Source organism: Thermobia domestica, chromosome 18 (genome assembly GCF_964235325.1).
Source record: "Thermobia domestica chromosome 18, izTheDome1.hap1.1, whole genome shotgun sequence".
Classification (NCBI taxonomy): Eukaryota; Metazoa; Arthropoda; class Insecta; order Zygentoma; family Lepismatidae; genus Thermobia; species Thermobia domestica.
In genome coordinates this window covers 55,749,248-56,902,680 of record NC_137471.1, presented here as the reverse complement: position 1 = coordinate 56,902,680, position 1,153,433 = coordinate 55,749,248, and the positions used below count along the sequence as shown (strand labels likewise).

Here is a 1,153,433-nt window from a genome sequence, read left to right as displayed (position 1 = left end):
GAATTGATGTTTTTCATGCGCTCACAATGTTTTCTTTGTGTGGTGTTTCAGATTGTTAAAGCCTATGAAACCATTTTTACAAATGAAAGTGTGTGATCACGTTGTCAGTGAAAAATGATATAATATTGCAGAAGAAGATACTTTGTGTAAATTTAATAAGAGAAATATGTAGGCCACACTGAAGTCTCAGTTACAAACGCAAGTTAGTACCCTTTGTCTTGTTGACTTAGAAATGCAAGTCATGTCTTGGTCCATTTCTTTTTAGTCACCTTTGTGTTCTTGCTTCTTTTGTATGCAAAAGTAGCAATGCGTCACTAGGTGGGTTATTACTGGATTGCGTTAAGGTCATCATTCGCCCATGACACCTGCAATTTGAGCATTGCGGTTGTTCTGATTTATATCTGCAAAGAGAGCAATGTTTATTATTTTTTTTAAAAATCTCCTCTTTTACAATGCTGAATAATACATACAGTACATCCACACTGCGTTTTTCCTTCCAACTATATTTAATTCGATTAATTAAAATTTCAAGTAATGAATCGTTTGGTAACAACAGTCAGTGCTACATGAGTGGTTTTATTGTGTGAAATTTTCTTGTTTTAATTCTCAGATTTCTGAGTGTTGTCCATGGTTGACACTATCGCATCCGCATGCATTTTCCTACCTTCTTTCATTATTGTTCTTTCGTTTGCCTCTTTCATCCTACAAACCATTTCCGAATTACGTTAAAAAGAAAAGATATATACAGCATTATTAGCCACTCGGACCCACGCTGCAATTGCTGATTTCAAACAATTTATCAGAGGTAGAACTATGTCCTGTGATTGTAATGTGTTTAACGCTGAAGCTGCACACTGAAGTTCGTAAGACCTCGACCACATTTTAAATTTATACTGTGAAATAATTTTATCAGACAGATGAACGGAATTTAATATAAAAATTCAGTTCCCAGCCTCAGCTTCCAAAACATCCTTCATAATTTCTTTACGTGCTAAAGCTTCTCAAATTTATGCTGTAATGTTATGAGTGATGGGTCTGCTTAAATTTGTCTTCAGCAATGCAATTGGGTTTATTTGGAATCAAGTACTAATGATAGGCATACTTTGCAATTCTCTACATTAGAAATTTATACAGTTGTTCTAGAAATACTGCATATTTATTATTTTCCTATTAACCATTTGCATTCCATTTTTATGTCACAAAAATAGTCCTCAACTATTATTTTTTTCTCCAGAAATTTCGACTATAAAATGTTACTGGTCTTTACAGTATTGATAATGATGGAATTATATTTAAATTTCTATATTATCTCATTTTTGGCTTTCTTAACAACTATTTGTAAACTTGACTTGGAACACTAAAAGGGAGTTTGATGATTTCAGGATCACTCGCTAAATATCGCTTCCAATCAGTAGTTGCTGACCACCACTACCATTCCTTATGTCCTCTTCTGATTCGCTTTAATTTGATTGTCCCTACTACTGCTACTACCACAACTATACCTGTGATCATTACTAGGGATGGCCGGAACCGGTTCTTGGTGGTACCGGATTTTCGGATCCAGGTGTGAAACCGGTTCCTAAGATCCGATTCCAGAATCGGGTTTTTCGGATTCAGGTCTGGAACCGGTTCTGAAAACCGGATCTCCGAGAACCGGGTTCTCGCGGAACGGGTTCCGACGGAACCGGAACTTTGTGGCCATCCCTAACCATTATTGCAACCACTACTACTACTTACTATTAGAGGTTAAATATCTATCTCATCGCCCTTCTTCCTGCCACCGTAAAAACAGAAAAAGTGTTAGGCTTACTTTCAATCTGGAGAGAAAGACGTTTATCGTTACACGAATACAATGCATATACACAATTGCTAGCTGTAACAGAAACAGAGAATGGCGTGGAGAATGAAAACAAGTTGGCCGACATAAAACAGCGGAGTGCAAACAACGGCAAATTGTAGTGTCGGGAGCGTCCCGACAAAGGAATGGACAGTGGATATTTACAACGTCGGTTCACATCCGACACACAAGCGCAAAGAGTTGGAACATATTCAGTCACAGTTTTGTTAATCACTTTAAAATCTCTACATGTAAAATCACTCAAATACTCCAGGTTTTGCGAGATCTCAGTATACTGTTCGTGTACTCTCCTCCCCCTCCCCCCAAAAAATGGAATGCAGTATTTGCTCGGTACTCACTATTTGCAAGATTAAGGAACATTCTCAGAAAGAACATACTCCTCTGTTTTCTCAGATTTGCTCTTGTCCATGAAATGAAAGTTGGGGTGAAGATTTAAACTGACTTACCGGCAGATTAGCTGCTTTTTTCCTTCCGTTTTCACCAAGCAGCATGTTCTTACAGAAATAAGACACAGAAACTTCAGACACTGACGAATAGCATGCTTTTGGAAGAGTGGCATAGTGAAACTTCAGACATTGACAAGCAGCTTGCTCCTAGAAAAATGACATAGTGAAACTTCATACACAGAGGAATAACATGCTCCTAGAAAAATGACAGTGAACTTTAGACACTAACTAAAACATGCTTCTAGAAAAATGACATAGTGGAACTTCACACACCTACTTACAGTATGCTCCTAGAAAAATGACATAGTGAAATTCAAACACTGATGAACATCTTGTTCCTAGATTTATATAGTGAAACTTTAGACACTGATGAATATTATTCTCCTTGAAAAATAACATAGTGAAACTTCAGACACTGACGGACTCAGCCCGTGTCCTCAATGAGTTCATGCTACATCACTTGTTTGAGCTCGCTATTCTCAAATAACTCTTACTCGATTTCGCACTTACTAACCTCGTTGAGCTAGGGCTCTCTGGCTCTGGTTTGTTATAAACTTACAGGGCTCATGCTTTCAGGAGAATGGGATTGCTATTCTCAATATAGTACATAGGTCGCGTCAGCTAGGGCTCAGGCTGACTAATATGATTGAGGGCTGTGTTCTCTCTTATTTTTGCCGTGGCTCGTGAGTTCAGACATCTGCTGAATGAGGACCAAAGCCAGTATTCTTTTTTTTTTTTTCTTACTTGCATTTTCTTACTTGCGTAGGTCCGGTTTTAGTACTAAAGGCTGCTACCACTGTAATACATGTAAATTAAATATATTGGAAAGATAATGAAATTGTTGCTTCCTTCTCTCTCTCTCTCTCTCTCTCTCTCTGCGGATAGTTTCATCTGTTGTAGAATTCGAGCGTTTGGCAGAATAAACATTAGAAGTTTTACAGGCTTATTGGCCGTTGATCCGGGGCGGTTGCTTAGCACAAGATTACAGTAAAACCGGAACAATTTCCCCCCGTCTTAATTACGTGTTATTACTTGTGCTGTTTCCAAATTGAAAACACAAAATCCCAGAAGCTTTCTTGCATAATGGACCGGAAATAACGAGAGTAGGAATATTGCTGCTCTGCTCTCTCGCCCTTTTCCCCTCACTTCTTTTGTACAAGTTCTCCTCTTGTCGTTGGCGTCGTCGTCGTAATATGCCTCCATAGTTTTAATTAGATGATTCAATTTTGCAGAGAAAATTCTCCCGGATGGAAGATGTTGATCATGGTCTTATGAAGGTTTCAGTACTTGTATTAGCCGTAGCAATTGAACGAAGAAACTTTAGCTGCTACTGCTGCTACTAAGAGGGAAGAATAATTTACTGTATCTTCAATTCTGCTAATTATTATGCGACTTCCTGATTATTTGTTGAGATATGTTGTCTGTGTTTCTTTTTAGTCTGTTTTTCATGATTAAAAAATATATTTTGAATGTACGTTTCCCCTTAATCTGATACTATGATTCTATATTAGAAGCCAATTACAAGATGCTTCCAAAGTTCTGTGTTTCAGGATTTATACCGGAAAATGTCTATACTGTGCGGTTACAAGAACTCTATCGTCTGACATTTAATAGAACACGTGATGCATAGCCCTCGCAGGTAATCTGTTGGCTAGCACGTGGTGCACATCCCGGGTGATCCCGGGTTCGACTACCCGATGGGAGAGCACAAAGCTTTAATATTATTACATCATTCAATTTCATTAAACATATGTCTCCTTTAGTTTTAAAGGCATAGTCGTGGGTCGTTACGTGGTGTGTTGAAGGCGCTGTTCCAAATTTTCTGTAAAATAGAAGACAGCAGGTCTGGCGATAAAAGTACCAAGCCATAATTTTATAATCGAAGTAATAAAGTAATACATACATAACAGGATGAGTTCTAACGTATGACTTCCAAATAAAAATAATGGTATTTGAAATATTGACAGAAGATTTAACATTCAACTATTGACAACAGCTCAGTCAGTGGCCCTGTTTGCGTAGAAACAGCGTGAGAAATTGATTGGCAAACATAAAGTCCCTTTCGTTTCGTTTAAAGCACATACAGCTATTTGTCAAACGCCAATTTTCTTTAATTACACAATTACAATATAGTATGATGGGAAACATTGTGTCTAAAAGTTCGAATGTTATATATATAGGTAAGCTGAAATTAACTCCCTGTTGAAAATGGTTTTTATCTTTTTTTTTTTAAATACTTCACCAATTTTCATGAAACAAAAGCATTGTCTTCCTTACAATGGTAAAATGTATTATGTGGTATCTTATTTATGCCATTTTAGTATCAGTGGCAGATTATAGCACAATGTCTAACCTTGCGTGAGCGGGCTCATCTGACATCCCGATACGAAGTATGGTACCCGTGGCACAAGTACGGAAATGGTTGCGAAGTGTGATAGAAACTCATTCCTCGGAGATCCAAACTCCACAAGGAATTGCTGCTCGAAGCTAATAGACACAAGCTATGTAGCAGATATTAGGAGACGCGGTTGCCCCTCAATATCCAGGACGAAGGAAAATGTGCAAGTGGTTGAGGAAATGCTCACTCGAAGTCCTCAGAAATCTAAGAGACAGGGATCTCTCGAAAGTGATTTAACCGATATACAATCCGAACTGTTGGGAAGGAAAAGTTGGATATTCGTCCATAGACGTCAACTTACTGACAGGAATTATCGCCGGAAGACTGTAATCATCGGTTGGAGTATGGAGAAATGATGTTTGCTTGGTATGAAGACTAGCCCGATGTTTTTGGTAATATCCTGTGACCAGATGAAGCCATGTTTCATATCGGAGGGTTTGTCAACATGCATAATTGTTATTATTGAACAGGAGAGGATTCCGAGGGTGGTTGTTGAAAAAAGCCAACATCACCCAAAAGTCACAATGTGATGCGTCTTGACATCCACGAAAAGTTGTAGGTCCATACGTCATTCGGGACACAATGAATGCAGAACGGGACCTTGCTACGCTTGAAGATTATGTTCACGGTATTGTATCCACGTGGAACAATTACGATCTAATTTTTATACAAGATGGAGCCCCACTACATTTCACACGTCCTGTCCGTGCGTTGCTCTAAACCTATTTTCCAGGAAGCTGGTTAGAACATTGTAACCCTCTTGAGTGGCCAGCAAGGAGTCCTGACCAAACGCCTTGCAATTTCTTGTTGTGGGAGTGGACGAAAGAGAGAGTTTATCGAAAAAAAAACGGGAAAAAAGTTTTTGATGAATTGGAGGAGTGAATTTCCCAAGTTCTTGTAGACATATCGCTGGAATATCTGCACGTGTGTATGAGTGTATACACTTATTGGTAAACCCTTTATTACTTTACTTGTTGATCAAACTTGGCAGAGAGTGAGACAGGAAAAAATTGTCTTCTTACATAAATCTACAATTCCGCTTGTCGAATAAGCCTTTGTAAATAGCTCCTATCGTACAGCGTAAATTAATTTTAGGCTGTAAATAATGGAAACAGTACGAAAGAAAGAGAGAAAGTAATTTGGAGGTCGCGAGTCGTATAAAACTTCATTTCATCTCTTGTATTAAATTATAAATTTGATTGTCGCACCTTAAAACGAGAAAAGTCCGTATTACTGCTGGTACAAAAAATAAAATTATGTAACAGCGTTCTTCATCTGTGTTTGTGTGTGTGTATATATATTAAAAATGGATACATTACACAGTTAGTTAAAATGGATTGGTTAGGAAAGAGAGAGAGAAATTTTAATCGCCATTTTTTTGTCTGTGTGTGTGTGAGAGAGAGAGTGATGGCGCAAAGGGTGCGCTCATTAAGTCAAACAAGGCTTAAAATATTAATTGGTTTCTTGTATGAAATATGTGTCTTCTTTTTCCTCTCGGCTAAGCCCCTTCGTGTTTAGTGAATTATGGTCTTCAAAAGAGCAGAAAAGTTTTGTCCCAACAGAATAGAGCTTGCTCATTTTGGGGAATGAATATGTGCAATTATAAAATGACGAAAGCTTATGGGAATTGCGAATTACTATTAGTTTTTCTGTCTGTCTGTCTGTCTCTCTCTCACATACACACTCTTTCTGTGACATAGCATGGCTGCCTCATTTTCTTGCATTTCATTGAATAACAGACAGAAATTGTAAGGGTAATTTACGTTCCGTCCTCCTTTTGGGCACATCTCACCCAAACAGAATGAAAATTTATAGATCGGACATTCCAGCTGAGAACCATTGTCTTTTCATGTATGTAAATTGCAACGAAAAGGGTGATAAAACGGAATGAATGCAATGAGAGATAGAAATGTCTATTTTTTTTTTTTTTAAAGCATGATCGTAACTACAAAAGATAGGGGGTAATGTGAACATTTTTGTAAATCTTCATTAATTCTTGCTTCAAATTAATGCGTAATACTTGTATCTATGGTTGTAGCATAAATTTTCATTTTACTCTTTTTCATACATACTCGATAGCTTTCTCTATCCTCTTTATCAAACCATTTCTCTAACATGTAGCAAGGTCACGCACCACAAATATTGGAGGTAGTTTTTTTTTTTCCCTCTTTACAGTGTTATTCAACTTCCCGTCTTTTTTGGGGGGGATAGGGGGGATCAAGTTCGATCCGACGACTACCCAATATTTCTTGAATTTCGACTAATATTGCCCGTGAGACGAAAATCGTCTCGTCTCGATTTCGATATCGAGGCTACAGTCAAGACTAAAAGTAACTAACCACTGGCATGAGAGCCCTTATGGGCCTAAAGTCGCTCCAACGCCATCTGTTAGCAACAGGCTGAACTAAATCCAGCCTGGCGACGAACACGTGATCAGGTGTATCACGAGCTTTCTAGACCTATTAGCCGTCATGTCTCTTATTCATGTGACTCCCCAGTTTGCCTCACGATGCTGGGTGGACGTCGAAAATGGGGAAGCACCGGTCGGGAATCGAACCCGGGGAGTAGGCTACGATGCTCCCTTCAAGACTAGAAGTGCATTTTAAAATTTTAGACGAGAAACATGACAGATCTTATCTCATTTACAAACGAGAATTGAGACGAGACGAAAATTTTCACAGGTCTCATGATCAGGGGCGTCATTTAGGGGGGGGGGTAGGGGGGGGAAATTGCCCCCCCCCCTGAGTTTGAGATTTATATAGATTTTATCAAAAGAATAGTAGTAAATCAGTGAAAAACAAGAACTTTTGACTTAAATCACGGGGTCTTGCCCCCCCCCCAAGCAAAATCTGAAATGACGCTCCTGCTCATGATCAACGCTAGTTTACCCAAGACTTACAAGGGAAGTACTAGAAGTGGTACGCGGGGATCTGTATGTGTTATATATCATTGGAAAGATCACACCAAGTACACCACACATGTGAAATATCTCGCTTGAATCGGGCCTGTAGGGGACGTGGCGACCATTTGAAGATCAGAACAAGGCACGCTCTGAAACACCGGAAAACGTGGACAAAATAGGAACCTATGATGTAATTATTTGGAGACGTGCTATATGTAGGTTTAAAAGGTAGCTGAATACGAATCTGACATCAAATATTTACAAATCAAAATTCATCCTGCATTATTTTTTTTAAAAAAGCAAATTTTTATCATAGGTATACATACAGTGCATTTACAACATAGCTGTCAAGAGTCTTGTAATTTACTTTATTATGCTTGACATTAACTGTTAGCACTAGGTTTGTTTTACACATTTTTTGTATATATATATATATATATATATATATATATATATATATATATATATATATATATATATATATATATATATATATTGCAAGAATTTGATGATAATCAAACTCAAAGTGTAACTTTGATGACCCATAACTCGGGAACCAAAGTTCTACACATGTTAAGCTCATTGAATTCTAGCATTAGTTTAGTGCTAAGTTTAGTTAAGATTGGATAAGTTCCATCTATTGTGCACGATATATAGTATCTTTGTGATTAATTTTCTTTCTTTTTCTTTTCTTTTGTTTTCTTTCTTTCTTTCTTTTTGCGGACAAATTAAATAAAAGACTAAAAGGACTAAAACATCTGCCACCTTCAAAATAATAGTCTGGCACGAAATATTATTTGAAATACAAATATTTTGTTTTAAAACTTTACTGTTGCTACATATCATGTATGCATTAAGTAACATAAAACATGATTCGGTACACACACACACACACACACTTCTATAATTATTTTGTAATTCCCCTGTTTGTTTAAGCATATATATATATATATGTATATGTAAGTACAAACAATAAAGTAGTATTTCCTAAGAATTATTTGTGTTCCTTTACATGCGTGAATTTATGTCAGCATTCCCTACACGCGATTCGAACGAATGTTGGTGATACTTCTGTAAGCGCGTCGTGTACCCAGCGTTTCATAAAAAGCATTCTTCCGTTCCTTTTTGGCCTCCCGAAGGAAGGGAGTGTTCTCGTTTAATAAAGCACACATACCATATCACCCAGTCTCCCCCCCTTCTCTCTCCATATATATATATATGCTAAAAGTGACATTTTTTCCTTCTTCTTTGGTGCATGCAGAATAGAGTTGAGTTTGCATGTTCGTAGAATTCTCTCGCTCAACAGGTAGGCATAAAAGACCAATATACAGAGGTAGTCATATGGTGAGTTCCGGTATGAAATTACCTCATTACTTGACTCGCAACGAGACGCATATCGTCACACATCGCCTTTTCAACTTAGCACGCGAGAAAAACGTATATTAAAAGAAATGAAGGAGAAAATTGGTGTAGTTCTTGCGATAAGCGTTGAAAACGATTTTTCTCAATTTTCAACGTATATATATAATGTGTGTGTGTGTGTTCGTTTATGCCAATTTATTCTAAAACAACTTCGAATAATAGCTCAAATTTCTTTCCAGACCTACGTAGAAAACACTTTAATTACCAAACTCGAGATGGTTCGTTTAATCTTTAGATATATTTTATACCTTTAACCCATGTTATATAAGAAATCTATACGACGGTGGCAAAACGTATGTAGGGGCCAACAAATTAATTACCTTGTGAATTAAATTTATAATACTTTTAATTCATACTAGTGAAAACGAAATAGATACTGCTAAATAGGGAATATTTAATTAAGCCATTATCATTTTTTTTCCCGCATATAGATCCCAGTATGATCAAATACCGGAGCGAGACATCAGAAAATGTCCAAAAAGTGGCATATCATGTTTTGCCATTGTCGTATATCTTTAACAGAAAATCACTTAGTCTCATTGAAACAAATTGGTAGGGAAATTTTCGTTCCCATCTTTATAATAGTTTAGTGTATCAAATTCTTACGTATCGCTGTAAAGGTTATTGCACAGTAATAGTTTTTTAGACTATTATGGTCAATAATAATAATAATAATAATAATAATAATAATAATAATAATAATAATAATAATAATAATAATAATAATAATAATTCCTACACTTTAAAGCATTACTTTTGTGCGTCTTTTCTGCTAAGCCAGGCCTTGGGTCCGCCTGGGCCGAGTAGGCTGGAGTCTGTGCCGGCATACAGCCTAGAGGCGGCATGTTAGGCTCCCTATGTGGGAGTTTCTGCATGCATACACTGAGAAAAAAAAGACTAGGATTTCCGTGGGGATACATCGTATTTACGAGGGTGCGCTCCTTAAGTAATGTAATTTCATGTATAAAAGTACAGCAGGTGGGAACACCATGCCAAGTCTGGAGTTCGGCGGCTGGATTTCATGTTAAAAACATCTTTTCTCTCTTTCCTTCTTACAGAATGATATGACGTCTTATTACTCTCGTAAGGTAGGGATTCACAGATTTAGAAAGAACCAAGAGGGGACAGTCGTAGAAAGGTTGTAACATTATTATTTCATTGAATAACAGACAGAAATTGTAAGGGTAATTTACGTTCCGTCCTCCTTTTGGGCACATCTCAACCAAACAGAATGAAAATTTATAGATCGGACATTCCAGCTGAGAACCATTGTCTTTTCATGTATGTAAATTGCAACGAAAAGGGTGATAAAACGGAATGAATGCAATGAGAGATAGAAATGTCTATTTTTTTTTTAAAAAAAAAAAGCATGATCGTAACTACAAAAGATAGGGGGTAATGTGAACATTTTTGTAAATCTTCATTAATTCTTGCTTCAAATTAATGCGTAATACTTGTATCTATGGTTGTAGCATAAATTTTCATTTTACTCTTTTTCATACATACTCGATAGCTTTCTCTATCCTCTTTATCAAACCATTTCTCTAACATGTAGCAAGGTCACGCACCACAAATATTGGAGGTAGTTTTTTTTTCCTCTTTACAGTGTTATTCAACTTCCCGTCTTTTTTGGGGGGGATAGGGGGGATCAAGTTCGATCCGACGACTACCCAATATTTCTTGAATTTTGACTAATATTGCCCGTGAGACGAAAATCGTCTCGTCTCGATTTCGATATCGAGGCTACAGTCAAGACTAAAAGTAACTAACCACTGGCATGAGAGCCCTTATGGGCCTAAAGTCGCTCCAACGCCATCTGTTAGCAACAGGCTGAACTAAATCCAGCCTGGCGACGAACACGTGATCAGGTGTATCACGAGCTTTCTAGACCTATTAGCCGTCATGTCTCTTATTCATGTGACTCCCCAGTTTGCCTCACGATGCTGGGTGGACGCCGAAAATTGGGAAGCACCGGCCGGAAATCGAACCCGGGGAGTAGGCTACGATGTCCCCTTCAAGACTAGAAGTGCATTTTAAAATTTTAGACGAGAAACATGACAGATCTTATCTCATTTACAAACAAGAATTGAGACGAGACGAAAATTTTCACAGGTCTCATGATCAGGGGCGTCATTTAGGGGGGAGCAGGGAGGGGCAATTGCCCCCCCCCTGAGTTTGAGATTTATATAGATTTTATCAAAAGAATACTAGTAAATCAGTGAAAAACGAGAACTTTGACTTAAATCACGGGGTCTTCCCCCCCCCCCCTCAAGCAAAATCTGAAATGACGCTCCTGCTCATGATCAACGCTAGTTTACCCAAGACTTACAAGGGAAGTACTAGAAGTGGTACGCGGGGATCTGTATGTGTTATATATCATTGGAAAGGTCACACCAAGTACACCACACATGTGAAACATCTCGCTTTGAATCGGGCCTGTAAAGGACGTGGCGACCATTTGAAGATCAGAACAAGGCACGCTCTGAAACACCGGAAAACGTGGACAAAATAGGAACCTATGATGTAATTATTTGGAGACGTGGTGTATATATAGGTTTTAAAGCTAGCTGAATACGAATTTGACATCAAATGTTTACAAATCAAAATTCATCCTGCATTATTTTTTAAAAAGCAAATTTTTATTATACATACAGTGCATTTACAAAATAGCTATCAAGAGTCTTGTAATTTACTTTCTTATGCTTGACATTAACTGTTAGCACTAGGTTTGTTTTGCACATTTTTGTTCTAAATAGTGATTATATATATATATATATATATATATATATATATATATATATATATATATATATATATATATATATAGATATAGATATAGATATAGATATAGATATATATATTGCAAGAATTTGATGATAATCAAACTCAAAGTGTAACTTTGATGACCCATTACTCGGGAACCGAAGTTCTACACATGTTAAGCTCATTGAATTCTAGCATAGTGCTAAGTTTAGTTAAGATTGGATAAGTTCCATCTATCGTACACGATATATAGTATCTTTGTGATTAATTTCCTTTTTTTTTTTTTTTGTAGACAAATTAAAGAAAAGACTAAAAGGACTGAAACATCTGCCACCTTCATAATAATAGTCTGGCACGAAATATTATTTGAAATACAAATATTTTGTTTTAAAACTTGACTGTTGCTACATATCATGTATGCATTAAGTAACATAAAACATGATTCGGTACACACACACACTTCTATAATTATTTTGTAATTCCGCTGTTTGTATACGCATATATATATACATGTATATGTAAGTACAAACAATAAAGTAGTATTTCCTAAGAATTATTTGTGTTCCTTTACATGCGTGAATTTATGTCAGCATTCCCTACACGCGATTCGAACGAATGTTGGTGATACTTCTGTAAGCGCGTCGTGTACCCAGCGTTTCATAAAAAGCATTCTTCCGTTCCTTTTTGGCCTCCCGAAGGAAGGGAGTGTTCTCGTTTAATAAAGCACACATACCATATCACCCAGTCTCCCCCCCTCTCTCTCCATATATATATATATATATATATATATATATATATATATATATATATATATATATATATATATATATATATATATATATATATATATATATATATATATATATATATATATATATATATATATATATATATATATATATATATAGGGTGACCCATCCAGTAATGGGCACTTTTTCGAAACATGCAAAATTATTTAGCTCTCTAGACTTAAATATTGAATGTATTTCAACAAAAGTTTTCTTGCGCATATATTGGTGATCCCTCTTTATGATCAGCTATTTAAGATTTGTTTCTTGAAAGTAATTTGGACACAGTAGAAACTAAAGCCAAAGAACTACTAAAAGTCCAGTAATGGGCACTGCAAATACCAGTAGTGGACACGTTCAATGCCAGTAATGAGCACCTTTCAATTTAATGTAGATTTATATATTTGTGTAAAGGTTCCTAAATTGTTTTACTAGAGCTTACAAAGTATTACTCATTAAAGTATAGCGTGGAGTAGAAAAAAGCAGGTTCTGGTTGAATATTTCTCAGTTTCTCCACCAAAGTTTTCCCCTTATCAAAAATCTAAAGGAAAGAACACTACAATTGTATACAATAGAAGTAACTAATTATTGGAAATATTGTATGGAAAAGAGCATCATCAATGATGCTTTATTTATGATTGTAAAACCCATGGAATCCCGTTCCAAACACACATTTACCCCTTTTATCAATAAATTGCTGATTCAAAGTAAATTCAGTATCACAATCTTTCACTTCTATTGTTTCTTGAGAATCAGGCCATTTGAACGAATTACCAGTCTCATAGCGCAGAAGGTTTACTTGAAATTGGAATGATGTGTTTCCTGTGTTGTTGTTATCTTTAACGGTTGCAATGCTCGTGAATTTACCTACACTATGAAACACTTGCTTGCTTGGAGTGACCACGGTCAACACTAACCAGTACAAAGTCATTAATATTAGGCAAGATGCCGGTATCTTCATCTGGCCCAATATGTTCAACAAGGTCAACTTCGAGATTTGTGTCTCCGGCTTGGTAAATGTTCAGACGAGGAATCACTTTCTGACAGCAAGTTCTTTGATTTCTTTCGAGGAAGGATTCGAACTTTTACACTTTCACTCAACACTTTATTTGCTGAATTGCAAATGACACTGGGATGACTCTTAGTTTGAGGTTTCTTACTTTTAGCTTTTTTATTCTATTCTTTTTCTTCGTAGTATTGCTGCTATTTCTCAGAACTTGCAGCATTGGCCATTGGAACTCTCCTACGCTCCTTTTTTTTTTGGGGGGGGGGTTCTTTCTTCAAGTCCTCCCAGAAAAGATGGTCTGCAAAGGCACCACTCGCTTGGTGTTACGATAATTTCTTCTTGCTCTCTGAGAATGTGAACTTTCCGTTGTTGCTTTGAGACATCCTATTATCAACATTAAAACGCATAGGATCTTCTGTGTTCGGGGAACTTTCGGATTGTTTTTTAGGAATTACTTCTTCAACACTTGTATTGATGAACAACTTGGAACATCAGGATCAGGACCAGGTAGCGACTGTTCATTCCTCTCTTCCTGGCGTTTTACGTGTAAAATGATTTCCACACAACAAACAAGTACTTAGAAGCTAAATCTCCTTTCCATTCAGACCGGTACTTTCTTTTTGCGCATAGAACTGCTCCAATAATTCCATATCAATTTTACTCTCCAGTTCGTGAAGAAATGAGTGCTTTATAACCTAAGTCCTTGGGCAGAAACTGTCTTTCCTCTTCTGGATTTTCCTTGAGATTTTGTATTACATCTATGCACTTGGTATAATCTACGGCATTTGCATCGAATGGAAATATACCTGCTGCCTTACAACTAGGTTTGTTGCTATTGAAAGAATTTTCTCTTCCGTCGTCATCTACGACTTTTAACTATGACAAGAAGTTCTTCTTGTCTGATTTTTAACACAAATATTGTTATCTTTAAAATCCAGTTTTCTAAAGCTGCCTCTTCAGCATGTGTAAGGATAGTAGAAAGACCCATGTTTCTAACTGATTTTCGGTGGGCTGCTTAATCTCTTCTGTAATATTGCACTAGGAACATTGAATTTTGTGCTAGATTTTTTAAAGCTCATTTCTGAATCGATAGCTGACAACGCTGATTGTAATCGTTCAGTGGTGTAATTTAAGGATTTACGTTTCTTAGTGCCTTCCATTGACAAAGCTGGGGATCCAAAATAATCCTGGAACAAAATTAAGAAAACAATTTAGGATTTATTTACATAATTTAATAAAAGCTATTCTTATTTCAATTACATGGGCACTTCATGACAACTAGTTAAAGATATGAATAATTAAAAACAAAATAATCTTTTAGTTTTCTGTGCACATTAGCTACAGTAATGAATATACTCTACAAAATAATGAGTAAAAAAGAATTTTATACAGAGAAATTTATGACTGAGTTGGGTCTAGCAGCGCTATGCGAAAAGCTATTACCCACAATTAGTAATGTTAATATAAGGGAAACAAATCAATTAGCCTATATTATTCTAGGCCTAAGGCCTAAAGTTTCGAAATAGAAAATTACTGCGTCTTCAATATAAGTGAAAACCAGTAATGGGCCCCTCCCGGCCAGAAATGAGCACCCCCTTGCCCAATACTGGAAGGAGATAAGTTATTTCCTTGATATTTCGTAGGCAAATAAGGATCACATTATGATACATTTTAAAACAATTCTGTGCCTTATTAGCATGCCAAGTATTTGAACCAGAAGTGAGCATGGGGGGCTCATTACTTGCCAGGAGATAAAATAGCCATCTAGTAATGAGCACCCCAGGTCAGACGGTACAAGAATGGTTCTACACTTGAAATTCTACGTTTTATCACATATTAAGACTTCCATAAATAAAGTAAAACAATGTATTTCACTTACCTTTAACAATACTAACTTTAATATTCTTCTGAAATAATCTTCTTCGAACTTAAAAAAATTCCGAAAACAAGCAAAACACGCACATAGTTCCAGGTCACCTTCTTCTCTCTCCCACCAACACACAATCGAATGACAGACGTGCTAAATAAAAAAGGTGGGGCAGAACTGAATAATCAATGTTCAAATTCCGAGCATTGCATTCCGTGTACTTGCTGAAATAGAAAACTTCTCGTCGAAAAACCATAGCTAGGGCTCATTACTGGACCTGTGCCCATTATTGGCTGGACCACCCTATATATATATATATATATATATATATATATATATATATATATATATATATATATATATATATATATATATATATGCTAAAAGTGACATTTTTTCCTTTTTCTTTGGTGTATGCAGAATAGAGTTGAGTTTGCATGTTCGTAGAATTCTCTCGCTCAACAGGTAGGCATAAAAGACCAATATACAGAGGTAGTCATATGGTGAGTTCCGGTATGAAATTACCTCATTACTTGACTCGCAACGAGACGCATATCGTCACACATCGCCTTTTCAACTTAGCACGCGAGAAAAACGTATATTAAAAGGAATGAAGGAGAAAATTGGTGTAGTTCTTGCGATAAGCGTTGAAAACGATTTTTCTCAATTTTCAACGTATATATATATATAATGTGTGTGTGTGTGTTCGTGTATGCCAATTTATTCTAAAACAACTTCGAATAATAGCTCAAATTTCTTTCCAGACCTACGTAGAAAACACTTTAATTACCAAACTCGAGATGGTTCGTTTAATCTTTAGATATATTTTATACCTTTAACCCATGTTATATAAGAAATCTATACGACGGTGGCAAAACGTATGTAGGGGCCAACAAATTAATTACCTTGTGAATTAAATTTATAATACTTTTAGTTCATACTAGTGAAAACGAAATAGATACTGCTAAATAGGGAATATTTAATTAAGCCATTATCATTTTTCTCCCGCATATAGATCGCAGTATGATCAAATACCGGAGCGAGAAATCAGAAAATATCCAAAAAGTGGCATATCATATTTTGCCATTGTCGTATATCTTTAACAGAAAATCACTTAGTCTCATTGAAACAAATTGGTAGGGAAATTTTCGTTCCCATCTTTATAATAGTTTAGTGTATCAAATTCTTACGTTTCGCTGTAAAGGTTATTGCACAGTAATAGTTTTTTAGACTATTATCGTCAATAATAATAATAATAATAATAATAATAATAATAATAATAATAATAATAATAATAATAATAATAATAATAATAATAATAATAATTCCTACACTTTAAAACATTACTTTTGTGCGTCTTTTCTGCTAAACCAGGCCTGAAGTTCGCCTGGGCCGAGTAGGCTGGAGTCTGTGCCGGCATACAGCCTAGAGGTGGCATATTAGGCTCCCTATGTGGGAGTTTCTGCATGCATATTATAATAAATTTTTCTATTTTGGAATAGTCCTGCCGTATATACGTGTCTTGAGCAATGATATTTTGTGTAACTGCGACTGAGTGCTAGATCCATTATCAACGCTAAACTGGTCGTTAATCTAAAGCTTCGATGAAAATAGGAGTATAAAGTTTTCTTCATGTATTGAAACAGGCTGCCAACAATAACAAGAAAAAATTCGAGAAATAGATGTATATCTATTTGAAACTACATTACTTTTTTGGGGGGGGGAATTCCCAAGTGTTCCTGTTTAGATGAGATTAGGGTCTATCCAGGAATTCTACGTCTTGTCCCGGAGGAATTCTTTTGTTCACGCGGACTATTGAAGTCAGGAATTCAAACGGTATGTCGATTACAACAAGTGAGTTTTGTTTCACAGTGTCAAATTAAGATTTTCAAACCATGCGAATTCAATACTCAAACTTGAAATAGTATATCTATAACTACTGGTTCCAGTAGAGTAGCAGGCCCGTATCCAGGGGGGATCTAGGGGGCGCCCCCCTAAATTTTTGCTGCCCCTTAAAATTTTCACGGCAGGCTTGCAAATGAACTATAATATGGTGATGAACTATCATATGGTTGGATCGGGCCCCCCAAACTTCAGCCGGGACCCCACCCCCTACATTCTTGGGCTGGCTACCAGCCTGTAAAGTAGTAACCTCAAAGATAAAAAAAATCTGGTTCTCGGACGCTGAATCCATATTAAAAAGCCATTACTTGCTATGTTTCACTGTTTTTGTTCCATGACGATAAAGGTTGAAACCAGAAATGATTAATTTTAACCACTTCCGGATTGAATAGACGGCTAAGAGAGGAAATAGTACCTAGTCTTGGAAAGGTAAATGGATTACAAAAAAAAAAAAAAAAAAAACTACATCTTGATATCTCCGTTTTTGCTTTACGGAAATCAGTATTGAAACCGGAAATGGTAGTAAATTTCAGTCACTTCTAGTTTTGGTTGAATGTTGCGAGTTATAATGTTATGTTCTGTTGAGATCCTAAATCGTTTGCAGAAAACAGTATGTCGCTTGCTAATACCATTTTTGTTGCCTGGCGATACATATTGAGACCCGGAAATAGCTAATTTGAACCATTTCTTCTTCAAAAAGCTAACGGAGGAGATAGAACCTATACTTGAGACACTGAATCAATTGCAAAAACTGTATCCCGATAGGTCTTACCGTTTTCGTTCTATGAAAATCGGTATTGAAACCGGAAGTAGTCAATTTCCATCACTACTCAAAAGAGGGTTAACAGAAGAAATGGAACCTCAGAATTGGGCCAATGAATCAGTTGCAAAAAAATCTGCATCTCGATATTTCTTATATTTTTACTATAGGGAAATTAGTCTCGAAATCTGAAGTATTAGTAAATTTCAACCACTTCCGGCTTTGGTAGAGTAGTGTGGGTTATGACGATATGTTTTATTGAGACACTAAATCATTGCAGAAAACCACTTGCCGCTATCTATTACCATTCTTGTTCTATTGTGATAAGTGTTGAAAGCAGATATACATAAATTGAACCACTTCCGGTTTGAATAGAGAGTTAATGGAGGAGATTATACTTATTCTTGGATTGCATATATATATATTACCGTTTTTGCTCTGACACCTGTCGACAGACGGACGGACAAACCCGTTCTATAAGACTTCCGACACTGTATGCATAGCGTAGTTTGGAAGTCTTAAAAAGCTATTATTGATTCAGTTTTCTTTTGAGCAAAGTTTCAAAAAACATATCTTGATTTTTGACTAAAATGACACGTTCAATGCACAAGGGAACCAAGTCACTTTTTTGGGATGTGTGTGTGGCATATTTCATCTTAACCCGCCGTCGCACGCGCCGCGGAGTCACACTCCACGGGTAGAGAAATTTTAATTTTCTTAGAACTGTTAAAAGATTTTGTGCTGTAAAATGTACGTGCGCAATTGTCAAAAACGTTGCAAAGAAAATATGAAACAGTTTAATATCGCATCAAAACAAAATACACATTAAAATTAAAATATATAAATAAATATTGCTTAGTGAGACTCCACGCGCGTGGCTTGATGTTACAATTGACCACGCGTGCTATGGAGGGTTGAATCTCTATCTGAAGCTCTTTCTAAAGCGTAAAAAATTCTTGTCAAGAATTTGTAAATGACTGGTGATGTAGCAAACAGTAGCATCTTTTTCGTGTACCATACAAGCTTTATGTCCCTTTTTCTCGGAGTTTTGGTGATTGGACTTGATTTCTTTGTGCTCTGAACACCTCAATTGTTGTGAATATTGTCGCTCCCAAGCAAAATACATTAGGAAAGTAGGCGAAAGGCGCTGCTATCTATTGTTCATTAGCACTCCTTTAAACTTCACCTTAAGAATTACCAAAATGAAAGAAATATCCCGTCCAAAAATAAACGAATCCCCAGTTTCTTCTTTCTCCAGTTCTTGTGTGTCGAACTCAAAAACGTTTTCGTTTCCCCCTTTCATATAACAATTCCTCCGTCATTTTCTTCCACCACGGGAAATGTGACTAAAACCATGTCTTACAATGGAGTAGAACTGAAATAATAATAATAATAATAAAAAAAGGAAAACATCAAAGGGGAAAAAATTTTCGTAAAGGATAATGCAGGATAAACAGGGAGGGAAAATGTCGTTTTGTCAAATGACTTCTTTTCCTAAAACTGCTATTCTTGTCTGTGGCACGATACTGAAAGCAAATTGAGGGAAGATATTTTGTGTGTGCTATTTCCTTTCTTGTAGTTTCAACGAGAAATAGAGAAAAGTGAGGGAGGGAGAAAAGACTTAAAAGAGTTTTCCTGGATTTTTTTTTCACAAAATGTACACGAGGGAAAGAAATCTTCCGTTGTAGCACACTACCTTATATTTCTTTTATTTTGCACACGGTCAAACAGGTCACTTATATATATATATATATATATATATATATATATATATATATATATATATATATATATATATACTTTTTATGATATAAACAACTGTTTCCTTTTCCTACCAAATAACCTTGTTATCTCTTTAGGTTTAGAGTGTAGGAAGTAGAGTTTTAAAAAAGAAAATAAAAATGGCTGACTATTTGTTGAATGAAGACGTAAATACAAAAGAAAAAGAAAAAAAAAGAAACCTGAACATCACAAAATGGACATGTACTTAGAGACGGTGAAAAACGTAGTGGTTATGGTTAACAAAATGCGTTTTTCATTTCTTGATTTCAGAGTCTTTTCTTTCTCTCTGTCTATCTCTTTTTACACGTGTATAGTATATATACTTCCTCACTTTCGATAATACGTAATGAAAAAAAAAAAAAAAAAACTAAAAAATCGCGGCGGAGAGTATTTGAACACCAAGAATATGGTTTACGACAAACCAACCTGTGCTATATGATATCGTTGATTCACAAATAGTAGCGTACCATATACACAGTATTTTTTTTCTCTCGTTTTTGTTTTTGCTATCGTTTTTATAGAAATAATAAAGAAAAATGAAACACAACATGGCAGATTGACAAATGAAACTATAAAGGGGGAGAGAAAAAGAGGACTGAAAAATAAAAATAAAAAAAAAAGTTCACATCACAAGATGTCATTTGTTTTATGGTTATTCCTTGTGTTTTCACAGCTACAATTTTTACAAGACGAAATTACATCGAATACAAAACTGCATTTTTGACGTTGTGTGTTGTTGTTGGGTGTATTGCACAAACGTAGGTATGGGCCGGAAAAGCATTGTACGTGCGTACTCTTGTTGCAAGCAAAGAATAAAGTAAGCAAATCGAAAAAAAAAAAAAAATCATTTCGTCAACAATTTCATATCTTGTATGTATGTGTTTGTATGTATTTGTAGCAGTATCAATCAAAAACAAAACCCAAAAAAAAGTCATATCTTTCTTGGATAGATAGATATTGCCGGAAGCTGAAAGGGATATGGAAAAATGTATAAAATCCAAATGTGACCACACTTTTTTTTCTTTCTTTTTCGTATTGTAGCAGAATTTCCAATCTCGATATCTATTGTGTTTCCGCTTTTTACTGCATGGTCTATATATTTTTTCCCCCCTTTTTCTCTTCCTTGTCATGCTATTTCGGTTCTCGCTATATCTAGAAACCAAAGCTGTAGAATTTTATTGAGAAGCTTTCGATCCATCATATATGCCATGTTTCATCCTAACCTGTATTGTGATATATGTATTAGATGTGTTCTGCGACGTAATACTTTCCCTGCGACACTTACTGAGTATCATGCATGCTTTGTGATCTATCGGGCTTTAGGATTATATTATTATTATTAGTATGTATACCGAAGAAATGCATAATTTTATTAGCTTTTCTCAAACTTAAAAATGGACTAAAGATTTTGATGCCTTATGCTACAGGCTGGATTTGTTTAAATCAGTGTGATTTAAATCACGATTAAAATCAAGATTTAAATTACTTGATTTTTTAAAATAAAAATCATCGATTTAAATCAAATTCCAAAATAAATTAATTTAAAGTGAAAATCCCGTTTCTGTTGTGGTATTTTGATTATAATACAATGAGACTCAAATGGACGTACAACTCAGTATGAAAGCGAGTATCATGCAGAGGTTATTTAGGGAAAATCCCGTTTTGAACAGGTAACGGGTTTTGAACGGGTTTGATTTTGCTTTCTTATCTTCGGAACATAGGGTTTGTAAACCGTTAACTATCCCACCGTTGAAATCATCATTCGACATTTAAGACGAAAGTTCTTTTGTGTGCGCGTCTGTTTGTTTGTTCCCAGAAAATAGGGGTGTATTTAGAGGGGTCCGATCCCCTCTCTGAAACTTAAATTTGTTTTAGATTTTATAACTTCAGCCGGAATTTATGTATTTCGTGCCGCAAGCCAGTTTTGAGTTTTTTAACCCATTTAATCCCAAATTATTTTTGTTTCAGAATTTCTTAATTCCTTCTAAACTTATTGATTCTGACCTCATTTAATATATTTTGAGGATTTTGGTATTGTTGATTTTGTTGATTTTAGTTTATCGTCTCTTTCAGCAGCGAGGCTATATGAGACGTGGTCCTACCGATTAACGTGGAATCCGAACTACATGAGCTTCCGCCAGGAATGGAAAAGGCCCGTACGCTAACCGTTTAGCCACAAAAGAGCTCAAGAGGATTTTAGTAGTAGCATATGGACTGGTAGCAGGTTCTTATTGTAAAAAATGAAATAAATCCATAACAAATAATACACAGGCAAAAATTAATAAAAAATAAATTGTTCCCATTTGGGAACAGTGGGATTAAAAGGGTTAAATATACCCCTGCTAAATATCAGTAACTTTTGTGGAAAAGAAAAAGTGTCACGTTGATAATCGTTGCTATACTTTTTCCTTAATGCTTAAGAAACATTGTTTGGGATTGAAATAGGTTAACGATTGGGGATTCATTCAAAATTCAACACCAATACTTTCACTTAAATGGTATAATTAATATTTAATACTAATTCCTAATGTTTTTCTTCAATTCGCGACTTGTATTAAAGAGGAGATTAATTTAAATTAAAAAATTGATTTAAATAAAAAAGATCAACAAAATTTTTTAAAAATAAAAATTCATGATTTTTTCGACTCTGCTTTTGCACATGTGACTGGTTTCTATGCACATGGCTTCATGATCACACGCTATATATGATGGTTCAGTTGTAGAGTGCTTATCCCTGATCCAATCCCCGACGACACAAGTTTGTGGTTGACAACATCGTATCCATGTTTTTTTTCTCGGGATTCTCTCGTTTCCTCCCACATTCTCATTCCTCCTCATTACCCGCCCGTCTCGTGTATGCATTAGCTTTTTAGCCCAAAGACCATAACTGTGGAACATAAAAATACAGATTCCATCCCTTTTTCGCTTATCTATGAACTTAGATAAGATCGAACATAGAGGCATTTTGTAATCACGCTTTCCACCAAAATTCTCAAGTTTACGGGTGATAAAATGTTAATTTAATGATAAATTTGTGTTTATTTAAAATTAGGGGCGCACCTACGGAATGTCAACCTGGTTAGGATCCCCAAAACTTCCTAACTCAACACACATTTGTAGACTGACTATAAAATCCAAAGTGAGTGCCAAAATAAAAGTGTTGAGTAAAAGCCCAGATTTTACTTCAGAACTGGTAACACATAGGCCCACGTGCATTCTTTGAACTACTTCCACAGTGAATAATAGATAGCCCGATTGTTCACTGAGCAGTGTTTGGCACATAGGCCATATTTTGGCATTAAACCGAACTTCTCCATTTTTGGCCACTTATCACGGATTTCATTTTCAGTCTAAATTTGTATACATTTTTAATAAAACTATACTTGTTTAACAGAGAAATGATTGATGTAGCATAACATTGATTTTACTCTGCATTGATTTTAATTTACATTGAACTGCATCTGTACTCTTTCTCTTATAAAAACAATCTAGTTCTTCTCATTTCTTCTGAAAATATATGTAGAAGTATTTTACAATCAGTTATCACCTTTTCGGCTGCAGAATAATACCTGTTAAATACTACATAAACCTAATGGCTTGTAATATTATACCTTCCCCCAAACCTTAGACCCCCCCCAAAAAAAATTTCTGGATGCACGCCTGTTTAAAATAGTTTTTTTTTCTTTCATTCTCAATTAAATTACTTTATGTTAATGGCTCCATCTAATTATGTTAGGCTAAATGGGCTACAACCTATCTCAAGGAAAACGCTCATATGCAGACGTAATATCAAGGGTTTACTTTTCTGCACTTAGTTACCGTCCCTCTTTGCGGTAGGTAAATGGGTTAGAATTTACCTTTAAGCGAAACACTCAGACAATATATTTTCCAAAGTAATTCTATCTCATAAAACAAACTAAAAAACGAGTATTTCTTACAAAATATAGTTGTTTGTTACGAAACGGAAAATTGCACTTACGTGTTTTGCGTCTTCATGGTTGTCTTAATGTTTTCTTTATTTTCGTTTTTTTTTTCTAACTACTGCCAAGGCATTCACTGTCAAGGTCACAGAAAAGCTAAATGGAAGATAGTTATTTCAAAGAGTTTCAGAAGCTACGTTGTTGTAACTTCCCCTTTAACGTTGTAAAATAATTAACTATATGCGCAGCGTTTTTGCGTTTTCTGTAAATGGAATTTAGTATTAACTTTAATTAAGTACTAAATGTGTTTATTCATTTTTTTTTTAAAAAAATCATTAAAATCGGAAAACTACAATGAAGTGAGAAGTCTGGCCCAGGATAGGAAAAGGTGGAAAACTGCATCAAACCAATCGAGAGATTGCTGGGCTGAAATGATGATCATTAAAATTAGTAATAAACTTCCTGATTACGAAAAAAAAATGCCCCTGATTGAATAGGGAATTTCTACAGGTAGATATTCGTTACTGTTACGACTGTGTCTTACTGTTAGGAAGGATACGCGTCACTGTTAGGATTATATGCGTCACTGTTAGGATTGAGAGCATTACTGTTAGGATTATGAACGCCACTGTTGGGAGGTATGTGTGTCACTTTTACAGTATATTTACGCCACTGCTAAGATTATGTGCATCACTGTTAGAAGTATGTGTATCACTGTTAGGAATATATGCCTTACTAGTAGGATTATGTGCATCACTGTTAGGAGTATGTGTGTCACTATTACAGCTTATGTGTGTCATTGTTAGAATTGAGAGCATTGCTGCTAGGATTATGAGTGTCACTGTTAAGAATGTGTGCCACTGCTAAAGATCATGTGTGTTACTGTTAGGAGTATATGTATCACTGTTAACTAGTATGCGCGTCACTGCTAAGATTGTGAGCATCAGTGTTAGAAGTACGTGTATCACTGTTACACAATATGTACGTCACTATCAGGAATAGTTGTGTAATTGTTAGGAGTATGTGTGTCAGTGTTACAGAGTGTATGCATTGCTGCTAGGATGATGAGCCTCACTGTTGGGAGTATGTATGTCACTGTTACGGAGTATGTGTGTCAGTGTTACAGAATGTAGGTATGCATCGCTGTTAGGAATACGTATCTCACTATTTGGGAATATATGCGTCACTGTTAGGAGCATGTGGTTCACTGTTACAGAGTATGTACGTCACTGTTAGGATTGAGAGCATCACTGCTAGGATTATGAGCGTCAATGTTACAGTATGTGCATTAGTGCTAAGATTGTGTACTTCATTGTTAAGAGTACTATGTCACTGTTACAGAGTACGTGGCATCACTGTTAGGAGTATGTGTGCTACTGTTAGGAAGTATGTGCGTCACTATCAATATTATGATCATCCATGTTAGGAATATTATATGCATCATTTTTAGGAGAAATACAATGAAAACAACTTCGTCAGATTTGCAATGCAGGCTTGTTAAACACGCCAATGTCTACCACTATACTAAATTTGATGAGTTGAGTTGATTTTGAGTTTAACGTCCCTTTTTAGCAGCTAGGCTATATGAGACGTGAACCTATTGATTAACGTGGAATTCGAACCACATGAGCTCCCGCCGGGAATCGAATCCGGGCCTCCCGCGCCAAAGGCGTGTACGCTAACCGCTTAACCACGGATGAGCTCCTAAATTTGATGAATATCGCATGAGTTTTAATTGTTATTTCGGCTCGGGTTTCAACTATTATTATACTACGTCAGGTTTCAATAGTATTATAGCTAAGATTTTGTTGAGTTTTTGTGTAGAAGTTAAGATAGCTGAGCTATAACACTGCAGGAGAACATCTCGAGTACTGTCTATCTGAAGAAAGAAAGAAAAAAAATACAAACTTCAGTAACGCAATGATAGAAGTGGTCTCTAAAACCCAATTTCACAAGTTCCAATAACTCAGGGGTAGAAATGTACTCTAAAGCGCAGTTTCATCAGTTCCAATGGGAAGTTCAGTTTCAAACTTAGCCAGCTGCTATGTTGTTGATAGTTTCGCAACACTCAAGCTATTAAATTGATACTCAATATGCCCTAAATCTCCTAGCCATATCTATGAAATTGTTACTTGGAATTGCTTTAGCTATCAACCTTTCGTTCGTGGCGAAATAAGGTTCTTGCCGTTTGTGCGGGAAACTAGGGTGATTCCTGATTCTGCATTAAAATTATAAACTCGTCTCAGATAGCCTTGGTATTGCAGAGAAATTTAAAATTCTAATCAATAACTTTCAAGCTAAAAAAAGCCATCCCTACCGTATTGAGTTGAGTTGATTGGGAGTTTAAGTCCCCCTTTCGGGAGCGAGGCTGTATGAGACGGGACCTACTGATTAACGTGGAGTCCGAACCACATGAACTCCCGCTGGGAATTGAACCCGGGTCTCCCACGCCACCTTACTGTATCGCGAAGGAGAAAGAGATGTATTTATAATGTAAAGTATTCGTGTTTTTCGTGAAAACGTGATTAGGAACAAATGAAAATGTTAAGAAAAAGTGAAACTAATAAACTAAACTTTACCCTAGTTATCTTACAAAATTGTCTAATCCCAAAGGACAATACTATTAAATTCCCTCGCTACTGAGCAATTTGCATTAATATGTCACAAAGGCATGTTTATTCCATTCATAACTTTTAAAACGCATCTATTGCTGTAATGTTTATGTACATTTAAAAAAAAAAGTAGCATTCATTCATCTCTTGAAAATAACAAAAACATTTCAACGTTTCTATTAAAGAGTCTTTTTTTTTTTTAATCTTTTATTTGTTTATGTGTTGTTGTGCAACATCAGTTGTATTGGATGTTGAAAGTGTTCGTTTCGAAAGAGTTTATTTGTGTTCCGAACCATTCACATTACTATAGTGCAAGTACATTAGCGAGATATGTGTATATTTGAAGGCTACCTCACGTTCCCATTCCCCGCATTATTGTGAATTTGGTGGTTGTGGGAGGACGCCGAGGTTGGAGGGAGAGAGTGTATAGAGGTATGAGATAGTTACATGCTTTGTATTTAACACCTCATTGTCCTAATACTTTGTGGTTTTGTGTACATTTATATGTGTTTACATAATACGTACTTAAATGAATGGACGAACGAAATGTTTGTAATTTTGTTACCAGTACATCTATCTGTCTACGTACCGATTCGGTTGATCTAATGCAGTTTTCAATTCTATGTTGATCCGCAAACAGTGACTATTTCACCGTGTGTCATTGGTATATATTATTTATTCTGCTACAGTGGGTCGCTGGTTCGATTCAAATGCATATCCTGATTATATTTAATATTGTTTAACGTTGTTGTCGAGATTCTTCCATTTCGTTTTCGTGACTTCCAAACATGCTATACATACGTATGGGAAGACATTATAGAACGGCCATGTCTCTCTGTCTGTTGACAGGTGTCAGAGCTAAAACAGCAAGAAATAGTGAGAAATGGTTTTTAAAGTAGATTCGATGTCTCAAGCATAGGTTTCATCTCCTCCCGTCTTATTTCTCTACCAACACCGGAAGTACAAGAAAATCTAGTATCACTTTCTCTCTCATTACTGATCTTCATAGAGCAAAAATGGTAAGAGATAACAAGAAATGGCTTTATGCCGTATGGATTCGGATGTGGATTCATAACGAATACATATGAAACGAATGGATTCGGCGTCCGAATAATAAATTTCGTCACAACTTTTACCCCTTTATTCTTACCGAAAGTGGGGAAATCTGCTATTTCCAGTGTCAACACTGATCGTCATAGAAAAAAATGGCGATAAATATCAAGAAACGCTTCTTTGGTATGGATTCAGTGTCTAGAAGAACAAATTTTATCTCTCTTCTTCTAATAGTCATAGACAGTGGCGTATTTACGATTTTGTTTCGGGGGGGGGGAAGAGCTTTGCCTGAAAATGTGTAATTTCTGCAAGATATTTCATATACTTTACTATAGCAAGTAAGATTTCGGGGGGCTTAAGCCCGGAAGCCCCCCTAAATACGCCACTGGTCATAGAGAGAAAAGGTGATATATATTAAGAAATGCTTCTTTGATGTGGATTCAGTATCTAAAAAACAGATTCTATTGTCTTTCTCTGATCGTCATAAAGGAAAAAATGGTTATGGATATCAAGAAACGCTTCTTTGATATGGATAATCTACGTAGTTCTATCAGATTTTCTGAGAATATAGCTGGCAGTAATTAACAATTACTTATCGTCTTTTCGGATGCAGAATAATATAGGTTTAATACTACATAGACGTATTGGACCCTTTCCCCAGAAAAACTTTGGACCCCTCCTAACCAAAAATCCTATTTATGTTTTTTTATTCTCCAGGAATCGAAACCTAAGAAGCACACGCGTAAGCCATTTATCTATATATGAGTGAAGATGAATGGAACGTCCCAGTTGGGATTTCTACATGTGCTAAAAAGCATCACACTCCAGCAGCCGCATCCATTGTCCAGGTTCCCAAGGTACTTGATTTATAGGTGAACGTTTGATTCGCTTTGGAATAAAGGTAGAACAGGAAAATAAACCCTGTTCTCTCCGGAGATTGAACTCGGAGCTTCTGGTTGGTAGGCAAATGCCTTGTCGTCTGCACTACCGCTGTTTTCCATAGCGGAATACCGTTTATTTTTATTGTTTCCATAGTAGCAATACTTCTTTTGTTGTTCGGAGAGTGCTCCTGTATGTCTTGAAAACAAATTCCTTCATGAAAAGCTGTGTCTCTATCTTTTATCCCTATCTTTATCTTGGTGTGAATGTGTCTACTGGTTCTCTTGGACAGGATTCAGACCTCGTCCATTATCCTTCCTTGTAATTGGAGCTCATGGATTTCAGGGGGCCATGATCATTTGTTGCTGTCTGCGAAATCCAGTTACGTGGAGGAAGCCTCTGTTACTTCCACGCCACGCTTAGTCACTTCTCGAGCTTCTAGTCTGGTCTCTTGACACACATACAAGACTACGCTGATGCCAGAATTCCTCTCTCACACACAGACAAACACACACACACAACTTAACAAATTGTCGTCCCGGCTAACATTCGACCAAAATGCCTTTTAGGATGGTTTGCAATTCATTACATAGGGCGTACAAAAAGAATCGTAGGATAGAGCAGAGGGAGGATGTAGAAAATCAAGAGATGTAAAACTGGGGAGGAGAAGACAGAAAAAGCAGGGCGGTATCATGATGGGGAAGAAGAATTTCTTGGGCGTACTGCATTCAAATTTCGGTGCAGAGGAATGTGTCACATTAGGACAGAACAAAATAAACAGACTGGGGTTGCTCTTTTACTAGTAAGTGGAAAATTAAAAGTTGTTTTTAAGGTTCCAATTAGGTAATACTCCAGCTCCTGAATTAGGTTAGCTTAGTAGACAGTAATCAGACAAACATTTTTATTCGCTTTATAAACATAGATTCTTTTTACTTTTTAAAATTATTAAAAAAAAGAATTAGTTTGTATGTATGCATGTATCATTTTTTTTTTTTTTTTTTTTTTTTTTTTTTAAGATTTTACTTTCTGTATAGCAAACTGCGAAACGAATTTAAATTTGCATCGTAGTTTATATTTTTGTATCGCATTTTCGGCACCGGAGGAAAACTATTATTATTATTACGTATTTTATTTATTTATCTTATTCTTTTACATAGACATGAAATTAAAAATAATATATGTATCATAAACAAGTATAATAATGAAAAGCAAAGTAGAGAAAAAAATCATGACAGTTATATTTTTAAAATGTTATAACTTTGACATTCTGCAACTCGCGTAAGCTGGTAGCTTATTTTGAATGTGTCCATATGGAGCTTTATTATTATTATTATTATTAATTTTTAAATCCATAATGACTTCAAGAAACGGGAGATTTGAATCACACAGTCCACGAAGTGAACCTTTATTTTTACGACAAAACAAAATAGCTTAATTTCATATAAATATTCATTCCCTAGCTCATAGTGTAGTCAGTTGATTGCTACTCGGATCCAGTTAGTTTCATTATTATTATATTTATTACTAACAGGGGAGGATCCAGGGGGAGCGATCGGGGCGATTGTCCCCCCCCCCAGAAGAGGAAACTTTCTTATTTTATATATATAAATAAAACCATCCCAAAGTTTGGAGCCTTAAAAGTAGCAGTATGCACCCCCCCCCCAGAAGTCGGTCCTGGATCCGCCCCTGATTACTAAACAGTTTAAACTGAACACCAGTTTTATTTCATCGTTTCAATGTATAGTGGGAGAGTGTGGCAAAATTAATTATTTCTGGGCCAGTGGTTCTTAAGCAACTATGAAAACAAAGGTGGGCAGAAGAGAGTTCCATGTGTTAGCTAGTAATCTCTTTTCCAAAAGGTAAACTTCGATCTTGGATTTCTAAAGCTCATTAATTCGCTTTCTTTAAAGATAGAATAAGGTGTTGAAGCAGATAGTATGGTCTCCTTTGTCTGCTACACTGTTTCCAGTTTTTTGGCATGTAGTTCGTAAAGATTGTATTCTTGAGAATCTATCAGACACCTAAAGGAAACCTCGAGTTTCCTCAGGGATTTGCCACTGAGCTTTAACTGTATGTAAGATCGAAAGAAATGCGTTCTATCATTAAGAGAAGACAATAAGAGACTGTTTTCTGCTGGAAAAGTAGGTCACTTCGATAACAGATTATAATCATACATAGTAAATACATCGCATTTTGCGATACAGTTTTTCGTTTGCATAGCATTTCTAGGATTTTGTGCCGCAAACTGCAATGCGATACCGCTTAAATGAAATACTGATATACGAGTACATATACATTTATGGCAATGACAACGATTATATCTTTAGAGAGACCGCGGTGGCTCAATGGTAGACCTATCACTTTTGGTGCGTAGATACCCTGGTTTGATTCCAGCCTTCACAAAGTAGGCTTTGTGGTGGAAAATCACCGTTCGCTTGAGTTTTGCGAGAATGTGCCGTTTCCTCCCCTTCCTTCATTCTACCATTTGATTTCATTATTATCATCATAATCGTCTCCCTTAGCGTCAGAGCATAATAATGGAACTTTAAACTTTAAAAAAACTAGGACAACTTGGCTAATTTTAATGAACTTATCATATAATTGTTGTGGATTATTCAAAGATTTCAGTTATACACACACAAACAGCTAATATTGAAAATGTATAATCTCATTAAGTCAAGATACGACGACTTTATTTCTATGTCTCGAGTTAAGTCGGTTTTGCGACGAACAGATACTGTAATCGTGTGGGTGGGTTTTCTCTGAGTTCTCCGTTTCCTTCCACTATTTCATTCATTATCATCGTCTCCTTTAGCATCATGCGTAACTGTATAACGTTATAAAACAACACTTTATTTTTAATCTTCAGTTTTTCTTTCTTTCTCGCAGTTACAGGTCATAACCTTTCCCATCTGCTTTCAAAGCCATTTTCCATCAAAACTCTCAGTGGCAGAGAAGTTTGGAGAGACCCATTGCGTTTCTACCAGCTATTTCGGGACGCCAGAAATGATCATTTTAGCTAGGAGTTTAAGTGGTGGAGTGCAGGGGTATTGGGAACCACTCCGATATTGAACAGAAAATCAGTAGAAATGGGTTACTAAACAAGAAAAGAAAAGAAAAAGAAAAGAAAGAAAAAAGAAAATAACGTTTCCATTTGCCGACGTGAGAAGATGTAATTGTGTCTTATTTATTCGAAAATTTTATTACAAAACGCATGTAAATGCTCGTTAAATAATTTTCTCGTATTTCGTAGTTCGGATGACTGTTACAGGATGTTTCCATGTTTACTGCCGACTGCTTCAACAGCCCATAGGTGTTTGATATCTTCACAACACTCTGTAGTTTTCTGCCATTGTATGTATGTTATACCATTATTGACAGTATGCAAGAAATGAAATAGTTGGGAAAGTTTTACGTCCCACCTTTATGCCGGCTAGGCTAAAGGAGACGGTGATTATAAGAAATGAATGAAATGGTGGGATGAAGAAAGTGGGAGGAAACGGGAGATCTCCGAAAACCCACGCACACGGTGTTTGTCCACCATAAAGTTCACTTAGCGTGGGCTGGGGTCGAACCCAGGACCCCATGCACCAGAGGTGAACTCTCTACCACTGACACCGCGGCCCAACAGTATGCAAGAGTGGTGGAAATTTTGCAAATGAATTTTAAGAAATGTGGTTTGGTTCTACGCTTCTTATACGTGTGTATTCTGCCTCGTGGCAGGTCCTAGGCTAGGTGAGTTTCTCAAGGTCAGGTCTGGAAATATTTCTTCCACGTTTCTTCAGCTTCAGCTTCCTCTTTTAATTCCCAATTCTTCTGTATCAAATCGTCAATCAGTTGTGTTCTTCTTCTTTCTACTCTTCGCTTTCCTTCTTTCGCTGGCTGAAAATGCCCTCCTCTTTCCTACCCGTTTAAAAACAATATAGGTCTAATCTTCGCTTTTAGAGTACAGGGTGGTCCAAATGTCTTATTACCACCTACGTTAAAGTGTAAGAGCAACAGAATACAGTAGAGCGTCGATTATCCGAAGTAATTGGGGGACATGGGTGTTCGGAAAACTGGTTTGTTCGGATAATCGAACTGTACATGTTTATTTGCCAAAAAGAAGTACTGTACAGTAAATTTATTCATAAAAAGAAGTGTGCTGATTGTTGAAACATAGCGACTGGCGGCTTGGCCGGTCAGCAGCGCCTTATGAAGGCCCCATTAGAAGCAATGTTCCGCCAGCGGTGGCTCAGTGCGGCGACTACTGTGGGAAACTTGGTTTGGGAGTGAGGGGGATGATGGACGGTAGGGTGGGAGAGTAACAGGTGCGAGCGAGTACACAGTTCGGTTAAGCGGTCGTTCGGTTGACCGACGTTCGGATAATCGACGCTCTACTGTAATACCATACACATGACTTAGTTAATCACTGTCGCACATCCAGAAGGTATTTTTGAACACCACCATTTACATGGAACAAAATTATTCAGCGCCATGTCCTGTGTGATATTTTATAAAGTTTGCCTTGGTGAGTGTTGCAAAGACTGGCTTAATAATGTCCCTCAACTGTTGGATTGTCTGATATTGCTCTTGGGAGACACGTTCCTTGATACTACCTTCAAAGAAAGTTGTCGCAAGAGGTGAGTTGTGAACTGCTGGAAGACAAATCAAGATACGTTCCCTTGTCCTGTTAATCTACCACAAAAACCACTGTTACAAAACTTACAGGATTACAACTAATTCGCACACATTTCCAAGACTTACAGTGGTGACAAAACATTTGAGATATATTAATCATAGTCTTTTTGTTCTTGAACTCTTGATCACATGGCACACACCCTCACAATAATAGCATTTCTATTTTACCGGACGACGAAACGCACCGTTGTTATAATTCTGAAAAGTTATCCAGCCACAATATTTCTAGTAGTCGGTAGTGATGATATGAAAACTACAACTTTATAAACCTTCTAAAAAGAAAAAAAGAAAGAAAAAGAAATCGCATGGTGTTATTATTTGGTGAACGAGGTAGTTACAGGAGAAGGTTGTCGTATTCAACTATGTCATGGAGAATCCAGCACTTTTGAAGAACACAATTTAGAGGCACATACGTTTTGATTATTTCGTTACTTTTAACAGTTGATTTCCTGTTACTGCTTCGGAAAACTTCAATTGTTTACGTTGTCGCTTCTTTACTTAGATATTGCTGAAATTGGACATAACCCGTGCTAATGGAAATATCGGACATCGGATCCTTTTTGAACTGAGGGCAGAAATGTCTTTGGACAGTAGCAACTGAGCAACTTTGATGAAATTTGATAACATCTTCGTTCCGTTTGCACTGCCTCTTGGTGACCAATTCGACTATTACCCTCGCAATATAGAGAGTAGGCCCAACAGTGGAGAACGATATGCTAGCCAACTGCCAGCTTTGGTCTCATGTTGTAATTGAACATTTTGCCGTGTATTTGCCAATCATTCTATTGCTAACATAACCACTACGATAGAAGTAAAACTGAGATTGGAAGCGCGAGGTCAAAATTGTTGGATAAATGACGGCAAATTGTTGGTTGCCAACATACACTTTATTTTATGTTGAACCAATACATATTTACACTTTTAATTACCAATTCCCAACCACGCCGATCATTACCCTACGTAGGACTTACCAAGTGTCCCCCTAGGGTAGTGGATATTATCTGAAAACGAAAGAAAATGTTGAATCCCTTTTATCAATCTTGTGGTCATACTCTGCCTACAACATAACGAAACATCGACAATCAATTATAATAATCCTGTATACTGAAGTAATGATGTAAAATACCTCATTAAAATTTTAGGAGAACCAAAAGTTAAAATAGGCGTTTAACCCAGTTAGGCAAGAAACAAATAAAATTATGCATGTATAAATGGTTAATTTAACTTAGAACAACACTTTTAATCTATGGCATACCATGCACGGAAAAGCATTATTGAAGAACAAAATCTCTGGGAAAGTTTGAAATGGAAATGAAATGAAATGTTTTCAGTTTAACGCCCCACGATTAATACCTTTTAGGCTAAGGGAGACGATGATTAAAGCAAGTGTATGATGAATTGGGTGATAGAAGAATTGGTGGAATGAGAAAGTGGGAGGAAACGGGAGTATACGAGAAAACCCACGGTCACGATGGTGTTCACCGCAAACTTATTTGGTCGGGAATCGAACCAGGAACCCCACACATCAGAGGTAAGCACACCACTGAGCCATCGTGCTCCCTCTGAGTAGGGGCTGGCGATCGCCCCCCAGAAGAGGAAATTTTCATAATTTTTATATAAATAAAACCCATCCCAGAGTTTGGAGCTCTTAAAAGTAGCTCTAAGTAGCAGTATTACAACCCTCCCCCCCAGAAGTCCGTCCTGGATCTGCCCCTGCCTCTGAGAGAGTTTAAAAGTACATTATTGCATTAGTGGAGATACATAGTACAGAATGTCAGGAGAATTTATAGGATACATCATGGACCTTGGGGGAACACTCTTGCCTAAACATATTACTGGTACAGGTCTAGAAGTTGTGTCACTGAAACGTCATTTTGTGCATCAAATTGACTAACGATCAAATTTGATAAGTGCCATTTTATCCAGTGTAAATTAAATGCCACAAGCTCCGTTTTATCCAGTGTAAATTGTCTCAAGCTCCATTTTATCCAGTGTAAATTACTAAGTGTCATAAGTTCAATTTTATCCAGGTAGGTCACGAGTGAAATTTTATCCAATGTACATTATGTGACAGAGTTGTCATCTTTTTATTAGTGTAAATTTGCACCTATAGCCCCTTTTAGTTCCACATATGTAACAAATTTCTGTAATTAGCTTGTACTGAATTAAAATATACGTATGAGTCTCACAGTTTTAGATAAAAACTCATTACTCTATTTGAGAATATTTTCAGCATTAAAAACAAGGATTTGAAGCTAGGAAGCTCTATTGTATGAGTTAGGAAGGAGAGAATATCCAACATTTATTTTTCCTGCTCCTATTGATTCGGAGTTTTCCCCCCTAAGTGGCTTTTCTCAAGTCCGTATTGCGGGAATATTATGATAAGACAGAAAAGCGTGCGAAGGACCTTTGTTAGAGCATCACGTTCGATAGATATGGCCCATATTGGAAAGTTGTTCCATCGTCCTTTTCAATGGGTGCGAAATGTGCGTTGATGGAGGCAGCATTCTCTCTCTCCGTGACTGCCGAGAAGATTCTTCCTGTCGACTTTCTCTAAAAGAACCCACCCCACTTCAGAAATCTTTCTCCGATGCCTCTTTTATTTTCCAATTCTTTTCTTGATTTCTTGCAAAACCTCCCCGAAATTTCCACGACTTTTTGTGAAGCGTGACTTTTGGTTCTGTGTTATCTCCCTTGTACAAGGGCACAACTTCTCTCTCAATTGTCTTTGTCTATGTGAATTAGAAGGAGAAAAAAAAAGATGGTTTGTTCAGTTTTACTTTCGAACTGACAGGAATGCATTTTACTTCAACTACCAAACAAAAGCGTACTTCCAACTATATAAATCACTAAAGCAAATAAGAGATTCTCTGATATTTAACTTCAGTCTAAATTGATTGCTTCAACTACTCACGTTAAAATCCAACTATTATTATTATTATTATTATTATTATTATTATTATTATTATTATTATTATTATTATTATTATTATTATTATTATTATTATTATTATTAACTGTGATAAGCTTAGCTTCTACATTTAAGTTGATTGTATCTACTAGCATTAGCTTCTGTAAATTTAGCTGTCCCTGTACTTTTCGTTGTTTCAACTACTAGGTTAAAATTCATCTAGCATTATTAGCTGTCGTCGGTTTAGATTTTATGTTCGAGCACAATGTAATTAGCATTCATTGATGTTAATTTATTTACGTCTGCAATTATATATAATTTGCTTCTTTTTTCCCTTAAAACGGAAATTTTCATAAACATTGCGAACATGTCCGTTTATTTGTAATGAAAAGCGTATATTTGACGGGCTTGTGAGATATTCAATTGATGCTCCCTCCTCGCTCTTTTTGTTAGGATATATATTTTAATAAAATTGACGTGAAAACTCCTTTGAAGTTAACTGATAACTATATTTTTAAAAAAATTCTAACGGTTTAGCCGTTTTTGTGTGATTCTATCACACAAGATTAGTTTTATTTTCATACGCATATTAGATTCAAATACAAGGCATCTTCTTTCATATTTCGGTTTGACTGGCGGCTACAGGGAAATATAAATATACCCGCAAACAAGGATTCGGATAACTTATGGAACCAAGATATTCCATGTTTCGCACGTTTATTTATTTATTTATTTATTTATTTATTTTTGTTTGTTTTGAAAATGTAAACAAAAGTTACAGTTCTCTCTTGGACAGTATTTATATAGATCAGACGTAACTTTTCTGATGTTTATATATTGTACATGCATTTCTTTGGGATACATCGGAAGCAAGGTTCTAGCGGAAGTACGTCATACTTGATCCATCCATTATAAGCTCCATATGTAGCACTTTTCTTTGGAACTCACTGAAATCAAATTATATCGGGAGTATGTTATGCTTTACCATCTAATGTAAGTTCCATATATAGCACATTTCTTTGGAACCCACTGGAAACAGGTTATGCCGGGAATACGTTGTGTTTGACCCATCCATTATAAGTTCCATATGTATCATATTTCTTTGGAATCCACTGGAAACAATTTATGCCGGAAGTGCGTTATGCTTGATCCATCCATTGTAAGTCCCATATGTATGAGGTTTCTTCAGAACGCAGTGGAAACAATTTATGCCGGGAGTACGTTATGCTTGACCCATCCATTATAAGTTCCATGTGTAGCACGTTTCTTTAGAAGCCACTCGAAACAAGTTATGCCGGAAGTACTGGAGGAAGTACGTCGTGATTTTGACTCAACCATGTTAAGTCCCATATGAAGCACATTTCTAAGCAACTGAGCAGGGAAAAAATATAAACAACATAACGATGGTGGAAGCACATCAGATTGACCTATTCAATGCATCCATATCGCATTCATTTAAAACTTTATATTGCGTTTTTCTATGTTCTTCAACATTTTAATTCTATTGATTTTAATGTTATTTTTAAACTTTAAATTAAAAGAAATAAATAAATTAAAATTAAAATTTTACTCGTCTTTTTAAGATAATAAATATCTTTACATTCACCATGAATATAAAATGGAACTATGAATGGTATCTTCAGATTTTGCCACCAAAGAAGTTTTAACAAAAATAAATGAAAAAAAAATAAAAAGTAGTGTTTGATGTGGCCATAAACATAACTGTATATTGATATTGGTTTAATGGTTCACTTAGCGTAGTCCTTTGCCATGCTGTCGAGGACGTTCGCCACAACAAAAAGAAACTATCTAATGGAATTATGAGAGTGACACTGACATCAGACCAACGTACAAAAGCCTATCTTCCGTGAAAGCTCTTTCACCGCACGAAAAGATCGACTGCTCTGAAGGATGAATGAGTTGTGGGTTATACAACAGCGGAAGACCATTGTCTTCGTCCTCAAGTTCTTCTCCGAGATTGTGAAGTGGAATTTAGTTCTACATTCAAGAATGCAAACGCGACAAGAAATAAGAAATAATAAGAATAATTGTGAATAAGATATAATAAATACAGTATCTATTTATGTAACTGGTAGATATCGATTTGTTTACATAGTACGTTATCACATCAGTGCATCCCGGTGCCACCATTAGAAGGGAGCTTCCTGCAAAAGTGATAAGTTTGTGTGAACTGGCTTACGTTCCTTCGCTGAGGTTTAAGTCATCTATCTAGTGTAAACTTGTGAATTTTGGGGAAGGAGTTTTTGTTTACTGAATTTCCTCTTGCGCAGCAGTTCAGCGGTAGGATATTCGTCTTTGGCACGAGGAGTTCCTAGTTCAGGCCATTGTAGTGGATGGCATCGTTAGGATTGCGCACCAGGAAAGACTTGACAATAGTTTCGTTATGAAATACGAGGCGAGATCTCAATTTCATGTCACCTTTTCAAGAGGAGACATCCCTAGACATCGTGTATACTTGTTTTCTGAGTTCTCCTGTTTCTGAGTTCTGAGTCCTACGTTCTCTTTACAACATGTTTGTTTTTAAATTTAAATGGGAGGAAACGAGAGAACCACGAGAATACACCCACACACAGTTTTCCCACAACCAAATGCAATTGACGCGAGCTAGGGTCGATCCAGGGATCCCATGTTCCAGAGGTGAGTGCTTTACCACTAAACCACCGGTGACTTCAACTTTCGCCTAATAACCTCAGGCAACGGAATTTATAGTTGTTAACCCAAGAAAAAATATAGGCGAATCTTGAATTCAAGTTTCGCCTTTCAAGATTTGCCTAATGTGAAATCATGTTGGTAGTACTGACACGAAATGACACAAAAATATGTAGTTTCAAAATTATATATATTTAAAAAGTACATATTAAAACAATATAAGCACAATTACAGTATATGAATAATGAATAGATAGTATACGCTTGACATCGAGCTGTGATATTCAAGTATGAATTCCCTGCTTTCTTGTTTATTTTGGAGTGCCATGCTTCCGCTCGATTAGTTGACTTGTCTCTATTGTTGTCGTAGGTTTCTGACCATTGATAGAGAAGGCTTGTGTTAATTAATCTTGTATTTGCTTTTTTGAGGCGTATATTCTGATTTTTTAAAACTCTCTCATAAAGGAGGCAGATTTCATCAAGCAACCAAAATGTTTAAATACATGAAAATACAGGAGGAAACATAGATGATGTGATACTACTTCTACATGAATTTTCAGCAAGTGCACGCCATTGTCTCTGTTCGAGAAAGGGAAGAAAACTTGTTAAAAACTACTCAAGAGATAGACAGTTAATTGCAACAGGTTGTGAGTGTATTCAACAAATCTACTACGAATCCTAAAGTACGAGTAGAAGTTGGATAACATTTCCAATTACACTTTTATGCATCTTATGATGGTGACACACTGGCTTTCTGTCGGTATTTGTCATTATTTCGTACCAGTCACTCACCTCTTGTAATAACTTATTTATTTTGTAATAACGTATGTAAGTTATTACAGAATAAATACAAATATTATTTGAAAAGTAGTTAACAAGAAACACAGACAGCGTGATAAGTCATCAATCACCGTTGAGTTCATTTTTCTAGTCGTTGCCTTAACCTAGATTTTTGGGTAATTCAAATTCTGGTCACACTGTAATTTCAATGGATGGCAACACTGAAAATTCTTCCGATTCATATTTTCGGGTGTAGAATAACATTATTTATTACTGAGGTAAGTTACATTTCATTAACTCTTTTCATTTACAAAAAACTGGCAAAAGAAAAATTGTTAGCTTTTGAAAAATATTTAGTAGTCTGTCCCCTTAAGTTATAAAAACGATCTAGTTCTACTTTTTTTTCTGAAAATATGGGTGGAAGTATTGTACAATTACTTATCGGGTACAGAATAATACCCGTTCAATACTAAGTAGATGTAGTGGCTTGTACTATTGGACCTCTCACTAGAAATTTCTGGTTGCGCGCGTGCTTCAGACATGTCCTTCATAAAAGCAATGGCCATCTTCCTTCCTTATGGTTATCCTTATTCGCCGGCTATATGTAGCGTTTGCAAAGCGATTTTATTGCTCTTGCGTACGCTTGGAATACGCTGACCGTGTATTTAAATGTGGATGGCTAATCACAAACGCGAAAGCAATGAAAACGCGGAGAAAACGTCAGCTCGAGCGTATTTGGTTCATTTCGGAACAATAGACCGCCTACTGTTTAAAATATGTCAAAAGGAAGGAAAAGAAGGAAAGACGTGTTGCCAGGCAAAAGGATTTTTAGCAAGAAACAGCTGCTTTGAAGATGCTTTGTGCAGAGTACTGGAACTCTGCTATTATAGACCTGGTCTTGACAAAAAAAAAAAAAAAAAAAAAAAAAAAAAAAAAAAAAAAAAAACCTGGAAACCCTAACTGGCTCACAGTATGATTTATAACTATGGCAAAAGTAAAGTTACCAAATAGCCACCTTGGTCGCGTTCACTCTAGGGGGTAACGCTTCGAAAACGCATTCCTAAATAGCCACAGACTTAGAGAGAGAAACTCTGCAACTGTGTATTTAAAAAAGAAATCCTGAAACTCCTCGAATATTATTGTTTCTTGCCAATTGTATTGTATTATTCTTCAATATCTTACTCGTTGTTATCCGAGCATGCGCAAAATTCAGAGAAACGCAAATAAGTTTTGTTTCTGAATCAGCAGACCGATGTTCATCTCTCTTCGTGCTTTATTAATTTGGTTGAAGCTTAAAGGCTTCTCGCACAGTCCTCTTACTCACTACAAAGCCATCTTCAAGCCCAGCACTAACTATACATGTTCAAATTACATCCTGTGTTTTCATTCAGTTTCCTCTCCATTATACCATAAAGGGTATCTGAAGAAGATGCAGTATTGTGTCCAGCATGGCAGTGCAAAATTTAATGTTGGTTTTGTTTTCGGGCCTAACTCTTCCCTAGATGGTTGCTTACTGGGTTAGTTTGTTAGTAGTTGGCTTTTGAATATTACCCTCCATTCCCCACCCATTCTCCGATAAAAATAGTTTCGTTAGTTATCAAGTTTCTAGGAAGTTTGTTGTTGCGGTCTTCAACACTCCGAAATGTTATCCTTCCGGTTGATCAATTACTTCTTCCTGTCAAGATTAATTATAGAACATTTATAAAATCTTCCCTCTCTTCTATCCTCCTTCTTCCCCTCTCCCTCTCTCTATTCCTTAAACTCCGCAATGTTGCAAAATTCTCTCTTTCTCTCTCTGCAGAAATTCCTCGTCAAAGATAGACTTCCCTCTCGTAAATTTAGGAGCTTTCATTGAAAACGGGAGGAGGATTCGTAGATCTAATAGCTCATTTTTTCTTTCTGTTGATTTTATTATTCATCTAGTGTATCTAAATCTATTTCTTTATAGGAGCCGCGGTGGCTCAGTGGTAGAGCGTTCACCTCTGGTGCTTGGTGTCCCGAGTTCAAACCCTGCTCCCTCCAAGTGAACCTTGTGGTGGACAAACACCGAGTGCGTGGGTTTTCTCGGGGTTCTCCTGTTTCCTCCCACTTTCTTCATTCCACCATTTCATTCATCTCTCATCATTACCGTCTCCTTTAGCCTAACCGGCATAACCGAGGGACGTAAAACAAAAATTTCATTTCATTTTATCTATTTCTTTATATTACCTATATATTTAATCTATATGTATCTAAATATATTTATTTATCACATTATACAATTTACTGTGATATCTATGTATGTTTCTTATCTACACTCTTGGTTTATATACAGTGTTCAGGGGAAAAGGGCAGTGCTTTGGGAAATTATAATATGAGTCGTCCAGTTCCAAAACGGCTCTTGTCCATTTACAGAAAATCCCAGCAAACAAACAAACAAACAAAAAATAACTGTAAGATCGATGCGTTTTGTAAAACTGAAAATGTTGAAGATGTTCAGGTTTTTCACATGAACACACTGAAGTATTCCCAGTTCTATATACAAAACATGCAGATCCTAAAATTTTTCAAAAAGTTTTCTGGGATTTTTTTGTGAATGTACAAGAGCCATTTTGCAGCTGGATGGGCGATTGTAGAAAAAAAAATCCTTATGAACGTGATCTTTTTCTCAACGGTTTGAGAATTACAAGTTGCAAATCATTTTTGATCTTATCTTTGCTTATTGCAAACATTGTAGTTATTCTACAGAAATAAGACATTTGAAAGGTGATGGAATTTGCCTTTCCAGCGGTATCCAACCCCTGAATCACCCTGTATATCTAAATCTATTTCTTTATCTATGTCTTATTTATATTACACTAATTTGCTTGGTAGAGTCTAATAAAAATCTGGGAGCCCTTCACCGTTTTTATTATAAAAATAGTATATTATAAAATTTACGAAGTTCTTGTAAATAATACAAAGTTTATAAGATGTTTTCCAGTGTGGAGACAAAACTTCAGTACACGAAAAGTAGCTTTAGATTCTAAAGGTAAAATGTCGGTGGCTTAGTGGTAGAGCGTTCACCTCCGGTGCTTGGGGTCCCTGGTTCGATCCCAGCTCGCGCCGTGTGGACTTTGTGGTGGACAAACACCGTCCTTGTGGGTTTTCTCTGGGTTCTCCAGTTTCCTTCCACTTTCTTCATTCCACCATTTCATTCATTTCTCATCATCACCGTCTCCTTTAGCCTAACCGACATAAAAGTGGGACGTAAAACTAAACATTTCATTTTATTTTTTTCTGAATCTGTTTCTTTGGCTATGTATGTTTCTTATTTACATATTTAATCTATAAATGTCTAAATCTACAGTATATCTTATCTATACTGTATGTCTTATCTGTATATTTAATCTGTATATATCTAAATCTTTTTCTTTATTTGTTTTTTATCTGTATATTTTATTTAACTTATAAATATATTAATATAGATTTTATTACATGTATGGAAGTTGTAGTCGCCATCAAATTCGAGCCACTGGCAAAGCAAATTTCGAGACTACAAACTGCAAATCCTTTTTTCTTTAGAGAAAAGAGAACTTAAAAAATAAATAAATACATAATGAACACCTATGGATATTTAATCGCTGTGGTCAAGTAGTTAGAGCGTACCATGTTGTGTATAGCCTTGATTTGATTCCCGGCATGGAACCCAATTTGTGTTCGTGTCTGTGTTGAGCCAGCATGTTCGCAAGACATTTACGAAAGTGACAGGTGAATGAAGATACAGTAGATCTATGTTGAAAGGCGGAATATGACATCACCCATCCTCCACCAAATCAGTTACTAGAGGCTTTTTTTTTAAGTTTCACCTTAGCTAAATCTTTTTTTTTTTCATTCATCCGAAAACGGGAGACTTTCCTTTAAAAAATTAGTTAAGTTCCTTTATATGCCTTTAGTTTTGAGTCTCTTACTTTTTAGTAAGTTGGCATATGCATTTTTTTTTGCTTTGATTCTTTCTCCAATTGAATTTATCATACTATTGCCTATACTTTAATCATCTCTAGGTATTTCAACATGTTCACCTGCTCAAATATTTTATTTCCTATAATAAATCCCTTTCTATTTCTTTTCCTCTTATTCGGTGTTGTCATCATCAACTCTGTTTTCTCACAATTTACTTATAGCCCTAATTGACTGTTAATTCTATCTACGAACAGAAACCCAATGCTTACCACAGAGAGGAGGATATTCATTTTTAAAATATCAAGATTATACAAATTGAATGTGTTTTTAACATATAATTATCCGGACCGTAATCATAGTGTATCGTATAAAGATCAGAGAGAAACGGTAGAAGTACATATAATTGCTGGTCATGATTATGTGTTTATGAAGAACCTACTGTTTGCAGAATGACAGTGCATCAAAATAAATTTGTCCCTGAAAGTTAAAAAAAAAAAAAAAAAAGTAACTCTTGTTTATTTAAGCGTTTTATACGTATTGACAATGACCGTGAACCCTTGTTGAAGTTAAGACTCTCATCACCATGCCGCTGGATGTACAGACGTTCTCTTTAACTAGATTTGTAGACAGGTAAATGGCACACCATTTACCTTCACTTTCGTACTTTTGCACCGTAAGTTCACCTGATGTCTGTGGCAATTACAACAAGATATAGTTGACTTGTGTGAATGGAATGAAATTTATCGCACAGATTCGTTGCATGGCAATACAAAAATGATTGTAATGTTCAGTAAAATGTTCACAACTGTACAACACAAATAACCTAGAATCGAAGCGCTTAGAGGAAAAAGGTTTTATGTTACATTTTTCGAAACGTCTAATTCTGGCGGTTCATGCACATGTTATGTTTTGGTCATGCTTCATAACACATCATATAGTAAGTCCATGTCCCAGTGAAGAAATGAAATCTTTGAGTTTTACGTCGCACGGTTATGCCGGTTAGGCTAAAGGAGACGGTGATGATGAGTGATGAATGAAATGGTGGAATAAAGAAAGTTGGAGGAAACGGGAGAACCCCGACAAAACCCACGAAAACGCGGTGTTTGTCCACCACAAAGTTCACTTGGTGGGGGCTGGGATCGAACCCGGGACCCCAAGCACCAGAGGTGAACGCTCTACCACTGAGCCACCGCGGCCCCTTTCTCAGTGAAGAGATTTGGAAATGATGAACGGTGTATGCTAACAGACATAATTGTGAAAGTAAATTTTCCCGAGATATACAGTTTGTTACATAACACCTTTATTCTCTAAGTGCTTCAATCTTAAATTAGTGTGCCATCATGGTATTGAATCAAATAGACATTGAATGTGTTTGACGTAATGTTGCCACGAGACGAGAAATATCTCATGATGAAAACGAGACGAGTGTTGAGACACGAAGTACGTTTTTTTTAAAAAAAAATAATAAATAAATAAAACGTTACGAGACGAGAAGCATGACAATTCGGGTCTTGTTATCGAGACGAGACGAGAAATTTCACGAGTCTTGTATTCACCCATGTCTTAGATCTCAAACAGTTTCGTAGGATTACGTGATTCATAGTGAAAAATTATGAATTGATAAAGAGCTTGTACAGTCAGCGACAAAAGTACTTTCCGTTTCATAAAATTTATTTTGGGAATAACGGTGGTATGGCTGGAAAGTACAGAAATTACATTCTATTTTAATTTACTGAAAACTGTACTCAAATTATCGTTCCATTCTGGTTATTTACGAAGCTATTTTCTTCAAACGGAAAGAAATTTTGTCGCTGACTGTACAAGCACAATCATGAGGATTTACAACATTTAACTCATATCAACGTTTAAAGATACTCAAGTTATTATACAATATACACCAATAATAATGGTTTTAATGTTATTATATCAACCACTGTAGACCTCTTGTGACGCGGAAGGATGCTGATAACTTACAGATAGAGTAACCCACATTATGCTTTATTTTTTGTTAAATTATGCTTTATTCTTTTCCAAATTATGCTCTATTATGCTTTATTGTTAATTTCAATCATTGTTTTACATTAATCGTGTATAATGTATAATATTTACTATACATTAAATATTCTAAATATCTGGATCTATTTATGAGTATTTTATGCAACCAGTTTCTTTCATATTTAATGAACTTTCTACATAATGCACTGTAAAGAGATATGCTTTACTTGAGTCAGATTTTCTAGCACTTCTGTGCGCCTTAGAGGTGTGTATATATATAGAGGAAGGGAAAGTAGAAATACCACCAAAAAGCACGGAAAGTGCTCAAGTTCAAGAGCTACACATAACAATATAGTGTGGAGTTCTTGTGTACTATTCATTGTTGGTGGAAAGTTTTCTTCCTGTTTTCCTTTTTCTTCTCTCCTCATGAAAGGATTACATCGAAAATTTTACAGAAATAAAAATAAGCTTTTCATCGTTGCATTGTTATGTTCTCAATGATTTTGCATTGTGGATAATGGTTTTAAAAATTATTAATACAGTGTGTTAAACTTACGGTTAAACAGAATTTACCCAGAATTGTGCTATATATATATTTTAAATTATGCTTTATGCTTTATTTTCTAAAATTATGCTTTAGTATACTATTAAAATTAGTTTCTTCTGGGTCCTTAGACAATCACAACCGTGTTCAAAGTACCAACCATATGCGTAAATTGCTGTTATGCTTTTAATGCTTTTGGGTTGCCCTACTTATAGATGAAATTAAGAAAAAGACACAGGGCACAAATTTTGAACATAAATTTACAAAACAAGTCAAAACGATAAAAGCTTTCCTAGAATCGAGACGAGACAAGAAAACATTATTTCTCGTCTCGTCTCGTGTCATGGGCAACACTAATTAGAACCCCTATACATCACGGTTTTAAATTCAACAAGAATTGGATGTGTTTCTAAAGTAATAACGTCTCGTGCTATTTGTGTGCGAGTCCAGAAGCCATCGACAGTGCTTGTTGGAAGAACGTGATGAACAAGATACCGACAAAACATATCCCACATATGCTCGATGGGACTACATATCAGGTGACTCTGCAGGCCAGGATATCAACACTTCCTATCGTTCTTGGAAGAAAGTTTTTGTATTCCGGGATACCTGGGATCAGGCATTGTACTGCTAAAGTATGACGTCGGGAGAATATGATTTTAGTTTTTAGAACTTCACTAATGTAGCTGTCACTACGGAGGTTTCCCTTAATCCGTACCAGATGAGATCACATTTTGTATCCAAGATCCAAGAACGCGCCATACAGTTAGACCTACCGTTTGTCGCCATGATGTTCGACAATGCGCGCTGGTAGATTATGCTCGCCACGATAACGTATAAAGCGTATGCGTCCATCACTATAGGACAGGATTAAACGAGACGCGTCCGAAAACACGTTCGTCTCCCACCCAACACTCACTGATGGTGTTCACATGTCCTTGTAGCTTCAAATATTTTGGATCAATTAAAACTAACTGTGGAGGATTCTGAACAGATCATTGAGGTCGTGCAATAACTTACATATCATTACGTGGTTACATTTCGAGTGATGCGTTGCTCGATTGTCACTACATTCAATTCCCTTCTATCCTTTGTTGCCATCACGCATTACTATTGTACTGGCACACTCTCTACGAGTAGCAACTTCACCACAGGACACCTTTCAGTAGGTAGTGTTGGCCATGAGATTAAAAAGGCTTTCTCATCTCGTGTCTATTCTCGAAGAATTCTGTCTCGTATATCTTTTCAATTATTGGAAAAGCTTTCCTCGTTTCATGCTGTAAATGTTTGTTAAAAACATTCCCCTGTTTTTCTCAATTTCATCTAGGAACTACGATTTATTTTTCCTCACGAGAAGTCTACGAAAGATGAAATATAACAACATTTAAACCATATTTATTAATGAAGTATATTGTGTAATGATTTTCTTATTTTAAAGGTTGATAAATGTACATCATTGTGGCTGTACAATCACTTCATCAATTTATTATTTTATAATATGCATTATATGACACTAGAACAGTGTTTGAGAACTAAGACCTGAATGAACTAGTATTGCCCACGAGACTCGAGAACATGGCGAGAATTATTGTTTCGCGTCTCGTCTCGAATTTAAAAAGGTTTTCGAGACGATAAGAGAATTTTCTCGCCTTGTAGGCAACATTACCTGTAGATTAACTATTCAACCAGTTCCAATACAGTCATCAGTTTACCTTGCGAACTTTAACATTGACAATGCATAGTGACGTTTACCCTCACGTTTCCCGAACGCTTGTCCACGCTGCACTACCTGAGTGCAACATGAACCACCTTATGCTGGTATTACTAGGTGCGCCAAACTTAGAGTGCTGCTAGTCCAACGCATACGTTATTCCATAGAAATTGTAATCGTTCACATATCTTGCCATACAAATCTTCTGACTTTGGGTGTGTCCTCATCATTTGATGTACCAATTTTCACGAACATTACTGTGTATAGCAGTGGCTTCATTCGGTGAAGGCACGGAGCAATTGTCTTTACCCTGAGTTTGTGAAGTCCATACATCTTAATCGATTGTATGTTAAAAGTATATTAATAAAAAAACTGAAACTCGTGTTGGTGGAGCATCTTACCCCCTCTCTCCTGGCAAAATCTGAAATGACACTACTCTTGTATACATGTATAAGGTGATACATAAGTGAAAGTGAATGAGTACAAGTTCAGTAAATGATGGTGGCAAAAGATTCATCTCCAAAGGAATGTAGAGATTGCTTGCCAGGTTATAGGAGATCCCTACGTTCCTTTGGGGAATCCCTCACCACATACATCTTGCGGAGGTTTGAAGTATACATTTTTCAGTCGAGCAGATATGACTTCGAGTGTCATGTTCTAAACCGCACTCTCTACATTGCGTTGTTTTTGAATTACAACCCTCTGAATAACCCTCTGAGTTTCATTTTCCCCACGCTTTCGGTACCTTATATCGCCGAAACTATCCCTCACTGACCAAAATTCCAGGGGACTTATTTGCTTGTTTCGTGTCAGGAATCAGCTCCTGAGGTTTGTTCAAATAGTTTCTTACTACCCTGTATATATATATGAGGTGAGGAAATACATTCTGTATACAGAAAAAAGGTTTTTTTACAAGTTGTAAATAAAATTAAAATCAATATATACAATTTCAGTAACATATATTGGTATATTTATTTAATGCAACCAATGAAACATAGATAGGACGGATTATATTGAATTTCATCTTAAAGGAAATAAACACTTGTCAAACTATATGTATGTTTTTACAGTTAAAAGTTGTTATTATTTGAGAAAATGCATTAGAGCTAACCAGCATGATACATTACTGTCTTTATTTTACTTTCTGAAGCAAAAGTACTCTTTTGAAAAATATAGAATAAAGTGACGAGAAGCGAGGAGATATAGGTAGAAAATGGGAGAAATATATGTCAAAGAGCAGATTGCTTTCCATATTCCTTACTTTTTCTTTTTTTTTTCAGATTTAAAAAAAGAAAAGAACTAACACTTTTCATATGCGTTTCTATGTTTACCTTGAGCCTTACAGTAAACATGAAATATTGATTACAATTTCTGCTTCCACTCTTTTTCCAAATCAGAAAGAAAATAAAGCTCCCTCGATGCTTCTTAGATTTATCTTTTTTTAGAAAAATAAAAACCACATATTTTCTTTTCTTTAGATATCTTTTTTAAAGATTCACATTGGGAGAAAAATGTAACATCTCCCAGAAACCAACAAAAATTTTCTTTTCCCTCCCGTTTCAAAAAAAAACAAAAGAAATACGAATAAACAAGTGAGAATCGGAAAACGTTTCACCAACATTTTGTTCTATGAGTGAAGATACTTTCCCTCGCTCACTACTGCCTTTCATGTATTTACTATATCAACACCCACCAACATACACACACACATTTAATATGAGAAGAGGGGAAAAAAGAGGGAATTTTTCCTGTTAAAACAAAAAAAATCCCTCCATCTTCAAGCGCACCTAATATTTTCTTGCCTTTTTCTTTTCTTTAACAAAAATCGTTGACACGTAGTGGGATTTGAGAAGAAAGAGACAAGATATTGAAAGAAAACGAAAAAAATAGTGGGTGGATAGAAAAATATCAAGGAAAAGCTGTGACGTCACACTCGGAGAAAGACAGAATGTATTTTCTCTCCCCTTTCCTGAAGGAATATGAATGAAAGAAAGCAGAGGAAGAAAGTTTTTTTTTCTAGGAATTCATAGAAAATCTAAAAAGGCATGAAGAATTTATGGGGTTTCTTTCCCATATGACTGATTGCTTCCTTTTTCTTTTCTTTATAAAAATATATTTCTTTTTTATTTCCATTTCTTAACTTTCACATTTCCTTGTCTTTGAAAACTCTTAGGTTTCAAGATGGCGACGTATGTGTAAAGTAGTGAGAAAAGATAGCAAAATAATATATTTAAGAACTTGGGTGCAGTTTTACGAGCCGTCGTCTTAAAAATCAGTGAACGCACACGAAAGATTGATGTGTTAGATATTAATTTCCTGAGGTGCTATGTTTACAAAATTTGAGTTACTGGTGTAGAACTATTCCAAATCTTATAGAAAGTCATGTTACTATTGATAGTTTTGAATATTTACATTAATGTTTGCATCATATCATTCGTCACGAACATTATTGTCTGTCAGGCATGTTCAAATATTGCAAAAAAAACTATGTTAAGATACTAGTCAAATACAATATACAACCACGACCGAAATGCTTGCAAATTGTACGCCATGGTTATAACAGTGTTGCATAACACATCTTATCAAAACTCTCCGTAATTCTGTTGGCGCCTTCCAAACATTTGGTGCAACGAACCGAGCACGGGAGAGTAAGAATTAATACTAGATAAGTTCTAATATAAATAGTGACTGTAGGTTCGAAGAAAATGTTCATTTATGTGCACCCTCACTGTCGCGTCGCGCCTCTCCTTGCTGACGCAACCCGTGTTCTGTACGAGTTCACTGGTTTCGCTCTGCCCTGAACGGAAATAGATAACAGTTCTTGCTTCTAGTGACTACCTAGTATAGATTGGTGTTTGTACGAATAATCGTTTTTTTTTTTTTATGGCATATCAGTTTATATGCATTTTATCAATCTGTACACAATTAATCGGGTGTGTGTCGAGAAAAAGAAACTATAGATTGTATTAAGATACTATTTAAAGCAAGAGAAGTGTTGTGAAATAATTTTATAAAGTTGATGTCAGCTTGTAAAACTGCAGTAGTTGAGCGAATTCAATCCCAAATAATTATTTCTTAGTTAATCATGAAAGGTGACGTCACGGTGAGTCAAGATGGAACAAAATGCATATAAATTATTTCAATTCATTTTGCTACAGGTTGAATATTTCTGACGCAACCCTAAAAATTCTTTTGCTAGCGTCATCAGTGCATTGAATCAGTTATACTAATCAAATTTATAGAAAAGATGGGTAAACTATTGTATATTGATTCACTAACAATCATTGAATTTGACATAAGGAGAATGTATGTTCTATCATTGATTGTAATATAGCATTGTCTAATCATTTCTTGAGGTCGCGGTGGCTCAGTGGTAGAGCGTTCATCTCTGGTGCATGGGGTCCCGGATTCAAACCCTGCTCCGGCCAAGTAAACTTTGTGTTGGTCAAACACCGTGTGCTTGGATTTCCTCGAGGTTCTCCCACTTTTTTCGTTCCACCATTTTATTCGTTGCTCATTACCACCGTCTCCTTTAGCCTAACCGGCATAATCGTGGGACGTAAAACTCAAAAATTTCATTTCATTTTCTAATAATTTCTTTCCAGATCTTTCTTCGATTTCTTCCGTTGATTTCAGACTTAGTGCTGTTCTGTATTTAATACCTTGTTTAAGATAATTGACTATTTCACATTGTTAAAAGAATAGACCGTTTCATTTTGTTAAGGGAATTGACTATTTCACATCGTAAAGAGAATTGACCATTTCATTTCGTTAAGAAAATAGATCGTTTCACTTCACTAAGTGAATTAACCATTTCACATCGTCTAGAATAATTTCACTTCGTTAAGAGTATTGATTATTTCCTTTTGTTAAAAGAATTTGTCGTTTTGCAATCGTAAAAGAATTGATAATTTTATTTAATTAAGCGAACTGACCATATCACATTCTTAGGAAAATTGATCTTTTCATTTAGTTAATAAAATTGTTCGTTTCTCTTCGTTAAGAAAATTGATCGTCTTGCATCACTAAGAGAATCGACCATTTCACATTGCTAAAAGAATTGATCACTTCATTTTATTAGGAAAATTGACTATTTCACTTCGCTTAGAAAACTCTTATCTCGTTAAATACAGTATATTAGTCACTCCCTTATGTTAAGAAATTGGGCATTTTAATTTCATAAGAGAATTGACCATTTAGCATTCTTAAGAAAATGGATCATTTCATTTAGTTAACGTAGTTGTCTGTTTCACTTTGTTAAGAGAAATAACCGTTTCAGCTTCTTGAGAGAATAAATAGTCCATTTCATTTTGTTAAGAAAATTGACCATTTCAACTCGGTAAGAGGGTTAATTCTTTTACCTAGTTAAGATTATTCATCTTTTCCTTTTCTTAAATGAATTGACCATTTTACATTCTAAAGGGAACTGATAATTTCGTTAGTTACGAGAATTGACAATTTAACTTCGAGAGTATTGGTAATTTAGTTCCGTTAAGGAAATTGACCATTACACTGGATAAGAGACAGTTCAAAGAATATACCAGGTACTATTTGCTACTTTTTCCTATGAACAAACCGTCCAACTCTTTGAAATAATTCAAATACTAGCAGGGCGTGTCTTACGTCATTCTCCGTAATTACTTTACGTATTAATTTTCCTCATATTTCATGTTTCCTTCTGACTGTGAGTTTGGTTTACACAAACAACTTCTGTTCTTGAAACTATGTAGAGAATACATAAAACTTCGTTGTCCAGATGACGACATTTTAGTGTTAAGTAAGCTAGTCCCTATATTCTCACGAGTACAGTAATTAGCATCTGTTACATTGTAATTTCAACATAATGTTTCCTTTTCTGTAAATACTCCTGTTTCATGCTTTTCCGGTTTTTTCCTACTATATTAGAGGAGAACACTTGTACACGATTCATTTGCAGTTTGTTAAATTTGTCAAAATATATTACATAATATGTTATGATCTAAGTATGATAATTTTTACCGTAAATCTCAATAATTGGAGTGTCAGAAGCAACCTACACTGAAGAACAAAATAATTAGTTAAATCTTATCTCTCCTGACTAGCATTCAGTTTCCCAATTTTAGCCTTATGTCCTTTCTACCAGTGATTATTATTATTATTATTATTATTATTATTATTATTATTATTATTATTATTATTATTATTATTATTATTATTATTATTAACGACACATTTACTGAACGCCCCCCTTGAAATTGCGACATGGTTAAGCTACAGTCCGCTCCAACCTCTTAAGGCATGTCTTCCTTTTCACAATATCCAATAGAAATTGGACGACGTTGTCTAATAACTTTGTCCCTGGGTTAAGAGAAAGCAATTTCAAAGGCACATTCTTATGATATATGTCACTGTAGCGCATATATATAGAAAAAGAAAGAAAGAAAGAGAGAGAGTGTGTTCAGATCAACTGTGTAACTTGAGTCAATACATAACTAAATGCGCATTTTACCCAACAAAATAGTGTTTCAAGTTTTAGAAGTTTAGTGCAATTTTGTGCTCTGTGTGGAGATGAAAGGGACATTGAATGGTAGAAGTCAGCGGTCGAAATGAGACGGTATGCGATGGTATGCCATACCGCCTCTGCAGGCCCGTATCCACGGGGGGCGGGCCCGCCCTAAACTTTGGTTGGCCCTCCTAAAAGTTTAACGATAGGCTTGCAAATGAACTATAATATGGTGATAAAGTATAGTATGATTGGGTTGGACCTCCCCTAACTTCTATCGCCCCCCCCCCCTAAATTTTTGGGTTGGCTACGGGCCTGCGCCTCTGTTTTTTCAGTAATGAGGATATACCGTTTCTGTTTTATCAATGATAAAAACAATATTTAAATAGCCGGTATGTTGAGTCAAAATCATAATAAAACATATCGCTTCTGCTCTTTTTCCACTTCGAACACTGATAGAAGTAGAAGGAAAATCCAGGATTAAATACGCATAACCTGTATTATTTATTGCCTAATCATTAGCATAATAAAGAAGGTAGCACGAGTGGGTGGATCCCTATAAGAGGTAACCTTTGTTGACCTTGAAATAACTCATTAACAATCGAAGAATGAAACTGTACGTGGAAAATTATTTACGTCACGAATGGCTATGATTTTTTTTATATATATTTTTAATCTACGCTGTTAAGCATCCCATAATGAAACTCGTAACGTTGATAAGTTAATTCAGCGATACATCTGTGGTTAGATCCGGCTGTCAATGAGTAATGGCCTTGACAATTTTTTTTCCCCATTTAAAAGGGTGAAAGCGACGCTGTTTGCCGGGCTTCTACATTTTCACTGTTCTAAAAGGTGTTGAGTTGTTAAGTCTCTTCTTAGCACCAAGGTTGCGTGACATATGAAAATATGAAACATATGAAGACACATTTTGTGTGTGTGCGTGTGTGTTTAACCCGAAATATGGGTCACTGAAAATCGAGCCCGGGTCTAGCGCATAAAATATGAAATCAATGTTACTATTTTTTCAACTTTGTAAATGTCAACTACTTCGTATATAATAAGTGCAATGTGTAAAGATCGATTATGGATCTAGTTCATTCCGTTCCAGGGGCGCACACACCCGTGGGGTCCACTGAGTCTGGACTCCCACCAAAAAACTTCGTAGTTCGACATATTTTTTTTTTTTTTACACTTTCATCATAAAACCGTACTTGTTTAGCACAGAAATGATCGATGTAACATGGAGCTGCGGTGGCTCCGTGGTACAGCGTTCACCTCTGGTGCATTAGTTCTTGGTTCGATCCTAGCTGGCACCAAGTAAACTTTGTGGTAGACAGACACCATGTGCATGGGTTTTCTCGGGGTTCTCCCGTTTCCTTCCCCTTATTCGTTCCACCATTCCATTTATTTCTCATCATCATCGTCTCCTTTAGCCTAGTCGGCATATCCGTGGGACGTAAAACAAAGATTTCATTTCATTTTGTTTCGATATAGCGTAAAGATTTGATCTTACCCTTCACCTGTACTCTTTTTTTTTTCCTTTTTTTTCTGAGGATATAGATGGTAGTTCTTAAGGGGGCAGACTACTAAATATTTTTGAAAACCTAATAATTTTCTTTGGCCCATTTTTCGTAAGTGGAAAGAGGTAATAAAATATAACTTACCACAATAATAGACAATGTTATTCTACATCCGAAAATATGAATCGGATGAATTTTCAGTGTTGCCATCCATAGAAATTACAGTGTGACCAGAATTTGAATTACTCAAAAAACTAGGTAAAGGCAGCGACTAGAAAAATGAACTCAACGATAATTGATGGCTTACCATTCTGCCTATCTTTCTTGTTTACTACTTTTTAAATAATGCTTCTATTTATTTTGCAATAACTTAATTATTTTGTAATAATTTGTGTAAGGTTTATAAAATAAATAGAAATATTATTTAAAAAGTAGTAAACAAGAAACGTAGATAGCATGATAAGTCATCAATTTCCGTTGAGTTCATTTTTCTAGTCGCTGCCTTTACCTAGATTTTTGAGTAATTCAAATTCTGGTCACACTGTAATTTCTATGGATGGCAACACTGAAAATTCTTCCGATTCGCATTTTCGGGTGTAGAATAATATTATCTATTATTGTGGTAAGTTACATTTTATTACCTCTTTCCACTTACGAAAAACGGGCAAAAGAAAAAAATATTAGTTTTTCAAAAATATTTAGTAGTCAGCAGCCTTAAATACTAAATTGTCTTTTCGGGCGTAGAATGACGCCGGTTCAATAATACATACGTGTAGTGTCTTGTAGTATTGCACGCATCCCAATAAAGATTTCTGGGTGCGCGGCTGTTCTGTTGTAATTAACGAGTAACAGAATAAGTTATTTTAAAGAAATGAATTATGAATAGAAATTATTATTATTATTATTATTATTATTATTATTATTATTATTATTATTATTATTATTATTATTATTATTATTATTATTATTATTATTATTATTAACTGTAACAAAATTACTAACTGATTCATACTAAAAAAACATTGTTCGGCGTAAGCTCTAAACTGCGATAAACAAAGCCACGTGAAACTAAATCTCGCTGATTTGCTGTTGGCCTACCGACGCTTGTACTCCTCCGCAAAATACTTCATGTGATTGGATTATTACTTTTACCATGAAGTTTCATATAAAATTGCTGTATTATTATAAATGACAAAAATATAATATGGATTATCTAATAATGCTGCAATCGAGTGTGGCTAATGAAACAATAGAAATAAACCACTAAGCATGCGCAGTAATTATGGCACCAATTCAACTATGGACGCGTGTTCTGCTTTTAAAGTCTGAAAGGTGGCTGGCATGAATCCTGGTTCCGCAAGTGTTGTGGTGAAACACCAACAAGGCAAACCTTTACTCACTAAGCAACAATTGTATACCAGCGAAATTCATTTTTTTTAATCTTTCGAGTTTTTTTCTTTTCTGCTGCTGCTGTAAGTATCTGGCCAACACGAGACAGTAGGCGTATTGTCAAAATCCACGTATAAAATTTGCTCCTCCCCGTGGGGAGTGTAGCCAATCGTATTTGTGACAAGCGGAAGGATACAAATATTTTGTTTATCGGAGTTTAGAGCTTACGCTGAACAGGGAATAGGTTTGCTATATTGAATAACTTACACTAAAATACAAATCGCTGGGCAAGGCAACGTTTATTTATAAAATAATAAATGTGTGACAGTTTCGCCAACTAATTGAGTCTTCATCAGACGCAGACTGATCTAAAGAAGCCAATATGATCTGTTAGTTGGCGAAACTGTCACACATTTATTATTTTCTAAGTAAACGTTGCTTTGCCCAGCGATTTGTATTTTAGTGGGCGTCTTGGGGCTAATGGTGTGGTCCTGTAGTCCAGTTCTTTCGGTCACAAGGTAGTGTGAAGTAGAACGACATATTCTATGAGGATTAATCTTGCATAATTGGTTGTACAGCCGCCAACCGCACTGGATTCAAACCCGCTTGTGGTCCGGAGTTCACATTTATGGTAGATCACACCCATCGTTAATCTTGGTATTGCATAAAAGGACACAAAACTCAAGAAACAGGTGCGTGAACCAGGCCCGTATCCAGGGGGGTCTAGAAGGGCCTGGCCCCCTAAAATTATCACGGTAGGCTTGCAAATGAGCTATAATATGGTGATTAACTATAATATGGTTGAATCGGCACCCCCCTAACTTCATCCCCCCCCTACATTTTTGGGCTGGCTACCGGCCTGGCGTGAACGAAAGAAAGTTCCTGTTTAAAAAGAAGTATTTTTTAAAAGATCTATTTACAATAACATAGTATGACATTTTCCTGTTTAAGAAATTTGAAGAAAACAAATTCAAACCTGCCTTCAATTCCTGTTACCGTTATTTATGCTTGTTAACTTATCATTTTACGATATCTTAATTTGCTTTAGTTTTCAATATTACTAACGTCTGTTTTTTATCTTTTGTCTTTGCAGGTGAGTTTCAGTGCATTGAACTACAGAGCAGCAGAACTTGCTAATGCAGCCTCAGTTGTTTCGTTCACTAGACGACAAGGTAAACAAGACAAATCAAAGGTAGTTTTCCATTCTTGTCTGCAGTATTAAGTTATTTTAGGACATTGATTGAACATTAATCCTATTGATTGTTGAGAACTTGACTTATATTGACTAGCTGAAAGGTCCGCTTTTCACACGGGAAACATAGGTTTTCGGAAAGTATTTGAACCCCTTCCCTCCTTAGGTAGGGTTGCCATAATTTTTTGATCCAAAATACGGACAAGTCTTAAAATGACGACCCGTAAAAAATACGGTGCCCAAACACTGAATAAATATTTTGAAATTTCTTTCCTAAAAATCACATTTCTAGGTTATCACATTACGTATTTTAAATCTAACTAAATGAATCCATGAATGGATAAATGATACACTTTTTAAACACATAACCTACTTTATTATTAGTAACTAAAATGTAAGTTATATGCCCTATGATGAAAACACAATTCTTTACACCCAAAATTTTAGCGAATCCAGACTCGGAAATTTTCGGGCAGCACCAAGAACTGTCAAATACGGTTCATACGTCCTATTTCATACGTTGTACGATACGAACACGGACACGGATCCAAAAAATACAAACAGTCCGTATAAAATACGGACATAATGGCAACCCTATCCTTAGGATAGGCATTTCAATGGAAGTGTAATGATAAAACTCCATATTTTAGAGATAAATTTCAACACCCTTTCTCCTATTAGGATACTGTCTTTATTGAAAGTAACATGATAAAAAAAAATAGCTAGAAGCAGATACCAACTATGTTCCAAAACCAAACTGTTAAACCACTTCCCCGTAATGCGATCACAGACAAAAGGCAACATCGCTTTCAATGTGTCCAAAGAAGTTATGGATAAACCCTGTTCCCCCCCCCCCCCTTCCTCGTTAAAATGTGAATTTTCAGAAAAGCTGGGACACGGTCCGCTTATTTTTTATGGAGAGTTTATATACCAAGTTTCATCTAGCTAGTTGATAGGATAGTTATTTTTGACATAAATTTTGAACCCCCTCTTACCCCTCCTTAGGGTATATCCTTAAATCAAAATATGATAAGAACCTGGTTGGAGGTAGCTAATAACTATGTTACATAATTCATTTCAAACTGTTTTCCCGTGATGCAATCACAAACATCAGATGATGTCCCTTTCAATATGGCTATAACATACGTCTTTTCCCTTTTCCTTAAAAGGGAATTCTTCAAATCGCTAAGACATTTGTAATGGGGAGTTTATATCTTCCTAAATTGATAGGCTCACTACCCGATTTTTCGCATACCATTGAACCCCTCGCTCGTCCCCTTAGGATCGCATTTTAATCAAATTGACATTAAAAAAATCAAGGTAGGTGATAACGATATTCCAATATTCATTTCAAACTGTTCAGCCATTTTCTCGTGATTCGATTTCACCCCCAAGATCATATTTATATATCAGATACGTAATGGTCGCATCCATGTATTCAGACATACAACTGTGATTGGATGGTATTTCGTTAACTTGTCATGAATATATCAAGTAGATCATGTTACATAAAGCAAAAAAGTTTAAGTCACGGTAGTCTGTTAAGACAAAAAGATACAAGCTGGGCGGCCTGGTTTCGAATCCCGCTGTGGACAGGATTTTTTTCTCGTTCTATCCTTATTCCAATGCAGCGCAAAGGTTCATCCAGTCTCTCATGAATAGGTATCTGGAACAAACTTGGGGTAAATGGATCGTAGTGATAAAGTGCCGAAGCCACAGAAGTGTGAAGCATCATACCTCTACCTCGGCCTTTGGGTTACTTATGGCTTGTTCCAAATGGGGCGACATTTGTCTTTTTTTATTTATTTTTTTTATTTTCTCTTTCTGAGGCACTGTGGCGCAGTCCGTCATGAGGTTAAGATTTATTAGGCTACTCTAATAGGCCTTATAGTATTGTAGTATTAGTGTATCCTTACTCCACACTCTAAATCTTGAATGAAAGCGAATTTTTGAATTATGTACTTTTGCAATAGACAGCTCGAGTGATTATCTCGGCCTAGTTCGCTAATAGAGTCAACCCGTTAAGATCTTCACGGGTAACGGTGTCTTTAACTTTCGCTATCCATATCCCATACATGGAAATATGTGCTGAGGTAAGAGTTTTTTTAAGGTTAAAAGGTAAAAATATCTTTTAGTTTAACATATATTTTTGGTTAAACTTTAAAAAAAATACTTAAGGTGTGACTGGGCGACATATATATTTGGGAAATGTAATTGATTTGACTTGATTTCTTTTTTTTAGTTTAGCATCCCTTTCAGTAGGGAGATTATATGAGATGTGGACCTACAGCTTAATATGGTATCCGAACCACATGAGCTCGCACCAGGAATCGAACCTGGGTTTACCACGCCAAAGGCGCATACGCTAACCGCTTAGCCACGAGGAAGCTCAGGAAATCCGATTGAATAAAGACAATCGAAGAGTGGCGGTGATTACATCACCTACTCTATGATAGTTATGGAAGTGTCAGGCCATATCTTAAAACTCATCACGGGTTATATTCATAGTCCTAAAATATGCTATCTACATTTGACCGTAGAAACTTCTTCCAGTTTTCCAGGTTTTATTAAGGTTTTCATATTCTTTATACTAATGTTAAACTTATTTGCTTCTTTCTGAGAGTTTCATTGGATAACAACCAAAAGGAATCTTACCATTCTTCCTCCTTCCGGATTTTCCGATTTCCTTCCATTAACAGACTCAGTCAGGATTGCTAATGCTGAGATAAAAAAAAAAAAAAAAAAAAAAAGATCGCTAATGGAGTAGTTTCTTCTTGCCTTCTCTATTTTCACGCTCTTGGCTGTTGGTAGAAAAAAAATGTAATAATGCGAGATTTAACCTGAGGCGTTAAGAAAGGCAAACATACCCAGTAGAAATTGTGGTTAAAAGATCTTAGATTTTGATTGATATCGATTGTTATATTTAAAAGTTAGAGCAGCAATAATTCTTCAAAATTTGTATGTATAGTAACAGAATTTTCATTCTTCGCACGCGAAGACTAAGGTTTATGAAAAATATTTTAAAGATGTACATTTTTTTTTTCTGTTTCAAAATATTTGTTGATGCAACTTCAGTTTCATTGGAGTTACATAAACACTCAGCCTTGTTTCCCTCCTTAGGGGTCACATTTCATAGAACATTTCTCCCGTTTCCTCCTACTTTCTTCATTCCACCATTTCATTCATTTCTCATCTTCACCATCTCCATTAGCCTAACCGGCATAACCGTGAGACGTAAAACTTAAAGATTTCATTTCATTTCATTTTTAGTCTTCCCAATTTGCAACTTTTCCGCGGTATTACGACTTGGGAAAAAAAAATCGGCCCCCTGTATTGTACACCTTATAGTTCCATAGAGCAGGTAAACAAACAAACAAACAAACAAAAAGCTTTCAAGCCCCCTTTGTCCTCCCTTAAAGTGGCATTTTCTAAAAGTTCTATCTTATTTACAGCCTACAGTTGCAGTGACAGTATTTATACAAAATTATACGCTTCTATGTCTAATGATTTCGAAGATAGGATGAGCGAATTAGTGGATTACTTATATAGCCTGTAGATTGACTGTAGAAGTCAACGAATCAAGTCAAGAAGTAATAAATGAGTAAATATTTTATGTATTACAAATAGATTGAATTAATTATTCCTGAAATTGTACCGTACAAATTTTAGATTCGTTCAATATTTTAGCTACCTTTATAATTATACAGATGTTTTTGAACGTTGGGTTAACTGCAAGTAAGTATCAAATGCAAACAATCCCTATTGAAATAGGGTACCTAGAAAAATTTTGAACACTTTTTTTTAAGCATTCGCTAAAAGTTCTTCCCCTTTTAGGAGATTTTTCGCTCTCCGAGACCAATATCTCTGATCGCTGATAGTCCGTTGACACTTATACAAGAGGCATAGAGGGACCTGTTAGATCAGTGGTTCTCAACCTATTTCCTATCACGACTCCCATTTTGTCACATCCTTTTGCCAGTGACCCCCTTATGATTTCTGGTTTGTAATAAGCTGGTGTGGGATTTTTAATCTACCTATTGCGGAGACCTCATGGTATCCGTCTATTTCTATAATAGTAGAATCCATTTCTTGTATATAGTGGATACAATAACTTCCCTAAAAGCGAATAGACTAAAACCAAATTTGGTCAATTCATTCATATTACAAATATCGAATCCGATCCGTCATAATGTTTCAAAATGGAGCCCGTTTGAAAATTTTTAAAACTTCATAACTTCCTTAATTTTGGATCATATGAAAAAAAATAGTGATTTCTAATTTCGATTTTTTAAAAAGTTGGACAGTTGTTAAAAAAAAGTTATTGAGTATTTTAAATGATTTGACAATGTGCTTCACGAGGATTGAACCGGACATTGCCGCACTAGTGAAATCACACTATGCTCAGGTATCTCAGCTTTCAATTTTAATTGTATTTCAATAAGCAGGTTTTGTTACATTTGTATTTTGCTGGTATTTCAATAGACAATTCTCATTAGTTTCACATTGTAGCTCTTTTATTTAAATTGATTTTCAAGAACAACTCTGCACCTGTTGAAAATATTTAGTAGACCTATTTTTTTGTTGTTCTTAACAGAAGATATAAAAATAAAAAAAAATACCTATCGGCATAAAATTCAACATAATATTTAAAAATATTTTCCGGTATTAGATTCTAATTATATTTATCTCTTTTGCTTATCTTCGCGACCCCAGGTTGAGAAACTCTGTGTTAGAGGGATGACGGGTAATAGTCGGCCGCAAAAGCCTTGTTAATGGTAACAAAATTCACTTCGCAAATGTGAAGTTGGCATTTAAGGAGAATAGACTACATATCAGATCTGGGCATTTTTCATAACGTTCAAACACACACAACATCAAACATTGGTGATGATCTCACCCTCACTCCCAATCAACTCCCTTACACATTCACTCTCAATTAATAATGATGCTCTTACCCTCACGCACGCTCACTATCAATCAACTCACGCACACGCTCAAATAATATTGACACCTATAAATATACCACATTGACTTGACACCTATTCTTCCGTTTCAAGCGCTGCTATCGGCTGAAGGAATTCCACTCTCTTTCGCTAAGGCTCTCTTGCTTAGCAGCTGCTGAACCCTTATTGGCCCAACGCGTGGGTGTGTCGGGGTGTGAGCTAGCTTTAGTTCGCATTTTTGCCACGGCTCAAGACATTTTGGCAGCACAATAGCAGTGTCGTTTCAGATTTTGCTTGAGCGAAGGGAGGCAAAATTCTTCCGTATAAGAGTTTCACGTTTTTTATAAGTATATTACTCTACAAGTGATTAAAATTTATGTATTTCTCAGTCTCAAGGGGGAGGGGAATTGCTATCCTCTGCCCTATCCAAATCATGCTCTTTTTGTTTACCCTCACCTCTACTCATACTCTCGTCCTTATCCTCAAAATAACATTGATGCCCTCGTCCTCACACTCATGTTCAGAAACGAGGGTGAGGCTCGCCCTTATGAGGGCAAAATGAAAGAGGGTGCTCATCTCTGTTAGACATACGTATTTTGTATGTCATTCCTCCACACAAACACACAGGTAGACACACAAGTGAGATAATTAGTTTCAAATGGAACATTTCGTTTTCTCTCTTTCTCTCTTATCTTCATATCTTTAATTCATTCTTTCTTCGAAATTCACTTTTCAACGGTTTCTGAATTTTTTAGGATAAACTCTATCGTATTATGCGATGGGGTTTAGGCCAATGGGAACGTTTTTGGAAGAAATCGCAGTGTAAAATTATTTGTTTCTACCACATTCGTTTCTTGTTCATTGATTTCGTTTTTTTTTTATTTAAAAAGGATCATAAAAAAAGCAGTTATTGTATGTATGTTAAGGGATGTATTTTTTTTAATCGGCACATTTTCACACTGAGAAAAATCTGTTCTCCGGACAGCGATATATTGTACAAATATACGGAATCCTTTTGCTTACTACAGAAATCAGTACGAAGCACACGTTATCCGTATGCTACATAGGTACTGCCCTTAGATGTTACATCATGCCATTGCAGGATGTCTGATATCTAACAGTCTTCCTTATATTACATACGTATATGTATGTTACTTTCGTCAGCTATATGTTATATACGTCCATTTGTATGTGAGATCCTGACCGCCTATATTGTTTCATACGGAAAGTACGTACAGATGGAACACCTCTACAGAAAGTATTATAAAACACGCGTTTTCAGTTATATGTTTTTGTACGTTAAGTCCAAAAACTACAGGATTTACAAATGTAACATACGATTTTACGTACGCCACATACATTTTTTTTTTCTCAATGCAGAAGCACTTTTAAAGTTGTTTCTTACTTCTACTGTAAAACCAGTCATTGTGGAAATATTCCCTTTTGGAAATAAACTCCTTACATGTCGATTGAGTAGATTATTAAAGCTCGCGCTTAACCTCGCTTCCAATCACTGTAAGCTAGTCACTTGCGTACACTTTCTGAGAAAGTAAGAATCCGTCTTGTTTCACTGTAAAATAGCTTACAAGTTTGTAGAGCTTCTAGTCAAGAAGAAAATGCTGGAAAACCAAATACCAAACTCCTGGCACAACAGCTCTTAGGGGACCAGGCTTAACAACCGGCTTTGAGCATTCACATCTTTGGGATTATGTGTGGTCAGCACATCAACTTTCCTTGCGGTTAATGTCGGTTTCCTAGACTGAAATTCGCTAGTTCTCCCTTGCAGATAGCTTTTCAAACTGTCATCACGAGACAGGGTAGACGCTGCAATGCCAGCACCATTTGGTGAGTACGAAGGTCACCCAACTTTCCTCTGGCCAGACCCGGCACTGGTTGATTTCACGGGTCTCGGGAGAGCCGTTATTCGAGTGTAGCTAAAGCATTGGGAAGAAGTAAGTCCTACACAGTATAAAGAATAGAAAAAAAAATCATTTAATTGAAATAAACAGTGAAATCTCCCTCTGCTCGCTTACTACAACTAAAACTGAATCCTTTGATGAGAAAAGGAGTTGGTCAAACTATTTTCTTGTTTGTTATTTGTAAAAGAAAAGAAAGAAAAAATGAAGAAACTTGTGGATTCTAGTATGGAAACATGGAAATTTCATTTCTAAATGTGTTTTTGTTTATTTTTCTTCGTACATTACAGAAAAAAGTACCATGAAAAGAGAAACAACTTAAAGGTTCTTTTTTTTAAAAAAAAAAGTTGGAAAGTTTTTTTAAATGAAAGTGGGAGGGCGAAAAAGTTTGTGGTTATTTCTCTTCCATGCGGAAACTTCAAGTGAAAACTCAGAGCGTTCTCTAAGTGAAAAGTTCGTACGATTTCTGCCCATCTCTAGTCTTGAACACTCGCCCTCTCCCTTCACGCAACCTAAACAGATCTCTCCGTTACATCCTCCCTCTTCTTTCTCCTCTTTCTCCAACACCCACATCTCTCCTTTCGCTTCCTTTAAAATCCCCTCTGGAGAGTTCGTACTACTACAATGATCGCCCCCTTGCCATTCTCCACTGGCCGCTAAAGCCGCCCCTTTTCATATCGATCATAGCAGGACAAAGCAAATAGAAAAAAGAGAGAGAGAGAGAGTCATGGAAGCAGAAGGCGGAAGAATACAAAAAGGAAAAATAATATAAAAAAGTAGTTCCCACAAAAAGAAAGAGAGAAAAAATAAGAAAAAAAGAAATTTCGATATACCAATTTCAAATTTCTTTGTTCGGATTCTACCCTTTGGTGAAATAACCGACTTCAAAGTAAAATTGTACTACGAGATTTTATATTTCGATACATGCATATAACTTCAGAAAGAGTAAAATTCCATGTTGTAGTATTATGTAGGACACAATGAATAATAATAGGATTAAAAACCATATATATATATATATATATATATATATATATATATATATATGTTGAAAAAACGCATACGCGTAATAGTACATATAAAAACAAATGAATTTCATTTTACATATGACTCTTCAGTAGACCTCTTGACTATGAGGGTTCAATATTAAAACCGGAAGTAGTGTTTCTATCATTTCGGTTGCAATAACGATGTCAAGTTGGATATGGAATCTGTTCTTGGGAGACCTTGAATATTCATCTCCAAACAGTTTCTCTCTATCTCTTAACAGCTTTTGTCCTGTAGGAATCAATGTTGAAACCGGGTGGGGGAGAGGAGCGTGATGGCTCAGTGGTAGAGCGCTTACCACTGGTACTTTAGGTCCCAGATTCGATCCGCGGCCAAGTAAGTTTGTGATGGACAACATCATATTCGTGGGTTTCCTCCCATTTTCTCATTCCACCGATTTTTCTATCATTATATAGGCCTACTAGCCTTAATCATCCGTTTTTCTTAGCCTAAAGGGCATAAGCGTGGGACGTTAAAATGAAAATAATTAATTTTCATTTCACTGTTGAAACCGGAAGTTGTATTACATTTTACTACTTCTGTTTTCAATAGAAGAATAATGGCTGAGATGGAGTTTATTCTTTGCATCAAAAAAATTATTTGCCGGCTGCTATTACCATTTTCGCTCTATGGAAATAATTATTGGATACGGAAATTGTTGTTAATTTCTACTACTTCCGGTTTCGGTACATGAATAACAGCGACGATAGAACCTATTCTTTAAGCACTGAATCCATATGAAGAAACCATTTCTCGATATCTATTACATTTTTTTACTCTATAGCAATGAGTGTTGAAACTGAAAATCGTGAATTTCCATGACTTCTGGTTTGAATACAAGGATAGGGGTTGATTTTATAAAACTTACTCTTGGAACGATGAATCCATAACATAAAGACACTTCTCGCTGTCTCTTCCCGATTCATGACTATTTGCTGTTACGAAAATGAGTGCACGCTGGGTTCTCCCAAAATAACTTCCGTTTTTGATCGACATAGAAGAGTTGAAGTCTGTAATGAATGGAAGCACCATGAAGTGATTTCCACCTATTCCGTCGTGTACCCCGAAAGGAATATCTCGGAAGTCAACATTTCCACAGTGGTGACGAAGAAAAAAAAAGATGTCTTGGAATAGTTCAGACGTACTAACAAGTCTTTTCTTCGCGGAAGCCCTTCAGACATTAGTTAAATGCTTGGATAAATGTCGAACTGTAGCACGAGGTTACGAGGAAAAGTAAATGAAATTTTCATTCCTTCATATATGCTCATGTATTTTATTTATTTTCTACAAAAAGTCCCGGATTGACTTGAACCCTTCTTGCAAATGAGAATGATTTTTTAAAAAAAGTAACACGACCCCTCATGGACGTTATTTTCCTCGCCTTATTCGAATTTCCAGCTAGATTGCAGCAGGTGTCTACTTTGTCACGTTTTGAAAAAAGGTAGATGACTAGGTGTTTTCTCTAGACAGTATTTGTGACAATACCTCTTCATTAAACTGAGTTCTTCATTATGACAGTACCTCTTCATTATGACACTAGCACGATGACAATACATAGTACAATTAATGAGATATACCCAAGGGCGCCGATCCTGGGGGGCCGTGGGGCTCGGGTCCCCCAATGCTCATGTGGGTCCCCATGTATTTTTATATTAGAGGAACTGTACCAAAAGTGGGCCCCCATTTTGTTTTTTCCATATATCTAAGAAAGTATCAATCAGAAAAAAATGCTTTTCAGGCTGAAAATAATATGATATGTTATTGTTTTGCTTGTTTCTTCCTATCACAATCAAGGCAAAAATGGGTTGAGAAAAAATGGATTTTCATATGGACTGCATTTTCGGCATTCGAAAAAAACTGTTCCAAAACCGGGCCCCTTTAAATTTAGATAAATTACCCAAAGCGAAAACCTGTATTACTTTAAATGAGTTACGTATTTAAGCTAAAAACAACATCCTAAACACTGGGTATTGAAATAAAATGAAATATGAATGTTTAAAAGACTTTATTGGAAGAAATTGAAACAAATTCCGAAAAGTAAAGAACACATTAAAATTGAACTTAAAACTTAAATATTCCACATTCTAGTGACCAAAATGCAATCTGAAAATATTTTTCTTAACTCCAGCACAACCTTTCAAATAGATTAAACTTATAAACTGAAAATGTCTAAACTTAAATATTCCACATTTTACTGGCGGAAATAACGAATCAAAATGTCTTTTTTTTTTCTTTTTTAAACTCCAAAACAATCTTTCATATAGACTAAACTTGAAGACTGAAACTTTCAAAACTGAAATATTCAATATTCTACTGGTAGAAATAAGAAATCTAAACATCTCTCTTTCTCCAACCTACTTATCCTAAAAAAAAATCCTCAAACTTCAGAACCAAAACTTCCAAATTAAACGTCATAAATGAAATGCTTCACAAAGTTAAGATTGCTAATACTGGCAAAAGTCACAAATATAAATGACTTTGCCAGTCTCCTCACAATCTACATGGGCCCACTAAAAGCACATGACACAATGGACCCACTGTTCAACTCTCGTATAACTCGAAAAATTTTCAGTGCAGAACATGCATGTGGCATCGTCATCCTTGGACGATGTTTTCCCAGGTGGAACGTTTAAAGTTGAGAATATTGTTGATGCTTCCTTATATCAGAGATTGAGCCACAATCAGAATCGTCTTCCTTGGCTCTTCCTTTCACCTTCAGCTGTCTTTTACTTTCCTGGATCATAGGATCTTGATAATGACTTAACACTGCCATGCCCTCGACCACGATATTGTGTTATTAGTTTCAGCTTTGTTTTGGGCATTTTGGTCCTCTTGAAAATTGTAGATAAATTGCACGAATTATGAGAATTTGGTATGAAACATATCTTTTACTTTTGCACAACATAGTAGGGGCTCGCTTTAGGATTGACAAGGGGGCCCACTTTACGGCCATACATGTTTTTACTTTCGCTGCAAATAATTTGTCAATCCTACGTCTAAATTACTAGCTAATTACATAGAACATACCTCTTATCATTAAGATTAAATAAATAAATAGTTGGTTCACTTATCTCTTTACTAACTATGGAAAACAATGCTTGCTCGTCGGAGCTTCAAAACTTTCCACTGCATGAAAACTCGTCAGATGTTGATTGCAGAACAAAGGATTAACTGATCAACACAGGAACTAGCGCTGCATGCAACAGTAACGTTAAACTACAATTCAGCTTATTTCTAGCATTCTACGCCAATACCCGGAGCAGCAATTGAGGGGGCCAGCTTTATGGACCCGGGCCCGGGTTTGGTACAGTTCCTCTAATTTTTTTTTTTTATGAATATACAGTATTTGGCATAATTTTGATTCAATTTGTCTTAAAATCCCCAAAAATTTCTTTCTAGACCCTCGTCTGCAACCAAACGCATCTGAATGTGCCCCTCCCCCCTCCCAAAGTTACAGAGAAATCGGCGCCTTGGATATACACCAAAAGTATGATTAACTTTGAAATTTTAATTTCCGTTTAACTAAAATATTGTCCAAATATAAGACATATATCAATCGGTGGATCACATCGAGCTAAACACAAGCCATGTTTGAGAATAAATTGTCATGTGTAATTTTCGAGAAAATGATAAACAAGAATTTTAGGAATGATAAAAAAATGGATCAAAAGGTTGCGATCTTGGCCAAGAATTTTAGAAATTATCCCTAAAAAAATGCATCAAAGAATTTCGATCGTGGCCAATAATTAGTTTTTGGATCAAGGGCCACAAAATTTTGGGATGGCCCCTAAATCGATTTTTTTTCTTTTTTTTTTTTTTTTTTTTTTTTTACGGAATGAGCAGATCATACTGAATTAACTGATAGTTTGGGTTTGGCTACACTATATGTAGTTCTCCAGATGTAATGCGTACAAGAAAATTTTTGCAAACTTTCGTGGCTCTAAAAAGTATGGCAATAATATGAGTAAATGTTCTTTTTTATATTGCTGCAAGAATTTATGCAGAAAAGTACACTGTTAATCAGGATATTCTTGATTTATTGATTATGTTTTCCTCATGAGGAACACACGTACTCTTTATACTCGAATACCACTCGTTCTAGCTTTGGAACTTCTTGTATAAATTAACAGACAAATTCTGACCAAAGCATATATTAACTAATAAATAATAGCGTTACAGTTTCGGCAAATTAACTTTGCCTTCATCTTTATACTTATACTGCTTGTAATTTGACTTGCTTAGGTTAATTTCAGAAACTTAAAACTTCTTTTGCATACAGAAATTGATAGAAAAATGTTTTTTTTTCTTTTCTTTCTTAGTAATTGCAACGATACTAGCGCCACTAAAGTGTCTCAACAGAAGTCAGGAAATGTCGCGCGCAGATAGGAACAAAAAAAGGAGAAAGAAACTTCGAGTATAATTTATGCGATCTAATATTTCTGAATGCAATCCAGCCGATGCTCAGTTGGAACGCCCTTTTATGTGCGGTTTAGCTGTTAGAAACACCTGCTATGTAACTACCACTGACTTCCACTAAATGCCAAGAATTTCTTTTGATCCTTCAAGCTAACGCTGGAACAAAAGTAAGCTTCTAGTTTCATCCACCCCTCATTCCACCTTCCAGACTTTTAAAAGAAATATGACATTTTCTATTAGTTTCTTTGAATATTGATTTTTTTTTAACTTTTCATTTCACCAGTTGATTTACCTGAATGGATTAAGAACCATTATGATAATTTTTTGTAGTAATTGAAAATTCAATGTAAAAATTAGGTCTATTAGAGTAATCCAAAATAACGTCATTTTCGATGATTATTTATATGTTGCTCGAATAATTAGACAAAATTTCAGTTGTTTTTTCACTAAGACAAACTTCACTAAGACTTTCACTAGTACACAAACTCATTTGTTAAGAAGTTTGGTTTACCAACCAAAACTCGTAATTAGTGAACCAACTCATTTGTTAAGAAGTTTGGTTTACCAACCAAAACTCCTAATTAGCAGACCAACTCATTTGTTAAGAAGTGTGGTTTACCAACCAAAACTCCTAATTAGTAGACCAACTCATTTGTTAAGAAGTTTGGTTTGCCAACCAAAACTCCTAATAAGTAGACCAACTCATTTGTTAAGAAGTTTGGTCTACCAACCAAAACTCGTAATTAGTGAACCAACTCATTTGTTAAGAAGTTTGGTTTACCAATCAAAACTCCTAATTAGTAGACCGACTCATTTGTTAAGAAGTTTGGTTTACCAACCAAAACTCCTAATTAGTAGACCAACTCATTTGTTAAGAAGTTTGGTTTACCAACCAAAACTCCTAATTAGTAGACCAACTCATTTGTTAAGAAGTTTGGTTTACCAACCAAAACTCCTAATTAGTAGACCAACTCATTTGTTAAGAAGTTTGGTTTACCAACCAAAAATCCTAATTAGTAGACCAACTCATTTGTTAAGAAGTTTGGTTTACCAACCAAAACTCCTAATTAGTAGACCAACTCATTTGTTACGAAGTTTGGTTTACCAACCAAAAATTCTAATTAGTAGACCAACTGATTTGTTAAGAAGTTTGGTTTACCAACCAAAACTCGTAATTAGTAGACCAACTCATTTGTTAAGAAGTTTGGTTTACCAACCAAAACTCCTAATTAGTAGACCAACTCATTTGTTAAGAAGTTTGGTTTACCAACCAAAACTCCTAATTAGTAGACCAACTCATTTGTTAAGAAGTTTGGTTTACCAACCAAAACTCCTAATTAGTAGACCAACTCATTTGTTAAGAAATTTGGTTTACCAACCAAAACTCCTAATTAGTAGACCAACTCATTTGTTAAGAAGTTTAGTTTACCAACCAAAACTCCTAATTAGTAGACCAACTCATTTGTTAAGAAGTTTGGTTTACCAACCAAAACTCCTAATTAGTAAATCAACTCATTTGTTAAGAAGTTTGGTTTACCAACCACAACTCCTAATTAGTAGACCAACTCATTTGTTAAGAAGTTTGGTTTACCAACCGATACTCCTTTATATATTTACTCTGTCTGTTCGTCCTAGAGACAAAAAAAAAAGAAGAAAAAAACTCAAGAACTACTTCATAGATCACCATCAATCTTCAAAATGCAGACAGTCAAAAGTTAGGAATCAAAAAAAAAAAATCGGTGATGGAAATTATCCATCCACTGGAAGTTGTAAAAATCAACCATTTCCAGTTTCAACGTTGATTACTAAAGCCAAATCGGTAAATCTGTTTACTGTAATTTATTAAGCATCCAAGTGTACATTTCATATCCATCTTTTACTCTGTACTAAAACCGAAAATGACAGAAATCCACGACAACTTCCGGTTTCAATGTTGGTATATGTACGTAAAGCAAAAGCCGTAAGAGAGAGCAGGAAACGTTTTTTTTTAATAGATTTAGTGTCCTCAGAATAGATATTATTTTCTCTGTTAATCCTCTATTCAAAATGGAAGTAGCTGGATGAACCTCTTTTGGTTTTAACGTTGTTCATTTTGGGTTGAATATGGTAGAATATATCAAGAAGCTGTTTTTTGTAATCAATTTGGCGTTTCAAGGATATATTCCATCTCCACTCTATTCTTTCTACTAAAACCGGAAGTGCTAGATATCTCCTACCTCTTCCGGTTTCAATATTAATTGCGAAATTATCACGCCCTACAAACCGAACTCATTTCCATGATGTGCTTGTGACAGTGCTACTTGTCATGATACGTTGTCTTGAGATGCTGAATCATTTGCCACAAAAAACTGCATCTCGCTGTTTGTTACCGTTTCTGTTCTGGGATGATAAACCGGAAGTCATAGTAAAATTTGAACCACTTCAGGTTGTTAGTAGAATGTTGTGGATAGTCATGTTATGTTGTGTTCAGACGCTGAATCGTTTGAAAAAAAAAAAAAAACAAGTTTCTCGCTATCTGCTATCGTTTTCTTTCTATGGCGATAAACGTTGAAACAGGAAATTGCAAACTTGAACCAATTCCGGTTTGAATAGAGGGAAGGAGTGGATCGTATTCTTGGAACGCTCAATCGATTGCAGAAAAACTGCTTCTCGATATCTCTTACCGTTTTAGGTCTGACACCTTCCGACAGATGTACGTGCCGACAATGCCTTTTTATAAGACTTCTGACACTTATGCATAGCATAGTTTAGAAGTGTAATGATTAGCAACGAGAAAAGAGAGAGAGAAGAGAAGAAAAGAAAAGAGAAATTAAGATAATAATTTGTTTGATAAGGATTTGTCCTTTCGGTTTGTACATCTCTTACAACATGCTTCGCGTTTCATTAAGTTTACTGCCAATAAATAAATGAATAATCATAACAGTTAAAATATTGTCATGTAAAATTGTGAAGCGTAAGTCGTAAACTTTCTTTTTTTCTATTTGCTTGCATATTTTATCCTTGCTACTATGATTTACAGCTCATACACTTCTTGTTCGTATGTTTTTATGCTTTGCTTAACTTTCTTCAAACGCTGTGATTGGTACAAGCTTAATTCATTAGGATGACGCAGGTAATTTTAATACGTGTTCTTACGCTAACAGTGATTTTTTCCCCTCTTCAAAATTGTCCTATACGCATGACTATAGAAAGTCTTATAGATGGATCTTCTCGGGCTTTCTCTCACATTCGTCATTCTACCATTTCATTTATGATCATAATCACCATCTTCCTTAGTCTCAGTGAATAATCGTGGTTCGTTAAACGAGAAATTTCATTTCGAATAGAGTTTGAATGTTGATAGCGAGAAACGATGTTTTGATGTCAACAGGTATCAGAGCAAAAACAGTGCGAGGTAGCGAGGAACGGTCTTCTGATGTCGACATGTATCAGAGCAAAAACGATTAGAGATAGCGAGAAACAGTCTTCTGATGTCTACATGTATCAGAGCAAAAACGATGAGAGATAACGAGAAGCGACCTTCTGATGTCGACATGTATCAGAGCAAAAACGATGAGAGATAACGAGAAGCGACCTTCTGATGTCTACATGTATCAGAGCAAAAACGATGAGAGATAGCGAGAAACGGTCTTCTGATGTCGACATGTATCAGAGCAAAAACGATGAGAGATAGCGAGAAACGGTCTTCTGATATCGACATGTATCAGAGCAAAAACGATGAGAGATAGCGAGAAACGGTCTTCTGATGTCGACATGTATCAGAGCAAAAACGATGAGAGATAGCGAGAAACGGTCTTCTGATGTCGACATGTATCAGAGCAAAAACGATGAGAGATAGCGAGAAACGGTCTTCTGATGTCCACACGTATCAGAGCAAAAATGATGAGAGCGAGAAGCGGTCTTCTGATGTCCACATGTATCAGAGCAAAAACGATGAGAAATTGCGAGAAACGGTCTTCTGATGTCCACATGTATCAAAGCAAAAACGATGAGAAATAGCGAGAAACGGTCTTCTGATGTCCACATGTATCTGAGCAAAAACGATGAGAAATAGCGAGAAACGGTCTTCTGATGTCCACATGTATCAGAGCAAAAACGATGAGAGCGAGAAGCGGTCTTCTGATGTCCACATGTATCAGAGCAAAAACGATGAGAAATAGCGAGAAACGGTCTTCTGATGTCCACATGTATCAGAACAAAAACGATGAGAGATAGCGGGAAACGGTCTTCTGATGTCCACATGTATCAGAACAAAAACGATGAGAAATAGCGAGAAACGGTCTTCTGATGTCCACATGTATCAGAGCAAAAACGATTAGAGATAGCGAGAAACGATATTCTGATGTCCACATGTATCAGAGCAAAAACGATAAGAGCGAGAAACGATATTCTGATGTCCACATGTATCAGAGCAAAAACGATGAGAAATAGCGAGAAACGATATTCTGATGTCCACATGTATCAGAGCAAAAACGATTAGATAGCGAGAAACGATATTCTGATGTCCACATGTATCAGAGCAAAAACGATTAGATAGCGAGAAACGATATTCTGTTGTCCACATGTATCAGAGCAAAAACGATTAGAAATAGCGAGGAACGGTCTTCTGATGTCGACATGTATCAGAGCAAAAACGATTAGAGATAACGAGAAACGGTCTTCTGATGTCCACATGTATCAGAGCAAAAATGATGAGAGCGAGAAGCGGTCTTCTGATGTCCACATGTATCAGAGCAAAAACGATGAGAAATAGCGAGAAACGGACTTCTGATGTCCACATGTATCAGAGCAAAAACGATGCGAGATAACAAGACAACCAATGACAAGACAACAATGAGGAAGACTTAAAAATTTAGAATGTGAGTCAGATACTATCTGCAAAACGCTATTAATTGAACTAAATCTTTTTCCAAACTATCATTTATAGGTCACAAATAAGCTATTGTAATATCCTGCACGTGGTCTATATTCAGTGGCGGCGGTTGGACGTTAAAAGTGGGGGGGCAAGACATGATCTCAATATTTGTATATCAATGTTAGTTTTCCTGGTTTCTTCTAACATTTTGTTTGACGAAAGGTTGTATAACTATTAGGATACTCTCTTTTGCAGTTAAAATACCATATATCATGTTTCATATTTTTAAAAGTAAATTGGCAAGAGCAACGCAAGTAAATACTAGCCCTTTTTACTCTTAAACAACGAAGGTGTAAGAAGAGATTTGATTCCTTGCTCAAGAACTGTCTGGAAAATTGTGTGATCAGATTAGGGGCCTATTTAATAACAAATTTGCAAAACAAATAAACAGAAAAAATAGTATTAATCGAATAGTAATGAAAAATGAGGCTTGTTTTGCAAAAGTTACATTGAAACCGGGGATTAATGAACAACTTATATTTTTAATTCCACACATGCTATTAAATGTATGTTATTACTCTTAGAAAGATAGTAAATACTACAAACATATGCTGCGACATTTAAAGAAGTACTTTTGCAGCTTCCCGAAGCAAGTTTGTTGCCTGTACAATTTTCACTTTCTTGGAATATGTACATCAAAACTCAACAATACTTAGAATCACTCCAGTTATACAAAATAATCCTAAAACATAGAATTATGTTGAATTCACTAAATTTAATCGTATATACAAAATTGTATATGTACACCCCTAAACTCGTATATTACACTGCAAACATTGCCTTTGACGTGGGAAACCCGGGTTCGATTCCTGGCGGGAGCTCATGTGGTTCGTATTCCACGTTAATCAGTAGGTCCTCGTCTCATATAGCCTCACTGCTGAACGGGATGTTAAACTCCAAAAAAAAAAAATCAAAATATTCCTTAGTATTAGAAATATGAAAAGACATTTTAGGAACTTTCGACTTTTGTGCAATTAAAGAATAACTTGTAATTCACAAGTTGTGAAGGACTTCTTTTTTGTACGAAATGTTATCTCAATTTGTACCAAAACGGCTGACTAACATACTGAGCCCTTGTAAGAAGAATGAAAATGCACTCGAATTATGGCGCTCCAATAGGTTAATTTTTGGGCCATTTTTCGTGGTAATTAAAGCGCAATTCCTGTAGCTTTCTTAACTGAACCGGAAGACAACCAATACGTACTCACGAGACGACAAACATTTTATGGCACAATTGTTATTCTTTGAACAACTAATACATATAAAAACTTAATATTTCCAAATGAAACTATATACATTAATTGGTCATTTCAAAAAAGTGTGTGGGGGAACTGCCCCCCTTTGCCCCCCTAATCGCCGCCCATGTCTATATTTGTAAACAGCAACACGTGCTTCTTATTTATAAACAAAACTACGTGTTCTCGTACTAGAACTACTACAAGAAGCAGACGACAACAATCCTTATCATCAGGTCATGTGACAGAAGAGGAACACTAGCGCCACCGCTGTACGGAAGAGGGTATAAAACATCATGTAACGTCTCCTTCGACACCAGTTTCAACTGGTCAAATCCCCTCTTAGTTTACCTGGAGCTCTGACGTTTCCTGGCCACTTAGCTTGCCTGGAGCTCTAAGAGATCCTAACCGCAACCACTTAGCTTGCCTGGAGCCCTGTGGGAACTTTGCCACTCTCTTGTCTTGCCTGGAGCTCTGTGGGAATTTCTCCACTCTCTTATCTTGCCTGAGGCTCTGACAGATCCTAACCGCAACTACCTAGCTTGCCTGGAAGTCTGAGAGACTCTAATCGCAACCACCTACCTTGCATGAAGCTCTGTATAGGAGCGGCTCCAGGTCCCACTTAACTTCCATGGAACTTTGCGGGACACCAACCTCTCTTTGCTTGCCTGGAGCACTGAAAATTCCTAAACCACTTCTACTTAGTTTGACTGGAGCTCTGTGGAAATCCTTCCCAGCTACCTAGCCCTAGAAACACTTATTTAACCGAACTACGTAGAGAACTTTGTATCGGTCTTTGGAACACACTTATAGTGACTTTGTGTTATAATGAATATATCAGAAATTTTATAATAAAAAGATTCTGGAAGAAAACGGAATTGCTCTACCTACTGTACTACCTTGTCAAGGTAGGTTTACACTATTTATTGTCTTAATGACCATGGGACGTTAAGTCTTGGGCTATTTGAGAAAGCGTTAGCCCGTGTAGCGAACGCGGCCAAAGTGGCTATTCAGTAATTTTACTTTCACCAGATGTGTAAATCATACTGTGAGCCAGTCAGGGTTTCGAGGTCTTTTTGCCAGGTCCAGGTGTGTAATAGCATAGTTCCAATACTCTGCACAAACCATCTTCCAAACAGCTGTTTCTTGTTACAATCCCTTTGCCTGGCAACACGTCTTTCCTTTTTTTCCCCTTCCTTTTGAAATCTTTTAAACAACAGGCGATCTATTGTTCCGACCCGCACCAAATACGCTCGAGCTGACGTTTTCTCAGCGATTTTTATTGCTTTCGCGTTTATGATTAGCCATCTACATTTAAATACATGGTCATCGTATTCCAATAGTACACATGAGCAATAAATACGCTTTGTGATCGCCTCAAATAGCCGGGTACTAAGGTAAAGATTTCATTAGCCCCCTTCAAAGTACTGCCATCTTTATCTCTGTCTTGAAATATCCAGATGGATGAGATTTTCTTAATAGAATCTAATCCACAAAGATTAAGTTTTGTTTGAAAGTTTACTTGATTTGGATAATCTAGCAGTTGACTGAGAAAGTTACTGCGATGTACCCGTATCTTTTATTGCGTTTGCATTCAAAAGACTTCGAGAGTTTTGTTTCTCTTTTTTTTCTATTAGTTTTGTCGAACCTCCTGAGGTTAACGCTCTCATAATAACAGAATCCTATTCCAACTATTTTTTTTCCTTTTTTAGCGAATATCTCACTCTAGATTCACAAATACGAATTTCAATTTCCCATCCAGCTCCTTTGGGAAATCCACAGTGTTTTAATAATCAGACGATCAACTCTTAGTAATAAGAGTATTGTCACGATAACCTTTGGTGATAAAGGCAGTCGAAGTCGTTTTCTTTTCTTTTTTTTTTTTCACTAGAAATTTCCAACTGGCATTAACGGGGAAAAGGAAATGGCAAACAGGTAGTAGAGAGAAAACCAGTTGGAAATGTCTTATTTTAGGAGGAAAATGGTGCATTCCCCCCCCCCCTAAAATTCTCTTGTGTAAGACCAGTATAGCACTAGTGTTATTGTCAGAGTAAACGCAAATACCAGTATAACTAATAATCATAAAGTTGCTATCTTTGAATTGTTGAAATCTCTCCATTTCTTCCTTATAACATACAGCATATATGATGTGCTGTAAGCAGTTTTTTAGTCATACTTATAACGTATACGAAGTGAAATCGGAAAGTAAGCTCCCCCTTTGCCCTACCCCTCCCGAGAAATCATAAAGCAATGAAGCAAACAAAATGTTGGTTGCAAGAGCCATCGTACGTCACATACGACCAAATCCTGCAGATAACACGGATAACGCTATTGCAGTGCTGGCAGAAAATTCAGATAAGGGGCACATTCTGTGTCTGGCAAGTACGGAGAAAACGCTTGAAAGTTCTGAGCTCGTGGTGAAAGCAGGAAATACTATCGGTTGTGCGGTACGAATTAGCCCGTGAAACGTCGAATTCTGATATCAATAAAAGACTCGTTGTAAAGTATGATCCACATTAGTGCTGTTAAAATTATTCGAATATTCGTTATTCGAACAATTATTCGAGTATTCGTTATTCTAATAATTGTTCGAGTATTCGTTATTCGATTATTCCTTATTCGAATAATTATTCGAGTATTCGTTGTTCGAATAATTATTCGAAGTATTCGCTATTCGAATAATGGTTTTACTGTTATTCGAATATCCGAATATTCGTTTTCAATATTCGAACAATTATTTCAATAATTATTCGTTATTCGAAGAATCCGTCATTTAAATTTTAACAGCACTAGTCCACATACGAAACTACATTCAGTGGGCGGAGACGCAAAATCATCTAGCCACTCTCGGTTGGGAGCGCCTTGCTCATCCCTTTTCTACAGTGAAAAAAAGTTCTCAGTGGAAGACACTTTGGAACTAATGACGAAATGAAGACAGCCATGAAATAGTTTTTCGTATGGAAGACATGGATTTTTCTCCTCCGAGAGGACTTCTTTAATGTTTTTAAAGCAAGTATGACAAATGAATCAATGTCCGTGGTTCTATATGTTCTTACATGAAAAAGTAACATAAACTTTGTTCTTTATTTTCGTAGTATATTAATTGTCTTTCATAAACACCTTTGTCCATAGCCGCCAGGGGAAACTTACTTTCCGACTGACCCTTGGAGTTGTAGCAAATATATTAAGTGATAACGATGAATATCACCACTACTTGGAATATTTACACGTGCAATGTGTTATATAGAAACTCAAACATTAAAGAGTATTGCCCGAATGTGTAATTTATAGAAGCGATATATCTGTAAGGTAAGCATTAATAAAGAAATGAGACAGTAATAATAAACGCCCAGTACAATAGAATCCTTCAAGGCAAAGGATTGTGTGATGTCAAATATCAAAGTGTTTTACTTCCTTCTGTTGGAATTTGTTTTAATCTTTAAGTTTGCAAAGTGTGAATCAGGACTGAAAAACCGCATGAAATGTAATAACTGTAATGAATATATGACACTAGGGAGAAAAAATGAACTGAAGCTTCTTGCCTCTTTAAAATAAAGCACAGAAGATGTATTGAGTAAATGAGGAAAACACAGACTAGCTTGGAAAAACTAGAGTTTTGATAGTAAAATTGGTTGTAAATAGCGTCTTTGTCTCCCTAGCTCTCTGTACAACTTGCATGACTTCGCTTGCTATCATTTCCTCATAGGGGCCGAGGTGGCTCAGTGGTAGAGCGTTCACCTCTGGTGCATGGAGTCCCGGGTTCAAACCCTGCTCCCGCCAAGTGAACCTTGCGGTGGACAAACACCGTGTGCGTGGGTTTCCTCGGGGTTCTCCCATTTCCTCCCACTTTCTTCATTTCATTCATTTCTCATCATCACCATCTCCTTTAGCTTAGCTGGCATAAACGTGGGACGTAAAACTCAAAAATTTCACTTCATTTTCTCATATTCCTACACTCTCTGATGGGTCACAAAATAATCTCCTCGTGGAATATCCTAGTAAAAAGGAATAAATAAAAACTTTGAGTTTTACGTCCCATGATTATACCGAGTGCGTTACAGGAGACTGTGATGATCAGAAATAAATGAAATGGTGGAATGAAGAAAGAGGGAGGAAACTGAAGAAGCCCGAGAAAACCATCACACATGGTGTTCATCCACCACAAAATCCACTTTGCGCGAGCTGAAATGGAACCAAGAACCCCACGCACCAAAGGTGAACGCTCTACCACTGAGCCACCGCGGTCCCCTAATAAAAGTGGATAACATTTTTTTTCTTTTAGCCTGTTTGGTTCATTGGTTTTTAGAATGTTTGGACTAGTCGAAACAATTAGTTACACCAATGGAACAGAAAAAGGCTGTTAGTGTTTTTCCTTTTTGGTTCTAAAGTGCATATGGAAAACATAGACACTCGATTTAGAAATTAGATTATAGCTTAAAAGGATCGACCGCAATGACTGGTCGCTCTTTTTCCTGTTGACAATAAAAATCCGACTCTGTTCTGACAATACGGTGGCAGCATTCTAATAATTGACAGTCCGAATTTGTCCTCCTATGCCCTATTGACAATTTGACAAGACTTGTTGATTTAGTTTGTAATCCCATTATATTTTACTCCATATTTTTCACTCGAACATCCTATGTGTGCATTCAGTCCTTACATCGTGTTCAACCTTAATTCTGGATTCAGATTCCGAAACAAGAGCCATTATTTAAACTATTAACCGAATCCTACTGACGTTAATAGCACTGTTAATAGGAGTTCCTAACACTAAGCCAAGTGTCCCATTGATCATTATGTTTATATGTGTAAACCACCATTATCCAGGTTTACGTATGATGTTGAATATATATAGTGAACTGAACTGTAGCTTTAATATTACACTTCAGTAGCTTCGAATTGAATCTCATTTGAAGCCGTAAATGCTTTACAATGAACACAAAACCAATATATTATATGAGGAGATGGATAGATACAAATAAGCTGTGCAACGCGAAATTCTATTATAGCTGCGTAATAGTTACATAGAGAACGTGACATTTCTTTCTTTCAAAGGATCACACAATGATGTTGAATCCAGTGAAGCTCTTAAAAAATAATTTCTTCTGGGTAATGCACAAGAAGAAAAAGAAAAGGGATAACTTTCTTTATTTTGTAAAGGGAAAAGGGCAAAAAAAAAAAAAAAAGCACCATTGTGGAACATGGCTGGAATCCTAATGTCCATTGTAAGATTGCTGGAAAGAGAGGGAAAAAAATGGAGAGAATTTTGTGGCGACGGTCGTCGGCCAAAAATCGACCCGGGCACTTCATACATTTTTTCCTTCTACTTCTGGAAAAGTGAAAGACACTGAAAGAAAGAAAGAAAGAAGAGGATTTTGTAGAGATTATGAAACTGTCACACACACACACACACACACACAGAGAGAGAGAGAGAGAGAGAGAGAGAGAGAGAGAGAGAGAGAAGATATATATGCAGTGGCGGATCGTCAGGTAAATCAGATTGGTAGAAATAATTCTACAGTAGAACTCCAATTATCCGAACTCCGACTATCCGAATCACTGATTAACCGAATCGCTTTCAGAATTTCAGAAGAAAAATTAAGACGTAAACGTACTGCGATTCCCAAAATAATGATTCTGTCTATGCGAAGCTAGTGTAGGTGCAGTCAAACATGTGCTGTACGGTACAGTACATACTAATGTATAGCACTTGTACGAAGGTTACATGTAAGTACGTTTAACATGTAAAAGTGTTGCCTTTTGATTTAATTAACTAAAAGCTGTTTTTCTTTTAAAAAAATAGTTTTTCTCCTATTTTTAACATACATACAGTAATTAATTAAAGTAAACCTTTTTTTTCGAAAAAATATATATCCGAATTTTTGATTATCCGAATAGGGGTCCGGTCCCAATTGATTCGGATAATTGGAGTTATACTGTATTAAGAAATTTGGTTTACCAGGAAACTTCTTCGATATACTGTAGCTATTCTTTTTGTCCGTCCTGGAGACAAAACCTCAGCAATTACTTAATAGACCATCCCCAAATTTTGACCAGGATGTAGAGGGTCAGATGTCAGGAATCGAGTTTGATGATGAAGCTGATCCATCTATCAGAAGTGGTAAAACGTAACCACTTCCGGTTTCAACGTTTATTACTATAGAGCAAAAACGAGAAGCAGTTTGTTGCAATCGATTAAGAGTTCCAAAAATGCATTTTTATCTCCATCCTTAACTCTCTATTATAATCGGAATTCATAGAAATCCTTTACCGTATATCTTCCGGTTTCAACATTGGTCTACATAAAGTAAAAACGATAGCAAGAAACGGTTTCTTTAATTGAATTAGCGTTTTAAGGATAGGCAGTGGCGTATTTAGGGGGGATTCCGGGCTTAAGCCCCCCCCGAAATCTTACTTACTATAGTAAAGTATATGAAATATATTGCAGAATTCTCACATTTTCAGGCAAAACCCCTCCCAAAAGTTAGCAAAGCCCCCCCGAAACAAAATCGTAAATATACCACTGAGGATAGGTATAATCTTTTCTTTTAACTCCTATTCAAAACGGAAGTTCCAGAAATCAATCTCTTCTGGTTTTAACGTTGCTTGCTATAAAGTAAAAAACGGTAATAGATAGCGAAAAGCTGTTTCTGCAATGAATTAAGCGTCTCAAGTCTCTGTGTACACTGTGACAAACCAAACTCCTTCGCATGGTGTACAATGGGACATTGCTAGTTATTGTTAAGAACTAAGGGCTGCGGAGGCTCAGTGGTAGAGCGTTCACCTGTGTGCATGGGGTTCTTGATTCGATCTCAGCTCGCGGCGAGTGAGCTTTTTGGTGAGCAAACACCGTGTGCGTGGGTTTTCTCAGGGTTCTTCGGTTTCCTCCCATTTTCTTCACTCCACCATTTCACTCATATTTCACCATCACTGTCTCCTTTAGCCTAGCCGGCATAACCATGAGACATAAAACTTTCATTTCCATTGTGCATTTTTTAATTTTTATTTTTTTTTTAAATTTTTGACCGATAAAGATGTACTCTTAGATTCGATGTAGTGTACAGTCTGCAGCGAAAAACCTGAAACATGAGCATGTAAGTTTATTGTAAAACGACGAAGTCTTTTGCTTGAAAATAAGTGTGCAGGGGAGGACGTCAGATTTCTCCTGGTGTGATTCGTGCCACTTAGACGTTATGTTGATTTCCTGTGCTGTTAGGCGTAGATTCACAATAAACTTACATGCTCATGTTACAATTTTTTTTTTTTTTTTTTTTTGCTGCGGACTGTACAACTCTACATGTTCTGTTTATTTTTATTTATCTATTTATTTATCTATTTATTTTTAATGTGCGTGGCTCCCGAGTATAATTCTTATTTTGACCTGGGCCTCATTGGCCCTCAGTATGTTATAAATTGACTATTACTGATCTTAATCATTGAAGTTTACAGCTGATTTATAAACACAATATTAGAGCCACAATCGCTTCAAACTGTTTACTGATCAGTACTTCGTACCTATAATCAAATTTCTAAAATTGAGTGACTTCAGGAGTTGTCTACATTTTTCAAACACATTTTGGAACCAACAGAGAAAACATGGCCTTCTATCCTCGTTTTATTGACATAGTACCTTCGTCTGATGACGTTAAGTGAATGGGCTGGAACACTCGGGCAAAACACTCTACCATCCAATAGATATCTTGCAGTTGTATTGAGTATTGCTGTCAAAATTTGAATAATGGATTGATATAATATTTATTTGCATAAAACTTTTTATTCGAACAGTGTATAATAATTATCCAAACAAATATTCGGATTCAAACAACTATTGAAAATTAATTATCTGAAATTCGAATTATTGTTCGAATATTCGTTCGATTATTTCGAATATTCTATTATTGAAAACGAATATTCAAATAATTATTAGAATAATAAAAACGAATAATAGGGTAACTTATTCAAATATTGAAAACGAATATTCGTAGGCTATATTCGATGAATATTGAAAACGAATTTTTCAGATATTCGAATAATTTTGAATATTTGAAGCGAATATTCCAATAAGTGTTCGATTATGGAAAATGAGTCTTCGGATATTTGAATATTTGAAACGAATATTCCAATAATTGATTGATTATTGAAAACGAATATTCGAATAAGCGTTCGATTATTGAAAATGTGTGTTCGGATATTTGAATATTTAAAACGAATATTCGAATAATCGTTCGATTATTGAAAATGAGTGTTCGGATATTTGAATATTTCAAACGAATTTTCCAATAATTGATTGATTATTGAAAACGAATATTCGAATAAGCGTTCGATTATTGAAAATGAGTGTTCGGATATTTGAATATTTGAATCGAATATTCGAATAATTGTTCGATTTATTGGACACGAATATTCGAATAATCGCTTATTGAAAACGAGTTTTCGGATATTTGAATATTTGAAACGAATATTCGAATAACAACAGAAAAAACATTCAAATAATTCTAAGTACTAGTATCCAGCATGCATCGTAGCGTTGTTATGATACAGAATAATTTCGTAAATTCTACACCTCTGATAACATTTAGCACGTTTTGGGATTATTTATTTTTTACACCCTAATGAACACATTTCTCTTTAGCACGCTCGCTTTTAAACGAATCAACCCGTTCTCATCTTGTATACGAATGAATAAAATTTAATTTACGTACGGCAATAATTTCAACTATAATGCCCACTATTTTCATGTAATTTTTTTCCTCTTTCATTCTGTACCTGTTTTGTTTTGCATGAATGACCGTAATTAACTGATTCTGAGCTTAATACTAACGATCCGTCTTTTTCCCCCCAGTTTTTTCCCCTTCAAATTATTACGTCATTCATTAAAATTCATGAATGTGGAAAATACTCCATCTTTGTTAACGCAGAGATATTATTGTTGATAAATTAATTTATTTTTCTTTTTGTTGATATATATATATATATATTTTCAGTTGTGAGCGGTTTTTTTATTATTATTATTATTTGCTTTGTAAATATCTGTAGGTGACGGAGTATTTGAGTTGAATAAAGATTTATTTTGATTGCATTAATGTTAATATCAATCTCTGAAATCAAATAAATTGATATCTTTAATTGCATTAATGTTAATATCAATTTCTGAAATCAAATAAATTGATATATTTAAATTGAGAATATTTCTCAGTCGTTGTGTATTTCATCATATGAGTATTAAACTAACCATATGGCTTAATGAAACCAAATGTTTATCTCGGCGGAAACAGAAAACTTCCGTGTCAAACGAATCTAATTAGCGATTCCCGGTGGGGCCACTCGGTCGAAAAAGTGTAAAACGCTTTTTCAGGCCAGCCACCCTGAATGAGGTTTTCCTGGGTTTTCCTCATTCATACCAGGCAAGTACCGGGGTGGTGCCTAACTTATAGGACCCAGGCCTCTTCCTTCCCTTTCCCTGGATAGTGTGCTCGCCGATGGGACGTCATCCCTCAAAACGTGACGGACTAAATGGCCTTAGACGCCGAAAGCCCAGAAATCTAAATCCTAAATCCTAAATCCCCGAATCTAATTAGGATTAGTATTACTCACAGATAGTCTGTAAAAATTTTTGCTTGGGTGAGACACTAAGAACTGAAACTATATTCAAAGAATCTCACAGAACTTTTATTGAAGTGAGCTTTAAACTAGATTAGAGTTGCCGTAAGCCTGAGACACTACACGAGACACTTAAAAGCTAGCATTATATTGAAGGCAGCCAAGATGATTTTTATGTGGTTTATGTATAGAAAATCCAGATTAATTGAAGTCTGAAAGATTCTGTGTAGATCACTTACAAACTATAAATAGATTTAAGAGATCCTTAAGACGATTTCTATATGGTAGACTTAAAATATTCAGAAGAATTGAAGTATCTAAGATTCTGCGTAAAACACAAGAGATACAGTAGATTCCGGGCCTGAAAATCTGTATGGTAACTTAAGAAATTTCAGAATGATTGAATTTTCTGTAATATTGTACATGGTATATGTAACTTAGAAGTTGAACTTACACTTAATAGGACTTTCATTTGTTAATTTAGAAATTTCAGATGGATTAAAGTGACTGTAAGATTTTACATGAAACTTAGAAGCTAGACCTATATCTGAAGAAGCTCGTGAAGATTTCTATGTAGTGACTTGAGAAACTTCAGGAGGATAGAAGTATTCCTAAGACTCTACGTGAGACAACCTTCATAGCTAAGCGGTTAGCGTACGCGTCTTTGGAGTGGGACACCCGGGTCGATTTCCGACGGAGCTCATGTGGTTTGGATTCCACGTTAATCATTAGTTCCCGTCTCATATAGCCTTGTTGCTGAACGGGACGTTATACTCAAAATCAACTCAACAATTCTTTCTTTTACTATAAGGAATTATCTCCGGCTGTGCATGGGTACGAGTTTTAGACCACCCAATGTAGTGTTTTTGTATTGGTTCGGCAATTTTTAATCTATACCAAATACCCGGCGTTGTCCGGAAGAAATCTAAATGATATTCTTCCTAAAGTAAACTGCGTCGAGAATACAACCTCCCTAATGAAATACCGTTTTTAAAGAACTAAGAGTTGACATATTTTGAAAAGGCAGAATGTAAGTATGATTTTGCATTGATTCACCTAATCTGCATCTGCACGAAGTATCCGGCGTGCCCTCGACAAATTATAAATAACCTCATGGTCTCTTCCCGATAATTACATAGAGTATACCAACTCATCGGTTTTATATTTGTATAAAGGGGAAACATACAAACATTCAGCTTTTGGGTTGCTCTAATTGAAAAGTGATCCGTTGTTTTGGCTTGTTCTGTCTGTATAGTTTCAGACTTGGAGTACACTTCCTACAGGATTCTTTGCTGAAGTTTGCATAACTAACGTTGATGAGCGTATAATCTTTGCGTGCTTTGCAATTGCATACAAAATAGAAATAACATATATGTAGAGTCCAGAGTTGTTTGCTTTATTCTCCGTAGAAACTGAAATATTTTTTGTCTTTTTATGTAAAGAAAAATAATATGGTACTTGGGACGTTTTTGTACTCTAGCCTTCAGCGCTTCTCTATCAAGGTGACACTTATTTCTTTGCATATACAACGTGGAAGCCAAGCCAAGGTCAAAAATGAAAAAGAAAAGATTGGTAGTCTTCAACAACTGCACTTCACATTCATCACCATAAATGCACGTGCTAAAGTGAAGACATCTTTCTTTCAGACTGAAAAGGAAACATTACACCGGTTCAGTGTTTCCTTTGTTTCGCATTTTAGTTTTTTTTTTTTTCTTATTTCTTTTTGTAGGCAGTGGGGTAATACAAGATTTTTCTGATGGATCTCTCACCATCAACTATTCCAGTAGGCCTACTAACAATGGTCTTTCAACCAGGGGTAAAAGTGAGGGGAGCCGCGGGAGGACGCCGTCCCCCCGCTTGCAGAAAATATCCGTGGCGTCCCCCCCCACGTTTTAAAAAGATTACAATAGGACAGGGGCACAGGGGACGGCGTGACGTCGTGCGTCCCCCTACCTTTCCAGATCCACTTTTACCCTTGCTTTCAACGGAAAGAAGTCGGTATAGTGTAAAAGTATGTGTTCCACGATTCCGCCAGGATCTCCTTCGACACTCTTGTGAGATTCTCTTTATTAGGATCACTCTAGTAGGCGTTTTAAGACTGTAATGTTAGTAATACGTATATCTATTACTTCATACACGTTAACACCTAAGCGTAAGAGAATTTTTGAATTGTGTTTCTTTGCAATAGACAAGTATATAGAGCTATTATTTCGGCCGAGGTTGTTGATGGAGTTGGTCCGTTAACATCTTAACGCGGGTACAGTGATTTTAACTGTGACTATCCATATCATAGGCCCTATACGAAGGGAAAGTCAAAAAATAAAGAGAAAGTCATTCATTCTACTAATAGAAAACTGAAACATACATTATTTTCTACATAATCTCCCTGCACTTCAACGCACTTTTCCCAACGTTTCACAAGTTTTTTTTGATTCCGTCAAAAAAAAAAAAAAAAAAAAAAAGGTTTTCGGTTGCACCTGTAACCAATTTTGCATCGGTGACGTAACTGATGGTTGACGTTTAAATTTCTTAACTTCTCGCGATAATGGGTGTTTCCAAACTATGGTTACTGCCTTACTTTCCGGTTTGTGATGATGTACCCAAGTTTCATCTACAGTAACGATTTGCTGTAAAAACCCATCTCCGTCGCGATGATAACGGGCCAAATGTTTACGAGAAATGTCTAACCTTTGTGCCTTATGCTTCGCTATACTGCGCTTGCATTTGACCAATAATTTCCGCAGGTTTAACACCTTCCGCAAACAAAAAAGCGAATTACAACCCTCATTTCCATCTTGCTGCAGATCGACAATGGTTTAAATTCCGGATAATGGTTTCATCAATTAAATGTGTTTAATATATTACACATGTATATTAAAATTTCACGGAAGTTAATTTTCACGAAGTAGCCTAAAATAGATCTGAAGAAAAGATCAGTAAAAATTAAACCATTATTTAAAAAAAAATACTAGTTCATTCACAGTGTACATATAGGTTTCCTTACGGAAATTTCCCTCGACTGATACAAAATTTTCCCTTTTCTTATCAAAATTTCTCTAGTTTATTGAATGTCGTTGAATCTAATCCCGATGATAAGATTAATTTAGCTATATTAAAGGAAGTGCCAACCACATTTGTTTTGTTCATTTGCTTTTCCTTTTATTTTTTTATTTTTACTTTTTGCTTCACTGTCTTACAGATAAATACAAATATACCCAGCCAACAATGAGTACAAATAATGTTACTTTGAGGAGACAGACAGACAGACAGACACACACACACACACACACACACACACACACACACACACACACACACACACACACACACACACACACAAACACTATTGGTATTGTATTGGTTTATTTCTGAAAAAGAAAGAAAAATTTAAGCATTTATGTTGGTCAATTAGTCAGTGATAGAATTTCCCTGATTTTCACGTCTTCCCGAAAAAATACCTTTTTGCTAAAATTCCCTATGAAATTTCCCTAGATTAGGGAAATTTCCCTCACATTACGAACATTGAGTTCATTTCAAAGAAAAAATAATAATCATTCCACATTAAAATCAGTGGGTTATGAAACAAAGATGGTGCTCGTATTCAAACATCGTTAAATTAAAGATTTCATTTTTCATTTTTTAAAAAATATCGAAGCATACATATTTTTTCCCTGTTCTATTTTGCTAGTCTCCGTCGTGACATAAGAGTTTCCATACACAATGTGCAAAAGAGATTTGGTTTTGTTTTGTTGCTTATGTTATCGGAATTTAAAGAGAGAAAAAAAGTTGAGGGAAAAAATAAAAAGAAAGATAGAAAACGCGTGTGTATGAAACGAGAGAAAGAAGATGGTGGAACGAAAAAAAAATGACGATGTCCAGCCATCTAGTTTCATCATCCTTCATTACAAAGCACCTGCACTTTAATGACAAGCAGAGGATGTTGCACAAATTAATGATGTTTTGCTACCGGGAAACCTCCATATAATGGACCTGGATGGGATGCTACATTTCTTCTAACTCTACACTAGATTTTTTAATGCATCATGTCGTGTATAGAAAGACCGTGTCTCATCACCCTTTCCTTTCGTTATTATATTTTTTCCACGAGTAAATGTCAACATTGTATTTTTTTTTAAAAATCGGTATTGTCATGGCCATCAACCTAGAGCTGTCCGTAGTAGCAACACTGCTGCTGATGTGCCAAATATTTTTTCATGTGTCCAATACGTGGAAATTATATTTTATTGCTGTTTTATCGTCATTACCTCGACCAATTAAAGTAGACCTGAAATTAAGATAATACGAACAGTATCTCCTACATAGGGAAAATATTGAAAAGGGATTCCTTACCGTACGTTAAAAAAGCAGCCGGAGATGATGTAGCTTCGATTTAAGATGAACCATAAACAGTTTTCATTATTATGCATATCAAATCTTTCAAGTTCTTGAAAAAAAAAAATGTGGCAGGTCACTTTAATATAAACGATAGGACTTTAACATAAACTTTAATGTGTTTATGCTAATGGAAGCTTCATAGGCATATTAACCGCTTAACGGTCGAATTTATTTTAGAGAAACGTCCCAAAAAGGTTATATTTTTTTATTTCATATTTTAAATCTATCATAAATGCGTGCTAACACGATCTATTTTAATTGTCATTCAGAACCAAATTTCGAAAGTTATAACCCCTCAAAATACTACTTCTGGATTATCCAGAGTTTTTTCGGGCACAGTTGAAAATAAAATAATTGTAAGATTAAATGAATTTACGTGCTGAAAAAATATGTTTTATTTAAACAAAAGCTTTATCTGCTAAGTCCTGAACAGAATCATGGCAAAATTTCTATCGTCTTATAAGTTGAGGCTATTTAAAACGTGAAAACATTCAATCGGCGAATAGTAAAGTTTAACAATAAGATATCTGAAGAGTTAGAAGTTTTGACTGGTGTTCCTCAGGGCTCGGTACTAGGCCCATTTTTATTCTTAGTGTGCATGAACGACCTACCAAGTTGTCTACCGTATAAAACAACAATCTATGCTGATGACACTACTTTTATTACAAATGACCATAGCATACTCAATGTAAACATTAAAAATAAAGAAATGTTAAAGGCTTCTTCTTTATGGTTCCAAACAAATAGCTTGGTATTAAACACGACTAAAACAGAAACTCATTTCTTTTACCTAAATAAACCACCGTGTATCTTGAATAACCAGAATTATGTGAAGTTGTTAAGAATATATTTAGATACAAAATTAAACTGGGCAGTTCACACTCAGGAACTATGCAAAAAACTCGCTCGTGTTCTTTACGTATTGCGGAAATTAAAAAGGTCTGTAAGTAAGGAAATGATGATTTCAGTATATTATGCTCTTTTTCACTCTCATTTATTGTATGGTAATTTACTAGGGGAAACTCTGCAGGTGCAAAGGACGTATTCAAATGGCAAAAGAAGGCATTACGTTGTATTAAAGGTGTACCTGATACTGAGTCCTGTAGGAATATTTTCAAAGAATACCGAATCATGACAGTTCCCTCAATAAATATTTATTATAGTTTAATTTATATTAAGGAAAACCAAACTAGTTATAATTTGCGATCTAACGTGCACGATTATAATACAAGGTACAAAGATAATTTAGAAACGCCGTCTGTCAGATTATGCAAGACGCAGCAAAATTTTAAATATAATGCAATAAAACTGTTCAACTTGTTACCTTTACATGTACGTAATTTGAAAAACAAGCAGTTTGTTAAACACATTAGTAATATAGTAATAGAGTATTGTATATATAGTATTACGGAATTTGAGGAATGCATTTGTAATCAATAAAATGTAAATAGCTGTTAAAAATGTGAGGGTAAAGTTCCGTAGACGACATACTTCCTTAAAGGATTCAAACATGGTAGCAGTAATCAACTAAACCTGCAATTACCTAATCTACTACTACTATCGCTACTGTTACCATTGCTATTGCTTCTACGGATCTTCACCCAAATTTGAAAGATGTAATTCAATAGAAGGCTTAACTCTAATAATGGTAATAATGGGCTTTTTGTTTATTGATATGTGGTAGTACCAACAATGTAAATATGAAGTATATTTATTCTATGAAGTATATATGTAGTAATACTTCTATGAAGTAATTATGAAGTCTATATGTAAATATGAAGTATGTAAATATGAAGAATGCAAATTGTGTTATAACTGTTAGTAATAGTTTCAATTAGTTATTAACTGTCAATTAGTAATAGCCATAGTTTCTTTTTTTGTTACATTTCAATAATTTTTACAATTTAAATACTATTCTGGACGAAGTCTATTGCAACTATGTTGTCTAATGACTAATAAAGTATTCTATTCTATTCTATTCTAATCGGGATCATCCCGAAATATTTCGGGCACTGCAGGAGTAATACACTGCCGCCTGGTGTAAAATTCAATAAACCAAATCAAAAGACGGTTAATTTGCTTGTTAAGATTTGCTGCCTGCACCTTTTTTTCTCACAACGAAACATTTCGCTTAAATACAGATTCGAACAAAAAAATATAGTTTCAACGTAATAACTCGGGATAATCAAGATTTACATGTTACCCTTGAACGTAATAATTCGGGTAAAACCGTTAAGCGGTTAAAGTTGATTTATTATATTAATACTGTAATCAACTCCCTTATTGCATTTTTCATTAATAACATATTATAATGTATTAGGTGCTTCTGTGTACAAACAATGTTATATGCTCCTGTTTGTGAACATCACCACATGTATTTACGTCGGAGTACTACACATCACGTGGGATTGCTATTAGAAGCACACGACGGACCACCAGCACCTCCTACAAGTCACATGGCGACATGGCAACAGCAGTGCCACCGCCGCCGGGACGCCTATATATTGGACAGCAACCAGTGAACAGGCACCAATTTTTTTGGTCTCACTCCTCTTGCTTGCCTGGAGCACTAGGAGAACTCAACCTCAAAGCCTCTAGTCTGCTGCGGGAGTCTTGGCTATTTCTTTCCTACTGGCTTAGCCTGCTTCGAGGCTTTGTGACTTTTATCCCCCTTACTGCTTGCTGCGGAGCGTTGGGAATTCCTACGCCATTCTGCTTAGCCTTCTTTGGGGCTCTGTGGAGATCCTGTCCACGACCGCACGGTAGAGACCTGCACGGGCCGAATTTTTCAGCCCGTGCCCAATCCAGCCCGAATGAACCTAGGCCCGGCCCGATAAGTTTTTTAAAATTCTTGGCCCAAGCCCGGCCCGGTCCCGATAAATTTTAAAAGTTTCATTTTGTAACATTTTTCACGGGCACACTTCTTCAATGTTTGCCTTTATTCTAATTATCGTTTGACGAAAGTCAATAATTATTGAAGAATTATAATTAATCGGCCCCATCCCGGCCCGAACTGAAGAGAAATCAGTGTCGGCCCGCCCAAGCCCGGCCCGGCCCAAAGAAATAACAGAGTCGGCCCGCCCAAGCCCAGTCCGTGCAGGTCTCTACCGCACGGTCTTGAGCTACCTAATTTCTACCTCACAATAGAGAAAAAAATACTAAAAGTATTTATGTAAATACTGTTTTTATTGGAGGATTTTTATAAATAAACCGGTACTGGGAGGTCGATTCCGGACTCTTGATTTCATCAAGCTAGACCTACCTAGCAGAAATTTTACAACTTAAAAACGAACGTGGGTTTCTTCCTGATCACAGCACACAATAACTACTGAACCAATTAAAATGAAATTGGTATGATCAGGGACGTACGTAGTAATTTATTTCGTGGGGTCTAAATTCAATCTGAGGATAAACTATATTAAAATTTGTAAAATTGTCCGTAAAATAAGACTAAATTTACAGAAAAGTTGAGATTTCGTGGAAAGAGATCCGGACCCTCAGGACCCATTCACTCCCTGCGTACGTGCCTGGTTTGATTATCAATATTAGGCCTCTCAAGATTTATATGATATAAAATTGATTAAAGTCCATAGTATTCTAAGAGAAGAAGTGGGAAGAGGATTATTATAATAATGTGAAAAATTAAATCACGCAATAAGTACTGAAACGATTAAAATTATAAAATAAATATCTTAAGGCAGGAATCGGGGGTCATAATTTATGCGACAATTTATGTAACAAATAAAATGACTAGTAAATATAAAATACAGTACATGCATTTTGGAATGAAGTATTCATGTCTAGACATGAGTAAAACACAATTACAGTGCGCGTGTTAGCAACAATGACAATTACGTAAAACCATAGATCTATAGTTTTGAGTTATCAAGGTCACATAAAGAGAAATTCAAATTATAAACTTCGATTCGTAGAGTTTGGAGATACGAACGTTCGAGTTATCGAGGTTTTAAAATATGATTATGTAACCAATAAATTCGACTTATCGAGGTTGTAATTCTTAAACATTCAACTTATAGAAGTTATTTTAATATTCAGTATTATAGAGAGTTGAAGGGAATGTGAAAAATGTCTAGTTATAGAGGTCAAACTACATAATCGGCTATATAGTGATAAAAATCGATTCTGGCTTACACAAAAAGCTTTACAGCGGCGCTGCATAATGTTGTCAGAAACGTTACAGTTCCCGTTATATTCCATTGGATGTACTGGAGTCTTGTGACCAGAGTTGAGATAAGATTTGGAGATAGTATGGCGCTTGTTGTGGAATCAGAAAAAAAATAATAATGAGATGTTAGAAAACTTGAAGAAGGATTGCAAAAGAAATGGAATGAAAACAAATGTTAGAAAGACAAAACCCATGGTGGTTGGAACTAAGCAATCGCCATCAAATATAGAAGTAGGAGGGATGAAAATACAACAGGCGAACTGGTAATATTATTAGTGAGGACGTGAATTTCGAACGTAAAATAAAAACAAGAGTAGAAATGTCAAAAGAAGCATTTAAGAGGAAGAAAATACTGTTTTGTGGGTCCTTGAATGAAGAGTTGCGAAAAAGACTCATAAGATGTTTCGTGTGCCATATTGTACTCTACGGAGCAGAAACGCAAAAGCGAAGAAAAAAGACTAGAAACTTTCGAGATGTGGTTGTGGAGAAGAATGGAAAGAATTAGCTGGGTCGAACGAAAAACGAATGAGAGGGTGGTAGAAATGATGGAGGAATAAAGGACAATTTTAGATGTAAGTAAAACGAGGAAGAGAAATGTTTGGGCTGGATGATAAGAAACTATATCCAGAGGGTTGTGCTAGATGGTATGATGAAGGAGTGAAGAGGCTGCAGGTGTTGTCGGTATCAAAACAAAAGCAATCTTACTTCAACACGGAAGAGGTTAGCTGAAGAACGTATCGATTGGTCCTTGGTTAGAGTTTAGCGTACCTTTTCAATATTGAGGTCATATGAGACGTGAACCTACATTTAAGATGTAATCCGAACCACCGTAATGCTTTCAAATATAAAGAATTCCCCGCTGGGTATCGAACCCGCGACCACGTGCACTTAACCACAGAAGTGCAGTAGAAACGTTCAATTTTTCTTATCCCGTAACACAGGCTTCGGATTTCAATCGTGTCATTTTTCATTCAGCAGTTGTATTTATGAGCGTTTCTTTAAGTGTAACGAAGTGATCAAGCTATTGCATTTTCCTCCTGTGTTTCCAAGAAGGCACGTAAGTATCGACAAGGTTGTGTGATGTCCTAATAGTAACCGTGAGGGAAGCCAAACTTGAATTTTTATCAGCTGGAAACCCTGGTTGTTGAATAAAGCTACTAGTTTCAACTCCAAAACCCGAATAGAAATTAGAACAACGAAGTACGTATATGGATGGAAAGGCGTTTTGCAAGAGCGAAATTTAAACATGGCCACTTCCATCTCCGTAATCTCTTGGAAGGCTATCAACTTGGACGAGGCTGTTTCAGCAACGTGCAATTAAGGCGGGCAGTATGGTTAATAGGGTCTCAGCTCAACCGCTGGCTGGCAGGATGGGAGAGGAATAGCGAGAAGGCTGATTCAGGAAAACGGAAGCTTTCTTCCCTCTCTCCTCCCCTGAGCAAAACTGATTTAGTTGAGAAAAGTTTTCTGCAAACTCCTTCTCTATTGATTCTTTGTAGGAGAAAGTTATTTGCAAGCTTCCCGCTTCTTCTTCGACTTTTATCTCGAGTCTCTTGTACGTTACACCTCCAGATGAAGAAGACGTATTGCTTTATGAAAGTTATCGCTGTTTTATAGACTTTGAAGTCAGTTACGCTGTTCTTTTCTTTACTACAAAGGCACAAAGACGATGAGGACTTTGCCAGTTAAGGAACTTTTTGTTTTGTCTCTCTCTCTCAAGAGACAGCTTGGAGAAGAGAAATTTATTGTTTAAACATCAAGAATAGATTTTCATTTGTTTATGGATTTATTTTATCTCTGACCCATGACCGTTGCGCTTCAAATTCAGAAAAAAAGCAGTTCTTTGGGATAAAGATGAGAGCACGATACAAAAGAAGACTGAACTTCTTTAACACTTTGTGAATATGGTAAGAAGGTTAATCTACTAGCAACTATGTTATTTCAAACAACTTCTTTTGATTTTGATAGCGCAGTGATTTGGAAAAAAATCAAATGAAAATTCTCATGATTATGATTATGTCCTTTAGACTAAACGAGGTGAACGATTATGAAACAACAGGTGGAATGAGGATATGGGAGGAAACGGGAGAACACTGAGGAAAACGTCACACACGATGCTATCAACTTGTCCATTTTTTGAGGGAGGAAAAGAAAGCTTTTGCGCGATCTACTAAACTCATCCAACTTTGCATATTTGTAGACCTTGACGAGGTTAGTTTTCATAAGAAATATTATGGTGTATAGATCTTTGGATCCTGAGTAATTGACCATAAGGTTGGAGTTTCACAATTTTCGCAATAATAATAATAATAATAATAATAATAATAATAATAATAATAATAATAATAATAATAATAATAATAATAATAAGTATGAAAAATAAAGATACATGGAACAAATTAGGCATTAAACGTTAATTTGGGGTAGAAGTAAGTAAGTCTTGAAACAGTTTTTCAGTATGTTCTTACGCAAATAGAGATTTGCTAAAATATCAGTGAAGGATTATTTTTTTTTCCGCAATAGGGAAACTTACGAGTTTTCAATTATGGAATCCTTTATGACGTGCAATAATTTATTCCTGCAAAACTCAAAATATTTATTTTATTTGAAGTTACTTTGCAAATTCTGTCAGCATTGATTTCACTGTACATGTTTTTTCCTCTTTTACGTCCTGCCACGGTCAATCACACACCCCTGCCGTTATCGATGATTTCTTCTCTATTTGTCATATTTTGCCCTTCTTATTCTTCGCATATCTACCATTTTGTGTTCGCTTTTCTTCAATATTTCTCAAAGTCCTTTTTTTTCTTTCTTTCTTTGATTCTCGTTTTCTCTTTGCCCGTCACGTTTCGTCTTCCTGTTCGACGTCCCTCGAAGGACAATTTTTGATTGACAGAAGTGAACAGGGCCAAATGTATGGTAATGAATAGGAGAGAGGGAGAACCACGACAGGAGATTATGGGAGAGATTGAGTTTAGGAGGATTCGCACGTCACACTTCATTCAAACCCTTTCAAGGTTGCCAACTTACGTATTCATCGAGGAAAAGTAACTTTTCTTAGTTCTCCAGTCAGAATACCTTGAATGACATTTGAAAAAAAAAAAAAAAAAGACTTCCAATAGTGGATAGTGGAAGCCTTATATATGTAGAATGGGCGTATGTTCTTTTGTCTCTCGACAAGTATCAGAGCAAGAGTGATGAGAGACAGCGAGAAAGATTTTCTGATATAAATTTACCTAGGTAGTGTTCCAAGACTAAGTTTAAACTTTATCTCTCAAACCGGAAGTGGTAGAAATTTACTACGACTTTTAGTTTTAATATTGACCTTCATAGACCAAAAACAGGAAGAGATAGCGAAAAAAATTGTTTTGTGGAATCGATTCAGCGTTCCAACAGTAAGTTCTATCTACCTCGTTAATAAGCTATAGGAACCGGAAGAGGTAAAAAATTAAACATTTCCAGTTTCAGCGTTAATCATCATAGAGCAAAAATTGTAAGCGGTCTTCTGAAATCGATTCAGCTTCACCTTGTTCTATTTTAATTTAATGTGGTGTAGGGTCCAAACCGTATTTGTCCCTTGAATTTAACTGAATTATTATGAATATTGCAAGTAGGTAAAAAAAATTGTTCATCAAGTTGATCCCTTTATTGTTGATTTGTCTTTGAACAAAGTTTGAATTTTCCCCTTGAATTTGATTGAATTATTATAAATATTGTGTCAGTAAAAACGCACTGTTCATCCATTTATTATTGATTCAGTTTGTCTTTGGACAAAGTTTGAATATTCACCTCTTGCATTATTATTTATATTGTCTCTTTAAATAAAAAATATATATAGAAAGAATAGGGAAACGTACTGTCATTTATTACCGTTAATCGAACCATTACACTCAACTCGATGGACATTTCCACTGACTTTTTTTTTTCTTATTGGGCTTTAAAAATACTTTAGATCTAGTTGATTACGGAAAACACTTCCTTTCGCTCATGCAGTTGATTCTAACTATTCGAAACTGGCGATTGAATTTCGATCTGTTACTCGTGTGCTTAAAACAATAACCCCACATGTTTGTACTCTTTTCTCGATTCACGGGAAACTGTCTGCGTGGCTCAGTAGGGAAACGACTTAGTTAGAGAAAGATACGTTTTTCAAATGTCTACGACGACGCTGCTAATAAAACGAAAAACTAAAAAAATAACAAAACTTATAGTTTCTTTGAAAAGTAAACTATTCATTTGTAATAAATTATTTGAATATACTCGAATATCTAAGGACAACGTTATAATGTATTAATATACAAGATTATACAATAATAACAAAGTACCTAACATATGTTACTTAATTATTACTTAGTAATAAAGTCAGTGTATTGAGTTTACTAAACCACTTAAATACGTATCTAGTGTTTACTTTCCGTAGCAGTACAACACAATCAGTATCTATGAACATATGTATGTACTCATGCAAGTTTTGCAGTTCTTTTAAAAACTGTAATGTATGCTACACTTACAAGCAATAATAAAGATAGTTGTGATAGCAATTTTATTTAGTACCTTTACTTAAATGTTCATTGTTTACAGCCTAAGCTAATACATTAATTAATGTCTTCATGTTTGGGGTCACTAACCCATATCTCATTGAATAGCTGCAAGAGTGAATTATGATATAACATTACAGATGATTTTTAGTGTATTTTAAACTGTGACAATAGGTCTTATTAACACGTTATTTTTATATACAGTAAATATTTTACTTATTTTATGACTTTCCTTGCACTATTCTACTAAATTTATTTGAAGTTTACAGTAAGAAATTGCAATATGAAAGTATTCCATACAGCTCTCAATCCAGCTTAGAGATGGGAACTGATATATGACGTCATGCCAAAGCAGCTTATTTCTATTGCTGTGTGTGTGTGTGAGCTCCTCCGTGGCTAAGCGGTTAGCGTACGCGCCTTTGGCGTGGGAGACCCGGGTTCGATTCCCGGCGGGAGCTCATGTGGTTCGGATTCCACGTTAATCAGTAGGTCCACGTCTCATATAGCCTCGCTGCTGAACGGGACGTTAAACTCAAAATCAACTCAACTCTATTGCTGTGACGTAAGCACCAACATTTTTGCATTGTTTAAAGCTTTGTATTTCCGTTCTAAGAAATGTTTTTCTCAGATTTTTGGTGTTATACTGAAGACTAGTTCTTCATTAAATTAGAACTTTCGGTCAGAAAGAAAATGTCTATTTTTCAGCAAATAATGTGCCAATTGTAATGATGAATTCCGATTGTTTGTTATTATAACAATAGAGATTAGTTAGCAACATTGCATTAAGTTTCTTCTCAAAGTTCCCAGGCAGGAAATGAGCCCCCAAGATCAAAATGAATCGTGCTATAATATGTTTAGGAGACTTGCAGAGCGGGTGCTGTGTGAGGGGAAGGAACATTTGCAGGACAGAATGGATGAGAGAAGAAGAAAACATAATGACGAATGACACTATGATTGGATGACAGTAAAATCATCGAAGAGTGCCACGCACATGCGTGCGCAATCAGTAATTTGCATTGGGTGTTGCGTATATAGAGTAGTATTACTACTACTATTCTGTGAGTTGGGTTGTATGAACATATGTGTGTGGAGAGAGAGAGTATGTAATGTGGACACAGGATGTACCTATAAAGACAGAACGATTAACAAGGCGTTGTGTAAATGGGCACATCCGTGTTTAAGTTTCCTCAAGTATACTCGACAGGGCTTTTAAGTGGAACGTTCCCTTAAAAAGAGTTTTCTGTGTCCAACACCAAATCATAAGATTTAAAGACTACACATATGAAAAGAGCCGCAGTCACTAACACAAAGCCTATATTAATGTTAATAAGAATGTTTAGGGACAATTTTCGTAGGAAAAAGCGCTCAAATTAGGCGAAAGAAAGGTGAAAAAGGAAACAAGATGCTACTTCCCTCAACTATCCTGACAACCTTTTTTTAAAATTTAATTGAAGTCAATACTATAAACTATCTACAACTCTATAATAGGTAACAGGTATGTACTTAACAATATTTAGAATATTTACGTTGTTAAATGTAAGCGTGTTCCTACGCATATTTTGGAGGTAAAGCGTCTTTGCTGTTGCTAAAGCTTCTTTCCACATCTATAGAGATCAGCGTGGGAAACTTCATATTCACTCTGAGTGGTAACTCTGTAGATATTGCAAATTGAACAAAATTAGAAGGGGCCGCGATGGTTCAGTGGTAGAGCGTTCACCTCTGGTGCTTGGGGTCCCGGGTTCGATCCCAGCCGCCGCCAAGTGAACTTTGTGGTGGACAAACACCGTGTGCGTGGGTTTTCTCGGGGTTCTCCCACTTTCTTCATTCCACAATTTCATTCATTACTCATCATCACCGTCTCCTTTAGCTTAACCGGCATAACCGTTGGACGTAAAACTCAACGTTTTCATTTCATTTAATTTTTTCATTGGACAAGATTAGAAATGAAATGAAATGAAATTTTTGAGTTTTACGTCCCACGGTTATGCCGGCTAGGCTAAAGAAAACGGTGAGGATGAGAAATGAGTGAAATGGTGGAATGAAGAAAGTGGGAGGCAACGGGAGAACCCCGAGGAAACCCACGCATACGGTGTTTGTCCACCACAAAGTGGACAACATTAGAGTTCTTCTGAACACCAACATCAGGCTTTTCTTTCGTTAGCCCATTTATCTGTCATTTCACGGAAGCAGATAGTTAGTTCACTGTTCTTTTTGTAAGTCAAGCGAAGAAGCTCAAGTGCTCGAGTGCTCAGCTGCTTCGCATTCGTGAGGTCGTGATTCCTGCTTCCAATCATCCTAACTGGTTTTCCTCGATCTTACCAGGCAAATGCCGGGATGGTACCTACTAAACAGGCTCTGGCAGACACCTACCCAAATCCCTTCCATTGTTATTATTGTTGTTAGATATCCAGTATAAAATGTCCTTCGCGCTGTATCTGGTGATTGTTAAATAAATAAATAGATTTAAGTTTGCTGTTTCTATTTTTAATGAAAGCTGTCAGATATTTGAAAGCGTAGATAGAAAACAGTTTTGTTTTCAAGTCATAAATCTTATCTGGAGTAAGAAGTTGATGAGCCTTGGAAGTTGCACCTGTGTCGTTTGAATCCAGAGAAAGCACAAACTGCTTGATCGTGTCAAAATTCTCGTACAAGAAATAGCATCACTCAATTCATGGTAATCGGGAAATTAGGAATAAGTTTTTGAAAATTAGAAGTAAAACAAGAGAAAAGAAGTATGGAGGCCTATTAAGGGATAAAGGACCCAAAAAGGGAAGGAAAAATGCTGCAAAATAATCTCTATTCGCAACTGGGAGCAATCATTTAACATATCCAGTACTTTCCGAGAGTTCGTTCTTGTTCTAAAAGAAAAGAAATTGTTCTCGTTCTAAAAATCCCAACCCTGTTAATCACTAGTAAGGAATGTTTTTGTACTGACATGACGTTTTTGACGAGAGTACGCTCAGTCGATTTATCTTCGAAACTATGCGTAAAAGCCCTTTGCGGAACAACAACGACACTGGACTGGATTATTACCGTTTTGAAATTTACGATTGAAAGAGAAGAGATTAAGAGTACTTTTAGCGCTTTGTGTGCTATTTCAGTAATTTATGAAGTGGTTTGAATGAAAATCTATGTAATTATAAGCTTACTTCAGTAAACATATATCACAAGACAATGTACCGTTTTGGAAATAATGAAGTTTATGCAACCCAAGTAGTTTCCCGATTGCAGAAAAAAATTCTTTCATTGATTTCAGCCTATATACCGGGTGCGTCATTTATAATGTCAAACCTTGATGACGGAGAAACCAAAAGAGAGAGAGAGAGAAGCAAAACTTTGCACGAAGCAACTATACAAAGGGGTACATTGGTAGACGTATTATTTGACATCACCGGATGAACAGTGTTGCCAACCCAATATAAAGTTATGATTTTTTAAATGGGACGACCTAAATTTTATCTCATAATTGAATTCAACACTAAAAAGGAAGACGAAAGATATGCCACTCGCAAGTCAGTGTTGCAAACTTCTCGAGAAATAACGTTAAACATGTGTCAAATTTAAACACCTTTTGCACACACAGGGAGAGAGGTACACACTATTTTTGAACAATAATTTAAATATTGGCCAGAACGGTTTAAATTGACACCAAGGTTAGTTTGGGTCCGTTAAACAGTGTTGACATAACTGAAAAGACAAAAGTTGAGTTTGGATATGGTGCAATAACTCGAAAAAGGCCATAAGTACATTACGATTTAAAATTTATAGGACAATTTGGTATGTCATAAGAAGCATTCTCACTTTTATTTAAAGTCGATATGTCAAGTACTTACCGAGATATTCGGAATTTTGTAAAAGCTGAGAATCTTGCTTTGTAGAAGTTGGTAACGCTGTCAGCTTTTACAAAATTCCGAACATCTCGGTAAGTACTTGATTTATTGACGGGGATGGTGTAGCATCTAATGGGGATGGTGTAGCATCATGATCATCATAGGTATTCTGTCCTTATTGGCAGGTCACTTGCCGCAGCTGAGAAGCTTCCATGCTCCACGGTCTTGCGCTAAGCTCTTCGTCTTCACGTATCATCTTTCTGTTTTTATATCGTCCATTAATTGTAGCGTCCTTCTCTTTCCTGCCACCATACCCTCTAGCACGTCCCTCATGATACAATTTCTTCTCAGGCAATGTCCCAACCAGTTTCTCTTCCTCTTCTTAATAATATTAAAAGTGTTCTTTTCTCCCTCACCATTTATAACACTCTCTCATTCGTTTTCCGCTCGACCGAACTAATTCTTTCCATTTTTCTCCACACACACATTTCGAAGGCTTCCAGTCGTTTTTCATCACTTTTACGTAATGTCCATGTTTCCGCCCCATACAGTACAACACTCCACACGAAGCATTTTATGTCTTTTTATCAACTCTTTATTCAAGGTCCCACAAAACAGACTTTTCTTCCTCCTAAAGGCTTCTTTCGCCGTTCCTATCCTGCTTGTGTTTCACGTTTGCACTTAATGTCATTATTGCGAATACTACCCAGATATCGAAAACCATTCACTTGTTCTATTTTCTCTCCTCCCACTTCTATATTTGACACAGGCCATTTCACCATGGCTTTTGCCTTTCTAACATGTATTTTCATCCGATATTCTTCAAAGCCCTTCCTCAAGTTTTCTAACATCCTGTGGATTTTCTTTTCAGATTCTGCAACAAGCGTCATATCGTCTACAAATCTTATATATCTAATCATTGTATCTCCTACCAAAATACCGTCTTCATCATGTAGGCTCTTTTTCACTATTTCTTCTAAATAGATATTAAATAATGTTAGCAAGAGATAGCATCCTTGTCGAACTCCCCTTTCAATTTCACTTTCCTCTGTCAGTTCCTCCCCTATCCTAACACATACTTCTTCATATATATAAGTTTCTTATGAGTCTTCGATCTTTCCATTCCAACCCAATCTTGTTTAGAACTCCCAACAATAATATCCAATTCACGCGGTCAAAAGCCTTTTTTCTAGATCAATGAATACAACACACACACTTCTTTCCCTTTTTCTATAAACGTTTCACCTCTCACGCTTAATAATCCAATTGCATCTCTTGTGCCCTTACCTCTCCTGAACCCTAACTGTAGCATAGTATCAACTTTAACTGATGTAAAATGAAAGGAAATGAAAATTTTAAGTTTAATACCCTACTGTTATGCCTGTTAGGTTAAGGGAAACAAATGATGAAGACAAGTCAATGATAATTGAAGAATGGTGGAATGAGAATGTGGGAGGAAACAGAGTACCCCGAGAAAACCAATGAATGCGACGTTGTGCACCGCAATTACTTGATAGAACTAGATATCATGTTTACGGAATATTTTCTCGTATCTAGGTCAAACTAACGAGTATAGTGTCGGGTTTAACTGGTAAAACTAGATATCATATTTACTAAGGATTTTAAAATTGAAATTCTATCTTAAACGAGGATCTTGAATTCTCTTTACGTACTAATAGTAGGGAAAAAAGCAGGCTGAATACAGAGTGGGTGCTCTAGAAAGGCATAAACTCAAATTAAAGAGAGCATTTTGTTGAAGAAAGTCCACATTTATTATACTATCCTCTTATTCCCATGGTGACGCTGTATCTTAAGAAGCTCGGAGGGACGTAAGTAGAGCGTGCAATTTAATCGCCCACAAAATAGATATGCTTCCTGTGCTGCATGCTTTGTTTACTTAAGAGAGAGAGAAAAAAAAATAGTGGGGTTAAAATAAGTGACTTCCTTCTTAATTATAAATCTAGTGTCTCTTTCTTCATGTATTTAGACCATCTTATATTTTGGAACTGTTTTTAAGCCCTTGCATATCATGAGTGTTAAAATTACTTCACTTGCTGTTTTCAAACTTTTTTATCCTTTAATTTTTTTTTATTTTATAAGGGAATACTGGAGGCACGGTAGCTTAGTGATTAGAGTGTTGGACTCATATCTGCGTGATCGCGGATTCGATTCCTGGTCAGTGTTTCTCAATTTTCGGCGTTCACTCAGCGTCGGGAGGCAAAGTAGGGAGTCACGTAAATAAAAGACGTGAAGGCCATCACGACTAGAAAGTAGGGGTGGCCACAAAATTCCGGTTCCGGCGGAACCGGTTCCTAACCGGTTCTTGGAGATCCGGTTTTCAGAACAGGTCCCGGAACCGGTTCCAGACCTGGATCCCAAAAACCCGGTTCCAGAACCGGATCTTGGGAACCGGTTCCAGACCTGGATCCGAAAAACCGGTTCCGGAACCGGATCTTGTAGAACTGGATCCATTCAGAACCGAAAACTGGTTCCACCGGGAACCGGTTCTGGCCATCCCTACTAGAAAGCTCCTATACGCCTGTTCAGGGCAACGCAGCACGCTGACCACGTGTTCATCGCTAGGCTAGACGTAGTTCAGCCCTTCGCTAACAGATGGCGTTGGAGCAGGTTAGGCTCACAAAAACGGCGCCAAGTGATTGAGTTTGGTTTAGTACATTTGGCTAAAGTCGGGCGATGAGACTAGGCAGAAATGAAAGGCTCTTAAAAATTATGTAAATGCTAGAAATTTTTGGTCCGGAAATTAAAGTGTTCACGAAAAAAAAAATACACGAGAAACATGTACTTTGCTAGAAAATAAAGTAGAAGTAACAGTGTCATATGTACATCACGTGAAGGAATTTGGTTTGTGCGGCGTTATATTGAATAGTATTCAAACCGTAAGTAGTAGTAGATTTGTACCACTTCCGTTTATAGTAAAGAGATTAAGTGGGAGATAGAATATATTCTTTTTGGACGCTTAATTGATTGCAGACAACCTCTCCTCACTACCTATTACCATTTTTACTCTATAACGTTCAACATTAAACCGGAAGTAGTTTATTTCTACTTCTACTTCTGGTTCGAATATCACCTACATCAAGGAACTCTATTCCTAGCTTTTGATGACCCTGTACATTCTGGCCAAAATTGAGGTGATCTGTCAAATAGTTCAAGATTTTTTCCGGACGGACAGAGTGGGGAGCACCGTAGTTTAGTAGTTACATCGTTGGACTCATCTGCATGGTCCCGGGTTCGATTCTCGGCGAGAGCTTCTCTATTTTTGGCGTCCACCCAACGTCGTGAGGCAAAATAGGGAGTCACGTGAATAAAAGACGTGACGGCTACTAGTTCGAGAAAGCTCCTGTAGAGAGGCGGCGGCGTAGCGCGTTGAGCACGTGCTTCTTGGTAGGCTGGAGTTAGTTCAACCGTTCGCTAACAGATGGCATTCGAGCTGCCCATAAGTGCTGTGATGCTAGTAGTTAGTTAGGACAGACAGAATAAATAAATAAAGAAAGGAATTTCGGTAAACCAAACCCCTTATTAAAAATTTAATAAAATCTTAAACACCTCATGTTTATGCCTTTTCAACTAAAGGGAACAAATTTTAACTAAGATCAATGAATTTGAAAGAAATAGTGTAATCACAATATGGGAGGAAATGTGAGAACACTGTGAAAACCCTGGACAGGACGTTATTCACCACAAACTCACATAGCGTGGGACCGAACTAAGAACTTCGAACATCAAATGTAAGAGCTCAACCATTGAGCCACAATTGAGACGAAGGGATCGGTGTCAAATATAGAAGTAGGCGGGGAGGGTGACTAGTTTTCGATACGTGGGTAGTATTATTAATGATGATATGAATGTGAACGTGGAATAAAAGCGAGGATAGAAATGGCGAAAGAAGTCTTTAGGAGAAAGAAAATACTATTTTGTGGGAAGTTGAATAAAGAGTTGAGAAAAGGACTCATAAAGTGCTTCATGTAGAATACTGTACTGTATGGGTCAGAGACATGGACATTTTACGCAGAAACGATTGAAAACGACTGGAAGCTTTCGAAATGTAGGTGTGGAAAAGAATGGAGAAAATTGGCTGGATCGAGCGGAAAACGAATGAGACAGTGTTAGAAATGATGGGGGATAAAAGAACAATTTTAGATATTATTAAGAAGTAGAAGATAAACTGGTTGGGACATTGGCTAAGGAGGAACTGTATCATGAGAGACATGTTAGAGGGTATGATGGCAAGGGAGGAGGCGAAGGAGACTACAATTAATGTACGATGTCAAAACAGATAAATCGTACGTGAAGACGAAGAGCTTAGCGGAAGTTGCAGCAAATAACCTGCCAATATGGCAGAATACCTATGATTTTATATATATATATATATATATATATATATATATATATATATATATATATATATATATATATATATAGATATATATATATATGTGTGTGTGTGTGTGTGTGTGTGTGTGTGTGTCTTTTCGAAGTTAACAAGCACAATTGTGTAGTGATCTGTAGAACATTCTGACTAATAAAAGTGGTCACTACTTAAAGGAAGTTTAAGAAACACTGGTCTAATGAACATAATAGTGATCTATTAATTAAAGTTTTAATTTCATTTTATTTTGCGACATAGTGATCTAGAATAAACCACAATAGGAAGGGGAATGACGAGTATATATATAAGGATCTTATTTAGGAATAGACCATTGCGTCATTGGTACCCACCTTCGGCACTGGAAACTCGGGTTCAATTCTCGGTGAAAGCTCATGTGGTTCGGATTTCACGTTGATCTGTAAGTCCAGTCTCGTATAGTCTCTGTGCTGGAAGGGATGCTAAGGTCCAAATCAACCTCTTAATTTTAGGTCACGAGTAATTGAAAAAAACAGAAGAATGACATTAAACCTTATAATTATTCAACCTTGTTGTTATACTACGAGTCAAACAATGTGATATTAAGCTTTTCAATTATTCAAGCCTGTTGACGATATTGAAGCAATGTTTTATATATACACCTTTCAATTATTCAAGCCTGTTGATATATTCAAGCAATGCACGTATTATTAAGCCTTACAATAAGTCCTACTATTCCAGCAATTTGACATTAAGTATTACAAGGTATAGTTCTGTGAAATTATTAAAAATACTGAACGAAAGTAGTGAAATAATTAGGAAAATTGAGTGTTAAGATATGAATTGTTAAAACAAAAATCAAACTATTTTTTGTTATATATTATGCAAAATTCCGTCCACTCTAAAGCTAAGGTCAAACAAAGTGTTCTGCTCGTGTATTATTTTGATCAGCATTCTTTGAAATGATGAAAATGAATGAAGTTTATTAAAATGTGTAGGACGAAGTAAAGAAGAATATGTTGTTTCAGAAATGTTAAAGAAGAATAACATTGTGAATTATTTAGTTAAAGAAAAAAAAGTAAGTCAATCAAAAGAAAGGGAATGTGAGATATAAGAGAAAATTGCGATATAAAATAATAAATGAAAGGAAAAGAAAAGAAAGACGGGATAAAACAAGGGAGTAGTAAGATTTTGTGTAGGAGAGTTCGGTTCTGTGAAATTTCCTATTTTTCTTTCTTTCTTTTTTTTTCGCTTTTAAAAGTCGAGCATTAAGAGATTAAATTTAGAGATGATGAAAGAGGGCGAACATTTCCTTATGAATATTCAAAAATTTCCACTAACGCTAGAAAAAAAAAAATTGAACTCTGCAAAAGAAAAGTAAAAGAAGGATATCCTTTTATCCATGCTTTCTAGTTTTCTTTTTCATGTTTTTTTTTTATTTCCATTTTCTAATTTTCCTTGTTCTTGCAAAGATCATTTTTTTTTACTATTATTATCCAGAATTCTAAAGGCAGCCGTAAAGTAATGTATTGCATTGAAGTTTGGGGTTGAAATATCGATTTATGTGTATAGTTAAGTTCTTTCTGTTCTAAGGGTCGCTTGTGACAAAATGCATTTTTCAAACTTGTAAAACTTTACCTACAGTAGCAACAGGCTTTTAACAGGCTTGAATAATTGTAAAACTTAAAATTATGTTGCTTGAATAGTAGCAATAGGATTGAATAATTGTACATTGCTTGAATTGTACCAAGGGGCTTGAATAATTGATAAATTTAATGTTTTCGCTTGAGTAGTAATAACAGGCTTGAATAATTGTAAGGCTTAATATCATATTGCTTGAATGGTAGTAACAGGCTTGAAAAATTGTAAGACTTAAATTAATGTTGCTTGAATAGTAGCAATAGGATTGAATAATTGTAAGACTAGTACAATATTTTCCAAATAGTAGCAATAGGCTTGAATAATTTTAAGGCTTAATATTACATTGCTTGAATAGTTCCAAGAGCCTTGAATAATTGATATTTTTGCTTGAGTAATAGCAACAGGGTTGAATAATTGTAAGGCTTAATATCATATTGCTTGAATAGTAGCAACAGGCTTGAATAATTGCATAGCAACAGGTTGAATGGTAGTAACGCTTCATATCACATTACTTGAATAGTAGCAACAGGTGCAATAATTATAACACTTAATATCATATTTTTGAACAGTAACAACAAAATATAAACAATACTTACATGTACCAGTAGAGCCTTTTGAGAGAATCACGGTTTTCTTAATTATTATTTTTATTCTCCAGAATTATATATATATATATATATATATATATATATATATATATATATATATATATATATATATATATATACATTGCTAGTTGCGCACGACTCTGTAGCCCCGCTCGAAGGGGTCATGCCCTTAATTAGGTGATGAAGAATGAAGGAAATCTCTGGAGAGGAGAAAAGATAAGTAGTAGGAGCTCGATTTTTTGTATTTATTATAACTTTATTTTATTGCAAACTCATGACAACATTAGGGAGGAAAGCATCTATTCACAGCACTGGTATTGACTGGGAGAGCTGCAGGACATCATGGCCTTTAACCATGATCATAACTATCACTTTGGAATATTTACCAAGATAAATGTTTTCATAGAACAACTTACTCTGTAGAATAAACTATCACTTGTGAATATTTACCAAAATAAATGATTTATAGAACAACTTATTCTGAAGAATAAACTATCACTTGTGAATATTTACCAAGATAAATGATTTAATAAAACAACTTATTCTGAAGAATAAACTATCACTTGGGAATATTTACCAAGATAAATTATTTAATAGAGTGTCTTACTCTGTAGAATAATCTATCACTTGTGAATATTTACCAAGATAAATTATTTAATAGAGTATCTTACTCTGTAGAATAATCTATCACTTGTGAATATTTACCAAGATAAATTATTTAATAGAGTATCTTACTCTGTAGAATAATCTATCACTTGTGAATATTTACCAAGATAAATGATTTAATAAAACAACTTATTCTGAAGAATAAACTATCACTTGTGAATATTTACCAAGATAAATGATTTAATAGAGTAACTTACTCTGTAGAATAAACTATCACTTGTGAATATTTACCAAGATAAATGATTTAATAGAGTAACTTACTCTGTAGAATAAACTATCACTTGTGAATATTTACCAAGATAAATGATTTAATAAAACAACTTATTCTGAAGAATAAACTATCACTTGTGAATATTTACCAAGATAAATGATTTAATAGAGTAACTTACTCTGTAGAATAAACTATCACTTGTGAATATTTACCAAGATAAATGATTTAATAGAGTAACTTACTCTGTAGAATAAACTATCACTTGTGAATATTTACCAAGATAAATGATTTAATAGAGTAACTTACTCTGTAGAATAAACTATCACTTGTGAATATTTACCAAGATAAATGATTTAATAGAGTAACTTACTCTGTAGAATAAACTATCACTTGGGAATGTTTCCAAGATAAATGATTTAATAGAGCTGGCTTTAGATGCACGTGGGAGAACATTAAAATTTGAAGACACTACGGTGATTTGGATTTCACCTTAAACTGTAGGTCCACGTCTCATATAACCTTGCTTAAAAGGAACACTAACTTCAATATACAAGCAAATAAATGATTTAAGCCATATTGTAAGGTTGTTAAAAAATACTTATGAAATATGAATAAAATGTGCTGAGTTGTTTTCGAGAAAATTGGTTGAAAATGAAATGTCATCCTCAAGAATAAACTACCTCATGTGGAATTTTTATGAGCAATAACTTAAGTTACTTTTTTCTTTCTTTTTTGGTATATATGGGCTATGAAACGTATTAATTCGTTAAATCTCGAATTCGATTTTATGCATATATACAGGTATTTATACTAATAAATAAAATAATCTGTCTGTCATCAGTTTTCGCATAAAAAGAAGTAATTTCGTTTTATACATAATATAATTCCACTCTTGAGGGAAGCCACATTTATGCATGTTTGTGTAGTTCTGAAGAACGCTGACATATATGCAACCAACAATACATATTTACTGTGCGGGCTTACATAACAGGGCAGGATAAACGTGTTGCTTTTCGTTATTCATTTATTCAACTCATTTCTTTCGGATATTTTGGAAAAACTTGATCATCTTTGAGCGAAGAATGGCGTTCCTACTAACGAAAGTGTATTTGTTTGTATTCGAAGAGCTGTCTCGTCTTATCTCGAGAGAGCCAATGCCTTAGACGTACTGCAGTACTGCTTCTTGTGCGACCAGCGAAGTCAAGCAGTGCCAGGTTTGGTCAGAGAAAAGATAGGTGCTATTCGTACTCACCAGATTATGGTGCTATTGCGGCGTCTACCTAGCTTCGTGAGAACAACTGGGAAGCTATTTGAAAGAAAGAAATAATGAACTCCAGTCTAGGAAATCGGGAGTAATGACAAGAGTAGCCGATATGCTGACCCTGGTCTCTGAGGGTTATTGCGTTAGGAATATAGTGGGGAGTCAATGTGCTGCCCACACATTACCCCAAAGGTATGAGTGTCGCAAGCCAGCTGATAGATCCTGGACCTTGAGAGCTGTTGCACCAGGAATTTAGTTTAGTTCTTATCTTGTAAATGTCCTTAATGTGGCATCAAAATCATCTGAAAAACCCTCTTTTTGAACCGTTAGATCCTGATGATTATTTTTTGGTATTAATTTTCTGAAAACCTTTATATATATTTCTGCTAGAATCCAAAGTGACTACTTCTAATTAGTCGAAACGTTTAAAGGGTATCCTTTTTTGTGTTGACAGCCATATTAGAGGATTCTGTTTTATATAAACAGATTGTAATACTACCAGTGGCACCACAGACATTTACAGGACAAAGACAACTAACCGTAAAAGAGGAAGCGCATTAATCCTGCAGAGGTATTCTTATTCGTAACCTAATAATACCTTTGTGAATACTAGAACGCCAAGAGACAGGATTTTACCTACAAAGCGAGAATAGAAGGAAATATTTTGTTTGCGAGAAAAGAGAACTTTATAAATAGGAAAATTCCACGCTGAGCACATTTTTTTTATCTTGTGATAAATAAAAGTGTCCTTTTTTCTTTACATAAAATACAGAGATACATATGTAATATGATGCAGTAAAAGTTATTATATATACTGTCCCTACCAGAAATGTTCGTCCTTCGTCAGATATGAGTTTTTTTCTTCTCGCTTGTTTCAAAATGTACTGCTATATGTATCAGTAGGGGAGCTACAGTATATTTTATATATATATATATTTCTTCTTTCTTTAGTTCGTCTCTCCGGATTTTTCACTTGTCATGACGAGAAACCGTAACGACCGGTTTAGTTCACAAGGGACCAGTTTCTTCTTGCAGTAGTTTTCAGAGAAGTTCCACGTTCTATGCACGAGCACATATCTTCGGATAGATGATTGCAAGCTAGCTTTCTTTTTTTATTATTCTTTTTCCTTTTCTTTACCTCGCCCTCTGTTTCCGTAACATCGCTATTACAGGATGATGGGAAGAAAAGATGGCGCCATGGCTCAGAAAATGTATTTTTTTTCCAAGAACTCTAACTTCCTGTCTAACCATAAATTGGTTTAACTATAATATTGGTTAACTAATATTTTATTAACATGTTATAACCGTATAATCGATCCAGGGTTAAAAGTGGATCTGAAAAGGTAGGGGTACGGATGACGTCACTCCTTTCCCCGTGCCTAACTTCGCCCATTATATTTTTTTTAGGAAGTGGGGAACGCCAAATATAATTTAGGAAGTGGAGTAACAGCGTCCTCCCGCGTTCTCCCTTCTTTTACCCCTGATAACAAGTAGCAGTGTTACAGGGTACACAACGTGAAGAAGTTTGGTTTTGCTTTTTGGTGAACCAAGCTCCTTAGTAAGCTAAATTTTCGCACACCTAAACTTAAGTATAGCGTTTTACTTCAAATTATTGTAAATGAAGTATATAATTAACACATAATTATCCGTCGATCTGAGTGGCGCAGAAATTGCGGATAATCCACAAAAGAACGATAAAGAACCAAAATTAACACGATAATTCTTTGGAACATTTTAATTTACAGTAAGGGGGCCTACATATACAATTAGGCTTAATATAAAATAGATCCGTTTAGTTAAAAGTTTGTAGGTTTCCATTTTCACGTAGAAAAATCCGTCAATTTTTTTTTTTTTTTTTTTTTTTTTTTTGCTGTTCTTAAAACGAGTTTATTATGCTTTGGCATGAGTGAATATTTGTAAATAGAAAATAGATAAGTTTTTGTGATTTGGCAAGTAGAAAGCCGTTTAATTTTATGGACAGATTAGTATTGGCTTCCTTAGCATTATACTAACCCGCTAATCTCAATAGCATTGCAGGTTGTCTATCAAGCAAGGATGATATCCATAAGTATTCAGATAGGAATACAGGAAGAACTGATTTTTATTATTTACATCTTGATACCGTAAGACGGGGTTACTTTGCACAAAATATGAAAAGAGTTAGTTTCACAGTCCTCTGTCGGGTAAAACTATGGACAGTAAAGAGAAAGTTTCAACTGCCACCGTAAGATAGAACATCTAACCGCATTTTGGCTATAATGTTGGCGGTTAACATCAGTTCTAATTACCGGAAGGGTTCGTTGTTGTAGAGGTATAAAAAGCAGTCACTGTAAAGGCGCCAAAATTTGAAAGATAGCACGTACAAGAATTTCCGTCAACGTTAAGTCAGTTTCGTAGAATACTACTGTGTATAATGGGACTTGGATGCAATAGTTGAAATTGAAATGTGAAACGTTTTAAAGGCATAAAAAAGTAAAATTGGGAAGAGACGATTTCAACCTCTACTCGGGGTTACTTTGCACCGGTCCAAAATACCGCTTAGATAGGAAATTATTACTACTGGAACCTCCTGCATTCTAAATTTAGGTAAATTTCCTATTTAGGTAGATGCCGGGATGAATTTCGTGTTGGAAAATAAATATGAACAGGATCGGATAGGGAAAAGTAGTTTGAGAGAGGTTTCACTCACAAAGACTTTTTTTTTTTTAGAAATCACAAGACTTTTTTGGGGGGGGGGGACTTGAGCCTGAAAGTCCCAAACCGCGTAAATCTTCCATTGTTTATGGTTGGGATGATATTCTTGGACATAAGGAATAACCAACGCAAGTCAGTTCACGGGGATTTTTTTCTGTTTCTGAGTTGGCATTTTTTGTGGGACATATGCTAAACTACTAGAATATAGTTCCTGTGCCGGTACCCGAAAATACATAATTTTCTTTACAAATATCGATAATTGAAACTAAGTATTGATACCGGTACATCACTCTAATATCAATATTTGTAGACTGCATGCAATTTTGTGTAGAAAATAAAATGTATAAATACTGAAGAGAAAACATTGCACAGAAACGTAATATTCGTATGTTGAACATACTTTACACCAAAGTTTATATTTCAATAACTATGGTCATACTGAATTTTTAAAAATGTTCTTGCACTAATGTTTGCCTTATATATCTAGCTATTATATGTTTAAAATACAGCGTTCTAAATCATTACATTTGTAAGTTACATGCGATTTTCTTTAAAATTTCTTAAATCTTGTGCAAGTAATCCAGTCTTAGGGTATCAATCTGATAGATCACCTCTATCAACGAAGTTAACGATTCCTCCATAACGGTATACATCTTATCTTTGTACAGTCAGTGACAAAAGTTCTTTGTGTTTAATGGAATTAGTTTCGTAAATACAAACATCAAAATGGAAATTCAATTTGAGTACAATTTTCAGTGAATTAAAAAAAAACGTATTTTCTGTACGTTCCAGCCATGCCATCGTTATTCCGAAAATAAATCTTACCAAACAGAAAGAACGTTTGTCGCTGACTGTACAAAGATAAGACGTATACCAATCGATAGATCACATCTAACTGTTCAGAATAAGATGCTTGTAGATAAATTCTCATGCGTAGTTTTTGAGAAATGCTATGGAAACAAACTTTATGACGTTAAAAAGTACGTCGTTCGTTGCCAGTGATTTACAGTTGATAGTTTTTATTCTGCTGAAGAATACTATTTATGTATTTATTTATTTTCTGAATATGGAAATTATACTATCAAACGGCAGATTATATCTGTTGTTGTTTGATTTCTTCTAACTGTGATATACATACTCCTAACAGTGACACACATACTCCTAATACTGACACACATAATTTTAACAGTGACACACATAATCCTAACAGTGACGGACATACTCTTAACAGTGACACATAACCATAACAGTGACACACAAACTCAACTATGACAAACATACTCCAAATAATGACACACATAACCCTAACAGTGAGACACATAAACCTAACAGTGACGGACATACTCTTAACAGTGACACATAACCATAACAGTGACACACAAACTCAACTATGACAAACATACTCCAAATAATGACACACAACCCTAAAAGTGAGACACATAAACCTAACAGTGAAACATAATTCTAACAATGACACATACTCCTAATAGTGACACACATAACCCTAATAGTAACACACATAGGCCTAACCGTAATACACATACTCCTAATAGTGACACACATAACACTAACAGTGACACATAATCCTAATAGTGACACACATAATCCTAATAGTGACACACATAACCGTTATAGTAACACACATAACCCAAACAGTGACACACATAATCCTAATAGTGACACACATAACTCTAACAGTAACACACATAACCCTAACAATAAGGCATACTACTTGTAAACAAACTATTTTCAGAAAATACTTAAATCAATAGATTATGAATTTGCGTAACTGAATTTTCAAAATATAAAGGTGTTGTGTAAGTATGTCTGAAAACCTTTAAAATACATATGACGATTTTTTTTAAACTTCTGAATACCTTTCTTTTGCCAGAAGGCGGCAATTTCTTAAGAATGGATTCTGCTTCAATTTGAACACGATTTGGAATTCAACACATGCAGAATGTTCTTCTGAGTTAGCACTTTCTTCATGAATAGTATGTGTTATAGTTTCAGCAGACAAATCCACGTGGCTTCTGAAAAACATGAACAGAAAGGGTTTCCAAATGCGTATAGTATGTATCGTGTATATTTAGAAATTTTAATAAAAAGTACACGCCAAGCTATGTAATTAACTTTAAAAAAAATGAAAATAAGATTTTTTCACTCTGCAACACCACCACCTATCCCCCACTCCCAAACCCAGATATGTATACAGACAAAACAATTCTAACTTTGTGTGTTAGATTATTACGCCAGAACAGTTCATTCAGTTGTAAGGAAATTTTATACGAAGACAGATCTTGGTTTACGGAAGATTTCTGTTACTATTTCACTATGATCAAAGGAGGCAAGATGACTCAGTGGCAGAGCGCTTACCTCTGGTGCTGTGGGTCCCTAGTTGCTTCCCCGACCAAGTTAATTTTATTCTGAAGATAACAGAGGGTCCGTGGGTTTTTTTCGGGTACTTCCGTTTCCTCCAACAATCTCATTCTACCAATTTTTGCGCTTGCCTTAATCATCCATCTCCCTTAGCCTAAAGGGCATAATCGTGCGACGCTAAACTGCAAGATTTCATTTCATTTTTATTTTAACTTTGATTAAACAATTATCATGAAGTTAGATATTTTATCATCAAGTTTTGAATAGTATTTGTACAAGAGAGGGAAGAGTCTGCATACGCAATATCTATATTGTTATACGGTGAGTGAATCGTAGAGCTATCACCTCTGGTGCGAGGATCCCTGGTTCAATCCTAGCCCATGAGAGCTTGTAGTGAATAATATCGGGATCATTGGTTTTCTCGGTGTTCTCCCGTTTTCGTCCATCTTCTTATTTCACGATTTATTCCATAATAAATATACTTTTCTTGAATCATTCTTCTTCTTAAGTCTGGAATCTTAAAAGATTTCATTGATCTAAAATGTCTATCGAAACTGATCACACATTTAGGAAATAAGTTTCGTTAAAATGTGAGTGATGGGAATAATTTTTCAGGACTTTTGAACTATACTGTGCATAAGAAAGGTAAGTTTTATAGAACGGTTAGGTCCATCTGTCTATGAACAGGAATTAAAGCAAAAGCGTTAAATGATAGGAGAAGCTGTTCAATTCAGTATTCCAAGAAAATATTACATCTCTATCTTTATCTCCTTCCTGAAACCGGAAGTGATAGAAAGTTACTACTTCCGCTTTGATGTCCATAGAGCAAACATAGAAAGAGAGGGAAATTGCAAAACCGGAAGTGATAGAAATTTACTACTTTCGCTTTTAATATTTTTCTCCATAAAGCCAACATTTAGAGAGATAGCAGGACTGAAAATTAGGGATGACCGGAAACCGATTTATAGAAAAACCGTAATCCGAAAACCCGACAGTTCGGTTTTCTACAAAACCGGTTCGGTTTACACCGAAGCTGGTTTTGGTGAAAACTTTTGGAAAACACGTAAAACTATTTCTGTGTAAACGGAATCGGTTTCCGGAGAAAAACAAAACACTATTCTGGTCAGAAATAGAAAAAATGAAAAAAAACGGAACCGGTTTTGAAGAAAACCGAAACCGAATCTGGTAAAAAAACGAACCGGTTTTGGAGAAAACTAATAACCGGTTTCGGTGAAAAAGCGAACTAGTTTTGGAGAAAACCCATAACCGATTTCGGTGAAAACCTTTTTTCGAAAATTTTCAAAAACTGGTTTCGGTTTTCCTAAAAACCGAAAAACCGGTTTTTGTGCCCACCACTAGTGGAAATGGATAGAGATATGAGTTTACAATAAGTTTAATTTCGACCTTTATCCATCTATTCGAACCAAAAACACGTGAAAATTTCAATTTTCGGTTTCAACACTGACCGATGTAGTGAAAAACTGGTCTTACGTAGCGGAAAGCAGTTTTTTGATACGGAATAAATACCTTAAGAACAAGATTCATCCCCTACTTTATTTCTCAATTGCAACCTGAAGTGGTAGAAATCTCTCGTCATTTCCGGTTTCCAATGATCCCAAAATAGATTTCACCTACTGAAACCGGAAGTAGTAAACACTAATACAACTTCCGGTTTTGAATATTGATTTCTATACAGTAATAATTGTTCGTAAGAGATAGGAAGAAGCTGTTCTTGATAAGGATTCAGGTCCGAAGGACAGGTTCCATCTCTGACTTTATCTCTTTTTTGCAACCGGAAGTTACGGATATGTTATATCCGGTTTAAATATTGAATTTGCATAGTTTGTATGTCTTTCACAATTTCACAGACGTGAAACGAAACTTACCTGTATTTTCCAAGAAGGTCTTTCAAAATGTGAGTAATAGAAAAGACATGAATTCTCTTTTTCATTCTACCCTTAGACTAATTTAGCATTCAATTAAAACACGTGCAATTTAATTTGAACCTTTACGAATGAAGTCCTCCATTTTTCTCTCCTTTTTTGTTTATGATGGGATAAAGAAGAAAAGCTTGCTTTTCATACAACTTTGATGCATATTCATTACATAAAACTTCAGTTTTGAAGTTATGTAGAGCGTGAATTTTGCCATGTTTAGCATTCATTATTATTTCAACATCATTTCGTTACAAATTTCTATTTTATAAAAAGAAAGAGAAAAGATAATATTTTAAGAAAAGCGAATTTCTTATATTTATGTTTCTCTTCTCAGAAAACAAACTGTAGAAATATTCTATCGTTCATTATATGAACATTAAAAGAAAACGCTATTCGTTTTCTTTTTCTTTTTTGTAAAAAAATCTTGTTTCTCTTAATTATTTTTGTATTTTTTGTGTGTCGTTCTTTCTCACTTTTCTTTTTATCTTGTCTTTTAAGCCCCTCTTCCTTGTATCTTTTGCATGGTTTCATTTCCTATCTGTCTTCTTTTATTTTTCCCTTGTTTAACATGTTTCTCTTCCACACTATTTAGTTGTCTTCGTGTTCATTTGTTCGTTATTTTTTTCCACCTCATTCCAATTTACTGTAATGAGGTTTTTCTTTCCTTTTTTCCTCTCTTGTCTTACAGGTTTTTTTTGTTTGTTATTCTTTTTTTCATTTCTTTTTCTTCATTGGTAGTGCTTCACGTAAAATTTCTTACCTGAGAACAAGGAAATGAAAAGCCCTATTGTTATTGTAAAGAATACATTTTGTTTGTTTATGAGTAACTTGTCTATTTTGTGATTTCTAAGAAACGTTTTTGATTGTTTTGGTTAACATTGACAAATTATACTTTCTTGTTGTATTAATGAATATTCTTTTACAATTTATTTGCTGAAGCTTATAACTAACTCTATGGCCTATGGAAGCCTGAGGTTCAATGCTGCGTTCACAAAAGTTCATCATTGAGTTCAGTCCTTAGCCAACTGAATCCAGTTTCTACTTTGTATTCCTATTTCTGTGTGATCCATCTTAATATTGTCCTCCCATCTGCGCTTAGGTCTTTCTAATGGATGTTTTCCGATTGGATTTTCAGTTAACACTTTGAAAGTTTTTCTACTTTCTTCCATTGTGGCTACATGACCTGCCTTCGGAGCCTCTTACACTTGACCGTAACAATGTTTGGTAAACGGTATAAATTTTTCAGTTCCCCGTTATGAAGTTTTCGCCATTCCCCATTCTCGTCCCTCTTGGGTCCGAATATTCGTTTCAGAATTTTATTCTCAAGTACTTTCAGTCTGCATTCTCCCCTTAACGTAAGTGACCATGTTTCGCAACCATACAGTACAACAGGCATGATTATCGTCTTATATATTGTAAGCTTCAAATTCCTCGACAGAATTCGCGAAAACGGAAGAATTTGAAGTAAATAATAACACGAATTCCCTGCTTTCAGTCGACATTTAATTTCTTCATGGATATGATTTTAGTCTGTTAATATTGATTCTAGATATTTGAAAGTATCCAATTTATCGAAAGTTTTATTTGATACTTTGACACATCCATAATTTGCAAATTACGATCAAGACGAACTTCCATGTATTTAGTTTTCTCTGCATTTACTTCTAAATCCATGTCCCTGCCAACATTTGATAATTCCTCCAGATTTATTTCTATTGTTCTATCATTCTAACATCTTAATTAATCTAACTAGCTTTTTCAGTATTCCATGTTTTAGGTAATATACTAAAACGGTTAAGAATTTTTACTACACAGTAAGAAATGGTTGTGTTAATTCAACTCAATTTTAACACAGGTCAGTGGTTCCAGCGTGATTACCACAATGCGGTGTTAGTTCAACACAGACCCTGCGGAATTGGCGTTTAACACAGGGAGTGTGTTATATCTTTAACACACAACCGGTGTTGAGCAGTGTTAAATTCGGATCTGTGTTAGTATTTTCGGTGTTGATTCGACACCATGTCAGGATCGATAGTGTGGAGAAAATTGTTGAGTGTTACTTGTGGCGATGTTGCACCAACACGAAGAAAGTAACACAGTGTAGTGTGTTAATTATTTTGTGTTAATATTACACCATGTCAAGTATCAATATAACACAGTCCCTGTGTTACTTCAATATCATTTTCTTATTTTTTCAATACACAATCTGTGTCATAATTCAAGGTCAAAGCCGTATAAGTAACACCGTTTTTGGTGTTAATTCAACACTCGCTGTGTTAAAATTCAAGGTCAGACCACCAGATTAACACCGTTTTTGGTGTTAGTTCGACTCCAATTCTGTGTTACTACGACACATATTTCGGTATTGAAATAACTCCGTGTGTGGTGTTGATGTAACCATTTTTCTGTGTTGGAAAACCATGTGGTGTGCATGCTTACGCTTACCGAAGATTCTACTTTTAAAATAAGAATAGTAAACTACAGAACACTTCATATAGAAAATCTTCATTAAAAATTTTGTTGTCCTCTCCAACATCTATTGTGAAGTATTTCTTGATGGTGCGAAACACAACCTTCACCAACATCTTGTTCAAGAATGGTAGAAAACTCTTACCTATATCCTTATAATATGTTTGCCTCTCAATCATGATTGTACTTGTTTTCCGGCATTTTTAAAGCACACACGGTGGTGACTGGTGAACTGTAGTGCAGTGTAGAAGTGACACAGTAATACGATGTTGTTTCTCGCTGTTGACATATTTCTTCAGAAACATTATGTAAAACAATTGAAAACACATCGTGCGGTTTGCATGTTGAAATTTTGGATTTGTTTAAGTATTTCTTTCTACTGTGTTTGTCTGTTGCTTCAATTCATAAGCTTTTATAATTAGTTGACCAACATATTTGGCAATCATGCATAAAACAACACCGAAGATTTTACACGTGTGTTACTTTAACACAGAGACTGTGTGTCATTTCAACTACCGGCAGTTGACACACAACTCCAAATGGAGAGTGAGTTGTTCTAACCACCTGTTTGTGTTATATTTTAACACAATGGTGTTAACACATAGGCATGTCGTTGAAATAACAACATTTTTTTTACAGTGTAAGAATGCCATGCGTTGAATTGAAGTGGCATTAATAATACCTTTAAACTGTATATTTATTAGATATTTGTTTCTGGATAACCCACGTAAGTTATTATATGCATGGATTCTCTGAACTGCAACGGTGTATTTACAACCCTTTATAATTATGTATTTTGTTAAGGAAAACTCGTGCAAATTTATTCAGCGACAATGCCTTAAATTAAAACGTGCTATTAAACACATATCAATTACAATTCTCTTTCAAAAAAAAAAAAAAAAAAAAAAAAAAAAAAAAACTGTTACATCCAGCTACTCACGAATGCTTTAAATGAAAACTGTAATTATACCTTTAAAAATATATTTATTAATGATGATGTGTATATTGTATAAGCCATTCTGAATTATTTCTCTTTTTTTAATTATCAGAGATCATCATCTTAACTCTCTACGAATTTCACTATTTTATAAAAATCAACGAATATTTACGAAATTTTCGCGGAACGTTCTTTTTAAGTTGAGAAGGGTGTAAATACACTTTCTCATTATTGGTTGGTTTCAACACCAACAACAGGGATCGAAAGAAAGTTTCATGCCCAACAAAATCATGTTTTTCTTATGTTTTCACTGTAAGTTGTTACCAAGTCACAAAAATTTTATACGAACGTGGATATTGGTTATATGATAGTAAACTATGCTTTTAATATACATTCAGAGCTAACAACCCCAGGGTATTATATGTAGCGAAAAGGTTGGCCACAGAAAAGAATTGCTGTACACTGAGAAAAAAAAATTGTACGTAGCGTACGTAAAATATTATGTTACACTTGTAAATCCTGTAGTCTTTGGACTTCACATACAGCAAACGTATAACTGAAAACACATGTTTTATAATACTTTCTGTATAAGTGTTCCATTTGTATGTACTTTCTGTATGAAACAATATAGGCGGTCAGGGTCTCACATACAAATGGACGTATATAACATACAGCTGACGAAAGTAACATACATATATGTATGTAATATAAGGAAGACTGTTACATATCAGACATCCTGCAACGGCATGATGTAACATCTAAGGACAGTGCCTATGTAGCATACGGATAACGTATGCTCCGTACTGATTGCTATAGTAAGCAAGAGGATTCCGTATATATGTACAATATACCGCTGTCCGGAGAATTGATTTTTCTCAGTGTAGTAAACTATGTTTTTATATAGATCCAAAGCTAAAAATCGCATGGCATCATATGTAACGAACAAGTTGACCACAGAAATAAATGCCGTTATCTGTATCACGGACAAAGCGCTGATTCGCTATTTTGGAAATTGCAGTTCGTAACCATGCATTCTATGTAAACGAATTATCGGTAACGCATCTCAAACTTGGATAATCTGCTTTTCTTAATGATGTTTGTATCTTCTATACATTCGTGAAAAGCTTCAGTTTTGATTACGAAATTTCCCCCATTCGTTTATGAATATACTACAACGTATATATTCATTACATGTTTCCTGTAAGATAAGCCTTACTATTTATCTCACATTGATAAAGGTAAGTAAGTTCGATCAGAACCAGTTTTCCTTAAGAATTTTGAGTACAAGTTCGATCCGAACCGGTTTTCCTGAACAATTTCGAGAACTTTTTATAAAGATAAACTGGCCGTGGCTTGATAGACTCAGTGACACTGACAACTATATAAATCTATTAAGTATGAGTTCTTTGAATAACTACTGATTAAAAAAAAAAAAAAATATTTGACGTATAATGCTTAGAATTCACCTAACCATAATACTGGAAATAAAAACGGTTCATTATAGAAGTAGTTTCCAACCTTTTTTTGATTGATAACGCTCTTGACTAAACATTTACGACATCGAGACACACATTTTTATTTATTTATTATTAATGATTATATAAATTATAATAGTTTAAGCCTACAAGTTTGTACGAAATAGTGACTCCATATAGTGCTGCCACTGCAGGCGTTGATTAGCACAGCTTGTCTCAAAATGGATGTTAACTAATAATTAAATGCTTAATTATTTTTGAATTCTAAAATTTCACGATACACCCTATGAGAACGCGTGAACATCAGTATGTCGCGACACACCGGTTGGGAACTACTGCATTATAGAATAAGTTGAGTAATCTACTCAGTATTAATACTTACACAGGAGTATAATTATTATTCATAATAATAATATAAAAAGAAGATTACATATTTCTTTCAGAATAAGTTATAACATCTATATTTTGAATAGAAACGGTGCTATCTTTGCGTATGATCGAATGCGTTCTTTTCAACCTATATTTATTTTTTTTTTTTTCCATATTTCTGATGCAAGGCTGGAGGAAAAAGCAATTCTTGTCCGGTGGACAGTGGTTCGCATGTTACGAGAGAGAGATTGATATTCAAGTGAAAAGAAAGGGAGATTCGTAACGGTGGAGGAAGCAATAGTCAGGGTAAGGGGAAGAAGAGATCTTATTTTAGTTCTTCAATGGGGGAAAGGGAAGGACGTGGTGGAAACGGATAAAAGAAGGAAAGAAAGCAGAAAGAAAAAGAAGCGTTCTTTTTATAAATCCAAATCTCTTCCCCCTTCTTTCTATCCTGCTAACTATATTTCTCAATGGCTTTGCGAGGGGGGGAATAAAGAGAGTCTTGGAAAGAGAGAAAACATAACAAGGAAGTATGGGAGAATAACTACCAAATGCAATGGTACTAACTATGCTATAGTTGTTTGTTCCATGTTTTTCTACCTTAATAATACTGGAGAAAACAAAGGATAACATCGTAAAATTTGGGTTTAAGCATACTACTGTATCAGGGTTTCAATCAGATTTGAAAAGTAGTTGAAAGAGTCTTGAAAGAAGCCAGCAAGAGAAGGTCTATGACAACTCGCAGCGGTGTTACTACTACTCCCGTGTCAAGGCTTTCTTTTGGTGCATCCATAATGGCAGTCTTCTTAGTGGTGTAAAATAGAGTGACCGTGAGTGGTAACACTACTACCAAAGTAGGTGCTGCATTTTCTCTCCGCACGTGGTAAGAAACGTCAGGGACCATCTCCTGAAGGCTCCTCAATAGTTCTAATTTCGTCCTTTGTTTCTGTTTTCTAAAAAGGTTCCGTGGTGGCTTAGTGGTAGAATGTTTACATCTTGTGCGTGGGGAGTCCTAGTTTGATCCCAGTTCGCGCCAATTGGTCTTTATAGTAGACAAACACCGTGTGCGTACCTTTCCTCGGGACGTCGGAGCATACTCGTGGAACGGTAAACTTAAAAAAGAAACCATATATCGTATCTTGTTCCAGATCAGAAATAATCGGATCTTGTCCAAACTCGGCATGGAGGTAGACCTTAATTTGATTAGAGTAGTGTGAAATATTTTTATGTACTCTTGGTAACCGAGTAAATGAAAAGTAAACAAATAAAATAAATAAATAAATAAAAATAATCACTAATTACTATTTGTAACAAAAATGAGAGGAACATAGCCCTGCAGCGGGTGCTAAGGGGGTATTTGCTGTCCTAAATATTCGAAAGATATTCTGTTTGCTAGAAATAAATGTTAAAACATATTAATGTGTTCTCACATACTATAGTTGTTAATATATTTATATTAAATATTATAGTACCATAGTTTATTTAGTAAAAGGATGTACGCAAGAGGATGTAGTTAATAAGAGGAGTAGTAGAGGAAAGTTTATGTAGTTGATAAGAAGATGTGCGCAAAGAATTGCTGTTTTACAGTATATTAAGTATTATGTGCACGCGCGCATCAAAGCGTGTTGCATTTCCGACTATGCTTGTATGTCGGTCTTCTGTCCCCTTGAAATCGGTCTTTAGCCCCTATTGAAATCAGCTTTTGGCTTTGCATTGGATTTGGTCATTTGCCCACCCATTAGAACAAAATTTGCGGGCGTCCCTGAAGAGGAACAACCCACCTCATTTTAATTTCCGTCATTTCGTGATTGTCTCAAACGGGAATAATCACAATTTACGTAATACAAGAACAAGAAGTCAATAACTAAGTATGCTTGGAAGAATGAAGTCTTTTATTTCTATTCACAAACATCTGCAATTTTATCTACAATTTACATAAAAATTACAATTCATATATATATATATATATATATATATATATATATATATATATGTGTGTGTGTGTGTGTGTGTGTGTGTGTGTGTGTGTGTAAGCGTTTAATTTAAGCGATATCGCATCGCAGCTTGCTACACAAGATTCTAGAATTGTGATCCAAATGAAAAATTGTATTGCAAAATACGATGCATGTATGATCATTATTTATTACAGAAATTAGGTATTTATGCAACAGAAAAGAGTGTATCATTGTCTTTCCTTTATGACAGAACCAACTCTCTTTATATTTTACATACGATCAAAACTCATCCAAGACTCGAAATTACTTTTGGTAACTAGAATACTTGCTGAAACACGGGGTTTATAATAGTACTCTTTTCTGCCCTCCTAATTTTTCATATTAGTTTTATATCCCAGAAATATAAATCGTTTCGCTACGCTCAAATGACGAAGGAAACTTAAGTGTTAGCCTTAAAACGTTTAAAAATGGGAAATGAACTGTATCCGAGTAGCACTTCGGTACAACTGAGAAATGAACATTTGTGTGAAATTAAGCTATTTTGTTTTCATTGCAACAATGAAGAAGATTCACTTCGTGGATTGCTTAATTCCAGTTTCTAGTTTCTAGTTTTTTGAAGTAATTAGCTTGAAGTTTAACAAAAATATTTAAAAACTTCATATGTGAGGCGCCTTAGTATCAAAATCCGCCACACCCATTTCGCTTAGTTTCGAATAATCTCGCAAAACGTGCAGTGAAGCTCCACGCCTACAGTCCAATATTTGAACTAGTTGTTTAGTATGAAATATTAAGCGTTTAAACAAAATTCTGTTTCCATGGCATTCGTTTAGATCAAACATATAACAAATGATATATAACTGGATTTTGACAAAAAAAAAAAAAAAAAAAAAAAGGATTTGGCGGCTTTTGATACTATTCGTCTCATGTGTAGATTCAAAATCAAACTGTTTAAACAATCTGTAGAATGCCAAAGTTAGAACTTTCAAAGAATATAACTGCTATTATTTATATCTATGTTGCTTTTCATGATTATATTTATTTGTGATACACAAAGAAGTTTGCTATTTCGTGTAAGGGAACAAAATAACAATAACTAAATAATAATAATAATAATAATAATAATAATAATAATAATAATAATAATAATAATAATAATAATTTTAGAAATGATCCAAAAAATGCATCAAAAGATTGCGATTTTGGCCAATAATTAGTTTTTGGATCAGGGGCTACAAAATTTTCGAACGGCCCCTAAATCGAGTTCTCGTTTTTTTTTTTTTTTTTTTTTTTTTTAAACGAAATAAGCACATTATAGTGAGTTAAGTGATAGTTTGGGTTTGGCTACCTATATGTAGTTCTAATATAAAGTGTACAAGAAAATTTTTGACTAAAATATAATGGGTCTTTTGATCCAAAAAATATTTACTAATATTTTCCTTTACTGCTGTGAATGGGTACAAACTTACACGTTGCGATGCAAGTTTAAATTTGTTTCGTAGGTTGATACTTCACAAAATACAAAATCTTAAATAAAAGCTGATATAAATACATAAACAGCTATATTAATGTGGATATCTTCCTCTGCGCAGATATCTACTCGTAAATATACAAAATTAATCCCATTATAGTGTTAGAACGAAAATTGAGAAATACTGTATTATCATTACATACTATATGATAGTGCAAAAGTACTCGTGTGGTCTGAGTTTCGTTCATACAGAGTAAAGTAATGTGAACTTGCCGAAATCTATAAATTGGTATTAATGAAAAGGATATCGTTGAATTGACCCCGTTCAGCATTATTTAAAAAAAAAAAAAAAAAAAAAACGTATATTATATCCATCGCGTAGCGGATCCCTCAAAAGTGGTAGGTAATCTTCTTAAAGCCACATAATAAAAGGGGAAAAGCGAAGGAGTAGGGCGTTAAAATCCTTATAAAGATTACTGGAAGGATATCCATTCCGTTCCCTTCTCACAGCATTGTAAGTTGCCATTCGGAGTCCAGCTGTCTGTGTTGTTGACAAGGTTGTTAAAATTGAGAAGTTTTCCAAAAGACGTCGTTAAAATATTTTATGGTGTTTACACAGCCCAACTGGACCGGAATAACTGCAAGGAATGACGTCATGAAATTTTCAGACGAAGAAGAGAGAAAGGATTTCCCCTTCCCTTTTCTTTTGTACTTCGTTTTTTTTTTTTTTTTTTGTTATTTCATTTTGTAATTGTCAGTCGTTCAACAGTCACATTTTTTTAAAAAAACACTATTATTAAAATCTTTCTACTCCCTACCCCAAGCGAAGATCGTACATACCGACATTTCAATTGATACTTGTGTATGTGTGTATGTTATCACTGGCGCAAATCCCGGAGAGGATGAGGGGGACATGTCCTCTCCAATGTTGAAACTGGGGAGGCGGGGCTGTCAATCCCTATAATCTGATTTGAAATGTGTTTTCTGAGGAGAAATGTGATGATTTGTGTCCGACTGCTACAAAGGAAAGTGAGATGAAATTGATGTCCCCCCAGAATAAGCCTCAAATCTGCCCGCCTCCCAATGTTGAAGACAACTCTGCTTCCTTGATCCTCCACAATATTGATTTTGAACTTCATAAATATTTTGAAGATCGCTTAAACAAAAATAATAAAAAAAGCAACGTACTTACCCGTACCCCCAATGTTGAAGACAGATTTGCGCCGCTGTGTGAAATATGCCTTGTAGGTTTGATTTTTGTCAGAAAAAAAAATAAAAGTACTGAAATTCTATTTATAATGTAAACACTTATCAGCCTGTGAGTAATAGTGAGTAATACTAAAACTATATAAATAAGTAAAATACATAAATTCATTAGTAAAGTGTATGAATAATTAAAATACGTAAATTCATTGATAAAGTATGAATAAGTAAAATACGCAAATGCATTAGTAAAGCGTATGAATAAATAAAACACGTAAATTATGTGTAAAGTATGAATAAGTAAAATACGTAAATTCATTGGTAAAGTATGAATAAATAAAATACGTAAATTTATTAGTAAAGTATGAGTAAGCAAAATATGTAAATTCATTGATAAAATATGAACAAGTAAGATACGGAATTCGTTGGTATAGTATCAGTAAAGTAAAATAATAGCTGCACGAAATGAAAAACATCTAGTGTGTCAAGCACCGGATATTTTCCAAAGGTGTTTAACATGTACATTTCTTTTGTTTCTTAGCCCATTCATTCTAGACTTGAAGAAGAAATAAATCAAATCAACCAATTAATATTCTAATCATATCAAAGAAAAAAAACATCTCTATTGATCTGAAAGGAAAGATGGCATAATTATTCAGCGCCCTTAATGCAAACGTGTTACACCACTAAATGGAATTATTTCTCAGGTTTTGAGTCAGAAGAAAGATCCTGGTTGACGGGTTGATGGGTTGGGTTGGAGTGTAATGCCACTTTTACCATCGCGGCTATATGAGACATGGCTTACGTTAGAGGGAAGCTCAAAAGAGACTGTACAACATAATCACGTGGCCTAAATCCGCTTGACGTAGCCATATCAGGAATTTTGAAACTCGAATGAATACTTGTGATCCTGATGACTTTTTAAAGCTGTAACCTCTGCTGTGAGGAGTCTCTGGTTTAGTGCCAGTCCATGCATGTTTATGGTGAACACGTTCGTAAGTTTTCTCGAGTTTGTTCCGTTCGCGTCCCACATTCTCATTCCGCCAATTGCTTCATAATTTTTAACTTTCATTAATTAATCATTTCTTTAGCCTAAGGGCGTAATTGTGGGATGTTAAATCTAAGATTTAATTCCATTACATATTCAAAGCAAATGCTGTAATAATCTGATTAGGATTAGGTTTAACAATTAGATTTCCGGGCTTTCGGCATTTATGGACATGTTAGCCTGTCCCGTATGAAGGATGATGTCCCTCGGCGGTCACACTATCCGAGGAAAGGGAAGGAAGGAAGTGGTCTGGGACCTGTATGTTAGGTACCATCCCGGCATTTCCCTGTGTGAATGAGGAAAACCCAGTAAAACCTCACTCAGCATGGCTGGCTTAAAAAACCTATTTACACTTTTTCGACCAAGTGTCTTTACTGGGAATCGAACCTGGAACCGCTCGCACTTCTTCGCTTCTCGGCCCAGCAAGTTCTACCGCGATGGAATCCATGGCCTTCCAGAACGTTGGCAGAAGGTCGTCAATGCTGATGGGGACTACTTTTGATATTCCAGTTAAGTCTTAGGTAACATATCGATGTTCCAAGATGATGAGTGGAAAAGCGACAGAACTTTCTCGGTTACCTTTATAGTATAAAGCTATAAATAGATAAAGTGATTGTAGGAACACAACAAAAATATTTAGAAACGTTTAGAAAGATACGCAAGGCATTTTACAATATACGTCAATAATAAATACGGTTCAAATGTCGTTACATCGCATGGATTGTGAATAGAACATAGGAATGATTTCTTCCAAAAAACGAAGAAATTTTGAAACTAAATTAAGTGATAGTAGGAATTCAGATATCCTTTCTTTGTACTTTTCCTCCCTCTGTCTTCCGACCTCCATCGTTAACTGACTTAAAGGGAGAGGGAGGACTCTCAATGATTCCAAGTTGACAGGGTGAATTGTTTGATTATTGTAATTAGGGTTACAGTGAGGAGGGTGGCAGCGGAATTGGACTCGAGAGACAACTAACATTAGGAGACAAGAGTGAACATCAGATAAGATAGGATAGGAGGGGACAGAAACGACAGAACCATGAAATCGGTCGAAATGCTTGGGGAAGAAGGAACATTAGACGTGTCTCTTTGTATGTAGCTATTTTTTTTCTTTCCTTCTCTCTTTGTGTGCGTGAGTTCGAAAGCGTATTAGGGAGAGTGTATTGCTATTACGGAATAGCGCAAACTTCAAAATGCATTATATTGAGCGTGTTTCACATGAATGTTAAGCGTCATATGACAGTTTTATATAAATCACTGTTGCATAAAATTTCTCACTTTATTTGTTAATTTTCCATGGATTGTTTTGTTACGCTCACCTTCTTAAATTTAATATGTCTAATCATAATTATGATTTTTTAAATTACATAACTATAATAAATGGTGGCGTTGCGGTCTATGGAGAGATGTGAATGGTCGTATTTTCGATCGCATAATGTGTGGTCAGCATATCAGCTACCTACCTAACTAACTCTATGCCCTATGAAACCCGGAGCTTCAATGCCGCGTTCACAAAAGCTCTCCACTGACTTCTATCCTTAGCAGAATGGATCTAGTTTCTACTTTTTATTCTTACTTCTGCGAGATGCATCTTAATATTGTTCTCCCATCTGCGCCTAGATCTTCCTAATGGTCGTTTTTCGATTGGTCTTCCAGTTAAAACTTTGAAAGCATTTCTACTTTCTTCCATTCTGGTTACATAACCTATGGGTAATATAACCTACGGCCTGCCCACCCGAACCTCCTAGATTTGATGACTAACAATGTTTGGTAAACGGTATAAGTTATGTAGTTCATCGTTATGAAATTTCCGCTATTCCCCATTTCCGTTCCTCTTGAGTCCGGGTATCGGCTTCCTACGAAATTATTTTAGCTGTTTTAAGTTTTAAATAAATCCAGTTTTTGAAGTCAAATCAGAATTACTGCATACACTAAAGAAATGAATGGTTGGTCATGGGGTAGTACATGACTTCATGAGGTACTGCTACTATTAATATTGTCATATGGTAAGCAGTTATTGTAGATGAGTTATCATTCGTGTTATTGCCACAGGATCAGATTTTCGACTAGTGAAACAAGGCAAACTACTTAGAGACGCTAAACTCAGAGGAGCCACAAAAGGAAAAAAATATGTGGAACATTTCTTTTTTTTTTAAAAAAAAAAATATTACTGTATTTATCTAAAATAACAAACCTAACTTTTGTCGAAATGACTTTATAGCCCACACTCAACAGTGCAGTCAGAAAGTGTTGCGTGACGTCATATACTAAACTACTGACTCAATGTCCACTACATCTGACGGATGAGTGAACATGCTCAGTCAAGTGACTAGTGGCCTTCTGTCAAAAAAAAAAAAAAAGCCTAGGGATGCCTAAATCCGCCTCTATATTGTTATACTACTGTACATAAGTAAGGCTCTATTTATTATATATGTTTGCTGACTATTTAACTTCGTTGCGCACTTCGATATCTGCAATTCTTTTAGCTCACTGATTTATAAGGTTAATTATTTTCTTCTTTTCTTTCAAATGAACTGTAATTTTAATTATATAAGTGATTTTACTGATCTATTTTCCAAGTCTAGGCAACTGTACCTTGCTTTATTGAAATGAATTTACATTATATATAAATTTAATATTAATTAAGATAAATTTGAGTTAAATTAATTTAATTATAAATAAATTTAATCATAATTAAATTTAATATTATTTAAGTTAAACTTGAGTTAAATTAAATTTAGTTATCATTAAATTTAATATTAATTAAGTTAAATTTGAGTTAAAATTAAAGTTAATATTAAATTATTAAAGCTATATACTTATAAGAAAAAAAACAATTGTTATGAAGCACGGATCATTAAATAGATTTAAAAAGTCAGTAAAATTCAAGCTGATTTCAGATATTCAGGAAAAATAATTTCAAATATTCAGGAAAAATAATTTCCCATATACATCAATGAGCTAAAAATAAAGATGACAGATGTATTCAATAGCATTAAGTGTGTTTCATATGTATAAAATAATTATGTCAGTTTTATTTGTCTCTTTTGTATAAACAATGTTATTAATCTTTCATGAATCTTTTGCTTCTAACATAGGAAGTACTTTTACATATTTATAACAACAAGTAGCGCAGAAGTACGGGAAGTCCTGCAAATGGTCAAATATCGAACTTTCAGTTTCGTGATGTGTAGTCATTATTATTATTATTATTATTATTATTATTATTATTATTATTATTATTATTATTATTATTATTATTATTATTATTATTATTATTATTATTATTATTAAGTATTCTACCTTTTTGGAAGGTCTTGGGACTAATGAGGTTTTCCTTTTTTTCTTTTCTTCTTAATTTTCAGTTTGGGCTTGGAAGTGTTTCTTCCATGTTTCTCGATTTTCAGCTTCCTTTTTTAACTCTCAATATTTTCTTCTATTCTTTAAATAATCGATCAGCTGTGTTTTTCTTATTATTATTTCTCGCTTTCCTTCTATGGCGGTATGAAGAAGACAATTTCTTCGCAAGATGTGTCCAAACCAATTGGCTTTTCTACGAAGGATGGTAGGTCCTCTTCTCTCCTATTCATTTTAAAACGTCTTCGTTTACTACTCTTTCTGTCCATTTTATCTTCCCCATCTTCCTCCAACACCACATTTCGAACATATCAGATTCCAAATCAGTTTTTGATTTTTCAAGCCTGATCAAACCAAGGACAAGTTATTATACTGTATTGTATACTAGCTGAAATTTCCGAGAATAGATTTATAGAAATTATTTGATTCCCCTTCGCCCTTAAGATGAGCGTTTCAATAAACCCATACTATACTCATTTTTTTTTTTTTAATTTTGAACTGCCTGCCTCCCTTTAATCAACGTAACACGATAAAAGCCTATCTCAAGCTGGGTGCTAACAATATTGCAAAATTCATTTCAAACTGTTCAGCCATTTTACCGTGATGCGATCACAAACAACTGTCAATGGAGCTTTCAAGTGTCCCTTACAAGAATGCAACCACAACATCATCGGTGCACGTTTGGTTGCGAACCTCCCAGGCTTAAAACATTTAAGTTTTGGCGCGAAATTGGTTCCTTCCCTTTCCTGGGTTGCTAAAACTCTCTCAGCCCTTCCTAGGAGTGTCTTGTTTCCTCAGGTCTCCACAGATCTTTTTTTATTTTTTTTTTTTAAGATTGTAACCATTACATGTACTAAGTTCGGTTCAAATTGCTTTAGACGTTTTAGAGTTAGTTGGAACGTACAGACATACATAGTACATACATTTTTGTTGTATTGTATGTCTGAGTTCCGCGGGAGCGTAGTCGGTAAGGCGTCTACCTCAACTAGGTGCCCGGGTTCGATCGTGAGTGTTGGCAATTTATCCAGTTTCTTTCAAATGGGATTCTGAGGCAACTTGAAGAAGTAAACGAGGTCAGAGTTGACTTAATCATCTTCATAAGTCACCAAAATCACCGAAATCAAGAACGTGTGAAAGATTTAATCAAGTTTAACTTACCATGTACTATGCACTTTACAATTCCAGCCTTCTCCGAAAAGGAATTATGCGTACGCCAGTAGCATATGACTAATTAGTTTCCTAACAGTTGAGATTCTTAAAACTTTGAAGAACATTTTAAAAACTAGTCATGGAGAATAAAAACGAACTCTAATTTATAATTTAGTCATTATTTAATGTCTTCATTTGTTAATACTATTTCTCACAACTGCTTAAAGCGGCTGACTAGGGTGCAAGGGATTTCCTTTAAAATAATACTATGCACCTGAAGTTAGCATTCATTTTAATGTTTCAAGTACGTGAAAGTTAAAGCTGAATTCCTGAAACTTTGCTAAAATGGACGTTGTTGGTTATTATTCCCTTATACCCTCCAGACATAACATTTGTTAACTAGTATCGGTATTCTTAACTTTTGCTTACGCATAAGAAAAAAAATCGCGTCGGATGGGGAAGCCGTATTAAGGATGAGTGACTGTCCCTCTGTAGCATAGAAGGCTTTTCGTTAAGTTTCAGAGACAAAAGAAGATTGTAGTCCGAAGGGTGGATGGACAAAGCGTTTGGAAGAAAAATAAGACAACTGAAAAAGGTCAACGAAGACGAAGAAATAGGAACAGAGAACTAACTTCATTGTGGAGGATTTCGTGCCAAAATCCGTTCGACATTTTTGTCCACTGAAATCGTAGTAATGGTCTGTTTGATTCGTGGGTTGAGTGAGTTCAGCTACTGTTGGAGAGTATTAAAAAAAAGAAAGAAAGAAAAGACCGCGCACCAGAGCAAGATATCTTTTAAGAGAACAAAGTTTTCGGGCACCCTCATTCCGTCTGTCTGGCAATCAATACACAATGGTAGATGGAACTAACAAAATAAAAAAAAAACAATAAAAAAGAAGTGTCTCGTCAAGTTTGTAGAGTAAGGTTATAAAGAAATAAAGGCTACGACCGTAAGTGCATGATGGAATTGGATGATCGAGAGGGAAAATTTTTTTCCCTCAATCAAAGAAACGAAGAAGGGATTTTTGAAACCGCCCCCCCAAAAAAAATCCCGTTTGCTGCGTAACTTCACTTTATTTTCGTACAGTTAAGGAAAAACTGACGATCGAAGAAGAGAAAAATGTCTATCGTTTTCCATTCCTCTCTCGCCCTTTATTGACTCAATTATTCTGCACAGAAGAAAAAATAAAGTTCTTTCGACGATGCCGTTCGCTTGGGGCTGAAGAACAGTTTCGGATATAATTGGAGGGTTCCTTGTTAAGTCATGTCTTTATAAATGAAGGGAATAAGCTCTTAACATATATGTAACTATCAACATAAGGACAAGGGCAATGAGGAAGGTAGAGTTGAATACAGTGGAGTATTATACCTTTTTCGACAAAAGTATAATAAACATTGGGGAGATTATACGTACGTACATCTCGTTTCTCTGTAAAAGGAATTTCTGTTTATTATCGAATTTGCAAGAGGCTTTTAGAACTCACTCTGTATCCCCTGTCTTCCCTCACCAAAAAAAAAAAAAAAAAGTAAATTAAATCTCTGTCTCCGTTCTTATTTGCCATAGGCAGTGCTTATAACGGTAGAAATTTTGTCTGTTGCTACAGACTGTATTGACAACCCAACATGAAAAAAAGAAAAAGGAATTTTAAAGATAAATTAATTTATCGGTTATATCTCATTCTCAGAAATAATTGTTTTGTGTTTCACAGTTTAATTACCGTAACACTTATGATTATTTTGCTTGTAGTGGTCATATATACAGGATGGCCCAAAAGTAGGTATACACCTGTGCATTGATTAAGTATAACATTCTAGTTTATGGGTGTATTTTCTTCGGCTCTTCCGAGCTTATGATGTAAGTAAAACACATTACGAATAAATAATAAAGAAACTTAGTCCAACTGATGCATAACAATAAGAAGATGATATAAAATGCAGTACGGTACTGTATACCTACTTTTGGACCACTATATATATATATATATATATATATATATATATATATGGGAGAAAGAGATTAGGTTGTTCTGATTAGGATTAGGAATTAGATTTCTGTGCTTTCGGTATCTATGACCATGTTACCCCATCACGTATAAAGAATGATGTCCCTCACCGATCACACTACCCTGAGAGTTGGGCAGGAAGAAAGAAACCCTCTGGCCTGAGACCAAGAAGGAAACTGCCTGAGACCGTTATGTGATGTACCATTCCGGCATTTGCCTGAAAAAGCTTTTACACTTTATCGAACGAGTGTGTCCCCACCAGGAAACGAATCCGGGACCGCTCGTACTAAAGACGAGAGTGTTAATGACTACACAACTCGGAATCACTAGTCGCTGCTCTGACTAAAGACGTAACAATTTAAGACCTCGGTGCAAGAAGGAACAGCTCCAATTTTACATTTGGCTCAAAAAATAAATTTCTTTTTCGTCTTCAAACTTCTGGTGAAGAAAGGTTTTATTTTATAACAACATATAGTGTGTTTTCACAAAAAGTTTGGAGGCCAGAATAAAGTAAGTTTGTAACGAAGTTTTGTTGCAGTCCTGAGCCAAATGTAAACTTGGAGCTATCCCCTTCTTGCACTGAGGTCTTCAATTTAAAGTCAAAAGTAGAATTCTACAATACTATTAGTATTTACCTGAAAAGAAATTGTTCAAAGATGAAATACAGTATATACCAGTCGATAAGTCACAACGAGCTTAGCTAAATGACAGAGGTAGGCGTAACTCCTCATGTACGATAGTTTTCGGAAAAATCGAAAAAAAAATCGACGCTAAAATGGCGTTGTCAATAATAATAATAATGGATAGTTTTTGTAATTATTCTATTGAAACACGTTATTTATTTATTTATGTTGTATGTATATAAAACAAAAAGGTACACAGTTAAGTATCTCGTTGTATCTGTTTGTTGTAGCTGTCTGTCTTTTACAAACAGTCACACATATATTGCTAACAACGATGCGTACACTACTTGTAAAATGCATGTTAATTGTTACTCGAAGGGCCCGCGCGGTGTTTCATTGTTAGAGTACTCATTTCTGGTTCGTCGGGTTCCTGGTTCGATTTCAACGCGCGCGTAGTGGGATTTGAGACTGAGATGGGCTCCCTCACTTATTTTGCCCTCGTGAGGCCCATCCTCACCATCACTTTCCCACATTTTTGTAAATGAGAACAAGAGCGAGGGTGAGAATATAATTTGAGGGCTAGTGCGAGTGAGTATAAAGGGCGAGAAACTATTTTAAGAGCGAGGACGAGTGAATATAAGGGTGACAATGTATTTTGGAGGAGAGGGCAAGTTAAGATGAGGGGCAATTCATTTTCAGTGTGAGGATGTGTGAGCGCTAGGAACAATGCTCATCCCTGGTTTGTGGTGGACAATCACCGTGTGCAAGGGTTTTCTCAGCTGGACATATTGCAAGAAGAAATTATAATCGATGAACAAAAGTAATTTTTGATTGATACGAAGATACAAGAAACGACCTAGAAAATGTTAACATACAAAATGGTGTGACAAAGTCAAGAAGCACTCCGGAATAACATGAGAAAGAATTCCCGAAATAGATGTTTGTGGACAAATATTGCAGGTATCTTCATCAAGTAGTGAACTGATAATAATTAACTATAATAATATATTAGTCGTACGTAATTATGTCATGTCATTGCCATCTGTTGGAGCTCGCTCGTGGCTAAGTAGTTCACGTATGCGCCTTTGGCATGGGAGACCCGTGTTCGATTCCCGGCGAGAGCTCATGTGGTTCGGATCCCACGTTAAGCTGTAAGTCCACACGTCTCACATTAAAAAAAAAGACACTAAACAAATCAAATTTCCATCTATTGAACATAAAGTTCACTCGTCCGCGTAAATTTGTTTACATGTTTGAAGGTAGATGTTTTGAGTAAGTGTGGCAGTACCATACTTTTGAAGTCTATAATGCTCAGTTTCTTATGTGCTGTAGGATGCTTGCATATATGCAATGTTGATTTTTTTTTTAAAGAAGGAATTTCCCTACAAGTTCTTCCCAGTAACATGAGAGATATATATTCAAGGGATCCTAGCAGTCGCAGAGAAAAATAAAAGAACCAGAATTATTCTTTTCTTACATTGTATTAGAACAACTGTTACAAGATACGCAAAGAAATTTTTTTAGACTATAGAAAAGAAAGGAAATTCTCTTTCATATGTACTGTGTATGTGTGAATGTTAACACGATATTACCTGTGCAACAGCAATTCAGCAAAGGAAAATACGTACAAAAAAGCGGAGATGAAAAAAAAAAGGGCTGTACAACGCCTCCACCGAGATCTCTTTCCAACGTCATCATGCGGTCTTCGGTTGAAGGAGCTGGTCGTTCCTTGCCTCTGTGGGTTTCCACGAAAATGAGGTTTTACGAAAAGGAGACTTCAAATCCACTTCTTTCCTTCTGAGTAGGTTTCCCCGTTTCTACTTCTGTATTTCCTTCTTTTTTTCTCCCTAAAAAGAAAGGCTTTATCTTGTTGTATAAGAATTCAGTTTAGTTTCTTTTTTTTTCTCCCTCAGAAGTAAAAAAAGAAAAACTCAGTAGAAATGGCGGCCCGCTTCTTGTCGTGTGCTACTCGTGTCGGATGATAAAGTTTTTCTTTTCCTCTTCTTTTCGTCAACAAAAGAGTTAAAGAAAATATATATCATGAAATAGGAAGTTTAGTTTTCTTTCTTACTGGTGGACACAAAAACTGTCCGCCTCGTGTCGCTGTAGTGGTTGGTAGTATCTTCCTATACAAAAGCACGTGTTGTTAACACACGAGAACCATTCTGCACCGCAACACTTTCTTTTGCTTGGTTGATATCTCTTTCTTCAAGTTTTTTTTTTTTTTTTTTTTTGAATGATATCAACCAAAACTCTTCTCTGCTTCCAAGTGACGCTGCTCATATATGTATATTCTGTACCTGAGAAACGCGAAATAAAAGCCGGGAAAGCAAGGACATTAAAAAAAAAAATTGCTCATATTGTGATAGCAATACGCATGAGGCCGCGGTGGCTCATTGGTAGAACGCTCAATCTCCGGTGTATGGGGTCCTAGCTCCTACCAAGTGGGCTTTGTGGTAGTAACACTGTGTGTGTGGGGGGGAGGTTTCTGGTATTCTTCTGTTTCCTCCCACTTTCTTCATTCCACCATTATCACACATCTTGGGTTACCAACTGGCTGGTATTTCACCGACCTGGCCGGAAATATTGCTATTATTTTGATTAAGGCCGGGGACCGGTACAAACTTCTTGCCAACTCCTTTAAGCGTGGTTGTCACGTTACATGAATCTTGTAGCTGTCGTTAAAAAAAAAAAAAAAAAAAAGGAGAAGAACTTGCAACCCTACTATATGTTTCAATGTTAACATAATCTTGAAAGGGACATACAACATTTTTTTTTTATCTTGCAAGGAGTTGAACCATGTGCAACTTTCTGGGTCGTCTTGCTTGCTACGTGCTATCTTCCCTCCCGCGTAACATAAAGGAGAAACCAGTTTCGCCGCTTCCGAAACAACAGATTCTCTTGGACAGTGAGGGGAAATACACGTTTTTAATTAGGAGGTTCACTATTTGTCCACTAGAGTGCAGTGCTGCATTGGTGGAGATACCCTTCTTGCTTTCAAGAAGTTGTAATATGTAAACAGTAAATAGAAAGATCGGGTAGCAAGTTTTTTTATTATTATTATTATGATAGCTACAAGATTCATGTAACGTGACAACCATGCTTTATGACGATATTTTGAAATCTGTAATCGAGAATAAAACATTGAAATTCTTCAACAGTGCCTTTACAAATATAAATTTCCGTTGTATTATACATTAAGCGATATGTTTTTTTTTCTATGGCCAGCTTTTTATTTATTTAACATAAGAAATTTGATAACAATTAGATTTTATTATGAAACACTGTTTTCAACAATAGAGACAGAGGCAGGAGTGAAAGTGGATCTGAAAAGATGGGGGGGACACTTGACGTCACTCCGTCCCCCTTGCCTACCTTTACCCATTGTATTTTTTAGAAAGTGGGGGGACGCCACAGATATTTTCTGGAAGTGACGGGACAACGTCCTCCCGCGTTCCCCTTCACTTTTATCCCTGAACAGAAGTGTGTAATTTTTGATAATTGCGGCATAAACGGGGTTATGCATCAATTGACCAAGCGCCATTTTGCGATTTTCGAGATTTTTACATCAGTGAGTAGGAAACAATGTAAATATTTTTTTAAAAAAATAGTTTGAAATCCTACTAATTGTTTAAACGTTCAGGAATAGCTATTTCACCAAGCTCCAAGTACTGGATCGTAATGGGAACATGTTTTTATTTCATTCATTATCTGAAAACCGTGTTTTGGCGCTTGGTCAACTGATGCATAACACCCTCGACTGTTGGCAAATAACTCAGGCATTTCGTCTGTACAGTGTTTCTTGCATTGTTCAGTTTCACTTCCCTAGCTTCTGATTATGACAACACCCGTAAACTTCCAACTTTCTTCCTTAGCACTTCTCAAAGCAATTTCCTGCATTTGAAGTATAAGTTTAAGGAGTAGATATCATTTTGTAAATCTAAAATTATGTTTCATTAATTCTAAAGAAGTGGTAGTTACTGGTAAATGCAATAAAATTATCATTACCGACTTTAATTTCTCATTTTTAGCACAATATATCTATTAAGCTTATTAGTGATGTACTAAGGATATGCAGAATGCAGGTTCTAATGCACTTTTGTCCAGGATAGTACATTTTCTTCCTGTGGATAGGTCCAAACAGAGATACTTCACACTTAGACCTGTATCATAGGCAATTTTGAGGGGGAGACAGACGGTAATTTATTTTCCAGAGTTAGCAACCCTACATCCTTCTCATTATCACCGCGTCCTTTAACCTCGGGGCACAATCGTCAAACGTTAAAGTCAAAAGTAAAAGGAGTACCCATATTAGTATCCCAGCAAGGGTCATTCCCTAAGGTGGCATTTACCAAATTATGGTCCGCGGTCCAGAAGTAGATCTCGACCTTTTAGTTGCCCTCACAATTTGGTCATGAATATATGTTCTGTATGTCCTTTTTTTCTTTTTCTTTCTTTTTTTTTTCGATGGCATGTGAGAAGCAAACTAGCTGACAGTGAGCTGCATTTAATTAGTACCGTTCAGTATGAAACTCAATAATACGAGGTCAGAGATTTTTACTAGCAGTGAAGAGGTAAAGACGCTAAGCATCCCATTATGTCGAAAGTAAAGATAATCACAGTGAAGGCTATTTGTTATAGCCTTACTATCTTTTTTTAAAAAAAGTAATCGCCTGCAGTAATTTACTGAGTAGAGATTAAACACTTTTTTTTTTTTTTTTTTGAAATTGCCTTCTATATGTGGGTGTGTTTTACACATGAAACGGAAACCATCAACCAACCAATGTAAACAACTGAATCACTTTGAAAAAATATTCAAGTATGAATATATATATAATCTAGTGAACGTATATATATATAATCTAGTGAAAGTATGAATATATATATAATTGGTCCTTCAATTTTCAATTTCTCGTCTTTTTGAAAAAAAAAAAGGGCGTATAATTAAAGTGAGTATTATACTCCGTAGCGTGTTGTATTCCATAAAGTAGGATACTGTTTTCAATCGATTCCGCGTTACTTTCAATAACAATAGTGCACTTGAATATTTTTACCGTTAGTAAGTACAGATAATTTCATGATAACTTGTGTACAAAAAAAAAAAAAAAAAAAAGACTGATAATAAATAATTACACGTGACATTTGCTAGAATACTATGCGGAAATATAGTAACTACAAGTATTTGCCTTTTTTTACTAGATATTGAACACCAACCTCAAGGTACTCGGAAAAGCACAAAATTTGCATAGCCTTTACGATATTTGCATATCTTCTTAAGAGATTCATTTTTTTAGAAAATAAAATACAAATATGCTACTACTGCAGAATATTAGAAGAGCATATCAAATTATCAAACAAATCGCGAATATTTACTTTCTTCTTGATGCTGTCGGTTTATAGTTATTTTGAAATAAGACACTAGAAACGATGTTTCACGCAACGCTCACAATACGACTTTCTCTGTTCTTCTGTTTCGCTTCAGTGATGCCAACCTGAAAAATTATAAAATTATAGAATTTCCCATATTATAGTATTACTACTACTACTAATAATAATAACAATAATAAAATGTGAAACGAAACTATTCTATTTTTACGAATGTAAAATAATTTGTGTATGAGTGTTCCTTAATGAAAAATAAGTATCTTTTGTTGTCAGAAATACAGTATGTTTTTCACCCCTTTGTAGTATTATCATCTTATATTGAGCATAACGATGCTAGGAAAATTGTCATTTCCCACACATTTTGTGCGGAAAATGTTGCAAGTTGATTGTTTTCCGTTTGAAAATTTTCTTTCTTTCTTTCTTTCATTTGTTACTCGTTTGATAATTTTCTTTCTTTCTTTCGGTCATTTGTTTATTATTTTACTTACAAGAGCAAAAATTTTTGTTCTTTGGCGGTTGATTTGTGATTATCATACACTCCAGAAATTACTTCCTCAGTAGCACGAACTTTCGAGATAAAAAAATAAAAAGTTCGGGTTAAAATTTGATAAGTAACACTAATTTCATGCTCTTTGATCGCTCATTATATCTATTTTTCACCGTTAGAGAATTTTGTTGGCATGGATTTTATATATACGAAGAATTCCATATAATTTGCCAATTTCATTGAAAATTCCCTTTATTTCTCTCGGAAAAACATAATGTCAAAAGATCCCACAAAATGGGATTTTTCCCATTGGTTAGTATCACTGCCTCCACACCTATCGCAGAACATGGCACAACAACTCCTACCGGGAAGTGAAGCTGGATGCAAGATCCATCTTATAGCGCAAATTGGACACTAGAACAGAGATGCAAATAACCACTCGCCCACTCGCCTGGGGCGAGTGGTTCATCGGTGCGGGCGAGTATTTAATATCATACCGAAAGTAAGTAAATGATTTCTATTGTGGGATGTGGGCTAGTAGTTTTTTCTTGGGCGAGTAAAATTTTATTGCTTATTTGCATCCCTGCTTTAGAAGGTTTGACGTGTTTGTGGTGGTTACTTTAAGGCTACCCTACTTGCACTGTGTCCATGTATCCGTCCGTCCGTCCGGGAGACAAAAAAGAAAAATCTAAAGAAGAATCATCATCAATGTAGACTAGGAGTAGCGGGTCAAAAGTCAGGAAGCGAGCGTTATTGGAAGTGATATTGAAGCCGGAAGTAGTAGGAATCAACCATTTCCGGTTTTTTATGTTTGTCATTATACATTAAAAAACGGTAATAGATTCCAAAAATCAGTTTCTTGCAATCGATTAAGCATCTTAAGAATACATTTCATCTCCATTTTTAATTTTACTAAAGCTGTAAGTAACAGAAATCCACTACAACTTCTGGTTTCAGTATTTTAAAATCGATTTAGCGCTCTAAGAATAGAAACTATCTTGTCTCCTAACCCTTTATGCAAGCCGGAAGTGGCAGAATATCAACCACTTCCTGTTTTAACGTTATCAACCACCATAGAGTAAAAAGGAAAATATAGAGCGAGAATCTGCTTTCTGCAATCAATTAAGTGTCCCAAAAATATATTCCATCTCCATTCTAGTCTCTCTACTAAAACCAGAAGTAGTAGACGTTTAGTATCACTTCCGGTTTCAATATTTAAAAAATACACGTTGTACAAACCAAACTCCTTCGCGTGGTATACACGTGACTCTACCGCTTGTTAATTCTGCCGTGGCTAATGGTATTCAAAGAGAATAACTACATCAACTAATTCTTTTGTCATGATGGGGGGCGCGGTGGCTCAGTGGTAGAGCGTTCACCTCCGGTGCTTGGGGTCCCTGGTTCGATCCCAGCTCGTGCCGTGTGGACTTTGTGGTGGACAAACACCGTGCTCGTGGGTTTTCTCGGGGTTCTCCCGTTTGCTCCCACTTTCTTCATTCCACCATTTCACTCATTTCTCATTATCACCGTCTCCTTTAGCCTAACCGGCATAACCGTGGGGTTAAACTTAAAGATTTCATTTCATTTTCTTTTGTAATGACGATGACATAATTACTTGCTCAAAATGTATGTCCGCAACTTCTTTAAGCTATGCTGTTTCCAATAGGAGTAGTTTTAATGGAAGTCTTATATTAAAAAAAAAAAAGACTTCTATGGCCTTACTGCGGTTCACTCTTTCTATAATATGAAATATAATTTTCTTCCGAAATGCGTGCTCGCTCGTCTAAGTGCGAAAAAGAAGGAAAAAAAGATACTAAATTTACTTTTTTTTTTTAAGGATCTTAGGAAAGGAGAAACGTATGGTGTGTACGGTGGAGGCGGAAAATATTTTATAAAAATGACGCCTCTCTGTGAACCCAAATCATCCAATTCTTTTGCTTTTTTTCTTGTGCGTTTTTATTTTTTTCCCAGTCTTTTGAAGTTTGATATTATTTTATGGCAGCAAAGAACTAAGAAAAATGTAAAGAAACGAAAAATAAAAAAAGTTTAAAGGAAATAAAAAATGGGGGAAAAGGAGAACAACGAAGTTAAAATAAGAATACAGGGTTAAAGAAGGGAGAAAAATGAGCTAAAATCAAATTTTCTGTCGCTGCTTCATTTACAGACGATGTCTTATTTCTTTTTTCCTTTTTTATTTACACTTTCTTTTCTCTCCTCATTCCTATAGGACACTCTCCCTCTGATGGATGCTTCACACCTTATTTTTTTCTGTCTTAAAAGAAACATAAAAAGCAAAATAGGTCGAGATGTTTCACACTGAGATTGTGTTCTGTTTTACGCCTTTGTATGTCATATTTATTATTTTTCTTTTTAATGCTGTGTAATTTTTTTGTCAGTAATGGCACAGATCAACGGATCATCTAGGTCACGTGGGTCAATAATTTTATTCAGATCACTCGGGTCAAGGTCTCGTTTCTCAGATCCTGTCTGACTGGGTGACCTAACCAGAATGGAGTGGCTCATGGGTCACGGGTCAATTGGGTCATGACTTCTGTCCAGATCATCCAGGTCTGGATCCCTTTTCCCAGACCCTGTCTGACTCGGTGACCCGGTCAGAATGGAATGGCTCATAGATCACCGGGTCACTTGGGTCACGACATATGCCCAGATCATTCGGGTTTGGATCTTGCTTCTGAGACCCTGTCTGACCAGGTGAACCAGTCAGAATGGAATGATTCACGGATCACTGGGTCACGTGAGTCACAACTTTTATCCAGATCATCCGAATTTAGGTCTCGCTTCTCAGATCCAGCCTGATCCGATGACTCGGTAAGATCCAGTGATACGGAACTAGCTGAAATATCAGTTCTACCATCATTTGTGCAGAATGCTGTAGTGGATTGATGATGACCACTGCTCGAGTTATTCACGTGACGATTCCTGGTGTGACATTTCTTAATCAAGTACCCTATCTTGACTATTTCAAATATAATTTTATTTTTATTCGTCTTCCCACAGTGAAAAAATACTGCAGTGGTTTTGAACACAGATTATACAAAAAATAAATAAATAAAACAATGTTTGGAATCAGCGGTATCTCTTACAAGATAAATTTTACAGACTCGCTAAACTAAATTAAATATCACAAAGGTATCCAGAATTACTGATTTTTTGTTGGGTTGTTATTGGAAAATGCTTTGCGTTTATCTGTGTCAATTGTGTCTTAATGCTTTGAGAGACAATAACTGGAATTTAAGGACGAATACTGAACAAGTAATCCCAGAATCATGAAAAACTACTTTTGAGATCGATGCTATGAAACTTCTGTGTTACTCTCAACCAGTGGTATATGCAGAAGTTCGTCAGGGGCGGGATGCAAGCTCACAAGTTCATATACTTTCATTCTATACATTTTTAAAATAGGATAAATTTTTCTTTTTTGCATATCTTGCTCAAGAGGTAGGAGGTTGTAACCCCGAAGCCCTCTTTCCTACGTCATTACCTTCAACTACGACCTAACTCATTCCATTCCTCATGCCTTTACCTAGACTGGCCAATCTGTTCAGCCATTAGACGGGAGAAGAATGCTTGTCATACGCTACAATAATATATTGTTCCATGAAACTTTGTTGGAAAGGATTATGACAGGATAGTCTAATCGTAAAGGTATCTTCTAAGAACTGTACTTCTTAAACTAGTGCTCAGGTATTAAAGCACTACCTCACTACCCTCTTTTCAGGCTTGCGTGCCGTCTTTCGAAAGGATCATTGGTCCTGTTATTGTGTTGTTCATAGTCTTGTATTTATGTATATAATTTACATTGGATGTATTTTATAAGAGTTATGTATATAAAAGTACACAGATTAATGTTAATTTTTTTCCTATCTTATTTCAGGTAAGGAACACCCTTTCGTATAGCTGAGAAGGAGTCAGATGATGGCTTGTGAGACACAAGTGTTTCGCTAGTATACACTACTTTCAAACGAGGTATTCCTTTCATTAGTTTATTCGCTACTATACAATACTTTCAAAAGAGGTATTCCTTAAATTAGCTTATTTGCTACTACTCAGTAATTTCAAAAGAGGTATTCTATTCATTAGCTTATTCGCTACTATACAATACTTTCAAAAAAGAGATTCCTTTCATTAGCTTATTTGCTACTACTCAGTAATTTCAAAAGAGGTATTCCATTCATTAGCTTATTCGCTACTAGACAATACTTTCAAAAGAGGTATTCCTTTCATTAGCTTATTTGCTACTACTCAGTAATTTCAAAAGAGGTATTCCTTTCATTAGCTTATTCGCTACTATACAATACTTTCAAAAGAGGCATTCCTTAAATTAGCTTATTTGCTACTACTCAGTAATTTCAAAAGAGGTATTCTATTCATTAGCTTATTCGCTACTAGTCTATACAATACTTTTAAAAGAGGTATTCCTTTCATTAGCTTATTTGCTACGATACAGTACTTTCAAAAGAAGTATTCCTTTCATTAGCTTATCACCCAATGTGATCTTGTAGCTCATCATTAGTTAAATATATATACAAAATAAATAAATAAATAAAGGGTATTTTTTAATACCATGAGACAACCGTGTAATCTGTAACATAGGCGGAGTTAGGAATTGGTTGCTGGGGGGACAGACCTTTTGTCTTGCTGGGGGAGCACTTTTAATACAAATCAGAATTAAAGGATCTTATAAGTAGCATTTTTGTCTTTTGTCAAAATGTTGGGGGCAATGCCCCCCCCCCCATAGCTCTGCCCATAATCTCTAAGCTAATAGGTAAAAAGGAACAATGAAATTTTGTACGGGGAAACTGTTTGACATACTTTGCAATACCAACAGATGAACAGTGCCACCAATCCAATATAAGGTTATATATTTTTTTTCAAACGGAACTACGACAAATTATTACATATTTCAAATCTACATTAAACGACAACTTACAATAATTACCACATTTGTTATTTAATGAAATACACTAAGGACCCTACAATACCACAAATATCCAAAGTATCTTAGACTTGGATACTATGATATGATGTATTTCGAATAAATGGTAAGGGAGGTAGAAGGGATTGAAAATTTTACTTTTTTTTCGAAGGGCTGTAGTTCGAAAAAATGCTTAGAAAAGTATTACATCTAAGTACTTACGGTTTCTAATAGACGAACAAGTGATTTAGCCATTTACAGCAATTTGATATCTCAAGTCATTCCGAAGATGTGGTAAAAATAGGTAAAGTTCACAAGACTGTTTAAAATTATGTAATTGCGAGAACTTGTATTTACGACTACCAAAATCCATTACTACATTGTCATAAAAGCAAATGAAAAGAAGAAGAATTTTAAATATTCTCCCATAAATTTGCCATTTTAAGGAGTGTTTTAACCTCTACCAATTTTCATACTATTTAAAATGTCAAATTGGAAGCAATGGGCCGGATAGAACTTCGTGCAAGGGAATTTACAGTGTTTGTTAAACTTACTGTGTTGTTTCAGCAAATGGAACATACTCATCTTTACTAAACTCTTTATTCTCTTACAAAAGGGGCAATCCAAATGAAATCAATCAATGATAGTTGCTGACAAAATTTATTTTTTTATTATTTTTTTTAACCTAAGTTTGTACCACATTCAGGGAGTTGAAAACGAGTATTCATTAATTTTTTGGCCTCGTAGGTTTTGTGGTAGGGGCCATTTTGTATAGGCGCCTGAGCGTATTTTGAACTTTTCAGAGGATTCCGTTAAATGCTGTAACTTTTTAGGTTTCAGAGATAATGAGTTCAAACCAAAACCATATGAAAGATAATGGAATGGACAATATTCTGTTTTGTGCATATTGAGACGTACTTTAGAATGACGAAAAAAAAAAAAAAAAGCTCTGAACGTTGAGGTTGGAAACCTAGAAACGGCCACTTTGGAATGTACAGTTTGAAACGAAATAAATGAGACTCGCTTTCATTTTTTTGTGTACATAGAGACTAGATAATAGACAACGTCTTAAACAAGTATCAGATCTGAGAACCACATACTTGATTTTTTGGAAATGTTTAAACATTGCAAATTTTCGAAAATCGTGTATTTTCACCATCAAATATCTCGGAAAGGACACAAGTGAAAAATCATATATACAGGGTGTTTCAGATAAAACGTCCAGTGCTTATAAATCCGAAACGGCTGAGAATAAAAAGATGAAACAAAAACTGAGATAGGAAAATGTCATAGGGCACATCACATGGTGCTGTTGTGGTGACCCCCAGGGCCCTCCTTCAAGGGGGCCCAGGGGCCAACTTCAAATTTTCAAATAGGAACATGTATTGAATCATACCTCATTCAATAGTACTTGAAAAACGAAACAACTTTTGTAGGAAACAATTTTCGATTTGGGCCACCGTTTTTAAATGGCCGCAAAAAGTGGGTCCTATATCAGATAAAACGTCCAGTGCTTATAAATCCGAAATGGCTGAAAATAAAAAGATGAAACAAAAACTGAGGTAGGAAAATGTCATAGGGCGCATCACATGGTGTTGTCGTGGTGACCCACAGGGCCTTCCTTCAAGGGGGCCCAGGGACCAACTTCAAATTTTCAAATGGGAACATGTATTGAATCATACCTCATTCAATAGTCCTTGAAATACGAAACAACTTTTGTAGGAAACAATTTTCGATTTGGGGCACCGTTTTCAAAATATATATATACAGTGGCGAATCCAAGGGGAGGGCTATAGGGGCTATAGCCCCCCCATGACGCTCAGGTATACACTGGATAAAATGGGCTTCAATCCTGCTTTACACTGGATAAAACGCCAAAATATGCTTTAGCCCCTCCCTTGATCATATCCTGGATCCGCCACTGTATATATATATATATATATATATATATATATATATATATATATATATATATATATATATATATATATATATATATATATATATATATATATATATATATATATATATATATATATATATATATATATATATATGATGCCTATAATGCCGATCATGTTTCTTTATTTTTCTCCTTTCTTATTTGCACTCAGAAAAACATCACATAGAGAATGTTTGGAACGAAAGGGAAGCGTTAAATTTTCATCGTATACGTTTGAACTCCTACCAACTGCATCTAAAAGGTTCTTGTCTTTAAATGCATATAACGATTATGGATAGACGAAAGTTGACCAACGAGCATAGTACTACTCAACCAATCACTTGAGGCAGGTCCCTAAAAGTCAGAGGGTCGTTATCGCTGTCACTGATTAGGAGTATCTCGGGAAACGTAAGTCATAGGGAGATCATATAGATGTTGATCAATACCTAAGAGGATGTTGAGCATCTTGGTACCAAATAGTACCAGTGTCCACTGGCCAACTGGCCACCGTTTCCCAAATATTAGCCAAACAAGTTCGAATTTAACGAGCTATATCTCGGAAACCGTAAGTCATAGAGAGATGATATTTTGCGAATTTTTGCGAGAAACAGAAGGTGCGGATAAAAGTACATACTTTTACATGTAGGAATAATCACAGTTATCTTTCCTGATCCACCTCTGGAGCATTCTCAATTGTTTGATTTATTTATATTTAGTTCATGGTACACACAATAAGTATATCACGTATTCTCTAACGTTCATCTCTTTATTTCCTGAACGAAATGAACAGACTGAGATTTGTGCACCTTCTACCTTTACACATCTACTGTGTATAAAGCTCTTGTGCATAATATGTTAATCTCATGTGAATTCTCCGGTTGTTTGTCGGTGGCATTTATATGTATGAAAATTAATGTAATGAAATATACATATAGTGTATGCACACACACACACACTCACATATACGTGATGAAGATGTAATTTAAATGTGAATGTATTCGAAACTTTGTGTGTGCGGACATGCATGTAACAACAGCAGGAGGAGGGAAGCGAGTACAGTGCATAACGAGAAACAAGATGAGAAGAAAGATTTGGGGACTGCGGGACGAGGGTTGGGAAAAGGAACTCTGAGAAGGGAACGGAAAGAGAATAAACTAGATGTGCGTAATTCATTTTAAATAAGCAAAAATCCTCTCTGTCTCTCTCATGTTATCTTATACATCCCAGGAAATTACTGTTGCATTTATGTTTCAACGCTTTCCGATGGTCGATTTCAAAATTAATTTGTTTCTGTTGGTTAAATCCAGAGGAAAAGGTCGTTATATTCTTTTTTAATAGTCTTTTAGAAGACGAGGTGGAAAAATGGCGTAGTAAGATACCTAAGAAAAAGAGGAGAGAGAAACATAAGCAAAATTGAAATTAATGCTGTGGAAAGAAAATCATGTCCCCTTTTACATAAAATCCAAATTTTCAACTCTGGGCTTCATTTACGCACATTGTTCCTCCTTGTACTACCTCCATTGCTGAGTAATTATAACAACTGTTGTTGGCACGGATGTTGTTGCTATACGCTTTACAACTTCCTCCCCCTTATCCCCTTCCCTTTTCCAAGCTGCTTCTCCACCCACTCACCCTCTCTTCACCCACCCTAACATCGTTTTTTTTTTGTTTGTCTGTTAATTTGGATGTTGTGGGAGTTGTGAGATGTTGAGCAGGTTGGTGAGTTACTTCTATTATTATTACTATAATTATTATTATTATTATAAACTTAATCTAAATTCTGTTGTTGAGCGTTCAGGCCTCAAGACGACAATATTCAGTATCCTAACGAAATAGGATTTTTTTTTTTTTTAAATTTATGTTAACTTTTTTGGACGGAAGAACTTCGTTAATTATCACTAAGTAAAACAAAACTATTAATGAATTTAAAACCGAGATATTTCTTAATCAAATTACATTCTTATCCGTCACGACCAACTTTCTGTGAATAGCTTTTTAAATGATTTACATTTTTCCAATGCTTTCCTTTGCTGGGACCACTAATAACTTTTTTTTTTTTTTTTAAAAAAAGTTGAAACTGTTTCGTTTGTTTATTTAATGAAAATTCCGGAATAATTAAGTCCAAGAAAAGTCTTTTTTCAGGTTTTCGTCTTTAACTTGGGATGAAATTTAGTTCATTGTTTATTTGATAAGAAGAAGTCATTGTTTCTGTTGAGAACTAGCTAATTTAATATCTCTAGAAATGTGCTGCAAGTTTAAATGCTAAAACTTATTTCTTCATAGATGAATTACTTGATGATTTTTTTCTCCTCAACACTTGTAAAGTTTGATTCGTAAACGTTAATTATTTCAACATTAGTGATGATTCTTTTGATTTTTTTTTGAAAGTTCTTTTTTCGGGGGGGGGGGGGGCACCTGAATGGATAATGTTAGGGACAGAATCGGGACAGAATCTGTTTTAAATTAGTGCACATGCCGCTGTTTTATATATATATATATATATATATATATATATTTGTGATACGTAACCGGAGCATGGAATGAGATTTATGTTCAAGATATAACCTGTAATAATGATTAATAGTTAAATATATAGTAAAAATCGAAACGTTGCCTTTAAACATTATTTAGGTTATCTATTTTTAACATTGCGGAAGTATAACAGGTAACAGAAAATATACTTTCCCTTTGGGTTACTTCAATCAATTATACTAAACGTGTGTGTCAATATGTCAGCTAGGCTGGGAGCGGGAGCGGCATTTATTCCGAAGTTGGACGTCCGATAATTTTCTACCAAAATCTTAATAAAAGCTATTAAAATTTATAATTTTTCAACTTCTACGTTCTTAACTAACTTTAGGCTTCTTTCGTTACATCGCGAGGTGGAGTAAAGATTGGGTTAGGTTAGGTTACAGTCTAGAACAGAGGTATCCTTGGACGTATTACCCGCCATGTTGATAATATAAATTCTCATTTCTTTCTCACAATGCAACTATATTCCGTTACCTTGCGCTTAATAGTTCCTTCCGCTCGCCGAATAGTCCCATGCTTATAACCACTTATATATAACAAATAAACAGATTTGTCGAGATCTTTATATATTTTCAAATACACAAACGATCAAATTATCCATATTTTTCTGTAAATTTTATAAATTTTCCTAGAAACGGACGTCCAACTTTGGAACTTAACCCGCGGGGGCAAATGTGTGTGTGTATTTCGTTGTCAGATATCCAAACCTGGGAAGCACAAGCAAACTTCGAGGGAGGGTCCTTGTCCCCCCCAAGATCGGCACTCGTGGTGAAAATCCTTATTCCAGCTGCTGTGATCTAGAAAAATTAACAATAGTAGCTACGTTGATATAGTAGTGACACTTATACAGAGTGTTAGGAAAGTGTCTATACACCAGCATAAGTTCGATTAAACCTATCGAAAACAAAGAAACAAACAAGTATAATCTACAATTAGTCTATATTTATCGCAATTTCTGATACCAGTGTCAAATTTCACATAAACATAAAACATTTTACTTTATAGATTTGAATATATTTATTACGAATCAAGCGTATAGAGATTTCTGAGCACCCTTTAGTTTACCCAGTCCATGTCAAACGAAGGCCACATTTTTCTGTAAGTTTTTTGAAACATCCGCACTGTCAGTTCTCATTCCAAAAATTAACCCGTTGCACAGCTTCCTACACTGAATTTCAAGCTCAATAAATATGAACACCATACTGTGATTCGGATTCCAGCTTAAGCTGTAGATCCAAGTGTCATATAGTCTCGATGCTGGAAAGAGACCCTAAACATCAACCAATCAACGTTCCTATCGTCAAATTTTCAGTCGTGAAATGAAATTAGATATTTCAGTTTAACGTCCCACGATTATTCCCTTTCGGCTAAGGGAGACGATGATTAAAGCAAGTGAATGGCGATGGAAGAATTCGTGAAAGGAAACGAGAATACCCCAGAAAACCCAGGGACACGATATTATCCACCACAAACTTACTTGGCCGGGGATCGAAACAGGGACTCACATACCAGAGTTAAGAGCTCTGCCACTGAGCCATTGTGCTCCCCCCCCCCAAATTTAACAGTCACTTAATTACTCGATCCTTTGACTTGCTTATTGTTTGTTTTTTACTTTTTAACTCTTTTTTTTTTTTTCGCATACAACAATACTATCAAAACTTCCCGTTTTGAGCACGGCTATTATACAAACGTTTAATGTGTTTTTCTTTCTTGAATGGACCTTGTATAGAGATTCAATTTAAAGCAGCTAAATGGATTTATTTTACTACCGTGATTCATTCATATTGAATTCAATCTTACCAAATTGAATTGTAATCCGTTTACAATGTTATATTCCCAAGCGGAAGCATTCCCAGTGCTATTGATTGGTTTAGAATTTTAAATTTAGGAGACAATATAACAGCAGAGAGCGAGGTCTTTTTTTTTTTCCTTTTTTAAATGCTGCTAAAGATTTACAGAAGTATCGAGAGCAAGGAAATGCGAATTGCATCGTTGTGTAAGGCGAAATGTATTGCTGAAGAGCGTGCAATTCGATATATTGATGGATGGAAAGGAAAGCTACTAATGAGTGGTAAATTCTTTGTACTCTCTAAAGCACTGTGCGATCGAAGAATCGATACTTTCCAGTCCCGAGATAAATGGATAATGTTGAAGTATAAATGTCCTTGGTTTGAACATCAATAAAGAAAAACAAAGAAATCAGTTAAAAATAACCAGAATTTGTAGCGTCATTTCAGGTTTTGTTCTTGTCTCTTTCTCTCTCTAAATGGCACCTCTGAGCCAGATGTTCCTTTTTTGTTGCTTTCATACGCAGCCTAAGTTTGATTGTGGCCTGAAGAAACTATCATTAGCTTAGACAACTCACACGGCTTTAGAGAAATTGTGGTTGCCTATGCGTAAGGATAATTCAGCATTTGAAAGTTGTTCAATACAGTAGAAGCTCGATATAACGCGGGTGCTGGGGGACTTCTTATTCGATACTTTATCCCTATGTTATAATCTTATCACGATATATCAAAATTTGACTGTAGAAATCATAGAAATCGATCCTGTGTATGTGGAGAAGGGAAATATTTATGTTCTAATAAATCACAATATTATATAGTAATATAAATTACAATGAAACGGTAAGAGTCCGCGGTGGCTCAGTGGTAGGGCGTTCACCTCTGGTGCATGAGATCCTTGGTTCGGTCCCAGCTCGCGCCAAGTGAGCGTTGTGGTGGACAACACCGTGTGTGTGAAATTTCTCGCGAATCTCCCGTTTCCTCCCACTTTCGTCATTCCACCATTTCATTCATTTCTCAACATCACTGTGTCCTTTAGCCTTGCCGGCATAATCACGTTACGTAAAACTTAAAGATTTCATTTCTTTTACCGTGTAACGGTTAGGGATGCGCACGAGACGAGTCGAGACAGAATTTTCCTGACAAAATTCGAGTCGAGACACGGTTCTTCCAATAGAAAAGTATACACTTTTCGAGTCGAGACATCACTTTTACAGCACATTTTTGAGACTAGACAGCCGCAAATCTTATCTCGTGCGCATCCCTAGTAACGGTAAACTTTTACTGCAGAACCGCTCCTTGCAGAATTTTTATTGTTTTAACCTAAGTTTCAGAACTAAAAATTTTATTTAAAGAAACTACGTTGCCTTTTATTGGATACTTTCACTTAAAAAAAATATACTATCCCCGCATGACATCCGAATCCGCACTATTTAGATCTTTTTCTGTGTTATGTAACTTGTGCGATACCTAAGTAGTTCCTACATTTCAAAGTAGTAACAGAGTGATAGCGTCATATAAAACTTACTACTTAAGTACTGGTACATGAAACAGTACGCGACTAAATTTGTTTCGTAGCAAAACCATCTTTACTTATATTACCATATTGCTGCAGCACCATATAATGTAGATATTGTCCTTCGGAAATTATATCCATTGCAACGTCTGCTTAGGGTCCTCATATTACAGAGAATCCAAAGAAAAATTGCAGAAGGTTCGAAAAGGTGTGTTGAAAAATGTGGTCGGTATGTAACTAAGGTTAATGGACTTTCATTTACTTCAGATTTTACAGCTATCCTTTTTGGTTCTAGGACTCCTACCATCCTTCCAAATTTTAATTATTTAAACAATCTATAAGCGATCATAATTTATTTAAGTTGAGTTCTACAATATCATTAGTGTTAAATGGAAATAAAATGTCCAAAGATGTTGCGTAGTTTTCAAGGAAATCGAGAAAAAGTTTTTTTTTTTTTTGTAAACTTAAAAATTGATGTCACCAAACCGTCACTTGTTAAAATGAAACTGATACAGAAGTAATTATGGCTAATTCCAGAATTTTTAATTTTACGGAATCCGAAAAGTAAAATAGGAAAAATTACGGATTTCTGAAAAAATGAGTTATTCGGAAAAATGCCGGAATTTAGAAAATTCCAGATTTTGGTAAAAATCTGAAATTCAGAAAAATCCGGATTTCGAAAAATTCGTGAATTTGGAAAAACAGTATTTAGAAAAATCCGGACTCAGAAAATAAATCCGGATTTCGGAAAAATTTCGGAAGTCAGAAAATATTCCGATTTTGGAAAAAATGCTAATTTTTTTCGAAATCCGGAAAAATGAAATTTTCGATTCCGGAAAATATATTTTCCTGAATCCGGGTTCCGGAAAATTTTGGCCATCCCTAATATTAATCAAACTTTTCATTATGAGGTATAGCATAAAATTACGATTCACTTGTAAACTTTAAATTTTATTTAACTATAATGTAGTTCAAATATGAGAAAGTATATCAGTCGATAAGTCATATTTAGTTGGAAATGTTTGACAGTAGATTTTAATGGGTAATTTTCGAAAAAAAAAAAAAAAAAACGAAAAATACTAATTTTTATGGCGTTAAAAAGTATGTCGCTCGTTGCCAATCTAATACAGTTGAGAGTTCTTATTCTTCTGGATTTTTTTTTTTTTCAAAATAATCTATATAAATAAAAGTGAAAGTAACAATGTTTTTGCCTTTATACCTCTTAAACCAGCCGATCGATCTCGATCAAATTCTCAACATAGATGAGGGTCAGGCCTGGGATAATTTTTATCATTTCACTTTTACGGTACAACGTAGGAAAGAGGGGGAGGGGAGAGATACTTAATAATGATCGAAAATGACCGATATTAGTGATTAATACTTAGTTTTCGGAGTAGCTGAGATGAACAGTAACACTTTTGATGCCGTTCAAATTCAAATTCAGTCCTGCAACTTGGGGGAGGGCTAGATATATAAAAAAAAATGATCGAAAATGACCGATATTAGTGTCGAATCCACAGTTTTCGGGGTCGCTGAAATAAAATGTCGTTGCCATTTAAGTCCAAATTCACCCATTTATGTCCAAAATGAAACGTATTCTTCTCGTGCGAAAAATGGGTATTCTGCTAGTTATATACTATATATCAAAATCTATGTTGGTAATATATACATATATATATATTAGAAACATACCACACATATTTCCATTACTGATACTCGTACTATTTGTAATTTCGAGTGAAGATTGCAATCCCGTTACTTTCATGAACACAATATAACTTCTTACATATTATGTGCACTAGCATGATCATTTATAAGTAGAAAAAAATTTGAGATATGAAGCCATAAATTTTCTAAGGCAATCTAGTAGCGTCAGTCGTATATTTTTCTTTCTTAAAGTTAAGATTCTAAGTGTTTGGAGCAATTTAAGTGAGATACGTACAAGAAATACTGCTTTTCTCTCTCTCTCTCTCTCTTTTTTTTCCCCTTTTCCTTCTTTAAACAGTCTCTGTGTGAGTAAACTTAATTTCTAGCATATCTCTCTTTGTTGCACCACTGAAAAAAAAAGAAGGAGAAATATTTTTTGTAGCATTTTTGGACTAAGAAAAGACGTTTCTTTGTAAGTAGCCCAAAAGGAGAAATGTATGTATGGCTTAGGAACGAAAATCATGTCCTTATAATTCATGTCAACGAAATCCCTGAATGGCTATGGTATCCTCTTCTTTTTTTTTTTTTATTTTTGCCTCATGTAAGTTTCATATGTGGCCCCACACAATAAGCGTGTAATGGGAGACAGCGCCACCGAACGCATTTCTCTTCTTCGTAGTCTGTTTCTTCATTTTCAGGGGGGAGGAGGGGGTAGACCCTGTAGTAGTGCGAAGAAAGTAACTTGTGGAGAGAAAAGCAGTAGCTGCTGGTTTTCGATTTTTCTAAAGAAAATGTTTGATCTAGCTGAAGACACTACTTACATCAATGGATGAATCAAATAATTTTGTCACACTTTCGAAATCAGCGAAAGCACATTGTCGGAAGTTTATATTTATGAGTGGAGAAACCTTAAGATGTCTTATATTATACGTTATTTTAATACAGATACTTTCCTTACCTGATCTTTGAACCTTCTTCCTTTCGAAATAAGAAAAAAAAAATGCAGTTCTCCCTTCTCTTATAGTAATATGCATAAGTCAGTGCAAAAGATTTCCACTGTAATTTCCATTTGTTATACATTTCTTTGGCACTGACTGAACACTTATGCCGGAAGTACGTGTGTGTGGCCCATCCGCAGTTATTACACATGTTACACTTTTAGAATGGAAATTGTGGTTTTAGTTTTTGGGGTGCAACACTGGAGACAATACGCAATTATAGCAGAGTGTAACGATAACTTGCAGAAACATGTATCTGTTATTAAGATTTCTGGTCCGTATCTTATGGTATAATTTCCTATGGTCTGTATCGTATGGTATCTTTATTTATTTATTTTTTTGTGGCTAGACATGTCGACACTTTTTTCCCCTTCAGGATAGCTCTTTATATATAACACGAAGCCATAGTGGTTGTATGTAAGTTCGTTTATAAAGGAGATTAATTACAAAAATAACAAGTTAAATGTAGAAAATCCACGAAAAATACAGTAGTTCAAATAAATTCGATTTCTTGTGTTATAATTTGAACAGTTGGTATATGAATTATTTTTTTTAAATATTTCCATAATTTTAATATAACGTACTCAGGGCTATTATATAACCTAAAACGTTATAAGAGGCAAGCTTTTCTGTCTGTTTGCATGACAATCGTTCAAGTTACGTATCGGTACAATAATTACTCAATGGTTTAAGGAGATTTAAGTTTAACCTTGTCCAGTGGCGTAGCACACTTTTGCGCCCCCCCCCCCGCAAGGTATAGAGAAGGGGCCCTAATTGTAAAGCCGACAGAAGTAAGGTTGAAGTTCTACTTCTTTAAATCTTTATTCATCGCAAGACTTCGGGGCCCTCTATACCTCGGGGCCTCCCCGCACTGCGGGGGTTGCGGGGGCAGCTGCTACGCCACTGACCTTGACGAAACATTAGCCGTCCTGAGGATCTTGTTCAGTGCAAATTCAATTGCGAATCGGGAGCTTTATGTTCTCCATCCAGCTTTTTCTAGCCTACCCAAAGGTCTCTTCTCTAGTAGTATTTCAATTTCTATATGCTGTGCGAGCAATCTATTTATTTTGAGCTTTTGTGTGTGTGGACAGTTTTTGATATGAATTATCAATGGAAGATGGTGAAAAAAAAAAAAAAAACAGGAAAAATCATGAATTTGTCTGTTCTCTTGTTGTCCTTTTGAACCCATCATACATCAATGTTTATTGATCACTGGACGTTCGTATTGAATAATAGCAGCAATTATTGCCGCTGCTGTTCATTTTTTTAATTTTTCTGTCTGTTATCTAAAGGGAGGATGAGGTGGGAGTTGTTTGTGACTTAATTTTATTGCCCTCCCATCAAACCTCTGGTCTACTCAAATTAGAGAGAAGAGAAAAAAAGCATAGAATTTAAACCAACAAATCTGCAAATTGCTCGGGAGTATAAAACTCCGAATGAGTTCGTATAGAGTTGATATGTAATTAAGTCCTGTGCTGTTTCTAGTGTGTGGTCACAGCGACTCTGTGGTAGAGAACAGGCTTTGTTGCGGACAGGATCAGTCAGAGCAAGCCGTTGGGAGGTTGGGAAGGAGGAGAGAAGCATGTGGACATTCAAAGCCTGTTTCTTTTATGCGTGCGTATGTGTGTGTTTTTGTGTGTTTCAGTGATCAAGCGAATGTACGGAAATAGCATATCTCTTGTGTACTATGAATAGAGCATTTAATAATCTTTTTTTTTTGGGGGGGGGTATCTTTGTATCTGCTCAGATTTTAGTGAGATTCTGATTTTATCCTACCTTGTTTTGTATGTGTTTTGTCTCGGAATACCGGTATGACGAGAGAAAATAAATAAAGAATCTCTAAAATAATTTAATTAAAACGATTCTCTAGTGATTTTAATTATAACAAGAGCCCTTCTTTCTCTACACAGATTAATATTACAAATAAAGGAAATATATAAACAAATAAATAAATTCCAGAGAACAATATTCGTTTTAATAAAACACACAGTAACATTTTTTTCAAAATTAAACTAAATAATATACATGCTTTTCACGAAATAAAATATACTTTTTTTTTTGGTAAATTTTATTTAAGCAGATATTATCGTATATTTGGTAGTTATTGCAGGTGTCTTTGATGCGTAGAGTTCTGGATTTGATCCCACTGAGGACACAGATATTTAGAAATTTCGGAGTTCACTTAAGATCGTGAGGAAAACTGGGGAGCTATCTGAGTTAAGTGTATCAATGTCCTCGTCTAGAAAGTCAAAAATTAGGAAGTATTTAAGTTTGGATACCACTCATTCTAGCTTTGTAACTTCTTGTATAAAATAACAGACAAATTCTGACCAAAGCATATATTAACCAGTAAATAACAGCGTTACAGTTTCGGCAAATTAACTTTGCCTTCATCAGACACATTATCGTTAATATATGCTTTGGTCAGAATTTGTCTGTTATTTTATTTAAGTTTGGAATAGCGAACTTCTCGTCTAGAAAGCCACAAATTGAGGAGTTACTTGAGTTAGGTGTAACGAACTCCTCGTCTGGAAAGACACAAATTAGGGAGCTACTTGAGTTAGATAGCGAACTCCTCCTCTAGAAAGAAACAAATTGGGGAGCTATTTGAGTCAGATGTAGCGAATTCCTTGGCTAGAAAGTCACAAATTGGGAAGCTATTAAATATATGTTAGATGTAGCGAATGCCTTGGCTAGAAAGCCACAAATTGGGGAGCGATTTGAGTTAGATGTACCGAATTCCCTGGATAGAAATCCATAAATTGGGGAACTATTTGAGTTAGGTGTAGCGAACTCCTCGTCTAGAAAACCACAAATTGAAAAGTACCTTGAGATAGGTGTAGCGATCTCCTCGTCTAGAAAGTCACAAATTGGGAAGCCATTTCAAATAAGGTGTAGCGAGCTCCTAGGCTAAAGGGCGACTACTTATGTCTGTGTGCTGACCACACATCATCCACATGAATATTGTTTCGCATCCGCAGCTTTTTCCTGCTGTAGCTATCGTGAGCTTTTCGAAAATTTTCGTGATTATGTTTTAATGAGAGCCATTGTAGAACAGTGGTAGATAGTTCACTTTTTTTTTTGTTCGTGAGTTGTAGCCTATTCGCATTATATTATGTAGATTATCATCTGCATTTGTCTTTATTCCGTGTTTCCATCCCTATCCACACACAATGATCTCTTTTCCCATAAGCAACTCACTAAAATTCGGAAAGTAGGATGGGAACGTAGTGAAAAGCCCTAATGACTTTAATAGAAAATCAACCAAAATAAAAAGAAGGGGGGATGGGAGCGTAGTGAATATTGTTAAAGGCTTAACACCACTAGAGAATTGGAAAAGGCTAACAGTGGGAAAATACGTAGTAAATAAACCTCTGTTCTGATTCGTTAAAGCAACTTAACATTTTTTCCTGACTACACGATTAAAGTTCTTGGTTTTAGTGCGATAGATTCAGACGCAATTGCCAATGGAATTGCATTTTGTTTCTGTTTCACATTCGTATCTCATTTAGACTCATTGGTGACTTTAAACTTCAAAGAACAAAACAACAAAATAAACGATAAAATAACGGGCATTCTTAATCTTGTCTGTCTCAAAGTGATGTTTCTTCTGGTATCTGGCAATAATGTAACCAAATAAGAAGTAAATCCAATGCTTTTGGAAAACAGACATGTATGTAACGTTTGCATTTCCTACTTTCTTTAGCCACATCCGTTCGTGTGGAAAGAGAACGCTCTGCCTTTCTGGTATAAAGTAAAATGGTTTGGAAAAATTTCGAATTTCTGAAAGGTCTAGAAGCAGACAAAGGTTTGGTATCCTACTGCAGCAACTGCACCGCTTCGTAGTGCATGGGTAGAAAATCTTCAAGATAACACGCCAAATCCTAAAGCAATTTTCTGTTGGACTTAGTTCATATACATCCGAACATTTACTTTCAAATGCAGCGTGTGTGTGTGCGTACGGTGTACAAATCCTATGAAAACTATAAACATACGTAGAAACACATACACAATATTACTACTGTTGACGCAACACATGTATTTAAATGGTTGGTTTTGCATTCTACTTGCGAGGTTTGTTGCTGAGTAACTGAGGTACTGCCCTTTTTCTTTCTTTCTTCCCTGTGAACATTACTTATGCCGTATTGAGTAATACAGCAATTCACCTTCAGTGCAAGCACGTACTGCTGTTATAGCCGCATGTTGCCTCTTTTAAGGTAATGCTACGTTTACTACGTGCAGTTTTGCACATTTTGCAATGACGTACAAGAAAACCTACGAAAGCAATTCAAAACTACACGTGTCATATATATATGAAAGAACCCTCATCCGAAAGTTATTAGTACCAATTTTATTTCTTTTCTGTCTTCTTGAATGAGATTACCAATATCCATTATCAAATTTGTTACAACAAAATTGTTTGCATTTAGGGTCTTGTCCTCCTCTATCATTGGCTGACAATTCCAAGATATTTCCGTGTCATTAGCCTATAGAAAAAAGATGCTGATGAAGGTTTTATGTAACCACACACACATATAACTTATTTCTTCATTTCAGTGCTTCGTAACCTTGAACATTAAAGTTGCATGATCTAGCAATGAGCGAGGTGATGCATAGTGTAATAACATACTAAAGTGCCTCAGACATCAATTCTCATTACTTATTGTTAATTCTCACTGAGGATCTTCTTTAAAAATTCCTCTTTCAGTAATGGCTTTTACCATTATTATAAGGTTGTTAATGAAGTATTGATGCACGGAAAATAATAGTTTGAGTCTTTTTTTTTTTTTTTACTTTAGAAATTCGCATTTTTTAATTTTAACGCCCAAGTAAATTAATTTTATTTTTGGAAGTAGGAAGAAAATTCGAAAGTCTGCCCTGGAGAATTTTATAAAAAATTTAAGTTTAAAATTTGGCCTTGTTATAGTGAACGGTATAACCTATATCAGGATTTCTCAACCTGTGGTACGCGTACCAGTAGTGGAATGCAAGCTGCTGTTGATGGTACGTACGGCTTATGACGGTGTAATGCTTTGGTGGTACGCCAGTGTAAAAGGTTGACAACCCCTGGCCTATATGAAATGAAATATGTGGTCCCGCGTAGCGTAGTCGCTAACACTCTCGTCTTCGGTGCGAGCGGTTCCGGGCTCGATTTCCAGTGAGGATAGTCGGTCGAAAAAGAGTAAACGTTTTTCAGACCAGCCATGAGTGAGGTTTTCATCATTCGCACCAAGCAAATGCCAGAATTGTACCTAACATACAGATCCCAGACCGTTTCCTTTCGTCCCCAATCCGTTCTTCCCTCCCTTTACCCGGATAGTGTGATAGGTGAGTGACGTCATCCCCAGGGACGAACGGAGGGGATGGGTCTCGGGGGCCCGGATCCCCCCGAAATTGCAACTTTTGTGTAAATCTAGCCTAATTTTAGGGGCAGTTTTAGGACTTTTAATATAAAATGCCCTCATATTGAGTTTGACCTTTCTCGAAATAAATTCCTGCTTACGCTACTGGTCATCCCTTATATATGATGGGCTTGCATGGTCATAGATGCCGAAAGCCCAGAAATCTAATTCCTAATCCTATTCCTCATATTTCTATAATATTAGTTTAACGTCCAACGATTTTTGAAACTGCTTAATGAAACTGAATGATTCTGAAATTAAATTTTTGTGTTCTTCCACTAAGTATCGAACCAGGGATCACGTGCATTAGAGGCGCATGATACCAGCGGGAAGGATTAGGTTTAGCCTGTAGACGAGTGAGCGTAACGTCTGGACGAGCAGACAGACAGACATTCAAAATCCAAAAATAACTTTTTCAACATATAGGGTCTACGAAACTTGTAAATCCATTGAAATTTCGAATTCGATTTTTTTCACGATCACCATAAATTATTCTCTCCTATGATCTGGAAAGTAAAAAAAAAAAAAAAAAAAAAAAAAAAAAAAAAAAAAAAAAAAGGAAGAAAAGTTATTGGTGAAAAAAAAGAAGAGCCACGAGCTTTAACTACTACATAAAATACAGCGCCGACCAAAATCAGTGGCTGTACAATACAACAACGTCGAATAACAGTGGCGCGAAATATGGGCTGTCAATCTTTATGTGTAATCACTATGTTTTGCGTCTCAGTTTTCGTAGGGCTGCTTTCAGCATTGCTATTGTCTTGTGATGTCACCTCAACAATCACATCTATTTCAATGTTGCCTTTGATGGTCTAGTGGGTATCGAGTGTGTATTTGGTTGTTTAAGTACAATGATTTAGATCCCACTTTATCTATTAATCTCGTCCGATATAGCCTCTTTACTAGCAAGGGGCGTAAATATCTATCAATCCTTTCTGTGATACTGTCTTACGTAAAATTTGGTTTGACTACTTTTGCAGTTAGTTTATCTATAGAAATGACAAAGTAAGTTTAATAAGGGTTTTTGTTTATTATTAACTCAAATCAACATTTTTTTTCATTTCTCTTAGTCACAATTAACTGAAATGTCCGTTCTTCGCACAAGGATTATAGGTTAATGTAAAGTATTGGAATAGTATATTTAAACACTCTTCCCCACTTTAGGACGCGTATTTAATTCGAAATGAAATGATAATAACCCAACTCACTTAGTGCTGTGCTAACTATGCTCAAAAAATGTCCTTGCTGGTCTAGCGGCTAGCGCATGCATCTTTGGTGCAGATGGTTCGGGTTCGATTCTCGGTGGGAGAACACTAAAAATTTACCTTCACAATCATCCATCTCCATTAGCCTAAATGGCATAGCCATGGGACGTTAAACTAACAGAAATAATTTTTGATGTTCAAATATTCATTTAAAACGGTTCAACAGTTCTCATATTTTTTTATCATTTCACGAATACAAAATAGTTAAAATATTATAGAAATCGCCCCTTCCTTTTCTTTAGAAGGGGAGTTCCATCTTCCTAACATGAGGGGATAGTGATATACACTATCTTTGTATACATTTTCTAATGATAGTAACATAATAAAAAAATAAAAACTCGGCTTGAGGACAGTGCTAATTATGTTCAAAAATTCATTTTAAAAAGTTCAGCCGTTTCTCCGTGTTAAGGTCAAGAACAAGATCATTTTTATTTATAGCCGTAGAATTTCGAAAGAAAAATAAACGTTTTGTTATGCAACCCGTGTTACCGCACTGAGAACCTGGTTGCATATATACTTAGTAAAAGTTGTTTGTCATCTGAACTATCTCTTGCTAACAGTTGTGATGGTTTCCAAAAGTTTAGGGAATGCCTCTGTCCGTTAGTTTTCTTCCTTCTCTCTGTTATCCCCCCTCTCCTAGACACACATATTTACTTAGTGTCTGTCGCTACATAGGGACAAAGCAACAATGGACGTGAAAGGCATACCGGTCACTTAACAATTAATTGTGATTCAGCTGTCGTAACAGATCCCGCTTTGTCAACGGTAATAATAAAAATTAGGGACCTGCTTTGAGCATATACATCTGTGTGTGTGTGTGTGTGTGTGTGCGTGCGTGCGTGCCTTTGTATTGTATGGACGAGATCTTAGTAAGTGAGACAAATGCGAGAATAGTAGATGGGAATAATAATATTGATATAATGAACATAAACACACTATTGTTACATTAGTTAATGTTACATTTAATTTTCCAAATTTTTATACTGAAATCTAAATACAGTTTTTTCTCACTAGATTGGTTTTATGTAGTTGAACTATGATTTTTTTTTTTTTTTTTAGAAATGTGGTTTACCAAAATTCCTTTTCTTTACCTTGTTTGGGTGTGTTCGTCCGGAAGACAAAAAAGTCTCAAGAACTACTTGCTGTATCATGATCAATTTTGGCTAGGATGTAGAGACTCAATGATGGAGTTTATCCTTCCACCGGAAGTGTTAGAAATGAACCATTTCCGGTTTCAACGTTGATCTTTATGGAGCAAAAACGGTGATAGCTAGCGATAAGCAGATTTTTAGAATCTTCTCAGTATCTCAAGAAAGCGTAAGAAAGTATACTGTTACTACCCGTGACACTCTACCAAAACCGGAAGTTGTTGGAATTTACTAGTACTTCTGGTTTCAATTGGGATCTACAAAGATCAAGAACGGTAAGAGATATCAAGAAGTATTTTTTTCCTTTCTTTATGCATCGATTCAGCGTCCTAAAAAAAAGTTTCCTCTCCTCCGTTAACTCTTTATTCATAGCAGAAGTGGTAGAAATCAATCATTTCCGGTTTCAGCGTTGATCATCATAGAACTAAAACGGTAATTAGATAACAACAAGCGGATTTTTGGAATCGATTCAACGTCTCAAGAAAAGTTTCAATCTTCTCCTGTATCTCTATACTAAAACTGAAGGTGGTTGAATTTGGCTAGAACTTCCGGTTTCAACAATAATCTTCGTAGCGCAAGAAACGGTAACAGCTATCAAGAAGCGGATTTTTGAAATCGATTTAGCGTCTTCAGAAAAAAGTTCAATTCTTCCCTCTGTCTCTCTTCTAAGACCGGAAGTGGTAGAATTTTACGAGGTCATAGGTTTCATCTCACACTATCCCTTTACTGTAACCGGAAGTTGTAATTCTGTTTCAATAATGAATTCGCATAATTTGGAAAGCTATCGTAGTTTCAAAACTTCGAAACAAAACTCACTCATTAAAAAAATCAAATGCAGGAAATAATAATAATAATATTAATAAAATAAAAATATAAAAGTGAATTTTACAGTGAAATATATGGTAATTAGGATTGTTAAATTTTTAGAGTATTCCACAGACGATCTTTCAGAGAGAGGTAACCCTCTGCATTGGTGTAATGGCTAGCGCTCACATCTTTGATGCACTTACAGCATTAAACACTACTGTAGTTCGAATTTAGTCTTAGACTGCATATAGCCTCTGTCGCGTATAGCCTCAGGACTGAAAAGAAACACTAAACTTCAATAAACGAACAAACAAACCATAACTGGTAAATATTCATATTTGCACAAGACGGTACTTTTGATCTTGACTATCTTTCATATGAATTACGGCACTGGAGTACTTTTAGTATGCAAGACCGTACTCAGAACATATTTCATGGAAGGGTGAAGAAACTTTAGAATATATATATAAAAGTTATTTTAGGGCAACGTAAATTAGAAAATTTAAGGCAAAGGTATTCTGAACCTTAATATCCTCCACTGGGTACAGACTTTGCCTAATGAGAAAGTGAATGAAAAATTCACCTCAGAAATTTCATATTTTAGTTTCGCTTCGTGGACACTTGTAACTTTGTTTATTTATTAATAATCTTTTCTAACGTTATTTAAAACATCTGATGCTTGATGTAGTGCTCTGTTTTTACATAGCGGGTCTCTTGGGGAGTTTATGATGAATAGTTGAAAGCTTTTCTTTTTAAAAGCATAGAACCTACATCCGTTGTTTTCACCTGGATGCTATGTTCTCTTTTGCAGTAAAATGTGACTTCGCCTTGTGTTTTTCATTATTGAGTAGCTTTTACATAATGCGGGTACGACAGAGTGTTAAAACATCGTGGAAAGCAACCTTGAAAAAAAAGATAGATAAAAACAAGAGTGAATTATGAAAGCAAGTATGTTGATATTTTCTCCTCAGTTTTGAGTTGATTGATTTTTAGTTTAGCGTCCCTTTCAGCAGCGAGGCTATATGAGACGTGGACCTACTGATTAACGTGGAATCCGAACCACATGAGCTCCCGCCGGGAATCGAACCCGGGTTTTCCACGCCAAAGGCGTGTACGCTAACCACTTAGCAACGAAGGAGCACTCCCCAGTTTTGAGTTTATAAATTTAAATATTAAATAGTGTAAGTGTGTTCAAGCTTTTACCTCATTCAGTAGTAAGCCTACATTCAAGTTATGGAATCTTATAATGAACTTACATTGTGCCTTCAGGTATTATGCAGACACGGAATCTCCAAACTTTTAGCCTGAGAGCCACACTGATTTCTCCATTAAGTCCGAAGAGCCAAGAAAGACCTAGCTAGCTCATAATATAACATACCGTAGCGTCAGTGCCATCTAGTGGAGAGCGGCCTGGAATTACGCAAAAAATAAATTATTTGTCGTTAGTTGAAGTGTATAGCGCCATCTTGTAACGAGTAACCGAATGAGAGCATGTTCTGGGAAAGTTCTGCTGCTTGATCGTTTGTCTGGAAGATTCGAATACTTTCAAGTGTTTTCGAATATTTCTACGCACCGAGGACGCGTAGTATAAATACGGGATACAATCGAGAGTTGTACAGATGCCAAATTTTGAGTACGGAGCAACAAGTGCGATCTGAAAAGTGAAATACAGTGCGACTAGTGTGTTTTGTGACTATAGTTTCTTAGTGAAAACACAATGTGTTTAATTGTGAGTAGATGAAACCAGTACATTTTATTATTCAGACCTCCAGCTTGTAGAGGTATTAATTAGGATTATTTTGATTTGAAGTCACGTGTCGTTACGTATTATGTGGATTGGTATAAATATGAAAAAAGTCAGGTAGTGAGTACAGAACAGTTAAAGAAGAATGGGGGTATCAATACTTCGTGATTGAGTCCAGTAATAAGACCAAGGGAATGTACAGTATGTAATGAAACAATAGTAGTCCTCAAAGAATACAATATGAAACGTTATAAAACTGAACACTCTTAGAATTGCTTCAAATTTACAATATGGTTAGACAAATATGAATCTTTGAAAAGCGAGTTGATATATATATATATATATGAGCAATTGTTGTCTAAAAAAAATACTGAACAAGAAGCAGCAACTCATGCTATTTTCTGCGTGGTTTATTCAATAGCAAAACATGGGAAACCACTTCCTGACAGAGAATTAATCAAGAATTGCATTTTTTCCGCTTTCGGAACTACTCATTTATATATATATATATATATATATATATATATATATATATATAAGTTAACTGATGAGCATTTGAAGTCGCTGATGATAATTTCCACTAATAAACTTGATCCACAACCACAAACATTTGTCAGTGGGAAGTTACAGCTACACAAATCATTAATCGTAATTATAATAATTAATTTCATTATATAAATTACGTGTATATATCATTATTGTAAGTTTTTAGAATAAATCTCATACCTTTAAGTGCAGTTAAAATAATCTATTTCATTATGTTTATGTACGTCAGTAATTGTGTTTCTTAGTTGGTCGTATAAAAAAAAAACACATTTGATTATTATTTTGTTGATGTATTTAGTAAATTTTACAATTTAATAAAATAAACTATGGCGGGCCGGTGTGGACCCGTGGGCCATAGTTTAGAGATCGCTGGTGCAGACCAAGTAATTTCTTATGAGAGTTCGGAGATTTTGGTGCGGGAGTTCCGGATTCGATTTTCAAATTTGAGCTTGTGTAGTGCGTGTATCTACAGTTAAACTTTAAGTCCATATCATATAGATTCCGCAGGACGTTTTTTTTTAATAAATAAAAGAAATGATTGTCATGGACACTTTGGAAACGTTTTAAATGTTAGTATGTATTTTTCTAAATGAAAAGAAATGTATTTTTCTAAATCAGAGTTACTGATTTCTTACACATTGTTAGTAATGCAACCTAACTATGCAACTGAGTATTCGGGAGAGAAAATACAGTTGCGATTTATCTTCTATCTAATCGTCACTCCAACATTATTTCAAAGGATAATTTGGATTTTTAGCATCTTAGTCTTTGTCTGTCAATACTATCTTAATCATATCTGGAAGTTTCGATTGATCATTATATGCTGACGTCAGGAACAAGCTACGGTGAACTAACAAAAACTGAATTTCCCAAGTTGCTGTGAAATTTGATATGTCCTGCAAGGATTTTTCGACTTTTATATACATAAGGATGTGAGACTGTAAAGAGATGCAAAAATCTTCATTAAAATAAAATTAAGTGACAATAAAGATTTGTGTAGTACATATATAGTTGGATTTGAGTTTAAGCGTCCCGTTCAGCACCGAGGCTATTTGAAACGAAGGCCTACAGATTAACATGGAATCCGAAGGACATGAACTCCCACCGGGAATTGTAATATGCTTTACTGTGTTTTATGTGTTGCATTGTATTTTTTAATGAAACTGCACCTTTTTCCTATTAAAATTATTCTACGTTCTATGTGGAAACATATATGTGTTCTTTTATAGGTAAATTCTGAGTATTAGTTATCTTCCTTTTCTCATCTAAAAATAGTAAAAACCTTCCTTTTTAACTTATAAAAGTCTGGCAACCTAAGTACTAGGTCTGTTTATTTTGCATTCGCTATGATTGTTATAAATGTAATTATTGATAAAATTAAAGATTAGTAGTTCTATGTTACAAAATTACCATAACATTTTAACAGATGTACTGGATTCTTAGTTAGTGCATACTAGAGTAAAACCCAGAAAAAGCTACCTTTATTTTTTTAAATAGCTTATGTTACGTACCTCAAGTTTTCAGTAACAAAAAAAGGTATAAAAACGAGCAAATTACGTGAGGAAAATGATATATTTACTTTTCATACCTACAGCTAAGGTGTCATGTTATGTAAGAAGCATTGTCATGGGAAATTGGAAGAATTTTTTTTTGGAAGGAACTCCATCAAGGTTTGTGTATTAAAGATGCCATTCCGGTATTCGTTTGACTCAACTGAGGAGGCCTTTAGGATAAATTTGAGTAGGTGTAGCCTGCCACAGAATCTCCCAGTTGCTAAGCGAGTATCTTGACCGTTCACTTACAAAGCTAATTCGATCAAACTTTCAATTCAAATTTTCCTCTCCTTTCCGCAAAATTCCTTTACAATTCCTCTCAGGTCTTTACGAATCAACACTACCTCATTAGATTATCCCACTGTGTAACACATTTTTCTTCTCCCATACCTGTGACTATGTCACTGCATAAACAGCACTGTAGCTTTAGTGTCACCAACAGGAATTGTCTTCATCCAGTACGCGGAGCAACCCTCGGGGGACACATCATATTACCAGCATAACCTTGTATATGTATTACTAACTAACTTTCTGTTATGATCTGCACTGCAGTTCATAAAGTTACCCTTCGGGTAATAATTTGCGATGTGAAACCATTATGTCTCAATTCCTCATAGTATATACCGAGTGTATGAAAAGTTCGAGGCCATAGGGAAACTCCATTATGAGTAAAAGATACGAAAAAAAGGAAAGACTTGAAAATTGTTGGAAATTAATGGTTTTCAATCTAAAACGATGGATTTTTTTTCAATCACAATAGCTACTTGGATTCCACAATGATAAAGGGAACTATGTTGAACGAAAAGATGTGTTTCCAGTTCAGCAGGCTGTTCGAGCGGAACGTATTGACACGCAAATATGACAAAGGGAACGCGTTCATTGTTATCTGAGGAAATCCAGTACACTTCGAATCCGTTTCCCCAACAATCCTATATTATTGGTATGGTAATAGTACACTGAGAAAAATCCGTTATCTGGACAGCGCTATATTGTACAAATGTGCGGAATTCTTATCAGTACGGAGCGTGCGTTATCCATTATTCCCTTAGATGTTACATCATGCCTTTGCAGGATGTCTAACATCTAACGGCTTTCCATATATTACATACGTATACCTATGTTACATACGTAAGCTATATGTTACATACGTCTATGTGTATGTGAGATCCTGACCGCCTATATACAGTTCTTTCGTTCGTACGGAAAATACGTTTGTTCGGAACACTATACGGAAAGTACGTATAAAGTATACTTTTTTAGTTATACATTTGCTGTACGTTAAGTCCAAAAACTACAGGATTTACACATTTAACCTACGTTTTTACGTCCGCCATATTCATTTTTTTCTCAGTGTAAGAGCCCAAAAATGGCTTGAAGAAGAAATCAATAAAATAACAATAAAATATGCTATATATATACAGGGTGTATATATAGGGCACAAAATTTCAAAGTCAGACACACTCGCCAATCCAAAAATGATGGTCGCTAGTATCTCTCACATACTTATGAGAGGTGCCTCCTTTCTCCCCCCCCCCCGGCCTTTGGTTTAACAAAGAAAGAGATTGCATCAGAGCATAAAATTTCTAAACCAGGCAATTAGATTCAGGATAATCAATTTTGAATTGTACAATTCATATACATGTTAAAAAAATATCTTACCTTAAGACTTCACGTTTGTATAACTCTCTCTCTCTCTCTTTCCGCTGAAGTACCAGTTGTCGATTGCAGTTTTTTCGGATCAAAGACCTTAAGTTCTTAAAGAAAGGAGTGGCGAATTATAACGTTGTGAAGACTTCACTTTCGGTGTCCGTTGTAAAGGCTTCACATTCCGTGTTTTCTCTCACTCAGTGACAATTATTTTCTTGCGAAACAATAACTACGCAGCCCTGTAAGTTTAGGCAGAAACCATTGCTACTGAACACTGGTCGACAGCTCTAAATTTTTAGTCGCCAATGGGGACCGGAAATTTTGCGCCCTGTACATATATATATATATATACAGGGCGCAAAATTTCCGGTCCCCATTGGCGACTAGAAATTTAGAGCTGGCGACCATGGTATATATGGTATAGTGGTATATATGTCCACTATAAACTTACTTTGCCGAGAATAGAACCAGGGACTCCACACAAGAAGTAAACGCTTTACCACTGAGCCACCGTGTCCTCACATAGTTAAAATGCCAGTTCATGACAAAAAAAAAAGAAAGAAAAAAAGAAAAAAGAAAAAGAAAGAAAAATAATTTCCCCTTATAAATCAATGGGCTGAAGAATTCTCAAGTAGTATTAATGTTTAAAAAGAAAATATCCAGAGATGAGGCGTATACTAACTGATAGATCTAATCTGGCCGAACAAAATGATCGGAATGAATATAAATTCTAAGAAGTTTTCGAGAAAGTAAGAGCACGGTACATCAGTGATAAAGCGTTTACTTCTGGTTCCCTGGTTCAAGTGAACTTTGTTTTGAACAAACACTGTGTGCGTGGGTTTTCTCGAGGTTCTCTCGTTTTCTCCCACTTTATTCATTCCACCATTGCATTCGTTTCTCATCATCACTGTCTCCTTTAGCCTAGCCGGCAGAACCGTAGGACGTAAAACTCAAAGATTTCATGTCATTTCATTTCGAGAAAGTAGAGAAAATGTTTTTTTGTAAAGCTAAAAAAGTGATGCTTCACAACAGCGACGCCACTAATAAAGATAAAACCCATATTGAAATATATCTTCATGAACTATTTCGTTACGACACTAGGAAGTCTACAGTACACACAATACGATTGATGAGATATAACCCAAAATTATGACTAGCTTTAATTTTTGTTTAACAATAATATTGGCGAAAGACAAGACTTACTTATATCAATCCAGAAGATGCAGAAAAAGCGAAATTTTATGGCGCCAAAAAGAACGTCATTTGTTGCCAATAATAATTTTATAGTTCTTTAAAAAAAATGCAGGAACGCAGTTTTTTATCTATATAAACTAAAATTAAAACAGAACATACTGTTAAGTAACAGATTATATCTAATGTTGCTTGCCTTCTCATAAAGTTCGCAACACATGTTTCGGAAATCCGGAGAGGAATAACTGTACAGTTGTTTTTCACTTAATTTCCAGGTATGTGTATGGGCGGAAACTGTGTACTTCTTCTTCTACGCGTAGTAGGATTGTTCAGGTTTGATCTAAAGCGAAATTCGATTCTGAGTAACTGTGCAGTTTTAAGTGTATAAGCCTGGCCGGATCGTTGCGAGGATTTTCTCTTCAACAGAGCGCCATACATGTTCCGAAAATCCGCAAAGGAATAACTGCACAGTTACTCAGAATCAAATTTCACTTCAGTCAAATCGGTCTAAACAGTTCAACTAGAAGAGGAAAAACTGCGCAGTTTTCTCACACATACGTTCAGGAAAGTTGGAGAGAACTAACTGCACAGTTATTCCTATGCGGATTTCCTGAACGTGTGTGGATATGATTCTCTTTCGATAGAATTCAGAAAATTCTCAACAGAGTAACAGTAGAGTTATTCCTCTCTGAATTTCCAGAACGTGTCTGGCAACCTTAACAGCGAAACATACTGTAGGCAAGCTGTTTGGCCTGCTGTACGCTATTGTTTAATTAAAAGCTTTAATTGTTTACTTTGATTAAATTTATTTTAATTTGACCACCAATCTGCTCAACCTTCATATGCAATTATTCAAGGACTTCGTAACCACATCTATTAGCGTCAGGCAGGAAAGTGATAGCGTACGTGGCAAAAAAAAAAAAAAACGTAAAAAGTGCGTAAAACATCTATTAGCGTGAATGCTCACTGTTAGGAATTCGAGTGATGCAGTGGAACATTTGCCGTTTATAATTAATTCACATTTGTGCCCCTTGAATTTATACAACCAGCATTACAAATCTCTTAAGTGGAGTTGTATAACGTTCCAGGATAGCTTGACGCATAGGCGGATACTTTCTCCTGTATTATTATTATTATTATTATTATTATTATTATTATTATTATTATTATTATTATTATTATTATTATTATTATTGAGAACGTCCCTTACAACAGCGAGGTTTTATGAGACATGAACCTATAGCTTATATTATTAAATCCGAATCACATGAGCTCCCTCCGGGAATCGAGTTCAGCTCTCCCACACCACAGGCGCGTATGTTATCGCTTGCCACGAGGGAGCCCTTTGAGATAATTCGAGAATTATGTAATATTACATATTATAAAGACATAGCGAAAATACACATTTGTTCGCAGAGTTAATTACAATATATATCCTCTCTTTATATGGAATTTGAGAATTTAAAGGATGGAGAAAAACAGAAGTAAATAAAAGTAAATACCGGGGGCGATGTTCATGCAACCATAGCCGATGGGTGACATTAATTGCAATTTCCAGTAGTGCATAACGAAATTGTAAAGTTTACGAGGGCAACCGTGAAATCATGTTTTACGCTCAAATCTATTATTTTGGTCCTCTGCTGAGAATGGAATTGCATTAAAGCAATAGGTATTATTACATTTTTCTCATATTAATCTCACACGTCACATTAATTAATTATCTATTAAGGCATATCCCTTCTTTTTTTTAAAAAAAAAAAAGAGAGAGAGAGAGAGATGGATATCTCGCTGGTGCTTTGTATAGTATTTCACGGAGAGTACTTTGACCATATGGAATTACATGCATTTGAATGATGCAAATAAATGCATTATCATAGTTGAAAGATACAAGAAAGTGTATCCTTTGATGTAGTTGGAACTCTAATCCGAGCATTTTAATTTATTTTTCTACCCTAGACGTACTATTATACGAGGAAATACTAAAAAAAATATCCAGATATACTGTTGTATTCAAAAGAAGTATTCATCTACTGTAAAAGTACTTTACCGTAAAACCGTATGAAAAGAACTATATTTATTTAACGTGCTGATACAGCCCGTGAGACCAGTTTATATTGTAAGAGGCCAATTTAATAGAAAACTTAGAAGAATTTGCTGACACTTCCTGATGCAGCCCATATGATCAATTTATGTAGGAACAATTAATAAGAAAACTGGAAAGAATTTGCTGACACTTCCTGATACAGCCTGTGAGGTCAATTTAATAAAAAACTTAGAAGAATTTGCCGACACTTCCTGATACAGCCCATATCATCAATTTATGTAGAAACTATTAATAAGAAAACTAGAAAGAATTTGCTCATACTTCCTGAAACCCATATGGTCAATTTATGTAGAAACTATTAATAAGAAAACTAGAAAGAATTTGCTCATACTTCCTGATACCCGTATGATCAATTTATGTAGAAACTATTAATAAGAAAACTAGAAAGAATTTGCTCATACTTCCTGATACCCGTATGATCAATTTATGTAGAAACAATTAATAAGAAAACTGGAAAGAATTTGCTCATACTTCCTGATACCCGTATGGTCAATTTATGTAGAAACTATTAATAAGAAAACTGGAAAGAATTTGCTCATACTTCCTGATACCCGTATGATCAATTTATGTAGAAACAATTAATAAGAAAACTGGAAAGAATTTGCTCATACTTCCTGATACCTGTATGGTCAATTTATGTAGAAACAATTAATAAGAAAACTGGAAAGAATTTGCTCATACTTCCTGATACCCGTATGATCAATTTATGTAGAAACAATTAATAAGAAAACTGGAAAGAATTTGCTCATACTTCCTGATACCTGTATGGTCAATTTATGTAGAAACAATTAATAAGAAAACTGGAAAGAATTTGCTCATACTTCCTGATACCCGTATGATCAATTTATGTAGAAACAATTAATAAGAAAACTGGAAAGAATTTGCTCATACTTCCTGATACCCGTATGATCAATTTATGTAGAAACAATTAATAAGAAAACTGGAAAGAATTTGCTCATACTTCCTGATACCTGTATGGTCAATTTATGTAGAAACTATTAATAAGAAAACTGGAAAGAATTTGCTCATACTTCCTGATACCCGTATGATCAATTTATGTAGAAACAATTAATAAGAAAACTGGAAAGAATTTGCTCATACTTCCTGATACCCGTATGATCAATTTATGTAGAAACTATTAATAAGAAAACTGGAAAGAATTTGCTCATACTTCCTGATACCTGTATGGTCAATTTATGTAGAAACTATTAATAAGAAAACTGGAAAGAATTTGCTCATACTTCCTGATACCTGTATGGTCAATTTATGTAGAAACAATTAATAAGAAAACTGGAAAGAATTTGCTCATACTTCCTGATACCCGTATGATCAATTTATGTAGAAACAATTAATAAGAAAACTGGAAAGAATTTGCTCATACTTCCTGATACCCGTATGATCAATTTATGTAGAAACAATTAATAAGAAAACTGGAAAGAATTTGCTCATACTTCCTGATACCTGTATGGTCAATTTATGTAGAAACAATTAATAAGAAAACTGGAAAGAATTTGCTCATACTTCCTGATACCTGTATGGTCAATTTATGTAGAAACAATTAATAAGAAAACTGGAAAGAATTTGCTCATACTTCCTGATACCCGTATGATCAATTTATGTAGAAACAATTAATAAGAAAACTGGAAAGAATTTGCTCATACTTCCTGATACCCGTATGATCAATTTATGTAGAAACAATTAATAAGAAAACTGGAAAGAATTTGCTCATACTTCCTGATACCTGTATGGTCAATTTATGTAGAAACTATTAATAAGAAAACTGGAAAGAATTTGCTCATACTTCCTGATACCCGTATGATCAATTTATGTAGAAACAATTAATAAGAAAACTGGAAAGAATTTGCTCATACTTCCTGATACCCGTATGATCAATTTATGTAGAAACAATTAATAAGAAAACTGGAAAGAATTTGCTCATACTTCCTGATACCCGTATGATCAATTTATGTAGAAACAATTAATAAGAAAACTGGAAAGAATTTGCTCATACTTCCTGATACCCGTATGATCAATTTATGTAGAAACAATTAATAAGAAAACTGGAAAGAATTTGCTCATACTTCCTGATACAGCCTGTTAGGTCAATTTAATAAAAAAACTTAGAAGAATTTGCCGACACTTCCTGATACAGCCCATATCATCAATTTATGTAGAAACAATTAATAAGAAAACTGGAAAGAATTTGCTCATACTTCCTGATACCCGTATGATCAATTTATGTAGAAACAATTAATAAGAAAACTGGAAAGAATTTGCTCATACTTCCTGATACCTGTATGGTCAATTTATGTAGAAACAATTAATAAGAAAACTGGAAAGAATTTGCTCATACTTCCTGATACCCGTATGATCAATTTATGTAGAAACAATTAATAAGAAAACTGGAAAGAATTTGCTCATACTTCCTGATACCCGTATGATCAATTTATGTAGAAACAATTAATAAGAAAACTGGAAAGAATTTGCTCATACTTCCTGATACCTGTATGGTCAATTTATGTAGAAACTATTAATAAGAAAACTGGAAAGAATTTGCTCATACTTCCTGATACCCGTATGATCAATTTATGTAGAAACAATTAATAAGAAAACTGGAAAGAATTTGCTCATACTTCCTGATACCCGTATGATCAATTTATGTAGAAACAATTAATAAGAAAACTGGAAAGAATTTGCTCATACTTCCTGATACCCGTATGATCAATTTATGTAGAAACAATTAATAAGAAAACTGGAAAGAATTTGCTCATACTTCCTGATACCCGTATGATCAATTTATGTAGAAACAATTAATAAGAAAACTGGAAAGAATTTGCTCATACTTCCTGATACAGCCTGTTAGGTCAATTTAATAAAAAAACTTAGAAGAATTTGCCGACACTTCCTGATACAGCCCATATCATCAATTTATGTAGAAACTATTAATAAGAAAACTAGAAAGAATTTGCTCATACTTCCTGATACCCGTATGGTCAATTTATGTAGAAACAATTAATAAGAAAACTAGAAAGAATTTGCTCATACTTCCTGATACCCGTATGATCAATTTATGTAGAAACAATTAATAAGAAAACTGGAAAGAATTTGCTCATACTTCCTGATACAGCCTGTGAGGTCAATTTAATAGAAAACTTAGAATTTACTGATACAGTTTGTCTGGCTTATTCATACTGGAATAGTAATTAAAAGACCGAGAAGAAATAATGGGATAACAACGAAGTAGAAACTGGAAGTAAATTGATCATGATCTATATTTCAAGGTACCAGCCCAGTATTTGCCTGGTGAAACTGAGGTGGAATCTCAATCAGCATGGCTAGCCACAGAAATCAAACCCGGGAACTCTCGATTGCGAAACAATAACTTAAACCAGTTCATTTTCCCCTCGGTACTTTTTAATAAAAGTTTATTTTAAGGAAGTAATTTCACTAAGTTTTATTTACTGTTCTTTACCAAAAGTGCTCACTTTTGATTTAACGTCATTCAACCTCATTCTCAGGCCATCAATCCAACATAATGGTCAGCCAATCTGACGATCACATCACCAGTCTCTGACCTTGTGCTCATTCAATCTTACGCTTACATCACCAGTCTTGACACTACACTCACTCGACCTCACGCTCACATCATAATTTGACGTCACGATCACTTCGTGAGGTTGAGGTTGAGTGAGCGTAACCTTTGAATTTATGAACGCCAATCTCATGAGTTTCAGGAACCTTTGTTCCTTACTGAGGTATTATTGGCGAGCGTTAAGTACCTAATATGTGAGTTTTCTTTAAGAGATACATTAGATTTTTTTTAAGGAATTCAACTTTTGGCAATAATTTAAAGTTCTTTGCTTATACAGTATATCTTAAGCCAGAAAATGTTTTTGGGTGTTAAGTTCTTCTTGAGTCAGGAATATCTCGATTGGTTTATGCAGTTTTCTGTACACTTTTTGAGTCAGGAATAACTCGATTGCTTTAATGCGGCTTCCCATTTTCATCTTGAGTCAGAAAATCTCGATTGGTTTAATGCGGCTTTCCATTCTCTTCTTGAGTTTGGAATATCGTGATTGGTTTAATGCGGCTTTCCATTTTCTTCGTGAGTCAGGAATATCTCGATTGGTTTAATGTGGTCTCCCATTCTCTTCTTGAATCAAGAATATCTCTATTGGTTTAATGCGGCTTTCCATTTTCTTCGTGAGTCAGGAATATCTTGATTGGTTTAATGTGGTTTCCCATTCTCTTCTTGAATCAAGAATATCTCGATTGGTTTAATGCGGCTTTTCATTTTCTTCTTCAGTCAGGAATATCGCGATTGGTTTAATGTGGTCTCCCATTCGCTTCTTGAATCAAGAATATCTCAATTGGTTTAATGCGGCTTTTCATTTTCTTCTTCAGTCAGGAATATCACGATTGGTTTAATACAACTTTCCATTCTACTTTATCCTAGGCAAGAGTTTTCGTTTCCTAATAGTTTTAATGAGTGTGGTTTATTAACCAAAATTGTTTTATACGTTTACCCTGTCGGTCCATGTTTCGGTGAGTCCATCCGGAAAAGAAAAATCTCAAGAACTACATGATGGGATCACCATCAATTTTGGCCAGGATGTCAAGGATCAAAAGTTAATAATCAAGCTCGCTGATGGAAGAGATATTGTAACCGGAACTAGTAGAAATAAATAGAAATAAACCATTTCCGGTTTTAACGTTGCTCACTATAGAACAAAAATGGTAACATATAACGAGAAGCGATTTCCTGTAATCGAGTAAGCATTCCAAGAATGCATTTCATTTCAATTGAGAATAGACCTCAACTCTCTACGAAAACCGGAAGTGATAGAAATCCAATACCACTTCCGATTTCAATATCGATTTACATAGAGCAAAAACGATAAGAGATAATAAGAAGCGTTTTCTAAAATCGATTCAGCATTCTAAGAATAAGTACCATTTTATATCCTAAACCTCTATAAAACCGGAAGTGACATAAATCGACCACTTCCGGTTTTAACCTTGATTGCTATAGAATATAAATAGTAATATATAGCTAGAAATAGTTTTGTGCAATAGATTAAGCGTCCCAAGAATTTATTCCATCTCCGCTCTGGTCTCTCTACTAAAGCTGGAAGTAGTAGAAATCTACTACCACTTTCGGTTTCAATACCAATTGAGAAAATATCAAACCATATTAACCAAACTTCTTCACGTGGTGTACGTGACCCGCTACTTGTTCTTTCCTGGTCAATCACAGACTTTCTTAGGGTATTTTCCCCCTCTGTTATTCCTTCCATGTCGAATAGTGTGATTCCTTGTATCATAATTTAGCCTATTTCTTCTTTCCGGAATTTTCTTTTTCTTTCTTTTTTTTTCTACTAACCAATTCCAGCTCCTACCATCCGATGTCACATATATCCAGTGTAGTTTCACTGCAAATTTTTGGGATCTTTACTGTGAAAAATAGGCTTTCTGAATTTCCAAATATTTTCATCGTAAATTTTCCAATTATTTCCTATATCTAAAATATATATCTATGGAAATATCGTTATCTTTACGGTGAAAAGCAGGCTTCTCGAATTCCCAGATATTTTCACTGTAAACTTTCAGGATATCTCCTATACCCAAAGAATACATCTATGAAAATATCGGGATTTTTACGGTGAAAAGTATGCGTTTAAAATTTCAGGATATCTTCATTGTAAATTTTCAGAATATTTCCTATACCAGAAAATACATCTATGAAAATTTCGGAGTTTTTATAGTGAAAAATAAGCTTTTCGAATTTCTGGATATTTTCACTGTAAATTTTTAAAATGTTTCAGAGGAAGAAACTAAAAACAGATTTTTTCAGGCGAAAATATGGCTTTCCGAAATGCCAGATATTTGCACTGTAAGATTTCAGGATACACAGAGAAAAATGTATGTGACATACATAACAATGTAGTTTACATGCGTAAATCCTGTAGTTTTTGGACGTAATGTATGACTATATGTAACACCTTGAAGAAAACGTATGACTGAAAACGTATATTTCATAATACTTTACGTATAAGTGTTCCATCTGTACGCAATTTCCGTATGAAAGAAAGAAACTCAATATAGATCGACGTATAAAACATATTGCTGACGTATGTAATATACGGAAGACTGTTATATGTCAGATATCCTGTAGCGGAATGATGTAACATCTGAGCGACAAAAACTCGTTACCTATGTAGCATATAGATAACGTATGCTCCATACAAATTTCCGTAGTAAACATATGAATTCCGTATATTTGTACAATATTCCGCTGTCCGGATAACGGATTTTTGTCGGTATATTTTCTGTACTCAGAAATACATCTATGAACATATCAGAAGTTTTATGGATAAAATCTGGCGTATTCAACTACCAGGTATTTGATCCTATATTTTCAGGATATCTCATGATAGAAGAAATATCATCATAGACTTTTCTTAAATTAGGTGTTCAATTATGGGTTCCCACTAGTAAGTTGAATCAAGCATTACGCTCGAACGCAAAAGGTTTGTTAAACTTCCACAAAATTCAGGTGATAACCCAGGAAGAACTTTTAACACTGCATGTCACCTGACATTTCTAGAATGCAGTAAGAGGAGACGGGAGAGGTTCAGGAAAACCACAGATACACTGTTGTCCACCATAAACCTACATAACCTGGGATTAAACCAAGATCCTTTGCATTAAAAGTGAGCGTTTTACTACCCAGCCATCGTATACTCCAATGTTAATTTCTTTCTTTTCCCTTTTTAAAAACAATGATTTCCCCGAAAACAAATTTGACAGGCGGTCTTTGTCTGCCACTACCATAAATGTGTGATATTTATTTTTCGGCTTATTTCATTTACTATTTATATCTTTTTTGTCTCTGGCTATTGTACGTACGTGAGCATCGTTTGAAATAACAATCCAATGAATCGGGCGAGAGAGAGAGAGAGAATTGTATTGTATTGTTAGGGTAAATAATAAAAAAAGAAACACGGGCAATTGCTGTATCCTGTGCCCCCTGTATCAGATTCCCTCTATTGCGTTTCCTGTTAGAGAGTTGAGTAGTCTTTGTGGCCAATTGGTGATGCCTCCCTAGCTTTAACGGTACTGTACTAAAGGGGAGGGGGAGAGAAGGGGAACTAAAAACTACAGAAAGAGAGAGAGAGAGAGAGAATCCGTTACGTGATACAATTACCAATGGAGCATTATACATACAACGAACGAAGCAGCCTCCACAGTTATAATTGTTTGCCTGAGCAGTCATGTTGTCGTCACAGGGCAAACAAAACCGTTTTCCAAAGGGTGCGGCGGTCAGGACCAGAACGGAAGGGAGAACTTAACTCTACCGCTCTGATACGAGTAATGGAAGTCTGGATAATGCATAATTAGGTCCCAAGTAGAGTGTTTGCATATTCATTGCATTTACCTACTGGCTAGTAGGAAGGTGGACCGGGGGTAAGCAGATATAGGTTAAGTTCTGGATTAAATGGACCCCTCTCTTTGCACATTTGCACAACTTTCTGTTCTTATCGCTAAAAGCCATTTATGATTATGGCCGTAAGATATCATCGCTACCTATACTAACTTAACAACTCTTTTATACTTTCTAAATTCTAGTAATTGAGATGAAAATTTAAGAATGGATTTTGCTACGGGTTCATGATCCCGCTAGCAGAGGATAGATCATCATGTGTATTCGAATTTCTTTGCCGAGATATACTATACCAAATCCAGCTCATATATATATATATATAATTATTTTAACAGATGCAACTTCAATCAATGATGAGACTTAATAATCTAAAGAAATTGAACTCACCGATGGCTAATGAATAAATCCTACTTACTACGTAAATTTACTCAACCTCTTAGTAACCAGCAAGCTAAACATCTTTCGATAGACTCCTTCTTTTAGTCTTTTTGTTGCTTTAAGCGCGCACCCAGATTTTTTTTTTTTGTTAGAAGGCTGCCAGCTTTGAGGGGGGGGGAGGTCCAATGCTACAAGCCACTACGTCTATGTAGTATTGAACGAGTATTATTCTGCACCCGAAAAGGCAATAAGTAATTGTAACACTTCCAGCATATTTTCAAAAAAGTATGATAGCACTATGTTGTTCTTATAAGAGAAAGACTACAGATGAAGTGTAAGAACAAATTTTCATGCTACATCAATCATTTCCGTGTTAAATATAGTTTTATTGAGAAAGTGTACAAATTTATGTTGAGTTAGGAAGTTTTTTTTTTTTCGGAGCGGGGTGTCCGGACCCAGTGGTCCTCTATATGTTTATTTTCGTATATGTTAGCAATAACATGCTGACAATCGTTTACGAACTACTAATGCAGTCATGGTATGAATCATAATCAGTCGTAGTATCATATATAAATTATGATAATTAATATTATACTTAGAATTAACAACTAAATGGAATTTACCCACCTTTTATATATATTATGAGGAATTTTTCTAATGCAGCACCATTTTAATATTATATTGATGCATACTAGTGTTGTAATACATATCACATTACTTAATTATTAATTGAAGAACTCCTTTCTAAATACCACTTAAGTCATATTTTAAAAATTTACAGGAAACACCAAAACACCAATGACTAAGGTGGACTTTGCAAAAAAAAAAAAAAAAAAAAAAAAAAAAAACGTAGTTTTTGAGCCATTACACCAGTGAGACTTGAGTGAGTTTTGCAGTTTATTCAAGATTAATATGTGCATCTCACTCACAATATCATAATAATATAAAAAGTTTAAAATTGAGAAAAACTGACTTAAGTGGTATTTGGAAAGAAGCTCTTCAATTTCTCTAATGATGTTAATAAACCGAGAATTGCCAACTACATTGAATTTCTTGTAATTTTAGAATCTATGAAATTTTCCTGTAATGTCATTATGACCCCAATTCACGTTCACTTGAAATAAACAAAGAGTACGTATTTTCCAGTCAAACGCGTATGAAAACACATTCCACTCCATCAGCTCACTTGTCAAAAAACAGTGGACAAATGCTTCGAATAGCAACTGAAATCCTAAACAAATAATGTTCCTACATTGTAAAGGCTAACAGTGGGGTACGTTATACCCCAACGCACCTGCGTAAGGGTTAATTAAGCGTGATTTTAATATATAATAAACGAATAGACGAGCCGAAGGCTCCGGTACAACAACTAATATGTATTAACTTTAAGAGTTAACAGGGCTGTAGCTACTCGAACGGCCTATCGGGGCCAGCCCTCCCCCCCAATTATTTCCTGAATCCGCAAATGACCAGCTTTCAAAACATCATCGTAAGATTACATCGCTTCAGCCACTTAAAAATAACAAAATTTACATATAATTAATAATACGGTAAAGTATTTACCGATCCTTACCAATCGAAAAATAGTATGGTATCTCGTCTGTGTAAGGAATGACCAAATGCACAGCTTGCTACCACGTTTGTTACAATCGATTGATCTAGTGCTCCTGTGCGGATCATGTCCAATATGGAGCATGAAAATATTTTATATAGGCCTATTTTAAAATAATTGTCCATCTATGCCAATGTGAGAATTTGTATCGTGAACGGAAACGTGACTACTGAAGTTACTTTTAAAACAGGGATGTATCAAATTCCTTTGACATGCAGAAGCTTCTGTTGTTTGCCAGCAGTGGTTTTTCAGTAATCCATGCCGAAAGAAATTAAAAATTAAGATATATAGCTGTTAATAAAATAATTATAGTGTTTGTTATTCTTGAATAATAAACAAATATTTTTGTCAGGAAATCTTAAAGAAATCTTAAAGAAAGTAGAGTTTCAAAGAAAATCAGTCTTAGGTTCTGTGTACAAGGGCAAATTAAAATAGTTATGCACAAAGTTTGGTCTGGGGCAGTAGTTCTTGACCTGGTACATAATATTTATAAAGAAAGACTAAAAACAGTGTTTTTAGTTTTCCGGATGGAAACCAAAAGTTTCCGGCTTTTGTCAGGCCTCAAAATCACTAGCTGTAACTTTTTTTTTTTTTTAAAAAATGACTTTGTACATTGTAGCTGCCCTCCTTAAAGACGACGAGCCCGTCCTAGATAAACCTGCTGGCTACACCCCTGAGAGTTAATTTTATTAACGCACATACGCACATTTATATATCTGTTCAAAAGATTGTTTCAAGTGTGCATACACTCACAAAGCACAATACAAAATTTTGCCTTGCGTATCTAATCCCGATATATATATATATATATATATATATATATATATATATATAACGAATTTCTTTCTTGCTTGATTTTTACTTTTTCGCTCTTGTTTCATTAACGTAATCCGCTTTCATCGTTTGCCTTTTGAAGCGAACACGAACGAACGAAGCGTCTTGTGGTAAGTGAAGCATTCCGTATTATATCGTAGAATCAGCTGTACGAGAATTGTGTATCAAACGGGGGTTTCTCAATATTATGAGAGCAAACGAGAGAATTGTTCTTTTTTTTCCTCTTTCTTTCTTTGTTCAATTTCCACACAGACAAATCCTTCCCAATCCTTTTCTTCTCTTCATTCTTCTTCTTCTCTGTGTCTTGCTGTTTCATCTGAAAGAGCATAGCGCACAAGATCATAAGGAAAAGACCAAAAACAGTTCGCTTGCTTCCGTCGTAGCTTTACCTCTTTTACCTTCTCATATTGCTGGTGTATATGGTAATATCTTTTGCAGTTACTGCTGCTACCACGCCCTCTATGTCTTAAACTCTCTCTGTGTGTGTATTGCTGGGTGCTTGTCTTCTTTCAAGAACTTTAGCAAAAGGAGAAGCCTACTTCATCAAACTTCCTTTGCTCTTCTGCGTCTCAAAACCCTAATCATGAGCACTGCATCATTTTAGAGTTCCCAAGGTATGAACTAATCTTTTGAATATGATGTACAGAATGCCAGTTGGTGTCAAGAAGTGTAAATCAGTTCCTTGTTACAACATTGATTCGACAGCAAGCGCATATAACAAACAGGTGCATAGTTGCTTAAGTAGAGCGGCATGGAGGGTTTCTGATTGAATTGCTGACCATATCTGGGCTTTTCTTAAGGCTATACCGTTTTTTATCGACTCTTCTGTCCACTAACTCTTTCTGTAATCTTTGACTTGTATCATACAACTCATGTGGTGCGTATCATAAATATGCATATGTTCTTCAACGCTTGCATACAATACTACGGAAATGTCTCCAAAGCAGCTTTCACATGACAAAGTTGCCTAAATTCAATTATCTACAAAATGTTACTCGTACAGTATTTTCATTTCCGATTAATGAGGAATTTGTTAGCTATGGTTGCCGGACAATGAAGTGTAGGCACTTGCCTAAACGAAAATAAATGGTAGTAGTCACATGATTTTTTTTTAAAGGAGTCATAACGGGCATTCATGTATATACAACCAAATTGATTTATGTGCATTAAAGATATTCTCAGCATTTCATCACCAAATTTGATTAATTTTAATAGATCGAGATAACAAAATTCACACGAAAACATCAAATATACGTATAGCGTAGAGCATGTAGTATTTTTTTTTAACTGTCTTTCCTTTCATGTAGGTACCTGAAACTGGGGTCTCGATACAGAAGTAAAAATTAAATGCGAGGATATTTCCAAAAGTTGGGTGACACGGTGGTAGAGCGCTTACCTCTGGCGAATGGAGTCCCGGGTTCGATCCCCGACCAAGTAAGTTTGTGGTGGACAACATCGTGTCCGTGGGTTTTCTCGGGATACTCCCGTTTCGTCCCACTTTGTCGTTTTGCCAATTCCTCCATCATCATTCACGTGCCTGAATCATCCTAAAGAGCACAATCATAGGAATTTAAACTGAAATATTTCATATCATTTCCAAAAGATTCCGGCCTGGCGCTGATATATCATGCCGCTGGTAATAAGCTGTTCATAGCATATGATGCCATCTATGGGAGAAGTGATGTATCAGTTTCAAACTGTCTAGCTGCGTCACTTCGTTGGATTGAGCATTTTAATTTATCGCTATACGTTGAGTTGGTATATTGCACGACAATGCTCCAGCCCATACAATTGTTGTTGTCAAGGCTCCAGTGGAAGATTGTGTCTTCAGCACTCATTCTGCAGCCAAGAATTGGCACTGCAACCTTGGCAATGTAGCACAATAGTCGTATGGCACTGGAGCATTGTCATGCAGGATGCGAGCTCAATGCACAGCGACAAATGAGTGCTTCCAACGAACTGACGCAGCTTGACAGTTGGTACATAATTTTTCTCATAGATGGCATTATATGCCATGGAGAACTTATTTGTTTAGACTAAAATTGGGACGTGCTTACCAAACATGTGCAGATCGCTAATACCTGACATCCAAATTTGTACACGAAGCAATTTATTAAAAAAATAATAAAGAATACGTATATTTATAAATGAAAATTTTAAACCAAAAATACACGAAACAGAAAACTTATAGCGACAACTTGTTAACGGTTAGCTGAACACAAACTTATGAACCAGTCAAAAATAACATCGTTGACACTGATTTTACAGTTGCCCACAAGATTTTTTTTAAAGCGATAGAGCTATATCGATGCCCCATACTTATTGGTACTCTTCATGGAATTCAGTTTACAAATGTCACTTTCATAAAAATATATTCTGTCGCGTGTGTATTTTGTAAGTGTTTAGAGTAATTTGGCGTCCCGCCATAAAATGCATTCTTCTTAGATGTAATTCAGGACGGTGAAAATTTTCTTAAAATTTCGTGATATTCCACCTAATTCAGGAGAGGTGGCAACTCTATTTAATACCAGTAGCGCGATAACTTTTGGAAGTACCTCGTATGCAGTGCCGTGCCGTGAAAAATCAGCGTCCGGGGGAGAGTGTACGACGGCGCCCCCAAACATTTGAGTGAGGTCGACAAATCATCCGCGAGGCGCCGCCATAGTTGGCGCGAAGCGTAAGAATATTTTCAAAAACAAACCTTGCTTTTCCTTGATTTTGAGCATTTTTTTATTCCTTTTTCCCCTCCATTTTATATATATATACATGCACATGCAAATACTGCTGTTGATCTAAAATATTCCATATATTTTTTTTTCTAATTTTTCCTCTCTCATTTTCTTTCCTTCTTTTCTTTTCCTCCCGAATTTTGCGCCCCTTTACTTCGGTGCCCGGGGCTGTCACCCCGCTCGCCTCCTTCACGGCACGGCACTGCTCGTATGCTAATACTTTCTTTTTGTGAACTTCCTCTAAAATTTTGTTTCAAGAATTGTTTCCTCTATTCACTTTGCCTTTATCACGAAATATTCCATAAATAAATTTCCTTTGAATAAATGGTGTCCCTTTAAAATAGACTTCGTATGAATAAAATACTTTCTCTGTAATTAATTTTTTATTCTAAACTTAGCATTCCATTCTTCTTCTACCTTTGTTATGCTCTACAAAACTTGACAGAATAGATTTTATTGTATTGTGGTTTCTTTTATTCATATTCTTGTTATGTCTATGTTTTCCACATCCGTTGTTTTTTTACCATCAAAAAAGAAAAAAAAGTATTTTTTTCTAAAAAAAATGGACAAAGTGGTTGTTTTTCGTCTCTTTTCTCAAATGAGAACTTTGTCGTTACTGAAAATTAATTTTGTTATTTTGGTTACATTTGCAAAGAAACGAAATCATCAGCGCACAAAGTCTTTTCTCGCGTTATTAATTCGTATCCAATATAATAAAGGCATAAAAAAATTAGCTTTTTTTAAAAAAAGATTTTTAAATTAAAAGAATTATAATTCCATTAATTAATAATAATGTAAAGTGAAAGGGTGTTCATTTGTTCCTTTCTACAAATTGACAAAGCCAACAATGCGTTTATTGTATTTTTTTTTCGCTTCCATTGTTTCTCTTATTAGACTTTCAAACAAAGATATGCATAAGCATAGGAAGTTTTATGGAACAGCTAAGTTCGTCCGTTTGTCGATAGGTATTACAGCGAATTTTATTTATTTTAAAGCGAGAAACGGTTCTTCGGAATCAACTCAGCGTTCCAATAATAATCACTATCTTCTTCATTAAATCTCTGTTGAAAACGGAAGTGGGAAATTTGCCATTGTTGGTTCCAACACTTATCACCAAAGTGAAAAACGGTAATAGTTAGCGAGAAAAAGTTTTATGGAATCGATTCAGCATTCTAAGAATATATTCCGTCTCTGCCCTTAACCCTCTATTCAGAAATTTACCACTGCTGGTTTCAACACTTATCACCATAGTGAAGAAACGGTAATACCGAGAAGCGGTTTTATGGAACCGATTCAGCGTTCCAAGAATACACATCATCTCCTCCCTTAATCCTCTGTTGAGAAATTTACCAATATCCGGTTATCACCATAGTGAAGAAACGGTAATACCGAGAAGCGGTTTTATGGAATTGATTCAGCGTTCCAAGAATACACATCATCTCCTCCCTTAATCCTCTATTGAGAAATCTACCAATATCCGGTTATCACCATAGTGAAGAAACGGTAACAGCAAGAAGAAGTGTTATGAAATCGATTCAGCATTCTAAGAATATATTCCATCTGCCCTAAACCCTCTATTCAGAAATTTACCACTGCCGGTTTGAACACTTATCACCATAGTGAAGAAACGGTAATAGTGAGAAAAAGTTTTATGGAATCGATTCAACATTCTGAGAATATATTCCATCTCTGCCCTAAACCCTCTATTTAGAAATTTATCACTGCCGGTTTCAAAACTTATCACCATAGTGAAGAAACGGTAATACCGAGAAGCGGTTTTATGGAATTGATTCAGCGTTCCAAGAATACACCTCATCTCCTCTCTTAATCCTCTATTGAGAAATCTACCATTGCCGATTATCACCATAGTGAAGAAACGGTAATACCGAGAAGCGGTTTTATGGAATTGATTCAGCGTTCCAAGAATACATCTCATTTCCTCTCTTAATCATCTATTAAGAAATCTACCATTGCCGATTATCACCATAGTGAAGAAACGGTAATAGCGAGAAAAGGTTTTATGGAATCGTTCAGCATTGTAAGGATATGTTCCATTTCTGCTCTTAACTCTCTATTCAGGAATCTACCATAGCCGGTTTGAACACTTATCACCATAGAGAAGAAACGGTAATAGCGAGAAAAAGTTTTATGGAATCGATTCAGCATTAGAATGCTGAATCGATTCCATAAAACTTTTTCTCGCTATTCCATAAGAATATATTCCATATCTGCCCGTAACTCTCTATTCAGAAATTTATCACTGCTGATTTCAATACTTATCACCATAGTGAAGAAACCGTAATAGCGAGAAAAAGTTTTATGGAATCGATTCAGCAATCTAAGAATATATCCATCTCTGTCCTTAACTCTCTATTCAGAAATTTACCACTGCCGGTTTGAACACTTATCACCATAGTGAAGAAACGGCAATAGTGAGAAAAAGTTTTATGGAATCGATTCAGCATTGTAACAATATATTCCATCTCTGCCCTTAACTCTCTATTCAGAAATCTACCATTACCATAGTGAAGAAACGGTAATAGCTAGAAAAAGTTTTACGGAATCGATTCAGCGTTCAAAGAATAAACCCCATCTTCACCCTAGTATCTCTTTTAAAACCAGAAGTTGATGAAAACCCACTAACACTTCCGGTTTCAATATTGATCACGATAGAGCAAAAACGATAAAACAGAACGACAAATGGCTCTTTGATGCTGGTTGAGCGTTCCAAGAATAAATTTTATTTCGATTTTTATGCCCAGTGATAATTTTAGATTTTCTCCTGAGATATTTCAATACACTAGGGGTGGAAAAATACTCTTACGAAAATACTGGGAATCTGCATTGAGCACGATGTGATCCTGGGAGGAATTTCGTGCCTGGGAGATAATTCTGTCCGGGCTGTCTCCTGAAATCGCTGTCCACCCCTCTATTTAAACTGAAAAGTGGTAAAAAAAAATTAGGATGTCTGGTTTTTCAACACCGATCACCATACTGATGCTTGAGCCGGGAACTCTAACCATTTATTGATAAAGAAATTCTTTCAGTATTTGCATTTCTAACTGTACCATATTTCTTTTAACGTACTCGTAAAGACGACAGTTTTTAAACTCTGTTTTCTTACATGCTTTAATATATACTTTTTTTTTTTAAACATGAAAACGTTTCAAAAAATTTCAAGACACACTTCCTTTTGATAAAGACGTTCCTATGGGCATCAACATTTTTTTTTTTTTTTTTTTTTACCAACGCTGCTTTAACAATAAAAGGGAAGATGCAGTACATGATTTAATTTTCGTCTTTTCTGGAGGGAACTCTTGTTCTCTATTTACCATATAAATTACTTTTTTTTCTTTCTTTCTTTTTTTGCCTAAATGGCCTGCTTGTTAGCCATGCAGATCGTTTGCATGGTTAGATAGAACGTTACATTACATGATGCTTCCCTTGTCTTATCAGATTTTTTTTTTTTTTTTTTGTTTCGTTTGCTAATCTCAAATGGGTTCAATACATCTAAAAATCGTTGGCTCAGCAAGATAATGATTTAGTGAATCACATGATAATGTAATTTTTCATCAAATATCTCATCGAGTGGTCTAATCCTCACTTCGCCCAACCAATTATCTCGTACATTTATGATAGTTAAAGATCTGTGTCTGCTATTTTAGGTGAAAAAATAATTTTTGTTTTGCCTAATTATCGCCTCATCTAAAATGTCCGAGAACAAAAAAAAAAAAAAAAAAAATCTTGAACATCGGGAGAAATTTACAATTTTCTCGAAATTATTATTTTTTTCTGGATTTTCTCGAAGTTCAACTTTTCATTGGTTTTTCAGTTAAACAGAATTGAGCAATTCTCAATTATACTATATTGAGGTTTCAGTTTTATGGAAGAGTCAACTTTTAATAGCCTTTTCATCCGCCAATCGGGATGTTAAATGTCTTATAATTGCGGATCGTTATTATAGAGGAAATAACAGTAGGCTTCATTACAAAAAAGGAACCCTTAATAGCATTCTCTTTTTCCTTTTTAGTCCAGCTGGTAAATTTTAAGCAGTGTAACTTTTACATTTTGTTTTTTATACACTTTTGATATTACAACTTTGATGTTGATATTTATTATATTTTAAATATTTTTCATTTTGTCACTAAATAATTTGTTGCGATATAGCCAAGTTACCCACATATATTATTAACTTTAGTAATCAACTATGTTAAGATATCAATAAACGGAAAGAAACAAATCAACAATACGAAATATGGATATAAGAATATGTATTATAATGCAGAACGAAGTGGTGTATTACGAACTTCCCACGAAGTCAAAAACATTAACTAGGGTCGATGTAATATTAATGAGTTTGAGTTTCATACAGAGTGTCTCAAAAGTCTCCTGACAGGGTAACTCTTTTCAGAGTTGTTCACCTCTGGTGCTTGGGGTCCCGGGTTCGATCCCAGTCCCCGCCAAGTGAACTTTGTGGTGGACAAACACCGTATGCGTGGGTTTTCTCAGGGTTCTCCCGTTTCCTCCCACTTTTTTCATTCCACTATTTCATTCATTTCTCATAATCACCGTCTCCTTTAGCTTAACCGGTGTAACCGTGGGACGTAAAACTCAAAGATTTCATTATAGATTTTTTTTCTTTTCAGAGTTACAACAAAATGTAAGAGGAAAAACCATCTCGAAATATGATGTTTTCAATCCAAAGTAAAGGATTTTTTTTTTTAAATCGGACGAGCCGTTTGGGCTGTACACTCTTTGTGCACCCAATGTTTCGCTTCACTATAGCGAAATTAAACTACAGCAAATTTTAGTGTTTTTCTGTAACATCTGCAAAACAAATAAAAAAATATTCGAAAAGTAGAAACGTAGTGAATTAGATAATACGATTTTGCATGTGATATCTTTACCATAATTTCCTTATCTGCTTTTGGTGTGCCGCTATTTACAGAACCCGCAAAAAATGCTAAATCTATCGACAGTTGCAATTCGAAAGCAGATAGATAAGTTGTGATAACGGTATCGCATGCATAATAATTTTGTCTAGTGCACTACATTTTTGCTTTTCGAATATTTTTATTTGTTTTGAAGATGTTACAGAAAAACTCTAAAATTAGCGGTAGTTTAATTTCGCTGTAGTGAAGACCTTTAAATAAAAATGCAACGTTGCCATTTATCTGGACTCACAACATAAGTGAATGAAGTTACTGTCTTTTACGCTAACGTGTCGATGACCAGTCCCATTTCAAACATGCCTCCACTCACCGTGCTCTTACAAAATTTATCCCCCTCCCGGTAAATGGCAACGTTGCATTTTCATTGAACATTGGGCACATAAAGAGTGTACAGCCCAAACGACTCGTCCATTAAAAAAAAATCATCACCTTAGTTTGAAAACATCATATATGGAGACGCTTCCCATCTTACATTTTGTTGTAACTCTAATAATAACAGAGTTACCCTATGTCACAGAACTTTTGAGACACCTTTTCTATGACATAGTGTATGAGTTTCATCTTCATAGCTGGAGTGGTGATCGTACAGTATCAATTGATTATAGGTTTACAGAAAAAGTTTTTTTTCTCGATTTTCCCGAAAACTACGCATGAGAATTTTCACTCATACCATTCTGTTCAGCTCAATGAGATACATAGATTGTTTTATATGTGTCATTTTGGGATTTTTTGTTATTATTGTTGTTAAACTCTAATAATATTATCTGTACTTAGAATTTTGATTTCAAAAATAAAAGATTACAGAGAACAAATGTACGAGGTAAGTTCAAAAAGTATCGAACCTTTGATTGGCAAAAATAGATTTATTGATTTGAAAATCCGAAATACTAATCTCCTTCAAAGTAGTCTTCTTGGTAATGCATGCACTTCTCCCAACGCTCCTGCCATTGTTGAAAATACTTCTGGAATGCAGTTCTTGAAATGGTGAGCAACCATGCCGTCGCATTCCGCATGATGTCTTCTCTTGACTCAAATCGGGTCTACTTTAGTGGCATTTTCGGGTTGGGAGAAAACCAAAAGTCACACGGAGCCATGTCGGGTGAGTAAGGAGCCTGACGATACACATGAATCTTGTTTTTGGCGATGAAAGCCTGAATCAAATTTCGTGGGCACTCTCCTCATGCCCAAATTCTCGTACAAAATTGATGTTCTGATCCGATTGAATGGTTTCCACTTGGGTATTGAGAAACTTTTGGCGAAATTTCATACAATATCGCTACGTAAGTTTGTTGTTGTTGTTGTTGTTGTTGTTGTTTTACAAAAAACTGTAATCCGACGACCGCTCACTACACGTCTTCACTCGTTGGCCGACTACCAGCAACTGACGCTTTGTGTGGACAGGAAAAAGTTGACGACTGCGCATGCGTGTTCCCTCGACATATTCACTGAAGAAAGCCTCCTGCGCTTCATTGGTTTATGCGGGGGGAAAATAAGGTTCGATATTTTTTGAGCATATCTCGTATGTCTGTAAAAATATGACAAGGAATCGCATAAGCTCACCTTTCAAGGACCGTTTCGTTTCTGTTTGTCATCCACCCTCCTTGGTTAAGAAATAAAGGGAGAAGTTGAAGGGAAGTTAATACGAACGGAAACTAAAAGAAAGAAAGGGAAGAAACAAAATCATAGGGCGGTTGATGAGAATTAATGGCGGAATGAAAAAAAAAGATAGAGGGGAGAAGGAGCGATGAAAGATTGTTCATCAGCAATACAAAGAAAACGTGATGTCACGATAATATTGTTAGTTTTGTCAATAATGAAATCTGCAGCATTTCGTTCGCCCTCTTTCTTCTGTTTATAAGGGTGAAAGTTTTCAATAGCAGCGTTGCGAACTTCTTGGCAAATCGAATAAAATCAAACGTCATTACAAGCTTTGTCAAAGAGTTTATAGAGTTCAAACAGTTCACTTGTCTCACCTGAAATTTTGTCTATATATATATATATATATATATATATATATATATATATATATATATATATATATATATATATATCCAGTAAGGTTACATAAAAAAGTATAATAATAATAGTTTGGATCAGGGGCGGATCCAGGACAGACTTCTGGGGGCGCGGTGGGTTGTAATATTGCTACTTAGAGCTACTTTTAAGAGCTCCAAACTCTGGGATGGGTGTTATTTATATATAAAATAAGAAAATTTCCTCTTCTGAGGAAGGTCGATCGCTCCCTGGATCCGACCCTTGTTTGAACTATATATGAAAAAAAGAACTATATTAATAAAGGAAGCTATGCTATTCTTATATTACCAAGTATAAAGGGTCTCCCAACATTCACGCTAGAAGTAATTTTGATTAAAAAAAATACAGGTTTATAATTAAAAATTGTAAACTTTTTATTGATTCATAAAGTACAGATTATCGGGATATGTATGGAATAGCGTGTCGGGTAAATGGCCTCCACAGTTTTGCTGGCACATGCACACTCTTTTATTTGAATTTTCCATGACCGTTTTGCATGATTGTGGCTGAATTGCGTTGGTACATCGCTCAATTTCCTCCTTCAGGGCGTGCGTAGTTGTGGGGTTGTTGGTATAAACCTTAGACTTAAAAAAAAAAAAAAAAAAAAAACCGCAAAGAAAAATATTCAACGACGTAAAATCATGTGATCTGGCCGCCCAATTCTGATTACTGAAACGGGAAATTACACGACCAGAAAATGACTCGTGCCGTAATTAAATAGTTTCTCGGGCTATATGGCATATTTTGTACGAAAATTGCGAAGGGTAGCTGCCAAACCTTCATTATTTTTAAAATATTGCTCAACAATGAAAACGTGTTGTTCCTTCGTTTAGCGCTCCATATTTATAGTAACTCTGAACTGTCAGTTTTCATGCTGCCCCCCTTTTTTTTTCCGTTGACAGCATCTTACCGCACAAATGGCGCAAAATTCAAATCTTGCGTGAATTTTGGGATGCCTATTATATGGGCCTCCTATGGAGGCTGAAGTTTTTCCAAAAGTTATGCCAAAAATGGTATCTGAAGTTAGGAAGATGAATCTTGGTATACAAACTTTTAATAATATATTTATAAAAATTAATTAGACACGCATACCAGCGTAGAGGCACATTAGCTAAAATTAAAATTAAAATTTGCAATATTTAACAATTTTCCACAAAACGAGGTAAAAAGTTGCTCGATGTGTGTAAATGTAACATACAATTATTAGTAATACAGTCTTTTTATTATTATTATTATTATTATTTTTCAAGTTGTGGCAAATCAAAGTAAATAAGAAACAGTCATTAGTATTCTACAATATTGTTAGTATATGACGGGTAGAAAATGTTTAAAGACAACACAATTGATAAATTTTGCTGAGTAAACAAAATGATAAGAGTTTAAATCCTCATGCGTAAATTTCGAGAAAACTGCAGGAAAACTAACCTTTTTATATATAAATCTAAAAATTCATGCTATAGAGCAACCACACTACCTATTAAGATATTGCTAATGGCACAGTGCAGTATACCCTTACCACAAGCTTTTCATTATGCCGCTAGTAAGGTGACAGTACGCAGTATGGTTGATCAAATGAGATATTGACCAACATTTCTCTTAAATCTTGAACTTTTTGTTTCAGTCTAATATTTTGCGAAGGTGACATGTATCAATAGGTAGATGGCATCGAGCTGAACAAAATAACCTAATCGAGAGTCAATTCTGATGCGTATTTTTCGAGAAAATGAAGAAAGATGGATTTTTGGGGCTCTTTAAATACGAGGGTAATCCAGAAAATAAAGACCGTTTAGGCCCTAGTTATACAAAATGAAAAACACAATATTTATTTTTAAAAAATAATTATGTTTGTACATGAAGCTTATTTCACTTTTCTGCATAATCACCACCTTCATTCGAACATTTGTTTTATGGGTTTTCGAGCTTCCGAATTCCCATGTTGTACTTTTCTACTGCCAGTTCACTAAGCCAGGTGGTCAGTGCGATCTCCAACTCTTCACCACTTCCAAAACGTTTATCGCACAGAAACTCTTTCAGCTTAGGAAAAGGTGGAAATCGCAATAACAATTAGCATTGATCATAGTGCCATTTGGCATGAAATCCTCCAGAAGAACACTTTTACGATCCCAAAAGACGATTGCCACAACCTTTCGTGTTGAGAGAGTCTGTTTGAATATTCTCGGTTTTTTTTTTGGGGGGGGGGAGGTGATGAGGGACAGTACTGTGCCGTGGAAAATCAGCACCCGGGGCGAGAGTATACAACGGCGCCCCATACATACATTCCAAGTAATTTTCCTCTTTTTCCCTTTTTCTCTCGAATTTTGCACCCCTCTCATTTCGGCGCCCGGGGCCCCACTTGTCCCCTCACGGCACGGTACTGATGAGGGATGATGCCACTCAAATGATTGAGTGTTGTGAGACACTCAAGTCTCATCACCAGTCACAATTCGATCAAGAAAGGCGTCTCCATCTATGTGATATCGTGTCAAGAATGTGATGCAGATGGCTTATTGAACTGGCAGCAGCAGAGTATAACATGGGAATTCTGAAGCAGATACGACAAATGTTTAAATGAAGGTGGTGATAATGTAGAGAAATGAAGGAAGCTTCAGGTACATAACAGAGTTTTTTTTGCCAATAAATATTGTGTTTTTCATTTTATATAACTAAACGGTCTGCATTTTTTGGATTACCCTTGTATATGTCGTTCGTTGCTGACAATAATTGATACAGTAGTTCTTTTTTTATTCTGCTCGAACAAATTGTTTATTTATTTATTGTACAGGATACGTAAAAATACATTAGGTATATTAACACTATTAACTAGGATACTATATTGTTATTTGGCTATTCCTAACAGTAACACACGTATACTCTTAATAGTGATGCACGTATTACTTGTAATTATACGAAGGTATGGCCTTTCCAAGTTCCAATCATTAATATTGGTTATATGACAAGAGTGATACATCTCTCTTACTTCAGAAGTAGGCCTAAATAGTACATAAAACCGTAAAGAGTGCGAGTTTAAAGTAAATATTGAAAAATCAAAGTAATGATTGTTTAAGTGAACATTATGTGTCAATTGTAGAAGAAAAAAGATATGTGACTACTTTGCAATATCTACGAATTGTTAGTGAAGATGTAAAGTGGAACGAGAATTTAAAATAAGGATAGGATTACCGGAGGAAAGAAAAAACAGGAAGAAGAGTTATGTATTTGCATATCCTTGCACAAAGAATTAAGAAAAAAAAAAAGACAAAATAATTTTCCTGACAAGTGTTATAAAAGAGCGATTGAAGTTTATTACGAGGTTTTCGTGAGTATGGAGGACAGAAAAATATGTTGTGTGGAATGGGAAAGTAAGGAGGAAAAAATACGAGAGAGAAGAAGAATATATGAAACAATTGGAAAGATAAAGAGGAACTGATTTGAGAAGAAAGTATATTTTGATAGACATGGTGATAGTTATGGTGGAATGAAAAAGACGAAAAGGAAGAAAAATATTGCAATTCATAGACGTTATTAAAGAAGAGAATACTGATGTCAAGATGAAGAAGTTAACAAGAGACCAAAATGTATGGAAACTTATCTGTTTGCGACGTCTGATTTCACAGTAATGACTCAATACAGTATTCCTTGTGATTACCTATTTTTTTCTATATAGTGGTTAGCAACACTGCATTTTCTCTACTGTCAACTTTCCATCTCTTCCCCTTGCTTCAGAAATTTTTCTTTTCTTCTTTTACGATTGTGTCCTTTCTGCATGTCGAGCACAAGGCAGCTGCTTTGCATTTTTAAGGTACAAGAATTCTTCAAGAGTTACAGCGTGGAACAAATCTAGTTTTCGGGAGTTCAACATGGCGAAGAGGTCCCCGTTTGCGATTCCCGAATAGGATCGTGTTGAGAGTTGAGCAAGAGTGGGAGAAGTAGAAAAATATAAAGGGAATAGTGCAGAAAGAACGTCGAGATAAAAGTACCAAACTTTGTTCTGCATATGATGGATGGTTTTTATGTTTTTTTTCTTCTTAAATTAGTGTAACTGGTAATGTAAGTTTCCAATTGTTAATACAGCGTGTCAAGATGTTATACAAACATTGTCGCACTGAGAACTATTCATGCATTGGAGTGCTTGTTAGTCCAATTTTAATGTAAAAATATTGAAATAGGTTACTAACTTCATATGGATTTCAATATACGTTAAATAACTTACATAGATTACAGGATAAATGCGTATTGTAAATATGGATTTCAATGTAAATTACGTTACTTACGTAGATTTCAGTATAAAGTACGTTTCTTGAATACCGATTCCAAAGATTTCAGAGTAAAGTATATCTTGAATGTGGATATGTACGTACGTATGTAAATTATGTAACTTACATAGAGTCAACATAAAGCACATATCTTGAATGTGAATTTCAATGTAAATTACATGGCTTAATGTAATTTTAGCGTAAAAATATTTATTTTTAACATGGATTCCTATGTAAATTACGTAACTTACTCAGAGTTCAGTGTAAAATAACGAGTCTTGATTATGATTTCAGCGTAAATTAATAGTGATTTTGACAACAGAAATTTCAAATCTTTCTGTTAAGTTTCTTGGTATTCAACTGTAACCGTCCTGAGTTCAGGTCACTGTTCGGGCTTCCATTTATTTGTAACCGTCTGTAGTTCGTGGTCCATGTTCGGGCTGTCATTTATTTGTAACCGCCAGGAGTGCGGGTCACTGTTCGAGCGGCCATTTGTTTGTAATCGCCTGGTTCTGTTCGCTGTCCTTGGCTCGTGGTATTACCAATAAGTATACTCCTGATACTTTAACTTACCTGGACAGGATGATGAAGACCTCTCCAAGAAAGGTTACAAACTGTTTCCAAAAAACTCGTCGGTCTCAATAATGAGATGAGCATTAGGCGCCGAGAGGTTCGGGTGTCTCGTCTCGAAAACCTCACGGACGATCAGACGGTCATCCAGACCATAACGCACACAAACACCATTCATACATACAACGAAAACACACTGGGTTAAATGACACTATACTTATTTATTAGAACACTATTCTGAAAAAAAAATAACGAAGAGAAATGAACACAACACTGGACACTAATAAATTTTGCCGCTGAAATTACGTTTTGCCCTTTTCGGGAAATAGAGCCCTTTCTATATATATGATTATAATTCAGGTATCACTATAAATACTTTGCTCACACCATTAACACACTTGGGGGATTCGCACTGGGGAAAAGTTGTCTGGATTGTCCCACGATGAACCCAGTTGTTACGCTGAACAGTCCTGCAGCGTAAAGGTGAATCTTCAGCAAACACACAAAAGAAAATCTCCACAATGGAATACAGATATTGGAGGGCGCGTATGTAACATTTTAAACGCACAAGGTCTGAGGACCTGGGATTTCACTGATTGGGGCTAGCCGTAAGAAATCGTCCTTCACCGGCTAAATAGCTTGTGCTCCTTAACACAACTTATGTTTGAAGTTCAACGCGAGATGCGTGGTTGCATCTTCCAGACCTGGAGTCAAACTCCTCGAGCATCCAAGCTCAAGCTACGGGTTGCAATGGTCAACGGAAAAGTGTTGGCAGTTCATTTCAAAAATCACTCGGTTAACTCACCTGTATGCACATACAAACAGAATATAGAAAACAATTTATGTTAAATTTTAGTCAACTGCTCATAATGCACTAGACACGGCGATAACACTGGCGTGAGAAAGTACAGATAACGAACTACGAAAACTGTGAGGCTGGTGCCACTTTGGCTACTGGGACATCTGGTCAGCCCGTATTTCTCTAATCTATTGTAATGTATCCATAAGCGATTAACGAAAGCACTTAATTCAGTTCCCAATAACTATAGAATATATACTGTGTATATAATAAGTCAGGGAGAAACACTGAAATGGTTAGTCACTAGCTGAAATGTTCTCAGCAAAATCAATGTTTTAAATATATATATATATAAGAAAACGATGAAAGACTTCTTTGTCCAGTTGTGTGGGAAAGAAGCAATTCCCACCGAAGAAAGAACTTATATACGTCGCAGAATAAAGTATAAATCGAAAATAATGATCACTGTCTTGACGAAATATACAGAGTGTCCACAAAAAATCCTTCTATAACCTTTCTGTCCGAAAGTGGAACGACCTGTCAAGTGCACACGTAGACAGGTTGAGAACCCTTGGCCGTATGACGAAGTATGAATAAAATTAGGTTTTTCACCAAAAATTTAAAATTAATTAGTTGGCAACACTGTCATATGGTGTGAGACTTACGTGCATAAACGTTGAATGGTTTTTCACCTGAAAAAGGGCTATTTAAAATAGTTAAATATCTTGTTCACTCACTACAACATGATGAGGTTCCTGCATGAGCAATGTCCAATCCAAATGTTCCATGAAGTAATAAGATCCTCTTGAACAATTGGTGCAGTTGGGTTTCCTTATCTTCCGTTTCTTCACATGTTGAAACCATGCTGTCTTCCTGTGTGAGTATCCTCCATTCCTCCATGGTTCTCCAACGATGAGTTGATGAGGGGAGAAGGGGAGATTTTTTTTTTTAAAATACTGGTGTGAGAAACGAAGTACGGTTACAACACCTGTATGATAACTCTTTTTTTTTTTAAGTTCGCAGAAAGCGTTTATAGGGCTATTAAAATTCTTATTTTTTTAAAAAAAACACAAATACTTTTTGTAAAATGTTTGTGTGTTCCGTTTCGATCACTTTATTGGATATAATATGAAGTAAATACGTTATAGGGCTATTTAAATGTTTTTTTTTAAACACTAATAAATTCTTTTCATAAAATGTTTAAGTGTTCCGTTTCGATCACTATTTTTTTTTGTGTAATATGAAATAAATATACACACACGATAACTATTCATGAAAACATCGACTTGAAGAATTATCAAATATCTCAATAAAAATTAGTAAATATACTGATATCTGTATTTAAAATATCAAAATGTGAATGAATAAGCAAATAGCAAAACATGTTAAAGGTACTAAAATATTAAAATGATTTTTAAAGTTTCGATATCAATATAATATGTTTGAAAAATACGAAAATCATTGAAAAAGTAAAATGAATGAAAATGTAAACACATGATAAACTAACAATATGCAAACAAAATAAGATTTTCACCTGTATGTCCCTTTTTTTTTAACTGTGCCTCGTGTTGTTTGGCAGAAAAGAACGAAAAATCGTTTTTCAAAAATAAAAAAAAATAAACTTAATTGTCAAAATTGACGTTCATAGTAATTCCAAGAAATAAGCATGATTCTGCATATCAAAGAAAAATATCGTGATTTCGTTGACATGTATGAAGGAAATTCGGCACGCCATAAGATCAAATGCCATCTGCTCGTCGGGAAAATCGAGACTTTAATTCAGTAATGCTCAATACAACAAATGGTTTCGTTCTGAAACAAAGTTATTATTAGCTTAGGCCTAGAATAATGGTTGTTGTTCACTTCCAAAAACGTAAACATTGTAGGGTTACCAGAATAGGTGGGTGTTATCTGCAAAAAAATTATTAATAAAGTGTTGAAAACTATTCAATATTGATCCAAGTTTTTCGAAGGTCTGAATCAAGGAAGTTGACTCGCTAGTCCAAACATTCCTGAAAATAAATGGTCATTATGCCATGAATTGACCAAAACCATAGGTGGGAAAAATGTGTAATACTACACGTACTTACACACACAATATGCCATCGACACCTGCGAGGCAAAATTAGAAACGAAGAAGGCCTGCAACCATAGGCACTTACAAAATGTTTCTATACATAACTGAAATATCAACACTAATATTCAGTAAAATACACGTATGTTCCCTGGAACATAACGTACATCATCCACCTGGAAAAAATGTGTAAACACACAAAATACAAATGCTCTCGTAGCATCGTAAAGATATGTCTCTATAAGACAAAATACATGAGACCTATTAAAAGAAAAACATGAGATACAAACAAGAATATAGTCAACGACATTACAACTCTCTGGTCGGTTTGAAACATCAAGATTAAATTCCCTACAAAACGGTTATGTAATTTCACGACAGTTAAACTTTCTTAGGCATCCTCGCTACAAAATATTCAAAATGGTCTTATTGACATATTAAAATTCAAAGTCATCGAGCATATGAAATAATTAACAAAATAATTTTAAAAAATCGTTATGGCTTCATGCTGTTGGAAAGAAAGTAAGTTTATTTTTCGGGATCTATATCAATATTTCTGAGACGGCTGAAACCTCATAAATAATGGGCCATGTCGATTTTTGAAAAAAATCATCCGTCATTGGTAGTATGGCTGAAACCTAAAGATTTATATTCCAAAACCTTTGGCCATGTTGATTTCTAAAATCCTCCATAACAAAAACAATTTAGCTAATAAATTCCAAATAGTTTTGGGACATACTGTGACTAAAATATAGCTTTCTGAAAATTAATGAAAAAAAATTACAACACCTTAGCATACAAGTACACAATTTAGTTACGATTCATAAACGTTAAAATATTTGCTGGGATATTACTAAACAATAAAACATGCTGAAAAAATCTTATCTAAGAATAGACATACTTAGTTACGGGTTACTATTAAAATGAATACGAAAATCTAAGATTAACACTGAAAAAGAAATTTAACATTGATTATAGGTGTAAAGTTTCATATTCTACGCATGAGATTACGTACTAAGTTTTAATCACAAATATACAAGTGTACATATAATGAATAACTAAAAAATTTCTCTTCTTGGGCATCTCGATGCATTATTTTTAAAAAATCTAAAAGAAAATCAAACATTAATTGTGAGTTATACGTATGATAACATGTTTTAAAATTTGGAAAGTGGGAAGGGATTCTAAAAAGGGATTTAAAATTTAAAACATTTAATAAAAATATGTTATAAGGCCAAAATATCTTCCCACTGGCTGGGGATACGAAAATCGCGCCAAGATTTCAAATTGCTTTTAAGATGCAATTCCCCTACGTATGTGATACGTTAATTATTTACTAAAAGATCTAAATTCAAACATCTGAAATGAAAACAAGAAAAAATTAATAACATTAGACTAATAGTAAGTCAGTGATAAGGTTTCCATACACAGCTGACTGAGGTACGAAGTACTACGTTGAACAAAAACACACACATACACACACACAAAGAATCAATCAGCTGTGTGTCGTCCGTCATTCATCGACGTTAACAGGTGATCGAAAATGCAGCGATTATCTTATCAAAATAAAGAAAGAAAAACGTGTTATCTGCTCTTTGCTGAACAGTTAAAAGCTGGAAGCAAAAGGGAGTTTTAAAAGAAATGCGTAGTTCTCTTTCCATTTTTCCGTGAGTCATCGAAACTGAAGGCAAAAAGGAAAAAAATGAATGAATGTCTATCGCTTAAAAGTTAAAAGAAAGATTAAAAGAAATGCGTGGCTTTCCTGAAAGAAAAATTTGTATCAACATACAAAGTCTTGGTTACTTTTTTTCTTTTTCTATGATTACTATTTCTGCTTTGATAACTACGGTTTGTTCGTCTATTTCTACGATGGTTACCTCTCCGTACAAATCTATGCTTAATGTCACACAAATTGCGGTTCCTATCTAGTATGTGATAACTCAGGCTACGTGGCCGTGATTTACGACTCCTTCTCTTTCTGTTACTACCTTTTCGAGTGCGGTCTTGGTTCTGATTCCTTTTAAATTTCGTGTTGTTTACGATCTGAACTTGGTATCTTTGCCTATTGCTATAACTGTAATCTCGTTTACGCCTTTTCTCTCTGTGGTTTGTGGTAGTTATTCTTGTGCGCTTACGACCTCTGTCGTGTACAATCATATGTTCGTGGATTTTACTACTTCTACTACAAGCGGCGTCACTAGATTCTGAATAGATAAAATCATTGCCAGATTTGTTACGAGGTTGGGTTAGACTACCTGTCTCTGGTTGGAGTTCAGATTCCTGCGTTTCCTTTTCATTAGGAGTATTAGTTTCTAGCTCAGGTTTCAATTCCAATGTTTTATTTACACTAGGAATATCAGTCGCTAACTGAGGTTCAATTTCCGGTGTTTTGTTTTCAGCATTTTCAATTTGCTGACTATTTTCACGAAACACGTCCCGTAAAGCGTCTATCTTTTGCCCTAATTCGCTCTTTACCTCAGCAAAAGTCTCTTTAAAATCAACTTTACTTTCCTTTATGTATCTCTCAATTCTTTCATTATTTTTATCTAGTTTTCGTTCTAATCTAGCTAGGTTCTCTCTATTTCCCTTTTTTAATCTGTCAATATTCTCTTTAAAAAGTAAACTTATCTTAGTAAACAAATCTGCTTCGTTGTATGCCATCTTGAACAAGATAAAGCTTAAAACATACAATTAGAATAAAATATGCTATCACAAAACATATTATTAAAATCACCTGAAAGAGAAGTTTTTTTTTCAGATTACTAGCTCTATGCTGGAAAAGAAATGATATATTAAAATATTAATCTTAAATGTATATTCGAGCACCAACGGTTTCGATTCGGGTCGGTAGTTCGGGCGTCATTTATATGTAATCGCCAGGAGTTCTAGTCCCTGTTCGGGCGCCATTTTTTTGTAACCGTCCTGAGTTCAGGTCACTGTTCGGGCTTCCATTTATTTGTAACCGTCTGTAGTTCGTGGTCCATGTTCGGGCTGTCATTTATTTGTAACCGCCAGGAGTGCGGGTCACTGTTCGAGCGGCCATTTGTTTGTAATCGCCTGGTTCTGTTCGCTGTCCTTGGCTCGTGGTATTACCAATAAGTATACTCCTGATACTTTAACTTACCTGGACAGGAGGATGAAGACCTCTCCAAGAAAGGTTACAAACTGTTTCCAAAAAACTCGTCGGTCTCAATAATGAGATGAGCATTAGGCGCCGAGAGGTTCGGGTGTCTCGTCTCGAAAACCTCACGGACGATCAGACGGTCATCCAGACCATAAAGCACACAAACACCATTCATACATACAACGAAAACACACTGGGTTAAATGACACTATACTTATTTATTAGAACACTATTCTGAAAAAAAAATAACGAAGAGAAATGAACACAACACTGGACACTAATAAATTTTGCCGCTGAAATTACGTTTTGCCCTTTTCGGGAAATAGAGCCCTTTCTATATATATGATTATAATTCAGGTATCACTATAAATACTTTGCTCACACCATTAACACACTTGGGGGATTCGCACTGGGGAAAAGTTGTCTGGATTGTCCCACGATGAACCCAGTTGTTACGCTGAACAGTCCTGCAGCGTAAAGGTGAATCTTCAGCAAACACACAAAAGAAAATCTCCACAATGGAATACAGATATTGGAGGGCGCGTATGTAACATTTTAAACGCACAAGGTCTGAGGACCTGGGATTTCACTGATTGGGGCTAGCCGTAAGAAATCGTCCTTCACCGGCTAAATAGCTTGTGCCCCTTAACACAACTTATGTTTGAAGTTCAACGCGAGATGCGTGGTTGCATCTTCCAGACCTGGAGTCAAACTCCTCGAGCATCCAAGCTCAAGCTACGGGTTGCAATGGTCAACGGAAAAGTGTTGGCAGTTCATTTCAAAAATCACTCGGTTAACTCACCTGTATGCACATACAAACAGAATATAGAAAACAATTTATGTTAAATTTTAGTCAACTGCTCATAATGCACTAGACACGGCGATAACACTGGCGTGAGAAAGTACAGATAACGAACTACGAAAACTGTGAGGCTGGTGCCACTTTGGCTACTGGGACATCTGGTCAGCCCGTATTTCTCTAATCTATTGTAATGTATCCATAAGCGATTAACGAAAACACTTAATTCAGTTCTCAATAACTATAGAATATATACTGTGTATATAATAAGTCAGGGAGAAACACTGAAATGGTTAGTCACTAGCTGAAATGTTCTCAGCAAAATCAATGTTTTAAATATATATATATAAGAAAACGATGAAAGACTTCTTTGTCCAGTTGTGTGGGAAAGAAGCAATTCCCACCGAAGAAAGAACTTATATACGTCGCAGAATAAAGTATAAATCGAAAATAATGATCACTGTCTTGACGAAATATACAGAGTGTCCACAAAAAATCCTTCTATAACCTGGTAGCGGTTATACAACAACAACAACAACAACAACAAAAAAATCATTTCACTATCTTTTCATCTGTAATGTCTGAAAATAATTAAGTTGGCATGAATAAATATTATATTTTGAGTTATCATTATGAATGATAAATATAATTCAAGAAAAAGTCTTTGCAGTAAACTGCTTTTTATTATTTTTAATTATGTATCTTTTCATTCAAACAAAAATTTACAAAGAATCAATATAGTCATACATATGGATGTTCTAAAAATGGCACCTACGGACCACATAGCACTAATCTACAGGTGAAAATAAAGCGAAAATTTTATGTGATGGAATGCCCTTCTAGGTCTCCTTCAGCCGCTATAGGGAATCAAAATTTCACTATGTGGCAACTTCGCATATTAAGAGTCTTCATCCCGGCGAAATTAAATACCGCTAATTTTACAGTAATTATGTGATATCTTCAAATAGATAAAAGATAATCGAAATGTGGAACGAGAGCGCCCTAGACAATATTATTTTACATGAGAAACCGTTATCACGACTCACTTATCTGTTTTCGATTTCGAGCCATTTTGAAAATCGGCATTTATTTTCGCGTTTCTAAACAGCTGAAAACGGAAGGCCACTAGGTGACTTGTGATAACGGTACCTCACGCAAAATAAATATTGTCTAGAGCGCTCTTGTTCTATATTTCAATTATCTTTTATCTATTTGAAGATATCACATAATTACTGTAAAATTAGCAGTATTTTAATTTCGCCGGGCTGAAGACTCTTAACTTGGAACCATTAGCATTGCTCTACAAATCCATCAAACAATTACATTGATTGTTAAGATAATAAGTGGTACTACTGTCAACGTCTATTGGCTTTAACTGTTATCTGGCAAGAATCGATGTTAATTATTTGATGAACTGGTAGATCTAATGTATGCTTCTTTATCTGCGACGTTACCACATACTGCAATTTGCGTCTCTAGACGAGGACCCAAAAGGCGTTAGAATTTGACAAACATCTCATTTTTGCTAAAAAGTGACATTGGCCCTTTTATCGGGTGTTCTAAAAATGGCGCCCACGAACGACAGAGCACTATTCTACAAGGCAATGCAATGTTTATGTTTATTTTGCCTTGTAGAATAGTGCTCTGTGGTCCGTGGGCGCCATTTTTAGAACACCCGATAAAAGGCCAATGTCACTTTTTAGCAAAAATGAGATGTTCGTCAAATTTTAACGCCTATATATGGATATTTTCTTGTATGGTATGTATTTCAAACTATTTCGTGTTAACATTTGCTCTTCTTGCACAAGAAAACGTCCATTTATAGACGTTAAAATTGAAGAGTATCTCATTTTTGTCAAAAAGTGACATTGGACCTTTTAGACCCAAGCCACAGATATATAGGGTTGTATATACTACGTATTTTAATGAAGTTTAGTGTATTGTAACATGAAGCTTGCACTGCGAACTGCATAATAACATTCTGTCAATTAGTTCCTCGTATTGAAATACGTATAATCACTGGAATAAAGATTATTAATTCTGTTAGAGAAATGGAATAATTAAATTTCATGAATTTTTCAGTATTTTTTTTTTTTTTTGACTCTCTAATGCGATTGTAAACGTCATTTTGTTCACACACACACACAACAAATATATATATATATATATATATATATATATATATATATATATATATATATATATATATATATATATATATATATGTGTGTGTGTGTGTGTGTGTGTGTGTGTGTGTGTGTGTGTTTCACAGGTCAAAACAACATTATGTTTAATTAATTAATTTTGGGGATTAACGTAATATTTTACTCGACACAATTAGTTTCCATGCTAATTAGTGAGGAAGTACAGTATTATATGTTTCATTTTTTTGGGCCGCGAACAATATTACATAATTGTTGAGAATTTTGACCACTGGAAAGGGATTAATGGTCCGGGGGCAATTATCATCTCGTGGGTCAGTTTGATGATGCATTTGTGGGAAATATTTCAACGGCTTCCTTTTATGGTGTAGAATAAGAATATTTGTGATGGTAAAACCCAAATTTTGTGAAGAGTCACGAAAGCAAGATGGTGAAGGGCCACATAAAGAGACATTGAAAAATGGCGTCTCGAGAATCACGCCATTAAAGTTTGATGTGTCAAACTACATGTTTCTTGAGGCGTAGAATTCAAATGTGTACTCAGAAATGTTGCCCAAGGTTACTTCTGTGTTTATGGAAGATGGAAGCTCAATTTCGTTTTTACTTCCTGGATAAGGGATAGGAAAAAAGATAAGTATAGCAAAAATTATAGCTAATTATTTCAGAACAATGCATTGAGTATAAAAATATACAGATTAAACAGTCGATGCAACATTTTTATAGTGTTTAAAGCGTCACCATCGCTTTCTAAAAGTATATATTGGTCTTCCTCTTCATCCATATCATTGTCACAAAATTGAGAGTCTACTCTAAGCTGACACATTTTCGTGCACTCCATTTTATTCGTTGTACAAGTACAGTTCACAGTCTACCTTATCTTACACTCATGTCTGATCAATTCTAAAATTATCAATAAAAGATGAAGCAGTATTTTTTGTGAATAGTATGGGTTCAAATAAACATTTATTTTTCTCAACCGTTTTCTGAAGGCAGGGGTAGCGTTCGTTGTTTTGTCAAATCTTGGTTGACTCTTTGAATTGCTGGTTGAAGGGTTGTCAATACTGGATTTTTGTAAAAATCCGCCGTCTTACTTCTCTAATATCTCCTATTTCAGATTTTAGCGCATATACTTGGCAAACAAGTTTTACTATTCATATGATACATTTGTTGTTGTTCCAGAATCAGCTAAGGACTGAAGTAGGGCGTCAGTGGTTAATTCAAACGCTTTCCAGCAGGTCTCTTTCCCTTTATTGGCGAAAGATCCAGCCATGTCACATCCTGCTAATGAGGGCAGTCCTGGCAAAAGGTCCTAAGCATCATAAATGGTCTTTGGACTCACATGTCGGTTCATTCCCTGTCCAAGAGAATTTTCTGAGTCTTCAGGAAATAGAGGATATCTCTTAAAACCCTAGATCAGTACCTCAGAATCAGGAGAATATATATGGAGTATTTTTGTTTCATTTTAAGCCAATACGTGCTTTGCAGAATTATTGTTGTATCTGATTCCTCTTTGTCTTTGTAGCTGCTGAATTTTCTCGCCAGCTCAACACAAAATTCTTCTTGTACTTATTACCATAAGTAATAAAATATTCTGGCAGAAAATTCGTCAGCTTGTCTTTAGTTTTTTCACGAGGCAACATTTTCATTGGAATGTTGTGGTTTTTTGTTGTGTTGTTGGAATTATTTTGTGCTATATCTTATCAGATTTTTTTGTCGGTAGTCTCTAATAGCAGTTTTTTAGGAATCCTTCTTTACAGGAATAAAAAATGAGATGTACTTCAGTATAGCGTTTGTATCTATCTGCCATGAACTTAATGAAACCATAAATCATGGCAAATCTTCACATAATTTGGCTTCGTAATTACATACAGGGTGTTTGAAAACAACACCGACATCGTTTGGGAGGTGATTCCTGACATCAAGATAAGACAAAAAGTATAGATAAACTTGGGTGCACAAATGCTTCCTTTCGGAATTAGAGGTTGCCGAAAACATGAAAAAAAAAAAGAAGATTTTTAGAGGTTCATAGCTCCGAAACTATGGGACCTTCCATAGTTGGGTCAAGACTTCACTTAGGAACTAATATGTACCCTATCCAAGCATCCAAGTTTCAGAATCTTGCGTATAATTCCGCTCGGAGAGTACTTCATATAACATGCCCGTAGCAAAACTCCTTCCATAAAAATTGCTTCGTGAGTACATAGGATTCTAAAACGAGTATTTTTGGATAGCGCACATATTAGTTCGGAAGTGAAGTCTTGACCTGATACGGTAGGTCCCATAGTTTTGGAACTATGGACCTTTAAAGTTAATTTGTTTATGTTTTCGGTAGCCTATAACTCCGAAAGGAAGCATTTGTGCACCCAGGCTGGTGTATACTTTTTGTCTTACTTTGGTGTCAGGAATCACCTCCCAAATGTTGTCGGTGTTGTTTTGAGATACCCTGTATATATACCGTTATACACTTACGCTAAAGAAGGTAACGTTAACTGCAAATAAATGGCAACGAAGTTATTAATGGAATGAAGAAAAAAATGAAACTGAAAAATTCCGAGAAAACACACCCACTTAGGACTAGTATGTGATCATCACAAAGACCACAAGTCCAGGGATCAAAGTTCCAAACGCTTTGATATAGTCATCCATAAAAGAAAGTGAGGAAAAAATTAAATAGTCGAAACTCATGTACAGTTTCATTTATCGCTAACTTTTAATTTTTTTTTTTTACCTTACATACTTGTTTCATATTTTGTATTAAAAAATTGTGTTCATATTCTAGTACAGACAGTCTATTTTCAGCTTGATTGAACAGATTATTTTTCCTTTTTCACAATACGTAAGCCCCAAAAAACGTATAACGTATGTTTTTAGCAAGCTTTTGGTAGCGTTAATAGCCGCTGTCAACTCAGTAAGGGGTCATATTGCACAAGTGGGAATAATCCTTTACAGAGAAGCTGCTGGTTTTAAGGAATTGCACTGGTATGAAAGGGAACTGGGGTTAAGATGAGGGTATTTGTGGTGAGTGCACTGTGTACTTTTCCACCAGAAAATCCCGCTCCACACGTCTCACAGCCTCCTTTCTTTATCTTCTTGTATGTGTGATGTGGGCTTTTTTCAGTTTTCTCTCTCTGAACGTAAAATCGCTCTGTTGAGCTTGGTAGGCACGAAGAAAGATGTAAAAAAGGAAAGAAAAGAAGAAAAAACCATGAGGTGAAGATGCGTTGGAAAAAGCGAGTTGTGGAGAACTGGGTGTGGTTGATCTGTGAGGTGGTTTGAGGTTGAGTAGAAGAGGGGGGGAAAGCTTGTTAGTAGCAAAGGAGGATGATACGACGAAAATGAGAAGAAAAGAAAGAGTAAACTGGTTGGAAAAACAATAGCTATAATGGGTGTTTATCATTACACTGTTTACCCTAGCAACACATTAAAACAAAGGTGGAGATAAGCTTTTGAAAGCAAAAAACAATATCGTTGAAAGCTCTATAAGAGCATTTACTAAAAAGGAAACCCAAGTTTCCTTAACAACTAATTCTCACAAGTACCAAAACATATGGATTATTGTAAAAGTTCATAATTTTATAATATGTATCAAGTTTAATTACAGAGACAGATAAATTTTTAACGTTCTATGGTTATGCCTTTTAGGGCGAAGCAGATGGATGATTAAAGAAAGGAAATGCTTATGAATCAATTGATGGAATGAGAATGTGAGAGGAAAAGGAGAACTTCAAGAAAACCCACGAACACGATCTTATCGACCACAAACTCTCATGGCCTAAGGTCGAAACAGGGATTTCTCACACTGTGAAGCACTTTATCGCTGAGGTATCGTGCCCCAAGTTTAATTACAATATAGGATTTTAAAATAGAGGGTATTGATATAAAATGTATGCAAACTTTGAACTCAAAGCCTTAAATACAGTCTACGATCGAAATTAAAGAAGACAAATGTAGGATCTTATACTTTATTCCATTGCAGGTATTCGGAACTAATGACCATTCTAATGCAGATATCACTCTATTAGGATACAATGAAGCTGCAAAAATCACAGATCGATTAATTTTGTATTGCCATCCCCTTTTCTTTTGAGTGCTTATTTTCTAAAATTCTTGGGGTATCAATAGTATGGTTTGACATGTTCCATAAATACAAAAGAATCCAGCGGTGTATGGTGTGGTAAGGGCTGGGGAGTCTTTGTACAATCTATTCGTTCGAAAGTTTTTGTCAAACCTTCACATTGTGAAGGTGTTGGCTCTTTATTCGCTCATTACTATTACAAGTTGCTTAGAGGATTCCTGTACCAAATTCAATGGTGTGACAATGGAATGCACTTTTTTCTGCGGCACTTTGAATATCAATATGTAAGATTAAAAGTCCTTCTTCTTATGGTTTTGCTAATTATGTGAAGCCAGTACATCAATTCTTATCAACCATATATCTGCACTCTTAGAATCTTATCGGTATTCTCGATATTCTTATTTAAGTGGATTTTCGATATTTAATGTTCTCTACAGAGGTTGTTTCCGATCTATGGGGACGAAATGACATACCTTGTGGTGCACCACCAAGCGGGAAGAGAAGGAAGTTGCCAGTCGTATGGGCAAATTGGACTATTGACTGTGCGTGACAGGTGTGGTAAGTGCATATCGAGACAAATGGCGCAGGAAATAAGTGCTTATTGGGAGGGTTATATAACAAGGGGAGGGAGGGTTATTCTTTCCGACGTGAATTACAGTTATAGTGTCATTATCAAACTGTGCAAGGAGTGTGTCCAAAAATGGCATACCACGGGTGTTGAAAGAGGCAGGAAAGGCGAGGCGTGGGATGATTCCTGTGGGGCAGAATCAGGCCACCCCTAGCCTGCCACTAGTCGCACACGAGCTAGAATTCGAGAAGTCGGGGCTCTGGTCACCAGGGAGAATCCATCCACACATAGGAGTATCGCGAACCGGCTACAGACCTTACTGAAGAAGTGCACACTATCATTCACCGCGATTTGAGGTTGGTAAAGCGACAGAACCAGTGAATATCGAAAATCCAGTGTTCATCACACATCTAGGAATGTCGCACCAACTGTCGAAAGCTGTATGAGCGGTATCTGACTGGTGAAAAGTGGAAATTTGTTTTAACACTGGATGAGGCACATATTTATCTGAATGACTGTCACAAGCCACGTGCAATTTTTTTTAGCGATCAACTGGTGCGTGGGACTTTCAAAGATGGTTCACTGAATGCAAGGAAAGTTTTGGCACAGGTTTCATTATAATTGCTGGATACTCGTACAGAACAAGCTGACCATACAACGTGTAATCAAAAATACGAAGGTGAATTCGGAATATTATCAGACTAACGTCCTGATACCCATTTATCGGCGTAACATTTCCCATCTCTACGGGAGGAACAAGAATCGTACGTGGGTGCATCAAGACAAGGTGTCAAGTCACACGTCTCATTCAACCCGCCTCTTCCCCCAACAAATGGCAGCAGAAATTTGAATTCGTGTCATTCCATTCACAGACATTCCAGTGCAGTCTCCTGATGTGTCACAGGTGGACTTGTCCGCCTTCGGTCCCCTGAAACCAGCCTTGTCTCACAGGAGCCCCCTGCATCGTTAAAGGGCTATGGAAAGCCTGTCACGAGAAGTGGTTGCGGGACTACACAGCGTGCCAGTCTCCTATGTGTCCATAGAAGAGGCAAGATCTACTCCATCATCCTAGCTGAAAGAATTGTACAAAGCTAGCTCATCCCTTAATAACACGTTGCTTATATGACACTCATAATTGTTAATTTTCTTCCATGAAAACGCATTTCTTAATTTGAGTATGATTAGTCATTATTCATCAGATAGCCAAAAAGCGACAGCACCAATTTTGGGTAATTACCAAAATTTGATATCTCGTGTTTTATTTAATAAAATTAAGTCAATTCAAACTAAGTCATTTGTCTACACTAATCTGAAGTTAATAATTTAGGATGTTACAAGTATAGATATTAGCCCCCATATTAGATACGTTTATTGTCTGAGTTACGTATAGGTGAATGCATGTATGTCAGCGTCCGGCTTTTGTTCCGAATGGTTGGCATACGATAGTACTATTTTGTGGTGTTCTTAAATGTGATTAATTATTAATGATAAGCTAACTAGTAGTTGTGTGGAACGAAAGGTTCCGCTACAGAAAAGAAAAATGGATTAATAAACTATAATGCAGATATATCTGTATTCAATATTTTCTTGACCATCTGAGTTTGTGATGAACAACATCGGATCCATGGGTTTTCTCGAGGTTCTCCCGTTTCCTCACACATTGTTATTCCACTAATTCTTTCATAATAATTCACTTTCATCAATTTATCCGTTTCCTTTAGACTATAGGGGATAAACGTGGGATGTAAAATTACCATACAATGGAGATATCATTTCATTTTTTCAGTCCTTCCTTAAATTCATTGTACGTGCTAGTTACACATTCTTCTGATGAATTTTTCAAAAGTATATAAAATATAAAAATCTGGAGTGAGTGTAAGTCTATGAAACCATAATAAAAATATCCGTTATTGGATTCTTTTAAATATATATATATATATATATATCAAAAAATGCTCACTAAAATTTTTATATACTTGCCTATCTTGCTCTCGTCTTTTTACTATGATGAAACTTTGTGGTTACTTTGGTTGGATATTGGGAAATTGGCCGTTCGTTTGTTCAGTTCACTTGGGTTGGGATGGGGTTTAGGGCCCTTCTTCTTCGTTTCACTCGGTCCAAACACGCACACACACACACACACACTCACACACACACGCAAACACTCACATACACATGAACGTTAGGAAACCAGAAGTGATTTAATTAAAATGGCAGTTTCTAGAAGAGCGGGGGGGGGGAACTACTGTTCTACTCTCACCATGCACGTAGATTCATTCCCTTTTCTTTTAAAAAGCATGTTGATATGGATGGGGGTGGGTGAGGAAAAGTCTTGTACAGTTTCAGTTAAGACCCCTCCCCCTCATCTTCTCTTCTCATGCTTATTTCAGTTAGTTCCTCTCTCTCTCTCTCTTCGTGTGACAAGTGAAAAGAAATGAGCAGAGGCGGGCCACAACACACGCGCTGACGATCCCACAAACGAATTGGCTCAAAGATAAATCGTTCGTCGAAGAAAACAGCTTGTAAAAGAATCGGAAATGAAAAGGAGGAAAAGAAAAAAAAGTAAAGAAAATAAATGTCGGGGGTTGTGTATACGAAGAGGATGCGAGTGGGGTATGGAGTTGGGCAAAAACCCTTTTCACTAAAGACAAAAAAAAGAAAGAAAGAAAGAAAGAAAAGAAAAAGAAAAAAAGAGTATCTAAAACTTTGCTGTGTAAGACGTCAGGCTTTACAGTTTCAATACTCTTTGAATTTACCATGTTTTCTCTATGCATTAAAACGTTGGTTAGAAGGAGGATCTTTTCAAGTAGACACACATCAAAGAAAAGAAAATACTTACTTCTAATACTTTTGATCACAATAAAAACGGTGAATATTGCTTAAATTTCCTCTTCATGTTTTTTTTTTAATCCTACATTTATGTTTGTGGTAGAGTTGAGTTGATTTTGAGTTTAACGTCCCTTTCAGCAGCGAGGCCACATCAGACGGAATGTGGTGATTAACGTGGAATCCGAACCACATGAGTTCCCGCTGGGAATCGAACCCGATTCTCCCACGTATTTGTGGTAGAATCACAAGCACTAGATCCTCTTGGCTACACGTAAACATGGATCCTGGCTTGGGCGGCTGGATTCGACTGTAGCGTCCCTTTCATCATCGCGGTTATATAAAACATCGACGTACAATTTAAGAAGGGATCTCTCAGTTATACGTCCCACGTTTATGCCGGCTAGGTTAAAGGAGATGGTGATGATGAGAAAAGAATGCAATGGTGAAATGAACAAAGTGGGAGGAAACGAGAAAACCCACGCACACACTATTTGTCTACCACAAATTTTACTTGGTGCGAGCCCAAGCATCAGAGGTGAACGCTCTACCACTGTGTCCCTTAGAGGCCTAATCACTGCGAAATTAAAATACCGCTAATTTTACAGTAAATATGTTATATCTTCAAATAGATAAAAGATAATCGAAATGTGGAACAAGAGCGCCCTAGACAATATTATTTTGCATGAGGTACCATTAACACGAGTCACCTAGTAGCTTTCCGTTTGCAGCCATTTAGAAACACGAAAATAAATGCCGATTTTCTAAATGGAAATCGAAAGCAGACAAGTGGGTCATGATAACGATATCTCATGTAAAATAATATTGTCTAGGGCGTTCTTGTTCCACTTTACGATTATCTTTTATCTATTTGAAGATATAACATATAACTGTAAAATTAGCGGTATTTTAATTTCGCCGTGATGGGGCGTCTTAGGAAGGAATCCGAAGCACCTTAATGTTAACAAAGTTTTCAAGGCTTTCCCACCAGGAATCGAACTCGAGACCCTGTGCACCCCAAACACCCATGTACTAACTATTGGACGAGCGGTAAAAAGCGCATCTATTTATTAAGCTTGAACAAGATTGTCAGAGCTGTTTCCGAGAAAACTACTTACATTTTTTTATGTTTTAATTGTCATCAATAATCTATCCTTGGTTGAAGATATAGGAAAAATATAAGACATATATCTTTGAGAAATTTGCTCAAAACCTGAAGTTTATAATTTGAATATGCTTGACTGAACATTGTGACCAATAAATCCATACTGCACGTAGTGACGAATGACAGGCGGCATCCAAAATGATATTTTTTTTTTTTTTCAGATTTGTAGCAATTATGAAATATGTACATATGTAGATGAGAGCAAATCTCAAATTTAATCAATATATCTAAATTTGTTTATTGAAATTACGTAATATACGGAAATTTATAAAATAATGGTATTCAACCAATTAGTTTTTTGTATGAAAAAATGGCTGGGGAAATCATTACTGTTTTAGAGCAAAGAATGGAAAACCAATCTACTTTTCAATCATCTGTGATGCCGTAAGGCATATTTAAATAGGCGAAACAATCTGGCTAAAATAAAACATCTGAAATTGATTATATTTTACCTGAGTTTAAGAGGAAGAAAGGAGAATATATACATGCTATATTTTGCAAAGTGCTGTAAGGACGAATATCATACAAATATTTCAAAACATTAAATGTAATTGCAGAACTAAACTAAAATATGTTGAACATTGTAATTGTTCGTACATGTTTAGATAATGGTGTGCATAATTAAAAGTATGCTCCCTGTAGCGGAATTGTTAGTGTAATTTTTCTTGACGCGTTGCCTTGGATTATATTTCTTGGGGGAGGGGGAGATAGAATTTTTAATATTGACCAACATCATGAGATGTATTATACTATAACTTTGGATATTCAGTGATATCTCCTTAGAATGTGAACTTAATCTCAATTCCAAGTTCCAAGATATTTTTCCTTTTAAAATAATATAAGCTGGATTAATCCGTTCCTGGGTTCCACGAACTTTGATTTTCAAGATGGTGTTAATAGTAATATTATCATCATCATCATAATCGTCATATTCATTCTGGCATTATTGGCAGCTCACTTGGCTTCCATGCTCCACAGTCTTTCACTAACCTCTTCGTGTTCACGTACGATTTTTCTGTTTTGATATCGTCCATCAATTGTAGCTCCGTCGCCCCTTCCTCTCTTTCCTATCACCATACCCTTTAGTACGCCCCTGATGATACAGTTTATTCTTAGTTAATGTTTCAACCAGTTTATCTTCCTCTTCTTAATAATATCTAAAAATTGTTATTTTCTCCCTTAATATACCTAAGACCCTCTCACTTGTTTACCGCTCGACTCAGCTAATTCTGTCTATTCTTTTCCACACCCAAATTTGGAATCTTCCAGTCGTTTGTCATCATTTTTACGTAATGTCCATGTTTCTGCCTCATACAGAACAATACTCCACATGAAGCATTTTATGCGTCTTTTTCTCAACTCTTTATTATTCATGGTCCCACAAAATGGTATTTTCATTATCCTAAAGGCTTCTTTCGCTATTCGTAATCTTGCTTTTGTTTCACGTTCATATTTCATATCAATAGTAAATATAACTGGATTTTAAGGTAAAATATTAACGAATAATACTTGAATAATTATGAACTTTTTAGGACTCATGCCGAATACATCGAGTTGTTACGTGTTTAAAAGAATAACATAAAACAGGTATAAAAAACATAAAATTAGCAGCAAAAGTCGCATGAGAAAGTTTTCAGTAGAGCTTCCGACAACGAACTAAATCTGTTGCCATTTGATTTCGAGATACGGGTGGAGTGAGGATAGGGATGATGAGAACCTTTAACCAAACGGTTCTTAGTAAACATGTAAAATTTGTATGTTGTAAACATTTTAATTATAGAGCAGTTTAACTATTTTGTTATTTTTAGGTTAACATCCCACGATTATGCAGTGACACTAAAGCGAATGGTGATATTGAGATGGATGATAATGGTGGATTGACGAAAATGGGAGGAAACGGGAGAACACCAAGAAATCTCACGCACATGATGTTTGTTCACCATAAAGCTCATTTGGTGTGGCCTGGGGTTGAACTAGGGACGCCGTGCACTAGAGATCAGTGTGGTAATTGAAGGGAGGAAAGGGCGAAAATTTGCAAGCACCTGTGAACACTTTCCCGGAACCTCGTTCCCTTTACGCTTTGTAGGGGAGAAACTTAGTAATGGCATCAAACCTTCATGTGTATTACAAAAATTAACAGGTTTTCAATTTATTACTAAGGAATCTATATCGAGATGGAATCTGCTCCGAGAAGACAGTTTTATTACAGTGAGCTATCCGAAACACTTAAAAGTTACATCTCCTGAACAGTGAACAAGTTGAGGTGTGTTGCAGTCTCTCACGTTTAGTTCTTTGTTTCGTTGAAAACTATTTTACTGCGAACAATGTATTTAAGACAGTTTTCCAAGTGCAAAATAGATCATGAAAAATGGAAGAAATCTTGCAAACATGAAGAAAATCATGACTCGGAATTCTCTAAAATTACGCGAGAAGTTCCATGTAATTCGATGACAGCCACTGATGCTCTGGTATCAGAAATATGTAGCTCGATGCAATTCAAAAACTGGCAAACGAAACGAAGATGGTTAAATACAATTGAACATAGTAGTGGAGAAGTGAGGATAATTTGTAAACTTGCAGTGATTTTAAGTTCCATATTGTACTAGGGTATTTTCCTGCGAGTAAAGGTTTCTTTTAGAATGCGTTCAGAAATTAATACTTAATGTGCAAGAGTACTCTCTTAGGACAAGTATTTTTTAGGCACACACTAACTCCTTTCCCCCCAGACCTCGAAGTGCTTCAACTTCCACACTGCTAGAGATGGCCGTTCTACCACTGAGTCCCGTAGTCCCTAGCATTTACGTTGTATTAAAACGGTTACTTTTATTATTATTATTATTATTATTATTATTATTATTATTATTATTATTATTATTATTATTATTATTATTATTATTATTATTATTATTATTTTACCATCTAAAACTGTACATCTCTAACTCAGAGCTGAGCTCGTCCGTGGCTAAGCCTTTGGCGTGGGAGACGCGGGTTCGATTCCCGGCGGAAGCTCATGTGGTTCAGATTCCACGTTAATCAGTAGGTCCACGTCTCATATAGCCTCGCTGCTGAAAGGAACGTTAAACTCAAAATCAATCAATCAATTTAACTCAGAGCTTTGAAAGCAAACACGTAGCGATTCACGACGCTAAAGCATGAACTAAAGTATCCAGAATGAATCAACCAGTTGGGTAACGACACCATTAAATATCCTATGCGCTGCTTCTTTCTATTGATACAAACCCTCGCTTGAGTGCTATATGTATTCCTTGCTCACAAGTTTGTAGTTGTGACGTCAAACACTTGTTTCCAAAGCTTCAGCATGCTATACGACAGGACGACATTCAATTTGGTGAGGCTTGCTAGGGATGCACACGAGACGAGACGAGACATGATTTTCCTGACAAAATTCGAGTCGAGACACAACTCTTGCAATAGAGAAATGTACATTTTTCGTGTCGAGAATTTTCGAGACGAGAGAGCCTCAAATCTTGTCTCGTGCTCATCACTAGTTTAAATGTTTAAGCTGAACTAAAGATAAAATTTTCCCGTAAACTCCATTCAGCTTGACGCCGCCTGATTATCTTCAGCGTCTTGGATTCGAGTTGATGTCGACCCTCGTGCAATTGTCCATGTATGCATTTTTATCCCATATCACATTGTATCGTAACAGACTGGAATAATGCCTTGGAAGTTTCCATGGAGATCGCCATCCTTTTTTCTTTCTTTACTACACATGCAGAGAATACTACGTGGTAAATAAAATAAATTGCAAATTGCATCGCTAAACATTGAAATAACAGAGATACTTTTAAAAAGTAACAAATGAAAGTAAGAAGGTTTAAGAAAATACATTTTATAACACGATTAAAAGCTAGAATGAACAACCACAGCACAGAGGAATAAAAACACACACACACACACATATATATACACAATCTACTGTACATGTACAGAGAGAGGAACACAGGTATTACCATGGCAATAACTAGGAGACAACTATTCCAATTTGTGTAGGCAGTTTCAAGTGGCCTGTCCTCCATCACGTTTCATTTCCTTACCTGTTAGGCAAATCTGCAGTATCACCGGGCTATGTTGGTTTCCATAACATTCAAGGATACTTGAGACAATATTTTGAATTTTGGAGTCTACACCATTCAATATATCGAGAGGAAATTTAAAAAGAAAAGTTTGTAAAAGATTCTACATGAGAGGTCGAATTTGCTTTCCTCCAAATATAATAGTAGTTTACTGGAGGACAAAATTTTGAATACATGCAATTTTCTCGAAAATGGATCTAACGATTTTGTTTATTTTCAATGAATAAATATTTCACTGACATCCCCAAAATATGGTGTAAGTCATTTCATATTTTAAAAATTCGCAAAGGTAAATTTAGTCTTCGGAGAGGGGAGGCAAAGTTTGTTTATCACAAAGTTTTCCGAAAACGTTGTTATAATTTTGTACACATTCAGTGAACAATTGTTTCCGTAATAAGTTGTAGCATAGCATGATTCAATAACAAGATGTGGGAACGAGAAAGTATAGTGCCGTGGCTCATACCTTCTACTCTTTCAATAATTTCTAACTTTTGCATGTTTATCTTTCCTCTGCATCATTTTTTTTAAATAATAGAAGGGAACTTCTATTGAATACATTTATGAATAAATAGTTAAAAATGAACTCAGAAGTAAAGAGTATCTGAAATTTTAATAATATATACTGGTAATATCTCAAAGGATGTTTCATCTTTTGATTCAAATGTAACAGAACTTTTCAGTTAATAGGTATATTTTCCCCATAATTTTTCACTTTACTGATGAATTTATGAATGTTGTTTTTTTTTTTTTTTTTTTTTTTTGTTAAAAAGGAAATTTCGTTAGTATAGGGGTGGCGGGAGTACCAAAATTGTCAGAGATTTGCTTCACATTCATAAGCAACATCTCATGTAGTATGTGTGTGTTTCTTTCTTTAAAAAAAAATCCATATAAATGTTTGTAGTAGCCAGTTTTGCAATGAAGTTCAAAGAAACTACCAAATCTATTGGTCTGTGATAAAATGTCTTATTTCTCTCTCTTTATATAATATAGAGAGAACGACTATATATATATATATATATATATATATATATATATATATATATATATATATATATATATATATATATATATATATATATATGTGTGTGTGTGTGTGTGTGTGTGTGTGTGTATAGATATGATGAACATGAAGTTTGTTTTCAGTTCAGTTACTTGAGGGCAATTTTAGTTACTCTTTCAGAAACTACTATATGAAATGAACTATCGAAGGAATTTTGAGCACATCATCATCATCATAGAACTAGAAAGGCAAAGAGAAATATTGACTTTGAGAGCTTGAGAAATTTAGCTTGTTTCAATAACTGTCTGATCTCTCTCTCTCTTTCTCTCTCTCTCTCTCTCTCTCTCTCTCTCTCTCTCTCTCTCTCTATATATATATATATATATATATATATATATATATATATATATATGAATGGAAGTTGGAAACCGTAGGGTAATCAGAAATATATATGTGTCTGTGAATCTACGTACGTGCATATATATACTGCGTTTGTGTCTGGGACACATAAGAGAGTTTGTATGTTCTCTCTGTCGAGAGACGAAGCCTCACTCACAAGTAAAATAGATCATTAAGGGTATACTTAGTTTGTGGGAGAGGGATAAAGGCGTATGACGACATGGCAGAAAAGTAGGAAAGGGTTGGTAGTGGATGAGTGATTTGAATACTAGAGGCGAAAGAGGTCAGTATTCAACATGAGAAATGATTAGTTACCGCTATAGGGACCCAGGGTTTTCTCTCTCTCTCTCTCTCTCTTTCTCTACTGAAACAAACACGGCTAAGGGGATATACGAGCTTAATCTCCCTTTAAACCTATTCTAGTTTGTGCATATATATACGCACACGCCCTGAGGCGAACGGACAACTTAGTAACCTTTGTTCATTAAGACTGATCTGCAATTCTCTGCAGATATATAGAAGTCCACTACCTCCATCCTAAGGGGTCCTTGATTTGATTTAACCCTACGGTTAATTGAGCGGATTGGCGCTAGATGGATCTTTCCAGCGGGGGACTGACTTTCTCTTGTTGAATCCCTGCTCTCGTAGTGTTTGATGGGAAACATCTTTATAGCCTAGAAGCAAGAGTTTGTGTGTGGAGCTATCTGACACACATACATTCTGTGAGAAGATTCGGATTCCTCCTCTCGACTCTGGGAAAAGTCCTAGTGTTTGTTTTTTATGGCGATCGTCAAATGTTATTACCAGATCAAGACGTTTTTCTTCGTTCCTTGTACTACAGTGCCTGGCGTTGTGTGACTCTTTAAGGATGAAACTCACTCGTCAGTCAGACTTTTATGTGACAACCGTTACAAGTCGCTCACTCCCAGTTTCCACATCACACTGACAGTAAAACAAAAAAGGAAAAAAAAAACTTTTCGATCATTGTACTGTTTTTTATTGTAACAGCTTCAGCTTTCGGGCTAAGGGCGTAGGGTGATTTAAAAACACAGTATTTCCAATTCGCAGCAATCTAAAGTTTGTTTGGTTGCCACGCAGGGAAGGAAGAAGGAAAAAACTCATGAAAGCTGGTTGTTCAATGATGATATTATACGACTGACGGAGAAAGAAAAATCATTTACGAACGAATAAGTTCAAGAATGGCAGCTGAGATATATGGTTAGAACAGAAAATATAACAAGAAGGGAAACGGTTTTTAACTTGAAATAGATTTGACGAAAACAGAAGTCTGGAACAATTTCTAGTCTAGAGTGTAGGAAAGAAAGAAAGAAAAATCAAATCAAACATTCTATGCAATGTAGATATGACATATCCAACACATGAACGACCATATGGTGTTGATATGTTGATATTTCAATTGTAGTTTGCTCTAATTTACGTAGTAGGAGCCGCGGTGACTCAGTGGTAGAGCGTTTCACTTCTGGTGCATGGGGTCCTTGGTTCGATCCCAGCTTGCGCCAAGTAAGCTTTGTGGTGGGCATACACCGTGGGCGTGGGTTCGGGATTCTCCCGTTTCCTTTCACTTTCTTCATTCCACTATTTCCTTCATTTCTCATCATCACTGTCTCCTTTAACCTAGCCGCCATGACCATGGGACGTGAAACTTAAATATTTCATTTTTTCTAATTTAGGTAGTGTTTTCACAAGACCATGTAAACTGTAAGAAAAGCATGAAAAGTATATTTTTTCTCAAGCATTTACTATTTAGAGTTTTCAAGTTCAGATTGATTCTTGGCTCTTTGACATGGCCGTAGCTGCCGAAAGCCCAGAACTCGAATTCCTAATTCTATAATGCGTAAACTCAGATCCCAGTTTATTAAATATTGAGATCTGTGAACTTACATTCTTGTTGAGATAAATAATAAAATAAGATCTTCAGTTTAACGTCCCACGAATATCCGATTTAGGCTAAAGGAGACACTTGATAATTGTTAGTGAATAATTATGGAGGAATTAGTGGAAGACAATGGAACTCCAAAAATGATCACGGGACACAATTTTATCCACTACAAAGTCACTGGCTTGAGATCGAACCAGAGGCTCTTGCACCAGAGCACTGAGCTTTCGTTTCTTTCAGAAAAATAAAGTATTATTTCAATGAGAATACCTAATAAGAATACTTTAAACGAAACTATCTTTTAACATCATTATCTTAGTCAGGGCCAAGGATCTTATAAAATAGAGGATCTGCCCTTACAACAAAATCTTGAAGCCATACGTCACAGTTTCGCCACCCCTACTGTGCCCACTCCGCCCAATAGGATCGCAATGTTTTGAGCCAACAATCATGGTGGAAATGAAAGTAGTCAATGAGACGATGGCAGAAACGAGAGTAGCCAATCAGACGTGACGATGCTCGGTTGTTTTTCGGCTTCGTCGATTTAATAGGATGAAGATACATATGAGCAGATCCTCTATTTATAACATCCTTGGTCAGGGCACAAAATGTCCAGTCGCCAGGTCGCGATTGGAGACTAAAAATTAAGAGCTGGCGACAGTGTTCAGTAGGAATGGTTTCTGCCTAAACTTACAGGGCTGCGCAGTTTCTGTTTCGCACGAAAATAATTATCACTGAGAGAGAAAACACGGATTGTGAAGTTCTCACAACGGACATGGAATCTCTTTCTTTGTCTAACCAAAGGCCGTGGATTGGAGTGAGAGCAGTACGTGAGAGATGCTGGCGATCATCATTTATGGATTGACGAGTGAGTCTGACTTCGAAATTTTGCTCCCTGATCTTAGTTATCAACTTGAAACAAATTCTTTTTATAAAATCAGTATCTTAGTTACCTATTTGAACGTCTTTTCTTTTCTTTCTTTTTTTTTTTTGAAAGATCAGGATTAGGATTTAGATTTCTAAGTAATCGGCACCTGTGACTATGTTAGCACGTTACGTATCAGGGATGACGTTCCTCAGCGATCACACTATCCGAGGAAAAGGAAGAAAGAAAGGATTTGAGGAAGGAAGGAAGCGGCCTGGGACCTATATGTTAGGTACCATCCCGACATTTTCCTGGTGTGAATGAGAACACCTCACTCTGGATGGCTTGCCTGAAACGGGACCACGATTAAAAAAAAAAAACACTATCGTAGTTATCTACTTGAAACAAATTCTTGTTTGAAAAGCGGCATCTTACGAGTAATCTACTTGAAACAATTTCATTTTTGAAATCCACTATCTTAGTTATCTACTTGAAAGAGTTTTTAAAAAGCATCTTAGTTCTCTTCTTGAAACATTAAAATAGCAGTATCTTACGGGTAGTTATGTACACTCATGTCCAAAATTAGTGTCGCATATCTATAACTGTCTTCTTGTAAGAATATAATTTGATAATGATATTGCACGGTATTTTTAATACTGATACCATGTGTATAATCGGGAAATGTATATTTGTGGTAAATTTCATAGGAAAATAATTATAAATACGAAAATTAGAATGAGCAAAACAAAATTTTGCTAAGTGGAAATCAAAGTTCTATTTTCGTTTTATTGTTCTTATTTACTGCTCTTTTCACATGAAATTTGCAACATATATGTCTTTGCCGATTATACACATACTAACATTATAAGAAATACCGGGCGAATTCGTTATCAAATTATATTCCTACAACAACATATTTATAGACATGCGACAATAATTTTGGACTTGAGTGTACCTGAAACATTTTTATTTCTGGAAAACCGCTATCTTAGTAATCTACTTCAAATAAATCATTTTTTTGAAAACCACTATATTACAAGAAAAGGACAGAACATGTGATCTGGACATCCGAATCAAACCTAATCCATTCGATAAACATAACCAAGCACAAAAAATTAGGCACCATGGACAACGGAGTAAGTCCCTGAGGCCCATTACCCTGTTAATATAAAGAAAATCGTAAACTCGCAGTGAAATAACTATTGCATCAACACTGCTCACTAGAACGTTATGGTTTATAGTTCATTCTCTTCAGTATGAAAAAGCTTTCCAGAGGTGCTATGTATTGGGGCTCATAATGTACTTGAACAGGGAAAATTGGGAGAATGTCTGGAAAATTTCCTCCAGAAATCCCTACCATCAACTTCGGACCCCTCTGCACTGTAATGATACACATCCGAGATTCTTAAGCCAATGAGTTAGTTCGTTAGTTAAAAGTTTTTGTTAAAGTTGTTTTTCAATGAACTTACGAAGTTCGTTACTGAATCTCTATGTCTGTGTGTGTGTGTGTCATTTGCGAATTTTTCAATTTTGAGCCCTCCATTCGATAGAGCATCTAAAAGTATCTGAAAGAAGTGATTGAATTTTTTGCATCCCTCTTACCGTTCCCGAGATATTGGCCAAAAAAGTTCCAATTTCGGGAAATTTAAGGAACCATATCTCGTGAAACATGTCGTAGAAAGATCATATTGATATTGATCAGTACCTAAGAGAATGGTGTACATTTTGGTATCAAATAGTAACCGGTGGCCACTGGCCAACGGGCCACTGTTCCCTAGAAATTCGCCAAAATATTTGGATTTTGGGAGATTTCAGGAGCCATATCTTGGGAACCGTAAGTCATAGAGAGATATTTTGCGAATTTTTTTAAAATTTTGAGCCCTCCATTTTGAGCATGTGTCTTCGTAAAACAACATATTGTAGAATGTTTTAACAGAACTTTTAAAGAAAACATGTAGAAAAAAATTTAGTACTCAAGGAAATTATAAATAGATAGATGTATTACAAGAATTGTTTAATGAGTATAATAATAAAATACATAGAACAATAGGTATAAAGCCTGTAGAAGTTAATTACAGGCTTAATTTTTCTTAAGTTCGTTCTGATAATACTCTTGAAGCATTCTCAACTGGTTTAAATATTATCTAGTTCAGGTGTAATGAAAATTTATCCTTATTAACCTTTCATATTGGCTAAAGAAGAACATTCTGTAAACAATGCTACTTTCGTAGATTTTCTAACGCAAACAAGAGAGCTAGCTAACACATAATAAACTACCGTATTATTTTCCCTTCTGTTTTTGTCTTTGTGGGCTTTCTAGAGAAAGGATTTATAATAACTCTCATAACTTTTTTTTTTTTTGTTTTGTTTTGCACTTATATGACAGGTTATTTTTCCTTTCCTTTCCATTTTTTTTTTCACCCTTCTCTGCTGCTTGTTTTCGGTTGCGTGAATATTTTTCCTCGTTTACTCCCGACAGAAAATGGAGCTTGTCTTGTTTTCCAAAAAAAAAAAAAAAAAAAAAAAAAGCGTGCGTGAGGAGTACTTGACACAGTAATCACAAAACTTCATCCTCTGGCCTGTCGTGTATGCCTTGTATTCTAATACTGGTAGTAGTGGTAGTTGTAGTAATAGTAGTAGTAGTTGCTTGGCACTGTTATTATTGTCCATGCTGGCCACGAGAATTCCTCTCTCACTTGCTGACAGTGTTGCCACATCGGCGAATTGCATAATCAATTATATTGTTATGTACAGTGGTTGAATTCAGCGGGAGCGAAGAGGGGCTGAGATCCGCACCAATTTTATCCTCTACCAAATCGCTCGATTAAAACTAAACTCCATTGGCCTCAAATATTTATGTTTAATATTTTGTAGTAATATTTATAATACACGAGATTAGCAGCATCATCCATTTTAAAAATGTAATTTAGTTGATGTTGATTGCTTACTTCTGTTTGTTCCTTTCTGTATGTTGTATAAGTAGTCTAGTGGCAGTTGGGTAAACTTTTTTGCCCCTAGGTCCCTGGCTCAGGAGTCATGGTATCAATCCAAGAGGATAAATCAGGTCAAAACTTCTGAAATTTGATTTTTTTGCAATTTTTACCCATAGAATGGAACAAGATGGATAACCCGAACTTCAAAGGTAGATACCCCGGACTTTTACTCGCATACCAAAATTTTAGGTATGGCAAATTCCGAAATGTATGTGATCCTATGCACTCTCCCCAAAATTGAGGAATGGACCATTGTACCCATTACCAAAATTTAGAAGGATGGTCCTATGTACCCCTGGACCATGGCTCTTGAGCCGGGAACACAAAACTTCTCCCACATACTGCTAGTATTATGTATTTAGTATTCATTTAACTTTTAGTTTACAATTAGTGTATTCATTAACTATTAGGAGTACGAGTCTCATAGTTAGGAGAAGAGACGATCTGACATAAGTACATAAACCATCTATTTCAGGAGCACTAATATGTGTTATTGATTCGCAAGAAACGAGATACTTTTTTAGCACTACAGAAGTTGCTTTTGTGAATTTTCTTAGAAATTACTCATCAGAATTTACCCTCAAGCATGTCATTTTGTTAAACTCAACGTGATTCATCGATTCATATATCATCTTGTTCTACTCAGTGAAGTTTATCGATTGGTATGTCTCATTTTTGGACATTCTCTCCCTCCCTTCGTTAAACGCTAATATTATTTGTAGAATTAAGGGAATTACTGGGGTAGGGCTACACGATTTAAGCTCGGGTCAAGATAAAATTTTGATCGAGCACCTCCTTATCTGACCACAATCGAATTTAATCTCTGGTTATATAATACAAATATAGGTTATTCTCGTACTATGCTAAGGGCCAGCGTTTACGGCTGTTTTAAGGCGGATCTCCGAGTGCTATGTAAACACTGTTACCGAACGACAGGGCGGCGATGTTGCCACGCCTTTTTGAACATATTCACGAGATGTACTGTGTATCTGTTGCATGCTCTTCATTTGAAGCTGTAGTGTGTTTGCTTAGCTATATACACACACATTTATTACCAGGGCCCGGATCTTGTTGACGCAAAATTTTTAAAAAAGTGACCTATAAAATGACACTAAAATTCCTGTAAAATGACCCTAAAAATCACAAAAATTGACCTTAAAACTTACGTTTTTTCAAACTTTTATTTCGGTAAACATTGACATTTTTTAATGTCCATTGGATTTTTAATTAACATTTTTCACTCATATTTAAAAAGTTTTGTTTCAGTTAGTTGCAGTCCATTGATCATTTATTTCTATTGATTAGTCCATTGTACGGCATTGTAAGTATTGAAAGCGTCAATTCACTCCCGAGTTGAAACTAGGAAGCACTCTTAAACAATTAAACTTAGCAAGTTTAGACTACATGAAAATAATAGATAAAAGCCTGTTTAAAACCCTTGTACGCCTTCTAATCCATTTTTAGTTATTCACGTGATCACATTCTTTGTAGTCAATAACCCAAAACTATCTGTTTGGTCACCTACCAACCCCCACCTTTCGTTAACCAGCTACAGTTTAGTTTTCATTAGCTTGTTAAGAATGCAGTTTTTCCACTCCAATAGTCAGGAAGTAAGAAGAGATATTATTCAACTTCGTCTTTTCCACATCCGAAACCGTGTTCATTTAAAGATTTCCTTATGTAGAAAAAAAGAATAAAAAGACCATAAGTGACCTAAAAGTTACCTTAAAATATTAAAAAATGATCTGAAATTTCAAAACAGCAAAAAGTGACCAAAAGTTGACCCTAAAACACTATATTTTTAGAACCTAGAGTTGATGAATAACGTTTTTATTTCAACTTGCCTTGTCCTATGCTTAACAGAAAAAAGTTGACCTGTCAACAAGATCCGGGCCCTGTTTATTACACTGCAACGTCACGTTACAGCCTTCGTTTCATTCACCTATCTTACACACCATTAGTTGTGTCCAACACTTTAGAAGAGTAAGCCTATGTATCTCACGATTAATAGTAGTTGAGATACAAATTCTATTACAAATACTTCAAATATACTTTTACAATTTAGTCCCCACCTGATGCCATTATAGGCTGAGGAACGATTGAGAATTTAGTATTAAGATGCCACAGGAATTTAGTAATTAATGTTTTAGTGCACAGATACTTATATTGCACTTACTAATTTTATATTTCTCTGACGATACAAGGCACTCTCACTTCCTGAAGTTCTAAGAAAGCCAAATCTTTGACAAAGATTACTTGTATCGTAGGTTTATACATTAATCTGAATAATGTATCACCAATTCACCCTGAAGTCTATCGTGTAATTGATTGATTAGATTATTTTAAATCGTTTACGTAAAATCGGAACTGGTGTGTAACACTAATTATGAATATTTTTCATTATATATACAGGGTGGACCAAAAGTAGGTATACAGTCTCGTACTGATCAGCTCACTGTATTTCATATCATTTCTTATTGTTATCAAACAGGTAGACCTAGTTTCTTTATTATTTGTTCTTAATGTCTTTTTACTTACACTTTAAGCTCGGAACAGCCGAAGCAAATAAACCTATAAGCTAGAAGGTTATACTTGATCAATGCAGGGGTGTATATCTACTTCTGCGCCATCCTATATGTCGGGTCTATGAAGATTTTATTGAAAAAAAAAATGTACGATGGCTTAATGTAAACGACAGACCACGGTAATGAAGTTGTACTGATAGAAGCTTCGTGGCCCTTTCCTTTATCTTTTCCTATAACTCTTCGTAAAGAATAGTGTGTTGAATCGCCAGGACGGGGGATATATCTTCTTGAACTGCGAAGAACATCATCTCTGGAATGGATAACCTACTATTTGCATCATTCTCATTGTTTTTGTTTCCTCAAGCATTTCTTTTTCGTTTTCTTCATCCTCGCTTTTTTTCGTTTTCATTTCAAAACGTTTCCTTCTCTTTATCCTCAACATTATTACTGAGATGTTTAATAATATTGAAGTGTTAATTTATTATATGGTATTTACAATAAATTTCCGTATGAGGTTTCCCAATTTTTGGCAAATTTATATACGGAAAATTTGTTATTACGGAGGTAGAGTAAAGAAGTTGATTGAGAATGAGGATTAGTTAGGATACCGTACCATAACTGAGTAATTATTTCATTATTCAGATATTTGTTAGCACTGACCACACGATACACTCTTGCGTCCTATAATTCCAAGAAGTCAGATCCTTGGCAACGGTTACTTACATCACAGGGTCACGTATTAATCTAAATAACGAACCAACGTTCACTCCTACATAGATCAACTATGCAACCAGGGCCGGATCATTCACATAGGCGAGCTAGGCAGCCACGAATAGGCGACATATTTTAGAAGTGGAACAGAGGGTGATTTTTTTTTTTTTCAGAGTTTATAACATTAATGAGGTGAACAGTTATTACAACAATCTTCCATAAATTTTCATTAGAGAAGTCATAGCAATAAAAAATGATTTCACAATTTTAAAAAATAATTATCTTAAGTGAGAAATATTGCATGTGAGTTTTATATCATGCTTAAACAAATGGTAACAGTGCACTGAAAAAAAAAAACAACGTATGTGACATACGTAAAAACGTAAGTTACATGTGGAAATCCTGTAGTTTTTGGACTTAACGTACAGCAAACGTATAATTGAAAAAGTATATTTTATATGTACTTTCCGTATAAGTGTTCCGAATAAACGTACTTGCCGTACGAACGAAAGAAATGTATATAGGCAGTCAGTATCTCACATACAGATGAACGCATGTAAAATAGAGCTGACGTATGTAACATACGTATATGTATGTAATATACGGAAGACTGTTAGATATCATACATCCTGCAACGCATGATGTAACATCTAAGCAGGAAAAGTATGTAGCATATGGATAACATATGTTCTGTACTGATTTCCGTAGTAAACATAAGGATTCCGTATATTTGTATAATATAGTGCTGTAACAGATTTTTCTCAGTGTGGTATGATGGGGTGAAGATATGAGAAGGGATAGAGGCGACCAAATATATCTCGCCAAGGGTGTCAAAATAGAGCTGACCCTGCATGTAATGTTCATGGATTAGATTTTTTTATCGTTGACGTAAAATTGAAACTGGTATATATATATATATATATATATATATATATATATATATATATATATATATATATATATATATATGTGTGTGTGTGTGTGTGTGTGTGTGTGTGTGTGTGTGTGTTTAATCGGAAATCTTGGCATATTTGGATATCCTGTAACAAAATCACTTAAAAGTTATTCTACATCTAGCACCATTATGTAAAATATGGAAGCACTGTCCGCTGGAGAAGACAGAGATGCTCTTAGCCCATCATGGCTATATTCTCTCTTTCTGTCTCTTTTGGGCCTGTCTAGTTTTCCCTCGGGAAATGGTTCTTCACAGCAACCGACGTCGCGGAAACACCAGCCCAACTTTGTTTCCACGTATTCCACAGAGCTGAATAGTTGAAGCAGCGTTTTCCCCAACGCCATTTCTTCATTGTAATATAGGCAGATCCACAGAGAATTGAGATTTTTTTTTTCCAAGAAGTAGAAGAGAATGGGAGAGGAGAAAAATACTAGTTGAGTACAATAGACAGGATTTCTGCCACATAACCACTCTCTTTTTTTCTTTTCTCTGTGTTTTCATTCCCTTCGTCACGGTGTCTCCAAAGGGAAGTGACTGCTCGGAGAAAGAGAGAACCGCTGTTATTAATTGCTGCCGAGATCTCTGCCCGCAGTTTACATGTTGGGAAGAGATGGCATTTAAGCTCTTTTTGAGAAGGGAGCAATTCTATCCAATTCTTTGTGTCACCTCCAAAAATGGGATGAATAACGACTGAATTCTTCCTCTTTCTCTCTCTTTAAATCCTTTTCTGCTCTTCATCACTATATGCTTGTCTTGTCTTTTGCATATCAACTGTCGACGAACAGGAAACTAAAATCTACATTTTTAGAGATCTGCAATAGATTAAGAGAAATAAAGAAAAAAATGAGTTATGCTTTCCGTCCTTTGCTTTTTTATTTTGGAAATAGTCACCATCAAATAACACTTAAAGAGAGAGATGGGTGGAAGTTTGCCTGAGATTAGGTTAGGACATTAAAGTTTTCGTAAGGGATGAAGTGAGGTGATGGTGAGTTGTTGATGTTTTCGTGAAGGTGAGGGGTAAAAAATTAACTTGATAAACAAAGTGAGATGTGTGGTTGAAGTTTGCGAGGATGAGATGATAGGAGGCGTCGTAGCTTACGTGAGGAATGAACTGAAATGAGGTTCAAGTGAATAGTTGGTATTTTCGTAAGAGTGGAGGTAAAGAGTTTATGTAAAAGATGAGGGAATTGAGTTTTTGAACTTTGGGAAGCGGTGAGACAAGGTTGGGTGCCAAAATTTGCGTCCGAGATCAGGTAAGAGTGAAGGTTTGAAGTTTGAAGATATTGAGTAAAGTCTTTAAGAGGAGAAGTCCCAAAGCTTACGAGAAGAATGAGGCATAATTAGGTCAGAGTAAGTGATTGATGTTTTCGTGAGGGGAAGGGGAACAAGTTTATGTGAGAGATGGGGGAAGTGAGAGTGTAAACTTGAGGTTTGTGAACGTAGGGCGAGGAGAAGCACTGGCGTTTGCATGAAGAAGAAAGTGAAATGAGGTTAGAGTGAATGGTTGATGTTAGAGTGATGGTGAGGAGACAGTTTATCTGAGAGATGAGGTGAGGTAAGTGGTTGAATTTTTCGAGAGGATGAGGTGAAATGAGGATGTCAAAATTTGTATTAGATATGAGAAGGGAGTGAAGGTTTGAAATTTGCGACAAAGAGATGAGAAAAAGCACTGAAGTTCGCGTGAGGAATAAGGTGAAATGAGGTTAAGGGTGAGTGGTTGATATTATAGTGAGCTTGAGGGAAAAGACTATCTGAGAGATGAAGTAGAGTGAGAGGTTGAAGTTTACGTGAAGTTGAAGTGAAATGACAGGCTAAAGTTTGTGTAAGATATGAGGTGAATGTGGCTGGTAATAATTTCCTTGACAGAAGATTTGATAGCTTGAAGTTTACGTAATGGTGAAGTGAACGTGGGGTTGGAACCAAACAAAACGTGATGGAATGGGTCATGTGTCAAATGATCACTTAGGTCATGATTTTTGTTCCAGTCATCCGGGTCTGGGTCTTGCTTCTCAAATCCGGTCTGATCCGATGACTCGAACAGACCAGCAACCCAGAAGCAGCCGAAATACATCTCTACAGCATTACTGTAAAATTTTATAGTTGATTAATGATGTTCAGTATTCGAAGATTCGTTTGTTTGATTCTCGGTGGTTCATTTCTTAATCAAGATACCATATTTTCTATATTTCGTGTTTTCACAAGTATAATTTCGTGTTTATTCGTTTTCCCATACGTGATTTTTGAACATAGCGTATGCAAGAAGGATTAAGAAAACAATTTTGGTCTCAGAGGTACGACAAGTTTTACAGTTCAATTAAACTTCGACGATCTCTCATAAGAGAAACGTGTTGCTTAGTTTTTCTGTGATTCAGATGCGTTTGTAATTAATAAACCTTGTAGTTATCTTCCAGTGTAATGCTTGACACACACACACACACACACAAAAGCAGAGACTCCAACAACAAGCGAGAAAGAAAATTATATTTATTGAAAAGGGAGTGAGAGGGGAGAAGCACATTTGTTAGAATTACATTAATAGTCATAGCTACGCATATTCCCCATATGTATGATGACGATTCGTCATGGGTCTGTCTGGGTCACGGGTCTGGCGAGTCATGGGTCTGACTGCCTCTTGCTCAGCCGGGTCACGGGTTACGAATTCCATTACTACATGTTTGCATTGTAGGGTACACAATTGCGTATCCTTAGTACTGTACAGTACATGAATGTTCTCGTTATTGGTTTCATCATTTCGTTTAATACCATTACAGCAATAACGTTGTATTGGAAGATTTTACGCTGTTGGAGTATCTTGTGAAATGCTGATTCTCTCCGTGATTTGCAAGCTGTATGGCTTGCTGTTTTAATGCATTGTAACCAGGGGCGGATTTAGGATTTTAATTGTGGGTAGGCCCGCTTCCTCGCTTATGGATACATATACACATTTGATTGATTAATGACAGTAGAAAAGTACTTTTACAGACAGTAGGAATTAGTGGTTGATGCTATTTGTTAAATAATTATCTACCATTGATATAAATAGTGAAAAATATATTTACTCTTTGTTGTATCTTTTAACTTTTATATATTTTGCAAAATTTTTAGGTAGGCCCGTGCCTACCCGGCCTACCCGCCAAAACCGCCACTGATTGTAATCGAAGATTTCTTTCATTTAAGTGACAACTACAGTACTTCACCAAGCACATCTTTTGTAATTTACCACATCTACTTCGAATTACTCCTGACTCCACGAAACATCTCTTTTAATTTCCCACACTTATTTTAAATTACCCTTATCTCACGAAACGGATCTCTGTTAATATCCCAAGCTCACTCGAAATTATCTCTTACCTCATGAAACAGATCTCTGAATTTACCACACCTACTCCAAATTACATCTTACCTCACGAAACAGATCTCCTAATTTCTTACACCTACTTCAAATTACTCTTTACACACTCAGCAACGAAAATGTATGACCCTCTTCAAATAAGGCTTTCCTTTCTCAAGTCTTCTGTTTTCTAACTCTTACTTGTTGATTATCATATATATAATTAGAGGTTCACGCGGATATATAATATTGTATCCGTAGTGCATCGGAACATTTCAAGCCGCACCCGCAACATCTCTATCCGCACTCGTACCCACAGGTAGTGTGATAGTAACCACACATAACTTGTTTGTTCTATTGATTTCAAAAATAGTTTCTAACGTAATAATTGTTAGTATATTCTTTATGTTTTGTGAATTCTTTGATATGATAGCAATAAAATTAAAGCAAAACGTTAAATACAGTTCTTCCCTTTTGTACTCGAAATAAAGTTTAATAGAATTCGTGGTGAAACAAATTACGGAATTAAAAAAAAAAAAACATGCATACTTAAGGTCTCCTTGAAAGCAGATTTAAGACAAGAAAATTGTCAAGTTGGTAATATCGTGCAAGTATTTTTGTCAGTTAATTTTAAACCATTTTTTTAAAAAAATCTCTTTATCCCACTTTTTAATTACATATAATACGTGAGCGTCTTTGTTTAGAACGTAATAGTGAAATTGAAACAAAATGTCCTTCAGAAACAAGAATAAGTCGTTCCAAAGAAATTTAACATAGAACCACATTACTAATATATATATAATAGGCTTTTAAGAGCAAAGCAAAATCAAAGAAAATTCACCATCATCATCTTCATATGTATTCTGCCATTATTGGAAGGTCACTTGCTGTAACTGAGAAGTTTCCATGCTCCACGGTCTTCCGCTAACTTCATTTTTTTCTTTTGATATTGTCCATAAATTGTAGTCTCCTTCGCCACTTCCCTCTTTTTCCTGCCACCATACCCTTTAGCACGTCACTCATGCTACAGTTCTCCAGTAGCCAAGTTGGCGAAATCATAGTGATTGGTACGGCAAGATTGATATTAGTTCTAGGCGTGCTCAAAATTACTTTTTAACAGTTGGGATACTGTGGGGTGGAAGGCAACCGGAAACCACCACTCTGTTTTTCCCTAGTTTGCTAACAGCAGCAGAAAGAAATTCCAACGAAACAAAATTTTCCTTTGGAGGTTGTTTGCTCCTTAAATGTAAATACACTAATTCGCGACGCGAATAGTCATCTTTTCACAAGTATGCGCAATTTTATCCGCCATCCACAAAGAAACTAAAACTACAGTTCATCCACAGACAGCTATATTGTTGCGAATACCCACATCCGTGCAGATTTCTATGGTCGTTCCACCTATTCTACCTCCGCTGTTATTATTTTTTTAAAGTTCACTCGACTAAGAGCCTTAGCCTCCTATTAAGCGGTAATCTAGTCTACAGTATTCTAATTATATCAAACTATTGCTAGAATTTTTGACTTTGTTAAGCACCCAAATATAATATTTATTTTCTTTTATATTTACAGATGGAAGTAGCTGTGCACCTGGAATGTTTCAATGCCCCGAGGGGAAATGTATTCCCTCGTTGTGGGTGTGTAATTACCAGAAAGACTGTGAAAAGGGAGAAGATGAATTCCAAACATGTCGTAAGTATCGCTTTTTGTGTTTTATGTACAGGTAATAGAAAGATTATGCTCAAATTGTAACTTTATTATTCTTTTCTTTTTATTGATGGGGCGTATGTGGCTACTTTTGTTTGTTGAGTTAAGCGTTCCTTTGAGCACTAAGACTACATGAGGTGAGCTAAGGACCTACAACTTGACGTGGGATTCCAACCACACGGTTTCTATCAGGATTGAACTCGGGTCCCCTGCGATACAAGCAAGTACATGGCCAGGCGCATGACAGTAAACTTCACGCAATTAACCTGCTCCTTGGAGATTGGTGGACATCATCTCTTTCTAGTCGTCGAGATGAAGTGGTCCTGGCGCGTCTGCATATCGGACACTCTCATCTGACGCATAGTCATGTGCTGCGTGAATTACCCCGTCCGTATTGTGAAGACTATTGTCCCACTGAGTATTCGGCAAATTCTTGTCGAATATCCTAAATACTCAGAACTCAGAGAACTTACAGACTGCCTCGTATCCTTGACCGAACGTTGGGGGATGACCTGTTTTCTGTTATTCGTGTTCTTAACTTTGTGTATGCTGTTGGCCTCGCTCACATTCTCTAAGCATTTTAGTTCGTTGTTCCTTCTTTTACTTTGTACGTTGCTTATATTTTATCCTTTATTCTCATACTTTATTGTTTTTTTTTTTTTTTGCTATTTATTGTTCCTGTTATAGTTTTATCTTCATATATTTATTCTTTTATCTGTTTTTCTGCTTTTTAATTGATAGCGTGTTAAGTGATAGCATGTGGTAAGTAATAGCAAGTGATAGCATATGCAGTTCTCGAGATATGAAGCGTACAAGAAAATCTTTGATTGAATGAAATATATTGGAATGGTTTGGTTCAGGGCCCACAAAATTTTTGAACGGCCCCTAAATCGAGATTTCTTATTTTTTACGGAATAAGCACATAACACTGCGTTAAGTGGTAGTTTTGATTTAGCTGCACTAAATGTAGTTCTCGAGATATAAGGCGTATAAGAAAATGTTTGTTTGAATGAAATACAGGGTGTCAGAGAAGTCCTTCCCTGATTACAGAAATTGATAACTCAGGCTAGAAATAAGATAGAAATATGAAACTGGTGTTGAATTGTTTACAAACTATAAAAGTTTTGGTCTGTGTCATTGGGGTTTGGACGTCCGTGCCTATCTCGATAGGACATTTCCTGGGCGATGGATTGGTCGTGATGGACCAACAGCTTGGCCTCCACGCTCTTCTGACATAACCCCATTAGACTTCTTTTTATGGGATTATGTCAAGGATGAGGTCTACCGAACACGTGTACCAGATCTTGAAACCCTGCAGCAACGAATAACCACAGTCGTTGCATCGATCCCTCCAGTGATGTTGGCTAATGTGTGGCTGGAAATTGAATATCGCCTAGATGTGCTACGTGCTACCAAGGGTGCTCATGTGGAAGTGTACTGATGTGACCAAAACTTTTATAGTTTGTAAATAATTCAACACCAGTTTCATATTTCTATCTTATTTCTAGCCTGAGTTATCAATTTCTGTAATCAGGGAAGGACTTCTCGGACACCCTGTATATTGGATTTTTTGGATCAGGGGCCATAAAAAATTTTGAATGACCCCTAAATCGAGATTTTATATTTTTTACGGAATAGGCACATCATACTGAGTTAAGTCGTAGTTTTGGTTTGGCTACAATATAGTTATCGAGATATAAGGCATACAAGAAAATTTGTAATTGAATGAAAAACATGGATTCTTTAGATCAGGGGCCAGAAAAATTTTGCATGCGGAATAAGCATATCATATTGAGTTAAGTGATACTTTGTGTTTGGCTACACTATATGTAGTTCTCGAGATATGAGGCTTACAAGAAAATCTTTGATTGAATGAAATATATTGGAATGTTTCGCTTCAGGGCCAACAAAATTTTTAACAGTCCCTAAATAGAGATTTCTTATTTTTTACGGAATAAGCACATCATACTGAGTTAACAGGTAATTTTGATTTGGCTGCACTATATGTAGTTGTATAAGGCGTATAAGAAAATGTTTGATTGAATGAAACATATTAGATTTTTTTGGATCAGGGACCATAAAAATTTTGAGTGGCCCCTAAATCGAGTTTTCATATTTTGTACGGAATAACGGAATAAGCACATCATATTGAGTTAAGTGGTAGTTTTGATTTGGCTGCACTATATGTAGTTGTCGAGATATAAGGCGTACAAGAAAATTTGTAATTGAATGACACACATTGGATTTTTTGGATCAGCGGCCACAAAAACTTTGGATGGCCCCTAAATCGAGTTTTTGTATTTTTTGCGGAATAAGCACATCATACTGAGTTAAGTGGTAGTTTTGGTCTGGGTGCACTGTATGTAGTTCTCCAGATATAAGGCGTACAAGAAAATATTTGATTGTATGAAATATATTGGATTTTTTGGATCAGGGGCCACAAACATTTTGAATGGATCCTAAATCGAGTTTTTTTTTTTTTTTTTTTTTTAACGAAATAATCACATTAGACTGAGTTAAGTGGTAGTTTTGGTTTGGGTGCACTATATGTACTTCTCAAGATATAAGGCGTACAAGAAAATGTTTGATTGAATGAAATATATTGCATTTTTTGGATCAGGGCCCAAAAAAATTTTGAATGGACCCTAAGTGAAGATTTCATATTTTTTTTACGGAATAAGAACATCATACTGAGTAAAGTGGTAGTTTTGGTTTGGCTGCACTGTATGTACTTCTCGAGATATAAGGCGTACAAGAAAATGTTTGATTGAATGAAATATATTGTATTTTTTGGATCAGGGCCCAGAAAAAATTTGAATGGCCCCTAAATCGAGTTTTCGTATTTTTTACGGAATAAGAACATCATACTGAGTTAAGTTGTAGTTTTGGTTTGCCTACACTATATGTAGTTCTCGAGATATAAGGTCTACAAGAAAATTTCTGACTGAAATATATTGGATCTTTTGATCCAAAAAGAAAAAGATTGGAAGCTTTCAAAATAAAGGTAAGGGAAGAATGAAAATATTAGTTTGATGGAACCAAAATGAAATGGAGCTTGTGGAAAGGAGAACAATACAAATATAGTTAAAATGAAAAGACGAATTAGTTAGGACATTATTTTAGAAGAAATAGATGTGGTATGGGGTTTGGTAAGTGGTAAAAGAGGGAGGGGAATAAGGAGATTACAATTGATGTTGAGGTCTTCTAAAGGATAAACCTTATGTTAAAACGAAGAGACTGACGAAGTAGAGTAGCGCATCGAAGCTTCAAAGTTAGAGTTAAACATGTTCGCCTTGTCCCGATGTTAGCAAAGTGATTATACAGGTATATTTGGAAGAGGTATATAAGGTGTGTTAAAAAAAAAAAAAAAAAAAAAAGACCGTACTTTTGCTATAAAATCTGTACTGTTCATTTTACATTTTAAGCACTGTCCCCCTTTAAAGTAGTCTCCTTTACTGGCAATATATCGTTCCCAGCCTTTCTTCCATTTTCGGAAAGCCTCCTGGAATGCACTTTTCTGGGATGGCGCGCAGGTTTCTTGTCGCCTTGTCCTGAATCTCTTCTATGGTTTGAAAAGGGCGTCCTTTCAAAGTGGTTCCAAGTTTGGAAATAAGGAAAAAAGTCTCAAGGAAGTTTTCATTGCCATTTGCAATGGCAAGCAGTTCCTTCCCTTATACTTGGTTAAATTTTTTTGCCAAAATTTTTAGGAAATTTCACACACACACACATACACACACGTTGCTCTTCAGGTTCTTCAGGTTCTTCCGAAGAACAGATTGTGCATGTGCTCACTTCAGCATTTGTAACTCGGTTGCTAACGGCAATAGCGAAACGAGATAAATGAAGTTTATTGTCTAAATCTGCCGTTATGTGCACTGAGTAGTCGCAGTGCACTTCCCTGTGCCGGTTGACTCGCTACTTCGAAAGTTTGATCTTTTTTTGAATACACCTTGTATTATGCAAATTTGGACAACTGAAGAGAAGTAGATTAGAAATTGAGATTATCGGTGTCATTTATTATTATTATTATTATTATTATTATTATTATTATTATTATTATTATTATTATTATTATTATTATTATTATTATTATTATTATTATTATTATTATTATTATTATTATTTTGATATACTCTAATTTCAGAGTGTAAAAAATAAAAGTTCCACATTCTTCAGAAAGGAAAAATATAGTTTTGATGCGTGATTATTTTAAAAATCAATGAGGAAATCTAAACTTGTATATTACAATTCGTATAAGAGATTATCTTACAGAATAAAAGGAAGCCCACACATTTGCATTTCCTCAACTTTTTGTATGGCTTTTGTATTCAGAAAAGTGATTACAAGTAGTAGCTAATTTGTGAAACTTCCTCGAACAGTAAGTGGTGACCCCATTTGCTTTGGTTTTATTTGATTATCAAAGCTTGCGAATGGTCAGTGATTTACTGCCAAAGGCTTTTCCCCCCACCCCCATCTCGAGACCTCTGTTTTTTCTTTTTCTCTCTATTTGGTGAACCTGATGGACATGGCAATGAAGCTTCCTTGACCTGTTGCCAGAAGAGATTAGAGAGTTCTTACAGGAAAAGACCCTCTGGGGGGAATAGGGATGGGGATACGGGTAGTAGGGTGGATGTTGAGAAGTGGAGTACGACTAAAACAAGAAAGATAGAAAACACACTGTAGTCAGTCTGTCAGTGGAATTCTCTCCTCCGCTAGCCTTTCATACAGAGAAAGAAGACCACTGAGTGAAAGGGTGAATCTGCCTGTGCAAATCAGCGTTCGCCATTGATTTTGAATTATGGTCACTTTTGCTGAGAACACACACGCACTCACAAGCAAGAAATATATGTGAGGACGATCAAATTGTGCTTGCCTGATTACTTGGAAGTTATCCACACATATATAAAAGTCACGAAGGCTGCGTTCAAAATGAAGAGGTCTTGGACGGGGTATACACTAACTATATGCAGAGGTTCAGATAAACAAGCCATTAATCATAGTTTTGTCAAATATATCTCTATCGTGTCACTTTATAGAGCGGGTATCGCTGTCATAGCAAGAACGATACAGCTACGAGCCACTGTATAAGTTTAGCATCCTCCATTCCTCCCAAAAAAGATGAGCAGCTTCTAACATGAAAATAATGTAGATATTTACTTGCTCCGTTTTCTCTCCTGCCTTTATAAAAATATTTTTATAGTAGATAGGGAAAACATTATGAAAATAATGAAGACCACGCTGATAAAGTTAAAATATTTTTAAAAAATGTTTTCTCTAAAATAACGAACAAAATATAATAAATCGTACTAAAAAGTAATAAAAATGTTTTCAAGAAAATAACTTTTACGAAAAAAATCTATTTATGTATGATATTAATAAAAAAAACATGGGAAGCATTCTCATATACAATTAATTTATAAATTCTTCAATTCTCATATAAATCAAGTAAGGTATATGAGAGCGTACTCATGCTTTTCTTTTTTAGTGATGCATAAATATAAAATTTTTAACAAGTAATTTGCTTGAAAACAGAATTATTTTAAAAAAATCAGTACGATTTGTTTTATTGTGTTTGTTATTTTTTAAAAAAAGAAAGCATGTTCTTTTTAAAAAATCAAAATGTGTTATGAAAAATAGAGAAAATCTGAAATTTTGTTCGAACTTGTGAATGTTAAGGTTAACCCCTGTGTACTGAATAATCCCACCTTACTCAACAGTAAAGTTCGGTTGCATACTGAAAGGCTGACATCGCTCTTTGAAATCATAAGTGATCTAACTTATACATATACAATAGAAATATATGAGAATAACTATTGTCACCCGATATAGATCGCTGTGCAAAATTTCTTCATTGCATGACATCGGAAAATAAATTAAATAAATGTTTGTGAAATTTGAAAACATGGTTGAACAATTGTAAGTTAAACGAATTAAATTAAGGTTGAAGATTTGAGGACACAGTTGAACCATTATAAATTAAAGAAGTTAAATTAAGCCTGGAAGACTTGAGGACGCGGTTGAAACATTGTATGTTAAACAAGTAAAATAAAGGTTGGAAGATTTGAAGACAAAATTGATTCATATTTAATTGGAGAAAAGCATGTAAAAAAAAGTGGTTAGATGTTGAAAGTTATAGGATATCGAAAATAGAAGATAAAAAGTAGGTAGCAACTACTTAAGATGAGGTAGAAGTGGATACAACTAGTATGAGTTAAAAGCTTGTATCAGGTCTATGAAGCTTTTTTAAAATGGCATAATAGATCAATGTAAACAACATGTACACTCATGTCCAAAATTATTGTCGCATGTCTATAAATATGTTGTTGTAGGAATATAATTTGACAGCGAATAGGTCCGGTATTTCTTACAATGTTAGTATTTGTATAATCTGCAAAGGCATGTATGTGGAAAATTTCATGTCAAAAGAGCAGTAAATAAGAACATAAAACTAAAATAAAACTTCCTTGTTAATTTAGCAACATTTTGTTTTACTCATTCGAATTTTCGTATTTATAATCCTTTTCCTATGAAATTTACCACAAATATACATTTCCTGATTATACACATAGTATCAGTATTAAAAGTACCCTGGAAAATCATTATCAAATTATATTCTTACAAGAAGACAGTTATAGATATGCGACAATCATTTTGGACATGAGTGTACGTTAATGTAGCTGTACCAGTAGAAGAATCTTTGACATATTAACACTTTTGCTTTTGGCCTTAAATACTTATACATATTCCAGCTTTCTCTAAGTCTAGTACGTAAGGTATTGGATTGAAGAACTAATTTCATTTTCGATAGCTATGATGTATTATAGTGAAGATATGGAGTAAACACAATGGTAAGGCTAAGTGGAACAAGCATTTAGGAGGGTGAAAAGTTTTCATTCGTGGGTTCTTTATTTAAAAAAGAAGAAAAAATACTGCAATATTTGGTTAGTGAAAATAGACTCTTCCTGCAGTTACACCTTTTTCGTTTAATTTTATTTTATTTTATTATATTTTATTTATTATTATTATTATTATTAATATTATTATTATTGCCATGCTTAACAAATGATTAGATTCCATGGTCTATGAAGTACAAAGTCTGTTATGCGAAGAAGTTCTCAATTGCACGTTGCATCGCTAGGTCATCGAGAAGTTCTTCCTCCCAATAGGTAATCGAAATGGCGAAAGAAATATTGGTAGTTGGAAGACTTGTTAAGAAAATACGGTGAGTAAGAAGAGTTTTCATACCGCAACTCATCGAGGGGGTAAGAAAGGCTTTTATGGTGCAACACATCTAGTGGGTAAGGAAAGTTTTCATACTGCAACTCATCGAATGAGTATGGAAGGTTTTCATACCACAACTCATCGTGTGGGTAAGGAAGGTTTTCATACCACAACTCATTGTGTGGGTAAGGAAGGTTTTCATACTATAACTCATCGAGTAGGTAACGAAGGTTTTCATATTGCAACTCATGGAGTGGGTAAGGAAGGTTTTCATACTACAACTCATCGAATGGGTGTGGGTAAGGAAGGTTTTCGTATTGCAACTCATCGAGTGGGTAAAAAAAGGTTTTCATACTGCAACTTATTGAGTGGGTAAGAAGGAATTCATACTGCAACTCATCGAATGGGTAAGGAAGGTTTTCATACCACAACTCATCGTTTGGGTAAGGAAGGTTTTCATACCACAACTCATTGTGTGGGTAAGGAAGGTTTCCATGCTGGAACTCATCTAGTGGATGAGGAAGGTTTTCATACTATAACTCATCTAGTGGGTAAGGAAAGTTTTCATAGTGCAACTCATTAAGTAGGTAAGGAAGGTTTCCATACAGCAATTCATCGAGTGGATAAGAAAGGTTTTCATATTGCAACTCATCTAATGGGTAAGGAAGGTTTTCATACCGCAACTCATCGAGTGAGTAAGAAAGGTTTTCATACTGCAACTCATCAAGCGAGGAAGAAAAATTTCCAAATTGCAACTCATCGAGAGTCTGCGTCGTCCTTTGAGCGTCATACTCGTGCATTGTCATAATGATGCCATGAGGATGCCATTACTGGATGCTTTCGGACAAGTTTTGATGTATTTATGTAAGTTCAATACTATAACGATCCGCAGTGATGGTTTTGCCTCGATGGAGAAAGACATGGATCACCAGAACACCATACCAGAAACAACACCTTACTTGGGTGGAGGATTGAGTTTGGACTATAGAACACTATACTAGAAACAATACCTTACTTGGATGGAGGAGTGATTTTAAACTATAGAACACCATACTCGAAACAATACCTTACTTGGGTGGAGGATTGATTTTGGACTATAGAACACCATACTAGAAACAATCCTTACTTGGATGGAGGATTGATTTTGAACTATAGAGCACCATACTAGAAACAATACCTTACTTGGATGGAGGATTGATTTTGGACTATAGAACACCATACTAGAAACAATCCTTACTTGGATGGAGGATTGATTTTGAACTATAGAGCACCATACTAGAAACAATACCTTACTTGGATGGAGGATTGATTTTGGACTATACAACACCATACAAGAATCTATACCTTAATGGATTGATTAATTTTGGAAACTGTCCTGGACATTGATCACGAAATTGTAACCATTCATGATTGTTGTAGCAGTTCTATTTTTCGCTAGATGTGACAACCTGATTCAGGAAACTTTCTCGGTTATTTCGTAAACTTAAAGAACTAGAAACATCCAATCGGCAATCATTGTTGAGTGGTCCGATCAAATCAAGTGGCATCATGAGTCTTTTTCTCTTATTGATATCCGCGGAACTACTGAACGACTAGTGTATGCCTCACTCCTTTGTAACTGCACTTCCGAGAGTCTGCTCCCACAGTTTTTCTGAGGAGTTCTCATAAAAAGGTATATGTGGCGGCAAGGATAATTTTTCAGTGATATGTCACCAGCACGACATTTCACAAAACCATGGTATATGGTTTATTCATTTATCATTTTTGGCCCAAATTCACTCTTTGTATTATTATTATTATTATTATTATTATTATTATTATTATTATTATTATTATTATTATTATTATTATTATTATTATTATTATTATTATTATTATTGCGAATAGATGTGTAGAATGTCGCAATTTGAATTCCTACAGGAAAATTATTCGCAACTGTGTGTTCTTTATGATATGCTTTCAAACGATCCTGATATATAACATACTTCTGACAGACTGGACACTCTAACCCTATTTTCTGAACATGTATGAAGTTTGTGACCTCGTACGTGTAACCTCGATCTCTATTCATCGTTACTTGCGTTATAGATGGTGGTGTCCAAGCAGACATAAAATACGGAAATTTCAGTCACACTAATCAACAGTTTGCCCATAATTTGTGTCCAATTTCGTCTTCGTAATTTATAAAGATATCTAAATGTCTGGACCTCAAGTTTCAATTTGTTGTATTGGTGTTCTGTATTTATATTTTAAGATAATATGAATGCGAATATAGGAAAATTCAAAGATGCTCTATTGGAATGGGTATCCTAAACAAGGCTTGATCTCTATAAAGGAACTTGATATCTTTGCTTTATTTTCTTGGAAGAATAAGAAAAGAGCTCCCTTCTTAATCTTGATATATTATTCAAGAAGAAGAACTTTTTGTTCTTCTATTTTTGTTTTTGGAGCTTTTTTCTCTCCTTTTTTTTAATTCTTCTAAAACACGGAAGTTGTGTTTATCTTTTTAATTTTTCTCGCTAGGTGTCAGCACAAAGTCCTTTACTAGTGATGGGAGTATTCTAATGTCATTTTGATATATTTTTAATGCCTGCAAGTTAGCGATGCCTAAAGCTAACTAAAAAATGAAGAAGAAAAAGAAAAATACGAAGTTTGCATGTGTGTGTGTTTTTGCGTGTATGTGTGTGTGTACGAAAGCAAAGGATGGGAAGAAGAGACGATGATGAATTTGTTATTGATTTTAGCATGAAATTTTTGTTGAGGGGGGAGTAAGACTCATCTTATCTCCTACGTTTAGCTTGTAACATTTTTACACATTACGTACAAGTTCTGTTGAAAGAGATATTTCAGGTTGAAGGAATTGCAACTGGATCTATGTTTGACCTTAATACAGCAGAAACCGATTTTTACTTTTTATTTTTTATTTATTTATTTATTTTTTTTTGAACATGCATTTTTGTATCGAGCATATTCTATGTCCCGTTTGTTCTGTGCTTATTTAATAAATATTTTGTATTACAGAAACAAATTATTCAACCCGCATTGCACATAAAATATGCAGGTTGCATTTAGATGTTTAAAAATAATAAGTTGTGCTACTCGTATTTAGAAATGAAATGAAATTTGTAATTTTACGTCCCACGATTATGACATCAAGGCTAAAGGGGGCGGACGGTTAATGAAATAAATTATCGTGAAGGAGTTGTTGGGCTGATAATCCATCTTATCATCACCGTCTCCCATAGCCTCGGTGCACAATCGTCAGATGTTAAAACTGAAAAAAAAAAAAACCGAAAAGAAAAGAAATGCTGAGTTCCCTCGTGTCCCTATGGTTAATATTCGCGCCTTCGGTGTAGGATACCCGGCTTCGATTCCCGTTGAGACTTCATGGTGTTCAGATCCTACGTTAAGCTATAGGTCCACATCTCATATAACCTCGTTGACGATAAACTTTATATAAGTGGTTTCCAACCTTTTTTGTTCATGCTCCACCTAGGCTCCTCTAAAATCATGATTCCTCTCATTGTATCATATGATGTCTTCCCTGTGTACTTTCTTCTTGAGTGCTCTTCTTATTTTTTCGAAGCCGTTAAGACTGAAATAAACGTGAGAAAAAATTAGTAGAGGAGAGGAGGGCAAAGTGGATATATGAGGCAAAGCGAATAACGCAATTTACAGTCAACTGAAAACAGAGGGCAGGAAATGTTTGCCCCAGTTTATGACGTCACTAGTGAAAGAAAAGAAGGGCGTTACTGTTTTATGTGTACGTGTTGTTGTTTCGACGAGAGAGGAGAAAGAAAAAAAATACGCATTTTGCTAAAAAATTCAAGAGGTAAGGATTTTGAAATATTTTCTTACTATTCCGTAGAATGTTTGCGAACACACTATACATGGACAGGGTGGGATCTTACCTTTGTTATCATGTTTGAGAATTATCGTAAATACGTCGTCCATATGCTGTAGACAGTCTTTTGTCTCACGTGGTAGTGTGGGGCAAAGTGAATAATTTTAGAAGGGGCAAAGCGAATAGCGATTCACTTTGCCCCAAGCATAATACAGTACTGTTTTAGAACATCTGTTTGGCACTAAATGTGGTATTGACGGTACGTATACGTTGCAACACAGCTAATTTGAATATTGAAATTCATATTAAATTTGTTCCGTTAACACTCGCCGAACAAAAACATAGCAGTAGTAATAGTAGTAGTGGTGGTGGTCGTAGTAGAGTAACATCAGTAGTTGTTGTAGTAGTAAGTTGGGTTAAGATAAGAGTTCAGTTAAATAATCGCAGCGGCTATTAACGCAACTTATCCTATATTAAACTATGAAATTCTATACCACTGTTAAGAAACTATTAGTTTGATTTTACATCTTTTAAAATGATTTTAATTAACTTCAGATCTTTGTTTGTTTCTTCGTTTCTCTACTTTTTGCCTCGAATCAATTTACGTAAAATGTTCCATACATGTTCAGGACTAATGACTACAGTGGCGTACGGTGAAATTTTGTTCGGGGAGGGGGAAGCTTGAGGTCTCTACGTGCAGAGGAACTAACGAGTACCTCTATCAAGGAATGTTTAAAACAGAAGATTGCGAAGAAGTATAGCAAGTCTACTATGTCTACCGAACCAAGTACTGGTGCAACTTCCGTAAAGGAAGTACCAGAGAAAAGAAGGAAATCTACCATTCAAGGTTCTCCTGCAAGAAGAAATGTTTTGCTGCGGGTATAGCTCTCCCAAGTACATCTGGAATTACAAATAAAAACATTCCAAATCACCAGAAGACGGTAGTTACCAATGCAAGTTCTGTCATGAATGTTATTCAGATCCACTTAATGAAGACTGGATTCAGTGTTCTATTTGTCTGTCATGGTTTCACGAAAACTGTACCGATTATTATAAGGAACAAGACATATATTATTATAAGGGACACATTTGATATCTGTGTAAACCAAGCGTGTGATGTGATGTTATTTTCAGCCTTAAGCCTTATTATTGTTTTTTTAAATCTGTTTGCTACTACGTAAATTGTACTCATTAGAGTTACTATAGATTGAAAGATACTAGATGCCTACTTAATAAGAAAAAAGACTTCTATGGACTTGAGGTTTTTTAAACATATTTAGGGATCATGCGTATGCAAGCTTTGTCTAGACTTAATTCTATATTTAAATATGTTAGGCTAGTACTCACAAAATATTAAACATTTTAATCTTCTGGTAGGTACAGCAGTTCATTTAGGTGTTTTTTTTTATTGTCTTATACTGTGTACACATATATTGTTCTTCTATCCAATTTCTGTTTTGCATATCTGTATTAAACACTGACTTTTAATGTATGAGTTTTGCTTATTCACTTTGCCCCACTATCATGATCCGCTTTGCCCTACCGGTGGGGCAAAGTGGATAAATTGCAGTAGTTCAGTAATTAAGCAATATCATTTATGTATATGCAATTCTCGTTACTATTGTATTCTTATTTGAAAGTTTAATAATCATAAAATATTTCCTCAAAACTTTGGTTTCCTGGTCTTAATTTTAGTTGCCATTTGAGGCCCTTGAAGTTAAGTGATCCGCTTTGCCCTCCTTTCCTATAGATTAAGAACCAAAAATGGTAAAATACAACTAAGAAATAATTATAAATAAATCTTTTGTTTTTATATAAATGTCTCTGTAGAAACTAATTTCTTGTTGTTTTGAAACAATGACTTTCTGTTTTTTTTTTTTTTTTTAATTTTAGAAATTATTAACTTCCCTAAATTCTCGAATCGTCCTTTAGAAAACCAAATTGCTCTTCATTAGTGGTTCGTTCGGCACTTGGGAATCGTGACTCTAAATTCATCAACAAGTTACGCAGCTCAAATTTTGCGTTACGAAAATAAGTTAAGCAACTCTCATCGTACGTTACATAGTATGCAGCCTACGTTTCGCATTACAATAAGTTCTATGCAGCCTGCATTTCGCATTTCAAAAATGAAATATGCAGCCTGCATTTTGCACAATAAGTTATGGAGCCTGCATTTTACATTACAAGATACAGTATAAATAAATAAATAAGTTATGCAGAATGCATTTAGAGATTGGATGTTGGAGGTGACATCAGCACTATTTGCCCCTATCAGAAAGACGTAGAATTGAAACTCAGAAGTTACCAATATTAAAACTAAAAATAAAACATATATTGACAGCTAAAAGAGAAGCAAAGGAAATCAAACGTCAACGAAAGGTAAGTTTAAAAAGAAAAGAACTGTAGTATGCAACTTGCAGTATACAGAAGAAGATGACTTGTCTCTGTAGTAGGCTACTTATCTCTTGTAAAAACAAGTTCTTCGTTCAGTGTCTTGTCCTGTAAGTTTTTGATGGACTACATCATATCTGTGTTTCTTTTCGCGTTTTCTCATTTTTATCAATTTCTTACATTCCTTTTCGTTGCTTTTTTTTCTTTTTCTTTGCTTTAAAAATCTTTTAAATAAATATGAAGTGCTAATGCGGTTTTGCTTTCTAAATGTACCAGACAGGTTTGAGAAATGTCTTCGGGTCTCATTCTAATCGAAGGGAAAATCCCAACCTACAACTTCTCACGGGAGAAAACGGGCAACGTCTTAGGTGGCCAACGTAGGTGGAGACTGACAGATTCCCAGGATAAAGTACCAACCTCCACTAGGTGTTAACGTCCTCCTCGGAGGGCGGATGAGACTCGGAAACTGTCCTAAAAGGCGGATGAACCACCAGGTGGTCAATGATATAGAGATGTGGAAAGGAAATAGGAATACTACCACATTATTTTTCTCCAGGAGGGACGATGGAGGATAATGAATACAATCATGGTTCTTCCTGAGATAAAACATTTCGGAGGTAAAATTGTCCCCGTTCGAATCTCTAGGTAGGGACTACTTCGGGAAGGATCATCAAAGGATAAAATAACTTTTATTTCAGCATAGGGACCTGGAACGTACGACCTTTAGGACGTGCGGGTAAACTTCAGAATTGAAAAGTGGAAATGGATAAATGTAACGTGAACAAATTGGGCTTGAGTGAAGTAAAATGCCCCCCCCCCCCAAAAAAAAAAAGATTAGATAGTATCGGGAAATTACACATTATTCTATTCGGGTGGCGTTAAAGTCGAGAATGGTGTCGCGATAGCAATGAGAAAGGAAATACCAAAAAGCTAACCAAAGTGGAATGCTGCAGTGGGTGCTTCATGTTTGTAAAGTTAAGTGCAAAACCAGTGCACTGTAACCAATAACCGTGAAAATAAGTGCCTCCTATCATGAAAAATATACGGTTTACCGTTTTTCTAAAATAATGGTAGGAGACCGTTTTCCTGTCAGATGCTTGTGTCGGGCATGCGCATTGGAGAGAAAAAGCACATGTTCGAAGCGAGGATTCATAGCGCGTAGGTTCGGATGTGTTGTGCTTTGTTTTGTTTTGTTTCTTTCTTTCTTTTGTTTGTTTGTTTGTTTGTTTAGTGTGTGGTTTTCTGGTGTGATATATACAGTAGTGTACTGTTGAATATATCCTGGAAATTCAATATTAAGCAAGGTAATGTATGGGAAAGCACCATGTTAATTTTTGAACTTTTTTCTGTGACAAACAAAACTTTAGTTGGCTATCGTGGCAAGCAGATCGCTCCAAAGCGCAACAATTCGAAACCAAGAAGCTGCTCGATGTATAAACTAAAGTCTTACGATAATGTAGCCAACTACGAGTGGTGGTGAAGCTAGAATTAGAATCACACTGTTGAAATACTTAAAAAAAAAAAAAAAAAAAAAAAAGTGCTTCGTAGTTTACCATACTTAGTACAGCATTACACAAATTGTGTTGCAATTTTTCATGTTACAGAAATAAAAGAATACTATCACTCATGTGTGCCCGAAGGAGGGGCAGGGGGTCGCTCCCCTAGATAATGAAAACGTATTAAATTTCTTAATACAAATAAAAAATATCAAATGTAATAGGGTATATAGTAACCAGGGAGATGAGTCCCCTAGAAAATTTTCATCGGGCACCCATGCTGTCATTATTTTTTCTGGATAAATGAATTGTTAGATTTGAAAAATATTTCTGTAAATGTTTTTATCTTTAGTTTTGTTCTGAGTACCTATAATCTGTTCTGGTGTCTTGTTGATACATTTGAGCGTTTAATAAATATGAAAAAGTTCGATACTCTGGAAGTTTGGTGACTTTTTTTTTTTTTTTTTTTTTTTTGAGCATTGATGCCACTGTTACATAATTATGCAAACACGTATTTATTAATTTGGGATAGCGGATACTGGATATTGTAGGCAGTGTTGTGAGAAGCCATATGGTTTTACACTTGTTTAGTCGTAGTTCTGGTCATTCTAAGCTATGTTGTCGGGTTATCTGGTTGGTTATCTGAAACCGTAATAATGCGACTAATCGAATGAATCGCTGATTAGAATATTTGAGGTCTATTAGTCTACTGGTACTCATAGCGAAAATACATGCGATAAAGCGAGTCTTAATACTGCAACAAAATATCGATTTATGAATATCTTAAAAGGACATGGATGTTTGTTCCAACTACATTTTCAAAGCGTGCGAAAACTCAGCTATAAAATTCAAGTAGTTTTTTTTTTTTTTATGTAATATCAAATCCTCTTTTGGTGTTTTGTTCAATACACGACAAAATTGGTAATTTTGAAAAGAAAAAGCAATGTATGATGTTCAAGATGATATCAGAACAAGGGTTCGATATTACAAACTAAGAATTAATTTCAACTTTTATTCTTATGGATATTATGCACGTCATAGGTGCAACGCTTCTTTCGTTCACTTTTGTGTTTTCTTTAGTTAAGTAGTCTTTAACACCAGTGGACCAGCGTGCACTCTAGTTGCATCCATCCAGGAAAAATTATTGCTAGCTAGTGTGTGTACTGATACAGTTCCAGCAATTCGATGAAACTTGGGTCAATATATATTGCCCAGCAAGAATTCTTACTGGATCTAGCAAGAGGGCACGCTGGACCGGCAAGGACCTCTAGATAGGAAATCGGTGTGATAATTACCGTAAATCTTGTACGGTATGAACACACCTGTGCTTTTTTTTTAAAAAAAAAAAAAAAGAACCGATTCCTAAATTTTACGGTAAATTACCGTAAAACATACGGTACCAAATTTGTTTCTAAACACGGTCAATATTATTTTGCTTCTAAATATACGGTCTGCCGTTTTTATGAAAAAACGGTGGACCGTAAAATTTAGGGTAATCGGATGACAGCGAGAGTTGACGGTAATCGGTCAGTAAATTTAAGGCGAAATTTTTTACAGTGTGGATATTGTGATAATACAAGTGTATATACCAACAACTGACTATTATGACAATGAATATGACGAGATTTGTGATATATTGCATCAGGAAGGAAGATGTAAGGTCAACGCCATACTAACGGGAGACTTTAACAGCGTAGTAGGAGAAAAGGAGCTGCGAATAAGGTGGTGGGCACCATTTGAACTAGGTAGAAGAAACGCACGAGGCCAGACGCTGATCAATTTCTCTAAGCAATATGATATAGTGATGACGAATACGTGGTTTAATAAAAGAAAATCCAAGGTGCACGTGAAAAATTCTAGGAGATAAGAAACGCTACATTCGATTACAATTTTACCAAACAGTGTTTCAGAAATAGTGTACGAGACGTGAAGACGCTACCGGGAGCGGACATTGATTCGGATCACAATCTCCTAGAGGCGAAAGTGTAAACTTGGTTAAAACAAATCAAGGATAACGGGAGGAGAAATCCCAAATGGAACGTGGAGCGACTAAAGTATGAACAGTGATGTGAAAGAAGAAATTGAAGAATGATTCTGTGCAATTTGGAAGAAAATTTGAAGAAAAATTGGCGATATGGTAGGCAACGTAGACAATAGCTGGGGAAAAATTAAGCAGAAAAAAAAAAGAGAGAAAGAAAAGAAATAGCTCTATGTGAATCGATCTTTGAAATCAGCTTTCTTCCGAAAAATTTGTCTGAGTGAGTTATACAGTGGGACACTTTAACTTATCTCTAATCGCAAATTGTATTATCTCCAGGGGCACTGTCGGCTAACTTTGCCATATATCTGAAAGAAACCCTGTCCGTAACTTCAGGGGTACTGTACCGCCCCTGGCCACTAGCTAAAAAAAAAAAAAAAAAAATAAAGTTTCAATGCTTCCATCTAGGAACCATCTGTCTCAAAACTTACTTCTGTGTGAAGAACAGAATACAGTACTTGGTCGAACTTGAATATGTGAGTTATAGTTCTAGCTAACCTTGTGAAACCAGTTTTTGCATACAAAACATTCTATGTTTACAAAAGTAAGTGTGCTCAAGACATGGTTTTAATATTAGTTATTGTTTCTCACATTGGATAATACTCTAGTTTCCAAACGCATGTGATGACGTAAGGCGAGGCAACCATGCAAAAAAAGCACACTAAAGACTGTGTGATGTAAGAAAAAAAAACACTTTCTGCGTTGCTTGCTTCCTCACCAACAAGTGTGACAGGGTTTAGTTTTTGAGTGTATCTGAGTGTGTGAAAATGGCGTCATATGTTTTCAAGGATATTCAGTCTCAGGACACCTCATATTCGGGGTTGCCAGATACACAACTTTAGCACTAAAATTAACACTATTTCATATAAAGCTCATAGGTATGTGCGTGTTAAGGAAATAAGGGAAAGTAACATACATGAACAAATAACAAGTTGCCTGAAGTATTGAGTCTTTGGAAGTCGCAATTGACATACATTTATTGTGATTTAAAAACAATATTATGAAATCACATGTGCACAATTCTGAGTAATAACCTTCTTCCATTTTACCGGCAATATCATAATCTTGTCGCTACAGAACTTCTGTGAGTCCTGGTCAAGAAATTGTCTCCTTCTTTCTCACCTCAATCATAGGTTGGTGGGCAACATGGACGTTTTAAAACTTTTCTCTCCTTTGGGATATCTGTTTTATACTTCGATAAGGTTTCTTCTTCACAACTGCATTTAGATATTCTATCCTTGGTCTTCCTCCTCCTGCTTTTTTTTTTCCTTCTGCCTTTCTCTCTGTTAACACGGTGATCCAATCGGACTGCCGAATAAGATGACCAAGCATGCTGTTTCTTCTTTTTCCTATTATCTTCATGATCTGTCGTTCTTCATTAGCTTCGTTTAGTACGTCTTCATTCAGTTCCCTTTCGGTCACAGCATTCTGCGCCAACACATTTCAAATGCTTCCAGCTTGGATATTTCAGATTTTCTCAATGTCCATGTCTCTGATCCGTAAATCGTCACGTTCCATACCAGAGTCTTAATAAATCGTTTTCGAACGTCCAACGACACATTTCTTGATGTTACCAGTTCTCTTTTCCTATTAAATGCTTGTTTAGCCTGCGCTATTCTAGAACTTACGTCTTTTTCACTTCTTCCAGGCGAGGATATTAGACTTCCAAAATAGGGGAACGTCTTAACGTCTTCGATTTTCTCTCCCTCTGGCCATACATTTGCCCCTTCCTGTCCTATTCTTGGCACTTTATCACTTTGCTATACGACACCCTTGTTGTTGACCAGTGCTGGCCGTTTCTTTTGAGTTGCTAAGTGTACTAGCGTTAATTGTCGAAAGTACATGTCTCACTCTATCATTCAGCCCGGGGGCAGGAGTTTGTGATGCACTATGTCCTTCCAATTCCACCAAACGCACAGCATAACGTCACTGGGCGTCATTGTTGGCTTTGCTACAGACTGTGGAGGTTCTTCTCGCTTCGGCCACAAACTATTGTTACACTATTGTCGTAGGTTATCCATTTTCCATCACTCGTCAATCAACCGCTTCAGAAATGGCTCAAGTTTATTACGTTTCATTAGAGATTCGAAGATAGGAATTCGATCGAGCAAATGTTTTTGAGTCAGTTTATGTGGCACCCAAACGTAGTTTTTTTTAAACCAATTTTCTCCAAATGGTTTAACACTGCTTGGTAATGGATGTTTAGGCCATTGGCGATGTCATGTTGGCTTACGTGCTGCTCTTGCTCAACTTTTGTCAGAATGGCAGTGACGTAACTAGGGCGGCAAACGGGGCCTGTTACCCGTTTGCCTGATTAGGAGGGCGCAAAATTGGGCAAATACATGGAGAAGCGTTTTGGTTTGGTTGGTGAAGGAAGCGCTAAGGTGAGTTTTTGCCCCGGGCGACAACTAGCGTAGTTACGTCGCTGCAGAATGGCATCCAATTGTGCTGTGGTTGGTCGCCCACTGCGAGGAGCATTTTTAACGTCGAAATTTCCAGAACGAAAGCAACTGAATTGTCCTTTTGGCTGTTCCTTTTTGATAATGTATCTTGTTCATAAACAACACAAATTTCTTCATAGACCTGCGCAGCAATGGTACCTTTATGGACATAAAATTGTAAAATGTAGCGCAAATTTGCGGAAAGTTAACACATCTTCATCAACATCACATTACGTATGATTATAAGAATTCCAACATTTTGTTTGCATGTCTACTATCTCTGTCTGTCAGCTATTGAATGACGTTAGGGCTGGGCTATTGCGACACATACACACTGGGATTAACTCCATCTTGTTCGTAAAAGACTCAATACTTTTTAGACTACTTTATGTACAATAGAAAAGCTTTAAAAAGTATGTATTTTAGTGCATATACTGAAAGTGGTCACCACAATATTCTTCAAAGCACGCATCCACTATTGTTACACTATTTCCAAACATTTTTCTAATAAATCATTTTGTAGTTTTATAATTTTTATTGTTTTCGAGCCTGAATCTCTAGTTGGTTGGAGTTTTGTGTCCCTTTTGATCAGTGAGGCTATATGAGACGGAAACGTACAGTTTTTTTTTTGTGAAATTCGAACCAGCATAATGCATTCAAATTTCAAGGCGCTCTTACCGAGAATCAAACCTAGGACCCGTACACTAGTGAGTTTTGTTTAACACTGTGAAACTGATGGACTTGGAAACTTCGGAGCTCCAATATTAAAACTATGAGTGACAAATCGAACCTATTCTTAAGAAGCTGAATATACTTTATTATTATTATTATTATTATTATTATTATTATTATTATTATTATTATTATTATTATTATTATTATTATTATTATTATTATTATTATTATTTTGTTTAACGCTTCTGCAATGGACATTGAGATCGTGAGTAGTCCTTCATACTTCATTGTGCCTGTTCCTTGTATTCTCCTTAGTCCACGATACTTCAAACCACCATTCTTTCATTCACTGTTGTCTAGAAACTATGGTGTGACAGCGTTGTAATTTCTTTACTATTGGCCGATCCACCAGTGTAGAGCTCAACTGGTTGGTCCAATTTAAAATAAAATGGTTGGAAATACATACTTTGCAGTAACATTGATCTCTTATCATTTTTGCGTATCTGCAATTGTTATCGTGGCCCCGCGTAGCGTGTTGTTAACGCTCTCGCATATGGTGCGAGCGGCCCCGAGTTCGATTCCCTGGGGGGACATTTGATCGAAAAAGTGTAACAGCTTTTTCAGACCAGCTATCCTGAGTAAGGTTTTCCTTGGGTTTCACATTCACACCAAGCTAATGCCGAGTTGGTACCTAATATATAGATCCCAGGTCACTGTGTTCCTTCCCCGGATAATGTGCTCGCCGAGGGACATCATCCCTCATATGTAATGGGCTTAAGGTCATAGATGCCGATAATGTCCCAAAAAATGTAAAATTAAAAAGTAAATTCAAAGTTACCAAAAGTATCCTATATACCCAGACTTATGACACACGCTGTAAATGGCTATCTCCTAACATATTCGCTCTTTGGGATCAAATGTTGAAACAAATGGTATATCCTGGCACTATTTTCGGTGTCGATCATAAACTTTTACTTGGGACACGGAGTTCATCTTGTTTTTCTGCTATTTCGTTCCGTTTTGATCTAATACCTGTTAACAGACAGACGGATAAACGAACATACTTCTCTTCTATATCCTTAACATAGTTTAGAAGTTTAAAAATAGAACAGCTCTAAAATAAAATGCGATGAAAATCGCAACAAAATAATTTAGATGGTGAATAGTATAAAGAACTAGCTGTATGTCTGGCAACACTGAATTCGTTTTACTTCACTTTTTAACTAAGTGTGGTAAGCAAATGGTCTTCTCCATTACTGAAAATGCTTCGGAGACAATGGTTTAACGCAGTCTTTTAGATTTTAGTTCTATGTACCCCCCACTCTAACTCTTTCCTACGGAAGTGGGAAGTGTTATCTTCTCGCCAGAGTTTCCCATACAACTAATAATAGCTTATTTTTTTTCTCTGTCTGTTCTTTTTCCGTACTTCTGTAAAGCCGGCATTGTTTATAAAGTGGCTATTATGTAAGAACTATTAAGGGAAAACTATTCTTACGCCTAATGGAACAATTTTTTATACGTAATTTGTGTTATGTACAGGAAGAATTGTTCCATTTCTTTTCCATTGCTTTTAGTTTCTGGTGCGAACTGGACAATTACCAAGAGTGAATATAACTATATACATATTAATCCAGGGTAAATACTACTGATGAGTAGCATGTTTGTTTCTCCAGAATCTATTCCTTTCAGTCCATTCCAAACAAGGATTCGTTCCTCGATATCCGAATCCTTTGATTCCGGTAATTGTATAATTCTCCGGCTTCACTGGGTTTGCAATCTGATTTAATCTGATTTCCTCAAATAGGGATTCGATTCTTCCTGAAATCCTTTGGTACCGATGAATGGAATAATTAAGTGTTTCCATATGGTTCTCCAATACGAATCCTCATTTTAGCCAAACTAGTCAAACCACTTTTATCAACTAATAAGCTATTGCCACGTTGGTTTTGGCACGGGAGAGGGTAATAAATAGAAGTTTGCAAGAAGGGATTGCCATGTGTTCAGATCTGCGCAGAAAGTATTACTTTCGTCCGATTCATAAATCCATCAACTGCGTCCTCACTTGTGTTATTTGATTCCGTCATCTAGTTGCATCAATCGAGTCCACTGATTCAATTCGTCAACAACTCCACTGACTGATGGCAACTAAATACTATTTTTATATCCCCCTGAGTAAAAGCCACCTTTTGATTCTGCACGAGTCAATCCGGTTCCTTACAGAGATTCGATTCTTTTATTCCACTGAAGGATTCGTTCATTCTGGAACGAATTGTTCCGGAATTACCCATCACCAGTACAAACCATGGATTTTGGTTTGTTTGAGTTTAACGTCCCACGATTATGCCTGGGTGGCTAAGGAGACGTGGACCTATTGATTATAGTGGAATCCGAACCACTTCTTTCGTTCAATTGTACCCCCACCGGGAATCGAACCCGAGACTACACACACCAGAGGCAAGCGTGCTAGCTACTAGGCCAAGCGGGGGTCCTAGAAACCATGGAATACAAGTGGAAGTGGTATATATTCCCGGGATTACTCGGCAGGTGCTGGGACTAATGAGCATTTTTTTTATTATTATTATTTTAGGTTATGGCCTGAAAATGTTTCTTCCACATTTCTCGATCGTCAGCTTCCTCTTTTAACTCCCAATATTTTCTTATATTTTTCAATAATCATCGATCAGTTGTGTTCTTCCTATTCTACTCTTTCCCTCCACCTTTCTTTCTATGACGATACTGTTATCTTGTTAGTATCGCAATTAAAGGCTTGTTGGAAGCATATTTTAGTATCTGCTTCACCTTAGTAAGTGGTGTGTTTTCTTTTGTAGTTCACGAAAGACATTTCTTTGTATTTTCGATTTTGAGGATTTTTTTAAACCCACTGAGACCCTTGCATGAGGATTTACTCTCAAACTTGTTATTTGTTATGATATGCATATATTTCATTTTTAAACACTGTTTCATCATACCATCATCACCCGGTCACGACTTGTGTGGGTTCGGTCTGACCTGATAAACCCGGGCATACTCGGAAGTTGCCGAAATATCAACTGTACAGTATTGCTATGGAATTCGATAGAGGATTACTAAATAGAGGATTAATAATGTCAAATAGCCGAATTCGAATATTCAAGAGTTTGATTCCCTGTATGTCATTTCTGAATCAAGGTACTATGTTTTAAATATTTCAACACTGAAAAATAACACATCGATATTGAACACAGGCTAACAAAACACTACTTGGCCTCAGGGCACATATTGTGCTAGATTAATCAATCTTTGATAATCCTCCAAGAGAAAAATGTAGCTTTTCTGTGTTTTTCACGCATTTAACACCCTGTTAGACCTTGTAGTTATCTTTTAGTGCAAGGTTGAACACACACTGACACGCTGAAAAGAGAGAAAGAAAATTATACTGTAGATTTACCGAGAACACACAGAGAGAGAAAATCGTCTTTATTAGGATTGTATTAGGAGTCTCATAAATACTTTCCATGTGTATTACTATGGTCGTCTATAGGTCACAGAGGTTTAGATCGGGACACGGGTTTGACTTCTTTCGGGTTAATGGATAATGAACGTATACGCTGATACTGTTCTAGGATTATGTTAAAGTTTATGTCTCATGTTTATGGCTAAAGACTAAAGGAAACGATTACAAATGAATGGTTATAACGAAATGAATTGTAAAAGGACTTTTAAGCAGAATCGAACGCACAATAAATAAGCATTACGATCCCCAACCTACGGATTTACGGATGGTTCAACCAAGCCAGCCGGCTAAGAAGAGTGTTCTGGTTTTACTTGTCATTTGCTGAAGGTTGACGTCTCTTTTCAGCACCAAGGCCATATGAGACATGCGTGTACAGTTTAAGATGAAATCTGATCACTACGGAACGCCATGAGCTCAAATTTCGATGCTCTCTGAACCAAAAAAAAAAAAAAAAAAAAAAAAAGAATTCGGAACTATATGCACCAAAGCTCGCGCGATAACCACTAAACCAGCAGGGATCTCTTCTGGTATTGGTAACTGTATTTTGGATGCTCTAAATAAAAAATGCAGAATTAATTGAAGAGACATTGTAAAGAAAGATAAATAATTGGACTGTGGAAATCTAAAGAGTATTTTCTGCACTTGTCAGATGACTTGCTTCTTATGTCTTTTAACAACCGCGTTTGCGTCAAGGCAAATGACACAGTAAGAATTTCATTTTCAGTTCCTAACTCACAGAGAGAAACACAGAAAGATAAACCAGAGAAAGAGAGAGATGTTCAAAATTAAACCTACTAAAAATAATAATAATAAGAGAGAAAGCTAGAAGAAAATAGAGATAATCCTCGGAGAAATGAGTGAGGATGAAAGAAAAATATATAACTGAACCCCAAAAAATTAACCCTCTTGTTATGACTATGTCTTGCCAGTTTTATTCATTTGTTAAAAAAGCAATTTGAGTATGAAAAAATTACAAACGTCAAATTCACAAGTTAATAAAAATATACAAACCATATGATTTCTCCCTTTCTCTCCCATACAAATCTATACTTTTTGCAGTAGCGTCTTCTGAGGAAAGTCACATTAGTAAAAACTACAATTTTATCTCTCTGACGTACTAATTCTTGTACAAAAGAATACTTGTATTATAAAATAAATAAAAATATACTCTTATAAAATAAATAGTATAATATAAATAAATAATATTTGAACAGTGTGAATAGGACTTCTTTTTTATGGGAGTATTGTGGCTCAGTGGTAGAGTGCTCATTTTTTGCGTGGGGCTCCTAATTCAGTCCTCGACTACGCGAGTTTGTGTTAGGTAACATCATGTCTGTGTGTTTTCTCGTCGTTCCCCAGTTTCCTTCCACATTATCATTTTACTAATTACTTTGGGATTATTCGCTTTGATTAATAATATGTCTCCGTTAGCCCCAGGGATAAAAGTGAGGGGAACAAGAAGGGACGCCGTTCCCCACCTCCCATAAATATGTACGGCATCCCCCTAGTTCCTAAAAAATACAATGGGCAAAGATAGGCAGGGTGACGGCGTAACGTCATACCGCTACCTACCGTTCCCCTACCTTTTCAGATCCACTTTTACCCCCATTTAGCCCAAAAGGTCGTAACTACGAGACACAAAACAAGTAGCAATGTCACATGTACACCACGAGAAGAAGTTTGCTTTTATTGTGTGATATTTTCCCAATTAATATTGAAACCAGAATGGAAGAAACTGGTGGATTTCTACCATTTCTGGATTTAGTAGAGAGATTAGACTGGAGATGGAATATATCATTGGAACGATTAATCGATTGCAGAAAACCATTTTTCACTATTACTATTTTTACTCTATTTTTACTCTATTTTTACTCTATGGCGATCAACGTTAAAACCGGAACTGGTTTGTTTTTGTCTTCTGGTTTGAGTAGAGGATTAAGAGAGAGAAGATATTATTTAAGTCGATTAAAAAAAAACGCTTCTTGCTATCACTTATCGTTTTTCCTCTGTGCAGATCAAGCACCACCAGAATTTGTTCGAGCAGTTTTGTCTGTTTGAACTGTTAAGTGTTTCCGGGAACGAGACCTTAAAAACCACATACAAGGTAGTTCGATCACGTGCTAAGGAGTTGCTAACTATCGAACGAGAAACAAGTTAAATTACAAAGCGTGTCTGCACAATATAGGGAGGAAAGACATAAAATGAAATGAAATCTTTCAGTTTTACGTCCCACGGTTATGCCGGTTAGGCTAAAGGATACGGTGATTATGAGAAATGAATGAAATGGTGGAATGAAGAAAGTGGGAGGAAACGGGAGAACCCCGAGAAAACCACACACACGGTGTTTGTCCACCACAAAGTTAACTTGGCGGGAGCAGGGTTTGAACCCGGGACCCCAAGCACCAGAGGGGAACGCTCTACCACTAAGCCACCGCGGTCCCAACGGAGGAAAGACATAGTTAGTAATGGTTTTACTTTATAATATTAAGCTTTAAAAATACATTTGCTGGATAGAGTTGGAGTGGTGACTTTTCTAAACTTTCCTGTTTGGCTAAAAATGTATGTGAAACTTATAAATTGAAAATGAAATTAAATACAATCAGAGTGGTTTAGAAAAGGTAATAACAGAAAAGAAGCTTTTAAAGGATTGACATATACTTTAGTTAACATTTTTAATTACATAAATACATAATGTTTTGTATTTCGTGTTTTAAACAAAAGGATATACGATAAGTGTATCTCACCACAAACATAAACATGAAAAATGGAACCAATTTCGCGTACATTTATAACTTTGTTGGGGGGGGGGGGGGAGAGATGCCAAGTTCTATTGAAATTCGGAAATCGGAATATGAAGTTCACATTTTTAGTGCTGAGAATAACTTGCTAGGCAAAAGCCTTTCGAGTCAATATTGTACGGTGTAGAACTTGAAACTGAATTTGTAAATATCGTAGAAAAAAAAATCTAAAACCATGTCAAGTTCTATAGAAATCTGAAAATTAAATTTGTAACTTAAGTGGGGAAAACAAGTTCTGTACAGGTTCTTATTCCTCTATTGTAATCAGTAGTTATGGATGTACTACTTCAAGTCTGAATATTGAATTCGCATAGATTTGGAAACTGTGAACGGAAACTCAGTTATTTATTTCAGCAGCAACTTGGGCTATCTCCTCTCTTTTTAAATTTCTCATACTCATTGGCAAGATAAGTTCAATAATGTCGCAAGTTCTTTGAGCAATCCCCGAATGTCTTGCAACTATATGAAGTATTATTTCCGTCTTCTACGAAAAATTACAAATTCTCCCAGGAGGAATTGAATGAACTTGATTGATGACTTTCGTTTTACATAAGCAGTCCACTGTACTCAAAACTAGCGATATGGTGTTACAAATATCGAAGTGGAAACACTGACCATTACTCTACTTCGATTGATCGACTTTTCGCGAAGAAACAGAATTTTGAAGAATCATACTGTAGATCGATATTGAAACCGGAAGTTTTAGTAAATTTCTATCACTTCCGGTTTGAACACCACATCTATCAACGTGCCAATATTGATTGAGTTGATGTTCAGTTTAACGTCCCGTTCAGCAGCGAGGCTATATCAGACGTGGACCTACTGATTAACCTGTGGAATTTTGAACCACATGAGCTCCCGCCGGGAATCGAACCCGGGTCTCCCACGCCAAAGGCGCGTACGCTAACCGCTCAGCCATGAAGGAGCTCTGGCCAATATTGATAGTGATCTATCCAGTAGTTCTTTAGATTTCGTGTTTCACGGACAGGTGGAAGAACAGACAGTTTAAATATATAAAGGAATTTTGATAAAAGAAACTTAACTACAAATTTCATTTCTGTTAATACAATATGGACTTAGGAATACCTGTATTTAACTTTAAAAACCACCAAACGAAGTCAAATGCCAAAAAGTTGAAACTCCCATTTAGCACGCCATTTAAAGCATTTTTTTCTTTTTTAAACTACGTATAAATTAGCTTTATTTTAATGGAGTATTATTTGATTGAGGATTGAGCTTCAACAGCGGTTGGAGAACTGTCACGTATATTTTTTGTTTCTGGTTCAGCTTAGCATATACGATACATACACACATAGGCATGGAGGGAGTGAACTTGTGCAATTATCGTAGAATTGAAAGAGGTGGAGCGCAGACCACACAACACGGGAATCCTATTACAGGTGAGTGACATTGAGGGGGAATAAAGTGTCTCTGTGGCGGAGGGGCGAAAGGGTAAAGTGAGTGTATGCCAAGCTTGAAAAGGATTTTTTTTTTTTTTCGCTAGGACGGTGTGAATGAGTGAAATTCCTTGCCAGCAAGGTTCGTGCTCAATGTTGAGAGAGAGAGAGGTACTAAGGATTTTTTTTTTTCTTTTTGCCCCGTCACATATGCAAAAATGTCACTCCAACCACAGCTCACAGGATTTAAATATTATGTGTGGTGGGGATAGTGAAAGAAAAATTATCGTGTAAATTCTTCATTACCTTTTTTTTTAAAAAAAGAAAAAAGTTGAATGAAAATTTACATTTTCACCGCTTCCCGCTTTCAAAGCTTTATTCAGAAACGATATTATTATTTTTTCTATTTCACCCGGGATCATATTCCACTGTTTTTGCATACTTATCTCCATTATGAACGTAGGCTACGAACCGGATATAATGTAAGTTACTCCATTAGCTTGTCACAGCTGTGTCGTAAGTACGAGAATGAAGTTTTATAAAAATTATAAATAATTTTTATAGAAAAAATGGCTACAAAAATTATGATCATTATATTCTGTGATTAGAATATCCTTGTGTCAACATTCTCATTATCACTATTATTATCATCACTAGCAAATCTTTTGTCAAATTAAAGAGTTTCTTCAGTGTACTATGACAGAAATTCGCAATCTGGAGTCGCCTATCATTGGAAATGTGCGACGAAATTATTAGTTACTGCGGATCACACACCTTAACCACTTCCTACCGTAAATAATATACAGGTTTTGTCCAAGAAGTAATAAGACTGAGTCTATAAGCAGGAATATATTTATCCGATTTTAACAACTCCTCAAAATTCTTCAAAATAGTCCCTTTGAACGTCGATGCACCACTGCCAGCGCGATTTTCATGATTCATAAACTCCCTGGAAGTCACTTCCGAAATACCTTTTAAAGATTTGGTTATGGCCTTCTTGATGGCGGCAACGTCATCAAAACGACGACATTTAAGGGCAGGTTTCACATTGGGGAACAGGAAAAAGTCTGCTTTAACTTCCAGAATCTCCACCATTTCACGGCACACGTCAACTCGTCGTTGTTTTTGTTCATCACTCAACACTTTTGATACCAATTTTGCACAAACTTTTCTCATGTTCAAATTCTCCATTACAATGTTGTGTACCTTGACTTGCACATGTTAAGTTCTTCCGCTATTAATCGCAGACTCAACCGACGGTCAGAGTTCAAGAAATCTTTCACCTTTAACACGTTTTTATACGAAGAACTCGTCGAAGGGTGTTCAGATCGATCCTTGTTCTCAACTATCTCCCACCCGTCTTTGAAGCCCTTATTCCAGCGAAAAACCTGGGCTTTCGACATAGCATTGTCTCCGTGAGTCTCTGAATCAGTTTTGCCCAAGCGAACGCAGAGTTTGATGACGTATCGCTGCTCTATCGTCCGCTCCATTTTTTTGTTTTTTAACCCGTGACAAAAATGTAAAAACACACTTTGCACAACGATCGATCCTCATTCTCTCACTGCTCAGAAGCGACTGCCGCGCTTAGGTAAGACTGTGCGATGCTTAGGTAAGACCCCCACCACCGATAGCACCCATTGAGAGCGCTCTGATGGCGACTGAAGCGCTGTGCAGCGGCCAGTCTCATTACTTTTTGGAGAAACGCTGTATAATTATCCTTAAATTTATAATGACGAATGGAAGAGTTTTACCATCAGCATTATGACAGCTCAGAAATGATGCTGATCTTTTTGCTAGTAATCTTTATGCACAGTTCCGTACGCCAAACGCTGGGGAATGAAAGTTTGACACGAAAAAAATTAGAAGAGCTCAGAGCTTGTGTTAATCTTTCTGCTACCATTCTTTATGCATAGTTACATACGCCAAGCGTTGGAAAATGAGAGTGTTTGACACAAAGTTCAGAATTATAACAGATCAAAACTTGCGTTTACTTTTGCATCATCTCTTTTTATGCATAGTTACGTACGCCAAAAATGGCGAATGAGAGAGTTTGACACGATGAGAATTATAACAGATCAAAACTTGCGTTTACTCTTGCATCATCTCTCTTTATGCATAGTTACGTACGCCAAAATTGGCGAATGAGAGAGTTTGACACGATGAGAATTATAACAGATCAAAACTTGCGTTTACTCTTGCATCATCTCTCTTTATGCATAGTTAATTATGCCAAACATTGGCGAATGAGAGAGTTTGACATGATCAGAATTATAACAGATCAAAACTTGCGTTTACTCTTGCATCATCTTTCTTTATGCATAGTTAATTACGCCAAACATTGGCAAATGAGAGAATTTGACACGATCAGAATTATAACAAATCAAAACTTGCGTTTACTCTTGCATCATCTCTCTTTATGCATAGTTACGTACGCCAAACATTGGCGAATGAGAGAGTTTGACATGATCAGAACTATAACAGATCAAAACTGATATTAACTCTTCTGTCACCTATCTTTATGCACAGTTACGTATGCCAAATGTTGGCGAATGAGAGAGTTCGACAGGATCAGAATTTTAATAGCTCAGACTGGCGGTAACCGTTCCAGCATCAGTCTTCATGTCACTTTTGTGCGCCAAACGTTGGCGAATGAGAATGTTTGACACGGTCAGAATTTTAATAGTTAGGTATAAGTTGGAAATCTGTTTCTTAATATTTTAAATAAGATGCACTGCCTTGATAGGGTTTAGGTACCGCTTTCAGAATATAACAAGTGTTGTTTTTTTTTTTTTTTTTTTTTTTTTTATAATCTAGAGTCATTACATTCATTTCAAAAAAATATATAAAATGTGCCTAAAATCTATTTGTTTCTATACCCGGCTATAAACACTGGATCTTAAAGTATTAAAAAAGTACCATCCCAGGTTCAGAAAAAATGTCTCCAAGTCTATACTATGCAAATACGTATAATGATATAATTGCACTGTACTGTGCTTACCTAAACAGTTTTTTTTTTTTTTTTTATGGAAAATTGCGATGAAGAGAAGGTATCTTTAGCGACTGAAATAGGATGATAATGAGCTTAATAGCTGGACGTATTCCGTCCTTCACACGCAGAGTAACAATATTGTTGTTACAGAACGGTTTGTTATTTGACAAAAGACCCGTTTTATGTTTGGAGAAGACAACGCTTGTTGAAAAGCTCTGACAGGAAACAAAGAGACACCAAAAGATATAGAGTGAGAGAGAAATAAGAGCCCTGGCATTGCCGTTATTAATGAGCTCGTTAAGAGGCCTTAAGACAAACAAGCATGGACCAAAAGATGACAGGAAGAAAAGATAGAGATGGGACACAGAGGAGAAGATGAGAATAAGGCGTAGGAGAGAAGAGAGAGAGAGAGAGAGAACAAAATGATAAGATTACTTACTGTCTCTGAACTTTTCTGCTCCATTTTTCCGTCTTGTTCGTATTTTGTTACTGTCTTTTATCTTAACGTGATACACCCTGTGGAGAACAAGATTCATTACGTCAGAATGCAGCGTAAGCATTGTGCTTTATCCACCCTCTCTCTCTCTCTCCCTTGCTTCCTTTAATATGTTGCAAAAGAAAGAGAAATATGCCTTCTATTTTCAAAAGAAACAAAGTATTATACAACACAGTATTGTTGACAACACAGTTCTTAATACAATTTTAGCGAAACACCACCTATTATCTGCACACACACACACACACACACACATTATATATATATATATATATATATATATATATATATATATATATATATATATATATATATATATATATATATATATATAATATCGTTTGGGAATAACATTGAATCCTGTATCAACCTCAATAGTTTTAGTTAATATCAAATTATGAACGGGTGCTCTTTTTTGAAAGGAAAGAGCGATTCATCGCCATGTTCTCTTTTTGTTGTAATAACACCGACAACGTTGGAGACGTGATTCCTGACACAAAGATAAGACAAAAAGTATTGACCAACCTGGGTGCAGAAATGCTTCCTTTCGGAGTTATAGGCTGCCGAAAATATGAAAAAATCAACTTTAGGGTTCCATAGCTGCAAAACTATGGGACCTACTGTAGTCGGGTCAAGACTCCACTTAGAAATCAAGATGTGCCCTATCCAAAAATACATGTTTAAGAATCCTAAGGTACTTACATAACACCTTTAAAGTTCATTTTTTCACGTTTTCGGCACCCTATAGGCTTAACTACGAAACTATGCATTTCCAACTACTATAACGAGATAATTTGTATCGTCTAATAATTACCTGTACCTTGGGCAGAAAGTGCTCATACACAAGCACTATACCTGATATAGTGTTAATTTAAAAATAACAAAAGAAGAAGGTTTTTAATATATGTAAGAAATATACATTATAATACAATTCGTTGCTATGCAGTTGTTGATAGTTATCTAACAAACTTGTACGATTGAAAATCAGTTTGTGTTAGGGATGGCCAATTCCGGAATTTTTACTTTCCGGAATCCGGAAAGTAAAATCGGAAAATTCCGGAATTCGGAAAAATTCCGGATTTCGGAAAAAATCCGGAATTCAGAAAAATTCCGGAATTTGGAAAAATTCCGGAATTCGGAAAAATTCCGGATTTCGGAAAAATCCGGAATTCAGAAAAAATCCGGAATTCAGGAAAATTCCGGATTTCGGAAAAATTCCGGAATTCGGAAAAAATCCGGAATTCGGAAAAAATCCGGGTTTCGGAAAAATTCCGGATTTCGGAAAAATTCCGGATTTCGGAAAAAATCCGAAATTCAGAAAAATTCCGGAATTCGGAAAAAATCCGAAATTCGGAAAAATTCCGGATTTCGGAAAAATTCCGGAATTCGGAAAAATTATTTTTTCTTTTTGTAATCCTAAGAATTTTGTTCAAATGCAAACGAACAAATTTCCTTTTTGTAATCCTAAGAATGTATGATGCAAGTTAAGCTGAAACTTACATCCTAAAGTATACACTACTCAATCTTCCCATGGTTAATGAGATGTAGTCCAAAAGTACGATGTACTCCTAATATTTAATTTTTTTGTTTTACTGTGATATTGTCCAGAGGTAATACATATATCACACTGAGATAAACAACTTGACATAATGAAGATGTTATCATACGTAGTTTTCCAGAAAATCGTGAGAAATGATTTTTTATGAAGTTAAAATATGCGTCGCTTGTTGCCAGTGTGATGCAATTGATAACTTTTATGCTGGAATAGTATTATTGTTATTATTATTATTATTATTATTATTATTATTATTATTATTATTATTATTATTATTATTATTATTATTATTAATCGTTTATGTACTGTATAAGAAAAATATGAACCGTTAAGTAGTAGATTTTATCTGTTGTTTTTTGATATCTTCTAACAGTAATAACAAATTGCTTGTAAATACGCAATGATTATCAAGGACAATGGCATATTAATGTAAGGACTACTCTGCAGACTAGCAATAAACAATAAACAATAACAGATAAACAATAGTAAAAAAAAAAATAACTAACTTGGGCACGTCAGAATGTTTGCGAGAATATAGGGACGCATTGAGACTAGCAAAAAACGTGGTGTTATTATTACTCAAAGGGCCGTACGATGGAGGCTTTAACGTTAATGTTAATGGCACCAATGAGCACTTACTTGCTCTAACGGTTAACCTCATTTTTGAGATGATACTTAGAAGTGGGCGTGTTGGCATGCAGTTGGAGTACTAACGATTTGCGTCACTATCGAACACTAACGTAGCACTAGTGACGTTTAAAGTCGAAATTGGAGTCTGACATAAGTGGCTTGTCAACTTCACGGACATTATATTTTCCTTGAATGCGAGAATTTTGCGCCCGGGAAATTTTCGCCCTACCACAAAAATAGGAAAAAATGCGCTCGCAATATATTTGCACTGGGATGTTTGCGCCCTACCCCAAAAAGAGGGAAAAATGCGCCGGCTATATATTTGCACTGGGATGTTAGCGCCCTACAATTCAACTTATTATTGTATTGTGTAAAGTAACTTCCACTCGCACTTGAACTAGGCTTGCCTCTCATCGTCTCAGTGAGTTACTCCATCCGTTATAATATTCCGAACAAATGAAAAAAATACAATTTTAGTTCACTAAAGGGCAATCCATACAAATACAATTTTTCATTATACTACAAAATTTACAATAAACGTATAAATGACTGATATATAATTATTTATTAATATAATCAAAGAGTATAATTTAATCTACAGAAGGCTGTTTGGCTCTACCCAGATATCTCTGTTCACAATCCTTGCGAGTTGTTTGGCTTTTCAGGACACAAAATATAGAAAAGAAAATGTAAAGTGAATGTAAAATCAGTTCAGTAATATTATCAAGAAAACTATGTACAGTGTGTTTACTTGCTGGAATTACACTTCAAACACACAATTGCGTTCAGTCGTTCTTTCAGGATAAATGTTCCGGGGGGCACATTTAGTATTCCGGAGGGGGGTCACTGCTGGTACTATTCTATTTATTATTATATTATAGACGTATTATTTTGGTCTCCTCCGAGGGGGCACTCTTAGAGCTCTGGAGAGGCCAGTGTTCCCCCAAAATCATCTCTGGAAGAAGCAGTGATTGCGTTGATCCGTTGTGTTCTTTTGGCTTATATTGAAGTTTATTCTCCCCTTATATAGCCACAATGAAAATAAATCACAAATGGCATGGTTGTGGGGGGAGGATTGTTTATGCTGTAATGTCAGCCCCTCCGAGCAAATGCGTAAGCTCCAATAGGTTCTTTTATTTCGCAGGGCTCAAACTTCCCGGTGAAGGTACATCGCAGGCGCAATTTTCCTTGTTCTTGAGGTAGGGCGCAAATTTCCCAGACGCAAAATTCTCGACACCGTTCGAATGACCTCGGAAGACTATATCTTTTTCAATACTTTTTTATATTTTTTTACTCGAGATTTCTTCATAGCTTCTTATTAAAATACTTACTAATATATCCTCATTTTATTGTCCTAACCAATCAATATGGGTATGTTGTCAGTAAAATATTTAGATTGATCGAGCCTCTGGTGTGTAACCACAGATTTCATATCATGCCCCCATTAGAAATCTTGGCTAAACGAACCAATATATGTTGCCAATAAAATAGTTTAGAATGATTGAGCCCCTGGTAAATAACCACAGTATTTCGTGACAGACCCCCCCTTTCCTATTACCATATTCTAGCTACGTGCCTGACTCAGCTAATTCTCTACATTCTTTACCAAGCACACATTTTCTAAAGCGGAAAATGCTCTCTAAATACCTAAGCTCATTATTTTCAGCAGATGCACAAACTGGGTAACATTCTATCTACATGAATGTTATATATGTCGATTACTGGAAACCGCTTCTCGCTATCTATTACCATATTTACTATATAATGATTAACATTAAAACCGGAAATGGTTGATTTGTACCGCTTCCGGTTTGAATATTACATTCATCAGGGAACTCGATTCTTAACTATTGACTCTGTACATCATGGCCAAAATTGATTGGTAATCCGTCAGATAGTTCTTGAGACTGTTTCATTGACGGACAGAATGAATATATGGCTACAGTTTTGATAAACTAAATTCGTTAATGAGTGATGATGGAACAAATATAAGAAAGGGAACCAAGAGTACCACCGGGAAAATTTTCGAACACAAAATTAGCCATCGAAAACCCAAATGTCCTGGGTTAGAATACCATAGATGAAAACTCTACCACTGAGTCATCAATCACCCGCTTATTAGTTTTGTTAACTATTATATTAATATAAATTAATGAATGCCTGCTTATGTTAATTATTGAACAATTACATTGTATACTTCGTAAAATCAAAAATTTGTAAATTTGTATTTACTGTACATACAGTGAGCGCAGAAAGTGTTCGTACACCTATGCTATTGAAACAAGAATGCCTGCGAAAAAGGAACAGAAAATTTAAGAAGTGTAATAACACACACAATATGAATAATGAAAACTAAGCTTTATGAATATATCAATAAAGAACCACAAAGACAAGTTTAATGGTCAGAAAGTAAATAAATTCCGTAGAAAATGTATAGAGTAGACGCAAAAAGTGATCGTACACCTGACGTACGAATACGAAACAAAGATACCACAACTGGGGTTCACTAGTATTCACCTGAGTATACACCTCTGTATAGCATGACGAGTAACAGAATGAGTTTAGTTGTGAATAGGAATGAAAAAACTGCACGGTGGGCTGTCGAAATGGGAAGCAACCGAACAGAAACAAATGAGGAGACAAGAAAAGTAATTATTAAAGTGCATAAGAAGGGTAAGTCTTTGAGAAAGATAGCAAACCTCAGGGGCAGATCCAGAGGGGGGCGACCGGGGCCATCGCCCCCCCACAAGAGGAAACTTTCTTATTTTATATATAAATAAACCCATCCATAACAAGTTTGGAGCTCTTAAAAGTAGCAGTATTACTGCCGACCGCCCCTTCCCCAGAAGTCCGTCCTGGATCCGCCCCTGTATAGAGTAGCCATAATCGAGTATTTTCCGCTGTATGTTTGGAGTCGTTGTCTTGCTGAACAATAAATTGTTTTCAAGAACCATCTTCTGCGCACTAGTATGGAGATATTCCTTTAATATGTTAATATACACTTTGTGGATCATCACTCCATCGATAAGGTGGAGACGACCCACTCCTGAGGCACTCATACAACCCCAGACGAGCACGGACCCTCCTCCGTGTCTTACTTTAGGGACGAGATTTTGAGGATTCGTCTCTGTATTCACCTTGCGCCATACCATACGCCTCCCATTGGACTCGATAAAATTAAATTTACTTTCGTCCGAAAATATGACCCTATTCCAGAAAGAAGCCTGATCCCTTATCTTTATACTCTTTTTCAAACTTTAGTCTCTTTATACGATTTATCTTGTTCACCCAGAACATTTTCCTGGCTATCCGACCATGATACCCTGCAAATATTCCGCATTGTATTGGCTGATACTTTAACGCCGCGTGTTTCCAGATCCGTTGCCAATTGCACAGCACTACTTTTTGGAACCTTTTTTTCTTTCCCTAATAATGTAACGTTTAACTTGTTCACTCAACACTCTTGGTCTTCCAGTTCTTTTATTATTATTATTATTATTATTATTATTATTATTATTATTATTATTATTATTATTATTATTATTATTATTATTATTATTATTATTATATTTTTTTATGGTTTCGCACAGTGATAGAAACATTATACATCGCAATTATTGTTTGTACTGTTGAACGAGGCCTGTCTGCAAGGTTTGCCAGGGGCGGATCCAGGACGGACTTCTGGGGGGGGCGGTCGGCGGTAATACTGCTACTTTTAAGAGCTCCAAACTTGTTATGGATGGGTTTATTTATATATAAAATAAGAGTTTCCTCTTGTGGGGGGGCGATCGCCCCCCTCTGGATCCGCCCCTGACTCTATAATACCTTGAAACAGCTTCGCACACCTCCCCAATCCCCAGACATGAACCCCATAGAACATCTATGATCTGTTCTGGAGACAAGAATCAGAAGGCACAGCTTGTCTATAGGTACTAAAGAAGGACTAAGAAAAGTTATTCAAGAAGAATGGGACATAATCAGTCCCGAAGCTACAGAACTACGAACTACTACAGGTGAAATCAATGCCACGAAGACTACAGACAATCATTAACGCACAGGGTAATCCGACAAAATATTAAATAACGTAATATACTTTATAAGCATTAATTCAAGCATAAGTGTACGGTGACTTTTTGCGTTTACAAAAAAGGAATTCTCTCTTTTCTTCTGAACAAAACAGTGATTGTGTTTGTTTGGCCTTTCTCTTGTATACAGAAATAAAATGTATGAATGTGTTGTCTTAATTCTGGTTATATATATATTTTCCATCTCCCGTTCTCATGCTAGCTGTTTTCAATATAAAGTATGCAAGGTGTACGAACACTTTCTGCGCTCACTGTAGGTATGTTGACAATAAGCGAATGTTATTAGAATATTTGTTGAGATTTATTTTCCTTCACTGCCTTTCGCCTGGTTAAAAAGTAGTTTGCAGTGCTTTGGAGCAGCTGCAGGTGGGAACGCGATAATGTTTGAGACATACCGGCGACTTTTTTGTGTGAAAATGAGACCTTTCTCATAAAGTAGTAAATAACTGCAGTAGCAATTGTCTACGTAAATGATAAAGACATATCCAACTACAAGAAATTAATACAGTATATATAGCCTATTCATTATTGTGTTTCTCTTTTAACAGCTACTAGCTAAGGATGGCCAATTCCAGAATTTTTACTTTCCGGAATCCGGAAAGTAAAATCGGAAAAATTCCGGATCTCGGAAAAATTCCGATTTTTTCTAAATTCCGGATTTTTTCCGAATGTCGGATTTTTTCCGAATTCCGGATTTTTTTTTAATTCCGGAATTTTTCTGAATTCCGGAATTTTTCCGAAATCCGGAATTTTTCCGAATTCCGGAATTTTTCTGAATTCCGGATTTTTTCTGAATTCCGGAATTTTTCTGAATTCCGGAATTTTTCCGAATTCCGGATTTTTTCTGAATTCCGGAATTTTTCCGAATTCCGGAATTTTTCCGAAATCCGGAATTTTTTCCGAATTCCGGAAAGTAAATTTTCCGATTCCGGAAAACAAAATTTCCGGAATCCGGATTCCGGAAAATTTTGGCCATCCCTAGTTTATGTGTATATTCGTTCATAAATAATCAACGAATAAAACTGTTTAATACGTATCACCGTTCTGTAATTTCAGTATAAAAGGGAGAATACAAGTAAATGTACTCACAGAAGATATTTTAAGGTGTGAATATTTACTACCACAAAAACTTGACCCAAATTATTAGCCGAACCAGGGTTGACGACTACCTTTGGTTAGTCGTTATAAAAATTTTGGTTTACCTCACCCGGGACTTTGTAAATTCAATTCCCGAAGTTAAGTAAGGGTGAATTTACTTCTGCAAAAAAAAAAAAAAAAAAAAAAAAAGTTAATGACTACGAACTGGACAAGACTGAGGAGTGGTAGAATAATCTCAAGAAATTTGAACGTGGAAACAATGGAAAAAGAAATCAGTGATAGTGATAATGGTGAACAAAGTACAGCACCAGGAACGACACTAGAAGATCGAATATTACTACTTTTAGAACGGCAAGAACAAAGCCGAAAAGAAGATATGGAAGCCATAAAGCAGACGATGGAACTGAAGTCCGATGAGACGAAACAATTTATTCTTCAGGCGATGAATGACATCACCTCACAATTTGACGAAAAGTTAAAAAGAATATCTGAAGATTGTCAAGATAGTCACAGCCATCTAATCCAGGAAGTCAGTGGTGTGAAAAGGGATTTAGAAGCAATAGAATCTTCTGTACATCAACAAAAAATCCAGATCACGGATAACTCCAATCAGATACGTGCAAACACGCAGTTGATAGCTATCTTACAAGAAGAAATTAGGACACTACAGATCAAGGACAACACGTACCCCAATAACACAATTAATGATCGTGTGAAATTCCCTTGTTCGCCAGATATGACCTCGCCTTCACCCGTATCTGATGACGACATTATTTTGGAAGAAAATCATCCGAGGAGTTCAGATGGGCGGAAAAGAGACGGTGTAACTACACATCACGCCATAGATAGTAATTGTCACTCAAGAAGAACACGGAATGATAAAAGGAAGGTAAAGTTAAGCGCAAAGATGAGTGAAATACGTGCAATGAGTAAGTTCAGTGGTAAATAGTAATGAGAATGCTACTTCTTTCCTAGAAAAATTCCAGGATGAGTGTAATATAATGTGTATAGATATATCACAATATATGAAATTAATCCCTCATTTATTACTCCCACCATGTTCTTTATGGTTTAAAGCAGTACGAGATCACGTTACTACGTATGAGGAGTTTAAAGCAGCGCTAATCGCAAATTATGAAAATGATCTTTTGCTTGCAAATAGAGATGCCGCGATTAGAAACCAACATTTCAATCCTCGTTTGCACAAATCCGTTGTCGAGTTTGTTGTAAATACATACAATGAATTAAAAATCGTAAATCCATTGCAATCAGAATCTAGAATCATAGCATCAATTCGAAATTTGTTACCGTTCAAGTTACAACAGATCCTGTTTTCTACACAGTGTATGAGTTTCAACCACCTACTAATGCTTGTTCAATGTTATGAAACTCAATACCATGCTCTGAATCAACAAGCAGGAGTAGGTAAAAGTAAAAATAATTCAGATCATTTTGTACCTGTTTGAAATCTAAATATCCGTAGTGTAAACGATACGGAGCACAATGTAAAGCGAGTAAATTCAAGCAACCCGAACGAACAAAATAGGCAAAGCTATGTAGGGAATCCGCCTAATCTAATTAGTCGTGGTAATCCTTATGTAAGACCATATACTCAAAATAGGTTTAAAAATAGACGAAATACATGGCGAAATTCCAGGAATACAGCAAACTACGTGGATGGACGTAATTGGAGGTCAAGAGATGGCGCTTCGCATCAAAATCCAGATATTGATGCAACTCCTGTACAGAACAGTAATACGGGGCATAACCATGATTGTGCAGTACAATGTACTTTATTGGAACGATACACGAGTACGAATTTAAATTAACTGCAATAGATGAAATAAGGATTAAACCCATATCAGCTATAGATTCTTATGAATATTTATTTTCAAATTTATGTGTTGATGTCAATCAGGGATATAATAACAAACTACTTCGTTGGTCGTTAGAGCTTCAATCCTTATGACTTTTAGATACTTTATCACGTTTGTTTCAACAAACGATAATTTTCAAATGATTTTAAATCTTTCTTGTTAATATGAAGAATTATAATTCGATTCATAATTAGTTAAAAGCAAAGGTTATTTATATTATATTGATTTGTGTTGAAACTTAATTATCGAAGATTATGTTAAGAATAAGATTCATTCTATTAAACTAATGATCCGAGGACTATTTTCATACGCCACCTTGTACGCTACTCGCATAAGATCCTTTTGTATTATGATGCCTTATTGCTACGATGTATACTGTAAAATAACATCTAACGTAATTACAAAATAATGCGCCCTGGAAATATCAAACATTTTCTTTTAACGTGACTGTTTTTAATAATGATTAAAAACTATTGATCATTGTGATTTATGTTTTAAAAGGTAACTGTCTTTTACAATTTTTGACTTCGCACCCTTCAGTGATTAGTTTAATAAGCTACGACGTTTCTATGAAAAAAAAATATTAATGAAATAAAAGATTTATTATAAATGTATTTATATAAAGGAAGCTTAATAAAGTTATATACGAGGGTCGATCAAAATGTAAAGGACGTAATTAATAGAATATCATTATTGTAAACGGACCAGTGGTTCTTAAATATAAAAGTCAAGCTCGCTTGTAACTTTTATATTTAGTCCCATCGTCGGGCGACATTTTATATAACGAGATAATTTGTATCGTCTAATAATTACCTGTACCTTGGGCAGAAAGTGCTCATACACAAGCACTATACCTGATATAGTGTTAATTTAAAAATAACAAAAGAAGAAGGTTTTTAATATATGTAAGAAATATACATTATAATACAATTCGTTGCTATGCAGTTGTTGATAGTTATCTAACAAACTTGTACGATTGAAAATCAGTTTATGTGTATATTCGTTCATAAATAATCAACGAATAAAACTGTTTAATACGTATCACCGTTCTGTAATTTCAGTATAAAAGGGAGAATACAAGTAAATGTACTCACAGAAGATATTTTAAGGTGTGAATATTTACTACCACAAAAACTTGACCCAAATTATTAGCCGAACCAGGGTTGACGACTACCTTTGGTGAGTCGTTATACTACAAGTCCATATGAATTTCTTTTTTCTTATTTTGATTTGAGAAATCTATTGCCAAATTATTGACAAATTTTGGTAATATCCTGTATATGTTACTTTCCTTTCTCAAATAGATAATCTTATATACTATCTTTTTCTTAAGAACCCTGACCATTTTTCAATGTAAATCATAACTTCTTATAAACAGTTGAAGAGACAGCGAGTTAATACAACATGGAATACAGAAGTTGATTAAGAAGCTCGTATCTTTAGGCGTTCATTTTTCTTCACATTTTTTTCTTTCATGTTTCCGCAAAGGGAAAACCTCCATCACTAAAACGTGAAAAAAGAAGAAAAATATTTTAAAAAAAAACATAGAAAAAGAAACTCAGAAAATGAAAAAAGAAATTGCAGAGATATCAAGATTACATTTTTAAGAACAAAAATGAGAAATAAGAAAAATATATGTATACAGTATATATGAAGAACTATAAGAGAAAAATGACAAGAAAAGGGGTTTTTAAGAAAAAGGGAAAAATGAATTTACTTGTCTTGAGGAAGAAGTAAGAGGACGAAAAAGAAAGAAAATCAGCTTGTCTAATAAAGGGAAAGAAATGAAGCTGGTGAATGATATGATGAAAATTGGATGTGCAAGAGGAGGAAGATATGCGGGAAATAGTGAACCCAGAAAAAGGGATGAATAGACACCAAAAGGGATGAGTATAAAATAGAAAAAAAAAACTACCAAATGTTAATATCTTCTCTCTTATGTCAAGTTTCTTCTCTCTTGAGGGAAGGAAATGTTTCAAAATGAAGAAAAGCAGTATGACTTCTTTAAGAAAATATTTCGATGACTTTGAGCTTTGGATCTGTTTATTTTTGTAAACTCAATAAATTTATTTTCACAATTAGTATGTGTATTACTTTTAGAGCGAAGGCACACTGGGACGACACCGACAACGTCTCCGACAGATTTGTATGGCTCGTGTCTAGGAACGAACGACACCGATAGCAACAAAGACACATGTCCAAACTCAGTTGCAAGATGGGTGTCGAAGAGTTCTGGCGTCGTACCGTTGGTAGTATGCATTGCCTCATTTGCAAACATGTTACAGTCGCTTCACAATCTGGTCTGGAATTATGTTGGGCGCGGCAAGATCGAGCCTCGAACGGTCACCCCGCAAACTTCTCTGGCTGTTGTCGCAGTCGCTGTAGGGTGCATTGCTCCAATTGAATGTAATGTTCTAACGGTCGTTCCGTCTGTCGGTGTCGTCCCAGTGTGCCTTCGCCCTTTGAAATATCTTTATTATAGTTAGGAGTATGAGTTTACTATTAGAAGAACATAAACAATAACACTGGCCAACACTTTCTGTCTCTTAAAAACTCCATTAGGTGAATCTAATAGTATTTTTAGCGCTGATTTCAGATCGTTAGTAGTTTTTCTTCTTACTCATAGTTTCGATGAGATAGAGGAAAGAAATCTGTACTATGATTTATATAGTTTTTTTGTGCAAGAAGGTACTGTTGCAATAAAATCATGTTTGAAACTTGTCTTTAAAATGTTTTGGTGTATAATTTTCCCCTGTATTTGGTATCAGGAATATCCCTCTGCAGAATCCAGATACAATCAGCTAACATGGAGTTGAGTTGATTTTGAGTTCAACGTCCGTTTTAGCAGCAATGCTATATGAGACGAGACCTGCTGATTAACGTGAAATCCAAACCGCATAAGCTTCTGCCGGGAATCGAGTCTGGGTCTCCCACACCAAAGGCGTATATGCTAATCGCTTAACCACGAAGGAGTTACAGCTAACATGGAGAGGGCTCCATTTTCCCTGGTAACGTTTCTCCTTCATTTCCGGAATAGCCTGATGAAACTTCTCATGATGCCAAGGTTTGGGGGGAAGGAGTCTATGTGTGAGTTCAAGAAATGCATTTTAAGGTTCATGCTGCATCACAATGCTTGATATACAGTTAATAGATCAGCTATAACCTTTCGGAAATTGTCGAACCTATGATTCGCCAAAAAATCTCTGCAGATTTTTGCAAATGCTAACTTTTGTGTGTGTGTGTGATTTCGTTAAGCTTGTTGTTGAACTTCTTATCACAAATAGTTCACTGATCATCTGAGGGTCCACAAAAATAATTTCTCTAATTCTAGGTACTAATCCTGGGGAAAATTATTTTTCAGGTATTGAAAACATCTGCCTGCTCTATCCATGCTTTTGACAAAGTTCTTAATAATGCCGGGTTTTATATGTAGAAGGGATATATATATATATATATATATATATATATATATATATATATATATATATATATACACAGTGGCGTAGCACACTTTTACGCCCCCCCCCCGCAAAGTATAGAGAAGGGGCCCTAGTTGTAAAGCCAACAGAAGTAAGGTTGAAGTTCTACTTCTTTAAATCTTTATTCATCGCAAGACTTTGGGCCCCCTATACCTCGGCCCCCCCCCGCACTGCGGGGGTAGCTGCTGCGCCACTGTATATATATATATATGATCAACTAAAGGAAAATGCATAACGTTTTTCTCCCTTGGAGTCAAGGGGGCCGCGGTGGCTCAGTGGTAGAGCGTTCGCCTCTAATGCATGGGGTCCTTGGTTCGATCTTAGCTTGCGGCACGTCAATTTTCTGGTAGACAAATACCTTTTATGTAGGTTTTTTCGGGGTTCTCCCGTTTCCTTCCACTTTCTTCATTCCACCATTTCCTTCATTTCTCATCATCACCGTCTCTTTTAGCCTAGCCGGCATAAGTCTGGGATGTAAAACTTTAAAAGATTTCCCTTCTTACGTGGGACGTAAAACTTAAGAAGAAGAAGTTTGTTTAGGCCGTACCTTAACAGTATTTGCATGTTGTCGTAATATGTACTGAATCTGAAAAGCTGTGGATGATGGACAAATTTTGATTGCGGATTGGAATTCAAGATGCAAAAATATGTTAAAGAAAGCTAATTTTAGCTTTGAGACAAAAACTTCGTTGGTCAGTGTAATGGGCACACTCTACTAGTTTACAGCGTATTTATGGTATCCATGGTAGTTTAACATCAAACATGTCATGTTGTTCAGCTCAATGTCGTATATTGGCTGATATATGCATCACCTTTGGGTCATAAGCATAAGTTAAATATCAAGAGTTAGTGATAATTTTGTGTTATATCTTATTAATCATACCATGTGTTGTCACTTGGGAGCCTGATGGGAGTATACTTCAGTTTCAGTTTCACATTAATAGATGGCGTGGCTATCGTATACCATAACGCTTTTAGGTTTACAAATAAACTCATTTTTACTTATTTCCTCGAAAGCTACGCATAACCATAGAATTTTATTCAGCTTAAGAAGATGTATCGATTAATGTGTCTCAACATTGGAAAATCTTTTTTTTTTCGTTAAAAGTGGATAATATTCTAGACTTAATTTATGAAGTTGCAGATAAAGCCTACATAAAATACACTCAGGCTCGTAGCCAGCCCAAAAATGTAGGGGGGCCCGGTAGAAGTTTGGGGGCTCCGATCCAACCATATTATAGTTCATTTGCAAGAATCCCATGAAAATTTTAAGGGGACAGTAAAAATTTAGGGGGCAGTTCCTTTAAACCTCCCCTGGATACGGGCCTAAATTCACTCCAAGACCTGAACCTACAATATCACGCAGCTTCAACACCGAACACGTCTCCTGATGATAACTTATCCTCTGAAGACACCATCCAAACTATTAAAGAACTTCTTCAAATTTTGAAGGATTTAAACCTAGCATAGTACACACGCTATGCACTTACATGCCAAAGCTGAAAGCCATCCCAGATCTGCTCAACAAATTCACCATCCTCACGGATTTCTTCTCTGAACTATTACCGTAGAGTCAAGAATCCTTTTCAGCATTTCACCGCTTCATTTGCTTGTTGTAGGAAGCATTTTTCTTGTTTTATCTTGTATTGTTCTGTAGTTTGTGTTTTGTAATTTTGTATTGTAAACAGACAAAATCAATCAATAAATAAATCGTGTTACCTATCTTCCAATGAAAACTACAAATAAATAAATGCTCATGGCCCAAGAGAAGGCGTTGCCTTCTGCGGTTAGCCCATCTTCAGATAGGAATGAAATTGCACTTATTTTTTTTTTTACATAATAACATTAGCAATGCTTTTTTTTTCAATGAAGTGGAACGGAGCCTCTGTATTAATGGCTGAATCTTGTCTTTTGTCTTTTTAGGATTAAGTAAACAAAATATTAAAACAATTGTTTAGAATTGTTTGTTTAATTAAAAAATAACAAAAATTAAAGTAAACCGTACTAAAAACTAAAAAAAGAAAGTTTTCAAGAAAATTACTTAAAAAAATATATCTATGCATGACTTAAAACAAACATGGAGATCGCTGTCATACGTACAATCATTGACATGCATGAAAATCGAAGAATTTACAAATCGATTGTATATGAGAGCGCTCCTCATGCTTTTCTTTTTAATCATGTATAAATTATTTTTTTTAAAAGTAATTTTCTAAAAACATTCTTTTTTGCTTTTTAGTGCGTTTTATTTTCTTTTGTTTGTTTTAAAGCATGTTTTAAATTTTTTACTTTTAGTTCAGTATGTTTCATTTTGTTTGTTATTTTTTAAAAAGCGTGTCTTTTTAATATTATTTAATTTTATTGCAAATGTGTTACGAAAAATTGTAAACAATCTGAAATTTTGTTCGAACTTGTGAATGTTTATTATTGTCCACTAGATAATCACACTTTACTCAAGAGTGTATACGAAAAGATTGGTACCTATCTTTAAACTCAAACAAGAGATCACTTTAAAAAATACACAAATATATAGAAGAAATAACGAAATATAGTATTGTCACCCTACTAATGTCACTGTGCAAAATTTCATCATATGTATGACATCGGAAATTAGTTAAATTAAGGTTGCGAGATTTGAAGACCCGATTGAACCACTGTAAGTTAAAGAAGTTAAATTAAGGTTGGAAAATTTGAGAACAAGGTTGAACCATTGTAAGTTAAAGAAGTTAAATTAAGGTTGGAAGATTTGAGAAGAATGTTGAACCATTGTAAGTTAAAGAAATTAAATTAAGGTTGGAAGATTTGAGAACAAGGTTGAACCATTGTAAGTTGAAGAAGTTGAATTAAGGTTGGAAGATTTGAGAACAAGGTTGAACCATTGTAAGTTAAAGAAGTTAAATTAAGGTTGCGATATTTGTAGACACGATTGAACCATCGTAAGTTAAATAAGTTAAATTAAGGTTACAAGATTTGAAGACACGGTTGAACCACTGTAAGTTAAAGAAGTTAAATTAAGGTTGGAAGATTTGAGAATAAGGTTGAACCATTGTAAGTTAAAGAATTTAAATTAAGGTTAGAAGATTTGAGAACAAGGTTGAACCATTGTAAGTTAAAGAAGTTAAATTAAGGTTGGAAAATTTGAGAACAAGGTTGAACCACTGTAAGTTAAAGAAGTTAAATTAAGGTTGCGAGATTTGTAGACACGATTGAACCATCGTAAGTTAAATAAGTTAAATTAAGGTTACAAGATTTGAAGACACGGTTGAACCACTGTAAGTTAAAGAAGTTAAATTAAGGTTGGAAGATTTGAGAATAAGGTTGAACCATTGTAAGTTAAAGAAGTTAAATGAAGGTTAGAAGATTTGAGAACAAGGTTGAACCATTGTAAGTTAAAGAATTTAAATTAAGGTTGGAAGATTGGAAGATTTGAGAACACGGTTGAACCATTGTAAGTTAAAGAAGTTAAATTAAAGTTGAAAGATTTGAAGACACAGTTAAATCATAGTAAGTTAAAGAAAATCATGTAAAAATGTGACGAATTCATACTTATGACAATCAACGGCAGAATTAGGTCTCGGAAACCTCATGATAACGAAGCAATAAATTAAGAACTCTAGTTATGGTCTTTATGTTGGACAAGGGCTCCGCTTACAATTGTACAGATGACAAGTATGCTGTTTGTTTCTGATTCTAGGGCCACCTATGTCACAAGAGAGGAAAAATGAATATGCGGCTCTTTTCTTAAAATTTGGAATCTAGAAAATATAGGCCGATTTTTTTTTTAATTCGTAATACATACGAGTATATATCTTAAATGAGGCCAAACAAAATTGAAATTCTAATACTTCTTCAGTTACAAAGAAAATACTGTATGAAATATGAGAATTTAAGACTATTTCAACTACCGAGTTTTTTTTCTTAGAAAACAATATTATTCCCCTGTCAAGCTAGATAAAGCTAAGATTTCTCTGCTTCATTATTTAGATCCTATCCTCCATCTGTCTCACATCATTTTAATATGGTTTCACAACAAGATCCCTCTCCACTTCTCTTGAAAAGCGCTTTTGTAGAAAACAGAGAAATCTATGCAAAAATCCGTTGCTTCTCCAAAAAAGATAGACGATCAACGTATTCTAAAAGAAAGTAATATTCAGATCTTTTCTTCTTCTGTCCCTTTGACATATTTATATAAGATCCTTTCATATCAAGCAGAGAATCCAATATCTAAAGAAAGAGATTATACTATGAATATGTCATGTCACGCTAACGGAATCTGTTTCCTGGAGGATTTAAGTTTGTCGTTAACGTAAGTAAGACGTAGTGTGGAAAAAGATATCCAGTTATAATTTTTCGATTTAAGAAAAAAGTACTTTAGGTATACAGCGGAAAAATAGATATAGGATTTCAATATCAAATGAAAAGAGGAAAAACTAGTTGAGAATGCTCCAGGAGCATTGCCAGAACGAAATTTGAAAGAATTAATTTTTCTTATTAACTTCTGTAGGCTTTATAACAATTGTTCTACGTACTTTTATTATTATACTCATTACACAAATTTTGTAATATAGCTATCATATAGCTATCCATTTATAATTCCCGTGAGTACTAAATTTTTTTCACATGTTTTCTTTAAGAGTTCTGTCAAAACGTTCTACGTTATGTTGTTTGACACACACATGCTCAAAATGGAGGGCTTAAAATTGAAAAGTCGCAAAATATCATCTCTCTATGACTTACGGTTCCCGAACTATGGCTCCTTAAAACTACCTAAATCCCAACTTTTTGGGCCAATATCTGGGGAACGGTGGCTAGTTGGCCAGTGGCCATCGGTTACTATTTGATACCAAAATGTTCACCATCGTCTTAGGTATTGATCAACACCAATATAATAGCTGTTTCTATGAATTTGGTTCTTTAGATATGGCTTCTTAAATCTTCCGCTATCGGTTTTTTTTTTCTTTTTGCCACTATCTCGGGAACGGTAAAAGTGACACGAAAAATTCCATCACTTCTTTGAGATAGTTTTAGATGCCCTATCGAATGGAGGACTCAAAATTGAAAAAAAATCGCAAATAACACACACACACACACACACACACAGAGAGAGAGAGAGAATTCAGTAACGAACTGATTAAGTTCGTTGAAAATTCAGCTTAGATATTCCATACTTTTGCATTACTTTGCTTTATTTGCTTGCTTGTTGAAGTTTAACGTACCCTTTTAGCACAGAGGCTATGTATAAGACGTGGGCCTACAGTTTAAGGTGGGACCGAGTTGCAACGTAATAATGCGTTCAGATTAGAATAGTTTGACCCGAAAACCGAGTCCGAAACCCCATGAATCAAAGGTGTGTGCTAGCAAACTAGACCAGAGGGGAGGAAGCTCTTTGCATTTATTGATAAAAAAAAAAAAAAAAAAAAGGAACTTTATCTCCGAAAGGCGCTTGTGACACCTGGATAACCAAACTATTCTATCCATACTTCTCGAAAAACCATATAGTTCTGCTCTTGAACAAATAATATTCTTTTTAAAAATAAAACCTTCTGCACTATACATTTCTGTTGTGTATTTTACACATTGACTCGTTTCTTGTAACAACAAAGTATTATTGTTGGTTTCTCGTTTCCAAGTAAATTTTCTAGTAACATTGCTTCCACAATTTCGTGGCCGTTTACTTCTCTTCTGTTTTCTCTTCTTTAGATCTTCTGCCGCAACTGTATTTGCTTTTGCGTTCTTTCTATGTGTGCGTGTAAATTATTCTGTAGCTGTAGTGTAAGACTGCAACACATAGAAATTACTCGTATGCTGCTGGGTTTTTCTCCCTTCGTCTATCTCCTTTGTTTTAGAATAATGTTTATGTTGCAAGAAGCTGGCAAAAGGCGGTAAAGTGGAAAATAAACTCCAGTAGTCGGATTTTTTTTAACATGTATATTTATCTATTGAATTTGCTAAACGGTAGTTTGTTTTAAAGGAGTGTATTTCTAAATCGTATTCAATGCACATTAGCTAAGTTATGTCAATATTCATCAACTTGCACAATTAGCTGACAACTCACAAAGCAATAATGAGTAACGCAAGTGCCAATTTACAGTTAAAACAATAGCTTATATGTCTGGCTAACTTACAGAGTAATAATAACTTATACAGCTAATCAGTTAGAGAGTAATAACAACTTATACAGGTAACCAACCGGTTTACAGCTGGCTAACTTAGAATGATAACTTATACAGCTAACTTAGAAAGTAATAATAATTTGTACATTTAAGTAACTGGCTTACTGCTAGCCAGGGGCGGATCCAGGACCGACTTCTGGGGGGCGGAGGGTTGTCATACTATTACTTTCAAGGGTTTTATATATATATATATATATATATATATATATATATATATAATAAGAAAGTTTCCTCTTCTGGGGGGGACGATCGCCCCCCTGGATCCGCCCTTGCTGCTAGCTAACTTAGGATTATAACAACTTATACAGCTAACTTATAGAAAGTTACAATAACTTGTACAGCTGACTAACTGGCTTATAGCTGGCTGACTTAGAAAACTTATACAGCTAACTTAAAAAGTAATAATAACTTGTACAGCTAAGTAACTGGCTTTCTGCTAGCTAACTTAGGATTATAACAACTTATACAGCTAACTTATAGAAAGTTACAATAACTTGCACAGCTGACTAACTGGCTTATAGCTGGCTGGCTTAGAAAACTTATACAGCTAACTTAGAAAGTAATAATAACTTGTACAGCTAACTAACTGGCTTACTGCTAGCTAACTTAGGATTATAACAACTTATACAGCTAACTTATAGAAAGTTAAAATAACTTGTACATCTAACTAACTGGCTTTAGCTGGCTGATTTAGAATAACTTACACAGCAAACTTAGAAAGTAATAATAACTTGTACAGCTAACTAACTGGCTTACTGCTAGCTAACTTAGGATTATAACAACTTATACAGCTAACTTATAGAAAGTTATAATAACTTGTACAGTACATCTAACTAACTGGCTTATAACTGGCTGATTTAATATAACTTATACAGCTAACTTAGAAAGTAATAATAACTTGTACAGCTAACTAACTGGCTTACTGCTAGCTAACTTAGGATTATAACAACTTACAACGCAAACTTAAAAAGTAATAATAAATTATACAGCTGACTAGCTTAGGAGAAATAATAACTTATATAGCTGACTAACCAAAGGAATGTGGTAATACAAGGTTGAGTCATAATTCTTGTAACATTCTGGCACTCAACATACCTGTATTTATTACATTCAAATAAAAACAGATTAACATTCAAATTATAGTCCCTCGCGTTGGACTGTCTGCAGCCACCTTTCTGCCAGTTCCTCAATTCCATGTCGATCTCACGTCTTGACCTTAAAGACAAAGAAGTCAGTCACTACTGCTTCCTCCGTTTGCTGATCGGTGAAGCATTGTGATTTCAGGGAGTGCGCCATGGACTGGAAGAGGTAGTAATCCGAACGGACGATACCAGGACTATATTCCGGGTGTGGCATCGTTCGGTACTATCAAGTTCTTGATTTCTTTTGTCTTTCGAGCCGGATGTGGTTCTGGATTCTCTGTTGTTGTAGAAGTACCTGCCTTCTGTTCACCAACGCAGGACATTTTTGGCGTAGTGCAGCATGCATCCACTCCAGTTGTTCGGAATAAAGATTGGTGTCATGAAATATTTTTACTCCATAATATATATAGGCCTATATATTACTGGGGATAAAGATATTTCAGAACATCCTTAAACATTCGTATTCCCCACCGGAGTATGGGGAGTAGAAATATTCCATGGCACCGGCATTGAGAATACGATCATTAAAAACAAACTTCAAAGTGAATTACTCTATCGTATTCCCAACACATAGAGAGTATGACTTTAACTCAAAACGAACCTGTTTAACGATCGGTTCTGGAAATTGACTCTTGCTCAACCACTGTTTCTGCACATTTGGATTTCGAAAAAATATCCACTATTCGTTACATGAGACATTTTGTTTCAGGAAACGAATATCACGCGGATTTTGCAGCTGTTGTCGACACACATCCACTCTTCTCTGGGTCTGAGCTAGAGTCAACTCATGTGGCACAATGGGGCGGCTCCTGATAGTTTTCCCGAGTTCGTGAAAGTGTCGCACTACGGAGAGACTGGGACATGTCGAGTTAGTTTCACAATTGTGTGCTGGTAATGGACTTTCGTCAAAGGCGTGTTTATGACTTCATAATGTTACCCTGGGGCGGCCGGATTCTGGCTGCGTTTCGATATTTTTACAACCTGCACGAAATTTCGCCTCCTGGACGATGAACGTAGACTCGAAATACGAAATTTTAAATCAAAACAAGCAAAGTAGCTATATGCTACAATAACTCCTGAACGTAATGCTATATTCCTGAACTTAGAAGAAAATATAAAAAGGTAGCCATACGAGGAGGGGTAGTTGCCCTACCGCCCTCCCCTGGATCCTTCACTGCTTTTTCACATCCACATCCCATTGGCAGCTGCTATTTCTTACACCTCTGCACGCATAGGACATACGAGGCTCGGCTGGCGAGCTTTATGTCATATCTTTCACATCGGTATTGTGAAGTATGTGTGAATTACTGTGTTCTACAGGATGAGCCGTATGTTTCATTTCAGATTGTATTAATTGTATTTGGTCTATATTATTGTTTCTACATATAGTGGTATCTATGGCCCATGAGTCACCGCATACCGTAAAGGAGCGGATTGTGCAGAGCACCTGAGCTCATGAGCAATCTCGCAGAGGCAAACTAACGACAAACATCCAAAGAAATTGTACTTCAAGCTTTTACAAGTGTTCCTCCCTAAACAAACGATAAAACGATGGCAGAAGCTTTTCTGATACATATTGGAATGCTGTGGACATGCTTTTTAAAAATTACATATCAACAAAAAAGTGAAACTCTTATGTTGGTGAACAATGTTGGTCCCCCTGAGCAAAATGTGAAATGACGCCACTGATCTGCTTGGATAGTGCCTTTTTTTCTATAAAGTTTGCAACTTCTTCAATCAGTTTAAATCTGCACTCTTTATCACACACCGAAATGAAATTTACTTCGTTTCGGTGAAAACACGTGATCTTTATGTTGAATAAAGATTAGTTAAGTTGCCGCTTGGTTTATTTTCTACCATTTGACACTTTTTTTCTGTACAGACGACCTTTTTTTTCTTTCTTCTATAGAAAAAGTATTTATGGTTATGATGAGAGAAACTCAGCAATCGTTCCATTTGATGGGTTTTGGACTCTTGCTGTCCCCATGATTTCCTTTCATTTTTCTGCACCCCTCTTTTCCCGAACACTTTACTCAGCGCCTGTCGTCTTGAAATATCTCGTGAAGATCCCTTCAATTCGTAGAGCGATCTGTTGGAGAAATAACGCACTAAACTCGAACTTGTGTCGGAAGTTCCGAATCATTGGCCGGAAGATAGGATTCGTTGTGGTTTCTTGGATTTAATCTCTCCAATGCTGGGAGCAGAGAAGTCCAGGGAGATGAAATGAACATCTTTACCCAGAAGATGTCTGTGTGTGTTTTCATCTCTATCTTTTTCTGCATTACAACTACTTCTGCAGTAGCCATCAATGCTCAGAATAGATTCCTTCTATTACGTCTGATTATCTTTTCTCGTCTTTCCGTTTCACGTTTCGGTTATTTTTCGGTACGTATAATTTCTTTCATTTCTTCGTCTTCTTCTGTCTCTCTCTTCCTCAATCGTTTCCTGCTTCTATATTCTTTACGTCGTTCGTTGTCTGACCGTGTGCTTAAGGTAATTGGTTTCTGTGATGAATTTCTCCTGTTCTGAGGGTTGGGCCTAGGAACACACACACACAGATTATTTCTCTCACGCACATACAGTGCCTTCCAACTACCTTCTGTATTGATCGGCCTTGATTTCTTTCGTCTGTTTTCTTTAATTTATATTACGCTTTAACCGAAACAAGGAACATAATTACATAAAAGAGAGATTTCCTACATATAGAATGTAATCTGCACATAATGAGTATTTCACTCACTGGTATATGTCAAAGGCAATTGCAGAAATACACAGGATAACACGTATCGTGTTTTTCTGTTCGATGTTACGTGACTGCGGCATGGGAAACTCAGGCTACATTCCCGTCAGGTGTTCATGTGCTTCGGATCCTCCGTTACACTGTAGGTCTACGTCTTATATAACCTCGCTGCTCAAAGGAACGCTAAATTTAGATTAAATTAAATCAAAATTCTGTTCGGCATTTGAAAACGTAAGTTGAAATTTCCTCCGTTGTTGATAACATATTGCAAGCGGTTTATGGTCGTTCAAACTTGCTGCATCTACAACAATAACCCTTCTTTCGAATTTCCTCCATTGTTGATAACATTGTTGATAAGAAGTTCTCGGGCGCCGAAACTTGGTGAACTTACAACATCACTTTCTTTTTCGAATTTCCTATTCAATTCCCATAAATGCTGATGCATTAGCAATAAGTTTGAGTATTAATATTTGTGTAATCGCTTGGCCAAACTAAAAAAAAAAAAAAAAAAGTAAGCAATTAGAACTTTTAATTAATCACGATTTTGACCTATGGCATGCAGCGAGCCGAAGGATTAGGATTTGGGAAGATCTATTATTTTAAAGTTTTACGTAATTTAATGAAAATGAACTGGAATTTCACTCCGCTGAATCAATAAATGTTTCATGTATTGACAGTACATAATATAACATAGGAATATTTTAGAGGGAAGATGGAAGCATAAAAGAAGTTACCAGAATTTAAATACCATTAGATCTAGTGAAGTCACCTGTAATTATTATTCTTTTCAACTTGAAGGAGGACTGGGGAAGTCACACGTTCTGGATGTTCAAAAAGTACGATATAGAGTATCTCAGAAGAGCCCTCAAGTTAGAAGATCCAAACTACTTCTCTGTATTGTAGGTTGCATAATATTCAGTGTATGCTATGAACGGCCAGTTTTGCTGGTTAGGTATAAGATAAACCAAAAGCGATTAGGCAAATAGGCTTTAGAACTATTCAAGTAGATATTTACTTAGTCATAATAGAAAGGAAAGTAACAGATTACGACATAAGGACAATTTTCCTCGAAAATAGGGTCTAAAATTTCCGAATCAATATATTAATATTGGTGTCAGTGAACAAAAAACTTCAGATCCAAATTGAAATTGACTATGTTTGTGACTTAATCTCTTGAACCACCCGACCGATCTCGATCACATTTTTGATATAGATGCGGTTCTAACCTGGGAGTGTTTTTAGCAATTCACTTTGACGGTAGAACTTAGGAGAAGGGGAGGAGGGGCATTATAAAAAAATAAATAAAACTTAATAACTCTTGAACCAAACGACCAATCTCGATCAAATTTTCAACATAGATGAAGTTCGTGCCTGGGATGGATTTTACCATTTCGTTTTGACGGAACAACGTAGGGGATGGGGAGAATGGGAGATATACGAAAATCAATAAATATAAAAATAAAAGTGACCATGTTCGTGAGTTAATAACTCTTGAACCACCCGATCGATCTCAATCGAATTTTCAACATAGATGAAGTTCGAATCTGGGATTTATTATTATTATTATTTCATTTTGATGGTAGAACTTACGGGAGGGGGGAGAAGGGTAAATATATGAAAATGAATAAAACTTAATAACTCTTGAACGACCCGACCAATTTCGATCAAACTTTCAATATAGATAAGGTTCGGACCTGGGATGTTTTCATTTTACTTTGATGGCACAATGTAGGGGAGCGGTAGGGGGGGACATATATGTAAAAAGTAAAAATAAAAGTGACTGGTTTTGTGACTTCATCACGCTTAAACCACCGAAACGATCTTAATCAAATTACTAACATAGATGAGGTTCGGACCTGGAATAGTTTTTATCATATCCCTTTGACGGTAGAACTTAGGGTAGGAGGAGATGAGGGTATATATATATATATATAACACTTAATAACTCTTGAACCACCTGACCGATCTCAATCAAATTTTCAACATACATGACATTCGGGCTTCGGATAATTTTTATCATGTCGTGCCCCGCAACGTAGGGAGGGGAGAGGGATACATAAAAATCACCGAAAATGACCAATATCAAAGAGCGCTTTAGTAATAATAAAAACGGAACATATTACTATTTTCCCTTAATTTAATCCAGCGAAATCGGGGTATGTCTTAGATTGGAGGACGTCTTAAATTCGAGTAATTATCGAGAAATTCTGAATTAAAAAATATTATTAACATGTTATTGAAACTACTTTGCTAGCCATAAATATTTTTAATTTTGTATCATATTCAATCATTCAGACAACAATAATGTCCAGCGCTTGACATGCGAGCAAGACGTGCGTGTTTGCTAGTTAGTCATAAATATGAGTAGATAAAAACAGAATTGACATTAAAAAATTTAAAGTAAGTACTGAAATAGCTAAAAGTAGGCAAAAATAACTAGTCAAAATAGTTATTATAATAGTGGAAATTGGCATGTAAAGTAAGAAATGAACACAAGTTTTGCCGAAAATATCCTAAGTTCGTTGCGAAAAATGAAATACTTCAGTTTAACTTTCCGCGATTATGCCTTTTTGGCTAAGGAAGACGATGATTAAGGCAAAAAATGAAAATGAAATGAAGTCTTCAGTTTTACGTCCCACGGTTATGCCGGTTAGGCTAAAGGAGACGTTGATGATGAGAAACGAATGAAATGGTGGAATGAAGAAAGTGGAAGGAAACAGGAGAACCCCGAGAAACCCCACGAGAAAGTCCACACGGCGCGAGCTGGGATCGAACCAGAGACCCCAAGTACCGGAGGTGAACGCTCTACCATTGAGCCACCGCGCCCCCTATGATTAAGGCAAGTGAATGATGATGGAATAATTTGTGGAACGAGGAAGTGGAAAAAAACGGGAGTACCGCGAGAAAATCCATGGACAAGATGTTGTCCACCACAAACTTACTTGGCCGGGGATAGAACCCGGGACCCCATGCACTAGAGATAAGCGCTCTATCACTTTTTTTTTTTTCACAAACGACAGGGACACGAACATAGTAATATCGAGAATAGTTAAAATTCCAACCATGCCCTTTAGAGGGATTCGAATCCCCAATGAGTTTCACTTCACAATCGTCAGCCTAACGCCTCAGAGCGCTCGGCTATACCCACGGGCACTATTGAGCCAACGTGCTTCCATCCTATGTAGCAAATTAAACGTCAATAATAGACGATACGAGTAATAAAAGTATAATATTATGACATTAAAATAGCTTAAATACACATTAAAATGCTTAAAATAAGCATCAAAATAGCCAAATTCGGCAAAATAGGCTTTAGAACTTGTCAAGATAGGTACTAAAATAGTTATAATAGGCACTAAAGTAACAAATAAGGACAACTTTCCTCAAAAATAGACAGTATAATTTCCGAATTAGACACAAATGTTAATATTATTATTATTATTATTATTATTATTATTATTATTATTATTATTATTATTATTATTATTATTATTATTATTATTAATATTAATATACATTAAAATTGCATAGAAAAGTGTTTAAAATGAGCACAAAAATTGTCAAGGTAGGCTTAAAAAATGACTTGTGTATCTTTCATTCCTATATCAAATTACATTTTACATTTTTAATACGTAAACATATATTTTTTATCCTATTTATTCCATTATTAATTCGTGGAAATTTGATATTTGTAATGTGCTAAACAGTTTATATGGGAAATTTCGAGAAAAAAATAACTTTTAATATTTCACTACGTATAAAGATTAACATAGATTAATTCGAAAAATATAACATGAAAATATTTCTCTGAAACTTAAATTCACAGAAAACCTTTTGTCTATGGCAAAGTTGTTATTATTTGTGTTTGTTTTGTTTTGATTCAACATACATCCTGTAGCAGATGCATTATGGGAAAATGGGAGTTATACCAGTTTTTCCTCTTCTGATGAGTTAGGTATTATCGTATTATTGTGGCTCTATATTCAATGCTTTTAGTGTTTTTATTGCGGTTTCGTCTCTAATGATTCTGGTTGTATCCTGTCGTTTTCCTCTCCCCTCCGTTGTACGGTCCTTTTCTCTCTCCTGTAGCTTTACCATATATACTTTTCCATTCTAATGTGACAAAATGCCATTGGGATATATATATATATATATATATATATATATATATATTTTGCAAGTTGTTCACGTCATGTTTTTGAGAGTGTCCTTTTCCTGTCCCTCTCATCCTCCAAGCATCCACCACGGAGACAGACATATAGACATGAATACATACAACTGTTGAAAAAGAAAGGAAATGATATAATATCCTGGTCAGGAAGCCAGCTGAACTACACGGTAGTTTGGTGGGTTGCATACCAACTCAGGTTATTGAAAGCACAATACTTTTTCTTTTTCACTGCATCTTTCTCTCTCTCTCTCTCTCTACGCCCCTCTTTCGTTGTATATTTTATCCATTAATCAACTTCTTCGTTTTGGAGTGAAGTGCAAACAAGCTGAACATGAAATTGGCTTGTGAAATATCCGTTAAAAACGTCTATGAGTATATTTGCGAGATGTTTTAAAATCAGAGCTTCACGTTACCATATTGTATGGTTAATATAGCATATATATGTGCACGATGTAAGCAGATATTTTTATCGATTGAAGTTTGTGGTATTACAGTTTACGATCTGATGATTATTCTAGGGGGCAAAAATCGTTAACGTAAAGTCAGATATACCTGTTGTAAATCGATACGTACTTCGATATGATGGAGCTGGGTTTTACAGCCAGCATGACGAAAAATCCCTTTTATGCACTTTAGAGCAGTGCTGTTCAACCGGTCGTACACGTACTCCTGGGGGTATGCGAAGATGTTTCTGGAGATACGTAATCCTCAAATAATAATATTTCCAATATTTATTGAATGATCATAATTGGAGAATTTATTGAATGATCAGTGCTATTTCACAACTTCTTCCATTTTCATCAACATATCTGTGTGAACAGGGTTTCTCTGCACTAACATCAGTAGAAACTAAGCACAGAATTTGCTTGAATCCAAAATCAGCTCTGATTCTCGCATTCTCGAAGATTCGACCAAGAATCGAGAAGTTGGCGTCCCGAAAACAAGCTCAGTCATCTCATTAACAAGTTAAAGTTATTTTTAGTTTTTTTTTTTTTTTTAATTTTAACATTGTCCTGTGTGCGAATTATCAGGCAGGATTGAAAATCCCATCAGTAGAGCTGGATGTCTCTCATATGTTTTTAAATTTCTTATGTTATGTTTTTCGGATGTGCACTTTATCCCTCTGTAAATAGTCTTTTGATTGGTACACTGATTGTTCTTTTGATTGACCTCTACTTGTCCCTTTTTAATCAACAGAATATCTGTATTAAGTTTAGTAAGTTCATTTCGATTTAATTTCTTTTAAACAAGTTTAGGGGTATACAATTGGATGACGAACTGTGTCTAGGGGTACGCGAGAAAAAAACATTGAATAGCACTGCTTTAGAGAGTCTAGTACAAACGTTTGTACTTTTATATATTTTTTTTTTCCTAAATACGTCGATAGTTTAAGCAATGCTAAGAACCATCGTCGCAGAAATAAAGACTCGCCAGCGCCAAACCTAAGAGATTTGTGCCCTCGTCGCTGGTCTAGTGGTTAGCGCTTGCGCCTCTGGTGCACAGGGTTCAGTTCCGAGGGGAAAGTGTTTGGATGCATTACGGTAGTTCGGATTCCACTTCAAATTGTAGGTCAACGTTTCATACAGCCTCGGTTCTGTAAACGTACGCTGAATAACACCAACGAACGACTTTGTCGCAGATCCTTTGGAACTAATACTTTGTGCCTTCTCCGTTGGCCTTGGCTAGCGGTACGTTTTTGGAGCATGGGTTCCTGGTTTCTATTTTCGGTAGGAGAGAACTGAACGCATTATAATGGTTTAGAATGGACTATAGATCAATTTCTCATCTCGTCTCGGTGCTAAAAAGAACGCTAAACTTCCATAAACAATAACAAAGAAGAGTTTTATTCCAGATGCTTTCCAACTAGTACTCAATACACTTTGCACGCGTGATTGTCACTCAGCCACGAAGGAGCACTGAACAGCAATAGAATAATAGCAGTCAGGTTGCCAAGATCTTTACTGTAAATTTACTGAGCATTTTTGCAGTGTATTTCTTTTTATATTTATATACAGGGTATTCATTTATTATGTGACCAAAATCCACTGGTGAAATCCTCACACCTAAACAATAAAAAAGTGCATATGAACATTGGGCGACAAACGCGTTGTTTCAAAGTTACGAGATGCCGAAATCGAGAAAATTGTAACTTTGAGGCTGCCCAGTTCGAAAACTATGAGATATATCAAAGGCGGTTAAAGAAATAATAGAGGAATTAGTACACTGTCTATCTAAATAACCATATTTCAGAGTTGGGTTGTACCAGCGCACGTGATTTTAGAGAGAGAGGTGGAAGAGCGGAACGTATACCTCAGTTCCCTTTGTAAAATCCGTTGCGTTGATTCGTCTCATGGATCTGGCTACCATGAATTTTGGCTACACAATAAATGAATACCCTGTATATGAGCGGCTCGGAGAAACAATGGTATGTCACATTTTCCAACTTTCAAGTAAACTGAAAAAAAAAGGTTCAACATTCTCATGTAACTTAATCCAATGACACACAATTACCAATCAAACTCCCCCTGTCATCTGCATGTATATTTCCGAAATTAAAACTACCTACATACTGTTCTGTGATTCGATGCAAGCCCATTTCACCTAATATAACTCAATTTCACCGGAAGTGGCGCTTACCACTATGTTTGCCTGAGCCACTTTTATTATAGGGTTACCGGACTTTAAAAAAGAGGACGTTTTTATTTTTCACAGAAAGAAAGAAAATAAAACAAGAAAAGTAAAATAAGTAATGAAAAAATATTTAGCAGATTTCTTAATGGATACCGTGAAAATAGAATTAATACAACTAAACTCTTACAATTCTGATTACGGAAATACGAAGGAGGTTCAGAAACTAAGGTTACGAGGCCGGCAGTTTCAGCCACCCGCCACCTAGCGCTAGTTGTTGCTAAACACAAATGGGGAGTCGTTTGGGAAACTGGTCTTGCAAAGAAGTCCGTTTAGTTAGTCGATTTCTGCGGGCGCAACATGTAACCGTAGCTGAAATTCACTGGCAGCTGGTAGAGGTTTAGGGAGAGACTGTAATGTCTCGTGAGCATGTCGCAGGATGTGTCAAAAGTTTGCAGTTAGTAAAGAAAACGTCACTAAGGAGGAGCGCAGTAGCTGACCCAGCACGGCATCAACATATTTAAACACAGTTCACGTGGAGTAGCTGATTTAAGACAATAAGAGGATCACGTTACGGCATCTGGTGGCAGAATTGGGAATGTAGTACGGAAGCGTTCGTCACATTGTGCATGATATTCTACAGCATCGGAAAGTTTGTGACAACGTGGCTGAACACGCAATGATAGGATTTTTACAAGAAGGGAATCTTCAAACTCATCCCACGATGCGACAGGTTTCTAAACCGATATGGAAACTAAGTCGAAAAATAACCTAATGTATGTACTATCTGTTGGCTGTAAGGCTATGTAACCTTACTTTCTGATTACTTTTCGTGTTAAACTTACAGCTGGATGTGTTGTATTTCCCTGGAATTGAAGATTGCAACATTGCAACAATAATAATAGTAAGGCCCGTTTTGTTGTAGACACTAGTAGTTCGCGCGCATACTACAACGAGCGTGTGCGTAGTGTACCGGCATGCCTCAGGAACAACTGTGCTCAGTTTCAGCTCTGTAGCTGACCTGTACGGTTGTGTTCTGTGTTTTCACAATGTTTAAGACTATCAAGTCGCCCGCCGCGTGTGAGCTTCGCTCAGTGATACGGTTTTTGTCAGCAAGAAACCTGTCTGCTGCAGAAATTCATCGACAGATTTGCGAAGTGTATGGTGATACTGTTATGAGTGCAAGCAAAGTGCGTAAGTGGGTACGAGAATTCAAAAATGGCCGTGACAACGTCCATGATGAGGACCGCTTCGGTCGCCCTTCTTCGATTACAGACGATTTGGTGGCTTCAGTTGAAGCGAGGGTTCGTGAGAACAGGCGCTTCACAATAACAGGTCTCTCAAACGAATTTCCTGACGTGTCGAGATCTGTGCTTTACAAAATTGTTTCTGAACACCTAAAGTTTAGAAAATGATGACGACGATGTGAAAACGGCAGTGAACTCTTGGTTATCGGAGCAGGCGGCAAGTTTTTATGAAGAGGGTATTTTGAAATTGATTGAGAGGTGTGATAAGTGTTTGAACAAACTTGGCAACTATGTCGAAAAATAGAGTAAAGTATGTACTTTCTGAAAAATAGATTTACTTTTTTGAAATAACCTTTCGTTGTGTACTTATGTTCAAACGGACCTTACTTAACACGCCTCGTACATATATATGGTTATATTTGCCCCCAAAAGGAGAACATTTACCCGTTTTCCTAAAAAAAACCTACCAGGACCATTTCTAGTACCTGGAAAGGAGTACGTGTTAGGGTAAAAGAGGACATCAAGCTACCCTAAATATGCATTGCATGTGTATGCGGGAAAACGAGCATTTTTACAACATTTTTAGACTTCCAAACTATGCTATACTTTAAATGTCGGAAGTCTTTGAACGGCTAACTTATGTCCTTTCGTCCGTCAAGAGGTATCAGCAAAAACTGTAAGAGATATCGAGAAGTGGGTCTCTTGCAATCGATCCAGCGTCCCAAGAATAGATACCCTTTCCTTCGTTAACTCTGTATTCAAACCGGAAGTGGTAGAAATCAACCATTTCCGGTTTTCAACGTTGATCGCCACAGAACAATAACGGTAATCTATGCTTTTTTTTTTGTTTGAATAGATTGAGCGTTCGAAGAATACGTAAGTTCCATCTTCTCCGTTAACCCCTTATTCAAACCGAAAGAGGTAGAAATCATCCATTTCCGGTTTCAACCCTTGTCACCACAGAACGAAAACGGTAACAGCGACAAACTATTTTTTGGAATCGATTCAGCGTCTTACACAGAAAAAGTAACGTGGTGTACATAAAAACATAGGTTACATGCATAAATCCTGTAGTATTTGGACTTACAGTATGACTATATATATATATATAATCCTGCAGCAAATTTATAACTGAAAACGTATGTTTCATAATACTATCTGTATAAGCGTTCCATCTATACGTACGTTCCGTATGACTGTGATTGTATATACGCGGTAAGGACCTCATATACAGATGGACGTATATAACATATAGGTGATGAGGGGGCGCGGTGGCTCAGTGCTAGAGCATTCACCTCTGGTGCTTGGGGTCCCGGGTTCGATCCCAGCCTCCGCCAAGTGAACTTTTTTTGTGGTGGACAAACACCGTGCTCGTGGGTTTTCTCGGAGCACTCCCGTTTCCTCCCACTTTCTTCATTCCACCATTTCACTCATCTCTCATTGTCACCGTCTCCTTTAGCCTACCCGGCATAACCGTGAGACGTAAAACTCAAAGATTTCATTTCATTTTCATATAGGTGATGAATGTAACATACGTATGCGCATGTAATATACGAAAGACTGTTAAATGTCAGACACCCTAAGTGGAATGATTTAACATCTAAGCGGGAAACCACAGTACGTATGTAACATATGGATAATGTATGCGATTCCGTACAGATTTGCGTAGTAACCATATGGATTCCGTACATTTGTACAATATACCGCTGTCCGCATAATGGATTTTTCTCAGTGTAAGGAAGTATCCCTCTTCTCGAGTATCTCCCTATTAAGATCGATACTGATAAAGATTTATTACGTATCAGGTTTCATCTCTTTCCACCTGATATGTCTGTTGCAGTCCAAAGTTACAGATCCTTTTCAGCATTGAATTTAGATAGTTTAGAAGTCTAACTTTGTTGTGTGAATAACTGTGAAACGAAACTCACTTGGTTTTGTTTATTGGAACGGAACACTCTAAAGGGGGCACGGTAGCTCAGTGGTGCGTGCGGTCGCTGGTTGGATCCCAGCTCGCACCAAGTTGGCTTTGTGGGGGCAAATACCGTGATCGTTGTTTTTAGCGGGATTCTCTCGTTTCCTCCCACTTCATTCATTCCACCATTGCATTCACTTCTTATCATCGCCGTCTCCTTTAGCCTAGCCCGCATAATCATGGGACGTAAAACAAACTAAAACATTCTAAATGAGCTGCTCGAGAGAAGATAATAGTAAGTTCTATTTCCGGTAAAATTTAGTTATTGGATGGAATGCGTTGGGATCAGACCACCGAACAGTATGCAGGTAGTTTAATTTCGAAAATGTACCTTCAAATAGCAGGGGAAGATTTTTTGGTATGTGTTATTATACTGTACTAATCCTTTCTAAAAATACTCGAAAATTAGAAAATGTGACATATTACCGTTATCATCTCCCGAGTCGCTCAAACATGCTAATGCGTTATTGTCGAAACAATGTATGGCACTCTTTTACAGGTGCATTCTTTCACGTAAACATTTTCACAACATGAATCATTAAACATCTTCTTCATCAAGTGATTACTGAACGTACTTTCGATGCCTGAAGATAAAATCCCATTTTCCCATGTTGCGCTTTCTCACTTAATCAGGGTTTTTCCTCTTTATCCTTTTGTTTAGTTACGTTCTGTTTGACGCTCCGCTTCGTTGAGTGGATGTGTACACTATTTACCTACGTCTCCAAGCAAACTAAGAGAGATACCATACAAAGACTAAGCGAAACGCAACACAAAGCCTAGAGTATATATTGAAAGTGCTTCGAATTCTCTGCCTCCCTTTCGTCTTCTACAGCGCCCTACGTTTTGGGTTTCCTCTCCTTCGCAGAGTTTCACAATGGATCAATTTCAAAGCTCATTAGCTTCAGATAAAAGCAATACGAGGAAAGAAAATGTTTTGAAAACTACAGTCAATGTTACGTTCAGTAATAGGGATATGACTAAATGGATAGAACGAGACAACACGGAACTGATAATATTAGTTCTATTACCAATTACAATCCTTTTCTTACCGTGATATTTTATTAATTTTCCCCCCTTAAGCAACTCAAAGCATGGGGCTTTGAGTACTTAGGATCGTTGTATTTTTTTCAGTGTAATTACAATGAATTATTGACAACTATTTGGTCTAGGAATTAATTCGTGCGGTTGGTACGCACACATTGAAGCTGTAGTACAAACACAAAATACATAAATACCTTAAGAAAAATATTGTCCATCGCTAGCCACCACTTTCGCCCATCTGTCAGGCAATGTACGGATTCCGTGGCGAAAGAAGTCCTCATCCTTGGAAGCGATCCAGTCAGAGACCCATGTTTCGATATCTTCTGAAGAAGTAAACCGCTGTCCAATCAAATCGTTGTTCATGCAATCGAACAAGTAGTAGTCCGGAGGAGCAACGTCTGGTGAATACGGCGGGTGGGGTAAAACTTCCCATCCGACATTTTCTAAATAGGTTTTGACCGGTTTTGCGACATGTGGGCAAGCGTTATCATGTTGAACAATAAGTTTATCATATCTGTTCTCCCATTCTGGTCGTATTCTGGCCAGAGCTTGCTTCAAACGCATTAATTGTCGTCGATAACGTTCTCCATTCATAGTTTCACCCGGTTGCAGCAGCTCATAGTACACCACACCTTTCATATCCCACCATATGCACAGCATAACCTTTGCACAGTGAATATCTCGTTTTGGTTGTGATGGACCTGGTTCACCTGGTTTCACCCAGGCCTTTTTTCGTTTAGGGTTCTCGTAATGGATCCACTTCTCATCACCCGTAATAATTCGATGCAGAAACCCCTTTCTGCTCTGTCGTTGAAGCAGCAATTCGCAAATGGTTTTTCGTCTTTCAACGTCTCTGTCTTTCAATTCATGTGGAACCCAATGTGACATCTTTTGAATCATTCCCATGGCTTTCAAGCGTTTGGAGACTGTTGTTTGATCAACGCCTAATGCTGCTGCAAGTTGTTCCGGAGTTTGACACGAATCCTGCTCGAGCAATGCTGTCAATTCTTCGTCTTGAAATTTTTTTGGCTGTCCAGCTCGCTCTTGGTCTGCCAAGCCGAAATCACCACTTCTGACACGTTCGCTCAGCTAGAGCATGGTCACCATACACTTCCACCAAAATACGATGACTTTCAGTTGCACTTTTCTGCATGTTAAAGTAATGCAGCAGGACACCCCGCAAAAACACTTTATCAGGCACAAATTGCGCCATGTTCACTTAACTACAAACTGGTGTTGTTGACGCTTTAATCCACTGCCCTATACTACGAACGATACGCGATGACAGGGGTTTGCAACACATGTGTGGATACACGGAACTGTGGGACGCTCCGTTCGTTGCGCCATCTCTTGTCCAACCGCACGAATTAATTCCTAGACCAAATATTATTCTTTTCCATTGTTATCAACGATGCAGCATGTAACATAGAAAATATAAGATTGATATGAGGGTGATTCAGATAGTAATATCTCCAAGTTGATACCTTTATATGTGTTTGATTGATAGCGCCGATACAGGTATCAGTAGAAAGCTTGCATTTGTCAGTGACAAATGGTGGCATCATTTTTCAACATAGTCGACATTACGTGCAACCACTTGCGCCAACGTGAAACAAAGTTTTTCATGCCGTCGAGAAAGAATTGTGGTAGCTGCTGGCGAACTGTTGTTTTCACCTCCGCGTCACAACTGTAGCATTGGCCCTTAAGAGTCTTCATCCTGGCGAAATTAAAATACCGCTAATTTTACAGTAATTATGCGCTATCTTCAAATAGATAAAAGATAATTGAAATATGGAACAAGAGCGCCCTAGACAATATTATTTTGCGTGAGGTACCGTTATCACAAGTCACCTAGTGGCTTTCCGTTTTCAGCTGTTTAAAAACGCGAAAATAAATGCCGATTTTCAAAATGGCTCGAAATCGAAAGCAGATAAGTGAGTCGTGATAACGGTTTCTCATGTAAAATATTATTGTCTAGGGCGCTCTTGTTCCACATTTCGATTATCTTTTATCTATTTGAAGATATCACATAATTACTGTAAAATTAGCGGTATTTTAATTTTGCCGGGATGAAGACTCTTAAGGTGATCCTTAAGTTTGGAGAAGTCGCAGGACGCAAGATCTGGATTAAAAGAGGATGAAGCAAAATGTCAACAACACTTTGCCAGCAGATCGGACAACTTTGAACTATTTTTGGTGGAGGAGAAGACGTGTAGCGGTACTCGATCGACCCACGCTTCCGGGTCGGTCGTATGATGTATCCATGACTCGTAGCCGGCGATGAATGTTCTTGGGCGCACAACCTTCCACTGTCAGAAATTCAATGGCAGCCTGCTATTTCAACTTGACGTCACCACTGGATGCCATGGATTGCTTCATTACTCTGGAATGAGAAGAGATAGGAAGGTGAAACAAGTGACATTCTACAGCTTAAACATCAATGCATTAATGATAAATAGTTCAGAAGGTTTGCAGTACTATTGCCCAAGTAATGGGCTGGGAGGCATTACTTTGTGAATCACCGTTGTACGATATGGAACTGATAATATTAGCTATTGTCAATTACAGTCCTTTCCTTGCCGTGAATTGCTCCTATTTTCCCCCTTAAATAAATCAAAACATGGAGCATTGACTATTTACCCTCGCTGTGATTCATTGACAGAAGCGATCCCACTTTATTGTTATGAACGATGCACTGTATAACGTAGAGAATATAGGGTTGATACATGACATGGAAGTCGTAATATTAGCTCTATTATCAATTACAATCCCGTCTTTATTATGAATTGTTTTTAATTATATATATTATAATATTATAAAAGTGATCTTACTTCCAACGTCCATTAAGCCTGCCTTTTTATTTCTAGAATATTATTTGTTTTTAGCGGAAAAAGTATCCCATAAAGAACTCAACTTTTGAAATGCGCGCCATTTTTGTTCTAGTAAGTTGGCAGCACTGAAAGTTACACGATTTTCATCTGATGTGTTTGTGGTTAGTAATCAGGGAACGCCGAATAGTGCATCTGTTTTCTGTATGGGTAGGGCCGCGCTAAGCGTTCCATTCCTGTCCATACAGAAAACAGATGAGGACCATGCACTATTCGGCGCTCCGTACAGTATAGTAACGCGTGGCATTGATGGATGGACTCTCCTGGTAGCTTGAAATCGAGCAATAATAGTCCTCTACAGACAAAACACAAGGACACCATGACTTTGCCAGCCAACACCTGGGATTTGAACTCTTGAGGCATGGCGACGACGGGAGCCTCAGCTGCATACTGGCGGATTTGGAATTCAGTTCAAACAGGTGATATTATAATTCATCCGCCGCCACAATCCGCAGAAGAAAGCAATTCCCTTCTATGTGGTAACGCATGACATGGAGAGACGCGCCATACGCTGTTGATTTTGTGTCTCATATTCAGTTCCGCGCTATCGTTCGGATACGCACATGCTTAATGCTGCGATCACACTCATCCACCGCATTACGGTTGTGATCTGTGGCAACAAAATGTCTCGGCCGGAACGGGGAAGATTCCTTGTTCTTGTTCGACGCATGCGAAACATTCGTACCCAATCCATGATGATTGTCTTGGATGCACATGCATCTGGGCCGATTGACATCCCTCTGCACTCAGAAACTAGGTGATTGCTCGCTGATCTGACTTGGACGTATTCGGGTTGATGAATTCCATGGTTCATACCTTATTTCCTGCAAAGGCAAGAAACGTTTCACAACGATTACTATACTAACACCAGAAGTATGCATGCTACTACGTTTCACTACAACAATACAATCTTATGACATCATTTATTCCCTAACAGGGGCCGAACGGGTTTTATTTGTCCAATTCTTATAGTATAGTGAGACGATATAATACTTTACATAAGTACGTTATATTATTCTTCCTTTTCGTTGCAATAGTTGGAGGTCAAAAGTTTTCAAACACCCCGGATTTTTGTAAGCATCTACTGTAATCCTATTATTTTGGCACGAGAATTTTACCGCCCTGCATGAGAGATATTCCTGCCTATAGCATCAAATTTGATGACAGTTGAATCGAGGTCTGAGAGGTACTGCAGATGATATGTCAAATCATAATTATTAAAAATTATGATCAAAAAAAGACAATTTGGTATAGATATTACATAGTATAAACAAAAGTGTGGAAGGTGGGACAAGATAATTTTGTTTGGAAAGTGTAGACATAGAGGGTCAATGGAGTGACGAAAGAGAAAGTAGCTTTCCAAATTTTGCAGTTCTTTATAGTTTGTTGATACGCTAACGTTTAAAACGCCAAAAAATCATACTTTGAAAAGTGCTTACGATGGTTTCGAATGCTCCATTGTTACTCGTTGAAATAGTAACGATGGGCATTACATACACACTTCCACTGAGCGATAGTTGAGCAAAGAAGGATGTACATTGACCGTCGTAAACATTTTTTCAAAGAATGGCGATTTTAGATTTTTAAAAGCCAGCACATCTACAAGTTACATCTCCAAGATAACTGCAAAATTTGGGAAATCACTTTGTCTTTCAATTTTTTGTCACTGCATTGACTCTTTATGCAGGGGCGTCATTTAGGGAGGGCAGGAGGGGGCAATTTCCCCCCCCCCAAGAGTTTGAGGAATACATATGCTTTAATAGATTGTCTGGTAATATACTAGTACAAAACGTGAGATTCTTATGTCAGTGGTGCTCTTGCCCCTCCCAAGCAAAGTCTGAAATGACGCCCCTGTCTTTATGATTACATTTTTCAAACAAAACTATTATCTTGCCTCACTTTTCACACTTGCTTATATTATGCAATATCTATATCAAATTGTCTTTTTTGTTTTAATTTTAAGAATAATAAATTAACATATCATCTGCAGTACCTCTCAGACCTCAATTCAACTATCGTCAAATTCTATGCTTTAGATAGGAGTACATCTGATGCAGAATGGTAAAGTTCTCGTGCCAAAATAATAGGATCACAGTAGATGCTTACAAAAATCCGAGTGTTCGAAAACTTTTGAGCAGTAATGTATGTCAAGAAGTGAAAAAAAAAAAAAAACAAGGATCAAGATTGCAGGAACGTATAATCGAGTAACGATGAGGGGGGGGGATTACAGGACAAAATAGAGTGAAGATACATATATGTATGGGAAAGAATTTGTAACAAGTGGAATAATTAGGAGAAACGAATAAGTGCAAGAGGAGAATAACCAACGAAAAAATAAAATATAATGAAAGAAAAATTGAGAATATATATATTTTTTTATTCGTGGACAAATTCAGAAAAGAAAGAAAAAAAATCACGTAAAATTACGATTAATCCTTCTCCTTTTTGTTATGCGGGAACAGAATAGAGGAAAAAAGGGAAATAATATATATATTGTAGTTCTTTTTTAACATATTTTTTTCTCTTCAAATCCTATATGTCTCTTATTTCATTTCATTTCATGAAAATAAAAGAGAGAAAGAGTGCGGAATGCAAGATGAAATCTGAGAAGCTGCTTTACTGGGAGCCATCTTCTACGACGTGTTGGGGCCGTGAGACTGTAGTTGTAGTAGTAGATATATATGTCGTTGTCTGTGTATGCGTGTGTTTGTGTCTCTGTAAAGAGAGAGGAGAGTACGAAGGGAACAGAGTGGAATTAATTGAAGACGTGCACGCACGTTTGCTCTCCCGCGAGAACAGAAAACTTCCTGCCTTCTGGAAGCGTTGGTCTCGGGTTCGATTTCCGCTTGTGTACGTGACTGCGATATTGAGCATCAGAAGTGTCTTTCCGTAAGGAGTTCATCTCCTCTTCTTCTTCTTCTTCTTCTTCTTCTTCTTCTTCTTCTCTACAAAGACAAAGTAGTCGTAGCTTTAGTAGTCTTAGGATTTTCCAGTTGGTTTTTCTTTATGTGTCGCTCGTTTTCCTTAAGGTCAAACACAAGCTGTGTCTCTCCTCCTTCTTACTTTGTAATTTTGTTCGTTCCAATATGAATGCACGTGATCACAATAAATCCTTCTTTATTTATTATTGAGGTTCATTAAGGTAAACTTTTAGATGCGCATGTGTTACCTGTATCTACTCGCTGCATACATCAACCAAAATGACTTGATGGTTGTTGCGCCAAGTCATTACGGGCCGTATTCAGAGACGTTCCCACTTGTGGGTAGTCATACTAAGGGTTTAGGTAATGTATGTTTGATCCGTGTGTTAGTCAAGCCATAGGCGGGCAAGGTTGCTCTGTGATAGAGTGCTCACCTCTGGCGCGTAGCGTCCATGGTTCAATCTTAGGTCCTGCCATGTGGGCTTTTGTGATGAACAAACGGGTTTTCTCGGGTTTTCCCTTTTCCTTTCATTTTCAACATTCCATCACTGTCTTTCATCTCATCGCCGTCTCTTTTAGCTTCAGTGCATATCGACATTAAACTCCAAAAAGAAGTCGTTAGTACGACGATAATCATATATAAGATTGACTCTTCAAACGGTCTACAAGTTTATGCAAAGTTGTATCAAAGTGCAGCATTGCATCTTAAAAGTAGAGCACTCACCTTTTCTGTGAGTGGTCCTGTAAAAACTTACTAATACACAACTGAAATCTTCTCTTAACTTTTATTCTTAATCTGCACCTTGTCTATCTTTTGTATCTCATACATCAATATAATTCATGAACTTCCAATCTTTACATATCTCATAATCTTAATCGTATTTCTTACATTTATAATCTTCCACATAATCATAAATCACAAAATCAACTTATCTTTCAAACTGTATCTTCATAATCTCTACTTTTATATTCTATCTCTTCAAACTCTCTATCCTAATCATCATCCATATTTGCACAGAATCTCTCTCAATCCAACGCAACAGTTTGTGTCTTATTTGTGAGTACTTTTTGCCCTTTTTATATCCTAACATTTCTCCCCCCTTTACATAGTCAGAACCTAACTAAAAGAAGCAAAATATTACAATGATTATAATAAGCAAATCTAGGAATCAAAATCAAATACATTATCCTGAAATTCCGCTGAATTCTTCCTTTTCTTTCGTGTGTACCCTTTGGCTCTCAGGAAATCAATCTGCGCCCACATAATATTTTGTTTCTCAGTGAGTTGCGCAATAATTTTATCTTGTTCTTGCTGTTGATCGGTGAGCACTGTAGTGCTTGTCTCTGAATTATCTCTGTTTTCCTTGAACTGCTGCAGACTAGTATCACTTGTAGTATTCCTTCGTCTTTCACTTCTTCTTATTCTATTGTCAACCCATTTAGCGACTATTTGTTTAAATTTCTTGCGTGAAGATACTTCAGAAATTTCAACAGCATCCATGGAAGGGTAGCTAGCTTGGTTTGTTCCTATGGACTTAGACGCACATACGTGATTATGATATATTGTTTATGAAGACATAGATAGATTATGAGATTGATGTGTAACAAGATGAGTGTAATTGTGGAGTATCATTGAGATAGATAGACGTATTATAGAACGGCACAGATTGAGTAAAGATACGGAAGAAAATAAGTGTGTTTCTTTGTTGATTTTAGTAAACTAACAGGTCCTTGGTTCGATCACTGGCCACACGTGAGTATCTGGTGGACAGCATCGTGTTCATGTTCTCTCTCTCTCTCTCTCTCTCTCTCTCTCTCTCTCTCTCTCTCTCTCTCTCTCTCTCGGTTCTAACCTTCAGTGATGATTTCAAACTTTCCCGGGAAGCGGAACACTTTGAATAAAGGAGATGTGAAAATAGCATTGAAAAAACCGGTAACCCACAGTGAGCATGATCGGAGGTATGCTCAAGAGGAGGGAGAATTTTGTAGCTCCCTCGACTGTGTTTTCTGTGTAAAGAATATTACTCTCTGCTTTATTGAATCATTCACAAAAAAATCATATACATGCATCTCTCGGTATCGGATATCTTAACGGATATCGGAAGCAATGGGTACAAACTGGTGCAGCTGATTGAGTTTGAAAGTCCTGCTTTCAAAACTAAATATTTTGATGTTACTATATTATACTGTCCAAATATTTTACACTGTCAGATTAGGCACTGTCGTTGTGCTTGATTTAAAATACAGTACTGTACATTTCTCTTTCTTTCGTAATGTAATTGTGGATACCAGTCACTACAAACTTAATGTCGGAATTTACAGAAAATTAGTATTATCAGACTCTCTGTTCTTTTTTATTCGTTAAAATGAGGGATAAGTATATAGCATTTAAGAATTCCTGTAAAAATGATTCAATAAAGCATAAAGTAATATTGTTCACAGAAAACGCAGGAAGAAGTTGAGATTTTCAACTTTGGTAAGAAAGTCATCCTTGTACTAGAGTACTTTTGATTTAATATTCAGTCAGATTGTCGATTGACATATACAGTGAAAAGATGTCTTTAAGTTTCCTTTCGTAGCAGTTTTCACTTTCTTCTCAATAAATATATTACAATTTCTTATTTTTTCTCTGTCTCTCTCTCTCTCTCTATATATATATATATGTGTGCTGTTTATTCTACACTGACAGTTTCCCGTGACATTAACTTTTAATATCTCTAAAGCTGAGGAAATATTTTCTGGATGTCCTGTCAACTTCCATGAAAGACATCTTCTTTTAAGCAGACTTTCTTGGAAAACGGAAAAATTATTTCTTTTTCATTCCTTTTATCGTTTACTTTGAAAAATTTTCTTTTTGAATCATAAATATACACTGGTAGAAACACCCGTATGTATTTTGATCAATATGAATGACGTTTGCAACATAGAATATTGTAAAGTTCTGCTAGGTAGAGCAAATTATACTCGGTTATCATTTTCTCCCACTACCAAGTTTTATTACAAAATCCTACTTTCTATAAACAGTATATTACAAATATTACTATGATGTAAAAATCCTCTAATAACTGGATAAAATATGGTATCTCAAGGTCCGAGTAGCCTAGAGAAGGATATGCACAAACTAAGTGGAATGGATCTAAGATCTCAATGCTCCGAGGAAGCAGAGAGAGGTTGGAAACCCACAAAGTTCCAGGCAAGCTGGGTGGCTGAGGTTAGGTATCCCACAGAGTTCCGAGCAAACTAATCAGGTAGAATAGGAAGCCTAGAGCTTCAAGCAAGCTAAAGACTTTGGGTTACGTTCCTTCTCACAGCTCCAGCCAAGCTGAGAGAGTGGATTTGACTAGTCAAAGACTGATGTCTGTAGTGATTGGTCCTCTCGGGTCCATAGTTGCATAGCTACGCTGGAGCATAGCAGTGGCGCTGGTAGTCCTCCTTCGTCACATGACTTATGCGTCGCTGTGTTACTGTCGTCTGTCACTGTAGTAGTTCGTAGTAGGATGCACACGGTGTTATTTATAAATACAAACATGTGTTGGTTGGTTGTAAACAGAGCCACGTGCGGGATATTACAACACGTATGTGTAGATAGACTGTTAGTCTTACAAGGGAAGAGAGGGAGATTATATATCGAAGTGGAAGATGGTTTATACACAAATCAAAAGCACTAATGACACCTATTACGAAACTGTAATAAAAATGCATATACTGCAGGGCATGTAGCAGGGCCCTATGGGACAACAATTTTTGCTTTGATACACTGTACTTTTAAAATGATCAAACACGTGTTTTCCTGCTTTGGCATCTGTTGTACCTTGTGTGATTTCTAGGGGTGGCAACGGATTTTCTAGACACCCTGTATATTAATATCACTCGCACAGTATATGCATTCGGAAAATTTTTATTACAGTTTGACAGTAATAGGTGCCATTAGTGCTTTCGATTGGTGTATAAACCATCTCCCACTTCGATATATAATCTCCCTCTCTTCCCTTGTTAGTTCGAAGGTCACAGGACATCGACCACCGCAGAGGACATCCGTATCTATAAAATGCATGCTACCACAAGTAATTTGAAGGTAGTTGGACCGTATTGGTATATCACAATCTATGTCTGCGATGCAAGTGAATGCGTATATTGCACAATTAAGTGGCTTGAAGCATCGTTTAAGGTTTCATTTACTAATATTAATTCCGTATTGCTCAGCCTACCGCCTCTGACCTCATGTTTCAACCTTGAGTTTATGTACAAAGTTTAATATTCCTAACATGTTTCTAATCTTAGCGGATTTTAAGATAAGGCCATCTTATTATAACAATTGTAACCACACCCTAATTTCTTTTCACCGTTTCTTCTTCCTTTCTAATGGCAGCATATTAAAAAAAACAAAAAAAAAAAAAACGGTGAAACACGTGTCTAATTATTCTAAATTCGAAGTCCATATACCAAATTTCATGTTTCTACGCTTCAGAGAGTCGAAGATATGGATATTTTACTCTAATAGTGTCACTCACATTTTCCCCTTCCTCGTCGAATTTCCAAAAACCTTTCCTTAATGCTACCTTATGTCACAAATCTTATGCCCTGTCCAAATTTCAAATGATCAATCAGTGAGTCAAGACTTCTTTTATATCGAAAGATACTGAAATTACTTCACGCAACAAATGACACTAGTTTTTGTTCGGTCGTGTAAAAACAATTAAATCGGAAGAAATAAAGATCACGAGTTTTCTTTTTTTTAAGTTTGTTACTCATGTACCTTGTTGGGAGCCGCGGTGACTCAATGGTAAAGCGTTTACCTCTACTGCATGGGGTCCTTGGTTCGATCAAAGATCGCACCACGTGAGCTTTGTGGTGGACAAACATCGTGTACATGGGTTTTCTCGGGGTTCTCTTTCCTCCCATTTTCTTCATTCCACCATTTCATTCATTTCTTATCACCATGTCCTTTAGCCTAGAAGGCATAATCGTGGGACGTAAAACTTAAAGATTTCATTTCGTGTACCTTGTTTTATGTAATAATTCAGTGTCTCTGTTGCTGTACCTAAGTGTGTTTTTTACATGCTTTGTGAAGCTTAATTTATGTGCGAGACATTTTTTTTTTTTTTTTTTTTTTTTGTTTACGGAATTATATTACGCAAATAATGTGCTGCTTTAAAGGTAAAGTCCACTGCATATTACAGTAAGCCTCGATTATTCGTGGAATTGGGTGGCAAGGGCACCGCAGTTAGCGAAAATTGCAGATAACCCGAAGAAAGACTAAAAATTAAGTGCAAATACAAAAAAAAAAAATCATAAAAACTATTTTATTGTACAAAAAAAATAATAAAGCTTTTAACATTCCTTTGGTCTACGTCTAACTAGTAAATCACTAGAATAAACAACAACAACAACAACAACAACAACAACAAAACAATACTGTACTGTACAGCTGTCAGTAATTTTCGACCTTCGCATTGTAATGCCTTTTGTATTTTCCCAGTTATTGGCTAGGATTAAAATTAGTTTTCTTGAAGTTCGTAATTAATCGTCCAGTGGTCGCTCGCGAACTATCACTCCGCAGTGAACAATGAATGTAATTTACTACCACGCAAATCACTCTTCCCAATTCCCGTTTTTCATACATTACAACAATCGGTTTCTGCTTATCAGAGTAGAGTTGCACTTCGAAACGTGCACAATTGTTGGAAATATTGATTTTTACAATGCAATTTATTTTTATGTTTTAGAACATTCAGTACTTATTTGCATGCGAAGTGTCAGTCCGCAGCAACTTCTTATGAAAAATAATTCAGGGCAATTGCAACAAGGTTTTTTAAAAAGTCGCGGCACTCGCGGATAATTAGCTTTACTGTATTTTTAGTAGTGTTGGTATTTTTCATGTAGATAAAATAATGTTGTTCATTTGATTGTTAAGTACTTAAAAATGCCTATTTTGGATTTTTCGAATGTTGAGTAATTCGCACTTTTTCCGTGTCACCTTGGACTTCGAATTAAATTGATTCCGCTGTTTATGTATAATCTTTAAACAATATATATATATATATTATTTGAACAAAAATTCAAGTTATTATTTTTGGGCTTTATCTTAGTAACCGTGTTATGTATTATCATTTCGTTAGCGTCAAAAATCTTATTTGAAATCACAAAATGAAAGTAGAATAGAAATGTCCATAGGTCTCTCTTTGTTTCCGTAAGAGAGGTTGGCAGAAATTTTTGTCTTTGTTCCTTAGACAATAAATCTATTGATTTAGGATTGGAGAGAAAATTTAAGAGGGGATAATTCAGGTAGAATCTAAAGTGCTAAGGAGAAGAGAAAGTCCTTCCCCCCACGCTTTCAAATAGACTTTTAGGTCAAAAGTATACCCACCGGCTGGTGCAAATGATACAATTTATTTACACTGAATGGCACAGGAAGGGAGACAAAGAGAGTTTTTCGAGCTATAAATCGATTAAGTTTGGCATCGAACTGAATCCTAGATCGTAATTTAGGAAAGTAGCTACCTTTTAGGATAGACGAGAGAGAGAGAGAGAGAGAGAGAGAGAGAGAGAGAGAGAGAGAGAGAGAGAGAGAGAGAGAGAGAAATATAGCGTCCCTTTCGCTATAAAAATCCTGCTTAAATTTCTTTACTTTGTCTGTCTCTTGAGCGAAAATAAAATCAGCTCCACCATGATTGAGTATTTTATGTCTGTTTCATTTTCATCCATTTCGTCCTTCTATTTGCGATGCAATTGCTATATTGCATCATCTTTTTTTCCTCTTTTTGTCCTATAGCTATATATATATACTATCATTGCTTTACATCATTGCTATTTAGAGTGCTGCGGTCATGAAACGACAGAAGCTATAGAATTATTCTATACCAGTAGACAGTTTTTTCTTTCTTTTTTGAGGGGGAGAAGAGAAGGGGAGGTTGGTTGACAGTTGACATCACTCTTCACTGTCTCTCTCTCTTTCTTGTTTTGTTAAAATAGTTAATATTTTAGTGAAAAGTGAATTAAAATAAATAGCTTTAAAACTTCACTGTTTCACGTTTCAAGATTTGCTGGGAAAAAAGTCTAAAAATACAGCGGAAACAATTTAAATGTTAATCATTTCTTATGTTTCTTGATTTTATAGTTAAATTAGCTAATTTCGCCACTTACTTAAAATTTATGTTTGGTTTCCGAGAATTTTAGACGTCCATAAGCTGTACTATGCATGAGTTTGGAAAGTATTATATAACGACTATACCTGTCTGTCGACAGTGATGATTTCACGGGGTAACCCAGGGGAATTCATCCCCCCCCCCCCGTAACCACGAAATTCCCATTCGAAATCATATATATATATCGAGCGCCGGATCCAGGATTTTCTGACGGGGGGTGCTTTAATAATTACAAGTACATTTGAATTGTTTGATTTTTTAAATGCCTTTAACCATCTGTCCTATGAAGGAGGAATTGCCCTGAAAATACTCAGTGTGTAGTCTTGGTAATCGAACCCACGACTTTCCGAATGCAAAGCCAACGTTTTACCAACTGAGCCATTGTAACTTTGTATCAGTATAATTTTCAGTATATTATCGGTTCGATTCCCGATAGAAGCCCATCTGGTTCGTATTCCACATTAAACTATAGGTCCACGTCTCATATAGCGTCGATGCTGTAAAGAGACGGTAAACTCCAAACGGATGTTATACTAAATGCTAGTTTAAGCTTTTGGTATTAAAGTTCTGTTTTACATGTTGTAGGAAAACTGTTGAAATCTGATAATATTTTTTTTAAATACCAAAATTGAGTGTGGTCTCAGCGGAATAGATACCTTAAAACCATGCACAGATGCATCAATATTATTTGAAAATAAACTTTCATGTTTTCATAATAATCTGTTTATATGTACCTGTAATATCACGATTGACTATTCCTTGTGAAAACTGAGTTGTTGTAGTAAACCTTTGCCATAAGGGAGTAAGGATTCAAACAATTGTCTACCAAGGACTGGGGAAGAAATTTATCGTTTCAAGAAACCAATGGTAACGGATTTTTTTTTTTTTTTTTTTTTTTAATCTTTGAAACGAAACATCTGTGATTATTTATCCTACAATGGCAATAAGTGATGTATCTGCATCCTGAAGAAAGCATGGATATTTCATAATACTTCAGTGTCTGGACCATTTTTGCCATTGTTCAATACTTATTGCTGATACCACAGCCCTCGTATCCAACATAAATGCAATATACTGATTATCAATATCTAGTTGTATCCTCATAAGGAAACAGAATGTAATACTATTCTCCTAATGCCTGTTCCATTTCATGTTCGACAACCACACTGCGCCAATTGATATAATTATTATCAAATAATAGTTCAAGGTGCGCAATCCAGCAATATATTTGAAATTAGCCACAAAGTATTTAATTTATGCACATATATATTTTATAAACCACACAAAGTACAAAACAATTTACAAATTGCAAAATACAAAAATCTTAATAACGATAATGGTTTCTTTTCATTGTAGCATACACAATCAATTTGTTATTTTTTAATAAACACTTACTGCCAACACTTTTGATATTATTTATTTTTGTTATTACATAAGTATAGTTTGCAGTCTTTGTTTTGATCTATATACTTAAGGCATTTCTCTTTTCTTTGCAGCGCCCCCTGATTGTGAACCGGGTCAGTTATCTTGTGGCCAGTATGTGTGGAATAAAACCTATTGTATTCCACCACACCATCGCTGTGACATGACAGTCGATTGTGTTGATGGAACCGACGAAGCAGAATGCAGTAAGTACATAAACAAATGTTCTGTTTTAAAAAAAATAAAAACAAGACAATCTTCTCGTATTTTTTTCCCGTATAGCTATTATTCAGAAATAATGAATGCAGAGTAAATGTAAATTACCTTGCGTATATTTTGAGATTTTATTAATAGAAAACAAGATAAGGCGCTTGTGTGGAGAAGATGGAGAATGTTAGAATGAGGCTGAAATTAACAGTTCATCTGTACGGTTAAGAAAAGTTGGCATCTGACAGTTGGACAGAACACGTGGTATGTTGGAGGTGCTGTTGCCAAGGACACAACATTAGAGACAGCTGTGGCAACAACATTAGAAGTTTAACAAGTCATAATTCTATAACCATTATATGACAGGATGATTTTGTAACATGATTTTCAAATAACAAAACTTACACACCTTTTGCGTGGAAGACCCGGGTTCGATTCTTGGCGGAATCAACCGGTCGGATTCCACGTTAATCAGTAGGTCCCGTCTCATATAGTCTTGCTGCCGAAAGGGACGTTAAACTCAAAATCAACTCAAATAACAAAAGTAGTAGTAGTTGGAATTTTTGACGGAAAATTCAACATTCAGCTACCGATAACAGTGCCGACAATCACATTAGTTGCCTAAAAACAGAGTAAAAGAATACTGCAGTGAACAGTTCTCGCTTTCGTTTTGTTTACAGAACGTGCAGCTATCTTAGGCTCCCTCGTGGCTAAATGTTTATCTTATGCGCCTTTGATTCGGAAGATCCGGAGTCGATTCCGGGCAGGTGTTTTTGTTGTTGGAACACCACGTTGCGCTGTAGATCCACGTCTCATACGGCCTTGCTGCTGAAAGGAGGCTGAACTCCAATGCATCAACCAACCAAAGTGTAGTTGTCAGACGCCATTTTTCCTTAACCGCGCAATAAGCTCGGTGGACCCGATAACTAACGGAAGTGTTGCAATCTATTCAGTACGAGCTGAGAGTAGAACGAATAACTCTATCTCGGAAAAACAAGTTATCAAGAATCGGAAGAATTAACTGGTTAATCCGATAGAAAACATGTCCACTATGACAGACTCGGTAAACTGAATACCTGAGAGATAGGTAACAGCACATGGCCTCGAGAATTTCTGATGCGATTTACGTAAACTCCTTTGCATTTTTTATATTTATCTATTTTATTTATAGTCGCAGATCCATTGGTTTTTGGTTTGTTACTTAGCAGACCACCTTGCATCAACTGCGATATGACAAGTTGTTTCAACTTGTTTGAACAAATTGGAAGTACAAGCAGTATCTTTCTGAAAGAATGAAAGAAGTATACACGTTATTATGGATTATTTTGTTTTAATGCTTAGGAGATGTATGAGTTTTCCGTATACTCCCAAAATTATTGTATGTGTTCATATGTCAGCTAATGTAAAAATGTGGCTTCTTCCATAAAAATCCATCCGCTTACACATCATGTTAACAAAAGTGTACCTGAACCTGTTTTTGATTCCATGCAAACGTTACTGGCTGAAGAGAAGCATACGGAGATATTGTCAGACGATCCCAGCAAACAGTCGGCGCAGCGTTCTAAAAATTATCGCATATTCATCTATTATTGCAAGGGTATTCTGGTATATAGCATTAAGGCTTAAATTTTCGCATATCACGATAAATTATCGTATGGATGGTTGGCAAGCCTGGATGGTTTACTTTTAACTCTCTCTCACACACAAAATCGGTCAACTGTTTTTTTCTGTTTTTTTTTTTTTTATCAGAACACCTGTTCTGTATTTGTGATTAAAGTTTTTTTTAACAATCTTTTAATATTATTTTCTGTCAATACCATAATTTATCGTCTCAAAAAAAAGTTAGAATAAAAGAAATGAAAACTACGTATAATCGGTAGTTTACTGTAATTGAAATTTAAGAATAACAAGCTGTTAGCACGGGCGCCGAGGGGGTTCCATGCCTTCCAAAGTGTGCTTGAGCACCCATGCTCTGGATATGTTTGCTTGGATATCTGACAGCGAAACACACAAACCTAAATTACCCGTGCCCAAACTTACACATAAATCGGGGCCGGTGGCAGTTAGCAAGTAGTGAAATCGTATCCTTTATAAATGGTTGATAGATATCTATTTAGCAGCAATAAACATTCCGTTTGATTTTTTTGATCACTGATGGAAGATTGTGTTAAAAGTAATATCCATGACAGTATTGAGAAGTTGACAAATTTGTAAACGAGAAACCATAATTCGGAAGCATTAAAAAAATTACAGTGAAGCAAAAAGAAAAAAGAACAACATTCTTTGTTTTCCCCCATTACAAAAGAAATACAAAAGAATGGTTGATGGTAGGGAATAGTAATTTCTTTCATAATAAATACACTTTAGATAAAACAAATGTTATTGAGTTTGTATTACATATATAAAGATTAGCGCCTATTGAAAACATGCCATGCGAGAGAGTACATGGTCTATAGTAGCAAGCAAAAAGTGAGCAAGGGAAAAACACCTATGTAATGATACGAGGTATATTAAAAAGAAAAGTTGAAAGTTGGGGTTATGATTTTTTGTTTACCTCATTTGTATGTATAGGTCCTGCATATATAAAGCACGTAGGAGACAGCAACCGCAAATTATTATCATGTGTGCCGTCGTTGATTGAATATTATCATGCCACCAAACTTGAATGCCATTTTCACCTCTACTCCCTTGTATATCCCTTCCGCTGAAACTTCTCTATACTCTCTCTCTCTCAAAAAAAGTACGGTATTGTCCAGTCTTTTTTCTCGCCTTTTTTTTTTTTTTTTAATATAGATCTAGTCGCTGTGCGCATTTTCTGGATTGAATAGAACGTATTTCCACTTTGAATTCTATATCTTTTTTTCCTTTCTTTTTCAGTATAATGGTTCAATTCGTCCCCCTCCACCCGCTCCTATCCCTTCCGCCACTGCTCTTTCACTGTGTGTGTGCGTGTAGCCTATACATATACATATATGTGGTGTCCTCCTCGCTTTTGATGTCACATTCAACAAAAAGCATTATTCACGTAAGCTCACTGGTGAAACAATCTTTCTAACGCCAGGTTGTTGGGTGCTATTAAAATTGCAAATTGATTATATATATATATATATATATATATATATATATATATATATATATATATATATATATATATATATATATATATATATATATATATATATATATATATATATATAGGGAACTATAACTATAGTATTCTGTTACACATAAAAGGAGTCCTTGTCCGGAATACAGTGCTAGCTGGTTGCTATGTAGTATGTAGAAATGGAGCATAATAGAAAAAAAAACTGGGGAACGGGTGCGCGAGGGCGTACGAAGAGTGGGAACAAAGAATTGTTTTTGTTTTTAGGCAAGGAGGGAAGGGAAGCCATGTTATTATACATTAATGCCTAATAGATGAACTAGGACTGTCAAAGCAATATCGACTAAATATGAACAAAGAAAAAAAAATGCTAATAAATAACTGCTTCCCATGTCGGTGGTTTTGTTATCACTGCTGTTTACAAATGTATACGTACGCGCTCTTTTTTTGTCTTTTTTCTTAAAATAACATAAAAAGAGCAATGTTTTACTAAATGGAAACTTTGTATTTATATATATATATATACATACATTCACAAGGCTCCATCTCCTGCGTGTTTGTATGCAAGCACCCAATTATAAACCAATAGAAAGCTTTTCTGCATTGAAAATACGTTACATGAATACTGGTACAGTGAGAGAGGAAATATTGCAGATTTATACATCCATTGATTGAGTGATTGATTCGTGCTTTACCAATGGTTCGGAACGCCCGTATTGATGGCAGGGTGAGGTTCGATCTTTCCCTAGAGCTTCCGCGTATTGTATTCACTGGCGACATATCTCGTACTGCTATGTATTGAGAATGACATTAAGTTATGATTGTAAAGCAACTCTACAAACCTTTCTTTCAGTAGCGTCATTTCAAGTTTTGTCAGGAGGGAAGAAGGTTGGGGGGGGGGGCAAGATGTTCCACTGACATAACAGTTTTTTATTACTATATTAGTTTACAATCAATTTAAAAGTATGGACTTCTCAAACTCAAAGAAGATATATAATTAACAAACTCAGTTAACTTTTTAAAACATATTTTATTAGCCTTTTAAACTTTATACTAGCTGAACCTGTGCTCTCTACACAGCGCATCATTCATATATGAGCACGAATATCCTTGTCATTCCTCATAACATCTGTACGTGTCCTTTTACAGATACAAGTGAAAGATGTCTTGATAAAAATCGGCAAGGAATACCGTAAAGGGGAGATTTTTTAAATATCTTGCATCATTTGCAAGATTGAGCCTATTTCCGGTTGGAGTTTTTAATTCATGTATAATCAGTATTTTCTTTCTTCTTGCATGCAATATATAATAAGTAATATTTTCTTTCTTTCTTTTGCATGCAATATACATTACATGGATAATTAATTATATATATGGTGTATATCAGTGATATATGGTGTTTATTGGGCAAAACATTTCAAACAATAAAGATTGATCTTAAACTAGGAAAATGGTTATCCTTCGTTTTTCATTATCATTTGGCCATGAAACAAACGCTTCAAAGATATACAACCCTCGTATACAACTATGTTGTGTTGAAATGTAATGTAATGTCCATGACACCTAATTTTTTGTTTATGAACATATCTTTGTTATGTTTATCGAATGGACTAGGTTTGATTAGGAAGTCCCTGTTGACAGGTTCATGTTCTTTCCTTATGAGAAGCGATACTCAGACTCCGATTTAGGGGAGCACGGTGGTTCAGTGGTAGAGTGATTACATCTGCTGTATGGGATTCCTCGTTCAATACCCGGCCAAGTGAGTTTGTGGTGGACAACACCTTGGGTTATCTCATGGTACTCCTACTTTCTCATTCTACCATATTCTTCCATCATCATTCACTTGCCTTAATCATCGTCTCCCTTAGCCTAAACTGCATAATGGTGGGACGTTAAATTTTAAAGATTTCGTTTCATTTCAAACTGTGATTTCCGGACAAAAATCGTAATCCAAGCATCTAGTTTAACCGTGTTGTCATTGATAATATGTAGTTTGATGTTGAATAGATACGTTAAAATACCACAGAGTCAGTCAATTCCACAAACCTCCTTCCCCTTTACAGATAAAGCTTAGTAGCATATTCAAGATGTACAGTATTTAAAGAGATTGGTGCTCTCAATATCACGTGTTTCCTCCGTTTTCTTTCTCTTCGTATGACTGTTGAACGTTTTTGAGAAGTTTTCTTTACAAATCCACCTTTCTTATCGTTTATGTGTTTTCTTTTGATTATACCTAAAAAGAAAATAAAAAAAGAATGACGGGTAAAAAAATAACAGAAACAAAAGTCATATTCAGAAGTCAAGTTTTCTTTATAAAGTACATTTTTCTTATCTTTATTTCTTTTTCTCTAGAGTCTACTAGAGAGTTGTTTTTGTTCCTCTCTGATTCGTTTTATTTTGATTTGGTTGACCAAAAATTCTATTATTCGTTGCACTCCACAATGTGGCTTCTTTAAGTTACGGGAATATAGTCTTTTTGTTAATTCCTCCTCTTTCAAACTAGTAAGAAAGTTTCGTGTCCGTTTGATTTTTTTTATTAACTTTCTTTTTGTCATTATTGTTATTATGTTCTCTTCCTTCTTTCTACTTTTTCTATAGCCTATATATATATATATTTGCAGAAGCCTCGCGTTAGTTTCTTTTTTCACTTTGGGTGGATGGAGTTTCTCTCTTCTGTCTATGTTTTTTCTTTCCATTTCATCTTCCTCTTCTTTTGATACTTCTGAATAAGGGGTGTGTGCGGTTTTCAGGAACATGATATATTTTCAGGAACCTCTCCAGAGATATATGACCTATCACCCTCAGACGGACATAACATGGTTCTGGAACCTTCGCTTATGTTTCTCTTCATTCCCACTTTTTTATTTTATTTTTTCTGTTCTGTTATAATCTATATCTGATGAAGAAATTCTTGTTTCTGTTTTCATTCCTTATATTATGCACTGGCAGTTCGGCTAGGTATTTTATAAATTGTATGTGCGTACTGTTTTCTAAGTTGTCACATAAACACACATACGAACACAACGTGCTGGACATTCTATTAGAATTCCGAACCAGAGTTCGGATTCTTGAAATTTTTGTTCGAATTTCTAGTTATTCGAATTTTTGAATGTTTGGATTATGGGCAGCAATACTAAATATGAAATGTTGGTCTTTTCCTTTGTTATATTTAGTTAAGCGTAAAAAGACTCATAAATTGCTTAGTGTGGAGTATCGTACTGTATGGGTCAGAAACATGCACGTTACGCAAAAGTGATGAAAAATGATTGGAAGTTTCCGAAATGTGGGCGTGGAGAAGAATGGTAAGGATTAGCTAGGTCGAGCGGAAAACGAATGACAGGATCTTAGAAATTATGGGGGAGAAAAAAAAGCATTTTAGATGTTATTAAAAAGAGGAAGAGAAACTGGATAGGACATTGAGTAAGAAGGAACTGTATCATGAGGAACATACTAGAGGGTATGGTGGCAGGAAAGAAAGGGAGAGGGTGAAAGAGATTACAATTAATGGACGATATCGAAATAGAGAAATCGTACTGGAAGACGAAGAGGTTAGTAGAAGACCAGGGAGCATGAAAACTTTTGCAGCAAGTAACCTGCCAATAATGGCAGAATACCTATGATGATGATGATGATGATGATTGATCATCTTGATTTTAACGAAGCACAAAAAATAAAAAGATAGTCTCATAAAGACTAGGAGAAAAATTAAGGTTAGCGAGGTAGCAATCAGATGATTTGTAACTTGTGATCTAGGGAAAAGTTCTAACGGCAGGAGCCTGAAATGCATGATCTTCAAATTTGAATTCGAATTTTGAGTCTATTCTACGTCATATTTTGAATGTTTTCAAAAAAAAAATGAACAAACTGATTTCTTCTTCAATAATTGGGATTTGCCCTTCCCCGTTGGTCTAATTTCTACCGCGTGGGTTTTGACACACATGGTCCTCGGTGTGATTCCCGGTGGGAGACTATTAAAAAAAATAAACGCATTACGTGGCATATAAACTCGATGCTGTGAAGGGAGGCAAAATTTCAACAAACAAACAAATAATTATGATTTTTATTTTTTATTTTTTATTTATTTATTTTTTTTTGTTTAAAGTACAAATTATCTAACTTGTAGTAACAATTAACCTCAACTAAATCCCATCCCTTTTACCCAATTCTGTTCTTCCCCAATGATTTCTCTCAGCAGGTTGAAACTGTCAGAATTGTCACGTGATATCCATTATTATTATGTCCACGCACCTCTCCCATATATATATATATATATATATATATATATATATATATATATATATATATATATATATATATATGCATGTGTGTAACGCTCAACATCCACATATACGGATTTGCATGACAGGTTGCCTCTTTATCAGGCGCTGTTGGAAAGTCAGCGATAATTACCCACGGGAATTACGTCAGTTCACAGACACTAACGCTTTGACGAAATGATGATGATTTATTATTAACTGTTTGAAGCCTGTTTCTGTTATCGGTTGTCCATTATTGATTTGGTGGGAAATTATGGTTCGTTGTGTGTGTAATATATGTAATGTACCACCCAGGCGACAACTAACGCCAACTGTGATTAGAGGTAACACTAACAACACAGGAAACGCTTTGTTAATTCGCGCGAGAAAGATTTCAGCTTGTCCATTAGTCTCTGTGTTGCTTTCTCACCATTGTTATTACTGCTACTACTATTATTATTACTATGAGTAAATAGAACGTCAAATTACTGTGCACAAATTACAATCCTTACGATACTTAGAAATAACGTAGAATATTCATGCCCCTTCTTTGACATGAGTGAGCTCTGTCGTGCTATGTGAATAGCGAACGCGCCTTTGGCGTGGGAGACTTGGGTTCAATTCCCAATGGGAGTTAATATGGTTCGGATTCTACGTTAAACTATAGGTCCACGTCTCACATAGCCTTGCTGCTGAACGGGGCGCTAAACTTAAATCCAAATCTCAATCTTTGGCATAAGTCAGGGACTTATTTCAGGGGCGTCATTTAGGGGGGGGCAGGGAAGGGCATTTTCCCCCCTGAGTTTGAGATTTATATAGATTTTATCAATAGAATAGTAGTAACTTAAGTCAGTGAAAAACGCGAAATTTTACTTATATAAAGGCGTCTTGCCCCCCCCCCCCAAAGCCAAATCTGAAATGACGCTACTGACTTATTTAGATGCAGAGAGACTAGGTACGTGCATGTGATAGAGAGTTGGAAAAGCCGTGGCTTTACTTTGGCATAAGTTAAAGGTGTATTTAGGCCTAGACAAACTTGGCAAATTGCTTAGGGCGCCAGAGTTTGAAGAAAGTAGAGTTTTGTTTTGACCATAAGCTAAGAGCGTTAAGACCAACTTGTCAACTGCACAGGGTAACAGACTTGAAGAGAGCGAGAGTGCGGTTAAGTATAAAACAATGGCGTATTTGAGCCTAAATAGATTAGGCAGCTTAACCAGAATGATAGCTGGGGCGTATTTAGGCTAAGTAAACATGGCAGCTGCTTAGAGGTGGCAGAGGTAAAGAGATTCACTTTGCTTTCGCATAAGCCAGGGGTATATTTAGGCTGGCATATTAAGAGTGCTGCCGAGGAGGCAGAATTGTATGGCGGCTTTTAACTTGCTATTCATTTCAGTACTATTGGGCTACATGTTTTCGAAAAACTCAGTGCAAAAAGACACTTTTCTGTATCTATCTTTAACGCCTTACTTTCTCCGTGTGTCTGTAGATAATCATGTATCCGGTTAGCGATATTGTCACCTGTATCCGGTTGTGCAATTTATGATTTAATGCATATTCTCCGTTGTGTGTTTAATTTGCTTACTTTTATCCTGGCAATGTTCGAATATTAGTTCATCAATTTTTATGTACTAGGCCAGTCACATTATCAACTCAATGCTCTTTGACATCAAAGTTTGGTGCTCCTACTCACAATGAACCGCGTAGAGTAAACGAGGAACCTGATTCGTTGATAAAGTCAGTGTTGACAGGCAGACAGAAACATTGATGAATGTTGAGAGTCCATTGTTTTTTCAGATACACTACTCGTAAATTTATGACTATTCGTATACTGCTAACCCTTCTCTAGTTCATTCTTCTGCCTCATTCCCTTTGCTGTTTTGCTCTACTTATTTCTTTCAGTCTCTGCTCCAAGTATAAAAGCATGTTCCTACTAGGGATGGGCAAAATTGGTTTTATAAAATCGGAAACCTGTTTGCAGAAAACGAAAAAAAAAAATACTTTTCGGGTTTGTCCAAAACCAGTTCAGCTTTTTCACCGAAACCGTTTTCCCCCAAAAGGGTTTTGAGATTTTACTGAAACCAGTATGATTTTCGCCGAAGACGGTATCTGTTTTTGTCTTTGTCCTTATCCACACAATTAACAAAGAAACAAAAAAATGTTTTGATAGAAAAGCCAACTGTTTTTTTAAAAGCCGAAACCGATATGATAGAAAGCCAAAATCATTTTTGATAAAAAAGTAAACTCGTCTTTTTGAGAATTTTCAAAAACTAAAGCCGAATTGTGTCCACCATTAGTTCAGTTCTTACGCTGTACATCGGACACATACAAATGACTTGGCTGAGTGTGCGAGACTTGGCTGTTGGAGGTTCCTCTGAACCGAGCGAGAAAGTGAACACTGCAAATTATGATATTTCTGCGGTGCTGTAATGTGACAATTCCTATAGCCCAGTAATGACCAAATGGTGGCTCACGAATGGAAATGAAAAATCTGTTTATTTTTTCTTTAATTCCATGGGTGGCAGGAGAAGTGTAGATGACAAAACAATTTTTTTCAACTTATGGTTACCAAGTCTATTCATTGAGGTAAGGTTGTTGGTACTGGGTAGACTTTTTAAAAAACAAAAATGCATATTTCGTATAGTTACTTTCAAATGTTTGTAACTCAGGTCCTGATTAGTCTAGATAAATGAACCAAGAAGCAGAGTATACAGAATAGGAAAACGATTCAGAAAATATATGACTTGTGCAGATTTAAGAGAACCGTCGCCTTGGAAAGGAAAAGAAAATGGCCCGCAAGCATGGTTTTTAGTTTGTCCTGGCGTGCAGTGAGTTGCAAACTGGCCATCATTACTTTATCTTGTTTCACCGGAAAACGGCTCTCTATAGTTACAATTCTTTTTGAAACATTCTGTGTGATACTGGACTGACATTACACGACACAATTCTAGAAGAGGAAGAAAAAGTGACGGATCCTTTCCTTTCAGAAAACTAACAGGGCAACGCACGAAAGAGAAGCAGCAAAAGGGAAATCCCTTAAGTCCTGTTAACGCTGTGGACACCTCGTTACCATGACAACCTCACAACAAGGACATCCGGTGTTGATGAGGCTGAATGGACCCACGTGAGTCCTGTACACAAGACAAGACGTCACCAACACTAATTGATGCTCCCGCTCCGCTACATTTTATATCTTCCCCCTTCTCCACTCTATTCACCGTACTTCCTCCCGTGTCTTGGCTTAGTTTTCAGTGTTGACAGAGAAAAATGGACAGTTTTGACAACCATACGGGAGTAAAAAAAAAGTTTTTTCGTCCTTTGTTATACTTGCATCTTTTCGAAGGTGTTTCTGTTGACGGAAGGTATTCTTGTGTTGTTCTACACTAAAACTTAATGAGAATAGTCGTAAATTTACGCTTTTGTTTCCAAAAAACGTTACTTTATAAGACACTAATGATGGAAATTTCAAGATCGGTAGCCCTCATCGCTGATCTAGTGGTTATCCTGTTCGTCTTTAGTTCACATAGTCCCGGGTTTGATTCCCGGTGGAAAAGTACAAAAAATTACTTGCACAGGTCATTCACTTTCATAGATCATTCATCTTCTTTGGTCTAAAAGACATAAGCGAGGGACGTTAAAACTAAAAAGTTCATTTAATTTTTCCCCAACAACCTGTAGCCCTCCCTAATGGTCTAGTTGCTAGTACGCGCGCGTCTTCAGAGCAAGAGGTCCTGGGTTCGATTCCTGCCACCTTAAACTGGTCCATGTCTCATATAGCTTCAATTCTAAAAAAGGGAAGTTAAATAAACCAACTAACCACCCAAGAGCCGACAAGTGAGTAACGAATAAAATGTTAATATAGGGATACTTACGAATGCCTAAGACAAATACTACTTTACACATTATACGATATAATATATGTTAAGTTGGCTGGAACATTTTCAAACCTCATATATCGGACAATGTAAATCACTTCTTCTACGTTCGTCCAGAAAATTGCTTGAATCTGTACTGTACTACTAATTAAATAACGTCGTAATAAAGTTTTCTAAAATGTCAAATTGGCTGTGACATCAACTCAAAATATCAATATTTGATAATCTGGTAACGAGGATCGTTCTTTGTGAAAGAACTGCTCGAATTTGAACGTTAGTACTAGGTAGATAACACAATTTTTCATGTTTTAATATGCCCTAATCAACTTGACGTAAAATTTTCCAGAACATTTAAAACGTGAATATCACCGTTATTTATGAAGCAGTAACGCACAAATTCGAGCTGTTTTCGACAGGAATGATTCTAATGGTCGAATTTATGAGTTTTGAAAATTGTCTTGGCCAACTTGACGCGTGTCATTCTGTCTTTACCGTACTTGGGATTGGGTATAGTTTTATCAGACAGTTTTAGATAGCCCAGAATATAAGGAAATATTTGTAGAAAGTTTCACGTTCCTGTGATCAACTGTTTTGGAGATGTGCTGATTGGCGAGATTAGTTTTAGACTAAATAGATTTAGAGTAAACAGCCTAAATAGATTTAGTTCATTCTCCATCACGTGTAGTGAAGTCAGTTATTTCTGGAAAGATTATAATATACCTAGGTAAATCCATGAGCTATTTCTGTAGAGATGATATCATTCTTTTGTTTCAATGATCTAATCCCAGTTAAACTATAGTTTACTTTGAAATTTGGCTTTTCAATTATTATTATTATTATTATTATTATTATTATTATTATTATTATTATTATTATTATTATTATTATTATTATTATTATTATTATTATTATTATTATTATAAAGCTGAATGTTTTCTTTATTTATTTGTCTTTTATACAAACACACACGATTGACTTGCCATACTTTTAGATAACTGTAGGGAAGAGATTTAGGCTGTTTAGAAAAATTTCACAATACTTATCCTAAGTTGGATCCACAATAAAAGGGGGCGGATCGGCTCCTGGACGATGAACATATTCTCGAGAATACGGAATATCAGATCAAAATAGAATAAAATAGCAAATGTGGTAGCTTTTATATATATGATATTCTGTAATAATTCATTGTAGTTTGTTGGTAATATTAAATACACGTAGTATAGCATCTAATGTTCGAAGTGGCCAAATAATTCTTATGTGCCACTGATCCTAAGGAGGAGTTTTTTTTTTTTTTCAAACTTGATGGAGTATCTTGAAAGCCTTTGAACCTAGACAACCCAAACAGGTCTGCTGTTTTGTGTGTTGCATACCATTCAGTCCTCAGAAAAAAATACATTTGGAAACCTAGGGCTTTATGCAGAGTCGTTCTGAGACGTGATTAGTGCAATAGTAAAGAGCTCGACTAACATATGTTTCCTGCAGTAGTCAGGCCTTTAGTATGACGCTAATTATACGTCAAAACAACTCTGCATAAGGTCCCTAGCCTTTAATAGTTTAGTCACCAACTTGTCCCCGAGTTTTTCCATTTTAAAATAAAAAAAAATTAAAAAGAAATATAAACCGACATTAAAAAAGAAACACTGAAAACAAGATAATAATAATAATAATAATAATAATAATAATAATAATAATAATAATAATAATAATAATAAAGTGCTTAAAGCATAAAATAGAATAATTAAGCGCTTAAGAGCAGAAAATAATAATAATAATAATAATAATAATAATAATAATAATAATAATAATAATAATAATAATAATAATAATAATAATAATAATAAAGCGTTTAAAACCAAAACTTAATTTATTATTATTATCTATAAAAATGTTTGAAGTCGTGCCAAGCTGATCAAATTAATATATAGTATAAAATTATTTCGATGGTAATTTTTTGACGCATTAACATCTTTGATTTGGTATGACTTAAAAAGAATTTTTATAGATAATATATATATATATAGCTTTTAAGCGCTTCACCATTAATGTTTTGTACCCTTTTTAAGTCGGTCATATATATTATTTTTAAAGTTTTTATTTTCTGCTTGTTAGTGGGTTTTTGATGTTGGTCATTTTTCTTTGAGCTGAGCGAAGCGAAGCTCTTATACTCGGGTTAGCCGTTTGGTTGTCCGCGAACTCCTCCTAGACCGTTTGGCCGATCTCAACCAAACTTAGCACGCTGATAGAGTATGTCGTGCTGAGTGACAACATAGGTCGAAATCAAAAATCCGATGTACCATCGAGGAATAATGACCGAAAAACGCTTCCTCCTAGACCGTTTGGCCGATCTCAACCAAACTTAGCACGCTGATAGAGTATGTCGTGCTGAGTGACAACATAGGTCGAAATCAAAAATCCGATGTACCATCGAGGAATAATGACCGAAAAACGCTTCCTCCTAGACCGTTTGGCCGATCTCAACCAAACTTAGCACGCTGATAGAGTATGTCGTGCTGAGTGACAACATAGGTCGAAATCAAAAATCCGATGTACCATCGATGAATAATCACCGGAAAACGCGTGCATAGACTTAACATGGGGAAAAAGTTTTCACGCGATTTTTTTGTCAACAATTAAAAATGGCATTTATTATTGCATAATGGCCAGGAATGGTTACGTAGTTTAAGCTCGCTCAGCTCATTTCATTGCAATCGGGTACATCCATTGCATTCCTAGTTTAAAAAGTTTTTTTTTTAATTTTCTGGCTTTTAGTGTATTATGAAAGTCCGTTATTTTCATTTAAAAAGTTTTTATTTTCTTCTTTTTAGTACGTTTTGAAAATCGGTTATTTTTCTTTCAAGTTTGCTTATTTTTTTTTTTCTGTCGACGTTCAAGATGCTTCTCGCAGTAGGCGATCAATCACAGAAGAAGTGTCTGATATTCTGGCAAAAGTCGAACAAGATCGACATGTAAATAGCCATGACATCGTCAATCCGTCACTGAACACTCGTCACAGCGTTAAGCCATTTAAAGAAAGCTGTCGAGAAAAAAGGGTGTTATCAACCCCTTTGGTTGTATGCAATCCACTTTACATTGTTAATTATCTGGTTGCCGCATATTTTAGGAGATTTTCATCAGGCATTGCGGGCATTATTTGACTTCTCTTTTTAAATAATTATTTATTAAAAGTTTCCAAATGTGTTATACGCAAGAACCTTACTAAGAAGTAACTTATTTCATTAGTGGAAACCACATCGAAATATGAGTAACGGTTCTCTGTATAATCGCAGACATACATACATACATACCGGCTGGGATCAAAGTGGATTTGAAAAGGTAGGAGGACGCATGACGTCAGGCCATTCCCTATGCCTATCTTTTCCCATTGTAATTTTTAGGAAGTGGAGGGACGCCATATATATTTTCTGGATGTGGGGGAACGTCCTCTTCCCGCATTCTCCCTCACTTTTACCCCTGCATACCGGTCAAACTGAGAACATCTTTTTTTTAAAAAGAAAAAATGTCGGTTAAAATATGTGTATTCCTTATTTTCTTATGTTTACACTTCATTAACAACATTTATTATCGTGCATGAACCATTTTGCGTAAATTCAGTTTTAATGGAGTACGTAAGTGACCAATTATTGTTGTCGGTTTAAAAAAGAAAAGAAAAAAATTGTAATTTAAACTTTATAATGTTATGTCGGCCATTTGTGGTGCGGAAGTGTTGTGAAATTATTTTGCTACTGAAACGAAAAATGAAAAAAAAGAAGAAGAAGAAGAGAGGGGATACCCTCCCTCCAAAACTGATGCCGTCTATGGTAGCAAAGCTATCAAGCGCTATATAGTATTACATAGAGTGAAGTGGCCACCCAAAGTTTTCACGACCCATAAAAGCGACCCTGTATCACACCGCCGTGCGGAAAATTGAGTGGTCTGTTTATGGGTGTTCTTCTGCACTTTCTTTTACTTTTTTTTCTCACTTTCTCTTCATATATTTGAAAAAGGCGATTCGTTTCTTTCTTTTTTTCTTTCGAGTCTCCCCATATGTTTTTAACGACACCGATAGAGTGCAGTCGTTTTAGGAGATTGTTTGAAAGTGTATGTGTGAGTTCCCTCCTTTTCCTCCACAAGAAGTTTCAACAGCGACAGCGGTCATTTCTTTATGTTGGTTCCGGTTACTACGGACTTTCGGGAACTTATAGAGTGACATTAAAGAGAACTGAAATGTGGTTGGGTCTTAAAAATCGAGAACAAAAATAAAATCACGGTATCGTTACTATATAAAGCACATATTTCTTTTAAATTTAAATGTAGCTTGGTTACGTTTGTTCGTAAATCCACAGATTCGTTTACTGTTGGCGCTGGAGAATGGATCCTGATTAATTTTTAAGGGGCTTAGTTTACCAAAACTCACTTGTATGTTTACCCCGTCTGTCCGTCTGGGAGACAAAATATCAGAGCTACAGTATGCGGCAAAACAAGCAGTATTGAAATTCGCTTACGGATGGCGCGCAGCTGCAATGTGGTATGAGCTGTGAGCACAACATGTGTGCTCAGTTGAGTATGGACTAGCGTAGTGTATAGTTAGCGCAAAGATAATGTAACTCACAACAGAGGAGAAGGTGTTTATTGTCGAGCACTATTTCCGCTCGTACGGTGAGAAGCAGCGTCTCGTTGCAGATGAGCACACACGTCTACTGTACTGCTCTGAAGTGTTAGTTATGGTACATGAAAATGAAGATTTCATCAGCAACATATGATTCAGTGATGAGAGCCGTGTGTACCTTGATCGCTACATCATGCGGCAATTAATTATTGACCCATTCTTTCATGATTTGCGCGGTTTCTGCTGCACCCAAAGTCTGTCATTACAACAACGATTGATGGAGCAAGACAGAACTACTGCCCAAACCTGAAGTCAGTCACTTGTCCTTCTGCCTACGAGAGCTTAGACATCACTTGATTTCCCGTGAAATGAATTTTACATATCCTTTCCATTCCCTTGACCTCAAGGCTTTAGATGCTGAAGAAAGCAATTTTCCAAACATATAACCGCCGTACCACTATCCCGGAGTTAAGAGAGACGATTCGGTCATTTGTTTTGTCATTACAATAACCCGTGTTCTCTAACATGTTCATCGATCTACAGTACCACTATGAAGAATGTATGCGACGTAATGGTCAACACCTTGAACATGTTAGATGATGTACAGGCGCGAATCTTCTTAAATGTACAATAATGTTGAGTAACATTTAGTTGACAGTCATTTAATAGCATTTCTTATGTTTCATTATTTTGTACAACAAATAAATAAATAAATAAATAAATATAAACGATGTGATTTCAATACTGTTTGTTTTGCTGCGTACTATATTTGATGGATCACTATCAATTTTGGTTAGCATGTAGATCGAAAGTTAGAAAACAAGGGCGTTGATGGAGGTGATCCATTCACGAGTACTGGTAGACATCAACCATTTCTGGTTTTAACAATGATTATTATATAGAGCAAGAATGGAAATAGATAACGAGAAACAGTTTCCTGCATTGGAACAAGCATCACACACACACAAAAAAAAAATCCACCCTTAACTCTGTACTAAGGTCGGAAATGACAGAAATTCACTACAATTTCCGGTTTCACCATTGATCTACATAGATAAAAAATGATGAGATACCGAGAAGTACTTTTTCTTAATCGATTTAGCATTCTAAGACGAGGTATCATCTTCTCTCTTAACCCTTTTTTCAAACCGGAAGTCGCAGAAATCAAACCCTTCCAGTTTCAATGTTGATCGTTATAAAGTGAAAATGGTAATAGCAAGAAGCGGTTGCCTGTAAATCAATTAAGCGTCCGAAGAATATATTCCATTTCCACTCTAATCTCTTTACTAAACAGATTGTCGCTTTGTAGACATAGTGGTCGTTACGTCTTTCATTGACGTGACTCCCCAGTTTACCTCATGACACTGGGTGGACGCTGAAAATTGGGAAGCACCGGCCGGGAATCGAACCCGCAACCACGTGAACATGAGTCCGTAACCACTATACTACAGTGTTCCCTTTGATCTTTCCTGGCCAAAATTAATTTACTTTAATCTTATTGATCCATGATATACATTAGTTATTACAAATATAACATACAATACAAGTGGTGTTACAATATTTTTCTTTCATTATGTCTATATTACATGTTTCTTTCATATTCTAGTTGTACTTATAGATCGTGCTTATACATCGTTTTACTTACACGTCGTACGCACATAACTGATGTTTCTCGTGCAAAATATGTACATTTCGTGTTTACTTTGTATTCTTTGTTTGATGGTGATTCATCAAGTAGTTCTTGTGATTTTGTGTCCCCCGGACGTACCTAGGAACAAAATAAATATATAATGTAATTTTGACAAACCAAATACCTTTAAAATGAACGTTAACTTGAACTAACCAAAAAATTTAAGCACAAATCTCTGAAACTTAGAGAAAGAAAATTCTGTTTTTCTTTTAAATGAACAATGTACACTGTAATTCATCGTAGATTTGTGAAATAATATGCACATTTTTAAACCCGCTTTGCTTGGTTTTGAACTGTAAAAGATTTCTATATTGCTACAGTTCCGATACCAGTTCCATAATCACTGCGAACGATAACAATTTTCGTTCTATCCCATCGGGACTAGCACTAAACACGAAGTATATATCGGAAAATAGATAGTAGGGTAGGGCGTGTAAGAAGACACATTTTTAGGAAGTATTTTTTTAAAAAGAGTTATCGAGCCACTGTGTCCTTCTGCCCATCTTTTTCCCTTTTTTCTTTCTATTTTGTGTTTCGCTTTCAGTTTCTCCCCATCTCTCATACCTTTGATTTTTATCCTCCACGAGGGGGTGTAATATTGCTCGCGATTTTCTGCAGTTCGTAATGGTTTTTATGAAGCAGGGAGCCGTGACCCCACTCAACGCCTATCCTGGTTTCAATAGACGACCATTCGTGTGTGTATGTGTGGTAGGATGCGGTTTTTCTCTTCCACGTTATCATCATAATGAAACTTGAAGATTGTGATGAGGAAGCTCATAGTTTAGTACCTCCAGTCCGCACCGATTCTCCTCCCACCTCTTACGACTCTATTATCAACTTTAGGGAATTTTTTAAAAGTAACTTCTATTAATACCAAAGTCAAACTGAACTTGATATTTCAAGATTGTGCTGAGTAATTGAAAACTGGAAACAAACTTGCTATAAGGTTAAAGACCATCTTAAAGTAAATCTTATCTCAAGGTTTATTTTATTATTAATAATAAAAAGTCAAGATATCAGTTCGAACCGTCTTGGAAGTTAAGGTTCAAGCAGTAAGGTTAAGTACACGTTTTAATCAAATTAAGTTTAATTCTAAAGTTAGATTTGAAACGTGATACGTTAAAGTTTTGTATACAATATTAATTAAAGTATATTTAAGTAAAGATAGACTTGCTATTTGCGTAAGTAAGATATTGTTTTGATACGACATACATGAAGTTCAACAAAAATTATGTGGATAATAGATTCAGCGTAATCGTAAGAATACGACGTTGGAAGTTCACAAATTAGAGTAATTTGCTTTTACGCTTTAATTTAAATGAACACGACGTAATTAAAAATATCTTGAGGATAAACTGTAAATCATATGGCATGCAAAATATTATTATGAAGAGAAAGGTAAAAGAATAAAAATAAAAATCGAACATCAAACTACTTTTCCATATATATGTAATACTATTAGTGACGATCTGAAATATAACTGGAAACATGTGTAAGGATAGGAATGACTTTTAAAAAAAAATTTTTAACAGATGGAAATAAACATATTTTGTGAGTCTCTGAAAGAAAAGGCAAAGAAAAGATCACCAGATACTTCATATGAAGAGTTGTTCTGCACATAGCTCGCAGCGAAGGGGCGAAGTGGCGTAACTAGGAAACACGATTTTGAGTTATGACCATCATTCATCCTGATTTAACCTGGGTCTATCAACTGTAAAAATTTCTTAGCTGAATTCTTGAGATAGGAGGAGACAAACTTCCTGCAAATGGCGTATTTTTGAAATGTATAGTACTGTATAACGTTAGAGAGATATTTTAAATTGCTCTCTTTTAAATTGTAAAAATCAAAATATGCCACTTCACACATTTACCGTCGAAAATAGAAACGTGGACACCATTAATAAAACTATCAGATAACTTTCCCAATGAGAATATGAAGAAGAATGTATAAATTAGCTGGCTAGAACGGAGAAGCAATCAGGGAATGTTAAAAATGGTACGAAAGGAAAGGAACTATAGTAAAGATAGTTACAAAGAGAGCCTTAGGACATTGTTTGTTAATAAATTATATTTTGATGGACATGATAGAAAGTATAGTGTAAGTCATTTCGTACTGGGTCCTCTGTAACGTCATCGTTTCCTGCTCCTATTTCCAGCAGAAAACACAGAGAGAACAAGAAGCAAACAGAGTGACAGTCAAATAAGAATATCGATGGCGCAGTTGATAGTTTTGCTGATACACTACTAGAGAATTCTTTACTATTTACTGATAAGACTTACCAAGACTCTATTACCCTGTCTCTCCGTAAGTCTGTCAATCCATCCGAGAGACAAAAAAAAAAAAAAAAAAATTCGAGAACTACTTGATGGATCACCAGAAATGTAGAGGGCCTAATGTTAGGGATCGAATTCATTGATGGAGGTCATATTCAAACCGGAAGTGGTATAAATCAACCATTTCCGGTTTTAACGTTGATCACTACAGAGCAAAACAATAATAGGTAACGAGAAGCGGTTTTCTGTGATCGATTAAGCGTCCCAAGAATACATTTCTTGCCCATCTTTAACTTTCTATTGAAACCGGAAGTGATACAAATTCTCTGCAACGTTCGGTTTCAATATTGATCTACATAGAGCATAAGAGATAGCGAGAAGTAGTTTTCTTTGGAAACAATTTAACGTCTTAAGAATAGGCACCATCTTCTTTCTTAATTATCTATTTAAACCGGAAGTGGTAGAAATCAGCCAATTCCTGTGTTAACACTGATCACTATAGAGCGAAAACTGTATTACATAGCGAGATGCGAGTTTTTACAATAAATTAATACATATATTCCAACTCTAACCAGTGTACTAAAACTGGAAGTGGCCTAAATCTACTACCATTTCCAGTTTCAATATTAATTGAGAAAATATCGCGCTAGACAAACTAGACTCTCTCACGTGCTGTACACGTGACACTGCTAAATGTTTATTGCACTCTCCTACTTCGTCATGGCTAGAGAAATTGCAACTTTTACAACTACAAAAAAGGTGCATTACTGCGCAATATTACACGCTACTAGAAAAGAATACTGCTTGTGAATACAGAGAGGCCCAAAAGTAGGTATATACCCCTACATTCATCAAGTATAACATTCTAGTTTATGGATCTATTTACTTCGGCTCTTCCGAGCTTAAGATGTAAGTAAAATACATTTAAGAACAAACAATAATAATGAAACTAAGTTTATCTGACGGATGACAATAAGAAATGATATAAAATGCAATGAGCTGATCAGTACGGTACTGTATACCTACGTTTGGGCCACCCTGTATTTGTGTGAATGAATCTGATACATTGGAGAATGGGCAAGGTCTTTTTAAAGTCCTGCAAAAGTCCCTACAATTTTTCTTTATTTTCAAGACCTGGAAAGTCTTAGTTGTTGACAAAATGTATTGGATATTTATTTTCGGAGAATCAAAGAATCAATTTCTTTGCCTTATTAGTAAATTATATTAACATAAGTACTTTTTAGTTGGTCATGATCATAAAAACTGTTTCTTGCCTCCTCGGTTTATTCTTGCTTACGTAGAAATGAAAAACCTGTCTAGAGTCTACTTTGTTCATCGTATATTTAATTATGTGTTTGTGTGTATATTAAAGAACTATTAGAGGACAGATGGTACGAGAAGTTGTGTGTGGTACTGTGTTCTTTCTTGTTGCATCAATATCTTCTTACATGCAGCAGTGCTCTTTATTTTGCCAGTTATTATGTACTTGTAGTGAGTGAACAAAGTCTCAAAATCTTGGGATTCAATATAAACTGTAGTGTGTTATATGCAGTGGATCGGAGAGACTGCTGAGGTGAAATAACTCAAATAAATGTATGTGAGAAAATTGTTCTATGCGTATAAAGACTATTATAGATGTGTGGGAACTACCACAGGTTTTTCTCTCCAGTTAATAGCACGCAGGACCAATATTAGAACTGGTATTTTAAAGTTTTTTTTTCTGGTTTAATCTATGGCCCTGTAATGTCATCGGGAGAAGTAAATCAAATGTCATCTCCACAGTAGAATCCATGTCTGCGTGGACAGCATCCTGCAAATGGCCGCTAACTGTACTTGCTAATATTGGTAGTTTGGAAACGACAAAATGCCCTAACGTGTACTGTACCGTATATAAAGAGTGAGTTGTCTTTTATATACTTTAATTTGTTTTCCCCTTAACGAAGCATTAGGTTCATTCGGCAGAGATTAGTTATAATTACCGTAAAGAGCTTTTTACCAATATATCTTTAATAATTTCGTTTCTAAACGTAAAATATGAGGTGACCTTTCATTATTCAGTTGTATCAGAATTTATTGCAAAATTATTTTTGGTCATTTCTTATGCATTCCTTATGTCAAGTAACTTTAAATTTCGAAACCCTTATATGTCATCCTCAGATTTCGAAATTCTTCGTGTCATAATCAGATTTCAAAATTTCTCATATGTCATCCTCAGATATCATCCAATCAAGTTCAGTGGAGTGTAACTTTTGTTCCCATACTTAAGCAAATAATTGTAAATATACGTCTTAAAAATTATCAAAATTGTGGATATCTTTAACAAAATGGAGAAATACCACAGCCCTATATCATTTATGCACAAGCCATGCTTTCTAAGACTTGTGAAGCTTTTGGGACATCCTTGTTAGAATTTTCGTGTTATTTGTCCTTTTTCTATTGAAAATTTTGAGGTATTACAAGATACACGGTACATCAGTTGAACCTATGATTTGAATGTTAGATGTGGAAAAATAATTGTCAAGCACATATATAACGCTCTTACAGTCTATATAACACAAAATATACCTCTTTAACAAAGTGATTTTCAGTATATTAATTTCTAAACCGTGCTTTATCATAAATATTTCAAAATGTTCCGCTTTTGTATATAGAGAGGAAAAATTGCCTATTAATTAGCTAGCAAAGGCTTTAGTCCCTTTTATGTTTTAGAACTCATTAGCTCAAAATAGTAATCGGTAGCTATGTCACTTTGTAACCTGAATAAAGTTGTAACAAGACACTTTTTTTTTTCGTAGTTCCGCTAATTAAAACAAACTATTATCCACTATTTATCAACGCTTTTTAAGAGCAAGAGAATCGTGTAGCATATACTGTATGTTTTTTTAAAGAGCTTTTTAGAACTTCAATAAATAGCAGCAATTTTAAATGCAGTTTGATTATTTTTTCATGGAAGCTGAAACCATATATATATATACATGGCTACTGTATGTCTATCAGACTGCGGAACCATAAATAATTATATTGTATTGAACGTTTCATGTCTTTTTGCTAGCCCAGGATAGAATAAAGTAATAATGTATCTAAAAATACTCTAAATAGAAATAGAGGCACTCTTTCGATTCAAAAGAGAATGTTAGTTAGTCATTCAAAATAGGAATTTTTCACTTAGTTAACTATTCTGAATTCATCACGAACAAAAACATGCTTTGAAAATAATTATTCAGGTAAAGAGGAGGAATTGTTAGGGTTGCCAGATGTCTTGTGTTTTACAGTATATTTCCCTATCTTGTATGAAGGTTGTACAGGACACACAGTCGTCTTGTATTTGCTTACTAGTGCTGGCAGAGTAGATTTTCCGCTTACAAGCGTTGGAAAATAAAAGTGTTGAAAATTGCCAAGAGAGAGAGAGAGAGAGAGATGTATAGGGTATATCAAAGTCCCTTACCACCCCTTTTAAAATCCGTACGGATGTATTGAACTTGATGTAGGAAATTGTATATTCAATATACAATAGGGCTACGGGCAAACCATATTGACGATGGTTCGCGGAGGCCGCCATCTTGAATTTCATTTTTTTAAATTTCAAACGATAGGCGGGCCATATGATACATGAACTTTGGCTAGAATTTGCTCAGGATGTCAAATCTGAAATCAGATTTCATCTATCTTTATTTGGTTCCAAGTTAATTTTGCAATGTTGCCACATTGTTGATTTTTTATTCTCCTATAGCAGCTGAAGGAGAACCCGGAGAGTGTTCCGTCATACATTTTTGCTTTATTTTGACCTGTAGAATAGCGCTTTGTTGTCCGTGGGAACCAATTTTTAGAACATTCGATATATATACTGACTTGATTGATCAAAGCCTAGGCCAAGCTGCATAACCTAGATACTTGAAATTAGGATAATACACAGGAATTAGGAATTATGTTTTTGGACATTTGGCATGTATGGCCTTTTAAGCCCGTCATATATGAGAGATAACGTTCCTAGACGATCACGCTACCCAGGAAAGGAAGCAGGGAAGCGCCCTGGCACCTTCATATATTAGATACCATCCCGGCATTTGCCTGATATGAACGAGAAAAAAAACAGGAAAAACCCACTCAGAATGGCTGGCCTGAAAAGGCTTTTTGACCTTTCTCACGGAGTGTTCCTACCGGGAATTGAACCCGGACCGCTCGTACACATAGTACTTGTAACGCAAGATACCATTAAGAAAAGATATTTTGAAATTTGACGTGGAAAGGGAAATGAGAGTAACAGTTATTTTAACATGATCATATCTCGGAATTCTGTAAGGTTAGAGAGATGAAATTTGATATTTGGATTTCTCATTTAAAATAATTAAACACATGTGATTCAGTGTTTTTCGTTATAAAAATGTTCATATTTCGAAATCTCTTAAGTTCAAAGACTAAATATGTTGGTATTAGAATTTATCAGTTGTCGTTAGAAAATACCTCATGAAGTTTATGAAATGTGTGTTAATCTAAATAGTCAAGTAGTTTAGTGCACTGTTAAAAGAATTTTATTTAATATATTTTTAAATTGAAAAAAATGTTAAAATCTTTTTAACGTGCGTGCTTTATTTATAATAAAGAACTATGGCAACTCTAGTCATAGAATTATCAGCTGTTTTTCCGTTCCTGTGTTTTTTCAGTTTTCTGTATTGTGTCCCTTTACGTCCCTCTTCTTCTTTTTTTTTAACTTCAAACATGGCGTTGGCGACGTAATGCATGAATGCAAACAAATAGCTACGTTTCCGCACTTACCCAACTAGCTATCCCTGTTTTCACAACGCCCCTTAGCTGATCAGCAAATGAAGAAGGGAGCTAGGGAAATTGGGGGGAAATATAGTTAACGAAAATTGAATTTTACCGTTAGTTATGTGTATATATGAAGAAAAAAATCCCTACGCGCGCAGCAGGGATCAAGGAGGAAGCACAATCATGCGGAGAGAGGGAAATTTTAGTTTCGTAGCAGTGAAGAGGAGGAGGATGCAAAATATCCCCCGCATGCATCGTAATGTGATTTTGTTATATGAGTTGTGTATGATAAACCAGTTAGTATAATCTAGAAACGTGAAGAGAAACGGTAAATACAATGTAACGCTTATAGACGAGGTTGCTGAAAATGGCTGAGCCCCGCAGTTTAGATAATGGGTATCGTGGCATGGTTGCTTCATACGAGATGATGGCCATCTACTCTTTCTCTCTCTTTCTCTGCTTATTTTATCAGTGAAAAAAAAAAGTAGAAGAAAAAATATTTATCTGTAGAATTAATCCATTTACAGAGCATGTATAGGGTACTGGTTGGGGATACGCAGGAGTGGCCATCTCCTCAAGGACTTGGGCGCAATCCTTCAATTTACCATTTTCCTTGCAAATTTACCATTCTACCCCCAAACTTACCATCCACCCCTCAAATTTACGGTACTATCTCCCAAATTTACCATTCTACCTTCAACCTTACCATCAGCTTCCAAAATTTACCATTCTGTTCCCCAAACTTACCGTTTTATTCACAAATTTACCCCACCCTCAAATTTACCATTCTGTCCTCCAAATTTACTATTCTACCCCAAATTTACTATCCACCCCTCAAATTTACCATTATGTTCCCCAAATTTACCATTCTATCCCTCAAATTTACCATTATGTTCCCCAAATTTACCATTCTATCCCTCAAATTTACCATTCTACCCCCAAATTTACCACTCACTTCTCAAATTTACCATTCTACCCCCAAATTTACCATTCACTTCTCAAATTTACCATTCTGTTTCCCAAATTCACTATTCACTCCTGCCCTCAATATACCTTTCTGCTCCCTAAGTTTAGCCTTCTCCAATTTTATTGTACCATTTTCAGTAAAAAAAAAATAGTAATGACCCCCTCCAATAATCTTAATGGTACAGCCTGCACTCTAAAACCTACCTGTGTGCAAACGTGAGACCACAGTGACTCAGTAGTAGGAGCTTATCTCTGGTGCAAGAGGTCCTTGGTTCCACTCCAGGCTATGTAAATTTGTGATGGACAACATCGGGTCCGTATTTCATAGTCCTTCACTTTCATTTTTAAGTCTGTGTGGTGCGTAGAGGTGCTTACGAGAAGAGAGCACGCTTCGTCTCGAAAATGTGCCTTGAAAGCGATGTCTCGTCTCGAAACATGTATCTGTTTCTATTGGTAGAGTTCTGTCTCATCACAAAATTCCGTCTCGTCGTGTGTCGTGCATAGCCCTAATAGTGTAATCGAGCTCTCTGAGCATTAGGCTTACCATCGCGATACGAAACCCATCGGGAGTTCAAGTCCCTCTGACGACCATGGACATTTTTAACAGTTCTCGAAACTTACCGTGTTTGTGTGTTTGTCGGACTTGACAATGTAGAATTTGTAATTGAGATGAATTAACAGGCAAAGTGAAAAGAGTCCTGGCTGGTTTAACATTTTTTTTAGAATAAGAAAGTTTTGAGTTCGAATCCGGTGGCTGGACATCCTAGAGGCTTTTTAGGCTAATTATTCAATCGAATTAGCCGAATGCCAGTAGAAGATGAGTATCAATGTGTGTCTGCAAGGGCTTTATTTCCGAACAGGGTCCTTTGATAATTGGAGATGATTTGGGAACCCATTGCATGAATGAATGTCAAGCGGCAAGCTAAGTGACTCGTACACAAGGCATTGAGAGGAATTAGCAGTTAGGGAGACATTTCTCATAGAAGTATTATAGAATAATTATTTTAGAAAATGAGGAACATTTGAATACAAAAACAATACGTTCTTTGCAATGTAGTTTTCGTCCTACCTCACTGTGATTTGTTAATTGCTTGATTATGATTTATATAGTTTACCATTTGTTTGACATCGATACATGCAATCTATTCAGAGAATGTCCAGTTTTGAAATGAGATGACCCAATTGCCAAGAGGTCTTAGCTCGGAAGCAAAGCACTTGCGAATTCATGTTGAAAGGCGTTTTCCCTTGCGCGTTTTCATGTAGGGAATTTTTAACCTATTAACCTGCCCATCCTGCATAATTAGAAAGATTATAACTTGGCTTGATATATCTATGCAATAGTAATATAATTTCTGTTAATACCGTGAGGTATATCGAAAGACACTAGAGTGTGTTACTGATAATTTTTTCCCTTCAGTTTTCAGCTTGCAAAATATTGATGATATGTAATTCAGATATGACAGGTTTTATTCCCTGTTTCAACGTTACAATAGCCAGTAGATTGATGAACATTTTTCATCTTGTTGAGTTTGTAGGTGATGAATAATTACACATTATTTTGTATCTTCTGAACTGTCATCTCGTAATCAATTTATGCAGCTTCCTTAAAGCATTTAGTTTATACAATAATGGCCACTATTCCTAGATAATTCTTACAGAAGTGGGAATTATTGTATATACCGTAGTTTCGTCTATATAATGTCCGTATATAAGCTATTATATTTCAAATTATTAGGGTTTATTATGTAAATTAAGCATTTGACTCATATGCTGGAAAGTCTCTTTGGGCAGATGTAAAGTAATGATACCTAATCGCTACATCAGTGCTATGTTTACTTTCTGACACTTTTAGGTAGTTGTAAGCGCATTGGAATTTACTAATGTCAGTTGGGCACAGGATCGTAAATCCCATGTTGTAGAGAAGAGGCATGACTCTCAACCAGTAATGGCTTGAGTCTTCACACATTTCAAGTTTATAAAGTCCACTAGTCAGCAGATACATTGTTCCCTACTCAGTTACGTGATATTTTCAAAGAAAAGCCTATCTATATTACACACAGTGTTCTCCACGAGACGAACAATGTCTCGTCTCGTTTTTGAGACGAGAAGTATTATTTTTCCCAAATTCGAAACGAAACGAGAAGCATGATTTGCAGTCTCGATTTCGAGTCAAGAAATTTTCTTGTTTCATGAGCAACACTAGTTCATCATAGTCTTACATCTCAAACACAATTTTAGTGTTACATAATTCCTAGTATGAATATTACAAAGTGATTCTACGAACATCAACGTTTAAAGATACTGAAGTCATTACACAATATATTTAAATAATAAATATGGTTTAAATGTTATTATATTACATCCTTCGTAGACCTCTTGTGACGCGGATGGATTCTGATATCTTCTAGTGGAAAGTAAGAAAAAATTAGCATAAATTTTGCACATAAATTTACAAAACGAGACGAGACGAAAACCTTATGTCCCGTCTCGTCTCGCAGCACGAGACATAAACTAATGAGCTCATGACGCACTACTGACAAACTTTCAGTGGACGAATATTACAACATACCACATGTCAGCCGAATCAGATTTCCACATCGTAACGCTGGCAACATCGCTGTAAGCGGATTGCTGGACCTGAAAGCAGCACTCAAGATAAATTTTGTCAATTCGGCTGCCGCGCATAATAATTATTCTCTATTTGGTCGTGACTGTCTACGACACTGGAAAAAGAATTGACTTGAAATAATCAGATTGTCCATTAAAAATACGGCAACAAATTTCGAAAATGATTATTTTGTTCTGTTTCATTATTTTCACTCCATTTTAGAATTCTCGACCTTTTTCAAAGTAACAGAATACAAGATTTCACATTGAATGAATCTTAAATTTTAAATTCATATATGGACTTGCTTCTGTATCTACATTTATTTGCACATAGGATATGAATATGGAATATCTCAGGATTCCTCCTTAATTTTTCAAACACAGGAAAAGACTTTGATGAACGATTCCAGGTGGGAATATTCTCACTGAATCTAACAAGCGTACTAATGTTATTTCGCTCAGGTTGCTGAGTGAAACCTTCAAGAGATGATTCCACGGAAAAAAACTAGATTTTTTCCCCCACTTGATAGTAAGGGTTCTGGCTTCGGAGTGAGTAAATATAATTTGCACATGAAGCCTAGACAGATTGAGGTGTGTGTGCCGTTTCCTTCTAAACATTCAGAAGGGTTTTAATTCAATTTCAGGATAACGTACTGAGAACTGTCTTGTGTTAATTACATGCAGATGTAGGGACGGATATGTTGAGATTAAGGAGAAAACACCAATTGCGTTGAGGCGCTTATTCTGAACATGAAAGATGCTAGATGAGTTTGTTTCTCACGATACTAGTCGCTGGATTCACACTTACGTAATTGAATTTGCTTATATAATTAAAAAAAAAAACTTTGGTTATATTTGCAGTGGCGTCTCGTGAGAAAAGCAAAAACATGAGACACTGAAGATTGAAGTGTTTTGTGTAATGACTTACGTATCTTTTAACGTTGATAAATGCTTTAAATTGTATTTACATTCGCTTTATCAATTTAAGGTCTAAATCAGTGTTTTAACTCTAAGACTACAGTGAGCTAGTGTTACTCACAAAATTTGTGAAATTTCGCGTCTCGTTTCGAATTGGATTTTGAGTTTAGATTCCCTATATGAGACGTGGACCTACTGATTATCATGAAATCCGAACCTCATAAGCTTCCGCCGGGAATCGAACCCGGGTCTCCCACGCCAAAGGTTCGTACATTAACCGCTTAGCCACGAAGGAACTCGCATATCGTCTCGAATTTAAAACTTTATTTTTCGTCTGGTAGGGAACTGTATGCAAAATAAATAAATAAAAACTTCACATATTCCACTGTAATGAGTCATATTTCTTCCAAATTTTCCTGAAACTTAATTTCCTTGTCTTACTGTTTCACATATCATTAAGTTCATTTTTGTCTTTGTCATTTGTCAGCAGAGTTATGAGAAATATGTAGTAGCAACGTTATTTTGACCTTTTATTGATTAAATGCTTAACCTCATTGGAATGTTGTACAGAAAGTAGAAAATTTGTTTGAAGTCACACCTAATAGGTATATAAATAAAATAAAGAGTTTGTCTGTGTGCGGTCTGGGACCAGACAAGTGGACCGAGAGTTACCGAATTTTGGTCACGGGAACCTTGGTTCAGGCCCCAGAACAAGGTGATTTTTTTAAAATTCGAACCTGGAGTCTCAGGGGGACGTTTACCGGGACATGTAAAAGTAGTAGAAAATGACCAATATTAGTACCAAATTCATAGTTGTCGCGGTCGCTGAGATCAATAGTGAAACTCCGATCGCATTAACTTCCAAATTCAACCCATTCAGGCTGCAGGCCGGGGGTGGAGGGGTGGAGGATTAATGAGACATGTAAAAATAATCCAAAATGACCGATATTAGTGTCGAATTCACAGTTTTCGCGGTCGTTGAGATGAATGGTGATACTCCTACAGGCATTAACTTCCAAATACAGCCCCCGTCGGTTGGGTGCCAGAGGCGTTTTTTTTTAAATTCGAACCAGGGGTCTCAGGGGGCGTACCGGCATATGTAAAAATAGTAGGAAAATTACCTATATCTGTTTCGTTTCGTTGTTCAGTTTGTTTACATAGATATTTTATCTGACCCATGCGAAGTATATTTCAGCTACTATAGTATATTTTGTTTGTGTGTGTGTGTGTATGTATGTATGTGCGTGTACGCGGCAGTTCCATTAATTTTCTCAGTAATGCGCGGCAGATGGTATACATTATTTCATCTTGTCCAGTCCAGCTGAAGCATTTATCTCAACCGATTCGCGTTCGGTGATAGATAAAGATAATTGTGTTATATGCGTCTCGTATATGTAAGATGTAGTTTGAAACGTTTTTATGTCACATTCTTGACATGCACTTTAAATTGGCATGCACTTTAAAAATCATATATACTGTTTTGTTATATATACAGTATATTGGTATCCAACTTTAGATGGTGTTGTGACTTGTGACGCTTTCACAAAAACGTGACTGTCCCCACGAGAAAGAGTAGTTTGTCAAGGAAATTTTCAAAAAAACTAAAAAGCTGTAACTTTGATTATTTTAGGCCTACTTTTTCCAATTTGTGTAACCATTTATTAATGAACTAAAACAAGTAACAATAATTTATTTAAGAATTAGGCCTACGTTTTACGATATTTTACTTATATTAACAAGTACGTATAGTGTACATTATTTTGTGTTTTTAACTTACATCGTAAAATTTGTAGAATGTTCTTATTTTTGGATTTCCGTTTTCTATCATAGTTTTTTTTTTTAAACATACAGGACTGAACATAATAAACATTTGTGAAATAGTGATATGTACTAAGAGGTCAGAAAATATGAATAAGAGCGGATTTTGGTACAGAAAATGTGTTTCTAATGGTATGTGTGATACAAGAAGTGAGTAATTATAGAACTCCGGCCCATTCTGCTTTTTTTTTTTTAATCTGTCCTGCCCTTCTGCCAGATTAGGCAAGACAGTCGGGAGTTTACTGCAGGATCGACCCACGAGAGGGGTTTACCGGGTCCGAACCCCCTTCCAAAAAAAAACTTCGTAACTTGAGTAACGTTTGAAAGCTTTCTTGAGTTGAGTTGAGTTGAATTTGAGTTTAACGTCCCGTTCAGCAGCAAGGCTATATGAGACGTGGACCTACTGATTAACGTGGAATATGAGCCACATGAGCTCCCGTCAGGAATCGAACCCGGGTTTTCCCACGCCAAAGGCGTGTACGCTAATTTTGAAAGCTTTCTTAACATAGCTACTATACTTGTTTAACAGAAAAATGATTTATGTAGTCTAAAAATTTGATTTTACACCTCATTTTACTATTTCTTTCCATGTAAAATTAATCTAGTTCCATCAGATTTTCTGAGAATATAGATGGCAGTAATTAACAATTATTTATCTTTTTTGAAGGGGGTGCAGAATAACACAGATTTAATACTACATAGACATTGGATCCCCCCAGAAAAAAATTTGAACCCCCCAAAAAATTATGTGCGCGCGCCTGGTCTATTGTATATTAAAATATGAACGAAATATAAAAACATTAATTACTGTATCTGTTTCATTCTTTCACTTTCAAAGTTTCAAAATCAGAATTTTATTTTTCAAGAGTATATCTGTCGATGCAGCATACACAAACTCGTACATAGAAGCAACCACCACAATGCATTATTGTTATGTTGAATGTTCTCCTGCTTCAGTTAGTTTATATTATGCGTATGTAACCACATCATTTCACCTGAACAAGACTGAGATGGTGCTTGTTGGAGCAAACAGATATTTTGTAGTGGACATCTGGAAGCGTTATATACAATATAAATGTCAGTTTTATAGTCATGTTTGACCGTTCTTCGGGAGCAATTAGAGACCAGTTGATTGTGAGACGAAAATGGCCACTTGTTATGAGAGAGAGGTGGCGATTCACAACTGTTTGCTCACTTGTGATAAATGCCTGTGTTTCACATGTAGCCTACGGTATCTATGTATGTATGTATGTATGTATACCTCGCGTCATATGTATTGTTTGCTCCATCCACCTATTGTAAGTAGGCAGATTGAAATGTATGAAAAATGTGTTCTACTCTTTAGTTCTAGAACAAAAGAGCACTGCTAATATGCGAGGAGTAATCAAAAAGTAAGGTTACAAAGCCTGCAGTGAAATGTGTATATATTACTTCATGCAACCCATACAACCAACAGGTAGTACATACATTAAGTCATTTTTCGACATAGTTTCCATATCGGTTGAAGCACTTGTCGCATCGTGGGATGAGTTTGAAGATCCCCTCCTGGTAAAAATCTTGTCCTTTCGTGTTCAGCTACGTTGTCACGAAGTGTTTCATCTGCTCGTCTGAAGCTAAGCGACGACCTTTTAGGTGCTCCTTCAAGTGCGGGAACAGATGAAAGTCGCCTGGAGCAAGGTCCGGGCTGTAGAGAAGGTGGTCGATGATGTCTCAGCGAAACTGTTTTAACAGCGTGGTTATCTTCAGGGCTATATGCGTGCGTGCGTGCGTTGTTGTGAAGGAAAATGATACCCTCGGAGAGAAGTCCTGGCCGTAAAGCTCTACCAGCTGCCGCTGAATTTTAGTCGCGGTTACATGTTTCGTCCACAGGAATCAAATAACTGAGCGGACTTCTTCGCCAGACAAGTTTTTTTAAACGAGCCTCCATTTGTGTTCACCTACAACTAGCACCGTAAATCACTGGTGGCTGAAACTGCATAGTTCCCAACTCCAAGTAGTAAAATTACCACACACGTCTCATTCCTTTATAACAAACGAAACTCCAGAAGTATCGACGTCGTAACCTCAGTTTTTGATCCTTCCTCGTATATATAACAGTTGAGTTTCGTTTCATATTGTAAATTCAATACTAAAACTGGAAGTAGTAGATCTATAATTTCCAACTATCACTGCCCAGGGTTCTGCATTCCTGTGTGCGGCTTTCTAAGGTCGCAGTCAGCCTACAACTTTTGCTTATGGATGACAGTGTCTGTCCTCGTCGAACCAACCTGGTGGACGACTACTTAGAGACGAAAGACATGCAATGCTTCGAGTGGTCAGCGCGATCTCCCGACGTAAACCCGATTGAACATGCCTGGAACACACTAAGGAGACGTGTTGGAGCCTGCTACCCGCCCTCCAGAATACACGGGGAGTTCTACATTGTCGTTGGTGAGGAGTGGAATCAGTTGCTCCAAGGACGCTTCAGCAGCAGCGTAGAACATCGGTGCCAGATATTTGTGGGCTATTCGGGATGGCCCGGCAGTGCGTCTTGACATTGAATAAATAATAACACAGTGTTTTTGTTGTATGTGAGTTCCAGTACATTTTTTTAACGTTTGCATTGTGACCATCTATTATTATGTTTTTTTCCAAACGTGACCTGTTCCGTGTGGGGTATGTGTAACGTGTTGGTATTGTGGCTTCATTGGATGCGATTTCTTTACATTATTCGTGTCATATGTCCTCGAACAATCATTATGCTTAAATTTTGGACACCAGTGTACATAAAAAAAATGTATTGAGCTCCTTCGTGGCTAAGCGGTTAGCATACACGCCTTTGGCGTGGAAGATCCTGGTTTGATTCCCGGTGGGAGCTGATGTGGTTCGGATTCGATGTTAATTAGTAGGTCCCGTTTCATATAGCCTCGCTGCTGAAAAGAACTCAAAATCAAATCAACTCAACACATGAAAGCGTATTGTTGACATATTATGTAAGTATTTAATTAATATTCTATATTTTATTGCTATTTTTTAAATCATTAATCCACTTATGATGTCAGATTTGATTATAAGTTAACAGAAAAAGGTATTAAAAGGGTTTAAGGGAAATCATGTGGCGTGAAAGCAATAAAAAAATTGATAATCCTTTGTGCTTCCCGCATTTATCAGCAAAATAAAAAATAACTCCGTTTTGTATGTTAAAAAATAAGATTAAAAAATCTATTAGTAATACAATCAGTCTCTTTCAAAAGGTAATAATCAGTTATTTTCGGTTGAGATTATTTCGAAAAGAACAAGAGCATTAAATTATTATTTCACTCTTTCCCGCTCCCTATGAGTTTTTTTTAATACATTGACGAACGGATTAAAGAAGCGGGATGTTTGAGAAGTCTATGTACCTTTCCCATATTTGACGTTCATGGAAACCACGTCATTCATTACAAAACTTTTTATTTATTTTTTTTTAAAAAGAAAGCTCATTTTGCACGTAAAAAACCTATGTATAGAAAAACTTAATACATATACGTATGTAATGATGTCTAAATGAATATGTGATATTACAGTATTGTGTATATACGTAACAAATATTGCGAATGCTGATGAAAACTGCTGTATGTTCTATCTTTCAGCAATAAAGTTATAGAGGGATTTCCAACTCGAGTAGCAGACAAAAAACGGATTTACCCATAATGCTTTGCACTGTTATAATATTTCCTGGGGCTTTTCACCCTATCATCTATCCTTGCCTGCATTACCCTACTAGCTACTTTCTCTTCTGTACATAAAAAAGAAAAAAGAACACCGCAGTGTAATGGCTTAAGATTCATTAGTGAATACGGCTTAGAACTGCTACACGAAAAACATAGTGGATCCCTCTCCCCATACTATTTTTGTTATCCAATGTAAAGCTACGTTATTTTTCAGTCAAGAGGATTGGGCACAGCGTGTGTGTGTATATGTGTGTGTGTATGTGTGTGGTGGGGGAACAAGAATACAGAAATGGGCTGTAGTAAGGTAAACCACAGCCTCTCGTAATTGCTTGTCAGTGGGGTCTTACGTAATAATAAAGCTGTGCATTTATTTTATCCGGCAGTTTTTTTTTTTCTTTCAGGAAAGCACTTGTAACAATCAAGATAGATTGAGTACAATTTTCTGTACACGTTTTGTGTTGTTAAATTCGTATTTATTATATGAAGATGATTTTTATTGTTCTTGTTTCTTTTTTTTTTTTTTAAAAAAAAAGATTTTGCTATTATACGAAAACAAGGTAGAAACTTCCAAGGAATACTTCAGGGATTATATTAGTGATAAAAGCATACGAGAACTTGTTGTTTCCATATTGTTTCCCCTAGGGAATTGTATTTTCATAAAAGGTATTTTAAAAATAAAGCACTTGAAAATTTTAAATATACATTTATTAGATCTTATTTTGCTTTATTTCACTGCTTCAGTAAGACGTGCGTGTAGTGTATATGTTCAGTTCTATCTATTATAACTTATGTGTACCAGCGAATAAAGTAGTCCAAAAGCTGAATGCTCCGAAAACATTGGACCACTTTTATTATTATTATTATTATTATTATTATTATTATTATTATTATTATTATTATTATTATTATTATTATTATTATTATTATTATTACAAAAAGTTTTAAAATTTAATATATGAGGGGTAGTCAAAAAGTTCCCGGAATTTAGATGTAACTATTTGTTACCACAATATAGGTACACATTCGCTTAGGTACACATTCACTTAGGTACACATTCACTTAGGTACACATTCACTTAGGTACACATTCGCTTAGGTACGCATTCACTTAGGTGCACATTCGCTTAGGTACACATTCGTTTAGGTATATATTCACTTAGGTACACATTCACTTAATGGTCTTCAAAATAGGCTTCTTGAGAACAAACACATTTGTTCCACCGCTCCTGCCAATGCTGGAAATAACGCTGAAAGTCCTGTTTTGGTATGTTCCGAAGTTCAGCCGTCGCGTTGGTTTCGATGTCTTCTACGGAGGCAAAACGGTTACCTTTGAAGCTCTTTTTGATCTTGGGGATGAACCAGAAAGCAGAAGAAGCGGTGGAACAAGAGTGTGCGTGTTCCCAGGGAGCCTATTTTGAAGGCAATTAAGTGAATGTGTACCTAAGCGAATGTGTACTTATATTGTGGTAATCAATAGTTAGAACGAAATTTCGATAACTTTTTGACTCCACCTCGTACCTAACCTCCGAGTTCCCGCTTTGTATTTGATGGCATGGCTTCTAAACTTATTCGATCAAAAATATTTCGTAAAACTAAGACTTCCATGTTCTTTTAGTTTATATTAAAAAAAAAAGATTTAAAAATTAGAAATTCTAGCATCATTACATTTAAGTTGGATAAATTCAGAAGAGACTCATATCAAACACACATATAGGATTGATATGAGCTCAATATGAATAGAGACAAAATCTTTTTCAAATTTTACCTTATCTATTTACCTATATCCCTTTGCTGGCGACTGTAAAATTTTCCATAAAATCTCTTCCATAGACTGTGCCCTACGACTTCAACAAATCCTCGCTAAACTTGCTGGTTGGTGTGCGACTTGGAATGTAAAATTGAACCCTCAAAAATGTTGCACTCGTAGTATTTCTTTGAAGAGTTGAGTTGAGTTGATTTAGAATTTAACATCCCTGTCAGCAGCGAGGCTATATGAGACGGGACCTTCTGATTAACGTAGAATCAGAACCACACGAACTCCGACCTATTTCTTTGAAGAAAAATAAAATTTATCATAGATATTGTATTAATAACAGTCCTATTGAAAGAGTTGCGACAAATAAAGAACTCGGAGAGATTATTCGATGAGAAACTTACATTCGCTGATCACATCACTGTTACTGTGAAGAGTGCTATGAGAATATTGGTTATTCTTTACAGATTTACTCAAATTTGCGATCTAAAATCACTCAAGTATTTCCTTCAAAGGTTTTGTATCTAGTAAAACTGATTTATTGCTCACCGATATAGAATATGGCCTGTGCTTCAAACTTACCCCGTTTTGATTCTGTTCTTAACTTTTTCCTTGCCATTGTCAAACAAAGAGTTCCTTCAGTGAGTAGTGTCAATAAAACACAGTTCCTAAACAAACTTAATATATACAGACTCCACATACTCGAAACATGGTAGCAGACTTGCTGCTTCTTCATATAATTATCAATGGAAAAATTGACTCCCAATTTATTGGTGTTTGTTCACAATTTTCGTGTACCTTCTCGCCTTATTCACAGTTACATAAGTTACGAACGTATGTAACACCCAGACTATCAATTATACAACATTCCTTATATTTCAGACTGGCATCATTGTATAATAATTAGAGACCGGATGTTAGGCAAAATGCCTATTCTTTAATATTAAAGATATGATCAAAAATAACGTTTTAAAGTTTATATAGAGGGTTATAGATTCGATTTAAGCCAATTTTATTTTGCCTATTTTGCCTATTTCGACATTTACTGCCTAAATAATTGCTTTAGTGCCTAATATTGCCTATTCTATGCATTTTCTTCAAAGTAAGCCTTCATTGGGAAAATATATAATTTATATAACATAAATAATACATACATATATACGTATATTAGGTGTTTGTAAACACGAGCACGTGGTACGTTACAATATATACACAGGGTGAACTTCAAAGATGTGTACATACTTCCGAGGTGATCAATGATATCAAAAGAAGACAAAAAGTTCTCTTGTAGTTTGTCGAATTCCGTGTCGTGTGCGAGTGATAGTGATGCCAACTTGAAATCGAAAATCAAATCTTGACAATTGGAATGGAACAGATAGATGTGTACATACATTGGGAGGTGATTCGTGACATGAAAAGAAGACAAAAAGTCCTCTTCAACGTCACGAATCACCTCCCAAAGTATGTGCACATGTCTCGCTCCAATTGTCAGGATTCGATTTTCGATTCCAAGTTGGCCCCCCTGTCACTCGTATACGACGCGGAATTCCACAACATGCAAAAAGACTTTTTGTATTCTTTTGATGTCACGAATCACCTCCCGAAGTATGTGAACATCTTCCAGGTTCACCCAGTATGTATGCAATGCGTAACAAGCTTAGTTTTTATATATACAATAAAAGAAGATATTGACAAAGAAATATGTTTCTATATTCTTTGAGCATTATTTATGACTTGAATCTATTTTTTAATAGTATTGAGTATTTATCTTCATTATTTCGAGCTAGATTTTAGTGCCTATTTTACTGCTTATTTTTTAAATTTTTAGTGCCTATTTGCCTGCCTATTTTCTAGGATTTTAGTGCCTAAACATCCGGTCTCTAATAATAATTTATCTTCAGATATTGATATTTTTGACTCTGAAAATCATTTTAGAAATAAACTAAGCCTCTGTAAATGTGGTCTTTATTTTATATATATACATATATTGTTTTTCTTCGTTACCTTGTTTCGGTGTATAATGGACGGTGTTATCTGAAACATTTATTAATAAATTATACATATTACTAGATTTATATCTCTGTCTCCAAAGAAAAGTTTATACGTTTGTCTTCAATCTTTTCGACAATGAGATCTCGAAAATCACAAGTGCTAGAAACTTGCCGTTTTCACTGGTCAATTCCAAATTTTGTGTAGATTGTCCAGTTCTAATTGAATATTTAAAAAGCGGAACAGTCATGTCTTTATTAAATTTTTTATGGTTACACTGAAAGTATTGGAATTTTTAAAAAGTAAAGCATCACATCCTATGAGTTATACATTCCAGCACAACATAGCTGTATAATGGGAGTTGTATATCTCTCATGCGTTTGTTTCATAACCAAATGACAATGAAAAACAACGGATAACCATTTCTCCAGGCTAAGATGAACCTTTATTGTTTGAAGTGTTTTGCTGAATGATCACCATATATTACTGATATTATAATTAATTGTGTATGTAATGTATTTGCTTATTACATACTGCATACAAGAAGAAAGAAAACACTGACCATACATGAATTAGAAACTCCAACCGAAAATTAGGCTCAATCTTGCAAACGGTGCGAGATGTTGAAAAATAATTGAAAAAAAATCTCTCCTTTATGTTACCCCTTGCCGATTTTTATTAAGACATCTTTCACTTGTGTCTGTAAAGGGACATGTACAGATGTTGTGAGGAATGAGAAAGAGATTCATACTCGTATGTGAATAATGTAGAGGGCGCAGATTCAGCAAGTATACACTTAAAAATTTCAACCTGGCCTCAATTGTTGCATCCTTATTGGTATGCAACCGTGCACATCATATTGCATCGGTTTGAGGGAATATTATTGGTGAATTGGCAATGGCTTTCATGTTCTTGATGCTATTCCGTACATTTCCGACGCTTTGAACTCACGTTTACTTAGTATGAGTGCATTTCTGAGCATTTTTTGTTAAGTGTTTCCACACATGTAAATCACCCTGCTTCATCTGTTGTGCTCTACCGACATTCCAGATGTCTTTCTAGAGCATTTGAGTACAAATTCGCTACACTTAATACTCAGAACGTCACTGTTGGCCAGCATCCGTACCTGGCGATTATGCAACCACACACAACAGGCATGAAGGTATCCGCCATTTTGTATTTGTTCCAGGTATATCGACTTAATACAAACGAATTATTGTTACCTGGTAGAAACCCTATCAATTCATATCCATTTAGACCAATTTTTATTTGACAGATTAACCGGGACTCCCTACGTTCCGTTGGGGAATCCCTTGCGCGTGCATGGTAGGATTGTAAAACATGCAAAATTTAATACAGCAGGTATGACTTCTTCAGTAAATTTTTTACCCGCCCTCTTTATGTTGGATAGTTTCCGAACTATTGGCGTCCGAAAGTAATTTTCCCACGCTTTCGGCACCTTGTAGATCTGAAACTATGTCCGATAGCCGAAAGTTCAAGAGAACTTTTTTTTCTTGTCTCAGTGGCAGGAGTCACCTCCCAAGAGTTGTAACACTTATTTTGCAACACCCTATATATATATATATATATATATATATATATATATATATATATATATATTAACAACCTCCAGGCGTCGTGCCTAATTTGCATGGGGATGACGTTATTATTGACGCTTGGAGATTGCTACTACTCACCATCTGAAATGAGTAGGTTTGAAGTGGGAGCAGAGAAAAACCACACAAATTTTAACTTTTATTTAAATAATTGTATTATTCGAAATATCAAGTGTGAATGTATGTTAGTGTTGAGTGAGTATAACGCGTCAGATCACATATCGACAGCATCTAAGAATTTAGTCACGAATAATTCGTACATAGCTGAGATACACATACCTTGCTGATTAATAACTGCCTGGGCTGGATGTTAATGTTGTATGATACAGGATTTCTTTTACTGCAGATAGTCGGCGAACTGTAAAGTCCGACTATAATCCAACCATACTCCAAGTTAATGGTTAAAATAAAAATAATAGATCTTCCTAGATCTATACCGCTAAATTGGACTTGCAGCTAACTACTCAACTGCGATGAGCTTTCAAGTGGTTTTTTCTAACGATCCTCCACTTCTGATTCAAATTCTCTTTGACCAAAGGTTTTTATTTTCCTTTCCAAACATTTTGGAATTCTTTTCGTTGATTTTTTATTTATCTCAGCTATTGGTAAAACATTGGTTTCACCCGAATTACATCGTGATCAAATTCTCAAACCAACAATTTTCTGCAAGTCTGACGGTTATGCCACAGTTAAAGTGTGTCACTGTTACGTACAAAGTTTCACATTGATAACCTTTCATTATTTTTAAACATAACATTGCAAATCATAATAAACATGTAAACTAACGACTTAGCGTCTAGCCATAACACAACAATTACATTTAACGCATTTACAAATTATTAACAAATGTCAACAAATAAACACAAGCACGTGTTTATACTACATAACATTTCATTACTATAATTCAGTATTTTAATACAACTTTTAATAACTGTGATTTTTTGTCACCAAAATAATATAACCCAAAACCATATATCTCTACAATATATATATATATATGGCCGGATTTAGAGGGGTTCACTGTAACAAATGCACCCCCTTCATTGTAAACATACACTATCTAAAATGAGAACCTTGCAGTGAAAAAGCAATTAAGTCGATTTTCTCAAGATTGAAGGAAAAGGATTCTCTGAACAAAGTAATATTCCTCATTCACATCACAGATGCCTAAAGACATTTAAAAACTTAAAAATTTAAATTAAATGTAGTGGTAGTTAGTGGTGCACCCCCCTTCAAGAAATCCGGGATCCGGCCCCCTCTCTCTCTCTCTCTCTCTCTCTCTGTGTATATATATATATATAATATCGAACTGGGTTTTATAATATCACTTTGATTAAAACTACGTACTTTAGTGGGGGAAGATGTTCTAAATTTATGCCAAAAATAGTAGGTTTAAGGAGCTATTCTAACTAGAGAGATTAAACTCGGTATATAGAAAGAGTTCATTAAAAAAGAAGTAAACACGCATTACGGTTTTTTGAAAGTTGCGTTTCTAAAGAGGAAGGGGAAAAAAGGATAAATTTCTAAAATATTCTCTTCATGTTCTAATCGAAGATATTGGTCTCATTATCACGGGAAATGGGAAAACCGTTTGAAATAAATTTTTGAACATAGTTAACAATTGGCTCGACCCTTCTTTTTTCTTTAGCATGTCACTTTCACCAAAATGCGTTTCCTAAAGGAGATAGAGGCTCAACATTTATTCCAAAAAATTGCGTTATCTCATGACACGAGCCTTTCAAGTTAGATAGATGGAACTCAGCATGTATACTCCCTGTTAAAAATTAAGTTGATACATATCCAAGTGTTTTCGAAAATTCTATTTCTAAACAGTACTTACGGAAAATATAAAAGCTTTATGTGCATGAACGTATTTTGTATATATATATCAAGAAAAGAGAGAACCTCTCAGTGTATTGGAGTCACGTGCGCAAACTATCAGCTTTTCCAAGAATATTACAAAATTTAATAATTTCAAGTTCACTATTATAAATAAAACCTCTTCACTTAACGTCGATGCTACTGTATTTTGTCTTGATTTTATAGCTTAACAATGACGAGTGATATAGACAAGTGGTACTTACAAAACAAGCTCTTTAAAAAAAGAAATCTCCACTAAGCTTCTGCTATCTGACATTCAGTCAGTGTTGTTTCCTAAGTATTTCAAAGCCCTTCATTGAATTACAACTACGTCACTTTAAAAAAAAAAGTTTTCTCTAGTATTTTCTCTGCACTTCTTCCGTTCTTTCACCTTTTCTCTGTTTTTTTTAACATACATGAGACTTACAAGCTCCTTTTTTTTGTATGGAGGTGGTGGTAGTGGGGAGTACGTTTTGTATTTTCTCCACCTCGTCGTCTCCCGCCACCCTCTTCAGCCTTTTGTGTCTATTATTAACGGGCAATCCATTTCGGTGGTAATCCTTTCTAAGAAGCTTACAACTTTAATCTTGGCAACACTGAATATATGTGTATGTACCACCTTGCCATACTCTCACGATAAACCAACACAGGGAAAGAAAACCTTTCTCTAAACTCCTCCTTCTCCACAGCACTTTGCCCCCATCCTACCACTTGTCAACACTAACTTAAAAAAAAAGCGTCTTTCCCCCATTTAATGTATCTTTGAACTTTATCCAGATAGAGGGTGTTAAAATAAAAACATTAAAATATCAGAAAGAGTCACATTTGTCATATAGAAAGTACTTATACATTATGGTTGATCCATTTGTAATAGCAGTTAAAGTTAAACGTAACTATTTTCTATCTAACCTTACATCTACGCTGCCGTAAACAAAGCCACATGTAACTAAAGCACGCCGATTGGCTGCTGAGTTAGTGGACGCATGAAGTCTTACGCGAAAAGAAAAAAAAAGTTTCTTCTCCTTTCAAACGTATCTTTAAACTTTATCCAGACAGAGAGTGTTAAAATGAAAACATTAAAATCTCAGATGTATTCAAGTTTGTCATATAGAAAGTATTTATAAAATCTGGTTGATCTATTTGTAATAGCAGTTGAACATAACTATTGTCTGTCTAACCTTACTTCTACGCAGCTGTAAACAAAGCTACGTGTAACTAAAGCACGTTGATTGGCTGCTGAGTTAGTGGACACATGAACTCTTACGCAAAAAGAAAAAAAAGTTTCTTCTCCTTTTAAATGTATCTTTGAACTTTATCCTGAGAGAGGATGTTGAAGTAAAAGCATTAAAATCTCAGATGGATTCGCGTTTGGTTGATCCATTTGTAATAGTGGTTAAAGTTGAACGCAACTATTGTCTGTCTAACGTTACTTCTACCTTGCCGTAAACAAAGCCTAAAGTTGAACGTGACTATTGTGTGTCTAACCTTACTTCTACGCTGCCGTAAACAAAGCCACGTGTAACTAAAACGCGATGATTGGCTGCTGAGTTACTAAACGCATGAACTCTTACGCCAATGACTAGAAGTATAGTTTTAATATAACAGCTGTATAAAACCAAGAAACTGTAATGAGAGAGAGAAAGAAAAAATAACAAGATTAAAAGCTATGTAATTCTACAATATTTTTATAATAATAAAAAGTGCCCAAGAATCCGACTCTATAGATTTCATCGAGCCGTATAAAATCATATGGTCAAGTATAAGCTCTCATGCATAGTTTTTGAAAAAAATGGATGTTTTTTGTAAAAATCGCAAAAAATGATGCTATACGTTAACCATGCCACCTGTTGAAATGAAACTGAAGCACACTCATCAAGATTTTTGTTAAGACACTAACAGGAGCCCACACATAGTAATATGGTTAATATGATATGGTCCAAAATTATATTTAACTATAATATTTTTTTTCAAAGTTGAGACATATATTAATCTATAAATAGCATCGAGCTGAACAAAATGACATATTTGAGGGTAAATTGTCATGCGTAGTTGTTGAGAAAAATTGAGAAAAATGAATATTTATGACGCTAAAATGTATCCTTTATTGTCAGTAATAATTATTACTGATAAATTGTATTTTTTGTTTATTTTCTAGCAGTGACAGATATACTCGTAGCCAGTGGCGTATATAGGATTTTGTTTCGGGGGGCTATGCACAACACAGGGAAGCAAGAGGGACAATTGCCCACCTAAGTTTGAGAATTAAATATATTTTAATCGATTTTCTACTAATATAATAGGAAAAAACAAACGTGAAACTCATATGTCGGTGGAAAATCAACCCCACCCCCTCTCACAGGCAAATCTGAAATTATGTTCCTGCAAACACACGTTGAATATTTGTAATTTCATTTCAACTTAAATGATTTCATTTTTGAAAAAAAAATGGAAATATTTGGTTTTATATACCTGAAAGAAAATGTTGTGACAAATTGAAGCTGAAATATACTGACTGCAGTTTTAATGGCAAGAACAGGTGAATTTTGTATGATATGATAGAAAAATTTAGTAGTGAATCTAACCTTTTATTCTATTCATAGAAGAAACCTGAAAGATAATGTTGTGACAAATTGAAGCTGAAATATTCTGACTGTAGTTTTAATGGTAAGAATTACAAACTGGTGAATTTTATATGATATGATAGAAAAATTTAGCAATGAATCTAACCTTTTATTCTATTCATAAAAGAAAAAGGAAGCATCCTGGACTACTTATTTCCCCTCTTGATCTTCTTTAATTCAAAGATTTACCTTTCTTTACAACTAAACGATGTAAATATTCTTTTGCTATAATAACTAAAGTTCTGTTTTGTTGATGTCCGTGCAAGTTAGAGTGGAACACCAGTTTCTCTTATCAGTTCTCTTAGGTTTGGTGTTACTGACGATGGCCTACTTGAATCACAACTAACAACGATCGAAAGTATGATAGGAGAAACGAAAAAAAGTAATGACTAAGAAAAAGAAACAGAAGAGTAGAATGGACGAAAGAATGAAAAAAAGAACGCAGGTCTTACATGGAATGAAATTTGACAAATACAGTATTATTTCTGAACAATACTGTAATTGTAAAATCAATGAAATTCTTAGAAATGGTAAGAAGGATTATTGTTGTACATGGAATGTGAAAAACCAACAAATTTATTTCGGGGGAGGGGGTCTTGAGGCCGATATCTGCTCCTAAATACGCCACTGCGCCTAGCAGTGAGACACATTCTGTTTGTTAAATATTTGTTTCTCTTTTTAATAGGTATAGGTTAATCCTATATCTGTATTCTTTATTTTTAAAAGAACATTTAGATCCGTCCATGTATCCCGTGTGTATGTATATATGTGAATCATCTCCGGGCACACGAAATGATTGAACTCTTTAGACATAACAGATATTATTCGACAATATTCTATATCATTGGATTTCAGTATATATAGGTATGTATGCGTTCCTATATGCATGTATAAAGATTAATATTAGGTGATACACGTTAGAGATATTATATAGAATATGCTAATGGTATTATGTTTGTATTGTTGGAATTAATTAATTAATCCGCTCTGAAGTGATCAAGATGAATTGGTCAAAATTAATATCCATTACATTTATGGGATTAAATAGTCTCCAATTATATGAGTTGAGCAAATATAGAGGAAGGTCAGCGGTATTGGCCACTTTCTAAGATCTTTGCTCATATCGGGAGTATGAATTAAAACAATGAAAATTAATACAAATTTAAAAGAAACATTAATATATCACGACATCTGTACCAAAAAGATTTTTTAAAAAGAATGAGTGATTTTAATTTCATTAAACTAACTAACTAACTAACTCTATGGCCTATGGAACCCGGAGGTTCAGTGCCGCGTTCACAAAAGCTCTCCACTGACTTCTATCCTTAGCTAGTTGGATCCAGTTTCTACTTTGTATTCCTATCTCTGCGAGATCCATCTTAATATTATCCTCCCATCTGCGCCTAGGTCTTCCTAATGGTCGTTTTCCTATGGGTCTACCAGTCAAGACTTTGAAAGCGTTTTTACTTTCTTCCATTCTAGCTACATGACCTGCCCACCTAAGCCTCCTAGACTTGACGACCCTAACAATGTTCGGTACACCGTATAAACTATGTAGTTCCTCGTTATGAAGCTTCCGCCATTCCCCATTCTCGTTCCTCTTGGGTCCGAATATTCTTCTCAGGATCCTGTTCTCAAATACTTTCAGTCTATGTTCTTCCCTCAGAGTAAGCGACCATGTTTCGCAACCATACAGAACAACAGGCATGATTATCGTTTTATATATTTTAAGCTTCAAATTCCTCGACAGAATTCGCGACGACAAGAGATTTTGAACCGAATAGTAACACGAATTCCCTACTTTTAGTCGACATTTAATTTCTTCGTGAATATGATTTTCGTCTGTTAATATTGATCCTAAATATTTGAAAGTATCCTTTTAATTTCATTATTATTATTATTATTATTATTATTATTATTATTATTATTATTATTATTATTATTATTATTATTATTATTATTATTATTATTATTTTCATTCTTTCAAAAGTTCGATAATGGTATTAGATAGCATTATTTTTTAATTAGTAATGTATATTTATTCGTGAAAAAAAAAACGTTCACTTCATGGAATTGGAATTGAAGAATGTGCATAAAAAAATAACTTTTTTTTTTTCAAAAGTTATCATACTCTTTATGAAGCCAACCTTGACAAACATTGCTCTGAATCCAGTTTTCACTGCAACCTTTTCTGCAAATTATGTATCTCATCTTTTCTTCTTCTGCTTCTGCTTGACATTTATCTTCCTGAATCATTGTGATTTTCTTCATAGCTGTCGTTGGTTATTTTGTATTTCTCATCATCTGATAATGTCATTCTTGTCCTGGTTTTTGTTTTCTTTAACTGTTTGTCTTTTAGTTCGTAATTATTGAGCCATTAAAATTATTTCTAGAATGATTTTAGTGGTAAAACGCTAATATCTAATGCGCGAGGTCTCTGGTTTGGTCCCGGCTACACGTGTTTATGGTGGACAACACCGTTTCCATGGGTTTTCTTCCATTTCTTCCCACATTTTCATTCCACTAATTATATCATTATCATTCACTTCGGTCTTCTTTAACTTGAAGAGCATAACTTAGGGATGTAAAACTAGATATTTAATTTCAGTTCATTTACTGTTTCTTTCTTTGTGCTCTTGAGATATGAAACCCAAGAGTGAATTACTAATAACCCTATTTGCTACGTTTAGGTCCACAAAGTGTAGGTTATAAAAGCAAATATCTACATGTTTTCCACTGAATTTCACTTGATTTGTTCTATATATATCTCTCTGAACAATAGCTATTTATAAATTGATAAATTTGTGTGCTAGCCTTTATTAATAATTTTCCAAAGTTTGACGTTTAATCATATTAAAATTTGATTAGGAAAGAAATGTAATATATATGTTACTATGTTTCAATCTACGGGTAGTGATATTTAATGTTGTTCATGAAAGCTAATACAGTGGAAACACAGGTTGCGAACTTAATAATTTCCGTAATGCTATCCGTAGATGGAAGCTATTTTTCCCCATTGAAATTAATGTAAATATAATTAATCAGTTCTAGCCACAGAAACATGATACTGTATGTTTTTTTTTTTTTTTTTTTTTTTACATTTTAAGTGTTTTTGTGTAATGAAGAATATAGAATGAAAATAATATTATCCTTTGTTAGCAAAAAAGAGGAATAAGAAACACTAAACAAAACAGTATGAGGATTAAAAAACACATAAAGTGCAAAAAATGAACAAAAAGTAGTTTTGACCAGTAGGTCATTTCAGATATTGGTTGGGAAGTGGGGGGGGAGGAGCAAAACCCTAGATGTTAGTAGGTTTTTCAGGTTTTTGATTGGTATATTATTATTATATGGATTAAAATGTATACAAATGTCAAGCTCATGAGGGAAAATTGCTCCCCGCCTCCGGAGCCACGCATGACGCCCCTATTTGAAACACAGAACACAGACAGATAATGTTCACGGGAAACGCGCAAAAGTACTCCTAGGGCGTGGAATTGTCGATACAGGCGTGTGCACATTCGTATCCTAAAATAATATTCGTAAGCCGCAGAAAAAAAAATGTTCACAAAACTTGTTCCTAAGCAAAACTTGGAGGACGTAAACCAAATTTTCATTGACAAGTTTTTATATTATCCCGTGTTTAACCCTTCCTAATGCACATGTATATATACTTCCTCACTTTCCATTCTGGACCTAATTTTCTCTTTCCTCTCCTCTCAGTAATAAATTGGGTACTTCAGGGTAAATATCTTTGTTGAAACTTAATTATTTTGGGTTTTTAATACGCGTTTAATTGGCATAGTGTTGGATAGATCTACATGTCGCTTTTCAGTTCCTGGGCGGTTTGATCGTTATATATATAGATAAAACGTTATAGATAGATAAGATAGATATATATAGATAGATAGATTAAATAAGAATTCTCTTTTAAAATGTTTCATTAAATATATATGAATTATTTCGTTCTTTTCAATACTATTTAGTTATTTCCATATATATATATATATATATATATATATATATATATATATATATATATATATATATATATATATATAGTATTGTATTGTAATATATTGTAGAATACTACTTCTAAAAATATAATTTAGAACCGATGAAATATAGGATAGATAATATATTCATTTCGTAAATGCGATAGAGCTCTGGTTTGAAGCCTGCAAATCATATAACGTACTTGGTATCAAATAACGTACTTATTAACTGCCATAAAAAAAATGGTATCTGTCTTTTTTTTTTTCAAAAATTACGCACGAGAATTCACTTTCTAAATTGTGATATTGTTCAGCTTGATGTGATTTATCGAATCATCAATGTGTCATCTGTACACAATTATATAGACCTAAGTAAAGAAAAATTAAAATTTCAGAACTAATAACAAATTTGGGGTGTATATCATTAACCTTCTTATATGCTATTATCTTGCTAATGTCCTAATGATAAAACCTAATGACAGTTAACTTAGACTTCAGTTCCATCTTAATTTATGTCGCATAATTATCGTTTGATAGGTCATTATAGCTAGAACTGAAGAAGTACTACAGGAAATGATTGACAAAATAGCTGACATTGGGAAACTATATGGAATGGAAATCAACATCGAAAAATCGAAAGTCATGAGAATATCGCGAGGAAATGCGCCCTTACAGATCAGAGTAGAACAAAGAGTGCTTTAAGAGGTTGACCATTTCAAATATCTGGGAAGTATTTTGACGAAAGACGCGTAGTGCACCAAAGAGATCAGGTCGAGAATTGCCATAGCCAAAGAAGCATTCAACAAAAAAAGGTCACTCTTAACTAGCAGCCTTAATATTGGATTGAAGAAGAAATTGGTCAAGTGCTATATTTGGAGCATTGGACTTTATCGTTCAGAGACTTGGACATTACGGAAGTTAGAGAAGAAATATTTAGAGAGTTTCGAAATGTGGTGTTGGAGGAAGATAGAGAAGATAAAATGGACAAAAAGAGTAACAAACGAAGACGTTTTAAAACGGATAGGAGAGAAGAGGACGCTTCTAGCCACCATCCTTCGTAGAAAAGCTAATTGGATTGGACACATCTTGCGAAGAAATTGTCCTCTTCATACCGCCATAGAAGGCAATATGGAAGGAAAGCGAGGAATAGGAAGAAGAAGAATACAAGTGATCGATGATTTGAAAACTAGAAGAAAATATTGGGAGTTAAATGAGGAAGCTGAAAATCGAGAAACATGGAAGAAACATTTCCAGGTCCGAACTGAAAATTAAGAAGAAAAGAAATAAGAAAAAAGAAGACAGAACCTCACTAGTCCCAGGGCCTGCCAAAAAAACAGAATACTTAATAATTATTATTATTGTTTACCGTTATCAATTTTTACGTTTACAAAATATCATTTTTGGCGATTTTCTCGAAAACTACGAATGAGAATTGATACTCGTTATATAATTTTAAGCTCAATGAGATCTGTTGATGATATTGTTATAAATTTTCTGAATTTTTTCAATTTGAAAATAAAAAAAAAGTAAGAGAAACATTGCGCTGTACACGGGTACGTATGATTTAGAATCAGAAGCCTTTTTGAATGCTTCATAAACTTATTTTCTTAATACAATTCTTACTCCAAGCATCTAATAAAGATTATGCTCTAACGAAAAAGATAATTAATTAAATTTTGTCCATGAAACTTTTTCCCCTTTAATGTTTGCACTTTACTTGCAGAAGTATTCTCGTCTTGAAGAAACTCGTTAAGAAAGTAAAGCCCTGTTATTAAGGTTAATTTTTCCAGCGCGCCAGCGAGGATATTTTTATTCTTTTTCTTTGGTGGAAGCTTCCTCCCTTTTTCCACCTTCAAGTGTGATATTATACACACAGAGCACACGAGATTATGTGGTAGCACTCGAGTCACTCGTTTACCTGTTTATCATGGGTCCTGTCGGCCGGTTTCCAAGCGACATTAAAAGCGGATTTGAAACGTGACGTTGTGCAGATAAGCTATGATACATTACATGTCACGTACATGGGATTAATCTGTGTATACGTCTGCTATGTTTATTTTCTTTTCTGCTTTTTTTGGGGGTCTATTTGTGCACAAGCTTTTGCAGGGAATTTTACAAAATGCGCAGTATATATGATCGATATATAAAGTTTTATTTTATGTGTTGCCGAGAGGCATCCTCCTTTATATCTACACCAAATTATATAAAGCTTATAATACATGAACGAATCGGTACTAGTGTTGCTCTCGAGACGAAACTAGAAACATGAAAATTTTCGTCTCGAAACGGAGACGAGAATCAAAGCGAGTTAAATTTCTCGTCTTATACATGCATCGTATCAGTCGAATTGGACTCCCACATTATAGCGTTGGCAACGTCGCTATAAGCGGGTTGGTTGACGTGAGAGTAGCACTCAAGGTCAAGTGTCAGTTTCGTTGTTGCATACAATAGATTTCTTCGTCCACTACGGAGGTCGGCGGATCTTCATATGAATTTCAACTACAACGTAGATGATCGCGATAGCTATAACACACTACGTGGGGCTGGTGCGTGGGATCTCTGGTCCGATCTCAGCTCGCACCAAGTGAATTTTGTAGTGGACAAACATCGCCATGTGTGTATAAATTTTATCGGGGTTCTGTTTTCTACCTCTTCCTTCATTCCTCAATTTCATTCATTACCATCACCGTCTCCCTTAGCATAGGTGCATAACCTAACCTAAACTAACCTAACCTAACCTAAACTAACCTAAGCTAGCCTAAACTAACCTAACGTACTCTAAATTAACCGAATGTGAACAGAAAATACCAAAATTGTAACATTTTTTAGAGAAAAGAGCTGGACCCCTTCTGCTAAACATAGACCCTTATATTACCTGGTTCATGAAATCAGTATTTCTGAAATTCCTTTGTTGTAAAACATTTATTACAGATTAATTTTGCTTAATTTTATATCTGTATATTTACAGATCTTATAACAACGATGTGTGTTTATATAATTATACTTACGTGTGTATATACACAACAATAATTTCTTTTTTCTTTTATATTCGTGCTAGTGCTGATTTTAAGCACTTCTAGCCCGTTACCGTTGTACATGGAGGTTGAATGTGAGTTGATGATCAAAAGTTACTCCAAGATCCCTGACAGATTCTGCCTTTTCTATAGTTCTGCTATTGTTTGCAAGTAATAATAATAATAATAATAATAATAATAATAATAATAATAATAATAATAATAATAATAATAATAGATGGCGTTGGTACAGTAACCGCTGGGATTAATAAGCTTTCTCAACACTTAAGTAAGTGTAATACAATAACAGAGAACTACATAGAAAAATAATGTGTAAGTCTTTGTATTATGTTCAACAAATAATGTCCATGCTTATATTTGAACCCCCGTATGTACTTCATATACGCCATATCCCAGTTTATAATAAAAGTTTTTAGGTTTCATCAGAGTTCTTGTTCCATTTATGAATAGAGATTGTAGAGCGCGATGAAACGCAGTGAACTAAAGATGTTATCTTCCTTCCCTGCTTGCAATCCCTAAAAACCTTTATTTTGTAGCATAAAAGATGTTGATGACGGATTTCATCCTACACTGAATTATAGCCTAGAGGTGCTGTCAAAACTTTTCAGTATTACGCGAACTTTCCGCGAGACGGTTAAATTTAAGATGAAACTAAACTATGGTTAAAAAGAAGAAGAAGAAGAAGTGACTGATAGATTGGGAGAAAGTAAGGCGGCAAGGAGAGATGATGGGCGAGAGAGAGAGAGAGAAAGAGTAATTAATGTAATTTTTCAATCTAAAATTAGATTGAGCAGGTGATTTTTTAAAGAAAAAATCTTATTGCTTAACTTACTGTGTTGGTAAGTTGTTATGTTGCAGTCGTAGATAGCAGTGTATTCCATATACAGGGTGTTTCAAAACAACATCGACAACGTTTGGGAGGTGATTCCTGACACCAAGGTAAGACAAAAACTATAGACCAACTTGGGTGCACAAATCCTTCCTTTCGGAGTTACAGGCTGCCGAAAACATTAAAAAATGAACTTTAAAGGTCCATAACTCTTAAACTGTGAGACCTACCATAGTCGGGTCAAGACTTCACTTAGGAACTACTAAGTGCCCTATTCAGATATACACGTTTCAGAATCCTATGGTACTTCCACAACAATTTTTATAGAGGTAGTGGGTGAATACTTCAGATTATATGCCTATTGCCAAACTCCCTCTATAAAAATTGTTGCGTGAGTACCTTAGGATTCTGAAACATGTATGAAGTACGAGGGAAGAAGTAATTATAGAATTATCCCGGCCTATCCAACCTACCTTTCTACCACATTAGGTCAGATAGTCGAGAATAATAATAATAATAATAATAATAATAATAATAATAATAATAATAATAATAATAATAATAATAATAATTATTATTATTATTATTATTATTATTATTATTATTATTATTATTATTATTATTATTATTATTATTATTATTATTATTATTATTATTATTATTATTATTATTATTATTAACAATTGGAAATTCAATGCTGTATCCGAAATTGCAGAAGAGGTCAGACAACAGGCATGTATGACCATCGATCGGGAAGAAAAGATCTGTGAAATATTTACGAAGAGGGCGCCAGGTGAACAAGGTTGGAAATCTCTGGATTAGACTCCATTTCAGCGTCGAGTCTATTTGAAATGTAGACTTACAGCTTAATGTAGGATCCGAACTACATTTAACTCCTACTGAGAATCGAATCAAGGCGAAAATAAAATGAAATCTTTCAGTTGAACGTTCCACGATTAAGCTAAAGGAGACGGACGTATCAAAGCGAGTACGGTAACAACATAGCTTCGAGGATTTCTACAATAATTTAACGATACTAAAACTGCAGTGTATTGACAAATCTATTCGCAAAATTTTGCTAGATCGAATCCTTCGACTTCGTGAAAATAGCTGTATGGTGCATTTCCATCCAGTTTTGAAATGAAATGAAGTTTCTAGTTTTTTACGTGTCACTATTATTCCTTGTAAAAATGAAATTAAATATTTGAGTTCTATGTTCCATGGTTATACCGTGTAGGTTAAAGAAGACGGTGATAGTGAAAAATGAATGAAATGGTGGAATGAAGAAAGTGAGAGTAAAACGGGAGAACCCTAAGGAAACCCATGCTCACGGTGTTTGTCCACCACAAGGTTATCCCTTGCAGTTGAGAGGAGAAAGATGATTAATGGAAGTAAATAATTATGAAAGAATATTGGCGAAATGTCCATCATAAACCTATGTGGCCGGGGAGCGAATGAGGGATTCTCACACCAGAGGTGGACGCTCTGCCACTGAGCCACAATTCCCCCTTGTACTGCACTCTTGATCTAACAATCTTATAGACCTTTTACAAACATATGGTACTGGTTTACTCCTACATACATTGTGATATAAGGTAAGTTCTCATGGCTGCATTATAGTTAACGACACCATGCCCGCATTAAAGTTTAAATTTGTTCAATCCTGTCGCATGGCATCAGCAACAAAGATGCCGTAACGTCAAGGAAAAGAATTGAATGCGCATACGGCGATGAAAGCGTCTGACGCACTAATGAAAACCCTGATTCATCTGTTTCCAATGTCTAAAATGCGTCCACATATAAAGGTTTGATCATAACTATGAAAAATACTTTTTTTAAAAAAAAAATACATACTTGAGCTAGAGCTTCTTACATACAATAGCCCATCAGACATTCCAATCAACCATTTCTTGCCTTCTTTTTTACCATTATCTACCCTATCACTGATATTATTCAAGCATTATTATTTGAAAATCAATTTTAACATCACAGTTAAAAATAGACGAAAGAAGATAATTAAAGAATGAATGATTCATTAACATGTTTTTACTGCCCATAAAATACGTTCTTGTATCTCATTCCGATATATATATATATATATATATATATATATATATATATATAAACGGAAAGGGTAGAATTTCTATGAATAGATCATACTTACATAATTGAATTTGTATTTTCAGATACATGTTATTTTGACCTAACATGATAAATTTTATATATGAAACAAAATTATTCATGAATAATGTTGCAGAAAAGGATATTGTATTTGTTTGTTTTTTTATATTTTATTACGGAATAAAAATAGGGAAAGCAAACAAAGTCGGTTTATAGGGTTATTCAATAATAATGCTTTCATGTATTTTTTAAATTTAATTAAAAGTTTGTTATGCAAGGTGTGTAATTCAATAGATAATGAAAAATAATTTCATCAGCAGAATCACAGTGAACACACCTGAAGAGTCCAAATAGTTTTGCCTCACTAAATAGTTTGGTTTTCCAAAAATTTATTTTTGTATTGCTCTTCCTACCCGTCTAGGAGACACAAAGCTTAATAGCTACTTGATATGGATCACCATGAAGTTTGACCATGACGTACGAGTAAGAAATCAAGCTTGGTGATGCATGTGGTTCAGTTGATCCTAAGATAAGAACAGCCAAGGATAAATTTCACATTTTATATTCCTGAGTGATTATGGCTTTATTCTTGCTTGATAAACTATCCTGCGCTGTTTTTGAGATTATTTATTCAAACTTTATACCGCCCCTTCGTTGTTATTTCAATATTGCAAGTAAAATGTCGAAGATTGAATTTTTAGTAAACAGTTAAGCATATTTTTTATAAATGTTAATAAATTAATTTTAGTGTAAATTAGACACGCTGTAATTAAGTGTGGAATGCAATGTCAGATGACACTATCGACAGTTTCATGAAGACTATCAGCGTTATTCGCACCTTTTTCTATAGCATTCTTGAGTGTATGATAGTTTGCGGATAGAGGTTACAAAGGAAGAAAGAAAGAAAGATAATGTTGACAGAAGATGAAAAGAAAGAAGAAGCTTTATGACTATCTTTTTTTTTAAAAAAAAAAAAAACTTCTTTTTGTGGAATAAACTGCCAAGAAATCTTCATTCCTTTGTGAATCAAGGGTCAAAAATTCCTTCTTGGTTAACGTCGCTCCGTTGCATAACGTCTCAAAAGAAAACACATTATGGGGCCCTCTGCCTTTACTTACCTAGACTCTTTCTTATGTTTTGTAAGAAAGAGGAGAAAGGAATAAGAAAAAAAGAAGTCTTCCTAATCTTTCTTGCCGCGTCAAAGATCAAAACTTGAGAAGAAGTCAGTGGAAAACCGAGAGAGAGAATGGTTCTTCTGAAGAAATGTGTGTGTGTGTACATATATATTCTGAATGAGAGAGCTGGCTTCATTTAGGAAAAGATGATTTTGTGGCCTGTTGTTTGAAGGAGAAAATCGCTAAGGAACTTAAGAAATCTTTTTACTTCTTGTGAAATTTTTTTTAAAAAAATCTATATATCAGGTGGAATACAAACTGAAACATAGTAATTATACATCCAAAGAATGAAGTACATCCCTATGAATACGGGTTTGTTGGGAATTCGTGTAAAGGTTACGATCTTCGAAGAATCGTGTTTTCCAGATATTAACATAGTTCTAAAACTATTCCATGTATTCATGTTATCAGGCGAATGCCAAAAGTAGAAAGCAATGCTGAAATTATTTCAAGCACTGAACAAAACCTCTTTAAACATGAAACAAGTCCTTTCTTTTTTTACTAGAGCACGGTGGCTCAGTGGTATAGTGTTCATCTCTGGTGCTTGAGATCCCTGGTTCGGTCACACACAAAGTAAGTTTGTTTTGCGCAACATCTTATCCGTGGATTCTCTCTGGTTCTCCCTTTCCTCCCGCATTCTCATTCCACCATTTTCATGATTAACTTTCATTAACGATCCGTCTCCTTTAGCCTAAAAGCCATTAGCGTGGGACATAAAATGAAATTTCATTTTTTTAAAAAATAGGGATTTTCAGTAACTATTTGCTATACTGCACCAAGAAAGGATTTTTTTTTGTAGTAATTGTGTGGTATATTGATAAATCAGAGTGAATGAAAGTTATACAAGTACTGCTAACCCATTCTGAGATCGAGGATGTGATGGCCAAGCAAGAACGCTAAAAAACGGATAATCAGTCAATCAAGATATTAGCCAAAATAATCCGGAATAGCCCCCAAAATGACTGCTCTGCCATTATTCTTGTAACATCAGTTTACACTGTTGATAATAGCATGCTTATAATATCTACGGGGCAATAGAAAACTTTCGTGCCGGGGAAATATATTTGCTAATGTGGCAATATTTCAGTTGCAGATAAAAATTAAACGGGTCGTTAGCAGGAGCTAACCACCGAGCCTCAAAGCGAGTTTTATAGCGTTTTGCACAACTAACAAATGTGCTTTAAAGAAGTAAAATTTCACTTGAATTATATAGAAATAAGAACTAGATGAGCTCTGTGTTAAAAAAAAAAAAAGGTTAAATAACAACAGTTTTGTTGATCCGTTTCTATTGAATGGAATTTACTTTTGCCCGCTAGAAAATTGGTTCCACGACTTCTTTCCATGGTGTTTTTCTCCATCCAGCCTTTCATGTTTTTTCTCTCCAAGAACAAAGACATTGCGTGGCTTTTGCTCCCACGAGATCTGGTCTTTCAACAAGAATGTGAAATTTTCGACTTTCTTTAAATATGATGATGTCTTTTAAATGGGTTCTATCGATACGATAGTCGAACCAATACTATTAATTATAAAATAAATTGCTGAGTAAGTAGGCTAACCACGGATGCTGCATCATTCAATATTGCCCAATGATAAACAAAACTTCCGTTAATCATTTACTATACCTACAATAAGATCTCTGAGAACTACAGAGATTAATTGATTTTCATTGAGCCGAATTTGCATGTGGCAGTTATCTAGGAAATGTCGTGTTTCTACCACCGGTTGTGGTTGATTTGCAGTCCACCTTTACTGATTATTGCCCGACATCAGTTTCCATTGCAGGGAACTGCATAGCAGGTGTACCATGTGTATTGCATCTCACTCTCACTCCTCGTTTCAGGCTTTCCATAGGCCGAAAACGATGCGGGCTCAACGATGAGACAAACGCCGCTTGAGGAGTCCGAAAGCGCAATAGTGCATTGGGCTGACATATGGATCTTGACAGGGATATAAAAGAAGGTAATTGCCGAAATTCCAGTTTCCTGTTCCATACGGCTATAGATTTCCAGCCATGTTTTCGCCATGTGGCTGGATACAGTTCAACTTGATTCACGTTTTGTCTGTACAATTCTGGAGTTTCATTATATTTCAGTAACAAAATGAGTCCGGTAGAACGCACCATTGATTTTGATGTTTCGCTCCAACTTTCGGAGGCGAAGTTTGCCATAATCATGAACCCTTTTGGAAAACTCTCTACGCACGGCGGAAGAATGTACTTTTCTGCCCTTGTGGTCAATGGGTCTGTATGTAATGCCACAAACTTTACCAGAGTCCGTGAAGCAAATCCACGTCTCATCAAGGATAAGAACAAACTTTCACCGATCACCCGCGAGATTATGCGGCAGGCCTCCTGCAGTTCCTTTTCCCTCAGCCACATGACGGTCTCAGGGCGTGTACGCTGCTCTTGCGAACGATGATGAGGCGTACATCCCTGTGAATGGCGCAGTTGATTGTCGGGAATACGGATCCCTTAAAGACTTATCAAATTTTACCTGTTTGTGGACCTCCCGTAAATTTCTCTGTATGTGCTTCCACATATAATCCCTTTCCACCCAATCCTACTTCGAACACATGTAATATTCTTTTATTTCGGGCTTCCTAATTACGTCTTCTGCTGGAGATTGAAATCGTTAAAGGATAAAAGAATGAACTTCCAATTAAGAAGCATCCTTTGTAGTAGTATCATGTATTGTATACTACTACAGCGTGGGACACAGTTAACAGCATAGAGAGTAGATGACTGAAGCGAAAGTTGTGACGACATTGCCGTGTGGTGAAGGGGTATAGCTAAGCAGAGGAGGGGAGCAGATGACAGATATATCTCATGAATCTGTACATAGATGTGGCAACACCGCGATCCTCTCATTTGCTAACAGGGTTTAAAGGGAATTCGACACACCTCTTTCAAGTGCCATAAAATATGTCCCTTCAGCAGACTACTTGTCGAAAATCGATAAGCTTTCATCAATTACCACACAGTTCTCCATTATATTCTTTCTATAAATCAAATTTATTTTGCGATACTATTTACTCGAGTTCTAAAGTCATGACCCAACGCAGAACAAAAAGAATAAAATAAACAAGCGAACATACAATGTTTATATTTTAGTTCTTGTTAAAAACACTGCTCGTAGTCAAATGCTCCCATAGGGAAATGAACCTCTGAGGAGTAAAAGTCGACGAAAAGTGTACACGCAGACGAGAGGGAAAATAAGGGCAGAAAACTTTTTACCTGGGGGAGGGGGAAGCGGGAGGTAATAGTACTACTGACGGGGGTGGCTTTATCCAACTTATTTGCTGGCTTACTGAAAGAGGGGGCTGCAAGATGAATAAACGCACCAAGAGAAATATTCCGTCCCACGATTTTCTTCCCCTTTCTTCTCTATCTCCCGTCCTTCCATGTAAAAACGAACAAGAAGAGTGAAGAAAGAAGGAAGATTGAACTTGTAACAAGGAATTTTTCCCATGTTTACCTTTCATTTTCTTTCGTGTTTCTTTTTTGCCAGTGCCGTAGGGAGATTGTGAAAGCAAAGGGGAGAAAGAGAGAGAGAGAGCGGATTGTGAGAGCAGGTGATCACTGAGTATTGTGGAAACGTAATTCCCTTCTGGGGATCTCCTCTTATTCTTACAATTTATCTTTTTCTTCTTTATTACTCCTGCTTCTGTCCCTACTTTTTTTCTATATGGCGAGAGCAAAGAAAGATGTTTATTCAAAAGATAATTTGACAATTGTACATTCAACCGTAACTCTTCTCTGAAGGATGCTGGCAAGAAATAAACAGTAATTTTTTTCTATATATTAAAAATAGTAGCAGTTTTCTTTCTTCACTTTTATTTTCCTCATTTCCTATTCCTATGTGTTAGATTTGATTGGACAACAAATCTCAGTACGTGTGTTACTTATTTCGTTCCTCGAACTAAATTAAACTTTAAATGAAAATCTATTTCTACCTGGATTTGTGTCTATGTACGAGGACTTTGTATGTGTGTGTATGTGTTTTATCGTGAGTTTCCATCGGTAAGTCACAGGATTGTTTCTACTGTCGAGCAACAGTAGGAGTTGAGCTTCTCTTTATTTTTCAATTGACTTGAAAAAACGAGGATCTCAAAAGTCCCCTGACATAGGGTAACTCTGTTATCATCAGAGTTACTACGAAATGCACGAGATGAAACTGTCTCCAAATACGATATTTTCAATCTAAAGTGAAGGAATTTTTTAAATCGGTCTAGCCGTTTAGACTGTACACTCTTTATGCGCCCAATGTTAAATGAAAATGCAACGTTGCCACTTACTTGGATCCATAACATAAAGTGAATGAGGGGGAAGGGGCATGTTTGAAATGGAGGCTGGCAATCGACACGTTAGCGTAAAAGACAGTAACTTAATTCACTTATGTTGTGGGTCTAGGTAAATGGCATCGTTGCATTTTCATTTAACATTGAGCGCGTAACAAGTGTACAGCCCAAACGTCTCGTCCGATTTAAACTGAAAACATCATATTTGGAGATGATTTCCCCTCTTACATTTTGTAGAAACTCTGATAATAAGAGGAGCTCCTTCGTGGCTAAGCGGTTAGCGTACGCGCCTTTTGGATTCCACGTTAATCAGCAGGTCCACGTCTCATATAGCCTCGCTACTGAAAGGACATTAAACTCAAAATCAACTCAACTCTGATAATAAGAGTTACACTACGTCAGGGAACTTTTGAGACACCATATTATATATATATATATACCAACATCTGTTCGTCCATTCGTCCTAAGGCACACTCATCATCCATACTAAGGCCATACCATTCAACGTATTTCAACCAAAATTTAAACGTAAGGTTGTAATGTGCTCCTTTAGGGGAATTATCGAATTTTCTTGCTACTCCCAAAAATAAGGGTAGTTTAATTAAGGGTAAAAATAAAAGAAAATACGATTTTCTCAAACAATGGTACTAACAATTTTGTTTGTATTTCATAAATCAATTTTTCAAGAACAACTTCATTATGTGGTATAAGTCCTGGGAAAATTGAGATGAGGTAGTTTATTCTTAATGGTGTTTTTTTTTTTGTCAGTTTTCTCAAAAACTACTCAGGCGATTTCCTATTTACTTTTGCTGCCTCACAACTTTTATCACCCGTCTTACATGCGTTTCCTAACCTACATTTTTTTTTTTCAGAATTCCCTTAATTTTATTTTATGTCTCCAGCCACACAATGAGTCTATCTACTTAAGTTTTGCGTACGTATTTTTCTCGTAATAATATTTCACTCTCTTACGTACGTATTGTACACTAACATCTCCTCCCTTTCGTAAATTTAATCCAAGCTTTGAAATTCCATCATCATCATCATCATCTTTACAAAAGAGCATATGAATATCTACTCAATATATTTTGTTTCATTTTTTCCCCTCTATCAGATAACCATGAAGTGTCATTTTACATGTGGTAACGATGAAATTGCTCTGAGCTTGAACCTTTTTACGCCTGGTTCACCGATGAACGAGTCTTCATAACTACAAAGAGGTGCAATAGTGGCTGCTGACGGGAATATTTTCTGTGATAAAACGAATAAAAGGTATAAAAAGAAACCAATGAATTAATCACAAAAAGAAAGTTTGGTTGAATTCTGCCAAATACTTCGAGCGGAAAACGCTGAGTATATTGAAAAGTCCGTAGAGAAAGGTGTCAGACACAAAATGTATTCACGTCTCATGTACATAGTGTGTATGTATGTGTGCATATGTATATTTTCGGGTATAGTGTTGTTAAGAGGGAGATTTTGTGAAGCCTTGCATTCGTGCTAACCTCAAGGGACACGTCGTGCAGGGCAGATTAAAGCTACGAACGAGAGCTGATTTTACTTTGATGTTCACGAGGCGTGGACACTGAAAAAAAAAGCCCAACTTTCTAAACTACAAACGTTACTAAAAAAAAAAAGACCCTTTTTCCTCCCCCTCTTCTTCCACCATACCTCTCTATGGTTTATCTCCACCCCACTTTTTTGCCTCTCTCATTCCACCATCCCCCTACCTTCACCGCTAACTTATCTTTTCCATCAACGTACTATATGCGTTGCATTCATCATTTTTGCACTTTTCTGCCTAATAATATCTAATGTTATTCTCCTGCTAAGTAAGTGACAAAAGCTGTAGGCGAGAGTGTGAATAGAGGAAATAGAGAAATGTACATAGAAAATGCAAATTTACAGCATAAACAGGTTCGAAGAATCCTTTTCGCAAGTCTTCATTTATCCATAAATTCGTCGACATCTCAATGTTTGAAAGATTTAGATGGAGTTTCTGACAAAATTAGAAGTACACTTTAAGGGGACTACGATATCAGTGATTCATCTCTGGTGTGTGAAGTTCCTAGTTCGGTCCCAGCTCGCGCAAAGTGGGCTTTCTGCTGGGCAAACGCTGTGTAGGTGGATTTTCTCGGGGTTCTCCCGTTTTCTCCTTATTTCATTCCACAATTTAATTTATTCTAGGACCCTTTCAACTCCTCCACGGACTCCGCCTCCAAAGACTGGCTATAAAAACGGACACTTCGAGGTAGAAGGCATCAGTTATTAACTGGTCACATTCTCTCCAAGCTGCATCGGGCGGGAGGGACTCCTCTAACCTTACCTCTGAGCTACAACGGGCAAAGGGTATCCTTACCTATTACCGTGCAGTATCTGGCAGAAGATACCACCCTACTTCTGAGCTGCTACGGGCAAGAGTTTCCTTGATTGATTGAAGGGATCATCAACGGCGGAAACCTCGCACCTTGATATACATGGCATTTGGCAACCCTGATTAGGCATCGAACCCAAGTATATTATATCAAAGGCATGTTTACTAAACGTTTAGTCAGACTGAACTATTTAGCTTAAATACGATCGTCTCTGCTGCAGATGATCTTCCTGATTCGATTTACGGACCTGTGAGCTTGCAGTGGTTAATATCGTGTCCGTAGAGTTCGCTATTTTAATTATCATCATCATTTGCGTGTATTTACCGTCTCTTCTAGCTTGCACCAAAGATTTCGTTTTTAGTTTGTTCTTTTGGCGACTATAGTACAATATGCATTTGGACGTTATCAATCTGCTGATGGATAAATACGTTTCCCATTGATTTCCCTCACTGCTTTCTGTCGGCTGCTTTTCTCATCTATATAAGAATAATTTCTTCAAAACTATGATTTCATTTACCCTTCTTGCACTTGCTTGTCTCTTATCTCGGATGCAAAACAAGCTATGTACACGTTTCATCTGTTCTTTCAGCCGTGTAACCCACCCATCTCCACTTGTTTCTTCGTAGCTTTGGTTACGTCCAAGGGCGTCCATATTGTGGTTTCCAAGAGGGGGGGGGGCAAGTATACGAGACATTTGAAATACAGGTTGAAATTTTGCTGTAACTAGTGTAAAAATTCAATTGGATTTTCGATATTTCGAAGTACGATTTCCTCTAGGGGGCGAGCGCCCCACCTTGCCCCCCTGATGGGCGCCCTTGTTTATGTCTTGTACTTTTTATTTTGAGAGCGGATCTATCCTTTGTCTTTCTATCGACAAAATACCAGCGGGTTTGCTCAAAGGATTACGAGACAATACAATGAAAGAACTGACTTCACTTTTCAACGAGACCTACCTGAGCAGCCGAAGGATTTCCTAGAGGTTACAATGGTTGTAATACATGAGAGAAACCAAGCAAAAAAAAAAAAAGTGCCATAATTACAGAACCATTAGCCTTATTCCCCCCTTCTGGAAAGTTACCCCGTGCATACTGAATGAAGGCTTGTAAAACAAGAAGATACATTGGGAAAAGATCAAATTGGATTCTGGAAAATAAAATGCACCAGAGATGCTATTTGGCTAATTAGAACTCTTAAGTCAAAGTAAGAGTTGTGTTGTGCTTCATCAATTGGATCAACCTTCCGAAAATACTTAAAGAAATTGGGGTCAACCGAAGGAATCTTGGACTTATTCACAACCTGTACACGGACAAAGAGTGATGTCGCCTCTAAACAAAGAAGAAACTAATAGCGAGGAGATTGGGAGAGGAGTTAGAGAAATATATTGTATTTCATTCCAATTATTCAATGTTTAGAGTAAATAGTAATGAAGGAAGCATTAATGAAAATTGGAGATTTCAAGATTGGAAAGCAAATCAGGTATGCGGATGAAATAGTTATTATATCTAGAACCAAGGAATAACTACATGAAAAGATGAATATTGGGAAACAATACGAAATTGAAATCAACATCGAAAAGTTGAAAGTCATGAGAATATCCCGTGGAAACAATCCTGTACGAATCAGAGTAGAACAAACAGAGCTTGAACATACACAGCTGATATCAATCATTTTAAATATCAGAAAAGTATTTGCACCAGAGATGCTTACTGAACCAAAGATATCAGGTCAATTGTTGTTACCAAAGGGGCATACAACAAGGAAGAAAGATTACTCTTAACTATCAGGTTCAACATTGGACTAAGGAAGAAGCTGGAGTATAGGATTGTATGGTTCGGATATTTGGACACTACTGAAGTTAGAGAAGAGATAGAGTATTTTAGAGATCTTCCAAATGTGATGTTGGAGGAACATGAAGAAGATGAAATGAACGAACAGGGTAACAAACGAAGATATTTTAAAACAGGTAGAAGAGAAGAGGGCGCTTTCAACCAGAAACCTTCGTAGGAAGGCCAATTGGATTGGACATAGCTTGCGAAGAAACTACCTTCTTCATAATGTCATAAGAGGAAGAGATAAAAGGAAAGGGAGAAATAGAAAGAAGAATACAATTGGTCGTTGATTTGAGAATCAGAAGAAAATATTGGGAGTTTAAAATGGAAGCTGAAGAGAAAGAAACGTAAATGAAATATTTTCAGAACATAACCTAAGGAAAGAGAAAAAAACTATTAATCCTAGGCAAGGGCGCCGATTTCTCTGTAACTTTGGGGGAGAGGTGCATCCAGATGTAGAACGTATATATGAGGATTATTAAGACAAATTGAATTCAAATTATACCAAATATTGTATATTCATAAATACAATGCGGGGTGGCCACATGAACATTAGGGACCGGGCCCTCTGGCCCCCCAGGATCGGCGCCCTTGGTTCTAGAAATTGCCGATAGGCAGAATATTTAATCCGAACTGAAATAACCACGTCTTCTGAAAACAATAATTGAAGTAAGTCTGTTTTCATATTATTCATATACACGATCACTTTCATAGAAAATTATTTGATGCATGCTTTTATGAAAGGAAATGGATCTTTTCGATCCCTTCAGTTTACTCCTAGCAATCGTCTCTCGCCATTGCTTGATCTGTAGGGCGCTCATGTTGTGGTTTCCAGAGGGGGCAAGTATGAGCAACATTTCAAATATAGTTTCAAATTTTGCGGTAACTATTCTGAAAATTCTATTGGGTTTCCGAACTTCAGAAGTAAAATTTCCTCAAGAGGACGGAAGGGGGGGGGGCGAGCGATAGGGCCTCCTCGTGGTAGGGCCTATTCTGAATATATAGTTCAGTCTTTGAAGTTAATTCTATGTTATTTCACATATTCCAGTTATTTCACCATTCATCTCTCTCTCAGTTTTTAGTTGCCGTGTTGTAGCTAAAGATATTTTAACAGCTTGGCATGCTGGAAACGAGTTAAGATGTTTAAGGAGGGGAGGAGATATAGAAGAAAGTATAAGCAAGAATTGAAAAAAGGAAATCTAGTGATAAAAGGACAAGTGCCATTAAACTCGCCAGGACAACTACCGCACAATACCATTTCATTATAGACCTATATTCTGTTTAAGAACGACAATGAAAACGACTCAAATCACAAATTATTGTCTAAAATTATGTTCGTACGGAATTCGTTCCTAGTTTTATCAAGGAACACAGCACAGTGTTTTAACAGTCTATTAAATTCCGTAATTGTTGGCGATAAGAATTAAATACAAGAAAAGACGCGTTGTTAAAGAGGAAATGAGCGTAAATAAAGATGTTTCGTGTCAGGGAGAGAGTAAGATATTTTATCTTTATCAAAATGACGACTTTTACAGTGCAATTAAAAGCTCAAATGAAATGACGCGTTCTTAACATTCATAGAAGTTGTTAATCTCAGAACAGTTTGGCGCTCCAAAACAGTTAAACCTTTTCTTTATTTCTTTTTTCTTTTTTTCTTTTTTTTTAGGTTTGTTATATTCATTCCTTCACCACCACTCCATTCACCAAATCACCGTACCTACCGCCATCTAGAATTCTATTTTTAGCTGAGAAAAGTATGCCGGTTGAAGGGAAAATTGGGGTCGTTTATTTAATCAAGAAAGGGGAGGAAAAGACGTACTGAACGACATTTCACGTCGTAACAAGAAGAAGAAGATGAAGAAAAAACCTTACTGGCCATCATTTTCTCCGGTTCTCATCCCTCGCTCTATCTTCATTCATTTTCTACAACCCCTTACATTTTCTTTTCTTTTACTATATGTTTTTCTCCCCTCTCCTGCTTTCGCTTTGGTTTTCTCCCTATTCTTTTTCTTTCTTTCTTTCGCTGGGTACCACAATATCACATTCCAAACCATTTGACCCATTGCAGAAGGTCCGAATCTTTTCATTCTTTGTTTTTTCGTGCTTTCACTGCCACCTCCTTCCCTTGCGTTCCATTCCATGCGTATACGCTGTGAATTTACTCTTGTCGAGAGAAATAAATTCACAAGGGCTGCAGTTCAGAGGATCAGCTGACGTCAAGTTTCACTGTTCTTACCCCTCTTTTATATGCAAGATTGCCAACTAGGGGAGGGAAAATTTTATTATTTTTTTTTAAAAAAAAAGAAGTTTTGGATTAACGAAATTGCTTTATGTATTTACTTTATCTGTCTCTGTTTCTATTTATCCGTCTGGAAGACAAAAAAAAAAATCCCAAGAACCAATTGGTAGTCCACCATCAATTTCGGCCACGATGTAAAGAGTCAAAAATTTGAAATCAAGTTCGTTGGTGGAGGAGATAGTGATAGAAATCAAACGTGTTCCAGTTCGGGAGACCCGGGTTCGATTCGTAGTGGGAGTTCATGTGATTCGGATTCCAGTTAATCAGTAGATCCAGTTTCATATAGCCTCGCTGCTGAAAGGGATGTTACAATCTACTTACCTCGACTCATTTTACAGTTCTAACGTTGGTTATTATAGAGCAAGAACCGGTAATAGTTAGCGATAAGCGGTTTCCTGCAGCCGATTAAGCGTCCCAAGTATATATTTGACCACCATCCTTAACTCTCTACTTGGCGTGGGAGACCTGGATTCGATTCCCGGAGAGAGCTCATGTGGTTCGGATCCCACGTTGAGGTGTAGCTCCATCTCTAGTGAATGGGATTCATGGTTCGATCGCAGCTCGCGCAAAGTGTGCTTTGTGGTGTACAAAAACCGAGTGCCTGCGTTTTCTCGAGGTTCTGCCGTTTCCTTCCACTTTCTTCATTCTACCATTTTATTCATTTATCATCATCATCGTCTCTTTTAACCCACACGGAATAACCGTGGAACGTAAAACTCAAATATTTCATTTCGTTTCCAACACAAATACTAAAGAAATGTTAATAATACACAAATACCGAAATTTCATTTTACTAATATGAAAACTTACGTGCTTGTGTGGGCATAGTGACTACAGGTACTTGAGTACTGAAGAAATGCGTATTTACGTATACCGGTATCAAACAGTAACATTGTAGCGGACTGGTCTTATTATTTGCACCTGGCAATGTCTGAAAATGAGGCGGAGAAATATAAATACAAATAAGCTCAAATGAAGTGTACATGACAAGCTAAGATTGTAACATTTACCGATTTTTTCTTTTGTTTCTTGGAGCTGAAGGAAAAGAAACATTTTGTTCCAGTCGAAAAAAAATATGATTTTTTAGAGTTTTAGCGATAAGCGAAAAAAAAGGGGTTTCAAAAACCAGTAGTACCCAGTAAAATTGATTAATATGATAACTCTAGTTCAGATAGAATAGTGTTTCCAAGTGTAAAGACAATCTTGGGAAACAAGATAAGGCAACACCACGTTCATATTGCAGAGACAAAGAGAAAGAGGAAAAAACATTTTTCCGGGAGCAAATTGGGAAAATTTAATAGTATTCATAGCCAAAGAAGCACTCAACAAGAAATGATCACTCTTAACTAGCAGACTTAATATTAAACTAGTTAAGAAGTTGGTCAATTGCTATATATGGAGCATTGAACTGTATGGTTCAGAGTTTTGGACATTAAGGAAGTTAGAAAAGAAATATTTACAGAGCTTCGAAATGTAGTGTTGGTGAAAGATGGAGAAGATAAAATGGACAGAAAGAGTAACAAATAAAGATGTTTTGAAACGGATAGGAGAGAAGAGAACGCTTCTAGCCAGCATCGTTCGTAGGAAAACCAATTGGATTGGACACATCGTGCGAAGAAATTGTCTTCTTCATACTGCCATAGAAGTCAATATGGAAGGAAAGCGAGGAATAGGAAGAAGAAGAACACAATTGATGGATGATTTGAAAAATAGAAGAACATATTGTGAGTTAAAAAAGGAAGCTGAGAAACGTGGAAGGGAAGAAACATTTCCAAGCACAAACCTAAATTTAAAAAAAGAAAAAAAACCTCATAAGCCCCAGGACGTGCCAAAAGGGAGAATACATAATAATAATAGTATTTGTTACGGGGGAGTTAAGACCCACTGTTATCTTCTTTTCCTCTACCGCGCTAACCTCCGGTTCCACGGTTTCCTTGTTCTTTCCAAAGTGATATGAGTTTATAATGTAGGTTATAATATCGTGTCCGTGTTTTTCTCCTCTTCTTTAGTCAACAGGGCATAATTGTGAGACATAAAGCGAGAAATTTCATTTCATTTTGACCCCACCTTCACGAAGTGAACTTAATGTAGAAATTACGAGGGCCATTGCAAAAGTCATGGCAACTACTTTTTTTTTTCGAAAATGGGAACGAATAAAAAAAATCTGATATATGCAAATGGAAGGTTAGTTCATGAGTAAACATTACATATAGGGAAATGGATGAATACACACACACACACCATCATAAAGATATAGCATGAGAAAAAAGACGAAAAAAAAATGTTTCAAACGTGTTTTACTGTCAATTGCAATAATACACAATAGAATATTAGAGACTACGCGCATTCCATGGCATCAGGAGTCTCTCCAAGAATTCACAAGATGGCAAGTCATCATGACACGTGTTCCTGTCCCGTACTATTGTGTACTGTTGCAATTGTTGAAACGACCAATTTTTTTCGTCTTTTTTCTCATGCTATATCTTTATTAATGTGTGTGTGTTCATCTATCTCCCTACATGTAATGTTTACATATGGATTAACCTTTCATTTGCATATATCAGGATTTTTTAATTCATTACCATGTTCCAGGAAAAAAAATAGTTGCCATGACTTTTGCAATGGCCCTCGTATATTGTGAATGTGATATCAGACTAATAATGTGAGCGTGAAGTGGAGTGTGCGGATGTCAAATTAGTGATGCAAGTGTGAGATCAAATAAGCGTGATGTCAAAATGTAAGCCTAAGGTGGAGTGAGCATTAAGTCAGACTGGTAATGTTGAGTGTGAGATCGATTGAGCATGATGTCTGATTAATAGCTTGAAGGTCAAATTGGGTGAGGGTATACCAAAATGAGGGGAAAGTTTGAGACGCTTGTGTAGCAGAAGGTGAAAATTATCTAGTTTGCAACCCTTTCATTTCCTCCCCTTACACTACCTCCCAATTCGATCATTTTGCTGCCCTTGCTATTGTCCACACCATGGAATATTTATCGTTCCAATAGCAGCAATGCGTGCCCTGACCTCTACAGGCATTTCTAAGTGTCTTCCCTTGGTATCCATGGCGACGAAATGCATGGAGATTGATGATATGTTCGTAGTAGTTGCACACGCTTCCCCTTCCAAACTTTCGGTCCCTCTCTCTTTTGAATACGGTAACAGAACAGATAGTGGAGGTTTCTATTGACGCTGAAGGAGAGCACTGTGTTCTTCAATGTGCAAATGTATTCGTTCTTTTAACAATAGCTGTCTCTTTTACCATGGTACTCATTCACCCTTTTCAAGATGAGTTGGTTTCTACGCCTTTTCCTTTTCTTTTTTCTTATCCGGTATTGTTGTAACAGAAATCAATATAGTTTTACGTTTTCTTCATTGTATTCTTGGTATAAGTAGTGGTCTGGTAGGTAGAGCGAAATGCATCAGAAAAAAAAAAAAGTCCTATCTATAGAGTAAAATATACATATATACCTCACGTAGCAGCCTGGTGTGCTAACGATCGGAGGTGCTCCATTAAGGACAAAAGAGGAGGGAGGAAAAAATACGACGAACAGACCCGATCTTCCGATGCATTTTGCTTAGGTCACTTCACTTAACTGTTTCCACTGAAAGAAGCGTCACTAATAGTCTATCGTTTTCTCATCTTGTTATCCGTTTCTGGTACTTAATATCGATAAAACCTGATACGATCGGCTTTGTCTCTACTTTTTTATGTATGTACTAGAAACGAATCACTATTATGTTTCGTCTTTAGTAGTTTTATGTTATATGCTTGTTAATTTAATTCTGAAAAGATGTGCACTTACCTATTTTATCGTTGTACAATATAGGGATCCATTTTGCCTCTGACTTGATGAATGTCGTTCACTAAATTCAGTTACAGTGGCGAAGCGTGGTGCTTCATAGTAGACCAGAGATAAACATTTTACAATGGTGATTTACTCGCGCTTGCGCTGTCTTGAATTCATTATCCTCAAAGAGGCTTGTGCTCACTAATCTCAGTTAGGGGCACACTACCTCAGACTCCCATTCGTTCAAGCTCGGGCACGCTATTCTTAATGAGGTGCACGCTAGCGTGATCTCGTAACCATTTGCTTCAATTGCGTTCGCGCTCGCTCTTGCTAAGGGCTCAGAAGGTGATTATCCTCAACCGACTCGCATTCTCTCGGACTCAGACTCTGCCTTATAGCACTTGTGCTGAAGCCAATTAAGCCATGAAATGAAATGAAATGAAATTTCAAGTGTTACGGCCTGCGATTATGCCCTTTATGCAAAAGGACACGAATTATTAATGGAAATGAATGATTATGAAGTAATTGGTGGAATGAGAATGTGGAAGGGAACGGACACACACTCAATACGAAACCCATGGATACACACCCAATACTGTCCACCATAAAATTGTATAGCCGGTGATCGAACGAGGAATTTCTTACAAGAAAAGTGAGCGTTTTACGACTAAGCTGCCTTGTCCCACTCTTCCCCTTTTCAAATGAACTTTCTTCATACTTCATTCATATTTCTATAATGTTGTGTTAATCACTTCCATGAGATTGTCCACAATGGATAGTTTGCTCTTGTTTTTTATTATAGTTTTGTGAAATGTAACACAACTCATGCGGTTTTATTGATATTTCATAAATAAATATTTCATTAATATCACTAACATATGGTATAATAATAATAATAATAATAATAATAATAATAATAATAGAAATAAAGGAGGTCAATTAGATTACTTATTTCCATGTTTCTATTTATTCATATTCAAAAATAACTCAATACATTGACTTTGAATAATAGTTCGGGAACGCGAGTAGCGTAGTGGTCTGATACCAGGTATCCCTGGCTCGATCCCAGATAACATGAGTTTGTGTTAGCCAACGTCGTCTCCATGGGTTTTTTCCGGTGTTCTTCCGTTTCCTCCTACATTCTCATTCCACGAGTTCTTTCATAACCATTCACTTTCATTAATTAGACAGCCACACACACAAAATAAAAGTTCTGTGCAGCAGACCCCAGTATTTTTTTATATGGAAAATCTACAAGGGGTAGTTTACTTTTGAGGATGTTTTCTTTAGTTGAAGCTTTCCGAAAAGGTCCCATAATTTTGTTCGTACTTCACAAGAACATATTTCATTATTAAGTGCAGCAGAGCATAATTTACTTGAAGGAATTGGAGCGAGAAAGTTTAGTGCGATGACCTGTATATTATCTGGGATCGAGCCAGGGATACCTGGTATCAGAGGTGTGCCACTGTGCTTCCCGCGTTCCCGAACGATTACTCAGTCAATGAATTGAGCTGTTTTTGAATATGAATAAACAGAAACAAGGAAATAAGTCGTCCAATTGACCTCCTTTATTTCTATTATTATTATTATTATTATTATTATTATTATTATTATTATTATTATTATTATTATTATTATTATTATTATTATTATTATTATTATTATTATTATTTCGATAATACTGACCAGCAACTTTCATAACAAGTACTACATTCTATATTATCATTAGATTCCTTGAATAAAATTCACAACCAGGTAAGAACATTTGTATGCAGCTAAATGGATGAAAAAAAGTTAAACGGTATAAAATGACTATATATACTAACTAAATCTGTAGCTACTAGAAGAACTTCTTAAAGGATTATAACTAAAAAATTATTTGATAACGATAGAATCCTGGTCGTTAATTTGACCTTCAAAGTGTTCGGTATAAAGATTAAGTCGTTAAGTTGTTGATGACGAGGCTTAGAAGAGCTTAATGCACTGAGAGCGTTTTACCTTTCTGTGTTGTAATAAGCATATTAGTCTGGTTTTGTTAGTAAATTCTAGGAAATCGTTATGCTATTATCTACTAATTTGGGTTCATGGAAATGTCGTCATGTTCCGAAATACTTCGCTGAAAGTAAATCGAGATAAGTCTCAAATAACCGCACAACAGTACTTGTTTTCTATAATAATAATAATAATAATAATAATAATAATAATAATAATAATAATAATAATAATAATAATAATAATAATAATAATAATAATAATAATAATAGTGTCAATTGATTTTAATTCACCCAATTTTAAACAAAATTGTTGCATAACATTTTTTATTTTCCTGATTTTTCTTACCATGAGTTCCCTGTAGATAGACAATCACAAAACACTGTTTGAAAACTCGTGGGTTTTCTCGGGGTTCTCCCGTTTCCTCCCATTTTCTTCATTCCACCATTTCACTCATCTCTCACCATCACCGTCTCCTTTAGCCTAACCGGCATAACCGTGGGACGTAAAACTTGAAGATTTCATTTCATTTTCATTCCACTGTTTGAAAAATATTTGTAGTTTTTTCTGCAACCATTTTTAAAATGGCAGTTGGGCAAATTTTAATTTTAAAAAAACGTGGTTTCCGGAAAGTTTAACATTGACAAACTATTTTTGAGAATATCAGAATAATTCAAAAACCAGTATGTTCATCATGAAATGAACTTCAGGTATACATCATTTTAATTGTGTACCTGTAGTATATGTTTTAGTCCTGAGAATGCACTTTTTTAAAGAGCTTTTCCAAAATGGCCGAAAGCCTTTTAACATCAATTTTCTCAGATCAAAATCTAAAAAGGGATTGAATGAAAACAACTGAATTTTTTTTACAGAATGTTCTTTATACAAATAGGAATATCTCACTGAGAAAAAAATATGACTGAGACTCAACTACATTTAGACTAATAGAGCAGTGAATTTCAGTAGAAACGCTACCCTTCTAATTTACACACTCGTGCGATGCCAAGGAAGCACATTAGGGCTTGAAATTATTATAATTGACATTGGTCGAATGATATTTAAATCATTACAGATAATAAATGTTTAAAATATTTCTACTTTTAAATAACAATGGGCAGTGATAATAATAATAATAATAATAATAATAATAATAATAATAATAATAATAATAATAATAATAATAATAATAATAATAATAAAATTTGTAATCAGAGCACGATGGCTTAGTGGTAGAATGGCCACCTCTGGTGGGAAAGGTTCCTGATTCGGTTCCGAGCTGGGAGCTCCCTCGTGGCTAAGCGGTTATCGTATGCGCCTTTGACGTGGGAGACCCGGGTTCGATTCCTGGCCGGAGCTCATGTGGTTCAGATTCCACGTTAATCAGTAGGTCCACATTTCATATAGCCTCGCTGCTGAAAGGGACGTTAAATTCAAAATCAATCAATCGATTCCAGGCTATGTAAGTTTTTGATGGACAACATCGTGTTTGTGGGTTTTCTCGGAGTTCTCCCGTTTATTCCCACAGTTTAACTCCCCAATTTCTTTCTTATTCATTTGGTTTCGTTAATCATCCGTCTCGTCTAGCCTAAAATAAATAAGCTTGGAACGTTACGGCTTTCATTTAATTTAATTTAATTTTATTATTATTATTATTATTATTATTATTATTATTATTATTATTATTATTATTATTATTATTATTATTATTATTATTATTATTATTATTATTATTATTATTATTACAGATTTAGTTAGTATGTTATTTTAAGTGTGCTTTTTTTGAATAATCATGTCACTATATAGAACGTTGAGAGCACAAGGGGATCAATTCCTATTATACCAAAGTTATAAGAAAAATAGTCGAAGTTTGTACGGCACGCTTAAATGCATGGAAAAATTATTTTATTGTATTTTTATTTATTTATGTTTGCATTATCAGAATTGTTTGCAATACCTGGGCGCTCTGAAAGGAGTCCCAAATACAGATCTTATGAAAGTGAAAAGTACCCAAAAGATTAAATATGTCCAAAGTGATGGATTTGAATTTGATATCTTTGTGGAATGTATGCGCCATAGGGCCGCGGTGGTTCAGTGGTAGAGCGTTCACCTCTGATGCATAGGGTCCTTTGTTCGATCCCAGCTCGCGGCAAGTGAGCTTTGGGGTGGACAAACACCATGTGCATGGGTTTTTTCGGACTCCCACTTTATTCATTTAACCATTTCATTCATTTCTCATCATCGTCGTCGTCTTTATCCTAACCAGCATAACCGTGGGACGTAACACTTAAAGATTTAATTTCATTTTTTGAATACACAGTATAATTGTACACCCTTATCCTGTGGCACTTCCACAAATGGAGGTAAAATTATAACGCTCAACCAAGGATAACATCCTTGTACTCAACCCTTCAAAAGAAAGAAAAAGAAATGAAATTTTGAAATACAAATAATAATAATACAATAACATTTGCTAAGATAAATTCAAGATATCTTCTCCAAATTTGTATCTTACGTGTGTATAGAATTCTTTGTATTCTTACCGTATAATTGAAAGATGCACTTTGAGAATTTAATTTTAAGAGTGTCTGTATGGTACTATTATAAATACAACTCCTACAAGCGCAATTCAAATATCTCCTCTGAGACAATATTTCTCGCCTCACCTATTGCTTCTATTCCTTCATATACTTGGTAATATTCCTAATCTATATAATTTTTGAAATAATGAAAAGAAAGATTAAAAAAAAAAAGATTTATAATACATTAAGAACATTATTTTATTTCCAGATTTCTACAAATTTTGCTTTTTCTTTGTCCTTTCAGCATACCGAAAGTGCCAACCAGGAGATTTCAAGTGTGTAGCAGGAGATTCTGGTCCATGTTTACCAATGTCCAAAAGATGTGACGGTTACTTCGATTGTCGCAACAAAAAAGATGAAGAAGGGTGTAACCATACAATTGCATGTAATCTGGACCAGTTCAGGTGTGCCAATGGACAGCGTTGTATTGAACATTTCCAAAAATGTAACCACCGGAATGACTGTGGGGATAACAGTGATGAAGAAGGATGCAGTAAGTATTATTATTATTATTATTTGTAATTTTCCTTACTGAAGTGATGATTTAACCTCTGTTTATAAATATCAAATTAGCATTTTGTTTACCAAGAGTAATCACAAGGAAACATTTTGCATTGAAAAATAAAGCTGTAAAACAAAAGAAAATATAAAAATTAAGATAAAAACGCAAAATGTTTCTTAGCGTCTTAAAAGTAGGAGCTACCAAAATAAAGTAGAAAGAGTTTAGTGAAGTAGGGTTTAACAGGTATCAAGGGAAATTCAGGCCACTAAAAATATTTTTTTTCTTGATGTACATGTAGAATTTTAATCGTCAGTTGGAGAGATCTTTGCCTGTAATAGGTTGGTCCATGGCCCATCTTTGTAAACTGGGTGGTAATATGCTTCGTTCAAATCGTCTAGTATTGCGCAACAGAAACCCTCCGAATAGGAGTAATAGGATACGATCATTACCGCAAATGGGATCGATCACTACCGCGATAGAACAAGTTCCATCTACTAGTTATAGCTATAGGTGGAGGGAACTTCCCTATTGAGTGGGAGTCTGGCCTTTCTTTGTAAACTGAATGGTAATATGCTTCGTTCAAATTGTCTATATTGCGCAGCAGAAACCTTCCGAACAGGAGTAGTAGGATACGATCATTACCGCAAATGGGATCGATCATTATTGCAATGAAACAAGTTCCATCTACTAGTTATAACTAAAGGTGGAGGGAACTTCCCTAACGAGTGGGATTTCATCGACAGCTACGATGTCGGCATCGGAGCATTAAGACATACTCTTATATACCCTTTTGGTGTCAGAAGGCGTCCCGACCGCAAGATACCGCATCTCACGGTATGACTACAACGAATGATTTAGTAACCTCTGAAAACCAGGGTGCCAAAATCGAAGCCCTGCTTACGTCAGATTATGGCTGAAGTGCCATGCATTATCGAAACCAGTGAATCTTTTCTTTCGAATTTAACGTCCCACGTTTCTGCACCGAGGTTAAGGGAGACGGGATGATGAAGTGAATGATAATGGTGGAATGGTGAAAGTGGGGGAAAAGGAGAGAACGTAGAGAAAACCCACGCACACGATTGTTATCCACTTCAAAACCTACCTGACGGAAGCTGGGGTCGAATCAGGGACCCCACGCGCCAAAAGTGAGTGCTCTAGCACTTTTTTAAACTTTCTGAATGTTATTTTCTCTTTTTACAACTGGCCAGGATTACTGGTCTTGACAGGGACACCACCACAGAAAAATCGAGAACAGTTAAAATTCCACCCTTGCTGCTACAGAGGGGCTCACACCCCTAATGCGTTTCATCTTGCGATCATCACCCTATCGTTTCAGACCACTTGGCTACACCCACTGGCTTACCACTGAGCTACCGCGGCCCCACAGAACCAATGAAACATGCTCTTGGCCCATTCGGTGGACGGACGAATCTCCCCTCCCCGGACAAAATATCCTTTTCTCAGGCATGTCGAACTTTATAAGAAACTTTATAAAAATCCTATACTGCAAGCGTAGAATTTTTAATTGTTCCCAAGGTTTGAACCACCATATTGCAACCAAAGAAGAAGTCCAAACAAGCAATTTAAGCGCTAGCAACTATTCCTGAGGAGGATGTGACAAGGATGTCACCAATAGTGTTTTATGGTACATAAGAGTATTAGAATAACTACGGAGTATATAATTGTATAGTATTTTCAATGGAGGTCGCCAGATTCAAATTTAAAACAAGTTCGCAACCTGAGTGAATGCAAGAAAAGCAAGTTTGCGGAGCTCGTTTATTTGGATCTTATCCTGATGGATATGTTGGCCCGCTCATCCGTTTAGTTTCTTTGGTTGTATAACCGTCAAGGTGCAATGACGAAGACCAAGAACTGCTGCCAGTGATGAAAATTTTCCGATTCATAAAAACATACTCCACTTATTCTTACATCGTTGTTTAGCCGTGATGTGAGGTGGAAAATTTTCTTCTATATTTTTTCGGAAAATTTTCCGTTCTTAACAAATATCAGTGATCAAGTAACAATTCCTCAGTATTCATAAAACTGATTGAAATTATGTATAAAAATGTCAAAAAGTGAAAGATCGTTTAAAGAATCCGAAAATTTTCATGGCTCATACAATTTTCAGTACTATGTAGGAATAAGTGAAACAGTGTTTCATAAATCGAAATATTTTGTGTCTTGTATGGAAAAATTGAAGAACATTTTATGAGTCGGAAAATTTTCATCATTTTGAAGCAAAAAGTAAAACAACCTTTTGTGAATCGGAAAGTGTTATTGCTCTGTAGAAACAAATGTAGGGAATTTTCATGAATCGGAAAATTTTCATCACGATGTAGAAACAAGTGAAAACACTTTTCATAATCCGGACAGTTTTGGATATTATGTATAGTGATGTTAGGTGGAAAATTTTCCACTATATTTAACTGCACATTCAGCTACAAAATTGAATTTCTGTAGAGGAAAGTTAGTCAGCAACAAATTATAATTTTCCAACTAGATTTCGGGAACCAGAAAATTTTCTAATATTTCAAGTTGGGAACTCAAAATTTACATAGTTTCTCTCTCTCTCTCTCTCTCTCTCTCTATATATATATATATATATATATATATATATATATATATATATATATATATATATATATATATATATATATATATATATATATATACTTATTTATAAATGTTGCAGAATGTAAATCTATAAAAGTAGTAAAGCTATGAGAAAACCGTCTTATACGTATGAAACTGACGAAATCTAATATTGTAAGATCAAAGGTGGATTCTGAGGGAAGAACGCATTGAAGTTTTTGAAAACATTCTTGAAATAAAGAATCGTTAGATTTTCACTTCATGAAACTTTTTAAGACAATATTTATTACTAATAAATTTTACGGCTAAACAACGATGTAGGAATAAGTGAAGTATGTTTTTATGAATCGGAAAACATTCATGACTTTTAATAAATTGAAATTTTTAATAATAGAATGGGATATTTGTACTCTACGAACTCATGTTCTCTGCATTTTGAATACACACACACATACAGAGAGAGAGAGAGAGGAGTTGAGTTGATTTTGAGTTTAACGTCCCTTTCAGCAGCGAGACTATATAAGACGGGACCAACTAATTAACGTGAAATCCGAACTACCCGAACTCCCGCTGGGAATCGAAGTCAGGTCTTCCATGCCAAAGGCGCGTATGCTAACCGCTTAGCAACGAAGGAGCTCGCAGATGGAGAGAGAAAGAGAAACACTGTGTAAAAGTTTACTTTCCAACTTGAAATATTAGAAACTTTTCCGGTTCCCGAAAGCTAATTGGAAAATTATAATTTGTTGCTGACTAACTTTCCTCTACAGAAATTCAATTTTGTAGCTGAATGTGCAGTTAAACGTAGTGGAAAATTCTCCACCTAACATCACTATACGTAATATCCAAAACTGTCCGGCTTATGAAAAGTTTTTTCCACTTGTTTCTACATTGTGATGAAAATTTTCCGATCTATGAAAATTCCTTTCACTTGTTTCTACGGAGCAATAAAACTTTTCGATTCACAAAAAGTCGTTTTACTTTTTACTTCAAAATGATGAAAATTTTCCAACTCATAAAAAGTTCTTCAATTTTTCCATATAAGACAGAAAACATTTCGATTCATGAAAAATTGTTCAACTTGTTCCTACATTCTACTGAAAATTGTCTGTCATGAAAATTTTCAGATTCTTTAAACGATCTTTCACTTTTTTACATTTCTATACATGAATTCAACCAATTTTATGATTGCTGAAGAATTGTTACTTGATTACTGATTTTTTTTAGAACGGAAAATTTTCCGGAAAAATATATCGGAAAATTTTCCACCTCACATCACTAACTGCTGCTGATAACTGCAATCTAATCTTCTATGTTTTGTTTTTTTTAAGACTCCTTTAATCACGTCATTTGTTAAGTACTTTTCAGTGTAAGTACTCATAATTGATTCTGACAAATTGTAAAACCTTTGCCTTTAAACCTGGGAATTGATATGCAGTCCATTGGTTTCATTTTGCTCTTTGGAACCACATGGCAATACCAGGGTGTCTACTGGTCATGAAAGCCATGAAAGTCATGTAAAAGTCATATATTTTGCTTAGTGGTCATGAAAGCCATGAAAAAGTCCTTTATTTACCCAACTGGTCATGAAAATCTGAAATCTCAGAGTATATTTTTATACTTCATACTTTTATACCTCATACTGCATGTACTGAAACAGTTGTATCAGGTCAGTAATTGTGAGTATTTCCCCCACCAGTTAGTGCTGGGTAACTGGTACTTTACTGTCTTCCTAGCTGCTCCCCATTTCATCTTCTAGTCTCTGTAATATAGTAACAACTTTTTACTGTCCAACTTTCTGATCTGCTATTTCTTTACTTCTAAGAAATGTAAATTGTGTATTTTTGGGCCTTTAGACTTATGCAAATAATATTATTCGTTTGAGTTTGCAGATTTTAAATTTGATGATCTTTTTTTTAAACTAATTTCTTTTATAATTTGTTTTGTCTTTGGGCAGTTCTCTGAGTGCTTAATTTCAGACAAATTTCTGCTAGATGGATACTTCAGAACTTGATGGAATTGATGTTCAAATTAACTCATTGAAAAAGAAGTCGAACTTGTGATATCCAATCAAGATGTCCATTTTTGTGTTCACTTTTTGTTTTAAGTTTTGATGTGATACTAGTATGCAGACTGTGAGAAAAAAAAATATTTGTAAAAGTACCCTTGAAAAAAGAGAAGAAAGAAGGCATCAGACCCCATCCAGGATGAAGGTTCCATTATGAGTATATTATCAGTATATATATGTACGCTAATTTCAAATATGACACGATGGAAAAGAATTGTATATTTGCATTATCAGTCTTTTCTTGTAAACGAAAATTATAAATGTAGAATTCAGAGTACATAAAATGCAGATAAAAAAACTAGCTGAATGTAACGGGACTATTCATAAGATTTTTTTTTAATCTATAGAACCTGGTAAGCCTTAAACCCATACTTGAACCGCAATTAAAAATTTGTTTACCTTTGCTGCCTTTTAAATTGCTCTTGCATTTTAAAATTAGTTGTCAGCAAATCGACATTATGTATTTATACATTAGACAAATAAGAACATAATGTGATCTTCATCTTAACCGATGCACCACTGATGGTAGGGGTTTCTTATTACTAATGGTAAATTTTTATCGCCATGGTCATGAAAATTTGAACAAAAAGGTCATGAAAAGTCATAAAAAAGTCATGAATTTACTTTCTGGTATTCCCGTAGACACCCTGAATACGTATTAGAAATACGAGTTAGCGAATTTATTAACTAATGCATGCGTTTAGTAATTGCAGGATATCGATCGGAAATTTGTACACACTCATACACACATATAAATACGAACATTCATTAGCCTGTTCAAAAGCAATAGCATTCTTTCCAGGAATCCAGAAATAGTAGTTGCATGCAATAAATAAAAAGAAATAAACAGATTCGTGTATTGATCGTTGAGATATCCGACAATAATTACAGATTTCATTTCCATTCTGTAGCAAAGCCATACTTGATCAACAGTAGTCTTCAACTTATCGTGTCCCTTCCTTAGGTTTAGCAATATGAAGAACTTTTAGACATCATTTTATAAAGGTCTCTGTTATTTTCATATATGTAAGTTAATAAATAAATAAATAAATAAATAAATCCTACTAATTATTAATTATGTTTTAAACTCGTTACAATGAAAATAGGTAGAATTCGGAACACGAAACTTAAAAGGAAGAAATAATTAACGGAATCTATTTAAGTGGATCGTGCTTTGCGGATTACTATATACTTCCCTCCAAGTTCTACGTAATTGGAAGCTATAAACAATGTATGTATATATAGACCGTTATACATCGTGTGACGACCTTTGGGGAAATTAGAATTAGACCCTTAACCATTTCCCTAGACTCTCCCTCTTCTAGTAAAGAACTTTTGCTTTGTGTTATTGTTATTATTATGAGTGGAGTAATAAATTGAAACTTCGCCAAACAAAAAGAGTAATAACCGTTCTGTAAGGGTAGATAAGCTATAGAGTTATAGTAACATCCCCTAAAAAGATGGTTCAACCCCTCTTTCTCTCGTAAGAAGGGGGAATGAAAATAACTTTGGGTCAAGACCGGAAGGGGCATAAAGTTTTAATAACTTTCTTTTGTTATGAGAGTTACATACATAAACACTTTAAGTATTTGTTTGTATCCGTGGTTACAGAATTGAAATCTTAGGATTGTACAATCAGTGAAGGTAAATACTTCACTCATATATATTCGATTCCGCAGGTCTATTTCCGTCATTTTATCGATTTATGTCTAATGAGGTGCTGGAAAACTTCATCTTTCGCGTGATACAAAGTAGAGGCAAATTTAATTTCGCTGTAAAACATGAGAACTAATGTTTGAAGTTATCTTCGTTTTATACCAAGCGACATAGAAAGTTTTTCTGTAGTTCATAACACATGAAAGAAACAGGAGTTATCAATTTTGGCATTTGTAACTTTTTTTTTTTTTAATTTCACGAACAAATAAACCAATCTAAACACGGTTTGTTTCTTAACTACACAAAGCAATTGTGCAAGAAATTTTTGTCCAGAGTTCAATTTCCGCTGGATGTACAAATTTTTTGGTGTTGGTTCAGTATGACGAGAAGAATTAAAGAACTACCTACTTAAGATATAGTGAATTCTGGTCTAAAAAGCCAAAAATAGCGACGATAAGAGCCGATGTGTTAACCATATATCACCTAAACCACAGGCGTCTGGCTGGCCATGATCTCCCGTAAACCGTAAAATCAGGAGATTATTATTATTATTATTATTATTATTATTATTATTATTATTATTATTATTATTATTATTATTATTATTATTATTATTATTATTATTATTAAATTACTCTATTTATCCAAAGTTTCAACAAAGAACACATGGGTGATTAAGCTATTTTGTTGGAGGTTGTACATATAATTATGTTTAACACTAACCTCAATTTCAGATTTCTATCATTACTTTTAGTTAGAATTAGCACTGAAATGCCCGTTATTCCCACGGGAAACGTAAGTTTATCTAAAATGTTTGAACCCCCTTCCACCCTGAGGAGACCCATTTTAATCAAAGTAGCATGATAAAAGCCCTGTTTGAGGTAGTTACTATGGTTTAAAAAAAAAGTGATATGCTAAAAGTCGTATTCGAAGTAGGTACTAAGATCCAAACATTCATTTTAAGCAGTTCAATGAAGTTTATTTGTTTGTATATATAAAAAGATCGTGACAAATATGAGCATGTATTATTCTTATCTTTAAGTCCTTTCTTGAAAGCCTATTTTTAAACATTATTTGCCTATAGGGGCCAGTATAAAGATTTTGAACCGGAGTTGGGTGCTTCTTGAACGGAAAAGCTAATGGAAGAAGAAGGTTCAAGAAAGTTGTACATGGCTTTTGTTTTGATGACTCTATTAGAATCGTATACTAACGGAAGAAGTAATAGTAGTTGTTTGCGAATAGTTCTTCCTCCTCTAGAACTTAGGGATGTATCTTTCTCTCCCCTCCATCTCCCGTTTCCTTCTACAATCCGGATTTGAAAAAAAAAAAAAACTTTCCTTTGTCTCGACTCCAATGTCCGTTGAATGCACAAATGAAGTCATTTGCATGCATGGAGGAACGGCCATCCCTCTACTGGAACGATTTGTTTCAGGACAGGACTCTATATACGAGGGTAGAACTTTTTGATTTTTTTTTCTTTTTTCAAACTGCAAGGGTTGGAGCACAAAGTGAAAGGTTACAGAGTTATATAGACTTCCGGAGATGTTTGTGGAATGAACACAAAAACATTCAAATAGAAAGCAAGATATTTTTAACTGGTGCTTTTTTTTATTTGAATTTTATCAACAAAAGTTAACACAACTATGTATAGTTTTCTATTGTTCTTTTTATAAAATCCATTCTACCTTTCCTTCTATATTTTCGAACATATTAATTGGTTGGTTGAATTTGAGTTTAGCATTCCTTTGAGCACCGAGGCTATATGAGACGTGGATCTACAACTTACCGTGGAAACCAAACCACATTAGTTTCCATCAGGAATCACAACTGGGTTTCCCCGCGCCGAAGATCTGTACGCTAACCATATATTAAAAAGCAGAAATATATTATACTGTGTACTCTAAATATATGATGCAAAAACCTCTTACTGGTCTACATATAAAATGGGAGGAGAAAGGTATAAATTTAACGCGAACACATGATCCTACCTATATTACAAAGGAGCAATTTCTAATGTGCCTAGTTCATAAAATCATAGAGTAAATTTATTTCGCAATTTTAGAAAGGTTCCACGAATAAAACAGAACTATTGTCAACTCAAAGTTATCTCATATATATATAACTGACTTTCTTTTGTGTGTGTGCTTCATATAAAACTACATCATTTGGTTTGGCATACTTCTAATTATCTGTCGGGAAGGAAATGAAATCTTTCAGTTTAACGTCCCACGATTATGTCTTTAAGACTAAGGGAGATGATGATTAAAGAAGTGAATGATGATAGAAGAATTAATGTGATGAGAAATTGGGAGGAAACGGAAGTACTCCGAGAAAACCCACAAACATGATGTTGTTCACCAAAAACTTACTTGGGCGGGGAGGCACCTACTTTCCAAATAGTTCAAGAATCTTTAATTTGGTTTTGAATTCTGGTAAGGAGATCAATTTATTATCGAAAGCCACGTAACAAAATCGATTATTAATATAGTTATTTAGTACTTTAATATGCCTCGTAAAGCTTTCATTGGTACAACTGCATTGGCGTATCTGTTGTTTACATTGATAGAGGCATCGTAGTGTAGTGGTTAGAGAGTTAGACTCATGTTTGCGTGGTTCCGATGCTTCCCAATTTTTAACGTCTACCCAGCGTTGTGGAGTTACATGAAAACAAGATGTGACGACCACTAGGTCTACAAAGTTCCTGATGCACCTGTTAGACATAGAAGGTCTTATGCAGAGTCGTTCTGAAGCATGATTAATGCCATACTAAAGAGTTCTACTAATATAGGTTTCATGCAGTAGTCAGGCTTTTAGTATGACGCTAATCGTACATCAAAATTACTCTGCATAAGGCGGAGAGTGACGCACTACACTAACCACGTGTTCGTCGGTAGGCTGGACGTAGTTCAACCAATCACTAATAGATGGCGTTGGAGCGGCTCAGGCCCAGAAATGGCTGTCACGCCAGTGGTTAGTTAGTTGTTCACATTGAGTTTGTGTACAATTTTGTGTTTCGAAAAAAGAAAGAATCTTCATAGATTTGAGATATAAATAATGAAAAGTGTTTAAGACCCATGTTAAATCGAAGTTTCTAATACATACTAGCTGCCATTCACTTCTGTTCCCTCTTAGGGGACTTCAAATAGTATAGATTTTTTGTCATAGATTCCCAAATACTTTTAAAAATTTTATCTAAGATTTGAATTGGATTAAGAAGAAAACAATATTGAATTTATCTAGGAGATTTTGAAAAAAAAAATATTCTGGATTATTTGAAAACAATGTGAAAACACTTTTAAAAATACATTTACAGGAATTTTTGTTGTTGGTTGTGCACATAATAGATTCACAACGTGAAGAACGTGCGTAGTAAGATAAATCCGATCAGTTTCTCTGGTATTTTCAGTCGATAACCCCCCTCCCTTTCCAATCAATTCTCATTTGCTTCCAGACGAGTGAGCGGTTACTACGCTAGTCAGCTTTATTTCTTCTTTCGTGAAAATTACCCTTCCCGGTGAGGCGAACTCTTGGTGTACGACAAGAAACACACCTTATTAAATATTTAAAAGGCCAAGTAATCTTTTAAAAGGCGTCTCAAGAAAATGCACTTAACTCTATGAAAAAAAAAAAAGCTTGCTTCGTCGTACGTTCTGGAAAGTGGATTCTTTCCTCCTTTCTGTGGGGAAGGAGGGGGGATATAAGGAAAAATCCTTAGAGGAAAATAAAAGTTGTGGTTTATACCACTTAATGATTCAAAGCACACACTCAAATTTAACAAAGTTCCATAAAGTAACACTTTCACGTGATTCTTTTATGGAATATATATCTATTTTATGAAGGAAAAGGCGGAACAAAATGACACGTGAGCGAATGAACTCACTGTTCCTAAAGTAATCACCAGTTTTTAGATTTTTTTCTTTTAAAGGAAAAAAAGATTTACGTAAAATGAGTGACCACTGGAGTTCCCGTAAAGACATATGAATAACTACTATAAGCATCCAGTACTGCCCTGAAGATTGCGTACGAGTACAATCGTTCATCCTGATTCAAGCAGGCCCATGTTTGACAACAACAGAGCTTCGGGCAGTTGCCCTTCTCCACCATGATCTTTCAAACTTTACAATGGCAATAGTAAAGAAGAACAATGAAATACCAGTTTTGGTTCAGGAGGAATTTTTCCCTTAACCCTCCTTCGGACACGCCAACTCCCTCATTCACAATCAATAACCTTAAAAAAATAAAAAAAATAAACACATGTTGTTCACGTAATGATAGCGAGATTATCTTTCATACATTTTTTTGGGGAAAGTTGTCCTATTACAACAAAATTTCATTACTTAGATCGTTTCGAAATTGTCCTATATTATTTACTAAAATAATAGTAGATGATATAACACAGTTTTAACTATCCGAATACTTTTGTTCAAGAACTATAATAATTTCTTCATGCCTCCGGCAACATTTCCATAAAATGTCATGGTCTATTTTGGGAACAAGAATTTTAAGAAAATGGATCAAAAGACTGCGATCTTGGCCAATAATTAGTTTTTGGAACAGGGGCCACAAAATTTTTGAACGGCCGCTAAATCGAGTTTTCGTATTTTTTACGGAGTAAGGACATCATACTGAGTTAACTGATAGTTTAAATTTGGCTACATTATATGTACCTCTCCAGATATAAGGCCTACAAGAAAAATTTTGATTGAAATATATTGGATCTTTAGATCCAAAAACAAAGCCTCTCACATTGGAATTATTATGTGCACTCGAATTATTAGTTGGTGCTTGCTTTCGGGTTCAGTTTCCGGTCGAAGAATGTATTTAAATCAAACGATAGCTAACTTGGACCAAGAAAGTCCGAAATAATGGCGATAAACGGCGATTCACTTAGCATAAAGCTGTTTGTCCAGCCAGAGCCCTTCATAGGCTGTAAATCCAATTAGTTTAGTTTTAATTTGTCACATTGTTTGTAATGTTGCACTTCTTCACAAACTGTTGTCGCTTTTTGTACATCAAAGGAAATATACTAGGTAGCACTTTAATATTATTGCTATAAGTTATTTACAAGTAAGTTCCTCGCTAACTTGTAATGAATATGTTATTTCTTTGACAAACACATAAGATTATGAAGTATTATTTATTAATACAATTTTAATTACAGATTTCCCTCCATGCCATGTGGGACAATTCCGGTGTGCCAACGCTGTGTGTATTCCTGCAAGTTTCCATTGTGATGGCTACAGAGACTGTATTGATGGTAGTGACGAGCAAAACTGCACAGTGAACAAGTGTCAAGACAACAAATTTCTTTGCCCAAAAGGCGCGCCAAACGGCACACCCAAATGTATTTCTCGTGCCCAGTTGTGCGATGGTAAAAGAGATTGCGAAGATGGGGCAGATGAAGAAAGAGCATGCTGTAAGTTATTTTTTTTTTATTTCCTTTAATTGTTCTACATTTATTTTATGTTCGTACATATCTGTGATCTTAGTATATAGCCTATTCATGGTAACTAATAGCTAGTATCAGGACTTAATAGTAATATAGAACATAATCAAACTTCGAATAAACTTCTCCTGGCACGCATGCTAGAATTTATTTCGGGAGGAGTCCAAATTCGACATGAGGATAAATTATATTAAAACTTGCAAAAACACTCCTAAAATTAATATACCCTACATTTACAAAATAGTCGGGATTTCGGGGAGGGTCCGGACCCTCAGCGTACGTAGACCTGACTGAAAGATTGGTGCGTTGAAAATTGAAAATAGCCGTAGGACACATACAATGGCCACAAATGTATTTAGTGCCAAAGCTCGTCTCAAGAAAGAACGGGGATTAGGATGCCAAGGACATAGGGACGGGCGCTATTTGAAGTCGCTTAGCCTTCAAAATACCGAAGACAAGTGCATATTACACATTTGAAGTATTTTTAGTGTGGCATTGCTTCTATATATGGGAGTCACGCTTATTATATTTATGCTATTTGCACCTTTTTACTACAATTATACTTCGTTGCTTGCATCAGTGAGTCTTTTTTTGTTAAGTATTAATAAGTCTTGTTCGTAAAATTTCCATTTTTATGCTGTCTTTTCATCAGACTCACCGATTACTATGTGTTTAACTTAAAATAAATAAATATAAACAGGTAATCTCCTTTGAAAATTTTCTACTCTCATGTATTAGTATAATTCTTTGACGTGATTTCAAACAAAAACTTCCAAAATGCAAACAAAATATTATTTCCCCCCCCCCCCCCCGAAATTCCGACTTTGAGTAAGTTTCTGAAATGTAGGGATATCTTTAAGTTATTATTTCAACTTTAATGTTCAATCGTGTTTAAAGAAACTAGCCACCTCTTGTCTTTCTCTTCAAAGCTTCTTCATAGCTAAGAGGTTAGCATACGCATCTTCCCATGACTGTATAGTCCATATCAGCACAGATCGTGTTTTGGGATGTCCATATCATGTCCAGTACATCCACTTCATGCTCATAGATACTTCAAAAACTAATAGGTGTCTAACCATGAACATCAAATAGACGTTCCTTAACATCCAGGAGACGTAATATAGACATCCAGTACGTCCATGTCGAATTTCAGTAACTGTCCGTTGGTCGCTTTTATATTGTGTGGGGAGGTGCATTTTAATACTTTATCCTTAAATAAAAATCTCAGACTAGTGGCATACACATGATTTTATCGATGGGAGTTCAAATTCCTAAGTTCGTATCGTTTTAGAACACATGCGATTTTTGTATAAACATCTCAGTATAGTAAATATCTATTTCTTCATAATATCGTGTTGAAGGTGGATGTGGAAGTAATATCTGGAAACTCTCCTCCTTTGTGTACGCAACCGTTTCAGATTATTATTATTATGTATTCTGTCTTTTGGCAGATCTTGGAATAATAAGTTTTTTCTTCTTCTTAAGTTTCAGTTTGAGCCTGAAAATGTTTCTTCCATGTTTCTCTATTTTCAGCTTCCTCTTTTAACTCCCAATATTTTCTTCTATTTTCAAATCATCGATCAATTGTGTTCTCCTTCTTCCTATTCCTCGCTTTCCTTCCATCTTTTCTTGAGTTGATTTTGAGTTGATTTTGAGTTTAACGTCCCGTTCAGCAGCGAGGCTATATGAGATGTGGACCTACTGATTAACGTGGAATCCGAACCACATGAGCTCCCGCCGGGAATCGAACCCGGGCATCTTTTCTTCTATAGCGGTATGAAGAAGACAATTTCTTCGCAAGATGTGTCCAATTCAATTGGCCTTTCTACGAAGAATGGTGGCTAGAAGCTTCCTCTTCTCTCCTATCCGTTTTGAAACATCTTCCATGTTGTCTTCTCCATCTTCCTCCAACACCACACTTTTCAGCTCTCTAAATATTTCTTCTTTAACTTCCTTAATGTCCAAGTCTCTGAACCATAAAGTCCGATACTCCATCTATAGCACTTGATTAATTTCTTCCTTAGTTCAATATTAAAGCTGTTAGTAAAGAGTGATCTTTTCTTGTTGATGACCAAAGAATATTTATAGGCCCTATTTGTTTTATTTAATTCTGTTTATGCATAAGTCGTTAGTAGGAGAATTTTCAAAGAATTGTAGATGGCAGGGCGTATTCAGAATTTCATCAAGGAAGTGGGTAGTTTTAGCTCGCAAGTCCATATTGTTTCAGGGTTTTTGTATACACATCTTACAAGGGAACCTTCCGAAAATGATAGTTGCAGTGAAAGATGTGACCTATGCCAATTGAAAGAGCTGTAAAAGAGATGAGCAATCCCAAAAAATTAGCTGCCCATAGCAATAGGTTCAAGAAATATAAGGCGTGGAAGTTCGGGAAATAGCAAGGTTGGACAAGGGGGAAAAGTGCAAATTCCGCAAATAAAGGGGGACACGGCAAAATACAATGCTGGTAAGTGATGTATAGAAAGAGACTTACCACAATAAGGAACAAATTATGGCCACCAGTGGGGTTAACAGTGTTGCCAACTGAAATTAAAGTACATGTTTTTCAATGAGCACTATATGAAGTGAGTGCAATATTCAGTGTCAATCTCTCATGTAGAACATAAGATATGACGTGTATAATCAGTGGTACAATCTAACAAAAGAAAATAAAAAAACAAAAGTACGGAAAATACGAAAAAGACGGAGTTGGCCATAATGCGCCACATTTGATCACGAGATGTGCATATTAGAATGAACAAAGCAAAAAGCACCTACTATGCAGGAAGCCGACGTACCAAGAGTCGAAAAGAAAAACGAGTTCCAAAGTTGGCAGCACTGGCCATGAACATCCAGACAAGTCTAATATAGTTAGGCCACTCGCTTCACAAAAAGAAAATTCCGGCAACAGGCATCACTCGGAATGCATCAATGCTAGTGATTGAGGCAATGTCAAGTCGGGGAACATGAAATGGTTGGGTTGAGCCAACAACCGATAATAGAAGTAGTGAACATTATGTCATGGTTGGGTCGTATGTGGGAATATACAGGGTGTCCCACCAAACTTTGTGACCTGAAAGATTTGCGAAACGAACAAAAATGTGACGGATCCAGTTGTGCAGGAATGTACCAATGTCAGGGGTGATAACTCTGTGAGAAGCAAGTGCCCCCAGGATCCCTATCATAGGGCCCCAGGAGTCAACTTCAAACTTTCAAATGGCAACAGGGACCAAGTGGTACCTCTTTCGATAGATCATGGAATGTGCAACAACACCTATAGGAAGCATTTGCTATATGAAGCATGGTTTTCAAAATGGCCGCCAGAAATATATGTTGTGTCTTAACATGGCATCGAACATTGTGATCTCAAATTGCTGGGAAGCGAAAAGAGATGTTGCAAATTTAATTGCACAGGAATGTACTCATGTCGAGGACCAAGAAAACTTTGTAAGAAGCAAGTCCCCCAAGACCCCCATCATAAGGCTCGAGGGGTCAACCGCAACGTTTCAAATGGGAACAGGGGGCGGATGATATTTCTCTGGATACAACACCGCCTATAAGAAGCATTTGATGCATCGGGTTTCAAAATGGCCGCCAAAAATGCACGTTGTTCTTCTCGCCGAGCAGATATTTTTGGCGGACATTTTGAACTCCCATATAGTACATATTTCTGATATGCGTTGTTGCATATTCCAAGATTTATCGAAAGAAATATAACTCGACCGATGGTGCTATTTGAAATTTTGAAGTTGGCCCCTGGGACCTTATGATGGGGGACTTGGGGGCACGTGCGTCTCACAGAAGTTTGTCGCTCGCTGACATGGGTACATTCCTGCACAACTGGATGTGTCACATTTTTTTCGCTTTGAAACTATTTCAGTCGCAGAGTTAGGTGGAACACTCTGGATTATCATATAGGCGGTTATAGTACCGCAGACAGCATCACACAGCAGATGAAGCCTTTGATTATGTTTGCTTTCTACAGGTGTGGATATGTGATAGAAAGACCACCAAAGGTTCCGACACCTCTAGAGTACTGTTTCGAGACATTCACAAGCGATCATTGTACCATGTGTGACGGATTGACAGTATTCCGCTGTGCTCACTGAAAATGTATCTTCTGTTTGGACCATTGTCTCATCGAACAATTGCACGTACAATGTTGACGAGCATGTACAAATGATGCGAAGGCTAATGCCTGTTGCCGGAATTTTCTTTTTGTGAAGCGAGTGGCCTAACTATATTAGACTTGTCTGGATGTTCATGGCCAGTGCTGCCAACTTTGGAACTCGTATTTCTCTTCGAGTCTGGGAACGTCGGCTTCCTGCATAGTTGGTGCTTCTTGCTTTGTTCGTTCTAATATGCACATCTCGTGATCAAATGTGGCGCATTATGGCCAACTCCGTCTATTCCGTATTTTTCGTACTTCTGTTTTTTTATTTTCTTTTGTTAGATTGTACCACTCTTTATACACGTCATATCTTATGTTCTACATGAGAGATTGACACTGAATATTGCACTCACTTCATATAGTGCTCTTTGAAAAACATGTACTTTTCATTGCAGTTGGCAACACTGTTAACCCCAGTGGTGCCCTTCATTTGTTCCTTATTGTGGCAAGTCTCTTTCTATACATCACTTGTCAGCATTGTATTTTGCCGTGCCCCACCTTTTTTGCGGAATTTGCACTTATCCCCCTTGTCCAACCTTGCTGTTTCCCGAACTTCCACCCCTTATAGTTCTTGAACCTATTGCTATGGGCAGCTAATTTTTTGGGAATGCTCATCTCTTTTACAGCTCTTTCAATTGGCATAGGTCGCATCTTTCACTGCAACTATCATTTTCGGAAGGTTCCCTTGTTAGTATGGTCAGTGTATACTTATATATATATAAACAACTTATTAAAGAGGGAATTAATACTCGGACCTCCTTTTTGTGTACGCCAGTGCAGGTACCCAATCGTTTTTCAACATGACTACAGTTATACGTCACCAATATCTTTTGGGTCAAAGATAAACTACAATATTTGGATTTCATTGAAAAAGACAGAAAAATTACGTGCATTTTAATTTAAAAAACGGGACGGAAATGTCACTCATCAAGTTAATTAATCTACGATATTTATACTTGACGAAGAACTACGTTGTGACCTACTTTTAACAAATTAAGAAATAATTAATGAGAATGAATCTAAGCTCAGAAGCAAAAGTATAGAAGTAATCTTGATGTAAAAAAAAATAATAATAATAAGATGTCTCTTTTAGCTTTTATTTTAAAAGGAAAAAAGAATAAAGTAATAAATGTATCAAAAAACCTCTCCTTTCTACAAGGGCGCTGTTGGATGAATGTTTTATGTAATGAGAAAGATTTCGTTACGTAAAAGTAACCCTCCCTTCACTTTTAAAAGTTAATGAGAAAGAAATTGATTGCGGACAAAAGTTTTAACCCATTTCCTTTTTCTTTACGATTTACTCACAGAAAATGAAGAAAATTTATTTTTTTTCTTGCTTTGTGTATGTGTGTGTGTGTGTTTGTCGACGTGTTTTCTTCCCCTTTTGTGGATGTTCAATTTTTATGAAGTATTGTGTTTAAATGAAACAGCAATTATATGCTCGTTAAAACCCTCGCCTTCATTAAGCTGTAAACTTGAAGCTGAAAATAGAGAGAAAAAGTAAATGTAATAAAGAAAGAAACCAAACGATGCGATGAGGGGAAGAGAAAGCGATGTAACTGACTCATTTTATTGCCGTTCATCACTGTGTGATTAATTTTTCGAGATATCCTTAGGGGCAGCCATTTTATGTCCAACTTAAAAAAGAAAAGAATGGTGAAATAAAAACAAAAGATTACCGTCTAAAATGATTGTAATGTGCTTTGTTTTTGCGATATATGTGCATCTCGTATTATTCATGTCTTGAAATACAAATTAGAAAGTAAAGGTTAATCAATGTAAAAAAAAAAAAAAAGTATTTGTGTTTAGATTTATGAAAATGAATTAACTTTAAAATCGTGAACTATTATTTTTCTTTCTTTTCAGAATTTGAAAATAACAATCACATGACGTCAGTATCTTGTTTCATTAATTTTATTTAGTATTAGCATACAATGGATTGCATAACATTATTCTTCCTACAGTAATATCCGCTATTATGGCAACATTAGCCAGTTAATCATAAATGTTGTGTGGTACAGATCCACAATAAGGGTACCACTAGAAATTGACTTCTTGACCATTACTATTATAGGCTCATATTGATAGACGTAAATAGTTGTTGAGTTTTTAACTATATGAGGGCATGCCAAAAGTTTTTAGATACTAAAATTCAAGTAACGTTGCTGTACTGAAACATATCACCTTTAAATGTGTATGCCCTCTAGTGATGAAATATATTACGGTAAGGCTGCAGATTTGTTTGTTTGAAAATTTCAAGGATGTAAGTGTAGATTAATTTGTTCCAGTCAGTCGGCAACAAAGGAGTTCGAGCGACGTGTTTTCATGCAATGATCTTTTACAGCTTTAAGTACGATTTAACGCAAGAGCAGTTCCATGATCGTTTGGAAAAATATTTCAGGGACTCTGTTCCTTCACGTGCAACTATTTTAAATTGGTTTGCGGAATTTAAATGCGGCAGACCGTAGTTACGGGTGAAAATGTCGCAGCAGTAAGAAATATTATTTAAAATGATCGCCATATCACATGCAAGGAAATTCAGTCAACCTTGAAGATTGGATCAACTGCAGCCCAGTCCATAATAAAACATTATCTCGGCCTTTCCAAATGTTGCAGTCGCTGGGTCCCGCATGTGTTTACATATCTTGAGCAAAGAAGATGACTGGGTGGAGTGCTGCTGCTATATGTTTAAAACATTTTCGCGGGGCAAAGTAAAAACGTTTACAATATCGTCACAGGTGACCAAACATGAATTTAAATATGATGCCGAAACAAGATAGCAGTCAACAGTTTTTTTTTTTTTCAAAATGAAATTCCATCTTCGAAAGTTAAATGAGCACTGAGCGTGGGTAAAGTTACGGTGCCATCTTTTTTAAGACAGGCCATGTAGCAACTATATAGTTAGATGATAGACATACAGTGACAGCAGAGTGATACGTTACTTATTGCTTTCCGAATGTCTTGAAGCTTGGAGATCTGCCCACCAAAAGTCTCCCACTGTCTCACTTTCTTTTTCATCACGACAATTTGCAGCCACACACAGCAGCGAAATCTTAGAAGTTTCTACAGGAAAGTGGAGTCCGTATTCTATCACACCCGGCTTATTCTTCAGATTTAGCCCCGTGTAAAATCCTTCTTCCCAAAACTCAAGAAAAAGCTTCGAGGACTTCTCTTTCAAACAAGTGTAGAGGCTATCGTAGCGTACAATAATGAAATTTCTGATATTCCAAAAAGGAATTTTGAAAAAAAAAAAAGTATTAAATTCGTGCTTTTTAAGAATGCAAAAGTGTATTGATGCTCATGGGGGACTATTTTCAGAAACTATAAAAGGTTTTATGTAAATAAATTATTTTTTCAAAGTTTATCTAATAACTTTCGGCATTCACCTCGTACATAAAGAATTTTATTTTCATTACTATGCGAGTATTGCATTCTTATATCAATTCGATTGTGATACTATGCCTTTTTATAGGGTTTTATATCAGAAACAGGTTTAAGTCTCCATTTTTCAGACGACAAGAAGATTAAACTGAAATAAGTGTAAATAAATATATTGAATAAAATAAATTTGCTTTACAGAAACAAATTCTAAATTGAGAATCTTGTACGTTGGAATTTCCTTACTGTTTTATCTTTAGAATTAACATAACTAATGTGAGATGTAGATTTGTAAATCGTTCCATCTCAGGAGATTTTTTTATAACTGTCAATACTAATAATAGCTTTATTTTTAGTATTGTCAACAGTTCTTACATTAGTCAAAAATACAGACCTTGCAAAATAATGTATAAGATGACCCAATCCTGTAAAACAATAGTAATCAATATAAGACAACTGTCAACTGAGCAAACTAAAACCCTTGTCAAAATGTTTTAAAAAATCAAAATTGTTTTTAAATCAAGATTCAAATATAAATACTCAATTTCCTAGAATAATACTTTCAAAACAATGTAATTAAAGTTTAATCTAAAGAAATGACTCAAACTTTTGAAAGTTTCATGCCCACTGAGCTAAAAATATGACACTTTGTTGCCATATTAAATTATGCTGTAGATGAATAAATAATAATATTACAGACTAGCAAATAACTCTTGGTCATAACATTATTACATTTGCTCTGTGAGGTTTCTCGTTTTTCAATTTAAATTATAAGATTTCGTAACACTTCTTATAATTTCACATTTCGAATTTAACAGCATGATTCCTTATCCTATTATTTGTAATACTTTTACACCTATATTTTCTCCACAATAGTTACCAATCGAATAAACGATTGATCAATGAATTTCCTTCTTTCAAGTAGAGTCTGGGGTTCCTAAAAAGTTAACCGATATAATAATAATAATAATAATAATAATAATAATAATAATAATAATAATAATAATAATAATAATGCATTTTTATTTTATAACAGATAGTTTAATAAAACATTCCTGTACCACTTGCATTTTGTTTATTAATGTTTACAGATACAGTTCCATGTAACTGTACCAAATTCTAATTTAGATCTAAGAAGCATCTTATATAGGTGTGCATATGGACTACTATTTTAAAAATCATGCCCTTAATCGAATATAGAAACAATAACTTTTCTGGTTCCTTGTACTATATCATTTATATGACCACCAAACGTCAAAGTGTCTATCATACACAATACCTAAACCTTTAATTTATTCTTCTTAGTTTATTGTTAATATATTCACCCTATATATGTACTGACAAAATATTGAGATTTGTTGGGAAATATCATGAATTTAGTTTCTGACAGTTGATTTCTAATGAATTACTGCTGCACCAGTTATTTATTGTGCCTAAACTCTTTTTTGTAACAAATAATTGTCATATTCATTGTTAACTATACTTAAACATTTTATGTCATTGTAATCATTAATAAATGGAAAGAAAAGAAGGGGCTCGAAAAGAGATCCTTGAGGTATCCCATTTCTTATTTGACCTTATCACGGTCCGTTTCTTTCCATTTCTTTTCCTTTCAGTAGATTTAAGAGCTTAATTTCATTTGAAGCTTTCTACTTCTTTATTTCTTATTGTACTTATATACGTATCTATCTATCTATCTATCTATCTATCTATATATATATATATATATATATATATATATATATATATATATATATATATATATATATATATATATATATATATATATATATATATATATAGGGACGGATCCAAGGGGGCTATAGCCCTCCCCCTTGACACTGAAGCATACACTGGATAAAACTGCAGACTATGGTTTAGCCCCTCTCTTGATCATATCCTGGATCATATATATAGTGTATGTGTATATAACGTAGATTCTGTAGTACTGTACAGCTTTCGAAAGGGAGATAATTAACGCTGCACCCTTATTATATGAATGATATTAGTATAATAATTTATCTGCGATAATTTTATAGACAAAGGAACAGTAACATAATAAATACCGTAAGTACGGAATGTCTTGCCATTTTACTAAATTGGGCATTCTTCCAATTCCAGCTTCAAGTAGTTGTCCATCATTAGACTGTGAGTACAAATGTCAAGCATCCTTAACTGGTGGAAGCTGTTATTGTCCTGAAGGAAGGCAAGTTGCCAACGATAGTCGAACATGTAAAGGTACGTATTATAATTTTTAGCTCTGGAGTATGATTTTATCAAGAATTGAAACGTACTGTAAGTAGAGTACGAAAATAATCCAAAATAATAATAATAATAATAATAATAATAATAATAATAATAATAATAATAATAATAATTCAAAATCCGTAACTTATTCTAATAATGATTACAATATAGTTAAATTTTCAATATTAAAATGTCCTTCAATGTATTGTATCACAAATCTTCGGAAATTTCACTAATTCAAGATTTTCCTGGTTTGTTTTCAGTTTACCGCCCCCTTTCCGGTAGTATTGGAGACGTAAAAATACAGTTTAGTGTAGAATCCGAACCACAAGGACTTGGATAAAACCCGAAGTTAATGCAATTGAATTGTGATAATTCTCCTCATTATTAACGATGTTGAATATCTTTGTTGTTAGCCTATTGGCTTATATGGGATTGATTTATATGGGAGCTTTGTTTTTAGCCTATTGATTTATATGGGGAGCTTTGTTTGTTAGCCTATTGATTTATATGGGGAGCTTTGTTTTTAGCCTATTGATTTATATGGGGAGCTTTGTTTGTTAGCCTATTGATTTATATGGGGACCTATTTTTCAGTTTTCTTTGGAATGAGTTGGACTTTTAATTATTTTATTGATTTCTTCAAGTTTAGCAAAATGTTCTTTTCTTTTTCAAAAGGAATTTGTATTACAAATAAACTTTGGTAGATAGTAAAAAAGATCATGTACTTGAAGTTTTAGTTTTGTCCGGTAGATGTTAGACGATATAGAATGTTTTGCTGTCATCTAACAGCACGATGTGTTAACTTCTACTTTTGTTTTAATAGTAGAAAATTGGATATAGTTAGTTATAGTTAAAAATCGCCGTTTCTCATGAAGATGTTAACGCATTGACTCCATTAACGAACTAGACTGAGATAATTGCTCTAACTATCTACCTTGTTATATCGTAAAGTATGTTACAAAGTTAAGAATGAACTAGAGGCATAGTTATGAAGCTAATGTATTAGTATTTGGATGTTACAAAGGTACAGGTTTGTCAATACAGAGAACTAATTACTGTTCAAAATGACTGTCTCTAGCCTTCACCAAGGCCCAAAATCTCTCAGGCCAGTGATTGATCGCAGCATGCACGGTCTCGAGGGAAATCCCACCATTGCCTTTGTAAGAGAACGCTTGAGACTTGCAAGATTTGGATGCGTCTTCCTACGAACCATTCTCCTCAAAACTCACCACAAGCTGTAGTCCAATGGGCTAAAGTCGGGGCTGTTGGAAAGTCAATTACTCCGGATTGACTCAATTAAAGTATTTGACCAAGATATTCACTCTAGCTATCTAATGCAAATAAATAAATAAATAAGAAGTCAAAAATTCGATTACATGTATGAGCTGTAGATAGCCACCATTAAAGTCACCGTTACCCGTTAATATGGTAACGGATTTTCTCCATTAACGAACTCAGCCGAGATAATCGCTGTAGCTATTTATTGCAAAGAAACAGGGTTTAAAAATTCGCATCCGTTCAAGTTATCGTGCGGAGTAACGGACTGGCGTACTGACAACACAATATTATAAGTCTCACTCCAAGATTCTGATAAATAAATGAATAAAAGAAAAATATAATTATTACAACTTTGCCTTTTTCGTATTTCAATACGGTAGAATAGCATTCAAGAAAATTCCTTTTGTTGAATGTTACGTCTCCAAATCGTATGTGATGTCATAATTAATTAGTACACGTACATTTTAACGATGAAGAACTTCTTGGAAAATGAGATTCAATAATCGTGTAAGTAATAAACAAATACGTTGCAAAAATAATAATAATAATAATAATAATAATAATAATAATAATAATAATAATAATAATAATAATAATAATAATAATAATAATAATAATAATAATAATAATAATAATATTTTGTTATTTAAATAGTCTATATTTTCAAGAACTTAAGGTGCTCAATCGTACTTGTCCATCTTGAAATCCACTTACTGTGGTAATTTTGATTGCATGTATAAATGCAAACATTGTTAAATTGGATCATGATCGAACACTAACGCCAAAAACAAAAGATAGCCATTTCGAAAATAAACTGTAAATAGGCCTAGAATCAAGGATGTTATAAAATAGAGGATCTGTCCTTACAATAAAATCTTGAAGCCATACGTCACAGTTTCGCCACCCCTATTCTGCCCACTCCGTCCAATAAGATCGCAATGTTTTGAGCCAATATTCATGGCGGAAACAAGAGCAGCTAATCAGACGTGCCGATACTTGGTTGTTTTTTGGCTTCATTGATTTAATAGGATGAAGATAGATATGGGCAGATCCTCTGTTTTATAACATCCTTGCCCAGAACCTACACGAAATTACAACCTGATTATTAGTTTTATTTTAGGCGAAATGAACATATTGTCAAACATAATACTTTTTTTTTTCTTTTTCAGATCGTGATGAGTGTCAAGAGTGGAAATTCTGTGAACAGTTGTGTGAAAATACTGATGGTAGTTATACGTGTTCTTGCGCGGAAGGTTACGAACTTCAAAGTAAAAGTAAATGCAGGGCGTTGAACTCAAGTTTATTAGTTTTATATTTTGCTCATGACAAATTCATTAAAAAATTGGATGCACAAGGTACAAACGTAGAAGTCGTAGCTAATACAACAGCAGCCAGCGGGTTGGACTTTCATTATGGACGTAACATTCTATTTTGGACGGATACCAAAACTAAGAAGATCTACTCGATGTTAATGGACATTAATAGACAACCACGATCATTAGAAAACAAAGAAATTATGGTACAAGGATCCTGGTCACCGGTAGCGATAGCAGTTGACTGGATAGGAGATAAACTCTATGTGGCGGATTCACTTGGACAAAAAATTGATGTGTTTGAAATTGATGGACGTGGACATTCCATTGTGTTAGGAAGTAACCTCACAGCACCAGCAGATATTAGCTTGGATCCTACTGTTGGGTAAGATAATTTTATGTTTATGTATTATGCATTGTCTATAATATAGGTGATTAATAATTAACGTATTATTGATTTAACACTAGGTATTATATGTATGAATAACTCATCTTGTATATTATTGATTTCCTGAAGGGAATTCTAAGTTCCATGCTCTGTCCAACTCTTACCCGATGCTGTTCAATACGTTTCTCTTCCTAATGCATTCTATCCACGGTCCATAGGTTAAAAAAAAAGTGCAAGATAAACTTCTAAAATTAATTCTTTACACTAAATGCAAAATTACATATCACATGTACAAGATATCACTTTACACATACTCAGAATTCAAATTTTAATTGCAAAAGGCAATTACATTGTAGAGCTATACACAAATTACTAGTTTCAGTGGTATTGTTCAAACTGTTCTTCATTCTTTGCAAGACATAATGTGCAACGATGAAAAACAGAATAGCATCCAGTTGGTGATAAGGAGAATACCACATCCTTAACAATTTCCCACAAAGCAAAGTCGCATGGCGTTAAATCACACGGGGCTATTCAATGGTATCATTACCGTCCTATCCACTTTGTTCTATTGAGTACTTGTATTCCATTGTAGTTTTCAACACGTCACAGAACGAGACACTTGTTTGAACACAGCAGACTCAGTGATGCTAACTTGAAAGTTTAAAAAATTACATCTTGAGAGGCAGAAATTCCTATTTTGTTCTCAAATTTCCCACGTTGCAGTAATTACAAAAATTAATATATATATATATATATATATATATATATATATAATGTGAGAAATGAAGCTACTGTATAACACTAATTTTATTCAATATATAAGCGATTTGTCGGTAAGCTTCTATCTTCTGCATTAGGAACAGTTTAGTAATAAGAATTTTCCTTACTTGAAAGAAAGAATTGAAAATATTGACTAAAACAAGTATATCTTATTGTGAGAATTTAATATTATCATCATGTTCCACTCAACGTAATGATAGTAGAAACACTTTACTCCACTGGAAAATCTCCAGTCATTACATGTTGGATGTTTCCGAAAGCCGGTTGTTTCTAGTTTGCTATTTTACTTTCTTCCGTTAATTATTTTTTTTTCCTTTTTTAAATACCAGAGCACAATATACGTTTCTTAATGCTTGTTGTTTGAGGATACCAAGTCACTGTAAAAAAAAAAAAAAAAAAAAAAAAAAAAAAAAAAAAAAAAAAAAATCCATACTAGCATGCACTTTTTCGGTAAGAAAATCTGACAACTAACATTTATTTTAAGCTTATTGAAGATTCACTTTACTTCTCGCCCCCAGAGAATTTTATTAGTAAAATCCAACATAAGCTGCCGATTTCGACCCGAAAAAATCCTATTCTCTCTTTTAGACAACATTAAAAAAATCTCACAAATGGTATTTTTCCCACGGGTTGGCATCACTGAGAAAACTCACCACACCACAATAAACCTGAGCCTCAACTATAGACAAAATAATAATAAGTGCATTGTTACCACAATCACAACGACAGTGTAGCTAACACAAACATATCACTTAGCGCAAGGTGTAATTATATAGTAATATAAGTTTCTTTTAAAGTTAAACTGACTTGTGCCCCATATGTATAATAAGTTTATGTACTAACACAAAGTATTGTGAACTTCATTTAAAAATACAATATCTCCTTTTCCTTTCTTTTTATAGGATAAACAATATTAATGTAAGAACTGTTGATGTCATATGACTGTTATATTTGTTTTATTCTACTTTGAAAGCCAGAAATAAAAACGCAACTTCATGCTTCCTATACGGAGTTACTGTAGATACAATCTTAACACATTCCTGACGAGCGGCGAACTCACTCCTCGGGAAACTAATGTCCAGTAAGACGGCCAACAGGAATAGTCTTTCCTTTGCTTTACATTTTTATTGTGAGTTTTATAGTTTATAGACGTGTCTTTAAGAGCCTGACATACTAAACATAATACAAAATTTTCCATTTTTCTTTTGCTTGTTTTTCATAAGTGAAAGGAGATAATGAAATGCAACTTACCACAATTACAGATAATGTCATTCTACGACAGAAAATATGAACCTGAAGAATTTTCAGTGTTGGCAGAATAGCATTTCCCAAACTCTAAGTTAAGGTAGCGACTAGAGGTACGAACTCAACTGCATTTGATTATGTATCTTGTTGTCTTGGAATCCTGTGAATTACTTTTCAAATAATAGTTGTATTTAGTTTGTAATAAACAAAATAGTTTTAACATACAGTTATGAAAATTAAATAATAATGTTATTTAAAAAGTAATTCACAGGATACCAAAACAATATGATATGTAATCAAATGCAGTTGAGTTCGTTCCTCTAGTCTCTGCCTTAACTTAAATTTTGAGGGAAATGTTATTCTGGCAACACTGTAATTTCTATGAATGTCAATACTGATAATTCTTCAGGTTCATATTTTCTGTTGTAGAATAACATTATCTGTGATTGTAGTAAGTTGCATTTCATTATCTCCTTTCACTTATGAAAAACAAGCAAAAGAAAAATGGTAAATTTTGTATTATTTTTAAGCAAGCCTTTCTACGAACTTTGGAAACACTCGAAAAAAATCTCAGTCTACTGGGAAAAACAATTTCTCCGCAAAAAGTTAAGTCTGTCAAAAGTTATAGGGTTTAATACCTAGCTGCAGGCTGACCGTATATTGACCAGAGGATAGGAAAGTCGAGTCAGGGTTTAGTACTGTGAGCAATGCCACAAAACCTCGTACGGTATATTCATTGGAGAAAGTGCTAGACAATGACCCTCCCCCCTAGCTTGGGACACACAGTCAATTCACTCAAACTTCCCCCCCTCTCTCCGTATCCTCTTTTGTCTCGGCTTGGTTCGCCTCCCTCTGGTCAATATGTGTCCAACCTAAAGATTCCTAAAATGGAACGTCACAGTGATCTGCTTAGAAGAAGCTTATGATCTGCAGTGTCTCCGCCCAACTGTGAAACATGGCGGTGGCTTGGTGATGCTGTGGGCCGCCATATCATGGTTTTCATTGGGATCCAACAGATAGCGGACGAATCACTGTCAACGATTATGTCGCAATTTTAGGAGACCACTTGCATCCTATGGTCCGGATGTTGTTCCCGGAAAATGACGCCATCTTCCAGGATGATAATGCACCCATTCACACAGCTGGCGTTGTTGCAGCGTGGTTTGAGGAACATCGGGATGAAATTCAACACCTCCCCTGACCCGCCCAATCCCCATATCTCAACATAATTGAACATCTGTGGTCCGTCTTGGAAACACGACTCCGGCGACGATTTCTACCTCCATCCTCTCTCACAGAACTGGCCGATGCCCTGCCCGAGGAATGGTGTAAAATTCTACTTGCTACCATTCACGACCTCTATGCCTCCATCCCACGTCGCATCAAGGCTGTTCTGAAGGTGAAAGGTGGCCCGACACCATATTAATCTGGTAAGTTGCAATTTCGTTCAGGTGTTTCCATTTTTCTGACCACCATCTGTATATATATATATATATCACTCGTGAACTACGTGATCGATCTCGATCAAATTTGCCACATAGATGAGGTTCGGGTCTAGGATGTTTTTTTGTCACTTCACTTTGTCGGTGCAATTTAGGATGGGGGGAGGGGGAGATATTTAAAAATGATCGAAAACGACTGATATTAGTGTCAAATCCATAATTTTCGGGATCCCTGAAATTAACAGTGACACTTGCGATGCCGTTTAAATCCAAATTCAGCGCCGCAACTTGGGGGAGGGAGAGAGGAGAGATATACTGTATATAAAGCAGTTGTGCATTTAAAATTTTTATTTCAACCTAGCGAAGCGGATAATCAACGCTAGTATTACATAGCACTATGACAAATCACTGTCTAGTTTCATGCCGTACATTCGAAATGTAGCCTAGTGATAGAGGAAAAAAAAACCCTATGTTATTATGTTCTTTATTTTTAGGTACATGTTCATAGCAGATAGCAATCAAGTTCTACGAGCCAACATGGACGGAACAAATGCCAGATCCATAGTGTCAGAAGCAGCATACAAAGCATCCGGTGTAGCAGTAGATTTAATTGCCAGACGAGTGTTTTGGTGTGACTCTCTCTTGGACTACATAGAGACAGTGGATTACGAAGGAAACAATAGAGTGTTAGTGTTACGAGGTAAGAGAAAAATGAGAATATGTCACTTTGTAGGTATGTAAGTTGTCTAGATATATCATTCCAACCTCTAAGAAAGAGAAAAAAAAGAGCTTCTAAAAGGAATAATTTTATTTGTACAAATTCATCATTCTCCATTCAAAATATTTGTTTAAAGCAACACTCGAAGCAGTATGTATATTTATAATTTGATTTGCAATCATTTGAAACTTTATTTATTTCACATTTTTAAAGAATTTTCTGCACGACAACTTGTAATTTCGTCAATTTGTCTTATTATATATCTTCTGAGACAATGCTGATTACTTGTATAAATAACGCTTTTTGTACTTCTTTTGATAAAGATAAGTATTCGATCAGCCGTAAGCTAAACCTGAGCTATTGAAATAAAATATATTTCATTCAATTTCAGTTTATTTCTACTACAGATTGTTGTAACATAAATTGTCAGTGATTGACTCATTCTGTTTCACGATATGCTCCAAATTATTTCTGTGATATCGTATTTACTACCTCAAAGAAATAGTAAAATGTCCATTTAACTAGGAAAAGTCTATCCAAGTTTCAAGATAGATGAATTTACATACATACATGTAAATAAAGAGTGCTTTATCAACTTTATTCTGAAGTATGCTATAAGGAAAATCAGATAGCAACTAGGACCTAGAGCTGAATGGTATTCACTTGGTTATGGCGTATGCTGATGATGTAAACCTTATAGGGAATGACAGAACAAACGAAAAAAAAAAAAAAAAGTCAAGGGTTTTATTAAACGCTTGCAAGGACATGAATTTAGAAACAAACGCAGAGAAAACTAATAAATGGAAATTGTTCGGGATCGCAGAACTGCAAATTATGGATACGTCAAAATATTAAAGAATACTTTCGACAAAGTGGATACTTTCAAATATCTAGTATCAATATTAACAGACCAAACGCATATCCACGAAGAAATTAAATGTCGACTGAAAGCAGGGAATTTGTGTTGTGATTCAGTTCAAAATCATTTGTCTTTGCGAATTTTGTCAAAGAATTTGAAACGTAAATTATATAAAACGATAATCGTGCTTGTTGTGCTGTATGGTTGCGAAAGTGGTCGCTTACTGTGAGGAAAGAACGCAGACTGAAAGTATTTGAGGATAGAATCATGACGCGAATATTCGGACCTAAGAGGAATGGGAATGGGGAATGGCGGACATAATGAACAGGAAATGCATAAGTTACCAAACATTGTCAAGGTCATCGACTCTAGGAGGCTCAGATGAGCAGGTCATGTAGCAGAATAAAAGAAAGTAGGAAAACTTTCAAAATTTTAACTGGAAGTTCTATCGGAAAACGACCATTAAGAAGATCTAGATGCAGATGGGAGAACAATACGTTATTAAGATGGATCTCGCAAAAATAGGAATACAAAGTAGAAACTGGGTCCAGTTGGTTAAGGATAGAAGTCAATGGAGAGCTTTTGTGAATGCGGCATTGAACCACCGGATTCTATTGGCCGTTAATTAGTTTTATCAAGTTCCAGGAAAATGTGTACCATCCTGTCAATAAACGATCTCCACTGCACAGAAATATATTTTTAAAATTCAATTTTAAATTTCCTAAACAGAATTGAATGTTTTTTTGTATAGTATATCACATATATGAATGTATTATCTATTTCATACGCAAAAATCGTTCAATTTGATGTAAGCAATCAAAAGTTACCGTGAAAAATTTTCCCGTGCAACAAACAACTTATAATGACATGAATTTAAGTGTAAAATATAAAAGTGTGTTCAAAATTTATTTATATTACTAACAAGTTTGATATCTCAACTGTAGAATTTATTTGAAGCTTGCATTTTTACTATCTGTTAAACATTCTTCTTCATTCTTTAATTTATATTTTTCGTAATTATTTTCAGGACAATCAGTGCCTTCTCCTTCCCGTCTTACGCTATTTGAAAATAGTATTTTCTGGTCAGATGGTACAAAACAAGGAATAATGCGAGTGGATAAATTTGAAGGTGCAAACTCCATACATGCAATCCACAGAAAGACTGAAGTTAGAGAACCGAAGGGTATCAAGGCAGTTCACGGCTTGGTTCAGCGACATGGTGAGTAAGACTCAAATATTCTTTTTGTATTAACGCAATAGATAAAGTGCTTTGTAAAGCATCTATTAGAAATATTCATTATTCACAGAGTCCGCCAGAAAAATGTATACACTTTTTGTCATCCTGAATCAGGATACTGGCATTGACAATTGTTGTGAAATTTAAGTATGTTAATATGGTTTTTCACCCATTGTCAATTGTTTTCAGATGAAACGCTCAAGAACCTTCGCCAGAAGATTACAGAGGCATGTGCATCGGTCTTCATTTGATACACTGACCGCTCGTAGTTCCATGCGCTTCAAATTTGTCAACAATGCGTTTGATTGTTAGGCAGGGTGGTGGTTCAGTACCAAACTCCCCTCTCCACTGCTGCTGCACTTCGATGGCATTTTCAAACCTGATAAAACACTTCAAAACGTACTTACACTGCTCGAACGTCAAGCGTTCTTCTGCCATTTTCTTATCTCACTAACTGTGCTGACAGTACCGACATCTGTTGGGCGAAACACCGTACTACAACACAATTTTAACTGAAAACAATTGACAATGCTGACATCTGTTGTGCGGAAAACCACACTACAACATACTTAAATTTCAGAACAATTGCCAATGCTAGTATCCTGATACAGAATGAGAAAGAGTGTATACATTTTCCTGGCGGACTTTATATTCTAGGTTCAAGTTGAGTATGTTTTTTTTTTTTTTTTTTTTGAAACTGGAGATGATTATAGAGAAGTAAACTTTATGTACATTTTGGGCAAATATTATGTGTTCATCTATGTATTAAGTTGTGCATTATGTAAAGGTACGTTTTTGGAATAAGTGTTGTGTAATATTGTGTAATATTATATTTAGTTACTGTATAAGTATTATATAATATTATATTTAGTTAAAGAATGTACGGAACAATTATTTATATTTTTAACACACAACTCGATATTTCGTGAAGATAGTTATTTTGTAAATTATCATGAGAATGGCGAACTCCGTTTTTTTTTTTTTTTTCCTTTCTTTTACTTCGTGCGTCAGTCTTGTTTAATTCTAAGTGAAGAACATATATAAACGAAACTACAAACTGGTTTAATCAACGGGCATTTTACATATAAATTTTTTTATTCTGTGAAGATATTTCTTTACTTAGATGCACCTAAAAATACTAATTTGTGATTAAAGAACTGGCTGAATTTGTGTGAAATTTGCAATTCTTCGCTGCCAAAAGAAGACTAATTTGTCTTTGAAACAGGGTGTCCGAAACGTTTTTGTGCAATGAAAGTAACACAATTTTGGAAATGCTTTGTATAAACGATTTTTTAAAAGAAAACTGACCTCTTAGAATGTGCAAAGATGTCTGCATACACTTCTGCACTTTAGTGTAGCGAATATCTTTCTTTGTATATAGATGCAATTTGGTTTATAGGCCTCACATTGCTTACATAAAAACATGTATTTATAAAAAAAATGAAATGACATTTTTGAGTTTTACGTCCCACGGTTAGGCCGGCTAGGCTAACGGAGACGGTGAAGATGAGAATGAATGAAATGATGGAATGAAGAAAGTGGGAGGAAACGGGAGAACCCCGAGGAAACCCACGCACACGGTGTTTGTCCACCACAAAGTTCACTTGGCGGGAGCAAACATGTATTTATAGTACACAGTAACTTTACGGATACTGACATCAGAAAACGTGGAGCTGAGTGTTGAAAAATCAGTGGCAGCGCTAAAGGGAGGCGAGGAGGGGCGGACTGCCACCCCAATATTTACCCCTCTTCGTCCCCTGTTTTTCTATGTACAACTCGTGAACTCGTGATCACGAACTCCTGCTGTAGAATTTGCCACTGAAATCTATAAGACATTGAAACCTTTGTTATATTCAGTCATTTTGGACATGACTGTGCATTTTTATAGCATGTAGGCTGTAGGCATACGTGCTTCTAACATTTATAATTCACTTTACTGTATTTGTGTGATATGCCTCTTTCAATATTTGTTGTAATAATAATAATAATAATAATAATAATAATAATAATAATAATATCATCATCAAAGCAAAACAAGTGTGGTTGCCTCGCCTCCCCATAATTTTTCTTGTCTCCTCTCTTGCCCCCTACTATTACGAGCCTCACGCCGCCACTGTGAAAGATATTATATAATTAATTTCTACGTTTTTGCCGTTAAAACCATTCTTACAATAACACAATTGACAGACCACAATGAAATCTAATCTAGCTATAAGGCGGTGAGTAATTGGTCTTGAAAAAGAAATGAAACACAATTTTTCAATTAATTCTTATACCATGTGGACTGAAGAAGACTGATGTACTGCAAATGAATGATTACAAGAATTATCGGAATTAGAAATGAGAAGGAAAAGGAAAAATCCCGAGAAAATTCGCAAAAACGAAATTGTTCAGCACAAATTCATGTAGTCTAGGGTCGAACCAACCAACCTGCATATCATTGAGCTCCCGTGCTTGCTTTTATGTACATGGTAGTGCTCAGGCAACAGGTATATCAATACATACGTGATACCGCACCATTCTAGAAATCAGACAGTGAACCATGAGACACGGCATACGCTGCTAGGTATAGAAGTAGAGGAACTTCTAATTCCTTGGCCTACCCAAAGTTTCCTTTACTAAACAACTGCTGACAATAACCCTACACATCGTTCGAATATTTTCCATGTGAGGGACGTGCTCTGCTCATCTTAAATATCTCGACCTTATTATCCGTAAGATCTTCGGGAAATTGTAGCTGTTTTAAAATACTACATTAGTGTAATTTTCTCCGTTTGTTTAACTATTTTCCAGCTGAACTAACTGGTCAATATTAACTTTTCAGCAACCAACCCATGCGGAAATAACAATGGCAGGTGTCAGCAGATGTGTATTGTGACAGCGGCTGGAGTGGAAGGAAATCTTGGATACAGATGCGCTTGTCACATCGGATGGCGATTGTCAAAAAATCAGCGAGATTGTAACTGTAAGTACTTGTTGATTGTAATTGTTATGTTTTCTTTTTCATTTTTTAAAAAGAAGTATCTGCGGATGTCGTGATAATATCATTTTATTGACATAATATTAAATTATATTTGACTACAGTGCCTTGTATTAAGATAGCTCTTTCTATTTCAGGAAACAATTATATTATTATTTTATTCAATAGTCTCTGACACTAACCAAAAATATCAGGAAATTTTTGTTAAGAAATGCCCTTTTTAAGTAAAATACATTTATTTATGGTCTCAGGAAGTCATATTTCCATTTAAAAAGCAGTACGAGTAAATGGGGATGTAATAGTAATGTCATTTTATTGGCAGAATATTAATAAATTCTGCTTGACTGCAGTGCCTCTTGTTAAAATAGCCCTTTCTTTTTCAAGTAACACGTTGCAATCATTTCATTCATTGTTCACTGATATCAAACTAAAAATGCAAGACTTTGTTTTATTAAAAGACTCCTTTTAAGTAAAGTATATTTATTTGCGGTCTTATGAATGGTTATTTTTCCTTTAAAAAGAAAAAAGTACGCATGAATGTGGTGATAATGTCATTTTATTAACCGAATGTTAATATATTCTGTTTAACAACAGTGCCTCATTAATATTAACTTAAAGGTAATGCAATTTTGAAAAGCTCTTTCAAAGTAAAACATTTATCTATGGTCACATGAATGGCAATCTTACTTTTCAAGTCTAACTAGGAATCTCCACAGAAGCGTTAAAGGGGATTATTCAAATATGAAAACAAATGAAATCTTTAAGTTTTACGTCCCACGGTTATGCCAGCTAGGCTAAAGGAGACGGTGATGATAAGAAATGTATGAAATGGTGGAATGAAGAAAGTGGGAAAAACGAGAATCCCGAGAAAACCCACGCACACGGTGTTTGTCCATCACAGAGCTCACTTGGCACGAGCTGGGATCGAACCAAGGATCCCATACACCAGAAGTGAACGCTCTACTACTGGGCCACCGCGGCCCGGAGTTATTCAACCCCTTCTGATTGAGGAACATGTATTAATTTATTTCTGTATATTTAATTCACAGTCAGCTCGTTATGTCAAGAGAACAACCAGAAAAAAGGAAAAATCACAGGGTAGTCAAACAAAAGTCTTACGACATAGCTTATTCATTTTCATGTTTTATCAATTTTAGGATATTTCAAAAGTAGACTTATTGGAGTAATGCGTTACAAGAACACTGTACTTGCATTTTAATGGAGTGACTACCCTTTTCTCTTCTCTTACTGTATATGAAAACCTAAACATCCCTATCTTCGAAGTGAAAACGTGCTTTTCCTCATTACCTCGAGCTTCTGTCTTCTTTGATCTATGCTTATCGTGTAGTAATTACAAATATAAATGGAATAATATGTATTTGAAATAGTAAATTTAAGAAAATAGTCTAGCTTCATGTTCCACTTATGTGATTTTGCTACTGGTTAGTGGGCCACATAATACTGAGAAGTTACCTCTATAAATTTTCTTGTCTATTACGTTTTGTACTGTATACAAAATGTTAATCATTCTTCTAAGAAATCTTATGAGCGCTTTTGCATTTAATTGTAACAGTTGAAGCTTCCATTTGAATATATTTAATTAAATAACATTCATTTAAATAATAATTGTATCTTGATCTGTATATGATTGATTTTTTTCTGACGTAATATGCACTCATTTTATTATTTCTTTTCAGTGGTTGAAGATTTCCTGATGTATTCCCAGCAGAGGTTCATCAAAGGACAGGTCCTGAATCCAGTCAATCAAGTTTTTAGTGCTGCAATATTGCCAGTTGTTTCACGTCGAGCCAGATTTGTCGGCTTGGATTTTGACGCTCACGACGAATATATATATTACTCGGACGTACTTCAAGATGTAATATACAGAATTAAGAGAAACGGAACAGGTTCGTATAATGAATGTACTTTTATTTAGGATATGAAGTAACGTAAAGAAAAGCCCTCGAATTTTGTGGAAATCTTGACAGGTGATCTTTTTAAAGTTCATCTGAACAGAAGTTTCGGCTACCACAAGTTCCGTTGACATTCTATCATCTGACTATTAAACTTTCATTATACTAAATTCTCGTTCGACGTAGGAATTACTGACTGGTATAACAAGAAAATACTGTATTATTTTTAACATGTTTTCTAAATTTGTTTTCTCCAAAATTGCACTTCATAATTTGCAACAATCATTATTAAATTCTTTACCAAGTACTGATATCATAAATTTCAAAACAGAAAACTCATTGTACAGTTCATTCCTATCGAAACTAATTGTAAGTAATTGTCAAACAATTAAATGAAAATAGTGTTGGTACCACGCAATAATACAGGCGCAACAATGAAAATATTTTCAACTTAGCTATTTGTTACAATAAAAATATAAATAACAAACAACATCTAAGTATAACAAGACATAAAAAGCACAGATAATAAATTATAGGGTAGATTTGGTTCGTTGGCCTGTAGACCAATAGAATACATTTTGAATATAGGCACTCTAATAGGTGCCCATAGGTCTGGTAACTCTTAACTACGTAGCGATATGATTGAGAAATTCTATTTTGCTTCGTAACCTATTTGGCAATCTCCTTCCAAGTCAGTTCGGTATTACCTTATATTACTATTTAGTTTAATAGAATGCATTTCAATATTCATTATAAAAGAAAGAAAGAAAGAAGAAAAAAAAAAGTACTTACCCCAAAAACTCGCAGCATTAAATCAGAAAACTAACACTGCCTGTGGAACTATATCCTGTTGATTATCTTCTGAATATCATAACTTTTTTACTTCCAGTAAAATTTTCCTTGTGCCTATACACTCCTCTTTATTTTCAACATTTTTAATGATCTTTGAATAACACTTGAAAAAAATATTAATTTTAAATATCAAGAATTAGTACTTTTTGCATTTGAAATATTATTGAAAAATACACTAAGGCTACTTGAGGCAAACTTATATGACTTACTTCTAGTAAACCACTTTTGCCTCTAACAAAATTTGTTGACCACGCCTCTGCATATGATTCTGAAACATGGTTATTTGACTTAACACTTAAAATAAGACATTTATTATAGCTTAGAGCCAAATCCACATAGAACTAGTGCAAGACTTTACATATCCTAATCCATTCTTAGCTAACAGATTTAGACAAAAGTCCGAGCTAAACTCACCGAAAACTCTGCTAGTATAGGACATTTGGAAAGTAAAGAAATAGTCCTTTGCACATTGCAAAGAACGAATACTAATTTGTAACTGCGAGAGCTCGTGTGTTGGTTAGCTGATTTTCTTTACCATCATGTAAAAATATATTAATTTTATGTAGTTTGTTAGTAGGTTTCTTTGAATAAACAAACAGAAGTTTATGAGAGAGAGAGAAAAATACGTAGTAGGAAAAGTTGAAATAAGACTTGTGTTTTAAATCCACTAAGATCCCTCGTGAGAGTTACAATACTAACGCTATGCGATTGTCAATTGCTTCCTCTTGTGAGAGTTACCAACTCCATACATTTTGACCCAAATGTAGATTTTTTTTCCCGAAAAAAAAAAAAACAATGGAAGAATTGTATTAATGTTATTTTCGATATTACTTCCTCTTTAATGCGTTATATTTCTACTTCAGTTTTGCTTACGTAGTGCCCTCGAGGTGTTTCAAGGATTACTAAAGAGTGTACTCGTGCCTATTTATTATTCTGTTAAAAAGTATATATGCGATTGTACGAGTATGTTTGTAAATGTAAACTATCTTATAGATCTTTAACTTACAGGTTGCCATCTCTTATTGTATATTGTATCTCAAATTTATTTTTTCAGCTTTCTTAGTTGTTGAAATAGTTTATTTTCAAGTTTTATTTATTTATTTTATTTTATGATTTCAACGCTTTAGGCATCTTACAGTTCTGAGAGGGCATTTTCTTCGACTTCCATTTGATATGTAATGAATTCTATCATTTGTGAGCATACTTATATAAAATTATTTCTATATAAGCATCAAATTCCGGTCTAGAAAGCTAGAAATAACGGCATATGAAAACTAACACGCTGACCTTCAGTACCTAAATGAATTTAACTGGGTACGTGAGCAGGAACTAGTCTATGAAAATTTTGTACTTTAATGAGATGTTAAATAAATTCGACCCCTTAGCAAGGAACAACCAATTTTTGCCAACACCTAATTTCCACATACTATACATGAAATTACGTTGAAATTAAGAGTGAAAATGTTCGACTGGGTCGGAGATAGAATACAGGTCTCTGCGTGTACAGTTGTAGAGCACCACCTTCAACAGTAGGGATGATGTATGTACAACTTAGAGGATGAAGATATACTGGGTAGCGTAGTGGTTACGTAATTAGCACGTTAAGTGGGCGATGCGTGTAAGATCTTCACCCAGTTTCTTCACTGAACTTCAAAACATTTCCTTTAGGAAGGGCTATAGCCAGCAGTCGCTTTTAATTAGGGAATATATGCCCAGCGCATCGGTTGTATGCCCATCGCCCATCGGAATATGTGCCCATCGCCCATCGGAATATATGCCCATCGCCCATCGGAATATATGCCCATCGGAATATATACCCATCGCAGTTATTTGTGAGTGTCTAGGCTGGAGTTTTTCTTCGTCTTTATTCAGTAGCTCCAAAATTGCATCCTATTGCATCCTGATTCTGAATTAACATGAAAAATTGTGTGCCAGTTTTGGAATTTTTAAATATATGTTGTATATTTAAATGTTAAATATATATATCGTAATATTTTGTATATTCTAGAATCCACAGTTATTTGCAATGAGAGGGTTAGTTTTCCTATTAAAATCTGATAATATTCTATAACTATAATTTGATTTTTCCAGGCCGTGAAATCGTTTTAGCATCTCAGAATGAAGGAGTGGAAGGTTTGGCTGTAGACTGGGCAGCAAAGAACCTTTATTACATAGACAGCAGAAAAGGAACACTGAACGTCTTAAGTACAAGAAATGTAACGTACAGGAGAACATTACTGAAAAACTTGAAACGACCTCGTGCAATAGTTGTTCATCCGAACAAAGGGTAGGTACTTTTGTTTGTATAGTATGTTCAAAAACAAAATAGTCACCCGGCTACCTTGTAAAAGCTCTATATTCGTACTTGAAGGTTTATGTTATTAACCAGACAATTACATGGCTTACGATCAATTCTTGATTCTTTTTATTATTATTATTATTTGTCTGTTTTGCTTATAATTTAGGTTATTCTCTGGTAAAATGAAGTTGTCTAATTACAAAATTAAAAGTATGTATTATTTGAAAAGAACTTTTTCAAGTACAAAAATGCATTAATAAACCTTAATCAACATGACTGAGTATAAGTTCTTTGAACCAAAGTTGGGCAATCGAACACTCAGCCACGTGCTTATACGATTTCCAGAACTGATGTATTCAAAATATCATTTATTACTATAGTTTAAGTAATTATGTTTATTTTACAAAATGTACAAATTAACTTCCATATCTGGAACTAGAAAAACGAATCATTGAACAAAGCAACGTTTATTTTAACGTCTGGGAACAATGTATGACGAAGCCAATATTTTTAGTTAGTTGGCGAAACTTTCACACAGTTATTATTTTAAAATAAACGTTACTTTGTTCAGTGATCTGTTTTCTAGTTCAAGTTATTTAAGACAGCAAAGCTAATATCCTAAATAAACGTTACTTTGTTCAGTGATCTGTTTTTCTAGTTCAAGTTATTTAAGATAGCAAAGCTAATATCTTAAATAAACGTTACTTTGTTCAGTGATCTATTTTTCTAGTTCAAGTTATTTAAGACAGCAAAGCTAATATCTTAAATAAACGTTACTTTGTTCAGTGATCTGTTTTTCTAGTTCAAGTTATTTAAGACAGTAAAGCTAATATCTTAAATAAACGTTACTTTGTTCAGTGATCTGTTTTTCTAGTTCAAGTTATTTAAGACAGCAAAGCTAATATCTTAAATAAACGTTACTTTGTTCAGTGATCTGTTTTTCTAGTTCAAGTTATTTAAGACAGCAAAGCTAATATCTTAAATAAACGTTACTTTGTTCAGTGATCTGTTTTTCAAGTTCAAGTTATTTAAGACAGCAAGGCTAATATGAACCAGTTAGTAATTTCATATCTGACTATTTATTTTTAGATTTGTGTTCTTCTCTGAATGGGATCGACCAGCAAATATCAGCCGTGTATATTCTGATGGCACTGGTCGAATAATCTTCCGAAATGTCACTCTTGGATGGCCAAATGGTTTATCAGTAGATTTCCTGGAAGATCGATTGTATTGGTGCGACGCTTTGCTTGATCATATACAGCACTCAAATCTAGATGGGACAGATGTAAAGACAGTCAATTCGCCCTTAATTCGGCATCCATTTTCAATTGTTGTTCACGAAGGTATTTTATTATTTTTAATGATATAGTACTAAATATTTCCTTTTTATTCTATGATTTTTTGTGTCTGTGTTTCTTTATTACCACTAAAGTAAAAAAATATATCAAATAATGATATATGTATTTTGAAGCAAAGAAATTTTAGCGTAAAGATACGAAAACTAAAATTTAATATTCCAATATGATTGTTTCGAACACAAGCACGCTAAAGGCATTACAGAAGATTGATCCCTGTATATGTGTCCGACTTTAAGTCTCACCTACCTTAGGAAATATCACGGGACCATAATCGATTGCTCTCGATATGAGTACCATGTGTCGTGGTAATAGCCCTGCACCATAACTGCCATTGTAAGAGGCTCGGTTGAAGTACAAGAACAGGAATCTTGAGCTACTCCTCTTTGCAGGCCTTCCAGAGGCCACGGACAGTGATGACACGACGAGATGCAAGTGATCTTTTCAATAGGACAAATCCGAAAAAAATCATGGGACTAGCATCAGGTAACTTCACTGGTATGTCGTGGAAGGGAATAGCCTGAATATCGGTGTCTTCCGCCATCTGTGTAGAACAGGATATGCATGTGATGAGGCCTTATCCATATGTACACGGACTTGATTTACGTATTACATTTCCATACAAATCAAAATCTTCTGTATGAATTGGTGTGAGTATGTGGCTGATAAAATATGGAGTTGATTTTGCGATTTTTAGGTACCTGCTGAATCATCGATAACTTGCCTTCATATCAGTATCCCGTGACAACCAGAAATCCCTTCGAGAAACTTGCTTTCAGTCAAAATTATTCAAATTTACACATATCTAGAGTTGTTTCTTTGCAAAATTAAGCACATTTCAAAGCTAAGGTAGTTTTATGTTTTTTAAAAAATAGTTATGCGCAGGAGGAGGAAAAAGGAAAGATTATGGTGGAAATATATAGAATTTTAAACTTCAGAATTTCAGGACTTCTTAACATGATGTCACAGTTAATAGTCTTAACACTTTTCCAAGCCTCTTATTTTTATTTCCAAAATATTTTATAAATATCTCTTAAATATTTTAAAACATATCTCATAAAGTTGCCACCTATTTTTTTTCGACAATTAATCAGTGAAAAGTTGTAAAAGTTTGATTCCCCTTATATGTTGTGTGTATATATATAATTGTATTTTTTGCTTTCTTTGTAGAATTTATGTATATAACGGACTGGAGATTAGATGCAATCATTAAGATGAACAAATACAGTGGAGATAATGAAGAAACTATTATTCGTGAACCACAGACTAATAGGTTATATGGAGTGAAAGTGTACAGTCAAACAGTTCAAAAAATCGATCGTCTACATCCTTGTGCTCATAATAATGGTGACTGTCAGAAAATGTGTTTTGCCGTTCCCAGGAACAATTCAGATCAGCTTGTGGCAAAATGTGGTTGTCCGTATGGTGAAAAACTTAATTCCGATGAAAAAACATGTGCTGCCGACCCGAATGCGGAACCTCCTGTTCAAGCGTGTCCTAATGCTTGGGATTTCACTTGCAATAATCAACGTTGCATTCCAAAAGCCTGGGTGTGCGACGGAGATGATGATTGTCTTGATAATTCGGACGAGGAACAAAATTGTACAAGTAAGTGTTTTGTTTGTTTATGTATTGTTTTATATTTTGTGTTTTACATATACGTAGTTCTTATAAGCATTTTGTGTACGAAGTGATTCAAGTTTCGGTAGGATTTTACATGCGAAAAATTTGAATAGTAAGATAATATATTTTATTTGATTAATCCAATTTTAGATTAATTCTTCTCTAGTTTTTTTAACACATCTGAAATGTTCTTCTTAATACGTTATTAAGTAAAAGTCTATTACTCACTGTTTGTTATGCATACTTCTATTCAGTGGTAAAAGTGAGGGGGGAACGCGGGGGGACGCCGTCCCCCACCTCCAGAAAATTTGAGTGCCGTCTCTTCAGTTCCTAAAAGATTACAAAGGGCAAAGATAAACAGGAGGAACGGCGTGACTTCATACTGCTATCTACCGTCCCCCAACTTTTTCAGATCCATTTTTACCCCTGCTTCTATTCTAATTTGTAGTATGACATTAAGAGATCATTCGTCTGGTGCACAAATAATATTTACCCATTTATTTATTTATTTATTTTTAAAAAGCGATGAGAACAGTAACAGGAATTCCAGAGAGTCTTGTAGATTATTTAATAAATATTGAAATAATCTTTTCCATATATATATATATATATATATATATATATATATATATATATATATATATATATATATATATATATATATATATATATATATATATATATATATATATATATATATATATACTGAATACTAAACTGCCTTATGTTTGTCAAAAGAAAACTGTATAAGTTTCGTTACTCAAAGTACTGTTCACTCACACAACACAAGGTGGGAAAATGAAATAGAAATTCCTTATATCAGACTGAGCAAAACGTAAAATAGTTACAAGTATTGTGCAGCCGGCCCTTGTCACATTCAAAAGCTCTGATAACACACGAATGAATTGTACATTGGGAATGTCAGAACTTACAAGTTACGCCCAGAATTTTGTAAAACTTGTATTTGGTAGAGCGTAAAATACGGGATCTGACTTGGGTTGCATACAAATAAAACTGAACGCTTACAAAATGAAGGAGATTCTGTTAAAAGTAGGGATGGCCACAAAGTTCCGGTTCCGGCGGAACCGGTTCCAGACCTGGATCCGAAAAACCGGCTCCGGAACCGGGTCTTCTAGAAGCAGATCCGTTCAGAGACGAAACCCGGTTCCACCAGGAACCGGTTCTGGCCGTTCTTAATTGAAAGGGTAGAAATTGGTAAGATGGGAAATAGCTGTTAGGACTGGTTAATCTACTGTACTTACTCGCAGGGTTCGGTGTTCCTTCCATCATGGTTCTTTTGGTGGGTTGACGTTCGTCCATTCGTAAGTCTTCTTGATCGCTCCTTTCAAGTCCGGATGAAAATTAAGATGCAGTGCGACTTAAAGAGAAAGGTCAATGTAGGTCAATGTATTTGCAGTGATTATCTCAACTGAAATTATTATTACTCTACAAACAACGATACATTGTCATCAGCAACTTAACAACGTTAATGATAGTAAATGCTCTCAAAGCTAGAGCAAGGAAAAATTTTCAGAAAACTCAAATCGTAGCTCGCGTTGTTAAGTGTTGCTTGACTCGAAATCAAACTTCAATTACCCCTTCCAAAACATTTTTTCTTTCTTTTTTTTTATTATTATTTTTTCCTTTTTTCTTATCGTCCCATCCGGGTTATTTCCTGGTTCATCGACAATCTCCTCCGTGACGTTGAAAAGTGCAGACTACATAGATTAACTATAGGTGGGATGATGACAGGAATGCAGACAGGGAAACAATCTGTTGTTTTATTGATTGAGAAATTACATAAGTAAGAATAAGACGTCAGACAGCAAGAAAACTTCCTTGTCTGTAAAGTAAACGAACTTTGAAAAAAAAAGAATTGTAATGCGACTTCAACATTAATTAAACTATGATGCTTTTCATTGAGTTTAATTTAAAATAAAATATCCCAATGTTCGAAATAAAATAACTCAAAATGTATGCAAATACATAACAAATTCATATATTCACAGTATATTGGAATGAAGTTATATAACCTACTATGACCTAGAATTGGAGAAATGGAGATTAAAAATGCTGAGTGTTGTTGTAAAAAGTGGCTAATAGACAAGTGTATATGTAGTATTATAGAATTTCAAGGAGAATTTTCTGAGTTGGTGTAGGAAGTATTTTGTATTCTATTGTGCAAAATATAAGTATTGTATGAATTACTTACAATTGTAAACATCATTGTTATATATGCTAAGTTCAATCTTGATGTTGACTATTACATCTTGTTGTTTAATCCTTTTACGATCCATGGTACGTTGTCGTATCATAATGCAATGTTGTCTCTAACCGATTTAGGTCCTATAAAAGGCATTTAAACACATTTTTTTTTTATTGGTCAAGCCAGACAAGGACCAAAGAACATCCCAGATACGTTTTGGAACCAGATGGTCAACTTGTTGGCGTCAAAGGGGACGCGGGGGGCGGGGTAACATCACATTTTTTTTCTTGAGTTAATTTTCAAAACGTTTTCCCGTCATTCGCTGTCAAGATATCATATTAAAATTTTGCACACCCATTGTGTACACCACAAACTATTTATTTTTATTTTTTTTTTTTTTTAATATCTACGTCAAATCGGGCCCGGGTCCGAGGAGCTCAAAGGTTTCAAGAAGGGGATTTTTTCAGAAAATTTTCCGAAATTTCCCTAAGTTTTCGTTTCTGGTGTATGATATGGGCATGTGAGTGGTAGCCTTTGAAAGGTTGCTTTATTCTGAAGAGAATGAGGTATGAATCATGATCCAGGGACAAATAGTCTTGTTTTAGGAAATTTTTACATCACGTCGTATAAATATATGTGAAAAAAGATCTGTCACCTTGAGATTTTCAAAAAAATTTCCCGCCCTTATCACATTGAAATTTTGCACATGTATTGTGTATGTAACTATGTATTTTTCCAGTGATTTTTAGGTCTCTACGCCAACCCAAACCCGAGCCAGAGGTTCATTTTTTTTTTTAAAAAAAAAAAAAAGTTATTTTCGAAAAACTCCCGGCTTTTCCTGATTTTCCCGTTTCAGGTGTATGATACGGACAAGCGAGTGGTTCTGTTGGAAAGGTTACTCTATTGTTAAAAAAAAAAAAAAAAAGTATGAACCATGATCCTACAATAAATAGCAAAAATAGCAATGAAATAGTATCTGCTTGATTGAAAGTCTAAAATATACCTCAAAAAGCCAAGATCGTAAAAGGCTTAACCACAATAACTAATTCTTACTCTTATTCTAATCCGAAACTTGGGATGATTATTATAATTATTATTTATGTTCTAGTCATACGTAAAATTGTGTGTTCTTTTAGTATGTTCTGTTAGTATTTTTTTTAATTTATAATTTTCTTAATTATATCATTAATACTTACTAATACATAATTGGATGTATCGAATAGAACCAACATGTTCATCAGAAGAATTCCAGTGCCAATCTGGTCGATGCATTCCAATGTCTTTCAAATGTGATTCTGAAAACGACTGTGGAGACTATTCCGATGAAACAGGCTGTAAAAATGTAACGTGTGCTCCTAGCCAGTTCCACTGCGAGAACGGTCGATGCATTCCAATGACGTGGAAGTGTGATTCAGAAAATGATTGTGGTGATGGAAGTGATGAGGGTGAACATTGCGCAGAAAAGACGTGTGCTTACTTCCAGGTAAGTAATATTTAATTATCTTTTCAATGTATTAATCATACAGTAATCCAAAATATGAATGAAACATATGTAGCATATAGGAATCACTATCTAAAATGTAACGTATAGAGCTTATTATTTTACACGTTACATTCCAGGCCACAGTTCGTGTAAATTTTTAAATTATGTCAATACGATTGAATGATATAAAATCAGACACACCACATAGAATCACTATTACCTTTTATTCTCAAAACTCCATTAATTATACTTTACTTTTTCGGTTGTCATAGCAACGTTTTACACAAGCAACTATCTGCTGTTTTGGTAACTAAGAATACCAATTATATATATATAATCAACATATATTTTCAGCTACTAAGATTAAATGTTATTTTTATATTTAGAATCAACATCTAAATTCTTTTCTTCTTCTTCTTCTTCTTCTTCTTTTTCTTCTACACAACAGATTGTGTACTTTTAAGCACCGTTGCCCAAAACCAAGATATAAAAATAGAAGAAATTTACAAAATAATGTACAATATCGTTGTACACAACACTAACCTGGATGTTCTATGATGATAATCAATTTCTCTTTCGTTTTAATTCAAAAATCAATTATCCAAGTTGTAAAGGATTTTTCGTATGGAAATACATTGTGTAATGTTTTACAATAAGATTGAATTAAATTATTACATATTTATGTACAGTGATACAAAATATTATAGATTTCACAATCAAATATTATAGATCTACGGACATAAATAGATTTAAACCAAAGAACTTCATTATAAGAAAGGTTTAATAACTTTTGTACAATAAGATGAACACTAGGAAAGTTTCAAAATATCACCAAACTGAATACGAACTTGTTTACGGCAATAGCTACTGTCCAACACGATATCGTATTAAATCCATATAACCTTCTAAATTCCTGTGGTATGGATGATGAAAAATAATGTTTAACAACAAATTTTTCGATTTCGTTCCAAAAGCTTGGTATTGTTAACCTGTAAATCGTGAATATTATTTTATATAGGCTTAAACAGTGCATTTTTAATTTAAGTCTTTTATAAATGAGAAATAGCAGTTTTGTACATATAAATCCCATAGAGTGTTTTCGTTGTCTGTTAAAATACTGGAATACTGAAATATAAATTTTTATAATTTAATTCTAAACTACTATATACTAGTTATAAGTACTATATACTAGTATGTAAATAGCCAAATATCTTCACAATTTAAGTTCTAAAATCATCCTGGCGATATGTGATCGAGTATTTCACCAGAAATATCTATGAGAAATTAGAATAAAAGAGAAATTGATTATCATCACAGATCACATCCAAGCTAATGTTATTAATACTGTATTATATTGTTCTTGTTACACTTAATTAGTTGTTATAATCCAAAATATATATTTTTATCTACTTATTTTCAATATAATCACACTTTGATGTGTGTCCTTGCGTTTGTTCTATATTTTGTATGTTCATTACTTAGCCTTGGTTTAGTATGATATATTAAGATCAGTTTTATTCTCTCACCCGTAAGTACACGCAGAGTGGTGCTAATATAACTCTAAGTAACTTCATAATTACTTTAACACAAGAAAAGTATATAAAAATGACCTTAAATATGAAGTAACCAGAGATAATAATAATATTAAACAAGTTAATCAAGTTCTTTTCTTTCTTCAGTTATCTGTTTATACGAGTATGTTAAAATTTAATCTAATTTCTTTTGTGATTTTATTCTTAAATTTATACTATTGATAATTTCTCTAGCTGCACAAATAGTTATAATACAATACATCTATCAGTATGTTGAGAATTATTGAAGTATTATATCATATTGATCCCCAGCATGCTTTACAATAAATAATATTATTTCTCAATATTTATTGTAGTTTACGTGTCCGAGATCGGGACACTGTATTCCACAATCTTGGGTGTGCGATGGTGACAATGACTGTTTCGACAATCAAGATGAAGAAGGATGTCCACCCATCACCTGTTCTGCTTCACAATTTAAGTGTGCTGACCTTAAGCAATGTATCCAAGAATCCTATAAATGTGACGGAATTCCTGACTGTAATGACGGAAGTGATGAGCTTGGATGTCGTAAGTAGTTCAAATTTATCATTTAGTAGAAAATAAAGCAGGTAAATCTATCGTTGAATATGTTACGACGCGTGAATACCTTATATACAGGTGTAGGTATCACTCATAAAAATCACACAAACTTTTATAGGGTTCAACAGTTACTATGCAGATAATGGAATCTATGACGCCACATGTGAGCGAAATATACATAGGCACGACAACAGGAAGCATTAAGCCTATAATTATAATTTATCAAAACATTTATTGAGACATAGATATAAAAAATTGAACGTGTTAAAGATTTTACATAGACACTCAAACAAAAAGATATGCTTTAAGATTTTTTCATACACCAAAATAGTCTAACTTTAGATCAAAGTAATTTGTAGAAAAATTCTCACTTATATCTTCATTTACGATTACTCAAAATAACACTAACAGTAATTTTAGCATTCTGTAATTTCTTTTTTATTTTCTTTTTTAATTTTTTTTATTTATTTATTTTTTATAGAAAGTATAGTCTAGCAACTATAGCCATACTACTCATTCATTTACTTTTGTATGTATTGGTGCACTTGAGTTATCGGAGTTTGTTGTTTTTATCAATTTTGCAACGATTTTAGATTACTTCTTAATTTGCTAACAACAAAGACAACCCTCAAAAGTTAACTTATCTTTTCTTGCCCTCCATATTCATTTAGACCCAGAAGAAAGTTCTGGTGAAGAACTGAATGTACGTATGTTCCGCAATGAGTTCTAATAACGGATTTAAGAAGTTATATTAGTTTTCTGGTAAAGCAATGTTCGAAATGGGTGTAAGTTTACTAATTTCATCTTTATGAAAAGAAACTCATTTAGATATGATTTCAAAATTGATTACCCACCATTTGTTTAAAATTTATTTGTGCGCATAGGTAGTATAGTTTGATAGTAAGGCTAGCAAAAAATAAATAAATAATTAAAAATATACCTCATGTGGAACAATTTTGTCTAGATAAATATTTTCTAAAAGACACATGTATGTTCAAATGTGTTTGAATATGTCTTTCAAAGGAGTACACAATGAGATAATATTTGTCAAGATGAAAAAATGTCAAGTGACATGTGTGTGAAATTCAAAGTTGCGTTATAAAAATAACAAAATTAAATTATCATCACTTTCGCACATATAAATCATTTATTCATCTTTGTAATTAACGTACTTATAAAGTATTACAGTGTTAATTTTTAAAATATCTCTTTTTTTCGGTTCAGAAATAACTAATAAGAGGAAAAACATAGATTTTATTACCACTAATTTACAGTTTTAAATTATTTAGTTATAAATGAGATACATCCATTAAAATTACCTGTATATGAAAATTGGAACAATAAATAAGAATTGAGAATGCCTCCTGGAAAACTGGACTATCAATATATCATAAATGACTAATTTTTTTGTGAGTTACAAATCCATATCCATTTATTATATTTGTTATTTTTTGTAGCATCTTTGGCACCTGACCAATGTGACCGAGAAAAACAATTCCAGTGTAAAGCATCAGGTATATGCATTCCAAGAGCTTGGCATTGTGATGGAACTGCTGATTGTGATGACGAGTCCGATGAACCAGCTTCATGTGGAGAGGTGAGTTTTATTAGTACATGGAATAGTAATAATGATAATAGTTCAACCAGACACTACACGAATTATTAAAAATTTCGAAAAAGAATAATAATTTAATTTGTCCTCATATCTTTCTTATGTGAGAAATATATGATCCATGTTCAAGTGGTATCCGGAGCTTAGTTATCAGTATAATGCTATAAATTATTAAAGAGCTTGGTGGAAGAAGGACGTATTCCACATTTGCAACTTTGTGAGAAAAAGAAGTTAAAGTTTTCAAAACAGTAAAAACGCAGGAACAATAGATCATACAAATTTACATAGCAAATTAAACAAAGTTTGACATATTTCACGTCAAAGAAGTTCAAACTACAGATAATAGATGGCATCAGCTTTCATATAACGCATGAAAACAATTTCTGTGGAGGAGTGGGATAGTCCCTTCAATTAAAATTTTCTCCTTACCTGAGTATTGAGAATGCCCCTGGGAACGTGAATTAATAAAAGGTCGTTACGTGACCTGACTAATTTATAAATTCTTAAGAATGACAGTGTTGGAAGATCCAGTTATTTTTGTAATTATTAAAAGTTTTCTTTTTGAATGAAAGTTGTCAACTGATTTGCCTTTTGTTTTATTGGTGCTGTTACAAAAACACACGAGCTAGTTATCCTTAAAATGAAGTACAGAAACCGTCTAGAACATTTTTCTTAGTTAATTTATAAGACTGATCTTGCAGTGTCAATGTTTATTACAAGCTTAATAATTTCGAGACTTTTCCTTACTCTGATCTTCTGCCGCTTCAAATACGAAAATTGATGATTGTAACTAATATTAAATAAAACGCAAATCATAATGTATTGGCTAACAAACATTACTAGTACTTAAAAGCATTAAAAATATCAGAAAATTAACAAAATCACTAAATTAACAAAACCGAAATATTAGAAGTGTATTAACATTGGGAGATCAGTTGTTGGCCAACATATCATGATTTCCGTTTTAATGCTAGTTATGGACCAATAAATATGTATTTGTAATTCTGTGCTTTCGTACATTTTCGTACTCGAAGCCAGTGATGATTCGGGTTTCTCCAGGGGGAAAATTTTCATTTCACTGGGGTGAAAAATAATACTACGAAAATACTGATAATCCACATTGAAGACGATAAGAGATATGGCCTCGGGAGGGCGGGGGGGAGGGGTTGATCCAGAATGAACTTCCTACTTACCCAGTATGAACTTCCACCCAGCCACCCCCTGAAATCATTAGTGCTTAAAGCGACCGGGGATAAGAGCAGGAAGGGTTCTCGAAATCATTTTGCTGTAACAAATATATGAGACAAAGTGTTACTATATATATATATATATATATATATATATGTGTGTGTGTGTGTGTGTGTGTGTGTGTGTGTGAAATGTGTTTTATTCCGTGACTTCAATAACAATTACTACCGGTAATTATTTACCTGAAATAAATGAATTAAGTAGTTACAGTTAGTAATTGCATATTTCAAATTGAACTGCAACTGAGTTGTATTCAGTGTTAGTTGTTTGTAACTTTGTAATATATAATATGTACTTGTACATATACACAGAGAGAGAAAGAAAGAGTAAATAGTATAAGTAGACTGGGATCTATTATATTCCATGTCAAGCTAATTTATTAATTGAATGAAATCCAAAGAGTAAACAAAATAAGAAACAACTAGTTGTGTCCTTTATTCCTCATATTTGATTAATTACAAATAAAAATATCCAGTTTATATTATCTGAAATAATGAATTTATAGTGAATGTTGATTTACATGTATTACATATCTGGGCATATTTCTAACTTTTAAAAGTTTCGTAATGTTAAAATGTACATGAATAAATAATTCCTTATGTTTTCATAATCCAGGTTGATTGCCAAGTTGGATTTTTCAAATGCAACAACTCCCATTGTGTTTTCAAAGCCTACGTATGTGATGGACGCGATGACTGTGGGGATGGTTCAGATGAAGATGCACGACATGCATGTGGTCCTCCGCCATTCAGGTAAATTATTTGAAGTTCTTCCATTTATCTATACCTATATATCTTCATGTTGTTATGTAAGGATTGATTTCCCAAAGCTTTTTTAGTGTTGTTACCGAACACCCTTTATATGTTAATTGTCATTTAAAATCATTGCTCTCATTAGGTTTCGACGTTATTACATTTCAACCATGGTGCGTGCCAGGGTCGGATTAAGGGGGGGTTAGGGGGCTATAGCTCCGGGCCTCTAGTCTGATCAAATTCTCTACTGGCTATCTAAAAAGAATCAATCATAATAATAAAATAAAGTATGACCAAAAATATAAAACATATCGACGGTACTTTGCAACTACCTCGTCTTAAAAAAAAAAAAAAAACTTTACAATAGAAGAAAAACACAAAACATTTAAAAAAAAAATGGAGATTAGTTAAGGGTCAGCGACTTTTTTGATGGAGACAGCAAAAGTCGCTTGCTTTTAACTAATCTTCAAACTTTTTTTCTTCTGTAAAGTTGTGTTTTGTTTTTAGGATATGAGGTAGGTGCAAAGTACCTTATTCCCGTAACTTTCCTACCGTACTTTCACAGAAATATATTAGTTGAAGTCAGCAGGGACCACATATTTTTTCTAGTCCTGGGCCTCCAGATGGGTCAATCCAGCCCAGGTACGTGCCTATAAGATATTTTGTAGAAATATATCAGGCAGCTGCGGAATTGCTTGTCGGTGCTAATGGATATTAATTGAAAATGACCAATTAAAAAAAAATATATTTATTTAATGAACATAAGCAATATAACGAAACAACAGTTCTGTTCTAATAGAAATTTTGATTCCGCAAGAGAAAAGATTTTGTGGTGATTTTATGAATAGCAAATATATCGTTATTAGTAATAATAATGCCACTTGAAATAATAATAATAATAATAATAATAATAATAATAATAATAATAATAATAATAATAATAATAATAATAATAGTTACCCTTTTCAAACATGTTTCAACATGTACCATATTAATAAATAAACACTTTTCACGTTCCAATTTGAACAAATTGACATGGCACTCCTCTAATCTTCGTAACTTTTCACAGTTCCAAAGCACAACATTATCACACAATTTAATGTTCATATGTATTATAAATGTTACATTTTAACAATATATTTGTTGCTTTTCACTACATCTTCAAGAGTTCGAAGGCACAGAGGTTGTTCAGCCTACGTTTGGCCGATTTCGTTCCTTTCCCCTCCCGGGCAGAATGGACTCACCCGACCTGGCTCATGGCGTTCTGCAGTGTTGTGCAGTGGCTTCCTGGGAACGGAGTTGTTTTTCCGCGCGGACAACAATAACGCACAAAACAGGACCATTGTTGTGAGTGTTGCGTTAAATTTGTTTCCAAGTGTGTGGGTTTCCGCTCTGTGACCAAAATGCCGCCCAAACTAAATCGGTTTTGGGAAGGCTATGTTGCGGTTCTTTATGATGCCCACTTTAGTGTTTCTGTCATTAGAAAACAGCGCAAGAAGAATGGTTGCAACATCAGTTTAAGTGGAATAAAAATGTTATTAAAAAATACAAGGGCAACGAAGCTCCACCATTTGGATCACCAACGAAGTTACCTAGGAAGCGGGAATGCACCAAGACCACCTCCACCATGCAGAGGAAACTTCGCAAAATGGCAATGCAAGAAAATCCGCCAACACAAAGGTGTATGGCTAATCGTCTTGACGTGTCTTTGGGGACTGTGAGCCGGACGTTACACTATCAACTCAAGCTGGAAAAAATAATCAAAGCTCGCGGCCATCTAACGGATACCCACCAAAAGGAACAAAAGTGTAATGCCCGGAAGCTATACGAACGGCATCTGGCAAAACAAAGGTGGATGTACGTCGTAACGCTCGATGAATCATGGATTTACCTTTCCGACTGCGGCAAACCGAGAGCCATCATGTACCGAAAGAAAGGCACCAACAACTTCAGAAGGTGGGTCCGTGTCTGTAAAGAATCCTTCCCAAAAGGGTTCATGGTCGTTACTGGCTGCTGTTACCGAGGTAAACTGAAGATTCGTAGGGTGGCGAAGAACTGCAAAATAAATTCGCAGTATTTTCCGGAGCAGATCATGCGACCGATCTACGAGCATGCGATTCCAACAATGTACGGAAATTACGCCAATCTGGTGCGCATTCACATGGACAAGACCTCATCACATACCTCACGATCGTCCTTCGCATTCTACAGGGAGATGGAGGAGGCAATTGGTATACAGGTGATACCTTTCAATGAGGTACCTGTTAAATCTCCAGATGCAAGTCCTATGGACTATTGTGGATTTGGATTGCTGAAGCGGGCTTTGGGGAAATGGCAACTGTGGAAGGACTTTGGAAAGCTGTGCAAAGGGAATGGGACAAGATTCCCCTCCCAGTTCTTCAGAGAAGCCTATTACAGTGTAAATTGCGCTGTCGGGCTATTGTTAGGAACCAAGGGAAACACATCGAGCACTTACGGACCTGGCGCCATGGATTCTTCTAAATTTTTAGGTGGCGCCATGGACCTTTGTATATTTTCGTCAGGTTCATGTCTCCAATTCATTTTTTTTTCAACATTCTTTAAGACGTGTGATAGTAGCCAGTACCCTTTTCTGTATGAAGAACCTATTCGCAGTTTCTAACTACGTAAACTGTATAGATGTCAGCAGCTATCAAGGCCAGTGACGTTACCCTGACAACCGAGCTTGCAAGCTCTTACAGAGATCTCGAAACTCTACAACTGCTTTTTTTTCGGACAATTAAATAAACTGCACAACAGCCAGCAATGCTTTAAATTAAAACATTGGTCTAATATTTTTGCGAAAACTAATATATATAAAGATTTTATCATTTTTATATTTGTTTAGTAAATTTAATTTATGTTTGTTGTCTAATTTGTCAAGAATTCAAAAGCTAAAACGGAAGGTGAATATTTTTCTTCTTTAACAGGTGTGGTGCAGGGGAGTGGCAATGTCCTAATGTCACTGAGCGCTGCATTAATCTAACTTCAGTTTGTGATGGTAAACCTGATTGTCCCAACGGAGCAGACGAAGGGGAAGGATGTGACTTAGCGGAATGTGATAGTCGAGGTGGACTTTGTTCGAATGACTGCAAACAAACACCTCTTGTAAGTGTCTCTGTCTTTTGTTTAGTTCTTAACAGTATTCCAAATATGACCAGAAGTTGATTACAATGGAAGTTGAAAAGGAACTCTGTGACGGCCTATATACTAAACAGAAGTCTATCACAGCCTATATAGTCCCATCATTACTTGCTTGTACTGTGGGAAAAATCTATCGCAGTGACTAGTAGTAAGGTTCGAATCTGAAAATTTCCTATTGCAAGGCGAGAACATTAAATGTTCACCTCCGCGCCTATTTACATTTTAGCACACATAAAATACCACCATCATCGACATAAGTACAATAGACTTTCACTAACCTGGCAGATAGACTAAGTTGTAGCGGATTATAGAAAGGTTGTATTTTTAAAAATACATTTAAATAACATAAACTATGTAGACTTTCACTATTCCGGCAAATATCAGATTAAGTAGTGTCGGATTACAGAAAAGTGTTTTAAAAATGCATTTAAATAACATAAACTACGTAGATTGTCAATAATCCGACGGATACCAGGTCTTTAAAAATCCATTTAAATAACATAAACTACGTAGACTTCCACTATCTGGCAGATATCAGACTAGGCTGTGCCTGATTACTGGAAGGTTGTCTTAAAATCATGTTTTAATAACATAAAGTATGGTGTATATACTGTTCAGTACGTAGACAGAACGACAATTAAAGCAAGAAAGAGCCTACTAGAAACTACCAGATTACTGGACGAACCGAAGTAATGCACAATCGGATTATAGAATCTCCTGCATATATCATCAACATATTTTCCTTAAACTGAGGAATTTTTATGTACTACGAATCTAAACAAATTTTATCATTTTTCAGTAGGATTTATACGCTAAAGGATGTAGATGTTTATACGCTAAAGGATTATGACTATACTCTAAAAGGCGTAAAATTAAATATTAATTATGAAGAAAAGAAAAAAGAAACGACACATCTTTTTCACAATGTTTCCTGGTTTTCTGAATCTCCTAGCAGATATCAGAAAAATTGACTTGCGAGTATAATGAACTACTCATCTTCTGATGTTCCTCAGTCAAGTTTTCTTCCAATATTTCGAATGCTACATGCGAGCATTCCTCTCCAAGACCACCACAGGTTTAAGTGCTTTTACACGAGATCTTCATATATATATCTTAAGAGTGGAAATTTAAGAACAATTTTGTAAATTTTATAAATATTTGTGGTGGTTTGCCGTTCTCACTAACAGACTTGGAAGTAGTTTGAAGATTGGAGAAACGCATCGAATCAAATATAATAGCTTTATTTACCAACATTTCATATGTATGTTTTAGAAACTATTAATACTTTACTTTACCTGGCAGTGTTCATGGAGACAGATTTTATAGCTCGTTACGTTAAAATAATGAAATGTTCATATATATATATATATATATAAAGTACTATAATAATTTATTCAAACTGTGTTATATCTTTTATAGGGAGCAATTTGCGTTTGTCCAGCAGGAGAAGTGCTGTCCGCCAATGATACTCATTTGTGCGAAGATTTGAATGAATGCGACCCACCTGGAATATGTTCACAGCACTGCACAAACATAAAAAGAGGATTTCATTGTAGCTGCGACAAAGGATACGTATTGGAACGAGACAAGCGAACATGCAAAGCTCTCAGTAAGTTTTTTTTTTCTTTCTTTATTTGTACATCTCTTGTCTCGTTTGATTGTTCTAACTGAAAACAAGCTCAAGCTCACTTACCTAGCGCAGTTAGGCAGAGCACAAATCAGTAAAAGCAGGCCAATTCCTTTCAGCTGTGACTAAAAAAGAATTTGTGGAAAATTAAAAGTTAGAAAGCTGGAGTGAAATGATAGGTTGGGAATATCATGTAAAAGCTGAAGTGAAAGGATAAACTGAACATTAGGTTTACGAAGGCTTTCCAAAAATCTACAAGAACTGAGTAATTAGAAAGCTGGAGTGAAGGATATATTGAGCATTAGGATTAGGAATACAATGTAAAGGCCTACAAAGACTAAGAAATTAACAAGCTGGAGTGAAAGAATAAATTGAACATTATGATTAGAAATATCATGTAAAGATCTACAAGGATTGAGCAATTACGATTTTATTACGCATATATTAGCTTGGGTACGTTAATTAATATTCCTCTGATATTAGGTTTTCTGATCTAAAAATGAAATGAAATGAAATGAAATATTTCAGTTTTACGTCCCACGATTATGCCGGTTAGGCTAAAGGAGACGGTGATTATGAAAAATGAATGAAATGATGGAATGAAGAAAGTGGGAGGAAACGGGAGAACCCCGAGAAAACCCACGAGCACGGTGTTTGTCCACCACAAAGATTTTTTTTATCTAATCTTTGATGAGTAGGTATCAACAATACTAACACGGATAGTAGACAGAGCTTAAAATATATTTGTTTAAATATTAAGAAGCAATATTAAAGACAAATTGTTTGTTAGCTAAAGAAAGATTAAAATAGGGTTCTTTGAAACATTAACTTCATAAATGTGTGCCGAAACTCAAAACAGGGAATAGAATTTGAAATTCATAATTGGTGGTGATTGTAATGTTTTTGTTAGAATTTGAAATAATTGGTGGTAGTAATTGTGAAGCTTTATTATTTTATTTTTGCTTTTTTCTTTATAAGTTTCTGAAATAATATGGCTAAATGTAAGTAGAAGAAAAATCTTTGACACTATACTTTTCTAACCTTTGATATGCTATGGATAGCATGGATAAAATTATTCTATAAAAGACTGACAACTATGCAAAGGAATATATGATGTGCATGTAAGCTGGGAGGAGATGGATTTGTATTGATACATACGTGTAATGCATGTTATTTCACCCTTACTGTAAAAGTTTCTTAATTCATATACTGCTTTCATCTAATATATCCGACGCTAAAATAATGCTCTTTGATATTTCTTTCCATAGATCACAGTGCTGCATTTTTAGTCATCTCCAATCGACATTCAATCTTAGTAGCTGATCTAAAGGAGCAAGGCCTTGAACGTGTTCCTATCATTGTGGAAAACGTGGTAGCCACAGCATCTAATATGCATACGGGTACAATATTTTGGTCTGACATGAAATTGAAGAAAATATCTCGATTAGATAGGGGCAAGGAACCACAAGATGTAAGTATTATTATATATTTGTAATTTACTGGTATTATTGTTATTATTAATCAACAAAATGACACAGAAAAGAACTTTCTTATTTTCCACACTAATGGAAAAGAAAACTATAGGTTTTTTTTTTTTTTTTTTCATTTTTGTTAAAAGAAATAGTACAACTTAAATCCTGGTTTTGTCCAGTAGGTAATATAAATATCTCCTTTTTGTTACAGGTAATATCAACAGGTTTAGATCTAGTAGAAGGCCTTTCGTATGATTGGATAACAGGAAATCTATATTGGCTTGATTCTAGATTAAATACAATTGAAGTAGCCAGAGAAAATGGATCCAACAGAATGATTCTGCTAAAAGAAAATATAACACAACCTCGTGGTATGGCAATAGATCCAACTCCAGGGTAAGTTCTTTCTTTGTATGAACTGAGAATATATTTTCTTTTTATTGCAGATCATACTAATAAGTTCACCTGCGTTACGAAGTAGTTATATTCATTAAATGCCACTCTCACTAAAACACTTTATACGTTTATATAACTTTTCACTTTCATATGTCATACATTGAAACATATTTTGCATTTACTGGTATGTCATTAAGGCATTTCAAAATTTGTTTCCTTAATTATGCTAACTTTTTTCGTATTTAAAACAAATCAAAATGAAGACTTTTCATTTCAAAATTGGAAAATATGTTAGATAGGACCAAATTATTCTTGAAAGTTTAAGATGCAGTAAATTTATTTATTTATTTATTGAATTAGAGTTTCCATTAAACACAGTTTTTTAAAAACTTACTTCGTATGTACTCAAAATGGAGTCTATTTCTTAATTTTACAATTTTTACTTTCTGCTTTACACTTTTCTCTTAACGTTACTATAATAAAGATATAAGTGACAAAAGTATATTTTACATTAAATGTAATATTTATAAACATTATTATTCAAGCTGTCCTAAAACTCCAACATTACAGGAATTGTAGCTAATGTTCGACAATACTTTGTTCACCAATTTTTACGACACGGTTTAGATCTTTACCTACTCTAAAGCCGAGACCTGATACCACTTAACCCTAAATTGCTTTTTGACGCCAAATTAGCATCATAGTGAATTAATAAGAACAAGAACAAAAGTAATATCCTTAAAATAGATATTTTAGTGAATGGTGCACACTGATGCCTTCTAGCATCAATGAACAATGTTTTCTTCCTCACTATTTCCATCTACTGGTAGAGATCTAGCTGAGAGTGTCATTCGTGTATTAAACGGTTGACTTGTACCTTTCGAACTGACTTAAAGTATTGGTTTAAGCAAAGAAAATTACTGCTCTCGAGAACACGGAAGAAAGGTTTTATCAATGCTTGTCTTCGGAACAGTTCCAAAGTGTGGTAATTTTAAATATATAAAACTCTTTATAATGTTGAGTTCATAGAATTTCTTTTGAAATTGGTTTTGTAAAAAGAGATACTTATTGTAATGAAATTATGATGACAAAGGATGGATAAAATCTTGCACAGCAGAAAAACAAAAATCAAGTTTAGATTCAGACTGGTAGTATTTTACAAGCATTATGTAGAAATTTTTTTAGAGTTACTGAATATATATAGAGATGTAAATTGGTTTGTTGTACCGTAATTTCCTACTCTATCCAATCTGAAATCGATGAACTAAAAAGTTCCTTCTTACTGGGAATAGTGATTTCGTTTATCTAAAGAGAATATTAAGCTACTTGATGAGTGTCTTCTTCACAGGCCGCTACTCTTAACACAGATGTTTCCTCTGTTTTTTTTTATTTATTTTTTTTCACTTTTAAAATAACATGAGTACTTTTTTTTTATTAACATTGGATTTAGGATCGAGATTTCTGGGCTTTCGGCACATGTTAGCCTGTCACATATGAGGGATGACGTCCTTCGGCCATCACACTATCCGGAGAAAGGGAAGGAAGGAAGGAAGCGGCTTGGGACTATATATTAGGTACCACCCCGGCATTTGCCTAGTGTGAATGAGGAAAACCCTGGAAAAACCTCATTCAGGTTGGCTGGCCTGAAAAAGCTTCTACCGGCCGAGTGCCCCATCAGGAATCGAATCCGGAAATACTAACACCGAAGGCGAGAGCGTTAGCGACTACGCTAACTGTTACCACTTTTATTAGCACTGGATACGTGTCAAAATTCTGTTTTTGTCAGCAACAAATTAACACTGAACAAGATAAGATTAAACAGAAATTAAGGTACAAATACAATATGTTTACTTGACTTCGGGGGTTCCATTTATATATGTGATTTTTCAAGTACTGGATAATTAAATTATATATTTTATTCTTTGTCCCCATAATTTCAGTACATTCCTTCACTGATGATTTCTTAAATATATATTTTTAGTGTGTACATCATCTTTATTGTAATCCTTTTGTTCGCATAATTTCATTACATTACGTCTATATTTATTTAACCGATTTGTTTAATTGTCATATTATAATAGTAACAATGGGATCTTTATTATTACAGTGCTCGTTGGTTGTTCTGGACTGACTGGGGTGAGAATCCTCGTATTGAAAGGGTTGGAATGGATGGCACTAACAGAAGCATTATTATTAGTACAAAAATATACTGGCCAAATGGATTAACACTTGATATCCCTAACAGAAGAGTATATTTTGCAGACTCGAAATTGGACTTTATAGATTTCTGTTACTACAATGGTTCCGGAAGACAACAAGTTTTAGCAGCTAGTCACTACCTTTTACACCCTCATTCGTTATCGATATTTGAAGACACTTTGTACTGGACAGATAGACAGCTAAATAGAGTGCTTTCAGCGCACAAGTTTAGAGGAAAGAATCAAACCGTTGTGTCGCATTTGATATCTCAACCCCTCAGCATCCATGTTCATCATCCATCACTGCAACCACTGTCACCAAATCCTTGCGACCAGGCGACCTGCTCTCAACTTTGTCTCCTCTCTCCAACATCTAGCAAAGGTTACAGTTGCAAGTGTAAACCAGGATATAGAATGTCACCTGACGGAAAGTGCTCTGAAGGTAAAATTCTTTTATTTATTTATTTTTAATTTTAAATTGTAGTTGGATAAAATAACTAATGATGATTACTTAACGATGTAATAGGATGCGTATTTTAATTATGGAAAATCTTTTCTCTTATCTCAGACATTCGGTGAAATGTTTTCCTCCATACTGTTACGGAGCGCCAACTAACTTTTCTGTATATCTTAAAGAAACTCATTGCTACGCTAAATGCAAGATTTTAAAATTCTCTCTATATCCTATATATGAAATAATTCTTCTTCCTGTTAGGAGTCTTGTGAAAACAAAATACTTACCGGAGCGCTGTAGCTCAGTGGTAGAGCGCTCGCTAGCCTCTGGTGCGTGGGATTCTTGGTTCGATCCCTAATCATATGAGTTTGCGGTGGACAACATTGTGTGTGTAGGTTTTCTCGGAGTTTTCCCACTTTCTTCATTACACCAATTGGTTCGTTATCATCATCATCATCTTCCTTAATCTCGGTGTGTAACCATGGGATGTTAAACTTAAAAATAATAAAAAAATAAAAAATAAAAACACTTATTGACATATAATGCTAAAGTTCTTGCGAAAAACAAAAAAGAAAAAAGTTTTATCAAAAAGAACTTAAAAACTAAATTTGAATTTCTCACTGAATAAATAACTCCTCGTAGAAACTTCTCGTAGAAAAACCCTGTTGTTAATAATACTTTTCAATTTAAATATGCTTTTATGACGTGAAAATCTTCCATAACATATAATGTCCGCACAAGAATCAAAATCAGATTTGTTTTTACTGCATAAATAAGCGACTGGTTACACTTTACTATTATGTTACATTTTGTGTGTTACATTAGGGTTTTTTTTTCTTCTTAAGGATGAAAGTGGTTCTAATTTGTAAAAATGATTTTTTTTTAAACCTATGTCTTTGGAGGAAGGGTACTATAACATTGATAGTATATATCGATACTCAATTATTTCTTCGCAACTTCAATGCATTAATGGTATTAAGATAAGAATAGGCTTATGCTCTTTATTTAAAGAGTTTTGGTTAGGTACATCTCGATTTTTTAGATCTTTTTAATCTACGAAGTATCATTTTACGTCAGAAATTTATTATAGGAAATTTTATACTATTTAAAGTGAAGTACTTAATACAGTAGTAACTATTTTTATATCTATTATATGTATTTATAATAATTGTATTTTGCTATAAGAATAATAGTAATTTTCTCCAACCAACAAATAATTTTATATCTTTGTTTTCAGAGGAGACTCCATTCCTGATGGTAATGAAAGCCACTCAGATTGTGGACGTCAGTTTAACCCCAGAAGACAAATCGAGTGGCTATCTAACACCTGTTGTGGGTATTGAAGGAGGAATTGACTTGGACTTCGACAGGAAAACTGAAACAATATTTTGGGTGGAAGGCAAAGAGGATGACGATGAAAATGTAAGTAGTATATTTAAAAATTTATATTATTGCTTTTAAAGTAGTAGTTATACTACTACAATGTAGGGGTGCTTTACAGCTGGGCAGACTCATGGTTAAAGTACTTTACGAAGAGTATCATAAAGTTTGGAGGCAGCACATTTTGCCCATGCTCACTGGTACTTATTGAAAAGTACGTTCTATGTCATTAAGCGCAAGTGAAAATTTTGCTTTGAATTTAAATATAATGCTGAATTTGAATACAGTTACAATATATAAAGTAAGTACAATGATCCTAACATGCGCTGAAACATTTATAATTTTTATATTAACTCTTACAAACTATTTACTTCGTATAGTCCCTGCATCAATCATTGTTATAATCAATCATTGTTATTAATATAAACATCTGGTATGTCACATTCATTGCAATAGATACATGAAAAGTATAATATTTATGTAAACATAGTGTATAGCCCAAACTGGTCACTTTTGTATGTACTAAACAATGACAGTGGATTTCTGGTACTTTTCTTCACATTTATATTACAGTTTTAAGATCATCAGTCCCAATCATTTCTTTAGTTTTTCCATTTCTAAGGTCTTCTCCTTTGTATTAAAGGATTTCAAAACTTGGTTGTGTAAAAATATGACAGCTTTATGTATAACTACTACATGTAATATTATAGCGTAAACAGTTCAGTACGTGTAGTATGTTTATTATGTACAGTACTTTTCGACACTTTATTCTTAAATAGTTCATTTCTATTTTCAGTGTACAATTTACGCTACAAATCTCGGTGGCGGAAACAAAACTTCCTTCTTGGGGAACGGAGACACAGGAATTGTTGGCGCACCCTACACGATTGCATTCGATTGGTTGGGAAGAAATCTGTACATTGGCAACAGAATGGCTTCAAATATCGAAGCTGTTAAAGTAGACGGCAAAGTAAAACACAGGATTATTATATTAGCCAACAATGGTACCAGGACATCTGTGGCGAAACCTAAATCAATGTGTTTGGATCCAAGTGATGGGTAAGGAATATTTCACTGTGAAAATCTTTTTTGATATTTAATGTGTATTTTTCAGTTAACGATTGAATCATAACGGGTATAAAATTATAAGTAACCCAATAAAACTTCCCACGTTTTAAAGGTTAATAAAACAAAAAGTACTGCACGTAGGAACTTGTTTATTCGAAAACATAAAATGGTATTGAATACATTTTGTAACTACTTCGTTCTGGTTTGAATTACTCTGTTCCCTTGTGTGTTGAAATGACACATAATTGACAAGCTGTAGCGCTATCAGTGGAAGGGCGAGAAGAGTGGTCATTCCTTCCGCTCACCACTCTCCTGCTGTTTTCAGTCGAAATGCAGTAGAAATGTTTTATAAAAGCAGCGATTACTATGCAAAGAGTTTCTCGCTTTAAATTTGCTATTCTACGTAATGAAACTGTTACTGATCAGAAGACTAACTTGCAGTGGATCGAGCAGTTCCGAACGACGGGCTCAGTGTTGGAAAAAAAAAAAAAAAAAAATCTAGCCGACCAGAAAATTCAATATAGCTGAGAATATTGAGCAATTACAAACTATAGCCTTCAGAAATCGTCTTCAAATTGTATTGCCAACTGTTTCATTTCAAATCAGAACAAAGCATTAACAAACAATTTTCAACACCATTTTATATTTTTGAATGAACAAATTTCTACCTGCAATACCTTTCGTTTTATTAGCCTTTAAAATATGAGAGGTTATATTGGGTCAACCTGTATAATGACTAGAGCTAAGAATTTTAGGTGCTACACATTACTTTTTATTTCTATTGAAATGCCCAAATTAATTTGTCTTGCAAAGAAAACATTATGCCTCCCAAATTTTAATTCTGTCTCTTGTTTTGCAAAAACAAAGAACAGAAGTGTGAAAATACTGTACATGAATTTTGAGAGATGAAAGTACTGCCAAAACGAAAAAAAAAAAAAAAAATCCTAATAAACACAAGTCCGAATTGGTTCATTTTGGCGATAGTGTTATGTGAAAGATGGGAAAATAAATTTCGTTGCAATATAATTGAACACAGTCCCAATACACTGATTTTGCACCTGGAGAAGTGTTTGCTGTCTCACTAGTTTTTCACTCTTTCCTAAAAGCTTACACTGTTGCAGCACATTATAGTTGTGTAGCTTCCTTTATTTGATGCTCTTTGAGGAGTAATAAACCGGCTTTGAGGGGTATCATATTTTAGATGCAATGTCATTTCGGCGCTGCTGTATATGTTTTATCTAAATATGCCAATATCTTTGTTCTTTGAGAGACATTCCTCACATAAAGTTAAGAGACTACTAGAAAGTCTCCTATTCAGAAGCTGAACTGAGTATGAATTGATTATGCCAAATCACACTGTCTCACTTTAGTATTCAATTACTTTACCACGAAATCGATTTCCCACAAGCAGGTGTAAAAGTGCGGGGGGACGCGGAAGGACCTCCAAAAAATATGTATGGATCCCCCTAGTTCCTAAAAAATTACAATGGGCAAAGATAGGAAGGAGGGCGGCGTGACGTCATGTCGCTACCTACCGTCCTTCTACCTTTTTGAGATCCACTTTTACCCTTGCCCACAAGTTCATACTGCAATATCTAAGAAATAAAATTATCTCCCACCTTTACGAAGACACTTATGTGTCGGGTGGGGAGGATTGCGTGCTACAGTGAAATTTAGAGCTGTGTCGGTGGTAGTTCACTACCAGAAGAGCTACCCCTACCGAATTGGTCTAAATGGAGTAGCCAGACGAAGAGTGTTCTGGGAGAAGGCAGCAGTTCTCCAGTAGCCAAGTTGGCGGAAATCATAGTGATTGGTACGGCAACTTGGACATTAGTCCCAGGCGTGGTTAGAGTAACTTTAACGGCTGGAATACTGCGGGGTGGAAGGCAACGGGAAACCATCACTCTATTTTCCCTAGTTTGCTGGCAGCAAAAATAGAACATATGAACAATGGTCTTTCGCAGGTCAAAATGTAGTTCCGGAGGTAAAATATCCCCCCATTCGGATCTCCGGGAGGGGGATGGCTTGGGAAGGACTATTGGACGAGAAAGTAATAATGGGGGGAAGACAGACAGAGAAAGAAAGACAGGAAAGAGCAAAAGGTTTAGGATAGGGACATGGAACGTACGTACTATGTTACAGGGAGGAAAATTAGAAAATCTTAAAGAAGAAATGAAACAAAATAATTTAGATTTGGTAGGCGTTTGTGAAGTTAGATGGGAAGATAATGGGGTATTGAACAGCGAAGGATATAGAATGTTTTACTCAGGTAATGAAAAGGGCGGTCATAATGGCGTAGGAATAATTCTTGGAAAGCGCTTAAAGGAGAAGGTAGTGAAAGTAGAATTTATTGATGATAGAGTTATGATGTTAAGACTTAAAGGGAAAACGAAGGATCTAGTGGTGATACAGACATATGCACCGACGACTTCGCATGCAACTGAAGAAGTAGAGGAAAATTAGGAATTCAGGACAGGTATAGGAATAGCTTAAAGAACGCGAAGACCCTTCCCGGGGCTGATATTTTCTCTGATCATAATCTTGTGCTGGCCGAAGTAGATATTCAACTGAAAAATGTAGGCAGAAGAAAAGTAGGTAACAAAGTGTTGAATACTGAAAAGTTGAAAAACGAGGAAATAAGAAATCTTTTCGTTGAAAAATTCGAAGAAAAATGTTCAAACGAGGAAAGGATAGGCGCAGGTAGTAACGCACGGTGGGAACATATTAAACGTTGCTTACAGCAGGCTGCAGAAGAAGCAGTAGGTTACCGCGAACACAAAACTGATAAGAAACCATGGGCTACAGAGCAATGTTGCAGAAAATGAGGGAGAGGAAGATGTGGAAACAGGTTGATACAGAAGAGGACAGAAAGATGTACATAAAGTTAAATAATGAATTACGAAGAGAAACAGACAGAGCGAGGGAAGAGTTTTACAAAAGAAAATGCGAGGACATAGAAGAATTAGAAAGAGTTGGGAAATATGAGGAAATGTACAAGGAGGTGAAATCTATGGAATTTCGGAGGAAACAAGGGGGTATTATGATGGCAGTAGAAAATAAGAATGGGAAGGTAGTCAGCGAGAGAAATGAGGTCATAGGAAGGTGGAAAGAATACGTTGAAGACTTATATGAGAGTAGGGATAGACCGTGTAGCCTAAATGTTGAAGTAGAAAATGAAGTAGGCGAGGATGATAAAGGATTTAGTATTCTTCGGGATGAGTTTGAAAAGGCTATATCCGAGATTAGGAATGGAAAGGTAACCGGAATAGATAACATACCAATCGAATTCATTAAAAATATAGGAGACAAGGGAAAGAAAGAATTGTTGCGACTATGCAATGAAATATATGAAACAGGAGAGTGGCCAAAAGACTTTCTGAAAACGATTATGATACCGATGGCTAAGAAATCGAACCCAAAGAGATGTGAGGATTATAGAACTATTAGTCTCATATCTCATGCAGCTAAAATTCTACTCTGAATACTGAACAGGAAGTTATATAAAAGAACAAATAAAGATGTTGAGGAGGAGCAGTTCGGGTTCAGAAGAGGTAAGAGTACAAGAGATGCATTGGATTATTAAGGGCGATCGGTGAAAGATTTATAGAAAAAAGGGAAGAGGTGTATGTTGTATTTATTGATCTAGAAAAGGCATTTGACCGCGTGTATTGGGAATTGTTATTGGGAGTTTTAACGAGGATAGGGTTGGAATGGAAAGATAGAAGACTAATAAGAAACTTATACATGAACCAACAAGTAAGTATTAGGATAGGGGAAGAATTGACGGAAGAGAGTACAATTGGAAGGGGAGTTCGACAAGGATGCTGCCTCTCGCCAACACTATTTAATGTCTATCTAGAAGAGATAGTGAAAAAGAGCCTACATGATGATGATGGCATTTCAGTAGGAGGTAGCATGATTAGATGCATAATATTTGCAGACGATATGGCGCTTGTTGCAGAATCTGAAAAGAAATTCAATAAGATGTTAGAAAAAATGAGAAAGGGCTTTGAAGAATATGGGATGAAAATAAATGTTAGAAAGACAAAAGCCATGGTGATTGGAACGAAGGAGTCTGTGTCAAATATAAAAGTAGGAGGGGAGAAAATATTTGGTCTAGGAATTAATTCGTGCGGTTGGTACGCACACATTGAAGCTGTAGTACAAACACAAAATACATAAATACCTTAAGAAAAATATTGTCCATCGCTAGCCACCACTTTCGCCCATCTGTCAGGCAATGTATGGATTCCGTGGCGAAAGAAGTCCTCATCCTTGGAAGCGATCCAGTCAGAGACCCATGTTTCGATATCTTCTGAAGAAGTAAACCGCTGTCCAATCAAATCGTTGTTCATGCAATCGAACAAGTAGTAGTCCGAAGGAGCAACGTCTGGTGAATACGGCGGGTGGGGTAAAACTTCCCATCCGACAATTTCTAAATAGGTTTTGACCGGTTTTGCGACATGTGGGCGAGCGTTATCATGTTGAACGATAAGTTTATCATGTCTGTTCTCCCATTCTGGTCGTGTTCTGGCCAGAGCTTGCTTCAAACGCATTAATTGTCGTCGATAACGTTCTCCATTCATAGTTTCACCCGGTTGCAGCAGCTCATAGTACACCACACCTTTCATATCCCACCATATGCACAGCATAACCTTCGCACAGTGAATATCTCGTTTTGGTTGTGATAGACCTGGTTCACCTGGTTTCACCCAGGCCTTTTTTCGTTTAGGGTTCTCGTAATGGATCCACTTCTCATCACCCGTAATAATTCGATGCAGAAACCCCTTTCTGCTCTGTCGTTGAAGCAGCAATTCGCAAATGGTTTTTCGTCTTTCAACGTCTCTGTCTTTCAATTCATGTGGAACCCAATGTGACATCTTTTGAATCATTCCCATGGCTTTCAAGCGTTTGGAGACTGTTGTTTGATCAACGCCTAATGCTGCTGCAAGTTGTTCCTGCGTTTGACACGAATCCTGCTCGAGCAATGCTGTCAATTCTTCGTCTTGAATTTTTTTTGGCTGTCCAGCTCGCTCTTGGTCTGCCAAGCCGAAATCACCACTTCTAAACCGTGCAAACCACTTCTGACACGTTCGCTCAGCTAGAGCATGGTCACCATACACTTCCACCAAATTACGATGACTTTCAGTCGCACTTTTCTGCATGTTAAAGTAATGCAGCAGGACACCCCGCAAAAACACTTTATCAGGCACAAATTGCGCCATGTTCAGTTAACTACAAACTGGTGTTGTTGACGCTTTAATCCACTGCCCTATACTACGAACGATACGCGATGACAGGGGTTTGCAACACATGTGTGGATACAAGGAACTGTGGGACGCTCAGTTCGTTGCGCCATCTCTTGTCCACCCGCACGAATTAATTCCTAGACCAAATAAAACAAGTGAATAGTTTTCGATATCTGGGTAGTATTCTTAGTAATAACATGAAGTGCGAACGTGAAATAAAAGCAAGGATAGGAATGGCGAAAGAAGCCTTTAGGAGGAAGAAAAGTCTGTTTTGTGGGATCTTGAATAAAAAGTTAAGAAAAAGACTCATAAAATGTTTCATGTGGAGTGTTGTACTGTATGGGGCGGAAACGTGGACATTACGTAAAGGTGACGAAAATCGACTGGAAGCCTTCGAAATGTGGGTATGGAAAAGAATGGAAAGAATTAGTTGGGTCGAGCGGAAAACAAATGAGAGAGTTTAGAAATGGTGTGTGAGAAAAGAACACTTTTAGATATTATTAGGAAAAGGAAGAGAAACTGGTTGGGACATTGCCTAAGAAGAGATTGTATCATGAGGGACGCCCTAGAGGGTATGGTAGCGGGAAAGAGAGGGAGGGGGCGAAGGAGGCTACAATTAATGGATTATATTAAAACAGAAAGATCATACGCGAAGACGAAGAGGTTAGCGGAAGACCGTGGAGCATGGAAGCTTCTCAGCTGCGGCAAGTGACCTGCCAATAAAGGCAGAATACCTATAATGATGCCTATATTATCAAGACATTATTTGTTTATTGTTAATTTTTAGGAGTATTTTAAGCCCTCAAATTTTCTGTAAATCATCTTTCCGCATCTTCTTCCTAGGTATATCTCTGTGATATTGAATCTTCTGTTGATCTGTCAATATCTCTTGAAATTATTACAAGCTCTAATTTCATGGCACAGAATAATTATTTACTTGCTGCGTCATAAATTCTAGGTACAGTTTTTCTTGAGGTTGTTGAGAATAGTATGTACATTTTTTATATATATAATCTACAAACTTATTAAAGGAAAAGTTAATTTATTTATTGCTTACTTTCAGTAAATTGTATTGGGTCGACGAAGGTGGCTATGGAGTCCCCATGAAAATCGGTAAAGTAAATATGGATGGAACAGATCCAGTTTTGCTCTATGAAGAAATAGAACGACCAGAGGCAATAACTATTGACATAGAAAAGAAAATGCTATATTATAGCACACAATATCCAGCCAAGGTAACATTTTTTAAAATTATTTAACTGCCTTTCTAAATAAATTACTGTATATTAAGAGTTACTGCATGAACTATAATAATTGCTTTGAATATTTTATACTAACTTAAAACTACACGTAAAACAAAAATAAACTTCCGTATATGGATGCAATTTTCTGCATCACCTCTTTCTAATTTGTAAGATGTTAAAATTCCTTTAAATTGAAACACAATAACCTCGATTATAGATAGTGGCGCATTTTTGGTTTTGTTTCGGGAGGGGGAGGGGGCTTTGCTAACTTTATTCCTGGAAATGGGAAAATTCTGCAAGATATTTCATTTACTGCAGAATATATTAAATAAAATTTCGGGTAGGGGGGGCTAAGCCCGGAAGTCCTCCCCTAAATACGCCACTGATTATAGATAATGATTATTTAACGATACAATAGGATGGATATTTTAATTATTAAAAACATTTTTTTTTTTTTTTACCTCCAGCCATTCTGTGGAATGTATTCCTGCATACTGTTTTGGAGCACCAACTCATTTCTTCACTACGCTGGATGTCTTGAATGTCATGTGATATGACAGCGAATCTTCATAAAATATGCAATAGAAGTGCGTTGGTGCTCTGAAGCAGCACCCAACAATATAGAGCAAGTCAAAATGATAAGACCCGATTTCAGAAATTTATTCTGTGAAATCTATTGTGAGATATGCACTTTGAAAGGTTAACCATCGAATTTTAGTTTCTAAGCAGTGTTTCCACTTTCTATCGCTAAGAGTCAGCCGCGAGCATGAAATGAATTGGTGTTATTGACCGCAACATGCTGCAGAAGGTTTGGCAAGAGATAGACTATCAGCTTGATGTGTGCCGCGTTACGCGAGGTGCTTATATAGAAAACTTGTGATATGTTTGAAGAAAACTTTCACAGTTTACCTTTCTTAGCAATGCCTCACAATAACATATGTTTACTAGATTTCACAGAATAAATTTCTGAAATTGGGTCTATCATTTTGACTTGCCCTGTATATTCCACTGGATTTCTTGGAAGTAGTAAAAGATTTGTCAGTATAGCTTATAGATAGATCGTCAACATAGTCGTACCTAGAAATTCCTTCTGTGGTAGGGAACTACTTGCCATTTTGTTGAACTATGTTGAAATCCCTATGTAACAATACATTTGAATTTACTAGTAAACAAATTACTTTCTCAAAGATAGCAAAAAACATTGTAACACCACCCAGTTACAAGGAACTAATAATTATTTATTTTTATGAAATTTTATTTGCTTATTTTCCACTGTTTTATATTTATATTTTTCTTTCTGTAATTGCATTTAGCACTGATTATTATTTTATTATTTCATATAATTCACATTTTCTCTTTTTAACATATGTAGTTTTCCGTTTTTCACTAATTGTTCCTTTTGCGTCCTACATTTAACAAGCAGCTATGCTGTTAGTTTATCTTCTTTCACTAATCTCTTTTCATTTTCAACTTGACAACATTACCATGTGATTTTGCACGTCATCATGGCGGCGTTCCGCACAACTCTCAGTTATGAACACCGAAAGAATCAGATATCTTTCTTTCTATTCGAACCTTACTGTTTTATTATGTCACGCCTTCGCTAACTCTATAATCTTCTTCAGAATTCCAATTTCTCCAAAAAGAATTAACATAGACCTATTTAATAACTTTATTTAATTATTGACAAATTCATTTTACTCAGGGTCAAATTTACATCATCTGATGACTCCTTAAACTTGTAACATATATGGGACCTCAATCTTAAGAACATTTTTTATCCTCTGAATCCCAAAACCTTTAATGTTTATCATATTTAATTTATTAATGTAAGTTACGAAAAATGTACTAGTGTGTTATGAATTAAATTTGTACTCACACAAGCATCCAAATGGTATACGGCAATTCGACGCAATGTTTCAATAATCAAATTGTGATTTTTCTCATCCCTGTTTCTTTGCTCATAAAATGCTTCGTGTGGCATATTGTACTGTATGGAAATATGGACTGAATGAAAAGTACTCGAAGCTTTCGAAATGTGGTTGTGGAAAAGAATGGAGAGAATTAACTGGGTTGAACAGAAAACGAATGAGAGGGTATTAGAAATGGTGGTGGTGGTGAGGGGATAACAACTTTAGATATTATTAAGAAAAGAAAGAGAAACTAGTTGGGACATTGGGTAAGAAGAATTGTATCATGAGGGACGTACTGGAGGGTATGGTGGCACGAAAGAGAGGGAGAGGGCGAAGGAAACTACAATTAATGAACGATATTAAAACAGGAAAATCGTATGTGAAGACGAAGTGGTTAGTTGAAGACCGTGCAGCATGGGAAGCATCTCAGTTGTGGCAAGTGACCTGCCAATAATGACAGGATACTTATGATGATGATGTTTCTCTGCTGGTAGAAACATACTTTCCTCCATTGTAAAATTTCTTGTCAGAAACCAATAACGATTCAAGAGACATTTAACATTTTCTCTACAATGGAGGAATACAGTTCTACAAGTAGCGTAATTTCTTAAGAACACGCGTGAGGAGCATGGAATTGGTTATTGAAATATTTCGTCGAATTACCGCTTAAGATTTGGATGTCTATGTGAATAGAAATTTAATATCTAATTGTTAATCTCCATCCAATTACATCATTAAGTAATTTTAGTGTGTTATAAAAAGTTAACCAATACCTTTAATTAATTTAACTTAATATTAAAAATAAATTTAATATCATTCACAGGTGAAAGCAATGGATGTCGATGGGAAGAAGGTTACTGATCTTCTCTCTGAAAAGAATAACATTGCCCTTCCAAAATCTCTTGAGGTCTTAGATCGTCGTCTATATTTTATGGATCCAATGTATGACAAAATAGAACGCGTCGACTTACCCTCAGGTGATAATCCGAAAACACTTATAGATAACGAAGCCGATTTGAAGACATTTACTATCTTTAGGAAACGTCCAGGTAAAGTGTGCTTTTTTTAAAAAATATATATATATATAGACTTGATTTCTTTCCTGATAATTGACATAGAAATAATACAGCATGTTAGAGAGAAAACATTTTTATAATGACTAGAAAAATCTGTTATTACATTTATATACACGGTTTTCTTAAGAAACAAAAAATCCATCATATGGCTCGTCTTTACATCATACAGATTTCTTAAATGCATATACAACGAGAATACAGTGTAATCATTAAATTGTCTTTCAGTTAGTCTTTTCGAGCGCAGTGGTTCAGTAGTAGAGCGCTCACCTCTGATGCGAGGGGTTTCTGGTTCGATTTCAGCCAGTGCCATTTCCGTGAGTTTTCTTGGGATTCTCCTGTTTCCCTACACATTATTATTCATAAAAAGCATAAAAAGCATAATAGCAATTTAGACATATGGTTGTGGTTATTTAAGGGTCCAGAAGAAAACTAATTTTAAAAGCATAATAAAGCATAATTTTAGAAAATAAAGCATAAAGCATAATTTAAAATATATAGCACAATTCTTGGAAAATTCTGTTTAACTCCAAGTTTAACATACTATATTAATATTTTTTAAAACCAATATTTACAAAGCAAAATCATTGAGAATATAACAGTGCAACAATGAAAAGCTTATTCTTATTTCTGTAAACTTTTCGGTGTAATCCTTTGATGTGGAGAAAAAAGAAAAAAGGAAATGAATAAAACTTTCCACCAACAACGAATAATACACAAGAACTACACACAATATTGTTATGTGTACCTCTTGAACTTGAGCACTTTCTGTATTTTTTGGTGATATCTTTTACTTTCCCTTTCTGTGTATATGCACCTCTAAGGCGCACACAAGTGAAACAAAAACTGACTCGAGTAAAGCATATCTCTTTACAATGCATTAAGTAGAAATTTCATTAAATATGAAAGAAACTGGTTGCATAAAATATTAATAAATAGATCAAGATATTTAGAATATTTAATGTATAGTAAATATTTTACATTATACACGGTTAATATAAAACAATGACTGAAATTAACAATAAAGCATAATTTGGAAAAAAAATAAAGCATAATTACCCAAAAAATGAAGCATAATGTGGGTTGCTCTTCCGTCTCTTTTAGCCTACAGGGGCATAAAAGTGAGACCTAAAACTAGAAATCTTATTTCATTTTAGTTAATCTGTCATTTCTGCATCTTTTCTATGTAAATGGAAAGTCATTTGTGAGTGCTTAGTGTTTGAAAGTATTGTTTATTGATGCTGTCAGTCAAACGAGAGACACGGTGGCTCAGTGGTAGAGCGCTTACCTCTGGTGTGAGGAGTCCCTGGTTCGATTGCCGGCCGTTAGTTTATCGCCAGTGATCGTGTCTATGGGTTTTCTCACGGCACTCCCGTTTCCTCCCGCATTCTCATTCCACCAATCATTTCATCATCCTTTATTTGCCTTAATCATCCGTCTCCCTTAGCCTGACAGACATAAACGTGGGACGTTAAACTGAAAGATTTTATTTTCATTTCATTTTGATCCCGTCAATTTGTTATTTCAAGTAATTGTGTACACCTTAAATATGTTCACGTTATATTTCTATTCTACCTATTTATTTAAATGGAAACAATTGAACCAAAATGCAAAGCGTATTATTATTATTATTATTATTATTATTATTATTATTATTATTATTATTATTATTATTATTATATTCACCCAAGTTACTTGAATATAACAGATTGTAAAATCTATACTTAAAATAGCAAAATCTTAGATTACTTATTTTTTTCTGTCGTAGCAATTAATCATCCATGCTTGAGCTTTAATGGCGGATGTGAACATATTTGTATTCCAAGTTCTGGAAACTCAAGGGTATGTGGATGTTCTATTGGTTACAAGAAAGAAGAAGAAGTCAAATGTATGCCATACAAGAGTTTTGCTGTTGTGTCTCAGTTAGACATTACAAGAGGATACAGTTTGGAAGACTTTTCCGAAGCAATGGTTCCGATCAGTGGTCCAGGTAGGAACGTTTTTTTGTTCTTGTTTTCATAACTTTAGCTCCATATTTGGTAATTTCCACTTTTCCATTATTTGTTTATCTATTTATTAAAATGCTACAATAGCAATTAAAAGCGACTGAGCTCCAACCTATAACTTTGGCTTTCAAATCTTTCAATTACGGTTATGTATGATTTCACGTTTAACAGAGACAAACATAACATTTTGAGTATGTGTACTTAAAGTAAATTAGTTAAATACATCATTTTCATAAAGTTTATGTTTTAAAATTATTGTTCGAAGACTTTGTATTTTAATAAACCTTCTCTAAAATCAATGCACGTGAATTGTGCTGCCATCTTCCGAGTTCTTTTAAACTATATGTTGTGGACATTTATATGTTTGTGGTCAATCCTTTCGACAATGAGATCTCGGAAATTACAGGCTGTAGAAAGATGACGTTTTCACTGATCGATTGCAAATTTCATGTAGATTGTCCAGTTCTAATTAAATATTTTAAAAAAACATGGCTACTATTTCTTTACTACATTTTTGCGGGTACATTGGAAGTGTTGAAATAAAAAAAAAACTAAAGCATCACATCCTACGCATTATACATTCCAACACCACATTGTTGTATATAGCGGTTGTATATGTCTCAGGCGTTTGTTTCATGGCCAAATAATAATGGAAAAGAAAGAATAACCAGTTTTCCAGTCTAAGATGAACCTTTATTTTTTGAGTGTTTTGCCCAATGAACACCATATATAACTGGCATTATAATTAATTGTGTGTGTAATGTATTTGCTTATTACATACTGCATGCAAGAAGGAACAAAACACTGGTCATACATGAATTAGAAACTCCAACCGGAAGTAGGCTTAAATTTTGCAAACGGTGAAAGATATTGAGAAAAAATAATCGAAAAACGTCTCCCCTTTATGATACCCCTTGTCTTTTTTAAATCAATACGTCTTTCACTTGTGTCTGTAAATGGACATGTATAGATGTTGTGAGGAATGAGGAGATTTATGCTCATATGCGAATGATGCACTGTGTAGAGAGCGCAGGTTCAGCTAGTCTATATATTAAAATGCTAGGTTTATATGTTTGTCTCCAAAGCAAAGTTTATTTTTTCCTATATGTTTGTCCCCAATCCTTGTGACAATGAGATCTCGAAAACTACAAGTGCTAGAAACATGTCGTTATCGCTGGTCGATTCCAAATTTTGTGTAGGTTTGCCAGTTCTCATTCAAATTTTCAAAAAAAAAAAAGTCTATTTTTTTATTCCATATATTTAGGCGTTGTTTTGACCTTATTAATTTAATATTGTTACTAGTACTTTAACCTTGCGAAAAACAACCAGCAGAGGAGCTACGTATAGCAAGTTGATAGACATTTCAGGCGCTTTGCTTTAATCTAAATGACAAAACCTATTACAAGCTGGGAACTTTGAAGGCTTGTGGATCCATAATAAGGCGTACTCGGATGTGAAATGATAAGAAAAATATTGCATTTGGTATCATTTATCCCTTATTCAAGTTTGCCACAAACTTACTCTAACGTTCTATATATTAAAATACTACATTTGTATGTTTGTTTATAACTATTTACTCCCTCTGAGAATCTTTCTGTCCTTTACTTGTGTCCATAAAAGGACTTGCACAGATATAGTGAGAAGGGGAAGGAAATTCACGCTCACATTAGAACTATGCGCAGTGTAAACAGCGTAGGTTCAGCTGGTATTACAGCTAAATTGTTCTGATAATACTACACAATGAAATTACTAAGAAATAAATAATTTTAAAAAATATAATAATAGAGAAAGAATAAATATGCAGAAAAATGAAACATTGTGTATCATACATTCAAACATTACACAATGAAGAATAAACAAATTGTCTCCTTATACATGCGTAATACAAAAGTAAAGTGCAGAGCCGTAGCTATACCCATATAATACTACTTATTTATTTTGCGTTATATTTGTAAATCATACATTTGCATGGTGTACTCCAGTGGCGTATTTAGGGGGGTGGCTATCGGGCTCGAGCCCCCCCGAATAAATTTGTTATATGCAAAAATTCATTAAAATTTGTCGTTCCAAAAGGAAAAATTTAATTTACGTGTTGTGCATAGCCTCCCACGAAACAAAATCCTAAATACGCCACTGGTGTACTCTCTTCTTTACAAATTTGAAAATTATTTACAACAATACTGTCTTGGTTGTTATATATATACAGGGTGTTTCAAAACAATACCGATAACGTTTGGGAGGTGATTCCTGACACCAAGAAAAGACAAACAAGTATAGACCAACTTGGGTGCAGAAATCCGTCATTTCGGAGCTACAGGCTGCCGGAAACATGAAAAAAAAAAAAATGAAATTTAAAGATCTATAGCTCCAATACTATGGGACCTACCGTAGTTGGGTCAAGACTTCACTTAGGAACTAGTAAGTGCCCTATCCAAATATCCATGTTTCAGAGTCCTGCGGTACTTCCGCAACAATTTTTATAGAGGTAGTTGGTGAGTACTGCAAATTATATGCCCGTAGCCAAACTCCCTTTATAAAAATTGTTATGTGAGTACCGCAGGATTCTGAAACATGTATTTTTGGATAGTGCACATATTAGTTCCTAAGTTGAAGTCTTGACCCGACTACAGTAGATCCCATAGTATTGGAGCTATGGACCTCGAAAGTTTATTTTTCCATCTTTTCGGCAACCAATAGTTTAACGTATTCATTTTGATAACACATTAAGACTTCTACATTACTATTAGGGGTGATTTAGTTTTTGTATGTGCGCTGCTTAGTTTTTTTTTTTTTTTTAATAGACTCTTATGACTATTTGCGAGAATTTAAAATTCCTAAAAGAGGCCTGGCGAAGCATTGATGTATGCTAATATAAATAATTGATTTAGTTATTCTGTATATGTACTCGAATAAAGACCCTAACGAATAAAGCTCATATTAAAGACAACTCATGGTAAATACAGATTGCGAAAATATCTAAATAACAAAGAATATATAAAAAGAATTCAATCATTACTGTACATTCTAACATGTTTCTGTTTGTTATTTATTATGTTCCTATTTGTTATCTAATGTGTTGATATTTTTTATATGTTCCTCTTTGCTTGTAGGTCATCATATTCTCCATGTTGATGTTCACTATGCTGAGAAATGGATCTATTGGGTAGAATTTAACAGAGGCATCTGGAATGGTATATTCAGAATACGTCAGAATGGAACAGAGTTAACACCAATTATTAAAGATGGAATTGGGTCCAATGGCATTCGAGGCATTGCTATTGACTGGATAGCAGGCAATCTTTATTTCACTAATGTCTTCCCCCATGAAAATTACCTTGAGATTTGCTGGTTAGATGGCTCCAACAGGAAAGTACTAGTGAAAACAACACAGGATTCTCCTCGTGAATTGGCTGTGAATCCAATCAAAAGGTTCGTTTCAGAGTTATTCACTGAAATAATATGCTTGGGATGGTTATATAAGTTTGCCAGCAACTGTGTGTATAAGAATAACTTCAACGTCTTATAGTAATTGATGTCTGCTGTTTGAAGTTGTATCTGCAATAGAAACTGGGACAACAAAGTTCAAAATGTTTTTCATTACACAGCAACGTCAGAAACCATCACGAGACCTTATTATTGTTTGAAAAAGCTTATGGTGCATTCAGGGCCGTAACTTGTGGGGGCAGGGAGTGCAACTGCCCCCCAAGGAAAACTCCCCACCGTTCGATGGGGCCCACTTTAAGACAAAATTTTCTTACTCCATACACGATACGAACATGAAATTATAAATGAGGCATCAAACAGGTTCACTACATTACGTAAACAAAACAGCACACAAAAGGTAAATAAAACAAAAATGAGTCTTGGGCCCATTTCAGTAAAAAAATGTCTACTATTAGGGGTCCTAGAAATAATATTTATTCGTATGCTTTGAGATTTATCAATATTATCCCCTTAATTAATTTGTCATATATGGAATGGGCCCAGGAGCGTAACTAATGGCCCCGCAGACCTTGCCGTGCGGAAGGGCCCACAGGATCCGGGGGCCCACAAAGAGTAAGAGAAAGATGGAAAGAAGAGACTTATTTTCGAATTTTGTGGTAGGGCCAATGCGATCTTAGTTATGCCACTGAATGGACCCATTATCCCATTTAAATAGAAAATAATTTAAGGGCCCTCCACTGCCTCATCTAAGGGGCCCAAATATTAATGCTTACTCTCGCAGAAAAAAATCTAAGTTACGGCGTTGGATGCATTGCAATAAAACAAAATTGCAAGCTCATTCGTGTTCCAAGCGTTTCCGCGGCGGAGATCGTAACGGCATTGCCAATGCGACAAAAGCAGCTGAAGAAATTTTCATAGATTATGCTTATGGAATACTTTCAGTAACTTCAGTTATGTCAGTAAATGTGCATTTCGATGACCACATAGTGGAATTTTTTTAGTACATTATATTTGTAAAATGTACATATCCCGGAAACATATTCAAACTACCTCGTACACGTATCTCGAACCTATGGATGAATCGGTATGATATAAAATCGGTTGTCTCCTCTTTTTTAAGACATTGATACCTTGTACGTTATTATTTTCACCTTTTTTTTAAATTTTGTTCAATATTTGCGGAATGTATTATTATAAAGATTGAGAGTTAACCTTACATAAGTATATTGTAAGAATTGTAGGGTAAGGCCGTACACATCTAAGGCAAATATGAATTTACCTCGACTTCATAACACAACTTCAGTAAGAATCCATGTGTAACACTTTTCAACATGACTTTAAGATACAGATTGAGTCATGCAGTAGTAATCTAAACTTAAGTTATGTACTGGGTATACTTATATAAAGTGTATGGATTAAGAGCCATTGCAAGTGAAATTTGTACCACTTTTTTTTCTGTATAACACAAGACAAAATTAAAATTTTGAAGAATATAGCGTCTCCTAGAACTGGGAAGGAACTTCGAATTACAAACGTAAGATTCTCTTAGAAGATGTTTTTAGCTGCGAGTCTACGTCATTTTCATATTATGACAATAATGACTTGATCATATTTCTCAGCTCTAAATAAAATGTGAAAACTAATACTCTAACATAATATTGAAGGTAGTATATTCTCAAATTTTAGTTTTGCGTTTTCGGTTATTTTGAAAAAAAAATGAATCGTATTGTATTGTTAAGTGTTCGTATGTTTTTACATCCCTTTCAATTGTATAACTCACTGACAACTTCTATAACTTAGTATGTAATTGTATATAATTATAATCGATTATGTTTCTACCAATTTTAATGTATTTCAGTAGTAATTGTTCTATGTTTTATTGTGTAATCTTTCTTCATTGTAGAAAATACATTCAGGTAAATAAAAAAATAATCAGTCAGTCTAATAGAATACATATACATTATTTCAGATTACTGTATTGGATAGATTACGGACAGTATCCACGAATTGGAAAGGCTTATTTGGATGGATCCAATTGGACACCTATGATTACTTCAGGAATCAGCAATCCCAGAGACTTGACTGTGGATATGGTTACCCACGATGTGTATTGGGTCGACTCGAAATTAGATATGATTCAAAAAATTTCATACAACGGTGGCAATAGACAAGTAATTCGCCGAAACCTTCCAAACCCAATGGGAATTGCAGTGTATAGGCAAGATGTTTACTGGGTTGATCGAAATCTTGGTCGAGTGTTTAAAGCTTCCAAACATCCTAACAACACTTCTTTACCTGATACAGTGAGAACTAACTTGCAAAGGCTTAGAGACATAGTTATTTTCGATGTAACAAACCAACCACCGGATGATCATAATCCATGTCTAAGGTTAGGAAACGGAGGATGTGAACAATTGTGCTATTCGTATCCTAATGATCAGACTCAGAACCATAAATTTAACTTTAAATGTGATTGTGCAACAGGACAGCTTTCGGACAGGCAAAAATGTGAATCTGTGTCGGAATACTTGGTATTCTCTACAAGGACTGAAATTAGAAGTATTAGTCTTGATCCTAAGTCCACAAATGTACCTTTCAAACCTGTGGTAAGTTTTATTGTTATATTTTTGATAGTAAGCATAGGACTAAAGTATGCAATATGGATATTTGTCTTCGAAGTCTGGCTTATATTATATTTAAGCATGCATTATTGTAGCGAAAGCATTCTTGCTTTGTAATCAAAAGATTTGTAACTGAAACTAGTTTGATCTGGGTAAAGCATTTCTTGCTCCTATTTTTCTTAATTATAAAAATTGGTAGAGTTATATGCATAGGCGAGGCATGGAATTGCAAACCCCAAGAGAGCAACATATCTGCTTCGTTACTCTCTTACCCGGAATACTTGTACCGCTAAATCACATGTGGTATGTCAAGTATTCTGTCTAATTATCTAAGAAATCAAATATTTTGACTAACTAATTCTGACTAGAAACCCTTCTAATTAGAACATTTTAACCTATATTTCGCAATACTGTAAAACTATATATTTCGCCCAAAACCATGCTTGGAAGTATATTGGGAACTAAAACTTCTTTTTCAAAATTTACAATACATAGATTTGCACTTGAAATATATTTAATGAAAATTCTTGTCTTTCTTTGAGACAAAAATCTTTTTCCATTATTGTTTATTTATATACCACAGTCCGAAAAAAAAATAAAATAAAGTAAATGTAAACAAACTTTAATAGATGATTTCCGTGTACTTCTTGTCGAAGTTAGATCGAATAATGATAGTAATTTCCTCTCAACAGATGTCGTTACTTACATGACTACCAAATGAACATGTACATAAGCAAAATACTCTCAACGCTATTCAGACGTCAACAGTGGACTGGCTATTTTGAATCAATGCCTTACATTACATATACATTTTACAGTCGTGTAACATCTGTTGAGCGGAGACGGTACCACACAGTGTTACCAATATTCAATATAACTTTCCCTTCCCCCCCAAAAAAAGTCCACAGATAAAATCTCTTAAAGCGTGTGTACTTTACTTTCAGACTGTACTTTTATATTTAATTTTCCTTCTGAATATTGCTTTGGTAATGCCTAGCGTTAATTTGGTAGAAAACTATTTGTGTGTGTGTGTGTGTTTGGTACTACAGCTGTTTTAACTGTATAATATTATATTTTGTGTTCCTTTTGTTAATATTTTATTGCTTTTATTCCCTAAGGTTAATTTGACGAATGTGGTTGGAATTGACTTCGATTACGCCGATAAACGCCTTCTTTTCACTCAAATCCGTCCATGGGTACGCATATCATGGTTATCAAGTGAAAACCCAAGCGGTAATGATATTCATGATATAATAAAGAAAGGCATCAATCCAGAAGGTATTGCATACGACTGGACTCAAAAGAAAGTCTACTGGACTGACTCAACCAACAACAGCATCTATGCCATGAATTTGGATGGAACAGATTTAGTAATGATTGCACGTGTTGAAAGACCACGAGCTATCGTTGTTGATCCTTGTAATGGGTAAGTATCTTTTGAAACAATAAATGATAATCAATAGTACATATTAAAAATACGGGGTGTTCCGAAACAATATCAAACAACTTCGGGAAATGAATCCCCATACGGAAACATGAAAAAATATAGACCAACATTAGTACACAAGTGCATCAGTTTGGAGTTATAACCCGCAGAACGTGGTCGGAACGAAATACAGGATGTTTCAAAACAACACCGACAACATGATTCCTGACACCAAGATAAGATTAAAAAAGTATAGACCAACCTGGGTGCACAAATGCTATCTTTCGGAGTTATAGGCAGCCGAAAACATGGAGAAATGAACTTTAATGGTCCATAGCTCGAAACCTATGGGACCTACCGTAGGCGGGTCAAGACCTCACTTAGGAACTAGTATATATTCTATCCAAATATCCAAGTTCCAGAATCCTGTAGTACTTTCGCAACGATTTTTATAGAGGTAGTTGGTGAGTACTTCAAATTATATGCCCGTAGCCAAATTCCCTCTATAAAAATTGTTGCGTGAGTACCTTAGAATTCTGAAACATGGATTTTTGGATAGGGCACACATTAGTTCCTAAGTGAAGTTTTGGAGCTATGGACTTTTAAAGTTCACTTTTTCATGTTTTCGGCAGACTATAGCTCCGAAATAATTGTTAAATTTTGTTAAATTTCTTTAAAGTTTTGTGAAAGCTAAACTTTTTGTAAAAAGTCTCCATATTGTTTGATCTCTTAACCTCCTTATACTTGATACGAAACGGATGGTATTATATAATGAAAATCCCAAAAAGTTGTTTGGATAGTAAGGAAAGTAACAATTACTCTCTTAGATGAAAAAGTTTAAGGACTGATGACAATCAATCAACATTGAAAGGGACTATTTTTAAAAAAAAAGAAAGAAAAAAAGAAAAAACGTATTAAGTTCTCAAAAACATTGTATTAATGGTATAGTTGAAGCATACTAACGTACATATATATGGAAGTCAGTATATATGAAGTCTAGTATTTGGCCTACACAACAAGAAGTGCCGAATGATATAAGCTTATATGAAACGCTCATAAATAATGATATGTGTATTTCTTCTTTTATGAGCATAGAGAAGAATGGATCCAGAATTAGTATTTCTACATTTGTTGTTAGTTAATTTTTTGTTTGATGATATATTTCTTTTCTTTCTTTTTTTGCACAGAACTTTGTACTACACTGACTGGGGACGATTTGGAACTTCCGGAAAAATTTTCCGTACCACCATGGCTGGATCATTGAAGAGTGCTATTATCTACAGAGATCTATCTCAGCCGAGTGGACTTGCTATTGACTACGATGACAGAATGTTGTATTGGACAGACGCTGTTCGAGAGAAGATCGAACGGTCGAAATTAGATGGATCAGATAGAGAGGTAAGTAAATAATAATAATAATAGCAACTATCTAATAACTATACTTAGATAGCAAATGCAATGTAATTGGTTATTGATTATATGAAACACATTATAATAATATAACAACAACTAATCTGAATAATGTTTCTTTTTAATGTATTTTTAGTCGATATTTCCAGTATTTCTCATGGGTATTCTTCTTCAGGGCTAAGGCTTACGACTATTCTCTATGCTCGTCTTCACATATTTATGTTGTAACAAACAGTAGTGTAAAAACATACATACACAAACTCTTTATGTGTTATAATAGTTATTGCACTATTCCTAAATTCCATCTGTTCTATATTTTTTTAGTATCGAGTCCTATAATATTCTACATTGCATACATCTTCCATACTAAAACTTACATAGTGTTGGAACACATATGTAACGCATGCTTACAGGAATAGATGCTAAAAAGCATAGAGTAAGTGGGATTTAGGGTTAGCGCACTATTATAATATATAAAGAGTTTTATATATATATTTCATGCCACTGTTTGTTACAATATAAATATTTAAAAAGCAGCAAAGAAGACAGTCTTTAGACCTTAGCTTCGGAGAACCCGTGGGAAGTCTAAAAATATCTGCTAAAAAATTCATAAAAGGAACATTATTTAGGCTAATTGTTTTTATATTAAGTGCAATGTACCTTGATGCGTTGAATTTAACAGCTTCTTAGCACCATTCTTATGCATTCAGGCATAAAACAAAGTACACAAATAAATGAAAATAAATAATTGTACTAAATAAATAGAGTAATGAGTAAATATTGTCAGGGATTCCCTAAATCATGACATGTCTCAGGGAAGTATGTTGACATTTCTATTCAAATAATTCTTTGACACAAGCTGGATACTGCCAGTATTGGTTACATCACCATCCTCTGTTCTTTCTTTCTTAATGGAGAAAATATTTGTGTTGAGCTGGAGATTACAAAAATAAATCATTTTCATTCTTTCATAGCTTCAGAATCTAGGAAAGTATAGTTTTCTGTGTCTGTGAATCTCTTCCCACAAAAATGTAATAGAAGTGCGTTCTCTTGTACGCAACTTGGTGTTCTATCTTTCTCAAAAAGTAAGAATTAAGAACACTCGGAATTAGACGCTGATCATAAACTCATCATATGCTCATCATTTTATACGTTCATTTGTTCATCAGATTATATTTCACTTTCGCCTCAACTAGTATTCATGTTGGCGAAGTCCACTATGGTAATTATCATTATGGAGATCTGTTTCTAACTCTATACTTTACGCGCAAAAATCTTACAACTGACCTATATGAATAAGTCTTATATATGTATTAACTTTTAATTATCCACTAACTATGTACGCTCTAGTATCTGCTCAGGCGCGTAGTCAGCCCCAAAATGTAGAAGGGGCAGTAAAAATTTAGGGAGTCGCTCCCCGTGCCCCCTCCCATGGATAGGGGCCTGTATCTACTACTATTGAATTTTGAGCTACGCGCTTTTACTAGAAAAAAGTTAGTTTATATAAATATGTAAATCTAATCGATGTTATTTATTATATCAAATTGTACAATAACAATCATAACTTTTAACCAAAGGTATTGACTTTGCTCCTTGGAATTCTTTTGAGTAGGAGGGACTTAAAAGATTGTGATGTTGGTACATACGTCATCCATCCGTTACGCCACACGATAACTTTTGAACGAAATTCTTTTTGAATTCTTTCTGTTTGTTTGTTTGTTTTTGTAATAGCCTAGAGCAATTATCTTGGCTGAGTTCATTAGTTGACTCAATCCGTTACGAGTAACGGTGGCTTCTGTTTGTCTGTTACTCTACACGGTAACTGTTGAAAAACGAATGTGAATTTTTGAATTATTCTTTGCAGTAGATGGCAAGAGCGATTATCTCGGCTCCGTAATAGAATTCCTTAATAGAGTTAATTCGTTAACATCTTCACCGCTAACTGTGAACTTAACAATGACTATACATATCTCATATTCTACTATTGAAGTTAATTAATCTAGGCGTACTTGAAAAACATTTAGACATCATTCCACGGCAATACTGGATGTAATTGTAGAATACTAGAAGTTGCTTATTGTACAGCTACATGGCAGTAAACATGTCCAGTGGTTGACATCTATCGGATGAAATTGAAACTTCTAGGCATGATCCTTTTTGCTGACTTTTAGCAGAGTTTATTTCTTTATTAGACTAGTCCAACCATGATCGCTGGCATAACAGGAACTAAAGTTAAAAATATTATTATATGCTATTAATTTCAGTTCATTTTGGCTTAAAATCAAACTGCATCTAAACTTTTGGGGATGAGCGTAGCTTGCCTGAAACCCATAACAGAACCAAATATAATAGCTTGTAATTTTTAATTAGAATGTTAATGGGGGATTAGAAATAGAATAATAAATCTATGTATACTTAAGAAATGTTCATACAACATTCCACAGCTATATGAGATTTAAATTATGTAGATTGGATTTTAATGGCACAAGGCTATCCCAACATAGAAAGACAATGCAAGGTACTCACTTAATGTTATCAGCTGCGATGATTCTTAGTTTAATCTTCAACTCTCTTGATTACACACCAAATGCCAATTCCCAAAGCAAACTTCTAGTACATACAAAGTCATCTTTTTCCCTTGATTTTTAACTTTTTGTTAGTACGTTCTGCTTACTTAAGTGTAACTTACAAAACTTCTACATTGCATATTCATGTAAAGAAGTACTTCCATTTCAGCGTCTCAGACAACAGGCCTGACTATATTATTGAAAAATCTTGAGGGTTTATATATATATATATATATAATCCTTAAGAATGATTGCTACTTAAGGCTTAGAAAAAGTTGGGAATTATACTTCTTCTCTCGACTGAATTGTAATACAGTAAACCTTAATTTAACAGACCTCGAATCAATGGACGCCTGATATAATTTTATTCAGAAGTATTCTTTATTATGAACGTATCAGCCAGTTTAGATCTTTGATTAACAACCAACATTTAATGGGAAAGCAACTGAAATGTAATGCCTTTTTCACCATTGAAATACAGTTTTTTAATCAAAAGATCCAATATATTTCAATCAAAAATGTTCTTGTACGCCTTATGTCTGGAGAACTACATATAGTGTAGCCAAACCCAAACTAGCAGTTAACTCAGTATGATGTGCTTATTCCGTAGAAAATACGAAAATTCGATTTAGAGGCCGTTCAAAAATTTTGTGGTCCCTGATCCAAAAACTAATCATTGGTCAAGATCGCAATCTTTTGATCCAATTTTTTTGATCATTCCTAAAATTCTTGTTAACTAATATGGTATATACATTAAATATTTTACATTTTCATTATACAGCACAATTTTAAGTGTAATGTCCTATTTTAAATATTGTTCGTAACACAATTCGCGATTTAACTAACTTCAAATTTTGCAGACACCCTTTCGCCCAATTAGTTCATTTAATCGTGGTTTTGCTGTATTTTATGTTGCATCCTTCTTCTTTTTTGCATCTCCTTATATAAAAATCTTTTAACTATTTCTTGGTATCTTTTGCAGGTATTGATTGCAGCAACTATATATCCATTTGCTATTACCGTCCATGGCAATTATATGTACTGGACTGATCTGCAATTGCGCGGTGTCTATCGTGCTGAGAAACATACTGGTGCTAATATGATTGAATTGGTAAAGAGGCTGGAAGATTCTCCAAGAGATATACACGTGTTCTCAACTAGCCGTCAGAAATGTCAGGTGAATCCTTGTCACATAAACAACGGAGGATGTGCTCAGTCCTGTCATCCAGGATTAAATGGAACAGTAAGTGTAATTTTGTTACTTTCGTCTTTGTTGATAGTATTCGCTCAATAACGACTATTATTAAGCTACATATGAAAGTCCGATAGTTTCTGACTCATCCCAGCAGAGGCATGTTACATGATGGTCCGCTGCACCCGTAAACGTGAGTTACAAGAGAAAACGTCAACATGAAAATTGTCTTGTATTTAGGCATTAATACATGTTTGTGTATATTTGCATACACTAACAATTCTTTTGTGTTAGATTGTACTAGAAAGTTACAGTCTTGTGCTGTGATTATTCTTTTCAATTGCTATTTTAAATACCAATTCTACAATATAAGTTGAAAGTGTAATAAGCGGCTTGTCAGGACACCGCACCTTCACACAAGATTTTATTATCACTTTGATTGTGTAGCGAGGCTGCAACTTAACCAAAATATTTAATCAACAGATGGCGTAAGTGTCTAAAATACTGGATGATTAGGTGAAGGAATCGTAGTATAAAAATAAAAGATATTGGGATCACAGCAAGACTCAAGACTTTCCAACCTGTACTTGTAAAATTTCCACATAGTAAAATTTCCATGTATTCCATTGTAATTTATTAAAATTATTATTTTACAGGCTGAATGTAAGTGCAATGACAGCTCAAAACTTGTTAACGAGAATCGTATGTGTGTCCCGAAGAACTATTCTTGTGAAGCCAACAAATTTTACTGTATGAATGGCAAATGTATTTCTCGAATGTGGGCTTGTGACGGAGACGATGATTGTGGAGATAATAGTGATGAAGATCAAAACTATTGTAGTAAGTAAAATCTACTTCTTTATAATATTTTAGACATACAAATAAATACAGGGTGGCTCAAAAGTAGGTATATACCCTTGCATTGATCAAGTATAACATTCTAGCTTGTAAGTTTATTTGCTTCGACTGTTCCGAGTTTAAGATATAAGTAAAAAGACATTTTAAGAACAATTAATAAAGAAAGTGAGTCTACCTGATAGATAACATTAAGAAATGATATAAAAAGCAATGAGTTTATCAATACGGGACTGTATACCTACTTTTGGGCCACCCTATATTATTGTGATTTCCACATGTTCTTTTTCTTATTTTCTCATTTTCATTGTTTTTATTTTAATACCTATTGCCTCTAAATTTTAAATTTTAGAATAATTTTCAAATCAAGATGCCAGCAGTGTGACCAATCGTAATAAGACCTAAGAGATAGTACAAAGTGGTTCAAATAGAGGAATCCCAGGACACCCTGATGTTTAAAGTTTCGTAGTTTTGTTTATAAAGTTCATATCTACTCTTGTATTTGCCATATTCATAATGTACGTAGACCAATCACACTGCCCGAAACTCAATGCAAACAATCGCCGAATTCTTCGATGAAGATTTGATTGCGGCTGGCGATTTGTGACCTTCGAAATCACCTGATCAACGTATGTTACTTTTTCTTGTGGAGTTCCTTAAACAGGAAAGTGTATAAGAACAATTCTCAAGCTCTACAGCAGCTACAAGAACATTACTACGGCTATTGCAGAGTTCACGCAGAACCAACTGCAATGTGATAATTAACGATTCCGACTAATGTGTCTTAATTGGGGGGCTACCAAGACTGAAGTCGTCTTGAAGTGGCAGTAACGACAACACGTCGTCATTCACTGCCAGTACAGGTCCCCGACCTACCTACCATTAATATTTTAACTTAGTACACAATACTGACATTCTCTCGTCAGCCGCTATCAATATAAAATCATTACTTGTAAAATATTAATATGGGTTGTAATAATTTGGTGTTGCATTATCAAACTCAACAGTCACAATTTGTACAAGTTTAAAAACATTCATAAATTCAAATTACTGAGATAAAATATTTAATGCTTGCTTGAAATTTGTAAATCCGTTAAAGTTTAAGATGTATAGGTTTCTCACACTTAAACGTAACTTATACGATTAGTTAGGAATTATTTTTGAAATGGAGTCTAACGTAAGACATGTACTAAATATGTACGAGAGGAAAACTAAATAGAAAAATTAATATTTAAATTATCTTAAATTTAATTCAATATGTTTGGTGTTATATTAGTTATAATTATGTAGTAAGTTAAAATTTGTATTTACACATTATTATTTCATGTAAAAATAAAGTGCCTCAATTTTAATATAATACTAGAGTTGCCCATTATTAGTTCATCACGAAAATTGTCTAATTTCGTAATATACCATAGAGTAATAGAACTTATGTGTAACTAATTAAGCAGTACTAAGTAACTTGGAATAACACGTAATAACTAGTATATTACTAAGATATTTTATTTTTTCTTTAGCATTCCATTCATGTAGCCCCTCTGAGTTCCGTTGTGCTAACGGCCGATGTATATTCAAATCCTGGAAATGTGACCACGAAAATGACTGTAAAGATGGTTCTGATGAGGAAGGCTGTGATTATCCACCTTGTGCAGAAGGAGAATTCACATGTGGAAACCACCGATGTATCCCGATGTCTCAGGTAAAGTTTTATCAAATTAATATTTAAATCGTTAAAACAAAAGCTTACGAAAGTTAAAAATTGGTATTTGTATTGTTAATGTAAGATGCTTAACCCCTTCAGTGCGTAATTTTCAGATGAGAACCGCTGTAAAAAGTGTAGTTTTTTTTGAGAACCTTGGAATTTCTTACCTTTTAAGAACTTTTGAACCTCTCAAGCAATCACAATGAAATTTTCGGCATTATGATCTTTGTTGCTTCTAATTAGCTACTATAACTTGTCATTGTCGTATTTATGGTTATCATCATCATCATCATCATATGGTTAGGTTACACAAAATTTGGGAATGCCTCAACAGATCAAGCCCAATTTTTCTGTATGGTCTCTTGGGGTTCCTAGGTGAGCGCAAACTCGCTAAATATTGTCGGGAATAACATTACTCATACTGTGGGCAAGTATATTCGCCATGCACAATACAAAATAGCCAAAGCAAAATGAAAGCGTATATATACGCCATCCGCACAGCAGGTGCGTTTTGAAGACACGAGTTAACTCGCCACCCACACTGAAGGGGTTAAAAATCTGTCTTATAAATACCTAAAACTCACTTTTTCTTTTCTGTCTTCGTACTGATTCGTTCAAAAATTCATGAAGCGTTGAATTTTCGTCAACTATACTGTCATCATTCTCAAGACATACTGTAGGTACGTAAAAAGGGAGTTTAATGAGAATAGAATGGGTGGAAATTAATTATACAAACAATAGTTATATATACTAATATAGTAACGCTTGTTAATCTGACATATTGAGACTTGTATGCTGCGAAAATCCGCACTAGAAGATTCAAGATATTTCTGTTTACAAGTGTTAATATATTAGTATATATAGTTAATTCTCATCCATTATATTCTCAATTAACTCCCTTTTTTCTTACCTAGGCCTTGACAATACTGATAATATAGACAGCGAAAATTTAACGATAAATGAATTTTTGAATAAATCTAGAACACGATAAAAGAAAAAGCATGGTGATTATCTTTTCAGTTTATTTATGATATTTACATCATCCTGGCGCAACATACATTTTAAGAGCACTGAGTTCTCTAATTATAATGGTTTATGTTGAGAAAATAAACAAGAACAAAAGGATATAATAAATTGGAGATTATTCAAAAATGACAAAGAATGTTAAACAGTTTGTGATCCGTTAATCCATTCCATATTAATATTAACATGCACAAATAGCCTGATTACCTCAGTATTTTTGTATTCTCTATTGTGATTTAGAAGTCTATAACGAGACAGAATCGTTTTGCACCATCGTATAAAAATTCCCTATTATACTTTAATAACTTGGGGGGTAACTAACTCCATTTGTTAGTGGAAAATTTCATTCTGCACCACTCACTTGAATTTTTGTCGATACCATTGTCATATTTGGTATCGAAGCAACCACTTTTATATGATGGGATTACTACCATATTTTACTCGTTACCACTGCTCTGACAGGACGAACCGAATCCACTTTTAATAAAAATGGCGCCCAAACAGGGACGTCAGTTGTAACTTTATACATAGCTCTGGCTCCCTGGCATAAGGGCTAAAATACCGCGTCAGTTGTATCATTGCATGCTAATGTTTTGAGAAGAGATAATCATTTACGTATTATATTTTAATATGAAGTACATACAGGTATATGAAAAAAAGACAAACGAAATACGCGAGTAATGTTGCTTCGCTCGTTTGAACTACTTATGCTACTACTGTATATTGAAATGATCCATTTTAAATTTCCGGTGCACATATAAACAATCTATAGTCATCTTTTCATTTATGGTTAATAAACAAGGAATAATATTTACTGTTGGATCTATGGGATGCATATTTAATATTTAAAAAGACAAAGACATCTTACCTAAACATCCCTGTATTAAATTATAACACATACAGCTTGGCCTTTTTAGCCCCTTCCGTGGTGTGTAATATTCTGCATCATCATGTTATAAAATTAGCAGCGTAGCAGAATTCTACACACCAAGGAGCAGGCCGAAAAAATGTTGAAATTTTACAAGTTATAAAATACAAGGGTGCTAAAGTAAGATGTATTTGTCTTCTTTAAATTAAAATCGGAAAAATATTGTTATCTTTTGACAAGTCAGAAATGGAAATTAAAAATAAGAGTAAAGGTTAAGTGTAAGCTAGGAAGGAAGGCTTAAGTAAATTAGTTATAATGAATAAAATATTCTAGATAATATAGTTAGTTCATTTTAAGTTCTTTTTTTTCCGGTGTAATTAGCTTTAAGATGATATATGATATGTTCAACACATTGAGTTGCTTATTTATGAATGCTATAGGATACATAATTAATATTTAATAATAATAATAATAATAATAATAATAATAATAATAATAATAATAATAATAATAATAATAATAATAATAATAATAAAAACAATAAACCTCTTACGTGTATCCTTGTAATAGATTATAACACATACTGTTTCAAGACTTCTATCGCATCTTCCTTAGTTTAACTTTTTCAGCTGCACTGGTAAACGTGTCACTGAAAAAGTTACGCCGAGGAAAAGGCGAGAGGAATTTTGAAACAGTATGTACTACAACTTATTACAAAGATATAAAGTAAGATTAAAAGAAATTGTTATTATACGTGTATCATTTCAATTAATTCTGTTATCTAAAACAGTCAAAAGTAAGCAGTAAGAGAGCTATGTTATCCAAAAGTAGGAGCACTAGCTCAAGGGTGCAGGGTATGTAGCTATTCAGGGAACAGACTGGATAGAGTAGTAATTGGCCTACCGGCACGGTAAGACGGTGCACTCTTTCGTTTTATAAGTTTACACTTGTACAATTAGTTCAGAAGTTATTAGGCCTAACTAACGTCTTGAACATGCATTTCTTTAAAAACGATTAAAATATGAATTAGCGTTTATAATATTGTAACTCCAGAGACATTTCTAATAAATAACTCTTGATTTACAACCAGGTATGCAATGGTGTAAACGACTGCAAAGACAACAAAACATCTGATGAAACTCATGACAGATGTCCAAGGAATACGACGTGTCCAGCCAATCATCTGAAGTGTGAAAAGACAAATATTTGTGTTGAGCCCTATTGGTTATGTGATGGTGACAATGATTGCGGAGATAATAGCGATGAAGATGAACTGCATTGCGCTCAGAGAACATGTCCACAAAACAGTTTCAGGTACGTATTACGTTAAGCAATATGTATGTTATATTTTTCAAAGCGGCAACAGATACGATTGTGTGTTTGCTTTTTTCTTTGAAGAATAATTTGTACAGTGTAATATAACATTTCCTTAGTTAATTTAACAATTAACTAATTAACAATTAACAATAAGAATAATGCACCTACATTTGTTTACTAAGAGTATACAACGTGAAACATATACTGTGTACTTTTTTTATATAAATTTTGTTATTTCAGTACTTGACATGAATTTACAAGAGTGATTATAGTATCTTGAGGTTTTCTATAATATATCAAGAAGTGCTACCGACGATCAATTTATTCAGAAGAAAAATTGTACCGTACCTTGGCATATATTTTTTTAGCTGCTGCAATTTACATATAGCACAGATGTTCAAAAGGGCTAATTTTGAAAACATAAGCTTTGTAGAGAATAAGTAAAACAAAATAAAAATAAGCCAAAATACACAGCTGACACTTGCTGTTAAATTAAGAAAATGAGAGCTTACCTTTTTTCTTCATAATAAGAATCCACCTTCATCAATCAGCGAATCTTCGTGCAAATACTATTCACATACCTTATTCATATCTCGATTTCTTCATTTCTGCTGCATATTCTGTTTTCTATTCAGTTGAAAATGTAAAATTATTCCACTGTATTGAAGCTGTGTTAAAATATCCACTTCCTTGCAATTCACATTCAAAAATACATAATTTGTATTGTAAATGTAAATGCAATGATTTGTTCCACTAAATATTGTGTTAGATACTAACAATAATAACGAAAAAACTAAATTTATTATTCTTACAATATCTCTTATATAATATTTAGTTGAATGTAATCATAATTCATTTTCAACAAGTATATACAGAGTTATTATAAATTATTATCGGATAATTTCTGAAGTAAATGCTGAAATGTCTTTCAACAACGATAACTGAGCGACTCTCGTAAAATTTAAGCCCACAAAATACCTTCTATCTATCCTGCCATCTTGCAAAACTGGCTCCTAGCGATTAAATCCACAGCTACTGGTGATCAACTGAAATGAAAGACAATCTTTTGAGTTTATTTGTTAATCGACGCGGTTATACATATTACACATTTCGTATTCTGGCTTGAAAACAATGCTGAAGATCGAACAATCATTTTTAATAGTTCTGTACTATGAAATTTCAGTTGATATTGTGACAAACTTTAAATCATTTAATAAGAAAATAAAACAAGTACTATTTTTATAATAAACTAGTTTACTATATAATGCATATGGTGTGTATGTATTTGAAAAGAAACTAATAGATAAAATGACATATAGAGCGTTGAGTAATAGATGTACACTCATGTCCAAAAGTATTGTCGCATGTCTATAAATATGTTGTTGTAGGAATATAATTTGATAACGAATTCGCCCGGTATTTCTTATGATGTTAGTATGTGTATAATCGGCAAAGACATGTATGTGGCAAATTACATGTCAAAGGAGCAGTAAATAAGAACAATAAAACGAAAATAAAACTTTCTTGTCCCTTTAGCAACATTTTGTTTTACTCATTCTAATTTTCATATTTATAATTCTTTTCCTATGAAATTTACCACAAATATACATTTCCCGATTATACATATAGTATGAGTATTAAAAGTACCCTGCAAAATCATTATCAAATTATATTCTTACAAGAAGACATAGATATGCGACAATCATTTTGGACATGAGTGTACATAATGTTATTTAACTAACATGTATTTAACATGTATTTAACATGGTAGTGTATATTTAACTAATTGAGACATACTTTGGTCGGTGGTGGGCCAATCAAATTTATCGAGAGTAGGTTGTTTACTTGTGAATTTGTAAATACGGTTTATAAAATATGTAACAATTTGTAAATCGTTTCTGATAGAGTATTTGAGTAACCCGTAGTGTATCAAAGAATAAACACGTGAGAACAGTTTCGATGAAGATAATAAATGTATTTTTACATATATGATTAATTTTGTTATTTATAATACAATGTGTACTTAGGCTTAAACGTTATGGATTAATCTAGTAGGAAGGACTGTTTTAAAATAGTTTACTTTACTATCTTCTGTAACTGTAAATTAGTATAGGTATATAACACCATCAAGGCTCTTGACGTGGCGAATAAAATAACAGAGTAACACTTGAATTTGTTAAACGTTTTGGTATATCACATAAACTGTGAATTTCAAAACTTCAATTTTTTTGCAGATGTCCTAATCACCGTTGCATCCCAGCGACGTGGTACTGTGATGGAGATGATGACTGTGGCGACGGCGCAGATGAACCTCCTGAGTATTGCAAATCAGAAGGACGAACTTGCTTTGGGGATCTCTTCACTTGTGATAACGGAAATTGTATTCCTCGCATTTACATTTGTGATGGAGATAATGATTGTCTTGACAACTCCGATGAAGATAACAGACATCAGTGCAGTAAGTATCTATTATTATGACGCTCCAATTAATGCTAAGCGGCTAGAGAAAGGATAACTATTAACATAGTTCGTAAGGTTATTCGTGATATAGGTTGCAGTGGTAGTACAACGATTATATTTTTGGCAGGATAATTTAGAGTAGGAGCTTTTCTTGAGGTAATATAAGCATTTTTGATTCCATTTGAAATAAAAATAATTATTATTATTTTAATTATAAATCATCATCATTATAATTATTATAAATATCATTACTGTTGAAGATTTATTGTTTATTTGCTTGTTGAAGTGTAGCATCTCTCTTCAGCCTCAAGGTTACATGGAACATGAACCTACAGTTTAAGGTGCAATCCAAACAACCGGAATCATGGAATCGAATTTGAGAGTATGTGCATCAAAGACGCGCGCTAGCCACTAAATTACCAGAAACGGTGTGTTGAAAGTTTAAATATCAATAATGTCGTGCCTATAAGGTGATGAAGGCATTTGAGAACGAAATGTTGAACGTGTACAAACTCAGGAATTATGTTCTGTAAATCACACCATTGTTTCTTTAACAATAAGTTAACACATTTTCGACAATGAAACAAAAAATAAAATTATCACATTTAATGAGTACACTACTCAATTAATGTTACATATTTGTCTTTCTCGTTGCTGATTAAGGAGGGGAGGGGGGGAAGTTCAATCTTCTTTGGTGGCTTAAATCTCCTCCAAAAAATTCTAGCGATATCATTAATATACTGCATTTATATACTATCAATAATTATTATCAAGATTCATTGGTGTCTTTTATTAAATCTCTTTTGCATTGATAAGATTATGGTCACAAAAGGATGAGTATGGGATGGGTGCATGGTATTGTTGAAAATTTGAAAGTAAAAATATTTGGTAATGATAATGCATACTACCTCACTTACCGCCAAAAGTATTATTTCGACAATAATTTTATAATGAATTAATCAATTTTAATTCAGTTTCTTAAAACTTTTAAGAATTATGTCGTCTCCATGGTAAAACTGAACTGAAATCGACCATATCGACTATACACAGCAGAAATACATTCCACTTCAGCCCTAGTTATCATAGAAAGATCAAGTTCTGTCAACAGAGAAGAGTCATGGATTACTTTGCTTTCAATAGTAAATGTCAAAAATATTTTAGCAGCTTCTAGCAATATCTTAGACTGATAAGAGTCTTAAAAATAAGAAAGTAGAATTTCCCAGTACTTTTCAAAGACCTTTGTTACATTGAGAGACACTATATCACAAAATAAAAAAAAAAAAAAAAGTTATCTTAAATTTTCTTATTAACACAAAACAAAAAAATGTTAAATTTTATCAATATCATATTTGTTTGCAGGTAAATCACGTGCAAAAAAAATCATCCTCTGTTTTTTATTATGTATTTATTTTAAAAGTAGTCTAATACTTACAATATGTTTATTTTTCTCGTTTGCTCAATATTTTTTTTACAAGAAGTATGAGCGTTACAGTTAGAATTATGTGTGATATCTATTAGAATTCTGTGTGATATCTATTAGAATTATGTGTGATATCTATTAGAATTATGTGTGTCACTATTAGGATTATGTGTGACATCTGTTAGAATTATGTGCGCTACTGTTAGAAGAAATCAAACAATATATGCAGTCTGCTTCTTATCAGTAAATATTTTTCATATGCAATACATGAATACATAAATAATTTATTCCAGCAGAATAAAAACTGTGAACTGCAACAGATTGGAAATTTACGCACAATATTTCGTTTCCCTCAATTTTCTCAAAAAACTTCCCATCAGAATTTACCCTCAAGCGTGTTATATTATTCAACTCAATGTGACCTATTGATTGGTATATGTCATATGTTTGGACAATATTATAGTTAATCAAAATTTCGAGCTATACCTTATTAACTAAATCAAAATTTTGGGCTATATATCATTAACTAAATCAAAATTTTGGGTTATATCTCATTAACTAAATCAAAATTTTGGGGTATACGAGGTGTGGCAATTAAATAACGAGACTGTTGTCATAACGAAACTGATGTGTTGCAAAGAAAGTTACAATTGATTGTTATCCCCTTCAATGTACTCCCCTCCCCTATCTACTCACCGCTGCATACGTACCTTCCATTGTTCAAAGCAATGCTGTAGGTCATCAGATGTCACACTGTTCAACAACTCTGTCGTTTTTCGTTTCACCTCTTCCACAGACTGAAAATGTGTTACCTTCAATGCACTTTTCATTTTTGCGAATAGATAAAAGTCACAGGGAGCTAGGTCTGGGGAATACGGAGGATGGTCGAGCACAGGAATGCACTTGGTTCGTAAAAACTGCTTCACAGAAAGGGCATTATGGGCAGGAGCATTGTGTTGGTGGAGGATCCATGCATCGTTCTTTCACAAATCCGGTCTCTTCTTCCTTATTCTTTTCCTCAGCTTGATTAGAACTTCTTTGTAGTAGGTCTGATTCACCGTTTGACCCTGAGGCACCTATTCAGTCGTGATGATACCCCTGATATCGAAAAAAAAACGATGAGCATTGCCTTCACTTTGGACTTGCTCATTCGTGTATTTTTCATTCTTGGCGATGTGGGAGTCTTCCAGTGCATGGATTGGCGCTTAGTCTCGGGGTCATCCTGGAAAATCCGTGTTTCATCACATGTGATGACACGTGTTAGCAAGTCTGGTTCTGTTTTGAGTCGTTCCATAACGTCACAGCAAATGGTCTTTCGAATGTCTGTTCCTGAGAGAGGTTTTTAGGGACAATTTTTGCACAAACTTTTGTCATGTTTAAATTGTCATGCAAAATTTGTCTTACTGTCTCTTTGTTAATGTTCGTTATGTCTGCGATCATCGAATGCTCAGACGTCTGTCTTTCCGCACAAGTTCATTAATTTTTTGAACATTTTCGACCGTTCCTGACCTCAAAGGGCGGCCGGGTCGTTCATCATCTTCAACCTCTTCCCTATCTTCTGAAAATCGTTTGTGCCATTCGAAAACTCGCGCACGCGACATAGCATTATCAGCATACACCTCTTTTAACATTGCATAACATTCCGTCGGTGTTTGTTTAATTTCACCAGAAATTTGATGTTAATGCGCTGCTCAACTTGACTGTTCACCATGATTCCAGCATTACTACAGAACACTGTCCTCTTCATGCAAGCCTGCAAAGAAAAGAAAAGCTTTCAGCATCATGAAACAAACAGTCGCTGCTCATGAAGGTTCAAGATCAACAACACATCATTAGATACCTCCCCCCCAATCCTGCGCAACAGGAGATGAACAGTCTCGTTATTTAATTGCCACACCTCGTATCTTATTAACTAAATCAAATTTTTGGGATATATCTCATTAACTAAATCAAAATTTTTGAGATATATTTCATTAACTAAATCAAAATTTTGGGCTATATCTCATTAACTAAATCAAAATTTTGGGTTATATTTCATTAACTAAATCAAGATTTTGGGCTATATCTCATTAACTAAATCAAAATTTTGGGATATATTTCATTAACTAAATCAAAATTTTGGACTATATATCATTAACTATACTGAGTACTATCATTTAGCTATAGATATAATGTAAAGTTTGATGAGTGTATATTTCAGGATCAGTTTCTTCTTAATAGGTGGCGTGATTATCGTTCAGTAACAAATATTTTGGTTTACAAACAAGTTTTTTAAAAAAATATTTTCTCGAAAACGAAACATGAGAATTCATACTTACTCATTTAATTTTGTTCAGCTTAATCAAATTTATCAATTGGTACATGTGTCATCTTTAGACAAAATTTATTTCGTTAAACGCTAATAACTTATTGGAATTTTTATTGCATATTTATCATGTTGCTTGTGCTTCCAGATGATAGAAAATGTGATGAAGAAACAGAATTCACATGCGCAGAAAATAAGAAGTGGAACAGGGCACAGTGTATTCCTAAGAAATGGCTATGTGACGGAGATCCTGATTGCGTTGATGGAGCAGATGAAAATTCAACATTGCATAATTGCCCAAGTCCAGAACCTTGTGCCGAAGATCAGTTTACTTGTGGCAATGGCCGATGTATTAACAAGGTAAACGATACATATTGTATAATTAGGAATTGTAATTGCTAATATCTTCCATTTTAACGCACTTAACAGGGCGGAGGGAACGTAATTCCGGTAATATTTTACAACATATAATTACCAAAATAATTGTAAAATATTTGTTTTATTCGTTTGTTTGTTTATTTATATAATTTTATTTTTCCCGTTGGTTAACGTATATGTCCCACGTATGAAAAGTAAAAGAAGAAAAAAAAATCGAAAATTTTTCTACTACATTTGTAGATAGTTTGTTCAGATTAAAGGATGTAAAATGAAGTTGTATGTATCAAATCATACTAATACTAATGGATAAATATATATATATATATATATATATATATATATATATATATATATATATATATATATATATATATATATATATATATATATAAAGCTTCTAGAAGAGATTCGATAACGTAATTATATTTTCATACCCATTATGAGGTTACGTATAATCCAGCAAAATCCATTTGTTCACGAAATCTACTTATATATATATATATGGATAAATAAACTTTAATATACATAATATCCCCCGAATAAAAAGTCCACGAGAAATGAAATAGAGAAAATTTCACCTCCCAGAAATCCTGTAAATCCTCGTATACAATAATTGAGACCATGAAAAATTAATGATACATATAAGGTGGTAAAATTTTGGAAATCAACACTTTTATTACAAAGGAATCCATGAAGCACCGACAAAATACAGCTAAAGAATTATATTCGTATTTCATTATTGCTTTATAGAAATAGATACGAATGGGAGCAAGTTAAGGAAATTTTCCCGCTCAAAAACGCTGCAAGTTGGAAATATTAATTTTTTTTGTCTCTCTCTCGCTATATAATTTGCCTAATTACGTTTTCGAATATCTTTTGTAAATTTTACAATTCAAGATTTTCTCTTCCCAAAATTCCTATTTTGATCCACTGAAATCAGAGAAGTAAACATTTTGTTTAAAAAAGTTTTCGAACGCTGTTCGAAATATAATGAGTTAAATTATAGTCTTACAAAGATATTTTAACTACGATTCTGAAAACATCATTATGTTATCTAATACATATTCTTAATACATATACTTAATGTATATACTTAATATTATTAAGTGATATTTATTTTTATACTAAGTGTTGGACGATGTTTTCTTTAGATACTAAAACTAAAATTGCGTTGGATATCTCTAATCTCAATAATATATTATACATTAGTATGGAGATAATCATTAACGTTTTCATATTATAAATATTGTGATTAATATTGTAAAGCCTAACTATTCACGATCCTAAGTTTTTTTTTTTTTTTTTTTTTTTTTTTTTTTGGTGGTTGTAAGCGTAAAAGTCCTAGTTTTACAGAACAACACAACACACACAAGAACTTGACGCAATAGATATGAGACCATAACATAATAACTAAATGCAGTAAAAGTATTAAGTTGTCTACTTTTCTAATTTGACACCTGCTCAATTTGGTGGGATCATGTGACTGTATCCGTGTGTTACATATTATCACTCCACTACGTAAAGTTGGCATATTTTGTTGTGGATATAAAGGAGGCCAAATGTATATATGATATGTTTTACTGAATAAGAAAGGCTTTTAGTATATTAATACCATGTTGATATCCTACTTTTTTTTTAAAAAAAAAAAAGTACAATATATAAATATAAATTTCAAAGATGAAATTGGCATATTTTGGAATTAAGGGTGGGCAACTTAGATGTGTTTTACTGACTAAAAAAGGACTATAGTATCGCAGTAAGATATGTATACCCTACAACTTTAAAAAAAGTACAATATATAAATATACAATTTAAAGACGAAATTGGTATATTTTGTTGTTAGGGAATTAAGGGTGGCCGACTCACATGCGTTTCACGGACGAAAAAAGTCTTTAGTATCAGAGTATCGTATTTATCCCTTACAACGCTAAGAAAAAAATGTCTGTACAATATATAAATATAAAATTCAATGATGAAATTGAAAATGCGAAAAATAATGGCAAGAAGAAATGAAAACGGAGTGGCAAGAGAAATAGAAAAGAAAAAGAAAGGACAAAGATTACAGAAGCATTAAAGGGAATAATAGATAAAGTCGTACAGAAACTGAAACTGTTGACCTAATTTATTCCTTCATTAAACGAGTGCTTAGAATGCATTTAGATCTTGATTTTCGTAGTAAAGCCCAACGAAATTTTCAGATGAACCTCTATGAATAAAAAGGAAAGGGATCTTGTTTGTAATAGCATCATGGAAGCACGGCTGAACCGTTTGAAATGAACTTTTGAACATAATTCTCGAGCCGCGTTTCTATCATGTCACTAATTAAAATGCGTATTGTAAGACGGAGGAAAGGATATTTAAAATGAATGCGAAAAACAATCACGAGTCTCTCATGTTAAATAAATCCCTTATTAAAATAAATAGTCATGTGCCCCAGTGTTTTCGAAAATTCTGCTTCTTAAGGAGCAAGAGAGGGTAACTTCTATAATATTTTATGACATTGTTTCATCATAATAATAATTAAAAAAAGACAATCGTTTGAAATTATTTATGAACTTCGGAACACATCAGTTGGCTCGAACCAAGTTATCATGATACTTCCAATAAAATGTGTATCCTAAGGGAAGGACGTGGTTCAAATATACTTTTAAAATATTTATCCATAAACCTATTCTTCTCGTGCGAAGAACGGGCTTTTCAGCTAGTTTTGAGTAAAGAATTTTTACTGGAACGTTCGTGTTGTAGTAAGAACCAAGACCAGTTGTCTCACAGTTTATGTGCTGTTATCGTAATTTAAAACTAATGTAAAATAAAAATGGAGCTAGTACTAGTGTGTTATTTCATGAGTGTGCTTTTTAAACATTATTTTAATTTATTTTCAAGGGTTGGACTTGCGACCACGACAATGACTGTGGAGATGGAACAGACGAGGGCAAATTCTGCAACACGCAATACAAAACCTGCAGTTCAAGTGAATTCACCTGTCAGAACTTTAAATGTATCAGAAACACATACAAATGTGATGGAGAAGATGATTGTGGAGACGGATCAGATGAAGTGGGATGTAGTAAGTGTCTAGTAACGATTTTTGTGTTGTCTATAGAAAGAACTACTGCAAGCAAAAGTAATAGAATGCTTACGTAAGATATTGTAGGATCATTTAGAATTAGGATTTAGATTTCTGTGCTTTCGGTATTTATGGCCATGTTAGCCCGTTATGTATAAGGAATGATATCTCTTGACACCACATTATTCGAGGAAAGGGAAGGAAGAAAGGATTGGGGAAGGAAGGAAGCGGTCTGGGGACCTATATGTTATGTACCATCGCTGCATTTGCCTGGTGGGAATGAGGAAAACCAGGAAATCCGTACTCAGGTTGGCTGGCGTGAAAAGGCTTATACATTTTTTTCGACAGTGTCTCCACCAGGAATGGAACCTGAGAGCGTTTGCTGTAGGATCATTTATTTGCAGTGAGGTTGTTATAAAACATTCAGTCAGAGTGTACTCTGCTAAAGTAATGGAACATATTTCTATATATTTATTAACTTATAAGAAATAAGAAAAAACTTTACTGTAAGATAAAATAGTGTAAATATGATATATATAATAGTCGGAAAATTTGTTTTAAAAATTAAGTTTGTTCCGTTTATTGTTTCTTTCTTTACAAAAAAAAAAAAAAGAAAGAAAGAAAGAAAGAAAAAAAAAAAGAAAAACATTCCGTTATCATTTTATGAAATGGAGAAATATAAAATCAATTATAGTGTCAGAAATTTCTTTTTGAAAATTAACTTCGTTCGTTTTTTTCTTCCTTTATAAAAGAACACATTGCACTTCACGAAATAGAATGAACTCTTTCCATACTTGTTCCTAATCGAATTTAAACTTTTAAATTAGAAATCTGTCCTTACTCAAGGACTAATAGTAATGTCTGGAATATATTGTTTGATACAAGTTAATTAATTGTATCAAAAAATGACAACTGCTTAAAAGTTATACATATTCTCCAAGCGTATTAAAAAATATTTTATTTTTTTTTTTAAATGAAATGATTTACTTGTTTATTGTTATACACAAAACACCACATAAAGTACTATATATTTTTGGAATTTTTTCGCAGAAACCTTTTATTTGATCTTCCAATCGAAGTGTTCCTGTCATTTGATTTTTACGTTTAAACAATATAGCGTTTAATGTCCAGCATATTGAATTATTCGTGACTTCGTATGTGAAACTCATTCTCCTACAATATAACAACTTTATTGGTATTTCATTCATTGAATTCTGTCAAGCTAATTAGGTTCTACTTGGGAGCTTGTTTTCCAAGAATATAGCGTTTAGTATGCAGCACATTGAATTTTTCATGGCATCATATACCAAATGTCACTTTCGAGATATTGACGAATCTATTCATACATTACTTATCAAATACTACCAAGTCGTTTAGGGTCTACATGGAAATAAAGAAATTTATAAACAAACTTATTTACAAAAGAAATTTATGCATATATATAAACATGAGAAATATCACTTGTTTAAAAAGATTTCGCCACATATTACTTCAGGTTTTACTATTTCGTGATTCTAAGAGTGTCAAAAATTTTAGATAAAAACTTGTAATTTATTGACTTAGTTATTGCAAAAGGAATGGAAAGAAAAACCTTCATTTACTTTTTGTAGAACATTTTATTTTCCTACTTAATTCATAGAAGGGTTTTATATATTTGTTCCTGTATAATATAACATGCTTATCCGTAGCACTAATAAATATTGCTGCGTCAATAAAAATCAACAAACTCCTAAACATTTGAATAGAGCACCGAAGAGCTAGTAAGATGTCAACGATCTGTTTTGGTCAATATACGTATTTAGACTTCATTGTATGAAATGTCTACCTACTTGCACTCATACGTATATGAGATAACTCAGCTTTACTTTTTTCAGAAAAAGAAATATCAACATGTGGTCCAGATCAGTTCCGATGCAATAATGGCGACTGTATTTCGTCCAGTGTTGTCTGTAACAAAGTCTCTGACTGTTCAGATGACAGTGATGAGCCTCCACATTGTAATGTTAACGAGTGTGCCAAAGTGGAAGTCCACCAGTGTGGTCATAAGTGTGTAGACACCCCGACAGGCTTTCATTGTGAATGTAATGAGGGTTACAAGTAAGTACATTAACTTCACAATTCAATGAAAAAAAAAATGAAATTGCGAATAAAGTAGTTTGTAATATTTTGCACAATTATTTCCATTCTAAATATAACTAACATTTTAGTTGTCAACAAGACAATTTTCATATGTTTCCAGCTGCATTACAAATTCTTAAAATATTCTTTAAAATACATTAACAAAAAGAATACTTGAATATAAATGTTAACTTGTGAACTAACGAAGATCACATTATGTTACAACAGCATTTGTTAAAATGAAATAACTGTTTGGGGAAGTAAATTAATTAGGTTATTGATAATGATTAGCCAAGGATGATATTTTCTAATCTATATTAAGGTCACAAGCCAAAGAAAAAAGGATAAACGGTTGACAGTCTATATATTTAGGCATGTTGATTGAGCAACATTTTTTTTGGTTCTTTTATTTTTATTACCTATAACTATGCTTGGTGATACTAGACGAAATATAAGATTATTATTTGTTGTTTTTATAATATACTAGCAGCGTTCACCCCGCTTCGCTGCGGTCACCCCGGAACGCAATAAACTTTGTTACTTAGATAATTTTTACTTTTTCGCTTTCAAGTGATATGATAAAAACCATAGAAGATTGCAGTAAATGTTAACATTATATCGCCTGTCATTTATGTTAACCCGCCCCGCTTCGCTGCGGTCACCCCCGAACGCAATAAACTTTGTTACTTAGATAATTTTTACTTTTTCGCTTTCAAGTGATATGATAAAAACCATTATAACGCCTGTCATTTATGTTAACCCGCCGAGTGACACGGTCATGCGGGTTGCATATACATACGTTTATTTTTATACCTATGATGAACTAATAAAGGATTTGTACGTAATGGACACCTGAATGGTCAATTATCTCAAGACACTGGTAATTGAAAATTAAAGTGATATGATAAAAACCATCTAGGGTCCAAATCCTAATAACCCCCCAAAAATAAAAGAAATTGGTTCAGCCGTATTAGCGTGATGAGCGGACAAAGGATTTGTACGTTCTCTTTTATATATATAGATCAGATCTTATGTTCATCTGTATTTGGTTTGTAAAGTAGGATAATTGAATTTATAACATTTATTTGTTCATATCACGATTGGGTAAGTTTCCAAAAATTTGCAATGAACCTTTTTTCCCCTATTGTGCTATTTGTATCGGTATTTAGTATTTTTTTAAAGTCATAATGTCATTTTTCCAATTAAAAAATTGACAAAAAAGGTAGTTTCCGAACTTTTTCTACTAGCATTAGTTGGATAAGATGATTATTTGAGTTTTTTTAACGTTGTTATAGACTGTATAGAAGTGTAAGCAACCGCTCCAAATCATACTATGAAAATTATTAATTTGAATTAATCTGTTAGTATTAGAAATTTAACTTATTTTATAGATGTTGATGTTAAGTTTTTTTTTTTTTTTTTTTTTTTTTTTAATAGAACATCCGCGTTTGTTTTAAAGGAACATTTACTCTTATGCTTATATAAACCTTCTAGTAAGTGAGGATATATATATTTGTTGTTCCTTTGAAGTCTTTCGCACAAAACTACAATTGTAATCGAAACACAAAACCTACGGGAAGTATCAGTATACAGAAATTCTGGAAAAATTAATATTCAAACCTGTCTGTATTAAAGATAAAATTGAGAAACAGTTAAATAACTATTTTGCATACCATTACTGAATGTTTGATATGCTGGTCATTAAGTATTACAAATACTGTATTAGTAATGCCGACACGCAATACGATTACCTCCAGTAAGCAGAATTGAAGGTTCGATTCCCAGCCTATGAACTCTTCCTGGTGGACAGATACCATATCTGCACGATTTTCTGGCTTTATTCTGTTCCCTTCTACATTCTCCATAGTTTATCATCATCTTGTTATTCGCTACATTCACTAGACTTTTCTCGTGGTTATATGGTTAGCATACACGCTTTTGGTATGCAAAACCCGAGTTTGATTCCCAATGGGAGTTCATGTGGTTCGGATCCGGCTGTAGATCCACGTCTGCTGAAAAGGACGTTAAAATCCATAAAAGCTACATTTACTGCATATTCGCATTATCTTACCGAGGTAATTGTGATTATAGTGATCGCGATGACTTGTGAAACCTGGGCTCTACACGAATCACAGAACTGCTTTCCCTCAAGGGTGATGGATTGGAAGAATTCAGTATGACACATAGAGCTACCTTCCGAACGCACACTTGTGAGAAAGTGAAACAGCATAAGTGCACCAACAACGCTGCCAAACTTAAAGGACATGGCAAACGAACATTAAAAAACAACACTTAAAGAACACTAACAATTATTCCAATTAAACGGTAACAATAATAATGGCAAAAATACAACAATAATAACAACAAAACGAAACATAACGGCAATCCGACAACACTGCACCCTCAGATTTTTTTCCCGTATAGTGCGAGAAAGGACACTGTCAAAATTTCATGTGTGGGGGTTGACGACCGGGACATACCCTCGCATTCTACTGGGCGGTGAAATTGGTAAATCTAAGTCAAGCTTCACGACTCCTTGCGATGACTATAGTTAAACTCAAAAGCTCATTACAAAAAGTAATTTTTTATATGAAATGTTAAACATTCATGTATTTTTCGTAATTTATAGCTTATATTAAAAAAATAAAAAACTACATAAAACTTGGATAAAATAATATAATTTCTATTATGTATTTGAGTTGGTACAACAGAATGCATATCTTTCTATGTAGTAAAATGACATATTTAACAACACAGTTTTTCTTTTCTTTCTTTCTTTCAGATTACTGTCTGATGGAAAGGCTTGTACGGATATTGATGAATGTAACGAGCAGCCTGGAGTATGTTCACAGTATTGCTCAAACACGCCAGGATCATATTATTGTAAATGCAATGAGACGTACTATGAACGCGCCACAGATGAACACACGTGCAAACGCAAGGATAGTGTGACCCCGTGGTTATTGTTTACCAACAAATACTACATTCGAAACATGTCAATAGATGCCTCGCATTATTCATTAATGCATCAAGATCTAATTAATGTTGTTGCTCTAGATTTTGATTTGAAAGAGCAACGCATGTACTTCTGTGATGTTAGTGCCAAAACTATCTTCCGTTCCTTCGTTAATGGGAGTGGTGAAAAAGAACCTGTGATACGCCATGACAGCCATGGACTTGAAGGATTAGCTGTAGATTGGGTTGGGCGTAAACTTTATTGGCTCGACAGACATAGTAAGCACCTTGATGTTTCAGAATTAAATGGTACAAATCGAAAGACATTAAAAGCAGGTATTGCCGATCCAAGAGCAATAGCTGTTCATCCACGTATTGGTTTCCTGTATTTCACAAGTTGGCATCTGCAAGCTTTTATTGGAAGGTTAGGTATGGACGGTTCGAATTTCAGCCGAATTTTAACCTGGGAAAATGACATAGCTTGGCCCAATGCACTTACTATAGACTATTTCACAGACCGAATATTCTTTGCTGACGCTCACTTAGACTACATAGCATTTACAGATCTTAACGGAAAGAATAGACATGTTGTTTTGTCCGGTTCGAAAGTTCCTCACGTATTTGCAGTGACTGTGTTCGATGATTATATTTACTGGACGGACTGGAATCAGAAGGCTATCAGTAAAGCTAATAAGTTTACAGGCAAAGATATGGGTGTAATACGCAATACGACTCATCGACCTTACGATATTCATGTGTATCATCCTTTGAGGCAAATACCGTTCCTGAATCCATGTGGAGAGAACAATGGAGGATGCTCTCATCTGTGTTTGCTTTCTCCTGGTAATGGAAAATTGACTTATACTTGTGCTTGTCCTAACCAGTTTTATCTGTCCTCTGATAACAAAACCTGTATCGCTAACTGCACAAAGGGTCAGCACAGATGCGGTGGAAGAGATGAGAAGTGTATTCCATGGTTCTGGAAGTAAGTATGCTTTTTCATACTTTTTCATTGTTATACATTATCAATGTTAAATTATGTTACATGCATTTTGTTCTATCTACATATATAATATTTTATAAAGAAATGTGATTTTGCATATACAGAAGTGTACAGTCCTCGTTAGTTTTTTTCTTTTTAATTATAGATTAACTCGAGATAAGGATCTTTTTTTTTTTTCTTTACTGACCAGGGATGATTCCAAAGTTGAACTTTGAATCTGGGAACAACCTATATATTTCCTGAAAGGGTTTGTTGAGCAAGTTCCAAAACAGGTTTCAATTTCTTGCCCATTCAACAGCAAGTCATTTGGTATCACAAAAATGTGAAATATTGTTATGACTAGATAGATGTGAGTGAATTTCAATTTCTATATTGTCCCCGATTTTGCCTACATATGTTGTCAGATCAGTACGTTCAATATATATATTCGTCAACTGTTCATTTAGACGAGTTGTTTGATAGGTCACACGGTACATAAACCTAATTACTAATTAGGTGAAAACCAATCGGGTGGTAATTTCAGCTCATTTACTCAATCAGCAAAGCTCTTTCTTTGTAACTATATAGACCCGATTGATCATCCTTCAGGATTTAAGCCCTCTTGCCAGATAAAGCTCATTTAATGAGAGAGAGGAAGGCTCCGGCTGGATATTGTTTACCGGAGCTTAGCTTTCATTTTTGGCCATGTAACTCATACCTTAAAAACAAAGGCCAAGTCCTGGCAGCATTATTATTAAAATTTTCGCTTGAGAACTAAAATCATAAATGTCCAGAGACTACAGAAATAAGTACATTACAATATCTCTGTAAATGATATAATACTACGAGCCCTCAACACAGCTGGATTTTCTTCAATACGGGAACCTTCTGGTTGCTGTCGTTCGGATGGAAAGCGACCGGATGGGATGACACTGGTTCCATGGATGAGAGGTAAATGTTTCTTGTGGGACTTCACATGCGCTGATACATACGCTCATTCAAGTCTCCCTCTGTCAGTATTGAATGCTGGAGCTCTTGCTAATCGCAGAGAAGCTGAAAAGCAAAGAAAATACAACAACCTTCTCGAAAAGTTTGTTTTCACTCCAATCGCTATTGAAACAAGTGGTGCTTGGGGTGCAAGAAGTCTTGAATTCATTAGGGAGGTAGGAAGACGCATTTCTTGTGTTTCCGGCGAAGTTCGCTCCATATCTTATCTAATACAGCGCATATCCGTTTCTATCCAACGTGGTAACGTCTCGTCGGTCCTGGGCACTTTACCACCTGGCAAGGAACTGGATGAAGTGTTTATACTCTGAGGGACTATAGTTTTTCTTTTGACGTTATAATTACATAATTATTTCTGATTTAATATTTCTTGTTTCCGACCATGAATCGACATTAATATGTTCTTTAACTTTCAAATACTATCGTAATAGTGTAATAAAGTTACACCAAAAATTGGAAAAAAAAAAGAAAAGAAAGAAAAAAAGTACATTACAATTGTTTTGTAATAATTTGTTTATTTGTTTTTGAATGACAATATACCACAATCCGTATGTTTCTATATTTAATTTTTATTTCATTCTTTTGTCATATATCGTGTACACAATGTGCATGGAAGTTTTAGTAAAATATTAGAGATAGTATGTTTTTGAAAGAACTATATTATTACTTTGTCCTATCTTAAGTCAAACACGAACTAGCAGATTTTACTAAAAAATAAGCTACATTTTCAATTTTAGACTTGACCTTATTTTTCTGAAGACACAAGAACATTGGAATTTGATTATTTGTATTTTGGATGTTAGCTAATACTTAATATTTATTCGAATTTGACAACACAAAGGTAAGTTTTGCTGTCACATTTCAAAAACCTAGTGAGAATTAGTTATAACGAGCTATACAGTAAAAGCATGAAAAATGAAGAATTTCTAATTTTTTCTTTTTTTTTTTTCCGTCTAGATGTGATGGTGAAAAGGATTGTCATGATGGTTCAGATGAACCATCGACCTGTCCCGATCGACAATGCAGAGCTGGAACTTTCCAATGCGAAAACAGGAACTGCACAGCTTCTGCCACCATCTGCGACGGAGTTGACGACTGCGGTGATGGTTCTGATGAAAAGAATTGCGACCTGCCGTGCCCAGAGCTAGAATTCAAGTGTAGATCGAATGGAAGATGCGTATTGAACGCTTGGAAATGTGATGGTGATGCTGATTGTAAAGATAGGAGCGACGAAGATCCAGCTATCTGCCGTAAGTATAAAGTTATCGAGGAGCAAAAGTGAACTTATAGATTTTTTTTTTTTGGTAATGTAAACCGCTTAAGTGCAATCGATTCAATATACACAAAACTTTTTGCTCACCAAATTCTTATAAATTGTTTAAAACATTATGTTAACATCAAATTTTCGCTGTTAGCCTTATCAAGATTTAGGTAGGGATAGGGTTATTGAAACTGAATGTTTACATTCATAAATAATAATATAATTTTTAAAACAGTCTATAATAATTTGGTGGAGCAAAAAATTAGTACTTTTTAAATTTATTATTTTGATAGGCTTCCTACTTTGTAACGGAGGCTCTTGAATTTATATCTTGCAGTAGATTATCATGACGTTTTATCACCACTTTTTCCTCAATCCCATAATGTTGATATTAATACGAAATATTGATAGTTCCTTCCAGATTCTTCTGTATTTTTCACTGTTAATGGTTCTGGAGTAAGCTAACTTTAAATTTTTCCATGTAATAATCCAGATACGAATTTACTAATATTACGGTGATCTACCAAGAATAGGAGAATTAATTCCAAGATCTGTATGATCTTGTCAATAAATTGTGGAAAGTGATAAACTATTCGTAGGTAGTAATCTGTAGTTTTATAGTCGGGATCTGGTCTGCGACAACATAGTAATGAATGTTAAAGTATTAATCATTTTGCCCTACTTTAGACTGTATAATTCTGTGGCTTGAATCTAAAAGGGCCAATGTCAGTTTTTGGCAAAAATGAAGTGTTCGTCAATTTTAACGCCTATAAGTTGATATTTTCTTGTGCAAGAAAAGCAAACGTTTATATGAATGGTATATATTCCAAACTATTTCGTGTTGACATTTGCTCTTCTTGCACAAGAAAACATCCATTTATAGGCGTTAAAATTGAAGAATATTTCATTTTTGCCAAAAAGTGACATTGGCCCTTTTAGATCCAAGCCACAGAATTATAGTATTTTAATTATAGTATATTAATATGGTGACAAATGATATCACCACTTTTATGTTTTTTCTATGTGTAATTTTTCATTGTCTTTGTCAAGATCCTTTGTGTTCAGGAATAGCAAAACATTCATCAATAATAATACATTTTAATAATAATCGAACATAATAAATGAATATTGTAATGTATGATACTTCGCAATACATTTTCATATTGGTACATTTTTATATCCAAATGAATTCTACCAAACAAGTGTCCAAAGTGATAGTTTCAGCAATTGGTGTGATTTCTTTAGAGCTTGTCTAGAATATAGATAGGAATCAGATGAATATAAGAGATTTAGTTAAAAAGTACAGGAGTGTTCTAATTACCTGTGTAGATTTTTTTTATGCCTTCGTACTTCCACAAATATGACAATTACAATATTTTTCGCCTTAGTTACTTCAGTTATAGTTGTAATGAGGATGCTTAAGGTCAAATGTTCCAGAATTTTTGTTACAATTTCGAAAGATTATTCTAATTGTCAGAAAATGTCGAAAGCGTCGAACTGCTGAGTTACAAACTTCGTGTAGCATAAATGTTAATGACTTTAATAGAAGCGAAGAAGAAAATTTTCGTAAAAGTCTAGTCAGTGAACGGAAGCGAGGCAGGGAAGAAAAGCGGAACATTTTAGCAAAAGTCATACTTGAGCTACATTAGTAGTATAAAACTCAAAACGACTAAAATACTGCGTAAGAGATTTTTCATATTGACTTTAAATATCTTTGCTAAGGAGATTTTTCTAGAGTCTTTATTTTCTTTGGGAAGAATCTTCCTTGTGAGTTAGAAATAACTCAATGAAACCAGTTTCAACTTTTGGCACAGAGACATGGGAAGTCTAGTAAACATAAAAAATAAATAAAAATAAAAATAAAACATATACGTCAAGTAAAAAGAAGTTGAAAATTTCGTAAATAAATTATACATTAAATATATCGTATAGATAAATAATAGTTTTTTACTTACAGATAACAGACCATGCGATCCTGAAACAGAATACACATGCAAAAACAAACGATGCATTCCAAAATTGTGGGTCTGTGATTTTGACAATGATTGTGGTGACGATTCTGATGAGCCAGCATACATGTGCAGGTAAGTATTCCAACCTCATTTATTTTAGCAGACTAAGCTAAAGCTATAAATCATTAGAGGTTGTTAGTAAGACAGGGAAAGATTTGAAAACAATTCGTACATTGAGAATACTATATATTATGTATGTCTCGGGAAAAAATTAAAATATGCGTCAACAGTATGTAATCCGTACACTAATAAACCACGTCAGCAACTTGAACGAATTCCAAATAAATTTCTCAGATTACTAACATCAAACAAGCACATTTGTATCCAAAATTTAAACACTATTTCACTATACCAGCTAACTATAAAATGACTTCATTAAAAATCCACAGAATAGTCAATGTCATTCTATTTATTCATAAATTGTTACACAATAAATTTGATAACGTTAAGTTCTTTAGTAAAATTAAAATCAACGTACCGTTACCGAAGACAAAAAATAAAAACACATTTTTTCTGTTTTAAGAAAGCCAAAACCAATTACCTTCAACATTCTCCAATATGGAGGATTTGTGCTTCTTTCAATAGCATTGTGAAACAATTCGATTGTTGATATATTTGATCCAGCAAAGGAATTCAAAAAGAAAATTGTTCATTATGTATACATACGTAATATGTAAAGACACTTGTTATTGGGTGTAACACCTGTAGTATACCTTTCAATAAAAAAAATAAATAAATACTGAATTAATTAACTTCTCCAGTACCTTGTGAAAATCGCATGGTGTATATTTTATAGAGTAAGTTCGAAACAATATTCATTTGTTTGTTGTTCAAATTACTTGACTCCTTCGTTGATTTTCTGAGCTTCACTGTCAACCTTCTCGTCCAACATCGACATCGCCGACCACCATCGACACCATTGACCTCCTCAGTCACCATGTTAGGAAATAACTGTGAATTAAGCAAGTTCGTTGGAGAAAATCGGGGAAAGATGTTGGAAGATAATAGTGCCGTAATAGCTACCGGGTCTCGCAGTGATAAAATGTGACTAAAAGAAGATAAAAATAATAGAGTATAATGTTGGATTTGTGATGTTTAGTGTTTTTGTAGCTTTTACTGGGTTATATTACGGATTCATATTTTTGTTTATACTAGTTTTTGTGGAAAGCCTAATAGGAGTTAAAGAACGTATCTTGTAGTACATTTTGGTAATGTTTTGTATAGTCGCGGTTGTATATTCTTATTTTTATATATGGTCAAGTTATTGAGTCGCAAATTCTAAGCCGATAGTATGGACCGACAATAATCATTTGTCACAAATATTTTTTAATTTTTTTTATTTTATTTTACACACAAACACACACACACTCACTCACACACACACACATATATATATATATATATATATATATATACGAGGCGCATCCAGAAAGTAAGTTTCCCACGCGTCCCATAGCTAGGAAACGGTATCTTGAGCGAAGCGACTACATGTACGTGAGAGAGTAAGGTCCTAGCATGGCACATGCACTAGCGGAACTTCTTTAGTGCTCTCAGTAGCATCGTGGCAGTGGTTGAAGATGGACGTTCCTATTCCAGCTCAAGCCGCGTGTAAAGTGCGAACAGTGATAAAGTTTTTGAATGCACAGGGCACAGCACCAATCGAAATCCATCATTAGCTGTGCCAGGTCCATGGGTTTAACGGCATGAGCAAGCAGTTCCTGCAGATTTTCCGCTCCTTATTACACACCACTGTCACGGAGTGCCTGTTGATCAAGAAGTTTTGTGTTGAAGCAACTCACCCTAGAGCATAAAGCAAGGCGCACAGGGTCAGCATTGACATTTTTGCAACGATACAGCTGACGATAGATTTCAATCGGTGCTATGCCCTGTGTATTCAAAAACTTTATCACTGCTCGCACTTCACACGCGGCGGGAGCTGGAATAGGAACGCCAATCTTCAATCACTGCCACGACGCTACTGAGAGAATTAGGGAAGTTCTGCTGGCGCATGCGCCATGTTAGAACCTTACTCTCTCACGTACACGTAGTTGCTTTGCGCAACATACGGTTTCCTAGCTATAGGATGGGAAATTTACTTTCTGGATGCGCCTCGTATATATATATATATATAATTTTATTTTTAGCTATTTTTATTTTATTTTTTTTAAATCGGGAAACTTACTAACTTTCTTAGACTGCTTAGGAGAGTTTCTGCAGATGTTAGCCAAAATGTTTTATGCTACAACTGCCTGAAAAACTATTTAAGAGTTTGTTAAAGTTAGTTACGTTACGTTAGTTTAGTTTAAATTAGATTATGTTAGATTAGGTTAGTTTAGGTTATGGTTCACATTGCGAAACCTAACCCGATTAATCATCATCATCATCATAGGTATTCTGCCAGTATTGGCAGGTCATTTGCCGCAACTGAGAAACTTCCACGGTCTTCCGCTAACCTCTTCGTTTTCACGTACGATGTTTCTGTTTCGATATCGTCCATTAATTGTAGTCTCCTTCACTCCCTCCCTCTCTTTCCTGCCACCATACCGTCTAGCTCGTCCCTCAGGATACAGTTTTTTTAGCCAATGTCCAAACCTATTTCTCTTCCTCTTCCTAATAATATCTGAAATAATTTTTCTCCCCCACCATTTGTAAGACCCTCTCATTCGTTTTCAGCTCGAACCAACTAATTCTCTCCATTCTTATCCACACCCACATTTTGAAAGCTTCCAATTGTTTTTCATCATTTTTGCGTAATGTCCATGTTTCTGACCCATACAGAACAATACTCCACACGAAGCATTTTATAAGTCTTTTTCTCAACCCGACTATATAAATATGAAAATAATTATTTAACTGCTAAAGTACTCATAGGCATTTTTACATTAATATTTATTGATTTTCTAAAGCAAATTATTTTCTTCTCTCAACAGACAACGTAACTGTACTAATGGTTGGCAACGCTGTCCTGGACAAGCTAACTACCGATGCATTCCAAAATGGTTGTTCTGTGATGGAAAAGACGACTGCAGAGATAATAGTGATGAATTACCAGAAAATTGTCCGAAATGTCATGAGACGGGAGACTTCCAATGTGCCAACAATCGATGCATTCCAAGGTAAGTAATTTAAGTTAGAAAATAATTGATTTCTTTTAATATACCAATGTTTCCATAAAATTTCAGTATAATAACAAATAATAATAAAAGTAAGACCTACACTTTTATTACTTGTAGTAATAAAACAGAAAGAAAAAAGGAACATATACATCAAATACTCTAAAGCAAGCATTTCTTCCTGTAAATCTTAAAATCTAGCCAAATGATTCCTGAAATAGAGTAAACTTGCCGTTTTCAGATTATGCTACAGTCTATACTTCGAGAAAACCTCTTATTTAGAATAGAGAGAGAGGGGTACACAGTTCTTATAAAGTGAAGTGAATATACCCTTTTCGAGATCTTGACTAGGAAAGCTCACCTAGGATATAGAATGAACATTTCTGAGTTTATTGAAACTGTTTTCAGCCCTCTTTCACCGAATTAAGCTAGATTTTCCATATGCTAGTATCTATATAAGCTTATTAAGGACTTTTAAAAAAAATGTCTACAAATTTATGAGTTTAAGCATGAAATCATCTGTTTTTTCGCGTATTTCACAGTGAACCTTATGTAACAACAAACTAAGTGTAGAAATTGACGCAGCAGTCACATGTAGCCCATTTCCCAAGGACATCAATTCATGTCAAGTAGTCACTGTTTCCTTAAGGACCAATTTCCCACAGCACGAAAAAAAAAGTTTGGTCTCGTTTCATACGACTTAAATACAAAAAAACATGAATACACAGAACAAAGGGAAAACGTACATTATTTAAAAATAAACATAAAGATTGTTGCCAGGTGTAATTACAAAATGTTTACAAATATTTCAAAAATATCTTAAAATACTTTTTACGTATGCAAATATGTAGTATCCTTAGTGGGGTTTACTTTTACAATAAACAATAAAACTTACAATATAAAGTATTAACTATATACTTGCGTTCCGTTTTAGACATCCATAAGTACGACACACGGACAAAATATTCTTAGAGCGAAACATGTAAAATTGTTCACAAAACTTTACGATATGCTATACAGTAAATCCAAAATCGAAAAAAAATAAGTAAACCTTAAAACATTTATCAATATATATGTTTTTTAAAGTTAGTGAGCGGTATTCAAAGAGAATTCGTTAATCAGGCGTTAGTAACACGATTAGTTAGTGTCATATTAGCTCTGTACTAAGGAGGATATACTTTTTGGTATTCAGAGCCTGCTTGGAGTTCAGCTAATACGTTGATTTGGGTATAATTAACTAATATATCCCCAGTATTTTAAGGGAGAAAAAGAAACGTGGCAACTACGGAAATCTTGTCTTCACATTATGACAGTAGCAGTCTATTGTATGGTTAAATGAGATAGCCCTTCTGTTTAACTTTCATTTCTGTTTAATTAAAATATTCTCCAAAGATAGGACATCAGGTATGTTCAATAGGATCGAACTTTATTTTTTTCGCGTAAACCAGTGACACGCGGGAGACTTTCTTTAGGGTAGGTGTAGAGGAGGGGACACTTGTGCATAGTTGTGAATTTTTTTTTCCTGCCCACAGAAAGCGTCGGAAAGCATTCAATTTTGGGAATAATGAGAAGTTGGGAATAATGAGAGAGTCCGCGAAAATTGATTCAGGCTTTCATCGCCAAACACAACATTCTTGTGTATCATCAGGCTTCCTACTCACCCAACATGGCTCCGTGTGACTTTTGGTTATTTCCCAAGCTGAAAATACCACTGAAAGGGACCCGATTTAAGTCAAGAGAAAACATCATGCGGAATGCGATGACACGGTTGCTCACCATTCCAAAAACTCCGTTCTAAAAGTGTTTCCAACAATGGCGGAAGCGCTGGGAGAAGTGTATGCATTACCAAAGAAACTACTTTGAAGGGGATTAGTGTTTCGGATTTCCAAATTGCTAAATATATTTTTACCAACTAAGGGTTCGATACTTTTTGAACACACTTCATATATCAGTCAATAGATAGCATTCGGCTGAACGAAATAACGTGCTTGAGGGTAGGCGCGCACCCACATTTTTTTTTTGAGGAGTCCAAGCTTTTTTTTTTTTTTTTTTTTTTTTTTTTTTTTTTTTTAGGAGGGAGGAGTTCAATACTACAAGTCACTACGTCTATGTAGTATTGAACGGGTATTATTCTATACCCAAAAAGACGATAAGTAATTGTAAAACTTTCATCTGTATTTTCAGAACAAAATGATAGACGTGGATTGTTTTTATAAAAGAAGGAGTACAGATGAAGTGTGAGATCAAATTTTCATGCTACATCAATCATTTTCTTGTTAAACAAGTATAGTTTTATTAGAAAAGTGTACAAATATGTGTTGAGTTACGAAGTTTTGAGGGGGGAGGGAGTCCGGACCCGGTGGACCTTCCATGGGTGCGCTTCTGCATGTGGTAAATGCTTATATGAGTTTTCAAAACATAAAAAACACAAACTTACGTGGCGCTAGAAAGTATGTCATTCATTACCAATAATAATTGAAGGTTTTTATTATATATATATATATATATATATATATATATATATATATATATATATATATATATATATATATATATACCAAAATAGCAAAATACAGTGTTAATAAGCAAATTGTGTCTATTGTTGGTTGTCTTTACCCAATTGTGACACATTCTTTTCTTTAAGCTCTCTAACTACTTGTAATGTAACCTAATTCTAATTGCAGACGCTGGCTGTGTGACTTTGAAAACGATTGTGGTGATAACAGTGACGAAACAGAGGCTGTGTGTAAAGGATCCTACCGATCATGTAGCGAATCTGAATTCCGTTGTAAAAACAACAAATGCATTCCAAATAGATGGCAGTGTGATCATGACGATGATTGTGGTGATAATTCTGATGAAACTGACTGTGGTGGCTACAAATGTAAGGTAAGAATTGTTGTGTCGATTTTACATATATATTAAGGATAGTGGTGGACCATTTATCTTGATACGTTTGTAATTTTTAAATTAATAGATACAAAACGCTGAAATATCGACCTTTTGTGTGACATGTCTCGTATATATATATATATACACAAAGTGTTCAAAAATAAACGGGAATATGCTAGAAATTGGATTACTATTACACTACAAAACTCGGGAAAGTGATTCCCCATTTGTTCAGACGTACTTTTGATCGGATCTAAACAAATTACAATTAAAGTGTATTCTTCCACTATGTATGTGCTTCTTTTACTATAGAAATAAAATTTAAACGGGTTAATGTAACTTAGTTCTAGGTATCTTCGTTTACATTTGTGCTGCTTTCTCTGTATGTGTGTTGAAGGTCGCTGAAGAAGCATGTGATTTGTTTACACATGCAAGGAAATTCACCAACAGTGTAATTTTTCTAGCAATGTTGTTTCCTGAATGAATCTGTACTGATGAAGATGACAAACCTTTATTGAAATCTGTACGATCAAGAGTGTCATTGTAACTCTAACTATGGGTATTTGTGCGAATAAAAAGCTTTGTTTATATTATAAGTGGTTACCTTATTAAACTAACGGGTAAATATGTATATTCCAGTTCGTTGCAAACAACAGTAAATTTGTAAAAATGTAACTATTTCGTATAGTCAAATACAAAGCTAACAATTTCAAAATGGTAGTCTTCCTTCCAAATCGACTTAGTAGTTAGTTGTCCCAGGTCTGGCTAAAAAAACTTACTCGAAAATCAAGTGTTTTAAAACATGAAGTTATGAAGACTTAAAAGACTTAATTCAATGTTAATCAGTCTCAATTAGAAGAATTTTTGTGCAAACAATACGACAATTTACAATTCTATTACATTCACTACCGCTGTATTTTAGACGGTAATCATACAATAGCTGGAAGTTCTCTTTTTAAGTATTTCTTTTGGTTTGCAGTTAATTGTACCCAACTGAGTTTGTCAAAATATGGAGATTCAGTGGAAAATCCAAGTGCCATGAAGGAGAATAAAATTTATATTGTCAGGATTGCGTAGAAGGAAGTAATCAACATATAGTATATGATGATGCTAGATATCATGCGACATGAAATAGCAGCGTGCGTGATAATAATTTTATGATTATCATATCGAAAGACAGCATCAAAACAGTACTCGCGAGATTTGTTTTTTTTTTTTTCTTTGGGGGGGGGGGGTAAATATTTATTACTTTAATTGTGAGTGTAGCCTAACAAGAATTTAGTAGTCTCACCTTGCGTAACTCATTGTCTCAATTATCATCTTATAAATGTTTATTTATTATTATTACAGAATGGAACATTCCAATGTGCAAGTGGTCATTGCATTGCTGCATATTTCCACTGTGACGGCGACAGGGATTGCCGCGACTTGAGTGATGAAATGAACTGTCCCCCACGATATCCTGGAGGCCGTTATTGTCCAGATAGTAAATTTGAATGCAGCAATCATTTGTGTGTTAATCAAGGCGATCTTTGCGATGGCACAGACGATTGTGGAGATGGATCAGATGAAAGCCCACAGTTGTGCAGTAAGTAATTGTTAATACATTTTACATATACTATAGATAGCTTAAAATGAATATTAGTAAAATACATAGTTCTAATAGAAGCATTATTTATAGAAATAGAAGTAATTAACCAAATAGAAATAGAAATAGAATTTAAACTAACAACATATATCAAATTCATTCATATCGAACTCTATAAATGATAACTAAAAGAATAAATCAAGTATCCAAAGTGTTTTGTAAAAGTTGTAAACAAATTGCGCAAATATTTTAAAATTACATATTAAAGTACATCTATAGTACTGTAGTTGTTTAATTGGATTGTTTTCGGAGTGAATACTTTCCTAAAGTTGTTTCGCGTCTTTAGAGTGCAAAGATTTTATTTTTTATTTTTACCGAATGAATACTAAACATTTATTTGCCTACCATCAATTGTTCATGATACTAAATACATATGTATATATTTGAATGCAGTATAAATAAAATATAACATTGTATTAGCCTAAATATACAGTAGTACGGCCTCAAATATACATACCTCAAGCAACATATCTCATAACAGTGCCGTGCCGTGGAAAATCAGCGTCCGGGGCGAGAGTATAGATGGCGGCCCGTGCATATGATTGGGGTCGATAGACCAGCCGCGAAGTGCCACTATAGCTGGCGCGAAGCGTAAGAAAATTTTCAAAAATAAGCCTAGCTTTTCCTTGATTTTGAGCACTTTTATTACTTTTTCCTTCTATTTTATATATATATCTTTTCTTTTTTCCTTCCGAATTTTGCGCCCCCTTGCTGCGGCGCCTGGGGCCATCGTCCCGCTCGTCCTCCTCCCCCGGGACACGGCACTGCCTCGTAATAAGATAATTTTAAACGAAAAATAATATACCCAACATTAGATATTATACACTTTCTAAAAATATTATATAATGGAAAACGTACCAATTTAGAGTTCTTGTCTTAAGAGTTAAATCCCAGTTTTCATTCTTATTTCTTCTAGTGGTTATCACTCCCAATCTGCACCATCATCATCTTCTTTTATCATCTCTTTTTCTGAAGTGGAACAGAGTTCTTCTTAGACTGATTATCATCCCATAAAATGTCATCTTCACTGCCATCCATATTGTTAGAAACACAGTGTTTTCTGAAACTCTTAAAAATAGACTCACTATCAATCCTGTGCCACGCTGTATAATATAAAATAACTTCTTTTTTCATATGTAAATATATACTATGATTTTTATATGATATATTATGATTTTTTTTTTTTTTTTTTTTTTTTTTTACGAAATTGATTTTAAGTGGTGTTGCATTGTGTTTTGAGATATATGTATATATTTTAAATTACATATTCATTATCAAATGAATACGTATAGTCATTCCTTTTCAGGGGAAGTACATGTTTCTCTTACAAGGAATATAGTAAATTAATATCTATAAATAGATTTAAAGCAAGACTTCATTGCATCTCGCCTAAACTCAAAGCGAAGTAATAATAGTAATAATAAAATCCTGACAGCCTGTACTTCTTGCAACCTTATAAATCCAAGAAACTTAATTTCTCGCTTTGTTTTTTGCAGAAGACTTTAACTGTGATACTTTAAGAAGATTCCAGTGTGATAATCACAAATGCATTCCTCGATACCAAATGTGTGATGGCGTGGACAACTGTGGGGATGGAAGCGATGAAAATAACATGACATTGTGTGCCACAAGAATCAAGCCATGTAACCACTATCTGGAATATCAGTGTGCCAATAAGAAGTGTGTGGAGAAGAGTCGCGTTTGCGATTTTGCCGATGATTGTGGAGATTCTTCCGATGAACTTGGTTGTCGTAAGTGCTTCTTTCATTTTTTTAAAAAATAAAATGTAACATACGAGAAATCAGTAATGAAATATAGATAGTCAACTAAATAATTTAAGGGGAAAAAATAAACAATATGTAATTGAAAGTCAATTAATTAGTCAATTAAGAAAATTAGAGAGAAACAAATAGTGAACTAAGCAAGATATATATATATATATATATATATATATATATATATATATATATATATATATATATATATATATATATATATATATATATATATATATATCCCACTAAATAATTTAAAAAAACAATCCTACTAACTATTTACTGAAAAATAGTCAGCTAAGTAATTAAGAGATAAGCAAGTAAATAATTTAAGTCAGTCAGTAAGTCAAGTAAGGAATTTGAAGAAAACAAAATTATGAACTAAAGATAGAGAAAAACAAATAGTGAACTAAGTAATTTGAAGAAAAACAAATAGTCAACTAATAATTTAAAGAAAAACAATATTGTTTTAAGCGAAATAAAAACAAATAAATAAACAGTTAAATAATTTAAAGAAATCAAAGAAAATAAATACTAAAAGCAAAAATCAATTGAATAATTTTCAGACAATGAAGTAGCCTTGTTGCAATAGTATAAGCAAATAGCATTAATCATAAATGAAAGGCAATAGCTTATAAACACGTGTATATGTTCCATTGGTATCATATAATTATTTGCTTATTATTCTTGTGATATCCAAAAGATAATAAATGAATAATTAAAATACAATTAATCATCTTACAACATGCATATATAATGTGTTCATCAAAATTTTGCCGCATATATACTTGACAGTTCTCAGACGATATACTAAATTTATATTTTACGAATACGCATATTGAATGCAGTAGTAATATTACGATATAAAACAGGTAATTGTTGATTTATCCCAAAGAAAAATCTTTCAAGATACTACTGTCAAAATTATGATAATAATGCTGTAGATCTAATCACATATCAGATGAGTTGATATTACCTTACGTTTATTTATAACAAGTATTCGAATAATAATAATAATAATAAGTTAATAATAATAATAATAATAATAATAATAATAATAATAATAATAATAATAATAATAATAATAATAATAATAATAAACCTTAACGATAGCATTTGCCAATGCTTCATTTCATGTTATCTTAAACAATCACGACTCTCAAATAAACTGTTTTTGAAGTTGCGTTGTTAATGCACAGATATACATTTTGTAGCTATAAAATCTATTTACATTTTCATTACTTTGTTTTCAGATCACTCTAGCACCTGCACTGAAGCAACTCGTGGAGGATGTGAGCATCATTGTCATAACATTACAGACGGAGGTTATATATGTTCATGCTATTCAGGATTTATAATTTCGTCAGATAACCGAAAGAAATGTGAAGGTAAAAATAATATGTACTAATTTTTAGAGGTTTTTGTGTTATCCATCTAACAGTAATATGTATCCAGATATATATTTGGTCTAGGAATTAATTCGTGCGGGTGGACAAGAGATGGCGCAACGAACGGAGCGTCCCACAGTTCCGTGTATCCACACATGTGTTGCAAACCCCTGTCATCGCGTATCGTTCGTAGTATAGGGCAGTGGATTAAAGCGTCAACAACACCAGTTTGTAGTTAAGTGAACATGGCGCAATTTGTGCCTGATAAAGTGTTTTTGCGGGGTGTCCTGCTGCATTACTTTAACATGCAGAAAAGTGCGACTGAAAGTCATCGTATTTTGGTGGAAGTGTATGGTGACCATGCTCTAGCTGAGCGAACGTGTCAGAAGTGGTTTGCACTGTTTAGAAGTGGTGATTTCGGCTTGGCAGACCAAGAGCGAGCTGGACAGCCAAAAAAATTTCAAGACGAAGAATTGACAGCATTGCTCGAGCAGGATTCGTGTCAAACGCAGGAACAACTTGCAGCAGCATTAGGCGTTGATCAAACAACAGTCTCCAAACGCTTGAAAGCCATGGGAATGATTCAAAAGATGTCACATTGGGTTCCACATGAATTGAAAGACAGAGACGTTGAAAGACGAAAAACCATTTGCGAATTGCTGCTTCAACGACAGAGCAGAAAGGGGTTTCTGCATCGAATTATTACGGGTGATGAGAAGTGGATCCATTACGAGAACCCTAAACGAAAAAAGGCCTGGGTGAAACCAGGTGAACCAGGTCCATCACAACCAAAACGAGATATTCACTGTGCAAAGGTTATGCTGTGCATATGGTGGGATATGAAAGGTGTGGTGTACTATGAGCTGCTGCAACCGGGTGAAACTATGAATGGAGAACGTTATCGACGACAATTAATGCGTTTGAAGCAAGCTCTGGCCAGAACACGACCAGAATGGGAGAACAGACATGATAAACTTATTGTTCAACATGATAAAGCTCGCCCACATGTCGCAAAACCGGTCAAAACCTATTTAGAAAATGTCGGATGGGAAGTTTTACCCCACCCGCCGTATTCACCAGACGTTGCTCCTTCGGACTACTACTTGTTCGATTGCATGAACAACGATTTGATTGGACAGCGGTTTACTTCTTCAGAAGATATCGAAACATGGGTCTCTGACTGGATCGCTTCCAAGGATGAGGACTTCTTTCGCCACGGAATCCGTACATTGCCTGACAGATGGGCGAAAGTGGTGGCTAGCGATGGACAATATTTTTCTTAAGGTATTTATGTATTTTGTGTTTGTACTACAGCTTCAATGTGTGCGTACCAACCGCAGGAATTAATTCCTAGACCAAATAAAAGTTAATCCACTGATTCACTCACAACAGATCTTCAAATCTATTAGGAGTAAAACCATGAAATTTTGTATAAATATCCCGCTTGCATCTTAGGCTGCAAATAAGTCAAGATTTTTCAAAATGAGATCTCTTAAAAGAGGAACTTAGCTTTTTTTTTTTTTCACCCAGCAGAATTCTGCAACATAAGCGTAGAGTCTGAAGTTGTGTATAAATAATCTCCTTGTAGTTGTTGATGATAAGATGGGGCTTTATGAAATGTGACTCTTAAGGGGGAACCGGAAGTGAATGTTTACGAAACTAATGAAAATGAACTTCATTAACAAGTATTTTGAAACTAGTAAAACATGTATATGTATCTTTTAAAATATTTTCCATAAAGCTTATTCTTCTGGTGCGAAGAACAGGCATTCTGCTAGTTCTGCGTTAACAGTACCAGTTTTTTATTCTTTTTTACTGTCTATATCCAATTACTCTTGATAGAAATTATAAACTGAAATTTTTCCATAAACTTAATTGTTTTTACACTTTCCTAGAAAAAAGTGCTTGCTATTTGAATACTTATGTAGCGCCAAGAATATGCTTGTATACGATAAATATTTTACTTTGTAGAGATTAATGCTTTGTGAAATGTTACAGTAATCTTCCTGTAACTTGCCAAACCGGCTTTATTTGTGTTCAGTGGAACCTGGAAAATTGGCTAGCTCTGTAACAAGTTATCGTTTTAAGCTGGTTTTCTGGCAAATGTTTGTCCAGTTGTTAGTAAGTTGGTCGTCTCTATAACCAAGCTACCGTTCAAGTTGCTCTTCTGGCAGGTATTCGTTCAGTGTTAATAATTTGGTTGTCTTTGTAATCAAGCTACCGTTCAAGTTGGTCTTCTGAAACATATTCGTTCAGTTGTTGGTAAGTTCGCCAGTTCTGTAACCAAGCTACCAAGTTTGTCTTTTGGCAGATAGTTGTTTTATGTCAGATTAACCATCTATGTGAGTTAAACCATTTATGTTAAGAATTTATGTTCATTTCAGCCAGGTTTTATTTATTATTTGTAAGTTTGGTTTACGCGTGCGTAGAAACAACTTTGGCCAATATAGTTAGGTTTCACTTATTACTTTGTACTACGTTTAACATATTTCTAAGAGATCAACTGTAATCAACTTGGAAAGATTTCGCTATATGTAGTTTGAAGCATTATAGATGTGGTATGTAGCTACAGAACGTAATTTATTGTTCCGTAATCATTGCATGTGTAATTTTTATTATCTTTTATGATGTTTGATTTTAATGATACGAATTGTTAAAATACTAATGAAACACATACTTTCAGTATAGTTTTCAAACCATACTATTATAGTCATGTTTAACACGAAAGTATAATTGCATCGATATAGTAGTCTAAATTCGTTTCAGTCTCGTCGATGTTAATACTAAGTAGTGTTTCCTTTCGTTTATATATGTACAGGAAATGGATAATTTATCAATGGTACTTCGCGCATTCACTCTAAAATGCGTTGAATGATAGTTCGTTTTCGTTGAATGGATGTAAATGTGAGCGTAGTCACAGGGACAGACATGGTTGACGGTTTTCGAAAACGAACTTCAAAATGAGGTGAACCAACGGATGAATGGAGAAAGCATGGGGTTCAGTAACATATACATCTTGCCAAATGTAACAAAAATAGTTAGATTGAGACATAATGTGTGTAGGGAAAATATCTCACATGAGAAGTAAGAATAGGATACATAGTGTTATTTAGAAAACCTATTGGAAAAGGACTCTTGGGTAGATCGAGGAAAAGATAGAAGAACTGGGAGTGAGAGGTAGTAACACCAATCCTTAGCTGGAGTCGGTGGCGTGGTCCTATATTACAGCTCCTGTGGAGGCGAGATAATGTGGTGGGGAACGACCTGCACTGTGCTGATTCATTTTGCATGATTGTGCCAACAGCACTGGATTCAAGCCCCATCCATCATAACCTAGGTGTTACATAAGGATCCAAAATATAAAAACTGAAACTTAACCATCTTAATTTAATTGGTTTGATGGTAGGGACACTCGGTCGAAAAAGCCTTTTCAGACTAACCACTCTGAGTGAGGTTTTCCTCATTTACACCAGACTAATGCCGGGATAATAACTAAAATATAGGTCCCATGCCACTTCATTTCTTTCCCAATCTCTTCTTCCTTCCCTTTCCTCGGACAGTGTGATCACCGAGGGACGTCATTCCTCATACATGTCCGGACTAAGGTGTCCATAGATGCCGAAAGCCCTGAAATCTTAAATCCTAAATCATTGGTTTGACATGCTAGGATCTGCTGGTTGTCTTCTGTTTTTGGCGATGAACCTTTGGGTTTCTTAAGCTGTAAAACTTATCTGTTTCATCCAAAAGTTAGATTGTTCAAAGCTATCAGTGGTAATCTTGTTTAACTAATTATCTTGCGCAACAGCAAACTGCCGATATTTACCTTCTACCTTCCTTATCTTTGCTATTTAATAGGTTAGATTGTATATAATTTAAAAAATGTCTCCTGTGTGTAGAACTAATTATAATTTAATGCTGTTTTTGTGTATTTACAGATGTAAACGAATGTGCCACATTCGGACATAATTGCTCCCAAGTGTGTACCAACTTGAATGGCACTTATAGTTGTTCTTGTTTACCCGGATATATATTGTCTGACCAATTCAGTGGCGTTTGTAAGGCTGAAAATCCCGAAGTAACGCTTCTGTTTTCAAGTGGTCCAGAAATCCGAGCGTTTGATGCTGTGGAACAAAGGCAGTTGGATGTAATAAGGGAAGAGAAGAGAATTGAAGCTATTGATTATGATGTACGAGCTGAATTAGTCTTCTGGGCTGACTCTTACGATAAAACAATCAAGCGATCATACATGGTTAATGCTCTCAATGGAGACGTTAAAGTCGGATTTGCTCAAGATTTAAATATGAAAGGTAAGTCATTTTCGTTCTATTTTTAATATTCTTACGACAGAGTTAAATCTTCTATCAACCATGAAAGACCCATTTCTCACATACTAATTCCATTATTTAAAAGCTCATAACAGAACATGATCACATGAACTTTCTTCCGGCTAAAATAAGTAAATAAATATAAGAATAGAAAGTAAGAAAATGATTAAAAGATTGTTTTTTGTGTCATTACATTCCAAAATACTTCACATGTACAATTATTGTACATGCAAAATTATTGTACAAGAAACTGTTTCTGGTAATCACAATCCGACAGATTAATAACTAAATTAAATTATAAGTAATTTTTCAGAATCTATATTCTGTTAGCACGAGTACAGTTAGACCCTTATCCAAAGGGGGTCTAGGGGGAGGCCCCCATAATTTTTGCTGCCCCTAAAATTTTTACGGTAGGCTTACAAATAAACTATAATATGGTGATAAACTATAATAGGGTTGGATCGCCCCCCCCCTAACTTCTACCGCCCCCCATCATTTTGGGGCTGCCCACCGGTGTGAGTACAGTAGACCTTGTATATAATACAGCCTCTTTGAGATGATTTTAGTACAAAAGTAAAAAATACCCAGCATAAAATACTACACACGCTTTGAAAATATTATATAATGGAAAACTTACTAATTTAGCGCTTTCTATAAGATTTAATTCCTAGTCTTTATTTTTCTTCTTCTGATGGCTACGGAAAGTACTGTATACTCAGATCGATTTCAATATCCTACGGAAACATATGAAAATATGGGATTAGCAAGTTTTAAGTATTAATGAAACCGAACACAACATGACACATCATTATATACGAGGTGTGTTAGAAACGAAATGAGATTCGCAACACTATGCATGATCCAACAACGCTGCTGTCCCTATCTTCACACAAAGTTTAACCCTTGCCGTTGACTCAAAACAAGTTTGAACTTACTCCAGTTGCTACACGATTGTTGAGAGCGTCTGAAGTGAAGTCGTGTTTGTGAGACGCGTTACGAAAATGAACCGGCAAAAATTTGAGCAACGTTCTACTATCAAATTTTGAGTAAATCTTGGCGAATTCACTACTGTGATTAATGAAAAGTTACAAATGGCTTACGGAGAACATTTCCTATCTAGAGCGCAAGTGTTTAGATGGTACAAGTTCATTTTACAAGGTTGAAAACAAGTGGAAGACGAACTCGTGCAAAAAGACCTTCAACCTCGAGAACGGATGGCAAAGTGGGAAGAGTGACAGTCGGGAGATCCACAATAATATTTGTGCCATCAGAACAAACCATCAATCAAAGTTTTTATCCAAAGTTCCTTGAAAGACTCAGGAAAAGCGTAGCACATGCGCGATCAGAAATTGCACCCACTTAGATCCTGCACCGCCATAACGCACCATGTCACACGGCAGTCTGTATCAATTAATTTTTGACAGAAAAGAGCATTCCTGTGGTTCCTCAGGCCTATATTTGCCAATTTTAGACCCTGTAAGTTCTTTTCATTCGCCTTGCTTAAAAAAATCGCTCAAAAGGGCGCCATTTTGCTACTTTGGATAATATCCAGAATAGCGTAATAGACGATCTGAAAAGTAATCCACCAGAAGACTTCCAACACTGTTACGCAGAATGGAAACAACCTCCATTGCTCTGCCTAAGGGGACTATTTTGAAGTGGATAACTTTGATTTGTAAAAATAATATTCATCGTTAACAGGAAACCAGACTCATTACACTTCTAAAACACCTCATATTTCCTATATATACATGTCCGACTTTGACAAGTCACGCAAGGACATGCTACGGTCGTAGGAGAGTAATACAGGTAGTAGAGTCCTAGAAGAATGAAATAAACTTTTTCAACTGTAAAGAAATAGATTTGATTGTAATACGAGTATGGTTTTTATGAAACTGTATTTATGCTAAAAAATATCGTATTCGGGCCAATACGATATATCCGAAGAATTACTGGTAATACGTAAAAAATATGTTTTATTTTTGTGAGAAATATATAATCAATAATATGTCTCAATTTCTATGTAAGTTATGTAAATATACGTAAAAATTAACATACTATAATCGATTATTTCTCATAAAAAGTAAGTCCTTTTAACTTCAACGTATTGAAATTTAATATTTTATGCTTAGTTTTGAAATTATGTTAATTATGGTTCTCTTAAACTCATGTCTTGAGGAATTTAAGCCTATTGTACTAGTAAATATTATAATAAAAATCTACATTGTTGTTATAATCTTCTTTCTCTTTCTTATACAGGAAACTCAAAACCAACAGGCCTAGCTGTTGATTGGGTCGGTGATAATCTGTATTGGACCGAAACTGATAGATCTGGGCCGAAACAAAGAGGACGAGTTATGGTGGCTAAAACAGATGGCCGATATCGGCGATCGATTATTACAACCGGACTGGAAATGCCAACTTCAATAGTTGTGGATCCCATGCAAGGAAAAATGTACTGGGCAGATGGTGGTTCTGTACCCAAGATTGAAGTTTCCTGGATGGATGGAAATAAAAGACGACAATTGGTTACTGAAGGAATCCGGTACCCTGCTGGTCTTGCTTTAGATTATCCCATGGAACACACTCTTTATTGGGTAGATACCAAGCTGAATACGATTGAAAGTATAAAGCCAGATGGTAGTAATCGAGCGATTATACTACGAGGAGGTAAGGATTAGAAAATTTGATTTTTATTTGCAAAAGCAGCCCAAATAATATGATGTTCATGAGTGCACCTACTGAAAAATCTACACATAGTCGTAAAAGATCGTACTTCATTTGATCTTTATTGTACATATAACTTAGGAACCAAAGATCTGCACACTATAATATTTGGTTTGATTTGGTTTGTAAGTTTAGCGTCCCATTCAAAAGCAAGGCTATATGACACGTGGACCTACAGTTTAACGCAGGATCAGAATCACGAGTTCCTGCCGGGAATCGAACCCGAGTCTCCCATGTCATGCACACTATAATATTTCACAAGCTTGTACAGCAGAGCGTCTGCAGCCATGCCAAGTTTGATCCAAATCGGATCAATTCGGTTGAACTCGTATAGTATATAGTGTACTTATATGGATATTTCATGGGAAAAGCAAGGTAAAGGATGATCAATAAGAGCCAGTACACATTGTAATACAGAAATGTGAGGTTGAATATTACCTTAAGTCAAGGCTAGAAAAATCCTCGTAAACATGTCTGAAAGTGCACAGTTTCAAAGCTAGAAGCTTCCGAAAGCATGATACAACAAACCTTAGAGCAAACTATCTGCATGTATAGTGTGTATCTATACGTAATATTTGATCTATACGTATTTACTGTACAACTTTTAGGACAATAATCTACATACATTTAAGTAGCAAAATTTGTAAACAGACATCTCTAAATTACAAGAAAATATTTTTCCTGATGTTAAACAGAGGTAAATTAATCAAATCAACTTTAATCTAAGTTTGCAACATTATCTTCTTCCATTTAGTAGGAGATAAAATTTTCCCTGTAAATCTATAAGGCTATCGCTGTAAACTAGTACTATGAACTGATTCGATTTCTCTGTTAGAAATATCTGTGTTGATCGATCGTTTCTTCCATGCTTATTTAGACTAGATTAGAATTGAAAATATTCAGATGTAGATTAATTCCATTTGTCGTCGCCTTTGGAAGTTACTAGCATTTCCAAGCCATGTTCACAGAGATATTTATGTTCTCTTCTATATGTATCTAGCTACAGCCTTCTGCTGAGTGTTAAGCAATCTTCTTTATTTATTCTACTGTGGAAACTTGTAGTTTATTAGGTCTATTGCACTCAAAGAACCTCAGTAAATATTTTTGCTAGCTTCTTGGTTTAGTATTTATATTCTTCACTTACATTTTACTTCCAACTATGCACACACACACAAAAAAACTGTACAAAGAAAAAAATAGGAATAGTAATATTATTTAAAAAAAGATCGATTACATAGAAACACAACTTACAATTTTATATGTATTTTGCTTCGATGATAAAAACTCCATTATTTTAACTAAGGTCTGTGTATTTGTGATGATTTAGTGATTTTTTTTGTTTTTGTTTCTGTAATTGTTAGTAACGTATTCGATTTATACGAGTATTGTGTGTAATGAATAGATGAAAATAAATACCAATATGAACTTAGACAGAATTCATTATTATGAAGATTTAATTAGACATGATTTTATTGCAATTACCAGAATTTGAAGCAGTGGGTTCTAGTAAATTCAACAACTGTACATATAATTAACAGAGCATAAAATACATATTAATAGAGTCTCCAGTTTGTTTTGTTAATGTGTACTTTTTTTTTTTTTTTTTCATGCCTCTGATTTGAATCTCTATGCTACAAAGAGATTTGTCATTTATCGATCTTTTGTCGTTTCAGATTCAGTGAAGCACCCAATCTCATTGGATGTATTTGAAAGCAGTATTTTCTGGCTAACCAGAGATACCGGTGAACTTTTGAAACAGGACAAGTTTGGTAGAGGCGTTCCCGTTGTAATAACAAAGGATCTTGTGAATCCATCGGGAGTGAAAGGTAATCTCGATTTTTCCGAAGTGGAATTATAAGAAAGCTATGCCTTACATCCTTGTGTAGCAGCAAGGTTGAGTAGTTCCAGCAAGGTTTTCCTTTGTGTTACTTCCGAATAAAAATTATTATTTTGTCTCTTCCTATCACTTCCGAATGAAAATTATTACTTTATCTCTTCCTTCCATTTCCAAATGAAGATTATTACTTTGTTTCTTCCTATCACTTCCTAATAAGAATTATTACTTTGTCTCTTCCTATTACTTCCGAATGAAAATTATTACTTTCTCTCTTCCTATCACTTCCAAATGAAAATTATTACTATGTTTCTTGCTATCACTTCCTAATAAAATTACTACTTTGTCTCTTCTTATTACCTCTGAATGAAAGCTATTCCTTTATTTATTCTTATTACTTCCGAATGAAAAATTATTATTTTGTTTCTTCCTACTACTTCTAACGAAAATTAATACTTTGTCTCTTCCTATCTTCTTCAAATGAAAATTATTACTTTACCTCTTCCTATCACTTCCAAATGAAAATTATTACTTTGATTCTTGCTATCACTTCCAAATGAGTAATTACTTTATCTTTTCTTTCCACTTCCAAATGAAAAATTATTACTTTGTTTCTTCCTACCACTTGTGAATGAAAGTTATTACTTTGTTTCTTTCTATATTCTCCAAATGAAAATTATTACTCTCTCTCTCCCTATCACTTACGAATAAAAATTATTACTTTGTCGCAGCTATTTTCTAGCATTTACATATGAATTATTTAAAATCGATTTTATAACAACTAAAGTGATGTTGAACTTTATGATAGCACAATACACCCTATTTTTCTAAAAAAAAAAAAAAATAATAATAACAATAATAATAAAATAATAATAATAAAAGTAAGATTCCTCAGACAAATTAAAAGTGATGGTACGGTATATTGTAAGATCTGAGTCTTTTTAAGTCTTAATGTTTCCGATAACTTTGTAGTTCCCATTAAAATAAAAATCCTAAGGTATAAATTGAACACGTGCGAGTAGTTAAGTCTCCATAAAGTAATTAGTGGATTTTGCAGCATTCCATTGCTGTTTATTTCTTTATTTACTTATTTTTTTGGCTAGCTAAGAAGTACTATTTGTTTCAGAAGGCTTGTTCAGCATCGACAATGAAAATTTGATTCTCTTCATGAATTGCAATGTCAAGTTATCTCACATTAAATAATTATAACTATATTTTTTAGCCATTATTATTAAGATATCGAATAAGTAATAAATTGTAAGTGATTATATTGATTTCCAATATATTTTTTTTTTCAGTATACCATGTGTCACGTTATAATACAACAATAAATAATCCATGCCACAATAATCCATGCTCACATCTGTGCCTGATCGTTCCTGGAGGCCATCGTTGTGCTTGCCCAGACAGTAGTACAAATATTCGTGATAGAAGCAGTGAAATTATGTGCGATGCAGGTAAAAATCTTGTTTCTTTGTAGATTTTTAATGCTTTTTGTGTGTGTGTGGCGGTGGTGGTGGGGAAGGGGTGTTGGCTTCTTATTGTGAAAACTGAAAATGCAGTAATCTTCCTTTAGTGTAGTAAGTTGGACATATATGTATTTCTTCATGTATATTGTAATATTTGTGTGGGTAGAGACAATGACAGTCTGGGATTCTAGCCCTTCACCTAATTTATTTTACAAAATATTCAAAATAGTCTTTGTGTCTACGAAGTTAATATCTTAAATCTTCCTTATGACCAGAGAGGTGAAGGAAGGCAATGTCTTGTACGGGAAACATTTAGCTCATAGCAGCCTCCAGGGCGTCTTGCAGCGACTTCAGGATATGGTCCTTTCGGTAACCTCCTCAACCTTCAGGAATTTTAGGCAGGGAAGTATTCCTTCGTCCAAGGCAACCTCCGGAGCAGGTGTAGGTTAAGCAATCAATGATCAACTGATGCCTCCGTCTTCGTTGGGTCCACTTTTAAAGATCATTTCTGAGTGGCTTGTTTCTCTTCAGTTCCCGCCGTGGTGGTGTTCGTGTCTTCCTGGTTTTGTGTATCGTCTGCTGCACTGATGCTTATAAACAATAACACGTGTTGCTTGAATAACATGTGCTCGCGCTGTAAGGTGGGGATCTGTACCGTATAATCCTACGTAAATAACTAATCTTAACTATAGTTTGTACAGCAAGCAAAGACTGAGATTTAGTGGACGAGTCAAGTATAAGCTACTTCTGGCATCATTTCAGGGTTCAGACTGTCCTTGAAAGTCAAGGAAGGTCAGGAAAAGACAAGGAAATTAAAATAAATCAGAGAAAATCAGGGCAATGCTTCAGTGTGTCCCAAGAACCAAGGAAAATTGCTATATTTCACAAAAGAGTCAGGGATTTTTTTAAAGCTGCCCGGAGGGGATATGGAGAACACCTCAAAGAGTCAAAACAGATTCAAAAAGATGATGATAAGAAAAAGTTTTTTTTTTTAAAAAAAAGAAAAAGAAAATTATTACTAGAAGTAAAGAAGCTTGAGAAGTACAAAGAAATTAAAACCTCAAGTTTCGAAAGAAGATAAACCAATTAAATAAATAATACAGCCACACAATAAATAAATAGATAAAATTAAAAAAAATAAAAAGTTCTATGCACCGGATCCCAGGGTACGGATTCGATGTATTTTGTTACACAGAATCCAAATTTCGAAACCCCCTGGACGATCGACTTTTTTTATGGACTTTAGCGATTTTGCATAGGGAGAATACACGTAAGACAGCCATACAAAAATACAAAGTTCTGTGTAGCGTACCCAGGGTATGGATTCGATGTATTGTGGTACATAGAAACCAAATTTCGAAACCCCAAGACGATCGACCGTCATTTTTTTTTTTTTTTTTTTTTTTTTATGAGCGAAAAACGTAAGTGGACTTTGATACGTAAGACAGCACATACATTTTTCGCCCATAAAACAAAATTGACACGGTCTATCGTGTCCTGGGATTTCGAAATTTAGATTCTGTGCACCAAAATACATCGAATCCATACCTGGGGTACACTACACAGTTTTTTTCTTCTTTCTTTTATGGCTGTGTTACGTGTATCCTTCCTATCTAAAATCGCTAAAGTTTTTCGCCCATAAAAAATTTGATGCCATCGATCGTCCTGGGGTTTCGAAACTTGGGATTCTGTGTAACAAACTACATCAAATCCATACTCTGGGATCCAATTCTGTGGGTGGGTGGGTGGGGGGGGGGAGCTGTGTAATTTAAGTGCCAGAAAAGGAAAAAAATAATTAGATTTGTTAATTATAGATGATCAAAGAGATGAGTCAAATTATGATATATATTTATTTTTTTATGTTTGAAGTGTATTAAAAATACCAAGGTATTAAAGATACCGATATTTATTATAATATACATAATTATTGTTCGGTACTAGTACGTATTTTATTGTATTCCAAATACAGGAAGTTTGACTTACAATAATTATTTACAGTAAGCATGCAGATTTATACTTTTTTTTTAATATATAAAGGAGAGCTTTGGACGGGTATAGGGATGGTGGAGGAAGATTTAATAATAATAATAATAATAATAATAATAATAATAATAATAATAATAATAATAATAATAATAATAATAATAATAATAATAATAACTTTCTTCTAAACCTAGTCATAAGTGATAGTGTCGCAGGTCAGGGTTATCAATACTAGAATTTCAGTGTGAATCCTGTACATATTTTTGCTATGGCTTCCAAAGAAATGAGCTACATAAGGAACGTACAAAAAACTATAAGGAAAGGGAGAATTGTAATTTTTGTCTAAACTTCCGTATCAACCAACTTTTAAAGAGTATACAGATCTAAGTAAGGAGACCTATTGCATGACAATAAATATGAATTATGGTGACCTATGTTTTGTTTTACCTAGAAAGTGCAACTTTTGGAACCTTAAACTTTCATTGTCAATATATATATATATATAGTGGCGGATCAAGGGAGGGGCTAAACCATAGTTTGCCGCTTTATCCAGTGTAAAGCAGGATTGTAGCCCATTTTATTCAATGTATACCTGAGCGTCAAGGGGGCTAGTATATATATAGTCTATAGCCCCCTTTGGATCCGCCCCTATATATATATGATAGATTGGCACGCAAGAATAAACCAAGTAGTTTTGTCACTTTCATTGACAATAAAATATATATATAATATATTAAATCAATATTTATTTAACCTCCCATAATGATTAACGATAGTCTTTGCGTTCTATTTAGGATTGAAACAGCTTTGAAATATATAAAAATTTTGGACGCACAAATCATATCTTCTTGACATATTTCTATCTTCTGAATGATTAATTATGCTTAAATTTATACAAGTATACTCAAAAATGTAAGTTAAGAGCAAACTCTGAACAATTTACACTTTTGTTACTTTTCTTCGCTTATTATGTTTTTTATATATATGTAAGCTATGTTAGTGTATAGCCTAAACCTTAGATACGAAATTTTGAACAAGAAAAGGAAAACCCGTTTTGTGCGACTATCGGCTATAACGACCGTAAATTTGCGGTTCCTTTGGAGCCGTTATAACCGGATACGATCGTACATATATATATTATCGTAAATGATTATTTGAAGGAAATAACCATGCGAAGAATTGTAGCCATAAAATTCGGAGATCCGACTATCAGAAATAAAATACGAGAAAGATATTCTCAAATACATGAGCCACGAAACTTGACAATTCTAATTTGTTTCGTCAGCTTAATGTGCTCAGTATTTCTTTTCTGTTTCATCTTTTACAGAACGTCTTCATATGTAGTATAAATCTTTGTATTGTTATAGTCTGATTTTCATTACTTAGTTTTAATTAAAGCTGAAACTCAATTATTTAAAATAAAATTTCTCTTTTTTAACAGCATCCGAGAGAGCAAGACCATTACCTCATGTGTGCTTGTGTCAAAATGGCGGACTATGCAAGGAAGGAATTGATGGGAATATTTCCTGTGAGTGTCCAGAAGATTATTACGGAACGGTTTGTGACAATTACGTTCAACGTACACGAGTTCCTGGAAGCGGGACAAATGCTGCCGCTGTTGTGGTACCAATTGTTGTGATACTTCTAGTACTGGCGGGAGCAGCAGCTGTTTATTTCTTCTTAAGGAAAAGGCCATTGTAAGTTTTCCATTTCTATTTAAGTAAATCTTGTACAAAGAATTAACTTTTTCCTTCTATATAAAGTTTAAATTACACTGAGAAAAGTCGTTTCTTGATATATTGCTGGATTTAATTATTTTCTATTTATTTATTCATTTGTTTGTTTTTGTTAAATTTATTATTCACTTTTTTTTTTTTTTTTTTTTTTTTTTAGTTTTTCCGGTTGTTTCAGTACAGATCGTTTTTACTTCAGTATATGTACGAAGCTAGTAGTAGATATATACTAAAGTAAAATTAATCCATAGTCATATTACAGAATGGCCTAACATCTTATAATCATTCTGATGTCATACTTGTATTCGTTTATTCCTTCTGGATTCTTCATTTGATCTTTTAGTAATTAACATAATTTTCATTGAATTTTCTCGAATCTTTTGTTACATATTTTATAAAGTTTGGAGGCATTTAAATGTTTATTTCTCTTCTATAAACCGCTCTACACGCGGTTTATTTTTATTGTTTTCCAATATAAATTTCTTAATTGTGAAACTGAAGTAATATTTTTTTTTAAAAAAAGGAAAAGAATTAAAAAATGTTCATTCTTTACTTTAATAGCTATTCTATGGTTTAAATAGTTTATGTGGAAATTGCTTAGTTCAAAATCTTTTGTTGTCACGAATTCTGTCGAGGAATTTGAAGCTTAAAATATATAAAACGATAATGATGCCTGTTGTGCTGTATGGTTGCGAAACATGGTCGCTTACTCTGAGGGAAGAACGTAGGTTGAAAATATTTGAGAACAAGATCCTGAGACGAATATTTGGACCCAAGAGGAACGGGAATAAGGAATGGCAGAAACTTCATAACGAGGAACTACATAATTTATACGGTTTACCAAACATTGTTAGGGTCATCCAACCTAGGAGGCTTAGGTGGGCAGGTCATGTAGCCAGAATGGGAAGAAAGTAGGAATGCCTTCAGTGTCTTAACTGGAAGTCCAATAAGAAAACGACCATTAGGTGCAGATGGGAGGATAATATTAAGATGGATCTCGCAGAAATAGGAGTATAAAGTAGAAACTGGATCCAGTTGGCTAAGGATAGAAGAGGGCTTTTGTGAACGCGGCATTGAACCTCCGGGTTCCATAGGCCATAGAGTTAGTTAGTTAAAGTGGAAGTTGCTAGTGATACCAAAAAGTAGTAGTTACATAATCATAAGAAACATAACTACACTAAGACCTAAATAGTCTTCTGTCTTTTGCAAAATTTCAAAAAGTGAAGTTATCCACATTTATAACTAGCGGTTGGTATGTAGGTAAAGCAGTAGTATCATCCCAAAACAGTGATAGGTGAAAAAGTGATATTCAATAAACATATGGTGGCATGGTAACTCTACCGGTAACAAAAAAATGTTATAACTACGTAAATCTTTAGCATTAGGAATAGGAATTAAGATTTCAGGGCTTTCGGCATCTATAACCGTGTTAGCCCGTCATAGATATGAGGGATGACGTCACTTGGCGATCATTTGTCCAGAGAATTGGAAAGGAAGAAAGGATTGAAGAAGGAAGGAAGCGGCCTGAGACTATTGTATTAGGTATCATCCCGGCATTTGCCTCGCCTGAATGAGAAAACCCTCACTCAGGATTGCTGACCTGAAAAAGCTGTTACATTTTTCGACCGAGTGTCCCCACTGGGAATCGAACCCGGGACCGTTCACACCAAACGTGAGAGCGTTAACGACTACGTAGATCTTTCAACAATACCGGTTGGGATACTAGCGTTGTTTATTATTATTATTATTATTATTATTATTATTATTATTATTATTATTATTATTAAGTAGACTAGTGTTGGGAAATCATATATTTTATGTTTTGGTTTAACCTGACAAGTAGTTGGTAAGTTATTGTTGCTGCAGCATTTTTTACAGAGCCATTTTCTTCCATTGGACAATTTGGCCAACATGGGCTCAATCATCTTTGCTAGTAAAGTAGTACTCACTCAAATAAGAAGGACATATGCTTCAATCGAAAGTCCCGTGAGAGTTCGTACTGTATTGCTCCACGAATTTAAATCACTATTCACTGTCATTTGTTATAAGTTTCTTCTAGACTAAAGGACATACTTATAATATATTTTTATTTTTTCAGTGGAAAAGGCACTGGATTGGGAGGATTAACTAACTCTCAAAGTGTGTCCTTCAGGCAGGGTACAAATGTTGAATTTGGATCTCCAGCCTTCACAACAAATGGACCACAAGGAAGAGGCGTAAGTAGAAAAGCTTATTTTCACTTTTCAATTCTCATATTAAGCTGTTAATTTAGTTTGATGTTCACTCAGGTCAAATATTCACGTGATATTCAAGAGATGTTCCAGTAATTTAAGTTATCTCCGGGATATTGGGAAATTATGTGATTTTTTCGTAAATAATTCAAGTATGAATGTAGTGTTGATTCAGTTCTAACAAGCTAAAAGAGGCATTTGAAATTCTCAAAGATTTTCATATAAATGTTAATGAATTATTGAGCTGCCTCATGACTAGTAGATTTTTACATAAACAATATGGGATAAATAATTTATTTATTGATTTTTACATAAACTTTAATTTATTATTGAGCTCTCGCATGCCTAAATCTCTACATAAACTTTATTTTATTATTGAGATCTCTCATGACTAGAGTTTTACATAAACGTTAATCTGTTATTGAACTCTTTCATTACTAAATGACTGGATACCTACATAAACAATAATTTATTATTGAGCTCTCTTAAGACTAAATCTAGAAATAAATAAATAAATAATGTATTGATTGATTTTTAAATAAACTTTAATTTATTATTGAGCTCTCGCATGACTAAATCTCTATTTGAGCTTTATTTTATTATTGAGATCTCTCATGACTAATTTTTATATAAACGTTAATTTATTATTGCACTATCTCATGATTAATGACTGGATTTCTTCATAATTAATCTATTATTGAGCTCTCATGACTTAATGACTAGATTCGTACATAAATGATTATGTTGAACTCTCTTAAGACTAAATTACTAGATTTTTACATAAAGTTATATATTATTGAGCTCTCATGGCTAAGTCTCTACATAAGCGTAAATTTATTATTGAGCTCTCTCACGACTAAATGACCATAGTTCTACATAAACGATAAGTTATTATGGAGGTCTCTCATAACTAAATCACTAGATTTCTATATAAGCATTGATTAATTATTAAACTGTCTTATGATTAAATGACTAGATTTTCGCCTTTGGAGTTTGGTCATAATTCCTGGTGAGAGTAATGTGGTTTGCACTCCACGTCTCTACAGCCTCGATTCTTAAATGAGACACTAAACTCCATGCAAACTGAAGTTATTATTCTCTCTCCAGTGTTACTTGAAAATAGTATGTGAATACACTATACAGACTGAGCCATATATCATTTTTACAAATATTCATTTGAAATTAATTATATTACTTTCCAACTACGAAACTATGAATTTATGATAAAATTAGGTTAGGTTACCTAAATCAAATGTTCAAAATGTCCTCCATCATTTTCAGTGCACATATATCTTTTAAACACTCAAGAACATATTATTTCACTAATATTGTTAGGAGATTATTTATCCAGTCCAGAAATAATATGCTCTAAATCTGTACTATCCCAATCATATTTTGGCAATTATGATCATGTAATCACTACTTTTGAAGTATTAATACGTTCATCCTTTGATAACCATCTATTTTGTAAACTTACTTAATTACAAATGTAACAAGGTTTAAAACACTTCTTGCAATGTAATTAAGAGCCACTCAGAAGCAAACCATAACGTCTTGTTAACATTTATCAGCTATTCCTACTTTAGTCAAGTGAGAACGAAATAACTGCTAATGCCAAGCGAATTAGGTTCATGTTATGTATAGATACATACATATACATAGTACTAGAATAACATACCGTACTAATTAGTAGAAAATATTTAATTTGTATGAACTTTTCCATTGCAGGAACCGATGGACGTAGAATATAACATGGGCGAAATGAGCGCAAAGAATAGAGACTTCAGCAACCCTATGTATGATGCTATTGGCAATATGGAGGCAGCTACAAATGACGGCTCGTCCACCAGAGGAATTTATGAAGTGCCAGCAGATGTGACAAAGAAAGGAGCGGAAGTACCTGAACCCGCGTCCGCTGTGCTAGCGCCATCAAGTGTTATACAAAGATCCTCTCCACAAATTCAAATTAGGCATAAAGAACTTGATCCTTCCACTATCGATACAGGAAAAGACACTCAAAAACTCGTCGAAGAGGACAAGTCAGAATGCTGAGTAACGTTTATTTGAGGTGTAGGAGTAATAAAAAGGGATTCAAATTTATTGAATCGTCATATCAATGGTGCATGCGTTATTGAATGAAATCTATGATCAATCAATCAAGAAAATATTGAGACACGTGTGCAAAAAGCATGAAAATGTGTGTGTGTGTCCATAAAGACGAAAGAAAACAAAATATTAAAAAAAAAGAAAAAAGATTTTGCTACGATAGTCCCAGTTATATTCACCTCAAAGGTGAAAAATGCGGTTATTTTTTTGTTTCTCTGTCAAAATGATAGTTGTTTTCGCCGCTTATCGCAAGAAACAGGGATTGTAAAAAAAAGATAAACCTTTGAGATTCACCGTTATCTAAAATAACTATCTCTCAGGCTCTTTTTTTTTTAAAAAAAATAGTAAAAAAAATGGAACAAAACAACTGGGAGAGTTTATTGTGGTGTTAAGACTGAAGTGGATAGTGCTATAGCTGTGAGCTTCCAATAAATTAAATTTCGACGAAATTTGAAAACTCTATAGAAGATTTATGTAAAGACTCAGGACAAAATGTACAGAGGACGTTTCGACTAGGATATTTTTTTCCTAAATGCTAACATGAGGGCAAATAAATTGGATTTTGCCCTTAACATTCCTTTTAAAGACGTTCACCATTTTATACTGATTAGTGTGTGGCGGTAAAGCTACATGAAGACAAAATATTGGAAGTTATTTTTGTATTCTAGTGTGTAATATTTGTTATATGGTGAATGTTTGGTAAGGTCTTAACTACAGGGATGCAGAATAAATTTTATCGTTCCCTTGTACATATATATATATAAAATATGTAAAAAAATAAATAAAAAATACCTTTCCTATGAAAAAAACTTCTAACTTTGCATAAAAAATGAGTTCTCCAAACTGTTAAAGCACAGTTAATAAATATTATATATATATATATTTAATAAAAAAGAGAGTCTATAATATTCTAAAGATTTTTTATCTGTTCACGTGATGGCAATAATCGTTTTTTTTCTTGTTTTGTTTTTGAAGATGTTATTATACTGTTATGTACATTCTGCATACCTGAATTTTTCATTTTATTGTTGAGTTACGTGTTGAGAAAAAAACAAGTTACGCCGCAAATTATGTAAGAAATATTTTGGCCTGAAAGAAACATTCCTTTTTATGTTTTCGTTTATATTTTTTTCTAAACAAAAAATATATATGTATAATATATATATATTTTCTATTTGTTAATGTACTTAAAAAAGCCAGAAAAAGAAATAGCTAGCTAGAAAAAAAAATTGTTACATTTCTTCCTTTTCAGTATTGTCATATAACAATGTGTGTATGCGTGTGTGAGTTAAATATCAAAATAAAGCCGTCCATATTTTCATTGTAATCCATTTGAAAATATTCTCCAAGTATAGATCATTGATATTAAAAAAAGAATAAAATGGAAAAGAATAATGTACAGTAATTTTTTGGGGCTGGTCCAAAGAACGTGGTAATTGAAAGGGGTTTTAGTTAGGACCTCTTTTATTTTTGTTCTGTATTGTTAATAATAATAATACTAATGTGTATTGGAATTTTTTTCGTAAAAAAAAAATCTACTGAGAAATTTTCTTGTATGATTGATTGATTGTATAATGTAAAAGAAATTGTTGATTTTTGTCTCGGTGTTAAAAGTAGAGGTCTAACTAAAACCCGAATGAACCACATGTAAGGATTCTGTACAGGTTGACATTTGTATTAGGGAGAAAAAAAAAGTAAAGTTTTACATAAAAACAGGAAGGGGAGTTTTTCTTTCTACCTGCGAGATTTATAGTTCTATCATTTTTAGCAAAGGTATATATATATATTTTAATTTAAAATAGAGAAACTGACAACTTCCTCAACTTTAACAGGATTTATTCTCACAGTCGTTATGTAGGACAATTTAAAATTTCGGCCTGAAGTATAAAGATCTTCCGAAGACGTTTCACATTTATTTAGTTTAGTTTATCTTAAGATGTTGAACAGTCGAAAATAATTCACATTTATTTAGTTTAGTTTAGCTTAAAATGTTGAACAGTCGAAGATGATTCACATTTATTTAGTTTAATTTAGCTTAAAATGTTGAACAGTCGAAGATGATTCACATTTACTTAGTTTAATTTAGCTTAAAATGTTGAACGGTCGAAGGTGATTCACATTTATTTAGTTTAGTTTATCTTGAGATGTTGAACATTCGAAGATCAATTCACATTTGTGTAGTTCAATTTAGTTTTAAGACGCCAACACTCTAGCACCATTGGAATGCCGTGAGATTAGCGAAGCCAAGCAGGGCAGTGTGTGGTCAAAGGATAGATGGGTGATTATTCGTACTCACCCGATAGTGTTGGCATTGTGGCATCCACTCCGTGTTGTGAGGATAATTAGGGAGCTGCTCAGAGGCGGATCTAGAAAGTAAAAAGGGGGGGCAGCCAAATCCCAGACTGATACGTGTATCCTGAATTTACTATACACTTTCAGAAGTATATAAATAATAGCTTAAATTATTTTTGACACTCAAAAACTGGGGGACCTATCCCCCCCCCGGCCCAGATCCGCCACTGGGGCTGCTTGAAAGAAAGTAGCGAACTCCGGTATAGAAAGTTAGCAATGACAACGAGAGAGCCGATTTACTGACCATACCTCACTCCAAAGACACGAGTGTAACAAGTGAGCTAATAGGCCCTGATCTCTTAACAACTGTTCTACCAGGAGTTTATGATGTTCAACAAGCGAAGATTAACATTTGTATGGTTGAGTTTAGTTTAAGATATTGACTAGTTGAAGAAGATTCATATTTGTGTAGTGTAGTTTAGTTTAAGATATTTAACAACCAGAGTAGATTCTCATTTGTTGAGTTGAAGATATCTTACAGAAAAAAAATAACTTTATATAGTTTAGCTTATTTTAAAATATTGAACAGCAGATGATGATTTACAATTGATTAGTTTAGTTGATCATTATCATAATTCTTCCTTTGCATAACTGACAATTGTCCTTGTTCATCGGATTTGTCATAATACAAAGCTGCATATGAGATTTAGATCATGAATTGAGTCTTCTGTTTATACACTTGGAAAATTCATTAATCATATAAATCCATACTTATTATTATTGTTTCCAGGTTTATCATTATTTGTTAAGTTATCCCGTTCTATTGCGTCTGTTCCGGTGTTGCATGGCGTTTTGTGGAACAATCAAAGAAAGTACGGCCATTTGATTAGCTATTTTAGTAATATTATAAGGATTATTAACTTGTTGAGGGGGGGGGGGTTATGGACTAAAAATAATTGGGATGATTGATGTGGTAAACCGAAATTTGACTGAGGAGGAGGCGGAAGAGCCCCTCGGCGGTGCAGAAGATATAGATTACGAAAACTTAAAGGTAAATTTGAAATAACTTGGAATGCTTGCACAGAAGAAATAGATTGGCGAGGTTGTACAGGAATGGCCATAGTATTACTAATGTCGTTAAGGGTTTGTGAGGGATTTCGGGAAAGTTAACTATAAAAAGAATATATGGCTTGTGAGAACTTCATATAATCTCATTTTCTCATTAGATCTTGCGCAAGTTCTAAAGAATGCAGATGAGACTCTAGGGCCTGGACTGTTTAGAATGTTTTCAGGGCAATTTTCTGTAAACAATAGCACTGGAATCCCAACAACAAGAAGTGAATGTTTTTGTTCCTTTGTTGCCTTGCCTCAGACACAAGTTGACAAATCATTTTTTTTAAATTTTTTTTTTTTAAAGCATCTATCGGCTTATTCTCCCGTTGCTGAATCTGGAATAACTCAAGTTTGGCCTTGTATATTGGAAGATTTGGTATACTTAATGAAATTAATTTTTGCTGTAGTTGTTTTGCTGAAGTCGTCCAATATATTTTGATTTTGATATTTTAATTTGCGTACTAAATCTAAACCTACATTCTTCTTTTCGGCGATTGTAACGTAGCCACGTGATCAAATAGTATGAAAAAGAGGTTGGGGTCCACATATATGCGACCAGAATATCTTAAGTGCGGCATATTAAACGAAACTTGGGTCCTGATTCTGTCATATTTTCTCTATTTTCACCCTGCCAAGTATTCTTCCCGTTCTTGTTAAAGTCATAAAAATTTAGCTGTTAAATAAATTAATTTTACTAACCTAATTAACAAAGGGGAAAAAAATTAAAAGAAAGATGTAACTGACAAATTTCTCAAGTCCGATTTTAGTTACTAAAAAAAGTGTCCCATTAGATTCCTGCCCAATAGCACTCAATCACGTCCTGATTAAAACCGACGCAATCACCATGTAATATTTGGTAAAACAAACGGTACACGTGTGTTTTATCCTTCATCTTTTATTACGAACTATATACTGTAAGTACTTCTATACAGTTTATGATACAAAAGATCACTAATAGTGATATACCTCTAAGTTTCTCAAGTACAAGGAAACTTCCTGCCCGTTGCAGCACGGAGATTGAGATTGAGTATGATCCTGCCCGTAGTAACTGGGTTTTAGGATTCCTCCTGCCCATTGCAGCACAGACGAAGGGTGGGGCTACCTCTTGCCGGTTGTAGCACAGAAATAAAGTTAAGAATCTCTTGACCGTTACTGCACGTAGAGTAAGGAGTACCTCTTGCCTGTTGCAGCACAGAGGTTAGGTTAGAAAAGTCTCTTCTGCACGCTGGAGCACGGAGAGAAAGGAGTATCTTCTGCTCTTGCAGCTAAAGATATTAAGTGAGGAATGACCATATGAAAATTTATGTCTTCTGCTTTGGAATATCCGCTTATATAGTCGGTCTTCGGAGGCGGAGATTCTGGAGGTTTCTCGAAGGAGCCCTCTTTGTGTTTCGTCAATTGATGATGATATCATCGTCTGATTGCTGGGAATGCTATTAAAGCACGTAGCTTTGTATGTCAATATGAGGTACGTGACGTTCACTGTCAGTATGAGAGGATATTGCAATATAGTTTAAGATATTGAACAGTCAAAGATTAACATTTCTGTAGTTTAAAATTTTAAACACCCGAAGAAGACTCACATCTCTGTAGTTAAAGATATTGAACAGTGGACGGAGATTCACATTTGTGTAGTTTAGTTGATGATCCTGAACAGCCGAAGATTCACATATTTATAGGTTACTTTAAGATATTCAACAGCCAGTGTTCACATTTGCGTAGTTTGTAGTTCATATTGAGCAGTTGAAGATTCACATTTTTACAGTTTAATTTAAGATATTGAACAGCCGAAGATTTACATTTGTGTAGTTTAGTTTATGATATTGAACAGCCGAAGAAGATTCGCATTTGTGTAGTTCAATATATTGAATAGCCGAAGAAGGTTTACATTTATGTAGCTAAAGATACTGAACAATATAAGAAGATTCACATTTTTATACTTTACTTCAAGATATCGAACAGCCAGGATTCACATTTGTGTAGTTTAAGACATTGAACAGCCGAATACGGTTTACATTTGTGTAGTTTAGTTTAAGATCTGAATAGCAGAAAATAATTCATATTTGCATAGTTAAACACATTTTACAGAGTACAGGCATATACAGACACACACACACACACACACACACACATATATATATATATATATATATATATATATATATATATATATATATAAAGTTTTTCATAAATATAAGAATCATAATGCTACTTACACGAGTTTGATGCCTTAAGCCGTCCTGAAAATAGGAAAAGTTATGCATCAATAGATCATTTGTAGCATTTAATTGTTAACGTGATGCGGTAGTGTAACATTGAAATATTGCATTCAATTAGAAAAGGCTGCATAGTGTTGATTTAATTACCAAGGTAGAAACAAAGCTTAATCGGAAATATTACGTAATAGAATTCTTCACCACTAAAGAAATATAGTACCGTACTTAATTGAATCTTAAGAATACTGAGTACTATTGACTGTTGAGAACCTATCACAAATGGTAAGAACTCCGATCATCGCGTATTTTGTTATTAGATACTTTTGTTTTCCTAAAATTGTTTATCTTTTCACTCAATTTACATTGTTGCAACAGTGCTAACGTCAATTATGACTTTATAGAAATTGGAAACAAGTGGCTTCTCTTTACATCATTTAGTTGATAGGACCATATTTAGCATTTCTGCCACCCCTTAGTGTCAATAAATACCAGTGTAGAAAATTTTAAACAGTGAAATGAATAGGCAATATCATCATAAGGAAAACACAATATTAATACAAGATTTGTTTATATTATTATTTATTTATATTTTTGTTTGATTGTTTGCAGTTTACACAACTTACCTGTTAAAAATAACAGTCTTATCAACGAACTTAAATAAAATTTGAACAAGTATTTTCAAAAGATTAATTACATTACTTCAAAAGTTGGAAAATGAATAAAATGAAAGCTCTGAGTTTTACGTCCCACGGTTATGCCGGTTAGGTTGAAGGAGACGGTGATGATGAGAAATGAATGAAATGGTGGAATGAAGAAAGTGAGAGGAAACGGGAGAACCCCGAGGAAACCCACGCACATGGTGTTTGTCCACCACAAAGTTCACTTGGCGGGGGCTGGGATCGAACTCGGGACCCCAAGCACCAGAGGTGAACGCACTACCACTGTGCCACCGCGGCCCCTACTTGTGGGTCTGGCCATATTAACCCTATTACGAGTTGAGTTGTCAATTTGAAGATCATTTCGAAACACTATACCTGATGCCAGCGAAAAGTGTAGAACCCAAGCAAAATTTGAAATGGCGGTACTGATACAAATATATTAAAGACTTGTGGTGGCGTAGTCGGGGTAGGGCGTCCGCTTACCACTTGGACTGCCTGGGTGTGACCTTAGTGGGTCCGGAAATTGCTTCCACGGACTACTTCTGTTCGCATACGGTTCAGTGATGCACGAAACCTCTATAAAATTGGTACCTGCAGATACTTATCTGATAAAGGTAGCCGAAGCATGTTGACTTAATTACCTCATGTATTTGCCGAAAGTATTCTTAGCGAACTTTGTAACTTGTTAGCAAAAATTCTCTCTCACGTACAGAGATAAATTTTCAGGCGCTGGAGTACCATTATATCTCCTTCAATAATTTGAACTCCAGGTTACGGAAAATATTACTCATCTTTACTTAAATGTCAGATTAATACCAATGAGATTATGATTACAAGTAATTTCAACATCGCAAATTGTGTAACATAATGACATCTTTATGCTGAAGATTTAAGAAGCAAGTCGCACTTTGTATCTCGTTTAAGGGTAAAATATTAGTACTTCAAAATATTAGTTACGCTTTACTTATTTTTCATTTTTTATTACTATTTTCGCAATCAAAAATATTTGGAATAATTTTAAACATTCTTTGTATCGTATCCTATTATCTGTTTTGCATTTCTTGTGCAAAGTTTATGTATTTATATGTATTTTTATTTACTTACTTTTTTTTTTTTTTTTTTTTTTTTTTTTTAACTAAAGTAGACACTATTCATTCTGAAAGAGTCTAGATGGTAGAACAGCACTTCAAAAAGAAACAATTCAATTCAATTTTTTCCCTCGCTTGCTTGCTGTTCTGTCTAGTTTGTGCCATATGAACTATGAATCACTTTAGAGTTGTGTTTTGATCTGCTGCAAAGTTCTTGTATACTCCGAATTGTCGAGAACGACGCTGGCTGTGTAATTCAATAACTTAAGGTATTGCTGTTTAAATTTACCACATTTATATATATCTATATCTATCTATCTATATATATATATTAGGGTGGTCCAATTTGCGAATTTAATTGCGCATAGTTGCTAATATTGTTCCTTTCCTACAAGTATATTTCACTGCAAAAAAATCAACTCAATTGGATAATATTTAGGGGTCGCTCAAGCGACACGAAGTTGTGCCATAGGATGCATATAATTATGTCGTATACGAGACATATTGGAGGTTTAAAAATTCAATCCTTATAAAGTAAATTGTACTTTTTCCCTTACAAAATGAATTATTTATTATTATTACTAAACTTGCAAATAGCTATTACCAAAATTACCATTTATTGATTTCAAGATAAGTGAGATATCTCTAAACATGCAGTTGCTGTTCATTTTAAACAGAAAAAAATAAGGTCATTAACGAAGTTGGTAATTTTTCAAAGTGCTCTTTCGAGCGTCTGAAACATGCTTTCTGTGGTCCTCAACAACCTGAATTAGGCTCTGCATTTCACTTTCTTTCTTTGTGATTGACTCATTAAAACTGGACATAAGGGCCACTGAACGTTCAGCAGCATCGTTGACAACCTTAAGTGACTCGACGATTTGTTTCTCCTTTTGGAATTTGTCCGAGTTACTCCAGTGCTCGGGATCACATTGGAACATGAAATTGATGTCAACTCGAAGAGAACGTAGGGCGCAAAGAGAGGCTGAATTGATCAAATCGTGAAGATTCTTTGTTTCTAAGCCGTGGCAGTCTGAGAGTTTTATGCCTCTTGAACTCCAATTTTCTTCACAAGCCTTAAGACGATTTATAATATTCCGCTTGTCCTCGAAAGATAACTTTTCAGAGAACAGTGAGAGTGGAACTAACTCTGCTTCAAGATATCACAAGTGAGTCTGAAACTTGTTCATTGGAGATTCAGACGCAGATTTATTCACTATGGCGTATTGTTTGATCTGCTTGAACAGAAGTAAGTCGTTGACGGGGGCATCACATGTCTTGGAACACGAAATCCATGCTTTCACGTATATGAAGACTTGCAAATAAACACACTTCTCGCAAATATTTTTCCATCTCTGACTGTAAGCTTTAACATTTCGCGGAAAATTTATATCTTGAAGCAGCATTTTACCTTTCCTATCCAACGAGCCATATGGTAAGCACCTGGTGACTTGAAACGGTACTCCCTTGGAAATTCACCAAGTATCAACAGGCAAAGCTCTATCATTTCTTTATAGTCATCATGGGGAACATAGTTATTATCTTCCTTATGTACAAGACAATTTTGTAGAAACATAACTTCATTTTTCAGTGTTCGTTCACATGGCATGGACAGGCGTTCGTCTTCCAGAGCCTTAAAATTACAATGCTTAAGGTTTGGTCAAAACTCTTGAAAACGTTGAAACAGTGGAATATTTAAACCTCTAGTATGTTCTCCAAAATTGTGGAAGGTGCATAATTAATTAGGTGAAATTTATCCGTATTTTAGATGATACCAATCATAAATATAACTCCGTTTCTCTTCCAGTCGTGTTCTTATATGTCTTATATTTATGCCTACACTAGAAACGCCATTTCAGGCACGTAGCCAAGGGCGGGAAAGGGGGGTATGGACCCCCCTTCGAAACCAAAAAATGGAAAAATTAAGGAAGGATTAAACAAAAAGAAACGAGAAAAAGAATAATCAGCGTTAAAAATGAAAAGGTACAGCAAGCGTTTGGTTACTCTTTCTTATGAGCAGCTTTGTGTGGACGAAACGGGGGGTGTAAGTTAAAAATGGATATTGTTGTAACGGGGTTATTTCATGTCACGGACCCCTTCTCCCCCTATTACGAAATCCTGGCCACTTTAAATGTTGTTTTTGGATGAAATTCACAAGCATTGCACAAAACAACGAAAAGGTCCATCACCGCTTAAATGCGAGTATGTTCAATATTTCAAATAACAGGTATGGAGCATAATTGAAGGCTTCGAGGGGCCTCTAAATATTTTTTTTACTGCGATGAAATTTTTCATTCAGTATATTTAGACCACATGGATCAAAATTGGCAACTATGCGTTTAGATCAGAAATCTTTTTTTCTTTACCATTTTATGCTGGACCACCCTAATATATACAGGGGTTGGACAAAAAAATCTAAAACGTTTGCAAAAGTGTGAAAATCATACCTAGTGTGGTGTGGGGTCTCCTTTTGCGTTCAAAACAGCTTGGATCCGACGTGGAATGGACATATACAGCTTCTGAATCGTGGTGTGTGGAATTTTGTATCATTGTTCCTCCAAAACATGCTCCAGTTCCTTAAGAGATGCTGCTGGTGGAGGGTAATGAGACCGAACACGCCTTTCTAACTCAGACCACAATGGCTCAATGATGTTCAGATCTGGTGATTGTGAGACCCAGGGGAGGTGTGGTAGCTCCTGGTCATGCTCCTCAAACCATGATTTCACCGTTTTTTCTGCGTGACAGGGTGCTAAACGATCTTGATAGATGCCACCACCATCAGGGAACAATATTTGGGCCACGAGTAGAACCTGGTCCCTCAAAATGGCCTCATACGCCTTTGCATTCATCATTCCATGCAGGGCTATGATGGGACCTGCAGAAAACCACGATATCACTGCCCATACTGTAACAGAACTACCCCCGTGCTTTACAGTTGGGAGCAGACAGTCTGTATCATAGGCCTGCGACAGTGTTCTCCATACGTAAACACGACCGGTTGTTGGAAACAAGGTGAAGGTCGATTCATAGGACCACATTACGTGTTTCCACTGTTCGTAAGTCCACGCCTTGTGGTCCTTGCACCACTGGATACGCCTCTTCGCATTTACTGCTGTGATCATGGGTTTGGCGATAGCGGCCCTGTCATGAATTTTAATTTTATGAAGTTCCCGTCGCGCTGTTTTCGATGAAACCGGGTTCTGTAGGCCGGAATTGAGTTCAGACGTAATTTTCATTGCAGTGGTCTTCTTTTTAGTTGCTACAATCCGTTTTAATGCCCTCCGGTCCCTATCTGACAGGATTGTCTTTCGATCACTGTTGTGCTTTGCAGACGTCGTTTGCCCATGAATTGTGTATGCCTTCGTGACATTGGACACAGTGCCTTTCGATACCCCCACAATGTTCGCCACTGTTGACACTGAAACTCCAACCAGACGGGCACCAACGATCATGCTTCTTTGGAAGTTTGTCAGGTCGCCCATTTTACCGCACCACTTTCACACCACGACACTCACAGGTGAACTGGTTACTGCTAGCGGAAGAGGAAGGTCCACATGACATTGAAAACAAGAAAAAACGATCGGCAACCGCAACACGTGTTGTACAGTGGAGGGCCAAACTTACATGTCCTGTATGAAGTGTTTTTAGATTTTTTGTCAACCCCCTGTGTATAATCACAATGAAGCAATAAGTAGCCAACGAGATTATTTTCTCTTTTTAAACATATATTCCATTTACGTGACACATTTTAAATTCTCTCCATGCAGGGTGGTCGCCTTAAGCCTTTCGTACTAGCCGGCAAAGTTTAGTTTATAAGCAACACGTATAGGTGATATATGAATTAACATGTGCAGTAAACATAGACTCAAGTGGAATGCATATGAGTCCGCTTCGTTGTATGCGGCTATGCTCACCGAGTGACGTCACACTCATTCGGTAAAGTTCGCCTGCATGTTTGTGTCACTGTGATTCTGCTTGTGGATGTTCTGACTGTTTCTGTGGGCGTTGTGGCCATATTTTTGGATAATTTCACAGTTTTGAAATTTGGGCATTTTGACAGGGCTCACAGTTGTGAGAGAGTGTGTGTGTTTCCCTCGTCGGGTCGAAAATGTCGCTAAAACCGAGTTGCTTTTGGGAGGGTACGCTGTAGCCTTCTACGATGAAGTTTAGTGTTTCAATGACTAGGAAGCTGTGTACGAGCAAAGATTGTGATATTAGCTTGATTTTAATCAAGAATGTGATAGGCTAATATAAGGGTTACGTAGCCCAAGCGTTCAGTTCTCTAACAAAGACGAAAACACGGCCATATGCACACAAATCATCACCAACATGCAGCCGAAACTTCGCGAATGGTCATAAAAGAGAATCCCGGCTCAGACAGATGATGAATAATTTAAATGTGTCTTTAGAAATTGTTGATCTCACCTTGCGCCAACGACTGAATCTTGAAAAGTGTTTAAGGCTAGCGGTCATCACTTTACCAATGTCAATCGACGGGAGCGCAAGAATGCTCGGAAGCTGTAGAAGCAGTATCTTGCAAACCAAAGGTGGTGCCAAGTCGCTATATTGGATGAGGCGTGGATGTACATTTCCGACTGCGGCAAACGAAGAGCCATCAAGTGCAAAGACAAAGATGCGACGCGCTTCACAAAATGGATCCGAGCGTGCAAAACTTTCGTGAAAGGGTTCATAGTGGTTGGTGGCTACTGTCACTGAGACAAACTGAAGATTTATAGGGTTAAGAAGAACTCTAAAATTCAACTTGCAGTACTACTAAGAGGAGAGTTTGAGGCTGAACTACAAATAGAAACTACCAGAAATATACGGAAGCGAGATCAATATGGTTTGCATCAATCAAGACAAAACTTCATCACACATCTGAAGATCCCTCGCATTTCTACCACGGGTAACCAGGTTATGAAATTACTGGAGTATAGGCAATACGTTTTAACGAGATACCTGTGAAGTCTCCAGACGCAAGTCCAATGGACTTCTGTGAATTTGGACTGCTTAAAAGGACTTTTGACAAAAAAGGCATTTGCCAATTGTGAGTGAATCCTGGAAAGAGTAATGGAACAAATGTCCCCTCATAGTTGTCGAACGAATCTTTCTGCAATGGAAACTACGTTGCTGGGCTATTGTTCGGAACAACTCCCGTATTGGCACCATAGATTTACGTAACTACTTGATAACATTTGTTCAAATATACGCGGAACATCCTGCGTATTTTCAAATGTGTCCCCAACAGTGCAGTTAATACTAGTTTAATGAAAGAGAACCATCCAGCAAAATCAGGGCCGGTTCTAGACATTTCTTAAGTGTAAGCAACAATATTTAGGCGCCCCCGCCTAAATGACAATAAAGGAGTAGAAAGTTGTAATGGACAAAAATTCTTCAAGTAATTGTTACAATTGCAAATTTCTTCAATATCTGTAGTCTCTCTGTGTATATTAGCAAAAAATGGCGAAATTATAATTACTTGACTGTGGTTGAATACTGAACAGTTTCCATTTTGATAATTAATAGCATTTTTTATTAAATGAGCACAAGACTCAAGAAAGATATATATCTAAGACGTATTTTGACAAGTAGAGTTGAAACATAAAAGTCGAAACAGAATAAAACTCATGAGCTTAAGTCTAACACTAACACAGGTTTGATTTTGACAAAAAGATATGCTCTCATGCTTCATTAAAAGCATATTTACATGGTATTTTCTAGTGATACGAGTATGGTAATTAGTTTAATTTCTCGTTTTCTTTGTTACTGAAAAGTTCATGTCATAAAGACACTTTTCTGGCTTTCAATTTGGCAAAATCCCTTATTATTCTATACGTATCCATTTCATTGAGTATGTCATTTTCAATGGCCATCAAAGCTAGTCCATTTAATCGTTCTTGAGATATAGTTGATTTCAAATGATTCTTCATTAATTTTAGCTGAACTTGTTTAATACACAACAAACGACTAAAGTGTGTGACTTAATCCATATTTGTCTTCGATGCGGTGGCGAAACTTGAAAATCAGCCCCCCCCCCTCAAAAATTCTTTTCAGGGACCCTTAGGCCTATAAAACAATTCAATCCTTTCATGTCTCCTTCGAACAAAGACGTTCGAAATCAGGCAATGAGTAGCACAATCTAAACACAAGCAGTGTCGCACCCAAGATCTCTCTTTTGGGTCCCAAGATTTTTCGGAGTAACCTACAAAATGCAAACAATTTTGTGTATTTCCCTCCTGAAATCGCTAATTTTCTAAAAATAAATAAATAAATAAAATAAAATAAAACTTTTGGGGAATGCAGACTCTCGAACCACCTCCGTCGGTGCATCTCTGAACACAAGTAACTACTAATCAAAATTCTACTTTGTATAGGACTATTACCGAATGTTTAAAAATATAGCTCCATCTAAATTTAATACGAGAGAGTGGATTGATAATGATAATTACACTGTTATAATACAACGAGCATATGTATGTGCTGCTGTGATTGACAATGAGAGTTCTACGAAAAATGTGTTACTTATAATCCTAATGACGTTTCAATTTCGATCACAATTAGCCAACGAGTTATACACACACACTAATTGTATTCAAACAAATTTTGAAATACATTAAATTTAACTCAGACCCATAATCGAAAAGGCCGTATCAATTCCATTAACTGGTATTGACAACTCCCCCACCTCAACATTTCTATGATTATCACTTTCGAAATTTTGTCCAGAAGTCAAAAGAAACTTTTTAGAGCCTTTGCTTGCCTCTCATCTTCTTGGAAGTTTCGTAGTTTTCTTCTCTGATAATATGCTCACTTGACATTTTATCGTTGGCAATTACATGAAAAAACAAAGTACTATTGAAAAGTGACAACACACATCATTATAAAAAGAAAAAAGGAAACGGCTCAGGATAGAAACGAAAACGTTGACAAATGACAAATGGACTAATGGATATTAACAAAGTGAGCATTAAGCAGTGAGCAGCGATTGTGAGCCACTGATATCAGGAACTCAAATTAAAATTTAACTCAGAAATGATCAAAAATTCCATTTGTGTCGCCCCTCTTTTCTTAAGGCACATTATCACGTTAGAAGAACTTGTAGCTCTCATAAAAAAAAAAAATAATAATCTTGAAACCCACTCTTCCTATTTACTGTTTACATATTGCAGGGCTCATAGTGGTCTGGTTTCTTGTAAATAGTTGAAAAGTGACTAAAAGCACACGAGAAAGTGACCAAAATCTCATCATGTCCCTTTTTTCCTTTGTCAATTTCTCCATCACCTCTCTGTTTGTTGTTTTGTTTCCTCTTTTCTTAGGTTTTCTAAGTATGCTCTCTAGTTACGCTAAGCAAACTTAGCAGATGTACCGGTACGAAACTTCTGAGTAAGTGGAACTAGTTCTGGCCTATTTCCGAATTTCTTCATCCCAGACATTATATTTAACTTAGCATTGAGAGTTTTCAAAGCGTTGAAATATTCAAATTTATCACATACTCTTAAGAAGAACATACACGAAGCATAACACAAGACGAACATGATGAACCACCCAAAAACACACACAACGTTGAGCGGAGCGTTAACTATTACGAGAGAAAACTAAAAGACTATTATGATAGAAGAAAGAATAGACACAGAAGGATTCTCAACCCCATCTTGAGAGCTTAAGCATCTACCAACCATCCACTGTGGTTTAGAAAGAATAAAAGCTGAAGTGAGAATAAAGTTGACTGTTTCACATGTGGCAGCAAGTACTGAAGCTTTCAGAAGAGTTATGAGTAACAAGTTTCTGCCTTTTTCCATTTATTGTTATATTTTTCTTAGAAAACTGCCAATGCAAAACATAAATCACACGAAAGTCACTTAACATCTCAAAAAAGTAACTTTTAGTGACCAACTTGAAAAAAAGTAACTTTTAGTTAAAAAAAGTGACTCGCTTTGAGCCCTGATATTACAACTTCTTGAAAGCAGGAAAGGTATTTCGACCCATGCAGCACTGCACTCTAGTGGACAAACGATGAACCTCGTTAAAAACGTGTATTTTGGCGCACTTTCCCCTCCCTGTCCAAAAGAATCCGTTGTTTCGGAAGCGGCGAAACTGTTTTTTCCTTTATGTCAGCGGGAGGGCGATAGCAGGTAGCAAGCAAGGCGTCCCAGAAAGTTGCACTTTGTTCAACTCCTTGCAAGATGAAAAAAAGAAAAAAGTTGTGTTCCCCTTTCAGCTTATGTTTACATGGTGAAATATGGTAGGGTTTTATTTTATTTATTTATTTTTTGACAGCTACAAGTTCTTGTAACGTGACATGGCTCTTTTAGATTAGTCCCCTTCCATCCCTGGACCAATGGACAACAAAAACCTAGTCGCTTGAACTTCGATAATGTGCATTTCATTTACGCTGACCTTTCTCAACCTTTGTGGTCATTGAACGGAAGCACTATGCGGGGACACTGCTTATGACAAGGCGGAGCACCCTTGACATTTCTTTCTACTGTGATAATGTCCCCCAATCTATAAGAAATGCGTGCAGTTCACTTTCGTTTGTTTTTGATCAATTCCCATTTCAAAGACATATTTGGCAATGATATTCTTGAGCAAGGTCGCGGAAGGGTTATTGGGAGAGGAATGGAGTCAGTCTGTTATATTTGTATTTTGTACATATGGTAGATTGTACAAAGAATGCCACTGTTTTTAGTCGTACTGCCGTAATGCTTAATATAACATTTATTGAAAAACTAAATTTCCCTACATTTTATCTCATATTCGTAAAACACCCTCTTTAAAAAGTCTTTCCTAAGTCTTCCTGCGTCGCGGGAAATTTTCCTCAAACTAGCACCTCTTGTGAGTGTGGCATTGGCGCCAACTGATATAATTCCAGAGAGGGGGGGGGGGTTACAACCAAATCACGCAAAGATTCGATTTTATTGATGTATTTTATTTGTATCTCAGTCTGTACAATATTTTTTGGAACCTTTTTGGATTTTTTTTTCATCATAACATTTTATCTAATTAATATTCACGTTTAAAAATTTAAAACACAAAATTAATTTTTCCAGTTCGGCGCCCTCTTTATCTGGCGTCTCCTGCGAACGCGTAGTTCGCAGTATTTTAGATCCGGCCCTGAGCAAAATTATTAACTATAAAACCAAGATTACTTGCCTCTGCCATTATTATATCTAATTGCGTTCCTTCGTTATTCGGCTCCCCGTGTAGAACCATTATTACCTTTTCTGATTTTATCTGACAATTTGACTCCGTATAAGATTGGACCAATGTCATTTTCTCTGTTAGGGTAAGTATATAACACAGAACATTCAGTTAATAGCTTTCATTCGAGCAAAAAACATTGATTTAATGAAGGCGACAAAGTTTATTGGACGGGACACTCTCAAAAAACAAACTGGTAGATAATTTGTTCATTTACAATTCAGCGTAGTTTTTCAGCAACGAGGCACTACGAAACGTGGACTTGCAGCTTAAGGTGGAAACCGAACCACTGTAATGAATTCAATGCTCTCTCACTGGGAATTGAACCCGGGACTTCATGCACGAACGACGCGAGCGCTACCACTACACCAGCGGGAAGTGCGGCATACTGGTAGAATTTGACATCAGGTCTAGATATAGTTATGTTTATTTATTGTTGTGTTGTAATTTCATGTCAAGAGACCGAAAATATCGAACCTTTATCAAGCCAGGCAAGAGTATCGAATATCGAAACATGAAGTCCAGTGGCACCATCCGCTCGGAAAATATTAATTGAAGCTAGTATATTTTAATATTTTAAAATCTTTTCAGATAATAACTCAAGTATGGAGTTTGTGAACACTTATTAAACCACCGTAAGAAAACGGGATGCTTAATAAAATGTGGAAGCTACTCTAAGAAATCTGCATTTTTTTTTCTAAAATCGGCCAGGTACCAAAGGCTTATCTTGCGGAATTATTTTTAAAAAGTAAAATGTTGGTTTAGGTACATTACGATGGCCACCTGTAATCTCCCTATTACACACTTTTTTTTTTTTTTTTAAAGAAAGAAACAATTCATACACTTCTATTCGCGAGCACGGCTGCCATGAAACCTGGTAACACAGAAAATTATAGGTTTCATCGACTGATCATAAATGAGCCCTTCACTGAATTCTGCGACATTCTGTACCACCAATGATACCAGCGGTGCTGGAGATTGTATATGAACTATGAAAATTTTTATTATTATTATTATTATTATTATTATTATATTTAGTGTAACGTCCTCTGAGGCTAAAGCAGACGGATAATTAATGGAAGTGATTAACTGGAAAGTATTTTTTCGTGCTATCCCATCGGGAAGGATTGCGTACAGAGTTTACCTCAGTTTTCCCCAACTTTTTTCTTTAATTATTGATACAATACAGGGTGTCCGGAATGGGACTGACGATTTTTAAAAGTGTATAGCTTTAATATGGTCAGAGACAGAAAAAAATAAATAAAAAAACATTCATATTAAAGGAAAACTCAAAAAGTTTTGTTGAGCAAATTTTCATACTTGTACAACTACAAGTGACGGCGCTAGTATCGCCGATAAACAGAAATGGCGTCCAGCAGTCGAAAAGGCGCAATGCGTGTGGTGGTTTGCAGAGATAAAAAGTGTTATTCAAAAAATGAAATGAAATCTTTAAGTTTAACGTCCCACGGTTATGCCGGTTAGGCTAAAGGAGACGGTGATAATGAGAAATAAGTGAAATGGTGGAATGAAGAAAGTGGGAGGAAACGGGAGAACCCCGAGAAAACCCACGAGTACGGTGTTTGTCCACCACAAAGTCCACACGGCGCGAGCTGGGATCGAACCAGGGACCCCAAGCACCGGAGGTGAACGCTCTACCACTGAGCCACCGCGCCCCCAAGTGTTATTCAAGTTCAACGAAACTTTCGATGTTTTTATCACAAGGATCCTCCATCACGCAACAGTATCCAGGCGTGGATCAATTTTTATCAACAACAGGGAGTGTAGTGAAACAACACAGCGGTGGTAAATCGCGTGTGTCAGAAGAAAATGTGGAAGCAATAAAAAGAGTGTTTCTCACGTAGCCCGAGGAAGTAAATTTGCGTAGCGAACAGGCAATTCGCAATTCCGAAGTCAACAGTGCACGATGTCGTACACAAACGATCACGTTTGCGCGCGTATAAAATGCAATTGTTGCAAGAAATTAAGCTCAACGATAAGCAACAGATAGCAGCATTTGCTACTGAAATTCTGGACAAGATTGATTATAACCATAATTTCCTATTGAACGTTGTTTTCTCTGATGAGGCAACCTTTCACTTGTCTAGCTGTGTTAACAGACACAATGTTAGGTGTGGTGGACAAACACCGTGTGCGTGGGTTTTCTCGGGGTTCTCCCGTTTCCTCCCACTTTCTTTATTCCACCATTTCATTCATTACTCATCATTACCGTCTCCTTTAGCCTAACCGGCATAACCGTGGGACGTAAAACTCAAAGATTTTATTTCAGTTTTTTACAATGTTAGGATATGGGGATCTGAGAATCAGCATGCGCACATAGAACATTCTAGAGAACTCCCAAATTGAATGTTCGGTGTGCTTTAACACATAATGCAGTTATAGGCCCCTTCTTTTTCATAGAGCAAGCAATAACACGAAATGTGTTCTTAGACATGCTTCAACACTTTACTGTTCCCCAGTTATAACATTTGCAACCTCAAGTGATATTCCAATTGGATGGTGCCCCGCCTCATTGGAGCCTATAAGTAAGGGAGTACCTTGGTACTGAATTTCCTGGCCGTGATGGGCCAATTAGGTGGCCTCCATGCTCTCTTGATGTTACCCCCTTGACTTCTTCCTGTGGGTGTGTGTGAAAGACTTTGTGTATTCTGGTGAAAAGCTGCGTAACCTTGATATACTGAAGAACCGTATTAGGAATGCGATTGCTTCAGGAACACCTCAGATGTTACAGAATACGTGGAGAGAAATTGAGTTCAAGCCAGATATTGTAAGTGTTACAAATGGAGCTCACGGAGTTATACTGAGTTAGAATGACTTGTAAGTAAGACCAAATAAACTTTTTGAGTTCTCCTTTAAAATGCAGGTTTTTTTCTTCGATATCTCTGACCATATTGAAACTATACACTTTTAAAAACCGTCAGTCCCATTCCGGACACCCTGTACATTGAAACCTTTGTCATTTACCAGTTTCTCATGCTTGCAGGTCTTCACATAGAGATTTTATTCTTTATTATTTATTATGCATCTTCTCCAAATAAAATTTTCAGTTACCATACAATAAAAATTTTATTTCACTCCGAAGGAACATTATACATCCATTTCATATATGTTAATTTTCCAATGACACAGAAAAACACTGCATTAAATGCAGATTTAGGTTAGAGCATTAGATACTCCACTGCATATACATTGTTATACAGTATGCTAGTACAAAACCTCTAAAAATCGTTAAAAAATATATAAAAATGGCAGTGTAAAAAACACGGAATGTTATTTTTTTGATACATCGACAAAATGATTGTTATTCTAGTACATGAATAATAAAATAAGCACCATTCAATTTTCAATATTATTTTTCCATGGTAACTTCAAAACTTTGTTTTAGATGAAAAATCACTTTGATATTACAACGTATTTACTTTTATACACACATGGCTCGTAATAGCATATTAGAACGTGTACGATCTTTATTTTCGTTTATCACTACAGTTTTTCAAACATGTTTGAGCGAAAATTGGAAAAATGTAGTGTTCCGTAATGAATTTCTCTTGACAGGAGGTTTCAAAACTGATACTGAATATTGAAACACTCTCAGATAGGTTTCCACATAACCTATACGGATATGTTTATATAATTAAATAAATAAAACTTTTAATGTTCCATCTGTTCCAAAGGCAATAACTAACATTAGTTACACTTGTTGCTATATAAAATTTTATTAATGAATAAAAAATTTTTTTTTTTTTAAATTATCATCGAAAAAGTTAATATTATAAATCGAAAATTAAACTTAACGTTCAAACAATATCTTATTATTGCACATTGAAAAACAAAAATGTAATAATTAAATTTATACAATAATGATCGCACAATTCTGTAATTTATTGCAGCGGTGATACAAAAAAAAAATTAAAAAAAAACAGAAGGATAACGGGTAAAAACATTAGTTATACAGGGCCATAGCTGGAGATTTCGGCACCCGGGGCGAACTAGAATTCGACACCACCCTGTACTTACCTTAAAAAGCTTTCCTTTCTTTTTCCTTTTTTTACATACAAGACAAGCAGCTTTTGTTGTTATGCTATAATTTTTATCTAGCTGCTTGGATAGACCATTGCAAAGCCAAAAGCGATAATTATGTATTCTTTTACAAATAAGAGCTATTTTCAAGAGGCTTATTTTGGTCTTTTTTTATATACTTGATAAAGCTACCCTTGGTTATATACAAATCAATTTGAAGAATAGTTATGGAAATTTACGTTTCATACTATCCACCAGAAATGAAATTACTACACATTAGAAACTATGTGTTTTTAAAATGTTCCAAATGGGCGACAGCATTAATTTCCAGTAATAATAATAATAATAATAATTGTAAATAATAGTAATATTTGTAATTTTATTCTGTATGTGACCAGACAAATAGCATTTTAATTTCGATTGTTTTACGGTAAAAAGTATTTTGTGTAATGTACCGAAAATTCATAAGGAGTCTTGTTTGCGAATGTCTCACGGCCTTCATTCTCATCGTCATGACAAATCCGATTGGGTACAAAAAACGTGATTATCTAAGTAAATTCATCACCACAAAAACGCCGAACACGTATTTCAGGCTTTGACCGTTTCTGATTTTGAAAATGCTCCTGCGTAGACTATAAATACCGGTAATTCTCGGCACCTTGAATATCACATCGTCATTAGCAGATCATACATAATAACTTTTTTTAAGGTAATAAGTAAAAGCTTGTTGTGACTCTTATTGAAACATTTGGGTTGCGAGCGGCGCAAGCAAGAACATTTTAAACAAATCTATTTCTTTGCAAACCAGCAACAATATTGATTTAATAGGGCGCCAATACGTTTTTGGGGCGACGCGTCGTTTACTCATTTCCGACACTTTTTTTTCTTTTTTCTTACTCGTTCGGCGCCCTCTTATTATCAGCGACCGGGACGACCGCCCCGCTCGCCCCCCTCCCAGCTACGGCTCTGATAATATTATAAAAATAATTAGGAAAATAATGTTTAATTCAAGAAGGATTTTTTTAAAGGGAGAGAGAAACAATAGTAGTGGAAAAGGTGCCATAGAAAGAAAAGAACTGGAGCTGAACCTGGATGATAAAAAAAGGTAGTCAGTTAGTTGTCTTTGAAACAACAGTTTAACTAACACGAATAGAACATCAACATTTCTTTTTTTAGTTTATTTAGTTAAAATATTTTGAAAATTAATGCGAATGGAATAAAAGCCATGATAATAAATAATTTGCGTTCAAATCACCAGCAATTGTATCTAAGAGAATCAGAAAAAAAAAAAAAAAAAACGTATGGTACACATATAGTAATAATTTTCTACCGTACGATTATCATTATATTATTTTTTCATTATGTAGTCACCATTTTCAAATAATATTGATTTCAAATATATATGATTAATAATAGAGAACATGATCTACACGATTACACGAACAAGTATTGACTTTATATGTAACAACAATGATCTTTGAATGCTTTATTGTTGTCAATAATACGCTATCATTTATTGAGAAACTGTGCTAATAGGGTTGGAAATGAAGTAGTGAGGTCATAGCAATATAATTTTAAAAAATTCAATGGAATCACCTGCTTTATTTTAAACCTATGTCCAAATATATAGAAACTACTGAAAGCTACCAACAGTCTTTAGATTGATTGATTTGTTGCCAGTGACGTAACTAAAGATGTGTGGGGGAGGGAGGGTCAAACGGGGCTTAAATTTTAGTTCCAGTATTTTATGTTTTCATTTAACTTACATCGATTTAAGATACCTGCAAAATGTCCGAGTATAATATTCGAGACAACAGCTTGATGGTTTGTCATAATTAAATATTCTATTCTAAAGCAACAGACTGTTAATTCATTCTGCACATATTATGGACATCCCGATATAATTCCAGAAACATTGTGATCTGGAGTTATAATGATAAGACTATAATACTATGTCAAGCATGCTACTCTCAGATTATTTGGCAATCAAATACTAATTAGTTTGGTACTTTATCTTCTACTAAAAATTAAACTATGTACTGCAATTTAAAAATCATGCTTTACCACACGAAGAAAAAATGGAATAGGAGATTTACTGTGCGGTGCCAATAACAGGTCATCGTTTGTAGTTGGGAAGCATTTCGATTTGGTTGATAGGTGGGGGGACTTGAGTTCTTGCCCCGGGTAACTAGCCTAGTTGCGTCACTGTTGGTTGCGGTTTAATGGTGACGTTTGCAGCTAGCTCAATTTGGAAATATTGAAAAGTTTTACATCAGGCATCATAATTAGTATAGGATCTGCCATCATTTGTTCTACACTCATTTACTTTGTCGCTCCAAATATGACTTGCGCCTCTATTAGCCTTCAACCGCAGACAGACTTTCCGTTTAGAACTCCTCAGTGTGTCATTACTTTATTTACAACCCTTGTGTCTAGCAATTTCTCTCATCTTAATATTATATGCTAATGAATAAATTATCAAATTTTATTTTAAATTAAAGGCACTCAAAGGACGTAAATAAACTCATGTAAAAATGAATCAGAAACATTAATTTCAAACATTCACAAATGAAGTGCTTTTAATAACAACTGCACGAAATATACGAAATTAAAAAGATCTTCCCGTGCAACTAAGATCAAAGCATTTAAGAACCACCGTTGGTTTAACTTCTATATATGTTATTTTTTAACGGTATTATTAGAAATTCACAAATATACAGTTAATAACACTCGTTATTGGGTGACTAGATATAAGCACACCGTACAATAAGTTATTAGTACATGTTAGAAATATATGGCAATAGCATCTGTATCATTTGAAGCACAGTAACTTGGTAACCTTAATGAGTACAAGAAATATTTTATTTCTAGCATTATGATTTTTATACCTAGAAGAGTAACTCTTAAACTTACTGTTTCCAACTTTGACTAGGAAAAATGGCGAATGCCCAACGCCGTAGACGACTGGGTACAGTAGTGGCGAAACAACTTGTTAAGAATTATCTTACACAAACAAAGTTACACATGTGTAAGCGGTTACATTTAGATATGCTACACAATTTAGCCAATATTTTGCCTTGAAACTGTCTTTAACATTCAATATACTACTTAACTGTCAAAACAAATTAAGTAGAAATTTCTAAATATTACTTTTAGAACAAATTAAGTGGAACATTCTAAATATTACTTGACCTTTAGAACAAATCAAGTAGAAGCTTCTAAACAATATTTCACTTGTACAACAGATCAAGCAGCAGATTCTCAATGTTACTTCACTTTCAAAACAAATCAAATATTACTTCACTTTTAGAACAAATCAAGTAGAAGGCTTTTGAACTTGACTTCACTTTCAGAACAATTCAAATAGAAGCTTCTAAACATCTTTGTAAAGCACCTTCCAACTTCTTTCACCTCCTTATACGTTCCTAATATATATAGCGTTAACAACTCAAAAGCTTAGACATAAATTTTAGCAAAAACCGAGATTATTCTTTTCTCATGTTATCCATAAGAGTCAACATTAAATATATAAACACATTACATATAACACTTCATAAACAGTAATTTGTAACACGAAATGCAGTTATAAATATTAAACCCATCAATATATATATACAACATTAAAATCTTAGGGCTAATGGAAACACACAACTTGTAATAAAGAAGAAATGTTAATGTCAAAACTACAATAAATTTTTGTATCAAATGTATAAAATTTTAACGTATCTAAACTACAACATACTAATAACTCTTACACACTATAATAAAAAGTATTTTTTTAAGTCCCCTCTACTCATGGTCCTTAAAAGTTGTCTATGAAAGACTTTTTATCCGAAACTAAGGAAATTATCATTTTCCCAATGAGGTAACCCTAGTATCAATGGTTGTTATAAGTTTATCCTTTTTTATAACAACGAATTTATAACTTCTACTTCATGAACACCGAAAGAAATGGACGCAACTTAGGAGGGAAAAAATATTAACTTTTTCTTTCCAACTTTGCAGTGATTGTCTATGTCTACACATTTCCTTAAGTACTACTGTTCATTTGTTCTACAATAGTATTACATATTAAGTACACATATTAAACGTTACACCATCTATTACACTGTAGAACGCGAAAATAAATAAAATAAAATAAAAAAGGTAATCTAGCAACTGGCACTCAAATTCTAGTTCCTTTGCAACTAACAAATAACAACGATGACTAGCTTTACATTATTACTCGGAGTGTTGCAAAAAACAATACATTCTCAAAGAGCTTTACCTTATCATTTTGAAAAATCCTAGACCATCATACGTAAAAGATTTGCATAAAATTATTTTAAAAGAATAACAGAATATAACTACCACTTGGGCCGTACGACACAATGTATAACATTATCACAAGAACTGAATAGCCATATTTAATGGAGAAATCTGTTCATCGTACAGTAACATACAGCCACAGAAACACTGTTATAATGGTAAACAAAATATTTACTTACTACAGAAAAGCAGAAAAAATTATTTATTTACAATTTTAGTGGGAAATTTTATCTTTGAAGTTTTGAACTCGTCTCTCAATGTTCGGTCGTACATTGGATGTTCCAACGCAAACATATTTTTAAGGTAAAATCAGTTCCCCCCCCCCCCAAAAAAAAGTTAAGAGATTACGTAAAAAAATACATTTCCAATAACGGATCAGGTGGGCAGAACGAAAGGGTACAGTGGGCCGTTCTCAGCATCTAATATAATTTTCGGAACAGTTGTTCCGTCACCACGGACAAATATATATATACGAAAAAGAAAGGAGGTACACGAGGATGTTAGGGTTTATTAAAAAAAACATGAATAGATACGTCCTCGCCGCTGGTCCAGTCGCTAGGTCACGCATCTTTCGTGAACGGGGTCACGAGTTTGTTGGATGCTGAAACGGACGCTAAACTTCACTTACCCAACCAACAAACGAATATATACCAAAAACAAATAACAGCACGTTCGCTAAAACACTTCATCAAATATAGAGAAAGAAGTAAGTAGGGAGAACAGAAAAAAAAAAAAAAAAAACAATGAAAAAGGTTAGAAACAGGAAAGTGGTTGACTTGAGTTTTGGTAGTTCTGAGTCGCCCAGCTGGATGCTTTTCTGCTTTATCTATTTTATCTCTCCTTCTTCCCCTCCATACTTGATCAAGCGTTTTAAAGGAAGATACCATAGTGTAATGGCTTTCGGGAGAATGTAAGCAGCCAGATTTAGTTCCACTACCGTTAGTCTTTTCAAAAGACGTGTCTGCTAAGGAACATTATTTTCTTCCGAAACGTACACTGTTATTACAAGTCTGTGTGCTTTGGCAATAAGTATTTTTTTTATTTTAATAAACAGATCATAAAGTAATTTCGCGTGTGTTGTGATTATGTTTTTACTAATTATTTTTAAGTAATTCATTTTTTTATTCTCGCTTCGGGATTCTTTTGTTTCAACATAACATGCTACATGATGATCTTTCATCTTTCCAGGTTCAGAAGTTGCGGAAAAACTAAGAATACATTAACCAATCTGCCCGAATGCAAATTCAATTTTATACTTCTAAACTACGCTATGAATACAGAGTCTTACAGAACAGACACAAGCCGTCCGTCTATCGACAGACAGAGCTCCTCCGTGGCTAAGCGGTTAGCATACATGCCTTTGACGTGGGAGACCCGGGATCGATTCCCGCTGGAAGCGTATGTGGTTCGGACTCAACGTTAATCAGTAGATCCCGTCTCATATAGCCTCGCTGCTGAAAGGGACGTTAAACTCACAATCAACTCAACTCTATCGACAAATATTAGAGCAATCAAATTTAAGATATGATGATTTTATATATAGATTAATATCTCATCTCTTCTTTTAACCGTCTATTTAAACCGAAATTTACCATTTTCGGTTTCAACGTTGATCAGTTTAGAGCAAAAATCGTAATAGTTATAGAGAGAAGTTTATTATTATTTTATGCATACAGTGTACCAAACACAGGTTCCTTCTGCGTCCTTTCTAATGAAGCGGAAGCAATCTAGTATCACTTTCGGTTAAAACACTAAATATCGATTTAGGTACACGTGTTCTCGGGTTCGATTTCCAGAGGGGAGTAAAAAAATTTAATTTGACATTCATTGACTTTCATCAATTATTCCTCTCCGTTAACCTAAAGGCCATAATCGTGGAACGTTAAACTCAAAATTTTCTATTTTCATTTCACTAAATGCCGATAGTTAGAAGTCTTATACAACGGCCTTGTCCATCAGTCTGTTGACAGAAGGTTAAAACAAATAAAATAAAATAAAATAAAAGCGTGCTAAGAGTAGGTTCCATCTCCTCTGGTTATCCCCTATTCAAACCAGAAGTGATAAAAATCAACCATTTTCGGTTTTAACACTGATCCTCATTGAAAAGCGGTATTCGATTGAGACTTCTTTTTTAATCGATTCACAAATGAAAATGAAATGAATAAGTTTTACGTCCCTCAATTATGCCGGCTAGGCTAAAGGAGACGGTGATTATAAGAAAGAATTAAATGGTGGAATGAAGAAAGTGGGAGGAAACGAAAGAACCCGGAGGAAACCCACGGACACGGTGTTCGTCCACCAAAAAGTTCACTTGGTGGGGGCCAGGATCGTACCCGGGACCCCTAGCACCAGAGGTGAACGCTCTACCACTGAGCCACCGGGCAACTCAATCGATTCACAATCTCAAGAAGAGATTCAATCTCCACCCTTATCTTTCTACTAAAATAGGTACAAATTTACCATTTCCGGTTTTAATATTCATTTTCATAGTTTAAAAACGAAAAGAAAAACAATACATAACTCAATGCCTGAGTGTGATTCAAAACCCTACCAAACAGGTCTTGTGATCGCTTGAGACCCCTGAACCACGCTGCCAGCCTGGTTACCATATTGTTGATCAATGTTGTTTTATGTAAATGTAATAAACCCTTTGATTGCTTATGTTTTTCGAGTTTAACGTGGAATCTGAAACTACATGCACATCCACCAGTAATCGTAATTTTGATTAAAACGCAATCCCAAAAGTCCAACAATATTCTTACGTTCACGATAACGAAATTTCCCTGAAACAATATATTAACAGGCTCCGGAATACTTACTGTCACTTTACTTACAGATGACTTTCATTCCTGGAAAACCCTTGCATTTCCTAGTTTTCGGCTTTCCCCTGGAGCCCGGTTTCGGCACTGTCGAAATGTCCGAATGAAACACAACATAATATTGATGATTTAGTAATTTTATTTGGGGTCAACAATGATAGAAAGACACTTGTTTTCGGAAATTTGTTTGTTTGATTAAGGCATCCAAAACTGAATTTAGATAGGGGCTGGTTGACCAAGGAATGGAAGGCGGTAACAGAGAAATGCAAACAACATTGGAATGAAAATAGAAACGCCAATATGAGCTGGCATTATAAAACAAAAAAGCTATACAAATTGAGTTCCTTATATTATAGTTTGTTACTCCACCATTAGATGAGTGACAGTTGGAAGTGCAAGGTTTTACGAGGAACTACAGTTATCAGTAAGCAAAATGATTACCTGGGCAATTTCCAAAACATAACAGAAACATTCGAACACATTCAATTCAATCGTGAGTACCAGTTACAGCATATTTGATCTTGATTTTCGGATATGTCAAATTGGATTGCCATTCGATATACTTCTACAATTAGATTTCACAAGCATATTTCTTACAATGAGTTTAAACTCACTTATCTTAAAACCACCGTCCAAAATCAATATTTTAAAATCTCACACAGAAAGATAGTCGCCTTCACTGACGCAATATTAATACTAACAATCGATTTCTGAGTTCACAATGTACACTTCAATATATGTTTGACATTATGGTGCTCTTTGTAACAAACACGAGTTATCACTATAACATTTAGTTTCTGATAAAATTAAAATCTGTGTGAAGTGTTTTAGGGCAAATTTCATATAGAACACAATGTAAGTAGCCGAATTATATTTTACTACAACAGAATAGATTAATTTTATTTTATTCTTCAACACCAGTGACATCCATAAATGCATACACATACACAGGGTTCGAAAAAATTTGATCTGCGAACCAATTCTGAATCGGAGTAAGCATGTTACTAAAATGCAGTGGAAATATTAGGCTTCGTAATTAGTGGTAAGACAATATTCTATGTTTTTTTTTCTTTCCTTTTTTAACTACGATCTTCACCATTTTCTTTCGTGGTAAAAATAATCAATATCTACTGTTGTTGCTTCAATCTTAAAACGCACTGCCTCAAATTTACGCATGAATGATTTTGTTAAGTTGAGCTGATTTTGAATTTAACGTTCCGTTCAGCACAGGCTATATCAGACGTGGACCTACTGATTAACATGGAATCCGAACCACATGAGCTCCCGCCGGGAATCAAACCCAGGTCTCCGACACCAAAGGTGCGTACGCTAACCGATTAGCCATGAAGGAGCTCTGTGACTGATTTTGCGTTCAGACATATACCTAATAATTTTTGTGACTGACGAAAATTGCCAGGTGAAGCACTTGAAATATCGGAAAGTAACAATTGGAAGGAACCTTATTTGGATGACTATTCAAATAATTAAGACAATTCACTAGCCAAAAGATAAACCTACTAATGACACTAACATTTTCTTGCATAGTAGCTGTATTAATTGTAAATATCTAGATGGGTAATGCCATTAATCGACTCTACAATAAGCAATACAGCTTACGAACTAGGAAGCTTTCAAAACTTCCTAATAAGTTTAATGTTAAATAAACGAAGAAAAAACTCATACCAATTTTTACAAGTGAGAATATATATATATATATATATATATATATATATATATAATTTTTCTTTTCTTTCTAAAGACTGAAAAGTGAAATCCAGGTCTCCGGCGTCTCCGTCTCCAATCCTCTCGCTTACCTGCCACACACTTTTCCACGTAGCTGAGAACCGAACACTAGAGACGAAATATGTGACTTATCAGGTAACAAACCGTTTAACTCACTGCTGCGGTAAACATGAAACCCGGCTTCATTCTCGGCCCAGTCTTACACTTGTCATTCTTTGATTATTTTAAACTGGTTTATGATAAAGGTACGGTTCTTTTATTCAGTATTTACACTGTCTTTTGATATGGTAGTCGGCGAATATGAAACATTAGCACAACATGATTTAACTGAAAACTATAACTACTGGAGGCCGACATGAATTTTGGTATTCCGTATATTCAAGAGTGCAGATTTCCAATACACCGTCATAAAAATTGTAATTTTACAGTTAAAATGAGGAATTCTATATAAGAAGAAGATTTCAGTTTTACGTCCCACGGTTATGCCGGTTAGGCTAAAGGAGACGGTGATGATGAGTAATGAATGAAATGGTGGAATGAAGAAAGTGGGAGGAAACGGGAGAACCCCGAGAAAACCCCCACACACGGTGTTTGTCCACCACAAAGTTCACTTGGCGGGGACTGGGATCGAACCCGAGACCGCAAGCACCAGAGGTGAACGCTCTACCACTGAGCCACCGCGGCCCCATAAGAAGAAGATTGCCTGCGGTATAATTTGCATTTGCAAAACTTTTCCGCGTAATGCAGGAAACCAATATTTTATGTTTACAAGTGATAAACCTTTAAAGTGTCATACTACAGTTAAAATGAGTGGGTGATAACCAAAGAACAGTGTGTAACATTAATTTCCATCAGCTGAGTGTTTCTGCACAAGTTTCTGAGCGCGTAATGTTCACAACTATAGAGTTACTAATGCGGAAGTGTGACAAGTGCGCTGTTTTTATGCGTTATCACGGATGTTAGACATCGTATAGTAACATTTCCCCGCTCTCGGGATTCCACACCAGTGATCTGGTTCCATACGTGCTTTTTACAGATAACCTAGCACTAGTTGGTAGCTAAGTGCTTTCTGCACAATATACATATATATATATATTGAATTGAAATTGAAAAAGGCTTTATTTTTGGCCTATGTTTAGCAGAAGGGGTCCAGCTCTTTTCTCTAAAAAATGTTACAATTTTGGTAATTTCTGTTCATATTCGGTTAGTTTAGAGTAGGTTAGGTTAGTTTAGTTTAATTTATGTTATAATAGTGTAGTGGCCCCGCATAATTTTCAAAAAAAAAAAAAAAAAAAAAAAATAGAATTTCACTTATTTATACTAATATTAGGTTAGTTTAGGTTAGGTTAGATTAGATTTGGTCACGTTCTGTTACGTCTAAGTATTTGCATCATTCATTTCTCCTGTAAATTTTGTGTTTTTTACGTGCTTCTGGACCCCTTGTACTAAACATACTCCTTATTTTTATATATTTTTAATGACATTTGTTCGGACGCGTTATTATACCTGTACGGAATCACATCAGTTTGCACGCAATAATTTGGGCATGTGTCAGAGAAATAAGGGTACCAATGTCTTAGAGAACAAAAAGTGAAGTAAAACCTTTTCTTTTTTAATCTGACGCTATACTGTAAATCTGCACATATTCAAGAACATAACGATCGTTCTTGGAAGCAAACTACAACGGAGCAAATGGATGGATACCTGACTAGAGAGCACAACAAATATTCCATTACAGCAACATATGTAGCAGAAAACATTGCTACAGGTAATCAAAAATATCTCCAAAGACAATCACCCATATGGCAGATTACATTTGTTCACACATTACTTAGAAAAAAAATCATTTGACAAATACTTTGTAAGTTATGTCCTTATACTCAGGAGAAAAAAAAAATGCATACAAATGTCTATTCTACGCCTTGTAGATATGGTTTATTGGACCATCGTCTTCGGAAGTCAATCATTTTTCTACACTACGCAAGTAGACGAATGAGTAATTTCGCAAACTGTTTGAAATATACTGTCTACAATACTGATTTATTTAATGCATCATGTGTAATGAAGCAACTATTTGAAACTCAACTGAAACAGTTTAGCACAGAGCAACGGTATTAGAAACAATTTATGAAATACTATACACAAATTATTAACATCTTTGACAAGCGTTGAAACACTACCTTACTTAAAACTTATCTGATATGGAGGCTGTCCTTTCTCCACCATCCAAACAGACCCACTCTGCGCCTTTTGAAGAATTTGTATCAGTGCTCGCGCCACATGTTCTGCTGTCTGAGTAACATTACCTGCGGTATCTTTATTCCAAGCTGACTCGTATTCCGAAGACAAAAGCTGCTTCTTGACATCAGTGACTAGTCCTGTATTTGTAGCTGCAGGGCAGATTCCAATTACTCTGACCCCCGTCAAATTTACATGAAATGGATCTCCATACGCTCGTGTAAAACCAATAATAGCATGTTTAGTAGCTGTGTAAATCGGAATACTAACATACGGTTTCAGCACAACATTGGAACCTGTGTTTATAACTACACCGCCCCTTCCTCCTTGATCCTTGCCCATAAATCTAAATGCTAAGAGAGTACCACGAATGACACCATTCAAATTCACATCAACTTCCAACTCCCAAAACCGGTCATTCAAAATACCGGCATTATTAATTACAATATCCAAACGACCAAAAAATGACAAAGTTGATTGGAAAGCTTCTTCATACTGTGGGTAGTCTGTAACATCACATTGACAAAACAAAACTTCCCCCTTTCCATATTTTGCAGCCAACTGGTTTGAAAGTGTTTCTCCGAGGTCTGTGTTTATATCGCAAATTGAAACTTTTGCACCGTATCTTAACAGCTCTTCGCAATATGCTTTACCAATTCCTGCAGCACCACCGGTAACTAAAGCCACTTTTCCCTTCAGATCCATTTTTTTATTTCACTAGGTTTATTCTTTATTTCAATAAGCAGGTTGTTTTCACCTTAGTGACAGAAGTTAAGTTACTGAATACAATTAGTTCATAATCACAGTTTTATTTTTCAATAGAACACACCCACTTCTCAACTTCACGCACAAGCAGTAATGAAATTGCTTACCGGAGCAACAACAAATTTGCGGCGGCTCAATGCTGCCAGATAACAATAACTACACTTATATAATACCACTGACAAAGATCTAGAAATATTGGTGCAATCACAAGCTTTCAAACTTCATAGTATCTTTCCTCTCGCTTATTCTTTCATTACAAATTTATATTAATTCTGGCAAGTAAACTATGTAATCTCGTGGTTCCACTTACTTTCTATTATCCAGATTTTCGAGATCAGCAATCTAGAGGAGGCGTAAAAGCAGGGGTCTCTCTTCGGGAGAGCAGAGAGGTAATTGACATTTGTCTGTGCAATCGACCATCTGAGGTTGAGAAACATGCTTTTACATAAACTGTATATGTGAAACTGTATATGTCGATCGACGCTACGTGTAAAGGAATCCACATACGCAGACCCATGCATGAAGAAACCTTCCAATATGCATGAAAAATTATAAAACCACAAGCAAGTTGATCGTGTATGGTATCGTTCATGCATGTCGAAAGTTTTCAAAATCTTCTGTAAACATGCATGACGGTTTTGCCGCTCTTCATACATGTTTATAGTGTATGTACTCGTTGAGGCAAGTTGGTTGTTTTATATTTAGGTCCGCCAATCGCGAAAGCGGAAGAAATCACGTGACTCTTCCTCCATATTCAACCCCAATGCGTTGAATATTCAGCATTTCCCAACCTTTTTCAACTTGCGGTACACTACGTGTGTAGCTTGAATACTTGCGGCACACTTATAGATATTATTATTATTATTTGCATGGTATTTTTTTTCTGTGATTACTGATCATCTGTTCACAGAGATGCAAGCTCGAACACTGGTTTTCCTTATGCTAACTCATTATTCTTATTTTTTATTCTAATTTTAAAATAGAAAACAATTGCAATGAAATATAGGACTCAGATTTTTAAAAATACGCTTTCTTTTTCGAACCGATTATTGCAATCACACAGCTTGCGATGCGTTGAAGTCAAAACACACCTGCTGAACAAAGTGTTGTCCTATCATTCACTTGCGAATGAGTGTTCCACAAACGTTCACTTGACGTGTACCGTACAAGTAGCTTCCATTTCTCGATGTTAGTATGACTCTCAATTGAAGCGTAACATAGCAGCTAACCGTGGAAATGTGTACGAGCCGAAATACTGTCTGCTACACAGTAATAGATGTAGAATAATATATTACAATTACTGTAATTTTTTCTATGGTAGAAATTCATAGTAATGTGAAATACAAAGTATACATTTTGTTCCTGCCTTGCAATTTGGTTGCTATAGAATTAATAATTTTCTTTCGGTTTCCTCGCGGCACACCGGTTGGGAAACGCTGTTCTAGTAGGTTGGCAAAAGTTGGACAGCAAGTATGTGGGCAAAAATTCTTCAGCATGCATGATGAAACAAATCTTTCATGCAAGTTGGTCATGCAAGTGTGTGCGTCTATGGCCTCCCTTAATAGCTATGATGTCATTCAGCCGGTTCGTGTGAACCGGTTGTTAATTTTTTTACTTTCCCGAAAAAGGACACTCCGGGCCTAATGTTGCGATGTTTTGTCGTATGGTTAGCGTCATACTAAAGACCTGATTACTGCAGGAAACATATGTTAGTCGAACTCTTTAGTGTGGCACTAATCAAGCGTCAGAACGACTCTGCATAAGGTCCTCTATCCAGTGACGACGCCAGAGAGGGCAAGGGGGCGAGCGCCCCCCTAGTGGCTACTCCTGCCCCCCCAGACTCCTATAATCTTAAAACCTTCTACAAACTGTAGTATTTTATACGTCAGTATCATAACCAATCTCATGTCAAATTGTACTATCCATCCATTTGCTTGTGGCGAATTAGTGCCCAAGTTTCTATCTTAGAGCGTCTGGGTACTCACGATATTTCTGCTTTCTAATTTAGCGATTTTTCCGGTAAATTTTAGTTATAGTTCTTTCTTACGATCTGTGATTTCGAACAGTGATATTAGGCAACATAGTTGTTCGGAGAGTTAGCAACATTATAGATCCGATTCAACTGAAAACAGAACTCTCATTGTGTCCAGCAAATAACAACAGTAGAGCTGGTCAACTTGTTGTTTTCGCATTGGATCAACTTTGATTAGAAACAAAAGATAGGTAAAACCATTAATTATATTATATACATGAAATAACTTGTTTATATTTACTCAGGTTTGAAGTTTTCAGTTACACATGTTTTATTTGAAGATTCTATACTTCTTTTCTGAAACATTGTTCTCAGCATTCATTATTCATAGGATGGGCTTAAAATGCTTAATTTGCGAGTACCAGAGCTCAATTTTTGGAGGAGATATAAAGGGTTGTGCATTCCTTTAATGCAAATAATAATAATAAAAATCTGGTATTAAATTCATTGGCTCCCAACAAAATGTATTGTCAGAATGCTGATCTTTAATTAGTAATTGGCATGTATTATTACTCTCTCAGTTATTTTGTTTCAAAGCAATGAGTGACGTCTATCATATTGAGTAATAATTTACGATGAGCTCCTAAAAAGTTCTCAGCCCAACCCAGGAGTGCATGGAATGATGAAATTTTAGTTAGGTATATTCTACGTATATACATACTTCTCCCGAGATACTTTCTTGTACGGTGCTCCAGGTTTTTGCAGAAAAGTTAAAAAATCTGGGGACTCCCTCACACCACTGTTCGTAGCATTATTCTTATTAGATCTAAAAGGGCGTCCTTTCAAGTGTTATTTGAGATTGGGAACTAAGTAATTGTTAGATGAAGCTAAATCTGGGGAACAGGAAATATGATCTAGACATTGAAACTCTAGATCACGCAATGTTAGTTGCTTTTGCAGTACTTAATGGACAAATGCATTCTCCTGAAGGAACAGAATTCCTTTCTTTTCCGCTGCGCTGCACTTTCAATTTTTCTTTCACTTTTCTAATGTAGAGATTCTGTATTAAATGTCTGAACCTTGAGCAGGTAGTCTATAAGTACGACTCGATCCTTATCCCGGAAGAATGTTGGAAACAGTTTCTCAGCCTACTTCTGTCTCTTGAACTTTTTGAAGTGACGGGAAAACCAATCCATTGACTGTTATTTCGTTTCAGGATCGTAATGGTACAACAATATTTCGACAATGGTTACTATTCGTGATAGAAATTGATCGGCATTGCGGTCAAAATAGAAGACTTCCCTTGATGCCGTCACTTTTTCACTCTTCTGATCTCCTGACAGATTTTTGGGAACCCATTATGCCAAAAACTTGCACATGCCCAAGTCATTATGAATTACGCTACTGACAAGTTTCAGAGAAATGTGAACAATCCCTGCCACATGTTTTGCTGAAATTCTGCAATTTTCAAGAATAAAATCACAAATTGCATCAACGATTTCGGGGACAGTCCTTGCTTTTGGTCATCATGAATGTAAAGCATGCATCATCAGTTGACAAATCGCCAAATTTAAACTGTGACACTCACTACTTCACCACTATATATAACGAAGTAGAGTTCCATAGTATTTCACTGATTTCATCATTAATTTATTTCTGTGAACAAAAATTTTATCACAGCTGTGACTTCGGTGTTCATGCAATTCGCTGGTTGGGCACATAATCACTTCCAAGGACTCAAAAACACAATAAGAATGTCATTATTAATATGAAAGTTTGATTTGTACACACACACACACACACACACATATATATATATATATATATGTGTATATATATATATATATATATATATATATATATATATATATATATATATATATATATATATATATATATATATATATATATATATATATATAATGTAAAAATTCATCATTCTAACTACAGTCCTTCTGGATTGGGTACAAGTTTTTCAGCAGCCCCTGGTAATAAGTATGCGAGAAGCAGTCAAAAACGTTCCTGGAATTTCGTTGTAGCTCTTTATTACCGTAATATAAGCACACATTTACTTGATTGCCTTCAAAGTAGGCACCGTCGGATTCACACACTTGCTCCACCTCTTCTTCCATTGGAGCTCCTTCGTGGCTAAGCGGTTAGCATACGCGCCTATGGCGTGGGAGATCCGGGTTCGATTCCCGGCGGGAGCTCATGTGGTTCGGATTCCACGTTAATCAGTAGGTCCACGTCTCATATAGCCTCGCTGCTGAACGGGACGTTAAAATCAACTCAACTCAACTCAACTCTTCTTCCATTGCTGGAAACACCGACGACAGACCTCTTCTGGCATCTTAAGAAATTCATCCGTCGCGCGTTGATTCTGATCTCTCCTAGGGTGGCGAAACGAGCATCTTTGAGGCCTATTTTTAGCTTTGGGAAGAGTAAAACATTCGATGATGTTAAACCGTTTTTAAGGTTATCAAAGTCTCTGAAGCAATTTGCAAATGTACTTAATGTTAGCGCGTTGCTCGATCTGTTGCGCCAACTGTTCACCACACACACTCCTCCGTTCAGCTGCACTACTCTTGCACTGTTAATAACCAGTTTACACATGTCAAATTCATAATTAGGCAACGTAAGGATAGAAGTCTACCAGATTTAATATGATTATATCACAAATACCAAATCTAGAATATCCCGGGAACTTTCTGTCTGCCCGCATGTGTTACTTGTAGCATACGCAAAATTCATTCAATTTATGTCTAGGCTATCAGAACTTGCATTTAAATATTTCAAGTGCAGTGCTCCTCGTTAGTTGCAAATTTTAGTTGAAATCACTTTAATTTATACGAAAACAACTACAAAATACACATTACACTATAATCTAAGTCAAACATAACAATACTCATTTTTGGTATGACAAATAGCTGCCCTCCCAAAAACATGTCTCTGCCTCTCCTTTGCCCCCTAAGAAATTAAAGCTGGCGTCGTCACTGCCTCTATCTTCACCTCTAAATTCATATTTACAAAAGAAAACGAAATCTTTCAGTTAAACATCCCATGATTATGACCTTTAGGTTAAAGGAGACGGATAATAAAGGCAATTCAATGATGATGGAAGAATTGGTGGAATGAGAATTTGGGAGGAAAGAAGCACCCGAGAAACCTACGGACACGATGTTGTCAACCACAAACTTACTTGTCCGGAGATCGAACTAGAGATAAGCTGTCTACCACTCTGAGCCACCGTGCCTCCCCCCAGTGTTTTCGAAAAAATAATAATTCTCTAGCTCTGTTCCTCAGAAGCAATGTACAACATGCCAAAATACAAACTATTATTTTAATAATATAACCATCAATTATATTAACAGTTAGTCGATTTACTAGTTGCCTACCAGTCATAAAACACGCTTTTAACTAGTAATCGTATAACTAGTTGTTAAATACTAGTTGTTCAATGCTATTGTAATTATAGAATCGATTGTTAAACGATTTGAATGTCAGTATTCTGTAATAGTACGTTATAATGTAACAATTTCTGGAGTTCTAAATTTTTTATTCCTTTCTGGAGCTTGAAAGGCTCTCAAATAATAATAATAATAAACAATATTGTTTAATATACAATTATTTTAGATCTTTTAAGAAATGTTTCATTAGTTTCAACGCTTAGCGCTATGTACAGCCAGCCACAAAAGTAATTTCCCCCCTAAGCGCTATAATTCCATTACTTGGGGTCCAGGTCTTTTGCACTTGTGAGAACGCCTAGACAGATGCAACCCAACATACACGTACTTTTCTCGGCACTGACAGCAGTTACTAGCACTGAGTCAAGTCTTTATGCAACTAAAATTGTGAGTAGATGACGCACGAAACATTTCTCCATTCTGAGATCAATCTCTCTGGTTTAGAGCGTGTTGTCCAATGAACATCATATGTTAATTTCAATATTGCTGTGTATGTAATGTACTTTTCATTATATACTGTATATTCAAAGAAATAAAAACACTGATCACATATGAATCAGAAAATGCTTGAAAGTAGCTGAAAATATCAAATCTAGAACAACTACTGGAAATAACTTTGTAAATGATTCAGAGACCTTCCCCAATTCTCCTCATTCCAACATCTTTCTACGGAAGAGATCATCTTGCTTACCACACTGAGTATGCATTGAAATTGAAATTGAAACAAGAACACATGAAAAAGTTTCAGCCTCGTCGGGATTCGAACCCGGGTTTACCGGACAGAAGTTCAATCTGCTAATCACTCACCTACCGCGCCACTTAACCTTCCACCAGAACTAATAAGTAGTTAAAATCGTTTCATGGAAAAATATAAACAAGATACTCAAATATAACAAAAGTAAACAAATATAGACAAAATATAAATAAAAATATAAATAAGAAAATATAAGCAACCTGTGTGAGTGTCTTAATGAGTTACTCGAGATTTCCTTGTTTAATTAAAAAACAAGTTATATACACGTTGCTCAATGAAGAAAGTATCACGAAACATTCTTCAAGTTGAGCCTACGTCATCGGCAGAGCCGTAACTTGTAGGGGGGGCAACTGCCCCCCAGAGAAGCTCCCCGCCGTTCGAGGGGGCCCATTTTCAGACCAAAATTTCTTACTCCATATACGATAGGAACATGAAATTAGAAATGAAGCATCAAATAGGGTCGCTACATTACATAAACAAAACAGCACACAAAAGGTAAATAGAACAAAAATGTCGTGGACCCATTTGGGTAATATTTATTCATATGGCTTTGAGATTTATCAATATTGTCCCCTTAATAATTTTGGCATGTACGAAATGGGCCCAGGGAGCAACTAACGGAACCGCAGACCTTGCCGTGCGGGAGGGCCCACAGGCTGCGGTGGGCCCATAAAGATTAAGAGAAAGTTGGAGAGAGGGGGGCCAATAATTAGAAATCAACTTTTACTAGGAGCCCAAATAAGTTTATTAATGCTTGCTCCCAGAAAAGAGTTGAGTTGATTTTGTTAACGTCCCGTTCAGCAGCGAGGCTATATGAGACGTGGACCTACTGATTAACGTGGAATCCTAACCCCATGAGCTCCCGGCGGGAATTGAACCCGTGTCTCTCACGCTAAAGGCCCCCCAGAAAAGAATCTAAGTTACGGCGCTTGTCATCAGTTGCAAGGATGGTCCCGATTTATATTACATTTCGTCTTTAATATAACTTCTAATTTCCAAAGAAGAAAAGACGAAAGAAATTATTTTCACATTCTTTAAGTTGTATCAACATGTGTAGAAATAGACAGTTCTATGTTTATATTCCAAAACTACTAGTTTATTTTCTTATATTCATATGAGGAGTTTGTGGCAAATTGAGGCCACATGATCATGAGGCGCAATCCACTAGGGATTCGAATTCCTCTGAAGAGCAAAGTCGGAATTTCAATTGTTCTCAGTATTTCTGTGTTCGTGTTCCTGTAGTGTTTGGAATACGTCGAAAGGAGATGAGGTGCCAGTGGCGAACAATACTCCGGTTGGGGCGATTTCTTGAAAAGAAATTGTGAAAGCAGGAAACTCTGATTGCAGCTACTTGGGTTCAAATCCAGTCGTGGTAATTAGTAATTTTTCTGAATGGGGAGATAATGTTTATGTAATTGGTATTGTAATTATGTTATTCCTTGATTACTACTACTACTACTACTACTACTACTACTACTACTACTAATAATAATAATAATAATAATAATAATAATAATAATAATAATAATAATAATAATAATAAAGGAATAACATTATTATTATTATTATTATTATTATTATTATTATTATTATTATTATTATTGTTATTATTATCATCATCATTATCACAATGGAAAGAAAAAGTAACATAGTCGAAGGTATTCGTAGGAACAGAAAAGATATAGAGTATGTCAGATGTTTCTTAGGTTTACACATGAACGCAATAATATTATTACGTTTATGGATTTACAGATAGAATTATGATTTTATGACAAGAAATGTAATATAAAGATTTGTTAGCTGATAACAGTAATGCATTTTGTTTCGCCCTTCATCTAAGTAGAAAGGTGAAATGACATCTTAAATAGGATCATTCTCGTGACTAGCGATCCCTATGGTAAGTTCGATCACTATTGACAATTTGTGCACAGCTACGAACAATTCCTTGGAACTCATTTTTGGCCCATACTACAGCAGTAAGGACGTGTTTAGACCTTATATGTTTATCAATTCTTGTCCAAACACGCTACTTGCCAGACAGTTACGAAGGTTGATACAGATGATTTTGTGTTATTGTCATTTCACCTGTAAAGGAAGTTGTCTCAACTCTTAGACCCAGAGAAAGTGAATATTTTTCATGTTAGTATACATCAGAAGTATCAGTTTTGTATATTGTAAAAATTTACTGAATTACCACGCCCGCAATCGAACTCACGTTCCAAATATTACGAAACTAACGCTTATGCCACTATTCTAAGATATCACTGTTCTGGTAGAAGGAAAAATGGAGCTGTAGTGAATTCACTAATTACATACTTTTACGATTCCAGCGTAATAATGCAGAAACCTTCTGATTTCAGTCATGATAAAATAGTAAAGTATTATGCAGAAAGAATAGTCCAGAGAAGTCACCTTGAAATTGACAACTCATATGTACGGAGGCGCTCGGGCCCTGAGTTTTCACAGCACGGTATGCACAGATACAGTATTTGTATTGATTAGAATCTCGTTTTTCAGGGCACTGAACTATTTTTTAAGTTAATTAATTTAACGATTCTTCCTCAGTACCTTGTTTCCCATTGTTACGCGTTTTACTCACTTTTAGTTTTTCCACTGACTCTTTAAGGAGAGGTAAAAAAAAACAAAAAAAAACACAAACATGGAGGACAGTAAAGATCACAAACACTATTTGCGCGTTCTTTCCTTGCCTGAAGTAAAACAATAAAATATGGTGAATATGCAATTTTTCGTCTTCCATTTTTTATGTGGTGTCAAATCCAGAGTTGGAGTGGGTCAGTGGGTCATGGGTCAACAGCGTGTGACCCACTGTGACGCACCACCCACCACGACCCACCGCTCACTATGAAGCACTCTGACCCTCTCTTGCTAACTGCATTGTAGACAGCATCTTCTGACGAGACAAAATGCAAATGAACCACAATATTACTCCTCAAAATATGGAAAATCGCCTATAGGTGTGATTTGATTACATTAAGGTGAGTCTAAAAAACAGTTAAAAATCTGCAAGAAAAGTACCCCGGATGAGGATCGAACCACCAACCTTATAATTACTGGGTGGGTGTTTTTCTGACTTCGCCACGGAGACAATGGAGACGTCGCTTGTAAAGGGATAAATCGTTGAGATCTTTTTAATTTGGTCAATCGGAGTACTCTTTTAACCGTATATATGAGACGATAACTGTTTGGGATAAGATAAAATGCGTTCGTCATGTAATTTTATAACAAAATGACGCGTGTCTATTTACTTTATTTCATAGTTCTTCCATACTCACTTTCTAACGATCGACAATTGCCATCTAAATTCATACAATTATCGCACTCAAGATTTTTCACTTCATGATGTTGAGGCAGAGGTTATTCTTGACCCCCGGAGCTTACTTTAGGAACTATACGTCAGGAAAAAATAATATATAATAATAACTGCATAGACATGACTGGCGATAGTTCGTGTTGGTCCTTTCGCGATGCTCCGCGACGAATCGAAGGAGCGCGGACCAAAACGAAGTCCTCGCTGCGACGCGGTGGGAACTTCAACAACCCGACGCGATATATATGTTTCGACTCGACGATACCCTGCCGACAGTGGGACACCATCTCGTCTCTATATTGACGATCAACGTTTATCCGCAAGTGGGCCACTAGGTGTTGGCGACATTTACGGCATGGGGTAGGTTCATTTTCATATAGCCTCGCTGCTGAACTCAAAATCAACTCAGGGGCCGCGATGGCTCAGTGGTAGAGCGTTCATCTCTGGTGCTTGGGGTTCCGGGTTCGATCCCAGCCCCCGCCAAGTGAACTTTGTGGTGGACAAACACCGTGTACGTGGGTTTTCTCGGGGTTCTCCCGTTTCCTCCCACTTTCTTCATTCCACCATTTCACTCATTTCTCATAATCACCGTCTCCTTTAGCCTAACCGGCATAACCGTGGGACGTAAAACTCAAAGATTTCATTTCATTTTCAAAATCAACTCAACAAGAAATACAGTGCTTCGCATCATATATCCATATATGCTTACCATGCGCTTTATAATAATTGCTATAAGCTTGTTTATTATATTGAGCGCTTAGAGCACAGGGCAATGAACCCATTAAGTTGTGAGAAAAATAGACATAAAATTTGTAATGTAAGCTTCTGTATGTTGGGCTACGTACCTTGATTTGGGAGTTTCAAATTTCATCCGCTTTTAAACTGAGAAGTATCGATAATTCAAGGAAATAATTAGACCATGATAATTTAATTGAAATTCATCGTAAGTTTGTCCATGACAAACACTTTACCATTTTATATCGTAAAGGTCAAGATCCATCATTATTGTAACAGAGCGGTGCTTGAGGGATTGTCCGTAAAAATTCAAACTCCGATTAGTTAGAATTTGACAACCTGGTTTTATTACAAGTATAAACTCTTTAGTCGGTAGAAAAGAGGTCGTGTGTCACGTGTCAGAGTTGATGATGATGTTTTTTTGGTGGGACAGTGGTTCATTGTCGGTGGTAGGTCGGAGTGGATCATGGTGGGTAGTGGGTCGGAGAGGGCCAAGTTGGATGGTAGATCATGGGTCAGAGTGGGTCGCGGTGGGTGGTGGGTCAAGTTTTCATTGACCCATACCATCTCTGATCAAAGCTGTAAAACCAAACCAAACAAAGAGCAATATTACTACACAAAACGCTCAACATCTTAGCTATTCATGACAAACTATTGCATGATCCGAATAACTCTACTATATCCACAAACCATCATTTGTCACATTTTACCGAAATACGTCATGACTTTTCTGACAAACTGATATTTGAAATGTTGTTAATACGCAAAGTTCATTGATCTCATCACTTATTCACTTATTTTCTTATGATCATCACAACCTTTAGGGTACTTCCCGTAGATATAGAAAGGTGAAATGTAGTATGCAAGCTTGGTGTACCGTGCAAATAAACCAATGAAAAACAACAGGATAATATTTCCCTCCTCCAAACCCCCTAAAGTGGAATGTGTCGATTATTCAACAAAAAGACTTGAAATCCAATCAGAAAATTCATAAAATATAAAATATGTAACCGTCTCGACTTTGCAATAATAATAATAATAATAATAATAATAATAATAATAATAATAATAATAATAATAATAATAATAATAATAATAATAATAATAATAATAATAATAACAGAATTACAAAATCAATTACGTAAGCAATACCTTCCAATTAAGAAAGAATGATTGCCACGATGACAGGTCGTAACTTGTGGGGGCTGGGGAGTCACTGCCTGCCACCCCAGGAAAGTTCGAGATGGTGTCCCACTGTCGGCAGGGTTTCGTCGAATCGAAATAGATATATCACGTCGGGGTGTTGAAGTTCCCACCGCGTCGCAGCGAGGACTTAGTTTTGGTCCGCGCTCCTTCGATTCGTCGCGGAGCATCGCGAAGGGACCAACACGAACTATCGCCAGTCATGTGCATGCGGTTATTATTATATATTATTTTTTCCTGACGAATTGTTCCTAAAGTGAGCTCCGGGGTCAAGAATAACCTCTGCCTCAACATCATGAAGTGAAAAATCTTGAGTGCGATAATTGTATGAATTTAGATGGCAACTGTCGTCGATCATTAGAAAGTGAATATGGGAGAACTATGAAATAAAGTAAATAGACACGCGTCATTTTGTTATAAAATTACATGACGAACGCATTTTATCTTATCCCAAACAGTTATCGTCTCATATATACGGTTAAAAGAGTACTCTGGTTGATTAAATTAAAACGATCTCAACGATTTACCCCTTTACAAGCGACGTCTCCTTCATCGTCTTCGTGGCGAAGTCGGAAAAACACCCGTCCAGTAAGGTTGGTGGTTCGAACTTCCTCCGGGGTAACTTTCTGGTACTTTTTTTGGTGTTTTTTAGACACCTTAAAGTAAACAAATCACATATATAAGCGACTTAACATATTTTGGGGAGTAATATTGTGGTTCATTGGAGTTTTGTCTCGTCAGTAGTTGCTGTCTACAATTCAGTGAGCAGAGGGGTTCGTTAAATGAAGTAACTTAAAAAATAATCCAGTGCCCTGAAACACCAGATTCCAATGAATATAAGTATCTCTCCAATGCCGTGCCGTGAAAAATCAGGGCCCGAAGCGAGAGCATATGGCTGCGCCTCCGTACATATGAGTTGTCAATTTAAAGGTGACATCTCTGGACATTCTTTCTGCATATTACTTTACTATTTTATCATGACTGAAATAAGAAAGTTTCAGCATTATTACACTGGAATCGTAATGTTGGGGACGCGAGATCGATTCCGGGCGTGGCAATTCAGTAAATTTTTACTATCTACAAAACTGATACTTCTGATGTATACTAACATGAAAGATATTCAATTTTTCAGGGTCTAAGAGTTGAAACAACTTCCTTTGCAGGTGAATGGCAATAACACAAAATTACATAATCTGTATCAACCTTCGTAACTGTCTGGCAAGTAGCGTGTTTGGACAAGCATTGATAAACATATAAGGTCTAAACACGTCCTTACTGCTGTAGTATGGGCCAAAAATAAATTCCAAGGAATTGTTCGTAACTGTTCACAAATTGTCAATAGTGATCGAACTTATCATAGGGATCGCTAGTCACGAGAATGATCCTATTTAAGATGTCATTTCACCTTTCTACTTAGATGAAGGGCGAAACAAAATGCATTACTGTTATCAGCTAACAAATCTTTATATTACATTTCTTGTCATAAAATCATAATTCTATCAGTAAATCCGTAAACGTAATAATATTATTGCGTTCATGTATAAATCTAAGAAACATCTGACATACTCTATACCTTTTCTGTTCCTATGAATACCTTCGTCTATGTTACTTTTTCTTTCCACTGTGATAATAATAATAATAATAATAATAATAATAATAATAATAATAATAATAATAATAATAATAATAATAATAATAATAATAATAATAATAATGGAATAACATGATTACAATACCAATTACATAAACATTATCTTCCCATTCAGAAAAATTACTAATTACCACGACTGGATTTGAACCCAAGTAGCTGCAATCAGAGTTTCCTGCTTTCACAATTTCTTTTCAAGAAATCGCCCCAACCGGAGTATTGTTTGCTACTGGCACCTCATCTCCTTTCGACGTATTGCAAACACTACAGGAACACGAACACAGAAATAGTGAGAACAATTAAAATTCCGACCTTGCTCTTCAGAGGGCTTGGGCTGGCCGACACTGATTTCTCTTCAGGTCAGACCGGGCTGGGGCCGATCAATTGCAATTCTTTAATAATTATTGACTTTCCTTAAACGATAATTGGAATAAAGCCAAACGTTGAAGAAGTGTGTCCGTGAAAAATGTTACAAAGAATGCAATAGCTATTTACAGTTTGTGATGCTTAGCGGCTCCACTTTCACTATAGAGGATTGGAGGCATTATGCGGTAAATTAAGCTCTGACCTTGAGCTTCACTGAACTCAAAATATAACAAGAAGGAGTGGGAATGTTTTGCCTGTCGCCAAACAATATTGCCATCTTCACTTTATGCTAAAAATCAATTAAGTTAGATTTTTGTTACAGGGAATGGAGTTTTTGTTCTCTCGATGACAGGCAAAGTTCTAGGAGGCAATGGTACCATTCGGGAGGCAAGCGTCAGGTTGCAAACCAGAGTTTAGTAAATGTTTCTGAGGTTAGGTCAAATTTAGTACTAAATTTTGAGAAAGATTGGGGCTCGAGCTAATTTTTTAAAAAAAATATCGGGCCGGGGTCGGGCCAAAAACTTTAAAATTTATCAGGCCCGGGCCGGGCTTGGGCCAAGAATTTTAAAAAACTTATCGGGCCGGGTCAGGCTCGGGCCGAAAATCTCCAAAACTTTTCGGGCCCGGGCTGGGCCGGGCCTAGGTACGTTCGGGCTGGATTGGGCTCGGGCCGAAAAATTCGGCCCGTGCAGGTCTCTAATTCGAACCCCTAGAGGATTGCGCCTCATGATCATGAGGCCTCTATTTGCCACAAACTCCTCATATGAATATAAGAAAATAAACTAGTGGTTATGGAATATAAACATAGAACTGTCTATTTCTACACATGTTAATACAACTTAAAGAATGTGAAAATAATTTCTTTCGTCTTTTCTTTGGAAATTAGAAGTTATATTAAAGACGAAGTGTAATGTAAATCGGGACCATCCCTGCAACTGATGACAAGCGCCGTAACTTAGATTCTTTTCTGGGGGGCCTTTAGCGTGAGAGACACGGGTTCAATTCCCGCCGGGAGCTCATGTGGTTAGGATTCCACGTTAATCAGTAGGTCCACGTCTCATATAGCCTCGCTGCTGAACGGGACGATAACAAAATCAACTCAACTCTTTTCTGGAAGCAAGCATTAATAAGCTTATTTGGGCCCCTAGAAAAAGTTGATTTCTAATTATTGGCGCCCCTCTCTCCAGCTTTCTCTTAATCGTTATGGGCCCACCGGAACCTGTGGGCCCTCCCGCACGGCAAGGTCTGCGCTTCCGTTAGTTACTCCCTGGGTCCATTACATACACGGCAAAATTATTAAGGGGACAATATTGATAAATCTCAAAGCCATACGAATAAATATTACTCAAATGGGTTCACGACACATTTTTGTTCTATTTACCTTTTGTGTGCTGTTTTGTTTATGTAATGTAGCGGTCCTATTTGATGCTTCATTTCTAATTTCATGAAATGAAATGAATTCTTTAAGTTTAACGTCCCATGGTTATGCCGGTTAGGCTAAAGGAGACGGTGATAATGAGAAATGAGTGAAATGGTGGAATGAAGAAAGTGGGAGGAAACGGGAGAACCCCGAGAAAACCCACGAGCGCGGTGTTTGTCCACCACAAAGTCCACACGGCGCGAGCTGGGATCGAACCAGGGACCCCAAGCACCGGAGGTGAACGTTCTACCACTGAGCCACCTCGCCCCCTTCTAATTTCATGTTCGTATGGTATATGGAGTAAGAAAATTTTGTCTGAAAATGGGCCCCCTCGAATGGCAGGGAGCTACTCTGGGGGCAGTTGCCCCTCCACAAGTTACGGCTCTGCCGCTGACGCAGGCTCAACTGAAGAACATTTCGTGATATTCTTCATTGAGCAACGTGTATATAACTTGTTTTTGAGTTAAACAAGGAAATCAAGTTGTTATATTTGAGTATTTTGTTTATATTTTTCCATGAAACGATTTTAACTAGGTGTTAGTTTGGGTGGAAATTTAAATGGCGCGTTGGATGAGTGATTAGCATATTGAACTTCCATTTGGTGGACCCGGGTTCGAGTCCCGGCCGGGCTGAAGCTTTTTCAAGTTGTCTTGTTTCAATTTCAATTTCAATGCGTACTCAGTGTGGTAAGCAAGATCTTCTGTCCTCCAGAAATAAGAAAATGTTGGAATGAGGAGAATTGTAGAAGGTCTCTCAATGGAGGCAATCATTTACAAAGTTATTTCCAGCAGTTGTTCTAGATTTGATATTTTCAGCTACTTTCAAGCATTTTCTGATTCATAGGTGATCAGTGTTTTTATTTCTTTGATTATACAGTATATAATGACAAAATACATTACATACACAGCAATATTGAGATTAACATATGATGTTCATTGGACAACACGCTCTGAACCAGAGAGATTGATCTTAGAATAGAGAACTGTTTCGTTAGTCACCTACTTTACAATTTTACTCGCATAAACACCTGCATCAGAGCTACCAACTACTGTCAGTGCCGAGAAAAGTTAAGTATAAGTTGAGTTGCATCTGTCTAGGCGTTCTCACAACTGCAAAAGACCTTGACCCCAATCAATGAAATTAGAGCACTTAGGGGGGGGGGAGATACTTTTGTGGCTGGGTGTACTAAGAGAGTATTCTTGCAAGTGTTAATTTCTGAACGCATTCCAAAAGAAACTTCTATTCGCAGGAAAATACCCCTGTACAATATGGAAAAGGTTATGGTTTCTCAGTTCACAGTATTTTTTCTCACAAAAGACTTGAAAAATCAGTTTTTCATAGTGCAAAAAGGTGCTCGGATACCCTATGTGAGAGCATCTCCATAAAGTATGCTCATAATTGTAATTTGTGTAATCACCAAAACACCATGTAAAATTTAAGTTACAAATATGCATAATTGCAATTATTATGAATATTTATTCAAAGTAGTTTACCTAAAGCAAAGAAGAGACTTACTAAAAATTAGGTACAAAGTTGAATAACACAATAAGCCATTAGTAATACAAGTATACATTTTCCATAACTCGTAATTTTCCACCTTAAAACAAATCTGAAATCGGGTTTATTTCCTGTTGGTAACTTTTTCGTGGTAAATCATCCGCAGCGGAATGATGTCCATCCTTCAAGAAATAACTAGCTCGTTTACTTTGAGCGGTGGGCCATTAACATTGATGAACAACAAGTTAGACAATCTTTAAGCACTTAGTCTATTTCTAATATCAGTCATCTGTAAATTCATAAGGGGAAATCCCCGTTCGCATTCATGTCGTGAAAATTAATAATACTTCTACCCGATTTTGGAAACTCCTTATCGAGAATCTGCTTGTTAGACTTAAGACTGATAACGATTTTTCTTGGTCAGTTTTGAAATATTCAGCAAGTATCATTTCTCTATCACCATACATTTTTTCCATATCGACCATGTTAGTTGGCAACTTCGACTCATGGAGAACAGAAACTTCATCTACCACGCCTTCGGTAGGGAATCTTGTGAATAAATTAACAATTAAAGCCTGATAAACTCATCAGTTTTTATTTGTTTATAAATTTAATTTTTGTAATTACACATTACACATGAAGGTTTGATGTCATTACCAAGTTCCCTCCCCCGTCTAGAAAGCGAAGGGAAACGGGGCTCCTGGAAAGTGTTCAGAGGTGAATGGGAATTTCGTTCCTTCTTCCCCTTCAATTATCACATTGCTGTTTGTCATGTGCCAAATTACGATGAATTTCAATTAAATTATCATAGTATAATTATTTCCTTGTTGAATTATCGATACTTTTCAGAGGAAAAAAGGATGAAATTTGAAAGTTCCAAATCAAGGTAAGTAGACCAACGTAAAGGGAAAAAAGTGTAAAATTTTCCATATAATTATGCGTACAATCCAAACTTAAAAATTCCGTGTAATTAAGCTTACAGTACAAATTTTATGCCTATTTTTCTCACAACTTTATGGGTTGATTGCCCTGTGCTGTAAGCGCTCCATATAATAAACACAAGCTTCAGCAATTATTATAGTAGAAAGCAATGGATATATGAAGCCAAGCACTGTATTTTTTGTTTCTGATTTTTTTTTTTGTCTTATATAACATCGATCGTTTTCGATCATTTTTACAAATCAACTCACTACCAATTTTCCATATATACAAAGTGCCCTTCCACCACATAAAGGAGAATTTGAAAAAATGCTAGGATGTTTATTTTCAATAAAGAGTTAATACACTGAATTTCAGCTCCGTAAGTTTAACGGCTTGCGAGATACTCATTTTTTTTCCCGCAAAAGTTCGGATTCTCAGTACATCCTTAGGATATTATGCATTATAATGAAACCATCTCAGTTTGGATTAAGGCCTAACTATATACCAAAAGTAATTTCATTTGACTTTGCAATTTGACCGTGATGATCAGGTACAAATAGCTACATTCAATTTTTTATATAAAAATTTATATTATAATAATTTATATATTACAGTGATTCAAAAATGTATTTTTTCCAGTAGTTAGCTCCTCTAAAAACTCACAAGTCTCGAAAGCCAAGTAGTAGTATAAGTCCTATTGCTATTATTACAATTACAAATATCAATATCCAAAAGTGAATGAAGTTCGTTTTTCATTTGGTTAGATTTACTCACCTCAGGTAAGTAGATAGAAACAAATGGTAAAAGGAAGGGAAATGAAAGTCTTGAAAGTAAAACGAAGACAAATTTACCAGTCTTCAGAAGATACTGTCTACAATGCAGTGAGCAGAGTGGGTCGGTAGATCATACTGAGTCGCTGGGTCGCAGTGGGTCATGGTGGGTTGTGGTCCGCAGTGGGTCACATGCTGTTGACCCACCCACGACCCAGTCAGAAAACTTGACCCACTCCATCTCTGCCCGAAAAGTCTCGCTGTTTCCGAAAAGACATTTCAAGCCCTCTGGTCACCCTATAAAATCTTATCAGCGTTGAATTCAGACTTTTGTACAGGGGAAGGGAAGGCAATAAAAATTTAAAGAGAGATTGTTCAAGATTGCAATAGAGCAGCAGGAATGTGTCGCAACAGAACTCGCGGCTTGTTTTTGTCTGATCAGTTGCAATAACCAACATATTGCCATATTTCCCTAACAACGTTGTAAAGCGTTTGTGAGCGTCAGTATCTAATTTCCGAGTTTTTAATTAACCTCGACTTTACATAAGAACGTGGTTTCTTAATTGTAACAATAGGTTGGACAAAAGAAGAAACTAAATAAACAGAGAAAAGCAAATATTTCAATTCCTGCCTACAGATATTCTAGAGGGGCGCATATATATTCTGGGGGCGCACATATATATTCTAGAGGGGCTCAGTCCCCCTTGAACATGCCTGAATTCATCACTGACTCTGATATATCGCTGTCCTTACCCATTCAACGCACAAGCATTAAGCTGACTAGCTGACTGAGATTTCTGTAACAGTTTGGGGAGGCATTCTGTTGTACCACATGGCTCTTACGTCAACCAAATTATTACGTTCAGTAATGTTTTGACTGGTCAGTGTATGTATTTTTGGCTTTTAGTTTACTGCATAATCACTGAGATGTTGTCGTCGTCACAGGCAAAACATAGTTGGAACCCCACATTTTTCAACATCACATAATTTTAGCATCTTAACACAAACTAAATCTTCGAAACTTGTGGGCTCCATTTTCTCTAGGCCTCCCCGCATTGCGTGCCCGTTAGTTACGCCACTGTTTCTCTCCTTTGGGAGAGCTGTTTTATACTTTGATAAGGTCTCTTCTTCGTAACTGCATCTAGATATTCTATCTTTGGTCTTCCTCTTCCTGGTTTACTTTCTGTCTTTCCCTCTACCAACACGATGATTCAATCGGAGTTCCGAATAAGATGGCCAAGCATACTGTTTCTTCTTTTTCCTATGATCTTCATTATCTCTCGTCCTTTCTCGTTTCTATCAGAGAATTCTTTCATAGCCTCATCTATATAGACGTTGAACAGGAGAGGTGAATGTGCACATCCTTGCCTTATTCTTGCTTCCTTCTGATCTCTTCCTATAACAGCTGTCAAGTTCCTATAAAGTTGGTATACTATTCTTCTGTCCCTGTAATCCGCCTTCAGATTCTTCAACGCTCTGAATATGATATTTCAATCTGTGTTGTCAAAAACTTTTTCTATATCTACAAATCAGTGTTCGAAGTGGAAAAAAAGCAGAGGCGGTATATTTTGTTATGATTTTGACTCAACAAACCGGATATTTAAATATTGTCTTGATCACTGAAAAACCAGAGACGGTATGTCCTCATTACTGAAAAATCAGAGGCGGTATGGCATACCACCGCATACCGTCTCACTTCGACCAGTGCTGCAAATGCTATCACAATTGGTTTGTTTATTCTGATGTGCTGTTCCATGATCAATCGTAGACTCAGTATTGCTTCCCTTGTTTCCCTTTTTCTCTTGAACCCAAATTAATTCTCCGATAGCCGTTCGTCGATTTTCTTTTCCATTCGTTGTGCGATAATTTGACACAGTATTTTTGATGTAAGGGAAAGCAAACTTAACGTTCTGTGTTCTTCGCATTTTCGTGCTCCCTTTCTCTTTGGGATAGGGACGAATATGCTTTTCACGAAGTCTCTTGGTACTTTTCCCGAGATGTACATTTCATTAATAAGATTAAATAGTTTCTTCTTTGTTGCTATTCCGAGATTCTTAATCACTTCCGTTCGTATTTGGTCTATTCCAGTGGCTTTACCATGTTGCATTTTCTCCAAAGCATTGACAAATTCACACTGTAACATTAATGGTTCTAATTCATTTTGATCGACGCCTTCTTCCTTCTCTATCTTTTCTTCGTTCACTCTGTCTCCTTCGTAGAGTTATTCAATGCATTCCTTCCTTCCTCTTCTTATCTGCTAATCTTCTATTAGCACTGTCTGCTCCTCTTCTATTAAGATAATGTCTGTGCGTTTCTTTTTCTCACCGAACTGTTTTCTAACCTCTCCATAAGCTGTTTCTGTATCGCCTTTGACTACATTTTCCTCAATTTCCTTGCACAAGTTGTTTATCCAGTTTTCTCTGGCCTTCTTTACTTCTCTGTTGATGTGATTTCTGTACCTTCTGTATTCCTCTTCTTTGTTTGATATCTTGAACTGCCTTCTTTTCTCCATCATTACCAATATTTTTGCTGTTATCCAGGGTTTATATTGGGTTCTCGCTTCTCTTCCTTTGTGCCCGTCAGCTGTTTTTGTACACCCTGTTTTCATGGCTTCCCATTTGAAGTTGATGTCATCATCCGCTAAATCTACCTTAGACGTCTCTTTGTTCGTCGCAGTTTCAAATGACCTTTTTGTGCTTTCATCACTTCTTAGCTTGATTGTATTCCATCTTTAGTTTGGTGCTACCATTCTTTTCTTCTTTAGTCGGAATTCGCTATTCATCAAAACGAAATTATGATCTGAGTCAACGTCTGCTCCTGGGTAACTCTTACTGTTCTTCACTTGATTTCTAAATGCTTGTCGGTCCAGCCTATAGTTTATTTGGTATCTTCCTTTGTAGGGATGCATTCGAGTCGAGTCGAGTCGAGATTTAAGCCTGTCTCGACTCGTCTCGAGAAAATGTTGTCTCGACTCGTGTCTCGACTCGAAAATATGTTTCTGTCTCGACTTGTGTCTCGACTCGAAAATATGTTTCTGTCTCGACTCGTGTCTCGACTCGACAGTCTCTGTCTCGACTCGACTCGAATTCGAGTCGAGACGTCTCGAAATTCGAGTCGAGACAAAATGTACGAGTTAAAATATACGCACACATCAGCCAGACCATCATGACTACCTACCTAATTGTCAGTATGTCGACTTTTGGCATGGATAAAAACGGCGACACGTCTTGGCATACACGTAATGATCCTTGATAGGTCGCTGGAGAGAGCTGGCACCACATGTGCTCACTCAGGTCATCTAATTCCCGTAAATTCTGGGAAGGGGGCGATGTGTTCTGACGTTACGTTCAATCACATCCCACGAGGGACATCACTCAAATGTCCGGCTCCAATTTCAATGAAACTTTTTTTGTTGATAGAAGGCATGTATGCATCATTACTTGTGATGACAAATTTTTGCCATGGTGCATGTTTTCTATTTTTTTAAATAACTTTTAAGAATTGTGATGTGGTTATTAGAGATTACTACAGAAGTCCCTTACTACCCTTTGTAAACGGAGCGTTAATGAAGAAAAGTGAAGAAAAACCATGTGGATACATATAAGTCCTGGGGGGAAGTCGTATGGTAGATATGACCTTGATGGCAGCCATCTTGAAATCCGCCATTTTGAATTAAGGTCAAGTTTTCAAAATGGGAATAGGGTAATATGATACATAATTTCGGGCTAGAATTTAATTTAAAAAATAATGGTGAGGTTAGTTTTAAGATACACCCATTTGGGGAAAAGTTACATGCATATTAATTGTTTTTACTTACTGTGTGCGTAAGTCCCTTCTTACTTTCGTCTCAAGACCTGTAAATCGATCGCAATGGCAGAGCCCGGTTTCGCACTAGTGTTTAGAAATCTTTAAACTCACTTGAGGCAATATTTGTGGATTATTGTATTGTATTTTGCCTTTAATTAAATTTGAACCCACTTCATGATCTTGTGTAAAGTATCACTAAAAGAGAATTTCTGTTTTTATGGAGAACGTAAGCATGGCAATTATAAAAGGTGAGTAAGGTGCGTATGTATTTATAAGAAAGTTTATTTTACGAGTCTTTTGTGGTTCCGCCAACCTATTCTTTAGTTGTTTTTTTTTAAATACTCATATCTCATAAATAAAAGAGCTATTATAAAATCTCTTACCTCTATTCTTTAATACTTATAAAATTTTATTTATTGTAAAAGCACTGGCGAGATATTTCTTATCGCCCACTAAATTATGGTGGAGCTCCTTCGTGGCTAACGGTTAGCATACTTGCCTTTGGCGTGGGAAACCTGGGCTTGATTCCCGGTGGGAGTTCATGTGGTTCGGATTCCACGTTAATCAGTAGGTCCACGTCTCACATAGCCTCGCTGCTGAACGGGACGTTAAACTCAGAATCAATTCAACTCAAAATTATGGTTTTGACTTTATTATGATGTCATTAGTTTAAACGCCCAACTGCCCAGTAATTATAAACATTGACTACATTATAAAATTGTAATTTGTGACGACTAAAATATCAGAAATTAAAGACTATTCTTTGGGTTTTGGAACATTTTGAAAAACGTGAAAAACTGGTACTGCACCGATACAACACACCTTTTGGATTTATCATAACATGTCTTACATAGCTTTGGTTCGATTCTCAACACGGACTGCAACTACAGGTTAAATTGTGCATCCGAAAGGCACTCTGTTAAACCTCGCTTATCACCGCTCATCTTAATAATATATATAACTTCACCGCGAAGCAAATATTGCATTTCTCTCTTTCCTCCTAACACAAAACAAAACTAACCACAGCTGTGACACGAAGGAGCTATTTCGAAAAGAAACAAGCTGTGCTTCATAGAGATGTGTACCAAATGATAGAAGTATAAAGTATTGTTTTCTTTACTGTTTATTGATATCAGTTGGTGTTCTTAATGAGTTTACTCATTAGTTTAGAAAGAGTATATATGGAATTTGGACATATGTTGTACGTATTCTCCTGAGAAATTGATGAGACCAGAAAAGTTATAAGGACAGATGGAATAGATTTAAGCGCATCTACGTGACTTTATCAAATATTTATTCTCCATAATGGTACCACGCGGAAAACTTGGTATAGGCCTACTTTTATCTTTGCCTCCCTCTGTTAGCTGTTTCGTATCATATATATCGGATGGTTTTGATATTTCTTCTGATCATTAAAACAACAATGGTACCTGTGTGCGTGCAGAAATGCAAAAGCACAAGATAACTTCCTATTTGTTTTGGAAACAACAAATCCATTTCACGTGTGCGAGAGAAATTGAGCACAGCGAGATCGGGTGTTTACTCACGGTAAGTTCGCAGCAGGAGTCCATGGTAAAAGATTTGGCTATCTCGAAAACACTCGCAAAACCTTACAAATACAAAAGACTGCGCTTCAAAGAAAGCTTAGACACAGATGTTTCAATTTTCTTTTAGCATCTTTCTTCAGCAAAAGAGTCGGTTCATTGTATTCGAAAAAGGGAAGGGAGAAAGGGTGAATTTATATTTTATGTGGGGGGTAACGTTGTAAGTAGTATAAACAATACATACCGCTTCCGACTCTGTACTGAAGCACTTCCTTTAGCGGTATATCACTAGATCTATTCTGTCCCTCATCCCACCTCAAGTTGTAAAGTAGAAAGGGTCAGAAGTATTCAACATGACTGCGCACTTGAGTTTCAGCTCACAATACGAAAACCAGTGAGCAAGTAAACAGTCTTTTGTAGGATCGTGTTTTACTTCTTGAATTTATTTTTGAACATTTCTGTGAATTCAACAACAGAATGCAGTAGAAATACGGACTAGTTTTTCCTCCAACCATTACTTTCGCTCCAACCCAGGGATGCCACATTTATGATTTCGTACTAGATTTAGTGATTTTACTATTGAACTAGTGATCTAGTACGTACTTTGGGTAAATAGGCACATTCTAGTAATTTTTTTGCATTTTTTTCTGATGCAGACAAATGAGAAGGAAATGGTTCTTAAAATAAAAGGAAGAAGTATATTGCAGTTCAAAACAAATATAGAAACCTTAAATTATTTTTTCTTTTCCCTCTGACTGAATGAAACCCCTGCTGTGTAACGACCTTAGGTAAACAACGGCTATCTTTGGTCCGCTACCTCCTTTTGTTAGCCGACATGAGATGGGTTACTTTTTTTTCTGGAAAAAAGTGAAGAAATAATTATCCAGTACCTTTACGTTTTGTCAGGCACACAGGCGCGTCTGTACTTGTTTCCTAACGAATTTTAGCAACATAACATAAATGAAACACATGTACCAGAAAATAGAGGCAGTACAAACGGAAATTTTCATCTGTGACACATTTGATGAGAAATATAGTTAGATGTCACGTGCAAGCACTCTAAACATGTCTTATCCTGTAATTCTATTCGTATGTTTATGTAGGTGAGACTGAGAAATCAAGAAACAATAATAACTGGTTTTCTTCCAGGGCAAAAATCTAAATGTGAAGGGGTGTTACACTGGGACTTTAATTGCGTCCTTTGTACAAGATTAACAAGTAATAGCATTTTTTAAATTTATTTTAGTTCTTGGGGAGAGGAAGATGGAAGCGAACCCTCGTAAGGACCTCTGCAAGGAAACATGAATACTATCCGCCACTGTTTGTTACATTACACAAAATAGTTTTTTATATATATATTGAGTTTTAGTCAGAGTTTTCATTCTGCAGGAGAGGGGGGGATAGTAATACCTGACGAACATTTTCTATTCTCAGAGTGTTGCAATGATAGCATTTCCTCCATTATAGCTTGGCCAAGCTAGTTGCATTATATGTAAGATTAAGTTAGCCTAAAAAGCTTAAATTTTTATGCCTGTTTTACTCTGTACCATATTATATCTATGGTTATATGAGGCATGGATCTACAGTTTAAAGTGGGATACCGGTAACAACTTCATGAGCTTCCACCGTAAATCGAACCAGAGTCTCCCGCGATCAAGGCGTATGTGTTAACCATAACCATACAGCCACGAGGAAATTCACATAAGCACACACACATATATATTGTTGAGTTGATTTTGACTTTACCGTCTCTTTCAGCAGCGAGGATATATGAAATGTAGACCTACTGATTAACGTGGAATCCGAACTACATGAGCTCGCGCCGGGAATTGAGCCCGAGTCTTCCACAGCAAAGACGCGTACACTAGCCGCGGAGTTCACACACACACACAGAATCAGAGTCCTCACACACCAAGGGTGAGAGCTGTGCCACTGAGTCACAGCGGCCACGGGGCTAGGTCGAGTCCACTTTACGTTCATAGTTTCTTAGTACATAAATGTTACGATTATGAAATAGATTTTCCTTAATGAGCTGCACAAAAACAAAAGCTTTCGAAATGCATTAAACAATTAGCTCGATTTGAGTGTGAACTTAAAGTTATATCAGAGTGTAAATACGGATACGCACCAAAGCTCGAAAACTTAATACACTATTTCTCCTATATAGTCAGCATGTATCAAGCAATCGTTCAGCTTTCATTTGAGAGGATGGAAATCGAAGGCCCCTGAACAACTATGTTACTAATGTGCGGAATGTATTTATCTTACAGTGAACTGCTTTGATGCCAAGTGGCCTAACTCCAAAATTGAAATTTTCCAGGAGTGAAAGTTGAAGTTCAATATCTCATGAACAATCCATATTTCTTTTATGTTGGGAACCAAAACCATAACTACTGTACGTAGTTCATTGTTTTATAACTTAGTGTTTACAAAAATCCTTTTAAAAAATACCTATTCATAGAAGTGAATGATACTTATCTGTACTAGTTCTTGGCATCCAAGCAGTCCATTTATTGTAATACTAGCTTAATATACCATTCTTCGCATGGGGGCTGTATTTGGAAGTCAACACTTGTGGAAGTATCACCATTCATTTCAGTGACCGCGAAAACTATGGATTTGACACTAGTATCAATCAATATGGGCTATTTATACATGTCTCGGTATTCCTCACCCGCTGACACCCGGCCCGCATACAGTAGTAGCTGAATTTGCAAGTCATCGCTGATGGAAGTGTCACCATTGATCTCAGCGACCGTGAAAACTATGGATTTGACACTAATGTCGATCAATTTGGATTACTTTTACTACATGTCTATTAGTATTAGTTCTAATTAACTGAATTGAGCTGAAAATTAAATCTTGATCTTTAAAGATTAACTATTAATTTTATGCGTTCTGTACCTTTCTGAAGGAATAAAAGCTGGAATTGGTTTCAAGGCTGTTTCTGAGTGAATACTTTCTTCAAAATAATATTAAAAATTATAGAAAGATTTTCGAGACATTCGAGTCGAGTCGAGATTTTTAAGAGCCGTCTCGACTCGACTCGTGTCTCGACTCGAAAATTCGAGTCGAGAAATACGTTTGTCTCGACTCGTCTCGAATTTTACAAAGTGTGTCTCGACTCGAATCTCGACTCGAATTCGAGTCGAGTCGAGTCGAGATTCGAGACATGTCTCGACTCGAGCGCATCCCTATTCCTTTGTCTATTATCTTTCCATATGTATCTTCTTCGTAGTGATTGTTCGAAGAGAGTGATTGTTATAGTCAGATTATGGCTTTTGCATAACTCAACTACTCGTGCACCTCTCTCATTCCTTTCTCCGAGGCCGAAATTCCCAGTTACATTCTCTTCTTTGCCTTCGCCGACTGCTGCGTTCTAGTCTCCCATGATGATTAAATTGTCCTGGTTTTGAACTTTCATCAATACTTCTTCTATTTGCTCATAGGTTTCTTCTACTTCCTCATCTGTGTAGCTTGATGTAGGCATATATACTTGGATTATCGTCATATACCGGTACCTCGGTTCTGTTGCTATCTTCAACATTACTATCATTTCATTGTACCCCTAGCTCAGGAGTAAAAGTGAATCTAAAAAGGAAGGGGGACGGTAGGTAGCGCCATGACGTCACGCCGTCCCTTGTCTATCTTTGCTCATTATATTATTTTGGAAACTGGGGGGATGGCATCCCCCGCGTTCCCCCTCACTTTTACCACTGCTCTAGCTAGAACCCCTGGTTGGTATAGTGGCTAGCATGCTTGACTTCCCTTCACGTAGTCCCGGGTTCGATTACCGTGAACCACCAAAGTAGTTCGGATTCCACTATAATCAGTAGGTCTACGTCTCCTTCAGTCTAGCATGCATAACCGTGGAACATTAAACTAAATCAAACCAAACTGTATCTTCAGCTGTCTATAACTCTCTGTAATATCTTCTTATTCAAGACAAAACCGACTGCTGCTGTATCGTTTACTAAATAAATCATTCTGAATTCCCAGCTCCACATATCTCCTCCATGAGACAATATAACTGCGAATTCCCAATATCTATCTTCATGCGTACCATTTCTTTCTTCAGGATTTCCAGTTTTCCCCACTGTAACAAGTGGCAGATTCCAGGTTCCTATCCTGCAAGGGTTTCGTTTGATGGCGACCAAGGAGGCAATGCTTTGTTTCCCTGTATTGGCGGGGACGAATCTCTCTAAAACAGTAGTGTCATATTCTCTAATATTACATTCTCTTATTTTTTTTTTCATGTTGTTTTCTAGGGACTGAGTAAAGGTGGTGGTGTCCCAAGTCCTTCCACCTCACAGTGAAACAGCCATAGAGGATTTGGTTTTGTCCACATCTGAGCCTTGCCGATGTCAATAATCTTTTCAGCCTCGGTGTGGTAATGGTAGAGCTGCTGCCCACAACCACTTCGTCTGGTTCCTACCTCTAAAGACCTGTCCGGCATGGGAAGCCCTCTGATAGTGAAGCTATCTCCGGCATAGTCCTTGAGATCCTTGAAGCACTCAAGCCTCTACCCCACCGCGGCAAGGTAGAAATATTATCTAGGGGCAAAAGACTACAACGATGAATCAATCTCTGGTTCTTTTTATAACTAAACTTGAGCCATCAATAATAACACACTTCGTCTCTTTTATATTGATTCCATCTTTATTTCTTTATATATGTATTTATCTGGTTGCCTGCCAACCGGATATTGTCAATCTCATTATTTTTTAACATCTGAATATCTTTTATCGACAATATCTTAAAAAACATTTCTTTCTCTTCTTCTGCAGCCAGCCTAGTACATATTTCGAATAACTTATTGTCCAAGACAATAATAATGCAAGACAAGAAAATATACAAACGTACCGTTGTAAGACATAATTGCAGAAAGTATTGTAAAAATTGATTAATTTTAGGCCTGACAAAGTGTAAATTCATTGAACTAATTCCAGTGAACAAAATTAATAAATGTTGAAAATAGGTCTATATTACTCTTATTTGACTCATGTGCGTGGATTGTCTCGGAGTTCTCCCGTCTCCTCCCTTTTTCTTCATTCCACCAATCATTCCATCATCGTCCATATGACCTAAGCCGAATTTGCCTGCATTAATCTTACATTGAAATGGCGCCCCCTACATACTCTCAACCAGCTGCGCCCAGGGGCAAATGCAACCCCCGTAGAACTAGCCCTGGTGAATTTCGTTGAAAACGGGTAAAATTTATTAATTAACAAAGATAGAGTAATGATTAGAAAGAAGTAGAACATTCTGAGTCATCTATGAACATAGAAGCAGAGTTAAAAAGTGAGGTTCATGACTATGCAGTTATAATACGATGCTAACTTGCATTGACAATCTAACATAGGTTGATGTGTGGTTTTGTTACGATTTAGTCGGAACAGTCCTTTCTTGCTGGTCCTAGCCCCTCCCGTCTTATTTCAACTGAAGTCGAAACACGAAAATCTCCTTATTTTTTTAAAAAAAACAGCAATTATGTTATTTTGCACAGCTATTGTTATATTTTCTTACAAAGTAGTAAGGTTCATTGCTAACGCGTATAATTTAATGGTTATTATGCCATTAACGTCCTATTATTCAGAGAGTTTCAGAAAGATGTCCCAATTTAACATTCTGAAAATATCATAACCTTATGTCTGGGTTCATGCGTAGTCCACCGTGGAGGGATCGCATTCCGTCCAACGTTATCACTGGTTGCAAAGAGAAAGGAAAAGAGAGAGAGATTATAGAAAACAATAGGCTATTTTCACGAGGAAGTGTGAGTTCAGTTTGATAACAATTGACTCCATATTAATCTGTACAATATTTGAATTGTTAACAATGGTTTCCTCTTGTCGCATTTAACTACCCCTCCAATCTCGAATGGTCAGCTATAGATATACCACATTGACTTGATATCTTGTCTTCCTTTCCAAGCGCTGCTATCGGCAGAAGGAATTTCACTTCTAGGGCTGAAGGGCTCTTTCACTTAGCACAGCTGAACCCTTATTGGCTCAACGCGTGGGTGTGAGCATTTTTGCCACGGATCAAGACATTTTGGTAACACTATAGTATAGTACCTCTATTCCAGTTTAGGGCAAAGCGACGCTGAGTATGAGCATTTAAAGACACGCGTAAAACACACACATGCGTAAGGACGTAAGGTAAAACATAGACCAATCTATGTTAATAGGCAATGTAAGTTAGCTTTACATTATAATTACATAGTCATGAACCAGCCTTTTAACGCTGTTTCAGTGTTCATGGATAACTAACTTATCCTACTTGTTCCTTAAACAATACTTTCTTTGTTCATTAAATTCTACCCGTTTCAAAATAAATAAAATAAATGGCGCACTCTCTACATTATACTCATGTGGAGCCTACAGAAAGGAACATTTGCTTTTAAAATTTACATGATTTTATTTTTACTTCGCAATTTGTAATTTTTTCTTGTACAGTTTAATATACGGATCCACATATTGTAAAATGTACGAAAAAAATTGGGGAAGTCTTTAATTTGTCCATTTTATGCCGAGAACAGAACCCAACAAACTCCTGCGGGGCATCTAACCCGTTCCTACTACTACTACTACTACTACCACTCCTCTTCCTACCACTTATATTATGGATCCGTATAGTAAAACTGCGCGATTTTTACTTTATTTTTTAACTTTATAGATTGTTTTTGTAAAATTCATTCACCTTTAATACAAATTTTTTGTCGTTAGGTTTCAATATTTAATTATTTTTTATGCTTTGTACAACTATGACCGTTAAATCTCTAGAAGAAGAAAAGGTTGTATTGTTGTCTTCAGTTTAATTTAAATTCTGATAACTTTGTTGCTTGGTAATGAATAAATAGAAGAAATAAATGTCATATTTTCTGCGAATTTCATTGTAGAACAGAACATTATATTTATTCTTCGAAATCATCTACAAATTTTGTATTAATTATGGCGAAAATATTGAAAAAGATTATTGCAACGCCTAATGCGCCAGTTCCTCTGGGTCCGTACAGGTAAGTACAAATTTAACTAAGCATAGCTCATTTGTGGTTTCTAATCAAGTTTATTAATTCTTTGGAGAAAAATAGATCGATTTTTGATATTGTTCCGCAAAAGAGGGTCACTTAACCTAACTTACTCTAATAAAAAAGGCTTGTGTATAGCCCGCTCCCCCCAGTTCTTTGTCACCGGAACTGGAAGAGTCACTACTACTACTACTACTATTACTACTACTACTACTACTATTGCTACTACAACTACTACAACTACTACTACTATTACTACTACTATTACTACTACTACTACTGCTACTATTACTACTACTCCGACTACTACTACTACTTATATCGAGAACAAAACCCAACCAACCCCTGCGGGGCTTCTAACCCGTCCCTACTACTACTACTACTAGTATTGCTACTAACTGCCACCACTACTACTTCTACTACTACTACTACTACTACTACCACTACTACTGCTACTACTACTACTACCGCTACTACTACTTATACTAAAGCCTCCTTACCACAAGATTTACATCTTAAATCTTTATAACATGTGATTCCGATTCATTATGAACTAATATGAACCGTTAGAATCACTATGATTCGTTAAAAATCACTGGGGGGAGCGGGCTATACTCAATCCATAAAAAGTAATATAATTTTAAAGTTTCTGTATCAAAAGTTAATTTTTCTGCGGAACAAAGGCTGGTTTTTGTTCGGTGTGAATAAGAAAAAAAAAATTAGCTACCGTAAATTACTTTGCACAAGATTTAAGGAATTTTAAAGAAAATCGCATGTAACTTACAAGCGTAATGATTTAAAACACTGTATTTTAAATATATAATAGCTAGATATATATAAGAAAAACATTGGTGTAAGTTCATTAGGCTAGTTGTAGACGTAAGCATTTATCGTAGCAGATGTGCTACCAAAAATCTCGTATAATATTCTATGGCATCAAAAGTATATTGTGCTTTTACATAGTAGCATTTTGATAAGCATCTTGACGTGACGTAGCAAACAAATGACTGGAGAAGAGCGCAATTATGGCTCCGAAACTAAAAACAGACATTTCAGTCGCTATTTCTTCTAAAGCCCTTTGTTGCATGTGCTTACTATGATACAAAGGACTTTTAACTTTGTACAAACAAGGATGCTCCTCATATATTTCAATCAGATTAAACATTCAGTATGACCATGTTATTGAAATATAAACTTTGGTGCAAAGTAACCCCATAGATGGTTACTACACATACAAAAAAGTATGTTCAACATACGAACATAACGTTTCTGTACAGTTTTCCGTTCAGTATTTATACATCTTACTTTCTACACAAAACAGCATGTAATCTACAAATATTGATATTAGAATGATGGTACCGGTATCAGTACTTAGTTTGAATTTTACTAGATATTTGTAAAGAAAATTATGTATTTTCTGTTACCGGCACAGGAACCACATTCTAAAGTTTAGCATATGTCCCACAAAAATGCCAACTGAGGAACAGAAAAAAAAATCTTGTGAACTGATTTGCCTTGGTTATTCCTTATGTTCAAGAATATCATCCTAACCGTAATCAATGGAAGATTTACGGAGTTTGGGACTTTCAAGCAGAAGCCCACCCAAATTGCATGATTTCCTTAAAAAAAAAAAAAAAAAGCTAATGTTAGTTATTCCTATGCGTATAAGCTGCAAGCCCCTCCCCCCGAAATTCTAGTGATTTCTTTAAAAAAAAGAAGAATAAGCCTTTGTGAGTGAAGACTCTCAAACTACTTTTCCACCACTGTTCATAATTTATTTTCCAACAAAAAATTCATTCCGGCATCCACCTAAATAGGAAATTAGCCTAAATTTAGCATGCAGGAAGTTTCAGAAGTAATAATTTCCTATCTAAGCGGTATTTTGGACCGGTGAAAAGTAACCCCGATAACAGGCTGAAACCGCCTTCTCCCAGTTTTACTTTTTTATGATTTTAAAACGTTTCACACTTCAGTTTCAACTATTGCTTCAAAGTTTCATTATACACAGTAGTATTCTACGAAACTAACTTAACTTTGACGGAAATTCTTGTACGTGATATCTTTCAAATTTTGTCGGCAATGATTGCTTCCCATACTTCTACAACGAACCCTCCCGGTAATTAGAACTGATGTTAACCACTAACATTATAGCCAAAATACAGTTAGATGTTCTACCTAACGGTGGCAGTTGAAACTTCCTCTTTACTGTTCATGGTTTTACCGACAGAAGACTGAAACTCTTTTCATATTTTGTGCAAAGTAACCCCTGATGAGCAAAGTAACGACGTCGTACGGTACGTTATTTGATGCGTTCAGTGCACAAGGAAATTAAGTCTATTTTCGGCCGCTTTAGGACATACTTAACCTCTAAGATTTCCGTGCAAGTCATGTTGAGGTACACCACTGGAAATAATTGAAAAAATATAACTTTTTCACAGTGCATAAACGTACCAACTTGAGCTAGGTGTTTACTAAAAACACGAATGGTATTTAACCGAGTTAAGACAGGAAGAAGCAAGTGAAGCTGAACGGGGATGCGTCCGAAGAAAGCAGGTGTTTACCTCTGGTGCGTGGGATCTCTTATTCGATCCCCAATCAAGTAAGTCTGTGTTGGAGAACATCCTGTTCATGGGTTTTCTCGGGTACATCTCTTTTCTGCCACATTTTCATTCCACTAGTTTTCCCATCATCATTCAGTTGCCTTAGTCATTGTCCCCTTAGCCTAAAGGACATAATCGTGGGGAGTCAAGGGCGCCCATGTTCTGGTTTCCAAGGGGGGCAACTATAAGCGACGTTTCAAAAATAGTTTCCAATTTTGCTGTAACTAATGTAAAAATTCTATTGGATTTTTGATATTCTGAAGTACAATTTCCTCTAGGGGGAAATCGTCCCACCTTCCCCCCTGATGGGCGCCCTTGTGGGGAGTCAAACTGAAAGATTTTCTTTCGGCCATTCCGCTGCTGCAGATTTATCATAGCTTGTGCCTAGCCCGTGGCATAATTCACATGTGTCAACTTTGCTTCATTCTTTGTGCGCAATCCTGTCCATTATGAAAGCTTTTCAATGGCTTATCAGATAAAAACTGATAAAACTGGGAAAATATGCGCAATTCCGTTGTATCCACAGATGCATCCCTCACGTCTTGACAATCCTGTGTCGTATGGAGTACCGACAGAGCACAAGGCGAAAAATCGAAAGGTCATAAAGAAACATATCCTTTGAAGTTCGTTAGTTAGCAGAACTTATAAATCACATTTAGCAGAAGCCACTTTTCACCATTGCGTAAAAGTTTCGCTAACCGTAAGACACAGAGTTTCACAGTGCTCTGTCGGTAAAACCATGAACTGTAAAGAGGAAGTTTCAATTGCCACCGTAAGATAACATCTAACTGTATTTTGGCTATAATTTTGGGGATTAACATCAGTTCTAATTACCTGGAGGGTTTTTTTTTATATAGAGGTATGGAAAGCAGTAACTGTAAAGGCCGCCAAAATTGGACTCTGTAGAATGGGACTTCGATGCAATAGTTGAAATTGAAATGTGAAAACTTTGAAGTCATAAAAAAAAGTAAAACTGGGAGAAGGCGGTTTCAGCCTGTTATCGGGGTTACTTTTCACAGGTCCAAAATACCGGTAAGATAGGAAATTATTACTACTGGAACTTCCTGTATTCTAAATTTAGGTAAATTTCCTATTTAGTTAGATGCTGGACTGAAATTCTTGTTGAAAAATAAATTATGAACAGTGGCGGATCCAGAAAAAATAGTTTAGAGGTACTTCACTCACAAAAGTGTTTTATATATATATATATATATATATATATATATATATATATATATAAATGACTAGACTTTGGGGGGGGGGGGATTTCAGCTTATACGCATAGGAATGACTAACATTAGATTTTTAAAAAAGGAAATCATGCAATTTGCGTGGGTTTCAGCCTGAAAGTTCCAAACCCCGTAAAGCTTCCACTGATTATAGTTGGAGTGATATTCTTCGACATAAGGAATAATCAAGGCAAATCAGTAGGGGGATATTTTTCTGTCTGAGTTGGCATTTTTGTGGGACATATGCTAAACTATTAGAATGTTTTTCCTGTGCCGGTACCAGAAAATACATAATTTTCTTTACAAAAATTGGTAATTCATACTAAGTATCGATACCGGTACCTTCATTCTAATATCAATATTTGTAGATTGCATGCAATTTTGAGTAGAAAGTACAATGAATAAATACTGAAGGAAAAACATTGCATAGAAATGTTATGATCGTATGTTCAACATTTTTTTTTTTTTTTTTTTTTTTGTATATTGTGCAAAGAACTCCACTTATGGGGTTACTTTGCACCAAAGTTTATATTTCAATAACTACGGTCATACTCAATGTTTACTAATGCACTTACACTAATGTTTTCCTCATATATCTAGCTATTATATGTTTAAAATACAGTGTTCTAAATCACTACGTTGGTAAGTTATATGCGATTTTCTTTAAAATTGGTTAAATCTTGTGCAAAGTAAGCCAGTCTTACGGTATTTGATTAATAACAGAACACTAGAGCCTATTTCAGGTGTGCCATCGGAAAATATGCGAAATATACTTCGGCCCCACTCCCTCCAACCCTCTGACGGAGGAAAGCCTCCGTTTGCTAAGGGAAAACAAGTGAATGACCTCAGCTGTGTTGTTAGTTTGTCATTCAGTCGTTTGATCTTGACGAGTGGAGATCATAGTCTACTTAGAATGGCTAACAAGACAGAACACAACGAAGTCCGTGAAATAATTCATTGTAGCAACGCTTCCACATCCAACAATGGGAAGATCTCGGCCGTAGCAACTTGTTCCTCCTCTTTTGTGAGAGGTACAGGAAAACACACATCGACAGTAGCGCCAGAAGGGCATAGTTGAAATAGAAATAAATGCTCTAGCAGAACCAGAATTCATATAAGCAATATCACACATACACGGTTCAAATGGCGCCAAATTACCGCCCATAATTCTATCATTTCATTAAACATACATTATTGCAGTATTATTAGATAATTTGTATTTTATTTTTGTCACTTATGTTTATTGTGTAGTTATATATGATTATTTCATGGTAACAGCAATAATTAAAAGGGCAAACTGTTTTGTTGAGGAATTCGAGGACCGATAAGACAATAGCAAGTCAATGTGCTTTATTTCCTTGTTTTATTATAGTCGACTGATGAGGCCAGGGGTAAAAGTCAGGGGGAAAGATGCGTTTCCGCACTCCCAAAAACATCTGGCGTCCCTCCACTTCCTAAAAAATTACAATGGGCAAAGATAGGCATGGAGGATAGCATGATGTCATGTGTCCCACATTTTCAGATCCACTTTTACTCCTGGATAAGGCAGAACAGATAATTGAAAATAACACAAGACCTTTGATTTCTCTAACATTTTAAGGAAAAATGGAAAATGGGAACGGAACTGAACTCCTTTAGCAAGGCATATACACTTTTCTGTTTCCTTCTAGCTAGATACATTTTATTTACCCTATAGCATGTTACCTTATGCTCGGCATAAGGTAACATGGCCCAGTGCTTTTGGGCACCTTGTATATTGGAAGGGAAATTTTAATTTTATTTAGAATGTCAGAAAAACATGTTTTATTTTGTAGTAGGAAACTGTAGGTCGCAAATTTTGCGTAATTTCAGTTAAGTAAATCGTTTCAACGAATATTACATGAAGAATATATGATTAGTAATTATATTTTGTATATTTCACGTATTTATCCAAAAATATAACATTATTTTAGAAAATAAGTGTATATTCCAGCTTTTCCAATGGTTTTCAGTTTAATTTTATAGATATTTCGGCATAGGGAATCTTCACAAGAAATCTAAAATTTTAATTTCGTGAATCTTCTTCAAAATTCCAAATTAAGAAAGTCAGCCATAATTTCTTCTTGGTGCATCTCTTTGTTTTCGGAGTAAATTATTTGATTGGATAATCCGCAATCACAGCTGTGGCAGAGATTTTCGGTTTTCTTTGATCTTAGCACCGAAGCCTATCATCCGATAGTTACGTCACAATTATCTTCCAATTAGGGATCATCTTCTCATTGTTCTTTGTCTTACATCTTCAGCCATTACAGGAGACAGGCGTAGTGTTCGTCGTCTGTAGAAATTGTGAAATAATTAGTCTTTATTTTAAAACTGTGGTTTATTCTTAGTTTTGGTCTTGCATCAGAAGTTATCAGCGGATATAGACGTGCTGTGTTTGGCGTTTGAACGAAATTGTTAAATAATTAGTATTCAAAACTGTGAATTGGTTTTCGTCTTGTATCAGTGATACTCTTATGGAATGTGCTTACTGGAAAATTTTACGTTCTCGAACAGCGAGAAAACGTAGGAGAAGCTGAATAAGACGGTGGCGAAGAAATCAGGTCTTGAGTTTGGTGCTCAGGAAGAAGAAGTTGAGTGGCGCTCAATGGCCACTTAGAACGGCACTACAGTTGTTGGTACCTGTAAACATTTTTTAGAATCCACGAGTTAAAAATCTCAAAGGAGATTTTCGTGGCATAACATCATCACAAAACATTTTTTTTAAATATCAGTTTATTAAGTTGTCGAAGGAATGGATTCATGTAAGTAGGAAACTAGTGGAAACCAAATTTAATTCAGGTAGTGACAACTTCTAACTTCCTTGTCTTGGCGGAACAAACGAGTGTGATTTTCTTTTCTTGTGCATGTGTAAAATTTTCAACATGATGTGTTAAGTGCATTAAGTTTTCCCTCAACGCCGCACACATGCAGGTCTGGACAATGTGACATCGTGAATTCATTCAATGGGGGGGAGGAAGAAAGCTAGATTATCTCAGCACAGAGCGATTGTCATAACTACAAGAAAATGTGTGTACCACACACACACTTTCCCCCAGTGAAAGAGATATTCAGATTCCCTGAAACCTCGAAATTATTCATTTTTCGGTAGTACTGCTCGAAATTAATTTTTATAATTTGGCATGTTTTCTTTGGTTTTAAAGTAATTCTAAACGTTATAATAATTTTGAAAGTATTAAGTGTCAGATTCACGGCTGAAGTCAAGTGCAAGGGTACATGAATTTTGCGTACCGGTAACAGGAAACTATCGTCAATAGGCTAAATCTCCGTGATATTTTATTCTGATACCCATCGAGTTTTAAAAATTTCAGTTCTAATGATTACTAGTAGAAATATATATATTTTTAAAGAAAACTCAGAATTTCAGAGCGACACTAAAGTAAATAACCACTGCGTCTTTGGTTATAATGTGGTAGCAAAACAAAATATAAATGCATAAATGAGAATGGTGCTTCATAAAATATGTGTGTGACTTTTTTTTTTTTTTTTTTGCTTAGGTTAAGTTAGTATAGTGTAGCTAGTTTAGGATAGGGATTTTAGGTTTAAGTTGTGTGAATATGTTATATGAGTATCTAACTGTTACCTGTGCTAGATTGTTCAGTGGGTCCGAGCTAAAAGAGAGGTAGCGAAAAGCGTAAATCCTCTATGCCGCCCACAATCTCAATGCGCAGAGGATTTTTGAGCACCAAAGAATAGAGAAAGAAAGTAAAATGTAGCTAACCACAACCATATGTAGTGAAGTTTTTTTTTTCAATAGTGTAGTGTGTTTATATTGTTATTTTCATTTGTTTGTGTCGATCTAATGTGAATGTTTGAAAAGTCAAGAAGATTAATGAATATGAATATTTCAGTAATATCTGTGGAAAATTAAATAATGTTTAGGCTCTGAAAGTTAGAAAATCGATAATGTCAGTTTCTCAGATGGGTATGTCAGTATGAGCAAGTGTAAAGTTTTCTTTTATCAAATTTCTTGTCCAATCCTCTTTTCATGAATATTGTCAAATAAAATTTACTAGCCGTGGAAAACATCTTTCTTTTCAAGTACAGAATATAATTCTCTTGTAGTTTTAAGTAATAGAAATCTTGAGTTACAGTTATGTTTTGGTATGTGAAGCATGATCAAAGCAAAGAGCAGTACGTACAGAATAATTTTACTGGGGAAATGAAATAGCTGTGAATCAAGGAAAGAGACTTTCCTTAGTTTGACCGGGGTTGGAAGCAACCGAATCTGTAAGAATTTTCTCATTTTATCAGTTTTATATCAAAATTTCAGTTTGGATTTTTTTTTGCACGACAAAATTCTGTTTTCGAGATTTTTAAGATTTTTCTTTTATTTAGATAGGGCTTTTTACAGACAACATTAAGATCTTCTTTGTGCTCATTGCCAGCTCCACTCGTAGCTCGATGTCCTGTGTCTGTAGTCGTGGTTCACAACCTATTTCCGGATGGGATGTGGAGAATGAACTGCAGGCCTGGACACCGGACTGTGGGTTGAGATGGAAGAGACTTTGGGATCTTTACATTTTGGGCCAGATTTGAGTTCTATTTTCCGTAGAGGATTGGCTTGGTGAGTGTATCAGTGGCTGTTGATGACGAGCCCATACGGGCCCAGTAGGTTCGGTGTCACTAGTCAGTGGTGCATTCGGCATAGCCTGTAGTCTCAAGGAAAGGGAACATCATACAAAATACAACAGTATCAGCATTTTATTTCACCATTTTATCATATTTTAATTAATTAATTATATTTTTTTTAAAAGTAAAAAGCAGCACTTGGAGGGTCCATTGTAGGCTGATGGCTGGTATAGTTGAAAAATACGTTGGCCCCATAGTGTTAAAGTATATGTTGGCCAACCAACAATTTGCCATCATTTATCCAATAGTTTCCACATCGGACTTCCAATCTTTTTTTTTTTTTTTTTACTTCATTTGTAAAGGTTGCAAACGATGAGCAAGTTACAAAGTAGTGATCAATTAAAAGTAGGATCAGTTTTGTTAATTGGCTACTTTATTTAGTTTTCCAATGTTGGGCCTACTTGCGTGTTGGTAGGGTAATAATCTCATCGCAAAAAAAAAAAAAAATACCCTTTTGGTACTTTTGTATTTTTATTGTCTTAACTTGAAACTACTTTCGACAGTAGTTCCACTACCATATTAGCCTGTATTCCACCAACAATCAGAATGATACCTTTCTTGCTATGGCAGCAGCGAAAGTTTCAACCAGGGCCGTGCTGGAATACTAATGAGGGCGGTGGACAAGTCTACTAAAAGGGCGCCCATACAAACGGATATATATATATATAGGTGTCATTTTATATCAAAATCACCACCAAATTTGTTTTAGTGGTTAAATAGCTAATTTGTGGAAACCTCCAATCGAAATCCTCTTTATTAGAGAAAACCTTTTTAGTTTCTATAACATTTCTGTCAAATAAAAAGAAGCTAAATATATCAACAACTTAATATAGCTCTGTACCGCGTTTACAAAAGCTCTCCATTGATTTCTGTCTTTAGCCAACTGGGCCCAGTTTCTACTTTATATTCCAATCTCTGCGAGAACCATTTTAATATTGTCCTCCCATCTTCGCCTCAGTCTTCCTAATGGTCGTTTTCCTATTTGGATTTCCAGTTAGAACTTTGAAAGCGTTTCTAATTCCTTCCATCCTGGCTACATGACCTGCCCACCTGAGCCTTCTGATGACTCAATGTTTGGTAAATGTATAAATTTTGCACTTCCTCGTTATGAAGTTTCCGCCACTTCCCATTCCCGTTCCTCTGTGAATCCGAATATTGGTTTAAGAATCTTGTTTTCAAATACTTTGTCTGCGATTTTCCCTCAGAGTCAGTGACCATGTTTTGCAACCATACAGCACAATAGGCATGATTAGCGTTTTTTATTTTAAGCTACAAATTGCTCAACAGAATTCAGTTTTAAACTCACTGAGCACCCCAAGTTTTTCGATTTTACCAACATTTTCCGCAATGGGCTTGAAGTAGGATCTTTAAAATTACCAAGAAGTTTCTGAACGAATTCTTTAAACGATTTCCAAGCTTCTTGCTCTTGCTCATGTGTGGTTATCATAACATCGAACTCCTTATCTTTCATTAATTTTCTGATGTCAGGACCAATAAATACACCCTCTTTCAATTTAACTCATGCAAGTCTTGGAAACAAGTATCGAAAACCTTCTCCCTCTTTTGCCAGATTTTACAATCTGCTTCATGCCACCAAGTTTAATATGAAGTCTCAGAAGCAGGATTTACTAGGATCAACTAAGTTTTCCCGTTTACATTTTTACCTCCGGCAGGCACGTAGACAGGATTTCGTGAAGGGGGGAGGGGCGTGACATGAAGTGCTGTGGTCATCACACCAGAGGCTCGATCATTCTAAACAATTTTACTGGAACACATATTGGTTCGTTTAGCCAGTATTTCATAACGGGGGGAGGACATGAAATTCTGAAGGCCCAGGAGCTCGATCAATCTAAACTACTTTACTATCAACATATATTGGTTTGTGAGAATATATTGTTAAGTATTTTAATAAACTATGAAGAAATCTCGAGTAAAAAATATGTATTGAAAAAGATTATAAGTAGTATGGGGACCTAACTACGGGCCCACTTTCCCCCTTCCACCCCTACCAAAAAATTATACCACTGGCTATTACACTTTAACACAAAAGGATAGCCCAAAGTGAGATCGCATAGGCTTTTATGACATTTAAAAATCAAACAAAAATGAACTAAGTATTTTGAATATTTTATATTTAATAAATCATGAAAAAGTGTGTAATTTGTGGAGAATTAAAACAATACCAAGAGTTCTCTAGAAATGGCAGTACAAGACGAGATGAGTGTAAAGCATGCCGGAATAAAATGAGCAAACAAAATGATGAAACAGAAAAAATGGGTGCGTTTGCTTATCATGTTGTAAATCCTGAACAATTATCTGAAAAAGAATTTAGAGACTTACAAAACGAATTGAATGATATCAAACTAATGTTTTTAGAATTTTACATCGACTATAAGAATGGAAAAGTTCAACTTGATGAAAGAGCAAAATATCATCTTAATAAAATACATGAGCTGTGGAATAATGCATTACCCTATAAGAATTTAGACTACTATTTCAGTTTTAAGAATCATCATATCTTTATCAATCATATTAATAATAACAAGTGGATTGATTATATAAATGCATTTTTAAAATGGAGGGTAAGGATGATGCCTTATTCAGATTGGAAGTAAAGCTAAATAAACATTTGTTTTATGAAATTACTCATAAAACGCTTACATCTAAAACTTATAACTTATAGTGCTGCATTTGATTGAAAAAATAGTTTTTGTTTGATCGAAATCGGTCCACAGATGACTGAATGATGATAAGTTAAAGTTAAGTATGTTGATTCGCTGGCTACATCAGACGCACATACATATATCCAGCTTACAAACCAGTTTCAGTTCAGAGAAGCAAAGAGTATACAGCCTCTCTCTTTCCTTCTTCCCACACCAACATACATATATATGCATTAGCCTCTTCCTTCAACACAACTTCTAGCTAGCAGTCGAGATGGCGCTGTCAATGACGTAGTCTCCTTCGGGGACAATACATCATACATGACGTCATTGAATCCGTGACGTAGTCTCCTTCGGGGAAAATACATCATACATGACGTCATTAATCCGTGACGAAGTATCTCTCGAGTCTCTTTCTTTCTTTCCATCCCATCAACACTCAGCGATACCAGAATATCAGAACTAAATCCTAAGTTGCAAGACAAAAAAGAAAAAAGTCAGTGTTGCCAACTCAATATTTTTTTCGGAATGTTCCAGGATTTTAATTTTTCAAGATATCGCTTTAAAACATATCGGGATGAATTCACCCCATTACTAATAAATATGATAATTGTTAAAAATGGGTTGGCAACACTGATAGACCCACCCCCAAATAACGTTAAAATTCAATAGATCGGCCCCTAATTAACCGATTTCAAAAATTCAAACGGCAAATGAATACTAATGACATAACCAATTTTATAAAATGCATAAGTGGTTGCATAACCCTCAGGATATGTTTCCCTTTTTCAATATCTCTACTAATTTTCATCAAATCGAAAAATAAAAAATACTACCATAATCACTATAAAATTCTAAGACTTTTTAAATGAATAACATTTTCCCGAAAACTCAAAAATAAACCTGTAAAAAATTCCCGAAATTTTGAATTGGCTGTAACATCGTCAAATATTAACCAATTTTCAAAATTGAAACGTCAATCAATAGAGAAATAAATTTAAATTTTTTGAATGTATTGTAGGTTGCATAACTTTAAGGATATTATTTAAAAACTCAAATAAATCTCTTATTTATGTATGGATATTTAAAATTCGAATGACATTCAAAAGTACTGCTTCTCCTTATGCATTGTGTATGTTTAAAGATCTCAGTTTTATGGCTTTATAACCATAAAACACTTAGAACATACTTAAAATTACAAGTTCGGATACTGATAATGGAATCTTCTGCTAGCCTCGTTCTCAATAGGAAACAATGACTTAAACTCTGTCCACTGATCATAATTCAAGCTGAATAGACAGCCGTTAATATCAAAAACTACTTGAACTTCGGTTTGCACATTTTTCACAATTACATTGAAATTGTTAGTAAGTATAAACTTCTTTTGGGGATCCATTTCTAACCACTCCATTTTTTACTTCTGACGACATATTTTTGTTCATTTTTGTTATTTTTTGATTCGCAAAACCGATCCACATTTGAAATTCACATACAGAACTCAACAGTTGGATAGTTATCTTTTAAACCAGTATATTTGATTTTTATTCCATCTTTAACGATCTCATCAATCATTTTATCTGTTATGTGTTTTGTAAATCTAGGCGGAAGAAAGACTTTAAACTCTTCACATTCAACTAAAATGCTCTTTCCAAACTTAGTTTTAATCTTTTCCATTTTCACAATCTTATATTCTGTATTTAATTCTAATTCTCTTAATCCAATAACCTGTTTTTGTTCAAGACTTCCAAGCTTGTTTAAAAGTTCAATATGACTCGCCATCGTATTTATTATATAGAAAATCAATCAACACTCTTCAATTGTGATCGATGATAACGGAGCTATATGGTTTAAGGGTAAGGGCGTTGCTAAAATTTTAGAGTATGAAAAGACAAGAGACGCAATTCAAAACAACGTCAAAGAAAAATATCAAAAACAATTCAAGGATCTAAGGGCCAGTATCACTGGCCCTTTATCAGTTAGTCATCCTCAAACCGTTTTCATCAGCGAGCCTGGTCTCTACTCATTCTTAAGCTCCAAAAAAGCCATAGGAGACCATGTAAGAGAAAAATATCAAGGACAGTATTCTAGTAGTATTCTAGTTTGACAGTATCAAAAAGATACCCTTGCATCCTCAAACTGTTTTCATTAACGATCCCGGTTTCTACTCATTTCTTACTAAGATCAAAAAAGCCTAAAGCAGAACCGTTTCAAGATTGGGAGATCCCTGAAACAGGGAGTTTAATTTCGTTTATGGAAAACTTCCATAAACATTACAAAAATACATTTAACTATCTAAAACTCTTCTACTACTTTCTCATTCTTGGGATCATATGTAAAGTTCATTTGTCCAATTAAAATCGCATAACATATAGTATTAGCAGCCACAGCTTCTGCAAAGTCTACAACAATCTTTATGTTTGTTTTCTCATTTACCAATACCTTCTTCCTCTTACTACAATAAATCACATACATTGGCCTGTTATCTATAAACTCTTTAGGGTCATAGTACATTTCAGTGTTGCCACATGTTATTCTCTTAAATGCAGTATAGTCTTCGTACATCTTAAAATAATCCTTGTTAGCAATATCTAAGTTTCTTGATTCTTTTGGAAATACCTCATTCCTTCCATTCTTAAGATAGATATTCTTTACCTTACAATGATCAAACTTACTTGCATCTGCTGTTTGTTTGCCACTTCTTTCAGTTTGGAACATTACAACTACGAAATCAGGCATATCAAATTGTCTAGAATTAAATTGAGTAGTAACATCAAATTCCAAGAAAGAACCTGCAACATTCTTTTGAACACATTGATAAGTATGGAATGAAAACATGACTTTAGGCTCTTTAAGAATATTCAACTTTAACTTGTTTTCGTAATTAGATTCGTATTCAACAATAGGCATTCTTATCTCCATACTTTATATTGTTATTTTTCCATCATGAGGAGCTGTTCCTGATCCAGTCCATTTGTACAAAACATCGTTATTGTTGTTAGCTTTTGTAAATGTTATTCTCAATCCACCTTTCCACATAACCTCTTTATAATCACTTAAAAAGCCTGGAATTAATCTTAATGGATACAAAACACTAAAGTCCTTTCTCAGACCAAGTTTATCATCTGTTTCAAATCCTGCTTGTTTTAGATATTCAACTTCTGGCTTGGAAATCTTTAATGTTCCGATAGCTGTAGATGTTATTCCAGGTAGTTCAATCTTATCTATAACAACACCATGCTTTCTAACCTCAATTTGAGAAAAGAAGAATGGGAAGAAGTTATCTACAAGTTTTATAGTATCATTTGCACCAAATGTTCCTCCAACTGATGCACCAACAACTTCAAAAGTCATATGACAATCTGCTTTGTGTGGATGTATGAACCCATCGCCCACATTGAAATCGAACTCAATATCTTTGTTAGCTTCATTCAAATTATTAAATGTTCTTGTGTTAGCCTTAAAGCTCTGTAACTCGTAACTCTCAACACTATCCATTTATTATAAAGAAAATCTTGAAACAACGCTTTTATGGGATATACCCATAAAAGATCATACACTTATAACCCCCATCCTAACTTAACCTTAGCATTCATAGCAGTACCAACCCCAAAAGCAGCTAATCGTTCACCAATTTACGCATCACTACTAAATGCTCTTTTCCATGCTTTAGTTTCTAGTTCCTTATCTGCAATATGTCTTGACTCTGTATCTCTATTGTCTCTGTAGTATATATCGTGTTCTTTACAAGCCTCATCTAATGGGTTAATACCTTTATCACCTCTTTCTAACCTTTCTTGAAGCTTAGTTCCCGGACCACAATACGAAAATCCAGGAATATGTAATTCAAATGGGAGTTTATTAATCAAATCATTTACTAATCCTTTTCCAAGCTTCTCATCATTCCAGAATCGTGGTGGTAATGTATTTTAGATCTTAATCAAATAACCTATACCTTTTGGATCATTAGGAATAAATTGTGAAAGCTTATTATTAATCATACTCACTATACCTACTTTCTCATTGTAAAAGTTATCATTTCCAGCCTTTTCTTCTCCATCTATAACTATTAACCTATCTATAAGCTTTCTCACATCATCCATCCATACATACTCTTTAGGTATCTCTGTATATTGTTTAATTCCTTCACCAGACTTTGGTGTTTTCTTTCTTGGTGGTGTTGGAGGTAAAGATGGTTTAATATAATTATCCCAAATAGGCTTGATAATATTAATGTACTTAGAACCTCTACTAGATGCTACTTTTTTATCTCGATTATATTTTTGGAAGGCAGCATCTGATTCTATTATTATTTTCTTGTACTGTTCAAAATCGTCATCGTCATAATCTTCAATGGTTTTATTAGTATTTATCGTTAACAATTCCCATAGGCCTTCTGTTCCTTTATAAGTTTTACCATTAATTATCAAATCATCACCATTCACTTTAACTTCAGAATTTCCTACCTTATTTATTATTTTCCCATCTTCTACAGTTCTTATTCCAAACACACTATCATTTCTTTTACTATAATATTTCGTTGCAATCTTACCAAATGATTGTGCTGTTGTTAAAGGTTCTACTCCTTCCACTTTGTCTTTAATTTGTTTTCTCATCTGCTTTATTTCTCCCGTTATAGGCGTATCACTACTACTTGGAGAACTATCATAAGATATCTTTTTAGGTGTTTCTAGTAGACTAGGATTTATTGAAGCCGACTTATGTGCAACTGGAACAAGTTCGGTTATTAGATTTTTATTTTGTTCTGCTACTTTTTTGATCTCACTCCCCAAGTTTTGAATAGCATCAATTACAGGTTGCTCTTGTGTTTTAAATTTATCGTATATACCTGGTCTTTCTTTCTTCCAAGATTTGAAGCCCTTTATCAAGAACTCCTTTAACTTGATATTCGTATCAATTTCTTTCTTATCCATTTATTATATAGAAAACGAATAAACGTCAATAAACGTCAAACGCTAAAACGTCAATAAACGTGAAAAAACGTCAACAAACGTGAAAAAACGTCAAACGTTTAAGAAATGTTTTATCTTGTTCCTATACTTACCATTGTTTACCTTCCTTGTCATATCAATTACTATAAAACCATAATCTTCTTGCCAACATTTTGAACATATCTCTTTAAATTTATCATAAGACATATCTCCTCCAACAAACTCATTATACACATGTTTAAGATTAGTGTCATCTTGTCTGAATATGCATAACAAGTTGACGTTATCTCTTATAAGCTGTTTAGGTACTTTTGAAAATGTTTGTGCAAGATAGAAACAGTCTAAATGTCTATGTCTACCTCTTGTAAAGTACTTTCTAACAGTATCTTGATTCTCTAAAATGTAATCATCAAACACAACGACAGAGTATTTTTCACATTCATCAATAGGTACAATAGAATCATTACCGCTTAAGAACGTTGCTATATGCTTATTGAACTTTAGTTCTGCCTTTTCAAATCGATCTTTTAACTGCTCATACTTTGGCTGATTCATGCTTTTAGAATATATATAGAAGTAATTATTGTTTAACCAACCTGGCTGTAATAAAAAATTAAATAGCAAAAACGTCTTACCACACCCAGATGAACCCACGATAAGGCATCGAATATCATCAGGTATAAGCTCTCCATTTCTTTTCTTAGCTGTTGTTTCTTTTACCATATCTTTCACATCCCAATTAATAATTTTCTTACTCATTTATTATAGAGAAAATCATCACCTTTTATGATCTTATTTGTCTTAGAGTATTCACAACCTAGAAACGCCATCCAAGATCATGTAGACGAAGAAGATAAGAAAAATTTTTCAGAAGTTAGGGGCATTGATTCAATGCCCCACGTTGAGGTTCACCAGCACTGGACCTCTTTCAAACAGTTTGAGGATGAACTGTAAGGTGAGCGTTTTGCTCACCTTTAAAATCTCTATATGCCTGTTGATATTTTGTTCTTACACGATCTCTGCTTCTTGTGGGTTTTTGATATCCGAGAATGTTCCCAACGTCCTTACCCTTGAACCATATTGCTCCGCCATTATCGATCACAGTTAGAAGCTCTTGGTCTTGAAATTTAAATATTGTATGTTGTTGCGGATTAACGCGGGTTCCCGTTTCCAGGACCCGTATTTGTTTGTATGTAACTTTGTCTTCTTTATGATGTAAACCTACCGGGGAGGCTACGCTGTAGCCCCCTTGGCTTTTGTATTCGTCTGTTTTAAGTGGTTGCCTTGGGCCTGATAGCTCCTTGTTCTTTGAGGTGGTTAAACAGATTGATAGAGTTAGGATCGTAACAACCTTCATAATGATCTTATATCTTTAAGTTATTCTCTGATCTTAAGCAACGTATCTTTTATATATTCGCCATCCATTTCACCATTTAGTGTTATTATCATCTCTAACTGTTCTTTAAATGAGTTAATACACGTGACAATGGTTTTATATTCATCTTTTCTTTTGCTTATGTTTAACTTAGAAGACAAACCTGTTATAATAGCACTTCCAGTTGCAAGAGACGTTGTTAATATTGAGTAAATTGTTACAGGTATAAAAATATTAATAAACCCAGTTGTTGCAGAAAGTATAACCGACAACGTGATCAAAGTGTAGTATGCATATTTAACAATTCGTAGTTTTCTCTTTTTCTTCTTTAAACTGTATTCTAACTTTTGAATGACATCTTCTATTAACTTGATTACTTTCTCTCTTGGAATATCTCTAGGTAAATCAAACTCATTCATTTATTATATAAGCTAGCTAAGGTATTTAAGCTAACGAGTGATACTTCCGTTTTAAAGAAGAAACTCCATTACGAATTAGACAACAAAAGCAACTATTTAAGTATAGGACTAGTTGGGGTTTACAGTACATATCTAACTCCAAACATAACAACAGAAAAAAACAGTTTCTCATATGGTGATAGACAAGTTTTTATACCAGAAGGGCAATACAGTTTAAACAGTCTTAATGAATATTTAATATCTCAATCCATCAACATAACATTATCAGAAGATCATTTAAAAAATAGAGTTAAAATTGAAACTGATAGTAATGATGTTACAATTGGGAGTATAGGCACTGTCCTCGGGTTTAATGTTTTTGAAGTTTTAGAAAAGAACAAAACACATATTGGAAGTAAGTTGCCAAAGTTTAATCCGTTTGATACTATAAATGTTCACTGTAATATAGCAGATGGCATGTTTGTTAAAGACACAGAATACACACATAGAGAAACAGGGATTATAGCGTCATTCAAAACAGATGCTGAGTTCAAACATAGTATTATTTACGAGCCTACTTATCCATTATTTTTCCCTATATCCAAAGACAAGGTTGACAATTTTGACATAAGGATAACAAATGAGAATGATTCCTTAATTGATTTTGGTGGAGCTACAACAACTGTACTTTTACAAACTAAGATTTTCTCTTAAATAAATAGGAAGATGTGTTCTATTAAAGGTTGTATGTTTAGTGTTCCTTATAACGAACTAAAGGATCTAAATATTGATCATGTATTAACAAAGAAACAACTTAGTGATAAATCTAAGAAAATTAAAGAAGGTAAAGGAATGAATTTAACTTTAACTACTGCACAAATGAAAAAGATTAAGAAAGAGCATATGGGCGGTTTTATTTTTACAATTCCAGCCATTCTAGCAGCTTTAGGAGCAGTTGGCTCATTAGCAGGTGGTGCGGCAGCGATTACTAAAACTGTACTGGATGCTAAGAAGAATAAACAAGAACTTGAAGAACAAAAAAAACACAATATGGCTATGGAAGAAAAGCAGGGAGCAGGTAAACCAAAGAAGTCAAAAAACTAAAACCATTGACCAACTTCGATATAGAGAGGTTGGCTAAAGAATTAAAGATAAAACGATTTAGAGTTGTATTTATGAGTGATGAACTTCCACAAAAACCTTATGTAAATGAGTGTGGTATAGTTAACCTTGATAAATCAGAAAACATTGGTACTCATTGGATATGCTATTGGAAAGATAACAACATAAAGTACGTGTTCGATTCTTATGGCGGTGTTCCTCCTAAACAACTGGTACAATATCTTGGTACCGAAAACTTATTCTACAATGACGAACGAATACAAGACTTAAATTCAGTTATATGTGGTCATCTTTGTGTTAAGCTTTTAAATCTTCTAATTCAAGGGTATTCTTTTAGTGATGTTATGTATATGATTAAAAATGATTAAGTGCTTTTATGGTTTGTATCCATAAAAGTTTTTTAAGATAAATATGGAAGCTATACACAATAGATTTTTAGATTATTTTGAGAAGCATGAGGATGAACTAGATCCACTAGTTAGTTATAATTTTTATCAGTATTTTGAACAAGTTAGTGAAATAGACTTAAAAGATAAAACCAACGTATATGATGTTATTGATTTGTGGAAAATGTTAATACCAAAATTTTTGCACATGGAAGAAGAGTTGGAAAAGTTACGCCCAATAATTACCTTAAAGGACTTGCTGTCAAATTATAGCGCCGCACCATTACAATGCAGTTATTGTGGTAGTAAGTCATTAACAAAAGGTATGAGTAGATACATTTGTGACGATTGTTCTGTAGAGAATGGTTGGGTTTACAGTACTTGTGAAGAAGTGAAAGCTGCTTGCGTAAGAAAACCATGGTATGATACTATAAAAAGATTTAAGTTACAGTTATCTCGTTTGCAAGCTTTACAGGATAGAATTATTCCCGAAGAGGTGCTCAAAGTGTTAAATGATGAATTTAGAGATATATCAAAAGATTTAATATCAACAAAAGATGTTCTAGAAGTACTAAAGAGAAACAAATACACAAAATATTATGATGATTTCTATTTAATACACTATCACCTTACCGATCAAAAACCATTAAAATTACAACATATGGAGGAAACACTTATAAATGAGTTCGAAAACTTACACGAGGTCTTTAGGGAGCTGTATCCGGAAAGAGCATTGTTTATTAACTTGAAATGTGTATTGTACCATCTGTTGAAAAAGCATGATGTTCATGTTGATATTGATTTTAAACACTCGCCTAGACAAATAGAGATGTTAAAGAAATGTTTTGAAAAATTAGGATGGGCATTTTCTGTATAATAAATGAGTATGGATATATTTGGTAATGTTAAAGATAGAAAAGGTGATGTTGATATTAGTGAAGAAAAATTAAAATTGTTGGAGAATTTAAATGATGTTGTTAGCGTAAGTCAACTTAGGTCAATAGAAGCCCAATTAGAGAACGATAGAAAACAATTTGAAGATGCATTAGAAACGTTACAAGACACATACATAAAGAAAGAAGATTTTCAAAAGGTTAGGATGGATACTACTAAATTGATTATGCAAAAAGAAACTGTACCTCTACTATATCGATTAAGAGCTAAAAACGTTAAGGAGCCAATCTTTAGAATATTTAATCTTTCTAATGGTTACAAATTTCTCTATAATGGGAAAATAATGCACATGGAATTAAGTTTGGATAAATACTTTCTAGATATATATTTGGGTGATACTTTGACTAAAGAGATACCTTTTGACTTTAAGAAGAACGATATAATTACGATTAAACCAAATAAAAATTCTGCTATGGAAGAAGGACAATTATTGTTTGTTGTAATGTACATAGAAAGAGAGCTTTCCTAAAGACGTTTGCTATATAATAAAATGGATATCTTTGGTAATGTTAAAATGACATCAGAGTTAGATAATACAGTTGTGAGAAAAGATATTGCTATGTTAAAAGAAGAGCTTAACTTCATCAAACGGAGTTATGTTATAGAGCTTCAAAGTCGATTGATATCAGAAAATGTTGAAACTCCGTTCTTTTTAATACATAATCTATCTACCGCATACAAATTTCTTTATAAAGGTAGGATAATGCATATAGAATCATCTTACAATACGTATTATATAGATATATATTTAAATGATTCTCTAGTTGAAACTTTTCCATTACACTTTAATATAAATGATAAATTAGCAGTTAGACCATCTAAAGATTCTGATCTGAAACATGGTAAATTACTATTGCTTCTTATGCATGTAGAAAGAGAAGATGAAGATAGTGATGATGATGATGATGGTGAGAATGTTGATAGCATAATATTAAACAGCGATAGTTATTGATTTTCTATATAATAAACAGGATGTATTGTATTAAGTGTAAGAAATCGACAGATACGAAGAAAGATACTATTAGAATTGAACAAACAAAGAATGGAAGATATCTAAAGAAAGGTATTTGTTCTGTATGTGGTGTTACTAAAACTCAGTTCGTTAAAAAGCCTGATTGACTAGAAGAAGGTAAAGGTGTTAGAGAAGACATTATAGAAGAAATTCACAAACCATCTAGAAAAAACTTTGACAGATTAAGTGTAGTTATAAAAGGTATCGATGATCTTTGGCAAGCTGATCTTGTAGAAATGGATAGTGGAGTATTAAAAGGTGTTTCCAAATTAAATAAAGGTTATAAGTATCTGCTAACGATTATAGATGTGTTCTCGAAATATGCATTTGCTGTTCCTGTTAAAGATAAGAGTGGGAAGAATGTTACAGAAGCATTTGAATCCATATTAAGAATGAGAAAACCTAGTAACTTACAAACTGATCAAGGTAAAGAGTTTTACAATAAAGAGTTTAAGAAGTTGATGGAGGAAAATCAGATTAATCATTACTCAACCTATAGTGGTAAGAAAGCTTCTGTTGTTGAGAGATTTAATCGAACACTTAAACAAAACATGTGGAAAAGGTTTACAACACAAGGAAATTATAAATGGATAGATACATTACCAACACTAGTTAAAGAGTATAATCATCGAATTCATAGAACAATTGGTTTAAAGCCTATAGAAGTTAATAAGAAGAATGAGCAAACAATATTGGAGAAAGTGTATCAAAAAGAATATAAGCGTGTTAAGCCCAAATATAAGTTATGTGATCATGTTCGTATAAGTAAGTCGAAAGGGTTATTTGAGAAAGGATATACACCTAATTGGTCAACAGAAGTATTTGTTATTAGTGAAGTTATTCCATCCAATCCGCCTACCTATAGAATTAAAGATTTAGAAGAAGAGGATGTGCAAGGTAGATTTTACGAACCAGAACTATTAAAGACGAAACATAAGGATGAATACTTGGTAGAAAAGGTGTTAAGAAAGAAAGGTGACAAAGTATATGTTAAATGGCTAGGTTTTGATGATTCACATAATAGTTGGATAGTTAAAAGTAATGTTGTAGTGTAAATATAAATGTTGTCTTTTATGGAATAATAGCCATAAAAGGATAGTTTAAATGAGATAGGGGGTAACGAAACGATACCCCTCATAGCATATATTTCCAACGCTCGTATTAATAACAGGAGGAGCAATGGTGCACTTTTGCTCTGTTGCTCTACATAAAAATTAGCTGGAGCAGATATGCTCCGGCAAAAAAATAAAGATTTTCTATATAATAAATATGAGTACTATGGATACTTCACTTAGTCTAAATGATATTTGCTACGAACAGATTAAAGGCAATTATTGGTATGGTATTTTTGGTGATTTCAAGTTGATTATAGATAAGAGTACAGGATACTTTAATGCTACTAAGATGTGTCAGAGTGGTGGTAAGAGGTTTGACAACTGGCTGAAAAATAAAGAATCAAAAAACTAATAAAAAGATTAGAAGAAGAGCATCAATCTCAAAAAATATATTACATGATTTTAGGAGGAAGACCAAGGATAATCACGGGTACATATGTTCATCCAGACTTGTTCCAAGAAATAAAAAGATGGTCTCAATTGAAAAAAGATAATGATAAGTCAGGTTTTATTTATATAGCAACTACCAAACAACACCAAGAAAAGAATATATATAAAGTGGGTTATACAAAAAACCTTGAACAACGCTTAGGTCAGTTTAATGAGTTTAGATTTGACTTTGAGCTATTTCATTATGAAGAAACGTATAAGACAAATGATGCTAAAAAGTTAGAGTCATTTGTGCATAAACAATTAGATGAATTTAAATATAAAGGCGAATTTTTCAAGTGCGAACTCAACACGATCAAAGAAGTTATAGAAGAAATTCAAGATGATGAAGTAATCGAAAAATTAAAAGGATTGGAGTTAAAAGATGAATAGTTATGTAAGGGTGTAACGATTTCGAAAATGATTAAATAAACATTTTTATATAATAAATATGAGTACTATGGATAATTCTCTTAGTTTAAACGATATTTGCTACGAACAGATCAAGGACAACTATTGGTATGGGATTTTTGGCGACTTCAAGTTGATTATAGATAAGAACACTGGATATTTCAACGCTACTAAGTTGTGTCAAGATGGGGGTAAAGACTATAAACATTGGTATCAAAATAAAGGATCGAAAAACATAATAGAGTATTATTCCAAAAAATTAGCTAGTCTTAATATAGGCCAGCAAAACTCAACGTATTATATAGAACCAAGAGGCACAAACAAGAAAGATCTATTGATATCTGGAACATATGTCTATAAAAAAGTATTTCTTGCTATTGCTTTTTGGATTTCACAGGACTTCTATGATAAATGTTACGATATTGTCGAAGACTATTTAGTTTCTAATTTTAAGCAGATTCAAGAAGGCCAAGAAGAGTTGCAATCAAGAGTAGAAGAGATAGAACAACAAATGGAGCAATTATGATTGTACAATCAAGAACTAGAAAGCAAAGTTGATTATCTTAAAACAGCTGCAGCACCATATACAGAAGATCCAGGAAAGATACAGAAGATCCAGGCTATTCATTATCAAGAAAAACCTTACTAAAGAACAACTTGAAAATATACTCTTTTACTATAACGAAGAAGAACGAGATCAAAAAGAAAGAATAGAACGATATAAGTATTGGGTTGGAAGAGTACAAACATGCAATTACGAAAGTAGGATTAAACAACTCAAACTTAAGTATCCAAGTATGAGTATTCTGCTTAACGTCGACGATCCAAACTCTATCAACTTATACAACAGAGCTAAAGAAAGATATGATGATAGAATAACTTGGCACGGTTCGCATATGAACACAGATTTAAGTGATATAGATCTTGTTGACAGGTTTATTCAGTTAAGAGACATTTAAGTACGAAAAACTAAATATGCTATTGCTTTTATGGTTTAATCCATCAAAGTACAATTTCAAGCGTTAAACAAACCATCTGTTGTAACATCGAATGCTAAATTCAATATATCACCTAAATCAAGATTATTATGATATTTTCTTATTATAACTCTCCAATCTACGTAATGTCTAAATAAATATATAAACTCTGCAGAGAGGTTTTGATAAATTGAAATGTTTTGCCAATGAACTTTGTCTTTAAACTCCTCAATAAATCCTTCTGTTAAATTTTGAGACATTGAAATCATTTCCCAATCTACTTTGTCAGCGTAATCTCTTATAAGGTTTTCTGATAATTGTTGATTTCCAGATAAGCACGCCCAAGAAACTTTATCTGCATGTTCTCGTATAAAGGCTTCAGAGAGTTTGTTTCTATAAGATATAGCATCAAAATCAACTTTATCTATAAACTCACTAATAAATTCTTCAGATAGGTTTTTATACGATACTTCTCCCCAATCAACTCTATTTGCAAATTCTCTTATAAAGTTTTCTGATAAGTCTTGGCTTCCTGAAATAATCTCCCAATCAACTTTATCTGCAAATTCTCTTATAAACTCTTCCGATAACTTTTTCCATAAACATATTTCGCTCAAATTAACTTTCTTCTAATATTTGCGTATGAAGTCTTCTGTAATGTGATCATATTTATATTCCTCCTCATAATCATCATAACCTATAGATAACCATTGTTCATCAGTCAGTGAATCTAATATCTCATCAGACAAGTTCATAACGTTTGCATAGAGAATGTTTTGTATGAGAAATGAGTCGTTTTCTTTAGTGGCTTTCTTGAACAAATGATCTAACATACCTATGGACACGCTAAAATTTATTTTGTCTTCATCATTATAACCACCAATATCTAAATGTTTACATACACAATCAAATATAGGCTTGTAAGATAATATTTCCTTAGCACTAGTCATGTTCGTTTTTATTCTTAGATTTTAAATTTACTTCATTTTTGTTGGTTTTGTATATAATAAATATGGAGAAAGAATTTGATTTATTACATGATGAACTTAAACTAATTCATGAAGATCTTAAACTTTTAGCAGCACTACTAGAGAAGCAAATACTGTTAAAGGAAAAAGAATTATTAATAACACAGCAAAAAACATCTGATTTGAGTAGTGATGATGAATATAAATATGGTAGTGATGATGAATATAAATATGGTAGTGATGATTATGATGATGATGATGATGATGAGTAAGTTTACAAAAATGATTTAATTTTAATATGTGTATATGTAACTTTGATGGGTTATTCCCATGAAAGTTCTAGATTAACACGCAGTTTAAACATATGTAGGAACATGCAGATGTTTGAACGACGTGTTAAAAAAATGGACGAAAATGAAGTAAAAAATTTTGGTGTAGGTAAAAATTGAAGAGTATAAAGATTTTCTATAGTATAAATAAGATGAGTAATTATAGCAAGTTTACTGTAATAGAGTTAAGACGACAATGTAAAGAGAGGGGAATCAGAAGATATTCCCGATTAAGAAAAGCAGAACTGATAGACCTTCTTAAACAATATGACGATGAACAAAGCAGGAGACAGATTAGAAATATATACCCATTTCAACAAGAAGTATTTGAAGAACCAAAAATCAAAGTTGAATCACAACCAATCGATGTAAAACTTAAAAGCACAGCATTCAAATCAAGATTAGAAACATGGAGATTTATAACAACTTATAAAGAACATGATCCTCTAGAACAATATATCAATTCAACATCAAAGGCTTTAATAAATAGATTGAACATCAGCTTACAAAAACATGGATCGTTAAAGGCTAATCTACTAATAAGCTGCCAATATAAGAAAGGTAAAGAGATTCAAGACATTTACTTCAACATTAATAACAAAGAGCTATTCCAATCAACCAATCTAAAAGAATTCATAAGTGATGCTAAACAAATATTACGAGCAAGAATGGATGAGTTCCAAGCTAGAGGTTCTGGATGGACTCTTACAAATATAAACTACTTGGAGTTAGCTCTTAATAAATATGCGCCATATAGAGAATCATCATATATAGAACTACCAAATGAAATCAAAAGGAAACAAGCTGTTATCAATGTAAAGAACAAAGATGAAAGGTGTTTCTTGTATTCAATTGCCTCTGCATTGCATCCTGTTGAAAAACATCCACAACGACCACCAAAGTACAAGCATATCGTTATAGACTTAGAAGAAAAATTAAAAGATATTAATTTTCCTGTAAAACTAAGTGACATCCCAAAAATTGAAAGACGACTCAATATATCATTTAACGTTTATACATATAATGATGATGGAAAGTATATAGTGTACGTTTTATATCATACTAAAAACAAAAAAGACACCCATGTGAATTTATTATATATAAAAGAGCAAAATGAAGACCAAGTTAAAACACACTATTGTTGGATTAAAGATCTAAGTAGATTAGTAAGCAGCCAAATAACTAAATGGAGAGCTCGAAAATACTTATGTGATAGATGCTTGTTATATTTTTACTCACAAAGTGCATTAGATAAACACGAAAAAGATTGTTCTACTCACGAAGCTGTTAAAATAGAAATGCCACCGAAAGATACATACGTTGAATTAAAAAACTATCAATTTACGATGAAGTTGCCATTTGTGATTTACGCTGATTTTGAATGTTTGCAACATAAAGTTATGGGTTGTAAAGAATGTTATCCGGATAACGAGCCATATACCAAAAAATATCAACAGCACAAACCATCTGGGTTCTGTTACTATATTGTAAAAAGTGATGGAAGTAAAACTAATCCTGTTGTGTATAGAGGTAAAGATGCAGCAAAAAAGTTCATAAGAATGTTAAAGAAAGAAGCTAAACAAATATCAAACATATATAGTCAAAATAATGAACTACCATTAACACGTAAACAGATAAAAGAGTTCAACCAATCCGAATCCTGTTCTTACTGTAAAGTAGAATATACACTAGAAAACCACAAAGTTAAACATCACGATCATATAACAGGAGAGTTTGTAGCTGCATTATGTAACAACTGTAATTTAAAAGTTAGAATACCTAAGTTCGTACCAGTGATTATACATAACTTATCTGGATATGACTCACTTGTTTATAAAAGAACTAGGATGTAATAAAGAACAAATTGAATTAATACCTAATAACGAAAAACGCTACATATCATTCAGTAAAAAAGTTGGAACTATCAAATTAAAATTCGTAGATTCATTTAGATTTATGGCATGTAGTTTAGACAAATTATCATCAAACCTAACGATAGAACAAATGGTGCACACCCCACACTTCTATCCTGATGAAGAACAATTTAACCTTGTAACAAGAAAAGGTGTTTACCCGTACGATTATGTTAGCGATTGGAATAAGTTTAAACAGACTAAAATACCTCCAAAGAAAGCATTTTTCAACAAGCTTAACAAAACACATATAAGTGATGAGGATTATGAACATGCAAAGAAAGTGTGGAAAACATTTAAAATTAAGAATCTCGGACAATACCATGACTTATATCTGAAAACCGATGTGTTGTTATTAGTCAGCTTGGTATATGACAGCACCAGGTTTAGCTTGGGATGCAATGTTAAAGATGACAACTATAAAACTAGAGTTATTAACTGATTACGATATGGTATTGATGATAGAGAAAGGTATAAGAGGTGGGATTAGTCAATGCTCAAAAAGATATGTAAAAGCAAACAATAAGTATATGGAAGATTATGATAAGAATAAAGAAGATTCTTAATGTATCTAGATGCCAATAACTTGTATGGGTGGGCAATGAGTCAATATTTACCATATAAGGGATTTAGATGGTTAAGTGAAGATGAGATTGAAGAAATAGATTTTACAAGCATAACTGATGATTCTGATACTGGTTATATATTAGAAGTTGATCTTCAATATCCTAAAGAATTGCATGACTATCACAAAGACTACCCATTAGCGCCTCAAAACATGTGTCCACCTGGTTCAAAACAATCAAAACTCTTAACAACCCTATATGACAAAGAAAAATATGTAATTCACTATCGAAACCTAAAACAATGTCTCTCACTTGGATTAAAACTTAACAAGATACATCGAGTAATAGAGTTCGAACAATCAGATTGGTTAAAGAAATATATTGATTTAAACACGCAGATGAGAACTAGAGCAACAAATGACTTTGAAAAAGACTTTTATAAGCTCATGAACAATTCAATTTTTGGAAAGACTATGGAAAATATTAGAAAGAGATGTAAACCTATAAAAATAGAATGTGATCCAATAAGAGTAGAAAAACTAATTGCTAAACCAAATTTTAAAGATAGAATTATTTATACTGAGAATCTATGTGCGATCATAATGAATAAAACAAAATTAACTTTCAATAAACCAATAAATGTTGGAATGAGTATCTTAGATCTATCGAAATATTTAATGTACGACTTCCATTACAATGTGAAGAAACCAAAATACCAAGGCAAAATAGAAGTATTTTATACAGATACTGATAGCTATATATATCATATCCAAACAGAAGATGTGTACGAGGACATAAAAAACTACATTGATTACTTCGATACCAGCGACTACCCTAAAGTTAACAAATATAAGATACCACAAATCAATAAGAAAATACTTGGTAAGATGAAAGATGAGATTAAAGGTACAATCATAGAAGAGTTTGTGGGTTTAAGAAGTAAGATGTACAGTATAAAAGCACCTCAAATAGATTTAACAGATAAAGACTTTAAAGGTAAGTTCGATAAAGAAAAGTGTTGTAAGAAAGCTTAAGGTGTTAAGAAGTGTGTTGTGTATAAAGAACTTTCATTTAACGAATATAAGGACTGTTTGATTAGCCAAAAAGAATATTATAAGATGAATTTGATTAGAAGTTATAAGCACGATTTGTACAGTATAGAAGTAAATAAGTTAGCTTTAAGTTGTGTGGATGATAAGAGATGTGTTTTAAAGAATGGGATAAATACTCTACCATGGGGACATTATAAGTTAGAAGAGTTGTAGTTTTAGATGTAAGTTTTTAGATGTAAGTTTTTAGATGTAAGTTTTTAGATGTAAGTTTTTATGATTTAAATGTCATAAAAGCATATGTTCACTGCAATTACCCAATCTACTTTATGCTATTCTTCTTTGTTAAAGTGCTATGGCTAGTGGTGGATTTGTAATTTTTGGTAGTTAGGGGCTGATGGGGAAAAGTGGGCTCGTAGTTAGGTATACATACTACTATTATACAATATTTACATTCTTCCTCTGTTTAATCAAATATAACAATTTTTCTTTCATTATGACCTCAACTATTATAAAAAGTACATATTCACTATTATAAAAAGTACATACTCAATAATGTCTTGTAAAATATTTTGCAATATCTGCGTTCCTTTTTCTGTTGAATCAAATGTTAACAGAACTTTCTTTCCACATATATTTTTGTTTTTATTATTCCGTCAACTACTGTCTGTTTCAAATGACAGGTTAAAGGAGCAGTAGAAAATTGTTTTTGAAATAACATGTTCGATGCGATGACGAAAAATTATGATAAAAAAGGTCCACACTATTACACAACACGTCGGTGAAAGGGCGAAGTGGCGTATCTTGATTTTTATAATTTTACAGGAGAGCGATTTAAAATGTCTCGTTCAACGTTATATCTTGCTTTACATTTCAAAATACGCTATTTTTAGAACGTTCATATCTCTGTTAATATAAGGAATTCCGGTACGAAATTTATAGTTGATAGAGAAGGTTAAATGAAGGTAGATGGTGGTCATAACTCAAAATCGTTTTCAAGTTACGCCACTTTCCCTTTCACCGACATGCTTTCGGAAGTTTGAAACCTCCCTGACTAGTAGCAAAAATTCTGAGAATTCAGCAACTTTTCTAGAAATTTCAAATTCCCTGACTCATCCAGTATATATTGATTGCTCACCTCGCAACCATGTATTGCAAGTAATACAAATTTCCTCATAAGAAAGAGTAACCAAAAGCTTCCTGTAGTTTATTTTTAACGCTGATCCTTCTTTTCCTCATTTCATTTTCTTTCATCCTTCCCTTTTTTTTTCATTTCTGGTCTCGAAGGAGGGGGGGTCCGGACCCCCCCTTGGCTACGTGCCTGCCTCCAGGCTCTAGGAATGTTCGAGGTGGCCAAATTTTCTTGCTTCAGCAGTGAGCTCTATTCCTGCTATCGTACTCGCTGAGGAAGCATGGATATTTGGTGTATCCTAGCTGTTGTACTAGAATTATGGAAATAACTTTTAAATCACTGCATATTGAGAAGCCATGTTCATTGTACTTAAGTTTTGTGAAAATTAAGGATTTGGATAAACAATGCGCTTTGTTGTTGTTGTTTTTGTTGTTGAACCCTTGTATTTTGCCGAACAAAAATAACAACAGTATGATTTCAGAGTTCTCCCTAGACCATAAGCATACCAAAACGAAAAGACTGTCTTGTGCTTTTCCACCACTTTCGACGCTCTTCTAAACATGCATAGAGGAGTCCAGGATTTATCTTGGTCACCTAGTTTATCCCAAAATAAGCGAATAACTTTCTGAACAAAGTTTATTATGTTCTGCAAATATTTCTTCACTACATATTTTCCAAAACTCTGTTAAAACTAATCTAATGAATTTCTACAACCTCTTGGGGCCACTTACACCACTTCATAAACACTATGGAGAATTTAAAACACGCACCTAATAGCATTTACATTCAAAGCTAAGTCAATTTACTTTTAACAAAGGCATGCTTACAAAAGCAAAAAGAATAACACAATCCTATAAGAAATTGTTTCCTTTGCCATTACAATTGAACAAAATTTAATAAAATAAAAGCAGTGTCTGCTTAACAAATTTAGTTAAGAAAAGAGAATTTTGCTTAACAAAAGTAAATTTAATTAGTAGGAAGTATATTATGTTTCTTTCCTATACAGTTACCTTGTAAATATGAAACAAAATATCATTAGTATTCCCACATCTAGCGAGAAAATATTTAATGTGCACTCTACACAGCGTCCAGAGAAAGAACCAAAGCGTAAAGCAAGATGTGCGTTTGTGAAAAAACCTTACGTGATAGAGCTTTTTCGATTATTCCGTTGAAATCAGCACCCCGAAATCTATAAGAATCACTTACTAGTTTCTAACAGTTTTTCCATTGCAAACTAGTGTAATTATTACACAGTTAAGGTACTTTTCTTCTGAACTGGAACAACGATTGATTCTTTTCACTCTTATTGTAATTCCTCCTTGTTCCAGATAAGGAGAATGATTTTGTGTATCTTGCTCTGCAATATACCCCCTCCAGCTAAAATTAAGTCAGCCAGAATTTCGTCTACACCCGGAGATGAGTGTGTTTTTTTAATTTTTTAATAGCGATTTCTTTCTGTTTTGTTAGGTTCTGGAATATACAGTTATGCTGTATGCATTTCACTTTCTCCAGGAACATTAGTTTTTGGCTATGTGTTAAGCGAATCGTGAAAGAAATCTTTCCTTCTTTTTAAGATGCTATCCAGATCAGTGAGAGCTGTTCCGTTGGCTTTCTTTAATATATAAGCACATGGTTGATAGCCTATCTTAAGTTCGTTGATGTATTTATACATGTCCCGAATGTTTTTGTTTTTACTATTATCTTCAATTAATTAATTTTAGCTTTCAAAATCGCGTTTCTTTGTTCTAAAAGTCTTGGAAGCTTTCCGCCAGATGACAATGACATTTTATGTAGTTATTGTGTTCGGATTTTGTAGCCAACGCTGTTTCTTCTGTTTTCTCTTCTCTGCTACTTTAGTGCATTCCTGGTTGAACCATGGTTTGTTCCTACGTATTTCTGCGTGCCCCGATATTTCTTTTGCTGAAATTTTAATGTTATCTCTAATTTCAACCAAGTATCCTGAGTACTACTGCACTCCGAATTTTCTAAAACCGAGAATCTATTCGACACTTCAATCTAGCACCCCTCTCCTCTAATTTCTTTAAATTAAATCTCTCCGTTTTTAGATGTTGAATATTTCCGTTATTCAACTATAGTCTTTCTCTTATTATCGCAGCTACCAGGTGGTAATCAGTATCACAATCAGCTCCTTGAACAGAATCGGGATCTGTCAACAAATCGAATGATTTGCGACAACTGTTCCACATTAGAACAATCAGGAGTTGAATCGAATATAATGCTGAAATATTCTGAATATTTGAATATTTGAACACTTGTTTCCTTATTGAACATTTTCTTCATTCTAAATTTGTGGGCTGAAGTGTAAATTCATACGCGAAAAGACAAGAGCGAAAATTGGGAAACCAGCTAAGCAAAAGGGTTTCTCTCGTTGAAAATTTGACTTGTAAAGGACAAAAGAAAACGTCAGGTGGAAAACAAGTGAACCATCGACCATAGCGTCTGCACGAAAGAGCTTTTAGTTGGCAACAGAATGCTACTACCCTAATAAAGCATCATGTACGTTGATCCTTTCTTTCTGACCTTCTCTTGAGCTGATAAATAAATAAATAAATAAACGGTGATATTTTAGAAAACAGGCTAGCAAACGGAGCCCCACTACTTGCATCGTAAGACCTTAGAATGTAAACAACACAATATACTTTGATTTTCTTTTATTATATTTTAATCTACACTCAGCTTTTTCCTTTTAATTTCTTTGAGGTTATTGAACAGTGAAACATTTATATATTCATATTTTAATCCACATACATTTTTTCCTTTACATTTAGTTTGAGGCCCCAGAAGAGTGAAGCTTTTATTTTATTTATTTTTCACTTACATTCAGCTTTTTTCTTTAATTTTTTGAAGGGGTCCAAGACAATGAAACGTCTGTTTTATTATTTTTTTCACGTGTATTCAATCTTTTTCTTTAAATTTCTTTGGGGGTCCCAAGAGCGTTAAAAGTTTATCTATTTTTCACTTATATTCAGAGCTTTTTCCTTTCAATTTCTTTGGGAGCCTCCAAGATAATGAAACTTTTATTTTATTTATTTTTTAATTTACATTGCGTTTTCTTGAAATTTCTTTGCGGGTCTCCGAGACAGTGAGGCCCGAGCTATAGTTTGTTTAGCTTATATGGAAATCCGGTACTGATTAACTTTATTAGATAGATAATTCTGTTGTTTCATCTGTTATTTGGTGTAATACTGATTGACAATTAATTGCGTTTACTTTTAGGGAAGATGTGGTTTATAAATCTTGATGGCCCTTGTACGACTCATGCTAACAAGGTTCCTTAGTAAGAGCTAAATTACTTTCTACCTACCGTCAGAGAGCCCCCACACAGTGGGGCCCGGGGTGGGGGCACCGCTCATCTCGCCCGTATGCCGCCACTACGGTCAACGTCATATCTTATTTAGTTCCTTTTTCAGTTGTGCTTCCCACTATTATGCACCGAGTCTGAGGGAGGTGGTGAGGTGATGATTATAATGAATGTAATGGTGGAATGAAGATACTGGGATCAAATGGGGGAACTCCGAGAAATTCGCGGACTCTGCGTTTGTGCAACATAAAGCCAACTTGCCGGTAGCTGGGATCAAAACAGTGTCCCCACGTATCAGAGGTGAGCACTCCACTACTGAACTATCACGATTCCTCTGTTCAATTAAGCAGTAATAGTTAATATTGTTGTTAGTCCTTTTAAGAAAGGATTTCAAAGAACAGAATTAGCTACAATAGCCGTTTTTAACTGTAAGTTGTGCGACTTACTAAAAACGAATCAACAGCGGGTGAAGGATGTTACTTTTACGTAGATAAACCCACGTCCAGACGCTTGCTATATTCTTTTTTTAAATTGTAGACAGCCCTGTATGTTCGTGATAGGTGTTCACGTTCAGTGTTCGAATTAACGGGGGGATGGTCGGAAATCCCCCTCGTAAAATATCATCCCCGGTTCGTATCACAGAAATAGCATAACATCCTTGGTTGGGATAAATATTTCCCTCTTGTAGGTTGTACGGTATATCTATACCGACATTATACAAGCATCCTCCTCTCATTCAAGAGTTTAATTTGAACACTATACCCGTTTAAGATGCAAACGACATGTTCGTATAGAACAGTCATTGTACAATGTAGGGGAGCTTTAAAACCCGATAAATAACAAGAAAAAAACAATGGTGAGTACACAAACCAGTTTAAGTGAAAAACCGAAATAGCGCTTTTTTTACGTGGGACGACCCGAATCTAAGGTTACATTGCCGATATTTCTGTAGTTTCTTCTGTTATAGAGGAATGTGGACTGCGTGGTAATTTTAATACGTAGAGCTGATAACTTTGCAGAGTTTCAGCCACCCACCATCTACGGCGCTAGTCGTAAGTAAACACAAATGGCGACTCGTTTGGAAAACTGTTTTCACGAAGAGGTCCGCTCAATTATTCGATTTCTGTGAGTGAAACATGTAACCGCCCACCGGCAGCTGGTAGAGTTTTACGGAGAGACAAATGTGTCATCAGCATATTGCAGAATTGTGTCGAAAGTTTGAGCACAATGCGCGCATGCATACAGCCCAGAAGACTACGCTGTTGAAACAGTTTTGCTGGGGCATCATCGACCACCCTCTCTACAGCCCGGACCTCGCTCCAAGCGACTATCATCTGTTCCTGCATTTGATGGAGTGCCTAGGAGGACATCGTTTCACTTTAAACTAGGAGGTGAAACACTTTGTGACAACGTGGCTAGGAACGCAAGGACAGGATTTTTACTAGGATGGAATCTTCAAACTCATCCCACGATCCGACAAGTGCCTCAACCGATATGGTCACTATATCGAAAAATAACCTAATACATGTACTATCAGTTGACTGTATTGATGGTATGAAATATTATATACACGTTTCACTGTAGGCTTTGTAACCTTACTTTGTGATCACTCCTCGTACAAAATACCATCCGACTTCTATAATTATCATCCGAATTATACAAAATACCAACCGAAAGACAAAGAGCAAAGGAGGACAGAGGAAGAAATAGGAGATTAGAATAAAGAAGTGTTGGCGGAACGAATGATTATACACCTAGAAATAGTGTGACTGGGAAACCATTGTTTATTTGTCACTCTTGCTCGTTCTGAAAGCTAGTTTTCCTTCTTGCTCCTTTTCTTTTCCGTGCTGTTCATGTAAGAAGGGGAGTATCAAGCTGTGACGTTTCCGAACATCCAGTCTGAAATTACTAGTAAAGATAAAAATAATCACTTATTAGAAAAATAACCTAATAAAATAACCTTATTAGAATAATAACATCACGTGTGTACAGGAACACATTACTGTCTGCTGAGAGATGTTGGATATGACTGAGGTTGCCACTAAATCACTTACGTAGTATACTCACAGTCAGTAACTTAGTGGTAAATGTAACAGGCAAAGGCGCCGATTTCTCTATAACTTTGCGGAGGCCTATTCGTAAGTGTGTTTGGTTGCAGAAGAGTTTAAGAAGGTATATATGAGAATTTTAAGACAAATTGAATTCAAATTGTCCCAAATATTGTACATATATTCATAAAAAATACAAATAACAGTATACATATAGTCATTATGAAGGCAGGCCCTGCAATTACAGAGTTAACTATGTTCACATAACGTTAAAAGAAATTCAGTAAAGAATATAATGTTCTAGTAAGAATAAATTTTCTTCTGTAACTAAAAAGTTAACTTAGAGAAGAACAGATACAAATGTTAATCTTCGCAGGAATTTTCGATGCGGCCTCTCCCGGCCCCCCAGGATCGGCGCCCTTAGTAACAAGCATAAGCTTATTTGCGGCTATATGGTTAGCAGTAACGACGCCAGAGGAAGCAGGTATTCCTTGTTGGCTACGGCTGTCCCCGATTGCCGCCCAGACATGTTGTAATGTAGGTAAATGAAGTAATATAAAACTGTTTTTTGGGTATACATAAACATAACTGCCCTCAAAATGTTTTTTTTCTTTACCCAAGAAATTAAAGCTGGTGTAGTCACTGATGGTTAGTTTATATTCCTTCGTAAGAACCCAGTTCGACTTCGGTGGAAGCTCATGTGGATCCCACTGTAAGTTGTAGATCTATAATACCTCGATGTTGAAACGAGCTTTAAATTTCAACACAACCAATCTTGCAGAGGTAAGTTCTAACAATTCTGATACTGTTGATAGTGGCACAAAATAGGATTCACTTGCAGGCAGTGGCGGCTTGTGAGGGAATAAGTAGGCAAATGTTGTTTAAAAGAATACATTAGATAAGTTTTCGTCCTTTATTTTGGAGAGATAGAAAGTTTAATTTTCACTTATATAATTTCCTTCACGAGTCGCCATTTTCCTGTTCTGTCTTTCAACCAAAGCACTAGTCAACTATTATTATTATTATTATTATTATTATTATTATTATTATTTTATTATTATTATTATTATTATTATTATTATTATTATTATTATTATTATTATTATTATTATTATTATTATTATTATTATTTTAAAAGGTTATTTTCAAACTTGACATTAGAATTGACTAGGCCTATATGCTATCAAGGTCGATGTCAGAAAAAAGAACGGAAAGGGTAGCGTTCTATGAACCAACATCTCGATCTTGTGATGTACGCTACAGATAAGACTTACAAAAATTTATGAATTGGACTTAATTTTCTGATGCAATTTTCAGCCAAGCTGTTCAAATTAACAACATGATTTACCTCTCTGGTGTTCTTGGACTTAATAAAGACACAAATAAACTTGTGGAAGGAGGGATTGAAGCGGAAGCTCGTCAAGCATTTGAAAATATAGGACAAATCTTACAAGCTGCAGGAACAACATATGACAATGGTAAGAAATAATTTTGGAAGTTTTATTATTATTATTATTATTATTATTATTATTATTATTATTATTATTATTATTATTATTATTATTATTAGCTAAACTTGCTCTTTCTACACAACGCATCATTCGCATATAAGCATGAATCTCCTTGTCGTTCCTCACAACATCTGTATTATCTGTCACATAAGAAAATCATGTTTTTTGCGGGATAGTATCTCTTGCCCTTTGAAGCGATGGAAGATATGAGAAAATCAGTTTGCTTAATGTAATTAACCTTAAAAACTTTTAAAGCTGTGGATCCTGATAAAACGACACAATATATATTACGTTTGCAAATGAAATTTACACAACAAATAACACGAATAGTGTGACAAGCAGGGAAAACAGAGAGACTGTTATATGGTAAGACGACATAAGCAAAAATTACAAGCTGAATGTTTAAAGTGTATAGCAAGAAATTAAGCATCTGAGTATTGACGTAGTGGGTAATGTTCTAACCTACCAATAGATTGATCCATGTTCGAATCTTCGCCAAGTGCACTTTTTTCTTTTCGTCAAAGGAACAGCCATTACTTGTAGTATTTAGTTTTTTCTTTTAATCGAAGGAACAGCCATTACTTGTAGTATTAGAGTTTTATATACGGTTTCATTCTGTTAGATTTCTCTTATTCTTTTGTAAGGTAATTACACAAGGCTGTACGTATGATTCTACCTAGTAAAGGTGTTCTAGATTTCTTTCCATTAATAAAATATAAAAATAAGCTTACCTCCGAAACTAAATATACAAGTAATTGAAATGAAAGTAGCAAGTTGGTGAGTCACTACTGAGCAGAAGAGCAAACCAATATAACCTGAGGCGCTTTCAACTGCGTGTCTTATCTCTGTCTTAACTGTGAACTGAACACACCTTTTTAAAAAGCACAATGCTATCAATGAAATGCTTGTCTGTGTGAAAACGTAAAGAAGAAAGAAAGAACATTAATATATTTTGTTTTTATTATTAGATGTTTCAGTATATTGAAAAAAGAAATCGTGTTCACTATTAAAAAAATAATTTTAATAAACTAGTGATCATACCGAGTGGAAAGACAATATGTATTCTGGAAAGTCATACTCTAGTTGGGAATACTCACGTAAGAATGGAAAGATCGTAACATTTATGGAATCAACTCTATCAAGAGATTGATTTCCGATCGGATTCACTTAATTTAGGATTCCAAAGAAAGTTCTAGAACCATGTCTGATAAGTCTCGGTGCTGAAAGGGATGTTACATTCACAATAAACCAACTGATCAGTCTTACAACTATCAGTTTCATGAAAGATGATTGATTTGTGAACTGTGGAAGGTCTCTATAAATCTACAAACCATGCATAGAGTAATTTCGAAGTAACTCAAAATAAAGTCACAAATCTGCGTATAAAAGTTAATCATTCGCTGAACTATTGTGACCCATACTTAAACTTAATTTTTAGCTTCCGAAAATTGTATTTCTAGGTTCCTAATACGAATTCAGAAGACCCGTAAATATATTCTAAAAATAAAAAATAGAATATACAATTCGCTCTAAAATATAGACTGGAATAATCTTTAAAAGTCATACACGAACTAATTGAAATGCTCATTCTTCGAACGAGAAGAATAAATTTATAGAAATATTATTTGCGAAATATTCAAACCTCTTCCCCAATAGAATAGCATACCAATCGAAGTGAAATGAAAAAGATCCAAGTAAATCCAACCGCAAAATATCTTCTAGATTTATTTTAAACAGCTAAAATGCTTACTTACTTTGGGCAGTTTATGAACACAAAATGAGCAATTAAGATATTGTAGCAATTGCTTTACTTTCTTTGCTGGAGTTGGAATTTCCGAAAACGACGGACTGTAAAGCGGAGTTTGAATGCCAAGTTTCATCTTCCTGTGTTGAAAGATTGGACAGAAACTCTCTTTTTTGGAGTATTTTTAAATATTGCTTTCCTCGCTTAGAACATGTATTGTATGAAAGTAACATGAGAAAAGACCGGCCAGAGTTAACTAACAAGGGGAAAGCAAACTTTGGTAAAATAACTTTGGGGCCATCCTTCGTGAGGCAGTAGTCCACATTCAAAATGTTAATATTACAAATTGCAGAAGCACAATAGCCAGAAATAGTTGAGAAAAAAGTGTCTTAAAGATTTCAACTCATTAAATGTATGACACGACGCGTAAAATTAACAAGGGAGCGTAGCAGAGTTAGGAGCATCCATGACTCCCGTGCTAGGGGTCCTGAGTTCGATTCCTGCTCGGGTCATTTTTTTTTTTGCTTTAACCAATAAAGTAGACATTTATTAATTAATATTAATTTATTAATGAATATTAATTCATCATATGTTTATAATATATAAAACAATAGAAATGTTTAAATCAGTTGTAAAACTTCGAATATTCCATGTTAACTAACAATAAATTGTAACCTATTCCGCGTTGAATATTGATACCACCGGTTATATTATGGTGAGCACAGTCGTTGTGTAAAATTGTTCTTGACGCTTCGAATCTGTATCTGTGAACAGTGTGCAAATTGACCGGGCTTTTGTAAGAGGGAATGAATTGTTCTTCAGACGACAATAGCATGGGAAACTATGACAGTTGTAACCAGGGGAGTCATTTAGGGAGAGCAGGAGGGGGTAGTTGTCCCTCAAGAATTTGGGGAATAATTATACAGGGTGTCCGAGAATTTTCTATACAACTTTACGACGTTATATTGAAAGAAGTTAATGTAATATTTACATGCGGTTTTTTCCATTCAATACAGAAAGTCTTAAAGTTTTTTTTACCTGTTCAGTACACCTCTATGTGGGCACCATGTGTGATGCGAAGCACATCCAGACGAAAATCAATTTCAGCCCAGATGCACTGCAGCAAATCATCAGTTACTGTCTGAAAAGCAGTAAGGATACGCTGCTTTAGCTGTTCAACGTTTGCTACCTTCGTAGCGAAGACGATGTTCTTAAGATACCCCCACAGGAAGAAGTCCAGTGGTGGCAGATCCGGCGACCGCGGAGGCCATGATATCGGACCGTCGCGACCAATCCACCTATTGGGAAACACCTCATCCAGGTATTCTCGAACTTCTTAAGACCAGTGTGGCGGAGCTCCATCGTGTTGAAACAGAATGTTTGGTTGCAGATCCTCCAACTGAGAAATCACATAAAGCTGGAGCAAATCCAGATAGACCTGACCTGTGATTGAATTTTCAGCGAAAAAGAAGGGTCCAATAATGCGATTATGCATTAACCCACACCAGACATTTACCTTAGGGCTATCGCGCTCCATCTCACGTGTTACATGAAGGTTCTCGGATCTCCATATGCGAACATTGTGCCTGTTCAACTTCCCAGACACATGGAATGTTGCCTCGTCACTGAAACAAATCTTTTGCAGGAACTGTTTATCGTGCTCAATGCAGTTCAGCATGTAACAAGCAAAGTCAGTACGTCTGGGTTTGTCGGTTGGCAATAAGGCCTGAAGGAGCTGCACCTTGTAGGCGTGCAGCTTCAGCCGTTTATGAAGAACATCATGAAACGTAGCCCTGGGCATATTCAATTCTCTCGCCGCTTTGCAAACAGATTTTGTTGGACTACGCACAAAGACCTGTTTCACTTTTTCCATATCTTCCTGACTGGTACTTGGTCTTCCAGCTCCTTTCTGGTGCAAAACACTTTCCGTTTCTATGAATTGTTTATACCAAGCTTTAATTGTAGCTCTGGTTGGAGGATTACGTGCATACTTGGTCCTTACGTTCCGCTGCACCTGAGTCTCCGACTTCGTTTCTATGTACCAGGCTACACACTGTGCTTTTTTCTTGTGGTGTCCACATCTTCATTTATTGTTTGCTAACCTGTAAAATACAAAAGAAGAACCTGTAAGACTTTCTGCATTGAATGCACAAAATCGGCTGTACAAGAAAAAACTTTAAGACTTTCTGCATTGAATACAACAAACCGCATGTAAATATCACCTTAACTTCTTTAAATATAACGTCGTAAAGTTGTATAGATAATTCTCGGACACGGTGTACTTTAATCGATTTACCACTAATACACTAGTACAAAACGTGAGTCTTATGTCAGTTGTGCTCTTGCTCCCCTCAAACAAAATCTGAAATGATGCCGCTCGTTATAGCATATATCCAGTATTACCAAAGGTAATTTCTCCCTCATCCCCCTTGTAATTCACACACTGTCCACAAATATGCACCTTAATATAACTCGTGATATCAATATACAACGCGGAATAGGTTACATTTTATTGCTAGTTAATAGGAAACATTGACAGATTTTACAACTGATTTGAGCATTTCTATTGTTTTATGCATTACAAGCATATGGTGAATTAATATTTTATGGCTACTTTATTGGTTAAAACAAGAAAAAAAGTTGACTTGAGTGGGAATCCAACCTGGGACACTTTGCACGGGGGTCGTAGATGCTCCTAACTCTGCCACGTCGTCGTTTGATAACTTTACGCATCGTATCATATATGCATGAGTCGGAATCTTTAAGTCGCCTTTTCTCCACTATTTCAAGTTATTGTGCTCTCCCAGTTTGTAATATTAACACTTTGAATGTACACTACTATCTCGCGAAGGATGGACCCAAAGTTAATTTACCAGTCTGCTTTCCCCTTGTAAGAAATGGTCCCTGGCACCCGCTGGCGAACTTGGACACTATTTAGAGAATGATCAGTTATGCCTAAATGAAAAAAAAAAATCAGGTGGTAATACACACTAGGAGAAGTTATGGGGATTGAAGTGAAGTTTAATAATGAAACTCAATAAGAAACAAATTTTAGTGCAGCCATAGTCAGCACCAATTGAGAGCGCAACTAAACACTTAAGATACGCGTAAGAAATAGTCGTTCCGTTGGGATAAATAATGTTAATCATGTCTTCAACCCCTATAGAAAGTTGTTTTTTTTTTTTTTTTTTTTTGTTTGCGCGCATCACATTCTGTTTTTCAATAACTTCCAATGCTAAACTTAAATCCTCTATTACTTCTTTTCCTCAGGTTCACTTCCATCTGAAACGTTATATTTAGGCATAGTTGGCCATCCTCTAAATTGTATCGAAGTTTTGTTGAGTTTCCAGTTGACTTCAGCAAACCATTTCCTTCAAAGTACTATATGTATTCAAAAATTCATTTGAATGTATTCAAAAATTCGATTTCTCGTGATGATCGGACAGACAATCACGATGTCACTTTTACATATTGACCGCGTGTTTAGAACTTGTCCTCTTTAACCTCTCAAAAGTGGATTTTTAAGAACAACGGAAGATGGACTCACATATTTTAAAATATTGTGTTTATGTCCATCTCTTCCTCTTATGATGTATGTGTTAATGAACAATAGAAACCTGATGGACCAAATGCTAAATACAGTATATTAACAAGATAATTTCAAGTGCTTCATCCGTTTTGTTGTGATGAACCACCTCGATGTTATCATTCTTAAATATTGAGCAAAAATGGTACAAATTGCCCATATTCTCCACTTAATACCGAAATTTCTAAACACGAGCACACTAGTTTAAAATAAGGTTTTTATATATTAAGTTTCATCTCACAAACGTTAGATATTCTATTCTTTGCATACGTTTTTAACCCCCTTACCTCTGTTATGATATGCAATGTAATAAAAATGACGTGACAATAATCCAGTCCGAGATAGGTGTTAACGATGTTAATAAAATTAATTTCGAACGGTTCAGCCATTTTTCGTTATGATAGACAACATCTTTTTCATTTATATACTGTGTAGATATAGATTAATACTATTGTTACTATCTTGTTATTTATATATTGATTTAAAAACTTAGGTGTTATGTTTAATGTTTAACAATACCTAGCATTTTCCATGTTATCAACAATCAAGTAGCGAATTTTGTGTCTAATATTTATCTTACATTGAATTTAATGTGTCACGTTAGTAGCAAATTAAGAATGAATGCTAAAACATTGTTCAGTTTCAGATCTCAAGAGATTTTCTTTCCTGTCTTTCTATTATTTTGTTAATAGCTTACAAAACACTGGCACTTATATTTGCATGTATAGTCTTTAACATTTTTCCCATATACTTTTCTTTACGTTTAATTTCCTTAAGCTAAAGGAGACGGATGATTGATGAAAATGAATTCTAGTTAAAGTAAAATTTTAATTGACCCTTAAGGGGAATCGAACCTGAGAGTACAAAACAAAAACGTACGCCTTAGCCATTTTTAAAAAGTTAACTGATTTACTGAACGTGCCTCATTAACTTGCTTATCTACTTACTACTAGTTTCTACTTAATTTTACTCGCTTTACCAGTAACCTAGAACGACAGGGACACGAACACAGAAACATCGAGGACAGTTGAAATTACAAGGGCTATCCCCCCGGGAATCAAACCCGGGACCCCGTACATCAAAGGTGCACGTGCTAACTACTAGACCGGTGGGGAGGGCAGCTACTAGACCACCAGAAAGCATGTAAGTTCTACTAACAGTATCATACAAATTCTCCGTGTGTATAACGACGTGTCGTCTAGGGATGGCCACAAAGTTCCGTTTCCGGCGGAACTGGTTTCGAGAGAAACCGGTGCTTGAAGATCCGGTCTTCAGAACTGGTTCCAGACCTGGATGCAAAAACCCAGTTCCAGACATGGATCCGAAAACCCGTTTCCAGAACCGGATGTTAGGAACCGGTACAGTTCTGGATCTGAAAACCAGGTTCCAGAACCGGATCTGAAAACCCAGTTTCAGAACAAGATCCTTGAAACTGGTTTCAGATTTGGATCTGAAAACCCGGTTCCAGAACCGGATTTTAGGAATTGGTTCCAGACTTGGATCCGAAGCCCTCAAAGACCCGTAAAGGAGGTACAAAGTTCACCTTCAAAACAATGCAAAAGGACCACGCGCTTGTGCCCTTCCCGCCCAGACCCGCTTGTGCCCCCCAGAAAAAAATTTCGGTCCACCAGTGGGTGTTTTGCCAAACGAGTTTGCCTGTTTAGCCAATGAGTTTGCCAGTTACCCAGTTTGTTTAGCCGCTGCCTGGGCGCCTGCCTGTCGCGTCCACCATTTCATCTAAGGAATCGCCCACATATTACGTAACGCAGCAAAGAGGGGAGGGGTTCGGGCTTGAGTTACGCAGTATGACAACGGAGAGGAGGGGGTTTACGTTCTCGTTACGTAACGCATGTTTTTCGCTGCAAGTTTTATTTTTATTATCAGGTTTATATACAATCTTTTAAACAAGTAATTTTATTCAGTTCTTTTCTTTTTTATAATATATCTATTGTTTTGGCAAATTGCGAACATATAGCTTATATAAATTGAATCATGCAAAAGGGATTCGAAGATTCAAGTAGACACCAGTATGACTGATGACGAACCCTTCGGGTATTACAATACAAAGAAAATTCCGTTTTGTGGCTATCGCAGCATTGCATTTACAGCACACGCTTTTCTGAAGTTAGTTATTAGTACTTGTAACCACTGCTTGAAAATGCCCTCGTGTTCCTAATCGTATCGCTATTTCTGAGAATATTATTTAAAATTTTAGATTTGAATCAAAGATATTAAAAACCTGATTTGTTGAATATTCATCTCGTACTGAATTTTTACACTTTTGTAGTTTGGATATTTCTGGTGAAGTCAAGTTTATTCGGATCATAGCATTGACCTAGGACAAGAAAAATTTGGAAAGGGGTAAATTGAAGTCCAAAGAAAAGAAAGATGCTCGAATGCTTGTTCTCAAAGATGTCACTACTTCTTCACGTATATAGTCACTTCAAATTTGTGGTCGACGAGGAAGAGAATTTTTTTGCATCGTGGACACCGGCGAACTTCAAATACAAGAAGCATCCTGGATCCCGGAAAATAAGGTCGATGTCTGTTAGATCCTGTTTCACTTGCATTTTCCGGCAGTATTTTCTCCTTGTCAATCACCGGTGACCTAAAAAGGATAGGTGTGATCTCTTTGGGAAAACGACAGTATGCAATTTCGGAGAATTAAAACTGGTTAATTAAACAACCTTATGGAATTAAAATATTATTACGGTACTGCCATTTTCTAATGTTTTGATTTGTTGGCGAAAAACACTACAACTATATTCAGAATACAAGCATTTTGTAATAAAAGGTTCTACCATTAAAAAAAGTTTTTCGTTGTAATTACCCGCAAAATAAGTAAAATTAGTGAAAAAACAAATATCAGTAAGTTACGTAATAAAAGGTTGAGGGGTTCCGCCTTGCCTTACGAAGTGTGACAAGGGAGGGGGGGAGTAAAAATTGTAAAAAATATCGTTACGTAATATGTGGACGGCTCCTAACACACTGTTCACAGCCTCAGCAGCTCGGACTTAGCGTAGGGATGGCCATAAAATCCCGCTTTCGGCGGAACCGGTTCTGCGAGGAACCGGGCCTTGGAGATCCGGTTTTCAGAACCAGTTCCAGATCTGGATCCGGAAACCCGGTTCCAGAACCGGATGTTGGGAACTGTTTCCATACCTGGGTCCGAAAAATCTGTTCCGAAACCGAATATTGGAACCGGTTCCAACCCTGGATCCGAAAAACTGGTTCCGGAACTGAACCTTCTAGAACCGGATCCGTTCAGAACCGAAAACCGGTTCCATCAGGAACCGGTTCTAGTCATCCCTAGTGTCGTCGTCTCCAGGTCTGTTCCGGCCATACCGGGACACTAGTGTGACTGCTTCCAGATCATGAAATTCTTAACCACTTTCATCATTGCTTCCCAGTACCAATATAATCCCAACAGGATCTGTTCTGTTCTAACCCCAACAGGTAAGAACTGACTGAGTTCAGATACTTTTTTCTAAAAATGGAGTTCGATTCTCGGCGGGAGCTCATGTGTTTCGGATCCCACGTTAAGCTGTAAGTCCATGTCTCATATAGCCACGCTGCTGAATGGGATGTTAAAATCAAATCAATTGCTAGAATAACAGACATTCTCGAAAGAGCTCTGCAGACCGTTTTCTTCATAATAAACTTTTTTTCATACCAAACAGAACAAACATATATGTATAATAACAATCTTTATGTGAAACCGTCCGAAGTACTCAAACACCTAAATAAAAGAAAAAAGATATAGGAACTTCCATCAAAAATAGTTTCTAGCAAGTAAAAGAGGTTACTTTTGGCATTATTCAATTTGATTAGTTGTTACATTTGCTAATGAAATGTTGAGTTACATGTTCTCCCCGAACTATATGCAAAGGGAAAAAATATCTTTTAACCAAAAATCTGACGTTAGGTACGTTAATCTGTATTTAAAAAAAAAAAAAAATAAAATAAAACGGAAAACGGGACTGGTTCAGTGAGGTGTTCCTGTATTTATCCAGGGGTGCCCACAAGGGGGGGCTATGACGCAAACTGCGTCATTGAAATATTAGGGGGGGGTTAAAAATCTATATAAATATGTTTGATGGGGGGGGGGTAAAATTAATCGAAAAGAAGATTTTTTCATGGAAGAACACCTACGGATAGACAATTGGGGGGGGTGCGTCATGGACATAAGGGGGGGTGGGCACCACTGATTTATCGCTCAGTTTGTAATGATAATATGATAACCATAGGTTGTGAAACTTGTGTTGCGTTCTTCAAGGTTTAAAGTTCTTAACATATTTCAGATTCTATCGAGAGTCAAATTCATGGTGTATATTTCAAGGTGAAGTTTCCCTATCTATTCAAGAAAATTGTATTTCAGAATATAAGTGCAAATATTTTTGCTAACTTCAAATACCCTGCATTTCATTGCAGTGTATTTTTTTTTTTATAAACCATTGCTTAATTCTCTTATAGAATTGTTTATAATATTTGTCATATTATCTTCAACATTTTCAAGTATAAGTGTATTACATTTCTTTATATGACGAAATGTAATGTCATGGTGACATTTTGCATTGTGCTCTCTGTTTCGTTAATAACTAAAGGTGAGTGTTTTATATCTAAACGAAAAATAAAATTAGTTATATTTAGTTTTAGAAATAAAAATGATGGAAGCCAATGTGCTGGACACACACAAAACAACTGCCATCCATCTCCTTGACCATAGCTAATTATGGACTACAATTCAAGAGAATTCAATTTATTTTTGAGTTGTAAACTTATTCATAGTTATTATTAATAGTAAAATCTAGAACAGTTTTACGCTTGTAAAATTCTACTTCATCTTGTTCGTTTGACAATAAATATATAAATAAATATTTGCAAAATATCAAATCACACCTTGAACTGTAACCATATATTTCTTTTTACTGGAGTCCTACCTGATCAATGAGAAAAAAAAAAAAAAAGTAGTTGGACAAAGATTCCAACGCGGGTCGCGGGAACCCTGCACGGATCCAATGAGCTACGGAATAAGATACACAAGTCATCTACTCTATAAATATATGGCAATAACTGTAAGCTTCGCGGTGTGGAAGAATGTCGTTTTTCTTTTTACTAAGTTTTACGATATTTCTATAGTGTTTTGTGTGAACTGCAAAGAGAGAGATCATGTAGTTATCGATTTGGTTAGGGATTAAGCTTTTAGAACCTTTAAAGCATGTAATTAAATCGCGAGGTGGTAGCAAGGAATGTGTACTGATTTCATTTTCATAGTAAGGGGCAAAAAATACTATCCCGCGGAAAACATGCATTTTCTTATGCTACAGATAATGCGTGTCCCTTTACAGACACAAGCGAAGGACGTCTTGATAAAAATCGGCAAGGGGTACCATAAAGGGGAGATTTTTTCGATTATTTTTTTTTCAATATCTCGCAGCGTTTGCAAGATTTGACCCTACTTCCGGTTGGAGTTTCTAATTCATGTATAATCAGTGTTTTCTGTCTTCTTGCATGGAGTATGTAATAAGCAAATACATTACATACATAATTAATTCTAACGTCAGTGATATATGATGTTCATTAGGCAAGTCACTCGAAACAATAAAGATTCATCTTAGACTGGAGAAATAGTCATCCTTCGTTCTTCATTATAATTGGGCCATGAAAACGCCTGAGAGATATACAACCCATGCATACAAATATATTGTGTTGGAATGTATAACTCGTAGGATATCGTGCTTTACTTTCTTAAACTTTCAACACTTCCAGCGTACCCCTAAAAATGAATAAAGAAATAACAGCCATGCTTTTTAAAATATTCAATTAGAACTAGATAATCTACACAAAATTTGGAATCGACCAGCGAAAACGGCATGTTTCTAACATTTGTGGTTTTCGAGATCTATTGTAGCCTATGTACTGTTTGTATATTTAGATTCTTATTATTATTATTATTATTATTATTATTATTATTATTATTATTATTATTATTATTATTATTATTATTAAGAGTAATAGTTCATAAGTGCCATAGTTGAAAATTCTTCATTCAAATGGAGGTAATTTAAGTCTGTAACTCAAAGCTTTGAGTGTAAACTCGCTGCGATTTCTGAATCTGAAGTATAGTTTCAGTCTATCAGAAACAGTGATAGTGTCAGTCACTTGGGTTATCTTGGGTTATGATTTTTGTTTGTATTTCCCGAGTCTGTGTTCTCAGTTCCGGTGACACAACATTTTGCTCATGTGGATTCAGCATATCAAAAACAGATTTAATCTCCGGCCTCATCCTTCTATTATTGTTGTTTGTTTGTTGAAATTTATCGTCCTTTCTCAGCACCGAGGCTCTATGAGACATGGACTCAGGAGTTTTAAGCTAAAATCCGAGTCATTAATCTGTTCAATTCTGTTCCACCGGGAATCGAACCGTGGCCTAGCGCACCAAAAGCTCATTCCTCTATTATAATGATCGCGATAAATCTCGAAGCTTGACCTAGATTTACCAATTTCACAACCCAATAGAACGCGAGGATGTGTTCTGGTCGTCAACACCCACTCATGAAATGTTGTCATTGTTGTCTTTTGCGCTATACGGTGAATATCTCCATAGTGTGCAATGTTGTCAGATTTCCACTAAGTTCGTTTTGTTGTTGTAATTCTTTTATATTGTGCTATTATTATTGTTACCGTTTAATGCAAATAGTGTTGAGTTCGTTAGTGTTCGTTTTATAGTTCTTTAAGTGCTGTTTCTTTTTTTCTTTCGCTCTTTTATCATGTCCTCTAAGTTTGACAAAATTGTTGGTACGTTTCTGCTGTTTCACTTTTTTCAAGTATGCGTTCGGAAGACAGCTTCACGAATCGTACCGAAGTTTTCCGATGCTTTATACGTGAGGGAAAGCAGTTCTATGATTCGTGTGTTATCCGGGCTTCACGAGTCATTGCGATCACTATAAAAGTGGAAGTGACAGATGTATCAGTACCGGTTGTAGTATTGAGTCCCCGTAGCTCGGAAATCTGCTGTGGTTTCACAATATTAATAATTTTGTTGTGTAGTGCAAGATATTCAACTAGATCACTCAGCAAATCGATTGTGATGTGGCGCGAAATTTAACTATAAAGTACTACGACCATATACTTGTGAAAAGTGCTATAGTTGCTGGCAGTAATAAAATGGTTAAATACATTTATTGCAAGGGAAGAAATAAACTTATATCAATAGCTACTATTTCCAAATTCTGGAACAAGAGAAAGATAAAATACTATCAGTTTGAATGGGCAGCTTCCACGTTTTACTAGTGATCAGATAGTTTAAGAAGTATATAAAGAGCTTATTAACCCCTAGAAAGACCTAGTGGCATTATTGCATGATACAAGTATACTTCTATTTTGGTAACTTATAAGTAATTGTACCAAATGATTTGCGAGAAAAAAAATGTATAGTATTTTTATAGTATTTTTACTAGCAGTTGTAGTAAATGTTAAATTATTATTATTATTATTATTATTATTATTATTATTATTATTATTATTATTATTATTAGTAGTAGTAGTAGTAGTAGTAGTAGTAGTAGTAGTAGTAGTAGTAGTAGTAGTAGTAGTAGTAGTAGGTCTAATAATAATAGTAATAATAATGAAATCTTTAAGTTAAACGTTCCACTATTATGCCCTTTAGGGTAAGGGAAACGATTATTAAAGCAAAAGAATGATAATGAAAGAAGTGGGGAAATGGGAAGTATGAGGAAGGAGGAGTACGGTATTCTGTGAAAACCCTTTGACACGATGTTGTCCACTATAAACTTACCTAACGGGGATAGAACCAGGGACCTCACGCACCAAAGTAAGCGCTCTACCACTGAGCCACCCTGGCCCCTTAATAGTAGTAGTAGTAGAGTGCTACTACTACTACTACTACTACTACTACTACTACTACTAATAATAATAATAATAATAATAATAATAATAATAATAATAATAATAATAATAATAATAATAATAGTAGTAGTAGTAAATGTGAAATTACGACTAAAATTTTAATATGATGTTTTATAATATTTTTAACGCTGTTACATTATTATTCTTTATTTGCAGTTGTGAAAGTCACGGTGCTTCTAAATGACATTAGTGATTTTGCCAGGGTGAACGAGCTCTATAAAGAATGTAAGTAAATAGAAGTTCTTTCGAATGTATATATTTCCCTTTTTTTTAATGCAATCTTTAAACATTTTAGTTCTAAAGATTCAAATAACATACTGTTTGTCAGTTAGTGTGGTCAAACTTGGAATCCTAAAAATTAAAAGAACACACTGTCTCTGAGACAGAACTGTTAAAATCAGGATCCTGAAAATTCAAATAACATGCTGTCTCTAAGTTACTGCTCTTAAAATCGAGGTCATGAAAGTTCAAATAACATGCTGTCTCAGAGTATGTGGTGTTAAAATCAGGATCCTGAAAATTCAAAAATAGCATGCTTTTTCTAGGTTAGTGTTGTTAACGAAATGTCTCCATATACAAATATTTAAACATTATTTTACTTTTTGAAATATATCCTCATATTCATTAAAATCTTTATTATAACACTAGCAAGACGACAGTGTGTATTGTAATATTTTGTTGGGTAGAGTCTAAATAATAAAGTTCGGGATCTAAACTCTTTTTATTGAAAAATTAGTCTTATAAACAGTTTAGAAAGTTTCTTTGTAGATCTAACAAAAAAAAAAAAATATATTTCTAGAGTTAAAATAAGTCCTTCGCACACAGAAGTAGCCTCGAGAAAGGTTCGATTTGTCTTTAGGTAATGTGGGTAACTCCTTCCCTCAGTGCAGCCTCAGGAATATGTGATTAGAGGATACCTTCTTTGCTCATAACAGCCTTAGGAGATGGATTTTAAAGGAGTTCTCCGTAGCCCATAGCAGCCTCAGAAGAAAGGTGTTGATAGGCGATTGATCAGCTGTCAACTGAAAGTTTTGTCCGTTTGAGATCCTCTTTTATGGACAACTTGTTAATGGGGAGGTCCATGGGAGAGGCCGGCCGTCTTCGTATTTCTTCCGTATCCTCTTCATGCCTTCCTAATAATGTCCTTCCCTCGTCTGCTGTTGTTTATGTTTGAATATAATATCACGTAGTAAAAGCATAGAGTTGCTCAGCATGAGAATATGGAACCTCACAATATATGATGATTAATGAAATATAGCTGTACATGATCATTAACTCCTAAAATTTTAATTTATGTTTAACAAAAATATTGTCCAAAAATTAAGACATACAACAGTCACTGGATCACATAAGGCCGAACAACATTTGATTCATAAGAGTAAATTCTTACATGTAGGTTTTAAAGAAATAAATACTTAAAAAAAAAAAAAAAAAAAAAAATACTTCTACGACGTAAGAAATACGTCGTTTGTTGTCAATAATATTTGACAGATTTTATTTTGTTGAAACATTCCTAACGGTCACACATACTCTTCACGCATATACTACTTGTAAAATTGACTTTAAACAATAATTGTTATTATTTTAAGTCTAATAAAAATAACTATGTTTCAGATTTCAAGCCTCCTTTTCCAGCAAGAACGGCTTTTCAAGCAGGAAAGCTTCCCGCTGTAAGTATATTGTTAATATTCAAATAATATATTTTGACCTTTCATGGTTCATAAATATCTTGCTAGATAGCGTTTAGTGTTGAACTAGGTCAGGGTTTCTCAACTTGAGGGTCGCGAGAGGTTTTCACGGAGGTCGCGAAGATAAACGGAAGAGATAAATATAATTAGAATCTAATACCGGAAAATATTTTTAAATATTATTTTGAATTTTGTTCTGATAGGTATGCGTTTATTTTTGTACATACTGCTAAGAACAACAAAAAATAGGTGTACTAAATATTTTCAATAGGTGCAGAGTTATTTAAAAATCAGTTCAAGTGAAAGAGGTACGATATGGAACTAATGAGGAACTGTACATTGAAATACCAGAAAAAAAAACAAATGCAATAAAACCTGCATATTGAAATACAATTAAAATTAAAAGCTAATGAAATACCTGAGCGCAGTATGATTTCAAAGCTAGTGGGCCAAAGTATAGCTCAATCTTCGTGACGCATATTATCAAGTCATTTAGGGATGCGCACGAGACAAGATTTGTGGCTGTATGGTCTCGAAAATGTGCTGTAAAAGTGATGTCTCGACTCGAAAAATGTATATTTCTCTGTTGGAAGAGCCGTGTCTCGACTCGAATTTTGTCAGGAAAATCCTGTCTCGACTCCTGTTGTGCGCATCCCAAAAGTCATTTAAAAATACTGAATATTTTTTTAACAACTGTCCAAGTTTTTTTAAACCAAAATTAGAAATCATTTTATTTTTTTATCATATGACCCAAAAAGGGAGTTAACGAAATTTTAAAATTTTCAAAAATGAAATGAAATCTTTGAGTTTTACGTCCCACGGTTATGCCGGTTAGACTAAAGGAGACGGTGATGATGAGTAATGAATGAAATGATAGAATGGAGAAAGTGGGAGGAAACGGGAGAACCCCGAGAAAACCCACGCACACGGTGTTTGTCCACCACAAAGTTCACTTGGCGGGGGCTGGGATCGAACCCGGGACCCCTAGCACCAGAGATGAACGCTCTACCACTGAGCCATCGCGGCCCCAAAAATTTTCAAACAATCTCCACTTTGAAACAGTATGACGGATCGAATTCGATATGTGTAATATGAATGAACTGACCAAATTTGGTTTTAATCCGTTTGCTTTTAGGGACGTTACTGTACCCACTATGTACAAGAAATGAATTCTACTATTATAGAAATAGATGAATATCGTAAGTTCTCTACAATGGGTATATTAAAAATCCCACATAAAATTATTACAAATCAGAAATTACAAGGAGGTCGCTGGCAAGAGGATGTGATTAAATGGGGTCGTAATAGGAATTACGTTGAGAACCACAAAATTAGGTAATATTCTGCTAGTGTATCAACTCTGAACGTTTTTATCAGGATGATACGAGTGAAATGTCCATAGGCAGGGGTGCCCACAAGGGGGGAGCTATGACGCAAACTGCGTCATTGAAATATTTGGGGGGGTTAAAATCTATATAAATATGTTTGATGAGGGGGGTAAAATTAATCGAAAAGAAGATTTTTTCATGGAAGAACAGATACGGATAGACAATTGGGGGGGTGCGTCATAGACATAAGGGGGGGTGGGCACCACTGCCATAGGCTTAATGTGTCACTTTCACGGAAGGAAATAAATAAAACGGATCAACACCGCATTAAATTTCTCGCTCATATTTCCTCAATTAAATCGTCATGCTGCATTATTACTGAAGCATTTATTTATCTATGAAATAGAACAAAATTACGTATAGAAGGCCTTCTCAGATAATTTCGAAGAAGAAAACAGGAAATCTTTGATTTTTACGTCCCACGATTATGCCGGTTAGGCTAAAGGAGACGGTAATAAGAAATCGATGAAATGGAGGAATGAAAAAATGGGAGAAAACGGGAGAACCCTGAGGAAAGTCACGCACACGGTGTTTGTCCACAACCAAGTTCACTTCGATCCCATACACCAGAGGTGAACGCTCTATTACTGAGATCCCCAATTTCGAAGAAGTACCTATTAAGATTTTTTAACCTCTTCACGGATATGGCATCAAATGATGCCACATATTTATCGGGAAAATAATCCTCTTTTTCACGAAAAAGAGTGCGAACTGAAGTAAAAATAATACAGTGAAACCTCTCTAAAGCGCACAGCCATGGGGAATCAAAAATTGTCCGCTATAGAGAGGTGTCCGTCTTAGAGGGGTTTCGATATTTTCTTACGTAAATTAGTAAATAAGGTGATATGCAATTACAAACTATTGAAGGCAATTTATCAAACCGTTCTATGACTGTGGACATGTCAACATCTGCAGATTCTCCACAAATCGCTTTGAAAGAAATTTTGTGTCTAATCCGAAACTTGTCTAACCACTCGTTCGAGACCTTGAAATCTGAAACATTCATTTCTGTTGCTACCTCCAAATTCTTAGCTTCTAGCATCGACCCTAACACAGGATTTTTTTTCATTCCGCACTCTATGAAAACATTCACTTGCACACCAACTTTGTTCAAAGCAATGAGACACTATTTTCATTGTCGTTTTCACACCACAACTTTATTAACTTGTCTTGGTTTTATATTATCTCAGGTGTTTGTTTTACCGATACAAAAATTTTCAGCTATCCTTCGCACACCTCAGTATTCTTCGAAAATTCAATCATTTTGATTTTAACATTGGAGCTTCTCGTGGCATTTCGAAAGCTCACAACTTACACCTTATTGCTTATTCGATGCAGAATGACTTAAAAAGATTTCCGTCTACAAATAGAGGCACTAAGACAATATGCGAATACACGGACAAAAAATACCAAACATCAAACAGCGGAACAGTAGAATGACGTGTCATCCCAAATAGCAGGCAATTGTCAATCACTTTTGATTCTAAAACAGGTTGGGTGGGAGTGGAATGCAAGCAAAGAATATGAGGGTGTTGTTAAACAAAGACGCTTCATCTGAGTTTCTGAACAGCCAGTTGACGAGGAAAAATGTATTACAATGCTTCCTTGGTGATACATGTATGCATTTCTGAAAATGTATTTTTTCTGTACATTTCAACTTGTTTCGAGAGAAAGTGCCCGTAATATGGAGGTAAATAATACCTATAAGAGACAGAAAAGACTGTCCGTGTCCGTACTAGAGAGTGTCCGCTTTAGAGAGGTTTGTGAACATGGTTTTTTCCTATTACAGTGTTTGAGGATTACAAAATATGTCCGTTATGAGAGGTGCCCGCTTTACAGAGGTGTCCGTTAGTAGCGGTTTCATTGTATTCTGAAGCACGTATTTTTACTTACCTTCAGTTTGTACTCTTCTTCGTGAAAAAAAAAAAAAAAAAATCGGATTATTTTCCCGATAAATATGTGGCATGATTTGATGCCATATCCATGAAGAGATTAAATGAGAAATAACTTGTACTATACTATATATTGTTATTGAAATGCTTATTTATGAATAAAATCGCCTGAGCAATTTTCGAGAAAACCATCCGAATAAGCTCACCCCAAAGGTAAACTACCCTTACGGGATTTTCCAGGAGAAATTAGCTTGCACCATAATATAGGGAGTTTAGTGAAATATTTAATTATGAAATATTAACAATATCCCTTTGGTATTTCCTTTTTTTTTTTTTTTTTGGAGAAAATCGTTCGAAAAATTCATCCTATAAGTGAACCGCCCCTTCCCCCTTTGTAGATTTCCTTTAAGGAGAAACGTCTTATGCCACATTACAGCGTTCTTAAACATTTATTTATAAAATATCCTCCCCGATAAAGAAAAAAACACCTTTACGGAGACACTTATGTGTCAGGTGGGAAGGATTGCGTATTACAATGAAGTTTATAGCCATGTCGGCGGTAAAGCAGCCAGACGAAGAGTATTCTGGAAGAAGGCAGCAGCTCTTTAGTAGCCAAATTGGTGGAAATCATAGCGATTGGAAAGCAACCTGGACATTAATCCCAGGCATGGTAAGAGTGACTTTAATGGCTGGTATACTGCGGGGTGGAAGGCAACGGAAAACCACAATTATATTTTCCCCTAGTATGCCGACAACAGAAAGAAAATATAGTCCAAGAGATAGGGGAGGTTTTACTTACCCTTGACACCCAAAAGCACCATAGTGTTTTTCTAAAAGCCTACTAGCTATATAATCAAAATATGGAAGTCTTACTAAAAATCAGTGGTGGGAGCATGAAATATGACGTCATCAATATGGCCGCCGTCACAATTCACAGCACAATCTTTCAATGAGGGTAACTTTCCAATCAATTAACCCAGAAACTTCCTTCTTGTGCCAAATTAATTGTAATGGATGCGCTAAGTATTACAAGTCATTGCTGTTTACATATATTGGAGCCATTTTTAAATATGACGCATAATTTGCTTAGAATTTAATTTCTTTTGCTTCACTGTATTCCTTTCATGGCAAATTTCTATGAAATTGGGAAGCTGTGTGGAACCTATATGTTAGGTAACATCCCGGCATTTGTCTGGTGTGAATGAGGAAAACCCAGGATAACCTCCCTCAGGATGGCTGGCTTGAAAAAGCGTTTTACAGTTTTTCACCGGAAATCCCTGTTTAAATTTGTAAAAAAAAAAAGAAAAAAGAAAAAGAAAAAAAAAGAAAAAAAGAAAAAAACCTCATAATTGTGTGTTCTCCATCATGCACTTTCACATAACCCTGTCCAACAGGACACTATTTTCTTACTGACTGGGCACCCCAATCTGTACTTATACCTAGTTTGTGACATCGTATGCATGACCTCGGTCATCCATTGGTTTTGTTGCAGAGGATGGTTTTCCATCAGATGTAAAAGTGGACATTTCAATCTCACCAAACCAATATTTCTGGCTTTCAGTATCGAAATTTGTTACTTTTAATTCAAGCAACTTCCCAATCGTTTCGTGATGCTGATACAAAACCGAATATCCTGTAACATGCCCAGGTGTTTCGAAGGCTATGTTGACCACAAACACGAGAACTAACCATAATATGCAATGTTTAAAATTAAAATAAATACATAAATAAAAACAGAGGTAGATTTTTGCATAGGCTATTTTCCAATATAAAAGAGTGAAGTCTGAAACATTGTATACTATAATCATTTTCGCAACTGCCTTTTCTGGCAGTAACAAAGATGAAGCTGAAGACTTCCTGGGAGCCTTAGAACACAGGAGAAACCTTTTCTTCATCCTGTTATTTAATCGATACGGAAAATTTAGTTTTATGTTCGTTTTCATAGTATTACCAATCAACTCGCGCGAAATTTTAATTCAACTTTACACTAGAGTCTACGTTTTAACCCATTGGAATCAGATCTAAATGCCCTGTTATAAGCACATATTTAGAAGGCAAATCCTCAACCCACATGTCCCGTCTGCAAGGTGAATACAAGAGCACATTTCTGCTCAGGAAAATGTACTACTTTTGAATGTATTGACCGGATACATTTCACGATTTCTGTTCGTCGTATGATTTGTGTTTGAATACTTCGCGCGACCACAGTTTGTCGTGTGATTTCATTGGATTAAACGTAGACACTGGACCTCATTACGTATTGGTTTGTGTGAACGCAATGCAAAATTTGCATTTTAATTTGTAATAATAAGTACAATACTTACAAATTATTGTTGTAGTTTTGTGTTGTGCTTAGGTGTGCAAATTTTGAGATGAATGGTAGGAATGACGCCCACTGAATGTCAATATCTACGTAAGTGTATTCACAAAACGTGAACCAACTCTTTCTCATTCTTTGGATGCAAAATCTTTTAAATTTAACGTACCACGATTATGCCCTTTTGGGCTAAGGAAGATGATGATTAAAGCAAGTGAATGATGATGGAAGAATTGGCGGAATTATAAAGTGGGATGAAACGGGAGTACCCTAAGAAAACCCACGGACACGATATTTTCCACCACAAACTTACTTGGTCGGAGATTGAACCAGGAACCTACACACCAGAAATAAGCGCTCTACCGCTGAGCTACCGTGCTCCCTCTATTGGTGCATCAGGTGTCTAGGCACTCGAGCAGATTGGGTGTTGAGGAAATGTTACTGAATGACCTTTGTAGAGATAACAGCTCTTGAAAGGACATAAAGTTGATATTTTCACAGAGCAAAAAGGATGGAGAGTGACGTAGATCTCTAAAAAAAAAAAAAAAAAAAAAAAAAAAAAAAAAAAAAAAAAAAAGAGCTACGATCGTTAAACTATCTTCTCATACGAGCTTATTTTCGCTCTTTGTAAACGTATAACTGACAAAAACCGAAGTGCTTGGCCTCATTATGTGCGAGGGTATGCTGAAAAGTAATCGTCCTAATCAAAATTAAGTTCTCCCAGGATTACTTGAGTATCGAAGAAAAAAAAGTTAAAATCTGGACTAAATAAGATGGACTATGGCAGTAAAATCAAGGCGCTGTCAATCTTCTCCATTGTCACTGCACTAGTGTAATGATGAGCATTATAATGCTGAAAGAAAGGTCAGATTCATGGATGAACGTGTGCTTTCAGTTTTATAAGAGTGTTACAGTGCTGATCAGAATTGATTTTTAATCAGTTTAATGTCACATATTGTACACTGAGGCTAAGGGAGATTATGATGATTATGATGATGATGTACACGGTGTTTGTCTCCCAGAAAACCCACTTGGCGCAAGCTGGGATCAAACAAGGGACCCCACGCAAAAGAAGTGAATGCTCTACCATTGAACCACCGCGATCCCCTGATCAAAATTGATCATAATGCACTTAGGTAAGAATTCCATATACACTACACCACAAACGGAAAGTCCCTGGAAATATCATGGTTTTGCCTGCGACATTTGCACAGCTTTTTTTTTTTTTCTTTTTCTTTTATCCAAGCGATCCTTTGTGGCGACACTCTATGGAGACCTCTCTTGTTTTAGGCTCGAAATGGTATACCCAAATTTCATCATCTGTGACAATGTTCAAGAACTTCATGCATTGAAGCAAGCTCATTCTGTTCTGTTTCATGTCAGGATTCAGCAATCGTGACACCCACCGTGCACAAGCTTTTCGGTATCCTAGATCTGCGGTTATCGTCTGCTTTTGCTCCCGTGAAATACCACACTTCATAGCAAGCTTTGTCCGTGTGACGCATCGGTTCTCTTAATCAGTTCAACACGACTACGATGTTGTTCATTCGCTTCAGTGCATGGCTTTCCAATTCGTTGTTTGTCAATCAAGGTAAGGTTTTCTTTTTCCAGTTTTCTAAGTGAGCACGAACAGCCTAAGGTCTTACTGTGCTGATGTCTACATCTAATCAAGCCTCCTCATAATCAACTGTCATTCTCCGATGCATGTCCATGAGAAACACACTTGCTTTGAGGAATTCAATCACCACACGCTGTACCAGCCGCACGGGCATAGTGTCGTTACATGTTACCATGTACCTTGCTATAGCTCCTAAATCCTACTTTTGACAAATCTGAAACTTCCAACACATCAAGGTAAAAGTGACATTAATACAACTGAATTGTATACTCAGCCAAATAGTTGTTTATATTCTACGAAACAAATAGGAAGCATTACTTTTCAGCAAGGTCTCGTAGGTTGAAGGATAAATATTCAGGAAAATTGTGGTAGTCATTTGGATATCAGATCTGGAGCTGTAGGAGAAGAGGATCCAATATACCAGGGAACCATGCTATTTTTAGCATAAAAGGAATATTAAATCTAAAGTCACGACTTTATTGTTCAGTTGTTTGCTCTTAATAAAAAAAAAAAGTAATTAATGATGGCCTTCTCGAAAGAGCGTTTGAGGTCGTAATAACGAAGAAATACAAGATCGAATTTTTAACATTCAAGAAACCGTACACCATGAAACAATTATACAGAGAACTATGGTTTGGGCTTTAAATTCTTGAACTGCAGTTCACAATGATCAACAAGGTAATGGTTATCAAAGTAGTTCGTCTTTGACTATAGAGAGGAGAGTATCGAATCCTTCTCCCGATGTTGATACTCCTCTGTCGATAATGTTCTTTCAATGAAAAATGAACCTACACATGGAATCCGTAAAGTATCCTGCACACCATACCATATCTTCAATAAAACAACTTAACTATCGTCAAACCAATCTAGAATTGTTGCTTGACAAGTATCGTGATTTACCTCCTCCGAAACGTAGGAATTTGCCTCATCAACAAATAACATATACGCGAAAAGAGGTTGCTCCATGGGCGGTATGGCCCAGGCAAACAAATTTCATCTAACAACCAGTAATTCTTTCTGAGAGACGTTGAAGTTTATATGGTTGTCATTCTTGCAAAGACATAATAAACACAATGAAGGTGCAGATAACCCTAAATCCTGGAAGAAATTATGCGTGTCATATGGAATGGGACTTGCTGAAGGAATTGACATTGTTGCGCCTGAATCTTATTCAGTGGCTATATATGGACTACCTGTTTCGGATTTGTCAGTTCCAAACCCAGATTCCTAAAATTTGCGAACAATTTCCTCACGGGCATACTCTCTTTCAAAAATGCAATAAACATATATTGCTATTTACTTTCTTCGGGGTTTAACTTTATTAAATCTGACAAGAATGACTTGAACTCCAGGTGAACTGGAATTATGACCAAACATGTCATAACAAATCTTTAATATTGACAAACGCAGAAGGCAATAGCTATAAATACTTGATTCTCAATCAACTGTTATAAGTAGACGTCAATATATTGCTGTGTTAGCTTCTTAGCATCTCAGATTTCAAGTTCTTGCTGTCAAGCTCATATCATTTGTTTTGGGTTTTGATACTTTCAAAGTAATTATCTGAAAATTTTATTTTGTTATTGCGTTGCTTGTGTTATAGTCGGAAAATACTCAGCATATATTTATTATTTAGTTGCTATGAAACATTTCCAAATGGGATATAAGTGGAAACAATATTATTTTCGTTATGCCAAAACCGTTAGTACTATATAATTGTTGACTTATTTGCTTTTGTATTAATGATGATAATTTCGTTGTTAAATTGTTTAATCGTTGCTTAGCTAGTGTAACAAGAAAAATGTATCAAAGGCTATTTGAACTTACGTTTGAGCCTCTGAACAAGGCATTCAGGGGATGCCGAAATTGAATAGAATGGAGATAAAGCTTATAGTTACTAACGCTTAGCTATATTATTTGTAAATTTGAACCGCCTAAATTTAGCCTAACATCGAGATTCTTATATGAGTATGTAGAAGAATATTTCTACTTGGATTTGATACAAATTTGGATTAGAAGAAATACCAAATCGCACGCACTGTTTCTTTTTATTTATTTTATACAACACAATTGGCGATACCGATTCTTTCATCATGAATTGATATTATGTTTTTGATACAATTAAGCTTGAATATCTACTTCATTGAAGCTAAACGCTGAAGACGTTCACTATTATAAGAGGAGAATTATTCATTATCTTATGAAGAATTCTGGACTTTACTAATTATGGATGCGTGTACTAGAAAACATTTTAATTATAGATTGAGTACATTAACAAGGGCCATCTTAAATCGGAAGAAGTGTCCTTGAAGAAGTATATCCATTAGGATCGTGAATACAGAGGCTGAGTCATTTATATTGAGCCGAAGTCAATATGCAACTGTACCGCGCATGCACAACCTATCGTTGTGAGATTGCCACGAGGTAAGCAAAGCATCTCATTAGCCACGTAGAAGAGCATTGTGGTCGAACTTAGTCTGATGTCCCCGAAACTGAACTGTTCTAGGAGGGGTTCATTGCAGCGCTTTCCGACACTAAGTTCATGGCATCGTGCATCGTAGAAAAGTGTCAAGTGCTCAATTTTAAGTGATAAGTGAAGAGGATCCTGCCGGTGTTATTTATGGACCAGCGTACGGCGACCTCCAAAAATATCCACTTAGGGTGCGATAGCCAGGGAATGCCGCACATTGCAGACGATCATCCGCACCATTAACATATATTTACATCTCACGATCGTCACGCCCTAAAACCATGCCATATGGGTAAGTGAAAAGGGAACTACAGGAGACTGTATGAACGTCATCTTTCGGGTGATCGATGGAAATTTATTGTTATCCTTGATGAGGCATGGATTTACCTCACAGATTGTAGTAAAGTTCGTGTCATTGCATACAGACCTGTTGACGCCAATGGCCGAATCACGTTTTTCTGCGGTGCGCAGAGTTTCCCAAAAGGGTTCATTATTGTGGCTGGTTTCTCGTACAGAGGCAAATTATGTCTCTGAAAAGTGGAGTGAAGCATCAAAATCAATGCTGCGTACTACCAGATTCATGTCCTGACTGAAATGAACCAGCATTGTATGGACAAGACGTGAACCAGGTTGAACTGCATCAAGACAAAGCATCCAGCCACACGGTGAAAACATCACTGGAACTCTGTTTTCGTATGGAACAAGAAACTGGAATTTCGGCAATTCCCTTCGCGGACATCTCTGTCAAGAGTCCAGATACCAGCTCAATGGACTATTCTGGTTTCGGACACCTAAAGCGGCGCCTGTCCAATCGTCAAGTCCACACCGTCTCCAGCCTGTGGAAAGCCTGTAAAGAGGTGTGGGCAAATACCCGTGGTTCATCTGCAACACAGCCTTCTGCAGTGGAAACTGCGATACCGGGCGTCAGTAGAGATGGCCTGGAAGTAAAACACAACCGGTGGTGAAAACACACCATTTCCCAGGTACGTGGTATATTCAAATTGGGCTCAATATAAATGAATCAACCTCTATATATCTGCAATAAGGACAATATGTCCAGGTAATATAAACTCCTTTTCCTTTGAATTTTATTTATGTCAATGAACGAAAGTACTTTTCTCAGCAAGTAATATTTCGATGAATTATTTGAAAATTTTGCTTGCAAATTCAACTCAACATAGGTAACTGGGACTATGATATCGGTGGATATAAATTTAAAATTCTGCAGCATAATTATGATAAATATGGTATTTAAAGTGCTTTCAAAACTAGAAACAAATTGACAGCTCAAAAACACGTGAAGATTTGTTTTGAAGAAGAGACTCTACGTCACATAGTTATTGCGGTCACTCAGCGAGGGTCGAATCATAAACGCCATTTTAGCAACAGTTGTTGGAGGGTTTCCTTGGCAATAGGCTTCAACATTCCAATGTTGCCGCTAAATAGTAAACACGTGTTTTCAGAATGAAAGAAGCGTCTTTCGTTTCTTTGTACGAGGAACTGATTTTTTTTAAAGCACTTCCCTCCTTCCCAACATGCACAAACTGAGACGACAAACATATCCTTTCATTCATTCCAAACAAACTAATATTTAGAAATTTTCTTTCTCGTTAAGACTCATAGGACAGTTCCAGCTGATGATTCACGATGTGCACGAAGTGGTAGCAGCGTATCACGTGCTTCTCCAAACGTCAATTTGTTTCTAGTTTTGAAAAACACTTTAAAAATAGAAAATTTTCTGGTTATTCTTCGCATTAATTGAGAAAAAACTTAATCATGCATCTACCCATGAATTCCATGAACTTTCAACAAAACTACCGTGACCTGATATCGCACGATCTTTCCATATTATATTATAGTTAATTTATTTAATGTAGCAAAATTTATATTTCTAAGAAATCTTAATAAGTTCGAATGTGGATGAATGATTAACAATTTACAATGTTGTACCCTTTTCTGTAACAATAATATTTATTCTGCATAAATATGATGTCATTGGAGACTTACGAACAATCAAAATTCTATAGTTCCTTTTGGAAATTCTTAATTTATTTTGTATGTGACAATACCCTTTTGTTATAGGGTGGGAATATTGAAATTGAAGTGATAGCAACAACTGGTGATTCATCTGGGGTCTGTCCAGATTGTGCTTGCAGCCAACCGTGATTGCTGTAGTGAATTGTTAAAGGTGAGACCAATGGTGAGACTGTAAGAGAACGAAAGAAAGAAAAAGTAATACAATATTATCCTGCTTTCAAACTTCTCAAGGTATCGGAAACTTGACGTAATGCCATGTAAAAAAAATACAACTTTATGTTGGGACTACGAGTCCAACAAACTCGGTTTTGTATGGATACATGTCTTTTCTTTCTTTTTTTTTTTTTTTAATCGATTTTCTGGACCAGTATGACGTTACTTTCTATTTGCTTCCTTAGTTAATGTTGTGCTTTTTTTTTTTTCCCTATACAACAGGCAACAGGCAAAAAGTTAAAACAGGGATGATTTTTACATTCCGGACTGTATATATATTGCAGTGAGAAAGATGTTTATAAATTTTATTAGACTTTCAACATGTAAGAACAATATGAGGAAAGTCACCAATTTAGCAAGTCAAAAACAAATGCATATGTATATCAAAGGCAAAGGGCAGGAATCGAAATCAACACTGGCCGAAGTGTCCAATTAGAAAAGGTGATCATGACGGTAATGGGCCGTAAATGGTATTACTATTGCAGCACATATTCCTTTGATATGACACCATCTGATTTCCAACAGTTTCAAGAAGTCAGATCCCTTATTGGGTAGAAGTGTTCTAAAAATTATTCAAATTGGATAATATTCTTGGATAATTGATAAAATTATTTACACCAATTATTTGAATAAGATATTGTTATTTGTTTATGCGACGAATTTCTTCGTTCAAACATTTGAATAAAAAATCTTTCGAATATTTGTTTATCCAAATTTCAATTGCTCTATTTTGTTCAAGAATGCTGAATAACATTATTCAGCATCAGTTGTTCTTGTTCCAATGTTCACAATCTGTTGGCTCTCTACCTTACACACTGGCAATGAGGATGAGTGGAGATAAGATGGAACTTCATTAACGATCAACCTCACTTGGATTTCTGTCTCTGATCTATCTATTAATTTTCGTGTTTCTTTTATTGGCTTTAATCATGTTTCTTTAAATATTTTTAACTATGTTTCTTTAATTATTTTAGCAGTTGTAACAATTACACTATAATGTTTCAATTACCTTATTTTAACTACGTTTAATTACTTATTTTAATCAAATATTAAGTATCTTAAACTAAGTTTTATTAAATATCTTTCAATATTTTTAACTATGTTTCTTTAGTTATCATTAACAATTTTCTTTAACTAACTTTATTTATTTTAACTATTTCTTTACCGTTCTAAATCATTTTAAATAAAACTACCTTTAGCTATAATTTAACTATTTTAACTACATTCCTTTAACTATCATCAACAGTGCTTCATTATCTTTATCTGTTTTAGGTACATTTTTCCATCTATAACTTTAATTTAATTATTTAACACAATACTTTAACCAATCCTTAATTTTATTAACTGTGTGTTAACAACCTTAAATTATTTTCTTGAATCCATGTGACTACAATTTAATTACGGCACTTTTAAATATCTTCTCTTAACTATATTCACCTACTTTTCAAACTACCTTTAATAATTTTCCTTAACCATTTTAATTATGTTTCTTTAACTATCATTAATTGCGTTTATATATTTAAATAATTTTAACCATTATATTTAAATATTTTATTTTTACTAATTTTTATTATCTTTAATTATGTTTTATCTATCTTTAACTACGACTTTGAGACCCCAGAGTATGGATTCGAAATATTTTGTTACACAGAATCCAAATTTCGAAAACGTAGGACGATTGACCGTGTCAATTTTGTTTCATGAGCGAAAAACGTGTGTCCTCCCTATCCAAAATCGCGCATAACAAAAGAACTGATACGGTCAATCGTCTTGGGATTTCGAAATTTGGATTCTGTGTAACCGAATTGCATCGAATCCATACCATGGAGTCCGCTGAACAGACCTTTTCTTCTTTTGTGTAGCTGTATTACGTTTATCTTCCCTATCCAAAATCGCTCAAGTTTTTCTCCCATAAAATGGAATTGACACGATCAATTGTCCTGGGGTTTTGAAATTTTGGTTTTTGTGTAACAAAATACATCAAATCCCTGTATTTTGGATTCGCTACATAGCCGTATTACGTGTATCCTTCCTATCCAAAATCGCTCAAGTTTTTCACCCATAACAAAAAATTGACACAATTGATCTTCCTAGGATTTCGAAATTTGGATTCTGTGTAATAAAATACATCAAATCCATACCCTGAGGTCCGGTACACAGAACTTTTATTTTGAGTGTGTGTGTGTGTGTGTGTGTGTGTGTGACTGTTTTTTTTTTATCTACGTACCTTCAATTATCTTTAACTGCGTTTATTTAACAAACTTATCTCTGTTTTTAACTTTATTTCATTATGATTTTTTTCTTTCATTACCTTTATGTTTTAGTTAAATATTTTTACCCATGGTTTTAATCTTTTACTACTTTTCGTAAACTGTTTTCAGTACATACGCAACTATCTTTGACTACGTTTCTTTAACTACGCAATTTAATTGTACCATAACTATTTCGCATTACAAACAGGCCTTCTCGGGTTAGCAGCCAGGAAAATACTGTTGTTTCTTGCAACGTTTCGATGGCTGACATTGTCCTCATCTTCAGGCAAATATGAAGGAGCAATAGAGTGCGTGGAATACTGTATATACTTCATGTGTGTGTGATTGGGCTTTTCTGATCGGTGGTTGAAATGGCGGCTTCTGATCGGTGCCTGAAATGGCGGAATATGATTGGTATCCATGTTTGACTCAGTTGGAATCCTGTGTCTCTGTTAGGGTTCGTTTTTTCTTCTATGATTGCAACAACTTCTTTCATCCTCCTATCCCAAATTCTGGAAAAAGTCCGGGCTGGCCGATCATAGCATCAATCAGAAGCATAAGATTTTATTCACAGATACTGAAATAATAGCAAAGAGTTTGGGATAAGAGGATAAAAAGAAGTTGTTACAATCACACACACACACACACACACACACAAAAAAAAAAAAAAAAAAAAAAAAAAAAAAACAGAGGCACGAGATCCCAACTGAGTCGAACATGGACGCAAATCATATCCCGCCATTTCAAGCACCAATCAGAAGAGTCCAATCACACACACATGAAGTATATATTCCACGCACTCTATTGCACCATCATAGTTGCCTGAAGATGAGGACAATGTCAGCCCTCGAAACGGTGCAAGATACAACAGTATTTACTTGACTGCTAACCCGAGAAGATCTGTTCGCAATACGTCACCAGGAAAGCTTCAATGGATATTTCGCATTATTTTTTTTAGACTTTTTACTTATGTTTTAACTAACTTTAATTACATATCATTAAGTTTTAAGTATCTTAAACTATTCTATGTTTTCAATTCTCTTCCACTGCGTTTCTTAAACTATGGTTATTCAAGAATTTGATTTATATTCTAACATATTTAAGTTTTATTAACTATATTTCAAGTAAAATTAAATACATTTAATTATATTTAACTGTTTTGATTACATATTTACTTAACTTTAACTTCTTTTTAACTACATTTGAATAAGCTTCTTTAACTACAGATACCTGTAACTACGTTTAGTCTACTTTTAGTATGTTTCTTATCCTATTTTTTAATGTTTCTTACAGGGTTCGAATATCGAATTAGAAGTATTAGCAGTGATTGGGGAAGTTGAAGTTCTAGAACAATAATAATAATAATAATAATAATAATAATAAAAAGTTTTACATATGGGTAATGATAAGACATTGAAATTCGACCATGACGATTATTTTAAAATCATTAGCCATGTGTGCTGCATTGAATAATTAAATGATATTATTATTGTTTGAATTCAGTGAAAGCTACAATTAAATTAGACTGGCAGATATTATTCCTATATTGCTATTTGTAACATTCTTTTACTTCTTATTTCAGAGATGATACTAAGTCATAATACATTGAGATACCAAAAATTATTTATCTAGTGTTCCATACGGAATTTGATTTGTTTTAAGCATTGTTAAAGATAGATTCGATTACTTAAAGCAAGTTCTTGAATACTCATTACTCATACAATTGTAGGTTCTCTTTCAAATGTGTTGTTAAAAAAGAAATGTGTATTTATGCTTATTATAGTAAGAAATTGAAAATATTTTGTCTTCCATGTATTGTTTTCGGACACATGTATCTTTAAATTGAAATGTTTTTCACAAATCAAATCCCATGCTAATTGTGCATGTGTACAATGTAAATAGTGTCATAATAAAAAATGTTGTGCCTCTTGTTTGTTTTTGTTCCAGAGAAAAATCAGTTTTGTGAAGTGTCCTAGTTTCTTACCCATGGAACAGCTCTAAAGGTCTAGGTCATATATTCGCGAATTTTCAATATTCTTTGATATACTAAAACATTGTCCTAGTGTAGCCCTCTCACATCTTGGTCCCCTCTTACCTTCTAACGTAAGCAAAATGTTCTGGAAGAACTTCTGAAGCGACACGGTGTATGAACAATAGATTTACAAAACCAAAGGGCCTATACGGTTTGGCCATAAGAACCAGACTGTGTCACGTGATTAGGTCAAAAGTCACGTTGTACACTAAATCGAGTCTGGAGATTTCAAATCCAGATGTGAGATATTTCAAGCACGTAACATCCACGTAAGTCGCCCTGGGTAATTAGCAGAAGATGCACATACTTTATCATTATTATTGAACAGCTTGACTTTTGACAATGTTCTATCCCTATTATCTTGCGTGTTATACATCGTTTTTAAGCTCTTCATTATGTCTTTGCAGTAAACTTTCAATAAGCCATCTCCTTGTTATAGTTTTTGAGATATGTGGACGACTTCATTTTTTCATTAATTTACCATTGACTTTAATGTTCATGTCTCGTTTTATTCTTTTTTTTCCCCCTGTGTTCCATCCATTTTAGGATACTTTGCTTTTGAAATGTAGAAATTACATAGTTTCTTCTAGCAGGATTAGGAATTATATTTTTGGGTTTTCGGCAACTATGGTCATGCTAGCGCGCTACGTATGAGGAATAACGTCCCTCGGCGATTACACTGCCCGGGGAATTGGTAAGGAAGTAATGGATGGGAAGGAAGCAGCTTGGTATTATTGCGTTTGGCACCATGGTCTGAACGAGGAAAACCTTATTTAGAATGACTGGCCTCCAAAAGCTGTTACATCTTTCCGAATGTGTGTCAAATCATGGATTCCACGCACCAAAGACGAACATCAGCTATCACGCTACGCAGGGCCACTTGACAATAAGTGACTGACATGCTGGAAGAGATGATAGTTGATGGAAGACATGTCAGGAGAATAAAGTAAGTGAGAAAGAGTTGAATTCCACTATGCAGCCTGAAGTGAGCGACTGAGGACTTGAATTGCAAATGGAATGAAATGAAATCTTTAAGTTTTACGTCCCACGATTATGCCGGCTAGGCTAAAGAAGACGGCGATGATGAGAAATGAATGAAATGGTGGAATGAAGAAAGCGGGAGAACTCCGAGAAAATCCACGCACAGGACTTGGAATTGTCCTGCAACATGAGGACATTGTCTATTTATTTATTTATTTATTTATTTATTTATTTATTTATTTTGCGTTCAAGAGACTACAGTATTATACATTTGTACATGCGTTATAGAACATGTCAAATCACATTAGCTCTATATAACAAACTACTACAATAATTTCTTATAGATCATATTAGTCTTACTACACGATACATATTAATACATAGATATACCACACCTTGTCTATTCATCTACCTGGTTTTATTCATAGTGGGCGAATCTGTATTTTTTTTTTTTTTTTTTTTTGTAGCTATTATGCTATCTTCGTTAGTATTTAGTAAACATCTATTGAAGATATTTGATTATAATAATATAAATAAGAATAACTTCTCATGTAATAATAACATAAATACCTTCCTATTGATTCATACAACTACATGTTGATGTCCATTACATCTATTACATCTATGTCCAATACATCCATTAACCATTGTTGGATGTTTGCTGTGCATTTTATGGAGTTCATCCCTTCCTGAACATTTATGATTGTCGTAATAGACTTAGTTTTCAGCAGAAGTGAGAATAGAATGTAGATATCCTTCCCGGTTATTCCGTATACTCAGAGAACAGCATAAATCCAGACGGCGATACTTCTTGACTTGTCCACTGTCAACTTATGGCATTCATGAGTCCAAATTTTTAATTTTATCGTTTGCGATGAACCACCGAACAGCAGTTTATCTACAATTGTACGAACACTTTTCCAATTTTCCGCTTTTATGGTGTTTCTGAGAAGCCCATCAGAACACCCATCAGAACATGCTTTTGGTCTCTGACCGAGGAGATAATTTTCCATGTTGTGAGCTACACGAAATTACACAAACCAATTGCGAATGAAGTGTTCATTCATCGCTTTTGGTTCAAGTGTGCCACTAATGTTTTTTCGTGGTTAGATGTACAGAAGTGTGTTGGAACTTTCAATTATTCTTAATTGTGTGTTACCCATTATGCACATTCACTTAATACCTCCTCATCCTTTACAGAGAATGGTTTACCAGAAGATATAAAATCGTGCTTTTCAGTCGCTTCATCGCAATACATCTCAGATAACCAAGAGGCTAGTACACCTGCTTCCTGTGTAGGCCCTATATGAATTTGGATACTATCCGGGTGGGAGGAAGAGTGATTCAATACCTATGTTTAAGTTGAAGGTCAAGGGCCTCGTTCCGTACCAGCTTCGCAACATGTGTGGAGTGCAACGCAACGCAAAACATATATATCTGCTACGACAGTAATAGCAAACAAACACGCAAATTTTGCATTGACGCAAACCATCACGGTACTTATTTGCAAGGTGAACAACGAAAATGTCCCGGTTCTAGGTTTCTTTTTTCTCTTCCTTTCGCATTTAATTCTGTCTTCCCAACCACATGATTTTCCCCCTTTTCTTAAATATTTTTTATGAAACCTGTTTGAATTTTCGTATAGTATAAGTTATTTTTGTGTATACCAAAAAGATAAATTTATATTAATCGACCGACATTGTAATGCATGTCTGTAAGGACATGCGAGGGTCACTACGAAAGTTTTGAGATACGCATTGTTGTGGCACAGTATTTGAATTCCAACAATTGCGTTCGGTAGTGGTATCCAGAGCAGTGATGCCAATTCCTTCAGAGCCGTTTTCCCTTCACAAGCTTCAGAATTTCCCTTTTCCGGACAAAATTTCCCTTCACCGTTCAAGTACTGTATTTAGTAAACGTATTTTTAATCGTTTTCGCTTCCACCCTCTCACCCCAATCTTATAACCACATACAAGCAGATACTTGACAGCCTTCCTTTGAGCTTACGCAGAATTTGAACTTGATTTGTTGTTTAGGTATCTAAGGCGTCGCGATAGAGGAGGGGGAAGAATATGGAAAGGTGTAAGTCAGGACCTATGTTAAAGGTGCAATCTCTGCATTTGCCTGGTGTGTCTGAGGAAAAATCCTATAAATACCTCGGTCAGGACGGACAACCTAAATAAATCATAAAGAATATAAAATAAATATTATGTAAATTTATTTTTTATCCTAGATATCATGATATATTTTAATATTAATGTAAACTAAGGTACAAAGGAAATATTAAGTATATACTTGGTATGTACTTACTTAAGAACAGCACTCCCATATTTACTGAAACGAATACGAACAGTTACAAAGAAAACTCGAGCTGCTACTGTCTTTGGCTGTTCGTAACCACAATACAAACTAAATGAAAGTTTGGAGATGCGTAAGTCTTAAGAATTTATAATTCTGTGCGCACAGTTACCAGAAAATTTGTAAACTTACACAAACACACACACACACTAATGACCCAGTATTCACCCATGTATACATATTTACATTCACGACACGCAGATTTTCTTCTCTTACATCGATTAATCCTCTTAACAATCAATTTTCTGGTTGGGAAAAACATCTTCTGATTGGGAAAACCAAACTGTTATAATAGTTGGAGTGATAATTTAATTGAGAAATATTTCATCTTATTGCATTGCATTTAATTCAACAATGGAAAGATTAATTTTGATGAAAGATTTTAAATAAGCATTGTTGTAATGTTTCGAATTTAACTGAATATGTTGATCGATGTGTAATGTTGATAAATATTAACGAATGCAAAATGAAATGAAATGAAATATTTAAGTTTAACGTCCCTCGATTATGCCGGTTAGGCTAAAGGAGACGGTGATAATGAGAAATGAGTGAAATGGTGGAATGAAGAAAGTGGGAGGAAACGGGAGAACCACGAGAAAACCCACGCACACGGTGTTTGTCCACCACAAAGTTCACTTGGCAGGGGCTGGGATCGAACCCGGGACCCCAAGCACAAGAGGTGAACGCTCTATCACTGAGCCACCGCAGCCCCAATTAACGAATGCAAAGCAAGATAACTTGTGAGAATTTATATCAAATATGTGCAACGGATTATGTTTGGAATAAATACGACATTGAATTTATACTGAATTTTAATGAGATTAATCAGATACGTTAATACATTCAAGCTATAAATGATTGAAGAGAGGTTCAAATTTCCCTGCAATATTGAGAGATTACAAGCATTTTCCCTTTTCTCCAAAATCTACTCAAAATTTCCCTGCGCCAAGGGAAATTTCCTTCAATTGGCATCACTGATCCAGAGCGAAGAAGCGAAGCAAGTTTCAACTTGCCTCGCTTACCGGCGTGGCCGTATCGCCTTCACTTGTTTGTTGATGTGAGCAGTATTCGGCTGTCTAGAATGGAACTCGAAAGGGAACTTTTTCGGGCAATGATCCTTTACGATTTCAAAAGTGGTTTGAACGAGACACAAATCCTTGACCGTTTGCAGAGGGCATTTAGGAACCTTGCTCCTTCCCGTGCTACAATTTTTCGGTGGTTTGGTGAATTCAGAAGAGGCCGGACATCGCTTAAAGATGAAGAGAGAGCTGGACGACCGGTAACAGTTGTGTCAGATAAAGACATTGCCGCTCTGGAACAAATGATTCGAGAAAATCCTCGAACAACTTTCAAGGACATTGAATCTACAGTGAACATTAGATCGCCAGCAGTAATAAAAATTCTTCATGATCATCTTCGTCTCAGGAAGGTTTCATGTCGTTGGGTGCCTCACACTTTGACTGAACAGCAGAAGCGCATGCATGTGGAATGGTGTGAAGAAATGCTTGTAAGATTTGATGGAGGCAATTCTCGACACGTGTCTGACATTGTTACTAGGTGATGAGACTTGGATCTATCAATTTGACCCTGAAAATAAACGCCAGTTTACAGTTTGGATCTTTCCAGACGAAAATCCACCCACGAAAGTGAAGCGATCGCGAAGTGTGGGGAAGAAGATGGTTCGCAACTTTCTTCTCGAAATCTGGCCATGTTGCAACTGTTCCACTTGAAGAACAAAGGATTGTTACTGCTCAGTGGTACACCACTGTTTGCCTAACAAAAGTGTTCCAGAAGCTTCGGGAACGGCGTCCAAGAACTGGATTGCGTTGAATCCTGCTTCATCATGACAACGCGTCCGCACACACGGTCAACATCACAATTCAGTTTTTAGAATCTACGGAGGTCAAACTTATGACTAATCTGCCGTATAGCCCTGACCTGGCCCCGTGTGATTTTTTTTCTGTTCCCCAGGATCAAAGATCGCATGCGTGGGAAGAGTTTTTGCAGCCCTGAAGAAGCTATAGTGACTTACGAGAATGAACTTTCAACACTTGAAGAAAAAGACTGGCAACACTGTTTCCAAAAGTGGTTTTTGAGGATGCAAAGCTGTATACAGTGTAATGGTGAATACTTTGAGAAAATGTAAGTGTTAAATTGATTTTAAGTATGTAAGTTATTTCACATCAGTGACCCTCGTGCCAAGAAAGGATTCTCCGTATGGATGAAAAGTAATATAAACATTTGTTTTTACTATGGTGAAAGCTTTGCAATCCTTTCCCAAAACATTCACAAATTTAAGCAAGAATCTCTATGATTCCTTCTCTCTACAAAATTTTTAGTTTTTTTCTTTTCTTTTCTTTTCTTTTTTTCTTTTTCTTTTTTTCTTTCTTTTTTTTTAGAAAATTTTGTTCGGGAGAATGAACTGGGATACTACTTGCTCGCAATTTAATTTATCTTAGTTCATAGGGGAAAAGCGATTGACCAAGTTGAAAGCAAAGTATACCCGGAAAACACTATTTATAAATAAAACATTGAAAATGAAAAATAATAAAGTGAAAACCTTGCGTTTTATGTCCCACATTTATGCCGATTAGGCTAAAGGAGACGGTATGATGAGAAATGGTGGGATGAAGAAAGTGGTAGGAAACGGGAGAATCCCGAGGAAACCCACGCACACGGTGTTTGTCCACCACAAAGTTCACTTGGCGAGAGCTGGGATCGACCAGGAGCCTCATGCACTAGAGGTGAACGCTCTACTACTGAGCCACCGCGGCCCAAATAAAACATTGACCTAGCTCCAATGTATCACATAGTTTCTCAACCCTGAAAAGAAAAGGTAAATCAGAAAATTTTCTCTGTCTTGATGTAAAATAATAATAATAATAATAATAATAATAATAATAATAATAATAATAATAATAATAATAATAATAATAATAATAATAATAATAATAATAAATATTTATAGGTTTGCAAAATTTCACCTCTGGTCTTATTCCGTACCAGCCTTCGCAAAAATTACGTAGTGTAACGCAATTCAAAACATGCAAAAATCAACTGTAATCAATAAAACTAAAACGCAGGATTTGCGTATGTTGATGAAACTGTTACGGAATAAGCCCCCTCACCCTTGCAATGACCTGTCGATTCAATAATCCTTATACAAATACCTATTTATTGATCCTTATAAAATCTCACACATTGCTGGCTAGAGAAATGGTTTAAGCTTCTAAAGTCAATCTACGTATTTTTGGAGGATGGGCACAGTAAAAAAAAAAAAAAAAAAAAAAAAAAAAAAAAAGTATTAAGAAAAAGAACTCCATTCATTATCCTAGCACCAAAAATAATTGGCCCAACAGTGGGAAACTGTTAGGTGGCCAACTGCCAACGTTTTTATTGACCATTTTGTTGACTATTTTCAAACAAATTCAATTGCCGATGCAGCACCTACAAAAGACAGTAGATTGAGTCTACGAGGTCAAAACTGTTGGACAAATAATGACAAATTGTTGGTTAGCCGACATATACTTTTAAACTATGTAGACCAACGTATCTTTTTAATGTTTATTTTTGCAATTACTAATCTTTACTGTACCACCATTAGTTTACATAGGGTAGAGGTCTGCATGGGCCCGGCCCAGGCCCTGAATTTATAATATGAGGCTCGATCCGAGTACGAAATATGTTTTATCATTTAGCCCCGAGCCCGGCCCAAGCTCGTGAGATAATCAAATGATCCCCAAATAACCCCAGATTACAGAAACTTAGTCATTAACGCAAAATTGTATTTTATTTACAGCAATTAGAGCTTTAATTTTGGAGTTGTGCTTTAAAAATTACCCAGAAAGAGTGGTTACAGTATTTACAAAGTTCGGCCCGAAAAGGCTCGAGAAATATGGTTGTATATTTAAAAATTTACAGTTCGAGCCTGGCCAAGGCCAGGAGTAATATATATGATTTGTAGGCCCGAGTCCGGCCCGCGGGCTCGGGTAGCCCGTGCAAACCTCTAATATAGGGCCTACTAAGGATTTGGCAAAAGTATATATTCATTGTGGACCTCATTCTATAATGATACTCGTACAGTTAGTTGATCGCAATGCAACGTAGTTACAATTAACAATTACATTTACATAACAGTTACTAGTACCACAAATTGATACGTTAATTCAGCATTGCGTCGATGTTTATCACCACGGAATGAGAATCTTTTTTTTTTTTTTTTTTTTTTTTTTTTTTTTTTTACGATTTTACTCACAGCAAGTAGCTTTCCACTTGACAAAAGCAAAGAAAAAAAGCTAATTACAATCTCTGAAAAAAAGCTCGGAACGAAGAGTATATAATGATAAGATAACCCTGTTGGCCATGCGATAGGCAATTGTTAAGTCTCTCGCCAGACGACCTTGATTTCAAAGTTCAAGGTTGTATGATGAACTTTTATTGCTTAGCGAGGACGGAATTCGCAGAAGCAGCTGTTATAGAAGACTCTTCTGTCCTATTTTACTCTGTCGTTAGATACTATGTCAAAAATTATCAGGAAAATACTTTCTACGGCAAATGCGCCGAAACCATTGGCACCTTACAGGTAAGAAGCCATGTTTTTATTTACTTTTAAGATAGTAATTAAAAATAGCAAAATCAATATAGTTTTTAATCCGATCATTTCGGATTTTCATGAAACTTCTAGGACACATCGCAGACTTCGTTAACTATACAGTGACGTACACAGAATTTCATCAAGGAGTGAGATCAAATACTCAATAGCATATCTTTCCAAGACGCGCAAGATGTTTATATATGTATCTTCACATAGTAAATACTCATTTTTTCACAATATCTTGTTCAAGGAGTTTAAAACCCCGCACTCCCTGCTTTATTGTGTGGGTATTTTCTTCTGTTTCTTTCCTTTTTGTAGTTCTCAGTAGGCCGGTAGCCAGCCCCAAAATGCAGAGGGGGGGCACTAGATGTTTAGAGGGCCCGATCCAACCATATTATAGTTCATTTGCAAGTCTACCGTGAAAATTTTAGGAAGGGCAGTAAAAATTTAGGGGGGAGGCACCCTAGACTCCCCTGAATACGGGCCTGGTTCTCAGGTGTATACGAAACAAATACATTATTGTTAATTCATATTATTACTCTATGTGTCAATCAGTGATGATTCAGGGGTGGCGCAGGAGATTTTCTTTACATTAGGAACATTTCAATGTGGCTTACCAGAATTTTCGCAATACTACTTTTACCCTCGTGTATTGAAAATATCTCCCCCTCACCGAGGAAATCTTCCAAAATAATCATTTTGTGAATACTTAAAAGTACTAATTAATATTTATACCAGCGAAGATGCGAAATCGCCGATATTGAAGACGTCTTTTCAACATACAAAGCCGTAGAAATCCATTGGATTGGCATCAGAGAAATGTCTTGAAATTGAATGGCACAAATTTCAAATTTCTGTTCTATTTCCTGATAAAATCATAGGGATGTTCTGGCGGATGACTTGAAACCTTGTCCATATAGATTTTCATATGCTTGGCGTCAGCACTGTAGAATTTTGGGATGTCAATAACTATCATAATGGATTCCTGGAAGTACGTTCCAATCACTTTCACGTTTTTATCAAATTTGCATATTAGCAACTTCCCCGTATAACTGAATACTGTAAGAACCATTAATTCACGCGTGAAAATTTTCCAGCAGTAGTCAACAAAATTATGGCCCGTCACATTGCTGTCAAGGTATGCTAGCCCCCGAATGTGACCACTATCACCAGTGAGATGGATGGTTGTTTCATTCATTGTGACGAATGTCTACCATTTGGACTCCGCGAAGTGCTTTTCGTACAATTTCCTGTAGCTTTGTTTTTCGTTTTGCGATGTGGCTCGGAAGCAGATGGTGTACGCTGGCTTTACGGACACCTCAGACCGGAGTTGCTTACGAATGTCTGTAAGATGTGTTGTCAGTTGAAGGTGTCTAATTGAATGGTTGGTCCGTGGCATGTTGAATCGGTATATTCCCCTGGCACGCCAATCGCTGGATACCCTGCAGCACTGCGCGTGTCACTTTCCTTCCTGGTGCTTTTCGTGAGCGACTGTTTCGTTACGGTCTCCTAGTTTGTGTAACGGGCCACAACTGCTTTAACAGTAGTCACTTCGAGTGTGAACCCACTCTCCCGACATTGTTTCACTATGCATATGCAATAATAACAAGCAGTGACGATTTTAGATTTTCCCGGGGAAAGAGGGGATTTACAATACACGAGGGCTGAAAATAGTACTGCGATAGTATTTGTAATCAATGTTGAGCACGATCGGAGATATGCTTCCTGGAGGAATTTGTCTCCGGGTCACCCAGGGATTAATATCCACCTAGTATTTTTATAGTGCAGCTTATACTCACCTTAGTTTACAAAAGAAGGGGCGTATACGAAATTGAATATACGCTATATTTTAAAAACGATCTAGCGTATACCTATCAAAAATTCGAGCAATGCAACATCTCGTGAAAGCAAGCATGGTAAAGGTCATGAAATGTCCTTTCTAGTAACGATTTAATTTAGACGCCATCTGACATTCACCTACATACTGTACAACTTCAGACACTACTGCTCACAACAGCAGACGCATCGTTCTAGTGTTATTCCCCAGATAGCAGTGGCGTTCCTAATTCGGATCAGACCGATATAAACCGAATAACTTTCTGTATTCAACAAAATGAAACGTTTGGAATTTGCAGATGATTTATTATGTTATGCTATGACTGGAGCTAATGGTCAGTCGTGTATCAAAATCAATGAAACCGATTTTGCTGATAGTGAGTAGGCTAACTACTGTAAAGCTTGAATTTGCTTCAAATAGAACTGATTTGAGGTGTTAATTAAAGGTTATGAGTGGTGTTTAATAGACGAAGTATAGTAAAACCTCGTCAATCCGCCCTAATTGCAGAAATAAGTTGACGAGATTAACGAAAGTCCGGATTAACTTCAATAACCTACAAGAACAGTAAAAGGGTGCGTTAAAATTCTATTCATAGCAACAAAACACGTTTATTGTGGTGCATTTAAAGGACATAGGCCTAAATGCATATTCTACTACTGTACTGTGGTATACTGCCAACCGTGTTATATACATGTACTGTAGTATATTGTGTTTCCCATTACAATACAATATTCTCGACTGTCGCGGAGTTTTGTAATGAATGCAATTTTTGACTTCTAGTCAGATTTAAAACCTTGCATTTTGCTTTTTTTCCTATCCAGATTAAGAGAAGTCCGGCGTATCGGGATCTGGATTAATGCAGTTTTACTGTACTGCATCTATTGTACTGTCGTGTTAAAAAAAAAAAAAAAAAATCTGGCGATCACCTCTGTCTAAAGAACCTTGTACTCTGATCTACATTTGGAATTAAATCAAGCAAATGTTGAGTTTCTTAGGTCAACTGAGATCTTTATTTAGAGGAAATCAGAGACGGTTTAACCCGTCTGTTTCAGCAAGATATTAATTAACAATATACATTAAATATTAACTTATTATTTTTAAAAATCATGATTGAATGCTCTAACCGCTTGACATAGTACGCCATTGAGTCAAACTATTTGAATTTTCTTCTTACGGTTGCCGAAGTTAGCATAGGGATGCCCACAGGATTTTTCCAAGGGGGAATAAAAATACCGATTCTAGGGGGGGGGGGGCAAAAACCAACACACAAGCGCAGTCACGAATACACACGCACACACACACACTTGATGAACGCGTGCACAGAATACGTAATATGAAACAACAATTATTTACGCACGTATTTTTTTTATTGAGTTAGAAAGAAATGAATACGTTAATTTGTGTTACTGTATTTTCCAAATGAATTAGTATGATACAGAATGATTTACATATCAGTACCACTTGACAGATTATATATTTTTTTTTCTTCTTTTCGAGGAGAGTGTGTCCACTAGCAAATGGGACTATCAGGGATTTTAAGCCCCTGAGTTTGTGAGAAAATATTGTAATTTAAATAAACCAAAATATTTGTAGTAAAACTAAACTAAATATTGATCGTTCTCCAGAAGGACATGGTTTAATTTAGCGCAAAATGGCTGGTTCCACATGTTTTTTCCTATTTCTATGCGGTGATGGCCTGATACTTTAACAAATTTATTTTACGTTTATAATGAGCACAACTAGAGAATACTCCAAGTAATTTAACTAGTATTACAGCCTGAGCAATGAACGATTAAAAAAGAATCTCTATGAACGATGAACATAATTTTAACATTATTATATTATTGTATCTCAATGAGGTAAGAAGGCAGGGAATAATTATGAATAAATGTTTTTAAAATGATAAACAAATACAAGGACACACAAATTTATTGTTGCCAGGGTCGTCATATGCGACAATATACTCGGAACAATTTAGCCGACCCTAATCTTAAAGAGCAATCTTATCAATAAACTCAAAGATACTCACTTCCGTGTGCTGTTGAGAATTCTTGGCTATTGGAAGATAGAACTGAAAAAATAAATAAAAGTGGATTTACCTTTACTTCCCATAGTAAACGTATGTGTCTATGAAGTCTTAGGACAAACACACTAGACTGAAAATACATATTCGGGATGCCAAACATAACGTTGTCGGGCCGTTCAAAACACCTGAAAGATAAAAGCAAAACATCAATAAAGTGGAAGTGAACCTTCATTATTCATAGAGTAGATGACATACGAGTCTTTTTTCATTTGAATGAAGTAATCAAAATTAAATACCGATATAGGCTCTCTGGACAGAAGTTGGAATAACATAATTGACATCTTCACCGTCATTACCAACTAAAAAGATAAACTTGGCAGTGGTAGCTCAGTGGTAGAGCGCTCACATCTGGTGCATGGGCTCCCTGTTTTGATTCCAGCTTGTGCCAAGTGGGCCTTGTGTTGGTCAAACATTGTGTGCTTGGGTTTTCTCGGGATTCTCCCGTTCTCTCCCATTTTTCAATTTTCCTATTTCGTTTATCATCATCACTAACGTTTCTCTTAGCCTTGGTGCATAATCGTGGGATGCTAAACTATAAAAAGATAAGAAAATAAAGGAAAGAGAAAAGCAGAAAGATTTAAGATGTGTATGCTGTAGCCTCAGGAAGATCTTGTTCACTAATATATATAATCTTACAGTGGTTCCCAACCCTCTTTTGGCGATTTGCCCTCTAGACTTCTCTAAAATTATTTTTTCATTTTTTCTATCATTTTTAACAGTGATTCATTTATTTTATAAATTGTTTAACGTACCTATAAATTCTCGAATTGCCTCTGAAAAGTAAAGTTGTACCCTACATTGCAAAAACCAACATACATCCTGTCTCCACTTGAAACTTTTGATACTTTACAGCTGTGAAAGAAAATTCGCCGTTTTATATGTTTGTTAAACCTAAATACAACAGGATACAATAGAGTAAATTGAGTACCTTTTTTGACATCTATAATTGTTAAATAATTTGTGTAATTTCAGTCAAGGTGTTCAAATTAACAACACACTTTATCTGTCCGGAGTTGTTGGAATGGATAAGGATACTCTAAAAGTAGTCAACGGTGGAATTGAAGCAGAAGCCCGCCAAGCATTAGAAAATATAGGACAACTTCTAAAGGCTGCAGGAACTTCATATGAAAATGGTAAATAAAAATTGTCTCTAACTAGGAAGATAATATGTGGTGTTTTCAGGTTTAGCATTTTTATTTTTATTTTTTAAATTTTTTTTTCTTACGTTTATGCCTAAACTATATTGCACATAATGTATTAAATTTACTCTGTGGAGATACTAGTGACTACTTAATAACAGTGGTCAACTCAGATAATAATTTTGGAAAACATTTTAAATATATCAGCATGTGTATCATTCATTGTAGGTGGAAAAAAATGTCATCTATGGTTAAAATAACGTATCTATGGTTATGTGATATGATACTTCAACCATGATCATAGACACCTGATACTTTATTAAAATAGGAGCTGCCCCAAACGCCCACCAAAAATCTAAAAGTCCATGAGAGAAATTCTCCTTCTGCTCTCATAGGAATGTCACTGTACTCAAGTTGATGCGCTGAAGAATATGAAATGTAAAGCAAACCAACAGATATGGCAACTACAAAATTGATAAGGTGACAGTATTGCTGCCATATCTCCGTACTCCGTCCCATAGCGCTCGGGTTTGAAATAGATTCTACGGCTCTGCGCACCAACGAGCTAAATTTTGGAATTTAAATATTAAATGACTATAATTAATTATCTACGTCACGTATACTTTGTTGTATTTATACTTTATTTAATTATTTTCAAGGTTTACATTTTTATTGTTGCAAATCATTAGGTTTTAATTCTTTTTCATTGTTGCGCCTGTATTATCGCATGGCATCAACACTATTTTCATTTAATGATTTAATAAAGATGGGGATGAAATTTTAAGTTTGATGGAATGAAGTGTACAATCAGATTTCTGTTTTGAAATCTGTAATATCAACACTTTATAATAGTTATTATAATTTATGGAATGAGTTTTTGAAGGAAGCAGGTACATCAAACTTGTCCAAAATGTGAAGTATGTTTTCGCTATACCAGTCAGTAATACACATGTTGAACGTGTGTTTGGTGTAGTGATAGTTTTTGACAAAGTTGAGAATGTCAACAGAATTTGTGATGGGTGAAATTTGTATTCAGATGATTTTTGAAAATGGCCTCTAAAGCTTTCCACAAAATGGTTCTGCTAAATGGCCATCTCCCTTTCAACGGCAAGGAGTTCCAAAAAGTATGAATGATAAGGTAGGAATATATAATTGCTAATGTTGTGTAAGTTATTTTCATTTAATTTAGTACAAGTAAATGTTTGGTAAGTAATATTGTAGAGTTAGTAATAGTGGTTTTAAGTGTGGTAGTAATAAAATATATTTACACACTTCAGTTTCAAATTTGTGCCGTCAATTATTCAAATCCCCCTGGTCTCCAGGCTTGGATTTAGTTCAATCTGTCAACCCTAGATGACAGCTATTACTGTGAAGAAACTAAGCGGAAAGAAAAAGAGTTGAGACACAATAAACCAAGTCTACCGTTACATAATGCAGGTTAACATCCATTGCAATAGAATAACCCGTAAGGTCTTCTGAAACTACAAAGTAAAAACAGAGGACTTTTCTTGCTCCTTCTTCAGATTGATGCAGTTTTGAAATCATATACTTTCATTCAGGAACAAGGTGGTTTGGTGGAGTTTATGATTATTGATCGGAATGGAATTATTTTAAAGAAAAAATAATGTGTTATTTTCTAGGACATTCATAGTTACACAGTGTTCTAACTTCAATATGATGTGTTTGATGTGACATATCTTAATAATATAACGACTAATAGTGGTTTCCTTTGAAAATTAATTTTTGGAATGTAACGCAAGTTGTGCTGTGGTGAAAAAACATTAAATGGAATTGCAAGGTTTTAAAAACATACGAGTAAAGTTATTAAATATCATGTGAAATAGACACTTGTTTTCTTCTGTAGGGTATTATCTGTTATTGCATTTGTCTATAGAGCATTATATGTTATAACTTTCATATATAAGGTATTACCTATTATTGCTTTTGTCTGTAGAGCATTATTTGTTGTAGCTTTCGTCTATAGCTTTCACCTATAGTTTTCGTCTATAGAGCATTAAAAAGTAGATATAACTGAAGGTAGGCAGCAGAGAAATATAGTATTGCTTCTATGGGTATAGTAGCAAATATAGAAGTAGGAAATATAGTATTAAATTAAGAAATGAAATTCACATAAAACTGCTTTTTCCCTGTTCGTGATATAGTCTTCATATATTAATATAAACATAACGAAAAGAAACACAGACACACATAGCTGTGACGGCAAAATCTAATTTCTTTAATTTAATGAGATGAAGCAAAGCCTATGTAATTTTATAATGAACATTACACTTACTGTATATAACATATGGTAACGTACCCTACCGGTGCGCTAAACAGTAGAGTATTCAGTTCACTTTCCGGCCAGCCAAACATTCACATTCTCAATGTCGGTGTTCAGCCATTAATTTCGCACCTATATAGGACATGATTCTCATCTTACCATATGCAATATCTAATTCAACCTTAATAGGTTCAATATTATATACACACAAGGTTCTCCAATAATATTGCACAACAGGGGTTTATAGCCAAGTCCATGTGGTTTGATGTCTGAACACCAACCTTGAGAGTGAAAATGTTTAGTTGGCTGGAAGGTAGACTGTTAGTATAGTGGATAGCGCACCAACAGAGTGAACCGAGAACCTGGATTCGATTAAATTGAATTAGATTAAGAAGTTGAATAGTTATCCATATGAGAATTTTGTAGGTTATATACTAATATCATGGCAGAAATATTTAGTATTTTTGATAAAACAAAAAATGTTTCTTTTTGAAAAATCCATAAATATCAGTAAGTTTGACAATTAAAATTTCAGATTTGTTTTTTTAAATTACATTTTTAGTTTATAGTTTTCTTGAAATATTATATGTTGTATTCTTTCGTGTATCTCAATTCATTTATGCAATATTTTCTCTTCATTTTCATTTATGTAAAAACATGCGATAAACATTTTTTCATACGATTGTATTTACTTTCAATTTTGGTGTTATTTGTAGACACTATACTATCTATACTAGCGACAAATAGTTTGCTTATGTGTGTTAATTGTATGCTTGTAAACAAGTTAATTGCAAATATTTATTTTCTTAAAGCATAATATTTGAAAGTTATTTACTTCTCATTTTTTTACTATTTACGTTTAAATTAATATTATCACTACTGAAAATAGTTTTATTAATATTTATTTATTTAAACATTTTTATATAGTTGTGAAGGTGACGGTTCTCCTGAATGATATTAATGACTTCCACAAGGTCAACGACATATATAAACAATGTAAGTATCATATTTCACATAACTTAGGAAAAATGTGAATTATAGTATTATATTTCTTACAAATATTTGTTTCCACTCAAGCAAAATGTTTTACATTGTTAGTTATTTGCTTTCCATTGTGTTCTGCAGGGGCGTAACCGCCGGTTTAACTCCGCCTCTACCTTCAGCAAGATATTATAGAGAAATAAACATTTACTATTAAGATATGTATTATAAAGCTTAGCTTGTACAGGAGTAGGTAGAGCAAATTACAATTTGGAATTTTTTTTTACTCTTGGTTTTTATAACATTTTTTAATAAATAGTATTTTGCAGAAGTACTATAATAATGTGACTTTTTAAATATAGGAATAGGTATTTTCTTTTACCTGACGGTCTCGGGAAGAATTTTTAGTAACGAACTACGTGAGGGGGTGTAGGACACTCGCTGCTCCACTGCAAGTAGAGAGAGATTAGACATTTCGACAAAACTCTACTGCAAGCTAGGCTGGGTTGTGATTAGGAATCTCTTGCTGTTGTACTGCAAAAAGAAAGAGAGGTAAATTTTTTCACAAGATTCCACTGCAAGCCAGGAGGAAAAAGGAACCGTTAGCTTCACTGCAAGCCAAGGATTTGGGTTTGGCTGAGATACCTTTTAGGCTCCGTTGCAAGCCCAGAAAGGGGACGACAATCACTCTTGTTCTGAAAGTATATGAGATTGTAAGATTGACTACTTGAACCTTACTCTTAATGAACTTCTGTGTACGCCATTAGTTTCCCCGCTATAATTTTCGTTCATTATTAATATTATATATATATATATATATATATATATATATATATATATATATATATATATATATATGTTGTGTGTGTGTTATTGGAAAAACATAGTAATTGGGTAGACTGCCGTTACCCAAGTGAAGCTTGCATTTCCCGAAAAGCTTGAATAAAGTTAGAAAGTTGTTTCGGTTTACACCTTAACCGGCTAATATGTAGAGTGCCCAACCCCTTGAACAAAGTAATTATTTTATTCATAACACTTTTAAGAGAGAATGTGTCAAATCTAACTTAACCTAACCTAAGCCTTTGATTTATGTGTACAAGGAAAATCTTAGATATTTTTAGTAGTATACTAAAAGTAGATCATGATTGATGTTTTCTATTGTATATTGGTTTATATTATGTACATGGAATACTCAAGAATTACTTTCATCACTTCAATTAATTCCTTCAATTCAATTTTATGTTATTTATTTATTTATCATGTACAATAGAGTAACCTTCTATTTATTGAATGTTTATTACATATCAATTACCCAGATTTACAAAAAAAATAATATTACTAAATAATAGAAAGTAAAGAATATAGCTACCTCATAAGAAAACATAAAGTTCAATTTTAAATGAAAATGTACAATAGGACAGGCATTTGTAATGATTATTTACAAATATCTGTCCTCATTGATCAAGGAGCCGAGTATTAAAAATATAAATAAATATTTCTTGTGTTCATTGAGTAACTAGTTTAATATACTCTAAGCTCTTCAGCAATCTTCACTCGTGTAATTTAGAACTTTTTTTTTTACTGTAATATCATCTCTTTCCTTAAACATTTTTCTTATTTTAAAAGCCTGAAAAATGTGGATATAGAAAGGGATGGAGAAAATTATCTGATTGGGATCGAAAAACAATGAGAAAGTTTTAGAAAAAGCTAGCGGAAGAAAAATTATACTGGAAATAATTAGAGAGTGACAAAGAAACTGATATGAACTTTGTTTGAGGAGAAATTGTATTTTGAAAGACATGATGAAAGGTACAGTACCAATAAACATACAAGGGTGAAAATTGACAGACGATATTAAAGATAGGAATATTTCTATAATGTCAATAAACATACAATAACAATTATTATTCTACCAAGAAAAACTATACCGTACGAATTTTACACTCTTAAGATTGGAAAATCGGAAGATATCAAAATCAACTATGAATTTTAAATAAAATTGAATACGAATACGAATTAGGAACAACAGATAATTTAGAATGTAATATCACTTAGTTGCTTTACTACCTACGTAAAATTGTCCTTTATTTCCAGATTTTAAGCAACCATATCCGGCAAGAACGGCCTATCAAGCAGGAAAACTTCCCGCCGTAAGTAAAATGATTAATTGTGACTCTTAATCATGTTTATTTATTTACAATATTTAGTATATTTGTTGTTGCGCCAAGTATGGTAAAACTACATGTAGAAGTAATACTTCGTATTGTTTGCATTAAATAATAAAAGTTACTGACTGCGTTTATAAGTATCGTACAGGAGGCATAGATTTAGATTAACTGTTCATCTGCATAGATAAGGAATACACAGTTTAAGTTAGGTGTAGTGGAGTTCTGCGGAAGATTGTCTAGTTCAGGGATGGAAAACCCAAGGCTTTAAGGCCACATGCAGTCTTCAGAGTGATAAAGTGCGGTAGTCTGGACCTGTTGTGAAAATACTTCATTATGTAAATAGAATAATGACAAATCGAGAATATTTTCAGAACTCATATCGCTGATGCGCACCTTAAAGACCCATTGTTGCTCAAAACGCCTACAGTAGAATCTGATACCACAATGCTGTCTCGACAAAAGCAATTCCAAAGAAGTCATTAGATGAGAAAAAAAAAAAAAATGAATGATCAATTTTCTTACTTGATGCTTTTAATATATTATAGTGTTATACATTTTCATGTAAACTATTAATCCAACTAAGAACTGTAAAATAACTTAAGTCTATTCAAAACTATCGTACGCGTCCCTCTTGGAAAATGAGCATTGTCAATGCGGCATTTATAATGAAAAATATTCCCTATCCCTGGTCTAGTTAATGATCTAACAAGCTACTAAATGGTATATATAGACGTTTTCTTGGAATGACAATTACAATGTTGCGAGCACATTCTACTCATAAAAGTAGCCGAGAAAAACTACGTGAAGAAAATCCAAATTTATGTTTGTTTCTGAATTTGAAGTTTAAGGAAAGTGTAAGGAAATAAACTACATAATGCAAATACTGGTGTCTTTAGAAAAGGTAAACAAGCTTTGAAGAGAAAAACATTTTTGAGCTAATCAATAGTATCCAATTTAAAATGTGTTCGATAGTTGATACTATTGATTTGAATTTAAGATCTGTTTTCAGTACGGAGAGTATAAGGTAAGAAGCAGTTGCGTACAGAAGGGAGGGGAGGGGGCTTTCGGGGTTTAATACCCTTTTGAGTAAGATAATAGTGAAAAATAAAAATTTACTATACTAAACTATATATACAAAAGTCACGCTTGTCCTGAAAGGATATGAGATTGAGATATAATACCCCCTTAGATGAACCTCTGTGTACGTCACTGAAAGAAGGGATCTACTGTTGAAAGTGGGGTCCGAACCACTACTTGGATTTTAATTTGAGGCAACTCCACGAAGAAGCGCACAACGAACCATGCATATTAGCCATTCGGCTATAATAAGGTAACTGAATTGTTCGAGATCCTTAATTTCTTTCTGCAGTTTCCCCAACAAAAAGTATTGTTACTTAATCCAAGTATAACTACTTTCAAATCCTTTCATGCTTATGCCATATAGATTCAAAGTTATATTCCTACAATATGTGAAGCTTGTAGTGGAGAAATAGAAGGGATTCAGTTACAGTTACAAGTTAAATATAACTATAGTTTATGGAATAACAATGTTAACTTCTTACACGTCTGGAGGAGACACGTCTGGAGGAGTTTCCTATCGTTATTATTTAATTGATAAACTGACCTTGTTTCGTTAAAGACTCGATTAGATAAAACAAAGTTCAACGTGTCGTAAAGGTCAATATCTGTATTATTTTCAACTTTTATCAAATAATGACTCAGCATTTTTTTGTTCAAGAGATTGATTCAAATTCATTACTATGTGTTCCTATATCAAATCAAATGTCGAAAGAAGTATATAGTCATAATTTGATGACCCAACACTGTATCAGTATAGTAATGAGCTTTTTAAGCTGTTATCGTATTTAGAAGTTATGACGAAGATTCTTTTTATTGGTATTAAGACCATATATAAGAATATACATAGCCAGATTGTATGAGTTATATATTGACAGTACCTTACTATACCAGGAGTGCAAAAACAGTAGAAATAGTTTTGAGAACGGTCCCGGGTTCGATTCCGGTGATCGAAAAGATGTAGCATCTTTTTCAGATCAGCCATCCTGAGTGAGGTTTTCCTGGGTTTCCCTTGTTTTACATCAAGCAAATGCCAAGATGGTACCTAATATACAGCCCCAGGCCTTCCTTCCTTTCTTTCCCACTTCCTAGGATAGTGTGCTCGCCGAGAAATCTCATCTCTAATATGTGACGGGCTTAAGACCGCCAGTAATGCCCATAAATATGCATGAATAAATAAATAAATAAATAAATAAATAAATAAATAAATAAATAAATAAATAGTAGAAATAATTTTACATTCAATAAATTTACTACTAAGCTTAGTATAAAAATGTACAGAGAAATGCCTAATTAAATTTTATACATGACATTTAATTAATTTGTTAATTTGTACTTACATTCTGTGTCAGTACCGAGGTTATATAGGATGAGACTCACAGTTTGCACTAGAAAATGAACCACTGTAGTGTAGTCGATGCTTTCTCACCGAAAATCGAATCTGAGACTTCACTTACCAAAGGCGTTTGCTCTTGCCAGTAGACTAGAGGGACGAGACTACATGGCATTAAAAAATTTATCTTAGAATTACGTATTGCAGATAATAATTTTCAGTAGCTGTCGTTTCGGTAAATATATGTCAATTAATTTAATTCAATTTTGATTCATTTACGTAACTTTACAGTATGATCGGATCGGGGAAAATAATGGAAACGACATTTTTTTTTTTAAACTTTTGAGTCAATTGGAAAAGAAAGTTCAATATTCCCATGCAATGCAATACCATTGCACATAACAAGGAAGCTTGCCCTGTCGTGCGCAGGTTTATTTGCTAACTTTAACGACATACATGCTGTACTGTGATCCGATCTCAACACATTCCATCTACCAACTCAATTTCGATGGAGATGATGCTTACCATTATCTTACATCGAGGCGCTTATATATGGAATAGCATAGTTAAGTTCAAAAGTTTATTTTGTGCTACATATTTAGTTTCTTGGAGTTACATTATTACTACCAAGAATCTGTTCGTCGTGATTATGTATGAGAAAGGCAGATATTTGAAGTTAGACACCTTCCGATATTCTTAGGTTTATATTGGATAAACTATTACTTTAAATAAACTTCAACGTATTTTTTACGACATTTTTTGTGGGTTAGTACTATGTATTTATAAGAGTGACATTCATTAAATCTTATAAAAAAATAATTCGCAATTTTCATTAAATAATACTTTCATATGAAGTATTAATTCTACTAGCTTTATTTTATAATAATAAATTATCAATTACAGCAAACTCTGAATAATAAACGTATAGTATGATGCATAGTTTGAAATGTGCAAAATATGTGTACGTAAAACTTAGATAAAAGTGTGGAGCAATACCTTTTAAACTTCCTATTAGTAATGTAACTGTTATAGCTTAATCACAACTTTTTTTATACATAACTTTAGACAGTAGCTTTAAACATTCATAATTTAAATGACACTTCTATGATCTATAATGATATAGAGTAAATAGATAAAATAATTGGAAATAATTAAATTAAATATTTTTCATCAGCACTCGACTACTGATGAAGACTAAAGATTAGCGATTAGTTTAATATTTGTTGCAAAATTATCGCTGTAATTATCGAGCTTCCTTTAATTTTCTTTTTAAATATCTCGATTGATTGCTTGATTGACTTGGAGTTTAACGTCCCGTTTAGCAACACGGGTATATGAGACGTGGACCTACAACTTAACGTGGGATCTGGACCACATGAGCTCCTACAAGGGATTGAACCTAAGACTCCTGCGCCGGAGGTGCGTACGCTAACCATATAGCCATAACGGAGTTCTTTTAAATATCTTAAAATATCAATTAATATTTAACTTAAAGCGAGGCAATTCCTTTCGGACAAAGTAGTGACGTATGTGATTAATATGGGAACTATACAGGGTGTTTCAAACCAATACCGACAATGTTTGGGGAGTAATTCCTTGCACCAAGATAAGACGAAAAGTATAGACCAACCTGCGTGCACAAATGCTTCCTTTCAGAGTTATAGGCTGCCGAAAACATGAAAAAAAAATGAACTTTGAAGATCCATAGCTCCAAAACTATAGGCTCCACCGTAGCCGGATCAAGACTTCACTTAGGAACTAGTACGTGCCCTATCCAAATATCCATGTTTCAGAATCCTGCGATACTTCTGCAACAATTTTTATAGAGGTAGTTGGCGAGTACTTCAAATTATGTGCCGGTAGCCAAACTACCTCTATAAAAATTGTTGCGTGAGTACCTTAGGATTCTGAAACATATTTTTGGATAGCGCACACATTATGTCCTAAGTGAAGTCTTGACCCAACTACAGTAAGTCCCATAGTTTTGGAGCTATGGACCTTTAAAGTTCATCTTTTCATGTTTTCGGTAGCCTATAATCCGAAAGGAAGCATTTGTACACACAGGTTTGTCTATACTTTTTGTCTTATTTTGGTGTCAGTAATCACCTCCCAAACGTTGTAGGTGTCTTTTGAAACACCCTATACATGTACCAAAGGGAGAAAATTGTAATATTAATTCTCAATTCGTCCTGTCCATATTGGGAAGATTAATGATACCTTGTATTAGCTATTCGTGTGGTTGTTATACTGACTTTGAGATTATTTCTTTGCTCTTAATGAACCTATAAAATAACTGAGAAACTAAGTTATTTTACTTGAAATTTATGAGTTCTCAATAATGAAGAATTGCAATTTTAAATATTTAATTATATCTTCCACCAATGCATATGTACAGGGTATCATGAGTAAGCAGAAAGTAGTGAAAACGTAATTACGAGACTGAAAAAAATCTACTATGACCGTATTTCGTTAAATGCTTCATCAGATAAAGAGGAAGAAAGAAAAACAGTTTCTTTCATGTAAATATCCTCAAAAATCTTCATTCAGACTTTTCGTGTTGTCAGGAAGACATGGGAAGACACGTACACCCTATCCTTGAACCACCTTGCTTCACTTCATCCACTCTATTTGCCATGCTTCTTTTATATTACCCAATTTCTATTATTGTTATTATTTGTATTGGTTCTTATTGTTTTGTTTATTATTATATTTTCATATTTTTGTGCATTTTTTGGATCAAAAGATCCAATATATTTCAGTCAAAAATTTTCTTGTAAGCCTTATATCTGAAGAACTACATATAATGTAGCCAAACCCAAACTATCACTTAACTCAGTATGATGTCCTTATTTCGTAAAAAATATTAAAACTCGATTTAGGGATCATTCAAATTTTTTGTGGCACTTGATGTAATTTTGGATCAAAAGATCCATTATATTTCAATCAAAAATGTTCTTGTAGATCTTATATCTGAAGATCTACATACAGTGTAGCCAAAACTAAACTATCACTTAACTCAATGATATGCTTTTTTTCCGTAAAAAATACAAAAATTCAATTTAAAAGCCGTTCAAAAATTTTGTGAACCCTGATCCACAAAGTAATTATTGGCCAAAATCGCAATCTTTTATCCATTTTTCTGGATCATCCTAAAATTCTTGTTATTTCTAATTTCTTATTAATTAATTTATTATTTTTTGGCAACTTCTTCATTATTTTAAATATTCCATCTCTTTTTCTTATATCATATAAAAGTTTTTTTTAGTTACTATTCCTTCACTCTTTTGCATTTCTATCGTCCAATTATTTTTAACTTCCTTTACTAAATTTAATCTATTTAGAAATTGGTACATTGGTACCATTATCACGTGACAGTACATTCCAGCATGGCACTCACATGTATCTTCTCAGCGTTTTATCTTATTAAAAAAAAAAAAAAAAGTTTCTTCCTTCCCCTACTTGATGAAGTATTTTAGCGAAAGTGCTCATAGTGTACTTTATAAGGTTTATTAGCCTTGTAATTATGTTTTCACTACTTTTAGGTAAGTTACTATTTTTCAGTTCCTCAATTCGGGTTTCCTTTGTTCCAAATATATATGTATATGGAATCTATTATAATTTTATGATACAGTTCAGAAAAATCATTTTGTTCCATCAACAATTTCACTATTTATTACGAAATGTATTCAGTATACTGCTTCATAAAAAAATAAGTTCCTTGATTATTTTAAAACATATTGAGAGTGAAAATAATTTTGCTAAAAACGACAGCTACGAATATATGACGTGCATGTTAAAAAAAGGGACAATATTTTTTTAAAAAAATGATAAGAGAAGAAATTTATTATGATTGATATACTTGACATATCTTGGCTAATTTAAGACATAGTCACCATGAACCTTCAGACATTTCTGGTGGCGTGGCACAAGCTTCCGCATACTCTCTGTATAAAAGTCTTCCGCCTGACAGTGCAGCCAGTCCAGAACTGATGTGATGAGCACCTCATTGTCATTGAAACATTTCGATGCAACCCATGTTTTCAGGTGAAGAAAAAGAAACAAATCTCTGAGGGTAAGGTTGGACCTGTAAGGAAGATGACTGGATAGTTCCTATCGAAATCTTTGAATTGTCTCAACAGTACGAGCAGCTGGTATGGGCAGGTGTTGTCGTGAATCAGAAGAACTCCAGAGTGTAGCATTCGTATCCACTGATTCTGGGTGAGACGTCGCAGATTAGTCAGTATGTGGCAATTGTATATCTGCTGTAATTGTTTGTCCTGGTTTCAAGAATTCAATAAGAGTCACACCCGTTTGATCACAAAACGCAGTTGTCATAATTTTGTGAATTGATAGTGTTTGCTCGAATTTCTTCGTTTTAGAAGAACCAGAGTATCACCATTGCATTGACTGCTGCTTTGACTCCCCAGGGGCGTACGATATCCAAGTTCTATCATCCGACACTATATGAGAAGAGAGGTTATCCCCATTATCCCTTCGTGGTAAAAAAGAAAAAAAAATCACGTGTAGCTGCCATTTTTTGCTCTTTGTGAGCGTCTGTCAATATTTCTGATACCTACATTAAACACAGTTTGTAATAACCGAGATTGCCAGTCACAGACCGATGCATAATCACAAACACATCTGGAAATTCTTTGGCGAGTTCAGTTATTGTGAACCGGCAATTGGATCGCACTTTCTCGTTAACACGTTTCACCAGATTGTCTGTTTGAACAGTAGGCCGTCAGCTACGCTCATCGTCATGAACACTTGAATGCCCTTCCCGAAACTCTCTGCGCTGACCTTCCCTTCACACTCATTATTGTCGGTTCATAAATGGCACACAATTCCCAATGGATGTCAGTTGTATTCTGTCCTTTGTCGTTCAGAAATCGTATGACAGATCTCACTTCACATTTGGTGGGATTTTGTATTACGGGAGTCATTTCACGTTACTAGTACTTGCACTACGCAACTCCACTGGGACAATTCTATCTCTGTTGCAAGCACAGAATACTAGGGCATGCTCTTGCCTATGCTAACTTTATATATGGCACCAACCCTGGCTATTTATTTATTTATATATTTATTTTATTTTATTTATTTATTTGTTTTCTTTTTTGGACATGCGCCTTGGATATGATATTAATGATATGATGATGAAATACTTTTTTTTAACAATTTGGTGAGCGGTTTTTATACATGATAAAAAATAATGTACAAGGTAATGGCATATAAAGCAGAAGGTGGAAAGTAAGATATTTCTTGCCATTCTAATTTCTAATTTTTTCATTTAAATACTTGTATATAAAGTACTTTAATTTTAGGCGATTATAATGTTTTATTTTTGAAATGTATTTTATTTTTTAAAGCATTTATTTATTTTTCGCAGGGTGCAAATATCGAGATTGAAGTAATTGCAGTCACTGGTGACGTTCAAACTATTCAATGACTAAGAGAAGCAAAACTCTAATAAAAGAAGTTTGAAATTAATATGACAAAACTAGTGCTCACAGAATCTACGTAATTTACCAAACATATCATCTTTTAAGTTCTCAAAAATGTATCCGTAAGTCTGGAATTGTTATGATTTTCTTTTAATAAAACTGAACCAATTTTTGTCTGCTGCTATTCTGTTGATGTACCTTTTTTTTTTTTCAAAATTAAATACTTTTATACATAATATTGTTAGTTTAATTCATTATTTCCCTCAATATTCTACGTTAAAAGTATGTATACAGAATAAGTAAATTGAAGATTGAAAAATGAAATGAAATCTTTGTTTTTCGTCCCATGTTATGTCAGTTGGGCTTAAGACCCCGAGGAAACCCACGCACACGATGTTTGTCCACCGCAAAGCTCACTTGGCGAGAATGGGATCAAACAAAAAACTCCCTGAACCAGAGGTGAACCACTGAGCCACCGCGGCCCTTACATTGAAAATTGGAAAAAATGCACTAGTCAGAGGTGAACCACTGAGCCACCGCGGCCCTTACATTGAAAATTGGAAAAAATGCACTAGTCAGAGGTATAACTACCAGAATTTTTGGAACATGTTGTTAAAGGAGAAACATATCAAGTTGAACATCTGGAATAAAATTTCTATCGTGCGTTACGTTAAAGCAAGTGTAAATCATATATCACATACAGTCAACACCAAATAGTCCACCATGCGCATTATCGGAAAAGGTCATTGATATTCGTTACTACTAATCTACGAATACATAGCATTGAAATTTTCCCATCAGCTACTATTACAGTTAAAACACTTTTGAAAATAACCACGGTATCGAATGTTTAACTCCACTTACAATAGAACAACCCATCTTCCACCGTGTCGACTATTTTTTACCTCACAATATCAAAAGTACGTTATTAATCCGCCATCCTAACGAAGAATAGCATAAAAAAGGATTAAAAAATCAATGATATGGATGCATTTGGGTAGTGATTAATTGCAAAAAATCATGCTTCATATGATCTTCGTTTCCTGTCCAAGACTGCCTTTAATTGCTATTTAAGTAGTATTTATTACCGGTAAGTTTTTATTATCACCAATGAATTGATTTAAAACTTTGATTGTGCATAACTTAGGAGTCAAAAATCTGGACACCAAAATATTTCATATGCTTGTATAGCAAATCAGGGTTTACCACCATGCCAAGTTTGATCCCGATCGGATGAGTTCGGTGTATTTGTTTATATATATATATATATATTTTTTTTTGAAAACATTATCCACAATTTGACCACTTATAATTTGGGAACTGAAAGCTTACACAACATAATATTTCACACAGCTTATATAGCTCAAGGTCTACTCCCATATCAAGTTTGATCCTGAGTGGATGAGCTCGTGTGTGTGTATTGTTTTGTTTTCGAAAATATGACTCAAAATTTGACCGCCCATAACTAGAAAGTCGAAAACCTACACAATACAATGTTCCACACTCTTTTATAACAGGTTAAGATCTACCACTGTGCTAAGCTTGATCCCGATGGGATGAGTTTGGTTAAACTGTTATGATATATTATATATTTCAGTTTTATGTCCCACGGATATGATAGAGGAGATAGTGATGAGGAGAAATGAATTCAATGGTGGAATGAATAAGTGAAAGGAAACTGGAGAACCCCCGAGAAAACCCACGCACATGGCGTTTGTACACCACAAAGTTCACTTGGTGCAAGCTGGGATCGAACCAGAGACCCCACGCACCAGAGGTGAACGCTTTACCACTGACCATCGCGGCCCCTCTTGCTATATACAGTGCCCTTGATTTTTTAAGGGAAAAATCAAATAAAGGACCAAAATTCTCACAACAACAACAACAATATTAAATGCATTTAATAGCAAGGAACAATCCAAACTGCCAGAGAGGACTTTTTTTTTAAGATGCAAGAGGAGTAGCGGTTCTAGTCTCGGGGAGGGCTAGGCCTCCCAGTTCTTTGAGTGTCAAAAATAATCGAAGCCATTTGAAAGTTTATAGTAAACTTATGATATACCTTTCATAGTCTGGGATCTGGCTGCCCTCGCCCCGTAGTTTTTACCTTCTAGATCTGCCATTGGACATACTTATTAATATGAATTCAAGAACTTGAGCATGAAAAAGTTCAGTAGACTTCAAACTCACCTCAGTCACTGAAACATGAACTCCTCCTCCTGATCTTCCCACAAAATAATTTACTTATAGAACCATTGAAGTTAAATTTGGAGTTATTTCTCACTTCCATGAAGTCCTAGTCTCCCTACAAGATTAGAATTATAGAACCATTGATATTAACTTTGGAGTAATTTCTTACTTTCATGAAGTCCTAGTCTCCCTATAAGATTAGAATTATAGAACCATTGAAATTAAATTTGGAGTAATTTCTTACTTCCATGAAGTCATAGTCTCCCTATAAGATAAGAATTATACAGGGTGTCCAATATACAATGTAACCCAGAGTTTGGAATAGTAGAAATTTTGAATCTGAAGTGATACACGAATAATGGTTATACCAAAATAAAGCCGTATTCATGCATATATTTTTAAACTAAGAAGCAACAATTGAAGTACACTAGGAACCACATAGTGTTGCCAGATGTAACCGAGAGTGTAAATCAATTTTTTGCAAAACATATAAATTGACTCATATCTCATACGTATGGATGGTCTGTCGTTAATTTTTAGTTTGTTTAGTTTGAGTAGCTTGTAATTTATGGAGCAGAAAAAATAATTTTTCATTTCCACCGATAACTAATTGGATGAGGCCCCTGCAAGGGAGAACTAGGGAAATCGTAGTTTTCATAAATTAACACTCTGAATTGGCAACTTTGCTGATGTTTCAGTGCATGAAAAGGTGTGTTAAGGATCTGTCTACATTATGCAATTCTTGAAAAGAACGAAAAACAAACTTTGAAATTGTCACGATAAAACTTTACTTACATGTACCCGGCAACACCGCTACTATCAGAAATGAGTTATCAGCTCTACAGCGGATGCTGGGAGTGTCTCCTGTTTTGATTCAACCACTGGTTCACACGTTTCACCAGGTTGGCAGCAACTTTACGAAGATTAGAAGTGTTAATGTTCTCAATGCCACAGCGAATGTTCGTTTTCAGGTCTTGAATAGTTCGAAAATTATTCTTGTATACCTCTTGCTTTAAATAGTCCCGGAGAGATGAATAGCAGTGTTGCCGGGTGCATGCAAGTAAAAAATTTATCACGAAAATTTCATTTTGTTTTTCATTGTTTTCAGGTATTGCATAATGTAGACAGATCCTTAACACACCTTTTAATGCACTGAAACATCACCAGTGTTGCCAATTCAGAGTGCTAATTTGTAAAAACTACTATTTCCCTAGTTCCCTCTTACAGGAGCCTCATCCAATTAATTATCGATGGAAATGAAAAATTATTTTCTCTGCTCCATAGATTACAAGCTACTCCAACTAAATCAAACTGAAAATTAACGACAGAACATCCATACGTATGAGTTATGAGTCAATTTACAATTTTGCAAAAAAATTGATTTACACCTTCGGTTACATCTGGCAACACTGTGTGATTCCTAGTGTACTTCAATTGTTGCTTCCTAGTTTAAAAATATATGCATAAACAAAGCTTAATTTTAGTATAACCATTATTTGTGTATCACTTCAGGTTCAAAAGTTCTACTATCCCAAACTCCGGGTTGCATTGTACATTGGACACCCTGTAGAACCATTGAAATTCAATTTGGAGTTTTTTTTTGTTTACTTCTTTGAAGTCCTAGCCTCCCTAAAAGATTAGAATCATAGAACCATTGAAATTAAATTTGGAGTAATTTCTTACTTCCATGAAGTCATAGTCTCCCTATAAGATTAGAATCATAGAACCATTGAAATTAAATTTGGAGTTATTTCTTCTCCTTGAAGTCCTAGTCTCCCTATAAGATAAGAATTATAGAACCATTGAAATTCCATTTGGAGTTATTTTTTACTTCTATGAAGTCCTAGCCTCCCTACAAGATTAGAATTATAGAACCATTGAAATTAAATTTGGAGTAATTCCTTACTTCCATGAAGTCATAGTCTCCCTATAAGATTAAAATCATAGAACCATTGAAATTCAATTTTGAGTAATTTTTTACTTCCATGAAGTCCTAGTCTCCCTATAAGATAAGAATTATAGAACAATTGAAATTCAATTTGAAGTTATTTTTTTTACTTCCATGAAGTCCTAGCCTCCCTACAAGATTAGAATTATAGAACCATTGAAATTAAATTTGGAGTAACTCCTTACTTCCATGAAGTCATAGTCTCCCTATAAGATTAAAATCATAGAACCATTGAAATTCAATTTTGAGTAATTTTTTACTTCCATGAAGTCCTAAAATCTATCTCAGACAAGTTGATAGGAACTTCTATCCCCACCACCTACCTGCTAGCTGCCTACTGTTTGAGACGGGGGTTGTGTTGCTGTTCTCTTTAACAATACAAGCCCCCATTCCCTGCTATGTAGATATTTTTAAAAAACAGTGTGTAAACAACGAATTGAAACTCTCATGTTATAGTGTACGTACTTCTTGGTTCTTAACACATTAAACGGAATAAACAAAACGGGTTAACAAGTAACTGTCAAATCAATTTAAGTATGCTCATTAATTCAAAAAGCGGGGGGTGCGCAGAAGCGTAGGAATAGCGGACTATGTCTGCTACTCGAGTGCGCATTACAACTGATGGCAGGGTTGGACCTTGTACAAAATTTATTGTATCAGCACGATGATTTTATCAGGTTTCTTTTTTGTTAATACACCAACATATGCATGAAAAAAATGAAAGGACATATTTAGTTAACGTCTCGCACGTATGCCATATAGATTAAAGGAGACTATGATTATTGAAAATGAATGATAAGGAAGTATTGATGGAAGAGGAAAGTGGCAACAAAGGGAGAACCCCGAGAAAACTCACTGACACAATGTCATTAGCCACGAATTTACATGACCACGGACAGGATCGGAAGTAAGTAATTTACCACTGAGCCCCCTTTCCTCCATAACATATGGCAACAAAAATATAACAACATATGACAAGAAAACTTAAAAGTTTGTCGACTCCTTTTCCGGCCCGTATCCAACGGGGATCTAGGGGGCCTGGCCCCCCTAAATTTCTACTGGCTTCCCTAAAATTTTCACGGTAGACTTGAAAATGAACAATAATATGTTGATGAACTATAATGTGATTGGATCCCCCCTCCTAAATTCTACCGGACCCACTTTACATTTTTGGACTGGCTACTGGCCTGCAGTTTTCCATCATACTGTATACACGAAAAGAAAAAAAGAATGTGAATCACTTACAAACAACCTAATAGGGATTCGAGTTAATGCAGCTGAAAACAATGTTTAATACCATTTTCGTATTAGTTATTTTTGCTTGCCAAACGCGTTTCCCCGTTTATTACGGAACTGGAAGACATTCTGGAATCTTGCTTAACACACACACACACACACACTAAAAACACGTTACAAATAAATAAATATATTTTTGTATGTATTACACATACATCCACTAATATACTCCCTACTATATACAAGCACTACAGTATTTTCACACATTACAAAGTTCACACACGCTAAATTAATACAATTTTCACAGCGATATTCCACGTATTCGATGTCCAATCGAATATACAACTATTTTTGTTTCTTTCTTTACAGTGGGAACATACGTCAACTATTCCTCATAGCTCTCTTCCTCCCCTTCTAACATCAAATAAAAGAATACGCATAAATTTGGTTTATAAATAACTGTTGTTATACTTTTTCTTAAATGGTCAAATCAATATTTATTAGTCCTATAAAATACATAAACAATGCTATATCCTTTTCTTAAAATAACCATATTAATTGAAGTTGTGAATGATGGGTAGGTTAAGAGTAGCTAAAAGGAACAGAAAACTCCCTCACATTGACAGAAAGCGCGCGCGTAGTGGAGTGGAAAATTTAGATTTTAAACAATACTGAATGTCTCAAACGTTTCCTTCCCTGTCAGAGGTGGTATACCTGCTTTCCCCTCTTGCGGCGAGAAAGAGGAGGAGAGTAGGGGAGTTTTCTTGTTTTCCTATCAACTAGTTTGAGATAGGGTTTAGTCTCCCTATAAGATAAGAATTATAGAACAATTGAAATTCAATTTGAAGTTATTTTTTTACTTCCATGAAGTCCTAGCCTCCCTACAAGATTAGAATTATAGAACCATTGAAATTAAATTTGGAGTAACTCCTTACTTCCATGAAGTCATAGTCTCCCTATAAGATTAAAATCATAGAACCATTGAAATTCAATTTTGAGTAATTTTTTACTTCCATGAAGTCCTAGTCTCCCTATAAGATAAGAATTATAGAACAATTGAAATTCAATTTGAAGTTATTTTTTTACTTCCATGAAGTCCTAGCCTCCCTACAAGATTAGAATTATAGAACCATTGAAATTAAATTTGGAGTAACTCCTTACTTCCATGAAGTCATAGTCTCCCTATAAGATTAAAATCATAGAACCATTGAAATTCAATTTTGAGTAATTTTTTACTTCCATGAAGTCCTAGTCTCCCTATAAGATAAGAATTATAGAACAATTGAAATTCAATTTGAAGTTATTTTTTTACTTCCATGAAGTCCTAGCCTCCCTACAAGATTAGAATTATAGAACCATTGAAATTAAATTTGGAGTAACTCCTTACTTCCATGAAGTCATAGTCTCCCTATAAGATTAAAATCATAGAACCATTGAAATTAAATTTGGAGTTATTTCTTCTCCTTGAAGTCCTAGCCTCCCTATAAGATAAGAATTATAGAACCATTGAAATTCCATTTGGAGTTATTTTTTACTTCTATGAAGTCCTAGCCTCCCTACAAGATTAGAATTATAGAACCATTGAAATTAAATTTGGAGTAATTCCTTACTTCCATGAAGTCATAGTCTCCCTATAAGATTAAAATCATAGAACCATTGAAATTCAATTTTGAGTAATTTTTTACTTCCATGAAGTCCTAGTCTCCCTATAAGATAAGAATTATAGAACAATTGAAATTCAATTTGAAGTTATTTTTTTTACTTCCATGAAGTCCTAGCCTCCCTACAAGATTAGAATTATAGAACCATTGAAATTAAATTTGGAGTAACTCCTTACTTCCATGAAGTCATAGTCTCCCTATAAGATTAAAATCATAGAACCATTGAAATTCAATTTTGAGTAATTTTTTACTTCCATGAAGTCCTAGTCTCCCTATAAGATAAGAATTATAGAACAATTGAAATTCAATTTGAAGTTATTTTTTTACTTCCATGAAGTCCTAGCCTCCCTACAAGATTAGAATTTTAGAACCATTGAAATTAAATTTGGAGTAACTCCTTACTTCCATGAAGTCATAGTCTCCCTATAAGATTAAAATCATAGAACCATTGAAATTCAATTTTGAGTAATTTTTTACTTCCATGAAGTCCTAGTCTCCCTATAAGATAAGAATTATAGAACAATTGAAATTCAATTTGAAGTTATTTTTTTACTTCCATGAAGTCCTAGCCTCCCTACAAGATTAGAATTATAGAACCATTGAAATTAAATTTGGAGTAACTCCTTACTTCCATGAAGTCATAGTCTCCCTATAAGATTAAAATCATAGAACCATTGAAATTCAATTTTGAGTAATTTTTTACTTCCATGAAGTCCTAGTCTCCCTATAAGATAAGAATTATAGAACAATTGAAATTCAATTTGAAGTTATTTTTTTACTTCCATGAAGTCCTAGCCTCCCTACAAGATTAGAATTATAGAACCATTGAAATTAAATTTGGAGTAACTCCTTACTTCCATGAAGTCATAGTCTCCCTATAAGATTAAAATCATAGAACCATTGAAATTCAATTTTGAGTAATTTTTTACTTCCATGAAGTCCTAGTCTCCCTATAAGATAAGAATTATAGAACAATTGAAATTCAATTTGAAGTTATTTTTTTACTTCCATGAAGTCCTAGCCTCCCTACAAGATTAGAATTATAGAACCATTGAAATTAAATTTGGAGTAACTCCTTACTTCCATGAAGTCATAGTCTCCCTATAAGATTAAAATCATAGAACCATTGAAATTCAATTTTGAGTAATTTTTTACTTCCATGAAGTCCTAGTCTCCCTATAAGATAAGAATTATAGAACAATTGAAATTCAATTTGAAGTTATTTTTTTACTTCCATGAAGTCCTAGCCTCCCTACAAGATTAGAATTATAGAACCATTGAAATTAAATTTGGAGTAACTCCTTACTTCCATGAAGTCATAGTCTCCCTATAAGATTAAAATCATAGAACCATTGAAATTCAATTTTGAGTAATTTTTTACTTCCATGAAGTCCTAGTCTCCCTATAAGATAAGAATTATAGAACAATTGAAATTCAATTTGAAGTTATTTTTTTACTTCCATGAAGTCCTAGCCTCCCTACAAGATTAGAATTATAGAACCATTGAAATTAAATTTGGAGTAACTCCTTACTTCCATGAAGTCATAGTCTCCCTATAAGATTAAAATCATAGAACCATTGAAATTCAATTTTGAGTAATTTTTTACTTCCATGAAGTCCTAGTCTCCCTATAAGATAAGAATTATAGAACAATTGAAATTCAATTTGAAGTTATTTTTTTACTTCCATGAAGTCCTAGCCTCCCTACAAGATTAGAATTATAGAACCATTGAAATTAAATTTGGAGTAACTCCTTACTTCCATGAAGTCATAGTCTCCCTATAAGATTAAAATCATAGAACCATTGAAATTCAATTTTGAGTAATTTTTTACTTCCATGAAGTCCTAGTCTCCCTATAAGATAAGAATTATAGAACAATTGAAATTCAATTTGAAGTTATTTTTTTTACTTCCATGAAGTCCTAGCCTCCCTACAAGATTAGAATTATAGAACCATTGAAATTAAATTTGGAGTAACTCCTTACTTCCATGAAGTCATAGTCTCCCTATAAGATAAGAATTACAGAACCATTGAAATTCAATTTGGAGCTATTTTTTTTACTTCTATGAACTCCTAGCCTCCCTACAAGATTCGAATTATAGAACCCTTAAAATTAATTTTCGAATTATTTTTTACTTCTATGAAGTCCTAGTCTCCCTGCAAGATTAGAATTATAAAACTATTAAAATTAAATTTCGAGTAATTTCTTACTTCTATGAAGTTCCTCCTAGTCTTTCTGCAAGATTGCAATTGAAGTTAAATTTGGAGTTATTTTTCTTACTTTCAGCAGCAGTTCTTTTAAAATAGAGATTAGAGTAAGTCTACTAAATCTTTCTTCCCATTCTGTTGGTGTGCTGTGATTAACTCTATTTAGGGAAGAATGCGAATGTCATGGTTTTTAGCAGGATGGTGAGGCTAGGCGCAACAAAAATGAAATTAAATGAAAAATCTTTAACTTCCATTGGTTATCCCCTTAAGGCTAAAGGAGACGGATGATACCTCTAAAAGAGGGATTGATTATTGTGGAAAAATTTGTAATATGAGTACGCGAGAGGAAATGAGAGAAAACTTAGAACCGGGACACAATGCTGTTCAGTGCAAGCTTTCATGACCTGGAAATGAATCAGGATTCACAGATGAAAGCTTTATAATTGATGAGTATTGTATATTGCCAGTTTTTTCTTTCTTTCACTGTCGTCAATAGTACGTTGTTTTCTTAAAAAAAAAAAAAGAACTTTACTTTTTACAATACTCCAAAAGAAGAAACCTATCGGGGTGAGGTCTGGTTATCATAGTGGCCATTTAACTGATCCTTGTCGACCTATCCAACGATAGCTTGATTTGTTGTCAAGAAACTCATACACAGTTTAGGGAAGAGCTCTTACTATAAATAGAAATTATTATATTGTCACCGTAATGGTGGAATGATAGTGTCCTCTAGCATGTTAAGGTACAGGTTGTGGGTATTAGTTCCACTAAAAGTGATAGAGCCAATGGCCCTTTACACGAAAGGCTCTCCCAAATTGTAACACCAGGATGATTCAATTGTTATTCAAGTGTTACATGGGGATTTCCTGCTGCGTAATAGGCAGTTATGCCTATTAACAACGCTTGAAAGTTTAAAATTCGCTTCCGTTTGGCAACACACTTTCTGAATGATGAAATCACCTTATCTCTCTTTATACATCATTATCTTGCAAAATTTGTAATCGGCGATCTGGATCATCATCTAATAATCCATGAAATAATCTTAGGCGATACATTTTCAAACGTAAACGTTGCATCAGACACTTCGAAGATTTATGTGAAATAAATAACTCATGAGTAGCACTCCTCTTTGATTTTTTTTGGGGGGGGATTGGATAAATGCCTACGCAACTAACATTGTCCTGCAGGCCCGTATCCACGGGGGGCTAGGGACCGCTCGCCTACATTTTTGAGTTGGCTACGGGCTTGTGTCCTGGATAGTAACAGCGACTGGTCGAACATCTTCGGTGAATTTCAGTTGAAACCAGTTTCATCAAATTTATTGCGTAATCTGTAAATTGTTGCTCTACATGGTGGAGGTGTATCGAGCTCTGTACCCCATTTCCATCGAACTTTTTCAGCAGTCCATGTCTTCCAGTGTACTTCCGTTGGTCGATAGTTAAATTATCAGCCATGATTATCTGATAAATAATAAATATAATAAATATAATATATTACCAGCTATGATTATCTAGAAAAATAATAAACTCTATATTTACTTTTGAACCCCTTGTATATGAAGGCATTGACACTATCGTTATGTGTGCCGCTCTAGAGCATTTGAATCCGCTTCCACTCATAACTTTGCACGTGCTCTTAGTAATTCAAACAAAATATCGATGTAGTTCCTTTATTTTGACCCCTCTGAAATTTCTATGAGTATTTTGGTATTCGCTGTTTTACAGTTTAAGATATTTTCGGAATGCCAATACAGGATGTGGAAAAATCATCTTGATCGAAATATCGACATTTGACATCGTCTATTTTAATATTTCGAATTTTTACTTTCTACACATCGATACAATTTTTCCAGACAACAGCTATCAACCGAACCCGATCCTCCGCATTAAAGACTAGAACGCTAACCATATAGTCACGAGGGAGGTCATGAAAAGAAACGTTATGGTTTTCGAAATCGGAAAATGAAGTAAAACCTCCATTTAGTGGATGAGATATTACCTGTTATTCACGCCAAGGACACTTTCACTTTAAATCAGAAGAATTTATGTATGAATGTAAGTGTGGACGCTTGACTTGGAATTTTACGCATTAAGTCAGTGACGTTACTTCTTGCAGCCCAGCGGGCGAGGAGAAATGGTTGGGAGATGTTGAGCGAAACAACCGTTTCTTTCGGAATCTTCTAACACAATCTACATCTCGCGACTGAATATATGTTCAATTACATCTTCCTCTGGCGGGGAAAGTAGTTCCTTATTCATGATACCGCTAGTGTTAAGTGTGAATGAGTTTATATGTATATCTGTGTATTCCTCTATTACCAGTATCAGTTACATGTGAAGGTGAAGGTGTTGTGTTTTTAAGACATTAACACCAATTTTTGCCTCGGAGGAATAGAACCAAAGGTTCTGTTTTGCACAAAAAATAGGGCAATTTTCCTTTCTTTATTGTTACACTTTCGTTAATATTTTTAGATGCGCACCTTTTTCTTCTAGAACAAGAAATGGTAAAGTACTCATTGTACCAAATGTTGCCTCTGGATGGGAATAGAGACAATTTTTCAGCTCCTTTTTCTTCCCTTGTTTTGGATTCTTTATCCTCCTTTCCTCTTTTTTAATCCTTTATCCCCCTTCCCTCTTTTTGCATCCTTTTCTCCTTAATTTGATCCTAATACCCTTTTCTCTCCTTTTTACTGATGTTACATAAAAAATCCGAAACAACCATTAAAAAAAAAGACGAAATTTATAAGAATGTAATTATGATTTGTGTGGTCACTCAATAAAATATATCACTTAACCTTGAAGTAATTTCTCGAAAAATTTGACACGAATGTCAGCACTGATGAGAGTACTTTAAGAAAATACTGTACAGTATTTGCAGGGGCGGATCCAGGACCGACTTCTGGGGGGCGGTGGGTTGTCATACTGCTACTTTTATGGGCTCCAAACTTTGGAATGGGTTTTATTTATATATATAAAATAAGAAAGTTTCCTCTTCTGGGGGGGGCGATCCCCCCCTGGATCCGCCCCTGAGTGTTTGAGCCACGAAACCATACAAAGAATTATGCGGAAAGTGTCGACCTCTAATTTGGAAGTCATACTAAATGAAATCACAGACGCAATTGAACAGATGTGTTTTTGATATTCTCCCTCACAGGTGAGGAAATGAAGCCTATGTTGTGCAAGATGTATGAGTTGGGGAACACTAATGCCAGTACAATGTAAAATTCGTACAAGTGTCTTGATGGTTACGAATCAGTCACACTCCGTATATGGTTTCTGTAGTGAAGCGACTAAAACCTATCTCCCTATAGCAAACCAATAATAATAATAATAATAATAATAATAATAATAATAATAATAATAATAATAATAATAATAATAATAATAATAATAATAATAATAATAATAATAATAATAATAATAATGTTTGGCACGTTGTCACAATAAAGTCTGAAAGCTCATTAGTAATAAATACAATATTGCGAATCAGTTCATCCAAGAAAATTGTTCTGAATGCCCAGAATCACATTGCTAGGAAGTACTTACAAAGAAATCACAGCCATGATCTACCCAAATTTCCCGTTTGAGAATTTTGACAAGATCAGTTTCTGCTTTCTCAGCTGGTTTTGCGAAAGAAAAAAAAAAAAGTGGCAATTCTTTTAGAAAAATTCGGATGTTGTCGAATCTGCCAGATCTAGGGCTATTTGTTACCACTCACTCACAGTTAACACGAAATTTGCTCCATTGTTCTGTGCGGATCTGTCTACTATATGAGGAAGTTACGAAGACGTTTTATCTCAAAATACAAACATACATTTAACAACTTACAAGCTCAATGTTGTTAACTACAACAGCTTTACCTTCTTTCCTTTCTGTGGTGGCGGCCACCTCAACATATTATATATATATATATATATATATATATATATATATATATATATATATATATATATATATATATATATATATATATATATATATATATATATATATATATATATATATATATATATAATTACATGAACTTAATAAAATTAAGGGGTACTTCTGGTTAACGTGAAAAGTTGAAATTTAGCATGATTGCAGCTTTCCGGGACTAACTGACAGGAAAATTGCACAAAGTGAATATTTTTAATTTTTAGGGGTTCTAAAAGAGGCATGAAGAAATTCCCTATGTTATTTAAATGGACCCTCTTTTGGACCTATAATCTCAAATTTTAGGTACTTAGAATTGGAATAATAACTTGAAATACGGTACATATGTACGTTTCCGTTAGCGTTATCCAAGTAAATCACCAAAAGTAAAAATTTCCAACTGTATAGTGATTTTATAGGGAACTGACAAATCTTTCTCATGTTATTTATATGGGACATCATCTACACCCCAAAATGTTTAGGCACTTCCGGCAGGATTAGAATGATGAAATTTCGCATGATTGTAGCCTTCCCGGACTAACCCACAGGAAAATTGCCAAAACTGATTTTTTAAGTTTTTAAGGATCTAAAGGGGATGAAGTAATTCCCGTGTTATTTAAATGGCCACTTTTGGGGGGATACAAAAGCTTATCTTTTATATAGTTGAAATAGGAAAAGAAACTTGAAATTTGGTAGAATTGTGGGTTTGTGAAATGCGAGGCCGTAGGCTGAGCAAACGCGGGAATCTGGGGGCGGAACCCCCAGCTATCCAAAGGCTAGTATATATATATATATATATATATATATAACTACATGAACTGACATAAAATAAATGGGTACTTTCGGTTGACGTGTATTGAAATTTGGCATGATTATAGCTTTCCAAAACTAACCGACAGGGAAATTGCCAAAAGTGAATATTCTTAATTTTTAGGGGACCTAAAGGAGGCATGGAGAAATTCCTCATGTTATTTAAATGGGTCTTTTCTGGACCTATGATCTTATGTTTTAGGTACTTGGAATTTGAATAAAAACTTGAAATTCGATATGATTGTACGTTTTCGTTAGCGTTACCTAAGTAAATAACTAAAATTAAAAATTTCCAGCTTTAAAGTGGCTTTATGGGGGACTACAAAATCTTCCCCATGTTATTTATATGGGACACCTTTTACACCCCCAAAATTATTGGGCACTTCCTGTAGGATTACGATAGTTATATTTGACACGACTGTATCTTCGCGGGAGTAACCCACAGAAAAATTGCCAAAAGTGAATATTTTTAATTTTTAATTGGTTTAAAGGAGCGATGAAGATATTCCCCATGTTATTTAAATTGGCATTTTTTGGACATATAATATGATATTTTTGGTACTTGGAATAACTAACTAACTAACTCTATGGCCTATGGAACCCGGAGGTTCAATGCCGCGTTCACAAAAGCTCTGCACTGACTTCTATCCTTAGCCAACTGGATCCAGTTTCTACTTTGTATTGCAATCGCTGCGAGATCCATCTTAATATTGTCCTCCCATCTGCGCCTAGGTCTTCCTAATGGTCGTTTTCCGATTGGTCTTCCAGTCAAGACTTTGAAAGCGTTTCTACCTTCTTCCATTCTAGCTACATGACCCGCCCACCTAAGCCTCCTAGACTTGACGACCCTAACAATGTTAGGTGAACCATATAAATTACTTCATTAGGTACTTGGAATTGGAATAAAAACTTAAAATTCGGTATGCTTGTACGTTTTCCATAGGATTATTTAACAAAATCACTAAAAATGAAAATTTTCAAATTTAGAGTGGTTTTATGGGGAACTGAAATATCTGTCCCATGTTATTTATATTGAACATCATCTACACCCCAAAATGTTTAGGCACTTCCTGTAGGGCTACAATAACATTTGGAATGATTGTAGCCTTACTGGACTCTCACAGGAAAATTGCCAAAACTGAATATTTTTAGTTTTTAGGGGATCTAAAGGGAAAATAAAAAATCTCCATCTTATTTAAATGGACGTTTTCTTGGGATACAATATATTATCTCTTAGGTAACTGAAATACGAAAAGAATGTTGAAATATAAAAATATCCCTAACAGCACAATTACGTAGCAGGCATATGCCTATCATGTTCCCTTAGGTACACTCATGTCCAAAATTATTGTCGCATGTCTATAAATATGTTATTGTAGGAATATAAAATGATAACGAATTCGCCCAGTATTTCTTATAATGTTAGTTTGTGTATAATCGGCAAAGACATGCATATGGCTCTCATGTCAAAAGAGCAGTAAATAATAACAATAAAACCAAAATGAAATTTTCTTGTCCATTTAGCAACATTTTATTTTACTCATTCTAATTTTCGTATTTATAATTTTTTCCTATGAAAATTACCACAAATATAAATTTCCCGATTATATACATAGTATCAGTATTAAAAGTACCCTGCAAAATCATTATCAAATTATATTCTTACAAGAAGACAGTTAATAATATGCGACAATAATTTTGGACATGAGTGTACATGGGAATGTGTCCAGTAGTTGCCTTATGTACACTCATGTCCAAAATTATTGTCGCATGTCTATAAATATGTTGTTGTAGGAATATAGTTTGCTAACGAATTCGCCCGGTATTTCTTATAATGTTACTATGTATAAAATCGACAAAGACATGTATGTGGCAAATTTCATGTCAAAAGAGCAGTAAATAAGAATAATAAAACGAAAATAAAACTTTCTTGTCCATTTAGCAACATTTTGTTTTACTCACTCTAATTTTCGTATTTATAATTCTTTCCCTATGAAATTTAACACAAATATACATTCCCCGATACACACATAGTATCAGTATTAGTGCTCTCAAACGGGTCGGGTCAGGTCAACTCGGGTCGGGTTATCGGGTCGGGTCAGTCGGGTCAGCTCGGGTCGGGTTGTCGGGTCAGGCTAATCGGGTCGGGTTGTCGGGTCGGGTCAGTCGGGTCAGCTCGGATCGGGTTGTCGGGTCGGGTCATTCGGGTCGGGTTGTCGGGTCGGGTCAATCGGGTCAACTCGGGTCGGGTTGTCGGGTCGGGTCAATCGGGTCAACTCGGGTCGGGTTGTCGGGTCGGGTTATTCGGGTCGGGTTGTCGGGTCGGGTCAATCGGGTTAGCTCGGGTCGGGTTATCGGGTCGGGTCACTCGGGTCGGGTTGTCGGGTCGGGTCAGTCGGGTTATCGGGTCGGGTTGTCGGGTCGGGTCAGTCGGGTCAGTTCACTTTGGTCAACTGAGTTTAGGTTGAGCTTAAACTCGGCTGGAGTCGAAAGCTGCTGTTTTTCACTAGCTGCCTAATTAAAAATAGCAATTTTCAATTGATTTTATAGAAACCATAAATCTATTTTGAACACTTGCAGCTAGTGTTTTTATGATAAATGCTTATTTTTCTACTTGTGTGTACTTTAATTTTTAAATGTGGAAGATTGATTTTACCAATCGACTGTAATATTAATATCTACGCCAATATGGAGTCTGGATTTAGAACAAAACTAGAAGTTATTTAAGCAACGCCAAAAGAGAGATGGATATGGACGACCAAGCCCAAGCAGGGCCGCGGTGGCTCAGTGGTAGAGAATTCATCTCTGGTGCATGGTGTCCAGTAGCGTAGCTAGAGTTTTTTCAGGGGGGGGGGCAATGAAGGGCCCAAGAGGATTTTGAGGGGGACATCTCCATATATATATATATATATATATATATATATATATATATATATATATATATATATATGTGTGTGTGTGTGTGTGTGTGTGTGTGTATTCAAGGTGAATGTTTCCATCTTTATTGTTCATGATTTTACTCTTTGGAAAACAGCGAAAATATAAGAATTTAGTACCACAAACAACTAGGATTCATTAATGCAATTGATTTCTAATATAAGTAAATAGTTATTTAATCATGGCGTTTAAAATATGTGTAGCTGGTTGACTTAAGTGGAAGCAAATACACTTTTACAGGTAAAGAAAATAACTTATAGGTTCATGCCTCTATTTGAAGAGGATCTTTCTATTCGTGTGGGCAGCAGCAAACATATCCACAACTTGTTAAAGATCTAACGATTTAGCAATTTTCTTCTCAATATAAAGTAACACTAAGTTTTTCAACCTATCATGAGTCAATGACTTGCGTATACAAGTCTTTAATCTTTTCAAAGAAGAGAATGACCTTTCACATGTAGCACTAGAAACTGATATAATCACAGAGATGATACCTAGCTTGTAGGTTTCTAGGAATGCGTTTTTGTAGACACAAAGAAGATCAACGAAATTCGTTAAGGAATCAGCTTTCGTTTTCTTCTCGTCTTCATACAACTTAATTGTTAGAGCAACCCACATTATGCTTTTTTTCTTGTTTAATTATGCTTTTTTTTAAATTATGCTTTATTATTAATTTCAATGATTATTTTACATAAATCGTGTATAATGTATATTTATCATACATCAAATATTCTAAATATCTTGATCTATTTATTGATATTTTTTTGCAACTAGTTTCTCTCATATTTAATGAACTTTCTACTTAATTCATTGTAAAGAGATGTGCTTTGCTCGAATAAATTTTTTCTATCATTTGTGTGCGCCTTACAGGTACATATATACAGAAAGGGAAAGTAAAAGATGCCACCAAAAAGTACAGAAAGTGCTTAAGTTCAAAAAGAAAACATAACAATACAGTGAAGACGCCAGAGGGGGGCAAGGGGGGCGAGTGCCCCCCCTAGTAGCTACTTCTGCCCCCCTGACTGCCACCTAGACTGCCCCCCAGACTCGTACAATCTTTAAACATTCTTTATGTAGTATTATATATCAGTATCATAACCAATCTCATTGACAAATTGTAGTCTACTTTCCATGAATTTACTATGTGGCAGATTAATCCTCAAGCTTTCTTCTTTGAGCGTCTGGGTATGCACGCATATTTTTGTTTTCTAATTTAGCCCCTTTTGAGGTAAATTTTAGTTATACTTCTTTCTTATGATTTTTAATAATTGTGCCTAGCGAACAATAGTAGATTTGGTCGACTTGTTTTCTTCTCATTGGATCAACTTCGATTGGAAACAAAAGAAAGGTAAAACCAGTTACGTAACTTGTTTGTATTTGTCCAGGTTTGAAGTTTTCAGTTTCATATTTTGTTTTATTTAAAACTTCTTTTTTCTGAAACATTATTCTCGGCTTCCAATATTCAGAGGATGTGCTTATAATAGCTTAGTTTGCAACTACCAGGGCTTAATTTTTTGAAGGAGATAAAAAGAGTTGTGTTTTCCCTTCCTGCAAATGATAATAATAAAATTATGGAATGAAATTGATTCCCAATAAAATGTATTGTCAGAGTGCTGATCTTTAGTTAGTAATTGGTTTATACTAGTGCTCCTTTACTTATTTTGTTTCGAAGTACTGACGTGACGTCTACCATATTGACTAGGAACTGCTGAAAAATTCGTAGCCCAACCCAGAAGGAGTGCACGTGGATTGGTGAAGTTTTACTTCTTCTTCTCTTCTCCCGAGAGTCAATATACTACCTTGTACAGTGCTCCAGCTTTTGCAGAAAAGTTAAAAAAAAATCTAGATTTCCTCGCACCACTGTTCGTAGCACTACCCCTATCTGATCTAAAATGGCGTCTTTCAAGTGTTATTTAAGTTTGGGAAATAAGTACACGTAATAGTTAGACGGAGCTAAATCTGCGGAATAAGAATGATGATCTAGACATTGAAATCCTAGATTATGCAATGTCAGTTATGTTCGCAGGAGCTTGATGGACAGGTGTATTCTCCTGAAGGAACATAATTCCTTTCTTTTCATTTTCCGCAGCGTTGAACTTTGAATTTTTCTTTCAGTTTTGTAAGTAATGTAGAGATTCTGGATTAAATATCTGACCATTGAGGAGGTAGTCTACCACTCCATACTTATACCAGAAGAATGTTCCAAACAGTTTCTCAACCTACTTCTGTGTCTTGAACTTCTTGGGGCGATGGAGAAATGAGTGCTACTACTCCATTGACTGTTGTTCCGATTCAGGATCATAGTGGTACAACCATATTTCATCTATGGTTACTATTCGTCAGCGAAATTGATCAGCATTACGGTCAAATTGGAAGAATACTTCTCTTAATGCCGTTACCCTTTTATTCTCCTGACATATATTTTGGGAACCCATTATGCCGAGAACTTGCGCATACCCAAGCCATTCTGAATTATGCTACCGACGAGTTCCAAAGAAATGCCCAGAATCCCTGACACAAGTTTTGCTGAGAAGATAAAAACTGAGAAAGCGGGGTGCAGACCTCAGACAATAATAAATATAAATAGCTTAAATTATTTTTGTCACACAAAAACTGGGGTGGCCTAGGCCCTCCGGCCCCGGGCTATATCCACCACTGGCTGAAATGCTGCAATTTTCAAGAATAATGTCACAAATTGCATCCATGATTCCAGGAAGAGTCATTGCTTTTAATCATCCTGGATGTAAAGCATAATTTGTTGAGAAATTGCTACGTTTATACTAAGCCACTTACTTCTTCACCACTATATATAACGGAGGAGAGTCCCGTGGTGTTTCACTGATTTCCTAATTAATTTACTTCGGTGACTTTCCTTGGTGGAACAAAAATGTTATAACAGTAAGGATCTGGATGTTCGTGAAATTATCTGTTTGGGCACACATAATCACTTCAGAGGCCTGAGAAACAATAAGAATTTCATTATTAATATGAAAATTTATATTTGTACATACAGAGATATGTTTTTCTAAACTACGATTTCATTTTTCTACCTAGTACCTACACTCCTTCTGGATTGGACTACGACATTTTCAGCAGCTCCTCGTAAATTCTCTCTCTGTCTGTCTCTCTCTCTCTACACACACACACACACACACACACATATATATATGTATATATATATATATATATATATATATATATATATATATATATATATATATATATATATATATATATATATATATATATATAGAGAGAGAGAGAGAGAGAGAGATACGTAGCATATAGACGAATGTGTTACTTGTAGCATACGCGAAAGTAATTCAATTTATGTTTAGGCTTCAAAAGTTTCATTGAAAAATATTTCATGTGCAGACGTTACTTATTTGTTAGTTACAAATTTTATTTGAAATAAGTTTAATTTATAATCATATAGATCTAACATAAAAACAGCAACGAAATACTCAATGTAATGTAAAATAAGTCAAACGTAATAAATATGTTATTTTTGGTATGGCAAATAGCCGCCCCCGAAAATGTATCTGCCCCCCCTTTGTCCCCCCTAACAACTTAAAGCTGGCGTTGTCACTGTAACAATATAGTATGGAGTTCTTGCATACTATTCATTGTTGGCGGAAAAATTTCTTCTTTTACTTTCTTTTCTCCACATCAAAGGATTACACCGAAAAGTTTACAGAAATGAAAATAAGCTTTTCATTGTTGCATTGTTATGTTCTCAATGATTTTGCATTGTAAATATTGGCTTTAAAAAATATTAACACAGTATGTTAAACTTTCAGTTAAAGAGAATTTTCCAAGAATTGTGCTATATATTTTAAATTATGCTTTATTTTCTAAAATTATGCTTTTAAAACTAGTTTCCCAATGTGAGTGCATTTTGGCGATCACCCAATGTCGTGACCATAGTGCTCTCAAACGGGTCGGGTTGACCCGACCCGACACGACCCGACTAGGATCGGGTCAGTTCGGGTCGGGTTACGGGTTGGGTCGGGTCGGGTCAACTCGGGTCGGGTTGTCGGGTCGGGTCAGTTCGGGTCGGGTTGTCGGGTCAGGCTACTCGGGTCGGGTTGTCGGGTCGGGTCAGTCGGGTCAGCTCGGGTCGGGTTATTCGGGTCGGGTTGTCGGGTCGGGTCAATCGGGTCAGCTCGGGTCGGGTTGTCGGGTCGGGTTGTCGGGTCGGGTCAACCGGGTCAGCTCGGGTCGGGTTATCGGGTCAGGTCAATCAGATCGGATCACGGTTCGGGTCAGTCGGGTCGGGTCGGGTCATCGGGTCGGGTCAGTCAATTCGGGTCACGGGTCGGGTCGGGTCAGTCTTCAACCCGACCCGACCCGACCCGTTGAGAGCACTAATCAGTATTGAAAGTACCCTGCAAAATCATTATCAAATTATATTCTTACAAGAGGACAGTTACAGATATGCGACAATCATTTTGGACATGAGTGTACCTCTGAGAGAGAAATCACGTGGATGGCAAGTGATAGTCACAGTCTATGTCCGCCCCTAGGCGCATGCTTAAAGTGTACCTGGGGAACGTACCTACTATGTTCTAGGTATGTTACCCATGCCGTAAGCGTCAATGAACCACAAAATTACTCCCCCCAAAATAGGTTGAATCACCTATATGCGTAATGTATTTACATTAAGGTGAGTCTAAACAACACTTTAAACAAGTAAAAAAAAAAAAAATGTACCCTAGGGCAGGCGCGAACCGCCAACCTGTGGATTACTAGCCGCTCACTCTTACGACTTTGCCGCGAAGGCGATGAAGAGAACGTCGCTCGTAGAGGGATAAATTGCTGAGGTCTTTTGAATTTGGCTACTCAGAGTGCTCCTTTAACCGCGTATATTCGACGATAACCGTTTGGGATCAGATAAAATCTGCTCGCCATGTAATTTTATAACAAAATGACTAGTGTCTATTTACTTTTTTCCATATTCACTTTCAAATGATCGGCGACAGTTGCCATCTAATAAAGTTGATGCGTTTGTTGTTTCTAGTACACAATCGCTTAGAAAAAGAAGCAACAAATGCATCAAATGTGGGAGATGAATTTAGAAAACCTAAATGGCGCATGCATTGCACATCTTGTGTTGTTAGGATATCTGAAACAGTATGTATCTAAAGAACGTACCTAGAACATGACAGATATATGTCTCGAATGACGGCATAAAAACAAATGAATGTTAGAGTGCGAAACTGAGCCAGGTAGATAAATGCTATATTTGTGATACATAGTTGCAAATATCAATTAGGTGTAACAAGTACCTAAAACTGTAGGTATCTGAAGTACATACTTAGCACATGAATATCATATGTCCCAAGTGTCGGATATCTAAAAAGCAGCTGGGACATCTAAATGGCACATTCCTAGCACGTCGTGTGCTGTTAGGGATATATATATGCCTCTGTGTGTGTGTGTGTCAAGGGTGATTCACGAAATATGTAACAGGGCATTAACGCAGCTCGTAGTGCACAGAAATCTATGTAAAAAAATGTTAAGGCCAAAGTGCATGTTCTAAATCACATGGTGATGCTTTGAAATCAGGGGTATTTCGGAAATACCTCCAGGAGGAAAAGCATTTTAAATTAAAACAGGGGTTGATTTTGGCCTCATTGAAATAATTACTATCAGTGCGTATTTACGATTTTGTTTCGGAGAGGGCTTTGCTAACTTTCGGGGGGGGGGGAGCTTTGCCTGAAAATGTGAAAATTCTGCAAGATATTTCATATACTTTACTATAGTAAGTAAGATTTCGAGGGGTGCTTAAGCCCGGAAGCCCCCCTAAATATGCCACTGCTAGAGTTTGAACAACCTTGAGAGGAAACACTTTGCCATATCTCTTAACGTTTTCCAGCTACATAAGCTCATTAATAGCTCAATGCAAAGGTTTCCGCATGCTGCAACACAAAAGGAATAGTAAATAATTGTTTGAAACTAAAGCGAAGTACAATATTGTTATTATATGGGCATATAGTGAAAGGCATGAAATTTTCAGTATTACGTTTCACGCTTATATCGTGTAAATTATATAATCTCAAAAATATTGTACATAAATGATTATTAGAAAACAAATTTTGTTTTAATTCTAACATTCAAATTTATTTTTTTCCTAATCATTGTATTTTTAAAAAAAAAATTAAAATAACAATGATTATTAAAAAACTGTTAAAATGAAAATTTAAAATGAAACAGTAAATATCTATTCTTCGGTATTTTGTTTCCATAATGTTCGGCAGGTAGTACTAAATCTTTTGCTTTCAAATGCTCCAACCTGTCATGTTATGTCACTGTCTTGACGTACGGTACAGCATTCTTGCCGTAATTTTTCATATAAACTTATGGACTGTGAGCTGCCTCTCCATACTCCTTGCTCGGTTGCTACATAAATTGATGCACCAATGATGTCTGTTTTTACTCCTAACCTCCCTTCTTCGCAATTACAGAAGAAAGACTTCTAGCTCTTTACTAGTGGGTAACGTTCCCATTATAGCCGACACGTTCCCACGTTGAATGGCTATGCTTATGCGTTGAATCAGGAAACTTTTTGCTCGATTATCTCCTGATTTAATCGATAGACGGTGGCCGATTTCTTTTATAAATTTGAGGCCTCCTTCTTCCCAAGAACCGCTAGACTCAATTGCTATTGCGACAAAGCAATAGTTATCGAGTAGATTGCTATATTTATTCCTTTTTTCTTTCGCTCTTCGAGCAGCTACGAGTCCAGCTTGTACTGAGGCATATTGTAGGTTGGAGGGGACATAGATGTCTGAACATGTGAAGTCCCAAATCAATGCATTTCCTTTCTTCCAAGGTACTAATGTCATACCATCGGGTCTTTTTCCGTCAGATCGGCTGCATCCAATCGGTTCCCTCACTGCTGGTAATCGTGTAAATTAATGGAGACAGTAATAATAAGAATGAGTGAAACTGTTGAATGAAAAAAGTAGGAGGAAACAGGAGAACCACGAGAAAGCCGACGCGCACGGTGTTTCTCCACTACAAAGCTCACTTGGCATGAGCTGGTCTCCAACCAGGAATTCTGTCCACCAAAGATTAACGCTCTATTAATGAGCCGCCACTAATGTTGAACCTTTAGGATATGTGTTTTATCGAGATGTTTGTTTTATTTAAATAACTGCTTGCACAAACAAACGAACAAGAAAATATGAAACCAATAACAATTTTTAGGGGCAGTTTTCGTAGGAAAAAAGGGAGGCAAAAGGTGCATAACAAGCAGGGCCGTAACTTGTGGGGGCAGGAGGCAACTCCCCCCCCACAGGGAAGCTCCCGCCGTTCGAGGAGGGTCCATTTTAAGACATTTTCTTACTTCGTATACGATACGAACATGAAATTATAAATGAAGCATAAAACAGGTTCAGTACATTACATAAATAAAACAGCACACAAAAGGTAAAGAAAACAAAACTGAGTCGTGGGCCCATTTTAGTAGAAAATGTCTACTATTAGGGGCCCTAGAAATAATATTTATTCGTATGTCTTTGGAATTTGTCAATATTGTCCCCTTAATTAATTTGTTATGTATTGAACGTCCCTAGGTGCATAATTACCGGTCCCGCAGGCCTTGCCGTGCGGCAGTGGCCATAGGCTCCGGGGGACCCATAAAGAGTAAGAGAAAAACGGAAAGAGGGGGCCCAAGAATTAGAAAAACAACTTTTTCTTGGTGGCCCAAATACGCGTATTAATGCTTACTCCCCTCCCCGCAGAAAGTTACGACGCAGATGCTATTTTCTTCAATCACTTTGACGACTATTCTTTTCTCTCTCTCTTGCTATATATATATATATATATATATATATATATATATATATATATATATATATATATATATATATATATATATATGTGTGTGTGTGTGTGTGTGTGTGTGTGTGTGTGTGTGTCTGTAAGAGTGATTCACGTACCAGTCTTTTCCAAATCTGGTGAACCGTAATACAATGCAAGATATCTTACATGGATTGCCAAATGTAAAATTTGCGTCACTGACATTATGTCGCAAAGTCAGAATGTAATACCGAATGTCATAAATGAACCATTTTTGTGTTGCGTTGACGCAGACTGTTATGGAATGAGCCTTCGTGGGAATTCCCGGATCTATCCTAGAATACGTACACAATAAAGTGATATAGTACTCGCGCCGAGTCATGAAGCTTGGGCTCTAAACCAAAGATTGAAATATTTTGCTTGAGCTCCGACATATTGGAAAACTTCGGTACAATTCGTGGAGCCGCTTCCTGAGCGCACACTTGGGGAAATGTCGAACAGCTGAAATTCACCAACAATGTTGCCAAACTTTGAAGACATAGTAAGTGAATATTAAAAAAAAAAAATCATTTAAAATTTACCAATAATAACACTGCACAACAATAACCACTGTAACAATAACACGAATAGTAACAATGAAAACATAACGCAAGAAAAAACAATTCACAAAACGGAACTTGGCGCCAATCCGACAACACTGTACTCTAGAGAGGTCTTCCGTGTAGCGCGAAAGACACTGACAAAATTTGATGGGTGGGGGTTGACGGCCGGAACACATCCTGGCGGTGTGGTGAAATTGGTAGATCTAGGTCAAGCTTCACGACTCGGGCGATTACTATAGTAGATAGTATTGATTCGTATCTTTAAATGTGCCCAGGAACATTCTAAATATGTTATGCAGAGTGTTATGCTGTTTGTAGACGATCCAAGAAAGCTTGAACAAGACCGTTCAATACCTCAAATTTACACGTTCAAAGGAGTATTGTTCGAGACACTTGAACAAGAGTCTCGAACGGACTTGAAACAGCTTTTACACGATCATAGAGGTATTGAATCTGTTTTATATTCTTGTTAATAGATGGCAGTCCAACACAAGAGACTGTAACTATGAAAACAAATGAAAGCGAAACTGCGTACTGATTTAGTTCAGACCTGTGCATGAATAGCTATAATATTAGCATATTTTTCGTAACTTTCTGCAGGCATTTGTAATTTAATAGATTATATTAAATAATTCAGAAAACAGGTCAATTGATTTTGCAGCAATCCCATCGAATTTTCACGAAGTAGTTTGTCCCTTTTACATTAAATGCGAGTTAGGTTAGGCGACGTTGAAAAAATAAAGTGCTGATTAGGTATAAAATCGTTCCCTATACTAAGTTTTTTAAAATAAAAATTCTGATTCTTCAAATGGCGTGCTGATGACAGAACCACACTCAAAAAGAAAAAATCGAACTGTTTCCTAAAATTGTGTGTATCACGAGGCAATGACTGCCATTTGATGTTATTTATGCTTTAGCATCGAAGACTGTTTTAAGAAAAGGCTGAAATCACAGAAAACCAAACGAAGCAATGATAATATTTTTCAGCTACAGGACTTACCACCCATATCTGCATCAGACTTTCTTCACAAATCTATCCCTGTTTTGGTACTGGTTAAGAATAACCCGTCAAATGAATAGTAATTTTTCTGTTAAAATGTGTGAGTGTGTATGAAGGAGAATTATCTGAGATACCGTAATAATTCCCACTGTCAAAACATGCCTGTATAATGTAGGATACCAGTACTTTATGTTTAGAAGTTTAATGTTACCAGTATCAAATCATTACAAGAGCTATAGTTCAGTTCAAATGAGTGAATACGATTTCAAGGGTTTGTTGCACTATTCTAATTTATACATAATTATTATTCTTGTACTACAACCTCCGTCGATGACGCGCCTGCTCCGTACGGACTACTCTCCCGTGGACCCCCTTCAATGCTCCTGCCCCGACACTGTTAAATAGCATCTTGATTTTATTTATTTATTATTATTATTGCACAGTCTTGTATGTAGCATATGTTAGTATGCACATTTGTACCTTACGGGAAAGCACTAGTAAAATTAATCTGCACGCGTGAAAGCAACCTCTGCCTTAAGAAATAACTTCTCAAATACTACGTGTGGATTTCGTGATAATATGATTAGATTACAGTAGGATAACATGTAATCATTTCCAGGATACTTCAGTTTGAGAGCATATTATAAATCTGTACGCAATTATTTGATATTATCAGAGATTAATAACAGTACAAAATGTCTTATTAAATCAAGAAAAGTCAGTTATATATTGTTTTAGTTAATGGACTCTTCTTTCTTAATCTACACCCGGTATTCTTGTATATTACATTCTCAAATTAATACTTATACTTCTCATTGCCTCAAAATTTAACAAAAGTTATGGACATGCAAGCATTATAACTATATAAATCATGAATATTATCAACAAAAAATACTAACAATATCTTCCGGCGCAAATATTAGCTTTGTTTATTATAATACACACTTGGAATATCAGATAATTATGGAAAAGAGTAACGAAAAGATATTTATTCAACTGCAGCTAAGTCTCACAACGCCATCATACTTGATTTGTATTTTCCTGCACTCAAACTCGAGCGCTGATTGGCTATTGAATGTTCTTGAATTGGATTGTTTAGAACGGGACCGAAACGAAATTTCTTGAACGAAACTATTTAATTCCAGAGAAAAATGACGTCAGTGCTGACGTTTTTTCATCAAATAGTCTTGAATGGTCTTGAACAAGAGTCTTGTTCAAGCTTTCTTGGATCGTCTACAAGCAGTATTATAAACGTACTCGTATAATAAAAAAACATAATGCTGTATGTAGTTACCCGAAGCAATCACAAAAGCAGATGTTAAGGCAGGTAGTCTATTGGGGATACGACATCCCACGCTAGATTTTGTCGAAGTTGGGCGGCGGACATTCCCCGGAACCAGCTGATGATCAGACGCTGTTCCACCATGTTCACATGTACTCGATAAGATTATAACAGGAGACCTAGCAGGTCCGAGTGGATGGGGTATATTGAATATAGCAAGTTGGGTTGTCCTGGCAGTATGGTATTTTGGGTTATTCTGCTGGGAGATTGAGTGAAATGAAGTGTCCAGGAGCCCCATTACGAATCGACTTGCGTCAACATAACGCAAAATTTGCATCTTAGTTTACGATGATCAGCGCAATGGTTGTTATTGCTTGTTACTGCGTTTTGCGCGTTGTATTGCGATCCGAAAATTTTATGAAGAATGAATAATGAGTCTCTAGATTAGATCGGAGCACAAGAATGATGACGTCGCAAGATCAGATATAAAGGCGATAAGTCTTGATACTAGAAGGCAAGAGATGGACCCTGTGAGGCAATACATCCTTCATGTCTATGGACACATACACGGACTGCAACGTACCCGAGGGAAAAAAAAAAAAAACGACTCGAATCGCCAAATACCACTATTCCTTCTTCATTCACCTCGCCACTCAAGATTTTCGTTTTGATGTAGATGACATGAATAATCGTAGTAGTCGAATACGAGAAGATAGATCTGTCTCCGATGATTGCTTACATGGAGGTCTCAGTGACTGCGGATCTGTAGAATCTACTATGACAAGAGAGTTTCATTTCACAGTTGTGACATATTGGTAAAGTTCCAAACTATGTAAATTCAATATTGAAACAGATCTATGACTTCCAGTTGCAATAGAGGGATAGCGAGAGATGAAATATGTTAAGTAGTAAATTTCTACTACTTCCGGCCTTAGTAGAGAGACGCAGGAAAAGATAGAATGTGTCTTTAAGACGCTCAATCGATTGTAAAAGAAATCAGTTTGTCGTTGTTTGGCTCCGTTTCTGTTCAATGGCAATAAAGATTGAAATCGAAAATGGATTATTTCTACCAGTCCCAGTTTAAATAGATAGTTAACGAAGGATATGGAACCTATTCTTGGCACGCTGAACCTATACCAAAACACTGCTTTTCAATATCTATGACCATTTTTGTTCGTGTAGTTCAATATTGATACTTGAAGTGCAAGTAAATTTTTAATGCAGGTGGAGACGGTATCTTCCCTCGAGACACTGAATCAATTCCAAAAACCCACTTGTCCTGGTTCGATGCCAGTGAAAGATTATTAAAGATTTGAATGCATTATGGTGATTCAGATACCACCCTAAACTGTAGATTCACGTCTCATATAGCTCTGGTGATGAACTTGAAAGCTAAACATCAACAAACAAAATAATAAATAAATAATATTATATTAAATATCTGTAGTGATTTTGGGCTTGACGCTTTAAAAATGTCAATGGATTGGCCATTCCTACACCAGAACAAATAATAAAAGCTCCTTTGTTAACCTAAGAATTTGAATTCGGAAAGATTGGTAAAAGGTAACTCATTTAAATATACAAGAACACCACCACATGTCCTTATCGTTAAGGTGCTTGCTGTCTTAGGCTTGGCATTCTGGAAAACCCATAACAATGTAGGCGTTTCGACAGTTAAGAGGAATGTGATAGTAACATGAAAGGGCGCGTCCACTACGTTCACTTTATTATGTTAACTACTTATATTTGAGGGTGTGTGGATTTTGTAATTGTATAATTTCAGGCATCAAGTATTTACATCACATATGAATATATTTCAAAGCTTACTTTTCCTCTCATAGTAAGTCAGGACCATTATCATTTTCTAAATGTCATGACGAGTTTCTGTTTGTGTATTAATGTAAAACGAAGGAAACTTATTTAAAATTGATAATGAGGCTTACAATTTTAGTAGATAATGCTTTAAATAGCGACTAACGTTTGTAGTCTTAGTCAGATTTCTTCAATTTACCCCACCAAAATTACCTTTATAGGTCATTTTATAAAAGCACAAAAGTTTTTCTTTAGGTTTTGAAAACGAGCATTTTCTGAAAAATAATCGAAAATTTAGTATTATTGAAATTGTTCCCCTTTAGATGCGCAATTTTCGATTATTTACCCTTAATAAGGAATTTATATGCTGAAATTTATCCAGTGTTGGGTGTTACTTGTAAAAATGTAACGCGTTACAAGTTACTTTATTTTCCCTTAAAATATAACGCGTTACTTGCCCCAGAAAAGTAACTGTTACCCGACTTCGAAGGTAACGCGTTACTTTTAGGTCCGAAACTGAATATAAGTTATATATATAATAAATATCATTTCAATTTCCCTTTTATTATTATTGCACATTCTGATTTTCCTGAATAATCGTAAATATTTAGACGTGTAGGTTGATAATAGTAGCACTGCTATATCCTTTCATGCGGACAGTTACTCTATAGGAAATTTCATGTGCTTCGATAACTTTATAAACGCAATACTGCACGTTTTGAATTGCTTTATGTAGATACAAGAACAAATTCTTACTTCACAGCTAAATGAACATTTTCATATGTAACACTGACTAAAATCCTACAGTGCATTAGAATAAAACGGCTGCTTATTATTATTCTGCTAAACTAATTACATGATAATAATATTGTTATACGAAATCAGAAATACAGGACATAGAGAAGCATTACATTACAACTAATAAAATGAGAACACATGAACTGGAGGTGAATCAAAACTTACCAGTAACTCTAAAATCGATAAAGGCTTTTTAAAGATAGTTGGTCTAAACTCTACTTTACTTTCTAGTCTATATATATTACTGTGGATATGTTTATGGATGCCATAATTAACGATATACAGTAAGGGGTTAATATGAATAAATTGTGACTGATGAACAGGCCTACTTTATTACTAAAAAAATGTTTTGTTGGTGAGAAATTTGCACGACTTGCACCCTTGGAAGTTTCTACACATTTCTGACATATTTTGTACAGTTCGAAACATAGAAAATGTTACAAAAAGTTTAAGTCCAACTTAGGAACAAACTCTTGCACCGTGTGCTTATATATTCCGAAATACACTTCTCATCTACTAGTTACTTCCGGTATTCAAACCAACTCACCCCCTCCTACACCTCTACTTATCTAAAGTGGTGTGTGACGTAATGTACTTTTTCCATTCAGACGGAAGAAAACAGGAACCAATTTACAAGGTTTATCGCTCTAAAACCGTCTCTGTCATTCGTTTGTTCTGAAATGCCTTTCTAGAACCTGAATAAAACAAAACATCACAAAATGTTTCCATAGCTTCACAAACACCCTTATTTGCATTCTTTCCCTTCTTCAAGGCTGCATATCATATCAACCTAGGAAGATGCTCCTTGTGAATTCGATGGAAATTGTTAATCATTGCAGTAGGTTTTGTGATTCCCAAGGTCTGTAATGCGGCGCAGAGCTCTAAAAACTACTGACGGAAATGAGTGGTATTCATTTCTTGCAAGTAATATAATAATAAAAAGTTCGATTCCAGCTCGCGCCAAGTAAACTTTGTGGTGGACAAACACCGTGAGCGTGGTTTCTCCCGTTTCCTCTCACTTTTTCATTGCATCATTTCCTTCAGTGCTTATCGTCACCACTTCCTTTATCCTCCCCGCATAATCGTGGGACCGAAAACTTAAAGATTTCATTTCATTTTTTTACTAATAAAAAATGAAACTATTATGTCGGCGGAGAATCTCCGCCTCCCCCCTTCCGACCTGGGCAAAATCTAAAATGACGCTGCTTTTAACAACAAACCTATATAGTTGCCATAGCACATTGCTAGAGCGCTTACATTTGGTTTCAAGAGTCCAAGGTTTGATCCCAAACCATAAGAGTTCATGGAACACATTGATATATATATATATATATATATATATATATATATATATATATTCAAATATGGAGACAAAGGAATGATTTACATACATAAGTTTAGAATTGGGGAAAAAATGATCGGACAGCATGCGTATTATGATGAAAATTGTGATTTTGTGAAACAGAATTAGGAAAGGTTCCGAACTGCGAGGATCACATTAGGCAGTTGTTGAATTAAGGTGGAGAATTATTTTTAGAGCATCAGATGATTACCAAGGGAGAGAAAGATCTTAAGATCTGGAGAATTAAGAATTTCAAAATCTTTAGCTTCCGAGTCGGGTTTCGAACCACGAACCTTTTAGTTACCGATCCATGACTCTATCCACCCAGGCACAGATTACTCTACGTAACCTGTCACATACTTTTCCTTTACCTACTAGAATGGGATATTCCAAACGTTGACTCTGCTCCGTTCAGATGGGACGCAGACCTCTTGTAGCTTACAATTAGTTGTAGGGTGTATAATGAACTTCCTCTTGTTCAGGAACACTTTTTAAGTCAGTAAAATTTATTGTTATTGTGTTCATTAAGTTATATTTGATAGAGCTATATGATAAAATAGTGCCAAATACTTTGCGTCGTTGTCTGTTACATGAATGCTTAATGTAAGGGACTCCTACTTGGATGATCTTAGGTTTGAATCCCGACCATTCTTATTGACTTTTTCTTCTAGTCACGCTCATACTGTGCAATCGAGAAACTCGAGCTGCAATCGAGCTGGGATCGAATTTTTTTTTATTATATTACTACACATTTGATCAAACAATATGTATTTCTCAAGCTCAAGGGAGGGGACAATTACATCCTTCTATCCTGCACAAATGACGCCAACTGGAACATTTGCTTGCAATTACTGACAAGAAATGAATAACACTCATTTCTGTCAGTAGTTTTTAGAGCTCTGTGCCCGCATTACAGACTTTGGGAATCAAAACCTACTACAATGATTAACAATTTCCATCGAATTCACAAGGAGCATCTTCCTAGGTTGATGTGATACGCAGCCTTGAAAAAGGGAAAGAATGCAAATAAGAGTGTTCATGAAGCTATGAGAACATTTTGTGATGTTTTGTTTTATTCAGGTTCTAGAAAGGCATTTCAGAACAAACGAATGACAGAGACGGTTTTAGAGCGATAAACCTTGTAAACTGGTTTCTGTTCTTTCCGTGTGAATGGAAAGAGTACATTACGTCACACACCGCTTTAGATAAGTAGAGGTGTAGGAGGGGGTGAGTTGGTTTGAATACCGGAAATAACTAGTAGATGAGAATGTATTTCGGAATGCATAAGCACACGGCGCAAGAGTTTTTTCCTAAGTTGGACTTAAACTTTTTGTAACATTTTCTATGCTTCGAACTGTACACAATTTCTACTCCTGTTGCACCATATAAACATGTAAAAGAAGTGATCAAAAGTCCTTGCAGTTTACTCGTACAAAAAGTGTAGGATTTTTAAATGTGTGTCGCACTCTTTGTAGTTGTTGTAGCATAATGTAAACATGTTTGTTGACAAATAAAAAAAAATTGAAAAGTAAGAAAATAGTGTTTACTTAAGTATATTAACTGTAATTCTTAATTATTGATTTACTGTATAAGGATAATCATATACTATAAAATAGTTTACAATATTTTTAAATCAAAGTTTTGACGTTTTGCTGACAAATGTAAAACCTACTTATTCTAGTTGAAAGAATATATCATGAAAATCACTATATCATTATCACGAAAACCAATAAACATATTACACCTCCTACTTCACCTATGCTCAATATACATTTCTTTATTTAATCTCTTGACAAAACGAAATCTTTTTTCTTACTTTATTGCCATTGGAACATTTTTTCGAAGAAATTGTAGCTTCTAAAATCTTCATAAGTATCAACAGAATAGCACTATATAAGAATGAAGTATTGAAGAAAGTATTAATATAATATTAGTAAGAGCGCGCGTAAACGAGATATTAATATTTGGACAATAGTTTTATCCCAAATGTTTGTGTGTGGGTGCTGTTTCAGTCGACGCTAGAAATTTAACTTAAAAAAAAAAAAAAACTGTCAAAATCTGTGACAAGATCTTCCAGGAGCTTGCAATCAGTACACGTGATTTCCTCCGTGATCAGAACATTATGTACTCATCTTCCAGAAGCAGCAAGTGGCAATAAGATTTTATCTGTTTCTTTTTGTGTCAGTGGTTGACTGTCGATCACTGACATAGTTCATGCTCCATTGCTCCATTCTGAGATATTTACTTACAGGAAAGGAACATTTGTTTCTGAAATATAGGCCTATATATATATATATATATATATATATATATATATATATATATTATACAGTAGTTACTCATTCGAAATGTAACGCAAAAAAAGTAACCCAAACTAGGCACGTTACTTAAAAATTTGTAACGCGTTACCGTTTCAGTTACTTTGGAAAAAATGTAACGCGTTACTAGGAAATGTTACTTAAAAAGTAACGCGTTACTTCCGTTACGTTACTTCTTAAGACTGGGTTTATTTCCCTAACTTCAGAGATTCGTGTGAAACTTGGTCCTTAAAAAAATGATCTCCCCTTTATCACCTCAGGAAACGTACTTCAAAAAAAAAAAAAAAATGAATTTTTTGCTTTTGTGACTAAAGGATTTTTCTAATAAGAAAGTATAGCCTGAATGTTCAAGAGTGAGCTATTTATAACTCCTTAATAATATAGAAGTATATGTTAACAACATGAAACTTTTATTTATTTAAAGAAAGTAATTAACACATTTTTAAAATATGATTTTAAAAATATGTGTAACACTTGTATTTGATATAATTGCGTCTATAAGAATTTTACTGAACTATTTCAGTAAATTATTGTGTTGCGTAATATGTACGAGGTAAGTCAAAAATTATCCGCAATTTTGACACAACTCTTCTACATTGTTTATACTGACTTCTGTAACAGTTTATTTTATTGCTATGCTGTTATGGTCATGCTTTGAAAGTTTGATACTAATTTCTCCATTTGTCTTCCTTTTCTTGCAGATTGATCATGGCCAATCTATTAGAAGTTTGCTCCAAAGAGGACCAGTGCGCAGTAATCCGGTTTTTGTGGTCGGAAGGTGTATCAGGAACCATGACTAATTTGAAGATGATGTACGAGTTTATCAATAGTCACTCGTCTGTCTAACAAAACCATATCACATGCACACTCAATGTTGTCATCATTTGTGGTCGTAGATGGTCTTCCGGCTCCTTCCTCGTGCGTAACACTTGTGCGACCATTTTTGAATTTTTCAATCCATTCGTAGACACTCCATCGTGGCAAGACACTGTTTCCGTATTATACCGAGAGTCTGTGATGGATCCCAGATCACTGCTCGGTGTTGTTCTTTGGTGCAATGCAAATTTCTAATGGAGCAGCAATGATCTATTTGCAACGAAAGGAAGACAAATGGAGGAATTAGGATCAGTGGTCGAAGTGAGACGGTATGCGGTGGTATGCCATACCGCCTCTGGTTTTTCAGTGATGAAGACATACCGTCTCTGGTTTGTCGGTAATCAAGACATACCGTCACTGGAAACTGGGTGCTAATATACGATACCTTTAATAAATATATTTTTAGACACAGTAACTAACGAATAGCTTTGCACGCCAAAGATTTTAAGTTGGCAACATTTTTTTTATTTTTCCTAATACTTTTATTTTGTTAAAATGAGGTGTCCACAAAGAAGTCTACTGCTTGCTCCTACGCAAGAACTCGTGTTGATTGTATTGGTTGCACATAAGGGCCACATAACAGAACAGGAATGAGTCATGGGTCATGGGCCCAATTCAAATAAAAAATAGTGTATTGAAGATGTGACTCGTTTAAACTGAAATCGGAAAGTATTGTGGAGTTCACTGGAACTTCTTTTGTGTCGCAGAAAGATAAATACATAACTGAGTCGTATTTACGAGAAAAATATAGTTTAAGCAATGAAAAAAGTCTGGCGTTTTATGTTAAATCTGTTGTTTTGTTTGTTCTTTTATATTTAGCGTTTTATATTTTGTTATGCCATATTCAATTGTTCCTTTGTTATGTAAGTACGTATTTTCTTGCGTTAACGCATATAGTTGCCGCGTTTTGAGCATAGGCGGATTAGGGGATGTCTGTTGTGGGAGCGGACCTTCCGGAGGTCTGAAATAGTCTTCAGCCGAGTGAGGGATCCGCGAGTTCTCCTGGGGGAAATTGTTTATCTAAAAACTCGGTTTTTGATCTTTTTCTATAATACAACATAAGAGTTTTTTTTTTTAATTTTCTCAGAAAGTTGGGGATGGGGTTCAAAGCCTCTCCATGTCCCCGTAACAGCGTTGGAGTAATGTTTTTGAGTCATTATGTGAATAGAAATGCAATATTTTAGACAACATCCCTTCACTGTATCTCAACATTTATACAGACGGTATGTCGAGTCAAAATGGTAATAAAACATACCGCCTCTGCTTTTTTTTCCACTTCGAACACTGATTAGGATCAAACTTTCATAGCATGACCACAACAGCATAACACTAAAATAAACGAGGACAGAGGCCAATATGAACAATGTGAGAAAAGTTATGTCAAAGTTGCGGATAATATTTGACTTAACCTCGTATTTTATCACTAATATGGGGAACAAATCACTTATTGAGAACATATGTACTTTTGATGCAAGAGTTGTAAAAAGTGATAAACTGACCTGAATCAGAATATTTTCAGATCAGTAGCAGAATCAATACACTGTGTTAAAAATTCAAATCGTCTGCACACAACTGGTTTACTTAAATAAGAAACGACATTGAACTCAAGTATATTATTATTATTATTATTATTATTATTATTATTATTATTATTATTTTGAAATACATAGATTTACGTAGATTAAAAATGTATATTAAATGTTATGTGCAGTTTTAAGTATATATATTCGTGTAATGAATAAGTAGTGCTCAAGTAAAACTCATATTGTATTTAGTATTCGGACCCAGAAGATTTGTTAAATCTTCAGTACTTTCATCAAGAAATCTCAACAAGAAATTTTCTTCAAAACAAGCAAATTTTCAAGAGACCAGTTTTCTTTTTCTTTTTATCCTTTTCACCAAAAGTGCAAAATATTTTCATTAAGTGATTCGATCTTTATACATATGATTGACTTAACATGCTGAAAAAAGACTACAGAATTAGTGACTGAAACAATTCAGGAAAACTTGTATAGACGCACTTAAAACAACCACATTTATTAATTCTAAAATTATTTTTTTAAATGCGTTAATTACTTTCTTCAAATAAATATAAGCTTGTTACCATATACATCTATACTATTGTATAAAAGAGTAAAAGGGGGGCGCGGTGGCTCAGTGGTAGAGCGTTCACCTCTGGCGCTTGGAGTCCCTAGTTAGATCCCAGCTTGCGCCATGCGAATTTTGTGGTGGACAAACACCGTGTGCGTGGGTTTCCTCCCACTTTCTTCATTCCACCATTTCATTCATTTCTCATCATCGTCTCCTTTGGCCTAGCCGGCATAAGCACGGAACGTAAAACTCAAATGTTTCATTTCAAAAGAGTAAAAGTGACTCGCTCACTAAAAACATGAAATTTGGTGTAACGAAACTCCTTTATTAACAAATCAAAGGATATGTTTTTAAAAAAAATGTACCGTAAGGGAGAAAAGAAGGTTTCGCAGTTTTTTTTCCAAGGACTACGTATCTCACGGTTCCTCCAAGTTAATGGGGATGAATCTTGGCTTATATGTAAACACCATACATGTTATAACTCCTCATCAAGAATAATTGAGTATTTATTACAACGCTTTCGAAAATTACACCGCTAAAGAGGGACAATTTATATCACACTTAAATTTTCTGTTATTTATTTCGCTTTAGTTACAAATGTGAAATTCCGTATATAAATTTTCAATTTAAAATAAGAGAAGTGTGTTTCAACGTTTTACAAATTGCGCATCTGACGTGATAAAGAAACCAATTTCTATAATATTCAAATTTCAGTTTGTTTATTCAGAAAGTGTCCAATTTGAGAATTCGCTTAAGTTGAAAGTGTGACATTCGGTATCTTTAAGCTCTTCACTAAAATTGGGCCAACACATGTTGGAGTGTCTTCGAAAATTTGGCTTCTAAAGGAGGATCGGGGAGTCATATCTGTACAATGTTCCACAGTTTTACAGGGGGCCGCGGTGGCTCAGCGGTAGAGCGTTCACCTCTGTTGCATGGGGTCCTTGGTTCGATCCCAGCTCGCGCCAAGTGAACTTTGTGGTGAACGAACACTGTGTGCGTCTGTTTTCTCCTGTTTCTTCCCACTTTCTTTATTCCGCCATTTCATTCACTTCTTATCATCTCCGTCTCCTTTAGCCTAGCCAGCATAAACGTGGGATATAAAACTTGAAGATTTCATTTCATTTTTTAAACACATTTTTACAATATTCAAATTTCCAGTATACTCACTAAACCTTATTCTTTTAGTGCGAAAAACGGATACTTCTACTGGTTGATAAAATATATTTAAATAGTCTAAAATCAAGAGCGCTGGTTCATCTTCTCAAACAAGTATGCAATTTTTCAGTAGAGCCGATTGTTTTTTCTACATACGATGTCAAGATAGAGAGTTTTTATACTGGATAAGATTTACAATGACTATTGTAAAAAATGACATATACAGATAAGGGCAAACAGAAACGTATGCATATGCAAAGGACATAATTTATAAAATATAAATATACAACAAAAACACACGTACACCATTTTCCATACACAGAAAAGCTCTTTAAAGAAAGTGTGGCTGCATAAAAAAAAAAATAATCAAACCACTTCACTTTCTCGAGGGGAAAGGCTTAAATGCTAATGATATGATGACGAAAGCAATTCTCCTAGACACAATGAGCACTTTGTACGATGCTTAACGTTTCTTTTCATCTTGACACTTGTCAAGTACTGCGTTTAGCAATAACACGATTTTATACATTCTTTTCTGGTGCTTCTTGTTATTGTAAGAAGATTCTAGTTATGGGAATCAGCCAAATGATGAATTATGACTATTTAATTCAATACAAAATGCAATAACTTCTGTTTGCTAATTTTTTTTGTCCCTTCTTTACACATATGGTTATTCTTTTATATTTATAAAAGATCATTACATCATGTCTTTACAAGTAATATGCACATCACTGGTAGGATTATATACGTCATTGTTAGAAGAAATCTAACAACAATAGGTACAATCTGCTCAGAGGCGGATCTAGAAGATGAAATCTGGGGGGGGGGGACAGAATCTAGATTATGATAGGTATATCATAAGATTACTATAAACTTCCAAAAATATATAAATAATAGCTTAAATTATTATTTTGTCACTCTAGGATCCCCTGGCCCAAGGCTATATCCGCCACTGAATCTGCTATTTAACAGTAAACGTTTTTCATATGCGGTGTAAACATAAATAAATAATAATATATTAAAGCAGAACAAAAATCATCGTCTGCATCTAGGGTTTCCATAAAACGCTAAAAAAAAAAAAAAAAAAAAAAAAGACACTTTTAGATTTCACAATAAGATTATACTATTACTCCACAAATCTCTTTAGAGTCTTCATCCCGGCAAAATTAAAATACCGCTAATTTTACAGTAATTATGTGATATCTTCAAATAGATAAAAGATAATTGAAATATGAAACAAGAGCGCCCTAGACAATATTATTTTGCGTGAGGTACCGTTATCACAAGTCACCTAGCGGCTTTCCGTTTCCAGCTGTTTAGAAACGCGAAAATGAGTGCCGCGTAATAACGGTTTCTCATGTAAAATTATATTGTCTAGGGCGCTCTTGTTCCACATTTCGATTATCTTTTATCTATTTTGAAGATATCACATAATTACTGTAAAATTTGTGGTATTTTAATTTCACCGGGATGAAGACTCTTAATGGCATTGTGAGCAAATATAATTTATAGGCCCTATACCTAACTTACATTTCACGACAGTAAGATTATACTATTACACAAATCCCTCAATAACATAGCAAGAAAATTTAGAACTTATACAACTAAATTTTTAGGTTTCTATCTTACTCTACAAATCTCCTAATAGCATAGTGAAAAAATTAGAATTTATACAACTAAACTTCTAGATTTCACAAGAACATGATTATATTGCTCTACACATCGGTTAATGATATAGCAAAAAAAAAAAAAAAAAAAAAATATATATATATATATATATATATATATATATATATATATATATATATATATACTTTTAGATTTCAGAGAAATAAGATTATATTACACTACTACAAATTTCTTAATGGCATAGTGACAAAATTTAGAATTTATACAACTAAACTTCTAGATTTCACAACAATAAGATTATATTACTCTACAAATCTCTTAGCGCCATAGCGAGAAAATTTATGATTTGCAGTTTCGGATTTCACAACAATAAGATGGTATTTACAAATCTCTTAATAGCATAGCGAACAACTATAGAATTTATAAAACTAAATTTTAGATTTCACAACAAGATTATATTATATTAGACTACCAATCCCTTAATGGCGTAGCAAGAAGATATGAAATTTATACAACTAAAATTTTAGATTTTATAACAATTAAATTATAATACTTTACAATTCTCTTAAGGATACAGCGAGAAAATTTAGAATTTATAAAACCAAACTTTTAGATTACACAATAATGAGAGCATATTACTCCACAAATCTCTTAACGCCATTACGAGAACGCGGTTGTTGACCGCAGTATATTCAGTTCAGCAGCACTTTGCGAAGCGATTTGGTTGCATACGTCACAGTGGACCAAGCGACCGCAGCACACGTTTCCTCACGGGTCCTCTTACGTTCACAACTCGGCCTATCTTTAACACATCCGGTAACAAACGCACGTTTCTCTCAATCAAGCAAAGTTGCTTTACCAGAGGAGTTCTTTCCAAAAGCGATCTCAGTCATAACCTCTATCATTGTTTGACCTGTGTGTGGTGTTCGTGCACCCACACTCTTGCCACTAACCGTTCCTCAATTCTGTAACTGCAACAACTCATATCAGCCATGGGTTAACAACTGAAATGTTCGACGTGACCTTGAAAGCAGACACACCAGACAGTGCTTATAACCACTCTCCGTGATAATGGAAGCATTGTTACCAATACCACTGGCATAATTCTCTGTGATACTCGAACCTAGGGACACGAGGATTTCTCGGACACCCTCTACAAGAAGTTGTCCTCTCAGTTCGTGGTACGAGAGGCCATTGATATATTTAAGTCGTTGTGGATTGCATTTCTGGAGCTATCAATCCGCAATCGAAGGCGGAAGCCTGCTAGAATTGCTGCCGAATTTGACGACGACGACGGATTGTTCGAGCATCGAGATATACTCACGTTACGTCAAACTGACCACGAGATTGAACCCGTGTGTCTAACCAGTGCTGAACTGAAGTCCGCGACATTTTTTTAATTGCAAACCAGTTGTACGTCTAAGTAAGTCACTTGTTTCTCTAAAATACAAAAGTGAGCATCAAATATTAAGTGTTTGAATTAATCCTCGCTATTGATTAATAGACGTCACTAGTTGTGCTATTTCAACATAGCGGAAGTGACACTAGACGTATATAAAAGTACAGGGTGTCCGGAATGGGATGACGGTTTTTAAAAGTGTATAGTTTTAATATGGTCAGAGATACAAAAAAAATCATATTGAAGGAAAACTCAAAAAGTTTCGGTTCAGCAAATTTTCATAGTTAAACAACTACCGGTGACAGTGGTAGTATCGCCGATAAACAGAAATGGCATCGGCAGTTGAAAACGCGCAATGCGTGTGGTGGTTTGCAAGGACAAAAAGTGTGCCCCTGAACTTCTTCCTGTGGTGAAAGATCTTGTGTATTCTGGTGAAAAGGTGCGTAACCTTGATGAACTGAAGAATCGTACTAGGAATGCGATTGCTTCAGTAACACCTCAGATGTTACAGAATATGTGGAGAGAGATTGAGTTCAGGCTAGATATTGTAATAGTTACAAATGAAGCTCACGTGGAGTTACACTGAGTTAGAGTGACTTGTAAGTAAGATCAAATAAACTTTCTTAGTTCTCCTTTAAAATGCATGTTCTTTTTTTCTTCTGTATCTCTGAACATATTAAAACTATACACTTTTAAAAACAGTCAGTCCCATTCTGGACATCCTGTACTATCAATAGGTTTTAATATTAGTATATGACCTTAGGTTGGAGTGGAAAGAACATTGCCTTGAAAATGTTTAGTTTTGAACCAAAATAAAGCATTTGCGGGATTGCTTTCATCTCCAGAAACCTGCTGATGAATGTCATTGTTTGCCAGTGGAGTGCTATGGATAGCATGCTCTGTCTGAAACAACTTGCAGAGAGTGGTTTAGACGATTGAAAGACAACGATTTTAAATGAGTGACAAAGACCATCCTAGCCAGCCGAAAAAGTTTGAAAATGGAGAATTAGAGACATTACTGGCAGAAGATTTCTCACAGACGTTTAAAGAGTTGTCTCAAACATTGAACGTCATTGCATCAACTGTTAGCAAACATTTAAAAGCAATGGGAATGATCTAGAAATTAGGAAATTAGGAATCGCATAAATTGACAAAGACGCTGCAAAAAAAAAAAAAAAAAAATAATTATATATATATATATATATATATATATATATATATATATATATAAAATTTGTGAATTGCTGCTTCAAAGACGAAAACGGAAGTCGTTTTTGCATCCACTTGTGAATGGCAATAAAGTGGACTCCCTCCTAAGTGCAGGAAACCTCAACATCGACTCCACAAAAGAATATTAATAGGAAGAAGATCACGGTGTGCATTTGGTGGGATCAAGTTGTCACAGTGTATTATGAACTGTTGCAAGCGAATCAAACGGTTAATAATGCTCTACCGAAGAAAAACCAATTTTAATGGAACACTCAAAGAAAAACACCCGCAATATTCCAAAACATATAACACAATTATTGCTCTCCGTGATAGTGCCAGACCACATACTCGTGTAAACCTAGTCAAGGAAATCTTGGAGACATTTTGATGGGATGTCTTTCTCCATCTACTCATTTACCAGACTCCTCCTCGCTCCTTCAGATTACCATTTGTTTTGGTCGATGCAGTATGGCCTTTCTGAATACTTCTGATCTTTTGTATATGAATAAATTAACGTTTCTTATAAATCGTTCAATCCATGTGTTACCCAAAGAGTGGGAAAAAGTTGTAGCTTCCGAAGGACAATATAATGTATGATTCTTTTCAATCAAATATGAGTTTCTGGCCCATAAGATGGCTAAGGTTTTACGAGACATTCGCACAGGTGTAGATTATTTACTTTTGCCACACAATCAGCTGCAGACACAGCTTTGAAGTGAAATTCTTCATAAGTGAAATTGCTTTTGTGTACATCACATTGGCTTGCATTATTTCTTAACTCAAAAATCTCACTACTTCCTCACTTTTTTTTTTTTTTTTTTTTTTTTGTGATCAACATATCCAATATATTTCTATCAAAATTTTTTTGTTGGTCTTATATCTGCCAAACCCAAACTATTCCTTAACTTAGTATGATGTGCTTATTCCACAAAATATACTAAAACTCGATTTAGGAGCCGTTCAAAAATTTTGTGGTCCTAGATCCAAAAATGCATCGAAAGATCCAATATATTTCAATCGAAAATTTTCTTGTGCGCCTTATATCTGGAGAACTACATATTGTGTAGCCAAACCCAAACTATCACTTAACTTAGTATGATGTGCTTATTCCATAAAAAATACGAAAACTCGATTTAGGGGCCGTTCAAAAGTTTTGTGGCCCCTGATTCAAAAACTAATTATTGGCCAAAATAGCAATCTTTTGATGCATTTTTTGATCATTCCTAAAATTCTTGTTAAAGTGCAGTAACAATGCTGTATGAAAGACACCTATTGGAACTGTAGAGCTGTCCGCTTTAAGAGGGACCGCTCTAAGAGAATAAAGGTTACGAAGTATGAAAGGAACACCTGCAATGGAAACAAGTTTGCGATATAAAATACTTTTCTTTTAGGAAGCTTATATACTTTTATAAGATCTGCATTTTGAAAAACTTACTTTATGACGCTGATCAATGGCTTGAACACAAAGCTTCTCATCTTCATAGGCCTAGATGATCTCAACTTTCTCATTTAAATCAATTGCATTTCTGACAGTACTCACTACATAACACAATGAACAAGTCTTTAAGTCTTGAAGTTCACCTCCAAAGAGGTGTTTTATACTGGCGGCAGATGTTAAATCCGTCTTGCCAACACTAGATAGTTGCTTTCACTAAGTTGATCAAAATTTCCACACTTGTTAAGTATCCGGTGAAATAATTACATTATATTGTTATACGCAATGAACTATTTTTCACTTTTAAAAAATAAACTTTCTTAGGTTACCAACACACAACAATAAGCGTTGCGATTAGAAATTCTGTCTATTATTGCTTAGAATTCCACAAATTGTACAAAGCTGTCTATCTGTTATGCGTTATACGAAAGTTTTCGTATATTGAGGATATAATATTCAGTGTCCACTTTCCTTACTAAGAATATAGGTGTGCCAGTATTCAATTTTAGAGGGATCGAGAAAAATCAGTTGAACGAATTACAAACTTACAAGGGACATCACCCAAGTGTCCGGCTCCGATTTCAATGATTTTTTTTTTCTGATAGAGGGCATGTATGCATTATTTGTCATAAAAGAAATGTTTGCCATGGTATATGTTTTTCTTTTTTTTAATAGTTTTTAAGAGTTGTGATGTGGTTTTTAGAGATTACTGCAGAAGTCTCTTACTACCCTTTGTAAACGGAGTGTTAATGAAAAAAGCAACAATGTAGATACATATAAGGCCTAGGGGAAAGTCTTATGGTAGGTATGACCTTGACGACAGCCATCTTGAAATCCGCCATTTTGAATTAAGGTCAAGTATTTAAAATGTGAATAGGGTAACATGATACATAATTTTGGGCTTGTTTTGAAGTTTAAAGTAGCTTTACAGCATTGGTGAGACGCGAATCTTCAACTTAACATGAGACTGAAATTAAGGTTCCCAGACGACCTGGTTTAGCCGGGACAAATTCGAATTTACATTATCTGTCCGCCCTAAAAGTATTCAAAACTCCAAATACTTTGATATTTTTCGAAAGATTTAATATCATTCGTGCTATATATTTTTTAAAATCTCTTTTATTATTATTATTATTATTATTAATATTAATAATAATAATAATATTAATAATAATCACCATCATCATCATCATCATCATCGATACTCAAATCTGCTCTCTGTCACTCTGTAAGCTTTTGGTGAGTGTTGATCTTAATTCTGATATTTTAGCTAAAAGCAAGTGCTTAACTATTCACTATGAATATTCTGTACATTTTCATAGGTCGTCCCGGTTTTTCAGTTTAAAAATTAGTGGTGAGAACATAAACCGATTTTTCTGTTTTTTAGACTGAAACCAGTTTTTGAGTTTTCATAAACAGTTTTTTTTTAAAAAACGATTCGGTTTTCTATTAGATTCCGGTTTCGTTTTTTTAAAAAAATTGATTCGTTTTTCTACCAAAATCTGGTTTGTTTTTAAAACCGTTTTTTAAAAATCAAAAATCAGTTTCGGTTTTCCCCATCTCTACTAAACATTTTCGAGCTCTACTGAAGCCGCATCAGGAGCCAATTGTTTCTCCCACAACATAGATGATAACCAGTGGCGCATTTAAGGGGGGTGGCTTCTGGGCTTAATCCCCCCCGAAATTGTATTTACTATATTAAAGTAAATTAAGTATCTTGCAGAATTGTCACATTTCCAGGAACAAAGTTAACCAAGTTCCCCCCCCCCAAAAAAAGAACAAAAATCGTAAATACACCACTGGCGATAACAACAATCATTTAACTACAATACAGTTCTTTTTCCGTTTGAACATCGAACCTATATACTGTGTTACTAACAGAAACAAGAAGAAAGTAGCTACATGACTTAGAATATAGCTAAAAATTTCTTAAACTTCTTTTTAAACGTATGGCTTAACTTATAGCTAACATAATTTTACCAGAAAGCAAGCAGAACGCTGTACAGTTTTACTGTAGATACTTAAAACATATTCTCTTTGTTATACTCAAATTAAACATTTTTATCCTTTCACATTTAAAGTATTTCCAGAACCCTTCGCTCGTACTATTGTTGAATGATACTATGTCTGTAAATATAGGTGTACTATTGATATACTGTAGTACAACATTAAAAGTGCACAGCCCAAGTCAAAAAACATGGTAGCACTACTGATCTAGCACAGCACTAAAAATACACAGCCCTAGCTAAAAAACACTCCCGAAACATATATGCAATTTAACTACTTGTTCAAATTAAGCTTTGGAAGGCGAAATATCTGAAATCACGATTTGCTCTAACGCTGTGTCACGTAAGCGAGAATGATACAAGTAAGGTACCAAATTTCACAGAAGTAAATCCCCACGCTAAGCGGGTTTGCATATCCAGGCTCCTAACTATGAAAACATTTACGATCACTCCAACCCCAATCATTTCACAGATTCAGCCTGTTGTATATAAGTGATTAGGACGTAAAATTGAATGTAATTTATACGAAAAGACTTTTATGCATTGCAAGACCTGTAAAGTCCAAATTCACCATAAACTTATAGTCGTATCGACATAAAAAAAAAAAAAGTGTGGAGCAGGAAACTACTTTACCCAAAAGTCAAAAGAGACTCAGTAAAGATCTACGAACTGGTCGAGCGGTTTGGGTCACTAGTCTATCAATCAGAAGTTTATGTGTTCAAACTCTGTAAGAAGTACTCGTTTTTTTTTCTTCTTAAAAGTGTGTTCCTATTTTCATCAGAGGACTGCGAACATTTCTTTGAATAAATCTTGGGCAACTACTTTTCTCTCAAATTCGATTAGAAGGGAACATTATATGAATGGCAAATCTAAAATCCACAGCTGAGAACAAAATATTAAGTATGTTCAATATTTCATTATTATCCTTTGATTTGTAATGAAAAACTAATTATAAGCATTGACGATTTCAGAAGATTCTCCCCGGGTAAAGGCCAATATATGAATGAGTGGAAATTGATAGAACATTATTAGTCCACTTTGAGCATGTTCGAAGATATGGCCACGAATTTATGTCGACAGGGTCTCAAATTCTCCCACAGGTCATGCCCTGAAATCATCACTGTTTCAAAGGTTTCCTTAACAAATACCTAAGTAGAATATTATATTTATTTCTCGTTCTACGTTTTGAAATGACAAAATCATAATTTTAAAGATAATTATAATACGATAAGCATAAAGGTTTATAGAACTAATGAAGTAAATAGTATTGTGTAAGTTATCGGTTTCTAATCGGATTAAAACTAGAATATTCGTTTGCATCGTACATTAAAGTAAATCCTCTCTCTATATAATTCTTACTAGAAAGCATGTTTAACTCCAATTACTTAATCAATATTTTTAATATGATATTTTTATTATAATATTTTTACTATTCAATGTCGTATACACTTCATTTCCCAAAGCAAAACCTCGCAAATGTATAGTGGACTAGTGAATATTATCAAATAAATTATGACTCTTTTGACTTTTGTGTAAAGTGGTTTCCTGCTCCACATTTTTTTTTTTTTTTTTTGTGTGTGTGTGTGTTTATGTCGACATGACTATAAGTTTATGGTGATTTTTTGGGCGTTACAGGTCTTGCAATGCATAAAAGTCTTTTTCGTATAAATTACATTCAATTTTACGTCCTAATAACTTATATACAACAGGTTGAATCTGTGAAATGATTGGGGTTATAGTGATCGTAAGTGTTTTCATAGTTAGGAGCCTGGATATGCAAACCCGCTTAATGTGGAGATTTACTTCTGTGAAATTTAGTACAATCTTGTTTTTTTAAAAAATCGGCCACCCACATTGCTTTATAAGGCCATATTCTTGCCACCGTACATAGGAAATTCTAATACTTTAGCTCTAAATAAAGATTTCAATTGGCCAAAGAAAATCCACATTTGCTTGACGTAATTCTGACTATGGAAAATAAGAAAAGTGGGTGGCCAGGTTTTCCTTTTTCATTTTTTAACAAAACTGTGTATAAGATACAAAGTGCAGTAGGAATATGAGTAAACATACTGCAACCAGAAGGAAGTCAGATTTTATTTTTAAAGAAGTTTTCATTGACAGAAATGTTTACTTCCGCTACAGATAAAAGCTAGGAATTGGCAATTAATCAGTGTAAAATGGGTTAAAATTATGGCTATAGCTAAATTACGTTTTAAAGGCTAAAACCTTATGAAAGTGACTAGGTTCAACTCTAAAATTGCTAAATTGGCTATATATAGGGTGTATCAAAACTCCCGGGCCAGTATGATAAACATACGAAAAAATGGAAAGAGAGGAAAGGAAAAGTTCTTGGAAATGGATGGTTTTCAATCTAAAATGATGGAATTTTTTCAGTTATACCAGTTGTTTGAGCTCCACACTGGTAAGGCGCTCTATGTTAAATAAAAAAGCAATGTTTCGAGTTCAACAGGTTGTTTGGACGGAACGTAACGGCACGCAAAAATGACAAGAAAGTGCACATTAGGCCCGCTATACATTATAGGATAGATCCTAGGAAATCTCTTACGATTTGTCCTAGAGTCAAAATCTCAACGTGTATGGCAACATATCGCATGTCATTTCCTGTGTTCTGAACGATCCTATGAGATTTCTCTTGTTTAGAGCACGCTCTATTTAGGAAAGAAAATTCGTAAGATTTCGATTTAAGCGACATCAGGTGAGAGAAAGTGAAAACAAAACAAGTGAAAACACAACTGATGAGGTATCTTCTGATCGTGCAGGTTTACTTTAGGTGTACTACTCGAAATAATTGTTGAAAAATTATAATTTGTCACTGTTTCCTAAATGATTTGCGTTGACCGACATGAACATATCTTACATAGCATAGATAAAATCCCTCAAGGGGACCATGAAAAGCAATTATTGATAAACTGCAATTTTTTTACGATTTGCGTACAAATACGGGGGCCGGATATATAGTATAAAAACTATAGTGCAAGGAACGCAAACCAAGTTGTTAGGTGGTTTCTGGAAAGTACGAATGCTATCTAACCGAGTCATAGCAGGGCGTAGCGGGGGCCGGGGCGTCAGCGAGGGGGTGCGAGCGAAGGAAGCAGGCGCTTTAGTGAATGTAGTAAAAGCGAGTGGGTTTTGGCAATGATACGAGTTTGAATAGCACTTGTCATGGTATCGTAGTAGTAACGCTCCACTTGTAAACATAAATTATAGCTTCTGTAAACTATGCAAAAATACCCCGGTGATGGATGGAAATTAGTATCACCGGTCATCTTTCGTATGCACTCACTTAGGTAAATGTTTCGCAGAAGGGGTCCAGAAGTAGGCAAAACATACAAAAATTTACAGGAGAAGTGGAAGATGCAAATGCTTAGACCTAACACAACCTAACCAAATCTAACCTAATGAAATTAACTTACTTAAACTAACCTAATAATAATAGAAGTAAGCCAAATTTTATAGCTTTTTGAAAATTGTGCTGGACCCATATACCAATATAATCTAACGTAACATAAGTGTAACTAACCTGAACCAACCTACACTAAACTAATGTGAATAGAAACTACCGAAATTGTAACATTTCTTAGAAAAATTAGCTGGAGTCTTTCTGCTAAACATTGTCTCTCACCTATTTTATCCGTCGTTAAAACATTTATAATGATTTTACACTAGTAACCCTAATTAAACATAAAATACAGGTGTATTATTTTGTATTTAGTTATGTTGCTTGCAAAAAATTTGTTCCTTATAAATATGTTTTTTCATGCAAAGTATTAAATTTTACTTGTAAATCTTCTAAAATGTGGTGCGCCAAAAGTTTACCAGCACCCTTTTGTCTTTTATGCTTTTTCCTTTTTTTTTATTTTATTTTTTTTAGAGGTATCCAATTTAACAATAGCGCCTGAAATTAATGTCAGTAGGATGTGCAGTCTGTTTAGCATAATAATTCTTCAACTTTGTACTTTTATTAAATAGAACTACCGTTGATAAACGTCATTCGATCAGACAGGAAAACTCTTCACGTGTATGGCACAAAAGGGTAGGATTTCCTACAAGATATGTCATAACATTTTTCTGAAGATAAATCCTAAGATATTTCCTAGGATTGATCTCGTTGTGTATAGCCCGCCTTATTGTATGTGTGTATTGGGGGTGGGGTGGAAAATCCTAGAACACCTCGAACTCGCTTTCCAGTAATGCTATATTGTTAATATGGTGAGGGCCCAGGGGAAAACTGCTGAACGGGCAAAGTCACTTCTTTTATTCAACGTGGGACGCCTTACCAGGCGTGGTTCCGGATTCGATTCCCGGTGGGCGTGCAGTTGAACGACCAAAGTGGTTCGGATTCCACTATAATCAATAGGACCACGTCTCCTTTAGCCTAGCAGTCATACGCATGGGACGTTAAACTAAATCAAACCAAACGATTTACCAATATGGAGATCAAACGGCTGGCACGATTGGAAAAATCTAACCATTTTAGATGAAGAACCATCTATTTCCAAGAACTTTCCTCTTAAATAATTAATACTTTTCTGATCACTATATACCTATTTATTAATAGAGAACATTGGAGAAAAATCCAGAGATACTGAAGAACTTAGTAAGAAAAGACGATGTGAAGACATACTGAAAGAGGAGAACGGAGAACTCTGGAAATGGTTAAGAAGATGAAAAATAGGAAGAAAGACATAAATGAAGAAGATGAAGGAAAAGTGTATGAAGTGAAGCGTAAGAATTTTAATGTGATATACATTGACGAAACAGGGGAAAAAGCTTAAGGAAAGAGTGAAACAACATAGGGACGATGTTACTTAAAAGAGAGAATAACACTATTTATAAACATGTAAAAGAAGCATTACATGATATAGATTGGGAAGGGGTCCAAAGTCTAAAACAAGAAAATAGAACAATAAAAAGAAAATGGAAAGAAGCGCGGAAGATTAAGAAAGAAATAAGTGAAATATTAATGAACTGAACAAATAGACTTCAAATACATGAATTATGGGATAGACTATTAGAACGAATTGAAGGATGAAAATTACGGATATAAAAAATTATTAAGAAAACCAATAGAATATTAAATGGAGAAGAAACTTTAAAATTAACTGATATTTGGAATGATTTATTAAAATAATAATAATAATAAGAAGAAAAACGTGAAAATAATATTGATTAAAAAAACAAGTTTTAATTTAAAATAAAATAGTAAATTATAATAATACCTATTTGTTTCATATTAAAAATTTAAAACTATGATATACACCAATTAAAATTATATAACAATAATAATTTAATGTTATGAAGCTATCTCTTCCAGTTAACATCTGATGAAGATAACGTTAAGTTATTGAAACTGTTATACGCCTTATTTTAATTTTAATAAATAACTATATACTTTGATCAAAAAGTATAAATTATTTAAGTGGTAGTTCTAGAGTCAAAATGGATGAAATTTCATGTGGGTAACTACCCTTTATTTCCATTTTGGGGGGGGGGGTATCATTACTCATAACAAGAGTTGACCTAAGGCCTTGACTTTTGATACACCCAGTATGATGCGAAATCTAACATTTAACATGAGGCTCAAATTGCATATATTCACGAAGGAAATTGAGCTCAAATTTTCTAATTACAGGTCAAAAAGTTAGTCGGTAATGGAAATAAGTACTGTATATAAATACATAGATAAAATAATATGTAACAAAGACATTTAAAGATTTTCAATTTTCTTGAAAAAAAAAAAGTTTTAGAAATTAGAAACAACATTCTAGTATCTAGTTCATACGTGTAGAAAACAGACTTTGAGCGAGATTTCTACACGGTAAACAAGAAAGAAAACACAGTATTTTTCATCAAACATTAAAAGAAATGATAACATGTACGTACTTGGAAGTATGTTAATCTGTTATTGCGCGTTAAGTGCTGACTGGAAGCAAGAAAAGACTATATTGTTGTATGTGATAGCTACAGGTACAGTAAATAAATGTCATTGCACGCCGTATTGTTTTCATTCGAAGCGAAAACAGCATATTTTTCACAAGTCGTGAAGGAATTCCATGTCTTGCGTAAGGTGATTGATACTGAGAATAACAAATGTATTCACGTATTATCCACTTTGTCTTATTTAATGTGCGTGTATCTTAATCATGGCTCATACGAGGAGCAATCGAAAGGTTTTGGCTATCGGATAGAAAATGTGTAGTTAGAAGCTTGAAACTATTTTTTTTTTTTTTTTTTTTTTGTTCCTTTGCACATAGCGAGAAGCGAAGTTTTGAAATGGATTCAGCGTCCCAAGAATAGCTCCCATTTCCTCCATTAAATCTCTATTAAAACCGAAAGAGGTAGAAATTAACAATTTCCAGTTTCAACATTGATCGTCATAGAGCAAATACGGTAACTTAGAGTACCAAGCTGTTTTTCTGGAATCGATTCAACGTCTGAAGAAAAGAGAACATTTTCACCACCCATCTCTCTACTAAAACCGGAAGTGGTAGAAATTTACTCCTACTTCCGGTTTCAATGTTAATCTCCATAGATCAAAAACTTACAACGATAAGCATTTTTTTAAAAATCGATTCAGCATCTCAAGACTAGGTTCCAATTTCATCTGTAACCTTCTATTCAAGCCGGAATTGGAAGAAATTAATAATTTCCGTTTGCAACGTTGATCGCCACTGAACAAAAACAGTAAGAGATAGAAAGAAGTAGTTTTCTTTTTCGATGATTAAGCGGCCGAAGAATATTTCCATCTGCCTTTATACATCTAGTAAACCGGAATTGTAGATATAATATAGTATATATATTACCACTTCCAGTTTGAATGTTCATATAGTAAAAACTGAAAGAGTTATCAAGAAATAACTTTCTGATATGGCTTTAGTGTCCATCTCCAGTGGCAGATTTAGCCAAGGGCCATGGGCCTAGGCCCCATTTTTTAGTGACAATAATTTAAGCTATTATTTATATATTTTTGAAAGTTTATATACATATATTAGACTCGTGATCAGTGTTTCTTCCAGACGTGATTTTGGGTGGACATTGTCGCTCCAGAGCTCTGAGAGTGCCCCTGGAGGGTACCAAAATAATACGTCTATAATATAATAATAAATAGAATACTACCGTGTGAAAATAGTATGTGCCACTCTGAATACTAAGCATCTCCCCACGGAACATTTTTTTTAAAAGAAACACTGATCGTAATATACCTATCATAGTCTGTGTTTTTACCTTTAGATCCACCACTGTCTATCTTCGACCTTATTCCTATATCACAATTAGAAGTTATTAATATACTACTTTCGGATGACCAGTTTCAGTTGAATTCGCGTAGTTTGGGTTGTTGAGTTGAGTTGAGTAGTTTGACGTCACGTTCAGCAGCGTGGCTATATTAGACGTGGACCTGCTGATTAACGTGGATTCCGAACCACATGAGCTCCCGCCGGGAATCGAACCCGGTCTCCCACGCCAAAGACGCGTACACTAACCGCTTAGCCACGGAGGAGCTCTTTCTCATAGTTTGGAAATCTACCATAATTTCACACTTGTGAAATGAAACTCAATTGTCTTCTTTCTAATAACTATAACATAATTTATTTCAAATCTATATTATAAAATTGAAGACTATGTTTGTGACTCTTAATATGTTGAACCGCCCGACCGATCTTGATCAAATTTTCAACATAGATGAGGTTCTGGCCTGGCAGTGTTTTTAGCTATTTACTTTGAAGGTACAACTTAGGGTTGGGAGAGAAGGGGGACAGAAAAAATAAATAAAACTTAATAACTCTTGAACCACCCGACCGATCTTGATCAAATTTTCAATGTAGATGGCGTTCGGGCTTGGGATAATTTTTATCATTTAAGCTTGGCGGTACAACTAGGGGAGGGGAGGCGGAGATATATGTAAAAAAAAAATAAAATAAAAGTGACTGTCTATGTGACTTCACTCTTGAACCACCTAACCGATCTCGATCAAATTTTCAACATAGATTAAGTTCGAACATGAGATGATTTTTGTCATATCATTTTGACGATATAACAAAGGAGGGGAAATACATTTACAAATGATCGAAAATGACCAATATTAGTGCCGAATCTATAGTTTTTGAGGTCGCTGAGATGAACAGTGACACTTCTGTTACCATTTAAATCCAAATTGAGCCCCGCGAAAATTGTGGGAAGGGGAGGGGGATATTAGTGTCGAATTCATACTTTTTGGTCGCTGAAATGAACAATGCCACTTCCGATGCCATGGTCCGCAACATGGGTAGGAGAGGGGATATAAAAACTAGGAATGCAGTGGATATACTCGATTGCAATGAAATGAGCTGAGCGAGCTTAAGCAACGTAATCAGTTTATTGTGACTTTTTAAAACAATCAGTATTTTTCATAACAATCGCACCTGTTCCCATATACTCGAGAGCATAGAATTCTTTGAACTTGACTGCGCCATTTGTTATTTTATAATATGTAAGGTGCTACTTTCTAAGGGATTTAAAAGGGTTCAGTTAGCTTGCAAATATACTTATCTTAAACTATCCGTAATCGTAATGCACTACAAATCAAAATCATATGTTCACCATTATAGAAACCTGAATTCTTTATTCTTTCAATTAATCGTATTCTTATTCTTCTTAACCCTTTGACAACAATCTATTTTGAATCTTACTAATTCATATAATCTTTATATAATCTTTCTATCCTTCGTCCTTACGACATATACTCTATCTTCGTTTCATCTTGTTTATCTTCACAACAACTGATATCACTTGACAACCACAGACTAACTAACCTTACGCAACACAGCATGTATATTCTACCATAACATTTCTTACCAACACTCTTGACCTTTTGTTCCGGCTAAAAAAAGTTTAAAAAATCGTTAATTTGTTTTTAAATTGTGATTAAAATTGTAAATTTTTACGCTAAAAAAATAAAAGGGCTTCGCCGGAATTTTTGAAAATCACGCGCAGATTTTAATTGTTGACAAAAAATCACGTGAAAACTTTCTTCCCCATGTTAAGTCTATGGAAGCGTTTTTCGGTGATTATTCCTCGATGGTACATCGGATTTTTGATTTCGACCTATGTTGTCACTCAGCACGACATACTCTATCAGCGTGCTAAGTTTGGTTGAGATCGGCCAAACGGTCTTGGGGAAGTTCGCGGACAACCAAACGGCTAACCCGAGTATAAGAGCTTCGCTCGCTTCGCTCGCTCAGCTCAAATAATCGAAAATGTCCAATGTCAAGGAGCGCTTTATTAATAGTAAAAAGTGACTGACTAACGTAACATATTACTATTTTTTCTTAATTTAACCCAGCGAAGCGGGTAATTGATGGTGGTAAACAATAAATCACTTATTTTAATGCAGTCGTTTACAATTGAATGCCCTGTGACGTCACAGTTTCCAACTCGGATTCTTAATAAAACTCTCACACAGAACAAGGAGAATACAGCAAATCAAATATTGATAAAAGTCAGTTTTGACAGGCAAACAAGACGTTGTCCATGGTTTTGCAGATACATTACTCGTGAATTCATGCCTAATCGGATAGTGGCAACCCTTGTTATATTCCATTCCATCCTCTTCGTTCCCTTCCCTATTTCGCTCAACTCGTTCTCTCTCTCTCTCTCTCTCTCTCTCTCTCTCTCTCGTGGTTCTGATAGCAAAAGCTCGTTCTTACGTCATGGTTCGGCGAGTTGGAAATAACTTTTGATGAAATTGAATACATTAAAGAACGGAACGAAAAACTAAACAATGACTCAAAATGAACATGTAGATAGTGTAGCAGTTTGGCGAAGCGAAATTTAGGAATCTCAATTTATAAATTTCGATTCGCATAAGGCTTCATTTTTAGTTCTGCTGAGGGCCTCAAAATCAATTTTAATGTTACACTGTATGTAAGTTAACAGTATAAGTATCTGTAATAAACACACAGACCTTCAGGAACAGACCAGCGTTTTCAAGAATACTGCAACATTTCCAGTTATGAAAGAAGAAAGAACTTGCTTCTTATGGCATATTTCTGAATTGAACATAACAGTGGATGGAGCTGTGTTTTGAAATTTCAGTGCTGGTTTGAAACAGTCATTTCTACTATATAGCAGCTATTTCCTCATTTGTAAGATCGTTATGCGGAATGAGAATTAGTCCATTTTTTAAAGGATAACTGAATTTTTTGTAGGCTATTGCTTTTTGTTTTTCTTTCGTTTTTCGCGGTTGGTAGTTTTTTTTCTAAATGACCTACGTTCTACTGTGGAGTCAGATTATCCGAACACTAATCCCGTTAAGAATTAATCCGGCTTATAAAGTCCTTTCTCCCTCCCTCCCTCTCTCTCTCTCTCTCTCTCTCTCTCTCTCTCTCTCTCTCTATATATATATATATATATATATATATATATATATATATATATAGATAGATAGATAGATAGATAGATATAGATATAGATATAGATAGATAGATAGATAGATAGATATACTGGGTTATTATAAATGATTCATCGGGTTTTGTATGAATGTATTTCACGAAGTGTTACATATAAGACAATGATTGATACATCAGTTGAAAAAGCATATTTTCAAGTTTCTTACATATCATTACAAATGTTCTATCTGCGCTCCTCGTGTTACACGACACACATATATGAGGTAGTCAAGCTCAGCCTATACACGTTCGAGCATTTCCCTTGTCAATGTTCGCTAACGCAGCAGTGATGCGATCCTTGAGTTCAGCCAATGTTGTCGGCAGAGGTGGTGCGTACAGATTGTCTTTCACATATCCCCACAGAAAAAAAAAAAAAAATCACAAACTGTAAGATGGGGAGACCTTGGGGGTCACCTTAAGAGTGAAAAATCATCCTGAGCACATCGCCCAACCTAACTGCAAACTGTTATCACCCTGCCACCTGGTGAGTCACATGCTCTTTTGACTGGTTATTAGTATAGGGTGACCAGATTTTTTAAAATCCAAAAGAGTATATTCTTCCCCCTCCCCCCCAAAAAATGACAGTAAGTATGAAGACAAGATGAATTACAGTATTTTATCCAATGCGCATGCAAATGAGTTAAATACTTAAAACAGTTTTACTCATCATACTTCTGCGACGATCTTGCTTTCTTGAGTAAGTTAATGTTACCCTGTATTGCCAGTCTGAACTCTTCACAGGTCATGCTTACATTGAACTTCACTTTCATCACTTGTTCCAGTGTCGACACTGTGAATTGACTTTTTTCCTCGCTCCAGTAAGTGTTAATAGCACTGAAGAGCCTCTCACAATCAACATTAGTGCCCGGTAAAGTAAACAAAAATTGCACGAGTGGCACAATCTCTTTTAAATTTGACCCAGCCCGCACTAAATCTTTGTATACTATTTTCTATTTGCCCATCATTGTCTCTCTTTTCTCTCCCCATTGTTCAAAGTTTTCTTTAACACATCTGGATATTGCACAATAAGTGTCAAAAATATCATTATCACTGAATTCCAACGAACTGTCTACATGTTTTACCTGCTCATAGAAATATGCAAACGACTCCTGAAATTCTTCATAGGTAACTGATGTGTTAAGTAATAAATATTTCATTTTGTTTACTTCGAAAAAACGTTGTGACCACATCTCTAAGTACCCGTATGTTATCACTTCAAAGTAAAACCTTCTTGACACTGAGTAGGTATATTCCTCTTTTATGTTCCCTTCTTTTACAAGTTTCGTAAGTAAATTTCTAGCAGAAAACGGAAAAAAGTTTTGTTCAATTCTATCTTTGTATTTCCTCAGAAGTTAAGAATATTCAACAGAAACTTCAGTCGCTGTTATATCCTCCTCCTCAATTTTTGTAATTGTTTCAGTGAACAAAGATTAACTGAGCATGCAAGAAATACAGCCACAATTCACTTGTTTCGTCCCGAAAGAAATTGACTATAGCTATTGGAGCATTTTCATCACTCAAAAAGTACCCCTTAAGTGGTTCATACTGACGTATAATTTTTTCTACACACGGAAGCAGAGACAAGAATCTCGTCTTTGAGTGATACAAAAGACCCTCATAATGACAGCCAATGAACTCACAAAAGTTTTTTCAAATTTTCTGTTCTTACAGTAAAAATACTGAAATGGTTGTATATTTTAAAAAACAAATTCTCAACATCGATCGGTATTTCTGTCGAACACGCCACAAAAATTACATTGTGAAGGATATGAGCCCCACACCCGATAGGCAAAACATTTTTCTTCAACCTGCACTCTAGTTCGCTGTGCACGTTTCCTGTGTTTTAATTTTTATGCTTCCAAAATTTACTGGTGCATTATCAGCTACAAAACCGATGACCTTATTTTCCAAACAAAACTGACGTAATGTACCCATTAATATGTTGGACACAGTTTCCGAGGTTTCATTTGATATGCTATGAATTTTTAGAAGATATGTTTTTACATTAATATCAGTATCTACTTCACAGTACCGCACTAAAACATGCATAAGTTTGGTTGCTTTACGAGTGGAAGCATCAGAAGCAACAACAACGAAAGGGGCCTTTTTAACACTATTACTTAAAATATTTTCTGATTACATTCCCACCACATTTGTTAACAAAACCTCCGTTTTCGTTCTCGCACATGCAAATTTTTTATTCACTGTTGATTTCAAAAGTTTGCTAGTGCAGTCCATGCTTCTAAAAGAGTGGTTATGTTTAACATTATGGTATGACCACACAAGTTCTAGTCGAATTAAATCTAGCTGTTCTGAAGATTCTGTGGTGAAAAAACTATTCAACTTACCTGTTTCGGAAGTTGATGAGCATTCAGTGTGCGACTTAGATTTTATATGTTGTTCTATATCATATTTCCCTTTATTTTTATAGAGAACTCCTTCTTACATACCATGCACCATGCTTTGTAAACATCGTTACTGCGGGCCCTTTTATTGCAAGGATAGCTTATTTCAAACGCTTGAATATACTGACATTTTCCTCGCGACATTGTTAATAAAATAAATCCTTCCAATCCTCGAATAATATAATTGATTGAGTGTACGTACGCACGTTAATTAGAATAATAATCACTGCGCGATTCTCACTACCAAGAACTGACTTACTTTGAAGGGAAAACAAAACCCTGTGCTATGAACTGTAGGAATACCAGATATAAATTCCGAAAATATAAATCATTCCAGGTACTCAATCAATTTAATTGACAATTTAATAATTAAAACGTTGAAAGTTTGGATAAATCTATCACTTTATTTTTGCCGTCTTTACTATAGTTTTAGTACTAACTAATAAAAACAGTTTAGTTATATTATTATTTTTTTCTTTTGCAAAAAGAAAATCTGGCAACCCTACAATGCAACGAGGACGAGAAACGCAGCACAGTGCAGCGGGTCTGCTAGTACGAAGTACTAAACAGTTTGTCAACGTCCAAGTTTTTACAGGAAAAAAAAAAGCGATTTTCAATGGGAAAATGCATTAAACGTTAAATGAAATTGAAAATACCACAAAAGAGTATAATTCGATATTTTTGGGAAGAAAAAAGAGTATAGAGTATATGAACCTCGAAAAGAGTATAATACTCTTAAAAAGAGTATGTCTGGTCACCCTATATTAGTACAAATAGATGGACATTAAATATTTGAAGTTATAAGACTTTAAAACCTGATGAATCATTTGTAATAACCCTGTATACATATTACAGGAATATATTATAATTTGTTGTTAGTCATCTAACTATGTAAACATTAGTATAACTGTCAAGTATAAAAACTTAAAATTAACGTTAAAGAGTCTAAGCACCAAACTTTGCATTTCCATTCGTCTTTTTTTTTTTTCTGGGTAGCTATATCTCGGAAGTGTAAGGCCTTCTAATAAACCCAAAAATTATTTTTAATTTCACTCAAATTATTGATTTCGTCCTTTATAGGACAAAGAAATTACAATCACAATTTAACCACGGAAAGCAACTTTAAAATATTTTTAAAAATATTGATTTAGGTTTTATTGTATATGTAAATTCTTCTGATATTCTTACGTCATTGACAACCAGTTTCTCTGATGATAGATTAGCATACAACCTATTATTATTTTGTGCCAATTAATTATAATCTTCCATTATGATATGGCATGTATGCGTCAACACTATCTTCTATAAAAGTAGGCAAGTTTTCCATTTTCCCCCCACGCTTCCAGTAGGCCTACAAGATGAATTTATATATTATGTACACAGAGACACTTCATCTCTTCATTTATTTGCAAGGCCTTGACTTACTGCACTCTTTTTCGGTTTAGAATCGTGACTACACCAGCGCCACAAATGTCCAGCGGAGAATGTGAGCGACAGCTCACTTAGTGGTTTGTGTAACATTAGACGTGTAATACTTATGTAAGATTTAAAGCAGTTATACCATTTGGTACACATACGAGAATACAAGTTGATGCAGCACCCTTTTCTTTCTCTATGTTTTTTGTATGGTCTCGTCAAGTTGCGACATGCCCTTGAACCTTCGTTTCTTTTTTTATTTTTTTTTAACTATTACATAGTTTGTCGTATCTAACACTATGAAATAAGCCTACATGCCAGTTTTATGTTTTTTATACTATCTCAATTTGCACTCTCGCCCCTTTGAATGACGTATGAACTACATGTATGTTGGGAATATGTTGCAATTTGTGAGCGAGAACGAATTTGACGGCGCGTACTTTTTTTTTCATGTAATGCATATACAGATACACACATCCGTTAAAAAGTTTGATTTAATAGTAAGCGACCAGATAATTACAGATGACCCAACCTTGACACGAACATAATGATCGCTTTCAATCACTTACTACTTGATAATAAATCAATCTAGTGAACACCTATGATATAGGACAACCAGCCGAACACATAATGAACCAGTGTAGACCGGGTGAGACTTAATTTCACTTTATAATTAAGCAGTTAGCAATAATTGACATAAATGTTCACTTTTCCCCATATAATTTAATTAACTAAAATTTTGGATTCTAATTGAACTTCACTCATTTAAAGTCGTAAGCAAATTTGAAACACTGTATTGCATTTGAGGACACAATATGTTAGTGGTAGAGTAATCTTCTTTGCTTCAAGGAGTTCCTAGTTCAATCCCCTGCCATGTGATTTTGTGGTGGTCAACATCTGTGTCTTTGGGTATTCCTGTTTTCTCCTACATTCTCATTCTACCATCTACGTAGTTCATAACCATTCACTTTCACTTATCATTAGAGACCGGATGTTAGGCAAAATGCCTATTCTTTAATATTAAAGATATGATCAAAAATAACGTTTTAAAGTTTATATGAGGGGTTATAATTTCTTTTTAAGCCAATTTTATTTTGTCTAATTTGCCTATTTCGCACCTTCGTGCCTAAATAATTGTTTTAATGCCTAAGGTTGCCTATTCTATGCATTTGCTTCAAACTAAGACTTAACTGGGGAAAATATATCTAATTTAGTATTTCAAGAAAGGATTCTGCCTCTTCCGAGAAATATAAGTGCTATTTGTACTGATAAGATGTCGTAAAACTTTGGACTACTACGTGTACTGATAAAGTGTTGTAAAACTTTGGATTGCTATGTGTACTGATAAAGTGTATTGGACCGTTACGTGTAGTTATAGAGAATGTATTTACCAAAAATACATGAAACACATGTCAAACTTCGTATTTATATATAAAAAACAAACGAAGATATTAACAAATAGGTATGTTCTTATATTCTTGAATATTATCTATAACTTGACTTCATTATTTTTAATTGTATCGAATACTTATCTTCATTATTTCGAGTTACATTTTAGTGCCTATTTTTTAAATTTTAAGTGCCTATTTGCCTGCCTATTTTCCAGGTTTTTAGTGCCTTAGTCTCTACTTATCATTCACTTCCTTTACCCTAAAGGGTGTGATGGTTTCACGTAAAACTAGAAAATTCATTTAATTTCATTTAATTGAAATTTGATTTTTTATATAGTAGTTTAAGGTCCCACCATTGTACTCAGAGACTAAGGGAAACGGAGATGATAACAAACGAAATTGTTGGATGAAAATAGTGGGAGGAAACGGGAGAACCCTGATAAAACTCACGTACACGGTGTTTGTTCCTCACAAAGCACCCTTGGCAGAAGCTAGAATCGAACCAGGTACTATACACACCAGAGATAAGCGCTCAATTACTGAGACACCACGATTGTCAATTTAAATTGTGTTGAGATACACTCTTTTCAAGATCAAGGAAGCGTTTACTTTTCTCATTATTTTATCAAAGTATGATAGCATTTATATATTTATATTTCATTAAAACTTTGTAAACTTACTACTTTTCTCGTGGATTTTTGTCTTTTTGGTATTATTTCTTTACTTTTTAAAATATGCAGTAAAGATGTTTTCTATGTCATAAACCACGCAAGTATTCATATATTAGCGTACTATTAATTGCTTTGTTGAAGGAAATGTATTCCTACCATAACTATCATAAAGTTATTCATTCTCCTTCTTTGTCCTCTGGTGCATGGAGTCCTGGGTTCAAACCCTGCTCCCGCCCAGTGAACTTAATTGTGGACAAACACCGTGTGCGTGGGTTTCCTCGGGGTTCTCCCGTTCCCTCCCACTTCTTCATTCCACCATTTCCTTCATTTCTCCTCATCACCGTCTCCTTTAGCCCAGCCGGCATAACCGTGGGACATAAAACTTAAAAAAATCCTTTCATATTTCCTCCTTCTTTGTCTCCGTCTTTTCCTACGTTTATATGGAGTCGGCACACCCGTCTTTAATTGTTTCCCAACACGCTTCTCTATCCTGAGCGTTATCTATTCTTCATATCTTCTCCCTCAGATCATTTTGTACCTTGTCTTCCCATATCATTTTAGGTCTTTCCCTCTTCCTCCTATCTGATAATTCCAGGTTTCCAACTCTTTTTCCCATATAGTCTTCATTTTCTCGTTCTACATGTTCAAGCTATCTCAGCCTTCATATTCTTGAAATTTTCCGCTTAATCCAAACAGTTATTCATTACATCGATGAATTGTTTCCTTAACAGATAAGATTAATGGAAGAGATTTGAAATATAGACTCTGAGGATTCTAGCTGGGGAGAAAATCTTTAGCGACACTTCAAAAACTGAAGTTCCGAAAACTTTCTTCTCCAAGGCTGCCCCTCAATCGAATAATTCAAAAGATACATCTTGCTCTACTTGTGCTTACCATATTCCGTTTGTCTCCTTTCCTCATTCTTTCGGAATGGAATTTTCAAAATTCATAAGCGTTAGGGTTAATGAGACGTTGGTATTATTATTTGTGAAAATGATTCCTATACCAAGTATCCTGATTTTATGCAATAATGTTTAAAAGAAACGTGTAATGCAATGACATTTCTTCTCTTACTCCATTAGGACGGGATTTTCAAAATACACACATGTTTAAGATATTAAAATAAGTTTGTATTCCTTCACGAAGCATAGCCTATACCAAGTTTTGTGATTTTGTTTCTAACGTTTCTAACAAACATTGATTCTACTGTGTGATCAGAGTTTTGACATAAAAAGCGTCTAAACATGAGACATATACCAATCAATCGATCTCATTGAACACAACAAAATGATATATATGTGTGTGTATACCCCATGAGTAGTTTTCGAAAAATCTTTTAAAAAAAAAGAAACTAGTTCTTTCAAACCTAAAAGTTGATGCAAGTTCAAACCTGTTGCAGTAATGACGTCACCTATTAAAATGGAACTGATCCTGAAGTATACACTAATCAAGCTTTTCATAACCACATTAGCTGAAGTACACACTAATCAAGCTTTTCATAACCACATTAGCTGAAGTATACACTAATCAAGCTTTTCATAACCACATTAGCTGAAGTACACACTAATCAAGCTTTTCATAACCACATTAGCTGAAGTACACACTAATCAAGCTTTTCATAACCACATTAGCTGAAGTACACACTAATCAAGCTTTTCATAACCACATTAGCTGAAGTACACACTAATCAAGCTTTTCATAACCACATTAGCTGAAGTATACACTAATCAAGCTTTTCATAACCACATTAGCTGAAGTACACACTAATCAAGCTTTTCATAACCACATTAGCTGAAGTACACACTAATCAAGCTTTTCATAACCACATTAGCTGAAGTACACACTAATCAAGCTTTTCATAACCACATTAGCTGAAGTACACACTAATCAAGCTTTTCATAACCACATTAGCTGAAGTACACACTAATCAAGCTTTTCATAACCACATTAGCTGAAGTATACACTAATCAAGCTTTTCATAACCACATTAGCTGAAGTATACACTAATCAAGCTTTTCATAACCACATTAGCTGAAGTACACACTAATCAAGCAGTAACATCAGGCCTGTATTTAGGTAAGTGCTATTCTGTGCTCGAGCACAGGGCGTCAGAATTTAGGGGGCGAGAAAATTTTTGATTTTTAAAAATGAAATGAAATCTTTAAGTTTTACGTCCCACAGTTAAAAGAGATGGGTGATGATGATGAATGAAATGATGGAATGAAGAAACTGGGAGGAAACGGGAGAACCCCGAGAAAATCCAAGTACACGGTCTTTGTCCACCACAAAGCTAACTTGGTGCAAGCTGGGATTGAACCAAGGACTCTATGCACCAGAGGTGAATGCTCTACCATTGAGCTACCGCGCCGCTCAGGATTTTTAAAAAAAGATTCTCAATAAAATAATATTTAAGCCAGCAACCCGCAGAGTCCCGCACAATCGCGAGAAAATATGTTAATGTGTTTAATTCGCTTTAATTACAGTAGTTACTAATTAGTTAGCTTATCTGATTATTTTTAAAAAGTCATATTCTTCCACCCCACCCCCAAAGGGTGAGGATGAACTTGAACATCATGAAAACTGATACCTTAAAATCAGTAACCTTCAAAACTATGAATTCAACACTAATATCTGTCGTTTTCGATTACTTTTAATACCTCGCTCCTCCCTGCGGAATGGAGTATGAGGTTGAAGTTGAGTTGGATTAAAACTATCACTATTCATCTCAATAACCCCAAAAACTATGAATTCAACCCTAATATTGGTCATTTTCGGAAGGGGGAGGAAGGGCGGTAAATTAGAGCACAGGGGCGCTCAATATATCAATACGGGCCTGAGTAACATAGTACTTCATGGCTTCAAAATTCATGCAAGTTTATATATTTTGGGTTAAAGAGAAACTACATATACAAACTTCCATGCCTGAACACACAGCGCTTACAGAAAAAAGCCCTTCCACTTTTGTCCCCCTAACTATACTTTACACCAAAAATTCGTTTGCCATTTCTAAGATATTTCCTATGAATTCTAGAGGATGAGAAGAAGAAAAAGAAGAAACAAACAAAGCACCGGTAGCCCCCCCCCAAAAAAAAACTATAGCTAATGGTTTGTATTCCCGTTAAGTCATAATATTCATAATTATCCCTTTGCTTGCGGTTAAAATAGGTTAAAGGTGAAGGACGAAGTCGACTAATTTGAAAAAAAAAAAAAAAGTTCATTTCTGCGGTGCACTGCGCCATAAATAGTTAAAGCAATATGATGCTGGTAGATCAGTATGGCAGTTAACGTATTACAAATTTGTCTTGTAATGACGATTATTAGTGGACGTGCAATCAATTGAACTTATAATTCAGTTTCATCAGGGGGTGCACCCACGGGGAGTCCACCGGAGCCGATCCCCCCCAAAAAAACTTCCTAACACAACATACATTTGTACACTTTATCAATAAATTTGTATACTTGTATAACAGGGAAATGATTGCATGAAGCATGAAAATTTGATCTTGCACTTCAACCGTACTCTTTCTCTTATAAAAAATAATCTAGTTCTATCATATTTTTTATCTGAAATATAGGAGGAAGAATTTTTTATTATTTTTTTTCGGGTGCAGAAATATACCGGTTTAATAGTATATAGACATAGTGGCTTGTAGCATTGGAGCCTCCCAACGTTTGGACCTCTCAACAAAATTTTTCTGGGTGCACGCCTGAGTTTCATTTGGGTTTCATTTATTGTATTTGATTGTGTTGTATGTCCATTACGAAAGTCAATTGACCATGAAAAAACCTATGCCAGAAAGCCACCATTAAGAGTATACCGTATAGTTGGTGACACAGTTTCCTTTTCCTGTCTGTTTATTAGGTATTTCCGTTTGCCAGAAGAAACTGGCGAAAGTCCTATTGTCTGTGTCTCAGGTTCCTTGAGCTTTCAGAATATAACAGTTGTTTGCTTATAACATCAAATTAGGTTTTTGTTAATGTGTTTACTTTTTATTTATTTTTTTTTCAAAAGAATAATCTTTTTGTCACATCAATTGAAGAATTTCCGTTCACCAGCCAATTCTATTACTTGTATTATCAAATAACACTAATTAAGTGTTATGCAATGGACACTTCCTTGAGCTAAAGTTGACTTCGGAGGCAATTAGTATAGTTGACGCACTGAAAACAAAAGTAAACAGTTGTAGAGAAAATATTCAATACACCTAGAGTTCAACAACCTGCGTACCTACCTGACTATGATTTAAGAGGCACGAAAGTTCATCGCCACAGAAATTAAAATTTTCTATTAAATCTTATTCTAGAGCTCCTTCGTGGCTAAACGATTAGCATACGCGCCTTTGGCGTGGAAGCCCCGGGTTCGATTTCCGGCGGAGCTCATGTGGTTCGGATTCCACGTTAATCATAGGTCCCGTCTCATATAGCCTTGCTGCTGAAAGAGGCGTTAAACTCGGAATCAACTCAATTCAAATCTTATTCTGTGCCAAGCCAGTCAGAATTCCTATTATCTCTATGTCATTATGTCACCTTCCTATGTTATAATGTCTACTTAAAGATGCCTTTCATATATATATATATATATATATATATATATATATAAGGCCGGATCCAGGATTTTCTGAAGGGGGTGCACCAATAACTACCGGTACATTTGAAATTTTTAAACTGTCTTTAGGCATCTGTGGTTGAATGTGGAATTGCCCCTAGAAATGCTAAATGTCTGCTCTCGATAAATTCTTTTCCTTCAACCTTCAGAAAATTGACTTAAACTATTGGTTTTGCAAAACTTAGTTTTCTTTTAAGCCCAAACGGAAACATAACAGCAGAAATTTTCTGAAAATGTTATTTTTACTGCTAGCTTCTCGTTTTAGGTAGTGTATACTTACAACAAAGGAAGGGTGCACGTGCACCTTTGCACCCCTAAATTCGGCCATATATATATATATATATATATATATATATATATATAGGTTTTCAGGCCCGTATCCACGGGGGGCCGCCCCTAAGTTTTTACTACCCCCTAAAATTTTCACGGTAGGCGTGCAAATGAACTATAATATTTTTGGATAGCCCCCCTAACTTCTACCGGGCCCCTCTACATTTTTGAGCTGGCTACGGGACTCTAGCCTTTCCAGCTAGAATTAAATATAGTGGGAATCAGACCAATCAAGTGATTTGAAGCTTTATCTCTTAAAAAAGAAGTAAACATTAAACTACAGTGCAAACAACAACACTATCCATGGATTGAATATTGTAACAAAAACAGTATTTTAAACTATAATGTGTTACAGTTTCGGATATCTAACATATCCTTCATCAGGCACTATAGAACATAAGTCAAGTTGTCAAGTCAAGTAGTGCCATTTACCAACTCTTTAAGAGAAGGAAAGATATCTAGCAATTGCTACTTTCTGATTCTTCTAGAAAGATGATATTGATGGTGTCAAGCCGCATCCTGTGGAGTCCGCCCCAGTTCAGAGTTGCTGGCGTAATAAATCTACTAATCTTAAATTTCTATTCATAAATATTCAAAGTCTACGTACAAAGTCTATGGAACTTTCCGTTTATGCCATGAAACGTAATATAGACATTATCGTCATTAACGAAACCAAGCTCAGCAAAATTAATTATATTCAAATTCCTAATTACCGAACTATTCGAAATGATCGTAATACACCAACTGGAGCCACTCTCATCCTCATCAGAAAGTAACTTTCCTTGTCTCTCTACAATATTCCAAAACGCCTACAAAATGATAATACTACGCCTATTGCCATCACAATCTACTTGAATATACCGATTATGTTGGTAACCCTCTATAATCAACCAAATCAGGATTTATCTTAAGTCTTCCGTTATTAACGCATTCCTCTAGATACCCATATTCAGTTATCATGGCAGACCTCAACGCCCAACATCAACTCCTTGCATATCCCATTACCAACAAAAATGGCAAAATACTTCTTAACTATCTCACCCCCAGTTCACTATTCCTTGTAAAACTGACAAACCAACTAGACGCGCTCAAAAATCCAATGAGCAAGATACCAACGCAGAGAAGATTCTGATTACCGGCAAATTACTTCCAGTCATTCAAGCGGCTTACACTAAATATGAACTTCCCTCTAACCATGAAGCTCGTACCACTTACCAATACCTTTTCTCTTCAACAACAAAATATCACGATCAAGGACTATAAGAATGCCAATTGGGAAGGATACAAGGAAGATACAAACTACTCACTAGCAGAGATTGAAATTGACAACAACGAGACTTCTATTTCGTAAGCGTATGATAACATTATCTCCATAATAAAAGCTGCTCTGTACAAAAATGTATCTACTCAAACCATTAATATCCTTGAAGAACGAATTCTTCGAAGTTTACTCGACGAAATAAATCGTAAAAGATTCTTCTACAAGCTCTATAGGAAAACTCCCAATCAGGATACTAAGCAAGAAATCATAGATTAACCAAAGAAATCAAACAAGACATCACTTCATTCAGAAAACAAAAGGATAAAACAACATAAAGATGATGTGAGGAGGAAGAAAGATACCAATGCGATATACAAACATGTTAAGAAGACCAATCACGAAATCAATTGGGATAAGACGGAAGAATTGGAGATAGAGAATAGAATGATAATAAGGAAGTGGAAAGAAGCAGATTGGATAAAGAAAGTAGGAAGAGATAAGCTGATGAGCTGGACAGGGGCTTACCTATTAATGAATTATGGGAGAGAATTTTGGATAGCGTAGACAAGATGAAATTGAAAAATGCTCTTATAAGGACCAAAAATGGCGGAATGTGATTGGTAGGAAAATTGACGGGGACCTACGGGATCGGCTGGAGCCTTTAGCCAACGGAATTTAGACTTTTTCATAAGAATGACTGTATATATGTCTGTATATTTATTTATGTTCTATAGTGTCTGATGAAGGATATGCTAGATATCCTAAGCTGTAACACATTATAGTTTAAAATACAGTGTGTGTTGAAGCTTTGGTCAGTGTGTCTTTTGTTCCAGTGCAAAACATCATCCAATAGCCTTAAGAAGAGATATCTATGGATTCATTGTCTTTTTAGAGTGTTTTTTTTTTTTTTTATTGGGTTACTTTTATATTTGTCTGTTTGTTTGTACCAAATTTGCAACTTTAATTTCACTCATTTCCTTATTTACTCAAAATTTAGTACAGGTGCTTAAACCCAATGACAATACAATGTTTCTACATAATTTTCTATCTAACTAGGGCCGTAACTTGTAGGAGGGCAGGGGGTATGGCTTTGAGATTTGACAATGTTGTCCCTTTATTTAATTTGTTATGTGTCGAACAGGCCCAGGGGCGTAACTAACGGCGCCGCAGACCTTGCTGTATCGGCAAGTTCTAGAGGCCCATAAAGAGTAAGAGAAAGATTGAAAGGAGAGCCCAAGAATTAGAAAAAAACAACTTTTTTTAGGGGACCCAAATACGCGTATTAATGCTAGCTTCCCCAGAAAAAATCTAAAATACGGCGCTGCATCTAGCGTATCTTTTTGCTATAAAATTAATTAAATTATTAATTGCTCTCTACCAGTGGAGGCTCCAGAGTTCCACAAGTGAGAAATTAGATCGATAGTGGCTGGCGAAACCGACTACACCCCTCCCCCATTCTTCCCGGCTATGGGGTATCCAGTGATATTTTACTTTGAAGGCATTCTTATATTGTGATGTGATGCACAAATATTACAGGAAAAATAACAACTAATTTGCCATTGTATAATCATATATACCGGTACTCAGAATATGTCTTACATTCAGAATTACCGAACGTTAATTTTAAATACTTTTTTTACTCAGCACAAAGAATTCAAATTAATGAAGAAGTGAAAGGTAATTGATGTTGCCAACACTGCTCAACCTATTTGATTACGTTCGATTCTGTAAAAATTGTTCAATTACAAATCCAATAAGATACACAGTAGTTAAATTACACAAAAAGAATTAGGTATTTTACCAACTGTGGTTGGTTTCATTCAAAATACTTCCCTTCAGCATCAATACACCGCTGGACACGTTTAACCAATGTTCTAGCATAGAGTTTTTAATGTTCTTTTTCGGAATCGCCTCAATAACGCTCGTCACGGTAGACTGGAAATGCGTAACATTGTCATAAAATGTTCCTTTCATGGCCAATTTTAATTTTGGAAATAGGAAATAGTCACACGACGATAAATCAGGCGAATACGGAGGATGTGGAAGCATACAAATTTGTTTTTTAGCCGAAAAGTCACGAACTGCAACGGTTCTGTGACATGGTGCATTGTCGTGCAATGAAGACCAGCTGCCTGGCGCTGGATACTCGGGCCTTACGCGAACGATTCGTTTCGACAAACGCTCCTTAACACGCAGATAGTATTCATCATTAACAGTTTGACCCTGTGGAACTAATTCCCTAAGTAAATACTTCAGGAATCGTAAAAACAAATCAACATTGTCTTCTCACGTGACTTTTGAAAACGCATTTTTTTTCGCTTTCGGAGAACTTGGAAACTTTCACGTAACACTTTGGTGTTTTGTTTGCGGGTCGTACTCGAAGTGCCAAGCTCATCACTCGTTACAATCTATTCCAGGAATCTTCTGTTCCGTCTGGCTGTTTTAATCAGATCCTTGCAACGCGAGTAAGTTTTTGGTTATTCAGTTAAGGTGTGCGGAACAAATCGAACACAGACTTTCCGTTTCATTAAATCCTTTGTAAAAAAGTCGTGAATCATGTCTTTCGTCGTACTTAATTCTTTAATTCTTCCGCCATCCATCTCACAATCGAATTCGCATCGTGGGCGATCATTTCACGCACTTGTTCCATCAACTCCTTGCGATTTTCGTTTTTCGGTCTGCCTGGCTTTAGGTCGTCTTCCAAGGACTCACGATCGTCCCGGAATCGCGTATATCATTCGAACATTCGTGTACGAGACAAGCATTCATCACCATACACTTGTTTCATCATTTCCAATGTTTGTGTAAATGTTTTACCTAGTTTGGCTCTTTGCTCCATCGTGATTCTGTGACGAGATGACACCATATACATTCACTTTTCTTGCTATAACTTGACACTCCGTTAATCAGTTTTCATGATTCTGGTCTCCTTTTGTTGAGCAGATATCCAGCTTTCCGATGATGTGTTGCTTTAATAGATGGAGCTAGTGGTTATCTGTAAAGATAAAAGTTCCGTTACTTTTCCGACATACTGTGTACATACTAACAAAGTAATTTGGAACGGATTTAAAAAAAACGAACTAATAGCAAGGTTTTCCAAGTGTCACTTTTATTTGCTTGAAACTCCTGCAGTGAATAAAGGATTCAAAAACAGGATATACGTGTTTCGGCCAATGTGGCAGATGAAGAGATAAACATCTCCCTAAACTGCGAACATAGAGCAACACGACACCTTCTAGCAAAGCCAAACCTAGCTACGCACAGTGCGGATTTGTTTGAAACTCCTGAAGTGAATAAAGGAATCAAAAGTAGGATATACGTGTTTTTATATATCGGCCAACGTCGGATAGGGAGTAATTATTTATGAAGGAAAAGGGGGTATTACAAAACCTCGACTCATCTGTCCAGGCGCCCTTTTCCATGCTTCGAGCGTCCAATGGCGATGTTTCTTTGCTTAGTTCAGTCGTTGTGTCTTATAATTGGTGTTGAGCAGAGGCGATTCTTGCTTCTCTGCCCTATGGTGGGAAGACAGTTCTGGATGGTATGACAGCTCATACATAACTGTTGTCGACCACTTAATTGACGAGTGATTTGTAGCCAGTCTATCTGTTCTTACTGTCCGAACTAGCCAACGGGGATCCATGTCATCAACGTGTCTTACGCCACAATAATTGACCCTGGCGGGTATAATTTTGTCCGAATCCACGAACTCTCGGTACATTCTTGATACGGTGGCTCCTGGGATGCTCAATACCTGCACTACGTTAGAGATGAAATGGCCCATACGTCTGGGGCCCGACAACCTGACTGGGATCAAATACGCTGAGGCCACATGTCGTATGCATCCTGTAGTCATCCGTTACTCACAAACCCCGTACGAGCTATGATATTCCTTGCTGTTACATGCTACGTCTTCCTATTACATGTGCAGGGTCAAGCACTGTACTGTATTTTCTGTACTGTAAGTGTAAAACAATATCTGATAAAGTAGCAAATCTATTGTTGATAATATTCTTCTGAAGATGACACAGATACTTCTAACATTGACATGTTTTATTCACGAACTGCATAAAATAACATTACAAATTATTTGTTTGTATTTGGGGGGGGGGGGGCGAAATGATGGAATCTTCATTATTTTGTATGGGGTATACAAGATTTACAAGGTACGGATAACTTTCTGGAACGAATTAATGAAATCTCCATTATTTTGCATGGGATATTTGATTCGGATACAAGATTTTGAATAAACAATTAACTTTCTGGAACGAATTAATGGGATCTCCATTATTTTATATGAGGAAATTCAATTCGGAATATAACATTTTCAAGATATGATTACCTTTCTAGAATCAATTAACGGAATCTTTATTATTTTATATGAGAACATTTAACCTGGAAAACAAGATTTTGAATATACGGTTAACTTGCTGGAATGTATTAATGGAATCTGCATTATTTCATATGAGAAAATTCAACTCGGAATATGAGATTTTGAAAACAGGATTAACATTCTGGAACGAACTAACGGGATCTGCATTATTTTATGTAGAAAAAATCGATCCGGATACTAGAGTTTGAAGATACGATTAATTTCTGGAGCAAATTAAATCTATTTTTATTATTTTATATGGTAAAATTTGATTTGGAACACGAGATTTTCAAGACACGAGTAACTTTCTGGAATGAATAAAAGAATCTTCATTATTTTATATGAGGAAACTCCATTCGTAATACGGGAATTTAAATATATGAGTAACTTTCTACGTAGAACAAGTTACTTCGAACTCGAAGTGTCATTAATTACTTCTATATTATAGTAAGTTAACTGTTATTTATATTGTATTGCCATCAAAAATAGATCTTTCATTTTTTTTAAAGAAAGGAAAACGAGGTATTACGAAGTTTAGAAGATCTTTACCAGTAATTAATACTTTTACATAGCATCTTGATCCATTAGTGTCCTCAATTATTAAAATTTCCTTTATGAAGTATTCACAAATTAAGTCTGACTAATCTTTATCGCACTGCTTGCAGTAATGAATTCTAATGAACCATAATAAAAATCAAATACGGGTTGGCGTAGTAAGCCGATAGGCATTCTTAGCATGTAAAGATGGCTTACTGGAAGGTGAAATACCTCTTTTAATCCTGTGTGGGTTTGTGTGACTATAGGATCAGAAAAACGCTACCTGACTCAATTTCTTAACTGTAATAAATACTCGTATTAATCACGTCAGGCATAGTCCTCTGTGCCTGTGTGTGTTTTCTTCAGTGTAACTTCCAACCAGGAAGAGAGCTCCAAAGGATTCGTCTTTTGCATGTTTATTAATCACTTAGAAAGTGAAACGATGTCAGCATTTTGGCAAGGCTCTTCCCTTCCCTTCCCGTACGAAAACAGCTGGCTGGCCAAGAAGGCAATTAGCTGGGTGAGATGGTTTCTGGTTATAGAAGAGGAAAGATTGGATTATTCTAGTAAGAGAGAGAAATTGCTCTGGCTTTCCCCCGTTCAGGGACTACAAGAATGATGAAGGAAAAAGTAAATAAATATTTTTAAGAAAGAAAAGAAGTGAAAGAAAAAACAAGGTCAGAATAAAAAGTTCAAGGCACTGAAAATTGCCCTACCTGTACTCATCTTAGGATGATACAAGAAGTTAAGAAAAAAAAAAAAAAAAAAAAACAGAACGTATTATTTAAATAACGCTTCAACATTGCACTTAAGGATGGTGTTGCAATATACAATCTTCTGTAACCTTATTAGGAATGAGGCTTCTTAGAAATGTTACGAACTATTAGCGGCTGGGATCCATCTTGATAGTCTATCATTAGGGAAGGAGCTAATGATAGACTTCTGATATCTATTCCAGCTGTTAATACTTTAAAACACGTTTATTCTTAGATTTTTTGCTTCGGGGTGCAGTGGCTCATTGGTTGAGCTCTCACCTCTGGTGAGAGGAGGTACCTTGCGCACGTGAGTTTGGAGTACGGGCAACATTGTGTCCGTGTTTTTTCTTGAATTTCTCCCTTTTCTTCGTACATTATCATTCCACCAATTTTTTAATAAACATTCAAAGATTATCGCCAACTCTTTGCGACAAAATCGAACGTTGATTGGTATTTCTTCGCGTAGGCGATCAAAGTAAATTTCAACAGCAAAAATGCTTGTCTGGGCGTATTCTTGTCTGTGGCCTAGATAGTATGGAGTTAAGTCTTTGAGCTTCCTATAGCCAAATGGAGGCTCACTTTTCCATTGCTTAGTTCTTTTCAAGACTACGTATAATACAGGCAGAAGTTTGGGTGCCTGGCAATTATGACCCATATATTGCGCATCCTGAATTCTGGCCTATAAGAAAAGCTCTCAAAACGATTACTTGAATCACGTTAGTGGACCGTATAAGACTATAATGCTATGTATGGCCAAATCCAAAAGTGCATTATCACCTGCAATTCTCGCTTTCCTGCAATAGTAGGTAACCAAAAACACGGTTCTTGGGGTGGTTGAGAATTAGAAAGGCGTTGGATCAAACCTCAATTTTGTTACAAATATAGCAGTGTGTCAAACTGCAAAAAAGAGAATAAAATAAATGGTTAAGAAAAACTTTTTTATCTTTTAAGCAATGGATGTTATAAATAGTTACAAAATGTTCTTACTTAAGCAGTTCGAACAAGACGAATGGTAAGAAATACATATTAGAGGAAAGAAATTTCTCTAATTTTTCCAAGAAATCTCTTAAAAAATAAAAAGGTTACATAATGAAAAAGGCTTAATATAAAAGCCTAGCAGCATAAAAATAAACATCTACACTAAACGGAAAGAAGACAAACATAGAATAAGGGACACTAGTGGCAGACTTGCCATGCAAGATAAAGAGATGGGACCCTAGTTGTAAACACAACTGTTCTAATAATAATAATAATTAATAATAATAATAATAATAATAATAATAATAATAATAATAATAATAATTATTATTATTATTATTATTATTATTATTATTATTAAAAACTTGTTTCCTTTTCAAAATTTTCGACTTTGCCTAAAAAAAAGAGTGTGTGTGCATATAACAGTCATATGTGCACTTTTTGTCAATGAGCGGTCCCAAAGGCCAAAAGGGATGGAAATCTCCGAGAGAGAGGAACAAAAAAAAAAGAAAGAAAAGAAAAGAAAAGAAAGAAAGAAAGAAATAAATTCTTAACATAAATTCTAAGTCAAAGTTCGAAGCACTTGTTTTTGACAGGTGCTTTTTCTTTCTCTTTTTTCGGAAACAGAAAAGTTCTGGCGCCTAAGAAGTTACAGTATATAATATTGCAAATTTGCAAATGGATTTATTTACATTGCAATTTGTGGTCATAAAGAAATTGTCATTAGAAGACATTATTGTAAAAATTGAGTTTTATTTCTTCATTCATCGCAAGTATTAGGTTCCCCCTATAATTCGCCCCCGAATATCGATATCGAAAATTTAGGATGTTGATATATCAATGTCGATATATTCGAGATATTGAATGTTGATAAATGACAATATCAATATTGAAGATATCGATATATCGACATATCACACAGGCCTAGATCCGAGAAATGATGCAATAATAATAATAATAATAATACGAATATATAGAGGATGCTTGAGGATGTCACTTTATGTCACTTTCATACACCCATACACCCATTCATTATGTCACTTTCAAAATGAATACCAAACTTGGAGTTCAAATAAAACGCTCAACTTTCAGTAGAACTGCAGATCTCCAAGACATATCTAAGATAATGTCAATAGATGATAGAGACGATTTACGAATGTTGATTCAGAAAGGGCAAGAAAATTATCAGGACATTCGAAACATTTCATTGATCTCCAGCACCTTTCGTGTTATCGTTCTCAGAAAGAAACCCCACACCATCTGTTAAGCAAAGTTTAGGTAGAGCAATCGATGGAGGGGTGGTTATCGTGCAAGACTTCCACGTGGAAAATCTTGGTTTGATTCCCCGCCAGGTAATATCGATTTTCGCATAAAATAATGGCTTCAGCTGTGCGAATTACAGCGTTATACCCGCAATAGATGAAATCGACGATGGATGTTCGGAATAGATAAATCTTCCGAGATGACTAGAAAATGTACCCCCTCTTTGGTTATTTCAAAACAAGGTTTTATTTCTATTAGTTTGACACAAAACGTGTTTCATCCTAGAATTCAATGTGTATTCACATTTTGAAATTTAAAGCATGCAAGGTCTGATAAATCTACGAGGAACATCCAATTTTCTTTTGAACATTTGTAACTTTTCATTATGATACAGTTTGGACTTTTAATATAGGGTGTTTCTGATAGAAATTTAGCAGTAAACTAGCACTCATCCATTTTCCCTTTCTTTTTCATTTCATTTTTTCTTTCTGTTCAGTTTGCATTAGTGGTCTGGAATGGAAGGTATGACCTACGCTACCTACTGGGTTTATTAGAATGTACAGGGTGAGTCAAAAGTCCTTGGACACCTGCATAAGTTTGAAAATCGACGGGAAAAGTAAAAAGTGATGATGGAAACAGATGTTGAGGGGTCGCAACTTTTGGAGTGTATGTCGTTCATGGCCGCCATCTTGAAATCCGCCATTTTGGATTCAAGTATTTTTTAAAAATGGGAATGGGTGTATGACACATCAAATAACACTAGCTTGAGCTCAGGAATTTAGTGGTGTAATTTGTTTTTTTCTATCTTATACAGTTTAGAAGTTATTAATGTTCAAAGATGGGAAATTACTTTGATACGGAATGCTACAACACATGTTCTACGTGTTGTCCATCCCGTGCAATGCACAACTGTAGTCGCCGCAACCATTCTGATTGCACACGGAGGAGAATGTCTCCTGAAATTTGATCACAGGCTTGTCGGATGCGTTCCTCCAGGTGTCTCAAATCACGGATTGTCTAAGCATATCTGCTTAAGATGTCCCCATAGATAAAAATCAAGGGGTGTGAAGTCAGGGGATCTGGGCAGCCACTCCACGGGACCACGTTGACCAATCCACTTCCCTGGCAGTTGTTCTTCCAACCATTCACGGACACCAAGTCCATAGTGCGGAGGGGCTCCATCGTGCTGAAAATAAGATGGGAAAATGCCGTCAGCGTTCAGTGTGGCAGGGAACACAAGGTCCTGCAGCAGCATCAGATACTGTGGTGCAGTTAAGGTGTTGTAAATGAAGCATGGCCCAATGATGCATTTGTCCCATATGCCACACCACACTATCACCTTCACTGGACAATGTTCTCGACTCGGGTCAACCCAGTTCGGATTTGCGTCACACCAATATCGACAATTATGCCGATTAACCTCCCCGTTCAAAGTGAAATACGCCTCGTCGCAGAACAGTTTGCTCTTGGCAAACGCAGGATCTAGTTCGTGTTGTTCAGTAGCCCACATGCAGAACTCCAACCGGCGATCAGGGTCATTCTCGTTCAGTTTATGTTGCATGTGCAGCTTGTAAGGATGCCACTGATTGGCGTGCAATATCCGGACAACGGAGGATTGGCTTATTGCATATGCTAGGGACACACGACGGGTACTTCGTTTAGGACTTTTCACAAACGACGCAACAACCGCCGTTGTAATTTCCTCATTGGTGACAGTCTTTGGTCGCCCACTACGTGTCCTATCTTGAACAGAGCCCGTCTCCCGGAATTTGGTGATTACGTGAGCCACCGTGCTATACGATACTGTTCTCTGTTTGGGTGTCGTCTGTTGTAGTCAGCTGCTATTGTTCGGTAGCTGCGTTCCCCTTATATAAGGATGATTTCGATCTTCTGTTCACGTGTCAGACCCATTTTAGATCACCTGGAACAAAGAGAGAACTTGGTCAGTATTTAGGTAATTTCCCGCCTTTGAACATTAATAACTTCTAAACTGTACAAGATAGAAAAAAACAAATTACATCAATAAATTTCTGAGCTCATGCTAGTGTTATTTGATGTGTCATACACCCCTTCTCATTTAAAAAAAATGACTTGAATCCAAAATGGCGGATTTCAAGATGGCTGCCATGAATGTCATACACCCCAAAAGTTACGGCCTCTCATCAAACCTCTGCTCCCATCATCACTTTTTACTTTTCCCGTCGATTTTCAAACTTATGCAGGTGTCCAAGGACTTTTGACTCACCCTGTAATTCGGATCAATACGTCCAATGAACACTACCGAATTTGCAACCGAACCACGAGGAAACAAATCATGTGTTAAACGTTTGTCATTATCCTAGATGTGTCTCGGAGATCTACAGTTCTACTGGAAGTTGAGTATTTTATTTGAACACCAAGTTTAGTATTCATTTTGAAAGTGACAATGAATGTTTCAATCATCCTCTATATATTCGTATTATTATTATTATTATTATTATTATTAGTATTATTATTATTATTATTATTATTATTATTATTATTATTATTATTATTATTATTATTATTATTATTATTATTATTGTATCATTTCTCGGATCTAGGTCTGTGTGATATGTCTATATATCGATACCGTCGATATTGATATTGACATATATCAACATTCAATATTGCGAATATATCGACTTCGACATATCAATATCCTAAATTTTCGATATCGATATTCGGGAGGCAAGGTATAGGGGGTCCCTAAGACTTGAGATGGAGGAAGAAATAAAACTTAATTTTTACTATAATGTCTTCTAATGACAATTCCTTTATGACCACAAATTGCAATGTAAATAAATCCACTTGCAAATTTGCAATATTATATACTGTAACTTCTTAGCCACCAGAACTTTTCTGTTTCCGAAAAAGAAGAAAAAGCAAAAAGCACCTGTCAAAAGCAAGTACTTCCAACTTTGACCTAGAATTTGTTAAGTTTTTTGTCCTCTCTCTCGGAGATTTCCATCCCTTTTGGAGTTTGGGGCCGCTCATTGACAAAAAGTGCACATATGACAGCTATATGTACACACACACACACACACCCACACACACACACACACACACACACACACACACACACATTTTTTTAAGGTAAAGTCAGAGAATTTTGAAAAGAAAACGAGTTTTCATAATAATAATAATAATAATAATAATAATAATAATAATAATAATAATAATAATAATAATAATAATAATAATAATAATAATAATTATTATTATTATTATTATTATTATTATTATTATTATTATTATTATTATTATTATTATTATTATTGGGTTTACAACTAGAGTCCCATTTCTTTATCTTGCATGGGAAGGCCGCAAGTCTGCTACGCCACTAGTGTCCCTTATTCTGTGTTTGTCTCTCTTTAAGTTTAGTGTAGATGTTTATTTTTGTGCTGTTAGAGCTTTATATTAAGCCTTTACATTATGTAACCTTTTTATTTTTTTACTAGATTTTTTTTTGGAAAAATTAGAGAAATTTCTTTTGTCTTATATTTCTTACCAGTCGCCTTGTTTGAACTGCTTAAGTAAGACATTTTTGTAACTTTTTATGTCATCCATTGCCCTCACGATAAAAAAAAGTCATTTTTAACAATTTATTTTATTCTCTTATTTGCAGTTTGCCACACTGCTATATTTATAACCAAATTTAGGTTTGGTCGAACGCCTTTCTGAATCTCAACCACTCAAAAGACCTGTTTTTTGGTTGCCTACTATTGCAGGAAAGGGAGAATTGCAGGTGGTAATGCACTTTTGGAGTCATGTATACATTATCTCACACGGTAACTCTGGTGTGATTAAAAAAACTTTTGAATTCTTTTTTCTTTTACTTTCTGCCATAGATAGCTAGAATGATTATATCTCGATCGAGTTCGTTAATAGTGTCAATCCGTTAAGATCTTAACGGGTAATGATGACTTTAACGGAAGATATTAGTATCCCATACATGAAAATATGTGCTGAGGTAAAATTCTCTTTGAGTTAAAAGATTTTTGGGGGGAGTTATGAAGTTTCTTTTGAGGTAATAAATATTTCGAGATTAACAATTTTTTTGGTTAACCTCAAAAAAAAAAAATATTTGATGATGTTATAACCTCACGAACTTAAGAAGATGTGAGGATATATAGTCTAGAGTATTGTTATTGTTTGACATCAGTTTAACCTCATAAGTTTTTCGGTTGAGCCTAAAAAATGAACTTAAAACCTCGCATAACTGGGGTATAGGTATATATAAAGCCTAGAGTATTGTTGTTGTTTGACATAAGTTTAATATCTGAAGTATTTTTTAAATAAGCCTAAAAATATTGAAAAAATCTCACATCCTGGGGTATGATAAGGTATATAAAACGTAGGATATTGTTATTGTTTGGTATCAGTTTAACCTTTGGGATAGCATACTCATCCATAACCGTAAGTTTCGCGTGATTCTCTTTATTGTCTTTACAGAGTTTATCTCTAAATATTGTTAATTATTTCTTCTTTTACGTCAGTCAATTTCAAAGTCCCTCGACGTACCAGTGTACCGCGATAAAACCACTGGTGTTCAAGTGGCTCAGTAGTACAACCCTTACCTCTGGTGCGTGGGGTCTCTGGTTTGATCCTCAGTCAAGCAATTTTGTGGTTGACAACATCCTGTCCATGAGTTTTCTCCGGATACTCCCCCTTTACTCCCACATTCTCATTCTAAAAATTCTTCCATCATCATTCACTTGCCTTAATCATCGGTCTGCTTTAGCCGGTTACTTCAACTTTCGCCTATTCATGATTCGCCTAATAACCTCAGGCAATAAAATTTACAGATGTTAAATCAAGAGAAAGTGTAGGTTCCTTTCAAGATTTGCCTAATGCGAAATTATGTTGGTACTACTGACAAGAAATTACAAAAAAAAAAAAAATGTAGGTTTTAAATTTCTCTCTCTCCTCTCTCTCTCTCTCTCTCTCTCTCTCTCTATATATATATATATATATATATATATATATATATATATATATATATATATATATATATATATATATATATATTTGAAAAGTACATATTAAAACAGATTAAGAACAATTACAGTATATGACTAGGTATTATATGTTTGATATCGAGATATGAAAATGTTACATGAAGTTACAAAATGTATTACGGAAAACAAAATGAAGTAACATAAATTCAACGGGAGTTTGCATAAATCATAAAATAAAATTAAACAAAGCACCAACAATCAGTATAAGCCACAATTACGGTATATGAATAGAGAGTATACGCTTGACATCGAGCATCGATATTAAAAATGTTTATTTTTAATTAAGTGCAGACTTGTTAATCCAGTATGTAAGGGTCTGAACCCGAAAAATGTAACTTAATGAAACTTGCAGGACAGCTTTTTCCAAAAAGTATAGGCATATCCTAAAAGTGCCCAGATATCCGCCTTAAGCTTCATCCACTATGATTGTCATATCTAATTTGGTCACCGCCATCCATAGACCAATAATGTTTATTTGATTTCTTGCCTTAGGTTCAATTATGCGGTCTTGAAACTTATAAAAAAAATATGTTTTATAATAAAATTTCCTTTCGTTTGATGCATCTCTGTAAGTTAGATAAAGTTACAAATGATAAGAGTATAGGCTTGTATAGCTTAATCTTGTGTCTCTTTGAAACGTACTTTTCTGATTTTTTAAAACTCTTGCATAAAGAAGACAGGTTTTTTTCAACAGACAAAATGTTAAAATACATGAAAATACAGGAGAAAACATGGATGATGTTATACTGTTTTTACGTGAATTTTCAGGAAGTGACACGACTTTGTCTCTATTCCATAAAGGGAAGAAAACTTGTTAGAAACTACTCGAGAGATAGACAATTGCAACAGTTTGTGAGTATATTCAACAATCGTTTACGTTCGTTTATAGATTATTTTGCTAAATAAGTTTACAGAAACTTCCGCATAATGCCCCATTATTCTCAAATGTACCATATTTTATATATATAAATTGTCATTAGGGCATATTGACATATTTTGTTTTATTTTTTACTTATATAAATATTACATGTATAATCAGAAAAAATACACTTGAAAAAACAGGTACAATGTTAAGCGATCCAAGCCTACTCTATGATTTGTATACAGAGATCAATACAGATCCAACAAAAGAAATTTTATTTACAAAATATTTTGTTATAAATTCCAAGACCATAGAATTGAACTTAAGGTAAGAAAACAAGGAAAACATAATTGGTCTATAAGTGGTGGCGGATTGATCTAATTGGATGTGGCAGGTATATTGAATGAAGCTCGAGAGGAATGTTCGGGGACTTTAAGGATATTACTATACTTGCTGAAAGGAAACTATTCTGGAAGTTTCATTAAGATATTAATTTTGCTGGGTTTGTCAAAGTTTTCCCCTACATACTGGACTATTTAATAAGAGCTCAAATATAGTTTCAAGATAAAATGCTAGCTATTAACGAGGTGTGCAGAACTACCAATGTATGCGAGCTAAACCAAGTTAAAAAAAAAAAAAAAAAAACTTAACTTTCGCCTAATAAGAAAATTAACTCTGTCATTGCTTTGATTGACATTTGCATAGCTAGGAGGTATTAGGCGAAAGTTGAAGCCCTCGCGTTTTAGCCTAAAAGGCATAATCGTGGAACGTTAAACTCCCAAGATTTCATTTCAGTTTCTACTTCTGGTTCAACTGTGATTCTATCAGTTTATCACGCTTTATGGAAACACACCAAGTAAGTTGCACGTTTTAGATTAATTTTAATTCTCACATTTGAAAAAAAAAGACGTTAATTTTTTGTGGTGTAGGATTTTAAATTACACAGTTAGTTTGCCAAAAACCGAAAAAGACTATCTTACATACTTTTTTAATGATTTTTACTTCTGAAAATTGAAATCTACTTTTACGAGTCGCAATGAAATGAGATCAAATCTTTAATTTAATGCTATGCTCTCTAACCTGATTGAGACGGAAGCGAAGCATAGCTGGTGGAATGACAATGCGGGAGGAAACGAAAGAAAACCCAGAAAATCCACGAAGTACAATAGATGTTGTCTACCACAAACTCACATGGTCTGAGATCGAACCAGCGACTTACCTCGCATCAACAATGAATGATCTACCATTGAACCACTGTGCTGTCCGTCTTTCGAGTTGTATAATATTCTATTGCGCAAAAATATTACACAATATGGATTCCAGTGAATTTTTATTAGCTAATAAGATTTATTTGAGATATTAAAAAAAGGAAATTTTCTGTCCTAAACATTAGCTCAGAAAATAGTGAGTCTTTGACTGAAAACGATGTGTCAAATCTTCTGTATCATGAAAAAAAAAATGAAAAAGAGAAAAGAAAAAAACTAGACAACAATATTCTGTCTCTGGGGGAAATTTCTTCATCGATATTTCCAGATAATCCAATGCGTGCATGTAAATCCTATTCTATTGTTCTGATGTCTACAGGCTAACAACGATGTACTCACAAAGTAACGTCCTTCGGTTGAAACAAATTGAGATTAGTGTTGGTTCATAAACGATTTCTCTCCTCCTTCCATAAATTCACAATTAACATTTGAATCGCCTCTTTTCTCATCCACTGATGGAATGTAGGCTAATATGGCTTCATAAGGTTATTGATGCGGTCTTGCATGAAAATTGCACGAAATATTGAGGTCGAATGCCAGCAGGAGTCTTAATCTTACTTTGCGAGGAAGCATACCGTAATATCTGGAATTGGTTGTAGTACAATGAACAATATTTAGTACCTCATCAGTCACGAAGAATGCTAACATATGGCAAGCTGCACAAATTGCATTCAGTTCGGGACAGTTAATGCCAAGAGGTTTGTTTACCAAGAACAACTTCTTATTCTCCTAATGAAGCATCATTTCAACTAATGACAATCTGTCATAGAATATCTACCTTGTTTTTGAGTTTCTTTAGGTTGATGATTCGAGAAGCAAGCAACAATCGTGTGTACATCACATAAAGTAGTTTGGTTTCTATGGCGTAATACTTTCTCAATTAATATTGAACCCTGAAGTGGTGGTGCATAATTCACCACCATCGCTTTTAGTAGAGATATTAGAGTGAAGATGGAATATATATTCTTTGGTCATTTAATTGATTACATAAAAAGCAAAACTCTTCTCGCTATCTATAACTGTTTTTACACTATAGCTATCAACGTTGAAACTGGAAGTGGTTGATTTCTGCCACTTTCAATTTGAATAGAGAGTTAAAACAGATGATGATACCTATTCTTAGAACGTTAAAACTACTTTAAAAAAAACACTTCTCTGATGACTTCTTATCGTCTTTGCGTATGTATATCAATATTGAAACCTAGGGTTGGTATCGAGACGAGACTTAATACAGTCTCGTACTCGTCTCTGTTGACAAACAGTGGTCTCAGTCTCGGTCTCATCTCGAATCATAAATTACCGTATCGCTCTCGGTCTCCTCTCGTTCAACAAAGACTACATCAATCTCGATCTGTCTCGACGGCCAGAAATCAACTACTTCCGGTTTTAACGTTGATCGCTATAGAGTAAAAACGGTAATATATAGCGAGAAGCTGTTTTATGCAACGATCAATTAAGCGACCCAAGAATATATTCCGTCTACAATCTACTAAATTTTCTAAAACTGGAAGTAATAGAAATCTACTACCACTTCCGGTTTAATATTGAGGAATTATTACGTCATACAAGACCAAACTCCTCCACGTGGTGTACACATGACACTGCTACTTCTTTACGTCTATGTATTTCGTTTATGTATGCATCAGGAGCGTCATTCCAGATTTTGTTGGGGAGGGGCAATACCCTTGATATAAGTAAAATTTCGCGTTTTACACTGATTTCACCTAGGTACTATTCTATTAATAAAATCTATATAAATCTCAAACATACGGGGGGCAATTGCTCTTACCTGCCCCTGGTATGTATTTATGTATACGTATTGGGCACATCTATGTTATGAGTTGTAACGCTATTCAAAAATCCTATTACACTGAGGGCACCTTGAAGTGAAAAAGTTTGGGAAGCATTGTATATACAATATCATTAAGACACACTGCTATATGTTGTTTAAAATTACATCCAAAACAGCAGCGTCACTTGCTTTGGGGAAGAGAATGGGAGATCATCCACCGATGTAAGTACGGAGCGCTTTATCATTAGTATATAGTATAAATTTTTTAAAAAAAAATGTGAAACTCAGGTGGAGAGAGCAATTGCATTCCCTGAAAAAAAAAAAAAACGGACGTTATCCAAAATATATGGTGCGACGACAAAACTGTAATATATTCTCTTTTTCCATTAATATTCTAAAGAGTTACAGGGATACCTGGGTCAATTCCTAAAGGCGTCCGAAAAAAAAAAAAGACTTCAGAGTACCTTCTAAAAGATAACACAACGCAAAAGGTAATTCTGTTTCAATCTCTTTTCCTTGGCACTACTGGAGAAGATTATTTCCCAATAATTATAGAAATGATACTAATACACGGGAATATTTTAGAGATCCATGTGCACGATTAAAAAAAATCCTAAACCATAAAATTGGATGTATGAAAAGCATTGAATTCTTCCTACAAATTGATACTGATAAACTTTTCTGCAAGAGGAAAATATATCAATTAAGTAGATATTATAACTATTTAATTTTTCTAATCTGATCAAAATATAATTAAGCTTTTAATGGTTAATCGATCTTTCAATATTTGAGCAATGAAATCCGACAAGATGGCCACATGTAGTGATGATGACATTACCACGTTTAGATTATTCCAAGGAATACAGCCACGGAAGGGGAAGATTTGATTTGACAATCGCGTCGTGTGTAGCGTTGAGATTGAGAATAGTGATGACGCCAGCTTTGGAGTCTTGGAAGAGCAGACAGAGGGGCAAAGAATCTGTTTTTTTTTGGGGGGGGCAGCATTTTTTTATATACCAAAAAAAGATACTCCGGTTGCCGGTTAGGCTAAAGGAGACGGTAATGATGAGTAATGAATGAAATGGTGGAATGAAGAAAGTGGGAGGAAACGGGAGAACCCCGAGAAAACCCACGCACACGGTGTTTGTCCACCACAAAGTTCACTTGGCGGGGATCGAACCCGAGACCCCATGCACCAAAGGCACACGTGTTAAATACTATACCAGCGGATGTATAACATGGCTTTACATGAAATTCAATATGAACACTAACTAGGGAAGGTTGCGAAGTTACACTGTAACTTCATATCGATAGAGGGCCGCGGTGGCTCAGTGGTAGAGCGTTCACCTCTGGTGCTTGGGGTCCCGGGTTCGATCCCCGCCAAGTGAACTTTGTGGTGGACAAACACCGTGTGCGTGGGTTTTCTCGGGGTTCTCCCGTTTCCTCCCACTTTCTTCATTCCACCATTTCATTCATTACTGATCATTATCGTCTCCTTTAGCCTAACCGGCATAACCGTGGGACGTAAAACTCAAAGATTTCATTTTTTACATGGTCCGATTACATGAAGGCCCAGATGAAACTATATATGAGAGGTTCAGAGCACAAAGGAATTAACTCTAATTACCGAAATCGTGGGAAAAAGAGTAAAAGTTTATACGATAGCTTACTGGATATGAATCTTTAAAGCTATGAAAGGAGCTTCAAAGATCTCAAAGATGAAATATCCCAAAATGTTCTAAAAGTGGACTTTATTCCCTTGTGCACTGAATCATCATATGTTAGTCAATATATAAATCATAACGTACGTATGTCTGTATGTTTGTCTGTTATATAAATCTACACTCTTGAATCGTTTAAACGAAGTTTTGAAAGTAGCACTTGGGTCGACCTGACAGGGAAAGGACATGAACCTGTCAACGGGACTTCCTAATCAAACCTAGTCTATTCGATAAACAAAACAAAGATATGTTCATGCACAAAAAATTAGGTGCCATGGACACAATGGAGTAAATCCACGGGGCCCATTGACGCTGTTAGTAAAAAGAAAATCGTAGACTTGCAGTGAAATAGCTATTGCATCAATACTGTTCATTGGAAAGTCATGGTTTATAGTTCATTCTCTTCAGCATAAAACATTGCCTCTAACGTACTTGAACAGCGAAAGCTGGGAGAATTTCGGGAAAATTCCCTTCAGAAACCCATCCCATCAACTTTGGACCCCTCTGGACTGGCCCCGGGTAAAAGCACATAATCCAAATGTACCTGAAAAAATAGTATAGGAGATAAGAAATTTGTGTATCAAGTTTTATATTGATAGACGGAATAGATATGAGGGAAAAGCTTGTAGACCAGTACACGATTTACATTAATCGAAATTGGACCAGATCGTTTGATCGCCACGCGTAGTGATGTAATACGCATAATTTTGTAGGGAGGACTAACAAGTTAACCTGTTTTAGCAATCCTTACAAAATTATACGTATTACGTCGCTACACGTGACGATCAAACGCTAATCGTTGGCGATCAAACGTACAGTTTCCATCAATTTTGCCTCCATGGAGAGGTAAGAAGCTAACAGGTCACCGGTGATATCTTTGATCTTATCCATCTATTTCAAGTGATAGTTATAGATGCATAGGGTTGCCATATGTCCGTATTTTGTATGGACTGTTTGTATTTTTGGGTCCGTGTCCGTATCGTACAAAGTATGAAATACGAAAATGTATGTATTTGACAATTTTTGGAGCTGCCCGAAAATTTTCGAGTCGGGAATTGCTGAAATCTCGGGCGAAAAGAATTGTGTTTTCATTGTATAACTTAAAGATGTATTTTAGTTACTATTAATGAAGTAGGTTTTTCAAAAATGTCTCATTTTAGCATTCCAGGTTTTTTGGGTTAGATTTAATATACGTAATTTAATGGCATGATTTATTATATTTGTGTTAATGAAAACAAAAAATAAAACATGTTAGTTTCTAATAGTGTTTTAAGTATTACAGTAAACAATTGTGGGATAAGAACCTAAAAAGGTGATTTTTATGTAAGAAATTTCAAAATATTTCTTCTGTGTTTGGGCACCTTATCTTTGATGGGTTTTCAAGGCTTGTCCATATTGTGGATCAAAAAATTATGGCAACCCTACAGATACAGTGCTTTCAGATTTCATTATTGAATTTGCGTACTTGTTTGGAAGTCCGCTGTAGTTTCACAACGTGAAACGAAAATCATCTGTTTAATGCACAAAACAACTGGAAATGTTGTTTTTTCAATAAATTAAAAATGATGTATATTTTGACGATAAAAGAAGAGGAAGAATGTGAGATTATGTCACTTTTACGGAAGTTAATAATAATAAGGTACCAAGGAAGTTAGTGCAAGAAAAAAAAAACATATATAACTCTGAATGTGTGAGCATTTCACTAGTTAAGCTTTAGAAACTATCTCCTTTCCATATCCTACTATAAACATGATATTTCTCATGTGATTTGCCTGCTATGTATATGTTTTTATTAGTTTGAGAACGCAAATGCAAAAATAAAAGTGACGCGTTCGTTAGCACGGGAACAATCAAGTTTTAATTGCTTCTTATTTTTTTAAAGCTAATTCATTTCATGCTCTGTAGTTCACTATACCAGTCGTTTCAAGTTACAGGCAAGAATTAATAATAGGATTACTTCCCGTAGTAACTGAAGGACAATCGACTCTTTAATATATGGCAAAGAAATGTCATCGTGCTTAGACAATATGTGGAGGAAAAGAAAGCTTAAGTCATTACACACATTCATATGAGAGTTTTTATTCTCATATGCACACTGTACATAGTTTCTGCGGAAAGTACTCACCGGAAAGATAACACAGAAACGCTAAATATTTCCGTTGCGACGTAAAAATTTACCTTACCAATATGCATTGTGTATAGTCATATTTCTTCTTTTTTAATTAGATTTACGCAAATACAAGCTGGTAAATGTTGTATATGGATATTATGTTTATTTGGTTATGTTGCTCCTGATTTTATATTCATTATGTATATGCGTTACTACTGGTATTTTACATGTATATTTTTTTTTTGTAATTTAAACAATCAAATTCATGAATTTTTTTTCTTTATCGTTTCCTGTGTCTGTTTACGAAGTGAAAATGCAAAGAAATATTATTGCTTAAGTTTTTACTATTTTGTAGGGCCAATTACATAATTCATTACATATTAAATACCGGTAAGTATTTGTCCTTGAATAATAAAATTCATATTTCATGAATATACATGTGTGTGTACTTTTGCAATAATCATATGATGAAAGTGTTTTTGCTCATTTCACGAAAATGCAGAACTACTTCTTTAAAAAAAATCTTCAAACCAAAACAAGATAGAAAGTTCCACAACATTATTCGGTTTAATTACAAACTAATATATCTTATTGAGTTAAATAAAATGGTATAGGCCCTACGTGAATGTAAAAGCTCATATATAGTCTCTCGGAGAAAATGGAGAGAAACCAGTTAATTTTTAACCTTAAAAATTCATGCTGTTTGAGAATTATACCATACTTGTCGAAATGAAACTGAAATAAATCCTCATCGAGCTTTGTTAGAGTCCATTTTCGAAATAAAATGATTAGAAAAATTGCTAAACCAATTTTCGAGATAAAACTGTACGAAAATCGTTACGTCAATTTTCGAGGAAAGGTCGAGTAAGAGTAAAAGGAATTATCGTGTTATTCATTTTCGAGATGATAATAATAATAATCATTATAAGTATTCTACCCAGGTATCTAACAGTAGACACCTATTTTATTTTCTCTCTTTCTACTTCTTATTTGAGACCAATGATTGGGGGCCACGGTGTTTCAGCTGGTGATTGTTATTTGAAAATCAGTCTATGAAGTTCATTTGTTCCTATATTACAGACGTTTTATTTTTCTGCCATTTCTAAATGTGATCATTGCTTCATTATGAAAGTGGGTTTTATCAATGAGAATTAGTAATTACTTGAATTATTAGTAATTATAAATAGAATGAAAATTAAGAGCCGATTGAGTGAATTTGGGCTCTGGTGAAACAGAGTTGCAAAAAGAAATAGTTCATTTATTTCGGATGTAGAAGGACTTACGCATGAGGATATAGAGTTACATGAGAAGATTGGATGGCTTGTGTGAAGCATGTCGTGAAGCTCTAGTAAGAAGACTTTCAGAAGGAGAAAGTGCGGATCGAGAGAACTAAATCTGTTGGTGTCAATCTGCAGAACAACAGTTCTTAAGAAGAGATAGAATCTGAAAGTGAGAACGATTGACTAGATGCTCAGATTGCGAAAAAAAAGACATATAAGTGTTTTTATTTATATTTCATGAAATTAAATTAAATTCTTAATTCAACATCTCACGGATATGACCTCTAGGCTGGTGGTTCTCAAAGTGGGGACCACGGGACTTAACCAGGGGTCCGCGACACCTAAAAATTGAAAAGTGTAATAAAATGGAACTCACAGCTGTTACGCAAAAAGTATTTTTATGATTAAGAATATGCAGCTATGGGCAGTACAAGTACAGAACAATAGCTATTCATCATTTCCAGTGCTCAAGAATTTCATTGATTCTTCAGGGGGGAAAACTCTGTACTGCAAGGCACAAAACATCTGTAGAACACTTGAAAGCATTGGCTGCAAGTTTTCGAGAATATTTCCCTGTCCCACAACCTGGTAAAAGTTGGATTGAAAATCCTTTCACTAATGAAGAAATCCACTACATACAGGGTATAAATCTCTAACACAGAACTAGAACAGCTATTGGAACTATGCTGCGATACTTCATGAAAAAAACGTTTTCAAAGAAAATAAACTTTGTAGCTTTTGGTTGCGTGTGCGCTGTGAGTATGAGTGTTGTCTAGAAAGGCATTGCAACATTTGATGACTTCCCCTACTATTTACTTTTGTGAGCAGATCTTTTCTGCTCTTTGCAGTATTAAAATCTTAAAGCGAAATCGTCTTAATGTGAAATCGGATCTAAGATGGATGGTGACAAAACTTATTCCAGATTTCAATGAAATAATGGAAAAACTAAGAATTTCATTCCTCACATTAGTGACCCCACCCTTGAGAACATTGTTTATCAAGTAGATTTCTTAAAAAGACATTGATTTTGTGTTTTGAAAGTTACTGCATTTTCAATTCAAATTTCGTTCACGATTAAACAATCATGCATCTTTAGAATAAATTACTTACTGTATTATTTTTTTTTTTTTTTGGTCTTTCTTTTGTCAGTGGTAATTCTAATCAGTACATTTTTTAATACCATATGAAATTTCAGATAGCATTGCAAAAAGGTCCGCAGATCACTTTCCGAATGAACAGGGGCTGCAGCCCAACTATCAATCTATCATCAACTGCAGCCCAAACACGAAACTTTTGCATAACGTAATTTGATTGGTTTCAAGAAACATCCACGCTATGCAAAACAGCGTTGTTCGAGTTCTATTTACAATGGGTTTTAATTGAATTCGTACATAATAACAATAAACAAGTTTAAAAGTAAAAGATGAAGCAATGTCAAGTGTACACCATGTGAAGGAGTTTCGTTTATATAACGTAATATTTTGATAGCCTACCACTTCCGGTTTTAGTAAAATAGATTAGAGTGCAGATGGAATATATTCTTGGGATGCTTAATTGATTGCTCTAATTATCAGTCTCTTTAGCTTACATTAACTATCATGGGACGTTAAACTAAAGAAAAAATAACACATCATTTTATTTTGGAGTTTAATGTCTCACGATTCTGCACCGAGGATAAGGGAGAAATGATGATGAGATGGATGATGTTGGTGGAATGAAGGATAATCCCGAGAAAACCCACAAACATGGTGTTTGTTCACCACGAAGTTCACTTGGCGAGAGATAGGATCGAAGCAGGAATCCCACCAAGCAGAGGTGAAGCTCTACTACTCAACCCTATACTTACATTTTGTATGTTGTTACTGACACTGCAGTAATTGTGTTCTACAATCTGTTGTGTCTTGTAATATATATATGATTTAATTACTCTATACTTCTGACTTAATAACTCTTGAACCGATCTCGATCAAATTTTTAGCATAGAATGAGGTTCGGGTCTGGGATGGTTTTATTATTTCATTTTGACGGTGAAACTTGATCGAAAATGACCGATATTAGTGTCGCATCTATAGTTTTCAGGGTTGCTGAGATGAACAGTGACACTTCCAATGCCATTTAAATCCAAATTCCAACTTGGGGGACGGGGAGTATGTAAAAATCATCGAAAATGACTGATATCAGACAGCACTTAAGCAATAGTAAAAAGTAGAGATGCAAGGGCTCGGAAAAAACCGGCTTTTTTGAAAAAAAAAACTCGGTTTTTTCTGCTTCGTTTTTTTGCTAGGGAAGTTTTGAGCTTTTTTCAAAATTCTGCTTTAAATTGATAAAGCAGACTTTGTTTCGTTTCTCTGTAACACAAAAAGTCATTTAATTAGTGGTTGATGCTGATAATAATATAAAACCTCGAAAATAAACTATGAATTTCGAAAAGATATTTCAAACAATTTTTCTTCAACATATTTACATTATGAATTCCCCAGGATTAACCAATGAATATAATAAGAATTGTTTAACCTCCTATATACAAAAGTAAGCAGAGTTGGCAAGAACCATGGTTGTTTTTGAAAATGCAAAAAACCCGTTTTTGGGGGATGTTTAAACCAGGCTTTTTTGATTTAGATTTTTTGCTTTATGTATTTATATTACATGTTCACAGAAATGATTTTGTTTCGCCTTGGTGTTATTATGCAACATCGGGGTTATGCCGGAAGAACTCCCATAAGCTTAAAGAAGTCCGATCAGTAAATTTCTTAAATTGAAAATCTCCCGCCCTAGCCATCGAGAAAATCACGTCATTACTTGAAATGTAAGACAATAACGGGAAAATCCTGTTATTGCTTTGCATGTAAAATTCAAAGGTCAATGTATCATAATCAGTACGCTAAAACTGAGGTATTAAATTACAAATTTAGTATGTAGATACCATTGAAAATCCAATCGAAGCTAATGTTGGAAGCTACGTAGGCAATCGATAAATTTTGCCAATTTCTATCAATATATTTAAGCAATCTTGGCTTCTTTATAAAACAACAGGCATTCAGGCATGCAGAAATATACAATTTGGTTTCGTTTCGTATATTTAGGCTTAACATCCTTACGAAATACCGAGGTTATCAAGGAGAAGACTTTCGCTTAAACTGACATCCGAACCAATACTTGGTTTACGCATGAAAGAAGGGTTGTGGTTCGACCGAGAATTGAACATGGGGCACCTTGATTAAAAGGTGAAAGGGAAATAAAACTATTGCAGGTGGTTTGATATCTGGAAACGTCACCATGAAGTTCACACGATTCGCATTTTTCATTCTTTCTAATTTTTTTTTTTGGCTTAAACCAGTTATTAAAAAAAAAGTTGGTGTAAACCAGGCAACCCTAAAAGTAAACACTTCTTTTTAAAAAAATAGACAAATAACTAGCAAAATAGTATGTAGCATTTTTACTTCAAAATATTCCATACCCTCTTTTTGAAACAAAATAAAATTAAAGTAAAACATAAGAGAAATACTTAGATTTATATGATACACTTAAAGGCTGCACATCTAGAGCTTTTGGTTCTGTATATTCTTGAAATTCTACAGTTTAGTTTTATATAACCACTATCACAGTTTACCCAATCCTCAAGTTTTCTGAATTTTTAACAAGAGGGATTCAACATATCATTACGGAACTCCCCCCCCCCTCCAATAAAAAAGGACTTCGGAATATATTTAAGTGAAGCTAAATACAACTGCACAACAAACATGACTGAGTGATTAGCTTTTACGCTTCTATCGCGAAGTCCGGGATTCAACCAGCATTCGACCATTCTGACAAAGCTTTTCTTCATTCCATCTGTGAATGTAGAAATAGTGCGTGTGCTGTGAGTTGGCCGACTTCCTTTCTTATTGTTTTGAAATCGTTATTATTACTAATTACCAGCAGTGACGGTTTTGCGAAGGTTAGGGGGACGGTTCTGAAGCCCGTTCCCCAAAGTTACGGAATGTCTGCAACAAACGAAATATCTATTAGTTATGCCTTTACTCATAAACTTTAAGCTCCCATCAAATAAAAATTACGAGTGTTTAGAAAAACTAAACATTAGTAAGAAAATCCCTTCCCAAAATACTTTTCTAAATCCGCCACTGATTCTCAGTATAAAATGATTTTTAAGGTTGTATCCGGAAAATTATTGCTAAACATATAAACGAAACGAAATATTAGTTATGCCTGTACTCATAAACTTCAAGCACCTCCCAAATAAAATTAGGACTTTTTAGGAAACGAAACAATCAGAAAAACCCCCCTAAAGTATTTTTCTAGATCCGCTACTGATTATTTGTATAAATTGGTATTCAAGGTTGTGTCCGGAAAATCACTTCACAGCTACAGTATAACAGAAATGTGGAAGTACGGCTTGACAATATATTGAAAAACGTACGCTTTGACGGATAAATAGAAAAACGGGCAAGTTTAACTTTTGCGCTAAAAGCTAGAGTACTAAAAGCCCTTAGAAATGAAACACGGATGACAAACTAAAATGAACTAGAGAAGAAAAAAGATGTCGATAACTCAAAAGTTAAAATAAAGTTAAATAGCCTCTAAAATTGCCCTCAAATACTACATTCTTCATGTTAGCTTTAATTTGTAAAACATGTGCTCCATCCATCTTAATCATCTTAATGGTGAATTTCAGAGCGAAATATCGCATTTAGGTCATGGAATTCTTATCTAACTATAGAATATACTAGAAGAAAGCTATTTAGATAGAAAAATCATGAAAATGAAAAAGGCCAAAATTTCCAAAATTCTCGTTTTTTTCCCAAAAAGCCGGCTTTTTATGTGAAAAAAAACCATCGATTCAAAAAAGCCGTCTTTTTTGCATCTCTAGTAAAAAGTGACTGACTATTGGAACATATTACTAATTTTTCTTATCTTAACCCACCGAAGCTTGTAATTAACGCTGTACAACTATAAAATACTAAAATTTATATGAAAAATATCCAACCTTTTACATTTTTCTTTTGAAAGATTTCTAAGGTTACAGTAGTTATCTGTGTGAAAACAGTATTTTGAACATCAAAATTATTTAATTTCGAATATTAAGTCCTGAGATAAATGCTTCATGTTTTTCGTTCATCAAAATATTATGTATAAAAATGACCTAACGCCTGAAGCGATTGCATATTAATTACGTACTTTTGCATCTTGTGTCTTATAGCGAAATTGTGTAACTTTTAAATTACTTGGTAGCATTCTTTGTTTGAAAAAACAAAATAAAGCTTAAATTATCATTAAATAAGAACAGTAGTAAGAAAATGAATTGTTTCCACGTTTTGACCTTGTTTTTGTCAGTTTCCTGTTATTATCGTTTCATTTTTTTTTAAAAAAAAAAGAAAAAGACATTATTTTAAAAGCTTGTTAACAAGAAAAATCAATCGTCATTTGTTTTTGTTTTGTTCACGTTTATTAATGTTCAAGAGCATGACTTCTTAAACATGGTGTATGGCTTCGTAATGACTATTTTTTATTTCTTTTATCTTTTCTTTTTCTTTCTTTATTTGTTCGTATTTATAACAAAGTCTGTATCAAGGACAAGTTCTTTCTTTTATGTTTCAATGCGTACAGACATACAATACATAATGATCTTCCGTAACATGTATATATTAGCCCTAAGTTCGTTATTTCAGAATTTCTGTAACTAATTAAAACATAGTTTACTCACTAAATGTTCAATGATGACACTCAAGATAAAATATATTTAAATTGATGTATTTTCCGAAGATTTTCTGCATTTATCTTTTAATTTTACAAAATTACTTCTTTATAGTTGAAATGGCTTCTTTACCTATTATATCAGAACTGTCTAGAAAAAGAAACATGTTTATACATGTCTGACCACAAAATTTAAAAATTAAATGTTCAGGTCTTTCCATAAAGAGAAATGATATCATACGATACGGGCTGTTGTCCATATCAACATATACATTATAAATGTTATCGTTGTACTCCTTAGAGATTATTAATATCAACAAAACAAAGAACAAAAAATAACTATATAAAAACAAATTTCCCTTTCAGTTTTCTTCAGCTTTAAAATGAAATAAAGAGTAGTGTAAATCAGCGTTTTTCAACCTGAGTTTCGCGGATCCCGAAGGTCCATCAGATTACTTTTATTAAACTTTATCTTACCATCTTGATTACACCTGGGATATTTATGATGTATGATACATTACCTACGTTTCAAGAGATTGAGAATAGAATGCCAACAGATAAGAAGATACAACAAAATTTCCAATCTGGTCTGAAAGATGCATCATCCATCACATTCAGTGTTGAACTCATATTAAACTTAACTGATATGCTTGTATTTTTTTCGAATACCTCCGTTTATACCAGTATTGGAGTCATAAATGACGCATTTAGTGTTGTAAAATTGTAATTTATTATTTCATTTTTATGATATGTTAAATATATTTTTTAAAAAAATCATTCTTCATTTCATGGAGGGCTGCAGAGAATTAATAGTCGCTACAAGAGGTTCACGACACAAGAAAAATTGAAAAACTATGGACTATGGTAATAACTTATTAAAGACAATTAAATATAGACTCTATAACTAAAAAGTAAAATATACATTGTTTTTTCGGCTTTTTAGCATATGCTAAATGTTGAGCAATTGAGGCTGTTGATGATTGATAAATCTTGTATACAAGAATTAAGATATAAATTCGTTTTAAGAGTTAATTTTCTTTCCTTAGCTTGTAGCGATAAAATCGTTCTTCTCTTAGCTTGTAACCATAAAATTGTTCTTCCCTTAGCTTGTAGCGATAAAATAGTTCTTCCATTAACGTGTAGCGATAAAATAGTTCTTCCCTTAGCTTGTAGCGATAAAATTGTTCTTCCATTAGCTTGTAGCGTTAAAATTGTTCTTTTATTAGCTTATAGCGATAAAATAGTTCTTACCTTAGCTTGTAGCTATAAAATTGTTCTTCCATTAGCTTGTAGTGGGGGCATGATGGCTCAGTGGTGGACGGTGGGTGTAGCCGAGCGGTCTGAAGCGTTAAGCTGATAATCGTGAGGTGAAACCTATTGGGAGTTTGAATCCCTCTGTGGAATTTTAACTGTTCTTGATGTTTCTGTGTTCATGTTCCTGTTGAGTCTAGTAGTTCTGAAAAGTTGTAGAAGTAGAAAATAAGTCAGGAAGTGCTTTTTAAAGTGATGGAGCGCTTACCTCCGAAGCGTAGGGTCCCTGGTTCGATCCTCGTCAAGTAAGCTTATAGTGGACAACATCGTGCCCGTGGGTTTTCTCGAGGGTGCTTCTGTTTCCTCCCACTTTCTAATTGCACCAATTTTTCCATAATCATTCACTTGACGTAATCATGGTCTCCCTTAGCCTAAATGGCATAATCTAGGACGTTAAACTCAAAGATTTCATCTCATTTTTTTTTCAAGATTTCATTTTTTTTCACTTGTTATGCACTTATTGGATAACTTGAAGTCAGTAAAGAATATTTAAAAATGTGGAAAGTAAGTCAGATAGTATACGGATTGTTACTAAATACAACCAAATAACTGTTTCGAAACCTTTTATTATAGATTAGAAATTTGGGTGCGCATTTTATGACGTTACAACTATCGGACAAGGAAAATACTTTTTATTAGTAAATTTAGTAGTACTGTATTTCGCAGACACTACTTTTTTTTGTGTGTGTGTGGGGGGGCGTTTGTGTGTGTTCTTCATTCTCTTTATATCACTAAAATCCAACAAGTGGGGGATAATTTAGCGATGATCCTCAAATAAATAAATTTTATGTAGATTCGTAAACGAAGTCTTGTTAGTAGCTAGAAGCAACTCATATTTATGCCAAGTGACATTTTTAAAAAAAAATCATTTTTTAAAAAAAATTCTTACTTTCGCGATGTAATATCTCCATGGAAGAAGGACTAATTTGGAAGTCACGAATTACTCTCCCTCTTTCCCGCTTCTGCCCGCATACTACATATAATTCTCACGCATTCTTCTTCTCGTTCCCCATTTATGTTTATTTTGCTCACCGGCAACGCAACTACTTCTTGTTTTAAAGCGTCCTTGACGAAGTTGGATCATTTGCAGAATTGCATTACATTTACTCTACTTTTATATTCTCTCCCTCTTTCTCTCTTTTCTTTCTTTTTCTTTTTTACTTATTTTTTTGAACATTTTCAAACTAGTAATGAAACTCTATTACTCATGGTTGCAAACTTTAGATACTCAAATATAATTATACTATATATTATGCACTCTCATGCAAAGAATAAACAAGCTTCGGAATTTTCAAAGACTTTAAAAAGTTCGTTACTGAATTCTCTATGTCTCTCTGTATGGAATTTTTCGAGTCACTCTTACCGTTCCCGGGATATTGGCCCAAAATGTTCCGATTTCGGGAAATTTAAGGAGCAACTTACCTCGGGAACCGTAAGTCATAGAGAGATTATATTTGTGTTGATCAATACCTAAAAGGATGGTGAACATTTTGGTACCAAGTAGTAACCGGTGGGCACTGGCCTATTGGCCACCGTTCTGAGATATTGGTCCAAAATGTTCCGATTTCGGGAGATTTAATGAGCTATATCTCGGGAACCGTAAGTCATAGAGAGATCGTATTGGTGTTGATCAATACCTAAGAGTATGAACATTTGGTACCAAATAGTAACCGGTGGCCACCATTCCATAGATATTGGCTCATATAGCCTCGCTGCTGAAAGGGACGCTAAACTATAATCCATAGATATTGGACAAAAAAGTTCGAATTTCTGGAGTTTTAAGAAGCCATATCTCGGGAACCGTAAGTCATAGAGAGATGATATTTTGCGAACTTTTCAATTTTGAGCATGTATCTTCGTAAAGCAATATATCCGTAGAACTTTTTAACAGAACTCGTAAACAAAACACGTGGAAAAAATTTAATACTTAAGGAAATTATAAATGGATATATATATAACAAGAATTGTTTAATGAGTATAATTTAAAAAGTACATCAGAACAATTGTTATAAACCTTGTAGAAGTTAATAAGAAAAAATAATTCTTTTAAAGTTGGTTACTCTTGGAGCACTCTTAACTGGTTAAATATTAATATTTGAACGTGTACATGTAATTGATACTTATTTCTTCTAATTTTTCTTCTAGTTTCTTTTTCGATATGAGCGGCCCCGGCGAACATAATGTTAAGCGCCACTTCAGGTAAAATTGAGTTATTGAGTGGAATGGATTCCACTGAACAGTATGTAGGTATGGAAATGTGCCTGTAGATAAGCAGGAAATTGCTTGGTATGAATCAGTGCATTGAATTATAATGGGAAAGTTGACCTCCTCCGGTTTACTTGCAAGTTAGAAAAGTGTAACATACCATTATGTCCCCCCCCCCCCAAGCCGTTCATATATACAGGGTGTTACACAAATGTGTCACAATATTTTTGGAATAGATTCCTGACATCAAAATAACAAAAATGTTCATATGGATCTGTGCTCAAAAGTGGATAGTTTCGGAGTTATAGGGTGCCGAAAACGTGAAATAACTGAATTTTAGAAGTTCATAGCTCCACTACTATGGGACCTATCGTAGTCGGGCCAAGGCATCACTGAGGAACTGGTATGTGAACTATCCAAATATCCATATTTAAGAATATTCTAGTACTTGCACATCAAGTTTTAGTGAGATAGATGGAGAGTGATCAAATACTCTCAAACAGCCTCTCTAAAACGATTATGCAAGTACCGAGGCTCTAAAAGATGGATATTTGGGTAGTTCACGTACTAGTTCCTCAGTGATGTCTTGGTCCTATAGTAGTGGAACTATGGACATTTAATTTTTTTTCATGTTTTTGGCATCCTATAACTACCAAACTATGCATTTCTAACCACACGTCCATATGAACTTTTCTTCTTATTTTGATGTGAGGAATCTATTCTCAAAATAATGTGAATTTTTTTGTAATACCCTATATATATATATAATGATAACTTGAGTCATGAGGATCAAAATGCTTACAATATCATAAGTCTTGAGTAATACGATACAGTATGTAACAAGAGAGCGAATTCTATTTGCACTAACTATACATTGTTCAGCGTAAGCTCTAAACTCCGATAAACAAAATATTTGTATCCTTCCGCTTGTCACAAATACGATTGGCTAATGATGTTTCACTCCCACTCCCCACGGGGAGGAGCAAATTATACACGTGCATTTTGATAATACTGTCTCGTGTTGTCCAGATACTTACAACAGCATAGTGTTTATTTCTATTGTTTCATTAGTCACACTCGATTGCAGTATTATTAGATAATCCGTATTATATTTTTGTCATGTATAATAATATAGCAGTTTTATATGAAGCTTCATAGTAAAAGTAATAATGCAATCACATGAACTATTTTGCGGAGGAGTACAAGCGTCGGTAGGACAACAGCAAATCAGCGAGATTTAGTTTCACGTGGCTTTGTTTATCGCAGTTTAGAGCTTACGCCGAATAATGTATAGTTGGTAGCAAAAACAACCTATTTGGCTCATGAACATACAGCAGCATAACGAACAAATACGGTGAGACGTTACAAGAAATACTCAAAATGTACACTATTTACACGAATGGATACTCAGCCCAGTACCACATAGAATCACATGCACTGCAAAACTCCTGGTGTTCTCCAAATTATCGTACCCGATAGACCAGTAGCACTTCAATACAGCGCAATGGCATTGTGCATACGAGCACTTTCATATGTCACCATACATAGAAATCACGGGTAATATATTTTTGATGACTGAGCGAGCCACTTCTTCAGACCTCAATTACGTACGTCTATGACAGGGTGCCAATATACATGTACTAGACGTACACGTTCCACACAGTGATTGTGACACATATGTGGCGGATTATTCCAATCTCTTTTCGTTACGTATTTTACTAGGCCTTTCATAGCTTCACACATTGGAAAAAGAAAATTAAAATTTCACACATTAATCGCCATGAGACATCAACGCTATGCCTCACTGTTATAAATTTGTGCCATGTGGCACTTATGGATGCCTCGCACTTTTTTGTTTTCGAAGATTGTACACATGCAGTACACAGAATCGGTCCAAATAAAATTAGAAAAATCAAAATTACGTTTGGGCCCCAGGGATAGAGTTTTTGCTAATACATTGTGACAGTTAAAGGGTTAGTATGTTGGATATATTTTGACAATCTTATCCTCTGTCTCTCTTTCTTTGCTTTTTGATACTACTTGCGACTTATTGATTGTGCACGTATTTTTGAGACACCCTGTATCTTCTTACCCGAGCCTTGGACGACTTATGTTATGAATATTCGTAATCATCAGAATCCAAGGAATCATTCGTTAATATACACATACATTTTTCTTAAGTTAATGTGCCATGAGTATGTACCGATGGTAAGGGAGATCTTGATGGGGCGATGATGATGATAGTGGATTAATAAAAGTTGGAGGAAATGGGAGAAGCACGTGAAAATCCACGTACATGGTGTTTGCTTGGCGAGAACTAGGATCGAACCAGGAATCTCACGTACCAGAGGTAAGTGCTCTAAATATATGCATACTCGTAATATTGTTAGTAAAACTGATTAACTAACTAACTAATTAGCTCTATGACCTATGGAACGTGGAGGTTCAGTGCCGCGTTTACGAAAGCTATCCATTGACTTCTGTCCTCAACCAAATTGATCCAGTTTCTAATTTGTATTCCTAATTCTGCAACATCCATCTTAATGTTGTCCTCCCATCTGCATCTAGGTGTTCCTAATGGTCGTTTTTCGATTGGATTTCTACTTTGAAAGCGTTCCTAGTTTCTTCCATTCTGGCTACATGACCTGTCCATCTGAGCTTCCTAAATTTGTTGGTAAAAATGCTTGGTAAACTGTATAAATTATGTAGTTCCTCGTTATGAAGTTACCGCAATTCCCCATTCTCCATTCGAGTTTCTTTTGGGTCCGAATATTCGTCTCAGGATCTTATTCTCAAATATTTTCAGTCTACGCTCTTCCCTCAGAGTAAGCGACCATGCTTCGCAACCGTACAGAACAACAGGCATGATTATCGTTATATATATATATATATATATATATATATATATATATATATATATATATATATATATATATATATATATATATATATATATATATATATAACGATATAGATATTAAGCTTCAAATTCCTCAATAGAATTCGCGACGACAAAAGATTTCGAACTGAATATTAACACGAATTCCCTGCTTTTAGTTGACATTTAATTTCTTCATGAATATGGTATTGGTCTGTTAATATTGATCCTAGATATTTGAAAGTATCCCTTTATCGAAAGTATTATTTGACATTTTAACACATCCATCATATGCAGTATTACGATTCCGACGAACTTCCATATATATAGTTTTCGCTGCATTTACTTCTAACCCACGTCTCTGCAAGTGTTTAATGAGACCTCTGCATTTTCTTGTATTGTTTTCCTATCATCCTCTTAAATTTACATCATTAGTATACACTATAACCTGGTGAATACCATTCAGCTCTAGGCCCTAATTGCTATCTTTCAGGTAGTGGTCAAGCTGACTAAAAAACTTCAATACGAAAAACGTAGGACCCTCATATATGAATTTATTGAGTGGATGGAAAACTTGTCTAATCCAAAGAAACAGATAAAGTAAATTAGATGAAATCGTACATCAATGAAATGAAAATTACAGTTAATTAAGTGTAGTTAGCAATACTGTAAATATTGCAACGCATCGCTTCTTCCAACGTATGTGATATGTTTCTCAATTGAATGTGAAGAAAGAAAGCAGCTACTGAAAACCATGTCCTTAGAATCGATGCATAGGAACGTTAACAAGCGGAGATTCTTTCGAGGTAAACCTCCTACTCAAAGATATTTTTATAATAGCCACAACTTACTAAACATCTCAGTCTATTCGATTTGCATCACGCTTGTCCTTTGACGAATGTCTGCATAGCAACAACAAGGACTTAAAAGAAACCGCTACTGTTGTAGTAATAAGATATAGCTATTATTTAATCTTCTTATTGTAATGATTAAAGGTAAACAAACACTTCTTATTTATAAAAGCTTAGTGCAATCATTATTGTTGCCTATACATGTACAGGTCATAGGTTAATCAGCTGTCAAATGTACCAGCTAGAAACCTTATGAGTAATTTAAATTATTATTTGTGTAATAAATTTCTGACTCGTTTTAACAAAACAATGCCAACTAACACATTGTCTTTCTGAAGAAGTAATAATTATACGATGCAATTAATTTCAATTAAGATTCTAATTTTGTCAAATGAGATACGGACATTAATTTATAAACCTTAACATTGAGACTCAAGTTTATTTAGTGCTCTAGAAGTTTCTGTTTTAAAGAAAGGAAATCAAATATCCTATTTTGATGACCTTTTAAGGAGTTTGCTTTAGAGCCATTCCACGCGAAAGTGAGCATGAACTCAAATTTTCGAAAACTGTCGAAACCAATGCATTTTTACGTATATATGAAGTAAATAGAACGAAATTTACTTTTTCATAAAGAAAAATTTCTTTATACTTAGAATTCACATAAAATTTTAAGTCTAAGTTGTGAATTTTTAACATGTCAGCTGCGAGGAAATTTTTTATTCTTGTTATCGGCAACATTTTACGGTATATTGTGCTAGTTTGGCTGAAGTAACTTCGAGCTACTCAAGATGCTTCTTTTACTACAAGCTGCAGTTGAAAAAGTTTTTACAGGATAAAAATTGTTTATAATATCATTAAAGATATAAACGTCAACTTGAGTGTCCTGCCCGTGACAGAAAACTACCATAAGTTATTGTACTGAATTACTAAATTTGAAAATGTGGTTCGTACTTAGTAGAAGTAACAATTTGCACGTGTACTTCACATTTACCAAATTTTGGACTAATGCTAATAATATATTTCGATTTATTCCAATTTGAAAACTTGTCCTGCCCGTGACAGTGGGCATGCAACTGGTGGGAAAGTTGAGGATTATCTATTACTGTCAGTATGATGTTTTAACTTAAAATAAGTGTCATATAAATATTATCATTAGCGCCACCTTTTTGATGGTTTCAAGGGAGCAGTGGATAGGATTGGAGTACGTACAAAAAGGCCAGTATGGAACTTTGTGAAACAAAAGAAAGTAATTGTAGAATGTGTTGCTGATTTCGTACCAGCTTTAAGCTCTTTGTTTCAAAATATATTTGTTTTACTACTATTACACTAGTTAACAAAGGTTTTGTTACATAAAAGGAAATACCTGTTCTTAAAGGAACTTTTGCGCTGAATTCGAATATGCACTCGGTTTTTCTCCATCACGTACGATTTTCCCGTAACAGAGGGATTTTCGGGAAAATTCCTCAAAAATTTCCCTTTTCGTTTATTTTACACCCCAAGATCTTGTCTCCTTGCATATACTAACATAGAAATTATACCTAAGTATACTTTGATTCATATTTAACAAACCCTCCAAGTTTCGTAATAATCGCTTTATTCTTTCTAGAGAAATAAATATGTTTGTATGTATACTGTGTGTACTGTTTATTGCACCTTATAGTAATGCTTTCAGATCTCTTAAGTTGAGGTAAAACGTTTTGCTTTATTACCACAAACACATATATAAAATATAATACAATATAATTTACAAGTGTGACAATTTACAATAAACAATAATACAAATGTACCAAAAGGTCATGAAAAGACAATCAAAACTATCACAATATATGAAACTTCCATTGGGTTACAAAAACGTACACTACTTCCTTCTTTTGTAAGAAATGTTGCATTCTCTAACAAGACCCCAACAATAGTCCCCCATCATTAAGGATCCCATCGTCCCTGGTACCTTTTCTCCATTGCCATTATATCTTGGTGGAATCTTTCCCCCTGTTCGTCGCTGAGAGCACCTAGGTTAGCAGGAAAGAAGCTGAGGTGGGAGTGCAAAAAGTGGATTTTTAAAGACATCCTACAACCCAACTCTTTGTATTTCTGTATCATGTCCTGTACGATTTCTGTGTAACTCTCAGCTTTGTTATTGCCCAGAAATTTGCGCACAACACACTTAAATGCTGTCCAGGCAGCTAGCTCAGCACTGTTTAACTTGCTGTCAAAGCTATCATCAAGCATTAATTTCCTAATTTGGGGACCAATAAACACTCCCGCTGAAATCTTAGCATCACTCAGGTTAGGGAACTTATCTCGCAAATACTTGAAACCTTCACCAGATGTGTCCATGGCTTTGACAAAGTTTTTCATAAGTCCTAACTTGATATGAAGTGGCGGTAGTAATATCTTATTAGGATCTACCAAAGGAGCGTATTTGACGTTGCATTCTCCAGGTACGTAATTCACTCTAGGTTCCCATTCCTTCACTTCATAATGTTTGTCATCAACTCGGCTATCCCATAAACATAAAAAACATTGGTACTTCGTGTAACCGCACTGCAGTCCTAATAAAATACCAACTACCTTGAGATCACAACATATTTGCCAACAATGGTTCTTGTAATTTATAAGATTTAGCAAAGTTGACATGGTGTCATAGGATTCCTTAATCTTCACTGAGTGCGCAAGTGGTATAGAAGGTTTTTTATTTCCATTATGTAAAAGAACAGCTTTAAGGCTGACCTTTGACGCGTCGATAAATAACCTCCATTCTTCTGGAACGTAAGGAATTCCTAGCTCCGCCATCAACCCATTTATATCCGTACATACGCACACATTATCTTGCATTGAGAAATAGCTTGAAAATTGAACATGCCTTTTCCTGTACACTGATATGTTCGTTTCTGCATCCAATAAGTTCCACTGCTGGAGTCTTGATCCCAGAAGTTCCGCCTCTTGTTTTGTCAGGTGCAAATCACGGACTAGGTCATTAAGTTCACATTGCCGGATGAAATGTGGCTCGCGAACACAGTCAGGGATGAACGTTGGATCCTTGGATGTACATGTTGATGTCGATGGTTCATCAAGGTCATGATCATCATCAGAGTCTTTTGGCCATATCTCTTCCCAGTTGGTAGGGGGCTCGGAAAGTGGAAGTTCATCCCCGTGCGGAATAGGTCTAATTGCGGATTTAACATTGGGATAACTTATTGTGTATTTGCTTTTTTTAGAATGTCCCTTAACTACTGTGAGACAAAAATAACATTTATCCAGATGGTTGGTGGGTTCTCTCCACACCATTGGTACAGCAAATTTCATGAACCTCTGTTTCCCTTTGGCCCATGCAAGTAAAGTGACGTAGCACGACGCACAAATTATGTTGGGTGCCCAAGTTTTGTCCTGATCTCCCACACGACATCTGAAATATATATAATATGCTAGTTTCACCGATGGCGTAATGGATCTACAGTGTCCTTTAACTACAAACTGGCCACACACATAACAAAAACTATTTGGTGAGTTAACACACGAACGCCGTCCTCTTGACGCCATTGTACTGATCACAAACTAAACTTCTGGTCTTAGTTGGGTATAATGCCGTTAAGATCAAACATGAAAGCACTCTTAGCAGCAAAGACAACTTTGAAAGTGAAGTAGTGTTAAACCACACGTCAATATAAAAATGTACAAAACTCCCTCACCAGGTGTCAAGAATACAAGAAAGAAAGAAATACGCGGGGGGAGGGGGGAAACGATACCGTAGTGGAAAATTCAGACTGCATTAGTTCATTGTTATCAACAATGAGTCTGTATTCCATTCTTTCTTTCTTTTGCATTCTGTTACATTTGATAACAAATATTGATAACCATTTCATGAACAAAACGAAAAAACTTGGAGAATTGTATATATATATGTATTAAGATATACATATACTGTACGTTTAAAAAAAATATACGTTGGAAGTACATTCTATTTTTATACACGTTTCTAATTTACAGAGAGCAATACAAGTGTGTTGTTGGCTATTGTAAATATTCATTTTTATGTCTGTGTTTGTAGTAATAAAGCAAATCGTTTTTACCCCAACTCAGGAGATCTGAAAGCATTACTATCAGGTGCAATAAACAGTGCACACAGTATACATACAAATATATTTATTTCTCTAGAAAGAACAAAGCGATTTTTACGAAACTTTTAGGGTTTATTAAATATAAATCAAGGTATACTTAGATATAATTTCTATGTTACTATGTGTAAGGGGACAGGAGCTAGGGGAATAAAATATCTGAAAAAGGGAAATTTTTGAGGGAATTTCCCGAAAATCCCTTTGTTAGGGAAAACTGTACGTGATGGAGAGAAACCGAGTGCATATTCGAATTCAGCGCAAAAAGTTTCTTTAAGATCAGGTGATTTTTCTCATGTAACAAACAAAAAGTTTAAATTTGTTAACTAGTGTTATCACCAGAAATTGAAAAAAAAAAAAAAAAAGACGCTTTGAATAAAAGACAAGAAAATGCTCTTGTCAATTGGTTATCAATTGTTGTCAATTGTCTCCAATCAAAACAGTTTTTTTTTCCTGCAATTTGACAGCGAAAATTTGGTAGTTCGTCGAACTTTTAAAACAGAGCTTAATCCGTGTAAAATCTTTAAATTTCTAACAGGCTTTTATTCAGATTCTGAAAATGATTTCGAAAGCCATGAAGCTATCTTGAGCGACGACTTAGGTTTGCATGTTAATAAGGCTTGTGTTAGACCAGCTGTTGCAGATATAACACAAGGAACATTTTTGCTGATGGAATTTTTCTCTAGTGGACAGAAAAACGAAACATAGACATGCAACTATCGCACAAAGGCCAGTGGAAGAGGACGAAGCAGTCAAAGAAATTCGTATGGAGACCGTAAGCGATTGCGGTAAAATTTTAAAGACTGTTGAAGATATGTTCTACGTGCGATCAAATAATACCTATGATACCAGCAGCGCCGTGCCGTGGGGGGAAGTAGCGAGCGGGGTGACGGCCCCGGGCGTCAAAGTAAGGGGTAGCCAAATTCAGGAGGAAAATATATATAAGGAGGGTTTATTTTTGAAAATTTTCTTACACGTCGCGCCAACCATGGTGACGCTTTGCGGCTGGTCTGTAGCCACACTCATATTTACGGAAGCGTCGTCGCGACGCGTCGTATGCTCTCGCCCCGGGCGCTGATTTTCCACGGTACGGGCACTGGATACCACCACCTATTTTATATACTGTTAGACAGTGTTTTGTACGAATTTCTCTACAAAATGGGTGTAAATGTGCAAATAAAATCATTTCTTAAAGTGTAGGTGGTGAGAAAAAAGTGTACGACATATTATTATTTTTATATGATAAAAGCGAGCCTTGATTAAATTAAATAGAATTATTTGTGTACAATGCTATAGCAGAACAGCAGAATTGACTTATTTTCGATTTCATATCATTTTTGAAATCATTCTTATTGAGATTTTGTGTGTTGATTCACACGGTGTCCTGCCCGTGACAACCATGTGTCCTGCCCGTGACACAGTAAAGTTAAGTTTATTTATTAATATAAATATTTGGCAAATTTCTCTTATGTGAAGTTTGTTTTAAAAAATCATAATTTATACATTTCCGTTTAAATAAAAACATTTTGAGCTAAGAATTCACAGAGTTTTGTAACATTCACTTGGTGTGTCGAAAGACACTTCTCTTTTTTGTCCCCGCCCGTGACAGACGTTTAAGAATTAATATTTTCTACTCTAAACAGAAAAAAATACTGAAAACATCAGCTACATATACTCCTAAGTCTGTACTGCTCATATATCATACAATTAGCAGAATTTATATTGTACGTTTAGAAATATACAACTTTAAAGCATCAAAAATGTAGTGTGAATGTCCTGCCCGTGACGATGGAATGGTCCTTTACCAAAAAGTCCTTTACATAGTTAATCAGTCCGTGTGTTCGTCCGGGAGATATAAAATCTCAAAAAAAATTACTTAATAGATCACTCTATCAATTTCGGCCGGAATGTAGAGTACAGGAATCGATGTTGTTGAAGAACGTGATTCATCTAGTTGATCCTAAAATACGGATAATCAGAAATAGGTCCTCTACATATTCGTATAGGAATAATTATGGTTCATGTTTCATAATTATCCTTGCTTGATGGGTTTCCCGCAATGTTGATGAGATTAGTGCGTTAGTATAATGCTCAGGAAACTACTGCTAGGTTCACTGTTATATTTACATACTTTATGTTACAGGATTTCTAATCGAATCAGTAAAATCTTTGTTTTCGATGCAAACTGAGAAGGATCAAAGATAATGCAAGGAAGTTTTGTTTCTAATATACTGATGTCCCCTAACGGTAAATATAGAACTTCACAATGATGAGTCGTAAGTCTTGTAATACTTTCACAACCCAAACAACAGGCGCACCGTAATCGACCGTAAGTACAAGGTCGAACTGGCCCAAACGTTAGTGTGCCAAATCAACTATATAAAACGGGTTCGTCACTTCGTCAGCATCTTCAGTCAGTTTTTAGTGGAAGAGTTGAATGCTCAATTATGTCTGATACGTGAACTGATATTTAATGATTCGAGCACGAGCATAACGCTGCAGTAGCAACCCAAAACATTTGTCATGTAAAAGGGAAAAGGTACAGTGCACCACAGCGCTTCAAATCGTTGGTTCCAGAAAGTTCGTGCAGGTTGTAAGAATGTCGAAGAACAGCCAAAGTCCGGAACCTTTAGGGTAACAGATTTTTAGATCATACTGCACACCATGGACGAAAATCCACCCACCAGCACATGACGATTCTCAAACCAATTTGGCATGTTCTAATGCACTGTAATGCATCACCTTCACGAACTCGGGAAAAACCATCACGAGCTTCAGCGGAAAGTGGAAATTTCACAGAAATCCGGATGTCCCAAACAGTAGTTGAGCATGGTCCAACTTCCAGAACCCGTCATCAAACAGGGCCGTTTCGAGCATAAAGTAGTGTTTTATGCGTGCTGGAACTACAAGGGGGGTAACTTACTTCGAGTTCGTTCTTAACGATCGCACCATCAATGCTGACCTTTATTACGAACATTTGGAGTGGATATCCTTCTTTAGTGAGCTGAAAGCGCGTCCTACTGCAGCAGAAAACCCAAAACCACACTCGGTAAGAAATACGTAACAAAAAGTTCAGGAACTTGTTGACATAAAAAACTGATGCCACACTCGCCATATAGTCCTGACCTTGTTCCTTCGGATTACAACATATTTCGATTGATAGTGCACTTCCTAAAAGAACGATGTTTCATCAACCAGCAGGGAATGGAAACAGCACTGACTAACTTCTTTGCCTATAGGTAGACACAAAACTTTTTGATATTTTGTAGCATTAATTATCACAATTTTCATATTTATGTTGCATTTATTTCTTTAAATGTAGCACAAGTTCTTTTTTTTTAAGAGAAAATATGGAACTTGTAAACAATATATTTTTGGTAGTAGGTGTATATGTAATACCTTGATTACGTGCACATTCTAACTAATGTATTCACTGAAATACAGAAATTAATGCAAAAATTTAAATATTTCCTTTAACCTCATCCTTAGTTAAAAAAATGCAGCAAGACATTACCAATTCTTCTTTTAAGTTTGTTCTTCTGTCATTAGCAATCATATTATAGACTTGGAAAAGAATCTCTCGGCATCAATACTCGAGACTGGCAACCATATTGAACGTAACGAGATGACAGCAAAAGACCTGTGGTTAACTTTTAAACTGTTTAACAATGATACAATTTCAACTTCGTTATCCTCACTGTTGAGAACTTCAATAACCTTACTGTTAACTTCACCGTAAGCAACTAACAAATCATGAAAAGCTTTACCACAAAACACCAAGGATTTAAACAACAGTTCAGTTTTGTTGATGTCTACATCTTTATGAAGTGAAACAGTTTCTGGATCAAATACCTCGCAGAGCTTTTTCGTAAATGCACCGTTTTTTAAGTTAAATACTATTGGAAATGCTCTTTTTAGTTATTATTAGCAATAATTAACAAGAAGTCCACTTTTTCGTTTTCATTCGCATTTATCGCAAATAATGTAGAATTTCGCAAAAATTCGCGATAATTATAAACATGATTTCTAGCTCTGAAAGTTTGAGTACGCATTTTTTTTTTAACGTTTTGCACATATCACATTAACGAAAAAGCTTTGTCTCTACCTATAGGCACAAGACTGGTGTCGAGGAACTGGCAGGAAAGTGTCTGCAGACAGTCCAACATTAGGGGGCTATGCTTGAAATCTTAACTTGATTTCATTGTACTAATAAATACGGGTACATGATGTACCAAAATATCGCAAGATTTAAAATTCAACATGTATAACGAACTTCAAACATTATATACACAAATAAGGTATTCAAAAATACATTATCAAATGTACACTCATAATCCAAAGTGCAACAAGATGATTTTTTTCTAAAGCAGAATGACACATAACCAATAGAGATTGCTGATTCCGAAATCTTACTGGAAAGTGTTGCTTTTTCACTATTCATGAAGGATGAGATTGAATTTACTTTAAGTCAGTGCCGAGCCGTAGAGGGGACTAGCGGGGCAACGGCTCCGGGAGCCGAAGTAAGGGGATCGCGAAATTCGGAAAGATGTGCATGTGCACATATAGGGTCTAATATGTGTAAAATGGAAGGAAAAAATAATAAAAAGTTACCAAAATAAGGAAAAGTAGGGTTCATTTTTGAAAATTTTCTTACGCTTCGCGCCAATCATGGTGGTGCTTCGCGGCTGACCTGTCGACCTCATTCATATGTAGGGAGCGCCGTCGTATACTTTCTCCCCGGGTGCTGATTTTCCACGGCACGGCACTGGTTGAAGTCCTCCGTAAAATAGATGTCACACTGACTGGTCATGAGACTGAAAACGAATGGGTAGATCGAATGTGTTAATTCCGAATCTAAGGCTAAGAACATGATAGAGAATGTTATTTTACCTTTTCTCTTGCAATTCATCTTGCAGAATACGTATCAACCGGTCACACTTCTTTTCACTCTGCCAAGCACGTTTTCAATCATTTCGCGGCACAACTGATATTGGATACACACATTTCTATAATTTATAGTTATTCATTTATCTGTAAACAAGGCGCATTTTATGCCAAATTGGTTCCTATAGTTTATTGAGAAATTTTGGAAAAAGGGTTACTAAAGAATTTGGCTAGAATTCAAGTACTGCAACAAATAAACAAGTGAATACCTGAAACTTTCAATTTTCCCAGCATTTATCGAGTGTATTTCTGTTCTGGTGATTCATGTGTTTCATGTTGCAGAGTGGATGTTTGTTAAGGACTGCACTTAGTAGTAAATCTTGATCCACTTTCCGTTTATAGTAGAATGGAACTTGTCTTCCAAATTGTTATAGAAAAGGAATAGCCAATTCAAACTTCTCAGTGCTGAAGCGATAGGTGAAAAAACAAAACGCGTTTGAACCTAGTGAAAGTGTGAGGATCCTGACGAAGTGCTTGACTATGCGTTAGACGCAATGCTAGAGTTTAGTTGAGTTGATTTTGAGTTTAACGTCCCTTTCAGCACCGAGGCTATGTGGACGGAGACCTACTGATTAACGTGGAATCTGAACCACATGAGGTCCTGTGGGGAATTGAACCCGGTTCTCCCGCTCCACAGCTATGCTAGAGGTACTGAGTAATTACGCAAGGCTAATTGAAAAATGAAGAGCAAGGCGAACTGTTCCCACTATGTTTTCACACTAAAGCTTGTTTTTCGATAACTCTTTTAGTTCTTGAGATGTAGTCAAAAGCCACCCAACAGTTTCCTCGCAAAGTCACTGATAGTCAAGTTTTAGTGAAAACGGTAGGGTAAATCGAGAATGGCAATTCTGAATATGAAAGTTGTTTATCAATAGTTCTCTTTTCTTTCTGGAGACTGGAGGTCACTCACATCAGAGGGCAGTAAAGAAAATGTTAAATATAATTTTTTTCCCTACGGAGCTATTAAAATTAATTATATAAATTAACACATTCTTAATATTTGCAATTCCTTTATACATATAAGAGGAAATCACAACCTTGAATTGCGGCTATTGACTTTTGAAGTGAAGATGATTTTAAAGTCAAAAAGTGAAAGATAATTTTAGAATATTTTAATATATCCTTTTATAATATATTACTATTAATATCATTTTTTAAACTTCCAAACTATGCAATGAGAAAATATGGCAAATCTTAATGGGTATATCCATCTCACTAAAAACCGAACAGGATGGTATAATTAATCATTAAAACATCCGCAAGGATATAGTTTATTATTATTGGGGCGAGTCCTTTCTAAACAATTTTCATAAAAACGGCTCATATCATTTTGTTAATATTGCATAAATAAATGTTTTATTAATGACCCTATAATATGGTATAATCCAGTAATCATGCAAAGACTACAACGTGTAGTTTACTGTTAAGGTGAGTTTTCATAGGTCGACGTTGTCCGAAAATGCCTACTATAAATTTGCTCGTATTTAATAAATAAATGTTTCCATAATGTAACTGTAGAATAACATAATTCAATATAAGAAATGGGAGCAAAAAAGTTTAGTGCGGTGGCCCGCACGGATGCCTATTGCCCCAAATTTACCATTTTACTCTTCAAATTTATATTTCTACCTTCAAATGTCCCATTCTTTCCTCTACATTTACCATTGTTTCCTCCAAATTTACTTTTCTTCGCTCAAGTTTACCATTTTCCCTCCAAAGTTACTATTCTCTCCAGATTTATCATTCTTCCTTCCAAATTTACCATTTCCCCTCCAAATTTACCATTCTTCCCTTCAAATTTACTTTTCCTCCCAAATTTTCCACTCTTCCCTCCAAATGTATCTTTCTTCCATCAAACTTATTATTCTTCCTTCCAAACTTACTTTTTCTCCGACAAATTTACCATTCTTCTCTCCAAATTTCCCTTTCTGCTCCAAAGTTACCATTCTTCGCTCCAAATTTACCTTCCTTCCCCCAAATTTATTATTCTACCTTCCAAATTTACCTTTCTCCTCCAAATTTACCTTTCTCCTCCAAATTTACCTTTCTTCTCCGAAATTTATTATTCTTTCCTTCAAATTTACTTTTCCCTCCCCAAATTTATAATTCTTCCCTCCAAATTTACCTTTCTTCCCCGAAAATTACTATTATACCTTCAAATTTACTTTTCTCTCTCCAAATTTATAATCCTTTCCTCCAAATTTACCTTTCTTCCCCGAAATTTATTATTCTTCCCTTCAAATTTACTTTTCTCCTCCAAATTTACCTTTTTCTCCCAAAATTTATTATTCTTTCCTTCAAATTTATTTTCCCTCCACAAATTTATAATTCTTCCCTCCAAATTTGCCTGTCTTCCCCGAAAATTACTATTATTTCCTTCAAATTTACTTTTCTCTCCCCAAATTTATAATTCTTCCCTCCAAATTTACCTTTCTCCCCTCAAATTTAACATTCTTCCCTCCAAATTTACGTTTCTCCTTCCAAATTTACCATTCTCCAATGTGATTTTACCATTTTCAATAAAAAAATGTCTCCCCTCTAATATTCTTGTAGACGCAACCTACGCTTTTAAACCCGCCTATGGGAACCTCTGGTAGCCTGTACCTTTTATTTTTTTATGAGTTCTTTACAACTACTAGAATTTGAAAATAAGTAAATTTTTCTTTATTTATATACAATATGCACAAGTGTGTCATATGATGCATATTATTGCTTGAAATTATTCTTTAATTCGCCTAAATTCTATGTTTATATTGATCATGTTTTTCAAATATATATAGGCTATATATATGTCCAAAAGTAGGTATACAGACTAGCATGGTTCAAGTCTGACATTTTAATTGATTAAGATAATGGATTTAATTGCTTCGGTTTGTTCCCAGTTATGGTATAAGTGAAAATAAATCAAGAACAGATAAGGAAGAAACTAAGTTAATACCTATATGGATAACAATAAGTAAATGATATAAAATGTCATGAGCCGATCAGTACGGGACTGTTTGCCTACTTTTGGGCCACTCCGTACTTTTGATTCCTCACATCAAGATAAGAGGAAAAGTTCATGTCTACCTATGACAAAAAGTGCAAAGTTTCAGAGCTAGGGCTGTCCAAAATCGCGAAAAAGGAAAATTTCAATAGGTCAAATTTGGAATTCCCGAAACTGTCGATAGTGGTTGTTATCAGCTTATAGGAAACCACGCATACACAATCCAAAAGTGCATTTTTCATCAATTGTCAATAGGTGTAGAGAGTATTCCCTATAGGATGTAATTCTCAGATATGTTTTCAATAGAGTTTTCAGATATACCCTGATTTCAAGAAGGGTCCAAAGTAGGCAGGAGGTCAAACTTGACGATTGACATAGAATGCTTCGGAGGGAAGAGGGAAGTGTTAGGAACCGGCAGCTCCATTTTTTTTTGTGTGTGTGTGTGTGTGTGTTCGGAATAACGTGTGATGATATGCATTTCGCCACGGTATCTTTCACATTTTCTTCACTGAAAGAAAACATCGCACCATGCCTTTTCCCGAGTACTGGAGATCGTGCTGCTGACGATCCTTAACACTTCCGACATTGCGCCAAAGGATTCCGTATTCCCTGCTATCAAGGCTTATCGTGTGCCTGCTTTGGACCAATCATAAAGTCAGAACATATCTCAAAATTCGCTTGATGGAATGTCTGGGATTTCCACCCTGCAGGGAATAATGTGTACACCCATTAAACATTAATGAAATATGCATTTTTGGATTGCGTATGCGTGACTTCCTTTACGCTGATAAGGACCACTATCCACAGTCTCTCGAATTCAAAATAGGGTCTCTTAAAATTTGGCTTTCTCGCGATTTTGGACAACCCTAGCTCTGAAACTATGCACTTTCCGCCATAGGTCCATATGAACTTTTTCTCTTATTTTGATGTGAGGAATCATCTCTTAAAGTTTGTCGGTATAGTTCATTAACACCCTGTATATGAGTTAATATATTTTATATAGCATAGTCTACTGTTGAAATAACACGCATAGTTTATGAGACTTTAAGTAAATAATAAAAAAAAAGAAAACAACAAACGTGCAGAAGACAGGATATTCCTAGAGAATTATTGGGGCATTGATCTTGTGACCTTAACGGTGAGAAAAATACTTTATCATTTACGAGAGCTTGTATTATGTATTTATTACAGTAACATATCCATATCACTTTTATTTAAAACATACTTTTAAATATTTATATAAGAATAAAATGAAGCAACTGACTTTTATATTCGTCCTTGTATTTATACATCTTCCGTAATAAAAGATTACGGATTAATATTTATATGCTCGTACATAATAATATTTGACCATGAAAGTTAGAATTAACTTTTCTTTCTAATTTTTATTTAAATTATTTAATTTGTAATGTTAATCTTGTGTGAGTGTTCTGCCCGAAAACAGGTTCTAACCCATTTGCCAATCTTATCTAATGAAAACACTATGTTAGTAGAGCAAGGTTAGAATAGTTAGTTGTTTTTCAAGTGGTTTAAAAAAAAATAGATATATTGAGTATTAAAGAACTGGAGTGAACAAATAAATTTTGATTGTTTGTTGAGCTTTATCGTCTCTTTTCAGTAACAAAGCTATTTGAGACGTGAATCTTGAGTTTAAAGTGGATTCAGAACTGAATTTCAAGGCTTCCAAACCAGAAATCGAACCAGGGATCCCGCGTCCAAAAGATGTGCCCACTAGCCTTTACAGAATTGGAAATGAGAAGAGATAAATTTATTGCGTGGACATGTTTCATCATCCAAATAAAGTCCGAGAATTTCTTAAATTGAGATCCTGCTGAACAAACAGACAAAACGATCCTTCAGAGATTAAAACGCCATTACAACAAATTCTAGATACAATTGATTCATTTTGGATTGTATCTAGATATTTTCTCCTTTGATATTTCTTCGTGAACTGTTCTTGATTGTTTCACAAAACCTCAGTATTTACAGAATGCAGGCAGGTGAAAGGGTAAATTATCGAAACTAGTGTCTTCTTACCTCTAGAAAGAATGTGTTTCGGTGCGAGAGTCTTCTCAACAGTCAATACACTTCAACAAACAAGACTTAAATATCTTCAAAATAAGGTGTTTTGGACTTATTCACTGACAAAACCTTAATTATTCATAGATTTAATAGTTTATGAGACTTTAAGAAAAGAAAACATCAAACATGCAGAAGATAGGATATTCCTACAGAATTATTGGGGCATTGATCTTGTGACCTTAACGGTGAGAAAAATACCTTTATCATTTACGAGGGCTTGTATTATATATTTATTACAGTAACATATCCATATGACTTTTATTTAAAACGAACTTTTAAATATTTATATATATATTAGGGATGGCGGAATCGGAAAATTTACTTTCCGGAATTCGGAAAAATTCCGGAATTCGGAAAAAATCCGGAATTCGGAAAAATTCCGGAATTCAGAAAAATCCGGAATTCGGAAAAATTCCGGAATTCAGAAAAAATCCGGATTTCGGAAAAATTCCGGAATTCGGAAAAATTCCGGATTTCGGAAAAATTCCGGAATTTGGAAAAATTCCGGAATTCGGAGAAATTCCGGATTTCGGGAAAATTCCGGAATTCGGAAAAATTCCGGAATTCAGATAAATTCCGGATTTCGGAAAAAATCCGGAATTAAGAAAAAATCCGGAATTCGGAAAAATTCCGGAATTCAGATAAATTCCGACATTCGGAAAAATCCGGAATTTAGAAAAAATTAGGAATTTTTCCGATTTTACTTTTCGGATTCCGGAAAGTAAAAATTCTGGAATTGGCCATCCCTAGCTAGTAGCTGTTTAAAGAGAAACACAATAAGGAATATATATACTGTATTAGTTTCTTGTAGTTGGATATGTCTTTATCACTTACGTAGACAATTGCTACTGCAGTTATTTACTGCTTTATGAGGAAAGTCTTATTTTCACACACAAAAAAGTCGCCGGTATGTCTCAAACATTATCGCGTTCCCACTTGCAGCTGCTCCAAAGCACTGCAAACTACTTTTTAACCAGGCGAAAGGCAGTGAAGGAAAAAAAATCAACAAATATTCTAATAACATTCGCTTATTGTCAACATACCTACAGTGAGCGCAGAAAGTGTTCGTACACCGTGCATACTTTATATTGGAAACAGCTAGCATGAGAACGGGAGGTTGAAAATATATATATAACCAGAATTAAGACTACACATTCATACATTTTATTTCTATATAGAAGAGAATGGCCAAACAAAGACAATCACTGTTTTGTTCAGAAGAAAGAGAGAATTCCTTTTTGTAAACGCAAAAAGTCACCGTACACTTATGCTTGAATTAATGCTTATAAAGTATATTACGTTATTTAATATTTTGTGGGATTACCCTGTGCGTTAATGATTGTCTGTAGTCTTCGTGGCATTGATTTCACCTGTAGTAGTTCGTAGTTCTGTAGCTTCGGGACTGATTATGTTCCATTCTTCTTGAATAGCTTTTCTCAGGCCTTCTTTAGTAGAGAAGCTGTGCCTTCTGATTCTTGTCTCCAGAACAGACCATAGATGTTCTATGGTGTTCATGTCTGGGGATTGGGGAGGTGTGCGAAGCTGTTTCAAGGTATTATAGAGTAGCCACAATCGAGTATTTTCCGCTGTATGTTTGGAGTTGTTGCCTTGCTGAACAATAAATTGTTTTCTGCGCACTATTATGGAGATTTTCCTTTAATATGTTAATATACACTTTGTGGATCATCACTCCATCGATAAAGTGGAGACGACCCACTCCTGAGGCACTCATACAACCCCAAACAAGCACGGACCCTTCTCCGTGTCTTACTTTAGGGACGAGATTTTGAGGATGCATCTCTGTATTCACCTTGCGCCATATCATACGCCTCCCATTGGATTCGATAAGATTAAATTTACTTTCATCCGAAAATATGACCCTATTCCAGAAAGAAGCCTGATCCCTTATCTTTATACTCTTTTTCAAACTTTAGTCTCTTTATACGATTTGTCTTGTTCACCCATAACATTTTCCTGGCTACCGACCATGATACCCTGCAATTATTCCGCACTGTACTGGCTGATACTTTAACACCGCGTGTTTCCAGATCCGTTGCCAATTGCACAGCACTACTTTTCGGAACCTTTATTCTTTCCCTAATAATGTAACGTTTATCTTGTTCGCTCAACACTCTTGGTCTTCCAGTTTTTTTTTTTTTTTTTTTTTTTTTTTTTTTTTTTTTCGCACAGTGATAGAAACATTATACATCGCAATTATTGTTTGTACTGTTGAACGAGGCCTGTCTGCAAGGTTTGCTATCTTTCTCAAATACGTACCTTTCTTATGCAATTTAATAATTACTTTTCTTGTCTCCTCACTTGTTTCTGTTCGGTTGCTTCCCATTTTGACAGCTCACCGTGCAGTTTTTTCACTCCTATTCACAACTAAACTCATTCTGTTATTCGTCAAGCTATACAGAGGTGTATACTCAGGTGAATACTAGTGAACCCCAGTTGTGGTATCTTTGTTTCGTATTCGTACGTCAGGTGTACGATCTCTTTTTGCGTCTACTCTATACACTTTCTACGGAATTTATTTACTTTCTGACCATTAAACTTGTCTTTGTGGTTCTTTATTGATATATTCATAAAGCTTAGTTTTCATCATTCATATTGTGTGTGTTATTACACTTCTTAAATATTCTGTTTCTTTTTCGCAGGCATTCTCGTTTCAATAGCATAGGTGTACGAACACTTTCTGCGCTCACTGTATGTACAGTAAATACACATTTACAATTTTTGACTTTACGAAGTATACAATGTAATTGTTCAATAATTAACATAAGCAGGCATTCATTAATTTATATTAATATAATAATTAATAAAACTAATAAGCGGGTGATCGATGACTCAGTGGTAGAGTTTTCATCTTTGGTATTCTAACCCAGGACATCTGGGTTTTCGATGGCTAATTTTGTGTTCGAAAATTTTTCCGGTGGTAGGCCTACTCTTGGTTCCCTTTCTTATATTTGTTCCATCATCACTCATTAACGAATTTAGTTTATCAAAACTCTATAGCCATATATTCATTCTGTCCGTCAGTGAAACAAACAGTCTCAAGAACTATCTGATGGATTACCATTAATTTTGGCCACGATGTACAGAGTCAATAGTTAAGAATCGAGTTCCCTGATGAATGTAATATTCAAACCGGAAGCGGTACAAATCAACCATTTCCGGTTTTAGCGTTAATCATTATATAGTAAATATGGTAATAGGTAGCGAGAAGCGGTTTCCAGTAATCGACATATATAACATTCATGTAGATAGAATGTTACCCAATTTGTGCATCTGCTGAAAATAATGAGCTTAGGTATTTAGAGAGCATTTTCCGCTTTAGAAAATGTGTGCTTGGTAAAGAATGTAGAGAATTAGCTGAGTCAGGCACGTAGCTAGAATGTGGTAATACGAAGGAGGGGGGGGGCTGTCACGAAATACTGTGGTTATTTCCAGGGGCTCAATCATTCTAAACTATTTTATTGGCTACATATATTGGCTCGTTTAGCCAAGATTTCTAATGGAGGGATGATATGAAATACTGTGGTTACACACCAGAGGCTCGATCAATCTAAATATTTTACTGACAACATACCCATATTGATTGGTTAGGACAATAAAATGAGGATATATTAGTAAGTATTTTAATAAGAAGCTATGAAGAAATCTCGAGTAAAAAAATATAAAAAAAGTATTGAAAAAGATATAGTCTTCCGAGGTCATTCGAACGGTGTCGAGAATTTTGCGTCTGGGAAATTTGCGCCCTACCTCAAGAACAGGGAAAATTGCGCCTGCGATGTACCTCCACCGGGAAGTTTGAGCCCTGTAAAATAAAAGAACCTATTGGAGCTTACGCATTTGCTCGGAGGGGCTGACACCATGCCATTTGTGATTTGTTTTCATTGTGGCTATATAAGGGGAGAATAAACTTCAATATAAGCCGAAAGAATACAACGGATCAACGCAATCACTGCTTCTTCCAGAGATGATTTTGGGGGAACACTGGCCTCCCCAGAGCTCTCAGAGTGCCCCCTCGGAGGAGACCAAAATAATACGTCTATAATATAATAATAAATAGAATAGTACCAGCAGTGACCCCCCCTCCGGAATACTAAATGTGCCCCCCGGAACATTTTTTCTGAAAGAACGACTGAAAGCAATTGTGTGTTTGAAGTGTAATTCCAGCAAGTAAACACACAGTACATAGTTTTCTTGATAATATTACTGAACTGATTTTACATTCACTTTACATTTTCTTTTCTATATTATGTGTCTTGAAAAGCCAAACAACTCGCAAGGATTGTGAACAGAGATATCTGGGTAGAGCCAAACAGCCTTTTGTAGATTAAATTATACTCTTTGATTATATTAATATATAATTATATATCAGTCATTTATACTTTTATTGTAAATTTTGTAGTATAATGAAAAATTGTATTTGTATGGATTGACCTTTAGTGAACTAAAATTGTATTTTTTTTTTCATTTGTTCGGAATATTATAACGGATGGAGTAACTCACTGAGACGATGAGAGGCAAGCCTAGTTCAAATGTGAGTGGAAGTTACTTTACACAATACAAAAATAAGTTGAATTGTAGGGCGCTAACATCCCAGTGCAAATATATAGCCGGCGCATTTTCCCCTCTTTTTGCGGTAGGGCGCAAACATCCCAGTGCAAATATATTGCGAGCGCATTTTTCTTATTTTTGTGGTAGGTCGCAAATTTTCCGGGCGCAAAATTCTCGCATTCAAGGAAAATATAATATCCGTGAAGTTGACAAGCCACTTATGTCAGACTCCAATTTCGACTTTAAACGTCGCTAGTGCTATGTTAGTGTTCGATAGTGACGCCAATCGTTAGTACTCCACAGATAACGTGTGCTTTTTAAATAATGGATATAAGTCTTCTAACTGCATGCCAACACGCCCACTTCTTAGAATCATCTCAAAAATGAGGTTAACCGTTAGAGCAAGTAAGTGCTCATTAGTGCCATTAACATTAGCATTAATGCCTCCATCGTACGGCCCTTTGAGTAATAATAACACAACGCTCTTTGCTAGAGTCTCAATGCGTCCCTATATTCTCGCGAACATTCTGACATGCCCAAGTTAGTTACCTTTTTTTTTGCAACTATTGTTTATCTGTTATTGTTTATTGTTTATTGCTAGTCTGCAGAGTAGTCCTTACATTAATATGCCATTGTCCTTGATAATCATTGCGTATTTACAAGCAGTTTGTTATTACTCTTAGAAGATATCAAAAAACAACAGATAAAATCTACTACTTAACAGTTCATATTTTTCTTTTACAGTACATAAACGATTAATAATAATAATAACAGGGTTGGACCCACCTGAAAAAGCCCACCTTGAAACCCACCTGGTTTTTTTTTCTTTTTTTTTTTTTTAGCTTTTTGTTAATATATTATTGATACAACCAAGGTGATCACATTGAAAGTGATTTTTATCAGATTTTGGACTTTCCTTGGGTGAATTGAATGCTTTCCCGTTAAGGTATACAACATTCAACATAAGACCTTTATAAAGTTCTAAATGCACTGAATGAATAAAAACACCTTATCTTAGCTTGAGATAATTAAGTAACAAATTAATGTATGGATTATGCTTATAGCCTATTTGAAGGAAGAAAAAATGCAATTTTATATTTTAGACAATACTTTACGTGAATCGTGTGCTCGCGAATTTGGCGACGCCGAGGGACGTTGTCCCTCATACGTTTGACGCGTTTAAAGCCATAGATGCCGGTACTACCAGTAAACATGTAGTGCATTAGTAAAACTATTAGTATTATTTCTTACCTTTGATGGTAACACAAGTATTCTTCAGTAAAATTTAGTTTTCCAACAACAACAGTTTAGTGCAGTTATTTGTATGTACTCTTCAAATAAGCATTCTGTAGAATCAACACCAACAAAAGCGTAAAAATTCGTCAAATTTAAGAAACTCGATGCTCAGAGTTCCGAAAACTACGTACCCCTTGTTGGATATATGGGAGTGGCACAAAGTGCTTTCAAATGTAATACATACTGTGACGTAGTAATGAGTGGGTAAAAAAGGATAAAAACAGAGAGATGGATGTGATAAACAAGATTACAGTGTAGTTGACCAATATGAAGTAAGAAGATTTAATATTTAGATTGTAATACAAGAAAGATAACTAGATTATTAGATTCGAATAATTTAATGCAACTCGAAATAAATAAGGGTACTAACTAACTAACTAACTAACTAACTCTATGGCCTATGGAACCCGGAGGTTCAGTGCCGCGTTCACAAAAGCTCTCCACTGACTTCTATCCTTAGCTAATTGCATCCAGTTTCTACTTTGTATTCCTATCTCTGCGAGATCCATCTTAATATTGTCCTCCCATCTGCGCCTAGGTCTTCCTAATGGTCGTTTTCCTATGGGTCTACCAGTCAAGACTTTGAAAGCGTTTCTACTTTCTTCCATTCTAGCTACATGACCTGCCCACCTAAGCCTCCTAGACTTGACGACCCTAACAATGTTGGGTAAACCGTATAAACTATGTAGTTCCTCGTTATGAAGCTTCCGCCATTCCCCATTCTCGTTCCTCTTGGGTCCGAATATTCTTCTCAGGATCCTGTTCTCAAATACTTTCAGTCTATGTTCTTCCCTCAGAGTAAGCGACCATGTTTCACAACCATACAGAACAACAGGCATGATTATCGTTTTATATATTTTAAGCTTCAAATTCCTCGACAGAATTCGCGACGCCAAGAGATTTTGAACCGAATAGTAACACGAATTCCCTATTTTTAGTCGACATTTAATTTCTTCGTGAATATGATTTTCGTCTGTTAATATTGATCCTAAATATTTGAAAGTATCCACTTTATCAAAAGCATTATTTAATATTTTAACGCCTCCACAATTTGCCGTATTACGGTCCCGACGCACTTCCATGTATTTAGTTTTCTCTTCATTTACTTCTAAACCCATGTCCCTGCAAGCGTTTAATAAGATCTCTGCATTTATTTCTACTGTTCTCCTATCATCCCCTATTAAATTTACATCATCAGCATATGCCATAACCTGGTGAATGCCGTTCAACTCTAGGCCCTGGTTGCTATCTTTGATTTTCCTTATAGCGTATTCCAGCACAAAGTTAAATAATAATGGCGACAACGCATCTCCTTGTTTCAGGCCATTTTCGATGTGGAAGCTCGTGGACAAAAATTAAGGGTACAGATTCAGAATAAACAGGTGGAACAAAATAATTGTGTTATTTGATATGTAACATTTGGCGCAGTCGGTAGGATAAAATAATTCCAACAAGCAAATTATTAATTAGCACAATGATTTTATCGAAACCCGTTACGATTTCTTTACGATGTGAAAATCACGATATTAAATTTATTCTTGATACAGGTGCTATTGTTTCTGCTATTAGTAGGAAGCAAAAACAGCAATGGTTTCCATTAAAACCGGTAATGAAATTTCAATATACGTCACAGAATGTATTACATTTGAAAGCACTTTGTGCCACTCCCATATATCCAACACCCCTTACTATTTCAAGTGCTGAATTCGAACTTTCGTAATAGTGGAAGTTTCGATGTACAGTAAAGGGAACTGCATTTTCGAGGGAGGAGGAAAAAAAAAGGCCCGAAACAAGTTCTGGGGAAATTCCCCCAATTGAACGCACAAAGCATCGGAACTGAATACCTCAACAATAAAACTATTTATTTTATGCTGGAAGATATTTAATTTAATTTAAGACATTCTGAAACATCCTAACTATATATAAAACTATATGAGCTGACATAAATTATTCAGCACTTCCTGTAGGGCTGCAATGATTAAATGTGGCATGATAGTAGCTTTCCGGGACTAACCGACAGAAAAATTGCCAAAACTGAATATTTTTAATTTTTAGGGGTCTAAAGAGGGGATGAAATTTTTTCCCATGTTATTTAAATGGGCCTTTTTTTGGACCTATAATCTCATATTTTAGGTACTTAGAACTTGAAATTCGGTATGCTTGTACGTTTTCTTAGCAGAACCTAAGTAAATCAGTAAAAATTTAAAAATCCAACTATAGAGTGGTTTTATAGGGAACTGAAAAATCTTTCCCATGTTATTTATATGGAACACCTTTTACACCCCCAAATTATTGAGCACTTCCTGTAGGGCTACAATGGTTAAATTTGACATCATTGCAGCTTTTCGGGACAAACCCACAGCAAAATTGCCAAAAGTGAATATTTTCTTAATTTTGAAAAGGGTCTAAAGATTGGATGAAGAATTTTCCCATGTTATTTAAATGGGCCTTTTCTTTTTTTTAAAAAAAAATCTTATAATCTCATGTTTTAGGTACTTAGAATTGGAATAAAATCTTGAAATTCGGTATGCTTGTACGTTTTTGTAAGCGTTACCTAAGTGAAACATCAGAAATAAAAATTTCCAACCGTAGAATGGTTTTATGACTAACTGAAAAATCTTTCCCATGTTATTTATATGGGACGTCTTCTACACCCCAAAATGTTTAGGCCCTTCCGGCATGATTAGAATAATGAAATTTGGCATGATTATAGCATTCCAGGACTAACCGATAGGAAAACAGCCAAAAGTGAATATTTTTAATATTTTTAGGGGTCTAAAGGGTGATGAAGAAATTCCCTTGTTATTTAAATGGAAGTTTTCTTGGGATACGAAATCTTATCTTTTAAATAGTTGAAATAGGAAAAGAAATGATAGAATTGTGGGTTCAAGAGATGCGAGGCCGTAGGCCGAGCAAAGACAATGCGTGGGGGGCGAAGCCCCCGGATGGGCAGATTCAGGAAATATGAAGAGCAAGTTCACGAAATTCACTGTTGATGCAAAGGGCGATATATATAAAAAATGCGAGGCCGTAGGCCGAGCAAACTCGGGGCCTGGGGGCAGAGCCCCGGCTAGCGAAAAGCTAGTTTTATTTATAAAATATGAATTATATCTTTCTTAATGGTCTTAAATTAATTTTCTGGAAGGACCCCTCTTGCAACAAGTGCTCAGGACATTCCTGTAATTGAACGCACAAGGTATCGAAAGTGAACTTCAACAATAAAAAATATTTATTTTACGCTGTTAAATTAATATATTTGGTGTTCATATTTGGCAAACGTCAATGAGGCTTCTGGGATTATTCAATCTGCATTTGTTTGTTCGTCTGCTTGTACCACACATAGTACAGGGAATCACTTCCGGTCTTTTAAGTGTAAATTTTTAGAGTACAAGCACGAGGCACACTGAATTTCCTGTGTAGATTTTGGCGGCATACCAACGTAAAATTTCAAAATGGTGACAATTTATTTTTTTCAAAATAGCGGGTACGCACGCTACAAAGCGCAATTTTCGGTCTTTTAAGTCGAAATTTTTAGAGTAGAAGCACGAGATACTCTAAATTAGCTGTATATATTTTGGCGATAATCCGACGTAAAATTTCAAAATGGCGACCATTTTTTTTTAAAAACAGCAGTGAATAGAAAGTTGTTGCAAGTTGTGACAATGATAACCTTGAAATATAAATCATATTTTAACACTTTTACCCCAAAGACATTGAAATAATTTGATAAAAAACCCAATTAAACCCGAAAAAAACAATAAAACCCGAAAATACCAGAAAAAACCCATATGGGCCCAGGTGGGTTGGGCTTTTTCAGAAAAAAACCGGGTTTTTTCAAACCCTGAATAATAATAATAATAATATTTAATAATAATAATAATAATAATAATAATAATAATAATAATAAGACTATTCCACCATAAAAGTTATCAATTGCATCACACTGGCAACAAGCGACGCATATTTTAACTCCATAAAAAATCGTTTCTCACGATTTTCTGGAAAACTACGTATCAAAACATCTTCATTATGTCAAGTTGTTTATCTCAGTGTGATATATGTATTACCTTTGGACAATATCACAGTAAAACAAAAATTAAATATTACGAGTACATCGTACTTTTGGACTACATCTCATTAACCATGGGAAGATTGAGTAGTGTATACTTTAGGATGTAAGTTTCAGCTTAACTTGCATCATACATTCTCAGGATTACAAAAAGGAAATTTGTTCGTTTGCATTTGAACAAAATTCTTAGGATTACAAAAAGAAAAAATAATTTTTCCAAATTCTGGAATTTTTCTGAATTTCGGATTTTTTTCCGAATTCCGGAATTTTTCTGAATTTCGGAATTTTTCCGAAATCCGGAATTTTTCTGAATTCCGTAATTTTTCTGAATTTCGGAATTCTTCCGAATTCCGGAATTTTACGATTTTACTTTCCGGATTCCGGAAAGTAAAAATTCCGGAATTGGCCATCCCTAATATATATATATATATATATATATATATATATATATATATATATATATAATCTATATTACGGTATAAAATTGAAAGTGACTATGTTGATGACTCTTACTTTCTTGAACCACTTGACCGATCTCGATCAAATTTTCAACATAGATGAAGTTCGGACCTGAGATGATTTTTTATCATTTTCCTTTGACGGTGCAACGTAGTGGAGAGGGAGGGTATATATATGAAAATGACTTACAAGTTCGTGGTACTGGTGGAATTGAATATGGTGTTGGCCCACCCTTAGCCTTGATGACAGCTTCCACTCTCGCAGGCAAACTATCAATCAAGTGCTGGAAGGCTTCTTGGGGAATGGCAGCCTATTCTTCACGGAGTGCTGAACTGAGGAGAGGTATCGATGTATGTCGGTGAGGCCTGGTACGAAGTCGGCGTTCCAAAAACATCCCAAAGGTGTTCTATAGGAAGCAAGTCAGGACTCTGTGCAGGCTAGTCCATTACAGGGATTTTATGGTCGTGCAACCACTCCGCCACAGGCCGTGCAGTATGAACAGGTGCTCGAACCTGTTGAAAGATGCAATCGCCATCCCCGAATTGCTCTTCAATAGAGGGAAGCAAGAAGGTGCTTAAAACATCAATGTAGGCATGCGCTGTGAGAGTGTCACGCAAAACAACAAGGGGTGCAAACCCCCTCCAAGAAAAACACGACCACAGCATAACACCTCCGAATTTTACTGTTGGAACTACACACGCTGGCAGATGACGTTCACCAGGCATTCGCCATACCCACACCCTGCCATCGCACATTGTGTATCGTGATTCGTCACTCCACACAACGTTTTTCCACTGTTCAACCGTCCAATGTTTACGCTCCTTACACCAAGCGAGGCGTCGTTTGGCATTTACCTGCGTGATGTATGGCTTATTAGTAGCCGCTCGACCACGAAATCCAAGTTTTCTCACCTCACGCCTAACTGTCATAGTACTTGGAGTGGATCCTGATGCAGTTTGGAATTCCTGTGTGGTGGTCTGGATAGATGTCTGCCTATTACACTTTACGACCCTCTTCAACTGTCGGCGGTCTCTGTCAGTCAATAGACGAGGTCGGCCTGTACGCTTTTGTGCTGTAGGTGTCCCTTCACGTTTTCACTTCACTATCACATCAGACACAGTGGACCTAGGGATGGTTAGAAGTGTGGAATCTCGCGTACAGACTTCTGACACAAGTGACACCCAATCACCTGACCACGTTCGAGGTTCGTGAGTTCCGCGGTGTGCCCCATTCTGCTTTCACACGATGTCTCATGAATACTGAGGTCGCTGATAATGAGTACCATGAGTACCTGGCAGTAGGTGGCAGCACAATGCACCTAATATGAAAAACGTATGTTTTGGGGTGTCCGGATACTTGTGATCACATAGTGTATATTTAAAAAAATAAAAATGAGAGTAACTGTCTTTGTGCCTTCATCACTCTTAAACTACGATGAGGTTCGGAAATGGGATGGTTTTTATCATATCACTTTGACAGTACAACTTAGGGGAAGGGGTGGGACATGTTTAAAAACGATCGAAAATGACCTATATTAGTGTCGAATCTATAATTTTCGGAGTCGCTGAGATGACAAGTGACACTTGCAATCCCGTTTAATTCAAATTCAGCACCGCAACTTCGCGGAGGAATTGGGAATCTCTCTCTCTCTCTCTCTCTCTCTCTCTATATATATATATATATATATATATATATATATATATATATATATATATATATATATATATATATATATATATATATATAAATGATCGAAAATGACCAATATTAGTGTCGAAACCATAGTTTTCGGGGTTGCTAAGATGAACAGTGACATTTGCGATCCAGTTTACATCCAAATTTCGACCTGTAAATTGGGTAGGGGGAGGAGAGATAAATATAAAATGATCGAAAATTACCTATGTTTGTGTCGAATCCATAGTTTACTGGGACGCTGAGACGAAGCCGGAAGCCGTTCGGACGCCGTTTACAAGCAAAAATAGCATATAGCATGAGATAGGGAGTTGTGCGTTTATTTATTTTTTTATTTTAACCCAGCGAAGCGAGTAATCGACGCTAGATTAGAATAAATTGTAAATGAATACAGTGGATTTAAATAACACTATTCAAATTTCTTTTAAAAAATAGGTCAGAAATTGTATTAGTAGGCCTATTCATTGGCTGTTTGATGTTCTATTAATTTAACAGTTGAGTTGGCCCTTATACCAGGAGCGCCTCGTATCTACTAAAATATAGGGCTACTGAATTTCTGATATCTTGGATCACTCAGTTGCCAACTTTGGTCTGTACAAAATTTCGGAGCTCTGATTAGAAAGGAAGTGTGTAAAATTTAAGTTGCGAGATTTGAATCTAACAAACAAGCAGAAAAGAAGTCTACAATAAATAGAACAGAAGTTAGATAAAACATACAAATCTATATTATTTTATATATAGTGTATTATATTTTGTGAAGCATAACCTATTTCAGAAATGCTAAGCTATATAATTATGATACTGCATAACAAATATTTATATACAGGGTGTTTCAAAACAACATCGCAACGTTTGGGAGGTGATTCTGATACCAAGATAAGACAAAAAGTATAGACCATCCTGGGTGCACAAATGCTTCCTTTCTGATTTATAGGCTGCCGAAAACGTGAAGAAATGAATTTTAAAAGTTCATAGCTCCACAACTATGGAACCTACCGTAGTCGGGTCAAGAATACTTAGGAACTAATATGTGCGCTATCCAAAGATAAATGTTTCAGAATCTTAAGGTACTCACGAGGCAATTTTTATGGGGGGAGTTTGACTAAGGACATATAATTCGAAGTACTCTGCAACTACCTCTATAAAAATTGTTGCAGAAGTACCGCAGGATTCTGAAAATGGATAATTGGATAGGGCACATACTAGTTCCTAAGTGAAGTCTTAACCCGACTACAGTAGGTCCCATAGTTTTGGAGCTATGGACCTTCAAAGTTCATTTTTTCATGTTTTCGGCAGCTTATAACTCCGAAAGGATGCATTTGTGCACCCAGGATGGTCTATATATTTTTTTGTCTTATCCTGGTGTCAGAATCACCTCCCAAACGTTGTCGGTGTTATTTTGAAACACCCTGTATATAAATATTAGATATAATGTAAAGAGTATTTATTAGTTGATGTGACCTCATTTTAATCATACCTCTACCAGTTCAAAGGCAGGAAGACACTCTTTGAAGGATCTTTTTCTTAACTTTTACTATTTAAAAGAAATCATTTTTAAAAAAAGTTTCACCCTGAAGGCGGGAAAACAAGGTTTCTTATTTTTTTATTTGCCTGTATACCGACAAGACTTCACGACATACGAACGAATAGACGAAAGAGGTATAACTTGTCTTGTCGGATGGAAGCTCCACTGGTGCTCTAGTCTAGTCTCTTCCTTCCTTGCTTTGCACGCACGCGCGAGCGCGCACACTGCAGCACTTGGCTGGCAAAATCTGGGGGAAAGTTATCGTTTTCTCTCTTTATCTCCCTCCTTCCCGCCCCCTCTCTCTCACTTACATCAGTGACTGCCAGGTCTTTGTAGATTTTACCTGCTGGTTCAGTAGTTTAGTGACCAAGCAACCTGTCAGCAGACAGGGCAAAAAAAGAGGGACGGGTACATATACAGTATTTTTCCAGTTGGTGAAATACTTTTAATATTTTTGTATATGTGTGTGTTCTTTTCGAAAAAAAGAAAATAAGTGTTATCTGTGATCATTCTACAAAGTTGACATTTCCATTGAAAACAACACCTACCTCAACATATTTTTGTATACTTTTAAAATTATTAATTGACAATTAATAAGAAAATTTATACAACAATGTTTATTAAAAACGGTGCTTTGTGCGTTTTCTTGTTAACAACAGTAGCAATCCCTGTGGATCACCAAGTACAAGGGCAGAAACGTGAAACATCAAGTAAGTATCTAAGTATATATACTATTTCCTAGTTTTGAAACAAGTTTTTAAATATTCTATTAATACCATATATGGACATTTCTGTATTTGAGTTTCATATTGTCTTTTTTCTGTGGCATTTCGTGACTTTATACCTTGTTTTACAACAAGTAATAAAACATTAATCGTAATTAGTTACATAATATCTTGCGTGTTCTAACCAGGAAAGTTTAGTTTGCTAACACGTACAGATGCAGCATAACGAGTACAATACATATTTTATGACAAAAGTATGTTAAGTATGTTCTTGTGTATTGTCTTCCTATAGTTTCCCAACAAATAACACCTGTTTTTAAGATTTTTTTAAAAAGCCTCCAACAGTACAGCATTCCATGTAGCATTGAGTCTCTTATTTATTTAAAAAAAATCTTGTATCACAATTTATTTATCAGTTTGCATGTATCTTGAGCAAATATATCATTTTACTGGAATTTCAATTAAAATGTATCTTCAGCTTTTTTAAATTACTGGAACTAAATATTATTTCTGTTGCATATAGCCTCAAAAACTATTCGTTACTTACTTGATACACAGAGGAACTTGTTAGTTGGTGAAAAGGAGTTTTAAGTTGAAAACAAGTTTTTGGTATTATTCTAAACATATCTGTCACAAGTTTAACTTGTTTTCCCCTAAGTTATTTTCCACTTTAAACGTTGAAAAAGAATTTGAGATTATTATTATTATTATTATTATTATTATTATTATTATTATTATTATTATTATTATTATTATTATTATTATTATTATTATTAATTACCGATACCTACGTTATCCCTGAAATAATTTATACATATCCTTCCTTCTATGTAAAAATAATTACATTCAGGATAGTAGCACAATTAATTGCTTGGTACCAGGTTCGATTCTCGGCGGGAAACACCCGGTCGAAAAGGTGCAAAAGCTTTTTCCGCCCAGTCATCATGAGTAATATTTTCTTGAGTTTTTCCTCATTCACACCAGACAAATGCCGGGATAATATCCAGCGGCGCAAATTTGTCTTTAACATTGGGGGGGGGGAAGGGTTTAAGTAAGACCGTTTTCTTCTTTCTTTCTTTCTTTCTTGTTAAGCAATTATCAAAATAATTGTGAAGTTGAAAAACAATTCTGTGGAGGATCAGGGAGCAGAGTTGTCTTCAACATTGAGAGGCGGGCAGATTTGAGGTTTATTCTGGGGGGGGGGACATCAATTTCCTTTCACTTTCCTTTGTGGCAATCGGACACAAATCACATTTTTACCCCAAAACACATTTCAAATCGGAATATTGGGGGGACAGTCCTCCCCAGTTCTAAGATTTCAGGGGACATGTCCCCCTTATCCCCCTGGGATTTGCGCCAGTGACAATATCTAACATAATGGTACCAGATCATTATTTCCTCCCCCATTCCTTTCTTCCTCTTCAGTCCCCCAAGTAGTATAATCGCCGAGGAGCATCATTCCTCATACATGACGGGCTAAGACGGCCACAGATGCCGAAAGTTCATAAATCTAATTCCTAATCCTAATCCATAATTAATTGCTTGGGCTTTCGTCACCACAGACAGCATGGGAAACAATTTTCACAAGTTTTTAAATAATCACAATTTGAGATCGAATGTTCTTAATTTATTTTCAAACATATTTAGAGGTTTATTATTGACTCTTCTACTCTCTTATGGTTGTGATGAGGGTCTGCATAATATTATTGTACTTGAAAGCCTTAAGAAAACCTTTTGCATGTTACTATTTTTGTGACTCAAAGAAGTTACTTGTACTTACTATTAGTCTTTTAATCCAGAAATTTTAATGGTCGGATAAGACAGTAGCTATGAACATTTGTGGTAATTTCAACAGCAGAGTAAGCAAGAAATACAGCTTAAATCTTTCCTTTTATATTTCTTAATATCTGTGCCCAGCCCCAATGGTGTTCCATGACCTATTTCCTTAAATTTCCCTAACGTGTCTCCTTCTGAAAGGCAATACCTGCTTTTCAACTTAGTACTCGTGACTCTATATCCCTGGTTCAATACTTACATTATCCCTGAAATAATTTATAATTATCCTTCCTTCTATATAAAAATAATCACATTCAGAATAGTAACACAATTACTTGCTTGATCCCAGGTTCGATTCCCGGTGGGAACACGCTCGAAAAAGTGAAAAAGCTTTTTCCGACCAGGCATCGTGACTGAGGTTTCCCAGAGTTTTCTTATTCACATAAGGCAAATGCCGGGATATATCAGACTTAATACCATGTGAAAACTTCGAACTTCTCAATTCTAGTGGCGGTTTGTGTGCTTAAGACAGGATTTTATGGAAGCAGGGGACGCGCTGAATATTAAACAGAACAATGAATTATACATTAAAATATGAGAATGAATGTCATTGAAAATTTTATTTATTTGAACCCAAGGGCAGTATAACAGTGTAGCTGAATAGATAGCCAAAGGCGCTATACCAATATTCAACTATTAAAGTTATGTATAAAAGAATCCATGTTTGCTGAGACCAATTATACGTTGTCCAATATAAAACCAATTTAGTTCACTATTGCAGATTTTGCAAGCTCATCATGGAAAGTCTCTTACATCATGCATTTTCATATATGACTCGTCAAGAAACTTTTCTTAACAGTGCTAATACAAGTTGCACTTAAACTTCCCTCCATACCGAAGTTTCCCCTCAATTCTGATAGACAAAACTGAAACTCGATCTGCAAAACTGTTAATCTATTTCCCTCAAAATATTTATTCGTTCAAATACATTACCTCCTTGATAATAGACCAATTTACACACTGTAAGAAGCAGTTCTCGAAGTGGAAATTAAGTAACGAAATATTGAAGATATTACACTGAATCATTCAACCAATTAAAGATTTCGAAAACTGCATAAATAAATAAGATAATAAAATCAACAAAACCAGAGACTTAAAGTAAATACTTTTACTGGTACTTAACCCAGAATCTTTCAACGGCAAACCAGCAAAACAAGTCGCATATTGGAACTTGTGTTTGACTCCACGAAGCCATTACAATCTGACACGTTTATTTCTAAACACTACACACATTTTAGTTTCTTTTCTTCCTTTAAATGAAGGTTAAGTTGCGACACTGTGTACAATTTTAGAAAGCAACACTTACAAAACTAGCGACATTTTGAATTAGTTGTCGAAGGATGAAATTAAAAACGACTTTTCGGATAGTTTTTTTTCTATTCAGCTCTTTCAAAAAGTATATATATATATATATATATATATATATATATATATATATATATATATATATATATATATATATATATATATATATATATAGTGGCGGATCCAGGTGTGATAAAAGGAGGGGCTAAACCATAGTTTACCGCTTTATCCAGTGTATACCTGAGCGTCAAGTGGCGCTATAGTCCCCCTTGGATATATATGCATTCAAGAACAATGAATTAATGTTTTTGAATTAAGTTAATCGAACTTCCTACCATTACAACTTTACATAGGGTTATTGAGAGGTTGTTAGCTGCTGATATATGGTTGTCAGACTAGTGTCCATCTCTGTTGGCTCTTGCTAGCTTTCTTTGCCGTACCCCTTGGTTCAAGAAGATCGTAATTGCTTCACAGTTAGGAGCATGAATACAATTATTCTGTTTTCCTCACTTGTCTAGTGGTTAGGACACGTATCTTCAGTGTACGAAGCTTCAGGTTCAATTTTAGGGACAGTATGCATTAAAGTAGTTTCGATCCCACTTTATTCTTCAAATCAACTCCGATTAAATCACTGATGTTCTGTGACTTCTTTTAAAATGGAACACTGTACCAAGCAAAGAAAAGGCATAATTCTACCATACTAAAAGAAGTCACTGTACTTCTTAATTTGTTAAATATGAATATTAACTGTATTTATTTGCACATCAATTCATCCAGTCATTCATGTATTTATTTCCTTGGGCAATGTAGATACTTTATTCGTGAAAAGACAATTGCTATATTTTTCGATATTTAAATTATATTTACATTCTTTCTCAGCAGTGAGGCTCTACCAGAAAGATGCGTTCAAAGCGGAATCTGACCCACTGAAGAGCTTTCGGTGCTTTCCGAGGACTATACTTAGAGTATAAAGTGGGATTTAGACCACTGTAACGCCTTCGATGGTCTCACAGGATGACTCAGTTCAAACTAGAATTTGAACCACTGTAGCGCTTTCCATACTTTTCTAGAGCGATACTTACAGTTTAAAGTGGAATTTGAACCATTGAAGCGCTTTCAATGCTGACCTAGAACGATACTTACAGTTTAAAGCGGGATTTGCACCACTGTAGCGCTTCGGATTTGGACAATTGTAGAGCTTTCGATACTCTCCTAGAACAATACTTACAGTTTAAAGTGCAATTTGAACTACTGTCGCGCTTTCGATGGTCTTCCAGGACGACACTTACAGTTAAAAGTGAAATTTGGACCACTGTAGCACTTTCAATGCTCTCCTAGAATGATACTTACAGTTTAAAGCGGGATTTGGACCATTGTAGCGCCTTGGATGGTATCCCAGAATGACTTACAGTTTAAACTGGAGTTTCGATCACTGTAGCGTTTTCAATATTCTTCTAGAATTCATACTTATTGTTTAAAATGGTATCTGAGTAAACTGTATACTTACAGTTTGAAGTGAAATTGAACCAAGGCTTTCGATGCTTTTCCAGAATGACACTTACAGTTTAGGTGGGATCTGAAGCAATGTAGCGTTTTCGATGCTCTCCCACCGCCAATCGAATCTAGAACCATGTGCATCACAGAGTGCTCGTACGCTTACTAGCCAGTAAACCAATGTGGAGATGGACACTTACAAAAAAAAAAAGAAAGAAAGAAAGAAAGAAAGAAAGAAAGAAAGAAAGAAAAGAAAAGAAAAGAAAAAAGAAAGAAAGAAAAAGAAAGACAGAAAAATATAAAATAATATTTGGAGGTTTTAGAATCGGAATGACTTAAGAGTATGTTGAATGTTTTGATTGTGATTCATCAATTGTGATTAATTAATTGTGTCCAATTTTTAGCACTATTCACATTTTTTCACAGAATTCGTGTGGGGATCGTGATGAAGTTCAACCTTTTTGTCGGGTACCTGTGTTGAGGTTCGGTTAAGCTAAGTCTAAAAGTATTTTAATAAGAGCCACGAAAAAAAAAAAAAAACGAAATATAATACCGAATTCGGGTACAAAATAAAACTGAATTTAAGGAAAAAAATAAAACGAAAATTTGAGGTTACAACCTATAACAGAACTGAAAACTTTGGGGTGAACAGCAAGGGCGATTATTTTGGAGATGAAATACCAAGCAGACATAAACCGCAAGAATGTTTATTTAAAATAAAATCCAAAAGATTTAGAAACGTGAAATAGGTTAAGAAGGAGAAAATGCTGTCTACCAAGTTTTTTCCCCCTTAAATTAGTACCCTATATACAAATATATCCAATGTTCAGCCCAACGTGAGAGTAGATTCTCTTTCGGTGTTGACGAAGCGGAAAGGATTATTTTTAAACAATGACTTTTCCTTTTTTTAACAACTTAATTTGAATAACAAACGAGTAAAGAAAAAAGTTAACAAAGAGTAAAGAAATTAGCCAAGAAAAAGAAACGATGAATTAAGTTAGAGGAACCGCTAGCTCTTCCATTAGAAAGGTCGTTCGCTGGCTTATAACAACCTTGAACCAGAAGCCTGTTAAAGAATAGCGGCTCCATTTGTAACTGATGAGCTCAACAGGTGTGTGTGTATGTGTAAGAGATCTGACAATAACTGTCTGGTCATCTGGGTAACGGGGTCAACCTACAGCTGATCAGAATGGGCTGAGATTATTGAGGATAAAAATAGTTTAAATGTCTGTTATCAAGGAGAACAGAGGATAAGAGACTGGATATATGGCCGCATCTAAGGGCAACAGACGGAGGAGTAGTTAGAAGTTAAGAAGGCCGTGTTAGAAGATAGAGCCTATTCTTCGGGTACTGATTTCACATAAAATAGAAGTATTTCGCTATTATTTACGTTTTTAATTTATGGAGATAAGAATAGAAGTGAAACCTATTCTTTGGACAGTTAGTTCCTTCGAAGCTGCTTCTCGCTATCTATTACCGTTTACGTACTATGCTAATCAATGTCGAAAACATTGATTTGTATCACTTTCGGGTTGAACAGAGGGTTTAAGAAAGTAGTTGGAACATTTTCTCAGGATACTGAGTCCACACTATAAAACATTTCTCGTTACCTGTCACCGTTTTTGCTCTGATACCTGTCAATGGACGAATGGACAGACGTAGTTGTTCAATAAAATTCCCATTTTCAACGAACTTAAAAAGTTCGTTACTGAATTCTCTGTGTCTGTGTGTGTCTGTAATTTGCGATTTGTTTAGCCCTCCATTTGATAGAGCATCAAAAACTACCTAAAAAAAAAGTGATGGAATATTTCGCGTCACTCTTACCGCTCCCGAAATATTGGCCAAAAAAGTTCTGATTACGGGAGATTTAAGGAGCCGTATCTCGGGAACCGTAAGTCATAGAGAGATTATATTGGCGTTGAACATTATCTAGGAGGATGATGAACATTTTAGAACCAAGTAGTAACCGGTGACCACTGGCCAACTAGCCACCGTTCCCCAGATATTGACCAAAAAAGTTCTGATTTCGGGAGATTTAAGGAGCCATATCTCGGCAACCGTAAGTCATAGAGTGATGTTTTGCGAATTTTTCAGTTTTGAGCATGTGTCTGTAAAACAACGTACAGTCCATCTATACGTACTTTCCGTTTGAAACAATATAGGCGGTCAGGATCTCACATACAAATGTACGTACGTATATAACATATAGCTCAAGAATGTAACATAAGTATATGCATGCGATATAGGGTCTACGGAAAACTGTTAGATGCCAGACATCCTGCAATGGCATGATGTAACATCTAAGGGCAGTGCTTATGTAGCATATGGATAGCGAATGCTCCATATTGATTTCTGTAGGAAGCAAGAGGATTCCGTATATTTGTACAATATACCGCTGCCCGGAGAACGGATTTTTCTCAGTGTGAATGGACAGATCTAGTCGTTTTATGAAATTCAAATTTTCATTTGTAGAATAGTTTGTAAATTTAAAATCAAGGCGATTTTGAATACTACTTTTTTGTTTCGTACATTATAATTACACATAGAACAATGGATCCTATATATTAGAATATATTGCTTCTAGGTAATCCACATCAGATATAACTAGTTAAACAAGTAATTTAATTTTTGCGGGCAGGTAATATTACCAACAATTGAAAAATACTGATCAAATTACATTTAGTTGAAAAATTATCTCCATATACTTCTTTTTATTTCTCTGTATGATAAGATTTGTTGCCAAGATTAGTAACGGTCTGGTTTTTCAATTGCTAGTGTATAATTTTGTAGATCGAAATCAAGAGAAAGCATCCATGCTTACCATTTTATTTTTTCCCCCTCTCCTCTTCTTTTCAATTCTTTAGTGAGAAAACCGATTCATTAACTCACTAAGTATACCTTGTATGTGACAAAATCACCACCTGGTTGTCCTTCAACTTACGCATAAATGAAGCGGAAGGTCTATAATTTTACAGCGGTAATGAAGTTGTTATAGTTTAAATTGAGTTGAGTATGTGAATAGTTTGAATGCACAATGCGTTGTTGATTACTGCATTATATAAGATGAAAAAAGCTCATAGTTGATGTAATAAACTATTTTGGTTCATAGTAGGTATAATTTCTGGCAAAATTCCAATTGATTTAAAAAAAATCAATAATAATAATAATAATAATAATAATAATAATAATAATAATAATAATAATAATAATAATAATAATAATAATAATAATAATAATAATAATAATAATAGCGTTTTACGAAGTAAAATGTCCAAAGATGAGACATATTGTACCAAAGAATAGATCTCATGAGTCGGAAAAAATTTGTAGATGAGTATAAATTCTCATGCGCAGTTTTCGAGAATCAAGAAAAAGTTATTTTTGTAAACCTACCCTGAGAGAGAAAAAAGTTGGTTTTTAGTCTAGGCTACGTACAGGTTTGTTGCTTAGTTAGGACCGATCTACATAGACGCAAATAGACAGAAATCGTGTGGCACTCGGTCGAAAAAGTGTAGAAAGCTTTTTCAGGCCAGCCATCCTGAATGAGGTTTTCCTGGGTTTTCCTCATTCACATCAGGTAAATGCCAGAATAGTACCTAACTTTATAGGTCCCAGGCGGCTGCCTTCCTTCCCCAATCATCTCTTTCTTCCCTTTCCCCGAATAGTGTGCTCGGGCCAACGAATGTACAGGCTAAATGGCCATAGATGCCTAAAGCTCACAAATCTAACCCCTAAATCCTAAGAAATCATGTGTTTCTCCGTCGGCATCTGCAGAATACAGACAAATCATGGATATGTACCTTGATAAACATTATCTATAGGGGAGCCAGCAAGATAAGATCTCTGACAGCTCGCAGTGACGTTGTCACTACTCACATGTTAAAAGGCTTTTTTTTTTGCGGTGTATCTGTAGTGGCACTTTAATTAATGGTGTAAGATAGAATGACCATGATTGGTAACACTAGTACCAAAGTATGGGCTCCATTTTCCCTCCGCATGCTGGCATTGCTATAGTTTATCAGCACAGTCCCATTCTTGTGTATGATCTAGATTTTCGTTCCGGCTAGATATACGAGGAAAAGAATTGAGCACGTAACAGCATCTAGAAAATCTGTACGGAACATAAGTACAAAGATAAGGAATAGGATACGCACTATCTTAGTTGACCTAGCTCCAACGCAGTACAGAACATTTTGCACCATAACACAGATCGCATTCTTCTGCCGTTGCAGAAGCAACGTCAGGAAAGCCACCTGTAGCCGGAATCTGTGGATTTTCCTTCTAAAATGCGCTCGATTTTTCTCTCCGAGTAAGAATTTATGCTCTTCAATAACCACCATTTACTGATGAAACTAATACTAAAGCAGGGGTAAAAGTGTGGGGGAACGCGGGGGGATGTCGTCTCCTCACATCGAAAAATTATGTACGGCGTTCCCCCAGTTTCTAAAAAAAATTCAAATGGGCAAAAATAGGCAGGGGGAACGGCGTGGCGTCATGCCGCTACCTACCGTCCCCCCACCTTTTCAGATCCACTTTTACCCCTGTACTAAAGTATACCCTAATCGGTTATTAGTAAGAAGTTTTCGATCATTAATAGGCATAGTAAGTTCCAACTTTGATATGCCCACTGAAATATGCCCTAATCGATTATTATTAGTATTAAGTTTTCGATCATTAATAGGTGTAGTATGTTCCGACTTTCATGTATCCACAGACTTTAAACAACAGATATGTTAATGCAGCTGTACTAATGCAAGCTTCATGGGGATATTAAAGTTGAATTTATATTATTAATAATCGGTTATTAATATGCATGTTTGAATATTAGTAAAATAAATTCAACTTTAATATCTCCATGAAGCTTAAATCGGTATAGTACATTAACATGTCTGTTATTTACGTTAATGTATTGTGCCATTTTCTTCACAAAGCTTCATAAAATCGAGTGTTAATTTTTCTTTTTTAAAAGTTAGGACAATGTAAACTGATATGTGATTAAAAATACTCGTTTATTTCGTAAGTCATAACGTATCAACACCATTAAATATATTGTTACGACGTATAATGTGTTACTTGTGCATTGAAGGAAGCGTGCTAGTCATAACAATACGTAAGAGCTACCCTCACAAATTACTACCTAATAATATCAAACTTCACTAAAACTTTTTAAATTCATATATATAATTATTATTACTACTGCTAGCAATATGAAAGATGAAAGTTTGTATTGTTTATTTGTGGTAACCTACTTTTGCCCAGGTAATAATCTCATCACAAAGAACCTTATGGTTATTTCTTTCTTTGCATTCTTATAATAATAATAAAAAATAATGGAATTATTATTATTAGGTGCCGGAAGGTACGGTTTTTATTTGCTTTTAAGTGTTAAATATGTTCTACTTCAGTGATCAGCAATACTTTTTTCCCTCTATTCTTCATAAAAATTAAAAAAAAAAAAAAAATGCAAGACAATAAAATTACGTAAAATCGTATCGTCAATATTGATTAGGTCTTACAGATTTTTTTTTTTTTTAAAAAAAACTTGTATTCGATCTATTATTAACTTCAGAGTACTTCTACGTCTAATTTGGTCCTTTATTTAGTCATACAAAAACCACAATGGTTAATGCATGCCAAAGATAAGAAGACATGAGTTGAGTTGATTTTAGTTTAGCGTCCCTTTCAGCAGCGAGGCTATATGAGACGTGGACCTACTGATTAACGTGGAATCCGAACCACCTGAGCTCCAGCCGAGAAAGGAACAAGGAGAAGACATATTAGTTTGCGGTTTTCCCCAGAGTTTACCAATAAAACTATACGTTTAGCGTAAACTTTCTTTTTCTCATTTTAAGGAGGTTGGTTTACCACCTCCTCCTCCTCCTGTATGAGTCTGTCCGTGTGCCTGTCCGTCCCTCAGGGCGACAAGAAATCCTCAAGAACTACTTGATGGACCATCAAGTTTGGTAAGGATGTAGATGACCAAAAATTAGGAATTGAATTTGTTGGTAGAGATCGTATTCACCGGGAATAGCAGAACTCAAACAATTCTAGTTTTGGGGCCGCGGTGGCTCAGTGGTAGAGCGTTCACCTCTGGTGCTAGGGGTCCCGGATTCGATCCTAACCCCCGCCAAGTGAACTTTGTGGTGGACAAACACCATGTGCGTGGGTTTCCTCGGAGTTCTCCCGTTTCATCCCACTTCCTTTAATCCACCATTTCATTCATTTCTCATCATCACCCTCTCCTCTAGCCTAGCCGGCATAATCCTGCGACGTAAAACTCAAAAATTTTATTTCATTTTAATTCTAGTTTTTATGTTAATCACTATTCAGCAGAAAACAGTAACAGATAGCGAGAAGTGGTTTCTTGCAATCGGTTAAGCGTCCCAAGAATATATTTCATGTCTTAATAAAACCGAAAGAGACAAAAGTCCACTAGAACTCCTGGTTTCAATATTGATCAAAGTAGAGCAAAAATGGTAAGAGATGGCGGCAAACTGTTGTTTTAGAATTAGTTTAGCGTTTTACGAATAGGTTCCATCTTATCTATTAACCCTTTATTCAAACTGGAAATGGAAAATCGACCATTTCCGTTTTTAACATTGATCGCCATAGAGTAAAAATAGTAACAGATAGCAAGAAGTGGTTTTCTGCAATTAATTAAGGGTCCCAAGAATATATTCCATCTTCACTATAATCATTCTGCTAAAGCCGGAAGCGATGAAATTTGAAGATGGCCACACAGAAAAGTGACATTTGAACTACAATATAGTCGAATAGGGGTGGCAAATAGAATTTTATCAGCCTATCTGCCCAGTGTATCAAATCGGAGGCAATTTGCAAGTTGTAAGACGCCATTACCTTTTACATCCTCTCCAATAAATGCCCTTATCTTGCAAAATGTGTACATTTTGACTATATCAGTGTATTGGATACCCATAAAACCCCCGGTACCGAAAATGAAGTGTCCATCTCAAAAAGTGGCTACTTTAAACTTTTTGTAAAATCTGTTTAATTTTGAACTTTTAACGATCATAATTCAAATACGCTTGCGATCCAGGATTTCTCCGGTTGCCTAATATGCTAAAAGGAGTCAACTGAGCATAGCATCAATATGAAGTAAAAAATGAAATCTTTGAGTTTTACGTCCCATGGTTATGCCGGCTAAGACGGTGATAATGAGAAATGAATGAAATGGTAGAACGAAAAAAGTGGGAGGAAACGGGAGAACCCCGAAGAAACTGACGCACACGGTGTTCGTTAACCACGAAGTTCACTTGGCTGGAACCGGAATTGAACCCGGGATCCCATGCACCAGAGATGAACGCTCTATCACTGAGCCACCGCGGCCCTCTATCGATATAAAGTTAGAGTGTAACTTCGCAACCTTCCCTAGTTAGTGTTCATATTGAATTTCATGTAAAGCCATGTTATACATCCGCTGGTATAGTATTTAACACGTGTGCCTTTGGTGCATGGGGTCTCGGGTTCGATTCCCTATGGGAGAGCATTTGCAATTTTAACTGTCATATATATATATATATATATATATATATATATATATATATATATATATATATATATATATATATATATATATATATATATATATATATATATATATGTGTGTGTGTGTGTGTGTGTGTGTGTGTGTGTTCGTATCCCTGGCATGTTAAGTGGAAACTCTAAAAGAGAAATTAGGCAAGTATTAGAAACATCAAGTCAACTGAGGAATATTCCTTTAACCAATAATGTAGATAACCAAGGCGACCAATGTCCCGGTTGAAGGGAATAAAAAAGAAAAATGGTTGGCGTGTGTCCCTTTGGTGTACGTGGTCCCGAATGGATTTCTGGTAATGAAGCACAAAATACGAATTTCAGGATCATTCACTTCAATAAATCATCCGTCACCTTTAGCCTAAACCGGATGCTTATATCAAAGTAACTACTAACAAATTAGACACATAAAAAGAAATATTACCTTCTTTTTAGCTTTGTCATAGCCAGATATAAAAAAAATGGAGGAAAATTCATTTAAAAATATTGATAACCTAAGTGAGGTCTAAAATTGAATATTCTGTTGTGTCGTGTTGCTCAACCATTAAAAAAGAGAAAGAATGTAGGCAAGACAACAGTAATTTTCACTAGAATCAACAAACAACAAGAATGATCCACATACAGTTACAGTCTATACATAAGAGAAGGAATATGATATAGGTGGGACGAAGCAATGTTTGTCCACATTCTGTAAACATATTCAATGAGTTTAAAATTTCCTTAGTCGTTCGTTGTTGCTCCAGGTATTATTGGCAGGAGAAAGTTAACACTTTCTATTTTGTATGTCGAGGTGCCTCCAGTGTGTGTGTGTGTGTGTATGTTCTTCCATTTTTAACCACTTTGTTTCGTTATTCTTGTTAGAATTATTTAAGTGCTGGGGGGAAATACAAAACACACGCTCATATGTATCTCATACATATATCATATTGAACAGTCTTCTTCTTACTGTTAGAGTATGATAAACTGTTTGAAGGATTCGTATTTTTACCCGGAACTTCTTTACAAATGAGTTACCGTATACGTTATTAGTTTTTTTTTCTTCTTTGCTTAGCTACCTTCACGTAATCGCATTCCTTTGCTTTTGGCTTTGTTGTGAATCCACTTTCATTCAAATGGTAAGACAGGCTGACAAAGCAGCAAGTGAAGTAAACTGTTTCTTAATTGAATTACAAAGATGGAAATCGAATTCATTCATTTACAATACTATTCAATAGGGTTATGGGACTTAAAGAAGCAACACAAATAGTTTCTATACGAATATATTTACTATTGTTTCAAACTTTTAACATATTCTGATACATTAATCAAACGTCCATAAGATTAAAAAAAAAATGGTCCTTTTTACTTACACGCTTTCTATGTATATATTCGTACACTCGGGCTCAATAAAATTGATTTATTAGAGTTTATCGTTCCTTTTCAACGCCGGCGTTATGAAAAGGGAATCTATTATTTAAAAGTGGGATCCGAACCACTATACGTGTTGTATCTGAGGTTAAACATTCCCTGCAGAAATCAAACTCAGAATCACGCACATTGTATGTTAGTCACATAGGCATGAATGGATACGATTTGGTAATGAGGCTCGAGAAAAGGAAAATCGTTTAAATAATTAAGACATTCTTTATTTATTTATTTACAAGTAATATTTGTGTCATTGTGAGAAGTATGTATACCAACAACGGTAAAATATAATCTACTTAATTGTTGGGGTTTTGTCAGTTTGAGTTTGAACATTATCTAGAATAACGTTACAATGTTAAAATTGGGTGTTATAGTCGAGCAGATTTGGAGAAGAACCGTAACATATAGTATAAAGCTTTTTTCCTTTGCTTTTAATTATGAAATGGAATGTCCTCTTTGAGATTCCTAATGATGCCACCTTGGCATCCTCGGGAAATTTTCAGTATGAAGGTCATGCATAAATTCAGTGTTTCACCTACGTAATATATGTATTAAACGGTGATGGATGGATAAGTTAAAAATCATTATATGTAAATTTCATTACGATATAATGAGAGTCTTTGGAGATAGACCATAGAACACTTTAATGAGTACAGTGTGGAAGACCGTAATTAACTGTCTTCACTATGCATATGTTCAGTGACGGATGATCAAGGGACGGGCCAAACCATAGTTTGCCGCTTTATCCAGTGTAAAGCAGGATTGAAGCCCATTTTATCCAGTGTATACCTGAGTCCCCCCTTAAATCCCCGTATGTATGTATGTTTACTCATAACTTCAACATAGTTGAACCGTTTTTGATGATTTTTCTCTTTATTTTAAAGAGTATACTTTTCGCATTTTATAACAAATAGCAAAAAATAAAGAAAAATAAAAAAATATACTTTAGGCCTATACCACATGTTATGATTTACGTGGGTTTTAACATTGCTTTCTTCTGAGCTATTATTTATGTTTAATCAGACAAGGTGTTGGGATTTTATAGAAACTGAAGTACGCTACTACGGATTTCTTTTAAAATTTATATTCTAAATAGTTTTTTGAAAGGAAGATGGCGTAGATGTGAATGAAAAAGTTTGTGTTGTGTGCTTGTTTTTTGGATTTATTTACAAGTATTTTATAGCTTTTTATTTCATTTGAACCAATTCTTAGTAAAATTCAGTTCTTCGTGTGGAAACAGTCAAGAACAAAGCGAACAGTGATAAAAGTGCAAATAATAACCACGCTATATATCAACTAACAAATGACAATCTTAATTAATGATTAAAGTTAATTAACTTACTATTCATTATCAATTCAACATATTATTAATTACATACTCGCTAATACTTCAGTCAATACAATAAATGCCGGCTGAGCGTACTATATTATCAATTGACTATACAATGGAAATAAGGTAATTACAGTTTATAACAATTTTAACTTAAAGGGGCAGAGTATTAAAAATGATACAAAAGCTAACCACTTTTATTTTGATCGTTTTTTTGTAAGTGAAAAAAGATAATGAAGTGTAACTTACCACAATAATAATGTTATTCTACACGCTACCCCCGAAAATACGAATAAAAATAATTTTCAGTATTGCACACCATAGGAATTACAGTGTGGCCAGAATATGAATTACCCCAAAATCTAGGTTAAGGCAGCGACCAGAAAAATGAACAGTAATTTATGACTTATCATGTTGTCTTAGCTCCTTGTTAACTACTTTTTCAAATAATATTTGTGTTTATTTTGTAGTAAGCAGAAAGTGTAATTTTAATAATGTGTAATAACCCTCAACGTAGATTTTTGGGTAATTTATATTCTGGCCACACTGTAATTTCTGTAGATGGCAACACTGAAAATTCTTCCGATTCAAATTTTCGGCTGGATAATAGTATTATCCATTATTGTGGTAAGTTACATTTTATTATCTCTTTTAACTTACGAGAAACGGGCAAAGGTAAAATGGTCAACTTTTGTATCATTTTTAGTGGTGTGCCACCTTAACAACAAAAAAAATTATAATCATCGCCGTCATATTTTTAAAATTTCACAAAACTATTATATGTATTAAAATTTAAACATAAGACAATTATACATTTGTAGTACATAGGATGATATGTCTGATGCAGCTACTCTTATCAGCAATGAAGGTATTGATGAACGAATGAATGAATGAACAGATAGTTTTAAGTGTGAAATGGAACCAAGTGTCTAGTTATTGTTTTGGTGTCTGGTGTCCGGTGTCTTGTGTCTAGTATCTACGAAGGCAAAACTCTAACGTGTTAAGTAATTAGCTTGAGAAAGCTGTCGACATATAAGATACAGCAAAATAAAATGTTTAAAGGTTACATATCTATGAACTTTCGCAATTGCTGTAGTGGATATGTATATATCGACAAGTAACGTTATATAGGTATGTTAGAGTTTGAAAGTAGTGTAGTCTACGAGGAATTACTGTATTTCTTGGTGGTTAATTAAGTGCCAATAATTGAGGAGTTTGATGTAATAAGGGCGTAAGCAATGTTACGCCCTTTTTGCATCAAAAGCATAAGTGGCTTTTACCATGCTTGTTTAGTCTCCTTTCAAAATTTCAACTCAATATCGAAATAAAAAGCTGCGTATTACATTGTTTAACGTAATTAAAAAAAAAAAAAAAACACTACTTAAATTTTCAGCATCGTTTTTCTCCAAATGCATATTTCAGACTTACGCTCTTATTGCATCAAACTCCTCAATTTATAGTAGCTCATTTACTAAAGACAAGTTTTACCCAACATTAACAGTGTTTTCTTTTTTATTACATATACAATACATAAATAAGTAAATAATCTGTTTCAGTAAAACAACAGTCATCAATTATTTATCGGCAAGAAACGACACACATTTCAGCGCCATAAAAATTCATTTTTTAAAATTTTCTCGAAAACCACTGGCGCAAATCCCAGGGGGATAAGGGGGACACATCCCCTCCAATCTTAGAACTGGGGAGGACTGTCCCTCCAATAATCCGATTTGATTTTTTTTGGGGGGGAATGTGATGATTTGTGTCCGATTGCCACAAAGAAAAGTGAGATGAAATTGATTTCCCCCCTCAGAATAAGCCTCAAATCTGCCCGCCTCCCAATGTTGAAGATAACTCTGCTCCCTGGTCCTCTGCAGCATTGTTTTTCAACTTCACAGTTATTTTGAGCATCGATTAAAAAAAAAGGGTCTTACTCCCCCCCCTTAATGTTGAACACAGATTTGCTTCGCTGTCGAAAATCACACAGGAGAACTTACCCTCAAACATCCCGTTTAATTCAACTCGACATCAATAATAGACTGATATATATATAAAGGAAAGTGACTATGTTTTTTACTTCATATCTCTTGAACCACCGGACCGACCTCGATCAAATTTTCAACATAGATGAGGTTCGAGCCTGGGATGTTTTATTATTTATTTTTTTAATCATTCCACTTTGACAGTGCAACTTAGAGGAGGGAGATATATATTTAAAAATGATTGAAAATGGGCAATATTATTGTCAATCCATAGTTTTCGGGGTCACCGAGATGAATAGTGATACTTCCGATGCTGTTTAAATCCAAATTCAGTCCCGCAGCTGGGGGGAGGGGCAGAGGCGAGGTATATAAAAATGATCGAAAATGACCGATATTAGTAACGATTTCATAATTTTCGGGCACCTTTGTTTAGCAGAAGGGGTCCGACTCTTTTTTTCTGAAAAATAAAGTTACAATTTTGGTAATTTCTGTTCACATTAGATAGTTTAGTTTAGGTTAGGTTATGTTAGTGTAGGTGTCCAGCATAATTTTCCAAAAAAAAATTATAGAATTTCGCTTATTTCTGCTAATATTAGGTTAGTTAAGATTAGTTCAGGTTAGCTTAGGTTAGTTTAAGTTACATTAGGTTAGATTTGATTACGCTATGTTACGTCTAAGTACTTGCATTAACCATGTCTCCTATAGATTTTGAGGTTTTTTACGTGCTTCTGGACCTCTTCTGCTAAACATACTCCTTTTCGGGGTCGCTCAGACAAACTGACACTTCAGATGACATTTAACTCAAAATTCAGCTCTTTATGTCCAAAATGAAATGTATTCCCCCCATGCGAAGAACGGGTATTTTGCTAGTATATATATAGCCTATATAGTGTGGCAATACCAATTTTAAATTTTATTTTTAAGTTAAATTTTTCATTTTTAGTTCATATAATAAAAAAATACGGAAATAAATTAATTTGTAAACAAATGTATTTAAAAAATTGAATTACAATATAACTGTTATATAATTATATTTGTAAATTTGTTTTATGCGGTTATAATAGCTTTACTTACATGATTAAACTCATTACAAAAAGCTAGCACAAACATACTTTTTAAAATTTAAATTTCAAAGTTTGTTTTAGAACTTTTAAAACTCAAACTTAAAATATTTTTATCACTACACGTGGCTTTACGTTACGTCCACGAACTTTTAAATTATTAACCTCAGCAGAAGTCCTAATATTAAAAATTAAGTAATTTTAAAAAAGCTGAGTTTTGTCAGATTTAGGAGTTTAAGCAATTTAGGTAATTTATAAAGTTGGTTTAGCATTTTGTTTATTGTCATTATAAACATAACAAAAAGGTTTTTTACTTTTTTAACACCGCCGAAACAGCAGATACAACTAATAAAAAACTACTAGTCATCAATACTTTGTTTCTGAGGTAATAATTTACCACCAACAAAAACTATATTAGGGTTGAAGCTAAGCAATAATTAAAACCATAAAATTAAAAGTTTTATCCTCATTAAAACTTTCTAGGTATTTGTTTTAAAAAAAAATCTCATTAAGATTACCAAATGTATAAAACAATTAATTTATAAACACATAAATTTACATTTAAAATTAAACTCTATTAAAACTTTAAAAAAAATAATTTATAAAATTTAATTATTATACCTTTCGTTATACACCCGTTCGTTAATGAGGGAATATTTCAGTATTAATTTCATTTCATTAAGTGGCATGGTTCTCGTACAGCATAGTTTTTCAGGTTTACAAATCAATTGGTTTCCTCCCCGCTCCAGTTTCTCGAGAACTACGCATGAGTCTTTTACACTCATGCATACCTTTTTGTTCAGCTCAATACCATCCACCAATTGATTTTTTTTTTTTTTTTTTTTTTTTTTTTTTTAGAACGCTATAATAACATCGTAGAACTTCAAACTTCGGCGGAAACAGGGTAAAAGAAAGCGTTTGCTAGTGATTCTAATGCAATTCTTTTCGTATTTAACATCTGTAACATGAAAGAAGTTTGCGATTTCGTCATTTAATGTAAGAAAAGGAATGTAAAGTAAATGAGAGCAGTATTTGTTATTAAATGTCAAAAGAAAAGGGAAAAAAGATACTGGCAAAGCGAAAGTACTTCTGTTTACTTTTTATTATTATTATTATTATTATTTACGTAAGAGAAATGATAACTCTTTAATAACAGTTCCGTTACATACCTGTTAATAGATATATAGTTTTTCCTCCTTGCCTTCAATGACACCTACTTCATAAATATTTTTGTGGGTGATTGAAGCTTCTACTTCCAGTAGTAATAACATGAAGAGTGGGTGTCCTCACAGCTTAGACCATTGGCCGCAGTCTGGCCTTGCATTCAAGGGCACTCGGTTTACAGTGTTATATTTTTTTTTCTCCACGTGGCATCATGGGAAAAGTAAGTGTGAAGATGTTGCATTATCAAATCAAATTGATAGACGCCCTCATTTATCATGTTTCATAGAAGGAAAAACCTTTCTCAGAAACATGGTTGTTTACTTTAAAAATTTTTATAGGTCATCTATACTGAAATGATATATATCCGTTGTAACTTAGTATTAAGTATAATTGAATTTTCTTCTTAAAATGACCATGAAGGATGTTCAACCAAATTTATTTTAATTTCTTTGATTATTGTTGCTTCTGCTTGTGCCTGGAATTAATAATACGATGGGAAATTTCCGTTAATTTTTTACGGAAAAAACGTGACTGGAATATGCCATAAGTGCTAGATAATCCCAGCATATAAACTGAAAACGTGCTCGAGATATAATTCTATTAAATAGATGGTTTAAAGAAATAAATATCCCGTAAACACAGTTACACAGTTAAATATCCCGTAAACACAGTTAAGTTTTTGTGTTTTACGTCCTTTTGTTTAACATTGAGGTTATGAAGGACAGGATCTACTATTATTGTGGGTTTCGAACCAAGATCGGGACTTGAATCTGGTACAGTTTGCGTGTGTGAATTAAATCTGGTACAGTTGGTGTGTATTAATTAAATCTGGAACAGTTGGCGTGTGTGGATTGAATTTTGTACGGTTGACGTGTATAGATTCAGTCAGGTACATTCGGCGTGTGCGGATTGAATGTGGTACAGGTGGCGTGTGTGGATTGAATCTGGTACAGTTGGCGTGTGTAGATTGAATCTGGTACAGTTGGCGTGTGTGAATTGAATCTGGAATAGTTGGCTGTGCGGATTGAATGTGGTACAGTTGGCGTGTAAAGATTGAATGTGGTACAGTTGGCGTGTGCGGATTGAATGTGTTACAGTTGGTGTGTGTGAACTGAATCTGGTACAGTTCGTGTGTATGGATTGAATCTAGTATAGTTAGCATGTGCGGATTGAATCTGGTACAGTTCGTATGTACGGATTGAATCTGGTACAGTTGACGTGTGCGGATTAAATCTGATACAGTTGGCCTGTGAATAGACCATATGCAAGATCTACATTTACAGTGTAGACTGTTTCCCACCACACTATCTTGCCTCCAAGACAGTGGATTTCCGGACCAGGTCACCGTTTTTTGCTAAATATATTCGTGTATAAACTTGCTTCAATCAAAATTCATTTGCCTTTTCACACTTGTAGAGTAATCCTGGCGTGATCATTAACTACCACATTCGTGCTGTTTTGAAGTATGCAATTTGATTTTGGTTTTAGTGCAATACTGATAGGTTTCGTATAATGACAAGATATTTCAGTCATGGGTGAAGTCTAGGGCTCCCAGACGTTCCGGTTTAGCCAAGATAGTCCTGGATTTACATAATTTGTCCCCGCATTAATTGTTCGGGACTCCAAATGTCTCCCTTTCCCTCCAAAACATAAGAAAGTGCAGTATCATAAAATTCATGCCATATAAAAAAAAAAAATCTTGCTTTGAATAATCATCGATACTCAACTGGCAGGAATAATCTACTTTCTTTTATCCACTTTTCGCGAATGTCGACCTGTTTTGTATTTTTTGTTGTTGATATTTTTACTACGAAGTAGGTGCAGTATTTACATTGAATATACTGTAAATTTCCATAGAGTGTCCCGGGTTTTTTAGTCTAGAGATATAGGTACCCTAGCAAAATCTCACCATTTGTCAGTGGCGGATCGACCCCCCACTTTTTGTGACAAAAATGATAGAAGCTATTATTTATATATTTTTGAAAGTTTACAGTAAACTCATGATATACCTATCATAGTTTGGGTTCTGGCTACTCCCTGCCCCAGTTTTTACCTTCTAGATCCGTCTCTGCCATTTGTAGGTTGTTTTGAAGTTCAGCGTCCCTTTTTAGTGCTGAGACTATTTGAAACTTGGAGCTTAAAGTGGGATCCCAGCCGAATAAACTCGCACCAAAAATCGAACCTGGGCTCACAAGCAATTAGATACATTTCTAACGTGGGTAGTAGTATTATCATTTCATTTAATGTAATTATAAAATTTAATACACACTGTAGAATGCTTACGTTATAGGGTTGAAGAAAATAGTATGTTATGATAGTCCTCTGTGCCACAATTTCTAACACGGTATGCTTATTATATGAGAAAGTTTAAAATGTTGACTAGGTGTTAGAGTAACTGGTAACTCGAAAAAGTAAAATTTTATTTAGGTCCTGTTATAGCCCTTTTTCAAAATCAATTTTCAACCAAAGATCATCATAAACACATAGTATTTTATTTCGGATTTCTTCGTAATTCTGAAGCATAGTATAATCGTCTCTCTTAGCCTAAAGGACATAAACGTGGTACGTTAAACTGAAAGACCAAGCATAGTATGAGATTAAAATTCATTTCAGCAGTGCCTAAATAAAGTCTTACCGTTAAATTTCATAAGAAAGGAGATAGAAACATTTGTTAGTTTATTTAATAACAATTTATAGATACTATATCATAATGTGAATTATGAGGAACATAATAGAGGGTACAGTGGCAGAAAAAGAGGGAAGTGAAGAAAGAGGTTACGATTGGGGCGATCAGGGCACAACGGAATCAACTCAATCACCAAAGATGTGAGAAAAAAAGAAAAAGTGTGTGCACTACGTTTAACTATATGGAAAAGTTAACATTGTTTTTTTTTTTTTTTGTTTTTTTTTGGACTATAAGAATTACTTACATCTAGACATGAATCTTTTAAAATGAAAGGTGCCTCAGATAGAGATCTTATGATGAAATATGTCCAAAATGACCAAAAGTGGAATTGGTTTCTTTGTTTTTTTACATTATAAGAGTTATTTACAACATTTGGAGATTAATCTAGAAGAAAGTGAAAGGAGCGTCAGATAGAGATCTTATGATGAAATATGTCCAAAATGACCAAAAATGGAATTGATTTCTTTGTTTTTTACATTATAAGAGTTATTTACAATGTCTGGATATGAACCTTTTAAGCCCTGAAAGGTACTTCAGATAGAGATCTTATGATGAAACACGTCCAAAATGACCAAAAGTGGACTTGAGTCCCTTGTGAGCTGAATTGTTGGATGGTATTAAAACAACACTGAAGTCCGTGGTACATGGGAGCTTTTGTATATCTGGCAAATGACCTCACAATAATGCCAGAATACCTATGACGATGGTAATGATGTAGGTATGACAAATGGAGTGGGTCAGTGACTCGTGGTCAAATGGTTCAGCATTTGTGAGTGGGTCAGCAAGACGTAACCCACTCTGATCCACTCCGCTCAGTGCATTGTAGACAACATCTTCTGAACACTGGTAAATTTGTGTACGTTTTACTTTCAAAGCCTCCATTTTTCTTCCTTTTTCATGCCTTTCCATTTACTTAATTGAGATGAGTATATCTAAGCGAAAGAAGAACTTCAGGTACTTTCGGATGTTGTAATTGTAATAATAGCAATAGGACTTAGCACTTGGCTTTCGAGAGACAGTCGAATTTTACAGTTTTTTTTTTCCTTCACGTTGGTCTACTTTACTTTGATTTGAGATTTAAATTTCATCCTAACTTACACTGAAGAGTATCTGTAATTCAACAAGCAAATAATTATATATTATAATCAAATTGAAATTCATCGTAATATGACCCATGATAAACCTTACACCATTTTATACCGTAAGGATCAATGTGGTGCTTGACCGATTGACCGTAAAAATTCAGACGCCTATTAATCATTGCTTTATTACAACTGTAAACTCTTTAGTCAATGGAGAAGAGGGCGCGGATCATGGGTCAGAGTTGATGACGATGAGTTACGGTGGGTGGTGGATCAGAGTGGGTCGTGGGTCACAGTAGGTGGTGAGTCAATGGGTCATGAATAAAGTTTTCATTGACCCACGCCATCTCTTGTAGGTATTCTTTGGCTCACTACCTAATTATTTAAAATAGTTTTTTTTTCCTATAGTATAAGTTATTCAATAAAATTCAGTTCTCGGGAGCATAAAGCAAACCCTTAACTTACTTCATAGATTTAGTGCAGAAAGTAAATGTGATACGAAATGCGAAGGATGAGAGAAATATTTTCTCCGGTTGGAAACACCAAATTAAACGTAGAGACAAGAAAAGAAGAATCTAAAAGAAGGAAATTCAAAGGAATTTTCTCCTATAATAAGTCCTATGTTATCCCCCAAAATCTTAATATATATATACCTTTCCTATACTTACATTACATAACTGGAAAAATTCTCAGTTAAAATGATGTTGGGAGAAACAATAGATAAAACAAACCAAAATGATAAATTGATCTCAAAACTCAGAACCATTTAAATACGAGCCAGTATAATACTAGCGGACTTTAGTAGTGTTTAAAATGCTGTAAATTCTCATTACATAATAAACTAATTTTCGCCCATACTGGTAAGATTTGGTCACTGTATTTTTATCCTTCATTTTCCCCTGGAAGACCATCCGATATCGATCAAATGTGGCATGCTGATAGACCTTGATCTACTATATAAATGTGTAAAACATTATGATGTGCAGATCTTTGGTTCCCGAGTTATGAGCAATGAAATTTTGGACTTGTTGCAATTTTCGCAAAACAATTTCAATAAAAAAAAATGCTTAAACTACCAATGAAGGATAATTATTCACCCAATTTATTTATATTATAAATGTTTCAGAAACAGATCTATATCCATTTTACACTGAAATAATGTAAAAAAAAAAAAAAACTAAAAACAAGTATATAAGATATATATATAATATGTACAGAGACTTTAGATTGTTTTTAAAATGATTTTTAGAGTAAAATAATATCAACATCTGACGATAAACTATTATACAATGATGCCAGTCTGAAGTATAAAGAACGTTGTATAATTGATAGTCTGGTTGCTTAATAATGTGTGATTGCGAGTAAGGCGAGAAGGTACACGGAAATTGAGAACAGAAACCAATAATTCGGAGTTCATTTCCCTCATTGATAATTTTATGGAGAAACAGCAAGTTTGCCACCAGACGTCGAGTAATTGAAGCCTGAATATTAAGTTTGTTTAGGAGCTGTGTTTTATTAAGACTACACACTGAAGGAACTCTTTGTTTGGCAATGGCAAGAGAAAAAGAACAGAATCGAAACGGGATAAGTTGAGGCATAGGTCATATTTCATATCGGTGAACAATATTCAATTTTCGGAGATGCAAAAGCTTTGAAGAAAATACTGAGTGATTTGTTTGAGATCGTGAATTTCAGTAAATCTGTAAAGAATAACCAATATTCTAATAGCACCTCTTCACAGTAAGAGCGATGTGATCAGCAAATGTAAGCTTCTTATCGAATAGCGCTCCGAGGTCTTAATGTGTCATAACTCTTTCGATAGGACTGTTATTAATATTGAGATTGAGAAAACTACACTTGCTTTAAAAAAAATAATTAATTAACAGGAAATTAGTTAGTGGTTAAGAGAAAATCTCCCTAGCTGTACTAAAATTAGAACATTTTTTTTCTATATATTCCTCGTTATATGTGGTGAAAAGTATTAGACGACAATTGCTCCCATTTCGAAGGGGCGTGAAAGAGGTTACACGGAAATACAGATTAATATAATAATTGCTCACATTATTAATGGAAACAACTGAAAAGGGGAAAAAAATCTTCGATTAAAATAAATAATTATATTTACTTTGTCATAATGCTCAAACACTCTCAAGTATTTATTTCTTGATGACAACATGTATGCATAATAAATTTGCTATACATGCATAAAAGCACTCACACGTATATATAAGCACCCACTTCTTCCACGCCAATACATTTACAAGAGACGCTTGGAATAAGATTCTTCCCAAATAAATTTCTCTTGTAATGTCATACGTGAAGTAGAAAATTGTAACAATAATAATAATAATAAAATCCTACTGTTTCAAGTTACGCAGGTGTAGATAAAGCTCTGTCTATCAAAGTGTTGGCCTTTTTTTCCCCCCTTTCTTTACAATGTCTACTGCCTTCTTTTTGAAGGATTGACCACTTAAGAAAGTTATTTCACTTTCAGTTTTTTTTTTTCCTTTCTTTCATTTCTTCATATTATAGAATAAGCTGGTCTACTTTTAGAGGAAGGAAACATGTATATATAGGTACAACCAGTACGAGAAAGTGTTTTCTCCTTGAGATCGAGATCTGAGGGTCCGTCTTGCATTAATAATGACTTTTATAAAACACTTTATTAAGCTTATTTTTCCTTATTTCTCCTTCTCCTTGCTATTCCTTTTTTGAATGTATGATTCAATCAAGAAAAGATTTGCTTCTGCACTAACTGAGAAGCCTTCCTTCGTGATCTTTTATCCATGAAATGCAAAGTAAAATTTCATAAACAGTATGTTAGGACAGAAAAATACTAACAAACAATGGATAATAATATCAGAGCTGATCTATTGGTGATAATAACTCACGCATGATAGATTTCCGAAGAAAATAAAGATAGCAAGATGGATAAACTAAATCACTCTTCTTATTCTTTTTTTTTTTTTTTTAAATATAATAATGCTACAAATGGTTGTGTTTCGAACTATGAAGGCATGTGTTTTAATGGTAGAACCTCACTTTTAGTACCAGGTTCGATTGTAGGTCATATGAGGTTCTATTGAACGATATCGTGTCCATGTGCTTTCTTGAGTTTTTATAATTTCTTTTCATATTCCTATTCCATTAATTCTTTCTTAATTATCCACTTACATTATATTATCCGTCTCTTTTAGTCTAAAGGAAATCATAGGACGTTAAAGATGTAATTTCTTCTAAATCTTCAACTGAAATGTCAGTGATAAATACATTTATGCAATATTTTTTTTTCTACATTTACACTTTTTCCCTATTGCAGCACTCCGTATTACTGTACTACATGTAACAAAAAATCGCAACAATGTTAGTAATATTCGCCGCACATTCTGGTTGATAAGGGAAAAATGATTTCTGAACGCAACTCGTTTGTCATTTGTCACGTAACTACAATATTTCAATAGCGTTGCCAGTTCAGAAAAATGACCCTTTTAATGTATGGCTGTGTCATATACGGATTTGAATATCAAAAATTTGATGTCGATAAAATATCAAAATTGAATCTTTATATTAAAACTAGCCTTCGGCTAGGTGAGGCCTTCGTCCCCAGACACCCAAGTTTGCTCGACCTGAAGCGTTGTACCTCTACGGAATTTCAAGTTTCTTTTCCTATTTCAACTATCTAAAAGATAAGGTTTTGTATCTCAAGAAAACGCCCATTTAAATAACATAGGAATTTCGTCTCCCCTTTAGACCCCTTAAAAAATGAAAATGTTCACTTTTCGAATTTTTCCTGTGTGTTAGTCCCGGGAGGCTATAATCATACCAAATTTCATCATTCTAATCCTGCCGGAAGTGCCTAAATATTTTAGGGTGTAAAAGATGTTCCATATAAATAACATGGGAAAGATTTTTCAGTTCCCTATAAAACCCCTCTGAAGTTGACATTTTTATTTTTTGTGATTTACTTAGGTAACGCTAACGAAAACGTACAAGCATATCTATTTTCAAGTTTTTATTCCAGTTCCAAGTACCTGAAACACACCTGAAGGTTCAGAAAAAAGTCCATTTAAACATGGGAAATTTCTTCATACCCCTTTAGACCCCCTAAAAATTAAAAATATTCACTTTTGGCAATTTACTGTGGGTTAACTTTAAAAAGCTACAATCATGCCAAATTTCAACTTTTCACGTCAACCGGAATTACCCGTTATTTTATGTCAGTTCATGTAGTTTTGTATATATTGTTAGGATATCACATATTACCTCGAAAAATATCGATATATCGTAAAATATCGAATATCGAAATACAGACAAAGCATATTTCAATATTTTTATCGAAATATTTTATACATCCTTACCATTATGTGTGGATCTGAAGAACTTAAAAACAAACTGAAAATAAACTTACAGGAAAAAAATCTCTATCAATGAACGTGCTACACATTTTATTACATAATAAGATTCTCAAGTACATGTTAATATGCAGTCATGTTTAAAGGGAAAAATCTTAAACAATCTGATCTTCTTTACATTTGTATTATTTTTCTCACGAATTGCTTTTAATTGATAAACACAAATAGACGTCCAATGGAATCTTTATTGAAATGTCCAATATAGTTCATTACTGAATGAAAATAGGATGTATCTTATGAAAATTACATTACAAGTGTATAATGCGAAAATATCAGAGTCGCTTAAACAGAGAATTAAATTAATTTTCTGTCAACGATTTACCATTTACGGCATATTTATATAATACCTTTGCAGTCGGTGGTTATTTATCTGGCATAGCGTGAAGTCACAGATCAAGACCAGAGGTTAACTTCGATCGTGAAATGGCGTCGTGCTTAAGATATGCCATCATTTTAGGTCGGTTGCACGATGGTTTCGCATCCTGTGAGCGCCGCCCCCTACTTGGAAATTGAGTAATCGTAGTAGTTCTGTGCCATAACGGTAAAACGAAACTTTCCATCCTTTAAATTGTATTGATTTCCACATGATGTTGATAGAATAATCTTTAAAAACCACAAATATAACCATGAATGGAGTTCAATATGATATTTACACTTAAATTATCTTTGCTAAACATTTAATTTCAAGAAGATAGTTCTCAAAATAGAGTAATTACTATATTGATCTGTAAAGTCTAATAATGTGTTCCGTAATATTTAAAAATCTTTTCACCTCTAGGAATCCCAATCAATGTACTGATTCTATAACAATTCTACAATATACTTCAGAATAGGTTAAGCGTTTGATCTACTGATAAGCATGATTTATGAACAATTTTAACGTACTATTTTGGAAGTTTATTTATTGCTGACGGAATGCGTGACGAAGAACTAGCTTGTAAATATGGCCCAATTTGTAAGTATTTTAATGATCATTACCCTTTCTTCTAGTTTAATCAGGATTCATTTATAATGGTTGGCAGTATTTCTCTTCATTCATTTCACAAATTTTGATTGCCTTTGTAATTATTATCTTCATAATAATCCTTTGTGTTACGGTGTTCAATAGATTAGCCTCTTACGTAACTGAATCTCTAAATTCAAATATTTCTGACACCTACTTTATTGAGTGTATGAAGTTACATAGGTTTGGCATCTTAGCGGTATGAACAGTAGGCCCAACAGTGAGAAGCGGTTGGTTAGGCCCTACGTTATAACTGGCTGCTTTGCCGAGCATTTGCCAACAAATTCAATGTGAACGTAGCACCCTACGAGAAATGTAGAATTGCAATTTGCGGGATGTTGAAAATGTTGAGTAAATCACGCCAAGTTGTTAGTGGGTCAACATACACTTGAAACTACGTTGAATCAACATATTTTTCAATTTTCTTTTTGCAACTTCATTTCTCAATCATACCAATCATTAGCTTACGCAAAACCTATCATAGGTACTACTAGGATGCAGAGGCGTCGTTTGGGGCTCCAGGGGATTAATTGCCCCTCATCCCTTGTATAAGACTTACATACTTTTAATCAGTAGAATATAAATAAAAACAGGAGAATATAAAATATACATGAATCTGGAGAGTCTTGCCCCCTTCCCTCCAAAGCAATACCTGAAATGATGCACCTGCTAGGATATAATAGTCATGAATTGTAGTGTATATAGGATTTTATATTATTTGTATGTGAAGTAAATTGAAAAAAGAAATATTAGAAAGTAATAATAATTCAACTTCTCAGCACAAGCATATAACTCTATAGTTTTTCGTATGTGAATGAAATATTAATAAATCACAATTTTAAATTCGACTAAAAATATTGCATTTCGGTACATATTTTCACCAATAAGACGGCAGAAAAGTATAAAGAATTATAATTCATTTTATTGTACTGAGAGTATGTGTATAGAGACGTATGAAGCAAGTTTTTTCTTAGATATGAGAGACAAAGTGCGTATTTTAGCAGAGAATGGAACTTTGCCTGTATGTAATATTGATATACGTATTATCACTGATACGTTTATCCAATAATACTATCATTTTAAATTCATATTAAATTTATTTCCAAACGCATTCTCTTTATTGCTTAGGGGGCCGCGGTGGCTCAGTGGTTGAGCGATTACCTCTGGTGCTTGGGGTTCTGGGTTCAAACCCTGCTCCCGCCAAGTGAACTTCGTGGTGGACAAACACCGTGTGCGTGGGTTTCCTCGGTATTCTCCCACTTTCTTCATTCCACAATTTCATTCATTTCTCATAATCACCGTCTCCTTTAGCCTAACCGGCATAACCGTGGGACGTAAAACTCAAAGATTTCATTTCATTTCTTTATTGCTTAGTCTTATAAAAGAAGATTCTATTAGTCTGCAAATGTATTTGGAGATCTAAGTTCCCATATGACCCCTTAGAAACACCGCCGCATATTTTCATGCCTCTTTATGCAGTAGCTAGTAGCTTATACTTCCAAATAATGTATTACTTGAAACAACACATACCATCACAAACATTGGAACAATTATTTATTATGGTTCAACCAGATCACTCGAAACTAATAGATATCACGAGATGGACTTGTATCTTCAAACAATTCATCACGTCCCAAGTTTTAAAAATAATACGTAGCTATGAACTCTGAAACCTCAAGAAATTAAACTTGTATATCATTTATTTACCATATTGTAAAAGTTCCACAATATTGTTTAGTTACCTATGACGGAAATAAAATGTCCATAGATGAGACATATATGGACAAAATGATATCAGTCTGTATAAAACCTCGTCCGTAATTTTTGAGGGAAAATTTGTTTTCGAAATCAATAAAAAAAAAAATGCTGTACTAGAACCACATCTTCTGAAGGTGAAACTGATGCTGAGGTATATTCTCGTCAATCTGTTCATTATAATATTATCAAGATGACAATACATACTATGGTTAATGAGATATAGCTCAAAATTATGACAAACTCTTCAACTTTTATGTTCAACTAGCAGAATGCCCGTTCTTCGCACGGGGAGAACACGTTTCATTTTGGACATAGAGGGCACCAAAACTGTCATCAATCAACTTAGGGACCCCAAAACTATGAATTGGACACTAATATCGGTCATTTTCAATTATTTTTACATGTCACCAACCCCTTTTGGATTTAAACGGCATTGGAAATGTCATTGTTCATCTCGTCTGTTCCCCGGAAACTATGGTTTTGACACTAACATAGGTCATTTTCGATCATTTTATATGTATCTTCCCCTCCACAAGTTGCGGTGCTGAATTTAAATTTAAACGGCATCGGAAGTGTCACTTTTTGTCTCAGCGTCCCCAAAAGCTATGGATTCGACACTAATATCGATCATTTCTAAATATCTCCCCTTCCCTTCTCCAAAGTTGTATCGTCAAAATGAAATAATAAAACCTATCCTAGGTCCGTACCTAATCGATATTGAAAATTTTTCATCGAGATCGGTCGTCTGGTTCAAGAGTTACCAAGTCACAAACATAATCTCTTTCATTTAGATACTCGTAAAAAAAAATATTGTCCAAAGATAAGTCATATATCAGTCATTGATCATGTCAAGCTTTAAAAAATGACATGATTCAGGGTAAAATTTTAATGCACAATTTTCGAGAGAATTGAGAGAAACGAATTTTTATGGCGCCGAATAGCATGTTATTTCGGGACAATATAATTAATAGTTCTTATTCTATCAGAACATATTGTTTATTAATTAATTTATTTACTTATACACTGTGCACTGTTAACTAAGCGAATTGTATCTGTTGTTCGTCTTCGCCTAAACAGTAATATAGGTACTCTACCAGTTGTGAACATGTTCCCAGCAGTTACGCACACATTAATAGTAACGCTATTATTGACTACAAACATAGAATATCTTTACGTTTCACAACTACCATGAATCACACTAAAAAATGACGAAAGTTGAGAAAGATTGTGTGCAAGAGTACCATTTAGACCGTGACTTTGTACTTTGATTTTATTTTCGTAGAGTCCTAGTTTACGAAAAATAAATCGAAAAGAATTCTGCTTGTTGTCCAATGTGACTCACGACTGGTACGTACTATTGGAGCATTTAGTGAAGGGATAGGCCTACTGTAAAAACGGATCAAGACAAAAGCGCAAAATCATGGTGACTGACTAAACAGAATTATGAAGGGGACATCCTGGTATCAGGGACAGTTTGCTACCATACCTTAGATGCATTCAAGCTGATAAGAAGCTTTTGTTCTGAACAAAAAGATTGAGGGTTGGCATTAAAAAAATAATAGAGTAGATTGGAAGTAATACTTATATAGCAAATTAACAATACATTATTACTCAAATACACAGATTTTGAAATTTATACCTTTCACTGCATTAATACTGTCAATAAATAAATCAAATGTAAAATGATTGTTATTTACATACTATGATTCAATACCTTTCTAAGCCCTTGTACATTGAGTTGCATCTTCTAACTTTATGAGACTTTTACTTTTGAGGATCTGCTATTTCCTTTTATTTCATATACATAACATTGAAAACGCCTTTGATCTTTACTTTAATGTCCTCTTAAAAATCTTTACCGATGGATGTTACTGTCTGTTTGAAAGCTATATTCATTGTCTGTACATATTAATGATGTAAAATCTTGTCTAGCTTCGAAATATTTATACGGTGGTCATATCTCGATCTCCATGTCTGTCGCATGCAAAGAAAAGGACAAGAAATTTATTGGGAGCTTATACATGGCGAAAGATCAAAAGTTTGTTGCCCGTAAAAACGTTATATAGTAATGGATGATCACGTTGTGTGAAAAAAAAATCTTCAGCTATGTGTGTTTTGTAAGTAACGTGAGTCAGTTAAGTGATGTAAATTATCAACAGCTTTCTATTGTATCTATCTTAAAAGAGTAGACAAAGCGCCATCAAAATATTGTGTACATCGGATTCACAGCAACATTAACTAATGCTGAGGACAATAAACAAAAGAATATTAACAATACAATTTTAAAGTTTAATACCTTGCTGAGCATAAATTCTTTGAAACCTGTCGGTAGAAAATTGAAATGACATTTTTTTAGTTTTTTTTATTTTCAAGATATAAGGTTCACAGCAGTACAGTGCAGTCAATGTCTTTCGGCTTAAGCTTGGATATTAACCTTCAATTGTTTAGTTCGATAACCTTATATAAGAAGTACTTGGAGAATGAAAAGCAGAGTATAACTTGAACATTTGAAATATTTTTCCGGAGTCCTTAAAACAAAACTCATTTCATTCGATTAGTTCATAATTCATCCTCGTGTTCATTCATAATTGGGTATACGTATTTGTTGAGAGGTACACTAAAGGTGTTACGACCAATTACGATGTCTTAATTCATTACAGACATTTACATAAGGAAGAATTTTCTTTTTGAATAAGTTTACCCTATTAACTAACAGTCGAATTACATTTTACAATGCTTGGAAGGAAGCGCAAATTCCTCACATTGGAGAGTGTTGAAGACTGACTGATTCTGGGTCTCTTGTAGTAGAAAAAACAGTGATTTTTTGTTTCTTGTGTCTTCGATGACAAAACATTAATTTTAATTTCATTAAGAAGTTTCAGACCTTGAAGTTTGTTGGGATCAATTTTGTGAATAAAATAGACCGTCAATTACATTAAAAATATATATATAACATTTTATAGTTAGCCAACAGATTGGAATAGGATTTGAATATCAGATATGCAAGTGTCTATGTGTAAGAAATCTGAGAAATTTATTTAGAACTCGTTCAAGTGGCTTACATTTGTTTCTTTGAGGGTGCAAATTTCATACGTTTGATTAATATTCTAATTTTATCCTAATACGTGTAAAATACAATTATTTCCAACTACGAATTCAATTGAAATCCTTTGTTATTCTGTTAATAAAACTTAGGACTTCACAGCCTTCTTTTGCTGTTTAGTTGACGCAGTGAGTGAAGTGTACTTGACAGTAGACAGCAACAAGGCCTTGCGCTGTTTCCTATCTAAGCATGAATATAATTTTTCTTGGATTTGTGTCTGATATAGGTCCATCCATTTACATTTTTGGTGTTGATATCAAATTTGTTTACTTAAAACCAGTTTTGTGTAACATTTAAGTCGTTAGGTAGTAGATTGCGGTCTGCCACTGAAGTTAACCCTTTTTGAATCTGGAGATCATCTACATAAATAGGGTAGAGTAGGAGACAATAATTGAGACTGTCTCATCTTGAAAAGAATTCGTGAAAATGATGCTTCGTCTTGAAAAGTTTATCTGTTTCTGTCTCGTCTAATTTTGTGAGCAACCCTGTGCATGGAGTAGTTGGTGAGAGTTAATTACGTCTGGGGAATCATTAATGAACAGATAAAACAGTAGAGGCCTAAAAGTGAATCCTTGAGGAATTCCAGAAGTCATGACATACTTATTTGAAATATATTTTTTTATACAACTAAATAGGACATTTATGTGAAGTTCCGCGCCCAGATATCGTAAATATAAAACTATAGATTCTAAAATCACTTGCAATGAGCTCCTTGATTATAGAAACACCACTGGTTGAACGATCTACTTCCCAGAAGATAGTTTGTTTTTATGGGCTTCATTGTCATCTTACCTCAACCTATAGACTTTACTATATGACATACTTTGAAATCTAAGACTTTACTATGAAAATCCACAACTTGAATCATTTCCAGGAAAGTATTACCACTGCAAAAGCTATCTTTAATCCTCGTGTGGAGAGAATTCAAAGAAACGCAGTGGAAGTATTTAGAAAAATGTGTTTAGGATATTGACAGAAGCGTCTTGATACGATTTTCAATAATATAGTATGCTGTTCACACAAGTTATAAATTTATTTTCTATTAGATTTAGGCTTTATATTAACCTTTAAGTCGTTCTAAGCATGAACAGTGAAACCTTTGTAGATGGACTAGTCATGTTTCAACAGAAAACTATCCAACTTTTCTTAATTAGTCAACGTGCAGACCACGTTTATCTCGTCATACTAATAGTATATAGTCAAATAGAGAACGTAATGGCCAACTAACCAAATTTTACTATATGTGAATATCAAAACTAAAAAGGAACTGTGAGAGATAATTGTTCAATCTTTTCTTGGAAGAATACTTCAATATACTTACTTCCTTTACAGGATTTCTTTCTTCCGTTAAAGAGGATAATAAATCAGGGAGAATACAAGGTTAGTATTTCATAACAATTACTACTAAACTTATCATTTAGTATTCTGCTTCATTGCTTGGTGCTACTGACACTCGCTAACCGCTTCGTCTTAATATAAATATTTTCTTCTTTAACACATATCTACTTATTTTCTTGCCTCCAGTATTTTTGTCTCATACTTTCTGATTGCTGTTCTGTTCCATCCAGTTATTTGTCTCCATTTTACTCCATATCCACATTTTTAAAGGTTTCTTGTACCTTTGTACCTTTTTATTGCTTTTCATGGCATTAGAGCATTAAAATAATTAATTATTGTTAAGTAACTGAATGAATATCTCGAAGAACCAGTAATTAGCAAAGCTATCTTTTGTTACAAGAATGAGGAAGGTTCGATTTTCTATATGGACACCTTAATTATGCGTTTACTCTGCATAAAACTCCTTTCGTGTTAACATGTTCGATATTGTTTACCGTATGGATATAAACAGTAATTAGGAATATGGTACAGAATTATTTGAGAATCTTTTAAGTGCAGCTAACCGTCGTATTACGCGATTAATTCGTTCCTGAAAATCATCGCATAATATGAAAACGCGTAAAGTAAAAGTGTGAAGACTTTAAACGTGCATAAGAATACGGATAGTAAATAAATAAATAAATAAAATAAAATAAAAAGTAAAGTAAGAATCACTTTCTTGCTCTATTGAAGGCCCTGGAATGGAAGGTTGGGGATTGTTTGCTTTTTTTTTTTTTAAGTAAATAATTTAGACTTCTTTCTCTATCTGTGCAGTTTATTTATGACAGGCTAAAAAAATATTTGAATTTCCCTGGAAACTTTAGCATTTCTTACGGTGTTTGGATCATTATTCTCAATGATCTTAATTGCGTTGTCAATTTTCTATAACAAAGTCAGTCAGTTGTGTTGTAGGAAGGTGATGGACGCAATACTAAGCTCCCTTTATCATTTTCGCTGTCACCCATTTCTAATTTCAAAAAGATTATTGGTGAGCTCTGATGAATGAGATTGGAGAAATTCGTCTTCATTGACCTGGTCTACATAATCAAATGCAACGAATCTGGTTATTTCAGCGACGTCCTGCTTTGATCTTAAAATCTCATTTTTTGAGTTGGTGCTTATTTATTTATTTTTACTAAATCGCGTACGAGCGAAAACACGTAAAGTGAGATTATGTATAATGATAAATATGTGTATTATCTATATATTAAAATGCTAGGTCTATATGTTTGTGGACGTTTATATGTTTGCGGCCAATCCTTTTGGCAATGATATCTCAGAAATCACAAGCACTAGGAAGATGCCGTTTTCACTGATCGATTGCAAATTTTGTGTATTTCTTTATTACATTTTTAGGGCTACACTGGAAGTATTGAAATTTTAAAAAGCAAAATATCATATCCTACGAGTTATACATCCCAACATCACATATTTGTATATGGAGTTAGTATGTCTCTCCGGCGTTTGTTTCATGGCCAAATGATAATAAAAACGAAGGAGAACTATTTCTCCAGTCTAACGAGGGAACCTATCCAAGTGCAACTCTGACTTCGAGTCGAGACTATGGTCGTTGGATACCTTGTCCCAAAAGACCTTAACACGAAAAATGATACATCCTTGATCGCAACCGTTGCAGAGATATAAGCGTGAAAAGTTAGAAATTGAGCTCCATACTATACATTACAAAGTCAGCTTCCGGGTCAGATTTTTCGGAAACGGTCAGGTAAGGAAACGCAGCGAATACATATAAAATTAGTGTTGGGAGCCCACCACCTTTTGAATTAAAAAAATGTTGCCCCCAAAGCACTCGCAGGGTCCCAGGCGGGGTCCAACTCAAAATTGGCAAATGGAACCGGGGGTCAAGTAGCATATTGTATGAAAGCTATTGTTAAATAAAAGAAGATAGAACAAATATCAACTTAACGGATTTAGAAGAGTGGCCATTGTATTGTCTGATGTAGGTTGTATTGACATTTTGACCAGTTGCCCGTTTGCACAGGGTCATCATAGAGAGTTGAGATTTGTTCTATCTTCTTTTATTTAACAATAGCTTTCATACAATATGCTACTTGACCCCCGGTTCCATTTGCCAATTTTGAGTTGGCCCCCTCCTGGGACCCTGCGAGTGCCCCGGGGGCAACATTTTTTTCATTCAAAAGGTGGTGGGCTCCCAACACTAATTTTATATGTATTCGCTGCGTTTTCTTACCTGACCGTTTCCGAAAAATCTGACCCGGAAGCTGACTTTGTAATGTATAGTATGGAGCTCAATTTCTAACTTTCCACGCTTTCACGCTGCAACGGTTGCGATCGAGGATGTATCACTTTTTGTGTTATGTTCTTTTGGGACAAGGTATCCAACGACCATAGTCTCGACTCGAAGTCAGAGTTGCACTTGGATAGGTTTCCTCGTAAGATGAATCTTTATTGTTTGAACTGTTTTGCCGGATGAACACCATATATCACTGGCATTATAATTAATTGTGTATGTAATGTATTTGCTTATTACATACTGCATGCAAAAAGAAAGGAAACACTGATCATGCATGAATTAGAAACTCCAGCTGGAAGTAGGCTTAAATCTTGCAAACGGTGCGAAATATGTTTAAAAAAAATAATCGAAAAAATCTCCCTTTTATGATATCTCTTTTCTTTTTTAATCAAGACGTCTTTTACTTGTGTCTGTAAAGGGACATATACAGATGTTGTGAGGAATGACAAGGAGATTCATGCTCATATATGAATGATGCGCTGTATATAGAGTGCAGGTTCAGCAGGTAAGTAATAAAAACAACAATAAATACAGTATAGTATAAGTGAGACAATTACAACATTTCAGATAAGTTCCTTTTTAGGGTTGCTTATAAGACGAGAATTGAAACTATCTCATCTCGAGTGCTCGTGGGTTTTCTCGGGGTTCTCCCGTTTCCTCCCACTATCTTCATTCCACCTTTTCACTCATCTCTCATCATCACCGTCTCCTTTACCCTAACCGGCATAACCGTGGGACGTAAAACTTAAAAGATTTTATCTCATCTCGAAAAAGTGTCATGAAAGCAATGTATCATATTGGAAAGTGTATCTGTTTGTATTGAAAGATCTCTGTCTTGTCTCGTATCTCATCTCGTTTCATGGGAAACCTACTTCTGAATCTTGCCGAGACTGCACCATTTGACTGTACTTTTTTCGGGAATTTCGTAATTTTTCTAACTAAATGATGGGGTATAATATTTCTAGAATTAAAATTGGGACAAATACTTTCTACATATTTAGTCCCACATGCAAAGTAAGTTGTAAATTCCGTTCTTTTTGATCAATTAACTTAGAAATTATTGATACAAGAAAATTTTGTCGAAAAAACACCAGTTCTGAATGCGAGTGTCTCAGACATGGGTACCTATAGAGAGAATAAGACGAAGCTCGAGATGTTCTCATCCCCAACTTAATGTTTGTTATGCATAAGGAGTCTGATAGACATTGAAATAGTTTGAATCAAGAATAATTTGAATTAAGAGTCGCTTGAATTAAGAGTAGTTTGACTTAAGAATAGGTTGAATTAAGAGTAGTTTGAATTATGAATACTTTGAATTAAGAGCAGTTTGAATTGAGAATATTTTTCTCACTGATCTCCTCTCCTGTAGACCATAAATATGGGCGACATTTGGCTCAGCTAAAAATGAAATGAAATGAAATCTTTGAGTTTTACGTCCCACGGTTATGCCGGTTAGGCTAAAGGAGACGCTGATTATGAGAAATGAATGAAATGGTGGAATGAAGAAAGTGGGAGGAAACGGGAGAACCCCGAGAAAACCCACGCACACGGTGTTTGTCCACCACAAAGTTCACTTGGCGCGAGCTTGGCTCAGCTAAAACTAAATATTAAAAGAAAGTAATGTCGAGTGTATACATTAGTGGCGAAGTACTACAAATAGAACGTCCGACGTTTATTTTCTGAATAACAATCAAATCTTTTGTGTTTTTATGTCCCATTATCTTCTAATGACATCATCAAGGGACGTGTGTGGGAAATATAGAAATTTCTTCAACAACGTGTTCTACGAGTTAAGGAAAACACCAAGTGCTATTTATTGTGCATTTATCACCTGTAGTTTTTGTGTTAACGGGGTACACACATATTCAATAGCTAATACTACACACACGGACGAAAGAAAGGTAAAAACTATGCTTGAAGACAAATTACAAACAATTTTTACTTTCTCTTTGTAATTGCGAAGCAGTTGTTCTTCATTTGCAGAGCCCACTTTTTTTTTTTCTTAAGCGTAGGTATTGCAAAACTCAGTTCAGTGATATTTATTCGGTTTACCTAATGGGCAGTGTCGTTCTTCTTTATTTTGTTTTCCTATCCTTTCTCTGTGGGTTTCCGTGTCGAAGCATCGTGCTTCCTTTTTATCTTATTAGCAAGAAATGTTTAAAGAAGTAGAAAATTTCATTTGCATATCCCGATAGTAATTTTTGTAGACAGTATGAAAGTTGTGAGTGTTCTTTTGAATTGTTTACATACTTGGTCGGTTATCTCGACATTAGTGTAGGCACACTGTTTGCATCTTATTTATTTACTAGCTGCTCGCTTCCCTGACTAAAAATGAAGTTTTAATTAAACTTTTGAACATTATTTGTACGTGAAAATGTATTTTCACTAGAGTTGCGCTGCGCATAAGATGAAATGAGACAAGAAAGCAGGTATATTTTATTTTTGAGACGAGACGGGACAATACACCCTTAGCTCTTGTTTCGTATGCATCCCGAATTTTCATATTTGAAAATGAAAATGAAATCTTTGAGTTTTACGTCCCACGGTTATGCCGGTTAGGCTAAAGGAGACGGTGATGATGAGTAATGAATGAAATGATGCAATTAAGAAAGTGGGAGGAAACGGGAGAACCATGAGAAAACCCATGAGCACGGTGTTTGTCCACCACAAAGTTCATTTGGCGGGGGCTGGGATAGAAACCCGGAACCCCAAGCACCAGAGGTGAACGCTCTACCACTGAACCACCGAAGCCCCTTTTCATATTTGAGCAGTTAGGAGAACTGTCCCTTTCCTACCCGGTAGTATTAGGGCGGAGCGATATTTGGATCTGGATTTCGAAAAATTGACACCGGAAGCTTGACTGATATATCGAAATATCAGAAAAATATTGAAATATAAAGATAATCAATTTTTGAACTGTTATTCCTTGTATGTATCAGTGATGGCACGAATCATCGGGGCACAACTTCTGTTTGGATATCGCTTCTCAGACCCGATCTGACTCGAGTGGACTCGAAAACAGCCGAAATATCAGCTCTAGAAGTGAAGAATATTGGATTAACGATGTCTACTGGCACTTGAGTTCTAATAATCACGTGTTTGATTTACAGCGTGAAATGTCTTGACTATTTCAAAGATTATTTCATGTTTATTTGTCTTCTCGTACTGAAAATTAATACAAAATAATTAATTTTGAACATACGCTGTACAAAAAGTTTAATAGAGTACTATTTGGACTCAGCGGGCTCTTTCATATTCTGGAACACAAATTTTACAGACGCGCTTGATTAATTTTTTTGATTATCCCTTATAGAAAATAGTATATAGCTATTCCTTTTTGTAATTCTCAAGCGTTTACACTCTGAGAGACCTTGTAGTTATCTTTCAGTGGAATGTTTTGACAGAAACAGACGTACACAACAACAACTATTATAAATTTAGAGAGAGAGGGGAATCGCGTTTGTTAGAACTACATAAACAGTCTCATACATACTGTTCAAATGTATTTACAACGTTTCATCATCTCCGGATTTTTTCTTTTTAACATCCCTTGAATATGCTCCGAGGCTAAGGGAGACGATGATAGTGACAATGAACAAAATGGTGGAATAAAGAAAGTGGAAGGAAACGGGAGAACCTAGAGAAAACCCACAAATTCAACATTCTACAAGTTTACATCTCCTGTAATCGTCCATGAAACCTTGAGCATATCTTGTAATTTACTTATTTATATTTGGAACTTTTGGACCACCCTGTATTAATTCAAGTATTTAATATCAGTTTGTATGATAGTACTTAGTTTTGCAAGTGACATTTTCAATTTACATGAAAAGCACTCTGTATAAGCACTATGTCACTATATGTGGCACTATACTTTATTTACCCGGTAGAGGGCGCGGGGACTCAGTGATAGAGCGTCCACCGTCCCTGGTTCGATCCCAGCTCGCGCAAAATGAACCTTGTGGTGTACAAACACCGTATCCGTGGGTTTTCTCGGGATTCTCCCGTTTCCTCCCACTTTATTCATTCCACTATTACATTCATTTTTCGTCTTCACCGTTTCCTTTAGTCTAGCGTCAGACGTAAAACTGAAATATTTAATTTCATTTCATTTACCTGGTGTTTTGAAAATCCGAAACCAATAGTGAACACTATCACGTCGTAAGGCAAGTAAAGATCGAATTTAACTGATTCGGAATTATATGTTAACCAAATCATATAAATAAAGTTTTATATAGAATAATAATGCCAGTTCCTGGCAAAACTCTAAAATTACTTTAACATCTTTGCCCTTGCATTCATCTTGCTCTCTATCACTTAATGCAGCAATATTTCTTGTGTGTGATACCATTTCATTGGAAAAGCTTGCCGTTATACATGTATAAACAGCCCTGTATTGGGATCGCATATTTCTTCTTTTATGACAACACCATCCTAGACATAAAAGGAACTAAGAAGAGAGGAGGGGAGTTAGAGAGGGAAAGAGTCATAGAAAAACACAATTTGAAGGCCAACCTCTTTTAAGAGTAACGACTGTTTTCAAGAGTGCTTTGTCCAATTCAAATGCAAGGCCAATCGTGCACCAACTGCATTGATAATATACGAGAAATCAGACATTGAACAACGCCTGTGTAAAAGGAGTTTTCCCTACGTATAAAAATGGACATCGTAAAAAAAAACGAAATAAACGTTAAATGTTAGCTAACTATAAATTTGAGGAAACAATGTATTGAAATAAATACTTTCTTTTCATCATTAAAAAAAGGTGTATTCTTTTAAGTGATGTAAACTTTATAAGAGAACATGATAATAAATTTTAAAAATAACATCTTAGTTTGGATCATCATGGTAAGAAAATTGTGAGCTAAATATCTGTACAAGCAATATACGCAATTGTGATCTGCCCATTTGCGAAACACTTTTCCTGTATTTCAAAAGATCGTATAGTATCGATTTCAGTATCAATAGTATCAATATCATACTTCAGTATCAATTTCACCTTAATTTGTAGCGTGCTTATTGTATAGCATCAATTTTTACGTTTACAAAAATGTTATTTTTTATTTTTCTCGGAAACTACGCATGAGGATTCAGGAGCGGATCCAGGGGGACGATCGGGATGATTGCTACCCTCCAGAAGAGGAAACTTTATTATTTTATATATAAATAAACCCATCCCAGAGTTTGAGCTTTTAAAAGTAGCTCTAAGTAAGAGTATTACAACCCCCCCCCCCAGAAGTCCGTCCTGGTTCCGCCCCTTTGAGAATTTAAACTTACCGATAACAATTTGTTAAGCTTTTTGGATTTGAGTTTAGCATCGCGTTCAACAGTGAGGCTATATGAAACGTGGACCCTACAGCTTAATATAGGATTCCAACCTCATAAGCTTCAGCCACAAACCCGGATCTGCCGCGCCAAAGGCAGCGTACACTATCAATTATTATTATTATTATTATTATTATTATTATTATTATTATTATTATTATTATTATTATTATTATTATTATTATTATTATTATTATTATTATTATTATTGCTGTATCTCGGTTTAAACCGGTTTCAGCTTAATAATCTGACGGCCGTCTCTGACAAGTACAGATTATTTGAAAAGTTCTTCTCCAAAGAACTTCTTGACCAAATGACAGGTGTCTAGTATTACTGATTTTTATAGGTTTGTTAGAAGCTGTTTTGCGTTTATCTGCTCAAGTTGCGTCACAGTAATTTTAGGGACAATTGCAGCAGCTGAGATAATGATTGGTCTTACTGTAACTTTCTGGCATTTCCATAGCTTCATGATTTCGTCTGCCAGGCCTTTTATATTTGCCTTATTGTATGTATGTTAAGAGTCAATGGTACTGCTACATCTATGAGAATTACTTCTTGGTCAATTTTATTAATAACAGTAATGTCGGGTCTGTTTACAGGTACCATGATATCCGTTCTTATTTCTCGATCCCAGTAGAATTTGTATTGTCGTTTTCAGGTACTGGACGTGGCTCTTATTTGTAGTATGGCTTGGTATCGGCAATTAATTCCATGTCATGTGCCAAAAACTGGTGAATGCTTTTTGCAATATAGTTGTCTTTTTTAGATAGTCTGTAGGAGCCATTATACGGCATGAGCCTGTGACGCGTTAAATAGCTTCTGATGTGTCTCCGCATTTTCTGCATTTATTATTATTATTATTATTATTATTATTATTATTATTATTATTATTATTATTATTATTATTATTATTATTATTATTAAGCTACTAATATCTCGTTGAATTCTAATCGGGAAAGTAGAATATTGTGCTATGGGCCATCAAACATACGATATATGAATATTTCCTTCTACGCACATGGAGAAAAAGAAGATTTTAATGTGCGTATTGTAAATTTGGAATTCCGCATTTTTTCTTTCTCCATAAAACTAGCTCACGCATCATGGCCTTCTGTCACGCGTTATGGGTTTCCTGTATAATTTTCTATATACGCTCATTGTACTGTATATATATGGCTTACATCCCCTTAAGTACAAAAGACTTCATTGTGAGAGTTTAATTTTCTTTATTTCTCCCTGTTTGTATATATGTGTGTAGAATTTCACTCTTTCTTTCTCTCTTACTCTGAAAAGGAAAGTTGGTATGTTTATTGCGAAACGGTTTGTACGTTTGTCCGGAAGGAAAAGATGATTCAAACGTTCCAAAGCGAGAATTAAAGTTTTCTTCTGCTGTGGTATATTATATACGAGTCTACATATCAAACGTATTTCAGAGTAATTCTCATTTACCACTTGGACTATTTCTATTCTTCCCTGTATGATATCAAAACTACGATTGGTAATTTTTCTTATGTATTTTCCCACATAGGTCAGATACGGTGCAAGTGTTCTTGAACATTTCAGTTTTGTCCTTTATTTGTGGGTCTTGAAATACAGAGAACATATACTGGTACAGTAAAACATTGTTAATTTGAATCCCGATAAGCCTGACTTCGCTTAATCCGGACAGAAAAAATTGCATGCTTTTTGAAAATGGCTAGAAGTGAACAATTCCATTCGTCATGTAGATGGGTGACGGTTAAGAGTACTGTACTTCATTTTCCTATTGTTAAGGATATTATTAAAACGCTCAACAAATCAATACGAATAAATATAGTTCAACTCAAGAAAAAAATATTCGATTTCACTGCTGCCGTAATTTCATAAAATCCGATACGCTTTTATATTACATCAACATAGCACATAATCATAATATAGGGTATAACGTATTTGCGTACTGCATTTTTATGTATTCTATTGCTTTATATTTTACGAATAATAGTAATATAGTAGCCTATATATACATTTAGGCCAGGAACGTACGCAGGGGTGAATCCTGGGGATCCAGACCCTCCGATATCCCGACTTTTCTGTTAATCTTTTTTTAAGGGCGACGTTACAAATTTTAATATAATTTGTTATATTGAATTCGACACCTTCGAAGTAAATTCCTACGTACGCGCCTGATTTAGCCCTATACCTTTTAAATGCGCCATAATAAACGTGTTTTATTGCTATAAACAAAGTTTTAATGCACAGTCTACTGTTCTTTTAGGTTACTTCAGTAAATTCAAGCTTACGTTAATCAGGTTAATTCCTCCTCAATTAATCTCGGATTAACGTGGGTTTACTGCACTTTTGTTAATGATTTTATTACTGACAGAGAAAATCATTAACAGTGTTGAGTTTGGTAATGGGTGTGTTGGAAGGGAAGTAGAAAGTTGAACACAATGGAATATGCTGTAGTAGATGATGTTAAATGCACAACATCCCAATAAAATGCAGAGAAGAAACTGGAAGAATGGAGAAGGATGTCGGAAGAGAGAGGAATGAGGGTAAATAGAACAAAAACAGAATGAATGGCACTCAACAAAGAAGGCGAGAGCTCCCGAGGGCTACAAGGAGAGAGGCTACTACCTACATCGAAGTTTAAGTATCTTGGATCGTACCTTGACTAAGATGGGGATACACATGAACACCTAACACGTAACATAATATGGCCGGCTGAACTGGAGAAGGATGAGCGGGATGCATACTGCACAGTGACAAGAAGTTAAGTTCCAAGTTAAAAGGCCGTGTATATATAAAACAGTAATAAGACCGGTAGTGATGTACAGTAGTGAAACCTAGATAATCACAAGAGCCCAGGAAAAGAAAATGGAACTGAGCCCAGGGAAAGAAAATGGAAGTGATCCCAGGAAAAGAAAATGGAAGTGAGCCCAGAAAAAGAAAATGGAAGTGGTAGAGACGAGGATGTTAAGATAGATGTGTGGTGTTACGAGGAAGAATGGAATAAGAAGGCACTGTTAAGGTGGAACCCTTAAGTAAAATGTTTGAAGAATAGAGACTGAGATGGGTGGGACGTGTAGAAAGAATAAACGACAATTATGTGGGAAAGATAGTTGGAAAGCTGGAAGTACCAGGAAAAAAGGAGACCCATGGTGAGTTGAAAGAACAAGATACAAAATTATCTTAAGCAGAGGGTATAGAAAATAGAGGACGCGCAGGATAGAGGAGAGTAGAAGAAAAGAATTATAAGACGGGAAGGTAGATCTATATAAACATAGGAAAAGACGGATACAAAGAAGACTGCACTTCTATTAATGAAAATTTAATCTGAGATATTTCATCTTCTCATATATTAGTGTAACCTTATCTTACGTAACTCTTTTTCTCATAAGTTAAGGAACTATCATTGTAAAACAGATCGAGAATTCTGTTTAACAGACCTCACTATGCGCTGTCACTCTCCTTTTTGTGAGTATCTCAGTTACTACAAACAATATGCAAATCGTTGAAAGCGAACTCCGTATTTAATACTTACAAATGTTATTAAAGAAACCAATATTTTTTGAGACCTATTAGACAGTGAAAAAAAAATAAAAGAAACTGCGCACCCAGATTTCTGCCAATTTAGAAATAAGTCTTGAAATAGTCACTGTTACTGCCAACTAGAGCTGTCACAAAGTAGCTAAATTACTTATAGAACACATAGCTAAAAATGGCTAAGCTCTTCTAAAATTTTGGCTAAATTTATATCTAATAGAATTTAATAACAAAACAAGCAGAACATTTCATAATTTTACCGAACATACCTTTAAAAAATACTGTATTATTTATTCTTTTGATATTCTCAAAGGAAACACTTTTACCCTTAATTGATGTTTAAGGTATTTACAGAACACCTTGCTTGCATCATTGAACGGAGATATTTAACATCCATTGAACCCTTCCTTCGATCTCACTTCTTGAGGTAATGTTGGCTATACAGAGGTACCCTACTTATCCAGTACAACATAAAGTAGGCGAAAATATCAGTTCAGTAAAGATCTAGCACAACACTAAAAATACACAGACCTAGCCAAAAAAATATCGGTGCAGTACTGGTCTAACACAACATTAAAAATACACAGCCAAAAAATATCAATGCACTATTGATCTAATAAACACTAAAAATACATAGCCTTAGTAAAAAAATACCAATGCACTATTGGTCTAACACAACACTAAACAACTTTAGCCAAAAATATGGTTTCAATACTAAAATTACACAACCCTATTTAAAAAAAATATTGGTGCACTACTGGTCTAATAATACACCGAACTAGACAAAACAATATCAGTGCACTACTGATCTAGCACAACATTAAAAACACACAGCTTTATTTTTTTTTTTTAAATATCGATGCATTATGGGGCGTTTACACTTAGTCGATTTGCGTTCGATTCAGTTGAATTGACGTCACTTTCAACTTAATCGACCGTGTAAACGGGACTTCAATTTAATCGCTTGTTGATCGAAGGCGGCTAATCGACTGGCAACTGAATTGAAAGATGTTCTATTTTCTGTGGTCGATTTTATTTTCTTCTGCTATAACACCGCAAATTGTACCAATTACTTTTTGCTTGGACATCTTTAAAATTGCCAGTTGATTTCGAATCGACCAGAGGAGAGCGAGTCGACAAGCAGCATTCAATTTCGGTTGAAACAATTGAACACATCCATCGATCTCATTCGGTCTAGTTGCTTCGATTTAGTCGCAAATGTAGCGAGTCGATTTAGCCTTGCGACTAAATCGACCAAGTGTAAACGCCCCATTACTGATATAGCTCAACACTAAAAATACACAGCTTTAGTCAAAAAATATTGGTTCAATATTAATCAAGCACAACACTAAAAATATAGCTGAAAAAAATATCGGTGTACTACTGATCTAGAGCAACACTAAAGTTACACAGCTTTAGCCAAAAAAATATCGGTACACTACTGATTTAGCACAACACTAAAATAACACAGCCCTATCTAAAAAATATTGGTGCACTACTGATCTAGCGTAACACTAAAAGTACACAGCCTAGGGCACTAATATGTAGTTTAACTCCGCGTTGAAATATGTGCTGGAAGGTGAAATATCTGAAATCAAGATTACCTTTTCATCATGTTACATAAGCAGCAGCGCATACATAAGACCGTTCCCATAATCTTTATATATATATATATATATATATATATATATATATATATATATATATATATATATATATATATATATAGATAGATAGATAGATAGATAGATAGATATAGATATAGATAGATAGATATAGATATTCAAAATATTCATGAAGTTGAAAAACAATGTTGTTGAGGATCAAGGAAGCAGAGTTGTCTTCATCATTGAGAAGTGAGCAGATTTGAGACTTATTCTGGGAGGTCAACAATTTCATTTCACTCTCCTTTGTGGCAATCGAACACAAATCATCACAATTCTCCCCCAAAAAACACATTTCAAATCGGATTATTGGGGGGACAGTCCCCCAGTTCCAACATTGGAGTGGACATGTCCCCCTCATCCCTCCGGGATTTGCGCCAGTGTACATAAGAAAGATTCATACAAGTAAGGTATACAAAATACATTTGTAAAGTAGGAATATGTAAGTAAGCATTCACTCACTGCAAACAGAAGGAAACTACATTTTATTTCATTTTTATTCATATTTTAAAAGAAGTTTCAGTTCACAAAAATATTGAATAAAGACGAGTGGTTAGAAACTGACAATTATGAGTATAGAATTGTCAAAATTATACCTAACAGCTAAACTACATTTTTACTAGCTAAACACTATGTGAAAATGGTTAGACTTAGACGTAAAATGCCTAAATTGGGAACACTGGAATAGTTACTAGTTTATTTTGCAGATACTAGGACTAGGTGATTTAGTTTCTTAATTTTTGGTAGTCTATATTGATTGTGAATTACTCAGTTAAAATTCAAAAAATGTATTGGAAAGCGAAGGAAAGATCGATAAAGACAATATAATTATATGAATCATTTTTCATTAAATTTAAGCTAAAATTGGTAAAAGAATTGTACGTTTTCCCTTGTCTCGGATACTTCTCTAATTAGAATGCTATTCCAGCTGAGAGGGAAAATCAGTGTTATTTTAATGCTACTAAATGGAAACAAGCTAGTACTCTCTATATCTCTCTACATATATTTAAAAGAAAGTTTTCAGCCATTACACTCATCTCTCATTTTAACGAACTAAAAAGGGGCCAATAGGAGCGATCTAATGTTGTCAATTTTCCGTAAGTCCCGACACTTAAGTTTGTAGTAATTGATATTCACAATTAACACTAATAAAGGAAGAGAAATAATAATATGGCACGGTGCCCTCAATCAAGCACAGTATCTAATCTGACAGTGTAAAATACTTGGATATTGAAAACAAAGGTGCAGATTTATTATGCATATCCATATAGGGTATATAAATCATTGCGTATATACTTTTTCAGCAAATCGACTTCTTATATCATTTATTTTTCGGGTATGCACTTGCATTCCTCCGTACGGATTTACTTTAGGGAGGTTCCAGTGTATGTACTCGATAAGAACTATCGAGCAAAAAACACTATCCAACTTGAGCTAGGTGACCACTATAAAGCACGAATACTATCTAACCGAGTCAGGGCAAGTACGCAACACGGAATACGTTCGTAGGGAACAGGCGCGTCAGCGAAGATGGGTACACACATAAACGAGGATAGCGCAAAATACTGTATACAGCGTAAAATTACTTACTTTATGTGTTTAATTATGCATTTGTACGTTACTAAAGATACTACAGGTATTATCCAGATATGTTTTCATTGTTTGTGTACTTGTGTTTCAAAGTAATATAACAACGAAAATTACTAACGTAAATTTCACTATTATGTGGAGCCCTTACCTTTCGGATATTTCTATAGCTGTGCTTCATAAGTTGGCACATTGATTTCAGATACTCACTTTACTTTGTGTATTGTGGTTACTATTGTGCTGCCAAAATGTCTTGAGCCGTGGCAAAAATGCGAACTAAAGCTCACACCCTCATACGCCCACGCGTTGAGCCAATAAGGGTTCAGCTGTTGTTAAGCGAGTGAAAGCGAGTGGAATTCCTTCAGCCCATAGCAGCGCTTGCAATGGAAGACTACGGATCAAGTCAATGTGGCATATCTTTAGCTACCTTATGGGCGAATCCGTGCATAACAGGTTCGAATTTCATTACTGTATTTTCACGTAGATACGAATATCATAGGTAAGAACACGTGCAGTTTTAATATAGAGAACCATAATATAAGTAGTAGTAGTAGTAGTAGTAGTAGTAGTAAAAGTAGTAATAAAATAATAATAATAATAATAATAATAATAATAATAATAATAATAATAATAATAATAATAATAATAATAATAATAATAATAATAGTAGTAGTAAAAACGGGTTAGAAGCCCGCAGGGATTGGTTGGGTTCTGTTCTCGACACGAAATGAGCGAATTAAAGACTTGCCCCATTTTTTCTGCACATCTTTCAATCTATTGATCCGTATAGTAAAACTCCACCAAGAACACAACATACTTAAATTATTTACACACTAGTCTATTAAAGTACCATTACAAATTTGTTCTGTAAATTTTACAAATCTTTGGATCTGTACACAGTAAATCTGCAAGAAAACAAATATTCTATAATGCAGTAGACTTTAAATATTTAATTATGAAAGCAGAACTTTCAAACTGAATCAACTGCTCCAGATTTGGTTTATTGCTTTTAAAGTCCGTTAAGTCGGGAGGATCGGTGCATTTATAAGTAACTGTCGAATGGCATTTCTTTGACCAAGAAATTAAATCTTCCAAAGAATTTTCCATCAAAAACCATCTAACTTTTTCACAGAGTAACAACATTGAATGTTAACTTAAGAATGGTTATTCAATTCAAAGAGATAAAGTATCTGACACACTTGAAATATAAGATGTGGGAGACTCGTTAAAGTAGAACATGTAGAGGAAATATGATTATATTCTTCTCTTCTAATATATTATTATTATTATTATTATTATTATTATTATTATTATTATTATTATTATTATTATTATTATTATTATTGTTACTGATATTGTAAAGAAGATTTTCTAATGGTATGCCCTTTTCTTTTACAATAGCACCCTATTGTTCGAGTGACGGAAGAATTTACTAAATGAAAAAAAAAAAAAAAAAAGTACTGGCCTTTAGATATTACCTTTTAGAGAATGGAAAGTGTTTCGTGTCCACATAATTACATGTTATGACCTTACCTCATTGTAATTAACGTATTAGTTATAGTTATTAGCTTCAGAGTTGTGTAATCAAATTACTTGATACTATTATGCTATATAAGTAGGCTGTAAAGTAAATATGGATCTGGTAAATTTAATATCGTCTACTGTAAATATTTTTATACTAGTACTATAACTCATTGTGTATACAGGGTGCGGTAGAAATAAGTCCCGTATGTCACATGAAAGTAACAAAGCAACGATAGATGTTATTGAAAGATTCACAGTTAAAAAGAGCGAAGTTTATATTTTCTTACATATTTATATTCTTTTCTTCTACTATTAATATTGTTGTTAATATAAAAGTCGTAGCACTTAGGCCAAATTGACTATTGCACTAGGTTTGTTTTAAAGATGAAATTTGTATTAACTTATGTTGTTACTATATAATATTCATTAGTCACAACACAAATTGCAACCAAAATGGCGTAGATATATGTCTGAATCCACCTGCATTAAATGATAAATTGTTACAAAGTAATCAAAAGTAATAGCTATGTTGACACCAGGTACATCTCCCTTTCCGGCCCAGTGGTTTCAGTGTGAAACCATAGTTTTAACTCTTTTCTCCATGCAGCCTACTGGAATTAGAAGGAAACAATCTTCTAGTATGTAGCCATCTAGGAACAGGAGTTTGAATTATTGTATTTCCAGGATTTTCATTCGCGCTGAAACTGTATAACCAATTGATGTCCAGAATTTGGTATTTTCTTTTCCTTCATAAATTCATTCTTTGGGAAGCAGTGTTTAAAAAAAATAGTATAAAATAAAATTGATAAGAAAACATGTCATTACATGAAATGTTTGCAGTAAATTAGAGTCCGAAACACGTCGTCAAAACCTGGCGCCATTTTGCTTCAAATTTCTTTCACATTTGCCTTGTGTTGTTTTGTGTCCTCTTGCTAGTAATTTAAGTCGTGGCTTAAGTAAGCCTAGTCAACTACATAGCTAAATATTGTTAAAAGTTAAAATTGGTTTCAAAATGGTCCGTCCAATATGAACGAATTGCCGGTTACAAGTAGACTTGTTTTTTACTATTTTTTTATTGTATTTCAGAGGAGAGAGAAGCGGCGCTAAGCACATATAGAAGGTTCTAAATATTTTAAAGATTGTATTAAACTAAAATTTATCTAAAGTTAAATTATTATAATAGATGAAAACAAAGGTCTCTTATTCTTTTCAACTTGGACGACATCTTCCCGCCTTCTTTCACATTTACAAATATTAACGCACTAATTACAAATATTAACCCATGTAGTTGCATAGTTACAAATAACAATATGTACCATTTTTGAAGTTAAAATTGCACAATTCACTCTTTTATGTGATAAGCCTATAACACATTTTGTTTTGTTGTAATGCCCGAATACCGACCCAAACAGTTTATGCCCACAGATCCTCCTTGAACTTTCGTATTATGTCCTAGTTGTGTCCGATTGTATTACCCCGATTTCTTGTCGGATAACACCTTTCAATTCATTGGTTGTCTTTTGCCTTCCTTGGTAAACTTTAGCCTTGAGGTATCCTCCAGAAAAAAGTCGTAAGGTGTTAGATCGGGGGGATGAACTGATCATGAATGTCACCTCGAAGTGAGATCAGACACCTTGAAAACATTTCAAGTAGCACGTTCTTAGATTTATACGGATGTTGTGTGTTCTGTGGTACCGTCCTGTTGACAAAACACAGCCAAATTGAATGGTCAGGCACGTGCTACTCAAAATCACAATCCGATTCGCTCGCATCACTAGCGCCGATTTTAATATAGCCATTACTGTTCACAAGGTTCAAAATTCTTTCTCACGGGATATGTGTCTGCTAGCGAAATTATCATCGTATGCATAGTCTTAAACTTATCGAGTTTTGAGTTTTGATGATCTTCCTCATGTAAATCCGAGGTTATGAAAGATGGGACTTACTTTTATCGTGGGCTTCGAACCACGACCGGGTATTAAATCCAGGGAATTTGGTGGTTGCACAGAGCATCATGTAAGGTCAACCCTCACATTATACCTGTATATATGAAATTTCCCACTGCACTCGCCTACAAGAGAGCCCATTACAGGACCATACGAACAATCCTGTTTTCTTAAGCTTTTCTTAAGCATAATATTCATCTTTTGATATACATGTCGCACCAAATATTCAACATTTACAGTGAATGTATAATGAAGGAAGCATTAACAAGATCAGGTATGCAGATGATACGGTTATTATAGCTTAAACCGAAGGACTACAGGAGGTGACTGACAAAATAGTTGACACTGGAAAACTGTGCGGAATGAAAATCAACATCTAAAAATAGAAAGTTATGAGAATGTCCCATGGGAACGCGCCCTTACAGGTCAGAGTAGAATAAAGGAAACTCGAAGAGGTCGGTAATTTCAAATATCTGGGAAGTATTTTGACGAGAGACACTCACTGCACTGAAGAATTGCTATAACCAAAGAAGCATTCAACAAGAAAAGATCACTCTTAACTAGTAGGCTTATAGTTGACTAAGTGCTACACATGGAGCATTGGACTGTATAGTTCAGAGATATGGACACTGCGGAAGTTAGAGAAGAAATATTTTGAGAGCTTCGATATCTGGTATTGGAGGAAAATGAAGAAGATAAAATGGACAGTAAGAGAGCAACAAACAAAGATATTTTAAAACGGTAAGGAGAGAAGAGGACGCTTTTAACCGGCATTCTTCGTAGAAAGACCGATTGGATTGGATTGGACACAACGTGCAAAGAAATGGTCCTCTTCATACCGTCATAGAAGGAAAGATGGAAGGAAAGCGACGAATGGGAAGAACACAACTGATCGATGATTTGAAAAATAGAAGAAAATATTGGGAGTTAAAAGATTAAGCTAAAGATCGAGAAACGTGGAAGAAATATTTCCAGGCCCAAACCATTAAAAAAACTTAATTTAAAAAAATAATTAGTCCCAGGACCTGCCAAAAGGCAGAATACTTAAAATAGGCGAATCCAAAGGAAGCATGATGGCTCAGTAGTAGAATGTTCGCTTCTTACGCGGGGATACTTGATTTGATAACGGGCCATGTAAGTTTGTGGTAGGCAATATCATGCCCATGAGTTTTGTCGGAGTTTTCCTTTTCCTTCCGTATTTTCATTCCACCAATCCTTTCCCAATCATTCACTTTGCTAATCATCCATCCTCTTCAAGGTCATTGATCCTGGAGGCTGGGAGCCTGGCCCCCCAATGTTCATGTGGGCCCCATGTATTTTTATGAATATGTATTTTTTATTGTTATATGTATTGTTATGTGCATTCTTTTATGAATATACAATATTTGGCATAATTTGAATTCAATTTGTCTTAAAATCCTCATATATGCTCTCTTAGACCCTTGTCTGTAACCAAACACACATCTGAATGGGCCCCGCCAAAGTTACAGAGAAATCGATATCCTTGATCTCCTTTTAGTTTAAAGGGATAACTGTTGATATGACCCATTGCAAGTAAAAGCAGAAATTTCATTTCATTTAAGAATCCAGTGAGACTATTGGAATTATGGACGTGTTTAATCTTCCCATTGACCATATTCTGGACCGTACATGTATACACACTCAGTATTTATATAGTGACAATGTGCATACTGTCGATTCAAGAACAAACACTCCTAACTATAATTCCATATTTAGATGAACTATATCTGTAGTTGAGGTGCACAAAAGGTTGATTGTCCTTTAGATAAATTAACGTATGCTTCTTTGCTGTATGTACAGTATACTGTTTCTAATTAGAACACTTTTTCCCTCGTAGACGACTCACTTCGTTATATAAGATACCAAAGAGTTGCATCTGTTCGATATATGTATGGATCGTACCCAATACTGGTTTGTTTGCATTGCACAGGCGTTTAGAAATTGAAATCCCAGTTAAATAACGCTTTTGTTCTTTTTTTTAATTACTCCTGCTGCAAGTCAGAAGACTTCATGACGTAACTAACAGCATCAGATGTATGAACAACGTGCACAGTAACGAAGATGTAATGGCAGTAATACTATATACAGAACTTCCATAAAGTGGTGGCTCTCTTGTGACTCGAAAAAGGAAAAAAAAAAAATCGGAGGACATGAGTAGAGCTGTGCAATGTTCCGATAAATCGATCTATCGACCGATATGTTCAAATAACGAAATATCAGAATAGAAAAGGTTTACTGGCCGATATATCGATATTTCGAAACGAAGATATTTTTCGATGTTTTGATAGTGCTCGATAATTCGATCAAGTTTCGATATTTGATCGATAACTAAATCTGGATATTGCACAACACTAGTCGTCGGAAGCCATATTGGTCTGTAGCATATTCTAAGCATTTTAGTATAGATATAGATGTTTTCAGTAGATAAGATGGCTGGAGAATTCCCTCGTGGCAAAATAATTAAGGTACGGAGCGGGAACTCAATTCCTGCTGGGGAACTCATGTGGTTCGGATCCCACATTAAGCTGCAGGGCCACGTCTAATATAACCTCGGTGCTGAAAGGGAAGCTAAACTTCAAATTAATCAAGCAACCACATGGCGGATGCCCACAAATATAGTGAAGTCTCCGTAGATCAAATTTGATTACTTTATCACCATAGTAGACATAGGCTAAAAGCTCTATTAACATATAAACTCTATGCTTATGATATTACATTTTTTTTTACTAGGTTCCTCCCGTTTTTCAGACCTATTTTTATCCTATTAAAATGTCAGCCAAAATTTGGTCTACGTATAAAAACTATTTTATATTAGTACAAACTAGAACGACTATTCAATTCGTTTTATATACATTATAGGTCCCGAAATTGTTTTAAAATAATCTTATAAATAAACATGAAAGTGATCAAATGTATAGCGGGAAAACGGCTGAACCGTTTGAAATGAATTTTCATAGCTACCACCTACCTCGAACTGCGTTTTTATCATTAACTTTGATTAAAATGTGTATCCCAAAGGGTGTAGAGGGGGGACGGATTCAAAATGTATATCAAAACATTATTTCTCAGGAGCCCCTCAAGTTAGGAAGATGAAAACCCCTTCTATAAACTTAATAAAAAAAATAAATAAAAAAGAAGCGGACACATGTCCCAGCGTTTTAAAAATTCCGTTTATAAGGGGATATGGAGGAAAATTTCCATAATATTTAATTTCTCACTTAAAATGGCGAATGTAAGGAAAGTGTTGAGCCATTTAAAATTAATTTTTGAACATAACACTTGAGGTAGCATGGGTTATATCATTACACTTTAATTGAAATAAGTGTCTCAAGGAAAGAAAAAGAGGGTTCAAATATATAATTAAAGTACTTCCTATAATACAATTCTTCCATTGCGAATAACGGACATTTAACCGCATTGATTTTCAGATATAAAACAGCAATGTATCAAACGATTCAATGTTTTGTGTGGTTCGCGGAAAGACTGTATCTTTGGTCTTTCTACGTTTTTGAAGAGGTTATTAGTAGCGAAACATATCCTGCAATGTTAGGACTCATTACTTCCAGACCTGTTTAGAATTGGTTCACGTTTGCAGTAACAACACTGGCTTTGGATTTACAACTAGGCAAACAAGACAAATTGCCTAGAACCGTTTAAAAAAAAAAAAAAAAAAGAAAAAAGAAAGAAAGATAAAAGAAAAAAGAAAAAAAAGAAAATAGTCAATATTGAACAACAGTCTTCTTTAAACTATTATTGTGATGTTTTACGTTTTGTTTGGTTGGTGCATTTCATTCTTACTCTATAATAACAAACCTAAATTTTGCCAAAAGAATTTCGTCCTTCGCACTCAACACTGGTCAGAAAGGGTTGCGTGACGTCGTCTAGTAAACTGCTGACCCAACATCCACTACAACTGACGACCTGAAAATCGTGTTTGACAAATAAAGTAATTGTTTTAAGAGTTTTATATTGCTCTAGAAGTTATACATTGACTAGGGCCGCAAAATGCCTAAATCCGCCACTGAGCACTACTACATAACGGCTTGCAGGAACATCACTTGCTTGATGAAAACCTCAGTCGCAAGTCAACTGTGAAATGGAATTCCCGATCCCTGGGTTTGAATCCAATGGATTTTGAAATGTAAAGTTACTTGAAAGCCAAAGTATGCAGTGTAAAAATCAGAGGCAAAGAATACATGTGTGAACGAATTGCCACAGAGTGTAGTGCTTTTTTTCTTTTTGCTAAAATTGGTGACAAGCATACTACGTGATATGTATGTGTGTGTTTCGACAATTATGACAATAACATAGAATAAATATTGAAATCCCATATAGTGCGAAACTCTGGTCTCATCCTATTGTACTTCTACCAACCTGTGTTATGCATAAATACAGGGTGTTTAAAACAACACCAACAACGTGTGGGAGATGATTCCTGATACCAAGATAAGACAAAAAGTATAGACTAACTTGGGTGCACTAATGCTTCCTTTCGGAGTTATAGGCTGCCGAAAACATGAAAAAATGAATTTTAAAGGTCTATAGCTCCAAAAGTATGGGATCTACCGTAGTCGGGTCAAGACTTCAATTAGGAACTAGTATGTATTCTATCCAAGTTTCAGAATCCTGCGACACTTTTGCAACAATTTTATAGAGCTAGTTGGTGAGTACTTCAGATTGCATGCCCATAGCCAATCTCCCTCTATAAAAATTGTTGCGTGAGTACCTTAGAATTCTGAAACATGTATTTTTGGATATTGCACATATTAGTTTCTAAGTGAAGTCTTGACCCGACTACGGTAGTTCCCATACTTTTGGAGTTATGAACCTTTAAAGTTCATCGTTTTATGTTTTCGGCAGCTTATAACTCCGAAAGAAAGCATTTGTGCACCCAAGTTGCTCTATACTTTTTGTCTTATCTTGGTGTCCGGAATCACCTCCCAAACTTTGTCGGTGTTGTTTTGAAACATCCTGTATAAAAATATAATGCAGTACTTTTTAGACGACACTACTGAATAATAGTATTTTATGTAATGAAGATTGTTTAAAGTAAATTAGAGACAGCAAAATATATGTGAAAATTAGCATGGTATAAAATTGTGTGTGCTGTCAAACATGTGCAATAAAACATAATTAACTTTATTATACAAATTTGATTACAAATGTGCGGGCTGTTTCACAATTTTAGTTATAGCACTTATAGCCAAAGGAAAATTGGTGAGTGTCGAGAAAGTTCGCTTCATTCTTTGCTTATTAAAGAAGAAGAAGAGATGTGAACTCGAGGTTAACTGTGATGGTACACGCTTATATTCTTCATCAAGACTTTAGAGATAGAAGTAAAGAAGAAGAATAAAAAATATTTTTTTTTTACAGTTTGTTATAAAGCTTAGCAGTTACATGTTTGGGAGGTGTTTGCTAAACATCAATAATTACGCGATGATGTTATGTTGATCTTGAGAAAACTTCTTCTGCCTCTCACTAACGGCCTCACCCTCTGGAGAAAGTCAATGAGAAGATTTTTCTTCTTTTGGCAGAGAGGTCAGTCAAGCGGTCAGAAAAGCAGGTTTTATGTATTCTTTCTTTCTCTCCGATTGCAAACTCGTTCACAGAGATTCCTTGGGCTAAGATTTGCACAAGAGAATGTTAAGACCCCTCAGGCTGTTTATTAACAGAACTGCATGATTTCATAAAGTAATTCGCAGTGTTAACAGGTTTTATCGTCTGTACTTCCTGATTTTTATCATATTTCAATAATAAAACGTATGCAGAGCCTCCAACGAAGTGTTGGTCAATATTGCACACATTCTGTCTTTAGAATCCTAGTAACATTTCGGGCAGTAATTGAAATGGAAAATATCGTCTCGTCGCATGAAAACCAGAAGAACGTAACTCCAAAAATGCGGTTTTCGTGTTCTTCATGTTTGGACATATTTTGAAAGCCCCACTTGGTGTAAATGGAACATAATACCATCTGTTCTCCTGGCCGATCATACGTTGTAATGTATCCAATTACTATCTTATTAAAAACACATCTTTCAAAGAAATAATATTTTTGTCCTTTCGCCTGTAAACCTCCGAAAATGGAGTTACGTTCCTCTGGTTTTCATGCGACGATATTGTTTATTTATTTTACTGTTCTACGTGCACGTCAAAAAAGAGCATTTTCTATATATAACAAACATTTGTAATAATGAAAAGCAAAGTAAAAAAAAAAAAATCCTTAAGATGTTAGCTGATTCTTTTCTTTCACTTTAACATCCCACGACTATACCTTTACGCTAATTGAAAAATGAAATGAAATCTTTAAGTTTAACGTCCCACGGTTATGCCGGTTAGACTAAAGGAGACGGTGATAATGAGAAATGAGTGAAAATGGTGGAATGAAGAAAGTGGTGGGAAACGGGAGAACCCCGAGAAAACCCACGAGCACGGTGTTTGTCCACCACAAAGTCCACACGGCGCGAGCTGGGTACGCTAATTGAGATGATGATTGAAGCAAGTGAACGATAATGGAAGAATTGGTGGAATGAGGATGTGAAAGGAAATGGGAGTATCCTGAGAAAACCCACGGGCGCGATGTTGTCCACCACAGACTTACTTGGCCGGGATTAAACTAGGGATCCCAAGCACCGGAGGTAGGTGCTCTACCATTCAGCTACCGTGCCCTCTCTTAGCTGGTTCTGAATGCGTCCATATTAGAGGTCTGCACAGGCCGGAATTTTTAGCCCAGGCCCGACCCGGCCCGTGAATTTGTAATGTGAGGCCCGATCCCAGTCCGAAATATGTTTTAGCATTTAGGCCCGAGCCTGGCCTGAGCTTGTGTGATAATCAAATAAGCCCGAATTACAGAAACTTAATAATTAACAGAAAATTGTATTTTTATTTACAGCAATTAGAGATTTAATTTTTAAATTGTGCCAGAAAGAACTTTAAAATAAATATCGTTGTACAGTATATTTACAAAGTTAGACCCGAAAAATTTGTATATTTAAAAATTTATTGCCCGAGCCCAGCTCGGGCCCGAAGTGATATGTGCTTTGTAGGCCCGAGCCCGTACAGACCTCTAGTCCATTTGAAGCTTCTTATTAAGTGCTGATGACGACGACGATGATGATGACGACGTCCCGTTAAGTGATGACGACGTAACGCCATGAGATCGCACAGCCCACGAAATGAACCTGAACTTTTATGACAAAAGCACAATAACACTAATTTCACTCTAGTATTAATTTCCTAACATTATTTCCTAACGCATAGCCCGTATCTAATTCGTTTTCCCATTTTCTTTTGAGTAAACCGAACACTACCACCCTTCTTTCGCCATTTCAAAGAAAACTAAAATAACCTACAAAATATTATTTCTGAATCAAAACTATAAAATACGTAACTATGTAAATGTGTTTTATGAACCTGTGTACTGCTAAAGTCCCGTATTTTTGCTAGTGATCTACACTGAAAAGTAAGCTGAAGTCTCGTATTTTGAAATTACATCTATACACTTTTTTCTTTTTCTTTTTTTTATTTTTTACAGATAATATAAAATATCTTTATTGTCAGTTCTATGTCCAGTAAAAAGGCATGTGGTCCATAGTAGTGTCTTACGGAGAACCTAAGAGACACCTAAAGAGAAGATTTTCACGACCAAATATGAGATTAAAAGAGAATTCTTCTATCATGATGGAAAGAATCTTAATTGCCTACTTGAATTAAAAATTTCAAATTCTAATTAAAAATTGGCATTATATTTTAGAGTGCATTATAGAAGTTAAGCGAAGTGCATAGCGGATGCAATATTGCGTTTCTATTGCGAAAGACATTCTAGTCCAAAGACCATCATTTTTTTCCCCTCCAGTATAAAGTCGGCGACTGTTTCACCTAAAATACTAAAAGTTGACGATATGAAGTGAAACTTAATTATTTGTGTATAATATAGTAAATACTTATTTTTCCCATGTCTTGTTCAAGAAAGGCCATTTGAATCCCGAAGACCCCTCCTTGCGTACGCCACTGGGTGAGAGTATTGTAGGTCAGATGCAATAAGTAACTACAAGTTTCAGTCATGTTTTATTATTGATTTCATCAGCTTATTACAAGCATTTATTCAATTTATAATGCATAAGCATACCCATAAACAGTCGATCAGAATTGTTTTATTTTGATCTTAGCTTCAGAAAGGTTAGTTGAACTTAAGCAACAGAATATTGTGCATTATTAGTCAATCTGTTTTCTGAATCAATCTGATTCTGAACTTTGATGTCATTTGACGTTAGTTACTGATACTATTGACCAACCTGTTGATTTCAAATTTGTTCATCAACAAAATATTTTTCAAAGTTGTTTGAGAGAGTTAAAAACAATGACCTTGTTTTTTAAAAAATGTAGATTTCAAGATTGCTTACAGGTTATATTATTTTGTTATAATCTTTCTTACATTCATATACGTTATTTCTGATTAGCCAATTATGAGCTAATAAGAATATTTTCTCAATATTTTGTTTTTATAAATCCATAAAGGCCATAGAGTTAAATGTGCGTCCACAGACTGGATCCCTTTCTCTAAGAGAAAGTACTAAATATATATATATATTAGGGATGGCCAATTCCGGAATTTTTACTTTCCGGAATCCGGAAAGTAAAATCGGAAAATTCCGGAATTCGGAAAAATTCCGGATTTCGGAAAAATTCCGGATTTCGGAAAAATTCCGGAATTCAGAAAAAATCCGGAATTCGGAAAAATTCCGGATTTCGGAAAAAATTCGGAATTCGGAAAAAATCCGGAATTCAGAAAAATTCCGGAATTCGGAAAAATTCCGGATTTCGGAAAAAATCCGGAATTCGGAAAAATTCCGGAATTCGGAAAAAAATCCGGAATTCAGAAAAAATCCGGAATTCGGAAAAATTCCGGAATTCGGAAAAATTCCGGATTTCGGAAAAAATATTTTTTCTTTTTGTAATCCTAAGAATTTTCTTCAAATGCACACGAACAAATTTCCTTTTTGTAATCCTAAGAATGTATGATGCAAGTTAAGCTGAAACTTACATCCTAAAGTATACACTACTCAATCTTCCCATGATTAATGAGATGTAGTCCAAAAGTACGATGTACTCCTAATATTTAATTTTTGTTTTACTGTGATATTGTCCAGAGGTAAGACATATATCACACTGAGATAAACAACTTGACATAATGAAGATGTTATCATACGTAGTTTTCCAGAAAATCGTGAGAAACGATTTTTTATGAAGTTAAAATATGTGTCCCTTGTTGCCAGTGTGATGCAATTGATAACTTTTATGCTGGAATAGTCTTATTATTATTATTATTATTATTATTATTATTATTATTATTATTATTATTATTATTATTATTATTATTATTATTATTAATCGTTTATGTACTGTAAAAGAAAAATATGAACCGTTAAGTAGTAGATTTTATCTGTTGTTTTTTGATATCTTCTAACAGTAATAACAAATTGCTTGTAAATACGCAATGATTATCAAGGACAATGGCATATTAATGTAAGGACTACTCTGCAGACTAGCAATAAACAATAACAGATAAACAATAGTCCCCCCCCAAAAAAAAGTAACTAACTTGGGCACGTCAGAATGTTCGCGAGAATATAGGGACGCATTGAGACTAGCAAAAAACGTGGTGTAGGGCCGTACGATGGAGGCTTTAACGTTAATGTTAATGGCACCAATGAGCACTTACTTGCTCTAACGGTTAACCTCATTTTTGAAATGATTCTTAGAAGTGGGCGTGTTGGCATGCAGTTGGAGTACTAACGATTTGCGTCACTATCGAACACTAACGTAGCACTAGCGACGTTTAAAGTCGAAATTGGAGTCTGACATAAGTGGCTTGTCAACTTCACGGACATTATATTTTCCTTGAAAGCGAGAATTTTGCGCCCGGGAAATTTGCGCCCTACCCCAAAAAGAGGGGAAAATGCGCCGGCTATATATTTGCACTGGGATGTTAGCGCCCTACAATTCAACTTATTATTGTATTGTGTAAAGTAACTTCCATTCGCACTTGAACTAGGCTTGCCTCTCATCGTCTCAGTGAGTTACTCCATCCGTTATAATATTCCGAACAAATGAAAAAAAAATACAATTTTAGTTCACTAAAGGGCAATCCATACAAATACAATTTTTCATTATACTACAAAATTTACAATAAACGTATAAATGACTGATATATAATTATTTATTAATATAATCAAAGAGTATAATTTAATCTACAAAAGGCTGTTTGGCTCTACCCAGATATCTCTGTTCACAATTCCTGCGAGTTGTTTGGCTTTTCAGGACACAAAATATAGAAAAGAAAATGTAAAGTGAATGTAAAATCAGTTCAGTAATATTATCAAGAAAACTATGTACAGTGTGTTTACTTGCTGGAATTACACTTCAAACACACAATTGCGTTCAGTCGTTCTTTCAGGAAAAATGTTCCGGGGGGCACATTTAGTATTCCGGAGGGGGGTCACTGCTGGTACTATTCTATTTATTATTATGTTATAGACGTATTATTTTGGTCTCCTCCGAGGGGGCACTCTGAGAGCTCTGGGGAGGCCAGTGTTCCCCCAAAATCATCTCTGGAAGAAGCAGTGATTGCGTTGATCCGTTGTGTTCTTTTGGCTTATATTGAAGTTTATTCTCCCCTTATATAGCCACAATGAAAATAAATCACAAATGGCATGGTTGTGGGGGGAGGATTGTTTATGCTGTAATGTCAGCCCCTCCGAGGAAATGCGTAAGCTCCAGTAGGTTCTTTTATTTCGCAGGGCTCAAACTTCCCGGTGGAGGTACATCGCAGGCGCAATTTTCCCTGTTCTTGAGGTAGGGCGCAAATTTCCCAGACGCAAAATTCTCGACACCGTTCGAATGACCTCGGAAGACGATATCTTTTTCAATACTTTTTTTTATATTCTTTTACTCGAGATTTCTTCATAGCTTCTTATTAAAATACTTACTAATATATCCTCATTTTATTGTCCTAACCAATCAATATGGGTATGTTGTCAGTAAAATATTTAGACTGATCGAGCCTCTGGTGTGTAACCACAGTATTTCATATCATGCCCCCATTAGAAATCTTGGCTAAACGAACCAATATATGTTGCCAATAAAATAGTTTAGAATTATTGAGCCCCTGGTAAATAACCACAGTACCACCCCCCCCTTCCTATTACCATATTCTAGCTACGTGCCTGACTCAGCTAATTCTCTACATTCTTTACCAAGCACACATTTTCTAAAGCGGAAAATGCTCTCTAAATACCTAAGCTCATTATTTTCAGCAGATGCACAAACTGGGTAACATTCTATCTACATGAATGTTATATATGTCGATTACTGGAAACCGCTTCTCGCTATCTATTACCATATTTACTATATAATGATTAACGTTAAAACCGGAAATGGTTGATTTGTACCGCTTCCGGTTTGAATATTACATTCATCAGGGAACTCGATTCTTAACTATTGACTCTGTACATCATGGCCAAAATTGATTGGTAATCCATCAGATAGTTCTTGAGACTGTTTGTTTCACTGACGGACAGAATGAATATATGGCTATAGAGTTTTGATAAACTAAATTCGTTAATGAGTGATGATGGAACAAATATAAGAAAGGGAACCAAGAGTACCACCGGGAAAATTTTCGAACACAAAATTAGCCATTGAAAACCCACATGTCCTGGGTTAGAATACCATAGATGAAAACTCTACCACTGAGTCATCAATCACCCGCTTATTAGTTTTGTTAACTATTATATTAATATAAATTAATGAATGCCTGCTTATGTTAATTATTGAACAATTACATTGTATACTTCGTAAAGTCAAAAATTATAAATTTGTATTTACTGTACATACAGTGAGCGCAGAAAGTGTTCGTACACCTATGCTATTGAAACGAGAATGCCTGCGAAAAAGAAACAGAAAATTTAAGAAATGTAATAACACACACAATATGAATAATGAAAACTAAGCTTTATGAATATATCAATAAAGAACCACAAAGACAAGTTTAATGGTCAGAAAGTAAATAAATTCCGTAGAAAATGTATAGAGTAGACGCAAAAAGTGATCGTACACCTGACGTACGAATACGAAACAAAGATACCACAACTGGGGTTCACTAGTATTCACCTGAGTATACACCTCTGTATAGCATGACGAGTAACAGAATGAGTTTAGTTGTGAATAGGAGTGAAAAAACTGCACGGTGGGCTGTCGAAATGGGAAGCAACCGAACAGAAACAAATGAGGAGACAAGAAAAGTAATTATTAAAGTGCATAAGAAGGGTAAGTCTTTGAGAAAGATAGCAAACCTCAGGGGCAGATCCAGAGGGGGGCGATCGGGGCCATCGCCCCCCACAAGAGGAAACTTTCTTATTTTATATATAAATAAACCCATCCATAACAAGTTTACTGCCGACCGCCCCTTTCCCAGAAGTCCGTCCTGGATCCGCCCCTGTATAGAGTTGCCACAATCGAGTATTTTCCGCTGTATGTTTGGAGTCGTTGTCTTGCTGAACAATAAATTGTTTTCAAGAACCATCTTCTGCGCACTAGTAGGGGAACGTGGGGCATAATGGGGAAGCTAAGATATTTGCTTTTCTAAATTGGTAGCCAATATCTCAATTGCAGTAATTTTTTTGTGGTAGACACATTGAACATTTCTTGTAATATTTCAACCAGCAAATCCTTTCAAAAATATTGTTTTGGACCTTTTTGCTTAGCTTATTCCAAAAATGGCTCTTATCCCCATTATGCCCCCTACGTGGGGCATAATGGAACATTGGATTTCAGTCAACCCCATTATGCCCCTACCCCATACTGCCCCGTACAGTATTACATCTATAATATCCAGCTCTAATATAGACCTATCATTATAAAACAACAATATATGATTACTATTATACAATACAACTTGAATTTTATGAAATATTTATTAGACTCAATAATCACATATAACAAAAGATGAGTACTCTTTTTTTAAAAAAAAAAATGCTGATAATTACTTCAAAAAGCATAAGGTAATTCTGAATTAGGCACTATTAAGAAAAAGAAAAAAATGTGATCATTAGGAATTGTACTACAAAGTTTATGCAGATTACATCGAATTATTGTCACTTAAATCTTAATATTTCCTGACATCAAATCAACATAAACAGATTTTGAAGTTGAGTATGAAAAACTTAAACAAAACTGCGTATTCGAACCTTATATATAAATTCAGACGAGGAAATAAAAGATAGATAACCCCATCGCGCGAGCGCCTAATGTAGATTCTGGTTTAAGAAGTGTTATTTCAGGGTGACGCTTAATAAATCCTCTTAACCAGTCAATTCCAACCTTTTTTCTTCTTTATTGAAAGGGAATTGTTGAATTTTGTTTCTTTCTGCCAATTAAAACGCTAATTCTCTCAGTTCATTGCCAGTTAGACCAAAAAGTCGCCTTTCCATTTTCACTAAATAATCTACTAACTCGTACTCCTGTTCATAGGTAAACACAGGCTTGAAATATCCCACTTGTTTCTGGAAAGATCCAAGGTTTTCTCGTTCCTTGTTACAAAGCCGCTCCAGCATAGTCTGGGAAACGTTGAACTGTCGGGGAACTTTATAATATCCCATTTCACCACGTATTACACTCTCGATGGCCTCCTTCATCTTTTCTTCCTCCCAAGTTTCCATCGTTCATTTCCTTTTATATGTGTGATGACAGCAAACAAGACCTTATGCAATCCCAGTATTAACAAGAAATGTTTCAAGCTTGGTAGTGAACTACACAATCCATACTCTTACGGGGCATAATGGTGTAATGGGGCAAAATGGGGAGGTTACAATACCGTTTTGCCCCACCCCGTTTTGCCCCAGATGAGCTGTAGTGTTAAATCAACGAGTATCTCTGTTATAACCTACAATCCGTAAACCTCAAAAATACACAACAAACACAGAAGAAATATTCTTTCAACATATCAATAGTTTAAAAGTGTGCAATAAATAACTTGCCTTATCTTGACAAAAGAAAAATCCCAATGGTTATATGCCACAGCACGAAAACAAAGAACTGACACATAGCACTGTTTCTTTTCGACTGATAAGAACGCTACTCAAGCGTGACAGCCCTTCGTCCTTGAGAAACTTGTTTAGATACTTATAGCTAGATTACAGTAAATTACAGTTCGAAAAATACCGATACCCCGTTATGCCCCCCTACCCCGTTATGCCCCACGTTCCCCTATGGAGATATTCCTTTAATATGTTAATATACACTTTGTGGATCATCACTCCATCGATAAGGTGGAGACGACCCACTCCTGAGGCACTCATACAACCCCAGACGAGCACGGACCCTCCTCCGTGTCTTACTTTAGGGACGAGATTTTGAGGATTCATCTCTGTATTCACCTTGCGCCATACCATACGCCTCCCATTGGACTCGATAAAATTAAATTTACTTTCGTCCGAAAATATGACCCTATTCCAGAAAGAAGCCTGATCCCTTATCTTTATACTCTTTTTCAAACTTTAGTCTCTTTATACGATTTGTCTTGTTCACCCAGAACATTTTCCTGGCTATCCGACCATGATACCCTGCAAATATTCCGCACTGTACTGGCTGATACTTTAACACCGCGTGTTTCCAGATCCGTTGCCAATTGCACAGCACTACTTTTTGGAACCTTTTTTCTTTCCCTAATAATGTAACGTTTAACTTGTTCACTCAACACTCTTGGTCTTCCAGTTCTTTTTTATTACTATTATTATTATTATTATTTTTTTATGGTTTCGCACAGTGATAGAAACATTATACATCGCAATTATCGCCCCCCTCTGGATCCACCCCTGACTCTATAATACCTTGAAACAGCTTCGCACACCTCCCCTGAACCCCATAGAACATCTATGATCTGTTCTGGAGACAAGAATCAGAAGACACAGCTTGTCTACTAAAGAAGGCCTAAGAAAAACTATTCAAGAAGAATGGGACATAATCAGTCCCGAAGCTACAGAACTACGAACTACTACAGGTGAAATCAATGCCACGAAGACTACAGACAATCATTAACGCACAGGGTAATCCCACAAAATATTAAATAACGTAATATACTTTATAAGCATTAATTCAAGCATAAGTGTACGGTGACTTTTTGCGTTTACAAAAAAGGAATTCTCTCTTTTCTTCTGAACAAAACAGTGATTGTGTTTGTTTGGCCTTTCTCTTGTATATAGAAATAAAATATATGAATGTGTAATCTTAATTCTGGTTATATATATATTTTCCACCTCCCGTTCTCATGCTAGCTATTTTCAATATAAAGTATGCACGGTGTACGAACACTTTCTGCGCTCACTGTAGGTATGTTGACAATAAGCGAATGTTATTAGAATATTTGTTGAGATTTATTTTCCTTCACTGCCTTTCGCCTGGTTAAAAAGTAGTTTGCAGTGCTTTGGAGCAGCTGCAGGTGGGAACGCGATAATGTTTGAGACATACCGGCGACTTTTTTGTGTGTGAAAATAAGACCTTTCTCATAAAGTAGTAAATAACTGCAGTAGCAATTGTCTACGTAAATGATAAAGACATCCAACTACAAGAAATTAATACAGCATATATAGCCTATTCATTATTGTGTTTCTCTTTTAACAGCTATTAGCTAAGGATGGATAATTCCAGAATTTTTACTTTCCGGAATCCGGAAAGTAAAATCGGAAAAATTCCGGATCTCGGAAAAATTCCGATTTTTTCTAAATTCCGGATTTTTTCCGAATGTCGGAATTTTTCCGAAATCCGGAATTTTTCCGAAATCCGGATTTTTTCCGAAATCCGGAATTTTTCCGAAATCCGGATTTTTTCTGAATTCCGGAATTTTTCCGAATTCCGGAATTTTTCTGAATTCCGGAATTTTTCCGAATTCCGGAATTTTTCTGAATTCCGGAATTTTTCCGAAATCCGGAATTTTTCTGAATTCCGGAATTTTTCCGAATTCCGGATTTTTTCTGAATTCCGGAATTTTTCCGAAATCCGGAATTTTTCCGAATTCCGGAAAGTAAATTTTCCGATTCCGGAAAACAAAATTTCCGGAATCCGGGTTCCGGAAAATTTTGGCCATCCCTAATATATATATATATATATATATATATATATATATATATATATATATATATTGTAGATCTAACTTATATTCATAACTTACGGAACTATTTTCTTTACTAATACGTGGCATTAACAAATTTAAGATTAGCGTGGACTAGAATGTTAGGCATGGGTATTGCTAACAAATGCTTTATAATATTTTGCAGATATCGAAGCAGAATAACAATACGAAAGGGCAAGTCAAAATGATGCGGACCCGATTTCACACATATTTATTCTGTGAAATGTAATATAAATATATGCTATTGTAAGATATAAGCTAAGAAAGGTAATCTGTCAAAGTTTTCCTCGAACATATCGCACATGACATGGAACAGTGACACAACTCAAAATTTTGCGTTTTCGAGTTATTGCCACTGCGAGGCGCGCAAGAGAGCAGTATGTGTCGGTTTTCCATTTCCTGAATTTTGACTATTGTGCTCGGAGAATGCAGCGTTGCCAATGTGTGTGTAATTGCACAAAATGTGTGCAATTTTGGCCTGTTTGTGCATTTTGTGTGTAATGCCAATCTGTGTGCATTTTGTGTGTAATTTGTCACAATTAAAAATTTTGATCATGGATGATTTTTACGAAGTTCCTTTCATTCAAATATTCATTATTTCCACCATGTTTTTTTTTTCTGAAAAATGCTTTCTAAAAACTACGAGCTCCAACGCCTGACTCCAGGCCAGAGTAATAAAACCACAGAGAAAATAACAAATTATTTGTTATTATTGTTAATCTCTTATTATTTTCTCTACAGTATGATAAAACCTATCTTGCTTCCTTGGTACCTCACTTCTTGTTGACGTTGAAAACATTAAGTACGTTGAAAGCAATGGCGTAGACTTTCCAAGATTTATGTGGGTGCATATCAATTGCGGGTCATATTAGCCTATATGATTTCAGGGAACGGGAAGGTGACGGTTTTACAATAATAATAATAATAATAATAATAATAATAATAATAATAATAATAATAATAATAATAATAATAATAATAATAATAGTAAATCAAACGCTGAATCCTTGAACAATGGCTGGTCAATGTACACTCATGGTCAAAATGATTGTCGCATATCTATAACGGTCGTGTTGTGCCAATATAATTGGATAATAAACTCGCAAGGTACTTCTAGTACTGTTACTATGTGTATAATCGGGAAATGTATATTTGTGCTAAATTTCATAGAAAAAAATTATAAATACGAAAATTAGAATAAAAAATGAAATGAAATGAAATCTTTGAGTTTTACGTCTCACGGTTATGTCGGTTAGGCTAAAGGAGACGGTGATGATGAGTAATGAATGAAATGGTGGAATGAAGAAAGTGGGAGGAAACGGGAGAACCCCGCGAAAACCCACACACGGTTTGTCCACCACAAAGTTCACTTGGCGGGGGCTGGGATCGAACCCGAGACCCCAAGCACCAGAGGTGAACGCTCTACCACTGAGCCACCGCGGCCTCATCAAAAATTAGAATGAGTACATCAAAATGTTGCTAAATGAACAAGAAAAGTTTTTTCGTTTTATTGTTCTTATTTACAGATCTTTTGACATGAAATTTACCACATATATGTCTCTGCCGATTATACACATAGTAAGAGTGTTAAATGTACCCTGCGATATCATTATCCAAATATATTCGCTCAACAAGTCTGTTATAGATATGCGACAATCATTTTGGACATGAGTGTGTGTATAGGTATGTACGTCATTAGACATAATATACATATAGATAGGTAGTTATGTATTGGGTAATGCTGTGTTCACTCTTTTACAGCTTGTGTGTAAAATTGTGCAATTTTGGACGGAAGGTGTGTGTAATTTTGCTTGCCGTGTCTGGCAACACTGGAGAATAGTGACAGAAGTTAGATGATCTTGTGTGGTTGAGTAGTTCTTCTCTGGTAAAGTGACATTTTTTAAAACATACAACAGTGCTTGTGCAGCATATCAGTATAGTAAAACGACACTTTTAGGTTTAGGACGTTATTCTCCGGAAAAAGGTGGGTAGAAGCTGTTCAAGGTAATTGAATTAACGCATGGAAACTTCCTTGACTTTAAGGATCTTTGTCAAAACTACGGAAATAATTTCTCAAAAACCTACGATGAACAGCAAATAAAATTTGCCGATAATAAGATAGCAAAAGTTGAGAAAGAAATACCGGACGGATTTTTTTTTATCAAAACTTCATACGAACAGGCGGATTATCAAAAAAATGTTGTCACGAAGAATACACGCAAGTCTGGGCAGCGAAGAATGTCGTGCGAACTGGGAAAAGCGTATCCAGATAAATTCAAAATATCGGATTGCAAAAAGTCCGATATAAAGGATCTTCTTGCTTCCCAACACATTCCCCCAGCTTACAAAGATTTCTACACATCACTTTTCAATTAGTAGTGTCTATTGGACAACTGATGTAAAGAAGTAATTTTCTTGTAAAACTTCGAAAACTTCGATTTGTGTCACTTTTCCTCCTCGTCATTATTACACATTTTTACAAGGTGTGTCATCAGAATAGTCACAACTTGCAAAAAATGACAATGATAAATAAAAAGAAAAGTGACACAAATCAAATTTCTCACCCCAGGGATGACTGCATTTTGTGTACTAAACACCTATTGTTTTCAGTAACAATACCTGTAACTATTTACAAAGTTAGAAGCAATTCATACACTATTTTCTTCGAAATACAATACTCACTGTAATACTAGAGTTTGTTTTTTTGCTCTCCTGAAAAAAATACGTTTTTTGAGTTGTGTCACTGTTCTATGTCATGTGCGATATTACGAGTGTACTATGTAAACATCTCGCGTTAATACGGCACACAGCAAGCAGATAGTTCATATCTTTTGTAGCATGATGGCGGTTAATATCAACAATGGCTGCTGTGATGCACAGCCCAAATCTCTGAAATGTTTATACCATTTACGAATGAGTCTCTCTTATATTTGGTACGGAAATGCCGTTGCACACTAATCACTGGCATTGTTTACATGATAATCTAGTGCACAGGAAGATCTCTAGATCAACCACTCCACGCCATTTTCCTTAATTTCTCGCTGCTAACTCTTAGCGGTAGAAAGTGGAAACACTGCGTGGAAACTAAACTTTGTAAGTTAACCTATAGAAGCGCGTGTCTCACAATAACATATGCTGGTTAGTTTTCATAGAATAAATTTATGATCGGATCCACTACTTTGAGTAATCCATGGAATCTAGTAAATTGTATTTAATAGTTGTGTGTATGTATAAGATTAATATTTATCACGGAGAATAAGAATAAATTAAAATTTGGAAAGAGTGGGCATAATAATTATGTAGAGAGATGTAACAATTACTATATTTTCAGTGACAACAAATTTAATTTGACAATAATACATAACTTAATTATGCCGAACAAACTCTCTCTGAAACATATCATACCATCATCAATACGAATCATGTCTGTGTCCTCTTCTTCTGATCTGATATGTGCAACAATATGCTGAAGAATTTTTTCAAGTGAAAAGTCAAAGGAAAATAACTTACTATCTCTGGCGCATTTTCATATTCCCAATTCTGAGCATCCAGAAAGTAATTCCATAATGATAACTAGTCTGTATTATAACACCAATATTCTTTCATATTTCATTACTCTACTGTATACGGTAATCAATATATCTGCACTCTTTTTGCAGATAGAAATAATACTTTTCTTTATTAAGATGTGATAAATTGTTACCAGCCAAGATTAATAATAATAATAATAATAATAATAATAATAATAATAATAATAATAATAATAATAATAATAATAATCGTGAGTCACTGGGTATCGTGTAAGAACAAACGCTAGCACTATACTGATTTGTACCCCTTTGTATTCATTAGTACAGGGTTTCTCAACCTTAGGATTGCAAGAGAAATTTTATGAGAGTCGCGAACGGAGGTGAAAAAGAGAAATGTAATTAGGATGTAATAGCTAAAATAGACTAATATATTTTTAAAGAATATTTTTAATTTTTTAAATTTTGATATACATATTTTTATGCCTATACTTATTGTCAAACACAGCAAAAGAAACATTAAACAATTTTAAATTATTAAAGAATCGTTTAAAAACGTTTGGGAGAAATCATCATCATCATCATCATCATCATCATCATCATAATAATAGCTATTCTGCTAGTATTGGCATGTCACTTGTCGCAACCGAGAAGCTTCCATGCTCCACGGTCTTCCGTTAACCTTTTCGTTTTCACGCACGATTTTTCTGTTTCGATACCGTCCATTAATTGTAGTCTCCTTCGCCCTCTTCCTCTCTTTCCTGCCACCATACCCTCTAACATGTCCCTCACGATACAGTTCCTTCTTAGCCAATGTCCCAAAAGAGGAACGAAATTGGTGAAAAATTGCATATTGAAACACAAGAAAAATTACAAGAAAAACAGCATATTAAGATTAAGGCTGCACATATATACAACTGCAAGCGATAAACAGCAAAATTAAAAAGCTTATTTCAACCTGGAAATTATTTATTAGGACTGCTGGCAAGAGAATATGACAAAAATGAAATGAAAATTTTCAGTATTAAGTCCCAATGTTATGATGAGAATGAATAAAATGAAGAAAGTGAGAGGAAAAGATAAACCTTAGGAAGCCAACCACACGGTGTTTGTCGCCCACAAAACTCACTTAGCGCAAGCTGAGATCGATTTAGGATTTAGATTTCCGGGCGTTCGGCATCTATGGCCATGTCAGCCTCTCACGTATGAGGAATGAGATCCCTTGCCGAGCACACTACCCGTGGAAAGGGAAGGAAGGAAGCGGCCTGGGACCTATATGTTAGGTATCACTCCGGCATTTGCCTGGCGTAAATGAGGAAAACCCAGGAAAACCTCATTCAGGATGCTGACCTAAAAAAGCTTTTTACACTTTTTCGACCGAGTGGCCCCACCGGGAATCGAACCCGGGACCGCTCGCACCGAAGGTGAGAGCGTTAGCAAGCTGTGATCGAACCAGGGACCCCATGCACCAGAGATGAATGTTTTATCACTGAGCTGCTGCTACCCTTTGATAAAAGGGAGACATGATATGAACTAAGTTGAGAAATCCAGCACTAGTGTATGCTTCTTTTGCTGTGGCTGGGCAGGGGCGGATCCAGCACGGACTTCTGGGGGGGGGGCAGTGGGTTGTAATACTACTACTTACTTGTTAGAGCTACTTTTAAGAGCTCCAAACTCTGGAATAGGTTTTATTTATGTATAAAATAAGAAAGTTTTATTTTCTGGTGGGGGCGATCATCCCCTGGATCCGCCCCTGTGGCTGGGTACAGTGCACACCCACTTTGATTGAATAACAATGGGATAGAAGCATCTAGTGAACAATTTAGGCGTCTTCTACATGGCGTCTTCTACAAAACACAAACTGTTTATAAATGACACACAATCGATTTCAGACTGTCTTGATTATTGGCAGTTACTGCATGGCAATTTCAATATAGTTGGAGCAAAGACCCATTCTCAGTTTAATGAAAGTGATGAAAGTGATATAGGTTATTTTTGCGGTGAACACTTCAATTCTGGCGACTGTTCCACCAAACTATTCTTCAGGTTCAACTTGATATGGGATATGGCCTCTGGAGTAAATGATTGATATAATCTTTCGAGTTTTTCTCCAGAACTCACTTTGTATCATATGTTAAAATTCCATACAGAAAATGCTTCATCTCCCCCCATTCCACCTGATAAAAGATTATAGAATAATTTTTGAGGAGTCTTGCTGAATTTGTCAAAGAAACCTTCTTTCCGTCCGCATTCTGGAGTTATCCCATTAATTTGGATATAATTTGGATATATTAGTCATATAGTTAACACAATAGATAAACTCAAAGAGGTGTGCCGTTTTGAATTATTGTGAATATGTGCTCCATGTTGCGCATTAATTCATTTGTTGTGCAATTTTGGATTAATATTAATATTTGTTGTGCTGCGTATGAACTCATTCGCTACGCCGTATTGAGTTAATGTGAAAAATATATGCTCTTCACTCAAGGGTGCTGATTTCTTTGTAACTTGGGTGGGTGGGGGAACATTCAGACGTGTGTTTGGTTGCAGACAAGGGTCTGAGAAGGCATATATGAGGATTTTAAGACAAATTGAATTCAAATTATGCCAAATATTGTATATTCATAAAAAAATTCTTATAACACTACATATAGCAATAAAAATGCCATAAAAATATATTCATAAAAATACATTGGGCCCACATGAGCATTGGGGAACGTGGCCTCAGGGCCCCAAGGATCGGCACCCGTGTCTGCACTGCGCATAAATTTATTTGATGTACCACTTTGAGTTAATATGAATATGTGCTCTCTCCTACACACAAATTTATTCGTCACGCCGTTTTGGGTTAATGTGAATATGTACTCTGTAGTGCACATGAATTCATTTGGTATGTAGTTAATGTAAATACGTGCTGCGTACGAATTCATTTGGTTACCAAAATAATAAATAAATACATAAATAAAAAATGACAGAGAGAAGCGTAAATGAAAGAACCAGTTGCAAGAAGAGGAATGCAGGTGTACTTTCTAAATTTTGCTGAAGGATTGCTTTACTCAATTTATTCTTTTGATATGCTACTTATTTATGATTATCAGTGGTAGAGCGTTCACCTCTGGTGCTTGGGGTCCCGGGTTCGATCCCAGCCTCCGCCAAGCGAACTTTGTGGTGGACAAACACCGTGTGCGGGGTTTCCTCGGGGTTCTCCCGTTTCCTCCCACTTTCTTCATTCCACCATTTTATTCATTACTCATCATCACCGTCTCCTTTAGTCTAACCGGCATAATCGTGGGACGTAAAACTCAAAGATTTCATTTCATTTTTTTATTTATGATTATAAAGTACAGTTACAACCCGCAATATACAAGTAAATGTACGAAAGATCTTTAACATATTTTCAAAAATACACGCATTTAATGTTTTCATTTAGGGTTAATCGTCTAGCAAACTTTGCACAAGGCGGGAATTTCAATACAAGGGGCTGGGGAGGGCTTTCGAGCTTTGGGGAAAATTATTCTCTTACCCCCTCCTCCTGGGTTACCACCTAAAATCATCACTGCATGTATTAACCGAGAAAATTAGCACAAAGAAGCTAACAACTAACTATACAAAACTGTAGGTTCTGTGTAATCTGTTACAAAAATGTTGCATCCACAATTTATAGCTATTGTTTGCTGTGTTAAATCATAATTTCTTCGTTTGCCCTGGTACAAGTATAACACAATTTGACAGTGGAAAACAACAGTGTTCTATTGTGCCAAAAAAACTCGTTTGGAAAATAATTGTATCATCCAATAGGAAGAAAGCGTAAAGCGAAGGCGTGAAATCTTTTTGCATACAATAATAATAATAATAATAAAATAAAGATGAGGAGTAACTTCGATTAAGCTTCAGATAAGGAAGAGACAAGGAAGATCTTTCATGCTTGGATATATTTCTTAAGTAAGAATAAAGGAAAGAAAATATACGTTTCGTAATTGTTACGTCATTTGAAACAAAAGCAAGATAGCATGTTAAGATAAAACATTTATAACAATTACTCACTTCGTTACACTTTTAATAAAAATGCTTACAATTAGAATTAAATATACAGTAAATTCTTTGGAGGGAAAGAGTCTACGTATATTTTTTTCATATAGTTTCATCCATGATTCCAAAATTTGAGCACAGGAACATACGAATGATACAATTGAAGGTAAACCACACATACCTTGATTTACGTTATGCAAGATTGTTAATAAGAACCGAGCTGATGGACGAAAATGGGCTCTACTTGCAAGGGCGTCGATTTCTCTGTAACTTTGCCGAGGGGAAGGGGGGGCATTCAGATGTGTGTTTGGTTGCAGACAAGGGTCTAAAAAGGCATATATGAGGATTTTAAGACAAATTGAATTCAAATTATGTCGAATATTGTATATTCATAAAAATATATATAACAATAAAAATACATATTATAAAAATACATGGGCTCACATGAGCATTGGTGGCCCGGCCCCCTAGGATCGGCGCCCTTGCCTACTGGTTTTCGGATCCGGAATCAAAACCGGTTCTCCTAAGGCTATCATATTTTTAGAGCGTGATATCGGGACATTTCTCTGGAACTTTCGGGAAAATTCGGAACTGAAGAACATCGTTTAAAACCGTAGTCTCGACTTTGTAGTGGCATCACTGATGGTTATTCGCCATTTCAAGTAGGCATACTGGGTACAAAACCAAACCTTCACCAAGAGACAAAGAGAACAGAAACTAACGAGATCACAAGGTGAAGACTCCATAGAAATGAATAAATCACTTCGATGGTTTTTGATTAGTGCTAGCAGACTATTGGATTTTCTTTCTCTCTCAACAGAATTACCACCAGTAGGTTTACTCAAAAAGGACCGCGGCATGTACTGGGCAGAGATCGCGTGGGTCAATGAAAACTTGACCCACCACCTACCGTGACCTAGGACCCACCGGACCAATGACCCATCGTAATCCATTCTGACCTACCACCCATTTAGAGCCCATTCTGACCCACCACCACCAAAGCCCATCGTCATCAACTCTGACCCATGATACACGCCCCCCTCTCAACTGAATGAAGAGTTAACATTGGTAATAAAGCAATTCTGTGAAATAATCAATCGGAGTTTGTAATTTCTATAGCTACTCGCTCAAATACCGCTCTGTTACAATACCGGTGGATCTGACCTTCAAGATATAAAATGGTAAAGCGTTTGTCATGCGCCATATTTTAATTACGATGAATTTTAATGTAAGAAAATTTGGGTCATTGTGCAGTTCAATCTTCAAACATTCACTCGAATGCTTCTGTGCTCCTCTGGCAGCAAGCCAGACACAAATTTCGCGAAATCTTGTCTTATCTTCAACTTGTCATTTAACATGTGCTCGCAGATACTCTAGGATAACCTTTTTCACAATTTTGCTCGATGATTTTTCGACGATCTTCATTAATGACATCTCGAATTTTTCCAATCTTTTTTTTCATTTTTTCCTGTCGAAGGACGTCCAGGCCGTGGCAAGTCTTCAGGTGACATTTTGCCATCTTTAAAGCGAGAAAACCACTCGTAGACTTGTGTCTTTCCCAAAGCATCATCATTAAAAGCTCGACGAAGCATAACAACGGTCCTAGCTGCAGTTTTATTCCCAACAAGAAACAAAATTTATCACACATCTTTTGCTCCTTGTGGTCTGCAATTTAAACAATCAATGAAAAACCACCAGACTTTTACTGCAGCACCAGAAACTTGAAACTCTATGAACGAACTGCTCGGCACAGAATAATGACAACTTGCAGATTGATGGAAGATATTCTATACTAATGATACCTTAGCAGGACAAGTAACTATATCGGTAATCGCTCAATATTATGTTTCTGTTTTTTGGGGCTACTCCTCATACTTGAGAATAAATCCTTATGCGTAGTTTTTGAGAATAACAAACTTTTATGATGTTAAATGTATATCAATTGTTGTCAGTGTGATACAGTTGACAATTTTTGTTCTGACGGGATATATCATTTAGACTATTTATGTACTGTATATGAAAAAATATATATTGTTGAGTAGTACATTGCATGCATTGTTGTTTTATTTTTCCAAACAATGACACACACATTACTTGTAAGATATTATTGTAGAATTTATGTTTACGTTCAAACATTCACACATAATGCAAACTGTTAAATTATTATTTTTTAAAAGTTATAATTCCTGTAGCTAATAACTAAATTGGTTGGCTGGTTCCATCTCTCCTATGGGCTGACACATCCCGTGCATCAATCTAGGGAAGAATAATGTGAACCAAACCGAGGCCACCATTTCATCTCCTTCTAATTCCCTCGTCGGTGTCAGAACCTGTTTATCAACAAATGTCACTGCACACGAAAGAAAGAAAGAAAGAAAGAAAAATGTGTATCTATCTCATATCTAACGTAGAGCTGTTGCCGAAGTGTGTTTCATGTAAACTAAATTATGCAATTGAATCGTTTTAAATGCAAAACGTGCTGCCTACATAACATTGCAAATTACATTCCAAACTTTTCGTCGCCGCTTCCATGTTCCTAAAACTTCTTTTTCTCTTCTCTCAAAGCATATATTTAATTCTTTAAAACGTAATGACTTGCAAAGTTTAATTCTTTAAACGTAATGACATGCAGATATATCATCTACTATTTATATCGCTTTGGTGTTTATTTCGTTCAATTCTGTCATGAAAGAAAAGAAAGATGTGTAATTTGATTAGTGGGATTAACAGGTGAAGGTGTCAATTTATATTCAATTTTTCATGACAGCGAAAGTACGAAGAAAAATTGTTTATAGATATAGTAAGCAACCCAGAGATTAAGCTTTTACACAATCACTAAAGACCTTCTTTCATGGAAATTACATAAATACATTTCAAAGAACATCTATTGTAAATGCAATAGTTGGTGAAAAGTAAGCTGCTTAAATAAGTGAGAAACTTTCCATATATAGTACAAATATACAAACACTTACTAACTTGTCTTAAAGTTGGTGTAAACGGACAAGTTTTGCCGGCAGATGTCACCAAAGTCTTCGTATCTCTCTCATGTATTTTTTTACCTTTCACGAAAATTTACAATTTCTCTTACAAATTTCACCCTAGACTTATTTTAAGAGAAGGAACTTCATAACTTGTCGAAGGCAACAATCCGTGCCATTTTTTTATTTAGGATTTTCTTTACTGTTGAAATAGTTCCATTATTAAAGATTTAGATATCCATTTCAACAATGAAGAAAATTCTAAATAAAAAACCGGCACGGATTTTTGTCTTCGATAGGTCATGAAAATTTGAGGTTTGCAGGTTGAAATTTGTAAAGAGAAATTGTGAATTTTCGTGAAAGGTAAAAAATACATGAGATACAAAGATTGTAATGACATCTATCGACAAAACTTGTCCTTTAAATCAACCTTAATGAAACACGCTGCAGAAAAAAATAGCTGGCTAGTGATTTTGTTCCCTGCTAATTCTGTCTGGTTAAGATCCATATTATTATCAACCACTCACCCGTCTACCCATCCCCGACACCGGCTTTACAATATCCTCCCACTTTCTTGCAAAGTGGACATAAAATGAAATTAAATGGTGGCTAAGCTTCAACAAACGAATAAACGATCTTACCAAGAAGTCTTTGCCCACAAGAGGTTTAGTTTACTATACAGTATATATACCATCTCACTTGTATATTAATTTATATAATATTTTATTATTACAATCACATCTGTAAATAACAAAAAAATATCAAATAAGCAATATACTAACGAGGTGGCTTGTACAATTTACAATACTATTGTCAAGTGATATTATAGCAGCGACATATGAATTTTGATGGTGGGTTTCTTCCTAAACTTTTGAATAAGTTAAAAGAATTCAGCTTTTCCGGAAAGTAGTCAAAATATTTAAAATTTTTGAATTTTTTAATAACATCCTTTTCTTAAAGACCATATTGTAGTGTGAGTACCTTATTGAACTGAAATTTATTTGCGCACTTGGTACACTAACAGACTCAGCTTTCTCCTTTTGAACTAAAAGAAATGGAGTAGGTATTTGATAAAGACATCTCATGGCTGTAAAATTCATTTAAGTAACATAAATACATTGGTTACGTAAAAGAGTTAGTTACTTCTGCATCATTTGTCAAGAATTTACACAAACTTGACTGTACAGACACAGTTTAAAAGAGAACAATGTTGCAAGGTTATGACATATTAACAAGTTGTTCAAGCTGCAGAACATGTCAGCTTTATAGAATAGAAATATTAATGTGAATTTATGAAATAAAAATTCCACTTGGGAAGCGGTAATAGAGACGTGTTTAAATGGAAGTATTTTTTAAAGACAAAAGACTGCAACAAACACCAAATAAAGTGCCCGAATGAATGGTTGTTTAAACAACCAATAGTTAAAAAGCGTGCAGTGTGAGATCACGTATTTAGAGAAAGTAGATGAGTGACTTCATTAATACAAAAGGAATGTTGTAAGAGTGGTTTTGTCTGTCAATTAAAAATAAAAATAAAAAAATCTTACAAACACATTTGTCTCGTTCATTTCTTTTCGAGTTTTATACTTCCATAAGTTTAAAATTCACTGCCACAGAAATAGATAAAAAAAAAAAGTAAATATTTTGCGTAAATACTTCTTGGAGAAAAGTAACATACGTGATGGATGATCATAGTGATCATAGTTAGTCTAAAAATGTTGTCTCATATATTTCTACGTGAAACCTTGATTTCAGAGCACAAATTTCTGTTGTATGTTTTTCCTTTTTTAAAAGGCAATTAATTGCTTGAACTAATTACTACTTCCTTACAGGCGGGTAGATCAAAGAAATTTAATTTTTAATTATCTTAAAATGTCTATAAATTTTTTTGTTGCTGTTGGTAACCAAGGATTTCAGTAACATTCCAGTGATTCGCATGCAATAAGTTGTAAACAAATACATGAAAGTGCGTATCGTAAACCTTTTCTTTTTAGCTCCCGGCGTAAGTATACGGGAACTTATAATTTCACTCCAGGCGTATGTATGTGTTTATGCAGGTCTGTATCCACGGGGGTCTAGGGGGGCCAGGTCCTCCTAAATTTTTGCTGCTCCCCTAAAATTTTCACGGAAGCCTTGCAAATGAACTATAATATGGTTCGATCGGGACCCCCTGACTTCTACTGGGCCCCCACTACATTTTTGGGCTGGCTACTGGCCTGTGTTTATGTATGTGGTCCGTATCTGAACTAAATTTGGTGGGCAAATAGCCCATGACCTAAGGAATAAAGATCACTATATTTTGTGGCCGGGCTCGGTCAGGGACAGGCTCGGCTCGCCTTGTATATAATACACAATTATAGATATACCATATTGACTTGACACCTAGTCTTCCGTTCCAAGCGCTGCTATCGGCTGAAGGAATTCCACTCCTTTTGGCTAAGGCTCTCTCGCTTAGCAACAGCTGAACCCTTATTGGCTCAACCGTGGGTGTGTCGAGGGTGAGAGTTTAGTTCACATATTTGCCACGGCTCAAGACATTTTGGCAGCACTATAACATAAACGATTCATTCGTTTCGAAAAGACCATATTTGCAAAGTATTACAGGAACACACATGAAAGATATATGGAAAGAAATACAAACACACCAAGTTATTGCACCCTCTACAAATGTTCAATATGTATAAGTTTGGTGACACGACACACGTCGAGATGATACTTGAGCTCATTCCATACGTTTTGTAGCATAGTCTTGTCAATTGTCTGCACTGTAACACTAAAACGTTCTTTAGAGGTCGACTAAGGATTGCGATAGTGGAGGTACGTAAACAAGGTCCTTAACTTTCCCCCACAGGAAGAAGTCGCAGGGCGTTAAATCTGGAATCTGGGAGGCCAAGGGAACAAAGGTTATTCTCACCAAAACATCCAATCCAACGATGCGGGACGTGCCAATGAGGGGGGGGATCTTGTGCCTCCCTCTTGCTGTCACCTGTAATGCACAATACAAACTTCATGAGTTTGTGTGTGTTTATATATATATATATATATATATATATATATATATATATATATATCTTTCATATGTGTACATGTAATACTTTTAAAAATGAATGAATCATTTATACTAACCCTGTATTTTATATCTCGACAACTATTGGCCGGATCAAAAAGAAATTTGGGGGACAAGTAGCTATCATCTAACAAATAAAACTTGTTATATTTGGTGGCCGAGCTTGGCCAGGACAGGCTCTGCTCAGGTGGGGTCGACTTGTATATAATACTTTATTTCTCTGTAACCACTAGCCGGAGCTGAACGAAATTTGGTGGCCGCTAGTGTACACTGTCTAAAGAATAAAGATCACTATATTTGGTGGCCGATGGTGAACAAAATTTTTACCCTAATTTTTTTCTGAATTTCATTTAGAGGTTATTACAATTCATCCGTGTCACGAAAGAGATACGAAGGATGTAATATAAAAACATTGAAAGCATATTTATTATTGGACTATAATGCGTAAGGACTTGTGTATCTTTAAACGTTGATAGATCCTAAATGCTATTCATTCTATTCGTACAATCACTTTATCAATTTGCCTTATTATTATTATTATTATTATTATTATTATTATTATTATTATTATTATTATTATTATTATTATACTAGGAATAATGTAACACTAAAATAGTTTTGGAGATCTAAGACTTGAATGAACTAGTGTTGCTCATGACACTCAAACTTTTTGTCTCGCCTCGAATTTTGAAAGGTACTTCTAGTCTCGTCTCAAATTTTGAAAAGTTCTCGTCTCGTCTCGAATTTTAAAAGGTACTTCTCGTCTTGTCTTGAATTTTAAAATATATTTCTCGTCTCGTGTCGAATTTTAAAAGGTACTTCTAATCTCGTCTTGAATTTTAAAAAGTTCTCGTCTCGTCTCGAATTTAAAAGGTACTTTTAGTCTCGTCTCAAATTTTGAAAAGTTCTCGTCTCGTCTCGAATTTTAAAAGGTATTTCTCGTCTTGTCTTGAATTTTAAAATATATTTCTCGTCTCGTGTCGAATTTTAAAAGGTTCTTCTAATCTCGTCTTGAATTTTAAAAAGGCACATCTTGTCTCGTCTCGTCTCGAATTTTGAAAGGGTAATTCTAGCCTCGTCTCGAACTTTCAAAGATACTTCTTGTCTCTTCTCGAATTTTAAAAAGGTTCTTGTCTCGTCTTGAACTTTTAAAGGTACTTCTCGTTTCGAATTTTAAATGGTACTTCTCGCCTCGTCTGAATTTTAAAAGGTACTTCTCGTCTCGTAAGGAACACTAATGCAATTAAGAATCGTCTTACTACAGATAAATACCGCACGATTAAGTCCTCTCTCAATAGATTGGAGAGTTTACTTTTCTTTTTTCGTTTTAAAAAAGTTACGTAGAAGAAATATCATGCATACTATATATTGATAACAGTGTAGACTAACTAATGAATGTGCATGCATTCTGAAATATCAATGCAATTCCTGATGTCTATAGCATACAGAAGCATATTACATTTCATATAATTATCTCTTATACGTATGTCAGTAACAAGTAGTATCTTTCTCTTGTGAAACACATACCGCAATTCTAGTTTACCTTGAACCCCACCCACACATGAATCAAACGTTTTGAGACAATACTTCAGCTTCTATATACAATCGAAACGAGATAGGGGGGAGATAACTGGCATGTTTTCACTACTGCGTCATCCATATTTTATTAAGTATAGCGTAGCGTATAACAACAGGTCTTGCAAGATTGGAAACCTACGTACGTCTATTCTTGGGAAAACATTCTCGGAACATGGTGGAACGGATCACCTGCTTCGATTGTGAAATTCGACAACTGTATTTGTATTTGTCTTATTGATATACGGTAACGTTTTGTACGTAAATGAGATAAAAATTAAATGTGATCAATCAAATAATTTTCAGACTAAACAAGATAACCCTAGTGGCAATAATATTTGAATAGTAGTTGAGAAATCAGATCCAAAGCATGGTAGATTTATATGGGTTAATTATTATGAACTTTTCAAAAAAAAAAAAAAATCAATTTCAGAAACATAAATTGTGAATCTAGTACTATAATGATAAATTTACAGAAAATACTGTGCATAATTGCTTGTTAGTTTAATATTCCATGGTTATGCCCTTTAAGCCAAAGAAGATGGATAATCAATTTCAGTGAATGATTGTGAAAGTAAATTATAAAGATAACCAAGAAAGTTCTGTCGCTTTTTCATCCACCACATTCGAACATCGATATGTCACCTAAAACGTACCAGAAAGATAAAAAATAGTCCCCTTCAGCTTCGACGACCTTCTGCCAGCGTTCTGGAAGACCATGGATTCCATCGAGGTAGAACTTGATGGTCCATGAAGCGAAGAAGGTATCCAGTGCATTTTGCACCTCTACTAGGGATTTGAACTGGCGTTCCCTAAGGTGATTGTCCAAGAAATAGAATAGGTGATAATCGGACGGTGCAATGTCCGGGAAGTATGGCGGATGCAATAGAGTTTCCCATCCAAGGTGGTATGGTATCTCGGGTTATAATAGCCACGTGGGGTTAGCTTTGTCCTGTAACAAGAGAACCTCTTTGCAACTTAGAAGTGCTGGTTCCAGAGTTTTGATTTTTTTTTGAACATCATTCAATGCTGACAGTACACAGTTGCATTAATGCTCTGATCAGCTGGTAGCAGGTCCCGATGAACGATGCAGCGAGCAGTCCACCAAACACACAGGAGGACCTTCTTCTGGTGCAGTGCTAGCCACGACGACGCCGTGAAGCTTCATACAGGACCTACTTCTTATCACATGTCAACACCCTGTCCAGAAATGGCTCCTTCCTCAGACGAGACGACAGAGAAACACATGTGTCTGACCGCGTTGCCTTCTGGCCCGGAGTCAAATCATGTGGGACCCATCGACCCAACTTGTAGAGCTTTCCAAGTTGATGGAGGTGCTGCCGAATGGTTTCTCCACTCACACCGAATTGTAGTTCCAATTCCTCACAGTCTGGCTTCAATTACCACCGTTGAACTTCCGGCACGTGGTGCGTCTTCAATGTTTCGTAACCGTCCTTAAACTTGTTAAATCATCCTTGCACTATCCGCGTAGTCACGACACCCTCACCAATGGCCTGGCATATCTTCCTCCCCACTGCAGCGGCGTTTGGCCACAGCTTGAACTCGTACAGCATATACGCCCTTATGACGCTCTGCGGAGGTCCCATGTTCACACTGTCCTTCCGCAGGTTCACGGTGTAACTGAACTACCACAACCAGGTAGTATGTTTTATATACCGCCACACCAACAACTGACCATCGCTTTATCTCCATTCCCATTCAACTCTCGGTTTGAGGTCCAGTTGAACACATACTTCCACGAAAAGCGACAGAACTTTCTTGGTTACCTTTATATTAGTCATCTCTCGTCCCGGGAATGGAACCGGGACCACATTTCAAAGACATCTTCTGTTGCATATCTATGATTGAAAAAGGAAACGGACAAGAGAATAATTGGTAACGCAACTTTATCCCATTTGCGTAAGTTACATACGATCACATGCCACTTTTAACCGCTCTACTAATATGAACAGGAGAAACTGTTTCGAGAGACCTCAACACATCATCTAGCATATACGGTTAGACCTGTTTATGTTGACCACCACCGACTCCAGTGAAAATTGGCCAACGTAGACAGGTAGTCAATTCACAAAAATTAAAAATTTTATGAGAACTATTGTAATTTCTAATATACGCATTTCTAATGTACCAACTTACCCGTTAGTTTGTAATTTATAAATAATATATAATAAACATTATTTCTACCATATAAAAATATGGCGGGGAGACGAGGGGGACGCGTCCCCCCAATATTTTGAAGTGCAATATTTTCAAGATTTTATTCTAATTTAATTTATTTACTAACGACAGAATAGCATATAAATAATAATAATTATATTTGTTTGGAATATAATAATCAGGCTGTGAAACGATTATAACAGAGTTCCTGATATACCTCAGGGGGTCCGTGAAGGTAAGCAGAAAGATAACAAATGGAATCGAAGATAATAAAGAATTGAGCTAGGTAGTACCATTTAAATCACTTTCTTTGATGCCCCCCTTCCCAAGTTTTACATGCCAGAGATGCCAGTGCACATTGTAACATGTGTTGATTTGTCCTTTACAAAATTCTTGCAAGTTCTCAGATGGTTAACAGCTTCCAAAACAATAGGCACACATAACTTAATAAATCCGTTTAAACTACCAAATGTCTCCCAATATAGAAAGAACATGAGTGGAATAGCATTTCTTCACGTACTTCCTGAGAAGAGGTATAAAATGCAATAAACACGATGACCAGTGCACTGTCGAATGTTCAGATGCCCAATATACGTACTTTAACAGCACAGTAATGGCGTTGCAATCAATGCAACCAAGTTTGAATATGGACAGATGATCAGCTTACATAATGGTAAATAACGCATGTCCTAGCGGAACAAGTTCTGTAAAACTGCTTGCAAGTTAGTCAACTTAGGGAAGTGTTCAAATTAACATGTTTTACTGTACAACCAAGGCCGTGCCGTGGAAAATCAGCGCCTAGGGCGAGAGTATACGACGGCGCCCCCATACATATATTCCAAGCAATTTTTCCTATCTTTTTTCTCCCTAATTTTTCGCCCCCCCCCTTCGTCGCCCCGCTTGCTCCCTCCATGGCACGGCCCTGTGCACAACCAATCTTCCGTAAACTAATTAAGATGTTCTGATTCAATATAATATATCAATGTTAACTCAAAAGATGATAAGATATTCAAATCTTTCCCATTTCTAACAAAAGACAATCCACATACCGTTTAACAAAATTTGTTCTTCTGATAATAACAAGGAAGAAAGAAAACGAGGGAAAGGAAGCTGTCTGTTGTTACGTGAAGTATGTAAACGAGGCAACGGAACGACAGTTTGTATTGTATTTGCTTATACACACGCGGCTGCTTTTTGTACTTTTGGAATGTCGGCTGCTATTGAATTAAGCCATTGTGTTACGTTTAGCGTGAAAGGAGAGAAACAGAATAACATCATTCTAACGTTCAAAGGAAGATGTTAGTGTCAGTTTTTTTTCTCTTGTTAGTGTTGCTTAAAAATATAAAGGAAGAAGAAAACTCTTAGTTTGTAGTCTGTGAGTGGAACAAATTGCTGGATTGTGATAAATGAGTTTTTTTGCCGATTTTATGTCAAGGTCACTGTGATCGAATACAAATTATGTAAATATTTTTTTTTCTTCTCTTGTCTATCTAAAGCTTATCGATTACAAGCACTAGAAATGTGTCAGATTTGAATTTATATTAACATTTCATTTCCTTTCGTTTTCATAACCGAACTGGATTTGTTTTTGTAATACAGTTAGCTCATTTTAAAAAAAGAATTTGAAATAATTTTAGAGGTAGATCTAGTACTTAAATGCTGGGATGGGCAACCAATAACCAGACTATGATAAGTATATCATAAGTTTACTGTAAACTTTCAAAAATATATAAATAAAAGCTTGAATTATTATTGCCACTCAAAAAATTCGGGGGCCTAAGCCCCCCGGCCCCGGACTAGATCCGCCACTGAATAATTTGTTGTTAGTTTTTCTTCTATCTGGCAACTCTGGCAGTTGCTAAAATGTTTCCGTATGTACTGCTGTAGCACGCGTTTACTGTAACAAAATTGGGGGGTTGCAAAGGAAAAAAATGTACCGCGAATTTTCAAAACTTACTGAATTAGTTACTCATTGCCAAATTGTCAATATTGCTGCACAAATTTCTGTTTTGTGTTCTGACTTGAGAATTCTGGGTTTACTCATCGAACATTTAGCCTAACCGTAATTGCTCTAAACGTGATCGTATATCGATTTATAAGATACTAACTGAAATACCAGTTCCTAGCAGTTTTTCTTCCAGACATGATTTTTAGGGGGGGCACTGCTCCCTGGAACTCTGAGAGTGCCCTCAACGGAGGAGCAAAATAATACGTCTATAATATAATAAATAGAACAGTACCGTGTAAAAATAATATGTGCCCCTCCGAATACTAAGTGTCCCCCCCAGAACATTTTTCTGAAAGAAACACTGGTTCTTAGCACGACGAGAACAGGTACGGTATGTGGAAAGTACTTGAACTCCTTTCCCCTTTTGGATACGCATGGGGATGAATTTGGACTTAAAGAGCTTCTTTGTGGCTACGCGGTTAGCGTACGCGCTTTTGGAGTGGGAGACCCGGGTTCGATTCTCGGCGGGAGCTCATGTGGTTCGGATTCCACGTTAATCAGTAGGTCCCGTCTCATATAGCCTCGCTCCTGAAAGGGACGTTAAACTCAAACAACAACAACAATTTTAACTTAAAAGACGAGAGCAGCGGCGATTTTAGGGGGTAGCTCGGCAAGAAACTTCCCCCTGGAGCTACGAAATTCCCCCAGAACAAATTTCCAAACATACTCAACAAGAGTTACGAAGAGTATTCGTGTCGCTCTCTGTATACTGAAATCCTTCCCCCCGGACGAAATCGTCGAAAGTGTCACTATTCATCTCAGCCACCCCGAAGATTATGGATTGGACATAATATCGGTCGTTTTCGGTTATTTTTAGATACCACCCCCTGCCACCCTTACCTCTTCGAAACCCTTATTCCGATGGTGGGTGAATTTGGACTTTAACGACATCGGGTGTGCACTATTCATCTTGGCGACCCCGAAAGTCGTGGAATGGATACCGGTACTTATACTGATAGTTTTCGATTATTTTTTCATGTCACTCTTCATCCCCTTAGATCAGGTTCCACTTATATATGAAAAATCGTCAAAAATCGTTCAACAGTCTACGAAAATTTAATTTCAAACATTCTTACATTTATTTTTAAGGAGTTTCTTTTCGAAACTCCTTTATATATTTACCCAGCCTGATAGTATATCCATCTGTCCGGGAGACGAAAATTCTCAAGAGAACTACTTGATGGACCACCATTAATTTTTAGGCAGGATGTAGAGGGACAGAAACTAGGAATCCAGTTTCTTGATAGAGGTGGTCCATCCATCGGAAGTGGTAGAAATCAGCTATTTCCGGTTTTAACGTTGCCCCATGTCGTAAACGTCGCCAACATCTAGTGGCCCACTTGCCGATAAATTTTGATTGTTGATAAAGCGACGCATCGAAGGACTCTCGCTAGTGTGAAACTGGAGGCAGGGTTTTGTTGAGTCGAAAGAGATATCTAGAGTCGGGGTGTTGGAGTTACCACCGCGTAATAGCAAGGACTTCATTTTGGTCCGCGCTCCTTCGATTCGTTGCGGAGAATCGCAAAAGGACCAACACGAACTATCGCTATTCATGTGCATCCGGTTATTATTATATATTAATATTTCCTGACGAATTGTTCCTAAAGTGAGCTCCAGGGGTCAAGAGTAATCCTTGCCTCAACATCATGAAGTGAAAAAATCTTGAGATGAGTGCGTATAATTATATGAATTTAGATGGTAACTGTCACTGATCATTTCAAAGTGATTATGGGAAAACCATCAAATAAAGTAAATAGACGCGCGTCATTTTGTTATAAAATTACATGGCGAACGCATTTTATCTGATCCCAAACGGTTATCGTCGAATATATACGGTTAAAGGAGTACTCTCATTAGGCAAATTAAAAAGACTGATTTATCCCTCTACAAGGGCCGCTTTCTTCATCGCCTCCGTGGCCAAGTCGGAAGAATGCGTGTCTATAGTGCTGCCAAAATGTCTTGAGCTGTGACAAAAATGCGAACTAAAGCTCACACCCACGCATTGATCCAATAATGGTTCGACTGTTGCTAAGCGCGAGAGCATTAGCGAAAGCGACTGGAGTCCGTTCCTTCAGCCGATAGCAGCGCTTGGAACGGAAGACTAGGTGTCAAGTCAGTGTGGGATATCTTTAGTAATCTAAGGTTGACGTTTCGCGCCCACGCCAGAGCACTTTTTTCTTACTTTTTAAAAGCATTTTTTAGACTCACCTTAGAGCAAACAAATTACGCATTTAGACAATTTAACCTTTTTTAAGGGGGTAATTTTGTGGTTCATTGACGTTTCGTCGCATCTCTATCGCTGGTGAGCCTCTGGTAGTATAATTTTCTAAACGGAATTGGGGCTACCGAGGATCATCGCTGCGGGGCCGCCAATTTTTGGCTAGATGTCGCTAGTTGCCCATCGGTGGTCCATCTACGTTTATGGGATGTGATGATTACTACAGAGCAAGAGATAATAAATAGCGAGAAGTGATGGCAAGAATACATTTTATCTCCACCTTTAACTTTGTACTAAAACCAGAAATGATAGAGAGGAGCAAAGGAGCGGGCGACCCCCGGTGGCATTGTTCACCAGTTGATTGCCTTCCAGACATGTTGTAATATAGGTCAAATAATATTATTTTCAGTATACAAAAATTAGCTGGCCCCTAAAAAATTAATCTGCCCGACCGCTTCCTCCGCCCCCCTTAGAAATTAAGGCTGGCGTCATCACTGATCGTAAATACAAATAAATAATAATAAGAGGGTTGCACCAGACTTTTTTAAAATTTTGTTAAGTAGGTCACAGTTTAATCAATAACAAATGTACCTTTGTTCGGTCTTAACACTTAAGAAATAAACAAATAAAATCTTTGATCTCTTTTTAGCTATTACGAGTTAGATACGTATTACATTGTGTTATTCAACCGAGAGTACGTAAAGACATGTCAAGAAGTGTGTAAAATTTATAATAAGCACTTAAGGGGTATAAAATTGAGTGAAGTAAAATTGACGTATAGTCGTAAAAAAATTCGTTCCTCCTTGGATATTTATTTCACGTATAACTTAAGAGCCAAAGATCTGAACACCAAATTATTTCACGAGTTTGTACAGCAGATCAAGGTCCACCACCATGTCAAGTTTGATCCACATCGGATGAGTTCGGCTGACCTTGTGATTGATCTTCAGAAAAACATCAAACGGCGAACGAAAATATTTTTACGAGTTGGTTGAACTTGTATGATATATAATATCCTTTTGATTTATTTAAAAAAATCAAACAAAGAACGAAAGTATTTTTAGGGGTTGGTTGAACTCGTATGATATATATAATATCCTTCTGATTGATTTCCAAACGAAGACGAAAATATCTTTTGGGGTTGGTTGAACTCGTATGATATATAGTATCCTTGAGATTGATTTTCAAACAGAAAACAATCAAACGAAGGACGAAAATATCTTGATCGGGGCTTGGGGGAAGTTGAATACGCCTCTGCACTAAATAAACGGATGGTAGAAACACTCAGTGATTATTTTGAAAGTTAGTAGAACATAGATAATAAGAAAACTTCCAGACAAACAATATCTAATGTATTTTCTAACAATATCTAATGTATCTTTTAACATGATTGTAATGTATTTTCTAACACAAAATCTAATGTATCTTCTAACATGATTCTAGAGTATTTTCTAACACAATACCTAAACTGTTTTATAAAACATTCAGTGATTATTTTGAAAGTTAGTAGAACATAGATAATAAGAAAACTTCCAGACAAACAATATCTAATGTATTTTCTAACAATATCTAATGTATCTTTTAACATGATTGTAGTGTATTTTCTAACACAAAATCTAATGTATCTTCTAACATGATTCTAGAGTATTTTCTAACACAATACCTAAACTGTTTTATAAAACATTCAGTGATTATTTTGAAAGTTAGTAGAACATAGATAATAAGAAAACTTCCAGACAAACAATATCTAATGTATTTTCTAACAATATCTAATGTATCTTTTAACATGATTGTAGTGTATTTTCTAACACAAAATCTAATGTATCTTCTAACATGATTCTAGAGTATTTTCTAACACAATACCTAAACTGTTTTATAAAACATTCAGTGATTATTTTGAAAGTTAGTAGAACATAGATAATAAGAAAACTTCCAGACAAACAATATCTAATGTATTTTCTAACAATATCTAATGTATCTTTTAACATGATTGTAGTGTATTTTCTAACACAAAATCTAATGTATCTTCTAACATGATTCTAGAGTATTTTCTAACACAATACCTAAACTGTTTTATAAAACATTCAGTGATTATTTTGAAAGTTAGTAGGACATAGATAATAAGAAAACTTCCAGACAAACAATATCTAATGTATTTTCTAACAATATCTAATGTATCTTTTAACATGATTGTAGTGTATTTTCTAACACAAAATCTAATGTATCTTCTAACATGATTCTAGAGTATTTTCTAACACAATACCTAAACTGTTTTATAAAACATTCAGTGATTATTTTGAAAGTTAGTAGAACATAGATAATAAGAAAACTTCCAGACAAACAATATCTAATGTATTTTCTAACAATATCTAATGTATCTTTTAACATGATTGTAATGTATTTTCTAACACAAAATCTAATGTATCTTCTAACATGATTCTAGAGTATTTTCTAACACAATGCCTAAACTGTTTTATAAAACATTCAGTGATTATTTTGAAAGTTAGTAGAACATAGATAATAAGAAAACTTCCAGACAAACAATATCTAATGTATTTTCTAGCAATATCTAATGTATCTTTTAACATGATTGTAGTGTATTTTCTAACACAAAATCTAATGTATCTTCTAACATGATTCTAGAGTATTTTCTAACACAATACCTAAACTGTTTTATAAAACATTCAGTGATTATTTTGAAAGTTAGTAGAACATAGATAATAAGAAAACTTCCAGACAAACAATATCTAATGTATTTTCTAACAATATCTAATGTATCTTTTAACATGATTGTAGTGTATTTTCTAACACAAAATCTAATGTATCTTCTAACATGATTCTAGAGTATTTTCTAACACAATACCTAAACTGTTTTATAAAACATTCAGTGATTATTTTGAAAGTTAGTAGAACATAGATAATAAGAAAACTTCCAGACAAACAATATCTAATGTATTTTCTAACAATATCTAATGTATCTTTTAACATGATTGTAATGTATTTTCTAACACAAAATCTAATGTATCTTCTAACATGATTCTAGAGTATTTTCTAACACAATACCTAAACTGTTTTATAAAACATTCAGTGATTATTTTGAAAGTTAGTAGAACATAGATAATAAGAAAACTTCCAGACAAACAATATCTAATGTATTTTCTAACAATATCTAATGTATCTTTTAACATGATTGTAGTGTATTTTCTAACACAAAATCTAATGTATCTTCTAACATGATTCTAGAGTATTTTCTAACACAATACCTAAACTGTTTTATAAAACATTCAGTGATTATTTTGAAAGTTAGTAGAACATAGATAATAAGAAAACTTCCAGACAAACAATATCTAATGTATTTTCTAACAATATCTAATGTATCTTTTAACATGATTGTAATGTATTTTCTAACACAAAATCTAATGTATCTTCTAACATGATTCTAGAGTATTTTCTAACACAATACCTAAACTGTTTTATAAAACATTCAGTGATTATTTTGAAAGTTAGTAGAACATAGATAATAAGAAAACTTCCAGACAAACAATATCTAATGTATTTTCTAACAATATCTAATGTATCTTTTAACATGATTGTAATGTATTTTCTAACACAAAATCTAATGTATCTTCTAACATGATTCTAGAGTATTTTCTAACACAATACCTAAACTGTTTTATAAAACATTCAGGATTATTTTGAAAGTTAGTAGGACATAGATAATAAGAAAACTTCCAGACAAACAATATCTAATGTATTTTCTAACAATATCTAATGTATCTTTTAACATGATTGTAATGTATTTTCTAACACAAAATCTAATGTATCTTCTAACATGATTCTAGAGTATTTTCTAACACAATACCTAAACTGTTTTATAAAATATTCAATAATAACGGCACGTTCCTAACACTTGTGGTTTCCGAGATCTCATTGTCGAAAGGATTGGAGACAAACATATAAAATTTTCTTTGGAGACAAACATATAAACCTAGCACTTTTATATATAGATAAATTCTAGCATAATACCTAATGTATTTCTAACATAATTTCTAAGAATATTTCAATTTAATCTATTTTCTTATATAATACCCAATGTTTTCCTTTATAGGATATATATTTTAACATAACACTTAAAAGTTGTAGCTAATGGAGATAAGGTAAACCTCGGGTATTTTAGTTTGTACTGGACATTTTCATTACAAGTACACTAGCAACACTGTTTGCAGGTAGCATTTACTTGCCATTTGCAAGAACACTATAAATTGATATTTCACAGGTAGAGAATGAAATGACTTTTTATCTTCATTCAAACTTTCCATTAGACAAATATGCAGGAACTTAATACTTACATCCACTAAAAGCTCTCGTCTATAATTTCGACGAAAAAAGAAAGAAAAAGAAAAGAAAGAAAGAAGAAACACAGTTGCATCAATCTATTTATATATAGGCCGTAAACAGTTGAAGAAATGCAGTCAAACACCATAACCTGCAAAAATTCTTTTCTCTTCGCCAGCCGCTTAGCTTTAGGTGATGGGTAAATTGGTTATGCGTATATAGAGAGACACACATACATCTTCGGGCGATATGCAATACTATTACGAAGTAAATCGACTTTCACTGCACGTTACGTGGTAGACGACATACAGGAGTGTGATCATTTTCATTCCAAAGATGGCATTTTTCACCGAAAAAATGACCTAGATTTTGCAAGAAATGAAATATCGATGTCATCCATATTTGGGTTTTATTGGTTGTACTAATTAAAGTATTGGCATTAAATGAACTCTTAATTTGTATGATTTTGATTATTTGAGTACAATTACTGTTTTTTGTAACGCTGCAAATTATCTAGTTGTTACAATTAAAATAGAAAGAATTCTAGGTATAACTGAGCTAAACTAAACTATTTATTGTTATTTCTATGCTACAACCAGCCAAGTGGCCTTTCATTTGGGTAATGCATATTCAATACATTGACTCCCACCATTGTTATTTCTGGCTTTCTAGACTGACACTCGCTACTTCTTAAACCGAACAGATTCCCATTTGCTTCAGGGTGCTGGGCTAACCTCGAAAATTCTGCAGCCGTGTTGAAATTCGACCACGGAACCTTGTTCACTAAAGGATTGAGCCTTAACTATTCCATTACATGTGAGCGTGTGTTTTGAAGATGCTTAATATTTCGTGCTTCAGAAGAATATGTATTGTGTAAAACACAATTTTTAACCCGGGTTTCTTTGGGAGATCCGATTCAATTCGCAGTTAGAATTCGTTGTACTGAAAAGTGTCTTTAAACCTAACAACGGTTCTTGAGAGAAGTCACAATAAATAAATAAATAAATAAATTTTATCACTACAATCTAAGGGAAGATATCTTCCGCATTAATTAATTAAACCAAAAATGAACAATTTTCAACCGAACTAGGTCGAATTTGCCTCCGATTAAATCCTTATATAAGATGAACGAGCTTACAAAAACGAACACATTACACAGTTTTTTATATTCCGTTTAGTCCATTTGTCCCAGGACTAATTACTGTATCTGTACCTTTTGTATGTGTGTGTGCGTCAAACTGTTCGTGGTACCTTTAAATTATTTTTATGTTAATAGAAATTGCTATTCGGACTGAGAAGAAGTGACAGAGTTTCACTGCAATTAATAGTCTCACACATTCTAAAACGTGTAGACAAATGCACACGCAACAATAAAAAATGTTAAATCTTTGATGTACTTTTTCGGTGATTATTTATCCTCAAGGATATTACTTGTGATCGATTTCTTTGACTTTAAAATCTCATCATGAATGGTCACTGTTACTGTGGAAAATTGTGTAATTGTGAGTACAGCAATTCTTTAGTTACAAATGGAAAACAAAACGAGAAGATATATCCATAAGAGGCACACTCGTTCAACTCAAGCTAGGGTTCCCGTTGTTTCATCTCAAAGAGATGTCGTGGAAGTGATATCTCGTCTCAGAAAGCATATATATCTCTATTGGAAGAGCTCTACCTCGTCACGTGACTCACCAGGAAAATACTGTCTCGTCTGTGGGAACCTTAAGATCAACAATATTGCTGGTTTTAATTAATATTTTTTCACTGAGTATCCCTAAAAATATTTCTTTACTTTTAAGTTCTCGCACTACCTAGGTTTCTTTTGTAACGCGGACTACCAAGGAGGAGGGGGTTATTTTTTGTGCCCACCTGTTAAGATTAAACAGATCTCGCAAAAGAAACAAATTAGAAACTTTCACAAAAATCTACAGAGACCAGGGGCGGATCCAGGGAGGGGGGCGACCGCCCCTTCCCCCAGAAGAGGAAACTTTTTCTTATTTTATATATAAACAAAACCCATTCCAGAGTTTGGAACTCTTAAAAGTAGCTTTAAGTGGCAGTATTACAATCCACCGACCCTTCCCCCCCAGAAGTCCGTCCTGGATCCGCCCCTGACAGAGACTGAGGTGATCAGAACACAGGATAAGACTAACAGCTATTTATTACAGGGGTGCCCACAAGGGGGAACTATGACGCAAACTGCGTCATTGAAATATTTTGGGGGTAAAAATCTATATAAATATGTTTGAGGGGGTGTAAAAATTAATCGAAAAGTTTTTTTTTTCATGGAGGAACACCTACGGATAGACAATTGAGGGGGGTGCGTCATGGACATGAGGGGGGGTGGGCACCACTGTTTATTATGCTGTCATCTAGTAGTAGTGACACTTCTAAATGCCAGACACATCTTCTACCAACGGGGGGAAGAGAGTTACTTTGTATCCAACAACTTTAAATAGCAAATTTATGAGACACACTTAACATGAAACGCTCAAAATGAACAGTACACGCGATATGACTATCCGCCAAATTCAGAAAAGGTGACAAACAGCTATTTATTACATTGCCACCTAGGAGTGACTTCTAAATGTTAGTCTCATTTCCTACCAACTTAAAATAGCAAATTTTATCAGACAAACTAACGTCCAATTTGGACCACCATAAGGCATTCGCTTTAGCTAAACATGAAGAGCAATAACATGTTTTCTTACAATTTTAAAGAAACGATTAGAAGAAAAATTACAAAAAAAAAAAAAAAAACTGTGGTGGGCGCAAAGTACTACCCCGTTGGCAGTCCGAGGGTAAAAGAAATCGCTCTTTATCATAATAAAAGAAGTCATTGCAGAACTTTGTTATAAATTCCCAAGAAACCCTCCTTTCTTATCATTGCTAAAGAAAGATACACTTCCATTCAAGAATTCAAATAAATCTAATTTCAGAACTAACCATTATTACGAATTTTGTTCGGCAGCAATGAGCGGACAAAAATTGAAAATAGTACAACTCGTGAATACCATTTCCTCCTGAATACTATAATACTTGTACGATACTATTGTGTGACAAAAACATATTTCATTCGTTTACATCCATTAATCATAGGTTTTATTGAGTATTGTGTTTTAAACAATGGTAAGGCATCCTGTTGTATGCAAATTATTACAAGAGTAGATGAGTGCTAAACACATGTGTTTTCCTTCGATTGTTCCCTTAAGAGACAGCATAATAAATGAAGACGCGGTCATTTGAGCATATAAACAGAATGCATTAATTACGTTTGTTTACTCTTGTTAATTAATGCTCTCTGAGTATCAATAACATAATGCCAGTAGCTTGTCCATTAAGATGAGAAGATTGCGTGACTTGATTTGGCAAAATATCATAAGATCAAACATTGATATATGGGTTTACAATGAACTGAATGCTAGCAGAAATGGGAAACATTCTTGTATTGTCAATAGATGATACTATGTGTTAGCTTCAACACCTATCGTATGAATTATAAGATTTATCTTTTAAAGTGTGTGAAAGAATTCGTTTCTGGAATGTTACAAGGTCAAGAACTTCCCATTTGAATCAATCTTAGCATTGTTGTCTTTGGTGCGTGGGAACTGAGTTCGATCTCCGGTGGCAATATATCAGTTCTCACGTTAAGCTGTAGGTCTGTGTCTGATATGTTCTCGGATCGAATATTAAATTCCAAAGGAAAAAGTCGCGTATTTAGTCTCCACAAAATCCTATGTGTTCATAAATATCTTTTAAATACTGTACTAATATACACGCTTAAGTATTTCCGTGCAAAAATTTGTTTTTAGGCATAAACATAAAATAACTACGTAATTCAGTTTTGTGAAATTGATGACATTCCCTTTTTAAAATAAAGCATTCGGTTATACGTATATTTATATCTATATATATAAATATCCATATCTATCTCTACGCGTATATAGATAGATACAACTCTATGTTGAGAAACCGAATTAGCTAGTATTATTGTGCCACTTATGAATAATTGGAATTAATGATAGAATCATGGCGTGAGTGGAATGAATCTAAAGCTTGAAGTGAACCGCTTCTTCTGGAAAATCATTCTCAAGTGTAACTCTTTGTCATGATCGAAATGCATTACCAAGTCATAACTTTGCTGAGCGAGTAGGTTAAATTTGCTTTTACAGCTGCATATCCATGTTACTGGAGAATATGAAAGTGAAAAAGTAAATAAATAAATAAATAAATAAAAGTGCCGAGGAATTATGTGGGGTAGAGAGCTGGTCGCACTTCATAGCAAGCAACTTGAGTCACGACAAAATAAGTACAATGCCTCAAATGAGTCAGATTATCAAATACCAGACTATTTGAGCTTCGCAATCAATTGAAGTGATCGAAATATGTGATCTGCAGAAGTAAAATGAAAACTACAAAAGATTCATTTGAGAAAATCAAAAGAAATAATGTTTCTCTGTCATGCTAAATGAATTGACTCATGAATATGAATCTCCGTTCACTAGAAAAGCTATGAAAATTGTTTTTAAACAGTTGTTGAAACGCGAGAAAAAGCATGAAAACTAGGTTGTTTTTGCCGTTAAGAGCAATGTTGATGATCAAGAATCTTAGCGTAGCTTTCTTCTTTGAACCGTGTTATTTTTTACCTATTTTATCCCTGGTATTTCTATGGCATTTCTTGCAGCTTGCTTAACAAGTAGAAGAATCTTGCTTAATCTTCAATTTTTTTTTATAACACACCTATCTCACAAAAGTAGCAGAATCCATCCCACAGCAACCTCCTAGGGCGATGCATGAAATGGACGTGAAGCTGCAACCAGTGTTACGTCAGGGCAGCAATTTTCCTCCGTCATGCATGAAGTCCAGAAACAGAACAACAGAAAATGAACTTTCCACGAGAAGGCCGTCCGAAGGAAGAAGATGGTCTGTCCACAGTAATTATTACAACATGAGAAGATAATTTTCAACCATTGAAAAACACAGCTTCGTGTTTATGAGATAATATTTAATAGGATTTCCCAAGAGTGAACAACGCGTGGCAGATCCATAGTGTTTATATCTGTATGATTAGATTTCAAATCAAAGAGAATGAAAGTAAATCGAGAAATTATGGAATTGGTCTTCAGAAAATTGATGCACATATAAGAGAGAAAAGTGAATTGTTACCAAACTGATAATCAAATGTTTGATAATAGTATTTTACCTACAGTTTGAGATCTGAGTTTAAATGTTGTATGTGGTATGTGCTGGGTTAAAGAAAAAGTTTATCTGTTTGCAGTGCAATCTACCGTCTTAACATTTCAAAGTTTTCATATCTCTTCTTTGGGAGTACCTGAAAGAAATTAAGTTTTAATATTGTATGTGGTATACTTTTTAAAGAAAAAAATATCTTTAACATTTCAAAGTTTTCATATCTCTTCTTAGAAGTACCCGAAAGAAATTAAGTTTAAATGTTATATGTGGTATACTTTTCAAAGGAAAAATTAGCTTCAATATTGCAAAATTTTTCACGTCTCTTCTTTGGGAGTACCTGAAAGAAATTAAGTTTAAATGTTGTTTGTTGTTTAGTTTTTAAAGAAAAAAGTTTATCTGTTTACAGTTTAATCTACTGTTTTAACATTTCAAAGCTTTCACATCTCTTCTTTGTGAGTACCTGCAAGATATTAAAAATGTTATTTCACTGAGAAATGCCTTAAAATCCTTAATGTAACCTCCCACAGTTATGTCCTTGAAGCTAAAGGAGTCAGATAATTAATGAAAGTGAAATATTATGGAAAAAAATTGTGGAGTGAGAAAATGGGAAAGAAACGGGAAAACCTCGCGAAAGCTTATGGGCAGAATGTTGTCTACAACAAATTCACTTGATCTGGGATCGAATGAAGAACTACTCGCACCTTACATGAACTCTCTACCACTGAACCACCGTGGCCCACTGACACTGAAAAAAAGTCGTAGATAAATAAAAGATGAAGGAAACAAGGTGTGACAAGGACTCATTTAGTTGTGTTTAAATTAGTAAATTGATTTGTTTAATTCTTCTTCTTCTTTTCTTAATTGCTCCGAAACAAATTGAATATACGTTACGACTAATAATCTCTGTTCACTATAAAGGAAGATTGTTAGCATCCCATGGCATCTTGTTTGATATCTCAGCATCAGAAATTCCATTTCCATTAAGTATTCGAATCTTCGTAAATGGATCTCATTTCAACGATCTTTGTGAAAAAACTTCTGAATTTATATTAGCTCCTATGTGACGAGCATATTTTATTGCTTATTAAAGGAATACTAACTTTTTAGGTAGAGATATTTGTTTTATAGAGATGAATTTTTAAAAATGAAACTGTAAACACCAAAGAACTCTCAATAACAGTCATTCTTTTGTTGTTATTGTTGTTATCTCATTGTGTTTTTATACACTTGATAATAATGTTTTGAACACTGCCTATGCTTGCATTACATTTCCCAAATCTTTTAGTGTATTTACACATATTCAAGATTTTTTTGCTTAAGTGGAATTGAGAGCCGTAACTTGTGGGGGGCAGGGGGGTTAACTGACCCCCAGGGAAGCTTTCCACCGTTCAAGGGAGGCCTACTTTAAGACAAAATTTTCTTACTCCATATACGATACGAACATGAAATTATAAATGAAGCATCAAACAGGTTCAGTACAATACATAAATAAAACACCACACAAAAGGTGAATAAAACAAAAATGAATCGTGGGCCCATTTCAGTAAAAAAAAAATGTTTACTATTAGGGGCTCTAGAAATAATATTTATTCGTATGACTTTGATATTTCAATATTGTCCTCTTAATCAGTTTATCATGTATGGACCTAGCCCAGGAGCGTAACTAACGGCCCCGCAGACCTCTCTGTGCGGGAGGGCCCACAGGCTCGGGGGGCCCATAAAAAGTAAGAGAAAATGGAAAGAGGGGCCCAAGAATTAGAAAAACAACATTTTCTAGGGGGCCCAAATACGCGTATTAATGCTTGCTCCTCCAGAAAAACGTCTAAGTTATGGCGCTGGTGGAATGATGATACTATTTGCTTTTGGAACTACTGCAATCTGACTTTCCATAACATCATAAAATTACTTTATCTCTTATGCGACGTTACCGAAACTTCAGAAAACCTGATTGTGTTTCCAAATTCATTAATTACAACGTATAATTAGGTATTCGTGTTATGGTATTTATATCTTCACGGTAAATGGGTGATCTCAAGAACCTTCGATAGCTATTCTTTTAAATACGACAACAGCAAAAAATTAGTGTCGACATTGATAGTATTAATTGTTAGTAAGACTTGTTATATTTTCGGAGAGAGCTCTCTGTAAATGGTAGGAGCGTTAGAATAATTAGGTTTTGCTAAGGAGGGGGTGACTATGACCCTCTATCTTGAAAGTATCTTGAAAATATATTTCATAAGATCTGATCAAAGTAATACTTTTTCTCGTATTTAGATACATGCATTCTAAATAGTGTCGCTCACGAAACGAGATTTAAGTATGTCTCGTTTCGAAAAGTGTAATCGTTTGTATTAAAAGAAATCTGTCTCATGCCTTGTCAACGAAAGTGACTCGTCTCATGTCGTGAGCAACACTAATTTTGATGATCCGTCCTCATTGATCTCGCACTATGCTTGTAATTTTAATGTCGTTCGCTTCTTTCCCTATTTTATTTATACTTCATCTCCGGATTTGAAAGGCGCAATTTGAGACTCCACACTAATGACATTAAAATAATTCGAATCATTTTTCTTCTGATATTCGAATATTGATTTTCAATATTCGAACAATTATTAGAAAATTATTCGTTATCGGAAAATACATTATTCGAACAATGAATTGTTCGAATTTTAACAGAACGAGATCACACACTCTTTACCACAGTATAGCAACGACATTGGCATACAGGTTTCAAAGTCTATGCAGGAAACAAAAGTGGCGGAAGGGGACGATACTAAAAGCAGTACACTTGCACATTACGGAAGTTAGAGAATAAATATTTAAAGAGCTTCGAAATGTGTAGTGTTGGAGGAAAATGGAGAAAATAAAATGGACAGGGAGAGTAACAAACCAAGATTTTTAAAAACTTACAGGAGAGAAGAGGACGCTTTTACGTAGCTAGCATCTTTCATAGAACGATCAATTTGATTGGACACATCTTGCGAAGAAATTGTAGATGGAAGGAAAGCGAGGAATAGGAAGAAGAAGAACACAACTGATCGATGATTTGGAAAGTAGAAGAGAATTGAGAGCTAAAAGAGGAAGCTGAAGATCGAGAAACGTAGAAGAAACATTTCCAGGTCCTAACCTAAAATAATAATAATAATAATAATAATAATAATAATAATAATAATAATAATAATAATAATAATAATAATAATAATCTCACTAGTCCCAGAATCTGCCAAAGGGCAGAATACTTAATAATCAACTGCGATAAACTTAACACATTATTTTCGTTTAATAAATACTTTCGAGTTGTTTCCTTCCTCTCTAGTAACATCTATGAGTAGGGGCCATCCTCTCCCTTTTCTGTCTATGCCTATGTTACATTTGTGCTGTGCTCTGAGGGATGTTGCGCTGATTTATCCGACGCCAAAGTACTCCTTAACAAAATGGTCATGACCGTATTTGAAAATATTAATGTCATCTTTGAAATGGCACGTTATGAAAATAAACTCTTTATAAATAAAAGTGCTTTTGTTCGATTCGTCTTGCGAAAACACTTTACCTTTTTTAGGATTTAGACATAAAAATACATACCAATCATTTTGTCTGCCATACATGAAAAGAAGATAAACATACAAGAGAAGCCATGTAATCCTTTTTATTTCATATTGAAAGGTCAAGTTTTTTTTTTTTTCATTGCACTGTGCATCTTGTATATATATTTTTACATTTCTTTCTTTAAGTGAAAGGAAATCAGTACCTAACATTTCCTAACACATCTTAACACCTCGTCAATGTCAGTGTTATGGCTCTTTTTTTAAATAGTCTAAACTAAACTAAAAGAAACTCAGTCAAAAGGAGTATCTTTTTGATTCGTCCTTGAAAGGCTTAACTACAATACGTTCTTTTACTTCGGAACGTATCATCATGTCAGTGCTTTTTAATTTTTTTAAAATTTTTTTTTAATGTGAAGTGTGTACCTGTACACAATACAGACAATCATCCCATACAGTTCTTCTTACATTTGTTATGGTTCGTTTATTTAATGCGATTTCGTCTTCTTTTTATTTTTGGTTTTGTTTGCTGAAGTCCTTTCGTAATAACAATCGTTGCAAACAAAAGCCCCGTTAATAAGAAACTATATGATTGCATAACGTTTTTTCTGAGCTGTGATCATTGGATTCACTCACTACACTACCAATCAGGTTGAAAGCGTGAGGTATAATGGCACGATTGCTTTGGTTACGGTTCTCTTTTATAAAAGAAAGATATATTATTATAAAGGGTGTTCGATCTTGGGAGGTTTTGTGATCTCCTTTTGGTCACGATTCAACACCTTTTTTAGATTCTTCCTATTCAACTAAATTCTCACTCTTACCAAAAGAAGCAATGGGATGCTATTTTTGCAATGCTTTTAATAGATTAGTTTTCTGCTTGTTAAGAGTCAAATAACATAATTTAAATTTCATGTAATTCTTTACTAACTAAAGCACTGAATTACGCAAGCCTGATGAAAACACGGCATTTTTCAGACAATTAATTCTCTATCTTATCGTTTTATTTAAAATTATTTAGATTATTACAAATTTATGCATTTATGTATTGTGTATATAGAAAGTGAAAAAAACATGCTAAATGAAGATAAATAAGAAAAAATAATAAAGTGATAAAGTGCACAAGAGCAGAATAGGAAGGGGCAAACGTATGGCTAGAGGTAGAGAAAACTCGAAGACGTTCCCCTATTTAGGAAGTCTAATATCCTCGGACGGAAGAAGTGAAAAAGACGTAAGCTCCAGAATAACGCAAACTAAACATGTATTTATAGGAAAAGAGGACTGCTAGTGCTAACATCAAAAAAAGTGTTGTTGGATGTTCGTAAACGATTTATTAAGACTCTGGTATGGAGCGTGGCGCTTTACGGATCAGAGACGTGGACATTGAGAATATCTGAAATATCCAAGCTGGAAATATTTGAAATGTGTTGGCGCAGAATGCTGTGCATATCATGGACTGAAAGGAAAAAGGAATGAAGACGTACTAAAGGAAGCTAATGAAGGACAACAAATCATGAAGATAATAGGAAAAAGAAGAAACAGCATGCTTGGCTATCTTATTCGGCGCTTCGATTAGATCAGTGTGTTGATAGAGGGAAAGGTATAAGGAAAACGAGGAAGAGGAAGACCAAGGATAGAGTATCTAGATGCAGTTACGAAGAAGAGACCTTATCAAAGTACAAAACTGCTCTCCCAAGGAGAAGAGAAGTTTCAAAAATGTCCATGTTGCCTACCAACCTATGATTGGGGTGAATAAGAAGTGTATACAGGTGTGCGTAGGGAACTCAGTGATACCAACCTAAAACATTATAAAATCCCATCTCGAGAGGCAGAAATTTCCCTTTTGCTCTTAAGTTTCCCACGTTATACTAACAAAATTAAAATTTAAAAAAAGAAAAACTATTGTATGTCAGACATTTATTTTTCAATATATGAGTAAGCTACTAGTAAATATCTATCTCCTACGTTTATCAAGGAGTTGATGGATAACTGTTTCTTAATTGAAAGAGACAGTTGAAAGCGAAAACCAGTTCAAGTTTTGTCGTCAGGATTTAGCATTTACATAATTCTTTTGTGACATCTTATTGTAAATTAACTTTAAAGGTCCATAGCTCCGTAGAACCCACCGTAGTCGGGTCAAGAATCCTGCGATACTTCTGCAACGATTTTTATAGAGGTAGTTCGTAAGTACTTCAAACTACCTCTATAAAAATTGTTGCATGAGTACCTTAGGGTTTTGGAACTTGGATATTTGGATAGGACACATAGGTCTACTAGTTCCTAAGTAAAGTCTTGACCCGACTACGGTAGGTCCCATAGTTTTGGAGCTATGGACCTTTTGAAGTTCATTTTTTCATTTTTCGACAGCCTATAACTCCGAAAGGAATCACATCTGCACCCAGGTTGGTCAGGAATCGCCTCCCAAACGTTGTCGGTATTGTTTTGAAACACCCTGTATACATATATATATTCTGAAATAATTCTATATGGTTTTCCCTAAAATGGTTCTATACCAGGCCAAATAACCGATGCGAAAAATTAACTCATTGAATAGTAATAATAAATGGTGTTCCAAGCTACCAAGTACCCTAAAACGTGTCACGTCAAGGTCCCTTCTCATTAAAAATTTTGGACCTAAATCCAAGAGGACGGACTTCAAGACGACCGTTATATTGGTACTATATAGTATATATATGCAGTTCTACCCGTTCCAAGCTTACAAGGTACCTTTGCCTCATATTGTATACGGTATTATAAATGCATTGAAAAGTTGAGGTCGCTTGGGGCACCATTTAATATTATCCAATTAAGCTAGTTTTTCTCTTAGAATACTTTAGTATCACATTGGGACGAAAGAGAGAACTTTAAAACACAAGGTAAAAAGATTGTTTTCTAGGACAGAGCATTTTAGATAGCACTGAACGTAGGGGAATGAAAATCAACGTATCATATTTTCGAAAATTTAATCTTAAAGAAAAAAAAGGGGCCAATTTCTATAATACTCAAATTTCTCACTATTTATTAATAAATTCCCAATGTGGATTCGCTTAAGTTGGAATTGAAAGATTCTGTTTATAGATTTTTAACTTAAAATAAGTGAATATGTGTTTTCGAAAATTCCTCTCCTAAAATGGAAAAAGGGACAATTTTTATAATACTAAAATTTCCGTTCTTTTTATTATTTCAGAAAATACTCGATGTGAGTATGCGCTTAAGTTGGAGGTGAGAAATTCGGTACATAAAATCTTTATTTAAAAATGAGTGAACACTATTTGAAGCCTTTTAGAAAATTTCACTTCTAGAAAAAGGAATGAGGGTAACTTTGTACAATATGGAAATGTCTACTTTTATATTGCTTATATCTTATTCTTACTGTTCTTGTGTGCTAGTTAGAAGAACGTGTTCTTGTGCTAGTTAAATAATATGTTATAAAGATAAGTAGGAATTAAATTTTAGACAGGTCTTTCCCTTTTCTTGGCAAAATAGAAACGGATTTATAAGAAAATATTAAGTTTTAGGCAGGTCTTTTCCTTTTCTTTGCAAAATAGAAACGACTTTATCAAAAACGATTAAATTTTAGACAAGTCTTCTGCTTTTCGTTGCAAAATAGAAACGGGATTTTATACTTCTGAGTCTCTTTAACATTGTACAAAATATTTTTGTCGAGCAGCAAAGCAATTTGTCAGAATAGAAAGAAGATTTGGCAGGCTTAAAAGTAACCAACCTACCTAACTGGAAATATGCCATTTTTTTCGGTGTTAGCGTGACTGTTGCATTATTTACGGTATATTATCGTGCGGTAGAGAATACACTAATCGTGGCAATTTGCTAAAGATCTCCGTCCAATAGCTTCTTAAACGAAACGGAATTCTCGGAGAATGAACATTTTGAATGACAATAAACAAACTATTTTATGAAAGATAGCAAAATCTGAAATTTTAATAGAAAGATTATCTCTTATCTCAATTGGCATCCTAAAGACGAAGAATATTGTAGAAGATATACTGTAAATCCGGAAATGAATTTGCAATTATTGCAATCAGTGTTGCAAACAGGTATCTTCTGAAAAATAACTAAGTGACGCACAGAAATCTAGCTAAAAATGGCTAAACTCTTCTTAAATTGTAGCTAAATTTATGGCCAACAAATTTTAACAATAAAACAAGCGAGATTTGACATAGCTTTACCGTAGAGCATAATATACAGGTATTCTCAAATCAAATACTTTCATCCTTAATGTGTACTTAAAATATTTACAGTATAGTCTACTTTGTTTAGATACATCATTGCCGAGGTGGTACATACCCATTTTTTAGTCCCTAATCTTTGTGGTAATGTTGATTGCACTATTGTTCTAGCATAACAATAAAAACGCTAAACATGCACTAAGGAGACTGAAAGGCGGAAATTTTGGCACCGGAATTTTTGGCACCAGTAGTTTTGACACGGTAATTTTGGCACCAAAAAACGAAGCAAACGGAAATTTTGGCACCATTTATAATAGAAGTACAGAAATGTGAGAAAATACTCTGAATGTAATAGATATTTAAATTTACATGTTATTAACTAGAACTGCTCCAGCGCGACGAATCAAACCAGTGATGAATGTACAGTCAGCGACAAAATTTCTTTCTCTTCTGTAAAATTTATTTTGCTTATAACTTTGTAATTGATGGACTGATTTGAGTAGTTTTCTGAAATTTACCGAAAACTATATCTGCTATAAAACTATAAGCTGAATCTAGACTTATTATTTTTGGGACAGAAAATTGTCTCCAGCAGTGAAACATGGCTTATGGACGGTAACTTTTATATGGCTCCTAAACACTTCACCCAAGTGTATGTAATCCGAGTGCCGACAGGACAAACGTCCATCAGAACAGTGCATGCTCTAATGGAACGAAAGACTCAAGCTTCGTACGAGAAATTGTTTCGAGCGATAATTCAACGATGCAACGAACTGTCTCTTTTCCCTGATCCTGAAAACGTTGTTATGGATTTTGAAATAGCAGCAATGAATTTTTTCTCTGTACTTCAATGTCCATGGTTCGAATCAGCTGTTACTGTTTGCACTTGAAAGTAAAATACAAACCCATTAGGGGATAATTTTGACTTGCTTTGAATATCTAATGAAGCTGCCAATATTATCTTTTACTGGTGTTCGTACATTCGTCCCTGGTTTCATTATTCGTGCTGATACAATTCTAGTCATTAACATGTGAACATAAATATCTATTATATCCAGAGTATTTTCTATTTTTTCCCTCTGTACTTCAATTTCCATGGTCCGAATCAGCTGTTACTGTTTGCACTTGAAAGTAAAATACAAACCCAGTGCAGTGAACATAGTGCAGTCTTCAGCAAGTCAAAGAAGATACAGTTTTCCATAAATTACAGAAAACTTCTCAAATCAGTCCATCAATTCCAAAGTTATAGGCAAATAAATTTTGCAGAAGAGAAAGAAATTTTGTCGCTGACTGTACATTCGTCACTGGTTTGATTCGTCGCGCTGGAACAGTCCTAGTTAATAACATGTGAATTTAAATATCTATTACATTCAGAGTATTTTCTCACATTTTCTGTACTTCAATTATAAATGGTGCCAAAATTTCCGTTTGCTTCGTTTCTTGGTGCCAAAACTACCGGTGCCAAAATTACCGTGTCAAAACTACTGGTGCCAAAATTTCCGGTGCCAAAATTACCGCGCCCCAAGGAGACTCATTCACAAATTAGTTACATGTTGAAATTAGGTATGGGACAGTGGTGTAACTAAAGGCTTGGGGGCCTCCCCGCAGACAGCGTGGAGTGGGGCCCCTTCTCTACGTTCCACTTTACGATTTGGGGGCCCCATATGGCTTGAGGCCCCCGCAATGCGAGGTCTGCGGGGCCCTTATTTACGCCCCTGTATTGGAAGATGGAATTTCCACAATTTCTATTTGCAGTACGACGGGGCTAATAAGAGGGAATGTTAAATATAGGATACGCAAAATAAAGTGTGCTGTGTCAATGTAAGTACTATAATGAGCAGAAGGGTTATATCAAAGTAACAAATGATACATTCATTATACTTATCATGGTCTCTCGCAGCGGGAAACAAGGTGAGGCAGTTAACCGGGCTTTCGAAGGATCTTCAGTTTTTGGAAATACATGCTTGTCAAAACATAATAAATTGCAGTTAGATACTTTAATACTTGATTTATGTTAAATACTATAATACTATTTACTATTTATTAAGTACTATAGTACTATAGTTTATTTGCTGATGTTAGTAAAGATATGTGCACAAATAATTGTCGTTTTATATGGTGTATTGTGGGAGACCCAGGTTCGATTCCTGACGGGAGTTCATGTGATTCGGATCCCACGTTAAGCTGTAGGTCCATGTCTCATATAGCCTCGCTGTTGAACGAGAGGCTAAACTAAGAATCAAATCAAATATGATGTATTATATGCACTCGCGCATCAAAATATTTCTTTATTCGCGACTGTGCTTGTGTCTCAGTCTTCCCCCCACTTGGAATCAGTCTTTCACCTCTCTTGGGGAAAAAAATCCTGCTGGTGTCCCTGGTTCTGGTTTTATTCATAATTTTAGAGCAGTATTTGATTGAAAAATGTATTCAACCAGCACTGAGTACAATGCGCCAGAAATTGGCAAATTTAAACCGCAGAATTGGCCAAAATGGTAGCTAATAGCTAAACTACAGTTTTTTTTTTTTTTTTTTACTGGCTAAACATCATGGCTAAAAATGGCGAGATTAGTCATAAAGCCGCTCAATTAACGGCATTGATTACATCATGTAACAATTCAAAAGTTTCTGAAAAAAGTAACTTGTTTCAGCGTTTGTTCAAAATTTACATGTAATATGCGGGTTACGGTAAAGAATATTCTGTCACTGCTAGATGTGTCACTGTTAAGAGTCACTGTCACTGCTTTAGCGCCATAAAAGATCGTTTTCCTCGATTTTCTTCGAAATAAACATTTATCCTGGAACAGTCAGTTTCGCTTTTATCACTTTCGCTCAAGTCGATATGATCTAATGATTGACATACGAGTTTTGCATAGCATTACGTTCATTCAATTTAAATTTTTCTTATGCTGATAACATTAGCATCGAGTTGATTCCTGTTTTTCATTCCTGTTGTTAACTTGACCTAGACTTCACACTATACTGATGGCTTTTTTATAGCATTTTGTGCAGAGTCTGTCACAGTAAAAGAAAGCGATATTTTTAGGTCGCGTTATATTTGTATTTGTTGGAATATGAATACTAGTGATATTTCTTATACAAACTGTGTTAATAAGTTTTTGTATGACATTTCGATTCTACGACGTATGGCAGATAATTATCAAAATAATGGAAACACTTGTAGTTTCCATATCTGAAATATATGAAGTTATAACATTGACAATGGGCATGCAACGTCTGGTCGGTGTTATTAGTGTAAAGATGATTGTCCGTAGTACGTCAGATGGGGTAGATAGAGTCGTGTGTTGAAGCGATGATTGCAAATACGTAATGTGTTCTGATGAGTTCTCTTTCATCTTATTTAAAAAAAACAGGCCATGTTTATGTATGGGAGGCACCCACAGGATCTTGTGTTCCGAACTGTTTCCTTACTATCATGAAACATGGCAGCAGCTCTGTGATGCTGTGAGATATGTTTTGCTAGTGCTCTGTGGGTCCTGTGATTACGCTTACAGGCAGTGACAACGCTAGAGGGTGCAAGGGGACGGCTGGTTCCCAATGTGTCAACCCTTCCGCTTGCCTCTGCCCAAGAAATTAAAGCTGGCATCGTCACTCCTTACAATACTCATTACTACCAGTGACTACCCAGAGATTTTAGTAGATTACGTGCGTCCTATAGTCCAAATGCTGTTTTCGACAAGTGATACAATTTTCCCAGTTAACAATGTGCCAATTTACACTGCTGATGCTGTGAAAGTTTTGTTTCTTGAACGTCGAGATACAAAAAAAAAAAAAAAAAAAAAAAACGTAACCTTTCCTGACCTGGCCAATCTCCAGACCTCAACATTACTCAACGCCTATGGTCACTTCTGGAGTTCAGACTCCAATAACCCCCCAGGCCCGTATTCACGGGGGCCTAGGGGCCTAGGGGCCGGGACCACTAAATTTTTGCTGTTCCCCTTAAATTTTTACGGTAGATTTGCAAATGAACTATAATATAGTTCGATCGGACTCCCCAAACTTCAACCGGCCCTCCCCTACATTTTTCAGAAAGCTATGGGTCTGATCCCCCTATGGCATAACTGGGTGGTGCAATGCGCAAGGAATGATATAGTATTCCTCTGGAAACCATTCAATACATATATGATTCTGAGGTGTTCTGCAGGTTAACGGTAGGCCCACGGCTTGTTAACCACGCTAGGTCAAATTTTCTTCAGATGTTGCCATTATTTTGATAACAATCTGTACATCTTACGTAGTAGTGAATTTATGTGGTATGTCCTTTTCTTACGTAATAACATCATTGGTAATCTTAGTAAAAAATGTTGCTTTAATCATAGAATTGGGAAATTGGTTTCCTTTTTAATGCCTATATGTTTATCACTATCATTGTAGCAAGCGTTAGATCGTTGTTAAAATTAACCTCAATTTCTTTGTAACATTTCTAGCATGGTTTTTGTATCTTCAGTGAACTAAAAAAATATATACACTTTCAAACAAATCATTTGATGATTGGGAATAAGAATAATGCACAATTTTCCTGTAAAAAGAAAAAAAACTGCATCATATTTCATTTCTGATGCAGTTAGTTGTATGTGACCTTTGAAGTTGATGAACATGGCTTACTTAAGAAACAAGATGGGAACTCGAACTAACTAAGCCAGCAACTTTTTGATGACTTTTGTATGCAACGCCTTCTTCTTTCCTTCCCCCTCCCCCACCACAAACAAACGATAACAAGGAGTGGAATGACGTAATAAAACTGGAAGAGAGAAGAAGAAGAAGAAGAAGAAGATTTTTTTTCTGTGAAGGAATTTAATCAGTAGAATAGCGTTGATAATTGATAGCTCTTTTCCATGAAGTTGAGAAACAAAGGGTCAGGGTGAATAAAATAAGCGTTCAATCCTTTTCCTTTCTTTCTTTCATCGCTTACAAGTCCCACTTTTATTAAACAAAACACTTTCACTTAAAAGAAATGAAATCTTCATGATCGGGAAGACCCAATAGCAAACAGTAGAAAAAGAAGAAGAAATAGGAAGATAGATTCCTGCTGTGGGCTTCATAGCAATACCTCATCACCTATCCATAAGTATTTCTTGTTAACTTTTCAACAATTGCTATGATAACATACATTTCTTGGTAAAATTCAAAGACCTCATTGTATGGTTGGGTATCTTGATGGAGGCATCTTGCATGTGAAAACGAGTTTCTGCACAGACAAGGAAACATATTGTAAGTCCAATATGTTTGTTTTGTCTGGTGCTACTGAGTAAATTTTCATCTTTTTTCTTGTCTCTTTGACCACTTTCCAAACATCTTCACAAAACTTCCGTAACTTTTATTGCTTTCTTAGTGTGAGAATGTCCCAAATTGATTTGAAAGATCGCTGATGACTAAACATTCAGAGTGTATGAAGAGTTTATAAATTACAGAAAGAAGAAGGTATTAAATCTTACATGTTCTCAGGCTCGTAACACTAATTACGTTACCATTATTGCAGACTTTTCTCCAAATTAAAATGGTTGAACCGTGTTCTCTAATCTTAAAAGCTTAATTTCACTGATTTTCAGCTATACAAATACGCTAGTTGTCGCTCGGGGCAAGAATTCGCCTTAGCGCCCCCAGACCAACCAAACCAAGACGCTCTCCCAAATATTTGCCCAATTTTGCGCCCTCCCAATCCGGCTCCCGAGACACAAGCCCCGTTTTGCATCCCTAGTTACGTCACTGCTGATTTCGCATCACACAATTATGAAATTTTACCCAGTGAAGTAAATCGGATGACAATACAATATTCCATTGTTATTTTTATACAGTGTATATTTCAATATATTTATGTACTTTCATGTTCGATTTCTTGTTTAATTTTAGACCGATATTAGCTTTCTTGTATGCAACCAGCTTTACTTTTGAGTAAAGCAGGATTATCTAGTGACAGGGGTCATTATTTACAAGTTCGGATAAAATTTAAGATTTTCTCGATTTTTTTTACAAAATATTTGAAAGTAAAATAAAATAAATACTGTATGTTTAAAATATAGTTTCTTTTAAAAATAACAAAGTAAACAAACTGTACTAAAAAGGGAATAAACTAAAATATTTTAAGAAAACATTTAAAAAAAATAACACGAAATAAAACTAATCGTACCAAAAAGTTTAAAAATAATTCAGTTTTCAAGCAAATTACTTTTTATTTTCTTAAATTATATTTATGCATAACTAAAAAGGGAAGCATATGTAACATTTCAATATGCAATCACCTCATTTACACGAGAATCAAATAATTTATATATTGATTGATATGAGAGTGCTCCTCATTCTTTTGTTTAAAGCCATGAATAAATAGATTTTCTAAACTGATCTTGAAAATAGTTTTTTTTCCTTTTTAGTACTGTTTGTTTTAATTTGTAAATTTTCAAATAAATTGTTTTCAAAATTTTTTCTTCGTACTTTTTAATATTTTGGTTCTTTTTAAAGGGCAAAGCATGATTTAAAATATGTATTTTTTATTCTTTTTTATTTCATTCTACATGTATTAATAACATTGGTATAATCTATATATTAATATGCTAGGTTTCTATGTTTGTCCCCAATCCTTTCGACAATAAGATCTCGACACAAGTGCTAGAAGCGTGCTGGTCGATTCCAAATTTTATGTATATTATCCAGTTCTCATTTAAATTTTCAAAAACCTCGTTCTATTCATCATTTTAGGGGCCGTTTTGAGCCCATAAGATTAACATTGTTGTAGGCCGAAACTACTGTTAGGCAACCAGTAGAGAAGTTACGTATGGCGGGTTGACAGACATAGCAGGCGCTTTGCTTAAATCTGAACTGCAAAACCTATTGCATGCTGGCAATTTCAAAGGTCTCAAGAGACGCAATGAGGCGTACTCGGACGGATATTAATTTATTTTTTAAAAAATCCACTTGATATCGTGTTACTTCTGCAAATTTGCTACAAACTCACTGCAACATCTATACATAGCAATTCACTTCCTTTGTGAGTCTCCTATCCTTTACTTGTGTGAGTAAGGAGACATGTACAGTGGAAAGGAGCCTCATAGTCATAAGAGAGCGATGCGCTGAGTACACAGCGCAGGCTCAGCTAGTTTAATTTAAATTTTAGTAGTTATACGAGGCAAGTGTCTATGGCTATTCACGAGTGACGTTAAGCTGTTAATTACAAGGCTCAGTCCGTCGTACTTTTAAGTTTTAATATATAGTGCAGTCGCTTGGCACAAAAATATTTCTATTCTGGATACCAGCATGAAACTTTGTACATTTGTTAATTATAACATGTTGAATGAAAATCCGCCGGGACACAAAACCGATGATCACCCCGTCGGACAGAATTGAAGATGGCGTCCAAAATGGCGGCACAAACTGAAAATACTCCAATTTTGCCGTTCTTCATATGTTCATTGGCATGCTAAATTCAAATAACGCGCTTTTAAAAATATTAAGGTAATAGATTTACAAATATAAAGAATTATGGCATATTTACATCCATGTTAATGCAAAATTAAACATGCTATTTACTGTAATAACAACGAAAAAATCGTTTTTAAAATTTTGAATGACGTGTTCAGACCTTATAAGTAAATCCAAAGGTATTATTGTAGTTAAGTGTTAACTATGTGTTTTTAAGTAATCTCAGTAATTTCATGGACTGATGTATTAGTTGATGCTAGAGTAACATCAACTGGACGAGCTGAATCACTTCTATCGTGCCCTCATGTCAAGCGCGCTCGCTATGCTCACCAAGTAACAGTGGCTGCACTATATATTTTGAAAACAGAAGCATACAAAGCATATAAATATATCAATGTCTCTGAAGGAATGTCATATTTAGATTTTAACGAATGGTGTAATCTACGCAATGAAGAATCTCCGCAATTTATTTTCTGGTCAATAACTATGAAACTACAGATTCTATTGCTCTCTTTCTTACAAAGTGTGCGTGAAGGAAATTTTGTACAATTCAAAACTATTCTGGAAGATATATGTCCCTGGATGTTTGTTTTAAATCACACAAACTATGCCCGCTGGTTGCCAGTTTTCATCAAAACACTGAAAGAACTGGAGATGCGCCATCCGTTTATATATAAAGATTTCATGAAAGGCAAATTCGTAAGTCAGAAGAGCACTCGACCATTTTCAGCAATGGTGGATGACCATTTGCATGAGCAAAATAACAAACAAGTTAAATGCATTGGTGGAGCAATAGGACTTTTTGACAAACCTGCTGCACTTTTGAAATGGATGGTTGCAGGGCCAGATGTTGTAAAAATGATATCTGACTTTGAAGAACAGTTTCCAGTTTTCGATGGTGAAGAAGATGCAGGTGATGAAAATAACGTAGAGCATAAGGAAAGCAGCAAAGCTTTTGAAAAGAGATATAAGGAACACGTTTTAGATGTTGTAGCTTCCTTTAGAAACTATGGTAACCCATTTGAAGAAAATATATTAACAACAGCAGTTAGCAAAATATTTGCAACAAAAGATGCAGAGAAGTTGGTCAGAGAAGCCAGGAATCTTGGAAGATGTCTGTATGAAAATTTTGTACAAGAGAGGTTGATTGAAGGGAAAACATCAATTCATACAGTAATTAAAAGGTGTAATTTAGTGTTATTTAACAACAGAATGACAAAGGGGAAATCTAAACTTCAAATGCAAACAACAGTCCTTAGAAAGGACGCAAATATATTATGCAAATTGTATGTGGCGAGTCAGATTAGGCAACCTGACGTTACAACATTTTTTTCTCACGAAACTCATCCATATCCTCCCTCTATTAACGAGTTCGGCAAACTTCGCAAACCATCAAGAAAGTCTGACATTATTACCTGTTTATCTTCATATGTTTGTGAGAATCATGACAGTGACTGTAGTATTTCATTTTGCTCGGCTATTGTTATAGATGGTGCTGCCCTTATACATTCTCTTACTCCAGGTTCATCTAAAACATTTGGAGAATTTGCAACCAAAATATTTCGACCTGCCGTAGAATCTCATCTGCAGAAATTGATAGAGTTGATGTAGTATTTGACAGATACTTGGCAAGAAGTCGTAAGGCTGACACTAGTTTGAAACGAGGTTCTGGAGGAAAAATGTTAATCAAAAGAACAACACCATTTCCAAGGGTATTTAGGAAATTTTTGCAAGTTGATGAAAATAAAAAGCAACTTTTCCACTTATTTGCTTCTGAAATTGAATCACTGGAAGTTGGTTGTAAGGCTGTTATTTGCACTGATGAACACCTCATAATTTGCAAAGGATCCTACCATAACAACAACCAAATGTCTCCTTGTTCACATGAAGAGGCAGATACAACAATTTTTCTACATGTGAAAGATGCAGTTTTATGTGGCCACAAAAATTTTGTAATTTCAACAGTAGATTCAGATGTAATAATAATTGCTGCAGCGGCCCTGAAGGAGTTGCAGGCTCTCGATTTGCAGAACTTGTACTTTATTTACGGTGTTGGGAAAAACAGAAAACAGTTTTCACTCTGTGAAATGTTGCAAAATGTATGTCCTGAAACTTGGGAAGCATTGCCGTTTTTTCATGTTTACACGGGTTGTGACACAGTATCTTCTTTTCATGGGGTTAGTAAAACTAAAGCTTGGAAGGTGTGGAAGACACTGCCAGAACTAACGGACATCTTTATTCGATTGTCTACCTCATTCATTTTATCTGATGATGATTTTGATATGATACAGTATCTTACAGTACTTCTGTATGACACAATCAGCGCAACAAAATCAGTCAATGAATGCAGAAGGATACTTTTCACACAGAGGAATAGATCTCTTGAAAATATACCCCCTACTGAAGATGCTTTAAGATATCACTTGAAAAGAACAATGTTTGATGCCAGTGTTTGGAGACAGTATCTACAACGTCAGCCTGACATTCCTGATGTTACCGACTGGGGATGGAAAGTCTCAGATTCCCCACCATGGCTTACACTATTATGGACAGTTCTTCCAGAAGTATCAATGAAATGTTCGGAATTAGCCTGCTGCCACTGCAAAACAATGTGTATGAACAAAAATGCAAATGTCAAAGCTTGAACATGCAGTGTACTGCCTTATGCTCTTGTGATGGACAATGCATACAGTGAGTGAGTTATTGATAGATGAGACTTAGACAAGCATTCCATCTCTAGTACAGAACGATTAAAATATAGTACTCTTTTAAATTGTTCGCAATTTCTTTTTAAAAAAGGAAAGAAAGGAAGGAATATTCATTAAGGTTACATTCTTATTTTAGCAAATTTCGAAATAAAAAAAGAATAGATTTGAAACACACTTTTGTACATATAATTTTATTTTTAATATTCTACTTGATGATGATGATGATGGGTGTTCTGTCCGAGGGCAGGTAGTTGGCCCGAAGGTCCCTGGGCAAGGTGAACCCATGGTGGTCTTGCCATTGCCTTCCATGGGATGATGATGACGTTCTAAGGACGGCTCCTACAGAAGGATCCGAACCACTTGTGTTTCCACCGGGAATCGCATTCGGAACCCCTTGATTGCAAGGCGACGAGTGGAGCCACTCATCCACCAGAGACACTATATTCTATCTTAACACACAATAATTCAACGCAATAATTTAGTAAATGCCCCCATATTATTTAATTTTACTCCCTTTACTCTCTATTTATCACCCTACTGCCAAAGAACTTAATTGCAATCATTATCCCCTCCCCTCCTTTTATAGAAACTCCTATGACTTGTGTCCCGGTGTTTTTTTATTGTGTATTACCATCTAAATAACTATGTCAAATTTTATTCTGGTATCCAGAAAAGAAATATTCTTATTGAAATTTGTACCAAGCGACTGCACTAATATACTTTAGATAAATAAATTGTAGAGTTATTGATTGTCTTTCAACAAAATAGTGAGGAGGAGCAATCCAATCCTTGGTTCCTCACCTCCGATATTTAGCTATTCAATAGACTTAACTTGATTTGAGTTTAGTATCCCCTTCAGTATCGAGGCTATATGAGACATAGACCTGACGATTAACATGAAATCCGAAGCATATGAGCTCTCGCATCGGAAGCTATTCTTTAGAATAAAAAATCACGATTTTAATGTGCTACTGATGTGAAATAATTATTTCCTCCTTTTTCTAGTTCACATATGTTACAAGTAGTAGGCCTACGTGTGCTAATGTTGGAAGTGTATCCATCACTATTTAGAAAAGATAACAGTAGATACAATCAGCTAACTAACTAAGTATTTATGTCTTACATATACGGTAAATTGTAAACAGTCTACTCCCGGATAATAAAAACTATCAATTACACAGCCACACACACACACACACACAAATAAAATAAAATAAAATAATAATAAAATAAATGTTCTGTGCTCCGGATACCAGCGTATGGATTCGATGTATTTTGTTACGCAGAATCCAAATTTCGAAACCCCACGACGATCGAGAATGTCATTTTATTATGGGCAAACATTTTTAGCGATTTTGGATAGGGAGAATACAAGTAAGACAGCACACACACATTTTTCGCCCATAAAACAATATTGACAAAGTCAGTCGTCCTGGGGGTTCGAAATTTAGATTCTGTGTAACAAAATACACCGAGTCCATACTGTGGGGGCAATCTGCGCAGAACTTTTTTTTTTTTTTTTTTTTGTATGGCTGTCTTGCGTGTATCTCCCTATCCAAAATCGCTAAAGTTTTTTGTCCATAAAAAAAATGTCACTGTTGATCGTTTTGGGGTTTCAAAATTTGGATTCTATGTAACCAAATACCTCGAATCCGTACCCTGGGGTCCACTCCACTGAACTTTTATTTGTGTGTGTGTGTGTGTGTGTGTGTGTGGCTGTATTATTATTGGCAATGAACGACACACATTTTTGAGTCATAAAATAACATTTCTTCGATTTTCTCGAAATCACACATGATAATTCACCCTCAAGTATATCATTGCGTTCAGGTCAATGCTCTTTATCGACTGATGTTTCGCCTCGGAACAATTTTACAGATAAACAAAAAAAGTTTAATAGTGAATGATAATTTTAATGTATATTTCATTAACCATACTGTGCATTGTCGTCCTTGTTTGCGTCATAATGAACACGAGGATGTACTTCGTACCCGTTTCACATTAATAGATGACATGGTTAACCGTACAGCATCAATTTTCAAATTTACAGTTCGTTCTCCCTGTTTTCTCGAGAATTATGCATGAAAATGTGCACGCTCATCATATCCTAGGTATTCTGCCATTATTGGCAGGTTATTTGCCGCAACTGAGAATCTTCCATATTCAACGGTCTTTCGCTAACTTCTTCGTCTTCACGCACGATTTTTCTGTTTTGATTTCGTCCATTAATTGTAGTCTCCTTCGTCCCCTCCCTCTCTTTGCTGCCACCGTACCCTCTAGCATGTCCCTCATGATACAGTTCCTTCTTAGCTAATGTTCCAACCAGTATCTCTTCCTTTCCTTAACAATTTCTAAAATTCTTCTTTATTCCCCCACCATTTGTAAGGCCGTCTCATCAGTTTTCCGCTCGACCCAGCAAATTCTCTCCATTCTCCTCCACATCCACATTTAGAGAGGTTGCGGTCGCTTTTCATCATTTTTGCTTAATGTCCATGTTTTCTGACCCATATAGCACAATACCCCGCACAAAGCATTTTATGAACCTTTTCCTCAACTCTTTATTCAAGGTCCCACGAGATAGTATTTTCTTCCTCCTAAAGACTTCTTTCACCATTCCTATCCTTTTTTTTTATTTCCCGTTCACACTTCATATCGTCATTAATAATGCTACCCAGGTATCGAAAGCTAGTTCACCTGTTCTATTTTCTTTCTTCTTACTTCTATATTTACATGGATACAAATAATTTTGTTCTGTGTATCCATTGGTATACATATCTCATCTTTGAACCTTTTTTTCTTTTCCTGTCACACACTAATAACACTGTATGTAGAATTATATATTATATTTTTTTGGTATTTCAATGATGATGTCACTACATTTTCCACTGAAGCTAATTGTTGACAAATATGTGGTAATTTATGTGGCACAGATTTAATTGTCGCGTTTAGTAGTTTATTTATTATTTCTATTATCGTGTTGCCGAGTTGTCAATGATGAGTTTAATTACTCCATAATTGTTCTCTAGCGGATCATGAGAATCAATAATGCAAAGATGATTTATATTTGTGAGGGGGGGAATAATTAGAATATCTCGAGTGTGGCTTGTGAATAAGGCAATGCAATGGAATACGTAGGTAATCTAATGCCATTTGCTGTAATACAAAATGGATAGCTATTTCCTCCGGGTTGAAATAAAAAAACAGTTTTCTGTTTCTAATTAAAATAATATATTATATATTTAAGACTTAAATCATTAATTATTCCAGGCGCGTAGTAGTTTACTTTCATTCACTTTTATATTTTATTTTTAGCTGTCCTCCTCGATATTCACATTTCTTTTGATTGATTGATTGGGGTTAAATGGGGACGTCAGCAACGAGGCTATTTGTCCCCGTCACGAATATTTCTTTTAATGAATATATTCTAGTTTATTCACATGATTAAATTATTGTAAAACACATTTTATATAGTGTATTATGCAAATAATACAAACTAAATGTATCATGGTGTTATGATCTATTCTGGTCTCCAAATTCTGTTGCTTTTTGTTTTACAATTATTATAATGAATTACAATTATTATCGTATTATTTTGAAAGGAAAAAAAATCTTCTCACTCTATTCCATAGTACTTTTTATACTTTAGACTACTTTATTCTCCAAATTTTACTATTGCCTTTTGCTTTCCAATTCTTTGAGAAAAGAAAAACTCTCATGTCTCTATTCCGTAATACTTATTGTTCAGAACTCTTACCACTCTATTTCAAAATACTTACTATCTTCTAGGACAATGCTGTCCAAATGGCGGCCCGCCAAACCATTTTCTGTGGCCTACAAAGCTCTCACGGTTTACAAATGTTATTACTAATACTATTTTCATTTATATTTATTCACTCTTTTAATATTTGCGGTCTTCTTTGAAAATAAGGCATCTATTTAGCGATTCTGTACAACAAAAAGGCGCGGGGATCCACGGCAACATCTTTCCCTAAATCTTGGAGTTCGGTCGGAAAAGAGTGTCAGTGTTTGATAATGCTTATTTGTGTGAAAGTGCATTTTCCAACATGAAAATTGTGAAAAATCGCTTCAGAAGCTGCCTTGGAAATTCTTCTCTTTTACATCTCCGGCGGTTCACAACAACAGGAATGGATGTAGATATTCCAGCCCTTGTAAACGCTGCTAGTCACCTTCATTTTTCACATTGAATAGGTATATAATATTTCAAATACATTTTTTTTGTATTTTTCTTTTCTAGCATAATAATAATAATAATAATAATAATAATAATAATAATAATAATAATAATAATAATAATAATAATAATAATAATAATAATAATAATAATGTATTATTATTATTATTATTATTATTATTATTATTATTATTATTATTATTATTAGCTGCGGCCCTCCACCTTACTAGTAAAGACTGTTACGGCCCTTAGGATCATTACAGGATGACCCAAAAGTAGGTATACACTCCTGCATTGATCAAGCATAACATTTTAGCTTATAAGTTTATTTGCTTTGGCTGTTCCGAGCTTGATATGTAAGTAAAATTACATTAAGAACAATTAATAAAGAACCTAAGTCTACCTAATGGATAACAATGACAAATGATATAAAAAGTAATGAGTTGATTAGTACGGGACTGTATACCTACTTCTGGGCCACCCTGTATAATTGGACCATGTGTTCTAGGGCATTACGTTTCTCTTTCGATAAAACAACATTTAAACCATATTTATTATTGGAGTATATTGTGTAATGACTTGCGTATCTAACAAATGCTCTTTATTGCGTTCGTACAATTATTTTATCGATTTATAGCTTTTATTCTATGAATCATGTAACACACACACACACACACACACAAAAAACCTGTTGGAGATCTAAGACTTGAGTGAACTAATGTTGACGAGATTCGTGACATTTCTCGTCTCGTCTCGTATATAGAAAGGTGCTTTCCGTCTCGAATCTCGTCTCGTGAGCAACAAATGGGGATCAACTTGAATTAAGAAGCAGCAAACCACGACAAGAAATAGTAGTATTGGGATCCAGTATGCGTACCACGCATTGCTGTGTGTCATCTGAACAGCCATCAGTTGTAGCAGCAGTAAGTTTGGTTTAAATTTAGAAAAAGATGGGATACAAGACATATATAGTTCGTTTCTTAAATCGGAGTGTAGTTTGTATATAAAGAATTACGCCTTCTACGTAGGGCTGTTCCAATAATCGAGTAATCGATAACAATTCGATAAAATTTCAAAATCGTTTCGTCGATAAAGAATTTTAATTATATCGAATTATCGAACTTTCGAGACTCTCGAAATGTTTGAGACACTAGAGGTGTTCGAGACACTCGACGTGATCGAGACTCTCGAAATGTTCGAGACACTCGAAGTGTTCAGACTCTAGAAATGGTCGGGACACTCGAAGTTTTCAAGGCACTCGAAGTATTCGAGACATTCGAAATGTTAGAAACATTCGACGAGTTTGAGACATTCGAACTGTTCGTGAATCTCGAGTTCTTTGAAGGCAGCAAATACTAAAAGATTTCAGTATGATCGCAATTTATGGAGTCGTATGAATATTTTGAAAAGTTCAGTATTATTGGAGTGTTTAGAAGAAACAATGCAAACGAGGTTATTATAGGTGTACATGTACTACATATATGCAGGGTGTTCATTTTAAAACTTCCCTCTCTTGAGATGAAGTGAAACAAAAGTTTCTTCCCACAAACTCGATACTCGAAACTTCAATAATACTCGCACTTTCGATAATACCCGAAATTTCGATAATGCTCGATCTTTCGATAATACCCGAAACTTCGATAATACTCGAAACTTCGATAATACCCGAAACTTCGATAATTTCGAATACTCGAACGCTTTCGAGTAACCGATGAAAATTCGATAAATTTTCACTCCCGAAGTTTGATAGGTCCTCAGCCATATCGAACCTCTACTTCTACGTGTGGAGGCTCGTGCCATAAATAAGTCATCGTTCAAGGGTTTTCGCGGAAAACATTCCTGGTAATTAAATGACCAACCAGAACTTTCATTTCAAACAATTGACAGTCGATTGTCAACTCCACGTGGAATCTTAGTAGCCACAGTTTCAAATGCTGTCCTTTTAAGTTAGTGCTTGATTCCCTGTTCCCAAGGCCAGCTTCATTGTTCTTACATTGTCTGCAGAAAGAACACACATAGTCCGTGTTAATATGTTGCAACCCTGCAACTGTGGTCGAAAGAAGAATGGAGGGAGGAAGGAATTTGTAAATAAAATTTGGCATGAGAGCTTCAAAGATATTTGCGGAACTGCACTCCTATTGAATGAACACACTATACTTCCATCCTTTATTTCATTTAAAAAATAAAATAAAATAATAGTATGTCATGTAGAAATTTGTCATGAGAACCTTATAGGACTAAGATCGCCTTTTCTAGTCGTAGAGTGGGTCTTGACCACATATTTGCATGCTGTTGTTATACAAAAAGAGTCAGAGGTGTTGTCTGGCGTTAGTTTTGACATGACAATAGCCTCATCAATCAATATAATGGTGAAAAAAAATCACTATGTGGTCGTCGCTCTCAAAAACATTCCACTATGTGTACATAGTAACTCAATAGGTGACAAAGTATATACAACTTTCTCCAAGACACATTCATTGTGTGCTTTCTGTCTGGCAAAATACCAGAAATACGTACGTACATGTAACAAGCTACATAAATACTATCTATTTGAGTATGTTGACTTCCTTTACTTTTTTAGAATGGCCTAAAATGGATTTCAAACACTATATTGCCTTTTTATGTATATTTTCTTTTGTGGTATCGTAAAGTACACTTTGGCGCGAATCCCGGTTTCATGTAAGACTACTACTGTACTTTACGAATGGCATGACAAAATCTTCTAGTGTTCGTCAGCGAGTCAACGACAAAAGTAGCTATTCGTTTTTGTAAAGCAACGTGGCATTTTGAACTCTATACAGGCGTAAGCATAGTTCCTTGCAGATTTTCTTCATAATGAAAAATCAGAGTTTAAAATACATACAGTATAATACTACGTAGCAAGTTTCCCTAATGAGGAAAAGTTTCGTTTTTCATTGACATTTTCTTTTCTTTATTATGGTAACTTTCAGTTTCGCAGAATGCCTTATCAGTGTACAACATTGCCAAGTTTACCCACTCCCTTTCGCAAAATCGCGTGAAAAGTTTGGTAGCACCTCAATATTAGAAATATTGACGAAAGGAACAAAACATCTGCATAAATCTAAAGAGATGCGGCTCGCAATAGAGCCTTGTCGCACAAGTGCAATCGTGATATAAGTACTTGTTACTCCGCCCATGCCTTTGGCTTGCCTGGAAATTACCTTCATGTTGGTAACATCTCTTGGCATTAGGTAGAAGGCAATGCAGCTAACGACAACTATTAACATTTTCGATCCTGGGGTTTCCTCATTCACACCAGGCAAATGCCGGGGTGGTACCTAACTTATAGGTCCCAGACTGCTTTCTTCCTTCCCTTTCCCTGGATAGTGTGCTCGCCGAGAGACGTCATCCTCATATAAGTGACGGGCTAAATATCCTTAGAGGTCGAAAGCCCAGAAATCTAAATCCTAATCCTAATCCTAGATCCGAACACAGGACTCGGAGTAAATTATTAATGCAAACGAACGATGTTCGCGTTTTGCTCGGAATCTTGTAGCAATTTCATCCAACAATATCTTAAAACAGAATCTTTAACCTTTAAGTGAGGATAGCACGGATATACGTATGTCCACTGCAATATAGAGTTGAAGTATACAAATGGTGTCTAGAAATACGCCCTGAATTTAGTTTTTAAATGTATCTGAGTGTAGATTCTGTAAATATACTCCGAGATATTTTTTCTTCCCAATTTCGCTACAGGACGTAATAGTAGTGTTGTTGCAATGGATACAATAACAAAAATACCAGCCAAAGATCGGTGTTTGATTCCCAGCCGGAGCTCATGTGGTTCGGTTCTGTTTTTTTTCCGGATTTCATCGTCCTACCTTGACGAGATCGTTAGATACTGTATTTTTGGCTGATTTTTTTAAAATCCCGCGTCCCACTTAGAATGCGCCCTTGAATCAAAGTGAAATTATAAATACGTAGCTCGAGGTACGTAATTACTACCTTCCAAAATTTATATAAAACAATCAGCTCGTTTTCCCGTGATGTGATCACAAATATCAGAAAATATCTCTTTCAACATGGAGAATATATTTCAAATGCCCTCTTTCTCCGAATTTTAGAAAACGCTAGGACACGTGTTCCTTTATTCGTATTTAGAAGTTTATGCACCGAATATCATCTTCCTAACTTGACAAGCTCATGAAATACTCAATTTATTGCATAATATATATATACCCCCCATTCCTCCGTTTGTATACGAATTGGAATTAAAGTAACATCAGGGGCGGATCCAGGACCGACTTCTGGGGGGGCGGTGGGTTGTCATATTGCTACTTTTAAGAGCTCCAAACTTTGGGATGAGTTTTATTTATATATAAAAAATAAGAATTCTTCTGGGGGGGCGATTGCCCCGTTCGCCCCCCTGGATCCGCTCCTGAGTAACATGATGTGAAAAACGAGGTAGGTAGTAACTATATTTTAAAATTCATTTCAAACGATTAAGTTGTTTTCTTGTGATTTGACCACCTTAAAGATCATTTTGAATATTCGATTTTATCAAATAAGTTTCACCAAACATTTACGATTATGAGGATATAAGTTTAAAACCATAATAATAATAATAATAATAATAATAATAATAATAATAATAATAATAATAATAATAATAATAATAATAATAATAATAATAATAATAATAATAATAAATGAGGAATCATAAATTAACATTCAATACCATCAATTTCACAATTTTACATGCAGTTATTTTATTTTGATTGAAGGAATACCATCTTGAAGTGTTCTTTCCAAATGTGTAAGGATTTTTGAATACTGTTTTCTTTTTCAATACGCGTTGCTGTCACAATAGTTCGAAAGTTGGAAGCTATATATATAAAGAAACGTAGTAATTAGAACATCTTCCTAAACTTTACGCTCTGAGGCTAAGGGAGACGGTGATTATGATCATAAATAAAGTGGTAGAATGAAAGAAGTGGGAGGAAACAGGAAAAGCCCAAGAAAATTCATATACACGGTGTTTGTGCATCACAAGACCAACTTAGCAGGAGCTGAGATCGTTGGTTCGTTGGCTGAATAAAGTTTGGCGTTTTATTCAGCAGTGAGGCTATATAGGACGTTGATCTACAGCTTAGTGTAAGATCCGAACAACATGAGCTCCCACCGAGAGTCGAACACGATCTCTTGTGCCCAAAACACAAATGGAAGCTGAAATCGAACAAGGAACCCCACTCACCAGAGGTAGATGTGCTCTACCACTGTGCCACCACGGCACGATTAGAGAATAATGTTCCTTCTTGTACACATGTTCATGGGTTGGACCCTCAACTAGTCACTCTCTAATTCTAATTAGCGCTTGAGGTGAGGTCGAATGAAGATGTGCGGTCTAAGCAAGTGGCGTGAAGTTGAAAAGTAGTAAGCGATCGTGAGGTTCAGGAAGTGAATAATTGTCAGATTGAATATGAGTGAAGTTGAGAAGGTTTTTTGAGGAGTCGTCAGATTGATAATGAGTTTGAGGGGTTCGTGAGGATCGAGAAGTTGAGGGACAAATAGACAACTTGAGGTTAAAGTTGCAAAGAAGGTCTATCTCTGATAACAGCAGTTGAAAACAATCGTTTTAAACGTTTAAAAAGTTATTATTTTATTTCTCTAATTTATATTGACTTTAATTCCAAGGAAAGAGACACAATTATACTGAAATTCCTGCTCGTCTACATTAAAAAAGGATAATACTATTTCTTAGGAAATCGAATAATGTTTACATCTTTTTAATTTTAGAAACTTCAAATTACAATCTTTAAATTTAAAAAAAATGGATTTGAAGCACGAACATTTCAATAGCAATACCCTGAGGGAGAGTATTCATGGCCTTTTGACAAACACTTCTTTCAATATTAGATTTGGCTCCTTGCATTCTTAATAATGTAGCAACGTCATTGCGTACGTAGAAATACTTACACTTTTGAGTGATTATCGTGACTGGCCCTCAAACGCGGAACAGTTGGTTGCGGCTGCGGCATCTTTTCTCTCGTCATCCGTTTGCCTCTGACAGAACACGGCAGGAAGATGATCTTCTTCTTTAGCATCCTGGGTGTCCCTGGAAATAATCTTATGTTCCATTCCCCCCCTTCCTTCCAGCGATGGTGAAACAAGTCACGCCAGGAACACACTTTACTTTCTCTCCATCTCCATCGTTCGTTTTTGTAGTAAGTTGGTTGTTCACAATTAGTCCATCAGGGTCAGCGCGACACAGAATCAAAAGCTCTTACGTGAATCAGCAGAGAGATTTCTGAGAAATTATGAAAAGGACTGTAAGAGTATAAAAGAGGCATGAAGAACAAAACCGGAAGAACCTATTTTAAACATATTTCCACATAGAGAAAAGGACTGAATTGTGTGATCATTCAGGCAAGAGATACTTTTTTTCATTAATAATGCCGTGTTATCTATTTGGTGAAAAATTTCTTTGAATAATATAAATGTAATTCGTTTCATAAGAAATGTGAAGTTAGTTACCTTTCTTCTATATTGCCATATGTTTCATATAAGGAAGATATAGTTGCATATTTTCTTTATTCTTTTCAGTTGCTTGCATAATAAGCCTTACATTTTCTTGCTTCTAATCCTTCTCATTCAGCAACTTGAAACTGGTTGTATTATGTTGTATGCGCGTGTGCCATTTAGTGTAGTTCGATCTGTAAGTGTGCTTCTGGCGGACACTCTTAGGTTTTATGTTTATTGTAATATCAAAAAGACTGTTTACTAAAGGTGTGGACCATTTCTTTAGGTAGATGTCTGTCATGTGTATGTGCATAGTAAGTTTTATTTTTTTAAGCCATCCACGAGTTAAACCTACTTACCTTACTCATGACTATTATTAGCTTTTTAAATCGATTTATAACGCACTATGCGCTGTAAACAATTACGGTCACATTTGCTGACCGATTACCGTCAATTCGGGCTGCCAACTGATTACTCTGAAATTTACTGTATTATTGTAAAATTTATGGTTATAGGCCATAAAAAGGCCGTATTTATGCCCTATTACCATAAGTTTAAGATTAATATCATAAATTTTAGGATAATCGGTTGGCAGCCAGAATTGACAGTAATTGGTCAGTAAATGTGACCGTAATTCTTTACAGTGTGAGCTAGGACAACTTACTCCCGAAGCATCAATTCGTAGAATGTGCATAAAGCATATATATATATATATATATATATATATATATATATATATATATATATATATATATATATATATATATATATATATATATATATGAGTTGATTTTAGTTTAGCGTCCCTTTTAGCAGCGAGGCTATATGAGACGTGGACCTACTGATTAACGTGGAATCCGAACCACATGAGCTCCCGCCGAGAATCGAACCCGGGTCTCCCACTATATATATATATATATATATATATATATATATATATATATATATATATATATATAATTTCTGAAACTTCTATTCCTTTCTGCATATCCTGCTTCTTCTTTCATGTGTCTACCCTAATTAAGGCCTGACTAACAAACAATTGTAAGCAACTATACAAATATACTATGTTAAAAATCGGCCGGGTAATAACGGCCTTACCTATTTCAGAACGGCTATACTTTGGGCCAAACGGTTAAAGAAAATGTTTCACAGTGAAAGTCAAGGTTCGATTCAGGTATATTATGATTCCTAGATAAACTCTTTTTGTTCCGCAAAGAATTTTAAGAAAGAAAAGTCATACATTTTTTTATTATTATTATTCGTGGAGAGATGAAACATACTGTTTCATACACATCCAATAGTCCAAAATCATATCGCAATACAGGCCGGCCGCCATTTGATCATCATGGGATATAATTAAAGATTCAGGATGGTTCCAACCACTTCAGGGAGATCAGTATTAATTGAGGGTGTGGACGATTTGGGGTTTATACGAAGTCGAGTAACTAAAGGGTGAGGGAAATGATCGATTTCAGTTAAGTGTGTTGATCAATCGCCCTCTTCCCCTCCACACTTGGAGTTAAGATAAATGAAATTGCAATTATATTTCACTCTAGTGTTGGGTAATTCTTTAGCAAGTACTATCCCAATGCAGTTCTATCACACTTTATACCGCCCTCCCCTAACACGCCCCCTTCCATGACACACTCACGCACACAGACAAAATTTTCTGAATGAAAGCCTGAATACAAGTCTTTCAATGAGAAAGTTAATTTTATTATGTTTACTGTATAACGTACATAATCTCGCAAAGAACAAAAATGAGGCGAAATCCTTCTTGTGTTGTGCTTAATGGCGTTAAGACCTGGACTAGTTTTGTTTCTTTTAAAGATTTACGAGGTAGTTTCGAAAAGTTTCGAGACTAGTTCCGTAACATGCCAACAGATGGTTTTAATTCGTCTAAGGAAGGACATTTGGCTCCACGACGATAATGTACTCTGTCACCGTGCTCTCCTCACACGCGAGTATCTCACCAGAAACAAGATGATCACACTTCCGCACCCTCCTTACTCGCCAGATTGGCTCCTGCAGTCTTCGTCATCTTCCCGAAGTTGAAGATCCAGCTGAAAAGTCACCATTTGGATACCAATGTGTCCCGGGTTCGATTCCCGGTGGGATCACTCGGTCGAAAATGTGTAACACGCTTTTTCAGGCCAGCCACCCTGAACGAGGTTTTCCTCATTCACACCAGGCAGTGGTACCTAACTTTCCGAATCCTTTCTTCCTTCCATTTCCCCGGATAGTGTGTTCGACGAGGGACGTCATCCCTCAAATCGTGAAGGGCTAAATGGCCTTAGGTGCCGAAAGCCCAGAAATCTAAATCCTAAATCCTAAATACTGAACACCATTGTGGAGCTCTAGCGCGAATCGCAGAAGGTGCTCGACACGCTTCGAAAAGAAGACTTCCAGGACACATTCTAGCAGAAACGCTGGGAGCATTGTGTACAAGGTGACTATTCTAACGATAATAGTATGTAAACGTAAATAAATAAAGTACTTTCTTGTTAACTGAACGTCTCGAAACTTTTTGATATTACCTCGTATTTAGGGAATTAAATTTTTTAAATATTTTCTTTGAAACGAACTGGAATTTTAAGTATATGATTTCACTGTTTTCTTCCCCCAAACCAGTTAAATATCTCTTGATTTTTCAAAACGAATTTTCATTATAAATATTACTTAAATTAATTTTATTATAAAATATTAAAATTACTTTTTTTTAAGTTTCCAGGAAGTAAAGTAGATTTAAATATAGTTTAAAAAAGAAATCAGTAAATACAAATGAAAGCATTGAAGTCCCAATTCATTTCAAAACCAAACGGAAAAAACAGGTTTCCATCTTTCCATGAATAAATAAATAAATGAAAGATGGCGCTAGTGTACAATATGAAAGTTAACAGCTTCCAATCATTATTGCAAGATTTATTGGAAAGAATTGCAACAGAAAAAATGCCAATTTTCAACACAAATTAAAATATAGCTACTCGTACACTATTGATAGATACGGGACTTCATTGATAGTAATAACACAAGAAATGTTCAGAAATTATACTGTAGGGGCCTACTATAAATTGTAGGCCTACTGTATAAAATGATAATATAATTATCAATGTAAATTCTCGGTGTACTGGCTTTCAGATATGATATGGTTAATCTATTGGCTAGATTGCTTTCTTTATATTTTAAAAATATTTAGCATACGTTTACGGAATTCAATTAAATTTATTCCAGAATTTGAGAAAAGAAAAGAGTAAATACATAATTCTTGTTTCTAACGGACATGTTAAGTTTGAAGTTGTGTGGCTTGCATTACATTTTGTAGATTTTTTTACTTTCATTATTTTGCTTTTGTTTATTTGTTTATTTAATGCTGTGAGTAGAATATCCAGTGCAATTCAAAATGAATGGTTAAAAATAATAATAATAAATGCGTGTGACTGTTGTAATGAATTTTTTGTGGAAGTAAAAGTACCGGTGAACGGTAAAAAATGGTAACACACAACAGTCACCATTTTCGAAGTTGCCCGCTAGTGGCGCTGGTATCCAAATGGCGACAAAGCGACAGAGAATGTGTACTGCACTGATCACCCAGATGCAATACTCTCTATATACCCAACTGAAATTCAAATCGTTCCCACAATGCAACGAAAGTGATTATCAGCGACCCTGCTGGCTGCAGTCGTAACTAATCGTCGTCTGCTATTGGCAGTAGCTAATTGTATCAAACCCACGCGCTCTGGATGATTTGATTTGTTCTTGTTTCCAGTAGTTCGTGTTACCCGAACTGGTTTTAGTGGCGGCGCCACAGCCTCCAGTCACTTGAGTTAGTTTCAGCGGGAATATTACCTGACCAGCGAACGAGTGCGGGCGGCTGGTTTTGGAACTAAAATGCAAGCAGCAGTGTTTCTAACCGGATTACTTGTAATCAATCTATCACAGTTCTTTTTGTCCTGTTCGTAATAAACCACTTCACGCATATGCTCAAGTCAGGGTCAAATCCAGGGAGCGAGGCGATTGTTCCCCCTCCAGATAGCATATTTTTATTTTAAAAATAAAACCTGAGAATTTTCACCTTTGTATTATAAATGTAAAATAAAACCTAAAATAGGTAGGCCATACTTTTTTTTTGTTTTACGTTGCAGAAGTCAAATAAAGCAATAAATTGCAAAAAAATTACTTACATTGGTGTTCTTACTCAAAAAAATATCTACCTTCGAAATCGCAGGTGGCCATTTCGTTTCTAGAAATTGTAGACAATAGCTACTTCTCCTTTTCTAAAGTTGTTTTACTTTTATTTTTGCAATGCACTCTTACCTTGATTTGACTTCGAACGACCGTTCCCAAACATTCAGTCTGGATCCGCCCCTGGCTCAAGTTAAGACAAACAGTTTCAAAAGTTATTGAAGTTATTTGCAGAACATCTTAAATAACAAGCAAAAAAAAAAAAAAAAAAAACCTACAACAAAAATACACCCTCCATATTAACTTGCGAACAAACTAGCGAGCAGCGTTTTACAGGCTGCTCCTGTTTTATAATGACATCGAATAAAACGGTAATCAATTTTTATACAATCTGCTTAATACACGGTAGAAGCTCACTGAATTGTCAATTGTGCTATGTTGTTCTTAAATTAGTAATTTCCATTCATATATCACTATTCACAATACATCTGAATTACTGCAGAAATGGTTCACTACAACCACATAACTTACGGCGTTCTTTATTAAGCGGAAAGAGATTAGGCTATGCATAATATCCAAACTGCAACTTTTAAAAACCGTTGGATACACTGCAGAGTGAAACTCTCCGCTCCCCTGTCCCACCGCGCTTGCCAAGAAACAGATGTAAACACAACAGCAGCGCCATCCTCCCAAAACCGCACTGCTATCCTGGTCAGGTAATAGCAGCTGAAACCTCTTATACTAGTTTACTCTGTGCTCAAATGCGAGTACGCTAGAATTTAATCCAGCTAGACATTTTCAGACAAGGTGTTCATATGCCCTTTTGCACAGAACAGCAGTAGTAGCAGCGGTACAATCCAATTCAGTTGATAATACTATGCTATTACCGGTGTGGCAACATGTTGCTTCATAAAAGGGGTCCAAACATCGAACATCTGTGAATATATATGAATTAAGTTTGAGTAGCCACCCCAAAAAAAAAGTATTTGGAAAGTTTACTTTTCATGCTACATTGATATTTTATAGTACAAATAAAATAATTAACTTTTCTTTTTGAGTTGCCCTGTATAATTATAATTTATCTTAGTATTGTATTACCCTTTTTTTTTTTGTTGCAATTCCATTTTAACGACGTTGAACCACCTTTGCTTTTTAGACCATTATTTCATATGGAAAATTGTATTTCTATTTCCTTTTAAAATGAACGAGAATTTTAATAATTTAATTGATTTCTTCTCCAAATCGATTTAACTGTCATTCACCACTTGAATATTAAATTTTATTATATACATTGCGTTTCAAAACAACACCGACAACATTTACGAGATGATTCCTGACACCAAGATAAGACAAAAAGTATAGACCAACCTGGGTGCAGAAATGCTTCCTTTCGGAGTTATCGGCTGTCGAAAACATGAAAAAATGAAGTTTAAAAGTCCATAGCTTCAAAACTATGGGACCTACCGTAGCCAGGTCAAGACTTCACTTAGGAACTAGTATATACCTTATCCAAATATCCAAGTTTCAAAATTCTGCAACAGTTTTTATAGAGGTAATTGCTGAGTACTTCAAATTATATGGCCGTAGCTAAACTTCCTCTATAAAAAATGTTGCGTGAGTACCGCAGAATTCTGAAACATGTATTTTGGGATAGCGCACATATTATTCCTAAGTGAAGTCTTGATCCGATTATGGTAGGTTCCATAGTATTGGAGCTATGAACCTTTAAATTTCAGTTTTTCATGCTTTTAGAAGCCTATAACTCCGAAATGAAGCATTTGTGCACCCAAGATGGTGTATAATTTTCGTCTTATCTTGGTGTCAGGAATCACGTCCCAAACGTTGTCCGTGTTGTTTTGAAACATTCTGTATAAAATTCAAATTTGTTTTGGAAACGCAGGGGACGTTTAACTAGTTTTGAAGAAGAAATTTGTAAGATCATGCCATTAAAATTTCAGTTTGTTTCAAAGAAAAAAAAATATTTCCTTATAAACTAATAGGCTAAAAAATTAAAGATGGTGTATTTAGTGTTAAGGGCGTTTCTTCACATCCAATGGAGCTGCTATAGGTTAGGTCTTTAGTCACCTTCCTTTTTTTGTTTGAAGTTCGATAAACCATTAGTTTTGGCTATCTAATACCTGTCCATGTACTTTTCGTGTGCATAATATCTTTAAGAAAAAGTGCGGCAGAAAGAATTTCCCTATTTGGGAAGTTAATAAATTAATTTCCGAAGAAAATATAGCAATTGTCTTCTTTTGTTATTTCTCTAAAATAGATATGATGCAATTTTATATCAACGTGCTTTCAACAAAATATCACTCAAGTGGTCATCTCCATTCTTGTATTTCGCAACACACACAAAAAGAAATGAAATCTTTAAGTTTAACGTCCCACGGATATGCCGGTTAGACTAAAGGAGACGGTGATAATGAGAAATGAGTGAAATGGTGGAATGAAGAAAGTGGGAGGAAACGGGAGAACCCAGAGAAAACCCACGAGCACGGTGTTTGTCCATCACAAAGTCCACACGACGCGAGCTGGGATCGAACCATGGACCCCAAGTACCGGAGGTGAACGCTCTACCACTGAGCCACTGCGCCCCCGAAGCGTATTTCACATTCGCTTGGCGCTTTGTATTAGTAATGGAGGCTATCACTTGAATGACGTTTTATTCAAAACACATTGATATAAAAATGGCATTATGTGTACTTTACAGATAAAAAAAAAGACTATTGTCATATTTTCTTTGAATTTTATTTTATTAATTTCTCAAATAGGTGAATTCTTTCTGTCACACCCTTTATTTAAAAAATTGAATTTAAAAAGAAAAAATGAAACTTTCTAAAGACATGTTAGACACTGACACCGACTATCTCTGTCCTCTCTTCCTTGTAGGTGACCTAGCAAGACAAAACCGAATAACTCAACAGATCCTGGCACAGTATCTACAGCGTCGATTATTCCCCCATTTAGCGCCCACATCGCAATCTTCATCTTCATCATTGCGTTCCTCAGCCACATCAGAAGACGAGCGAAGCAAATTGGACGATGAGGCACTGGAACCGGACGAATCGGAGCACATTTCTTCAGAAATTTTTGTGAATTCCAAAGGTCATTATTTACCAAAAAAAGAATTTCTTTTGTTATTACTTTCTTCTTTTTTTTACAATCTTTTCTTCACTTAAATTTCTGAAGATGGGTTTTTCCTTTTCCACTGACACACTCACTATTCTCTATAGAATTGCACTTTTTAGTTTCTTTAGCACACCTAATGATTGGTTCTCATTTTCCCTTCGTGAGGTCTAATTGGTTTATTCCAATATAGAAACTCTTATCATTTTCATGTGACGATAATATGATTGAAACAGTGTCTTTTCTTATTGGATAAATAAAGTTAGACGAAGATCAATTTGAATAATCGTAGTAGTGAATGTAGATACATTATAATTGACATTGAAGACTTTTTTCATAACAGTGTGCAGTGCGTTCAAAAAGTAACTATACATCTACAATAAAACGATTAAATGTTGAGTGATTATATTCTATGCGCTGCGACTATGTCTTCAAAGATTGGTAATTCTACGTTGTATGCAACTTGCTTGTGCGAGCCCGTTAAATGCTAACCTTGAGGCTAGAAGGTATGTCTAGTTCTTGTGATTTCTTTGAGTGTTCATCGGCTTTGAACGTTTGAGGTCTGGTGCGCTCAGAATGCTGTTAACTTCAGAACAGCGAATGTTTCTCAAATATGTCTTGGTTTGTAAACTTGGTGAGTACACGCAAACCGTGAAACACCAGTTTTCTATTAGATTTCCAGGTACACGGAAAGATATAATCTCAATCACTCAAAGACGATGTACATAACAATGAACAACAAAAGACTAGACACGTTTTTCTTGTCTTAAAGTCACCAGCTCGACTGGCTCGCGCAAACATGCTGCATGAATGCAGAATTGCCAACCTTTGTAAAAGAATTAGTCATAGCGAACGGAATACAATCGTTCAACAATATAAACCTGTCTATATAGGTATGTAATTATTTTACGAACACACTGTATAAAGAATAAGACGTTTATAATTACTTTTCATTACTTCTTGCTTAAAATACTGCATAATACAAAAACCCCTTCCAGAAATGAAAGTAAAAAAATGTCAGTCATGAGCATAAATTAGTATTTTTATTCACATTTTTTTTAAACCTCATGTATTAGTGAAATTGCTTTTTGAGGCCTCTATTTATATGTGAATCAACCGTTAGAAATAGATAGAAAGCATGGGTATTGTGTTCTGCACAGTAACATAGACTTTTCTGTGTATTATTCGGAAAGATTGTTGATAATTCTCTTTTTATTTAGATATCCTTTAAGATTTAACATTAGTATAAACTCTCTCTCTTTTTTTTTTTTTTAAATCTTGGATTATTACAGTAGTAGATCTTACCTATTGAGAGACTTTTCGGATATCTTAAACAACTCTTCTGTACATTTCCTTATAAGGTGAATATCTCTTTCTTCATACATAACCTTTGTTCTCTGGGAATGTATTTTGTTATTCTTCATCTTTTATATATATTTAAAATATATTAACGTCTTAATTGTAACGCTTCTGCAACAAGATGTGTTGTTATTGTATTTATTTATATTTTAAACATCTTCTGTATAATCCTAATTTTTTTTTATTACACAATAGATTTATTTGGTAGGAGTTAATTTAAGCGTAGCAAACTGCTACCCAGATTGCTTGAATCAAATTTACTATTGAATTAGTAAGTGAGATTTGGATAATAATTTTATGGAAGTAAATTATATTATCAAGGGGACATATAAGTTGTGATTTGGAGACAAAATTGTAAGTTCTCTTTAAAACAAATATATAGAAACTACAATATATATATATATATATATATATATATATATATATATATATATATATATATATATATATATTATTATTATTATTTTAGCTAATTGTGTTATTTTTTAATTTCATCCAAGATGCTTTTACTGATATATTGAAATTAATTAAACAGTTAGCTGAAAGTCTATTTACGGAGTTTTCGTATTTTCTTTCAAGTGTAAGATAAATTTGTTTGCACATACAATTTAATTCTTAGGTTACATTATTGAGTAATCCATCAGAATTCTGCCACAAAGTTTCTATATGTCAAATTCTTTTTTTAAAAAAAATCTGGGTAGGGGAAATAAAATAATCATGTACTAGTGATTTTATTAGTCAACTTTTTAAAACTTACTTATAAACATAATATATGTCTATCATTTTTGTACCGAGACTCAGATTTTTGTTTGTTTGTTTGTTGTGTTCATTCTGTTTTGAAATTAAGGTAGAACTAGAATCTGTTAACTCCACATCCAGTACTTCCTTTAAAGATTATTCATTAGCATCTACAATGTGGACACACTTTTCATTCAATAACGAATGTATGAGAGAAAATGTAAATATAACAATATATTATTTCCTTTTCTTATGCTCTTTTCTATGCTATTATGAACTTCTTATTAATGTTCAAAGGCTTTATCCAAATTGTCAAACGAAACGACTTTAGTGGAAGCACAGTGGCTCAGCGATTAGAGAATTTACCTATGGTGCGAATGGTCTCTGGTTCGATCCCAAACCATTAAAGTTTTTGGTGGACAATATTGCGCCTGTAAGTTTTCTCGGGGTTCCTTCGTTTGACTCCATATTCTCATTCCATAATTCCATTCTCATTCTTAACTCCTTTCAATTCTTAGCTCCACTGTTATTAATGATCTTAGACCTCCTCGAATCTTAAACTTACTGAATATAGATATTAAATTTACTTAAATCTTCCCAATTGATATTAAATAAAATTATAATAGTTTATTCGTTCCCCCTACATTAGACTATAGCTTATATTTTCAATCTATATATTAAAATGTAAGGTTTATATGTTTGTCTCTAATCATTTCGACAATGAGATCTCGGAAACCCCAAGTGCTTGAAACGTGCCGTTTCCACTGGTCGATTCCAAATTTTGTGTAGATTGCCTAATTCTAATTGAACATTAACAAAACGTGGCCGCTGTTTCTTTATTACATTTTTAGGAGTACACTGAAAGTGTTGAAATTTTTTTTAAAAGCATCATATCCTATGAGTTATACATTGCAACACAACATAGTTGTATACAGGGGTTGTGTATCTCTTAGGCGTTTGTTTCCTGGACAAATGATAATGAGAAACGAAGATAACCATTTCTCCAGGCTAAGATGAATCTTTATTGTTTGGAGTGTTTTGCCCAATGAACACAATCAGGGCCGTACTGCAACCCAGGGGTCCACTGGAAGGTACTTTCTAGGGGTCCCATGCATACGTAAGCACTTCTCCCTCCCTCAATATGTACGTATGCGTACTGGCAGTACGCACAACTCAAAGTAAATGTATAGTATATTATAATTATTTCGCACAAGCCAAGACCATGGACTCACAAAGGACTTATTTCACACTGAACCACACAGTCCTTAGGAAAACCGTATGTAGGTAAATCCTTTTAAAGTAAGGTACGAATGAATGAATTTTATTTATTTTCTTTAAACATTTTTGGCGGAACAGACTGACTTAAATTTGCAACTGCACAAAGCCCCATTAGATGTCCTTAACACGCGTTTTAAAACACATCATTTAAAAAAGTACTTACCTGCAACATAGTGATTGCTTTTATGATTTTTATCCTACGAATATTTTCCTCTTTTTTTAGAAAAAAGAAAAAAATGAATTGAGTTTTCATTTTTTGCTCCAGGACTTCGTGACCAAGAGGGCCCCAAATATTTTTTAAAAAATACTGAAAACATTTTCACTATAAAATTAAAAAAAAAAAACATGACATGAGTTTTTCCTATATCATTCATGGGCCTTTTGAACATGTCGAGAGAGGGTCCATCATAGAAGTTTTTGATGAGACCCCTTGTATTTTTCCACTTTAGGGCCCCCAATGGTCTTAATCTGGCCCTGAATATTTTCTATATGGAAAACAATGGTGCTGTAAAATGTAAATTATTATTTAGTTTCCAGTTATGACAACATTTGAGATTTCAATTTAGCTGAATACTTCAATATTAGCAAAATTATATAGCAGAGTGGGAAATCAGAAGTCTTTCAAGGGTTGAATTACGAAAAATGTGAAAGACTGTTTTCAAACATCATGGGCTAGCAATGCTGGTCTGTGATTAGCTGACTGTATTGCCGGTACTCGACGTGTTATCGTCCTCCGTTACGTTACTCCCGTGTGCAAAGAATGCTTGACGTGTGCCTTTTTATACATATAGGTCTATCGCTATTTACGATACAAGGCGGAGGTCCCACTAAAAAAATTCACCGTCCAGGGCCCATCGGGAAATTTCCCGGTTTCCCGCCTGGCCAGTACGGCTCTGAACACCATATATCATTGACATTATAATTAATTGTGTGTGTAATGTATTCGTTTATTACATACTGCATGCAAAAAGAAAGAAAACACTGGTTATACATAAATTAAAAACTCCAACCAGAAGAATATCTTGCAAACTGTGCGAGATATTTAAAAACTAATAGAAAAAAAACCCTCTTTATGGTACCCCTTGCCGATTCTTATCAAGGCGTCTTTTACTTGTGTCTATAAAGGGACAGATACAAATGTGAGGAACGACAAGAAGATTATGCTCATATGTGAAGATGCACTGTGTAGAGAGCGCAGGTTCAGCTAGTTATTGTTTATTGTCTTATTAAATCATTATTTTTTATTGTTAAAACGCACATTATTTACTAAATACTCTGTCTGAATAAAGATGTAGATTTAAAGAAAGAACATTAAATTTCTGACTTGGTTTCTGTTAATAGAAAAAACTAGGGGAAAGTCACTTAGACAATCTAGGTATTGAAATCGAATCTAGGCTGTTGATTTCATTGCTTCTCTCAATTAAATGTGTCCTAGTTCGTTTAACGACTGTTTAGATACTAGATTGATGAACAAATTCTGCCCTTGTCCTTAGATAGACACGAAACAAAAACAAGCCTAGGGTACCAAACATGCGCAAGGAAAGAAAAGTTTGTCAAAGCATATTTTCAGGACAGACAAACGTGAGAAGCAATCTTTTTATGTTTCAAGAACATCACATAATCCTATCTCAAAAGTTTATTACAAATTAGCCCCAAAAAATACACGTAGAAACCATCACCAGGTGATTGTTGTGTCCTTATGCTATCCTCAGATTTTTCTTAACTTAACCTTAAGCGCAGTAGCAAGTACATGTCAATTGTATGAAAGCTATTTTAAAAAGAAGTTACTTAATAACTCGCCACCAATGTTAAATGAAGTTTGCTTTGTCATGATGTCTATAAAAGAAGAAACTAATCGTGACTTGTTTCTCCTTTAGAGGACCAAACCTTTTTGGGTAGAAAATGCGTACACATATGTAAAAAGAGTCTTGTATTCTTCCACACGCTGGTCCATTAACTATGATAAGAATAATAGCTGACGTTTCTTAACGTTGTCTTCCACAGTACGACCTCACATAAGTACCAATAGCACTACCTCTAAGTGTGAGTAATTATAGGCTATAACATGTTATCACAAAATCAACAATTTAACATTGATAAACCGCATGTATGTGCTTATTAATATGGAACCTATTAAGCTGATGAATAATTGGCAACCTGTCACAAGTGATATGTCTGTTCTATCACTTGTTGTGTATGGATATAGAAGTCCACCTTGAATTTATTACATCAGTCAATACAAAGTTCTCTGATGTATTTCACTGTACATATCGTGTATGCTTGATTTTTAAAAATGTTTTGGATGGAAAATTATTCGAAAGTTGTCTCCAGCATATGATAATGATTGGGAATGGACAAGTCCATAATTCATAACTGGAGAAAGTGAACTTGTCGCTCTTAACGGCAATAGTTTTGAGGAAATTTTTCTGGTGAATGTAATTTGTGTAGAAATATATTAAGGGAGATTTTTTTTTTTATTATAGTTCGAATTTGAATCATTACTTAAACTAATTACTTTTAAACTGTGTATGTTTACCTGTGACATTTTCTAAGGAAAATAGTCTTAGACAAACAAAACCATTTTAATGGGCATTTAATTCGTTCTGATAATACGGCATTGCACTCTTTTATGATCGACTGCTCTGATCGACTTGGAACTTCTATTTGATTCCTAGTTGTTGATAGGGTTGCGCACGAGACTAGACAGGGCTCTTCTCATAGAAATAAATACTTTTTATCAAGACGAGAAATCACTTTCACGAGACAATTTCGAGAAGAGACGACTTCATCTTTTGTCTCGTGCTCTTGCTAGTTGTTGCATATTATATTTCACATGTTGGCCCAACATGCTTTAGTCGACAAGTCGGTTTGGTCAGCCGCTATGGATCATTGGCAAAACGTTCTCCTCTGATACGTGGGGTTCCTGGTTGGATCCTAGCTCGCGCCAAATGGATTTTGTAGTGGGACAAACACCATATAAGTGGTATATTTCAGTGTTCTCCTGTCTCTTTCCATTTTCTTAATTTCATTCACCATCACCATCACTGTTTCCTTTAGCCTTGGAACATAATCCTGAGACTTAAACTAAAAGACAACAACAACAAACTTAGGCATGTAAATATACCATCCTTACTTAAATCTAGTAGAATCAATTCTAAACGTATGTATGCAACATCCGCACTTCAACAGCAAACTTCTGAGAGTGTATATGTAAATCCCTTTATTAAGCCCTTAATTTAATCCATTCATTAAATTGTGTAAGCTCGATAGTTGGAAAACATATCTACAATATTTTTGGTACTCAAAAGCCATCATCAAACGTTTTGAATCTCAATTTCGAGGAACATTTTATTTTAAATTGCTAAACATATAGGAGTAAAAAAATGCAGTATATTTTCATAAAATCACTCTTATATAATATAACCACATAAGTTGATAATAATAAGATCTTTTTATTCTTTTTAGAAAGTTTGACACAGATATGTTTTGAATACTTCTTTCCATTTCTTATTAACTATATTATTGGTCATGTGTAAATAGAAACCCTAATATTATCTTTGTTTTCACAAAAGATAGGAAAACCTTCAGACAACACTGTTGCCACAAATAGCAATAACTACTGGTTCCAAACATGTTATGATCTGAAATTTCATGTTTCATCCATGATATAAACAAAAGGAAAATGTATCACATCTTGTAAAATTGTATATTTAATGCTGACAAAACAAGAAAACGGAAAATGCAAATTTCTCTCAAACTGTCTTCAATAAAATTACATATTGTCATATCCTAGAGAGTTGTTAACTGCTTGCACGTACCATTGCGTGTACAACTACTATTATTAGCGGATTCAATATGTTATTGTGGAAAAACCTATTTGTGGAGAAAAGAAATTACACTTTCAACAAGATTGTGATTGAAAATGCCGTATAAACTAAAGACAGTGGGCTAACGACATATGGGACTTACTGCAAAGAATTCATCTTTCCTAAAATGCTAACTCAATGTGTGTTTAGAGTTGCACTTTTATATCAGACATAGGCTACTTTTGTATTCGTAACCATTACAATGCTAAACATCTCTAAAATCCAGGTAACTATTAAATAATATTTATATTAAAAAGGCCACTATCGTTTTCAAGTTTTAATTTAAATAAATGATTTAATTGGTTTCTTTCTTTCACTTATTTTTCTTTCTTGTTTTCTTTCTTCTTTTCTTTCTTTCTCTCTTTTTACATAAAACTGTGCAATAAAACCTGTTGTAATAGGTTTTCTTGTTTTTAGAAGCGAAATAAATCAGTAAGGTATCTATTTAAAGTTAAACGAGTAAATAATAGTAGCTTTTTAAAAATAATTTTGTAAGTTTCTTTCTTCTTTTACGGAAAAAAAAACTGCAATAAAACCTGCCATAATGTAGAAAAGAAAAACTATGAATACTTAATTTATTCAGAATTAAACGAGTAAACATTAGCTTTTTAAAATTACTTTTGTAAGTAAATAAATGACTTTCTGATTTATTTCTTTTTTCTTTTTCCTTTTTTTTAAAAAAATCAAGGCCTGTCATTATATCTATAGTAATATCTTTAATCGGGAGCAACAGGATTGCGCACACTATAGATCCCGATTTGCGCACAAATCTCTGTTGGTCTTTCTGAACATAGATTTTTGCCCAACGTTGCCACAATGGTAGATTTAAAATCTGTGCGCAAAGAAGGTTTCCCTTCAGACTAGGATAGAAATATAAATTAGAAATAAAATTCATATTATATTGAGGATTAACAAAATATAATTTGGTCAGTAGATACAAGAAGTCATGATACCTCCAAATTTACAATCCAAATGTTAAAATTTTCTTGTCTCATAATCTGAATTCCTTTGGAGTTCTAGTACCTATTGTTAGGTACTAAAGTAGCGTCTTCATTATCCGATTAAAAAAGAACCAATAAAGCTTTTTACATTTTTACAAGTCTAGAGGCACTGTAGAACACGTTACGTATGGTTCCACGCCTTCCTGCGTCGAGACATAGGAGGTGATGACATCATAACTTTAAAAAATATTTTTGTTAGGCCTATTTTCGTTATTTTTTGGCGGGCTTCTTTCGCACTTAGAAGATTGAAATTTTGTACAGACATTCAGTCCACCGAGTACTATTTATTAGATTTTTTAGGATATCTGCGTTAGCAGAAGGTGCATCCAGAGTGGCAAAAAGGTAAATAAAAGGGATTTTGTGGTTTAAAAAATCCCGTTTTTCGCGATTTTCCCGCCTGAGATACATGATGGAGACATGTGAAGGGTCCGTTTGAAAGGCAGTTTTATTCTGAAGATAATAAAGGGCGAACTATGATTCTAGGATAAATAGGGATGTCTCAGGAAATGTTCTGCCTTAGATCAAGTTATTTTACAGTAATCTGGGGCATTGTGGGGATTATTGATATTTTTCCCGTTCTGACTGTTCAAGATAAAAGCTTGCAATTTTGTACAGGCAGTACACCCCTTAGTGTTTTCCAGTTGAGCTTTAGGTCTCTGCATTAACACAGTGGGGATCCAGAGGGGCTCAATTTTTTTTAAAGAAAAAAGAAATATTTTCAAAGAAAAATCCCGATTTCTCTCAAAATTTCCCGCCTCAGGGACATGATAAGGAACCATTTGAAAGGTTGCTCTATTGTAAAAAGAAAACGAGGTATGAACCATGATCGTATGATAAATAGGGATGATGCTGTAGCCGCTTGACTGAAAGTCTCTAATTTACCTTAAAAAGCCGGAATCTATAAGGGTTAAGCATTTTATACTGCTTCAATATAATGTTTTGTTTCTTTAAATCTTCTTTTTGTGTATTGGTATATCCTTTTGCAATTGATCTTAACTTCAATTTTGTTTCTGATTGTATCTTCAGCAAAGAAGAGTTACCTGATAAATATCTGGACCAAGTGAATAGAATTATTAATTGTAATGTTTGTGAAATGGTTCCGCTCTATTTTCGTTCGAGGAGCTACTGAGGGTTCTGAAGCCCATATTGTAGATGGGAACCTAAATAAAACAAAGCAAACATTTATGATGACATTCTTAATGTTAATAATAGTAATAATAATAATAGTAATATAGTATACATACTTCCCACTACTAGCCAAGTTTTATGGAAAAATTGAAAATTGAAAAAGTGAATAATTTTCTCCATTCACTAAAGTTTTGCTTTGGTAAATTTATTGAGGTCTGTCGTTAACGTCTGGTCATATAATAGGATACTTGTTACAATAATATGTGCGATACAATAAACTTAAATTACAATATTATTAGTATAATACAACGATGTGAGTAAACTACTTCCTCATACTAATTACACTGAATTCCAATATAATCCTTGCAATATTACACGATTTACTTATTAATAATATGAAATCTGTCAATATATATCTTAAGTAATCTTCCTAAATCTAGTTAGATTATATAATTAGAAAGAGTATGATGTAGCTACCTGCTAGTTTTATTACATACACAACGACTATGCACAGTAAATGCTATCATTGTTCGTACCTAATGTTACTCTCACAATTTAGGACAATAATCTTAGCTTCTTCACTTATAAATAGTAACTTTTCTCCATCATAACTGAACTCAACTTCTCTTTCAATCACTTACTGAAGCAGCCTCTGTAATATTTCTCGGAAAAATTGGTGTGAGATCTTTTTTTTTTTTTTTTTTTTTCGAATGCAGTATATAGCTTCTCTATCCTTACGTGTTAATTCCTCTGTATTTTCTAAATTAGCTCAATCCTAGTAATTTTATTCGGCCCTTGGTGCGGGTATTCCGCTGCTCTTTTCTTACAGATTTACATAACAGAAGAGAAAATATTTTCCATCTGACAACATTGCTTAATTTTTCTGTGCGCAATCCTGTGCATAATGGCAGCTTGTCAATGACTTATCAGATAAAACTGATAAAACTGGAAAAGTGTGCGCAATCTCATTGCAGCCCTTTAATCTATGTAAGAAGAGGATCAGAATTACCCTGTATTTAAAAGTTAAATGAGAAGCGACAATAGTTTTTTTAAAAAATAATTTTTATTTTATGTTTGTTTGTTTTTGGACCAAAAGATCCAATATATTTCAGTTAAAAATTTTCTTGTAGGCCTTAATTCTGGAGAACTACATATAGTGTAGCCAAACCCAAACGATTACTTAACTTAGAATGATGTGCTTATTCCGTAAAGAAAATTCGAAAACTCGGTTTAGAGACCGTTCAAAAATTTTGTGGTCCCTGGACAATTTTGGATCAAAAGATCCATTATATTTTAGTCAAAATTTTCCTGGAAGGCCTTACATCTGGAGTACCACATATAGTGTAGCCAAACCCAAATTATCACTCAGTATGATGTGCTTATTACGTAAAAAAATATGAAAATTCTATTTAGTGGCCGTTCAAAAATTTTGAACCCCTGATCCAAAAACTAACTATTATCCAAGTTCGCAATCTTTTGATCCATTTTTTTGATCATTCCTAAAATTCTTGTCCAAAGAGATTTAGTATTCTAATGGCTGCGAATAAAAAGTTAGTTTGTAGGTCCAATTGTGAACGCATATTAGCTTTGTATATTATGGGAAAGAAGAATTGTGTGAAGTAAGTTCCACATGTCGTTTCGTAACTGGCTTCAGCTATACGGCATCAATTGCAATCTTGTTAAAAGAGTATTCTACAAAAAGGTTTAACCACGAGAAATGTATATATAGGGTGGTAGGTAACTCCACCGAAAAACTTTGGGAGGCGATTCCATATACGAAATGAAAGAGAAATGTTCTAATAAACATGGGTCGAAAAAGGTCTCCGTTCAGAGTTATGATCCATTAAAAATTCGAAAAATAACTTTTTCAAAACTCCATAACTTAGAAACTATAGGACCTATCCCAAACGGTTTAAGGAATTACACAGGAACCACAGGAACCATATTTTACCATCCTCCGTTATCGGTGAAAGGAACTGTAAAAAGGAAGTTGAAGTATAGGGATACTCCTTTAAGTACTAATGATGCGTTCGTTCCGCTGGTACCGGTAAATTCTGAAACATGCATATTTAGATAGAGCGTATACCAGTTCCTGTGTAATTCCTTAAACCGCTTGGGATAGCCCTATAGTTTCTAAGCCAGGGCGTTTTGAAACGTGATATTTCGAATTTTCGGTAGTTCATAACTCTGAAAGGAGACGTTTTTCGACTCATGTTTATTAGAACTTTTTTTTTTTCATCTCGTATAAGGAACCGCTTCCCAAAGTTTTTCGGTGGAGTTACCTACCACCCTGTATATATATATATATATATTAGTGGTGGGCACAAAAACAGGTTTTTTCGGTTTTTAGAAAAATCGAAACCGGGTTTTGAAAATTTTCAGAAAACCCGACTGGATCTGGTTTCGGTTTTACACCAAACCCGATAAACCACCATATCGGTTTTCTCCAAACCCGGTTTGGTTTTTCACCGAAATCGGTTTCGGTTTTCTCCAAAAACCGGTTCGGTTTTCTCTGAAATTGGTTTTGGTGAAAACTATTTTTAAAAACATATAAAATTATTTCTGTGGAAACGGAATCGGTTTCCGGAGGACAATGAAGCACAACTCTGGTCAGAAATAGAACCAGTTTTGGAAAAACTGAAACTGGTTTTGAAGAAAACTGAAACCGGTTTTTTGAAAACTTTCAAAAACCGGAGACCGAAAAATCGTTTTTTATGCCCACCACTACTTTCATCATGCAACAAAATTTGACTAACACACCTCCAATGCAAATATCTGTCTGTAGTAGTGCTGAAGGTTTGAAATTGTAAAATTCAACTTTTGCTTTTCCGTATTTAATTTTTTAATGTTTATATTTGTTTAGAAGTTTGATTTACCAACAACTTCTTTAGATGTTTACTCTGTCCATGTGTCCGTCCTGGAGACACAAAATTTAAAAAAAAAAAACTAATGATGGATTACCATCAGTAGAGGGTCCAAGATAAAGAGGGTCAAAAGTTAGTAATCGAGATCATGGATGGAGTTGATCCGTCCACCGGAAGTGGCAGAAATCAACCATTTCCGGTTTTAACTTTGATCACTATAGAACAAAAACAGTCATGGATAGCGAGAAGTGGTGGGTTTTGTGATTGTCAGCCTCTGCCTTAGACCACTTGACCATACCAGCTAACTTTTAATGTTTTCACTGTAAAATAGATTCAACAGCAATATCTGGAACTTTGCTTAGCCATATTTACTCGATACTTTCATTTTTTCTACATAGGCTACTAATACCGTATAATAAAGTACCTTCGGGACCAAATGACCGAATTCGGTCTTGATGAGGATAATGTACTTGAATTAAAACCAAAGTAGTGATTATAACTCTGGGAGTCCTGGAAAAGAATTTCTAAATTTTTCTTCTTCCAATTGTGATGTCTTGAAGTTTGAAATTTCCAGCAGCGACAAGAGACGAAATGAGAAACTTTACGAGCCTACTTGGCAACTCTAGCTCACTCAAATCTTATATTAGGTTTCAATCTGTAACGTGCCCATTACAAGTCACAGGAAAAAAAAAATATAAAAAATAAAAAATGTAAATCTTCGATAAGGAAAATGGTAAAATTACTATTAACGTAGTTAGTTATGTGTTACAGAAGGAGACATAAGCTTATATAAAAGAAATATCATCTTCGAATTTTTTAAAATTTAAGAGAAAGAATTAAATGTAAAAATAACGTTTGTGAGAAGATTTCCTTTGCCTTTCGTAACCGAGAAATATCAAGGTCTTGGCTTATGCGCTGGTCGTTGACTGCGCATGGTCACGGCTTTGCGGCCGCAAGTAGCTGGCCTTGGCTAGCTGACTTGGGCTGTGTTCAAATTTGTAACGCCCCCATCCGTAGCCTAGCAGACAAGGTGGGAAAAACCAATCCAGCCTGGCCTCAGAAGGGGCTTTACACGAGCAAGCATCCGGATAGCTCAGGCTGTTGTTTCAATTCGGAAATCCAGAGGAGTAATAGTTCACAAATTAACAGTAAATATGTATATATATATAAACAAATAACAACACAACCAATTCAGGAAATAAATGTTTATTACAAATAAATTACAATAATTAATCTGTCTTCTCGCTGCCAAGTCAAAATCTGGATTCAATAAATATTTTATTTTTCAGTTTGAGAAAAGAAAAAAATATTTAATATAATTCAAAGAATTGTTCGCTGAATTGTAAATCATCAAAAATTGAATAATAAGCAAATTCTCCAGTCAAGTCAGGAACCTCTGAAGTTTGACGCAAATATTCGAGGCCAGTCAAGGACCTCTCACACTTAACTCTTAATATGAACACTCAAGGCCTGTCTAGGACCTCTCTTGTCTAGTACTAATATATTCCTTTCTTTAAAAATAAGAAATAAATTCGTACCTTTAATCGAGTGAAGATTTCCCTTTCTCTCAAACCGAAGACAAAGTTTCATAAATTCTTATCATAGAAAGAAATTATTTTTTATTAATTTGTCGCAATTTAGTTTGAAAATAGAAAATTCCCGACGAAAAACAACCGCAAACAACTTTGCTATACTCAATTGAATGCGTTGCAACATCGAAACATCTGAAACACAAACCGGTCAAACATACTCCAAACAGTACGAACAAGTCAAACGAAGTTTTCTTTTTTAAAGAAAAAAGAATCAAATTTTACTATTAATTCCTCAGCATTAAAAACAGCATTAATAAGCCTTTCGGATTTTACTCTTTGAATCAAAAACATGAATTTCAGACCTGTAATAAACATAGGATGAATAGCACATTTCATAGGTTTCGGGTACAAATCCCTTCACCTTTGTTCCCCTGGATTTGCCGAGCTTATTCACGATAATTATTCCACTGAAAACCTAACCAAATGGAGCCAACAAGACAACCCACAGAATACACATAAAGACGTAGACAGACAATCTAATAGAAAAATTGAAAATTAACTCACCTCTGAAAATCCACGTTTTTACCTCAACTTTCTGTAGTTTCTCTGCCCTCAATCGTCTCGGACTCTCTTATCAAAACAAGAATATTCCACTGTAAGGTGAGGTTATGCTCAGGATTCAATTTAAATGATCTTAATTCAATTAGAAACTCAATTGAGAAAATGGGACGTAGATCCACAATTTCCCACATTCACGAAATCGAGAAAAAAATATATACACAATTATAATTACGTGATTCTGAGTATTACTCATGCACCTTTCTGCAATTTGCTTGCTAATAGAAGCAGAGAGAACTAAACCAAGCCTCCCTTCCAACACTTTTATCGAATTTTCAAGCAACACTATTTTCACTAATTTTTCAAAAATACGCCAATACACTAAATATTGCAGTAGATGAAATATCACTATAATCATAATCCTCACTTGTAATGGATATTCTTATTTTCTTCTATAACACACTCTTCTACAAACGAAGACTTCAATACAAGAAACGTGAACCAACACGAAACGTCCATTTTGATTCATAATCCATTCGAACAGCTTAATCCCTCCAGATGTTACCCGTTCATACAACACAGCCCAAGTCAGCTAGCCAAGGCCAGCTACTTGCGGCCGCAAAGCCGTGACCATGCGCAGTCAACGACCAGCGCATAAGCCAAGACCTTGATATTTCTCGGTTACGAAAGGCAAAGGAAATCTTCTCACAAACGTTATTTTTACATTTAATTCTTTCTCTTAAATTTTAAAAAATTCGAAGATGATATTTCTTTTATATAAGCTTATGTCTCCTTCTGTAACACATAACTAACTACGTTAATAGTAATTTTACCATTTTCCTTATCGAAGATTTACATTTTTTATTTTTTATATTTTTTTTTCCTGTGACTTGTAATGGGCACGTTACAAACTCGCCGCCCTGGAAAAGAAAAATTCTCAAACCAAGAATTTTTCGACATCTTCTTCTTGGCAAGCTACGGAATACAAAAAGATTATAAGACACAAATTTTAAACAAACATATATAAACAACATACATAACAATCTACCAATAAATTTTTTTATACACCCTACTCTATCTGATATCACGTCTTTATATTTAACCTTTATAGAATCAATGAAAGAGATCACCTCTGGTTCATTGAATCTCCAAGAATCCCGATTATCATTTTGGTTTTTCAACTGTGTGCATTCCGGATTTTTCACCTGCATGGTAGTCTGATCATCTAAACTATCGGATGTACGAGGCTCATCCGAAATAAACTTTTTATTTCTCTGAATCAACTTGTGAAAGTTTTCAGCTTGATCTATATCAATATCTGAAACTTCAGAGCCGCTGCTACCATCTAAAGAATTCAGTTTATCCACTTTATTCACTGGACCACTGCTATGACTAAGCTCCACTTTCTTTTCAGCTAAGTTAGTATCCGGAGTTACCACTAAAGATTTATTCTTTAATCCTTTCTTCCTACGATTCCTACGCTTGCTTTTCTTTCCACTAGTATTTGCATCGGGTTTCACAACACTATCTTGATCCTTATCTGGCAACCTAGCATTGCTCGCCGAATGTTCACTCTGACCAAGTTCAACATTAAGAACTGCAGATGTTAAATCGACAACTAAAGGTTGACTCGAATTTTCTTTTGAACTACTATTTCCTAATTTGTCCATTAACCGAGAATTCTCAATGCACTGTCCCGAATTCTCCAAGTTAATCACGGATATTTCATTTGCACCACTCTGATTTCCATAAAAATTATCAATAACTGAGACACAACTGCCCTCTGAAGATGAATTATTATACTGAGTCCCAACTGGATTTGTAACTTCGGACCTTTCAATCGCACCACCCAGTGTTTTCCCAAAATTCGTACGACTTTCATCCTTCCACATGGATTCAATGGAATCTTCGATCTTTCGAACGTCTCCAACTTCTGAATCAATCATAGATCTCAGATGATTCAGCTGGATAGCACTAGGCGCTGGAATTTCTAATAATTTGGATTCAAGGTCAAAATAATCCAAATCGCACTGAATACTCGCATCTTTTTTCCGAAAATTAAATCCATCTTCACAAATAAAAATCGATACCATAAAGTTCGAAACAGAAGAAACATCATGTTTAGTAGAGTGATGATCAGTTATCATTTCATCCCTTTGGCCAGACTCATCACCAGATTTAAATCCCCTAAGATGTTTGTTATGTTGAATCATCTTCTTATAATTTAGCCTAACCCGTTTCTTTCCACCGCGTAGTATCAAACAGTTTCTAGCATAATCTATAACTGAGTTTGTTGATCGTAAGAAAGGTGTTCCCAGAAGACACATGCAAGGCAACTGTTCCACTATCTTAAAAGATATTCTCTCAAAATGACCTGAGAGATTCAAAGTCAATATTATCTCCCGGTTTGTTGAAAAATTTAACCCGGACGGAGCATTCACCACCTTTTCAGGAGTCAATCTAATAAATTTCTCCAATCCACAAAACCGCACTAAGTCCAGTCGAACGATGTTAAAACTTGAACCTCCATCCACACAAATGTCTGTTAAATAATTATGTAATTTACCAACCACAAATGAAGCGACGGTATTATCCAATTCACTAGGAATTGTGTTAACTGAAGCATTAGGTGCTTTGAATTGATCAGACCGTTCATTCGGAATCTTGTTTTTTCCATGAACCTGAGATTCTACTTTCAAACGATTCTTTACATTAGTAGGGTAAGAATTATTTAATTCTTTATTCAAAGAAAAATTTTTATCACCCACTGGAAATTCTCTATTTTTAAAACCTTGATCAGGATTTAACATTACTAAATTAGTCTTTTTCCGAGAAAAGCCCATTTCCTTATTATATTCCAATTGATTTCGAAAGTTTAATTCATGCTTATCAGCAATATCCATTAACTCGGATCGGGTAGCTGGGATGTAATAATTCAACATTTTAAATCTATGGTTTGGATTCATGCCACATACAATGATATTTACCATGTCTGACTCACTATCCATAAAATTTAATACATTCATGGCAATTACTATAGATCTTACATACTGAGTAACTGATTCAGTGAGGCGTTGACGTCTATAAATTCTCTCAGAAATAAGTGAATGTAATGCAACAGGCGTAATAAAATTGTTAACAAGCCTAGATTTTAACTCATTCCAAGCTATTTGATGATTTAATGCTAACAAAATTTCTTTTAATAATGAACCTTCACATTTCCCGACAAGAACAGAAAGAATCATACTCAAAGAGTAGCTAGTATCCATTAGAGTTTCCTCAATTTTGGCTAATATTTCAAAAACTTGCAAACTATTACTGCCATCAGTTATTTTAAATTCCTTAAATTTTGACTCTAGAAAATCACTAGTTCTTTTAAATGTATACTTCATCAGGAGATTATGCTCAACATTTGAAGATTCATTAGTACTATGCAAAGTTGGCAACCCTGTTAATACATTTTCACCCATCTGAGTTCTCCTAGGTGGAGCACCATACCGCGGATGTAACGAAGTCTTGGGAGTGGAATTTCTAATTTGAGAAACCCTTCGGTAATAATCTCTAAGATTCAAGTACCTAGAAGGAACCTCATTCTTATCAGGACCTGAATTTCCTAAATTTATCGAATTCCCATCATTATTTGTACCAGAACTCGTTAAAGGCTCATTAAAAGTGACTTGCCTCTGATCTCGAAACGATTCGTTCAAACTCCCAATATTAACAAATCTACTGAAATTATATTCATCCGCAGGTGACTGCGAACTACCTCCACATTCTAAATTATTAGCTCTCATAGATGGTTGTCTAATATGAAAACTCCCTTGAGTTGGCGGAGTCAGTGACATATTCAACTGTCCAAAATCAGATCTAGTATCTGTTTCAAAATTGCCGGTTCTATCTACCGTTATCAATTCGGAATATTGCTCCGGAATATCAATACTGACATACTCCATCGTATCACACATAAGTAATATTATAGAACAATACAAGTATAAATAAAACATAAATAATATAATTATAATACATACAAAATACAATACTAACTACGAACACTACTGCGACCCAGACTTTTTTTTTTTTTTTCAGGAAATACTCACAAACGTTATTTTTACATTTAATTCTTTCTCTCTTAATTTTAAAAAAATTTAAGGATGATATTTCTTTTATATAAGCTTATGTCTTCTTCTGTAAACCATAATATTAAATACAATAATAGTAATTTTACCATTTTCCTTATCGAAGATTTTACATTTTTTATTTTTATAATTTCTTTTTTTTTTCCTGTGACTTGTAACGGGCACGTTACAAATCACTGTTCTAGTGTCACATGATTCATAGTTAGCATCGCCATAATTTTTTGATCCAAAATATGGATAAGCCTTAAAATGACGACCCATCAAAAATACGGTCTCCAAACACAGAAGAAGTATTTGAAATTTCTTACCTAAAAATAACTTTTTTTTTAAAAAGGTTATCACACAATTGTTAACTGTAGTACTTAAAGGGGTCTCGGTGGCTCAGGGGTAGAGCGTTTACCTCTGGTTCTTGGGGTCCCGGGTTCGATCCCAACCCCATCCAAGTGAACTTTGTGGTGGACAAACACCGTGTACGTGGGTTTTCTCGGGGTTCTTCCGTTTCCTCCCACTTTCTTCATTCCACCATTTCATTCATTATTCATCATCACCGTCTCCTTTAGCATAACCGGCATAACCGTGGGACGTAAAACTCCAAGATTTCATTTCATTTCATTTCTGTAATGCTGAAAACACTACTGGAAACATATGTTTTATAATTTTTTTCATTAACACGAATATAATAAATCATGTCATTAGATTACGTATATCAAATCTAACCAACCCTGGAATGAAAAAATGAGACACTTTTAAACACATAAACTACTTTATTAATAGTTACTAAAATATAAGTTACCGTATATGATGAAAACACAATTCTTTTCGGCCGAGATATTAGCGATTCCCGACTCGGAAATATTCGGCCAGCTCCAAAAACTGTCAAATACGAACATTTTCCTATTTCATGCTTTGTACGATACGGACACGGACACGGGCCCAAAAATACAAACAGTCCGTACAAAATACGGACATATGGCAACCCTATTCATAGTATGAAAAAATATAAATTGATAAAGTTTTTCTTCATCCGAACACAATGAAGAGTATTTATCAACGTTTAAAGATACAATGTCATTTCTCAATATATACTCCAATAATAATATTAATAAATATGGTTTGAATGTTCGTGTATCACAACCTTCGTGGATCCCTCGTGACGCGGAAGAATAGTGATAACTTCTAAGAAAAAAACAAATACATAAATTTTGTACATACATTTACAAAACGGACGGGAAATAAGAATTTCTCGTCTCGTCTTATCTCATCTCGTGGGCAACACTGTTGATAATACAGAATTTAGCTACTTGTGAATTGTTACTTGGCTAGTTTCATAAACACCGAGTTGGCAACATTACCATGCGATTTTCTGGAGACAGTAAAAAATTATAGGTGGCTCTGACTCCACTTTAACCACTAGAGTCCGTATCGTACAGTCTCGGTGCTGAGAAAAGAACGTTAAATTCCAAATAATTAATACTATACTTTGAAAACCCACCGAGTTGTTAAATATGTAATTTTCCTAGTTCAGAGAATGTGAACATGGAGTCCACTATTACTACGTGATTTAGAAACAGTGGTCTAACGTAAGACACATCTTCATAAGTTAAACATCAACATTACAAGGATTCGGCCAAACGTGCTTCAACTTCAAAAGAATAGAAAAAAAAATGAAATGAAATCGTTGAGTTTTACGTCCCACGGTTATGCCGGTTAGGCTGAAGGAGACGGTGATGATGAGTAATGAATGAAATGGTGGAATGAAGAAAGTGGGAGGAAACGGGAGAACCCCGAGAAAACCCACGCACACGGTGTTTGTCCACCACAAAGTTCACTTGGCGGGGGCTGGGATTGAACCCGGGACCCCTAGCACCAGAGGTGAACGCTCTACCACTGAGCCACCGCGGCCCCTTCAAAAGAATAGAGTTACTGTTATTATATATATACGGTGTTTCAAAACAACACCGACAACGTTTGGGAGGCGATTCCTGACACCAAGATAAGACGAAAAGTATAGACCAACGTGGGTGCACAAATGCTTCCTTTCGGAGTTATAAGGTTCCGAAAACATGAAAAAAGAAAAAATGAACTCTAAAGGTCCATAGCTCCAAAACTATGGAACCTACCGTAGTCGGTTCAAGACTTCACTTACGAACTATTATGTGCCCTATCCAAATATCTATGTTTCAGAATTCTGCGATACCTCTACAACAATTTTTATAAAGGTAGTGAGTGAGTACTTCAAATTATATGCATGTAGCCAAACAGACTCTACAAAAATTGTTGCGGAAGTACCACAGGATTCTGAAACATGAATATTTGGATGGGGCACATACTATTTAATAAGTGAAGTCTTGAACCGACTACGCTAGGTCCCATAGTTTTGGAGCTATGGACCTTTAATGTTCATTTTTTCATGTTTTCAGAAGTCTATAACTCCGAAAGGAAGCATTTGTGCACCCAGGTTGGTCTATACTTTTTGTCTTATCTTGGTGTCAGGAATCACCTTCCAAACGTTGTCGGTGTAGTTTTGAAACACTCTCTCTCTCTCTCTCTCTCTCTCTCTCTCTCTCTCTCTCTCTCTATATATATATATATATATATATATATATATATATATATATATATATATATATATATATATATATATATAAAATTACATTCTTGTTTTTCTGTCTGTATATACCTAGGGATATCATTTTTGAATATCATATTTGATACGTAGTTTTTTTCTTCCACCTAACTTTCACGAATATATTTCGTAACAATGTTTTTTCTTTCCTCTTTCTTCCGGAAGCAAAGAATTTATGGAGGAAAGGGGAGGAGTGGTGAAAATGTCTCATCAATTCCGATCTATAAACGCGTGACTTTCATTCATGACAGCTGGCTGCCTTTTAAAAAAAATCACTGACAGAGCATATAGAGAGCGAGGCACACTGCCTCGTTGTGGTTGCTGCGGGGACTTCGTTCAATATATGACATAAAATGAACAACCAGGAAATCACATATCAAGGTCGGTCGTTTCTTATTATTACGATTTCCTTCATTCTCTTCCCCACTTTGTCTTATTTCTCTTTTCATTTATTTTAAACGTAGCCTATACAGTAAGCATAATCAATTAATTTTATTACTATATTTAATAAGTTATTACACATTTTACTGCTCGAACGCGATCCTGTTAATTACATACATTCAATGCACTTTAAATAAGACGAGAACATTGTTATAATATAAAATAAAATTTGGATTTTGCGCAGATATGTTCTTTGTTTTACCTTTCTTAGACTTGTAAAATATTTCGTTTTGTTTGTTGAAGTTAAGCGTCCCTTTCAGCACCGAGGCTATACGAGACGGGAATCTACAGTTTTAAGGTGGAATCCGAATAATCGTATTGCTTACACATTTTTTTAAAAAAGACACTCCTACCGTGATTTGTTAAACATTAAACAACCTTAAGTGGACGCACACATTCTAACTCTACAGTTCTAAGTTCTAAAATAAATTTACAATCAGTATAAGCAGTGAACGAAAAAAAGAAATATTACATAATTTGCATTCTTTCTTCAGTGTGAAGGTTATGCTTGTTTACCTAACACATGTATGTTTTCAATTGAATTAATTTTAGTATTAAATCGAGTTGAAAGAAACTTTCAGTTTAAGGAAGACGACGATTAAAGCAAGTTAATGATGATGAAAGAATTGGTGGAATGAGAAATACGAGGAAACGGACGTACCCCGAGATAACTCACGGACACGCTGTTGTGCACCACAAACTTACTTGGCCGGGGATTGAACCAACGACCTACGCACCAGAAGTAAGCGCTCTACCACTGAGCCACCATCCCTCTTATCAGGTGAAAGAGAATATTGGGAAAGTACCTAGGCTGGGTTTTCGACAGGATCACATTTCACTTTTTTTTTTTTTTTTTTTTTTTTGCTTAAAGCAAGAGAATGTTTCAACACAACTTTATAGAAGTGTTGCGTAACGTAGCCTACTATCCACCAATAGCTCGCATACCATCGGTGGTACACGTACCACAGGTTAGAAATCATGAACTGAAGGACATAACTGTAGGACGTTGAATCAAAGATTATTTTCTTAGGTGGATCACCACCCGGAAGTCAGTACATATTTTAGCTCATTACCTTAACTACTGCGCAATGAAACGTTACATATTATAAATATTGTACTATAAGATAGAGTATTGTTTCAGCTATAGCACAAGACACTGATTCATTTAGTTGTGTCTCCTGATATCGAAAAATGTAACAAATAAAATAAATATATTTGATTCGTTTTACAACGAGCACACAAGATGGCACTTGCTGTTATATCTTACTAGAGGTGCTCAGTTTTATGAAATGTTTATTTGCATGTATAAAGTATTTTAAAGTAACGATCTTGTTACGAAATAGATATATTGTTTGACTGTTCTTCGTGTTATGTTTCATATTTTATTTAAATATTAATTTACATTTAAGGAAATAGATTTTGAGAGGAAACTTGCACAGAACGCCATAATGCGTTGTTGTCAAATTTGTACGTTTACTGTAAAGTCAGAATAAGAAAATTCCTGGATTCTAGCGTTGCAATTCGAGAAATGGAATCGCGGTAAGGGTCCGAAACTTAAGTTCTCCAGTAAGCATCTAAGCAGAATCCCATGATTACTCCTTTTATTATCTGGCATCAGTAAACACTCGACACTATCTGGCAATGCCGCACTATTCAAGCAGCGTTTAGTATAGCACCGAGTACATCTAGTGATCCACCTTAACTCCATAGTGAATTATTTGTGTGATATTTCATCAGAATACATGTAAGTTTAATTACGTATCTTTTTCTCTTTCTAGGTAAGTACAAGGCCAGCAATGAAAATGCGCACATGTGTCCATGCCGTGTCGTGAGTACATCTATAATCAATTTTTATCACAAACGAGTCGACAATCAGATTATAACTGGAACTGAACTGATTGGAACTCAATGTATATTCCCAACCAAAAGATCCTGAAGAATAAGTCTGATACACTGTTGATTCCTAGGAATCAGTGATGCGAACCTGAAACGTTATAAAATCTCATCTCGAGAGGCAGAAATTCCCATTTTGCTCTTGAATTTCCCACGGTATACTAACAACAAAAAATTTCTAAACTTAGGAAACATGAACAGTGAAGTTAGTGTATATGAGTCATTTTCTTTAATATATGAGTGAATGATCCAAAAATTCCAATCATCTACGTTTATCAAACAGCTTTGAACCAGTGGCCGATCTAGGAGGTAAAAACTGGGAGGCCAACTAGAACCCAGTATATGATAGGTATATACCATGAGTTTACTATAAACTTTCAAAAATATATAAACAATAGCTTAAATTATTTTTGTCACTGGAAAAACTGAGGAGCCTAAGCCCCCCTACCCTGGTCTAGATCCGCCACTGCTTTGAACGCATATTTTCCTTAATTGAAAGAGAGAATTGAAAATACTGATGAAAATAAGTACACTTAGTTATGAGTTTCGTATTTCCATCATGCTGTTGTGCTGTAATCTTCCACTCAACGTAATAAAACTAGGGAAACTCCATTCTTCAGTCATTTCGTATGGAATGTTTTGGATATTGACGTTTCTCGTTTTACCTTTTTCCGTTAATTCTTTCCTTTCTTTTATTTTTCATTTTTTTAAATACCAAAGTACAATTAACGTTCCTTGGCGCCTTTTTTTTTTTAAATTCACAAGTCTCTGCATAAATCGTTTTAATACTAACATGCATTTTATAGTAACATTTGACAATATTAGCATTAATTTCGAGTTATTGAAGACTAATTTTTCTCTGCTCGTGCTTTACACAATTTCTCGCCCAATGGAATATATATATGAAAAAATCCCATAAATCCTGCCAATTTCGACTAAAATTCTCTTCATCCCACTTGAAGAAATCATTGTCAAAAAATCCCACAATATGGATTGTTTTCACGGGTTGGCATCACTGCTAGGAAGTATAAAGTAGATTTCTCAAACTTAACCAACTTTTTAATTTCTTTGCATATTTATGAAACCATTACAGTAGACATTTATAGTTACAGATTTTTACTAACTATGAAATAGGAATAAACTATTGATGGCCAATTCCGGAATTTTTACTTTCCGCAATCGGGAAAGTAAAATCGAAAAAATTCCGGATTTCGAAAAAGTCCGGAATTCGAAAAATTACAGATTTCGGAAAAATTCTGAAATTTTTCCAAATTCCAGAAAGTGAAATTTCCTATTCTGGAAAATAATTTTTCCGGAATCCGGATTCCGGAAAATTTTGTCCAACCCTAGAATAGACCAAAGAGGATACTAGAACAGGAATAGAACCAGCAGGAAGATACTAAATTAACTACTTGTTTAAGGGTCCTCACTATACTCACTCCCAACGTTTCTTGAATTTAATCACTACTAAATACAATTTTGGACTTCAACAAGCAGCAGTATTACAGTGTTACAGTTTTTGGTAAACGAAATTCCTTAACTAACTAAATTTTACTAAGTCTAGGTTTAAATATTGTAGTACACTTCAAATTATATGAAGTATTCTTTAATTATTTGAAAATAGAAAATATCCAAGTCTTTAGATTTAACCAGTATAGAGTGATCTAATCTAATTTTAGCGTTTTATTCCACGACGAGATTTCTATTTGAACCGATTAGCATTATACTAACTTCGCTATTCTCAACACGAGAGCCTGCTATTTCGGATGTGGAAATATTGCAAGACCTATGGTTCAACCTTGTACTACTAAAATGACAAGTACCTAAGTACCATATTCTGGTCTGTAGCCTGTAAGCCTCAACTTTTAAATTTGCTTCCAATTTCAACACATAACATTATATAAACGCATCGAAAAACAGTTACGGGTTTTCGAAATGTAGGTGTGGAGAAGAAGTGAATATATATAGCTTGATCAAAAGAAAAATGAATGCTGAAGTGCTTCGCATAGTAGGGAGGGGGAGAACATAATGATACTAGAAATTGCGTACTAAAGAACATGATAGAAGATACGATGGAAGGAGAAAGAGGAAAAGTACGAAAGAGAATACGATTGATGAAGGATAATTGCTACAGGAGGTTGACTGAGGTCCATCGTACTTCAAAGCTTCTCAGTTTATGTGGGAAGTGACCTGCTACCAATGATGGCAAAATATCTTCTGTATCAAGCATGCAGATAGGCAGAAGAAGTATTAGAAATAGTAGGGAAGAAATTAACAATTTTAAATATAATTTAAAAGAAGAGGAGAAACTGGTTAGAACATTTAGTGAGAAGGCAGGGGTGCCCACAAAGGGGGGCTATGACGCAAACTACGTCATTGAAATATTTTGGGGGGGTTAAAAATCTATATAAATATGCTTGAGGTGATGTAAAAATTAATCGAAAAGATTTTTTTTTTCATGGAAGAACACCTACGAATAGACAATTGAGGGGGGTGCGTCATGGACATAAGGGGGGGTGGGCACCACTGGAGAAGGAGCTGTATTATAAGGAGGGTGCTAGAAAGCACGGTGACAGGAAAAAGAGGGAGGATCGAAAGAAGAGACCCCATCATTGCGAAATTAAAACACCGCTCATTTAATAGTACTTAAGTGATATCTTCAAATAGATAAAAAGATAATCGAAAAGTGGAACAAGATCTCCTTAGACAATATTATTTTACGTGTGATACCGTTATCACGACTAACTTATCTGCTTTTGATTTCCAGCCATTTTAAAAAATCGGCATTTATTTTGGCGTTTCTACTGCACGGATAGAAGAAAAGAGGACACTTCTAGATCCTTCGTAGAAAGACCAATTGGATTGGACACATCTTGCGAAGAAATTGTCTTCTTTACACCGCCATAGGAGGAAAGATGGAAAGGAAGCGAGAAATAGGAAGAAGAAGAACACAGCTGATCGATGATTTGAAAGATAGGAGAAAATATTGGGAGTTAAAAGAGGAAGATGAAGATCGTCAAAAGTGGAAGAAACATTTCCAGACCAAAATCTAAAATTGAAAAAAAAAAAATCCTCATTAGTCCCAGGACCTGCCTAAAGGCAGAATACTTATTAATAATAATAATAAATAACTGCAAACGGAAAGCTTTTAGGACGAAGAAGTTAGCTGAAGACTATGCGACAATTTGCCTGCCAATAATGTCAGAATACCTATGATGATTATGAAAGCAATTTTACTTTGAATACATTCAACAAAATGAATCGAATTTCTACCTCGGAATACAGTAATAATCATAGATTCAACTCTTGTCTCTGTTAGAAAAAAACAGGCATAAACGCATGTATTACACACACGTTCTGAGTGAAAAGAATAAGCTCAACTGATTATAACACACGCATATGAAGTAGATAGTGTGTATGTGTCAAAATGGCCACTGCTTCTTTTTTCAAAATTCATGTCACGTGTATCTATCGAAGGAAATTGTTTCTTCACGAGTCAATAAAGAGATAGGAAGCCTCTTTAATTGAGTGTTTGATACAAAAGATTATGTTAAGAGCTGTGCCAAGTTATTCTATTTTAATTAAAAACCTATTAGCCATTGAAAGGCTGAACGGGAGTTGAAAGACTCAATTCCGAGAAATCCTTTTCAGAGATGTATTCTTTACAAAACGTTCCTTTTGTTTCTTTCCTTGAGTGGTCCTTCTAATAGATTGACTGCTATTAAGGAGAGAAAATAAGGGTGCTAAATCATGCAGGATTCTCCCTTACAAATTATTTTAAGGAAAAATAAAAGTTTTCCCTCACTTGATTTACATGGAAGAGTCTTGCCATTGCATGATTCTATATCGCTGGCCCCAACGAGCTATATTAACGGAAATTATTTCTGCACGGCATAGTTTCAAGAAGTTAAGCTTTCAACTAGTTGGTAATAATTTGGGACAAGATGAATAATACTACATATCTCGACCATTAAATTGTCTTACTTTCAGTAATTTGATGTATTATGAAATATATATAGACCTAAGATGAATTAAAACACAAAATTACATATATATATATATATATATATATATATATATATATATATATATATATATATATATATATATATATATATATATATATATATATATATATATACAGTGGACTCTTTTTAATTCGAAGTCCAAAGGGACATGGAAAAACTTCGAATTATCCAAAATTCGAATTATCCAACAACATTCATTTTCACATATATAAAAACAAACAAACCAAAGTACTGTGCATCAAAAACATATTCATATGGTGTAGACTTTACCTTTAAAGCAGCTTTGCGTGATCGAATACCGCAAACTAACAAACGACATTGACTCCACATAATTAAAACTACGTGTACAATGGAAAATATATTTACGTACAACACTACAACATACACTGAATAGCCCAAACAATTAAATACCAGTAACAATTTGAATATTCTGTTCTCACTTTTAGGAAGTCGTAAACCTCATTTGCTTAAATTTGATTGTTTCTGTACGGAATAAATCTTGAATTTTATGTATTGCATGGAACACGGTATTAATAACATTTGGTTGACTTTAGCAATAATAAGTCTTAAATTTTCAACCAATTCTGAAAGAAGATGAGATTGGTACATTTTCTCTATCTTTACTTCTTCCCCAACTCACCTTCATCTTTATCATTACATAGATTTTCTATTTATCTTTTGTATTACTCTTCCCTATGGCTGCATCTGGATAACTGAAAACACGTTAAAACTGTATTCTCTGTTTACATCTGTTCAACATAAAAATTTTTCCACTGTATTTACTTCGAATTATCCAAAATTAGGTTCAAAAATTCGATTTATCCACGATATTTTACTATTGTTTTCAATACAGTTTCCAAGGGGAATGGACTTCTATTTGGATTATCCAATATTTCGAATTATCCAAGTTCGAATTAACGAGATTCCACTGTATATATATATATATAATCTGAAGTATTGAGCAAAGTAATAAAGGCCAGAGCTCTATTAGAACAATCTTAAATGACGTCAGGTAAGCAGGTAAGTAGGTTCTCACATACAGATACAAGTTAGACCACAACTAAAACGTGGGTTATAATCGATGCCTCGGGAGCCATTAGACTGGGTGGATGCCCGTGAGTGCGCTCCTGGAACAGACAAAATACAAACATATTATTTCAAAAGAACTATGAAGTTTGGGAAGATGGTTTCAGGACCCAATGAACCCAGGTAAACCCCCAGTGGACGCGCCTCTGTATAGCATTTATTAATTAAGAATTTTATTAAATTATACAAGTGCTGTAAGCGGATGGTTATATCATCATTTCTCTAAATAGAAATTGATCTTCCTTCATGTATTTTACACAACAAACACTATACAAATAAATAAACAAATAAAATAAAAATTATAACAAAATGTAATATTATCACAATGCAGAAAATCAACATACGAAGAGAAGGAGCCAAAATACAGGCACACATTTTAGCACAAGCTATGTACATATATTTTCTTACTAGCATATTAATCTACTCAGGAACACCAATTATACAAGCACAGATACAGGGGATATTAGTTAGTTATTGAATTATAGTGATTCAAAAGCATAATGCAATGAATTATCCAATACATGTAGTTCATTACATGCTTTCATGTTCTACAATACATTACATACATGTTAGCTGTTCAATATGTTCTCCACTTGTGGTTGTAGGACACAGCAGGGAGTCTTCGAAATATCAAATGCCATATATCTAATACCGACATGTACCTAGAGTTAGCCAGAAGTGTTAAAGGAAACACGGCCAAAGAACAAGTTGGCCATTTTTATGTCAACTGAGCAGAGCCATCAATCAATCAACGCTGTCTCCTGGTTTTCCCCCTTCGGATCTCTTTCATGTATCAGCATGGTTGATTGGTCTCTACAATAGATTACTCTGATAAAAGAACACGTATCGCCTGGTTTCACTAAATGATTCTGGATTTAAAAGAAAGAAAAAAAACTAATGACCTAATGTGATGAAAAAAATCATGAAAATGTGTCCAAAATGCATTGATTGGATTTACCCTCGAATGGACTCTTAAATATGATAAAATTCGCTTAGTAACACTGATATGTTTCTTCTAAACAGAAAAGGAAACATTGTGCACTAAAATGTGCCTCTATAACCTATATACATGAAGTCATATATTGTCACAATTACGCTATTCAACTTAATTATTAAATTTTTGTCCATAATTGTATTTTTAATTCATTACTTTTCAAATAATTTTCAAGAAAGTGGGAAAAATGTTAAATATTTCAAAACTTAATTGTAATTAATTAATAAATTCTTTATCTCTAAAAACTGCTATGTAATTCTATCTTTCAAATCGTTTCCAAGTATTAGAATCATCTACCTTACACAAGTCATCCTATAAATTCATGCGTTTTAATATTTAATAATTTAATAATATTTAATAATTAATAATTAGTACGAAAAGTCCATAACCTTAGCTCGAGTAAAAATCAAAAATAATTTCACTTTCCAATTCGGAAGTAGTTGCAACGTAATACTTACTTACTTAAAAAAAAGTCATGTTAGGGCTGAGACCATACCTAATTAATCTATTGGCATTAAACTCATATTTTACAGTCATCTATATTCTATGATTTAGGATTTAGATTGTGGTGCCTCCGGCGTCTATGGCCGTTTAGCCCGTCATGTATGAGAGATTTCGTTCCTCGGCGAGCACACTAACCGGAGAAAGAGAAGAACGAAAGGATTGGGGAAGGAAGCAAGCGGCCTGAGACCTATAAGTTAGGTGCCATCCCGACATTTGCCTGGTGTGAATGAGGAAAACCAGAAAGAAATCATTCAAGATGGCTGGTCTTAAAAAGCTTTTTACACCTTTTCGACCGAGTGTTCCACACCGGGAATTGAACTTGGGACTGCCATCTATATTCTACATCGTAAGTCTAGGATGTTGTAATCATTTCGTATTGCCTAGTCATAAGTCAGTGCTTAGAAAGTTTCAACAAACATAAATAAACGTAATATTACATACATTAAAATCATTCCCCCCAAAAATCAATTATTTTATTTCACTATAAACAAAATATTCATAAATATTAGTATACAAATTATCAATATTTAAATTACTTTAAAAAGTTGGTTATTGCTATAAGAACAATACCTCTTGCATATGTGCCGTTCTATGTTAATAATAAAACAAAGATCGCATGGTGAAGGCTTAAGCTTCTAAAAAGAAAAAGAAAAATATCTGTCCGATCCCAACAATATTATAAAGCAAAATTAGGTGTGTAGTTTTAGTGCTACACTTATGCCTTGGATACTAAAGAAGAAAAGGGTCATTTAATGAAAAATGAATGATTATGAAAGAATTGGTATAATAGAATGTGGAAGGAAACGAGAGAACCCCGAGAAAACTCACAGACACGTTGTAGGCCACCAGAAATATATTTGGTTATTCATGCTTCGTAGGTCGACACATTTTATAGGAATTTGGTGTCGTATCTTTAGTTTAGGTATCTAACTAAACTACTGGGCTAAAGAAAAAGTAGGAAAATTAAATAAACTTAAAAGACAAATAACCGATTTCAAAAACACACTAAAAAGTAGGGATGGCCACATTTTCCGGAAAAACGGAAAACGGAAAATTTTCCGGAAAATCGGAAGACGGAAAATTTTCCAGAAAATCGGAAGACGGAAAATTTTCCGGAAAAACGGAAAATGTGATTTCCGGAAACTGGAAAACTCTTTTTCCGGAAATGGCCATCCCTACTAAAAAGCAGGTAATAATAGTTAATAACCTGAACCCGAGACCGAGTGATATCAACCCGAAACTCCTGTAAATACATATTGAAGCAATAAATATCGGATGAAAAATGCATAAAATACAGAGAAAATCAGAAACAACACTATAATGTTGGCTCATGCCATATAATTGCTCCCACAGGCTATCTTAAAAGACAATATTATGTTGCAAAAAAACATTCGCTAGTTTCTGGCATATAACATGTAATTAATCACCGATACTAAGCCATACTACAAATACCAGCCAAGTCCAGTACAGTGGAGTAATCCGAACAGGTCCGGGAGAAAAATTGTATTTTTATTTATTTTTAAAATTTTAAATTTAATTTAATTTAAGTTAATTTAATTTAATTTTATTTTTATTTTATTTTGTGGTGAAAATACACAGTTTTAGGAAATTAATAACAAAAATAATGAAAATAGGTGCATATTTTCGTAGAAAACAAAGGAAACTTTCGTTAAATAGTTTTTTTTTTTCATTAATACTTGTATAACAATCGGCTCTCGCACTGTAATATGCAAATACTCCTGACAAACTGTCTACCGCTGCAGAATGAACTTGTAATACCCCTAACGGAAACATTTGTAACTACTGTACGTGGAAAAATAAAGGCATCAACTTTTTCCAACATTTTAAACATTTTTCCAGTACAGTACACATATACTGTAGTCAGAAAACGTGTTTTGAAATACTACACGCTATGTATTACAACACAATAAACCCGTTCACCCGCTTCAAACCGCGATTTTACTGTTATTTCGGCTAATCCGAACAATCATGTAATCCGAACAGGGTTCGATCCCAATTAGTTCGGATTAGCAGAGCTCCACTGTACTTGAAAACGTGTACCTGCAAACAGAACCAACATCACTAGTGTCTCATAAACTGTATTGATCACTAATTTGTTAGGATTACAATAGATTTCAAAAATGTGTATAGATAATATTAACGAATTATTATCTGGTTTTAAGCTCTTTATTGTTATTATTATCTGCTTTTTAGCGCTTTTATTTTCTACTTTTCAGCGCTTTTGTTGAAGTTGGTTATTATTGTTCTTAAAAAATGATATTTAATGCATACAAATTTTTAAGTACACATAATACTAAGTTGTCACATGATACTTCGCTTCAACCATTACGATTTCAATGAATTCTATAAAAAATTGTTTCGGCTTTCTATTACCGGCTAGGAGTATATCTATATGATTCAGATCCCAAGTATCAAAATATCCACTTTTGATCATCAATATATATATACATGTATTGATTCAGAATGACTTCATATGTTTGCATAATAAGCGTCATAGTTTTTAAACTTACTCAATATTTTGCTTAAACACAAGTGTTTTTCCCAATGCATAAAGACTAATTTGTGAGAGATTAATGAAAATAAAATGTATAAAACGTCTCTTATATTACTTTAAAAAAACAATCAATCAGTATGTTTCGTAAATACATCAGATGAAAGTTGGTCAATACCGTAAAGCTCATAAACTATTACGACACTGATAATTTTCATTATTTATTTATTTACTTACTTATTTATTTAATTATTGAATCACAACACAACAGGTGTTGTTAGCCAATTTCAGTGTGCATCTTTCATTGCATTAAGACATTTATCACTTCATTTTTACCTGTCGATTGATTATTGATTTGTACGAGGGTCAGTCATAAAGTCAGTTGCACTGCTTAAGAAAATAAAACAGGATAGAAATTTTACAATAACTTTATTTGTATCGCAAAGTTGCATTCACAATTTACTTTTCAACGTAATTACCTCCCGTTATTTAAGCATTTGTCGAGGCGTGGTACAAGTTTTTCTACCTTCTGCAAAGAAACCCCCTCCAATGCCCGATAACCATTTTTGGGCTGCAGCTTGCAGCTCGTCATCCGAGTAATATCGTCGCTTGAAAGTTCGTCTATTGTTATGCGTATGTTTGCAAGAATTCATTTATTCACGCGAGCAGCGATTTCCGGATTTGTCGCAGTTGATGGTGTTCTCTCGCGCTCAGCATCGTCAATATCTGTACGTCCGTTCTCAAACATGTTGCAACATTTCGCGAAGTTTGAAGTGACATTGCATTTTCACCATACACTTCGTGCAACTACCGATAAATTTTAGTGCATTTATACCTTTTCGCCCACAAAAAACGAATCAATACACGCATTTCCCATTTGGACGCCACTTGCAGTAGAGGTCTGCATGGGCCGGAATTTTTAGCCCGGGTCCGACCCGGCCCGTGAATTTATAATGTGAAGCCTGACCCGAATCTGAAATATGTTTTAGCATTTAGGCCCGAGCCTGGCTCGAACTCGTGTGATAGTCAAATGAGCTCGAAATAAGCCCAAATTACAGAAACTTTTTAATTTACGCAAAATTATATTTTTATTTACAGCAATTAGAAGTTTAATTTTGCAGTTGTGCTTTAAAAGTTCTCCAGAAAGAACATTCCAAATATCCAATAAATATCATCGTAAAGTACATTTACGAAGTTAGGCCCGAAAAAGCCCGAGAAATATGGTTGTATATTTAAAAATTTACGTCCCGAGTCAGGAACGGGCCAAATTGATATATGCTTTGTAGGCCCGAGTCTGGCCCACGGCAGACCTCTAACTTGCAGCTATCGAGATCAGAACACCTCCACTTACCTTGTGAAAGTCGCTATGTCACACGATACAGCTACATGTCTGCAGTGTTGCCGCACAGTTTCTTCCAAATAGCCTTTGAAGGAGTGCAACACAGAAATCCCTTTTTGAACAAAAAGTTTTTCACAATCACTGCCATGTGACGTGGGGCATTGTCATGGAGCAAACGCCACTGAACATCACCCCGATACTTGGGCCCCATATGTGTGGTACGTTGCAATAACACTTTCAATACTACAAAGTAAAATGAAGTGTAAACTGTCTGTCCTGTAGGTACAAATTACTTATGCACAATGCCCTTACTATCAGCATAATTTAGAGTGGACACTGTCCACTGGCACTGTGGGCACTATAGGCACTGTCTTCCTGGCTATGGTCCTGGTTTTCAATATAGTTATCTTTTTTCTCTACCATTTTTAACATTCCTTCATTTGACCTTATCATTTGACAACCCTCTTCACTGGTCTTGTGGTTAGCGCCTATGCTTTTGGATTCACGTGAATCTGGGTTCGATTCCCGATCGGAAAACACAAAAAGTTAATTTCACTATCATTTATTTTCATTAATTATCCTTTAGCCTGAAGGGCATAACCGTAGGACGCTAAAGTTAAAAAAGATATATTTAACTTCTTTTATCGTGTGACTTCTAAAACTTAATTTTCTTTAAAAAAGGGATGTCGTTGAAGGAATCGATAATCCTTGCAGAATAAATGTGGAGGAATAACTGCAGTAATATTCTTTTCAGTAAGTAAAGTAAATTCTTCAGATTAATTTTATGCTGACATTGATATATTTTCACTATTTTTCTCTCTAACGAAATGGTAATGTATTCCCAAACTTTGGCAATCATTTTGTGTTAAGGTAACGTTTAATCACTGTACATAAATAAATCATGATAATCTCTTTGTTAAAAAAAAAAAAAAAAAAAAAAAAAAACTGTAGTAGTTTTCCGCATCTATGTTCAATTGGTTAAGGAATTCCCAGTTGTAGAACTGGGCTATGTTACTTTTTTTGCTTCCACCATAAGATGGTTAGTTCCTGTACCTCAAAGATCTTGAAGTATTAATAAAAGACTTACGCACTGCTTATAACAATAATGATCTGATAAAAGATGAAAGCTATGTGGTTGTCCCTGGTTTAAGTGCAGACGTATTGTCAGGTAGACAACATTCCGAACAGCTGCAATGGAGTCCCTGAACTACTTTGGTGGAACCGCCGTGCTTAACGACTTGACGGCTATTAAATTTCTTACTCCAAGCTATAAGTAGTATCAGGAAGAAATTATACAAAGGATTGTAACCCCCCCAAAAAAAAAAGAAAAAAAGAAAAGAAAAAGAAAAAAAGAAAAGAAAAAAAAGATAAAGAAAAAAGGACTGTAAGGATGTAACTTGTATATATAAGATAAATATGTTAGGATCAATTTTCACAATGCGAACTTAATTAATTTATTATTGAACACTAGCAGCGTTCACCCCGCTTCGCTGCGGTCACCCCGGAACGCAATAAACGTTGTTACTTAGATAATTTTTACTTTTTCGCTTTCAAGTGATATGATAAAAACCATAGAAGATTGCAGTAAATGTTAACATTATATCGCCTGTCATTTATGTTAACCCGCCCCGCTTCGCTGCGGTCACCCCGGAACGCAATAAACTTTGTTACTTAGATAATTTTTACTTTTTCGCTTTCAAGTGATATGATAAAAACCATAGTAGATTGCAGTAAATGTTAACATTATATCGCCTGTCATTTATGTTAACCCGCCGAGTGACACGGTCATGCGGGTTGCATATAAATACGTTTATTTTTATACCTATGATGAACTAACAAAGGATTTGTACGTTATGGACACTTGAATGGTCAATTATCTCAAGACACTGGTAATTAAAAATTAAAGTGATATGATAAAAACCATCTAGGGTCCAAATCCTAATAACCCCCCAAAAATGAAAGAAATTGGTTCAGCCGTATTAGCGTGATGAGCTAACAAAGGATTTGTGCGTTCTCTTTTATATAATAGATTAGAAATCACCTATTCTTAATGTAGAAAGAATTAACTTACATAAAACTGAATGAAGTTAATGTTTTCTTATTATATATATATATCTTAGTGAGTAAAGTGAAATAAAATGAAATTTTTGAGTTTTACGTCCCACGATTATGCCGGCTAAGCTAAAGGAGACGGAGATGATGAGAAATGAATGAAGGGGTGGAATGAAGAAAGTGGGAGGAAACGGGGGAACCACGAGAAAAACCCACGCACACAGTGTTTGTCTACCACAAAGTTCACTTGGCGCGAGCTGAGTTCGAACCAGGGACCCCATGCACCAGAGGTGAACGCTCTACTACTGAGCCACCGTGGCCCCAGTGTGTGCAGTGAGATAAATGGTATTTTCCTACTTGGAACAAAAATTAAATAAAATTTCTAATTTTACATCCGACGTTAATGCCCTTTAGACAGTAGCGTAGATAGGAGTTTTTAGAATTGGGGGGGGGGATGTGAAAAGGCAACTACAATTTTGACAAGTCTGCTCGTGTTTAATATGCTTTAAAAAAATATAATAATATAAATCATTTTACGCTAACACACTGTATATAAATTTCCCCGGCCATCACCTGATTCAGATGTTCCTATCGTTTTCAGGGAAAATGACGCAGTTCTATTATACAGGGTGTAACAAATATATACAATCAAACTCCAGGGATGGATTACATATGAGGGGACAAGTAAAAATAATTTATATGCGTATATCCGGTAATGCATAGTTACAGAACTACGACCATCACTAGCCTGACGTTGGGGGGAAATTGACGAATAGGAAAAAATCTTATTATCTTCACCACTGTTTACCGATAATGAGCAGGGAGTCATGAGTGATACATCAGTAGGAAAAATATGGACCACAGATTTCAAAACTCAAAACCATGAACAAACCTTTCTACATTTATTTCCTTATCGTAACGTGCCAACACTGCTATCAATGGTCAGTGACATAAGCATGTCCACAAATTTGAATTTGAACTTATTTAATGACTTTTAAGCATCTAAGGGTCAGGCTGAGAGAAGAGGGGCCAGGAATATGGAAAGGGAGCGGCCCTGGGCTTAGATAAGGTACCATTTCGGCATTCATCTGGTGGGACTGAGGAAAACGAGTGGAAAACTCGGTTTGTACCTACGCATACACAAAATTCTGCAATACAAGTTTGACAAATGTGAAATACAAAGAATAGTGTTATCTTGGTTGGTTAGCTCTTTAAATAACAAAAAACGAACTGTCCAAATTGGAAATTTTCGATGTGAATATAGAACTATAAAGTATGGCGTGCTACAAGAAACAATACTATAACCAGTTATATTTTTGGTATATATTAATGATTATAAATATGCTGATGATGTAAATTTAATAGGGGATGATAGGAGAACAGTAGAAATAAATGCAGAGATATTATTAAACGCTTGCAGGGACGTGGGTTTAGAAGTAAATGCAGAGAAAACTAAATACATCGAAGTGCGTCGGGACCGTAATACGGCAAATTGTGGAGGCGTTAAAATATTAAATAATACTTTTGATAAAGTGGATACTTTCAAATATTTAGGATCAATATTAACAGACGAAAATCATATTCACGAAGAAATTAAATGTCGACTAAAAGCAGGGTATTCGTGTTACTATTCGGTTCAAAATCTCTTGTCGTCGCGAATTCTGTCGAGGAATTTGAAGCTTAAAATATATAAAACGATAATCATGCCTGTTGTTTTGTATGGTTGCGAAACATGGTCGCTTACTCTGAGGGAAGAACATAGACTGAAAGTATTTGAGAACAGGATCCTGAGAAGAATATTCGGACCCAAGAGGAACGAGAATGGGGAATGGCGGAAGCTTCATAACGAGGAACTACATAGTTTATACGGTTTACCCAACATTGTTAGGGTCGTCAAGTCTAGGAGGCTTAGGTGGGCAGGTCATGTAGCTAGAATGGAAGAAAGTAGAAACGCTTTCAAAGTCTTGACTGGTAGACCCATAGGAAAACGACCATTAGGAAGACCTAGGCGCAGATGGGAGGATAATATTAAGATGGATCTCGCAGAGATAGGAATACAAAGTAGAAACTGGATCCAATTAGCTAAGGATAGAAGTCAGTGGAGAGCTTTTGTGAACGCGGCATTGAACCTCCGGGTTCCATAGGCCATAGAGTTAGTTAGTTAGTTAGTTAGTATTAATGATTATAAATGTACCACATTGACTTGACACCTAATCTTCCGTTCCGAGTGCTGCTATCGGCTGAAGGATTTCCACTCCCTTTCGCTGAGGCTCTCTCGCTTAGCAACAGCTGAACTCTTATTGGCTCCACGCGTGGGTGTGTCGAGGGTGAGCTTTAGTTCACATTTTTGCCACGGCTCAAGACATTTTGGCAGCAGTTTAGTGATTTACGTAACCTATAAATAAATGGGGATACACAATCTTTCGTCGATGATACTTTCCTTACTGTTGTTGACAAGACACGGAAGAAAAATTGTTAAAAGCCGAATTAGAACAGGAAAAAAAAAATATGGTTATGTCTTAGTAATAATCTGTTAGTACAAAATGTTGACGAAACTAGATATTTGATATTCTCATCTACTTCCAGGCCCAGATTTATATATTGTGAACCCCTGAGCTCTAAATAATTTGCCGCGCTTCCCCCAGTTCCGCACAAACTTATGTCTCAAATAAGAAACAAGCCTTGATTTTCCAAACATATCAGCTCTTGTTGAGAAGCAGTTCAGATACTACAAGTTACAAAAATTACAACATTTTTAAATAGCCTAATTCTCTCAATGATGGTTATAATGCCCTAAGGATGTTATGAAATAGAGGATCTGCCCATACAACAAAATCGTGAAGACAGACGTCACAGTTTCACCACATCCACTCTGCTCGCTCCTCGCCACTAAGATTGCAATGTTTCGAGCCAACAATCATGGCGGAAACGAGAGTAACCAATCAGACGTGTCGGCTCAGACGATGCTTGCTTGTTTTTTGGCTTCATTGAGTTCATAGGATGAAGATACGTATGGGCAAATCCTCTATTTTATAACATCCTTGATTTGAGATTGGTTTTAGACTTTTTCCTTTCTTCTCAGAAGACTGGCATCAGTAAGCATACTTTGAAGATGTATAAAGTGCTCTACCAGTGAGACGTTGGGTGGTTTTAGGTTATATTTTGTCACTTTTTAATGCACGTATGCATGCATATTTGCAAAGTTTTAAGGTCGTAGAAATTCAAGACCCAGATCACTTTTGCTAGGTTAGGATAACATGTATAGAAAGAGATTTCACAATGTTGATTTATAGTGTAATAAGTGGAATTGCGAAAATTCACGCATGTACACGTAAAGTAAGCGATGCTTTGAGATAAACCACAAAGCAAAATGTTAAAACAATATTTCTTTTCTTTCTAAATAGTTTCAGATATTGTTCATTTAAAAAAAAGAGGAAACGTACATTTTTTAAAATCATATTAACTCAGATTCATCATTCAGTAAATATAGTCCATTAATTTAAGTTTTGGAACAATATGTTACATTTATGAACTTTTTAAATCATGTAAATTTGGCAAGTGCCATTAAATAATGCTTCGATTATCTTCAGTTATCAGCCAGAGACCAAAGTCAAGAATTTATGAATGTAGTAGAGCAAGTTTTTAGAAGATGGTGGGAGTTGGAACTAAAGAGGAGGGAAATGGGCGTGTATTACATACAGAGCTTTATATATATATATATATATATATATATATATATATATATATATATATATATATAGAGAGAGAGAGAGAGAGAGAGAGAGAGAGGGAGAGAGAGAGAGCTCTATATGTAAAGAAAACAAATAGTTAAACTTGATCGGATAAAAGGTATAAGAAGACTAGAGTAAAAGTAATTGATGAAGCATTGCATATGAAGCAACATAAAAACTAAATCGTAGCAATTTGTTTGGCCATTCATGTTCTTATATAGGTTACTAATTCGTTTCTTATAGACCATTTCACGACTGGTGGGATATGTATATATATATATATATATATATATATATATATATATATATATATATATATATATATATATATTTTTTTTTTTTTTAACAGTTGCTTTCAATCATGAATTTATTATACACAGAGATCAGGACTTAGTAAACGGAGTGAGTGCTGCTTTTTTCTTCCGTTTTCAGCTCTGTTACTGTACTGAAAGTTCTATTCGATTCCATTATTTATAAATTTATTATATATCTAGTACGTACACACTTGTAAAACAAACATAGGTAATATAGACAAAGAATCTAATGCAAAGTTTACAAGTAGTTCTCCCTTTCTTTTCCTTCTCGAATATATAATCTTTTGATTGATTTGACTCAGTTTCCACTTCTCTATCCTGAGCCACACTTATCATTTCTAACAAGTACCGTTTGTGCCTTATATTTTCTACAATTTGGTTCCTATACGAGGCGTGTTGTTTTTTTTAAAAGTAAGTATTGTTTTGAAATTGGTCCACTGCAGCGCTGCGGTAGGCTGTGTACCTACATCTGTTAGTAAGCTATTGACGGTATTACGGAAACATTCGACCGTCTTTACGATTATTTGCAAGTAGTTAAAATGCCTCTGCCGATTTAGAATCCTGCCGAATGTGAAATACGCGCTGTGATTCATTTTCTTAGTGCTAAAGACGTGAAAAGTGGCTGAAATTCATTGTCAGGTCAGTGAAGTGTATGGAAAAAACATTATGAGCGATGGAATTGTACGGAAATGGATTGGAGCCTTTAAAGGTGGCCGCACTAATGTTCATGGTGGGGAACGAAGTGAGAGACCAAGTCTTCAGTGATGACTTTTAATCGTGGCTTTCCTCTAGGTATTTTTCCTTGTCATTTTTTCCATAGCTAATAATGGCATTCCTCCATATCTTTCAACAGTGGCGGATCTAGGTGGGGGACTAGGCCCTCCAGTTTTTTGAGTGACAAAAATGATTTAAGCTATTGTTTATATATGTTTGAAAGTTTATAGTAAACATAATATACTTTTCATATCCTGGGTTCTGACCGCCCTCTCCCCAGTTTTTACTTTCTAGATCCGTCTCTGTCTTTTAATCTGTTCAATTGTCTTATCTCTTCTTTTCGAAATAACTTTTAATATATTCTGTATTGCTCCAATCACTTCCAATGTTCTTTCATTTGATATCTTATACATCTAACTACGTGCCATTTGTCATCACATTTCGAGTGCTTCTGTTCTCTTTTTCGCTTTTCTTCTGTTAGAATTCATGCGTCACATCCAAAGAACACTACACTTCATAGATGCTTTCTTTAACCTTTTCTTGAGTTCTGTGTCGATGTTAGAAGCTTTTGTTTTTCTTCGAATACCTTTTTCGCCTGAGTTATTCTGGAAGTTTTTTTTTAATCTTGTCTATGCACCTATCGCCTATTTTACTACTTGAAGAAAAGAAAATTCGTTCACCTCTTCCACTAGGTCACCTCCTTGTTTGATTTTTATTCTTCATGTTGTTTCTTTTTGTGCACTTACATATTGAATATACTGCTAAGCACCTTTTGCATTCCATTTAGGCTTGTTCCTGTTGACTAGCAAGAAAATGCAGATTCATTGAGCTCAACACTACACAGGAAGGAAGTACTTGGTAGTCAAGATATCTACATTTACATCTACACAGGAAATGCAAGTGTTATGACCATTTGTCAATAAGAACTCGTATAATATCAAGTGGCTGACTTTAGGTCACGTTCTAAAGAAGCAGTGCTAGGATATCACTTTCAATGGCAAATCTGACGGGAAGACTAATAAAGTTCCCAGACAACTGTGATACATGAAGGCTTCTTAGATTACAGGGCAAGTGAGCACACAGTAGTGGAAGAATTACGTTAGAAGGCAGTTATCATAAATCTTATTGTCCTAAGGAGAAACAGAGAAATTCATATTTGCTCCAGAAACCGTAAGCAAAAGCGGTAGGTATTGATGCACTGACAATGCATCATACAAATGGGGTTATACGTACGCTCTCCGGACAAGTAGGGCTTTCCATGAACTGATTATACCACAGTTTGTTACTAATCTAATCAACACTTTAAAGGAATTTTGCTTTTTAAACAAAGTTCCTTTATATTGTAGTGTACCACGTGCTTGCACTTGCAAACAATTTTTCAGGTGCTCCTGTTTATAAACAATAACCACATGCGCCTTACGATAGAATAGTACACCTTGCGTTTGAGTACTACAAGTTGCAGACGACGCAGACTACAACGACTCTACGGATCACATGACGACGAGGGAACAGCAGCAACACCCCCTCATCTGAAGCGCTACATAACCAAGAGGATTACATGGACATCTATCAGTTTCGACTAGTCAAATCCACTTTCTGGGCTCTCAGTGGAGCGACGAGTGTCCTACACCTCCTCACGTAGTTCGCTACTGAGGGATCCTTCCCAAGATCGTCTGGTCGAAGAGACGCTATACCTGCCTTATATTAGAGAATTTACATTATTGTAATATACTTTTAGAATACTGTTTATAGTAGATTTTATGATAAAAACCGGTAGTGGGAAACGATTCCGGGCTATAAATTTTCTCTACCAAAATTTTACCTAGCCCTTATATAGGGAGTAACCAATATAGGGGTTACAATATATTTACCGTGCCTTTCGTGTATTCGTCCGTCTTGGAGACAAAAATATCTCAAGAGCTACTTGATGAACAGTCATCAATTTTGACCCGAATGTAGAGGGTAGGGATGCGCACGAGACAAGATTTGAGGCTGTTTTCGTCTCGAAAATGTGCTGTAAAAGTGATGTCTCGACGACTCGAAAATTGTATTCTTTTCTATTGGAAGAGCTGTGTCTCGACTCGAAATTTGTCAGGAAAATTCTGTCTCGACTCGTCTCGTGCGCATCCCTAGTAGAGGGTCAAACGTCAGGTACTTAATTCGTTGATGGAGACGATCTTTCCAATGGAAGTGTCAGAAATAAACCATTTTCGGTTTTAACATTGATCACTATAGAACAAAAAACTCTAAGAGATACCAAGATGTGGTTTTCCGCAATCGGTTAAGCGTCCCAAGAATACAAATCATCTCCATCTTTAACTTCCTACTAACACCGGAAGTGATAGAAAAATCCACTATAACTTCCGGTTTTCATATTGATCTACATAGAGCAAAAACGATAAAAAGAAAGCGAGACGCATTCTAAGAATTGGTGTCATCTTCTCTGTTAATCCTCTATTCAAACCGGAAGTAACAAAAAAGTAGAGCCTTTTTATTTCAAATGTGCCCTCGGAAAATATGTGAAACACACTTCTGCCCCACCCCCGCCGCCTTCTTACGGAGGAAGTGAATGAAATTGGCTGTGTTGCCAATTTGTCATTCAACAGTTTGACCTTCGCGAATGAAGATCGTAGGCTACTTAGAATTGCTAACAAGACAGTGTACAGCGAAATCCGTCAATGTGGCAACCCTGTCCACATTCAACTATTGAAGGATCTCGGCTACAGCAACTTGTCCCTCCTCTTTCAAGGGGGGAACGGGAAAACACACATCGACCTCAGCGACATCAGGGGCACATTTGAAATAAGCTATGATTTGTACCACATCTGGTTTTCACATTGTTCACTATAGAGCAAAAACGGTAATAGATAGCAATAAGTGGTTTTCTGCAACCACCTCCAGGCTAATCTCTGTACTTCAATATTCATTGAGGAAAAATCACGCCATAGAAACCAAACTACTTTACGTGGTGTACACGTGACACTGTTTCTTGTTTAAACATTCCTTCTGGCTTTGCAGCCCATAAAGAATTATAGCCGACTAAACGATTTTCAGTTTGATGATGTATTGACAACGCATCCTTCTAATCACCGTTATTTCTGGTTTTCTAGACTGGATTTCGATATCTCTTAATTCAGATCTTGAATTGCCTTGAGATGTGAACTCAGCAACGAAAATGTCATGATCAGCGAATTCGGAAGTACCCACTGAATCGAATTCAGAAGATACATGAAAAAACATTATTACACCCAGCATGTAATTAACCTTGGCAAATGCTTCGCTTCTAATTAATAGTTGGAAAATGTATTGCTTAGAGCACAGTAGACGAAAGAAAGCTCGTTAAGGAAATTAATTACACCCCTTGGACTAAAAGAGTAAATACAGTTTAGAGATATTTTATTGTTATTTTGTGCTACCACATCCTTGAGTACTGGTTTTTTACATGTTATTTATTTAATATTGATAGACATAATATTGTTCAAGACAGCTATTACTTTAGACGTTGATGAATGTATACTGTTTTGCAATTTAATTACCCTATTTGCTTGTCCGCTTTATTGTTCTTCTGTTACATATATATTTTTTTTACTCATTCATAAATTATTAAACTTTTGAAACCTAACACATAATATGCATTATTAATTAGTTATTACATTGAGTATTCATTCAATAGTGTTTTTAGACTTGCAAACTATAATATGCATAAGTAATGGAAATTCCATAAAGTAGTTGTGTCCGTCCGTTTCGACAAATTTCAGAGCTAGAGACGATAAGAAGTAGCAGAAACGTTTTTTTTTCTAGTACTGATTCAGCACCACATGAATGAATCCCATTTCCATCCTTATATCTCTATTCCAAACCACAATTTGTATAAATCCAGTTTCAATGTTAGTCGCAGTACAGTAAAAACGGTAAGAAATATTATGGAACGATTTCTTGGTATAAATTTACTGTCCCAAGAAGAAGTTCAATCTTGCATTTTAAGTGCATCTATTGAATTCGGAAATAGTAAAAATCTACTTTTGGTTTAAGTTAATGTTACCCATGAGAAGAGACGAGATAACAAACTAGGTTTTCTGGATTCATCTCGTAATTTTTTGTTGAATTCTCGTCTCGTTTCGATTCTCTAAAAAATCTTTCTAGCTCGTCTCGATTACTGTCGGAAAGCTTTTCTGGTCTCGTATCGTTTTGTAAATTTATGTACAAAATTTTAGCCCTGATTTACTTCTTAATTTCACCTGTAAGTTATTAGAATCCTTCCGAGTCACGTGAAGTTCACGAAGGTTGTGATATAACAAAATTTAAACATTAGAGTACATTGTGTAATGACTTACGTATCTTTAAATTTGATAATTGCCCTTCATTGTGTTCGTAAAATCATTTTATAAGTTTATACTTTTTAAATTATGAATCATTTAACTCTAAAATAGTTCATGGGATTAGAGTTGCCAACGAGGGACGAGAAATGTATCGTAACAACAAAAACAAGAAGTGTAATTAAATAAGCATTGACTTTATTCTTTAGGTTAAATTCTATATTCATATCCTTTAGGTTAAATTCTATATTCATATCCTTTAGGTTAAATTCTATATTCACATCCTTTAGGTTAAAAGTTAAATTCGAGATTTGAATGGGGACGCGGTAGCTCAGTGGTAGAGTGTTCACCTCCGGTGCTTGGGGTTCCTGGTTCGATCCCTGCTCGATTGGTGGACAAACACCGTGCTCGTGAGATTTCTAGAGGTTCTCCCACTTTCTTTATTCCACCATTTCATTCATTTATCATTATCACCGTCTCCTTTAGCCTAACCGGCATAAGCGTGGGACAAAAAACTTAAAGATTTTCGAGTTTTGAGTGTTTGTCTTGCATCCTTATGCAACATTAAGGCTATGAAGGATACTAACGACTATTAACGTGAGCTCTACACCACAACGGGGGCTGTGCAGTTGGCAGATCATTATGTAAGATGAAGTCTCATAATATGTGCCTTTCCCACCACATTATTTCGCCTCCAAGAGAGAGAGCTACATTACAGCAGCACGTCGCCGGTTGTGGCGTTCTCTAGGCTTGGAGAGAGAAAACTTGCCCTCCCTAAGTGCTCATGGCTACGCCACTTATCATTATGATAAAATATTCCATATAAAAGAAATCATCTTTAATTTTCATTGTCTGAGAAAACTATATACTTCACTTTCTGTATTAAATGATTCGTATATCAATTCTTGTACCAAAAAAAAAAAAAAAAAAAAAAAAAGAGAGAGAGAGAGAATAGTTTTCTTATTTTATTAACTTATTTTTATAAAACTTAGAGAAGAGCATGAAATATCATTCTGCCCCAGCTTTTATAATACGTTACATTCTTATTTTCCATCCATTTTTGTACCTTATGAATAAACAAATGCAAAATCCAAAAACAAAACAAAAAAAGTGGTAAAAATAAAACAGGATATGCATAACGAAAGACAGCGTATTTCATTCTACATTCTTCTATTGTAGCGGACGTTCTTTTTTATATGCGGCACTGTCTGTCTGTATACGTTATTCGCGTGAGATACCAATACCTAAATGCGTAGTTCTCTTCTGAAAAATGCAAAATAGAATAATATTAGTGGTCACTGAATTAGTTTTGCATTTCATTAAACGACAGATCGTTATATAGAGCAAAATGTAGACCTAAATTCATTCTTCTGTTGGTATGCACGACATTTAAATGGTTTACAAATCAATACATTGTATTTTTAAGCACCCAATAGATCCTTTTTACCATGCGCTGAGTACAAGAACCAAAAAAAAAAAAAATATATATATATATATTTTTAGCATGTAACAAAAATTTCCAAAAAAAGAGACATATTTTATATTTTATGATCGATAAATCTCTCTGGGCTGAACAAAATGATAGCCATGAGTGAATATAAATTTTCATGCGTAGTTTTCGAGAAATCCGAAGTATTTGTAAATTTTAAATTTGGCGCTGTACGATAACTACACTGCTTATTGAGATGAAACTGATACTAAAGTAAACCTTCAAGATTTATTTATTTTATTATTATTATTATTATTATTATTATTATTATTATTATTATTATTATTATTATTATTATTATTATTATTATTATTACATTAGCAAAACGACGATACTATGCTTAATGATATAAAGCCCAAAATGGTTATTAACTCTTAAATTTAATTTTCGTTAAACTATAATATTTTGCTAGGATAAGACATACGAGGTGTGTTCAAAAAGAAACCGATCTTATGTTGTAACATCTTTATTGCTTATTTCACAACATTTTAAGCCATACAAAGTATCCCCTCAAAGTAATACCCTCTACTGGCAATACATCGTTCCCAACATTTCTGCCATTTTTGGAAAGCTACCTGGAACGCAATTGGTAGGATAGTGCGGTCTCTTGTCACATTGTTCTGAATTTCCTCTATTGTTTGGAAACGACGTCCTTTCAAAGTGATTTTAATTTTGGAAAACAGGAAAAACTCTGTCTGTTCTAGGTCCGGTGAATTGGATGGATGGAGCACAACAGGAGTCTAATGTTTGCCAGATACTGTATATGCGAATGAGGAGCGAATTTATCAGCTTTAATGAAAATTAAATCTTTCAGTTTTACTTCCCACTGTTATAGTGTGTAGGCGGAAAGAGATGGTACTGATAAGAGTGATGAAATGGTGGATTGAAAAAATCGGGAGGAAACAGGAGGAAACAGAGGAACCTAGAGGAAACCCACCCACACGGGGTTTGTCCACCACGAAGTCCACTAAGGGCGATCTCGGATCGAACTAGGGAATTCAAGAAATGAGAATCCTGAGAAAATACAGTCTAGGATTTAAGAAGAGTTCTTGGATAATATACCTTCTGACGGGAACACCATGCCAAGGGTGGAGTATAACGTTTTCGAACGGTAGTGTCCTGCTTAAATACGAGTGAAGCATCCGTATTTATTAGGACGGTACCGTCTGAGGACTTTGCACTCCAGTCTTGGCATAGTATTTCCATCAGAAAATACAGTATCTAAGAATTATCCTTAAATCCTTTGTCTCACTGAACGCTATACAACTGAGCCACCGCAGCCTCATGTGTCTTAAGAATAAAAGTTTTAAGACTTAATCATTTTTGGGGCTATATGTCATTAACTACACTGTGTATTATTATCGTGCTAGTGACATAGTGAAAATTTTGATGTAGTACAGTACATGTTTCATCTTAGTAATTGACATGACTAGTTTTCAAACATATTTTGATTGATTGATTGATTGATTTTAGTTTAGCGTCCCTTTCAGCAGCGATTCTATATGAGACGTGGGTCTACTGATTAACGTGGAATTCAAACCACATGAGCTCCCGTCGGGAATCAAACCCGGGTCTCCCACGCCAAAGGCGCGTACTCTAACCGCTTAGACACGAAGGAGCTCCAAACATATTTTGTTCAACTGAATAAGCTGTATCAATTTATGTATATACCTCATCTTCGGACATTTTTCCTTAAACACTAAGAATATTGTAGATCAAATATATAAAATAGAAAATGATCTGTGTATGTGATTGAATCATGGAAAACGATTGAACCGTTTGTGGTAAATGTTTTTTGGTTATCAACTATCTCGAACTAGAGTTTTACCATGTTTCTTTGATTAAAACTCATATCATGGGGGAGAGAGAGAGGGGATCAAAATTTATGGGAAAAATTAGTATTTAACAAGCCCATGAGGTTAGGAAGATCAACTTGTATAATATAGATTCTTTATTAAAAATAAACGGACCCATGTCTTAATGTCATACTGATCGTCTCGCTGAGAAACGGTTTAAAAGTTTTGAAACGAAAATTCTGGAATTTAGGTAGTATCTACCTCGAGATAGATTTTTATAACGTTAACTTTGAATAAAGGGCTTATCCTAATGCGTGGGAAGGAATTCAAATATTTTGCACAAATCTATTTTTCCTGTGCGAAGAACGCGTATTTCAGCTAGTTTGCTTATAAATACGGTATTAGCCATCTTTTTCCGGCTCGCGCCAAGTGCGCTTTGTGCTTGACAAACATCATGTACGTGAATTTTCTCTGTATTCTACTGTTTCCACCCACTTTCTTCATGCCACAATTTTCACTTATTTTTCATCACCACCGTTTCCTTTAGCCTAACCGGCATAATCATAGGACTTAAAACTTAACGATTTCATATCAACTTTTTTTTTTTCGTTCTCACAACAGTAGAGAGATACTACCAACACTCTTTAACTCTTTGATCAAGAACTGCTAATGTGTACCCTTGACCGCTATGCGTATTTTAAAAATACGCGCATATTAATAATAACCCAAATAAACTGCCAGTGCGGTACTTCAGCTTGTTTTTCTCTACGTAAACCTTTCTCTGAAATCCTTGACCCCACAATATATCTACTATACGTGCTTTGCTGTTGTTATATTCATTTCTTGTTTTTTTGTACCACATATGCATATGACATGTTATCTTCATTTAACGTATGTGGCTCTGTCTCTTTCTCTATCTCTCCGTGCGTATATTAGTTACATCACATGTTTAGGGTGATGTATGAACGTACGTATGGATCTCCGTGCGTGTAAGAATATTTATCTCAATAGGACACGCAACATGTCCTAGATAACACATAATAACGCAATTTTGCATAAATTTATTTGCTAAAAAAGAAACAATAATGTTCTTCATTTTTTTTTTCACATCAGATATTAAAAATTTAGGGTAAGTAGACAGCGAACGCACAATGAATTATTACATTAATTAACCATATGTTGGTGGCTAATACAACCTCAAATAATGTGGATGTTTCACTGTCTAATTTAATTAATTTCAAATTCTTTTTTAATTGCGTATTCTTTATTCAAAATTAATTTATTATTAGCAGTGGTCCATATATAGTCAGACTCGGAAACACCATTTTTCGCTGACAACATTAAAAATGGAAGGCGGGAAGGGATTTTAGGATAAAAATCTACCTGAGTATGTATATTTAACAGGGTCGCCCGGGGCACAAGACGAGGCAGAATTTTTATGACGACATACGAAAATAAGACAGAGCTCTTCCAATAGAAACAGATACAATTTCCGAGACGAAACAGAACTTTCGTAACGATATACGAGATGATATAGAGCTCTTCCAATAGAAACATACAATTTCCAAGACGAAACAGAACTTTTATGACGAGATACGAATTGAAACAACTCTTCCAATAGAAACAGATACAATTACCGAGAAGAAACAGAACTTTTGTGACGATATACGAGATGATACAGAGCTCTTCCAATAGAAACATACAATTTCCGAGACGAAACAGAACTTTTATATTGATATACGAGATGATACAGAGCTCTTCCAATAGAAACATACAATTTCCGAGACAAAACATAACTTTTATGACGAGATACGAAATGAGACAGAACTCTTCCAATAGAAACAGATACAATTTCCGAGAAGAAACAGAACTTTCGTAACGATATACGAAATGATACAGAGCTCTTCCAAACATACAATTTCCGAGGCGAAACAGAACTTTTATATTGATATACGAGATCATACAAAGCTCTTCCAATAGAAACATACAATTTCCGAGACGAAACAGAACTTTTATGACGAGATACGAAATGAGACAGAACTCTTCCAATAGAAACAGATACAATTTCCGAGAAGAAACAGAACTTTCGTAACGATATACGAAATGATACAGAGCTCTTCCAAACATACAATTTCTGAGGCGAAACAGAACTTTTATAACGATATACGAGATGATATAGAGCTCTTCCAATAGAAACATACAATTTCCAAGACGCAACAGAACTTTTATGACGAGATACGAAATGAGACAGAACTCTTCCAATAGAAACAGATACAATTTCCGAGAACAAACAGAACTTTTGTAACGATATACGAGATGATACAGAGCTCTTCCAAACATACAATTTCCGAGACGAAAGAGAACTTTTATATTGATACACGAGATAATACAGAGCTCTTCCAATAGAAACATACAATTTCCGAGACGAAACAGAACTTTTATAACGATATACGAGATGATATAGAGCTCTTCCAATAGAAACATACAATTTCCAAGACGCAACAGAACTTTTATGACGAGATACGAAATGAGACAGAACTCTTCCAATAGAAACAGATACAATTTCCGAGAACAAACAGAACTTTTGTAACGATATACGAGATGATACAGAGCTCTTCCAAACATACAATTTCCAAGACGAAACAGAACTTTTATATTGATACACGAGATAATACAGAGCTCTTCCAATAGAAACATACAATTTCCGAGACGAAACAGAACTTTTATGATGAGATACGAAATAAGACAGAACTCTTCCAATAGAAACAGATACAATTTCTGAGAAGAAACTGAACTTTTATAACGAGGTGCGAAATGAGACAGAGCTCTTCCAATAGAAACAGATACAATTACCGAGAAGAAACAGAACTTTTGTAACGATATACGAAATGAGACAGAACTCTTCCAATAGAAAGAGATAGATTTCCAAGACAAAACAGAACTTTTAAACGAGGTACGAAATGAGACAGAGCTCTTCCAATAGAAACAGATCCAATTTCTAAAACGAAACAGAACTTTTGTAAAGAGATGTGAAATGAGACAGAGCTCTTCCCATAAAAACATACATTTTTTGGGACAAGACCATTTTCTCGACACCATTTTGAGACGAGTTATCTTTAATTCTTGTTTCGTACGCAACCTTGATACAAGTAATTATTCGCTTAATAAGAGTTAGGGAAATCTCAAACCCAAATCACTTTTATTAGTATTTTAGATTGAGGCTAAAGCTGAAAGTTGAGTTGTTTTGAAGTTGTATTTGATTAACTATTAGAGGAGGAAATGTTTTAATGTTTAGCAGTTGTAACGTATCGTGAAGTTAAGGCTATGGTTCTCAGCTTTTTTTTGTCTTGATCACGGTACAACCTTCTTTGTTGAATGCACTCATGTCATACTAGCGTATAAATGGTAACAGTATAGCAAATAGCGTTGCTCGCAGCTTTCCTTGATCAGTCAATTGTTTCTAGGCTTTTAGTTCTAATACAACGTACTTCTCTATTTCTAGTCTCCTACATTGTATTTTAAGATTGAATAAGAACACATCTAGAAAATAAACATTTTTTAGGCATTTGGAATATTTTTCTTGCTCTTTATTTTAAAATTATTTTATTTTTCGCTTATATTGTCAGATTGCCTCGAAATTAATGTGTCGCGGCACACCGATTAAGAACCGTTGGGATAGGGTTATAACAGAAATAAATTGATGCATATTTACAATCAGAGGCGTGGGGCATTGATTTTGGGATTGAGACTAGCTGTTATTCGAATATACCATTATCCGAATATTCGTTTTCAATATTATTATTCAAACAATTCTTCGTTATTCGATAATTATTCGTATAACGTATATTCGGATAAGGAATATTCGAAGTGTCCATTATTCGTATATTCGAATAAGGAATATTCGAAGTATCCATTATTCGTATATTCAAATAAGGAATATTGGAAGTATCCATTATTCGTATATTCAAATAAGGAATATTTGAAATATCCATTATTCGTATATTCAAATAAGGAATATTTGAAATATCCATTATTCGTATATTCAAATAAGGAATATTTGAAGTAGAGATGCAAGGGCTCGGAAAAAAACCGGCTTTTTTGGAAAAAAACTCGGTTTTTTCTGCTTTGCTTTTTTGCTTGGGAAATTTTGGGCTTTTTTCAAAATTCTGCTTTAAATCGATAAAGCAGACTTTGTTTCGCTTCTCTATAACACAGAAAGTCATTTAATTAGTGGTTGATGCCGATAATAATATAAAACCTCGAAAGTAAACCATGAATTTCGAAAATATATTTTAAACAATTTTACTTCAACATTTTTACATTATGAATTCCAAAGGATTAACCAATGTATATAATAAACACATTTTATCCTCCTATATACAAAAGTAAGCAGAGTTGGCAAGAACCATGGTTGTTTCTGAAAATGCAAAAACCCGTTTTGGGGGGGCAGTTTAAACCAGGCTTTTTTGGGGTTTAAACCAGGTTTTTTGATTTAGATATTTTGCTTTATGTATTTATATTACATATTCACAGAAATAAGTTTGTTTCGCCTTGGTGTTATTATTCAACAACGGGGTTATGCTGGAAGAGGTCCCATAAGCTTAAAGAAGTCCGGTCAGTAAATTTCTTAAATTGAGAAACTCCCGCCCTAGCCATCGGGAAAATCCCGTCATTCTTTTAAATGTAAAACAATAACGGGAAAATCCTGTAAAATTTAATTTGCATGTAAAATTTAAAGGTCAACGTATTATAATCAGTACGCTAAAACTGAGTGGCACACAATCATAGTCAACGTCTTGCGAATAAAATCAGAAAAATAAACACACTGCTGAACAAGACTGCACTTATTTAATATAAAAACACATTTACACGTGACGTTTCGATCTTCTATCCAAGATCCTCATCAGACGTACACTCACGTCTGATGAGGATCTTGGATAGAAGATCGAAACGTCACGTGTAAATGTGTTTTTATATTAAATAAGTGCAGTCTTGTTCAGCAGTGTGTTTATTTTTCTAAAACTGAGGTATTAAATTACAAATTTAGTATGTAGGTATCATTGAAAGTCCAATCCAAGCTAATGTTGGAAGCTAAGTAGGCAATCGATAAATTTTACCAATTTTAATCAATATATTTAAGCAACCTTCGCTTCTTTATAAAACAACAGGCATGCAGAAATATATAATTTGGTTTCGTTTTGTATGTTTAGGCTTAACATCCTTACGTAATACCGAGGTTATCAAGGAGAAGACTTTCGCTTAAAGTGACATCCGAAAGAGTACTTGGTTTACACATGAAAGAAGGGTTGTGGTTCGACCGACAATTGAACATGGGACACCTTGATTAAAAGGTGAAAAGGAAATAAGACTAATGTAGATGGTTTGACATGTGAAACGTCACTATGAACTTCACACGATTCGCATTTTTGTTCTTTTAATTTTTTTAGTTTAAACCAGTTATTTTAAAAAAAAGAAACAGCTGGTGTAAACGAGCCAACCCTAAGAGTAAAAACTTCTTTCAAAAAATACACAAATAACTAGCAAAATTGTATGTAGTATTTTTACTTCAAAATATTCCATACCCTCTTTTTAAAACAAAATAAAATTAAAATAAAACATAAGAGAAATACTTAGATTTGTATGATACAATTAAAGGCTGCACATGGTTCTGCATATTCTTGAAATTCTACAGTCAAGTTTTTTATAACCACCATCAAGGGCGCCCATCAGGGGGGTTAAGGGGACGCTTGCCCCCCCTAGAGGAAAATGTACTTCAGAATATTGAAAATCCAATAGGATTTTTACATTAGTTACAGCAAAATTTGAAACTATTTTTGAAACGTCGCTTATACTTCCCCTCCTTGGAAACTACAACATGGGCGCCCTTGACCACCATCATGGTTTACCCAGTCCTCAAGTTTTCTGATTTTTTAACAAGAGGGATTCAATATATCATTACGGAATAAAAAAAAAAAAAAAAGACTACGGAATATATTTAAGTTAAGCTAAATACAACTGCACAACAAACGTGACTGAGTGGTTGGCTTTTGCGCTTCTATCGGGAAGTCCGTGATTCAACCCAGCATTCGACCATTCTGACAAAGCCTTCCTTCATTCCATCTGAGAATGTAGTGAGTGTACTGGCCGACTAGGAGTGTAGGAGTTGGCCGACTTCCTTTCTTATTGTTTTTAAATCGTTATTATTACTAATTACCAGCAGTGACGGTTTTGCGAACGTTAGAGGATCGGTCTTTCGGACTGAAGCCTGTTCTCCAAAGTTGTGGAATGTCTAAAACGAACGAAATATCTATTAGTTCTGCCTTTACTCATAAACTTTAAGCTCCCGTCAAATAAAAATTACGAATGTTTAGAAAAACTAAACATCAGTAGTAAGAAAACCCCTCCCAAAACACTTTTTTAAATTCGCCACTGATTCTCAGTATAAAATGATCTTCAAGGTTATATCCGGAAGATTATTGCTAAACATATAAACGAAACGAAATATTAGTTATGCCTGTACTCATAAACTTCAAGCACCTCCCAAATAAAATTAGGACTTTTCAGAAAACGAAACAATCAGAGAAACCCCTCCCAAAGTACTTTTCTAAATCCGCTATTGATTATTTGTATAAATTGGTATTCAAGGTTGTATCTGGAAAATTATTGCTAAATCATTGCACAACTACAGTATAACAGAAATGTGCAAATACGGTTTTTACGGACATATTGAAAAACGTATGCTTTGACGGATATATAGGAAAACGTAAGTTTAACTTTCGTGCTAGAAGCTGGAGTACTAAGCTCTTAGAAATGAAACACGGATGACAAACTAAAATGATCTAGAGAAGGAAAGAAATGTCGATAACTCAAAAGTTAAAATAAAGTTAAATAACCTGTAAAATTGCCCTCAAATACTACATTCTTCATGTTAGCTTTAATTCGTAAAATATGTGCTCCATCCATCTTGATGGTGAATTACAGAGCTAAATATGGCATTCAGGTCGTGGAAATCTTAGGTAACTATAGAATATACTATAAGAAAGCTATTTGGATAGAAAAATCATGAAAATGAAAAAAGCCAAAATTTCCAAAATTCTCGGTTTTTTTCCAAAAAAGCCGGCTTTTTATGTGAAAAAAACCATCGATTCAAAAAAGCCGGCTTTTTTTGCATCTCTAATTTGAAGTATCCGTTGTTCGAATACTCAAGTACCAACAAACTAAAAGAGATTTTTGTTTTTAAGATTCGAGACAAAATGAGAATTTTTTTCCAGTTTCGTGAGCAACACTAGTTCTCCTAAGTCTTACCTCAAATACTGTTTTAATGTTAAATGATTCATAGTATAAAAAAATTAAATTGATAGATCGATTGTACGAACACAATAAACACATTTAAAAGTACGCAAATCATTGCACAATACATGTACTCTATTTATAAGTATGTTTAAAATGTTGTTATATATCACTAGTGCTCTCAACGGGTCGGGTCGGGTCGGGTTGATGACCGACCCGACCCGTGACCCGAATTGACTGCCCCGAACCGTGATCCGATCTGATTGACCTGACCCGATGACCCGACCCGATCTGACCCGGTTGACCCGACCCGACAACCCGACCCGAGCTGACCCGATTGACTCGACCCGAATAACCCGACCCGACCCGAGTAGCCTGACCCGAGCTGACCCGACTGACCCGACCCGACAACTCGATCGGAGTTGACCTGACCCGACCCGTTTGAGAGCACTATATATCACACCTTTCGCGAGCCTCACATGATGCCAAAGGATTCTGATATTCTCCAGATGAAATTGAGAAAGAAACTATGAGTTTAATTTTGTACATAAATTTTCAAAACGAGTTAAAATTTTCGAAGTGAGACGAGAAAGGCTTTTTTCGAGAATCGAAACGTGACGAAATTTGTATTTAAAAAATTACCAAATAAGACGAGAAAATCTTATTACTCCTCTCATTTTGTCTCATAAGGGAACGCTAGTTGCAAATATAGAGTGTATTCCCAAACGAACCGCGAAACAAGCAGTACGAGACATGAATTTGAACATGTTATCAGTTAAATCCATGAGCAAATAGATAAAAAAAAAAATCGATTATATAAATTTCATCGAGAGAATGCTGATCAAGTCGTGGGAAATATATGCTGGCAGGGCCGGATCCAGGATTTCTTGAAGGGATGTGCACCAATAACTACCACTACATTTGATTTACATTTTTTAAGTTTTTAAATGTCTTTATGTATCTGTGGTGTGAATGAGGGATATTACTTTGTTCACTGAATCCTTTTCCTTCAACATTCAGAAAATCGACTTAAACTATTGCTTTTTCAAAACTAAGCTTTCTTTTAAGCCTCAAACGGACACAGTTTCGGAAAATGTTGCTTTTTCACTGCTAGGTTCTCATTTTAGATAGTGTATATTTACAGTGAAGGGAGGTGCATGTGCTTGGTGCTCCCCCTAAATCCGGCCCTGTATGCTGGATATAATTTTTCATTCTTAAATTGGAACATCTACTGTATTTGCCATTTTGTAAATATCGAGTATTTTCTGAAAAGTATTAAATCTGTCACTTTTAATCGGTCGGTGTCGCATTATTAAATCCTTTATAATGTCCGATTGTACGTTCTCCCTCTGTAAGATCTTAGTTTATGTCCGTTCTGTATTTTGCAATGAAAAGTGCTACATTATACTGACATTTCTTTCCACGAAGCTCGATTCGACTCGTTAGCACAAATGACTTGAACAGAGGCCAGAAAATCCATGATTTCACAGTTGCACCATATGTTAAAACGAGTAGCAAAGTTTACAAACTACTTGATAACTCCTATTTTTCTTCAAAGTACTGTCTTCCCACTTAACAAGTAAGAACATCTGCCTTTCTCCTCCCCCGGCTAGAAATGTTTGAATTTAATACTATGGCAGAATTGTATTAAACTCAATTTAAGTTGTAAGGCTGGAGAATATCCAGGAACTTGTACTTGAGATTGTTTATGAACATACAGTAATAAACTCTTTCAGACAGTGAAAAGGATTACGCCCCAGAAGTTTCATTTTCGTCCGGTAGATGTCAACCACTGGAAGATATTTATTACTATCTAATGGCAAAATGTATAACTTCTAATAACTTTGTTTCAATAATAAAAAATGGGATATGAATATCTACAGTCAACGTCACCGTTACCCGTTAAGAGGTCTAATCACGAGAAATTATAATACCGCTAATTTTACAGTAATTATGTGATATCTTCAAATAGATAAAAGATAATCAAAATGTGGAACAAGACCGCGTTAGACAATATTATTTTGCATAAGGAACCGTTATCACGAGTCCCTTAGTAGCTTTCTGTTTGCAGCCATTTAGAAACGCGTAAAAAAATGCCGATTTTATAAACGGCTGAAAATCGAAAGCAAATAAGTGAGTCGTGTTAACGATATCACATGTAAAATAATATTATGTGGAGAGCTCTTGTTCCACTTTTCGATTATCTTTTATCTATTTGAAGATATGACATAATTACGGTAAAATTAGCGGTATTTTAATTTCGCTCTGATAGGGCCTCTTAAAATGTTAACGGTTAATAGAACCCTTATCTCATCAGATAACACATATTAAGATTTTTTGTCAATTCTGGAGTAATTATCGCATCCTTCGTAGCTTATCATGAAAATTTTTGTTTAAACATACACTAAATCCAGTTTACGATTGAATTCCGGAAACAACAAACGACAAACGACAAACGACAAACGACAAAATGGTCTCTGTTGTGCTAGTGCTTCAATTTCGTGACGTCATCCTTGTCGTTTGTCGTTACATATTTTACTGCCTTTTGTTTTCTTTTTAAGAAATATTTTGTTGTCATCATGTGTTTTGCAAATGTTTGCATGCTATTGTCAAAAATCACAAAAAATATATACATTATCATTGCAATGCACAATTACCTTAATTTGTTTCTTGGTTGCTAGAAGGTTAATTCATGTAATTTCCGCATTGTGTCGCGCTTAAAAAATGAGTTTTCTCCACATACACCGTGAAAACATCCTACTTGCATTCATGACAGACAGTTGTTGTTAGCCTTCAAGCGTAATTGCTAGCTTTAAAAAACAATAAATATCCAAAATGATAATAGAGGAATGAAACGATATGTGTCTTAATGTGAAAGTAACATGTATTATTATTAAAAGTGAGCGTCCTTGAACAATGTTCCTCTAACTGAAATATCTGATGCAGCTTCCTTTTCGTGTTAAATATTACCCTGTGTACCATCATTTCAGTGGTCCGTACACAGCCCACTCGCTCTGAAATCGATCACAAAAGCCCCTGGAGGGTTTTTTAGTTTTATATATGTGATGTGCTAACACACCAGGAATTGAGTTTTTTTTTTTTTTCAATTTCTCGTTTTCATAAATATGTATGAACCTATAGTAGGCACTACTACACAAGATGCTGATGTTTTGTAACATAATACGGTGTTCTTTAGTTTATAGAACCCATTCTTCAATTCATTTCTAATTGGACTTTGTAAATGAATAAATAAAATTAAAAGAAGGAAAGAAATGGGCGGTGGACCCACTTGTTAATTTGCTAACTAATTACACTATATTGATTAATTAGGTGTTAAAAGCTTATGAAGAAGAATACTGATTAATTTTGACCAATAGCTACACGACTTGTGTCGTAATATCAAACAAAATATTTTCGTGGCTCGTGCTAAATAAACATTTTGGATCACATAATTTTCTTCATCGATATAAACCAGGCTTTTTCAGTACTGGTACCTGTACCACTAGGGGGTATGGGGACGAACGACCCTTAGAGGGCGTACTTACAAGGGACATCACCCAATTGTCCGGCTCCGATTGCAATGAAATTCTTATTGCTGATAGAGGACATGTATTCATTACTTGTGATGACAGAAATTTTTGCCATGGTGCATGTTTTCTATTTTTTAATAATTTTTAAAGGTTGTGATGTGGTTAATAGAGATTACTGCAGAAGTCCCTTACTACCCTTTGTAAACGGAGTGTTAATTAAAGAACAACCATGTAGATACGTATAGGGGCTAGGGAGAGGTCGTATGGTACGTATGACCATGACGGCAGCCATCTTGAAATCCGCCATTTTGAATTAACGTCAAGTTTTTTAAATAGGAAATAGGGTAATATGATACATAATTTCGTGCTAGAATTTAATCAGGAAGACAATGGTGAAGTCAGTTTTAAGATGCGCCCATTTGGTGAAAAGTTACAGGCATATTAATTGTTTATACTTACTATGTGCGTAAGTCCCTTACCTCCGCTTCTAACCCGCGTATTAATGATAATAAATGGATAAATGTTTCGGTAATTCATATTATGCTTAGGGGGAAGTGATATGATAAGGGTATCATTGACGGCAGCCATCTTGAAATCCGCCATTTTGAATTAAAGTGAAGTTTTGAAAACTAAAAACCATAGCATGTGGCACCAAATTTTAATAGTAAATTTTCCTCAAAAGCAAATGGTATGCTTATTTTTGTTCTATAGTTAACCAGTATGAATTTATGACTCTTCTAATGTGCACGAAACGTCCATTATTCGATCTTTCAAACTGGCAACACTCCTCATTTTCATCGCATGTTTTAAGATTCCAACTGGCACTTTGCAATTGTTTCCATGGCTCATGTTTTCTAAATTTATTACATTTTTTAAGAGTTGCGATTTGTCAATTCATGAATAGTATTGGGATAAGCATCCAGCAATCTTTCTGAATTTTGAAGACTTACCATGTAATTATTAATTTCATAGACAATGTAATTATTTATTTCCTATACCTGCCCTTCGAAAACTCGTTTACTGACATGAATCATCGCAGAACGAAAGAACTCCAACTTTGCATTCAGGTAATACCGGAGACGTAGCTTGTAATGGACAGTAGATGAGACTAGAAATAAGTTGGAAATTCACTTCAAAAAAGGAAACGAAATATGATTGTTGTGTAAATCAATGGTCTTTTGTGTTGTTTTATATTTATTTGTTTATTGTATATTTATTTATTTATTTTCTATGGCAATATTTTAGCTAGTCAGACAAAAAAGTCATTCGTTTTCTAGCGATTGTTGTCGATGGTTCATGTTTGTAAGATTTATAATCAGTATTGATCGGGAACTAGATTAAGTTACACCTCTTTATAAACAAGTTACCTGTTTTCATATTTTGTTCATGGTACAAACAGTGTGTTGGGAACAGTCATATTATGTCTCTTTGATATTTGCTATCATCGCTACTGTCCCTTTACACTTGTAAAGTTGTATTTATTTAAAAGAAAACAAAACACTGTTTGTCGTTTGCGCAACATGTAGGCTACATTTCATGATAATTTTGAGTTCGTGTTACACCAATTTCTTATAATTTCATTTGTATTTCTTTACATCACATAGGTCCATAGGTTTCTCATGTACTCTGGGTTAAAATAAATAATTACACTGCCTGGGAAATTAATAATTACATGGTAAGTCTTCAAAATTCAGAAAGATTGCTGGATGCTTATCCCAACACTATTCATGAATTGACAAATCGCAACTCTTAAAAAATGTAATAAATTTAGAAAATATGAGCCATGGAAACAATTGCAAAGTGCCAGTTGGAATCTTAAAACATGCGATGAAAATGAGGAGTGTTGCCAATTTGAAAGATCGAATAATGGACGTTTCGTGCACATTAGAAGAGTCATAAATTCGTACTGGTTAACTATAGAACAAAAATAAGCATACCATTTGCTTTTGGGGAAAATTTACTATTAAAATTTGGTGCCACATGCTATGGTTTTTAGTTTTCGAAACTTCACTTTAATTCAAAATGGCGGATTTCAAGATGACTGCCGTCAATGATACCCTAATCGTATCAACTTCCCTCTAGGCATAATATGAATTACCGAAACATTTATTCACTTATTATCATTAATACGCGGGTTAGAAGCGGAGGTAAGGGACTTACGCACATAGTAAGTATAAACAATTAATATGCCTGTAACTTTTCACCAAATGGGCGCATCTTAAAACTGACTTCACCATTGTCTTCCTGATTAAATTCTAGCACGAAATTATGTATCATATTACCCTATTTCCTATTTAAAAAACTTGACGTTAATTCAAAATGGCGGATTTCAAGATGGCTGCCGTCATGGTCATACGTACCATACGACCTCTCCCTAGCCCCTATACGTATCTACATGGTTGTTCTTTAATTAACACTCCGTTTACAAAGGGTAGTAAGGGACTTCTGCAGTAATCTCTATTAACCACATCACAACCTTTAAAAATTATTAAAAAATAGAAAACATGCACCATGGCAAAAATTTCTGTCATCACAAGTAATGAATACATGTCCTCTATCAGCAATAAAAATTTCATTGAAATCGGAGCCGGACAATTGGGTGATGTCCCTCGTTAGTATTCGTAGGATCACACATTATTTTCACACGGTACTATTCTATTTATTATTACGTATATTATAGACGTATTATTTTAGTTTCCTCCGGGGTACACTCTCAGAGTTCCGGGGGGGGGGGGAATGCATCTCAAATTAAGATGTATGGAAGTTTGTGTGTTTTGCATCTTTTTGTAATTTTATGGTTATGAAAGATAGTACCTGCTATTAACGTGAGCTCCGAACCTGATCTCGAATACAGTTTAGTCGGCGGATAAGATTGATCCTCACAGTATAGGCCGTTCCCCACCACACTAACTACTAGCCTCCAGAAGAGTTTAATTGATTTTGAGTTTAACGTCCCGTTCAGCAGCGAGGCTATATGAGACGTGGACCTACTGATTAACATGGAATCCGAACCACATGAGCTCCTGCCGGGAATCGAACCCGGGTCTCCCACGCCAAAGGCGCGTACGCTAACCGCTTAGCCACGGAGGAGCTCTAGCCTCCAGAAGAATTGGAATAGACCACCAGACCCTGTTTTGTAAATTTTGCAGTTACATTATGTACAGGGATGCAATGGATGCTATACAGCGTACATCCACCTAATATTTGTATAATATTGGTATGATATTTGAAATTCCAGTAATACATCCCTCACAATATATAATATGCAGTTACGATAAACTTTTTTTGTTGTTGTTGAAAGGCTTCTACTTTCATTTGTAGAGCACAGAAGGTAGCGCTTAGTGGTGTTAAAATTATGTGAATCAGAAATATTCTAAGAATTCACCAACCGTACACTCGAGTAATAAATTATTCGAATTTTAACATCACTAGTAAGGTTGCAGCTAATATTTAGACGTCGATATCGAAAATTAATATTGATATATATTCCAAATTAAATCAGTACATTTCAGAATATCTAAAGTATCTATTACATATGACAAAAATATTGAAATATTGAAAACATCCAAAAATTAATAGTATTGGTGTATTTTTCGATTTGAGTTTGAAAATCGATATATCTATATTTTAACACATTATTCGATGAATCGAAATATCATGCAGCCCTGTTTGAGGGTAGAAGGTTTTAATACATAGGCTGGAAAGTATCTCTTTAAATAAACAAAGACACTCTTCATTTATATTTACTGCAATCTTTTCATTTATAAGATAACCAAGAAAGTTCTGTCACTTTTTTTACCCACCACCTTCGAACATCGATATGTCATCTAAGATGTACCTGGAAGATCAAAAATAGTGCCCATCAGCATCGACGACCTTCTGCCAACGTTCAGGAAGGACATGGATTCCATCGCGGTAGAATTTGGTGGGCCGTGAAGCGAAGAAGGTATGAAGTGCATTTTGCACCTCTACTAGGGATTTGAACTGGCGTCCTCTAAGGTGATTGTCCAAGGAATGGAACAGGTGATAATCGGACGGTGCATTGTCCGGGGAGAATGGCGGTTGCAATAGTGTTTTCCATCAAGGCGTAGAATGGTATCACGGGTCATCCCAGCCACGTGGGGTTTAGCGTTGTCCTGTAACAGGAGGACCCCTTTGCGATTCAGAAGTGCTGGCTCCAGAGTTTTGAGTTTTTAATGAACACGGTTCAACTGCTGACAGTACACAGTTACATTGATGCTCTGACAGGCTGACAACAGTTCCCGATGCACGATGCCGCGAACAGTCCACCAAGGACCTTCTTCTGGTGCAGTGCTGGTTTCGGCTGCTTTGCAACCGGGTCATGGGATGCCAACCAATGATGACGGCGCCGTAGAGCTTCATACAGGACCCACTTCTCATTACATGTCAGCACCCTGTCCAGAAATGGCTCCTTCCTTGGAGGAGATAGCAAAGAAACACAGGTGTCTACTCATGTTTCTTTCTGGCCCAAAGTCAAATCATGTGGGACCCATCGACCCAACTTGTAGTGCTTCCCAAGTTGATGGAGGTGCTGCCGAATGGGTTTTTCACTCATACTGAATTGTAGTCCCAGTTCTTCACATTATGGTTACTGTTCACCTCAATTGCTGCCTGAAGATCTTAATTTTGTACATGTGTTGGTCTTTCGGCACGTGTTTCGTCTTCGAGTCTTTCGTCTCCGTCCTTAAAATTGTTAAACTACCGATCTACTGTCCGCGTAGTCACGACACCCTCACCAAATGCCTAGCATATCTTCCGCCCCGCTGCAGCGGCGTTTGATCCCAGTTTGAACTCGCACAGCATACATCCCTTTATGACGCTGTGTGGAGGTCCCACGTTCACTCTGTCCTTGCCGCAACGAGGTAGTATGTTGGATATACCCACACTAACAACTTTCGCCTTATCTCCATTCGCATTCAACTCACGGTGTGAGGGCCAATTGAACAAAGACCTCCACAAAAAGCTACAGAACTTTCTTGCTTACCTTTATATTTATTTTTTTATACAACAGGTAAATAATATAGAAAGATTCTGAAAAAGAAGTTAGTATACAGAATTGTTCTTTAACAAGAAATTTCTCCATTCCTCCAACACCACATTTCGAAGCTCTCCAAATATTTCCTCTCTAACTTCCGTAATGTCCAAGTCTCTGAACCATATAGTCCAATGCTCCATATATATAGCACTTGACCAACTTCTTCTTAAGTCCAATATTGAGCCTGCTAGTTAAGAGTGATCTTTTCTTGTTAAATGCTTCTTTAGCTATGGCAATTCTTGACCTGATCTCTTTGGTGCAGTAAGCGTCTCTCGTCAAAATACTTCCCTGATACTTGAAATTATCGACCTCTTCAAGTTCTCTTTGTTCTATTCTGATCCGTAAGGGCGTGTTTTCACGGGATATTCTCATGACTTTCGACTTTTCTATGTTAATTTCCATTCCATACAGTTTTCCAGTGTCAACTATTTTGTCAATCATCTCCTGTAGTCCTCCTTCGGTTTTAGCTATTATAACCGTATCATCTGCATACCTGATCTTGTTAATAATCTGTCCTCCAATCTTGAAATCTCCAATTCCCATTAATGCTTCCTTCATTAATCATTCACTGTAAATGTTGAATAATTGGGGCGACAAACTACATCCTTGTCTGATTCCTGTTCCAATCTCCACACTATTGGTTTCTCCTTCATTCAAGCGCAGCTTCACTCGTTGTCTTGTGTACAGGTTTTGAACGAGTCGTCGATCTCTCCAGTTGACTCCGATTTCTTTAAGTATTTTCAGAAGTTTCGTCCAATTGACTCGGTCGAAAGCTTTTCGCCAGTCGATGAAGCACAAACACAACTCTTCCTTTACATCAAGAATTCTTTCTGATATAATTCTCATCAATCCAATAGCATCTCTGGTGCCGTTTCCTTTCCGGAATCCAAATTGATCTTATTCTAACCTCTCATCTATCTTACTTTCCAGCTGCCTATTCAGTATGCGTGCAATTATCTTTCCAGTATGGGAAATCAGGCTAATGGTTCTGTGATCGCTGCACTTCTTTGCTTGGTTTTTCTTGAACAATGCAATCATTGTAACATCAAGAAAATTCTTTGGCCATTCTCCACTCAGGTAGATCTTGTTAGTAAGTGAAGTCAGTACTTTCATTGCGTTGTCTCCTAATCCCTTGAGCAAATCTACTGCTATGTCGTCGTCTCCAGTGGCCTTTCTCCTTCGCATGTCTTTGATTGCTTGTACTACTTCACTTTTTGATATACTGGGTTCTTTTTCATCATCATCCACCTCTTCCTTTTCTTCGATCGCAATATTTTTGAGGTGGTTCTTCTGGTCATACAGATCTTTTATGTATTCGTCCCAAATTCTAAGGATTCTTTGATGGTCAGTGGTTACATTATCTTAATAAATCGCAACCCTATTTGTTCTAGCTCTTCAAACCCTTGACATAACGAACCCTAAACTCACGGAAAATATGTAAACCACTCGACATTAGCAATCAATTCAGTCTATGTATTAAAATAGAAAAGTGAGAGGCGTGTTCGCAGTGCTTCCCAGTTTGTACTAAAACTTTGTTTTACTTATTTACTTACTTATTGGTTGGCGCTACAGCCCTTGGAAGGCCTTGCCCTCCCTAACCACTCTTCCATTCTTCTTGATTCTCCTTTTCTTCTCCAGCCCCTAACTCATAATTTGTTTACATCTTCTTCTGTATCGTCCATCCATCGTCTTCTGAGTCCACATCTCTTTCGACCGTCTGGCTTCCCTAAGAACACATTCTTAGTCGTTCTACTTTTGTGCATGCGCTGTACATGCCCTGCCCATCTTAGTCTTCCTTGTTTGATTCTTGCAATAATATTTGGTTGGCCGTATAGATCTTTTAATTTTAAATTCGTTCTAATACGTCACGTGTTATTCTTTCTTATTGGTCCATATATTTTTCGCAGGATATTTCTATCCCATCTCACTAACCATCCCTCCTCTCTCGTGGGTTACTACCCAACTTTCCGAATCATACATAACTATCGGTTTTAGTATCGTATTGTACAGGCTTAGTTTAGTTTTCTGCTGACGTTCCTAGATTTAAATATATTGTTATGTGTAATAACATTTCGCTTGTTATTCTTTCTTGTATCTCCTCTGAGGTTTTATTCTCGTGCCTGAGTATTTAAACTTTTTTGTTCTTTCTATTGTATGATCATGCATATACATATCCCCTTCGTTATTGATTATTTTTGGACTCTTTCAGTTTTATATATTTTGTTTTGTTTGTATTTATTTCTAGTACTATTTCTTTCGCTTTATTTTTCATTACTTTGTAATTTTTTCTTCTCGTGTGTCTGTTTCTTGTTAGGATTGCTATATCATCTGCATATGTTCTATTTAAAATGGTTCCATTCTATTTAAAATGGAGCCATTCTATTTAAAATGGTTCCTCCTGGCTTAATAGGAAGTTTCGTAATATTTTGCCCCCTAACGTTATGATAAAGTGTATCAATTTCGCCTTGTCTTAACCCTCTCTTAATTTCAAACTCTTCAGACAACTCTTGTTCTATTTTACTTTATACTTTGGAGTTTTTAAGATAATTTTGGTTAGGTTTACTATTTTCTTTGAGATTCCAAATTCATCAGTTATTTCGAGAATCTTGTTTCTGTACTGATTGCCAAATGCTTGCGTAAAATTTACAGTGGTTTGTCATACTCGTAGAAATTCTCTAATATTTAACATGCTGTGAATATTTGGTCCATTGTTCATCGTTGGTTCCTAAATCCAGACTGATAATCTCGTATTATATGTTCTGCTCAGTGTTCTATTCTTGTCGATAGTGTTTTGATAACAATTTGCATGGTATATTTAATAATATTATTTCTCTATAATTTCTGCCGTCTGCCTTATCTTCTTTGTTATGTATCGGTTGTGTTATCCCTATACACCATCCCTCAGACATTTTCTCTTTTTCCCACACCTCCATTTAATTCATGTAATGTTTATGCCACAACTTCATCGCCTTCCTTCTGTAGCCCTGGTTCTATTCCATCTTTTCCGGGCGCCTTGTTAGTTTTTAACTCTAGTATTCCCTTCTGTACCTCTTCCAGTGGTGGGGGTAAGTTTCTTCTAAGTTTTCCTGAAGTGTTTTCTCTTTACTTATTTCTCCCTTTTCAGTTCTCAGAAATATTCTTTCCATTTCTTTAATGCCTTCTTTTTGCCTCTATTAGGTTCACTTGCTTATCTTTGTAGAACATTCCTCTTGGCTGGAATCTTTTCTTCATTTCCCTTGTTCTCCCATAAAAGTTTATGATTTCCTTTTTCTCTAACTCTTCTATCATTTTCTTCTCATATTATCTCTTCTTCCCCTATATATTTTGTTTATTTTTCTTTCCTTCATATATTTGTCAACTGTGTGTTTTGTCCGTCTCTGTATCATTCTATTCCTGGTTTCCTTTCTTTCTACTATCGCTGCTTCACATTCTTCGTCAGACAATTCCGTTTTCTTAACCTGTTTCTTCTTTCCTAAGGTTTGTTTTGCTATGTTATTGATGCTGCATGTAAGTATGTTCCATTTCATATTTAAGCTACTTTCTTGTCACCTCTCCCTTTCTATATCCAGCTTTTTCTGTAACTTTCTCTTGTATTTATCTAGTAATTCTCTATCTTTTAGTCCTTCTATGTTGTCTTTCCTTCCTTTCTCCTTTCTTAGTTTTCATTGTATCTATTTCGTTCCTAGATGCAGCCATAACTAAGAAATGATCCATATTCCCATCTGCTCTTATACAGCTGCTTACTTTAATTATGTCTGATGCATGTCGTTTATGTACTATGACGTGATCTATTTGGCTCTTTGTGTTTCTATCCGGAGAAACACATGTTTCTTTCTGTATATTTATGATCATGTTTCTCTCACTGATAGAGTCTATTTATCTCAGTTCATCATTGCTGTTATCGTTACGGTTTTCTGTCGTGCTTTTGTAAATATCTTCTTTCCCTACTTGTGCATTTAGGTCTCCTAGTATTATTTTAATACCATGTATTTGCGTTTCGTTATTTCTTCTTCTAATTTAGTGTAGCATTTTCGTCCGTAATTGCCTGTCCTGTTGGCGTATTGAATACTGTCGTATTAACAAAAATTAATGTTATTCTTAGTATACACATCCTGTCGTTGATTGATGAGAATTGAACAAAAATCCTGTGTCTTTGATGTTCATGTTTCCTCCACTGTACACCAGTACATGGTTCCCTGTTTTAATTATTCCATTTCCTCGCCGTCGTACTTCCAGTAATGCAGCGATGTGCACTCTGTATTTATCCAGTTCCTCTTTTATTATTTTTAGTTTCCTGAGTTTGTTTAAGGCTATAATATTCCTTAATTTGGCTAATATTATGGTATATCCTTTTTTCCTTCTCATTATCCTCTTCCTCTCCCGTTCGGACAACAAAAATCTATTTCAATTTTGAATCTGGGTTAGGATATCCGCAACATTTTTTTTTTTTTTTTTGAGATAAAGTTGTTACTCTTACGCTCAATTCCCAACTTAGAGGACCAGGGTTTTCTATCAAGGATTTTTACCTTATCAGAATTGTCCGAGACTGCTTATTCGTCAGGTCATTCCGGCTTGTTTCGCAGCTAACTCCCATATCAGAGGGCCTTCCCACTGTCCGCAACCAGTGGACAGGCCCAGTCGCATTTGGTATGAGTGGACCTTTTTTGATCCTGGGAAAACTTTGTTTTGAGGGTTAATAAATTTAAGGTTAATATATATCATGTTGCAATTAATTTAGATATTTCAATCGATAATATATATATATATATATATATATATATATATATATATATATATATATATATATATATATATATATATACTTACAATTTTCTAAAGTTCTTAGTTCTAAATAACCAGAAAACAATTCGTAATCAGTAAATTAATTTTTCCATCGCATAATGACCCATATATGTATAAAAGCACATGCGAATAATATGTGATAATAATATATCTCAAGGAAGCCGAATTCTACACTATCTATGTGACAATTATGCTTTATGAATGTACTAGCACATACATTCACATAGTATACGCTGAATATAGTAATTACCAGTTTCACACTTTAAAAACCTGTTCGGTAAAAGTTTGTATGAAATGCTACAGTACATGTGTATATATATAAAGAATAATAGTCTGATATTGAAGATTAAGAGGTACCCAAAAGTCAATAAATGTGTATAATTACAGTACGGAGAAACGACAAATATTGCTAGCAGCTATATGTGAACAAGTTATGGGAAAAAGATAGTCCTTAATCAGAGGTAAGTTTTGATATCAGGGCAATCAGAAAACAATTCTGGCCTTGAGTGTTTAGAAGACTGTACCAATTATAGTGCATATATCTTTCTCACGTAGCGTTGTTCATTGTAATAAGTGTATCAAACGCTCTTGTATATTTGCAAATTATTATATGTCTGTGCATATTTGCAACCTTGATTGATCTTGCAGCTTAAGTAAAAGTAGTAATTTTAAGAGCTGTTCAAGCTTTAAAAACCACGGTTCACCACTAGTGATTTATTGAATGTCACAAACACGGCTTCCGAATTGTATGTGTTTAAAACATAAATCATATACATACATATACAAACTACGTATATTTGTTTAATCCATACAAGTTACTATATTGACCTGTTTCATTAAAAACGCTGAATTCGTAACGACTTGATGGTTTAGTTGCAACGTTATCTTAATATAGCTATTATTGCAATTTATGAAAGTATATTTATTTGTGAAAATATTTATGGAGCTACTTATGAAATTATTTTGTACAAGGAAATTTAATACTGGGTAAATACGTAAACATTATTCAATTTTCAATAAAGTTATAAATTGAGCGGCTCGGGTGAACATAATGCTAAGCGCCACTTCCGGTAAAACTGAATTATTAGTTGAAATGGGTTGGGATTGGACGAAAGAACAGTATGTAGGTAGTTTAATTGCAGAAAAGTATCTGCAAATGCCAGGGTAAGCTTTTTTGGGTTGTGTCATTTCATTGAATTGCATGAAAAAGTTGAACCTTCTTTCCAAGTTTATTCGAAAGTTAGAAAATATGACCGCTATGTTTCCTTGAGCTGCTAACTTATACATGCTAAAGTTAAATCTGGAATACGTTTCAAGAACTGAAGATTTTCCCGAAATACTGTATATCAGAAAAATGCAACTTACGAACTGCAAATTGTATAGTTATGGTTATGAGTTTATAAGAATTAACATTTAATCCGAAATTTTTATTTAAATCGGAAAAGTTTGATATATATATCCTGAATTAAATTAACTTAAAATCAGAAAGTCAGTACTTTTTAAATATTTTCCCAGAAGTTGCATATGTGTTATGTATAATGTTTGTAATATGGCGATTATAGGTATTAAAATTAATCTGATAAACCTTTCCTTTAATTTAATGTACCGGTGACAAAGATGAACCCATACACATAGTTAATTAAATATCTCCAGTTGCATTGAATGTAAATGAGATTTATATTTTTCATTCCTTTAAAACTGCAAAAAGCACTTTCATTATGAACCAGGCGTATGATTAAGTAAGTAACCTAATAAGTAAGTATAATTAATCATTGAATATAAATGATATTTAATTTTTTCATTCTTTTAAAACAGCAAAAAGTATTTCCATTATGAACTATACGTATAATTAATTAATTTAGTTGCATTGAATGTAAATGAGATTTAAATTTTTCGTCCTTTTAGAACTATAAAAATACCTTCATTGTGAACCATTCGTATAATTAATTAAGTAATTTACTTGCATTGAATGTAAATGAGATTTAAATTTTTCATTCTTTTAGAACTACAAAAAGTACTTTCATTATGAATCATTCGTATAATTAATTAAGTACTTTAGTTGTATTGAATGTAAATGAGATTTAAATTTTTCATTCTTTTAGAACTACTTTCATTATGAACCATTCGTATAATGAATTGAGTAATTTATTTGCATTGAATGTAAATGAGATTTAAATATTTCATTATTTGAGAACTACTTTCATTATGAACCATTCGTATAATCAATTGAGTAATTTAGTTGCATTGAATGTAAATGAGATTTAAATTTTTCATTCTTTTAGAACTACAAAAAGTACTTTCATTATGAACCATTCGTATAATTAATTAAGTACTTTAGTTGTATTGAATGTAAATGAGATTTAAATTTTTCATTCTTTTAGAACTACTTTCATTTTGAACCATTCGTATAATTAATTAAGTACTTTAGTTGTATTGAATGTAAATGAGATTTAAATTTTTCATTCTTTTAGAACTACTTTCATTTTGAACCATTCGTATAATTAATTAAGTAATTTACCTGCATTGAATGTAAATGAGATTTAAATTTTCCATTCTTTTAGAACTACAAAAAGTACTTTCATTATGAACCATTCGTATAATTAATTAAGTACTTTAGTTGTATTGAATGTAAATGAGATTTAAATTTTTCATTCTTTTAGAACTACAAAAAGTACTTTCATTATGAACCATTCGTATAATTAATTAAGTACTTTAGTTGTATTGAATGTAAATGAGATTTAAATTTTCCATTCTTTTAGAACTACAAAAAGTACTTTCATTATGAACCATTCGTATAATTAATTAAGTACTTTAGTTGTATTGAATGTAAATGAGATTTAAATTTTTCATTCTTTTAGAACTACTTTCATTTTGAACCATTCATATAATTAATTAAGTACTTTAGTTGTATTGAATGTAAATGAGATTTAAATTTTTCATTCTTTTAGAACTACTTTCATTTTGAACCATTCGTATAATTAATTAAGTAATTTACCTGCATTGAATGTAAATGAGATTTAAATTTTCCATTCTTTTAGAACTACAAAAAGTACTTTCATTATGAACCATTCGTATAATTAATTAAGTACTTTAGTTGTATTGAATGTAAATGAGATTTAAATTTTTCATTCTTTTAGAACTACTTTCATTATGAACCATTCGTATAATTAAGTAATTTAATTGCATTGAATGTAAATGAGATTTAAATTTTTCATTCTTTTAGAACTACAAAAACTACTTTCATTATGAACCATTCGTATAATTAATTAAGTAATTTAGTTGCATTGAATGTAAATGAAATTTAAATTTTTCATTCCTTTAGAATTATAAAAAATACTTTCATTATGAACAATTGAAATAATTAAGTAAATCCAGTTTCATTGAATGTAAATTAGATTTATATTTTCATTTCTTTAGAACTACAAAAAGTACTTTCATTACGAACCATCTTTGTAAATTATTAAGCACATCAGGTTGCATTGAATGAAAATTAAGTTCGAAATTTTCTTTGTCTGAGAACTGAAAAAAGTACTTTCATTAATACTTTACTTAAGTAAGTACTTGAATAAATAATCTTTAACATATCCATTCCAACTACCGATATTAAGACTGACGTTTCTTTAAGTTTTAAGTTCTACTTAGTAATCAAAGAAGCAAAACTATAAGAAACTTAATCCTTGTTTGTATAATTCTACTAATACTAGTACTAGTAAGTCAAGCATCTCCATAACTGTAAAGGTTCAACGAATCTTAAGAACTGTGTCCTTGTTATGGGCGTGAGTAATTTTTTTTCCATTATCTTTGTAGGATTAAGTGGTAACACCCTAATTGTAGTGTTTCCGAGCGAAAGGATCTGCTGCTACCTGTTCTTCGAACTTTTTCCTCCCTATCAGGGAAAGTGAGAAGAAAAAGTAGTTAGTTGGTATGGGAAGTTATTACTAATAAGTCTAACTTCTTTTTTTTCTCACTTCAAAGACTCTTAAAGGGGACAAAATTATAAGGGAAATGTTTGGCCATTTTTGTTTAATATTATTGTAAAGAAACATTGGTTTCTTTCTTTGCCAAGTCCGTGTCACTTCGTTTATTTTTTTTATTATTATTAGTAATGGTTTCTAATTATTCTCACCTGGTTACTTTTAAGTTAACTATAGTTAAGAAAACAATTAGGAAAAAAGAAATGTTGCTTTTTGTTTTTACGAACATTTCATTTTCCATTTTTGTTTGCATATGACTTTAGATAGTTTGTTTCCTTTATTTGAAAACTCATGCTTTTCTTTATTCAAAAATTAGATGTGCCATCTTTTGGAGAAAGTTGTTTGGCAGATGTACTCTTCGGATTTTCTCTCTCCCCTCCACCTCCCGTTTTTTGCTAAGTGCTTATTTCCAGTTAAATGTCACTAAGATATTTTGCACCTGGACAAACTATAATAAGATTCAAATGCTCTCTGTACCATAAATTATGGTTATATACTATTTCTTTCAATCCTGTAAATGTACACTTATTATTTTTTTTATTCTTGGACTACACATGGAGTCTGGTAGATCCTGGAGTACTTAAACTATTCTACATAAGATCTGAAAAATATTAATAAAACTGTGCAACTGCAATGTATCTAGATAATTGAGGAGTTTGATTTAATAAGGGCGTAAGCGAGTTTACGCTCTTTTTGCATCAAACGCATTTGTGCCTTTTGCCATGCTTGTTTAACCTCTTGGTAGCATTTCAATTCAATATCGGAATAAAATGCTCCATATTACACCTTTTTATAAAATTAAAAAAAAAAACTACTTAAATTTTAAACATAGTTTTTCTCCAAATGCATCGTTTGAGACTTACGCTCTTATTGCATCAAACTCCTCAATTGATAGTTTTTAGAGCAGTCGTTAGAGGATGGAAAGGTAGGCCTATCATTGGTGCTCGATTGGAAATAAGCCCAACTGTACTGCAAAGGACACATGTAGCCAGATATCCCAAATATAATTCATGTAGCTACCCAATCGTTCTCATCCGACGGTGCCTGCTCATCAGTAACCAGTAATTTTCCATCTTTTCCTGAACCCACCTGAAGTGTATATAGATATTTATATCTCCTTATATATAAACAGAGATTAAACAATAATTGTGCTTTTCTAAATGAACCTTCATTTTTAATTAAACGTTTGAGACATTTCTTTTTGTCACTTTTCATTTCATTTAATACTTTTCATTTCATTCCATCATTTCATTTTAGATGTTATATTAAGATCGCAAATATAAACCCATTTCGATTACTTAAGTGTTCTAATTGCATCAAATATTGATGTATTATCTTCTTATGGCAGTGAATATATTCTTAATAAACACACTGTTTACAGACTATCTAATTGTCTCATTACTAGAGACCGGATGTTATAACGAAATACTTTAGTTTGTATAATATTTACCTGTACCGTGGGCAAAAAGTGCTCATAAATATGTAATATACTTAGTAGAATGTTCATTTTAAATTAACAGAAAAGAAGAATGTTTTTAATATATGTAAGAGATTATTATGGGATAGTTGTGGCTATGTACATGTTATGTGTTGACCTAGTCAAGTGAATTTATGTATTTCACGGTTTTAAAAAGGAATATTTAAAGACATATCAAGCAATAAAGGTGAGGCTAATGATCTTTGAATATCTGAGTTGATTCTTGCATAAAGAAAAGTTATTATCGCTTCGTAACTTATATTTTACCCGACGGACCAGGTTGACGACGCTTTTCTATAGAGTCGTTATAAAAATTTGGTTTACCAAACCCGGGATCTTTTGAAAATTCAGTTCCCGAAGAAGGAAAGTAGGGCTGAATTTACTTGGATATTACCATTTATGAATACGAACTTAACCGTATTACGAAGCGGTAAGGTCATCAAAAGAAAAATGGATAGTGAAATAGTGCAACAGGAATCTAATACCAGTAATCCAGGTGAAATTAGTGCAACACCAAGTTTGTCATCTGAGGATCGACTTTTGTTAGCTGTGCAGCGACAAATTATGCAAATGACGACTGAGATAAAACAAACCATGGAACAGAAGCTCAATGAATCTAACACAAACATGGAACAGAAGTTCTATGAAGCTAACCAGACCATGGAACAGAAGTTCTATGAAGCTAACCAGACCATGGAACAGAAGATAGAACTGAAGTTCTATGAAGCTAACCAGACCATGGAAAAGAAGATAGAACTGAAATTTAATGAAGCTAGCAAGCAGTATGAAGAATTAAGTAAACGAATAGAACGGATAGAACTGAAATCAGACGATACGAAACAAACAATCGTCCAGGTGATGAACGACATATCCTCGCAGTTTGAAGAGAAGTTAAAAAGGTTAGCCGATGAGTGTCAAGAAAAGCACGATCATCAAAATCATGAAATCTGTGCTGTAAAAAAGGATTTAACGTTAATAGAATCTTCCGTTAAACATCAAAAGATCCAGTTGGCTACTATGCAGGAAGAAATTAAAACGTTACAGGCTAGAGACACCATTTATCGCAATAATCTGGGCAGTGATCGCTTCGAGTTTCCCCAATCACCGGATATAAATACGCCTTCGCCGGAATCTGAGGAGGATATTATATTAGAGGAAAATTGTCCGAAGATCACTGATGAACGAAATATAAATGGTATCATGACACAGCACGCTACGGACCGGAACAATCACACCACAAGAACAAGGAGTGAGAAAAGAAAGGTAAAGTTAAGTGTCAAGATGAGCGAAATCAAAGCCATGAGTAAATTTAGTGGTAAGTGCAATGAAAATGCTAGTTCTTTCTTAGAGAAGTTCCAAGACGAATGCAGTATAATGTCTATCGACCGATCACAATACATGAAATTAATACCCCATGTATTACTCCCACCTTGTTCCTTATGGTTTAAGGCAATACGTGATCACATTAGTACATATGAGGAATTTAAAGCGGCATTGATCGCGAATTACGAAAATGACTTTTTGCTGGCCAACAGAGATGCCACTCTTAGAAATCAACATTTCAATCCTCGATTGCACAAATCTATTGTAGAGTTTGTTATAAATGTCTATAATGAATTAAAGGTTGTTAATCCCTTGCAATCGGAATCAAGAATAATTGCATCGATTCGCAATTTGCTTCCATTTAAATTACAGCAGATCTTATTTTCCACACAGTGTATGAGTTTCAGTCATTTATTAATGCTTGTACAATGCTACGAAACTCAATACCATGCTATGAATCTAACACAATCAGGAATGGGTAAAAATAAGAATAATTCAGATCATTTGGTCCCTGTTCGGAATTTGAATATCCGAAGTGTGAATAATAATGAGCCGAACCTAAGACGAGTAAACTCTAGCAATCAAAATGAACAAAATAGACAAGGTTATGTAGGGAATCCGCCTAACCTAATTAATCGTAATAATTCCTATGTTAGACCATATAGTCAAAATAGGTTTAAAAATAGACGAAATGTATGGAGAAATTCCACCAACGCAGCGAACTACGTGGATAGAAGTAATGGAAGGATAAGAGATGGCACTTCACATCAAGATCCAGGTATTGAAGTAATTTCTGTACAAAACAATAATACAGGACCTAATCATGATAGCGCAATACAGTGTACTCTATTAGAACCGTATGCAAGTACGAACGTAACCTGATTACCGTTACTGAAATTAGGTTAAATTCATGTTAGTTATAGATTCTTGTAAATTTTCATTTTTAAGTTTATGTGTTAATATCAATAATGAAAACGATTTTTTAAAATACTTGAAATGCTTAAATAGAGTTTTAGGTAGACTGGAAAATTAATTTTCAAATGATTTTTATTCTTTCTTGTTCATGTGAAGAATCATAATTCGATTTATAATTAATTAAAGCAAAGATTATTTATATTAGATTGATTTGTGTTTAATTGTCAAAGATTATGTTAAGAATAAGATCCATTCTATAAAATCCATTATTCAATAACTACCTTGAATGAAATTCTTCTTTATTTATGACATCTTAGTGCTACTATGTATACATTACAATTGCAACATCTAACTTATTTGTTATACAATGCGCCCGAAAAGAATAAATATTATTTGTCACATCATCGTTTGTAATAATGATCGAAACTAGTAATCTTGATAATTTGTGTTTCACCCTCGTTAATTATATTTCTAAGCGACGATGTTTTTAATGATAAAGAATAAATAATAATGTAATAAAAGAGAAATATTAATGAAATCAAAGATTTATTGTAAATGTATTTAGGTGAATGATAATAACTAATATTTTATATATATATGAGGGTTAACCAAAAAAAATAATGAAGATATATACGAGGTGTGATCAAAATATAAAGAACATATGTAATGTACGAACATTAATCTAATCAGACCAGTGGTTCTTGAATATAAAAGCCAAGCCTACTCATGACTTTTATATTCAGTCCCTTTGTCGGGCGACATTTTCTATAACGAAATACTTTAGTTTGTATAATATTTACCTGTACCGTGGGCAAAAAGTGCTCATAAATATGTAATATACTTAGTAGAATGTTCATTTTAAATTAACAGAAAAGAAGAATGTTTTTAATATATGTAAGAGATTATTATGGGATAGTTGTGGCTATGTACATGTTATTTGTTGACCTAGTCAAGTGAATTTATGTATTTCACGGTTTTAAAAAGGAATATTTAAAGACATATCAAGCAATAAAGGTGAGGCTAATGATCTTTGAATATCTGAGTTGATTCTTGCATAAAGAAAAGTTATTATCGCTTCGTAACTTATATTTTACCCGACGGACCAGGTTGACGACGCTTTTCTATAGAGTCGTTATAATGTTTAGGCACTAAAAACCTGGAAAATAGGCAGGCAAATAGGCACTTAAAATTTAAAAAATAGGCAGTAAAATAGGCACTTAAAATTTAAAAAATAGGCAGTAAAATAGGCACTAAAATGTAACTCGAAATAATGAAGATAAATACTCAATACCATTAAAAAATAGATTCGTCATAGATAATGTTCAAAGAATATAGAAACATACTTGTTTGTTAAATAATATCTTCTTTCACTGTATATTCAAAAACGAGACATGTTATGCATTGCACATACTGGGTGAATCTGAAAGATGTGCACATACTACAGGAGGTGATTCGTGACATGAAAAGAAGACAAAAAGTGCTGTTGCATGTTGTCGAATTCTGCGTCGTGTTCGAGTGACGGGGTGCCAAATTGGAATCGAAATCGAATCCTGACAATTGGAACCGGATATAAAGGTGTGCACATACTTCAGATGATGATTCGTAAAATTCAAGAGGACTTTTATCTTCTTTTCATGTCACGAATCACCTCCCGAAGTATGTGAACATCTTTGAAGTTCATCCTGTATATGTATTGTAACGTACCACGAGCTTGTGTGTACAAACACATAATATAAGTAAATATGTGTGTATTATGTTACGTAAATTATATATTTTCCCAATGAAGGCTTATTTTGAAGAAAATGCATAGAATAGGCAATATTAGGCACTAAAGCAATTATTTAGGCAGTAAAGGCAAAATAGGCAAAATAAAATTGGCTTAAATCGAAACTATAACCCCCCATGTAAACTTTAAAACGTTATTCTTAATCATATCTTTAACATTAAAGAATAGGCATTTTGCCTAACATCCGGTCTCTACTCATTACCGAAGTTTGAAAAGAAATTAAATTTTTAAGTTTTACGTCCCACGATTATGCCGGCTAGGCTAAAGGAAACAGTGGTGATGAGAAATGAATGAAATGGTGGAATAAAGAAAGTGGAACGAAACGGGAGAACCCCGAGAAAACCTACGCACACGGTGTTTGTCTACAACAAACACACTTGGCGCGAGCTGGGATCGAACCAAGGACCCTATGCACCAAAAGTGAACGTTCCACCACTGAGTCACCGCGACCCCTTATCAGTTTGATCAATTATTATATTTGCACAATGTTTTAAATTCGATAATATTATTGGCTGTCATTTGCAAATAAGATTATTTAAAAAAGAACTTCTCAACATTAATTAGAATTAAATTATCTATATTATAAAAGAGAACGTACAAATCCTTTGTTCCCTCATCACGCTAATACGGCTGAACCAATTTCTTTTATTTTTGGGGGGTTATTAGGATTTGGACCCTAGATGGTTTTTATCATATCACTTTAATTTTTAATTACCAGTGTCTTGAGATAATTGACCATTCAAGTGTCCATAACGTACAAATCCTTTGTTAGTTCATCATAGGTATAAAAATAAACGTATTTATATGCAACCCGCATGACCGTGTCACTCGGCGGGTTAACATAAATGACAGGCGCTATAATGTTAACATTTACTGCAATTTGAAAGCGAAAAAGTAAAAATTATCTAAGTAACAAAGTTTATTGCGTTCCGGGGTGACCGCAGCGAAGCGGGGTGAACGCTGCTAGTTTATACATATATTCGTTGATTGTTTAAATATTTTTCTAGTTACATGTGTCAGTAAATAATGATGTAATTGTTGATATGGTGTTCAACATCCTTAGTTTCTGTGAAACATGTTTCCATGCAGTGGCGTAACTAAAGGCTTGGGGGCCCTCCCGCAGACAGCATGGAGCGGGGCCCCTTCTCTACGTCCCACTTCACGATTTGGGGGCCCCCTGATGGTTTGAGGCCCCCCGCAATGCGGGGTCTGCGGGGTCCTTATTTACGCCCCTGTTTCCATGTCTCCTACCTAGCAGATTCTTCTTCTTTCTTGATTTATAGAGGAATGACATTAGATATTAATTTTTTTTAAAAAAAGGCAATGATAATCCATTTTACAGGTATTACTTATCCCGATTGTAGTGGACTCGATTAATGTGGTATTCTTCGTGGCAACTACATGCTCGTAGCCAGAACAATAAGACAAAGAGGGGGGAATGAAACTATTTTGGATGAATAACTTGGATTCATTTCACATTTATATACACATATCAGCAAAGAACTGAAAGTTTAAGGGCGGTGAAGGTGGTCACAAGGGGACTGAGATCTCCCAAGTCATTCTACCAATGGACCTGGGCAGCAATAACGGCTCTAATGAAGATATTCCCATCTAATTGTCCTAGAAATTCTGCGGTTTTTACACAATAATCCCCCTCTTTTTTTTTTCTGGATGTAGCCTTGACTTTGAATATCACATTGCAATTCACCATTTCGTACCCATTTCATGTTGCACTTTTACTTCCGTCTTACTATTTTTAGTGAGAAATAACTTACTTTTGTACATTTGTGTCGATTCTGTACACATTTGTTATTGGTCAATCATTTACACAAGAGCAACACAAAGGAAAATGGTGAAAAGGTTACAGCCTCTACATATTTGGCATTGCTATAATTTTAATATTCAAGTATCAAGGATACTTTTTAGCAATAGAAATTGTTATCATTTAATCACGCATATTTGATTCATAAGCGGTTCGCACGACGTTCATTCTTTTTTATTATTATCATAAGATAGACAAAAGTACGCCAAGGTCGTTTACAAAGGGGAATGTGTGTAACTAACACTGTTGGTGTGTGCTGCAAAATAATCTCCCGTATGATAGTAGTAGGTCAAACAGACAGTTTGCGATGGAAAATTATATATTACTCTTCGTGACTTAAAGGTCCAGTATCCGTCCCCACCCCTCTCCCGTTTCTCCGTCATCTTTTAGCCCAACTCCCACTCTGGCATACCCTACGCTATCCCTTCTCCAATGGTTTGGTACTTTTGTGAGCAAGAACTTTCTCTTGTAGTGTCGGGCCAAGGTGCTGAAGTGCATTCCAGAAGAGTCACTGCACAACAATTCAGTCAGTCCCTCACTTACGTTGTATTGAGTAAGTGAAGTGCGTGTGTGTATATGTTTATGTCAATACGATATACACACTAACTGTATAGTTCTTCAGTGTAGTGGGTGTGTATGTCAGTTTGGTTCGGAAGACGGACAGACTTGTTGAAGACTCAAGACAGTTAGTCAAAGAGTTGAAGTCGGGTGTGTGTGTGTGTGTTTATTACCGCAACAACAAGAACTACAGCTTTGGAAATAAAGAGGAAGATTCTTCTTTGATTTCCACAATGAGGCCAACGAGTACTGTTCTACACAGTGTCTTTTTCATCTTATGTCTACAACTTAGTGAATTCCGCACTTCGGATGGATATCTTTTCCCAGCTGTGGACAAGAAAGGTATTGATTATATGTCCATATAATTCTAGCCTTATGAAGTTATTACAAATAATATATTATTACATCTTTTCGGGTCGGCTTCGTCAACGTGCAAATTGAAAGACAACTAAATGCCTTCAGGCTTTACTTTCTCTTCCGTTTTTGAATTATGATCATCATACAGTTACTATAATAGCCACTTTAAATCCAAACGAACATCAAAATCTACATCTTGAAACATGGTTATTTTAGTCCCAGAAGCAATATTGAGTTATTTCATGTAGATAGTGAGAATTTTGTGTTCTATAACTAACAATAGAATCTTATTATCAAAGATGTGATTACTGATTTTATTTCAGGTCCTTATACAACACCGAGGTTATAACATCTAGTTAAATACTAAACAAATATATTTCGAATTTCTCGGATTTCTGAGATACTGTATGTACCACGAGCAGGATTTGAACGTGCCACCATCTGCGTGGAAAGCGAACGTTCTAGATTACTACAACTTCAGGAGGAACATAAAATTCACTTTTGAACTTCTTAAGAGTCTTCATCCCGGCGAAATTAAAATACCGCTAATTTTACAGTAATTATGTGATATCTTCAAATAGATAAAAAGATAATTGAAATATGGAACAAGAGCGACCTAGACAATATTATTTTACGTGAGGTACCGTTATCACAAGTCACCTAGTGGATTTCCGTTTTCAGCTGTTTAGAAACGCGAAAATAAATGCCGATTTTCAAAATGACTCGAAATCGAAAGCAGATAAGTGAGTCGTGATAACGATTTCTCATGTAAAATAATAATGTCTAGGGCGCTCTTGTTCCACATTTCGATCATCTTTTATCTATTTGAAGATATCACATAACTACTGTAAAATTAGCGGTATTTTAATTTCGCCGGGATGAAGACTCTTAAGGAAATTTATATTTTTTATTACTATTTTGTCAATGAAATGAAATACTTCAGTTTAACGTCCCACGATTATGCTCTTTACGCTAAGAGAGATGGTGATTAAAGCAAATGAATGATGACGGAAGAATTGGTGGAATGAGGAAGTGGGAGGAAAGAGGTGAACCCTACTTACTTGGCCGGGGATCGAACCAGGGACACCAAGCACCAGAAGTAAGCTCTCTACCACTGAGCCTTCGTGCCTCAATTATTACTATTATTATCTGACCACCTTCCGATCTGTTTTTTAAATCTGTTTCCTTATTCCTAGATAAAATTAAATCAAGTAAATTTTGAATTTTCATTGATTTTATTTCAAGCAAAAGTATTAAAATTCCTTGCTTGGGTTATGAAAATATGGCCTTTGAAAGCAGATATCAATTCTTTTGAAGAGCGTGCTCTAGTAGGAAAAGTGTCTAGCAAATTTGACAAATATTTCTTAACCCATTATGCACGTTTCAACTGCAAACATTTCAGTGAAATTATATCTTTCAAACTCACTGCCACAAGTCTTCTTATACTAATCGTTGCGTTCAATGAGTACCCTCTCTGCTGTTTATGAGACTTTTATATACTCTATATTCTTTGCGCGTTCTTTGGATGACTTACCACGCTACTAAAGTATATACTGTCTTGTTCAAAAGATGCTAGCCACCCACCTCTATTTCAAATGCCCTGTATTTTTAACCATAATTGGAATTAAGTCGAGCAAATATGGATTTTCTTCAGCCATTTAGAGTCGATTGTGAATGATATTTGGAATATGGTGGTATACTTGAAAAGATTAGATCGTGAAAGTATTGCGTTTTATACGTTTTCTGAGGTCCACAAGGAAAAATAAATAAGAAAATCACATGCTTGAAGAGTTAAAACCCTTTGTTTAAGTTTTGTTAGTGGGAATTGGTTTCCCTTATATTTCGTCACTCATTGTAACAGAATATTGTGTATATTACTCGTCATGATGTACCTGCATCACAAGTGTGAGTATTCATTCAGTAATCATGGGACACGATGGATAAGTGGTGAAGTGGGGGGTCCCTGGTTCGATACTAGACCATGTAAGTTCATAGTGGTTAACATAGTGTCCGTTAGTTTTCTCTCGATTCTGGTATTTCCTTCCACATGATCATTCCACCAATTATTTTGTATCCGTTCGTTTTCATTAATTCTCGATTTCCCTTATCCTACAGGGTATAAATATGGGATGTGAAACAAGAATTTCGTTTGGTTTCATTCAGTAATCAACCAATTGGAACTAATTTGTTATCATTACTATGCTATCATATCTGTTTATTTGTCGATTTAAATGTTAAGAGTCTTCATCCCGGCGAAATTAAAATACCGCTAATTTTACAGTAATTATGTGATATCTTCAAATAGATAAAAAGATAATTGAAATATGGAACAAGAGCAACCTAGACAATATTATTTTGCGTGAGGTACCGTTATCACAAGTCACCTAGTGGCTTTCCGTTTACAGCTGTTTAGAAACGCGAAAATAAATGCCGATTTTCAAAATGGCTGGAAATCGAAAGCAGGTAAGTGAGTCGTGACAACGGTATCTCATGCAAAATAATATTGTCTAGGGCGCTCTTGTTCCATATTTCGATTATCTTTTATCTATTTGAAGATATCACATAATTACTGTAAAATTAGCGGTATTTTAATTTCGCCGGGATGAAGACTCTTAACTCGTGTGTTCAAAATGACTCAATCGATCTCTAAATTTTAACATGAACCACTACTTAACAAACTCTATCAGTTATATACCTTATTGACTAATATAAACAATTTAAGTAGATGTTTCATTGCCTAAAGAAAAGTACGATGAAAATATTGTCAATGTGTAAAGTAATTTGATAATAGTACTGGAGAATTCCCAGAAAGCACATAGGCGAAGTTTGTGCGTGCTACGAGTAGTATCGAATTCAATACAGAATTTATATACTTTTACTTGGGAAATGTTTTCTTCGGGATAAATTCCCTCGGGCTCTTCCCTGAATGCATTCCTTATTGAATCTAGACGAACTTGCGTACCAGAAATTATCACTCTAGTATAAAATCACCGTGCTTGAATATCGTTGATTTTTCGTTAAATATGAATAAGATTTTGCTTCGTAAGGTCGTTTAGTGACCTAAACATGAGGATATTAATTAATGTATTAACTCATTCTTTAAACAATGTATATTTGCGTAAAGGTGCTAATAAACTTATTATCGCAAGAGCCTTTGTGTGCTTTTACCTATAGCTTATATTACAGCTTTTAAAAGAACTGCAAATCTTAAACGAATACGTATGTTCATAGGTACTGAATGTGCTGTGGTGCTAAGGGAAGAAACACTAGGTACATATTTAAGTGACTTAGTAATTTCAATGCATTGCATCTTACTAACAACGTCATACATACTTGAACAAATATGCATCATATCTTTCTCTAAGCCGTTTCCCTACTGATCGGCGCAGACAGTTTCACCTAAACAGACAGATGACGTACAAATATGGCGGTCACGAGTAACAGATCGAAATTCAATCGCATATTTCGACTACTTAGAATTAACACATAGTATATAATGACTTGCGTATCTTCACACGTTGGTTGGTAAATATAACAGATACTTATATATATTTTTTAAATGTCATATTAGCGATTAAAATGCTTATTGATTTTATATTGGTATTAATTGAAGCAATATATATATATATATATATATATATATATATATATATATATATATATATATATATATATATATATATATTTAAATTGCAGGCTATCAAGAATATTTTATATTATTACATCTATATAAACTACTAGAATTTGCATAAATTTTTCCTTATGGAATTGTAGTCTGTTTTTACGTAATTTTTCACTGTTTCAGATTCTGAACTACAGTGAAATATCTGAATAAGGGATATTATTAGAATATGACTATTTGTCAGTGAATGAGAGAGATCCGTTACAGAGAGATGATAATACGTACAAATTTAGATTACTCACAATGCAGGCGGTAATTGTATGCAGTACACAGTTATTTGTATATTAATTATGCAGAAGCTTAAGTGTAGGCCAATATCAAAATACTGTATTCAGTGTTCGTATTACTAGGGGCCTTTTCGAAAAAGAGTGATAGGAGAAAATATTCGTTGTTGAAATTTTGTCGTGAAATGTCATTTGTTCCTTTAACCCTGAAGTTGCAAGAAAGGTTGCAGGCCCCAAGAGAAAGAGAAGTAAATTTATCACAAAAGGGAAAAAAATCCACATGCCGATACGACTGTCTCCCCAATGTTGGTTTTCCTCATTGAATATTTTTCTAGGGTCCCCACCAGAAAGTAAGTTACTGGAATAGAGAAAAGAATTTCAATTTCAGCTTGCAACTGTATAGTTGGCAGTTCACCAGTTAATTGACTTATAGCAGCTATTTTGTTGAAAAGAGGTTTCTAACTACTGTACTATATTACAAGTTTATTTTTAAGTTGCAAGAAGTGTTTTCTGTGTTAACGTATTTATGAATTGTGAATAATTCCCTGCCCGTTATGGAGAAGTTACTAGATTGTTGGGGGAAAAGAGGGCTGCCCGTGTTCGTATCTAATGTGTCCGTAAAAGGGAAGGTTTTGTTCCGCAATAATACACATATTTTTGCCGGGACATGAAATTCTGTCCGTATTGTGGAAATGTCCATTATTGAGAAGTGTCCGTATTGTGGAATTGTTCATTATTGAGAAGTATCCGTATCGTGAACTTGTCCATTATTGAGAAGTGTCCGTGTTGTGGAAGGGTCTAGTATTGAAAGATGACCGTATTGTGGAAGTGTCCATTATTGAGAGGTGTCCGTTAAAGAAGGTTTCACTGTATAGTGTATGCCACACAATTCACTTGGATTTTATTTTTTGTCTTTCTTGGACTAACGTTCAATTTAAGAGAACCCCAAAGGTAGACGTCGCGGACCACAGTTTGAGAAGTGTTTCTCTAGAATCTCCCAAACACATAGTCAACAACAATATCATATATAGGGAGAAATCATGGTTAAAAGCACGCAATTCTCTTCGTAAGACTACCGTTGGAATCACTGTAATTTTTAATCTTGCTTTGACCATTAAGAAAAATGTTTTGTGTACTCGCTATTGACGCTTCACAGGTGTGTAGTAAAATTTCCAGTTTTTCGCCAACCATCTAATAATAATATATTCAACAGCTGTTCAGCAACTTAACCGCAAATCTTCAAACGACACCCACACTAACACTGAACAAAAGCTTCCAGGTATAAATGTAAATTTAACACTGCTGGTGTAGTATTCTTGGCTAAAAATGTTTGTTACCTGCAAAGAGAAAATAAAATTGGGGCACGGTAAAAAAGAAGTAGGGATTATTTTAGGCAAAACTTTCGATAATAATCTCCCGCAGTGGCGCCGTTTTATACTTCACGACTAACCTAACCAATGTTGCCAAACTAGACTGAATATTTCTGTACATTATATTGGATTTAGAAATGAATAGTCAATGATATAGTATGTAGCCCCGCGTAGCGTAGTAACTAACACTCTCGCCTTCGGTGCGAGCGGTACCGGGTTCATTGCTGGTGGGGACACTCGATCGAAAAAGTGTAAAACGCTTTTTCAGGTCATTTATCTTGAATGAGGTTTTCCTGGGTTTTCCTCATTTACACCAGGCAAATACCGGAGTGGTGCTTAACTTAAAGGTCCCAGATCGCCTTCCCTTTCTCCGGATAGTGTGCTCGCCGAGGAACGTCATCCTTCAAACGTGACGGGCTAAATGGTCATAGATACCAAAAGCCAAGAAATCTAAATCCTAATCCAAAACATTTTATGCTACATACACTAATTAAAATGTAGGGGAAAGATGGACAAAACCGGGACCCAAAAATGTTTTTGCTTGTTCCTCAGCATCTATGTGGATAGTATAGCTTGAATTAGTTTTCAAATGTTAAATAGATTTGTTATTGACACAAAAATGTTTATTTCAGTGGAAAAAGCTGGTAAATTTCGAGAGCAAAAACAATTTTTAAAGAGTATGCAAAAACTCGGTTTTGTCCGGGTACATATAAAATAATTATAAAAAACTTTTCTTTTACAAGAAAAATATGTAATTACGCCAAGAACCAGTATAGTAAGAATCAATACAACTGAAAAAATATGTGAGCTTAAAAAGTACGGAAAATATAGAGGGCTAGACTATATTAGACCAATAACATAGAAAAAATAACTTTAGGTCACGATTTTGTTAAATCCAAGTACAAAAATCACAAATAAAAGTTTCATCATATTCGTCCACAATGCTACAAGCTTTGTGTGCCCATCCTTTAAAGTTAAGACACTGTATCTAACCTTCTCAGCTTTACACTGTACTACCCGGTTCTATCTAACTGTTGATGTCCCGGTTTTATCCGACTACGCCATTATTTAGAACTACAGGCCTTGCATCTCTCAAAGAGCACAAAAATCCTGATTCAAGACACGAAATAACAGCAGGAAGAGTTATTATTATATGTTGTATACTTACATAAGTCAATCTTCCAGTGGTTAGGAACAGCAACATATTATCGATGGGAGACAAATGAAAACTTTTCTACACAAATTCTTCAACACATCGCCAACGACAAAGGAGCCACTTACCCAGCTTTCTCTTAAACTAACTTAAGAATGACACGGCGGCTGTTTGCAACTAATTCCATGCATTGGCCGACAGATAGTGGCACTAATATAGCCAGAAAACCCATTTTACGGTTTTATCCACCTACCCGGTTTTATCTGACTTTCCCCTACAATATAATTAGAGGAGGAAAATGTCCAAAGATGACATATGTATATGTCAATTGATAGAACTCAGTGAGATAAACAAAATGATATGTAGTGAGTGTAGATCCTCATGCGTAGATTTGGAGAAAATCGAGAGAAACAAGTTTGTTGTAAACCTAAAAACTTACGAGGGTAGTCCCAAAAGTACTTCCCACCTAACAAAGAAAATACAAAAAAAGGGGGGGGACACTTTTTCCAGTAATGTTCAATCGTTTCGTTACCTTTTTGTGGTGTAAACCGTCGAGCTTCTCAAAATAGCCATTAACCACAGGTTTCACCTTTTTATTATTGGCAAATCTTTTATCACTGAGCCATTTTTTTTTTCAAGTTTGGAAAGATCAAATAATCCAAAGGGGGCGAAATGTGGCCAATAATGTGCATAAGAAAGCAAATCGAATTTTTCGGCATCGTGATAGTGAATGTATGAATTGGTGCATTGTTTTCATACAGCAATAATTCTTTTTTCGCCAAATGCAGCTGTTTTTTCTTGATTTCATCATTCAAACGCTAAAATAAGTTTGCATAAATAAAGTAGTGTCTTCAAACTTCAAACTTCAAACTTAAGGTTTATAAAGTTGATACTTTTGACCATAGTATATTTTTTTTTCAAACAACAACTGCCATTTATACGTCAGGTCGGGTACTTCTGGGATAATCTTCATATGTTGTACGATAACCACACGACCTATCAAGATGAAATTGATACTGAAGTAATACCCTCAAGAAATTGTTCATTATGGGATTAGGAAGATGACAGTACACGGTGTCGTTAACGAGATATGTAGCCGAAACTTATGATTAATTATTAGATTTGAATTATGGGACACTAAAGGAAAAAATCTTTTATGTATTTATTTATTTATTTTTGCTTAAGAGAATGACATACTAGAAACAATACATAATTTACGTTTTCTTTTGCATGTTTTTTTTTTATATATATATAAATGAAAGGAGGTAATCAAATCCAACTTACCATAATGATAGATAATGTTATTCTAAAACAGAAAAATATGAACTGCAAAAATTTCAATGTTGCCATCCATAGAAATTACAGTGTTGCCAGAATAACATTTCCCCTGGCAGTGACTAGAGGAACGAACTCAACAACTGCATTTAATTACGAATCATGTTGTCTTTTAATCTTCAGTTGAGTTCGTTCCTTTTGTCACTCCTTTAACTTAGACTTTAGGGAAAATTTTATTCTGGCAATATTGTAATCTCTATGGATGGCAACATTGAAAGTTCTTCAAGTTCATATTTTCTGTTGTAGAATAACATTATCTATCATTCTGGTAAGTTGGATTTCATTATCTCCTTTCACTTACGAAAAACAAGCAAAAGAAAAATGGTAAATTTTGTAATATTTTTAGTATGTCGGGCTCTTGACTATAACAGTGAAAGAAAGAAAGAAAGAAAGAAAAGAAAAAAGAAAGAAAAAAGAAATATATAAATCGATAGATAACAGTCGAATTAAACAAAATGACAAGCCTGAGAATGAATTCTTATGCGTAATTTTCGAGAAAACTAATTTTTATGGCGCTAAATAGATGTCGTCTGTTACCAATGGTTATTGAGAAGCCTTTCTGCCAGAACAGAATCTTTATTTACTGTTAACTACCATATTCAGATTCGTGTCTATTGTTGCTCATCTTCTTTTGACGGTGACACACACATTCCCAACAGTGACACACACAGTACTTGTAAAATTCTGCAAAAATTTAACAAAAACAGACCTTTTTTTCTAGGGTTTCAAGTTCTCCCTTTTTCGTCTTGGGTTTGATGGTCTTGGGTGGTCTTGGTGGTCTTGGTGGTCTGCGTGGTCTTAGGTTTGATTCCCGGCCAGTGCTTTTCCCAATTTTCGGCGTCCACCCAGCGTTGTGAGGCAAACTGGGGAGTCGCATGTATAAAAGATGTGACGGCCCTGATAACGCCTGTTAGAGATAGAGCAACGCAACGCACTGGCCCCGTGTTCTTCGCTAGGCTAGACAGTTCAACCGGATCGCTAATAAATGGCGTTGGAGCGGCTCAGGACCAGAAAGGGCTGTCACACCTGTGGTTAAATTTATCTAGAATGTTATGAATAACTAAATAAATTCAAGTAACAAAATCTTTAAAGTGCATACCAGTAAGGTTTTTCAATGATGACAGAAGCATAATACAAATAAATATATACAGAGTGTTGATTAATTCGTGTGTCAATTTAATTTGTTCACTGTGCAAAAGTGGTATGAGCTAAAACTATGGAATTTAGTGTAACTTAAGACGAAGGACATAAGTTTTGTTTCGCCATAGAAGCATGTCACCTGTATTTAAGGTTGAAGAGATATAGGGTCAAAGATCAAATTTCGATTTTTTCCTTATGGGATTCCAATGTTAAATTCTGAAAGAGCCTGGAAAAACGTAAATCGAAGCGATAAGGAAGATAAAGCTGTATGGTATGATTCTATGTCGCAAGCCGACCAAATATGCGTCAATCAAGTGTCATGGTCAGAGGTCACTGTCAGATCAAGGTCACAGGTCACCTTGAGAACCCATTTGACATGATGAGGTACGGACATTGCGTTATTTTTAGTGTATTCAAGTGAGTTCTCAAGATGACCTGTGTCCTTGATCTGACCGTGACCTCTGAACTTGACACTTGATTGACGCATACTTCGTCGGCTTGCGACATAGAATCATACCATACAGCTTTTTCTTTGTTATCACTTCGATTTACGTTTTTCCAGGCTCTTTCAGAATTTAACATTGGAATCCCATAAGAAAAATATCGAAATTTGATCTTTGACCCTATATCTCTTCAACCTTTAGTACAAGTGACGTGCTTTTATGGCGAAAGAAAACTTATGTCCCTCGTCTAAAGTTACACCAAATTCCACGGCTTTACCTCATACCACTTTTGCACAGTGAACAAATGAAATTGACACACGAATTAATCAACACTCTGTATATATATATATATATATATATATATATATATATATATATATATATATATATATATATATATATATATATATATATATATATATACCAATTAAACACAAAAAGTAAGAAAGAGAAAATATTTTACCAAAGTTTTCATTTTAATAGACAGCAATATATTGTTTATAAATTTCTTGCAATCTCCGGTTTTATCACCGTTTGACTTTTGTGCTCTAATATACTGTAATTTATGATTTTGCTTATAAAAGAAATCCTATTGATGTTACAACATTGTACAATAAATTATAGGAGCAGTGTCAAAAAGAAGAGTTATTTTCTGCTTCATTCCACGAAATTTATCAAAACGGCGCTCTATAAACTAAAGTCAGTTTTAAATTATAGTTTCTGCTTTCATTCTAGGAGCGATACATTTATTTTTCTATCTGAAACATGTACTAGCAGCAGGTGGTAAGCTTGTAGTAGTAGTAGAGCAAGGCATGTTCGTAGGATTCGACGACCCTTAAGTTGTCAATTGAAAGAGAACGTTCTAGCCACTTGACAGTTAAGAGAGGTACAACTTTCAACGGTGGTTTCTTTAGCCTTCCTTAAGAGTACAGACCTAAACGTGTAGGTCATCATTGGTACGTGAAATATTCAACCTTGGAAATTACAACCAAATGTGAAAGGAATTGACTAATAAATGAATTTGGAGTAGTGAACTCATAGTTTAAAATGATTGATTACGCATGATCTGCATATCAAATTTATAAGCACTTCAAAATGCATAAAGTGAATATCTGATTCATGAATTTGCGTTTTATGATTCGTACTTAACGTGTGAACTTTAAACTACATTATGTGGTCCCTCGTAGCGTAGTCGCTAACGTTCTCGCCTTCGGTCTCAGGTTCGATTCCAGGTGAAGACACTCGGTCGAAAATGTGTAAAAAGCTTTTTCAGACCAGTCATCCTGAATGAGGTTTTCCTGGGTTTTCCTCATTCACACCAGCCAATACCGGGGTGGTACCTAACTTATAGGTCCCAGCTCGCTTCCTTCCTTCCATTTCCCCGGATGGAGAGATCGCCGAGGAACGTCACGTCATCCCTCATACGTGACGGGCTAAATGGCCATAGCTGCCGAAATCCTAGAAATCTAAATCCTAAAATCCTGAAACTACATTATATGGAGTTGCAATCCTATAGCTGGGCGGAAAGCTTTTAACCGAGCGAGGTACGGCATAATAACATATCGATTGTCAAACCCAGGATTGTCTATGAGACGAGACAAGAATTGAGATTATTTCGTCTCGAAAGGACTTTTTTACTGTTGTTCATTACTTTTTTTTCTTTCAAGTGCCTCTCCAGTCACCTTATGGGTTTTCGAGTCAAGACTGAACATTTTATGCTGCAACCGGGAATCGAACCTCAATGTTAATTTGGAAACTCTAGAAACCATTGTAAAATTTTTCGAATGTGAGAAAGCGATTTAGCTATGTCTTGCAGTTTTTGGGGAAAAGTAATTTGGAAATGACTACGACAATTAGAGTGTATTTCAAAACTCAAACAAATTCCAACTCCAATAGACGAGTCCGAAAACGAAAGTTTTCGAATGCGAGGAACCAATTTAACTATGTCTTTCAAATTTTGGGAAAAGCCATTTAGAGGCAACTTGGGATGAATAGGGTGTCTTGGAATTCAGAGAAATTCGAAGTCGTGTAAGCGAGTCCAGAAGCAAAAATTTCAAGTTCGTGAGATAGCGATCTGGCAGTATCTTTAAACTTTTTTTTTTTTTTAAAAATTCATTTAGAGGCAATTTCGACTGATAAAATTGGTTCGGAATTCGAATTAATTCGAATTCACGGAAACGAGTGTAGAAAATGACTAACTATATGTACGAGGTGGGTTCCAAATATTTTTCAATTAACTTTATTGTTACTGAGCAAAGAGTGACTGAGCAAGAGCTTAGTATAGCAGACTCACGGTTTGTGAACAATTCGGTTTACCAGCAAGTTTTGTGAAAAGTTTTGTCTGGACTTACGAAACAATATTTCTTGTTACGGATGCACAAACACGTTTCTACTGACAACTCCACGCGCTCAGTAATGATCTTGCACGTTTGTCGTGAACGTCTGTCAGAATTCTGTGCTTAAAAACTATTTTTCGTTCTTTTCTGTGTTTTAGCCCTCGTGCTGTTTTGTTACTTATTTGTCTTTAAAAAGGATAATGTTTTCTTTCTGTATTGTTCAAAAAACACTTAAAAGTGTAAAATAATAATAATAATAATAATAATAATAATAATACAATATCATGTTTCTGTAGCTAAAACGAAGGGTTAGGTTTACTAAAGGGGTCCAGAAGCACGTAAAAATACTAAATTTACAGGAGAAATGGATGATGCAAGTACTTAGACATATAACGAAACCAAATCTAACCTAACCTAACCGAAGCTAACCTGAACTAACCTAAACTAACCTTAGGTTACCTAGTAGAAATAAGAGAAATTCTATATTTTTTTTGGAAAATTATGCTGAATCCCTACACTAATATAATCTAACATAAACTAACCTAACTTAATCTAACCTAACCTAAACTAAACTAAACTAAACTTATCTGAACAGAAATTACCGACATTGTAACGTTTTGTAGGAAAAAAAATGCTGGAGCTCTTCTGCTAAACATAGGCCAAAAAGGAATTAATTGTATTTATATTAATTTCAATGGGAAAAATAATTTCAATTTACGAACAGCATTATGGAATAAATTAAGTTCGTAACTCGGGGGTCCACTGTATATTATAAATTGAGTTAGCACAGGTTTTGTAGGAACACAAGTTTCATTTCTATAACATGGGAGTCATTTCTCATTCATCGTCACTTAATCTTGATAAATACAAAAGTACAGATAAAAAACTTCCTGTCTTTCTCTTGATTAGAAAAACACACGTACTCAATAAGCTAATCAAAACGTCTTTCACTGGCAAAACTGGTTTTTGTAACTCTCTCATATTCAAAGACTCCTTAATTTCTTTCTTTTCTTTTCTATTCTCGAAATGGATTGAAAGCTTTGTTGCCCTGAGCGAATATTACAGACTTTCTTTTTTCTGTGCTATGCATCATCAAAGGAAATAATATACAGAATAAAAAATCTTTTTTTATATAATTTTGCTGTTTCGTAACTTTTTTGTAATCAATGCCTAATTACCCATTTAACATTAATGATTTCTCGTTTTAATTGTTTGTCTTTCTTTTTTCTTAAAATTGACAGACAATATGAACTTTTTAAATGCAAATGTGTAGCTTACGTTTGATTATTATACGCGTGTATATGTGTAAACATATTTTCTAAAATCATGAACTAAATGAAATGATTCTTTTTTGGTGTATAATAAGACCACCCCCAAATTTTAAACTCTTTATGAAATGTTGAGGTAATTAAATTTTCTGTGATTGTGATTTGGTATGACTAGGCCTATTCCATGATAACTTGGAATAGTCAGAACTTAAAAAAAAAAAAAAAAAAAAAAAAAAACGATTGTTAATTTTTTTCATATACCAATTATCCATCTCCTTGTAGTTTAAGAGGTAAATCAACTACAACTTATAAATTTGCACATATTGACATGTCAAGAAAGTTCGTTATGATTAAATAAAACACGCAAAGAATGCTGAACTTAACCCAGGAGTAGGTGCACATTAGTCTTTTTGCCGCTCTGATTGTCACTTTGTAAATATCTTAATTCTAATTTTTATTGTATTATTTGATATATTAAAATACCCGCAGTTTACAGTATTACAATCACGGCGAGTCTCTATATACTTAGTTCTTCCCGCATTTACTTCAAAACCCATGTTCCTGCAGGCGTTTAATAAAACTTCTGCATTGTTTCTATCATTCTTACATCAAACCCTATCAAATCTATATCATCACCATAAGCTAAATCTGATGTGTGCCGTTCAGCTCTAGGCCCTGATTGTTATCTTCGATTTTCCTTAAAGCGTATTTCAAAACAAAATTGAACAATATTGATGACAATACATCTCCTTGTTTTAGGCCATTCGCGACGTGGAAAAACAAGAACAATTATTTTCCTACGCGGACTGAGTATTTGACGAATGGTGAATATCTGGTCGATAGTTGATCGATTAAATCCGCACTGATAATCTCCAATAATTTCATCTGCTTATGGAGTCAATATTGTTAACAACGTATGAGTGGGTTATATAAGATATTGACAAAAGATAAATTCTTCCTTAATTGCTCTAATTTCTAATCAGTTTTGCTTCCTTTCTTTTAAACTAAAACAATGAATGTATGAGTGATTCTTTCCACTCTTATGGTAACTCCTCCTCGTTCCAAAATTTTCTCCTTCCAGCTAAAATTAACTCAGCAGGGATTTCGTCTACACCCCCAGAGGTATGTGTTTCTTTAATTTCTTTATAGCAATTTCTATTTCTGTTCGATTAGGCTCTGGAGTATACAGTACTGCTGTATTCTCCACCACCGTATCCTTTACATTTTATCCACCAACATTATTTTTGGCTGGGTGTTGAGCAAATTGTCAAAGAAATCTTTCCATCTATTCAAAATACTATCCGTATCAGTGACAATAATTGTTCCGTCTTCTTTCTTTAATATATATATAGGCGTGAAGTTGATATTCTATCTTATATTCTTTCTTACATTTATACTTATTCCAAATATATTTGTTTTTTTTATTATTATTATTTTCAAGTTCAATAATTTTAACTTTGTCCTAAAAGTTAAGAAATATTCCTGCCTGACGCCAGAAAAATCTTATCCTGTTCAATTATGGTCCTGATTTTGTAACCAGTGCAGTTTTGCCTATTTTCCCTTCTAGTTTAATGCATTCCTGATCGAATCATGGCTTGCTCCTATATCTTTCCGCGTGCCTCAATTTCTCTTTTGCTGAAATTTTAACGCTTTGCTTAATTTCAACCCAAGTATGCTCAACACTAGTACATTCCGAACAGTTTTAAACCAATACTCAATACACTTCAATCTGCCATTCCTCTCTTGCGTGGCACGTCTCTAATTTTTTTAGATTAAACCTTTCCGTTTTTCTTGATCCTTTCTATTTTGTCATTGTTTGTCGTATTAACGCTTCTCCAAATCGCACTTGCAAATTCAAGTTTAGCTGTAACAAGGGTTTTGTACAGCCTTATATAGAAGGTGTTAATGAACTATACCGATGATTCCTTACATCAAAATAAGAGAAAAGTCCATATGGATCTGTGGTGAAAAGTGCCTAGTTTCAAAACTAGGGCTGTCCAATATCGCGAAAAGATCAAATTTCAAGAGGCCGTGCTTCGAATTCGAGAGACTGTGGATGGTGGTCCCCATTAGCAAAAAAGGAAGTCACGCATTCGCGATCCAAAAATGCATATTTCATTAATGTTCAATTAGTGTACAGAGTATTCCCTGCTTGGTGAAATTCCCAGACATGACATCAACCGAATTTTGAGATATGCTGTGGTTTTATGATTGGCCCAAAGTAGGCAGACGATAAGCCTTGACAACAGTGAACACGGAATCCTTTGGCGCGATGTCGGAAGTGTTCAGGATCGTCAGCAGCATGGTCTCTCGTACTCGGGAAAACGCAAGCTGCTGTTTTCTTCCACGCTTATAAGTGAAGAAAACGTGGAATATACCATGACGAAATACATCGCACCTTACGTTATTCCGAAAAACACACACACACACACCACACACAAAGAAAACATGGAGCTGCTGATACTTAACACTTCCGACTTCCCTCTGAAGTATTGGATGTCCATTATTGTCGAGGCTTACTTACCTCCTGCCTACTTTGGACTCTCCTTGAAATCAGAGTATATCTGAAAATTCTACTGAGAGCATGTCTGAGAATTACACCCTGTAGGGAATATCCTGTACACCTATTGGAAATTGATGCATGCACTTTTGGATTGTGTATGCGTGGCTTCCTTTACGCTGATAAGGATCACCATCCACAGTTTCTGGAATTCGAAATAAGGACTGTTGAAATTTAGCTTTTTCGCGATTTTGGACAGCCCTAATTCTGAAACTATATCCTTCTCGCCATAGGTCCATATGAACTTTTTATCTTATTTTGATATGAGAAATCACCTCTTACCGTTTGTCGGTATAATTCATTAACACCCTGTATATGTATTATAGTTCTTGAAGCTTGATCAATTTCTAAGTAAATTGTCAATTACTATGTTTGCATGTTTAATAATGTCAGTCACGTGAAGACTGGTGTAAGTTGAGAGCCAAATGTATTATTTTTGTTATTATTTATTGCTAAAAATAATTCGAACAAGCTTAAAACTTTCGGAAAACTACACTATAGATTTCATATTTGCAACTACACGTGATAAATAGCAGCGGATATTTTCTTTTATTCCTTTAGTTGTATATAATATGCAATTTTATTAATATATTTTGTTGTTTATCCTTGCAGGAGAGTGTGCCAACTGCTTAGATGACACATTTTCATCTGCAAACAACAGATGGTCAATGCCTTTATTAAAATTAGGAGAGAAACGATACTACCTCGGAATATTCTTTAAGGTGAGTTTTTCTTTCCATTATCACAATTTGTAATTTTACACACACATACATATGTTTAAAAATGTGTCAAATATTTTAAAGTCAGACAAGGCTGAATCCATTATTGCGATAACTGTGCTAAAGATACTATTTGATTAATTTTTACTAGTCCGTACGGTAGAAGTTTTTCATGTTTTTAGCTATCTCAACCGTGTTAGTAAACTCACAACTAAAATTATACACTTCGAGTGATGCTTGTCATTTATTTAATTCGAAATGTCAAAGATTAGTTATAACGTTTGCGTGAAACATATTAGTTAATATTATTTTATGATTACATAGTATTTAATGTACATATACTTCGTAGTAATGAAGTAGTACTACAGAGTGAATTAATTAAAGCGTGAATGGAAAACAATCTCTTTTCATGCACCACAAAAAAATATATTTCATAATATTTACTTTTGCATTGTGTTTATGCTTAAACATTTAACGTTAAGAATCTGTTAGCTTTTAGCAGTTATATTTGTTGTTAAGAGTAGTTCACAGTAGGTTCACAGCTATGTTGTATAAATTGAAGCGATTACTTCGGAAAGAATTTCCAATTTTAACACTTTATTATTACTATGTGAGGAGGAAAAAATCTGCGAGGTTGCTTGGGTATCAAATGTAAAGAATTTGTTGGTATGTACCACAGCAAATTAAAATTATGATCCCTTTTTACACTAACAAGGAAAGTATTTGGGTTCAAACGAACATACCTGTTTTAAATTTTATTTATACGATGGTCTGAATGTACTAATAGGTATCATTACGGATCGTAGCTTGTAGTATAGGCTTACTTTATAATTTGAATTTTCTTAATATTTTAATTACAGACTTACATTTTGGTAAATTGTTCAAAAACAAACAACTGGCATATACAGTATAAATAATTTTTAAAGCATTAAATTTTAATTTAATTAATTCTCACATCACAATTATCTCAAAAACCATTACCAATACTTAAGAAAAAATGTTCTTATAACATTGAAGTTACTTTCTTCAGATGTTAAGTTACCGGCATTGGTTTTCTCGCCTTTAGCCATTAATAACTTCATTGAAGTTACGTAAATTTTCTGGTTAGCAAAGATTCTATTGCAAGACTTCCCAAACTCGATAATCAATTTCGAGCCATAATTGAGCGAAGGAAGTTTTTCACTCTTACAAACATGCTGAATGAGCTTTCTGCTTCAGCTACGGTTACATGCAATGTGTCAAACATCCGAAAAGCAATACATAAATTTGAAAAAGTGCTTCTGAGTTTCTATTACCATTTCAGGTTGCGTGTAACCATCAGCCGTGCATCATGATGCCATCAATCACGGTGACTAAAGCAATTAATAACTTAATGATTTTACTATAATCAAACAAAATAAATACAGGTTGATTCACGAGGAAGTGTATATACTTTGGGTGCTGGGATAATAGGGGCAATTCTTAGCAAAAAGGTTCCCATAAACATATGTCGGATTCTCTACGGTTTGCGGGCTATAGGTTTCTAACCATTTTGGACACCTTTCTAGAGTAAAATATTTTTATTCGTCTTGTAATTTGCCGTTCTGGGAAGTGCTATAGTGCAGTTGAAAGGTACGAGACTGACCTTTCGAATAGTGTATAGTATGGTACTTTAATGTACATGACAGAGAAATTTCCGAAATTTTCTCGAAAATTTCCCACTTTTTTCCAGGCAACACTGTCGCTGAGGCAGATAAAAAGCGTAACCCGTTGTAGCTATATCAAACATCGATGAAAAATTTCTAGTTGTTATCTTTCATAATGAATGAGGAAAAAATATTATCATTCATGACTGGTAATAAAATATTGACCACTAGATATCCTGGAAACTAATTGATAGTAAGGAGAAAAAATACGGAAGCGAATAATCATAAGAAAATCGAAGACAGAAGACAAGATGATAGAAAGACAATATCATAAAACAGGAAAGGGGTATAGTGATGCTTGATATACATATATTTCAAACAAAACTTACGTAAGTAGTATCTCCCAAATCTATAAGCTTGTATTTATTTTTTAAAAAATGGGTCAGGCCCAGCACTTTTAGTAGTTTGGGCCCCAAGAATACGACCCTGACTCCTCTGCCCTCCCGTCGGGCCTGTAGATATCTTAACTATAAACCCAAGTGAGAGCTGTCAATACATTCTCGACAGATACTTTATCGTTAAATTGCACTGTGTTATTTAGAATCAACTATCTGTGAAACTATATCAACCAATGCTTCGTTTCATGTGACTGACTACATTATACTATTGAGGAACCTGTGGATAACTTCAAAAGTGTCATCGACGTGGCGTGGAGTTCACCAGTAATATTACAGGGTGTGCAATTATGGCATGAGACTAACTTGTTTTTCTTAACTGTGTATTTTGTAGTTATTCATATTACTTTGAACATTATTCTTGACTTGCATTCAGAAGCGGCGTAAACCCAACTGGGGCCCAAAGTAAGTGCGAAAACAATTTGAGCGCACATTTCTACTCTATATACCTCAATTCTAGTTTTCCGCCACTGCCCATCTCCGCATTATCCCACTAACTTGCTTTTGCAAATTAATATCCAGAATGAAACAATTCGTGCTTTGGTAGCCATAAAAGTTTCAATTATTTCCTCAAAACTCAAAGTCGAAGTTGTTTCAAGTTTGATGGAAAGAAAACTCAGGTTTTAATTCTTTCATTGCTCATAATGAACTCAAATACGATTTTATCAGTTTCATTTTACTCAAGGGCCGTTCACATACAATCGACAGATACAAAGTTTGCCACTTAGTTCGATTTTAAAAAAATCGTCCGAACTCAATCCAATTTATAGTATTGACGATGGTGCATACTGTATACTATCTTAGCAACAAGTAGCAAATTATGCAATAAATATTACATTTTAATGATTATATTGTCCATTAAATGCTACTGTGTACACAGTACAACAGAAATACAAGCAATACTGGCATACCCAAGATTTAATCAGCAAATCAGTTAATGGATGCGCGGAGCCGGAGATGGGACAGATAGTCGGGATTGTTCGGGATCGTCACTGTTGATTTGCTATGCAAAAAGGATAACTTCCCACTCTTTTGCTCTAGTCTGTACATGATCATGACTTGAAATTGTGGAAAAATTCCCCCTCAGCAAGTACAGCCAAGAACCCAAGTAAGTCCTGAAACAAGCATAATTATTGAATTCAACAACCACTATCGAGATACTCCATTGATTAATGAATAATTGATCATTTGAGATACAAACTAGGGAAGCCTCCTCATAAGGCGAAACCTGAGGAAGTGGCACTACTGCCCCCGTTTTATGCCGCCACTGCTTCCATTTATTGTTAAGATATCCGCATTGCATTTAGTTTCTAGTATATGATGACCGCTGCAGCGAATCTAGTAGACGTTTTGCAGAGAAACGACACCTACCAGCATATTCAGAGGTACGTAATGGTCCTATAAATAAAATTTCATACAGATATGTTTGCTCGAACCCAAAAACTTTCCTTGTAAGCTACAGAAAGCTTTCCTCCCAATACCGTTTGGGACTTAACCCGTTAAAGTGTCAGAACGGGGGTTTCCCATTTTAAAAGCAAGTCTTTCAATTTTTAACATGACATATAAAGAAATGACAATATCATCCTCTTCACAATAGGAACTATCACTGTTTTTCATAATAGGAACTATTACTTAGTAAGCATGACAAAAGGCAATATATTTTACATATATCTTAACGCTACGTGGTTTTATCGCCAGCTGTATACCACGCCATAATTAACAAGTGATCAAATTACTCAATTATAAATAATGCATTAAATGTGCTGATAACTTTGTTTTATAGTGTTATTATTTTAGGTACTAGTTTCTACTATGAATCACAAATTTTCAGAGGTATAGCGTTAATGGAAGTGATGCTTTCTTCGAATGAATACAATAATGGATCATGAAGAATATAATTATGATTAAAGATAATAGAGAATATTAAGAATACAATAATGATTTAAGGGTAATGGAGAATATTAAGAACACAATAATGATTTAAGAATATTGAGAATACAATAACGATTTAAGGATAACGGAGAATATTAAGAACACAATAATGATTTAAGGATAATTGAGAATATTAAGAATGTAATAATGATTTAAGAATAATGGAGAATATAAGGAATTCAATCATTATTTAATGATAATAGAGAATATTAAGAATACAATAATGATTTAAGGATAATGGAGAATATTAAGAATACAATAATGATTTTAGAATAATGGAGAATATTAAGAATAGAATAACGATTTAATGATAATGGGGAATATTAAGAATACAATAATGATTTAAGGATAATGGAGGATATTAAGAATACAATAATGATTTAAGGATAATAGAAAATATTAGGAATAACGTATTAAATATTCGGAATAATGCTCAAAGAATGCCATTTATTTAAAAATTAGCATCCTCCAAGTATTTGAATTAATTTTGAGTTTAGTGTCCTTTTCAGTAGCAAGGCTATATGAGACAACGTGGAATCCGAACCACGTGCCCCGCAGCCGGGGACCGAACCCCGGTTTCCAACAACAAAGGCGAGTACGCTAACCGCCTAAAGTATAAAACCACGCTTCTTCGGCACTGCAAATTTTGATATTGTCATTTGTTTTTCCGTTATTTTTGAATATGATAAAAGTAAGAAGAAAGGGAGAAAAGAAAAATGAAGCAGTCCACTGTGACCTACTCTTTTTAATGTTTGTTTACACTAGAAAATAGGGATGCTGTGCTCACTTACTGAGTTTAGTTATTTCATATATAATGTATAAAAAGAGTTGATCAGTATGTTCACATGTAAGCAAACATAAAACATAGTTTACTAAAGATGTATTTATATTTGTGTGTAACTTTTGAACAATTTGTTTACTAGATAAATCAATACATCAGGTATTTCCATTTGAAACATATGAATAAATGCTATATCGCCTTTGGCATAGATAGCTGGATTGTTGAAGCACACCAGAAAGCATTACAATAATAATAATAATAGGAATTGTAACATAATGACGCGTTTGATTAAAAACAAAGTATTAATATTGAAACAGGTTGTCTCATATTTTGTGAAATTTATGTTTTAGTAAAGCAGTCATTTCATTCTTTATCTGTGCAACTTTTCGTTTGCAAAAATAATTATAAAACAAGAGGCGAAACTATTAAAATTTGGGGAACGAAGCGTTTTGTAGAAAGTCCTACGGAATGCAGCAATTCGAGAATTTCTGAGTTAATCTTTAGATCTGAAAAGTACGCCATCGTAATCATGACAAATATCTCTGATATTCTGAAGTAATGTTTAGATCTAAGATGTTTGTCATGAGAGGTTGTAAAATGATTACAATTGATCATATAATGCACTTTCTTTTAGATCTAAAGATTATCTCACAAGTCAAAAAAATCTTACTATTGCATCATTTCGTAGTATTTTTTCTCCAAATTTGAATTCTCCCTTGTTTTATAAAAGGAATATATACAGGATGTTATAAAAATTTGTTACAATTTTTGGGGAATAGATTTCTTATATCAAAATTATATATATAAAAAGTTCATATGGACCTGTGCTCAAAAATAGATAGTTTCGGAATTATAGGATGCCGAAAACGTGAAGCTAATGAACATTAAAACTTTATAGTTCCACTACTGTAGGACCGATCATAGTCGGGTTAAGACATCATTGAGGAACCAGTATGTGAAACTATCCAAATATCCATCTTTCAGAATCTTCGGTACTTGCACAATCATTTTAAGAGAGGCTATTTGGGAGTACTTGATCACTCTCCACCTACCTCTCTAAAAATTAATGTGCAAGTACTGGAACATTCTTAAAATTGGATATTTGAATAGTTATCGTACCAGTTTCTCAGTGAAGTCTTGACCCAACTATGATAGGTTCCGTAGTAGTGGACCTATGAACTTTTCAAGTTCATTTGTTTCACGTTTTCGGCACCCTATAAGCCCGAAACTATCCACTTTTGAGCACAGGTCCATATGAACTTTTTTTCTTATTTTGATGTAAAGAATCTGTTCCCTATATATATATATATATATATATATATATATATATATATATATATATATATATATATATATAAAATACTTTTCTCTATTTGCTTTAGAGGTGAGTTGAAATTATTAAAATTTGTATTTATTCGTTGACATATTTAACTGGGGGTGTCAACGACGAGACTATTGTGTTCGTCACGACTAAAATTTATGTAATTTTATTACAACTTTTTGTAAAGAAAATCTTTCAGATAAGACAAAAGTGGTATTGAAGTTGATTAGTACGTACACCATCAATGTTAAAGGGGCAAAAATTGATCTCTTTTTATATTTTTACTTAAAGATAAATGTGTATATATATTTACAATGGAAGACTTTAAAATAGTTCTGGTAGATAATCTAATATTTAAAAACACAAATAACTAAACAACTACAGAAACAAGTGGTAGTGTGATGTGTACAGCACATCAATGAGTTTGGTTTGTATGGGCGGAATATTTTGTCAATATTGAAACCGGAAACTAGTAAATTTCTACCAGTTCTGATCTTAGTAAACAGATTAGAGTGGAGATAGAATATATTCTACGAACGCTTAACTGATTACAGAAAGTAGCTTTTTCCTAACAGTGACTGTGTTTTACTCAATTAGTGATAAACGTTAAAATCGAAAGAGGGTAGTTTCTGCCATTTCCGATTTGCATAGATCGATTCCAAATAAATAAATCGATTTCAAAAAACTCGATTTTCGCCGCCCCTTATCAGTCTTACTTTATGTAGATCATTACTGAAACTGGAAGTTGAAGTGGATTTCTATCTCTTTTGGTTTTAGTAGAAAGTTAAGAATGGAGATCAAATGTACTCTTGGAACGTCTAATCAATTGCAGGAAACCTCTTTTTGCTATCTATTACCGTTTTTGCTCTAGAGTGAACAACGTTGATCACCAGGATTGAGGGAATAGCGGATCTGGAATCGTAACGTATCGGAGTCTGAGATCTTCGAGGTGATAAAAAATGTGTGGAAAAGGCGTTCTGTCATATAAGTCCCTTTAGGGTTTGGTAATTTAATGCGAAAGGCATGGCGCTCTAGAATCCAGAGACGGTGAAAATATGCCTCAGGTGCATATAGCCAAGCTGTAAAACCATAAATTAAAATAAGATGTAAAAAAAGCCTTGTATATGTTAAGAAGTCTGTGAGGTTTCAGACCCAGGCAGTTCCAGTTAGGCGTCAGAGTAAGTTCACATGGTTGGTGGCTTTAAGAACGATATCTTTAAGATGGGCAGACCATTTTAGATGGGGATCGAATTTGTGACTGTACCAAGATGTGTAACTGTAGGTCTACCAGCGAAGAATGTGTCTGTAATCTGAATACTCAGGTTAGATAGATTGCGATGTACACGACTGCATTTACCTGGTGGTAGAAATACAATAGCTTGGATTTTATTGACGTTAAGTTTGAGGCGTTTAACAATATTGAAGGAAAGCATTGATATCAGTTTGGAGGATGAGTTTGATATGTTGAATAGTATTTGCCGTTGCTAGAAAATGCCGTATCATCTGCATATTGAAAGAGATTGACGTTTGGAGCAGGAAAGTCAGCAACATAAAATAAGGAAAGAAGATAGGAAGGTTCAAAGCCTTGAGGAATACCAGAGTGGATAAATACAAGGTGAGAGAGAGAGAGAGAGAGTATCATTGATGGAAACATTGTGTCAGACGGTTTGAGAAAAAACGGTAAACGAAGCGAATGTAAAAAATTGGAAGTCGGAAAGGAAATTGTTTCCATAGAAGGCCTAGATGCCAGAATTTATCGAAGGCCTTTTCTAAATTGAAAAGAATGAGACAAGAAGGGTTAGATTGGTTAAACTGAGCAGTGATGTACGTAGTGAGGCGGAACAGTTGATCATTAATACTGAAGTTTTGTCAGAATCCAGCCTGATGTATTTGAATGAAGTTGTGATCGGCGAGACATGTGTCTAGGCGTGACACAAAAAATTCGTTCTAGTATCTTACTGAAAGCAAGAGTAAGTTGAGTAGGGTGGTAAAATGGCACAGACGGAGTTGGTTTGTTCGGTTTCAGGAACATTAACGTTTTTGATGTTTTACAATCATTAAGGATAAAACCAGTACGAAGAATGAGCGCAAAAAATGAGTAAGATAATGGGGAATGTACGGCTTTTCTTTGATATGACAATACGTAATAGAATCCAGTCCGAGAGCGGTATCACGTTTACGAGTGACAATGGTAGTAATCTCTGTGTCGGTGATAGGAGCTGTCAAAAGCGAGTCGTCTGGATGAGTTGTTGAACATGAGGTTGAAGTGATGGTGTGTTGAGATTTAGCAGATCAATAGGATGAGTATGAAAAGAGATAGCAGGTCCAAGAGGCGTAAAGACACTTTGGAGTTGGTCAGCAAAAGTATTGAGTTTTTCCTCGTCAGAGTAAGAGTGTATTATTGAGAATGAGTGGATAAGATATGCGAGATATTTCAAGTTGAGGAATATACTGAAAGGATGCCTGATGTATACTGTTGGTGATGGTATATAAAGTGTTGTATAGTTCTGTCTCTGTAGTATGAGCTGATAGAGATGTTGGCCTATTAGAAATGTATTCCCTTTATTTAGGCCAATTTGCAAGGCCGAAACAGAGCTACTGAGCGGCGAGCTGTTAGAGGAGGTGATAGCTAAAGAGTAAGTTTGATAAGGACACGATCACTTCCAAGAGGATCAAGCACAACTGAAGTTATGACAGTATTAGGATTGGTATTGGCAGCTGGTTGAGTCGATTTAGGAATACGATGAAAGAATCCTGTCGTGTGAGTCTGAATGCAATTGCGAAAAGTAAGCTTTTGGTGATCTGAACGATTGTGGTAGTTAATATCATCCATTAAAATGTAGATATGAACTGAAAGAAACTGAGAAGAGTAAGTTGTATATACAGGGTAGCAACAGTGATATAACAATATTTGTAATATATGGTGGAGATTAGATACTCAGGCAGAGACTTGTCTCTAGTGGCGTGTAAGCGATGGGAAATTGATGGTGGAAAGCCAATAACTACACCACTATTAGCACAGCGAGCTGGGGTGGTATTATCGTGGCGAAGAAGGTGATAGGATTGAATTTTACAAGAGATTTTCGGTGTGAGGAATATCTCATGGAGGAGAAAATAATGAACGTGTTCCTTCAGGAGTAGCTGTTCAAACAATGACTCGTTTTTCTGAAGAGAACGAATGTTCAGAAATAAACCCTGAACTGCCATAATGAAGTGTAACGAAAGTGGATGAAGAAAGGAGTAGATACAGATTTATGAACAGTAGAATGTAAGTGTGTGTAGTTGTTGGTGTAGATACCAGTAAAATTGACATAGAGGATGGTTTTATTGGCGAGTTGCACTTGTTGAAGAATATGTTGAGGAAGAAAGGGATGTATGTTCTGCAATGTGACAGTATTGAAATGCCAGAGATTGGTCGATAGTAATCGGTTGATATGGTGAGCTGGCACGCGATTTAGTAAAATCGGTGTTATGAATACATATGGAAACAGTGAGCTCTGGTTTGAGTACCTCTGGAGCGGGTTTGGTCTTACGTTTGTTACTATATGTAGGATGCTGATCTAGGCAAGTTGAACATTGAAGTGAATTATTAAGATTAGTGCAAGACTTAGTCGGATGTAGACCAGCACAGTATCCGCAGTTGAAAGATTCCTGCAGTCGTTAGTATGGTGTGAATTATAAGCTTGACAGTGTACACATCGTACAGGAAGAAAGGGAGGCAAGGAAGAAGGTTCTACTTGATGTCGTTTCAAGCAAATGAATGGACCATTATAAGAGTGCACTTTGATTTCCAAGGATATCATAAATATCTACTATATAACTGACATTGAGAATTTGTATTAGATTTTTATTTTGCTAAAAAGCTTTATGCGGTATATTTGACATTTACCCAAGCAATTAACAATGTGTCATATTTTTCTGTAATGTTTCACGAAAATAGTTTTGTGAGCGTATGGATCTTCTGACAAATTTTGCATGAATAGAAGTTCCTATGTTCCTATGTTCACTATGTTCCGCTTCGTCGCCAACTACATTTCGTTCCTCGTAACCACTTATAAATAGTTTATGGAATACTTTATTATATCTCATAAAAGTCATGTTCGTTTAATCAGAAAGATGTTGTTTTTGCACAAGCAACTGTTTGCAATTGTATATGAAACAATATAAATGGTATGTTGCAATGATACAAAAATGATTCCTCATCATGTCAGGTAGTGATTTAAAAGACTACCGTTTTAACATTTTACTTCAAAAATGCGACGAAGTTGAAGTAGCACAAAGCTTGTGTCAACATTTAGCACAACTCAAGTAACAGAACCATTGTGTTCAATTTACACAATAACTTTTTTACTGTGTAGGAGATGTGAACATACAGCATTACGTGGAACCCGAACCACATGAGCTTTCACACATGAGGAAATCGAGCCCTAATTTTGCGCACCGAAAACGCGTACACTAATCATATAATTCCGAGGAAGTTTTATAAAATAAGCTAGTATAAGATAAATGTTTGCAAAAAAAGATGAATGTTTCAATGCACTTATTACTCTTGTCAACAAGGGTATTTTATCTGTTTTCAAGATTTTGAAAATGCAGATGCAAATTTTAAAAAAGTCAATCTTTGTATTAAATACTTTATCTGCCAATAATATTAAAATGAAATATTAATGCCAATCTAACAGAATAAGAATATTTTCGTAGTCGCAAAACAGGGAAAAAATAAAATAAATGAAAATTTATGTTATAAAATTTGAAAGTAGCTATATTTGTGATTCTTTATCTCTTGAACCATCACACTGATCTCGATCAAATTTTCAACATAGATGAGGTTTGCACCTGGGATGGTTTTTATCATATCACTCTGACGTTGCAGCGTAGGGGAAGGATAATATATTTAAAAATGGTAGAAAATGACCGATATTACTGTCGAATCCATAATTTTCGGGGTCTCCGGGGTGCTGTTTAAATCCATGCTACTAAAAACAAAAACAGAATATTTCACGGGTTCCAAACACATGAGATAAGAGCTGTGCATTTAAATTTTTTATTCTAATCCAGCGAAACTGGTAATCGATGCTAGCAATAAATAAATAAATAAATAAATAAATAAATAAATAAATAAATAAATAAACCGATGTTTATTTTGACATCAAATTTACGTTCTTCGCAAACATGTAAATTCTATTTATAGAGTTGTCTATTTGTGTCTTAGAACTTGTAATATTAGAATACCTTCCTATACTAAATAAATAATTGGTATAAGTTGCTATACTACTTTCGAAAATATCAGAAATTAGATATGGCTTTAAAAGTAAGTTTTTTTTACGTGTTGTAGTCATTGGTGAGCGTTACAGTATCAACTTCCATCCCACTTTTCTGAATCTGAAAAGTTGATTCTTCGTGGAACAGGTCCCGTTTGTACTTTTCTTTTTTTAAAAAAAAAGTTATCAGAAAAAAATAGGGAAGGGTTAAAAATTGTTGACGTGAAGAGCAGGAACTAAAAACCAAACAAACAATCTCTTTCTCTCGTCACCTTTTTTGTTCTTGTTTCCCGTTTTTTTGTATCTTCCAGGCCAACTGGTACAAGGCAGGGCGATTCTGTCGCTACCACGGGATGCATCTTGCGAGTATCGACTCTGAAGAACAAAACAGACTTCTCGAAGAACATATAACGGCTCAAGGTAGATGCTAATCTCACTCCTTTTAACGTTTCCTTTCCACGGAGGAGGAGGAGGAGAAGAAGAAGAATCACAGACACAGAGAGAGTTAGTTTGCAAAGACATCAAAAAGTGAACTGAAAACTGCTTCAATTGCTCACAGAATGCGAAAAAGAGCGGATAACAAAGACGTGTTGTTAGATATTGCTTTATCATTTAACTACAACAATTATAGTGAAAGCTTGCTCACACTTGTTCCGTAGACTTTCAAAATTCTCATCCAACTATCAGCATCTCTGCAATCTGAACATTTTGTAATGTCATTGTCATCCCTGCTTTGTATATTTCTGCAACGAAAAGCAATTTCAGAATATGATTTTGTTTACAGGAAACTATCTATGAATATGATATACCTAATTTTTTCCCCTCAAAAATGTTTACTCTTTTCTTTTCATTTAAATCTTGTATATTCTATATACTATCGTTGGATCTAGCTTCAACTATGAATAAATTAAATACTTTCATTAATTTTTGGTGATTTCGTGAATATAGTACTGAATTCATGTTACTTGGCCACACTTTTGAGGAACGTGAAAGAGGTAGATAGGACATGTGTAATTTATCATTGCTGAAACTGTACTATAACAGTTTACTAATCAGCAACGTCATTTCAGATTCTGTTTGGGGAACAGTGGCAGATCTCGAAGGTAAAAACTGGGAGGCAGCTAGAACCAGACTATAATAGGTATATCATGAGTTTACAATTTTTAATGGATCCTCCAGAAGTTTTCACCTTAACTCTTTCCCGATAGATAGTGTAGCTACGCAGGTTGGATGTTGACATTGTGGATCTCAAGCATTGTTATTAGTATAACGCTAACTATATAGAAAAATATTAGTAACAGTGGCGTTATTTGGAGCTTCAGGAAGGAGGAATTGTCCCCTGAGTTTGGGATAGATATACACATTTTAATCAATATTTTAATAATATTATAATGAAAACGTGAAAGCCGCCTTATATCGGAGGATCTCTCCTTCCCCTTTAACAGTGGCGGATCTAACCCGGAACCGGGGGGCCTAGACTCCATCAGTTTTCTGAGCGACAAAAATAATTGAAGCTGTTATGAATATATTTTTGAAAGTTTATCGTAACGCTGTCTTTTATTCTTTATTGGGGAATTTTTGAATCATTAGATATATTTTCAGTAACAATTTTTTCTGTTATGCAATGTGTAAAATAACACTTGAGGTCCACAATGATAACGTCCAACACAGCTATAATATCTATCGGGAGAGAGTTAGGTTGGAGACTTCTGGAGGGCCCATTAAACATTGTAAACTCATGATATACCTATTATAGTCTGGTTCTGGCTGCCTTCCCCAGTTTTTACCTCCTAGATCCGCCACTGCCCTCCAAGCAAAACCTGAAATGACGTTGCTGATTAGTAAACTGTTATAGTACAGTTTCAGCAATAATAAATTACACATGTTCTATGTATACTCATGTCCAAAATGATTGTCGCATATCTATAACTGTCTTCTTGTAAGAATATAATTTGAAAATGATTTTGCAGGGCACTTTTAATACTGATGCTATGTGTATAATCGGAAATTGGATATTTGTAGTCAATTTCATAGGAAAAGAATGGAATTTCATAGGATAAATACGAAAATTAGAATGAGTAAAACAAAATGTTGATAAATGAACAAGAAAGTTTTATTTTCGTTTTATTGTTCTTATATACTGTTCTTTCTACATGAAATTTTCCACATACATGTCTTTGCCGATTATACACATATTAACATTATAAAAAATACGGGGCGAATTCGGTATCAAATTATATTCCTACAACCACATATTTATAGACATACGACAATAATTTTGGACATGAATATACCTCTTTCAAGTTCCCCAAAAATGTGGCCAAGTAACATGAATTCAGTACGATATTCATGAAATCACTAAAAATATATTTTGTCCGCCCATCTCACTTAATTCACACGTGCATGAAAGTATCTTTTCCAATAATTCGTTAATGTTAAGAAAGTCATCTGAACATAACAGTGATGCTAGTTGAAGGAAAGGAGCATATGCAGATTCACTTTTTGAAGGCTTTGTAATCTGAAGAGGAAAAACAATCACTTTTTTTTTTTTTAAAAAAAAGTACACTTAGCAATGTTCTGCACAGTTCTAATTGATTAAGAGGTAACAGTTTTTGTTACCGGACTCAATAGCTAAACAGAAGGAACACAACGGTATCCAAAGGTAACTACCAACCGAAGCACAAAACCCTACAGAATAACCTTCTTAGTTGCACTTTTTTGATCATATGTATTTAGGCCTATTTCACAGATCTTTAGGTTTTGGCTTGAACAACACTTAAATAGGAAATAAAGTTGATGGGACCACAAAATAAAGATTAAACACCATGCTAATTTGTCGTACATAAGCATCTCTTCCTTTCGTTTTTTTAAAATTATTATTACAAGAGTTTATAAAATTGTCCTTATATATTTCGTGTTGAAGTTTCGCTTTAGTAAAGAAATAGTTGCAACCATTGATGGTTAGGAAAATATAGTATATTTGAATAAAAATTCCCGAAAATAAACGATATTGTTACGCCAAATCAGGCTTTAATCCTAAATTTAAACATTTATTAATTTAATCCTAAATTTAGTTTAAAATAAAATCAGTACAAATATGCTATGGGACAGCGTTTATAGGATTTGAAGTTAGCCGTTACGAGTTTCGTTTAAACGCAATTAGCAAATGAGGGGACTGTGGTATTAGCTACGTTTTGTACTTATTCACGCCAGCTTATAACTTAAAAAAAAAAAAAAAAAAAAAGCAGAGAACGAGATATATCAGTTATCTGCTTACCAGTTCGCGTTGTACTGCGTCTGTTTACCACATGAAAACATCGCATCACAACCTTTATTTTATTCGTTTAGCCCACGCGCCATTCACTGTGTCCCACGTTTTAGTTTCTTATGGAAATATGATGGTTATGAGCCGTTTTGATATTTTAAGCAAACTGGAAAGTATCACATGACGAGCTGTGATTGCACGAACTATTTATACGTCTAAATCATATGGCAACTTGAACTCACCAAGTGTAACCGGTCAATATAAATGAGAGCAGTACATTTTCCTGTGCAGGAATACGTATATTACATAAAAAGTAGTGACAACATTACACTTACCCTCACGTCGTGCCTAGATCTAGATTGAAGTGACACGTGGTCACAGTACACAGCAATGTTTTCAGGGATGCCATCATACCCTTTTTCGCCAAAATGACGAAACCAGTTCGCGGGAAGCACTACAACACGGGAAAAGCCATCATCCGATGCCATATGGCGGTTTGTCTGGGATATTGACAAAGATTGGCACACTGACGGCGTACGATGCCTTCCACATGTGTGGCAGAAGGTGACGGGAGATGATTATAGTGAAGAAGTGTAATAGGTGTTCTGTGACTAAAGCCAGTTACGATTTATAACAACGTTGCCATTAAATTTTATCCAACACCTGTATATCTTTGGATTCACTTTTTGTTGTAGGGAAGACGAATGAATTGGAGATTTACTTTCGAAGCATACTATTTAACTATGATTCGAGGGTATTTAACTATGATTCCAATGAGTCAATAGTAGGAAATCACAGTTCCATTTTTCTTAATCTAGTATGTTCTAATTTACTTTCTTTACAAGACTGGTTCCAGGTCGCTGCATCAATTAACTGTTGATTATTTGTTAAATTCAATATTATTCACAAATTTCGTTTTATTATGCACTAATGATTAATAAGCAAATTTATTACATTCCAAGCATAATTATTCCAGTGCTTCTTATAGTCATTTTGTTAATATAATATTCGACTCAGAAGTTTGAAAACTGGCGAAGGTGATGCATTCAGTAAAGTCTAATGCAAATAGACAAACAAGAAATGATTGCTGTTTCTTTGATTCCTTCAAAAGCAACAGATCCAGCATTTATCTCAGTTATCTTTTCGGATTTCATTTTTTAGAATCACACTATTGGACCTTATAAGATTGTAATGTTATTAGGATCTTGCTGGTGGGCGTTATAAGATTGTAATGTTATTAGGATCTTGCTAGTGGGCGTTATAAGATTGTAATGTTATTAGGATCTTGCTAGTGGGCGTTATAAGTTTGTAATGTTATTAGGATCTTGCTAGTGGGCGTTATAAGATTGTAATGTTATTAGGATCTCGCAAGTGGAACTTATAAAATTGTAATGTTATTAGGATCTCGCTAGTGGAACTTATAAAATTGTAATGTTATTAGAATCACGCTAGTGGAGCTTTTAAGATTATAATGTTATTAGAATCACCTAGTGAACCTTGTAAGATTGAATGCTATTTGGATCACGCTAGTGGGCCTTATGAAATAGTAGCGTTAGTACTTCCGTCCGTTACTCCACACAAGTCTTTAACAAAAGTAAATTTTTGAATTCTGTTTTTTTAAGCGGATAACTAGGATTGTTATCTCGGCTGAATTTATTAATGGAATTAACCGCACGTCTAATGGTAGCTGTCCTGTATTTATAAATATACGTATTGCATAACGCTAATATGCAACCCTCAAAATATTTAAGAGTTTCGGGTTGCATAAACATCTAGACGAAAATGTTTACATATTCTTCATTCTTATTATAAGCGCAAGAGCATTTACTCATAATATGTTTTGCGTGACCCTCTTTAATGTGTTTATTTTTTGGTGATGTTTGTGAAAGCATTTCCTCACGAATATCCTTCCAATATTTTATAAACATCATAAATGTAACGTTTAGAGACAAAGTAGTCCTACTGGATGAGTCATTCCTATTTCTCTAGCATAATTCTACCAGAAACATACGTGAGATAAATGGTAGTAAGCATACGTTCATATGGACTTATCTTCTGGAAGCCTGTTGTCGTGGAACAGATCTACGGGTAATTTTGCAGTAATTCTCACAACTAGTTGAATGAGACCGATAGATAGCTCTTTTAACTAGATAACAAATTATCATCAAAATATCAATTAAGGGGGAAAAAAGCATTACCTTCTTTAGCCTTGTAAGATTCAACTAAATACAGTATAGTGGAAAATACTTTTTTGAGAGGTATAAATGTGAGATAAATGTCGTCGGAGAGTACTGTGAGAAAGCTGTAACTAGATAATAATTATATAGCCTATACGAATGACTGTTAAGCGCTAAAATCAGTAGATTTGGTACTCATAATTTTTTAAACAATTTATCAGGAGATTCCCGAAAAGAAAGTGTTACATGAGAGTGGCTTCAATAGCACCACTTTAGAAGACTTTCGGCTGGAGTAAATGACGGTATTTAATATCCATTTGCATATTATTTTCAAATTTAACTACTTTTTAAATATCTATGTGTTCTAATTTTCTCTCTTACCACCTTTAGTTCGTAATCAATGCACTTTGATCTCTGTTATTGCGTACAAGAAAATCTCCAAATGTTTCAGGGACCTGACATTGAAATTTCTCGCCACTGGTAATAAGCCGTTCATGACATACAGCGCCATCTATGGAATAAATAGTGTATCAGTTTTAACTGTAGCTTCGTCAGTTCGTAGGAGCCAGTTATTTGAATGTCACCGTGCACTGAGCTCGTATGGTGCATGGACATACTCCAGCGCATGCCGCTGTTGTTGCTAAGGATACAGTCCTAAATCTGGTCTATACGTAGAAATCATTGTGCGTTGGAGTACTCTTATGCATCATGCGAGCACAGCCCACAACGACCGATCCGAAATACTACCAACGAACTGATGCAGCTAGACAGTTGAAACTGATACATTATTTCTTCCATAGATGGCACTATATGCCACATACGGCTTGTTATCAGTTATACGATATTTCATTGTCAAACTGCAAACTTTTAAAAATACCCTCGTAAATTCTATATTTTAAGGGAAACGTCTCTTTTTTAAATCCATATCGAAACTAATTTTAAGAAATACCTTCACTGTACTGTATATAATGCTTTCTGCTGTGCTGAATCGCGACAATGCAGCTATCTATGCATGTTTTCATTAGTGTTACATGTCTGGTATAACTGTCTGGTTTACGTACTGTTGTATTATATGTTATTTTCTATCAAACCTCAAATTACTTTCTCTATAATCTTTGTGAATATATATACCTGTCGCAAAACCACGAAATAGCAAACGGCTGATTTGAAACACAAATACTCCGAAAAATTGACTTATCAGTGCCAAGTATCTATAATGGATACATAAGCTATCTATAATAGAAAATACAGGGTGGCCCAAAAGTATGTATACAGTACTGTACTGCATTTTATATCATTTCTTATTGTTATCCATCAGGCAGACTTAGTTTCTTTATTATTTGTTCTTAATGTGTTTTTACTTACATCTTAAGCTCGGAAGAGCCGAAGCAAATAAGTCCATAAACTAGAATGTTATACTTGATCAACGTAGGGGTGTATACCTACTTTTGGGACACGCTGTATTTTATATAGGGAACAGAGCCGTTTCGTCCATTTGCGACTCCTGTGACGAGAGTAAAGTGCGGGGCAAATGAGATACTAGAGAGAGAATATCATATTCAGTATGATTCACTTTTTTGTGCTAACTTCGACTTTCTCATAGCGGTGATAGTAATATCCATTCTACTAGTGCACAACTACACATTAAGAGTATACAGTCGTTAGAGTGACTTACAAAATGTTGGTTCATAATCTCTAAATGTTTTGAATCCCAAAAATAAATTAGTAAACTTGTTATTTTTTTCTCAAGGGCCTTAACTCTTTCCTTCTATGGTGCGGGGCCTGAGGCAACTTTTCCACTTATCGATTCTTCAAAAAAGAATTTGTTTCACGTATTCTTAAGACTTAGTTGTGTAATAGAAAACAGCAATTCTTTCTATATACGGTATCTGTTGTATTTTCTAGAGTTTAGTCAGCGTAACAAAGACTAAATATCTTCGTAAGAGGCTTGTAAAGATATTGTATTAAAAACAAAAACAAAAACAAAATGAAATTAAATGGGAAATAACATTTCCATTAAGGAATAAGGATAAAATTATTGTTTGTAAACATCAGAAACGAAAAGAATCATTTATATGTGAAATATCCTTTTTTTTGGGGGGGGGGGCTAAATTGCTAATAACGTCATGTTGTCTACGTACATTGTCTTCAATTCGATCCCTAATGGAAATATTTGTCTGAATATACAAATCCGAGTCGTGCTTCCGATTCTATTTGAGCAGTTGATCCTGTTATATATGGCCTCTGTGATGAAAATGGACTTTAACCTTTAGACGCCCGCCAGGGATTTTAGCAAAATCGTAGTCTCACGATGAGGGCGGGCTCTGGTGATCCCCCCTAATTATCACAGAGTCATGATTTATGCTTCTTTTCGGAGTTATAGGTTGCCGAAATCTTGAATAAAATGAACTCTAAAAGTCCATTGCTCTAATGCTATGGGACATGCTGTAGTCGGGTCAAGACTACATTTAGGATCAAGTATGATTGGAAAGCGTATATAGACCACATATTCCAACGAGGCCATATTCATAGAAGGATCCATGCAATTCCCGCCATATTCATAGAAGGCGTAGTTAGGGGCTGAGCTGTTGATGTTTGTCGTAAAAATAAATGTAACTTACGTCAAAAAACTTAAACTCCAAAAATTGGCCAACTTTACCTTCCCCCTACTCCCCCCATATAAGCAAGAAGTACATATATAGGATATTACCATGTAGTGGCCTACTTCATTGCTTCACATGCCAATTTTTATAAGTGTACCCCCCAAGGGTGGGAATGGCCCCCAAAAACCTGTTAAAAACAAAAAAACACGACCTTTACCCTCCTCACCTGCCGTGGTACCCCCGATGTATATAAAATTCACACCGGCGGAAAGCTGCATCTTTCAGAAATACATTGGTATCACGAGCATCTTCCTACCTTAATTAGGGGCTGAGTTATTCAGTTTTAAAACCTCGACGCAGCAGTTGCGTCAAAGATTAAACTCCAATCAATTTGTCAGAATCAGTAAGATGGTCCTGTAATTCTATTATTTTGTGGAGGCGGAATAGTGTAGTGCGTAACGGTCTATAGTGTAAGGATTTAACTTGCATGGTGGTCCACGCACGCGTTATCTGCACCGAAATCAAACCTTCGTTGTGGTTCTGATCCCACGTTCACAATTGGTCCTGCTCTTCATAATCTCGGGTGTTCCTTAAAGATATTAAATACAAAAAACTCCAATAAATCAATAAATAAAATGACAAATTAATCAGTTTCTTAAAGACACCAAACCTTCTATTTGATAATTTTGACGCATAATTTATATACGCACTAAGCACAATTCATTCACCTGTATATCCTACTTTTCTTTTCGTATATATATGTATCCTTAGATATCCATTGCACATACACTTTTTATTTAAACATTTTCTTTATTGAATAGAAACGACTCTCGACTCTTTTCCAGGCTAACTGGTACAGGGCGGCACAATACTGTAGGTATCATGGCATGCACTTGGCCAGTATAGAAAACCAAGAAGAAAATGATAAACTAGAAAAATATGTTCGAGACTTCGGTAAGTAGATAGAATACTAGTTATTTAAAGTTTTAAGACAATAATAACAAGTTTCAACGTTCCTTTTTACTGCCATCACATCACTGTAAGTATAAAACTGTTTCATGGAAATACAAATATATTTGTATATGCGATGTTGCCGTACTGTTTTTTTCAACAAGAAGTTAATCCATCACTTATAAGACATCTGGTAAGCAATTTGTGTACAGTATATAGCAAAACAGTGCATACCTTCCCGTTATATATCCTCTTGTCAAAAGCCATACAACGAATGAATCAATTTGATCTTTGCTTTCTATGCCATATCGAAAATCTAATCTATATACAGTGTGTGTGAAAGAACGAATTTCAACCTTAACCAGCTTAAGAAATACGATAACGCCGCCACTGTTTTCTTAATGTGTAAAGCCAAGTCCTGTCTATTAGGTATCGCACTTCATCTCAATTTCACTTCATCGCACTTCATCTCACAAGCCTTTTATATTCCTCTTGACAAACTTGAGCTCCTCCGTGGCTGAGTGGTTAGCGTACGCGCCTTTGGCATGGGAGATCCGGCTTCGATTACCGGTGGGAGCTCATGTGGTTCGGATTCCACGTTAATCAGTAGGTCCTGTCTTATGTAGCCTCGCTGCTGAAAGGGACGTTAAACTCAAATCAACTCCACTCTTAACAAACTTTCCAAAGACAGTCGAGTGTGCGCGATTCTCAACTGTCCAACGCTCGTTTCAACAATGAGAATCGACAATATATATATATATATATATATATATATATATATATATATATATATATATATATATATATATATATATATATATATATATATATGGGATATGCGTGAGAGAATTGCATTTGAATGTTTTTCCATTTTACTTTCCATACGTTCCATGTATGTACGTCACCATTGACTTCACTTTCTGATTGAACACCTTGTCCTGGAGAGTGACAATAGTGAAGAACTATCATAGTTGTACAGTGACTCCAAAATATTTGTCTGGTAATAAGCTGCATTAATTTTCGCCATTATGTTCACTCTTTGTAGCGATAAGTGTGCCATTATAGCAGTGCCCACCAATAATAATCATAAAGTCATGTGGAAAACTTTCCGCATTTTCACGTACTCAGTCAAAAGGACCTCTGGAATCATAAGTATCATAGAGGATTAGTCTGTTTTTATCACATTCCAGCAGATGCAAATATCCCTATTGTGCTGCCAAAATGTCTTGAGCCGTGGCAAAAATGTGAACTAAAGTTCACACCCCGACACACCCACGCGTTGAGGCAATAAGGGTTCAGCAGCTGCTAAGCGAGAAAGACTTAGCGAAAGGGAGTGGAATTTCTTCAACCGATAGCAGCGCCTGAAACGGAAACAACGACAGTGGTGTTCGTTGTGTTACAATTCAACACAGCGTTGATCCCTTTCTTTGACACATGGAAATCTTTTGTCATCCACTGTTTAATTATTTGGATATAACTATAACCACTGTCGGAAAGGGCCCAAATGTAGCTGTACCTAAAGAACGTACTTTTCCCAGTCATGTGACTACCCTGACACACAAGAGCTATTCTCTCAACACTGTACGTTCGAACTACCCGCAATAATTTCAAGGGCGTGTGCACACGTAATCTACATAGCGACCAAACACGTTATCATAAACCTAAAACCATCTCCTGTACACTGATTCACTCATCACCAGATCTCCAAAACTATTAGCCATAGAACCTTGAAATTTTGCATAAAACCTATTTTTGTTCTATAAGACTGTAGATAAGTAAAAGTAACCTAGGAAAATAAACGGTAGACACAAGAGTAATAAATAGTTTTTGTGGTATATAGAATAGCAGAAATATTATAAATCTGTACGCAGCTGGTAGGCAGGCACCAAGAAAATAACAGTGTAGAAGGCATTAGGACTATTTTCACAGGCATATTATTGAAACGTTGTATCAATGTGTTCCTTTATTATTAATCTGAACAGACAGATATACCATTATTTCCGTAGTTTTCGTAGTCGGTCTGAAATACTGAAATTTAGTTAATTTCTGACGAAAAATAGTCGGTTGGAAATAAGGGAATATAGTTAATCTCTGACGAAAACAGAAACGATTGGAAATAAGAAAATATGGGCAATCTTTGACGAAAAATGGTCGGTTTAAAATAAAGAAATGTAGTCAATCTATGGCGAAAACATGTCAGTTGGAAGTAATGCGATGTAGTTAATCCCTGAAGTCTGTAGTCTGTTAGAAGTAAGGAAATGAAGTTAATCTCTAACGAAAAGTAGTCAGTTGGAAGTAACGAAGTGTAGTCAATATTTGATGAAAAATAGTCTGTTGGAAGTAAGGAAGTGTAGTCAATCTCTGACGGAAAATATTAAGTTGGAAGTAAGGCGATGTAGTCAATCTCTGAAGTCTGTAGTCTCTTGGAAGTAAGGAAATATAGTTAATCTCTTACGAAAAATACTTAATTAGATGTATTTGGAAGTAAGGTGTTGTAGTCAAACTCTGAAGTCTGTAATCTGTTAGAAGTAAGGAAATGTAGGTAGTACAGTTCTCTGACGAAAAATAGTCGGTTGGAAATAAGGGAATATAGTTCATCTCTGGCGAAAAAAGATTGATTGGACGTAAAAAAAAATGTAGTCAATCTTTGACGAAAAATGGTCGGTTTAAAGTAAAGAAATGTAGTCAATCTCTGTTGGAAAATAGTCGGTAAGATCAGAAAAGAAGCTAGATTCTCTTGTTATAGCCTATTAGGTCCATCTCAATCTTCTCTTTCTATTGTACATAAAAAAGGAAAAAAAGAAAATAAAAGAAAAAATGAGTGACAAAGAAAAGAATGGACTGTCAGTAGTTATGCGTTGATGAATATCAACCGTCAGAAGAGAAAGTGTTGTTGATAATACTTACGTTGAAAATTAACAATAACTACTTCCAAAATGATTATACTAATATTTACATGCAAAAAATTACAGCTAAAAAATAGCAAAAACAACAAGTATGTGTACAAAAACGTCAATTGCAAATTTTAACAACTAAACGTTAAAAAGATCTCTAATTACTTTTGAAATCATCTATTGGGTAGGTGAAACTGAAATGTCTGTTTTAGTCTAGGGGAAAACTACTTTTGGCCATCTGCACCAATGAAGTTCAACTGTTGAACGAGGATCATAACAACCAAGCTAGGTGAAAATTTCTGTTGCACCAACAACGTTCAAGGTTAAGTCTCGGTCAAATGGTGGATAAAATTGGTTTAGCTTGAACGGCTGAATTGGGGAGGGGGGGGGGGGTAAACTTCGTTGATCCAAATCAGCCTGTTTCAATTCAATAATGTCTTTGTATTTTTCCACTAATGAAATCACAATATATTTCTTTTGTTCGGAAATATTTTTTGCTCGTGGTTTCATTATTTTTTATATCACAATTACGATCACTGAAATTAGACTACTCACAACTTTATGCAAACAATCTCGAAAGTTGAAAAGACCGCCATGCGGTAAATTTTCTTCATTTGTTACTTTGTTAAACGAAGATTAGAAACAAAAGACAACAACCAATCAGAGTCGATTCTACAAATTGACCAAAAATTACTTAAACGAGATGTACTGAACTTCGACTTTCAATGATGCAACAAAAGTCCTGGAACCACGTTTAAACTTCAAAGTTTAATGATGAACGCGTTTGAGTGAACGCTCGTTTAAACTTCGTTGGTGCACACAGCTGTTTATAATTCAACTAATGGGTAAACCCAGGTTAAGTGCAATACGCTACAAACTCCGTATATGTTCGGAAAGCAGGCGAGGGTGCCCAGTCAATCAGGAGACAGCATGGTATTGAACAAGATCGAGTGTAGGTACACCATGGAGAAGATACAATTGTCACTGATTTTCCTTTACGAGTTAAATGGTTCGGGTGTTTAACTTTGGTGTAAGGGATTCCTGGTTCGATTACAAGATATGTGAATTTCTGTAGATAACACTTCGTATCAGTAGGTACATCCATTTCTTTCTAGGTTCTTATTATTTCATGTTCATTAGCTTTAATTAATCATTCATATCCTTTAACATAATGGTTATAATCATGGAACGTTAGAAGGTTTCAATTCATTTTCGTGTATCTAAACTGACTAGATTTACTTCTCTACCGTTGCCCCGAGAGACAATTTTCGGTTTGTGAATTGTCCCGTTTTTTGTAGACAATCCAATTTAATCACAGTTGCGCTTCGTTGAAGTCTGTAAAGCTATTAGGCATATTAATTTCCTTCCGCTTAGTTAAATACAGATCGATAATTACAGCATTGAAGATATAATGATATATTTTTGTACAAATGTGTGCATGAAAAGTTGAGTTGGGTTGACGAGTTTTCAGCAGCGAGCCTATATGAGACGGGATCTACTGATTAACGTGGAATCCGAATCACATGAACTCCCGGCGGGACTCGAACCCGGGTCTCCCACCCCAAAGGCACATAAGAAGTTGATTACAAACTAAATATTTTAACAATCTTTCTCTATGAAGTTTTCTAAACCTCTTCCCACACATAAAGCATAATCAATAACATATAATGTAGTTTAAACTCCAGTTCTGTACTTATCGTCTGCCCTTTCACCCTGTCTTGGTAGAAATTCCAGGTTTACACCGGCCAAAGTACCGTTAAATCCATACTCAAGTCATCCCTGATTTTTTCTAGGTATGTCCTTAACAGTACAGAAGAAAACTAACAGTTTTATCTATTTATTTATTTATTTATTTATTTATTTAAATTTTGATACGATTATTCAAGTATCATACTTCATATTAGTAGCATCCATGGAAGCTGTAGAATCGCAACTTCCCCCGACTAAACACAATAATGGATTCAGAATAATATGTATGAGGAGTGTGGAAAAGTTAAAGATATCAACCAGGCCCAGAACTGAGTGACACTCACTAGGCCATTGTGGCTTATGCTAATGATGTCAACCTGACAGGGGATAGTATGAGAAAATGTAAAGAAATGCAGAGGTTTTATAAAACGTCTACAGGGACATGGGTTTAGAAGTAAATACGGAAATAACTAAATAGATGGAAACTCACCGTAACCATAATACTGTAAATTATGGTAATGTTAAAATATCAAATAATACTCTCGACAAAATGGATATTTTCAAATATCTAGGATCAACATTAACACACCAAAACGATATCTATGCAGAAGTTCTGAAAACAGGAAATTCGTGTCATTATCCAGTCAAAACTCTTCTGTCTTCACGAATTCTGTTCAGGAACTTTAAGAATTTGAGGCTTTACTGTGTGGTTGTGAAATATGGTCTCTTACCTTGAGAGAAGAACACAGACTTAAAGTATTTGGAAATAAAATCCTGAGTCGAATATTCGGAGCCAAGAGAGACTTCAATAGGACATGACAAAAACTATGAACTGCATAATTTGTATCTTTTACCTAACATTGTTAGGATCACTAAGTCAGATGAGCATATCATGTAGCCAGAATGGAACCAAGTAGGATCTCTTTGGAAATTTTAACTGGAAACCCAGAAAGACAATTAGGAAGACTTAGACGCAGACAAGAGGACATCTTAAGATGAATCTTGCACAAATAGAAATACATAGTAGAAACTGGATCTTGGCTAAGAACACAAGCCAATGGAAATTTTTTGTGACTGTAACATTAGAAAACCAGACTACACCGCTGCTTATTAGCTAACATATACGTAGCACCTACATGTAATTAAGTGCTCTGGCAGATGTACTACTAATGAATATAGAGGTTTATATATATATGACAAACCTATTGTAGTAGAATCTGTATTTTCATGCAGATGATATGCTTTTTTACATTATTTATTACATATTTCGTTTAAGGAATTAAGCGTGGACATCGCGTTGCCACTTTCGCACTATGACATACATGCATGGATTGGCCAATTTAATTGTTTATTTTTGCCTTGTTGACTGTCAGTTATATAGCAGCTTTGGTACTGACCGAACAATACGCAATGCAAATCTATCTTCTCACCTGTCTACGAAAAACAAGTGAAGTCAGTAATGCTATTGACAAGGAGCTAGACTGGTTTCATTTCGCAGTCAGAAACCGGTTCTATTGCATTTGCAAAACCTCAATGTGTCCTTACTAGAACATATTTCTTCGATTCATTTGACGTACTATATCTATGTGAAAGTGCAAGTATTTTGGAACAGAATAAACTTATAGCCTAGCAATTGCAAGAATACTGTTAAAGTTGGGCTCATAAGAAATAAACAGTGGTGTCGTATCAATCTCCTTATGTAAATTACCAATTCTTTCTCTGAAAAAGCAGAAATTACAGCATGCAGTAGCTACTAATCAGAGAGAAAAAACTCATTAATTATGTACAATGTGTATAAACAAGATAGATAACCCATTACGAAGCTGGTTGATTGTAAGTTTATTGATATTAGCTCGTTGCCTCCACATAGGCTAGGAATTTTGCAAGTTTCTGCGATTAAAACCAGTGATACGTAAAATATTTATATCAGATGGGGAATTAATTTTATCTAGAGGTGCTCACAGGCAGGTTTTTGGCCACAAGTTGAGCCCAAGAGGGGGAGAGGCGGTACACTATTTTATGCAGGATAACTTAGCACACTGAGAAAAATCCTTTATCCTAACATCGGCATATTGTACAAATATACGAAATCCTTATGTTTACTATGGAAATCATTCATATGCTACATATTTTTCCCGCTTAGATATCACATCATACCATTGCAGAATGTATGACATCTAACAGTCTTCCGTATATTACATACATATACGTATGCTAAATAAGTCAGCTATATGTTACATACGTCCATCTGTATGTGAGATCCTGACAGCCTATATACAGCTCTTTCGTACAAAAGCTGACGAAAGAGCTGTATATAGTACGTTTATCAAGAACACTTATACGGAAAGTATAAAATATCCTTTTTAATTATACGTATGCTGTACGTTAAGTCCAAAAACTACAGGATTTATACATGAAACCTACGTTTTTACGTACGCCATGTTCATTTTTTCTCAGTGCATGAATAACATTTTAAAATAATTAGCTGTCATAGCGAAGAATGATTTCTCTTTTGATGTAAAGGACGAAACTATGGCGGGAAGTGTAAGTGGATATAAGCTGATTTTGTTTAGAAACAAGTGGGCACAGGCTCCCAAGCGAAGTAGCCTCATATATATTTGATATGCAAATCAGTGTAGAAACTTATTAGGTTTCTTCTTTCAAGAGGGAGGGACCTGGACACCATTTTGAGGATGAGATTGATAAACTTAGGAGGATTGCCCCCAAGCACTTGGGGGAGATAGCCACCTTTGTTCTAAATGGTTAGTCATTCATTAGAATTGGATATAAATGCAGTATATGGAAAATTATTATGTCTTGACTTCTGCTCAGTTGTTGCTTTTGCAATTTTAGCTCAACACAAAAGAATAGCCTAATTTTGAAGTTTGATCCGGTCAACTATAAAGTTTCAAGCTATCGTTATAAGCGTTAAGTCGGCTGAAAGTCAGGGAATATTGAAAATATTTAGTGTAATTAGACTAAACGAGCAAAGATAGATATGTTCAGGGAAATAGACTAGTCAACCTACAGACGTGAGTGTCTATTTTTTGTTCGTCTTATAGAAAACAAATCTGAAGGAAATTAGGAGTTTTGTTTGTTACTTTGTGATATAAATGTCAAAAGTCACCAAAATTATGCTTTCTTCATGTCACTTTTATTACTGAATTAAAATCCTCGTTCTAATTTCTAAGAGGGATGTTAGCATGGTTTACGTGCATCAAAATCACGTTGTAAGATCAGAGAAGATTGCACTTCGAAATTTCAAAGTGACTCCAGATTGATTACAAACAACCTTTTTTTTAAAAAAATCCTTTTTATTTTCTTTATTATTTTAAAATTAAGATCACTAAGAAAATAAGGGTGTAGAAGGAATTAGAAGTCAATTAGCGAAATAATTCAAATTTTGAACCTTTGTTTCTGGTGGCATCCCTAACTTTACCTGTACCAACATAATAGTATGTATATCAAAATCAGTAGGACACTTAATGTGAATTTAAATGTTGTATCAACTTGACACCCCTATTCTTAAGCTGTACATATTTGAGTAAATAACGCTTAAAAGCTTTTGAATAATTTTCACACTTTTATCTTTCATAATTTGTAAACACACAGAGAGAGTCCTAATTTTTAATATTAAGTGAAACTAAAATACATGGCTGTAAGTGTGAAATATTAGGAAACAATACAAACAAATTAATCTATAAAAAGGAAGAAAAAGAGTTATATTATTTGTGAATTGACCGTTCTTCGGAAGAAAATGTGCTCATTATACAAGTGTATTTTTGTTATTTTTATATTAGAATTTTCCGAATTTTGTATTGCCGCGGACGGTTACTGGAAGCTTAATCTGCAATATGTAGAAAGAATAACATTTTATCATGATCGTATGGCAAGACGTGTTCGCTCACATCCGGTACCGCAGTTGAGATGCATCGGAGGTTCTGCAGGCCGTGATGGCATAGTACCTGAAGCTGTGGAATGCTTCAACCAAGGATTGAACAGTACTACTGGCCATGTACTTTGGAAGTGTAACACATCGCTCGGGGAAAATTACCAACTTGGAGAAGCTTCAATTAGGTGCGAAGGTTATGATTATCCAGAAGATCCATACATTTTAAGAGGATCCTGTCAGCTAATATACAAGATTGATTATATCAATGATTCTTATGAATGGCACACTAAATTCGGAAAATATAACAAAGGTTCGATTTACCGCGATATTTTGCGTTTTTTAAGTGCAGGTTTTGTCATGTACGCTTTGTGCATCTCTCCTAGTTAATGACACTTTTGACATAGTGTTTCCTTACGTTTAGGCTTCTAGAAAGATCTACGTGCCTATATGAAATCTAAGATATACCAATAACAAACATAATTAAAAATTGTAAGTTTGATTTAAAACATATGGCAGATAATTTCGGGAGGGAAAGAAGTATTATAAAGTGCAGTGTTATTTCAGAAAATAATTTCAAAAATTTATTTTAAAATATGTTCATAGCTTTCAGCTTCCTCAGTAATGCATGAAATAAAAATCAAGCAGCTTGTAAATTCCTGTGGTATATGAATAAATCAAACATATAAGTTTAAAATAACATCGATAGATCTATACCACAGATAAAACCAAAATGTCTGTTCAAATTTATAATTTATACCATATAATTTTGGTTTATATAATAAATTTTACCGATATATGTGTTTAAATTAATATGTGCTTATTGATTTTACAAAGAAATAATTGCTCTGTATCATATCTAGTCATTTGCCCGTTTCCTGAAGTTTAGCAGAAAAATGTGTTCAAACAGTAATATTTTGCATTTTGACATACGCAGAGATATCACTTCTTTGTGTTATATGTAATATCGATACCTTATCATAGAAGAGTAGTAACATGACATATTAGTAACTAATAATGTACAATACTGCCCCCTCCCACTATATAACAAGGAGGGAAGAATACACATTACACAAGCATATATGGAATCTCCAGGTATACAGAAATTAAAACAAAATAATGTTAGTGACAAATCTTCGTTTACACGCATACTCACTGTCGCTAACGCGCCTGCTTCCTAAGAACATCTCTCCCGGTCGAACTTCCTAGCTTCGCCCTGCTCTCAACCGGATTAGGTGCAAAATTAATTTGTAGTAACTACCGTTTCAGGCATTGAAAATTCAGCACTGTTAAAGAGTATGTCAGTGAAATATATTGAAATTAAGTTCCAGAGGAGGGGCCCATAAAAACAAAAGCAATAAGTTATAGCGAGAAGAGTGATTTTGGAATTGGTTTAATGTTCTAAGAATAAGTACCATTTTCATTCTTACCTCTCTATTCAATCGGAAGTAGCAGAAATCAACCACTTTCGGTTTTAATGTTGATGGCTATATAGTAGCAACAGTACTATTAGGTAACGAGAAGCTATTTTCTGGAATCAATCAAGTGTCCCAAGAATATATTCCATCTCTCATCTAATCTCTCTACTAAAACTGGAAATCGTATAAATCTAGTACCACTTCCGATTTCAATATTAATTTAAAAAATATTATTCCATATATACCGAACTTCTTTATGTGGTGTTACATGTGACATTACTATAATACTATAATACTTGTTATAAATTCCTATTTGACAACATAACTTCACTTCGAAATTGAATTTTGACGCACGGTTTTCAGTCAATTAAAGAGAAATCTTTTTATCACATTATCAACTTCAAATGATTTTCTTTACTAAAATCTTTCTAATAAATAATATCTATTTTAATCCAGTAGTAAACTGTTATTATCAACTGGTTTTCTTGCACTGGAATTCACATGAAACTGGATCAAAAACAGATATTAATTTCCTGTTACGAAATGATTTTTATGCTGCTAAAATAGCTACGTTAAAAAAATCTATCCATCACATTTCACTCGTATAGTGTTAAAACAAGATAGCAAGTAATATTAATAAATAATCTTGTCGATTTTTTTTTAAAAAAAATATGTGTCTAGTTCATGATTGGAGATATTATTACAGATTGTTTACGATAGTGCGTTGCTAATGGTATGAACTGAAATATAGACAGTAATCTTTCTCAAGAATTTTTTTTTTTCATATGACAGGCTTACATACAGAGATCTCATTTAGATATCGATATAGATTCAACTAAAAATGTTTGTGGTACGTGTGGAGAAGATAATCGTTCCATTCTGTAAGCAATTAACTACATTTAACAAGGTCCTAGCAATGTAATTCGCTTTTGGAACGTGGATAAATTAGTTAGTTATACGTGACACTCCTCAGGGGATATATTAAGAGCCATAAACGGTCCTGTTTTCCCTTGTAATATTGTACTGTTAACGTGAAAAGCTTATGGTTATTAACTCTTACCCTATGTAAATTTCCTACTTTTGAATGGGTCACATTCCTAGGTGAAGGATACGTTTATTTATTTCATATTTTACATAACAAGGGTTCGATAGTAGACTTCAAAACTATGCTATGCATAAGTGTGAAAAATTTTATAAAACAACTATGTCCTTCTGCCTGTCTGTTGACATATATCAGAGCAAAAACGTTAAGAGCAAGAAACTTTTTTTCTTTCTTTTGCAAACCCGTAGAATGTTAAATTCTAATCCACACTGAGAAAAAAACAATTGTATGTGGCGTACTAAAATCGTATGTTACATTTGTAAATCCTGTAGTTTTTGGACTTAACGCACAGCAAACGTATAACTGAAAACACATGTTTTATAATATTTTCTATATAAGTGTTCCATCTCTACGTACTTTCCGTATGAAACAATATAGGCGGTCACGGTCTCACATACAAATGGACGCATATAACATATAACTGACGAAAGTAATATCGTATGTATGTAATATTATTAATACTGTTAGAAAAAATAAAATAAAATGAAATATTTGAGTTTTACGTCCCACGGTTATGCCGGTTAGGCTAAAAAAGACGGTGATTAAGAGAAATGAATGAAATGGTGGAATGAAGAAAGTGGGAAGAAATGGGAGAACCCCGAGAAAACCCACACACACGGTGTTTGTCCACCACAAAGTTCACTTGGCGGGAGCTGGGGTCGAACCCGGGACCCCAAACACAAGAGGTGAACGCTCTACCACTGAGCCACCGCGGCCCCAAGACTGATAGATATCACAACTCCTGCAACGGCATGGTGTAATACCTAAGGGCATTACCTATGTAGCATACGGATAACGTATGCTCCGCACTGATTTCTGTAGAAAGCAAGAGGTTAACGTATATTTGTACCATATACCGTTGTCTGGATAACGGATTTTTCTCAGTGCACACATGAAATACGGACACAGTCGGTTAACGAATTCAAAAGGTCCCTGCGTGCAAAAGTATGGACACAACCTCTGTTGCCGAGCCGATCCTGTCCGTGACAGAGCTCGGCTACCAAATACAGCGATCTTAGACGATCAGTTATCTGTCCACCAGATTTGGTTCAGTTGAATTGAGTTTAACGTCCCGTTCAGCAGCGAGGCTATATGAGACGTGGACCTACTGATTAACGTGGAATCCGAACCACATGAGCTCCCGCCGGGAATCGAACAGATTTGGTTCAGATCCGGCGAGTGGTTACCGAGAAATAAAGTATCATATATATACAAGGCGAGCCGAGCCGAACCGAACCCGTCCCTGGAAGAGCTCGGCCATTCAATATAGCGTTATTTACTCATTAGACAATGGGGTAAAGATAGATATACGTATTTACATCATGCCCAAATCATTATGAATTATGCTACCGACGCGTTCCCGAGAAATGTCCACAATCTCTGCCTCAAGTTTTGTTGAGATTCTGCGATTTTCAAGAATAGTGTCATGAATTTCATCCAAGATTTAGGGGACAGTCATCACTTTTGGTCTTCCTGCACGTGGAAAATCATCTGTTGAGATATCGCCACGTTTAAACTGTGCCACCCACTTCTTCACCACTGCATATAACAGAGTAGAATTCTCTAGTGTTTTACTGACTTTCTCACCAATTTACTTCGGTGACTTTCTTTGATGCATCAAAATATTTGATGAAAACTCTGATCTGGATGTTCATGAAATTCGATGGTTGGACACATGTGATCACTTCAGGAGCCTAAGGAACACAATAAGAATTTCGTTTTAATATCAAAACTTGTGTTTATACCATTCCTTCTGAGTTGGGCTATAAACTTTTCAGCAGTCCCTCGTAGAATATTATTAGTAACTACTTCAAACTGGATTTTTATCATAGCGCTTTCATTGATATGTGTATTCTACTAAGGGTCGAAGGGGTTCAAACATATAACATAAACCTATGCTCTGTGTGCGGAGACAACGGGTATTTCACCTAATTCTTAATTAACATAAGAAAGAACTCCTGAAAGAGTTAATGAAACCTAAAATTACCATTGAGTAAAAATCTTTAGATCTACATATATAAAAGAGAACGTACAATTTTTTGTCCGCTCATCACGCTAATACGGCTGAACCAATTTCTTTCAGTTTTGGGGGGTTATTAGGATTTGGACCCTAGATGGTTTTTATCATATCACTTTAATTTTTAATTACCAGTGTCTTGAGATAATTGACCATTCAGGTGTCCATAACGTACAAATCCTTTGTTATTAGTTCATCATAGGTAAAAATAAACGTATTTATATGCAACCCGCATGACCGTGTCACTCGGCGGGTTAACATAAATGACAGGCGATATACAGCGGAAAATAGCTTGAATCTTCTGTTTAAAATTTTTTAATTGATTTGCTTATTTTTACAGACACTTTTACAATATGCCAGCACCGGGATGACCGCAGCGAAGCGGGGCGGGTTAACATAAATGACAGGCGATATAATGTTAAGATTTACTGCAATCTTCTATGGTTTTTATCATATCACTTGAAAGCGAAAAAGTAAAAATTATCTAAGTAACAAAGTTTATTGCGTTCCGGGGTGACCGCAGCGAAGCGGGGTGAACGCTGCTAGTAATAAATAAATAATAATTAAGTACGTAAACTAGGTCGAGTTTTTATTATTTTTATAAATAATTACTACTTTTTCAAATCACTTGTACTTTACTGTCGCAATAGTGGATCCTTTACAACAATGGAATGATTGACTATATTGTCTTATAATTCCAATATAAATACGTGTTTACCCTAAAATGTGAAACGTACTAAACTTACGCCTACCATGTATCTAGCACGTAGAAATAAATTATATTTTAACCCTTTATAAACAGGCGTTTCATATAAATCCACAGTCGATCGTTCCATTGAGGAGAGGTGTATATAAACAAAACATATTGGTGGAGAGGGCAGATGTTGTTTATTAGCCTCACTTGCATTTAATTAGTCAAATAAGTAATTCAATATCCAGTCATAGATCTTGGTGGCTTTTAAGGTGTCCACTTTCTTGCGTCTCTGAAGGAAGTTTGATAGCCGTTCTCACAACGGCCCGCTGATCCTCTTGGATTTTCGAAGGGTTGTTCAATTCTTGGAAATATATCTGAAGAACATACTTATTTGCTCTGACATACAGGGTGGCCCAAAAGTTGGTATACAGTCCTGTATTGATGAACTCATTGCTTTTTATATCTTTCTTATTGTTATCCATCAGGTAGACTTAGTTTCTTAATTATTCGTTCTTAATGTCTTTTTACTTATATCTTAAGCTCGGAAGCGCCGAAGCAAATAAACCTATAAGCTAGAATGTTATACTTGATCAATGCAGGGGTATATACCTACTTTTGGGTTCCTTGTATTATAGTACTTGATCTGTTTATATTAAATACTGAAGTCGCGTTGCCTCCGTGACAGAACGTTCACCTCTGGCGCATGGCGTCCTTAGTTCGATCCCAGCTCGCATCAAGTGGTTTTGTGGTGGACAAACACCGTGCGTTTTCTCGGGATTTTCCAGTTTCCTTTCACTTTCTTCATATTACCGCTTCATTCATTAACATAATTTATCAGTCTCCATTAGCCTACACGACGTAATCGTGGGGCGAAAAACTGAAACATTTAATTTCATATCAAATGGTGTAGTACTATAATTCATTTATTGTAGGTAAGCATATGTGCGTAAATAATTGTTGTTTTATCTGTATTGCGTACATGCATGCATCAAAGTGTATGTATTCGCTACTATGTTTGTGTGTCGGTATTTTGTCTCCCTCCTTGGAATCGATCTTTGTCCCCTCTTGGAAAAAAATCGTATTCTATGTCGAACTCAAAACTTTTCAGTTAGTCCTCGTAAAACGTCCGTCCGACTGAATCATCGTGATAGTCACGTCACACACAAAAAAGTACTTACAATATTTTTTTTTTTAAAAAAAGAAACTACACATATATAATAACATTTGTTTTGAGCTTTTGTATTTTGCACCCTTTATGGAATACCGAGGTTATGAAGGACGTTAGGCTCCGAACCGGTCTTGCGGCCGTTGCATTTGGTGGGTGCACAAACAAACATGTAAAATCAATTTTCACAGTAAGTCTACAGATGTTCATCATACTACCCTCTGCTCCAAGGTTACCAGGACCATGTCATTGGACCCTGTTATATTGGAAGTTGCCATACAAACTGAAAAACATCCAATACACAGAATACCAAGGGACATTTAATACTTACAAAATTACGTATTTTAAATAAACTAATATTTGTTTTCTACACTTTTCATACTGTGCAGAAGTTTGAGCGTGTGAAAATTATGAAGTCATAAAATGCACACGTGGAAGTAGTTACTAATGCATTTAATAACATTTTGTAGATAGTTTCTGTATCACTTCCTAAATTTCTGATAGTAATTCTATATAAAGTTCTACAAGTCTCAGTATCATTTCCTAAATTTCTGATAGTAATTCTATATAAAGTTCTACAAGTCTCAGTATCACTTCCTAAATTTCTGATATTAACTCTAGTTCTACAAGTTTCTGTATCACTTCCTAGGCGTGGGACACCCGGGTTCGATTCCCAGTGGAAGCTCATTTAGTTCGGATTCCACGTTAATCAGTAGGTCTACGCATGTGCGCCGACCACATGGGTGCTCTGGGACTCCAGCACCTACACAAATAATCTTGTGGGTGCGCCACAAGATCGAGTTTGGTTTGGACCCGAGTTTGAACCCGTTTCTCTTACGTTTATGTCAGCCGTCTTACCAACTGGGGAGCTAGGACAGCCCCAACTTATCCTTATAGTACCGGTATATTTTACTTTATCACAGCACAACCTTTTACGACAGTATTCATAAAAGATTTTAACTACAAGGAAATCAATAAAAAATACGGAGACTCCCCTAAAAATATATAAAACGTCCCGCCATTGATATGCATCCACATAAATTTTGGAAAGTCGGCGCCGTTGTGTCCACGTCTCATATAGCCTCGCTGCTGAACGGGACATTAAACTCAAAATCAAATCAAATCAAATTTAAAGTTCTACAAGTCTCTGTATCACTTCCTTAATTTCTGATATTAACTCTTAAAATTCTACAAGTCTCTGTATTTCTTTTTAAATTTCTGATATTAACTCTAGAACTCTAGAAAGTGTTATGGAGTGGAATATTCTTAATCATAGATTATTTGCTGCAAAAAAAAGTGATAATATTAAGACCTGCCGTAGGTGGGTTTAATCACGTAATCGCTGTGGGGCCCACAGATGTTTTGTTCTACAACACATATCCTGCAAACGTAAGTACTGTACCTACGTTGATAGAATATACAAACCCACATATATTAAACTAAACAGTCGGCATTGATGAAACCAAATCATTCAACATGTACATTCATTCATTTGAAAAGGTCCTTTTCATAAAACAAGTGTCCTTAATACGTATTATCTTTATGCTCTCTTAATAACCTGCTTAGTAATGCTTCTGTCATAATGGTATGCTATGCTTTCTCTCTCTTTTACTGTCCTTCAATAAAGAACTGTGCATCTAAACATCAGCTGTGGACGGTACACGCCTTCGACGAGCCAATGGGTGTGGTCTACAAACAGAAACATTACACACGTTTCTCGTCAATGCCACGACTCTGCTCTAGAGCAAAATCATGCTTTTGAAAACCAGAAGGTTATAATTCTAACAGCCTCATTAGTACCTCATGTCATTTCTTATTTTAGATCCTTAATTAACGGAAATACGGAATGGAATTTTAATTCAGCAACGCAAAGCATGTTTCGTGATGTACGTATTATTATACGTGTGTGTGTAAACTAAATTAATTCAGAAGTATAATGCGATTCTTTGAGGTAATTGGGGAGCTAGGAGGTAGTGAATTTACGTCTAGAAAACCAGAAATAACAACGATGAGAGTAGTGTTTCCTACAAGACGAGAAATTTCTAATCTCATCTCGAAAACGAGACGAGGTTCTAGAAATACTTTTTTAAAATCGAGACAAAATAAGAAGCATTGTCTCGTTTCCGAGGCAAGAAATTTACCGGGTTTCGTTAATTTCTCGTGGGCAACACTAGTTTACCCAACTCTTTGGATGTGATCTCAAACATTTTTTTATAGCATCATGTGATTCATCGTAGAAGAATCATAAATTGATAAAGTGATTGTACGAATACAGTGAATATTTAATGATGTGTAAGTCTTTACGCAACATACTCCAATCATAAATATGCTTTAAATATTATTATATAGTGCTTGTTGCAGAATCTGAAGAAAAACTCAATAAGATGTTAGAAAACTTGTAGAAGGACCGTGAAGAATATGGGATGAAAATAAATGTTAGAAAGACAAAAGCCATGGTGATTGGAACGAAGGGGTCGGTGTCAAGTATAGAAGTAGGAGCGGAGAAAATAGAACAGGTGACTAATATTCGATATCTGGGTAGTGTTATTATTAATGACATGAAATGTGAACGTGAAATAAAAGCAACGATAGGAATCGTGAAAGAAGCCTTTAGGAGAAAGAAAATACAATTTTGTGGGACCTTGAATAAAGAGTTGAGAAAAAGATTTAAAAAGTGCTTCGTGTGGAGTATTGTGCTGTATGTATCAGAAATATGGACATTACGCAAAATGATGAAGAACGACTGGAAGCTTTCGAAATGTGGGTGTGGAGAAGAATGGAGAGAATTAGCTGGGTCGATCGTGAAACGAATAAGAGGGTGTTAGAAATGTTGGGGGAGAAATGAACAATTTTAGATATAATTAAGAAGAGGAAAAGAAACTGGATGGGACTGGCTAAGAACGAACTCTATCATGAGGGAAGTACTAGAGGGTATGGTGGCAGGAAAGATAGAGAGATGGCGACGAAGAAGATTGCAATTAATGGACGATATCAAAACAGAAAAATTGTACGTGAAGACGAAGAGGTTAGCGGAAGGCCATCGAGAATGGAAGCTTCTCAGTTACAACAAGTGACCTGCCAATAATGGCAGAATACCAATGATGATGATCACGTTTTCTGTGCAGTTCTCGTGACACGAAATGCTTCTGTTAACTTCTAGATGAAATTAAAGAAAGAAAGAAAAAAAAAAAAACAGAGCATAAATTTTGTACATAAATTTGCAAAGCGAGACGAGATAGAGATTTTTGAGAATTGAACTGAATTGAAAAAGAATTATTCGAGAATTGAAACTAGTTACGACTTTATCAAAATTCATAAGACGAGAGGAAAAATCCTTCTCCTCGTCTCACGTCATGTCGTCTCGTCTCATGGGCAACACCAGATGGTGTGCATTGACCACACACCATGCAATTGAAAACCACCTGCTCGCTCATACGTTTTATGGACTCTAACATCAGCATGTTTTACAAGTAGTTGAGTTGAGTCAATTTTGAGTTTAACGTCTCTTTTCAGAAGCGAGGCTATATGAGACGCGGACTTGCTTATTGACATGGAATATGAACCACATGAGTTCCTGTCGGGAGTCAACTCGGGTCTCCCACGCCAAAGGCGCGTACGCTAACCGGTTATCCACGGAAGAGCTTCTTTTTTACAAGCAGTATGTGCGTCATTATTAGAAGTATGTTGTGTCATCGTTAGGAGTATGTGTGTGTCACCATTACTAGGAAACAAACAACCCCAAATAGAATCTGCTACATTTAACAGTGTTCTCGTTGAGTACTTAAGTAAATAAACAATCTGTTTTAGCAGTATATAAACTTAAATTATTACTGGCAACAAATACCATATTTCTTTTAGTGCCATAAATGCTTGTCTTGTTCGAATTTCTCGAAATTTGCGCTTGAGAATTCAGATTGAATACTTTTTTTTTTTTAAAAAAATAAAGTATGATTACCAGTCGCTCTTTGAAAGGCTATATTGTTCTTTTAATTGTACGTTAAGAAATTTTGAACTCATTTACTTGATGTAAAAATTTGAATTAATCGAAAAAAAAGTTCACAATTGTTTAATTTAATTCTATCTTATAGATACAGACTCAAAGGGACTCTTATGAAAATCATTCAAAGAACTACTTGATAGATCAGTATTAATTTTAGTCAACATATTGAAGTTCAAACCTTGGGAATCGAATTAGTTGATAAAGGTGATATTTAAACCAGAAGAAGTAGAAATCAGTCATTTCCGGTTTTATCCTTGATTACTAAACACGGAAAACGGTAATAGATAGCGAGAAGTGGTTTCTTATATTCGATTAAACGTTCCGAGAATACGTTCCATCTCCATTCTTGACTCTGTACTAAAACCGGAAGTGATAGAAACCCACTACAACTTAACGGTTTCAATATTGATCTACATAGAGCAAAGAGATAATGAGAAGCGTGTTTTGATCGATTAAGCGCTGTTCTCTCATATCGTTGTATTCAAACCGGAAGTGACAGAAATCAACCACTTCCGATTTTAGCATTGATAGCCATAAAGTAAAAACGGAAATAGATAGCGAGAAGTTATTTTTGTGGCCCACGTAGCGTAGTCGCTAACACTCTCGCCTTCGGTGGGAGCGGTCCCGGGTCCGATTCCCGGAGAGGGAACTCGCTCGAAAAAGTGTAAAACGCTTTTTCAGGCCAGCTACCTTGAATGACGTTTTCCTGGGTTCTCCTCATTCACACTAGGCAAATTCCGGGGTGGTACTTAACTTGTAAGTCACAGGCTGCTTCCTTCCTTCCCTTTCCCCGGATAGTGTGCTCGCCGAGGGACGTCATCTCTCAAAACGTGACGGGTTAAATGGTCTTAGATGTCGAAAGCCCAGAAATCTAAATCCTGTTTTTTTTTTTTTGGTAATCAAAAGCGTCCCAAGAATACGGTATATTCCATATTCACTCTGATCTCTTTACTAACACCGGAAAGGATAGAAATCTACTATCACTTCCGGTTTCAATATTAGTTGAAAAAATATTACTTCATACAATCCATACTCCTTCACATAATTGTGGACGTGACACTGCTTCTTGTTTTTTACGTCTGGAAGCGTTGTAAAGATTCTTACTCCAAATAAACGTTATAAGTAGGAACGATCTGAGACTTCAAATCACAAACTAAGTTATAAAGTTTTTCTCATGGCAGTATTAATACACGGCGTCCATGATGATGATGATGATGATGATGATGATGATGATTATTATTATTATTATTATTATTATTATTATTATTATTATTATTATTATTATTATTATTATTATTATTATTATTATTATTATTATTATTATTATTATTATTATTATACTTCAAAACTATACTGTATGTAACCATGGAAAATCTTATGAAACGCTTATATCCGTCTGTCAACAATTCTACCCGAACTAAAAATGGTGAGAGAGCGAAAAATGGTTTTCTGTTATGCAGTCAGAGCTGTTCCCAAGAATAGCTCTCATCCCAACACTTATCCCTCTATTGTGACCAGAAATGATGAGAATCTTCAATTTCAATATTGATCAGCATGGAGCAAGAAAAGTAATTGATGGCAAGACACTTTCTGAAAATCACGAATTCAGCATACCAGAAACATTCCGCTGCATACCAGGTATTTCCGCTTTGATTTCTCTATTGAAACCAATAGTAATCGATCGCCATTTCTGGTTTCAGTGTTAGTTTTGTATGTTGCAAGTTTACCGTAGCTTCACAATGTGAAACGAAAATTATTATTTGGTGTGAGCGGTCCCGGGTACAATTCCCGGTGGGGACAATCGGTCGAAAAACTGTAAAAGCTTTTTCAGGTCAGCAATCCTAAGTGAGGTTTTCTTGAGTTTACCTCATTCATACCAGGCAAATGCCGGGATGGTACCTATCATAAGTCTCAAACCGCTCCGTTCCTTTTGCCAATCCTTTCTTCCTTTGCTTTCCTGGGATAGTGTGATCACCTACGGAAGTCATCCCTCATACGTGACGAGCTAATCAAAAATCTAATTCCTAATCATCATCATTATCATTATTACTATCATTGCCCTCCTCGCTGCTCTAGTGGCTCGTGTGCATGCCTTTAGTGCAGCGTCGTAACTTGACGTCGTAACTGCCACTCCATTTAAGCTGCTCTGCTGTTCGAGGGAGCCCATTTCAAGATAATACTTTCTTAAATCCATATAATACGATACGAACATGCATGTATAAGTGAAGTATGGAGTAAGATCCCCACATTTAAAAAAAAAATCCTTTAAATGGGGGCTAAAATGTGATCTGGATCCATTTAAGTAAAATGTCTGCTATTAGGACTCCCATCTTTAAGACTTTAAATTGTGTCAAATATTTCCCTTTGAATTTAACTTCTGAAGCATACAATGGGCCCAAGATGCCATTTCCAAAAGAACTAAAAATAATTCTCAAGGTGTTACTGCTGGAACCATCATCTAAACAAAATGTGCTTATTTCCCTAAGATGAAGCATAAACGTAATCTAGGGCTATTTCAGTAAAACGCCGACTGGGGGCCCTAGAAGTAATAAAAATGTCTAGGAGAGGCGGAAATTTTATATTTCAATTTTTGTAGGGTGGCCCAACTTCATATTTTTGAAGTTTAGAGTCCAAATGCTGGTGCCTCATCCCTTCAGGGAAAGTTCTAAGTTACGGCACTACTTTAGTGTACGGAGTTCCGTGTTTAGTTTTCAGTGAGAGAAATTTGAAATTTGAACGCATTATGGCGGTTTTGATATGACCTTAAACTGTAGGACTAGATCTCAAACGGCCTATGTCCTACAAGGAACTCGAAATTCCAATCAATCAACCATTATTATTATTATTATTATTATTATTATTATTATTATTATTATTATTATTATTATTATTATTATTATTATTATTATTATTATTATTATTATTATTATTCCGAAAACATTCACCAATTTAATTGGTAGCTATTAATTAATAAGTATTCATATCATTATATACAGGGTGGCCAAAAGTAAGTATACACCCCTGCATTGATCAAATATAACATTCTAGCTTACAGGTTTATTTGCTTCGGCTGTTCCGAGCTTAAGGTGTGAGTAAAAAGACATTAGGAACAAATAATAAAGAAACTAAGTCTACCTGATGGATAACAATAAGAAATTTTATAAAATGCAATGAGCTGATCAGTACGGGACTATATACCTACTTTTGGGCCACCATGTATTTGAGGGATTCTAGATTTAAGATTCTCAAGTAGAAAAAAAAAAAACTTGTTGAATGACAGAGATGGGTTTGATTTAATAAATGAACTTACAACTCCAGCAATTACTGAGCAAATTATAATTGAACTCCGGAATCATCTCGACTATATTCAACCACTGGTTATACTATTAATAATAAAAAACTCAAATTTTAGATCATGTTATGTCATAACGTACATATAGTCAATATGTTAGTTTCTTTTAATTGCCATATAAATCCGTCACAATTTATCCATATGAAAACTACATATGATTACTTCTTTCATTCTTGAAATCTTAAGTATTACGCAACCTTAACTGATTACACATACCTTAGTACATTACATGATGTATGATACTATGCGCGTCATACGCTAAAAATATGTTGAAACTACATTTTCTTTCGTTATATTTTTGTTGTACTAAATTTAGGCGGGCAACATTGATTTATGACCTTACATGACCAACCCAAGAGCAATATACTTGCATATACTGTTCATGGATAAAACTTACTTCATATTTGATTTGTGAGATCCATGAAGAAAAACAAGAATTAAAAGAAATTAAAAGTGACACAAATTATACTTGGTAATTTTTGATCATTTGTCAAAAAAAGGCAAAATATAGTCTGAAGAGAGCGGGCATTATTACTGTGATTCCAATACAATCTTCTAAAAGTTTGTGGTTGTCTCTATTGGTCAAAGAGCAAGATTAGGCAATATAATTTCATTATAGAATTTTCGTTCCATCCATCCACAATGAAAGGGATACTTAAATTATCTTTTGAATGATTGAGGTTAGGAAGAAGACAACAATGTAAAAATGTTTATAAATTGGAGGTTTGTATTCGATGAAGATGATTTACAGATGACATTTTCATGTAGTACTACAACCATTCTCACTCCACCTTTGGTTTCATGTAAATTTATTTTAATGTTTGAGCTTATTTTCTCTTTGTTCAGCTGTTATTCATTCACTTTGGATTTCCTAAGTGGTTTTCTCCAAGACTCTTTGAGGTACAACTTGGCGCTAATAATTTCCCATGGTGTAGATCCGGAAAAGGGCAAGCTATGTCATGTGTTCCAACAATAGGTCACGGATATTTGTGAATCAAGTAATTTCGTCCCTTTTGCTATCAACAGTGATGCGCAAGGTGTCTCGTCTCGAAAATGTGTCTTGAAAGTGATGTCTTGTCTCGAAAAAATGTATTTGTTTCTATTTGAAAGAGCTCTGCCTCTCTTCGAATCTTGTCACAAAAATTCCGTCTTTTCTCGTCTTATGCGTAATCTTAGCTGTCACAAAAGTACCAGGTTTCAAAAGTCCCACTTTCGGTTCCAGAGAGTACTTCTCGTAGGTAAAAGAAGCATACTGTAGGCCGGAGTATGTTTCACTTTTATTTTCGTTCAGTTACATTTCCTTACCTTCCTTATCTCTTTGATCCATATGATTCTTTTGTTTCTTGTTTCGTTTTTTCTTATATCAAAAATAGCCTTCCTCCTCTTTCGTTATACTATTTATAAGTCAGTGCAAAAAGGAACTGTTGTAACTTCCTCTAAGTAGTGCATCTCTTTGGATCCCACAGAAACAAATGGCGCTGGAAGTAGTGGTGGAAATATATCATAGTTGACCCACCCATTCGGCAGGTATAGTGAAGAGTAACGTTATAGCTACTTAGTACCTTGTTCAAAATCTGGTGATATACTGTACATCTCCCAATAGCCATCAAAAACTTGTTAAAGGAAATGTAAAAGTTTAGATCAATACGAGAGCTTCGTAATCAACCTAATGTTCCCTCAGCACCTTTTAGCATATCGCGATTCATAGATTTAGAATCGCAGATGTACAGTATGATTAAAGACTATTTAAAGTGATTATCTTTATATACGGAAGCATGATCATTCGTACAAAATGCTGGAGACATGAAAAAATTACTTTCCTTGCAAAGCAATGTTGAAATTAACTGTTAGTATAATCTCTATCGATAATATAAAATATTTTGAGAGCTCATAGATAGTGGTTTCTTTCTGTTAGAAGGGCCAAATTTCTTATTTCTGAAAAAAGTTAGTGCCTCATTTATTACTTTCTTTCAGAATGTTAATAATTTTATATTATTGAAAACAATATTTTCCATTTTTTAACCATATATAAGAGGAGGGCCTTTAGTTGTGGATTTGTTTTTCAACACCGACTTTATATTTTATATGGCCATTAATGCCACTTTTACTAGTTATTATAATCGTATATATGAACTTCAGAAGATATCTGTAAAGTTCGTGGAAAGAACTGGTGTAATAGCATAAAATTGACATTTATTTATGCTTTCAACATGAAAACATTACATGATCATTGAAACCCTTTGGAATAACATTGTTTGCTATTAAAAGTGTGATTGTTTTTCCTTTAAGATACTCTGTGATTCATAAATTCGTTATCATGTATATAATGTATTAGTATATAATGTAGAATAGATATTATGAGAAAATATATTTTTTGTAGTAAGTAATGAAACTACTGTACGTATTTCTTGAAACAGTACATTTCAGATGTTGGTATTGAGTAAGTATCAAATAAATTAATTAGCGGTCTTCAGTACTTCCGCTAGCTTTGCTTATTTAGCTATTGATTTATATGGGGAATTACTTTAGAATTTGCTTTTAAATAAACTAGAATAATAACGATGTGATTTCACAAATTTGTTTTTTAAGTATACTTAAATGTTTCTTCTTGCTCCAGATACAAAAATTGATTTACTATCCTTATACATAAAATAAAGTATTTTTATACATAAAATGAACTATTCTTGTACCGTACATAAATTGATTATTACTTAATAAAAATATTTAACGAATTACAATTAAAAATTAAACTAAAGAAAAACTAATTTGTTTTAAATTACGTAAAAATCAATGGCAAAGAGAGTAACGGTTAAAATTTAAATTAATTTCATAATTAATAAATCAAAATAAAATTTAACAATTTTACTAATATGCAATGAGAATTGTTTTTGATTCTAGGACTTACTGTGAAACTGAATGGATACAATTAAGGACATTGAAAAATTAATCGATTATTATTAAAAGTTCTTGTTTTCAAACCTAACTGATAATTAATAAAAAAAATAAAAGTCATAGAATTGAGGAAAATAATAACAATTATGTATTCTTAAATATAATTGTTTGTATATCTGTTAGTTCTATGATATGCATATATTTACAAAGAATGTCTTTGCAAAGATTTCTCCATGATTTTAGAGAAAAAAAGTAACGATTATTTTTTAAAATCGGTACGTTTTTTTCACGAATTATCAATTAAAATTTACTCCCTGTAAAATTTATTTGGATAAATTAAAAATTGAGAAAAGAAATTAATTGATTAATTTAATCGTTAATTTTTAATATTCTTTTATTACTTTTTACATATAAAAATTGTATTTTGAAAAACACAGCAGATCAACTAAAACAATTATGATATTTTTGCACAATCGATAATTGAGAAATTTAAATTTAATACTAAAATTTTGTTACAATTTACAGTTATTAATACATTATTGACATACCACGATTTAAAATGTCTGATAACGAATTTATAATTTGTGAATTTTATTTCTTATTTCATGTTCAAATTTAACGTTCCACGCATTTTCACTAAATAGTAATATAAAAATAATAAAATAGATTTTTTCTGAATAATTATGGGGTTCCTTATATGAGAAAGATCTCCTTTAGTTCTTTACCAGTGGGTAACGTACTCAAATTGGCTGAAACGTTCCCCCGTTGAACAGTGATACTGATCCGTTGAGTAAGGAATGATTTAGATCGTTTATCTCCCGATATAAGTCATATGCGATGGCCTATTTCATTGACCCCATGTCTTTTAATAAATTAATTAGAAACCGGCTTAAATTAAATTTACTCATTAAGTAATAAAATTGTATGTAACAAAATTTAATTTTCACGAAGTAAGGGAAACTTAAATGAATTTCAAGAACAACTCAGTAATATCAAACTATTCAAATTTTAGTTCATATCAGAGAAAAAGAAAATAATTTACCATGTAAATTAGTGGACTAAATAAGGACAACGCATTTATTCAACAATGTTAATCAAGTAGCTTAAAGATAATTTAGTAATATGCCATGTTAAAATATCGATTGTATATTTTCGGTACTTTTTGATACTCATATTAATATTTGAAGCTTATAATATGAATGATTAAACTTGACTATTCACGCAACGATACGTATTTTTTTAAAAAAAAATCAGTATGTACTCATATTTACGGTACTTTTTTTCACAAGCAAAAATTTGATGAATAACGTTCTTATTTTTGGTTACCATTTCTAGGCTATGGTCACGAACACTTCTGGACATCTGGCACCGACCAAGGCGAGGAGGGAAGCTTTTTCTGGATGTCAACCGGTCGACCAATCACATTCACCAACTGGAACGCTGGAGAGCCAAACAATTTCCGCTACGAGAACGGCGAAGAGGAACATTGTTTGGAACTCTGGAATAGGGACGGCAAAGGACTCAAATGGAACGACACACCATGCTCATTTGAGACCTATTTTGTATGTGAAGTACCCTAAAAGAAACAAAGACACAAATAATAAACGTGCTCACTAATAAACGTTTGTTTCAGAAGACATCAAAGACAAAATAAATTTTGCCAGTGTAATCGTGTTCAGATTAAGTGATTTTTTTGATATGTTTGTTATAATGTAAACAAAGAAAGGCAGGGAATATTGTGATGTATGCATGACAGATACGAGCTTTGTAAAGAGTGTAAAATTGTGAATAGTTATTTTTTTAGTGAAATACGTAGAATCAGAATGGATAACTTCAGTAATGATTTTTGATAATATTTTTGTATGCTTTTGTCATACCAAAGCACAATTAAATAAAAGAATATATATTTTTATATCGAATTTTTGGATAGATTTACAATATATTTGGAAATTAACTTTTGTAAATGCATTGAAATGGGGCCCTAAGCGTAATAGAATGCTTTTCAATTTCCCTCTGCTCTGTTGCAAGTGATTTAATGATGTACAAAGATTAGTGACAAAGAACAGGTTATTTAGTATTTAATTTGAATTTCTTGGAAATTATATCTAAACTTGAAAATGTGGTGAGATCTGTATCAAGTATGGTACTTTGTCAGTTCTAATTATGTTTCCTGATATACACAATATAAGGTTAAAATATTATTAATTTATTTTTATATTGATTTACCAGTTTCGGGAAAGGCTATTATTAACACTAATTATGACCCAAATTTATTATTTTAGTACTAATCAGTTCCGCTTCGAAATATATTGCACATATCTTTTGCTGTTTTAACGCTTATATGTGGAGTATCTAATCTACCAAATCCGTGATACTTTTGAATTTGAAACAAGCTCCCACTTAATCTGTTAGCGTACATCAGAAGAACATACTGACATGATGTAAATATGGAGTTTTATTGTTATATACAATCTAATCTTTACAGAAAAAATTGGAAGCAGAAATTGTCAATATTGAGATAACGAACTTGCGTTACAATTAATGTGAATACTCTTTCGACAAAATTATGTTTGAATTTGAAAATTACTCGCAATTGGTAAAATCAATAGTAAAAATATGTTATTGATATTTCAACATTTTAGTTTGTAAACTTGCAATTTTCTTAAGTAACAGACCTTACTATCAGACAGTAACATATCATACGTTTTCTGAGAGACATGAAAAATTGACTTTTCTAGATCATAAGCAAGTAACAGAACATTGAAATTGACAGTTATTATTAGTAAATATTATACTAACAAACAAAATTAGACAATCTCAACGTTCTGAAGTATGCTTTCTGCTTCACAAGGAACAATTTTTCACGTCTGCCGAAGACTGCATGAGTAAAAGGTTACTTTTCAAAGCTATCTCTTCATTTGATGATAAGGCAATTTTTAAAAACTGATTCTACACTTGAAAATGGCTATAATATAGATGTAGATGTTCTAGCATCTGAATGTTTCGGATTGAATTTAACAGTGTTAGCTTAAGGTTACGTTGGGTGGGTTAAATTGAGACTCCAGTCCAAAGCAGAATAAACCCCAAAAACTGGCAAGATATGAACAGTAAGAAATACTGTAATCATTTATACTTTGAATATGCGTTTTGTATCAGCATGTATGTTTTTTATATGTGCGTATATGTATGTATGTATGTGTGCGTGTGTTTAAACATAAAAAATAACAAGATCAAGTTTATTATTATCCAATAAAGGAAGTTAACGAAATAAATAAATTTCACTTTTTTACAATGTAAATAATCACATTTTATTCCAGTGTATTACACTTGATATTTCTAAGTTTACTATTAATACACAACCAAAATGATGTATCACTCTCTTGCAAATGAGAAAAAGAATCACAACACATTTCGCCTTGATGAAATATGAAATTTAATATTGTTATTTTGCTTTTCTTCCTTTTTAAAATTACGTGTTATGATCATAAGTCTTCGTTAATCTTCAACTGTCTCTTCACGTTCTTCAAAATATTACAAAATTCAAAGAATAATCTCATAATTTTTAATCAATTACAGAGCAATAGTATTCTGAAATTTTTTGTGCATAGTTCGTCACTAAAACATATGGTGACAAAAATGTTACAATTTTCAGCTGACAATACTTCTTACAATGTTGTGATTTGAACAATCTTACATTTTGTTGTGTGTTCTTTAATACTTACAAAGTATTATTTAGGATAATAGTGTTTTGAAGCTTAGGACGTAGTTGTTGATTTGAAAATGTATTGGTTGAGAGAGTAAACATTTCTGAAAAAATATTATTAATTCGACATTGTTCATTCACTGAAAGTAGTAAATCTTATATATTCATAGTGATGTTTGACTTTTTGAAGCTAAAATAATTTCACATTTCGCAATAAATTTTATTTTTCCTTCAATTATATTATATTGTTGGTGCAATAATGTTTATGGTAAATTTGATACCTTCTCACAAAATGTACATATATGCTCACGTGAATTAGTAAATCATAACAATAAAAATTATACATTATTATCATGCTTTGGTGAAATGATTTTATGTCATTCAAATGCTTTCATATATGTCATGTGAGATTTTTAAAAATATATATGTATATACATATTAAAGTGTTCTGTTAATTATGGCCAACCGTACTTATAAGTTGATAATATTGCATAACGAAAAAGATTTTTAACATCAATTTATTACTGAATTAAATAAATGTCAGTTACAATCAAAGTTCTGAAATATGATAACAAATTAAATACCGGCATATAGGTTTAATATGTATAATATGCATCATGGGCATTTTTCCTTATAGCATGTAGTTTATTGGAAAAACTAGTCACCCTTACCGTATACAGAGAGACATAAGTCTTTGGAAACTTCCTACATGTACTTAAAAACAAACTTTTTTCACAATCAAGTGTTTTTCGAAATAATGAGGCAGTAAAATCTGAAGTAATATATTAATCTTAAAACTGCATATATAAAATTGTATTAAAACTGTATGTCGATATAGTATGTTCAATGGAACTAATTTAGTTTTTGAATAACAATTGTTTTATTCTAAATTGTGTAGTTTCATTAAGAATGAAAGTACTGCGGCTTTTATATTTTATAAAATTAAACAAATGACCTAAATCGTATATTTCTTACAAAGTTTACTTACAAAGAAATATTTATTAAAAAATTAAACACATGTCGAACATACAACTAGAGCATATTATTAAAGATAAATGTTCAAGCAAAACTATTATCTTTCGGAGTAAAAATGATTCAACTCAAAAAATTAGGGATAAGTTGATGATAGTTTAGTAAAGTTTCTTGAATATAGTACACATGCCACGGGAGTTTTTTTAAATTAACTTTTGTACTTGTAACATGTTAATTGACATCAAATATTTATTACACTTTCTTCTAAGTTTCGGTTCCATCTTTCGAAATATCAAAAGTAAGCAGTTTTGCTGTTGAGAACTTATGTAAATAGCCAACAATATTGTTTGTATTTTTACCCGCCTTAATATATAAATCTTCAACTGTACTAAAAGAAATTTCCACATAATAATTCGCAATCTTATTGTATTATCGGTAAATTCACATTTGTATTTTCTGATAATCATATACGACAGAACGGAAACCATATACGACTACCTCTCACTGAGTATGGACAGAATTATTAAATTTTCCAAATGATTATTAAATTACGTATTTTTATAACCATTTATGCTGGCGTTCAATAATATATACTTATGTTACTTGAGTAAATTTTAATAAATGTTATTATATTCCGGAAACACTTGGAAGTTTATATTGATATAAACTTACCTCTTATATTATTTTATTATGTTAATAATAACTTAAATAGTAAAATATGTTATCAAAAAATTGGTATTTCTAGATAACAGTAAAAACAGAAGTACATATGCATATCAGATTCAGTTACATTATAAACTCTTAATGGAGTTAAAATTCGAAACATCCCACTCCTTGAATGTCTCATTACTATGAAAAATTTTAAATACTGCTTAATGTGGAAGTGATTAATTTTGTAAATATACTCCGGAACTATCAATAATTAATAAGGTGAAGTATGGTTTTTGAAAATAAATTATTACGATTTTTGATTATATCATGAACAGACTAAAATTGTTACTATGGTTTTCGTGAAATATTTCACTCTATAGTATAACAGAAAATGATAAGTTTACCATTTTTGCTTCCAAAATTTAATTTGAAGATCGTCGTTTCTAGCGAATCACTAAACGACTATAAATTAGGTATAAAAGAAAGATGTTAGTTACAGCTAGTGGTTTCATCAAACTTTTAGTATGTCTTTCCCTTATAAAATTATCCTTAGCCTATACATATTGCTATTTTTTATATTTTTTAAAAAATTTCTGAGTGCCTTTGTTCATACTCTTTTAATTGTTTCTAATAGTATTGCTTAAAATACATATTGCCGAGTGTCAAAATATTATATAAATGAATTCCTACAGTTATAAAACTTAAATACCACGTATTAGATATACGTAGATAAGCTGTCATCATTTGTATCAAATTCACTTGAACGAAGTATATTTTGCACGAATGTAATTTTGTGTGAGAGTAAATTACAATGTATAATTTCAATATAGATGTTTCTCTTTGTGCGTATGTCTATGTATGATTGAGGTTTTTTGAACATTGAATAGTTATTAGAAATAAGTATATAAATATTTGCAATCCTGTAATTTCTGAGAGTTTTTATTCTTGTATTACAAATGTACATAATTGGATAAAACACTTTGCACTATTACATATCAGTCGTAGTTATTTCAAAATTACAAAATATAAATTGTTAACATATTTTCGAATGAATGTCAGTATGGTAATTTCAAAATGCAATAATATGTTTAGTGTAAATATTGTATAAAACTAATAAAAACCATAAGTATTATTATTTCTTGTTTTTTATGTATAATACCTTAACTTTTACCAGTGATGGTTGTGTTAGTCTAGGTAATGTAATATGAACAAATTTTATGATTTTGGAATGTGTTCAGAGATGCTCGTGTTTAAAACTGTTAACCAAACGTTTTCCCAAAAAATGTGATTTAAAGAGCGGGACAAGAATAAACAACCAAAAATGCCATTAAAACTAATGGTGCTTTTGGTCGTTTATTCTTGTCCCGAACTTTATGTAATATTGCAGTATTTTAGAAGCAGAATTGGTCGAAATTTACAGAAGTTTAAACAATAATGATTACCTATTGAAAATGAAAAGTGTGGTAATTTCGCACTTCACGTTATTCTAGTTATGAAATAATATTCTTCCATTACTTCAAATTGGATATCAAAAATGATCACAAAGCATCAAAATTAATATTAAAGAGTATGGGAGAATACATATGAAAAATATGATTCAGAAGTATTAAGTAAAACTATTTTGTATATTTATATTAAACAAAATAATAATGAAAGAGTTTCTTTTAACTTTTAAGATACTCAGTAACTTTAAAGATACTCTTATGTATCCTAGAAACATCAAGAATCCAATTCATATCAGTTTGTATCAGCACAACAAAAACTCGGAATATATATATATATATATATATATATATATATATATATATATATATATATATATATATATATATATAAATGAGGCTCGTCAAACGGAGGTGTGATGTGGTAGGAAAAATAAGACAAATGGGGCATCAGGAACGAAGTGAATATTTTGTTATGGAACGATAGACAAAAACATGAATAAAATGAAAGGACACATGCGGAGAAATGCAACGCCGTTTGTCTCATGTTTCTACTGCACATACTAACGGAGATATGAACATGGGAATGGTTGTGAACAGGAAGACAAGGACTAACTTGACCGCCAGTACTTCGGTATGTATGCCGTCTGAGGTGTCTGACAGAGCAGTCTTTGATGCAGAGCAAGTTGAGATTGTCAAGCCATGAGATCGTGCTAGTTCGTAGCTGGCATTTGTTGTAGTAAGAGTGAAGACAATAATTTTTTACAAAAGCAGAAAAAGCCGACTGATCCTGATCTATAGAGAAAGCAGGTAGAATGCCTCAGAAGCCTGCCGGATGTACACAGAGATATATCCGGACAGACGGCAGCTATCACGACGTCTTTTTGGTAAGCTCTTTGTGATATTAAGTGATATCAGAAGTGTAACAAGCCAATTATAGGTGAGGTAACAAGTGTTGTAGCCGCTGTTACTGTGAATCCACACATTAGCTCCCGTGATATTGCCAGAGATGGTGGCATAACTCAGCGAAGTGTATTATGCATTCTACATACACATACGTTTCACCCCTATCATATCGCTATCCATCAGTAACTACATGGGAATGATTTTGTGAACCATGTTTCGATTCTGCAGATGGCTGTTATGACATGACACTCTACATTTCTCGCCTATCCTATTCACCGATGAGGCAACGTTTACCAATTATGGAAACGTTAATTGGAATATGCACTATTGGCCTGTAACAAACACACATTGGCTTTGCCAAGTAGAATGCCTGCCCCTCATGGAATGTGTCTGATGTGGAACAGTGGGTGAACATCTCCTTGGGCCTTTTTTCGTACATAAGATACTAAATATTGAACGATGCACTACGTAGAAAATGAACTGCCAACACTATTATATGCAGGGCATACCGCTTCAAACAAAAGGAAGATGTATCAAGATACGAGTGGCAGCTTACAGTGTACGATATGCTTGAATAACATGTTTCCAATCGGTGGATAGGGCAGGGACGACCTGTCAAATAACCGGCTTTTTCTCCATATTTGACGCCGCTAGGCTTTTTTTCTTTGGGGCAGATTGAAGGAGATTGTCTACCGAGATGTGCCAACAACGCATTACAGTAGCTTGTAGGCCCATTCCACATGCATTGCTACATTCTGTGGAACGATCTTCGCGTGCACGCCTCGACGATAGAATAAGAATAACAACTTTATTCCTGATACCTCATTTGTCGATATTTTTCCTACCTCATCATACAATTGTTATTACTGTTAACCGCAACTATATATCGCTAACGTTTCTCGTTTCTTCGATATTTCAGGTGGTACTTTTAGATGCCTCACGCTGTATATAATGTATATATCTTGAAAGTACGAAAATCTAATAATTTTACGAAAGATATCCTGGATCATTTTTTTAACCTGAGAGGGGAAATAATTCATATCACATTAAGAGGCTAAATTCACGTAGCGTTCTTGATTAATTTTAATTACGGAAAAGAGACAAGGCAAATATACATAATTTTATATCAAAACCGAGTGAGTCATCATGGAAGTTATCATGGAAGTTAAAAAATCGGGGTAAGGGTATACTACTACCCTATTGATGATTTCAGCTTCTTGCAGAACGATTGATTGTGATGAATGAATGAATGATTGAATTTCGAAAATATTTCACATATTCCACTAAAATCGAACAGTCATAACGTAAATTATCGTGGAACATATTTTGTAATTGGGAAGGAAGGAGACTGACAGGGCTGAATTTAGGGGGGTGCATCGGTGCACGTGCATACCCCTTCATTGTAAATATACACTATCTAAAATGAGAAGCTAGCAGTGAAAATAGCAACACTTTCCGAAACTTTTTGGCGTCATGTTTCGGTTTGGGGCTTAAAAGAAAGTGGAATTTTTGCAAAAGCAATCGTTTAAGTCGATTTTCTGAAGGTTGAAGAAAAAGAAATCACCAAGCATAGCAATATAACATTTGTCAAGTAGGGAAGAAAACAGAAGCCAGGTGGAGACAACATTTTTTCCTGCATATCACTTGCGACCCTCTTTAAAATACTCCTCCCCCTTTTGCGTTCTATGTATCAGCGTTGTCAGGTGTAAAGAATATTGTCACATGTCATTTTGAAGAGTTTCAATAAGACTGTTTTTTATATATATAGTTGTGTGCACTCACCTCATAAAATCCTGGATCCGACCCTGGAGACTGGAGTAATCCATATTATTATGACGGGGTTTAATTCACATTCTTGACTCGTTTTTATCGAAAGTACTGGAGATTACACCAAAAAGTCAAAGAAAATTTGCAAAATTGAATGATTTTTAGAAAATGTATCGATGAACTCTAAAAGAAATCTGAGGGGGGATAGGAGTGTAAATCCACTCCTTTATCCTTTACCAATTTTAATTCTCTGTAGATTGAGAAGACTAAAAGAAAATGTACGACTTATTACGTAAAATCGAAAACTTTTAAACAAAAATTGTCATAGAACATATTTTTTCAAATTGGGGCGGGGTTGAATTCAATTTTCATTCTTGACAGATTTTAACGCTAAGCTGTGAGGGTATTCCCCATGCCAAAAAGAAAATATACATTAAGTTTTGTGATAATTGTGATACAAATTGTTTACGTGTATTATATTGGAAAATTGACTTACGGACACAGTACGTGTGTAAACTTGCAACATAGGATGGATTTTAACCCTCTTTACCCTACCATTTAGTTGATGAATTGGAACCTCAAACAAATAATTATTTCTGCAAGTAGGAGAAAGGCATATGCCAAGTTCCATCAAAATCGGATAAGTTTTACAAGAGCTATCGTGGAACAGACAAACGGACGGACACACACACACACACACACACACAGAGAGAGAGAGAGAGAGAGAAGTGCCAATATATATAAATGAAAATGAAATCTGTAAGTTTTACGTCCCACGATTATGCCGGCTACGCTAAAGGAGACGATGATGATGAGAAATGAATGAAATGGTGGAATGAAGAAAGTAGGAAGAAACGGGAGAACTCCAAGAAAACATGCACACACATGTTTGTCCTCTACAAAGCTGACTTGGCGCGAGCTGGGATAGAACCGAGGACCCCATGCACCAAAGGTGAACACTATATAAATAGAGAGAGACAGACCAACATAGGTGCACAAATGCCTCGAAAATGGGGAGGAACAATAAAATAAAGGGTCATCATTCGAGAACGAAATGTCGGATCAAAGTCAGGTTTAAAAAAATAGTGATTGTTTAGAGCCGTAGATTTCAGGAGTGTGGAACAGAGATCTAAACAGAGTTAACTTCGAAGTATACGAAAAAGTCATAACGTCTTCCACAGAGTGATCCAAAAGTCTTGTTACACTCCTATACATTTATGTATTTTGCGATGAAATAAAGTTATGAATCAGAAAAAAACATACAATGTTATAAGAGATGAAATAGTAATTTAATCGACAGTGTATTTGTAGACTTTATTTCCATAACAGAGAGACACCGTTGTCCAGTGGTCAGAGCGTTGGACTTACGTCCACGTGGTCCCGGATCCCGGGACCGTGGACTAGGTCTTGAAAGATCCTGATACGCAGGTTAATGACCACGTGCTTACCGCTAGACTAGACGTAGTTCATCCGGTCGCTGATAGATGGCATTGGAGGGCTCAGGCCATTAAATGGGCTGTTACGGCAAGGGGTTTGGTTATTATCGTAACAAATATTTATGCTCCTCCTTATTCGTTCTGGAATTCTACGCGCAGCATTGTGCTAGAGTTTGTGGGTAATGCATGCCGAACATCTTTAAGTTCGTCAGTTGAATGATAACGCGTACTGACAACCTGTTTTTCTTTTCTTTTTTTATGTAATTCTATAATGCATTACTACAGATGAAAGATTGGGACTTCGGGAAGGTCAGTCCAGAGGTGCTAGCAGCTGAGAAACCCACGTACGTAATCCATCTGTTATGTAGGAAGTATTTCATTCAGATATTCTCACATGACATCCGAATAATGGGTTGGTGCTCCTTTTTGCTGAAACCAAACACAATCGATAAGTCATTCGGCTTGCAGTTAAGGGAAACACCAGTCCCGTAACATGGCACGATATATTTCACTGCTGTAGTACAGTAGGGTAACCATAAAATTTTCAGCTGAAAACGGGACAGGCTCCGGCTTTTTAAAAATAATGAGAAATGAGAAACAGGTCAGTGCGTAAATTAGTTCCTGTTTATCTTAGCAATACCCAATACATCTATATTGTAACGTAATATAATATATATAAGCTATCAGGATTTAACTTACAACATAGTAGGACATGATGTTGCTAGTAGGGAATTTCAGTTCAATTCTTGCATCCTTGTTAAGTTGTAAAGGTACTGGATTTGTTATTTACTTCTTTCACTTGCATAAGACGGGACAAATGCTACTTTTTTTCCATCTACTGACGGCATGGGCGGAACACACTTCTAAAACGGGACGTATGGTCACCCTAACGTAAGTACAGTGTGTCTCGTCTTGTATATTAGTATAATGAGACTTTTCCATAAACCTAGTATAATGAAAATGTTAAATTATTAACTAAAAACCGAAACACATTCTATATTAATGGAACTTATTTTAAAAATAATCGCTATGTTCATTTCCTTGACATTCCGTTCTCGAGCAATAATGACCCTTTATTTTATCGTTCCTCCCAATTTTCGGCAGGGCATGACTCCGGATTAAACAAATTTGTGTGCTTATATTTTGTTATGTGCGTGTCTGATAGGGTTGACAAACCGTGCGGTATTTTACCGGACAATTCGGTTTTTGACCACCTTATCCGCTGTCCCGTACAACCTCGAAACACGACGTTAAACGTCCGGTAATTTTTCTTCTTACTAGTTCTATTTTCTATTCTATTCAGATTATTTTGGAGTGACGGAAGCAATCACATGTCGATGAACATGCTTAAAGCAGAGCTTATAATTCGATTTTATATCGACCTGTCGTGCGCGGAATGAAGAATTGAAGGCAGGAAAATTTACTGAGCTTATCAAAGCTACTAAAGATCAACAAAATTACATTTTCAAGAGCACATCTAGCACTGTTTTATCCTGAGCTACATCTTTCAATTAAATAATGCATCAAGATCCAGTAAAAGTATGTAGACATTACCAGCCCCAGCGAAACAGGTAAGACTTATTTTTCAAGTATATTTTATGCATAACATAAAATTATATACCTAGATATACTTAATAATATTGCTAATTATATTTACTTTTCTGTTTTCAACACGTTGTATTATTGATTATAAACTACAAAAATGACATGTGCCGACTCAACCAAAACTCGAATAAGTAAGTTTAATAAATACTTCAAAAGTAACTAAAGTTATTAGATTCGAACTCCGAATCCCTCAATTTTATGTGAAGTAACCACTTTCAGGTTGTCCACATTTTTGACAAGCGATGATGTCATTATCTTAGGAGTATTATATAGGTACTCCAGGATGGTGTCTGGTATTTCCATTTTCAAAAGTAGGTAAGCCTGGTGTGTGAGAAATCATTTTCCAATGTTTGTTAGTGTTATTTTACAATATCTTGTAGACTTACACACTCACCGGGGGATGGAATTGGGATCTCTTACGAAAAAAAGGAGAGAACAATAACCATCAGGTAACAAGTAAGTTCCCACAACGCTGAGGACACATTCCTAAGTTGAATGTGAGTCGTTTGGCAGATCATAACCATACTTAGGACGCACTGTAAGATTTTTTAAAAAGAATTTGCTAGTCACTATGTTTGATATGTTGTTGAAGGCTCCTTAAATAAAAAGGAAAGGATTTGAGTTCATGAACAAAATTAAATCAGAGCATGTCTGGTCTCTCTGTTGTAAAATACAGGTGTATTGACATTGGTTAAATTAAAGAAAACCAGTTCATTATGCACTTAACTATACGATAGTTGCATAAAACGACTCTCATTCTCTTTTTTTTTTTTTTCTTTACGTGAAAGTTGTATTTATCAGTATGATAAAGGATCTGTTTGTACCAAACTTATTTGTTTTACTTTTGAAAACATATAAAACACAGACACACATACAGACATGTATTCATATATCATTAGTATTGGAAGTAGTTAAACCACTTTTAATGGTATACCCTCTTGATAGACAAACGAAAACTGTCAGAGGTGTAATGCATCGGCTGTCTATAGAAGAATATATTGTAGGAAGTGATTTTGCGTAATAATCTAATCAAAATACATAGTCTACATACATTTTGAATTTATTATTATATTTTGTTATATGTAGCCATTATAAAACATATCGTATCATATAAACAATTAACATTATAATTCCTTTAAAAGTAATATTATAATTCCAGTAAAGGTTCTAATTCTCTAAAGAATTCAATCCTCCAACGGATGCACATTTACAAATTCTGAAATTCAGGTTGTCTCATTTTAAAATGATAATTAATTTGAAAGTTTTCGGCCGTTTTCCCGTGATGCAACCATAAATAACAGGCAACATTGCTTTCAATATAGAGGGGGAAAAAATAGAAAATGTGTCTTTCCTCTTTCAAAGGATTTAAAAAAAAACGCGCTGGAACAAGTATACGCTTACTTTTAATGAGTTTTATGCACAATTTCATCTCCCTAACTTCAAGAATTCATGTGACTATTCTGAGTAAAACATTTGAATCATCTTTCCATCTTTACCTCTCTTAGCATATACGTATTTTGAAGAAAATCCTTTTAAATTGAGATAATAATAATAATATTAAAAAAATCCTTTCTTATTCATTGCTTTCGTAATAAAAGGTTTTTGCCCAAGCGTCACGTTTCTACATGTATTTAACGTGGCCTGAATTTTCAGTGAATCGCTTTCATTCTTCCATATAATCGTACCGCCTCCCCCCCCCTTCAAAAAGCGCAATTTTCGAAAATGCTGAAATAAGTGTTATCTTGATTTTTAGTTAAGAGTCTATTTAACAAATTTCACATCTCCAACTGAATAATATTTTTCTTACTATAATTTGATATGATAGTATATTATAGCAGGGCCGGCCTTAGGCTGATTTTACCGATTACTTCCAATCGGTTCCCGCGCTAGTGCCGTCTACTCTGCTGTCCAATCTAATCTATTTTCCAGTGCCGTTTTAACAGCATATTAGGTCCTAGTGCAAACAAGTGTGTTGTGGTCTCTATGACTAAATTTGGTCCTAATGCATGTAATTAATACATGCCATTCTGCTTACGGGGTCCCCGGCCAAGTAGTTATTGTACTGTTAAGATGCCTATACTACTCTTGGTTGTCAAGTACACACAACAACATATTGCAATACAAGTACATCCATGAACTCCACAAGGGAGAGTATGGCCTCTTCCTAACAAATAAATGAATGCTTTGTATTAAGTTTCCGGGCATACGCAAACATTTTCTGAATTTAATACTGCAGTAGTTTATTTATTTATTTATTTTACGTTTACAACTTCTGTTGTAAAATTAGATATTATGTCCAGGAAGTATTCTGCACACGTCCAACACCCCTTACACTCCCCCAAATTTCCTTGCACATACCCCTGGGCGTAAAAATATTGTTTTATTTGAGTTTGTTTAAAAATGTATATCATTATTCTGGGTGCACACCCTCTTTTATTTTGAACACCTCATTACGTCAAGGTTCTGGGAGTTCTTACTGATTGTCATGTGATATTACCGTGAATACCGAAATTGTATCAAATAAACCATCCTCAGTGACTCCTTTGCATATCCTTTCTCTTATTATAGCTATATTAAAAATACAATACCAGAGGACAAACTTTGCGCCCTCCTGCGAAAAATCCCGTCATTGTATTTTAAAAAAAATCAAGTCAGGAAAACCGAATGTATACCATTTGTTTGTAAGTAGTGCGTAGTAAATAGGTGGCTGCTTATACTATACTTTGTCTCCTAACTAATAATAGAAAATATATCATCCATCTTCCATCATTTCTTTAAGGTTTGTGATCGTCTTATTATTTCTTTTTGTCTGCAGTCGATAACGATTTCAAGCTGATTATACGTTTCAAAAATAGCTACCTATGATGTTCCCACTACACTGTAAAAAATTTCATAGGTAAATTTACAATAAATAAATAAATAAATAAATGAAATAAAATAACGGTGAGAATATGTTTGCCACTCCACTATGTAAATCAATTTACGCCTATAAAGTAAAATTACTAATATGAAATAATGTATATACAATTATATTTTTATCAATAAAAATATCATACTTTCTTATAAATTTACTGTAAATTTGTAAAAAGACCCATTAAATTTTGTAATTTAATCTAAGGAAGTGTATATCAACTTACAAAATAAAGGGTGAATGGTTTTACATTGATGTTTGGCAATTTAATTAAAAAAAAAAAAAGATCAGTGTAGCATACATTAAGTTTTCCTGACTTGAATTCTTTGCGAAAAGATACGGCTGTTAAGAAATCTTTGAACAAATGACCTCATATCAATGTGCATTTCATTAGGTCTTAGAAATATAAACTTATGAAAACATAGACTTCACCATTGTATTTCTCGTAAAATTCAAGCCCAATTTGATATATTACATGACCTCTTTCCTATTTAAAAAGTCGAGCAAAATACAAGATGGCCAACTTCAAGATGGCGGTCATGATAAGCGCACTGTCAAAGAGATGTCTACTTCCTCCCGGTTTCGGTTAATGTGTTCTTGTTTTTCATCCCTTTACCCGTTTCACAAATAAAATGAAATTTTCAAACTTGAAACACATTGTTATGGCTTATTCTGAACAATCAGGTATTTGGCCACTGTAACTGTCTTTATAAAGGGAAGTACTGTAAATTTTGCTTACGCTCGTTTCTTGATATTCCACACTTCTCTGCCAAGTTTGGTCAAATAACTAAATTTCGACGCCGATAGGTTTACTTGTAAGAGAAGAAAACTATTAAATACTGGTACAGAACCTTCTTGAAAAATTGCGAAACACAAGGGTGAAATATGTATTTTAAAATTCATTCACTGTCTGCATTTCCATTTGAGTTATTTCTCTGAAAAATTAGCTGCTAAAGCAATAAACAAGGTAAGAGTTTTCACCAGAAAATTTTGCAGATGGGAAAACGTTAGAAAGAGAAATAGGCAGAGAGAGCGCACTGTACAGATCTTGGTGCAAGTTAGTTGTAAACCTGGGGCCCCGCACCGCCTAAGGCCGGCCCTGTATTATAGTAAATTGAGGGTACGTTTATGAAAATAAATTTTGCTTCTATTGTTGCTCAACAATGCTGAGGAGAAATGGAACTCAGGAGTCCCGTCAGGCGGAAAGGCTTCGACGTTATAACTCACACAGACAAATATTGTATGAGCAAAAAAAATGGGATTTAAAAGTCCCGACAGTCGGAAAAGGAGTGAATCCTTGCCATAAGCATTATCTGAATAAATAAATCTTAATATAGAAATCAGCCCCTTACCCTTTTCATAGGTAAACATTTTTGAAGACGCTGAAATACGTATTTAATTTTATATGAGTTTATATGGGTCATTCTATTTGAAATGGGACTTTTGATGTAACTGATATGCTGATAGGCAGGTAGAAATCAAAACACGTTGAAATTGTGTAAATACATAAATTGCAAAGGTAACTTAAAATTAATAATGAACTCAGTAATATTTTTATAATTTTATTTAAAAACATTGATGTCAAAATAGGTGATGTCACCACCGTGCGTTGCAACCACTTACAATTTTATTTGAATGATTCGAAATTACAAAAGTACTATCTTTTATTCGCCAAGTATTAAACGACTTTTTTTAATGTGTGAATAACGATGAATAGATTGAAATAAATTTATAAGCTAAAGCTTTATTTATGCTATTAAAAGTAGCATTCTTTTCTGTATCTAGTTTTTTTGTCACCTCCGTGCTAATGCATTTTAAAAAAAAATATATGTCCGCCATATTTCTCAACTTCATTTTTGTTGTAGTCTCAGGACTTGTTAGTTTATGGAACTTTCCAAGGAAGGCGCCAGTTAAGCGAGGTAAGTTTGTTGGTAGTGACTGTTCCTTTTTATTAGTCTGAAATCGCACTTGCTTTAATTTGGTTCAACACAAGTTGTCAACTCCGGTCGAAATTATAAGAAGGTATTTGTAGATGATAATTTAATTTAGTTGAATCATAATGTTACTTTTTAAGAATTAATGCTGAAAATAAGGGTAAACAGAATCTAACCTTAGGGGTATATCTTAATCGTGCCATAATGGCGAAATTTGTCACCTCCGTGCGTATAAACTAATGTAATCTCCGTTCATTACTGCGTGCACGGAGGGGATGTGATCTGTAATATCTTCAAAATAGATAAAACTAATCGAAAAGTGGAAAAGCAGTATATTAGACAAGAGTATTTTGCATGAGATACCGTTATCACGACTCACCTATCTGCTTTCGCTTTGCGAACATTTTATAGATACGACATTTATTTTCACGTTAAATAATGGCTGCAAAACGAAAGTACATAGCTGAATCGTGATAACGGTATTTCATGCAAAATAATATTGTCTAGTACAATGAGTTTCCATTTTTTGATTAATTTTATCCATTACACAAAATCTGTAAAATTAGCGGAAGTTTAATTTCGTCACAATGAGGCCTTTTAACTATGTTTTTAATACGCACATCGTATTTCTTCTTCTTATAATAAACAAATATTAAGGATAGCATATGTTAAAATACTGTACTTCATTTGAATGCTAATGTTAACAATTGAGTTCTGGACATTGGCAATCATTTATGCACATGTACGTATGCTTACTAATGTTATATCATGTAATACTATTTTTTTTAAATTCGTTACAAAGTTTTACTTTTCAATTCCATACAGATGGTCTTGTCACCTTCGTTCATGTGATGTCACATCCATGCTGGTATAAAGTCTTCTCCATTCATTTAGCTGTCACCTCCATTCAGAGCATTTTTCAAATTTACCAATATTTCTCAAAATATTGGTTCTCGTGTTGAACCGCTGTATTAATGTTAATGTAAGTCATTATAGCGAACAGAAAAATAAAGAAAATAATGATTTTGAACAGTGTAAAAATTTCGTTTTTCAAACCCTCAAAAACACCTTTTCAAATAGAATGACCCATATATCGATTTTCACATCTCACACTTAAGCAAAGCCTTATAATGGGCATTTTTTTCAATAAAGAGAGGAAATTTTAGATGTTATATAATCGACCCCAGTTTTCCCATTAGGAGCGACATTTTCGGAAACGCTGGAACATGTTTTTCCTTAGTTTTACATAAGAGTTTATAAACCAAATTTTTCATCAATCAGTAAATCCCTTTATTCGACACTTTGGATAAAAGGAAATTTCAATATCATAGAAACTGACTCTTCTTCCAGGGGAAGAGCAGAATTCTCCATCTTCTGCCTCAATGTGATGAGATGATGCCTTTACTATTTAGACCTTGATCTGACGTCTCATCGAACTATGCATTCATATTAAGTTCTTAAAGATTCTTATTGTTTATACTTTTAAAATAATCATTACGGAAACTGCATCAAACGTGAACCTATTGCTGGAGATAGCGTTTAAGTTTCCCTTTCAGCACTGAGGCTGTATGGAACAGAAAGATCGACCTACTTAGCAAATACCAATCAATTAACTGTAATGAAGCAAGTAAAGTATAAAAAAAAATAAATAAATCGTTGTTTAATGTGAAAGCTAATCTACTATTCGAGTTTGTATCTGCGACAGATATTCTTACTAGGAATCAACTCAGGCATGGACCTATTGTTTGATGTAGAATCTCAACAATAAGTATTCTCACAGAGAATTGAACCCAGGTTCCATTTCCGTCCTTACCTCTCTATCCTAACTGGAAATAATATATCTGTCAATTCCGGTTTTAATATTGAGTGAAACGCAACTCACTAGTTTCATACACACACTCCCCAATTGACTTTGAACTTACTGCTATACCTTGGACCAATTTCAACTCCAAGGAATTGATATGATCGGGAAACAAGCAAACTCACATCGAGACCACTTCCTATCATGCCACTACCAAAATGTTCCGACACCCTGATACGTTTCTAATTGCATTTTTGTTTGCTAATTTGAGTACGCTGAATCCAAAGAAACTACCCATCCATGAGCCACGAGAAAAATGACCCTCAAAGTTGGAGTCTTTGAAGTAACGTTTATACCTTGTAGTTGATGTCTAGTAGATGGTGTTGCTAAAAATGCTTTAGTTAGAGAAAATATGAAAAACACAGCAAACGAGAAAACTCCATATAAGTAGGGATGAGCACGAGTAGAACTAAAATTTGACTCGACTCGAAATTCGAAGCGAATTCGAGTCGAGTTTCGAGTCGAGTCAAAGGTAACTTACTAGAGTCGAGTTCCGAGTAGAGTCAAGCTTGATAAATGGCTCGCTCGTTCAGCTTGTTTTAACTCGTTTTGAAATCATTGCCTGATTAGACTGGAAAGCGAAAGTCATGAGAAATGTAAGCAGTAATGTGGAATACTTTTAATGTTGCTTATGAGATTATATTTTTAGTGTTGCTGGCATCTCGTCTCGTCTCGATTAATCAGATGACAATGGATTTTTATAATGAGACAGTCTCAAATGTCGTGAGCACCAATATAAGTATAGAGTTCTTATCATCAAGACTGAGACCTGATAATCAAAGGCTTCAGCCCAAGCAGAAGCCCAACCCGGGTAGTGATGTCAACCGGCTTAGCTCTGTTCAACTGAGCGAACAATTCGAGCCGACTCGGTTAGGATAAGCCACCGACTCGGTTCAGGTGAGCCATCGGCTCGAGACAGCTCTGTTCGGTGAGCTGTTGACTCGGCTTGATAGCGAATGAGCTGTGAGCGAAGCAGCTCGAGCCGTTGACAACCCTAAACCCGGGCCGAACAGTTCGGAATATGTTTGACCGGAGCTCTATAAATTTTAACAAATTTTGGCTCGAGCCAGAATACTTGATCCTCCGGAACTCAAACCCAGAACTTCGTGAACGATGTCCTTGCCTCCTAGACTTAATGACTACCGATGTCAGCAAACTAGTTTTCAGTATTCAGATTCACATCTAATAATAATAATAATAATAATAATAATAATAATAATAATAATAATAATAATAATAATAATAATAATAATAATAATAATAATAATAATAATAATAATAATATGGAGAAGAAAAAGAAGTTATAGTAGTAGTAGTAGTAGTAGTAAGTATCATTGATAATAATTGTAGGAAACTTGAAGAAAGTACTTGGACCTACACACAGCATTTGGCTCCATTTGGCTCGTTTTAACTCGACTCGAAACTCGAGTCGAGCTCAATGATGTCTGTTTCGAGTCGAGTCGAGTTTCAATGAAAACTCGCTCAAATTCGCTCGTACCCATCCCTACATATAAGTACGGAATGGAATCAAACGGGGCAATGATCGTGTTGGAAACAAATTTCTACCGATACGTTCGTATGCAAAAACTTGCCTTAGGTACGCTTCAATATAGTATAATTTATTTCCAAGATGTTTACAGCTGGTATGATTTTTGGTATCTTTATTTACTACTGGTATGCCATATCAGCATAGGTGTAACTAGATGGCGTCAGCTCCTTAGAACACCGTTAGACTTACAGGCTGCAGTTGTGGTCGTTGAAAAGTTATTTCAATTCTCAGAAGCAAGGAGGCACGTACCCCTAGTAAAATATTCTAGTAATGTTAATGTCCCATACCGTCCAAATTCCATCACTTGAACGAGGTAGAATTAAGAGTAGTTTTAAGTTGGTCATAAAGAACTCTGTCGGATAACAGGTAGAATGTTTCAATTCAATGGACTTAATTCTTCCTAGTTTTCCTGGTTAACAAGGGATCCAAACCACCCGTCTTTTCTGGTACTGGCCTTATACGTCGAATATAAAATCTATATAGTCTAAAGTAGCTAATCAGATCATTCAGAAATATTGCCCTGCTCCTATCTATAACTTTCTTAATCGCGTGCTATTTTAAAACTGAACAGGTAGCAGTGTCACATGTACACCACGTGAAAAAGTTTGGTTTATGTGGGGGTGGTACTTTGTCAATTAATATCGAAACTGGAAACGGCAGTAGATTTCTACCATTCACTGTTTTAGTAGATTAGATGAAGATTGAATTTATTATTATAATCTATAGTGATCAACATTAAAATCGGAAATGATTTATTTCGGTCACTTCCGGTTTGAATAGAGGGTTTAGAGAGAATATGGTAGGTGGTATTTTTAGAATCTAAAGGATTTTTTTTACAAAAAGAACTCTTTCTGCTACCTTTCATCGCTGGATCAATATTGAAACCGGAAGTTACAGTGGATTTTTATCACTTCCGGTTTTAGTCGAGACTTAAGGATGGAGATGGAATGTACTCTTGTGACGCTTAATTGATTGCAGGAAACCACTTCTCGCTATCTATTCCCGTTTTTGCTCTTTAGTGATCAACGTTAAATCCGGAAATGATTGTTTTCTAGCACTTCCAGTGAATAGATCACCTCCAGAAACGAACTTTTGATCCTCGGTACTCTTGCAAAAACTGATAGTGATCCCTGAAGTAATTTTGTCTCCCACACCAGTGGCGGATCTAAAAGGTAAAAACTTGGGGGACAACCAGAACCCAGACTATGAAAGGTACGTATATCATGAGTTTACTATAAACTTCCAAAAATATATAAATAATAACTTAAAATATTTTTGTCATTCAAAAAACTGGGTGGCTAGACCCCCCGGCCTCGGGCTACATCCGCCACTGTCCCGAACAGACGTACATACGGACAGACAGGGTACGTAAATATGTAAAGGAGTTTTTAGTAAAGAAGCCTTAAAAAGTAGCGAAAAAGCGTTCACTTGCTTCGGACCATTATAAATACCAGAAAGAAGTACATTCTTTCTTCTCACTGAAAGCATTTACACCTACCTCATATAAATAAGGGGAAAAATACAATAATAATAGTTGAGGATAAAGCACGCTGAGCTGACCCATTAGGAATATAAATAACAAACAGTTTGAGCACGTGTGAGTTTTGTGTAAGTTCGTATACTGATAACAAAAGTGTGCGATGAAACGGAACATTTTCTACCTATTCACTGAAGCTTAGTAGCACCTATATTGAAAATTGAATTTGGAACGAATACTATATTGAAGTTCTAAACATGTCATGGACACCTGATATTGTAAGAGGCAGGAAATATTCTCAACAGAAACTGTAAAGGTATCCATCCACGCAGAGTACTCTGGAGTTTTATCACGGCAGGAGCGAGACGTGAGCTGCCATCTATTATCGCTGGAATAAACTTCCTGTCCTTCTCAAAATGTAACACATTTGATGTTTCTCTGTGTTCTGAAGCAGTCTCATCTATGCGCAAACACGTAGTGCCCAGACCACCTGTCAGGAAAGAGGGGAGAGGACTTAGAAAAATATTTACCACTCCACATTTAATGTAAAACAAATATTTTTGATTAGTATTTATAGTCGCAAAATGTAAATGCGAATGGAATCTGTTTTAAAAGATGAATAATAATTTCGCTAACCAGATGACGAAATCAGTGAATTCTTCTGTTTTGTGGAAATTATACACATATGTTTATACATATACATATGCATAGTACACACATATGTTTAGCTATATGGAACAAATAGTCTAGTGATTAGCATCCGTGCATTTGGTTCATGTGGTGATAGGTTTGATTCCCGGTTGAAAGGGGACACAGTGGTTTGCAGGTAGAGCACTTAGCTCTGGTGCCAAGGGTTTCTGTTTCTATCCCAGATCATGTGAATTTGTGGTGGACAACATCGTATATGTAGGTTTTCTCGGTATACTCCCTTTTTTCCTCCCACATTATCATGCCATGAATTCTTTCATCATTATTCACACATTAATAATCCATCTCCTTTACCTTAATCCGTGCGACGTAAACTTAAATATTTCATTACATTTTTAAAAGATTCCCGGTGAGGCCACGATAACTCAGGGTAAAGTGCTCAACTCTGATGTGTGGGGTCCCTGGTTCGGCCCCGCTCACCCAAAACGGGATTTGTGTTGGACAAACATTGTGAGCGAGATTCTTCTGCTACCTCCCACTTCCTTCATTTCACCATTTCATTAATCATCATCATCACCGCCTCCCTTAGTCTCGATGTATAATTGTGAGATTAAATAAAGGAAGGCTCGCAGCGAAAAAGCATTGGAATTTGATTCGATTTGGATTCTACTTTAAACTTTGGAACTGGGTCTCATATAGCCTCTGTGCCTAAAAAGAAGCGAAAATTTAAAGAAACAAACTATAAAACTGATCATCTACTTCTGATCGCGAAATCAAAAGTAGAATTCTGGAAATTCCAGTAGAGTAATCGGCATCCATAGTCCATTTTTGACCTTGAAAGTACTTACACTTTTTGGTACATTTTGTCGTTGAAGTAATGAATATTGTAATTACTCTAAGTACTCTCATTGAAGTAATAAATGTTTTAATTGAAGTACAAAGGTTTAATTGTAATTGTAATTGAATTATTACGGCTTTTTTTTTTACCGGTACTTTAGGTACAATTACTGACATGTAATTATGCTGTACCGGACCGTAGTCTCATTACTCCGTTGTTGCTTTTTTGCGTATGTAACATTGAAAGTACTTAGTTTTTGTACTTATACTCATTACCTGTAACTAGTATTACTATGTGTACTTACTGTACACATAGTAATACTAGTTACAGGTAATGAGTATAAGTACAAAAACTAAGTACTTTCAATGTTACATACGCAAAAAAGCAACAACGGAGTAATGAGACTACGGTCCGGTACAGCATAATTACATGTCAGTAATTGTACCTAAAGTACCGGTAAAAAAAAAGCCGTAATAATTCAATTACAATTACAATTAAACCTTTGTACTTCAATTAAAACATTTATTACTTCAATGAGAGTACTTAGAGTAATTACAATATTCATTACTTCAACGACAAAATGTACCAAAAAGTGTAAGTACTTTCAAGGTCAAAAATGGACTATGGATGCCGATTACTCTACTAATTCCACCCAAGCATATTCATAATATAAATAAATATATCAATATTTAATATATTTGTATATTTATATAATACGGTATTGTGCAGAGAGTGTTCACAAACTCTGTGGAATATTTGGTGCAGTAGCGGATCCAGGATATAATCAAGAGAGAGGCTAAACCATAGTTTGCCGCTTTATCCAGTGTAAAGCAGGATTGAAGCCCATTTTATCCAGTGTATATCTGAGCAACAAGGGGGAGGGGCTATAGCCCCTATAGTCCTCCCTTGGATCTACGCCTATTTCGTCACAATCATAACACTCAACTTATTTGCTACGTTGCGTTGACCGTACATTCCACGGAGTTTGCGAACACTCTCTGCACAACATTAACCACATTTATCAAGTTTACACTATAACAACACGGTGTTCTGTCGTGAACCGCTCCATTCCTACTAGTGGTGGGCACAAAAACTTTCAAAAATCCGGTTTTTCGCCGAAACCGTTTATCGGTTTTCTACAAAACCGGTTCGGTTTTCACTGGATCCGGTTTCGGTTTTCTTCAAAACCGGTTCTGTTGTTTTTTCAAAATTGACTCTATTTCTGACCAGAATAATGTTTCGTTGTTCTCTGCAAATCGATTCCATTTCCACAAAAAAGTTTTATGTGTTTTCCAAAAGTTTTCACCGAAATCAGTTTCAGTGAAAACCTAACCGGTTTTGAAGAAAATCGAAACAGGTTATGAAGAAAACCGAAACAGGTTTTTGAGAAAACCGAATCGGTTTGGGAGAAAGCCGAAATGTCGGTTTTTCGAATTGTAGTTTTTTTCTAGAAACCGGTTTCCGGTTTATATAAAAACCGGTTTTGCCCATCCCTAATTCCTACCCATACAGAAAACATTACGATCATGTGCTATTCAGCGCTCCCTGACTACTAACCACAAAAACAACAGATAAAAATCATGTAACGTTCGGTGCTCTCATTGTATTAGAAGAGAAATGATGGGCATATCAAAAGTTACGTTCTTTATGAGATACTCTTTATTACTATGGAATAATAAAATGTCTCAAATAGTAAATGAAGATTCACATTTACTTTAATTTCGCTGTTGATATGATCACAGAACTTCTCTAACCCTCACTATCATCTAGACATCTATTCAACATACATATACTTACTGTCAAAAATTCGGGACGATAGGTCAACTCATTGTGACCAAAGTTTCTTTTTAAAAAAGGAGAGAGAGGGAATAGATACTGGAAATACACGGTTTTCAATCTAAAATTATGGAATTATTTAGACCAACTGTTAGTAGTTAAGTCAAATTACATAAAAAACGGGCCAAATCTAGACATTTAGAATAAAAAGATGGGACCTTCTGGAATTTGTTCGTGATCTCTTCCTCATTAACCTCCATAAAATCCAAAAAAATCCAGTTGAGGTTTTCCGCCATTTTGAATAAATAGTCTGCCATTTTGGATTTCTTGCACGCACTTACTTTATGCCACATAACTTCTAAACTAATTAATGTAGAAAAATCATTCTTTATTATACTTCTAATATTACAGGCAATGTAACAAATTATTATCACTTTTCTCCAAGTAACCATTTTTGCATAACTTTAGGATAAAATGAAAAATTGTGACCAGTATTATGGGACATATTCTTTCTATTGAGTCATACAACTTAACAGTAGAAATATGAAGAAAGTGCTCGAATAGAAGTTTTTGAAATTTCATAAGCTTTAAAACGATGTATATATTGTCACTTTATACAATATCAGAGATGCGTAATGAAGCTTCAAACGTTATCGGACTGCCCACAATTTCTGTAGAAACATATGAATTAATCATTTAACATGAAGAAAAAGAGGGACTATTTAGTGATTTGAGACGGTTTTTCATTGCAATTTCTGGTAAGTATCAACAGGTTTGGAAGTCCGGTTAGTTAGTAAATAGTTCGTAAACAGTGGCGTCGATAGGGGGTGCGCAGGAACTCTGAAAATAGACTTTCGCACTATCTTTCTATATGTAAGCGTGTGCGTTTATTGAAATTAGTGTTTGTTATAAACGTTTCAAAAAGAAGATGAAATCTATTGAAATATGTTTTACTGATGTTGTTATCCCGCAAAAAAAAAAAAAAAAAAAAAAAAAAATCCAGTTGCGGTTTTTTCGCCTTTTTGAATAAATAACCCTAGTCCAGTGCAAATTACGACAAAAATCGATCAAACTTCTTCTTTTTTTTTTAAAAAAAAAAAAAAAGATTAAAGTTGTTAGAGTACGTTATATGTATTGATATTATACTTAAACAGTCTCAAAACTCTAGTTGTTGGTTTTCCATATTTTTTGCGGTCAATTATATGAGCAATATATGAGGTTTATAACAAAACACTATTGTAAATAAATTATTGTATTTGATGGTTATGATGGTGGACCTAGTGTAAAGGATATACAAAACTCGATATGAACAAAGAAACTATAAATACGCGTAATTGTTGAGGATAACATCCACGTTGTTCGTTTATCTCACTAGGAATTTCTTTCTAACACAAAGAACAAATCCGAATTGATATCACTTCTGACGAAATATCTGGAGAAATCTGGTTGTACCGTACATCAATCACCTGGATATGCACACATTAGTTGTGTTAATCGCAACAAATCTTGCAAAATCTGGCTCATGAGTAATAGTGGGAGAACATTCAGATATTTCGTTTCTGATGGTAGCACTCGCAACAGCATACACGTTTATTGCTGGCTCAAAGCCACTACATAAGATATACAGGAGTACCAACTAATCTTCAGAGAGCATTGGAAGATATGGTGAACTGAATTTTATTTCTGCATGCCTTCACTGGTTGATACTTCTGCTCCACACAGTAAAGGAAAGAAAGTTGCGTACAAAATACTGGGAAAAAATGAAGTACTGCGTCGAGAAATAGATTTTTCATCAACCCAACATCATCTGCTGATGATGTGGCAGCTGCTGGAGAAAAAATCTTAGCGTTATATAAATGTGCAGAGAAAGAAAATCTGGATTGTACAAGATTCTGCATGTACAGAAAGATTGTAACCAAACAACGCATTAGTACACTTTCAACTTAGCAGTACCATCTCCAACAACTGCTGCTGCAAATCACCATAGTCTCCATGTGTTCATTCAAGTTCAGCAGTGGAAAAATCACGAGATGACTACAATTGAATGGGGCTGGAGAATTTGTGGTGACTGCCTTCTTTGTGTAACAACATTTGAACAACCTGTTCCAGAAGATTTGTTTAAGTTCATAGCATGCATCTGCCAGGCGAACTGCGGAAACAATTGTGGGTGCAAAAGAAGAGAGCTAGATTGTACATCAGCATAGAGTAGTGGACACGGATATGGTAATAGCACTACTTTAATTAAAGATGCAGATGAAGGAAGAGATGATAAAGCTGTTACTAAAACCAACTTCTTTGAGAAGGGAGTTAACAAAAACTGTGGACATTCAATTGCATAACGCCATCGAGAAAAGTAAGTCTCAAAGTACACTGGTATCTTGAGAACTTTTGTTGAAGTTTATTTATCGTCTCAAGGTTTTTTACTTTGCCATATACACTGATCAGCAGTTAAATTAGAGACAGCAGGACAGTTGCAGAAACCGCCCTGCAGATGCTCCACCAGTGCATGTGAATGAAATGCTTCGCGAGGGTACTGCTGCCGTGTACTTCCTCTCGGTATCCTCGTCAGTGCAGTGTACGATGGGCAAGACGAAGGACCTGAGTGTACTTGACCGTAATCAAATCGTAGGGATCGGACGACTGGGTGGCTCGATTTCGGAAGTGGCTGAGGCACTCGGATATTCAAAGGCGTGTATTGTGAGTACCTGGCTTCGGTAAAATCGCACCCACACGGGCAAACTGCCGCGGTCAGGGGAGTGTCGAAGACAGGGGGTAAACGCTGAGTGTCCCGTATCGTAACAGCCGATAGACATGCCACAGTACGTCAAATCGCGGAGAGGTTCGATGCAAGACAACAACGCCGTGCCAGCAGCCACACAATTACCAACCACCTGCTCGCCATGGGGTACAGAAACCATCGACCCACGCGAGTATCCCTTCTAACAGCACAACACAGAAAACAACGTCTAGCATGGGCAAAGGAACACTGCCTCCGGACCGTGAAAATGTGGGAAAAGGTTTCCTGGACAGTTTCACATTGGTACATACCGATGAGCCGGTAAAGATGCGGATCACCAACGAAGTTGCCTAGGAAGCGGGAATGCACCAAGGCCACCTCCACAATGTAGAGGAAACTTCGCAAAATGGCAATGCAAGAAAATCCGCCAACACAAAGGTGTATGGCTAATCGTCTTGACGTGTCTTTGGGGACTGTGAGCCAGACGTTACACCATCAACTCAAGCTGGAAAAGTCATGAAAGCTCGCGGCCATCTTCTCACGGATGCCCAACAAAAGGAACGAAAGTGTAACGCCCGGAAGCTGTACGAACGGCATTTGGCAAAACAAAGGTGGATGTACATCGTAACGCTCGATGAAGCATGGATTTCCCTTTCCGACTGTGGCAAACCGAGAGCCATCATATACCGAGAGAAAGGCTCCAAAAACTTTAGAAGGTGGGCCGTGTCTGTAAAGAATCCTTCCCAAAATGGTTCATGGTAGTTACTGGCTACTGTTACCGAGGTAAACCGAAGATTCGTAGGGTGGCGAAGAACTGCAAAATAAATTTGCAGTATTTTCAGGAGAAGATCATGCGGCCGATCTACGAACATGAGATTCCAACAATGTACGGAAATGACGCCAATCTGGTGCGCATTCACATGGACAAGGCCTCATCACATGCCTCGCGATCGTCCTTCGCATTCTACAGGGAGATGGAGGAGGCAAGTAGTATACAAGTGATATCTTTCAATGAGGTACCTGTTAAATCTCCAGATGCAAATCCCATGGACTATTGTGGATTTGGATTGCTGAAGTGGGCTTTGGGTAAACGGCGTATGACAACTGTAGAAGGACTTTGGAAAGCTGTACAAAGGGAATGGGACAAGATTCCCCTCCCAGTTCTTCAGAGAAATCTATTACAGTGGAAATTACGCTGTCGGGCTATTGTTAGGAACCAAGGGAAACACATCGAGCACTTACGGACCTGGCGCCATGGATTCTTCTAAATTTTTAGGTAAGTCGAAATTGGCCAAGTGTAGACGCAACAACCTCTGTAGTTGCAGCTACACAGTTTTGCCATTTCTCAGCCAATGAGTGGATTCAGTGACTAAAGAAATCTGAAGTCTGCGATATGAAGAAATCCTTAAGCCTACGTTGCAGCGTTTTGTCATCAGATAAGTTCTTCCATGCCAAGGAGTTATCGCAGTGCCGGGAGAGATGGTAGGTTAGTCAGTGGAGGAGTCACCAGGAGAACACGATGGATGAGGAAGAGCTTCAACCTCACTTGGCCTATGATCGAATCACAAATCCCTAGCATAAGTGCTGAGCGTCCTTCTATTGAACTACCGTGCCTCCTACCTGTACCGTGCCACCGAGTTTGTCCTCAAATACCTTTACTTTTTATCCATACCATCGTTTCAATTAACACCTTTGGGATCCATATACTAGTACTATAGGCAATGCTATGCTTTTATAGATTTCTCCATTTTAGCTTCCTCGCTATCAATATCGACAGTAAGAATTTTGATATCAAGCTTATTTATACACATTGCATGAGCATTGGGACCCTTAAAATCCACTCCACTTAGCTTGCTTTGGAGCTCTTTAGAGATAGATCCTGCCCCAGGTTGCTCGGGCCTTGGGTCACCTCTCTACTAACCCAATATTAAAAAATTGACATTATAGTAAGATTTTTATAATATACTGTTTATAGCAAATTTTGTAATAAAAACCGGTAGTGAGAAAACGATTCTAAACTGTAATTTGCTCTACCTATTGTTTATCAGCACCTGCGCAAGCAGAACTTTACGGGTGAGGTTAGATTTACTTTGAAGTTGCACCACTCGAGTGTGACATAATGTCACGTGGTATTATTGTGGGGCAAAGGTGGAATAAAACGAGCTCTGCGGAACTTCTAATCCCCTTTGCTCGTTGACGCTTGCTCAGCTATGTTTCTTAGCGTAAGTAAATAACTTTTTTTTTTTTTTTTTGTCAATAAAGTTGTGTTTGCAAAGTGGACAAATGCCGCGTGACCGGATGCTGCAACTTCAATGTAAATTTAACTATACCCGAACTTATAATAAATATAAATACTGTATGTGGGTGACATCATTGAACAGTTTGGAGAAAGAAATTTGAATAATTTCATAGAACTGCTGAATTTTCACATGAAACTTTTTCAGATTGTATGTTGTTCTGTTAGCTACAAAACCAATCTGCATTTGTTCATTTACATTGGGAACTTGTAGGAATATATATATATATATATATATATATATATATATATATATATATATATATATATATATATATAGAAAGATATATAGATATAGATATAGATATATATTTTACAAATTGTGTGTTCAAAGTCACCCCCAAGATAGGGTGACTTTGAACACTGAACTTAACGTAATGATATCTGTGTCTGTGCAAGACTTCTGTTCAAAGAGATCCCATCAAGTGAAAGAGATTGAACAGCCCTGCATTGTAGATATTAATTTTGTCGTTCTAGGACATAAACTGATGGAGTTTCGTACATTAAAAGAAAAAAACTTTCAAATTTGACTCTGTATTTTGTCAGGAGTAAAAATTAAAGTTTAACAGATTATTTACATCTGTTTCATAAGTAGAAAAAACCTTCGGCTTATACTCTTTCATCTGGTGTAAAAAAATGTATATATTTTACTTCAAAGTTGTGTTATTGCCTTCCAAACTTAAAAAAAAAAAAATACCAATGTAGGATTTATTCAAAGACAAAATGAGGCCTATCATGAATACCGTTCAATTGACTTATACAGTCAAGGAAATAAAGAAAATGGAATTACAAGGACATATTGACAAACAAAATATGACATCCTAAGTTCCTACACTGAATAGTGTGTTTTATAACACCCAAAATAAAAGTTATAAACTTGTAAGTACAAAACGATCTTTATATACGCAATACCATACAGCAAACAGATAACACGCAAGTGTGAAAAATAGGAATCAGGAGCGTCTGAACAAATATTTTAACCGATGAAAGAAACATCGAATACCGCTCTATCCCGACGGTTATACTGAGGCTGTGACAAGAATTTCTCAATATCGTCAACGTCAGTAGATGAAATGTCATCGTTCAATGGGCAGACAGACGAGAACTGTGCTTCCCATTTCGCATAAATTTAACTTGAAGTCCAATTTACTCTTCTGAATTGCTTGTCCTACATAGTGTTTAACATTTTTTTTTTTTTTTTCGCAAACCGTACAAGAAGAAAATCACCTTGTGTGATTCCTTTGTCTTCTTCTGCTGTTTACATTTCCTCAATTCTCTGGCTTCATCCGTCAGTTGGTCTTCTGTATCCATGGAAGAATCGGTGTCTAAAAACAGGATCATCCACACTCTCTGTTGTACTTGAGGGAAATGATTCGCTTTTTGGAGGAGGGAGGTGTTAAACCTGCGGAAATAGACTGAAATAGTGATGTCGTCATTTCCTTTCCGTTACCATAGTGATCGCCATGCTTTTTCTATACAAACGCGTGAAGCGAATAGTGTATTTAGTCTAGTAGAAACAAGGACAACTGATGTAAATTTATTTAAAATTATAAAATGTTTTAACGACTAAATAATGTTGGTGGGAAAAGGTACAGATTTAGAATATGGAAATGCGTTTAGGAAACTACGAATAAAATCAAGAAAATTCATAAAGAAAGACTTACATTTAAGAAACTTATTTCTAAAAGCGCCACATCTCTAAGTGATGAGGTAGAAATCAAATAATTAATGTAAACCTCATTAGCATGTAATCCACTTTAAGAAGCAATTATACAGAATAGAAACTCCCTAACGTGCAGATTGACAAATTGTTGGCACTAGGAAGACTATGAAAATATACGATAAAAAAAAAAGTTTTAGAACAATATTAATTCTATTGGGAAATGTGCTTCTCTCATGTCCACTCTTGGTAATGGAAGTGCACAATATTAATGTGTAGAATATTACAAAAGAAAGGAGAATAAAGCAAGCCTTTGGAATTTTTCAGTACAGACCATCAGTGGATATAGGTCAATCTTTTCTTATATTCCCTATCAACTTTTTTCTTAAACATTTGGAAACAGTACAATAAGAAAACATCCAATTATGAATGATTCAGCATATATTCTAAACAACTGTTAATCATTAATCCTATTCATGTATGCAATGTTATGATACTTATATTAATGAATCATAAATTTTCCAGAATAATTTAAGATTAATATCTGAATATGAATAAGATGAGTATATTTTTTCTCTTTGTCTTTTTCTATATCTCTTATTTTAGTTTCATTGATTGGAAATTTTAAAAAAGAAACACAAATATTTCATTCAGTCTAATGTTTGAAATTCCGAAATATTTCATCACTGTTTTCGCTTTGCATTTAGACCCTTCGTATTTAGGCTACTTGTTGTTTAGAAAATATAATGGCGATCACCTTGGCAACGAGAAGGATGTGACGTCACACTATTTCAGTCCATTATCCGTCGAATGCAAGCGCAGTATAGTGACAGCTGTTTATCGCGAAGCAAGATCTACGAATAGATAAAGCGTTTCGAAGAGGGAAGAACTGCTTTATGTGACGAGGAAAGATCAGGCAGGCCATCGACATCAACGACTGACGACAATTTGGAAGTCGTTGAGGGTATGGTGATGGAAAACAGACGAATCACAGTGGACGAAATCATTACCAGAAGTTAAGAAATTTAAACGTCAACCATCAGCTATACATTGATGCTGTGCAAAATTGGTTACAGGTGCAACAAAACATTTTCCGACGGAATCAAAAAACTTGTGAAACGCTGGGAAAAGTGCGTTGAAGTGCAGGGAGATTATATAGAAAAATAATGTATGTTTCAATTTTTTATCATTATAACACATGTACCTTTTCTCAAAAATCCCTTTACCTTTTGACTTCTGGTACAAAATAAATTCTTCCCTTCAAGAGGGCTGAACGCCACAGTCTAGCTATTATTATTATTATTATTATTATTATTATTATTATTATTATTATTATTATTATTATTATTATTATTATTATTATTATTATTATTATTATTATTAAAGTTGTTTCATTCTTTCTTTTCTAACTAGCATTAATTCCTCCTCTTAATCTTCGACAGATGACACCTGTAGAGCAAAACTCCGCCACCTACCTCTGATTTTGTTCACACTTGATTGCTGTACGTTACGCCTGACTAACTACGTGTAAATATTGATCTCCTGAATGACTAGCCTATTGTTTGCATTCCCACCTACTTCAATATATTTCCATCATACAGTATAATGAATAGTTACTGCCTTACTATATAGTAGAATCCCATTCCCTCTCTCTTCGTTCCCCAGAACAACCACTTAACAAAAAGTAATTTACATTTATTTTTATTAACAAGTGGCGGCTGATCTGGGAAGTCATATCAGTAAAAATATTATCGCTACGGGGAGAACCTTACCTAATGTACCTATTCTTGTACGGAGTAGGAGTAGCCAAAATTTTCCGAAATCCGGAAAATTTATTTTCCAGAATCGGAAATTTCACATTTTGGATTTCGGAAAAATTCCAGATTTCGAAAAAATTTCGAATTTGTCCAAATTCCGGAATTTTACAAAATACGGATTTGTCTGAATTCCGGAAGAAAGCCGAAATTGTCTAAATTCCAGAATTTTTCAAAATCCTGAATTTTTCCGATACGTTTCCGGAAAGTAAAAATTCCAAAATTTAGAAAATAACTATCTAAAACTATATGAAGCTTCCTTCCATTAGCTTACAGCAATAATTAAAAATTTTCACTGATATTACTGCTTCAAGAAACGTGTGAAAAAATTTAAAATTAGAAAATGGTTTGTTCGAGCGTCATATTTGTGAAAATTTAAAAATATAAAGAGATGTATAGGTGGTTGTTCGGAGCGCCAAATTTTGTAAAACGTAAGAAAAATTAGTGGGGTATTGGGTTCGTGTTTCGGGTGCTACAATTGCTATCATGTGCATCACCGTTGAAGTCTCCGTTCTTGGAACTAAAATGGTTTATGACTCGATGAAGACTGATTTCACGGTTTGGAAACCCTATCTCCCCGCGGTATCCCAGGGCTTTAGGGAAATAAGTTCCCCTAAACCGAGAGCAAAAGAAAATTTATTTTATTTGCACCTGTATCCGTGCATTCACATGCTGCAATGCTGAAAAAGAATTTTGCTCTAATTTCTGGTTTGTAGGGACAAACTAGACTGATTTTCACTTTACACGAAAATTGGATAATAATAATAATAATAATAATAATAATAATAATAATAATAATAATAATAATAATAATAATAATAATAATAATGTTGCAAGAAAACAAACAAATATCATGAATTTAGAATTTTGATTGAAAGTCATGAAAAGTCAGTTCAATTCAGTCCATGGTAGATAGAATTAGAAAATTGCCTATATTGACTTATTAGTTTAGCCTAACAGACTCTAAAAAATGTTATTTTTGAGGTTTGGGACGAAATTTGTTTACGAAAGAAAAACTTCACGAATTAAGTTAACAATAAAATAAAAGCTTTAATGAGTAAAAACAAACAAAAAAATATGTTTAAATAAGAAAGAATCAAGTATGACAAAAACTAACACTGAATCTGGAATTTTATGATAACAGATATGAAGAATAAGGCATAAGGTCTTAGCACCAAAATCAATTTAAGTTAAGTAAATTACATTTCTGTTTTCTTTCTTGACCCATAGCTTGAATGAATTATTATAATTAACCTGACACATATAAACAAACTAATGTAACCGATATTCATAACCAGTCCTATATGAAATTTATGATTGTTTATCCTTACACAATGAGCTCTTATAATTATGCACAATACAAAACTGGTTAATTTTACAATCTTACATTTGAAAATATTTAGTTACTTCACATTGGATAATAAACATACGATTAACGTTGATCAGCTGATACTTTATGACTAAAGATATTCCCAAGATTATGAATTTAAGATTTATATAGTTTGAGGGGATCTGAATTTAAAATACCTACGATTTAGGTTGTGTAAATAAAAGTAAGTGGAATAATCTAGAATCCGTGTATAAGGTGAAATAAGTTGAAGTAAGTCAATGTCGAAATAAGTCATTACTTTGATTTAAGATTTAGTGAGAAAATTTTGAAAGAAAAATAAAACGACCTAAGAAAACTAAGTAAGCCCATGTCTGGCTTGTAATCGTTTCTGATAATAACTGAGATTAGGAGATAACTACACCAGATATGAAATTTGATATCAAGATAAAAAACAAGAATACACCATACATCATATTATCAATGCGAATAGTATTGTTATTTAACCATGCATAACATATAAACACACATTTAACCATGCATAACATATAAACACACATTGGCAAATATAGAAAAATATCAAGACACAAATGTATATAGATAAATCATAAATATAGGCATGCATACATACATGGAATACAATTAATACTCAAATATTTATATTAAATACAAAGACGTCTTTTAAGAGATTCTCAGACAAATGTGTCTATAGTACTCGCGCCGAGTCGTGAAGCTTGACCCAGATCTACCGATTTCACCACCTAATAGAACGCGAGTGTGTGTTCCAGTCGTCAACCCCCACCCATCAAATTTTGTCAGTGTCTTCTCTCGCGCTACACGGAAAACATCTCCCGAGAGTACAGTGTTGTCGGATTGGCGTTTTGTTAGTTCTTTTTTGTTGCGTTATATTTTCGTTGTTACTATTTGTCCTATTGTTGCGATTTTAGAATAGTTATTACAGTAGTTATTGTTATTATTGGTAATTTTTTAAATGTCTTTTTTATATACTCGTTTACTATGTCTTCAAAGTTTGGAAACATTGTTGGTGAATTTCAGCTGTTTGACGTTTCCCCAAGTGTGCGTCCGGGAAGCGGCTCCACGAATTGTACCGAAGTTTTCCGATGTGTTAGAGCTCAAGTAAAATATTTCTATGATTGGTTTAGAGCCCAAGCTTCACGACTCGGCGCGAGTACTATAGTTTTCATGGTTTTTCTTATGTTGCAACAGTAGCATATGCATCTAGCCGTAGGGTGTCGTCATTAGTGTGATCTATGCGCATAGACTTCCGATCGCTCTATTGTTTAGAGGATTAGAATGATACATTATATGCGTCTTAGCTTAGCCTACTTCATGGTTATTAGCCAAAACGTATACCTCGTGACAATATAATATCTGTTCCGTTTTATTGACGCATTCCATATCTCTAAAAAAAAAAAAAAAAAAAAAATGACTGGTCGTGAGATTATTTACGTTTTTCTAATCACTAATTAACCTTTGAGCTCCCTACGTAAAATATTTTTATTGAGACATGACAGCAGATCGTTCATTAAATTCCTATTAGCATATTGAAACAAATTAATCAAGTTACCAACTCCTAGGTGAATAGCTTTACAAACATAGTGACTTTATTCAATTTTTAAACAATACACTAATCGCACTTTTAGAAAATATATCCAACTTTGTTTTTAATTATCTTACATCTAAAGAGTGCTTGTCAATAGCGTAGATGACGCAATTTTACTTTATGCAAGTTTAAATATTCTAAATTAAATACTTAGATTGCCTTCTTTTATCAAAAATTTTCAATTTGAACTACTAAAAATCTACATGTCATTTTGTTTATTCACTTATCCACAATTATAAATCATAATTGGCAAGAGGAAAAATTATGGGAATTAATCTGTCTTTAGTGAGAACGATGTGGTCACTAATATCACCTAACATATATAGAAATAAAATTACGAAAGTGTCTCTATAGTTCACTGTAAGCCTACTTTAAGGTAAACATTCTAATCTTTGCTAGCTAAAGTTCGAACTAAAGCACCTATTCTCAATGCGATGAAATCATATTTTGAAATATAAACTAATTCCGGCTTAATTTCTGTAGAGAACGTCTTGCATCTTTATTTAATGCTGGGAATCGGTCTTTCAATGCAATAAAATAATTTAGGTGGGTCCTACCTTTCGTTGTTGCCACTGCGCTGACCACACATACACAGAGATCCTTACGTTTCCTTGTTTGGTGCCTATGCGATAAATGTCCTGGGTCCTGAGTTCTCTCCTCGGACTTCTCCTGTGCCTTCCTCCTAAACTGCCAGGGGCGACGCGCTTTGGTCTGTCAATCTCCACCGAAACAGGGCTTCCGTCGATTCATCACTCCAACAATGCACTTCCTACACCAGCATTTTCAAATATTACACTGCACCACCATCACTGCTTCAAGTTCGGGTGTAATGTCATGCGGATTGATTTTATTTTGTCTTGAAGTGTATTTAAGAAGTGTTCATTATAAATGCTAGCTAATGGTGTATGATTAAGAAAGTCTAAGTGCTTTCCGGAAGGATGTAATCAACTTTTTAAGTTTGTTTTTTCTGACTGCTAATCTCCGTTAAACATGTCCGTCGTCTGGAGTGTTTGCAAATATATGTTTATGCATGAAAATGTCTCACCCACACAAAATATATGTGAATCCTTCAAATTTTTTCGAAGTTTAGCGTTCCGGACTAAGAAAATTTACGTATAAATGTCTATAGTTTGGCGCTGTCGAAAATCGGCACTGGGCTGTTTTCTAAATTAGCTGCTCATCGTTGTAGTTGTTGTGTGTTGTATATACTTGAGTGTACCTAGGTAGTGTGTGGAATTTTTGTGTATGACTGAATTTGTATCACACTTGTTCCCGGTCTCCGACTAACTACTACTGACTTAGAATTTTGAATTTTCAACTCACCGATCTTTTAGGACACGCCTCTAACTCCGTTTTTTTGATTTCCTCCTTTTTCTCTCATTCGTCAAATAATTTTTGTGTCCTCAATTCTATTTTATTCGTATCCGTTCACTTACGGTGCTCTAGCGTCGTCTCTCCAAAGTACGTGATTTCTTTAAATTTCGCAAGTTGTATTTAAATTTTTTATGGAAGTTCATTTGGAGACTTTTGGTCTGATTCGTGCTCTTGGACCAACTTACAAACCTGTGTCAAAATTTTATCCAGGTTCTACAGGGAGACATCCTGACGAAGATGTGAGTTTCACAAATTCATAGAGATTAATTTGTACTACGATTCTATTCAGTTTGACCGCACTTTAATATTTTTCTCCTCTTTCACAGAAAAATGTTAAAAGCTCTTCTGTTTCTTTCCTTGGGTTCACGAAGGATCCTCTATGTGTGTTCTTGTGTGGCCTCAGATGTTCAGCGAGTATTGTTATTGGGACAAAAGAAGGCTAGTTTAAATGTTCTCGCCGCAATGACAGGTATACAGAATAACAAGAAAACATTTTACTCTTGGTTAGGGAAAGAACATAAAGAATGCTATTTCAGTTAACTTTGCCTTTTAACACACAAAATTTAAAATGACATTCGCTAAATTTGTTTTCATCATATGCATAATTAAATTAAAAGAATTTATTTAAAATTAAATAAAAATGAATATGAGGCAACTGTCACAAACGGTTATGTTTTTCACCAAAACCGTTTTAACTTTTCTTCCAACAAAACTTCCAATAGTTTTTTAGTTACTTGCTGAAACCAGTGTGATTTTTGCCGAAACCGGTACGCTTTCTTTGTTCTTGTAGTATTAATTTTCCAGACAAGATAATGAAGAAGCAAAAAAGTGTGTTAGAAAACAGACATCGGTTTTCCAGGAAAACCAAACTGGTTTTGAAAAACTGTTTTTCATAAGTTATCAAAAACCGGCTTCAGTTTTTCTTTAAAAAATCAGAAAAAAACTTTTTTTTTGTCCGCTATTATTAAAATCTCGAATTACAATTCTAGTTATGCCACTTTAACCCTTTTAGAAAGATGGGTGTTTTAAGAAAATTTAAGACTTTCACTTAGAACCTTAATATTACCTTAGGTTAATAGTTTGTGTATCGTTGTCTTTGTTATAAATTAGATTTTCTGATGGTACTACAGACATGCCTCCCCAAAAAATATTCGAGGATTTTTCGAGAAGTCAAAACAATGATCCCTGCAACCTAACTAGGCGTCCCTGGCAAGACTCAGAGTGCAGGTACAGGTATCTCAACGAAAGCACCACAATAGGTAACAGGTATATATATATATGTGTGTTTCAAAACAACACCGACAACGTTTGGGAAGTGACTCCTGACACCAAGATAAGACGAAAAGTATAGACCAACCTGGGTGCACAAATGCTTCCTTTCGGAACCAAAACTATAGGACCTACCGTAGTTGGGTCAATACTTCACTTAGGAACTGGTATGTGCCCTATCCAAATATCCAAGTTTCAGAATTCTGCGGTACTTCCGCAACAATTTTTATAGAGGTACACTGAGAAAAAAAAATGTAGGTGGCATACTTAAAAACGTAGGTTACATTCGTAATTCCTGTAGTTTCTGGACTTAACGTACAACCGTATATAACATCCTGCAGCAAACGTATAGCTGAAAAAGTATGTATTATACGTACTGTCTGCACAAGTGCAATGACGTCATTCGTGTGACGTTATCTGCAGTAACAAGTATATACGGAGGTAATATCTAGCTTTGTGACGTCAGGGTCGTATGTAGCATGTGGGTTAATAATGACGACATACACTGACTATCAGGACGGAGCATGATTTCAAGAAGTATGCAATATACGTTCTGTACGTATGTTTCTTGCGTTCAACCCCGAGACAGCATCTATATTGTACTTGTGCCCCATACGTACGACTAGATACAGTATACGTATTGTACGTATGTATTATACAGATTTTCCTTATGTCGCACACAGCTTGTCCAGATACAGCATACAGAATATCCGTATGCACCATACAGAGTGCATATATGTAGCTTACAGACTGTCTGCATGCAGCATATAGATTATACGTATGTCGCGTACAGGTTGGCCATATGTAATGTATAGATTGGATGTATATAGCTAATAGGTTGTCCATATGAAATATACAGATTTTACCTGTATCGAATACGTATTGCCTTCTTGTAATGTATGGATCGGACATATGCAGGATCTAGAGTGTACGTATAGTGCACCATTATTAAAGTGCTGCAACATACTGCAAAGTGCATGATACATTCTTACTGTAATGTTGTCAAATATTGTTTTACTCTGTATGAAAACAAAAATAGCTTAAAATATGGTTGATCTCCTTTGTGCCAATAATAAAATTAACAATACTACACTTTTCAAATCTTAGTTTGGAGCAGTGAAACTGTCCAAAGAAATGTATTTACCTGCAGGGTGTCCTATAAGTTTGGGCTTCCTGCTAATTCGTTGGAAAGCTACTGCAAAGTCAAGTGTTGAAAAGTGACACAAGCGTTAATTTTAAAATTATGGGCACAAAGCAGGGGCGGATCCAGGACGGACTTCTGGGGGGGGGGCGGTCGGCGGTAATACTGCTACTTTTAAGAGCTCCAAACTTGTTATGGATGGGTTTATTTATATATAAAATAAGAAAGTTTCCTCTTGTGGGGGGGGGGCGATCGCCCCGATCGCCCCCCTCTGGATCCGCCCCTGGCACAAAGGAGGTTAACCATATATTAAACTATTTTCGTTTCCATACAGAGTAAATCAATATGTGATATATTACTGTAAGAATTTATCATATGGTTTGCAGTTAGTTAGTTGCAGCACCTCAATAATAATGCAAAATGCACAGCCTTATACAATCCTATATTCAAACTCAAACAAGATTTACGTACAATCATTTATTAAGCTGTTATCATCCATTGCTTGTACGATATAAAGATTATTTTACCTCATTCTTTTCCTTAATAGTATCTTCTACTAAAGTGCAGTTGTTACCACAAGAGGCCTGAATAGAATTTTCCAGAAATAACTTCTCTGTACATTTTAATTAACAGGTTTTTTTTTTTTTTTTTTTTTAATGTCGCAATAATTAAAAGTGTGGTGTCAGCCGGAAACGCATTCGCTTACAATATTATTCCTACTCAGTACTCGCCATTAAAAATGAAACACCAAGAAGGAGACTGGGTAGATGCGCCAAAGTTCCCAGGCCGATACCTAATAGTAAGTGCAGAATACTCTTAAACGTTCGCTGTATTCGCTGTGTGACAACGTGGTGACAGCGGAGGCGTTGTGCAGCCATCGACTAAACATATTTATTCTTCCCTGCTATAGACATTCTGCAAATTTGGACTTTCCTGGATGCATCCTTCTTAGTGCAACATTTTAAGGAAAGAGCAATTTAACAGTCTCATACATTGCTTAAAGAAAGAGCAATGATTCTCAGAATTACTCGGAAGATATATATACACAATAATTTAAAACGGTTATTTCAAACTTTGCAATTCAAAGCACGAAAAGAACTATAGATAAAGGAACACTGATTTTAGCCAAATAGTAATTAGTAAACTCAATCACACTCAGTACCATTAGTTGCTTGGTGTTATCCGTAAGTCAGAGATCACGGTATCTCATTTCGTATAGATTTTTGCATTTGTTTAACGCTAAAAATGTATTTTATCGCTAATTGAACCCAGTACCATATATATACCGACAGGACGTACCTTAGTCACAAGGTGACATGAGTGAAACACTAAACTATTCGATTGACACCTGCGGCCTTGTCAACACTAGAGAAAGTTACAAAGTGATTAAGTAAATACGGAACATAGTTCATACAAAGTATAGCGATGTATGAAGTCTCCGTTTCATACGACTTGGATAAAGGATACATCTGAAATAGCAACAAAGAAATATATAATGATTTCTCTGGATAATTTGGATTAGTCCAGAATTCGAACACACACACGCTGGTAAGTCCAACATTTTTTTTTTTTTTTTTAACTTCTTTCTTCGGATTCCCAATAAAGTTGACTACTGAAAAGCTGAGTTATAGATTCTGTATTAAAACAACACCTTCGCTAGACATGTTCAGTATACACATTGTCTTACATACAGAACAATACATTAGTTATTAATGCATGTCTGAAATAATAGTGCTTCGTATAGAATTTTACTTCATCCAATCGCAATAGCACAAAGATAAAAAATATTGCTAGGGATAATGTTCTTATTACAGAGAAAAAGAATTAAAATGACTTAACATTAACAATCGTTTTCTTTAAACAGAGATAATATTTTATTATAATTTATGGAAGAAAGAAATAATTTGTAGTACAGTATCTTTATTAGGGTTATATATTCGTACAAAATAATGTAAGTACAACTGAGTCTGTCTTCAGAAAGGGCGTACTTTTAGCCACAACCTACACTGCTTCTTTTGACTGTCTTTCAAGCAGAATCCTGGTTTGATGCACGAAATACCTGCAACAAAAATCAGAAAATATTTAAAATGTTATATTCAGTGTGCTTAATTTGGTTGTACTTAACAATACAAAGTATCTTAACATTTTTGAGATTAAATGGACAAAATCTGTTAGGTCAGGTATGGACTTTTGGGTTGCACGTAGAAAAACTATGAAGTGTTTATTGATGCTGAACAACAACTCAAAATGTATTACCATTCAAAAGTAAGTGGGTACCTCAATGGTGTTCGGGCTACCATGGGGTACCTAATGTCTGTATTTTTTAGATATATGAAAATATATGTCTCTAAAATGTAAGGAACTGACATCTGTTTACCGAAAACCTCAACTCGGTAAGCCTTATGGATATCGAGATATGGGAAAATAAAGAGCGACACTACAGAACTGTGGAGTTTGCGTACTAGATGGTGCAGTTTCGGAAACGTAATTACGAGGGCTTACAACAACCTCAAAAGTAGTTTCAATTAAATACACTACACACACGCCCTGATGGGGGTTTTCGGGTACCATGATATTCCCAGAACTCTCATTTCTAAATATTCTAAAATATGTCTTAATAACGTTTTAAAGAACGTTAGAGGTGTGTGTTTACCGAAACCGCAAGTCGGTACGCCTAACAGTTACCGAAATATGGTGAAATAAAAAGCGACACCATAGGTACGTGGAGCTTGCATATTAGACAGTACAATTTAGAAAATTAATTAAAATATGACTATCAAGATATTGTCAAATAAAGGGAGGATCCATATAGTTATGGGGTTTTCGTGTTAGGTGGTAAAATTTCCGAAACCGGTCATGTAAAGTTAATAAGCATCAGTAGCAATTTCATCTTAAAATAATTAGGTATTTCCATGGAGTTTAAGAACATCATGGGGTCTACCAAGATTAAATTTTAAAAGTTTTGTAAAATATATTTTGACATTTGTAAAGAGTATTAGAAATATGTATTTACCTAAAAGTTCCAGCTAGTACATCTAGCAGCTAGAGAGACACCATACAATAAAAGCGTATTAGATCTTGAAATTTCAGAAAACAATTATTGATCCTAACAAAAGTTAAATAAGATGGTACTTATATGGGTTAAGTGAGAACCTCAGACTCGTCAGTACAATTTCGATCGAAAGATTAATTCAGCTCTAAATTTTCTTTGGACAATTCCAAGCGTTCATCGGGCTCTGAAATAAAGTGAACATTTTTTGTCAATATCTAATATAGCAAGCGAGATATAAGGAATTATGTATTTTATGACGTCGTAAAAATAGAGACCCACATGGATTTGTACTTTTGAGTATTTGCTGTAAGAAGAAGAAATTTCAGAAAACAACCGTATATACCTTAATAGACAATTAAATGGGCGGGGGCACAGTGGCTTAGTGGTAGAGTGCTTACCTCTGGTGTATTGGGTTCTTGGTTCGATCCACGGCCAAGTCAGTTTGTAGTGGACATCGTATTCGTGGGTTTTCTCGGGGTACTCTCCTCCCACCTTTGCATTCCATCAATTCTGTCAACAACATTCACTTGCTTTAATCATAATCTCCCTGAGACTAAAATGCATAATCGTGGGTCGCTACACTGAAATATTTCCTTTTATTTAATTTTAAAATTAAATAGGGAGTTAAGTATGATCGTATTTCTATGGGTTAAGTGAATACTCCAATAGTTTCTGCAAAAAAAAAAGATTAGTTAAATACCCTACCACTAAGCTACTGTGTCCCCGCCCACTGAATTGTCTATTAAGGTATATACAGTAGTTTTCTGAATTTTTTTCTTTTAGGAAAGACCCAAAAGTACAAATCCATAAAGATCTCTATTTTCACGTCATAAAATATATAATTCCTTATATCTTATTTACTATCTTAGATATTGACAGCGAATTTTCATTCTTTTGCACAGCTCGATGAACCCTTGGAATTGCCTGAAGAAAACCTAGGACTGAACTAATCTTTCGATCGAAATTGTACTGAGGTACTGATTTAACCCATAGAAGTACCATCTTATTTAATTTTGTTGCGACCAATAATTGTTTCCGAAATTTCAAGCTTTTATTTCACAGTGTTTCTCCAGATGTTAGATGTACTAGCTGGAAGTTTTGGGTAAATACATATTTCAAATACTGTTTACAAATGTCAGATTATATTTTCAAAAGCTTTTAAAATTTAATTTTGGTAGACTCCATGATGTTCTAACACCCCATGAAGATATCTAATTACTTTAAGATGAAATTGCTACTGGTGTTTATTAACTTTCCATGACCGATTTCGGAAATTTTAGCATCTAACACGAAAACCCCTTAACTGTGTTGGTCCTCCCTTTATTTGACAACATCTTGATAGCCGTTAGTCATATTTTAATTCAATTTCCGAATTGTAGCTTCAAGTATGCAAGCCCCACATACCTATAGTTTATTTTCCCATACCTCGGTATCCATAAGGCTTACCGAGTTGCAGTTTTCAGTAAAAAAAAAATCAGTTCTTTACATTTTAGAGACATGTATTTCCATATATCTAAAACGCAGAAATTAAGTACCGCATTGGAACTCCATTGGAGTACTCACTTACTTTTGCATAGCAGGGTAAAAACGCCAGTGGTTCTCACTTTAAGGTTGAAAACATACTATTTTGTCTCTTCTCTGAGCATCGTGAATCTGTCGGAGCTGTACCATAGTTGGAAAGACTCACTGATCCTTCCTATAATGACCATGTAGTTAGAATTAAAAAAGGAGTAGCCGTTGGAGGAAAAACAATATTTTAAAATCCTTGCACCAGTAGTCGTCACCTTAAAATCAAAATGTTCCAGTAGTAGTCAGGATTTTCTACCAGTGTTTGTCACTCAAATAACTTGACATAATTTATTCAAAAACGCACTGTGTATCAGTTTAGGGTTAAGAATACAATATAAAGTAGTAAGCTTAATAACTTTGCATCACTTTTAGCACTCAAGAAATAAAATAAAAACGTTTTTACATACTTTTTAAAGCAATTTCAGAGAGAAAAATGTTAACTGAATTCAAAAGTTAACTGTATATCACTTCCACGTTAAGAGTACAATATTAAATACTATGTTTAATAACTATACGTCACTTTAAACTCTCAAGAATGAAAATAAACGTTTTTACATACATTTTAAAAACAATCTGAGAAACAAAATAAGTTAACTGAATTCAAAATTTAATTATACATCACCTTAAGCTTGAGAATACACTATAAAATACAGAGATTAATAAAAAATGAAATCTTTAAGTTTAACGTCCCACGATTATGCCGGTTAGGCTACAGGAGACGGAGATAATGAGAAATGAGTGAAATGGTGGAATGAACAAAGTGGGAGGAAACGGGAGAACCCCGAGAAAACCCACGAGCACGGTGTTTGTCCACTACAAAGTCCACACGGCGCGAGTTGGGATCGAACCAGGGACCCCAAACACCGGAGGTTAACACTCTACCACTGAGCCACCGCGCCCCCCTGAGATTAATAATAATGCATTACTGAAGAATGAAAACAAAAATGTTTTAGCTACCTATATTGTATTTACATGTTACCGGTATTTCTCATTAACTTTTTTTTTTTTTTTTGATACCTCATGATCAAGTGTAGGGATGCGCAAGAGAAAAGATTTGAGATTGTCTCCTCTCGAAAAGGTGCCGCGAAAGTTATGTCTCGTCTCGAAAACTGGATCCGTTTCTATTGGAAGAGCTCTATCTCGTCTCGAATTTCGTAACAAAAATTCTGTCTCGTCTTGTCTCGTGCGCATCCCTAATCAGGTCCATAGCCAAAAACTTCATTTCGGAGGGGGTTCGATAGGGCTTTGGGATATCCGAATTTAGATATAGATAATCGATATTGACAAACTATCGAAACTTGTTCGAAATATCGAAAAATACAGCAATATCGAAATATAAACAATATCAAAAATCGAAAATATAGAAATATGAAAGAGATCAAAAATATGGATATATCGATCAAAAATGGATATATGATCTTGGAATACGATTTGGTGGAATAATGAGGGAGAAAAATAATCATTGATTAAATATTAAATTGAAAAGAAATAAGAGCCTGACGCTCAAATACTTATCTATCCGGCACCCATCTTGATCCCCATAAAATATCATGAAGTGCTTGATTGATTCTAAACCCAATAATAGTAATAGTAATTTAACAACAAACACAGAATATATAATTTACGCACCTTGAAATGTAGAAATTAATGATTGTAGTCCCCAGCTTTCCAATAGACGTTTGATTTCTCCAAATGAAGATTCGGATATCTTGTTTCTTCTCAAGCAATAATGGGTTACAATAATCAGTTGCAGTCCAAAGCCAAGTCACTAAGTTAAGCATGAAAATAAAGAATTCATTAGTTAGATGCATACAAAATCCTACGCATATAAATCCGAATCTACTTGTATTAAATTGTAAATTTAAACAAACTAAATTATACTACTTTGGAAAGCGTCTCCAAATATAATGTTTTCATTCTAAAGTGAAGGAATTTTTAAAATCGGATGACCCGTTTGCGCTGTACACTCGCTATGCGTCCAATGTGAAATGAAAATGCAACATTGCCATTTACCTGGACCCACAACGTAAGTGAGTGAAGTTACTGTCTTTTACGCTAACATGTCGATGGCCAGCCCCCGTTTCAAACAGTAACTTCATTCACTTATGTTGTGGGTCCAGGTAAATGACAACGTTGCATTTTCATTTAAAATTGGGTGCATAAAGAGTATACAGCACAAACATCTCGTCCGATTTTTTTTAAAAAGTGTTCACTTTAGATTGAAAACGTAATATTTCGAGATGTTTTTCCTCTTACATTTTGTTGTAACTCTGATAATAACAGAGTTATCCTATGTCAGGGAACGTTTGAGACATCCTGTATACATCATAAGAAGTTCCTTTCTAAATTCTACACGGATGTGGTTTCATTGAATGTGAGGTGGGTGATACACATTAGGCCTTTTGGGAGTACGTCACACGGACGACCGTAATTTTGTGTTCAAAATTTTTATGAATTGATGGGATATGTGATACATATGGCCACGGACTAGAATTTTCTCAGTATGTCAAATATGCAATCAGATTTCATGCAGCTTAATTTGGTGAAAAGCTATTGCCAATTGAACGTTACATTTACCTCTTTCTTGCAGATGTTGAACCATGCCGTTAGCACGTGAGGAATGGATCGAAATAATCAAACTGTGGGGCGGGAGGAGTATATGTGCAGTGGTTGCCGATTGCAGTCATCCACAATGTGACTCTGTGTCACATGTTTCAGTGTCACAGTAATTAACTAAATTTGAGAAGACGGGGACATTCGTGAACATACATCGTAGCGGTTCAAACTCGCGGAACCTTTTTCCTTCCCCATTTTGAACCGGTACATGAAAATGCCATTTTCTCCATGTTTGCCTGCGCCGATTTTGAAAATTCCTTCACTAATCGATTTCTCTCGTCGAGTACTACAAGAAACAGTTAAAATCTCGCGGGCCCTTTTTTCTTCCCCATTTTGAACTGATACATGAAAATGCCATTTTCTTCATGCTTGCCTGCGCCGATTTTGACAATTCCTTCACTAGTCGATTTCTCTCGTCGAGTATTACAAGAATCAGTTAAAATCTTGCGGCCCTTTTTTCTTCCCCACTTTGAACCGGAAAATGAAAATGAGATTTTCTCTATGTTTGCCTGCGCCGATTTTGAAAATTCCTTCACTAATCGATTTCTCTCGACGAGTACTACAAGAATCAATTAAAATCTCGCGGTCGTCTTTTCTTCCCCATTTTGAACCGGTACATGAAAATGCGATTTTCTGCATGTTTACCTGCGCCGATTTTGAAAATTCTTTCAGTAATTTATTTCTGTTGTCGAGTACTATAAGAATCAGTTAAAATCTCGCGGGCCCTTTTTTCTTCCCCAAGCCAATATTTTTGTATATTTTGAATGTATTCAAGTATGGAACAAAAGTATTATATAATTCCCTTAGTAGGTTTCTCAACTTCATATTTTTCAACTTAAATTTTATTTATTTTAATTATTTATTTTCTTGTGACTCAATATTTAATTGCAATCGTTCATTGGGGAGAAGGGTGGCCATTCTCAAATATATAAATATAGTATTCTTAAAATTTATGTGTTCTCGTACTATTAGTTTCTTCCACTAGACCTGGAAATTGAAAAATTAATACCTGGAAAACCTGGAAAATTCAGGGAAATTGAGTTCCATATTTATATATGAACACTGCTATTTACAATTTTTTTTTCGAATAGGGAGAACTGTACAAAAGGGTGTTTTGGGAATGGTATAACAATAGGTTCCTGGGAGTGTTGTTCGAAATGAAATCTTTAAGTTTTACGTCCCACTATTATGCTGGCTAGGCTAAAGATAACGGGGTGTTGTTCGCAGTGTTGAATTCAGACATTTACACCCGGGGGGGAATGTCAACTGCTCGGGGGAGGGTTATTTTTCTGTATTTTTTTCAAGAAAGCAGCATATTTAACAATTCCATTCACATACACATCTTACCTAATATTGAGACTAATTGCTGATAAATATTCAATGAGATTATAATTTTAAGAAAACAATCGTTTGATTTCATCTAAAACATTAAATAAAGACTGGCAAAAATAGTTTAGACTAAACTTTAACTGCTATTTACAGTAACTATTTTTATTATTTCCTATATTCAGTAATTACTGTTTGTTACTAATGTAAAAATTTTTAAAAAGATTTAAATTAACTGAAATATTTTTTCTCCTAAAACAAACATACTTAGGAATATCTTAATAAAAAGTTATCATTCTTTCTCACACTTCTGATTCTAAATCAAACATATTAGCCTTGGTTTCTTCACTGCATATACATCAATAGTTTAGTTGACGAAATCTTCAGTAGGATTAGTGCCGTGTCGTGGAAAATCAGCGCTTGGCGCGAGAGTATACGACGGCATCCCCGTATATATGAGTGAGGTCGACAGACCAGCCGCCAAAGGTGGGAAAATTTTAAAAAGTAAACCCTGCTCTTCCTTGATTTTGAGCACTTTTCATTACTTTTTTCCTTTCATTTTATATATGTCCACATGTATTTCATTCCTCTGTTTTTCTTTCCTTCTTTTTTCTTTTTCCCTCCCGAATTTTTCACCCCTTACTTCGGCGCCCGGGGCCGTCGCCCCGCTTGCCCCTCCCCCATGGAACGGCACTGAGCAGGATCTTGGCCACCTTCAATAGCAATCTTTCACTTATATACTATTATCATATTGATAAATTCTATATAAGTCTCTAATCAAGGAGGGATAACTGTTCCTCCCTGATCCCTCTAAATGACGCCCACTGAATCTCACCCTTTAACTGAATTATTTTTAATTAAAGAAAGATGTGTTTACTTTAACAATCGTAAAACACATTTACGTCTGTTACTTCCGATGCGAGAAATGGGATTTAGGCGCCCTATTTCAAATAATGTAGGAACTGTATATTTTCAAGAACTGAAGTCTGCTGATATGAGAGATTATATGGAATGATCGAAAGATCTTCCCTATCTTTCCTTTCGTATCTCAACCTGTGCTAGTGCTACCTACTAATATATAATATAGGGCGAGAGTATAGTACCTACTAAAATACAAACCTTTCTTCAACAGTTAACAATTTCATGTTCTGCCAAACTCAGTCATAGCGTTAAGAAATACAAGTTTTATTCACTATTTGGTATTCTATCTTAGATGTTACATGTTAACATTTATATAGAATGGGTCTGCGTCATTTATATGTATATTGAGAGATCGGATTTCGTCTGCACGTACACGGACAGAAAAGCAAATAATTGGGTGAAGTAATTTCTACATTTTGTGACTGAAATTTTGGGAGTTTCTCCGGGGGGGAATGAATTTTCTTCGGGGGGGAGATTCCCCCGGGCTACCCCCTGAATTCAACCCTGGTTGTTCGGTGGGGGTCAATGTTGCCAATTTTGGGTAAAGTCGCTAAATAAGGGGAATTCGACCTCAACGATAGCGTAGGTTGACCATAAAATTTTCAGTTAAAAACGGGACAGGTTCTTGCAACCCTAGACTTTTAGATCTACCTTTGTTCTTATCAGTGCCTTGATATCAGATTTCCTCCTCTCTCTCTTTGTTACAGAACGGGTACTTATGAAAAAGGAAAGACACGTTGAAATTTGTTCAACACACAACCAACTGCTAAAACCTCTGCTGCCTTTCGAGCAGTACTGCGAACTATAGAGTATGTTTAATATAGGGAATTTCAGTTCAATTTTTGCCTCTTTGTTATTATTAATTATTAATACTTTTAAAAGGAGTAAAGATACTGGGTTTGTTATTTACTTCTTTCATTTACATAGAACGGGACGAATACTACTTTTTCCATCTACTGACGGGACGGCCGGGACACGCCACTAAAACGGGACTGTCCCGGTCAAAACGGGACGTATGGTCGCCCTACGATAGCGACAAAAAATATTTTTTTCCGATTGGAGACTTTTTTGGGTGATTTTTAAATGACGATTTACCTACTTACACATTTAGCGACTTTCTGCTCCAAACAAAATGTTCATCTGTAGAGAAGCATTATTAGTTCAAAACAGTTTT

At 35.1% G+C, this 1,153,433-nt stretch overlaps 4 protein-coding genes, 1 long non-coding RNA gene and 1 pseudogene across 19 annotated transcripts; 4 read left to right on the top strand and 2 right to left on the bottom strand.

Annotated features, from left to right (window-relative positions):
• The first annotated feature begins 237,371 nt into the window (after positions 1–237,371).
• Positions 237,372–536,248, top strand: mgl (low-density lipoprotein receptor-related protein megalin). The gene is made up of 54 exons (XM_081747000.1): positions 237,372–237,488; positions 317,071–317,202; positions 392,164–392,412; positions 403,896–404,150; positions 413,848–413,964; positions 416,423–416,951; positions 420,919–421,124; positions 423,029–423,220; positions 426,063–426,203; positions 427,916–428,125; positions 431,075–431,270; positions 432,372–432,625; positions 433,808–434,245; positions 437,690–437,949; positions 439,838–440,051; positions 441,521–441,660; positions 443,539–443,675; positions 446,624–446,801; positions 448,257–448,446; positions 449,733–449,935; positions 450,148–450,332; positions 452,440–452,972; positions 454,222–454,406; positions 455,161–455,423; positions 461,745–461,916; positions 464,662–464,887; positions 466,680–466,901; positions 470,028–470,346; positions 472,331–472,967; positions 474,101–474,408; positions 475,596–475,806; positions 479,368–479,628; positions 480,234–480,417; positions 481,950–482,131; positions 485,116–485,339; positions 487,577–487,800; positions 491,676–491,887; positions 494,789–494,972; positions 496,847–497,069; positions 499,873–501,030; positions 502,990–503,282; positions 505,251–505,377; positions 508,236–508,421; positions 511,103–511,307; positions 512,661–512,898; positions 514,455–514,709; positions 515,987–516,121; positions 520,057–520,428; positions 522,706–523,116; positions 524,847–524,999; positions 526,306–526,464; positions 529,901–530,156; positions 532,291–532,408; positions 534,152–536,248. The coding sequence occupies exons 1-54, from the start codon at positions 237,392–237,394 to the stop codon at positions 534,473–534,475; spliced, it is 13,683 nt and encodes a 4,560-aa protein (XP_081603126.1). The 5' UTR covers positions 237,372–237,391; the 3' UTR covers positions 534,476–536,248.
• Positions 485,554–842,885, bottom strand: LOC145676115 (uncharacterized). Of its 9 annotated transcripts, XR_014129290.1 has the most exons (6): positions 842,725–842,885; positions 789,140–789,344; positions 677,627–677,738; positions 540,151–540,174; positions 513,817–514,026; positions 485,554–486,388 (listed from the first exon to the last, which is right to left on the bottom strand). It is a non-coding gene; the product is annotated as an uncharacterized LOC145676115 (long non-coding RNA). The 9 variants fall into 9 exon arrangements; XR_014129294.1 differs by lacking the exon at positions 513,817–514,026; XR_014129292.1 differs by lacking the exon at positions 789,140–789,344.
• Positions 555,146–567,126, bottom strand: LOC145675499 (15-hydroxyprostaglandin dehydrogenase [NAD(+)] pseudogene; annotated as a pseudogene).
• LOC145676113 (2-iminobutanoate/2-iminopropanoate deaminase-like) lies at positions 597,215–665,646 on the top strand. 2 transcript variants are annotated; one of them, XM_081747009.1, is made up of 5 exons: positions 597,215–597,450; positions 634,398–634,558; positions 648,007–648,075; positions 649,465–649,520; positions 665,308–665,646. In XM_081747009.1, the coding sequence occupies exons 1-5, from the start codon at positions 597,386–597,388 to the stop codon at positions 665,311–665,313; spliced, it is 357 nt and encodes a 118-aa protein (XP_081603135.1). In that variant the 5' UTR covers positions 597,215–597,385; the 3' UTR covers positions 665,314–665,646. The 2 variants fall into 2 exon arrangements, with proteins under 2 accessions (XP_081603135.1, XP_081603134.1); XM_081747008.1 differs by lacking the exon at positions 665,308–665,646 and adding an exon at positions 665,019–665,253.
• On the top strand, positions 673,520–692,272 carry LOC145676114 (2-iminobutanoate/2-iminopropanoate deaminase-like). The gene is made up of 5 exons (XM_081747010.1): positions 673,520–673,678; positions 678,586–678,746; positions 681,961–682,029; positions 684,109–684,164; positions 691,982–692,272. Exons 1-5 carry the CDS (start codon positions 673,614–673,616, stop codon positions 692,039–692,041), a joined length of 411 nt encoding a protein of 136 aa, XP_081603136.1. The 5' UTR covers positions 673,520–673,613; the 3' UTR covers positions 692,042–692,272.
• Positions 823,013–1,108,518, top strand: tfc (Brevican core protein triforce). Of its 6 annotated transcripts, none has more exons than XM_081747003.1 (6): positions 823,013–823,574; positions 858,096–858,143; positions 958,922–959,137; positions 1,056,468–1,056,577; positions 1,068,261–1,068,369; positions 1,103,393–1,108,518. In XM_081747003.1, exons 1-6 carry the CDS (start codon positions 823,478–823,480, stop codon positions 1,103,635–1,103,637), a joined length of 825 nt encoding a protein of 274 aa, XP_081603129.1. In that variant the 5' UTR covers positions 823,013–823,477; the 3' UTR covers positions 1,103,638–1,108,518. The 6 variants fall into 6 exon arrangements, with proteins under 6 accessions (XP_081603129.1, XP_081603133.1, XP_081603127.1 ...); XM_081747001.1 differs by lacking the exon at positions 1,068,261–1,068,369 and adding an exon at positions 1,076,840–1,076,948 and having other exon boundaries at positions 823,022–823,574; XM_081747007.1 differs by lacking the exon at positions 958,922–959,137 and having other exon boundaries at positions 823,020–823,574.
• Positions 1,108,519–1,153,433: the final 44,915 nt, after the last annotated feature.

Bases quoted from the DNA above. Each gene is read 5' to 3' on its own strand.
- tfc (XM_081747003.1), top strand. From the start codon at position 823,478: ATGTTTATTAAAAACGGTGCTTTGTGCGTTTTCTTGTTAACAACAGTA. The intron at 959,138-1,056,467 runs GTCATTATTTAC...TTATCCTTGCAG, and splicing joins AATTTTTGTGAATTCCAAAG to GAGAGTGTGCCAACTGCTTA. The intron at 1,068,370-1,103,392 runs GTAGATGCTAAT...TACCATTTCTAG, and splicing joins AGAACATATAACGGCTCAAG to GCTATGGTCACGAACACTTC.
- LOC145676113 (XM_081747008.1), top strand. From the start codon at position 597,386: ATGGCGAAAATATTGAAAAAGATTATTGCAACGCCTAATGCGCCAGTT. The intron at 648,076-649,464 runs GTAAGTAAATAG...ACTATGTTTCAG, and splicing joins GAACGAGCTCTATAAAGAAT to ATTTCAAGCCTCCTTTTCCA. The intron at 649,521-665,018 runs GTAAGTATATTG...TGTTTCTTACAG, and splicing joins AAGCAGGAAAGCTTCCCGCT to GGTTCGAATATCGAATTAGA.
- LOC145676114 (XM_081747010.1), top strand. From the start codon at position 673,614: ATGTCAAAAATTATCAGGAAAATACTTTCTACGGCAAATGCGCCGAAA. The intron at 673,679-678,585 runs GTAAGAAGCCAT...GTGTAATTTCAG, and splicing joins AAACCATTGGCACCTTACAG to TCAAGGTGTTCAAATTAACA. The intron at 682,030-684,108 runs GTAAGTATCATA...CTTTATTTCCAG, and splicing joins CAACGACATATATAAACAAT to ATTTTAAGCAACCATATCCG.
- mgl (XM_081747000.1), top strand. From the start codon at position 237,392: ATGTTTCAATGCCCCGAGGGGAAATGTATTCCCTCGTTGTGGGTGTGT. The intron at 452,973-454,221 runs GTAAAATTCTTT...CTTTGTTTTCAG, and splicing joins TGACGGAAAGTGCTCTGAAG to AGGAGACTCCATTCCTGATG. The intron at 494,973-496,846 runs GTAAGTGTCTAG...TACTTTTTTCAG, and splicing joins ATCAGATGAAGTGGGATGTA to AAAAAGAAATATCAACATGT.